The sequence below is a fragment of the Dendropsophus ebraccatus genome, chromosome 7 (assembly GCF_027789765.1).
Source record: "Dendropsophus ebraccatus isolate aDenEbr1 chromosome 7, aDenEbr1.pat, whole genome shotgun sequence".
NCBI lineage: Eukaryota > Metazoa > Chordata > Amphibia > Anura > Hylidae > Dendropsophus > Dendropsophus ebraccatus.
Window position 1 is genome coordinate 63,637,776 of NC_091460.1, and position 1,153,433 is coordinate 64,791,208.

The 1,153,433-nt window shown below is 41.0% G+C and overlaps 2 protein-coding genes across 3 annotated transcripts in view; one reads left to right on the forward strand and one right to left on the reverse strand.

Annotated features, from left to right (window-relative positions):
• Positions 1-242,454: 242,454 nt before the first annotated feature.
• Positions 242,455-898,588, reverse strand: SGCZ (sarcoglycan zeta). 2 transcript variants are annotated; one of them, XM_069976548.1, is made up of 10 exons: positions 898,465-898,588; positions 715,386-715,467; positions 609,433-609,505; positions 397,850-398,041; positions 338,795-338,896; positions 294,327-294,414; positions 278,928-279,050; positions 268,166-268,238; positions 246,944-247,067; positions 242,455-243,005 (listed from the first exon to the last, which is right to left on the reverse strand). In XM_069976548.1, exons 4-10 carry the CDS (start codon positions 398,039-398,041, stop codon positions 242,811-242,813), a joined length of 897 nt encoding a protein of 298 aa, XP_069832649.1. In that variant the 5' UTR covers positions 609,433-609,505; positions 715,386-715,467; positions 898,465-898,588; the 3' UTR covers positions 242,455-242,810. The 2 variants fall into 2 exon arrangements, with proteins under 2 accessions (XP_069832649.1, XP_069832650.1); XM_069976549.1 differs by lacking the exons at positions 609,433-609,505; positions 715,386-715,467; positions 898,465-898,588 and adding an exon at positions 451,423-451,477.
• Positions 898,589-1,076,201: 177,613 nt separating this feature from the next.
• The window catches only part of TUSC3 (tumor suppressor candidate 3), a 206,907-nt gene continuing 129,675 nt past the window's right edge, over positions 1,076,202-1,153,433 (forward strand). The window contains exon 1 of the mRNA XM_069977660.1: positions 1,076,202-1,076,307. Within this exon, the coding sequence (XP_069833761.1) occupies positions 1,076,221-1,076,307 (87 nt within the window). The 5' untranslated portion in view covers positions 1,076,202-1,076,220. The remainder of the gene's footprint in view (positions 1,076,308-1,153,433) is intronic.

Here is a 1,153,433-nt window from a genome sequence, read left to right on the forward strand (position 1 = left end):
GAAATATTCACACAAAAAAAATCAGCTCCCTTCACAGATTCTGTGGCTCCTGAGCCTATTACTATGAAAACAGTGAATCTTGACAACAGTGGCTCATGCGTCATCCCATAAGGGCAGTTGTTGCTTTCAAACAAGCAGTTATTTAAAGGGGTTTTCTCATCTGGGGATGTTATCCTCTATCCTAATTAGTGATGGGTCCGACCACCCAGATTCCACTGATCCCAAGAAGGAGTATGCAGTCACATCACAGAGAATGGAATACTCATTGCACCTGCGAGGCCTGTGATCCTTCCATTCTCTATGGGACCTTTAAACTACTTAGAACTTATTTTCTTTCAATTATTTATTTTAATGTCAGGAAGAAAATGAAAAGGGTATATGCCTCATGTTCTTTCCCACAGAAACCTGAAAGAAAATCACTGTTTGTGGAAATATATGTTAGAATAAATTTTTTTTGTATTTTGTAGTAAAACGATTACTTAATTGAATAAGCTGAATTCATATCAGTAGCAAACAAAGTTTTTAACCGAATACAAAGCACAAATATTTAGTGTACCTGTCACAAACTGGACGCAGTACCGACCTGATGTGGTTATTTCCATGAATACCCGCACTTCGGTTGTAAATGGATTGCATGCCACTCTGGGTCCATACTTCATCACAGGTACACTTTGATTAAAATACACTTGCCGGCAAAGCTGGGTAATTTTGCTGGTAAAATATATAACAAAGGGGACTGAGGGCCACTATGCAAGTATAGTATAAAGGCTCCTGGCACTCTTTTATCTCAGAAAACCTTAATATATCCCCATACATATATCTTTATAACATTTCACCTTTGTATGTGAACCATAAAATCACTCAGTTCGTTACACCCAAAAAAACAAGAGGTGCAACAGCAACTTACAAGTGCATGGGATTACCGTACATACCCCCCCTCCCCCCGTCTGTACTTTAGCCACATGTGGCGTGCAACCTACAGTGTGAACAGAGGCATAGAAGTGCTTCTAATTTTTTTTTTTTTATATTGCATGTGGGTGGTGTGACTACCTCCTCTTGGCTTGAACTCCACCTCCACCCATGTCCCAAGGGTGCTATAAAAAGAGAGTTTGGATCCTATCTGCCCAGTTTGTAGGCTTAATGTTAGCCCAGGAGAGGCCATTGCTAGTGTGGGAATGCTAGAGTAGGGACCATGTCTCTGAGGACACCTTAACATGATGACATGGTACACTCTGTTTGATCAAATGGTTTGCTAAGATGCTCATTTTCAATATCTACAGAGCAAGTTTTTATTGTGTGTATTCCGGGAGGAATATGTACTTCAGCCACATGCAGCGTGCAACCCGCAGTGTGAACAGAGGCATTGCAGTGCTGCCAATTTATGTTTTTTTTTAATGTCACTAGGACATGTCAAAATGTGTTGAAATGATAGCTACAGTTTAAAGGATGTATCCAATGTTAGCCTGTAAGAGACCTTTATATGGACGGAAATGTTCCCAAGACTAAGAGACAAACAGCCAGCTGGACACAATCTATCTAAACTACATTCTAATAAAAAAAGAGTCTATTTTAGATCAACTGCTGGCTTCCATTAGACACGTTCAGAGCCATGATATTGAGCAATACCTAGAATGAGAAAATATAACTAAAAACAGGAAAACAGAGGTTTACAGCCAATCAGAAAAAAGATAACTGACAATATATAGCTTTAAAAAAAACTTTAGAAATTGAGATCTGAAGGCATCTTATAGGAATAATACTTCATTTATTTTTTGATCACCAAAGACATACATGCAGACTTCTTTACATATGACAAGAATGATTAAAGGGGTACTCCAGCCTGGGGGCTTTTTTTTATATGGCCGGGGAGTAGGTTGCTGAGGGCAACAACATCCACTCACCTCCCCGGTTCCAGCGGCGGGTCTTGTATCGCGGCACTCAGGGCCCCGCTGCCTGGCCGCTTCCGTTTCAAGTCCGCTTAGCCAGTCATTGACAGAGGCGGTATCCTGCCTCTGTTACTGACAGGCTGAGCGGACTTGAAACGTCACGTCTCAAGCCCGCATCAGACACCAAGAAGCGGCCGGGCAGCAGGGACCGGAGCGCCGCGATACAGGACCCGTCGCTGGAACCGGGGAGGTTAGTGGACGTTGTTGCCCTCAGCCACCTCCTCCCCGGCCATATAAAAAAGCCCCCAGGCCAGAGTACCCCTTTAAGTTTAAATACTTGTTATGTATCAACTTTTTTAATTAAACATTTATTTTTTTATGGTCAAAATTTATTTTTTAACTTTTCATTTACCATCTGTAAAATAACCCAGAAATCCTGCAGTTTTCACTGTGGCCACCAAGCCTAATATTAAGCTGAATTATATATATATATATATATATATATATATATATATATATATTCACACCACTTTTCTCCTTGCACAATCACTTCTGCACAGGTCACAGAGCATGCTTAGAAATCTCAATAAAAGTGGGTGAGTCTCTCCGTCTATTGTTTCTTACATCTGTAAGAAACACTGCTGTAAAGCAGAAGAAGCTCAGTTGATATGGCTGCCCCATAATAATGAAATAGACATTTACAAGAAGGATTTAGAAAAAGATTGGAAAAAAAGTATCTGTCTCTGATCAGTAAAAAAAAAAAAAATCTAGCTGACACATTTTCTTTAATTCTATGGCTTTGTGAGGAGAAGAGCACTGCTGGAGCTATTTATGTGAAACACTTTGCTGAATCAGGATCAAACCAAGGCAGAGCAGATATAGCTGTAAATAATGGAGCCTTGACATGTTAATGCAATGATGTATAGCATTTAGGACAAAGCACGCAGACAAGGTGACATACAGACAAGACCATAAGAGACAGGATGAAAGAGGTTTATGGGATATAAGCAAGGGCTGGGCTTATTCTGGTGGGTCTGAGACTAAAAGGAACAATGTCAATATCTAAATAGCTTATCTAATATGGCTTTTTAAACATATTGATATGTATATGTCTCATGGCACATTAGGACACTTCCACAGACAAACCAGTCTTGGAAGTGTCAGACCCACAGCCAATCACACCGAAATGGGACAGTTCTGTCACTGTCCAGAAGGGTTCATCTGCAGAAGTGAGACCCATGGAGAGGTAAGTATAATGTCTTTTTTTATTTTGTATTTACAGGTGCCAGAGCACTCCTTTAGTCAGCCATGAGCCTCACACCTGCTATTACATGGAGCGATGTGCGGCAGTGACCAATAACATTTAAACATGTTGAGAGACAATGATTAGCCAACGTGCAAAAGATTCCTCGTTCCTCAGCTGTTTTTATTACACAGGGCAATATCTGCCAGATTCGGTAGATAATGACTGTAATAGGGCCTTAAACGTATGGTTCATAGCTAACTGTCATAGATGTCTATGATGTGCTCAGTTTGGGTCATTTGACCCACAATTACATATTGCTATTATATTTAAAGGGGTTATCCCACCAAAAATTAAATAAAAATTATATATATATATATATATATATATATATATATATTGTGGACATGTCACTGGTAAAGTGATCGAGGGGATGTACATCTCACCCAGGTTGATACATAGTGTGAGATGGTGAGTCCAGGAGGCATCTGTGCTCAGCAGTGTTATGCTGCTGAGCTATTATTTATTATTGCCGGGCCTGAACTTACATGGAATGGCAGGTAGGTTTTGGTAGTGGGACTTGCCATTCCCTCCCCCTCGATCCAGTGTGGGTTTTGGGATCAGGTGAGCTCTGATCCCAATCAGCCTGAGAAGGCAAAAGGTGGGCTCAGTGTACAGGTCTCTCTCTCTCAGACAGGAGTGAACAGCCTGCATGCTGTTTGGAGAGAGCTGGGAAGACAGCCGCTGCTGGGGCCTGTTCACACCCCGCAATACTGCCGACTGAAGTGTCAGAGAGGTAACCTGCTGTGTTAGTTAGCGCCCAGACGGGCAAGACCTTTTTGTTTTGTTCTTAAAGCACGGTGTTGCTATATTTCTGTTATGGACTGTTTATGCTGCAAATAAACGCCAAGCTGTTGTTTTACAAGTCCAAGTCTGCCGTGAACTGTGTCCAAACACACCATCCCCCGGGAAGATCCCTACAATTGGTGCTGCGGAGCGGGCAAAGCGGTTGCTAGGGGCAACGGTGTGCATCAACTTGGCTACAGCTGCGTATGTCCTGGGTGAAGGCTGCTGCTTCACTCCAAAAACAGTCAAGCAACATGGAGGAAATGATGAAGCAGCTAATGCAAGTGAGTTTGCAACAACAACAGGCTCAGGCAGCCGCTAAACAGGATCAGGCGGCCGCTAACCTTCGCCATGAGCAGGCTAATCAGCAGCAACAACAGGCTCTAACAGACGCTAACCTGCGCCATGAACAGGCTCTGAGAGACGCTAATCTGCGCCATGAACAGGCAATGGCTGCACATCAGCAAGCGATGGCTCAACAACAGAAACTTATTGAGCACCTGATAGCGAAGCAAGAGGCGTCTGCAGGTGCTAATCCCCAGCTGGTGGCAGCAGCCGCGCCAGAGACTTTGTCTGTGAGAAGAGCTGTGCAGCGGGCGCTGCAAAAGATGACTGCTGATGACGATGTTGAGGCCTACTTAACGGTCTTTGAGCGTGTGGCTGAGCGAGAAAAGTTACCCTCCACTGAGTGGGCGGAGGTCATTGCTCCCTATTTAACAGGCGAACCTCAAAAGGCCTACTATGACCTCAGTGAGCAAGAGGTCAAGGACTATCCTCGGCTAAGAGCAGAGATACTCGCCCGACTAGGAGTTACTGCTGCTGTCCGTGCCCGGAGGGTCCGCAACTGGAGCTACAGTCTGGACAAGTCAGCGAGGTCCCAGATGTATGACCTGATTCATCTGGCAAGAAAATGGTTGGAGCCAGACACTTCTACTCCTGCACAGATCCTAGAGAGGGTCGTGATGGATCGCTACCTCCGCGCACTTCCTGCTGATCTGCAACGCTTGGTGGGACAAGGCGACCCTAAGAGTGCTGACGAACTTGTCAACCTTGTGGAGAGGTTCCAGGCGACCGAGGACTACCTCCGTGATGTTCCTGCAGCACCGTCACCTCCCCGGAGTGCCAGATCTGTGCCATCAGCTGGTAAGAGACTTCCATCTATTGGGGGAGTGTGGAGGGGTGCTGATAGAGGGAAGAGCGCTCAGGAGGTGTCTCAGGGGCAAAAGACTGGTGATGGTCCCTGGTGGCTAAGTGGCCCTAAAAAGGACTCCCTACCAAGGAGACCAGGCCCTATCCAGTGCTGGAGATGCCATGAGACGGGTCATATGTCTGCCCATTGCCCTCTTACCACTGAGCCCATGGAGTGTGACGCTAGCCGGCGTCAGTCGCTATTTGCAGAGCCGTCTTTTGTTGCAGTCACTGGACTAGAGACTGAACCACAAGTCTGCAACATTACTGTAAATGACTTTCCTGTTAAGGCGTTGCTGGACTCAGGAAGCCTTGTCACCCTGGTGCATGCCAGCCTGGTGACTGGGGACTTTGTGCCAGCAAGACATATGAGTGTGGTGTGCATACATGGCGATACAAAGGTTTACCCTATAGTACTGGCTAATGTCGGGACTGAACTAGGCGCTGTACAATATGAAGTGGGTGTGGTTAAAAACCTTATGCATAATGTTATATTGGGGCGTGATTTTCCTTTGTTCTGGGCTCTATGGGGAAAACAACAATCCCCTGAAAGGAGTGAGGAGACCCCTAAGTCTATTGCATTACCCACGGTAAATGCTAAAAATGTACAGGATGAAAATTATGCTTTTCCTTTGCAGGTCCTGGCTGGTGAGGAAGAGGCTCCTCCCACTGCGCAGAATGTTCCAGACTTAGAGGTGTCTAGGGATAATTTTGGTACTGCACAATTACAGGACCCCACTCTCAAAAATGCGAGAGAGCAGGTCACTGTTATGAATGGGGTACCTCAGGAACCAGAAGCTGAGAGAAAATTTCCACATTTTTCTATGACTAATGATCTCTTATATAGAGTCACTAAGATTAATGATGAGGTGGTGGAACAGCTTCTGGTGCCTAAGTCGTACCGGCGTCAGGTACTCGACATGGCCCATAATCATGTTCTTGGGGGCCACTTGGGGACAGATAAAACACAGGAGAGAGTCCTCCAGAGGTTTTATTGGCCTGCGATTTATGCTGACATAAAAAAATACTGTGAGTCGTGCCCCACATGTCAGCTTAGCGCTCCAGTGTCGCATTTTCGCAGTCCTTTGGTCCCACTCCCCATCATAGAGGTACCTTTTGACCGGATCGCAATGGACTTGGTGGGTCCCATTGTAAAGTCGGCTAGGGGTCACCAGTACATTCTAGTTGTGTTAGACTACGCGACCCGCTATCCTGAGGCTGTACCCCTAAGAAACACTGCATCTAAAACAATTGCACGGGAATTGTTTTATATGTTTTCCAGGGTGGGGATCCCCAAGGAAATCTTGACCGACCAAGGTACCCCATTTGTGTCAAAGGTAATGAAAGAGCTATGCAAACTGTTTAAAATCTCACACCTACGCACCTCTGTATATCACCCACAGACAGACGGGTTAGTGGAGAGGTTTAATAAAACCCTGAAACATATGTTAAAAAAAGTGGTGGAAAAGGATGGTCGTGATTGGGATCACTTACTACCTTACCTGATGTTTTCTATTAGGGAAGTACCCCAAGCGTCCACAGGGTTCTCTCCCTTCGAATTAGTCTATGGTCGTCACCCTAGGGGTTTGTTGGATATAGCGAAAGAGACATGGGAAAGTGAGTCCACCCCATACAAGAGTGTTATAGAGCATGTAGCACAAATGCAGGACCGTATAGCCACTGTAATGCCCCTAGTAAGGGAACACCTCCAGAGGGCGCAAGAGGGCCAAAGCAGAATTTACAATCGTTCTGCAAGAATCAGGACCTTTAGCCCAGGTGACCGGGTACTCATACTTGTTCCCACGGTAGAAAGCAAATTCTTAGCCAAGTGGCAGGGTCCCTATGAAATTGTAGAGAAGATCAGTGAGGTCAACTACAAGGTACACCAACCAGGTAGAAGGAAGCCTTTCCAAGTTTATCACATAAACTTGATCAAGCCCTGGAAAGACAGGGAATCCTTGGTGGCGACAAAGCCTGTTGGTCATCTGTCACCACCAATCCCTCCGGTCAGGATTGGTGACACCCTATCAGTATCCCAGAAGCAGGAAGCTAAGGAGTTCCTGCAGAGAAATAAAGACAAGTTTTCTGACCTACCAGGGCGTACGCATCTCATTAGTCATCATATTGAAACTGAGCCTAGAAGCAGAGTAAACCTGAAGCCCTATAGGATACCAGAAGCACGGAGGGAGGCGGTATCATCCGAGGTAAAACGTATGCTTGACCTAGGAGTCATTGAGGTGTCCCAGAGCGAGTGGTCCAGCCCGATTGTGTTAATCCCAAAGCCCAATGGAACTTGGAGGTTCTGTAATGACTTTAGAAAGTTAAATGAGATCTCCAAGTTCGATGCCTACCCCATGCCCAGGGTAGATGAGTTGATAGAAAGGATGGGTAATGCCAGGTACATAACTACCCTCGATCTCACTAAGGGCTACTGGCAGATCCCACTCACTCCTGAGGCTAGAGAGAAGACTGCATTCTCCACCCCTGATGGGCTCTTCCAATACGTAGTGATGCCATTCGGGTTACATGGAGCCCCTGCCACTTTTCAGAGGTTGATGGACTTGATTCTGCGACCACATCGTGATTACTCCGCTGCCTACCTCGATGATGTGGTCATTTTTAGTCCGGATTGGGAAAGTCACCTCTGTAAGGTCCAGGCGGTGTTAGATGCCATAAGTGATGCGGGGTTAACCATCAATGCAGAGAAGTGTGCACTAGCCTTAGAGGAGGCCAAATACTTGGGCTACATTATTGGGAGGGGGTTAGTGAAACCACAACTAAATAAAATTGAGGCAATACAGAATTGGCCTCAACCCCTCACAAAGAAACAGGTCAGAGCTTTCCTGGGTATTACGGGCTATTACCGAAGGTTTGTGCCGAATTTTGCTTCAGTTGCAGCCCCACTAACTGACCTGACAAAGGGTGCAAAGTCCGCAATGGTGACATGGACTCCAGAAGCTGAGAAAGCTTTTCAAAGCCTTAAGTCTGCCCTGTGCCAACAGCCTGTGCTAGTTACCCCTGACTTTAGGCGAGAGTTTCTAGTACAGACAGATGCCTCTAACACAGGGTTAGGTGCCGTCCTCTCACAGGTCGTAAATGGCGAGGAGCACCCGGTGATGTACTTAAGCAGGAAGCTATCCCCGGCCGAGAAAAACTACGCCATAGTTGAGCGAGAGTGTCTGGCAGTGAAGTGGGCCCTAGAATCCCTGAAGTACTACTTACTAGGCAGGAGGTTTAAGTTAGTGACAGACCATGCCCCCCTAACATGGATGAAATTAAACAAGGAGAAGAATGCAAGGGTGACTAGGTGGTTTCTTTCCCTCCAAAACTTTAATTTCATGGTGGAACACCGGCCAGGGAAATTACAGGCGAATGCTGACGCCCTATCTAGGGTACACTGTCTGTGGGGACAAAATGCTCAGCCCTCCGGTCTGAAGAAGAGGGGGGGGATATGTGGACATGTCACTGGTAAAGTGATCGAGGGGATGTACATCTCACCCAGGTTGATACATAGTGTGAGATGGTGAGTCCAGGAGGCATCTGTGCTCAGCAGTGTTATGCTGCTGAGCTATTATTTATTATTGCCGGGCCTGAACTTACATGGAATGGCAGGTAGGTTTTGGTAGTGGGACTTGCCATTCCCTCCCCCTCGATCCAGTGTGGGTTTTGGGATCAGGTGAGCTCTGATCCCAATCAGCCTGAGAAGGCAAAAGGTGGGCTCAGTGTACAGGTCTCTCTCTCTCAGACAGGAGTGAACAGCCTGCATGCTGTTTGGAGAGAGCTGGGAAGACAGCCGCTGCTGGGGCCTGTTCACACCCCGCAATACTGCCGACTGAAGTGTCAGAGAGGTAACCTGCTGTGTTAGTTAGCGCCCAGACGGGCAAGACCTTTTTGTTTTGTTCTTAAAGCACGGTGTTGCTATATTTCTGTTATGGACTGTTTATGCTGCAAATAAACGCCAAGCTGTTGTTTTACAAGTCCAAGTCTGCCGTGAACTGTGTCCAAACACACCATCCCCCGGGAAGATCCCTACAATATATATATATATATATATACTGTATATCATATGGTTCCAGTGTTTGGACCCCATGATCAGCTAGCCTGTGGGATACCCATATCTGACAAATGATAACATATTGCTAATAAAAATAATAATAATAATAATAATAATAATAATAATAAGAAGAAGAAGAAGAAGAAGAAGAAGAAGAAGAAGAAGAAGAAGAAGAAATTATAAGTAAAAAAAAAAGAAGATAATACCATTTGTTTGAGAATTGTTGTGCAAAATTGAGTTTATATTTTGTTACATGGAGGTTAGAAATACTAAACCAGTGGAAAAAAGCAATTAATTAGGTGAATAGAAATAAGTAGCAAAGTTCAACCTCTTCATTCAATTAGCCGCAGACAGTCAGTATAAATGTCTCTCCGGGGAGACATAGACATCACAGCACAATGGGCTGTATTGCAGATTCAGTATGGGGAGGCTCCATATTCACCCACACAGACACCATGTGCAGAACTGCACCTGATAGAGCACCTTATCTATTTATACAGGCTAATACACAATGACTGCAGAATCAGTAATGACATAATAGAAAAGGAGAATTTCTCCTTGCAAAGAATTCTGCACATATCACAAACAGGATTCTATAAAGTTCTCATGTGGCAAATAAGAAATGTTGGCATCTGTTCCATCTAGTTGAATGAGGTTTGTAAAGAAATAAAACCTATTCTGCAGAAACAACCTCATTTACTTGTATGGAATGCATTTTCATTAGCAAAAATACACAAGTGTACACATACCTATTAGAGACATATATAAACTATAAAGATTAGCAGACAGCATCTCAGATGTATCATGGACTAGGTTTGTCATCTGGCAAATGGTGAAATTACAAGGTGTAATCTTTGGTTTTACATGCTGCAAGTAAACCCACTATATACTTATGCAGGCCCATAGACTCTAATAAAAAGCTTTTCATCCGTGGGACCATAGAAAACAAATTCACTCATATTTTATTGCAAGGGACACCCCTAATAACACTTATATATCCTAGTTGTTTGCAATAAATGAGGCAAAACTAAGTGTTTCTGACCCATTTGGGCTTCCTTTAATATTACATAGGACTGCAAATAAATGAACATACTGTATAAAATTACCATAATACAACTAAAGCAGTCATAATGAGCTGAATGTCAGTTTCCGTTCTGCTGCATGTGTCCATTTCCCCCTCATAAGTAGTATACAGCACAGCATATACTCTGACAGTCATTAGAGGTAAAGCTATAGAATGCATACTTGTCTCTGCAGCTGCTGCTTGGGAACAGCTGGGGATCCACATGTTTGCAAGCATTCTACATCCACAATGCATTGACTGTTCAGGAGTGTTCTTCTCCATACATAAGAATAATGGTAAAACCCTCAATTAGTGTAATGGAGTGACTTACTATCAGAAAGATGACTGCATGAATATGTTACACATTAAAATGCAAGCTTTTCTTACCTTGGTCAACGTAATGCATTCACACAACAGGGCAGTCTGGAGCATATTACTGCTTTTCCATTTCTCACTACTTGCTAGGAAATCATATTAAGATCCTGAGCACAGTTAGGGTGGGTCTCTGTCATGTAGTGTAGTAAAGACCGAGCATAAGGGAACATGCCTAGAGATAATGATGTCACAGACATGGGATGCACTTTAACTTTATTATCACCACTGCTTTTAACTGATTGCTTTCCTAATTGTATCATTTGCTTAACACCGGCTGGGAAAGTAGGAGGCAGTTTTTCCAATGCATGCTGGCTCCGACAGGCAACTGTGTGTAAGCCAATTACCGCATCAGCAGCACTCAAGTGGACGGATTAAATGTGCTAGTCCCATAGGTACCAAAGCTCCCTAACCTCAAGGTCCCACTCTCATAATGCCTGTGCAGTAGCTGTGGCCAAATCTATCTATCTATCTATCTATCTATCTATCTATCTATCTATCTATCTAATGTCCACAATAGAGCGCACTCCCAGTTCCAGTGCTGGAGTGCCAAGCAACGGAGATTGGATAAAAATCTCCACTAAATAAATCCAAGAATTTTGCGGCACATCCGTATAGTGAAAAAAAGTTGTGGTATTTATTGGTACATCAAAAAGCAAGTGCAACGTTTCAGTCTCATCTCGAGACCTTTCTCAAGCAAATACAAACAGTGACTCATATCCTTTTATAGTGTGTAGCAAATCATGATTAACAGGTGATTAGAAGTGATAAGGAGTGATACAAATCTGGTGCATAAAATAGTGATAAATAAGGTTCTATATACTGAACAAATTATGAGATGCGATTACATATGATACACTCAGTGTGTTATACATTCATATGTGTAAAAGTATATTTAAAATCAGACGGCGGAGTTGGCTTCCACTTGTCACTGCTCTATCAGTTAAAGCAAAAAAAACAGGCATAAATAGCATATTCACAGTAAGTGCCCAGTCTTGAATATCTGTATCATAGACTGTCTTAGAAAAATCACTGTGAAAAAATCCTCAGGGAAAGTCCGTTGTTAGAACGTCAGAATGTAAAAAAAAACGCATTGGTCCGTAGACGTCTGAATAGTGTTCAGTCAGGTCAGCGGGGTAGATCTTGGAACTCCTTCCTTTGAATAGCAGGTTATCCGGCTTGAGAGCCATGCGCCCCTGAGCTTCAAAGGCACATAGCACTCATTACAACGCGTATCTCAACTGAGACCACACTGTGGCTCAGGAGATACCCGGTGAAGTCGCCCAAACCCATATGCTAAATGTTGATCACCCCTACACCCATGTATTGTAGAACTGCAAAACGGCTGAATCCCTTGCTCAATGTGAACATGTTCCTACTGACTTCAGCAGTGATTTGCGGTAAGCCTCCTCCGCCGTGTTCCATAATTTCTGTAACAAAAGAAAAAGAGAAAGGATATAAGTAAAAAGGTATAACAGAGCTTCTAAGGCAGGTATCATGAGGTTGGTGGACACACTCCCACTATAAAGCAAGCCATCATTTGTACATTTTTGTTGTTATTTTAAATTCAACATTAAGGCCATTGGGCTGGAGTGTATTTAATTTATGAATCCAGAGTAATTCCCTTTTTTTTAGCAGTGATTCTGTCACCTCCTCTCTTAGGAGAAGGAATATGATCAATAATCATGAATTGTAAATCTTTCTCGCAGTGCCCCTTCTCAGTAAAATGTTTAGGAACAGGCAAGGGTGGATCAATTGTGGTCATGGACAGGAGTCTATATATGGACAAAGCACTCAGACAACTTACCGACACTGATGTATATGAGGTTCTCAAGAGGGATCCCCGCAAAAGGATAGAAAGTGAACTTAAAACTGTAGTGACCACAGCACATGAGGAGGGTATCATAGATGAAGCATTAGCAGAGTATCTGATTATTAAACATCCAATAACGCCAGTCATTTATTTCCTTCCCAAGATACACAAATGCTTGCAGAACCCCCCAGGGAGACCCATTGTTTCCAGCAGGGACTCTGTAGTATATCATGCCTCTATCTTTTTGGACAAGATTCTCAGACCTCTAGCCACAGACACTAGATCCTATATTAAGGATACAGGTGATTTTTTACAAAAGGTGAAAAGACTAACTATACCTGATGGTGCTATATTAGCCACATTTGACATTGTGAGCCTATATACTGCAATTCCACATAGCAGTGGCATGAAAGCCATACAGGATAACTTACACAAACTTGATATACCTGGTGATACACACAGTTTCATTTTGACGTTACTGGAGCTGGTGTTAGTGAATAACTACTTTTCTTTTGATGATGTGCTGTACATACAGAAGAGGGGCGTGGCAATGGGGGCTAATGTAGCCCCCACTTTTGCTAATGCTTTTGTAGCAATGGTGGAGGAACAACACATCTATGGATCCCACCACTTCAGCCAAGTGCTGGGGTGGTGGAGATTCATAGATGATATTTGCTTTATATGGATGGGCAATGAACAAGAATTATTTGAATTTCACAACTTTTTGAACAGCATTGAAGGCAGTATAAAATTCCCTCTCACATACTCAAGGGACATAATCCACTTTTTGGATGTCAATATCTCAGTTTCTGACCATCATATACAAACTGACATTTACAGAAAACAGACGTATGTGAATATGTGCTTACATTTCAACAGTCCAATGGTACGGAGTTTACCGTACAGCCAGATGCTGAGAGCACAGAGGATCACAGATACATCTGAGAGACTACAAAAAACAATCAAAACCATGACTAGTGAGTTTAGGAGTAGGGGTTATCCCCAACAATTACTAGAAAGACACAAAAACAAGGTACTGGGTGACACTGGTCAACATACTGCCATACACAGGGAAAACCCTAGGAGAATCTCTTTTGTGTCAACCTATAGTGATTTATCTCCTAAAATAGCTGATGTGATCAGACGACACTGGGGTGTCATTAAAAACAGTTTTCACATGATTCCTGATTTTCAGACTCCACCGTTAATGTCATATCGGAGAAACAAGAACCTCAGGGACAAACTGGTAAGGAGTGATGTTTCAAAACAGGACAGCAGAAAGGGACATTCATTCTTAATGGTTAAAAATAAAGGTTGTTTCCCATGCAGACAATGTGTGAGCTGTACATACATGCAGAAAGGCACTCAGTTCATACATCCCGGTACGGGGAGGACTTATAATATCAAATTTTACCTTACCTGCACTTCTAGCTGGGTTGTGTACGTGTTGTAGTGCCCATGTAAGCTGTTATACGTGGGTGAGACAACTTGGGACATGCGTACACGGCTAAACCAGCACAGGTACTCCATCCGAAGCCATAAAAAAGACTTGCCTGTTCCTAAACATTTTACTGAGAAAGGGCACTGCGAGAAAGATTTACAATTCATGATTATTGATCATATTCCTTCTCCTAAGAGAGGAGGTGACAGAATCACTATGCTAAAAAAAAGGGAATTACTCTGGATTCATAAATTAAATACACTCCAGCCCAATGGCCTTAATGTTGAATTTAAAATAACAACAAAAATGTACAAATGATGGCTTGCTTTATAGTGGGAGTGTGTCCAGCAACCTCATGATACCTGCCTTAGAAGCTCTGTTATACCTTTTTACTTATATCCTTTCTCTTTTTCTTTTGTTACAGAAATTATGGAACACGGCGGAGGAGGCTTACCGCAAATCACTGTTGAAGTCAGTAGGAACATGTTCACATTGAGCAAGGGATTCAGCCGTTTTGCAGTTCTACAATACATGGGTGTAGGGGTGATCAACATTTAGCATATGGGTTTGGGCGACTTCACCGGGTATCTCCTGAGCCACAGTGTGGTCTCAGTTGAGATACGCGTTGTAATGAGTGCTATGTGCCTTTGAAGCTCAGGGGCGCATGGCTCTCAAGCCGGATAACCTGCTATTCAAAGGAAGGAGTTCCAAGATCTACCCCGCTGACCTGACTGAACACTATTCAGACGTCTACGGACCAATGCGGGTTTTTTTACATTCTGACGTTCTGACAACGGACTTTCCCTGAGGATTATTTCACAGTGATTTTTCTAAGACAGTCTATGATACAGATATTCAAGACTGGGCACTTACTGTGAATATGCTATTTATGCCTGTTTTTTTTTTGCTTTAACTGATAGAGCAGCGACAAGTGGAAGCCAACTCCGCCGTCTGATTTTAAATATACTTTTACACATATGAATGTATAACACACTGAGTGTATCATATGTAATCACATCTCATAATTTGTTCAGTATATAGAACCTTATTTATCACTATTTTATGCACCAGATTTGTATCACTCCTTATCACTTCTAATCACCTGTTAATCATGATTTGCTACACACTATAAAAGGATATGAGTTACTGTTTGTATTTGCTTGAGAAAGGTCTCGAGATGAGACTGAAACGTTGCACTTGCTTTTTGATGTACCAATAAATACCACAACTTTTTTTCACTATACGGATGTGCCGCAAAATTCTTGGATTTATCTATCTATCTATCTATGTCATATTGATAGATAGTTCTATGAAATTAATTAAAATTTAATATAATCTAAATTTATGAACATTCTATGAAAATGTAGACATGCCTTATTTAAAGGCATTCGAAAAAATCTTACTTTGCTTATATACTTTATTGTATATGGTTTTGCCATATGTAATATATAGAATGAGAAGAGCTGCGAGTGTAAACTGGGTTAGGCCCACACTTGGTTAAACAGCATCCCTTGCATAGCAACGGATGCTGCTAAACTGCCAGCCGCCAGGCTGCATTCAGGACGTTCCTGCAGCCGTACCTCTGTATCGGCTGCAGAAGCTTTTTTTTTTTAACCGCGGGTGTGCCCACAAATCTATTAGCCATTCACTTCAAGGTGAAGTGCAGCCGCCTGGAAATAATAGACAGGTACATTATTTTAATGGCCGTTATAAACAACATGTGTTAACATAACAATGTGTGAACACAGTGGGTGGCATTGCATTGACTTTAATGCAATGCCACCCCTGCAGTAAAGAACGGACGCTGAATCCATTTCATCTTTACTGAAAGAAAAAACAACAACGTGTGAACATAGCCTTTTACATTTTGTACTGTACTGTTACTTTTTCAGTTGACTCCATTTTGCTTAATGCTGAAGAGGACATAGAGAACAGCAGACCCTTGAGTAAAAACAGCATAGTGAAACTCTTTTATGGCTCTCTTGTTCTGTTTCCTGCCAGTTGCAAGAATCACTTTACCTTTGCCATCTCCTTTTGGGTAGACAATGTGATGTTCAGCTACTACATGCAGATGACATACCAAATGTCTGAATAACTTGGTTTTCTATTGAACGCATGCACATGCAGTCACTGTTTCTAATTTGATATATAATATGTTTTCATGTGTTAGCTTCTGTATGTCTTATGGAAGGAGTAAAATCTATGGTCAATACCTTACATGTAAAATTAACCCGTATGGAGATCTACAGGTGAAAATACAAGAATTAGTACACTTCTTGACAATATTTAATGGTGAGCACATGATGTAATTTATTGCTCTCATGTAATATCTAAAAAAATTAAAGGGGAAAAATTCTATTAAAAGTACATTAAAAGTTATATAGAAGTGTTCTATACAATGTATTTGTCATGAATGTGCCTGTGCTGAGTTCCATGCGCCCCTCGGCTCGTGCTGTGCGACTGAGATGGCGCTGATACTCAGTGTTTTGTATTCGTTGTGCTGTAACCTGAACCCTGTCTGAACACTGGCCTGTTTCTATCAGGATGTTCAGCCCCACCCGTTTGCTGTGTGCTCTGGCCATGTAGGACTTAGGGCCCTATTCCACCGGACGATTATCGTCTGCATAATCGTTAACCAATAACGATCTCAAACGACCGCTATTGCGAAAGACCTGAAAACGTTCACTCATTTCCATGGAACGATAATCGTTACTTATGATCGTAATTGCGATTGTTTTTCTTCGCTATTTATTTGCTATTGCGTTCGTATCTATTGCAAACGACCGAACGATGTCTTATTCAATACGAACGATTTGCGAATGTTTTGCGAACGAGCAACGATAAAATAGGTCCAGGTCTTATAGAGCGATCAATGATTTCTCGTTCGGTCGTTAATCGTTAACTACATTTCAACCGAACGATTATCGTTTCGATTTGAACGATTTAACGATAATCTGAACGATAATCGTCCGGTGGAATAGGGCCCTTACACTGCTCCAGTTCTGTGCACAGGTGATTTAGTTGATACCAGGAGCCTTGTCCAATAGGGGCTGGGAGTTTCCCCTTATTCCCTATAAGTGTTTGGCTGAGGCTCATTCTGGTGCCAGTTATTGAGCTTGTCTCAGCCTGCTTCTGCCTCTGTTTAGCTCTGTGTTTATTCTGACCATTTTGCCTTTTATTCTGACTATCCCTGCTTGCTGCCTGCCCCTGACCATATTGCCTGTTTATTGACCTTGCTTTTTGGATTGTGTTTTTGTACTGCACTGCCCGATTGTTGTGACCTGGACTGTCAACCATTCTTTATTGTGTTTTGTCTGTCTGTCTTGTCTTTGTGTCCCACCTAGCCAGTGCAGGGACCGCCGCCCAGTTGCTCACCGCCATCTTAGGGAGGATTGTGGCAAGTAGGTAGAGGACAGTGGGCGGGGCTGAGCTTAGGGCTCACTGTCTCTGTGTGTCTGGTGTCACCGGTTCCTGACAGTATTACCATATCTGTACGGTTCTGCCACAGTGGTAGCTGATAGAAATCCAGGAAGTGAAGAAAAATGGCCTCTGTGCGGAACCACATTGTCTCCTGCTCCTTCTTCTATCCCCCCTTAGGAGACAAATATTCCATGCCTCTGTCTCACATTGTGTGTGTTTGCTGAGCACAGGCTGATGATGCAGACAGGGGGCAGGGAGTGATGTCACAGGATTCTTGGCTTGATCCCCAATCCCCTGAATGATTCACCATCTCCAACCGACCAGAAGCAGCTGCTGCAAGGACTGTGGACTGTGATGAACAGCTGAGGGAAAGCATTGCATTCTGGAACCAGTACTGCATTCTGGGAACTGCTCAACCAGGAAGTACAGAAACACAATACAGAACAAACCCCCCCAAAACGAATGGATTTTTGGTAGTTTCAAAACTGGGAAAGATAGGTACCGTAAGTAATGCTTTATGCTTTTGCAAAAGTTTCATTTTTTTAACCTCTACCTTGAGTTCCCCTTTGAAAGCAATGTCTCAAAACAAAATACAATAAATTGTTCTTAGTCTAGGTTCACACGTAGTATTTCTGTCAGTCTTTTTTCAAACGAAACCAGGAGTGGAACTGGCAGGGCAACATTATAATGGAAAGATTAGTACAGCTTCTGTGTTTTCCGCCCAATCCTGGTTTTGGTTGAAAAAAAGGCTAGCCAAAAGACTGACGGAAATACTATGGGGGAGATTTATCAAAGGGTATAAAATTGAGACTGGTGCAAATTGGGCCCAGCAACTAATCACAGCTCCTCTATCATGTTACCAGAGCTGGAAGCTGAGCTGTGATTGGTTGCTGTGGCCAGTTTGCACCAGTCTTAATTTTACACCCTTTGATAAATCTCCCCCTATGTGTGAGCATAGCCTTAGATTCCAATTTATACCATTGTGTAATACAATATAACGTTGATCTTACTGTACAGACTTACACATTGAAGAATGTACCTAACCTTACATACCCAATCTCCACATGGTATGATGATTTCTACAATGTTAAATTGTGTTTAGAAATTTAATGGAGTAGGTAAGCTCAACAAAAGCATAGCAATATACAGTATATTACATATTACAAGAGTAAACTCTCTATTAAAATTTTATCTCCTTCCCACAAATAGACATACTGTTATGCCCCATATGCTAAAGGGTATATGGGCAAGGCCCACTCTCTGACAGCTCCTTGCCCAAGACATCTCTATGCTGGCTTTTTAACCATTTAAATGTAGCTCTTAAAGCTTACAGTAGCATTTAAATGGTGTTGTTGTGTGTCATTGGTAGTACAGTGGTTCAGACTTGCTCCCCACAATGTGATTACTGGGAGCCAATCTATTATTATTGCAGCCTGAGGACCCTGCTAGGCCCACGTGACTAACTGGCCTATTGATACGAATAGTGTACATAGAACATACAGTATGTACTGCATTAATCTGTATGACCAAATGAGTGATTGCTCATACAAGTCCCCTAGGAGGACTGCAAAGTGTTTAAAAAATAAATGAAGAAAAGTTTTAGGAAAATATAAATACACTCATCCAATAATAGAAATTCAAATCACCCCCATTGTCCAAATAAAAAAACGTAAACAAAAATAAACATGTTGTCTGAACTATTACAGTATAATATTATTGATCCAACAATGTGAAAGTTTAAACCCCCCCCCCCCCCAAAAAAAAAGGAATAAAAAGCTGTTTTAAAAGTTCAATCTATTCATAGTAAAGATAAAAACTACAGATAAAAAATTGCCACCAAACAGCTCTCTAGACTTAAAAATAAAGAAGTTTTCAATGCTTAAATAAAGAGAAATCTATAGTTGGGGGGTATCCCTAGTCCTGGTGGGCCAGAGAGTATAGTTACAGTGGGATTTTATTGCCATGTAGACTTTCGAAGTTAGACCTGTAAGTGTGCGGCATGGGTATTAGGCCCTGTTAGTACAGACCTGTCCGTAGTTGGGACAAGGGTAAAATGGGGTCGGAGAGTGTGAAGTCCAACTGTAGCCCAACTAGTTGGTTTCAGATTAAATTTGAAGATGGGACTTAGTGAACCCATATGACACCAGTAGAGGGCATTTATTTGGTGGAAACCTACAGCTCCATTAAGGTTCTAATACAAGCAAAATTGGTATCACAGATGTGAATGGAGCCATAAGCAAATCTATGAATTGCTGTATCTGGTTTTTATTAGTTAAAAAAAATTGTTGATAAATTCCTTATAAAGGGGAAAGCATATGCATTTGGCATTCAGTGTTAGACTTGACAGCTGTAATATAATAATTACTGTGAACCTATATTAAGGGCATGTGTATGGGTAAAATTGAGTTATCCAAGCACGTCCATAGAACAATGTATAGCAAAATCTGTACCTTATTTCATTAACTTAATGTCAGATGTGCCGTGTTCTTTGTCTACTATGATCCCTGTTTCTAATTTAAACTTCATTCTCCATCATACATGCAATTATATTTCCCAGTATCTAGAAAATAATGGCATTATAAAAATAAATAGTCATACATGAAATGGAAGATGTTGGAATTAAATTTGGTAATTTTACACAACTTAAAACAACAGCCATTGTTGCAGGTTGCAGCAACGGCCAATGTTTATTGACAGTGGCCAGCTGTTTTTGTTTCTATGGAACACCAGCCGCACTGTATACACTCTGAGTACAGTGCGACCGTTGTTCTCTGCGACTGCACAAAAATTGACATGTCTACCAAATAGTCTGTGCACACAATAGATAGTACGGCCCCCGACCGTACTATCCATTGTGTGCTATGGTTAATTAGAGTGTGGGCATAGCTGAATGGGCCTGCGTTCAAATTCAAAAGAAATGAAGTGTCTCAAAACAGCCGCTGTTATAAAGCGTATGAACCTGGCCTGAATATGTATTCTACCCTCAACTGGGCCGTTGGTGCAAGAGAGGTTTGCAGGTGGAGGTATCAATGAGATCTCATATGCATGGGACCCATGCAGCTTTGTGCTCTGTTATGGTTTTCCATCCATCATTAAAGGGAAACTGACAGCTAAGATATGTGTATACAAGCATCGCATACGTTCCTTCAGATGCTGTGTGATCCTGCCTCTTCGGTAAAAAATGTTCTTTATTCCGAGCTAACAGTGTGACAGTCTGAGGCAGGTTTGTGACACTGACAGCTCCAACCCCACTCTCCAGCTGCTGCTCTGTTTTCCAGCCCCTCTGCTCTAAGGCCTCATTCACATGATCCATGCCGCGATCCACGTCACGATGACCGGAGGAGGATTGCGGCACGCTTCCCATAGAAGTGCAACCCCGCTGCCTGGTAGCATAGATGACAGAAGTGGGAGAAGAAGGCAGCATAGTCCACGCCACTTCTGGTGAACATGTAACAGCCACCACCAGGGAGTGGGTGAGTAGTCAGATGCGATGACAGGAGCGCACATTATGCACTCCTTTCATCCCTGGTGCCGGGCATTAGGGCCCCATTACATTCTATAGCTGTGTTCATGCAATGTTTTTTCCTCCCTGTTTAAAATGACGTCTGTTATTTTGAGTTCAAATGATTTCCGTCATTTTGCTGTTTGGCTGCCCGTCTGCTGTTTGCAATAGACGTCCGAAAATAGTTGACATGATCGTTATTTTGGCGTCCCCGCAGACAACGTCAGCTATTTTATACAATAGGCAATAACGGACGTCTTTTTAAATAGAAAAGACGTCCGTCTTTTATCTTTTTTTGACGTTGTGTGAACATAGCCCGTAAGTGCCACATTACAGGTCAGTACAATACAGTTGGGAGGTGGAAATGAGATCTCACACAACTATCTATCTATCTATCTATCTATCTATCGATCTATCTATCTATCTATCTATCTATCTATCTATCTATCTATCTATCTTCAGTGTCCTACTGTGACCCTGCGTGGTGCCTGTGGTTAGGTGTTGTCCATTTACCACTTATCCCTTGTGTATTTTATACATTTGTATTGCTGTACAATCTTATTTTACTCTGTTTAGCCATGTTAAGTACTGTTGCACACAAGGTGGTCTATGCAGTGGCGATGACACCCTGGCATATTTATAAAGAATAATCTGATATTATAGGTCACCTTTTATAAATAGCCGTGGAGTTTCTAACAATATGTACTGCTACACGGTTACATTGTGTGAATGTTTTTGTCTTGCTGACCCTCTAAGTATATTAGCTGGGGATTGCATTTCCAGAATTTTATATAGTAACAAATTGCTTTATCTCTCAGACATACTTGGAGGTTGCATTGAATTACCGGCTCACTGTTTTTCTCCTCTTTCCATATTATACTAATAGAAACTAGCATGACTGCCGAAGGTCATTTATTCAGGATCACATTAATTTAATTTAGCCTTTTTTCCTTTCTGGAATGGGAGAGAAACTGTATCTGCCCCTCTTTGTGTTTCTATAGAGGAGACTACTTCCATTAGTGATCAGAATTCGGCTCTCCCCTAATCACATTATATAACAGCACTTTGTATGAGGAATGTGTCGGGTGATAAAGAAAATTCAGTACTGTAAATTGTCTTTTCTGGGAAGGCATTAATCACTCCACCCTAGTATTATTTCTCAGTCCAACGGGCATATGTTCTGTGCACATCAGAAAGTTAATATTAGTTTGACAAAGAATAACAGCGGCATGTAATTTTCTGTCTGGAGAAGTGCGCTGTGGTTTGATATACGGTACCAGTGCAGCCAGCAGTACTGAGGTAGGAATCCCTGTAAGGTTGCTGCTAGGATTTAATTCCTGCCAACCCTGGAGGACTGTGGTTAAGGTTCTATATTAAGAATATTTAGTTCCAAACCTAAAATTGCATTTGAACCTGTCTGCCAATAGTTTAAAGCAGGGGTGGGGAACCTTCGACCCTCCAGCTGTTGCAAAACTACAATTTCTATCATGTATGATGGGAATTGTAGTTTGGCAACAGCTGGAGGACCGAAGGTTCCCAATCCCTGGTTAAAAGGGTAGCAAAAATGCTATATACTGGTTAAGAAGATTGAATTCTTGATACTTGAATCTGGTTTATTGATAATGGTAGAGGTCTCTGAATTTAAAGGTTATGGTAACCTTTGCAGAAAATATTCCTGATCTCATGTAGCAGAAAAGTGGGTCCTTTTCAATCCACTTCTGGCTTTGGCTCATTTTCTGCATTTTCTGTGTTCACAAAATGTTTTTTTCTGTCTGTGTTCTTTCTCTGACAGCCGTCATTTTGGGTACCAATGACGCCCATAATTTCATGGTTTTGGCACCTGTCATTACAATGACAGCTGTTGGTGCATTATTCTAGTTCAGGCCCTTTTGGGTGTAGTTCTTTTTTGAAGGTCCAATAAATTTAGTAGTAAAGACAGTGAAAGGATGGTGAAAAAAAGTGTGTGAACAACTAAAAATAACGTCTATTGTTTGCAAAATAATGTCCGTGAATGTCCGCAAATAATTGTCATGATCATTATTTTGATTTCTGCGCCAACAACTTCCTACATTTAATACACTGTGGATTGGCGTTACTAAACAGCCAATCAATCATGCATGCACTTAAGTAAGGCTATGTTCACACTGCGTAAAAGTACGGCCGTTGTTGCCATCGGCAACAACGGCCGTACCTTGTACGGTGTGGAACACTGCCTTTTCTGCTATGAGATTCCGGCCGGAGCATATACACATAGTATACGCTCCGGCCAGGATCCCATATGGCGCAGCAGAACTGACATTTCAGTTTTCCGCGGCCGCAATTCAGTGAGTTGCGGCTGCAGAAAGACCTGTCGCTCACACAATGAAGCTTCATTGTGTGCTGTGTAAAGTTCTAATGTGGCCGTGCGCTGATGCGCCCGCATCAGAACACTGCGGCCGTAAAGATCATCCGGCTGGTTCTGCAGTACCAGCCGGGATGATCTTTACAGAGACCAGCCATTCCGTGACCCAGCCGGGTCACGGAACGGCCGCTCTCTCAAGTAGTGTGAACATAATACTGGGGTTTTACATGTAAAATGGACAAAAGTGGAATGGTCAAGAAAGGTTCATTGTATGTTGAAAAATCTCTGTATACAGTATCTCCTGTAACTGCTGATTTTGCCCTTCTACCAAACTGATCAATTCAGAATAATTCAATGCTACACCATGATTAATGGGCAAGTAGGAACTCTCAATAACCTAAAAATATCACTAAAATAAATGTAAATGTATGTAAATAAAAAAAAACAACAACAAACAAACAAAAAACACAGGATCTTACCCCTTTGTTTTTTCTCCTTCCATGTTGGCTAGGTTGCCTGGGCCCCAACCTCCAATTTTGCATTTTGTAATAACTACATTATTTTCATTATATTTTGAATGTTTCTCTATACACATCTTTACAGCTATGACAGATCCTCTTTGAGATGGTATTGGGAGAGTTTCTATGCGTGTTCCTGGTAATTATGCTAATAAAATATAAAATGTCTAAATTCTTGCTATTCCGCCATGACATGTAACCTAATTTGAAATCTTATATTTGATTTTAAATTGTGGTATCACACCCATGTTACTGTGTGCATGGTGGAAAGAGAGCCCACAGAGACTCTGTCATACATACCAGAATATGACTAATACCAGTCACAAAGCCAACAAAGTCCAGCTGCATAATGGTAAATGTAATAGGGCAGGAATATATCACTTTTTCTATTTCAATGTCCTGTATGATGTGTATTTAAGGGTAATAGCTTTAAAAAGAAGACATTTTAAATTGCATTGTTGTAAATATTTAAACAAGCACTGTCAGGTCAAAACTGACAACCTTTTTGTAGCACTACTAATATTCACTAGTAATGACAGCTTTCGCATGCGACTCAATGTATTGCTTTGGACTGCAGCTGTAGCTTCATAGATACAATTAATTAGTAATTCTACGAATAGTCACAGTGTATACCATGGTAATGTCCACATCCTCTGAACCCACTATATCCCTTCTAACAGTAACAGTTACTAATGCAGTGCCCCAGTACCCATTTTCCTTAACGTTGTCATCTGGCTAAGAAATTTCTCTTATTCGCTTAAGGGTATATCCAGGTTAACATGTATACACAGTCATTCTATCTGTCACACTGCTATTGTCATACCTCCCAACCGTCCTGGATTCGGCGGGACAGTCCCGATTTGGGGGTCATGTCCCGCCATCCCAAGATGACCCCCATGTGTCCCGCTCCTCACTGCACTGCTGCCCGCCCCATAGGCGTACTGTGCAAAGATTTGATAGCACACTACGCCTGTGGGGCTGGGGGCAGTGTCGGCCTTACCCCCGGCTGATGCGCTCTCTCACCTGACACCTCGCTCCCCCACTGCAACTCCCTTCTTCTCTTCCCCTGTCTGCCTGGCCCCCGGATAATGCATGCTCTCTGTGGATGTCCAGAGCACACTGAGGTCACTGGTGCGTGCTCTGCTGGGGAATCCCCAGGACATCCACAGAGAGCATGCATTATCCGGGGGCCAGGCAGACGGAGGAAGCGAAGAAGGCAGTCGCAGCGGGAGAGCGAGGTGTCAGATGAGTTGTGGTTTTTTTTCTTTTTGTCTGGGGAACAACATAAGGGGGGCATGTATTCGGGGGAAATCTATAAGGGGGCCATGTATAAGGGAGCAATCTATAAGGGGGACATGTATTAGGAGGCAATGTATAAGGGGGACATGTACAAGGGGGCATCTATAAAGGGGATATGTATTAGGGGGCAATCTATAAGGGGACCATGTACAAGGTGGCATCTATAAGGGGGACATGTACAAGGGGGCATCTAAAAGGGGGCCACGTGTAAGGGGCAATCTATAACGGGGCCATGTATAAGGGGGACATGTATAAGGGGGGAATGTATAAGGGAGCAATCTATAAGGGGGGACATGTATAAGGAGGCCATCTATAAGGGCGATGGACAACACAGGGGGACATCTATAATTGGAATAACACAGAGGGCAGCATATACTTAATTGGGGATCACATAGCATCAAGGCTACCCACTATATGAGGGGGTAAAGGGGTCAATACAGATGTGCAGGTTGTACAGAGATGAGGTTGGTGCCTAATTGAGTGAGGAGCCTAATATGTCTGTCTAGCAGATTCTGTGGATTCGTGGCTCGGAGAAGTTCTTATAATGACCCAGGGCAGAAGAAGTAGAAAATGAAAAGGGAACAACTCTGACCAGAGAAAATGTCCTCTGTGAGTCACTGGATATAACTGCACTATAATGTATATGGTGTATAGATCCTGTGTAGGGTTGGTTCTACCTCTATATGACTGTATGAGGTCATATTGATCCTTGTACAGTGGATTTTATTCAGTAGCAGCGATGGCATAAAAAAATAATTGTTGCGCTATCCTGTGATTGTGGGAGAAGTGTTTGGCCGTGGTTAGGAGGCGTGTCTTGGGGCATGTTTTTTTGTTTGGTTGGGGCGTGTCTATGTCCCTCTTTGCACTCAGTCAAAGTTGAGAGGTATGCTATCGCTGCATATACTGAGGTATCACGAACGTGCAAAGCCTGGCACTGATCTTTACTACCACCACTGATGAGCTACAGTACATATGTGGAGGATTATAACTCACATGACCTTTTCTTCCAGGAGATTTGAAAAAGACTTAGTGGGCCCAGGGCCGTTTTAATACACTGGTGGGCCCAGTGCACAGACCTTAAGAGTGGGCCCCCTCTCCTTATAAAGCTTAACTGAATTATATTTATCAGGTATTATCACTGGTGCATTATACTCAGTGCATCAAGTTTTATGACAAGTTATAAAAAGGGAATATTGTCGGGGAGCATTCCTATGTCAGGTACAATACCCCTAAATCTTTATGAATAATGGAGAGTGAAGCTAGTGGGGGCACGTACACACCTAATATCACCACTGGAACAGTTTCTGGCTATAACAGGTTCCCACTGTAGGGAGTATGGGTATGTAAGCTCTTGTGTCCCCCCAGTCCTCCTCCTAGTCTGTAGGAGGAGGACTGGGGGCACAGGAGCTTACACACTAGGAGGAGGACTGGGGGGGGGGGGGACACAGGAGCTTACACACTAGGAGGAGGACTAGGGGGACACAGGAGCTTACACACTAGGAGGAGGACTGGGGGACACAGGATCTTACAGACTAGGATGAGGACTGGGGGGGACACAGGAGCTTACAGACTAGGAGGAGGACTGGGGGGACACAGGAGCTTACAGACTAGGAGGAGGACTGGAGGGGCACAGGAGCTTAAAGACTAGGAGGACTGGGGGGACACAGGAGCTTACACACTAGGAGGACTGGGGGGACACAGGAGCTTACAGACTAGGAGGAGGACTGGGGGGGACACAGGAGCTTACACACTAGGAGGAGGACTGGGGGGACACAGGAGTTTACACACTAGGAGGACTGGGGGGACACAGAAGCTTACAGACTAGGAGGAGGACTGGGGGGACACAGAAGCTTACAAACTAGGAGGACTGGGGGGGGGGGGGGACACCGGAGCTTAAAGACTAGGAGGACTGGGGGGACACAGGAGCTTACAGACTAGGAGGACTGGGGGGGGGGGACAGGAGCTTACAGACTAGGAGGACTGGGGGGACACAGAAGCTTACAGACTAGGAGGAGGACTGGGGGGACACAGGAGCTTACACATTAGGAGGAGGACTGGGGGGGCACAGGAGCTTACAGACTAGGAGGAGGACTGGGGGGGACACAGGAGCTTAAAGACTAGGAGGAGGACTGGGGGGACACAGGAGCTTACACACTAGGAGGAGGACTGGGGGGGCTCAGGAGCTTACAGACTAGGAGGACTGGGGGGACACAGGAGCTTACAGACTAGGAGGAGGACTGGGGGGGACACAGGAGCTTACAGACTAGGAGGAGGACTGGGGGGACACAGGAGCTTACAGACTAGGAGGACTGGGGGCACAGGAGCTTACAGACTAGGAGGACTGGGGGCACAGGAGTTTACAGACTAGGAGGACTGGGGGCACAGGAGCTTACAGACTAGGAGGACTGGGGGCATAGGAGCTTACAGACTAGGAGGACTGGGGGCACAGAAGCTTACAGACTAGGAGGAGGACTGGGGGACTTACACACTAGAAGGACTGGGGGACACAGGAGCTTACAGACTAGGAGGACTGGGGGCACAGGAGCTTACAGACTAGGAGGACTGGGGGCACAGGAGCTTACAGACTAGGAGGACTGGGGGCACAGGAGCTTACAGACAAGGAGGACTGGGGGCACAGGAGCTTAAAGACTAGGAGGACTGGGGGCACAGGAGCTTACAGACTAGGAGGAGGACTGGGGGACTTACACACTAGAAGGACTGGGGGACACAGGAGCTTACAGACTAGGAGGACTGGGGGCACAGGAGCTTACAGACTAGGAGTACTGGGGGACATAGGATCTTACAGACTAGGAGGAGGACTGGGGGGACACAGGAGCTTACAGACTAGGAGGACTGGGGGACACAGGAGCTTACAGACTAGGAGGACTGGGGGACACAGGAGCTTACAGACTAGGAGGAGGACGGGGGGGCACAGGAGCTTACACACTAGGAGGACTGGGGGGACACAGGAGTTTACAGACTAGGAGGAGGACTGGGGGGACACAGGAGTTTACAGACTAGGAGGAGGACTGGGGGGACACAGGAGATTACACACTAGGAGGACTGGGGGGACACAGGAGCTTACAGACTAGGAGGACTGGGGGACATAGGAGATTACAGACTAGGAGGAGGACTGGGGGGACACAGGAGCTTACACACTAGGAGGAGGACTGGGGGGACACAGGAGCTTACAGACTAGGAGGAGGACTGGGGGGACACAGGAGCTTACAGACTAGGAGGACTGGGGGCACAGGAGCTTACAGACTAGGAGGACTGGGGGCACAGGAGCTTACAGACTAGGAGGACTGGGGGCACAGGAGTTTACAGACTAGGAGGACTGGGGGCACAGGAGCTTACAGACTAGGAGGACTGGGGGCACAGGAGCTTACAGACTAGGAGGATGACTGGGGGACTTACATACTAGAAGGACTGGGGGACACAGGAGCTTACAGACTAGGAGGACTGGGGGCACAGGAGCTTACAGACTAGGAGGACTGGGGGCACATGAGTTTACAGACTAGGAGGACTGGGGGCACATGAGCTTACAGACTAGGAGGACTGGGGGCACAGGATCTTACAGACTAGGAGGAGGACTGGGGGACTTACACAGTAGAAGGACTGGGGGACACAGGAGCTTACAGACTAGGAGGACTGGGGACACAGGAGCTTACAGACTAGGAGGAGGACTGGGGGGACACAGGAGTTTACACACTAGGAGGACTGGTGGGGCACAGGAGTTTACAGACTAGGAGGAGGACTGGGGGGACACAGGAGTTTACAGACTAGGAGGAGGACTGGGGGACACAGGAGATTACACACTAGGAGGACTGGGGGGACACAGGAGTTTACAGACTAGGAGGACTGGGGGGACATAGGAGCTTACAGACTAGGAGGACTGGGGGACATAGGAGCTTACAGACTAGGAGGAGGACTGTGGGGACACAGGAGCTTACAGACTATGAGGAGGACTAAGGGGACACAGGAGCTTACACACTAGGAGGAGGAATGGGGGGACACAGGAGCTTACAGACTAGGATGAGGACTGGGGGGGACACAGGAGCTTACAGACTAGGAGGAGGACTGGGGGGACACAGGAGCTTACAGACTAGGATGAGGACTGGGGGGGGCACAGGAGCTTAAAGACTAGGAGGACTGGGGGGACACAGGAGCTTACACACTAGGAGGACTGGGGGGACACAGGAGCTTACAGACTAGGAGGAGGACTGGGGCGACACAGGAGCTTACACACTAGGAGGAGGACTGGGGGGACACAGGAGCTTACAGACTAGGAGGACTGGGGGACACAGGAGCTTACAGACTAGGAGGAGGACTGGGGGGACACAGAAGCTTACAGACTAGGAGGACTGGGGGGGGGGGGGGACACCGGAGCTTACAGACTAGGAGGACTGGGGGGACATAGGAGCTTACAGACTAGGAGGACTGGGGGACATAGGAGCTTACAGACTAGGAGGAGGACTGGGGGAACACAGGAGCTTACAGACTAGGAGGAGGACTGGGGGGACACAGGAGCTTAAAGACTAGGAGGACTGGGGGGACACAGGAGTTTACAGACTAGGAGGAGGACTGGGGGGACACAGGAGCTTACAGACTAGGAGGACTGGGGGACACAGGAGTTTACAGACTAGGAGGAGGACTGGGGGGACACAGGAGATTACACACTAGGAGGACTGGGGGGACACAGGAGCTTACAGACTAGGAGGACTGGGGGGACACCGGAGCTTACAGACTAGGAGGACTGGGGGGACACAGGAGCTTACAGACTAGGAGGACTGGGGGGACAGAGGAGCTTACAGACTAGGAGGACTGGTGGGACACAGAAGCTTACAGACTAGGAGGAGGACTGGGGGGACACAGGAGCTTACACATTAGGAGGAGGACTGGGGGGACACAGGAGCTTACAGACTAGGAGGAGGACTGGGGGGACACAGGAGCTTAAAGACTAGGAGGAGGACTGGGGGGACACAGAAGCTTACACACTAGGAGGAGGACTGGGGGGGCACAGGAGCTTACAGACTAGGAGGACTGGGGGAAAACAGGAGCTTACAGACTAGGAGGAGGACTGGAGGGACACAGGAGCTTACAGACTAGGAGGAGGACTGGGGGGGACACAGGAGCTTACAGACTAGGAGGACTGGGGGCACAGGAACTTACAGACTAGGAGAACTGGGGGCACAGGAGCTTACAGACTAGGAGGACTGGGGGCACAGGAGCTTACAGACTAGGAGGACTGGGGGCACAGGAGCTTACAGACTAGGAGGACTGGGGGCACAGGAGCTTACAGACTAGGAGGAGGACTGGGGGATTTACACACTAGAAGGACTGGGGGACACAGGAGCTTACAGACTAGGAGGACTGGGGGCACAGGATCTTACAGATTAGGAGGACTGGGGGACACAGGAGCTTACAGACTAGGAGGATGACTGGGGGGGCACAGGAGCTTACACACTAGGAGGACTGGGGGGACACAGGAGTTTACAGACTAGGAGGAGGACTGGGGGGACACAGGAGTTTACAGACTAGGAGGAGGACTGGGGGGACACAGGAGATTACACACTAGGAGGACTGGGGGGACACAGGATCTTACAGACTAGGAGGACTGGGGGGACATAGGAGCTTTTAGACTAGGAGGACTGGGGGACATAGGAGCTTACAGACTAGGAGGAGGACTGGGGGGACACAGGAGCTTACAGACTAGGAGGAGGACTGGGGGGGACACAGGAGCTTACAGACTAGGAGGACTGGGGGGGGGGGGCACAGGAGCTTACAGACTAGGAGGACTGGGGGGACACAGGAGCTTACAGACTAGGAGGAGGACTGGGGGACATAGGATCTTACAGACTAGGAGGACTGGGGGACACAGGAGCTTACAGACTAGGAGGAGGACTGGGGGGGACACAGGAGCTTACAGACTAGGAGGAGGACTGGGGGGGCACAGGAGCTTACAGACTAGGAGGACTGGGGACACAGGAGCTCACAGACTAGGAGGACTGGGGGGACACAGGAGCTTACAGACTAGAAGGAGGACTGGGGGACACAGGAGCTTACAGACTAGGAGGACTGGGGGGACACAGGAGCTTACAGACTAGGAGGACTGGGGGGACACAGGAGCTTACAGACTAGGAGGAGGACTGGGGGGACACAGAAGCTTACAGACTAGGAGGTTTGGGGAGGGGGGGACACCGGAGCTTACAGACTAGGAGGACTGGGGGGACATAGGAGCTTACAGACTAGGAGGACTGGGGGACATAGGAGCTTACAGACTAGGAGGAGGACTGGGGGAACACAGGAGCTTACAGACTAGGAGGAGGACTGGGGGGACACAGGAGCTTAAAGACTAGGAGGACTGGGGGGACACAGGAGTTTACAGACTAGGAGGAGGACTGGGGGGACACAGGAGTTTACAGACTAGGAGGACTGGGGGGACACAGGAGTTTACAGACTAGGAGGAGGACTGGGGGGACACAGGAGTTTACAGACTAGGAGGACTGGGGGGACACAGGAGTTTACAGACTAGGAGGACTGGGGGGACACAGGAGTTTACAGACTAGGTGGAGGACTGGGGAACACTGGAGCTTACAGACTAGGAGGAGGACTGGGGGGGGCACAGGAGCTTACACACTAGGAGGTCTGGGGGGACACAGGAGTTTACAGACTAGGAGGAGGACTGTGGGACACAGGAGCTTACAGACTAGGAGGAGGACTGGGGGGACACAGGAGCTTACAGACTAGGAGGACTGGGGGACATAGGAGCTTACAGACTAGGAGGACTGGGGGGGACACAGGAGCTTACAGACTAGGAGGAGGACTGGGGACACAGGAGCTTACAGACTAGGAGGAGGACTGGGGGGACACAGGAGTTTACAGACTAGGAGGAGGACTGGGGGGACACAGGAGTTTACAGACTAGGAGGAGGACTGGGGGGACGCAGGAGCTTACAGACTAGGAAGGCTGACTCAGTCCTTATAGTCTGTAAGATCTTGTGACCCCACATCATACTAACACTAAGATCCTGGGAAAGCTTGGTGGCCTCAGTCATACAACAATATAAGATGCAGGAAAGCTGGGTGACTTCTGAATGGCAGTGTTAAAATACCACCTGTGGTCTGTGCCAGGGGCGGGGCTTACCGGGACATACTCCGGACAGGTCCGGTGGGCAAATCCTCTGTCAGTGGGCCCCCAGCTTCAATTCCCCCCTCCACACCCCTCCCACCTCGCTACTACTTACATCCATTGTGCAGGTGCTGCTCCCCAGCCTCCACACACTCTGCCTGGGGAGAGGCTGGATGCTTGTAAAGTCGGTACTGCCTCCTGGGCTCCCCCGCAGACAGGGCCAGCAGAGCATATAGTGCAACCTGTAGCTGGAGCTGCTTCCTGTAAGATCCGGTCACTGTGCACTGTCTCACAGGTTTCACAGGAAGCAGCTACAGTCCTCCTCCTTCCCGACCACCACCAGCCCCGCACTGTCACAGGTGTCACAGAGCGCCGACACTTGTGTCTTCAGCTCCTTCCCCTTCACTGCTCTCCTCAGCCGGGGAGCCCCTGTCACGTGGTCTGAACTAGGGGGCCCGGTGCACGTGCACCATATGCACCTAGGTTAAAGCGGCCCTGAGTGGGCCATGTGATTGGTGTTGTACATTCAGTATTTCCATTTATAATATATTTAAAAATTAGACATCTCTCCAAACTATTCAAAGATATCTAACACAGAGGGGAGTGCTGTTTTGGGGTAGTAGAAGATGAGCAGATCCTCAACGGCCGAGTTTGGTTCCCCAGTGTTTGGTTTGTGATGGTTTGCAATAGGGATTCCATGACTAAAATAAAAAGGGTATAGGAGAGGTGGCAGCCCTGCATGGTGCCATTTAATCTGGAAGGAGGGCGATAGGGTTCCAGTAATGCGGGGACAAGCGTTAGGTTAGGTGTATAATATAAAAATAGCGGATATGAAAGTATCAGGTATCTAATTTAGTCAACACTGTGTGCATGCAGGACCATCTAACACGCTGACATGTCAATTTTTTGAGCGGAGAGCAGTGGAGGCTAAGGCGCGCAAGCCCTCCCATTGACACACTGAGGCAGGTGGGATTCCATAGGGAAAAGTTCCTCCGCCTATGCTCCGCCTTAGGAATGTCATGTGGGCCCCTAGCACTAGGGATTTAGTATGGATGCACCCAACAGCTCATTACATAGCGCTGAGAATTTGGGCAGATAAAATTGGGCTGTGATTTTTTGCAAATCATGGCGGAAGTTTAGCCAGGAGACAGTACACCACTGAAAGTATAAGTCTTTTTGGTTGGTCATGGGCCCCCCAGGAGCTCAGGGCCCCGGGCTGCTGCCCGAAACACCCCTATTATAATCCACTACTGCCCCTTAGGAATGGTGGACAAAACTTTGGACACCTACTGAATTGTAAAGGGGGAGATCAGTTTATCTTTCTCCTCTTGGTTTGGTATCTCATTTCTATAGTTAATATTCTTGTGTATATAAATGTATGGAGGCATTTGTTACCATTTAGTTTACAGAAAATGTCAAATGACTTTGATCTTGGAGCGTCTTTTCACACATCGCATTGGATACTGTTAAATTTAACACCAGAAATGCAATTCTCATCAACAGGAACAAAAGTCATTTACAATTTCTCAAAGATGGTTATTGGAAAAGTTAGAAATATTCTTGGCAGCTGTGTATGAATTAAGAGACAGAGGAAATTGTTTTAGAAGGCTGTGCAATAGTGACATCTAGTGGTAATAACTGATCAATGTTATTCCATGTTAATTCTGCAGGCTTACAGCAGTTTCTGCACATACACATGTATAAGGAAGACATATAAAAATGGATACAGGAGAAATATGGAGCAGTTAGTAGCACAATATAACTAACCAGATTGTAGATCGAATGTTTGCTTTATTTTTAATATAGTATGTTGTTGAGACGGCACTCTGTAAGTGATAATTCCCAGATGATTAGAGTCAGATGAAGTAATGCTCATTTATTCAGTGCATACATCACACAGGTACATGGAGACATGGAGGACGCATTTCAGCTGACGAAGACTAAGAGCTGAAACGCGCCCTCCATGTCCCCTTGTACCTGTGCACTGAACAAATAAGCATTGCTTCATTTGGTGTGTGTGTGTATGTGTGTGTGTGTGTGGGGGGGGGGGGACACGGCCCCCAAACATGCATTAGTGTACCTATCTGAGCATTACACCTCTAGCAAACTGTAGGCGTTCCCAGGTACAGATGGTATACATGACACCATGTCGTCTTTCAAAAATATGTCAGTTTTCGTGATGCCTCTAAATAATTTGTGCATGTGTTTTACAGTATATTGTTGTATATCTGTATTAACATTAATGGTGTTTTTGTATTTATAATCAACACATTATAAGCATTAAATATTCCCTTAGTAATTTTCTTTGAGTCATAAAAGTAAGTTTCATACACTGTCTTAGGGGGCTTATCTTCAAAATAGCGACAAAGTGGCGGATTTATTTGAAAAGTCTTTAGGGGACACGGCACACTTCTCAGTAATGTAGGAAACCTTGTCTTTTGTTGTTCTAATATAAAGGTAGGTAGTGATTCCTTTTTCTATTCAAACCTAAGGTCCGAATGTGGGTCCTATTAGATATGCCAATGGTGGCCCGATCAATAATGTAAACAAGCACCAATCTGCTAAATCGGCGCTCATTTACTGGGCCTATTACATGGGTCAATTATTGTTTAGCATCGTTACGTTAGCAATGTCAGTGCAGCCCTTGCCCTAAACTGTTCATACATTACCTGTCAACGCTCCCCATCTCCCCCTGCCTTCTGTTCTCTTTCCAACACTGCACACTGCAGCTTCACTGAGCTGACATGCCACTCAGCCAATTACTGGCCATGGCAGTCCCAGGCTTTCAGCTCAGAGAAGCTGCAGTGTGCAATGCCAGGCAGGAGGCAGAAGTGCAGAAGGCAGGGGGAGACGAGGAACGTGGAGAGGTGATGTTTGAATAGTTAGCCGTCGGCAGTGCATTTCACGTATTGATGTACGGTCGTCGCCGGATGATTTTAGTTCTGGACCTAAAGTAACGATAAGCTGATTATCATTTCATCGGCTGAGCACTGTCTCTATTATACGGATTCGGACGATTATCGCTCTATCTAATAGGGCCCTTACACATCAGTGTGAAGCAGTAGGGAACCTATGGTTTAGTAAATATATCTGCATGTTACCCATCAATTTGGTATTCCAGTACTATAGTTGATTGTTCTTGTACCTATATGTAGTCCTGTGTTACCATTTAATTTACAAAAAAAAATCTAATTTTCTCTGTACTGCTTCGATCTTGGAGTGTTTTCAAACAAGGAATTGCAAAGTGTTACAGTAATTAGATAACATAGGGGGATTCTTTGTGGGCTATACACCAACAGAGCCTGTTGGAAACCTTCTCCAGATATCACAACCAGCTTGGTTATGTCTAGAGGTAGGAAGCAACACCCATGACTTACTAATTTTGTTATGCCACTGCCAAATGTATCCTTGTCTATAGCCAGCACTATAAATTACGGGAGTGATTGATTGCTGGCATTTACTATCTGCATATACTGGTGAAGACACACATTTTACACTGACTGACTCTTTTCTCCCTGTATGTAAATCATCAGACCATAAGAGACACTCATTATACTGCACAAAAGCGAAAAACCTATTATTACCATCTTTGCTACATCACTTACACAGGCTCAGCAGGTGCTTGACAGCGCCACCATAGACTAACATTAATCGCCTTCCTGGAAAACTGATTTATATTTTGCTATATTAGTAATCTTCATTGACTACTTTAATTTAGAGATGCTCTCCTGTGTCCCCACACCTCTTGATGTATGCATCTTTGCAGTGTATCATCAGGACTTCACTATAAACAGTTAGATATTTGAGCCATTGCCATAATACTATACTTATAGTGACATCTTGTGGCTAAAATTGCAACTGACATATATCAACAACCTACTAGCTACTACAAGCACTTAGGTCTTATTCCCACATTCCGTGAAACACAGACAGCACAGACGGGAAAACACTGTAGTGGATTCTTTCCCCACGCAGCATGATGTATCAATATCATACAGGGGGCTGGGATAGTGCATGAATATTTAAACACTTTCCCTGCTCCCAGCATGATATTGCTACATCATATTGCTCAGGGAAAAAGTCCCCAACAGGGAGTGCTGTCTATGCTGTCCTGGACATGGAAATGCACCCTTAATCTTACTAAACTATAAGTATCTTTATTATTCTTACTTAACTATAAGTATCTTTACACTATTTACGCAGTTCTAGAGACCTTTACTTTAGGGGTGTCAACTATCACGTCATATGCTTACCGGTCTGGAGACATCAAACACTCTTTGCGCTTCTTAGCGCTTCCTATTCCAAATCAATACTCTAATTGGAGAGATCGTTCAAACGATAAAGAAACTTGAGCAGTGTCCCCCAAACCTGCTTTTTGTGCTACTTAACATGTGTATATGTGTAGTGCAGCACTGCATTTTTAAGGATAAGTATAATGTGCGTGATGAAGGATGTTTAAGGAGGTTTATAAAGGTTTAACTGATTTTCTGCACACACTTGTCTGCCACCTTGTGGTGCCTCAGGTTTCCTCCCCTCTCTAGACCTACCAAGCTGTTGCTCAGTCATCTGACATTCCCCAGCCACTGGGTGCCCTCACTACCTACCAATGGGAAAATACTCCTGGGTGTGTCTGAACGGTGTTGTATCACAGCATGGTCTAATCTTTACTTTGAGTACTGGTTTTTCTTTATGTCTGATAAGAAACTGCAACCTAGCCAAAGTTGTCAAGACCCTCTACAGTAGGGCACAATACTTCTTAAACCCTCTGAATAGTCCACTCTGTCACTACTGCCTAAAGTTAGACACTGTTTTTCCACTAAACTCAAAAGTCTCAAAAGTTCTCATTATCAATGCACAAAGCAGAAGCTTAAACTCTCTAAGGGTACAAACACACACCATATACGCAGCAGATACGCAGCAGATTTGATGGTGCAGATTTGATGCTGTGTTCAGTTATTTAGATCTAATCTGCTGCGTATCGCAGGAGAAAATACGCTGCAATACTGTGTGTGTTAAGCTACCCTAAAAGGAGAATTCCAGGCAGATTTTTAACAAAAAAGGATGATAAAAAGGGAGGATGATAAAAATAATATGCACTTACCTCCCTAGCTCCAGCACCGATGCCTCAGTCCCCAGCCGCTTAATTTATTTTTATTTTTTATGTGTTTTAGATATAAAATGGGAAATGAGGGTAATTTAAACTTTTATTGGCGGGTTCCTTGCCTGGGACAGACCAGCTGTGATAATGTGCAGACACATGTGTATGGAGAACCCAGATACTTTCTTTCTACAACCTATACCTACAGCCATTATACAGTGTTAAGTCACTAAAGGAGGACAAGTCAGAGATCACCCCAGTGAGCCTCTCAACAGTACAGAGCAGTATCCTAGGACAGAGGAACTGACCTAGAAAGATCAAAGCTAACATATTAAGGTCTACGTACTCTCACAGTGCAGGTGAAACTGGGACACACTCAGACACTTAGCTTCACCCAGTTAACATAGTCTGGGGCTTGTGTCACCCTCGTAGGATGGGTACCCCGACACTGCAGGACAGAAGGTGGTATAGCGACAGTAAGGTTAAAACACAGGCACAAGTATTCTCTTCTCAAGTCTTCTTCTCTTCAGCACTCTCCTCTCAAGTTCCGGCAGAGCACACTACTATACTGGGTTGGGGCTCTCCCGACACACTCCTCTACTCTCCTGACAAACTCCTCAAGTCTGTATCGCAGAAGTCACCTAGTGAAACGGTATTCTGTATTGCAAGAGACTTTAGTAAAACCACTTTATTTATTTTACTAGGACTCAGTGATCATTGCACCAGCACCTATACACTTAGACTACACCATCATTGGGTTATTTTCCTCTTTCTGCGGGTGGCTGTACTGACAGTCCGAGTGGGTCAACTTCCCACTCCAGATTACCGTGATAAGAACCCAAGGAACCCATCACAACCCGGCAGGTTACCGACCATTGGGGATCCGTATAGCCAGCCACTAAACAAAGCAGGTAAACCACCACACCTGTGTGCTGAGTTAGCACTGGCGTCACGACTGTACCACCACTGGCTGAGCTATACGCCAACCACCAGCATAACATCATCCTGGTGGTTGGGCACCACATTGAGGGGTTAAAGGACAAGTGCCATGAAAAACTTTTTCCCAGTAATTAAAGCACAATACAAAGTTTTATAACTCTGTAATATGCTTCAATCACCTATCTGCCTCCCTTCCCTGTCTTTTCCCCCCTCCACCCCCCACCAGGAAGTGTAAGAAACTCACACAGACCTAATTACTGTCGTCACCGTCACCAAGCTCTTCTCTCAGCTCCTTCTCCTGTTAAACCAGCCTCCCCCCTCCCCTACCTTGTCAGGTGACAGGCTTGCTCAGCACCCATTGGCTGAACAACTGAAAGCCATCACTTGGACTGGGGAGGGGGAGGCTGGTGTAACAGGACCTAGAGCAGCCCTCCTGCTGATGACTCATCCTCACAAGAAGGAGCTGCCTGGTGATGGTGACAACAGTCATTAGGTCTGCGTGAGTCAGGACACTTCCTGGTGGGGGGTGGAGGGAGGAAAAGACAGGGAAGGGAGGCAGATAGGTGATTGTAGCACATTACAGAGTTATATAACTTTGTAATGTGCTTCAATTACTGGGAAAAAGTTTTTCATGGCACTTGTCCTTTAAGAAACCTCCCCTTTACTTACATAGACTCCCTAACAGACACTTAAAGTAGATGAATTCTGTTGAAATGAGACATTACTTAAACGCTATTCATCATCTGTAACATTTATGCTCCAAATCCTAACTTCCCATCTTGGTTATCCAAGGTTGTAGCTGTTATTTAAAGGAGGAGACCTAAATGTTACAATTAACCCTTTACTTGATTCCTACACATGTCACTTTGCAGAGACCTAAACAACCTGTGTTTAACAGACTTTTGATGGCTACAGATCCTAACAGGTAAAAATAACTCTTCTTGTTAGAGCTTAAAATAGTTTTTCTTCCTTTCAAATGAAGTATTTTCTAGGGCATGCCATCATAGGTAATATTACAGTTTTTGACCATGCCCCTATTATACTTGATATCCTTACACTGACCCAAAAAAGGGATTTTCCTTTAATGCTTAGTGATACACTTATAGATTATACTGCCAGATTCCAAGCATTATCAAAGCATTATGCCTTCTCCACTGTCTGGGAAGCTAATAAATTTAAGGGTAAGTGCACACTGAGGAAAAGGTGAGGAATTAGGTGAAGAATTGAAGAGGAATCCGTTCTTATTTCAATTTAAAATTCCTCCCGTAAAATATGAACAGAGCAATGTCCCATTGTGTTCAATGGGATACCCACTCTGTTGTTCACACTGCAGAATTTCAGAGCAGAAATTTCTGCCGCAGATCTGCTTTCTGCCCAAGGGCCCCGTTCACACTGAACATGAAGCACTCCGCAGCGGAATCCCGCCGTGTTCAGTGTCTCACTGCGAGAGAATGAGAGGGCACGTGCTCCTCCGCAGCCGCTGCATTTAGTTCAAAGAAGTGACATGTCACTTCTTTTAGCCGAGAACGGCGGCTGCGGAGGAGCGCGCGCCCTCTCATTCTCTCGCAGTGAGACACTGAACACGGCGGGATTCCGCTGCGGAGTGCTTCATGTTCAGTGTGAACGGGGCCCTTGGGCAGAAAGCAGATCTGCGGCAGAAATTTCTGCTCTGAAATTCTCCAACGTTCTCGCTTAGTGTGAACGGGGCCAAAGGGTATATGCACACTAAGCAATTCTTGAGGAATTGTAGCTGAAAAACTCCTGCTTGAAATATCTTGCCTATTCTGCTGTGGCAGAATAGGAGCTGAATTTTAGCAGAATTCAGGCGGAATTCAAGCTGAATACAAGCATAATTCAAGCAGAATTCGAGCCCCCATTGACTTCTATAGGATTCCTCTAGCAGAATCTCCCCAAAGAATTGACATCCCCTCCCCTTTAAAAAAATGTGCAATAGCCCAAACTATTAAATTATCACATTTCTGATCTTGCACGGTAAACGGCGTAAGCGCAAAAACCCGCCAAAGTGCAAAATTGAGCTTTTTTTTTTACAGTAGATCAAATTCAGAAAAAATGTAATAAAAAGTGATCAAAAAGTCACATACATATGCAAACAATGTACCAAAAGAAAGATCAGATTATGGCGCAAAAAGTGAAACCCCATCCATCATAAGGATGGGAAAAGAGCGATTTTAAATACATTTTGTTTTTTTTAAAGGTATTAATTTTTTAAAAGCCATCAAATAAAAAAAAAGTCATGCAAGTTAAATATCGTTGTAATAGTACCGACAAACACAAAACCCCTAAAATAAAAGTAATTGCACTTTTTTTTCTAATTTTACTGCACATATAATTGATTTACTTTTTGCAGCATATTTTATAGAAAAATTAAGTCTGTATTTGCAAAGTATAATCAGTATTCGAAAAAATAAGCGCTTATATGGGTCTTTAGGGGAAAATATGCAAGCACAGTGGCCTTTTAAACACAAGGAGGAATAAACTGAAATGAAAACTGGCTCTGTCCTTAAAGGGTTAATATTAAATCTTAATCCTGCTTGTTTACTTCTTAAGAGCACTATCTTCAATTTTTACTTTTTGACGGTTTTATTTTTCCGAAAAATGTATTGTTCATTATAGCATAATTTGACATTTTTAAATACAAAAATTGTGACAAACTGAGAAAATCTAAGTGATTTTTTTTTTTTAAATTGGAAATCAGAAATTTAACAAAACTTAACTAAATATTTATACTGGTTTTATAATAGTAAATTGTTCACATTATTTCAACAGAGAACATCACCGTTTTGAAATCAACCACAAGAGGTCACCACAACACTTTCTTTTTAGTTTGTGAAAGAAAAGTTGCTGCCATGTATGATGCATGTATTTTACAACTAGAGTAGCTATACAATGTAATTCATGATATTGTATGTATTATACTTTCAAATCAATTGGTGCCAGAAAGTGCCAAAGATTTTTAGTTTACTTCTATTAAAAAAATTGTGTTCCAGCACTTATCATCTGCAGGAAGTGCTATTTTTTGCAGTCTGACACAGTGTTCTCTGCCAAAACCTCTGTCTGTGACAGAAACTCTCCAGAGCAGTAGCGAATCCTGCTCTCAAGGCTGGAAAGAATACCACCCTTATTGTGTAACCTGTACTAGACAGCTGTGACATTGTGGTGGGGAGCGAAGACACAGATCTTCTACTTCTAGATCTTCTAGTGCTCTCTCCTTCATTTAGTTGGATTCATAGAGGAAGTTTGGTCCAATCCAGTGAGGCGGGCACTCATCTAAAGTCTATCTTATGTTACATATTGTGCTCCTTCTCTTTATGGTTTCGGAAAAGAAGAGACTCTTGGGGAGACTCTTGTGGCCTCACTGGGCATAATAATAATCTTACTCTGACATGGTTTTCCTAAACAAAAAACACTGTCCTAATAGTGGTCTTCTCTTGGGCTCAGGATTTTTTATTATTATTATGTTATCATAATCTGTTCTTCACTAGAGATGAGCGAACTTTTCAAAAGTTTGTTCCGATCGGACTTCCAGATTTTTTCGGAAAGTTCGGTTCGACCGAATTTTGGATTTCTTTGGATTTCATAGTTTAAAGCATCTAGATGATACGGGGGTAGTGTATTTGGTTGAATTTAGGGCTCTACATGTCAGTAACATTATTATCTTTTCGATATCTCAAAGTCATTTTTTTTTTTTTTTAAACTTCAATATTCACCATTACAGGGTCTATGCAGGAAATTCACCATTACAGGGTCTATGCAGGGACAAGGTCACAAATGCAGAGAAGGAGCAACAGTAGTCATTGGAGGCCAGTGAAGGTCCAGCAATAGTCATTTGAGGCCAGTACAGGAGCAGCAGTATTCAACATGGAGGCCAGGCAGGAGCAGCAGTAGCCAACATGGAGGCCAGGCAGGATCAGCAGTAGCCAACATGGAGGCCAGGCAGGAGCAGCAGCAGCCAACATGGAGGCCAGGCAGGAGCAGCAGTAGCCAACATTGAGGACAGGCAGGAGCAACAGTAGTCAACATGGAGGGCAGGCAGGATCAGCAATAGCCAACATGGAGGCCAGGCAGGAGCAGCAGTAGCCAACATGAAGGCCAAGCAGGAGCCAACATGGAGGGCAGGCAGGATCAGCAGTAGCCAACATGGAGGCCAGGCAGGAGCAGCAGTAGCCAACATGGAGGCCAAGCAGGAGCAGCAGAAGCCAACATGGAAGCCAAGCAGGAGCAGCAGTAGCCAACATGGAGGCCAGGCAGGAGCAGCAGTAGCCAACATGGAGGCCAGGCAGGATCAGCAGTAGCCAACATGGAGGCCAGGCAGGAGCAGCAGCAGCCAACATGGAGGCCAGGCAGGAGCAGCAGTAGCCAACATTGAGGACAGGCAGGAGCAACAGTAGTCAACATGGAGGGCATGCAGGATCAGCAGTAGCCAACATGGAGGCCAGGCAGGAGCAGCAGTAGCCAACATGAAGGCCAAGCAGGAGCCAACATGGAGGGCAGGCAGGATCAGCAGTAGCCAACATGGAGGCCAGGCAGGAGCAGCAGTAGCCAACATGGAGGCCAAGCAGGAGCAGCAGAAGCCAACATGGAAGCCAAGCAGGAGCAGCAGTAGCCAACATGGAGGCCAGGCAGGAGCAGCAGTAGCCAACATGAAGGCCAAGCAGGAGGCAACATGGAGTCCAGGCAGGAGCAACAGTAGCCAACATGGCGGCCAGGCAGGAGCAGCAGTAGCCAACATTGAGGACAGGCAGGAGCAACAGTAGCCAACATGGAGGCCAAACAGGAGCAGCAGCAGCCAACATGGAGGCCAGGCAGGAGCAACAGTAGTCAACATGGAGGGCAGGCAGGATCAGCAGTAGCCAACATGGAGGCCAGGCAGGAGCAGCAGTAGCCAACATGGAGGCCAAGCAGGAGCAGCAGAAGCCAACATGGAAGCCAAGCAGGAACAGCAGTAGCCAACATGGAGGCCAGGTAGGAGCAGCAGTAGCCAACTTAGAGGCTGGGCAGGAGCAACAGTAGTCATATGGAGGGCAAGCCGGATTAGCAGTAGGGAACATGGAGGAAAGGCATTAGCAGCAGTAGCCAACATGAAGGCCAAGCAGGAGCAGCAGCAGCCAACATGGAGCGCAGGCAGGAGCAGCAGTAGTTAACATGGATGCCAGTTAAGGCCCAGCAGTAGTCAACATGGAGGCCAATTAAGGCCCAGCAGTAGCCAACATGGAGGCAAGGGCAGACACAGCAGTAGTCAACGTGGATTCCAGTTAAGGCCCAGCAGTCGTCAACATGGATGCCAGTTAAGGCACAGCAGTAGCCAACATGGAGTCAAGGGCAGGCACACCAGTAGTCAACCTGGATGCCAGTTAAGGCCCAGCAGCAGCCAACATGGAGCCAAGGGCAGGAGCAACAGTAGTCAACATGGAGGCCAGGCAGGAGCAACAGTAGCCAACATGGCGGCCAGGTAGGAGCAGTAGTAGCCAACATGGAGGCCAGTATAGGAGCAGCAGTAGTCAACATGGAGGCAAGGGCAGGCACACCAGTAGTCAACCTGGATGCCAGTTAAGGCCCAGCAGTAGCCAACATGGAGGCAAGGGCAGGCACACCAGTAGTCAACCTGGATGCTAATTAAGGCCCAGCAGTAGCCAACATGGTGGCAAGGGCAGGCACACCAGTAGTCAACCTGGATGCCAGTTAAGGCCCAGCAGTAGCCAATGTGGAGGCAAGGGCAGGCACAGCAGTAGTCAACCTGGATGCCAGTTAAGGCCCAGCAGTAGCCAACATGGAGGAAAGGGCAACTTAGCCAGTGGGGCATTCAGCTTGACTGTTGCGGGATTGCTGGGTGCATATATCTGCCTCCGGTATAAGGACTCCATGATGCCAGGCTGCCTACTGCTAGCAACACAGGGGCCACCAGCCGAAGAAGGGAGTGAAGCCACACTCCCTTCCACAGAGGAGGTCTGACTCTGTGAGAGGCCCCCTGACTACTGCTGCTTCCTGCTGCTGTTGACCACGGATGTGCCTGGGCCTGCTGTGACCCACTATCATCCCGTTTCTCCCAGGCGGAAAGGTGGTGGCGCTTCATATGGGCAGCCATGGCGCTGGTCCAGGATGGCAACTCTTGCCTCTTTTAATGCGCCTGTCGCACAGGCGACAGATGACCACATAGGTATCCTCCGGGCACTTTTTAGAAAATTTGCCACACAGACGAGGTGTAGAGTCTAGTACCGACAGGATGTGAGGATGGGCAGGCACTGCCAATACTAGGACCTGCAAGGAAGGAGGTTTTCCCAGTGGTCATCTGCTTGTCCCGGCTACGCTTCCGACTTGTTAGTTGACTTCTGCTGCCTGTCTACTTTTTAGTTGTGGCGGGCCTGCTGGCGGACGGATTCCCGGTTGTCAAATCCGTCAAATAAGCCAAATCCTGCCGTGGATCCCATGTAACATCCGATGTAGCATCATCCTGTTCCAGAATGATGCTATCATCCTCATTAGGCTGCTGCCCTGCCCTCTCTTGTCTACTGCCTACTGCTGTCCTGCCAGGCCTGACATGGTCCTGCTCTGATATCGCCTCCGACACAGCTATGCCCTGCACTTGATTGTCCCCTGTCTCTTCCCCCACTTGCTCATCATTATCAAAGAGCAGTTGGCTGCTCATAGACGCCAACAGTTCCCTTGCAGGCGGCGGGTCAAAAGTTAGCGGGATGTTGCTGACGATGTCAGATGGAGGACGTTAGGGAATAGCTTTGTGCCTGTGCCAAGTCAGGGTCGTGTCCGAGGTACCCACAGATACCTGGCTGGCTGTCTCACTACTCATCCTTGTGGATGTCGAAGTGTGAGCCAGCCACTTCAGGACTGTGGAATTAGACGTGTGGACACGACCCTGGTGTTACAAAGGAAGCTCAGGCCTGCCACTGGAACCTTTTCTTGCGCTACTTCCTCTTCTGCCCCTTGAGCCAGACAAGTATAGAAATTGTATATATATATATATCACTTTTTTAAGACTTTTATGCTATGCACCTGCACCAGGTATTTTTGCCGCTCAGGATAAGATGGATGTGATATACACACTATCAGAAGTATAGGACTTGTATATCTGTACAGCAAGTTTTTGTTCCGTGCACCCTTTCCTGTCCTATGCCTAGTCTATTTATCTTTCGCCCTCTCTATATTTTATTCCATTCGCCCGCCGTATGCCTCACCGTCACCTGCGTCCGCCGTCCAGCGATGCCTCTTACTTCCGGGTCCATGGGAGAGAAAAGGCTGCCAGTGCGCTTGCGCACCGGCAATCTTTTCATTGGCTGGAGCGCATCACATGGCTTCCAGCAAGCTCAGCCAATCAGGGCTGAGCAAGCTGGAAGCCATGTGATGCGCTCCAGCCAATGAAAAGGCTGCTGGTGCGCATGTGCACCAGCAGCCTTTTTTCTCCCATTCACTTTCAATGAAGACGCTGAGGAGGAAGAAGACCCGGACCGCCCCCCGGCTCTGACGTCGTCGTCACCAGATGCCGCCCGGGAGAAGAGGACCGTGACGATTGTAATTGGTAATGTATACATTCTTTATCTTCCGGGGGGGGGGGGGAATCGGGGGTCGGAAAGTGGGGGAAGGGGGCCAGACCGGGCATTTAACCACATTACAAAGTTATATAACTTTGTAATGTGTGTTAAATAAGCCACAAAAAAAATTTGTGGGACTTGTCCTTTTAAATAACACACATTGCAATGTTGTATAACTTTGTAATATGTGTTATTTAGTGAAATAATGCTTTACATCGCACTACCCCTTTAACCAGAATAATGTCTGTTTACCTAAGATCTTCAATGCAATACAATAGTACTTTGCCAACTGTAAGTGCAGGCAAGAGGTAGTAGTAGTAGTAGTAGTAGTAGTAAATTGTAGACAAGAGGAAAGTGGCATAGAGAAGCATCTTGAAGGCCCTGTCCAGTGTGTACTCTGCCAGGATAGCGTAATAAAAAACAGAAGAAGAAGATACTCATGCTCATCTCACCGCATTATGCCCTAGAGTATCGGGATACCCATCCTGTTAGGGTAGTAAAATGTCCCTGGTCCCTGCGGTGAGTTGAGCAGACTTACCAGGATTTTCCAGAATAGTCAAGCATTGCAGTAGGATATGTAGGCGTCATATGCAGCTTTGTCCTACTGAGGAAGTACCTAAATCATGTATGCTTCCATGTGTCCTGTAGAAAGTATCCCTGACGTGGACGAGGTGATCCTCGGAGGACTTCCTTTCACCTGAGGGTGCTAGCACTGACAAGGGTCATTGCCTGAGCCAGGCCCTGGCTTCACTGCAGCAGGAACTGTTCCTCTCTATGTGTATTGCTCTATTACTGACTCAACAAGAGAACTCCTCCCTCCAGGAACTAACCTCCCTTTATAGGGGAGAGCTAAACCTACAGGTGATTGGTAGGGCTGTGGGTGAGAGAAAGAAAGTAAGATAGTAGGAAGAAAGGAGGGTAAATACCTACGCCTATGATAGGAGGAGAACAAACATATGATAAATAACCCAATGCTTCCTTCAGCTGTGTATAACATAAGACATACAAGAAACACAATAGTTACACCTAGTGAGGAAAAACACAAAATACACTTTTACTTCATCCCACTGTGAGAACCTTAGGGAGTTACTTTGCACAAGTGCATTGGAAACTTACTGGCGCACCTGTGCTGGGACACTACACAGTTTTTGTGCGGTAAAAAATTGTCCTGAAAATAATATTTTGCTGAGTTTTCTACTTCACCATTCCTGTTGAATTGTGAATGTATTTTTTACTGCTAGGGAAATTAATTCAATCTGGTTTAGAGAAATTTACATGAATTCATTTTTTTTTTTTTTTACTTTTTGTAGAGAATAACATCTTTAAATATTTGCTCTTCTGCATTCAGGGATATGGTTGTGTTTTAACTTTTGGCTTTTGGTTCTCTTATAAATGTAAAAAGTCTGCCTTCAAGAGGAATACAAAATCAGGAAATGACCTAGTCTTTAAATCATATTTTTCATATGATTAAATAATATTTTTAAGTTAAACATTTTTTAGTTTTCCATTATAGTATCTATCTATCTAGTTAGTTATAAATCTTGAGTTTAAATTCTGGTCACTGATATACTGTAAGATGACTGTTTCTGTTCTGCAGAGAAAACTTTTCTTCCTTTTCGTCACAGGCAGGATTAAAGTAAAAGGAGGCACCAATATACAGAAAATAAAGAATCCGACAATTCAGCCTCCAGACCTATAGTTTGACCTTTACACAGGTCACTGAGCATGCCTAGAAATCTCTCTCATAGGAATCAGTGGGGTCAGCTCCAGTCTATTGTACCTATATCTATGTAGCCTATTGTAAAGCAAATCTCTAAATGCTGGTAAAACAGCGCAGGCAAAATGTTTGCTCACATAATAATGTACAAACATTAAAACTAAAAAATATATAGAAAAAATAGTCAGATTAGAGAAAATAACTTGTTTCAGTATCTGGCTCTTATTAGAAAAAAAAAATAAACCTGTTGATAAATTCCCTTTGATGTTATATATTTTGTTTAGACCTTTTATCAGCTTTGGATGATAGTAAATGCAGCCCTAAAAGAAAAATCACTACAACTTCATATATTTCATATACTGGTGAGTGGTCTTATGGTATCAGCTTACCTGACATAATTTGTATAGTTTGTCGTTTCCTACTTTGTGCTTCTATGCCACCATCCTACATCAATACTTAACAATTTACTTTAACATTGCATTGTTAACAAGTTTATAACCAATTTTATGTTGTAAAGCACGATTAACATTCATGTCTTGCCGAGGGTCAGTTCTATCAAGATCCCCTTGGACGTAATTACTTTTCGAGCAAAAAATAATCTAGCAATTTCTTGCCTAGTCTTTCCCAGCAGCACCAACAATATGATCACCTAGATATACACAATGCAGTTTAAGGTATACATGTTCTTAAAGACATACTCAGGAGAAAGACATGTTTTCAAGTCAACTGGTGCCAGAAAGTGATACAGATTTTTATATTAGTTCTGATTAAAATTCTTAAACCTTCCAGTACTTATCAGCTGCTCTATGCCCTGCAGGATGCTGCTGTATGCTTTCTAGTCTGACACACTGATCTCTGCTGCCACCTCTGTCTGTGACAGGAACTGTCTAAAGTAGTCTAAATCCCCATAGAAAACTTCTCCTGCTCTGGACAGTGGTGGCAGCAGGGGGTACTGCGTCAGATTGGAAAAGAAAACTTCATTTCTTGCAGGACATACAGCTGTGTTGCTCAAATGTGACGAGAACCGAGCATTATGTTATTAATATCCTTTTTTGCGAATCAGACAGCTCAAAATATTTTATTATACATCAGTATATTTAAATAGTCTTTTTTCAGATACATGCAAAGATACATTTTCTGTTAAGTGTTGAATTCTCAATCTGTGGTCTTGTGACAGCATTAATGTTGGGGATTGACCTGTTATCCTAGGGTTCCTTCTTAATATCGGTTCTTCTTTGATCAATTATCACAGAATATGAAGGATAGATTAAATTTGAATTTGCCAAATCCAGAGTAAAATGTAATATTTAAAGTAAAGTTGATGAAAATTAACATATATTCCATCACATAGTACAGGATAAAAAAAGCAAGTGCACATCAGTATTCATACACAATAAAATATCAGGGGAATTAATGGTTAGTGTAGTAACAGGACCAAAAGAGGATAATGGAGGAGAAGTCCAATTATGCTAATGTACATCATATTAAAATATTCAGTCAGCCTGCTCATTTGCAATCACCTTCATAATTTACAATATGCATATCCATTTACATCCGATCAGACATCCTACCCTTTAGTCTATAATTACATGTTAATTTCTAAAGTATCAGTCATATACATATAATGTACCATGGAGGCTTCTTATGATTAATGACATATTTACACATTGAGATATTTAACATTTAAATCATATATATATATATATATATATATATATATATATATATATACATACAATGTGAAATGTATGCAAATCTCATAGACCAAGATTTTATTCACAATAGAACATAGAACACAGCAGCTGTTGAAAGTGAGATATTTTACCATTTATTGAAAAACTTCAATAATTTAGAACTTGATGACAGTTACGACAGTTACACATCTCAAAAAAAAAGTTGGGATGGAGCCAAGACTACCATTTGTGATAGCCTTTCTTTTTTTTATATATATCACTTGGAAGTTAAGAAACCAATTGCTGGAGTTTGGGGAGAGGAATTTTTCCTATTTTCCCATTCCCTCTTTGTGGGATTTTTATCATTATACGAAAATGTTTTCTATTGGTAAAATGTTTTCTATTGGTAAAAGATCTGGAATGCAATTAGGAAAGTTAAAGGGGCTATCCAGAACTTCAAAAACATGGCCACTTCCTTCCAGAGACAGCACCACTCTTTTCTCCAGTTCACGTGTTGTTTGCAATTAAACACTATTCACTTCAATGGAACGAATTTACAAAACCTGCACCCAAACTGGAGACTAGAGAGGGGCTGTCTCTGGAAGAGAGTGGCCTTGTTTTTGTAGCGCTAGATAACCCCTTTAAGCACCTGGACTCTTCTCTGGTAAAGCTATGCTTTTCTGATGGGTTCAGTATGTCTTTAACCTATATACAGTAAGATGAAAGATGTGGCACTTACTCCTGGTAAAAATTAAAGACCTTTATTCCTTCATCGGGTCATGGAGTAGAGGCTTCACAAGCCGACGACAGACCGTTTCATGCACAACTGTGCGCTGTCTAAATACTTAACATGTTCATTACTTTTATGCCCATACTCATTTACAATCATTTTTATTTACTGTCTGTTCAGTGTTCAATTCATCATAGACTCCAATAGATTACATTACTACATCATTTTAATTTTCACTTAAAATTATAGCCATATCTTGTTTTTATTTTACAGTGTGTGATCATAGCCTGAAATGGCATTATTTCAAAACTCATAAGTGGCCCATATCAAGCAGATGGATAGGCTGAATTACATAAATAAGAATACTCACATAGTTAAAGTTTGGCTATATGCCATAATCCTGTCCCAAATAATTTAGAAGTCCAATGTATTTGTACCAGCTTTCTATAAGTTGAAGAGGCCTGACTTTTTCAGACTTGTACAAACGTGGATAAATGCAGATGGTACTGATTAATCAAGGATTTCCAACACTTTTCTACTTAGGAAAGGGTCTGAAAATAATGCAAGGTTGTATAATTCCCTGTGAATGATTCTAGCTAACGTAGCACTGGGGAAAAGACCTCCACACTATTTATATGGTATGGCAGTATTTATAAATCTCCATCTCACTATAATACACACAGTTTAGTAGCCTGTAATTCTTCACACATTTGCAGAAGTTGCCATTTTGTTCCCGTACGCTGTTTTTTATCCATGCCTACTAAAAATAAATAAATGTACGATTTAGGAATTATTTTTTTATTATTCAGGTTGTACTCTACTGTTTCATGAAAATCAATTCTCTTATGATTGTTGCTTTACTTCAGATATTCAACAAGTTGTTCTCACAAACGCGTATGCCAATCACTCAGATACTTATGAAGACTCAAGAGATCTTGAGGCTATTATTCAAGGAATTTACTGCCTGTAAGCTTACTAAAGGCTGTGAGCTATTCTAGGTATAGCATAGTCTAAAATAACTAACAAAAGAGAACAGTAACTTTTTGGTGATGTAGATTGAGAGTCTTAGAATATCTTAGTTGCTGACCTACATTTTTGATTTACCAGTGAGAAAATCATCATGTGATACCATTGTAGTAAACCTTAAATATAACAAAGCAAAAAACACTGTTTAAATATAACAAAGCAAAAAAGGGAAACACTGTTTCAGGCAACGGTGAATACAAAGGATCAACTGAAAATGTTAAGATTAGAAATAGAGGTATATCTGAAGAAGGATGTCCAGTCATAAGAAGATCAGGATAAGTGAAAGAATATGTATTTTTCTTTATTCATTGTTCAAACGACTCAAAATTGAAGGGGTATTTCACACGAACATAATGTTTCATATGTTGCTGCCCATGGTGAGACTAACAATTCATTCCATATTTGTTTTTATCTATTCAGTCTCCTTCCCCTAGTTCTGAGCTGCTGCTTTCTGCTGAAGATACAAAAACTGTGTATGAGCTTTTTCATTTTCACCTACTTCCCACTCTCTTCCAAGATGGGTAATGTAAACAAGTCCCTGGTAGTGATAAGCGAACATCCCAATGTTTGGTTTAGATCCCGAACCAAAAAAAAAATAAATGTTCGCTTTCGCCGAACATTTACAAACATTCAAGGAACATTACGCAAATGCATACGCATTACTAGATGCAAAGTGTAAAATACGCAATAGCGAATCAATTACATAGAATTAGCATATCTTTTATTCACCCATGCGTATATTCACAATGACATATAAAATATTGTGTATATTAATTACACTTTGCAATTACTGGCACACAGCAGAGCGAGACAGAAAGATCAATGAAATATATATATATATATATATATATATATATATATATATATATATATATCCTAAAAAGGACTGTTGAGATCTGGTCACTACAAGGTTAAGAAATGAATCCTTATGGTGCTTAAAAACTGGATTCTGTAACCTTCCCTACACTTATCTAAGCCCTACTTGGCCAGCTCTCCCTCCCTGCACTGACTAACTACCACTGTAAATATTGCTGCTTAGTTAGATTCTGATTCTGGACCTGCTCGTTTCACTCTCCCTACTGGACGGCAAAAGAATCAGGAAAGACTGTGAGAAATTTCTCCTCTGCGCCATGTTTTATTACATGTACGTAAGGTACGTAATGATGCTAGTCGTACAGCCAATCACAGTAATGCCAATACATTAACTGATGTGCATTTCCATCCCCGCATGTTCATTGGCTCTTTCAAATTGGCGAGAGGAAACTTACGCAGTTGCATATGCAATTGGTACATTCGCATGTATAATTGTTTACACCAGCTGTCTCAGAAGGAAGGGCAGAGGAGGGGGACACAAAGAGATAAGCTCTTACACATTTTTTGTGTCTTCAGTAGAAAGCAGCAGTTCAGAACTATGGGAAGGAGAGTGAATACATAATGATAAGCATGGAATGAATTGTTAGTCTCACCATGGGTAGCAACATATGAAAAGTTATGTTTGACTAGAATACCCCTTTTATTTATTTGTCATTAAAACTATGTGAACCAATATTGAGTTGTACAAAAAAGCTGTGTATCTGATAGACGGTGAAGATCAAAATGAGCCTTTTCTTACAGTGCCTAGATTTTCCACGTGGAATAGAAAGGTTTTGTTTTAGTTTTTTTATTTATTCCTTTAACACGGCCAGTAAAATAAATGTGTTACCAGTTTTTCAGTAACAGAACCGCTGACAGCTCTCGAAAGCCACCCAGAAGAGAAAAGCATATATACCTTTGTTTTTAATCATGTACTTTGCATTACAGAAAAACACTTTTTAAAGTGATATTGTCCCCCCGTTTCCATAAAAGGAGTTTTGAGCACCATTCTTAAGCTTATATTGTGGACATTTCATATCTTACTGTATAAAGAATTTCTTTGTGGTCTCTTCCCTCAAAAATACATGTTATTGTTGTTGGAAAGTGCCGTAGGGTCAGGGCTTAACAGCCGTGGAACCCCCATATCTCAGGACAAATCTGTGCTATAGGCCCCACCCTCTCTGTGACTTCATCACTGTCTTGGTCACCCCCCCAGCCATTGGAATCGTCCAACCTAGAGGCCTGGGGCCAGCCTCCTTTAATCCAGCTGTCACAGAGAGGGTGGGGCTATGCCTCTATGTTGGCTCTTTCCAATGGCTGTGGAGGCTGTGGGGCCTAGACAGCAATGTTGTCACAGAGGTGTGGGGCCTATGGTGGCAATGTGGGCATAGATATCAGGCCCACACCCTTTAATCCTAAAGCAAAACTGCTGAAGAGTCACAGAGGCTGGATCTTTCCTCAGGCTTCATGTAATAGGAACATCCCTGGTCCCGCCTCTCACTATTGATTGACAGCTATAGACTTCAGTCAGAAAACCACTTTAACTGTATCAAAACAGCTTACAGATTTCTTTTCAGCCAACGCCTTTTCCCTTTTCTGAGGTTTGGTAACACAGTTCAAGTTCTTCCTACACAAACCAGGACTGGGACCTCTTTCTCCAAGACCGTGTTAATGACTAAACAGTATTGCCTTCTTCTGTGTGTTTAATTTTTTTCTTTTAGTGACAGATTTGATCCTATTGAGTATCATTCAACCTCATTAACAAATAATTAAGAATTCTGGGAGAAAACTTCCTTCTAATAAAAGTGATTGAACAATGCCTATGTATTAAAGGGGCTGTGTCATAACGCAAAGAAGGTAAAATCGGATGTGTACCACTGGTAATTTTCTGCTGGGAACACCTTAGTTAGCTCTGGCTTGCTTCGGGGGTTCCTGGCCCCTGGATGTCCCGCTCAGCCAATCAGTGGCAGCAAAGTGATTGGCTGAGTGGGATGTCCAGACGGCAGGAACCCCTAAGCAAACCCGAGCGCGGACTGATAATGTATGTACTGGGCCATGGAGGGTTAAGGGGGCTGACTTTTACATACTCTTTTTTTACATACTTTTAAGTTTTAAAAATGGCACTAATGCAGGTTGAGAGGGGTTGGGAAGCCAAACTTGTCTGGCAGCATTATGAAAAACACAGAAAAATGCAACAGCTCACCGCAACAGACATGAAAATAGTTAAAAGCAGCCCTCTCAACTGCTAAAAAAAAATTCCCACAAAAATAATGAGGCTCTTGGTTACTGTTTGCAAACTGTGTAAACTACCCCACCACGATAAGGTGGCCTCATACCGGGGCAGTTCTACACTACTATGGCCTCTCCATGGCATGTAATACGTTTATACTCTGGGCATGCCAGATCCGTCTTATACCTGCAAAAATAAATGCACCACCTGCGTGGGAAAGGTGGACTGCGCGACCAAGTAGAGGCAGCCACTCCCCCCCTCTGGAACACAGAAAAAAACACAAATTTGGTCAGCGCTCCTAAAACACCATTCACACTAGGCAGGAGCACGTTGCTATGGCTGAAATTGCAGATACACAAAAACACAGAAAAATGCAACAGCTCACCGCAAAAGCAAGATAAAGACCCACCGCAGACATGAAAATAGTTAAAAGCAGCCCTCCCAGCTGCTGAAAAAAAAAAAATTCCCACAAAAATAATAAGGCTCTTGGTTACTATTTGCAAACAGTGTAAACTACCCCACCACGATAGGTGGCCTCATATCGGGGCAGACCCTTCATTGTACTATGGCCTCTCCATGGCGTGTAATATGCCTATGCTCTGGGCATGCAAAATCCGTCTTATGGTCCTTTTAGACGGAGCGATAATTCGCCTGATCGCACGATTAACGATTTTGAATGAACGATGTGTTTTTTATGACGATCAGCGTTTAGCCGAAACGATACATCGTACGGAAAAATCGTTTTGCGATCGCTTAAGCCTATCTCACACATAGGGTAAATCGGTGAACGACTGTTTAGACGGAACGATCTGCGAATTTTTTGCGAACGACGAACGACAATTTTAGAACATGTTGAAAGATCAAAATGAACGATTTATTGTTCGTCGCGTGATCGTTCACAGTGTTTACACGTACGATTATCGTTCAAATCCAATCATTATCGTGCAAATTCGAACGATAATTGTTCTGTCTAAAAGCACCATTATACCTGCAAAAATAATTGCACCACCTGTGTGGGATAGGTGGAGTGCACAACCAAGTAGAGGCAGCCACTCCCCCAACTGGAACACTGCGGTGAGCTGTTGCATTTTTCTGTGTTTTTGTGTGTTTGCAATTTCAGCCATAGCAACGTGCTCCTGCCTAGTGTGAATGGTGTTTTAGGAGAGCTTACCAAATTTGTCTTTTTTTCTGAGGCAGCATTATGTACCAATAAGAAAAAAAAACAGGGGTTGCGAGTTTCAGTATGGAACACTGCTTTCGACTATATTTGGCAGTTTCATAAATAAGGAATAAAGCTGCAATGCATACATGCTCTATACTAACAGGAACCCTCATAACGTACACTTATTCTGCAAGGATGCAATATTTTTCAACATATATTTTCTATGGTAAAAAACATTATTTTATATACACATGTAGCAGAGTTAACAGTCAGACTTGATGTGTGAGTGCATCTAGCTAACACTCTATGACTCTGTTACATCTGAAGAGTGTCTTGATAGCAGAAGATATAAAAGGTTTTCCTCTGAGGACAAATTGTCTCTGGCATTGGCAGCTGCACTTCTCTTTCTCCCTCTTTCTATTAATAATAAAGTATATCCCAATTCTTGACAATAAGCAAATTATTCTGATGCATTGTAATATGGAGAGTTGACTACTGGTAGAAGCAGCGTGGCAGAAGTGCAACGAGGCAAAAGTGAGTAGTTAAAAAACTGCAGTAGTTAAGGTAAGCTGTATAGGAACTGTGATTTTTTTTTTATCTTGTGAATTGAATTTTATCTTGTGATATAGACTACTAAAAAGAAAAAAAAAAATACTGTTTATTATTTTAATACTTAACTGAATATATTACTGTTTTTATTGAATTTATTACTGTTTAAATTTGAATTAATCACTGTTTATTTCTAGGTATTTGGATTTGTGTTTTGACTGAGGTTAATTTGGTCATTACTACTAGGTTTTTGTTTGTTTTTTTTTTTGGTTTTGTTGCTGCATTTTGTGAATAGGTGTTAATCTGGCAGGGTGTGGCTAGACATTCCAGACCAGGTGTGATTTAATTAGATTAGCATAAGAAAAGAGCCAGCCTCCTAAATTAACCTAATTAAGATTTACCTGTATATAAGGAGGCTACAAACTCTGTGGAGTTCACTCTGGAGAGTTGACTACTGGTAGATGCAACGAGGCAAAAGTGAGTAGTTAAAAAACTGCAGGAGTTTGAAAACAGCAGGAGTTTGGTGACTGCAGGAGATTCTTTTTTTTTTTTCAGTACTTGCTTTCACTTGTTCTTAAATGATGTCTGGTTTGGTGCAGTGTAATTCTTGTTTGGCTGTAGTTTTCCGTAGAACCCTTTGGGACTTGGGGTGCTGTCCAGTTTGCATGCAGATTTCTGGTTTACGTTGTGAAATTTCTAGGCTGCAGTCCTTAGTCTGTACACTTCAATCTGATGTGAGGAGACTATCCCAGCCAGGAGTTGCTGTGCAGCCTGGTTATCAGCCACCTCTTCCTCAAAGACCTCAGAGGAAAAGGGCGGTTTGGAAAACAGTTGGTTCAGGTAGGTTGCGAGCTGTAGAGCAGAAGCATAGCACGTTTGGCCTCTCTGTGCAGAATAGTTTTAGTGTTCTTGCTGATATTGCTAGAGATGCTGTTGCTGTTGGAGACATGGCTGCTCAGGTTATTTCCAATGGGGATGTTGTTTTGGATGGGCCACTGAGGGCAGAAGTAAAGGTTAGTAAGAAGAGAAGGCATCTTCTAGTTGGTGACTCGATTGTTAGAGGTGTTGTGGTAGAACAGGAGGAGGATGTGTTTAGAGAGGTGAGATGTCTCCCAGGTGCTACTGTCAGGAGGGATAGGAGACGGATTGTGAACATTGTGAAGGCTGCTAGTATAGATAGCAAGATTGATCTGGTGGTTCATCTTGGAACCAATGACTTGTCCCAAGGAGATGTGGATTTGGTTAAAAAGGAATTTCAAACTTTTAGTCTGGAGCTGGGCAAGATAACGGATTCTGTGACATTTTCAGAGGTTTTGCCGGTCTGTAATCAGAACAACAAGGCATGTCGTATCTCAGAGTTTAATGCATGGTTAAGGCAGTGGTGTAAGGCAGAAGGTTTTGGGTTTGTTAGTCATAGCTTTTGCAAGTGGTGCAAAAAGGACATGTTCAAGAGGGATGGTTTGCACCCATCACACATAGGTACACAGGTACTTAGTGAGGAATTCAGATTGTTTTTGGACAGACATTTAAACTAGATGAAGGGGACAGAAGTATAATAGAGGAGGAGGATTTCTGTCCCCGACCAGTAAAGACAAGTAAGTGTATCCGCATTGGTGAAAGTGCAGTGGTTGGTGCTGTAGACACAGTGGTTGGTGCTGTTGATGTAGTTGTTGGTGCTGTTGACGCAGTTGTTGGTGCGGTTATTGGTGCTGTAGATGCAATGGTTGGTGCGGTTATTGGTGATAAGGAAGGTGCTGTTGGTGCGGTAGATGAATTTGGGAATAAAGGTATTATGAAGCTTAGTAATCTTCGGGCAATGTGTACGAATGCTCGCAGCTTAGGAAACAAGATCTGTGAGCTGACGGCCATTATGTCTAGAGATGATTTGGACCTTGTTGCTGTAACAGAGACCTGGTTTAAAGAGTCTAATGATTGGGAAATAGCTATACCGGGATATATTCTGTACAGGAAAGACAGAGCAGAGAGAAGGGGAGGCGGGGTAGCCATTTATGTCAGGGATAGTCTTAAATCGACACTCATCCAAAATACATATAAAGAGCTGGAGACTCTCTGGGTTTGTATGCAGTCCAAAGAGGGATCTGTTATTAGGATAGGTGTTGTCTATAGGCCTCCGGGGCAAAGTGAGGACTATGATAATATGCTGATGGATGAAATTACTAAAATGTCATTAAAGGGGGACATTGTAGTTATGGGCGACTTTAACATGCCGGATGTGGATTGGAATATCCCTTCTGCACTTACATGTAAAAGCAAGAATGTAATGGAGGCCCTTACAGGGGCATCTCTGAAACAGCTTGTGAAGTCACCTACCAGAGGAGAGAACATTCTAGATTTAGTATTTACTAATGTGGATCGGGTGTCTGAAGTTAGAGTGGAAGAAAATCTAGGTTCCAGTGACCACCAGTGTCTATGGTTTGACGTACAAACTGACTACGTCCAATCCCATACTACAACAAGAGTATTGGATTTTAGGAAGACAGATTTTAATAAAATGGGGGAGTATTTAGATAAAGAATTAAGAGGGTGGGATAAAACATCGGGGGCGAGCACTCAGTGGGCAGAATTAAAAAATGTCATATTAAAGGCAACTAGACTATATGTACGAGAAGTTAGCAAAAGTAAAAGGAAGAAGAATCCATTATGGTTTACTAGAGAGGTTAAGGCCATTGTAAAAGGAAAAAAGGCAGCGTATAGGAAGTATAAGGAGACTGGGAATGAAGCTGACAGAGAGACGTACAAAAGTATACAGAAGGAGGCAAAGCAGATTATAAATGCTGCTAAAGCCTCAAAAGAAGAGGAAATGGCAAAATCTGTTACTGCGGGGAATAAAACCTTCTTCAGATATATAAGTGACAGGAAGAAGAAGAAGAATGGCTGCAGCATTACTAAAATAAGTAATGGGGAGAATACGTTTATTGATGGAGATAAGGCGGTCGCTGACTATTTGAATAGTTACTTCTGCTCAGTGTTTTCAGAAGGCGGCCTTCACAATCACAGGATGGTTGGACACAGCATTGCCTCCAGCTATATGGGTTCGGCTCCAGTATTTTCAGAGGCTGAAGTTGCAGAGGAACTTGCCCGTTTAAAGCTGAATAAGGCGATGGGTCCAGATGGGATCCATCCCAGGGTTCTTAAAGAACTCAGATCTGTGATTGCTGCCCCCCTGACAGATCTGTATAACCAATCCCTGCTAACAGGAGATGTCCCCGATGATTGGAGAACAGCCAATGTTATACCAATCCACAAGAAGGGGAATAGAGAAGAGCCCAGTAACTACAGGCCAGTGAGCCTGACATCTGTAGTAGTGAAAATGATGGAAACTCTTCTAAAAAAGAAGATAATGGATCACCTAAGAATCAACAATTTGATGGATCCAAACCAGCATGGCTTTACTGAGGGCCGATCATGTCAGACTAATCTCATTGATTTCTTTGATTATGAAACAAAAGTGCTGGATGAAGGTGGTGCTGTGGATATCGCCTATCTGGACTTCAGCAAAGCTTTTGATACAGTTCCCCATAAAGAGCTGATAGAGAAGTTGGAGAAAATTGGACTAAATCCCTGGATAGTTCAGTGGATTTGTGGTTGGCTGAAGGAGAGATATCAGAGGGTTGTTGTTAATGGTGTATATTCTGAGCAGAGACTGGTTACAAGTGGTGTGCCACAAGGGTCTGTTCTGGGTCCTATTCTTTTTAATATGTTTGTAAGTGACATAGGAGAAGGGTTGATAGGTAAAGTTTGTCTGTTTGCTGACGACACAAAAGTGTGCAATAGGGTGGATATTCCTGGAGGTGTCAGTAATATGGAAAATGATTTAGCTTTGCTAGATAAGTGGTCCAAACAGTGGAAATTGAAGTTCAACATTTCCAAATGTAAAATAATGCACTTGGGGAGGAGGAATCCTCTATCCGAGTATCACATCGGCAGTACTGTGTTGGAAAAGACTTCAGAAGAGAAGGATTTAGGGGTAATGATTTCTGAAAGCCTTAAAATGAGTCACCAGTGCAACCAGGCGGTGGGGAAAGCAAATCGTATGCTGGGGTGTATAGCTAGAGGTATAACCAGTAGGAAGAGGGAGATTGTGATCCCGCTGTATAGAGCTCTGGTGAGGCCACATCTGGAATACTGTGTCCAGTTCTGGAGACCTCACCTAAAAAAGGACATTGATAAAATAGAACGGGTCCAAAGACGAGCTACAAAAATGGTGGAGGGTGTGAGGCATAAACCATATCAGGAAAGACTTAAGGATTTGAATCTGTATAGTCTGGAGGAAAGACGGGAAAGGGGGGACATGATTGAAACCTTTAAGTATGTTAAGGGACTAAATAAGGTTCAAGAGGGGAGTGTTTTTAGTAAAAAACTGAGCTCAAGAACAAGAGGACACAGTGAGAGGTTAGTTGGGGGAAAGATCAGAAGCAATGTAAGAAAATATTATTTTACTGAAAGAGTGGTAGATACCTGGAACAAACTTCCAGCAGAGGTGGTTGGTAAATCTACAATAACAGAATTTAAACACGCCTGGGATAGACATATATCTATCCTAAGATAATAAGGAAGAAAATACTAAAAGGGCGGACTAGATGGACCCAGTGGTCTTTTTCTGCCGACAATCTTCTATGTTTCTATGTTTCTATATAAGTGGCTAAACATTTACCCTTTCATCTATTTCCCTTGGGGCTATAGAATTCTATGATTTGGTTCGACTCATCACACTTACTGGCCACTTAGCAGAAAATGTATTATAAGAAAAAATACTGTTATATTACTTATAGTTTTCTCAAATAGAAAAAAAAAATGTTTCCCTGCTTTATTGCTTTTAAAAAATCATTGGTGACAATGTTCATGTTTTATTAAAGTCTGCTGTTAGATTAAAGTTTTGTAGCTCAGACCTGAAACAATCTGTTCTTACTTGTCTTTAAAGTGAACCAATCAGCACAATTGTACAGATAAAGCTGCTAGCAGTGCAAAATAGACGAACTGAAATGCTTTCCTACAATATCTTAAGATTCTTGTTCTTATCTGCTGCAAATTCATCTTTTTAATCCAGAATGGGGTAGGCAGAGCACTGTGAACTAGGCATCAGGGCAGAATCTGGGCCGTAAGTAGTCCTGACCCTGTGAATGTGAGTGTGCGCTGCACACTTGATTGACAGGCAAAGAGGGCCATTAGAATACATTTTCTGAAAGGGACTCCTGGTGCAACATCTGTTCCCTAAACTATGTATATGCTGACGTACTGTATATAAGCTCATACTGGCACAGGCCACAAGTATATTGAAGGCCTAATTCATCATTTTGCATGCTATCTCTAAGACTGACTCATCTCGGGAGTGATAGCCAGCTCAGCCAATCACTGATTGAAGACAGTCACTGCCAAAATGAGTCCTTCTCAGGAAAGGAAAAGAAGAGAAAAGGAAAACGGGTACAGACCCCTCCTGTGATACTTCAATACACCAAACGTGTGGAAATGGTGAAAAGGTGCTCACCTGAAAGCCACTTGGACTTTATGCATATCACTTCTCACTGGGGTACACATCTGAGTCCGAAGTCTAATAGTGTTGGTCCCCTTGGAATGGAACTACTCCCTCCCTGGACTGCCAAGCTGACTGTACCAAAAACACGGGATACTCCCCAAAAAATTTGAGGCCCATGGAAACAAACGTATAAGTGAAAAAACAATAAAGTGGTACTCTAAGTCAGCGCTGTCCACAGAAGGAGGTGACTAGCTTAAATGATGGAATTTATTGATAAAAAAACAGCACAGATATGACGCGTTTCGAAGACACGTGTCCTCTTCATCAGATAAAATATAGTGCATAGCAAATACTGGAGCGCATAGCAAATACTTTTTTTTACTTATACGTTTACTTCTCAGACGTTGCCCGTCAAACAGCGAAAAAGAGACATTGTGTGGTCGTGACCATAGGCTGTATCCATGTTTTCAGGACTCCTTCTTCAGCCACCGGTAATTAAATGCAGAACATTCAGGTTCACATAAAACCGACCATGCTTAAGGTGTGCTCATTTCTAGTTTCCAATTTCACTATTAAAGTTTAATTCAAAAAAAAAAGTTGCAATACTGTACATGAAAGAAACATTATTTTCTAAGAGACATGCTCATATAGTGTAATGATGAAAGTCACAACAGGTGAATGTAGCTGCAGTGAGATGAGTATACTGTATGTTTAAAACACAGAATAAAATACCCTGACTAAAGGACAGGCTCTCACAGTAAAATAAACGTATTACACTTGTGCATTAACTCCTTTCGGCATTATTTTTTAAGTTTAACAATCTAACTTGTATCCTTTTGCTAAATCATTTTATCTCTATCTCCCTATGACTCGGAGGTCTTAAATGTTCCAGCAAATCTTATGTTTTGAAGCATAACCCATTGAGCTTGTTTGAAAATATATCCCTAGTTATTTTGTTTGCAAAGCTTTAAGACCGCTATAGTGGTCACTTTCTAGGGCTTTAGGGGGATCAAGTTTGAAGGACACCTGTATTTATGATTTTGTGCCTGAAAAAAAGTTTTGTTCCGTTAACCATATACAACATACAGTGTATATATATATATATATATATATATATATATATATATATATATAAATAGGGAGCATTTTCCTCTTTTGGAAATTGTGAGTAGTTCCTCCCTTTTTTTTATTATACTAAATAAACCCTTGGAATTCTGAAAGTCTTTTCTGAACGTTATTTATAATGACAGTTGTTATTAGTAGAGTTGTAGCATTAGCCACCTCTATGGGGCAAAGCAACTAAAGGATTTTCAAAGGTGTCAAGTAGAAGGAATTAAAATTCCTAGAAATGCTTAATTTCCACGTGACAGAGCAATAGACATGATAATTCTAAACTATCCTTTCTTGATCACACTCAATGTTGATGGTGGTCATTGTGGAGTAGGTTATCTAAAAAGGTTTAGCCATAGCGCTCCATGGGGGCTCCTGTGTGCTCCATTTTAGCCCTTATCTACTGTATTTGGACTAGGAATCAGAGAAAAGTAGTGCCATGGCCCGGGTTGCTGGGACTGGTAGTGAGCCTGCAGGTGAGAACCCACCCCCAGACACATGGTAACCAGGCCTTAGCTAGCACTGATGTGAAGTGCAGAATGTAGGTGCAGGTTGGAGATGAGCGAATTCGCCTAGTTATCAGCTTCTGATTCCCACTGTCTGCAGCCTCCGTAAACAGGGTGGATACAGCATAAGAACCGCCTGGAAAACTGGGATACAGCCTATGCCAATGTCTGTATCCCAGTTTTCCGGGCGGTCCATAAGGCTGTATACACCCTGTTCACGAAGCTGGCAGACAGAGGGAATCAGAAGCCGTTTATATGAACCCGAACTTTGGCAAATTTGCTCATCTCTAGTGCAGGTGTGGCGGCAGAAATGACACAGATGAGTCCTACTTTAAACAATATTAGATACAAGAGAAGAACAGTAGCAGGTGTCAGGCCCCAGATAGGAGATTCCCCTCCCCCCCCCCCCAATGGAGTGAGCACTCTGCCGGGATTTGGCGAAGTTTATATAGTGATTTGAAGACCTCCTCATACTCACGTATTGATAAGTCTTAGTTACTTTATCTGACTGCCTTCTGTCACTCAGTGTCGGGTTTCCATTTTGATTGGTAGCACGAGTTCCAGGAGTTTCCAGGCAACACATAACTGGGGTTGGTCACTATCTCTGGAGACAGGGGTTGTACACATCCTGCCTGGCCTGAAGTCAGGCACTAACTAAGTAAAGGAAATCGAGTGTATAAGAGAAGGGGTGTGTGAAGCTAAACTTTCCTGGTGAACTGCAGCTGTGCATTAGGAGAGTGGGACACCTAGTGGTTGGAGTAGGACAAAGCAGTTAATTGCACTAACTGTAACACCTGAGACAATTTTGTCGAGGTGTATGGAAAAGGAAAAAAAAACACATAGTGGGACACTACAGTAGGTTAAAGGAATTGGTAGAACCCTGTATGGCACAGCTTCAGCCACTAGCTGCAAAGTACTATATAAGAGAATCAGGTGTAGTTTTGGCAATTTCTCTTGTAACATGCGACAGTAATTGTTGTTGCATATGGTGGCATAGATCTTAGTGTACATAACCCCTTACACATTAGGGACCCGAGTGTTTATGGCTATATGATGCTAATACAGTATTTTTTTCCATTTGTTTTACTTCACATTAGAAAAAATTATCCTAAAGCTTATCTGTCATGGCATCTTGATCTTCCAGTGTCAGCTACATCTACACACTGAGGTTTTAAAATCTTGACAGTGTTTTATAATAACATTTACATTTTAAAGTCAGTCCATGTGGCAAATATGTAAGTAATATTAACAATTATTGACAATGGAGAACACCTCTTAAATTGAAAAGTCAGCCCCTTTAACATTTCACACATTTTAATCTTTTATGCGCAAGTCTATACCTCATCTGTTAAATGTAAAGAATCTAAATACATAGATGTCCTACATTCTCGCCCGCTGCTTTTCATCTATTTTATGCAAAACAAGTGAGAGTAATTATTTCTTTTAATTCTTTAAATGATGAGAAAAGCATATTTTACCAGACTAAGCCTTTAGAAATTGGCTGTGTTTGTGCATTCTGTCCACAGGCAGAATCATAACCTTGTACATTATTTCTTTCAGAACTTCAAATCAGATAATTCTGTTTGAATGATTATTATTTGAAATACTGACATTGAAAAAGGAAGGGAAATTATGGAAATGCAAAACTATTATGTGATCAGAATCATCAAAGTTATCTGTGAGAGAGAATAAGATGAGAGAATATGGCACGCAACAATTTTGACAGAACATTTATAAGGAGCTTTTTTTTTTGTTTAACATGTTGTCAAGCCACCCATCGGGGGAGGGGTGTTATTATGGAATACTGTAGCTAGTACTTTAATGGGGAAAGTGTAAATATCCCACTTTGTGAGCAAGCACGGACTGGCTGGTGCCCTGGGCATTAAACAGCATATAGCTTTTTAGGCTTGCTTAAAGGAGAACTCTGTCCAAAATCTATTTTTTTATATGTTATTTCCTAAGCAAATTTAGACAAATTCCTAATGTAAGCATAGCGGGGGCGGATAGTGTACACTGCACATAGGACGGGGCTGCTGGTGCTTGTGATGAGATCGTGCAGACCGGGGGGGGGGGGGGAAGGGGGGGGGCTGGGTGTTGGGGGGCTTTGGCGGGAATGTTTGCACTAGATGTCATGCTTTTCATAAAATTAGTTTACATTAGAAAATTGTCTAACTTTGCCCCGCCGCATCCCCGCCTCCTGCAGCTCCACCGCTGCCCCCATCAGCCCCGGCTACTGCATCCCCAATCACCGCCCGCACGCATCCTCGATCAACTCCCGCATCCCCCATTATCTCTGCAGCCCATCTGCATTCCCGATCATCCCCGCAGCCAGCACGCATCCCCGATAGCCACCCGCAGCCCCCCGCATCATCCCTGCAGCCCGCCGGCCGCCACCGAGAGCATACATTACCTGCTCCTCGGCGCAGCTGCTGGGATGATGCGGGCGGGCTGCAGGGATGATCTGGGATGCGTAATGGCTGCAGGGATGATGGGGGATGCGGGCGGCGATCGGGAATGCGTGATGGCTGCAGGGATGATGGGGGATGCGGGCGCCGGGGCTGATGGGGGCAGCGGTGGAGCTGCAGGAGGCGGGGATGCGGCAGGGCTGCGGCCATCAGGGGGTTAAAGCTCATACTCACAGCGGGATGTCAATCCCGCTGCGGGTATGTGCTATCATTAGGGTGAATGGTACCGGATCCGCAGTGGATCTCGCTCCGAATTCGCAGAAGTGAGATCCGCTGTGGATCGGTAGGTGTGAAGGCACCCTAAAAAATTGATTTTGTCCGGAGTTCTCCTTTAAGTGATTTCAGAGCACTTTTTGGCTATGTTTACACACTGTTTTCTTTTGGCCCATTTGACGTCCATCCTTTAGGACGTCCTTCATTTTGATGGACTTTATTATAAAATAAAGTCCTTTTTAGCCTCAAAATGACAGACATCCTAAAAGAAAACGCCCAATAAAAGGCCTTAAAAATGGTCAAAAAAAGACAATGCGGTAATAAGTGTAAATAGCCATTGGACGTCTCTTGTTGTTAAATGATGGCGGCCAAAAAAGACAGCCGTTATTATCCTGTTATGTGAACATCGCCCTATACAGATTTTTCTTTAAACTTTTGATATAGTTAAACATTGACGGAGTGGAACTTTTGCTAAATGAATAAGCTTTTTCATTCCAGTTAGCAGTTTTTAAGAGCAAACCAATTTGATGCTTACAATACACAATGCGCCTGCAAGTTGAATTTGGTGACTTTTCCTCTTCAGCGGCTTCTTCAGTCCCCAAGGATAATATGAAATATTGATCATAATGACTGAGAGGATCTATGCTGGAATATATAGTGATTGAACAGTCATTGGTTCATGACAGGATTATTAAATGTCAGTAAATTATGGACAGTCAGAAAAAAATTACCATAATAGAAAAAAAAAATACATGCATCTGTGATTTTCTATAGCCAGGAGATTGTGCAGGGTATTGTAACTAAAACAATATTAATTTTACAGTCCACAGAAAATGCTGTGCTGTACATGCATCTCTCAAAATGTTTTATATATATATATATATATATATATATATATACATACATACATATATATACATACAGTGGTACCTTGGTTTAAGAGCGTTTTGGTTTAAGAGCTCACACTTTTTCAAAATTGTGACTTGGTTTAAGAGCATTGCTTTGGTTTAAGAGCTCCCTGTACTGGGTGGGAGCCGGAGTGGGGGAGGGGCATGGTCTGCATAGCGGGGTCTACAGCACTGTACTCTGACCCAGGGTGTCTCCCTTACCTTCCAAATCATAGCAGATCCACTTCAGGCTGGGGCTTGCATCAGGGGACAGGACTGTGGAGGTAATCTCTGCATAGCTGTAACCCCTCTCTCCCCTGACAGAGAGTGCTGCATGTATGTGCCCACATCTGTCCTGCTCATTCCTTCATACTTCCTGCAGTCTCCGTCAGCCCTTGTGTTTCCCATCCTCTCAATTACTGTACAGTAACTTATAATATCACATATTCTGCTGTTTCTGAATGTTTGTTTCATTTGTATTACATGTTATTCAGAATAATAAATCATTATTTTTGGGGTGTGGAACCAATTGTCTGCATTTCTATGATTTGTTATGGGGAAATTTGCTTTGGTTTAAGAGTGGATTTGGATTACAAGCACAGTCCCGGAACGAATTATGCTCGTAATCCAAGGCACCACTGTGTGTATATATATATATATATATATATATATATATATATATATATATAATGAATTATTTTACTCACAAGCTGCTATGATGACTTTAATGTAGTTTCTTTGTATTGTCTGTTAATTTGTATTGATCTCTAAATATGTTAAACATTTTGATATTTGGAATAATGTATTTTTTGCACCTAAATATGACGCACCCAGGTTTCAGAGAAAGACAAAGGGGGGACATAATGGTGGGCATAATGTCAACATTATTTTGGTAAAGGTCTTTTTTACTTTTTAAGATGTTATAGGGCTTTGAAGTTAAACAGCACATTTTTGAAATTTCACGTATAGGAACGACAGCTGCAATTTGGTACACTAGCTGGATCAATGAGTAGGTATAGTAACCAGACTGCAGTTTAAGGCTAAGTTCACACAACATAAATTTTCAATAAATAACGGCCAATGCAACACTGGACACTATTTATTAAAAATTAAATAACATTGTGTCCTATGGAATCCCGGCTGGAGTGTATATACTCTGTATACACTCCGGCCGGGATTCCATGTAGTTGACAACTCAATTTTGTGCAGTCGCTATTAATTGAATAGCGGCCGCACAAGCCAGACTATGTAAAGTGCGTCATCGGCTGCAATTTACATTGTCTGCTGTGGTGATTTGCAATGCGGGCCCACCTGGATGCTCCTGCATTCCAAATCAAAAGAAGTGAAGTTTATTCGACCGCAACTGCTGTACTGGCCGGCGTGAACTTCACTGGCATCAGCCGGTCAGTGACACAGCCGTGTCACAGAATGGTCGCTGTCTTAAACTGTGGGAATACCCCTATTGGGGTATTCCACCCAAAATCTTTTTTTTTTTTTTGCAGTGTTAAATAGCCCACCCATAGCTCCATATATCGCACAAAGCAAATAATTACCTGTTCTGAGCCATTCTCCGTCTTGCTCCTTCCCTTTGGCCCCTTCAAAGACATGAATCACATGTCCTCCGTCTCTTCCTTGGTATGACAAATGACAGTACCATTCCCCTCCATGCTGCGACTGCCCTCCATCTTGCACACAAATGACCCTGCCGGCACCCATCCATGCTGCAGACGCACCCTGATCCCAACATAGATGAGAGCGTTGGCTTCCTCCTATGTTGCAGCCGCACCCCACAGACACAGATGACAGCGAAGGCTCCCTCCTGTGCTGTGGCTGAACTCTTCCACACACCCAGTACACAGATGACAGCGCCAGCTCCCTGCCATGCTGTGACTGCACCCCCCTTCCTTTTATAAACACTTGTAACTCAGAAATGGCGGCTGCTCAAAATACTAAGGCTGGGTTCACACTACGTTTTTGTAATCTGTTTTTTTTTTTCATCTGCTTTTGCAAAAAAAAAAAAATACGGATGGAAAAAACGGATGCATTTGTGTGCATCTGTTTACATCCATTTTTCCATTGACTTCCATTATATATACTGTATATAAAATTGCATCTGTTTTTTTAACATGCACAAAAGTTGACCTTACTTTTGTGTACGTATAAAAAAGGATGCATTTTGATCCGTTTTTTTTTGTTTTGTTAATATAATGGAAGTCAATGGAAAAACAAAACGGATGCACACAAATGCATCCGTTTTTTTTCCCATCCGGATTGCAAAAACATAGTGTGGACCCAGCCTAAGGGGGAACATATAGGTTTGGGAGCATTTAATTTTTAGCTCTTGGATGGAATACCCCTTTAAGTTACACTGCCCCGGCGATTTTGCATAGTGACAGTTAAACTAATTCACATACGTGTACGTAGGGTTGTGCTAAAGTGCAGCAACAAAATGTACATGTATGTGAAAATGCAGTTTTAGTTATTTATAGCTAACAAACCCATACCAAAAACACATATAATTAGTGGTGGTCAGTAAGTATCCGGCAGTTTAACCCCTCTCACCACTGTACCTTTATAAACACTTAAAATCATTGGTCATTGGTGAGTTTCTGGACACTTAACCCCCTCCTTGCCACTGTAACTTTACAGTCATCTGACAAAGGGAGGCTGGCCTAACAGGCCTTCCTCTTGATTATGTCACTGTCACAAAATTGCTTCCACAGAGCAGCCTGGGGTCAACAGTAATTAGGTAAGAATGAGTTGACTCCACTTCCTGGTGGGGGGTTGAGGGGGGAAAGATAGGGAAGGGGGGCAGATAGGTGATTGAAGCATATTACAAAGTTATATAACTTTGTAATGTGCTTCAATTACTGGGAAAAATATTTTCACCGGAGTATCCCTTTAAGAGTCTGTCCACACGTACAGACTCGCAGCATAAATTTCGCAGCGAGTCTGGAAGGTCCTGGCAGTTCCCTATCACTACATACTCGCAGCTGTCTGAAAGACCGCTGCGAGTATGTAATTCTGCTGGCCCCTTAACCCCTTCTGCTCCCACTCGGCTCCCGATCTGCTGCGTGTATACATTACCTCTCCGGGGTCCCGGCGTACTGCTCTCCCGCCCAGCCAATCAGTGCGTTGCCCAGCCACAGCCACTGGTTGGCTGGGCGGGAGAGCAGTACATCAGGACCCCGTGCAGCAAGGAGAGGTAATGTATACACGCAGCAGAGCGGGAGCTGAAGGGGTTAAGGGGGTGGCAGAAGTACAGTGAGTCCAAGAAGTATTTGATCCCTTGCTGATTTTCTTTGTTTGCCCACTAATAAAGACACTATCCTTCAGCACTTTTAATGGTAGATATATTCTAACATGGAGAGACAGAATATCAAGAAAAAAATCCAGAATATAATTTTAAAGAATATATTTTAATTAATTTGTATTTCAATGAGGAAAATAAGTATTTGATCCCTCTTGTCAAACACACTCAATACTTAGTGGCAAAGCCTTTGTTTGCAAGCACAGCGGTGAGACGTTTGTTGTAGTTAACCACAAGTTTAGCACACACACCAGGGGGAATTTTGGCCCACTCTTCTTTGCAGATTCTCTCTAAATCATGAAGGTTGGTGGGCTGTCGCTTGGCAACTCTGACCTTCAGCTCCCTCCATAGATTTTCGATCGGATTGAGGTCTGGCGACTGGCTGGGCCACTCCATGACCTTAATGTGATTTTTCTTGAGCCAATCCTTTGTTGCCTTTGCTGTAGGTTTAGGGTCGTTATCATGTTGGAAGAACCAACCACGGCCCATTTTCAGAACCCTGGCAGAGGGGAGGAGGTTGTCCCTCAGGATTGTGCGGTACATGGCTCCATCCATCTTCCCAGTGATGCAGTGAAGTAGCCCTGTACCCTTGGCAGAGAAACACCCCCAAAACATTATGCTTCCACCTTCATGCTTGACGGTGGGCACAGTGTTCTTGGGGTCATAGGCAGCATTTTTCTTCCTCCACACGTGGCGGGTGGAGTTGAGGCCAAAAAGTTCAATTTTGGTCTCATCTGACCACAAAACCTTCTCCCAATAACTTGGTTCATCTTTCAAATGATCATTGGCATACTTGAGGCGCGCCTCCACATGTGCTCTCTTCAGCAGGGGTACCATTCGGGCACTGCAGGATGTGAATCCATTGTTGCGCAAAGTGTTGCCAATTGTTTCCTTGGTCCCAGCTGCCTTCAGGTCATTTGCTAACTCCTGCCGAGTGGTTGCAGGACGATTTCTGACTGTTCTCAGCATCATTGCCACCCCACGAGGCGAAATCTTCTTTGGAGCACCGGGCCGAGGTCTGTTGATTGTCATGTTATACTCTTTAAACTTTCTGATAATTGCACCAATAGTTGTTACTTTCACATCCAACACCTTACTAATCTTTTTGTAGCCCATTCCAGCTTTGTGAAGGTCAACAATTCTGACTCTGAGGTCCTGTGACAGCTCTTTGGTTTTACCCATGTTGGAGACTTGAAATCTGTGTGATCTGTCTGATTCTGTGGACAGTTGTTTTTCACACAAGTGATTAGTGAGAACAGGTGGCTTCAGGTCAGGTAACAAGTTGATTGGGAGTGTCTAACTGGTCTGTAAAAGCCAGAACTTCTAATGAATACTAAGGGATCAAATACTTATTTCACTCCATGAAATACAAATCAATTAATATATATTCCTTAGATTTATTTTCTGGATTTTCTTTTTAATATTCTGTCTCTCCATGTAAGAATACATCTACCATTAAAAGTATAGAATGATCATGTCTTTATTAGTGGGCAAACAAAGAAAATCAGCAAGGGATCAAACACTTCTTGGACTCACTGTATTAGTATATTTTTTCTGTTGCACAGTTTTTGAACTCTGGAAATGATAATAATCATAATAGATCACCCTACAAAGTACTTTATGAGATGCTGACTAGCAGAGGCATGACTTGCCCAGGTACATTATAGCACTGACTTGACTTGTGAATTAGATTATTTCTGTCATCCTCAGGCATATTCTACCATTTACTTATAATGCATTCAAATTCAGTCACTTTCTATATATTTGGAAATCATGAATCTCCAATGAACTTTCTTACATTGCAGAGTAAAGTCTACAACTATTTTTCTAATGTAACTAAGTTTTATTGCAGCTAAAGATAAAACATGGATCACTGCAACAAATAGCACATACTTTGAGAAAACATCTTCCCCTACCATTGTGGTAATGTAGTGTCTGTTATTCAAAGATGATAAAATATCAACAGCTTTTTTCAATTCTCGTTTTCTCAATATTTATGTATACATATATTTTGACATTATAAGTACATATAGATAAATCAAAATGTGCAGAAAATAGGACAAATGCAACCTTCTCTTTCTGGTTATCCGAGCTTAAAGAAACAGCATCACTTTTGTCCCCAGTTTGGGTGTGGGTTTTAAAGATCAGCTCTAATTAAATTAATTTAGCTGACTTAATGCCACAAACAACCTGAGGACAAGGGTGGCGCTTTTTTAAAATTATTATTATTATTATTATTAATTATTATTATTTATTTATTTCCTTGGATTAGTTGTGATTTTTCTAATCCAGGATGACCCCTTTAAATAAATGCATTTCATTACAATTGGATTAGGGTGCACTCAGTTAGGCTTGAATTGCAGTAGATATATTCTGAAGCAATTCTGATGAAAATCTCGACAACAAAATATTTCACTGGGGAATAGGCTATACTCATCTTCCATGGTGTTCCCACAGCACTTCCTTTGTCTTCTGTCAGTATCTGTACATATTCAATGCAATTTACAAAGCAGAAATTGGAGAAATTTTCTGGTCTGGTCTTTAAAAAAAATGCCTAGGAACAGGGACTAAAAAAAAAAAAAACACCTCTTAGCTTCCTTATATCAATAGAACAAGTACCTCTTCCTGTTGAATGAGACATAATGTCAGCAAGTGTTCCATTCATTCTTAATGCCGTCCATGGATAGTTGAGTACTCAATTCACTATCACCATTGCCTAATAAATAATGAATAGAGCAGTTGTGTGCAGGGCCGTATTAACAGCTGCTGCTGCCCTAGGCACTAAAACTGCAGACGCCCCATCTTCACTTACCAATTAGCATCATGATTTTCTAGTTTCTGAACATCATATTGATATCTGATCAGTCTTAGGCCGTGTTCCCACATTTATTGTACATCACTACATGCAGCAGATGCCAGACCCTCATGCGGTAACCAATAGGTGTATGGCCAATAATCCTGGTAACAGCACATGACTAGTGGGAAAGAAATGGGGAACACCGTAACACCGGACCTGACCAATTACTCTATACCCCCCCCCCCCCTCCAAAAGACACCTCTTTTACTGGCAAGTCTGAACGGGAGGTGGGAGACTAAAAGAATAAAAACAAAAAAAAAGTTTCCTTCCCCCTTCCCTGGTGCTTCCCCCCTGCATGGTGCTGCCCTAGACACCAGACCATGGGTGCCTAGTGGTAAATACGGCCCTGGTTGTGTGCACATGTCAAATCACCACTTTATTCAGTGGGAGAGATAGATCCCCATACTTGCGATCATGGTGTGTCCCAGAGGTCAGCCTCTGCAATCAGACCTGTTGACAGGAGATCCTTTTTTTATTGCTCGAATATCCTAGTAAGTACCCTAGTAAAGAAGAAAATAATCATCCACAAAAAGAAAAATGCAAGGGTGCTCACCAATCCGTGCTTGTACTTTATTGTTTCATCTTGTTAAAACATGGGTTAGCAGCCAGCGAGGACGCCAAACACCTTCAGCATGACAGCTGTTTCGCGTTTACACACTTCGGGCACGGCTAATAGCCGCAGTCCCAGGCTCAGGGGCGTAGCTAGGGGTTCAGCCTAGGGGGGGCGAGTGAGTCTGAGTGGGCCCCTAACCGATTATGTTACCCATAGAGAACCTTGGCAGACGACAATGTTTTCTGAATAACAAAGGCTATATTCTACTACATTAGTGAATAAGGATTGAGAGAAGTTATAGTAGCTTCTACATTTCACATATAGAACCATCTAAAAATTAAAAGGGTTATCTAAGGTTAGAAAAACATAGCTGCTTTCTTCCAGAAATGGCACCTCTATCTATCTATCTATCTATCTATCTATCTATCTATCTATCTATCTATCTATCTATCTATCCATCCATCCATCCATCCATCTATCTATCTATCTATCTATCTATCTATCTATCTATCTATCTATCTATTTCCTATCTATCTATCCATCTATCTATCTACTTATATAAAATAGTGGGTGGTAAAATCCAGCACACCCAACCCTTATCTCTACCTACTTTATCTGTTGGACAGTTGGGAGGCTGCCATATACCCGTCTGGGACACGGAAAGACCGGCCTCTGAAAGGTTCATCCCGGATGATCTTTAGCGCCGCAGAGTTCTGATTTGGGCGCATCCGCGCGCCCGCATCAGAACTCCCCACAGCACACTATGAAGCGTACGGCCAGGGGCCACAGCCCCCCTTGCCCCCCTAATTTCGCTTCTGCCCAGGCTACACGCGGCACCCGGGACTGCTGCGCTTCAGTGGCGGCCCCCGCTCTGAACACCCGTAGACGGTCCTGGACGAACGGGTACGCCCAGGGTCGTCTAGGGGTTAAAAAAAAAAAAGGCACCTGTTTGAATGGTATGGATAGTTTGGTAGTTTATCAAGTGTTGGAGAGTTATGTAAGATATTTTTATTGTACTGAAAAAGCAGCAGGTAGTTTAGGGAAGCGGGTAGTTAGGCAAACTATACAGTAAGTATGTGGACAATTCTTTATACAGCTTGCATACCAGTGGACTATGGAGTTGTCTGGAGTTTGTCCTGATGTTAAAGTGATAGGTACCCTTAAAAAAAAACCTATAAAGAATTTGGTACTAAAATATCATTTTCTGAGAAAAAAAAAGATTTTTTCACACGGATGACTCTTCACTGCAAATGGGATAATATGTACAGATTTTGTAGGTTAAGTAGCTTGGTTGTGCACTGGGAAACATTAAACATATCAGGCTATGTTCCCACAATGTATAAACAACAGCCGTTTTGCGTCAACAGCCATTGTATAACGCTATCTGTGCCCGAAATTAATTAACATGTTCATTATTTGCAGCCATAGTAAACGTTAAGCAACGACCGCTCACAAAACGGCCATTGTTTTTACAGCGTGGAAACATAGCCTTAGAGTAGAAACACATAAAATTAGAGCACTGATGACACTGAACTGGTGAATAGAAGTTGCTTGCCATGTATGAACTGTCCTACTTGTGTCTATCAGTTGCTACCATGCTATAATCCCCTGACAGATGCATGCACTGTAATTGGCTTGGCATACTAATTCTTTCAAAGTCTGACTATAACCCAAGTTGCTTGTCTAAGAAGGTTCTTTAATTTAAAAAAAATAAAAAATGGAAAAAAAAAGATGAAGGATTAAAAGTAATAGTCACTTTTATGTTAATGGCTGCAGAAATAGATCTACTGATAAAACTGGATAGAGATGATATGACATTTTTTTTTGGGGGGGGGGGTGAAGCGACCTACTTACACATGTTATTAGCATGTTTTACTATTTATATTCTGTTACATTAGACAAGTAAAGCATTTTATTCTCAAAATTTCACTTTAGTAAAAGGTTTCCTGTGTTTGTGCACAACTTCTCTCCTCCCTTGTTATAGTGATCAGGTGACACGTCAAAAATGCAGCTATATTATGCTCATGTGACTTTTAAACTTTTTTTTTTTTTTTTTAAGTGAGCAGCAGGAACTTAGAGTTGTAAAGTAACTAACTATGCCATACTTACCTTGTCCGGTTCAGTTTCAGCACTCTGTTCATCCATGGTGCATTTATTTACTTAACTCGATAATGCTCTGTTCCACCTATCATGAAGATGGTATGATCCCTCTGCAGCCTCAGTGGTTGGCTGCAGCTGATTAATAGTGTTAAGTAAGTAACCAAAAGCACTGTGGTGGAAGGTTAAGCTGATGCTGGATGGAGAGAGGTGAGTATGGCACAGTTAATTATTTTACAACCTTAGCTGCCTGATACATTTAAAAAAATCAGACAACCCCTTTAAGCTTATCTTACACAATAGTATTAATATTGCATTTCTAAATTGTTCAATAAAAACTGTTGTTTGCCTAGAGTATAGTTTCATTAAAGTGTCACTGTTGTTATAACTTTCTAAATCTGAATCAACAGTAGATGTGATATAAAACAAGTTTGCAATCATTTTATTTTATTTTTTTAGTTATCATGGAAAACATGGCACTTCCTGTTTTATGACTCTTTTTTTTCTCAAGAAACAGGAAACTGTAAGAAAACAGGAAGTCCTGTGTATCCCAGGCCATCTGAGCGCTCACAGAGAGAAGGGAGTCATGTGATTGATGGACACATTGAGCTGTGACTCTCTGTACTGGCCAGGATTCCTGTGTTAAGTCTCTTTTTTTCAAATAGCACAAGTCAGAAAAGCTGACGTCTGGAGACTGGACCTGGATTTCTGGTAAGTTCAGCTTTGTTTTACAGCATGATAAAAGCAAAAAAAAAAAAAAAAAGAATGTATGTTACAAACTTGCTTTATATAACATCTACTGATGATTTAGATTTTGAAAGTTACAACGACAGTGACACTTTAAGTATTGGTCATAGAGATAGTAGTATTCGTAGTATGACATCAGGTACAATTGAAAGAAGGAAAATCCTATAAAGTATCATGCTATAAAAAAGCGGTGATAATTAAATTAGCGGTAATTAAAAGTATGTAAAACATCCTTGCGTGACAGTTCATTTCTACGTGTGAGAAATTATTCAGTTTCTCAAGGATAAATCTCACATGATCTCACATGCGTAACAAGATTAAGATAAATAGTCTCAGTACAATTTGCACTGGGAATGCCTTTAGTTATGCAAATGCCAGTGAATCCTGTGGCAAGGAAATGCAGAATAAAGACTTAGATCAGGTGATGATACTAAAATTTTACAGCTTGTAGCAGAAGTGTTGTGTATATAGGTGTGTATAAAGCATGGATTGTCATACTTAAAGGAAACACATTAACTTGAGCATGTGCCATGTGTGCTGCAGGGAAAACCATAAATCACCCTGTTATAGAATATTGTACTATATGTACCCAGGTGTTCAGTGCAGTACAGCATATATTTAAAACTGGTAATTGTTTAAGGATTAGTATCATTATCTGTGTAAAACACAGATGTGTCTGCCATCACCTTTAGTCTAGTTTAGTAAATGTGTACCTGCCATGACTTATAAAAAATATTAAAAAACTAAGCACATATATTGGTATTCTTGCCTTATGTATGCTGTCAGCTTTGATTTTAATATTGCAGCTCCAGCTGTTTTTTAATGCCCTATTTCGTTGCTCATGTTTTTACATGTCACTTTGGACCAGTTAGTTTACACAGCTGCAGCAGTTTAGAGGGGTGTGTATTGGGGTGTGTATTGGGGTGTGTACAAGGGTGTGTACAGGGGTGTTTCAGCTGCTGGCCAATCAGCATATATCTAGACTGAGTCAGTCTGTGCACAGCATGGGGTCAACTGACATCACTTCCTGCATTGGTCAATATTCTGTTGTTACTAAAAACCAAATAGCCATAGTGACTGAGCCTGGGCTGCAGTTTTCCAATAAGTAAGTCGCCTAGTAGCTGAACGTATAATATTGTAATAAAGTAAATGGAAAAGATGTATTATATCCCCCTGCTGATTTAACATTATATAGTGCCCATTTAAAGGGGAACTGTCAGCAGGTTATATGAATTTAACCTGCTGATATATCCCTATTGCACAGAAGATGCAGGGGAGGATTGTATGTCTCTTACCTTCCTCCTCAGCACCGTTTAGGTGCAGTTAGTTGTGTTCCCCACAGTACTGTGAGACTGTTAGGAGCACTGGGGGGAGGCGTTAGGAGCACTGACAGCCCCTATAGCACCGATCCGTCCTAGTAAGTGTTCTAAGACTCCTAGAAGTGAAACAATGACTTGAAGTTATACCATTCTGCCTAGATGGTGTGAAAGCGACTTATATATACTTTTCTCCTGGGCATGTTATAGACACTTTTGGGTTATGTTCCCACAGTATAAAAACAGGGGCAAATAGCGTCCATAAGGGCAAATAACAGTTTTGTATTTTAGATTTATTTTACTGTGTGTTAACATAGGCTTAAGATTACATTTTCTTGAGCAGCACATCAGCTCTTCCTGCAAATTTCACAACAAAATTCTATATTTGCGATGCATAGGGGGAAATCTACTCCTCTCCCTATCCACAACAAAAGCTGCAATAAAATCTGCATATAAAAGTAAGGATTTTGTAGAGTAACTACCACAGTCTCTGTGGGGAAATACGCAACAGATGTCTCAGGGACACATCAAACATTTTTACCTGTCGGATTCTCACCAATCAGGAGAACTAGAGGTAGGATATTTCACTTCCGAGCTTGCAGCGATCTCAGTAAAGGCAGCTCCATTATAAATCTATAAGGGTTCCTTCACGAAGATGATTGACAGGAGGGCGAATATTTTCAACTTTTTGTTTTGTTTGGTTCTTTTTAACTACTTTTAGAACTTTTGTAAAAAATTGTTTGTTCTAGGTTAAACTTATGCAGAAATTCTGAAGAGTAAACAAACTTTTAGGCACCACCATAGTAATGTACAAGTTACACGCAATTATATGTGTTTTAATAATCTTTTCAGGCTTTGAATTGATAAACAGATCACTTGTCTTTCCTTCTTTCCTCCTGCTTCTTCTGCTAACAACTAGCAGATGGCTGTTTTTACCAGGGGATGTAATGCTAACAAGCAATTTTTATGTTAACATAAATAATTTGCTCAATACCAAACAAAATTTCTCTGATTGTGCAATCAGTAAATGTATTTTCACTGCACAATAATGGGATCTATTGCTTGATACAAAGATTTTTTTTCAATCCTATCTTTCTTATATTGTATGCCCTTAAAGTGACACTGTCACCCCCTTTGTGCATTCTGACATCTCTACACAGGTGTAAAGGGTAAATTTAGCGTTTTTCATACCTTATTTCATATCATACGTCATGGTGTTTGTTTAAGTAAAAAGTGTCCTTTTATCAACTGTAGATTGTATTAAGTGGGCGTGGCCTCGCAACATTAGCGCCACTTAGCCCCACCCACAACGGCACCATTGGCCCCGCCCCTCGCCGGTCATTGGAACAGGCTGGCCGAAAGGTCTAGACCCCACCCCCTTTACGCCGGCCAATCAATGGGTGTCAAGGGGGCAGGGCCAACGGTGCCGCTGTGGGCGGGGCTAAGTGGCACTAATGTCGTGAGGTCACGCCCACTTAATACAATCTGCAGTTGATAAAAGGACACTTTTTTCTTGAACAAACACCATGACGTATGATATGAAATAAGGTTTGAAAAACGCTAAATTTACCCTTTACACCTGTGTAGAGAAGTAATAATGCAAAAAGGGGGTGACAGTGTCACTTTAAGGCTGTGTTCACAGTCATAACGGTCATTATTTGTTGGTGAATGCCAGCTGTCCTATAAAACGGCCATTATGTCAACAGTATGTGTACAGGAAGCCTAATTTCCAAAAACTAACAAAGGGGCCTTGGGGACATAGACTGGGATTATGCCCTTATTGCTAATATTTAAAGATTCTATAATGACAGGGATTGTTCCACATTACTGGCTCATAGCTAATGTTATACCAATATTCAAGAAGGGGTCAAAGAATGATCCTGTAAACTATAGGCCTATAAGTCTATAATCTATAGTGGGTAAACTATAAGAGATGCCATATTGGAGTATCTTAATGAAAATAATCTTATAACACAGCACCAGCATGAGTTTATGAGGTATTGTTGCTGTCAGACTAATCTGATCAGCTTCTATGAGGTGGTCAGTTATAGACTGGACCTGGGGGAGGCTGTGGACATTGTGTATCTAGACTTTTCAAAGGCTCTGATACTTAGCATGAAAGTTTTGTCTACAAAATGAGAATGCTTGGATAAGGGGAAAATACATGATGTAAATGGGTAAGGAGGATAGAAAACAGAGGGTGGTCATTGATGGAACATACTCTGGGTAACAGTTTATGGCTATGTTCACACAACATCAAAAATAGAAAAAAGGTGGCTGCTTTAGCGATTTAAAAAAACGTCGCAATTTAACTGACTGCAGTGCAATGCATTGAAGTCAATGGAAAGACAGACGTCCAATGAACACAATGAATTAAATAATGGACGTTTTTACCGCAGACGTCAAATTAATGATCATGATCATTATTTTCGGAAGTCTTTTGCAAACAGCTGACGTTTTTTATTAGTTGTTGACAGACAGTTTTTCTTTTGTCACTGTTCTTTCTCCGTTTTTACTATTAAATTCACTGGACTTTTTAATTAAGACACACCCAAAGGCCAATTAGTAACCCAAACTAGAATAATGTACCAACAGCCGTCACTGCACTAAGGGGAGGCCAGACAGCTAAATGGCGTTCGTTATTTTAGACTTAAAATGACGGACGTCATTTTAAAGTGAGCTGAAAAAAATGTTGTGAGAACATAGCCTATTAATGACCTTACATAGTTACATAGTTACATAGTTAATACGGTTGAAAAAAGACACATGTCCATCAAGTTCAACCAAGGAGGGGATGGATACAGGGAAGGGGGAGGGGTGATAGGTTCTATACATATGCATTTATATTATTTTGGTCTAAGAACTTGTCTAGGCCGGTTTTGAAGCCCTCTGCTGTTTTTGCTGTGACCAGATCCTGTGGTAGACTGTTCCACAAATTCACAGTTCTCATGGTAAAGAAGACTTGTCGCCTCCGGAGATTGAACCTTTCTTTCTCCAGGCGTAGGCAGTGCCCCCTAGTCCTTTGAGGGGGTTTTACCTGGAACATCTTTTCCCCATATTTCATGTAGGGGCCATTTATATATTTAAATAAGTTAATCATATCTCCCCTTAAATGTCTCTTCTCCAGACTAAACAAATTTAATTCTATTAATCTCTCCTCATAACTAAGATGCTCCATTCCCCTTATTAGTTTAGTTGCCCGTCTTTGTACCCTCTCCAGCTCTAGGACATCCTTTTTATGAATCTGGTTCCAAAACTGGACAGCATACTCCAGATGAGGCCGCACCAAAGCTTTATAAAGCGGTAATATTATATCCCTGTCCCGTGAGTCCATGCCTGTTTTAATGCATGACAATATCCTGCTGGCCTTAGAAGCCGCTGACTGACATTGTGTGCTGTTCTGTAGTCTATTATCTACAAGTACACCCAGATCCTTCTCCATCAGCGACTCTCCCAGTGTAACTCCCCCCAGGACATATGATGCATGCGGGTTATTAGTACCCAGGTGCATAACTTCACATTTATCCACATTGAACCTCATTTGCCAAGTGGACGCCCAAACACTCAAGGTGTCTAAGTCATCCTGTAACATCTGCACATCCTCCATAGACTGTACTGTACTACAAAGCTTGGTGTCATCTGCAAAGATAGAAACATTGCTGTTAATTCCACTCTCAATATCATTAATAAACAAGTTAAACAGAAGAGGGCCCAGTACTGACCCTTGGGGTACACCACTTTTTACCGGGGACCATTCGGAGTAGGAATCATTGACCACCACTCTCTGGGTACGATTATTAAGCCAGTTTTCAATTCAGTTACACATTAAATTTTCCAAACCAATAGACTTTAACTTACCCATCAGACGTCCATGAGGAACTGTGTCAAACGCTTTTGCAAAATCCAGGTACACGATATCCACAGCCGTGCCGCCATCCAGGCTTCTACTTACCTCTTCATAGAAACATATTAGGTTGGTTTGACAGCTTCTGTCCTTAGTTAAACCATGCTGGTTATCACATATAATACTATTAGCCACTACATATTCCTGGATGTAGTCCCTTATAAGCCCCTCAAATAGTTTCCCCACAATGGACGTTAAGCTTACAGGTCTATAGTTACCTGGGGAAGTTCGAGAGCCCTTTTTGAAGATCGGCACTACATTTGCCTTACGCCAGTCCCTCGGCACAATACCAGTAAGCAAAGAATCACGGAATATTTCATACAAGGGTAGAGAATATACAGAACTGAGTCCCTAAGAACTCTGGGGTGTAATCCATCAGGCCCTGGAGCTTTGGTTACATTGAGTTTGTTTAATTTATCTTGGACCATATCTATAGTAAACCAGTTCAGTACATTACATGTGTTAGCAGCACTGGCCCCACCCACCTCAGTACTGGCCCCACCCACAACAGCTCCATCCTCTTCTTTTGTATATACAGAGCTGAAGAACCCATTAAGTAACTCAGCTTTCTCCTGGTCCCCAGTTATTAATTCCCCGTCGCCATTATTAGGGGTCCTACATGCTCTGACCTTGTTTTTTTTTGCATTAATATATTTGAAGAATTTTTGGGGGTTTCTTTTGCTATCTATAGTTACCTGCCTTTCATTGTGAATTTTGCTGCTTTTATTACATTTTTACAGGTTTTGTTGACTTCTTTGTAATGTTTAAATGCTACAGCTGACCCCTCTGATTTGTATTTTTTGAATGTCCCTTTTTTCTCATTTATAGCCCCTCTAACCTCGGTTGTAAGCCATGTGGGATTTGATTTTAACCGTTTATATTTGTTACCCATAGGAATATATTTGTCAGTACAGTTATTTAATGTGGATTTGAAGATTTCCCATTTATTATCAGTATCAGTATGTGACAGCAGCCGCTCCCAGTCTATGCCCTGAAGTTCTGCCCTTAACCCAGGAAAATTAGCCCTTTAAAATTAAGAGTTTTTGCCCTCCCAACATGTTTTTCTTTTCTACACTTTAAGCTAAAAGTCACTATATTGTGGTCACTATTACCCAGGTGTTCATGGACAGTGACATCCCCAACCAGCTCAGCGTTGTTAGAAATAACTAGATCCAACAAGGCATCACTTCTAGTTGGCTCCTCCACAAACTGGCCCAGAAAATTATCCTGCAGGAGGTTAAGAAATTCTCTCCCCTTTGTGGTTTTAGCTGAACCGTGACCCCAATCTTTATCTGGGTAGTTGAGGTCCCCCATTACCACTACTGTTCCCTCCTGGGCAGCCCGCTCTATTTGTCTATTCAACTGACCATCTATCCCCTCAGTAATGTTGGGGGGTCTATAGATTACACCAAGAATAATTTTTTCACTCTTTACCTCCTGTAGTTCTACCCATAATGCTTCCACATCATCACAGTCATCGCCCACTATTGCATCTTTTACACTCACTTTAATATCACTTCTGACATACAGACATACTCCTCCTCCCTTTCTGCCCACCCGGTCCCTTCTGAACAATGCAAATCCCTGAATATTGACAGCCCAGTCATGTGAAGAGTCCAGCCATGTCTCAGTCACACCAACCACATCAATGGACTCCTCCAGAACCAAGGCCTCCAGCTCCCCCATCTTGCTGGCTAGACTTCTGGCATTAGTAACCATACACTTTATATTACCATCGAGTTTACCCGCTTCATTATAAGAAATAGGATTTATTACTGTGCTGTGGCTACAATCGTCCCCACTGTTCATCCGCAACATATGGATCTCCCTATCCACTGCTCTTATCCTCCCCCCACAGGACCCTTCTCCTCCCGCCTCAATGTTCTGTCCCCTCTCTAACCTATCCGCCACTATATTACACACTACATTGTCCTCCCTCCACATCCCTAGTTTAAAAACCTCTCCACCCCTTCTAGGATTCTCTCCCCCAGCACAGTGGACCCCCTTCCATTAAGGTGCAAATTATCTGCGCAAAACAGTTTGTACCCCAATGAAAATTCAGCCCAGTGCTCTAAAAACCCAAACCCTTCTCTACACCACGACTTGAGCCATGCATTTAACTCCCTAAGCTCCCGCTGTCTTTCCTGCGATGCACATGGCACAGGCAGTATTCTAGAGAATACCACCTTGGAGGTCCTTCCCTTCAACTTAGCACCTAGTTCTCTAAAATTATTTTTAATAGACCTCCACCTACCTTGTATCCTGTCATTGGTTCCCACATGGACCACGACAGCTGGGTCATCCCCAGCCCCCCCAAGTAATTTATCCACCCTTTCCACCACATGCTGAACCCTGGCACCAGGGAGACAGCAAACCATTCGGTTGAGGCGGTCTTGGCGACAAATTATTCTATCCATCTTCCTGATTATAGAATCCCCTACAACCACTAACTGTCTAGGCCTACCTACAATACCATCCCGCCCACTACTAGTTGGACTGTTCCCCCGGCTGTTAGGGAGAACAGGTTCCACTAGAGCAGCCATTTCTGACACGGATGCCCTTGCATCATCACCTAACTTGGCAATTTTGCTTGGGCATACAGTAGGAGAAGTGGCCTTCCTTTTCTTGGATCCCTTACTGGTCCCTCTAACTACATTAACCCAGCTACTTACTTGGGCCTCCTGATCTATATCACCACCCTCCATCTCTAACCCACTAACTTCCTGCTCAGTGAGCCGAAGTTCCCTCTCAAGGTGGCCAAGTTCCCTCAGTGTTGCAATATGCTTCTCCAGATCTCTAACTCGAGCTTCTAGATGGGCAACATGCTCACATCTGTCACAGCGGTACTCACCCTGGAACTCCTGCTCCAGCTGTGCGTACATGCGGCAGACTGCGCACTGAATAAAACCTTCCATCTCGCTAGCCATCATTCTCAGTGCAACAAAAACAGTGAAAAAGAAAGAGATTTATCACTTACCAGAACTTGTAACTCCTTCTAACTCCTTTTTTCAACTCCACTTATTTTCAACCACTTGTCAGCAACCACAGTGAGCAAGCACCTTGTAGAAGGGCTACAGAGTAGAATCTAATTTTTTGCAGATGATACTAAACTGGGTAAAGTATTCACCATAGAGAAGGATAATATCATATAACAGAGGGATTTGGAGAAGCTGGAGGCTTGGGCAGAGAAATGGCGAATGAAGTTTAATGTGGATAAATGTAAGGCTATGCATTTGGGCCATAGAAATAACACAGTACAGTTATGTGCTAAATAATAAAACACTGGATAAGACTGCTTCCGAAAAGGACCTGGGGGTATTGGTGGACAGTAAACTCAACTTTAGTGATCAGTGCCAGGCAGCAGCTGCCAAGGCTAATAAAACAATGGGAAGCATCAAAAGAGCCATAGACACTAAAGATGAGAACATAGTTTTGCCTCTTTATAAATCACTGGTCAGACCACACATGTTATACTGTGTACAGTTTTGGGCACCAGTATATAAGAAGGACACTGTAGCGGGTGCTGAAGAGGGCGACAAAGGTCATTAAGGGAATCGGTGGGTTACAGTACCAAGACAGTTTATCAAGCTTTAGGTTATTTCCTCTGGAAAAAAGACGTCTTAGGGGTGATGTGATCACAATGTACAATTATATAAATGGACAGTACAGAGATCTTTGTAGTGATCTTTTTACTTTTAGGTCTGTAACCATGACAAGGGGGCATCCTCTACGTCTAGGGGAAACCAGGTTTCACCATTAGCACAGATGCAACTTCTTTACTGTAAGAGCAGTGAGACTATGGAACTCTCTGCCACATGATGTTGTCACGGCTGATTCTTTAAATAAAATCAAGCGAGGTCTGGATTATTAATGAATTATTGGTAATATTTAAAGAATATCTCTCATTACAAGAAACTTCTGACATGTCAGAGAAATGTGCAAAATTTTGATTGGTGAGGTTCAGACCACAACCGATCAGGAGAACGAGCATGGAGAAAAACAATCACGTTTTCTTCTGGCTCTGTGTTATGAACTGGACATGTCTATGCAACATGGAAAAAAACACATGGCATTGCAGACTCCTCCGAGCTCATTCTCCTGAATGGCTGTGGTCTGAACACTCAGAACCCGACTAATCAAAACGTTTGACCTGTATCTTTGACACGTCAAAAGTTTTTTTTATAATGACAGTGCTCATTTAAAAATATTATACCAGTAAGAAAGACATTGCATTACACTGAAACCTTTCTGACATGACCATACAAAATTGCATTTAAAAAAAAAATGATCTTCTATTGGGGCAGTCAATTTAGTAGCTGGTCTGTATACCTAATGTATGATAGAACTAAAATCTGCAATCTTTTTTTTTTTTTTTTTAAAGAGAAGCCTAATCTTTTTCTATGGTTCTCTTGGTGCAGATATCAATTAGATGTTATAAAAATCAAACAATTGAAAATATTAGAGAATATGATAATAAAAACTTAAGATTATGATAACCTACTTCTTTACAGTACCTCTTACAGTAAACCATACTGTTAATTCCAGCGTAATTCAGAATCCTAGACAAGTGTTGAGTTACCTCTGTATTTTCACTTTGGCCTAATGACATTCTAGGTTAACAGACAGTTCTGTGTCAGAACGTTGAATGCTAGATTAAAAGAATTTTAAATAACACATGGTTTGCATGACTTCTTTAAAGCCTTCCAACAACTATAATAGTAGGGTGAAATAACATATGCCGCTCTAAGAATATTTAGTCTTTCTATACTTTTCTATAAATCCTGAAGGCTTAATGCATATGTATGTTTTATGTACCAGAGAATAAGAAAAAATATAATGATGATATATAGAAAAATATGACATTCTTTCTACAGAATGGCATCTGGAATTATTTAATCTAAAAAGACAAGTTTGGTACTGTAGCATATATACTGCTGTCACCAGTAAAATATATTGTGACTAAAAATGGGATCTGAAACTATTTCCCCCCCCAAAATCTGTTCACACAACTTCTTTTTTTAGGTGACAAAAGGGCATTTTATGATAATTGCCATTTTCACACATAGTATTTCTGTCAGTCTTTGGGTTAGTCTTTTTTCTACCAAAACCAGGAGTAGGTTGAAAACACAGAAGCTGTGCAAATCTTTCCATTATAATTTTTCCCTGTCAGTTCCACTCCTGGTTTTGGTTGGAAAAAGACTGACCAAAAGACTGATGGAAATACTATGTGTAAACATAGCCTAACATAGCAACTTTCATACCTCCATATCTAGTATATTTTTAAGGATGAACTTCGTAATCAGCAAATTTTTATCTGCAAACCGCAAAAAAGTAATCTGTAGTGCATCCGTGGTGTGCTCTGTATTTTGCAGATAAAAAAGGGGGGTAGGGCAAAAATTATGTCACTACTTGTCTCAACCCGCAAAATATCCCACGCGATCATCTGGTGGCCATCGTCTGGGGGCCATTTCTATCCTGTTTACTGAGAGGAAAGTATAATGGTTAACAACAGCTCATATAGTTGCAAATTCTATCGTCAGGTTCTCTATATTTCAATAAGTTGTCCTGTTGGCCTTGGCCGACTACCGGTTTATAAATGTAGATATAGGGGCCTTTGGGAGTTCTGCAGTTTCTGGCATCTTCAGATCTTCTCGCATGAGTGAGCTACTTTATACCGGCCAGCTCTGCTTCCAACATTCAAAGACTCTCCCAGGATCATTGAGAACTCCAGATCCATATGTTATTGTAGCGGATGAAGCCTTTGGCCTATACACCAATTTGTTGTGCCCTTGCTTAGATTGACCTCGGGAGTGTATTTAACTACCCTTCCAAGGCGGTATGTTGAGAGTTCCTTCGGCATCTTTAGTAGCAAGTGGTGTGTATTCCAGTCCTGAGAATGTGAAGAAGGTCTTTTAAGTCTGTGTGATTCTTTACAACTACCTCAGGATTCATGATACAACCTTGGAACAGGATTTGGACAGCACCATGCCTTCAGTCCCCATTCCCCAAGAATGTAACGTGCAAGGAAGACCTGGGTCATCTGAAATGGCTGTAAGAGACTTCTCTGCAGATTTTTTTTTACAACAACATTGGGAGAAGTACTATGGCAAATGGATGCCATTCCTCAAAGTTTGAATCTGGACTTATTCAGCACCTGATCTGTTTGTCTAGTTAGAAAAGTTCTGTTTTGTGCTCAGTTTATTTAGGGATTTAAAAGAGATGAGGCCCATTGATGTGGGTTGCGAGCTTAAGACATTAGTGTCCACAAAACCATTACATATTTAAATAGATTCAGAAAACAATATCAACCAAGCCTCATTACAAGAGCTGACTTTTAGCATCTAAATGCGTATGTACAGTACAGACCAAAAGTTTGGACACACCTTCTCATTTAAAGAGTTTTCTGTATTTTCATGACTATGAAAATTGTAGATTCACACTGAAGGCATCAAAACTATGAATTAACACATGTGGAATTATAAACTTAACAAAAAAGGGTAAAACAACTGAAAATATGTCTTATATTCTTGGTTCTTCAAAGTAGCCATCTTTTGCTTTGATTACTGCTTTGCACACTTTTGGCATTCTCTTGATGAGCTTTAAGCGGTAGTCACCAGAAATAGTTTCCACTTCACAGGTATGCCCTGTCAGGTTTAGTAAGTGGGATTACTTGCCCTATAAAAGGGGTTGGGACCATCAGTTGTATTGTTCAGAAGTCAGGTGGATACTCAGCTGATAGTTCTACTGAATAGACTGTTCGAATTTGAACTATGGCAAGAAAAAAACAGCTAAGTAAAGAAAAATGATAGGCCATCATTACTTTAAGAAATGAAGGTCAGTCAGTGCGAAAAATTGGGAAAACTGTGAAAGTGTCCCCAAGTGCAGTTGTAAAAACCATCAAGTGCTACAAAGAAACTGGCTCACATGAGGACTCCCCTAGGAAAGGAAGACCAAGAGTTCCCTCTGCTGCGGAGGATACATTCATCCAAGTCACCAGCCTCAGATATCGCAGGTTACCAGCAGCTCAGATTAGAGACCAGGTCAATGCCACACACAGTTCTAGCAGCAGACACATCTCTACAACGACTGGTAAGAGGAGACTTTGTGCAGCAGCCTTCATGGTAAAATAGCTGGGTGCTGGGCATGGCCTGTTAACTGTATGCGCTCCAAATCAGTGCATACAGTTTACAGTCAGGAAATACTAATGGTTTCCTGAAGCTTCAGGAAAGACTTCATGATCAGTATTTCCTGAGCCTAAACTGCAAGGGATCAAGAGGAAGGTAACATATTTATTTAATAAAAATATTCTCCAAGGCTGTTTGTTTCTAGGGTTGCAGAATATCACACATTCTGACAAATAGTACCGGCCTAGTATTCTTCTTTTTACTTTTATCACTCGGAGATTTAGTGTTCCTTTAGGTGCTTATTCAAAATATATAGGAGAGTATAAAATGAATAAAACAGTTAAATGGAAGGGCAGCCCATAACTCCTACATAAACACCTTGTGATTTACAGTATATTGAAGCTTATTGTACGCTGCAGTGCAGCGTGATGAGCTATTAAACCCCTAATCACTGTGAATTCATTCATTCAACTAAATTGTTAAAGAGCTCAATTTTGTCAACAATTATATTCATCTGTTTTCTTTTCAATCTCCTCCCTCGCAATTGTCCTTGATACGCTTCATTTTTTTTGCCACTTGACTGCATGCAAGGTCAGGGTAAATGAGAGGCAATCCTAAAAGAGATAAGAGCTGACAGAAAATGTAAGCAGTGGCAAATAATATAAATAATTTTCTGGTGGTGATAATAGAAATGTCAAGGAAACAGGAATTATCTTATGTGTGAGGAATCTTCCCTGTGCTTGCTGTCTGTAATTTCAAACCTCTAAATGGGTCAATACGACTAAAAAGAAATAGATTGAGATGACCATAGAAAAAGCAATTGTCTTAAAATACAAGCTATTAACACTCAAGACATACCGAGATTCTGCTCGATACAATGTATATCGTTCTAATTCGAGGAGACATATTACCTATTAGTGGAGCAGAATAAACTGTAAATGGTTAATAATTCAATTGCACCTGGAATATAAATCTCGATTTTAATACTGTTAACTGCATTAAATATAATCAATATGTTGATCCTCACATTCCCTACACCAGCCACTTTACAGGATTGACTTTTATAATGCCTAAAGAGTTAATCATTTTCATTTACAGTTCTGCAGTTTTTTTTTCTTTTTAAGGCTATAAACCAATAAAGATTTATATAAAAACTTCCATTTAAACTATTACATGAAAACATCAATTTTAGTAAACACTCCAGGGAAGGTTTCAAGGACAATTTTGCTATATTGGCTATTATTACAGAGAAGAAAATATAAGACTCACATCCAAAGTTTATTTGTAATCTCCTGTTTTTACTGTGTGGTAAGAGCTACTATATACAGTAAAAATCCAGATCACGTAGACATATAATGCAATACAGCCACATTTAGGACTATTACCAAAAAAAACATTTTTTCAAATGTAGTATTAAGTTCAACATTCTCAATTCAGATAATTATATATGTAAGTTAGGCTGGGTTCACATAGCATTTTTGCAATCCGTTTTTCTTTTTTCTTTTCATAAAACGAAAGAAAAATGGATGAGAAAATGGATGCAATTGTGTGCATCTGTTTTGATCTGTTTTTCCATTGACTTTTATTGTAAAAAAGTAAAAAAAAAAAAAAAGGAACAAATTACACCAGTTTTTTAACGTGAAAAAATGCAGGTCAATTGATGAAAAAATATTTGCAAGAATACAGTGTGAACCCAGCCTTATTGAAAGCTAATTATCGAATTATAAACAATTAGTTGTAATTCTTTTTAATACTATACAGACTATACTATACTACTGCTAGTAATAAAATATTCTTTCATTAAAGGGGTTGTGCGGTCAAATATTTGGGGGAATTTATCAAGACTATACCCAAAGCCTGATTTACTAGGGCTCTTAGTAAATCTGGCAAATCTGAAGCTGCCGCACGACAGGTGCAGGAATATCACCTGTTCTGTCAATAGGGCTCATCTCTGAAAATAATCACAGCATCTTGAGCAAACTAGGCTTCTTAAATCTGTGTTTTAGCCAATGTTTTGTGTCATTTATGTGATTTGTGTATTTACTATTAAGTTGAAAGCTGTGTGACCAACTAATTCTGTAATTTATGCCAGAGGTTGTCAATGAAGTAACAGAAATATCTATTAATGTATTACAGGGATAGTTTCAAAATTTCAGTAAAATATGCTCCCCAATGTCCCTTTGTTTGTTGTAGACCTCTATAAGCTACTACAATTGCTAGAATGAAATGGTAACATTAACCTTTTCACAACCATGGGTCATTGATGCATCAATTCCCAGGTTGTTTTAGGACATCAGCTTATGGGATCATAATGATCCCATAAGCTGATGTTCCTATGTCTGCCCCCTCTCCTCTGTCCCCTGCCGCTGTTACAATCTTGCCCTCCCTCCGCCAGCCTCCATAGCCAAGAAACCTGAAGCCTCAGGCTTCCATGGCTACCATCGGGGCTCTGCTATCACTTTGCTGAGCCCTGATGGACAGGGGACAGAGAATACTCCCTCTGTAGAGGTAGAATTCTCTGTCTTAAGCCCTATAGATGCTGCTGTCGTTAACTCTCAGCACCAGAGCGCAGCTCCAGTGCTGAGAGTTCCGACGGTTCTCCGGCTATCACTAATAGCCGGGACCCACTGCGCATGACACAGGCACAGCTCGTGCGCCTGTGTCATCCTGCAACGTAAATTAATGTTGCTGCAGCATCAGGCATAGGCTGCAGCGACTTTAATTTACTACTCAGCGGCAGGAGCGGGTTAACAGGAAAGAACCTTGACAGTTTTTATCCTTTCAGCTTGACTTTTTCGAAGGTCACATGGTCAGCCAAATATTGTGATAAACCAACCATGCGGCCTTTGGGAGTAAGCCTGATGAAGGTGGTAGGAGACTAAGTTGCAATGCTTTAGTGGTAAGACCTTCACCAGTTGGACATCAGTGTAAGATTCTTTCATATTAAAAGTATGTTAAGAATAGAAAATGACTTCACAGACAGAAGAAATGCTGTTCACTTACAGGAATATGTGCACAGAATGTTGCATTACTTCAAAAAGCTTTAGAACTCTTTGACAGATGCGTTATACTCTTTTCTTTTTTCCCCAGAAAACTATGGGGGAGCCAGAATACTTCTGCATGACCTTGGTTTGGGACTTACCTCCAAAGATATACTAACTTTTAATGTTTTCAAAGTACATGAGTTACTTGAAAAGTTGCTGGAAGGAATGATGACCTTAAGGGTAAGATCAGAAGCATCAGTCATCCATGTACAAACCACTATACTCTACAGACCATTCTATAGACAAAAAAAAAGTCAAAGAAGACTTGGGGTAAAACATTATTAGATAGATATTTGCCTATGGCTTTAGTTCAAAGAGAACAGTGTGCGGCTTTAAATGATTCCAGGTACCATGCAAGCTAGACAAGTGCTAAAACATTTATCATACATTGCCCAGGCTGGCACTTGGCATAGGTTCAAGTTATGAATGTTATTTCTTTCCAATAGTTTTATGCTATAAGGAATATTTTGAACTGGGGAATTCTTCATTTGAAAAAGATTCTTTGTTTTCTATCTATTTTAAGTGACAGGTATTTAACTATATCTTAAAAAGTGCCATGTTAACCACAAATTATTTGTCTTACTATATATTCTGTTATTATACAAAAATGTGGACTGCACTTTTTCCCAGAATGGCTATAACACAAAACAGGATAACATTAGTTATCCCATTAGAATGGTTCCTGTAAAGGGTTGGGATACAGCCTTGGAGTTATGTTAGACTCTGATTTTTCCTTTGTTCCTCATATTTTATTTCTTTCGCTTTCCTGTCACCTGCATCTAAAAAACATCCCCAAAATTCGTCCCCTCCTTACTGTCAATTTAGCTAAAACTCTCATTGTTCTGATTCATTCCCCTCTAGACTACTGCAATTCCTTACTAATCGGCCATCTCTTCTCTAAACTCCTCCCCTTCTGGCCTATTCCTAATGCAGTAGCTACCGATGCCTCCCCCTGTGCCAGTCACTATATTGATGCCTCCCCCCTGCACCAGTCACTATACTGATGCCTCCCCCCTGTGCCAGCCACTACACTGGCTCTCTATTAAGCATAGGATACAATACAAACTCCTCCTGCTTACCTACAAAGCTCGCCACAGTGCTGAACCTCCCTATATCTCCTCCCTCATCTCTATCCACCATCCTACAAGGGCCTTACGCTCTAATGACCTATGCCAAACATCCTCCTTAATCTGCACTTCTCACTCCTGTCTTCAGAACTTAACCCGAGCTGCACCAGTTCTATGGAATGCATTACCCAAGACTGTCACCTCCAATACCCAATACCCCAATACTCTTTCCAAGCAGGCTCATCAAGTCTCCTAATTTGATCGCTCCCCTCCTCTTTACACACACACACCAAGCATTGAGGCATTAGGGTCTATACATACAGGCTTTGGTTGGGGACTGGTTAACCCACCCATATCTGCATTGCCATTTTTATAAAGATGGCTAAACCATAGGAACAATGAAGCACTTTTGCCCCATTGCCTTTGTCTCCAACCTCCGCCACATAGTCTGTAAGCTCATGCATGTGAACAGGACCATCACTCCTCATGTATGGATAATTACATGTGCCTCTCTGTAATGTCAGATTTTTGTCTATGTACGTACCCCAAGAATTGTAAGTGCTGCGGAATATGTTGGCGCTATATAAATAAAAATTATTATTACTACTGTTATTCTTATTATTGTTATTATTATTATGTTAGGTGACGAGTAAACAGTCAAATCTTGAACTAGCAGGAAACACCTGGTGTGATTTTTCATACTTTCTTTAACCCCTTAAGGTCAATGCCAATTTTCGTTTTTGCGCTTTTGCTTTTTCCACTTTATGTTTAAAAGGCCATAGCACTTGCATTTTCTTACCTAGAGACCCACATGAGCCCCTATTGTTTGCGACACCAACTGTACTTTGCAATGACAGACTTTATATTTACCATAAAATATGCTGCAAAACCGGAAAAAAATCATTTGCGCTGTCAAATTAAAAAAAAAAAAAAAGGAATTTGTTTTCATTTCAGGGAGTTTCACCTTTACGCCGTTCACCCTGGGGTAAAAATGACTTGTTATATATGTTTCTCAAGTCGTTATGATTACAACGATATGTAACATGTATGACTTTTATTGTATCTAATGACCAGTAAAAAATTCAAACCATTGTTAACAAATATGTGTTCCTTAAAATCGCTCCATTCCCAGGCTTATAGCGCTTTTATCCTTTGGTCTATGGAGCTGTATGAGGTGTCATTTTTTGCGACATGATGTGTTCTTTCTATCAGTACCTTGATTGCGCATATACGACTTTTTGATCGTTTTTTATTACATTTTATCTGGATTTGATGCAATCAAAAATGCGCAATTTTGCATCTTGGAATTTTTTTGCGCTTGCGCCCTTTACCGTGCGACATCAGGAATGTAATAAATTAGTAGTTTGGGCGATTACGCGCGCGGCAATACCAAATATGTTTATTTATTTGTTTATTTATTTATATTTAGAAAATGGGAAAAGAGGGGTGATTTTGACTTTTATTAGGGGAGGGGATTTTTTATTAATAAAAAAAATTTTTACTTTTATTTTTACGTTAACAAGAAGTCCCCCTGTGGGACTTCTATATACACAGCACTGATCTCTCATAGTGTGCAGACCACAGCAATCTATTGACGAGCCAGGATCAGCGTCATTGCAACACTGGGGCCCAGCCCGGCCAGAAGAACGGATCTTGCATCGCGGGGGGAGATCCGTCCCAATAGACACCAGGGACATGTGGAGCAAAGCCTCTAAATGCAGTTGTCAGGATTGACAGCTGCATTTAGAGGCTTAATTAGCCGGCGCGGCAACAGGACCAGCGCCAGCTAATAGAGGCGCTCCCCTGCTATACATAACAGCCGGGAGCTCCCCCCACAGCACCATGGCGTATCAGATATGTCATGGGTCCCTAAGGGGTTAACCCCTTCCCCTGTCACACATTCTGACCTTAATGACCAAGTCTTTTTTTCTTTAAATTATTGCCTTCTAAGTGGTATAGCCTTTCTATTTTTCAATTGACACAGCCATATGAGGGCTTTTTTTTTCAGGTCAAGTTGTACTTTTTATTGATATCATTTTTGAAGATATATGTTTTTTTTTTTTTGGGTGGCAGATTAACAAAATACAGGAATACCATATTTTTTTTTTATCGTTATTTCTTATCGCGTTCATGGTTTGGGATAAATAATAAAATATTGTTATTGTTTAGGTTGTTACGGATGCAGCAATACCATCACAAGGCTTCCGATGGAGATTCCAACTGATTGGTAAGTCTCCTGCTCCAGTCTCTTTACATGTCGCAGTCACAATCTAGTTTTTTTTTTTTAAATACTTTATTCTTTATTCATTTTCTTATAAACAATACCACAATTATTATTACAAAATGCCATAGCTTACATCATATTAACCCCTTTCCCTTGGTTTGGTGACCAACTCATCCACCCACTCATCCACCTCCCCCCCCCCCCGACCCAATGGAAACCGTCCCCGATTAGGAAACGAATCCCCTCCAGGCCAACAGGCCCCTCTATACCACACATTTCGGAGACCTACTCCACATTTATCATGACGACTCGCCCCCCTTTGCTGACCACCCCTTACAGCTAATAGCCATAGTTTACCCTGGCATATCACTGTGGGATCCAGCTCCACTCACCCCTCAGGAGTGGGCAGTCTGTTGTTCTTTTATTCCCCATTATATCAACCAAGTTCTAACTGGTCCCACAACTTCTCTTAGGTCTCTTTCAACAACGATTGTTCTCACTTCCAAGCATAATTCAGATCTTACTGATTCGGTTTTCTCCCCAAGGGGCATTAGCAAGACCCCCGTCTCACTATACCCACTAGTTCTTACACAGTCCTAATCCCCAGGTGTGCAAGGATCATCCCTCCAGGTTACACAAGGTATGTCCTCATACTTCACCAACCTCACCCCCCTTACACCCCCCTTGCCCCCCTAGTCGCCAAGAAGAAGAGATGGGGAAAAACAAAGAAAAACACACACACACCACATACTCCTTTGATTTTAACCACCCCTTTTTGTTCTTATTATACCAGATTTCATATCTTAAAATTGTGTTTGTTAAATCCTTCCATTCCTTTATACTCGAAGATTGCCACCACACCCACTTTTTCACAATCAATAATAGTGCAACACTCTATCCCTCTGTATCTCTATATACCCTAACAGTGCACACGTGTACTCCTCTTCAATATTCGAATCAAAAATAATTTTAATACCACTAAATACTCCACTCCAATACCCCCTCAGTTTTCAACAAGCCCACCAATGGTGATCTAAATCGGTTCCTTCCATCTTACACCGACAACATTTGGTACCCCTTCCATACCTCCACCGACTAATATCCTTCATTGCATAATAAATTCTGTGCGTAAGTTGGTCAGTTACCTGGGATACAGATGGGACCAGGATGTACTATGGAAAGAAGGCAGGCCAAGAGAGGAAGTGGGATGCACTGGACAATGGACAATGCAGGGAAAACTTGTGTCCTGGCATTGGATGTTACGGTGTCATATACCACCCACCTAAATGTTGTTGCATTTTTTTTAAATAATAATGCACCCTTTCATGCTGCAGAAATTTTCCAGGAATAGATTGAGTAACAGAGTAAAGAGTTCAAGGCATTGCCATGCCTATGAAACCCTTCAGATGTCAATCTGACCAAAACATATGTGATAAGTATTTGAAAACAGAAGTTTCCTTTTTGGGGATCTGCAATTACAGTCAAAATTTTACGGAAGTGTGAATGAGGCCTTATAGACAGATAGTAGTACAGGACACCTTCAAAGGTCCTTTACAAATCATACCTTGACATGTCAGAGCTTTTAATATTTGGCTTATCAGAATGTATTATCATCTAGTTATCAGTACAACATAAATTTCAATTCTTTTCTTTTTTTATTTGTAATCTTGATTTTGTGTTATTAATTTTACAGTCAATATAACTTCAACCTACTTGATAATTACTTTAGAACATGATCAATACAGCAACACATCCACAGAGCTTACAGAATAAAATATTGTGTATTGGTATCTAGTATGAGCTGTAAATGCATTTGAGAGCCATATTTATGGTTTACTTATTATACTACAATGTACAATAACTTTTTTCGACTCTTGTAAGAAACCTAATAATTTGGCTCAAGCAGGATGGAAAGCGTTTTAATATTATTTGATAAATGTCATCCTTGACAGACTGTAGAATATGCAGGTAAATGACTAACAGCTAGTGTTACCTTCAAAACAAGATTTGATTCACACTAAGTGAGAATAAATTGAACTGTGGAAGTGATTAGATTCCTACTGGAACACTTTGTATTGTGTTAACTATATCTCTTTTTTATTAATACTGTTGATAGCCATAGATAATAAGTAAGTTCTACAGATTTGACATTACATCATGGAACAATTCTATTATACAGAATAAAAGGAAAACTACATACAAGTTATGTTCACACATTTTTTAATGCAAAATCACGCCGTTGTTTTTAAAATAATGGCCGTTAGTTCAATGATCATAATCATAATTATTTACGGCCATCATTATCAACATAGCTTAAAAAATAAACTTATTTATACAGCAGATATGACCTGACATGTGTCAATGCTATCATACTTTTATATAAAAGGAACTATGATTGTAGTATTAGCCTACAAAGTAAGGCCAGATCTTATGAAAATATTAAATTAAATTGACTTTATTAATTTCCCACCCTGTCTCAGGAGAAGAGGTCTCAGTTTCACAATGTTGTTGTGTTTTTCTTGTTCACATATTTAGAACCTAATGAATTTTTCAGACTAAATTGACTAATTTTGCCCAATTTGACTGCCTGGGCTTTGCCATATGATAAATCTTACAAGGCTTCATTGCAAGTGTTTTTCTTGTCTTGTTTTCTTATGTGAATTGTTTACCTGCATACAAAGCAAATAAAGCCGGGGGAGACCGTTTGAATGTAAATCCTCTATGCTGGATTGAAGTTTATGGTGCCATGAGTCATGAACAAGTATGAAAGAGAAGAGATACTTGCAGCAGGATTGTCATTCCGCTGTATGTAAATGCTGGCTTCTTTACACCACCGCCGCCCAGAGCATGCAATACCTGCTCCAAGCTCCGACTCCATCTGATGCTCCCGGCTCCCATTGGTCCCGATAGCCAATCAATGCACGGCCCCGCTGCAGTCACTCATTGGCTGAGTGGGACCGACGCGAGACGCAAGGCTCAGATGCAGCCGAAGTGCAGAGCATGTACAGTGGGCTCTGGGCAGTGGCAGGTTAAAGGGGCCAGCATTTACATAGTCGCAGCGCGATGACAATCTTGCTGCAAGTATGTCTTCTCATTGAAAATTACAGGGAATGTATCTGCGACAGGTTTCACTAAGAACTTGCAACATAAAATCCGTTGCTGATACGGTAGGTGTAAACCCTAAAGGGGTATTCTCAGCTGCCAAACTTACCCCTCTTTAAGCTCCCAGCCTGCTTTCCCTTTCTGCTTTTGGTGGTTGGCCGGGCACCACCACAGTCATTGTCTGTTCTGGCCAGTAGTGCTGTGCTGTGTAGAAAAGGACTTAAAGTGACACTGTCACCTCCTTTTTGCATTCTGACATCTCTACACAGGTGTAAAGGGTAAATTTAGTGGTTTTCATACCTTATTTTATATCATACGTCATGGTGCTTGTTCAAGTAAAAAGTCATCTTTTATCAACTTCAGATTGTGTTAAGTGGGCGTGGTCTCGTGGCATTAGCGCCACTTAGCCCCACCCACAATGCCACAGTGGGCCACGCCCCCTCACCGGCCATTGGAACAGGCTGGCCGAAAGGTATAGACCCCACCCCCTTTACGTCGGCCAACTAATGGGCGTCAAGGGGGTGGGTACAATGCTGCAATTGTGGGCGGGGCTTTGTGACACTAATACCGCGAGGCCACGCCCACTTAATACAATCTGCAGTTGATAAAAGGACACCATGGCGTATGATATGAAATAAGGTATGAAAAACGCTAAATTTACCCTTTACACCTGTGTAGAGATGTCAAAATGCACAATGGGGGTGACAGTGTCACTTTAAGTGGACTTTTAGATAATAGACAACAGAACAGCATGCAATGTCAATCAACTGCTTCTAAGGCTTGCAGGATATTGTCATGCATTAAACTTGACATGGACTCTCATGGTGCAGTCTCATTTGGGGAACGCTGTTCAGTTCAGAGCATTGGTTCATAGAAAGGGTGTCCTGGCACTGGAAGAGGTACAAAGATAAACAAAAGAGATGAGCGAGTACTGCTCGATCAAGTAGGTATTCGATTAAATAGCACACTATTTGAAATACTTGTTTTCAATTGAGTATTCAACCAAAAACGCTGAAAAAATTTGGTTCCCCTCCCACCTTCCCTGGTGCTTTTTTTCAACCAATAACTATGCAGTGGGTGGGTCAGGCAGGCACGAAGAGCACACAGGCAATTAAAGGGGTTATCCAGCGCTACAAAAACATGGCCACTTTCTTCCAGAGACAGCACCACTCTTGTCTCCAGTTTGGGAACTTTGGTAATACTGTTTTGTGTTCTGTGCGTAACATAAACAAGTTGAACGTCTGTTGCCTGTAGGCATTCAATAAACTTCATATAATGGTTATACGGCTGTATACTTGGAGCGTGCCAAAAAAATGTTTGGTACTACTGTTTTGTATTCTGTGCATAATATAAACCACATCTCACACACACACACACACACACACACGACAGTGGTGGGTGCTGTTTGATTTCCCTCTTGCCTTTGCCATCTGTGGTTGTTATAGGCAACATGAGTTAAAGGGGTGCATGAAAATGTTTCTTTTGCTTAAATTGTTCCCTTCGGTCCATATAACTGTAAAGGACAGAAGGTTTCCATGTATTTTTATTTTTTCCACTTTACATAGAGGTTATATTGTGTTTGGAGTGCATAGTTAATAGGAGTGAAGTAATACTGTGATGCTTCCCCTGCTGTCCCAGTTGGATTCCAGAGGTGTTTCCTGTGGTGTCATTGTGGACTTGGTGACCTCCAAGTGGTCGAATTTAGGTTTCCAAGAGTCAAGCATTTTTCTCCCATATACTTTAATGGTATTCAATATTTGATCGAATAGTCAAGTATCACGGTCTACTTGAATCGAATTAAAAAATTTCGAATATTTCACTACTCGCTCATCAAACAACAAAACTAATAAGGGACATGGGGGATGTAAGTTTTGAGGAAAGATTAAAATGCATTTATTTAGTTTTGAGAAGAGGTTCCTACAGACATATGGTAAAAAACAAGCCCTGTAAAGTCTGCTTTATCATAGGAGCTGTAAATCTATGTAATAGAGTACCGCAGGAGCTGGGGTAGAATCCTTGTATCTATATAAGTTTAAACAAATAATACATAATATTTTCTCCTTTGCAGGACTTTCCCTTTTCATCCCCTTAGAACTTTTATGCCAAAATTTACCCAGTATCTGTGGCCATGTGTTTACTGTGTACACCGATATGAAGCAACCACCAACAGACACACATTTTTTTTGGACAATCAAGTGGAAACAAATAAATAAATCTTGACAGTAGCTAAGCGCAGTGTCTGACTGGGGTACCTGGGGCCTACCAGAGGAAATGATCCTTGGGGCCCACCAATATAGAACCAGTGAGACACGACACACTGACCCCATACTTTCCTGGATTTATCTGTATCTGTGACAAATCCCTTGGGAATAACATTTTCAGTTGAACTAAAACTCGCAGAATCCCCTACATTTATAAAGCTCTCAGGGTATGCTGGGAGTTGTAGTTTCTGAGTGGACAACTCTTTAATAAATCACTGTGTGCTGAGGCTCCTGGTGGCTGCAATCTGGGGGTCACAACCATCAGCCCTGAAGGTCCAGCAATACATCTGTCTACAGTGGCAGTTATCAGAGGATTGTACTACTGTACTACAACAGCATATCCTGAGGGCTGCAGATTGTCAGTAAATGCTGGGAGTTGTAGTGCCTGCAGCTGTTGTAGTTGGATCCTAGGTGCTTTATACACTGAATGCTTTGTGGGAGATCAGAATACACAGATCTGTGGGGGCTCAGTGTAGGGAAGTGACCCCAGAACAGCACTAATAGGGATAGGGGTAGATGTTTTTGTTGTATCCCCTATTAGTGATGTTCTAGGGTCACTTCCCTACACTAAGCCCTCACAGAACTCTGTATTCTGATTTCCCACAAAGCATCCAGTGTATAATGCACCTAGGACCCAACTACAACAGCTGCAGGCACAACTCCCAGCATTTACTGACAATCTGCAGCCCTGGACTGGGCTAGGATGAACTTCCGGCACGGGCAGCCTGTAACACACAGGCTGGAAGCTTACGGCTTCAGTCCCGCGGTGCCCGAACTTCTCTTCTGCTCGGCGGCACCGCGATGATGTCACATGTGCACCGCTAAGAAAGAGAGAAGTTCGGGCACTGCGGGGCTGCAGCTGTGAGCTTCCGGCCTGTGTGAGCTGCCCTGGGAGAGGCCTGCCCTACCAAGCCCACCCCTGGCCGGTGGTGGCCACTAGCAGCGGCCACTGGCCTGCCACTGCGTCCAATGCTGGGGCCCATCACTGTCTGGGGGCCCGAGCTGCCAGACGGTTAGTGGGGGGAGGGGCCCACCGGAGGATCCTCCGGTCTTCCCGTGGCCCAGTTCGACGCTGGCTAAGCGCAGCTATAAGGGTACAACATGCAGCAGCAACAGTGTGAACCCCATTCCTTAGGAGGTAGAAGAAGTGTCCTGAATGGTCACCTGCTCTGTCCTCTCTCTGGCTGCTCAATATCTACCTGCTGAGAGCAAACCTGCCATGCTGCATCATCCCAGTCCCCAGATAGCTGAGGCTAAAAGAATAAGTAGGGCGCCATAGGGTTATAACGTAGGTTCAGAGGTGTTAGGACAAACAGTCGATAATAAAACTGCTCACTTGATGGTGTTGTGCTAAGAACACAACACCTTTTAGCGCTATCAGTGAAGAATGGATAATAGCTGTCGCAGCCAGGCTCTAGATCCAAATACTGAGATTCCAAGCCATGAAATCAGGGAATAGAGAGTGATCAGTGAAGTGTTGGGTCCACAGGTTTTTACCGGGAACCTTCGGAGTCAGAGTAGCGGCGCTTAACGGCCAAATTATAGCGCTAAGTTACAGGGATCTCGTCCGTCCTCTCCTTCCATTAATTCTATTGGTTCTTGGTATGAGCCTCTTCAAGAGGAGGGAGGTGGTGGCAATGAGGAGGGGGAGAGCAAATCTCTAGCTGATTTATCCTTGAATGTTGGTTCTATGTCAGCAGATATTGGCTTAATTAAAGATGAATTAAGGAAAACCAGAGAGAAGGTTGGCTTATTGGAAAAAGCAATTCCTTACTTAGAAGTGGAGGTTGGTGACCTAAGGAACAAAGTAAAGGATCATAGCTCCCAAATTAGTCTTATGAAGGACAAAATAACTGATCTGGAGGACCGGTCCCGCAGGTCCAATATAAGGATATTGGGGTTCCCTGAAGGGGTAGAATGCGGAGATGCTATAAAATTCTGCAGTGACTGGATACAGGAGATATTTGGGAGGGACTCTCTATCTCCCTTGTTCGGGTTGGAATTAGCTCATAGGGTGCCTTTCAGGTAGCCCCCCAAGAATGATGTTGGTAAAAACTGTCTGCTCCGGGGACCGTGATGCAATTTTAAAAATGGCCAGAAATAGGAACGACATTGTATATAATGGAGGGGAAATGTTTTTTTTTTTCCCTTTGGTGTTTGGTTTTTCTGTGATCTATGGCTGGTATTGAAATGCCAATATTCTTCTGGAATGTGAGGGGTCTGGGGGAGTGGCCTAAAAGATGTGCGGTGTTTGATCTGATTGGTAGACATCTCCCGACGATAATCTGCCTAGCAGAGACTCACTGTACACAAGACAACTTATGTAAGCTTAAAAAGAAATGGGCAAGTTTTAAATACCATACTGTTTATTCTAACTTCTCCTCAGGGGTGTCTATATAGATATTCATAATAAGACTCCCTTTAAGGCCATCTTGAGCTGCATAGACCCTAGAGGTAGATTCATCTTTTTGTTTTGTGAAATTCATAATATACAAGTGATCATTGCATGCATTTATGTTCCCCCCCTTTCTCCTCAGAGGTAATCTATAAGCTCTCTATGATAAATCCTCGGTACCTTTGTTTTTGTGTGGAGATTTCAATTGTGTCCCCGATAGTTTCTTAGATAGGAGAAGAGATAGGAGAGGAAGGTCAAGGAGTGCCGTCGGCCCTCCCACTCCTATCTCCAGAATAATGAATAAAACTGGGTGGTATGATGTGTAGAAAAGTCTGTGGGGAACGCTCTGCGATCTCATGTTTCAGTGCATCACACAATGCTGCTTCCCGAATTGACTTTGACTTCGAAACGACTCATCTATTGCGTGGGTTCTTTCTATGGTGTATGAGCCTAGGTCAGTTTCGGGCCACTACCCTTTGGTGTTGCGGATAAAGATCCCTGGTCGGGGCTCGGGCCCTAGGAGAGATTTCAGGTTCAATCCTCATTGGCTCTCTGTCTTAGAATGTAAGGGGAAAATCCGTGAAGCTTTTTTTAAGAGGCTGCTTGATTGGGGAGGTCAAACTGAAGAAAAAATTCTTCTCCTTGCAGGAACAGGAATTGAAACATAGGGCCAGGGAAGCAGAGTACGTGTTTGGGGAGGACGCCTCTGGAGAGAACGGAAAGAGGTTAAAAAAAGGCTCAAGGGGACTATGCAGATTTTCTGAGGACTAAGGCCCAACAATTTTTTTTTCCAGGGGCAAAGGGGTTTTGTTGAAAGGGGGGGGGGGGGGGAATCAGGGAAATTCCTGGCTAGCCTTATTAAGACTCAAGATACTAGAAGCAACATAGTGGCGTTACATGACAAAAAAGATAGGCTCACTCATGATCCAGTAAGGATTAGAAATATTGTTTTTGATTACTATAGTGACATTTATAGCTCTAGTGGGGAGGGTAAAGTGACGGAGATTTCTACACTGTTGGACAGCCTAAATATTCCAAAAATGAATCCTGATCAAAAAGACATATTAAATGGATCTCTTATGGTGGAGGTCTACAGGGAGTTCCATGATGTTCTCCTACCTAGGCTTCTGGAGACCTTTGTAGAGTCCTGTGGTGATGGCATCCTCCCTCCCTCAATGAGAGAGATGTGTATTGTATTAATAGGGAAGAAAAAAAAAGTATCTTTCTAGAATTGAGTCATTTAGGCCCATATCTTTAGTAAACACGGATGGGAAAATAACTGCCAAGGCCCTTGCTTATAGGTTGGCGGTAGTGGCCCCGAGGATTATTGGGGAGGAGCAAACGGGTTTTGTCCCGGGGAAACTGATACACAAGAACATATCTAGGGTATTTGCCAATATCCAGCTGGAAAGGGGGGGTCCCCCGCTCCATCCTGTCACTGGACACGACTAAGGCCTTTGAAAAGGAGGAGTGAGGCTTTTTGTGGAGGGTTTTGGAGAGCTTTGATCTAGGAGATAACATCATTGCTTGGATTAAAATGTTATACTCCTCTCCCATGGCCAAAGTTAGGGTCAATGAAGATTCAGAGGTACTAGTCAGGGTTGTCCCCTGTCTCCTCTTCTTTTTTCTTTTTTTTATATAGAACCGTTAGCCCTCATGATCAGATCCTCCCCGGAGGAGGTGGGGTTTGGACTTGGGGGGGGGGGGGTGAGGATAAACTGCTAATGTATGCGGACGACGTCTTGCTTTTTGTCAGGGGTAGGGAGGATGCCATCCAGAAGGTCATGGATATTGTAACTAGGTTTGGTAGAGTATCAGGACTGGAAGGTAACTGGGGGAAGTCTTCGCTTATGTCCTTGGAAGAGAGAGAGAGATGATCTCATGTTCAGGCATTACAACTATTAATGCTGACGAAGCCATGGAATACTTGGGTATTCGGATCTTCCCCAATATGAATAAATATCTAGAGCGCAATCTTCTTCCCTTTTTAAAAAGGATTAAGAATAGCATAGATTTCTGGGTCCAAACCCCAATATCTATGGCAGATAGAATGGCCATTATAAAAATGAATGTGTTGCCGCAGGTGCTATATTATCTATATGCAGCTCCTATATGGATACCAAGATATTGGTTTGAGAGACTGACTTCCCTGTTGAATTCTTTTATTTGGGGTGGGAGAAGACCACGTTTTAAATATAATAACTGGACACAGGCTGTTGGGGAGAGGGAGGGTTGCGATGCCAGACTTTTTTCTTTATTTTGTGGCTATGGGGGCACTAGATTTAAAAAAAGGGAGAGATTCTCCAATTTTGAGCTATATCTTAGATCACACAACTTGGAAATATGTGGATGTTTTGACGGGAGTGAACGCAAGTTTTGGGGGTTATAATGCTTTGTCACATGCTAATAAATATGTTAAAATATGGAAGAGTATTAGAAAAATATGCAAATGTCACAGGTGTTTTGAATTCTCTGCACTTTGGGGAACTGTTCTCTACCTGAGTTCGTTAGGATCCAGGACTGGCAATTCTGGCGTAATAAAGGTCCTAAAAGGGTTCATCAACTGGTAATAGAAGGGGAGCTTATCTCTTTTGAGGAATGTAAAGCAAGATTTGGTATCAGGGATGCTCAGCTTCTCTGGTATGTGCAAATAAAAGAGGCATTTCTTAAAACGGATAATGCAGATTTATGGCACCTAGCTTCACATTCTATGGTGGATTATCTGAGATCACTGATGGGCGGCAAGAAAGTGTTGTCTATTGTGTATAAAAGTTTTATGAGGGAGATCAAACATCCATTCCTGGACAAGATGAGGCAAAAGTGGGAACTAAGGATTGGTGATATCTCCACAACCGACTGAGAAATGATTCTCTATTATGTGAAAACAGCTTCTATTAACCCCTCTCATAGATTAATTCAGTTAAAAATTCTATATAGGGTCTATTTATCTCCGCAGAGACTGTTTCATAATGGATGGTGGGAGAGTTCAAAGTGCCCAAAATGTCAGTTGGAAAACGCAGACTTTGTTCACTTAATTTGGGAATGTCCCCACGTGCAGGCGTTCTGGAAGGAAATAAGAGATTTTACTGAGAATTCAGTATTGGTGAAGATTCAGGACTGTACCTGGATCAATTTATTGGGAGGATATCCGAATGAAGGTGAAGAGGGCTCTCTAATAAATTGAATGTGGTCTTTGGCCAAGGTTCTTATTTCTTGCTTATGACTTGGATCAAATGCACCATCTGTCCAGGAATGGATTGGTCTTACAGATCGTATATGTAAATATGAAGAAATTCTAGCAAGGAAATCATCTCCTAGGGCTCTGGAAAAAAATCAAAAGAGTATTGGGAAAATGGCTGAATAGGAAACAATAGTTTTTTTTATTTCTTTTCTTAATTTTTTTTTTATTATTATTTATTATTTTCTTCCGGCAGGGTTGGGTCTGGGGGGGTGGGAAGGGGAGGGGTTCAGCTGGGATGGGAACTAATATGGGTGTTATGAACTCTTTTGCAAGCTCATTTGTTTGTGGTATGTGTTTGCTATATAGATGTTTTGGTTGTTGTAAAAATAATACAAAATTTTAAAAGAAAAAAAAAAAAAAAGCCTTGAGAACCCCTATAAAATATTCACATTCTGGCTCCACTTTATATCGCCTACAATAATATATATACTGAGGCCAGAGGAAGCGGGCTTTGACCCCCACGAAACAGGCTGTAGCCCACCCATTCAGCCGCACGGCTGATCGTTTTACCCTGTTCCAGTTCTCCTATTTTTGCACGAAAAAAGATTCTCCGGAAAAAAAAAAAAAAATCCTCCTTTTGATACTACCACTTCAAAGTCGTGAAGCGCCGTTACTCTGACTCTGAAGGTTCCTGGTAAAAACCCAACACTTCACTGATCAGTTTCCCGCTAGCGGTACTCTTAGGGGAGCCTGAGCACAAACATATAGGAAAAATAGTATGACAGCACTCACTTTCCAGGGCCAGTCACTTAGACAGACGCCGATATCTCTTATTTCTCTGGCTGTCATGCTATTTTTGCTAGAGAACGGCCCGACAGCAGCAGTTTTGTTTAAATAACGATGCTGGGCCGGCCTCCGCCACTGAGAGCACAACAGATGCCGATTCCTGTATTTTCTCTTGCTGTCATATTATTTTTTTTATATGTTTGTGTAGCTCCCTGCTGATCTCCTGCATCAACTGCACCACCATCTCATCCAGCGACTTCCGCCTAGGCTGCAGCACAGCAGGCTTATTCTCAGCAGGTACATACCTGGCAGCGAGAGAGGGAAAGAAGCAGGCAACCAGGAGACCAGCGCGGCAGACACTGATTCCCCCACTTTTGCAGTTTAGACCAGGAGAGTCAGAAAGAAAATGTTAGCATAAATAGGAAGACAGGAACTATTTCTTTAGTCCTGGAATCCAGCGGTAGACAGCTGAGTGGGTGACGGGGCACGACATGCTGAGGTAGTGTGATTCTCAGTAAGCTCTAATCTGTGCCTTTAAAGGGAGGGGGGAGAGAAGAAGGAGAGAGAACGCTGCTTTTCAGTGTCCAGATGTAAAAGCTCAGGAACAGTGCAGAGGCTGTAATTACAACATATTGCCAAAAAGATATTAATTTTGCTGGTTATAATTGAATGCGGGGAAAATGTTTTTAAGTGAAATACCCCTTTAACTGTATCTTATTTACCTTGGAAACAAAAATGAAATGGTCCCAAGAAATTGTGACTTTTGCAAAAATATAAATAAAAAAGATGGGTCAACAGAGAAATGATACATATCTGTGCTGTGCATTATAAATAATGATAAATAACTTGTGGCAACAAAGAAAAACAATCATTGGATGTTTCCCAGTGTGTGGGAATCTTTTCCATATGCAGCACAGTATGTATTCTGACAGTAGTTGATGGATATGTCACTTAGTGTCTATCACTGTCTATAGTTTAATTTGATAAAAATGGAACAGACTTACAATAGCATCTAAAAATCTGAGTAATGTGTTCCATAGCCTTCACCTTAGAAGATAACATTTTTCATAGCCTCACACACAAACATTTGTTTATCTCTGCTCCTGTTTTCTGCTTTGTGCAATAAAAAGATACGCTAGCACTGCTCTACTGCAATGCTGTTGATTTGGTTAGACTATAGCAGGGACATTTTCTATATGGAGTTAGTAAAGTGTGTTTTTTAGCATCTGCTTGAATTTCTTTCTCATAAAGAACCATTAAGCACTGAAAGATAGAAATATATACATATAAATCAGAACAAAGCAATAATAATAGTAATGTAATTACTACAATTTGTACTGATATTGTCACAAAGAATATGAAGGTCAAAGAAATTACACAGAGTATAAAAAAAAATCAAACAGTTCATTTTAAGGTTTATAGTAATAGTATTTAACATTGTTTGCAAACTATGGTGCAATAATAATTACATATTTATCACAAGAAAATATAACTGTTTTATTTCTGCACATTTATTGCTTTCTTTATATAAGCAATTGCAGAAAGCTACAGGACCACCTAGAAGTAAAAAAAGAAGACTTATGGCTTTTACTAAATGAAAAGTGTCTGCAGGGAAGGCGCTATGGACTTACTATGATCAATTTAGTTTTTTTCTAAGGAGCAAAGAAAAGGTCAATTAGAACATGGCACAAGATATGGACAGGGTGGGGATAAGGACAAGTGGATCCATAGAGGAGTAAGAGGGAGAGAAAAGAGAAAGGAACAAGGGAAAGAATAGAGAGAAAATTAGGGAAACCAAATAGACTGGGAGATCAGAGTCAACATAGTTCTTAGAACGCTTATAGCGGCTCTTTGTCTCCCTGTGTTATCTGTCTGCCCTCCAAAAATGCAAACACAGTTAAGATGGCAGTCAAGGGCCTAGTGAAGGTCAATAGGCTTTCCATTTTAAGGCTATGTTCAAACAACATCAAAAATAAAGAAAAGGCGTCCGATTTTGAACTGACTACTATGGTAATGCATTGAAGTCAATAGAAAGACGGATGTCCAATGCAAACAATGTATTGAATAACGGACGTTTTTACCACGGACGTCAAAATAATGAACATGATTTCCGAACCTCTTTTGCAAACAGCTGACGTTTTTTAATAGTTGTTCACACACATTTTTTCTTTTTTCACAGTTCTTTCTCTCTATTAAATTCAATGGACTTTTCAATTAAGCCACACCCAAAGGCCAATTAGTAACCCCAAACTAGAATAATGTACCAACAGCCGGGAAGGCCAGACAGTTAAATGACATCTGTTATTTTAGATTCAAAATGACGGACGTAATTTTAAACAGAGCTGAAAAAACGTTGTGTGAACATAGCCTAATACTATAGGCTACAGTCCTAAAGATTACCAGAATATAGTATTGCAATGGAAAGTACATGCAATTAAATGGTTACTTGTTCAATTCCTTTTAGGGCAATAAAAAGAAAGCAAAATATGTAATTTCAAGTAATTTTTGTGTAATAATGTGTCCTACTTAACGCTGTGGGGAACAGACCATCAGTGCAAACACAGCAGAGAAAGCAGAAATAATTGAGTACAGGTGTAAAATTAATGAGCATACTGATTCACTACAACCTGTTTGTGAGGGAGGGGAAGCTTTTTTTTTCACCTGTTCATGCATTGTTTTCTTTTCACTCAAAATATTGACTTTGTTTTAACCTCATGCAAACATAGCTGGGCCCGCATTCAACATGTTCCTGCAGCCGATACCTCTCTTTCGGCTGCAGGAACATTCTCTTTTTACAATTGATTTGCGGGCTGTTCATTGAACTGTGTCCGGAAATAATAGGCAGGTATATTATTATCCATTATCAAGAGCGAGGGTTAACATAACCATGTGTTAACACAGCGGGCGGCATTGCATTGACTTCAATGCAATGCCGCCTCTGCAGTAAAGAATGGATGCTGATTCCATTGCAATCAGCGTCCATTCTTTCCACAAAAACAACATTGTGTGAACATAGCCTAAAAAATACCTGAATTGCTGTTATTTTACCCCCTTGCCTCTGTAACATGGATTAAAACGCAATCAAAAATTCAAAGGGGTATAATAAATATTACTGCTTACTGTGTAATACAATATAAATAAAGAAATAAATAAATAAAAACTTTTAAAATTGAACAATAAAAAGTAAAACTTAAAGCGTAACTGTAATATTTTTTTTTATTGCAGAAATCAGTAGTATAAGCGATTTTAAGAAACTCTCTAATAGGTTTTATCAGCCAAAAAAGCCTCCTTCTGTACTCAAGAAGCAATCTCCCAGCCTCCCCCCCTGACTTCTTATCTGTGCATTATCAGGCAAACGCGTCTTCATTACAGAGAAGCCAGTGAAGACGGGTTCTGCTCTCTCCATTCTGTGCCTATGAAGGAGGGAGGGGCGGAGGGAAATGAGTGAGCAGGAAGAGGTGACATGAAGGTCAGCTGTTTGTAGACTGTCTGGGCACCTAAACCGCAGGATTCAGGGGTCCGAAAGGTCAGTGCTTATCTATGAACTTACTGAGAGAAAATTGCAGGGTGTTGTGCTTTGCAGGACTGCTCAGTGTTCAGTCACTCCTAACAGCCCCTCCCCTCTCCATAGCCACATAATGGACACAGAAATCCTGCTTCTTCTGAAGTGAGGGGGGAGGCTGGGAGATTGCTTTTTCAGTCCAGAAGGAAACTCTTTTGGTTTATAAAACCTATTACAGAGTTTCTTAAAATCGCTTGAACTGTTGATATTTAATGTTTTTAAAAAAAATGACCCTGAAATGACAGTTACGCTTTAAGAAGCACTATAGAAATGAGGTATAACTGTATAATGTGATAGAAAAAAAGACTATTGCCAAATATGGTTGTGATGGTAAAAAAGGTTTAATCAATATAGTCTAAGAAAACTAAGGAATACTCTGGTATTAGAGAATTGTACTTAAATAAAACTGTCATCTAAGATAGCTAATTACCAATATAGTGTTATCATTAATAATACTGGCTTCATCAGCCTTTGGCTATGTTCCCACTACATTATTTTGCAGTAAAGAAATTATGTTGATTGCATTTGAATCAGCGTCCGTTCTTTACTGAAGGGGCGGCATTGCATTGAAGTAAATGTCGCCCGCTGTTTTAACACAGCATTATGTTAACACCCGTTCTTTAGAACGGTCGTTAAAATAATGTACCTGCCTATTATTTCGGGACACTGTTCATTTAACAGCATCCATAAATAATAGCTGTTCACACAATGTTATATGCAGTACTGACCACACATTGCATTGAAGTGAATGGCTAATTGACTTGTCGGCACACCCAACGGTGCCCGCAAGTCAATGTTAAAAAAATAACTACCCTGCAGCCAATACAGAGGTATTGGCTGCAGGAACGTCCTGAATGTAGCCCATGGCCAGCAGTTTAACTGCTTCTCTTGCTATGCAACAGATGCTGTTAAACATAGTGTGAACACAGCCTTTCTCTGCTTCACCACTTACAGGAAATGCAAAGTAGAAGGACTACAAAAATTTGTATTGTCCCTCCTGATGTCACAGGAAGCTTTACTGAAGCTTCTCTAGTTTAGTCTAGTTCCAGCCCCTGAGTCATTTACCATCTCTGAATAGCCCCTTCAGCCCAAGTCACCAGCAACCTGAGCCAGGGCCGTTTTAATACATTGGTGGGCCCAGTGCACAGCCCTCAAGAGTGAGCCCCCCCCTTCCCTTTCGGCACATTGTATAATGTACTGAATTTGCACTCCCCTTACCCTCGCGCCGACGCTTCAGTGACGTCGGGCGCTAGAGGGAGAGTGCGGCCTCTTGTGACCGCAGGAAGTGCGGCCACAAGAGTGACTGATGGGAGGGAGCCAATGGCTCTCTCTCTGTCAGTGTCGCTGCTGCTGCAGCGCTGACGCGCCGCAGCAGCAGCAGGCGGGGGCAGCGGCGAACGGCGGGGCCCTGCAGGGGGCGCCATGGAAGGGTAAGTAGATTACCCATCCATGGCGCTCCCCCCTGACAGGCTGGTGGCCGGAGCCCTGTGCGACCGCATTGGTCGCACATAGCAACGGCCGGCCTGCTCGGGGGGCCCCTTTAACCAGTGGGCCCGGTGCACGTGCACCATGTGCCCTCTGGTTAAAGCGGCCCTGACCTGAGCAGGCGAGGAGTGAAAGCGGCTGTAACTTCCCTCATTGTACAATAGTCTGCAGTAAAAATAGATGTTTTGCAACAGTTTTGGGCAGGAAACTGGCAGGGGTGCTGGGGGACAGGGGTGGGAGGGTAGAATGGGGAAAGCAATGCTTGCAGTATTTGAGCAACTGCTTAAAGGGGAAATCCGGATAAGAAAAATTTGTTTTCTATTAAAAGTACATTAAAAGTTAAATATATGTGTCTATATAATGTATTACAATATCTGTACGGTTCTGCCACACTGGTAGCTGACCCAGGAAGTGAAAAAAATGGCCTCTGTGCAAATCCACATTGTCTTCAGCTCCTTATTCTATCCCCCTTAGGAGACAAATCTTCCATGCCTCTGTCTCACATTGTGTGTGTTTGCTGAGATCAGCCTGATGATGCAGACAGGGGGAAGGGCGTGATGTCACAGGAGTCTTGTCTGGATCCCCCAATCCCCTGAGGGATTCACCATCTCTAACTAGCCAGAAGCAGGTGTTGCACTGATTTCTCTAATTGTGTAGAAGTGTGCAGTGAAATTAGGGCTGTGTTCACACATGTTGGAGTGTCATTGCAGTTCTGCTCCGTATTCACAAAAATAATGCAGTAACACAAGTAAATGGTGCTAAACAGCAGAGAGGATCAGAGCCTTATTGTGGGGCTCAACTTCAAAGATAACAGATGCTTGATCATAAAATAAGCTTGTAAATGAAAAGAAAAAAAAAATTCAAAAAGTTCTGTACTTTATTCCAATAGCAGCATTACAGGTAGAGATTACAGCGTGCTGTGTGGTGTTACAGGTAGAGAATAAAGCGTGCTGTGTGGTGTTACAGGTAGAGAATTCAGTGTGCTGTGTGGTGTTACAGGTAGAGAATACAGCGTGCTGTGTAGTGTTACAGGTAGACAATACAGCGTGCTGTGTGGGGTTACAGGTAGAGATTACAGCGTGCTGTGTGGTGTTACAGGTAGAGAATACAGTGTGTTGTGTGGTGTTACAGGTAGAGAATACAGTGTGCTGTGTGGTGTTACAGGTAGAGAATACAGCGTGCAGTGTGGTGTTACAGGTAGAGATTACAGCATGCTGTGTGGTGTTACAGGTAGAGAATAGAGTGTGCTGTGTGATGTTACAGGTAGAGAATACAGTGTGCTGCGTGGTGTTACAGGTAGAGAATAGAGTGTGCTGTGTGATGTTACAGGTAGAGAATACAGCGTGCTGTGTGCTGTTACAGGTAGAGAATACAGCGTGCTGTGCGGTGTTACAGGTAGAGAATATAGCGCAAATAATTCAGTAATACAATAAAACTGCAATGTGTTAACACAGCCTAGATGTTCTGCAACAGCTTTGGGTGGGGAATGGGCAGGGTGGAGGACTGTGATGAACAGCTGAGGGAAAGCATTGCATTCTGGAACCTGTAGTACTGTGTACAACTGATAAACTAGGAAGTGCAGAAACACAAAACAGAACAAAAAACCCCAAAACAAATGGATTTTTGGTAGTTTCAAAAATGGAATAGATAGGTAAGTAATGCTATATGCTTCTGCAGAAGTTTCATTTTTTTAACCTCTACCTGGAGTTCCCCTTTAACTAGGAAGTAAAACCACAAAGTACAGAGCTAAGACCCCCAAACTAATGGATTTTTGTGGGTTCAGAACTGGTGAAGACAGGTAAGCAATACTATATGCCTCTGCAACATGTCTATTTTTTTACCTGATGTCGGACTACCCTTTTAATAGCAAACACTGCACTATAACATGTAGAAATCAGTGTGGTTATATACAATATGATTTGCTTTTTACTTTCATCAAATTATATGATGTTAATTTCAATGAGATTTGGAAATTGTGCTACGGCTTTCAAAGACGCAATTGTATATTTGTGTCACAAAGTAGTTCAATTAATATAGAAAACATTTGTTCGATTGCATTTCATAATTAACTATTTAATTATTTTTAGCTTCTAATTTAAAGCCTAATTACTGTCTTTTCAGCATGCAATTAAAAGTTTAATTAAACAGTAGCATTGCCATTTAAAAGGTTCTATGTTATGAAAACAAAATGTTTACACTGGATGGGAAGAAAATTTCTAGTTATAGTACAATAATAACAATGAAAATATGACATATTATATTAAACCAAAATCTGCTTAACTAAATTGCTTATTCTATTTGTTAAAAGGAATAGAAATGCAAGATATGATATTACTAGTGTGAACTAAGCCTTAGTGCTAAAAGCTTTTTTAGACCATGTTCACACACTGTCAAAATGACATCCGTTTTTATTGGACAGACAGTAATTAACAGCAAACAATGGAAGCTTTTATAACAATGCCCTTTATTTGTTTAATAATGCCCATTGTTACAAAATTTGTCATAAAATAAAATATAATAAAAAATTGTTGTCATTTTGAAAGTGTGTTAACATAGCCTCAAACTTAATCACTATTTATTAATATAACAGATTTAATACATTTAAAAAGAAAATACAAGAATTCCTTTCTGTAATTTTGTCTACATTAAATAATAAAAAAAAAAAATCTTCAACCTAAATATCTACTATCGTTAACATATCTACACTGAACCATTGGGGCTGCCTCTTTCTGCCCTACTATAACATGTAGTCTAGAAGAGAAAGAAAGGGTTGCCTGCTAGTGCTGTAACTTCAGGTGTTCACAGTGTTGTGCACATTATATTATTTTGCATATCATTTGCCCTTTTTGGTTATGTTCACACATCGTTTATCAGCGTCCGTTGCATTGCATAGGACTGCACTCAGCCCGTAACTATTGGCTGCAGGAACATTCTTTTTTCACAATTGATTTGCGGGACAGTCGGGTGTGCCCGCAAATCAATTACCCATTCACTTCAATGCAATGTGCGGCTGCCGCTGCACATTGCGTTGTGTACAGCTGATGTTCCCAGACGCTAATCAGTGAACAGCACATATACAAAGTCTGCAGGACTCCACCATACAAGACACTACCAGGACTGCTCTAATGTATGGGGGATGAGTATTAAAGTCACAAAATTTGGGTTCTAGTAGCAAGCTAAACACCAAGAGAGAAACAACTGAACCTCTAATATATTACAATATATATAAATGTTATTGTTAAAATTGCAATACAATAACAAAATAATGAATAAATACACAATGAACCATGGCTGAAAAAATGTTAAAAACAACGAACATACAATGAGGGGACTGCTGCAGATGGACACAAGTAAATAAATAAATAAATGATAAACTGAAGTAATAAATACAACACAGAAAAGCTATGAACAAATAGTAATGTAAGTAACCAAAAAAGTAAAGTGCTATAGAAAGTTCATAGGGCTCAAATAATGTAGAGCTACTAAAGTGTCATACCAATAGTAATAGGAAATCCAAGTGTCCACCGGCGGCCCCCACCCGTTTCCAGACCCTAAGCTCTCTTCATCAGATACAGTGCATATGTATCATGCACTGTATCTGATGAAGAGCGCTTAGGCTCTGGAAACGCGTTATATTTGTGCTATCTGAAATAAACACTTCTTATTGCTTTCACCTAAAAACTTTGGTCCCATGACTTTGCGAAGACAGCGCTGGTGTTACCAAGGAGTTTGGCAATTTTTCCTTTTTCCTTCCCTCAAATTTAGGAGGAGAGTGAGGAGCTGGTGGATGAAGACGAGGTGACTGACCCGAGCTGGGTGGAAAAGCCTAGTGAAGACCGTGCTTCTGAGGGGGAGGCAAGTTTACCCTCAGGACCGGTTGGAAGAGGGAGAGGGGTGGGCAGAGGGACAGGCAGGGGTAGAGCGAGTAGATCAGCAACTGTTTCACGGAGTCAAACTCCTGTGGCCAGGGCTAGATGTTCCGAAGTCTGGAGGTTTTTTAAAGAAACTGCGGATGACCGACGGACTGTAGTGTGCAACATGTGCCACCCAGGATCAGCAGGGGAGCCACCACTACCAGCCTAACCACTACCAGCATGCGCGGGCATATGGGTGCTAAACACCCCACTCAGTGGAACTAAGGCCGTTCAGTGACTGCAAGTCGCACCCCTGCTCCTTCCCCTGTGTCACGTGCTGGCTCTGTCAGTCCCCCCGCCCAGGCCCCAGGCACGAGCGCCTACCACCCTACACACACCCCTTCATCTCCACACCCTCCAGCAAGGTGTCCAAGCACAGCGTTCAACTGTCCCTGCAGCAACTGTACCTTGCCTCCATGTTGGCTACTGCTGGGCCTTTACTGGCATCCAAGTTGACTACTGGTGTGCCTGCCCTTGCCTCGTTGTTGTTGGGCCTTAACTGGCATCCATGTTGACTACTGGTGTGCCTGCCCTTGCATCCTTGTTGCTGGGCCTTAACTGACATCCATGTTGACTACTGCTGGGCCTTAACTGGCATCCATGTTGACTACTGCTGGGCCTTAACTAGCATCCGGTTGACTTCTGCTGGGCCTTAACTGACATCCATGTTGACTACTGCTGGGCCTTAACTGGCATCCATGTTGATTACTGCTGGGCCTTAACTGGCATCCATGTTGACTACTGGTGTGCCTGCCCTTGCATCCTTGATGCTGGGCCTTAACTGGCATCCATGTTGACTACTGCTGGGCCTTAACTAACATCCATGTTGACTACTGCTGGGCCTTAACTGGCATCCATGTTGATTACTACTGGGCCTTAACTGACATCCATGTTGACTACTGCTGGGCCTTAACTGGCATCCATGTTGACTACTGGTTTTGGACAACACAGATTACTGGGTGTTCACTCTCCTGGACCCTTGGTAGAAACCGAACTTTTCCACTATCATTCCTGCCGAGGAACGCAGTATGAGAGTGAATCAATATCAACAGGCCCTGGTGCAGAAACTGAAAATGTACTTCCCATCTGACACCACTAGCACCAGAGGACGTAGTTCTGTGGGCCAAAGAGCGGGGGAGAGGAGCGGTGGAGCAGGCAGCTTGTCAAGGGGCAGGGGAACACTCTCCAAGGCCTTTGACAGTTTCATGGCACCCCAGCAAGACTATGTGAACCGTCCCCAGTCTAGACAGAGTAGGGGGGAAGCCTTCAGGAAGATGGTGAGGGAGTACCTTGCTGACCATACCACCATCCTTCCCGATCACTCTGTTACCTACAACTACTGGGTTTCAAAGCTGGATACGTGGCCCTAACTGGCGCTTTTCACCTAGCATGTTGTCAGAGCGGGTCTTCAGTGCAGCTGGTGCCATCATCACTGATAAGCGCACCCGCCTGTCCACTGACAGTGCTGACAGGCTGACGTTTATAAAAATGAACAAAGCCTGGATTTCACCTGAATTCAACTGCACACCCAGGGAAAGCAGCTGAACATGAAGATTCTTGGTATCTCCTCTCCTTCTCCTCCTCCTCCTCTTCCTATAATTCTCAGCCAACTGCCAAGTCTTCTTCCGCTTTGCAGGGTCTGGCCTAATTATTGGGAGGCTCAATTGCTTCCTCTCTCCTAATGGTTCTCACTGCCATGCTCTGACGTCACACTACGTCTGCAGAGGAGCGGGACTGGTTGCCGGGGGCCCGCCAATCGTGCCCCCGCCAATCAGCCTGCTGTTTTTTTTTTTGTGTAGCCGTGGCCGGGGCCTCACCACCCCCGGTCGAGAGGCATCAACTGTACCCTTGATGGTGAGTGCTGACTGACAACTGGCCTAGCCAGTTAGCTGTCAGCACCCGGGTTCATGTCCACTACATATCCCAGCCCCTGGACTCACTCCAATTTTTGGGAGTCTCACTTGCTTCCTCACTGACTTGTAATGGTTATCTGTGTGTTCAAGGCCCTGCTGTATCTGGCCTAATTTTTGGGTGGCTCATTTGCTGCCTCACTTACTTGTAATGGTTCTCTGGGTCCTCAATGCCATGCTGCTTCTGGCCTAATTTTTGGGAGGCTCATTTGCTTCCTCACTGACTTGTAATGGGTCTCTGGGTGCTCAATGCCATGCTGCTTCTGGCCTAATTTTTGGGAGGCTCACTTGCTGCCTCACTTACTTGTAATGGTTCTCTGGGTGCTCAATGCCATGCTGCTTCTGGCCTTATTTTTGGGAGGCTCACTTGCTTCCTCACTGACTTGTAATGGTTATCTGTGTGTTCAAAGCCCTGCGGTGTCTGACCTAATTTTTGGGAGGCTCACTTGCTTCCTCACTCACTTTTAAGGATTCTCTGTGTGCTCAATGCCATGCTAGGTCTGGTATAATTTTTAGAAGGCTAACTGGCTACCCCTTCTACCTTGTTCGCTCTGTTCTCACCGCCATGCTGTGCCAGGCTGAATTTTTGGGTGGTTCATGATATGCTACCTCTGTTTTAATGGTTCCCCGTGTTCTCAAATTCCAGGGCCTCTTAAGAAGACTGTATGTTCTATGTGTCCTCACTGCCTGAAGTCACACTACGTCTGCAGAGGAGTGGGACTGGTTGCCGGGGGCCCGCCGATCGCGCCACCACCAACCAGCCAGCTGTTTTATTTTATTTCTTTTGTCTAGCCGTGGCCGGGGCCTCACCACCCCCGGTCGAGAGGCATTAAGTGTACCCTTGATGGTGAGTGGTGAGTGAGAGCAGGCCTAGCCAGTTAGCTGTCAGCACCCCGGTTCATGTCCACTACATATCCCAGCCCCTGGACTCACTCCAATTTTTGGGTGGGCTCACTTGATTCCTCACTCACTTGTAATGGCTCTCTGTGTGTTTAAGGCCCTGCACTGTCTGACCTAGTTTTGGGGAGCCTCACTAGCTTCCTCACTCACTTGTAATGGTTCTCTGTGTGCTGAATGCCATACTGTGTCTGGCCTAATTTTGGCAAGCCTCACTAGCTTCCTCACTCACTTGTAATGGCTCTCTGTGTGTTCAAGGCCCTGCAGTGTCTGGCCTAGTTTTGGGGAGCCTCACTTGGTGTGCCTTCCCTTGCCTCCTTTTAGCTGGGCCTTAACTGGCATCCATGTTGACTACTGCTGGGCCTTAACTAACATCCATGTTGACTACTGCTGGGCCTTCCCTTGCCTCCTTTTTGCTGGGCCTTAACTGGCATCCATGTTGACTACTGCTGGGCCTTTACTGGCATCCATGTTGACTACTCCTTGGCCTTTACTGGCATCCATGTTGACTACTGCTGTGCCTGACCTTGTTTTTTTTATTTATTATTTGTATAGCGCACACAGATTCTGCAGCGCTTCACCTGTCTGTATGTTTTTGGGTGTGGGAGGAAACCGGAGTACCCGGAGGAAACCCGGAGGAAACACGGAGAGAACATACAAACTTTTTGCAGATGTTGTCCTTGGTCAAATTTGAACCCAGAACTCCAGCTCTGCAAGGCTACAGTGCTAACCACTGAGACACCATGCTGCCCTTGCCTCCATGTCGGCTACTGCTGGGCCTTTACTGGCATCCATGTTGACAATTGTTATGCCTGCCCTTGCCTCCATGTTGGCTACTGCTGGGCCTTAACTGGCATCCATGTTGACTACTGCTGACTACTGGTGTGCCTGCCCTTGCCTCCATGTTGGCTACTGCTGGGCCTTAACTGGCATCCATGTTGACTACTGATGGGCCTTAACTGGCATCCATGTTGACTACTAATGGGCCTTAACTGGCATCCATGTTGACTACTGCTGATTACTGGTGTGCCTGCCCTTGCCTCCATGTTGGCTACTGCTGGGCATTAACTGGCATCCATGTTGACTACTGATGGGCCTTAACTGGCATCCATGTTGACTACTAATGGGCCTTAACTGGCATCCATGTAGACTACTGCTGGGCCTTTACTGGCATCCATGTTGACTACTGCTGTGCCTGCCCTTGCCTCCATGTTGGCAACTGCTTGGCCTTAACTGGCATCCATGTTTACTACTGCTGGGCCTTTACTGGCATCCATGTTGACTACTGCTGACTACTGTGGTGCCTGCCCTTGCCTCCATGTTGGCTACTGCTGGGCCTTAACTGACATCCATGTTTACTACTGATGGGCCTTAACTGGCATCCATGTTGACTGCTAATGGGCCTTAACTGGCATCCATGTTGACTACTGCTGACTACTGGTGTGCCTGCCCTTGCCTCCATGTTGGCTACTGCTGGGCCTTAACTGGCATCCATGTAGACTACTGCTGGGCCTTTACTGGCATCCATGTTGACTACTGCTGTGCCTGCCCTTGCCTCCATGTTGGTAACTGCTTGGCCTTAACTGGCATCCATGTTTACTACTGCTGGGCCTTTACTGGCATCCATGTTGACTACTGCTGACTACTGTGGTTCCTGCCCTTGCCTCCATGTTGGCTACTGCTGGGCCTTAACTGACATCCATGTTGACTACTGCTGACTACTGGTGTGCCTGTCCTTGCCTCCATGTTTGCTACTGCTGATCCTGCCTGGCCTCCCTGTTAACTACTGTTGCTCCTGCCTGGCCTCCATGTTGGTTACTGTTGCTCCTGCTTGGCCTCCATGTTGGCTACTGCTGATCCCGGCAGTTCTCTGTGTGCTCAATTCCATGCAGTGTTTGGCCTAATTTTGGGGAGGCTCACTTTCTTCCTCACTCACTTTTATTGGTTCTCTGCGAGCTCACTGCCATGCTAGGTCTGGTATAATTTTTGGAAGGCTGACTGGCTACCGCTTCTACCTTGTTCACTCTGTCCTCACCGCTATGCTGTGTCAGGCTGAATTTTTGGGTGGTTCATGATAAGCTACCTCTGTTTTAATGGTTCCCCGTGTTCTCACTGCCATGCTGTGTCAGGCTGAGTTTTTGGGTGGTCCCTATGTCTACCTCTGTTTTAACCATTAACCTTTTCCTACACAGACCAAAATATGTACACCAGGCTATCTCCAATACAATAAATTCCTACAAAACTGATAGCTCACACCAAAATATAATAATGTATACTTTATTGAGAAATTCATATGACATTCATAAAAACATATATATATTTTTTTTAAATTCCAAGAAAATGGGAGACTCAAGCTCAAGCGTTAAGCTAACCCTGTGATCAAGCTAACGCGAAACGTGCGTTGGGGAGGAGGAGGACCGCGCAGTCACCGGACTTGAGGTATACCGTGCACTTTTGCATATTACCTACTTGGAAGATGGTTAGGCATTGTCGCCATTACTTTGTACGTTTACAACTACTTTAGCTGCCCATATTTCAGAGACTCTGTATATAGTATATTTATAGCACTGTGCACTTTAGTATACACCATTTCAGCTGCTAGATTTATGTTGGACACCTGGTCCTGCAGCACTGTCTGCTCTATCAAGCTTCCCCTTACTGCTCAATCATGTCCTAGTGATCTCTGTGGCCCACCTATGTCATTTGTGCAAATCTGTCAATATCAATTTCTTGGAATTTAAAAAAAATATATATATATATGTTTTTATGAATGTCATATGAATTTCTCAATAAAGTATACATTATTATATTTTGGTGTGAGCTATCAGTTTTGTAGGAATTTATTCTCTGTTTTAACCAGACTGTTGCACAGAATTAGGCATAATGGTGCCATTAAGCAGCCTCAGAGGCATGCATACATGCTGCCTCTGCTGTTTCCTGTCCATTTCCGTTGTGTTTTCATCAATTTCTGAGGTTGACAGGTTTTCACACGACCTTCCCTCTACCGAACCTGAGTCCCTTCAAAAAATGCTCGAGTCTCCCATTGACTTCAATGGAGTTCGTTACTCGAAATGAGCACTCGAGTGTCGGGAGATATTCGGTTCGAGTAACGAGCACCCGAGCATTTTAGTACTCGCTCATCACTAGTTATTACTAGTTTCTGCAAGCTCTCACAATTGTAGAAAAGGAAGAAAAAAAATAATTGTAAAAGTACAACTTAAAGTTTTAAAATAAGATCTATTCCCTGAAAATAAAAAGATTTAACTCCCTGAATAGACTGGATTAAAAGGCATTTGAGGACTTTCTAAAGTGTTGTTTGCTTATTTCAGCATTTTTATTGAATTAGGTCATTTTTTTGCTTGCTGTGTATTTATACATTATTTCATTTGTTCAGGTCTTGCTGAATCTGAAGAAGATAAGTGTCCACAGAGAACTTTTCTTGCTTGTGTTTTGCTAAACTTATTTTTGTTGTCTATTTAAAATGAGAAGCATAGCCCCTTTGGACTTCATTTAACACACACTTTTAGAAGAAATGACCTGAATATATTACATGCATCTTTCAAAGATGCCAAAAAATGCTTACAATAAATGTAATAGCAATACAAGCCTTACAAATAATGACAACCTCTAGTGTTTTTGCTAACATGAAGCATAGGTACTAAAAGGAAAATGAAGATATAAAACTGATAAAATGCAATACAATATAATGAAAACAGACAAAAACGTTCGAAAATGATCCAATAGATCATGTCAATATCATGTCTTATATGTTGATAGGTTTTCTGGGAAGACAATGCTGATAGTGTATGCTTAGCTAAGGCCATTAGCATCAGTTCTGTGGCAGTCCAACTCCTACCATGCCCTCAGATCAGCGGACTGATACTCTTTCCACTTCATTGTTTAACAGATAAAACTATATACCTTTGTAGTCTTGTACTGTGGCTCAGTATCAGTTCCATTGACTTGAATGGGACTAAGTTGCAGTTGCTGCAATATTAGGCACCAACAAAAATGACAGAGCTGATCTTGGTTAAAAAAAAAATATATATAGGACACCACTAGGGTCAACTTTTCAGCCATCTTGCTTGGAAGTAGACCCTAATGTTGTGATATTGACATTCCAAGAATTTGCTATAAATTGTGCAGTCCTGTAGTCCATGTAATAAATCATCTTCACTTGATATTAGTTAAGAAATGATAATCCATCTTAATATTGCTAGTTAGTTTTCTCCTAGAAAATACTTTCATATACTTAAAGTGACACTGTCACCCCCTTTTTGCATTATGACTTCTCTACAGTCATGGCCAAAAGATTTGAGAATGACACAAATAATATATTTTCACATGATCTGCTGCCCTCTGGTTTTTATGTGTGTTTGTCAGATGTTTTATCACATACAGAAATATAATCGCAATCATATTATGAGCAACAAAAGCTTATATTGACAGTTAGAATGAGTTAATGCAGCAAGTCAATATTTGCAGTGTTGACCCTTCTTCTTCAGGACCTCCGCAATTCTCCCTGGCATGCTCTCAATCAACTTCTGGACCAAATCCTGACTGATAACAGTTCATTCTTGCACAATCAATGCTTGCATTTTGTCAGATTTTTTTGGTTTTTGTTTGTCCACCCGTCTCTTGATGATTGACCACAAGTTCTCAACGGGATTAAAATCTAGGGAGTTTCCAGGCCATGGACCCAAAATCTCTATGTTTTGTTCCCTGACCATTTAGTTATCACCTTTGCTTTATGGCAAGGTGCTCCATCATGCTGGAAAAGGCATTGTTGATCGCCAAACTGCTCTTGGACGGTTGGGAGAAGTTGCTCTTGGAGGACATTCTGGTATTATTCTTTACTCATGGCTGTGTTTTTAGGCAAGACTGTGAGAGAGCCGATTCCCTTGGCTGAGAAGCAAATCCACACATGAATGGTTTCAGGATGCTTTACAGTTGGCATCAGACAAGACTGGTGGTAGCGCTCAACTCGTCTTCTCCAAATAAGCTGTTTTCCAGATGTCCCAAACAATCGGAAAGGGGATTCATCAGGGAAAATGACTTTACCCCAGTCCTCGGCAGTCAACTCCATGTACCTTTTGCAGAATATCAGTCTGTCCCTGATGTTTTTTTCTGGAGAGAAGTGGCTTCTTTGCTGCCCTCCTTGAGACCAGGCCTTGCTCCAAGAGTCTCATACCTGCCTGCTGCCATTCCTGAGCAAGCTCTGCACTGCTGGTAGTCCGATCCCGCAGCTTAAACACTTTTAAGAGACGGTCCTGGCGCTTGCTGGTCTTTCTTGGGTGTCCTGGAGCCTTTTTGGCAACAATGTAACCTCTCTCCTTAAAGTTCTTGATGATGTGATAGATTGTTGACTGAGGTTCAATCTTTCTAGCTGCGATACTCTTCCCTGTTAGGCCATTTTTGTGCAGTGCAATGATGACTGCACATGTTTCTTTAGAGATAACCATGGTCAACAGAAAATAAACAATAATGCCAAGCACCAGCCTCCTTTTAAAGTGTCCAGTGGTGTAATTCTTACTTAATCATGACAGATTGATCTCCAGCCCTGTCCTCATCAACAAGCACACCTGTGTTAATGGAGCAATCACTAAAACGATGTTAGCTGGTCCTTTTAAGGCAGGGCTGCAATGATGTTGAAATGTGTTTTGGGGGATAAAGTTCATTTTCTGGGCAAATATTGACTTTGCAAGTAACTGCATTTAAGCTGATCACTCTTTATAACATTCTGGAGTATATGCAAATTGCCATTTTAAAAACTGAAGCAGTAGACTTTGTAAAAATGTATATTTGTATCATTCTCAAAACTTTTGGCCATGACTGTACACAGGTGTAAAGGGTAAATTATGCAGTTTTCATACCTTATTTTATATAATCTGCGGATTATGCTACCTCGGCGGGGATTCACGGCTGCAGCATCACTTAGCTTTGCTCACATTGCCACTTTAGCCCCCCCCCCCCAGTAAAATCATTGCACATAGGCCTCGAACCCTCGGGGTGGGACCTTAGAGAGGAGGGGGTGGGGCCTAGGCAGCAATGACATCACAGAGTGGGGGGTATACTGTGCAGTTGTGGGTGGGGCTAAGTGGTGCTTGGGTTCCCTTTATTTTTTCTCAGCTCTCCTTTTACAACCAAGTCACCGATGTACGGATTTGCAGAAAGTGTCACAGACTTTCAATGAAATTGTATACTGTTATACCAACTCCCATCTACTATCCATCACAGCTACTGACATATAGAAATGATGGTAAAAGAGTTTTGTTCACATGTCAGAACTTGAAGATAAAAAATTCTGTTGCGGATTACATGAAGAGGCTATGTTCACGCATGGCTATAAATATGGCTATGTTCATGTCTTTTTTTGGCTGTCTTTGACGGCTGTCTTTTAGGATGGCTATCATTCTGAGGCCAAACAATGGCCTTTTTTTTTTTTTTAAATATTTGAAACCCTTATTACATTTTATAACAAATTATTATACAAAACACAATTAAAGAGCAGTACCCTATTAATACACACGAACTAAGAGTACAATACAGTCATCGGGTACATTAAAAAACCAGACCAGCAAAAATTACATAATCCTGATCCCAATATATCCCCACCAATCCCCCCCCCCCCCTTCAACCCTAAAAATCCCCCCCCCCCCCAAAAAAAAACAAAAACACACTCACCTATCTGGAGAGGGGAGAAAAAAATCCTATACTAAATTACCAATACAGATTATCGCCTCTCCCTGAAAATCTTTTTGTACATCACAGTTATTTTCCCTCATTTCTCCTACTGTCAGGGGTGTGTGTGTGTGTGTGGGGGGGGTGGTAGCGGCTAACCACCTTCTGGCTATCAGGAGTCTTTCATAAAAAAATAAACGAATAGCTTTACACTTCCTCTAGGGATGGTCCGAACCTGGTTTGGACGGGGTTCGTACGAACCCGAACAATGATTACCGCTGTCTGCCCGCTCCGTGCAGCGGGCGGATCCAGCGGGAGGAACGCCTGGAAAACTGGCATACAGCCATAGCCATAGGCTGTATCCCAGTTTTCCAGGCGGTCCTCCCGCTGTATCCGCCCACTGCACGGAGCGGGCAGACAGCGGTAATCCGATGCCGAGCGTTCAGGTTCAGCCGAACTCAAACCTCGGCAGGTTCGGACCATCCCTAATTTCCTCCCTTTATTAATAATGTTGAGTGGAGTATCCCCCAAGATAGCTATCTGCGAGGACCTACCTTTTCAGAAATCCAACTAAAAATTTCTGTCCAGTATGGCCCAAGTTCTCTACAATTCCACAACATGTGCAGCAAATCAGCTGCATCTTGGCCACACCTTGGGCATTGATCTGAGACCCTCCTATTAATCCTGAACAAAAATGAGGGGTATAATAAATGCGATGGATGATATTAATCTGGACCAAGCGATGAGAGTAACCTTTTGATTCCTTATTAATATTTTCATAAACCCTCTCCCAGACCTCTGAATCACTCAGACCCAAATCCCTTTCCAATACCATTCTAGTCCAGGGAACAACCTCCATCCCACCTAGTAAATTCCTATAACAGATATAACAGATGTTTACTTTTTATTAATTTTCCCCTCTAATATAGATTTTAATAAATCTGAAGGTGTTCCCAAATACATCTTATTCAACTCCTGACTCAGAGCGTGTCTCAACCTAGCATAATCCCACCATAACTTATCTAAAAGGCTAAATAGAGTACTCACCTCTACCCACTCCTTTAGGCGACCCTCACTCAACACATCTGCTACCTTGTTTATTCCTGTCTGATGAAGCCCTGGCAGAATCCCCATTTTCCCAACATCCATCAAATTAAAATTTTTCCAAATGGGGGCAATCTGCAGTTTTCCAGCTATCCCAACCCTCTTTTTTAATGCCGACCATACCTTGTATAGTTTATAAACAATCGGGTCTCTACGCTTAATATTTATCTGAGGGGAACCGGCTTCTAAGAACTGAAAAAAATCCTCCCCCCGCTCACCAAAAACTGAAAATAAACAAGTCTCTTCCAATTAACTACAAGGCTCAACTGAGTCGCCAGGAAGTACAATCTGATGTCTGGTATGCCCAAACCACCCTTATTCAGTGGCAAAGTAAGGATAGACAGTTTAATTCTAGTTCTTTTTCACCCCCCAATTGAGGGAATTAAAGATTCCGATTATTTTCTTAAAAAATTGACTCGTCAACCCACAGAGGCGAAGAACCAAATATATGCAACACTAGGGGGAGACACACTGATTTAATCAGCACAATCCTATCTGCTCTTGCAATAGGAAGCCTATTCCAAACCACTGCCCTTTTTTACAACTCCTTTAACATAGGTTTCGTGTTTGACTCATGGAAGTCGTCTATACTGCTACTGATATATATCCCAACATATTTAAAAGCCTGCCCTTCTGGAACAGTTCTTAAATTGTCCATAGGGGGGTCTTTTTATCTCCCCAGGGGGAGGAAAACAGACTTGGGCAAGCTAATCTTAAGCCCTGAGAACCTCTCAAATCCTTGAAAGATCTCAACAGTACAAGGCAAGGACTTCTCGGGGTGAGCCAGATAAAGCAGGATGTCATCTGCATACAGGGAAATGACATCCCTTGCCCCCCAGCCCCAAACCCCTCAATAAGAGGATGAGATCTAATTACATTTGCCAGTGGCTCCACCACTAAAGCAAACAGCAAGGGGGGCAAGGGACATCCCTGCCTTGTGCCTCTTTTAAGATCAAACTTCTCCGTGCTCCCCCCTCCAACTAACACTGATGCACGCGCACCACTATAAAGCAGCTTCACCATTTTAATGAACTCTGGCCCTATTCCAAATCTATCCATCACCACCCATAGATATTCCCACTCCACCCTGTGGAACGCTTAATGGCATCCAATGACAGGATGGAGTGGGAACCCTCACCCAACCAAATCTGAATAATACCAAACAAACGGTGAATATTATACCTGGACATCCTTCCCGGAATAAACCCATTCTGATCTGGGTGAATTATCTCCCCAATAGCCCTCTTCAATCTATTGGCCAAGACCTTAACAAAAAGCAGCGATATGGGCCAATTGGAGTCTACCAGAACTGGATCCTTGTCCTTTTTTGGAATTAATACAATAAGGGCGTCCTTCATGGAGTCCCGGAGCCACTCCCTCTGCTCCCCCGAAATTTTTGGAAAATCAATTTGGTCCAAAAACCCATTCAACTCTTCCTCTGAAAAGTTAGCTTCCAAATTATAAAACGAGGAATAGTACCCCATAAATTCACCCTTTATCGTCTCGGGAGAAGGGCTTAAAGCACCCCCCTGGTTCTAATTACAGTTATATTTTTCCCCTCCTTTTGACCTCTTACAACCGACATAAGGGCAGTATTTGGAGCTCCAGTTTCCCTAAACCTCTTATACCCAAAGAAGGCCAGCCTACTCCTGGCTTTGTTTAACAAATAACCTCTATATTCACCTTGTGCGGTGTCCCTTTCCCCCTTCCTAATACTATCTGGGTAAGATACATAAGCCTCTTCACACAACTGAACCTTTCCCCTTAACCCCTTCTCTTCCTTTTTAAATTTTACCCTAACCTCATTAATGTACTTAAAAAAACACCCCTCATAAATGCCTTAGCCGTGTCCCAAACTATTAAATCACTAGCCATGCCCCAATTAAACTAAAAAAACTCATCACATTCTTTTCTAATCCCATCAAAATTATCAATCAACGTGAACCAATAAGGATTTATTTTCCCTACCCTACTCCCTCTCTTCTCACCACCCTTAATACTTAAACATAACGGAGAGTGATCCGATACCCCTCGTGCTAAATATTTAATATAACTTGTCTTTTAATTCATATAATCACACCCCAGTGCCAAATCAATTCTAGATAGTGTCGTATGTGTTTTATTATAGCAGGAGTAGACTTTCCTTCCAGGGTTCCTTTCCCTCCACAAATCAAGCCACCCCACTTTCACGAGAAAACTTTGCCAGCTGGGTTGGGCCTACCTGTCTATTCCCCTCCTCTACCCGCAGTCCATCCTGACATTTGCCCATTACCATGTTGAAATCCCCTGCAACAAGTGTCGGGCAAACACCACAGGTCTTAATGTATTCGCAAAGGATCTCAAGCACAGAGGATGAGAAAGGGGGCGGATTATTAATAAAGGCAAGCAAACAGACCATTCCCTGCAGTCTCCCATGCAAAAAGACAAATCTACCATCCGGGTCAATTTTCTTATCAAATCACCTCCCAGAGGTGATCAGCACGGACACCCCCCTTAAATGGACAGAATGGCAGGAATGGTATTTGAATTTCCACCAAGGGCGGTCTAACTACTCCACCCTTTGGGACTCTAAATGAGTTTCTAGTAAGCACACCACACCCACTGAGCATTTTCTAACCAAATTAATTACTGCAATTCTTTTAACCCGATCCGCCAGTCCCCTAACGTTCCAAATCAACATTTTAGTTTCCATCACCCTGCAACACATAAAGCGTTAACCATCGCCTCCAGGAGTGACAAGCCCAAAAAAAAACAAGGAAGAAAGAGAGAAGAAAAAAAAAAGGGAAGACACCCCTCCAGACCCCCCCCAACCCCCCCCCCCCCAAAAAAAAAAAAAACATACGGTACCAACACCCACCTCCTCCCAACCCCCCCTCTAGTGACCCACTCAGGCCTAATGGGTCTCTAATAGAGATGAGCGAACCGGTTCGGGTTCAAGTCGATCCGAGCCCGAACGTTCGGTATTTGATTAGCGGGGGCTGCAGAACTTGGATAAAGCTCTAAGGTTGTCTGTAAAACATGGATACAGCCAATGACTATATCCATGTTTTCCAGACAGCCTTAGGGCTTTATCCAAGTTCAGCAGCCACCGCTAATCAAATGCCGAATGTCGGATCGACTCGAGCATGCTCAAGGTTCGCTCATCTCTAGTTTCTAACCTTGCGTAACCACCCATTACCCGCCAGCACTCCCCCCCCCCAAAAAAAAACAACAACACACAAAACAGAAACTCAACCCTCATTGGTCTCTTCAATATCTATATCTTGAAGACCTGCAAGTCCATCCAATCAGTTGCATCCTCCACATTGCCAAAGAACATTGTCTTATCCTGATGAATTATCCTCAATTTGGCAGGGAACAACAAGGAATATCTGACTCCATTGACCTGGAGCCTCTTCTTTACACCATAAAAAGAGGACCTCTTCTTCTGGGTATCTACGCATAATCAGGGTATGCTGACACCCTTGAGCCCAGGCAAGACCTGGCAGCTCTTAGAATTAGTTTCCTATCTCTTGAGGACAGAAGCTTTAGGATAACAGCTCTTGGTTTCCCTGCAGGAGGAGGGGCACGAAAGGGAATTCGATGTGCCCGCTCAACACAAAAAAACGGAGACAGTTTCTCAGTACCCATAGCCTTTTCCAACCATTCCTGAATTAACTTTACTGTATCTTTCCCCTCCACCCCATACGGAAAACCAACTAACCACAAATTTCTCCTCCTGGCCCTGTCCTCCATGTCGGTCACCTTCTCTTTTAAGTTACTGGAAGCTAACTCGTCGACCTCCTTCCTCATTTTAGCCAACTCGTCTTCTGTGGTAGAGATACATGTTTCTGCTTCTGTACATCTATCTCTAACTTTAGGTAGATCTTCCCTGATCAGAGATACCAACCCCCTCTAGCCGTGCTGATAACCCCTCTACCGAGGAAGTACATTTATAGCTTCAAAGATGACAGATAGAGAGGGGCCATCTCTAGCACTCAGCTCAACTACTACACTTTGATCGGCTTTCGCGCCACCCTTTCTGGTCCCGGCCGGTGAAGCTAAGTATTTATCCATTTTCCCTGGACCCTTGGGATTCTCCTTATTTGGGCTAAGTACCGCTTTCTTGGGTCCCATTTTCCCGACCACAAATAAGACAGACACCAAACCCACCCTTACAGCTATTTCCCAGAGTTCAGAGTTAGTTAATAAATCACAAGCATCAGCAGCCCAGCAAATTATTCAGATAATAAAGGAGCTCCAAAAAGTTAGTTTAAGAAGGGACAGTCACTCGGTCTCTGAAAATGCCTGATTAATAATGTTACACTTAACACAGTCAATCGCATGGCCCCCAATTCGCTCCAGTAGATCAGATAGGGCATTAATGAGTAGCATTTAACTATAGATAATGCTCCTTCCCAACTCAAACATATAGTTAGTTAACAGGTTAGTTCCACACAAAATCCGGGAAAGACTTGTTCATACCAGTTGTTAACACACAGTCTTGACACCATGAAAGAACTAACATAGGTCAGCAGCTTGAGTTAGTAGCGGCTATGATAGATGTTAGTCAGTTCCAGATGAGGTTAATGGCGTAATACTGTCTTTAGTAACATAAGCGCATAAAAGAACTCAGTAAGTTGTTAGTTTAGAGCAGTGATTTTCAACCTTCTTTGAGCCGCGGCACACTTTTTATACTTAAAAAATCCCGGGGCACACCACCAACCAAAATGGCACAAAATGACACTAAAACAGTACATATTATACATATAGTTAATAATATAGATTCTAAATGTATTTATACTCACTCAGTGTGAAACCTGGGCCTGTTTTCTTCTCCCCCTTGTGCTTCTCTCCACCATACTTCTCCCCCCTACTTCTCTCCTGTGCTTCCCTCCACCATACTTCTCCCCCCGCTTCTCTCCTGTGCTTCTCTTCATCATACTTTCTCCCCCCTGCTTCTCTTTTGTGCTTCTCTCCTGTGCTTCTCTCCACCATACTTCTCTGCCCCCCAACTTCTCTCCACCAAACTTCTCTTCCCCCTGCTTCTCTCCGCTGTTTCTCTCCCCCATCCCCATGTTTCTCTCCCCCCTGCTTCTCTCCCCTGTTTCTCTCCCATCCCCAGGTTTCTCTCCCCCATTGTTTTCTCCTGTTTCACAGGGGCACCATAGTTTGGGGAACTTTCCCCGCGGCACACCGAACCATGTGTCGCGGCACACTAGTGTGCCACGGCACACTGGTTGAAAATCACTGGTTTAGAGGACCATCAAGAAGCACAAAATAAACTTCTGGCCAAGTAGTCCAATGAAAAAGGCCTAGTAGAGTCACTGCTCGCTCTGCCCAGCCTCTCTGTCTTATATCTGGGAAACTTAATGGCAAACAATTCCAGCTGCAGCCTCTCAGATCTCCTCCAAGCCTCCTACACCACACTTAGCCAGAGAGTATGGCAAACTTCCGTGCCCAGACACAACAGTGGACACTACCTATACTCCTTCCAGCAGGGTGTTCAGTCCACGGCAAGGCCAAAGAACGACAAACTATCACCTCTCCCACGCAGCTTTCAGGCTCACCACTTTCACAGTGCTCTTAGCCTTCCATCGGCTCGTGCGGGGTTCAACGGGCGAAGAGCAGGAACACAGGTGTCACTCCACAGCCGACCCTCCTAGCACCCGGTCTGTACTCGTCAGGCTCGTTGTTCCCAGGAAGCCACAATGTGAAAATCCAGCCGACCCCCTCTCATGCATCCACGTCCCGAGGGTTCAGCCCGGCCTGGAGCGCAGTCGGTAAGCAAAAGCTTCTCATGCCCCGCTCCACGGAGCAAACATTCAGAGGGCAATCGTGGCGCCGCCATGCGTGGGTGGGCGGAACACGTTCACCTAGCTCCCGTCACGCATTTCAATTGAAATAAATTATGGCTGTTGACGACTATGTTCCCACAACATAAAAATAAGGGCACGTAATGGCCGTTTTTTAATCATGATAATTGATAATGGTCTTTGTTTTACATTGTGGGAACATAGCCTACTGGTGTCCCCAGGATGTAGAAAAACTGTCAAAGATAATCTTGTTATTTTTCTGGTGTTTTTGGCTTTTGGTGCAAATGTTTTTTTTTTTACTTTGGCAAATAGAAGTAATTCCGTTGATCTCTAGGGGGAGAGAAAAAAAGACAAAAGTTTATAGGAGAAAAAAGACATATCCTCACCTTACTGCATTTTAACCCTTCACATCAGTAATATGTATATATACGTTCCTATTGCACATACCCCTTGCAGTAGGAATGTATATATACGTTCCTTACTTCAGAGGGCTTTATGATGAGAGCGGGATCGCTGCAGGGATAGCGATCCCGCTCTCATCTGACTGCAGCACCGGAGATAATGAGAATCAGCTGTGATCCCGCAGCTGACCCCCATTACCCCCTTAGTGACCGCCGATATGGCGGTCACTAATGGGCCAGTGCTGCCGCTGCATTTCATCTTCCCCCACCGTGAATCCACGGTGGGGGGAGATGAAATAAGTAAAATCAGACCCCAAATCAGCCCCCTTAATGCCCCAGTAACTACCCCCCCTCCCCGCGACGGCCATCATACTTATACACACCTGATCCTGGGAGCTCCTTCCTCTTCGACGTCCAGGCTGTTTCTGAAGTGCGTATGCGCTCCAGATGCAGCCAACTCTGAAAATTTAAAGTGACATAGACCAATTTGGTCTCTGTCACTGACCTATGATTACTGTGATAGAAAATATCACAGTAATCATAGTAATACAGTGAAAATGAATGTATAAAGTACAAAAAGTGACAAACATACAAAAAAATAAAACACACACTTTTTATTATAGTCATAATTGCAGTTTACTCCCAAATTACCCCTACCCCCCCCCCCCCAGTTTACCCGTAACCACCGCAGGTTGCCCGTAACCACTGCACGTTGCGTAACCCCCGCACGTTGCCCCTAACCACCGCACGTTGCCCGTAACCACCGCACGTTGCCCGTAACCACCGCACGTTGCCCGTAATCACCGCACGTTGCCAGTGAATCCCTCCAGATTGTCCGTAATCACCCCAGATTGCCTGTAACCACCCAAAAATACATGTACCCACCCCAGATTACCAATAAGCACTTCAGTCTATCCGTAACAATTCTAGATTGTCTGTAACCCCTCCAGGTTGCCCGTAACCACCGCAGGTTGCGCATAACCACCCAAGGTTGCCCGTAATCATGCCAGATTACATGTAACCCCCCAGATTGCACGCAACCACCGCAGGTTTCCTCTGACCACTGCACGTCGCCTCTGACCACCGCACCTTGCCTCTGATCACCGCAACTTGCCTTTGACCACCGCACGTTGCCTCTGACCACTGCACCTCACCACTGACCACCGCAACTTGCCACTCACCACCGCACGTTGCCACTGACCACCGCACCTTGCCTCTAACCACCCCAAATTGCCAGTGACCCCCTCCAGATTGCCCGTAACCACGCCAGATTACAGGTACCCACCTCAGATTACCTATAAGCACTTCAGTTTATCCGTAACCAGATTGTCCATAACCACCCCAGATTGTCTGTAACCACCCCAGATTGTCCGTAACCACCCCACGTTGCCCGTAACCACCCCAGGTTGCCTCTAACCACCCTAGGTTGTCTGTAACCACCCCAGGTTGCCGTAACCACAACAGGCTGTCCGTGACCACCCCAGATTACCCGTAACCACCCCAGGTTGCACGTAACCACCTCCAGATTACCCGGAACCACCTTAGACTGCCCGAAACCACCTCCAGATTACCCGTAACCACCCCACATTACCTGTAATCTAATTTTTTTATTTTATTTTAGTAACTGCACTATTCTAATAACTTTTACTAGCTGCAGTTTTGCTCCAGCAAATTGGCACTCCTTCCCTTCTGAGCCCTGCTGTGTGCCCATACAGTGGTTTATGCCCACATATGTGGTACTGTTGTACTCAGGAGAACCTGCGTTACAGATTTTGCAGTACATTTTTTCTCCTGTTCCTTGTGAAATTTAGAAATTTCAAACTAAACCAACATATTATTGGAAAAATAATAAAAAGTTTTTCATTTTTACTGGCCAATTTTGAATACTTTAAATTGAGAAATTTCAAACTAAAGAAACATATTATTGGAAAAATTCGAGTTTTTCATTTTTACTGTCTACTTTTGAATACTTTCCTCTAATACCTGTGGGGTCAAAATGCTCACCACACCCCAAAATGAATTCTTTGAGGGGTGCACTTTTCAAAATGGGGTGACTTATGGCGAGATTTTACTCCGCTGGCACTACAGGGGCACTGCAAATGCACCTGGCGCTCAGAAACTTCTTCAGCAAAATCTGCATTGAAAAAGCTAATTGGCGCTCCTTTCCTTCTGAGCCCCGCTGTGTGCCCATGCAGTGGTTTATGCCCACATATGAGGTACCTTTTTACTCAGAAGGACCTGCTTTACAAATTTTGGGGTACGTTTTTTCTCTTATTCCTCGTGAAATTGAGAAATTTCAAACTAAATCAACATATTATTGGAAAAATTTGAGTTTTTAATTTTTACTGTCTACTTTTGAATACTTTCCTCTAATACCTGTGGGGTCAAAATGCTCACCACACCCCAAAATGAATTATTTGAGGGGTGCAATTTCCAAAATGGGGTGACTTATGGCGAGATTTTACTCCAATGGTACTACAGAGACCCTGCAAACGCACCTGGTGCTCAGAAACTTCTTTAGCAAAATCTGCATTGAAAAAGCTAATTGGCGCTCCTTTCCTTCTGAGCCCTGCTGTGAGCCCATACAGTGGTTTATGCCCACATATGAGGTACCTTTTTACTCAGGAGAACCTGGGTTACAAATTTTGGGATACTTTTTTTCTCTTGTTCCTTGTGAAATTGGGGTGACTTATGTTTTTTGGGGTGACTTATATTTTTTTTTCTCTCTGCTGACACTACAGGGGCTCTGCAAATGCACCTGGCGCTCGGAATCTTCTTCAGCAAAATCTGCAATAGAAAAGCTTATTGGTGCTCCCTTCCTTCTCAGTCCTGCTGTGTGCCCATACAGTGGTCTACGTCCACATATGGGGTACCGTAGTACTCAAGAGAACCTGTGTTACAAATTTCGGGGTGCTTTTTCTCTCATGTTCCTTTTGAAAATGAGAAACTTTAATCTAAACGTATATATTATTGGAAAATTTTCATTTTTCTTTTTTTACGGCTAATAGTGAATACTTTCTTCCAGCCCCTGTAGGGTTAAAATGCTCATTATACCCCTAGATTAATTCTTTAAGGTGTGTAGTTTCCAAAATGAGGTCACTTATGGGGGTTTCCAGTATACAAACCTCCTAAATCAACTTAAAAAAAGAACTGGTCCCTGAAAAAATCCGTTTTGGAAACTTTCACGAAAATGTGGTAATTTGCTGATAAATTTCTAAGCCCCGTAACACCCTAAAAAAGTAAAATATGTTTATGAAATGAAGCCAGAATAAAGAGGACATATCGGTAATGTGACTTAGTAACTAATTTTTAGAAGCAGAGAATTTCAAAGTTCATAAAATGCTATTATTTTTAATTTTTCATGATATTTTGATGTTTTTCACAAAAAACACACAAAGTAGTGACCAAATTTTGCCACTAATATAAAGTGCCATATGTGACGAAAAAACAATCTCAGAATCGCTAGCATACGTTAAAGCATCACTGAGCTATAAGCGCATAAAATGAGACAGGTCAGAATTTGAAAAATGAGCCTGGTCTTTTAGGTGCAAATAGCCTTGGTCTTAAAGGGGTTAAAAGGACTGCCAACTGAGAATAAAAGTGAATGCCCATTAAAGTGAATAGGCATGCCATGGTCACATTGGATATGGGTACTGTAATTTTTCATATATACTTCTTGAGTATTTAGGTTGTTATGTTTGTATTAAACGTTAACTTTGCTATAATATTAACCCTTAGGGGACACAGCCAGTTTTCATTTTTGCGTTTTCGTTTTTCCCTCCTCGTGTATATAAAGCCAAAGCGCCTGCGTTTTTCCACCTAGAGACCCAAATGAGCCCTTATTTTTTGTGCAACTAATTGTACTTTGCTATGGCAAATGTAATTTTTGCCTAAAAAAATTATATGTGTGGTGAAATTAAAAAAAAAAAATGTTTATTTTTTATTTGGGGGGGGGGGGGGGGGGGGGTTGTTTTTACTCCGTTCGCCCTAGGGTAAAACTGACTTGTTATGTATGTTCCTTAAGTTGTTACGATTACAACGATATATAACATATATAACTTTTATTTGATTTGATGGCTTGTAAAAAATTCAAACCTTTTAAAGAAAATATATGTTCCTTAAAATCGCTCCATTCCCAGGCTTATAGCGCTTTTATCCTTTGGTTTATGGGTCTGTGTGAGGTGTCATTTTTTGTGCCATGATGTAATCTTTCTATCGGTACCTTGATTGCGCATATACGACTTTTTGATCGCTTTTTATTACAATTATTCTGGATTTGATGTGACCAAAAATGCGCAATTTTGCACTTTGGGATTTTTTGGCGCTGACGCCGTTTACCGTGTGAGATCAGGAATGTGATTAATTAATAGTTCGGGCGATTACGCACGCGGCGATACCAAACATGTTTGTTTATTTATTTATTTCTTTTTATTTCTAAAATGGGGAAAGGGGGTGATTCAGACTTTTATTAGGGGAGGGGATTTTGTGTTATTAAAAATACATTTTTCTTTTACTTTACACACATACTAGAAGCCCCCCTGGGGTTAGGGTTATTCCCCCTGGGGTTAGGGTTATTCCCCCTGGGGGACTTCTAGTATATGCACTTTGATCTCTCATAGAGATCCATGCAGTATAGTTATACTGCATGAATCCATGAGATCGGTGTTCTATTGCTTTTGGATGCTGCAGCCAAAAGCAATAGAATCCCAAACCGGGATCAGCGCCATTACAGCGCAGACCCCGGCTCGGGATGGATGCGTGGATTGCCCCAACCCCCCCCCCCCCCCGGGCGATTCCCCCCACTAGACCACCAGGGATGGAGATGAGCAAGTATTTAGAAGCAGCTGTCAACTTTGACAGCTGCTTCTAAGTACTTAATTAGCGGGCACAGCGATCGGACCGTGCCCGCTAATAGCCGCGATCCCGGGCTACATGCGGCACCCGGGATCGCGGCAGTTCAGATGGGGGTCGCCGCGCGACCCCCCTCTGAACTCCCATAGCGGCACGAGGATGTTCAGTAACGTCCTGGTGCAGCTATGGGTTAAAGAATTAGGGGGTAGTTAAAGAAAGTGAATTGAAGAGAACATGCTTGGGAAAAGGGGTGGGATACTTACGTAACATCATGTGTTTGCTACTGATCTAATAGGGGTGAAGGTACTACATACCTATGTACTGGATAAATGGTAGTGCTGACATATAGCAAGATTAATTTTAGCCATATGCTCAATGGAGTCTGCCACTCACAGTGATTGATTGTTGCTTGGTGTAAAGCTGCACAACTGAAAGCAGAGGATTGCTAGCTAACAAGGATAAATAAAAATCTGCACTTAACCCCTTCCCACATGAGGACGTAACTGTACACCCTTAGGCTATGTTCACACAATGTATATTTTAGTTTTGTATAACGGCCTTGATTATAACGAAAATATAAGTTACCTTTCCGTCTATGGGATCCCGGATGGAGCGTATACACATAGTATAGGCTCTGGCGGGGTTCCCTAGCGGTGCCGCAAACAACTGACATGTCAGTTTTCTGTGGCTGTTATTCAGTGAATAGCAGCCGTAGACAACCATGTCAGCGCACACTGTGGAGCGAGCGGCTTCGGCAAGCTTGCTCCACAGCTTGCAGTGTAGAGTTCTGATGTGGGAGCGCATGGATGCACCTGCATCAGAACACTGCGGCCGCAAAGATCATCCGGCCGGTACTGCAGTACCGGCCGGGATGATCTTTTAATGGACCAGTCTCTTACTGTGTGTGCACATAGCCTTATGCGGGCGGGGGCGTTCAGAGAGGGGTTGCACGGCCACCCCGCTCTGAACCACTGTGATCACGGGTGCTATCTGCAGCCCAGGACCGCAGCAATTAGCGAGCACAGTTCGATCACCGTGCCTGCTGATTAGCCTTTTAAATGCAGCTGTCAAAGTTGACACATTCATTTAAAATGCTTCTTTTCCCCATCCCTGGTGTCTAGTGGGGGCTGGATGTAATCGTGGAGGAGCGATCCCCGCATCTTTACCCAGCCAGGGTCTGCGCTGTAATAGCGCTGATCCCGGCTTGGCATTGTATTGCTTTTTTATTAAAAAAAAAATCCCCTCCCATAAAAAAAGTTTGAATCATCCCCCTTTCCACATTTTATAAATAAAAATAAATAAATAAATGTTTGGTATCATCGAATGCATGATCACCTGAAGTAATAATTTATTTCATTTCTGATCTCTAACAATAAATGGTGTAAGCGCAAAAAACTTCCAAAGGGCAAAATTGCGCATCTTTCGCATAAAATCCTGAAAAATTTTAATAAAAAGCGATTAAAAAGTTGTATATGTGCAATCAAGGTACCAATAGAAAGTAGAGATCATGGTGCAAAAAATGACACCTCACACAGCCCCATAGACCAAAGGAAAAAAGCGCTATAAGCATGGTAATAGAGCAATATTTAAAAAAAAAAAAAAAGGTTTTATTTTTTTAAAAGCCTCAAAAAAATTTCAAGTTACACAAGTTACATATCGTAATCATAAGAACTTGAGGAACATGCATAACAAGTCAGTTTTACCCTAGCGCAAACGGCTTTTAGGCAAACATTAAGTCTGCCATTGCAAAGTACAATAAGTTTCACAAAAAATAAGGATTCATGTGGGTCTATACGTGAAAAAATGCAAGTGCTATGGCCTTTTAAACACGAAGAGGGAAAAATGAAAGCGCAAAAATGAAAATTAGTCCGGTCCTGAAGGTGTTAAAAAAAAAAAAAATATATATATATATATATATATATATAGAGATTTTTTTTTATTTTTTTTCCTGATTAATTTTAAAGCCCCAAAGCATTGTTGATGTCATAAAGGGTTTTTAAACAATAAACATAAAGTAGATAAAAGGCTGATTACTTACAACTTACATGGAAATGATTCTGCTTATTAGCAACTTTCTCCCTTTCTACTAATAAATTGAAAGTGAAGAATAATTCTAAATCTATTTTTAGCCTAAATCTTAACCCTTTCACGACCTGGGGCCATTGATGCCTCAATGCCCATGTCGTGTTTTGACATCAGCTTATGGGATCATAATGATAACATACGCTGATGTCCCCTATGTATGCCCCCTCTCTGCTGTCCTCTGCCGCTGTTACTATCTTGTAACAGTGGCAATGGAGAGAGGGCAGGGGGCAGAGCTTACGCCATGTATAGTATTCAAGGGATTATACATTTGTGATTGTAGTATAACGCAGCTGCAGTAGACTTTCTATATTCTGCGTTGTGATCCTCACTACTGATTGAACTGAAGCTATAAAATATCAATTCAATACAACAGTAGAAAATGCTTCAGCATGGAAATAGTCTTATTTCATCTATAGAAAACAGGACATGGCCTGGAGGAGCTTCAGTGTTCCTAACAGAATAAACAGGGCTAAGAAGATGTAAGCTTATTACCCAGCACATTTCTGGATTGTTGCTATGCAATAGTCCTGGCAAATCTTGATATTTTAATATTCAAAAACCTGTAAGAGTCAACATGATTATATGGGAAAATCCGCTTAACACTTGGGTTGGCCTTTAACGCGAAGTGTATGTAGATTTCCTCGCTGTGATGACAACATGTTTTCCTTAACCCCTTTGTGCTGCAGCTAGTTTGGGCCTTAATGACCAGGCTAATTTTTCAAAATCTGACCTGTCTCACTTTATGCTCTCATAGCTCAGTGATGCTTTAACGTATGCTAGCGATTCTGAGACTGTTTTTTCGTGACATATGGCACTTTATGTTAGTGGCAAAATTTGGTCACTACTTTGTGTGTTTTTTGTGAAAAACATCAAAATATCATGAAAAATTTAAAAAATTTGCATTTTATGAACTTTGAAATTCTCTGCTTCTAAAAAAAGAAAGTCGTAGCACATAAATTAGTTACTAAGTCACATTACCAATATGTCTTCTTTATTCTGGCATAATTTGGTAAACATATTTTACTTTTTTAGGGTGTTATGGGGCTTAGAAATTTATCAGCAAATTATCACATTTTCGTGAAACTGATTTTTTTAGGGACCAGTTCTTTTTTTAAATGGATTTAGAAGTCTGGTATCCTGAAAACCCCCATAAGTGACCCCATTTTGGAAACTACACACCTTAAAGAATTAATCTAGGGGTATAATGAGCATTTTAACCCTACAGGGGCTGGAGGAAAGTATTCACAATTAGGCAGTAAAAAAAATGAAAATTTAAATTTTCCAATAATATATACGTTTAGATTAAAGTTTTTCATTTTCAAAAGGAATATGAGACAAAAAGCACCCCAAAATTTGTAATGCAGGTTCTCTTGAGTACAACAGTACCCCATATGTGGGCGTAAACCACTGTATGGGCACACATCAGGGCTCAGAAGGAAGGGAGCGCCAATTAGCTTTTCCAATGCAGATTTTGCTGAAGAAGTTTCTGAGCACCAGGTGCGTTTGTAGTGCCCCTGTAGTGTCAGCAGAGAGAAAACCCCCCATAAGTCACCCCATTTTGGAAAGTACACCCCTCAAAGAATTCATCTTGGTGTGTGGTGACCATTTTGACCCCACAGGTATTACAGGAAAGTATTCAAAAGAAGACAGTAAAAATGAAAAACTTGAATTCTTCCAATAATATGTTCGTTTAGTTTGAAATTTCTCAATTTCACGAGGAACAAGAGGAAAAAAATACCCCAAAATTTGTAACGCAGGTTCTCCTGAGTACAATGGTACCCCATATGTGGGCATAAACCACTGCATGGGCACACAGGAGGGCTCAGAAGGGAAGGAGCGCCAATTAGCTTTTTCAATGCAGATTTTGCTGCAGAAGTTTCCGAGCGCCAGGTGCGTTTGCAGAGCCCCTGTAGTGTCCGTAGAAGAGAACCCCCCCAAAAGTCACTCCATTTTGGAAAGTGCACCCCTCAAAGTATTCATCTTGGTGTGTGGTGACCATTTTGACCCCACAGGTATTAGAGGAAAGTATTCAAAAGTAGACAGTAAAAATGAAAAACTCAAATTTTTCCAATATTATGTTCTTTTAGTTTGAAATTTCTCAATTTCACGAGGAACAAGAGGAAAAAAGTACCACAAAATTTGTAACGCAGGTTCTCCTGAGTACAATGGTACCCCATATGTGGGCGTAAACCACTGCATGGGCACACAGGAGGGCTCAAAAGGGAAGGAGCGCCAATTAGCTTTTTCAATGCAGATTTTGCTGAAGAAGTTTCTGAGCGCCAGGTGCGTTTGCAGCGCCCCTGTAGTGCTAGCGGAGTAAAATCTCGCCATAAGTCACTCCATTTTGGAAAGTGCACCCCTCATAGAATTTATTTTGGGGTGTGGTGAGCATTTTGACCCCACAGGTATTTGAGGAAAGTATTCAAAAGTAGACAGTAAAAATGAAAAACTCGAATTTTTCCAATAATATGTTCCTTTAGTTTGAAATTTCTCAATTTCACGAGGAACAGGAGAGAAATGTCACCCCAATATATGTAAAGCAGGTTCTCCTGAGTAGAACGGTACCCCATATGTGGGCATAAACCACTGCATGGGCACACAGCTGGGCTCAGAAGGGAAGGAGCGCCAATTAGCATTTTCAGTGCAGATTTTTCTGAAGAAGTTTCTGAGCGCCAGGTGCGTTTGCTGAGCCCCTGTAGTGTCAGCAGAATAGATTCCCCCCAAAAGTCACCCCATTTTGGAAAATGCACCCCTCAAAGAATTCATCTTGGGGTGTGGTGAGCATTTTTACCCCACAGGTATTAGAGGAAAGTATTCAAAATTGGCCAGTAAAAATGAAAAACTCGAATTTTTCCAATAATATGTTGGTTTAGTTTGAAATTTCTCAATTTGACGAGGAACAGGAGAGAAAACGTACCCCAAAATCTGTAACGCAGGTTCTCCTGAGTACAACGGTACCCCATATGTGGGCATAAACCACTGTATGGGCACACAGCAGGGCTCAGAAGGGAAGGAGCGCCGATTTACAGGAGCAAAACCGCAGCTAGTAATGGTTATTAGAATAGCGCAGTTACTAAAATAAGATAAAAAAAATTAGATTACAGGTAATGTGGGGTGGTTATGGGCAACCTGAGGTGGTTACAGGTAATCTGGGGTGGTTACGGACAACATGGGGTGGTCACGGGCAACCTGCTGTGGTTACAGGCAACGTGGGGTGGTTACAGGCAACGCGGGGTGGTTACGGGCAATGTGTGGTGGTTATGGGCAACGTGTGGTGGTCACGGGCAACCTGCTGTGGTTACGGCAACGTGGGGTGGTTACAGGCAACGTGGGGTGGTTACAGGCAACGTGGGGTGGTTACAGGCAACGTGGGCTGGTTACAGGCAACGTGGGCTGGTTACAGGCAACGTGGGCTGGTTACAGGCAACGTGGGCTGGTAACGGGCAACGTGGGCTGGTTACGGGCAACCTGCTGTGCTTACAGACAATCTGGGATGGTTACGGGAAACGTGGGGTGGTTACGGGCAACCTGCAGTGCTTACAGACAATCTGGGGTGGATACGGGCAACGTGGGGTGGTTACGGGCAACCTGCAATGCTTACAGACAATCTGGGGTGGTTACAGGCAACGTTGGCTGGTTACGGGCAACCTGCAGTGCTTACAGACAATCCGAGGTGGATACGGGCAACGTGGGGTGGTTACGCGCAACCTGCAGTGCTTACTGACAATCTGGGGTGGTTACGGGCAACGTGGGGTGGTTACGGGCAATGTGGGGTGGTTACGGATAAACTGAAGTTCTTATAGGCAATCTGGGGTGGGTACCTGTAATCTGACATGGGCACCGCAATCTGGAGGGGGTCATTGGCAATTTGGGGTGGTCAGAGGCAAGGTGCGGTGGTCAGAGGCAAGGTGCGGTGGTCAGAGGCGACGTGCGGTGGTCAGAGGCGACGTGCGGTGGTCAGAGGCGACGTGCGGTGGTCAGAGGCGACGTGCGGTGGTCAGAGGCATTGTGGCGTGGTCAGAGGCATCGTGGCGTGGTCAGAGGCATCGTGGCGTGGTCAGAGGCAACGCGCAGTGGTTACGTGCAATCTGGGGGGGTTACATGTAATCTGGCATGATTACGGGGAACCTGGGGGGGTTATGTGCAACCTGGAAGGGTTACAGACAATCTGGGATTGTTACTGATAAACTGAAGTGCTTATAGGTAATCTGGGGTGGGTACATGTAATTTGGGGTGGTTACGGGCAATCTGGAGGGGGTCACTGGCAATTTGCGGTGGTTACGGGCAACGTGCGGTGGTTACGGGCAACGTGCGGTGGTTACGGACAACGTGCGGTGGTTACGGGCAACGTGCGGTGGTTACGGACAACGTGCGGTGGTTACGGGCAACATGCGGTGGTTACGGGCAACGTGCGGTGGTTACGGGCAACGTGCGGTGGTTACGGGTAATCTGGGGAGGGGTTAGGGGTAATTTGGGAGTAAACTGCAATTATTACTATAATAAAAAGTGTGTGTTTTATTTTTTTGTATGTTTGTCACTTTTTGTACTTTACATATTCATTTTCACTGTATTACTATGATTACTGTGATATTTTCTATCTCAGTAATCATAGTTCAGTGACAGAGACCAAATTGGTCTCTGTCACTTTAAATTTTCAGAGTTGGCTGGTTGTGAAGCGCATGCGCACTTCATAACCAGCCAGGACGTCGAGGAGGAAGGAGCTCCGTCGATCCGGTGAGTATATGGGGAAGGGGGGGGTGACTGGGGGACGGGGGTGACAGGGGGGGTGGGGGGGCGACTTGGGGGGTGGGGGGACATCACTTTTTATCCCCTGTCACCAATCATTCATGGTGACAGGGGATAAAAAGTGCCGGGAGCACATGGCACAAGCGATCAGCGGTATATAGTATATACCGCTGATCGCTTGTACCGGGACCCCACAGGGGGGTCCCCGATGACTGCCCCATGCTCTCCGCTACCTCCGGTGGCGGAGAGCATGGGGCTTTCATTCATTTTAACCTTTTAATCGCTGTGAACCGACGTTAGTCGGTTCACAGCGATAGCGGCGGCCATCTTGGAAATGATGGCCGCCGGGGGAGGGGGGTTAGTTATCGGGGCACTAGGGGGGGCTGATCTGAGGTCTGGGGGATACTTATTTCATCTCCCCCCGCCGTAGATTCACGGCGGGGGGAGATGAAAGGTGGCGGCGGCACCGGTAATCTCCATTACCGACGGTCGCCGCTATAACGTTAATAGCGGCGATCGTCGGTAAGGGGGGGGGGCCGGGACGGACCTCACACACTGCCCCAACCCCTCAGCTACCTCCGGTAGCCGGGGGGATGGGGTGGGGGCCGTCCCGGCCCCGCAGCCTTATTCTCTGCCATCGCCGTAAAAAGCTGATGGCAGCAGAATAAGGCCCATTAGTGACCGCCGTAGAAAGCCGTATCGGCGGTCACTAAGGGGTTAATATACACTTCAGATTTTACTTAAACCACCAAAGCACACTTTTGTTTACCATATTTGACTATTGCCTATTTTTTTAACATGAATTTTATCCCTGATGACTGTGTGAGTCATGAATGAGGAGATTTGAAAAAAAGTTCATTTTCTGTCATCAGTTACTATCCAAATAAAAGGCTAGAATGTCTGAGTGCCTAGCATGAATTTTGAGGCTATGTCAGTAAGTTCTTTATCTTTCATCCCTTCACAGGGAACTTTCCTTTGTTATTCACATCAGGCTCTGACTAAGAAACATTTCCTGATATAGTCCTTTTTTTGTGTTTGAATGAAAAATGCCTAATATGTACATTATCACAGTGGCCCTCTGAAAATAAAACACATAAATGTTTTTTTTTTTGTTTTTTTACCAATGCTCTCTTATGCATTATCTAGTTACTAAAATCTTCTTTTAAAAGTATAAGTACGTAAGGAATCATGCAAAGGCATTAGGTTTATGGGCCCCAGTGTATAAAGATACACAGACTTATGCCCCTACAGACACATGTACCTATAATTTATATTTTATTATTGTTGGTAAAAAGCATGGGCAGATACCAAATTGAGAGGAATGGGTTAAGACACATTTAATATTTCCTCTACTCCTTTCAGTGCAGCTTCTTGTTTTATGACTTTCTCTGACCGCTAACATTTGTGATACCTCTGTTCCTGTCAATGCTTCTGCACAGACCTTCATATACTGCTGAGCATTAAAGTAAATTTTTAGCAGGTCAGGCATAAGCAGGCAATCTAAATGCGGTAAGGGAGGCCTCTGGGCCCACATGACTTTATATCTACCCCATTGGACATATGTTTTTTTGCTTCATATCAGTAAGGCATGTCCATCTGCCGGTGGGTAGTCCTCTTATAATGTGAGAAGGGTACGGAACTCCTGCAAGAATAGTTGACTGCATGGAAATACACCTATAATCCAGCCTACAGCACTTCTGGGAATTCTGTCCTTTGCCCACAACAAAGAAAGACTTAGCACCAGCAGGATTTTTTCAGCGTATCCTGACGCAGTAACAAAATAATAGGTACACAATGACAGTGTCAAAATTACAAAAGGAATAGTAACAAGTAGTTTTCTGTTAATTCATACATTTCAAGGATAAATAAAAGAGTAACATAAATACAAACAAGAATACCTCAGCAAGGTATCCATCAACAGACAGCTGTTTCAGGGTATTTGCCCCTCATCAGTACCGAGTAGGATACCCTTAAACAGCTTTCTGTGGATGGATACCTGGCTGAGGTATTTTGCAAGCCTTGTCATTTTTTAATTGTGGCTTGTTGGGAGGTGGTCTCCTTGACTGGAGATCCCCCTTGGCTTGGTTGTTCCATCCCAGAGGATGGTCTGGCTCACTTACTGATGCTGAGAAACGTCTCCCCACTCTCAACAGTATTTTTGCATGTCAGATTTTCCCTGGGGGCAATGTTTCTAGATTCACTGACATTGAGAAACATGTAATGGTGTCTATGTCGTGTTTTAGTTGATCTCCTTTAGGTCAATCATAATTCTCTTAGATTGTGATTATGTATCTAACTTTATGTTATCAGCATATTGGCATTATCTTATTAGCTGTTGACATGTAATATGGTCTTCTACAACATTTGCATTTAAGAGTTAATTCAAGAACGTGGCACAGTGGTTATGCTGTTGCCATGCATCAGCGTAAACACTTACCCACAATCCCTAATGCTTGCAGGCTAAGTGGCAACCAAATGCCATTACTTGCTGGAGATTGTAATTGAACTGAGCATGCCCAGTTGTTTTGTAAACAGGGACAGCAGATTTTCAAACTATGCAGGCACATGAGGGATACGTAAGTCCATATCTCTGAAACAGTATGGTTTCAGAAGTGCTTGTACAATTTAAATAAATTGAATTTTACATAGTGTATCAGTCTAGACTCAGTATTCTTAGTAGGACAACCCCTTTAACATTAGTAGCATATCATCTGTTTCCGCCATCAGTTTCATCCATTTATTTGAATCTTGTATCATACATCTGTGTAAAAAATTCTGCATATCTTCTGGCTGTCCTATTGGGTTTCACATTTTTAACTGGGTCTTGGCTTTGAGTTTTTGTCTATCCTATGATAGTCACTGTGCTGGTTGCCCTGTTTAAAAAAAAAAAGTTGTGGGAGTTCATTTTTCAGGCGACAAATTCACAAGTGCTAAAAATGTGCAATTGAGCACCGATCTTCCATAACCCCATATTAAGCCATGTAAAAGGACCCTAACTTTTTTTTTAACCTCTTCTAGATTATTCTTAATCCCTTCTTTAGTCAGTATCCCCTACACTCCTTGCTCACTAAGGCACTTGATATCTGTGCATACACAGCTACTGGCTGTGCGACTAGCTCTTTCACTTTATGTGTACTAACCCATATTAATAAAAGTAGTTGGACCCCTGTACGATAAAAGCATTTCTTGACTTTTTCTTAACAGATTGTAAGCTAAGCTCTTGTGAACAGCATTTTCAGTGTAATAAGTGTGTGTTCAGGGGTCCTAAAACAAAATTTCATGAACAAAATAATTATTGTGATATCTGAAGTGCACTGGACCTATAGTAATTTTATTCCACCATCTACTAGTGCCATGTGTTTCTCACAAAAAGTGTGGATTTTGTAAACTGAATACATTGTAGACATCTGGAGAAAATGGAATATTGATGTATTTTAATAAAAACAACACCTGTCTTAAATGTGAACAAGTATTTTCTGAAATGGGTGAACAGATTGGTACTCAAAAGGTTTCATGCAGTGAAAACAAGATTTATTGATTACATGTAGGATAAATATTTCAGAGTCACCAGGGTCGTTTCTCAAGACAATTGTATGTTAACATACTGAGACTACAAATTCCCGCACAGATTGTGGAAATAATGTAGGGATATATGCTAAATGTCCAATTATAAAACTTACCCATATGTGCATATAAAATGGAAACACAATATTAAATTGCATGTTGGAGAATTTTTATTTAACTGTTAAAACTAAACTATAACTTCTGCTTGTGTTCAAAAAAGGACTCAACTGGTTCTTGAAAGTAATAGACATTTCATGAGGTTTTTCATGAGGTTTTCAGGGGCCACATACAAGAGGGTGTACATGATTAAAAATAATGTTACCGGATTGGATTTATGAGACCAACTTGGATTTGTCAGTAATATCATTGTCAAACAATAACTGGGCATTTGTTTATATGAGATTAAAATTAACTGTATAGATCTTAGCAGTATAAATTTATAAACATATATAGTTGGGGGTGTGGAATGGCTGATGGAGAAAAGTCTAGACTTATTGAAGGTATACTCTGGACATTTATTTTAGCAGAAAAAATAATAAACAATCCATACTTACCTTACACGCTCTCCCAGGAGTCCTCCTGTGGCATCTTTATGTCTTATGACTTTTCCATGTAGAATATTAAAGAAGAACACAATTTCATTGATTGGATGCAGATCTGTCATTTAACATGAACAGATTTTCAACTACAGTATCCACCAATGACTAAAAAAAAGTCAAACACAAGCAGACAAACTGTTCAAGTACCTTCCATTTATTAGTACCTGTTACTACTGCTCACAAAAAGTTGCATGTTTGGTCAGTACCAACCACAAGATACTAGCAACATCACAGGAGACTTGCTTATTTGGAGATATTATTACCCAGTTGTCTACTACAATACGGCCCTTGTCAAAGTCCCTCAGATCTTTACTCCTGCCCACTTTCCCTGCTTCCAAATTTTTTTTTTTTAAGAACTGAGTGTTAAACTGCTGCTTAACATATCCCTGCCTTTAAAAGGGGCCATTGTAATAAAATTATGACTGTCATTCAATTCACCTGTCATTGGTTTTATTGTAATGATAGATTGGTGTATACATTATAGTTATTGGCTATTCTACTTAAAATATTCCTGTTCTGTGATACGGTCAATAAATATATATTTTACCTTTAACTATGTTAAATATTCAAAGTAATGAGCAGATCATAAAGAGAACTAAGTGGCTAAGAGAGAATATATCGACTGCGTAGATTTTTTTTCCACCACTAATAAAAAAAAAGATTACAAAAAGGTTCAAAAAGTGCTGACTGTATCCTGATATTAGTTTAAAAATCAAAATATGTAACTGACTTATTATACCTAGCTACAATGTTTAATGTGCCTCTATTTTTAATGGGGAAAGTTCACCCTTCTTGCCAGAGGTTACTGAGCCTGAGAAACATTACTGCTGTATATGACACAGAACAATGAGTCAGATTTAATTTTGTATGAGCTATGGCACTGCTAGGAATCGCAGTCAGTTCACTAACTTCTAAAGAAACAGTGCTCCTAGTAATTACTCAGACTACCCCAGTGATAATAGGTGTCTGCTCTAGTTTCCTTGCTGTTCAATGTCATAGAGATAATAATGAATCTTCCCGCCTACTATGACAGTTACTTATATTTAATGGAATCTGAAATGCTAATTAAATGCTGATATATGGAGGAAGAAAAATCGGAAAGCATGAGCTGCTGCACTCCATTACCTAATTTAACTAGTGAAGGCCAAGTCTTCCCAGATTTCTTTATTTAAGAAGGAATTTTGTATTCTGTAAGTAAGCAGTCGATAATGACTAATGTGCTCAAGAAAAGAGCAGTGAAAAGAAAGGACGTGATTTTCAGCATTGGATGGGAGCAAAAGAATAGCCTGGTTTAGTTAAAGCAATAAAATAAATGAATACTTAAGAACTGTGATTAATGGAACGGGAAACTTTTTTATGGGGCAATCACATAAAGGAGTCATGAAATCTGGCAGTACTTTTATTCACTCAAAGCTTTTTATTAACATAAAGTGGTCAGATCTAGACATGATTTCTTCTGGGTAATATATAAACCCAATAACACATCTGTGTTCACTTTTTTTACTGCCCCCTAACACAATTTGTTTAACTTAAAATTAATTATCTACAGCATACATCTGTGAATTAAATTAATATTATCAATTCTACAATAAACAGTAGTCGGAGCAGGGCTCACAATAGTCTCTGTGTTTAATTGTTCATGTTTCAGGTTTAATATCCGGACCCTCCGCTGAGTCAATCCTAAAGTTGGTTCTAAATGGTCTGACACCTTTTTAGCACCTTGCATGTGTGATAGTTAAACGGCTTTAACTTTTTGTGACTTTTTTAGTATTATAAAGCTTAACATTGATTTATTAAAAAAAAATGTGGTTTTATTAGGGGTACTGTGTAAAAAAAAATACCAACTGTTAAAACATATAAATCTTATTTTCTAATTGATAGCGCTTTCAATGTACAAAGTGAAACTAAAATCTACTACTACAATCTATACAAGGTAGAAAACTATTAAAATGGGTTCCATTAGTTGTTTAGGTCATTTTGATACACAGAATCTCTCAGGCCAAATATATTTAGCAATTTTCCTGTGTGACTGGGGCGTCAGTAGAAGCCCCTTTAATAGAGAAAAACATTCTCTTGTTGTGACATGAGTCAATGACAGACCTGATTGGTTACAAACCCTTCTCTTAATGGTCCATATTTGCCTTTGCCAGCTAGGTATCTGATCTGCATCTACAGTAGGTTGTAACAACAGAAGCTTTAAACCAGTGTCCTAGATTTACATTGGTGCAGGGTTAATGCCCAGGATGGTATGCCATACATGTACGGAACATGATCATAAACAGGTTAAACCAAGTTTATAGGCACTTAAGAGATCAGTGGTACTGTAAGTTGGTTTTAACAGATACATTGGGGGTCTGGGACCCCCAAATGCAGATGATAGCAAATGTAAATTTTAGAAGTTTAAGTAATTGTTAGAGTTAAAAACATAATTTAATATGTTATGGTTTATATAAAATGTGCCATCTGAATTTTTTTTAAGTCTGTCAGCCCATATTCACAATATGGGCTATAGATTTTGTAGGTAAAATTAAAGTTGTGACTCTAGAGCAGCTCAGCCCTTCCTCCTGGACACTTGAATCCACTAAATATAGTTTTGTGATGATTTTACAAATGTTTCTGGAGCAAACAGTGTGACACTGGTATGCCTGATTCACACTGTAGGTAGGTCTGTAGGTCATCTCATATGAGCTTACAGACGCTCTTTAGAAATGAGAGGGGGAAATTGTACCCTCAGTAGTTCCTATTTTTGCTTATGAATTATTTCTTCTCCTCCTGGAAGTTTTCTGTTGCAGTCTGTTCTTAGGTTTTTCTTCCATGTAGAGTCGTTTTGTCTTCTATTTTTTCCAAAATCTGAAAGGAATCCCCTGGGATGGCATACTGTCAGTAAATTGCATGGGACAGGCACTCTTTTATACATCACTGGCTTACTGTATCTTTTTTAACCCACATATAGAGTGGGGAATAGTGCTGTGATTTAGACTTTAATAATTTAACTTCAAATAAAAAAGCTGTACTAACTTTTGAAGCTTTCAACAATTGTGTTGTGGTTTATAAATAGCCCAACACAGTGCACAGATGTGCTTGGGTCTAATGTATAATGTCCATGGCACCCAAGCACATTGCTCTACCATGGAAGTTTTAGAGGACACACCTCCTTCCTCATGTGAAAAGTGTGTCTTCTGATACATCTGCAGCAGAGCAACAATCTTGGGTACCATGGATATTATCCATCAGCTTTGAATCTGTCTGTATGCTGTGTTAGGCTATTAAAAAAAACTGTGACACAATTGTTGAACACTTCAAAAGTGAGTACAGCTTCTTTATTTGGTCTAAGTGGTCTAAGTCTAAATCCTAGCACAACACTTTTCACCACTGCATATGTGTCTGAAGTGTTGAAACTGGTGGAGGTAATTTAGGAGAAGGCTGGTTAGCCATTGAAGTGAAGGATCTGTTGAACATTCTGATTACTGTATCTGCTTCTGGTAGGTTTTCCTAGGCAAAAGCATAAGGTGTGCTAGATTATGTCACGCAATTCTTATGAATGGAAATCATGCACCACTGGTGTTTTGTTCAGGAAACCCTGTTTAGTATATTTGTTTGCTTACATTTTTACAGTTTTTTGCCTTTCTTTATTTCCACAGATTCCCAGGATCCAGAGGACTATATAAACTGTTATTAAATTTAGTATTGCTGCACCTACCATAATTTGCATTATATTATTACATTCCGAATACTGATTGTGTTTTAATGTCTTATTGATGTTTGATATGTGTTAATTTAAAGACTTACAGTAAGGAATGGAAAATACTCAATGGCAGAACAGTTATCATTAAGTATTTTTCAACAGCAAATGTTTTCTTTGACATTGTGTAGCCTTGAAGCACACAAGACGGTGAAATCCTATATTGTTCATTACGCATTGTGCTATGGCAATAAGAGATAAAACAGTTTCTAGAACAACAACTATACCAATCTAATTTTGAAAAGTTAAAAAATAATGTTATATCTCTTAGGATCATGTTATTGCTTGTATTACTTGTCAAAGTCAAAGGTGATGGAAAGTCTGCCTTTGAACATTTGAAAGATAAAATCTTAGATTATTCCTGATAAGTATGTTTTTTTGTCAGTTTTTATTTATTTCATATGATTTTTAAAGTAAAATATCCAATGTCCATACTGATGTATTTTTTTAACCTTTCCCTTTAGTTTTATAAGGAATTCTAATTTATATTGACATCCAGTCAACACAGAATCACAACATGCTATCAAAAACCTACCTTTTCATGCCACTCATTGGGTGTCCACACCAATATTGATTCAGTAAGGGAATGGCTTTATGTCAAAAGTAACATTGCTCACTACACAAAGTTCTTGAACTTGGTGAATTGGAAGCATTAAAAATTAGCTAGTGAAAGGCTCTGAGTGACTCTGACATGGCACAAATTGTGATAGCTAGACACTTGACAAAGGGTTATATCAAGGTCTTGTAGGGTGTTTCTGGTATACAGTAAGTAGTACCTACCAAAACTATTCAAAGGAAAGACAACCAATTAAACAACACCAGAGTTATGGGCATCTAAGGCTCACTAGGGGCCCTATAAATGGACCGATGATGATCAATAATGTAAACTGGTGCCGATCTGCTAGAATCTATTATACAGCTTCATCATTTAGCAATTCCCTAAACTAGCATACATTACATTACCAGCCAGAACACCAGAACGGTGTTCTGGCTGGGAACGACATGGCCAGTGATTGGCTGAGCATCCTGTCAGTTCAGAGATCTGTCCTGAAGCTGCGGCGGCAACTCTAGGAAGCGAGCAGAGGGTAAAAGAACACAGGGAGTATGGAGAGAAAATGTATGCCAGTTTACTTTTTTTTTCCCCCAATCCTCCGCCGTTGACCATGCAGTGGTGTTACACATAGTGATGTGTGGTCAAAAGCTGACTTTTTAAATCAGGAACAAAAAATTAGATCAGGCTATGATTGTTGTTATTAGCTGATCATTATCTCTATTACATGGAGTGATAATCGCCAAATCAGCCTGATTTGGCCAATTATTGCTCTGTTTAATAGGGCCCTAATGTGAATGGAGAGTAAAGGCAAGTCAGATTCTCCAATCCCATTGAAGCTCTACCATAGCACAAATTACTGAAAATGTTTATGCTGGCTTTGCTACTGTATATAGGAACATAGAATTGCAGCTTGCTGCACATAAGGCTGTATAGAAGTAGACTGATCAGACCCCAGTCTGCCAAAGAAAGACCCCTCATTTAGTACATGAGCTTTAGAACCAGAAAATGGAGCAGTTAAAGGGGTTGGCCACTTTATAGTAAAATAGGTCAGTACAAAGTATTAGTAAGTGTGCTCAATATATATACTGACAGCAGCTCCCTGTGTACCTCATAGAGCTAAAATCAGACTCCCCTCATCCAGGCTGGGCTGCCCTGCTCTGTTTTGTTTCAGTCCATAAAATTGCCGACATGGAGGAGCATGTGACCATGCCCTGTCCCCTGGGTCCTCCATAGACATATACAGGCTCAGTGGTGGACACTGGGGGGCGTGGCATGGTCACATGTCAGCAATCTTATGGACCAAAACACCACAGAGCAGGACAGCACAGCCTGGAGGAGGGGAGTCTGATATTAGCTCTATGAGGTACACAGGGAGCTGCTGTCAGTATATACAGTGAGTACAGTTACTAATACTGTACACTGAACTATTTTACTATAAGGTGGCCAACCCCTTTAAAAAGGGGCCTGTTTCAATAAATGCGGATGACTTGTTTCATATGTGTCACTTACCTTGATAAATAAATTAGATTAGGTTGCACTCTGGGAAGAAAGAGAAGTAAAGCTGGGAAAGGCAATATTTTGCCATAAAACTTTGGATCTTGACGACACTTTGACATTTCCCCCCTACCAAAATACTGTTGCAGACCAAGGTAACCCCTAAGGGCAGTAGAATTCCGTTACGCTAGTAGCAGGATTTTGTGCCCTTCCAACGCTTCAAAAATCATTCAGAAATAATTTTAAAACCATAACAAAAAGTGGTTGAAGGTAATGACTTTGCCACCAAATAGTCAAGATATATGTCTTATCAAGCATGTGTACGAGGTACTGAAAAACAAGTCTGTTTCACGGAGTACTCAGCATACAGAGCACCTTTGTCAAAGGAGTTAAACACTTCATGCAATTATTTATTTTCATCATCTTTTTTTTTTTTACCAAGGGTGGTGCCAAAGAATGGCCTAGATTAGCTACACAACTGGTAATATTTAGTAAAAAGGTAGGGGAGTTATAATTTTATTATAGTGCTTGAAAAAGCACTATATTGTAATCCGTATTCTTCTTCCGTTTCCGTTTCTTCTTCTTCCAACCATTTTTCTGCGCATAATACAGCCCAAATCGCTTTGCGCACAGACTCTGTTCAAACTGAGTTTCGAAGCCCTCGGCAGTGACAGGTGTGCTTGCTATCTATTTTTCGTTTAGATTGGAATTATCATTTTTAAGAAATTTACGTTTAAAGACCCCTAATTTCCCCAAAATAATGGCCCATTGGAAATAATGGCCACACTCTAAACGCTAACAGCCAATCACAGCACATATGCAAATAGCTGAAATATAGCAGCCAATAGGAATTCTAAGGTCTTGTCAGGCAATGTATCACACCATCCATACAGTCACATGTCCACTATTGGCCAATAGAAGATGTTAAAGAAGGAAGGTCCTTAACGATTTTGTCTCACTGACATGAGTAAGATTGTCATGGTAACCGAGCAATGATCTTTACCATTTTAAGTAGCAGAGGTGCTCTTAAAGGGACCCAAGTCGCTCTTAAAGGGATGGGACCCAAGTCGCACTTAAAGGGACCCATGTCGCTCTTAAAGGGACCAAGGTTGCTCTTAAAGGTACGGGACCGAAGTCACTCTTAAAGGGACTCATTTAACTCTTAGAGGGACACAGGTCGCTCTTAAAGGGACGGGACCCAAGTCACTCTTAAAGGGACCTATGTCGCTCTTAAAGGGACGGGACCCATATCGCTCTTAAAGGGACCCAGGTCGCTCTTAAAGGCACGGGAGCCAAGTTGCTCTTAAAGAGACCCATGTCGCTCTTAAAGGGACCCAGGTCGCTCTTAAAGGGACGGGACCTAAGTCGCTCTTAAAGGGACCCATGCCACTCTTAAAGGGAGCCATGTCGCTCTTAAAGGGACGGGACCCAAGTCGCTCTTAACCCCTTAGCGACCCATGACGTATCTGATACGTCATGGCGCCGCGGGGGGTGTTCAGAGCGGGGTCCCGCCGGGACCCCGCTCTGAACGGCGCTGATCCCGGCTGACACGTGCAGCCGGGCAGTGCCTCTGTTAGCCAGCGTGGGTCCCGTTGCCGCGCCGGCTAATTAAGCACTTTAATGCAGCTGTCAAACCTGACAGCTGCATTGAAGTGCTTTATGCACAACATCCCTGGTGTCTAGTGGGTCGGATCTCCCCCCCCACGATGCGATCGCGGGGGGGGGAGATCCGTTCTTCTGGCCGTTCCGGGCCTCAGCGTCGGAATGACGCTGATCCCGGCTCGGCAGTAGATTGCTATGGCCTGCAGCAGGCCATAGCAATCTATGACCGATCTCATGGATCTTTGCTGTGTATATACACAGCATTGATCTCTATGAGAGATCAGTGCTATGTATATACAAGCCCCCCAGGGGGGCTTCTAGTTCATGTAAAAAAAAAAAAGTAAAAAAGTGTTTTTATTAATAAAAAATCCCCTCCCCTAATAAAAGTCCAAATCACCCCCCTTTTCCCATTTTATAAATATAAATTAATAAATAAATAAACATTTAGTATCGCCGCGCGCGTAATCGCCCGAACTATTAATTAATCACATTCCTGATCTCGCACGGTAAACGGCGTAAGCGCAAAAAAATCCCAAAGTGCAAAATTGCACATTTTTGGTCGCATCAAATCCCGAAAAAATGTAATAAAAAGCGATCAAAAAGTCGTATATGCGCAATCAAGGTACCGGTAGAAAGAACGCATCATGGCGCAAAAACTGACACCTCACACAGCCCCATAGACCAAAGGATAAAAGCGCTATAAGCCTGGGAATGGAGCGATTTTAAGTGACATATATTTGTTAACAATGGTTTGAATTTTTTACAGGCCAACCGATACAATATAAGTTATACATGTTATATATCATAGTAATCGTAACGACTTAAGGAACATGCATAACAAGTCAGTTTTACCATGGGACGAACGGCGTAAATGCAAAACTCCCCGAAATCAAAACAAATTCGTTTTTTTTTTTCAATTTGACAGCGCAAATGATTTTTTTCCGGTTTCACAACATATTTTATGGAAAAATTATGCCTGTAATTGCAAAGTACAATTGGTTTCGCAAAAAATAAGCACTCATATAAGTCTCTAGGTGAAAAAATGCAAGCGCTATGGACTTTTATGGACATAAAATGGAAAAAGCAAAAGCGCAAAAACGAAAATTGGCTTGGACCTTAAGGGGTTAAAGGGTCTCATTTCGCTCTTAGAGGGACCCGAGTCACTCTTAAAGGGACCCGGGTCGCTTTTAAAGGGACTCGGGTCACTCTTAAAGAGCGACCTGGATCCCTTTATTAAAGACTTGGATCCCTTTAAGAGCGACCAGGGTCCCTTTAAGAGTGACCTCTGTCCCTTTAAGAGCAACCTGGGTTCCTTTAAGAGCGACGTGGGTCCCTTTTAAGAGCAATGTGGGTCCTTTTTAAGAGCGACGTGGGTCCCTTTTAAGAGCGACCAGGGTCCCTTAAAGAGCGACCAGGGTCCCTTAAAGAGTGACCAGGGTCCCTTTAAGATCGACCTGGGTCCCTTTAAGAGTGACCTGGGTCCCTTTAAGAGCGACCTGGGTCCTTTAAGAACGACTCGGGTCCCTTTAAGAGCGACCTGGGTCCCTTTAAGAGCAACCTGGGTCCCTTTAAGAGCGACCTGGGTCCCTTTAAGAGCGACCTGGGTCCCTTTAAGAGCAACCTGAGTTTCTCTAAGAGCGACCTTGGTCCCGTTAAAAGCAACCTGGGTCCCTTTAAGAGCGACGTGGGTCCCTTTAAGAGCGACCTGGATCCCTTTAAGAGCGACCTGGGTCCCTTTAAGAGCGACGTGGGTCCCTTTAAGAGCGACGCAGGTTCCTTTAAGAGCGGTGTGGGTCCCTTTTAAGAGCAACCTGTGTCCCTTTAAGAGCAATCTGGGTCCCTTTAAGAGCAAAATGGGTCCCTTTAAGAGCGACCTCGGTCCCTTTAAGAGCGACGTGGGTCCCTTTAAGAGCGACACGGGTTCCTTTAAGTGCGACGTGGGTCCCTTTTAAGAGCAACCTGTGTCCCTTTAAGAGCAATCTGGGTCCCTTTAAGAGCAAAATGGGTCCCTTTAAGAGCCTTTAAAGGGACTCAGGTCACTCTTAACGGGACCCAAGTCGCTCTTAAAAGGACGGCACCAAGGTCGCTCTTAAAAAGACGGGACCAAGGTCGCTCTTAAAGGGATGCGACCAAAGTTGCTCTTAAAGGGACAGGACCCAAGTTGCTCTTAAAGGGACACGACCCAAGTTTCTCTTAAAGGGACACGACCCAAGTTGCTCTTAAAGTGACGGGACCCAAGTTGCTCTCAAAGGGACCTGACCCAAGTTGCTCTTAAAGGGATAAGACCCAAGTTGCTCTTAAAGGGACGGGACCCATGTCGCCCTTAAAGGGACGGAACCCATGTCGCTCTAAAAGGAATGGGACCCAAGTCATTCTTAAAGGGACGGGACCCAAGTCATTCTTAAAGGGATGGGACCCAAGTCGCTCTTAAAGGGATGGGACCCAAGTTGCTCCTAAAGGGACGGGACCCAGGGTTAAAGTTTCTCTTAAAAGGAAGCACTATGTATTTCCCTGGAAATGCAAATCTAGTTTATTAACTGTAGTCCTTAATTATGAGTTGTTATTCTCTGTAGTAGTCACTGATGCTAAACCATGTATTTGTCTGTTTAGTGCCCAAGTGTTACATGAATTAAAAAACAAACTTAGTGTTAGTTAAAGGAGAAGTCCGGCGAAAACAAAGTATTGTATTGCCCCCAAAAAAGTTATACAAATCCCCAATATACACTTATTATGGGAAGGACTTCTTTAATAAATAGGAACAATAACAAAGAAACATTAGTTATTAAAAAAGTAAGGTTCTTCTAACTGTTGTAAAACTGTATTGGAATTAAGTGAATACTTTGTATAACACTTTTTAGTCTTAACAATAGAAAAAAAAAAGGAATTTCAAAAGTTGGTACAGTTGGGTAGTACAACTGCCTGGGAAGATTCTAATGTTGTTCCATTTCAGTGCACACTAAGTTGTTCTTCAAACATATTGATTTGTGTGCTTTGTAGGACAGGAGGAAACAGATTGTTTTTAAATTATGAATGTTGTGTTGCTGCTGAAACATAAGATGTGATTTCAAAATGTTTGACCCACAGGTTTTCAAGGAAGGGCAACATCATTTGTTGACAAGACTGACATAGCTTAGCTTTCATTGTTACACTTATTTTTTTCTATAAACTTTTTCAGCAGTTTAGTTACTGATATTATCACAAAATCATCTTGAAAAGTTTAACTCCTGTTCTTTTCTGTAAAAAAAATATATATATTTGTTTGTAACAAGGTAAATTCAGTGCACTTTAGCTACAAACAGTAGATATAATAAACGTCTTCTAATGTTTTGGGTCTGATAGATTAATTTTAATGAAATTAAGTGTTGTGTCAATGTTAAATATGTCTCTCTCTAGATGGAAACTTTTGAAGTTTACTTCACTGGTGAGCAGATTTTCTATTAAGATAGGCACGCAAGGCCAGATGACCCACTTAACCCTGATTTTCACTTTATGAAAATTAAAACATAACCTTTTTAAACAAACATGATTTAAAAATAAAAACACCTATATTCCTAGGAGAATAATATGTATGTGGATTGCAAAAAAAAGATCACAATGATTAAATTGGAATTTTCAGTGACTGTAATCATCATTTGGGACACACAGTATTATATAGGTGTTGGAAACATGATTTAAAAGCCTACTCTACTACCTCTTACAGCTGCTTATGATACTACTGTATTTGTTTTGTTTACTAGCCAGTGAACCTATATATATAAGAAGTACAGTATATAACTAGAGTAGCTGCAGGCTACCTAGAACACGCTATTGCAGCTGTGGGGTGAGTGTAAAAATTACACAACTACTAGAGATGAGCGAACCGGTTCAGCCAAAAATCCGAGTCCGATCGGATTTGGATTTTTGGAAATCTGCTCCAATTTTTTTTTCTTGCTTTCTAAAATGGCAGCCGCCATTCTAGAAAGCAGGAAGTGCTCCGGGCGGGAAAAGCGATTTCCCATGATGCCCGAAACACATCCAATCAGCAGGGATCTTGCACTAGCCCACCCCCTGTGTGACATCGGTATTGCTTGAAGAGGAGCGGTCACATGACCGCACCACGCAGTCTGCACAGAGAGAGGAAGGAGGTTGTTACTGGCTGCAGTGCACACAGCTTGTGATTATCAAAACGCTGCTGGTGCTGCTGCTGCTGCTGTTGTGTACTACAGACTACTGAGAAGATATTGTAGGAAAGGAAAAATAAGGAAAGCAGAGAGGAGAAACATCTAGTGATTGAGAGAGAAATATAGAGAGGGCGAAAGATAGATAGATTAGGCATAGGACAGCAAAGGGTGCACGGAACAAAAATGTGCTCTACAGATATACAAGTCCTATACTTCTGATGTGTGTATATCACATCTGTCTTATCCTGACAGACAAAAATACCTGGTGCAGGTGTATAGCATAAAAGTCTTTAAAAAAGTGCTATATATATATAGAAAATTTCTATACTTGGACCCTTCTGATAGTGTATATATCACATCCGTCTTATCCTGACAGACAAAAATACCTGGTGCAGGTGCTACTGTTGTTCCTGCCCTTGCCTCCATGTTGACTACTGCTGCTCCTGCCTGGCCTCCATGTTGGCTACTGTTGTTCCTTCCTGGCCTCCATGTTGGCTACTGTTGCTCCTGCCTGGCCTCCATGTTGACTACTGTTGATCTTGCCCTTGGCTCCATGTTGGCTACTGCTGGGCCTTAACTGGCATCCATGTTGACTACTGCTGTGCCTGCCGTTGCCTCCTTGTTGGCTACTGCTGGGCCTTAACTGACATCCAGGTTGACTACTGGTGTGCCTGCCCTTGCCTCCATGTTGACTACTGCTGCATCTGTACTGGCCTCAGTGTTGGCTACTGCTGCTCCTGCCTGGCCTCCATGTTGACTATTGCTGCTCCTGCCTGGCCTCCATGTTGGCTACTGCTGCTCCTGCCTGGCCTCCATGTTGGCTACTGCTGCTCCTGCTTGGCCTACATGTTGACTACTGTTACTGATGCCTATCCTCTATGTTGGCTACTGCTGCTCCTGCCTGGCCTCCATGTTGACTACTGTTGCTGATGCCTGGCCTCCATGTTGACTACTGCTGCTCCGGTACTGGCCTCAAATGACTATTGCTTGACCTCCACTGGCCTCCAATGACTACTGCTGCTCCTTCACTGCATTTGTGACCTTTTTCCTGCATAGACCCTGTAATGGTGAATTTCCTGCATAGACCATGTAATAGTGAATATTGAAGTCTAAAAAAAAAAAAAAATGGACTTTGAGATATCGAAAAGATAATGATGTTACTGGCATGTAGAGCCCTAAATTCAACCAAATACACTACCCCGTATCATGTAGATGCTTTAAACTATGAAATCCAAAGAAAATCCAAAATTCGGTCAAACCGAACTTTCCAAAAAAATCCGAAAGTCCGGTCGGAACAAACTTTTGAAAAGTTCGCTCATCTCTAACAACTACGCATATAGTGGACCTAAAAAAACGCCGCATCCCCGATGTATGCGGCAACCATATGAAGGGCAGCACAAGCTGCAGACCTCCGGGCTATGTTAAAAAAGATACGGTACAGTTGTGCTGTGCCCAGAAAAACATACCAGAAATATATCACCCTTCTGGCCCGATCTTGTATGCTACCAGTATTACTGTACCTCCTTCTCTGCCTCTCAGATGTCACTGCTGTCTGATGTTTTTTATAAATTTTTATTTAGTGTGCATTGGAAGAGGGGTAGTCTTATAGGGCGAGTATATCACAAACTCAATATTTTAACTGGAAAAGTTGGTTGTCGTCTTATACGCCCAGTCGTCTCATACGCCGGAAAATACGGTATTTAAAAAACAAAAATTTGTAATCAGGTGTGTGTTTTTTTCTTTCCATTTTTCCTTTACCATTCGGGAACAATACTTCCTTTACCATTGGGGAACAATATTTTTATATTTTACTCGATCGGACAATAACAAGGGCTGTTATTGTAAGACAAGGCCCTAAAGTTTTATTGTGTCTCCTTAGAGTCCTTTAGTCTTATGGCACTAGGCGCTGAATGCATGATCAGCATGGTCTACAGAAAAAGAAGGTTTTAAAATCATCAAAGATTTTATCATTATGAAAGTAATGACTCTTTGCAACTGTCATCCACATAATATTTGGTTTGATTCACTAAATAATTTTGAGTTTGTTAAATATTTCCATAATTTCACATATTTGTCATTACTTATTTAAGAAAAGTCTTCCTTTAAAGCACTACCAGCACCAACACAATATAAAAAAGTATACTTTGCCCATTGTTTTTGTATAGATGCCCTTAATTTAGCATGCCAGTCTCCTCACAAGAGAGCATTATTAAAAACATTTTTCTTCCATCTATAATTACTACCTATTTCTATTTTGATGTGGCATGTATATTTTATTCCATGAGGGATGCACTGTGCAATGAATGAGCTGGAAAATAAATATTAATTTATTTGCATAGTGAAGAAATAATGTCATGTATTACAGAAACAATGCGCCATGTTCATGCGGTTTGCTACTTATTTCAGAATAATACATTGTATTCAACAGGAAAACATTTTAAATATCATTTGTCATTTCAAAGGCAACATTCTCAGAAAGTCCCATCATGAATGTGACAGCTTAACTACTGCATACCAAAACATAGCTGTCATTGACTAAACAAAGCAGCCCCGGCGTGTGCTCTTTTAGGAGTAATGTATTGTTAATACAGGCTTTTCAGTGCTGCGCTTTAAGCCAGTATCTGGAGATAACATTTTCAATTTTGCCACTGGCAAAAATTGGAACTCCAAGCTATTACAAATGATGTACAAAATACATAAAGTAATTTTTAAGTAAATAAGAAAATAAATAATCCCCTGGTAAAGACCCCAGACAGGCATCATAATAGGCTGTAAAATGGAGAAAATAGAAGATACCTATGTTAAAATTTAGAGGAACTAAAATAAATGTACATTTTAAATGCTTTCAGCTTCCTTACAGAGTTTTATGTTATTAAAATTGTCAAAATTAGTTTTATACTTGTAGAGTATTTTTACTAAACATTTGATAAATCTGACAGAAGGATAGATTTGATTTAATGTGATCTATGAATATTACATGATGATTTTAGTTTTGAGGAAAGCATAGTCTCATAGCAGCTCCTTTCTCTCCATGTCGTATTTTACTTTTCTCCCTTTTCTGGGCAGTTGGCACTCCTCTTTGTAAGACCCACATTACCCAAATTAGCAGGAGACACCTGTGCACACATGTCAAGTACCTCCTATCTTTCCCATTCTACCTGCAGGAGCTATGGTGAGTACAAGACCATATTCACACTTGTGCTGTTTGGCAGCAGCTTTCTCTGCCCGTGATGCCTGCTGGGTTTTGGGGGGGCCCTTTGGGTTTGGTCCTGTGATGTTGGTTTTGCAGGGCCATTCTATGGCCTCCCTTCCCTGCTTGTGTACGCTTTGCGGGGTTGGCAGTCGCTGACCGATACAGCGTGGAGACCCATGTAAACCAGGAGACCGGCACATGGTACATAGGGCAATATGGTTTGATCAAATTATATACCAACATCTTGGTGTTGGTTTTTAAATGTAGCCAAGTGGCATTAGTGTCAGCCATAGGTGTGATGTGCAGCAGCTCCTTTCTCTCCAAGTCGTATAGTCTCGTAGAATTATCTTTAGTTTCAGTAAATGTTCCCTACCTTAGTGACAGTAAAAGAACCTGGAAACCTCACTGTCAGGACAAGGATGTGAGGACAAGACGAGACAGTGGGACTTGATACTGAACCCACCCTCTGTCCCTACCTACTTGCCTCAAACGGCCCTAGGCAGCCACGGACAACCACGAACACGTTCCCTATACTAGAAACGTGCACACAGAACAAGACAGACAGAGAAACACAATAAAGGGAACTCAGGGAGCCAAGTCAGAACCGAACGGGCAACGCAGTACAAAATCAGGAAACAATCGGATAGTCAAAGGTCAGGCGGGAGGTCAGGTAACAAGTCGAGCAAGCAGAAGAATTAGGAACGGAGATCGCAGGAATAGACAGGGGTAACTGGGATCAGGGTATGACCCTTAATAGCCAGCAGAGAAGGACTGCCTCAGCTTTCTTTTATAAGGATCAAAAATGGTGGAAAAAAATAGACTTTAAGATAGATTTATTAGATCTGGCATAACAATCTTAATGAAAAGTGTAACAGTGTCATGGGTGGTTCTAAAGAGGTTTACAAATTTATTGTTAGACCAGGTGCAAACACTGTACCTGGCCACACAATAAATTTGTGGACCCTTTTTGAACCACCTATGATGCTGATGAACTTTTTCTGTGATGTAATGGTCATTTAACCTGGAATTGGTGGCCTCCTGTGTGCATTATCATCAGTGGAACACTGGGTGCTGTTGGACTGTAATTGTTAATATCTCAGTGCGTCAAAAGTTTTGATCAAAATGTTTAGACTACGACCGCCCAAGTCAGTGAGGGGTAGTTAAGCGAAATAACAATATTCTTTCAAATCAACTGGTGCCAGAACGTTCCAGAGATCTGTCAATTACTTTAATACAAAATCCCAAGTCGTCCCGTACTTATCAGTTGCTGTATGTCCAGCAGGCAGTCTAACACATCGCTCTCTGATGCCACCTCTGTCCATGTCAGGAACTTTCGAGATCAGTAGGAAATCCCCATAGAAAACCTCTCCTGCTCTCCAGACTGGAAAGAACACATCACTTCCTGCTTGACATACAGCAGCTGACAAATACTGTAAGACTTGAGCATTTTAAGTAGACGTAAATTACAAATCTCTTGCATTTTCTGGCACAAGTTAATTTGAAATAATTTTTAAATTTTTATCTTACGCCCGTAGTCTACTTACGCTTCCCGAGCGCCGTAAGTAGCGATCTGACAGCGGTCTTTTACTTGGATATCTTCGGCTAGCCCCGGACAGCCCACAAAACCTTTTAGATCGGCAAATCAAATTGCAAAAATGAAGAAATCACCACTCCATACGGGACCGCATGTTACGCTACGGGCGTAAGTTACAGCATTTCCGTCCTGAAACAATGGTCTGGTTGATTTTTTACGCCGCCGCATACGATCCGAGCGGAAGTTCTTACGTAGTGTGAACTGTGCAGCCGTACGCAAACTACGTAAATCTCCGGCCGCTTATTCACGGAACGCGCTACGGCCGGAAACTTACGTAGTGTGAACATAGCCTAACCCTGTTGGTCAGTACAATTCTCACAATACCCAAATGATATAGTTTTTTGCTTTATTTCTCTACTTAAATTTTTTTTTTTATGTTTAAAAAAAAAAAAAAAAGAAAAGAAAAGTTTTAATTGCTCTTTTTTTTTTTAACCCCAGGGCCCCATGATCTGTATTTTTTGGCTTAGATTGGAATTTTTGATCACCTATCATAATTGTTTTTCTGATAATTGATGTGGCCAAAAATAAGCAATTTTGGTATTTAATGTTTGTATTATTTGCTTTATTTACTGTGTAGGAATAATAAATAATATATTATAATATTTCAGATATGGCAGTATTTTTTAAAAAACTAATAAAATTTTTATAAGCAGTTAATAGACTGCTATGGTTTTTAATCGTAATTATTGATGCTAAAGCCAGGAGCAGATCATAAATTGAGAACAGGTCATAAAGGAAAGACTGCCATTTCTCCTCTTTTCAAATTCACCTTAGCCCCCGCTCCACCCCCATTAATTGCAATTAAAAACCTAAATGTTTGAACATACTTTTAGTATAACCTGACATAAACAGACTATATTATCAGATTTCCTATTGCAGGCACAGAGGCTGCAGAATGCTGCAAAGGCCTCCAGTTGTCATAGTAACCGATCATGACCTCCCAATAATGTTGTGGCAGTGCTGATCAGACACATAAAAACACCTGTGATTTACCCACTTAAATACCACATTTACTATTAGTTGCCTTCATTAAATGTGTTAGATTACCATCATCAGTGTTATTGCTGATGTCGGAAATGTCATTATTTGCATAGGGTTTCAGCTGCAGTTAACAGCAGTTTTCCCCTTTGTGCCTGCTTAATTTTCCCATTTGTGACCTCCTACATACTGTATATAGCAAATGCAAAAGGGTTAAGTAACTTCTAGCACATATAATACTACATACAGTATAAGGTTATGTTCACAATTGGTATGAGACCTGGCGAGTCATGAAACGGCAGTACTGGCAGTACTGGCAGGGTGATCTTTAGTGCCGCTGAGTTCTGATGCAGGCGCATCTGTGCACGCCCGAATCAGAACTCCCCACAGCACACAATGGAGCGTGTGGCCGGAGCCATTCTACTTCATTACATTTGCGTCCGGTAGAAGGAAGGCAATTGCCCAGAGATCTGGGGGACTGTGCTAAAAATCTGGTTCTAATGCCCCTACAGTGGACCAGATAATTGTAAGTATCAGACTTTGAAATAACAAAATGGCATAGCCTAAATATAGCCAGGTTGAGCACTGGATAACCCCTTTAGTCTATGTTCCCACAAATAAGTAAAAATAAGTGCTAATAACATTCAAAAAAAAAAAATCTAGGATACTGAAGCAAACTACCATATTTTCCGGCGTATAAGGCGACCCCTGACTTTTAAGCAGATTGCAGTCAGGCAGGGGTTAACTGCAGCTAAATAAAAAATTAAAAAAACACATTTAACTCACCTAGAGCCCATTCCCAGCCTCTGCGCGCCTCCGGTACCGTTCCCGGCGCAGGCAGTGTGACGTACACTACCTGTGCCGGAGATGGAGATCGACGAACCTCTCCCCAGCAGCAGAGTGTCTCATTGGAGAGGCTCGGAGACGCTCGGCTGCCAGGAGAGCTTCAGGAGAAGGAGAGAGGCTTCGGGAACTTTCGGTGCCTCTCTCATTCTCTTGAAGCTCTCCCGGCAGCCAAGCGTCTCCTATGAGATGCTCGGCTGCCAGGGAGAGGTTTGGCAATCTCCGTCTCTGGCGCAGGTAGTGTACGTCACACTGCCTGCACTGGGAACGGTACCTGAGGTGGGCGGAGGCTGGGAACCGCTCTAGGTGAGTTAAATGTTTGTTTTTTTGTAGTGGTCTACCCATACAATGGGGATGGGGCAATTTTTGAGCCCCCCTACCGTATGGGGCGACCATACCCGGCGTATAAGACGACCCCCAACTTTAACCCCAATTTTTTCTCACTAGTATTTTCTCATGACACTTATACCTGCCACTGATTGGCTGATGTAGGATACCATCTATTAATGCATCTGCCCCTATGTGTTTATCCTGAACAACACCTTTTAAAACTGTAGATGTCAGGAATGAATCTAAGTGATTGGGTATTAATACCCCCCAAAAAGTGAGAGAAAAGCCTTCTATAACATTTTAGGGTCATCTGGAAGTGTCTCTAAATACTTTGAGCTGTTTTTAAATCAAAATTACACAGCAGGAGCCAACAGTAACGAGTGAAGACGTTGGCTGAGCCCAGCAGCGCTTCCACCCTTCCAACAGAGCACAGTCTAGCATTGCATCCTTACTTAACTCCCTGGGGGCCCGACTGCGCTCCATTTGCTGTGCTGAGCGCAGTCTCAGTGATTTAGTCCCTGTGGTGGATGCCATGTGTTCGGCTTAGGAGATCAAGCACAGTCTTGACCCCAAGGGGTTTAGTGGAGATTCATAGCACTTACACTAAGATTAACATTATTACCTTAGTACTCACCACCATAGGGTTACTGGGATGAGCCAAGTACCAATAGTCCCAGAGTGTCATAAAATGGTGCTCCTGGTCTGGATCGTAGCAGGCTGGTATTATTAAGCTAAGTAGGGCCATAATAAATGCCTATTCCTACCCTGGTATTATCAGGCTGACTGTTGTTTTTTATCTGTCTGATTATGGAAATAACTAGCAAGGTAAAAAACAAACAGCAGCATTGTCTTCATTTGCTTGAGTAATGCTGCGTTTACACGTAATGATTATTGTGCGAATTTGCGCGATAACGGTTGAATTAGTTCATTTTGATCTTTCAACATGTTATCAAATCGTCGTTTGTCGGTCGCAAAAAATTTGCCGATTGTTCCGTGTAAACAGTTGTTGGCCGCAGCCCCGCCCGCCACCCTATGCCACCCCCGCCGCTGCTCCGATCGCCTTTTATTGGGGGAGGGGCTATGGGGCATTTTTAAAAAAATGTATTTTTATTTTTTTCACACTTTTTTACATACAGTACATACTTTAGATTTGGTCACACTAATCGCTGCTATGCCGTAGGAGTGATATCTTAATTGGAAACCATAAAATAAAACCTGACGTCTGATTGGTTGCTATGGGCAACAAGGAAAGTCTTATTATAAGTGCAATAAATCCCCAACAAATTGTTAACTTGTTTGGATACCTATAAGGGTATGATTATGGTTGATAGCGGCGGCGTGGGTGGCGATCGGGACCGGGCTGCGAGCGGGGGGCCGTGCTGCGAGCGGGAGGCCGGGCTGCGGGCGCGCGATCGCAAAACGATTTTTCCGTACGATATATCGTACCGTCTAAACGCTGATCATTATGAAAAAAACATCGTTACTCCGACATCGTTAATCGGACGATAGGGCCAATTATCGTTCCTTGTAAACATAGCATAAGGCTTTAATCTAGTCTAAAGGCCCTATTACACGGAATGATTATTGGCCTCACTCGGCCCATATAGGCCGCATCTGGACGATAATCGTCCTGTGTAATAGAACACAATGATCAGCTGACATAAATAAAGTTGATTGATCGTTGTAGTCATTTTTCTTTCAACATGTTAAAAGACAAACACTTCATATAGCAGTGATCTGCTGCAGTCGCTCAGTGGAATAGAAGTGGTAGCAGCAGACCGCTGTTATATGGTATAGGCTGCCCGGAAGATGAGCCATCACCCGGGCAGTACCCCCGCACCTCTCTGCAGCCCCCTCAACTCTCACCAACTCGTTGCCGCCGCTATTTCACAGCGACAGCGCTCACTCGCCCTGTGCAATAGGGGCTTTATTTTTATAGTTACAACCTATAACAAACATTTTTTTATAGTTTGCTATTGACAAAAGTTAAACGGGTTATCCAGCGCTTCAAAAACATGGCCACTTTCCCCCTACTGTTGTCTCCAGTTTGGGTGGGGTTTTGAAACCCAGTTCCATTGAAGTAAATGGAGCTTAATTGCAAACTGCACCTGAACTGGAGACAACAGTAGAGGGAAAAGTGGCCATGTTTTTGTAGCGTTGGATAACCCCTTTAACAAATAAAAAGAAGAAAGAAAAAAAAAAAAAAAAACACTCACCCATAGTTAGGCAGCAGTGAATAAATCAGTATGCACTGTGGATAACGCCTACAAATCTCTGGAGCAAAGATAGAAAATAATCAATATAATGTAATCAATGTAATGTAATTATAGTTACTAAATGGATTAAATTATCAATTCAGCATTTTATTGACTCTTTAGGCTGAATTCATTTATAAGGGTGGAGTTTATTAACTCGGGCATTTTATTCACTTAAAGCAAAGTGTTCTAGAGAAAAATGTGCTAGATTTGTTGAAAAACGTCTAATTTTAATATATTTGATGCTCCATTTGCTACGTATGAAAATCTATATCAACTGGTCTAGATTCCCTTTATATTTTACTCTAATTTCTGGTGTGCATTATAGTAAACTAAAGAAATTACCTCGTACTGCCCAAGTGTAATTTTTTTTTTTTATATTCATTGGATTTGTTCCAAGGGTGATAATCTATGTCTTTGTTGTTTGGTTTAACCCCTTAAGAACAAAGCCTAAAATAGCCTTAAGGACTGTTGTTTCTTCCTTGTCTTCTAACAGCTATTACTCTTTTATTTTTCCATATATAGGGCCATGTGAAGGCTTGTTTTTTTTTTTTTTTTTTTTTTTAAGGAACAGGTGTACTTTGTAATGGCGCCCTTCAACATGGGCTGAATTTGGGACAAAAAAATGCAATTCCGCAAATTTTTTGGGGTTTCGTGTTTACAAAATGCACTTTATGGTATAACCGACATGATATCTTTATTCTATAGGTCAGTCTGAATACAGCAATATGCATTTTATATAGCTTTTCTAATGTTTTAATATTTTTATTAACAAACAATTTTTTTTTTTTTTTTTTGCAAATAGGTACTGTATATTTAAAATGGTCCTATTGTGACTCTTATAGTGTTTTAATTTTTTTGCCTATGGGGCTACATGGAATGTAATTTTTTGCGCCACAATATCTATTTTTTATTCGTACCATATTTGTGTATTGATCACTGTTTATTTATTTTTTATATATAAAATGTAATGTAAATCAGCAATCCTGGCATTTTTTACAGCTTTTTGTTCACGCCGTTCACCGTGCGTGAATAATATTGTCTTATTTTAATAGATCGGACGATTATGCTTGCTGCTGTATATAATACGTTTCTTTATTTGATTATTTGTGTTTTACTTATAAAATTTTTTCACACTTTTTTACATACAGTACATACTTTAGATTGGTCACACTAATCGCTGCTATGCCGTAGGAGTGATATCTTAATTGGAAACCGTAAAATAAAACCTGACGTCTGATTGGTTGCTATGGGCAACAAGGAGAGTCTTATTATAAGTGCAATAAATTCCCAACAAATTGTTAACTTGTTTGGATACCTATAAGGGTATGATTATGGTTGATAGCTTCGAGTGCTGTGTACATATGGTGAGGTCAGGACTTTTACACAAAGCTTCCATGCCGAATATGAGCGTTCAGAGGCTTATAGAGGACAGACAAATAAACAAACAGTCTTTCACCTTTATAATATACAGTAGATACAGATGTGTCATTCAGTGGGATGCCATGCCCCTCCTGCTAAACCTATTACACCCTTTTTTTTTTTTTTTTTTCAAATGTGGCAAAACAAATGTATACCAAATTTTGCAAATTTTTACACCAGGAGCAAAGCCAACAATACATTCTCCATATTGATTTGTTTTAGATGTTCAGTTGTGGCATACAGTATAAGGCTTTTCAGTCTGGTTCCACAAGATGCTGTATCTTATCCTCTATGTATGATGCCTTTTAACATCTGTAAAGGGCACAGCTCAGACTACAAAGTCAGACTGCTGCACAGTAATAACCTCATTCTTTCGTTCAACTGTGACCTTGGAGATGCGGATACAAGTGACAAACAAAGCTTTAAATCTGATGAAAGTATAAAGGTCTGCATGTGGCAAAAGCAATTCTTCTACAGTAGCAAACAGCACCTCTATGTTAGGAAATGCCATAAAGCAAAATTATTTGTGTCTCTTTAGAAAACTTGAGCATTTGGGGGGTCATTAGCTGTTCATAAAAGATATTTTTAAGTAGACGCCATTCAAATTAGACTGATTTCTGTATGTATTACACTAGTATACAACTATTTTGCTGACTACAAGATAACTTGTGATCTTAATGTTTTAAGGGGTGCTGAGTCCAAAAATAACATCCGTGTTCTCCAGTCACGTCCAGTTATTCTGCACAACGCTGTTTACTACTAAACTCTTGCAGTTATAACATAACATTAAATATAATTATTTAAAAATGCTGATTGTAAAAAAAGATAATAGTGTGTAGAAAGATATGTAGTAGATATAACAAAATGGAAGAATACTGAATAAGTAGTTTAAAACTGCTGACGTCTGCATTTTGTGTCTATAAATATATTTATGTAACATAGATATCAGGGCAGATGGAACAAAAACATGATTGCAGACTACTGCTGGTGTTTACAGCGTGACAGCCCTGATCATAACTATTCCAGGGCATCCAAAAAAAGTGTTGCACTGAGTAATACAGAGTAATACACCTAATCAATCAATCAATCAATCAATCAATCAATCAGTGCTGTATTATGTATACTACACTGATCTCTATGAGAGATCAGTGCAGTTGTATTAGAAGTCTCCCCCAATTGTATTTAAATTGACCCCCTTTTCCCATTTTACAACAATAAATAAATATCTTTGGTATGATGTTGGCTGATGTTTTTAACCTGTTTGCCATTTTAAGATGCACGTTCAATAAAGTTATACACATTTTTTACGGAGCTGGGAGCCACTATTTTCTTTACCGAAGTCTATACGGGAGACGGCCCGCAATATTGCTCCACGTGCTCTTGATCTGGGGAATTACAGCGGCACACATATTCCTTCCTTCCTTTTTGCTCATTAATAAATAAATATCTTTGGTATCGCCGCATGCTCAATCGCCTGATCGATTAAATTATCACATTCCTGATCTTGCATGGTAAATGTATGGTAAAGGGTAAGCGCAAAAAAACAGCAAAGTGCAAAATTGCTGATTTTTGGTCACATCAATTGCAGAAAAAAGTGGCATATATGCAAGCAAATAACTGGTAGTAAAAACATATCAAAAATTGACACCTCACACAGCCCCATACACCAAAAATTAAAAGCATTATAAGGATGGGAATGGAACAATTTGAAGAACTTTTATTTTATTTATTTTTTAAGTTAAATTTTTTTTTAAAAAATGATAGCCTTTTAAACACAAGGACAAGGACAAAATGAAAGCACAATGAAAATTGGCTCAATAAATCCTACATTTCTCATTTGTAAAAGAAAAATAGACGTATTCCATATTTTTTGCCTTTAAGTATGGAATCAGTACCTTTTATTTGGGTAAAATCAGCAAAAATATTTAGGTCAGCAGAATTTTTTTTTTAAACGTAGACCATTGTTATCAATTACTTTTATCAGACTCCATTTATTCAAGTTAAAGGGGCACTGTCATGAAAAAATTAAAATAGAACATTGACAATTAACATCATGATTTCTCTCCGCTTTGTAACATGTGATAAGGCGGCCCTACAATGAAAGTCTATGAAACCATCTCCTCACACAGACACAGGCTATGTTCACACTATGTTTAACAACTGCCAGCCACTGGGATGCATGGCTGCATTCAGGACATTCCTGCAGCTGATACATCTGTATTGCCTGCAGAAACACACTACAAAAACATGGCCACTTTATTCCTGAGACATCCCCACTCTTGTCTCCAGCTTGGGCGGAGTTATTTTATCCAGTTCCATTGAAGTGAATGGAGCTTAATTGCAAATCGTACCTGAACTGGAGACAACAGTTGTTTTTTCTCTGAAAGAAAGTGGCCATGTTTTTGTCGCACTGGATAACCCCTTAAACCTTGACTTGCGGGCACCGTCGGGTGTGCCTGCAAATCAATTAGCCTTTCACTTCAAATGTAATGTGCGGCCGCCGCCACACTTTACCTTGTGTGAACAGCTATTATTTCTGGACGCTGTTTGGTGGAAATTATAGGCAGGTGCATTATTTTAATGCCCTTTCTAAAGAACGGGCATTAACATAACGCTGTGTGAACACAGTGGGCAGCATTGCATTGACTTCAATGTAATGCCATCCCTGCAGTAAAGCAATCAGCGTCCGTTGCTTACCAAAAAATTACATTGTGTGAACATAGCCACAGCGCGAAGGCGCGGTTGTCTCCCCTCTCATTCTCATGATCAGTCAGGGTGTGAACACTCAGGGGGAAATTTATCAAGAGCTTTGAGTCTATTTTTAGGTGAATAATTGGATATTTTGCCTAGTTTTGGTCTAAATTCTATTTATGAACCAGTATTTGACAGGCGAATATTTTTTTTAATCTGCCTGTTTTGAGTATTCACCCAAAAGGATTAGCGCCCAATTCATAATTTATGACTTTTTAAAAAGTTGCACAAACAGGTGCAGAATTACGGTCAATACCAGGTGAATATGCTTGCACAATTTTTGCGACTTTTTTGCGACTTTTTACTTAGATACATTTACTATGGCAGTGCTACATGTTAATACAACAGTCACAAGATATTGGAACAAAATACACACCAATCCCCATTAGAAGAGTCACACATGTCCCTCTAAGACTCTGACCAATAAAAACTTTTGACATGTCTCTCTTTTTTCATGACAGGTACATATGAATGATATTTAATTCTATTAATCTGTGTCCTCACTTTGCAGCTGAACAGAGTTTTTGGCTACAATATAAGAAGGCAGCAGCACTGAAGTAATTACTAGAATGGTCTGTAGAGTTCCTGATGTAATTACTTATGCTCTGTGAACAGGACTGATATATAGTTGCTTCTGAAAACATACAGAGTATTCTAATAACAAGGTACTTCAAGCCTGTTTTTATTTTAGGTAATCATAAAATGTATTAATATAAAAAACAGCACTTCAGCTATAATGTGAAAACACAGCTCTATAATATTGGACATTTTGGATTGCACAGCAGCTTGGAGCTTATACTTCCCGTCGCTCGCCTTCCTACCTGCATAAGGAACTTGTTATGATTATACAGATCCTGTTTTATCCTCCCTGAAATGTGCAATAGTGTTTACATCTGCATTTATTTATCTATTCCTTTAACTACACAAAGTTTTATGGCAAACCTAAGGGGAAAAAGTAAATTACATTTGGTAGGCGCAGCATTAGAATTCTGCTTTACATCACTCCCCAGACAGTTAGATATGATTTTAATGTATAAAGTTTATATTCAAATGTTGTTACAGACAATCTGACAGCATAATAATTTGGTGCTTTATTTGACAGTGTTCCAATCTCGACTTGAAACAATTCAAATATTAGAATTAGATTTTGTCTTCTGGGTTTATAAAGATGGGAATGGTTCATTGAAATGATTATTTTCAAAGTAACATTTAAATCATAAGCCCATTTTTCTCTAAATGCTTACAGGAAGTTGAATGCCTGGATGCTTGCAATATAATTTATTATAGGAGACTTCATGACTATTTAATTCATTGAAATATTAAAATATGATAAAAAAAACAACTTCTGGCCATTTTCATATTAAACAAAAAGTTGCCTGTTTTAGAGAAAACTTGATTTAAACTGTACGCTAAGGATTATCAGCAATTCTTTTATATACAGTTCATCAATTATCCCAAAACATATCTTTTGCAAGCAGATGTACTTGGCACAAAAGGAGAGAACATCCTAGACAAAACCAAATTGCCCAGTGCAAATCTGTTCCCACACAGTATTTGTGGTCAGTATTTTGGGCAGTATTTTTCAAACAAAACCAGGAGTGGACTAAAAACACAGAAAGGCTATGTTAATCCACTGTTGAAATTGAGTAGATGGCTGCCATTTAATGGCAAATAATTGCCGTTATTTTAAAACAACCGCCGTTGTCTTGAAATTATGGCTGCTATTTGCCTTTAATTGACTAAATTTCAACAGTGTGTGAACAAAGCCTTTCTGTGTTTTCAATCTACTCCTAGGTCAAAAATACAGGCCAAAATACTGAGCAAAAATACTGTTTCAACATAACCTTAAAGTCTCCTTCAGTAAGGAGAAAGACAGGGATACAAATGCTTACCTGAGTGTTTCTCATTGCTGGTTCTAAAAAGTGCTGGGGGTCTCAGAATCCAGACCATGACATGTCAGAAGGTTTTCTTTAAAATGACAGTGACTCTTTAAAGTGACACTGTCACCCCCTTTTGCATGCTGTCTTCTCTACACAGATGTAAAGGGTAAGTTTTGCAGTTTTTATACTTTATTTTATATCATACATCATGGTGCTTGCTCCAGTAAAAGTGATCTTTCATCATCTGCAGATTATGCTAACAGGGCGGGGCTTAATTGGCAAAGCACCTCTTAGCCCCACACCTGTGACATCATAGCCCTATAGGCCCCACCCCTCAGTGGCCATTGTTTTTTTTTTGGCAATATAAGGGTCAATGGGTGTCTGTCCGCTGGACCAGGTGCTAATTTGTGTCCCCTCCCTGGGGTGGGCGGGGGACTGGGGGAGGGTTTGTCTGATGTTGGGGTATCTGAATGTAAAAATTTTGCACTATGAAGATGTGAGATTGCCATGAATATGGGGCTTGAACCTGAAATGCGTTGGTATGCTTTTTACTGATAGCTGTTAATTTTAAATATGTTTTTGGAATAAAAGTTTTGTATTTTTATCAAGAAAAGATTTTTTGGAGCTGTGATATCTTCTATAATATTGGATCCTATATCATCTGTCTACTGTAATGTGTAAGGAGTTAGGGATATCTAATTTTTAGACCACTACTAAAGAAATTAACTAACCAAATAAATTCCTATGCCCTCCCTTATCTCCTTTAAAGGGTAAAAAAAACCTCAAAAACATCTACTTACCTCCCTGGCTCCTGCGTGTAGCCGCTTCATGGTATTGAGACAAAACAAGAGACATGGCATGGCAGCTACCCCCTTTAATGTGCAAAAAGGCCCTGCTGCAGTCCAATATAGTACCCTCACCCCTCTGCTTTTCATAGGCACAGAGCTTAAATACTAGGCATTGTTTCCTCAGGCAGAGCAGGTAAAGTGCACTCAGACTAAGCACCAGCAAAACGCAGGCCTGTTCACAGCTTTCTTGTACACTACTGAAGTATTTTTGTCAATTTAGCATCTGTTGAGAAGCAAAATATTGAATTTAATACACTTTAGCATCAAATCAATTTTGTCAATTTTGCCAAAATCCTAAATAAAGCATAAACTGTCATTCAGTGCTGTTGTCATTTATAACAAGCAGAATGACCCAAGCGTACAATGATTCTTTAATGTCTGTAATGCCAAATTAAGTGTTACATTTCTTTTAGACTGAATGTATTTTTATTTTGTCATTTTTTCCATATTCTCTCTTGTAAAGTGAAGAGTGATAATACAATAAATTAAATAAAACAAGTAAAATCAAAGTGTAACTGTCCTTTCAGGTAACTTCACAGTATAAGCTTTTGTATGTGTACATGAGGAGTAGCACTTATTTTGGCAATAACTTGCATATGACTTTTTTAACCCCTTTATAAGGTCTTTTGATTTTTTACCTGATCTCAGGAACAGAGTGGATAGAAACTGACTGGTAAGATCATCATCATAGAAAGGACACAAAAATTACTTTTCTGCCTATCTGTAGCAAACCATCAGAAGTAGCAGCAGCATGGAGAACATTATAGAGTAATACTGAGTAAGATCAAAATCCAGCACTGTGATGAGACAGTAAGCCAGCAGTATCCCCTTAACTCTCCCCTTCACTCCTTCTCTGTCTTTATCCACCACCCAAAACCTCTCTTCTCATCACAGATTTCTATAAACAGTATACTTCAGTGAAAGTCCATATGTTGTCAGCTCTATGGATTGTCCCTACTGTTATGTTATGAAGATAACCCAAAAACATGTAAATAGTACATATGTTGTGTATTTTAAATATGATTACACATAAGTTAACATATTATGACAGATTATCTATCATCTCATCTTATTGTATTATAAATATTATATGCCTCAGACATAAATAATTAAACTGACCACTAGGTGTGACCAATTCCTATACCAATCGAGCATGTACTCTTATTCAGTGTTTACAGTATCAGGCCATGTTCACACAACGTATGTTTTGTATAAATCACGCCCATTATTGCAATTTGCAACAATGGCCATGATATACACAAAACATACGTTGTATTGTTAATGAATGGAATCCCGGACGGAGCATATACACATAGTATACGCTAACTTGCTTTTGAATGCCAGTGGAGGGCTACATCCATCTTCTCCAGCTACTGGAGTTCAAACCCTGAGCATTTGGGTTTGCAGCAACTATAGATGAGCAAAGCAAATCTGACGAACACCAATTCAGTGCGAATCGGGTGCTAAATTTGCCTTCTTGCAATTTGTGAATTCGCCAGATTTGCTTCACAAATTTACTAAACCTGGCTGCCGCACATATTAGCTTACAGTACTATCTTTTGTCGGAAGAAAGGGGTTATCCATAATCGGTGTGTATTATAGGAAGTCACAGTGAACACAGTGTCAATCTTAATAACTCACTGGCTGTTCATTTACTGTACCAATGTCCACTGCTGTCCTGGGAGAAAATCTATATTGCGCCACTGATTCACTAATGTCCACTGCTGTCCATGGCGGAAATTGAATGATTGACTGGCTGATTGATTTATTTTTATTTTTTTTTTATTACATTTTCCAACTTTTAACACTGTCACAGCAACAGCTGTTGAAAAAAATGCTACTCTGTAATAGTCCTACTATTGTAGCTACTATAGTTTGCCTGTTTAAATGAGATTCGTAAATATTCGAGTGATTAGGTCATCTCCAGTGCTAACCTTATCTTACTGTCAGTTTGCTCATCTCTAATCTTGACACCAAAACGGATGAAATAATATTTTATAAAATTTAAAAATACATAGAAAAAAAAGTGCATTTTGTAAAAAATAAAAAAGAAAGAAAATACCATTAAAAATGTTATCGGCCTTTCCTGATATAATACTATGTGGACCTCTATAGCAGCAAAATAATATTAGCAAAAAATATGCACATATATAATGAAAGTGCTGCGTACTGATTTCAAATCAAAATTTAGGAGGTCTTCACATGTAGCCCTTAGCTGTTGAATCATAATGATAAAAATGAAAACTGTTATTAGAAGGAGACAGTGTTTACAGCAACAGCAATTTTTGGAAAAAGATATCATTTTGGTCATAACACTAAAAACTTATCTAGCATAGCATTACTATCATTTTTCTCTGCAGGTAAATATGAGAAAATGTTCCATAAATTTTGCAAATACTGGTTTTGTGAAGGACAGAGACTTTCTGATATCGGAACCATCTGTTAGAAAAGCAAGAAAATGTTTTTTAGGTTGGTCAAAAAAATGACTAGAATATGGGGAAAAGAACTGTTTTCTGTGTATCAATCTTCACAAATGTCAAATAGAGGTAAAAGCAAGGTAATCTTCTCAGCAGGTACAGCCATCACTGTAAGAAAATGTCTTTCTGTATTATACCTCTTACATGTAAATGTTAAAAAGGAAATTGTTTTGACGGTTCTGTTAATAAAAAAACAAATTGAGTCAGATAAATGGCCTGAAAAATACAGTATATGTCGGCTTCCACTGAAGCGTAATTTGAGCACTTAACCTTTTTTTCATTTATGTTGTCTCAGGTAGTTATTACAGTTCTTACAGTTCTTAGTACTCCCGGTCAAAGTACTGTATCCAGGACAGTCACTAAGATCTCTGTGTAAGCTTTAGTTTTAAGACTGGTAATGCCTATTGCTTGCTGTAAGTGAAATCTCCGGCATTAATTAACTTTCAAATTAAAATGCTAAAAAGTTTGTGGAAGGAAAATTCCGGGCAGGGGGCTTTTTTGCCAAAGTACCAGGGAGGGGGAGAATGAAAGAAATAACATGCACTTACCTCCCCAGCTCTAGTGCTGAAGGCCGGTTCAGGCCGCATTATGGTTAGAGAGAGGACCTGGGATATGACATTCCTGGTGTGCTCAGCCAGTGAGCAACCGTAGTGGGGCCCCGGCCTTAGCCACTCAATGGCTCTCTGACCATGGAGTGGCCAGGGTGATCGGAGCTGCTGTATACAGGCATTAGCACTGGAGCTGGGGAGGTAAGTGCACATTATTCCTTTCATCCACCCACCCCTCCCAGCACTTTGGCAAAAAAGCGCCCTGCCTAAAACTCTCCTCTTATTCAAAACATGAAATAACTAATTTAATGTCACCACTAAAGATTAACAACATTTTTTGTGGAGATATATATATGAAAGTCTGTCTGACTGTCCCGTATAGACTTCCAAACGCCTGAACCGTTTGACCCCAAATTTGGCCCACAGATACATTGGGTGCCCAGGAAGGTAAGAGCAAAGGTCCCATCCCCGCCAGATGTACAGGAGGGGAGGGGGAGGGGGAAGAGCGCCGCCCCATAGAAATGAATGGGAAAATCTCCACACTGCACACACAGGTGATATAATTAGAAATGGCAGTTGGAAGCCTTAGCAAAAAATAGGATTACTATTTTCATAGGGAGCTGGAATCTGAATGGTTGATAGGGCCAGCTGCCTCACAAAAGATCCACAGAAATAACTGGTAGACCCCCTACTCCATCTATACAGTACAGGTATACAGGGCCGTATTACCAGCTGCTGCTGCCCTAAGCACTAAACCTGGAGATGCCCCATCTTCACTCACCAATTAGCATCAGGATTGGTAGGTAATAGCTCCACATGTCACATTTAACAAGGCCACACCAGGCCTGACCAATACCGCCATACTGTGACTGGATAACACTGTCATACAAGATCTGACCAATACCATCATACTGTGACTGGATGACACTGTCATACCACACCTGACCAATACCACCATACTGTGACTGGAAAACACTGCCATACCAGACCTGGCCCATACCGCCATACTGTGAATGGATAACACCGCCTCACCAGGCCTGACCAATACCGCCTTACTGTGACTGGATAACACTGTCATACCACACCTGACCAATACCGCCATACTGTGACTGGATAACACTGCCATACCAGACCTGACCAATAGAGCCATACTGTGACTGGATAACACTGCCAGACCTGACTAATACCCCGATACTGTGACTGGATAACACTGCCATACCAGACCTGACCAATACTGCCATACTGTGACTGGATAACACCACTATACCAGACCTGACCAATACCGCCATACTGTGACTGGATAACAACGTCATACCAGACCTGACCAATACCAACACACTGTGACTGAATAACACTGCTATACCAGACCTGACCAATACCGACACACTGTGACTTAATTACACTGCCATACCAGACCTGACCAATACCGCCATACTGTGACTGGGTAACACCGCTGTACTAGACCTGATCAATACAGCCATAACCCCCTTAAGAAGACACCAGATTTTCTGGCAAGTCTGAACAGGAGGGTACTGCCCCTCTGCAAGGTGCTACCCTAGGCACCAGACCATAGGTGCCTAATGGTAAATACGACCCTGCAGGTATACAGGACACTACACGTATACAGGACCCCAAAACTATACACTACAGGTGCAAGGCCTCCACCAACTATATACTACAGGTATAAAGGACCCCAAACTTTACACTACAGGTATACAGGACCCCAAAACTATACACTACAGGTATACAGGACCTCCACCAACGATATACTACAGGTATACAGCACTTTCACCAACTCTATACTACAGGTATGCAGGAACCCAAACTTTACACTACAGGTATAGAGGACCTCTACCAACTATATACTACAGGTATACAGGACCCCAAACTATACACTACAGGTATACAGGACCTCAAAACTATACACTACACGTATACAGGACCTCCACCAACTATATACAACAAGTATATAGGACCCCAAACTATACACTACAGGTATACAGGACCCCAAATCTATACACTACAGGTATACAGGACCTCCACCAACTCTATACTACAGGTATACAGCACCTTCACCAACTCTATACTACAGGTATACAGGAACCCAAACTTTACACTACAGGTATACAGGTCCTCCACCAACTATATACTACAGGTATACAGGACCCTAAACTATACACTACAGCTTTACAGGAACCCAAAACTATAGACTACAGGAATACAGGACATCCACCAACTCTATACTACAGGTGTACAGGACCGCAAACTATACACTACAGGTATACAAGACCCCAAAACTATACACTACAGGTACACAAGAACTCCACCAACTATATACTACAGGGGTACAGGACCCCAAACTATACAATACATGTATAAAGGACCCCAAAACTATACACTAGAGGTATACAGGACACCAAAACTATACACTACAGGTATACAGGACCTCCATCAACTCTATACTACAGGTATACAGCACCTTCACCAACTCTATACTACAGGTATACAGGACCCCTAAACTTTACACTACAGGTATACAGGACCTCCACCAACTATACACTATAGGTATACAGGACCCCAAACTATACACTACAGGTTTACAGGAACCCAAAACTATACACTACAGGTATACAGCTCCCCCACCAACTCTATACTACAAGTATACAGAACCCCAAACTATACACTACATGTATACAGGACCCCAAAACTATAAACTACAGGTATACAGGAACTCCACCAACTATATACTACAGGTATATTGGACCCTAAACTATACACTACAGGTATACAGGACCCCAAAACTATACACTACAGGAATAAAGTACCTCCACCAACTCTATACTACAGGTATACAGAACCTTCACCAACTCTATACTACAGGTATAGAGGACCCCCAAACTGTACAATACAGGTATACAGGACCTTCACCAACTATATACTACAGGTATACAGGACCCTCAAACTATACACTACAGGTATACAGGACCCCCGAACTATATACTACAGGTATACAAGACCTCCACCAACTATACACTACAGGTATCCAGGACCCTCAAACTATAAACTACAGGTAGAGAAGACCTCCACCAACTATACATTACAGGTATACAGCACCAACTATATAACTATATACTACAGGTATACAAGACCCCCGAACTATACAGTACAGGTATACAGGACCTTCACCAACTATACACTGCAGGTATACAGGACTTCCCAAACTATACAGCACAGGTATACAGCCCCCCCAACTATACACTACAGGTATACAGGACCCCCCTAACTATACACTATAGGTATACAGCCCCCCCAAACTAGGCACTACAAATATGCAAGACCCCCTAAAAACTATACACTGTAGGTATACTGAACCCCTCCAACAATGCACTACAGGCATACACTAATTCCACTGATTAACTCAGATGAAACAATACCTTTAGATTAGCCTCCTGGGCCCCTTAGAATAAATCTAACTAACACACTGACACTTTATACCTGGGCAGCGCCGGATACATTTTCTAGTCTATATCATAAAAATAAAAGTCTGTCTGTCTGTCCCGTATAGACTTCCAAACGCCTGAACCGTTTGACCCCAAATTTGGCACACAGATACATTGGGTGCCCGGGGAGGTTACAGCGAAGGGGATGCGGAAGACCGCCCCATAGAAATGAATGGGAAAATCTCCACACTGCACACACAGTTAATATAATTAGCTGCAGCTCTTCAGCAGAAACGGCAGTTGGGAGCCTAAGCAAAAAATAGGATTACTACTTTCATTCTCACAGGGAGCTGTGGTTGCTAGGGAAGCTGCCTCACAACAGCCACAGAAATAACTGGTAGACCCCCTACTCCATCTATACAGTACATGTATACAGGACCCCCTACTCCATCTATACAGTACATGTATACATGACCCCCTACTCCATCTATACAGCACATGTATACAGGGCACTACAGGTATACAGGACCCCCTACTCTAACTATACAGTACAGGTATAGAGGGCCGTATTACAAGCTGCTGCTGCCCTAAGCACTAAACCTGAGGACGCCCCATCCTCACTCACCAACTAGCATCAGGATAGGTAGACCTGACCAGTACCGCCATACTGTGACTGGATAACACTGCCACACCAGACCTGACCAATACCGCCATACTGTGACTGGATGACACCGCCATGCCAGACCTGACCAATACCGACACACTGCGACTGGATAACACCGCTATACCAGACCTGACCAATACTGCCATACTGTGAGTTGATAACACCGCTATACCAGACCTGACGAATACCGCCATACCCCCCCCCCCCCCCCCTGGAAAAAACAGCAGATTTTCTGGCAAGTCTGAACGGGAGGTGGGAGACTAGAAATATAAAAAAATAAAATAAAGTTGTTTCCCTCCCCCTGCTCTCTGGTACTGCCCCTCTGCAAGGTGCTGCCCTAGGCACCAGACCATGGGTGCCTAACGGTAAATACGACCCTGCAGGTATACAGGACACTACAGGTATACAGGACCCCAAAACTATACACTACTGGTGCACAGGACCTCCACCACCTGTATACTGCAAGTATACAGGACCCTCAAACTATACACTACAGGTATGCAGGACCCCCATACTATATACTACAGGTATACAAGACCTCCACCAACTTTACATTACAGGTATACAGCACCTTCACCAACTATATACTACAGGTATTCAGGACCCCCGAACTATAAAGTACATAACCAGGCTGTAAATAACACTGAAAATGTTGCATACAACCAGGCTATGTATATAACACTGCCAACATTGTATATAACCAGGCTCTGTATATAACACTTCCAATGTTGTATATAACCAGGCTGTAAATAACACTGACAATGTTGTATATAACCAGGCTCTGTATATATCACTGCCAATGTTGTATATAACCAAGCTCTGTATACAGTCTGATCACATGGCATCTCAGTTTGGCTATTAGGTATTTAGGATGTTTAAAGTTTTTAGTTTATTTCTAATGTGCATAAGCTACAATTTACATAAACAGTGCAGAACTGTCAGGTATGAAGGGCTACTGGCGATTTCCCCTTAAACAAAAAAAAAAACATAGACATAGATTGGCCTCCTAGGCACCTTAGAACAAATCCAATTAACACACTGACACTTTAACCCGGGCAGCGCCGGGTACATTTTCTAGTTATTAAATAATTTAATTGAAGAATAATATTAGAAGCATAATATTAAAGGGAAATCTGCCTAACGGTGCGTTCACACGTACAGGATCTGCAGCAGATTTACAGCAGATTTAATGGCGCAGATTTGAAGTTGCAGATGTAAGGCAAAGTTACTCTGGACCATTAAATCTGCTGCGGATCTGCTGCAGATCCAGTAAGTGTAAACACACTCTTAAGGTACCTGTAGCTCCAGAGGTTTTGATTCCAGTACCAATCTCCTTCTTTTCCTCATCAGAGTTGTTTTTCAGTATTCTAATAAAAAGGATATATTCAAGTTAGCCCATTGGGACTCTGGGGGTGTTTCTCAGCCCCTCAGTGCTTTGCCCTACCCATCCTCCAGCCTCGATTTAAAAATAACAGATGTTATTTGGACTAAAAATGACGGCTGTCCAAAAGAACCAGAAACAAAGACAGTTTGTGAGTTTTGCCCAAGACCTTGTAAAGTCGACTAAGATTGTACTTCTCACTGAAGCGTCTAAAGGGAAACTCTGGTGCTACAAAATATTATCGTAACTTGTATATGTCTTTCTAATATTGTTTGTTTCTAGCCTGCTTCATATTGTCTACCTACCTACACACACACACACACACACACACACACACACACAAAGTAGTGCAGATCCCTACCTGCCGCTGGCCTTGTTGTCATTTTATGACATAAAGTATATTAAGGCTAGCCTAACTCACGCCCCTTGAGTGAGCTAGCCCCCAGAATTATGTTGTGGCTTACTGAGGAAGCTGTAAGTTTGGAGGGGTGGGGTTTTAAAAGGGTGACTGAGGGTTAGGGTTCAGAAAAAAAGCATGATTGGGGAATTTGAAAAAGGTACTAGAGAATAACTGAAGATGGCTGATGGCTGAAGCTGATGGCTGGTCTCTGAGGTGCAGGAATGTTGGAATTTGGATGGTATACCAATATGGGAGGGAAGGTAGGAGATGCCACCTGTGTTTTGAGTTTTTTTTTTAATAACATTGAAGTACTCCTCTAATGGATCATGGTGTTTTTCAGTTAGAAAACTTTGTCATTGTGGTCTACTGAGTACCAATGCTGTAACTTATTGTCCTTCACTGAAAAAGTAAATGGAGTAGGTGATTAGATCATCTTTATATTTTACTATGTTCATGTATTTTGTTAAACTTTATGTTACTTAATTCCAAAAGTAAATCTGATTTTCAATAAAAATTACATAGTATTTGTATGATTTACTTTACATATCGGTTAAATAGTAAACTGAATAAAAAGTTACTTTTACATAACTTTATAATAATTATTTTGTTTTGTTTTCATATCATTAACACCCATTAAAATAATGTAAAGCAGGTTCTTACAGTCTTCTTACTTTATATCATAACTCATAAAATTAATATCATAATTGCATATTTTCCAACATATAAATTTTAAATAGAGGACATAAAATTATGTTATTCCCTAATAGATTGCTATAGTTTGTTTTATGGAAATGGTAAAATTATAAAGAAATATAGCTGAAATGACTAAATAGTAGAATGATCATGGACGATAATACAGTAGCACATGCATTAATCAGGAGTGGCAGCTGTTCTGCAGTCCATTAGTCCCTATGAAAGCTTTGAAGCAAATCAACTACATATATTTAGTATTATCCAGCACCTTTAAATCTATAATTTGTTGTGTTTACTTCCCAACTTAAACAATAATTTCCAAATACAATTACAAAAAAATTGCCATTAAAGTAGGTTGTTTCTCTACAATGCTGTTATGAACTATTGGTAACATCTGTTACCCTTCTGGTAGTGATTTCTATGTAACAATTATTTTCCTGCATTTTTTTCTGAAACATTGGAGTTTTGTATTGAAGGATTTCATAAAAAAGCAGAGTACCAAAGAGGAAAATAGAAGCAATGTCAGCTGTCTAAATTTAAAGTGATACATTGAAATCAAGAGGAATAATGGCATGCAGAAAAGAATCACCTCTAGGTGTATGAAGTAAGGTTTGCCTTCATAATGGAGCCTTTTTTATTAAGTGGCCAAGAGAGTACATGAGGTTTTATTTCTATAGAGTGAGTACTGTCCGTATTGATTGATAGGAGAGTTAGGTTGTGGTTAGGCATCACCTAGAGCTCAGCAATCTTTGGGAAGAACTAAAATACTTGTTCCTAGGGATTACTCTACAGGACCATCAGTGGTGAAACAGAGAACCCTCTTCATACTGCTCTTCTGCTGTAACCTAGCTCCACTGCTCCACAATGTGTGACTTTTACACTTTATATTATTTACATCCCTTTAAAGAGAACCAATCACCTAAAATTCACTATCCCTATTATCAAAGATTCTCTCTCCCTAAGTCTATCTATGAAGATACAGACTGACTTTGCAGTCTGTATCTTATTCTTTACCTAATTCTTCCTCTTCTGTGAAGTAATGCCGGGCGCCGCCATCTTGATGACGTCACGCTGGAACGCACCACTGGAACGCAATTGACGTCATCAAGATGGCGGTGGCCAGCATTAATGCACCGGAACAAAGGAGCAGGTAAAGTATAAGATACAGACTGCAAAGGCAGTCTGTATCTTTACGAAGTCTATTTATGAAGATACAGACTGCATTTGCAGTCTGTATCTAATACTTTACCTGCTCCTTTGTTCCGGTGCAGTAATGCCGGCCGCCGCCATCTTGATGACGTCACGTGCGTTCCAGCGGTGCGTTCCAGCGTGACGTCAACAAGATGGCGGCGGCCGCCATTACTGCACCGGAACAAAGAAGCAGGTAAAGTATTAGATACAGACTGCAAAAGCAGTCTGTATCTTCATTTTGTCTTTTTATAAAGATACAGACTGCCTTTGCAGTCTGTATCTTATACTTTACCTGATCCTCTTGTTCGGTGGAGGAAGGCCGGGCGCCGCCATCTTGATTACGCTACTTGCGTTCCACCGCTGGAACGCAAGTGACGTAATCAAGATGGCGGCGCCCGGCCTTCCTCCACCGAACAAGAGGATCAGGTAAAGTATAAGATACAGACTGCAAAGGCAGTCTGTATCTTCATTTTGTCTATTTATGAAGACACAGACTGCCTTTGCAGTCTGTATCTTATACTTAACCTGATCCTCTGGTCCGCTGTAGCATGGTCGGGCGCCGCCATCTTGATTTAGTCTCTTGCGTTCCAGCGGTGGAACGCAAGTGACGTCATTAAGATGGCGGCGCCCAGCCTTGCCGCTCTGCATGACGAGAGCTTCCTGTCTCGCGCCGGCTCTTTTAAAAAGAGCCGGCGCGAGACAGGAAAGTAAAAAGTAAATATTTTAAAAACGCAACCAAAAAAATAATCAATTATATTTACAAATATTAATAAAATAATGAAATACATCTAATTAGGGGGAAAAAAAATTTGATTATCATCCATGATTGGTTCTCTTTAAGCATCTACTTTGTGATTAGGATATAGAGAAGTTAAAACACTAGTGTGTCTATAATTGCTTACAGAAGATATTATTCTTATTTACAGTACTGGCAAAGTTTCTGCCTTGATTCTGGAGCTATCTTGCCCACTTTTGTAAATTCCTTAGACACATATAATGTCTAATGTTTTCATAGCAGACAATTTAAAAGTGTTATTAATGTTATTAATCATATGTTTGTGATCAAAAGTTGAGAGAAGTATGGTTGGGCACTCCCAAGGTGGTGCGAGTTGAATGGGAAAGGTCAATAGAAAGAAATATCAACTGCACTCACATTTTAGATGCTCTTTAGGCCATAAGGCGTTATAAATATTTTGATCATAGAAAGAAATACCAACTGCATTCAGATGCTCTTTAGGCCAAAAGATTTTATACACATAAGTATTACCAAGTCCAAGTCCATATGACAAAGAATCAGCTATTTCATGACGGTTTCCAGGTAAAATATATTCATCTAGTTAGGAACTGTATCCTCATTTGGATATTTCAGTCCTTTTTGGACCTTTATCAACACGGTACAGATGCTGAGGTGCAGGGAGAAAGCAAGGAAATTGTGCGGATCAGTGTATAGGAATGAGCTTGCCTATACAATGATCAGCACCATTTCCACTATCATGAAATTGCCAATTCTTTGTATTATGGACTTGGACTTGGTAATACTTATGTGTATAAAATCTTTTGGTCTAAAGAGCATCTGAATGCAGTTGGTATTTCTTTCTATGATCAAAAGTTTTGATCCCAGTCTATTGTGTCATTGGGTGCACCACTTCCTTTTTGTGCTTAGTTTGGTATGGTTCTTCACTAAACTGGCAAACTGAAATCTAGAAAATAGTAGAATCCAAGGTTAAAAAAATAGGAGAACCCCTTTTAGCCGCTACAACAAAAAGTTTAAAAAAGGTAAAAAAAAAAGTCCAATCACTGTCCGAGAAAAAAAAGTCCCATCACTGTCAGAGAAAAAAAAAGTCCAAGAAAAAGTCCAATCACTGCCTGAGAAAAAATAATTCCCTTTAGCTGTCCCATCGGCTGTCCCTTCACTGCACAGTTGTGCAGAAAAATGTTGGCGACTCATTAGGATTTTTGGTGTCCAAGACCATGCACCCCAGTGCTGATGTCTGGTCCTTTAATTATGAGCAAGGGCAGTACATGTCTGTTACTGCCTATTGGGTCAACATTCCCCCAGAAGACCACCAGAAAGTTAGCCCATTCTTGCCACTGTCACCTCCCTGGTTCTTTAGGAGGCCAGTTCTGCAAAAGTTCTGCCTCCACCAGCTTGCAACCATCCACCACTTTGACTGCAGTCCAACCTGCCCCGGTGTCTTACCAACAATGTCAGGCCCAGCGCTCTCAGGCTGTCCTAAATTTTGTGAGCCTGGGTGAACGAAGCCACAGTGGGCAGGAGCTCCTCCGGACCATCAGGGAGGAGATATATGAATGGCTGACCCAAGGTCAACTAACGGTGGGAAGTGTTGTAGCCCACAAAGGGAGGAACCTTTTCTCTGCAGTGCAGCAGGGAGGGCTGTATCATACACCTTGTATGGCACATGTGATAAACCTCATAATGCACAGGTTTCTTCGAACATGTCGTGCCAATTGTTGATCCCTTTTGAGGAAGCGACTCTGTGAGCAGACATCAACGACATCATCCCACTTGTCCGTGTTCTTGAAAGTGCGGTGAACCACATAATCAGCGAGGATTTCCAGGCCACCACTCCAAGACTGAACATCCCCCTCGTCCTCCATGAATAGTCTGTTCTCAATCATACTGTCCTGGGTGCAATCAGGTACTGCCTCCTCCTCCTTAAATAGTCTGTTCTCAATCATACTGGGCTGGGTGCAATCAAGTGCTACTGCCTCCTCCTCCTCCGTCAATTGTCTGTTCTCCACCACACTGGGTCCAATACAGTACTATTACTGCTGCTGGCTCCACTGTCAAATGTCTGTTTTTCACCCTACTGGGTCCAAGGAACTTTGTGTCCTATGTCCCGTGTAATCACTTACACTGTGGCTAATTTTTTTTCTTTATTATTACACTTTAATTTTTCCACTTTTTTCATTGTAATAGCAACTGCAACTAAACGAAACTATACCCTATCAGACTCCAACTATTGTAGCTGCAATTATTCAGCCATTATTGCAAGGTTCTGTCAGACTCGGTAGGCAGAAACAGTACGAGACAGTGAGCCCTGAAGCTAGAGCCACCCTCTGACCCTACCTACTTGTCGCAAATGACCCTAAGCGGTCGCGGACAACCACGGTCAGCGAGCCAAGTCAGCAATACACGCAGGGCCGCCATCAGGAATTTCGGGGCCCCATACAACCAAAGTGTCTGAGCCCCCCACATTAATAAAAAAAAAAAAAAAAATTGTGTTCGACCCACGCCTTGCTGGGAGGTATAATTTGGTTCAGATCAATTCTAGAGAACTGGCTCATATACCCCATTTTCCCCAGTGGCTTAAAATGTAACCTCTGTTATACAGTTATAAAATTATAGAAATTAAATGTGAACAAGGTGCAATTCAAATAGACACTTATTTGTATAGCTGTCTCTTGTGCTCTGTATGCAGTACATTATACTCACCCTTGCAACGTACAATTTATAGCGTGTCTACAAGCCCAGCGGGGCTCATTATGATGGAGACTAAAACTTATACAAGAGTGGGGTAGGGGTTCCCCTGTATTCAGAATGCTGTTGAGTACTAGGCAATGCCCCGTTTGGGGTTATTGAATTTTGAGGGTCTGGGGGGGGCTGTTTGATTTGTATATGTTCACCAATATCCCCCCCCCTCCATCATAATGAGCCCCGCTGGGCTTGTAGACACGCTATAAATTGTACGTTGCAAGGGTGAATATAATGCACTGCATACAGAGCACAAGAGACAGCTATACAAGTAAGTGTCTATTTGAATTGCACCTTGTTCACATTTAGGTTCTACAATTCTATAACTGTATAACAGAGGTTACATTTTAAGCCACTGGGGAAAATGGGATATATGAGCCAGTTCTCTAGAATTGATCTCACACACAGACACCAGCACACATGTATACAGACACCAGCACACGTGTATACAGACATACAGACACCAGCACACCAGGGCACGATGAAGTTTGAACTTCTGCAACCTGGAGAAATCACCTGATATCACCTGCAGTCCTATGTAACAGCACAGATAACACAGTGATATCTCTGAATATAGATCATGTAGTAGATGTCACCTGCAGTCCTATGTAACAGCACAGATAACACAGTGATATCTCTGAGTATAGATCATGTAGTAGATGTCACCTGCAGTCCTATGTAACAGCACAGATAACACATTGATATCCCTCTGAGTACAGATAATGTAGATGTCACCTGCAGTCCTATGTAACACCACAGATAACACAGTGATATCTCTGAGTACAGATAATGTAGTAGTCACCTGCAGTCCTATGTAACACCACAGATAACACAGTGATATCTCTGAGTACAGATAATGTAGTAGCTGTCACCTGCAGTCCTATGTAACACCACAGATAACACAGTGATATCTCTGAGTACAGATAATGTAGTAGTCACCTGCAGTCCTATGTAACACAACAGATAACACAGTGATATCTCTGAGTACAGATAATGTAGTAGCTGTCACCTCGGGGCGCCCCTACTAAATGATGTTCTACAAAATAAGAAAAGTGTCATACAGGGACTCACAGGTGACATCTTCTTTGATCTGAGGCGTTACTTTCCCTTTTCCTCTCCATCCGTGCCTGGGGGAATTGATGAGTATAAGAGCCCCTGTTGGCCACCCTATTTTACCCAGATGTATCAGTGATTTTGTATCATTTTTGTTTATCAAGGATATATGGTTATGCCAGTATGTTGGATGGCTAGGAGTGATGTCTCCTAAGCTGTGTTATTGCATCCTGAGAGATGTGGGTATCTACCAATGAGACATAACAAATGTACCTAGTCTCAAGGGGTGACTGTGTGTGTACAGAGCCTCCGGTGTCAATCCATACCACTAACAAATTTATCGGCACCACCTATGTGTACCTGGACCTTACGACCCGGTAATGTGGCAGCTTACCATGTCGCTGTAGTCCCAGGTAGGGTGTCTGTTTGAGTAATACCTAAGTGTTTGTGTGGTGTATGGACTAAGTGTGCCCTGACTCCTGACCTATTGGAGTATATAGTTTCATCTTTTTGGGATCCATACTAGTTGTTTGTGTTGTTTGGTTCTGTATGGTTTAAACACACACACCCCTATATCTGGGAGACACGTTGATCCACATCCCTTGGGGTATACATAGTTGTATTTCTGGATGGTGACATACTACCTTAGATGTTCACATTTCATTACCTATGTGTGTATGTGTGATCCGACCTTCTTCCCTGCTCTCTACTACTCCCATTTGGTGAGATCACACCTATTCCTCCTTCTGTTTTTGAGTAGGTACTGTCTGTATCACTAGTACATATCAGCCTAGACAGCAATTATCTAGTGAGACAGCCTAGCTCATTTATCAAGATAGGGCTTTGTAGGAGTATAGGTTAGGTTCCAGAGCGGGGCCGTCCTTATCAGGGCGCATACTCCGCATAGGACAGGGCATAGAGGGAGAAAGGAGTACAGGGTGTAATAGGTCCTGCCCCTCATCTTTTGACCCGAGCCCCTTCCTGACGCCCGGATCCACATATACATGTTTTTGGGGTACACACATCAGGGATCGCCCTAGCGTACCAACCATTGCTTGGCATATATGTGTTTACTGCAACCATCGCGGAGCAGTTTTGTTGCTATTGTACTGTTAGTAGTTTATGTATGTAATTTTTAGTGGTTATTTAATAAAAGGTAAATTTTAGAATTCCCTTTCATTTTGGTAGTATATATTTAAAGGCCCAACCAGTAGAGAGAGGGAGATTGTGATCTTGCTGTATAGAGCTCTAAGGAGACCACATCTGTAATACTGTGTCCAGGTCTGTTGACTTCACCTACAAAAGTATATATTGATAAGATTGAATGGGGTAATTATGTATCCATCCTAAGATAATAAGAAAGGAAATACTTAAAGGGCAGATTAGATGGGCCAGGAGGTCTTTTTCTGCTGACAGTTCTCTGTAATATTATTACCCAAACTTAAAAAAAAAAAAACTATTTATGTTCTTATTTTACAAAAAAATTGTGATTGTTTTTCTATGATAGTATAAAATTAATATTTGTACAGCTGATAAATAAAGACATTAACCCCAAAAAGATCATACTCAAAATAAACGGTAAACAAATGCTGACAGAATTAAGCCTGAAACAAAAAACAAATGAAAAATAGTTCCACATTCATTATTCTTGGTTGCAGTTCTCCTATTCTTTCCCCAAGGTTACAAATGAGCATCCTTAATGGTTTGTGATTCTTCTTTTACTTTTCTATTATCACAGTAATTATGTTCACCTAGCAACGCTGCACAAAGCAGTCAGGAGAAAATGCACAGCAATATGTAGAAGCAAAATGGGTTTATCCTGTATTAAAACTGCAAACAACGAAGAATGTGCAATGCAAAATGTTCACTATTTCTTGTAACCTTTATAAATTACTAGTCATACATTATTTAAGTTTAGTTTTTTTCAAAAGTCAAAAGTTTTGATCAGTCAGGGGCTGGCTGCTGAAATCCTCACCATTAGCTACGATGGTGGGGAGAAGTGCTCTTCCCATTTCAATGCTTCAGGACACCATAATAAGTCTATGAAGCCTAACTCTTACCACAAGTATTGAAAGGTAAAGAGAAACGCACTCAGCACCCCCACACACTGAGGGTGGTATTACACGGGCCGATGGGGGCCGATAATACCTCTAAACGAGCACCGATCTGCTAGATCCGCACTCGTTTACTGGGGCTATTACACAGGCCGATAATTGTTTAACAAGGGCTGCAGGGAAACCTTTACCGATATCCTTGCCGCCTTTGTTTAAACTGTATACATACCTATCCAGGTTGCAAGGCTCCTCTTCCTTTGTGCTTCTCCCCGGGTCCCGCACACTCCAGCTTCACAGCAGCTTGTCTCAGCTGACAGGCCGCTCAGCCAATCACTGGCCGCGGCGGTCCCGACCTGTGATTGGCCTGTGAGTCTGTCAGCTGAGACAGGCGCTGAGAAGCCGGAGCGCGCGGGACCCTGTGAGAAGCTCAGAGGAAGAGGAGCCCTGCAACCTGGATAGGTATGCATTCCTCCTTGCATATCGTCAGCATCGGCCACGCACCGCTAATACACGTAGCGGTGCGCGGTCGGCACCCAACGATTATAGGTCAGAACCTATATCAACGATCAGCCGATGACAACGTTCATCGGCTGATCGTTGTCGTTAATACACGGAACGATAATTGGCCAGACAGGGCCGATTCGGACGATTATCGTTCTGTGTAATAGTACCCTGACTGATCAAAATTTAAGATATATCTGTTTGAAATGTTTTATATTGTTAGACCAATGAGGCTATCTACCACAGCTTTTGAAATTCTGTGAAAAAAGCGCATTAGAATTTTTGCTGGTCAGCAAATTGAGCTAGATGTTTCCTAGGGAGCAGAGGCACACTAAATTAGATATGTCTTCATAAAGGCTATGGGGAAGATTTATCAAACCGGTGTAAAGTAGAATTGGCCCAGTTGCCCCTAGCAACCAATCAGATTCCACCTTTCATTTTTCAATGAGTCTGTGAGGAATGAAAGGTGGAATCTGTTTGGTTGCTAGGGGAAACTGAGCCAGTTTCACTTTACACCAGTTTGATAAATCTCCCCCTTTGTCCACACAATATCAAAAATAGAGAAAAGGCAGCCAATTTTGATATTTAAAAAAAGTCAGTTATTGCTGTGATTTTACTGACTGCAATGGCAATGCATTAAAGTCACTGGACGTCCAATGCACACAATGTATTGAATAACAAATATTTTTACTGCGGACGTCAAAATAATCATCATTATTTTCGGACGTCTTTTGCAAACAGCGTTTTTCATACACAGTATTTCTTTTGTCACCCTTCTTTCTCCGTTCAATGCACTTTTCAATTAAGCCACACCCAAAGAGCAATTACTAAACCCATACTAGAATAATGTACAATCATTGAACTAAGGGCAGGCCAGGCTACTAAATGATGTCAGTTACTCTAGACTCAAAATGACGTATGTCATTTTAAACGGAGCTGAAGAAACGTGTGAACATAGCCAAACATAGATTTTTTTTCCTATTCGACTTTGTTGGGTAAATGTAAAGAATCAATTATGTGATGAATAAAAATCCACAGATTAATACCTTAAACACCAGTTATTGGGAGAGGCAGTGATTGATACGACAAATGGTTAAAGACTGGAGTTCTTGGTTTCTCTGTTTTGTCTGAAAAACTTTGTTCTGTTGAGATGGGTAAGAGGCTTTAGACACTGTATGTACAGTCAGCTTTTTGGTCATCATGTACCATTGATCTATGTTGTCTATTGCCATATCATATATGACATGTTGATATTAATAAGGTTGTTAAAAAAAATAAGTTGGTAGCTTGATTGAGTTGAGGTGAAATATGTGATAAAGACTGAATAATTTAGTAATGTATACTTTTCAAGGTTGGTAAATTGCAATTTTACTGTACTGTACAGTAGGGCAAAGTGAATTTGGTCTGTGATGCACATGGTAGTCCAAATGCGAACACTAACCTTGTGAATTCTGTCTGGTGGACTGAATAAACAGCTAATTATAGGTTAAAGTGTAAAGTAAGAGCATTGCTTCACTTCAACAATGTAACCTGAATAATAATTACAGTACGTAGCCCCAGATGTTTGTTTGTAATGGTAGCTGTCTCCATTTCTGCTTAAACATTTGCCAGACTTCACCTTAATACATATTATGGCTCCGATCACTCTTTTGAAGTTTCATTGATCAGTAACTCTTTTCTTGCAGTCAGAAATGCTTAAACAGAAACCAGATGGACCCCATTATAGACCCTGATTTGTCATTATTTGTTTGAAGATGAATGAAGCAGAGCTGTCATGGCTATGTTATAGAGGAAAGACATAAACAAGGCCCAAAATGTGCTTCTTCTGTCGTCTCTCTTCTCTTTAGATTTATTTAGTGCAGGTAAAAGTAATGTACAAAGGGAGTGATGTCAAGATGAAGCTCTGCTACCCTGTTTTATCTTTTTCCTCTGTGCTGTAACCCGAGATATATATCAGTTTAAATTCAAAATGAGATTAAAAATATTCTTGTAAATATTAATTTAGTTTAACTTCGCGCCAGAGGAGAGTCCTGGCCGGCAGGAGAAAGTAAACGTGAATATTGACATTGTTTTCTTTCAGGAAATGAACCTCTTTAGTTTAGCATTTCTGTTTAGCTTGAAGGCAATTCACTAATATTAACTATGTAAATGAAGTAAGAATAAAGGTACGAGTAATGATTGCCTTTAAAAAGGCCATACAATTTACTTGCTAAAACATTCTCGCTGATCCAGAGGGTGGATTTATCCGTTTTAATGTATTATTTAAAGCCAAGCTTATTCTCTAGTTAATATTTATGCACCAAACAAAGGGAAATTGAATTTATCAGTAAGATACTAAAACATCTGAGGAATAACGTATTACAGCAGGACACTTCAATATGATCATAGATGAGGGTCTTGATTCTTCTCAACTCAATGTCGACACAATCTAAAAAAGCCAATAAAAAGCCTTAATATATATGATGTCTGGCATCAGGCTCGTAGCAATGCAAATTTAAAATCTTTATAAATTCAGATTGTACAAATATTGAATAGGAAAAGAGAACACAAAGACGTACGCAAGATCTCTATGGAAATTAAAAAATGTGCTCTTAGCCTTATAACATACTAAGAATGAATCAATGAGGCCATGGAAGAGTATTTTTCTATTAATGGTAGCTCATACGTACAATATCTGCATATGTAGGACATTGTAACAAGTGAATACATGAGCTAAGGAAATCAAAATATAGGAACTTCATTCATAGGAACTTATCCAAGACCAGTGATTGTCAAAGCTTTAAAATAAATACTTTATTGTGGGGGAATATTTTTAGGCAAGAATTCATTGTAAGGGAAGCAAGGTAGAGACAAATTTAGGCAACAGCTTAAGGCTAAAATCACACACAGTTGTTTTGTGGCCATCTTTTTGGACGGCCATCATTATGAGAACAGAAGGCGTCTGTCTTTTGCTAATTAAGGCTGCAAATAATGATCATGGTCATTATTTGTGGCTGTAAGTATCAAAAGATGTCCACCTGTTGCGGTCGAAATATACAGTAGCTATCCAAAAAGATGGGAATGGTTGCCTGGGAACGGTAAACAACGCTTCATCCTGAAGGGAGCGCGTATCTCGCGCATGCGCTGTTCGTTCCTCCCCACGCCGCCTGGCACCATCATCCTCTGGCTGATCATCCTCCAGCTGATCGCTCCGAACCTCCCACATGTGCTTTCCTTGCAGTTCTCCACGATTGTGGTGAGTGGATCCCGTGACCTCTATCCTACATGCATGAACTCTGAGTGCTTTATTTTTATTGAGCATGGACACTGTACACTTACGTCACTGTAAATGGATCACAATTCAGCACCGTACTCTCCAACACATGGGGACTTTTATATGTATCATTTCTTTGTTTTTATTCATGTATTGTAGAATTATCTTTATGTTCTAATCACTTGTTTACATATTCTAATGATCTGATGATGTCATGAATTGACACTGCTGTTTAATGGAGCCACTAGCCCTTCCTCATTATGCTTGATAACGGTCTTGTGAGAAGACAGAAACGTTGCATCCTCCTTGTTATTTTTTGCCACATGCAATAAATATCACCTTTTTTCACCTGATGCTGGTGTGCTGCGGAATTTTGCTGTGTATCCAAAAAGTTGGATATCAAATGACAGTGTGGGAACATAGCCTTAACCCCTTTAGCATCTCATGACATACCTCGTACGTCATGGCAGTGCAAGGAGAGGTCAGAGAGGGGTCCCATAGAGATCAATCCAGATATCAAATCCAGAAATCAATCACAGGTGGCTGTGGTCAGCAGCCACCTCTATAAATGTGTTATTTTCAGGATGGAAGCATGGGGAATCAGTTCTGAGCCAGATAGTCTTACATCCTAATTATTTAAATAGCTGTTAGCAGGACTGATTGCTACATCAGCAGAACAATACCATTTCCATCACCATAACTTAAAAGTTGGGCTCACCACAGGAGCAAGGGTAGGTAAGTATCAAGATTATAAATTTAACACAAGGCAATCTAAAGGATGTATTGAGCTTTGTTGGAATGCCATCTTCACTAGACAGGATCAGATGAAAACTTTAAATGTATTTGTTAGGGATGAGCAAACCGAACCGTTATGAACCAGGTTCGTTACGAACTTTGCAAAAAGTTTGTTACGAAGTTCGTTAAAATCGCAACGGCGTCGCAAAACTGTAATTTAATCAGAGAATAGAACAGGATACAAGGGATTATTACTCCTATAATTCTTTGTATCTTGTTTTTATGTGAATATCAAGGTGTGTGACGTCACTCCAGGAACAGGAAGTGCTTGAGCCTGGCTGCAGTTCCTCATTGTGTTTCCAGACGGCAGAGAGAAAGGAGGTGTACGTTAGGCAGAGAGGGAAAACACATAGATTACATATCCAAACAACTGGATAAGTACAGGGAGAGATAGAGAAGGAGTATATATTGTTTGTGAGAGAAGCAGGAGAGAGGAAGATAAAAAAAAAAATTGCAAGATCCAGGGAAAGCTTGATAAGCCCATAAATAGTGAAAGAGGCTGAGAAATCAAGAGTTAGGTAGAGAGAGGGAAAGATAGGCATCTAGCTCAAAAATTGTGATATCTAGGGAGAGATAGGGAGAGAAAAAAAAAGAAATAGGGAGAGAAAAGTGAAAAGAGTCACTCAGGACACGTAGCATTGAACCAGCTACTGTTCCGTGACAGAGAGGAGACGCTAGACGTTTCTGCTCTACTGGGTGGCGCTAACCGCGTATAGCCGCAAGAAAAAAAGTTTAAAAAAACTTAAAAAAAAAAAGAAAGGTTGTTTGTTTGTGATCAGCTGTTCTAGGTGACGCTAAGTCAGCGCCCCACAAAAGCTGTCCGTTTGTGCTCTGCTGGTTGCCGTCAACCCCGTCTAGCTGCCCACAACCAAAAAAGTTTATAAAAAAACTTCAGAAAAAATAAAAGAAGTTTGTTTGTTTGTTTGTGATAAGCTGTTCTAGGTGACGATAAGTCAGCACCCCACAAAAGCTGTCCGTTTTTGCTCTGCTGGTTGCCGTCAAATCCGTTTAGCCACCCTCAACCAAAAAAGTTAAAAAAAAACACTTTTTTTAAAAAATTTCAAATAATTTTTTATTTTCCAAAATATACATTTAATAATTCATTATACATAATTAATGGGTTACAGTAAGTTATTCAAGTTCATACATAATACACATACACAGACATGAATCACAAATTTTTAGTCCATCATATCATTACGTGTTCCCCTCAGGAAATACGGACTGTTATCTGCAACCCATAAACCCATACAATCTAAATAAATCTTTATTAACCCCTATAAAACCCCAACCAATCCCACCCATCCCACCCATGCCGTGGAGGAGGAAGAGGGGAAGCGGAGGAAAAATAAATAAATAAGTAAAAAATATATATGTATGAACATATTAATCAATAATCTCTCATCTATATCATTGTACCCATGAATCCCATATATAATGGAAATTCTTTCGGCCCCTTGAGGTACGATAAGTTGTAGTTAAGTTTTCCCATTCCTTAATCGATGGGGGTTTATGGTCAATCCAAGCCCTAATAAGAATGACCCGTGCCAATTGCAATAGCTTAGTGATAAGAGCTTTTTTACCCAGAAGGTCCATAGATGAGCCCAGGACCATACACAAAAAAGTAAAGGGGACAGTAACTCTCAGTTTTAATTGAATAATCTCAGCTATAGCCCTCCAATATTCCTGTATATGAATACAACTCCAAAATAGATGTAAATGGTCTGCCTCTTCCATACCACACTTAATGCATCTTGAGTCAGGCCTCAGTCCCATCTTAGCCAATCTATCAGGGGTGTAGTGCACTTTATTCACTATTTTAAACTGCATAATCCTATAATTATAATTTAATACAGTGACCTTATTATTTATTACTATACTATCCCAATCAGTACCTGGGAGAGTCCCAATTTCTTTCTCCCACCTACCCTTCATTTTAATCTGTATTAATTTTTTTGCCATATCTCACCAATGATTTATATAACCTACCCAAGTCTCCTTTCTTATGTGTTGTCATTTTCATGACCTGCGTAGCAATCTCGTGATCCTGTATATAGCAAATAGATTTATCCTGTGTGCACTTAACCGCGTGTTCTAATTGCTTATAATATAAGTAATGTGTAGGCGAAAGCCCATATTCCTGAAGTATTGTGTCAAAAGACAAAAGTGTGCCAGAAGAAAATATTTGTGTAATATTTCTAATCCCCCTATTTATCCAAAATTTATATTCCATATTTTTATCAAATTCTACCAAGTTTTGATTTCCCCAAAGAGGGGTACATTTAAGACTGTGATTAATGCCACAGAGTTTCTTCTTCTTTGTTTGTGATAAGCTGTTCTAGGTGACGATAAGTCAGCACCCCACAAAAGCTGTCCGTTTTTGCTCTGCTGGTTGCCGTCAAACCCGTTTAGCCACCCACAACCAAAAAAGTAAAAAAAAAAACTTTAACCCTTTGAGGACCAGGCCCAAAATGACCCAGTGGACCGCGCAAATTTTGATCTTAGTGCTTTCGTTTTTCCCTCATCCCCTTCTAAGAGCTCTAGCACTCTCAGTTTTCTATCTACAACCCATGTAAATGCTTGTTTTTTACAGGAATAGTTGTACTTTGTAATGGCGTCATTCATTCTACCATAACATGTATGATGGAATTCCAAATATATTATTTATGAAGATATAAATAGGTGAAATCGTAAAAAAGAATGCAATATGGTAACGTTTGGGGGGTTTCTGTGTCTACGTAATACACTATATGGTAACAGCGACATGATACCATTACTCTATAGGTAAGCCCGAACACAACGATATGCAGGTTACACAGATTCTCTAATGTTATATATATTTTTTTTTTATGAAATCCTTTTTTTTGGCAATTGAATATTAATAAAATGGGTCTATTGTGACACTTATAACAGTTTTATTTTTTCACCTACGGGGCTGTATGGGGTGTCATTTTTTCCGTCATGATCTCTAGTTTTTATTAATACCATATTTGTGAAGATCGGATGTTTTGATCACTTTTTATTGATTTTTTAAAATATATAATGTAACATAAAATCGGTAATCCGCGCACTCTTCCCCCTCTTTTCGTCTACGCCGTTCGCCGATCACAATGACACTTGGTATATTTTAATATATCGGACAATTACGCACGCTACGGTATATTATATGTTTATCTATTTATTTATTTTTATATGTTTTATTTATATAATGGGATAGGGGGGTTATTTCAACTTTTATTGGGGGAGGGGTTTTGCGGTAGTGTAATAGTGTTTTGAACTTTTTTTTTTTTTTTACACATTTGAAGTCCCTTTGGGGGACTTTTACATACAGTACTTGGATTTTTACACTGATCATTGCTATGCCATAGGCATAGCATTGATCAGTGTTATCGGCGCTCTGCAGATCGCCGATCGGACCGCACGGAAGCCGGTGAGAGACCTCCGGCGGTCCGTTTCAACGATCGGGACCCCCGCAGTCACACTGCGGGGGTCCCGATCGGTAAGTGACAGGGGACACCCCCTGTCACTTACACTTAAACGCCGCGGTCGCCCCGTGATCGCGGTGTTTAAGGGGTTAATGACACGCAGCAGCGTGTCATTACCGGTGAGGTCCCGGCTGCTCACTGCAGCCGTGCAGCCGGCCCCCACCTCCTATGAAGCGCACTCCGCTCCGGAGCATACTTCATAGCGGGAGAAACACCCAGGACGTACAGTTACGTCCAGGGTCGTCTGGTGACAGACTTCCATGACGTAACTCTAAGTCCTGGTTCGTGGCCAATAGATTATTTCTTTTTCAAAATTTACACCAACCAAAAAGTGTCCAAGCGTCCTTCTTCCAGCACTTTCCAGGCAAGGACTGCAATGGCAGGCGGTGAGGGTAGGAGAAGTGGCAGCACCAGGCCCAGTGGCAGCCGGGGCAACAGGCGTGGCAGCAGGGTGCCGCTACCGCAGACGCCCACGGGTCATGTAAGAACCACACAGCCAGTGGGTCTAGATTGGCTTACCCAATCCTCCCGTTCCACTTCCCAAAGCTCCCAAACGAGGTCGGCTGGATCATCCGACACCACCCTTATGTTTCAATATATTTATTGAAGGGTTTTTATATTTTATCAACACAGACAAGTAACATACAACATGCCTCTTTATGGGGAAGGAAGGTATCAGTTAACCCCTTAAGGACAGAGCCAATTTCGATTTTTGTGTTTTCGTTTTTTCCTCCTTGTGCTTAAAAGGCCATAGCACTTGCATTTTTCCACCTAGAGACCCACATGAGCCCTTATTTTTTGCGTCACTAATTGTACTTTGCAATGACAGGCTGAATTTTTGCATAAAGTACACTGCGAAACCAGAAAAAAATTCAAAGTGTGGTGAAATTGAAAAAAAAAAAGCATTTTGTTTATTTGGGGGAAATGTGTTTTTATGCCATTCGCCCTGGGGTAAAACTAACTTGTTATATATGTTCCTCAAGTCGTTATGATTAAAACGATATATAACATGTATAACTTATATTGTATCTGATGGCCTGTAAAAAATTTAAACCATTGTCAACAAATATACGTCACTTAAAACCGCTCCATTCCCAGGCTTATAACGCTTTTATCCTTTGGTCTATGGGGCTGTTTGAGGTGTCATTTTTTGCGCCATGATATGTTCTTTCTATCGGTACCTTGATTGCGCATATACGACTTTCTGATCGCTTTTTATTACAATTTTTCTGCATTTGATTTAGCTTTTTTGGATTTTTTTGCGCTGACGCCGTTTACCGTGCGAGATCAGGAATGTGTTTAATTAATAGTTTGGGCGATTACGCATGCGGCGATAGCAAACATGTTTATTTATTTATTTATTAATTTATATTTATAAAATGGGAAAAGGGGGGTGATTCAGACTTTTATTAAGGGAGGGGGCTTTTTACTAATAATGACACTTTTTTTTTTACTTTTAACTTATACTAGAAGCCCCCCTGGGGACTTCTAGTATAAGTGCTTTGATCTCTCATTGAGATCTCTGCAGCATAGATATGCTGCAGAGATCCATGAGATCGGCCGGAAACAAACGAGTGCCGAGCCGGGGATGGCGCCATCTTGGAGCGGTCCCCGGCCGGCTTCAGTTACGGAGATCACTCCTCCGGGATAACATCCCGGAGGAGCGATCTCCCCACTAGACACCAGGGATGACGCTGCGTCCGGTAATCGGATGCAGCTGTAATGTTTGACATTTATTAGCGGGCACGGCGATCGGACCGTGCCCGCTAATACCAGCAGTCCCGGGCTACAAGTGGCACCCGGGACCGCCGCGGTTCAGAGCGGGGTCGCCGCGCGGCCCCGCTCTGAACTCCCTTACCGGCATCAGGGCGTAAATTTACGCCCGATGTCGTTAAGGGGTTAAGCAGATAAGGAACGCAGAACATTATCAATTGTAACATGCAGTAGTAATGCAAATAGTGATGCAAATATATGACAAACAACACACAACATAACAACAACCAACATACAATCAATACACGTGAGTGCATCAGATAAGGCCACTGGTAATGTGTAATGCTAATGAGATTGGTCCATGTATAACTAGAAATGTAGGCAGGTACGCTCAGAAGAGGGACGCTATATAAAAACCTGTGACTCTTAAATCATGTGAAAGCTTGATAGAACCTAAGTAAGTCTAAGGTTATCTGGATGTACCAGAATGTTGCAACGCTGAGGGGAGGCCCTGACGCTGAGCTATGGATACACATTGTAGAATTATAAGCATAACTATATAGTCATCAAAGACATCTAAATAACAACATAAAAGAAAGCAAGTGAGGCTGCATTAACTGTTGCACATAGAAAAATACGAAATATTTTAGATTTCACATGCAATCAACATACAGTAACCATCACTAAATAATGTGGTAGCTAAAAGGTTAAAGGAGAAAGGCGCGACAAGATGGTACAAACGCGTCTATGGGGACTAGGGGGTACATAGTCCAGCCTATGTCAAGGGCTTAAAAGGAGATCCATAAGCGTAGGGGCTCAAGCAGAAGTCCAAGACTTTATTAGATGGCGACCTTTGTCCGGGGTGGCAATAAGGTGTTTTGTGTCCTGATGAGAAATCAGCATACGTGCTGAAGACACCCACTTGTATGGGATACCTTTATCCCTAAGAAATTTGGTGATGTGTGCAAATGTCCTGCGCCATTTCAAAGTCTCTGAGGACAAATTGGCGAACACTGCGATGTTATGGTTCCCGTCAGATGTTATTCCAGACTTCCTCGTTGCCGCTAAAAATTGGGACTTCACCCGAAGAAAATGTATCCTGGCCACAACGTCTCTTGGTGCCTCTGAGTTTCTAATGGACAATATCATCTCCCTTACCAAGGCGGAGGAAAGCTGAGTAGAGTCACGTAACAGAGTATCAAGGTAAGCTTCAGAGTCTCTTTTTTAGACGTTACATTAAAGAAGGGAGTGAAGGAAGAGGAAGCTGAGAGGTATGCTTTGAAGAATGTGGATATGCTGATGGCATTGTAAACGTGGTAGAATCCTGAGAGGAAAAATCATGGTAAGAGGAGTCATTAAGCTGAGTATGAGAGTTGCTGGTGAATACTGGAGCCGTGGGTGAGTACTAAATCCTTGGGCAGCTCTGGCTGTTGACAGAGCATGTGGTTGCATATCAGAGACATCAGCTGTTTGGTCTTCAACAGTCTCCAGTGAAGCGGCAGGCAATTCGTCCGAGTATAGATCAGGGAGACACAGGCTTGAGAGTGAGCTTGAGGCTAGAGATGCTGCTATAGAGAAGGAAGGGGGAGTCAAGGAGGGAGCTGCACCAGAAGAAAGAATATTCTGCTTAGCTGTGGATTGTGCAGAACGCAGCTGATAGGAATGTGTGCCGTCTGCTCTATTCCTCCCGCTCCTCCGTTTAGAAGCCTTAGTAGGCGAGTAATTGTCTGTGGTGTCTACCTTCGGGTGAACTGCTTGTTCGGATGCTGGGGGTTCCCACCACTCTGCCCCAGCATCAGAGAAAAAGGCAGCGATGAGGCGGTCCTCAAGCGCTGCGGCACCATCTTGTGCTGCCGTGGCCTTGGGGAGAGATGATTGTATCCTTCTCTTTGCTGCCGCCGTTGCTTTTTTAGATGTAGAACGCATACCGGCAGGTGCAGGGAAGGTTCCGGTGTCCTCTGGTGCTGATTAAGTAGAGTCGAGGACCCGGTAGAAGGCTGTAAGTCGCTATATAAACGGAGCTCCTCTGCGACGCGTCTGGTCCCTTAGACTGCAGGCCACGCCCCCCCCCCCCCGACACCACCCTTACATGGGACGGTCAGCAACAGTCCTCTGCCCCGTCCCCTGTTATTAATATGCCACTCACCTTTAGGGCACCCTCTGCCAGGGAACTCTTGGCAAACCTTAACTGGAGAGAATGGAATGGCTGCACATCCCATCTATGGCTGATATTAATGCCGCTAGGCCTATATTAAAAATCAACACCAAAGTGTCTGTATATGAATTGATCAAGCCATATTGCCCCGTGTACCACCGCGCAGGTCCTCTGGTCCACACGGGTCCCTACGCACAAGGTACATGGGGCAGTGTGGCTTGATCAATTCACATACAGAATTCTGATGTTTTTTATCCAGCCGAGAGGTACTAGTATCAGCCATAGGTGTGAGGTGCAGCACTCTTTTTCTTCCCTGAACCATATTTTGTTTCTCTCTTTTCTCCGTGTTTTGCACTCCTCCTGGTGAGACCCACATGACCGCAATTAGCAGGAGACACCTGAGTGCTAATGGTTTTAATCCCTCCTGTCTGTCCCATTCTATCTTTGATAGCTATGGTGAGTCCAATACCTTATCCAGACTTGTGCTGTTTGGGGGCAGCTTCCTCCGCCGGTGGTGCTGGCTGGGTTTTGGTGTGGCATTTTTGGGTCTGGTCCTGTGGCATGGGGGTTGCAGGGCCGTTCCATGGCCTCCCTTCCCTGACTGTGCACGCCTGCGGGGGTGGTGGTCGCTGACTGGCACAGTGTGGACTTAGTGTAGGGACCCATGTGTATCAGATACCTGCACGAGGTACATGGGGCAGTGTGGCTTGATCAATTCACATACAGAATTCTGATGTTTTTATCCAGCCGAGAGGTACTAGTATCATCCATAGGTGTGAGGTGCAGCACTCTTTTTCTTCCCTGAACCATATCTTGGCAAACCATGATTTGCCCTTGGAGTCTCAACCACTTTTTAGTGATGATGATGATGAGGAGGTAGTAGTCCCCCAAAGGCAGCAGGTGGAACGTGCAGAGACTGCAGAGGAGGTGTTGGCTGTAAGCAGTCAAAATCAGGGAGGGGCATCCAGTGCCACACCTGAGATCCTGTCCCAGCCCCTGGAGGAAAGTAGCAGTGGTGGTGATGATGATGTTGCTGATCGGACGTGGCGCCCTCAAGCAGCATTATCTTCGGCGTCATCAGGGGAGGAAAGTGAGGTGCTACCGAAGCAGCAACATCCCACTGGTGCAAGGAAGCGAGGCACAAGAGGGAGGGGTAGAAGACAACCTACCAGGCAGACTTCATCAATACCTTTAAGCCTTGGTCCTGAGAGGGGACCCTCAGGCAGCGGTGGCAGTGAACAACCAGCAAGATCCCCTGTGGCTGGCAGCAAACCACGGTCCTCTGTCATCTGGCAGTTCTTTTGCCTGGGGACAGATAAGCACATTGCTCTGTGCCTGCTGTGCAATGAAAGGGTCAGTCGTGGCAGGAGTGATAATCTTGGGACAACATCCATGAGGAAGCACATGGAAAGGCAACACTAACAGGCCTGGAAAAACCATGACCCAAATACCACCTCCTGTCAGGATGCACCATACACTGCAGATGCCATCATACAGCATCCTCTCACTGGAACTCAGGGCTCGTCAGCCTCAGTTGCCAGCAGCAGCACAGTCTCACTGCCATGTACACCCCTAATGAGGCAGCAATCCCTGACCGAGTCCATGGCCAAACGTCAGGTGTACTGCAGCAGCCATCCCATGGCACAGAAACTGACCGGACACCTGGTTAAGCTGCTGGTGCTTCAGTCCCTGCCATTTAATCTTGTGGACTCCGAGCCTTTCAGAGATTTTGTGGCATGTGCGCACCCCAGATGGCAAGTCCCCAGCCGCCACTACTTCTCTAGCAAAGCTGTCCCATCACTGCACAGTTATGTGAAGAGAAAGGTTGGCGACTCATTCGGACTCGTCCAAGACAGTGCACCTGAGTGCTGATGTCTGGTCCTCTAATTATGGGCAAGGCCAGTACATGTCCTTTACTGCCCATTGGGTCAACATCCTCCCAGGAGACCATCAGGAAGTTTGCCCAATCTTGCCGCTGTCACCTCCACGGTGCTTTAGGGGTCCAGCAGCGGGTAGTACAAGCTCTGCCTCCACCACAACTGCAGTCCAACCTGACCCAGTGTCTTTTCACCGATGTCAGGCCCGCCGCTCTCAGGCTGTCCTCCATTTGGTGAGCCTGGGTCAACAAAGCCACAGTGGGCAGGAGCTCCTCCGGACCATCAGGGAGGAGATAGCTGAATGGCTGACCCCACGTCAACTAACAGTGGGAAGTGTCGTAGCGGACAACGGGAGGAACATTGTCTCTGCAGTTCAGCGGAGAGGGCTGACTCATACACCTTGTATGGCACCCTGCTCAGAATCTAGAGACAGTGCGGTATGCCCCAACATCGGCTAAACTGCAACGTGTCAACACGCTGGAATTCTGCCCTCCATATGCTCGACCGCCTGTACGAGCAAAGGTCAACCATAACAGACTACCTCATGGGGCAATCAGGCAGCTTCACGCCACACTGCGACCTCCAAGTAACACACTGGCAGTTAATGCAGGAAGTCTGTCAATTGTTGATCCCTTTTGAGGACGCGACTCTCTTTGTGAGCAGGCAGGACTATGGGATCAATGACATCATCCCACTCCTCCATGTTCTGGAAAGTGCGCTGACCAACATTATCAGCGAGGATTCCCAGGCCACAACTCCAAGGCTGAACATCGCCTTCAGCCCAGAGCTGGATGAAGTGCAGATGGAGGTTGAGGAGGAGGAAGATGTCTACGCCCAGCCATTCTGCACACCACCACCTGGCTTCTCTGCCTCTCCATCACAGGAGGAGATGGAGGATGAGGTGGTAGAGGAAGAGGAGGAAGACCCCAGCAGACCCTGGAACTATACCGAGGACCGTGGAGAGGAGAGGCGCTCATTGTCCTTGGTGCAGATGGCAAGGTGTCTGCGGGAGTGTCTGCGGAATGATAGCCGGATTGTGGACATCTGCCAGAGGGACCAATACTGGCTGGCCACCCTGTTGGACCCTCGCTTCCGCCGCAAAATGGCAGAATTCTTCCCGCAATCACAGAGGGAGGCTAAACTGTTGTACTACAGGGACATGCTCACCAGTCAGTTGGTCTCAACTTACCTGTGAGACCAGCCAGGTTCCCAGACAACATCCTCTGGGGGGGAACCAGTGTGCTCCACTCCCACCACCACTAGTGGAGGCATCAGAAGTCGCTACAGCCTGCAAGCCTTCATGAGCGATTTCATGCAGCCAGCTGGTGAAGAAAGGACACAGCACCGGACTCATGGCGTGGACCAGCATGAGCTCAGCCACCAGGTCACTGCCTACCTTGATTTCACCTTACTAGGTCCTTCTGGGTCTAAAAGAATATTACTCCTACTAATGCCCCCACCGTCAATTGTCTATTTGTAAACATACTGGGTGGAATCAAGAGCTGCGGAAGCTGCCATCTCAACTTGTCTGTTTTTAACAGTACTGGCCTGAGAGCCATCAACTGCTGCCTTCTTCTGCTCCTCAACTGGTCTGTTTTTAATAATGCTGACATTGAATGAATCAACTGCTGCTGCCTCCTCCTTCTCCTCAAGTAGCCTCTCCTCGATAATACTGGCCTGGAATTGATCAACTGCTGCCTCCTCCTCCTCAAGTAGCCCCTCCTCCATAATACTGGCCTGGAATCGATCAACTGCTACCTCCTCCTGCTCCTTAAGTAGTCTGTTTTTAATTATACTGGCCTGGAATCGATCAACTGCTGCCTCCTCCTCCTCAAGTAGCCTCTCCTCAATAATACTGGCCTGGAATCAATCAACTGCTGCCTCCTCCTGCTCTTCAAGTAGTCTGTTTTTAATTATACTGGCCTGGAATCAATCAACTGCTGCCTCATCCTCCTCAATAAGCCTCTCCTCCATAATACTGGACTGGAATCGATCAACTGCTACCTCCTCCTCCTCAAGAAGCCTCTCCTCGATAATACTGGCCTGGAATCGATCAACTGCTGCCTCCTCCTCAAGTAGCCTCTCCTCAATAATACTGGCCTGGAATCAATCAACTGCTGCCTCCTCTGGCTCCTCAAGTAGTCTGTTTTTAATAATACCAGCCTAGAATCAATCAACTGCTCTGCTGGCAGAGAAACTGGAGATTTGGCCTCAACTGGCAGAGTTTTGCTTGGCTCTGCTGTCCTGCCCAGCTAGTAGTGTGGCGTCAGAGAGGGTAATCAGTGCAGCTGGTAACATCGTAACACCGCAAAGAACGAGGCTCTCTTGCCACAGTGTTGAGATGCTGACTTTTGTGAACATGAATCGTGCCTGAATTAATAATACTGGCCTGGAATCAATCAACTGCTGCCTCCTCCTCCTCCTCCCCCTCAAGTAGCCTCTCCTCAATAATACTGGCCTGGAATCGATAAACTGCTGCCTCCTCCTCCTCCTCAAATAGCCTCTCCTCTATAATACTGGCCTGGAATCGATCAACTGCTGCCTCCTCCTCCTCAAGTAGCCTCTCCTCGATAATACTGGCCTAGAATCGATCAACTGCTGCCTCATCCTCCTCAATAAGCCTCTCCTCCATAATACTGGACTGGAATCGATCAACTGCTGCCTCCTCCTCCTCAAGAAGCCTCTCCTCGATAATACTGGCCTGGAATCGATCAACTGCTGCCTCCTCCTCAAGTAGCCTCTCCTCAATAATACTGGCCTGGAATCAATCAACTGCTGCCTCCTCCTCCTCCTCCTCCTCAAGTTGAATCTCCTCAATAATACTGGCCTGGAATCAATCAACTGCTGCCTCCTCCGGCTCCTCAAGTAGTCTGTTTTTAATAATACCAGCCTAGAATCAATCAACTGCTCTGCTGGCAGAGAAACTGGAGATTTGGCCTCAACTGGCAGAGTTTTCCTTGGCTCTGCTGTCCTGCCAAGCTAGTAGTGTGGCGTCAGAGAGGGTAATCAGTCCAGCTGGTAACATCGTAACTCCGCAAAGAACGAGGCTCTCTTGCCACAGTGTTGAGATGCTGACTTTTGTGAAGATGAATCGTGCCTGAATTAATAATACTGGCCCTGAATTAATCAACTGCTGCCTCCTCCTCCTCCTCCCCCTCAAGTAGCCTCTCCTCAATAATACTGGCCTGGAATCGATAAACTGCTGCCTCCTCCTCCTCAAATAGCCTCTCCTCTATAATACTGGCCTGGAATCGATAAACTGCTGCCTCCTCCTCCTCAAGTAGCCTCTCCTCGATAATACTGGCCTAGAATCGATCAACTGCTGCCTTTTCCTGCTCTTCAAGTAGTCTGTTTTTAATTATACTGGCCTGGAATCGATCAACTGCTGCCTTCTCCTGCTGCTGCTCAAATAGTCTGTTTTTAATTATACTGGCCTGGAATCAATCAACTGCTGCCTCCTCCTTTTCCTCAAGAAGCCTCTCCTCAATAATACTGGCCTGGAATCGATCAACTGCTGCCTCCTCCTGCTCCTCAAGTAGCCTCTCCTCAATAATACTGGCCTGGAATCGATCAACTGCTGCCTCCTCCTTCTCCTCAAGTAGCCTCTCCTCAATAATACTGGCCTCGAATCGATCAATTGCTGCCTCCTCCTCCTCAAGTAGCCTCTCCTCGATAATTCTGGCCTGGAATCGATCAACTGCTGCCTCCTCCTGCTCTTCAAGTAGTCTGTTTTTAATTATACTGGCCTGGAATCAATCAACTGCTGCCTCCTACTGCTGCTCAAGTAGTCTTTTTTGAACCTCTTAAGGACATAGGACGTACCGGTACGTCCTATGTCCTCACTTGCACTTCAAAGCGGGGCCGCGCGGCGGCCCCGCTTTGAAGTGCCGCGATCCCGGGTGCCGCGAGTAGCCCGGGACCGCTGCTATTAGCGGGCACGGTCTGATCGCCGTGCCCGCTAATTAGCTAATCGGAGGCAGCTGTCAAAGTTGACAGCTGCCTCCGATTACCGGAGGCAATGTTTCCCTGGTGTCTAGTGGGGGAGATCGCTCCTCCGGGACCTTGTCCCGGAGGAGCGATCTCCGTTACTGATGCCGGCCGGGGACGCGTCCAAGATGGCGCCGTCCTCGGCTCGGCACTCGTTCGTTTTCGGCTGCAGCAGCCAAAAGCAAACGAGTGCCGATCTCATGGATCTCTGCAGCATATCTATGCTGCAGAGATCTCAATGAGAGATCACAGTGTATATACTAGAAGTCCCCCAGGGGGGCTTCTAGTATATGTGTAAAAAAAAAAAAAAAAGTGTTGTTAATAGTAAAGAGCCCCCTCCCCTAATAAAAGTCTGAATCACCCCCCTTTTCCCAGGTTTTAAATAAAAGTAAACAAATAAATAAATAAACATGTTTGCTATCGCCGCGTGCGTAATCGCCCGAACTATTAATTAATCACATTCCTGATCTCGTACGGTAAACGGCGTCAGCGCAAAAAAAATCCCAAAGTGCAAAATTGCGCATTTTTGGTCGCATCAAATCCAGAAAAAATGTAATAAAAAGCGATCAAAAAGACGTATATGGGCAATCAAGGTACCGATAGAAAGATCACATCATGGCGCAAAAAATGACACCTCGCACAGCCCCATAGACCAAAGGATAAAAGCGCTATAAGCCTGGGAATGGAGCGATTTTAAGGAACGTATATTGGTTAACAACGGTTTGAATTTTTTACAGGCCATCAGATACAATATAAGTTATACATGTTATATATCGTTTTAATCGTAACGACTTGAGGAACATGCATAACAAGTCAGTTTTACCCCAGGGTGAATGGCGTAAAAACACATTTCCCCCAAATAAAAGAAATGCGTTTTTTTTTTCAATTTCACCACACTTTGAATTTTTTTCTGGTTTCGCAGTGTACTTTATGCAAAAATTCAGCCTGTAATTGCAAAGTACAATTAGTGACGCAAAAAATAAGGGGTCATGTGGGTTTCTAGGTGGAAAAATGCAAGTGCTATGACCTTTTAAACACAAGGAGGAAAAACCGAAAACGTAAAAACGAAAATGGGCCATGTCCTTAAAGGGTTAATTATACTGGCCTGGAATAAATCAACTTCTGCCTCCTCCTCAAGTAGCCTCTCCTCAATAATACTGGCCTGGAATTGATCAACTGCTGCCTCCTCCTTAAGTAGCCTCTCCTCAATAATACTGGACTGGAATCAATCAACTGCTGCCTCCTCCTGCTGCTCAATTTGTCTCTTCTCAATAATACTGGACTGGAATCAATCAACTGCTGCCTCCTCCTGCTGCTTAACTTGTCTCTTCTCAACAATACTGGCCTGGGTGCAATCAAGTGCTGCCGCATCCTTCTTGTAAACCTTTTTTTTTTCAATATTTTTTGTCACTATTTTGGCACTTTTATTCACTATATTTTATTAATATTATTCCTATTATTATTATTTTTTCTCATTATTTTTGCACTTTTTCCCCCACTTTTTTCATTGTAATATCAACTGCAACTAAACAAAACTATACCCTATCACACTCCCACTATTGTAGCTGCAATTATTCAGCCGTTAGAGCAAGGTTCGTTTTCGGTTCGGTTCGGACCAATCCGAACTTCACGAAAGTTCGCTGGATCAAACCGAACCGAACTTTTCAAAAGTTCGCTCATCCCTAGTATTTATTATTAAAGAAGAAGAAATACTTTCATATAGACCCAGATGAGGGAGTGTTATCTCTGAACCTTGCGCCATGTTTGGGAACCGGGGCGCAGTTCAAAAAAAGAACTGCATCACCAGCATACGCACGCCAGCACCAGTCTTTTCATGTAAAAAAAAATTATAGCAAGGTACCTGATGGTACATTCACTTTAAATGATGAAAACATTTAAATGTAAGTATCATTTACAGTTGTGCTTTGGATTACGAGTAGGGATGGTATGAACCTGCCGAGGTTCGGGTTCGTACGAACCCGGACTCTCGGCAATGATTCCCGCTGCCTGGAAAACTGGTATACAGCCTATGGCTGTGGCTGTATTTCGGGTTTGTACGAACCCAAAAGTCGGCAGGTTCGGACCATCCCTAATTACGAGCATAATTCCGGGATTGTATTTGTATCTATCCCCATAATGCAGCAGTGTAGTACAACAGGCTAGAATAGAGAACCAGAGCTGCTGTTAGAAATCTGTGTGGTCACATGACCGCAATGGGGAAGGGGTTGTGTGTTCAGCATGGACCAATCAGGAATTTAGAATAACAGAGCTGTGCAGGAGGACAGTAACAGAAACTTTTCTATATAGCAGTGTGAATGGATGAGTGTGAGTGCAGGCACATTATAGCAGCAGTGTGTATAGCTTAATGTAAGTGCAGGCACATTATAGCATTAGTGTGTATATCTGAGTGTGAGTGCAGGCACATTATAGCAGGAATGGAGAGGATCGGAAAAACAAGAATTGACAGAGACTGCAGGGAGTATGAAGGAATGAGCAGGACACATGTGGTCACATAGAGGGGTTACAGCTATGAAGAGATTACCTCCACAGTCCTGTCCCCTGATGCAAGCCCCAGCCTGAAATGGATCTGCCATGATTTGGAAGGTGAGGGAGATATCCTGGGTCAGAGTACAGTGCTGTAGACCACCCTGTGCAGACCAGGCCCTTCCCTTACTCCTGCTCCCACCCAGTACAGGGAGCTCTTAAACCAAAGCAATGCTCTTAAATCAAGTGAACATTTTGAAAACCTGTATTCTCTTTTTGTAAAATGCTCTTAATCCAAGTTACTCTTAAACCAAGTTACCACTGTATATTGATTCACATTTATTACTTCTAATGATAAATATGAGAAAATACATGCAAGTTAACATTTGAAAAAATTAAAATCCTAAGTGATCCTTGATATCATTAGATATAAAGTTAATCCCTCTACTTTAGTAATAACTGGCTATCTGTATAGAGGAGGGCAGTACCATTCTTTTTTTATATCTTTTATTTTCTCTGCATTTCTTGGTATTAGAAATGTAACGCAACTGATGTGTATTAGAGATGAGCAAATAGTATTCGATCAAATAGCTATTCGATCGAATACTGCAGTATTCAAAAGATTCGGGTTTGATCGAATATGTGATTGAATATTCGAATCTAAATTAACTTTACTAAAACAGCTAAACAATTATTTAGCTGTTTTATTAAAGCTTACTGCTCCCTGGGAAAGCAGGGAATCAGTATTACAGGGCACAGTATTACCGGGGTTAGCGATCCCCGGTAACAATGCCGATTCCTGTAATAGTTAATATTTAATTAATAAAACAAAGTTTCGTTTTAAAAAAAGTTATTTTCGTTGCCCAATAGCTTAATTAAAACAAATCCATGCTTTTGCAATTAAATATACTGTTAATTAAAAAATATATATAAATAAATGTAAATATTTATTTATTTATTTATTTACAGTATATTTCATTGCAAAAGTATGTATTTATTTTAATTAAGCTATTGAACAACAAAATAACTTTATTAGAACAAAAATGTGTTTTATTAATTAAATATTAACTACTACAGGAAGCTCTTTTGCTGGCAAAACCTATTGCCGGTAATACAGCTGAATGTAATAATTAATACTTTACTTTAATTAAAACAGCAAATGTTTCTTCTAATGATGCTATTTTTTTTTTTTAAATCACAATAGCAACATTAGAAGAAACATTTAGATTTTTGACTGGCTGACTGGCTGAGCGTACATATAAAGAGCCGGTCCCGTCACACTAAGATAAGTGTGCCGGGGACCGACGAAGAGAGAAGATAGAACACATCGGACTACGTCGATGACCAGCGGTTGTTGGGAATTTTTTTTCTTAACCCCTTCGTGCTGCAGCTAGTTTGGGCCTTAATGACCAGGCTAATTTTTCAAAATCTGACCTGTCTCACTTTATGCTCTTATAGCTCAGTGATGCTTTAACGTATGCTAGCGATTCTGAGATTGTTTTTTCGTGACATATGGCACTTTATGTTAGTGGCAAAATTTGGTCACTACTTTGTGTGTTTTTTGTGAAAAACATCAAAATATCATGAAAAATTAAAAAAATTTGCATTTTATGAACTTTTAAATTCTCTGCTTCTAAAAAAAGAAAGTCGTAGCACATAAATTAGTTACTAAGTCACATTACCAATATGTCTTCTTTATTCTGCCATAATTTGGTAAACATATTTTACTTTTTTAGGGTGTTATGGGGCTTAGAAATTTATCAGCAAATTATCACATTTTCGTGAAACTGATTTTTTTAGGGACCAGTTCTTTTTTTAAATGGATTTAGAAGTCTGGTATCCTGAAAACCCCCATAAGTGACCCCATTTTGGAAACTACACAAATTCACAATTAGGCAGTAAAAAATGGAAAATTTTAATTTTCCAATAATATATACGTTTAGATTAAAGTTTCTCATTTTCAAAAGGAATATGAGACAAAAAGCACCCCAAAATTTGTAATGCAGGTTCTCTTGAGTACAACGGTACCCCATATGTGGGCGTAAACCACTGTATGGGCACACAGCAGGGCTCAGAAGGAAGGGAGCGCCAATTAGCTTTTCCAATGCAAATTTTGCTGAAGAAGTTTCCGAGCGCCAGGTGCGTTTGCAGAGCCCCTGTAGTGTCCGCAGAGTAAAATCTCCCAATAAGTCACCCCATTTTAGAAAGTGCACCCCTCAAAGAATTTATTTTGGGGTGTGGTGAGCATTTTGACCCCACAGGTATTTGAGGAAAGTATTCAAAAGTAGACAGTAAAAATGAAAAACTCGATTTTTTTCCAATAATATGTTCCTTTAGTTTGAAATTTCTCAATTTCTCGAGGAACAGGAGAGAAATGTCACCCCAATATATGTAAAGCAGGTTCTCCTGAGTAGAACGGTACCCCATATGTGGGCATAAACCACTGCATGGGCACACAGCCGGGCTCAGAAGGGAAGGAGCGCCAATTAGCATTTTCAGTGCAGATTTTTCTGAAGAAGCTTCTGAGCGCCAGGTGCGTTTGCTGAGCCCCTGTAGCGTCAGCAGAATAGATTCCCCCCAAAAGTCACCCCATTTTGGAAAGTGCACCCCTCAAAGAATTCATCTTGGGGTGTGGTGACCATTTTTACCCCACAGGTATTAGAGGAAAGTATTCAAAATTGGCCAGTAAAAATGAAAAACTCGAATTTTTCCAATAATATGTTGGTTTAGTTTGAAATTTCTCAATTTGACGAGGAACAGGAGAGAAAATGTACCCCAAAATCTGTAACGCAGGTTCTCCTGAGTACAACGGTACCCCATATGTGGGCATAAACCACTGTATGGGCACACAGCAGGGCTCAGAAGGGAAGGAGCGCCAATTTACAGGAGCAAAACCGCAGCTAGTAATGGTTATTAGAATAGTGCCGTTACTAAAATAAAATAAAAAAAATTAGATTAAAGGTAATGTGGGGTGGTTACGGGCAACCAGGGATGGTTATGGGCAACCTGAGGTGGTTACAGGTAATCTGGGGTGGTTACGGACAACATGGGGTGGTCTCGGGCAACCTGCTGTGGTTACGGCACCCTGGGGTGGTTACAGGCAACGTGGGGTGGTTACGGGCAACGAGGGGTGGTTATGGGCAACGTGTGGTGGTCACGGGCAACCTGCTGTGGTTACGGGCAACGTGGGCTGGTTACAGGCAACGTAAGCTGGTTACAGGCAACGTGGGGTGGTTACGGGCAATCTGCTGTGCTTACAGACAATCTGGGATGGTTACGGGAAACGTGGGGTGGTTACGGGCAACCTGCAGTGCTTACAGACAATCTGGGGTGGATACGAGCAACGTGTGGTGGTTACGGGCAACCTGCAGTGCTTACAGACAATCTGGGGTGGTTACGGGCAACGTGGGGTGGTTACGGGCAACCTGCAGTCCTTACAGACAATCTGGGGTGGTTACGGGCAACGTGGGGTGGTTACGGGCAACCTGCAGTGCTTACTGACAATCTGGGGTGGTTACGGGCAACGTGGGGTGGTTACGGGCAATGTGGGGTGGTTACGGATAAACTGAAGTTCTTATAGGCAATCTGGGGTGGATACCTGTAATCTGGCATGGGTACCGCAATCTGGAGGGGGTCATTGGCAATTTGGGGTGGTCAGAGGTGCCGTGGCGTGGTCAGAGGCGACGTGTGGTGGTCAGAGGCGACGTGCGGTGGTCAGAGGCGACGTGCGGTGGTCAGAGGCGACGTGCGGTGGTCAGAGGCATCGTGGCGTGGTCAGAGGCATCGTGGCGTGGTCAGAGGCAACGCGCGGTGGTTACGTGCAATCTGGGGGGGGGGTTACATGTAATCTGGCATGATTACGGGGAACCTGGGGGGGTTATGTGCAACCTGGAAGGGTTACAGACAATCTGGGATTGTTACTGATAAACTGAAGTGCTTATAGGTAATCTGGGGTGGGTACATGTAATTTGGGGTGGTTACGGGCAACGTGCGGTGGTAACGGGCAACGTGCGGTGGTTACGGGCAACGTGCGGTGGTTACGGCCAACGTGCGGTGGTTACGGCCAACGTACGGTGGTTACGGCCAACGTGCGGTGGTTACGGGTAATCTGGGGAGGGGTTAGGGTAATTTGGGAGTAAACTGCAATTATTACTATAATAAAAAGTGTGTGTTTTATTTTTTTGTATGTTTGTCACTTTTTGTACTTTACACATTCATTTTCACTGTATTACTATGATTACTGTGATATTTTCTATCTCAGTAATCATAGTTCAGTGACAGAGACCAAATTGGTCTCTGTCACTTTAAATTTTCAGAGTTGGCTGGTTGTGAAGCGCGTGCGCACTTCATAACCAGCCAGGACGTCGAGGAGGAAGGAGCTCCAGGAGCAGGTGAGTATATGGGGAAGGGGGGGTGACTGGGGGACGGGGGTGACAGGGGGGGTGGGGGGGCGACTTGGGGGGTGGGGGGACATCATTTTTTATCCCCTGTCACCAATCATTCATGGTGACAGGGGATAAAAAGTGCCGGGAGCACATGGCACAAGCGATCAGCGGTATATAGTATATACCGCTGATCGCTCGTACCGGGACCCCACAGGGGGGTCCCCGATGACTGCCCCATGCTCTCCGCTACCTCCGGTGGCGGAGAGCATGGGGCTTTCATTCATTTTAACTTTTCATTTTAACTTATTTCATCTCCCCCCGCCGTAGATTCACGGCGGGGGGAGATGAAAGGCGGCGGCAGCACCGGTAATCCCCTTTACCGACGGCCGCCGCTATAACGTTAATAGCGGCGATCGTCGGTAAGGGGGGGGGGCCGGGACGGACCCCACACACTGCCCCAACCCCTCAGCTACCTCCGGTAGCCGGGGGGATGGGGTGGGGGCCGTCCCGGCCCCGTAGCCTTATTCTCTGCCATCGCCGTAAAAAGCTGATGTCAGCAGAATAAGGACCCTTAGTGACCGCCGTAAAAAGCCGTATCGGCGGTCACTAAGGGGTTAAAACGAATACATATTTTTGCAATTAAATATACTGTAAATCAATAAATATACATATTTATTTATATATAAATTTTTTTATTAACAGTATATTTAATTGCAAAAGCATGGATTTGTTTTAATTAAGCTATTGAACAACGAAAATAACTTTTTTAGAACAAAACTTTGTTTTATTAATAAAATATTAACTATTATAGGAATCTGCATTATTGCCGGGGATCGCTAACCCCGGTAATACTGATCCCTGTAATATTTCTTCCCTGCTTTCCCAGACGTATTCCAGAGGTGTTTGCATCACTTTCTAAAGATGTCTTGGACTTGGTGACCTCCAATTCGTCGAATCTTGATTTCCAGGTCCCAAGGAGTTTTCTCCCATAAACAATAGTGGGATTCGATATTCGATCGAATAGTCGAATATCGGGAGCTATTCGAATCAAATCCAATCAAATCAAATATTTCACTATTCGCTCATCTCTAATGTATATATGTTTGCTATGTTTCCGATTTCTTAAGCACACAGGCATTTTCTAATCTACGCTCACTAGATACACTAATGCTCGGGAAGAAAAACTCAAGGAAGTTGCCAGCAGCTTTGTTTCAGGCTGTTTTACCACTTTATATAGAATGTTTTCAATAGACCAACTAAATGGTTGTCAGTATTTTGAGGGGCTTGGAAACAACCGTGGAAATATTACAGCGAAATTCATTACATTGCTTCTCAAGTACTGATCCTAAGGGACCGCTTTTATGATAGCTCAGAGCGACATTCACAATTAGATTGGTTGTTATTAGAAACAATCAACAAGCTTGTTAACTATTGTATTGGATCTAAGCATCCCTACTTTTATTAGATGCTAGAGAGTTATTCACCATTCAGTGATTTTTCTACTACAGAACACTGTGTTTTAGTGCCTGTTGTTTGATGCAAAATAGAACACTGTAATAGAAAATATATATATTCTTGTAATAACCCCTTAAGGGTATGTACACACTAGGGAATCTTGGTGGATAACCCACAACGGATTCCGCAACTCGCCCCGGAATGCACAGGGGGGGCTATTTTATATGGCAGAATGCACAGGGGGTCTATTCTATACGGGGGATGCACAGGGGGGCTATTCTATAAGGGGAGATGCACAGGGGGGCTATTCTTTATGGGAGGATGCACAGGGGGGCTATTCTATAATGGGGGATACACAGGGGGGCTATTCTATAAGGGAGGATTCCCAGGGGGGGTATTCTATAAAGAGGGATGCACAGGGGGTATATTCTATATGGGGGATGCACAGGGGGGCTATTCTATAAGGGGGATGCACAGGGGGGCTATTTTATATGGGAGGATGCACAGGGGGGCTATTCTATACGGGGGATGCACAGGGGGGCTATTCTAGATGGGGGATGCAGGTGGGGGCTATTCTTTATAGGAGGATGCACAGGGGGGCTATTCTATAAGGGGGAGTGCACAGGGGGGTATTCTATAAGCGGAATGCACAGGGGGGCTATTTTATATGGCAGAATGCACAGGGGGTCTATTCTATACGGGGGATGCACAGGGGGGCTATTCTATAAGGGGAGATGCACAGGGGGGCTATTCTTTATGGGAGGATGCACAGGGGGGGCTATTCTATAATGGGGGATACACAGGGGGGCTATTCTATAAGGGAGGATTCCCAGGGGGGCTATTCTATAAAGAGGGAAGCACAGGGGGTATATTCTATATGGGGGATGCACAGGGGGGCTATTCTATAAGGGGGGATGCACAGGGGGGCTATTTTATAAGGGGGATGCACAGGGGGCTATTCTATATGGGAGGATGCACAGGGGGGCTATTCTATAAGGGGGGATGTACAGGGGGGATATTCTATAAGGGGGGATGCATGGGGGGGCTATTCTATATGGGGGGATGCACGGGGGGCTATTCTATATGGGGGGCACAGGGGGGCTATTCTATATGGGGGATGCACGGGGGGGCTATTCGATAAGGGCGGATGCATTGGGGCTATTCTATATGGGAGGATGCACAAGGGGCCTATTCTATATGGGGGGATGCATAAGGGCTATTTTATATGGGGGGAATGCACAGGGGGGGCTATTCTATAAGGGGGTTGCATGGGGGCTATTCTATATGGGGGGATGCACAGGGGGCTATTCTATTAGGGGGATGCACAGGGTGGGCTATTCTATAAGGAGGGATGCACAGGGGGGATATTCTATATGGTAGGATGCACAGGGGGGCGATTCTACAATGATGGGAGTTGTAGTTTTGCCACAGCTGGAAGGCCGAAGGTTACCCATCCCTGTTCTATTGTTTAGGAGCTGTGCAGGCATGATGGGAGTTGTAGTTTTGCCACAGCTGGAAGGCCGAAGGTTCCCCATCCCTGTTCTATGCAAAAAGCACAGCAGTCCACTTAGGTTTCTTGAAAGGTGAAGTCCAATGAAACTAACAGGGGGATTATATGTCATCCTAAAGCTGCTCAACAGGGATACAGACCTCCTGCTCAGGGGCCCACCAATTGGTAGGGCCCACGGGGGGATTCACATGCTCCCCTGTGGGCCAGTACGAGCCTGATTGCAGCGTAGGCCGAGTGCGTTACACACCACATGTGTTCAGAGGGCGAAGAGGAGAGCCGCCGATACGGGGGAGCATGTGGCAGGTCTTTGTTTTATTTATTTTTTTGGATAATTCACACAACACCACTGAGGACAGACCTTCCCACACCGCCACCACTGAGAAGCCCAGCCCCTCTGACCCCATTGCCAGCAAGGACACAATCTCCCCAGAGGACACCTCCAGCATCGAGCTCGTCTTCAAATGGTAGGTAAAATAACGTGTGATACAGATTGAATTTCTTTCTAGAAAACATCGGCTAATTTGCGCTTTTATTTTTTAGCTCCGACCCTCGGGGACTGTCCGGGGCGTCTTTCCCCACAGCCAATGGAAGCAAGGCCCTTACCAGCGAGCGATAAGAACCTTCCCCTAATCCTCCAAACTCCTCTAGCATATAGTAAGGGCAGAAACTTGAGAAACTACAGGATAGAAATGATCGCTTTTTATCACCTGTATAAGTTTTCTAATCATCACATAACTCTTTTCTACCTTAACAGTAATAGAGACCCTCAACCAGCTGGCGGAGGAGACAGACAACCTCTCTAGGAGGGCATATGGGGCAATGCGCACCTTAAGGGATGTGCAGCTGGGGCTGAGAAATCTGAAGAGCCTGATCAACAAGTTGCGTCAAAGGCGTTGATCACCCAATAGGTGTATGGCGCCAAGGGATAGGGGAGGACAGGGTCACGGTCTGCCATGTACTCCCTAACCATCCGCCGATACTTGTCCCTTCTGCTGGTAGGAGGAACCTCAGTGGTGGATGTTTTGCTGGAGTGCCATTAAATTGTCCCACATTTTGTCCAGTATTGGCTTATTGCCCGTGGACCTCACGGATGTTGTTCCAGTTGAACTCTCCTCTCTTCCGCTAGCAATGGTGGGCGGGGACATCTTCATCATCATCTGCAGGAGTTTGAACTTTTATTGCTGTAGCCGCCGGGTCCTCTCCTGTAGGGGAATAAGAGAGCAAACCTGCTCTTTATACCAGGGGTCCAGGAGTGCAAAGATACAGTATTGGCTACTGTCCATTATACGGACAACGCGTCGGTCCCTTTCCATGCAGTCCAACATGAACTCTGCCATGTGTGCCAGAGTCTGAACAACCAACGGGCTGTCCCCACCATACGGATGACTCTCCCATTCCTCCTCCTCCTCTCCCCATCCCCGCCTAACCGACGGTACACATCCAACGTGAGTGCTACCCTGCAAAGTATGGGTACCCTCCTCTACCACATCCTCCTCCATCTCATAGTCGTCATCGTCGTCCTCTTCTTCCTCCTGGCCTTCCTGCTGAGAAGCTGACAACAGTGTGCTCTCAGTGTCATGCTGCAAAACATCTCCTGGCATCCCGGCCTCCTCACTACACAAGTTGCTTTGCTTTGTGGAGAGCAGGGTTTCTTTGATGACGCACCGGAGAGAGATGGTTAGGCTCACTATAGTGTTTCATCGCTGCTGACCCTCTTGGTGAAGCCCTCGAATATGCGCAACATTTTGCATATGTCCGCCATCCATGCCCAGTCATGGCTGGCAAACTTAGGTAGCTGAGTGGTAGGCACGCAGGGATTTTGTTGCTCACACACCCGGGCCAACATATAATAGATGAAATTCCAGTGAGTGGTGACGTCGCAAATTAGCCGGTGTTTAGGCAAATTGAGGCGTTGCTGGATCTTTCTCAGGCTAGCAGCGGGTACGTGGGACTTACGAAAGTGGGCGCACAAGCACCGTACTTTCACCAGTAGCTCGGGGAGGTCAGGGCACGTTTTCAGGAAACGTTGAATCACCAAATTAAAAACGTGGGCCAGGCATGGTACGTGCGTGAGTTCTCCCAGCTCCAGATCCGCTACTAGATTACGGCCGTTACCATACATGACCATGCCTGGTCCCAGCTGCAGCAGCGACAGCCACCTTTTCGTCTCCTGCAATAGGCCGTTAAGTACCTCTCGTGCGCTGTGCTGTCTATTGCCAAGCTGAGGAGCTTAAGCACGGCCTGCTGCCATATTCCCACGAAAGTGCGGCAGCGCCTCCATCCAGTGGCTGAGGAAGATGGTAAGGCGGAAGACGAAGAGGAGGAGGTGGGGAGGTTGGCAGAACCTGTACTGGCAATTACCTTGGGGAGTCTGAGGTAGTGTCTCCCAGTTTGAGACCCGGTCCCAGCATCCACATTGACCCAATGTGGCATGATGGATATCTATCATCCCTGACCGCAGGCGCTCATCCATGAGTCCATGGTGAGGTGGACCTTGGCGCTCACCGAGTATCTGAGGCCCCGCTTGATGTTACCGGACACGTTGCTGGTACACGTCGGGGACGGCATGCCGGGAAAAGTAGTGGCGGCTGGGGACCGAATACCGTGGCACGGCAGCCGCCATCAGGTCGCGGAAGGACTTGGTCTCTACAAGCCTAAACGACAACATCTCAAGGGCCAGCATTTTTGAGATTCCCTGACCCAGACTGCAACCCAGACAACTCCAGCTCCTGCCCCAGTGACTGTACCTGTGCAGACTACTAGGTCCAAGATGCTTGTGCCAGACCGATTTGATGGTAATCCCGATAGATTTAGGTCTTTTAGGGAGTCTTGCCTCCTGTATTTCCTCTTTAACCCTTTCTCTGGTGATGCAGAGAGGGTAGCCATGATTATTTCCCTTCTCCAAGGGGCTCCCTAGGATTGGGCCTTGTCGTTACCAGTTGGGGCTCCAGAGTGGAGTTCGGTCCAGTCTTTCTTTTATTCTTTAGGTCAGATCTATGATGACCCAAACCACGCTGCCCTGGCAGAGTCTCACTTGTTGTCTATCCAGCAAGGTCACCATACTGCTGAAGACTACTCTGCTGAGTTTAGGCAGTGGAGTGCAGTTACTGGGTGGGCAGATGCGCCATTAAAAACCCTTTACCGCCAGGGATTATCTGATAGTATCAAGGATGCAATGGTCAGCCATCCCCCTCCTGACTCCCTAGGTGACCTTATGACATTAGCGGTCTCCATTGACAGAAGGCTTAGGGAGAGGAAACGGGAGAAGCAAGGGGTGACAACTATGGTTCCTTGTCATGGTCAGTTAGCCGGTCCTAAGGTAACTTCTCTCAGGAATGCTGCAGTCTCATCCCCTACTCCACCAAAGGAGGAACCTATGATACTGGGGTCCACCACCGCTGCCGCCCACAGGAAACATCGCCTGGACTATTACCTGTGTCTGTATTGTGGAAAACCGGGCCACTTCATCAGAGAATGTCCGTCCAGGCCTAACCAGCATCCGAGAAAACACCAGTGCCTGAGTGATGATCTGGAGGGTCACTCAGGCACACAGGTACCCCCTAAGGTTTTTGACAAATTCTTGTTACCTGTTACGTTGTCTTCTGGTGAGGTAATTTTTTCGTGTCAGGCCATGGTGGACTCGGGCGCAGCCCTGAGTTTTATCCGCACATCTGTTGCCTTGTCCTTGGGGTTAAAGTTAATTCCTCTATGTTATCCATTTTCTGTTGCAGGTGCCAACTCTGCCCCTTTAAGTGGGGGTAACATCAGGTTTCGTACCCCAGAGGTCTCCATGGGGGTTGGCTGTCTCCACCATGAACTGATATCTTTTTTTGTTATGGACAAACTAGCCGCAGATGTAATCCTTGGGTTGCCATGGTTACGACTCCACAATCCTGTGTTTAGTTGGAGAACCTCTGAACTTATCAAGTGGGGTAGCTCTTGCGATTCACATTTAACTCAAGTTTATCCGTCTTTGTGTTCTGTATCTGACATGTTGGTTCTTCCAGAATTTATTTCAGATTTTGGTGATGTATTTGATGAGGCGGTTGCTGACGCCTTGCCTCCTCACCGTCTGTATGATTGTGCCATTGACCTAGTGCCCGGGGCCAGGTTCCCCAAGGGGCGGATTTTTAACCTGTCCCCCCCGGAGCGAGAGTCAATGCGGCAATACATACAGGACAGTTTGAGAAAGGGTCACATCCGCCCATCTGTGTCTCCTATGGGTGCTGGATTCTTCTTTGTAGAAAAGAAAGATGGTGGGCTACGCCCTTGTATTGACTACAGAGAACTTAATAAAATAACTGTCAAGGACCAGCATCCACTTCCCCTTTTCCCAGATCTGTTAAATCAGGTAGTTGGGGCTCGTTGGTTCTCGAAAATCGATCTTAAGGGAGCCTATAATCTGATCCGGATCAGGGAAGGTGATGAGTGGAAAACGGCATTTAACACGCCGGAAGGTCATTTTGAGTATCTGGTGATGCCCTTTGGGCTCAGTAATGCTCCTGCTGTTTTTCAAAGATTTGTCAATGACATATTTCGCGATTTATTTGGACAATTTGTTGTTATATATCTTGATGACATTCTCATCTATTCTCCTGACTTGCACTCTCATCAGAGACATGTGCGTGAGGTGTTAACCAGACTCAGAAAAAATTCCCTATGTGCGAAATATTCTAAGTGTTTATTTGGAGTTAAAGAGGTTGGGTTCTTGGGCTATATTCTTACGCGTGATTCAGTGCAGATGGACCCTAGTAAGGTGTCAGCAGTGCTCGAGTGGGCTAGGCCCACTACCCTGAAGGAAGTCCAAAGATTTCTGGGCTTTGCAAATTTCTATAGGAAGTTCATTCGTAATTTTTCCTTGGTTGCCAAGCCACTGACTGAACTTACTAAGAAAGGAGCAGACCCAGCCTCTTGGTCACCAGAAGCCGAACAGGCTTTCACTCAGTTAAAGAAATTTTTTTCTTCTGTCCCTGTCTTGGTGCATCCTAATTTAGAGCTTCCATTCGTGGTTGAGGTTGATGCCTCAGAATCTGGTGTAGGGGCGGTACTTTCCCAAGGTCAGGAACCCTATACTAATCTGAGGCCTGTTGCATATTTCTCCAGGAGATTCTCCACTTCTGAGCCCAACTATGACGTTGGCAATCGGGAGCTGCTGGCTATTAAGTAGGCTTTTGAGGAGTGCAGACATTTCCTGGAGGGAGCTAGACACCAGATTACAGTCTTAACCGATCACAAAAATCTCCAGTATCTGGATAAGGCTAAGAGGTTAAACCCACGTCAAGCTCGTTGGGCTCTGTTTTTTACCCGTTTTAATTTCATTGTTACGTACCGTCCTGGCTCTAAGAACATAAAAGCAGATGCTTTATCCAGGAGTTTTAGTGTCTCTGAGGTAGAACCCGTTAACATTCTACCTCAAGGCATTGTGTTGGCTGGTATGTCTGTTGACCTTAAAACAGAAATTTTGAGGTCTCAAGATAACGCGCCGGCTAATGTACCTTCCGATAAGTTGTTTGTTCCTGTTAATCTGAGATTAGCAGTACTTAAAGAGATTCATGCGTCCACTCTAGCCGGTCATCCTGGCATTGCTGGGACAGGTTATTAGTTGTCCCGCTCATGCTGGTGGCCTTCCTGGCAGAGGGATGTCCGGGAATACGTTAAGTCCTGTGAGACGTGTGCCCGGGCAAAAACCCCAAGGTCTCTGCCTGAAGGTTTGCTCCAACCTCTTCCGTTGCCTGGTCGTCCATGGTCCCATCTTTCCATGGACTTTTTCACAGATCTTCCTGCATCGCAGGGCAAAACTGTGATCTGGGTAGTAGTGGACAGATTTAGTAAGATGAGTCATGTAATTGCATTAAAGAAATTGCCTAACGCAAAGACCCTTGCCAAACTATTCATACGCCATGTCCTCAGGCTACACGGTATACCCTCTAATATTGTCTCTGACCGGGGGGTGCAGTTTGTGTCTAAGTTTTGGAGGGCGTTCTGTGGGTTGTTGAAAATCTCCCTGTCATTTTCTTCTGCGTTTCACCCAGAAACAAATGGGCAAACAGAACGTACCAACCAGTCCCTCGAACAGTATTTAAGGTGCTATGTGTCTGACAACCAAAATACATGGTCGGAATACCTACCCATGGTGGAATTTGCCCTGAACAACCACGTCAATGCATCTACTTAGCAAACCCCCTTCTATTGCAATTATGGTTATCACCCCAGATTCTCAGCAGTGCCTAACCAAGAGTCACATTTCACTTCAGTCAAAGAACTCACACAAAAACTGTGCACAGTTTGGGCGGAGAGTCTTGCGACTCTAACCGTATCCCAACAAAAACATATCCAATATGCCAACCGTAGACGTCGTTCTGGTCCTCAGTATGAAGTGGGTGAGAAAGTGTGATTGTCCACTAAGAACCTCCGACTTCGTGTGCCTTCAGCTAAATTTGCTCGCAGGTACATAGGCCCGTTCCCCATTGCAGAAATTATTAACCCTGTGTCATTTAAGTTACAGTTACCCCGATCATTAAAGATTCATCCTGTATTCCACAAGAGCCTCCTTAAGAAGTACACTCCTCTAGCAGTTGCTTGTCCGGGTGAATTGGAGTACGAGATTGAAAGGATTCTCGACTCAAGAAGAATTCGTAGGACCATACAGTATCTGGTACATTGGAAGGGGTATGGCCCAGAGGAGCGTACATGGGTAACGGCACGAGATCTTCATGCCCCTGATTTAATAAAAAAATTTCATCTGTCGTACCCTTATAAGCCTGGAGGTCCTTGTAAGGGTCCGGAGGCCCCTCCTCAGGGGGGGGGGGTGTTCTGTTAGGACTCGAGCCGTGCATTCAGCTCCTGGCATAGCAGATGTGTGCAGCCAAAGCATTCATAACAACCGCTCAGGCCGGTTGCTGTGGGCACGACGACGGCGTCCATAGCAGCCGGACTGCTTCTCTTGTTTTTCACCTACTCTGCTCTGCTATTCCATGTTGTAGCAGATGCCAGGGTTTCACTCCCCTGGCTGATCAACTTAGGTGTTGTGTGTGTGCTCACTGATTGTTGACGGACAGCTGACTCACCAGTAAGCTGTCAGTATCTGTGCAGGACCTAGAGCCTCAGCCCCAATCAAGCCTAAGGCTGGGACTACAGGTTGCATAAGTACCAGCATTTGTATCATGTTCCTGCCTGTGATAGTATCTAGCTCCTAGTTTACTTGATCTAGCGCTTTCCTGCATTTATTATCTGGTTACCTGACTTCGGCTATTAACCCTTTGACTACCCCACTGGACACGATTTTGTACTTTGCTGCTCGGTTGGTTTTGACTTGGACTCCTGACTTTCCCTTTATTGTGTTGTGTATTGTCTTGTTTTGTTCTGTGTTCCACTCAGTTAGATCAGGGACTGCCGTCCAGTTGTCCGTTGCTATTAGAGCTTCTGAGGCAAGCAGGTAGGGGAAGTGGGGCGGGTGCCAGCTTCAGGGCTCACCTGTCCTTGTGTTTCCCTGTCCCTATCCTAACATCACTTGTACACACAGGGTACTTAAATGAATACAGCTGCTGCTGTTATATATTCTATGTCTTAGCACTGAGAAGTGCTTTGGATTCAAAGATGACCTTTTTCGCTGGATATTAGCCCTGAAAAGGACTTTTAGGTTCAGTAGTTAAATCCTGCCTAACCAAAACGCTACTGAAAACCTATTTCTCCCCGCTCGAAGATCTCTCCCTGGCTAGGTTGAAAGCACATCTGTGGTCGAGAGGCGGAAGTCAATTATTAAATATTCGAGGTCATGTGGTTCAGCCATCCAATGAGGGTAAACACCTTTTTGGCGCTGCGTGCGTAATCCCAGGGTCCCTTATGGCCTCCCTGCATGGTGATTGGATTAAAAAAAGCGCCAAGTGCGATGGGAGGGCCTTCGAATGTTTCCCGCATATTCGTCACACTGCTCGATTGAATTTGAATCTTTTGAATACCGCAATATTCAATCAAATACCATCTCTATTGAATCATATTCGCTCATCTCTAGTGTTTTAAAATAATATTACAAACAGGGGTACGCATTCTGCAAAAATGTTCAAAAACACAAGACCCCATTTTTGAAATTATACCAGTCAAAGAATTTAGATGATCAGTCAGCTTTTCACCCCCAAAGATGTTTTATACAATTTATTTTCACAACCAATTGCAATTGATTGCTTAATGCCCAGGTTGTTTTAGGACTTAAGCTTATATGATCATAAATAATTATCCCTATCTCTGCCCCATGTCCTCTGTCCCCTGTTGCTGTAATAAGCCTGTACAGGGCTCACAGCCACGTGCCTAATATTTCTGGTTTCCATGGCTACCATCGGGCCTCTGCGATCACAGAGCCCCGAAGGCTAGCAGACAGAGAATTCTCCCTTTGTAGAGGAAAAATTCTCTGTCTGGAGCCCTATTGATGCAGCAGTCGTGCTGACCACAGTATTTATAGAGTTAACTGTCAGCAATGGATTGCAGCTCTGGTGCTGACTGTTATCATAAATTAACATCGCTGCGGTCTCGGGCATAGGCTGAAGCAATGTTAATTTAATATAAGGCAGGGTAGAATTTATTTAGCATATTTAGCTCAAAATTTTCTGGAACTACTTTTGGGCACCATAGATATGCATCTGCTTTTGTTGCTGTAGCCTGGCTATTTGACTGCTTGATCCCACCACCAATCTATTAGACATACCAATACACCCTGAGGCATTGACTACATTACTACTAAAATGTTCTGTTACACCTTGGAATGGGAAAGGGTTAAAGTATATTAATTATTGTATAGTACTTGTCGTACTGCAAAGAATTGAGTAGTACCTAAGTTTACAAATTTAAAACAACTTTAAAGATGGGCCTCTTAGTAAATCTGTCCGGGTATATGGGGTGGGGTATTGAGAATAGCACACGAGTATTTCAGTCCAGATAAATGTCCCCTATTGTTTATATAGTAGCAATGTGTATAAACAGATCCCCACAGCCAATGCTCACTTAAAACCAGGTCCCAGAATCTCCTGAAAAGATCCCTTTAAGAAGTTATTCTTATCTTTACTTTTGTTTACACGTCTTTTTACTTTTTAATGTAGTGAAATGCTGTGTGTTTAACATGGTAAATAATAGATAGCTCGATTACATATTTCTAGTCCCAAATTTTAGCTGAACAAATTTAGCGTCAATTCTCTTTTTGATGTTGAATGGTATCATGTATTTTCTGCTTCATGACTCAAGAAAGAAGCAAATTATGATGTGTTAGATGTATTTTACATATGAATGCAGCTAGAATTTTCTGAGAAACAATATTTTTCTCAGAGCACTCAACTTTGCGTTTACATTCAAAACCTCAAATGTAAAAACTGATTTTAAATAGGTTCAGTAAAAGGAAATCTAACTATAAAATAGTAAGGTAGCTTGTATGTAAAAGATTTTTTATTGGTGGAATTATTCAAACTTAAAGGACTTGTTCTTGCAAAATAAAACATTGGAGGACAGCGAGGTTGGTGTAAACATAATAAGAACATTATACGCATGGATCCCAGTCCTGCAAAGCTGCCGTGCCTTCACACAAAAATCAGAAGAAAGAGGGGACCAGCAGGGGGCTGGGAGTGTTGGTGAAGGAGCTGTAAGGGACAAGGATGGGTTTGTATAACTTGTAATGTGTGCAGGGCTGTTTTATTGCGATCGTGTCTAGAGATGAGTACTAAAATGCTTGGGTTCTCATTATTCAAGTTGAATTTTTCGAAAAACGAACCCCTTTAAAGTCAATGGGAGACTCGAGCATTTTTGCAGGGGACCAAAGCTCTGCACAGGGAAGGTTGCCTGAAAACCTGGAATCCTCAGAAAATGATGGAAACACCACAGAAATAGAAAGAAAACAGCAGGGGCAGCATAGAAGGATGCCTCTGAGGCTGCCGAATCGCACCATTACACCAAATTCTGGGCAACAGCCTGGTGGTGACTCTCAAGAAAATTTTAGGCAACTGTGTAGTAGCAAGCCTCCAAAAAATCGTGAGTGACTCAATTGGCTTGAAAAAGCACGGTGGTGCACCCCTTAATGACAGTCTGTGACTGAGATTACAGGTGAACCTACTTAAATTGTAGTCTGGCACACCTTGGTGGTGAATCCCTAAATTACATAGTTTGACTGAGATTGCAGTTTACAGCATGGGGATGAATCCCAGGTTAACTTTCTAAGACTGAGGTTGCAGTTTACAGCATGGCGGTGAAACCCAGGGTTGTTTGGTTAGACTGAGATAGCTAAACCACCCCAAAATTTGAGGTTGCAGTTTACAGCATGGCAGTGGCAACAGAGTGACCAAGTTGGATGAGGTAGCAGGTGAACCACCCAAATATTTTTCCTAACACAGCATGGCAGCGACAACAAAGTGACCAAGTTAGACTGAGATAGCAAGTGAACCACCCAAAAATTTATCCTGACACAGCATGGCAGTGACAATAGAGTGACCAAGTTAGATGAGGTAGGGGGTAACCACCCAAAAATTCAGCCTGACACAGCATGGTGGTGACAACATATTGACCAAGTTCAACTGAGGTAGCAGGTGAACCACCCAAAAATTTAGCCAGACACAGCATGGTGGTGGCAACAGATTGACCAAGTTCAACTGAGGTAGCAGATAAATCACCCAAAAATTCAGCCTGACACAGCATGGTGGTGACAACAGATTGACCACGTTCGACTGAAGTAGCAGGTGAACCACCCAAAAATTCAGCCTGACACAGCATGGAGGTGAAAACAGAGTGACCAAGTTAGATGAGGTAGCAGATGAACCACCCAAAAATTCAGCCTGAAACAGCATGGCGGTGACAACAGATTGACCAAGTTCGACTGAAGTAGCAGGTGAACCACCCAAAAATTCAGCCTGACACAGCATGGTGGTGAAAACAGAGTGACTAAGTTAGATGAGGTAGCAGGTGAACCACCCAAAAATTCAGTCTGACACACAGCATAGCAGTGACAACAGATTGACGAAGTTCGACTGAGATAGCAGGTTAACCACCCAAAAATTTAGCCAGACACAGCGTGGCTGTGACAACAGATTGACCAAGTTCGACTGAGGTAGCAGGTGAACCACCGAAGAATTTTACCTGACACAGCATAGCCGTGACAACAGAGTCCAATGAGATTGCAGTCAAAAGGCTGTATTTGACCCTCCCAAAAAATGTTTTTTGAGTGTCTGTAGTTGACCCTCCTGAAAAATTGCTTGTGAAAAGGGCCTGTTAGTTGCCCTCCATAAACGTTGTTTGAAGAGAAGCAATTGGCCCTCTGAAAAATTTCCTGTTGGCTCAGCGTTTGTGTAAGAAGAGATGGAGGAAAGGATACATGAAGAATCTTCATTTTGAGCTGCTTTCCCCCAGTGGAGAGTTGAATTCCTTTAAAATCCAGGCTTTATTAATTTTAATAAGCGCCAGCCTGTCAGCGCTGTCAGTTGACAGGCAAGTACGCTTATCAGTGATGATGCCACCAGCTGCACTGAACACCCGCTCTGACAACACGCTAGCAGCAGGGCAGGCCTTCTTCAAGGCGTACAGGGCCAGTTAGGGCCACATGTCAAGCTTTGCAACCCAGTAGTTGTATGGAGCAGAGTGATCATGCAGGACGTTGGTTTGATCAGCTAGGTACTCCCTCGCCATCTTTCAGAACATCTACCCCTACTCTGTCTAGACTGGGGATGGGTGACATAGTCTTGCTGGGGTGCCATAAAACTGGTAAAGGTCTTGGAGAGTGTTCCCCTGCCAGTGCTTGAAAAGCTGCCGGCACCCCTCCTCTCCCCTGCTAGTTGGCCCACAGAATTACCTCCTCTGCCGCTAACGGTGTCAGATGGGTAGGATAGTTTCAGCTTGTGCACCAGGGCCTGTTTAGATTGATTCAATCTCATACTCCTTTCCTCTGCATGTATGAGAGTGAAAAAGTTCTGCTTGTACAAGGAGTCCAGGAATCGGTGTTGTCAAAAATGTTTCTAATGCGAGGGTCACGGGAAAGGCAGCCTAATATGAAGTCAGCCATGTGTGCCAGTGTCCTAACACGCAAGAATTCCCTCTCCTCAATAGGCTGTCTCTCCATTTTCTCCATCTACTCCTCTTCAGCCCATACACGCTCAACAGATAAGAAGGAATGAGCATAGGTACCCTCTTTAGTCTCGCCAAAAGTGTCCTCCTCTTCCTCCCCCCCCCTTCCTCCAATACGTGCTGAGAAACAGACCTGAGTGGCTATCAAGCAACGTATCTTCTTCCCCCATCTCCTGTGCAAAGCCTCTGACTTCATGTTGAGCAGTGAGTTTTTCAGCAGACAAAGCAGTGGCATGGTGATGCTGATAATGGCGGCATCGCCGCTGACCATCTTTGTTGACTCCTCAAAGGGGCTTAACACCTGATATAGATCAGACATCCACGTTCACTCCTCATTCTAGACTTGAGGACGCTGACTAACCTGACTACAATTTCTCATGGAGGTTGTCATCTAGAAGTCTACAATAGCTCTGCGGTGCTGGTAAACCCTGGCTAACGTGTAATGTGGAATTCCATTGGGTGGGCACGTCATACAATAGTCGGTTAATTGCACTGACCTGAGGGTGGCAGCCTCTGTAGTTTACTTGCGAAAACCGCCGTCAGGGAGATATAGTGTCCCTGCCCACCAGAACGTGTCCACGTATCCGTGGTTAGGTGGACCTTCTCATTAACCGCGTTGGTCAGGGGGTTGACTCACAGAGCCAGTCTGTGACACAGGGGAAGGAGCAGTGGTTTGACCTGCAGGAGGTGAACGGCCTTGGCTCCACTGAGTCAGTTGTTTAGCACTCATATGCCTGCGCATGCTGGTAGTGGTTAGGCTGGTAGTGGTGGCTCCCCTGATGATCCTGGTGTGGCACAGGTTGCACACCACAGTCTGTCGGTTATCCCGACTTTCTTTAAAAAAAACTCCAGACTTGAGTACATCTAGGCCTCAGCACGGGAGCTTCAATCTATGAAACAGTTGCTGATGTACTTGCTCTGGCCCTGCTTCTCCCTCTGGCCACCCCAATGCCTCTTTCAAACCTTTTCTGGTGTTGCACTTGCCTCTACCTCAGAAGCACTGTCTTGGCTAGGCTTACCAACCCAGCTTGGGTCAGTCACCTCATCATCCACCAGCTCTGCCTCCGATTCCTCACTCTGCTCCCCCCTCTGACTTAGTGCCCTGAAAAAAACATTATGTCTCATCATCATCATCCGACACCCTGGCCAGGACCACGGCCTGTGCACACTACATTGATTGGACGCCCATGCCCTCTTTCTTGACCCCCACCCCTGGGGTTTACCATTTTTTCTATTTACTAGATTATGTTTGGTGTACCGCAGAGGACCCAATTGTTCACTGGACTAGAGTAAATGTAACAGAGAGGACACACTGATTCACTAAACTAGAGTGAATGTAACTGAGAGGACATACTAATTTGCTAGACTAGAGTGAATGTAACTGCAAGGACATACTGATTGACTAGACTGGAGTGAATATAACAGAGAGGACACACTGATTGACTAGACTGGAGTGAATGTAACAGAGAGCAAAAATGTGTTCACTAGACTACATTTGATGTACCACAGAGCACACACTTGCTTCCTGGACTAGAGTGAATGTAACTTTGAGGTAGAGATGAGCAAACTGGTTCGCCCGATATGGGATCCGGTTCGGATTTTCCCAAAAATCCGGGTCCAATTGGATTTGGATTTTTGGAAATCCACTCCGATTTTTTTTTCTTGCTTTCTAAAATGGCAGCCACCATTCTAGAAAGCACAAAGTGTTCCAGGCGGGAAAAGCGCTTTCCCATGATGCCCGGAACACATCCAATCAGCAGGGATCTTGTACTAGCTCACCCCCTGTGTGACATTGGTATTTCTTTAAAAGGAGTGGTCACATGACCGCACCACGCAGTGTGTGTAGAGGGAGGGAGAGAGAGAGAGGAAGCAAGCTGCTGTTGTTGTGGTTTACTACAGACTCCTGAGAAGATATTGTGGGAAAGGAAAGGAAAGATTAGGAAAGCGGAGAAGAGAAACATCTAGCGATTGAGAGAGAAATATTTAGAGGGCAGAAGATAGATAGATTAGGCACAGGACAGAAAAGGGTGCATGGAACCAAAACGTGCAGTACAGATATACAAGTCCTATACTTCTGATAGTGTGTATATCACATCCCTCTTATCCTGAGAGACTAAAATACCTGGTTCAGGTGTATAGCATTGTATCTTTAAAAAAGTGCTATATACCCAATTTCTATACTTAGACCCTTCTGACTGAAAGTGTGTATATCACATCCGTCTTATCCTGAGAGACTAAAATACCTGGTTCAGGTGTATAGCATTGTATCTTTAAAAAAGTGCTATATACCCCATTTCTATACTTAGACCCTTCTGACTGAAAGTGTGTATATCACATCCGTCTTATCCTGAGAGACTAAAATACCTGGTTCAGGTGTATAGCATTTTATCTTTAAAAAAGTGCTATATATATATATATATATATATATATATATATATATACCCAATTTCCATACTTGGACCCTTCTGATTGAAAGTGTGTAATGGTGAGTTTCCTGCATAGACCCCGTAATGGTGAATATTGAAGTCTAAAAATAAAAAAAATTAACTTTGAGATATCGAAAAAATAAGATGTTACTGACATGTAGAGCCCTAAATTCAACCAAATACACTACCCCCGTATCATATAGATGCTTTAAACTATGAAATCCGAAGAAATCCGAAATTCGGTCAGACCCAACTTTCCAAAAAAATCTGAAAGTCCGGTCGGACCAAACTTTTGAAAAGTTCGCTCATCTCTACTTAGAGGACACACTGATTCACTAGACTGCTGTGAATGTAACTGAGAGGACACACTGATTAATTAGACTGGAGTGAATGTAACTGAGAGGACACACTGATTCACTAGACTGGAGTGAATGTAACTGAGAGGACACACTGGTTCACTAGACTGGAGTGAATGCAACAGACAGTGTCGGACTGGGCCTCCGGAGGACCGCAGGATCCTCCGGTAGGCCCCGGCCCCCCACTTAGGTGGCACACTGGCAGGGCCTCCCGACAGTGACACAGTGCTGCGCCACCGATCAATGCTGTCACCTGACTGGGCCCCCACTGGCCCAGTCAGGTAACAGCATTTGTGTTGAGGCCTTCGTGTGTCCCCCCGTAGTGTAACGGGCCCCCACTTGCCGCCGCACTGCTCCCCCTCGCATGGGCGTCCCGTCCCTCAATGCTCTCGTGACCGCAAGCAGTGTTTTGCTTGCGGTCACAAGATGTAGTCTGGCCCCCGGCTGCAGCTGCTCGGCTCTCTGTGGGTGTCCCAGCCGGAGCGCACGCATCAGTGAACTCAGCTCAGTGTGTGACGGCGGCAGAGACTTCCGGCACAGGGAGCGCAATATAGAGATGCTCTCTATTCCAGAAGTAACAGTATCAACGTACACTAAGCTGAGCTCACTGATGCGTCCAAGCCGGATACTGTGATCTCTTATTGGGACGGTACTGGCGGAAAAGACGCGTCTGGGGAGCAGCATATGCTACGCTACCCCCAGACACGTCACTCGATGATGATGAGGAGAATGAATGGAGAAAAAAAGGATCCCCTCATTCATCCTCACTGGCTGTTTCGGTGTCGGAGGCAATAATAGCGTATGCGTCCTCCAACAAAAACACCCTGGGGGCCATTTTTAAATGTTTAGTGGTGTAGTGTAAAGCTTTATTTCATGTAGCGTAGTGTTTTTTACGTTTTTTTTTTTTTACATTATGGGGAAAAAAAAACCTACACCAGGAAAGGAGTTGCTGATAAATGCTGCACTTATCAGCAGACAGTGGCAGTAGGATATAGGAAAAAAAGCCCTACACCAAAAAGGAGAAGTTGCTAATTAGCAGCGCACCTACGTGCGATGCTGATCAGCACTCAGCGGCAATAGGGTGCATTAAAAACAAAAAAGAAAAAAACTCTCTACAACCCTTTAGCTACTGATAAGTGTATTATATACACTTATCAGCCACTAGGGGGCAGTAGGGCGCAAAAGGCGGAAAAAGCCGAAGTTAAAAAACGCTGGAGCAGAAAAAAGATGAAGAAAGACGACGGGCCAACGGAAAAAGCAGAAGACAGATGATGAGAAAAAGAGGACGCCGCGGGACCCGGAAGACACCGCTCCGGATGCTGGGATCAGGTGAGTATGGGCCAATACCTGCTCTGAACACCTCAGCTACCTAGCGATCGGGACGTGGCACTGTGGCCACCATTACTTTTCACAGTAATCGGGTAAACAGCGATCGGGTAAACAGCGGGCGTAAATGTTTGCGTTAAGGCCTCTGTCTTTAAGGGGTTAAGTAAAATGTCATAATTTTAGAAGGGCTGGACTCATTGTCTTAATTGCCAATTTGTGCTCACATGACATAGGAAATTGAATAAGAACATAATGTTAAACGTTAGCAAAAACATCTTCACACATAGATAATATGTAAAGAAAAAAGAGGAATTACAACATGGCAATAGGCAATACAAAGTTGTTGTTTTTTTAAGAATAAAGACATTGGGGACATTTATTAAGTCCGGCGTTTTCTGCGCCGGGCTTAAAAATGACCCGCAGTTTCGATGGTATGGAGATTTATGTAGAGGCGGACTGCTTCTACATAAATCCCGTGCGCACCAGTACGTGCGGCAGGAAACCTATGCCAGCTCGGAGCTGGAGTAGGTTTCCTGCCTATTTTTAAAATGATGAATTTTAAAAATGATGAATTAAGCAGACCTTTATTCCGCGCTCCCCTCCCCGCCCCCTCCACACTACCTCCCCACCCCCCTGGCATACAGGGTGGAAAGTGAACCGATGCAAATATTTTATTATAAATTTATTCGCATCTGGCCACTTTCCACAGAAAAGTATGCATTTTAGGCATGATAAATGTCCCCCATTATGTCAGTTTTACCTTATAGTGAACTCAGAAAAAATGATTGCCCCAAACAAATTAAGCTATTGATTTTTATTTTTTTGCCCCTTAAATATTTTTTCTGGCTTCCTAATATATAATATGATATAATTAAGGTTGCCAGTAAAAATAAAGTTGACCTAAAAAAACAGCCCTTATATGACTTTGTGGAAAATAAAAAGATTATGGGACTTAGAATGTGAGAAGGAAGAAAACTTAAGGAATAAGAATACTTCGGGGTTTTGGAAGGGGTTAAAATTAAATCTTACTTAAAGGGGTTGTCCGGGATTTTTCAATAAAGTAGCATTGCATTGACCTCTGTGGGTGTTGCATATTCTACATACACTTCTATTTTTATTTAGAGTGCTTACTCTGTTTTAAGGCTCAGTCACATGACCACTCTGCCTGTGTTTTCTTTACTTCCTGTAATGTCCTGTTCCCTTTCTATTTCCTGTTCCTGCCAGTGAGGGAACAGTGACTCATTAGGTGGGCGGGGTTATACATCCACATTTCCTTAGCCACACCCATAACATCTAATTTACATCTGAGCCCAGAAAAAACTGCAGCAGTAAGAACAGCATGATAGACTACAATCTCTGTACAGGAATGCAGCATAAGTTGGAGCTATAAACAGTAAATAAAGGAACTATGGGGCGATTTATCAAAACTTGTGGAGAGGAAGAGGGAAGCAGTTGCCCATAGCAACCAGTCAGATTCTAGGTTTCATTTTCCAAGGCCTTTTTAAAAATGAAAGAAGCAATCTGATTGGTTGTTATAGATAACGGCTCCCTTGCCCCCTGCACAGGCTGTGATACATATCGCCCTATAGTGTTACTATTGTAGTGTAAAGATGTACAGTGTTAGGGCAAAGCTGCTGCTGCTGTGTGTAATATGGAGAGGAAAGAGGAGACTTCACGTCATGTCACTCACCATTCTATCTATCAGAATGCTGCCTCATAGAAACCTCACCCACCAGTAGGATGGCTACTGTAGTGTATATGTAATCCAGGACTACAACTCCTACACATGTACATGTGTGCTGGGTTTTGTAGTCCTACAACAGATAAAAGTGTGAAAAAACTAGTTTATTTGATAACATAAGTAATTTGCAGACACTGAGCCACCATGCACTGAGCCACCATTTCCCTGCCTATGGGTAGAGTGGATGGAGCTAGATTCAGAGAGGAGGGGGTGGAGCTACAGGTGTGCAGAGCTGTGATGTCACTGCTGACCCCTGTGACCTGGAAGTTCTTTATGTAAACAAACACAAATCCAAAAAGCAGCAACAAAGGAGGCTGACCCGTGACACAGAGGAGAAAAAAGGTTAGAGAAAACCACTAAGGGAAAGGGACAGATTACATATTATTCACATTTCCAATAAGAAAAAAAAATGTTGGACAACCTCTTTAAATACTCCATTCCCCTTTTACTTTGTTATTCTATTCCATGCTTCTCCTGTCCTATTTATCTATTTATTCTCAGTATTCACCTGGTGCTGTTGAGATCCACATGATTATAAAAAAAAGTAATTAAAATTCCCCCTTTAAATTAATTATCAATCAAATTCATTTTATTTCCATTTTGGATAGAGATAACCTTGATTTTACCAGTCAGGATCCAATGATGCAAATCGGCCTATGCTTTACCTTTTTGTATTTTACTTTTTCCACTTGTAATACTGTATCTTCCAATATTTTCCAGTGATGTAGGCAACTGGAAATTCTTGAAGTATAAATTAGAATAATTCTATAAATAAAAAAATAAAATAAAAAAAGCATTTCTCACAATATTAAGTCAATATGCTGTATATGTCTATGTTCACACATAGTATTTGGGTTAGTATTTCTGTCAGAATTGTGTTCAGTGATTGTACCAAAAATCTGGAACTGACAGGCCAAAATTAAAATGAAAAGATTTGCACATCTGTGTTTTTAACCCACTTCTGGTTTTGGTTGGGGAAAAAAAAAACTGACCAAAAGACTGACGTAAATACTATGTGGGAACATAGGGGGAGATTTATCAAACTGATGTAAAGTAGAATTGTCTTAGTTGCCCCTAGCAACCAATCAGATTCCACCTTTGGTTCCTCTCGGATTCTTTGGAAAATGAAAGGGGGAATCTGGTTGCTGGGGGAAACTTAGACAATTTTACTTTACACCAGTTTGATAAATCTTCCCCATAGTCTATTACTGTCACTTTTTATTGCATGATAAAAGTTTAATAGAAGTTGTAAAATTTGCATAACTCCCATTGACTTTAATGGGAGTTGTGTAAATGACGTACATCACAGGGCTCATGGAAGATTGGATTGAAGATAACCCTGATCACAGACATTTTTTCCTCCAGATGACCATGTCATCTGAATAGGTGGATGGAGAGGGGATTATCTGCCATTTGATTGGTCTCCTGTAACACAACTGAAGGAAACTTTTTGGTTTGCAATGGTATGCCATGATGGCTCATTTATATGATATTGTGCTGACACTGTCCAACTCAGTAATTTACCTTTACAAAAATGAAGTAAACAGTGATCAGAAAGTTGAAAGTATGTCAGAATTAGTACCTAAAAAATTCTGCTTACCCAATAAAAAGGGATCACTCACACTGTTTCAGAGAGAGAAAAATAAATGGTATGGGGTGTCTGAATACGGACACGCAAACCTTTAATTGTAGGTTTTTTTCATGCATTATCTAAATAGTGCAATTAAAAAGAATAACAAAAAAGAAAGGCTTCATACAGCTATGCCAATGGAAAAGTATAAAACATATAGCTATTAAAAAGTGAAAAAACACACAAAAACACACAAAAAATCAATCCTTGTGGGTATTAAAATTAAAAGCTTTAGTTAGTTGAAACAATTTTAATAAACTAACAATAGTCATATAAAAATAAGAAAAAAAAGACATTTTTTTTTAATAAGAAATTTGAATTTTACTATAGAGCATAGTTGCACCCAAAATTCAGACTGAAAAGAGTTCTCCTTCAATGACCTATTGGGCTATGTTCATACAACATCAAAAATTGAGAAAAGGCGAACACTTTTGCTATTTAAAAAAAAAAGTCAATTATTGACGCAATTTAAGTGACGGCTATGCAATGCATTTAAAGGGGTTATCCATCACTACAAAAACATGGCCACTTTCTTCCAGAGACAGCCCCACTCTTGTCTCCAGCTTGGGTGGGGTTTTGCTGCTCAGTTTTAGTGAATGGAGCTTAATTGCAAACCGCACCTGAACTAGAGGCAAGAGTCGTGTTGTCTCTAAAAAAAGTGGCCATGTTTTTGTAGCACTGGATAACCCCTTTAAGTCAATGGAAAGACGGACATCCAATGCACACAATGTATAGAATAACGGACTTTTTTGCTGCGGACGTCAAAATAATCATGACAATTATTTTCTGACGTCTTTTGCAAACAGCGGACAGACACAGTTTTTCTTTTGTCACCATTCTTTCTCCGGTTTTACTATTAAATTCAATGGACTTTTCAATTAAACCACACCCAAAGGTCAATTAGTAACCCCAAACTAGAATAATGTGCAAACACCAGTCATTGCACTAAGGCATGGGTCTCCAAACTGCGGCCCACCAGCTGTTGCAAAACTATATTTCCCATCATGCCTGGACAGCCAAATCCAAAGATTTAGCTGTCCAAGCATAATGGGAGTTGTGGTTTCGCAACAGCTGGAGGGCCGCAGTTTGGAGACCCATGCACTAAGGTAAGGTTAGACAGCTAAGAGACTTCTGTTGTTTTAGACTCAAAATGACTAACGTCATTTTAAACAGAGCTGAAGAATCATTGTGTGAACATAGCCTTACAGTGATGTTCTTCTTTTGAGGCCATGTTCACACACTAAAAAAGAAAGTTAAAATACGTCTATAAGGGTATAAACACACACACCGTATACGCAGCGTATTTACTGCTGTGAAACGCAGCAAATACGCAGCAGATACGCAACAAATACGCAGCAGATTAGATCTAAATAACTGAACACAGCATCAAATCTGCACCATCAAATCTGCTGCAGATCTGCTGCGTATTTGCTGCGTATCTGCAGCGTATACGGTGTGTGTGTTTGTACCCTAATTCTGAGATCAAAATATGTCCGTATTTTCAATATACTGTAAGGGTATAAACCCACACACCGTATAAGCAGCGTATTTACTGCTGCGATACGCAGCAAATACGCAGCAAACACGCAGCAAATACGCAGCAAAAACGCAGCAGATTATATCTAAATAACTGAACACAGCATCAAATCTGTACCAACAAATCTGCTGCGTATTTGCTGCGTATTTGTTGCGTATCTGCTGTGTATACGGTGTGTGGGTTTGTACCCTAAGGCTATATTCACATGATCTGTTTCTGGCTGTTTGAAGTCATTTAGACAGCCTTAATTTTGAGGCCAAATATAATGGAAAGACAGCCGTCAAATGGCCAAAAGAAGGCAATATGTGAACATGTGCTGGCAGCTGGCAGTGTACACACTGTATGGAATAATGACAGTAATTGATTGTACAAATAATGAACATACTCATACTTGATCGCCTGCTTTTCCGCTGCTTTTTTTTTCCTTTTTCTATCTGTTCACACATGTTTTATTTTCACTCAAATTTAGCTTTTACTTTACTGTGTGTGAACCTAACCTGTATTTTCATTGAGGCTCTATGTGGTTGGCCACCAAATGCCTGTGGAGACCTCATGTTCTGACAATGTCACATATACTAGTTTTCATGTGCATAGATACCTATAAAAATTGAGTCAAGACACAATGAATGTTTTTCTTTTAAAAACAATATTTTCAATTTAATTGTTTAGTAAAGGCAATATCACATAATACTTTAATACTTATTTCTTTTGTGGGATAAAAGTATACATCCAAAAATATTGAATGAAAAATTGTGCTTTAAAACGGTACAGTTTTTTTTTTTTTTTTTTAACATGGGATTGTATTGTTTTTCCAAGTAGATGTCCAGCAAATTAGCTTGCATATGAGGTGTATAGTTCCTTTTTTCTAGATTCCTGCAAGACAGAGACATGTGCTTCACTTTATTCAGCAAAGGCACCCATGTTATTCTCCATGTAGGTAACACTGGATAGTGATCACCCGGGTCCGGCTGAATTTTTCACATCGACCTTTATGCAGGATTATTTCAAATGTCACATAAGAACTTCAAGGCAGTATTGTATTCCCTCATACCCTGGAAGATGCTCTGCAGGCCATTAGATTGTTCATTATACCACAATGATATCTGGGCAGAACCGTGAAGCAAATGTGAAGTAGCAAAAGGCTATTCTGGTGTGACAAAACACATAGTTCCTTCAGCTCCACAAACAGATGTTGCTACTGGATTGACATGTGGAACTAGCTCCTGCTGGAGAAAGGTAGAGTTTGCCATTAGAACAAACACACAGCTCATAGACAGTCTGTCGAGGGCCTACTGAGCTTGAAGCAGAAGGTGTAAAAGAACCTTGCGGTAAATTTGCTAGTCTGATGCTGTCTGCATCTAAAAATATCTGTTGAAATAAAGAATAAAATAATCATTACATCCCCATAAACACAAGTATAAATAATACATACAAAAATGCAAAAACATTACAAATAACATATTGATGATATGGAAGCCTGCTCCTGATATGGAAGTCTTTCTTCCAGCAGTAAACGGGAGCAGGGCTATATTGTTAAGTAATTTAGCAAATATAAAAAACCCTGGTATCCTTTAGGCTATGCTCATACACAGTATAACAACAGCCATTGCTTAGTAGTGATGAGCGAATACTATTTGATTGAATAGCTATTTGATAGAATATTACGCTATTTGTGCTATTCGATTGCAATCGAATATTATAACGAAAACGCAGTAAAAATGTGATTTGCCCTCCCACCCCCTGGCGTTTTTTTTCAGCCAGTAAACATGCAGGGGGAAAGAACAGGCATTAGGAATAGGCAGGACGTTTAAAAAAAAAAACCTCTAACTGTGATTGGCTGGCTAAACTACGTCACCTCCTGAATATAAGAATAATGATTTCAGATTCGTTTCACTTGCTGGTTGGAGCTAGTGAGGGACAGGCTGTTCACCAGGGAGAGAAAGTTTTTAGGTGAAGTTAGGTATGGAGGGCCCCCCAAAAATCCTTGTTAGGGCTAAAAGTAGAAAAAAAAACATATATTTAGAAGCTGTTGTGAGACAGGCAGTGTGTTAAGACATATACTGATAATGTATATGGCTGTATACTGGGAGTGTGGGATAATAGCTGTTATCTTGCTACTACTGATTTGTGCAGTCTGCATCCTGTAAAGGCGTTGACCAGCCCTTTAATTTTATTGTTGTAAAAACAATTATGTATCTGTGAGTGTGGGATAGTACCCGTTATCTTGCTACTACTGATTTGTAGTTATCGTTAATTTTCATTATTACGTATTCTACACTGCACCTGACCTGATACGTACGCAAGTGCCTACTGCTAGACCGAAATGTATGCTTCTTCTTTACATACATAATTTGTTTGTGAATCTTAGGCGTACACTTGGGAAAATTGGAATGTTCACTTTTCATTAGTGTTAGATGCACCCAAGCATGCTTCCCCTGCTGTCCCATATGCATCCAGAGGTGTTGGCATCATTTCCTGAGGTTTCATTGTGCACTTGGTGACCTCCTGGTGGTCGAATATTGATTTCCAGGTCCCAAGTATTTTTCTCCCATAGACTATAATCGGATTCGATATTCGTTCTAATATACGAATATCGGGAGCTATTTGAATCGAATTTTGAATCATCAAATTTTTCACTATTCACTCATCTCTATTGCTTAGTAATGGCTGTTGTTATACTAGCCAAACACTGGCAGGCATTTGCATGTTCCTGTGGCTGAGCATGTTCCTGTGTCAGAGTTCTGCCACTCTCAGGAACATTTATTTCCATACAGCTAATTCGGGGTGTGTATGGAAATAATTTAAGCATTGATTTCCATACACACCACAAATGAACAGACTGCATTCATGTTTGCATGAAAGATTGATAACGGCCACTGTTGGTGGAACAGCGGCCATTATTAATTAATATGATAATTCTTTTGCACGGCCGTAACAAAAATAGCCATTGTCGGTGCGGCATGTGCATTGAATGGTGATAAATGCAATGCCCCTAGGGCTAAAAAGAATGGGCACTATTTTTAATTAAAACAGTGGTCATTCGTTAGTAACCAAAAAAAAGTACCGTGTGTGAACATAACCTAATGGCCCTTTTACACTGAGCCATTATCGTTAAAATCTACGCAATAGTGATCGCATTTGAGCGACTAACTGCTTGTGTAAATACAGCTAATGATCAAGCAATGAGCGAGAAATTGTTTATCGTGGTCTTTCAACATGTTCCCAAATTGTCGCTGGTCGCTTGCTGATAATTTACAGATCGCTTCGTCAAAACAGTCTTTCACAGATTCACCCTAGTGTGTGAGATGGCCTTTAGTGATCTTAAAGCGATCATAAAAATTATTTTTTCAAATGATTTATCTCTATGTCTCAATGCTGATCAGCATAAAAAACAAACCATAGCTTCAAAATCGTCACACGATTGATTGAGCGATTTATCGCTCCTTGTAAAATGACCAGTAGACTTAAAAATCTTGCGTACTGTACAAGTTTGGAAAAGGAGGACATTTTTTTTTCTATATTGATGTTAAAAGAGCACTCTAAAAAGGAGGACCTCAAACCTCAATTTTGGCTAAAATTTGTAAAAAAAAAAAAAAAAAAATTTGACACAAGGTGTGATATGTCATCCCCCCTTTTTTCAATAAATTTTACCCATTTATCACTAAGCCACATCCCTATGTTAAACAAGAGGTAAAAAAGCTTTTAAAACATAAGTTATAACAAATGAGTTTGGTACTGAATAAGGCTATGTTCACACAGAGTGTAACCCTTTGAGGACCAAGCCAAAAATGACACAGTGGACCGCGCAAATTTTGATTTTTGTGTTTTTGTTTTTTTTCTTCCTCCCCTTCTAAGAGCTCTAGCACTTTTAGTTTTCTATCTACATGGCCATGTAAGGGTTTATTTTTTAAAGGAATAGTTGTAATTTGTAATGGTGTCTTTCATTCTACCATAACATGTATGATGTAAGCCCAAAATTATTATTTATAAAGATAGTATGGTGAAATCGTAAAAAAGAATGCAATATGGTAACATTTGGGGGGTTCCTGTGTCTACGTAATGCACTATATGGTAAAAGTGACATGATAACTTTATTCTATAGGACAGTCCAAACACAACCATATGCAGGTTAACACAGATTTTCTAATATTTAATATATATTTTTTTTATGAAATCCCTTTTTTGGCAATTAATTATTAATAAATTGGGCCTATTGTGACGCTTATAACGGTTTATTTTTTCACCCCAGTTTTTATTAATACCATATTTGTGAAGATCGGACATTTTGATCACTTTTTATAATTTTTTATATATAATGTAACATAAAATCGGTAATCCTGGCACTTTTTTCCCTCTTTTCTTGTACGCCACTCGCGATGACGCTTGTTATATTTTAATAGAGCGGACAATTACACAGGCCATAGGCATAGCATTGATCAGTGTGAGCAGATCGCCGATCGGACCGCACGGAGGCAGGTGATAAACCTCCGTGCAGTTTGTTACAACTCCCCCTGTCACTTACATTTAAACGGCGCGGTCGCGGCGTGGCTTAAAAGGGGTCAATAACAAGCGCGATCGCTGCAGCCTGTCATTAACGGTGATTCGCTCTGGAGCGTGCTTCATAGCAAAGGATGTACCGGTACACCCAGGGTCGTCTGGGCACAGACTTCCAGGGTGTACCGGTACATCCTTGGTTGTCAAGGAATTAAAAGCATCCTTTGCAGAGCATAGCCGGGCTGCATTCAGGATGTTCCTGCAGCCAATACCTCTGTATCAGCTGCAGGAATGTTCTTTTTTTACAATTGACTTGCAAGCACCGTCGGGTGTGCCCGCAAATCAATTAGCCATTCACTTCAATGTAAAGTACAGCCGCCGCTGGACATTACATTGTGTGAGCAGCTTTTATTTCCTAATGCTGTTCACTGAACAGTGTCCAGAAATAATAGGCAGGTAAATTATTTTAACGCCCATTTATAACGATGTGTGACTTCAATGCAATGCCGGCCCTGCAGTAAAGAACGGACGCTGATTCCATTGCAATCAGCATCCGTTCTTTATTAAAAAAGGACAGTATGTGAACATAGCCTACTGGTGCATTTGAAAGAGTAAGGCAATGTTCTCATTATGAAAATGGACCAGAATATATTATGAAAATGATTGCGATCTTTATTTGCGGTCATCATTATCAATAGACGGCTATCTCTTGCAATAAATGTTCTTGTAGGGGAAACATAGCCTGATACTGCTGGACAGTATGTAGTATTTGCCAAGACGTGGTACAAAAAGTTGTTGTCCTATATACTGACCTCTCCATCTGTGGACTGTAAATGAAGCTCTTTTCTACAGCTGGCTCGGAATTCTCCTGCTACAGCACTTATTTGCACTCCTTTCGGTGCTTCCATTGTTAATGATCTGGTGGGAGATTCAAGTCTGGAAAATAAAACCATAAATAAATACATAAACACATACTTTTATAACAATAGGTTTACATGTATTAGTTAAATTATAGAAAGAAAATATTCTGAAATTGTAATATTGATTCTAAAACTTGTATTTTTGTATATTCTATTTATCATTATTTTAATTTCTATTATTCTTCTTCATTTACAGCTGTAGCATCCAGCAATATATTTGTGCTAGTTCAGAGCTCCAGCTTACTGTACATTTGCTGGGTTGGGTGTGAGGGGTGATGCATGCAGTATTGTATGTATTGCCACTCCATTACCCTAGTGGTGTGCAGACTCTTCAAAAACTCTGTCACATGGCACAATTAGCTTGGTGTTCTATACCAACTTTGCTGGCAGCTGTTACATCTGTTTTTCCTATTCCTTAACCCCTTCATGACCAAGGTCCTTGATGCACAAATGTCTAGGTCACAGTTAATCAGTGTCGCCTCCTTGCCTTTTAAGAGCCATAACACTTTTATTTTTCCACCTACAAGGCTGTTTGAGGGCTTATTTGTTGCATCATAATCTCTAGTTTTTTTTATTAGTATGATACTGGTTTAAAATTAGAGATGAGCAAACCTCGAGCATGCTCGAGTCCATCCGAACCCGTTCGTTCGGCATTTGATTAGCGGGGGCTGCTGAAGTTGGAAAAAGCTCTAAGGTTGTCTGGAAAACATGGATACAGCCAATGACTATATCCATGATTTCTACATAGCCTTAGGGCTTTATCCAACTTCAGCAGCCACCGCTAATCAAATGCCGAACGATCAGGTTCGAATAGACTCGAGCATGCTTGAAGTTCACTCATCTCTATTTAAAATAAAACATTTTTATCGCTTTTTATAAAAAAATTATCTGGTATATAATATAAAAAAAAAATCTGCAATTTTGGTATTTTTCCCTCTTTTACAACACAGGAAAAATATTGTGATATTTTAATATATCGGACAATTCTGTACGCTACGATAAATAACATTTATTTATTTATTTGTTTACATAATTTTCTTTTTATATTGGGCAAGGAGGTAATTTAAACTTTTATTTAGGGTTTATTTTATAAAGTTAAAATTTTTTTTTTTTTTTTTTTTTTTACACTTTGAGGCCATGTTCACACGTCGTATCAGACCGGCCGTTCCGTGACCCTGACAGTCTCTGCCCGGATCATCCCAGACGGTACTTAAGTACCGGCTGGATGATCTTTCCGGACACAGGGTTCTGATACGGGCGCATCAGCGTGTGTCCGCATCAGAACCTCCCACAGCACACAATGAAGCAAGCGGCCGGAGCCGCTCGCTTCAATGTGTGAACTGACAGGGTTGCCTACGGCCACAATCCCTTGAATTGCATCCGCAGAAAACTGACATGTCAGTAATTTGTGGCGCAGCACGGAATCCCGGTCAGAGCGTATACGATGTGTGTACACTCCGGCAGGGATCCCATAGAGGAATAGGCAATAGGAATAAGGCCAGTAGGATATTGTCATGCATTAAAACAGGCATGGACTCTCGGGACAGGGATATAATATTACCGCTTTATAAAGCTTTGGTGCGGCCTCATCTGGAGTATGCCGTCCAGTTTTGGAACCCGATTCATAAAAAGGATGTTCTAGAGCTGGAGAGGGTACAAAGATGGGCAACTAAACTAATAAGGGGAAGGAGCATCTTAGTTATGAGGAGAGATTAAAAGAATTACATTTGTTTAGTCTGGAGAAGAGACGTTTAAGGGGAGATATGATTAACTTATTTAAATATATAAATGGCCCCTACAAGAGATATGGGGAAAAGATGTTCCAGGTAAAACCCCCTCAAAGGACAAGAGGGCACTGCCTCCGCCTGGAGATAAAAAGGTTCAATCTCCGGAGGCGACAAGTCTTCTTTACCATGAGAACTGTGAATCTGTGGAACAGTCTACCACAGGATCTGGTCACAGCAAAAACAGTAGAGGGCTTCAAAACAGGGCTAGACAAGTTCTTAGACCAAAATAATATAGATGCATATGTATAGAACATATCACCCCTCCCCCTTCCCTGTATCCATCCCCTCCTTGGTTGAACTTGATGGACATGTGTCTTTTTTCAACCGTATTAACTATGTAACTATGTAACTATGTAATGTTCAACACTGCATACTTTTATGTAGTGTGAACATAGCCTTTACGTATGCAATCATTGCAATCATTAGGTTGCATATACTGATCTATGCTATGCCATAGCATAAATCAGTACTATCAGCGATCTGTACATAGAGCCTCTGCCTGAGAGCAGACTCTATGCACAGATCGCTGATTCGACAGAATAGAGGTAAGTGGCTTAACCTCACCCTTTAAGTATGCGGGGATCCCGATCAGGTGCCTATTCTGTCACTGAACTCCCTTAAATGCTGCAATTGCTATGCTTTTTTTTATACTTTAACTTTTAGTTATTATTACTGCAGTGATCTCTCACAGAGATCACTGCAGTATACTTAATAGAGCAGATCTACAGATTGCAAAGCTGGGATCAGCGTTAGTGCAACACTGAGCCTTTCCTCCCCTCTTTCTCCCCCCCCCCCAAACCTGTTTTATCTATTTGTCAGTAGATATCACAGAGGTACCCATCCATTTTCTGAAGATAACCCGCCTCACCCCCAACAGCACTCTATTCTGTAGATTACTCCTTTTCCTGACATCCATCATTTCACTTAGTATTGCCCTTTTGATAGAGAGAGATCCACTAGATTTCCCTCTACTACTTGGCATGTATACATCACATTTCCCATCAATTAATATTTTATATATTTTAGATATTGTGCCTTATCCCTTCTAAAGTGATTTAAGTTTACTGATACTATTACTCTGTGTAATCACAAATACACTTTTATCATGTGATTGGTGAAATGCGTGTTATAATTGAAGATTATTAAAGATTGCAAATATAGACCCCTATTATACCCAATAAGTTACTTATATATATCCCCCCCCCCCCCCAAATAATGGACGTCTTTAAAAAAAAAAGTCAGATGCCTTTCCTTTTATTTTTGACATTGTGTCAACATAGCCTATTGGTGATAAAATACAAAGACAAAGGGTAAGCCCCCCTCTCTGCGGTGGGCAGAATTGAGTTTACTTTATTCTAATTCTTTTCCTCCGCCAGATTAGGTATTTCAATATAGATTATATAATCTTAAACCATTTGTTACTTATCCACACTGGGAGTGCTGACAAATAGAATTTTACCTTTGGGAGGATACCCATCTTGATAAGGTCGGTTCTTGCAGGCATGTTTATAGGCAGCCTCTCCCTGATCTTAGTTTTAGACTCTAATTTCCTGACAATGGGTTTGGTATTACAGCTCATACTGTGCGGGGTCCCTAGTCACTACTACCCTCAAATATTTCAGCCCCTCCTATTTAGACAAAACTTTAAACTTGATATTAGAACAATCAAACTCATTGTCCAAAGTTAATACAGACAACTTGGTCCAATTTATCACAAGCCTCATTTGTGCTAAAAGGATTTGATCAGATAAGGATTAGAGAGGTCCGACTGCAAACAATCGGGATAACAAGACAAGTCCATGGTCTCCTCCCAGCACTGTATCACATTAGAAGACGGCCACATTATCAAATCTGTGTTGTACGCCTCTTCACACACACACCGTAGGGAGTTGACCCTGCTCATTCCTCTGATAGATCAGGGTCACACCCTGACCAATAAAAACTTGATATATCTCCCTGACATGCCATAAGTTTATTTCTATGACAGGTACACTTTATGCATTTAATGCAAATATTCTTTGTAGCCTGGGGAAGTAAACCAGAAATATCACATCCCTTTAGGGGGTTTTCTTTCAAGTTGCATAGTAACTACAGTAAATGAAGTTAAATAGATTATAAAAAGGCTTTCATTTTACTAACCATTCTTCATTCAATATGTTCCAAATTGTCATCAAAGCTCTTTCCAGTATGAGCAGCAATTTTGAGTGAGTTCAATGATTTTGCATGGCTTCAAGCCTACAATCTATCTCATTAGGTGACTTCTATCTGTAACAATGGAACGCAAAGACATGGAAGGTGCACTGTTTTTCTTCTTACATCAGTTCTAAACTTTAAAAGCTAAAGGATTTATTTTATGTAATAGAATGGTTGTATTTTTTACAGGCTGTTATTTTATGAAATGCTATGATGTTGGAGAGCGTTTTTTTATTTAATTTTTTTATTCGAATAAAGCATTTACTCTACAGATGTAAAGATATAAGGTGAATAATACGTGATTTTGAAATTTTATTCTGTGAGAAAAAAAATGTTCTTTGAACATCCTATCCTTTCGTTGCTGCATGAACAATTTCCATCTCATTATGCTTAGCATTAGCTTTTAGGATTATCTAGCAGTCATTATCTGAAAGTCACTGGCATCCGCTAACAATGTCGCTTGCGCTGACATGTAAGAAAAAAAAGCTATTAAATGTGATCTCCGTCTTCTTCCCATAGGCCTCAAGGGTGAAAAACAACAACAAAATAATTTACCTCAGTATTAAAGAGGTGATAGAGGCCACTATTTGTAACATGAATCTATTTACTTTGTCTCATGCATTAATATCCCTTATCTGTAACTAAAGCATAAAAGTAATTAAAAAGTATAATTAGGGAGCAAAGAGAATTTAACTGCAAATTAAGTTTCCCATTTCAACAAAGGTGAATTTGTACATTTTTCCAACATATAATCTGAATTTTGTAGACCTTAAAAAATGCTTATACTCCTTCTTAACATGCATTTGCACCTTACTTGGAATGAATCTGAAAGTGTTATATACTTGATATCTGCCTTCGAAATACTTTTACATGATGGACCATTTATTTAAGCATATATCAGTTGGATTGCACCATAATAAAAGACCTGCATCCCACTGTCATGTTAGGTCAGATGGGTAGATTTAAAGAGGTTTTTCTGGCAAAATTAATTGACAACCTATCCTCAGGTTAGGTTATCGATATTAGATCAGGGGAGTGCCAACACAAGTGTTGAGCCAACTTTCCAAAAGTTTGGGTTTGGCAACATTATGAACCCACATTTGACTCACGGTGTCTGGAGAAGTTAGATGCCGCCCTAAGGCTGCCAGGAATAAAAAAGAATATAGCTTATGGCTGTAAATCTGTTTTTCAGGACTCCCTAGGATTGAAGAAAAAGTCAGCTCTCCATAGCATAGATCAGATGGCCAAACTCTCACTTGAGTGTGTTGTGAAAAACAGAGGCACAACTCTAAGAAAGGTGTGTAGGTACAGGCCAGCCACTCCAATAAATCCACTAAGGAATCAAAACTCTAGACAAAGCTTGTCCATAAATTGATTGACACAACACAATTTGAAGCAGCTCCATCTTCTAATGCAAGTGTCATAATATAAGACAAGACACTACAAAAAGAAGCCAGAACATCTTTAAAATGTGTTGTGTCTGGGAATATATGTATAATTTTATCAAGCTACCTATGTCTGAATTTGCAGAGGCTACCTACAGTACGTTGGAGTTTGATTTCCTAGGAAGGCACTCCAGATCCTGGGAGTCAAATGCCGAGTGTTTGGGTACGAACAAACACTGTTGAACCTGAACTTTTGGAAAGTTAATTCAAATCTACTCTGCACCCCCTTCCCCCACTGATCATCTGTTTATAAGAGCTTTGTTATATATATACACAGTGAAACAGAGCAGGAAGTAGACAGCTCCATACACCGTGCAGTGACCAATCTAAGTTACTGCAGCTTAGCTCTCATTCACTTAAGTGGGCTGTAAACCAGCTTACAGTGTGCTTAGCCGCCTTCTTTGTGTTATGTTACACTGTGTATGGCAGTATCACAGCGCTGGAAAACAGCTCATCTGCAGGGATTTCAGGTGTTGTCATCCCACTGATTTGAAATTAATGACCTAACTTTAGGATAGGTCATCAATAATTTTTTGCCTAGTAAATTCCTTTAACATTTTAAAACATATGAAAATTGTGTAAACATTGGTTCCCCCCCCCCTCCAAAAAAAATTCTATTTTTTTTATACAGGTACAGGTGCCACAGGACCCATAAGCCTTTTTTGCTTTTCTTGTGAAACAGCAATTCTAGCATCCATGAATCCTGCTACCAGCCCTTTCGCTATATGCATGTAATAAAAGACCTTAATATATTTTGACACTTACACTCCCCATCCTTTGTATAGTGCTGTCAGCAGTTTTTAAGGCTATTTTAGGCATTCCTAATTATAAGCAGGTAAACCCTCGATCAGGACTTCCTATAATAGGCTAGAGAACAGTTGCTTCACTATACTGTATATATGCCTCCTTCTCCTTTATTCTCTTCTTCTCCTCCTTGCTCTCTCTCTTATTCCTAGCTTTTGGCTGCATTAACATAATGGTTCAATATTTTTAAAGAGCTCCGTGTAAAGCTTGAAAAAACACACTGCCAGGTTGCTTTACAGATATCTCTGGAGACCTTAAGAATGGGAATGCCTGTGATCAGCTTATTTTCAAGGGACCTTTTTAACAAAAAGGAATTGCCTAAAACAAACAAGCTCATGTGACATACGTTGAAGTTTTTCAAATCTCATTTTGACAGTTGCTTGTTTAAAAGCAATGAGAAAAAAAGATGAAAAAGAAAAAGCTTCCCCCAAAATACCAGGCCTCTGAGGACCAACTGTGGTGCATTTAAATGGTCACCGTTGTTACTAATAAATAATGTTAAATAAGCAAAAGAGATTATATACTACATCTTTTCAATTTATTTATTCATTTGCTGTTTTCCGTATGAAATAAAGTTCTATAAAATCCTCCACTAGGTGCATCACTTACTGGAAGATTGCAGTTGAGGCTCCATCACTAAGGCCATTTGGTCTTAAAAGACCAAATGCAGGAAGTGATGTCAGTTGGCCGAGTGAAGATGAATGCTGATTGGCCATGTACTGCTGCAAACTAACTAATAAAAAGGCTCACCCACCAGCTCAGAGTGAAATACAGAAGAATGAGCAGCACAATGAGGAACTAAATGGGCCACTGAAATTTCAACAAAAATGGATAGCATACATGCTGCAAGCATTAACTATATATCTTATGGTTTTCTATTTTTTTAATGTCATGACAGGTACACTTTAAGTCAAGTGTTTTTAAATAGTAGTTTTTAGAATAGTGTTTGGACATACAGTATTTCTCATTTTCTCCAAATCATTTTTCAGTTCATCTTAAAACAAAAGTCTGTTACACTGGGCACCAAACCAGCATTGTGTAACATCCACCATACTAAACTTTCAATGCCCTATGTTTGGAATTCTGCATTCTACCAGAGCTTCTGTTTTCTATCCTAGCCAAGAATTTTGGAATATTATTTCATCCCTGATATCATGTCATTGGATTGCCATTTTATTTAAATATTAGCTTTATATTATATAGTAAATACTTTACAATATAAGGTAGTTAAAATTTGTAAAAGAACTGCAAAATGTACAATCAACAATCACTTTTAGGAATATATAAGTTAAGGAGTTAAGTTAAGATTTTTTTTTTTCTATTCGTTTTAGTGTCTAGTATTCATTGCAAGCAGTGACTGGTAGCAGCTGTGAACTTGGCATTTAGATGTTTCCAGCAAAGCATCCTATTTGCTGAATGGACACCTAGACGAGATTTTGACATTTTATGATTTCAGTTCTATCTACTGAATCTCAGTTGTTAATATATGTTATACAATTTGGTGTGTTTTTTCTAAATTCAGAATGTGTATTTGATTTGCATATTAGGCAGCAAAACTGGCTAAGCCTATCTAGATATATATGTATAGCAATAGAATGGCATGGAGCATAAGGAGCACAATGGCACTCTTCAGAATTCCAGGTTTTTTCAAGGAAAAAAAAAAAGGTTAGAGCTTATTCACATTATAGGCATCACAAATTGGTCAGAGACAATCAGCTACAGTATTTGGCACCCACACTATAATGAGAATAATGCTGGTAATAATTGCCTCTCTAGTCTGTATAGAGAAAGTGATGGAGTGCTGCAGTCTCATCTTCTATTGGATTCAATAGGAGCCAAGGCTGCAGTACCCCGGTGTCAATGCCACATAGCGTATGGAGCAACTACTTCCTGCTCCCATAGGGCCATTTTCCCACTGAGCAAGATCTTCGGAATTCCGCGGCGGAATCCTGCCATGCTCAGTGTCTGCTCCCTCTTCTCTCCGCTCAAAGAAGTAACATGTTAGTTCTTTGAGCCGAGATCGGCGGCAGTGGACGAACGCACGCCCCCTCCATTAACTTACAGAAGCACACTGAGCACGGCGGGATTCTGACGCGAAAATCTCCGCCGCGGAATTCCGACGATCTTGCTCAGTGTGAACTGGCCCTTAGTGTAGTTCAGGTGTTGAACAGCTAATCAGCAGGGGTGCCATCAGCCTGTTGCACAATGCATTTTGTGTTTGTTTAGTGCTGGCCCTAAACACAAGGTGTGCTGTGCAAATTGACAGACTTCAGAAAAGGTGAGTATATATATATATATCTTTGGAAACTTCTGCTGGGAATACCCCTTTAGGGTTCCTTAATGTATCACACCGGATTTCATGCTGCAAGTTTTGCACTGAAATACTCTGTGATACTGATTACAATCATTTTCATTCCACTTTGAGAATGGAGTCCATAACCTTGTAAAACCTAAGATGTAGTGTTGCTGGTTTAGTAAAAAACAATATGTTTACCTGTCTGTGCTCCCATGATGCCCTCTGGCGCCAGCTCTCTGTCCCTCACTTAGTGATGACACTACCAGCTAGTCAGTGCTGGAGTTGGGACAGCACAGTGATTGGCTGAATGGGCTGTCACTGAGCAACAGACTGGAAACACTGCAGGAGTACACCAGGGGAGTGGAGACAGGTAAGTATGGCTGCTTTATTGTTTTTTACTATACCAGCAGCACTATATGTTAAAATCTAAAAGGCTATGGATTCGATTCTTGCAGGGGAATTAAAATCTGCTGCAAGAATCGAGTGCCATAGACTTTAATGGTAATCAGTATTGCAGCAAATTTCAGTATGAAAGTGTGATACAGTATGTGTAAAAGTAATCTTAATAAAATAAACCATTAGGGTTCGTTCACACGTACAGGATCTGCAGCAGATTGATGGCGCAGATTTGAAGTTGCGGATTCAAGGCAAATCTAATCTGGACCATGAAATCTTCTGCTGATCTGCTGCAGAACTGCTTTTCCAGGGTTCCAGGGTGCTGGAAAAGTGTGGAGCCTAAAATGTTTGTCCAATAGATGCTGCAGACATGTTCCCGCTGGGTACATGGGGAATGGCCATTGTTTATACAGCATTGGAACATAGCCTAAAAATGCAACGTTGAATAAAGCAAGTTGTTTGAGTATAAGTGCCACATGCAGAAATACACACAATTATTGGTTGTCTATGGCTGTTTTTTACTGGAGCCTCACCCAACAGACCAAAGTAATGCCTGGGTCTCACCAGACTGACCAAGGGGAGGCCCAGACCACATCATTTGTGGTAGAAGTAAAAGCTAAAAGCAATTCTACCTTTCACCTGTCTCCTAGGTTTTATATACCAATTAAGTACAAAATATATTAATAATGTTGCTAAATTGGATTGTTGGAAACAGCAACCCCCCCAGCTGTGCCGCACCATCAACTAGCAGACACCTTACAGTTTGAGAAGCACTGGTCTATGGTTTATTTTATCTCACTGAATACACTTGGTCACAAAAAGCATCAAGATCCATTGCAGACAGCTCCCTTTGCAATTGCAGACCAATAATTTTCCAAATGTGCTACATACCAGAAAAGTCCAAATGTATTGCAAGCCATTGTAGCATGTTTAGGCCACACAGGTTGCTTATAGTAGCAGAATTAACATTAGGCCTGGTGCTGTCATGTTGAAAAACAGCTGCCGGGACACTTCAAATATCTGTACCACTGTTTTCATGACCAAATCAAAGTAATGGGCCACATCATAACTATGTGATTATGACTGCTTTAGTGTTCCCTAATCTTATATTAAAATTGCAACACCAAAAAGGACAAGCCAAAATTTATGGTGCAGAAGAGGTCTGTCATCATCAGCGATAAATCCTGTCTTTGTTTTGGATGCAATAAAAGCCAGAGATTGGTCTGGAGTAGGTAACCGCATGAAGAAGCTTTCATAAGGGCAACAATTTACCAGTCCTACTCCTATGATTATATTGTGGAGTGGCATAATGTGTGTTAGCCATACCCCTATAATCTTTATTCCAGGTACACTAACAGCTTGGCGTTACATTATTTGGCCAGAGAACCAGTGGTATGGCCATTTTTGAACATGTCAACACTAGGACGTATTTTCCTCGTACTATTGTAAGCAGCCTGATGGCCTAAATTTGCTACCATCACCTGCAATGTCTTTAGACATGTCTCCTATTAAGAACATGTGGGACACCATTGGTCAGCATTTGTAAAGGGAGCTGCCAATAGTGGATCTTAATAATTTTCGAGCCCAAGTACATTCAGCCTTAGTAATAACAACCCATGTAAGTGCATTTATTTTTGCGTAATGCATTCATACTTGATACTAAATAAATCAAAATATTTTGAATGTGTTTTAAATATTTTGCATGTCATTAACATTTCTATTAATCCCGTGAAAGCAATGATTGCAAAACTTTTCTTGGTGTTGCAATATTACTAAGGCTGCGTTCACACTACGTATATTTCAGTCAGTATATGTTTATTTCAGTCAGTATATTTCAGTCAGTATTGCAACCAAAACCAGGAGTGGATTAAAAACACAGAAAGGATCTGTTCACACAATGTTGAAATTGAGTGGATGGCTGCCATTTAATGGCAAATATTTGCTGTTTTTTTAGAACAACGGCCTAAGGCTGCGCTCACACTACGTATATTTCAGTCAGTATATTTCAGTCAGTATTGCAACCAAAACCAGGAGTGGATTAAAAACACAGAAAGGATCTTTTCATACACTGATGAAATTGAGTGGATGGCCGCCATATAACAGTAAATAACGGCCAGTATTTCAATATAACAGCTGTTGTTTTAAAATAACAGCAAATATTTGCCATTATATGGCGGCCATCCACTCAATTTCAACATTGTGTGAACAGATCCTTTCTGTGTTATTAATCCACACCTGGTTTTGGTTGCAATACTGACTGAAATATACATATACTGACTGAAATATACGTAGTGTGAACGCAGCAGGTGCTTTATAAATATATATATATATATATTTTTTTATTTAACATTCATTTTTTTAAAACCCAAAGTGCTACTTCTGCATTACTTGGAAATGTCTACAAGCAATTTGATTCATATTCACTGGTGAATACACTATGCATAATTAAACAAAATATAGGAAGCAATGCTTATTAAGCAAGGATGAAAAAAAACAAAAAACGCCTTGTTGAATTTAGCATTTTGGCTGCAGTAAAAGTAAATGTGTAAAGTAAAATAAATATCACCTATAGTTAGGGCACCCACCGTATTTATAATAATGACGCAAGGCATATTTCTTATGTTTCATATAAAAAATAAATAAAAAAAAAATATACACAAAGATTTTATTATAATGTGAAAAGAGTTACAGAGCGGTTCATCTCTCTCTGACATGATACTATAACTAAAATAATGATGCAAGGAAGCAACAACATCCCTCAGGAGCGTACAGAACCAAAATGTAGGGCAATGCTATTATCATGTTCCCTGATGACTAAAACAAAACCATAGGAAAAAAAATAAAATTCACTGGTTCTGTCATTTATTAAGAACATCGTTGTTACTGGAAAAAAATTATGATTTTTATTTAGAGATTGCTTTAAATAAATACTTAGATTATCAAGTTAATGTTCATATGAACCAGAAGGAGGATTTGTCAAGACTGACATATCTGTATGCCAGTCTTACCTAAATCTCCACCCCCATGCCCCAAACCAGGCATATTGAGAGGCACTCGTCTCTCAACAATCTGGCAAATCTGAGACTGTCATGTGTCAGTCTCAGAAATCTACACAAGCTCTTAACTAGTGCAGATTTTCACCATGATTTACGCCTGCTTGCAGAAGTATATCATGGCAAATTGGACGCATAAAGCGGCCGTGCCCCCTTTGCACCTTGCTACAGGAGTTCAGAGGTATGATTTACATCAGTAATGTAAACATAAGGAAAAAAGGAAATCTGGTATGAGAGGATGTTCCAGACATGATCTGTTATCTGAGAAGATATTATTTTGCACAGGGAGATGAACTGTGACCATCCCTTATTGTCAAAGAAGAATCATGTGGTAAGTGCCACTAGCTTTATAATATTACCTTAAATTATTATCTAGCTCATTATTATTATTATTATTATTATTAATAATAATTTATTTTTAAATTGCCCTTGATGCCAGAGCATTGTAGAAGTAATAAGGGTTAATATGCAGAACATTACAAAATCAATAAAACAAATTACATGATTAAAGTAAATGTCAAACTGGTGCATAAAGATAGAGAGCCAAGCTTGTTAGGGCTTACAATCTACAAGGTGAAGAACAGTGATGGGGGGGGGGGGGGTGTCAGCTAGTCAAAGTGGTATGCATAGAAACATAAAATATTGTTGGCAGAAGAAGACCACTTGGTCCATTTAGTCTGCCCTTTTAGTATTTCTCCTATCTTAGCATAAATATATGTTTATCCCAGGCAGGTTTACATTCTGTTTTTGAAGATTTACCTACCACATCTGCTGGAAGTTTCTTTCAAGCATCTACTACTCTCTCAGTAAGGTAATATTTTCTCATGTTGCTTCTGATCTTTCCCCAACTAAACTTTCTCTGTATGCTCTTGTTCTTGAGTTCATTTTTTTCTAAAAACATTTCCCTCCCTCCTAACATTTCCCTAAGTCCTTTACAGGTCTTATACAGCTCACCTTACTACTTCAGTTTTTTAACTATTCACTTTGCCCTGTTGCACTAATGCCGCGATGCTTCCACCAGCAGTAAACTCTGCAGAGTACATGTAGGTTGCAGCCTAGTCTAATAATAACAATAATAATAACAACAGCCTGTTATGGTTAACCCCTTAACGACCGTGGGCGTAAATGTACGCCCCCAAAGCCCGTGCCTTAACGCAAACGGGCATACATTTACGCCCGCCGTTTCCCCGATCGCTGCGTGTACACATTCCGTAAGGAATCTAACAAGGGGGGCAGCCGGGATATGGGCCCCTGTGACGGACACATTTGTGCCGTGAAAATGAAAAAAATGGGATATTTTATTTTCACAACACATGTTCTACATATGTACCAGTCACCAGTGGGGTCCATATGCTGACTGCACCTCTTGTTAGATTCCTTGTGGGGTGTAGTTTCCAGAATGGGGTCACTTGTGGGGGGTTAATACTGTCCTGGCAGCACAGGAGCTTTGTAATTGCGACATGGCCTCCATCCTCCATTTCAGCCTCTAAATGGCGCTCTGTCCCTTTGGTGGCTTGCCCTGTGCCCATATGGCATATTATGTCCACATGTATGGTATTTTCATACTCAGGGGAAATTACCCTACACATTTTGCATTCAATTCCTTTTTTAACTCCTTGTGGAAATGGAAAAAAGGCTAGACCAACATTTAGAGTAAAAAAAAATTAATTTTTATACTAAATCATTGATCTTGTCTCTTCTTTCATTTTAACAAAATGTGTAGAGCAATTTCCCCTGGACTTAAGGCGACATGCGGGTGCAGGGTAAGCCTCCAAAGGGAAGGAGCGCCATTTGGCTTTTGGAGGCTGGAGTTGGTTGGAATGGATTTCGAGGGCCATGTTGCAATTAAAAGGCCCCTGTGTTGCCAAGACAGTTGAAACCCCCCACAAGTGACCCCATTATGGAAACAACACCCGTCAAGGAATGTAACAAGGGGTGGAGTGAGCATATGGACCCCACTGGTGACGGGCACAAATGTGGAACAATGTGGCGTGAAAATGAAATATTACATTTTTTACACTATAATGTTAGTCTAGCCTTGATTTTTTTCATTTTCACAAGGGGTTAAAAGAGAAAAAATACACAAAATGTGTAGAGCAATTTCCCCCGAGTCCACAAATACCCTACATGTGGACATAAAGCGCCATGTGGGCGCAGGGAAAGCCTCCGAAGGGAAGGAGTGCCATTTGGATTTTGGAGGCTGGATTTGGCTAGAATGGATGATGAACGCCATGTCGCATTTACAGAGCTGTCGTGCTGCCAAAACACTGGAAACAATGAGGATATAGACCCGTTGATGACAGGCACATTTGTGCCGTGAAAGTGAAAAAATGAAAATTTTCGCTTTCATGTCACCTTGTTCCACATTTGTGCCCGTCAACAGTGGGTCCATTTGCTCACTCCACCACTTGTTAGATTCCTTGAGGGGTGTAGTTTCCAGAATGGGGTCACTTGTGGGGGGTTTCCAGTGTTTTAGCAGCACAATCGCTTTGTAAATGCGACATGACCCTTGAAATCCATTCCAGTAAAATCCAGCTTGCAAAAACCAATTGGAGCTCCTTCCCTTTGGAGGCTCGTCTTGCGCCCACTTGGCACTTTATGTTCACATGTGGGGTATTTCCGTACTCGGGAGAAACTGCGCTATACGGTTTTGGGGTTTTTATTCCTTTTATCCCCTTTGTGAAAATGAAAAATTGAAGGCTAGAACAATGTTTTAGTGTAAAAAATAAATTTTTATTTTTTCACGCCACATTGTTCTGAAAATCTGTGAAGGACCTGTGGGGTCCAAATGCTCACCGCACCCCTTGTTACATTCCTCGAGGGGTGTAGTTTTCTAAATGGTGTCCCTTTAGGGGCATTTTTTATGTTTTGGCACCCCAGAGCCTCTGCCAACCTGAAGTGGTATAGTAAAAAATCTACAAATATAACGGATGCGTTGAAATTCACTAGGCGCTCCTTTGTATCTGAGGCTTGTGGTTGCATCAAATACCGCAATAGGGCCACATATGGGGTATTTATATAAACTGCAGAAATGGTGCAATCAATATTGGGGTGCATTTCTCTGGTAATAGGTTTATCATTATGAAAGATATTGGATTACATTAAAATCTCTGTACAGAAAATTTAAATTTTGGATGTGCTTTTGCAGAGTTTGGGGGGTTCAGTTTCTGAAATGGGGTGCTTTGTGGGGCTTTCTAACATACAGTCCCCTCAAATACACTTCAAGGCTGGGTTCACACTATGTATATTTGAAGCTGTATTTGGTCCTCATAGCAACCAAAACCAGGAGTGGATTGAAAACACAGAAAGGCTCTGTTGAAATTGAGTGGATGGCCACCATATAACGGTAAATAACTTCCATTATTTCAATATAACAGCCGTTGTTTTAAAATAACAGCAAATATTTGCCATTAAATGACGGCCATCCACTCAATTACAAAATTATGTGAACAGAGCCTTTCTGTGTTTTCAATCCACTCCTTGTTTTGGTTGCTATACAGCCTCAAACATACCGCCTCAAATACACGTAGTGTGAACATAGCCTAAACCTGAACAGGTCCCTAAAAATATCTGATTTTGAAATTTTACTGAAAATTTGGAAATTTGCTGCTAATCTTTTAAGCTTTCTATTGTCTAAAAAAAAAGTGAAAGATAGCTTAATAAATGCCACCATCATAAAGTAGACATGTTGCTAATGCTAGTTAATATATAATTTATGTGGCATAACCATTTTCTGTATAAGCAGAAAAGTTTCAAAGTTGGAAAAATGCCATTTTTCACAATTTTTCATGTTATTTTGTTTTTTTTTCATAAAGATTTGTTATCGACTCCAATTTACCAGAAATGTAATGTAAAATATGTTACGAGAAAACAATCTCAGAATCAGCCGGATAGGTAAAAGCATTCCCAAGTTATTAATGAATAAAGTGACACAGGTCATTTTCATAAAATATGCCTCGGTCCTTAAGGGATTAAAGGGGTACTCTGAGAGGGGGGGCTATTTTGGCATCTGGCCAGGGAGGAGGTGGCTGAAGGAAACAACGTCCACTCACCTCCCTGGTTCTAGCGGCAGGCCCCAGTTCCAGCGGCGGCCGCTTCCTGGTGTCTGACGCAGGCTCGAGACGTGACGTCTCAAGTCCACTCAGCCAGTCAGGGATAGAGACGGGATCCGTTTCAAGTCCGCTCAGATCCCACCTCTGTCACTGACTTGCTAAGTGACAGAGGTGGCTGTTGTTGCAAATTCCAACAAGGGCCGTGATTTATACAAAACATACATTGTGTGAATATGGCCTAATAATGCATCTTATTTTGTTAAGTGATAAATTACAGAGAACAGGCGTAACTCCTTGCATCTTCTTTTTTTTTTTAAAATGACTTCAGTTCCTTCATGGACAGTGTACTGCGGGCAAGACCACAGGACTTCCAGCATCATCATTCATTATTCAGGAGCTCCAAAACTGTTTAAATATTAACTGTACTTTACTGAGTTAAACCGTTGTTAGAGAAATGGTTCACAGTATTTAGTCTGTGCATGAACTGTATAGTTCACTAATTTAATATGGACAATGAATTGGGGTGGTAAATGGACTAAAGAATGGAAACAAAAATGAATTTTCAGGTTCGTAAATCATTAATTGCCAAATACTCATCATTAGCTTTAAAATTCTCTAAATGTGTCAAGATGATGCTTTACCTCTCATAAGCTCAAAAATGGTTGATCCAACAAACTGATCAACTTCTGAAATCTAGTGCACTCTTAGGCTCTGTTTATACACAGTTTTAGAACCCTCATTTGAGCCATAAACAACTGAAAACACAACCAAAATAAAAATGGTTGGGGGCCAGAAAGATCTGTTTTTGATTATCTTCTTTTTATATATATATGGTTGACATAGCAGAACGTTTGATAGGCATGACATTATTTTTGTTTATCTGCTCACAATATTGAGCTATAGGGTTCATATTCCTGGTTGTATCTGTCTGACGCAGGCTCGAGACGTGACGTCTCCAGTCCACTCAGCCAGTCACTGACAGAGATGGGATCCGTTTCAAGTCCGCTCAGATCCCACCTCTGTCACTGACTTGCTAAGTGGACTTGAGACGTCACATCTCGAGCCCGCGTCAGACACCAGGAAGCGGATATGGACGCGTTTCGGCGTAGAGCCTTTCTCAAGATGCCGAAACGCGTCCATATCCGCCTGTCTGTATATGCACTGGTAAATAAATCACTTTGCAGAATTTTGGCGAGTGCCGGGATTTTCCTTTTGATGCTCTATATTTTGCCCAGGCACCGCCTGAGATCGGAGTGCCGACCTTTTCCAGTCTACACGAGACACCAGGAAGCGGCCGGGAATCGTCACCTAATCCCTGGCCAGATCCCAAAATAGCCCCCCCGCCGGAGTACCCCTTTAAGAGATGGCTGCTTAGAATTAATCTCGGTTAAAAAAAAAAAAAGTAGGAAAATGATTTCTGGATACAGAAAAAAAAAAGTGTTTAAGATAAAGATTTGGATTAGTAAAATAATGGTAATAATAAAAAGGTCAATTTTTGATTTAAAAAAAAAAAAAACATTACTGAGGTACAGCAGGGGGAAATGTGCAGTAGTACTTTCCACTCCCTTACTGGCCTACATCTGACTCTTTTGCTTTATAGACTGTAAGGAAAACAGGCAGAAATTCTGAGTTTATTACCTGCCACGGATTACGCCTACCTCAGTGTTAAGTATAGGTCGCCTCTGCTCTTCGTGGCTCTCCGCTGAAAGAATTGACATGTCCTAAGAAAGCCAGAGTGAGATTCCATTGTTTGGTTGTATCTTTCTTGCAAAAAATAAAAAATTAAAGCTCTTTGCTGATCAACACCCTGCTCCCCTGATGGGTGAGGCCGGGGAGTGCAGAAGGCTTGGAGGGGGCATGGCCTCCCCCTGCACCCAAATTACTTTTATTTCCACTTGAAAACAAACTGTAACTTATGGTGTAAAACTATGCCAGCTGATACAGATCTCTAAGGCTGAAGGCTGTTGTACGGCAGCCTCAGATGCGCTGGATTAATTTAGAGATGTGCAGCTCTCAATAAATCCCAGACAGAACATAGGAGTAGGGATTTTTTTTAGATCGGCGCACAGATATGCCAATCTTGATAGCTCTCTCCAATATTCGTTTTTATGGTGTAATATAACATATTTTACAAAACTTCCAGATGAGCAGTTTTCAAACTTCCACCATGAGCTGCATTTGTACAGGGAAGTTTCATCCTTACACTTATATACTAGTATTATTAAAAAAATAATAATTAAAGGAAGAGAATAAGGGCTACTTCAGGATATTAAGTCATTTGGTCGTTAGTAACAGAAAAAATACACTAAATGCAGGAAGTGATGTCAGTGATGTCAAAAGAATAAACTAACTGATAAAAATGTCCGACCACTGACCCAGAGTAAAATGAAGAAGCAGAAAAATGGCCCACTAAATGGACTGCTGGAACAGCTGAATTAAAATAAAAATAAACAGCATACATAAGGCAGGCATTAACTATAAATACATTCTTAAAGTACACTTTAAGAATTTATTGAAGTTCTCCTAGCACAGATCAATCTGGGTTTATCTCTATGTAACAATATTAGCATTACTGTTTAGTGATAGATTTATTTTAACATATAAAGACCTCAAAGTGACATTAAGCATATTTTATGCCATGTTATTGCCCTTATACTCTAAACTGAGGAAAACACTGAATTCTTTCAAGATGTTAATCCACTATTTGCAGTAGATTGGCATTTCTGTTTAGAATTTTATGAATAATTCATGAACAAACATTTTGTCCTTCGCATTTCTATTGTGCTATTTTTTTCAGCAAGATGAAGACAAAATGTTAAGCAATTACAAAGTCATGAGTTAAGCTTATATTTGTAAACTTTGAATATCACCAACATGCATACAACCTCTTGGGTAGTGTTCTATTCTAAGGCCATGTTCACCCATGGTATGAGACAGGCCGTTCTGTGACCTGGCCGGGTCACAGAAAGGCCGGTGTCAGAGAAGATCATCCTGGCCAGTACTGCAGTACCGGCCGGATATTCTGCATCCATGTGCGCCCTCATCCCAATGCACCGCGGCACACAATGGAGCATGCAGCCTGAGCCGCACGCTCCACTGTGTGAACTAAAATGTTCTCTGCGGCCACAATTCAATGAATAGCGGCCGCATAAAACTGACATGTCAATTTTTTGTGCAGCTGGATGGAATCTCGGCCGGAGCTTATACCATGTGTATATGCTCCGGCCGGGATTCCATTCACATACAATATATGTTTTGCATAAATCATGGCTGTTGTTGCAAATTACATTGTGCGAATATGGCCTTATAATGCATCTTATTTTGTTAAGGGATAAATTACAGAGAACAGGCGTAACTCCTTGCATCTTCATTTCTAAAAAATGACTTCAGTCCCTTCATGGACAGTGTACTGCGGGCAAGACCGCAGGACTTCCAGCATCATCATTCATTATAATGCCAGGAGCTCCAAAACTGTTTAAATATTAACTGTACTTTACTGAGTTAAACCTTTGTTAGAGAAATGGTTCACAGTATTTAGTCTGTGTATGAACTGTATAGTTCACTAATTTAATATGGACAATGAATTGGGGTGGTAAATGGACTAAAGAATGGAAGCAAAAATTAATTTTCAGGTTCGTAAATCATTAATTGCCAAATACTCATTAGCTTTAAAATTCTCTAAATGTGTCAAGATGATGCTTTACCTCTCATAAGCTCAAAAATGGTGTGGAAAAATAATCTTAAATTCCATCATCCAACAAACTGATCAACTTCTGAAATCTAGTGCACTCTTAGGCTCTGTTTATACACAGTTTTAGAACCCTCATTTGAGCCATAAACAACTGAAAACACAACCAAAATAAAAATGGTTGGGGGCCAGAAAGATCTGATCTGATTATCTTCTTTTTATATGTATATGGTTGACATAGCAGAACGTTTGATAGGCATGACATTTGTTTTGTTTATCTGCTCACAATATTGAGCTATAGGGTTCATATTCCTGGTTGTATCTGTAATATGGAAAATTTAGTGTATGGGTCTCCAAACTGTGGCCCTCCAGCTGTTGCAAAACCACAACTCCCATCATGCCTGGACAGCTAAAGCTTTGGAGAGCTGCAGTTTGGAGATCCATGATTTAATTGCACGAACAATGCAAACTCCTGTTCAATGTTTTCAAAGGTAAATTATGCACTTAGGAAGAATGAATCCTCTATAAATTTCTTATTGGCAGTTCTGTGTTAGTGAAGACTTTGGAAGAGAAGTAGTTGGGGGTAGTGATTTTTACAGTCTCAAAAAGGAGTAACCAGAGCAGCCAGGCAGTGAGGAAGGCTAATCATATGCTGGGATATATAACTAGAGATTTAACAGGGAGATTCTGATTAGAGCGCTAATGAGATCACATCTGAAATGCTGCATCCAGTTCTAGAGACCCAATATATATGGAAAAAAAGAAAATACAAACATGGTTGCATAGTAGGGTAAACTGGTATAATCGAACAGGTAAAATGATGTTAGGCTGTGTTTCTATGGAAGTTGTTACCTTTCATAGAATTATCTATCTAAGAAAAACTATATATATATATATATATATATATATATATATATATATATATATATATATAGTGTAAAACTAAAAATAAATGTGTAAAGTCTTTAAGCTATGACAGTATGAGATGTGGTCGCCCAGACCATTAGTGTAAGTTTTGAAATAGATAAATATATGTATAAAAAAATCCATCATCTCCAAAGTAATATTACTATATAATCACCAGGGATGTGGGTTGTTATTAAACCATCAGAAATCCCATTTACTTAACCTGTGATTTACAATGTTTGCTTGTGTAGAATAGATAGCCCAGAGGTTAAACCGAACATAACTCAAATGAATAGTATGACAGCAAGCACAGTCACCTTTACAGTCCTTTTTTCAACATCTGTTTATTATCCCCAAAGCTTATAGTCAATAATGTAGTGTTTTTAGATATACAGAAGAAAGAAAATTCATATTGAATAAAACTTATGGAAAATATAATCAATGTTTTACGTAAAATATTTATATTGTATGAAGAAATAATAAAATATTCCTACCTGAGGTCCTGAGAGGGTCCTGCTCGTATATGTGGTGTTTCCACTGAATGGCCAAATACAGCTCCCTCTGTTCCTGCAATAAAAACAGCTCATGTCAGCGATCATTTCAGTAGTTTCTTAAAGTAATAGTTTTCTTTCATTTTGAAATATGCCCACAAAGCTGTAATTGTTTACTCCTAGTCTTCAGGGATGCAGAAGTTGTTTTGCAGTGAAAATTTAGCACATTTCTCCTATAGCAAAGGTAAAGATAAAGCTTAAACTAACAAATGTAATCCATCATTTCTATATTATTATTATTATTATAATATAAAAAAATAAAAAGGCAATATATGAGAAAAAGATACTTTAGGTCACAATATGCAATAATATTTGTAAGAATATTTTATGCAAACAGCTTCTTATTTAACCCCTTAAGGTCTGAGCCAATTTTTATTTTTGCACTTTAGTTTTTTCTTCCTTGTGTTTAAATGACCATAGCAATTGTATTTTTTTCACCTACAGACCCACATGGGCCCTTATTTTTTTGCATCACTAATTGTACTTTTCAATGACAGACTTAATCGTTGCATAAAATATGCTGAGGCCCTGTGCACACAGAGCAAGAGCAGCGAAATTGTCCTCCGTGGAATGCCACCAGCCTCTGTGTTATAATGACACTCTATGGGAGGCTCGCACAGCCCCTCTCTCCGCGCTGAAGAATGAACAATGTCATTTTTCAGCGCCGAGAGATGCAGTGCGCGAGACTCCCATAGAGTGTCATTATGACACGGAGGCTAGCGGCATTCTGCGGGGAACATTTCACCGCTCTTGCTCTGTGTGCACAGGGCCATAGTTTATATGTGTGGGGAAAATGAAAATAAAACACAATTTTATTTTATTGGGGGGGAGGGGGGGTTGTGTTTACGCCATTTGCCCTTGGATGAAACCAACATGTTATATGTGTTCCTCATATCAGTACGATTACAACGATATTTAACTTGCATAACTTTTATTTTATTTTTTGGCTTTTAAAATTTTTTAATCTTTAAAAAAAAAAAAAACTAAATGCTCCTTAAAATTGCTCTATTACCTTCCTTATAACAGTGTTAGAACTACCACACTCTCTGGAGCAACCCACAGCATTACACACTTGGAGAAAATGTGTAATGTTTTTACAGCCAGGTCCTGGCATTGGTTTGATGGTGGGTGATATTTTTTATCTAAAATCTGGGAAAGACTCACTCATAAGGTAAAACATTGCCTTTTGCACAGTTTAAGACAGTGTTTGTGCTTACCCAAAACCTGTATGGGATTCTTAAATTTGTTTTGCAAATTTTGGTAGTCAGTGCTGTTCACACCAAAGGGACGGGAAGTAGAAGCACCATACAGAAGCATATAGAAGCAACATACATCACATTTATTACAATTTACTTCTTTAGTGAGGGGAACATGGGTAGCCGCAGGTACACCTAAACGTACTGCATGTAGAGGAGAGTACTGGTGGGAGATTATGGCTGGTGTGTGGGATTTTTCCCCATAATGCATAAAATTTTGCATTGGATTTTCTAAATCCAAACTCAAGGCTAAAAAAAAATATTCCAAATGCTAATTCACCCTTAGGCTATGTTCACACAACGTCAAAAATAGAGAAAAAATGTCCGATTTCGCTTTTTTAAAAAACGTCCATTTTTGCAGCAATTTAACTGACTTCAATGCAATTGCATTGAAGTCAATGGGAAGACGGACGTCCTATGCACACAATGCATTGAAAAATGGAAGTTTTTGCCTCAGACGTCAAAATAATGAACATGAACATTATTTTCGGACTTTTTTTGCAAATAGCGGACATTTTTTACTAGTTGTTCACACACAGTTCTTCTTTTGTCACCGTTCTTTCTCCGTTTTTACTATTAAATTCAATGGATTTTTCAATTAAGCCACAACCAAAGGGGGCCCAAGCTTGATCAACAGCCCGGGGCCAATGGTAAAGTTAATCCGCCCCTGTCCCCGCCCCCTTCATCATTAGGTATGCCCCAGGCAGATTGTCTCCTTTTCATCAGCTGTGTGCGAACACAGTACATGGGCTGGATCGTTAAGGCACCTGTGCAGTGTTCATTGCAGAGGAATAGGAAAAAGCCTGCCAGTGGCATTCCTAATGATGAAGAGGGTGGGGAGGAGGAGCAGAGGGGTGCTGCAAGGTTAGGGCACAAATACTCTAGGCCACGGCCATTTGACAAAGGGCTGCAAGTGTAGAAGTTTGTGGGTACAGATTGTGGATACAGAGTTGCTTTAAAACTAGAAAAAAACATACTGCAACAATTCTTGATAATAATAACATAGCCTGATGATTTTCAGCACTAACCTAAAGACACAATTCTAAAACCAAGATTAACTGATTCGCTTCATAAAAATGCTAACTAAGGCTATGTTCCCACACATTAATTTTGCTCAGTATTTTGGTAAGTATTTTGCAAACAAAAGCAAGAGTGGGTTGAAAACACAGAAAAGCTATGTTCACATACTGTTGAAATTGAGTGGATGGCCATCATGTAATCGCAAATAATGGCCAATAATCCAAAACAACGAAAATTATTAGCCTTTAAATTGTGGCTATCCACTAAGTTTTAATAGTGTACGAACGTAGTCTTTTTGTGTTTTCAATCCACTCCTGGTTTTGGTTGCAAAATACTGACCAAAATACTAAGCAAAAATACTGTGTGGGAACATAGCCTAATTGTAATTTGTTCAGTCACATTCGCCTGATCTCCCTGAAAATATATCAGGCAATAACAAAAATTGTGTTTTAGGTAATAGTTTATGACATAAAAGCAGAGTAAATTTACATTGTAAAATGTTGTTAGAGCTGCCGAGGCCTTGGACCTTTGGTGGATGTACTTGTTAAACAATTAGCTTTTTTAAAGTGGGAATCTCTGTTCTTTTTTTTTGTTGTTGTTCTTTGTTATTCTTTCCCTTAGAGAACTGCTTGTAGGATGTTGACAAAAATCTTGTAGAACATAGGGTGTTTTATTGTTTCACAGACAGAAGCAAACTTTATGTCCTTTTACTTTATTTAGTGTAAGTGAACCTAGGAAAAAAATGCACTTGAAAGCAAAGGCAGTATCTGTACTGCTTGGACTGCCTGGAACTTGTTAAGTGCATAAATGTGCAGCAATAAGTCACTTGACAGAGTTGAGTTGTGTGCAGTAGAGCAGAAGATTAGAATACAACAGTGCTCCTGTAGAAAATATTAACAGAGATTAGTCTCTCATTCTGTAGTTGAGACCCATTAAACGTGTCCCTTTATTCCCCATAACAATATAAAACCAATGCTCCAATAACAAGTTTATATATTCCAAATCAATTACAGTAATTTAAGTCTAACTGTCTTTAAAATGTCCTGCCTCACCAGTTTTATCAGTTTTACATTTCATTTTACTATTCTGAATTTCTTTGACTCAAAAGAAGTTCCATATCAATTGTTTTCAAATCTTTTGTTTAGTAAATAATTATTTGCATATGACTATGTTCACAAAAATTGAGAAAAGGCGCTCGATTTTGCTACTTAAAAAGACATCCGTTTTTGCAGCGATTTAACTGATTGCAATGGCAATGCATTGAAGTTAATGGGAAGACGGACGTCCAAAGAACACAATGTATTGAATAACGGACGTTTTTATTATAGACGTCAAAATAATGAACATGATCTTTATTTTCGGACGTCTTTTGCAAACAGCGGACATTTTTTATTAGTTGTTCACACACAGTTTTTCTTTTGTCATTGTTTTTTCTCTGTTTTTACTATTACATTCAATGGACTTTTCAATAAAGCCACAGCCAAAGGCCAATTAGTAATCCCAAACTAGTATAATGTGCAAACAGCTGTCATTGCACTAAGGGGGGGCCAGGCTGCTAAATGATGCCTGTTATTTTAGACTCAAAATAACGGAAGTCATTTTAAATGGAGCTAAAAAAAAGTGTGGCAACATCGCCTAAGGATACTTTTCTAAAAACCAAAACAAAATGTCTAAAGAATTCACATTATTTACTCCGCAATTATATTTTTTTCCTGGTTTCCCAATACAATATATGCTAAAACTAAGGGTGGCAATAAAAATATAGCTTTCTTTCTGCAAAAAAAAAAAAAAAACGTTGTTGATGGTAAACGGTACATGCTAGTCTTAAATGCGAGTCTTAAACAGTGAGGAGGAGAAAACATGAAGAAAAAGTTTGAATTAGCCACGTTAGGAAGAGGTTATTATTATTTTCCACAGGGAATGCACTTTTTTTTTAATGATTAAAGTCAGATAGTGAAACATTTTTCTAATTGATTACTATTTTCTGATCATTGTAATTTTTTATTTCCTTTTTTGGGGGGGATATTATTGTGATGCAGTCAGTTGTTTTTAACATCATTTAGAAATTTCCTTACCACAAACTCCTTTTACTTAAACAAGAGACAAGAGCTGTCTCTGACATGAATTGTAAAGGTGTTTGGGCTTGCTCTGTTACCTTCACAGAAGTCATGTTTTCTCTATTTACCGGTGTCTCTTTTCACTGCAGGGCAGGGGAAGGGGGCCGCCTGGTAATATAGATGTCTATATTAAGAGATGGCTGCCTTTCCCAGCTATGATCCAAAGTGGGAACAAAGCCTTATGCTGTACAGATCACTTTTCAACAGCCTGTCCCTTATTATCACAAAACAGACAGTGTCATCTCAGTTTCAGGCTTAGTCGTGAGAATTAAAACTACAAGATTAGTTTAAAATATACAGTAGATAGTAAATGGAAAATTAGATAATAGATTACCAAAAATTCTTAAAAATATGTTTAACATCCCCCCTGATGTTCCTGATGATTAGAGAATGGCCAATGCTGTACCCATCCACAAGAAGGGTAGTTGAGAAGAGGACAGAAACTACAGGCCAGTTAGCTTAACATCTGTAGATGGACATAATTGTCTGAATTTGAACACTCTGCATTTAATTACCGGTGACTGAAGAAGTTGGATGCAGCTCTACGGAGTCCTGGAAAACATGAATACAGCCTATGGCCATGTTTACACATTGTATGAACATCGGCCGTTGTTTGACCCGGCCGAGTCAAAAAAACATCTGATGTCTGAGATGTTGACTCGGCTGATATTGTAGTGTCGGCCAGATAAACATTGCTTTATTTGAATTGTAATGGGAGCACATTCGGGTGTGCCTGCACTCCAATTAGCCATAGACTTCAAAGTAATCTATATCCGGTAGCCGTACTTTACACTGTAAGCACAGGCTATCATGTATGGCCGCTGTTCACTGAATGTTTTTTCTTCTCCGTAAAAAAATTTAAAATGTCGTCCGTCATTTTGAGTCCATAATGACCTTCGTTATTTTAAAGGATTGGCCGCCTGTCAGTGCAATAACAGCTGCTGGTACATTGTTCTACTTTAGGTGGACTAATTGGCCTTTTTTGTGAGTCTTCAATTGAAAAGTCCATAGAACTTTAAAAGTAAAACAGAGAAAGGCTTTGTTCACACAACATTTTTTTTCAGTCAAAAAGGGACGCTGATTGCAATAGAATCAGCATCCATTCTTTACTGCAGGGGCGGCATTACATTGAAGTCAATGCAACATGTTCACACCCTTTTTTAGAACAAGCATTAAAATAATTGACATGCCTATTATTCAATAAACAGCGTCTGGAAATATTAGCTGTTCACACAAAGTAAAGTACAGCGGTGGCCGCACTTTGCATTGAAGTGAATGGTTAATTGATTTGCGGGCACACCCGATGGTGCCCGCAAGTCAATTGTAAAATAAGAATGTTCCGGCAGCCGATACCGAATGCAGCCCGTTCAGCCAAAGGATGGTTAAAAAAATAAAAACTGTGTGTTAATAACTGAAAAATAACGTTCGCTGTTTGCAAAAGACAATTGACATGATCATTATTTTGAGGTACGCACAGATAATGTCAGTCATTTTATACACTGTGTGCATTGAACATCCGTCATTCCATTGACTTCAATGCATTGCATTGCATTGCTGTTAAATCTCGGCCCTTTTAACTAGAAAAAACGGACGCCAATAGCGGCCGCACAAAATAGACCTGTCAATTATTTTGTGCAGCAGCAGAGAACATCAGCTGTAGTGTATATAGCGTGTATACACTACGGCCAGTGTTCAATGCATGCTAATGTAATTGCACACTGTCAATAAACAGTGGCCGCTGTTGCAATCTACAATAGCCGTTGTTTATTGTAAAAATACAGTGTGCACAATGGCCTGTGGCTGTATGCATGTTTTCCAGGCAGCTTTAGAGCTGCATCCAACTTTTTCAGCTAATAATAATAATAATTATAACTATCTTACCATAGCTGGTTGCTTTGAAAGTTGTGGCTCAGCTGTGCCACAATAGCCAAACTAGGGGTTACATTTGTGTGCTAAATTATCAACATAAAATTAAACAAAGACTATACACAGCAAGTGAAACCAGAAAATCCTTACAATTTTAGTCAGACTGTAAATAAATAAAAACATGAAGAATTTCCAGCAAAGGCCATTGATTTCAATAAGCTGTCAGCCATTCATTTGTATAGTGCTTCACAATGTTTGTGCCTGAACTGGTCTGAACATAATGATATTCAATAAATCAAGAACCATGCACATAATTCACTCATGCACACTGAAGCACTTAGTGTAGAAGTACGAAACCTCCAACACATGAAAAATAAATGTGCTCAGTCTGTTCTACCTGCACTCATATGTGATAAACCCCCCCTAGCTCAACATAACCATCAGGGTGCGTAAGCAATGTCAAAGCCTCTTATTTTGTCATTGCTTGTCAAGCTATTGCTCCAACATTCACATTAAGTTCACTATTTTGCAACTGCCTGACGAATCTAGCCTCTGCAGAAATGCAACAATGTCATAGAAAGTTGGGGTATATAGAGATGGCACTGTAGTGGTTTAAAAACACAAATTATGTACCAAAAGCTTTAAAGGGGTTATCCAGCTCTACAAAAACATGGCTGTTTATCCCCCTCTCTTGTCTCCAGTTCAGGTGTGGTTTGCAATTAGTTCCAAACCCCACCCAATCTGGAGACAACATAGGGGAAAAAGTGGGCATGTTTTTGTAGTGCTGGATAACCCCTTTAATATTTCGTACGGCCAATAAGTCTGGGTTCTAATTTAAGTTGATGTTTTAAGACCAATAAACTTGTCCTAGAGCAATACCTTATGTTCTTTGATAAAGTAATGCAAAAATTGTGTTTTCTTTCTTAGGCTGGGTTCACACTATGTATATTTCAGGCTGTATTTGGTCCTCATGTCAGGTCCTCATAGCAACCAAAACCAGGACTGTTCACACAATGTTGAAATTGAGTGGATGGCCGCTATATAACAGTAAATAAAGGCCATTATTTCAATATAACAGCCGTTGTTTTAAAATAACAGAAAATATTTGCCATTAAATGGCGGCCATCCACTCAATTACAACATTATGTTAACATAGCCTTTCTGTGTTTTCAATCCACTCCTGGTTTTGGTTGCTATACAGCCTCAAATATACGTAGTGTGAACCCAGCCTCAAAGTGTAACTGTCATGTTTTTGTTTTTTTTCAGAAATCAATAGTACAAGCAATTGTAAGAAACTTTTTAATAGGTTTTATTAGGCAAAAACGCCTCAAAAGGCTTCCACCCCCCAACGCGCGCACACACACACACACACACACACACACATACACTTCTTATCTGTACATTATCAGGCAAATCCGACTTCAGAGTGAAGACGGGTTCTGCTGAGTCTAGGGGTCGAGGTAGAGGAGTGAGCAGGAAGAACAGACATACATATTAGCTGTTTACTCACTGTCTTGGCACATGAAATGCTGGATTCACAGGTCAGAGAGGTCAGTGCTTATCTAGCAGCTTGGGGAGGAAAGATTGCATGATGGAAACTGTGCTTTTAGTCCTCCGTGAAACCCCTCCATGAAAGCTCTGCTCTACATGTTCCTGTCATCTCAGATAAAGACATCTGGTACACTATTAGAACCATCGCCTCCCCAGATGTGCAAGGCACAGGTACCCACTGTTCATAGTGAGTTAAGTAGAACCATTTGCTAAAAATATTTGTCTCTCCTCGATTGTCAATGAATAAATTTTTTCTAATTCTGCCTCTCGCCCCCCTCCCCTGAATCTTTCTTATATCATACCACAAATCATCTAGGCATGGCCTGATTAGCAACTACATGGTTAAGGCATCTTAATCTTTAATGGGGAACTCCTGATAAGAAAAACTTGTTTTCTATTAAAAGTACATTAAAAGTTATATAGATGTGTCTATAAAATGTATTATCGTGTCTGTGCGGTTCTGCCACACTGGTAGAAATCCAGGAAGTGAAGAAAAATGGCCTCTGTGCCAAATCACACTGCTCTCCCACCTTAGGAGACAAATCTTCCATGCCCCTGTCTCACATTGTGTATGTTTGCTGAGCACAGGCTGATGATGCAGACAGGGGGCAGGGCGCAATGTCACAGGAGGCTTGGCTGAATCCCCCAATCCCCTGAGTGATCCACCATCCCTGAATGGCCAGAATCAGGTGCAGCACTAATTTTACTGATTGTGATGGGTGTGGTACTGTGATGATCAGCTGAGGAAAAGCATTTCATTCTGGGAACTGCTCAACCAGGAACGACAGAAACAAAATACAGTACAACCCCCCCCCCCCCCCCCCCCAAACAAATGGATTTTTGGTAGTTTCAAAACTGGGATAGACAGATGAGTAATGCTATATGTTTCTGCAGAAATTTCATTTTTTTAAGCTCTACCTGGAGTTCCCCTTTAATGTTAAAAATTGGTATTCCATATAGAGTCCAGTTTTAAATCGGCACTATCGGCAGGTTCTGCCCAATGAACCTGCTGACATGCCCCAGAAGCTCTTTACCTTCCAAGTGCAGGGCTGTTAATGATTCTTCTCTTCAGCATTTCTTCTATCTTCCCTAATTACCCCTATGCTAATCCTGGGCTTAGGAGCATTTGGGGCATTACCCATCAGCTCTGACCAACCTCCTCGACTATGTTCACACAACATTTTTCTTTTCCATTTAAAATTATGTCCGCCATTTTGAGGTTAAAAAGGCGTTGTTCATTTCACTGTTTGGCCACCGTTTGTGCAATAACAGCTGTCAATACATTATTCGAGTTCAGGTGGACTAATTGACATTTGGGTGTGTCTTAAAAATTTAAAAGTCCATTAAATTTAATAGTAAAAATGGTAAAAGGACAGTGAAAAAAGAATTGTGTGAACAACTAAAAAAATAACATCTGCTGTTTGCAATCATTTTGAAATCGGCACAGACAATGTCCATCATTTTATACACTATGGGGAAGATTTATCAAAGGGTATAAAATTTAGACTGGTGCAAACTGCCCACTGCAACCAATCACAGCTCAGCTTCCAGCTCTGGTGAAAGAAAAGAGGAGCTGTGATTGGTTGCTGTGGCAAGTTTGCACCAGTCTAAATTTTACACCCTTTGATAAATCTCCCCCTATGTGCAATGAATGTCCAGTAGATGGCCAATCACTGATCTGTACTACCCACCGGGCCCCTGATCATGAAAGAGTCGCATTTTCCATCAATAATTTGATCAATGAGTTATATTAATTATTTTCTATCAAGACTTTGTAAGGAGACAGTTTCCCATAAAGTAACTGACTTCTTTACTATGGTTCTTACATATCTTTTCATATTTTAAACATACTATACCTTTAATAGAGGCAATTTGCAATATCTTTAGACATGGAGACTAATGCATCCCCAACCCTCTATAGTTTATACAACATATACATTTCAGACTCCCAAAGGAGGGGGGGGGGCATAATAGGCCATATTTGCACTACATCTTTTTTTCTTTTCTTTACACCTAGGCAAAAGAGTCTCTATCAGGTGTCACAGTAGGTGCTGTTAACTGCTGTGCCCTACACCCACCACTAGGTGTCACATTCCCCCAGAGCACAGCTGCAGATAAGGAGCCGGAGATAAGGGAGCAAACCCCCCTTCCTTATGCCATGGATCTTAACTTCAGGTCAGTCATGCCCCTTAAAAAAGGTGACATAAAAGGGACTGTAATACTGTAGCGTACATTGCTAGCTAGCAACTTTCTACTGAACCTCAGCTGAGTAGGAAGGAAACTACTAACTAGCTTCACCCAGAGAAAAAGGCCTTGGACTCGTACTACCAATCAGGACAGAAACCTGACACTGAGTGGAAGAAGGAGGTAAGATAAGGTAACTAGGACTTATCTATACATGAGTATGAGGATTTCTTCGAATCACTATATACACACCACATCCTGGCAGAGTACTCAATACATTAGACAAGGGGTCCTCCTATCCAGTCCCTGACACCCGCTACTACTCTATTCTTCTTATATCTCTTTGATACTATTGTTTTTGCCAAGTTTTGCTCTAAGTGTTTAAGCACTTATCCGGGACATCATTGGGAATACCAGTGGTCCGACCCCCATGATCTGACACTGTGGTTAGGGATGTTATTGTAATATAATAATAATAATAATAATAATAATAATAATAATAATAATAAATTAGTTATTTATTCTTTTATTCTTGTCAATTCCTCCAGTGTCACATTTTGGATTTTTGTCTCAGTCCCCCCCCCTCCACCAATCTGAGTTTTACTGTGTGTGCTTCTAATACGCCTTCTCTGTTGACACAGAAGCTGTGCCTAAATGCCAGCTGACTTTAAAAATCTTCTCTTAATATAATGTGTGTTTGCAAAGCTTTACCTGTGACTCTGAGTCTATCAGCACCAATAGTGATTTCCTCCTCATCAGCTGAGAACAGCATCTTCCCGTCCTCATTTGACTTTACTTCAAATCTTTTACACTGTGCTTCCACAGAATCTGCACCTGCATTGCAAAAAGAGGATAAATTCATTTAAAGAAAAAAATGTATCAGAGTGGATTTACTAAAGGACCAGCAAAGTGCTGATTTGATAGATGGTGTGCACTTAGCATTACTTAGCAAGGCATGACTTTGGCTGAGCATAACTGATGGGTAAACTGTCAAGATACCAGTAAAAAAAAATTGCTATAGCTGTTTACAAACCATAGACTTTCTAAGAGAACATTTCGTAAGATCTCCTTTATATTTTAAGTGTATGTAGGTTTTGATTTTTTTTTTTTAATTCAAATAAATCTTTCTAAGCAGAATTTTTCACTAGGTTCATGCTTTTTCAAATGAGGGCAGCATAAACTAATGACAGAAATGCTAAACACAGCAGTGTAATATTTACATTTTTCTGTTCAGCCATTCTTCTGATATGCAGGAAAATGGGCTTCAGCCATACCCCTCCCTTCATCATCCAGCTGCTGATTGGCAGCTGTCTGCCTATACACAGTATACATAAAAAACCTCCAACACCACGAATCACGGATCAAGGGGCGCAGGTCCAGAAGGAAAAGATAAAGATGACGTGTAAAATAAATTAAATTTAATGAGACTCAACGCGTTTCGGAACCGCACCGGTTCCTTTCTCAAGAGTCATGACTCATGAGAAAGGAACCGGAGCGGTTTCGAAACGCGTTGAGCCTCATTAAATTTAATTTATTTTACACGTCATCTTTATCTTTTCCTTCTGGAACTGCGCCCCTTGATCCGTGATTCGTGGTGTTGGAGGTTTTTTATGTATATCATTCCCTTGGGATAGCGGGAGTGGCTGCGGTCTTTTATACATGCTTTGATGAGTGTTGTGCCTCTATCTATAGCACAACCCCACCAGGTGAGGGTCTCCGTACACGCTGTTTCCTCCCTGTCTTTATACCTTTGATCTGCTGTCCCCTTGTATTTTATTTATACACAGTATAGACAGACAACTGCCAATCAGCGACTGGTGGGCAGAGGAAGCTAGTGCTCATAAATATCCAGGACTACTGGGAACAAGCATATAATGGGAGGGAGTAGTGTGTGGTGTTTAGAGTTCTCATAATTCAGTAGTATATCTCTGAATCAGCAGCACAGAACAATGTGGGTGATATATCATTCTGTTCAGCTTTGCCTACTGGCAGAGTCTCTTAACCGCTATATCACATTATTAAACCATGCAAATTTGTAAACAAAAGAAACTAAAACAAAAAATGAAACTTTCTAGTGTTTGTTCTGCCTATAAAGTTTACTGTAACCTCCTGTACCTGACATGACATCTAAATTAAAAAAATTTTTTTAATGTGCTTATATACATTAAAGGAAAGTAAGCAAGCTATTTCATGTATATGGGGTTGTTCTAGTTCCCTTCCAATGACAGATGTCGGGGGAAATAATGTCCCAAGCCAGATTTACCCATGCTTCTCAATCTGTGACAGTCTCAGACTCTGAGCTGGTATCAATTTACATCTGCTAACATAATCATAATAAGTCCTTGTCCTGACCTGCACCCTGCCCGCCCACCCAGTAAGCAGGCGTTATTGAGTAGACCATATTGTTTGCACGAAAATATGTACCTTTTGTCAGGTACATGTAAGGTGCAATATAAATTCCCCCCAAGTGTGTCAAGAGCCTCTGTGCATGTACTGCTGACACACATTGGTGCTACTAGCCTCTGCTTTGTAAATGTTTCTGGGAGAAGTCTGCCCAGACTACACCATTGGCCAGGAGGCTTGGCATTTGTGCGTAAAGCAAGAAGACATTCCCCAGTTTCTCTGCAGAAACTACATTGTAAGGACCTTCCTATTTTGAGCACCAACCTAATCTAAAGACTGTTAAAGGAGGAGCATCAATGCAAGTTGAATTGTCTGCTGCAACCGAAAAAAGCAAATGCACATCATAAAGTATGAAAATTCTTTTTTTAGTACCTTATCGGTGCCGGCACTGGGCACTTTTTTCAAGATGCTGCTTAGTTCTTGTACTCTGCACCGTTTTCCTGTTGTGCTCCGGCCTGGCTCTATGCACTAGAGGTGGGCCCTGGGACACCAGTGTGACATTATCCCCTCCACTCTGTGATGTGACCATGCTTGGTTCTAATTGGGGGAAAGTCATCGAGGGGATGTTGTCACACTGGGGGCTATGGGGCCGCCTCCAGTCCATAGAGCCGGTCCGATGCACAACAACAGAATGGCATTGAATGCGGGAACTGGCCAGTGCTAAAAAACTGGACAGTACTAAAAAAAAGATTCCGTACATTTACTTAAAGGGAACCTTCCTCCTGGAATTAGAGCCATGTTTATTATCTTCAGTTATAAAGTAATATAGTGTTTATTTGGCTATGTTTATAGGAGTCGCTCAAAGCCACACTTGGAACCACTAGGTTAAGACCACTTTTAGGCCATTTAAAGAATCTTCAGTCCTGCCAACCCACTATTCCTATATCCTGTTCTATGAATATGTTGTAAACATGTATTCTGGTAAGTAAAAAGTGAAATACATAAAGATAACCAAACTAGGCTTTCAATTACTATATCTTAGTTTATTAGCACTTATATACACAGCTCATATGTCTGTTTATTTTTTAAACAGTAGATGCATATTCTGCCTTTTGTAAATGAATGGAGCACTTCCCATAGTGAGTCTATACCATTTAATTCCAGAGGTGTAACAGAGGTCAATATGGTATTGATCTACACATAACATATATACAAGTGTGTTGGCCACTCATCTCAATGACTGTAGTAAATGTAATGCAGCTAATAATTGATGCTTTGTACAGCAGATGCTTGGAAAGAAGATAAAAAGGCACATTGTACACAGGATAACACTCAAGAGCCAAGTCAAATTAATGAGGCGATTTTATGAGTGTGTTAACAAAGCAATATTCTTTAATTTTAACCTCAAATGGAAAGGATTTGTGAATAGATACATCCACTTTAAATCTCCATAAAAGGTCTAGAAGTAATGGACAGTGAACATGTTTCAAGCATTGGTTTATTGAAATTATCTATCACTAGACACTAATGAAGTCATAATCTGTTAAGTCCTTTCATTCAGATGAAACAAACATCATCTGGATGGACAGCAGTGAACAAAAGGCAGAAATTCTGTGTATTAGAACAGTATCAAAAGCGAACAATGTAATATTCTAATCTTTATATCTGGCCCCAAATTACAAGGTGACCTTAAATGGAAACATGTGCAAAGCTGATTACTGTTATTTATTATGCTATGAATGAAATATGTCTTGTACTTACTAACGTTATAAAGACCTCTTTATTTATTTACAGTGGTCCTCTATAGAGATGAGCGAACCTCGAGCATGCTAGCGGTGGCTGCTGAAGTTGGATGAAGCCCTATGGCTATGTGGAAAACATTGATATAGTCATTGGCTGTATCCATGTTTTCCAGACAACCTTAGAGCTTTATCCAAGTTCAGCAGCCCCTGCTAATCAAATTCCGAAAGTTCGGGTTCAGATGGACTCGAACCCGAACCCGGTTTGCTCATCTCTAGTCCTCTACCTTTTTCTCCAGAATGCCCTCAATTTATGAGACGCCTTCTCCTTGGAGGATCATATAACAATATAGGCGAATAACACTCAAAAGTTATAGAAACAGCATTTAAATGTTTCAGTATAAATATGGCTTAGTCAATTAGCAAGTGATATATTGAGGTTGGGGGGCAATACCCCCAAATCCATTGGATTCTAATAGCTATGTGCCTTCACCATTCATCTCTCTCTAATCCTTCCCATATCTACCCAAAAGCAAGACATGGAAGTTGATGAGATTAAAAGCATCAATTGTATATCTGAGAATATAATTGCACAGCTTTTACTAATGTTCAAGCGGTCAAAATTCCATGTAAGCATAGCTATCTAGAGGTAATGTTATAGTTGAATGTAGATGCTTCATAACAGTAAAGGAGTTGGATGAGCATCTATCTATCTATCTATCTATCTATCTATCTATCTATCTATCTATCACCATGTAAAGTCTGCAGCACGCCAGCTCAAGTGAAAAAAGAGTTTATAAAAAAAAAATGTGCAAAACAAACAGGATGCAACGTTTTGATTCTCTCACAGAACCAAAACGTTGCATCCTGTTTGTTTTGCACATTTTTTTTAACCCTTTGAGGACCAGGCCCAAAATGACCCAGTGGACCGCGCAAATTTTGATATTAGTGTTTTCGTTTTTCCCTCCTCCCCTTCTAAGAGCTTTAGCACTTTCAGTTTTCTATCTACAGGCCATGTAAGTGCTGTTTTTTTACAGGAATAGTTGTACTTTGTAATGGCGTCTTTCATTGTACCATAACATGTATGACGGAATCCCAAATATATTATTTATGAAGATATAAATAGGTAAAATCGTAAAAAAGAATGCAATATGGTAACGTTTGGGGGGGTTCCTGTGTCTACGTAATGCACTATACGGTAAAAGCGACATGATACCATTATTCTATAGGTGAGTCCGAACACAACCATATGCAGGTTACACAGATTCTCTAATGTTATATATATTTTTATTTATGAAATCCTTTTTTTTGGCAATTAATTATTAATAAAATGGGCCTATTGTGACACTTATAACAGTTTTATTTTTTCACCTATGGGGCTGTATGGGATGTCATTTTTTCCGCCATGATCTCTAGTTTTTATTAATACCATATTTGTGAAGATCGGACGTTTTGATCACTTTTTATAGATTTTTTTAAATATATAATGTAACATAAAATCAGTAATCCGCGCACTTTTTTCCCTCTTTTCGTGTACGCCATTCACCGATCACAATGACGCTTGTTATATTTTAATAGATCGGACAATTATGCACGCTACAGTATATTATATGTTTTATTTATATAATGGGATAGGGGGGGTTATTTCAACTTTTATTGGGGGAGGGGTTTTGGGGTAGTGTAATAGTGTTTTGAAATTTTTTTTTTACACATTTAAAGTCCCTTTGGGGGACTTTTACATACAATAGTGTGATTGTACACACTGATCACTGCTATGCCATAGGCATAGCATTGATCAGTGTTATCGGCGATCTGCTCATTGAGCCTGCCTGTGCAGGCTCAGTGTAGCAGATCGCCGATCGGACCGCACGGAGGCGGCGTTTAAGGAGTTAATGACACGCGGCAGCATGATCGCTGCAGCGTGTCATTACCGGTGAGGTCCCGGCTGCTCACTGCAGCCGGCCCCCACCTCCTATGAAGCGCTCTCCGGAGCGGAGCTTCATAGCGGGAGAACCACCCAGGACCTAGTTACGTCCAGGGTCTTCTGGTGACAGACTTCCATGACGTAACCCTATGTCCTGGGTCGTCTAGGGGTTAATAAAACAACTCTTTTTTCACCACTTTTCGTGGTTATATACTGGGTTAGGGATGCACAATGCACCGAAATATCGATACTACAATCGATATTTCGGGCAAAAATACAATTTGATACCAGGATTTCCTGGCATGGATACTTTATGTGAATAAGCTGCATATTAACGCAGCTTATCATAAAGTATAGCGCAGAGAACATGGCCGGCGGCTAGTTGAGCGCCGGCCATGTTCTCTGAGTGCTGCCCTCTGCCCCCTGATGTCACCTCCTTGACCCATCCCTCCCTCCGCTCACTGCAGTGATAAGTTATAGCCGGCACACAGCCATCGCATGTTCCGGCTATATAACTGTCCAGATGCCGCTGTCACACTGACAGCGGCATTGCCCCCCTCCTGAGCTGTCCCAGAAACAGTGGGGGTCAACTACTAAGTGCAGCAGACCCCCGATGCTAAGTCACACCTCAGCCTCTTTTCCATGCTGGAATGCAGCCGGCATCTAGAGGAACTGACCTGCCCAGCACATTAACCCTTTCCTGTAGGTCCAGATGTGGCAGCCTTCATCAGCTCCCTGCAGTGTGGGAGTTGTAGTCTGTACCCCATAGTCCATACTGATGCCATGTGACTGTGGCAGAACACTATGTCGTTTATATAATGATGATCAATCCCTGTACAGCACTGTAGAATATGCTGATATCCCATATGTACAGAATATACTGATATTCTATAGTGCTGTACAGGGATTGATCATCACTCAGCGATCCCCCTGGAGTTCACATGTTTGTGACCATAGCCTAAGGGCCAGTTCACAGCGTAATTCCGTGGCAGAATCCCGCGACGTCCAGTGTGCTGCTTTGTGTGAATGGGAGTGCGTGCGCTTGTCTGCTGCCGCCGCTCTCCGCTCAATGATCTAAAATGTTAGTTCTTTGAGTGGAGAGGAGAGGAAGCGGACGAGTGTGCTCTCTCCCATTCACTCAAAGCAGCACACTGAGCTTGGCGGGATTCCGCAGCAGAGATCCGCCGTGGAATTACGCCGTGTTTACTCAGTGTGAACTGGCCCTTAGGCTGTATTCACACGTTCCATGTTCCGCACGGAGCACGGACGTGGAATGCCTGTAACAGACTCTCCCCCGCCCGGGCAGCATCTGTGATAAGATGCTGAGAGCGGGGGAACTGTACGGATATGCACCGCGTTGTAATGAATCAGCGGCGCATATCTGTACAGTTCTTCCGCTACCAGCATCTAATTACAGATGCTGCCCGGGCGGGGGAGAGTCTGTTACAGGCATTCCACGCATTCTGCTCCGTGCAGAATGCGTGAATGCAGCCTAAATATGCGCACACATCCTTGCTGTGAATCTGTCAGATGCAATTCAGGTGCATAGAAAGATGCTTCAATGGGCCAAACGTGGTCAGCTAAGGTTTGGCTCATTTCCCATATGTACACTTTTGAGCCCAAGTCAAAGTGTATATGTGTGGAAAACCACCTGAATATAGTCACTACCCCCAGCATAGCCTCATAGCTGAAATTAGACAACTACAACCCCCAGTATACCGTGATAGCTGAAATAATACAAGACAGCAACCCTAGCATAGCCTGATAGCTGAAAGATTACACAACTATAACTCTCAGCATACCCTGATAGTTGAAATATTACACAACTATAATCCTCAGCATACCCTGATAGCTGAAATATTATAGAATTATAACCCCCAGCATACCCTGATAGCTGAAATATTACACGACTACAACCCCCAGGATACCCTGATAGCTGAAATACTACAAGACTACAACCCTCAGCATAGCCTGATAGCTGAAATATTACAAGACTACAACCCCCAGAATACCCTGATAGCTGAAATATTACACAACTACAACCCTCAGCATACCCTGATAGCTGAAATACTACAAGACTACAACCCTCAGCATAGCCTGATATCTGAAATAATACAAGATTACAACCCCCAGTATACGTTGATAGCTGAAATATTACACAACTACAACCCCCAGCATTGTCTGACAGCTGAAATATTACAAGACAGCAACTCCCAGCATAGCCTGATAGCTGAAATGTTATTCCCCAAACTATAAAATGATCACAGTAAACAATGTAAGCGCTAAAAAAGCCAAGTACAGACTTGATACCAAATAAAACTGCAGATCGCAGTGCAAAAATAATCCCGCTCACCACAGCCATACAGGGCAAAACATGAAAGGTTACAGTAGTTAGAGGTTACAGCAGTCAGAGTAGTCAGAGGTTACAGCAGTCAGAGTAGGACAACTTTATTCACTTTTATTTTAAAAATGTTAAACTATCTTTAAAGTAGTAAAATAAAATAAAAAGCCCATAACCTGCTATCACCGTAATAGTGCAGACCTGAAAACCTTAACAGCGTAAAAACACTTTGGGGGGGAGGGAGGTTGTAGCTTTTTCTCATATTTAGGTATCGAATTGGTATTGGGTATCCAAACAAAAAAAAACGAGTATTGGTATCGAACTCAAAATTTTGGTATAGTGACATCACTATACTGGGGATCTCCTGCCAAGGAACTTTCTACCTCCGGTACGCGCATCATTAAATTAGAAAGTGCGGCTTTCTCTACTATCTTTCTATCTATCTATCTATCTATCTAAGTGCAGTGTATTCCACTTATACATTTAGCCTTTATGTTTGGTGCATACTCCTTGAGATTTACCTGACATTCAGTATATAGTACTCTTACCATGCCGGAGGAAAAATACAAAATAAAAGAGAACCTTAGCTTTACAGTGTTCATTTTTGCCAGATAAGCCCAATTGTCTATAGGTTATCCTGATACCATCTTTTGCCTAGGTAAGCAATGCACATGGGCCAATCCATGTAAAATAAAATGTGATTTTTCAGACCAAGTCACCTTCTTCCATTCCATATGGTCCACTTCCATGCCAACATTTTCAGTGTAGATATTTTTCATGATGGATAGGCGTCGGCATAGGCACTCTTTATGTCTCAGCATGTACTTAGCCACATGCACACCAATTTATGTGTTTTGACACTTTTCTATCATAGCCAGCAGTAAAAAAAAACCAACAATTTATCCTACACTAAAGGGCTTTTAACACTGGCCAATTATTGCTTACTTGCGACCACCGACAAATCGATTAGTGTAAGAGGACACAAAGTGCTGTATCCTACAAAGTGTTTCCATTAGCCACTGTTTATTTAGGGTATATTAGGGCTTGGAAGAGGGACAGAATGGCAGAATTGCCCTTATTAGGGCTGGATCTCTGTTTGGAGGGTGAGAACTATTGAGGTTGTGGTAGGGAACAATAGGGACCGGCTACCATAACCCCTCTGCTACATACTTTTTATCCTCCCCTTAGTTTAGATTGGAGCTGATATCCAAACTCCTATGGAATCTGATTCAGATTGAAAAAGAGAAATGTCTGCAGCTGATTCTAAGACTACAGCACTGTGGGGGTGGCAAGACTTGTATTTATGATATTTTGAGCCTTATTTATGGGGTTTATGGGGTTATGATTTTTTTTTTTTAATTAGGCTGTTCTAGGACCCTTTTTACATTTACTTAATTAAAAGTTGTGTTTTATCTAATATACTTTCTCAGCAAATCAGCCTTTATATTTTGAAGTATTAGTTGGTCATTTTTAGTGACCAATACACAGTAGCAATGCTGCTGAAAACTGCAGAGACATGCTGTTTATTGCAAATTGATGGCCACGTGGTAATTAACAATGAATATACATATAATATTAAAGAGTAATATTAACAACATTATTTTAATAGCTATATTATAACAGGGCAAAGTTAAAGACTAGTCTCCACGGTATGCCATCAAAGATCTGCTGCGGTCTAGGTCTTTGCAGCCCAAAATGTACAGGCGGTATAATCTACAAAAGTGAACATTCATCTAAACAACTGAAACACAGCACACAGAATTTGTCATAGTAAACCTGCTGACATCTGTATTTTAGGTTTGCAGGTCCCTTAATCACAAACATTCACTGTAAGGAAAGAAATAAATGCTGCATTTGTCAGATTGTGGCTGAAGCTTTCCTCTAAAAGGGAAATAACAGAAATGATATTTACACATATAAATACCAAGCTGACAGGCAATGTAATTATTTCTGAAACACTCGCCATGCCATAATAACAGAAAAAATCCTAAGAAACTTTAGCCGATTAATCAATGTGCATTTTAAATTATATGGATTGCAGTTATTACATTAAACCTACACAATTCTATTAAAATCCCTCTTGACTTTTATGTCTTTCAACCATTCACTTGCAAGATGGCATAGGCTATTTAAAATTAATGATGTGTCTAAATGTCAGATGGAAAAATGCAAGAAAACTCAAATCTTAATACCCTTTCATGGTCTCAGAAGTCTGTATATCATCTGTCTACAATAATTGTTGGAAGACAGATTGAAATAATAATCTGACAAATACTGTAGCATAGTTTTCATGGTTCACCAGTCCATTTATTATTTTGTTTCAAATATAGGATTGATGCTCAGTAAAATTATTTTTTGGAATTAAATGTTGTACGGATATAACAGGCATCCGCAATGGGGATTTCAGTCTCAGTGGCTTCAGATTTGCAATAGTCTTTCCTGGGCCATCACAAATTAATGCTGGACTCCATTTACTATGACACCGGAAATGATGATCTGTCAAGGCTGCAGCCACCTGGAAAGTCTAGTCAACCAGTGTGGGCACTAGATTAGTAAAATGCCGAAATCAGGACATGGGGCAAATTTAGGCTTTGCGCTGGTATTGTATAGCTGAAGAGAATGGACTGACTTAAAGTCCTTTTACACAGGCTGCAGCAAGCGAGCACCGAACTTTGTTATCGGCGGTCACTTGCTTAATCCTTCATGCGATCTATTAAATGTAGCATTGTTGGTTGCACATCACCTGTTTACAAAGGGTCAGCTTACACAGAGTAAAACAAGCGGAATTCGACGGCGGAATTCTTCACTGCGGAATCCCACCAGCCTCCATGTCATACTGGCAGTCTATGGGAGGGCTTGCGTGCCTCCTCTCTCCAAGCCTCTCCCCAGGGAAGATTGACATGTCAATTCTTCCACACAGAGAGAGGAGGCACGAGCCCTCCCAAAGACTGTCCGCCGCAGAATTTTGCCAGTTTTACTCCGTGTGAACTGGCCCTAAGAGCAATGCGTGACCAACAATAGTGCATTTAATGGGCTGCACAAAAAAGCCATTTAGCCAAATAAGAATCATTTGCTTGCCCATCAGCTGTTATCTATTCTCTATCTATTAGCTGATATTTATTCTCTATCAGCTGATATCTATTTTAGGAATGCTGATGATAGGCCCATTTAAAAGAGACCTTACTCTTTAGTGATGAATCTCTATTATCCTATTATTTTCTTTTACTAAATTTACTGTTCTCTGTTTTCTACTTGAGCTATATGTACTATACTGCTTTAAAACTGTACTACATGTACTGTACTGTTATCTACCCGTACTAAATGTAAAGTATTGTTCAGTACCAGTGCTACATTTACTTTACTGTTTTCTATCTGAACTACATGAACTGTACTGCTCTATACCTTTTCCACATATACTGAACAGTTATAACCCAATGCCAATATATTGATGTCTTATATTGCAGTAAAATGTTTCACAATGCACTTCCAGTACTTAAGAGGTTTTATGAAGTTTATGCTTTGATGCTTTCATGAATCAAACTAATTTTGGCTGATCAAGATAGACCTAAAAAGTGATTTTATTATTATGATTGAACATTCTAGATAGTGTAGTGCTTTCTAACTGTAATATACCAATACAGGGGGGGGGCATATAAGACATGGGGGGCATTCATGACTCCGTCCCCTTTTTCTCTGCCGGATTTTACTAAGCAAGCTTAAATCACGATAAAGCAGGTGCAGGAGAAGGCCACGCAAATCTGTGCTTTCTCCCTGGGGTACACCCTGGCCACAGCCTTAATAAATTTCCCCCTTGGTGCCCAGGCTACTCCACTACCTAGGGTTCTTAGTGGACGTCTGCCAATTTTTAATTTAAATTTACAGTACACTAGCATTAACTTGCTTACAAGAAACATTCACACAAACACACACACACACACACACACACACACACACACTCATTTATTATACATTTTTGGTGCACTTTCTTCATAGTTTGTAGATTCGATCTTACAGAGAATACCCTGCTATATTTTAATATAGTATCGTGATAATAATTTAGAATAAACCACTGTAGTGCATAGTAATCACTAGATTACATGTACAGTATTCTCTTATCACATTGAGGCTATGTTCACACTACATATATTTCAGTCAGTATTGTGGTCCTCATATTGCAACCAAAACCAGGAGTGGATTAAAAACACAGAAAGGATCTGTTCACACAATGTTGAAATTGAGTGGATGGCCGCCATTTAATGGCAAATATTTGCTGTTATTTTAAAACAACGGCTGTTATATTGAAATAATGGCAGTTATTTACTGTTATATGGCGGCCATCCACTCAATTTCAACATTGTGTGAACAGAGCCTTTCTGTGTTTTTAATCCACTCCTGGTTTTGGTTGCAATACTGACTGAAATATACTGACTGAAATATACGTAGTGTGAACGCAGCCTAAATATGATAACATATAAATATAGCAGCAATAGTTTATATTGTATATACTTCTAGCATTATCTCTGCAAATCCCTATATGCATAACTGATTTTTATTCCACATTCTTGCACTTAGCTCATCACCAAGACATCAGCAGGAAATGAGCGCTTTTGATTTTGTGTGAAGCAGTAAGATTGTTAGAGTATGATTATGAGGGTTGGACTGGCGGTCAAAGGGACAGGGTAATTATAATGTGAGAAATGGAATGAAAGGAAATAGAAAGGCATAGCTGGGCATATTTATTCTTCATTTATATGTTCCATATTTATTACTGACATATGCTTTTTTATATACATACATATTTTATTATCACATTTATTCATCTATGCATTTATCTTTTTATTATTCATAAGTTTTTACACATATTTTCCATTTGTTCCACAAAAGTACAAGATGTTTCTCATATATACTTCATGTTTTAATCAGTTTAGCACATTTGTATTACTTTTACTTCTTGATTCTAATACTTACCATCAGTAGCGGATTACAACAGATCTGTTTTGGGCGGTAGCCAGGGACCATGAGCTCCTGGGGCACCAATGGCCGCCCAAACAGACTTATACTTTCAGTGATATATTGGCTCCTGGCTACAATTCTGCCATGATTTGCACACAAAAAAATAAAAATAAAAATGTGCTGTTTCTTTTACCACAATTTGCACAAATCAGGGCAAAACTGCCACCAGGAGATAATTAAGTAGCATTAGAGAACATACTCAAGGACCTTAACATGTGACTATGATGTGACCCAAGGTCCTATATAGTCTGCACTTTGGAGGAGAAAGAGTAAAGCTACAGGTATGTGGAGAAGGGACAGGGAGTACAATCAGTAGAGAGAGGGGTACAGGATGACCTGTCTGGGGTGGGGGCAGGAGAGTTCAGGGTGACCAGTCTAAGGTGGGGGCAGGGAGATACAGGTTGATAAGTCTAGGGTGAGGGTAGGGTCACAAGAGCAGTATCATAGGAGCAGTGTGTGTGTGTGTGTGTGTGTGTGAAGAAAGGGGAAATTGAGCCCCAAAATTAATTCAGAACCCAAATTACATCAGAGTTTGTATTTAGGGGCCTGTTTGAGATCTGGAATAATGTAAATTGAATAATGAGGGAGGGGGTAGTACATTGCTTTCCTTGACTTAGTCTTATGTTTCATCTTTTGCTACTAAATATGCACTTAAATGAGTCTGCATTGTTAGGCTTTTATCTATTATTATGCAGGGAACTTGCTGTACCAGCAAAATGACAATCCGCCTGTCAATCATTCAATTTCCATTATGGACAGCAGTGGACTTCGGTAGATCAGGGGCGTAATATTAATTTTCTCCCAGGACAGCAGTGGACATTGATAAATGAGCACTGAGTGAGTTATTAAGATGGACACTGTGTTCACTGTGACTGCCTATAATGCACACCCAGCACCCAGTGACTTGATATAATGAGTCAGATCGCTGTTAATGTACTATATACAAATGAATTGAAGCTATGTATGTTTTGGAAATCGAAGGACAAAGACTTGCTAGCACCTAGCCATGGTGTGAAGACCATCTTGCGTCTGTCCGATACACTGTTGTGACGTTTTTTCTTTCTTGTTTATTTGTATGTTGAAGATTTTTGTTGCCTTTATGGTGGAAATTGCAGAAATTATATATAAAGAGAAACAAGTTTTTGGCAAACGTGAAGTTGTAGTGTCCCATTACTTATTGCATTGGACTTAATACCAAGTTAGCAGCTTGGTTTGGGACTTGGTCACACAGTGTACATAGCACCAGCGGTATTTTTCTATATGCATGTTTTGGAAATACTATTTAGCAGTTTGTGGTTGGAGAAACACATTATATTATATTCTATACAGAGTGATGAATTAGATAAGAGTAGAGTAGCCTAAAAAATGAAAATACATTAAATAAAAGGTCTTGGAAAAGTTAAAGGCCCAGATTCAGCAAGGTTTTTTTAAAGTTTTTATTTGCACCAACTTTAAGTTGTTGTAAAATTAGCCACTCTATAATTTAATACACTCAGTGTAAAGCTTTTTTGAATCTAGGCTTTTTTTTCTATGTTATTCTCCATCACATGGTACATAAAAGCTTACGTGACATTTAAAAAAAATAAATAAATAAATTGGGTTCTGTGTGGGTCTAATCAGTGTTGGCTTTCTTTCTTGCATGTTTTAAAGAAGCAAAGAAAGTACTGGTACAGTTACCACTGTCAATTGTCTGTGCTAGGCCTCTCAGGGTTTTGAAGGGAGTCTAAGTGCTGCTGTTGCCCCTCCAGCTGGGGGTCGAAGAGTGTCCGAGTGCTGCTGCTGCTATGTCCTCCAGGTGTCTGCTTCAGGCTCCTATGGGTCGAGGAGAGCCCGAGTGCTGAAAATGCCCCCTCAATGTCTATGTTTAGGCATTTTTGGGTTTTGTAGTTCTTAGACATTGACCCTGATGGTGCTGTTACTTTAGAATGTCTACTGCTGTCCTGAGAGAAAGCATAGTTTTACGCCACTGATCGACCATCCTCCAATGATGTCCATAAAGAAAAGGTAAGTATATGCCACTGAGCCATGGCACATTTTTTTGGGATTTAGACACTTAAAGTGACACTGTCACCCCCTTTGTGCATTCTGACATCTCTACACAGGTGTAAAGGGTAAATTTAGTATTTTTCATACCTTATTTCATATCATACATCATGGTGCTTGTTGCAAGTAAAAAGTGTCCTTTTATCAACTGCAGATTGTATTAAGTGGGAATGGTCTCGTGGGATTAGCGCCACTTATCCCCGCCCACAACAGCACGGTTGGCCCTAGACCTCTCGGCCAGCCTGTTCCAATGGCCGGCGAGGGGGGGGGGGCAACTGTGGCGATGGGCGGGGCTAAGTGACGCTACTGCCGCGAGGCCCCGCCCACTTAACACAACCTGCAGTTGATAAAAGATGACTTTTTACTTGAACAAGCACCATGGCGTATGATATAAAATAAGGTATGAAAACCGCTAAATTTACCCTTTACACCTGTGTAGAGATGTCAGAATGCAAAAAGGAGGTGACAGTGTTACTTTAAATAGCCTGCATTCATACATTTTATATAAAAAATATATATATTGTTCAGCAGACTTCTTATCATCTACTGCAAGATAATATCATCTGCTGCTAGGTGCCCCTTGCTTCCTGGAGTTCCACCATCTGGTCAGTTTAACTCGCTTAAAATTGAACATATGTTTTAAATACTTTTTAACCCATACTTTATTAGAATAATTAAATTTTTAAGGAGATTTAGAGAAGACTCACCCACTACCATTTGACCTGTTAAATGACCGTTCTGGTTTCTTGCATTCACTGTTACATTCCTGTCTGACTGTAACACCAGTGGGCTGTCCTGCAACATAGAAGAATAATTTTCTAAGAATGTGCACCTTTTTTTCACATATGATTTTTTAAACAACAATAGCATTACAATAGTAAAGAGATAGGGAAAATTTACTTATCCTATTCAGACATTACAAAATACAAACCTAGACTAGACAGTCAAAAATATGTTAGATTTATCACTATTTGGCTTACTTTATCCCAAATTGTTATACATCAATTTTAACACAATTAGTGGAACACAAAGTCCGTAAGCAAATGTAAAGAAATAATGTGCATTATTGTACCAATCATGTGTCAATAATAGCCTTAGTTTATACATCGTTTTTTTTTTTCTTCAGTAAAGAACGGACGCTGATTGCAATAGCACCAGCGACTGTTCTTTACTGCAGGGGCGGCATTGCGTTGAAGTCAATGCAATACTGCCCACTGTGTTCACATATTTTTTTAACGCCCGTTCTTTAGAAAGGGCGTTAGAATAATATGCCTGTCAATTATTTCCGAATGCTGTTCACTGAACAGCAGCAGTTCCCACAATGCAATGTGCAGCTGTGGCCGTACATTACATTAAATTGAAGTGAATGGCTAATTGATTTGTGGGCGCACTCAACGGTGCCCACAAATCAATTGTGAAAAAAAAAAGTTCCTGCAGCGGATACAGAAATATCGGATACACGAACGGGCTGAGTGCAGCCCGGCAGCCGGCTATTAAACGATGTGTGAACAAAGCCTAAGGCTATGTTCACACAAAGTCAAAAATATTGGAAAGGAGGTTGATTTTCATATTTAAGATAACGGCCTTTCTTGCAGCGATTTAACTGACTGTAATGGCAATGCATTGAAGTCAATGGGAAGACGGACGTCCAATGCACACAGTGTATTGAATAACGGACGTTTTTGCCGCGGACATCAAAATTATGAACATGATCATTATTTTCAGACGTTTTTTGCAAAAGCGGACATTTTTTTAAATTAGTAGTTCACACAGTCTTCCTTTAATCACTGTTTTTTCTCCGCCTTTACTATTAAATTCAATGGACTTTTCAATTAAGACAAACCCAAACAAAGGCTCATAGTATCTGTATGATATTGTAAACATACAATCCTTTGTTGCCTGTGAGCGACTTTCTTTTTGAATATGTAATGAATTTTCAATATGTATGTTCAAATATTACATAAGCCACTAATAAAATATCGTTTAAAAAAAAAAAAAAGACAAACCCAAAGTTCAATTAGTAACCCCAAACTAAAATAATGTACAAACACCTGTCATTGCAAGGGGAGGCCAGGCTGCTAAATAACGTCCGTTATTTTAGACTCAAAATAACGGACGTCATTTTAAACTGGGCTGAAAAAACAATGTGTGAACATAGCCTAAGGCTATGTTCACACTGCGTATATGTCCGGCCGCATATTTTCGCGACCGGACATATACGCGGTAAACTCCGGCCAGAGATTTACGCTACTTGCGGCCGGCTACGTACGGACGAAGGAAAAATATTTGTGAACGCTTTACGAACATTTATGGCAATGTTCACACATTTCGGTCGTATTTCTTGCGCAGTGCTACATACATGATTTTAATGTGCATCCACAGGGCGTCATGTTATTCACGCGTATCACGCGTAATGCTGTACGAACGTTACTTGAACAGTATGTATGATGTGCCTTTTTCTGGGCTACTGGAACAATATGTATCATGTGCCTTTTACTGGGCTACTGAAACAGTATATATCAAGTGCCCTTAGTGGGCTACTGGAACAATATGTAGAACGTGCCCTTAGTGGTGTTAAACAGGGACACTATAAGTCACTTGTACACACAGGGTACTGGAATGAATACACCTGCTGATGCTGATGCAGTTATCATCTATGTCTTAGCACTGAGAAGTGCTTTTGGGTTCTGTAGTAATCCTGCCTAGCCAAAACACTACTCAAACCTATCTCTCCCTGCTGCAAGATCTTTCCCTGGCTAGGTTGAAAGCTCATCTGTGGTTGAGAGGCGGGAGCCAAGTATTTAAGATTCAAGGTCATGTGGTTCAGCTATCCAATGAGGGTATACGCCGTTTTTGCGTTGCGTGCATACTCCCAGGGTCCCTCCCGGCCTCCCTGCATGGTCATTGGATTAAAAAAAGGGCCAACTGCAATGGGAGGGCTTTTGAATGTTTCCCGTGTATTCGCCTCACTACTCAATTGAATCTTTCGAATACCGCAATATTTGATCAAATACCTGCAGCACAGAGCTCCACATGTATATTACTATCTATCATCTATATGTTATTTTATCTTTATCATTTATGTAATAGTTCATATGCTAACTACATTTGATGCATTGATTGTTATATATGAAAACTTAATTGTACCAGTTCAATGCTACTTTTTTTAAAAATTGACTAATGACTATGGCAAAAAACATAATTATCAGTCCAGAGCCTAGTACAGAATAAAGACTGCGCAGACTGTAATGGGGGCCCATTAGTATTAATGATGTTCGCACACATTGAAATTAATGTTGTATGCTGCCTATTTTTCACCGCCTCCTCGAAATACATATAAATATTGATTCATTGGATCCTTGACACCATTAATCTTCTGCTGCGTGACATTGATTACCAATAATCTTTATTTTCAACTTCATTATGTCCATTTAGGATGACTACAAATTGACTATAATAAAGTGGCAGCTCTAGAGGCAATAATAATAATTACGATAATTTAGTGACCTGTTTGCATGCTGTTCCTCTACCTCTGCCAATTACTGTAGATACAGAAATCCTTGGAGCTATTTTTACCCTATGAGACACTGTATGTTTTCTAGTTAATTTGGTGAATGTAATCACTTAAATACAATAGTTAATGTCACTGTGGATTTATGTTAGATATAATGAATGCCTAAAAATGATAATGAATTGCCAAGTATAATAAATTATTAAATCAAGCAGGTGAACTATTTTATTTTTCCTTTTTAATGTTTAGGTAACATAATAAAAATATACATTATTATAATTGCATTCTTGATTTTATTCGTGTTATTATGACTTCTAGCTTTTCATTATGGTTCCTTGGGGGGGGGGGGGGGGGAAGACAAAGTTAGATCCTCATGGGCTTTCTTTCAGTGCTACTTGCTGCAAGCGAATCCTTTTTTCTACTGTATTATAATTCCTTATAGTCAGAAAGCCAGTGTTTACCACATCTCCTACACTAATGTGTTACCATGCTGATACTGTGCAAAATGTCTGCAATTATTGGATGAAACAGCCTACAGCATGTGCTGAGGGCCGATGGTTGGATTCCACCGATTCTGACTACAAAATAGACCGCTTGTAGTCAGGAGCCACTAGGCATGAAACAGGACTAAGGTGACAAAATAAATATTTGATATTATAAGATATATAGCAAAATATGTTGTTTCATACCTCAGAACTATTTTACCAAATTGTCAAAAAGTTACCCCGAACTTAAATGTTTTATTGTGATTCTGGGGGCCCAGAGACACAGGACAAGAGACGCCCTAACCCTGGCACCCGCCCTGCTGTCCCTTCCTTTTGGAGTTGTTGGCTCCTTAGCAGGCCAGCCTCAACCTGAAGACTGACCAGTATGCTGATATAAGTGAAACACAAGACGAAGACAAGACAATACGCACACAATAATAGAATAATCCACTAGCCAAGTCAAAACTAAACAGTAGTTGCGGTACCAAGTCAGGAGTCTAAAGTGGTAGTCAGAAATCCAAACCAAAAGATCAGGAAACCAGGAATAACACAATCAGGATATAAGTTCTAGCTTAGTTACATTGAAAGAAATTCTTTCGCAGGTAAGGAAACATGATAAGGGTGATAGTTTTATGGAGACTGGAGTCCCAGCCCCAGGCTTGATTTGGGGCAGAAACTCCAGCCCCCAACAGACACAGACCTGACTGGCAGTGCCGGAGGCCAGTAAGCATAACATTACACTGGACACCTGAGCTGATCGTCCGGAAGCGGTGAAGCCTCGGCAAGAACAAAGGATGACATTGCCAGCATGCATCTAGCAACCAGCCAGTCCAGACGTATGACACGCTGTCAGCGTGTTGCAAGCATCAGGGACCCCATCAGCACCTGCGGGAGCCTCACGTTATCCGCTGCTGTGACTCTTCGGTCTCCTGTGATTGAATGCCAGAAGTAATGCACTCCCCTAGAGAATGCATTGTAAAGCGTGACTTCTAGTGTTCAATCACAGTAAACAGAAGAGGAGTCACAGCAGTGGATGGCGTGAGCGTGCATGGGGTTTGAACGGTGCCGCGGGATCGGAACAAAGCCGCGCCGCAGGATATGATGACCTGTGGTGAGTATACGCACCAGCGCCTAGTGGGGGGGATTAAAATGTTTGTGAACTGCTTCTTTAAACACAGGAACAAGGGGACATGATCTGAATGAACAATCTGACCTCATAGATTGTAAGCTCTTATGAACAGGGTCCTCACTCATTTGATTTAATGGTTACATGTGTTTCTCTATAATGTCTAATTTTGTCAATGTATGTACCCCCAGATCTGTGAAATATATTGTCGCTATATAAATAAAACATTAATATTATTATGATTATTAACATAGATTAGAAGATCAGAAACAACATCAGAAACTTTATTTGCATAATATCAGGAAACTCCTATAATATCTCCTGTAATGTAAACAGATTAGCCAAGGTCCAAGTAAATTCTATCTAATAGATTTTCATAATCTTTTTATTTAACTTCCTACAATGAGCAACAATCATCTCAAGTCCTGGTGCCTTATTGTGAGGTTTTAATATAACAACATAGCACAATATACCCTCTCCAACGTTAGGACAAGACTATGAGGTATCTACATACCTACAGTTCAACAGAATAATTACGCACTTTAAAATGCTTATGTGCACCCTCCATACCTCCGGACACCACCAGTCCGGCAAACTCAGTAATATATACAAAAAATGTGACGGAAAAGGGCTCTCTCACCAGGTCACTGTAATCTTCGGGTATTTCAACCCACTGCACTCCAGAGTCCACTTGACTGCAAAATTCTTTTTTATTTTTCATTGAATACAGCAAACATTCAGTAGTACGCTCACAGCTGATGTGTCTCACATTCGGACGCCCACATACGTCCTCCTCGCGAGGACGTATGTGGGCGAGGAGGACGTATGTGGGCGTCCGAATGTGAGACACATCAGCTGTGAGCGTACTACTGAATGTTTGCTGTATTCAATGAAAAATAAAAAAGAATTTTGCAGTCAAGTGGACTCTGTGAGTATATTGTACTCCATACTGCTGGAGTGCAGTGGGCTGAAATACCCGAAGATTACAGTGACCTGGTGAGAGAGCCCTTTTCCTTCACATTTTTTGTATATAGTATCTACATACCTAAACATGTTATATAGTGCCAAGAGTGGTATCAAATACAGTAATGTCTCGTCTGGAATGCTTTTCCCTGAAGAAGCTCTGAGAAACGATTTCTCTATTACATATGCTTGGCTCCTATCTTGTCCTTGGCACATGATATTGCATGTGGGCCTGCATTTTTTTTTTTTTTTTTAGCTCTACTCCTCACGCTTTCTTTTGTTCTTAAGGGGAATAATTTTCTAAGAGAATAATGGTTGTTTTTGTTCTGATGTGAATAAATAAGTTTGTGACATTATTACATCTAGATTATATACAGTACCTGACTGATATGCACACATTTTTTCTTGAAGTTTTTCTCAAAGGATTAAAAAAAAAAAAACTATTTAGCTTAAAGGGGTAGTCCACCCAAATTTTTTTTCTTTCAAATCAAATGCTGCCATGAAGTGACAGAGATTTGTAATTTACTTCTATTAAAAAATCTCAAGCCTTCCAGTACTTATTAGCTGCTGTATGCCCAACAGGAAGTTGTATTATTTCCAGTCTGGAGAGCAGGAGGGGTTTTCTATGGGGATTTGCTCCTGCTTTGGACAGTTCCTGACATGGACAGAGGAGGCAACAGAGAGCACTGGGTCAGACAGGAAAGAAAACACCACTTCCTGCTGGACATACAGCAGCTAATAAGTACTGGAAGACTTAAGATTTTTTAATAGAAGTGAATTACAAATATCTGGCACTTTATGGCACCAGTTGATTTGAAAGAAATTTTTTTTGGGTGGACTACCCCTTTAACATCCTTTTTTTCATACTCTGTGAAGACCATATTATTCCCATATTTTGTACACAAAAGTGATTTACATTTATATCATGTTCATATTTATATCTGCAGTATAGGGATGGTCCGAACCTGCCGAGATTCGGGTTCGTATGAACCGTGGAGCGGGCGGATACAGCGGGAGTAACGCCTGGAAAACTGGGATACAGCCTATGGCTATGGCTGTATCCCAGTTTTCCAGGCGGTCCTCCCGCTTGATCCGCCCACTCCACGGAGCGAGCAGACAGCGGGAATCATTGCAGAGGGTTCGGGTTTATACGAACCCGAACCTCGGCAGGTTCGGACCATCCCTATACTGCAGATATAAATGAACATGATATAAATGAATACGAACCCGAACTGAACTCTGTTCAGACCATCCCTACTGCAGTACATTTGAAATACAGAGAGCAATACATACATAACTAAAACATCACAGTGCGCGCGCGCACACACACACACATACTGAATCAAATATAAAACTAAGCATATCTATCTATCTATCTATCTATCTATCTTTCTCAAAGCCACACTTTGTGCAAAATGTTAGACTTTTGCCCTTTTTACTTTTATCTCTCTACTTTGATAAGAAAAATGGTAAGAGGTTAGCCTATGTCTTTTCAATAAATTTGATAGTGTTGATATGTATTAATTATACTTACTTTTTGACTTTAACTTTTAATGTCAATTGGCTGGTACATGCAAACACCTCCTAAGGGTGGGTTCATACTACGGAATTCTCGCAGACAATGTCCGCGGAATTCCATCGTGTGTCCGCGGGCTCGGGCACGCGCCTTTCCGCCGGCTCCATAGGCATCACTCTATGGGCCGGCGTATTCCGCTATCCGCCGAAAGAAGTGACTTGTCTTGGGATTTTGAGACAGAATCCGTCCGTATTCAATGGCAGACTCCAAGTGAATTTCACTTCTCAAATTACATTGAATAACTCAGAAACAGTTAAAGCTCTCCGCTACTGTAATGACAAAGCCATGTCAGTCCAATAGCGTAGTGCTTCAGCTTGTTTGGAGCCCACTGTATCATAATGAATTACGATGCAGGGAGTTCCTTAGGAGGTGAAAACTTCAGTTTGTTTAGTGCTACAGTATATACCGTCAGCCTACAGACGGTACTGTATATCAAGGAAGTGTGAATGAGGCCTTAATGGTTGCATAATTTGTAACATGATTTCACCACCTTGAAGAGATATTTGAACTATGTGCCATTACTGCAGAGATCAGTGGGGGACCACAAAAACTCTGCTGTTCAAAATGATTGAAGGTTGAGTAAATAATTTTCTTAAAATGTACCCATCATGTAAAAATTAAACAAAAAACAACTTTTGGCATCCTAGAGACACATCAAATGTTTTGATAAGTGAAGGTCTGGGTGATCAGACCTTTAGTGATCATTTGAACCAGCAGGGAAAAGCCTGTGGCTAAGTGTTTCTCCCCATCTATCTTATTACAGGAGATGATCCCAAAGGCTGGTTCCAATTATCACTCTGGGTATGAACACTCAGACCCCCACTCAGCAAAACATTTGACATGTCTCTAGGGTGCCAGAAGTAGAGATGAGCAAACTGAACTTCACAAACCGGTCCAAGTTGGTGGACGTTCAATTTAATACACATAGAAAACAAAATTAAGGGTGTGCCCACCTGTTCGGGATGGGGCAGCACTGTGGCTAGTGATTGTCTTCGCGGGCTGTCACTCCCAAGACGAGAGTGACAGCCACAATATATAGGAATAAGCGCTGTTGGTATTCACACAGTGTTTGCTTTGTAAAGAGCTTTCTTCCGATCCTCCCGTTCAAAAGAGCTAATTCTTTGTGCAAATAAGAATAGTTCGAGCCTCGCGTAAGTGGAGTAATTGTACGCTTTTAGCATAGAGTGACAGATAGGAGGCTTTAGGGCAATGTGGTTACATTTGGTTACAGTGGTCTGCCTATAGGGGTCTGTTCAGACAACCAGGGGGAGCCAATAAATAGAGGTGCACAACACTTATGAGGTACAGATCTTTTAATAAGATATTTGGGAATATAATTTACACTACAATTTATGATCTGTGTAGTGAGCCTCTTTTTATCTCACAATCTATTTTCCTGGCAGTAGGATCACACACTGTATATCTTATGGTTAACTGTGGCATATCCCTAACCTTGTTTGCTGTGATCTACGTGAATGTAGATCACAACAGCTGAAGCTTTTCTGCTCATAGCAGAAGGCTGTTGCAATGTGCATTCATGTGCTGTAATCTATGGCAAACACTTATGCAATGTTTTTTATCCTACGCTGTGTATTAGGCACTTCACAAACACACGTGGTGTTTGGGAAAGATGAGGTTTCTCATAATAGGTAGGCCCATCTTTTGGTTGAATGTTCTTTTCCTCTCCTTATCCAAGTTGATGAGGTCTGCAATATAGACATTTTCAATAATAATTGTGCTTTTTAAAAATTTTATATATTTTTTTTTACTAATATATCAAGTATTCAGTTAAGTTTGTATGTTTGTTTCAGAGAACATGTTTTTGTACTGAATTTGGCTCATTGAGCAAGCCTACTGTACAAATATGTAACCACATCCAAAAATAGGTGTGGTTTTCTTGGTTGTATATAAGGGTCCTTTTACACAGAAAGATTTATCTGACAGATTTTTAAAGCCAAAGGAATGGATTTTCTTTTATTATAATAAATCTGCTGTATTTGATATACCAATTATCTACTTCGCGATGCTGCTGAGCTGGTCTTATATGTCCACCTGCGTTCAACCTAAGGAGGAATCCATTCTGCACTTTTTAACATGGTCCGGGTTAGCTCTGGCTCTCTGCCTCTACGCCTTGGAAGTCTGCAGTGGTGATCCTCCAAGGGCTTCAGTGCCTTTTCTATAAAGTGGGTGATAGTGTTGAGTCTATCTCGTAGTAGGTGAGCGTTTCGCTTTCTCATCTGGAAGACACTTATAGAACTTTCGATATACTAAACTAGGAAGCGCCCCCTCTTTCTTTTAAACAAAAAGATAAAGGAGACAGCACATTAGTGAAAGACCAGCAGTGCCTTTGACTCACAACCTTTTGTGCAACGTTTAGTCTAAAATTCAGCCTTTTTTCAAGCAGGTCTACAATGCACTTTTTGGCCAGGTTCAGACTATGTAACTGTGCGGTTGTATTTGCGGCTGTAATTGTGCGTCGTTTGGTTTTTAACCCGGCTGGTTATAAAAATAGGGGGGACCCTATGCGTTTTTTTTTTAAATAAATAAATAATTAAAAAAAACGCATAGGGTCCCCCCTATTTTTATAACCAGCCGGGTTAAAAACCAAACGACAGCAGCCTGGTAACACCAGGGTGGGAAGAGCCATTGGTTTAGGCCCTCCCCAGCCTAAATCTTACCAGCCTGCTGCCGCCCGGTCCAGGAGCGCCAATTTTGACGCTCCGGGACCACTGGCACCCGGCTCTTCCCAGTACCCCTGGTGGCATTGGGTACTGGGGTAATAATAGAGGGTTAGTGTTAGCCATTTTAGACCGGCTAACACTAGGCCCCAACTTAGTAATGGATTCCGTCTATTAGACGGCTTCCACTACTAAGTCTATAAAGTAAAGAAATAAAGACAAGACACAAGTTAAAAAAAATTTTTATTCAAATAAAAACACCCCCACACCCCTCATTGACCATTTTATAAAAAAAAAAACATTAAAAAAACGCTGGTCATCGACGTAGTCCACCTTACAGTGTGCAGCATCTTTACAGATCGCTGCTTACAGTCTGGCCCCCAAGGGGTTAAGGGAGGATGTATTGCATCCCCCTTAACCCCTTGGGGGCCAGACTGATGTCAGACTGCACCCATCCCAGCAAGGAAGGGGTTAACTGACCCCCCCCTTCCTTGCTGGGAGGGGTGCAGTGCTGGGGAGGGGGTGGGGAGAGCTCTATACTCACCCCGATGTGTCCTCTTCGCTGGTCCGCAGCACAATGAAGTCACTGTACTGCGGACCGACTCTTTATATGTGCGCTCAGCCGATCAGCCAATCAGCTGAGCGCACATATAATTCTAAATGTTTCTTCTAATAATGCTATTGTGATAACATAATTAGAAGAAACATTTGATGTTTTCATTAAAGAAAAGTGATGATTAGTACAGAATGCTCTTTTGCCGGCAATATGAATTAACGGCTTATGGAGCTTCCTGTACTAATTAATATTTAATTAATAAAACACATTTTCGATTAAATAAATTCAGTTTCGTTGTTCAATAATTTAATTCTAACGAATCCATCATTGTGCAATTAAATATACTGTCAAAAAATAAATATATATATAAATATACATTTATTTATATATATATTTATTTTAACAGTATATTTAATTGCAAAATGATGGATTAGTTTAAATTTAATTATTGAACAACGAAAGGCACTTTATTACAACGAAAATGTGTTTTATTATTTTAATAGATTAACCATGAGAGACATCGGCATTAGTGCAGAGGATCGCAAACCCCTGTAATAGCAATTCATGTAAACTGTTTTCCTGCTTTCCCAGATGCATCCAGAGGTGTTTGCATCACTTTCTTAAGATTTTATTTGTTATTTTAGTTGAACCAGATTTTAAAGTAAATGACCGTATGTTTTGAGCCGCATGTCTATTTTTTCCCACGGCCGTAGTTTCATCCGCACATTTACAGCCACATAAAAAATACAGCCGCACAGTTACATAGTGTGAACCTAGCCTTTAAATACAATTCCAAGTGTATCACAGCAATTTATTGTCTTAATTACATTACTGTATGTGCAATCATGATGTCTTCAAAGTTTGGCAAATCCTGTTGAAGAAAACTTTTAAAAAAGTTTGCTTATCTCTAGTCAGAAGTCCTTTTTAAGTGACAGTGCCCATTTAAACCCATATTCAGCTTGAAAAAAAAAATGATGATTTATAAGAAGCAAGCTACACTATAGTCCAATAAAAATGTTATCTTAGGGAGTAGTCACTTAAGCAATTTCCTGATTTCAAGATCTCCTGAGTTTAAAGTTTCATTCTACTATTAGGAAATGACTGTAAAAATACAGCTGTCATTTTAAGTTGCTTTTTCTATGTATGCGCAAAACCCTCTTTATATGTAGTTTAGACATCAATGAAAAAGATGGAACGGTGCATTTTATTTTGCCAAATAAGCAAAGCAGTATTCTGAATCAAAGACCTATTTTCTTGGAATGCAAGCTGCATGAATTATGCAAGAGCACTACATTTTGCCTCAGAAACAAAAGAGCTCTTGGTTGTGGCAATCCAATGCAAATATAACATGAAATAGAATTCTGAATTGGTGTGCAAATGATAACGTCTGGCTCAAAATCAATGCACAGTGCTGTATTTACTCATTTATAAAGCTCCATTTGAGGAATAAATCTGTGGCACAGTATGCCATTTTTGATCATGAACAGCTAGAATGATGCCTCACCAGCCTAAGCAAGACTTTTGATCTGTTGAACTTTCTTTTTCATTTCTTTTATACTCAAGTTTTCATTATAAAATCCATCTTTTCTGTTGGGAAAGAAGACAGATTGGACATGGGATGTTAAGGTCATTGTTCTGGTTTAATAATAGAGTATAGAACTTTTCTAACTTTGACTAAACAAAGCACAACCCGATGATCTGACAAATGTGATCTATCTATCTATCTATCTATCTATCTATCATCTTCCAGATTCCAAATGGTCTACACAGCCATGCTACATCACAGGTTTTTTTTATTTTTTATATTTTGGAATGCTAAAACTACTTTATATTGTATAAACTGAGACAGTCATCAAGGGCAAGTGGCTAGCACCTAATCTATCTGCAATGAGCTTCTATTCTCCAACACCATGATGTCTATGATTGCACCAAGTCCTGAAGGAAGAAGCAAACAGTGAAGAGCTGCTGTCCTGCTACTGATACTATTGCTTGGTGTCATGCCTAATTTACAACCTGTCTAGGTGAATGTGCATTCTCTTATGATTCAGGTTAAATCCACCCACCTGGTTGGCACATGCAGCGTCTGTTCTTTTTTCTTCTTTGCATATTTCTCCACATTACACAATATTGACTGCTGCTAATAATTATCATTACTAGTGTCCGTCTATATTACAAGGTGGTTGCCTTTCCCCTTAAATATACAATTTTTTGGCATTTTTTATATTATGGTCTGGGTTTACAATGTGTGAACATAGCGTAAAATGACATATTGGATATCTGAACCACATGACCTCGAATTTTAAATACTTGGCTCCTGCCTCTCGACCGCAGATGAGCTTTCAACCTAGTCAGGGAGAGATCTTGGAGCAGGGAGAGATAGGTTTTAGTAGCGTTTTGGTTAGGCAGGCTTACTACTGAACCCAAAAGTCCTTTTCAGGGCTAAGATCAAGCGAAAAAGTCATCTTTGAATCAAAAGCTCTTCTCAGTGCTAAGAAATAGATGATATAACAGCAGCATCAGCAGGTGTGTTCATTCCAGTACCCTGTGTGTACAAGTGACTTAAAGTGTCCCTGTTTAACACCACTAAGGGTACATTATACATATTGTTCCAGTAGCCCACTAAGGGCAATTGATATATACTGTTTCAGTAGCCCAGTAAAAGGCACGTGATACATATTGTTCCAGTAGCCCAGACAAAGGCACGTCATACATACTGTTCCAGTAACGTTCGTAGACCTCTGGGAACCTAAGTATTGCGATGAATACAGTTTTGGTGTAGCTCTGTGCCTCTGTTCATTGTGTTCCCCCTGCACAGCAGTGTTTCCAGCCACTCAGCTGTACCAGAGTATCATAAAAGTTGCTGTCTGATGTAGACAGTGAATTCCACACTGTGGGTGAAATTTCAGGTCTCTTCTGCTGCAAACATGCAGGAGACCATAATGTGCATGATTCCCATTGGATCATAAGGAGAGTTGCACACATTATGGTACCATGCATGTTTGTAGCCATGAAGGCTTAAACTTTCACCTGCAACATGGAATTCAACATTGATCTTGCAGAGGACCTCATGACAAGTACACTTTAAATGCCAAATAGCCAGGGGCAGTTTTACAGGGTTAAAACAGAGAAGGCAATAAAGCACTACAGCAGATCAGCACAATCAATGTACTCCTTACCAATCAAAAAGTAATATTCAAGCAATATACAGTGATCCCTCAACTTACAATGGCCTCAGGATACAATATTTTCAAAATACAATGGTCCTTTCTGGACCATGGTAACTTGAGACTAGACTCAACATACAATGCTACAGGCAGTCAGGATCTGCAAGACTTTTTACTGGTAAAACTTGCTGAAATGCATGCACTGTATGTGATAATATGTGTCCTGTGCTGCTCTTTACTTGGGCCAGCTTGAGCTGCTCCCTTGTGCACCAGGTGAGGGTGGCTTCATTTTATTTATTTTTATTTTTCTGGGACCATGTGTGATCTGTACAGGATTACCATTTTCTACTTAGAAAGTAATTTACAGTCTCCAGTAGATGTTTCTGACGGTTGTATGTAAGGAATTGCTTTATCCACATTAGTTATCTACTTATTTTCCTTTAAATCCAATTTTTTTTCTCATATTGGAGGATTCAGAATTAATTACCAGCTTTTCATAGAGTTTTGGTCTCAGCATACAATGGTTTCAGCATACAATGGTCGTCCTGGAACCAATTAATATCATATGTTGGGGGACCACTGTAATACTATGAGATATAAATACCTCTTTACCTTTTGATGTTCTATTTTGATATATTAATTTAAGTAAATTCCTTATTTGAAGGACAACTAAATAGAGAACTCTCTATCTGAATCCACTCAGAAAAATAAGTATGGTTTTACAATGTGAATATATTTCTATACATCCACGTCGTCTACAGAAAGGGTTAACAGTAGTGAAAATTATCAGCTGTTGATCCTGATATTTCGATAATCTGTCATGATGATCCTGTTTCTATAGATCAGCCATGCATAAAGTTAATATTACGGGAAATTTGCTTATCAAAATTGCAATGTGCAATTGAGATTCCACAAAACCAATGACATTTTGAAAATGCAATACTAAATTACATACAGAGAAGTGTAACAGAAAGTGTAATTTACTTAAATAGTTTTAAGCTGTCAGATACCCAAGGTTACAAGGTAAGAAAGCAGGAAAACATTTTGCTTACTCTTTGAAAACCAACAAAGGAGATGCCTTGCATTTTTCCTAGGTGGTATTTATGAAGATTTAAGCTGGAAAAGATCTTTACTAAATTACATGTCTTTTTATTTTCAAGGGGTTTTGAGTTTTGACTATGTTATCATTTACATTTTTTCCGCCTGACATAACTGAAACCTTTAATATCTGAAAACTCATTTTCTCTTGAACTTATTGAAATATAAATGACGGTAATGGTTTCTAAATTCAAGCTGTGGAGCGAACATTTAATTATTTAAGTCAGGGCGTGTTGGAGGTATGCATTATGTCAGGAGGATTTTGTGATGTATAGGCATATGATGGCATTCTTTCCTACATTAAAAAAAAAATAAAAAAAAATATTCCACATCATTTAGTTTTGTAGTTTTTATTTTTGAATGCCTCTGATAGGACAATTGAGTTATGTACGCACATTTTTTAGATAAGTTTACTTTCAAGGACGAACATGCCAGAGAATGTAAATGCAGTGCGAATGCTCCCATTATGGGAGTCTATCGGGATAAGGCAGCCATCTATTCACCCCTAAACAGCCCTGAGGGTAGCGGTATGCCAGGGCCGCCTGTCACTAGACGACCTTGGGCGTACTGGTATGTCCAGATTGCTTTAACCTCTATGAAGTGAGCTCAGGAGCTTTGCTCGCTTCATAGTGAATGAGGGCCTGCCGGCTGATAGTAGCGGGGCCCTCACTGATAATGACAGGCTTCAGGCTGCTATTAACCCCTTAAATGCAGCAATTACACCCCATCACTTTCCTGGACCACCACAGAAGCTCTACTTAATTCCATGTGGTCCAGATGGCCACAGGCAGGCTCTATGTGCAGAATGCTGATAACACTGATAAATGCTTTGCTATGGCATATCAATGATCAGGGTATAAAATCTATTTATTGCATGTAAAAGTCCTGCAGGGAAACTTACAAAATGTCAAAAATTAAAAAGTAAAATTGTTTTTAAAAATATCCCAAAGCCCCTCGGCCAATAAAAATTAAAATCATGGCCTATCCCATTATACAAATAAAATATGTACAAACAATTAAATAAATAAATAAATAAACATGTTACCGTAGCGTGTGTTAACGTCTGATCTAATAAAATATAGCAATAGTGTTCCCATATGGCAAACGTCATAAACGAAAGGGGAGGGGTATCAAAAAGTCCAATCTACACAAGTACAATACTAATAAAAACTAGAGATTATGTTGCAAAAAAATTACACCCCATACAGCCCTATAGGTGAAAAAAGAAAATCATTATAAGGCTATGTTCACACTATGTAAAAGTGGAACACATTATAAGGCTATGTTCACACTTGTACGGAGTGGAACACTGCCTATTCTTCTATGGCATCCCAGCCGGAGCGTATATACTTAGTATACGCTCCGGCCGGGATCCCAAAGAACTGACATGTCAGTTTTCTGCGGCCGCAGAAACACCTGTCAGTTCACACAATGAAGCGAGCGGCCCTGGCCGCACCAGAACACTGAGGCCGGAAATATCATCAGGGAGGATCTTTGCAGAGACCGGCCGTTCCGTGACCCGGCTGGGTCACGGAACGGTCAGTCTCTTACGCCATGTGAACATTGCCTAAGTGTCACAATAGGGCCATTTAATAATTGTTCCCCCCCCCCCCCAAAGAAAAAAAAAATCGAAAATTTATGTAAGCTTGCATATACTGTAGTTGTGTTTGGACAGAGCTCTAAAATATTGGTATTATGTCAAAATAATTATGACGCAAAAGAAACTCAGTTGCCATAACCAAAAATTCCACTTCAGCATTTAAGTAGGTGCCAATTTTATTTTTAGGAAATACTCCAAACGCATAATAGCCACTTCTTGCGGTATGGAAGGATACAAGGCCACTACATCTAACATGGCTAGGTTCCAATATATTCAGTTGTTACAACCAATTTCCCTCCCCGTAAGAGAAAAACACACTCGATCACAACTGGAGACCATTCTGTCTAAAGTCATTAAAGTTTTCCGTGACGACATATGGATGCTTAAAAAGTGAAGCATATTTCATTTGCACATGCAGAGAATGAGAATTCTTCGGTAGCTAGAGCATGAAGACATGGAGACTTGGGGATGATTTCAAGCTGAGAACTGCAAAACCAAATAAATAAAAAAGCAGCAGCAAATGATTTAACCTAAATCTTAAGCAAAGCACATACGTTGCTTATCACAGCAGGGCGATACCTTACATAATAACATTATGTACCCTCTTAAACCTTCAGAACGCTAATGTTTGCTATTTGCTCTACATGCTATTTTGCTTTTTTTGCCTTAAAAATGTATACTTCATTACCCAATTAGGTCACTCCTATAGAGATTTATATTGATGTACATTAGTTTGTAAAATACAAAGCAAATATATACAAGAAGTAGACTGTTCTATTAACATTAAATAGGCCAATTATTGCATTTCTGTACTATTGTAAATTAACTGATTCTTACATTTCATAACTTTTTTTTACAAAAAGTAGGAATCATGCAAACATTTAGAAATATTAAACAATATTGGGCGGGTACTTAGACATGCAATGAAAATGAAAAAGTTATAATTATTTAGTAGCGAGTCTTTCAGTCTTTCTAGTGAATATCAGTTAGCTTGGCAATAACCTTAATGTGTTCCAGCATTCAAAAGGAATCTGTTGGTTGTAATCCACGCTCCAAACGACTGACTGCTATATAGCTGTTAGATCAAGGAGACACATGTTATTTTTCATATATGCAGCTGGGCTTCCAGGATGAGAAAAAATGCGTTCATTCTCTTGTATCAAAGAGGCTTTCCTGAGCTCCTGATCTGCTGTAAGCGTTAATGCCCTCTTCTTTTCCCCACTCTGCTTGAGTGAAACTTGGAAGTTGAGTTCCAAGCAGGGTCAGGTATAGAAGGGTGGGTTAAAGAGGTGTTACAACTTGCAGAAGAACTGAGTCTCAGAAATGCCTCTTTGACTCTTTCTAGCAAGTTCTCTTGAAACACATTTCATTTCAGGGCTGATATGGCCTTTCCAGACAAATCTTACCTACCAAACCTTCTCATATGTCACTTACAAATATATTAAAAAGAATAGGACCCAGAAGAGAACCTAGGGGACACCACTTATAACCAGTCCCTACTCGGACTACTCTCTATTAACAACAAACAATCTGATATATAATCTATTCTTCAGCCAACTACAAATTCACTGAACTCTCTAGGGATTAAGCACAATTTTCACTAACTTCCTTCTCTATTAGCTCTTTATGAGAAACTGTATCAAAGACTTTGCTGAAGTCCAGATAGGCAATATCCATGGCACCACCTTCATCCAGCACTTTTATGACATAGTTAAAGAAATTGATGAGATTAGTCAGACATGATCAGCCCTCAGTAAGGCCATGCTGATTTTGATCCATTAAGTTTTTTATTCTTAGGTAATCAATTATCTTTTTTTCTTTTTCTTTAAGTGTTTTTATAAATGTTCAAAACTACAGAAGTCAAGCTAACTGGCCTGTAGTTACTGGGCTCTTCTCTACTCCCACTTTTGTCTCTAAAACTCCTTGATTTTTAAAAATTTCCAATAATTCTAATGCTGTACAAATGACAACCAATAGAATACAGTAAATTATCTCTTTAAAACGTAATATATAGCAAAAACATTGGTTTTAGGTAAAATGAAAGCCAGCCACGTAAAGAATGTATTATTATCAAATAAATTGTTTTAAATAGAATTTTAGATTAAGCATCTCTAAGCAAAAGTATGGTAATGCAATTAAAGCCCAAACCAATCAGAATAAGTATTCTTGATAATCGATCTATGGGCTTTTCAAGATAAAGGTCATGCTGGTATTAATTTTGATAATAGACTGTGGGCTACTGAAAAAATGAATTTCCCAAATTTATAGTGTTTTCTTATTATACTTTGAATAAGTAAATGAATTATCCTTCTAAGCTTGTAGCTGTTTCATTGAATGCTAAATCCCTTTTTACCTCAGTTGTCATTTTATTCACTACTAGAAAAGACCTTGTTCAGTTTAATGTCACCGAGCTTTGGTATTTGACTGTCTGTTTGTTTCATTTTCAGATACTATGATACAGAATCTCCTTCAAAAATGTATAAATGCATTTACAATGAGTCTCATCACAGAAAGGTTGACCTTGTCCTAGTTTCATGCTTTTTTCTATTTATGTATCCGCTTTAATGTTTAAAGAACCAACAAATGATGAAATGTGTAATCTTAGAAGCAGGGAATTTGTTCAGAAAACAATACACTTGTGAAATGATCTTTCTGCTTTTGTAGCGAGTGCATTAAATAAACAAAGACCGGTTTTATCTTCAAATATCCAGCCCACAAAAGAAGCTCTGATCTTTCGACAAACTAATATTACAAAAATGTAAAGGCTTTGTCCTGCCATCTTTCAATCATATGGAGACCTGAGATATCACTGGTAGAAATTAAAACCAGACAAATCCACAGCATGAGAAGGAAAATCAGGAAATGTGAGGTGAGAAATCCTTAAAGTGTAGAAATGTTAGAGAATAAAATTACTATTAATTCCAAAAAAGCAAGTGTCTTAGTAAACTGTTTAACCATGTGAATAAATTACTAACAAAAATAGAATAAGTAGGTAATTGGGAAGTCAAGTAATTTCTATAATGTTGTTTTTGATACAAGTCGTCAAAAAAAACAAACTGATCATAAAGACTTCCCATGGAAAAAAATGGCATGCTAATTATTCTAACAATATAATTCTAATTACTTTAATACTGTCTTATCACTCTCCTATGAAATATGAATGTTGATGTCAAGCTTCTTCACTAGATACTTCTTATGGGTATCCAGTCCGAGTATAGCTATGTTCACACAACATCAAAAATATTGAAAAAGCGGACGATTTTCATATTTAATAAAACATCCGTTTTTGCTGAGATTTAACTGACTGCAATAACAATGCATTGAAGTCAATGGGAAGACAGACATCCAATGCACACAGTGTATTGAATAACGGACGTTTTTGGTTGGTTATTGGTTGGTTATTGGTTTTATTGGAGTTTTCAATTGAGCCACACCCAAAGTCCAATTAGTAACCCCAAAAAAAGAATAATGTACAAACACCAGTCATTACACTAAGGAAAGGCTAGACAGCTATATGACGTCTGTTATTTTAGACTCAAAATAATGGACATCATTTTTAAATGGAGCTGAAAAAACGTGTGAACATAGCCTAAGAGTGGAAACTAAAATAATAATAATAATAATAATAATAATAATAATAATAATAATAATAATTATAATAATAATAATAATGATAATAATACCCAAATCCTGCATTGCCTAGCAGCTTCAAATTTGGTTCTGGATGGAGCTGGGGTCAAACATTAGTAGGCTACATCTCCAGCTGTGCACACCTGCCTCATATACATAGAATATACCAATAGATATGTCTCAGATCACATTTCCCTCCCCAATACGGTGTGCTGCTGCCCACAGTGCCCTCATAACTATAAATAGCCCCCCCACAAACTGATCCAAACTGATTTCTATCCTAGATAGCAATAGTGATTTACACAATAAAACTGCCCTCATTTTGTGACCCATTCATTAATGAGCCCCTATGTGTACCACACGGTACTAGTACTTCCTTGAAATTAACCTAGTAATACTGCACCTACACAGTAACAATATCCCCAAAGTGCCTCCCTACAGTTACAGTAATCACTTTGTGTCCACACTAATAGTGTTCCTATTAAAGTAATGGTGTCCCTTTAGTGCTGAAACACACTAATATTGCCCCTTTAGGGCCCTACTTGTGCTTGCTTACTATTTATACACAGTAAAAGTGGTTCGTAAGTGGAACAGTTTGATTGCCGGGGGGTTCAGGGTTTGTACCCCATGCAATTTTCTACTTTTCCCTATCCTGTGCATAGGGGAAAAGTCATTTTTTCCTGGAATACCTCTTTAAACGTTTGAGGACCCAGCCCAAAATGACCAAGTGGACCACGCCAATTCTCATTTTTGCGCTTTTGTTTTTTCCTCCTCCCCTTCTAAGAGCTCTAGCCGTTTCATTTTTCTATCTACAGGGCCATGTAAGTGCTTGTTTTTTTCAGGAATAGGTGTACTTTGGAATGGTTTCTTTCATTGTACCATAACATGTATAACCGAACGCCAAAATATTATTTATGAAAATGTAAATTGGTGAAATTGGTAAAAAGAAGGCAATATGGTAACCTTTAGGATTATGGTGTCTACGTAATGCTTTATACGGTAAAAGTTGCATAATACCATCATTCTATAGGTCAGTCTGAACACAATATTAAGCAGGTTTACACAGATTTTCAATTTTTTTTAAAAAATAAAATACTTTATTTTTTGCAATTAATTATTATTAAAATGGCTATATTGTGACTCTTATAACGGTTTTAGTGTTTCACCTACGGGGCTGTATGGGGTGTAATTTTTTGTGTATTTGTGTATCTTGGATGTTTTGATCAGTCTTTTTTTTTTTTCATATAATGTAACAAAAAATCAGTAATCCTGGCATTTTTTCCCTTCTTTTCGTTAACACCGTAAGGGATAACAATTATATTTTAATCGATCGGACAATTATGCATCCTACGGTATAAAATATGTTCATATATATATTTTTTTAGATGTTTTATTTATATTATGGGATGGGGGTGATTTTAATCTTTATTGGGGCTTTGGGGTATTTTTAAAAACATTTTTACTTTTTTTCACACATTGCAGTTGCGGCATTTAAGGGGTTAATGACCGCGCTGCAGCCTGTCATTAACAGTGAGGGCCCGGCTGCTGATTCCAGCTGCCATCGCCCCCCCCCCCCCCCCCCGCTATGAAGTGCGCTAATAGTATTTCATAGAGGGATATACACCCAGGACGTACTTGTATGCCCTTGTCTTCTGGTGACAGGCGGCCAGGGTGTACAGGTACGTCCAGTGTCATCTAGGGGTAAACCGATCACCCCAATGCATAACACAATAATAACACAAACACAGTTAATGAATAGTGATGAGCAAATAGTGAATTATTCGAATATTCGATATTCGTACGAATATCTCCCGAATATTCAAATATTTGATCAAATATTCGATCCCATTAAAGTCTATGGGAACAAGTATTATTGAAAAAACATCTATTCGACCACTTGGAGGTAAAAACTGGAAGCTGGGTGATTTGAGCGCTTATTGAATATTTTTCGAATATTCGGCGAACTATTTGATAATATGCGAAAGATCGAATACCTAACTATTCAATCGAATATCTATTCGATCGAATAGTATTCGCTCATCACTAATAGGCTGCGTTCACACTACGTATATTTCAGTCAGTATATGTATATTTCAGTCAGTATATTTCAGTCACTATTGCAACCAAAACCAGGAGTGGATTAAAAACACAGAAAGAATCTGTTCACACAATGTTGAAATTGAGTGGATGGCTGCCATTTAATGGCAAATATTTGCTGTTATTTTAGAACAACGCCTGTCGTATTGAAATAATGGCCGTTATTTACTGTTATATGGCGGCCATCCACTCAATTTCAACATTGTGTGAACAGAGCCTTTCTGTGTTTTTAATCCACTCCTGGTTTTGGTTGCAATACTGACTGAAATATACGTAGTGTGAACGCAGCCTTAATAAACAAAGCAAAATGTAATCTCATAAAATAGTAATCTATCCAGGTAATACATTGTCAGGAAATTTAGCTGTTTAGTTATGGGGAATTAAACCCCATAAAGAATAAAAAGCTGTTCATGCTGACTGTAATACATTCATTCATGGAACAAGTTTCCTCCTTTCTTGGGATCTTTGGGTGTTTCAGACAATAACCCCCCCCCCCCCAGTGCTAGTTACTCCCTATCCTGTGGCTAGGGGATAATGCTGATCTTGTAATTTTACAGATATTGCTATTCTCAGATTCACCTTCAAAAATAGCTAACAAATAGTAGCCTAAGAAATATAACAAATTTAAGGGGATATTTACACAGAGTTGGTGTTTCTGGTTTTGCATAAGCAAGACGAAACTATGAGTATGCAAAACATTATCAACAACAGACACTCTTGTGAAAAGCAACGTCCTTTCCCCCCATAAAGCCTTAAAGCGACTCTGTACCCACTTTCCCCCCTCCCCAACTACTTATACCTACTTGTAGCTCATGTGAAGTTTATTCTTCTAGTATGTTTGTGGACGCTGGTAGAGTTTTCGTTCGGGTGAAAAAAGAAGTTTACTTGTGGAGATGTTGTGTATAAGAGGCAGGGCCAAGAGCCTTCGTGCCCAGCGCACGTATCCAGTCGCGTCACTGCACCTGCGCGGGATACGTGTGCTACGGCGCTCTACTGCGCATGCGCTGCGATGCTGAAGATAGAAGGGACGTAAACAGCATAAGCGGGGGGCGTGGTGGGTGACGACTGACATGGGAGGCGGGACAGAAACATGGGGAGGCGGATTATATACACATTGGAGGCAGGCCACGCAGAAGCGCGTCGCCAACACTGGGCGTGGACGACGCGCAACGTGACCCGCAACGAGGGGGCACTGACCTCTCACGTCACGGAAACGGCGCCAGGGGTTTCGTAGCACGGCGCAGGCGCAAGAAAAGGCTCTCAGCCCCGCCTCTTAGACACAACATCTCCACAAGTAAACTTCTTTTTTCATCCGAACGAAAACTCTACCAGCGTCCACAAACATACTAGAAGAATGGACTTCATATGAGCTACAAGTAGGTATAAGTAGTTGGGGAGGGGGGAAAGTGGGTACAGAGTCGCTTTAAGCATACAATGAAGATGGATACACCATAACGTATGCTTCAGCTGGTGATATATAGTAACAGACCTGATGGCAACAATTTACCACACTGCACTAGCTATAACAGCTTGTATCCTTATATACCAGAGTATTTTATGTTGTTTCTTACTGAAAATGTAAACCATAAACTTAAATAAATAGACTCAAATGAATTATGTTAAACAGATGGTAATGTAGATATTAACTTCAAACAATTCATTTTTGTTCACTTCTGTTTTATGTTTTTTGCTTCTGTCCTCCTGGGGCAAGATCAAGAATTTGGTTGTCAAAATATCAAATTGGTAATGAAGAAGATTATTTGTATTTGATGCAGGAACAGCTTTGATGCTACTTTTGCAGTAAACAAAGCTTATGTTTCTTCCATGAATACTATAAACCTCTTTTCTATTTCAATATTCAGTTTGAGTAGAGACAAATAAAGGAAACATTGCATGCTAAGCTGTGTTTGTTCTTTGACATGTTGATAAAAAAGATCAGACTCCTAATTGACCCAATATATGCAGTTATCTATTTTGGTGTCTAGTTATGTCAAAATACCTGTACAGATTAAAAAAAAAAAAAAACATTAAAAGATAGAGAAAGAGAATAATATGTGTACACTATATACTATGTTTATAAATGATGACTGCATTAAACCCAGTAATCTGAGATGTAAAGCCTGTTTTATCTGGTTTGTAGATGTATAGAAAAAAGTAAAAAAAAAGTCTATATAAGGTATTTAAAGGGGTACGCTGGACAAATTAAAAAAAAACAAGGGAGGACAGGGGGTGATGGAAACATAATTTTCAAGCCCGCCCCCCCCCCCTTGTAGTTCATGTAGTTCATGATCACCTGCTGTTCTCCTATATCTCCCAGTTCCTGTGTCACTGCTTCCCCACAAGTGCTAGCTGCTCAGCTAATCAGTGACTGCAGTGGCATCCCATCTCATTCACTTATTGGCTGGAAAGGCATCTCTGAGCAGGACTGTGACATCACAGGACCAGGAGATACAGGAGACCAGTGGGTGGCAGTAAGCAGGGGCTCAGGACTGGGACGGTTAAATTTGACTTTAATATTATGCTCTTGCCACCCCCTGCCCTCCCTTGTTTTTCAGTTTGCCCAGAGTACCCCTTTAAACAGTACAGCTGTTTTTTTTATTATTATTTTAATTATTTCTATATACAGTATTATTATTATTATTATTATTATTATTATTATTATTATTATTATTAGCAAATATAAATATATATCCCTACTGGGTGGTAACTTTCAATAAAAAGGGGTTTAATATTTAAAAAATACGGATAAAAGAGAAAGCAAGTGAATCTGATATCTGCATTGATTACTAATAATATTTCTGAGATGATTTCAGGCACAATCCTTGCCTGGTCTGCCACCCCATTTCAACAGGATAAAGTTCAGCACACGGGCTCCCCCATTCCAATAAACAGATTTACTTTTTCAGCCTTTAGTTGATTTACTTGTGTGCTTTGTGTCATTATCCTTCTGCATTACATAACATCTGTTCAGCTTAAGGTCGTGAACTGCTGAGCTAAATGTAATAAGTAGCAAGAAAATCAGTGATGTTTTTAACCAAGTGGCCTTAGGGTAACTTCACAAAGACAGTCTTGGCATGTTTAAAAAATGTATGCAGATGTGGATTTTGTAAAGCACATGCATCATTCTTGGTGCATTTTTGCTGCTTTTTTAATTAATTGATGCTGCTTTTTAATTAATTGGATTTTTATAATGTTATTAAGAGAGCAAGATGATACCAAGTTACAAAGTAGTCTCCAGAGTGATTAACTTGGGAGGCTATGGTCACACGCTGTAATAACAACGGCCATTCGGCTTTAACAGACATTGTTTAAGGTTACCTACGGCTGGAATTAATGAACATGATCATTAATTCCGGCCGTAGGTAGTGTTAAACAACGGCTGTTCAAGCAAACGGCCGTTGTTTGTACAGCATGTGAGCATAGCCTAACTCTGAAAAACTGGCTGGATTAGGCAGGGAAAAAACAACAATGACTCCTTCCACAAAAAGAAAGTACCTGGTTTACATGTTGTAAATTCAGGGTACTTTTCAACAGCTCTCCAGAAAGCTCAGATGATTTTTTTATTTATCATCCCTCAGTCCTCCAGTGAAGCATCCTTAAGCTTAGTAGGTTACAATAGGATATAAGGATATACTTTTTTTTCTTTTTAATAAAAATCAATGTACAATATCACAGGGTCAAAAAAGAAATTTAGCTTTGGAACTGCAATAATGCATTACAAAGCACTAGAGAGGTTTTCTTTGGGGATTTGCTACTGCTCTGGACAGTTCCTGACATGGACAGAGGTGGCAGCAAAGAGCACTGTGTCTGACTGGAAAGAATACACCACCTCCTGCAGTACATACAGCAGCTGATGGAAGTACTGGAAGACTTGAGATTTTTTTAATTGAAGTAAATTACAAATCTCTGGCACCAGTTGATTTGAAAGTTTTTTTTCTTTCTGTGAACTACACCTTTAGGCTATGTTCACACTACATAACTACCAAAGTAGTCACGGCCATTGTTTCCCATTTGCTACAATGGCCGTGATTACTACAGTACTTATGTAGTGCTTCATCTAAGAGAATCCGGAGTGTATACAAAGTATACACTCCGGTCGGGATCCCTAGCGCCCACATCAGAATTCAGCGGCAGTGAAGTACCAGTACCAGCCGGGATGATCTTCTCTGACACCAGCCGTTCCATGACCCGGCCGGATCACGGGACAGCCGGTGTCTTACTACGTGTGAACATAGCCTTAATCAGTCTGCTAATAAAAATTTAAATACACAAAGTGGGCAGAGGTTGAGGCACCTTATATAGTGTCTATTAAAGTGTCCTCCCATTCTATAAACTAACAGGGTGAGGTCTTTCTTATGTGTTGCGTTACTAATGCAACTAAGGGAAAACAGAGCGAGAAAAAACGCTGAAATTAGGTTTTAAAAAAAACCTGTCAAACATTAAATAAAAAAGAAGCATTGTCAATTCCTCACACTGCCGCCTGATCTTGTGATAATTTTTTTTATATATGCAAGTTTGGGGTTGAGCGCTCATAGTGCACCTATATCTCCTCCCCTCTGTGACATTCTGCCTTTAGAATCAAGTGTGTCCCTCCGCTCTGACAATGAAGCTAATGCAGTTGCATTAGATTGTGCAGAGCAAGGCCTGCGACAGACTTAATTGTGATTGTGGTGTGTGAGATATCAGTGCACTGGGAGTGCTTATCTGCATATACTGTATACAAAATGAAGGAGAGCTCGGTAACTGGGGAATGATTTAAGGAATACACGTCACTGTCAGAATCTTTGCGGCATGGATGATCAGCTTGTACGAAAAATGGCGACCAATGGTATTTTTCTGACACTTTCTCGAAAACACGCCGAGTTTGAAAACAGCCAAAAGATGACTAATCTCAATTTTAAACTATACTGAATTTAATTTTTTCAAAATTATTTGAGAACATTTTTTCAGTCTTCATATCTGTCTTTTGTTGTAGGATTTAGGTAATGGAAATAATGTTCTTTCATTAGTAGAAATTTCCTTTTTTCTAAGTAAACATTTCTTTTTCTATTAGATACTGCTTGGCTTTTCAATGATCCCAACCTTAGCCTTGATAATTAAAATAGATTCCTGTGTAGGCTTGGGTGTTATCATTGCAGCTGTTGTTCAATATTTCCTAAAACATTTAATTAATTCTAATATATTTGCCTTGAGAATTTGAAGATTAGTATTCAAAGTAACATGAAACAAGACAATCGAAAGCTGAAAAGTAAAAAATAACAATTACTTCCATTCACTAAATAATACAAAATTCAATTTCTGGAGGGAGATCAAACATTTATTAAACAGCCTTTGTAAGCTGAGCTCTTAGATTTCATTTGTGCCGTCTACTTTAGATGAATCGTATACAGTTGTTTTATCAAATCAATAAATTCAATACATGGTTCCCAGCTTTCCGTCATGTAAAAAGTTTCTCTATTATGTGTTTTACTTGTTGGAACCAGACAAAATTAGGTAAGACACAAAACTCTTTCTTGTTCTTATAATAAAGAAGCTATACAATAAAACTTCTATTAAGAAATCTTGTATTAGAACTTCTCATATAAATCGCAGTAATACAACCTTCCATGATATGCAAAATGTGTACAGTGTACAAAATTACATTCAAAATACTGATTTATAAATCTGAATGTTATAGCTAAATAAATATGTAATAGCACTTGTGGATTTTCAGGGCCTTTTTCACATTGGTGCCAAAATATAAAAACCTTTGTAAAGATACAGAAGTATACAGGGAATGTTGACAATCTACAAAGCCTATTTTATGTACCAGTGGCTCAGTATGTCTTTAACACTAGATCGGCTAGCTTAACCCCACATGTGCTTATTGTACCTCTGGATATATACTAGCTCCAAAGTTACACTTTTACTTTACTTTTTGCATGTTTTCATTGTCTGACAGCAGTAAGGTGTAACACGGCCACTCTGTTGCCACCAGTGGCTGTGTTGGGAACTGAAGAGCCCCGATTCTGACACTACTGATATTGCTGCATATATGCATGTCTATTCATTATTGCATATAACATATACTGTATAACTATGACAGGAAAAGAGCTTTTAAAGCCATGCAGTTTCTAACACAGCCACTGGTGACAGCAGAGGGTCTGTGTTGCCCTTTACTACTGCAATACAATGGAAATATAATTTTTTTTAAATAAATAATAATAATAAATACATTTTCACAACAATACATAAAAAAACTTTGTTTCTCCAGAATATCACTTTAAGAAAGGATACATCTCTATATTCTGCATGTAACAGGTTTGGTATGATGTACAGAATAAACTGTAGAATATTATACAGTATAATTACAACTGTTGCATTACATTAACTACTGATCCTTTCCTACTTATTAGTTCCAGGATATAGCCATGCACTCATCATTACACAAATTTTATAATTTTGTCATTTTACACCATTCTGTGTTTTCCAAGCATTCAGAGATTAGAACGCACAGGGCTTGAGCATAATATACCTAGTTACACACGGTTCACTGGTAAATTTTACATGATGTTTCTCTGGGGATTTTCAAGCTGTGCTCTCCAGAAAAGCTGGAATTATAAAAAAAAAAAATTAAATCATGAATACTTGATAGAACTGCACTCAGGGAGGTTATTTCTAAGTATGAATAACTTCTGAGTTTGTTACCCTTGGGGTAAGGTGAGATTAAATTTCCCAACGATTATGCCATGCTTTTATAGGAAATTATCCATGACGTGTGTTTGCAAGTTAAAATTATGATCTTGGTCAGGTCTGGTTTTAGGAAAATGCAAGTCATTTATTGAACTCTTTTTACTACTGTATTTTTATATACATGCAAATGCCTGTACTAAATTGATGCAATATAAAAATCTTGGTTTTCAGTAATGTGCCATTACTTTTTTACTTACACTTTAATTTTCATATACAGGACCTATGCATAAAATATTTCAGAAGGATTGCCATCATCATTACCATCAACTGTATTGGCTGAGTATGGAAACTTGGAATCAATGAGCTGCTATATTTAAAGAGAATCTGTCAGCCCATGTGTATGCTATGAGCTGCAGGGATGGACAGCTAATGAGGCACTAAAATAGGCATACCTATTCTGAAAATTAAATTTATGTGAGCTATAAAATCAGAATCTTGGGCACAAGTGTCATAGAGGTGGGGTCAAAGTGTTGAGGTGCCACACCATCACCAGTTTCCTGGCTACCCTTTCTCCCTCTGCCCTGCATTATTTAGTGCCCCATTAGCTGTGAGCCAATGTCTGCAACTCCAAGCAAAATCTGCAAATCTGCATGTAAATAGGCTTGCAGATTTTTCCAGTATCAGAAAATTGTATTTAAATAAAACCCCAAGATATATAACTTTCTAATATAGTGTTATTACTAAAGATATTAGCTTCTGCATTTTTCATTTTTTTTTTCCCGCAAGAATTACTCTTGACTAGGGATAAGCGAACCGAACCATAACGAACCAGATTCGTTACGAACTTTGCAAAAAGTTCGGTTCATCACCGAACTGAACTTTGAGAAAGTTTGTAACGAATCTGGTTAAAATAACAATAACTAAAAAAATCAAAGACATCTTTAAAAAATGATGCAAACACCTCTGGAATACATCTGGGAAAGCAGGGAAACAGTATTAGCGGAATCGGCATTAAGGGGTTAGCGATCCTCTGCAATAATGCCGACTCCTCTAATGGTTAATATATTTAACTAATAGAACATATTTTCGTTGTAATAAAGTTACTTTCGTTGTTCAATAATTTAATTAAAACGATTCCATCATTGTGCAATTAAATATACTGTTAAAATAAATATATATATATATATATATATATATATATATATATATATATAAATAAATGTATATTTATATATATATATATATATATATATATATATATATATATAAATTTACAGTATACTTAATTGCACAAGTATGGATTCGTTTAAATTAAATTATTGAACAACGAAATTAATTTTATTACAACGAAGATGTGTTTTATTAATTAATTATCACAGGAAGCTCTATTAAGCCGTTAATTCATATACCCGGTAATAGAGCAAACTGTAATAATCAATACTTTCCTTTAATTAAAACATCAAATGTTTCTTCTAATTATGCTATCACAATAGCATTATTAGAAGAAACATTTTGAATCATATGTGCGCTCAGCTGATCAGCTGATTGGCTCAGCGTACATATAATAAGCGGGTCCAGACTGATGTCAGACTGCACCCATCCCAGCAAGGAAGGGGTTAAGTGACCCCCCCCTTCCTTGCTGGGATGGGTGCAGTGCAGGGGAGGGGGTGGGGAGAGCTTTATACTCACCCCCATGTGTCCTCTTCGCTGGTCCGCAGCACAATGAAGTCACTGTGCTGCGGACCCGCTAACTATATATGCGCTGATCCGATCAGCTGATCAGCTGAGCGCACATATGATTCAAAATGTTTCTTCTAATAATGCTATTGTGATAGCATAATTAGAAGAAACATTTGATGTTTTAATTAAAGGAAAGTATTGATTATTATGTGGCTCAGGGAAGAAACAGAGTGCTGCACATCACACCTATGGCTGATACTAGTGCCGCTTGGCTAAATATAAAACACATCAGAATTTTGTGTATGAATTGATCAAGCCATACTGCCCCATGTACCTCGTGCCGGTATCTGATACACATGGGTCCCTACACTAAGTCCACACCGTGCCAGTCAGTGGCCACCAACCCCGCAGGCGTGCACAGCCAGGGAACGGGGGCCATGGGACGGCCCTGCGACCCCCATGCCACAGGACCAGACCCAAATTGATTATTATAGTTTGCTCTATAACCGGGTATTTGAATTAACGGCTTAATAGAGCTTCCTGTAATAATTAATATTTAATTAATAAAACACATTTTCGTTGTAATAAAATTAATTTCGTTGCTCAATAATTTAATTTAAACGAATCCATACTTGTGCAATTAAATATACTGTAAAAAAATAAATTAATATATATAAATATACATTTATTTATATATATATTTATTTTAACAGTATATTTAATTGCACAATGATGGAATCGTTTTAATTAAATTATTGAACAACGAAAGTAACTTTATTACAATGAAAATATGTTCTATTAATTAAATATATTAACCATTAACGGGGTTTTTTTTTGGGAGGGGGGGGTTCACTATTTTTGCACTTTGATTTTTTTTCCACTTTTTTCATTGTAATAGCAACTGCAACTACACGAAACTATACCCTATCACACTCCCACTATTGTAGCTGCAATTATTCAGCCGTTATTGCAAGGTTCGTTTTCGGAACCCGAACTTCAGGAAAGTTCGGGGGATCAAACCGAACCGAACTTTTCAAAAGTTTGCTCATCCCTACTCTTGACAGGTAGTGGGGAAAAAAAGTACAAAATGCATATCGCCTACAGCTCGTTGCATTCACTGATTTTATATACAGTATATTTAACATAGTTTATTATTATTTAACAGAGAATGTAATGTATAAAAAAATTATATCTATGCCACAGATGCATTATTTTGGTCACTGTGCAATTACAGAAACAAAAAGAACAAAAAAACTATTTAAAAAAAAATCCCATCTTTCCAAAATGCTTCCAATAAAAACTACAGCTATACGGTTAGTGTCACACAGGAACAAAGCCAGAAATGTAGAAATGTATTAAAAAGAATGAGCAATTTAAAGGAAGGACTAATACTTCTCCTTCTGCCAGATCAACTTCTGGAGATGTCAGCCTCAGGTTCAGAATATGGTGATGCACGCCATATTTTCTAACTTTTAAATTTTAAGGATATTGGCACATATTGCAGTTTTTTTTTTTATTATTATTTTTTTATTTACCACTGCAGTTTTTATGTGAAGAAGAAAGAAACAGCTTGTACCATAATCAAGTAGTTAAATTCAGTGTGAACCTGCTCCTATATAGATATTTGGTTATGGGAGGTGCCATCAACACTCATAAACTAACTGGGTATAGTAGAGCGGACCACCTGTATGATATCTTTGGAAGGAGTTTTAACATGTCAGGTGCATCACAACGTTTCACCTAAATGCATAATGGAAAAATTGAACATTTTGTGGTATTGAAAAGGTACATAAAATCTTAGAGGTGGGGATTGGGAGCATAAATTTCTAAATAGAGAGGCATATTGGATATTGAATTTGTGCTCCGGATCTCAGTAAGGCTTCAATTACAAAAAATATCTTATGTATATTTATTGAGTCTTTCAGTGGTAATATTATCACATGTCCTTCTTACCACCAGGTGGCGCTGCCTGTAGATGCTATTGCAAATTAGGCTGGGTTTACCATAGAGCTTAGTGTGTGTGATTCCATTATGTCCACCCGATGTAGATTCAGGAAAGCATGTTTTCCTTGTTTCCCTTACAATCATATATAAAGGTTATAAGGTTATAACACGTCTAAACGTGTTTCAGCTTTTTATGCCTGTGTATGGATGTTGTTTTACCTGTGGGTCAATAAAAGACGATTTTTAATGTAATTACTATGCTACTTCTACGCTTAGAACTGTACTGTGTTTTTTAAGTCAAAGCAAGAAGTGGATCCAGAAGGAAGAAGTAATTCTTTCTTTCTTTTTTCCTTTTCTAAAAATGTGATTTATAAAAGTCTATGCTAAAGAATCTGTTCCATATTTATTTTATTTAAAATGTGTGCACGTTATTTATTGCATTTTATGGCATGTTACGGCTTTCAGAAGCTTAGGAGAATAAAATGATGAAAACTGACCTGATCCTTAAAGGGGACCTACAGGTTTTACTGACTGTAGTAAAAGTAGTGTACAATAGGGCCTCTTATCCTAAATCAGACTCTTATTTAAATTTGTTACTCCAGTGCTCACGGGGAAAATTCTCAGAGCTGCAAACACTCAGCAATGTTCTGACTGTCAATCTATACAGTAATAGGATAGAAGGGTCTGAATATTGCTGGGCTTTTGTACTCCTAGGAAATGTCCTGTGAGCTTTAGCTTGTCTATTGGTGCTGGAGTGATGGATTAAAATAAGAGTCTCCTGATTTACATTAACATTTTTATACAATAATGTCATTTACACACCATGTTTTCCTATAGGGAAATTGCTTTAATAATTGTAATTTCTTTAGTAGGATGAGGGATATTTCTGGGCTACTGATTGTCAAATGACTGTTGGATGCTCAATAGAGCTATAGTAAGTAACAAGAGCTGAAGGTTATTGACAGAGAGGTCAGCTAACAGGAGAGACAAGATCAATTCAGTGATCCCCCCCATATCTTATTCAACTAGATATAAAAATACTTGTGACATATTCAATAACATATACTAATCTTATATAGAGAACACCTTTATCCAAGAGTCCTTGAGAAATGTGCCCCTGAAAAATCACCATTACTTGAATAGGTTTTTAACATGGTATGGTAGGAGCTTGGATAAACACTTTCCCCTAGACCAGGAATGGCAAAACTTTGGCTGTCCAGGCATAGTGTGAATTGTAGTTTTGCAACAGCTGGGGGGTCACAGTTTGTTACCCCTGTGCAAGACTTTAAAGGGGTTGCCAAGGACAAAGGATAAATTAGGCTGCTGATGGGGCTGTGGGAAACATAACAGTGCCGCATACTTACCTGTTCCACTTCACAGCAGTTGCTGGTTCCTGGGCTGTCTGCTCTTCACCACTGTCAGCATGGCCGTTCAGCATAGCCTTTACACTGACTACGCTGAGTGACCAATTCAAATAGGAATGGCACATCAGTGGATAAGAAAATGCTAATAGCTGCAAATAGTGGCAGCCCAGGAACTGTCAACTAGGGTGGAATGGGGCAAGTATGCGGCACTGTTAAGTCCTCCGCAGCCCGAGCAGCAGACTAGATTCATAGTTTATCTCAGACGACCCCTTTAAATAGATAAGACATCAGAAAAAGTGATGTGGCTTCAGAAAAGTGGAGAGTAGAGTAATGTGAGAGCTATTTTGCATATGGGTTCCACATATGCAGATATGGGTGCAATATTTTATGCACTTTAATTACAACTAGAGATTAGCTGGCCGAACTTGTTATTTTATAGTGCTGTTACTGTGCGGGAGCAAGGGATTATCCAAAATCCCTTGCACCTTTCCAATCAGCTGCAAGCCCTTGGTGATGTCAGCACCTCCTTTTCATTCTCTATATAGGGTGACCCACTTTCTGGAGGTAGGCATATGTGTAGTGGAGAGTATGTTGCAGCAGGGTGCAGGTTGTGCATTATAGCAAGTTGCTGAAGGTAAATAATAACAAGTCTTTGGGTGTGCATAACAAGTCACTGGGTGGTATTAAGACATTTTGCATTAAAATAAAAAAAAGACTGTTTAGTTCTATTTTAAAATAAAAGATATCAAAGCACGCCAAGTACGTCAGGGTACGGCAGTTATCAGTGGCCAAGATGGCACAGAAGGTGGTCCCAGTCAAACACAGACTCGAGAGTGATGATTGGGTGTCTAACACCCAATTCCAATTGCAAGTACCGTCAGCAAGAAAGCTCCTGATTTGCCTTGCAGATTGGCTAGACCCTGAGACACTGGATTTGGCGGATCTATTGGAGAAATCTCCTGAGAGGTAGGAATATGGAAGAAGCATTGAGACTCCAGGAGTTGATATGCCACAGAGCAGTGAGGAGAGCCAGTCAGGGGCAGCTCCTGGATGTAGTATGGGATTGTACTGCATGGCTTTGGAGGAAGAAAGCTTGGGAAAGGACAAGTTTGTCCCAGATTACGATGATGATCACGTCGCAGAACATACTTGAAAGCCACGTCCACAAATGACATCATCAGCATCATCATAAGAGCATAAAGCTGTGTGTTACACTGACGCAGCATCAGGTTCCATCCAGAGATTGTAGGTCAGAAGGGAAAAGAGGTTCGTGTACAGCATCAGCCAAAAGACGTCAGAAAGGCTCTGGTACTCAATGAGTACCAGAAGGCGGCAGCATCGGTAGTCCAGAAGAGGGAAGGATGACCTGGCCACTGACATCAGCAATGTGGCAGTTCTTCCATATTGGTGGCAGAAAAGACCATTCTGCCATGTTACTACTGTGACCATAAAGTGGGTTGGAATTTGTGTCCAAACCCAGGCATCACTTCATATGGAGCCGCACCACCCCAGTAACTGGAAGAACTGGGAACCTGAGGGCACAGGACTGTCTCCATCATAGTCTCCATCATCTGGCTAGTCCTGTGCTTTGAGACTCTTCAATGAGGCTCCACGGACTCCTCTTTTGCATCCATCATAGTAAAGTCCCCAATAAAATAAAGTACTTTTACCTCTTAGGCTGGGTTCACACTGCGTTTTTGCAATCCGTTTAAAAAAAAAAAGGATGAAAAACTGATGAAAAAAACGGATGCATTTGTGTGCATCCGTTTTGATCCGTTTTTTCATTGACTTCCATTGTAAAAAAAAAATGGATCAAAACGGATCCGTTTATTTAACGGATACAAAAATAGTGTCAGCTACGTTTTTGTGTCTGTCAAAAAAAGGATCCGTTTTGATCCTTTTTTTTTTTTACAATGGAAGTCAATGGAAAAACGGATCAAAACGGATGCACACAAATGCATCAGTTTTTTTCATCGTTTTTTTTGCAAAAACGAATGAAAAAAAACGGATTGGAAAAACGCAGTGTGAACCCAGCCTTACACCAAAAATTTATAGGATAATCCTGTAGCAAATACTCATATTCAATTGGGATATATTTAAAAAACCCTGGAAGAGATTTATCAAACTGCTATAAAGTAGAATTGGCCCAGTTGCCCCTTGCAACCAATCAGATTTCACCTTTCATTTTCCAAGGAATCTGTGAAGAATAAAAAAATGGAATCTGATTGGTTGTTAGGGGCAAATAAGCCAGTTCTACTGTACACCTCTTTAATAAATCTCCCCCCATCTTTGAATTTAGTGCCAAAACATGTCCAACATAGCATATATTATTCACACCACCTGTTGCTGAAAGGCAGGTTACCTAGCATTGTTTATAGTGCATTCATCCATAAATGGTTGTTCTTTGGTTTCTGCTGCCTATAACCCGCAGAGGATGCGCAGCTGTATATTAGCCACCTTTCAGTACAATGGGGCGGGCAGATAATGCAAAGTTCAGTGCGGAACTACCTAGTTCAACATTGAAACTGCATATTTCCCAAAGTCTACATAGTACAAACCGACATAAAGATTAAAGAAAACATTCAAACAAAAACATAAAAAAAATGTTTGAATGTTTTTAAATATTTTTAATTATTTGTTGGCAGTATATGTAATAAAGATTTTTTGTATATATTTTCTCATTTTCTTGTGGTTTAGTGTGCATAATCTTTTATGTTATGTTTGCTTTGTTTGTGTCTATATCAGTAATTGAACATATTGATTTTTGCACCTACCCTTTATTTTAATTTGTGGAGCTGTGCACACTTATTTTTCTTTTTTGATGATTTTTTTTCATAGACATTTTAATAAAGCTTGAGTTTTATCCTAATAGATGCTGGAATTTTCTTTAGTTCAACATCACATCAATTTTGATGTTGTGATAAAATGCTGCTATAACACCTTCACAAGCTGCAATACCCACCACAATGCCTAGGTCCCCACACAAAGACATATATAGCAGTATACACATCAGTTTGTACTTTTCATGCAGATTTTTTCTTTCTTTTTTTTTATAATTTTTTTGTTTATCAGTATCTGTTTTTACACTAACAATATTGTTATGGATTGGTAATCCTATAGTTTATACTCACTATTTATTCCTTTCAGAACTGATTATAAGCTGTAATGTTAGTAAATTGTTACTGCTGTTACTTAAAAGACATGGTTCACACAAACTATAATCATTTTGAAATTATGTTTAGTTTTTCCCTTTTTAGAAGCTCTCATTGTTTACCATGTATTTTATCAATCATACAGGATAAAGAGCTTGGTTTGTGCACTAAACCCTTAGCCTTTCAGGATATTACATGAAGACATACTTTTAGTTTTAAGAGATTGTTCAGTCCAAAACTTTAGAGCAACACCAGCAAAAGGATCCATTCTTCATGATAGCAGCATTAATTCTATCTCTATTCTTTTCTCCGTGTTTTGCACTCCTCCTGTAAGACCCACATGACCGCAATTAGCAGGAGACACCTGAGTGCTCATGGTTTCAATCCCTCCTGTCTGTCCCATTCTATCTGTGATAGCTATGGTAAGTGCAATACCTTATCCAGACTTGTGCTGTTTGGGGGCAGCTTCCTCCGCCGGTGGTGCTGGCTGGGTTCTGGTGTGGCATTTTTGGGTCTGGTCCTGTGGCATGGGGGTTGCAGGGCCGTTCCATGGCCTCCCTTCCCTCACTGTGCACGCCTGCGGGGGTGGTGGTCACTGACCTGCACAGTGTGGACTTAGTGTAGGGACCCATGTGTATTAGATACCTGCACGAGGTACATGGGGCAGTGTGGCTTGATCAATTCACATACAGAATTCTGATGTTTTTTATGCAGCCAAGAGGTACTAGTATCAGCCATAGGTGTGAGGTGCAGCACTCTTTTTCTTCCCTGAACCGTATTTTGTTTCTCTCTTTTCTCCGTGTTTTGCACTCCTCCTGTAAGACCCACATGACTGCAATTAGCAGGAGACACCTGATTGCTCATGGTTTCAATCCCTCCTGTCTGTCCCATTCTATCTGTGATAGCTATGGTGAGTGCAATACCTTATCCAGACTTGTGCTGTTTGGGGGCAGCTTCCTCCGCCGGTGGTGCTGGCTGGGTTCTGGTGTGGCATTTTTGGGTCTGGTCCTGTGGCATGGGGGTTGCAGGGCCGTTACATGGCCTCCCTTCCCTCACTGTGCACGCCTGCGGGGGTGGTGGTCACTGACCGGCACAGTGTGGACTTAGTGTAGGGACCCATGTGTATTAGATACCTGCACGAGGTACATGGGGCAGTGTGGCTTGATCAATTCACATACAGAATTCTGATGTTTTTTATGCAGCCAAGAGGTACTAGTATCAGCCATAGGTGTGAGGTGCAGCACTCTTTTTCTTCCCTGAACCGTATTAATTCTATCTTGCTTCACTGCTAGATGGACAATAGATGACAAGGAGGACCTATGGCTGTAGCTCCTGCTGATTCATTAATATAGGTCTTTGTGTTATACCTGATGTACAGTAGAACTGTAACAGGTAAGTGCAATAGCCCTATAACTTAGAAATCCTTCTTTACAAATGTTTCTGTAGAGCCTTTTCCTCTTTTTTTTTTTCCAATTCCTGTATAAGTAAAAGAATGTGTTGGAGGCCCAAATCTTCAGAGAAGCAGTGCCAATCTTAACCATACATTTCATAGACACTTGGCCCAGGAAAAGCTTTTAATGTTTATCAGTTTCTCCCTCTGTACATGCTACAACTATAATCATATTTCCCTGCTGCTCAAGCACAGTAATGCAATTACTAGTGTTCCATACCAGTGCTATAAAAACAGCCCTACTTGTCTCCCATCAGCATGTACAGATGTTTGGTGTATGGCTATCCCCTTATTAAGTTCATGATATATGGAACTTAGCCCCAGCATATGCAGGGTGCCAGCTGTATGTTATAGCTAATACCTGTCTTCAACTACATGGAGTGGACTTCAGTCGGTTTCTGACAGTTTAACCCACTACATGTTCCAATCAATAGAAATTCCAGCATGCAGAGAGGGAAATAACAGGGGGCATATCTCTCAGGGGTCCAACTGGCACTCCCACAACACAATATAGGGGTGCTGATTGGGTATTATTGCAGCTAGAGGCCTTTACTAGCTCTCTGCACTAGTTATAGTGCCACTGCTGATTAAAGGGGTTCTCCAGCGGGGGGGGGGGGGGGTATTTTGGGATCTGGCCAGGGAGAGGTGGCTGAGAGAAAAGACTTCCACTCACCTCTCCGGATCAAGCGGTGGGTCCCGTTCCAGGCCGCTTCCTGGTGTCTGATGCAGGCTCGAAACGTGAAGTCTCAAGTCCGCTCAGAAAGTCAGTGACAGAGGCGGGATCCATTTCAAGTCCGCTCAGATCCCGCCTCTGTTACTGACTGGCTTGAGACGTCATGTCTCGAGCCCGCGTCAGACACCAGGAAGCGGATGGGAACCGGGGACCGGAGCGCCGCGATACGGGACTTGCCGCTGGATCCGGGGAGGTGAGTGGACGTCTTTTCTCTCAGCCACCTCCTCCATGGCCAGATCCCAAAATAGCCCCCCTCACTGGAGAACCCCTATAAGTATGCCTTAGGAAGACTTTAGCAGCAGAGGACCAATGTTACTGATCAGTTCTATGCATTACCATAGCTTTGATGAGTATGAGCAAACTAATAGCTGCTTATCATAGTCCCATAGTCCCATATTATACCTCTCTATTGTATTAAAAAAAAAAAAAGTGCTGCGGAATCTGTTGGTGCTATACTACTTCTACTACTACTACTACTACCACCACTACTTATAATAATAATAATAATAATTTATTATTATTATTATTGTATTGTAAAAAAAAAGGATAAACTTGCCTTAAAGTTTAAATCTACTCTCCACGCTTTTCCCATTTTTCTAATAAAAAAGCAAAACATAATAATAATGTTAATTACATTAAAAATAAATTTCTTTTTGCCACATACAGATTTGTCTAACCCCTCACCTACGATCTGTGTCAATAAAAAATAATACCAATCCCTTGAAAGTGCAGGTTTCTTTCCCATTTCAGCCCACAAATATTTTTTCTGCTTTTCAATACATTTTATTATGAAATAAAGAGTTTCTTTAATTCTTTGAGGACCAGGCCCAAAATGACCCAGTGGACCGCCCAAATTTTGATCTTTGCACTTCAGTTTTTTCCTCCTCCCCTTCTAAGATCTCTAGCACTTTCAGTTTTCTATCTACAGGGCCATGTAATGGCTTGTTTTTTACAGGAATAGTTGTACTTTGTAATGGCGTCTTTCATTTTACCATAACATGTATCATGGAATCCCAAAGTTATTATTTATAAATATAATATATATATATATATATATAATATAAAGATATAAATTGGTGAAATCGTAAAAAAGAATGCAACATGGTAACATTTGGGGGGGTTCCTGTGTCTATGTAATGCACTATATGGTAAAAGTGACATGATACCATTATTCTATAGGTCAACCCAAACACAACCATATGCAGGTTTACACAGATTCTCTAATGTTATATATATTTTTTTAATGAAAGACTTTTTTTGGCAATTAATTATTGTGACGCTTATAACGGTTTTATTTTTTCACCTACAGGGCTGTATGAGATGTCATTTTTTCTGCCATGATCTCTTGTTTTTAGTAATACCATATTTATTTTTTTTTTTTATATATGATGTAACAAAAAAATTGGTAATCCACGCACTTTTATCCCTCTTTTCGCCTACACTATTCACCGTTCGCAATGACGCTTGTTATATTTTAATAGATCAGACAATTACGCACTCTACGGTATATTATATGTTTATTTATTTATATATGTTTTATTTATATAATAGGAAAGGGGAGTGATTTCAACTTTTATTGAGGGAGGGGCTTTGGGGTAGTGTATTAGTGATTTTAACCCTGTTTTTTACACATTTTAGGTCCCTTTGGGGGACTTGTACATACATTACTTTCATTTACTACACTGATCATTGCTATGCTATTGGCATAGCATTTATTCAGTGAGATAGGCGATCTGCTCATTGAGCCTGCCTGTGCAGGCTCAGTGAGCAGATCAACAAACGGATCACACTGAGGCCCGATCAGTAAGTTACAGGGAACTCCCCCTGTCACTTACACTTAAACGCCGCAGCTGTTTAAGGAGTTAATGACATGCTGCAGCGCGATCACTGCAGACTGTCATTAACGGTGAGGTCCCCACCTCCTATGAAGCGCGCTCATCTCTAGTTTCTAATCTTCACTAGCAGCAAATACAGATGGCTGATGATGATTGATTATATAGTTGATAGGCCCTCATTAAAGGCCTTTTTACACCACCTAATTATTGTGCAGTTAGGGATATAAAAAATAGACATAATTGGCTGCACATCTTCATTTTATAGAAGGAGATGTTTGGGTCGAGTAACCCAGGACGGTACAATTCTAACCATCAGCCAATAAACTTGTGTTTTCTTATTTATCTGAATGCCAGGGCTTTTACATATGACAATAAATAGCCATATGGCCAATAGTTGCCCCAAGCTAAAGGCCCTATAGACTACCAGGTGAATTGAAGAAGTTAGTCAACAGTGGTACCAAGTTCAGGTGTACATATGTTTACATGTTGAAAATTTGATATTTTGTACAGCTATTGCATACAAGCTACAAACAAACCCTTATTTGTGAGATAATAAAAATTTCAGCAAATAAAACTTCCATGTGAAGGTATGGTAAAGGCTGGCCATATCCTTTCAATGACGGTCATCTGAGAGAGTTATCTCTTCCATTCCCCCCCCCCCCCCCCCCCCCCGTCCTCCCCCTCACAGCTAAGTGTTACTGTGTTTTCTATTGGAATAACTTCTCTCTCCTAGAACAAAGGGTCGGCAGTGATTTCCCATCACGCTCGCCCATGTCAGGAGAGTGTCGGGAGAAAGCCATGCACCTTATGTTGACAAAAATCAGGCTATTTTTTCCCTTGTTATACCAGAGTAAAAAAAAAAGAGAAAGAGTAGCTAGAATGAGAATGTATTGTTGATGTATTACTAATGGAAGAAAGGCTCAAGTCCCTTGAAAATGTAACATTTTCATTTTCCAAAACATAAAGGAAATAAAAAAGTCAACTGATACCTCAGAGATTCATTTGGAACTATTCATCTCCTATGGGACAATACTCCTACTTTTTATTTTTCTAAATATAATCTATCAAATCCACAGAAGTGCTAATGTTTTGCCTGTCTATGTTACACAGTATTACGCTGCATACAAATGCAGTCTCTCTTTTTGATTGATATAAATGTCTTTTTTATTGTTCCAGAAATGCCTGTTGAAGCTGTAGAAATGCATTTTCCCAGTATTTCATACTAGCTTTAGGAAACTGGATTGTAAAGGATCCAACTTTTATCGATACACAACATGTGGAATTAGAGTATTCTAAAAGTTATCACTAGTATGCTGGTAAACATTATTTTGCTATATTTTATAATAATAAAAAAAAAACATTTAGCATTTTATGGCTTCAAATATGTCATCTGAAATTTCACAAATATTATTGTATTTTGAAGTGTGTCTGCCTATTACCTTTATCATTGAAAGCTTTTATAAACTTCTGTTTAGGCGTGCGTTACAATAAAATTATAAGGAACTATAATGAGCTTGGAAAGACAAAACCTCATAATATCAAATGGCTGAAAGATACATTTTGAATTGCCCACAATGTGACCTGTACATATTTTGAAAATTTACAATACACTTTAACAAAAAGCTCTTTAGATAAAAAAATAAATTATTTTTCGTAAAAAGAGTTTGACAAAAACATCTGGAATTCTAGGTTTACAGTCATGTTAATTGGTGTGTAGCAGAGTCTGGAACAGCACCGGGAGAGGTCACTCATCATTTGGTACATCTATCCATATTACCTGATGGGAGCCAAAAGTGGGTCATTTTGACCTCTGTATAGGTGGTATCAATGCTGAATACATACAGTATTCCAATGAGCGGAATTCAGTAAAAAAATGCAGGTTACTCGGTAAACAGTTTTCAAAGGGTTTTTCAGAGAGAAGAAACAGTCCTAAATCTTCAGCTTTTCAGCGCTCCACTTTGTCCCTCTGACCATCTTTGTTGAGATTAGTTACCCTTTCTTCTTGTAATGTATAACCTTACATTATTATATATTTTTATTATCATATCTGAGGCTATGTTCACAAAACGTAAATTTTTGTAAAATAATTTATAAAAAATTATTACGAAAAGATACGTTACCTCTCAGTCTATGGGATCCCGGACGGAGGGTATACACATAGTATACACTCTGCCCGGGATCCCTAGTGGCGCCGCAAACAACTGACATATCAGTGCACACTGTCAGTGCACACTATGGAGCAAGTGGCTCCGGCCGCTCGATCCAGAGTGTGCTGTGGGGAGTTTTGATGCGAGCGCGTACTGATGCGCCCCCATCAGAACCCTGCGGCCGAAAAGATCATCCTGATTATCTTTTCAGAGACGGCTGGTCTAATACTGCGTCTGAACATACCCTGATAATGTACGAAAATAAAGTATTTGGAAAAGCTAAAAAGACATTGTGGGTACATAGCCTAGAAAATGATTAAGGGTACATTCACACTTACTGTATCCACAGCTTATTTTCTGCTGCGGATCCGCAGCAGATTTCATTTAAATAACACAGCATCAAATCTGCACCATCAAATCTGCTGCGGATCTGCTGCAGATCTGCTGCGGATCCTGTAGGTGTGAACGCACCCTAAGGCTATGCTCACACTTCGTATAAGTCCGGCCGCACTTCATAAGCCGCCGTACATTTGCGGCTGAAACTACGGGCGTGGGAAAAGTAGACATGCGGCCGGATGCGTACGAACCGCGAACATACGCCCGTAGTACAGTTATGCTTCCCTAGCTTGTTTCGAAGCAATCTGAGGCAGGTCATTTACTTGGAAATCTTCACCCAGCCCCGTAAACCACACAGAACCTTTTGGATCAAAAAATCTAGTTCAATTTGGCTGAAATAAGTACTTCGTAAGGGACTGCATGGAAATCCACGGCCGTGAGTTGGAACATTTCCGTCCTCAAAGAATGGTCTTGTTCATTTTTCACGGCGCCGTATACGATCCGGCCATAAGCTCATACGTAGTGTGCATTGTGCGGGCGTATATCGTATACTTTCAAGTGAACGCATCAACCTCAAAACTACGTGCGTATATTCGCGGTTCGCACTACGGCAGGAAACATACACAGTGTGAACATAGCCTAAATGAGAAAACTTTCTGTGTTACAGCCATGTTTTGCTTTTATTTTACAGTGTGTCAACCTAGACTTATACTATAGCATTTATAATGACTGAACAGTTCATGCCATGAATCAATTTTATTTCATACAAAACCATAAGTTCCAAATTTATATTATTCTTATATTATACAGATTAACCTCTGCACAACTGTACACATTCACCACTTTTTTTCTTTTTGGAAATACATGTTATAGATCTTCCTCTCTGACATAGTTCGATTTTAAAAAATACACAGTTCATTCTTCTATGACAGTGCTACTTTAACTTAAAAGAAAAAAAAAAGACCCTAATTTTATGGCTATGTTCCCAATACAGGATTTTCTTTTAGGAAGATGATCATGATGGTTATTTACGGCCGTCATTATCAATAGACAGCCTACTTTTCCTGCTAAATGGCAGCCCATTCCCATAATGGAAACAAAGCCTCATAGTGTTTTTAAAAAAGAGAATAAAGGGATTGAAATAGTTTCTTGGATCTTGTCAACATTTCTGTCATACCTAATAATTTCATACATTAAATATGATTAAATCAAGCATAATCTCTCTGTTAAATAGTAACAATAATAAAAATACCACAGAAACAAACTAAAAAATTACTAAAATATCTTTACTGTCTGTTTTTACCATATTTAAATTTTTTATATTTAATAATCCTTCATAACGTTATATATATACCTAAGATACTAGAATGGCACTTACCTTTCTAGATTGTATTTCTTTCACATATAATGGAAGAAGAAATTCAGATACACCTTCCAATCTTATTCCTTTCTTGGTTATTCTTAAATTCCCCATGCCATCCTGTAGAGGTAAATGTATATTTTATTGTTTTAGACTAACACACTTAACCATTGTCTGCGTAGTAACAAATAAAAACATTAAGCTATTTGCTCCAGAAACATGCAGGAAATTCAATGTTTTATTGATTTTTTTTTCTCTCTCCTTTCCATTGAAGTCAATTAAATTGTGATAACAGACGTCTCTTTAAATAGAAAAAGCGGACGCCTTTTCTCTTTTTTTGATGTGTGAACATGGCCTCAGTTACACATATAAAGATGCAAAAGTTGCAGCAGGGTATGCAAAAAAAGTTGATTATTTAAATAAAACGTAAGATTAGGTGTTAAGTATGGCATAGCAAAGGCAGTCTGACAAGTCACAGACAGTGATCCCTAGCTGACCCCACCCACTGTCCCTGCCTACTTGCCACAAGACAGTCCTAGGCGACTGTGGACAACCACAAAGGCGCAGAAGGTCAGGAACACAGAGAACAAAGTAAATGAACAGGGAGCTCAGCAGGTGAGTAAACTCTAATAGTCAGCAGGAAAATAAGCAGTCAGCTGCTATTTACCTAGGATCAGAGACTGGGTTTAACATCTGGTCGGACCAGCCCTGATCCCAGCACTAAGCTCAGCTGAGGAGATCTAGCAGTGCAGTAACCCCTACACTGCCAGAAGTCTGACAGGAGAAGCGGGTGTGGCAAAAAACACAGATAGAAACTCAGCGCTTCCTTAGCCGCTCGGCACGGACCAATGAGCGCAAAGTCATATTCCTAACATTAGGGTTAGCATCAAATGCTACTGTCTATGTTTTTCTACTTTCTACTTGCATAAATAAAACACAAATATTTTTACTATGGTTATGTTCACACATTGTCAAAAAAAGAGAAAAGGCGTCCTCTTTTTTTTATTTAAAAAGACGTCTGTTATTGCCGCGACTCAACTGACAGCAATGCAATGCATTGAAGTCAATGGGATCACAGATATCCAATGCACACAGTGTATAAAATTACGGACGTTATCTGCGCAGACTTCTTTTGCAAACAGCGGATGTTATTTTTTAGTTTTTCACACTCAGTTTTTCTTTTTTCACTGTCTTTTCTCCATTTATTTTATTAAATTCAATGGATTTTTTAATTAAAAGACACACCAAAAGGCCAATAAGTAAACCCAAACAAAATAATGTACCAGCAGCTATAATAGCAATGACAGACGGCCAATCCTCAAAATAACGGAAGTCATTTTGGACTTAAAATGACGGACCTCATTTTAAAAATGATAAACGGACAAGAAAAAACTTTGTGTAAACATAACCTATGACACCTGGTGACTGTATTATAAAGTGTAGCTAGGAGAAGAAAACACACCGATAGTTTGAGCTTTCTTATTGAACTTTATTGGAAATTATACAGCATGAAAAACAATGTACAGATTTAAAAATCAATCTATTATACTGACCCTCATGCTATTATCCCCTCTATTCTATTAACATGCTTTTCATTCATTGCTTATACATCATCCATTTTATTATTTCCGGTTCCATTTAAATAGAAATTCCATAAAAGCACACTGATTTTACATTGTGTTAGTCAGCTTTGAATATAATATACTAGATTATGTACAGATCTATAACACACTTGCATATCTTTAATTTATCATTCAAACAAATAAGGAAGATGAAGGTTGTTTACTGATGACTATGCCTATTAGTTAGATGCTACATTGATTTAAATGATCCTATCATAGAGCTTCACCAGAGGGGCTAATTTAATGTTCCGTATGCGAATGAAGAATTTTAGTTGAGCTCATGACATATTTTTGTTATCCTCCCTGAAAGTAGATAAATATATAATTCATGCCAAGTAAATTATACCCAAGATTCTAAAGTCATTATATTTTTACTGAGACAAACCAATTAATCTAGTTTCACAATGACCTGTTTATTTTCTTATGAAACATATTGCTAGGGAAAACCTAAATGTGTATTCTTCATATTAATTCCCTGGTGCACTATGACAAACATGTGCATCATAGAAAGCCATGTGTTAAGTCACAGTGCAATACTTTTCCTTATCATTCCTAAAGGGTCAACATATCCCAAAATATCCCCTTTTTTTAAGAATATTATGAAAGGAGTATTCCCATCTATTAATCAAGGCTTCCAGACCCCCTCCAGCTTGTTTTAGCAGCAATTTGTGTACTTTCCATTGATATTAATGGGAGTTTTGTAAACATTACAGCCATATAAACATTGTTAATGTAAACATAGAAATTGTAAATAAATAAATAAAGCGTCAGGAATGTATCTTTGTGGAGCTTGACGCGTCCCTCGGCTCGTGCTGCACAACCGAGAAGGTGCTGATTTTCTTGTATTTGTTCTGTTTCTGTGTTTTGTTTTGCATTAGTCTTAACACTGGTTTATTTTGTCTGCTTATTTGATTTCATGGACACACCTTACTTCACCTGCTGAGTTCTGTCTGGCCACTTCATGGTTAATCTTGTTTTGGTTCTTTTTGTGACTGACAGGTCTTCCTGCCAGTGGATGTGCTTTGTGGTCAGGTGTCTGTGGTTGGAGATCAGGGGGAAGGTCCAATTGTATTCTGGACCAGAACCCTGACCTCCTATATAACTACCCCAGTCTGTATACTCTTGGCTGTCTACTGAGTTTGTCTCTGTCTCTGTCTGCTTCTGACTCTGCTATTCTGTGTTTGTTCTGACCCTTCTGCTTTGTATTTCTGACCTCCCTTCCTTTCTGCCTGCCCCTGACAATTTTGCCTATGTTTTGACTACGCCTATTGGATCCTGATTTTGTACTTTCGCTGCCCGACCGTTGTGACCTGAATTGCTGACTATTCATATTGTGTTTGTCTTGTCTTTTTGTTTCACGTGTACAGGCCAGGGACCACTGCCCAGTTGCCTGCTGCCATTTTAGGGCAGAAAGCAGCAAGTAGGCAGGGACAGTGGGCAGGGCTGAGCTTAGGGTACAGTGTCCGTGTCTCTCCTGCAACTCTCTGTGACCTGAGTCCTAACATAAAGAGAGTGTATTGCTAACTTGCTTGTGATGACAATCCCTGTTAATTTCTTTGCAACAGTGCCTCTTTAAGGTCCCATTTCACCTTAAGTAACTGACAGTCTAACAGTTATCTATCCCGACTGACCCCCTCCTACCAATACACAGGAATTTTCCAGTATTTCAGTGTTTTCCATGGGAAGGAGTAGACCACAGCTAGATCGCTTTGACTGCGGTTTACCTCTCCCAGAGAAAAGGGGTCAAGCAGTGATTTTCCATAATACTCGACCTCTATCAGTGTGTTGGTGGCCATTCGGAAGAGCCCCTTATGCATTATGTCAATGTCCGAACCCACCACTAGCAGTGGTTATGGCTGACAAAAGTAGATGTATGGGACCTTTACATAAGGGACAGGTAGTCAATTAACTAGATGCATTAACCCACCAAGTCTGTTAACTTAGCTACATCTGTACATAGTAGCATAGTTTATAAGGTTGAAAGAAGACAAGAGTCCATCAGATTAAACCTAGAGAAACCCTACTGTGTTGACCCACAGAAAGGCAAAAACTCTTATGAGGCAGATGACAATTGACCCATCACAGGGAGAAATTTCCTTCCCGACTCCAATGGCAATCAGAATAACTCCCTGATTTAACATATCACTGGAAATCTAATGCCCATACCTTGTAATATTATATTTTTCAAGAAAAGCATCCAGGCCTCCCTTGAACTTATTTAATGATTTAGCCATGACAACATCATGTGGCAGAGAGTTCCACAGTCTCACTGCTCTTACAGGAAATAATCCCCAGCTGTGCTGATGGGGAAACCTTCTTTTCTCTAGATGTAGAGGATGCCCCCTTGTCATGGTCAAAGGCCTAGAAATAAAAAAAGACTACTAGAAAGATCTCTGTACTGTCCATTCATATATTTGTACATTGTAATCAGATCGCCCCCTAAGACGTCTTTTTTCTAGACTTAATAACCCCAAGCCTGATAACCTGTCTAGGTACTGTAACCCACCCATTCCCTTAATGTCACCCTCCTCTGCACCCGCTCCAGTTCAGCTGTGTCCTTCTTATATACCGGTGCCCAAAACTGTACACAGTATTCCATATGTGGTCTGACCAGTGATTTATAAAGAGGCAAAACTATGGGGGAGATTTATCAAACATGGTGTAAAGTGAAACAACTGGCTAAGTTGCCCCTAGCAACCAATCAGATTCCACCTTTCATTCCTCACAGACTCTTTGGAAAATGAAAGGTGGGATCTGATTGGTTGCTAGGGGCAACTGAGCCGGTTTCGCTTTACACCATGTTTGATAAATCTCCCCTTATGTTCTCATCTTTAGCATGTATGCCTCTTTTAATGCAGCAAAAAGTATAGTAAAACTTTAAACTCAAGGAAGTTTAACCCTTAGACGACCAAGGACGTACCGGTACGCCCTGGAAGTCTGTGCCCAGACAACCCTGGGCGTACCGGTACGTCCTGAGCTATGAAGCGCGCTCCGGAGCGGAGCGCGCTTCATAGGAGGTGGGGGCCGGCTGCAGCGACACGCTGCAGCATGTCATTAACTCCTTAAATGTCGCCCGGCCGCGGCGTTTAAGTGTGAATGATAGGGGGAGTCCCCTGTCACTTACCGATCGGGACCCCCGCAGTGTGACTGCGGGGGTCCCGATCGTTAAAACAGACCGCCGGAGGTCTCTCACCTGCCTCCGTGCGGTGAGCGGGAGCAGAACGCCTATTACACTGGTCAATGCTATGCCTATGGCATAGCACTGATCAGTGTGAATAATCACACAAGTGTATGTAAAAGTCCCCCAAAGGGACTTAAAATGTGTAAAAAAAAAGTAAAAAACATTATTACACTACCCCAAAGCCCCTCCCCCAATAAAAGTTTAAATCACCCCCCTTTCCAACTATATATATAAATAAAGCATATAACAATAAATAAATATATAATATACCGTAGCGTGCGTAATTGTCCGATCTATTAAAATATAATCCGCGCCATTGCGAACGTTGAATGGCGTTTGCCGATTTTATGTTTTACATTATGTATTAAAAAAAAAAAAGTGATCAAAACGTCCGATCTCTTTACAAATATGGTAATTAATGAAAACCAGAGATCATGGCGGAAAAAATGACGCCCCATACAGCCCCGTAGGTGAAAAAATAAAACTGTTATAAGCGTCACAATACTCCCATTTTATTAATAATTGCCAAAAAAAAGAATTTCATTAAAAAAATATGTATAACATTAGAGAATCTGTGTAAATTTGCATATGGTTGTGTTCGGGTTGACCTATAGAGTAATAGTATCATGTCGCTTTTACCATATAGTGCATTACGTAGACACAGGAACCCCCCAAACGTTACCACATTGCATTCTTTTTTATGATTTCACCTATTTATATCTTCATAAATAATAACTTTGGGATTCTGTCATACATGTTATGGTAAAATGAAAGACACCATTACAAAGTACAACTATATCTCTAAAAAACAAGCCCTTACATGGCCCTGTAGATAGAAAACTGAAAGTGGTAGAGATCTTAGAAGGGGAGGAGGGAAAAACAAAAGCGCAAAGATTAAAATTTGCGCGGTCCACTGGGTCATTTTGGGCCTGGTCCTTAAAGGGTTAAAGGAGCTGTGTCAGGGACTGAAGGAAACACAGATACATAAAGACAACATATATTAAGAGAGAATCCCTGCAAATGTATCCTATTGAAATCCAGCAACAGTGCCAACCACTTAGTCATCAAGTTACTCTAAAACCTTGGCCAGCTCATATAATAGATGACAAGTCTATTACTTTTAACGCTCAATGCCTTCATAGACACACACATAAGGGGTGTGCATAGCAGTTTCTTTTGAGTTAGTTTTTTTTTTTTACAATTATAGATCACAGTAAAATCTACAGTATGCACTTAGAGGTATTCAGGGATCCAACATCTACTGAATACAGATGTGTAAGTTTGTATCTGTGATTATTCCTTAATATAACATTATAGCTTGTCTTCATCCTGCTGAGAACTAGTATTTTAACCTGCCCTGATATTCACAAGTACAGCCTCCTACTTGAATTATTAAAATAACTTAACTTCTCTACATTTATTTCATATGGAGAGGTGAAATTATGGTTTTAAATTAAAATGAACACTAACACTATTATAATGAATTCTCGCAGCAAAATTAGAGCTGTAATTTAGGTTGACACCTTTTTAATTTCCATGAACTAATTATTTTTATTCCTCATTTTTGGGTCTACAGTCACTCACATTTGCATGTAAAACATGAGATGAAGGTTATAATAGATTTTTTAAACAATAGATTTTAATTAAAGTTTAAGAAAAATACTATTTAGGAAACATTATCAAGAAATGTTTTCCATATAAAAGGCTGACCGATTCAGTAAGAGAAAAAGGTATAATTGAATTATCCAAAATTGTACCTCTAGTAAAACTCACTTTGTAAAAAAAGACAAATTTCACCTTTGGCATATCCTTAAATAGTGGGCAAAATAAAAGCCGAAAGATTTTATTATTATCCTACAATACAGATAGTAAAAAAAAAAAAAAAAAAAAAAACAACCATCCTTAAAAAGTGTGCTTAACATATGTGTGATTTAAACAATATGCCATTTTCTAATGACACATTCCCTTTAACCTCTTAATCCAAAATCAAGTACCTTTACATAAGGGGGTATGCAGCTGGCTTGAGACTTAAAGGAGAACTCCAGGTTGAAATAAAAAAGAAAAATGAAACTTCTGCAGAAGCAAATAGCGTTACTTACCTATCTATCCCATTTTTTACAACTACTAAAAATCCATTTGTTTTGGGGGTCTTTGTTCTGTATTGTGTGGCTGTACTTCCTGGTTGAGCAGTTGTACACAGTACTACGTTTCAGAGTGCATTGCTTTCCCTAAGCTGTTCATCACAGTCCTCCACCCTGCCCATTCCCCGCCCAGATCTGTCGCAGAACATCTAGGTTGTTTACACATTGCAGTTTCTTTGTGTTACTGAATTGCAGTACTTTATCATTTTATTGTGCTCCCCCCTCACAGAACGCTGTATTCTCTACCTGTAACACTGATATTGGAATAAAGTAAAGAACTTTGTTAATTTAATTAATTTTTTTTTCTTTTAATCTCTCAAATATTAGGATCAAGCATCTTTTATCTTTGAAGTTGAGCCCCACAATAAGGGCTTTATCCGATATTATCTTACATGGGATATACTGTGTATGCCTCATTTTTTTTCTCCAGGTGCGGTAAGCAGTGCGGGCTCTGATCCTCTCTGTCGTTTAGCATCATTTAATTGTGTTACTGCCTCATTTTTGTGAGGATGCTGCAGTGCTGCAATGAAACTCCAACATGTACGAACATAGGCCTAACTTCACTGCAGAGTTTTGCAAAAACAGTCAAGTTGCAGCACCTACTTCTGGCTAGTAAGAGATGGTAAATCATTCAGGGGATTGGGGAATCCATCCAAGCCTCCTGTGCCCCCTCTCAGAATCATCAGCCTGTGCTTAGCAAACACACACAATGTGAGACAGAGGAATGGAATATTTGTCTCCTAAAGGGGGGATAGCAGTGGGATCAGGAGACAATATGGATTGGCCCAGAGGCCATTTTTCTTTACTTCCTGGATTTCTATCAGTTACCAGTGTGGCAGAGCCACACAGATATGGTAATACATTGTATAGACACATCTATATAACTTTTAATGTACTTTAAATAAAAAGCAACTTTTCCTTATGTGGAGTTCCCCTTTAAGTCCTCACTTTAAACGATTCCCAGCTGCATTTAAAATGCATTTTACCCCTGCCTGTCAGTGTAAGTGATCGGGACCCACAGCAGCCTAGCACCTTTTTTTTTGCTTCCACTATGGATACTTTTAAATGATAACTTTATCTTTTTGGAACATCATTTTAATAAGGTTATAAAAGGACAAGCAGCCATCAAGTCAAACCTTTAACCCTACTATGATGATCCAAGCCTATTTTAGAATTGGTTAAATAAGTTTCAATGTTATAAAAGTATATTCAGAAACATAACATCTTTGGCTGTGTTGACAGCTCTAGCAGTCATACTGGTAACATTTTTTCAGGCTATCAGGAAAAAAAAAAAGCCACTGGCCATTCTACAAGCCCATTAAATTTTTATACTGGATTTAAAAGCAATCAGGGTTAAATCCAATAGAGACATATTAGCGTGAACCCAGTTCAGTTCAGAACGACAGCTGGTTGGAAAAAGTATAAACAAGTATAGACCTCCAAGCAAGTGCAAAAGGTATTGGGTCTTAATGTTATGCATCCATTTTATAACACATTTAGATTTGGATGAAGAGAAAATCTATTGAAATTAATGACATTTTAAAAGTTATTAAGCATTGGTTGGATGCAAATGGATATATTCAAATCTGAAAAAATATGGCAAAGGTGTAAAGGTAAAAACTGTTTTTAAACAATCAAAGTCTAGTTAAAAGCTTAGAAGTCCCCAGCCTCTTCTAGTTTATTTCCAACTTTTAAATATGGCAGATGGTGTTGAGTCACTGAGACTACTAAAAAGGAAAAATGAGTAGCTCACAGTTTTTACATCCATGGACAGCTTGTAGTAAACACTAACCGAGCTCTCTGATCTAGTCTGACTATCAAATTATGGCGTATGGCAATTTTTCCTGCTATTAACACATCACTTTAACTGGTCACTTTCTGCCTCATATACATCACCAATTAAAAGGTGTCACTGTCACAAGATAATCAATGTAATTTACTTAAGTGGTTTTCAAGTGAATGTTTCACCCACATTTTTCTACTGATTACAGCCGGATACTTGAACATGGTATTGTTTCTAACCACCTTTTCTAATCTTGTTTTTCTAATTCTTGTTTGTTATACATATTTTTATTTTTTGTATACTTTTATGGAGCAGACTCTACTCATTTATATGGGGGAGTTTTCTAGGCATGCTCAGTGACATTTGCATAGGTGTAAGGCGAAAGGAGGGATCTTTGCTCTGATCAGCTATTGTGAATTCTAGTATCTATATACTGGTGTCGCCTTTCACTTAATTCTGTTATTACATTGTTAAAAATAATAATATTAATAAATGTAAAACTGACACCTGACACCAAATATAAAAATCTAAAAGCAAAAACACTTTAGAGTACATTAATACTTGAATGTTTAACCAAAGTGAACTGCTTCTACACAGCTCTGAAGCAACAGAGTGATATACACGGGGAAAGATAATTTTTAGGACCTTCATTAATATAATACAGTCACATCTTTCATGACTTTTTCTGTTTCTAATATTATTAACAGATTCTAATTTAAACCTCCAGTACAAAAGGTTAATTTGTAATTTAAAAGAAACCATTAATTCATTTCTCGAAGATAAAAGTACATAATTAGAAAAAATATTATAATATGATATTAGCAAGTAAATAAATGCTAGAGGCTTAGCGGGCTTCTTCACTGTATGTTTTTCTTTATAATCATCATTACTGAAAGAAATATTCATTGTTGCCAACTGTTAGACCAGGTATTTGATAGACTTTGGGGGTATTTATTACACCTGATTAAAGCAATTGCATCATAGAAAAAAAGTCCTTAGTAGTAAGGCTATGTTCACAAGCCGTCAAACTGATGTCTGTTTATCTTGGACCATTTAACAGCAACTAAGGACAGCTATTTTTTAACAGCCTTTATCATACGAATAACGGCCATTATCTGCTGTTAAAGCAAATGTGCCATCAGAACTATGAATTTCTTCAGTACCTTACCAGCATCGTTGTGGAAATTCCAGTGGCACCATTCTTTCTTCAAAATGCTGCCCCATTTCTGCACTTGGAACCATTTTCTTCTTATGCACCGCCTCAGCTCTATGCACTGGAGGCTGGCCCAGCGCCCCCAATGGGACCATATGCCCTTTCCCTCTGTGACACTCCTCAGAGAGGAGGGGATATCATCACACTGGGAGTGCTGAGCCCGCCTCCAGTGCATAGAGTAGGGCCAGTGCACAGGAAGACACCAGCACTGATTGCAGGATCTGGGCAGCATTTTGAAAAAAGGACTGAATAAGGTACTGAAAAATAAAGATTTTCATAGTCATAATGGTACATTTGCTTTAAATAACATCAGACAGTATGAGAATAAAACCAAATCAAAATATCAGTTTTTCTTTGATGTGTGTGTGTCTACCATAACATGTATGACAAAACCCCAAAAATATCATTTATGAAAATAAAAATTGGTAAAATTGGAAAAAAAGAATGCAGTATGGTAACTTTTGGGGGGTTCCTGTGTCTATGTAACGCAATAAAAGGTAAAAGCGACATGATACCATTATTCTATAGGTCAGTCCGAACACAACTATATGCAGGTTTACACACATTCATACACATTACATACACATTTACATACACATTATAACGGTTTTAGTTTTTCACCTACGGGACTGTATGGGGTGTCATTTTTTGCATTATGATCTCTAGTTTTTATTACTATCATATTTGTGTAGATCCGACATTTTTATAACTTTTTATTAATTCCTTTATATGTATAATGTAACATAAAATTGGCAATTCTGGTGCTTTTCCTCACTTTTCATTTACACTGTTCGCCGTGCATAATGTTAAATATTATATTTTAATAGATCGGACAATTATGCACGCTATGGTACAGTATATAATATGTTTATTTATTTCTTTATTTTTATATGTTTTATTTATATAATGGGATGGGGGGTGATTACAACTTTTATTGGGGAGGGAATTTGGGGTAATTTTAAAAACATTTTTACTTATTATTATTATTTTTTTTACACATTTTGAGTTCCCCTGGTGGACTTTTACATGCAATTATTAGATTGCAAACACTGATAATTACTATGCCATAAGCATAGCATTGATCAGTGTTATCTGTAGGGATGAGCGAACTGAACCATAACAAACCAGATTCGTTACGAACTTTGCAAAAAGTTCGGTTCGGCACCGAACCAAACTCTGAAAAAGTTCGTAACGAATCTGGTTAAAGTACCTATAACAAATAAAATCACAGAATAGACCAGAATACAAGGGATCATTACTCCTATAATCCCTTGTATCCTGGTTTTCTGTGAATATCAAGATGTGTAACGTCACTCCTGTTAGTGTGAGACCTTAAGTTAGTCTCCTCAGATATACCTGGGTGCTGCCTAATCAAAAATGTAATGTGACAGCTTTCTGTAAGTATCAACCAAGACACATGCAAGCAACTTCAGTGTTCAAGCTGATCTACTTTATTAAGTGAAATCTCTCAGTTAATATCTTTACAAGAAAGCTTCAAAAAATAAAATAGGAGAACTCTGTTTAGCCGCAACAAAAAAAGTAAAAAAAAAAAAGTCCCATCACTGTTCCAGGACACACACACACAAAAGTCCCAGCAGCTGTCCCATCACTGCACAGTTGTGTAGAAAAATGTTGGTGACTCATTGGCATTCTTGGTGTCCAAGACCATGCGCCCGAGTGCTGATGTCTGGTCCTTTAATTATGGGCAAGGGCAGTACATGTCTGTTACTGCCCATTGGGTCAACATCCTCCCAGAAGACCATCAGGAAGTTGGCCCATTCTTGCCACTGTTACCTACCTGGTGCTTTAAGAGTCCAGTTCTGCACAAGTTCTGCCTCCACCACCTTGCAACTATCCGCCACTTTGACTGCAGTCCAACCTGCCCCGATGTCTTACCAACGATGTCAGGCCCGGTGCTCTCAGGCTGTCCTCCTTTTTGTGAGTCTGGGAGAACGGAGCCACAGTGGGCAGGAGCTCCTCCGGACCATCAGGGAGGAGATATATGAATGGCTGACCCCATGTCAACTAACAGTGAGAAATGTTGTAGCCAACAATGGGAGAAGATTGCAGTGCAGCAGAAAGTCATACACCTTGTATGGCACATGTGATAAACCTCATAGTGCACAGGTTTCTTTGAACATGTCGTGCCAATTGTTGATCCCTTTTGAGGACGCGACTCTGTTTCTGAGCAGGCATGACTATGGGATCAACAACATCATCCCACTCGTCCGTGTTCTGGAAAGTGCGCTGAACAACATCATCAGTGAGGATTCCCAGGCCACCACTCCAAGGCTGAACATCCTCCTCTTCCGTCAATTGTCTGTTCTCAACCATACTGGCCTGGGTGCAATCAAGTGCTGTTGCCTCCTCCTCCTCCGTCAATTGTCTGTTCTCAACCATACTGGGTCCAATACAGCACTATTACTGTTGCTGGTTCCACTGTCAAATGTCTATTTTCCATTCTACTGGGTCCAAGGAACTTTGTGTCCTATGTCCTGTGTAATCACTTACACCTTGGCTAATTTTTATTTCACTATTCTTGCATTTTGTTTTTTTTCAATTTTTTTCATTGGTAATAGCAACTGCAACTAAACGAAACTATACCATATCAGACTCCCACTAGTGTAGCTGCAATTATTCAGCTGTTATAGCAAGGTTCATTTTAGGTTCGGTTCGTACGAATCCGAACTTCACGAAAGTTCCCCGGATCGAACCGAACTTCCCTCACCCCTAGTTTTCGGCGCTCTGCTGATTGAGCCTGCCTGTGGCAGACTCAATTAGCAGAAAGCCGATTGGACCGCACGGAGGAAGGTAAGAGACCTCTGGTGGTCCGTGAAAGCAATTGGTAAGTGACAGGAACGGTAAGTGACAGGAGCTGCTTCTGTCACCTACACTTAAACGCTGTGATTACAGAGTTTAAGGGGTTAATGATCACTGCAGCCTGTCATTAAGGGTGAGGGGCTGGCTACTGACTGTAGTCAATCCCCACCTGCTGTGAAGTGTGCTCCGCTCTGGAGCGTGCTTCATAGCACATCAACAACTCAGAAGGTACGGGTACACCCAGGGTCATCTGGTGACAGGTGGCCAGGGCGTACTCATACGTCCTAGGTCGTCTAGGGGTTGAATTTATTTTACTGTAAACATGAATGTAAATGTAAACTAGAAGTTATTTTTATGAAATATCTAAATGATAAAGAAAGGGTATGTTCTATAGGTGGCATTGCTGTATACCAACACAATGGACAATAGATGCATAATGCAACAGTGCAATAGTATTACTGGTCAAATCTTTCACCTTATTGTCTGCTGCATGTGGGCATGGCATTGTTTCCATGTGACAACACAAAGTTTACTTAAAGAGGAACTCCAGCAACATTTTTTTAACTAACTGGTGTCAGAAAGTTATATGGATTGGTAATGTACTTCTATTTAAAAATCTCAAGTTTTCCAGTATTTATCAGCTGATGTATGTCCTGCAGGAAGTGGTGTATTCTTTCCAGTCTGGCACAGTGATCTCCTGCCAACTCTGTCCATGACAGGAAGTGTCCAAAGTGAAAAAGACAGTTCCTAACATTAACAGATGTGGTAGCAGAGAGTGTCAGATTGGAGAGAATTCACCACTTCCTACATGGCATACAGCAGCAGATAAGTACTGGAAGACTTGAGATTTTTTAAAAGAAGTAAATTACACATATATTGCTTTTTGAAACTAAATTCTTACAAAAAAATAATTTTTTTCAGGAGTTCCCCTTTAACCCCTCCACGACCAAGGACGTAATTGTACGTCTTCGGTCGGGTAGGGGAGTTCAGAGCGGGGCTGCACGGTAACCTCACTCTTAACAGCTGCAATCCCGGGTGTTATTAATAGCCCACTAATTACTGTGTAAAAAAAAAAAAAAAAAAAAAAACTAATAAAAGTTTGAATCACTCCCTTTTCTCCATGTTATAAATAAAAATAAATAAACAAACATATTTGATATCGCCGTGTGTGTAATCACACAAACTATTAAAGTATCACATTCCTGATCTCGCACGGTAAATGGCATAAGCATATCTGGCAAAGTGCAAAATTGTGTATTTTTGATCGCATCACATCCAGAATAATTGTAAAAAAAGCAATCAAAAAGTCGCATATACGCAATCAAGGTACCGATAGAAAGTACAGATCATGGCGCAAGAAATTACACCTCAACCAGCCCCATAGACCAAAGGATAAAAGTGTTTTAAGCATGGTCATAGAGTAATTTTAAGCATTTAGATTTTAAAAAAGGTTTAAATTTTTTAAAAGCCATTAAAAAAAATAAAAGTCACACAAGTTACATATTGTTGTAATATTACAGACTTGAGAAACATAGATACCATGTCAATTTTACCTTAGGACAAATGGTGTAAACACAAAACCTCCCCCAAATAAAAAAAAAAAAACTTTTATTTTTAATTTCACTGCACAAATGTTTTTTTTCCTGTTTCGCAGCATTTTTTATGGAAAAATTAAGTCTATCATTGCAAAGTACAATTAGTGGCGCAAAAAATAAGGGTTCATGTGGTCCTGTATGTAAAAAAAAGGAAGTTCTACGGTCTTATAAACGCAAGGAGGAAAAAACGAAAGCACAAAAATGAAAATTTGCACGGTCTTAAAGGGGTTAAGGTTCCCATACACCTTAGATATTTGTGGCGTGTTTAGGATTTTGTATAGGGTGCATTGGGCTTTCCTGACTGACCACCAATAGATAATGTTGGGGGGATAAGTGTTAGGGGTGATGGAAAATCACAGAAAAACCCCTTTGTTCTAGGAGAGATAAATTGCAGATAAATTCAAAGCACACTAGTTGTGGTTTAATCCTCCCTTCCATATAGAAAAAACGTGATTGGGGAGGATGAGCGTCGTTTGTGGGAGACAACTGATGGCTGAACAATTACTCGGCCGCCAGTTGTTGAAGGTACAAATTTAGAAACTTTTACTTCAATGAAACAGAAATTCCTGACTAATGAGAACTAATACCTAAAGAAAATTATATAACGGCACAGAAAATTGGAGTGGATAGGCCACTACTAAACATTTTGTTCATGATTTTTTTTCATGGTTATCAAATTTCAGGTTTTCACTACCTGAAATGACAGTTTCCATGGCAATGTTTAAGATAGTAGCAGTTGTAAGACTTTATTTTAAATGAGGGATGCCGAAAATAGCTACAAAGTACAAGAAATAGTTCACATCAAAGATACTAAAATAATCCAAGGACCTAATTACATTTTTTGGAGGAGAGAAGTCTTTTAAGCAATCCAGGTATAGATTATTGGATAAATACCTACAGATTCGTAGGATTAAATATTAATAGCTCATCATTACCACAACTTGATATTTCTTCTGCATGTTTAATAAACCATAAGCAATGTTTTTAAACTACAGGTTTTCTTTTTATCTTATGTGTGTGTGATTGCACATTTCTTTCTTACGGGTGTGTGTGATTGCACCTGTGTTCTACCTTAACTGTTAACTCCTTTAACACAAGACAAAGTTAGTAATTCGTCCTATAGGATATCAGACTGAGATGCCATGAAGGGGTCAAGAAAGTTTTTGTCTTTTTCTAGATTTGAGGTACTTAAGTATGAAGGCTTGAATAAAAAAAAAAAAAAAAAAAAAGGGAGCAGGGGGCATAGCATTTACTATGTGAAAATTTTAAATCTACAAAATTTTAACAGATTTTTTACACCATTATTTATGTTCCTTAACATGCACCATTATTCTGGTGCAGTTATTGTCAATACCATTCTGGCATAGATTCTAAGCATTCAACTTAGGAGTTTGTGCATCATGAATTTAATGCATAAATTAGATGACATGTTTGTTATATGATAATGCGTGCTAGGATTTAACATTTGTAATTCATACACAGCAATTTGATATAAATAAATTAATAATTCATATATTATGCATACAATATGTTAAGTGTTGCTCTCTCAGCAAGTACTTGACAAAAATTAAAATATCTGTTGATGTGGAAAATGTTTTCAGATGGTGGACACATACTGAGATGCTAAAAGTATATTAAGATCATGTCACAGCGAGACACAATGCAGCTGTCAGTTAAAAGCAAGCATCTGAATGAAAGAGTAGGACAATATTCTAATCAGATAAATAATTAAAAAACACTCTAATTATTAGAATGAATGCATTTGTCATATAAGCCAGACGATAAAAAATTCAGAATCTATTACCGGGTTTTACATAGCAAAAAGACTGTCAGAGGATATGAAATCGAGATGTTGCTTATTACAGCAAATAATAAAACAAGCAATCTATGAAATTTCAATTATGTCTTTTTTAATTACAAGTGTTATTCATAATATAAAACTGATTGTAAGATTATTTGCTATTTATTCTCAATCACTGAGTTTCTTTTAGTGAAAATAAAAGCAAATCCTCATGTTGTTTTAGCTCTCATATGGGCACAACCTCAAATAAAGCTATACTGTATACAGCTAGAAAATACCTGAACAACCTGTAATTCAAGGATGTGTACCTCTTCTCACCTACAATTACTACAGTGAAAGAAATAACATCTGTTATAACAACAGAAGCCTAGCTGAAAAATAGATATTTAGGGATTACATTTAAAGGGAATTTGTCAGGTCTTTGGGAGCTGAAAAAACAGTCTGGGCACCTGACTTGTTAGCAGAGCAATGTTCCGATTACTGGAGTTATTTTCTCTGCTCCAGAACAGCATTGAAATTGTTTGTGAAGCCCCAATTACCTAACAGTTTTACTTTAAGGAGTATTTGGAACAGTGTCAGACTAGAGCGCAGAGGGCCTACCAGTGGAATTGATTCTGGTGACCCACCTTACAGTTACTGTACGCTGATCACTTTAAGGGCTCATGAACATAAATGCTTACACTTACTATCATTGAAATAATGGGCACAGTGGCAATGAACACATGATCACTATGATGTAATAGTAAGTCTTAATATGCTTATTATCTAGGGTCCTTGTGGTACTGTTATGCCAATGTGTGGGAAGGGAGTAACCCCTTAATGTTGCAGCCTACATTAGATTTCTCCCGTCTCTTCGAAGAACCATTAACCTTTTATTTTTCAGAGTACAGAGCAGTTGGGGGGGGGCTTGTTTTTTCTGTGGGACCAGTTTTACTTTTGATTGGCATCTGTCTTTGTACCTTATATTGCATTGTGGATCCAATGTACGGTAATACACTTAGGTGCATAAGCTGGAGGATGATATGCTAAAGAAAGCACCCTTGGCTTTACTGTTGGTTACGAGGAGAGTATACAACCAGATTGGTACCCATTATCAGGGCCCCCTTAGCCTGTTTAAACGTGCCTTTACTTAATGTGACAATTCATTTGTTTTTACATAGTATGCGAGGATCACTTGTTTAAGAACTCAACCTAAAAGTTTTCGATACACCTTACGTGCTGTGTTCTGTAGAGAATATTTGCATTCTCATTGGGGAGAAGGGAATAAGCCCTTTAAACAGGTATTCCTACAGTAGTGGGGCTGTCTTGGAGTTCCCTGCATAACATTGTTGAAATGCATTGTTGCAGGATAAAATAATAAAAGTGCCATAACAGTGAATCTGCACCTTGGTGTTGCTTTCTCAGGCTCAGTGGAGATCCCAGTCAGTTCCCAAAGGTCATAAAGTGATGGCGTGTCTTAGCAATATTTCATCATTTTATGGCATGGGAATATCTATTTCATAAACAATCTAACTTATTATATTTCAAAACTGCTTGATACTATTAATTTTATTTCAAAATGTTGACAAGCAATGGGAATCCAACTCCAAGCACAATATGTAACATTTGCAACTATGCAGATGATGGCAATTTTGCCTGTATGTAGGTCAAAAGACTTATAAATTCACTGTATGAAGTACAAGAATGACATTATTTTAATTAAAAATGATTGTAGGTTGTAAACTATTTGACATTCTATACTGTGATAGATATGGAATCTGAATAATGAAAAATGTGCTTTTCTTGAAACAGCAGGCCAAATGTCAAGCTAAAGTTTGAGTAACTTTGGGAGAACTCATTTATAATTATATATTACGACTACTTTATTCATTTTTTATTAATTAAACATAATGACAAGTTTTGGCTATGTTCATACTGTGTAAAAAAAAAAGAGAGAAAAGAAGTATGCTTTTTTTAAAAATTGCATCCAATAAAAGAGTCAGCAACCGACACTACTATATCTGAATCAAAAGTCCCATGAAATTTTTTCCGGAATAGGATTTTACAAAAATATACATGGTGGTGCTCACTATAGTTACTGTTAGTCCAATAATGCAATATAGAAGAGAAGGAAAAACTTTTTGAGGGCATTCCCCGTTAAAAAACAAAAAAAACAAAAACGTTTTCTTGATTTCACCTTCTTAAAAGCTTTACACAATACAAGTGCAGGGCGAGCATGATGTGGACGCCAGGGCTTCCCAATCAGCGTGGCAGCGTGACAGCTGTTTCGTGTACCGGAACTACTCTTCTACAGAAACTTGGCTGGAAAACTTCCACAAAAAAAAAAAAAAAAAGACATAGTGGGCACATAGCCTTAGTCTGTTTTTTCTGCAGTATTTCACTCATTACAGCATTGCCTTATCAATAAGATGAGGGGAATAAAACTGCATCCTATGCAGCCACCTTTCTAAAGGCTTAGTCACCAAGCAAATAACTGAAGGTGTTCCTAATATGAATGTCATTGGTGTCACTTTTCATAGTAATTACAATTCAAAATCCTTGTGCAACATTACAGGTTCCACATCCTTAAAGCCAAGTCTCATGGTACATTTTTTAGTGCATGTAAATATCAAGAACCATCCTGTCCAGCTATAACTATGGCTATGTTTACACAACGTCAAAAATATTAAAAAGGCGGCCGATTTTCATGTTTAAAATAACGTCTGTTTTTGCCGAGATTTAACTGACTGCAATGCAATGCATTGAAGTCAATGGGAAGACAGACGTCCAATGCACACAGCATATTGAATAACGGCCGTTTTTGCTGTGGGCATCAAAATAATGAACATTATCATTATTTTCGGACGTCTTTTGCAAACAGCAGACGTTTTTTATTTGTAGTTCATACACAGTTTTCCTTTTGTCACCGTTCTGTCTCCGTTTTTACTATTAAATTCATTGGACTTTTCAATTAAGCCGCACCCAAAGTCCAATTAGTAACTAAAACTAGAATAATGTGCCAACAGCACCAAGGGGAGGTCAGGCTGCTAAATAAAGTCCGTTATTTTAGACTCAAAATGACGGACGTCATTTTAAACGGAGATGAAAAGACGTTGTGTAAACATAGCCTATAGCTGTAAAATATGTAATAATTTTTTCTATTTTTTATTTTATTTTTTAATTCCCTTCAAGTATAACAGAAAGGAGCGAACGTAAAGCAGAGATTACACAAGATTACACAATATTTGTGTTTGCCATGCCCATGGAGGACATAACGTAAAATGACTATTTTTTAACCTTAAGGAAAGGTGAAGTGAAGGTCACAGATGAATCTATCCAGACTTCTTGTATCCATTTCTTTGACTTTATGACTTTATCCCTTTGTACTAAAGAAGTACTTAAGAACAAAGAACGGTGAATATAATGAGATGTTTCCTGCTTTTTGCTCCATTTTAACTTTGTTGAGTTAAGGACACATTTCCAGTATATAAATAAGTCACTATGGTTTGAGATGTGCAAAGATTACCTAATAATATATGACATTCTAGCTTTTGCTGGGATAAGCTTGGAGAGACATTGAAAGTAGCCTTATTTGTTCTGTCAAATCCCTGCAAAGAGACTGACAATAAAATGTAATCTAATGTCAGAGATTCGGGTATCAAATTTTAAATTTGAAAGATTAGAAAAAATAGCTTTGGTTTCAGAATAAGTGCACGCATTGCCTTGTTTGTGATTGTGCCGTATGACAGAATAAATGTATCTTGCTATTTTTAAGATTATCAAGGGATATAACTATAGTGATAAGGATCTATTGCCAGAAACTCTAGCTCACAGATGTCATAAGCAATTTAAGAATCAAACCTTTTTTTTTGTTTTAGTGGAATAAAGTCTGTAATAAACTATATGACTAGAAGCTCTCCAGGCTTTAGTAAGAGGACAATGCGACTCATCAGTAAATTAGGTGTTGAGATGATTTTCTACACTTTTGATATTTGGAAAATAGTTGTAGAAGAAGGGAAAATATTACAGTCATATACCGCATGTATAATATACATCAAAGTCTTTGCACAAAAGGATAAGATGAAGTGCGGCAGCTCACCAAAATCGGTTAAAAGATGCTTTATTTGGACATACTGTAGAATGCATCAATAGCAGGTACTATCCACAAATAAACAGAGCGACGGCTGTTTCATGTATAGAACGCTTCTTCTCGGCTCACGGCCGTCGCTCTGTTTATTTGTGGATAGTACCTGCTATTGATGCCTTCTATGTCCAAATAAAGCATCTTTTAACCGATTTTGGTGAGCTGCCGCACTTCATCTTATCCTTTTGTGCAAAGACTTTACTGGACTGTTTTCTCAAGCTGAGCACCACCTACGGTAGAGTTACACAAACCAAGGGAGAGTCACGGTGAGGTCCAAGCTTGGTTTCCTAAAACTGGGGAAAGTGCCAGCATACACATCTTGTGTGAATCTATAATATACATCAGGTTGGCATAGTATCTTAATCAAATGGTGAGGATATGAACAACTTAAGCCCAATTCACATTATATTTAATGGTTCTGTTCATACACCTCTTAGTAAAGCCAGACATCCTTGCCTCTAGCACAGGCAATACGGCAAGACTTAGGCGTAAATACGGCAAGATTTAGGAGTAAATCATGATAAATCTGGTATGGGAGCGCACCCCCCCATGTGCCCATTAGGGGAGCGGGGGCTACAGCTGGCGTACTTCACAGGAAAGGAGCAAATCTGCCTGGGGTGCATCTTGATAAATCTCCCCTCAAATATAGCCACTAGTAGACTATAGTCTATTAAAGTGCATAAGCCCATTGGAGATATGCCAAGTTATGCATTAGAAAAAAAAACTGTTTTTTAGGCGGCACATTTGTGTCAAGGGTGGTGCTCGTAGTAAGAAAAAAAGTTGAAGGCTTGATGTCGAAACATCCCGTCATATGTATTCTGATAATTCTTCTACAATAAAACTTTTTTGAAGCATGATATGGTGAGTGCCAAGAACGGACTTTTGAAAATTTATGCATTAGAACACATTTTTGACTGTCGTAAACCCTGTCATAGGTTCATTGGTGGGGAAAAGGGAGCAGGAAATTAAGGGAAATGAGATTTCATAGCTCTCTGTATATGTGAGATCTATGCAGCTGTGTGGTAGACACAAAGGTCAAACTCAGGACCCTCCAGCTGTGGCAAAACTACAATTCCCATCATGCTTTGATAGCCAAAGCTTTATCTGCCCAGCCATGATGGGAATCGTAATTTTGCAACAGCTGGAGGGCCGCAAGTTTGACGCCTCTGGTCTAAGCAATAAACTGTATATGTTGCCCACTGAATCCAATCAGAGCATTCTTTTAAACAGTCATTCATCTACCTTGATGATAGTCTTGTAAAATGTATACACTGCAGTATGTTTTATATAAATTAGAATTAATGTGATCTTAATGGTTTGACTGGCAGAATATCTTTTTTCTTAAGAAGCAAAAAAAAGTCCCCATTGATCTTGGATTGCTGTTCCTGTCTTAACACACAGAAGATGGCTAGGAATGATTGATCGCCAAATCACTAGCTGAGGTTGGTCACCACGGCGCCCAGTGAGTGGGTATGTGTTTATGTGTTGAGATGGGACCAGTAAGTGGAGATTAATGGGGACCAATGATGGAATGGCAGCAAAGGAATAGTAAAAATAAATTATGCTTATTTAACCCAATTTCATTAAATACAGGTATCAAAAACAATATAATGTTTCCTAAAGCAAAAAAAAATAAAAAAAATCGTGACATTCTCCATCAGACCCCATACTGCTCTGTACAGGCTCAGTGCCAATGAGCATGAATCCTAACAGTGAAAATGCATTCTGCTGAAAAGCATTTCTAAAGCATAAAATTGATCCCTTGAAAATATATAATGTCTTTTGAAAACAAACAATAATATGATTTATTTAACAGTTTTGCATTTTCTCTTCCCAGACTGACAAAACACTAAGGGAGACAAAACATCACATTAGAGTCTTTCTCCATTTTCCTTCTGTATAAGTAGTGTGAATGTAAAAGAAATGTAAAGAAACACGATTACAGACAGCATCTACTGATGATTCATTGGATTTTTGGCATTTCATTTTTCATGGAATTAGGGCTGCGTACTGTCTAGTAAATTTGGTGATGAAACTGACACTTTCAATTTCTTTTTGTTTCTGTAAATATGCTGATAAAATTGGACTCGAATATCAAACTGTAACTATGTATTAGACTATTTAGGTAGAGGGACTTGAACGGATTTCGCAATGGATTTCATACAGTGGATAAATTACACTGTTTAGAACTGGAAAATGCTGTTTATAACAGTTCAGAAATCATCAGAGTTTGCGGCTTTCTTTAAAAATGACTATAGATATTTGTTATCTATTCCTTCTAGTCTAACATTCATTGTGTTTCATGTAGAAACGAGTTGTTTATTGTAATGGAATAGTCAAACCTTGACAACAGTGGATTGAGTAAAATTTTGCTATTTTTTCTCTATAATATATCTTTCAAACTGTGCAATCATTTGAATCTCATTTGCTTTGAAGTTTTTAAGTTACCTACTATTAAAATTACTATATTTCCTTTCTGACATCTATCAACATTGTAACTGAGATAACTGTCAGTAAACAGCTGGGTTCACAATAAGTGCATGGCCTCTGTTTAATCTACAGTATATGTCGGCAACTGCTCCCAACATACATATGTTAAACAGGCCAGGAGGGTTGGCATCTGTCACCCATAACATAATGTGAGATGCATTTAATGGATACAATGTGAGCTTTTCCATGTTATATAAATTAAACTGAGCAGTAATAGCCAAAGGGTGATGATTGCCTCTATGCGTTTAACACAGATATCTGTATTATACATCCATAGGCTATAATGGCATTCACTTAATGAATATGTCATGAAATGTTGTTGCAGATGTTATTATGTATGTTGTTAAATGGATGTCTGCAATTTATCCCACACAGTGACATTCATCATTTACATGTTGAGCTGGGTTCACACTATGTATATTTGAGGCTGTATTTGGTCCTTATGTCAGGTCCTCATAGCAACCAAAACCAGGAGTGGATTGAAAACACAGAAAGGATCTGTTCACATAATGTTGTAATTGAGTGGATGGCCGCCATATAACAGTAAATAACGGCCATTATTTCAATATAACAGCCGTTGTTTTAAAATAACAGCACATATTTGCCATTAAATGACAGCCATCCACTCAATTACAATATTATGTGAACATAGCCTTTCTGTGTTTTCAATCCACTCCTTGTTTTGGTTGCTATACAGCCTCAAACATACAGCCTTAAATATACGTAGTGTGAACCCAGCCTTATAATATGGTATTGGTGTAATGGGTGTTTTTTTTCCTAAGATCCCATCTATAAAAATAGTATAGTCTACTGCTCTATTACATACCTCCTTTTTTGTTGTATACTAATGTATAATGGTCATACAGGGGTTGAAAGGACACTCTTTTGCCCTTTTCTCATGAATAGACCCCAGTGGAGTTTTTTTTAATGTATACACTAGGAGTTTTTTTGACATGTATAAGCTCATTATACAATAAAGAATAAAGGCCTAAGGCTTTACTGACATCGGTGGCATGATTTCCATTTTTTTTTTTTTAGATTTTCTATTTCTTGGAATCTATTATTTTGATGGCATGAATCAAATGTGTATAAAGATCATTATAGATAGCCATCAATGGCACATATCACATGTCTTTTTAAAGGCTGTCAGCAATGATGGCCAAAAAATGTGGTACATTGAAGTTAAAGGGAGATTGTAATGCACACCCTATATAGAATAACAAGCTTAATTGATTACCAAAGTGAAAAATTAAACATGCTCCTTATTTATCACCGTATTTAGCAAAATACCGAAATTGTTATGTTTGTTTTTTTCATCTCTTCTTTACACATTGTTTTATTTTCACTCACAATAAGGGTTGTATTAAGCTTTCATTTTATTGTGTGTGAACATAGCCTGAAGGGTTATCCTGGAATTAGGTAAACATTATATAAGCATACTGGTTTAGATAAGGTTCATGTAGTCAATAAATGCTAAAACAAGAAGAGAAGTGGAGGCAACATTACTAAATATTATATCTGTAAAGTATCACTGAGGTTCACAACTTGATAAATGCGTTATATTTATAGTATGAGAATTGTAATACATAATCTTATGATTTAAAGCAGGGTTGGGGAACCTTTGGTCCTCCAGTTGTTGCAAAACTACAAATCCCATAATGGCTGGACAGCAGAAGCTTTAAGTTCCCCAAATCTGGTCTAAAGCATCAATAATGAGATATATCCAATGTCACTTATCCTTATCTGTGTCCTGTTTATCAAAAGCTCTGTCTTATGTGTTATCTGATATGCCTACATGTTATTCTGTAGACCAGATAAAACCTATTCTGTATAGAGCTAGTAATCAGGGAAATTCTGCTAAATGTACATACAGTACATTTACTTTAGTTTGAATTGTAGATTTAATTAGAACCTAATGTGTTTTAACTTCTCTTGTACCAACTAAATAGGTTTTAGGTCCTTGGAGTTTCTATGGCCTTTAGGCTTTCCTGCAATAGTTTGACAAAAAAAAATAAAAAATGAGATGACTGCATATTGCCCCTGGCTTAGTTGACTTTATCTATAGTAACAACCCATACCATCAACTTTAATAATGAAGTGTGTTGAAGATAATAAAATATGACTTTTGCATAATTTATTCTATAACATTTTATATATGACTTGCCATTTTGTCTTCCACTCTGTGGAAAAGGTGACAGTGATCAAATAGGTGTACAAATTACATCCCAAGTTCATTGGAGATGGTAACATACCAGCCTGTCAGTTTAAAAAAAAAAGCTACCTAAGCAGGGATGGCTACTCCCAGAAGTGCTTCGCAGACCTCACTAATTAAGTAACAGATTTCTAGAAGTATTACTGTAAAAAGCTAACTGGCAACCAGAGCGGTACATAAAATAATTTTTATAAGAGAGTATGCTATTATTATTACTACCGTATTTTCTGGCATAAAAGACGACTGGGCGTATAAGATGACCCCCAACTTTTCGAGTAAAAATCTAAAGTTTGGGATATTGTCGCCATATAAGGCTCCCCCTCTTCTAACACATCTATCTATGTCTCTATCTATCTACCTATGAATATGTTACTGGAAAAAAACAAATTTATCACGAAAACACACAGAACTGTTGAATAATTATTTTTTTTAAATATATATTTGGGAATGTGAAAACTATACATGTTTAATAAGTTAAGTCTTCTGCATCACACAGTGAGTGTATTTCATGTTTACAACAACAAAGAAAGGTAATATCAGGTATTACTGGATTACATTTCTTGATTATCCATTGTTGTTTTTGAACCTGAAAGATAATGGATTAAGATAATGTTGCATATTTTGGATGGGAACTGACAATGCTTACTAGAAAAACATGGATAACAAAAAGTTCTGCTTACAAATTTAGGGTCTGTATCCAACTATCCATTCTATTCATTCCTCCACAACCCCCATTCTCCAAGTCAACCGTTACACATTTCCTCACTGGCTGCCCTTTTCTAACAACCGTAGCTCCTGTCAGTCTCCTGTCTCCTCCCCATCTCAAGTCACCTTCTACTCTGCACTTTACCAAGCTATCTCTTAATTTTGATAGCCCTACTTGGCCCAAGACTACGTATGTGTGAGCTCTGTTTCGGTGGTACACTACACTATAGGCATAGTGTGCCACTGAAAGTACGTACAAAACTTGGAACTCCTGTCTAAACTTCTGTGCTATGCTATACAGTCTTAGGGTACAAACCCACACACCGTATACACAGCAGATACTCAACAAATACGTAGCAAATACGCAGCAGATTTGTTGGTACAGATTTGATGCTGTGTTCAGTTATTTAGATATAATCTGCTGCGTTTTTGCTGCGTATTTGCTGCGTATTTGCTGCGTGTTTGCTGCGTATTTGCTGTGTATTGCAGCAGTAAATACGCTGCTTATACGGTGTGTGGGTTTATACCCTCAAAGGGGTTATCCCATGCTACAAAAACATGGCCACTTTCTTTCAAAGACAACACAACTCTTGTCTCCAGTTCATGTACTGTTTGCAATTAAGCTCCATTCACTTCACTGGAACTGAGCAGCAAAACCCTGCCCAAGCTGGAGACAAGAGTGGGGCTGTCTCTGCAAGAAAGTGGCCATGTTTTTGTAGTGCTGGATAACCCCTTTAAGCTCCTGAGCAAGATGGAGGCGTTTAGGTAATAGTGTGGCTCACCCTTCTAGATGAGAGGCATACAAGATACAGTAGTAATATACATTATAGATTATGTATTATTAAATTACATACTGTACAAAGTTCCTTTAATTGAAAACTTATTCATTATTAACCCTTTGGACGTCTAGATAGGGTATCGTACAAATAAAGCAGAGTTACCTTCCACACATCAAGAATGTTAACATCTTTAGCATATGCCATTAGGATGACAAAGAAAGAAGCGGCACAATTAAATAAGAGGAGAGAGAGTATAAAAATAACTTTTGATTCACCCAGAACCCGCTATTACCAATATTGTGGTCCAAGGCGGAACAAGAAGGCAGTTTACATCTGGGTCATAAAGGCACTCGTAAATTAACAACACAACCTTGTACACAGTAGATTTGGCAAATAGACCAAAGAATTACATTTTTGCTGGGTACAGTAAATACTGTATATTAATGGCAATGAAATACTGTATGAACGTTACAGTAACTATTACTAGTTAATAAAGTGTAGTGTTTTGTTATTGTAACAACTTTTTATTGTGCAAATATATCTCATGTTATACAGTTATGATACATGATATTGCAATCATTTTAAGATGGGTTAAACTGTCCATTTGTAGCAGTAATCCCAGAGCTGGTCCATATGGTCTGTTCCCAGCCACCGCTGTATGAATTTATAAAATCTAGGACATAAGAGAGACCAATAAGCAAGGCAACTGGAAGCCCAGATGCTGCTGCTGTTTACATACAGTACATGTATTCCAATGTACCATCTGCTGTCTGCAGCAGCCAAGTAAACCTTATGAGTGGTCAGTGACATTCGCTTTACTATCCAAGCACCTTTAGCAGTACTCTTAGAAATTTATAGAGATGAGCCCAGTGCCAAGATTAAATAACATGAATTGAAGTTGCCAGCTTTCTTATATTTTAAATGACTTTTTTCAAAGAAAGAGAAGGAAAAAATAATGGTATAATGGAAAACAGTAAAACTCTGTATTGATTTAAATAGTTTTTCTACACATAGCCCTTACTGACAGTGGCACCTGGGAAGCATTCATCACCTTCTGACAACTTCTGCCCATGCTTCTCTGTGCGTTGCTATATTTGTCTTTCTTGATCTTTTTTAACTTTTACAGTTGGGTTTCCCATTAATTTTACTAGCATCTTAAAGACAGAGTTTTTTCTGAGTCAATAAATACACTGCAAGGTAAATGTGAAGAACACACACGCAAGCACACACGCACAGACCAATCAGAGTTGCTGCTAATAGGCTAAGGAGGAGAACTTCATTTATTGGTGCTTCTCACTACTGCACTTGGAAAAAACTTTTTTTAAAGGTGTTTTTCTAATAAGATAAATAGGTCTAAACTGATGCAATATGTGAAATTAAACATATTTCAAATATACTATTTCTGAAAGTGTCTGTTTATATATTTATGAATCTCCCAGGTGCTCAGGTTTTGTCCCATTGTTACTGTTACTCCTTCTTACATTTCCTCTCATATAGCTCTAGTTAATAGTCTTGAAATTAATTGCCTTCTTAGACAATTTAACTTTTTGATACTACTTGACATCTCCCTGGTCTCCCTGTGCCTGCAAGCCTCCGATCGGGAAACCGTGATACCAGGATCCTCTCTGCACCTTCTTCCATTGAACTGTCCAGAGACATGGGTGGCTCTGCATCCATGGTTTAAAGGAATGGCTACATCGAGGGCCATTTATCATTGTCAGGAACTCACCTGACCTGGCTCCTGCAGCGTCTTCTTCGGGCTCGTCTCCGGCGGCCGGCTTGAGAGCGCGCTGGCGCTCCGCCCGCCGAAGCCAAGTGATGTCACGGAGACCCGATGGCGTCCCTAGTATATGTATTTCATAATATTGTAACAGATTCCCATGAGGCATGTCTTGTCTCTTATATAGCCCTCTTTTTCTCCTATAGCTCTCACCATTTGACTATTACATACAGCCACTTTCACCAGGTAGAAGGAACCCTCACCTAAAAATTTGAGTGCCTACCCTGAGTACATAATAAGTAGTGAGTGATTGCAAAACTGCAAAGTCTTTTTAAGCCAAACTTTGGGGTTTATGTCCTTAGTTGAACTTGTTACTAACTTCTAAGTTCTAACTTTTAGTATGAAATTCAATAATTAAAGAATACCTGTCCGGGGACAGGCCGCGAGAAGTCTGCCTACATCATGTTCTCTCTGTTTCTGTGTTATGTGACCTTAACGGCAGCATAATATATATCTATAGGGCTGTCACGAAATCACAGACTTCTGGCTTATAGTTCTGATTGATTGTGGACAGAACACTCAGACCCCAACCAATCAAAACTTTTGACATATCTCTGAGACATAACAAAAGTAACTGGGTCCAACACCATCGTGGAGCAAATTTCAAATTGGCAGGTTGTTGTGAGGTTGATACATGCTGGAGAGTCAGCTATACCAAAAGTCAGCCAGTAGTACACAAAATGGAGTCCAACAGCATCCATTTGTTTTTGTACTTATATATGCAGTAAACTTTGAAAATACTGATTGATTTTTGTGTACTACTGGTTGGCTTTTGGGATAGATGATGTGCATCCACCTCTCTACCACCTGCCAGCTTGGACTTTACTCCACAGTGGTGTTGGACCCAGTTACTATTTCATTTTATGTCTCATGTGACATGTCAAAAGTTTTTTTTCATGACAGATACTCTTTCATTTTTTTATTTCATACAAAAAATCTTAGGCTGCAAGTGAATAAAAATCTTCACTTGGAACTTATAGCAACAATTACGAACATACAGTAGAACCCCAGAGTCTATCTGACTGTTTCACGTAACCCTTTGAGGACCAGGCCCTAAATGACCCAGTGGACCGCACAAATTTTGATCTTTGCGCTTTCGTTTTTTCCTCCTCCCCTTTTGAGAGCTCTAGCACTTTCAGTTTTCTATCTACAATGCCATGTAAGGGCTTGTTTTTTACAGATATAGTTGTACTTTGTAATGGGGTCTTTCATTTTACCATAACATGTATAACGGAATCCCAAAATTATTATTTATGAAGATATAAATTGGTGAAATCGTAAAAAAGAATGCAATATGGTAACTTTTGGGGGTTCCTGTGTCTACATAATGCACTATATGGTAAAAGCTACATGATACCATTATTCTATAGGTCAGCCTGAACACAACCATATGCAGGTTTACACAGATTTTCTAATGTTATACTTTTTTTTTTATGTAATCCTTTTTTTGGGGCAATTAATTATTAATAAAATGGGCCTATTGTGACGCTTATAGAGCTTTTATTTTTACACCTATGGGGCTGATTGGGGTGTCATGTTTTCTGCCATGATCTCTAATTTTTATTTATACCACATTTGTGAAGATCAGACGTTTTGATCACTTTTTATAGATTTTTTTGTATATATAATGTAACAAAATCGGTAATCCGCGCACATTTTTCCCTCTTTTCGTGTATGCCGTTCTCCGTTCGCAATGACCTTGTTATATTTTAATAGATCGGACATTTACACATGCTACGGTAAATTATATGTTTATTTTCATATGTTTTATTTATATAATGGGAAAGGGGGGTGATTTCAACTTTTAATTGGGGGCTTTGGGGTAGTGTATAAGTGATTTTAACTTTTTTTTTTTACACATTTTAAGTTCATTTTTTATACATTTTACACATTTTTTACACATTTTAAGTTAATGTACATACATTACTTTGATTTTTACACTGATCGCTGCTATGCCATAGTGACCAGAGCGCCGATCGAACCGCACGGAGGCAGGTGAGAGACCTCCGGCAGTTCGTTTTCACAATCGGGGCCCCCCCAGTCACACTGCGGGGGTCACGATCGGTAAGTGACAGGGAACTCCCCCTGTCACTTACACTTAAACGCTGCGACGTTTAAGGATTTAAAGGGGTAGTGCGGCGGTAAACAATTATTCACAGAATAACACACATTACAAAGTTATACAACTATGTAGTGTATGTTATGTCTGTGAATGGCCCCCTTCCCCGTGTCCCACCACCCCCACCCGTGTACCCGGAAGTGTGGTGCGCTATACATACCTGTCACATGCCGACTCGTCTCCGATCTTCAGTCTGCGATGTCGTCTTCGGACGGCCTGGCCGAGTCCCTCTGAGCATCCTGAGTGCCGGCCGCCCTCTTCAGCATCATCGGCTGCTCAGCCGCGATTGGCTGAGCACAGTTTGGCTCAGCTATTCGCGGCTGAGCAGCTGATGACGCGGCCTGAGCAGCTGATGACGCTCGGAGGGATTCGGCCGGGCCGTCCGAAGACGACATCGCAGACTGAAGATCGGAGACGAGTCGGCACGTGACAGGTATGTATAGCGCACCACACTTCCGGGTACACGGGTGGGGGTGGTGGGACACGGGGAAGGGGGCCATTCACAGACATAACATACATTACAAAGTTGTGTAAGTTGTATTGCCTCCTGGCTCCCTCCGTCTGACATGTTATATAAAACTGAAAAATTCCAAGACTTATATACGCACTAGACAGAGAGGATTTTAGGAACTTTAAAAATTAAAAAAAATGCAAGAGACGGGTCTGCAATTTACAACAGGTCAATAAACTAAAGTTTGTGAGGTGTGACAAGAGAATGCTAAAAGTTTGCTGCTGTTTGTTATCAAATTGTATTTAATGCCCTTCATAGCCTAAACAGGTCATACATAAGCCGACATTCAGCTGGCATGAATATTTAGACCATGTTGCAAAGTTTGAAATTTTTGCATTCATTTATATTCCTGAAGCTTACAATCATAACACCTTTGTGTCTTGAAATGTCCCATTAAGATCATAACCCGCAGGTCTTCAACTGTATGGTCCTCAATGGAGAAATGTGCAGCCACTGAGAGATTTGTCCTGAGGTTATTAATATTAAATTGATGCAAGTTCCTTTGTTGCCGCCCTGTTTTCCCCACATAGAGGCCTGTAGTGGGACATTGCAAACACATAATCAGATACACTACATTAGAAGATCTGCAGTAAAATGTTCCCTTGTGTTATGATTATGCCTCATAAGGCATCAGTGCCACCCTCTACGGCAGTGCTTCTCAAACTGTGAGGCGCGCCTCACTGGTGAGGCGCAGCTCACAGTCTGGTGAGGCTCCTCTGGCCCTCCCGTGCACAAGGAGCAGCCTGTACACACATTCCAGGCTCCTGGCTCGGCACAGCCTCCTCTCTGCTATAGTGAAAGTTCAGAGCACCCTGGGGAGGAGCAGGACGGGTCGCTGGAGGTTGGGGGATGGGAGGAGCTCATCATCCAGATCAGTGGCCAGGGCTGTTTCTAGCACCAGGGGTGCTGACAGCTAGGGGGCGCCCTCCCACATCTCACTCAGTAGCAGTGGCAGACATATTGTCTGTGCAACAGCAGTGGGCATAAACTCCAGTGCGCCCCCACATGCAGCACTCGGCTCCTGGGAGGGTCCTTCTGTGTCCTAGGAGCTGGCTGCATTATCCTGTGTCCTGTGGCTGCTTTGAAGAGGAGAGTGGAGGCAGCAGGGACGTCTGTGGTGGCTCTGCTAATAACTGCACACAGCCAGCAGCCCGGCAGTGAGAGCGTCTCCTCCCCCAACTACAGCTTGACAGCCTGATGTGTAAGACCTACTCTTATCTTACTACAGCTCATCTGGGCGGGGGGGGGGGGGGGGTCACTAGAAAGACAGCGGTGTCAGGGTCCGATGAGAGTGGGAGGGGGGAAGGGCAGCTTCTCTAGTTTCTCCGCATCATCAGTCACTTGTATTTATTGCTGAAAGTGTAACCCTTACAATGCCTTCCCATGAATTAGTTACCTGGGTAGGCAATGTAAGGGTTCCACCTGTCTCTTTGCTGCAATAAGTAAGTGTCTGATAAGGAGAAACTGAGGGAGCCAAAGAAGTGAAAAATATTCAGGGTACAGGGCTCATATTAGTATAGTAAGAGAAGATATTCCCAATACAGGACCTATATTAATATAGTAAGAGAAGATATTCCCAGTACAGGACCTATATTAGTATAGTAAGAGAAGATATTCCCAGTACAGGACCTATATTAGTATAGTAAGAGAAGATATTCCCAGTACAGGATCTATATTAGTATAGTAAGAGAAGATATTCCCAGTACAGGACCTATATTAGTATAGTAAGAGAAGATATTCCCAGTACAGGATCTATATTAGTATAGTAAGAGAAGATATTCCCAGTACAGGACCTATATTAGTATAGTAAGAGAAGATATTCCCAGTACAGGACCTATATTAGTATATTGCCCCTTCTACATGGCCCATTATGCAGTCATATGCAGCCGGGCTGCTGTATTAGTGGTGCAGCCATTTACATACATTATTATCGGCCACACATCCCCTGTATATACAGGGTGATGTGCAACCAATAATAATTTTATATGACTGTCGAAAAGGTCCAGTCAGCAAACAAGTGAGCATTTGCTCACCTGACAGCTGATATTGCCATAGGGGAATGAGCATTCTAAGGGCTTATTCCCACATCCTGTGAATTACGGGTCCTTATAATGATAATAGACCAAATGGCAAAGTGTTGGGTTGCTGCTCAGTGGGGCTATATGGAGGACACAGCAGGAGACATTATTACTATATGGGAGCACAGCAGGAGGCATTTTATTGTATAAAGAGCACAGCAGCGGGCATTATTATTGTATGAGGGTCACAGTCGGGGCATTATTACTATATGGGGAAAAGCAGGGGATCTTACGCACAGGGGGCAACCCACATACCTAATCTGGGGGATCTTACTGTTTGCAGGGCACTAGTGGGTTTATTAACTGTTTGCAGGGCACTAGTGGGTTTATTAACTGTTTGCAGGGCACTAGTGGGGGAATTTACTATTTGTAAGGCACTATTGAAGGTATTAACTACTATATGGGAGCTATTATGGGAATACCTACTACTTTGACAGTGCCAGGAACACTGCACATCACTCTGACAGTGACAGGAATGGCAAATGTACAGAAAAGGGGTAAGGAGACAGAGCTACCACAAGAAGAGGAGGTTAAGAGTAGAATCATGCTGCCAGGTGGGTTATGGAGAAAGAAATGCTGCACTGTGGGGCTGGTATACAGGTGGAGCAGTATGTATTTTCTGCACTGTGCTTGTGGTTTACTAAAGGTGAAGCAACATTTATTTATGCACTTTGATGCTGCTCTGGTATATTATGTGCATTACCAGTGGCGGTCTTTGGCACCAAGCACCCCAAGCGATCGCTTGGGGCCCCCAACATCCAGGGGGGCCCCCACGCCCCGCTCTTGTGCTCAAGACCGCTTCACAGGGCCGCTCTCGCCCCGCTCGCTGCTGCCATCTGAACTGTAACTATGAGCACTCGTAATGAGCGCTCATAGTTACATGCAGCAGCACTGACAGGGCGGGAGACATTGGTTCCCTTTCTGTCAGTCACTCTTGTGGCCGCAGGAAGTGTTTTTCCTGCGGTCACAAGTGGCAGCTTTGTCCTTGTGGTGCCGGCGCTCCAGTGACATCACTGGAGCATCGGCGCCAGGACAAGGGGAGTGCGGCCTCTTGTGATCGCAGGGAAAACCCTTCCTGCGACCACAAGAGTGAAGAGAAGAGGAGACGCCCGGACCCAGGTGAGTATAAGTGTTTGTTTTATTGTGTTATATACTATATGGGAGAGGGAGCACACAGGGGTCTGTTTAACAGGGGGAGCGCACGTCGGGGGTCTATATAAATGGGGGGAGCACACAGGGGGGCTATAGACTACTGGGGCTTCACAGAGGGGTCTATATACTACTTGGGGCAGCAGAATGGGGTCTATATACAACTTTGAGAGCACACAGGAAGTCTATATCCAAGTGGGGGAGCACACAGGGGGGCTATATACTACTGGGGGAGCACACAGGGGGTCTATATACTACTTGTGAGGCACACAGGTGGTCTATATATAACTGGGGTAGCACACGGGTCTGTATACTACTGGGGCAGCACACAAGGGGTCTATATAAGACTGGTGGGGCACACAGGGGGTCTATATACTACTGGGGGAACCACACAGGGGGTTTATATACTACTGGAGGAGCACACAGGGGTCAATATCCAAGTGGGGGAGCACACAGGAGATCTATATCCAAGTGGGGAAGCACACAGAGGGGTTAAATATCCCTGAGGGAGCACACAGGGGGCCTATATACTAGTGGGGGATCACACAGGGGGTATATACAACTGGGGGCAGCACACAGGGGGTCTATATACAACTGGCGCAGCGCACAGAAGGTCTATATACTTCTGGGGAGCACACGGGGGGGCTATATATAACTGGGGGAACACACAGGGGTCTATATACTACTGGGGGAAGCAAACAAGGGGTATATACTACTGGGGGCAGGACACAAAGGGTATATACTATTGGGGGCAGCACACAAGGAGTATACATTACTGGCGGTAGCGCACAAGGGGTATATACTACTGGGGGCAACACACAGCGGTCTATTGTTTTGGAAAACGTGTCGAGTGGGGGGCCCCAGACATAACTTTGCTTGGGGCCCCAGAAATGCCAAGACCGCCCCTGTGCATTACATGGCGGTATCTGGTGCTTCATAGTAGTATGTGTTTGTTGGTAAGGCCCGAGCATCAACATGGATCACCGGGTGAGGCCCGAGACCAAAAAGTTTGAGAAGCATTGCTCTACGGTGAAGGTTCGACCTCTGCGCCAAAGATTACGCTTTTGGCCTTAAATTCCTTTCCTGGTTTTTCTATGTTTTTTGCTCTTGTCTTGCTACTGTGGCGTGTTCTATGTTTTCTGTTCTCCCTGCACTTACCATTGATTTGTTGCTAATTGTGTCTACTGTATTTTGATAGACAGGTCTCTTCACCTCTGGCTTTCTGTGTTTTTCTACTTAAACCTTGGTCTGAAACTTGGTTTCCCTTACAGGTAGCTCTCTCCCTTCAGTCTGTGGTCTTGATAGCTTGTCTGTTCAGCTTGATCCAGCATTTTAGCTTGCATTCTGTGTTTCTGGTTTACTTACCCCTATTGGCTGTTTTGTTACCATTCTTTGTCTTTTTGAGTCTGCACCTTGCTTTGTCTTCAGTTTATCTTGTTACTGTCTTTGGCTTTCAGCCTCAGTATACCTTGTTACCATCTCTGGCTTTGGTCCTCTGTTTGTTTTGTCCACTGTTCATCTCTCTGCTCTCTCTGGCCTTCATTCTCCGTTTACCTTGTTGTGATCTCTGGGTTTTGTATGTTGCTTGTCCACAGTTTTTCGTGCTACTCTCTTTGGCCTATGTTCTCTGTTTATCTTATCGCTATCTCTGGCTTTCGTACATTGCTCTTCTGGTATTTACCTCGGCCCGTTTGACCTATCTATTCTGTGTCTTGTCTTCCATTTTTTGTCTGTTTGTCTGTCGCCCAATTGTGGACGGTCATTTAGGACCTACTCTGCAAGTAGGTAGGGACAGTGTGGGGGGTACCAGCCATAGGGCCCACTTGTCTTGTGTCTTTCTGTCCACCGGGGCCCTGACACCTTGATTTTGTGTATCTCTTTTGACTGTGGAACTGGTAGACTGTTAGTAGTATGGATGTGTATGCAGGTCTTGCACCGGTTTTGTAGGCAGAATGAGGTGCTATTTTCTGTTGGGGCTTCAGAGCACTGCAGATAATGATTTGTCACAGATTTGGTGGTTGATGAAAAGAAAGAAGAGGGGGGGATTGGGAATATTTCTACCCCTGTTTTCCTTGTGTGGCACAGGTTGGAGTTCCCTAGCAATCTTTCATAGGATCTTTAGCTGTGGATTGAAGGTGACAACTAGGGGCCCTCAGGTTTCATCATGGGCCTCCTTGTACTGTATGTAAGTAGAGTGTCCCTATTGATGGCTGCTGCCATGCTCATTTGTTTGTCATGTTTGGTTTTAGCCCAATTGAAGCAATTCAGTCCTAAGGTTCAGGAGGTGCCGGGTCCCGGTTTGCTTATTCTGCGCAGATAGAATTGTACCGTATAGCCTGGCTGATTCCCAAAATAGTTTGCAATAAGTGACAAAAATTACCTGGTTCAATATTTGTTTTTGAGAAATTAAAGACAAAATTATTCATTTTTCCCCACTTTGACTGTTGTTACCGTCTCCTGTTATGGCCAGATATCATGTGAAAATAAAAGAACCACTTTGCATGTGTATATGATTTTTCTTTGGTTTCTTTGTATAATAAATATGATTATTGTATATCCTTTACCCAAAATCATTCCAACATATTTCTTTCTATAAATTCTTAATTTCTTTTCAATGTACGTCATGACAGAAGCATGCCTGGAATACCCAGGTAAAACATTGTAACTGAAGAAATATAACATCTGCCAAACTCAGGTGGCTGCTGTCCCATTTGCTTATTTTCTAGCCACTACACGTACTGTAGTTTGGATCTGACATTAGAGGCCTGGAAAGATGACAATTCTCATATTGAAACTTAATGGATTTCAATATTTCTTTTCTGTCACTTTATATTATTACATGCTTTGTTTAAATCAGATTGTAAACTGGTATGACATGCTACAGGATTCTATTGCCAAAAAGCTCAATGATCCATGAACCATATCCCCTAAACAGACTGTAATTCTGAACATGTATATCTCATACATTTAGTCACCTTGACAAATAACTTGGTAATAAAACTGCACAGTTAGCTGCATGAATGTGCATAAAACTAGCAAGATCAGTTTCAATTTTATAGTAGCTTAATTTTTTTTACATACATTTACCAGTAATTCCTGAAATAAAGGATGCAGGACCGTGAAACAGTATTAGCGAGGAGAAAAAAAAAGGTATAAAAGTACTATTAGTAACCACTAAAATACAAATTATATATTACAGTTATTAATAGCTGTATAAAGGGGTACTCAGTAGAAATGGGTGCAACTCGAACATGCTCAAATCCATCTTAACCTGGAAGTATCAGTATTTGATAACCGGTTGGATGCAGCCTTAGGGCTGTCTGGAAAGCATGGATACAGCCTAAAGCTGATGAAACTTGCTCATCTTTAGTCAAGACAAATTCAACAATACCAAACAATTTTTTCTATGAAAGAAATATAAACCTTCTTTCCTTTAAAAAAAAAAAAAAAAACCTCCATAACTTTATTTTTATGGACCTACAGTATAAGGATAGAATTATTGTGCCACAATCTATAGTTTTTGACAGCACCACAATCTGAAGATGTAACTTTTTGATAACTTTTATTCCATTTTGTCAGCAATTCTGGACAAGGGTATGTCTTTGTGTTTATACCATTGACTTTTTGGATCAGGAAAATTATATTTAATAGTTTGGACAAGAGGAGTGAGTTGAAACTTTACTAGGGAAATATTTCTAAAAAACAAACAAAAACCTTTTTTTTTTTTAAACCCTTAGTGCAGTGGTTCTCAAACTGTGAGGCGCCCCCTAGTTGTTGGTGAGGCCCAACTGAGGAGCTAGCTTTCACAAAAGTAACTATGATCTGCACAGTCCTTTAGCGGTTTGCAAAAATCTCAATTTTAGCTACATTATTAATATATTTCATATTGCTTTATTATCTAGAGCTTGGGACATGGGTAAAAGGTAGCCCTAGCAATATTTGAAGCTTTTAAATGGACTTTCACCACAGATAGTGAGATCTAGGCAACCTCTTGGTAAGTCTGGTGAGGCCCAGGCATTGCTTTGGTCTGTTGGGTGAGGCTCCAGTAGAAAAAGTTTGAGAAGCACTGCCTTAGAGGATCGGGCCAATTTCAATTTTTGCATTTTCGTTTTTCCCTCCTTGTGCTTAAAAGGCCATAGCACTTGCATTTTTTCACCTAGAAACCCACACGAGCCCTTATTTTTTGCAACACTAATTGTACTTTGCAATGACAGGCTGAATTTTTTCATAAAGTACACTGCAAAACCAGAAAAAAATTCAATGTGTGGTAAAATTGAAAAAAAAAAAACAGCATTTTGTTTATTTATTTTATTTGTTGTTTTTACGCCGTTCACCCAGGGGTAAAATTTACTTGTTATATATGTTCCTCAAGTCGTTATGATTACAACGATATGTAACATGTATAACTTTCATTGTATCTGATGGTTTGTAAAAAATTCAAATCATTGTTAACAAATATATGTTCCTTAAAATTGCTCCATTCCCAGGCTTATAGCGCTTTTATCTATGTCTATGTGTTCTTTTATTTGTTTATTTATTTTTTTTATTTATACCATGGTAAAAAGGGGGGGGGGGGTGATTTTAACTTTTATTAGGGGAGGGGGCTTTTTTATTAATAACAACACTTTTTTTTTCTTTTACACTTATACTAGAAGCCCCCCTGGGGGACTTCTAGTATAAGCACTCTGATCTCTCATACAGATCTATGCTGCATAGATATGCAACATAGATCGATGAGATAGGCACATTGATTGCTTCCGCGTGGCTCCGCTCTGAACACATGGAGGCGGCCCTGGACGTATGGGTACGTCCAGGGTCGCCTAAGGGTTAAAAAAAGAAACTTTTTGGTTCAGTTTGTAAGTATCCTTAGGGAAATATTATATGCAATGATTTGATTTGTTTCTCAATCATGTGATTTGTTTGTCAATGTGCTACAAAGTCAAAGGATGTCATTAAAAAGTAAAACTTATCTTATAAAAAACAAACCTAGAAATGGTTATGTTGACAGAAAAATCTAAAACATATGGTTGTTGAAAGGCAGGGTTGAATGAAAGGATGAATTAATGAAAATTATCTCTCCTTAAAAGGTTGGTAGACTGATAAGTGGCAAATTCTCTTCCCCAGTAACTTGGAATAACTAGAAAAGCACAAGCTATTACCCAGAGTTTCAAGTGTACAGTTTCTTTATAAATGATCCCTCCCACCCCTTTTAATTTGTCAAATGCTGAGGTTATATCAACTGTGGCTATAATGAAGCAAGATAATACATTTCAAGGTAAATTGATGTTGCTATTCATTGTTGAATGTTAATCAAGATGAATAGCAGATAAGAAAAGTTCATTTTTTCATTACCATAATTACCATATGTCTTAGAAAAGCTTGTTCATACACTCTCTTTCAGCTGCAAAGTACTTTGTTCCTTCTCAGACCTTTCATGTGTCAGCTTGAAAAGTGTTTGAAAGTGTTAAAAAGAGTTAAGGGAAAGTCTCCTGGAGGAGCAATTATAATGAGATGACTCTTACGTCTGCTTGTCATTTATCTTTCACATTTTTGTATGTCAAGGTCTGATGTGCCTGAAATGTATCTGACATGCTGATGATCTGTGAATTATCCATGAAATTTAATTATGAAATTTCACTCATATAATTAAAATGTAATTATTAATTGAAAATATTGTGCTGCAGTTCTAATTTAAAACCAATTTATCTATCCATCTATCCATCCATCTATCTATCTATTTATCTATCTACACATACACATACTGAAGTATAATAAATATAAGCTAATGATAGGGGTCTCTAGAAAAAATAATGGACAAGCAAGTCAAAACAGTGCTCCTCCTACTTAGAGGCACTACCAGGGCCGGACTGGCCATAGGGCATCTCTGGCAAATGCCAGAGGGGCCGCCCCCTCAGTGGGCTAGTCCCGACCCCCTGCATACCCAGCTACTTCCTCCCCCAACTCCTGTAAACTCCTGATGCTGCACAGCCAATCACGCGACCGTGCAGCATCAGGAGTTTACAGGGTGTCGGTCTCACTCACAGTGCAGTTTGGCCTCCTCTTCTTTCTGTCCCGGGAAGCCCCACCCCCTGCTGGCCCTGTACTGCTGCACAACTTTCATTGGTATGTAGGATCAGCAGGCATCAGCTGGGCCTGCTCACTTACATGTAATTTCTGGGTCCTGCAGAGATCACATGACCTCCCGTGCAGAGATCACATGACCTCCCTCACTGAATGCCTGGAGCCAGCTACCTGAGTGTAACTCACCTCCTCCCTTCCAGCAGCTGCAGCAGTCGGGACAGAGGAGGAATCGGCAGCAGAGTGTGTGAGTAATGGAGGAGACTGGGGGAGGTGTTATGTATAGTTGTCAGGTTGGAGCAGACACACACACAGGGAGCAGGAGGTGACACACACACAGGGAGCAGGAGGTGACACACACACACAGGGAGCAGGAGGTGACACACACACACACACACAGGGAGCAGGAGGTGACACACACACATATACACACAGGGAGCAGGAGGTGACACACACACACACACACACACACGGTGCAGGAGGTGACACACACATACACAGGGAGCACGAGGTGACACACACACAGGGAGGTGACACACACACACACACATACATACACAGGAGGTGAGAGCGAGCTCTTCAGAAGTATAATATAAATGAAAGTCTGTCTGTCCCGTATAGACTTCCAAACGCCAGAACCATTTGACCTCAAATTTGGCACACAGATACATTGGGTGCCCAGAAAGGTTAGAGCGAAGGTCCCGTCCCCACCAGATGTACAGGAAGGAGGAAGATTGGGAAGAGCGCCCCATAAAAATGAATGGGAAAATCTCCACACTGCATACACAGGTGACATAATTAGCTGCAGCTGCCCAGGAGAAACGGCAGTTTGAAGCCTAAGCAACCAATAGGATTACTACTTTCATTTTCACAGGGAGCTGTGGTTGCTAGGGAAGCTGCTTCACAACAGATCCTCAGAAATAACTGGTAGACCCCCCCCTACTCCATCTATACAGTACATATATACAGGGCCTCTATTACCAGCTGCTGCTGCCCTAAGCACTAAACCTGAGGACGCCCAATCATCACTCACCAATTAGCATCAGGATAGATAGATTGGTAGGTAATAGCTCCAGAGGTCACAATTAACACTGCCACACCAGACCTGACCAATGCTGTCACACTGTGACTGGATAACACCGCCACATCAGACCTGACCAATGTCGCCACACTGTGACTGGATAACACCGCCACACCAAACCTGACCAATGCCGCCACACTGTGACTGGATAACACCGCCATACTGTGACTGGATAACCGCCACACCAGACTTGACCAATACCGCCATGCTGTGACTGGATAACACCCCCATAACAGACCTGAACAACAAGGCCACACTGTGACTGGATAACACCGCCATACCAGACCTGACCAGAACCGCCATACTGTGACTAGATAACACCACCACACCAGACCTGACCAATACCGCCATGCTGTGACTGGATAACACCGCTACACCAGACCTAACCAATACCGCGATAAAGTGACTGGATAACACCGCCACACCAGACCTGACCACTACCGCCATACGGTGACTGGATAACACCACCATAGCAGACCTTACCAATACTGCCATACTATGACTGGATAATACCACCATACCAGACCTGACCAATACCGCCATACTGTGACTGGATAACACCCCTATACCAGGCCTGACCAATACCGTTATACACCCCCCTTGAAAAGACACCAGATTTTCTGCCAACTCTGAACGGGAGGTGGGAGACTAGAAATAAATAAATAAATAAATATAGTTGTTTCCTTCCCCCTGCAAGGTGCTGCCCTAGGCACCAGACCATGGGTGCCTAATGGTAAATACAACCCTGCAGGTATACAGGATACTACAGGTATACAGGACCCCAAAACTATACACTACAGGGGCAAAGGACCTCCACCACCTATATACTACAGGTATACAGGACCCTCAAACTATACACTACAGGTATACAGGACCCCCAAACTATTTACTACAGGTATCCAAGACCTTCACCAACTATACATTACAGGTATACAGCACCTTCGCCAACTATATACTACAGGTATACATGACCCCCAAACTATACAGTACAGGTATACAGGACCTTGACCAACTATACACTGCAGGTATACAGGACTTCCCAAACCATACTGTACAGGTATACAGCCCCCCCCCCAACTACACACTACAGGTATACAGGACCTCCCCCCAACTGTACACTATAGGTATACAGCCCCCATCCCCCAACTTTACACTACAGATATACGGGACCCCTAGAAACTATACACTTTAGGTATACAGAACCCTTCCAACTATGCACTACAGGTATACACTAATTCCACTGATTAACTCAAATGAAACAATACCTTTTAGAAGACTGCAGTTTCCTGTTAAGCACCATTTTGAATGACAATAAACAAGGCCCAAGGCCGATCACTGCAGGTGGTGCATAAATCTAGGTTCTGCATGTTTTCTGCATAGACAATTGTATGTTGCTGCTCCAGAGTTGTATCAGGTAAAAATCTTTATGTCTATGCACCTGGCAATAGCACTGCCAATATTGTATATAACCAAGCTCTGTATAACACTGCCATTGTGGTATATACCCAGGCTATGTATAACACTGCCAATGTTGCATATAACGAGGCTGTATATAACACTGCCAATGTTGTACATAACCAGGCTCTGTATATAACACTGCCAATGTTGTATATAACCAGGCTCTCTATATAACACTGACAATGTTGTATATAACCTGGCTCTCTATATAACACTGCCAATGTTGTATATAACCAAGCTCTGTATGCAGTCTGATCACATGACATCTCAGTTTGGCTATTAGGTATTTAGGATGTTTAAAGTTTTTAGTTTATTTTCTAATGTGCATAAGCTACAAATTTACATAAACAGAGCAGAACTGTCGGGTATGAAGGGCTACTGGCGATTTCCCCTTAACCCTTTCCCGCACGAGGACGTAACTGTACATCCTCGCGCGGGTGCGGGTGTTCAGAGCGGGTCCGCGTGGCGACCCCGCTCTGAACCGCGGTGGTCCCGGGTGCCGCTTGTAGCCCGGGATCGCCGGTATTCGCAGGCACGGTCCGATCACCGTGCCCGCTAATACAGTAATCAGAAGCAGCTGTCAAACATGACAGCTGCATCCGATTACCGGATACAGCATTTCCCTGGTGTCTAGTGGCGGAGATTGCTCCTCCGGGATGTTGTCCCAGAGGAGCGATCTCCCTGTCTGATGCCGGCCGGGGAATCGTCCAAGATGGCGCCGTCCCCGGCTTGGCACTCGTTTGTATTCGGCTGCAGCAGCCAAAAGCAAACGAGTGCCGATCTCATTGATCTTTGCTGTATATCTATACAGCAAAGATCTCAATGAGAGATCAAAGTGTATATACTAGAAGTCCCCGAGGGGGGCTTCTAGTATATGTGTAAAAAAAAAAAAAAAAAAAAGTGTTGTCATTAGTAAAAAGCCCCCTCCCCCAATAAAAGTCTGAATCACCCCCCTTTTCCCAGGTTATAAATAAAAGTAAACAAATAAATAAATAAACATCGCGTTCGCCGTGTGCGTAATCGCCCGAACTATCAATTAATCACATTCCTGATCTCGCACGGTAAACGGCGTCAGCGCAAAAAAATCCCAAAGTGCAAAATTGCGCATTTTTGGTCACATCCAATCCAGAAAATTTTTTATAAAAAGCGATCAAAAAGTCGTATATGCGCAATCAAGGTATCGATAGAAAGTAAACATCATGGCGCAAAAAATGACACCTCATACAGCCCCATAGACCAAAGAATAAAAGCGCTATAAGCCTGGGAATAGAGCGATTTTAAGGAACATATAGTTGTTAACAATGGTTTGAATTTTTTACAGGCCATCAGATACAATATAAGTTATACATGTTACATATCGTTTTAATCGTAACGACTTGAGGAACATGCATAACAAGTCAGTTTTACCCCAGGCCGAATGGCGTAAAAACACATTCCCCCCAAATAAAAGAAATGCGTTGTTTTTTTTTTCAATTTCACCACACTTTGAATTTTTTTCTGGTTTCATAGTATACTTTATGCAAAAATTCAGCCTGTCATTGCAAAATACAATTAGTGACGCAAAAAATAAGGGCTCATGTGGGTCTGTAGGTGTAAAAATGCAAGTGCTATGGCCTTTTAAGCACAAGGAGGAAAAAACGAAATCGCAAAAACGAAAATTAGCCTGGTCCTGAAGGGGTTAAACAAACAAAAAACAAAGACATAGATTTGCCTCCTGGGCACCTTAGAACAAATCTAATTAACACACTGACACTTTATACCCGGGCAGCGCTGGGTACATTTTCTAGTTAGTAATATTTGCTGATATAGTGGATGTTATTTAGTGACCATATACTGCACAGGTGTCACACTGCAGCCCTCCAGCTGTTACCATCATGATGGGAGTTGTAGTTGTGCAACAGCTGGAGGGCAGTGAGTTTGATTCCTTTGGTATATTGGTATTATTCGTTATGTTGTGATGATGGTAGAGGTCATGTTTAGAGATGGAAAAAGGAGGATACCACCAGAAAATGCCTGGAAAACTTGAATACAGCCATAGCTGTATTGATCTTTTCTAGGCAGTATCCTCCCTCTGCACGAAGCCGGCAGCCTGATTGAGATGAGCACAGATCAATTTTCTTTGTACGCAGCAAAACGAATCTGCTTCACTCATCTCTTGTCATGGTGTTGAAGAGTTATCTGTTACTTGTATACTGCTATTATTGGTAGTATCAGTCTCTATATCTGACACTGGGGTGTATAATATGCTGTGTATTACATGAATAGAAAAAGTAACACCCAAACCCATAGATTTTAAAATACAACTACCAGCATGCCCTGACAACTATAGACCTTCAGGAACTGCTGAAAGTTGTAGCTTTCGACCCAACAAGATTACATGGTATATGGGGACCTTTAGTAGTATCTGTGCTGCAGTGACATTTTATCATAAAATTTCCCCCGTATGGTAAAAAGGCCTGTGTGGTTTGAAATGCCAGGGCCGATTTTCAGTCCCAGTCCGGCCCTGGGCACTACCTAAGTGTTCACCAGAGCATGCTGCAAATCAACCATTTTATTAACCTTAAAATGGCCTCAAAGCAAATCTGTGCAACTATCTTCTTTATTGAAGAATGGGTTGTTGTTTTTATGTCATAAGGACATCTAAGAAATGTTGGTAAGTGAGGTGAGGATGCCAAGTCCCCTGTTAAATGCTGAGAGGTCCCGAGTTGAGTGCTATGCTCTTTGTCTCCAGAATGAGTGATATTTGGACTCTACAGACGTTATATGCATATGTACACTGCTTGCCCCACTCTCTCAAACAGAGCTGACGAATTAAGAAGACCTCTAACCCTTTTGTCTTAGTGATATGTGGGGGGCTCAGCTCTCAGAATTCCACCAATCAAAACTTCTGAAATTGCTATGACATTTGAAAAGATATAAATTTTTATTCAAAGGGGTATTCAACCCTAAATCTTTTTAACACTATTTAATGGCCCATGATAGCTTAACATATTCGTCAAAGCAAGTTATTATGTGTTCTGAGTAGTTTTGGTGCTTTTTTTTAAAGACTCCCCCCTCCCTCTACATGCGAAAAATAAGCTCTTTCTTCCTGGCCCCCTTTATCCATGACGGGATCAACAGTCCTCCCGCTCTTTAGTGGGCCAAATGAAGGATTATAACCCTAACCTCTGAAGAGAGGGAGGACACCTGACCCACTGACATCACCTTCAGTGCAATCCAGTGTGAGGCATCTTCTTCTCCCTCATGTGGCTCCTTCCCCTGTGTCTTTTTCCCCCTGCAGCTCCTTCCCCTGTGCAACTCCCTCCCCATGTCTTCTTTCCCCATTTGGTTTTTCCCCCTGCATCCATTTCCCCCTGCCCATAAGCACTCTGTGTGGCCTTTCAGCACAGCAGAGATGCTCCTGTTAGTTATGTAATAACCATTGGTAGTGCTTCAGTGCATGCAAAGCACCAATCTCTACCAATGTTTATTATGGTGGACCTGGTCAATTACAAGCTCACTATGTGTAGACTGTAAAAAAATAAATAAAAATAATAATAATAATAATAATAATAATAATATAATAATAATAATAATAAAGTCATTCATTGTCTACAAGTTGTTTGGGTATTGCATGAGTATTGCCAGAAGGTGTTGCATAAGTAATGCCAGGAGGTGTTGCAAGGGTAATTCCAGGAGGTGTTGCAGGAGTATTGCCAGGAGGTGTTTAAAGGCTTATAATACAAAATTTTATAATGGTTTCACAACTTACTATTGTCAGGGATTGGTCATCTCTGTCAGGGTTGCTCTCTTTCTGTTGCAGCTTCAGTTGCACAGTAAAAAAAATCCTGTGTTTACTGTGCAAGGTAGTAATGACTAGCAGTGGGCAGGAAAGAAAGCTAAGGGGGTGGATAGGCAAATGGACCAGTCAGGGAGAATCACAGCATGATAGGACATGTAATTTCTTGGCCGAAGCCATCTTGGATATAGACCCGCTTTTAAAAAATGTTGTAACTCGGGAACAATGTCAGCTAGAAATACGGTAGATGGATCAAAATACTCAAGGTGACTTGGTGAGACCAGCTAGGAGTTTTGAGAGTATAACAATTTTAACTATTGGGCAGAATACCCCTTTAAAGGGAACTCCAGGTAGAGGTTTAAAAAAATTTAACTTCTGCAGAAGCATAAAGCATCGCTGTTGTTCTGTTTTGTGTTTCTGCACTTCCTGATTTATCAGTTGTACACAGTACTACAGGTTTCAGAATGCAATTTTTTTCCTCAGCTGTTCATCACAGTCCTCCACCCTGCCTATTCCCCGCCCAAAGCTGCTGCAGAACATCTAGGCTGTGTTCACACATTGCAGTTTCATTGTGTTATTGAATTATTTGCAGTAATTTATGATTTAATTGTGGTCCCACCCAAACAGCGCGCTGTATTCTCTACCTGTAACACCACACAGCGCACTGTATTCTCTACCTGTAACACCACACAGCACGCTGTATTCTCTACCTGTAACACCACACAGCACGCTGTATTCTCTTCCTGTAACACCACACAGCACACAGTTACTACCTGTAACACCACACAGCACACTGTATTCTCTACCTGTAACACCACACAGCACGCTGTATTCTCTACCTGTAACACCACACAGCACACTGTATTCTCTACCTGTAACACCACACAGCACGCTGTATTCTCTACCTGTAACACCACACAGCACTGTATTCTCTACCTGTAACACCACACAGCACGCTGTATTCTCTACCTGTAACACCACACAGCACGCTGTATTCTCTACCTGTAACACCACACAGCATGCTGTATTCTCTACCTGTAACACCACACAGCACGCTGTATTCTCTACCTGTAACACCACACAGCACACTGTATTCTCTACCTGTAACACCACACAGCACGCTGTATTCTCTTCCTGTAACACCACACAGCACACAGTTACTACCTGTAACACCACACAGCACACTGTATTCTCTACCTGTAACACCACACAGCACGCTGTATTCTCTACCTGTAACACCACACAGCACGCTGTATTCTCTACCTGTAACGCTGATATTGGAATAAAGTAAAGAACTTTTAGATTTTTTTTTCTTTTCATTTTCACGCACATATTATGATCAAGCAACTGTTATCTTTGAAGTTGAGCCCCACAATAAGGCTCTGATCCTCTCTGCCGTTTAGCATCATTTACTTGTGTTACTACATCATTTTTGTGGATACACTGCAGTACTGCAATGACATTCCAACATGTGTGAACACAGCCCTAATTTCCCTGCACACTTCTGCACAATTAGAGAAATCAGTGCAACACCTGCTTTTGGCCATTCAGAGATGGTGAATCACTCAGGGGATTGGTGGATCCAGCCAAACCTCCTGGGACATCACGCCCTTCCCCCTGTCTGCATCATCAGCCTGATCTCAGCAAATACACACAATGTGAGACAGAGGCATGGAAGATTTGTCTCCTAAGGGGGATAGCAGAAGGAGCAGGAGACTATGTGGATTTGCACAGGGGCCATTTTTTTTTCACTTCCTGGATTTCTATCAGCTACCAGTGTGGCAGAACCGTACAGATACGGTAATACATTGTATAGACACATATATTTAACTTTTAATGTACTTATAGAAAATAATTTTTTCTTATCCGGAGTTCCCTTTTAATAATTGCCACCAATTGCAATACAAACAGTGGTTACATTTACAAAACTAGCTTTGTTTTCCAAATCTTATACATCAGTATGTATTGGAAAGGCTAATTTAAAACTACACCTAGCATTTAGTACATAAGATTGTTCAGTAATCTGCAATCTCCACACACTGTGGTTTAACAGCCATGAATCCTCTTAATATTATTATAAGTATTATAAGTATTCCTGTAATCATTTAACTTGGGCATGCTGCAAGTCATAATTCTCTAATGTGAATAATTACGGAATTATATGTTTTACTTCTAAAACATTTCAACTGGTTCTTATTTTAGGAGATGAAAATACCAGACACTTACAGAAAGCTCATTATCATAAAGAGAGTAATTGAGAACCATTTATGTTTCCATTTTGGTTTGTGTTTTAAAAAAGTAGTTTTAAGAACCATTAAATAAATATTTTATTTTATTCTCCAAATTGATGCAAAACACAAACCACAAGAATAGCTGTTTACAAGACTATTTTCAGGCAAAATCAACACTACTCAAACAACTACTCACAGCATCCTTCAAAATGTTCTTTTTGAGCTTGTTTTTTTTTTTATTTTTTTTTTTTTATTAATATATCTTTAAGCACCTACAGGGTTAATTGATAAAGATTGGAAAGTGAAGTGAACAATGCTGATGATGATGTCTGAAGATGACCAAAAAGGTTTGCGAAGCTTTAAATAACAAAGAAAGACAAGGAGACATAAGGTGGTGTTAGAATGATGGGGTATAAGGTTATTATAAATAATTAGGCTATAGATATATCCAAATAATCAGTGCAAAAGACAAAGCAGTTGAGGTGGGACTTGGCCATGAACTACTATGGTTGTGCGTTATAAAGAAACCTTATCTGTTCTAGGTGAGGAACAGAGGACTTTTGCTGTAAAAGCTTGATATAATTAGGCTGTCAATTCAGGTCATTGGACCCATGTTGGGTTGGGATATACTGCTGTAATATGTATGCATAAACATCTTAAGCTTGTGTTCAGTTCTTGACTAAAGGCCCTATTTCACAAAACGATTATCGGCCGTTTTCCGTTACCCCCTGTACTCACCCACTCGCTGCTGAGGCGTGCAATAGCGCCAGCAGCGAGTGGGGAGCAAGTGAGTGCTTACAATGCTCCTCTGATCCTCTCCGTTGCCCCGTGTAACAGGGGCTTTAGTATCTTAAATTACACTTCAACTGTTACATTTAATGGCTATATTCACATTACGTTCACATTACTTTAGTACCGTCCGGGTGATCTTTCCGGACGCGGAGCTTTCCAAGCCGCTCGCTTCACTGTGTGAACTGACAGGTCTTTCTGCGGCCGGAATTCAGTGAATTCCGGCCGCAGAAAACTGACATGTCAGTTTTTCCCGGCGCCGCATGGGATCCCGGCCGGAGCGCATACGATGTGTGTACGCTCCGGCCGAGATCCCATTGCAAATAAGGCTATGTTCCACCCTCAAAACTACCGCCGTAGTTCTGCGGCGAAAACATAGCCAAATACTGTACATAGTTGATAAGGATGAAAAACTTAAAAGCCCCATTTTAACCTATAACCCCACAGTGTGGACCAGAGAAGGGCAGATACCCCTCGCCACATACAGGATGGGGGGGGGGGGAGGGGAATCTTTCCAGACCCCATATGTAGCAATCAGACAAAACAATAATTGAAATAGTGTCTTTCTCTCCATACATTCAGAAACTTGTAGTATAATATTTTTTTTTTCACGAAAAGCCTCCTTGCTTCCATTGAATTTGCTCAATTAATCAACCATCACAAAATCATGTGGCAGAGAATTCATTATTCTAAATGCTATTTATAGCAGATACTTTTATTGTGCAAGGAAATATATATTTTTTTCTTTCAAAAATATACTAGGTAACACTTGGTATGTATTTATTATAAAGAAAATACACTAAATTGTTTTTGCTATAAACTTACTTTTTATTCGAGCCAGACAAAATTAAACATAAAGTCATGTGCTACTGAGCTAAGAATTTAATGTAGCATTGAATTAGGCTTCTGATTTATGAAATGAGAAATTATACATGGCCAATGTACTTATTGACTAATTTTCTAGTAATCTTTTGACCCAATAAAACTTGCCAGAGGCATTCACACAATAAACAGCATGAAATCAAATATGCCATATTGTCTGGCATCTGGTTTGTAACTCTTTTTGAAGTCTTCCTAGAAATTACAAAGAAATGTCAGCTTTGAAAGTGCCTGCATAGATAAACCTCAGAGATGATCACCTTTTGTTTGATTAAATTTGCATTTAGAATTTTCAATTATAAAATAAATATCTGTTCTGGTTCCTCCAGTTTAATATCTTTGAATACCAATCTACATTGATATGTTTCTTCTCTTTAGGTCACATAAAAAACAACCCTTCAGAGTCATTTTGATGATTTTATATCATAATTGCAATAAAGCATGAACCAGTATTTGACAGGCAAATATTTTTTAAATGCTACTTTTTTAATCTGCCTGTTTAGAGTATTTACCCAAAAATTCACACAATCCTGGATTTGCACCCACTTTGTCATTTGAGACTTTTTAAAAAGTTGCACAAACTTGTGCAGGCTTACGTCTGTTCCAGGTTAATTTGTTTGCTACTTTTTTTTTGCAACTTTTTACTTAGATGCATTTACTATGAGGCTACGTTCACACAACGTAAGAGACCAGCCGTTCCGTGACCCGGCCGGGTCAAGGAATGGCTGGTCTCTGAAAAGATCATCCCAGCCGGTACTGCAGTATCGTCCGGATGATCTTTAGGGCCGCAGAGTTTTGATGCGGGTGCATCAATGCGCGTCCGCATCAGAACTCTCCACTTCACACTATGAAGTGAGCGTCCGGAGCCGAGCGCTGACAGGGTTTTCTGCGGCCACTATTCACTGAATAGTAGCCGCAGAAAACTGACATGTCAGTTTTCTGCTGCGCTGCTAGGGATCCCGACAGGAGTGTATACTAGGTGTATACACTCCAGCCGGGATTCCCTCAGAAGGCAGCACAAAGTGAGTTCCGGGGGAATCACGGCTGCTGTAACAATGGCCGTGATTTCCATGGAAATTACGTTGTGTGAACATAGCGACTTTTCCATAAATCACACACAATATATTGCAACAAAATAAACACCAACCCACATTAGAAAAGTCTTGTGCATCAGACTTAATGTCCACCAAAAAGTCTTTCAGTCCTGACCAACATTCCATTTTTGTCAATGTACTGTACAGGTTTCATGGTTATACAGTATCTATAAAGACTGGTAAATAGTGTGTTAACCATAACAGCTCTCACTGTGGTTGTAACTCAGATTTTTTGGTTTCTACTAAAACATCAGCATCCATGAAATGGTAACACCAAATAATGTATTTAAATATATATGTCACTTAATAGTAATGGAAATCAGGTGACAAAACAGATGAAAACTTTAAAAGTAATTTTGGTCAAATCATTTCTAAAAAACAGACAGGAAAGTAGATTAATGGTCAATAAGTTTCTATTTTTATTGTGGTGATAAATTTAAAATATCTGTCAACAACATCTGTAACAAAATTTTTAACATGGATGTGTGACATATCAAAAATTGTGATTGGTCAGGGTCTAATTGTTCTTAAATGAGCCAAAAGGTGCAAGAGGTTAAGCACTCACCAAATTGCTCCCTTTAATATCTTATTCCATAAGACAAACTCCATAGACTTACAAAACTTCTCATGCATGTGAGGTGATCTAGAATATCTATCAAATGTGGAGGGGTGGGTTAGTTGGTTCAGCTGCCAGATTCCTAGAATAATTTAAAAAGGAATAATGTCCCTTATTGCCTTAAGACAAATCAAGGGTTGGATAACTGTGGCAATTTGCAGGACTAATATGCAGGACATAAAACTGATTTTTATGCAGCTGTCCTCTTCTAAAGCGAGTAGTTGACGGAACTGCTGGAAGTGCTGTACACTGCATAGCAAGAGCATTATAATGCAGCCTATGGCGCTTCAGGCAGTTATGTAGACTGCTTGTTTCAGAAAAGGACAGTGTACCTGCCAGTGTGATACTGTAGGTAAAATTTAAGGCTGGGTTCACACTACGTATATTTTAGTTAGTATTGTGGTCCTCATATTGCAACCAAAACCAGGAGTGGGTTAAAAACACAGGAAGGATCTGTTCACACAATGTTGAAATTGAGTGGATGGCCGCCATTTAATGGCAAATATTTGCTGTTATTTTAAAACAACGGCTGTTGTATTGAAATAATGGCAGTTATTTACTGTTATATGGCGGCCATCGACTCAATTTCAACATTGTGTGAACAGATCCTTTCTGTGTTTTTAATCCACTACTGGTTTTGGTTGCAATATGAGGACGACAATACTGACTGAAATATATGTAGTGTGAACCCAGTCTTAAGGAGAAGTCCGGGCAGGGACATTTTTTTTTCAAAACTGCTGGAGAGGGATTGGATGAAATAAAATAACATGCACTTACCTCTCTGGCTCCAGCGCTGGTGCCCACAGTCCGCCACCCCTGTCCCTGGTTCCTGGATGCTTTCTGGTCTGAGTGGGGAGCTGGCAGATGATGAGTCAGGCCTGCTCAACCAGTCAGCGGCAGGCAGGATATCGCAATAGCTGCTGACTGGAACGTAATATCACAAGCCCCATCTCTACACCAGGAAGCGGCTAGGGACCAGGGGACTGCTGGCACTAGTGATGGAGCTGAGGAGGTAAGTGCAGGTTATTTTTCACCCACCCCCTCCCCAGCAGTTTTGAAAAAAATTTCCCTATCCGAACTTCTCTTTAAGGGTTTTGTTGGCATGCTGTAATATTGTATTGCATTTGTATCATGATAAATAAAAATACATAAATAAGGTCAAGAAAATATTGACACATCTATTTATTACTCTATTTATTTAGATGCATATACTGTAACCTGCTATTTATTAGACTTTTAAATAGATAAAGAGAGTAATGGAGAAATTATAGAAAAAAATTATTTATGTTTACAAATATCTAACTATATTTTGTTTATTTCCCTTCATCTTTTTATGTGTTATTTAAAAATCAATAAACAATTTCACTAAAAGCTTGCTGTGTGCCCTGATCATATCCACCGGCATGTTTGAGTAATTAATAATTGATTTATCTTTGTAATTTCTACCCACAAACACGTCATTCTGCAATTATAACATGTAGCAAAATGTAGGAAGATGGCAAATAAAATGTGTCAAATGCAACAAAAGTTAACTCATTCTCAACCTTAACAATAGTAAGGAATATCTGGGACTAAAAGGGTATATTTGTATTGAATCAGTAGTGGCCTAATTATCAATATTAGTCTTACTGGCAAAACCAGAATAATGGACATAAGATCTTGCAAGAGGCAAGAGCATGGTGCAGATTCAGTAGATTGAGCACAGTCTTACATGCTAGCACTCAAAAGTTTATTCTGCATTTACAAAACCCAATGGAGTATTCTGCATGCCAGTCAATTGTACAAGAGCATACTGTATCTAAGTGACTGCCTTCTATAATGATAGTGTTGGAATTGGGAATAGGTCATACCAAGCAGGAGGCAGCTGAGAGGCCTGAATTGGAAGTGGTATACTGTAACTGAATATAATAGGCACTTAAACTTTTATGAAGAGGAAAAGCAGGCTGCTACTGACATCCTAACCACTAAGTGTCACACATCTGATATTACACCTTGTGGGATGGATTGAGCCATAAGAAGAATAACAGCCACATGAAATGTGTATAGTGGTATGCATGGTTCATTCTGAGTGTGTGTGTGTGTGTGTGTGTGTGTGTGTGGGGGGGGGGGGGGGGGGGGGATTTGGTTGCAATTTCCACATTGTTAGGATTTGTAGGGGTTCCAGAGGCTGGACTCTTACAATATGGTGGTATGTCCAAGCAGGTTTCCATGATTTTTATGAGTTGCAGTCTCAAGAGCTTTGGATGTTTCCTTTACAGTATATACGGAGCATTTTAAAGTATAAATCTTTGAAAAATGCAAGTCAAGGGCAATAGTAACTTGTCACATTAAAATTTACATACAGGTTACAAGTTCACGATGGTTGCTTTAATGCATAAACTGTAGCTTATTATAGCTGACAAAAAATTCAGATGTATCACCTGAAATATTGTTTTACTGTTGGGAATATATGAACATTTTCAACTATATATCTACTTTTTTTTTTCAAATCAATAAAACAATGTTGAAGGCAGGTATTTGCCAAAGATGGATTATATACGCTCACACAAGTCAAATCCTTCATTACATTTTTATTCAATCAATGGAACCGTTTAAAAAAAAGATAACAAGTAATGGAATATTTTTCATGTGTATCACAAATACAAATGTTTTGGGTACTTTTGAGAGATATTGGATATAATACAATACAGTAGATTCTGTAGGTTTACAGAACAAAATACACTTGATCATTTATCACATTAAGCGTAGCATATTCTAGAGACCATGCTGTTGAATGGTTCCCTGATTAGCCAAGTGATCAAAGTGACCTGGTATTAACTTCATGCTGCTTAAAGATGGTAGGATAAAGAGCAGCAACAGTGACCGCCCTGATGACTCGTGCTTCAAGGTGCTTTACAGTGTATGAACCTAGCCCTAGGGGGCATTTACACGTTATTTGATTACAGTCCATGCACAGATGAAATGCTACGTCCCGAAATGCGGAACTCCAGGCATTATGATTCATTATGATTCTGGGAGCTCCAAAACTAATATTACTGTACTGACTGGCAACAAAATGAATCATGGAGCCCGGAGTTCCTCATTCGGGTCCGTAGCATATTTTCTGGGCACGGATCATAACCATGGAACGCATGAATGCCCCCTAAGGATGAAATGTGTAGAAGCTAGATTTTGAGCAAAAGCACGCAGTTTAGGGCACCCTTTTTAGGACTGTAATCATAAACTACTGAATATCTCCTTTAACAAAAACATACCAAATATCTTACATTACCAAAACACTACAAAGTTATAATAGGAAAATCTTGATCATGATCCTTCATAATCAGGAACAACATGCATATACTGTAAAGTACTGCCTTATTTTGTTATTGGTGCCCCATGAATTCTAGCTATGCTCTTGGCTGTACATACCTTAAATATTATTTATTGAGATTAAAATACACTGCTTACAACACAAAGTGTCAACTGGTTGGCTCTTATTGCATCAATGTAAACTAAGCTATTATTTATTAATCATTTATACTATACCTGTACTTGTGAGTAGAGATGAGAGAATTTACAGTAATAACAAAGCGAATTCCTTTGTTATCCCAGAAATCTGCTACTCTGTGCTGCTCCGTGCCGCTCCTCGATGGGTGCCTGGAAAAGCTGGATCCAGTCCTAGTAAACTTCTCCCAGTTTTCCAGGACTGGATCCAACTTTTCCTAGCACCAGGAGTGGAGCGGCATGGAGCGGAATTGAGTTAAAAGGCAGCAAGCAGATTTCTTAGATAACAAAGCAATTGGCTTTGTTATTACTGTAAATTCACTCATCTCTACTTGTGAAGATTGACACACACATACACTAACAATTTTAAGGTATAAAATGCCTTCAAAATAAACTTTTTAAAGTAACAATAATAATATTGCACTAATTCCATTCTTAGAAATTGCAATTTGACTTATATTGCCAGCGGTATAACACAATTCCAATCATTACTGAATTCTAATTGTAATAAAGCATGCAGACACAAGTCAGTGCATTTTAATATTTCTTTTAGAACACTCGAAATGTTATTTTGCTAAAGTCATTATGCTTGAAGTGGTGTAATTACTTGAGCCACATAACTTCACAGGTTACTGAACCAACACCTCACATTTTCTACAAGGTGCCAGGTAATGGCTCAGTGGACAGAGATGTTTTAGTCTCCAACTTTAACATTTCATTGCATACACAGTTCTTGATTGGAAAGAATTTGTTCTGCACAAATACATGCATTTACAATACCCTTCACTTCTAAAATATGGAATTGTTGTTCAATGGGCCTTAAAATCTGACTTTAATAGATGTATCATAGGGATAAATGTATTTTAGACATTTCTTAAGGTATAAAAAACATTTTTTCATTGGTGCATTAAAACCTGAAACATAAGATATTACATGCTACATGATGGCAGATTTCAACGTATGCTTTTGTAGTTCATTTATATGTAGCTTTCGGGAATAAATAACTTGTGTCTGAAAGATAGAAGCATACCATATATTGCCAAAAATTATATTCTATGTTATAAAATGTTAGTGGTCCTTACATGACTGTTCATTTAATTTCCCCAAATCCTAAGAAAATATGCTGGGTCTTTATTTTCATTCTTTAACCTATTGTTCTGGCAGAATGCCATTATAAACTATGTCTATTATAGCCTATGTTCACACAACTTAAAAAAAAAAAAAGAGAAAAGGCGTCCGCAATTTTTACTTAAAAAGACATCCTTTATTGCCACAATGTACTTGAGTTCAATAAAATGCATTAAATTCAATGGAATCATGGACTGCGCAGAAAATGTAGCAGATGTCAAAATGATGATCATGTCAATTATTTTCAGGCATCTTTTGCAAACAGTGGACGTTTTTTTTTTTAGTTGTTCACACACAGTTTTCCTTTTTGTTCCTATGTTCACACGTCAAAAATGGAGAAAAAACATCCCATTTCGCTATTTAAAAAACGTCAGTTTTTGCAGCTATTTAACTGACTTCAATGCAATTGCATTGAAGTCAATGGGAAGACGGATGTCCTATGCACACAATGCATTGAAAAACGGACGTTTTTACCGCAGACGTCAAAGTAAGTTTTTTGCTAATAGCGGACACACACAGTTCTTCTATTGTCCAGGTTCTTTCTCCGTTTTTACTATTAAATTCAATAGATTTTTCAATTAAGCCACAACCAAAGGGCAATTAGTAACCCCAAACTAAAATAATGTGTAAACACCCGTCATTACACTAAGGGGATGCCAGGCTTCGAAAAACGTCCGTTATTTTAGACTCACAATAACGGACGTCATTTTAAACGGAGCTGAAAAAAACGTTGTGTGAACATAGCCTTTCACTGTTCTTTCACCGTTTTTAATATTAAATTCAACAGGCTTTTTAATTAATGGCTATGTTCACACTTGGTTTTATCCAAGACACTTATTTCAATGGAATCAGTGTCCGTTCTTTCTTGCAGGGGAGGCATTGCATTGAAATCAATGCAATGGCGCCTGCTGTGTTCACATATAGTTCTTTAGAATGGGCGTTAAAATAATGTACATGCCTATTTTTTCCGGATGCTTTCCACCGAACAGCGCCCGGAAATAACAACTGCTCACACAATGTAATGTGCGGCAGCAGCAACTTATTACATTAAAGTGAATGGCTAATTGATTTGCAGGCTCACCCAATGGTGCCCGCAAATGAATAGTAAAAGAGAACATTCCTGCAGCCGGTATGGAGGTAGCAGCTGCTGAAATGGCCTGAATACAGCCCGGCAGCCGGCAATTTAATGCAACGAACGCTGTCAAACCAAGTCTGAACATAGCCAAAGACACACACAAAGGCCAATTAGTCCATCTAAACTAGAATAATGTACTAACAGATGTTATTGCACCTAAACAGGCACCTAAATAGCTAAATGATGGGCGTAATTTTAAGGGTAGAGGGAAAAAAAAACATTGTGTGAACATAGCCTTAAATAAACATAATTACTGTACAAGTATATATGCAGTAAGTAAAGGATTCACATAGTTTCTTATCCAAACCAGTGCTCCATGTAAGTTATGACAACTTAAAGGGGTTATCCAGGCATTAAAAAAAAACATAGTTAGGCTATGTTCAATGAAAAATAGAGAAAAAGCGGCCATTTTTCATATTTAAAATAACGGCCATTTTTGCTGTGATTTAACTGACTGCAATGGCAATGTATTGAAGTCAATGGGAAGACGGACGTCCAATGCACACAGTGTATTGAATAACTGACGTTTTTACAGTGGACGTCAAAATAATGATCATGATCATTATTTTCAGACACCAACTGTATAAGGAAGACGATGGCACTCACCAGCTACGTTAATAAATCTGGCTTTATTTGGCAAACATGGTGCAGGGGAGTAAGAAGTCAGGCGACCGATTTCCTGGCAGAGCGCCGCTTTGTCAAGCCCCAAGGACTTGACAAAACGGCGTTCTGCCGTGAAACCGGTTGCCTTACTTCTTACTCCCCTGCACCATGTTTGCCAAATAAAGCCGGATTTATTCACGTAGCTGGTGAGTGCCATCGTCTTCCTTATACAGTTGGAGTTTGACATTTCTATTTTCTGATTGAGCATCACATGGACTCAGTTTTGTTGGTGGTCCACCAGGATTTGCTACCATTGTGGAATCACAGCGGTGCCGTTTATCTGTTTTCTTGCATCACATCAATCACATCAATGATTAAAATGACGTCTGTCTTTAAGGACAGCTACCATTTTAACATTTAAAGCAGTCCATCTATTAGTAATGACAGCTGCAAATAATGTTAATGATCATAAAGTTAAATAAGAATATCCATAATCACATTGTTAATAAACTATTCTATGAAATGTGATCTGAGCTCAAACCACAGTAGTGGTGTTTTTATAACTAAATCAAGCAATCAAGCAATATTTTACCTAATGGGAATAAAATTACTTACCACTGTAAAATTCATAACCTTCAAAATCCATATTGTCATTGCTAAGTTAACAATCATGGTAACCAACAGTAGCAACACAAAGAAGTACAAGCACCTCTTCCTCCATCCATAAATTCCAACTGGGTAAAACTGTGTGTTTTCTGTCCGTAGATTATTTTGTTGTGTGGCCAAAATGTACTGTTCTCGTGTCATCTAAAAAAAGAGAATAAACAGTAACTATAGGATGAACCATAGCATACCATAAATAAACAGAAATGTTAAGATACAGAGAACATAATATGTTAGGCTCATACACTATAAAAATAACTGCTACTTATCCTTAAAAGGCAGCCGACCAATAGGAACTGCAATCATTTCAACAGTGTGTAAACATAGCGAACTGTATTTCGATAACTATTATATTCTTCACTAATAAGTCAAAATTGTCCATTTATTTTTTATTTAATATACAATATATTCAGAAGAATGTTGACACCTCATCATCATACCTATAGGAGTTATTAGCCAATTAATTCTATAACTATTGGAATTAATGTAGGGTTGGACTCCCTTTTACAGCAGAAAAAGCCTTAAAGGAGAAGTCCGGCAAATTTTTTTATTAAATATTGTATTCTCCCCCAAAAGTAATACAATTCACCAATATACACTTATTACAGGAAATGCACATAGTTTGTTTTCTCCTGCACTTACTGCTGCATCAAGGCTTCATTTCCTGGATAAAATGGTGATGTCACGACCCGGCTCCCAGAGCTGTGCGGGCTTTGGCTGCTGGAGAGGATGATGGCATGGGGATGCTCAGTGTCCCTCCAGTGCCCTGTGTCCCTCAGTGTCCCCCTGGCATCATCCTCTCCAGCAGCCACAGCCCGCACAGCTCTGGGAGTCGGGTCGTGACATCATCATTTTATCCAGGAAGTGAAGTCTTGATGCAGTAGTAAGTGCAGGGAAAAAAACACTTTATAAGCATTTCCTGTAGTAAGTGTTTATTGGTGATTTGTATAACTTTTGTGGTGCAATACAATACTTTAATAAAATCTTTTGCCAGACTTCTCCTTTAACCTTTCCATACTCTTCCACGTAGGTTTAGGCTTTGTTTCCACTATTTAAAAATATATACAAATAACTTTCTTTGTTGCAAAACAATGGCTGTTATTAATGATTACATTGTGGAAATATAACCTTAGGCTATTTGTAATCTCACGGTTGTTATTATAAGGCTTTGTTCATATATAGTATTTTGGTCAGCTATTTTGTCAGCATTTTGATCAGTATTTGTAGCCGAAATCAGCAGTGAAAGGAAAACTGACAACTAAAAACAATAATGAAAAGATTTGCACAGTTTTGAACTCACTCCTGGTTTTGGTTGAAAAAAATACTTACCAAAATACTACCAAAACACAGCCTTGCATAGTGGCCATTTCCCCACCCCCATAAAGATGGCCGACAAACGGGCAAAAAAAGGTGGTGTGAATTTACCTTAGGCTATGTTTACACAACTTCTTGTTAGTTAAAATTATGGCTGTTGTTTTTAAAATAAAGGATAAAAAGACATTGTGTTAACATAGCCTTAGGCCATGTTCACATGGCGTAAGAGACCGGCTGTTCCGTGACCCGGTCGGGTCACAGAGCAGCCAGTCTCTGAAAAGATCATCCCGACCGGTACTGCAGTACCATCCGGATGATCTTTCGGCCCGCAGAGTTCTGATGCAGGCGCATCCGTGTGCACCCGCATCAGAACTCCCCACAGCACACAATGAAGCAAGCGGCCGGAGCAACTCACTTCATGGTGTGAACTGACGGAGCTTTCTTCGGCCGCTATTCAGTGAATAGCGGTCGCAAAAAACTGACATGTATATTATGTGTATACGCTCTGGCCGGTATCCCATGGAAGGCTAAGCAGCGTAGGTTTTCGTAAAAGTACGGCCGTTGTTGCCGATTGCAACAACGACCGTACTTTTACGAAAACTTACGATGTGTGAACATAGGCCCCCAGCTGCATTTTAATCAGTCTCTTGGTCAGTAAGTTAGCCAAAATCAAAAGTGAAACTGCTACATAGAGAAACTATATTGCAAAGATGGGCAGATTCCTGGTTTTGCCTTTATTGACCAAAGTGCTATAAGTGAACCCAGCCTAAGGACACCAGTACTGGTTTAAGGCTATGTTCCTACCTCAGGAACATAGGAGGAGAAAGATGACCATCTCGTAATATACTGTAGAGGGCCGCTAATAATGATCATGATATTAGCAACCGTATATATAACAACATGGGAACATTACCAAATGGGGATTATGAAATACATTTATTATAACAGAATTCCCTCATGTGATTGTGTCTATTGACCATGTGCTAGTACAAGGAAATCTGATGCAAAAAGACATATTGCATGGCCTACTGGTAACATATTTCATGTTCTACTTCTCTCTCTGTACAGTTTTTGATCAAGTTACTGATTATATGACCCATTTCAGTTTGTAAGATCCAATTGCCCTAAGCCTAAACAGATCAAATTTAAAAAACACACACAATGTTGCTTTAAAACTAAAAAACAAAAAAACAAACAATGTGATTGCTAAGCATGTGATTCTGCTATGAATATATTACCATGTTTTTACTGGTATATGCTTTATTCATCTCATTCATCCCTGACCCATGTTCATTTATAGTCATTATTATTGACCTCCTTGCCACTTTTCAAGCAGATTACAATATATGACATGCTGTGAACATAATGAATTCCTTTAGTACGTATTTTAGTGCAAGCTACATCATGACATCTTCTATAAATATATTAAATGTAACAAAATGGGTTAAGCCATCAGATAGCTGATAAAAAGGAAACAAGCATGGCTTATGAAGTATGCGAAAAATAGCATATATATATATATATATATATATATATATATATTACACTGAAACTTAGCACTTAGCACTCCTCTAATTTCCCCTCAATTGGAACCACAGTGGCCTCTGCTAACGACAATCAAGCAGTGTTGTCCTGATCGTGGATTGGTTAAAGAAAATGTACTCCAACAGTATTACATAATGTTACAATGATAACTGCTAGAGATGAGCGAATCACTCGAAAATTAGTTTTGCGAAGTTCACAAATATTTGCGAATCAAAGGCAAACAAATCTTATTAAAATATGCAAACTATAGTATCTACAATAATGGGATTATTACAGACTAGCAATTTTTTCAACAGCTGTCGCTGTGACTGTGGTAAAATTGAAAAATATAAATTTTTAAAAAATGTCAATTAGTCTGTCAATTGTACAATTCCCGCCATGGACAGTAGTGGATGTTGGTGGATCAGTGGTGTAATATCAGTTTTCTCCCAGGACAGCAGTGGGCATTGGTAAATGAGCACCCAGTGAGTTATTAACCCCTTAGGGACCAAGCTTATTTGAGCCTTAATGACCAGGCTCATTTTTCAAAATCTGACCTGTCTCACTTTATGCGCTTATAGCTCAGTAATGCTTTAACATATGCTAGCGATTCTGAGATTGTTTTTTTGTAACATATGGTACTTTATATTAGTGGCAAAATTTGGTCACTATCTTTTGTGTTTTTTTGTGAAAAACATAAAAATATTATGAAAAATTTGAAAAATTTGCACTTTACAAACTTTGAAATTCTCTGCTTCTAAAAAAAGAAAGTCATATCACATAAATTAGTTACTAGGTCACATTACCAATATGTCCTCTTTATTCTGGCATAATTTCTTAAACATATTTTACTTTTCTTGGGTGTTACAGGGCTTAGAAATGTATCAGCAAATTATCAATTTTTCATGAAATTTCAAAAACTAATTTTTTTAGGGACCAGTTCTTTTTTTAAGTGTGTTTAGGAGGCTTGTATACTTGAAACCACCATAAATTACCCCATTTTGGAAACTACACACCCAAAGGAATTAATCTAGGGGTATAATGAGCATTTTAACCCTACAGGGGCTGGAGGAAAGTATTCATAATTAGGCCGTAAAAAAATGGAAAATAGAAATTTTCAAATAATATGTTCGTTCAGATTAAAGTATCTCATTTTCACAAGCAACAGGAGAGAAAAAGCACCACAACATTTGTAAAGCAGGTCTTCCTGAGTATAATGGTACCCCATATGGGGGCGTAAACCACTGTATGGGCACACAGTGGGGCTCAGAAGGGAATTAGCATTTTCAGTGCAGATTTTGCTGTACAAATTTTCAGGCGCGAGGTGCGTTTGCAGTGCCCCTGTAGTGCCAGCAGAGTGAAACCCCCCATAAGTCACCCCATTTTGGAAAGCGCACCCCTCAAAGAATACGTCTTGGGGTGCAGTGAGCATTTTACCCTATAGGTATTAGAGGAAAGTATTCAAAATTAGACAGTAAAAATGAAAAACTAGAATTTTTCCAATAATATGTTTGTTTAGTTTGAAATTTCTCAACTTCACAAGGAAAGGGAGAGAAAGTGCGCCCATAATCTGTAACGCAGGTCATCTTGGGGTGCAGTGAGCATTTTGACCCCACAGGTATTAGAGGAAAGGATTCAAAAATAGAAAGTAAAAATAAAAAAAAGTTTGTTTAGTTTGAAATTTCTCATTTTCATGAGAGACAAGAGAGAAAATGCACCCAAAAATTTGTAAAGCAGGTTCTCCTGAGTACAATGGTACCTCATATGTGGGCATAAACCACTGTATGGGCACGCAGCAGGGCTCAGAAGGGAAGGAGCGTCATTTTGCTGGTGCAAAACCGCAGCTAGTATCGGTTATTAGAATAGCGCAGTTGCTAAAGAAAATATTTTTAAAAAATGAGATTACAGGTAATCTGGGGTGGTGATGGGCAACCTGGGAGTGTTTACTTGCTATCTGGGGTGGTGACGGGCAATTTGGGGTGGTACGAGCAGTCTGTGGCAATCTGGGGTGTTTTTGGGCAATCTGGGGGTGTTTACTGGCTATCTGGGGTGGTTACGGGCAATCTGGAGGTGTTTACGGGCTATCTAGTGGTGTTTACTGGCTATCTGGGGGTGTTTACTGGCTATCTGGGGTGGTAACGGACAATCTGGGGGTGTTTACCGACTATCTAGGGGTGTTTACTGGCTATATGGGGTGGTAACGGACAATCTGGGGGTGTTTACTGCCTATATGGTGTCGTAACAAACAATCTGGGTGGCTATCTGGTTACAGGTAATGCGGGGTGGTTACAGGTAATCTGGGGTGGTTACAGGTAATGCGAGGTGGTTACAGGTAATCCGGGGCACTTGACTTTTTATCCTGTTACCAATAATTTTAGGGGACAGGGGACAAAAAGTTCCGGCAGCATTTGGAACAAGTGATCAGTGGTATATAGTATATACCGCTGATCACTTGTACCAGGACCACATCGGCTAGTCCCTGATCATTGCCCCATGCTCTCCGCCACCTCTGGTAGTGGAGAGAATGAGAGTTTGATCTTTTTTTTTTAAGGGTACAAACACACTTGCTGTATCCGCAGCGAGTTTCTGGCTGCATATTCGCAGCGAGACTCGCTGAGGATCCCGGCCATGTGTACTGAATGGCAGACAAACTCGCAGTAGGGATGTACATCCCTGCTCCGAGTTTGTCCGCAGCTTGCCCCGTTAACTCCCCGGCCGCCGGAGACTATACACCAGCTAATCCCGGCTACGGGGCTCCCAACGTCTTCACGGCCCATTCACCCAATCAGTGCTGCGGTGAGGCAGCGCAATGATTTGCTGAGCGGGACGTGGCTGGAATTAGCGAAGGACCAGATGATGTATAGTCGGGACCAGGTGATGTATAGTCTCCGGCGGGGGGTTAACGGGTCGGCCTTTGGACAAACTCGCAGCAGGGATGTACATCCCTTCTGCGAGTTTGTCTGCCATTGAGTACACAGGGCCGGGATCCACAGCGAGTCTCGCTGCGAATACGCAGCGAGAAACTAGCTGCCGATGCGGCAAGTGTGTTTGTACCCTAAGGAATTAATCACTGTGAACACTAAGGTTATTCTGGGGGGGACAGGGGGGGGACATGTATTCATCTCCTCTCACTGTGGATTAACGGTGAGAGGACATAAAAGCATGCAATGCCCATTACCGGTGGCCGCCGTTATACTGGTAATAACGGCGATCTTCGGTGCGGGGACTGGCCGGGACTGAGCCCACACTCTGCCCCAACTTCTCAGCGACCTCCGGTAGCTGAGAGGAGGGGGCTGCGGGCATTACCGGTGCTGCTGCACTATTCTGCGCCATCGCCATAAAGAGCTGATGGCAGCAGAATAGAGCCCATTAGTGATCTCCGTAAAAATTCATATCGGCGGTCACTAATAACATAATACATGTATTCTCTGAGTCACTACGGTTACGGCGATACCACATTTGTATAGGTTTTTTTTAACTATTACCACTTTGGCGCAATAGAAACTATCTTCCTAGCCAAAACCCATAAAAACTGTCGCCACATTGCAAGATCCATAGCGTTCTTATCTTTTGCGCGACAGAGCTGGTTTTGGGCTTATATTATGTGGGAAGATCTGTAGTTTCTATTGATACCAAGTTTTATATGTATATGACTTTTTAATCTCTTTTATGACGTATTTTCTAAAGCAGATTAATAAAATACAGCTATTCTGGTACTGTTTTTTTATTTATTTTTTTGCAGCGTGTGTCATGTGATATAATTATTGATATCGTTTTATAGATTGGGTCGTTCCGGATGTAGCAATACTACTTTTCAAGCAGATTACAATATATGACATGCTGTGAACATAATGAATTCCTTTAGTACGTATTTTAGTGCAAGCTACATCATGACATCTTCTATAAATATATTAAATGTAACAAAATGGGTTAAGCCATCAGATAGCTGATAAAAAGGAAACAAGCATGGCTTATGAAGTATGCGAAAAAAAGCATATATTACACTGAAACTTAGCACTTAGCACTCCTCTAATTTCCCTCAATTGGAACCATAGTGGCCTCTGCTAACAACAATCAAACAGTGTTGTCCTCAATGATCGTGGATTGGTTAAAGGGACAGTGTCACTTTTTTTTTTATTTATTAACAAAATGTAATTATAAAAGTTAAGTGGTTTAGTTATTTTAGTTTTTTTATTTACATCTGTCATCAGTGTTTTAAAACACTGTGATGCTTGCACAGGGGGCTGCCATATTGAACAGCATCTGTGTATGACGTCATTTCACGACACTTACACAGATGCTGTACGGCACACACATAACATTGAAGTGAACGGACGGAGTCCGTCCCGTTCACTTACATTGTGTTTCAGAAGCTGTGTACTGACATGCGCAGTACACAGTTGTGGGAGGGAGGGGGCGCCATGTTACAGAAGTCCACTACTTACAGAAAGTCCTGTGTGTGCGGCCGGCCGGCCTGAAGTGCAGGGGAGGGGGACATCAGTGCCGGTGATCGTTATGTGCAGCCAGACAGCGGGAGCAGGCAGAAGGGGAGAGTGATGGACGGGCTCCCCCTCACAGTGTAAGGAGTGCTGGAGCCTCTTATCATAGGTGCCCCCTGCCCCGGGTCCCTGCTGCTGCTCTGCCTAACCTAACCTGTGTGTCAGTAGCCGGGCAGAGAGTCTCCTTCCTCTCTGGAGCCGGCCTCCTCTTCTCACATGGATCAGCTTGGGGGATGGGAGAGACCGGCAGGGACGGGAGTGTTGCTACGGAGCTCTGTGCAGCCTGGTAAGCAAAAGCTCCTGCCTGAGATCTGTGACCAGAGCTGCAGTGTTGTCTGTCAGGTCAGAAGGTGAAATAAACACACACACACAGGTCCTGGTTGTATATAACCCCCTGTCCTGGCTGTATATACCCCTCCCTGTCCTGGCTGTATATACCCCCCCCCCCCCTGTCCTGGCTGTATATACCCCTGTCCTGTCCTGGCTGTATATACCCCCCCCCCCTATCCTGGCTGTATATACCCCTGTCCTGTCCTGGCTGTATATACCCCCCCCCCTGTCCTGGCTGTATATACCCCTGTCCTGTCCTGGCTGTATATACCCCCCCCCCCCTGTCCTGGCTGTATATACCCCCCCCCCCTGTCCTGGCTGTATATACCCCTGTCCTGTCCTGGCTGTATATACCCCCCCCCCTGTCCTGGCTGTATATACCCCTGTCCTGTCCTGGCTGTATATACCCCCCCCCCTGTCCTGGCTGTATATACCCCTGTCCTGTCCTGGCTGTATATACCCCCCCCCCCTGTCCTGGCTGTATATACCCCTGTCCTGTCCTGGCTGTATATACCCCCCCCCCTGTCCTGGCTGTATATACCCCTGTCCTGTCCTGGCTGTATATACCCCCCCCCCCCTGTCCTGGCTGTATATACCCCTGTCCTGTCCTGGCTGTATATACCCCCCCCCCCCTGTCCTGGCTGTATATACCCCTGTCCTGTCCTGGCTGTATATACCCCCCCCCCTTTCCTGGCTGTATATACCCCCCCCCCCTGTCCTGGCTGTATATACCCCCCCCCCTGTCCTGGCTGTATATACCCCTGTCCTGTCCTGGCTGTATATACCCCCCCCCCCCCCCTGTCCTGGCTGTATATACCCCCCCCCCTGTCCTGGCTGTATATACCCCCCCCTGTCCTGGCCGTATATACCCCCCCCCCCCTGTCCTGGCCGTATATACCCCCCCCCCCCTGTCCTGGCCGTATATACCCCCCCCCTGTCCTGGCTGTATATACCCCCCCCTGTCCTGGCTGTATATACCCCCCCCCCCCCGTCCTGGCTGTATATACCACCACCCCCTGTCCTGGCTGTATATACCCCCCCCCCTGTCCTGGCTGTATATACCCCTCCCCCTGTCCTGGCTGTATATACCCCTCCCCCTGTCCTGGCTGTATATAACCCCCCTGTCCTGGCTGTATATACTACCCCCCCCCCTGTCCTGGCTGTATATACTACCCCCCCCCCCCCTGTCCTGGTTGTATATAACACCCCCTGTCCTGGCTGTATATAACCCCCCCTGTCCTGGCTGTATATAATAGCCTGTACATATATATATACACACAAACACACACACAGTATTTTCCGGCGTATGGTCGCCCCATACGGTGTGGGGCTCAAAAATTGCCCCATCCCCACTGTATGGGGCGACCACTATAAAAAAAAAAATAAAAAAAAATAAATTGACTCTCCTAGGGCCCGTTCTTTGCCTCCGGTACTGTTCCCGGCGCAGGCAGTGTGACGTACACTAGAGGCTCGGAGACGCTCAGCTGCCGGAAGAGCTTCGGGAGAATTAGAGAGGCATCGGAAGTTCCCGAAGCCTCTCTCATTCTTCCAAAGCTCTCCCGGCGGCTGAGCGTCTCGATGACGCTCGGCTGCCGGGGAGAGGTTCGACTATCTCAGTCTCCGGTGCAGGTAGTGTACGTCACACTGCCTGTGCCGGGAACGGGCCCTAGGTGAGTTAAATGTTTTGTTTTTCAATTTAGCTGCAGTTAACCCCTGCAGGGCTGCGGTCAGGCAGGGGTTAACATTTTCCGTCATATAAGGCGAACCCCTGACAATCTGCTTAAAAGTCAGGGGTCGTTTTATATGCCCAATCGCCTTAACGCCGGAAAATAGGGTATACCGCTCCGACCTGTGTAATGTGTGACACGGCTGACACCAGAGAGCAATAGCCTGTACTCTCCTGTATGTATGTATGTGTGTGTGTGTGTGTGTGTGTGTGTGTATATTATATATATATATATATATATATATATATCTATATCCTACCTGTGTAATGTGTGACACTGCTGACACCAGAGAGCAATAGCCTATACTCTTGTGTGTATGTATGTGTATATATATATATATATATATATATATATATATATATATATATATATATATATATATATAGTGATACTTTGGTATAAGAGTAACTTGGATTAAGAGTAGATTAATTAGTAGTAGATTAGTTAGTAGTGGACTAATAGTGACTTGGTGTAAGAGCATTGCTTTGGTGTAAGAGCTCCCTGTATTGGGTGGGAGGGCGGGTGGAGGAGGGACATGGTCTGCATAGCGGGGTCTACAGCCCTGTACTCTGACTCAGGAAGTCTCCATCACCTTCCAAATCATGGCAGATCCACTTCAGGCTGGGGCTTACATCAGGGGACAGGACTGTGGAGGTAATCTCTCCATAGCTGTAACCCCTCTCTCCCCGGACAGAGAGCGCTGCATGTATGTGCCCACATCTGTCCTGCTCATTCCTTCATGCTCCCTGCAGTCTCTGTCAGCCATTGTGTTTCCCATCCTCTCCATTACTGTACAGTAACTTATAATATCACATATCCAGCTGCTGTTTCTGAATGTTTGTTTCATCTGTTTTACATGTTATTCAGAATAATAAATCACTATTTTTGGGGTGTCTGAATTGTCTGAATTTCTATGATTTCTTATGGGAAAATTTGCTTTGGTTTAATAGTGGATTTGGATTACAAGCGCCGTCCCGGAACGAATTATACTCGTAATCCAAGGCACCACTGTGTATATATACATATATATCTTCCCTACCTGTGTAATGTGTGACACTGCTGACACCAGAGAGCAATACCCTGTACTCTCCTGTATTATGAGCAGTGAGGAAGGTGAGTGTGGGCAGGCGAACTGTATTTGGTTCTGCAGCAGGTTGAGCAGAGGTGTATTATGAGGTTCTGCAGCAGCTGAGGTGTATTATGAAAAGCTAGGGACACACTTGTACTTCTGTGCAGACAACAACAAAATGGTGCTGCCCAGCAGTACACATATCACCTTCCCCCTCTTTGTTCTCCTGTGAAAAGAGGAGGGAGGTGATGATGTCAGAGCAAATGAGCAGAGACAGCCTCTTTTTTCAGCACAGCCGTATATCAGGTTACTTTTACCAGCAGTTTTCCTCCTGGAGCTCCCCCTGGTGGCCATCACTGGGAAATATGGAAAATTAGATAGTTAATTTTTCATATTTCCTTACATGTAAAAAATAAAAAAATGCACATATAAATTAGCAAAAAAATAACACATTCAATTTTAAGACTTTCATGTTTTTTTTTAACTTTGTGACACATTCCCTTTAAAGGAAATGTACTCCAACAGTATTACATAATGTTACAATGATAACTGCTAGAGATGAGCGAATCACTCGAAAATTAGTTTTGCGAAGTTCACAAATATTTGCGAATCAAAGGCAAACAAATCTTATTAAAATATGCAAACTATAGTATCTACAGTAATGGGATTATTACAGACTAGCAATTTTTTCAACAGCTGTCGCTGTGACTGTGGTAAAATTGGAAAATATAAATTTTTAAAAAATGACAATTAGTCTGTCAATTGTACAATTCCCGCCATGGACAGTAGTGGATGTTGGTGGATCAGTGGTGTAATATCAGTTTTCTCCCAGGACAGCAGTGGGCATTGGTAAATGAGCACCCAGTGAGTTATTAACCCCTTAGGGACCAAGCTTATTTGAGCCTTAATGACCAGGCTCATTTTTCAAAATCTGACCTGTCTCACTTTATGCGCTTATAGCTCAGTGATGCTTTAACATATGCTAGCGATTCTAAAGCAGATTAATAAAATACAGCTATTCTGGTACTGTTTTTTTATTTATTTTTTTGCAGCGTGTGTCATGTGATATAATTATTGATATCGTTTTATAGATTGTGTCTTTCCGGATGTAGCAATACCAAATATGTATAGGATTTGTGTTTTTGATCACTTTTATGTAATGTTTTATAGTGTATGGGGAATGTAATCCATTATTATTATGGGGGGCTGGGGGGATTGTGTTTGGTGCACTTTTTTTTTACTTTTTTACAATAGTGTACATTACTGTACACTAGTGTAAGACTTTCATCACTTATATAATACACTGCACTGCTTCTGTAGTACAGTGTATTGTATCATGTGACCATCCTGCTGACAGGCAGTAGCACAGCCACCCCTGTCAGCAGGATGGCTTATCCATGGTAAGCCCGGGGGCCTTCATTAGGCCCCTGTAGTTACCATGGAGACGTCTGGGGGACCGGACAGCGCCGCGGGACCTCCAATCACATAAGTGGACCTGCGGCGCCGTCCGGTACACACCTGAACCCGTTAGATGCCGCTGTCATGCTTTGACAACGGCATTTAACGGGTAAAACTGTCCGGAGCGGAGAATTGTCTGCTCCGGGCAGCTACAGGAGGGGGTCAGCGGTCACACTGACTGCTGATCCCCCGCACTGCTGCCGCCGCCGGGCGTCAGTTCGTTCCGTTCCGTTAAAAGGCGGAACTAAAGCCCATTAGTGGCCGCCGTGAAAAGGCAGCACGGCGGTCACTAAGGGGTTAAGATGGACACTGTGTTCACTGTAACTTCCTATAATGCACACCCAGCACCCAGTGACTTGGTATAATGAGCAACAGTCACCCAGTTACTTGGTACACTGGACAGCGGCTTCACTGCTCCCACAGAAAGCCACCCACAATCCACCCTCCTTTCCTCTCTGTCCCTATCTCTCTGTATTTCTCTCCCTGCTCTAACTACCTGCTGCAACAAAGGGTCCATTTACACAGAAAGATTATCTGACAGATTATCTGCCAAAGATTTGAAACCAAAGCCAGAAACAGACTATAAACAGGGAACAGGTCATAAAGGAAAGCCTGAGATTTTTCCTCTTTTCAAATCCACTCCTGACTTTGCCTTCAAATCTTTGGCAGATAATATGTCAGATAATCTTTCTGGGTAAATGAACCCTTACTCTCCACTATACACAGCCGGCTGGTCGCCTCCAGGAAACAAATCACCTTACATAGAGGGTGAGGTGCTAACATCACAGAGGGGCTTTCAGGTGATTGGATGGGTGCAAGGAATTATGGATAATCCTTTGCTCCTGCCAAAAGACAGTTCTGTAAGATAACATGTGCGGCCGCCATGTTTAAGTGCCTTGCAGGATATTAATAATGCAAAAGTATGATAGGGCTTGAAAGTTTTTAAGTTCTATAAGTACATACATTTGGGGTTATGCATTATGTAGTGTGATGTTATTTATATACAGCTAAGAGCTAAGTCAACAGCCTGAAAAAAGTAAATGATGGAGATAGCAGTCACTTAATTCTACAATAAAAGAAAATATTTTAGTAGCTGCAAATACCTGGAGTATAAAGACTTTACAATGAATAAAGGCCTTACAATAAAGGGCTAGGTTCACACTATGTAACTGTGCGGCTGTATTTTTTATGCGGCTGTAAATGTGCGGATAAAACTACGGCCGTGGGAAAAAATAGACATGCGGCTGAAAACATACGGTCATTTACTTGGAAATCTGGTTCAACTAAAAATAACAAATAAAATCTTAAGAAAGTCATGCAAACACCTCTGGATGAATCTGGGAAAGCAGGGAAACAGTTTACAAGAATCGCTATTACCGGGGTTTGCGATCCTCTGCAGTATGCCGATGCCTCTCATGGTTAATATATTGAATTAATAAAACACATTTTCGTTGTAATAAAGTCCCTTTCATTGTTCAATAATTAAATTTAAATGATTCCATCATTTTGCATTTAAATATACTGTTAAAATAAAAATATATATAAATAAATGTATATTTATATATATATTTATTTTTTGACAGTATATTTAATTGCACAATGATGGATTCGTTAGAAATAAATTATTGAACAACGAAACTGATTTTATTTCAACGAAAATGTGTTTTATTAATTAAATATTAATTAGTACAGGAAGCTCCAGTAAGCCGTTAATTCATATTGCCGGCAAAAGAGCATTCTGTACTAATCATCACTTTACTTTAATTAAAACATCAAATGTTTCTTCTAATTATGTTATGACAATAGCATTATTAGAAGAAACATTTAGAATTATATGTGCGCTCAGCTGATTGGCTGATTGGCTGAGCGCACGTATAATTAGCAGGTCCGCAGCACAGTGACTTCATTGTGCTGCGGACCAGCGAAGAGGACACATTGGGGTGAGTATAGAGCTCTCCCCACCCCCTCCCCAGCACTGCACCCCTCCCAGCAAGGAAGGGGGGTCACTTAACCGCTTCCTTGCTGGGATGGGTGCAGTCTGACATCAGTCTGGCCCCCAAGGGGTTAAGGGAGGATGCATTGCATCCCCCTTAACCCCTTGGGGGCCAGACTGTAAGCAGCGATCTGTAAAGATGCTGCATACTGTAAGGAGCACTACACCGCTCACAATGATGGGTGTTGTGCTCCTGTTTGTGTGTTTTTTGTGTGTTTCTCCCTTTTTGTTTTTCAGATATCGGTATCCTGGGGATTACGTCGGATTCCGTGGACTACGTCGATTACCAGCGGTTGTTTGTTGTTTTTTTTTAAATAAAATGGTCAATGAGGGGTGTGGGGGTGTTTTTATTTGAATAAAAAATTTTTTTAACTTGTGTCTTGTCTTTATTTCTTTACTTTATAGACTTAGTAGTGGAAGACGTCTAATAGACGGAATCCATTACTAAGTTGGGGCCTAGTGTTAGCCGGTATAAAATGGCTAACACTAACCCCCTATTATTACCCCAGTACCCAATGCCACCAGGGGTACTGGGAAGAGCCGGGTTCCAGTGGTCCCGGAGCGTCGAAATTGGCGCTCCTGGACCGGGCGGCAGCAGGCTGGTAAGATTTAGGCTGGGGAGGGCCTAAACCAATGGCTCTTCCCACCCTGGTGTTACCAGGCTGCTGTCGTTTGGTTTTTAACCCGGCTGGTTATAAAAATAGGGGGGACCCTATGCGGTTTTTTTAAATAAATAAATAATTTAAAAAAAAACGCATAGGGTCCCCCCTATTTTTATAACCAGCCGGGTTAAATATCAAACGACAGCAGCCTGGTACAACCAGGGTGGGAAGAGCCATTGTTTTAGGCCCTCCCCAGCCTAAATCTTACCATCCTGCTGCCGCCCGTTCCAGGAGCGCCAATTTTGACACTCCGGGACCACTGGCACCCGGCTCTTCCCAGTACCCCTGGTGGCATTGGGTACTGGGGTAATAATAGGGGGTTAGTGTTAGCCATTTTATACCGGCTAACACTAGGCCCCAACTTAGTAATGGATTCCGTCTATTAGACGGCTTCCACTACTAAGTCTATAAAGTAAAGAAATAAAGACAAGACACAAGTTAAAACATTTTTTTATTCAAATAAAAACACCCCACACCCCTCATTGACCATTTTATAAAAAAAAAAAAAAAAAAAAACAACCGCTGGTCACATCGACGTAGTCCACGGAATCCGACGTAATCCCCAGGATACCGATATCTGAAAAACAAAAAGGGAGAAACACACAAAAAACACACAAACAGGAGCACAACACCCATCATTGTGAGCGGTGTTGTGCTCCTTACAGTATGCAGCATCTTTACAGATCGCTGCTTACAGTCTGGCCCCCAAGGGTTAAGGGAGGATGTATTGCATCCCCCTTAACCCCTTGGGGGGCCAGACTGATGTCAGACTGCACCCATCCCAGCAAGGAAGGGATTAAGTGACCCCCCTTCCTTGCTGGGAGGGGTGCAGTGCTGGGGAGGGGGTGGGGAGAGCTCTATACTCACCCTGATGTGTCCTCTTCGCTGGTCCGCAGCACAATGAAGTCACTGTGCTGCGGACCCACTAATTATACGTGTGCTCAGCCGATCAGCCAATCAGCTGAGCGCACATATAATTCTAAATGTTTCTTCTAATAATGCTATTGTGATAACATAATTAAAAGAAACATTTGATGTTTTTATTAAAGTAAAGTGATGATTAGTACAGAAAGCTCTTTTGCCGGCAATATGAATTAACGGCTTATGGAGCTTCCTGTACTAATTAATATTTAATTAATAAAACACATTTTCGTTGAAATAAAATCAGTTTCGTTGTTCAATAATTTATTTCTAACGAATCCATCATTGTGCAATTAAATATACTGTCAAAAAATATATATATATATATATATATATAAATATACATTTATTTATATATATATTTATTTTAACAGTATATTTAATTGCAAAATGATGGATTCGTTAGAATTAAATTATTGAACAACAAAAGGGACTTTATTACAAAGAAAATGTGTTTTATTAATTTAATATATTAACTATTAGAGGCATCGGCATTCGGCATCATTGCCGGCTATTTTTGAAGTACTCCGTACGGACCGCCTGTCAATCCACAGCCGCATTTCCAGCCGCAAACAATGGTCTTGTTCATTTTTTACGGGTCTGTTTACAATAGGGCCGTAGATTCATACATAGTGTGCACTGTGCAGCCGTATATCGTATACTTTCCAGCGTACGCATGAACCACCAAAAATACCGCCGCACAATTACAGACGCAAATACAGCCGCACAGTTACATAGTGTGAACCTAGCCAAGGGATGTAACTGTATCATGCTGAGGAATTTTTGCCTGATTCTTAAACTTCCATTATGCAGTGGATCACATAGACTGCACTAAACTTACTGACTTATCTGGGTTCTGTCTGACAGTCAGGCTATGTTTCCACACTGTGTTCACACAACGTCAAAAATATTGAAAAGGCGTCCGATTTTCATATTTAAAAACGTCCGTTTTGCCGTGATTTAACTGACTGCAATGGCAATGCATTGAAGTCAATCAGAAGACGGACGTCCAATTCTCAAAGTGTATTGAATAACAGACGTTTTTGCCGTGGGCGTCAAAATAATGAACATGATCATCATTTTTGGATGTCTTTTGCAAACAGCGGACATTTTTTATTAGTTGTTCACACAGTTTTTCTTTTGTCTTCTTTCTTTCTCTGTTTTTACTATTAAATTCAATGAACTTTTCAATTAAGCCGCATCCAAAGGGCAATTAGTAATCCCAAACTAGAATAATGTACAAACACCAGTCATTGTACTAAGGAAAGGCCAGACAGCTAAATAACGTCCGTTATTTTAGCCTCAAAATAACGGACATAATTTTAAACGAAGCTCAAAAGACGTTGTGTGAACATAGCCATTGGCAGCATTATATAACCGTAAAAAAACACACAAAAATCTTTAAATTTTTAATAGTAAAGAAGTGCTGTGTAAAACTATTTTTATGGCCAGTTTTATATTAAGGTTATATTTCTGCCTTGTTTTTCAGTTTGATAGTTTTTATCCAGTCATTTGAATAATACGCTCCTAAGCTTGGTGACAAAATGATAGCTGTCCAAAAGGGCGGTCGTGTAACAGCAAAAAAAAAAAAAAGATGTGGGAACATGATGAACAACTAATGTTATTTGCCTTTACAATGTGTGAATAGGTTATAAAAAGTACCTTTTTAATATTATTATTATTATTATTATTATTATTATTATTCTACACTATGTATGCACTGCCATCCTATGTCCCTATGTCTTCAATAGAATGCATTATTTTATTGAAAATATTGCCGTATTTTGCTTTTTTGTTGTGTAAACAAGCCTCAAAATAAGGAACAGATAATTCTATAAGAACACCTAGTATATTATATTCTAGCAGGCCTAAACATACCTTTTCATACACGTTAGGTTCTGGAACACTCCTATAAATCAGATACCACATAAGGTAATCATATTACCTTCTCGAATTTCACAAGATTGATCCCTTTTTTTTATTTTTTATTTTTTTTATTAAGAACATAAACCTACACATATGTATTCAGAACTTTCATAAACCACAATTGTCTTATATAAGCTTCTTATAGTTATTACAATTTTTAGTAACAGGGATGAATAAACTTTCAGTTGAGCAGAATGAAATCCAGTCTCCAAAATGTTTCTCTATGACTTCAAGAATAAAGGATGAACTTAAATTTCCTATATATTTGTGGAATTCTGGCAACCCTTAGAGGAACAACTGACTTAAACGGGTAGTACGGCGCTAAAAAATTATTCACAGAATAACACACATTACAAAGTTATACAACTTTGTAATGTATGTTATGTCTGTAAATCGCCCCCTTCCCCGTGTCCCACCACCCCCACCCGTGTACCCGGAAGTGTGTGGTGCATTATACATTACCTGATCCATGTCTATTCACAGACATAACATACATTACAAAGTTGTACAACTTTGTAATATGTGTTATTCTGTGAATAATTTTTTAGCGCCACACTACCCCTTTAATATACAGAAGAGAATTGCTGTTTATGAAATTATTGGCATACCATACAGTATGTACGTAGGGCAATTCAATCTAACAATACTTCTTTCTAGGGAAAGAATATGGAATCCTCTGGTAAAAGCCGACATTTGTAGAGATTTTCCAGACAGCAGATATGAGGTGACTGTCATCAGACACCAACAATTGGACTAATGAGTGTCTCATATTGCCTGAAATAATAAGTTAACACTTCTTACTTGTATGTAACATTTATATATTTATACACACATACATGTTCATGGATATATTTGCCATTAATAGATATAATTATCTCAGATCTGATGTTCAAGCTTTACATATTCAGAGCTGCAGTGATGACCTGCCCATCTAACTAGGTGACCAATGGTAATAGGGAAATAAAGGCTGATAACTGGCTATGGTCTTGAATTAACAGAGTAATTTTGAGTTTTTCATAGAGAGTTGAAAATAACAAAGCAACAAGAACTAGAAACACGAGCCTTGTTATGAAGGCTTTTTCTTATACAAATTTTTAATTATTTATTTGAAAAATAATATAAAGTGTTTAGGGTTTTAAAGAAATATACTTTAGCATGCTCTTAAAGGATTTTATACTTTCCGTGAAGAAAACTGTATAACGCTCTTCCAAGGCCACAGTAATGCATGCTGATTGACATGTTAATTATTTAGTGATGATTTTGCAAGTATTATGCTGCGAATGAAAATGTCCAAGTCAACTAAATCTGAAGGATTTACTTTGATCCTTTAGTAACTAGAGGGGGGCAGAAAACAATTTGAAGAAAATGGTGTTTCAGCAACAAATCCTATATGTAACCACATACTATGTGCAAAGTGGGTATATCACTGGGGACAGAACAACAATGAGTAAAGTTCTAATATATTGGGATTGTTTCTTTACTGCAGTGTTAATAAAAGAAATTAAAAAGCAGAAAACAAATAAATGGGGGAGGAGGGCTGATAAAGTCAAAAGGAAGACAAAGGTTTCCTAATACTAGGAATTATTGGCAGTTTGTTCTACACTGAGCAGTGCTCATGTAAATTTGCTCAAGTTTTGTTATTTTGTATATTGCTTTTAGCCTTATTTAATCTTTTTGTAGAGATGGCTGTGTGGATATTTTTTTATTACCATCATAAGTAGATAAGAAATTGGAGGAAAATGTGTGGAAGTCTTGTTAATGATAGATATATTATCAACATAGCAGTAGTCACATTTTATCTGGATATTTGACTTTGTAAAGATTTCACATTTTAAACATTATTATGTTACTTTTGAAATGTTTTATAAACTAATGTCATATATTAATACAACTATTATTTATTACTATTATAAATATATTCCATGAAAGGTATGAGAACATTATAGATGTACATGTACATATTTTCTGTACAAGTATGGTGAATTACAGTGTAAATCATGTACACTGTATATTAATGTTTACGTTTTACATTTTAGTGTTTACAGTATTAGGCTATGTTCACACAACGTTTAACAGCATCCGTTGCATAGCATCTGCTGTTGGCCGGGCTGCATTCAGGATGTTCCTGCAGCCGATACTTCTGTCGGGTCGGGTGTGCCCGCAAATCAATTAACCATTCACTTCAATGTAAAGTATGGCCACGGACAACTTTACATTGTGTGAACAGCCATTATCTCTGGATGCTGTTTGGTGGACAGCGTCCGGAAATAATAAGCATGTACATTATTTTAAAATAACAATGTGTGCATACAGAGGACGGCATTGCATTGACTTCAAAGCAATGCCGTATATGCAGTAAAGAACAGACAATGATTCTATTGCAAAGAATGCAGTATGAACATAGCCTTAGGCTATGTTCACACAACAGGTTTTTAAAACAGTCATTGCCAACAGCCGTCAAAAAGACATCTGTTATTTGTCTTAGGCCACATTCATAAACCCCTAATCCTGTCTATAGCTGCACACAAGACTACAGAAGTGCACCTGCAGCTGCCATGGATCCCTGCCATAACACATATCTGTAACATGTATGGATCTGTGTATGGGAAAATACGGACAGAAATGTGGACTCAAATGCAGACAGAACTAATGGATGTGTGAAAGAGGCCTTAAAGTTTCTGTCTGCAAAATCTACAGTATTAAAGTATGTCATTGATTTTACACAGTAAAATACCTACTCATGATAAACTTTTTTGAATTTTAATAGAGAATACAGATTTTTTTTTTTTAGTTTTTGCTTGTTGTAGTCAATTTCCGTCTTCTTCCCTCTACAGTGTGGGATTCAATTTTTAATTGGTGCTTTACTTTGTGTGCCATATACTTACAATTAAGTAGTCTGTAAAAATAATTTTGGCCTACTAATCAAATAAACTGAATGTACTTTTCTATTAAAGTCTTACAATACTATTTCACAAGATGATATCAGAGCATGGAAAGTCTTCATTTGCATAACAATAAATGGATTTCTAATCATAAAGAAACAATGGGAGAGATTTATCAAACATGGTGTAAAGTAGAATTGTCTTAGTTGCCCTTAGCAACCAATCACATTCCACCTTTAATTTTTTTAAAGAATCTGTGAGGAACGAAGAGTGGAATCTGATTGGTTGCTAGGGGCAACTAAGACAATTCTACTTTACACCATGTTTGATAAATCCCCCCCATGTATACAATTTGAGCCTTTTATACAGATTAGTTGCTGCACAGTGTCTGAGATCAGCACTTGATTAAAAAACTTTTACTCTCCTCAGTTTTCAACCAGACAAGACTGACAGAATATCATATCATCTCATCCATCAAATGATAACACAAGGCAATATCGGTCTATTTAGCCAATAGTTGTTCTGTGTAATAGAGACCTAAGTGAGAAGGACAGCTAGGGTTAACTGCATCAAGTTCAGTTTCCCATAGTGTACATAAGTCATATAAAGTTGCAAACGACATGATATATTTGTACATATCCACACAAAGTGGCACTAAAAACAAATAAATAAAACTAACAACTTGTGTAAATTTGTGTATTTGCACGAAAATTAAAAATATAAAAAATTAAACTTGCCCATGAGATTAGCCATTAAAATAAGCTGCCACACACATTTTTCACTTGAGAAAACCAGGAACAAAAAGTTGCAAATTTTTGAGCAAATAATCAATTGTGCAGAAATTTGTGACTTTATCACTCAAAATCCCAGGACTACACCATTGAAAAACTCCCCCCCCCATTGTAACTAAGCATGATTCTCCTTATAAGGATATGTTCACAATACATTTAAAATACAAAAAAGGCATTTGCTTTTTCTATTTAAAAAGACGTCCATTATTGCCACAATTTAATTGATGTCAATGCAGTACATTGAAGTCAATGGAATGACGGACATCAAAAGCTCGCAGTGTATACAATAACAGACGTTCTTTGCGCAGACGTCAAAATAATGACCATTTTAGTTGTTTACACACAGTTTTTCTTTTTTCAACATCCTTTCACCATTTTACTATTAAATTTAATGGACTTTTCAATTAAAGACACACCCAAAGGCCAATTAGTCCACCTGAACTAGAATAATGAACTGATAGGCGGGCAAAGTGTGAAACGACAGACGTAATTATGAACTGGAAATGACGGATGTCTTTATTTTCTTTAAAAAACGGAGAGGAAAAAATGTTGTGTGAACATAACTTAATTTTAAAAGTAATGCACCAAAAGAGCCATTGTGGTGCACACTGAGCTGTGGCAAGATTTTGATATTAAGTTTATGATGATTTCTATTGTGAACTGCTAATCCCCTATGACTGGGAAAGTGTTAAAAGTAGCAAATTAGTGTACAATTTTAGCATATATTATAGGACACTGGGACACACAAGCACACACACACACACTATCTTGGGACACTGAGAAGCACAATGCCATGCTATGATGATGTAAAAGGGAAAGGACTAGAAACATAAGCCTATAAGTATCAGTTGCATTCACAGATTTTCAAGGCCACTTTTTCAGTTCAGAAGTACAAAAGACAGGTCTGTAGGGACTCTGTGATATACACTTTTTAAAATGCTTTTATCAATCACGTAAAGCTTGTTTATAAAGTTACCTACATTGAAATAGCAGATGATTGAAAATATGTTGACTCAGCTACAACTGTGTTTAGCACATAGAAAAATAATATTGACCAAATCTTTTTGTCCAAAGCAAAAGCCAATAATTGTTACATTTATACTATTCATGGTACCAAAGATTATTCCGACAGAATCATAGAATTTACTTCTATAAAACCTTTACAAGAAGAGACATGTTTGTGAAATCATTATCCGGTTTCACCAGCTGATTGTGTTTCCTCTTTGATAGCATATTGTAGTGATAATGGCGGATGTTCTAATAGCTGTTTAGCTGTGTTGGCATCACAGGGAGAAAATTGTACACACCTCAGCTGCGGTCCTGCTTGTGGCTGTAATGAAGTCTCTGTAGTAATCTAATTGTATTGACTTAGCAGGAATGTGGAATTCTAATTGACAACATAAAGCCAAGTAAATTGCCATATCAAAAAAGACATGCTGACTTAAGCCTAGTTGACATTGATGTCAAAACTATTACCTTTGGTTTAACAGAAAATCTGTCTTTCCTTAAGTTACACTTGGTAAGTTTGACACTAAAAAATATTCTTAAACTATATGTAATATCCTATATATGGAAAGCATATATTATGCAATATAATTAACAATATATAAAATGTCATAAGAAATACATGAGAAAAGTCAACTTGGTAGTGTTTTAGTAAATTCATTAATGTTCAGATAATATCCCTATGTTTGTTAATATGAATGACTACACTAGCTATGATTTTTTTTATGATCAAAAACTTTCAAATCTTATTTAATGCCACACTGAACAATTTTCTAAAAAGTCTTTATTAAAAAAAGCTCTACCATTTTGTAGTCATTGGTTGCTTTAACTACTCTTAGCTCCAATTTACATAGTATGGTGGAAAAAAAGACATATGTCCATCAAGTTCAACCAAGGGGGGGATGGATGAAGGGGAAGGAGGATGGATTGCTGTGTTCACACTTGGTTTAACAGCAAGCACCGCTATGCCGCCACCAGGCTGCATTTAGGGCGTTCCTATAGCCGATACCTCCGTCATTTTTTTAACATTGACTTGCGGGCATCGTCGGGTGTGTCAACAAATCAATTAGCCATTCATACCAACTGAGATGCTCTATTCCCCTTATTAGTTTAGTTGGCCGTCTTTGTACCCTCTCCAGCTTTAGGACATCCTTTCTATGAATCAGGTTCTAAAACTGAACAGCATACTGCAGATGAGGCCGCACCAAAGCTTATACAGCAGTAATATTACATCCCTGTCCCAAGAATCCATGCCTGAAAGTATCAGTTTACTTTCTCTGCCCTTGCCACCTTCCTCTCAAGGCAGTAGTGTGAGCCAGTGAGGAATACTATCAGGGAGAATGAGAACACCGTAGAAAGGGAGGTGTAGGATTGGACACTACATTGTTTTAAAGTGGTACTTCAGTGTTTAAATAACTTTTATATACAGTGCTGGATTCCTGCCTGGGTATTCAGTGTTTTGTCTGTTAGTCTGACATTGTAGTGGCATGCTTGTTCCTGCATTACCATTTGTAATTTGTTTCTGAGGTCACAGTGGCCAAAATTTATTATTTCTTTCACAAACTATTTTTATGGGATGATAGGGGCAACAAATTAAATTCACCATAAGAAGAGTTGAGCTGCCATAACCAGGTGCCACTATTGTGCGATAAATACAGCACAGCTTCTGCCCCTGTTCATTGTGGATGCGGCAGGGCTGTGTCTTGCATGAGCAGCTGATTGACTCACCCGAGACACCAATGGCCCAACCTGAGGAAATCAATGTATAATGCCCTGAAAACCTGTGTTCACCTTTTTGCAGTGCCTCCACAAGAGAAATGATTGTTTTCATTGAAATCAGTGGACTGACTACGCAATGCACTCACTTGCTGGGTCATCTGAAGAGATACTAAAAAAACATCAAATGCAGTGGCGTAGCTACCATACAGGCAGGGTAGGCAGTTGCTATAGGGCTCCTGTGCAGGAGGGGGCCTGGGGGACAAGGTAAGAGTGTGTGTCCTTCTGCTTAACCCCTTATGTACTGCAGTGTGTAAGTGTTCCAATGTTTATTTACATGCTGACACACACAAAAAGGGTTAATAAGCAGATAAAAAGGGTTAACAAGCAGATAAAAAGGGTTAACAAGCAAATAAAAATGGTTCACTGTACTAATAACCTCTGACCTCTGTTCTCCAGCTGCGCAATCAAGTTGGAAAGGAAAATATGCAGAGCTCCGTGCAGAGGTCAGGGGTTAACAGTGCACCAACAGTAAAGAATACATACATATATATATATATATATAAATATATATATATATATATATATATATATGCGCAGTTTTAACCCTTTGAGGACCAGGCCCAAAATGACCCAGTGGACCAAGCAAATTTTGATCTTAGTGTTTTCGTTTTTCCCTCCTCCCCTTCTAAGAGCTCTAGCACTTTCAGTTTTCTATCTACAAGCCATGTAAGTGCTTGTTTTTTACAGGAATAGTTGTACTTTGTAATGGCGTCATTCATTTTAACATAACATGTATGATGGAATTCCAAATATATTATTTATGAAGATATAAATTGGTGAAATCGTAAAAAAGAATGCAATATGGTAACGTTTGGGGGGTTCCTGTGTCTATGTAATGCACTATATGGTAAAAGCGACATGATATTATTACTCTATAGGTCAGTCCGAACACAACCATATGCAGGTTACACAGATTCTCTAATGTTATATATTTTTTTTATGAAATCCTTTTTTTTGGCAATTAAATATTAATAAAATGGGCCTATTGTGACACTTATAACAGTTTTATTTTTTCCGCCATGATCTCTAGTTTTTATTAATACCATATTTGTGAAGATCAGACGTTTTGATCACTTTTTATTGATTTTTTAAATATATAATGTAACATAAAATCGGTAATCCGTGCACTTTTTTCCCTCTTTTCGTGTACGCCGTTCACCGATCACAATGACGCTTATTATATTTTAATAGATCGGACAATTACGCACGCTACGGTATATTATATGTTTATCTATTTATTTATTTTTATATGTTTTATTTATATAATGGGATAGGGGGGGTTATTTCAACTTTTATTGGGGGAGGGGTTTTGGGGTAGTGTAATAGTGTTTTGAACTTTTTTTTTTTTTTTTACACATTTGAAGTCCCTTTGGGGGACTTTTACATTCACTAGTTTGATTTCTACACTGATGATTGCTATGCCATAGGCATAGCATTGATCAGTGTTATCGGCGCTCGGTAAGTGACAGGGGACTCCCCCTGTCACTTACACTTAAACGCCGCGGTCACGGCGTTTAAGGGGTTAATGGCACGTGGCAGCGCGATCGCTGCAGTATGTAATTACCGGTGAGGTCCGGTGAGGTGCAGCCGGCCCCCACCTCCTATGAAGCGCGTTCCGTTCCGGAGCGCGCTTCATAGCGGGAGAACCGACCAGGACGTACAGTTACATCCAGGGTCGTCTGGTGACAGACTTCCATGACGTAACCCTACGTCCTGGGTCGTCTAGGGGTTAAGGGGGGGCCCTTAAAAATTTTTTGCTATGGGGCCCCGTGAATCTTAGCTACACCCCTAATCAAATGGCATTGAAAATATTTTCTAAACTACATGAACCCTGGGTTATTATCACAAACAAACCACATTGACCTCTGCTACATCACTGTTGACTTCTTTTTCTCCTTTATTTTCTATGAGGCACTCTACACTGAAATACTTTTATAAGATGAATATAAGTCCTAATTTTCTTTGTCATTCTCTGCTCTAGAGTTAAAGTCCTTTCATGAAGATGAAAGTTCCGTAAGCAAAGAATATTGACCTAGCTGTTCCCATCTCTTGACACTTAGTCGTATTTGATGTTAAACTTAATGTAGAAATACAGCTGACTTTTTCATCTCTTTTTGTAACTATCACTGAAGTTGGGATGTACTAGGGCAGTGATGGCAAACATTTTAGAGACTAAGGGGAGATTTATCAAACTGGTAGAAATAATAAGTATAGTTATGTGCTAAATAATAAAACACTGGGTAAAACTACTTCTGAAAAGGACCTGGGGGTATTGGTGGACAGTAAACTCAACTTTAGTGATCAGTGCCAGGCAGCAGCTGCCAAGGCTAATAAAATAATGGGGTGCATCAATAGAGGTATAGATGCTAAAGATGAGAACATAGTTTTGCCTCTTTATAAATCACTAGTCAGACCACACATGGAATACTGTGTACAGTTTTGGGCACCAGTATATAAGAAGGACACAGCTGAACTGGAGCGGGTGCAGAGGAGGGAAACAAAGGTCATTAAGAGAATGGGTGGGTTACAGTACCAGGACAGGTTATCAAGCTTGGGGTTATTTTCACTAGAAAAAAGACGTCTTAGGGGCGATCTGATCACAATGTACAAATATATGAATGGACAGTACAGAGATCTTTGTAGTGATCTTTTTACTCCTAGGTCTGTAACCATGACAAGGGGGCATCCTCTACGTCTAGAGGAAAGAAGATTTCATCATCAGCATCGACGCGGGTTCTTTACTGTACGAGCGGTAAGACTGTGGAACTCTCTGCCACATGATGTTGTCATGGCCGATTCATTAAATAAGTTCAAGGGAGGCCTTGATGCTTTTCTTGAACAATATAATATTACAAGTTATGGGCATTAGATTTCCGGTGATACGTTGATCCAGGGATTGTTCTGGTTGCCATTGGAGTCAGGAAGGAGTTTTCTCCCTGTGATGGGGCAATTGTCGTCTGCCTCATAGGGGTTTTTGCCTTTCCTGGATCAACACAGTAGGATTTCCCTAGGTTGAACCTGATGGACTCTTGTCTTCTTTCAATCTTATTTACTATGTTACTATGTTACTATGGTGTAAAGTAGAATTGTCTTAGTTGCCCCTAGAATCAATTAGATTCCACCTTTCATTTTTTAAAGAATCTGTGTGGAATGAAAGGTGAAATCTGATTGGTTGCTAGGGGCAACTAAGACAATTCTACTTTACACCAGTTTGACAAATGTAACCATAAGTAACAAAATGCGGACCAAAACCCACTAATTTATTGCAGAGTGCTGACATGGAATTTGGTTTAAGAGTGGTTATCAGATACCCAAAAGTTGACATTTACTGTATTTGCCATCTAAACAGATAGGTCGACCAGTTTATTTGGCTTTTTTGATGTTTTCCATTAGCCTATGTTCACACTACATGAGAGACCGGCCGTTCCGTGACACGGCCGGCCACAGGACGGGCGGTCTCTGTAAAAATCATTCCAAAGAACATAGTACCGGCTGGATGATCTTTCTGGCCGCAGTGTTCTGATGCGGGTTCATCAGCACGCGCCCACATCAGAACTTCTGATAGCACACAATAAGGCAAGGGGCCAGAGCCGCTCGCTTCATTGTGTGAACTGACAGGTCTTTCTGCAGCGGCAAATCACTGAATTACGGCCGCAGAAAACTGACATGTCAGTTCTTTGCTGCGCCGTATGGGATCCTGGCCGGAGCATATACCATGTGTATACGCTCCGGCCGGGATCCCATAGCAGTAAAGGCAGTGTTCCACACCGTACAAAGCCGATGGCAACAACAACCGTACTTTTAAGTAGTGTGAACATAGCCTTAAAGTGTAACTATAATTTAAGTAGGTAAAAAATGAAATTAGTCAAATAAAAGCCCACGTGTTACCCTTCAAAAAGAGCCCTAAATTGTGTTTATACTTTATGTTCATACTGAGATATCCCTAGTTGAAAATTACTCTTAAGGTGCAGGTCTAAGTTATTGAGTTTATACAGGCTACAATGTCGTTCATCACATGATTTCACAGTCTTAGCTATATCGCTAAAAAAGCCTTTTAATCTGATCCGCCAAAAAAAGGCGTTCATATCTATCTCCAGTCCAAACCATTCTATTTCCATCGTTGGGCTAAATGAAAGTTTTTTTAATCCTTTGTATATTTTGATTATTTTAGATACATCCAGATATACCCGGATTGTCCCCTGGTCCTTTACCGACTTGGAGATGTGTCTTGGATGGACAAGCATGTTGGGCCAGTTGGCTTGTTGATTTGTAACAGTCACAAGGTTGCTGAAGATTTTACAACAGTGGATGAAAAATTGAGACTAGAAACTAAATGGTGATTGTATATACTCGGGATGGGATGCAGTTCCTGATTGCCTAATAATGTCTGTATACTGACAAGACTTGTGCCCCGTGAGGATATTTTGTATGGTGATTTATCTACATCCCGAGAAGTGACTACAGGGAGGTGTAAAATTGTGATATGAGAGGACTGTGGGTCACTCTGCCACAAGGTAACGTGATGCACAAAGGACTTGTAGTGTTTGGAGCTTCTGTGGAGACGGACATGATATTATTGCTTTAGGTTGTAGAGCATCTTGGTTTCCGTGGAGATGGAGACAGCACGTGACCAGCAGCGTCCTTGGTTTCTATGGAGATGGAGACAGCCCGTGACCAGGAAGTAAGTCCTTGATATCTACATCAGCAAGACCAAGTCTGTATGGCTTGATAATGTAGGATAAAATTGCATATAATAGAAATGAGATATACTGATGTATACAATGGTATTGTGAATAATTGAATTGTACCACCCACCCCTGTTTTTTGATTGGATGTTTTTAATTGTTGATGATATGTGATTGGTTTTTTGATATATAAAAGGGTGCTTAGTACAACCCATTTTTATGCTTGAGAAAGGCTCGAGTTTACGAGCTCAAACGTTGAACTGTTATGCAGACTGGCACAATAAAGTCTTTTTGAATTGGAAGAAGATGCTGTCCTCCACTTGCTTTAACTATATATATATATATATATATATATATATATATATATATATGGAATTGTTTTTACAACAATAGAAATAAAGGGCTGGTCAATGCCTTCTCAGGATGCAGACTGTGCAAATCAGTGGTAGCAAGATAAAAGGTATTATCCCACACTTACAGTATACAACCGTATACCGGATATAGAATAGTTTTTACAACAATAGAAATAAAGGGCTGGTCAAAGCCTTCACAGGACGTAGACTGCGCAAATCAGTAGTAGCAAGATAAGAGGTATCATCGCAAACTTACAGTATACAACCTTAAACCGGATATAGAAATGTTTTCACAATAGAAATAAAGGGCTGGTCAACGCCTTCACAGGACGCAGACTGCGCAAATCAGTAGTAACAAGATAAGAGGTATTATCCCACACACAGAGTATACAGCCGTATACTGGATATAGTATTGATTTTTTTAAATAATAGAATGAAATTGCTGGTCAAGTCCTTCACAGGACGCAGTCTGCGCAAACCAGTAGTAGCAAGATAACAGCTATTATCCCACACAAAGAATATACAGCCATATGCTGGATATAGTATTGATTTTTAAAATAATAAAATGAAATAACTGGTCAAGCCTTTCACAGGAAGCAGTCTGCGCAAACCAGTAGTAGAAAGATAACAGCTATTATCCCACACACAGAGTATACAGTTGTATACACTATCAGTCAGTGTCTGAACACACTACCTGTCTAACAACAGCTTCTAAATTTCAGGTTTTTATAGTTTTAGCCCTAACAAGGGCTTTTGGGGGTCCCTTTCTACCTAACTCCACCTAAAAGCTTTCTCTCCCTGGTATACAGGCTGTCCCTCTCTAGCTCCAACCAGCAAGTGACACGAATCTCAAATGACTATTCCAAGATTCAGGAAGTCACATGGTTTAGCCAGCCAATCACAGAGAGTTTTTTTTTAAAGTCCTTCCTATTCCTCATGGCTTATCCTCCCTCCTGCATGTTTATGGGCTGGAAAAAAGTGCCAGGGGATGTGCGATTGCGAATCGAATTTTTACTGCGTTTTTACTCGAATATTCGTCTACAATCGAATAGCTCGAATAGCGTACTATTGGATCGAATAGCTATTCAATCGTATACTATTCGCTCATCTCTACTTTGTACCCATTGAAGTCAATTGGTAGCAATATCCATTGTGAATTTTCCGAAGCTTAAAATCTGCTACGGATTACAAATAAATGAACACACCCTATAGTTCAATTCTCTTTGTTGGCTGTCACAACCAATAAGAGCTAGGCTTTCAGCTCTCCAATTTGGCAGGTATGTGGGAACCCTGAGCAGAAGACCTGATATAGAACATCCACTATACTACTATGCACTGTATTCTACAGGTTGCCATGTGGATATGATTTTTCACACACACACATATCTAACTGTAAGGCATGCCAGTGGGTATGAGTTTTTATTCAATTCAGTGTATGTTTTGAAGGGAAGAAGAAAAATCATATACCTCATAAGTGCGAAACAAACATGATGTGAATGACCTGACCTACAGGACAGAAAGAGAATTTAGATTTCTTGCACTTCTTGCACTGGAAATAAGCAAAGTTGATGCATTATTTATTACCATATGTGCATTAGATATAGAAATAACACAGTACTTGAAAATATTGAATGAGTTGAATAAATATTCAATTGACTCAACTGTGGATTTTCCCTTTGACTAGTCATCTATATGCTACTTTAAAATTTTGAGACAAGTTTTATTACAAAGCTAAAAATGTATTCTACTTATTGGTATCTCTAGAACACAGGTGTAAAACTTGCTAATTAGGACAGTTAGATGCAGCTGTCAAACATGACAGCTGCCTCTAACTGTCTTGCATGCCTCGGAATGACGCTGATCCCTGCTCGGAAATCCATTTAGATGGTCTGCAGCAGACCATTAAAAAGAGCACCGATCTGATAGATCGATGCTCTATTATATACAAAGCATTGAACTCAATGGGAGATCAGTGCTGTGTATATAGAAGTCCCCTAGGGGGCTTCTAATTACTGTTAGTGGGGGAAAAGAGTGTTTTTAATAGTAAAAAATCCCCTCCCCTAATAAAAGTTTAAATCACCCCCTTTTCCCATTTTATAAATAACAATAAATAAATAAATACACAAACATATTTGACATTGCCGCATGCATAATCGCCCGAAATATTAATTTATCACATTCCTGATCTCGCACGGTAAATGGCATAAGCGCAAAAAAATCCCAAAGTGCAAAAGTGCGCATTTTTGGTCGCAGAAAATTCAGAAAAATTGTGATAAAAAGTTATCAAAAAGTCGCATATGCGCAAGTAAGGTACCGATAGAAAGTACACATCACGTTCCCATCAGTTCCTGCCGATATGTGTATATGCTAATTGCCCACTCTGAAGCACAGGAGGCCGGCCTGGCGCCTGAAATTCCACCTCCTCTCTGCCCCCCTCAGTGACGTGCCTTCCTCAGGTTGCACTGGCACGCTTCTGATGACGGCGCTCGGGGTCCGGCGTGAGGAGGCTGCTGCAGAAGACAGGAGGCGGGCCACAATTAGAATAGGAGGCGTGCCAGTGCAACCTGAGGATGGCGCATCATTGATGGGGGCGGAGAGAAGGTGGAATTTCAGGCGCCGGGGCGGCCTCCTGTGCTTCAGGGTGGCTAATTAGCATATACACATATTCGGCAGAAATAACGGCGGCGGAATGAAAAAAGCTCCACATGGCCAGACAGTACACTGCAGCGCCGACAGGGCAGAATGTATTGCTCATTTTTGCTAGTCTAATGGTACATTCTCTTTAAATTCAGTAATTGTACATTTACCTACAACATTTGCTAGTTTCTTCCAATCATCTACTATTTCAGTAAGATTAGCTTCACATATACTGTATCACGGCTGATTTTCTGCTGCGGATCTGCAGCAGATTTGACTAAGTGAATGAACACAGCATTAAATCCACACTGTCAAATCTGCTCGGATCTGCAGCAGATTTGATGCTGTTTTCAATCATCTAGTCAAATCTGCTACGGATCTGCTGCGGATCCGCAGCAGAAAATCCGCTGTGATACGGTACGTGTAAAGCTACCCTAAAGTAATATTTTCTTATGTTGCTTCCAATCTTTCCCAGAATTAACATCTGACTGTGTCCCCTTGTTTTTGAGTTAAGTCTTTTTCTAAAAACACTTTCTCTGAAAGCTTATTTAGTCCTTTACATCCCTGGGGGACTTCTAGTATAAGTACACTGATATCTTATTGAGATCTATGCATCTGCATGCATTGAGATCTATGCAGTATAGTTATACTACTGCTGCAGCCGAAAGCAATCGAGTGCCGAGCCGTGATCAGCGCCATTACAGAGCAGACCCCGGCTGGTGCTGGATGTAAGGATCACCCCTCCGTGACTATGTCCACTTTGACAGCTGCATCTGAATACTTAATTAGCAGGTACGGCGATCGGACTGCGCCTGCTAATTGCCGCGGTCCCGGGCTACATGGAGCCGGGACCGCGGCGGTTCACCACTCTGAACATCCCTAGGCGTTGTTTGTTTTTTGTAGAATGTTTTTTTTTTTAAATATATAAATACATTCCATAATAAAAGTTAATATCACCCCCCTTTTCCTATTTTCAAATAAAAACATATAGACAAAAAATAAACATATTTGATATTTTTATATAAGGAGGGATGAGTGAATCACCTGCCTACACAAAGCAAATCAGCTCATTTGATTGGCAAGCAGCTTATCAGATGGGATCCAGAATTTCCCGACAGCCGGGGTGGAGCGTCAGGGAGTGAAAAGAGTTGAAAAGCAGTTTGCTTATATGCCACATGCTGATTAAACAAAGCAAATCTGCTCAGGAGCTTAGCTAGGATTTATGGGGCCCCATAGCAAAAAACTGTACGGGGCCCATGAATCCTGTACGTCCCTACCCCCCATAGATAGCCTGCTCTCAAACACACACAATGACGCACATATACTGTATACACACACACAGAGGCACCATTTATATATATACAAATACACCACTGACATGTACACATTTACACTGGAATGTGATTACACTAGTGATAACATATCCACCATGAATACACCATATACAGGGAAATAATCCCCCAAGTGTAATAAGAACCAGAAATAATATCTGCTGCACTTTTTCAGTGGTGGGTTCTTTTATTAGAGCCCAGCATTAATAGAAACTGCTGCAGAACATCTTTGGGAGCAAAACTGTCAATCACTTGAGACACTGCTGACACACACACACACACCAGTGTTACAGACACTACAGTATATATATATATATATATCCACAGATACATGCACACACTGACATAAACATATATACCCACTGATAGATAGATACATACATACACTCTCTGACATATACATATATGCAAAGATACATATGTACACACACACTGACACACATACACAGCACTTAAAGCTCCCAGGCTTCCCCCTCCTCCTCCTGTAGTCGGGCTGATCCTTACACAGAGGTATTGAGGACCTTTGGGTCATGTGATCATAAGGTCCTTCATTCCTCTCCTTCGGTGTGTGCAGGACCTGGCAGGTCCTGCTCCTCTGTCCACCCCCTTTGATGTGCAGCCCGCTCACCCTGCACTACAGTGAGCGGGCTGAAGAGTACAGTGGCGGGTCCCTCTTCCTTTGCGGGAGGGGGGATGCGGTGGTCGGCTGTCAGTGGCATAGCTAACATGAAGGCAGAGCAGGGCTTTCTGGGGCCCCCTTCTTGCAAGGGCCCCATAGCAGTCGCCTTCCCTGCCTTCATGGTAGCTACGCCACTGGATCTGCTTAGTTTAGACGGGCAATTCGCTCTTCTCTAGTTATTGTATTATTGAGCAGACTCTGCAAACTGTTCAGGTTCGGCAACGTTCTCCGAACCAGAATGCTCAGCATTTGAATCCCGGCATCTGAAGAAGTTTGGTGCCGCCCTAGGAAGTCCTGGAAAACATGGATATTAGCTGTATCTATGTTTTTTTTTTGTTTGTTTTTTTACTAAAAACAGGGTTCAGGCAACATTCTTCAATGCTCAGCGTTTGACTCTTGGGGGGAGATTTATCAAACAAGGTGTAAAGTGAAACTGGCTCAGTTGCTCCTAGCAACCAATCAGATTCCACTATTCATTCCTCACAGACTCTTTGGAAAATGAAAGGTGGAATCCGATTGGTTGCTAGGGGCAACTGAGCCAGTTTCACTTTACACCATGTTTGATAAATCTCCCCCCAAGAGTCAAAAGCTGAGCATTGAAGAATGTTGCCTGAACCCTGTTTTTAGTAAAAAAAAAAAATACAAAAACCCCCCCAAAAATATAAAATTATGACTCTTAGAATGTGATAAGTTAAAAATGAAAAACTTTAAGGGCAACGGTGTTGTATGTATGAAACACTACGATTGTATTTTGTAATAATGTAATTTCAAAATGATAATAACCAAAGGATTTTCAAAAGGACTGAAAACTGTATCATTACACTCTCAGATTTTTCTAAAAACTTTTCTTGTTAGAAAGACTAAAGCCTGTCATTAGTATAACCCCTAAGGTATACGCACATTGGTTACATTTGTTTTGCAGATAAACTCTTTTCACTCTTGATGATGAATTTTAAATAGCATGTAATTGATGTCTGGTTTCTCATTTTATACTGTATCTTCTCTTGAGAAGACAGCAGAACATTTACCATGGCATTCTACTTTCCTTGAATTAACTTTGTTTCCACAAACCAATTGAATTTTCTGCTAAATCAGGAACACATCACCGTCTGAAATGTTATTCTGGTTGCAAAGAAGAAGCATTCATGCACTGACGTCTATAAAATCTAGTAATGGATGCAGTAAGATTTGATTTCCAAGCTACTTTACTCTGTCTCTCATAAGAAAGTTAGTCAGAAACTCACATAATATATCAATTGCTCAACAGAAATGGTAGCGGATCAAGGATAAAAGAGCCCCAATAGGCACTTCACATTGTACACAACATATAGTAGGTCTGTCTCCTCCACATTTTTGGCTGTAAATGCAATATAGTCATTACAAATTAACAAAGCTTATACAGGTGGGAGATTGATCAGTGCAATGTTTTCCCTCTAGCCATAATAGAGTACGACAGTAATCTGCCATTACTGCTCTATATGTTCTTTATCACATTACTATATGCATAGAAATAGATAGGCTGAAGAGAAGCTTACTGAAGCTGGTTATACAATACCAATTTTGAAAGTCAGAAAAGACAATGACAATTTTCAGTTGACCTTTGTCACCGTTTCAAAACATTACATGATGATCTGTCAAAAGGTTGATCTGTCATGTTTCAGTGGTTCTCAAGTGCTGATGTTCAAGGCATTATTTACAGCTTGTGCTGTCCTAGGTGCTCGAACTACATACTCCCCATTTAGGTGATTCCACCTGCTGTAAAAGGTCACTCATAAACAAAGATAAATATACATCCCATCAATGGAATGAAAGACTAGACCATAGATGTAGAAATGTAATTACAACTAAAAATTCCTGTACTCATTTTCTATGTTAATTTCCTTCCAGTTTAAAGAAAAATAAGATTGAACCCAATAAAGATAACAGTCTTCAAATGACCATCTCTGTTTCCATGAAATGGTGATTACACTATATGTAATCTGTGAGGGTTAATCACATGGTTACTCCCCCAGTGTGCAGAATTTGAGTTTTGCTGGGTTTTTAGTGCCAAACGCATGTATATATATATATATATATATATATATATATATATATATATATATATATATATACGGTATATATATATATACGGTATATATATGTGGTGGATAAACATTAAAGGACAACTCCGGCGGGATGGGAAAAAAAAAACACAGACACACACAGATCATACTCACCATCCCTCCGGTGACGATCGGCACTTGAATCCCCCGCCGCCCGCGACTCCGTCACCTTCGGCTCCGGTCTTCAGAACTCCCTCATTTCCAGGTCTGTGTGAAGTGAATGGGGGAGAAAAGGCTGCCAGTGCGCATGCCCACCGCCAGCTTTTTTTATTGGCTGGAGCGCATCACATGGCTTCCAGCAAGCTCAGCCAATCAGGACTGAGCAAGCTGGGAGCCATGTAATGCGTGTAATGTGTGTTAAATAAGCTAATAAAAAAAAAATAAAAAAAACGCCGAAGTTGCCCTTTAAAGGGGCTGCTACCTTCACTGGAGCAATGAGGGCAATTTTTTCCTTAGCAGTTGGACCCCCACCAACTGCTTATCCTTATCCTGAGGGTAGGTCACCAATGCCTTGTCCTAGAAAGCAAGTAAAAACTACAGTATATCTACTAATACAGAAGAACATGTCACTATTCAACAGAAACTGTTCTTACATAATACACGAACGTACATACTTGGTAGATAGTACATGATTAGTATGGACGCTTGAAAAAAAAATTAGATAAATGATATGTGTTCAGCAGATTTCAATGGTGGATGCGATAATTATGTAACCATCATATCTTCATAAAAAACAAATACTATGTAACATTAAGGGGAAGAATTGGATATTTGCTCACAAACTATAAGAAATGAGATTGAAGCAATATGTGTCTGCATGCAGCTGACAGTGTTCCTTATAATGTGTTTCCTTAATTTGCATCTATGTAAACTTCAATTTTGTTGGTTCCCATTGTTATATATGGTTGTAAACAGCGACTTTACAATGTTAGAGTTTCTGTTTTCACATCTGTCTGATAACTTAATTGTCTGCAGTTCTACTTGTCAACTTGTCTGCTTGTCTGCTTAATAAGCCTGAAAGATTCCTCCATTTGCATCAACAGTCGCTCTCAAATGTAACATTCACAATTTTTCTGCTCAAGTCAAATACTTTGAACAGAACAACATATATCAAGTTCGCAATGATATAGTATAGTAATATCCTGTAATACAATGTACAACACATTCTAAATGTGTCATGTTTATTACAAAATTAGTGCATTGCGTTACTACGAACACAATATTGTCATTGAATTTTATGGACTATAATCATTTACCACATGTTACTAGCCTCTTATCTATTTTTTTTTTAATTTGTATATTAGGTATTATAGTAAATGGAATTTGTTTCTTTTATAACATACTTTTAACCCTTTCAGGACTGGGCTTCTTTTGACCTTAAAGACCAGGGTCCATTTTCAAATTTCTGCTGTCTCAATTGCTACTTATCTTAGCAATTCTAAGATTATTTTTTCAGGACATATTGTACTTTAGGTTAGTGATTAGTGATGAGCGAGCATGCTCGTCCGAACTTGGTACTCGTTCGAGTATTAAGGTACTAGAAGGTGCTCGTTGCTCAGACGAGCATCTCGAGCATCTCGCAATACGAAAATGGCATCATTCTTTTCCTGCAAGTTTGGGGGCAATTTCTCAGCTACTAAACATGTAGGAGACTCTTTGGTACATTGTGCTATGACATGGGAAGCATACATGTCGATAGCAGCGATTGGTTGGCCAGATCAGATGACCCAGGCATATTAGAATCTGGGCCGGCGGTGCCTCACATGCATGCTGGAAGAGATTAGGGACAGAGCTGCTGTCTGTCAGGGAGAGCGTTAGGGAGGGAATTAGCGTTCTAGTAGGCAGGAATACTAGGCAAAGAACCCAACAGCCCTTGTAGGGGCTTAAATTTTTTTGGGGAGTACTCCAGACTGCTGGCTGGGACTTGCAGTGCAGCTACCACGATCTTAGCTGCACACTGTGGTGATCGACTGCTGCCAGAAAGGGGACAGCAGGTGATGCATACAGACCCCAAAGAAGTCCTCAGTACTATTTTTTTTGTGTGTGTGTGTGTGTGTGTGACTTGTGCTGCTGCTGTTGTACAGTGTATTGCTGTGATTTGTAGTACAGCTGCATAGAACCTTACTGCTCGTTGTCCTGTTTAAGAGGTGGCATACACCATAAAGCACAACTTAGACACAGACTATACAACAACCTACAAAAACTAGTCTGACCATTATCTGTTGTTATCTGCAGCCAGTCTACAGGGTTGCTTTCTTAGTGCAGCCATATCCAACCTCACTGCTCATTGTCCTGTGTAACAGGTGGCCATGTTATTGCTGGATAAAAACTTGAATAGATAAAAAAAAAAAAATCAAACTTCAAAAATTTTTACTAATTTGAATTAAAATCAAATTTCAATTCAAACTCAAAATTAAATTATAATTCAAATTTCAAAAATAAGTTATTTTTTTTTTTTTTTATTCGGTCGCCAGAACAGAAGCGGTGGGGAGAAGTGGTGCGTGACATGATACTGGGAAAATTACCCCAACTGCTAAAGTAGTCAGGGGGTGTCATGTTCCAGCCCGGGTCAGTCTATTAACTTAAAAAGACAAGTCAGTTATTAAAGGGGGAGGAGGGGAGCAGTCAGCTTGTCAGGCACTGGCAGGGGAACACTCTCCAAGGCCTTTGACCTTCAAAGTGACCTTCAGGCCTTTGACCTTGGTTGCATGTGCCTTGCCCATCTTGGTCTCGGTCAGCACTATTGTCTTGAGGTTAAACACCAGGCTGTTGCCCAGAATTTGGCATAATGTTGCGATTAGGCAGCCTCAGAGGCATCCATACATGCTGCCACTGCTGTTTTCAGCCCATTTCCGTGGTGGTTCATCATTTTCTGAGGTTGACAGGTTTTCACACAACCTTCCCTGGGCCGAGCTTGGGTCCCCTGCAAAAATGCTCGAGTTTTCCATTGACTTCAATGGGGTTCGTTACTCGAAACGAGCACCAGAGCAACAGGAAATATTTGTCTCGAGTACCGAGCACCCGAGCCTTTTTAGTACTCACTTACTACTATAAGTGATACATTCTGGCCAATATCTTTACAATTTTCTTTTGAAAATTTTCCCCATTTCCTGAAAAAATTACCAAAATTAGGGTTTCTGTAACTTCGAATGTTCAAAGGTCATTGTGTGGGTTTAGTCATGTAATAATTTTTAATTGCCAGTCTTATTACACATGCAGCGATACCAAATATGTATACTATTTTTTTCCTTTCATATTTTTTGATAGGTGTAGCTGATCAGACTCTGCCTTAGGGCACAGCCTGATCAGCTTTTATAGCTCCAGTTGTCATAGCTACCATTGTGACTCTCCCTATGTTTTTCGCTATAGATACTGCAATCACAAAGACTGCAGCATCTATAGGGTTAACTGCCAGGATCTGATCGGGGCCTGAGTCCTGGCAGTTGCAGAGGAAGTCTGGCTATCCCTGAGAGCGGTGACCTGCTGTTGTTAGCATGGGTGTACAAGCTGTTTCATCCAAAGATGTCACTAAACATCCACGAGTGGGATGGAATAACAAAAATGGACATAAGTCATGTCTACGGTCCTGAAGGGATTAATTTGGTATCAAGGACATATTACAATAGCAATTACATTTCCCGTAAGTTTTTTTTCTTTAAAAAGAAATAGCAAGTCATAGAAGTCTAACCAGCTTATATGTCAATATAACGCACAAGGTACTGATGACAAAGGTAAGTTCTTTACCTCTATCCTTGGTGCTGTTTTTATTATATTGCCATTTTATTCCCCATTATAATGAGGTGTTTTGGTGCACTGGAGGGGCTTGATCTGCCACAACCATAGTGTGACAATTCTACCTTTAAACGGGTATGATCATTGCACACACACATCAACAATCTCAAATGTTGTCTCATAACAAATCAGCAATACATACAAAACAACAGAACTCTTATCAGTAAGTCAAAGTAAATATACAAGGAAGCAAAATAATATGCCTTCTCTGCCTGTAGACATAAATTATGCTTTGCATTGAAAAACAAATAAGATTGTAATATGAAGCACGTCTAATAACATGTACCGTCTTCTTTAGGTAAAGTTAACAAGTATAGTGCTGTTGAGGAGTGGAAAGCTTAGGAGCGAGTTGGTTCAGGATATATGGCTATCTCACAATTCACATTGGCATCATATACAATCATTATGGTGCCTAGTGTAGGCTGGTATTTGTAGTCCCAACAAATAGTAGAACTAGTTATTGTTGTGAATAGAGATTGTAATAGTGGAGGATTCTGAGGCACAGCTGTGCATGCTGAATTCTGTAGTCCTACGTGGCGAATAGACTGCGTGTGGGCAGCGCGGCTGGAAGTATTATTAACTAAAGTTAGCAAGTAGAAATATGTTATGTTTACTTAACAATTTTTTATTTACATACTTAGATCCCCTCACTAATACTCAGTCAGTCATTCAAACTTACTTTTTCCTTTTTAGATAAATCCTGCTGTATTTGAGTCTGGAACACTGGAGGGTGAGTTGTAAAAGATCAAAGAAACTAATTTAATAACAGAGTTCCTGTAAAGGGACACTGCAATACATAATATATATGGGCCATGCCCCCAGACTGAATAGGTAAATACGGCGTGGCTTATCCTAAGTTGATATTGTTCCCATATGTGGGTGTGCATCCCATAGGAGGACGCTTTTGGATCGTTGTTTGGAGTATATGCTACCGGATTCTTTATCTCTTAAAATAAAAGAAAAGTTGCTGATAGAATGGAATGGAATCTGCCCATGTCATTGAATAAGAATTTATGGGTATTTAGTAGTAATTGCACATAAGTTATAGAGATCTGTTGCTACTTTGACCAGTCGAATGGTGTAGAAAATGGCGTTAGCACCTGTAGTTTATGGCTCGCCGCAGTAGGATGACATCAGAGAGGTTTCTTTATAAAATGGAGATTTATTGCTTCTTCTTTAAAAGTAGTGAAAGTTACAGAATTGTATAGAAATGAATATTAGAAAAACGTCTTACAGCCCTTATTGTCTAGTGTCCTTAGTTCATATGAGAGTCCTTTGAAGTGAAGGGTTTGTCTTACAAATCGTCACGAGCTTCAGGCAGCTGTTGCTTCACTCAAGCATCCTGGATGACACTCCTTCCTTCATGCTTCCATCATGGATTCCATCATACGACACAACCTTCTCCTTGAAGGCCCTGGATCCTACTTGTGACATAGGGCTCACAGCCCTGATCCAACCCAACCTCCATCTTGGTGACTACCATAGTTAATACGGTTGAAAAAAGACACATGTCCATCAAGTTCAACCAAGGAGGGGATGGATACAGGGAAGGGGGAGGGGTGATATGTTCTATACATATGCATCTATATTATTTTGGTCTAAGAACTTGTCTAGCCCTGTTTTGAAGCCCTCTACTGTTTTTGCTGTGACCAGATCCTGTGGTAGACTGTTCCACAGATTCACAGTTCTCATGGTAAAGAAGGCTTGTCGCCTCCGGAGATTGAACCTTTTTTTCTCCAGGCGGAGGCAGTGCCCTCTTGTCCTTTGAGGGGGTTTTACCTGGAACATCTTTTCCCCATATCTCTTGTAGGGGCCATTTATATATTTAAATAAGTTAATCATATCTCCCCTTAAACGTCTCTTCTCCAGACTAAACAAATGTAATTCTTTTAATCTCTCCTCAAAACTAAGATGCTCCATTCCCCTTATTAGTTTAGTTGCCCGTCTTTGTACCCTCTCCAGCTCTAGAACATCCTTTTTATGAATCGGGTTCCAAAACTGGACGGCATACTCCAGATGGGGCCGCACCAAAGCTTTATAAACCATCTTATATAGGGTTCATGACTCACTGTCAATGTCATGTGTGGGTGTGTTTATTATAATTGAGTGTTTGTGTCTGCACATATATGACCATAACAAATATAGAACTCTTTCTCTGTGCATCAGCATAACCTGTTCCCAGTTATGGATGTATAGTTATCGTGCTGTGTACTGGCATCACCACCCTACATACGTCATGGAATAGTGAATAGTGCTTATGTATCTATTTCCAACTTATACACGTCCCCTTAGTATAGAATATGATATTATGTCAGTATTACAATTACTTTATACAGTGAATAGTGTTGTGCTATTATGGTGAGGTCAGTAGTATATATGACTTACATTATATTACACCAAGATATTGTTCATTGTAAAACACATCGTATTTAACAAATGGGCCTTGGGGCCTTATCAAGTTATCCTAGACATAAATATATTAAATAGGATGTAAAGAAGGGAAGTAAGAGAAAGGATGACAATTAATAGTAGAACTGATTTGGGATGCTCCGGGGGTGAATAAATGAAATATGAGATTCAGTTTCTTGTAAAACCTGTGTAAAGGCAAGCTAAGCACTAAGGTTTAGTTTTACTTTTGTTGATAATGTATCACTTTAAGAGGTTCACACGCTGTATGACACCGGCCGTTCTGTGACCTGGCCGTGTCAAAGAGCAGCCGGTGTCAGTGAAGATCATCATTGCAGTACCGGCTGGATGAACGTCATTTGTGCTGAATTGGGATGCAGGCGCATTCGTGTGTGCCCGCATCCCAATTCACCATAGCCGCACTTTCCATTGTGTGAGCTGTCAGTGCTGTGCAGCCACTATTTAATGAATAGCAGATGCCAAAAAACTGACATGTCCGGGATTCCATTGACTGCAGTGCAACATAAGTTTTCTAATAATCATGGCCGTTGTTGCAAAACAAAAAAAAAAAGTTATTTCCCCCATTACACTTGAATTTTTCTCCAATTACACTTGAACTTATAATTAACCGTACTTTCTCTCATGCTGACCCATGATTGTTTGCTTATTTACACTCACCCTACTGTGGTTACTCACTCTCACCCTTCAGTTATGCACACTAACATTTACCGTTATGCTTACTACTCATATGCTTACTGAATTTTAGTTTCTGGGAGTACCTGTATAAAGTGATGCAGGCACCCCATGAATGAAAATGTTAAAGCACTTACTGCTTAACAACTTTTAAGATGTTAAAGGGTACTCTGAAGGCCAGTGGATGGTGGCAACATAATAAAATGATACCTACCTGTCCTGGTGAACCTGCAGCTTTAGCGCCTCTGGTCTCCTAAATTTTCTGGCTTATTGTGTCATAACGACCTGCCAGGAACTACTCCCTCAGCCAGTAAGTGACTGCAGAGGTGTCCTGTCTCAGTCACTGATTCCCTAAGTGGGTATTTCTCAGGTGGGTTGTAATATCACAGGACCTAGAAATCCAGGAAACCTTGGGGTGACCAAGAGTGGTAGCGCTGCACTGCAGGGGCAGCAGAATGGGTAAGTATCACGTTGTTATTATTATGCTTCTACCACCCTCTGCCATCCCTGGATTTTTACATTTACCCAGAGTTCTCCTTTCAGGTGTTAATGAGTTAAACCTTTTAATAAGTGTGCCACACTGTCTCTTTTCAAACTACTCTCTAATCTATTCATTTATTGAAATATATAAAGCCTTCCGCAGCACAGATATCTCCACTTTGTATCTTGCAGAATACACTTCAGAAAACCAAATATGACTATCTTTCAACATGGGAATCATCTTCTCAATGGAGTTAAACTGATATGCACTTGTAATTTAATGGGGCACATTATCTGTATATCTTAACACAGCATTATCCATTCGGAACAGATAGGTAGTAAAGATAATTCAGAGTGAAATAAAACTGCAGATTGAAACAAAATAAGTCTGTAAGAAAGACTTTATGAAGATTAATTGTATTTTAGCAACTGATCACTGATAGGAAACAGCTGAATTTAAAACAACTAAAAAGCATGAAAATTGATAAACCATCACATAATATGGCATAATACTGCATTGTAAGAAATCACTGTAAGGCTATGTTCACACAACGTCAAAAATAAAGAAAAGGCGGACGATTTTGCTATTTAAAATAACGTCCGTTTTTCCGTGATTTAACTGACTGCAACCGCAATGCATTGAAGTCAATGGAAAGACAGGTGTCCAATACACACAATGTATTGAATAACAGACGCTTTTACAGCGGATGTCAAAATAATAAACATGATAATTATTTTCGTATGTCTTTTGCAAACAGTGGACATTTTTTATTAGTTATTCACACAGTTTATCTTTTGTAACTCTTCTCTCCGTTTTTACCATTAAATTCAATGGAATTTTAAATTAAGACACACCCAATTAGTAATCCAAACTAGAATAATGTACCAACAGCCATCATTGCACTAAGGGGAGGCCCGAGTGCTAAATAACGTCTGTTTAGACGGACGTCATTTTAAACGAAGGTGAAAAAAATGTTGTGTGAACATAGCCTAAAGAAGAAAATGAATTGTTACCTATACAAATACATAAAATAAAATGTATTGTAAAAAGAATAGCTCTATCAATTAACAATCGACAATTTTATTGTATTTCACATTACTCTTGAGTTTTTAATCTCTCTCTTTTTTTTTTTTTTTATAAAGTACTACTAAACAAGAGAGCATCTCTTTTCAACGAAGCTAAAGTATATCTGGTAGCAATCACTGCATATTCTGTGACAACAGCATTAAATTGTAGCAAATTGGCGCTAAGGATGGCTACTTCCCTTTCTTTAGAATCCATGTCTGCTACCCCTCCCCACAGCTGCAAGCATACCTTATTGTGTGATAAATTCATGATATATGCCAGATTGAGACATTTATACATTCCCCCATATGACTACTTTTTGATGCGCACAACTGTGCATACAAATAAAGACCTGTTTACTGCACAGGAACCAACAGAGGATGGATGTAACTGAAAAGTTTAAATGGAACCAGCAAACTTAGTGTGATGCTTGCCTAATAAAGACTTTGTGTCCTAAACTCTTTAACTGGACAAACCCCATTTGGCATTAGACCTAGCATTGTAATAATATTATTATTATTATTATTATTATTATTATTATTATTAATCATCATCATCTATAATTAAAGCATTTGGCAACTTTATAGTTAAATTGTTCAGTGTACAGTATTAGTAGGTGTATGCACAACATTTACTGATGGGTCACAACATTTACTCATTGTGACCCATAGAGCTAAATTCAGCCACCACCCATCCTCCAGGCTGTGTTGCCATGCGGTGGTGAGTCTGTCCATAAGATGGCTGGCATAAAGGAGCATGTGACTATGCCCCGCCCCCAGTATTCACCACGGAGCCAGTATATGCCTATGGAGAACACTAGGGGCACGGCATAGTCACATCCTCCCCCATGACGGACATCTTATGGACAGACTCACCACAGAGCAGGCCAGCACAGCCTGGAGGGGGGGGTCTGATTTTAGCTCTATGGAGTACACAAGGAGCTCCTGACCATAAGTGCTGTGTGTAAACCTACTAATACACTGAATTATTTGATAACATCCACGATAACTAAGTTGATAACATCTACAAGAAATCAGGAGAAAAAGAGTATGATATGCAAAGAAAGTACACACACACACTAGGAATATCAAACATATACCAATGTGTATATACACAAAAAGACCAAAAGTCAATAAAAGAAAACCTATAGGAGAGAACTTATTAAAGTTGCATCTGGCGTTTCCACAAACATCTGTAATTATTTTCATATATACGCCCTATCTACCTTCTGGGTGGGCAGGGGGGTGCAGCAAGGTGGGGTGGAGGTGTGGCCTCCTCCTTCATCTGATTTATCATGATTTACCCCCAGTGGCTCCACTGATGTGTAGTCTATAAAAGGATGTTCACCCCAATACAATCACTGCATCAACAAAGTTAAATAAATGCAAAATATAAAGAGTCACAATAAGTCAGTAATATGAGCTATATGATTTAAAAAAAAAAAAAAATTAAAGATATTTATTTCTTACAGTTTGGGCTTTCACCCAGATTTGCTTTGGAATATATGACTTGACAAGTCAGCAAAATATATATTTTAATGTCATAGATTAATATTGATTTAATAATTATGTCTTCTATGTCCTTCTGTGTGCTTAATCTTTTTTTTTTTTAGAAACTACAGTGGTTTGCAATAAATTAGAATATCAGCAAAAAGTTTTCAATTCAAAAAGTGACCTCATATATTCTATAAAGTCTTACTTACAGAGTGAACTTTTTCAAACATTTATTTCTGTTAAAGTTAAGGATTATGGATTACAGCCAAGAAAAACCCAAAAGTCAGTATTTCAGAAAATTTTAATATTATATAAAACCAACTGAAAAAAAAAAGTTTTTAACACAAAAATGTGGACCAAATGGAAACTCTGTACAGTAAATACCCTCAATACTTGTTCAGGGCACCTTTTGCATGAATGACAGCATCAATGCATGGAGGAGATTTGCTGATGGCACTGCAGAGATGCTTTGATAGCGGCCTTTAGCTCGTCTGCATTGTTGGGTCTGGTGTCTTTCATCTTCCTCTTAACAATATCCCATAAATTCTCTAAGGGGTTAAGGTCTGGCGAGTTTGCTGGCCAATCAAGCACAGTGATGCTGTGGTTAGTAAACCAGGTATTGGTACTTTTGGCAGTGTGGACAAGTGCCAAATTCTGCTGGAAGCTGAAAATTCTTTCTCCTAAAATCTTTTCAGCACAGGAAGGCATGAAGTGCTCTAAAGTTTCCAGGTAGACGGCAGCGTTGACTTTGGTGTTGATGAAACCCAGTGAAACCACACCAGCAGATGACACGGCTCCCTGAACCATCACTGATTGTGGAAATTCACACTAGACCTCAAGCAGCTTGGATTGTGTGCCTCTCGACTCTTCCTCCAGACTCTGGGACCTTGATTTGAAAATGAAATGCAAAATGTACTTTAATCTGAAACAGCACCTTGGACCACTGATCAACAGTTAAGTTCTTCTTTTCCTTTGCCCAGATAAGACGCTTCTGGCGTTGTTTATTGGTCAGGAGTGGCTTGACACATGAAATGCAACACTTGTAGCCCATGTCCTGCAGACGTCTGGATGTGGTGGCTTTTGAAGCACTGACTCAACCAGCAGTCCACTCTTTGTGAATGTCTCCTAAATTTTTTTAATGGCATTTTCTTTACAATCATGTTAAGACTGGGGTTCTCCCAGTTGCTTGTGCACTAAGGGACCTTTTGTAACACTTAGGAAGCCACTGCAGGTGTTTTGGGTTAATTATTCTAATTTTCTAAAATACAGACTTTTGGGTTTTTCTTGGCTATAATCCATAATCATCAACTTTAACAGAAATAAACGCTTGAAAAAGTTTACTCTGAATGTAATGACTCTATAGAATATATGAGGTCACTTTTTGAATTGAATTACTCAAAAAAAAAAAAAAAAACTTTTTGTTCATATTCTAATTTATTGCAAACCACTGTAAATCCTTATTTCTATATAAGGTATGATGTAGGGAGGGTTTTCCAAGGCATATGGTCCTGGTCCTTACAAATAAACATGCTAATTTGTGTGCCACTGCCCAGCAGTGGGAAGTCGGGTCTCCAAGGTTTTAGAAGTTTCCCCAAAGTCCTGTAGCAACATTTCCTAAACACTGGGGTATCAGTGTATACACCAAACCAGAGAAGTGACAACTAGTGGGGAAACACATATGGTTCAGGATGGTCCGTGGTGCACTTTACTTTACTAACTTCACTTCGTTTATTAACTTTACTAACTTTACTACAGTGACTTTACAAACATGGGCTATGACTATAGACCTTGTTGGTCTAAAACATGCCAGGTGGGTGTGGTTTCTCAGCTGCTAATCTCATTTATGGTTTCATAACTCTTGTTGCTGTTTTACTTAAAGGATTTTAATGAATGTTGGAAAAAAAGAATTATAACCCCCCCCCACAACATGGACATGGGTTTTAATTTGAGGGTATGTTCACATAACCTTTTTTTAGGCAAAAAAAAAAACAAAACACAGCCATATTCATTATTTATGGCCATAATTATAATAATATGACCATATTTTCAACACAAAAAAGGTAAGTGAACATACCCTAAAACACAAAAGCTTAACAAATCTTTTTTCTTTCTTTTTTTTTCACAAAGGAACTATTTTAATTATGTTTATTTATTTTTATTTTTGCATCCATATAGCTATTATAGCCTTTTCTTTGATTTTCTTCAAGTATTTGTACTCAAGAGAATAAATGTGTAACTATGCTAAAAAGTGGTCCCCAGCAGTATGGAAATTAAATTCCTTTGGCAGGAAAATGACAGCGAGCTCATCTGGGTAAGTTTTATTTTTGTTTTATCAAGAATTAACTCCAAGTATTGTAACATTCAGTCTAAAAAGGAAACATTTGTTCCAGCACTTACATAATTATTCATTAAGCTGTGCCATCACAGTAGTGTTGTGGGGGAATTTAAATAAGCTATTTCCATCAATATTACTGCATCTGTAATTCCAAAATGTATACAGTAAAAATCTAATTATTTTCAGAAAATTATATCATCTTTGTTATTGTATCAGCTAAGAAAACTGGAAAGATTTCTTTACTTACTATTTAATTGCAAGAAAAAATAGAAAATTCTTTTTGCAGCTGAATATTATGCTAATTACAGGCATTTAATTACAGATTTTAATTATTAGGTTATATTGACCAAGACAGAGAGATAGAGAAAGTAATATCTATAAAGTAAACACTAAGGTTTTTAAACTGTATAGAGGAACACAGAGTATCACAGAGTTTCGTAGTTACAAAGTAAATCAGGTTGAAAAAAAGACAAGAGTCCATAAAGTTCAACATATAACTGGAGATGACTAGAGTTCGAGTCGATCCGAACCCGAACGTTCAGTATTTGATTAGCGGGGGCTGCTGAACTTGGATAAAGCTCTAAGGTTGTCTGGAAAACATGGATACAGCCAATGACTATATCCATGTTTTCCACATAGCCTTAGGGCTTTATCCAAGTTCAGCAGCCACCGCTAATCAAATGCTGAAAGTTCGGGTTTGGATCAACTCGAGCATGCTCGAGGTTCGCTCATCTCTACATATTACCATACTGCGTTGATCCAGAGAAAGGTGAAAACCTTTATAAGGCAGATGCCAATTGCCCGATCACAGGGAGAAAAATTCCTTCCAGACTCCAATATGGAAATCAGAATAAACGTACTGCTTTAACATTAAAGAATATACGTCTGTGCTTTCTTTCCTCTAGATGTAGAGGATACCCCTTGTTATAGTTACAGGCCTATGTATAAAAAGAGTGCTAGAAAGATCTCTATAGTGTCCATTCATTTGGATATTGCAATCAGATCGGCTCTTTTTCTTAATTAAATAGTCCAAAGCTCGATAATATGTCTTTGTTCTGTAACCCAGTGTCGGACTGGGGCACCTTGGGCCCACCAGGAAATTTAATTCTAGGGGCTCACCCTACATATACCAGATATAACCAGAACCAAACCTATCACATTACTATAGCGACTTTGCACAGCACTGTGTATGTGACCAGCGATGACTAGCTCACTGCTAGTAACTTGTCAGTCACTCTATGCAAACAGCATAATGTGCCACTTAAGATTCTTGAGAGAGGTTGTGCTCCAACCACTAGCTCAGGAAAAACTGAAACAGCAATGTGGTCTGAGCAATTTCTAAATCCCTGTTTGAATGAATTTCTAAAATGGCACCCATAGAAGTCATGGGGGTCCTACTGTATCATTCTTTTTAACCCCTTAAAGAACGTAACGGTACGCCATGAGCGCCTGTCACTTAAGGACCAATGACATACTGGTATGCCAGTAGCTCCAGAGGCTCTATGAAGGGAGCTCAGGTCCTCACGCTGAGGACAGGCTCCTGCAATCGTGCAGACACTCAATATTAACTAGGGATGAGTGAACCAGCCGAGATTCGGGTTCGTATGAACCTGAACTATCGGCTTCTGATTCCCGCTGTCTGCCCACTCCATAGAGAGGGTGGATACAGCCTGAGGACCGCCTGGAAAACTGGGATACAGCCTATGGCTATGGCTGTATCCCAGTTTTCCAGGAGGTCCTCAAGGTTGTAACCACCCTCTCCACGGGGCGGGCAGACAGCGGGAATCAGAAGCAGATAGTTCAGGTTCATACGAACCTGAACCTCGGCCGGTTCGCTCATCCCTAATATTAAAGGACAAGTGCCATGAAAAACTTTTTCCCAGTAATTGAAGCACATTACAAAGTTATATAACTGTGTAATGTGCTTTAATCACCTGTCTCCCTTCTCTGTCTTTTCCCCTCTCCATCCCCCACCAGGAAGTGTCCTGACTCACACAGACCTGATTACTGTCATCACCATTACCAGGCAGCTCCTTCTTGTGAGGATGAGTCATCAGCAGGAGGGCTGCTCTAGGTCCTGTTACACCAGCCTCCCCCTCCCCCTCCTTGTCAGGTGACTCTCCTTGCTCAGCTTATCTTCTCTAGTGACATGACTCCTTCACTGAGTCCACAGCAGCAGGAGAGAGGGTATGAGGGGAGGGGGGAGCTGCCTAAGTGCCGGAGTCAGTCTGAGGGAAGATAAGCAAGTGAGATGTGACAAGTGATGGCTTGCAGTTGTTCAGCCAATGGGAGGTGAGCAAGCCTGTCACCTGACAAGGCAGGGGAGGGGGGAGGCTAGTGTAACAGGAGAAGGAGCTGAGAGAAGAGCTTGGTGACGGTGACGACAGTAATCAGGTCTGTGTGAGTCAGGACACTTCCTGGTGGGGGGTGGAGGGGGGAAAAGACAGGGAAGGGAGGCAGATAGGTGATTGAAGCATATTACACAGTTATATAACTTTGTAATGTGCTTCAATTACTGGGAAAAAGTTTTTCATGGCACTTGTCCTTTAACCTCTTAAAGTGTCACTGTAGTTATAATTTTTTTTAAGCTATTAGATTAACTAATTCTAAGACTTTTTCTAATATATTTCCTTTTTTTATATTCATGTTATCACCCTGTAATTCATAGCTATACATTTATCCACCAGGGGCGCTGTTTCCTATTTTTAGCCTCCACTGGTCGAAAACTAAAACTCTCGACTGATTCATTTAGAAAAAATAGTCGAGATTCCTGACAGTCCGTCCCCCCTGCGCGTTCTCGTGTGAGCCTGTAATTTGATTGATAGCAGACTGGATGGGGGCTGTGAGAAACATGCAGAACCGCCCTGTCTGCTTAGAAACAGCATGGGCAGAGAGGGGATGGCTGAACATCAGGCTAATAGACTAGATGGAGATGGAGAGGGATATGGGAACTGTCAGCAATGCTGTACAGCCGTGCTCATTGCTCACATACAGCATCTGATGAAAGAGCAGGCTGACATGACACACTGGATGGAGAGGGATATGGGAACTGTCAGCAATGCTTTATATACGTGCTGTCTGCTTAGAGACGGCATGGGCAGGTAGGGGGGATGTGTATAGCTTTATTCAGGGAAGACTGGGGGAGGAAGGATTCAGGGACCTTGGTTTCAGTTTTCAGAAGAGCTGTAGAGCCGTTCTCTTCTATGTAAAATCACTTACACACAGGGAGGATGGCTTTACAGCTTTGCTGAAAGCTGATTGGCTGAGGAGCTGTATAGGGGTGTGGACTGGAGGCTGGCTGTTTGTTCGCGCTCCCGAGAAGCAGAGTCTCCTGCTCAGCATCAGCTGACAGGTGATGTCATCAGAGGACTGGCACGCCCCCTCCAGAAAGACAAACTGCAGATAGGTGAGCAGCACAAACAGGGCTATATCTCCACTTAGAACCATCGGAATGGCGCCAAATTTGAGGTGTACACTCTACAGGAGACACACTGTTAGGTGAGAGAGTTTGAATTTTTTATGTTGAAATGACAGTGACACTTTAAGTTCTGCGAGTGATGCAGCATTTAACTGTCAGTGTCCCAATCTGATTCCCTGACTGCCGTAGGTCTCTGACTTACCTCTGTGTAGTCAGCTCGGAAATCTTCACAGAATCTGCTACAGGCATAGCATTAATCAGTGTTAGCAATCTAATAATTGCAAGTAATAATTCCCTAGAGGGACATATGTGGGACATATGGACCTAGGGGGAAATGTGGCATAGCCCCTCCCCAATAAAAGTTAAAATTACCCACCTTTTCCATTTTATAAATAAAAATAAATAAATATTTTATATATTGTAGCATGTGTTATTTCCGATTTAATAAAATATACCAATATTGTTCCCATTTGGTGAATAGCGTAAGAAAAAAAAAAAAGAAAATAAGCACCAGAATTGCAGATTTTTTTGTTATGTTATATATAAAACAAAAATTAATAACTAGATTTGTATTTCCAGGGAAATACATAGTGCTGGAAAAGAGCTGCCTTTTAACAGTGACTTCCCTTTAAGAGAAACTTTAACCCTTGATACCCTCCCTTTAAAAGCGACTTTGGTACAATCCCTTTAAGAGCAACTTTGGTACATTACCTTTAAGAGCAACTTTGCTACAGTCTCTATAAGAGCAACTTTGGTATGGTCCCTTAAGGAGCGACTTTGGTTCCAACGCTTTGAGTGACCTATATACTGTCCTTTTCAGAGCAGTTTAAGTACCTTAAAAAGAGACTTAGGTACCATCCTTTGAAGACCAGCTTAAGAACTGACCCTTTAAGAGCGACTTGGGTACCGTCCCTTTAAGAGCGACTTGGGTAAGGTCCCTTTAAGAGTGATTTTACCAAAGTCGCTCTTAAAGGGAGGGTATCAAGGATTAAAGTTTCTCTTAAAGGGAAGTCACTGTTAAAAGGCAGCTCTTTTCAAGCACTTCCCTGGAAATGCAAATCTAGTTATTATTTTTTGTTTGATGTATACCCTTAGAAACAGCTACAGCATAGAGGGCATTATAGAGCAGTTATGAGCAGCCAAAGCTGTGAATCAAGCACTGGAGTGATGTTTAATACATACAGAAACCTTGCAATGCCTTTTTGTAATATCTTTTTACTTCTGGTTCCCTCTCGTTTTCTTTTCGTTCTATCTCTTTCTTTACCTCACCCCTCTCCCTGGACAGTATGTAGACTGGTCTATACTAGTCTATATTGTAAAATAAAGGTGGAATAGAACTGTTTTAAGAGTATTTGGGACAAGAAAGGTGACTGGAACAGCAATTTTTTACCATCTATGCAAATTCCAACATCACTGAAAGGCTATGTTCACACAAAATGAGGGCCATTTTTATTTGACATCATTGGTCATTCAACAACAAAAGACAACCGTTATTTTATAACAATGACTGCCAAGATACAAATAATGGCATTGTTATAAAATAACGGCCATTATTAATCATCAAATAGCGTCCGTTCAATAAAAATAGCCATCACTTTAAAGGTGTGTGAACAAAGCCTTTTACTGTTGCACACTATGCATTTATCCTGTTGTGCTCAAGCAGATGGACAGATATGATGACATTTTTACATTGGTCTTGTTATACATATATGGTGCAAAATGTCAATGTTCAAAGCTCAAGGCATTGTCTTCTTTTGGCAGTGTCCACTAAAACTCCTAAGCCATAAAGGTGCAAGCGGCATGGGTATTGCAGTATGTTATCTCTGTTAATTTCTTTCAAATGCAGTAAAACATTACAGCTGATAGCCAAAGAAAACTGAATACACTTTAAAAATAGTATGAAGCACATAACTAAGGTCTTTTTAGATAAGGTTTATTCTCTAGTTAAGTATTTGATGATTCTGTAAAGTTTTGCACTGCATGTTTTTGGCAGTTTAGGACGTGCTTATGATCCTTTAACCATACAAAACTAGAATATTATGGGTGAAATGGAAGTGAAATTCTTCAGTCACAAAGGGTTTGCTACATTCATACACATTTATCATAATTTTCCTGTACACATTCTTTTTTGTAACTTTGGCACACAATGTAAAGTAATTTAGAAAGTTTTCTTACATCTTGAATTAAAATCACAGCTTTCTTTTTCACAGGTGCTTTGGCAGATTCGGGATATGAGGCTTGTTCTAAAACAAAATACATTGGAAAGAAAGCTACTGATTGCTCAAGAAAGAAACATTTTCAAACTTATAAACAGAACATTAAAGTTGATGAAATATATTTACATATACTTATCTAATGAGATTGGTAGGCAAGGAAATATTTTAACATTCCCAATTTTCATCTTTACTGGTTCCTTGACATGAAGCGCAGATGGTTCTTTGCAGTGTCCTGGAAAAAGAAAATATATTATTATTTAAAGAAGAAGAAAAGAAACCAAGTTGTGGAAGAATAGCAGAGAAATAGAATAAATGAGACAGAACAAGGCTTTAAAAGATGCAGAATTAACTGAGACACACCGAGGATAATATCCAGCACATTTAGGAGTCCATTACATCTCCAGCTGGTAAAATTACTTGTTCCAAATGTAATTCTCCATATTGTTAATAAATAATGCAGATTTTGTCTGCTCCTTTGCTATTGATATTCAAGGCACCTGACTGGTTAGATGTTAAAATTTGACTTTTCTTAATATCATATAATAAAGCTATGTGTGGTCATAAAAATACATCCACAGTGCATACTACAGTTTTATCAGTCTAGTCACATAGACATATGCACTTTTTTCTACTTATTACTTTTTATCACAATATAATCAATACTGAAATATGCCACAAAAAAGGGTTCAATATGAGTTACAGCTAATAAAAAAAAAGATTAAAGAAAAACCTAAATCAATTCAGCTAATAACAAAAAATTTAAAAGTTTTTAACCAGCCTTTTGGAATTTCATCTCTCCTTTTTATCTGTACATTGCTGTTTGTCTCATTTAATTCTGCTTAGGATTTTCCAAGGTAAGCCTGTTATCTCATTGTTCCAAGTTCTCTTTTATTTATCTCCCTTTTTGTTCTTTCCTCTTTAAATAGTAAGTTATTTTCTTTTTCAAGCCTAACTGGAACACGATTCTTTACAACATAAAACAAAGAAGTCAAATGCCATTTTATAATTAGTTACAAAGTTTAACAAAGTATTGAATTGTTTGTTTTTAAAAGTGAAAAAAAAGGAAAAATTAAGTTAAAGCCGTAGCTAGTATTGAAATTCACAGAAATGTAAATGTTAGAAAGAGCCAGAAAAAGGTGAAGTCCTTAAACATGTAAATGTGCATAATTATACAACAATTGCAGTATATTTCAATGCAGTTAAAGAATTTGAGAATATTGCTAAAAAAATCCTGTTCTGTATTCTTTATAAAATTTATACAAATATATTATTTTAGTTCAAAATAGGTGAAGGTTGTCTGAACAAACTGTCATTGGCAGATTCGGCCAGCAGCAGAAGGTATATGGTGGTGGAGAAAAGAGCAGCTATGACGGATATGTTGGCACCAGAGCTGTTTGGTTGTGTCCTACATTTCCCCTACCCATGGCAGAACATTCATGTGTATGGGAAAGCCGGGAGAGGCAACTGATGGCTGATTAATTGTTTGTCCGACAGTAATTGAAAGCTCATACAGTGGTTCACTGCCAATAGATAGCTGTTGTTCTCCCACGAATAAAGTGTCACTACCATCATGGCTGTGTTCTTTTCATTACTTGTCCGGTGTGTGCTTATTTTTTTTTAAATAGTTATTCAAAAGGTTAGGCCCAGAATGACGCCTTAATTTTTGCTTACCAGGAACATAGCCTAATAGTCTTCTTACAAAGTGCATTTTGTTGCAGTTCTGCTGCAGCTTTGCATCTAAATGCAGGTGTGGATTTTAATAAATCCTGATACAATATCTATTTTATTTCCTCCCTAAGGCTCCGTCCACACGGAGCAAAAATGGTGTAATTAAACGGGGGAGTTCATGATCATTGTTCAACGCGGGGAGAGGAGGCACGTGAGCCTCCCATATACTTTCATTATGACAGGAAGGCTGGCGGCATTCCACCACTTTTGCTCTGTGTGCATGGAGCTTAATAGGTGATTGCTGTTGGTAAGTGAGGAAGTGAAATTTCCCTCTATAAAGAGCTGTGTCCTCTAGCTGGGCAGCAACATAAACAAGGAAAGCTTATCATATGGATGATAAAATAATATTTTGTATAAATGTAAATTTAAGCTCCTGGCTTGATGCCAGGAATTATTTTGCCTGATTTGCATTTTATTGACTTCTTACATATAAAATGTACTGTTGCAAGCAGGTTTTGGTTTGCTTTTGGTAAATTTATTTGAAGTCATACCTTTTTGGAGAAACCTTTTTGGTTATTTTGGGAAAATCTACAACAAATCTGCAGTGCAACAACCACATGTGAACATGTCTTGAGTTTTTAGAACTCAAAAGTATTAACTAGATTTATACAATAGATACATGTTCTGAACTGTTTGAAGGTGCCATTGCACCTTTGTAGCCTCTTCACTATTTATTAGTAGTGGCAGTGCATAGCACTCTATTCTATTCAGGTAAATAGTGCAATGCTATATTATCTTGTTCTGCTGTCTGTATGGCAATTGCGCTTGGAGTTCATGTAAACATTAAAAAGACTACAATGCTCATACATGTCCGGAAACCCTTTTAAATAATTCTTCGGTGAGGGGTGCCAGGAGATGGATTCTCACTGACAATTTAAAAAAGAAACTGGATAACCCCATTAACCATTGCAACTTTCTTTAATGTCACTGTTAATTCACTAATTCTACTCACAGTGTTGGCTTTATAAAGCTCCTATATGCATTTCACAAATAACTTAATTTATCAGCTTTACAGTATAACGTACAATACATACAGTGGGGAAAATAAGTAATTGCTGCACTGCTGATTTTGCAAGTTTTCCCACCTACAAAGAATATAGTGGGCTAATTTTTTTTTTTTGTTGTTTTTTATCGCAAGTACTCAACTGTGAGGGACAGAAACTGTGAAAACATTTCAGAATATCACATTATGTGATTTGTAAATAATTAATTTGCATATTATAGCATTAAATATTTATTTAATCACCTGCCAACCAGCAAGTATACTGGCTCTCACAGGCCTGTTAGTTTTTCTTTAAGTAGCCCTCCTACTCTGGACTTATTACCTGTATTAATTTCACATGTTTGAACTTATTACCTGTATAAAAAAAACACCTGTCCACACACTAAATCACAATCCAACCTCTCCAATATGTCCAAGACTAAAGAGCTAAGGACACAAGGGACAAATTTGTAGACCTGCACAAGGCTGGGATGAGTTATAGGACAATAGGAAAGAAGCTTAGTGAGAAGACAACAACTGTTGATGCAATTATTAAAAAATGCAAGAAACACAAGCTGAATGTCAATCTTCCTCAGTCTGTTGCTGTATGCAAGATTGTGGGGTAAGGATGATTCTGAAAAAGTTCAGGAATCAGCCCACAACTACACAGGAGGACCTGTTTTGTGACCTGAAGAGAGCTGGGACCACAGTCTCAAAGATTACTATTAGTAACACTATGCCATAATGGATTAAAATCCTACAGGGCACCCAACGTCCCCCTACTCACACAAGCACATGTCTAGGCCTGTTTCAATGATCTGGATGATTCAGAGGAAGCATGGGAGAAAATAATGTGGTCATATGAGACCAAAATAGAATAGAGTACTACCCCAAAAACATAGTCCCAACCATTAACCACTGGAGTTAAAACATGATACTTTGGGGGTGCCTTTTTGAAAAGGGGACATGACAACTGCACTATATTAAAAGTAGGATGGATGGATCCTGACACAAATTTGTCTCGGAAGTGGAGGATTTGCAGTTGGCGGTGGACACTGCCAACGCCAGAGGAGGACACAGAGGGAGTGTGGACCGGTAAGGATATTAAAGCGACTCTGTACCCACAATCTGACGCCCCAAACTGCTTGTACCTTCGGAAAGCTGCTTTTAATCCAAGATCTGTACTGCGGTCCGTTTGGCAGGTGATGCAGTTATTGTCATAAAAATTAACAGCAGCTTCGTGCCCTACGGGCGTATCTGTGCCCTAACTTTGCATCACCCCATCCGTCCCTCCTCATCATTAGGAATGCTTCAGGCAGATTGCCTCCTATTCACCACCTGTGTTACCACAACACATGGACTGGATCATTAAGACACCTGTGCAATGTTCAAACAGAAGTAAATGTTCCAGTGGCATTGCTAATGATGGAGAGGGTGGTGATAAGGGACGGATGGGGTGGTGCAAAGTTGGGGCACGGAGCTGCAATTTTAAAAGTAAATTTTTATGACAATAACTGCATCACCTGCCGAACAGACCGCAGGACAGATCTTGGATTAAAAGCAGCTATCTGAAGGTACAAGTGGTTTTGGGGGGGTCAGATTGTGGGTACAGAGTCGCTTTAAGTTCATTGTTTTATATGAACCAGCGACAATATACTAACCAGCGACTACTAATCATAATGTCTATTGTCCAGAAATATACTTTCTCTGTCTCTGCTGTCTACATTTAATTCACTTGTCCCAAACAAAAGATCCCTTCTCTATTAAGTTGAAATGTTTTGTATGATGAATGGGGATTATTTCCATAAGATTGCCGAGCATGGAGAGCATGGAGAGTCCCTTCTTCTGAGTCCTACATAGGCATATACATTGCCATTCAGTATACAAAGCAGGATGGCACATTCTGGAGTAGAAATTCCAGGTTGGTACGAACCAGAACCATCGGCATTAGACTCCCGCTGCCTTCCCGTTCTGTGGGGATGGTGGAGACAGCCCGAGTACCGCCTGGAAAGCAGGGATACAGCCTATTAAATAGGCTGTATCCCTGTTTTCCAGGCGGTACTCGGGCCTTCCCGTTGTCCAGGCAGTACAACGGGAAGGCAGAGGGAGTCAAATGCCGATGGTTCTGGTTCGTACCAACTTAAACTTCTGCGCTGTTCAATCATTTCTATTCTGGGGAAGGGGTACCTTATATCAGCACTATGGGGTACACAGGGAGCTACTGTCAGTAAGTTATGTGTGTACATATATATATTGTTGCAATAAATTTTGACTCTCACATTCTTGAACTAGCACCCCCGTTGTTGCTGAAACTCCATATTTTTCATGTTTTTGCTGGGACCAGTAGTGCCACCATGAGTTCTTTTTTCATAGACTGATATTGACTTATGCTTTTTTGGTTGAGCACACATAGGATACCACGTATACAAAAGAGTTGGATTATTTATCTATAACATGGACGTACAAGTAACTTCGATGGAGGAACTAGCAGCTGATACTAATTTGGACATAGTATTGGGTGCAGGGCGAGCAGACACCAGTGAATTTTTTAAAACATGTGACCTTAGTGATCTACTGCAACTAATGAGCACAAAACAATTGGAATATAAGATACAGATTTTGGCGGAGAAGGAGACACGTCTGTTTTACACCTGGAACACTCTATGAATATTATGAAACTGGTTAAAACAAGGAATGAGAAGGAATATACCATGACAACCAATGAACTGAATCGAGCAAAAATGGTATTAAAAACACGGATGACAGAGGAACAACACAAAATCTTTTTTACAAAATTAGAGAAAAGATTAATGACCCTACAAGCGAGTATAAAGGAACAAAAAAGAGATAAATATCTAAGAGACAAAACAGATTATGACATTGACAGAGTCTTTGAAAAGAAAAAATCAAATAAAAAACAACGGAAAAATAAATTCTACAGACCACGTAGTGAATTTTGGACAACCGACTCGGACTCAAGTATCTCGGATCCAGGAACAGCACAACGGAACCAACCCTCGGGAGGAACCCAACAGATCCCCCCTTTAGGCGCAAGATTTGAAGGGGAGGAAGAATGAAGAAAAAGACAATATGGGGGCCAAAGAGGGAAGAGGAAAAATGTATCTTGGAGAAATTAACTAATGAACAAAACTCTATTAACATTGTTAATTTAACTAATGTTCCCCTTGATAATGCTATGACTGCTGTCCTATCAAAAGGCTTGAACTTTTGTGTGCCTTTTGATCTTACAGCATTTGAAAAATATCTTTTTCAATCCATGCGTAAACTAATCTTAAAAAAAAAAATTTCTTCCAAAATAAGTACCCCTAATGAGAAATGTAAAGGTGAGGTGCAGTCAAACATCGGCCCCTTTGGGTTCATTGCACCAGAACTAGATAGTGAAGAAGAGAGAGATTGTATTATTTTGCTGTCTGAATTAGCAGGTGAAACTACATCTGAAGCACCTAACGCAATAGATACTAATGAAGTGTTCACACGAGGAGTTAAGTCTACTTTCTCGTCCCCCTTGTTGTCGGGGAGCACCCTAGATGTTTTTCATAAGAGAGTGATAGCTGATATAAAAGCACTAATATATCCTGAAGTTCCACATAACCTGAGTAAGGAGGAGTGGAAAGCTTTAAAATCACTAACAAAATGAGATGACATTATAATTAAGGGTGCCGATAAGAGGGGCGGGATCGTATTGATGACAACAGAATATTACACAAGTGAAGCATTGCGTCAATTATATAATACTACAAACTACCAGCGTTTATCCTCAGACCCCACTAGTAAGGTTACTATGAAGCTGCAAACATTTTTAAGGATACAAGTTGAGAGAAAAATAATTTCTGAAAGTACGGCACGTAAGCTATTACCACTGACTCCGAAACCCCCTTGTTGGTATTTCTTGCCTAAGATCCATAAGAGCATGCACAGTCCCCCAGGTCGTCCTATAGTGTCTGGAGTGGGCTCCATATTAGAGCCACTGTCTCGCTATATTGATTGGCTACTCAGCCCCTTGTTAGAAGGTGTTCCTTCCTTGGTTAAAGACACTAACCAATTTTTGGATATACTGGGGGACTGTGCATGCGGAGAGGATTCCCTTCTCGCTTCTATTGACGTCGAGTCGTTATATACTCGTATTCCCCAGGATCTTTCAATAAAAAACATATGGTTGCTATTGGAAAAAACAGACAAGAGTAGAGAGTACATACAATTTGTCTATGAAGCATTGGACTTGATTTTGTCAAATAATGCCTTCCAATTTGATGGAGTGTGGTACCTGCAGGTCCCCGGAGTTGCCATGGGCACTCCGGTGGCCTGCAGTGAAGCTAACTTATTTGAAATATGAAATATGAAAAATGAAATATGTTTTCTCCACTACTAATAATTTTTGCAAATTCATATATAAATACGTGCGTTTTGTGGACGACGTATTTATAATCTGGTTAGGGTCTGCGAGTGAATTTGATCAATTTGTAGAAATGCTTAACACCACAAACACCATGAATATGTTGTTCACCTCCAAGACAGACACAGATCAACTAGAATTCCTAGATGTACTGGTTCGTAAAAATAAGGATGTTTTGGAAACAGAGGGATATAGAAAACCTACCTCTTCGAATACATTACTTCACTATAGCAGTTATCATACTGAATCCACAAAGAGAGCAGTCCCATATGGCCAATATTTGAGATTGCGCCGCATCAACAGCAGTATGGATTCCTTTCTGCGGCAGGCGGACGACCTTACCCTACGCCTGCTTTAGAGAGGGTATCCTAAGTCATTGCTAGATGAAGCCTGCAACAAGGCTAAAATGAAGGATAGACATTCGCTACTTAAAGGAATCTCTAATTGTAGAAAGAAAAGGAAGAATAACAGATTTGCCTTCTCTTTCAAGCTATCACCTATGGCCCCTTAAATTCGCAGCATAATAAATAAATACTGGAGTATATTGGAGGGGGATTCTACACTGGGAGAATGGGTAGAGAATAAACCGTATATCACCTTCAGAAGAAGTACTAATTTAAGAGATAACTTGGTTCACAGCAAATTTGTGTCCAGAAGTGATAAGTGGCTTAAGAATGAATTGACGGGAAACTACAAATGTGGGTCCTGTAAATAGTGTCCAGCGTTGATAAAAGGTACACACATCAGCTTAATTGGTGTAAATATAACCGTTAAGGATATTATTTGTTGCAAAACGAACTTTGTGGTATATTGTATCTGCTGTCCGTGTGGCCGATTTTATATCGGCCAAACCAAAAGAGCTATGTGCACTCGTTTTAGGGAACACATTTATTCCCTAAAGACTGGTGTAGGAGCTACAAGACTGATCAGTCATATGAGGGAGAGCCATGACAATGATTTCTCTGTCTTAAAGTTTGCCAGCATAGAAAGAGTGCTTAGTAAAGCAGGGCAAGATAGACAACGTACGCTATTGAAGACAGAACTATTGTGGATTATCCGTACGGAGGCAGAGGGCCCTGGAGGCCTGAATGAGAGAGTAGATCGCAGCCTTTTATGTTAGAAGTGTGTAATAATTGCAGTGGATCATTGTTTTTATATTTATATGTAAATATGTATATCTGTTTGTGTTATACTAATCACTTTCACATGATTTTGACGTCACTGTAAGCTAAGCTAGTTAAGCAGCGTGATGACGTCTAAAGGAGGGTGGTCCATAGAAGCGTCGGAAAGAGACGTGAAACAGCCTGTCACCTTACCTCCGTGGCGTCTGCTGCCGCACTATCTGCACCTTGTCCAGCGTTACTTGATTTTATGATGAATCACAAATAAAGATGAAGTAGTTTTAACGGTAAGTGCAGTTTCATTTCCTTCTTTTTGTTGCATTATGTGTGTACATCTAATAATACAGTACACTGAACTATTTTACAGTAAAGTGGCCAACCCCTTTAAATCTGTTAATAGGTCCAGTACATTAAAATAAATTATTTGGTACATATATTGTACAGAATACTAACTTTTATTATCCTAATAAACTATTTTCGTACACCTTACAATGCATATATTGCATTAAGGTATAATTCACTTTTTACCTACTACTGGATTATCACTTTGCATCACTCTTGTACAGCTTGAGGCTATGTTCACACTGCGTATGAATCCGTCCGTAGTGCGAACCGCGAATATACGCACGTAGTTTTGAGGTTATTGCTTTCGCTTGAAAGTATACGATATACGCCCGCACAGTGCACACTACGTATGAGCTTACGGTCGGATCGTATACGGCGCCGTGAAAAATGAACAAGACCATTGTTTCAGGACGGAAATGTTGAAACTCACGGCCGTGGATTTCCATGCGGTCCCGTACGAAGTACTTATTTCAGCCAAATTGAACTAGATTTTTCGATCCAAAAGGTTCTGTGTGGTGTACAGGGCTGGGCGAAGATTTCCAAGTAAATGACCTGCCTCAGATCGCTTCGAAACAAGCTAGGGAAGCACAACTGTACTGCGGGCGTATGTTCGCGGTTCTTACGCATCCGGCTGCATGTCTATTTTTCCCACGCCCGTAGTTTCAGCCACACATGTACGGCGGTGTACGATCTACGGACAGATTCATACGCAGTGTGAACATAGCCCTACATTGTCAGTGTATAGTAGATTCTTAGCATTTTGCTCTAATTTTACAGACATGCTAAACATAATTTTCTATTACCTGGTAAGCTGATGTGTTTTGTGGAATTAAAATAAACTTTATTACATAGGTTATTTATAGCATAATAATGATGGTATAATGAAAGCTAAGTTTGGCCATGGGCCAAAGCCAACTCTTCTTGCAGTGTTTAGAGCGTGGATAACTCATCATCTCTCACCAGTTCATTTTCTCCTACAGGTAAAATTAATGATCATTTTTTTGGGATTTATGAACATATGAAAATAAGATGAGATTCTCCTCTCTATTAAATCTGGCAAACAAGCCTTGAACATGAAAAAAGTCATGCTGTGTATATCATAGGTGTTAGCACTTTTTTACAGACACCCAAAGAACTGCAGGTTTTTCCATTTAGGAGTGAAGAACAATTCTGCTGACAAGCATCCCCTTCTGTTGTTATGACCCTAGGTAAATAATTTATACTACTTAAACCTGCAGGACTTTCCTATAGATTGTGCATTCTATTACTAATTCATTTAAAGCAACATTTGCAGCTACAGTATATGTTCTTTTGCCCTTTCTGTGATTTTTGTGATCAGAAAAAAAATTAACACTGTATTTATTATAGACTATAGTTCTTTAATAAAAAGAATTAGAAATGATCATTCAGATCATACATTTTACTCATCACATTTTCTTTAAATGCACTTATCATCATTGTTAAGAATATAGCAATGTTAAAATCTCCGTGACTAAAGTCATTTTTGTATACACGTAAATTAACCACAGCATATTAAAGACAAAGGAAGTGCTGTTCATCACAAAAATGTTTTCTTTTATATCAGGTTAAGTATACATTACATCAGGGATGGGGAGCCTTTCGCCCTCCAGCTGTTGCAAAACTACAACTCCCAAGCCGAAGGCTTTGACTGTCCAGGCATGATGGGAATTGTAGTTTTGCAACACCTGAAGGGCCAAAGGTTCCCCATCCCTGCATTACATAATGTGCAATTCACACCTTGTGCATTTTTGTGTAACACTCACGAGTGTCGCTATTCACCCCATCTTCCCATCCAGCATGGATGCTCTAAAGTCCATCTATAAGCAGAGATCTCCGTCCTGTTCATAGGAGATCGGTTGGAGTGTGTGTCCCCCCCCCCCATTGTCAAGCTTTTCATTTGAAAAAGGGGGACATGCACCCATAATGTAGGGTGGTAACCTATATAAAAGAAGAAAACTAGTTTCCTGGGGGATATTTATCAAGACTGGCGCACTTGTACTCCTTTCTTAGATAAAGCCCTGCCCCTTGATTTACTGAGAGGCACATGCCCAATGCAGGCCTTGTACTAACACCTACACCTGGTCTCGTTTTGCCTGGTTTACCTTAATAAAGAAAATGTGGGAGAAAACCATGCCTGCTCCCCACCTTGGCGCGCACCTCTGCTGAGCCATCAGGTTTGTGTGGAATACAGCTGGCTCATCTTGATAAAATGTATTTGTCTAGGCAATGCCTTATTCTGTGAGTCATTAATATTACAGCTACACAAAATTCATAAAATGATGATGCTGCCACCAGCTTCATCAGCAGTGTGCTACATTTTGTAGGAGAACAGTATCATTTTCGGCTTACTCTGCAGTACAGAAGCAGGGGCTCTTTTCATTTTACAGGAGTCCCAGCTTCTGTGAGAACTTTTAGTAGCACTCAATGCTGATTGTATAGGGCACCAAAGAACAGTGTACAGGAAGGTCAAAGTTTATGCATCACTTCTTAAGTACACATCACTATGTAAGTTGCCAGATCACACCAATATGAGGCTGTGCTGGAGCCTGAAAAAGTCAGGCTTGGTGGTTACCAAATAGGAGTAAAACGGAGTTGGCACTACAGCTTCAAGCATTGCTATTGCAAACATATTGCATCAAACATGAACACACAGAGCAAAATAAAAATGAGTGTATGGTGGTGCCTTTCACTGTATCCATGTTTTCCAGGAAGCCCTAGGGCTCCATCCATGTTTTCTAGCCACCGGGATTCAAATACTGACTATTCTGGTTCACACAAAGCCAAACTGTAGGTTCCCAAACTTACCTTAGTCACTATACAAATATAATATATATGAATTATGGTCAAAATATGACATTTACCAACTTAACTTTTTATTATTTTTATTTTTATTATTACAAATTGTAATCAACAATATAATTTTATTGTGTGTCTTAAAAGTTTATTTTATTGCCATTTTACCGAGATACATACATTGTAGATTGAATACAATATACCTACAGATGAATGTTAAAACATTTCAAAGAAATTGTTAATCACAGATTATATACAGCTGCACCTGTTCCTAGATTTTCCATTAAATTCTGGAGACATTGACACATCTTGAACACCTAGTAATATAACCAAAGAATGATAAAAGACAACCTGACTTTTACAGCCTATTCTGCTTTAGAAATGTTGTCCGAAAACTCTTTAATCATCTAGATAGACAATAGATGTATAAACATGCATGTATAAGATGTAAGAGAACACATTAAAAACCTTGCACATTATATCCAGGAGATGTTCCTGTACATCTTTATCAAAATAGGAATCAGAAGACACAAGAGAAAGGGAAAACATTCCCTAAGGATATGTTAGACATTGTTTTCATTTGTCCTTGTGCCATGATCAAAATGCTTATGTTGACCTCAAAGATATGATGTGCAAAGGCCATAACCTGTTGCTTTTTGTAGTAACATGCTTAAAAAGAAAGAAAGCTTTTGGTAGCAAAACACAGAGAAGCTGTGAATCATATAGAGAGGATTCTGCCCATACCAATCCATTGGAAATGCCTATATTCAATTTCATCATTACTTTAATCTAAAGAACATTATTCCACTGATGTTTCCACTAATTCTCATATATGTACCTCAAATTCTTTTATCTTTAGACATCTGGCACTTTCCATTATCTTCTTCTATTTCTCCATCTGGACATGTAATGTGCTACTCCTATACAATCCTGTTTGTAAGAACATCAAGGATGTAGAGTACAAACTTCTCTAATTTGCACTAATAAAAGACATCATAATGAACACTTCTCTGGTGAAGCTTTGAAGTTTTAAAGTGGTATCATCTGCTGAAGGATGAGATTATTACTTGGAAATGTTTATTAGGGTACGTTCACACGTATCGGATCTGCAGCGGATTTTCTGCTGCGGATCCACAGCAGATTTCATTTAAATAACTGAACACAGCATCAAATCTGCACCATAAAATCTGCTGCGGATCTGCTGCAAATCTGCTGCGGATCCTGTATGTGTGAACGCACCCTTACTTGGAAACATCTATAGATCTTTAGCAGCACTAATCGGAGCAGTTTGTTCCCTACATCTCTACTTTCCTCAAGAGTCCAAGAAGATATTTCAGTAAAAGCTCCTTGGCCAAACAGCCAAATTTCCTATTTCTGCCCCATTACATCTGTGAAAGGCTCATATTACATTGATGAGAGGATGAGAAACCAATCTCTGTTGGAAAAACAGACCCTGGGGAACAAAGCAACACACTAATCTAGTGTAACACAAAACACTGCTCTCCTCCCTTTCTTCTTTTTTCCATACATCTGTCAGCATACATCTGTCTTCTTTCCTTGGTCCTCTATATATCCTTTTTGGCTATCAGTTTATTTCTATTTTCCATTTTTCCCAAGCCACTTCTTTTTTTTAATGCGGGAGAACGGATACTGTAGTTAGGTTCTTGACAGTCATTTAACTTATCTACTGGGCAATTCTGTACATAAAAAGTATGCTTTTGAGTCAGTCAGTGTATCTACTGACAGTTACATAGAGAATATAATACAAAGCAAAGCTACAAATGACTCCTACTGTACATTCATAAATGCATAATCACCTTTAACTATTATATCCAGGACTTTTCCAGCATCTATCCCCTGCTCTGAAATTTCTTCCCTCAAGACATCCTCTCAAACCCCCCATATTAAACACAACCTGAAAATACATCCTTATGAGACATTGGTACTAAAGTATACACACAAGCATCTTACATTTTTCAGACAGAGAACGCTTTATGACTTCCCAAACCAGACTATCCGACCTCTCTTCTTTAAGTGCTACTTGCAACTCCTTTCTCTCTGTGACTGCTATCCTAATAACTCTCCTATTGGCACCTGTATTCTTGACAGTGGCACTTTTACTGCTTTTCCAATACTGCCTCAGCCTGACTAGGCTAGAACTGCTTACGCAAACCTTCACCTTTGTTTCTATCACTTATTCCCTAGATCTATACAGGACTCTGAGAATGGAGTGTAACATTTACATTGTGTCCTACAAATATATTACAGAACGTACACATTTTATTCACTGTATAATGTCACAGACAATATTTCTTCATGACTATATATATATATATATATATATATATATATATATATATATATATATGGTTATTATATATTAACAGTACTATATGTACAGAACATATAAACTGTAATGATTGCCTATATTTTCAATACACTTACATTTGGCAGTAGTTCATTGAAAAAGTCCCATCTGAAACTAGCTCAGTCTCTTGCCACTTTACAACAAACATGGGATGATTAATTTTTGGAATCAGTGAACAACATTTTTATGTTCCATTGGCAATTGTTTGATGTTTTGGAGCCAGATCTATTATTGTTTGGATCTTCCAGTGTGAAGTAAATATAGCAGTTGTCATTTTACTTTAATTAACCTTATGAAAGCTGTTTTCAAGGTATTATGGGCTACCCTGAGAACATGTGATTTTTACTCCTTTCTACGGTTGGTGCTATTTTATTTATTTCACATTTCTTTTTATTTATTGTACAATTTTTTCCTTATAAAAAGAAGAGTTTACAGAATTGTATCCAGTGAACAAGAAAGGGCAATGGCTGACAGTGTATTTAAAACCGCACGCAGGCTTTAATAGTGTTGTAGTTATTACAAATATGGTACACGAAAGTAGGTTTCAAAATTAGGGTACAATTCGCAAGAGCATGTCTGGAAAAGCCTAGTAAAATTAACAAAAAATTACTAAAGTAAAAACTATGTACATTCCAGGATAGCAATATGTGGTACATCAATACATTTTGTAAGAGTAGGGAAGGGAAAGGAAAGAGAAGAGGGGGAGGCTATGTAGGGGGGGGGGTGGGAAAGAAAAATAAGAGATTATGCAGTAGGAAGAGGCATTCCGGGTGAGGACTGATTGGGAGTGTAGGGCAGTGACGCTCTAAATTTTTTTCTATTTTAACACATTCACCCAAAAGTGTCTAAAGTGTAAGTTTGCACCAAACCAAATTTTACTCAGTTATAGTAGTAACCTTCTCTGTTTACTTGCAGTGGATGTAACTCACTGTGTATCATATGATGGACATATAGGTGCGTGGCTTACATGACCAGAAAAGTTTTATCCAGTGCAAGAAAACAATAAATATTGTAACTGGTTAATAACAAGCAAAGACCTTGAGCTGTGGATATGTCCCTGTTATTTCTACACCGGATAAGTGATTGCCATCATCTAACTGTTTCTGGTGTGGAGCCCTGCGTGCTGACTTCTTACAGCTACTGTGGAACTGTCCTTCAATATGTGCTTTCTAGGGAGAGGTTGTATCATTCATATACAATCTAACTGGCCTCCCTATCCCACTGAGCTTGGAGATTTGTTTCTTTGGCTTTCAGAATAAAGAACACTGGCAACATTATATCCACTTCTTCCTCCAGTAAACAGAATGGATTGCATATAAAACAATGCAATGCATTTTTTTCAATAAATAGTGACCAGTGTTGCAATCTGCACACTGTATCATAATTACAAAATATAAACCATGTTCCGTACTAACAACCTCCCAAACCATATTCTATATTCTACCATCTTTCCCTTTCAATAGCCAGTGTTTTCTTAACCCCCTATTACCTTTTGCTATATACTGTTCATTGAATAGGTCTACTATAGCTGCCACTAGTATACTATAAAGCTTTAACAGCTCACCTACTACCCTAATTGTTTATTTTCATGCAAAGGCACAGAGGTATGCAAGTCAGATCCTATATTAGCATAAAGAAATAATTATTTTGGCATGCTCCATAAGATGCCATATCCAAAAGAGACTTTCCAATAAACATTACTTCTACGGGAGAATATCTTCATAATATGCTTGTGTACCAAGGCACTATATGAACGCACACACATTACTTAGGGCTCCATGAAATAGAGCTGCAGGGTGTGTGTGTGTAGGTTGTATGTCCAAAGCGTTTTAATGGGAATAAGGCCTGAAAAAAAACAATAAATAATATTCAGTACTTTACCATCCTACCATCAGATTGATAGGAATCTCAGATGTGGACTAGAATAATACATACACACCTCTGTGATACAGCCCTCCTAACATCAGTTTACTAGCTTTAGAAAATGATGGACTATTGGACTTGTTTTGTGTACTACACAATTACAGGTATAATTAGTCAAGAAAAAGCCTAAAAGCCAACAAATTATAATTTGACATTCTGTCATCAGATTGATAGGAATCTCAGATGCGGGCTAGAATCTATTAAGTCAATGCTTTTGTGAAGCAGCCTTACTAGCTTCAGTTTACTGGCTTCAGAAAATGATAGATCTTTTCATCTATATCATAAAAATCAATGTCTGTCTGTCTGTCCTTCTGTCTGTCTGTCCTCTATAGACTTCCAAACGCCTGAACCGTTTGACCCCAAATTTGGCACAAAGATACATTGGGTGCCCGGGAAGGTTATTGCGAAGGTCCCGTCCCCGCCAGATGTACAGGAGGGGAGGGGGAGGGGAAAGAGAGGCGCCCCATAGAGATGAATGGGAAAATCTCCTCACTGCAAACACAGGTGATATAATTAGCTGCAGCAGACACGGCAGTTGGAGCCTTAGCAACCAATAGGATTACTGCTTTCATTTTCACAGGGAGTTGTGGTTGCTAGGGAAGCTGCCTCACAACATCCACAGTAATAATTGGTAGACCCCCTACTCCATCTATACAGTACATGTATATACAGGACCCCCTACTCCATCTATACAGTACATGTATATACAGGACCCCCTACTCCATCTATACAGTACATGTATATACAGGACCCCCTACTCCATCTATACAGTATATATATATATATATATACAGGACCCCCTACTCCATCTATACAGTACATGTATATACAGGGCCCCCTACTCCATCTATACAGTACATGTATATACAGGACCCCCTACTCCATCTATACAGTACATGTATATACAGGACCCCCTACTCCATCTATACAGTACATGTATATACAGGACCCCCTACTCCATCTATACAGTACATGTATATACAGGACCTCCTACTCCATCTATACAGTACATGTATATACAGGACCCCCTACTCCATCTATACAGTACATGTATATACAGGACCCCCTACTCCATCCATACAGTACATGTATATACAGGGCACAACAGGTATACCAAACTGTGGCTGGGTAACACTGCTACACCAGACCTGACCAATACCGCCATACTGTGACTGGTAACACCTCCACACCAGACCTGACCAATACCGCCATACTGTGACTGGATAACACTGTCATACCAGACCTGACCAATACCGCCATACTGTGACTGGATAACACTGTCATATAAGACCTGACCAATACCGCCATACTGTGAATGGATAACACCGCCACAACAGACCTGACCAATACCGCTATACGGTGCTGGATAACACTGTCATACCAGACCTGACCAATACTGCCATACTGTGACTGGATAACACTGCCATACCAGACCTGACCAATACCGCCATACTGTGCTGGATAACACTGTCATACCAGACCTGACCAATACCGCCATACTGTGACTGGATAACACTGCCATACCAGACCTGACCAATACCGGCAAACTGTGACTGGGTAACACCGCCACACCAGTCCTGACCAATACCACCATACTGTGACTGGATAACACCATCATATCAGACCTGACTAATACTGCCATACTGTGACTGGATAACACCGCTATACCAGACCTGACCAATACCACCATACCGTGACTGGATAACACCGCCACACCAGACCTGACCAATACCGCCATACTGTGACTGGATAACACCCCCATACCAGACATGACCAATACCAACACACTGTGACTGAATAACACTGCCATACGGGTAAATACAACCCTGCAGGTATACAGGACACTACAGGTATACAGGACCCCAAAACTATACACTACAAGTGCACGGGACCTCCACAAAACTATATACTACAAGTATACAGGACCCCAAACTTTACACTGCAGGTATACAGGACCCCAAAACTATATACTACAGGTATACAGGACCTCCACAAACTATATACTTCAGGTATACAGGACCTCCACCAACTATATACTACAGGTATACAGGACCCCAAACTATATACTACAGGTATACAGGACCCCAAAACTATACACTACAGGTATACAGGAACTCCACCAACTATATACTACAGGTAAATAGGACCCCAAACTATACACTACAGGTATACAGGAACTCAAAACCATACACTACAGGTATACAGGACCTACACCAACTCTATAATACAGGTGTACAGCACCTTCACCAACTCTATACTACAAGTATACAGGACCCCAAATATACTACAGGTATACAGGAACTCCACCAGCTATATACTACAGGTATATAGGACCCCAAACTATACACTACAGGTATACAGGACCTCCACCAACTCTATACTATAGTTATACAGGACCCTCAAACTATTTACTACAGGTATACAGGACCCCCGAACTATATACTACAGGTATACAAGACCTCCACCAATTATACACTACAGGTATCCAGGACCCTCAAACTATAAACTACAGGTATACAAGACCTCCACCAACTATACATTATAGGTATACAGCACCAACTATATACTACAGGTATACAGGACCCCCGAACTGTACAGTACAGGTATACAGGACCTTCACCAACTGTACACTGCAGGTATACAGGACCTCCCTCAACTATACACTTTAGGTATACAGCCCCCCCCAACTATGCACTACAGATATGCGAGACCCCTAAAAACTATACATTGTGGGTATAAAGAACCCCTCCAACTATGCACTACAGGTATACACTAATTCCACTGATTAACTCAGATAAAACAATACCTTTAGCTAGGCCTCCTGGGCACCTTAGAACAAATCTAATTAACACACTGACACTTTATACCCGGGCAGCGCCGGGTACATTTTCTAGTGTAGTATAAAATTACATATAAATATGAGTCAAGCAAATTAACTGACATAAACAAAAACTGGGCCATGTTTTTTCTTTCTGTGCAGAGAGTTGAAAACTTTAGAACATACTCATGGCAATGTACTAAACTTCAGCTGTTTATATACTTCAGTATGTTTAATATTTTGGAGATGGCGATTGGTTGACTTTTTAAATTACCTGGGAATCAGTCTGGTCTTTCGCAATGCTTCAAGAGTACCACCCATTGCTCTGCGTGTATTGGTGTTGAATTAAACCGTTTTTTGTTGTTTATTTCAGTTAAAGAGGGTTATCCAGTGATAGAAAAACCTGACTGCTTTCTTCCAGAGACAGCACGACTCTTGTCTCCAGTTCAGGTGTGGTTTGCAATTAGGCTCCATTCACTTAAATGGAACTAATTTGCAAAACCCCACCCACACTGATGTTGAGCTGTCTCTGGAAGAAAGTGGCTGTGTTTTTTAAATGCTCGATAACCCTCATATATGTCATAGCTGCAACGGCAATCAGTGCTCCAGGCCACCACCGCACCTCCTCCTGTTTCCCCGCGCTATGTGAACGCATCTTCTTTGGCCTCTCTGATCATCTTTTTTGTCTGTTCTTTTGCTTCTTCCTCCTCTGCAGCACGTGTCCCTGTCTTCTAGGTCACTCATGCTGGTACAGTGAGATTTAAAGCATGCTCTTAACTGGTTATTGCACACAAACCCTTTCCAGCTCTCCTGCCTGTGATTCCTGCCTGTGATTTTTGCCGGAGATTCCTGCCCATGATTCCTGCCCGTCATTCCTGCCCTTGACTCCTGTCCATGACTTCTGGTTCCTGTCTGTGAGTCCTGCCTGAGATTCCTGCTTTTTTCCTGTTCCGGACCTGTCTAAGTGTCTCCAGTAGCACCAAGCTTAGCCAGGGACTGTAACCTGGAGGTCGCCTGCCGCAGCAAATTCAGCCCACCTTGTGGCGGGCTATAGTCTACTTTTTATTGTTCCCGTTAGCCAGAATCCTGCTTCCCACTGACAAGAGGAAATGCCCAGAAACAGCTGTCTGTGGATGGATGTCTGGTTTTGGTAAACTCTTGTTTACAGAGTTAGACTTTGACGCAAAAGGGGCCACCGTGGTATTTTCTTATTTATGTTCCAATACTCGCAACTGAGTGGGACTTAAGGGGCTACGTATCAGGGTGGTTTGGGAATCTCCCCACTGGGAGGCACCCCTTGGCAACAGGTTTTCCTTCCCTGGAGGGATATCTGGCTATTTCCGTGTTTTGAGACTTGCAATTGAGGCTCCACAGACCTATTTTTTTGCATCTGGTGAAGACCAGCAGCCCCTTAGACTGTGCTCCCTGGTGCAGCTTATGCCATTACTGGCAGCAGTTCAGTGGATTAATGGTCTGTACAAGGAATCGGAATTTAAGGATGACAACGGAAAGACATGAATATCCACTGCAACAGATATAGGTGTTTGCGGGTTAAGTGGTGCTTGTCTTTTTGTTTGTATTTACCTTTAGGGAAAACATTGTACTAACTACACTTGAATAAGCATTAACGTAGTTATCCGGCACATATAAACTTTTTATATGTTACTGTCTATTATATAAAACATGCTAAACTTCATGGGGGTGCTATATCAAAAGGTGTAAAATATACACTGCTGCAAACTGCCCACAGCAACCAATCACAGCTCCTCTTTCATTTTACCAGAGCTAAAAGCTGAGCTGTGATTGGTTGCTGTGGGCAGTTTGCACCAGTGTATATTTTATACCCTTTGATATATGTGGGCCCTTATGTTTAACTCTCTGTGCTCCCCCACTGTCCTCCTGTGGTACCACATGGTCCCTAACTGACCGCAGCCACCACCGCTTCCGCAGACAAACTCATCTTGCCATTGATAGCCCGCTAAACCAGTCAGTAACTGAGATGGGACAATGCCAGGTTATCCATTTAACATCTAAAAATGGCATTATCAAGATAGATATGATTACCACTTTAGGGCTATGTCCCACATTGTAAAACAAAAGGCAAAATACAGAAGTAATTTTGGGTTAAAAATTATGGCATATTTTTAATTTACTAATAAATTATAGAATAGGCAATAATTGATCATGACCATCCAAATAATGAACATTGTCTTTATTTACAATCCAGTTCTGCGGTTAGGTATACCACAATTATACCAAGGAAATCTCTGCCCTTTAAGTAATTAGGGCATTACTATCTGCACCCCACACACACACACACACACACACACACACACAGACCCCTCCCTCCCCCTTAGTTGCTGATTGGCACAGCTGCAATAGTAAAAACAGCAGGAAGACCAAGGATACCCCCCCCCCCCCATGTGGTTTAAAGTGTACTTGTCACAATTGGACCTTCCTGATCATTGAAAAGATATAGAGACCCAGCCAGATGGATTGTGTATTTGTATCCATGGACACCCGACCTTCGGGAGTAGCAAGGAATCACTTTACTGATGCCAAAGGAATAATTGTGACAGGTGCACTCTTTTAAGGCTGTGGCAATGCATTATGCATTTTCAACAGCCTTAAAGGTTGCTCCGCCTTTCAACAGTATCTCTAGTTTTAACTATTAGAGGACTGTGATTGATCTATTGGTCTATTGTTACACAAATATGGTGGATTGTACTTTTAGGGGTTGTATGTTTTAGGGGACTACCTTGTCACATGGATGGTCCTACTCAATTATATATGCAAGGTGGAACAGCAGCGGCTGATATGAAAAAGTATAATAAGGAATAGTCCACGTCTTACCAAACGGGACCCGTCCGTTAAGACCCAATCCGGAAATCCTGACTCTTTATTCACATCTTACTCCAGCAAAGTTTCGCCGTGAAAGGCTGAGAACCAGCTGAAACGTTGCGGGAGTAAGATGTGAATAAAGAGTCACGGTTTTTCATTTTGAAGTGCATTTTTTCTGGTCCTACTCAGTTGTCTGTGTATCAATGTGCAAATAGAGAGCTGTCAATCATTAAGTACTATTAGCCTTTTGGCTAGTCATGCCAGAATGAGCAGAGACTTACAAGAACAAATTACAAGTTATCCTGGATCTTTTCCACAAAATTTTCTTTTAATTTGCTCAGCTCAGCTCAGTCCAGTTCTCTCTAAGATGATGCCTGCAGGTAAGACTGCATTTCCAACATGATGGGTTTACATTAGGGATGAGCAAACCGAACTGTAACTAACCAGATTCCTTACGAACTTTGCAAAAAGTTTGGGTCGGCACAGAACTTTGAGAAAGTTCCTTACAAATCTGGTAAAAAAAACAACGGCAACGCAAAATAGTACTTTTTTCACAGAATAGACCAGGATACTCCTATAATCCCTTGTATCCTGGTTTTCTGTCAATATCAAGATGTGTGACATCACCCCTGTTAGGGTGAAACCTTAAATTAGTCTCCTCAGATATACCTGGGTGATGCCTAATCAAAAATGTAATGTGACAGCTGTCTGTGAGTATTTACCAAGACACATGAAAGCAACTTCAGTATTCAAGCTTATCGAATTTATTAAGGGAAAATCAGTTCATATCTGTACAATAAGGTTAAAAAAAATAGGAGAACCCTATTTAGCCCCAACAACAAAAAGTTAAAAAAAAAGTCCAAAAAAGTGCCATCACTGAGAAAAAAAAAAATCCAAAAAAATAGTCCCATCACTGTCCGAGAAAAAAAATTCCCATGAGCTGTCCCATCAGCTGTCCCATCACTGCACAGTTGTGTAGAAAAATGTTGGTGACTCATTGGGATTCTTGGTGTCCAAGACCGTGCACCCCAGTGCTGATGTCTGATCCTTTAATTATTGGCAAGGGCAGTACATGTCTGTTAGTGCCCATTGGGTCAACATTCCCCCAAAAGACCACCAGAAAGTTAGCCCATTCTTGCCATTGTCATTCCCCCCCCCCCCCCCGGTGCTTTAGGGGGCCAGTTCTGCAAAAGTTCTGCCTCCACAAGCTTGCAACCATCCACCTCTTTGACTGCAGTCCAACCTGCCCCGGTGTCTTACCAACAATGTTAGGCCCGGCACTCTCAGGCTGTCCTCCATTTTGTGAGCCTGGGTGAACGGAGCCACAGTGTGGGCAGGAGCTCCTCTGGACCATCAGGGAGGAGATATATGAATGGCTGACCCCAGGTCAACTAACGGTGGGAAGTGTTCCAGGCCAACTTTCCAGGCTGCAGCGCAGCAGGGAGGGTTGCATCATACACCTTGTATGGCACATGTGATAAACCTCATAATGCACAGGTTTCTTCGAACATGTCCTGCTAATTGTTGATCCTTTTGAGGACGCAACTCTGTGAGCAGGCATCAACGACATCATCCCACTCGTCCGTGTTCTGGAAAGTGCACTGAACAACATCATCAGCGAGGATTCCCAGGCCACCACTCCAAGGCTAAACATCCTCCTCCATGAATAGTCTGTTCTCAATCATTGTGGCCTGGGTGCAATCAAGTGCTACTGCCTCCTCCTCCTCCTTCAATTGTCTGTTCTCCACCACACTGGGTCTTATACAGTGCTGTTACTGCTGCTGGTTCCACTGTCGAATGTCTGTTTTCCACCCTACTGGGTCCAAGGAACTTTGTTTCCTATGTCCCGTGTAATCACTTACACCTTGGCTAATTTTTTTCCCCAGTTTTTGCACTTTGATTTTTTTTTCCACTTTTTTCATTGTAATAGCAACTGCAACTAAACAAAACTATACCCTATCAGACTCCCATTATTGTAGCTGCAATTATTCAGCCGTTATTGCAAGGTTCGTTTTAGGTTCGGTTCATACGAATCCGAACTTAACAAAGGTTGGCCGGATCGAACTGAACCGAACTTTTCAAAAGTTTGCTCATCCCTAGTTTACATGTTATGGCTGGGTTCACACTACGTAAGTTTCCGGCCGTAGTGCGTTCCGTGAATAAGCGGCCGGAAACTTACGTAGTTTGCGTACAATATAAGTATACGATCTACGGCCGCACAGTTCACACTACGTACGAACTTACGCCCGGATCGTATGCAGCGCCGTAAAAAATGAACCAGACCATTATTTCTGGACGGAAATGCCGTAACTTACGCCCGTAGCGTTACATGCGGTCCCGTACGTAGTGGTGATTTCTTCATTTTGAAAGCTTTTTGTGCCGGTCCAAAAGGTTCTGTGGGGTGTCCGGGGCTAGGCGAAGATTTCCAAGTAAATGACCACTGACAGATCGCTACAAAGAGCGCTCAGGAAGCGTAAGTACACTACGGGCGTAAGTTTGCGTTCCGTGCGTATCCGGCCGCAACTTGCGTAAAGTCCCGGCCGGAGTTTCATACGTATATGTACGGCCGCGGAAAATATGCGGCCGGACATATACGTAGTGTGAACATAGCCTATAGATGAATACAGAAGAATAAATATAATCACAGAAATTAGGAACAAAATAAATATATTGCAGACACTAACAGAAAAAATGGAAAAATAAGTAGAACAAAGTTATTCTTTCATTTACATAATTCAAAATTATGGAGTTCAGGCCAAATACCCTATTTATGAAGTTCTCAAAAAGTGAAATAAGCTTAAGCGATAGAGAAGTCTACCATGGTCAACCTGGTAATGTAAAAATTGAGCATACTAGAAGTTGGAAAGTTACTGCCATGTGGTGCAGCAGTATAAATAAACTTACCCATGATAATAGTAATAGTAATGGTAATACATCTAATAACAGTTGTGAAATGTCACCTTCCTTGCCTTTGTAGTCTTTGGCAACCTATCAGCTCATTTTCACCAAACCTTAAGCATTGTTCGAAAGAGGCTTGCAAATGTGTTTTCACACATAGCCCTGTTATAGTAGATGTAATCAGACGTCTTATAAAATCTTTTATTACAGTCCCAAGTGACTGTAGGTCACAAGGGAAGCATGCTAAACGCTGCAGTTCTCACTTCTTCACGTCACTGACACCCTTGTAAGTACTCACCTGGAGTATCTGCCTTAGGTAGTGGCCCCCAACTGGGCAACAGTTCCTTTCTAAGTGCATAGGGAACCTAACCTAACAGTAGGGAAGATTTGTATAGCTAGCTGGGTCAACAACAGATGGGCATGTCACTGTCAAAATTAGAACCAGTTCAGTGGTTAATGTCTTTAAAAAAAAAAAAAAAAGTTCAAATACCATTGGGTAGCATCAGGAACAAATCGATCCCAACAGAAGGTCAGAACTTAGAAGAGGAGACAGAAACAACAGTAAGGAGTCTAGGAAGGCCTGTACATAGATGTTTCACAGATATGGATGTGTGTGAAGCATGAGAAGAAACTTTCACAGACTGCCAACAACCACCTGTTTAGTCTGGCACTGTCAGGTATCAATGGACCCCAGTGGTGAGCCTTATTAGCCTGGCATCTACATTTCTAACCAACTCCCCTGGTGGCCATCAATGCATTAAGATCAGGACCATTGTTGGACTATGGCCAGGTAAGTACATTACATCTCCCCTCCCTCTCCATCAATACTGACATTTTAGGCCAAGATTTCAGCACTAAACCTTGTTTCTAAATCCCCCTGAAGTCTTTCCTACAGGTGGTTCAATTGGTAAAGATTACAGCTTCCAACATTACAACCAACTAATCATCTTTATTGCGGCATCGTGAAGTACAGTGAATAGCAATGTTTTGAACTTTGGAATGTTAAAAGACTTATTAATTTAGTTTATAAATCTAAAATTATAAATCTACTATGCATCAAAGGGGATTCATGAATGGATACATTTTCTATGGATTATTTGCATATCTATTGTCTAATATGTGGGAAATACTCCTCAAATATGGTTTCAAAGAATATTAACTTAAAAAGACCACAAACATTTTTAAAAGTTGTTCTCAATAGTAGTAGCTAATATTTCAAATTGTACACAAATTGTTTCATATAAGACCATGTTAGTAAGGAGAGAACATTTATCCTCTAGTCTGTTTCATTTTACTACAAATAACTGCAACAAACTGAAAAAAATGAACAAATGATAACATTTAAACAGAGGGTGTGATATCATTTATGTGATTTAATTTGTTTTATTTGGTATACAATATCATTGAGCACTGTCATAGTAGTAAACATAAAGCAGTGAAATTGTTTTAGAAGCACAATATGCCAGTCTATAGTTTAGTTTGTGTCATTATTCCTTACATTTTTGGTACATCACTGTAATCCATACTGACATAAAGCACATAGCGCATATACAAAACAGATGCACAATTCAGCTCCCTCTGCCCTTTTACATTTCCATGTAAAATTAGACATCTGGTAAATATGACAACGTTTGGAAACGAGATCTGAATATTATTTTGTGAAGATAACATTTAGGAGAAGCATTTATGTTAACTTGAACATCTGATACACTTTATTGTGGAAAGTTAATTTAACATTTTAGTGCAATGCAGTAACGCTTCAAAAACAATAACAATTAATGGGAAAATATACATTAAAAAAAGTGAATATAATACACACAGTAAATAAAAGATAAAATAACCATTGTCCTGCATTAACATCTGATTTAACTGTATACATTTTCATTGCATATTATATAGATTAAAAAAAAAAAAACGCTCATTAAAACAAAAGAAAGTCCTCTATCACTTTATATAGATATGTGTGTAATTGTGGGGTCCAACTGCTGGGACCTTGAACAATGACAAGGGTTGGGGGTACCATATTACATAGTTACATAGTTAACACGGTTGAAAAAAGACACATGTCCATCAAGTTCAACCAAGGAGGGGATGGTACAGGGAAGGGGGAGAAGTGATAGGTTCTATACATATGCATTTATATTATTTTGGTCTAAGAACTTGTCTAGCCCTGTTTTGAAGCCCTCTACTGTTTTTGCTGTGACCAGATCCTGTGGTAGACTGTTCCACAGATTCACAGTTCTCATGGTAAAGAAGACTTGTCGCCTCCGGAGATTGAACCTTTTTTCTCCAGGCGGAGGCAGTGCCCTCTTGTCCTTTGAGGGGGTTTTACCTGGAACATCTTTTCCCCATATCTCTTGTAGGGGCCATTTATATATTTAAATAAGTTAATCATATCTCCCCTTAAACGTCTCTTCTCCAGACTAAACAAATTTAATTCTTTTAATCTCTCCTCATAACTAAGATGCTCCATTCCCCTTATTAGTTTAGTTGCCCGTCTTTGTACCCTCTCCAGCTCTAGAACATCCTTTTTATGAATCAGGTTCCAAAACTGGACGGCATACTCCAGATGAGGCCGCACCAAAGCTTTATAAAGCGGTAATATTATATCCCTGTCCCGTGAGTCCATGCCTGTTTTAATGCATGACAATATCCTGCTGGCCTTAGAAGCCACTGACTGACATTGTGTACTGTTCTGCAGTCTATTATCTACAAGTACAACCAGATCCTTCTCTATCAGTGACTCTCCCAGAGTAACTCCCCCCAGGACTATGCTACATAAAGAGCCATGAAGCTGATTTGTGCACATGCATTGCTGTTCCATTAACACTATGAGACGGGACATGGGACAAAGACACCTGTTATGGCTATGTTCACACTTAGTATTTTTACAAATTATTTGGTCAGTATTTTTTAAACAAAACCAGGAATGGGTTGAAAACACAGTATCATCCAGGAACAAATTCCCATGACTATGTTTCTCAAAGAGTACATTTCCATTCTTGTTATCATACCAGTGGGGTTTTTATCCACTGGCACTTGTCACAAGGAATAGTAACACTCATGTCCCAATTTTACAAACACACATGGTGACTGGATGATCAATGTTCTTGAGGTTTTTACAATATCACCATCTTAGATGTCGCACAATGGTTAACCAAAAAGTATCTATTGTGGGAGTTTTTAACGGCTCTTGGGGTTTCTTAAGTGGTAAAAGGCTATAGGAAGGATATGTAATAGAGTATATATTATGGAGGATGATGTCCTCTTATTGTAAAATAACAACTTTCTAAAGCTTCTGCCAGCAGCTATCTTTTGCTGAAAGGCAGCTTACCTTGCCTCATTTAGTGTGCATTCACATGTAAATGGTTGAAATTGTAGCAGAAAAAAACACAATAGTGTTCTAGAGGTGTGGATATAGACTGAAAACTGATAGACTTACAACTAGTGAGTGGTGACCCCTTGCCACTCACTGAATCTTAGAGCTTGAAATCAATCAAAGGTTCGCTTCAACCTCCGGTCAGACTAGGCGTCACCGGTCTCAGAGTACAATTCATAGAAAAAAAGAAAAAATTAGGGAGCGATCCTGTTCTTATCAAACTTTAACACAATTAAGAATGAGTTGCCTGTACTCACAACTCGGAGGGAAGAACAGAATCACATGTAACAGATGTTCCTTTATTTAACCTGCACCATTTTGATCCGACACCCATTTCTTATATCCACGTCGGGTAAGTGAGCATGAGCAATATATAGATACAATATCTTTATATTCTTGTAGTCTTAATTGTGTTAAAATTTTATAAGAACAGGATCCCTCCCTTTTTTTCCCCTATGAATTGTTCATGTAAATGGTTGAGGAAGCCAAATATATTAAGAAGGATGGGATAGTGCCACTACTGGTACCTCAGTAGATGACACAGGCCACGGATGTAACCTAATTGGGCGGTGGGGGGGGGCAACTGGGAATGGAAGGGTTTCAAATACTTTACTGTACAGGGGTTAGAAGGGGTTTGATGGGGATTTAAATGTGTTTTATAATATTTTTGACAGATTTACATGAACCAACTGTCCAGTAACTGAGGAAGAACTTCACTGAGCAGGAACACTAGGTTAACTTCAATCACAGCACGCACAGTTTTTGAATAGTCTCGGGCTTCACAGCATCTCCAGACTACTTTTGAATGGACACTGGCTTCACAAACACCTACAGACAGGTTTTGAATAAACACTGGCTACACAGCACTCACAGACTGTTTTTTTTACGCACACTGGCTTCATAGCACCCACATACTTGCTTTGAATAAACCCTGGCTTAAGAGCATCCAAAGACCTATTTTGAATGTACACAGGCTTTACAACACCCACAGACTGGGTTTGAATGCACACTGACTTTAAAGCATCCACAGACTGGTTTGTATGCACATTGGCTTCACAGCACCCACAGACTGGATTGAATGCACACTGGCTAAACAGCGCCAAAAGCCTAGGTTTGAATAGACATTGGCTTCAAAGCACCAAAAGACTTGTTTTGAATGGACACTGGCTTAACAGAACCCACAGACTTATTTTAAATGTACACAGGCTTCAAAACACCCACAGACTGGGCTTGAATGCACACTGGCTTCACAGCACCCACAGACTTGTTTTGAATGACTTTACAGCACACATAGACTGGTTGGAATGCACACTAGCTTCACAGTACCCACAGACTTATTTTCAATGGACACTTACTTAACAGCACCCACAGACTTGTTTTGAATTTACACTGGCTTTATAGCACATACAGACTTGTTTTGAATGGACACTTGTTTCACAGCACCCACAGACTTGTTTTGAACGAACACTGGCTTAATAGCACCCACAGACTGGTATGCATGCACATTGGCTTCACAGCACCCTCAGACTGGTTTGAATGCACACTGACCACCTCTTCTACCCAGAGACAACCACCCACAATGGACTCTCCTACTCTCTCCCATCCTCTTCTCTCCATATCTCCCTTAATTTTTCTCCCTGCCTTGTGTTAAATGCCTGCTGCAATCCTCTCCTCTGCCCACACAGCCAACTACATTGGGAAGGGGAGGTGCTGACATCACAGTGGGGCTTAAAGGTGATTGGACAACCACAAGGGATTATGGATAATCTATAATCCCTGGCTCCCGCCAAGTGACAGTACTATATCTAAACATGCCTACACCTTTGCAGCCCCCATGTTTAGCGAACTTTTTAAATAATCTCACTGAATTCGCTTCACTCATCTCTACTCAGGACTCTGATTGCAGTTCTATATTCAAAGGGGTATTCCAAGAAAAACATATTGCACTTAAATCTGCTCAAGCTAAAATAAAAAGAAAACAATTCATTCCATCAAAAATATTACTGCAAATTTCAGGTGCTATCGGTAAGGAAATGCATGTAACATTCAAAGGTGTTTTTTTTTTTTATCCACAAAAAATAAATAAACCTGGTTATGTGGCGTTATGGGAAAAATATGATTGCAAAACTATACAAAAAATAATAAATAAATACAATAAAACTAAAATTTAAAAGAAATCTAAATTAAAGGGGTTGTCAAGGGAAGAGAAAAGGTCTTAATTGTTCTGCACCCCAGTGTTCATGTCTCAGCCACTCGTTGGCTAAGCGGGCCTTTGATGTTGTGTCTCTGAAGCTGAAAGCAATGGGCAACAGGGACCGAAGATTCATGATACCAGAGTGGCGGGAGGGTGCATAAGGTAAGTGTATATATTTATTTTGTTTATTATTATTTTTTTTTTTATTACCACCTCTTTGAACATAGTTATAAACACAATTGCTTCCCTGATGACCCCTTTAATCATAGGTGTATACAGTAACTAACTACTATATTATAAGACTATCACTAATTAACAAAGACATAGCGGCATCCAGCATTGTCCAAAACAATAACTCTGTGAACCAAGGGAGAATATATCAGTTGTAAAGGTGTAGGTTATTTAAGGTATACAGAGTTGCTTTGACAAACCATTATGAGATTCTAAACACTCAGAGAAAACTGAATAAATCACTAAAAAGAGAAAGAAGCTATCAGTTACTGAAAAACAATTATAAGTTAAGGAATCCCATGGTGCATAAAGAAAGATTGCATGTACAATACAATTCTCGAGCAAATAAATTATGATATGAGTATATCTCACTGTGGTCTTGGAAATAGCTAAAGAAAAAGATGAAGATTACACTGGCTGAATTCAGTTCATAGCATTGAGTTAACCAGTTTTCTGAGTGGAATATACGGAAAACCAATGGGGGGACAGAAATTGATTTTATTAAACATTATGTCACGCAGTGAACTACATTTTTTCTTGATAAATAGGACCCATAGTGCTTGTAAGATGGATTTTGCAATGTTGAGGCTATGTAAAATGAGAAAGCAATGGCTCTTTCATTGCTTTTATCAAGGTCTCAGTGAAATACAACAAGACTATGTTTTAAGACTGATGATAAGGGTACAGAATGGTACATATAACTGTACTAAAGAACCATAAGCAATTCATATGTTACCCTATGGGGCTCCATTTGGCCCTGCAGGGTAATTCTCTCTCATAAGCAATGCTTCCTGCAAAGAACAGCTATATATAATGGCCACTTTTTTCATGGAATTAGATGCATATATACATGGAGTAGAATGTAAACCAGTTTTGTGTGTTTAGTTCATGTGACCCAGTAAGCAGCATGCACATCAGAAGCAGATGACATATGTCATATCCCCATTGCTGGGTAAAATAGAAAAAAAAGTATTCCCATTACAGATATGAATACATATGAAAATATTGAAAATTGAGAAAAACAAAAATAACACAAAGGCCCAGATTTATAAATTTGTCTATGGACAAAAGTGTTTTATTTAGAAAAATTTTATGCTGGAATGATACTGACAAAAACAGAAACTGACTGATAGAATGCAATTATGTCCCACCTTCACCTTTGTAATTTAAATGTTATTATACTTTATGATTATAAATGTGTCATAAATAATATGTGTTTTATATATGACATACAATGTACTCCATACAATGTTTGCTTTTAATTCTGCAAAGCAATAGGAAATACGGAAACCTATATGACTGCAGCTCTAACTAGCATTTATACTCAATTCATGGAGTATTGCTGGTACAATTTCCCAGTATGACTACTATGTACAGATTGAAAATACAGTGGAAAAATGTTCTCCAATTTTATATAATGAATATAAAGCCTTCTTGAATATGGACTTTTCTTTATTCTATTCTCCATTACATAGTACTGTACATGCTTTTGTTGGTGGCTTTTTCCGGTCTATTTAAATGTATACCAATTGACTACGTGTTCATTTCCATTTTTTACTAGTTTAATGGCCCAGTCAGCTCAGCTGTCGTTGAATTACAATACTCGACAAGTTAAAAAAAAAGGTTCTGTGAAGGGAGTCAGAGTGCTGCCCCTGACACCTTCCGTTGCTTTTTCTAGAAAGTCAGAGTGCTGCAGCTGCTACCTCCGAGTGTCTGTTCTAGGTCCCTTAGGGTCGAAGAGAGTCATAGTACTGCCACTGCCACCTCCCAGTGTGTGTTCTGGAGCCATCTGGGACTATTCCCCGGGCTTTTGCTTTAGAATGTCTACTGCTGTCCTGTAAGAAAGTGCCATTTAAAGGAGAAGTCCCACCAATGGTAAAAATGGCAGGCAGGCGCAGGTCCCCGTGCCTTTGTAGCTCTACTCCCAAGTTCCGTTTATTGCCCCCCAGCCAATCAGTAATTGGGGCAGGGCAATTGCTCAGCCAGGCAGCGACGTTGCTACTTTAGGAGCCTGGTACGTGGCGTACCCAGTTTCCTGCAGAAGGTGACAGACATCTGCGATGAACGGAAGCTCACAGAGTGGCACAACAGAAGCACTCAGTTTTTTTCTCACTCACCCTGCCTACCTTTTTTCCTATTGGTGGTACTTCCTCTTAAACACAGTTGATCCACCAGTGTCCAACGCTGTCCTATGAGAAAAGCTGATTTGATGCAGCTTGTCCACCAATGTCCTCTGCTGTCCTGGGAGAAAGTGTTATTTTACCCAACTCATTTTCCAATGTCCACTCTTGTCCTGGGAGAAAATTGATATGGTGCCGCTGATCCACCAGGGTCCACTACTGTCGGGGGCAGAAATGTAATACATGACTGGCTGATTGACTTTTTTTAATTGTCATTTTCAAATTTTTGTAACAACAATATCTGTTGAAAAAAAATTGCTACTCTGTAATGTATTGCATCAATGTTGCATAAATACTCTCATACTATGTCTGCCTCCTGCTCAGTTTGCCAGCCAGACAGTTCTTAAATGTGAATGTTGTGCCTGGCTGAGTCCAGCATGCAGTACACTCAGCTAAGCAAGGAAGAGCCTAAGTAGGAGAGCATCCCACTTAAGCCCCTAATAGGAGCAGAACACCTGTCAAAAAGATAGGCGTTCTGCTACTCATTGGGAATATGTTACATATTAATCCACTTCCTGGCCGTGTCTTAATTTCTCCTGGACACCTAGTGGGTTAGATATTAGGGCACTTTTCTGGGGTAAGGAGTCTTTTTAGTAAATAAAAGGATTTATTGTTATTAACCATTTAAGGACAAATGCCTTTCTTGATGTAAATTTCATATGTTGCATTGATGAGAGCCAATAAGTCCGAGCAAGCCATACAAAACAAACACTGAATGTTTCTTAACTTATTGTCCATATTAGTTAAAGGAAATTTCTGTATTCATAGTAGGCAACAGGATCATAAAGAAACAACTCTCAAGTCTCATAAATAAGGATTACTATCTAGGGTTCTTAAAAGAATGATTGATTGCTTGATTTTATATTGTTGAGTAATTTTAGCCCTCTGTTTCTAGAACTGATTAAACTGAGGTAAGCCGGTAGGATTTTGTTTATTGACTGACTAGTGCAAGTTTCACTGCAACATTTCTACTGCGTTCAACTAAGGAGTCAATAGTTTATCCGTGGTTATTTAGATATATTCTTGCTTTTTTTGTTTGTGATAACTGTGTTAAATTTTAGATCATGATCAGATTTTTTTTTACACTTGAAGCAGCACCTGGCAGCAGGCAGTGCACCAGAGTTTGTACTTTAGTGCATCCTGTAGGCACAAAAATATTCTCTTTAGAAGCAATGCTTCTGGAAGGGAAAGGTTTATACATAAAGCACCAAATGGAACATTCTGTTTTTTTTTTTTTTTTTAATATATATCTCTGTATGAAATTAGAAGTACAACGAGGTAGACACTCATACAGTCAGTATTGTAGCTTTGTTGCACAAAGTTGTGTGCATGAGGTCGAGTATTGCTTTGGTACAATAAATATATCCTGCTTTTTCTAGTCATCTTTTTGGTTGGTATTTTTTGTTGGTATTGTTCTGTCCCAATATAGAATAGTGTATTAGTGTAGTGATGCCTGAATTACATTAACAGAGTTCAAATTTTGATTCATTCCTTCACAGAAAACAAAATGGTATTCATTCTTTTGGATAGTCTCCAAGGATGTTTTCTGTTTTGCTGAATGAGTTGTACTGTAACTAGAACCACTGAAAGAATTCTGGCAAGCTGGCTGTGCTTAGAGGATTCACCACAGACTTTTCTAAGTCTTCTGCAACTGAAGATAGTGGCTCTCAATATCTTTTAATGTTTTTTTTTTATGTTTCTCAATATATTTCCACAATGACCATGACATGAAAAGCAAATTCCACCTAAAATGCTCAGTTTGTATTTCATAAATGCCATACTTTTCTGATTTGCTATTGTCTTGAAATATTTGAACACATGGTTATTGGAACACTTCCATGCAATACATTGAAGAAAATATCTATTCAGATGTATGTCTTTGAGCCCTCTGGTATTCTTCTGGCAGCTGCCTGGGACGCCACATGTTATGCTATTTTAATTTACTTATATTCATGAGCAGTGTGTAATTGTTCCTTGAATTTAGTAAAACTGCATTTAACTGCAAAAGCAACTGGCATGGGTAACTGGTAAGTATTAAAATACAATATGTCTCATATCTACCCCCCTGTAACCCTTTAGCAACTGCCCATACATTGCAGCATGACAGCAGGTCTCTGGAAGTAACTGCCAGGACTGGAGAAACCAGGTAGTTTAACCCCTTACATGCCACTGTAAAATCTTGACCACGCATGTAAGAGATTTGAGGGCTCTCATACCTTATCAACAGCCTTGCGGCATGATCACTGAGTGTTAATCAGTTTCTATGGCACCCAGACTTCTTCTAAAGGCCTTCAGGCCTGCAATGTATGTGCCTGTATACAGCCATGTGGGAGGAATAGTGCTGATGGGCATAATACACTGTACTACAATAGTAGTGCAGTGAAGTACATAAATGATCAGAACTCCACTTATGGGACCAATTGAAAAGTTAAACAAAATGTAACAACTGCAATAATGGCAGTATTTTGTTAATCATTAACTTTTTTTTATTTACTTGATGGAGCTGGGTGGGACTTGGTTTTGCAGAAAATGTATTCATTGTTATCCTTTACCATTACATATGACTTTTGATGGTTGCTTTTTTCATTGACACCTGATATGGGATAAGTTAGGGGGAGATCCAGGGGACTTTTTATGTCAGTCCAATCCCTTCTTATTGTCTCAAACTAATCACATACCAGATCCGCCAGTTTATCTGTCAGTCCTAACACATGCCACATATTGTCTTCATATAACACCAAGTGGAACCAGAAGTGGTGTTGGAGTGTGATCATGCTATCTGCCAAGGCCACCTCCATGTGTCACCAATGTCAGCTACGCATGTGTAACAGACTGTACATGAATTGGTGGCCATTTTGGTGAAGTGCAAAAAAAGTGGGCACACAGACCAATATCAACACAGTAAACACATGCATGATTATTGTTAAATAAGAATATAACACATAATTGTGACAAATACATTGCTTCCCTGGTAACATAGTAATCACCGCAGTAACTAGATGTGGCAGTGAGCGGGACCAGAAGCACCGTTCAGCCAAGTCCACCCTCACATGTCACTGCATACCAATTAAGCCAAACTGGGCATTACTGCCTCACAGTTTTCTTCACTTTTGCATTCGGCATTGCATTTAAAGAACTGTAACACTTTAATTTATTTGTTTAGCCACACAAGGGCTAAACAAGGGTTTTGGCTAAGCAAGTTGTGCTATATATAAAAAAAAAAAGTACACAAAAGTATTTTGCACAAAACCTAACAAATGAGTAATATCATTTCTGTTTTGGATTTAAGAGTGAAATGTTCTTTTCTAGAAGTAAAGATGTGATAAATGATGCACTGTACAATATGAACTGATTCCTCTTATGCAGCATTTATTTCTGCACTTGGGCTGGCTGAGAAAGATCAATTACTCTGCTGCACAGACAACCATCTCTTACGACACCAGAGATTCCAGTGATTCTAGACATATTTCTGGCAGTAAACTAAGGTATGAAAGTGGGAGTTTAGACACTGTACCTGTTCCTAAAAACATATTTTTACATGGGATATGAAAAGAAGAGAATGAATCAAACTGAATCTGCAGAGCATTTTGAAAGCTTTATTGGCATAATCCGGTACATGAGAATCAATTTTCAACCCTATGTGGGTCTTTGTCAAGCCTTGTAAAACCTTGAAACCACTCTATAGATGCTGTTGGATCCTCTTTATTCCATGTACTGACACTTGCATCTTGGATTTTGGGCTATACCAGCATACATCCACTATCTACAACTTGGCTGCTACTGAATTTGCATCCCTTGGTGCTGTTGAACTTTCTTTCTTGGAAGTGATGTCCTAGGGATAGTCAAAAGTTTGTATAGGTTATGATCTGAATGTTCCGACCCTGACCGACCAGTAGAACAAGTGGGGATAGATAAGCGCTTCCACATGCTTCTCTCTCCACTGTCTACAATATATATATGGCTCACTGGGAGTCTGTCTAGGTCACATTAAACAGAGCATACTTCTCCCAGCTCGAGGTCTGAACACTTACACCCTGAAACACCCTGACCGATAAAAAATTGCAGACTGTACATCCCTGCACCTCCCTCATTGCCTTAACGGACTGGATATTTTTACCGTATATCTCCCTTTTCCCTTTCTTTGAGGATGCCATTTTTAAAATTAATTAAAGCTGTAAATAATGATCACATTGTGTAAACATACCCTATAAATAAATGTATTTGCCTTCAAGCAAGCCCTACATCTTAGGGCCATGTTCCCACTGATCTTTACTGCCGCTAAATTCGGATGCGTGCCCGTCCGGAGCCGCACGCTCCATTGTGTGAATTGACAGGTTTTTCTGCGGCAGGGTTTTCTGTTGCAGAAAACTGACATGTCAGTTTCTTGCGGCACCACTAGGGATCCTGGCCAGTGTGTATACTATGTGTTAAACTCCGGCCGGTATTCCTTAGAAGGCAGCACTACATAAGTTCCATGGTCATCACGGCTGTTGTTACAACAGCCGTGATTATTACGAAACTTACGTAGTGTGAACATAGCCTGTATGTCTTTATTTCCCTGGGGGGGGGGGAAAGAGATAACAGGCAGAATGGCTCCAGGCTAAGGGGGAAAAATCTAAATGCTGGAGTTGTCCTTTAGGCTTTATGCATATGTCTTTTTATAAGCATATCTACACTATAATCAAAGCTATACTGATTACAAAGTGTTAAAAACACTTTGATACAATATAAGTACACATCCACATTGAGATCAAACTTCAAAAAACACACAGCTTCATTGCTTGTATAGTGCTTATTATAGTTTGGCAGAATTTCAAAGCAAACAGGTGGTATTGAAGTAACAATGATATTTCCAAAGCCCAGAAGTTATGTACATATTATATTCAAAGTACTTAGAGAACATAGAGAAATGATTATAGAGTGTGTACAATTAATATTTTTTTTTAAAATAACCCTTTATATTTATGAACTGTGAGAAATTTGAAAGGCTTCCGTATTTTTTAGGGTAGCAAATAATTTTGGAAAAAATATATTATTTTGACATCTTCTGCGTGATAAACATTTCTGTATATTGTTGATGGTGACCTTTAAATGAATACTAAAACAATCCTCAAGATGTGTTTACTTAACCCCAAATCTATTAAGTGTCACGTCTTTACTCAGATGCCGAAGATGTGACAAAGCAAAGGGCTCGTACTTGCGGTACTTATGGTGGCTCTGTCCTTTGCCCAAAAAAATGCAGAAAAGCAATAAACAAAAAGTTGTATTGAGCTCCCTTTCAAAAAGGAGGTGTTTATCTTTCACACACTCTCCAGATTGCTATACATAGCTTTATTGTCAGATGGGATTGATAAGTCAATGTCAGCTGGATCATATAATATAAGCGTTATTTGATAAGGTGGCTTTACACTATTCTTTTTTATGTGGATTTTATCAAACATAATTTTATTTAATTTTGAGCAACTGTTTGCTATCCAAATGTTTTTTCGTAACTATCAAAGATTCGATCATCACTTTCTTGGGTCCAGGCCACAAGAATAGTGATTAGTAGTGATTGAAATCTGTAAAATACCATATGCTGCCATCTTCATATTGTGATGATAAAAAAGCTTTAAGTGCTTTTATGCTCCCACTATTCATGTTGTATGTTTCAAAGATGCCAACCGGCTGTGGATACAGATAGTCTCCAAAAAAGTCAAATAACAGAACTACAAAAGTAGTTTTATGAAAATATAGTATTTGCATTCAATACCCAATAGATAAAATAAATTGGCAAATTTACCCTCATGAAGAGGGTGGAGATTGGAAATGGCATGGCTACAAGGCTTTGTGAGAACATGGATATCAAGAAAAAAAGTATGGATCAATCATATTATGCAGTATTATTTTGTGATATTTAACACTAAATAATTTAAAAAATCTCCATTCATGTACTTTGTATAAAAAGCAGTTGTTATAGATAATAAGCACAGTCTAATTACTCTATCATGATTTCTGAAGACATTGTGTATTCATTCTGATGTCAGATTGTTCTATATTGATTTTTAATTTTTCTTAGCTAAATGCAAATGTTCAGTGACTTGGTATACTTTTTCCAGTATTACATACAGTAGTTACTGTGTAGCGTAGCATGAGGGAGTGAATTTTCTAACAACTAAGATTAACACCTGCAGAACTGGATGTTTTGGCAGCAAATGTGGTTTTTATGGTACAGACCATTCTATAAATAAGGACCATGGGGCTAATCTGAAACAAGTTAGCGTCTTTTTCCTGCCCTGGATTACTTTCTTTCAATATGATGGAATATGGGTTGTTGTTTTTCTCTCTTTGAAGATATGTGCTGGGTTCCCCATTGCTTCGTATGACTACTCATAGCTGATGTAGAGTGTTTCTCTTGCACTGTGCTGTCTGAATGAAAGATTGTGCTGAGATAAAAAGGCAGTGAGCTGGCAAATGTTTTCATTTTTCTTGTTTGACATAGATGCCATGTGCCCAAACAAAGAAATAAGTAGCTATGTCAGTAAATAAAACCAATGTAAATTAAATCACAGCTTGAAGCTGCACTCTGAATAACCTGTAAGCAATCAGCTGCATGCAAAGTGTTGTGTCCCTATATACAGTATCTCTAGCTATAATCAGTTTCCTTTACCTGCCCAAAATACTACACAAGCTTGAGAAATTACAAACATTTTCATGTAGGAACAAAAGTGGCGTGATATTGTTTGAAACTTCTATTTAAGTTTTTTTCAGCGCTTAAGTTTGCAAAAATAGAGAAGACAAGAATAAAGACATAAAGTAATCCAAAGGTAGCACATTCGGGTGTGCCTGCACTTCAATTTACCATTGACCACAGTGGAAAGTACGTCAGGGAGCTGTGAGCACAGCCTATTTTCTACCACCGCTGTGCACTGAACTACGGCCTTAGAAAATAGACCTTTCAATTATTTTCTGCTGCCGCAGAGAACAACTGGGTGTGTATATAGGGTGTACAGAGTGTGTACACTACAGCCGTTGTTCCATACACTGTTGTGCAATTAAGCAGTGCTCATCAACAACAGCCATTGTTATAAACTGCAACAATCAGTTGTTTAACAATCAAACAGTGTGTGTGAACTTGGCCTTAAGCATAATGTGGCCACAACCAGCATATTATGAGCAACAGTGATTCTGTATTTAATGCATCTTCATGTAAGATTATCTTCCTTTGCATGCAGGTTGTTAATAAAATGTTACTAGAGCATATTCTTTATTTGAATCCTGTAAAACCCATCAAACCATTACTATACCATAATTATTTAGAATTTACTGTAACAATTCATGGTAATTCGCCTGTTTATGTATAAAAACACTGCATTTACAGTAAAGAATCATAAAGTGGTGAAAGGTTGCGGCTAAATGTAAAATTAAACAGCTTTATTGCAGAGCCGTGGTTTCTTAGTAATTAGAGATATACTGTATATACATAGTCTGAGAGTTCAAAGATAAAACAAGGCATATATCTTATCCAGCTGTCAACCAAACACAGATACTTCTGACCTCCCTATACACACTCCGAGCTATGTGCTTTAAAGGGGTTATCCAGCACTACAAAAACATGGCTACTTTCCCCTCTCTCTTGTCTCCAGTTCAGGTGTGGTTTGCAATTAAGCTCCATTTACTTCAATGCAACTGAGATTTCAACCACACCCAATCTGCAGACAAGAAAGGGAGAAAAGTGGCCATGTTTTTGTAGCGCTGGACAACCCCTTTAAGTTTAATGAGGAGCATAAGCAACTTCCAGATACCTCTGGTCGCTTATTTCTCCTCAGAACAAAACAATTAGATTAGATTCTGTTTAGTTTCGATCCAACTGGTCAACCCTTTTGTCCCTAACTTTATCTGTCAGGGGAGAGTCAGGAGGCCCCCATACACATTAGATGGTTGGTCAGTAGCACCAAAATTGGTAGGTTCAGCCAACAATAATCTAATGCATATGGTCAGCTTTACCAAAATAAGCTGGTTTCAAATGAAGATTTGGGTTAATTACTGTTTATGGCTATGTCCACACAGCGTTTAGCAGCGTCCGTTGCATAGTAACAGACGCTGTTAAACTGTTATCCGCCAGGCTGCATTCCGCATGTTCCTACAGCCAATACCTCTATATCAGCTTCAGGAACATTCTTTTTTTACAGTTGACTTGCGGGCACTGTGGGGTGTGCCTGCAAATCAACCATTCAATGCAATGCAATGCCGCCCCTGCAGTAAAGAATGGACGCTGATTCCATTCCAAAGCTTATTACTAAACTTTCTGACAACACCTTTGGTCTCACATCTTAAGGGGCACAGGATATATATATATATATATATATATATATATATATATATCTATATCCTGTATATACACAATGGGGGAGATTTATCAAAGGGTGTAAAATTTAGACTGGTGCAAACTGGCCACAGCAACCAATCACAGCTCAGCTTTTTAGCTCTGGTGAAAGGAAAGGGGAGTTGTAATTGGTTGCTGTGTGCAGTTTGCACCAGTCTATATTTTACACCCTTTGATAAATCTCCCTCAATGTATATATACACCATGTATTGAGCATCGGTCGTTGTTTACCAGATCATGGCAATTATCTTTAGACCTTGTCCATAGATTTTAAAGGACAACTCCGGCGGGACCCCCCAAAAAAAAAAACCACAGACACACACAGACACCATACTCACCATCCCTCCGGTGACGATCGCCACTCCATTCGGCCGCCGTCCGCCTCACCGTCACCTGCGTCCGCCGTCCAGCGATGTCTCCTTCTTCCGGGTCCATGAGAGAGAAAAGGCTGCCAGCGCGCTTGCGCACCGGCAGCCTTTTCATTGGCTGGAGCGCATCACATGGCTTCCAGCAAGCTCAGCCAATCAGGGCTGAGCAAGCTGGAAGCCATGTGATGCGCTCCAGCCAATGAAAAGGCTGCTGGTGCGCATGTGCACCAGCAGCCTTTTCTCTCCCATTCACTCTCAATGAAGACGCCGAGGAGGAAGAAGACCCGGACCGCCCCCAGCTCTGACATCACCCGACACCAGAGAAGAGGACCGTGACGACCGTAATAGGTAATGTATATATTCTTTAACTTCCGGGGTGGGGGGTCGGGGGTTGGAAAGTGGGGGAAGGGGGCCAGACCGGGTATTTAACCACATTACAAAGTTATATAACTTTGTAATGTGTGTTAAATAAGCCAAAAAAAATTTTCGCCGGAGTTGTCCTTTATTGCCATTTTCATATAAACATCGGCAGTTGTTTGATCCTCAAAACAACAGCTGTTGTTTTAAGTGCCAAAGTTGTTTTTACATTGTGTTAACATAGCCTTAGTGTTTCAATAAAATACATATGCTTTTTGAGTTTTGTTCTATTATAAATGACTGAAAATAATAACAAATTATAAAGGGTCAAAATGTATTTGTCAAAAGTCATAAAACCTATTATTATTATTATCATCATCATCATCATCATCATCATCATCATCCAGTTTTTATATGCTGCAGATTGGTAACTCGCAGGTCACTTTCCATGACATTTTTTTATTTTTTATTTTTATTTAAATTGTGGAAAAGATTTGGGCAAATCCCTTCCGGTTTACTGCTACTTTAATATACAGCAAATTTTTCACACATGACTCAAATTATCCACATGTGGATTTGGAAAATGTTCAGCATATCCACCTAATGTGAACATACCCTTATTAACCCTTAGGGGACACAGCCAGTTTTCATTTTTGCGTTTTCGTTTTTCCCTCCTCGTGTATATAAGGCCATAGCGCCTGCATTTTTCCACCTAGAGACCCAAGTGAGCCCTTATTTTTTGCGCAACTAATTGTACTTTGCTATGGCAGATGTAATTTTTGCCTAAAATGTGCCGGGAAACAAGAAAAAAATTCAAAGTGTGGTGAAATTGAAAAAAAAAACGCATTTCTTTTATTTGGGGGAAATGTGTTTTTACGCCATTCACCCTGGGGTAAAACTGACTTGTTATGCATGTTCCTCAAGTTGTTACGATTAAAACGATATGTAATATAACGTACAAATATACGTCACTTAAAATGGCTCCATTCCCAGGCTTATAGCGCTTTTATCCTTTGGTCTATGGGTCTGTGTGAGGTGTCATTTTTTGCGCCATGATGTGATCTTTCTATCGGTACCTTGATTGCGCATATATGACTTTTTGATCGCTTTTTATTACAATTATTCTGGATTTGATGCGACAGAAATTGCGCAATTTTGCACTTTGGGATTTTTTTGCGCTGACGCCGTTTACCGTGTGAGATCAGGAATGTGATTAATTAATAGTTTGGGCGATTACGTACGCGGCGATAGCAAACATGTTTGTTTATTAATTAATTAATTTATTTTTATTTATAAAATGGGGAAAGGGGGGTGATTCAGACTTTTATTAGGGGAGGGGGTTTTGTGTTATTAAAAATACATTTTTCTTTTACTTTACACATATACTAGAAGCCCCCCTGGGGGACTTCTAGTATATGTACTCTGATCTCTCATAGAGATCCATGCAGTATAGTTATACTGCATGAATCCATGAGATCGGTGTTCTATTACTTTTGGCTGCTGCAGCCAAAAGCAATAGAATGCCGAGCCGGGATCAGCGCCATTACGGAGCAGACCCCGGCCCGGTATGGATGCAGGGATCGCCCCCCCGCAATCGCGCCGCAGGGGGGCGATCCCCCCACTAGACCACCAGGGATGTATAACAGCAAGTATTTAGAAGCAGCTGTCAACTTTGACAGCTGCTTCTAAGTACTTAATTAGCGGGCACGGCGATCGGACCGTGCCCGCTAATAGCCGCGAGCCCGGGCTACACGCGGCACCCGGGATCGCGGCAGTTCAGAGGGTGGTCGCCGCGCGACCCCCCTCTGAACTCCCATAGCGGCACGAGGACGTTCAATAACGTCCTGGTGCAGCTATGGGTTAAAATTTATATTTGACTGCAGCTTAAGATTTATCTATTTGTTATTAGGGGAAAAAACTTATTTTTTTTTTTTAGTAGAGATTAGTGAAGCGAATCATGTGAAAAATTCTCTGCGACTTGTTGGGTGTCTGTAAGTGCTGTGGTTGAAGTTATCCCACGATGTGTATGAGAAGTGGTCAGTGTCCAGCAAATCCATGCTGTGGGTCCTATAGTACATAGTACTGACTGGTATAATTATGTGTTAATGGTTTTTATGCAGCCCTGGAGCAATATGTGAATGCACCATTAGGGTGAGGTTTTCTGGAAGTGACCACAGTGAGGGTGGGAAGGTCACTCCCATACCCCATCAGGGGTTTCTTCCTTCCCTGTTCATTTAAGCTGGAGAAATCTTAAATTCCCTTAAGAAAAGCATGTAGGGATTGCATCTTGCACTTGTGTTGAGATGCATGCATGGCTTAGAAGATTCAGCAAGATTTTTAAACTCATTATTTGCACCTTAACCTTAAGTTATAAAATGTGCCACTCTTTTATTTAAAGTGACTCACAATCTGACTCCCCCAAACCACTTGTACCTTTGGATAGCTGCTTTTAATCCAAGATCTGTCCTGGGGTCCATTCAGCAGGTGATGCAGTTATTGTTCTAAAAAACAACTTTTAACCTGGCAGCCTCGTGCCCAACGTGTATGCATTAGGCCCGCATAGGCCGGTCCCTCCTCATTAGGAATGCTCCAGGAAGATTGTCTCCTATGCATCAGCTGTGTGAATACTGAACATGGGCTGGATCGTTAAGGCACCTGTGCAATGTTCAGACATAAGAAAATGTTCCAGTGGCATTCCTAATGATGAAGAGGGTGGGGAGGAGAGACGGAGGGGTGGTGCTAAGTTAGGGCACAGATACTCTCAGCCCTGGCCATTGGGCACAGGGCTGCAAGTTTAAAAGTTGTTTTTTAGGACAACAACCTGCTGAATGGACCCCAGGACAGATCTTGTATTAAACGCAGCTATCAAAAGGTACAAGGTACAAGCGCTTTAAAATAATTAGTGTAAAGCCTTCTTGAATTTGGCCTTTTGTCTATTACATTCTCCATGACATGGTATGTGCTTTTATGGGTCAGGTTTTCTGTTCTATTTAGGTGTACCCTAATTGAAAAAGTGTTTATTTCCATTTTTTGGCAGTTGGATGGCCCATTCAGTTCAACTGTTGGATTATTCTGTGTGTGTCTATTCAGTGGGGGCTTTCTTTCTTTCTTAAAAGAAAAAAGAAGGTCCTGCTTCAGTTACCACCTCTTGGTCCATGATTTAGGCCGCTCAGGGTTGAGGAGAGTCTGAGTGTTGCTGCTGCCACCTCTAGGTTTCTTTTTTAGGCCTCTCAGGGTCTAAGAGAGTCATGCCGCCTCCTGGTGTCTACTTTAGGCCTCTAAGATTCAAAGAGAGTCCTATTGCTGCTGCCGCCTCCTGGTGTCTGTTCTAGGCCCCTTAGGGTTGAAGTGTCTTTTCCAGGGCTCTCTGTACCTATAAAAGGGCCACTGCTGGCGCTACCACTTGCAGGTGCCTGTTCTAGGGCCTTCTAGGGGTAAGACATTGCTCCTGATGGTGCTGCTACTTTAGAATGTCTACTGTTGTCCTAGGAGAAAGCGCCATTTTACACCGCTGATCCACCTGTGTCCACTGCTGACCTGGTGTAAAATTGATTTTAAGCCGCTAATACAGCAACGTGGACAAATTTGATAATTGACTGGCTGATTGACATTTTTTTAAATTTGACATTTTCAATCCTTTGGACACTGTCAAAACATTACTCTGTTATGGTCCAACTATTGTAGTTACTATAGTTTGGCTGTTTTATTGAGATTAATTTGCATGAGATTTGCGAATATACGTAAATATGACTGAATATTTGCAAATCTTGCAAAACAAATTTTGACTGATTCATTCATCTCTACATGTCAGTACTTTAGCATTAAAAATACTTTCAGGCTGGGTTCAAACTTAGGGGGAAATTTATCAAGGGCTTTGCGCCTATTTTTAGGTGAATAGTTGGATTTTTCACTTATTTTTGGTCTGTCTTATTTTTGAACCAGAATTTGACAGGTGAATATTTTTTAGATGAGACTTTTTTAATCTGCCTGTTGTGATTATTCACCCAAAAGTTCGGATAACCTGGGATTAGCGCCCAATTTATCATTTGCTACTTTTTAAAAAGTCACACAAACAGGTGCAGTCCTACGTCTGGTCAGTACCAGGTGAATATGCTTGCACAACTTTTGCATTTTTGCACTTTTGTGCGCCTTTTTACTTAGATACATTCATTAAGACAGTGCTACATTTTAAGAAATCAGTCACAAAGTATTGGACCAAAAGGTACATAAATCCTCATTAGAAGAGCCCCACAAATTAGACTCCTTAGTAAATGTCCCCCTATGTCTTTCACAACAACAGCCATCATTGCGCAAATAGTGGGGGTTGTTTTTTAACCCCTTCATGATCGAGCCCATTGATGCCCTAGTGTCCAGGTTAAATCAGTGCAATGTTCTGTCTTCTAAGAGCCATAGCGCTTTTATTTTTCCACCTACAGGGCTGGTTTTTGCGCCATGATTTCTAGTTTTTATCGGTATCATATTGGTGTAAGAGAAAAATTTTTATCGCTTTTTATTATGTTTTTTCTAATATATAATTTTAAAAAAAAATCAGCAATTATGTTTTTTTTTCGGTTTATACCTTTCACCGTGCGGGAACAATAGTGTCAGATTTTAATTTATCGGACAATTCCGCATGCTACAATATATATGTTTATTTATTTATTATACATATTTTGATTTTTATAATGGGCAAGGGGGTGTTTTAAACATTTATTGGGGGGTTATATAAGGGTTTTTAACACTTTTTTATTACACTTAAAAAAAAAAAAAAAAACACTTATTAAAACATGCAATCATTAGATTGCATATAATGATCTATGCTATGCCTGAGAGCAGACTCAGGCGACATGGTACACTCTGTTTGATCAAATAGTTTGCTAAGATTATTATATTGTAATTTTTAATATCTACAGAGCGGGTGTTTACTGTGTGTACGCTGGGAGGAGTATCTACGGTAGGCCCTTACACCTGTGGGTTGCTGTTGCACCTTTTGTTTTGCATAGAGCAGACTCTATGCACAGCTGGACGATCCGACAGGACGGAGGTAAGTGGCTTACCCCACCCGACAGTAGAAATGATCAGCCATGCTGCGGGGCCCCGATCAGTCAGTGAAAGGTGCTTGTCCTGTCACTGACTACCTTAAACGCCACGATCACTGTGCATGGCAGTGTTTAAGGGGTTAATGAGAGGCAGCTGCACACACATCAAAACCCTCTGACAGTCAGGAACGTATATATACGCTCCTGCTGCACGGGGTAGGTGCAGCAAGAGCGTATATACATATGGCTGACGTGAAGGGGTTAAATAACAGACGTTATTTGGGTAATGAGGGCTGTTGTTACAAAGCATGGCTATCGTTTTTACATAGTCTGAACCTAGCCTAATAGAGGAACAGGAACAAACTTTTATTTCAGCAAATTTCAAGATCCCCATTTGCTTTAGATTCTTGAAAAAAAAAGAAAGAATAGAAAACATAAAAGAAAAGATCCAAGCATTCCCCCCCCTTGACTTTCTAACATGTTCATTCCTCTTTATTAATACTATATGACCCCTTTAAAGCGTAACTATAATTTCAGTAGCCAAAAAATGAAATTTCTCAAATAAAAAGCCCACGTTTTACCCTTTAAAAAGAGCCCTAAACTGCTTGTGCGGTTGCTGAGATATTCCCAGTTGTTTGGCTCAGAATAATAAATGAATTTTTCTCCTGGCTGAGAGATAGTGGGTGTGGTCTCCTCCTGTCTGAAAGTGGGCGTGGCCTCCCTATCTCTCTCATCTTGCTGGGTACCTCCATCCACTGGCTGCTGACCAGCACCATAGCAGTTGGTATCGCACACACTGGACGGTGGGATTAGATACAGCATCATAGCAGATGGTATCGCACACTGGACGGTGGGATTAGATACAGCATCATAGCAGATAGTATCGCACACTGGACAGTGGGATTAGATACAGCATCATAGCAGATGGTATCGCACACTGGACGGTGGGATTAGATACAGCATCATAGCAGATGGTATCGCACACTGGATGGTGGGATTAGATACAGCATCATAGCAGTTGGTATCACACACACTGGACGGTGGGATTAGATACACTATCATAGCAGATGGTATCGCACACACTGGACGGTAGGATTAGATACAGCATGCGAGCAAATGGTATCACACACACTGGACGGTGGGATTAGATACACTATCATAGCAGATGGTATCACACACACTGGACGGTGGGATTAGATACACTATCATAGCAGATGGTATCGCACACACTGGACGGTAGGATTAGATACAGCATCATAGCAGATGGTATCGCACACACTGGACGGTGGGATTAGATACAGCATCATAGCAAATGGTATCACACAAACTGGATGGTGGGATTAGATACAGCATCATAGCAGATGGTATCACACACACTGGACGGTGGGATTAGATACAGCACCCCTGTAGGTGGTATCCCACACAGTGGGATTAGATACAGGGCTGCATTACAGTAAGGTGTGGGACACTATGCAGAGGAGTGGGGGCTGGGGGAGCACAGCACTCTTCCCTCTGTGCTCTGATACCCAACAGGAGCACATAGTAGGACAGTGTTGCTCTCCTGCTTACTACAGGAGAGCACCAGCACTGAAAGGGTGTCAGGCTGACCAGAGGAGGAGGGAGGGGGACCGGAGCACTCCTCTGTCTGTGTGCTCAGGTGTACAGATAGCAGAGCACATGGAAGCAAAGTGCAGGAGTCGGGGGAGGGGGCCATAACACTCATAGATACCAGAGAGGAGCCTGAGCTGCGGAGGAGTGGGCTGCTGTCCAGTGCAGGGTAAGAGGAAGCAGGGGAGGGGACTGGAGCTCTCCTACTTCTGTGTGCTTCGGTGTTTGACCTGTCACCAGACACCGGAGCACATGTCAGGAAGGAGAGCTGGGGTCTGCTGCTTACCACACAGCCTGGTAACAATCACCCAGCTCTAGCACAGACAGCAGCATGATCAGGAGACACCTCCTCACTGCCTGTCATGTGACTTTCTGACAGCCCATACCTAACTGCTCCTCAGGCAATGTACGGATTTTCAGCAGGACTGGACAGTTTTGCACAAGTAGCAGAGAGGCAAACACACAGATGAGGGGACATTCTGCTTCATATATTTAAAAAACGGTTCAATTTACGTAATTAATCTAAATTGCAAAAATTCTTATAATGGCCTAAACTAACTAAAACTAAATTGTAAAAATATTTTATTGTTGCGCTTTAAGTCAAAGAAATCTTAGATTTTGAAGCATATCCCAATTCCATCATTTCACAGTTTCTACTACTTATCTTCTTATCAGCTGGCATTTCATCAGACACAAAAATAAAAACACAAAGAAAAGTGTGCAAGTCAGTATACAAATACAAAAATAAAAAGCCATTTAAATGGAATAATTATGTGGGTATTCTTATCTCCCTGAAAAGATGTTGTCTAAAAAACAAGTAAAGATATGAAAAGTTATCTTGTGAAGTGTGACATAAAAATGAAAACAATGCATGAGTATGGTAAAAGGATGAGTTACACTTTTAAAAAAAGACAGCTAAGCAGCATGGGACATTACCAGGATGTTCATTGAGATTGAAACAAGAAGCTGGGAACAAACTAAAGGGGAATGCATAAAACATCAACTGATGATGACATAAAATAAAAAAGTTAAAACGCAAAGGTGTCGGGAGCTTAGAAAATTCTCAATTTAGGAGAGAGCAATATGTTGTAAAAATAATTTTTAAGATTTGACAAGAGTATTTATTGTCCATTTTCCTTTTTTAAAAAACATTTCCGTTTCCATTTAGCATTGGTCTAATACAAGTTTTTATATATTAAGGTTATCCGAAAATCTATATTGTTCCTGATATTCTGCCAATTTTTTCAAGTACTAGAAGGTGCTTTATGTAGTAGTTACGAGATCTAGCATGTGTTTCATACTCTACCTCTCATTTCAGTTATTGATTTTATTGTTTCATATTGAAATACAATTACCTCCTAATGAAAATTACAAATTCAAATTCTTCATTTCTTCTACAAATTTCATTTAACCTATTTAGGACCAAAGGTCAATGATGCACATATGCCCAGGTAACACTGAAGCAGTGTTCTACATTTTTATCTCTTCACCTTCTAAGAGCCATGACTCTCTTGTTTGTCCACCTGCAGTACACATAAAATGCGTAAAAAATCATGGAGTTTTCTGTTATTCTCAAGTCAGTCAGTGAGAGATGAGAGTTACAGCTTGCTCAGCCATTCAGTAACTGACTGAGATGGGACAGCACCATGGCCAATGATTGGCTTAGCAGGCTGCCACTTTCCAGACAAGAGTGACAGCTCCCTCAGCCAATCACTGGCCGCGGCTCTGTCCTGTCTCAGTCAGTAATTGGCTGTGGGGGCTAGAGGCAGCTGGATACACCAAAGACACAGAGGAGGACACTGGGGGGAGGGGGGGGGGGGGGAGTGCAGACAGGTGAGCATACCATAAGCATAGATGTGTAACAAATTCTAATATGAAGATTGCATACAAAGCAGTTATGAAAGCTGTCTCCCAGTAATTTCTCTGGAGGTGAGGGATGTTGAGACAATGCATATAATAAGAAAATATGATAGTAACATAAATATAGCTAAAAATGTAATGCAATAAAACTTACATTGTAAGGCTATGTTCACACTCTGTATATATCCGGCCGTAGTGCGAACAGCAAATATACGCCAGTAGTTTTGAGGTTGATACATACGCTTGGAAGTATACGATTTCCGGCCGCACAATGCACACTACGAATGAGCCTACAGCCGGATCGTATACAGCGCCGTGAAAAATTAACAAGGCCATTGTTTGCGGACGGAACTGTTCCAACTCAAGGCCGTGGATTTCCATGCAGTCCCGTACAGAGTACTTATTTCAGCCAAATTGAACTTGATTTTTAGATCCAAAAGGTTCTGTGTGTTTTATTGGGCTGGGCAAAGATTTTCAAGTAAATGACCTGTTTCAGGTCGCTTCGAAACAAGCTAGGGAAGCATAACTGTACTACAGGCATATGTTCGCGGTTCGCCCGCATGTTCGCAATCCGGCCACATGTCTATTTTTCCCACGGCCGTAGTTTCAGCCGCGTACGAACGCGTAGTTTCAGCCGCGTATGTCAGGCCGGACATATACGTAGTGTGAACATAGCCTAAAGGAAGCTTAAGCATTCGATTGTAAAGGATTTAGGCATAGGTTTAGGCTGGCTGACATTTTATTTGTCAGCTGCTTTTACTCTCTGCATTCACTATCAGCAAGTAGCATATTGGATCACAAATATGACATTTGGTTTGCACACTATATTATGGCACATATTTATGGCAGAAAATACTTCTTTTTTACAGAAATTTTTTTATTAAGCTATTGTATTGCCTTCCAAAAGTTATACAAATCACCAGCATACTTTTTAAAGGAAATGCACATAAAGTGCTTTTTCCCTGCACTTACTACTGCATCAAGGCTTCACTTCCTGGATAAAATGGTGATGTCACGACCCGACTCCCAGAGCTGTGCGGTCTGTGGCTCCTGGAGAGGATGATGGCAGAGGGATGATCAGTGTCCCTGCAGTGCCCTGTGTCCCTCACTGTCCCCTTGCCATCATCCTCTCCAGCAGCCACAGCCCGCACAGCTCTGGGAGTCGGTTCGTGACATAACTATTTTATCCAGGAAGTGAAGCCTTGATGCAGGGAAAAGGCATTTTATAAGCATTTCCCGTAATAAGTCTATATTGGTGATTTGTACAACTGGGGGGGGGGATACAATACTTTAATAAAGGTATTTTCAACTGACTTCTTCTTTAATGTAAAGTAACTTTATTGTGACAAAAAAGGCAAAATAATGTCAAACACTGATGTTATTCACTGACCAGACTGATGAAGGGCTTCTTCATAATATATCCCAATACATTACCACGTCAATTTATTTTATTGCACAGATGGCTGAAATAAAGTGCACAAGTAATAACAACATACTGCTTGGAGTGCTGTCATCTTCCCTGAATGGATAATAATGACATTAAAATTACAAACAGATCAGTCCCTAATTGATAAAAGTATATATAAGACATTATAATAAATTATACTAATTCAACCTGTCTGATAAAGGTAAAATGCGATAAGTTAGACTGAAGGTAAATAATGGAGAATTGAATATCAATAAAAGAAACATCAACAACTTCTCAATTGCTGATGACACTTTACTCATTAGAAGGAAACTCCTAAACACTTTCAAACAAAAGAGTGAAACTGCAGATCTCCAGTTATATATTAAGAAAATAAAGGATCTCTGTGTTGGTAAAAAAAAAAAAAAAAAAAAAAAAAAAAAAAGAAATTATATATATATATATATATATATATATATATATATATATATATATCATGAGTTTAGACTCCCGGCAACATCTCCACCAGAATGCATTATATGGTGTCCATTTAAATCAGCCTAATATAGAGATGTGGCATTTTTTAATCAAATGCTTAACTTTTTCTTTTGACAGTTTTGTAAATCTCACCCATTGTGTTTCTCTATGTTCCTCACCCAGTAATTGTTATGTAAATAAAACATGTTAAGTGTTCTGATAGCATATCCTGATACTTTGTTGTTAGGTTTCATGAGCAATTGGAATGCTTAACCAAAAAATGGTAAGGATGGACGTACCTGTATATCTGTATGTTTGAGTCTATGTATGTAAAATTGAAGTCTTTCTTTGGTCATATATGCTTTGCGTTAAAGGGGTAGTGCGGCGTTTAACTTTTTTTCACTAAATAACACACATTACAAAGTTATACAACTTTGTAATGTGTGTTATTTAAGTTAATGGCCCCCTTCCCCATGTTACCCCCAACCCGGAAGTGTGGTGCATTATACTTCTGTATTCGCTTCCATCCCTCATGTCGGCTCCCTTCTGCTGCGTCATCAGCTGCTCAGCTGCGATTGGCTGAGCATAACTGTGGAGTGGTCGAAAGCGAATACATAAGTATAATGCACCACACTTTCAGGGTGAGGGGAACACAGGGTGGGGGGCCATTCACTTAAATAACACACATTACAAAGTTGTATAACTTTGTAATGTGTGTTATTCAGTGAATAAAATTTAAACGCCGCACTACCCCTTTAAGCCACTCACTATTTTTTTTTATGACATAGGAACATATCTTTGGTTTACGAAACACATTTTTCATTTTTCTCATGCTTTCATTATGAGGAAGGGTTTACAGCCCCCCTGCCCCCACTACCACCATAATTACTTTTACAAGAACAGTGAGTGGCTGCATCATCTGTCCTTTCTCAAATTTATGCTACTGAATAAAAGTAGGTTGTTTATAACATTATTAACAGGAATATACAGTAGACTTATCCACTATAGGTATAAACTTTCTGGCATTCAGCAGTTGACAAGGTGCAATATATTCTTTTGATACAGTGTTTAATTTAGCAACAGGTTGGAAAAGTGAACTTTCTCTTACAGTTGCTTTCTGTCACTGATTCAGTAATGATACATTGGGTCACATATGAAAGGATATATATTTTTAACAATGGGCCACCTGACAGCTTGGGATTTATTCTTTTATTTTCAGCATCACCAAGGGCATCTCTAACTTATCTGTATGACTTTTTTTTTTTTTTCGATTTTACTTTTTGAGAGTGAACAGAACTCTTCAAAAAGCTGTAGTCTACTGACCTAGTGGAAAAAACATAACTGTATATTTCTGAGTGAGAAGAACTATCAGGTATTTTTAAGATTTAGTTAACAGCGATGTTTTATATTTTATGACTATTTGTCACTTTTTTCAATGACAAAGAAGTTATTTCACTATAAAATCAATGTTATTTTATTAGACAACGATGTCATATTCTTTCTATATGCAAAAATATACCTTTAAAATAGGTTACCGTAATAAGGTGCTTTAATGTAAAATATATACTTTAGCCTTAAAAACAAACAGTTTCAGTGTATTTACTGTAGGAATACTGTAGATGTACTGGCAAAATATAACTCTTGTTCTTCTAGCTAGGCCAATGTTTAACCCCTTGCCTCCGCAGCCTGTTATGGCCTTAATGCCCTTATTTTTTAAATCTGACCTGTCTCTATGTAGTTAATGATAACTTTGCAATGCTTTTAGCGATTGTGGTTATTCTGAGATTGTTTTTTCGTGTGACGTTTTGCTAGATTTTTTCAATTTTTTTTCATGGGGCGGGATTAACCAAAAATTGTCATTTTGCTTAGTTTTTTATTTATTTTTTTAATAGCGTTAATTGGCGGTATAATTAATGTAAAAGGTTAATAGACGGGGTAATTACGGATGCGGTGATACCAAATATGTGTATCTTATTTAAAGGGGATCATTTATAAAGGGGAATGGGGAATATGTATATTTAAATTATTTCATTAATTAATTATTAATTTAGTTATTTAATTTAATTGATTTGTTTTAATTAATTAATTATTTATTTATTTATGTATTTCTGTGTGTGTGTTTTTTTACTTTTGTTGGTGTAAATGTAATGCATTACAGGCAGCACATAATCCGCGCAGTAATGCATTATATAGTGAATAAGTGTCAGTGTTACAGGATCGGGACAGGCACAGGATCAGAGGACGGGGGGGGGGTCACAGAGGTGAGCACGGGGGGGAGCAAAGAGGTGAGCAAGGGGGGAGCACGGAGGTGAGCACGGGTGGGAGCACGGAGGTGAGCACGGGGGAAGCACAGATGTGAGCACGGGGGAACCACGGAGGTGGGAGATGGTTCAGAGGGGGGGAATGGATCAGAGGGGAAGAAGATGGATAGGAGTGGGGGGGACTGAATCAGGGCGGGGGGAGCAGGAGAGGACAGGGAGAAGGAAGGGGGGCCTGGAGGGAGAACTACCATGGTGGCAACGGGAGGAGGCAAAGTGCTGCAGCCTCTTCCGCCGCCCAATAAACGTGCGCAGATAATCTTCCCATAGACGCTGCGGTTGAAACGACAGCGGCGTCTATGGGGTTGGAGGGAGAACTACCATGGTGGCAACTACCTGGAGGGAGAACTACCATGGTGGCAACAGGAGGAGGCAAAGTGCTGCAGCCTCTTCCGCCGCCCAATAAACGTGCTGCAGATAATCTTCCCATAGACGCTGCGGTTGAAACGACAGCGGCGTCTATGGGGTTTACTGTCCAGGGGGGAGCATGGCTCCCCTCCGGACAGTGGCAGCGGGAGGAGGCTGTGTGACACAGATAGGGACAGTGGGGGGAGGCAGGGAAACCATGACGTTCAGGGACGTCATGATGCGTTCTGGCACTGCTTTTCATTGCGTCCCTGGACGTCATATTGGGGGAAGGGGATAAATGGGTTATTTAGGCCAGAAACATCACCACTCTTGTCTCCGGTTTAGAGACATTTGAGTAAGCTTAATTGCAAAACCCCACCCAAACTAGAGACAAGATTGGTACTTCTGGAAGAAAGTGGCCATGTTTTCTTATCCTGTATAAGCACTTTAGCTTTTCAGATGAGAATATAAATCAGACACTTCTGGTCCATAGTTTAGTATAAAATTTGTGGGATTTCCCTTTCCATTAGCTAAGATCTGTGGCACGTATGTAACTCTCCAGCTTTTAACCCCTAGATGACCCTCGACGTACAGTTACGCCATGGAAGTCTGTCACCAGACGACCCTGGACCTAACTGTACGTCCTGGGTGTTTCTCCTGCTATGAGCGGAACGCGCTTCATAGGAGGTGGGGGCCGGCTGCAGTGATCAGCCGGCACCTGAACGTTAATGACAGGCTGCAGCGATCGCGCTGCAGCCTATCATTAACTCTGATCGCTGTATCGGACCGCTGAAGGTCTCTTACCTGTCTCCGTGCGGTCCGATCAGCAATCTGCTGACTGAGCCTGCACAGGCAGGCTCAATAAGCAGATCGCCTATCACACTGATCAATGCTATGCCTATGGCATAGCAATGATCAGTGTCTGTAATCAAAGTGCTGTATGTAAAAGTCCCCCAAAGGGACTTCAAATGTGTAAAAAAAAAGTTAAAAACACCAATACACTCCCCCAAAGCCCCTCCCCCAATAAAAGTTTAAATCATCCCCCTTTCCCTTTATATAAATAAAACATATAAAAATAAACATATAAAATACCGTAGCATGCATAATTGTCCGATCTATTAAAATATAACAAGCGTAATTGCGAACGGCGAATGTCGTACACGAAAAGAGGGAAAAAATTGCGTGGATTACCGATTTGATGTTACATTATATGTTAAAAAAAAGTGATCAAAACGTCCAATCTTCACAAATATGGTATTAATAAAAAATAGAGATCGTGGCGGAAAAAATGACACCCCATACAGCCCCGTAGGTGAAAAAATAAAACCATTATAAGCGTCACAATAGGCCCATTTTATTAATAACTTATTGCCAAAAAAAAAAAATTTCATAAAAAAAAATATATATATAACATTAGAGAATCTGTGTAAACCTGCATATGGTTGTGTTCGGACTGATCTATAGAATAATGGTATCATGTCATTTTACCATATAGTGCATTACGTAGACACAGGAACCCCCCAAACGTTACCATATTGCATTTTTTTTTTACGATTTTATCTATTTATATCTTCATAAATAATAATTTTGGAATTCTGTCATACATGTTATGGTAAAATGAAAGACGCCATTACAAAGTACAACTATTCCTGTAACAAACAAGCCCTTACATGGCCCTGTAGATAGAAAACTGAAAGTGCTAGAGCTCTTAGAAGGGGAGGAGGAAAAAATGAGAACATGAAGATCAAAATTTGCGTGGTCCACTGGGTCATTTTGGGCCTGGTCCTCAAAGGGTTAAAAAGCCATGACTCTTTAATTTTTCATAAAAAGAGCCACATGATGGCTTTTTTTTTCATGAATAATAATACTTTTAAGAACATTTTGCAAGAGCTGAGCAGGGAGCCAGATGTCATTGGATGTCACACAGCTGAGACAGGAAGATGGCACAGCAGGAGCAGCAGGGGAAGTAGTGGGAGCTGTAAGTATGGCGTGTCAGTTGGCAGTATGGAGCGGTAAATGTGTACCTATAATGAGGGCCACTGTCAGATCAGTGGTGAATTCCACACTGTGGGTTAAAGTTCGGGTCACAATGGCTACAAACATGCATGAGACCAAAATGCATGTCCCCCATTGTATCAGAACTGGACACGGGGCAGGACACGGGGTCCCGGGGTCCTGCTCTGCTGCAAGACACCGGGACCCCGTGCAGCCAGAGCCAGGTAATGTATGGAGACAGCGGTGCGGGAGCCGAAGCGGTTAAGGGGGCGGCTGCATTACATACACGCAGCGGTCTTTCAGACCACTGCTTGTATGTAGTGATAGGGGCCTTCTAGGACCTCGGCTCATAGCAGAAACTCGCAGCGAGTTTTCTACTGCGAGTCGGTATGTGTGAAGGTACCCTTAAGGTTTTCCCGGACAACCTCTTTAGGCTTTGTTCCCACTATGGGAACAGGCCATCATTTAACAGCAAAAAGCTGCTGTCTATTGATAACGATGGCCACAAACAATGTTCATGATCATTATTTGCAGCTGTCATTTTTAAAAGACGGCTGTCATTTCATGCTAAGATCCTGTAGTGGGAACGTAGCCTTAAAGTGCTACTTAAGAAAATCCAACCACTATTACCTGAGGTTGGTAAGCTGCATGATCTGCCATTGATTATATTAGAAGGACCATCTGATCTTCAAACAAAAAGCTCAGGTAATATCACTAAGTGAAAAAAGTCTAACTGAATTTGAAACATGTTAGTGATTTTCATTACGCAACGATCCTGTCATGTAAATATTTTTAATGTAAACCAATAAAATGTTTTTGAACTGGAGATCTTTGCAATCTATGACTTGAGAATGAAATCTATTTCAATACTTAGGTTTGTACAAGTATATTCATAATCAATCAATAATCAAATTAATTGGAAATGGCATCTGCCTACCTCATTTATGCAATTTGGTATAATATTCAGCTTAAGGCCATGTTCATACATTGTAAGAGACCGGCCAGTCAGTCTCAGAAAAGATCATCCCGGACGGTACTTACCAGTACCTGCCAGTTTATCTTTGCTGCCGCTAAATTCAGATGCGGGTGCATCCATGCACGCCGCATCCAATATTCCCCGCTGCTCACAAGGGAGCATGTGGCCGGAGCCGCACACTCCATTGTGTGCACTGACAGGGTTTTCTGCGGCCGCTATTCAATGTATAGCATCCGCAGAAAACTGACATGTCAGTTTCTTGCGGCGCTGCTAAGGATCCTGGCCAGAGTGTATATCTTGTGTGTACACTCCGACTGAGATTTCATAGGGGGCAGCAAAGTGTAAGTTCAGTATTAATCAAACAGCCGTGATTAATACTGAACTTAAATTGTGTGAACATAGCCTTATTCTGTAATTACAAAATAACTGCAAAATGTTTAAATCCACAAAAAGAATACAGTTGTACCTTAGTTCTCAAACTTAATTGGTTCCGGAAGGCAGTTTGAGAACCAAGCAGTTTGAGAACCAAGCAGTGTCTTCCCATAGAAAATAATGTAAATGTGATTAATTGGTTCCCGCACCAACCAATAATTACCTACAGCACCCATTTATTACATTGATAAGCACCCAGTATAATCCCTACAGTACAGAACAGCACTATACTGTACAGTACATTATACACAAGAAACATTCAACAAAACCAGCAATTATACTACAGTAGTTACCATCTCTTCACTCCTTTATTGTATACAGTCCCCTCCATCCCAGCACTGTAAGGGATGGGAGATGGTGGTGCACCGACTTTACTACTACTGTACATGCACTGCAGCAGTCTTATACTGTACTGTATGTGAAGCCTCACCAGTGCTAAACTCACCAGGTACAACCCACCATCCACACTCACAAAAACATTCAGATACCGAGTACTTCAAGACTGGGGGCCCGAAAAGTGTTTGAGAACTGAGCAAGAGTTTAAGAACCAAAGCAAACTTTCCTTGAAAATACAGTTTGAGTTACAAGCAGTTTCAGAACCAAGGTACCACTGTATTTTAAATTCTTATAGATTTTATTTCTCAGTGAAGTAATTGTAAACTGTTTATCTAACAGTTTTTGTCATTTTTAGTATTTTTTTATTTTCTCTTTCAGATGAATGAATATGTTTTAGCTTTTGTCTACTGGGAGCCATGACATGCTACGCACTCTGTACAATTAAATATTTTGCTAAGAACGATCAGTCACAGTTATTGCTTTCATATAGATTTTTTAAAAGGTGAGTAGTTGTCAGATGCGATGACAGGAGCGCACATTATGTGTTCCTGTGATCTCTGCGGTTCATGTGAATGAGGCCTAAGTTTGGATAACCCATTTAAAGGGGTTCTGCCAAAAAGTGATAAAAAAAATAATGCTTGGAGTAATACATAACACGATTTTAACACCATCCATGTAAAAACAGCTACTCCTAGTTCTTAATTTTGTCCTTTTTAGCCTATTGCTTGTCTCTGTGCTGCCTTGGCTCCTCACTGTATGTGGGAGGAGCCCAGTGTGAAGCATGTGACCAGGAGGCTACTGTATTTCCCAGTAGTGCCTTGCAGCTTGGGCCTTGTTACCATAGATACCAGATAACAGTTGTTTGGTTTCCTTCCACTGACCTAATCTGCATAAAAACTAGTCCCTTACACACAGCTGCAGTGATCTCACTACTAGTGCAATGGTTTATAATCTCCCTTGGGTACATTTTATAGACAGATAGATAAATAGATCCTGTCTATCGATCTCTCTCTCTCTCTTGTATGTATCTATGTCACATGTATCTTCTCTCCGCCCAGGGCGGATTAACTTTACGATAGGCCACGGGTAATCTGTGCGCCTGCCATGTTCTCTGTGTACCCCCTGTCCCCTGGTGTCACCTCCTCCCCCCTAGCACGCTCTGCTCCCAAGTCGGCAGGTCGGCATTTTTTGATCTGGAGAATGGGATCCTGAGGAGCTGAGCGCGCACACACACAAACACACACACTGGAGAACATGAGGAGCAGGAGGAGTGGTGAGTGGGGGAGCAGTGCGGGCCCTGGTATCAGCGGCAGCAGGAGAGAGACTGAGTGCACACACAGGTGGCATAGATGACCCAAGAGGAAACCAGGAGGGACACTGCCTGAACTGCTAGTGAGGAGCTATGCACACTGCCCCCGAACCGGTCAGCAACGGATTAACCACTGTGGTGCCGGATGACATTGCGGGTGCAGGGAGCTGTCAGTGTGCTGGGTGCTGTAGACATTGTGCAGGGTGTGCAGCCACTCTGGGAGGAGGAAAAAAGGAGAGCCGTTGAAAGTTACTAAACTTTACACAGTGGCTGCATGGCCTGCAGGAGAGTGCTGTCACTGCGTGTGGCTGCAGCCAAGGCAACATGCACAGTGTGGGGCTGTCAGGACTACAAGTCTCAAGAGCCCTCCTGCTGAGAGTTGTTGTTATATTGGAAGGCTGCTGCTGCACCCATGCAACTCCAAGCATACCTCGTTGTCCACTACAACTTCCAGCATACCTTCTTGTGCACAAGGGGTATGCTGGGAGTTGTAGTGCACAAGAAGGTATGCTGGGAGTTGTAGTGCACAAGGTGGTGTGATGGGAGTTGCAATTCTACAGCAGTAGCCTCCCAACACAACTCCCAACATACTTCCTTGTGCACTACAACTCCTAACATACCTTCTTTTGCACTACAACTCCCAGCATGCCTCCTTGTGCACAACAACTATCATAGCCACAGTCTGGGGGGGGGGCATTATATTTGTAATTTTTTTCGAGGTATCGAACTGGTATCAAGTATCGAAATAAAAAAGCTGGTATCAGTATCGAACTCAAAATTCTGGTATTGTGTCATCACTACCTTACACAAGATAAATTGTGCTTGCAAGCACAAACAGCCTAAGGGTCCTATTGCACAGGCCGATGGGGGCCCGATCAATAATGTAAACGAGCGCCGATCTGCTAGATTGGCGCTCGTTTACTGGACCTATTACATGGCCCGATAATCATTAAGGGAGGGCTGCAGGGACATTGTTACCGATGTCCTTGCAACTCTTGTTTAAACACCATACTTTACCTAAACATGTTGCAGGGCTTCTCCTGCGCTCCTTTTCCAGGTCCCGCGCACAGCAGCAGCTTCGGTGCAGCCTGTCTGAGCTGAGAGACTGCTCAGCCAATCACTGGCCGTGGCGGTCCTGGCCAGTGATTGGCTGAGCGGTCTGTCAGACAGGCCACACTGAAGCTACTGCTGCGCGTAGGACCGGGAGGAAGAAGGAGCGCAGGAGAAGACCTGCAACATGTTTAGGTAAAGCATGGTGCTTGTGAAATCGTCCGTCGCCCGCCAGGCATCAATATTCCACGCAGCGATGCACGGTCGCTGCCCGATAGTTTTAGGTTTGAACCTAAACAAATGATCAGCCGATGACACGATCATCGGCTGATTGTTGTCTCTATTCTACAGAGCGATAATCGGCTGATTCAGCCGATTATCACTCCGTGGAATAGGGCCCTAAGATTATTACATGTAAAAGGACCCTAATTGGGCACAGCGGATTTGCTAAGGCCCCATTTACATGTCTGTGTCAGTTTTTACTGTCAGGAAATCCTGATCAGGAGACCTCAAATGGCATCAGGAAAGTATCAGGATTTCCTGACAGTAATTAGAGATGAGCATGCTTCAGTCGATCCAAACCCAAACTTTCGGCATTTGATTAGCGGTGGCTGCTGAACTTGGATAAAGCCCTAAGGCTATGTGGAAATCATGGATATAGTCATTGGCTGTATCCATGTTTTCCAGGCAACCTTAGAGCTTTATCCAAGTTCAGCAGCCCCAGCTAATTAATTGTCAAAGTTCAGGTTCGGATCGACTCGAACCCGGTTCGCTCATCTCTAAAAGTAATCCGTTTTTACCTTCAGGAAACCATCAGGAAAAGCCTTCAGGATTTCCTGATGAGAAAAAAAAAAAGTGATTTTAATATGGTCTAGTATGCCATCACACATCACAAGTACCCACATCGCCCCTATTGCACCGTGCCCCTCTGTCCCCTATGTGTACCGTGTCTCCTTCCCCCCTTATGTAGTGTGTCACCATCTTTCCCTCATACCATGTGTCATCCTCTTATCTGTTGCAGAACTACAACTCCCATTATGCGACGTCCTGCATATTATTACACACCATGCTGGAAGATGTAGTTCTACAACCTACCCTTTATACTATGCTGGGGGATGTAGTCCTGCATATTACCACACACACCATGATGGGAGATGTAGTTCTACTGTGCCACTGCCTCCCCATTCCTATACCGTGTCAACCTTTAATTTGTTGCAGAACTACAACTCCCATTTGAAAGGCCAATAGCACATGATAGGAGTTGTAATTCTGCAACCTGGATGATCGCAGTTTGCAAAACTACAGCTCCCATCATGCCCTGATGGCAAATAATGATGGGAGCTGTAGTTTTGCAACCTACGGTCATCCAAGTTCCAGAACAATAACTCCCATCATAGATTGCCATCAGGGCATGATGGGAGTAGTAGTTCTAGGGTAGTCTCACCTGGCGCTGCAAGAGACAGGGGGCAGCAGTGAAGTCCAGAAGCTGGGCAGAAGAGTGGAGCGGTGAGTTCCAGGGGGGGGGGGGGGGAGATTCTCAACTTATCCAGAATCCCGGGCTCTTTTCTGATGTACATCAGAAAAGTGCCTGTGATTGCGGCGCTCCCATAGAGTTCTATGGGGGTGTCCGGGCCGGAATTCCGGACGAAAAAAGGACTGGTTCTAAAAAAATTTGGCTCTATTTTCTGGAACGGACACCCTGATAGGAAATCCGGTAGGTTTTTTCGGACGTGTGAAGGGGGCCTAAGAAACTTGCAGTGTGAAATCCATTGCAGACTCTCTACATGTGAATGCACCCAAAAGCAGATTCGTTCTACTTCGTACGAAGAAAATCTAATCTGCTTGATCATTTCTAGTACCTGCATTAGATGGTTTGCTTGGCAGCTGTGCCACATGGGGTGCAGCAGTTTCTCTACATACCCAATGTCAAATTGGGCAGAAAAGAGCTGCGCTGCACAGTGATATTGTCACTTATCTAAACCTCTGACATGTCACTGAGAGACCTGTTGAAATTGTCAGTTACAGTATAAGTGGGTGAAGCACACAGTAGTGCACTTCACTCCCAGGCTAATTCATTCACTCCTCAGGCTAGAAATCAGACCTTGCAGCACACTACTGCGCACATCACCCGCTTATAACTGGTGATCGCCATAGGTCTCTGAATGATATGTCACAAGATAAGACAAGCACCTAATTAATAATGTGGCTCAGGGAAGAAACAGAGTGCTGCACATCACACCTATGGCTGATACTAGTGCCGCTTGGCTAAATATAAAACACATCAGAATTTTGTGTATGAATTGATCAAGCCATACTGCCCCATGTACCTCGTGCCGGTATCTGATACACATGGGTCCCTACACTAAGTCCACACCGTGCCAGTCAGTGGCCACCAACCCCGCAGGCGTGCACAGCCAGGGAACGGGGGCCATGGGACGGCCCTGCGACCCCCATGCCACAGGACCAGACCCAAAAACACCACACCAGAACCCGGCCAGCACCGCCGGCGGAGAAGGTCGCCCCCAAGCAGCACAAGTCTGGATAAGGTATTGCGCTCACCATAGCTGCAGCAAACAGAATGGGAAAAAAACAGGAGGGATTAAAACCATGTGCACTCAGGTGTCTCCTGCTAATTGCGGTCATGTGGGTCTCACCAGGAGGAGTGCAAAACACGGAGAAAAGAGAGAAACAAAATGTGGCTCAGGGAAGAAACAGAGTGCTGCACATCACACCTATGGCTGATACTAGTGCCGCTTGGCTAAATATAAAACACATCAGAATTTTGTGTATGAATTGATCAAGCCATACTGCCCCATGTACCTCGTGCCGGTATCTGATACACATGGGTCCCTACACTAAGTCCACACCGTGCCAGTCAGTGGCCACCAACCCCGCAGGCGTGCACAGCCAGGGAACGGGGGCCATGGGACGGCCCTGCGACCCCCATGCCACAGGACCAGACCCAAAAACACCACACCAGAACCCGGCCAGCACCGCCGGCGGAGAAGGTCGCCCCCAAGCAGCACAAGTCTGGATAAGGTATTGCGCTCACCATAGCTGCAGCAAACAGAATGGGAAAAAAACAGGAGGGATTAAAACCATGTGCACTCAGGTGTCTCCTGCTAATTGCGGTCATGTGGGTCTCACCAGGAGGAGTGCAAAACACGGAGAAAAGAGAGAAACAAAATGTGGCTCAGGGAAGAAACAGAGTGCTGCACATCACACCTATGGCTGATACTAGTGCCGCTTGGCTAAATATAAAACACATCAGAATTTTGTGTATGAATTGATCAAGCCATACTGCCCCATGTACCTCGTGCCGGTATCTGATACACATGGGTCCCTACACTAAGTCCACACCGTGCCAGTCAGTGGCCACCAACCCCGCAGGCGTGCACAGCCAGGGAACGGGGGCCATGGGACGGCCCTGCGACCCCCATGCCACAGGACCAGACCCAAAAACACCACACCAGAACCCGGCCAGCACCGCCGGCGGAGAAGGTCGCCCCCAAGCAGCACAAGTCTGGATAAGGTATTGCGCTCACCATAGCTGCAGCAAACAGAATGGGAAAAAAACAGGAGGGATTAAAACCATGTGCACTCAGGTGTCTCCTGCTAATTGCGGTCATGTGGGTCTCACCAGGAGGAGTGCAAAACACGGAGAAAAGAGAGAAACAAAATGTGGCTCAGGGAAGAAACCTAATTAATAATACCTCAATATATTATAAATATAATACAATATACCCTATACAGCATATATATATATATATATATATATATATATATATATATATATAGAGAGACACACACACACACATACTGAGGTATTACTAGCAAGGTGCACTCTACATTGTATTATATTCACTACACATTGTGATGTTTACTTGTACATTAGAACACAGACATATACAGTCTCAGGCTATGTTCACACAACGTATGTTTTGTATAAATCACGGCCGTTGTTGCAATTTACAATAGTCATGATTTATACAAAATACACGTACTATTCATTGAATAGTGGCCGCAGAGAACCTGTCAGTTCACACAATGGAGTGTCTGGCCACACGCTCCATTGTGTGCAGCGGTGAATTTGAATGCAGGCGCACACAGGTGTGCCCGCATCCGAATTAAGCAGAAGTGAAAATCATCCGGCCTGTACTGCAGTACCATCCAGGATGATCTTCAGTAATGGTGCGTTTACTCAGAGATATCTGACAGATTTTTGAAGCCAAAGCCAGGAACAGACTATAAACAGGGTACAGGTCATAAAGGAAAGACTGAGATTTCCTGTCTTTTTAAATCCATTCCTGACTTTGGCTTCCAAAATTGGTCAGATAAATCTGCCTGTGTAAACGCACCATTAGACCGTCCGCTCTGTGATCCGACAGGGTTACAGAACGGCTGGTTTTATACGTAGTGTAAACCCGGCCTCACACATACAATCTCACACATATTGAAACACACATTATTATGCATAAATATCCAGTACACGTACACATTGAATATACTTTATATAACAGTACACCCCCCAAACATGATATAACCATACACACACCCCATACACATTATATGGTACCCAAATATACAACCTCACACATATCTAAACACACATTATGTATACAGTATGTAAAACTTCAGTACACACACATGCACACCTACACATTAACTATACAACATGTAAAAATACACACACACCCCACACACATTATAGAACAGTACACCCGCCCATATACATTATAACAGTACACCCCCAATACACATTATAGAACAGTACACCCCCCAATACACGTTATAGAACAGTACACACACCCATATACATTATATAACAGTACAACCCCAATACCCGTTATATAACAGTACACCCCCCAATACATGTTATAGAACAGTACCCCCCAATACACGTTATAGAACAGTACTCCCTCCATACACGTTATAGAACAGTACACCCCCCCATACACATTATAGAGCAGTACACCCCCCCAAATACACGTTATAGAACAGTACACCCCCCCATACACGTTATAGAACAGTACACCCCCCCAAATACACATTATAGAACAGTACACCCCCCATACACATTATAGAACAGTACACCCCCCATACACATTATAGAACAGTACACCCCCCATACACATTATAGAACAGTACACCCCCCCATACACATTATAGAACAGTACACCCCCCACACATATTATAGAACAGTACACCCCCCATACACATTATAGAACAGTACACCCCCCCATACACATTATAGAACAGTACCCCCCCATACACATTATAGAGCAGTACACCCCCCCAAATACACGTTATAGAACAGTACACCCCCCCAAATACACGTTATAGAACAGTACAGCCCCCCATACACATTATAGAACAGTACACCCGCCCAAATACACGTTATAGAACAGTACACCCCCCCAAATACACATTATAGAGCAGTACACCCCCCCCAAATACATGTTATAGAACAGTACACCCCCCATACACATTATAGAACAGTACACACACACCCCCATACACATTATAGAACAGTACACACACACCCCCCAGCTTACACAGGGCAGGGCTGGGATCCTCATGCTGCTGCTGCCTGGTTTCTTCCTCCTCTTTAGGCCCCGTTCCCACTGAGCAAAGGTAGCGGAATTCCGCGACGGAATTGTCTGCCGCGGAATGCCGTTAGCCTCCCGCTCATAGTGGGAGTCTATGGGAGGCGAGCGCTCCTGCTCTGTACGCGCTGATGAATGAACATGTTCATTCTTCAGCGCGTACAGAGCAGCAGCGTGCGCCTCCCATAGACTCCCATTATGAGCGGGAGGCCAACGGCATTCCGCAGCGGACAATTCCGTCGCGGAATTCCGCTACCTTTGCTCAGTGGGAACGGGGCCTTACTTTTGTCCCGACTGCCGAGCAGTGTAACATTACACCAGCAGCAGGACAGGACGAGGGGGTGTTGGCTCCAGCAGCCGCTCTGTCAGCTGCCCTGTTCCTGCATCTGACACACAGGAACCAGGGCAGCTGCAGGGGGATGGGGGCCAAGTGCAATTGCCCAGGATCATCTTTATATTATACTGTGTGGGAGCAGAGAAAGGCACAAACTGTAGCTCTATGAGGGCTCACAGCAACAAGTACTTATTGTAGTTCCGGCAGGTGGAGGGATTTTAGCCAGGCACAAGCAGAGAGGGGAGGCAGATATACGCATGCTCGACCAGAAAAACTGTTACATGGACGGACAGAGGAGCCAGCAGGGGGCGCCATTCATGTTATAGAAGGTAATTATCTTTATAGGGGGTGATTATTTTAATGAAATGCATATTGCAAATATGTTTAGATTCCTGTTCTCCTGTTAAGCATAATAAAGTCTATTGGAGGCAGAACCCCTTTAATCCAAGATGCCACTAAGACAATAAAATAAAATGCCATTATTCCTTAATGGGATATTGTCAACTCAAAAAGTTTGTCCTTATAGACAGGATAGAGGATAACAAGCTCATATATGAGGGTCTGACCTCTGAGGCTTCCACTACAAATAGAGAAAAAATAGTCCCCCAAGTGAATAGGGTGCACGGTGTGTGTGCAGTCAGCTCTCTATTCATACTCTATTTAACTATATAGATAAGGGATATCTTTTCAAGTTGAGATATGTGAGTTTCACATTTGTGTGAGTGATGGAAATATACAGCAGATCAAGGCATTAGCTGCTTTGGTTTGTAATAATAATGCTTTTTTTATTTTTTTATTTTGTATAGCACCAACTGATTCCATAGCACTTTACATAGTTTTGCTAAATTTGGTCCCTGTACCATTAGGGCTCACAATCTAAATTAACCTATATGCATGTTTTGGGTTTTGGGGGAAACCGGAGTACCTGGAGGAAACCCACGCAAACACAATACATATAGGGATACAAAAAACTGTTGTGAAATATTTGCCATTACAAACCTCCTTTTAGGGTAAAAGTCATATCACTTAATCCTGCCTGAAATATGCTTCCCCTAATATCTGAGGAGGTTCAACCTCATATGATACATATGAAAGTGGACAGCAAGTTCCAAAATGTTCAAACTATGAAAATGTTACCACTATAAATGGTATTAATATTACTGCAAATATAAATGAGAAAACCCCTACCAGTAAAATAAGTACATGGTAAAATATATTGGTCTTATTAAAGTGCACCCACAGTGTTAGTTATGGGAACCCACACCACTATTAAAATAAATAAATAATAAAGAAAACATTTTAAATAGAGCATACGTTGTTTTTAGCAAGTAAATAATGATAAACCATTATTATATAATGTCTGACAGACTAATAAAACATTACTGACGACTAGAGATGAGCAAACATGTTCGTCTGAGCTTGGTACTCGTTCGAGTATTAGGGTACTCGAAGGTGATCGGTACTCAGGCGAGCATCTCGCGATACTCAAGACAATAGCATCTTTCTCTTCCTGCATGTTTGGTGGCTTTTTCTCAGCCAATCAACATGAAGTGAGGCTTTGGGACCTCCTAGCATCCCGTGGGAACCCCTGCACGTTGATAGCAGTGATTGGCTGGCCAGATCAGATGACCTGGGCATATAAGAATCAGGTCCTGCGATGCTCGCTTCAGTTGCAGGCTGGATGAGTTTAGGGAGAGGGCTGCTGTCTGTTAGGGAGAGTGTTAGAGTGAGGAAAATAGAGTCTGTTAGGCAGGAATCATCCACAAAGAGCCCAACAGTCCTTCTAATGGCTACAACTACATTTTTTTTTGCCTCCTCTTGGCTGCTGGCTGGGACTTGTAGTGCAGCTACCACCATCTTAGCTGCACACTGTGCAGAGCAACTGGTGCCAGAAAGGGCATAGCAGATGGTCCACATAGACCCCAAATAAATTGCCCAAAGTCCTCTCAGTACTCATTTCTGCTGCTGTTGTACCTTGGCTCGCTGGGATCTGTAGTGCAGCTACACCTATCCTGGCTGTGCAGTGTCCATTTCAATGGGTGCCCTAAAACATACAGCAAATGGTACCTGGTACACACAGACTCTATAGACTACACCAAAAGTCCTCCCAGTACTCATTTTTGCTGCAGCATCTTGGCTTGCTAGGACCTGTTGTGCAGCTACACCTATCTTGGCTGTGCAGTGTCTACTGTAACAGCTGCTCTAAAACAAACAGCACCTGTACACACAGACTCCATAGACTACACCAAAAGTCCTCCCAGAACTCATTTTCGCTGCAGCATCTTGGTTTGCTGGGATCTGTAGTGCAGCTACATCTATCCTGGTTGTGCAGTGTAACGGGTGCTCTAAAAGCATACAGCACCTGGTACACACAGACTCCATTGACTACACCAAAAGTCCTGCCAGTACTCATTTTTGCTGCAGCATCTTGGCTTGCTGGGACCTGTAGTGCACCTACACCTATCCTGGCTGTGCATTGTCCGATGTAACCGGTGCTCTAAAACATACAGCACCTGGTACACACAGACTCCATAGACTACATTAAAAGTCCTCCCAGTACTCATTTTTGCTGCAGCATCTTGGCTTGCTGGGACCCGCATACTGCAACTTACGCTATTAAAAAAGAAAAAAAAACATAGGGGTATATTCTTGGCTTGCCTAATACTGATGAGTGCTGTTAGTTATCAAAGCATTTTAGCGGTACATTTTAGGCTCACCAAATACTGGTCTGTACTATTCACAACTGTCTAGTGAATACGTTTTTGCCCTCAGTTATATTTACTACAGTCTAGTGAACAAGTGTGGGCTCTGCGGTACACCAACCACAGTCTAGTGAATATGGTTTTGCGATCTGTTTGATTCACTGCACTGGAGTGAATGTGAGTGTCTTCTCAGTAAAGTTCACTCCAGTCCAGTGAATCAGTGTGTTCTCTGCAGCACACAAACCGCAGTCTAGTGAATACGTTTTTGCTATCTGTTTGATTTACTGCACTGGTGTGAATGTGTGTGTGCTCTCAGTTACATTCACTCCAGTCTAGTGAATCAGTGTGTCCTCTCAGTTACATTCACTCCCGTCTTCCACACAATTCACCAACGCTAGCCAAGGGAGTGGAACTGTGGCTCCTCCAGTTCACCCTTCTTCCCCCCAGCCTGGCCCCTCCATGGAAATTAGGGATTAAGATCCGGTATACTCCCAGGAACTCTTTTCAGGACCCTTCCCCAGAGTCACATACCACTGCTCAGCAGCAACCTGAGCGGTTGCTCTGTCCCGATGCCAAAATATCAAACTTTCGCAGTCTGTCAGTAATGAGAGTGGGGACTTGCAAGTAGTGTGTGAAGAGGTGTTGGATGATGAAGATGAGGCATGGTTGTCAGACAGTGACATTGTTGTCAGGGCAGTAAGTCCGAGGGGACAGCAGAGTGAGGAATTGGAGGAAGAGCTTGTGGAAGATGAGGTGACTTATCTGGGTTGGGTTGGTAAGCCTAGTCAAGAGGCTTCTCAGGGGGAGGCAAGTGCAGCACCAGAAGAGGTTGGAAGAGGCAATGGGGTGGCCAGAGAAAGTAGATCAGCAACTGTTTCACGGAGTGAAGCTCCCATGTCGAGGCCTAGATGTTTACAACTCTGGAGGTTCTTTAAAGAGTATGAGGATGACCTACGGACTGTGGTGTGCAACCTGTGCCACACCAGGAGGTGGCAACAGAGTGACCAAGTTAGATGAGGTAGCAGCTGAGCCACCCAAAAATGTAGCCTGACACAGCATGGGGTTGACAACAGAGTGACCAAGTTAGATAAGGTAGCAGCTGAACCACCCAAAAATGTAGCCTGACACACCTGACAGAGTGACCAAGTTAGTTGGGGTAGGAGTCTGACCTTGGGTCCCCTCATGTGCTACCCACACCGAGGATTGAGGGGCCTATATCAGTCACGGTTTCCCAGGCTTATTATGTCTCTTCCTTCAACTCCTCCTTCTCTCAATTACCAGGCTCTAGGCGCAGCAGCACTGCCACGGGTAAGTGGCACAGGCGGTGCTGAAACTGATGAGCTTAGGTGATGGCCAACGCGATGGAATTCCAAGTTACACAGGTTTTACCAGCACCGCAGAACAATTGTAGACTACCAGCTGACAACGTCCATGAGAAATGGTAGTCAGGTTAGTCCGCTTCCTCAAGTCTACAATGAGGAGTGGACATGGATGTCTGATATATGTTAGGTGTTAAGCCCCTTTGAGGAGTCAATACACATGGTCAGCGGTGATGCCGCCATTATCAGCGTCACCATCCCGCTGCTTTGTCTGCTAGAAAACTCACTGTTCAGCATGATGTCAGAGGCTTTGCGCTTGTCACAGGCAATGGGGGAAGAAGATACTTTGCTTGATAGCCAGACCACCCTCGGGTCTGTTTATCAGCGTGTATTGGAGGAGGGGGAGGATGAGGAGGAAGAGGAGGAGACTGTTTGGGAGACTGATGAGAGTACCCATGCTCATTCCTTCTTATCTGTTGAGGGTGTATGGGCTGAAGAGGAGGAGTTGGAGGAGGAGGAAATGGAGAGTCAGCCTATTGAAGAGAGGGAATTCTTGTGTGTTGGGACTCTGGCACACATGGCTGACTTTATGTTAGGCTGCCTTTTTCCGTGACCCTCGCATTAGAAATTATTTTGGCAACAACGATTACTGGATGAACCCCTGGTACAAGTAGAACTTTTCCACTCCTATTCCTGTAGAGGAAAGTGTTATGAGAGTTAATCAATATCAACAGGCCCTGGTGCACAAGCTGAAATATTCTACCCATCTAACACCGCTAGCGGCAGAGGACTTTTTTCTGTGGGCCAACTAGGGTGGGAGAGGAGGTTTAGCAGGCAGCTTGTCAAGCACTGGCAGGGGAACATGCTCCAAGGTCTTTACCAGTTTTATGGTACCCCAGCACAACTATGTTACCCATCACCAGTCTAGACAGAATAGGGGGTAGCTGTTCAGAAAGATGGTGAGGGAGTACCTAGCTGACCATACCAACATCCTGCCTGATCACTCTGCTCCATACAACTACTGGGTTGCAAAGCTGGACACGTGGTCCGAACTGGCGCTGTACGCCTTGGAAGTGCTGCCCTTCCTGTAGCGTGTTGTCAGAGCTGGTCTACAGTGCAGTTGGTGGCATCATCATTTATAAGCACACCCGCCTGTCAACTGACATTGCTGACAGGTTGACGCTTCTTAAAATGAACAAAGCCTGTATTTCACCGAAATTCTACTCTTCACCGAGGGAAAGCAGCTTAACAAAAAGATTCTTTATGTTTTCTCTCCTCCTCCTCCATCTCTTCGTACACAAATGCTGAGACAACAGGCAATTTTTCAGAGGGCCAACTGGCTCTCTTCAAAGAATAACGGCACTGTAAAAATGAAAGTAGTGCGGCACTCGTATGCGATCCAAAGTATGATTTATTTAGCCATACAGGACAGAGATGTTGCACAGAAAGGCGACGATCGTTTCACACACAGACGCGCTTTGACAAAGCGCGTCTGTGCGTGAAACGATCGTCGCCTTTCTGTGCAACATCTCTGTCCTGTATGGCTAAATAAATCATACTTTGGATCGCATACGAGTGCCGCACTACTTTCATTTTTACAGTGCCGTTATTCAAGGACTACACTTTGTTGGTTGCAGAGCACCGTAGATCTCAGAACTGTGTCCAGGTGAGCCTGATTGGTCATTACTACCTCTTTGGTGGTGGGGGGGTAGTGCCGTGTCTCCTAGTATATACCTCTTGCTGTATACATCTCTTCAAAGAATGTCTCCGCCATGCTGTGTCTGGCAAAATTCTTGGGTTGTTCACCTGCTACACCTCAGTCAAACCTGGTCACTCTTGTCACCGCCATGCTGTGTCAGGTAAAATTTTTAGGTTCTTCACCTGCTACCTCAGTCAAACTTGGTCAATCTGTTGTCACTGCTATGTTGTAGTGATCTGCCAGTGAACTTGCTTAAAGTGTCAAATGATCAACAGAATTAAGATAATAATGCCACAGACCATGGCTAAAAAAAAAAACATGGCGGATCAAATTTTCTGCAGACATTATTTTGCTGTCAGCCCTCGAGAACGGTTGTTTGCATATAGTTCAGAGACAATAGCCGAATGAAATGTATGTCTGTAACTGTATACTAAATTATTCTCTGAAGAGTCGATTAAATCAACCTGTTAAACTACTAACCCGCAAGAAAAAAAAGCTGACAGGAAGACCTTTCAAATTAATCAAAGTAGAAAGCAGCACTAAAGTACCGACAGCTTAAATATAGATGAGTGTCTGCCCCACCAGACTGGACCCAGGTCCAATTTAGCCTAATTTAGTAATGCGTCTTTCAATCCTTGAATTACATCTGAATATTATTTTATCCAATCATATTCAACCTGTTTGCTTAACTATGATTCAATTATGACAAATTTAACTCAATAATGTTTTCAAGTATCAGAAGACTGAATGTACATGTATGACCAAGTGCTGCCATTCTGCACTTCATGTCAATAATTAATAATAATTTGTGTCGACAATTAAAGGGGTACACCAGAAAAGGGGGGGGGTAAATCAATTGGTGTTCAAAACTTATTCAGATTTCTAAATGACTTCTATATGAAAATTTCAGGCCTTTCAGTGCTTTCTGCTGCCACCTCTGTCAATGACAGGAACTGAGCAGAGCAGTTACAAATCCCCATAGAAAACCTCCCCTACTTTTGACAGAGAGACTATATCAGACTGGAAAAAATACTGTACACCACTTCCTGCGGGACCTACAGCATCTGATAAGTACTGTAAGTTTTACCAGTTGATTTGAAAAACAAAACAAGCATTCTCTGGAGTACTCTTTTAACCCCTTAATGACATCGGGCGTAAGTATACGCCCCCGCAGGGTGGGCTTTAACGCAAAGGGCGTATACTTACGCACAATGTTTCCCTGATCGCTGTGTGTTCACACACAGCGGTCGGGAAAGATGGCCTGCTATAATGTATAGCAGGCCATCTCTGCTCGTCGGCACAGGGGGTGATTAACCCCTCCCGTGCCGACGATCGCTGCTATATGCTGATCAATACAGATCAGCATATAGCAGCTGAAAACAGCTTTCCGGGTCATCGGTGACCCGGAAAGCAATGGCGATTGGTACTGTCCGAGACAGCACCAATCGCCATTAGTGTCCCCACCAAAGATGGCGCCGATGCCACCCCCACGATCGCCTTGATAGGCCGGCCAGTACCGGCCGGCCCATCACGGCGATCATACTGTAAAAAAACTGTGTCGCCGGGTTCTGCACCCCTCAGCTAGGTAGCTGAGGGGTGCAGAACAGGTGTGTGTGGTGCAGGTGTACCATACTCACCTGATCTGGGCGTCCGGAGCGACGATCTGCGGTCCGCGCCGTCCTCGTGTCTTCTTCGGGTCACTTCCAGGTTCGGTCGTCCAGCGTCGGAAATCTTTGTAAACACTCGGGTCCTCGGGTTCGGCGGGCCTCGGCAATCTCCGGCAGCATCGCTCTACTGCCCCCTAGCAGCTGATCAGTGAATATCTTTTTTTTTCTTTCTTTTTTTCTTTCCCTAACGCTGCACATAAGTGCGCCGCTGATCAGCAACTCCTCCTTTTTGCCGTAGGGGCGTGTTTTCCCCCTATATCCTACCGCCAATGTCTGCTGATAAGTGCCGCACAAAAGTGCGGCATTTATCAGCAGATCCTTTCTTGGCGTAGGGATATTTTTTTCTTACTATCAAAAAAACACGTTAAAAACACTACACTACACCACACTACATGAAATAAAGTTTTACACTACACCACTACACATTTACATACCCCATATACCAATCACCGTATAAAGATGGCCCCCAGGGTGTTTTCGGGGTCAGACGCATACGTTGTTATTATTGCTTCCGACACCGAAACAACCAGTGAGGATGAATGGGGGGATCCTTCTTTCCTCCATTCATCCTCATCATCCAGTGACGTTTCTGGGGATAGCGTAGCGTACGCTGCCCCCCAGACACGTCTTTTCCGCCAGTACTGTCCCAATAAGAGATCACGGTATGGCGTGAAATTCTACAAACTCTGTGAGAGTACCTCAGGGTACACTTACAGATTTAGGGTACGTGCACACTGCGGAATGGCGAAGGATAACCCTTTGTGCATTCCACAGCTGGCACCCGCCGGCGGACTGATGAAGCGTGCGTCTACACCCGTGTCATAGACTCCATTCTATGCACGGGCGGCTTCCGTTGTCCGTCCAAAGAATGAACACATTCATTCTTTGGACAGAGGGCAAAATCTGCCCGTGCATAGAATGGAGTGTGACACGAGCGGAGACGCGCACCTCCATCAGTCGGCCAGCGGGTGCCAGCTGCGGAATGCACAAAGGGTTATCCTTCGCCATTTCGCAGTGTGCACGTACCCTTAGAGTGTATGAAGGAAGGGACACCCGAATCCAGCCCCCAGATGCCCCCCCCATCCTCGGAGTTAGTGGGAAGATCGTTCGGGAACTGATCTTCCCACTGCTGGATAAAGGTTACCACCTATACGGGGATAACTTTTATACCAGCACCCCCTCTTCTGGTCCCTCGCTGCCCGAGCTACTGTAGCTTGCAGCACGATCCAAAAATATCAGAAACAGTAATAAAGCCCTAATATTTAGCAGCCATGGAGCGGACCCAGCTCTTCTGGATATGAAGGACCCGTATCGCACCATTGCAACATTTTCCAGGTGACGTCCCGCACACTGGAAAACGGGAGACCCCAGAAGAAGTGCAGGGTGTGGCGTAACAGGGGGATCAGGAAGGACACCATTTTCCAGTGTGACACCTGTCCTGATCCCCCCGGCCTCTGCATACTTGATCGCTTCAAGGCGTACCACACGTCATTGGAGTTCTACATTATGTAAATTCTGCCCCTTATTCCTATTTCAGGGGTCACGTTGATCCGGGGATTATTCTTATTGCCATTATGGAGTCGGGAAGGAATTTTTCCCCTGTGATGAGGCTACTGTCGTCTGCCTTACGAGGGTTTTTTGCCTTCCTCTGGATCAACACAGGTTGAATTTGATGGACTTCTGCCATTTTCAACCTTATAAACTAATAATTGGCCTAATACCCCCAAATAAATTAGAATTGTCCCTTTTCCCCAGCTAAATAGGTATGGCTGCCATTCCCATTAGAGGATGCCATGATACAATTACAAAGCCTCTGTGCGGCCAGAACAGTAGAAATCCCCCACAAGTGATCCCATTCTGGAAACTACAACCCACAAGGAATCTAACAAGGGGGGCAGCGGGGATATGGCCCCCTGGTGACGGCCACATTTGTGCCGTGAAAATGAAAAAATTGTATTTTTTATTTTCACAGCACATGTTCCACATATGTGCCCGTCACCAGTGGGGTCCATATGCTCACTGTACCCCTTGTTGGATTCCTTATGGGGTGTAGTTTCCAGAATAGGGTCAGTTTTGGGGGGTTTCTACTGTCCTGGCAGCACAGGAGCTTTTTAATTGCGACATGGCCTCTATCCTCCATTCCAGCCTCTAAATGGCACTCTGTCCCTTTGGTGGCTTGCTCTGTGCCCATATGGCACATTATGTCCACATGTAAGGGATTTTAGTACTCAGGGGAAATTACCCTACACGTTTTGTGTTCACTTTTTTTTAACCCCTTGTGGAAAAGGAAAAAATCAAGGCTAGACCAACATTTAGTGTAAAAAATGTTTAATTTTTACACTTAATCATTGATCTTGTCTTGATTTTTTCATTTTCACAAGGGGTTAAAAGATAAAAAAAACCACTAAATGTGTGGAGCTATTTCACCTGAGTACGGAAATACCCCACATGTGGACATAAAGCGCCATGCGGGTGCAGGGTAAGCCTCCAAAGGGAAGGAGCGCCATTTGGTTTTTGGAGGCTGGATTTGGCGGGAATGGATTTAGAGGGGCCATGTTGCATTTAAAAGACCCCTGTGTTGCCAAGACAGTTTAAACCCCCCACAGGTGACTCCATTATGGAAACTACACCCCTCAGGGAATGTAACAAGGGGTGTAGTGAGCATATGGACCCCACTGGTGACGGGCACAAATGTGGAACAATATGGCGTGAAAATGAAATATTAAATTTATTACACTATAATGTTGGTTTAGCCTTAAATTTTTCATTTTCACAAGAGGTTAAAAAAGAATAAAACACACAAAATGTGTAGAGCAATTCCCCCTGAGTCCTTAAATACCCCACATGTGGACATAAAGCACCATGTGGGCGCAGAGCCAGCCTTCAAAGGGAAGGAGCACCATTTGGATTTTGAAGGCTGGATGTGGCCAGAATGGATGATGAATGCCATGTCGCATTTACAGAGTCCTTGTGCTGCCAAAACACTGTAAACCCCCCACAAGTGACCCCCTTCTGGAAACTACACCCCTCAAGAAATCTAACAAGGGGTGCAGTGATGATATGGACCCCTTGATGACGGACACATTTGTGCCGTGAAAGTGAAAAAAATTAAAATTTTCCCTTTCACGTCACATTGTTCCACATTTGTGCCCGTCACCAGTGGAGTCCATATGCTTACTGCACCCCTTGTTAGATTCCTTGAGGGGTGTAGTTTCCAGAATGGGGTCACTTGTGGGGGGTTTCCAGTGTTTTGGCAGCACGAGGGCTCTGTAAATGCGACATGACCCTTGAAATCCATTCAAGTAAAATCCAGCTTGCAAAGGCCAATCGGCGCTCCTTCCCTTTGGACGCTCGTCCTGCGCCCGCTTGGCACTTTATGTCCACATGTGGGATGTTTCCGTACTCGGGACAAACTGCGCTACACGTTTGGTGTTTTTTTTTCTTTTATCCCCTTGTAAAAATGAAAAATGAAGGCTAGAACAACATTTTAGTGTAAAAAATAGAATTTTTCCTTTTTTACACCACATTGTTCTGAAAATCTGTGAAGCACCTGTGGGGTCCAAATGCTCACCGCACCCCTTGTTACATTCCTTGAGGGGTGCAGTTTTCTAAATGTTGTCCCTTTAGGGGTGTTTTTTAGGTTTTGGCACCCCAGAGCCTCTGCCAACCTGAAGTGGTACGGTCAAAAATGACCAAATACTGTATAACGGAGGCATTGAAATTCACTAGGCGCTCCCTTATATCTGAGGCTTGTGGTTGCGTCAAATAGCGCAATAGGGCCACATATGGGTTATTTCTATAAACTGCAGAAACGGAGTGCATTTCTCTGCTAATAGGTTTATCATTATGAAAGATATTGGATTACATTAAAATCTCTGCACAGAAAATAAAAATTTTCAAATTTCTTACACACTTAGCTTTTATTTCTGTGACTCCCCTAAAGGGTTAAACTTTCTGGATGTGCTTTTGCAGAGTTTGGGGGGTGCAGTTTCTGAAATGTGGTGCTTTGTGGGGCTTTCTAACATATAGTCCCCTGAAATACACTTGGACTAACCTGAACAGGTCCCTAAAAATATCTGATTTTGAAATTTTACTGAAAATTTGGAAAATTGCTGCTAATGTTTTAAGCTTTCTATTTTCTAAAAAAAGGAAATATAGTTTAATAAATGCCGCCAACATAAAGTAGACATGTTGCTAATGCTATTTAATATATAATTTATGTGGCATAACCATATTCTGTATAAGCAGAAAGGTTTCAAAGTTGGAAAAATGCATTTTTTTTACAATTTTTCACGTTATTTTGGTGTTTTTCATAAAGATTCGTTATGAGTATCGACTCCATTTTACCAGAAGTGTAAAGTACCATATGTCACGAGAAAACAATCTCAGAATCGGCCGGATAGGTAAAAGCATCCCGAAGTTATTAATGAATAAAGTCATCCTCAAAAGAAAAAAAGCATATGCACAAAAATTGTAGTGGGCAGGAGCTCCTCCGGACCATCAGGTAGGAGATATATGAATGGCTGAGCCAAGGTCAACTAACTGTGGAAAGTGTTGTAGTCCACAAAGGGAGTAGGGAGTCATACACTTTTATGGCACATGTGATAAACCTCACAGTGCACAGGTTTCTTCGAACATGTCGTGCCAATTGTTGATCCCTTTTGATGCATCAAGGACATCATCCCACTCGTCCGTATTCTGGAAAGTGCGGTGACCAGCATCATCAGCAAGGAATCCCAGGCCACCACTCCAAGGCTGACCATCCTCCTCCATGAATAGTCTGTTCGCAATCATACTGGCACTTATTCAGCCATTATTGCAAGGTTCATTTTAGTTTTGGTGCGTACGAATCCGAACTTCACGAAAGTTCACTGGATCGAACCGAACCGAACTTTTAAAAAGTTCGCTCATCCCTAATCCACACCTATCGATGTTGTCGGCTGGGACCCAGGGACACAGGACAAGTGAAGCCCTAACGTTGTCCCTTACTTTTGAAGTGATTGACTCCTTAGCAACCTGAAGACTAATCACTGTGCTTCTATAAGTCAAACACTAGACAAAGATGAGTCTAAAAAAACCCCCAAAACAATAATCAATAACTATTGGTCATTGCGGTACAAAATCTTCCGATCGGGGGAAATAGTTAGAAAGTCAAGCTAAAATCAGGAAACCAGGGAATATATGACACAATCAGGATACAACGCTAGCTTAGTCACATTCTAAAGAGGCTCTATCACATGCAACCAGGGATAGGCAGAACTTTAACCCTTTGAGGACCAGGCCCAAAATGACCCAGTGGACCGCGCAAATTTTGATCTTAGTGTTTCCGTTTTTCCCTCCTCCCCTTCTAAGAGCTCTAGCACTTTCAGTTTTTTATCTACAAGCCATGTAAGGGCTTATTTGTTACAGGAATAGTTGTGCTGTGTAATAGCGTCTTTCATTTTACCATAACATGTATGATGGAATTCCAAATATATTATTTATGAAGATATAAATAGGTGAAATCGCAAAAAAGAATGCAATATGGTAACGTTTGGGGGGTTCCTGTGTCTACGTAATGCACTATATGGTAACAGCGACATGATACTATTATTCTATAGGTCAGCCCGAACACAACCATATGCAGGTTTACGCAGATTCTCTAATGTTATATATTTTTTTTAAATGAAATCCTTTTTTTTGGCAATTAATTATAAATAAAATGGGACTATTGTGACGCTTCTAACGGTTTTATTTTTTCACCTATGTATGGGGTGTCATTTTTTCCGCCATGATCTCTAGTTTTTATTAATACCATATTTGTGAAGATCGGACGTTTTGATCACTTTTTATTAATTTTTTTTTATATATAATGTAACATAAAATCGGTAATCCGCGCACTTTTTTCCCTCTTTTCGTGTACGCCGTTTACCGTTCGCAATGACGCTTGTTATATTTTAATAGATCGGACAATTACGCATGCTACGGTATATTATATGTTTATTTGTTTATTTATTTTTATATGTTTTATTTATATAATGGGAAAGGGGGGTGATTTCAACTTTTATTGGGGGAGGGGTTTTGGGGTTGTGTGTTAGTGTTTTTAACTTTTTTTTTTTTACACATTTGAAGTCCCTTTGGGGGACTTGTACATACATTAGTTTGATTTCTACACTGATGAATGCTATGCCATAGGCATAGCATTGATCAGTGTTATCGGCGATCTGCTCATTGAGCCTGCCTGTGCAGGCTTAGTGTAGCAGATCGCCGATCGGACCGCACGGAGGCAGGTGAGAGACCTCCAGCAGTCCGTTTCAACGATCGAGACCCCCGCAGTCACACTGCGGGGGTCCCGATCGGTAAGTGACAGGGGACTCCCCCTGTCACTTACACTTAAACGCCGTGGTCGCGCCGCGATCGCGGCGTTTAAGGAGTTAATGACACGCGGCAGCGCGATCGCTGCAGCGTGTCATTACCGGTAAGGTCCTGGCTGCTGATTGCAGCCAGCCCCCACCTGCTATGAAGCGCGCTCCGCTCCGGAGCACGCTTCATAGCGGGAGAAACACCCAGGGCGTACAGTTACGCCCTAGGTCGTCTGGGGACAGACTTCCATGGCGTAACTATATGCCCTGGGTCGTCTAAGGGTTAAGGGAGGTGAAGTCACAGCCCCGATCTTAGGGCTGAAACCCAGTGCGATCAAAATATTTTGACATATCTATGTGAAATATTAAACGTTTATTGAAATGACAGTAATGCTTCAAATTATCCACAAATATCTTATTTTTGTTAAAAAAAAAAAAATCACAACACAATTTTATTTAATTCCATACACAAATTGGGAGACATTTCATGTCCAGTATGAATGGATTTATGTATGTATGCTTTTATTTATTGCCATCATTAACTGAACTAAACTAACTCACAGAGATTCTTTTATTTGACATGTCTCTGACAATTGAGCAAAATAATTTAAGTATCTGCAACAGCACAATGGAATTTTCCCTGCAGATTGTAGTTATGTATTACACTGAGGAATATGGCAACTGCATTCTCAAGAACATTCAGTGTAACATACTGAGATAAGGGGTTCTTTTGTGTTCCTTGGTAATGATGTGTTGGCATATCAGATTGTTCTAAAGTATTTATTTTTTAATAAAAATTGGAAACCAAGTAATAATCTTTGATAGTAATATATTATTTTGCATAGAAGGATTATTGAAGGCAGTATTTAAAAATAGAACATTGTTTTATACATTAAATGTAAAAGTTTCATTTTGTTGTAGACTGTTCAACATTTTTTTTTTGTACAAAAAATAGGCATTCTACAAACAGTTTAAAGGAATATTTTAGTCCTCAAGGCCCAGACAACCCTCTTCCTAAAAATGGTAACAATTTGTTGAGTTAAAAATGTATTCACATAATGGTCCGCACATCTGACACTGTATGAGAACAAATCGACAGATAAAATAAATATATGAATAAATCGATAAGTAAAATGAATTAATAGATCATTAGGTTAAAACAATGAACAACGGTGCCGCTGGGTGCTGGCCGTATGCAAGATCCTACTGCCTTTAACCTTAAGTGCTAGTTGCATATAGGATTATATCACTTGTTCCCCGGCGTTTAATTAAAAAGTCACTATTTATGGATATAAAAGTGAATAAGATTGTAAAGTAAAAGCTTATTACGCTTCTTAGGTGTAATTAGTGATTCAAGGTTAGTCTTAGACTTGTAGTCCTTCTGGTTCAACAGTTCATCTTTGGACTCGTGGTCCTATTGGATCCGTAGCACGTCTTAGACTTGTAGTCCTTCTAGAGTTCGGACTTATGGTCCTTCTGAATCCTCAACATGTAATTCACAACTTTGTATATATTGTAGCAAATGTACACTCAAACCGAGAGCTAGTTTGTGTTCCAAATGTTGATAATTTGAGATATGTAAACAGTCTTAATTCAATTGTAGCGTTTACAACGCCACTCACCCGTCCCGAGATGGCTGGTAGTAGTATCGCTCTTTCTACGGCTGATCGGTAGTAACAGCTCTGGGAAGGAGAGGTCTTTCAGCGCGTCCTCGTGGTTCTGAGGATGCCTTCGTGCGCGGTGAATCACAGCCTCGATCCTATCCTGAACGGTCTCATCCGGGGCAGGGTGGCAGATGATGATAATGGTATTTGCAGACAAAAGGTCACGGGCACAAGATATGTCGCACACGGGGGGCCCTCAGGTGAGCGGTACATACAGCAAAATGCTCCGGGGAAAACAAAATATAGGTAGGCAAGATAAAAAATGTTTAAATAAAGAATGAAAAAATACAAAAAATAAAATAAAAGAAAAATAAAAAGAAAAAATGAAAAATAAAATAAAAAAATTAAAAAATTATGATATAAGAAGAAGTCTTAATAACGGTAACTAATCCTGTATGGGATAGTCTGTGAAATATTAACTGCCAATTCTACAACTGTAATTCTACAAATAGTGTCCGCTATTTTTTTGCTTTTTACTTCATTGACTTAAAAGGGTGGCTTATAATACTACATATTCTTTGCAGTGATCATACAGGTGAACTGAGTGGTCACCAGGATCTGATTACTTTATTCAAAAATAGTCTGCAAAGAAGAGATTATTTATATATTTTTTTACTCTCTATATATTACTTATAAACATGTACAGTATAAGCAGGGATTAGTGCATCGATCTGCCTTTGCTCATATTTACTTAATAGATATCCACAGAATCATAATAACTTGAAGAATTATTTTAGCAGGTTATTCAGAATAAAAAGTAAAGTTTAAATACTAATAATAACAACAACAACTTCCTGTTCAATATTTTTTATGACACAAAATGTGTTGAGATGGAGTTTTAAAACAAAGTTAGGCAGAAAAATTGTACCCTACTCAACAAGGGTGAAATGCTCAGTAAAGAGTGAAGGTGTGTATGTTAGGAAAGGCAAGTGGTTTACGCTGGTCAAAAAATACCCCACTTTTTTGTACACATAGAAGGAAAAATTTAGCACAATTTTCAAATTTCGAGCAACAATAAATTAGTCTAATACAATTGAACAGTCTTAAAAAAACTGCTGCAGTCAATTATGTGAAATAAACAATTTTAAAAAATTGCAGACAAAACATAGAGACCAATAACATTTTTTTTTCTTGGTCAGGAGGTCAGGAGGCAGCAGGGATTATTTATGAGGAAGAGGAAGAATAAAGCAGGGATGAGGGATGCCAGAGTATGGCAAAAACGGTGATCTACAACCTCTCTTTGACTATTCATTACAAAAGTACCCCCCAGACAAATTACTAAAAGGTAACAGGCCTATAAGGTTGACTGCCAACTACAGCCCAGTGTCAGAATCTGGGGTAGGGCTTGGGTGTTGACAGATTCCCTTTAACACCCACATGCCGCACATATAGGCAATGGGGATGTTAACAAAAAAAAAAAAGTTGATACAGTCACCATAAAGGTAACCAATCAGCACAGTTGTGCTGATATGATTCCCAGCCAAACAGTATAGATCTACTGTTCAGCTCATGGAGTATATCAACCGCAGCCGAGTAGTAACTTTACAAAGGGAAAAAAAGATGTTTTAATACACCGCATGAGGTTGGGAGAGGGGCGGCAACTAGTCATCTGGGCATGGAGCCGCCCGGGACTAGTTTCTGGTCTCTGCCTGTCAGCCCGAGTGCAAGGATGAATGACAGGCTGAGAGACCCGTTAGTGGCCTCTCTGCCTGTCAATCATCCTCTCACTGAGCGCTGACAGACAGACAGCCGTGACTAGTTCCGGACGGCTACCTGCCAAGATGACTAATTGCAGCCCCTCTTCTGACTTTACGCAGCATAGTTAAACATCTGCGGTGGGGCTGGTATGCTCCGCGAGCTTCACAGTAGATCTATACTATGCTGCTGGGAACCATATCAGCACAATCGTGCCGATAGGTTACCTTTAATAAGGTATTTGACAGAATAATAGCAATAATGGATAACCTCATGATATTTTCCTGCAATAAAAAAGCTTATTTTTATAAAATATCTTCTATTTCCTTAGCATTGCATACATAACTCAATAACAAAGGCAGCTATAGTTCAAAAATCAAATAGGTTTCAAAAGAAGAAAGGTTCAAGAGAGAGATCCATAATTCAATCATGTTTTCACTCTTTTACTATTTATTCTTAGTTTGTACATTTATCATCAGTAGGAGGCTATGAACAGCAAATCATAAAGTGTTTACTTCAAGCACATTTTCTGTATGTGAAGTCTAGCAATCATGTATTTCAAAGTCAATCATTTTGTCTATTATTGTGCATGGCAAGAAATGACTGGCAATTAGCTGTAGAATTTGCAAGTTAGGATCAAATATTCAAAGAATAGAAATAAAATACTTCTTTCAAATTAATTCCTTTGTGTATGAATAATAGTTGTTCTTGTACCACATTAAAAAAAGGTAATCTTAATGTAATAAATATTCAGCAGTAAGACCTGTACTATTTAAAATGTTGATAATGTTAAAAGTAATTTTTTAAAATACTTTAAAATTATTTGAGGAAAGTGTTTAAAGAAATAATATGAAATAAACATGGTTCTGTATAAAGTGAAGACAATCCTAAATATGTTTACTCGGACAAATTAAAATTAATTTCTTAAAATCACGAAAAACACATTGATACATTGGTACATTCTACATTAATACTTCTGTTACCATCCCTTCCTCCAACCACTTGAATGGTTCTGTTGCCTTCCCCAGACTGGTCCCAGAGTTTTTTTGTCCCCTGGTGAGAGGGTTCAAGAAAAAACATTTATTCCGGTGTAAGCAAGATCTTTGGACAGGCTTTGATGCTGTAAACCCTGCCTATTTGACAAATCTCCACCGGGATAAAATATGTATATATACAGTACAGACCAAAAGTTTGGACAAACCTTCGCATTCAAAGAGTTTTCTGTATTTTCATGACTTGAAAATTGTAGATTCACACTGAAGGCATCAAAACTATGAATTAACACATGTGGAATTATATACTTAACAAAAAAGTGTGAAACAACTGAAAATATGTCTTATATTCTAGGTTTTTCAAAATAGCCACCTTTTGCTTTGATTCCAGCTTTGCACACTCTTGGCATTCTCTTGATGAGCTTTAAGAGGTAGTCACCGGAAATGTTTTTCACTTCACAGGTATGCCCTGTCAGGTTTAATAAGTGGGATTTCTTGCCTTATAAATGGGGTTGGGACCATCAGTTGTGTTGTGCAGAAGTCATGTGGATACGCTGGCAGGAAAAAAGCAGCTAAGTAAAGAAAAACGAGTGGCCATCTGTCAGGATCCGAGCCGCGCGCCCGGCTCCTGACTCTGCCAGAGCGCGCGGCCGGACTCAGGACAAAGCCGCCGGCGATGCGCAGGGCCGGTTGCTGGGGGTGCGCCGACGGCGTCCCTAGCAGCCGGCCTGCTGTGATGACGCTGCGGCCGGGCGGCGCTCCTGACTGTGTCATCAGGAGCGCGTGGCCATGCTGGAAGAGACGCCTGCGGCGTCCCTGGTGCAGGACTCGTTGCTAGGGGAGCGCCGACGGCGTCCCTATCGACCGGCCTGCGGTTAGTGCGCCAAGGCGCTTTGAGAGCCGCAGCTGGGCTCATCCTGCCCCAGCTGAGCGGCATGATCATCAAGTGACTGATGGCTGTCTGCTCCAGTCTAAACACTTTCCTGCACTGAGCATGGAGTTTCAGCTCCAATCAGGGGGGGGGGATGGAACTCCAGGCTGTATAAGTATTGTTCCCTGTCCTCATTTGAGCGCCTGCGATAGAGCCTAGTATTCCTAGTTTCCTCTTGACCTCGCTTTTCTGCTGACTCTGTTATTCTCGTTTTCCCGACCATTTTGGCTTGTACCTTGACTTTCCCTCGGATCTCGATTTTGTACCTTGTTGACCGGCTGTTACTGACGCGGACCTCTGACCTCCCCTTTTTTGTCTGTACGTCTTGTCTTCGTTTTTGTGTTCTCACTTACATCAGGCTAGGGCACGGCTCCAAGTTGTCCTCAGTCGTTTAGGGCTGTAGAGGCAAGCAGGTAGGGCCAGTTGGGACGGGTGTCAGTGTCAGGGCTGCACTCATCTGTTGTCGTTCCAGAGCCCCTTCCTGACACCATCATTACTTTAAGAAATGAAGGTCAGTCAGTCCGAAAAATTTGGGAAAACTTTGAAAGTGTCCCCAAGTGCAGTTGCAAAAACCATCAAGCACTACAAAGAAACTGGCTCACATGAGGACCAAGAGTCACCTCTGCTGCGGAGGAGAAGTTTTTCCAAGTCACCAGCCTCAGAAATCGCAGGTTACCAGCAGCTCAAATTAGAGACCAGGCCAATGCCTCACAGAGTTCTAGCAGCAGACACAACGACTGGTAAGAGGAGACTGTGTGCAGCAGGCCTTTATGGTAAAATAGCTGCTAGAAAACCACTGCTAAGCACAGGCAACAGGCAGAAGAGACTTGTTTGGGATAAAGAACACAAGGAATGGACATTAGACCAGTGGAAATCTGTGCTTTGGTCTGATGAGTCCAAAATTGAGATCTTTGGCTCCAACCACTGTGTCTTTGTGCGATGGGAAAAGGTGAACGGATGGACTCTACATGCCTGGTTGCCACCGTGAAGCAAGGAGGAGGAGGTGTGATGGTGTGGGGGTGCTTTGATTGTGACATTGTTGCGGATTTATTTAAAATTGGCATACTGATCCAGCATGGCATACCACATACTGAAGGCATACTGATCCAGCATGGCTACCACAGCATCTTGCAGCGGCATGCTATTCCATCCGGTTTGCGTTTAGTTGGACCATCATTTATTTTTCAACAGGACACACGTCCAGGCTGTGTCAGGACTATTTGAGCAAGAAGGAGAGTGATGGGGTGCTACGAGAAGATTTAGGGTGATCTGGACCACAGAGTTAAGGCAAAAGGGCCAACAAGTGCTAAGCATCTCTGGGAACTCCATCAAGATGTTGGAAGACCATTTCCAGTGACTACCTCTTAAGGCTCATCAAAAGAATGCAAAGCAGTAATAAAAGCAAAAGGTGGCTACTTTGAAGAACCTAGAATATAAGACATATTTTCAGTTGTTTCCCACTTTTTTGTTAAGTATATAATTCCACATGTTTTAATTCATAGTTTTGATGCCTTCAGTGGGAATCTACAATTTTCATAGCCATGAAAATACAGAAAACTCTTTAAATGAGGAGGTGTGTCCAAACTTTTGGTCTGTACTGTGTGTGTATATATATATATATATATATATATATATATATTTTTTTTTTTTTTTTCCCCTTTCTTTTTCCTGTAGCAGTTACCCAACCCTAAATTTCTATGGTATGTGCATTTGCAGTGTGCAGTTGATCTTTTCTGTATTTTTAGCCCAAGTACTGGCACAGGAGATGAACAGACCACAGTACTGGCATGCATTGAGAAGGGCAACAGAACAAAAAGCATGCCAGAGCTATAACTATACATATACCTAGACATAAAGTAAGAAAGGTTGTATTTGAAAAATACGGGAAACAGATCACTGGGAGACCAGCCAAAGATAACACTTTCGGCTGCCGACTAAAGCGCTCAATACAGCGCTCCCTGGGAGATATGAATATGTAAAAAAGAGCCCATGGAGCCTCATTTTACAATCTCAAAACACAGGACTAGCCAGATTTCCCTCCAGGAACGACCCAGCGAAGGGGTGGCTCCTGTACAGAATCCACCAAAACCGCCATATTAAGTGGCCTTATAAGTCAATGTTATGAGAAGGGGAAAACCAAGGCCAGGTATCCATCCGCAGACAGCTGTTTTAGGCTGTTGCCCCTCATCAGTGTGGAGCAGGATTCTGGATACGTGGGAGCAATGCCTAGTAGAGCCATTGGGAAAACAGATCACTGATGGCTGGGAGACCAGCCAAAGAAAACACTGTCAGTTGCCGGCTAAAGCGCTAAATACAGTGAAATCCTAGGTGCAACACTCCCTTGGATATATGAATAAGCAAAATAAAAGGCTAATGGAATCTCATTTAAAAAGTTCAAAACACAGGAGCTCTGGTCCTTAAAGGGAATCTGTCAGTTGTAATACATGTTCCAAACTGCTGACACTGTCAGGTAGCTCTTAGGGCAAGGAGACACCTGGTACCTTTCATGTATCCAGCTGTGTTTTAAGGATCTAGAGAAATACTTGTAAATCTTGTTCTAAACATGTCCCTGTTTAAATAAATTATTTTGACATGAAGGATTAAAAGGAGTTTTTTAAGAGTCATTTCGGTGGTGCTGGTGTGGTAAGGGCGGCGTGGTTAAGGTATCCTGGATGTTAGCACACCAAATTCTACTTTGATTGACAACCTGCTGCAAGCTAGAGATTGTGGCTGTATGTGGCTGCGGCCTAGAAAAGTCCAGGATGTGAGTAATAGGTCTCCAATGGCTTTATCCAAGTTGCCCTTACAGGCCTAAGTATGTATTCATCTTTTCCAGGCAATGGTATTCAATGGCAGGGTGATCAGATTTGCGTTTGGCCAAACTTACTGTAAGTTTGCTCATCTCTTCTTGATGTAATCACTACTGTAGTCTGACTAAATAGGACAACAGGAAAAAATGGGCATTCTAACAGTCAGGTCACCATGACTTTTTGAACTTTTTAGCCTAACCCAAATACCTTTAAATGATCTGTTTACATGTATTAGACACTGATTTTTAACTTTCTTAGTCATCATAATAAAACGTGATTGAAACTTGTTTATGTTAAGAACTGTGTATATAAGTACTTCCTTATTAAGGAATTGGTTAAATTAACAAATTGCTACCGAGGAAACAATGTACAATTTATAGTTGGATTTTTCACTGCATAATTAAAAACTAAACCATCAGCTCTGTTTAATGCTGCATTTTTCCTTCCAACAAATATCCAGCTAAGATACTAGTTAAAATGAGCTGGCTTGTGATACTTCAGTAAGCATTCTCTGTAAAATAACCACAAGGGATGTGACGGGATTCAAAGGGTACTACCAGAAAATTGTTTGGCAAATTGTTTATCAGTTGCAGCAGAAGGTATATAGGACAAAAGTTTGAGCAAGAAATTTTAATTAAAAAAAATGCCATTATATTAAAACATTGTTTTTCTCTAAAAAAAATAATAAAAAAAAATTAGAATTTCTTTTTTCACATCTACTATATGATATTTTATAATTTAGCACTAAACAGTCTTTTTGCAATACCTATAAAATAATTTTCTAGCCACTTAAAGCAACATATGATTAAAATTTCAAGCTGCATTAGCAGTAAAAACTGAAAGACTTCAAAGCCTTGCACAAAAATAAAATATACATAATCTATTCACACAATAAATCCCTGCCCGACCGAAGGTTTTTTTTAAAAGATATTTCTATATATTGTGCTTTTTCTTTTCTTATACTCTCCCATACGCAGTTATAATTATGGCTGGTTTATGTTACCCGTGACAATACATGAAATTAAATTAGGCATATTGTTTTGCTTGTGGTGCCTTTAGTTTCCAATTTCTCTCAGAATGATAGTAAAAATGAAAATGATAAAGGTGGTGTGTTAGCATAATAGATCCATCTTACATTTTTTTTTAATTTGATGTTAATTCAAAGGTTTAGAAATCCTAGTTTATATACCACATTTGAGCATCCCAAGTTAACAGAGGAATTAACCAGATCTGAGACAGCAACACCTCGCTTCCTCTGGAGGACCCATCATGTCCACACACTACACGGATGAGTCACTGATTTTAACAGGCACTATGGAAGGTTTTATGTCCCCTATGGAATCACTGCAGAACGGAATGCTTGTTGCCAGGTTCACAGATTAAAGCTGATCGCTGGGACTCCTAGCAGTAAGACAACTAATTTGTAGTCAAAAATTTATTGTGACTTCTTTAATATTTCAGTAATTCTGATTTGAGCAATGTTTTTAAGTTTAGATTTATCTCCTTGCACTAATATTTTCAAAGGCCACATACATAGGGATATAATATATAAACACGTACATGTATGTGCCCATGATTTCACAAACACTGCAAGATTGCAATAAGATTAGTTTAGCGAATAAGGTACCTACAGAGAGCAAAGTAAAGCAAAAATAATTAGTGTATCAATACTAAAAATGCAAGAACAGCGTGTTAAGTTTAGGATGCTTGCCACACTAAGAGCCAAGCTCAAAATAAATGTCTTCTGCATTTACAACTGAAGACCATGTTCAAATGACGTTTTTTACTGTCCATTTTCATTTTCTCAAAATGGCATTCGTCATTTTAAGTACCAAATGATGTCCTTCATTTTGCTTTTTTTGGCGACCATCATTACAATTATGGTTATTGGTACATCATTCTAGTTCAGGCCCTTTTGGATGTTTTTTTTATTTTTTTTTAATGTCCATTGAATTTAGTAGTAAAGACGGAGAAAGTACAGTGGGAAAAAAAAGGTTAATAGTGAAGCAAATATCTTAGCAAGAGATATGAGTAAACCTAAAGAAAAAACACACTGAGTGCCTTAAACACAATTTACTGTATTTTTAGCAGTCCGAATGACAATTTACCATCTTTTATTACTAAACTATTCAGTCAGTGACAGGTACCACTCTTGTCACTGACACCTTTAAATGCTGCAATGGCTATAGATCTCAGCATTTAAGGCGTCAGTGACTGTCATTATGCCATGCTCTGCTCACACTAAAGCAGCCTGCACACATTAAAACATCTCCACCCCAGGAAAGTATATGTACAGTACATTTCTACTGCATCGTCAGTATTAATGTATATAGCCGTATGGCTAATGTGAAAGGGTTAAGTACTAGAGATTCTTTAAAAATGCTACATGAATCAAATATCACAGTGCCAATATATGAAAAAAAAATAAAAAAAACAACAATGTTTTACTTAGACCTAAAACAAGTACAATTAATCTTTATTCAATAAGCAAAATCAAATAATGAAATACTTAACAAGGGGGAATTCATACAGAAAATGTGTATGCGTATATAGTCACAAAAGGATAGAATGTGCCCTTCATGAAACCTGTAACTTCAGTGAGCTGTTCTGGTGAAGAGGACTATGGGGGCTCCATTTAGCTTTTTCACTACAGAATCGAAAATTAAGATGACCTAAATGCACAGTGCTGCGTTATAGTCATTTCTCATAAAACTTTACAGGTACTCTTAACATAAAATGTGGTCTAATAGAAACTTTTTTCAGTTTAAGATATTTTTTTCCCAGTGCCAATATAGTCAATTTGCTTCTACAAGTTGGAGTTCATAACGAAGCATACTTGTTGACAGCTCCCAGACAGCTATATTTTATTACAGAGACATGTGTGCTTACAGTATGTAGAGCCAGATAAGTCTAAGGCTGCATTCACACGTTCCGGGAAGTTGTCCGTGCTCACGGATCCGTGCACACGGACAATTTTACAGCCCATTGCTTTCTATGGGGCTATTCAGATGTTCCGTGATTTCACGGATCCGTGATGCGTTCCGTTGAAAAATAGGACATGTCATTACTCGGAACGGATGTATGGAAAGGATTCCCCATAGAAATCAATGAGATCCGTGTTTTTCACGGATGTGACATCTGTGTTCATCCGTGAAAAACACGGATGTGATGTAATCAATGTCATTTAAAATGCTGTAAGACAGATCCGTGAAAAAAACGGACACGGATACAAAACGGATGCAAAACGGACTGTTTTGCACGGACCACGGAGGTAGCTGCCGGATCACAATCATGGACCGGGAAAAACACTGAACGTGTGAATGCAGCCTAAGAGCCTTTTATCAGTGAGGAAATGTGGCCTCCAGAAGAAAGACAATTATTGACATAAGGAAATGGAGGGCAGGAAGTCACATATGACAGACAGGGGTGAATCTAATGTCCTAGGATTTCACAAGGACTTTGATTAGGCCTTATTCTTTTTTTTAATAAGCTAGTGGATTTTTTTATTTATTTATTTTTTACATTTTTTTTCTGTAATTCCAAATTTTGGAATCCTCAAGACAACAAATGAATACATAAATAATGAAAGTTATGCTCTACTGTTCAAGGATGAAACATATGCAAGTCAAGTGAAATCCTAATTATAAAAATACTTTGCTTTGATGTTTAAAGCAATCCAATCCATAAGAATACATAGAACGAATAGGTAATTAATACCTGAGGCTAACTATTAGACTATGAAAAAAACTCCTTGAAAAAGTCTCAGAACATATCAGGTTATTTCAAGCTTAATGTTTATATGAACATTATTACTGTACTTACATGGTCAATTAAACTGACTCTCCTGGCTAATTTGTAAAAGGCCTAGTGCACACCTTTTAAAGCATACTTATGAAACTGTAATTTGAGCAGTGTAATAACTTTTATTAACTTTCCTATATTTCAAATGTATACAGTTGAAGACCTTTGATTTAGAATTTTTTTTCAGACATCAAGGCCAAAAATTACAAGCTGTTTACTTTTCAGTGTTAGAAAAAAACAGAGAAAGAAATACTTTTAACAGAATGCTAGCATTTGTTAAAGATGTTGTCCGACCAATTTTTTTTATTGGAATAGAGAATTATTTGTAATTTGTCCCTTTCCTTTAGTTTTGCCTCTGTGCCCCTTTGCATCCTCTGTTGCTGGTTTATGGATTTCTGTTGGCCTATTTACAAAAAAGACTTTCAGTGATATCACAGCTTTTCAAGCCTTTTGCTCCACACCCTCATTTCTGAATCTAGCTCTACCTACTCTACCCATAGGCAGGGAAATGTCTGTCTGTGCGGTTCCCTTGCAATACTGGGATCTTGGGTTCAAATATAGCTATATATGTTTCTTTTTCTATATATATAATAGTTAACTAGTACACTCTGTGATGGTGGGGAAGCATCTCAGCTGAAAGGTGGCTTAGTGGTTTGCAGCATTGCCTTGCTGCACTGAGGCTCTGGGTTATAAAAAATCACCAAAATGGGGGTGCGTTTTGCATTTTTGTCTCTTGAAAATACTGTGTAAAGTATAGAAACCATATTTATGTAGAAAGAGCGGAATTATGGTTGGTAGAGACCCCACCATTCTATATCTGGTGGTATCTGTAACCAATGCAGTGTTTATCAATTTCTTATATTATCAAATAAACTATTTTTCTGGAGTTCTAACATAGAAACATAGAAGATTGTAGACAGAAAAAGACCACTAGGTCCATTTAGCCTTTTAGTATTTCCCTTCTTATTTTAGGATAGATATAAGTTTATCCCAGGCATGTTTATATTCTGTTATTGTAGATTTACCAACCACATCTGCTGCAAGTTTGTTCCAAGCAATTACCACTCTTTCAGCAAAGCAATATTTTCTCAAGTTGCTTCTGATCTTTCCCTCAACTAAACTTTGACTGTGTCCTCTTGTTCTTGAGTTCAGTCTTTTTCCAAAAACACTTCCCTCCTGAATCTTATTTAGTCCTTCAACATACTTAAAGGTTTTACCCCCCACCCCCACCCTTTTCTTCTTTTCTCCAGACTATACAGTTTCAAATCCTTACAGATTACAGTCTTTCCTGGTATGTTTTATGCCTGACACCCTCCATCATTTTTGTTACCTGTTTTTCGGCCCGTTCTATTTTATCAATATCCTTTTGTAGGTGAGGTCTCCAGAACTAGACACAATATTCCAGATGTGGTCTCACTAGGGCTCTATACAGCGCGATCACAATCTCCCTCTTCCTATTGGTTATACCTCTAGCTATACACCCCAGCATACGATTTGCTTTTCCTACCACCTGGTTACACTGGTGACTCATTTTTAGGCTGTCAGAAATCACTACCCCTAAATCCTTCTCTTCTGAAGTCAATACAGAACTGCTGATATGACACTTGGATAGAGGATTCCTCCTCCCCAAGTGCATTAATTTAACATTTGGAAACATTGAACTGCAGTTTCCATTGTTTGGACCACTTTTCTAGCAAAGCTTAATCATTTTCCATATTACTGACACCACCAGGAATATCAACCTTATTGCACACTTTTATGTCATCAGCAATCAGAGAAACCTTACCTACCAAACCTTCTCCTATGTCACTTACAAACATATTAAAAAGAATAGGACCCAGAACAGAATAGGACCCTCGTGGCACACCAATTGTAATCAGCCCCTGCTCAGAAGATACACCATTAACAACAACCCTCAGATATCTATCCTTCAGCTTACAACAAATCCACTGAACTATCCAGGGATTTAGTCTAACCTCTCTATCATCTCTTTATGGGAAACCGTATCAAAGGCTTTGCTGAAGTGCGGATAGGGAATATCCATGGCACCACCCGTGATCTATGGAACCATAACAGCAGATTTGTGTCTTCTAACATGTAATTAGTTTCTCTTTAATAACAAACAACATTATTTTCAAAAGCAGGATAGAGAAACAATGTGCCATTGCTCTTTTGGATTTAAGTCTTACCAAGTTCTCACCCTGAGTTATGAATGACATCTTCAGTACAATTACAGCAAAATATTACCATATTCTGACACCCATACCATTTTTTCTGTTGATGGACCTATAGGCTTATTTTTGCAGTAATCTTTTATTGGTGTTATTTTGGAGTACAGTGGTCCCTCAACATACGATAAAAATTGGTTCAAGGATGACCATTGTATGTTGAAACCATTGTATGCTAAGCCAAAATTCTATAGAAAACTGGCCCAAGTACAAAGTAGCACAGAACATGTAGTATCATACTATACTCAGAGAATCACTACCAGACAGCCAACCAGTGCACGAACTTCACTAATACTGGGGTTTTACCAGTAAAATCGCCAGTTTCATTGGTTGATCATCTAGTTATTTACATGTGTTGCAGATTCTGTCTGTAGTATTGTATGTAGGGATGAGCGAACCGAACCGTTACGAACCAGATTCGTTACAAACTTTGCAAAAAGTTTGGTTCGGTACTGAACAGAACTTTCAAAAAGTTTGTAACGAAGTTCGTTAAAATCTCAACGGCGTCACAAAACTGTACTTTAATCAGAGAATAGAACAGGCTACAAAGGATTATTACTCCTATAATCCTTTGTATCCTGATATTATGTGAATATCAAGGTGTGTGACGTCACTCCAGGAACAGGAAGTGCCTGAGCGTCCATGCTCTTTCTCATTGTGTGTCTAGACTGCAGAGAGCGAGGAGGTGTACGTTAGGCAGAGAGGGAAAACACATAGATTACATATCAAAACAACTGGATAAGTACAGGGAGAGATAGAGAAGGAGTATATATTGTTTGTGAGAGAAGCCGGAGAGAGGAAGATAAAAAAAAAAATCACAAGATACAGGGAAAGCTTGATAAGCTCAAACATAGTGAAAGAGGCTGAGAAATCAAGAGTTAGGTAGAGAGAGGGAGAGATAGCCATCTAACTCAAAAATCGTGATATCTAGGGAGAGATAGGGAGATAAAAAAAAAAGAAATAGGGAGAGAAAATAAGAAGAGTCACTCAGGAGTCAGGACACGTAGCATTGAACCAGCTAGAGGAGATGCTAGACGTTTGTTTGTTTGTGATCAGCTGTTGTAGGTGACGCTAAGTCAGTGCCTCACAAAAGCTGTCCGTTTGTGCTCTGCTGGTTGCTGTTAACCCCGGCTAGCTGCCCGCAACTAAAAAAGTTTAAAAAAATACCTTAAAAAAAAAAATAATAATTGGTTTGTTTGTTATCAGCTGTTCTAGGTGACGTTAAGTCTGCGCCTCACAAAAGCTGTCCGTTTGTGCTCTGCTGGTTGCCGTCAAACCCCTCTAGACACCCGCAACCAAAAAAGTAAAAAGAAAAAAACCTTCAAAATTTTTTTTAAAAAGTTGGTTTGTTTGTGATCAGCTGTTCTATTTGAGGCGAAGTGAGCACCCCACAAAAGCTGTCCGTTTGTGCTCTGCTGGTTGCCGTCAAACCCCTCTAGCCACCCGTAACCACAAAAGTTAAAAAAAATTGTTTTTTGGGGATAACCTGTAAATTTCTGCTTTGCTGGGTGCCTCCAACCCACAAAGCAATAGTCACTAAAAATTTGTGCCTTCTGCCCAATAGATTATTTCTTTTTAAAAATTTACACCAACCAAAGAACTATGTCCAAGCTTCCTACTTTCAGCACTTCCCAGGCAAGGACTGCAACGGCAGGCGGTGAGGGTAGGAGAAGTGGCAGCACCAGGCCCGACGGCAGCCGGGGCAACAGGTGTGGCAGCAGGGTGCAGCTACCCCAGACACCCAGTGGTTCTGTAAGAACCACACAGCCAGCGGTTCTAGATTGGCTTACCCAATCCTCCACTTCCTCCGCCCAAAGCTCCCAAACGAGGTCGGCTGGATCATCCGACACCACCCTTACATGGGAGGGTCAGTGACAGTCCTCTGCCCCGTCCCCTGTTATTACTATGCCACCCAACTCTGGGGCACCTTCTGCCAGGGAACTGTTGGCAAATCTTGATCTGCCTTTGGATTCTCTACCACTCTTTAGTGATGATGAGGAGTGGCAGCAGGTGGAACGTGCAAAGACTGCAGAGGAGGTGGTGGCTGTAAGCCAGGGAGGGGCATCCAGTGCCACACCTGAGATCCTGTCCCAGCCACTGGAGGACAGTAGCAGTGGTGGTGATGATGATGTCGCCGATCGGACGTGGCGCCCCCAAGCACCATTATCCTCAGTGTCATCAGGGGAGGAAAGTGAGGTGCTACCGAAGCAGCAACATCCCACTGCTGCAAGGAAGCGAGGCACAAGAGGGAGGGGTAGAAGACAACCTACCAGGCAGAGTCACTTACCTCCAAGCCTTGGTCCTGAGAGGGGAATTGATCAACTGCTGCCTCCTCCAGCTGCTCAAGTAGTCTTTTTTAATTATGGAAAGGGTAGAACAATAGAGGCGGTCACTCACCACAGAAGATGCCGAAAAATCCTTTATTCATCGAGCTGTGAACGTAGCAGGGAAGGGGGAAGGTGGAGGAGCGGATGCAATCAGACAAACGTTTTGACGCGCTTCACCACCAACAGGGTGAGAGGTGGATACTCCACCACTATTTATTTGACTTTCATTTTACTTGAATAGCTACCGGTTATGAACCATACATGATTACAAGGTCTGCTGTTTACATTACAACTACCCTCTATAACACGTGAACAACTACCCTTTATGACACGTGACCAACAAGAGTTATATACCTCTAATGTGTAAAACCTGAAAGGAGAGACTATCTTATCAAGGCATAACCACTACAACGGCTTAACAGCGTTACGAGCTCTTGCCAGACATCGGGATTCGGGAATACTGCTAAATCCATTCAAGTGAGGTATCTGCGCTGGGCCCGGCGCGGGTAACATCACCAGGCTCTTTTCACACATATACTCTTTTATATATATATTTTTCATTTTTTCATTTTTTATTTTTATTTTTATTCTTTTACTGGATATGAATTTTATGAATCTTCTATGTATCTAGATTGTTATTTGTCATAAGCTTTACTTATGTATGGGTTTTTTACAGCTATGATCGGCTGATGAGATTCGGACCAAACACTCTATATGAATTTTAGTAATAAATGTTGATGTATAATCTACACAGGTGCATAAGTATTATGTCTTTATGATTTTTGCAACTTATCACCCGCTTCTAGGGAGCCTACTATATTGGTATATATTCATTCATTTATTTATATCCCGTTAGCGCTGGGACAGTGGTGCACTCGAAGAGGGTGGATTCCATTCGTACTGGTTAGGTGCAGCAGACCTCCACTAAGTTTATTTAAATCTGTTTTTAATTATACTGGCCTGTAATCGATCAACTGCTGCCTCATCCTCCTCAAGTAGCCTCTCCTCGATTATACTGGCCTGTAATCAATCAACTGCTGCCTCATCCTCCTCTTGTAGCCTCTCCTCAATAATACTGGCCTGTAATCGATAAACTGCTGCCTCATCCTCCTCAAGTAGCCTCTCCTCAATAATACTGGCCTGTAATCGATCAACTGCTGCCTCATCCTCCTCAAGTAGCCTCTCCTCGATCATACTGGCCTGGAATCAATCAACTGCTACCTCCTCCTGCTCTTCTAGTAGTCTCTTTTTAATTATACTGGCCTGTAATCGATCAACTGCTGCCTAATCCTCCTCAAGTAGCCTCTCCTCGATTATACTGGCCTGGAATCAATCAACTGCTACCTCCTCCTGCTCTTCTAGTAGTCTCTTTTTAATTATACTGGCCTGTAATCAATCAACTGCTGCCTCCTCCTCCGTAATTAGCCTCTCCTCTATAATACTGGCCTGGAATCAATCAACTGCCGCCTCATCTTCCTCAAGTAGCCTCTCCTCCATAATACTGACCTGGAATCAATCAACTGCTGCCTCCTCCTGCTGCTCAACTTGTCTCTTCTCAACAATACTGGACTGAGAGGCAAGCAATCTACTGCTGCCTCCTCCTGGTTCTCGACTTGTCTCTTCTCAACAATACTGGCCTGGGTGCAATCAAGTGCTGCCGCATCCTCCTTGTAAAAAAAATTTTCCAATATTTTTTTTCACTATTTTGGCACTTTGATTCACTATATTTTATTAATTTTATTCCTATTATTATTATTATTATTATTATTATTATTATTATTATTATTATTTTTTCTCATTATTTTTGGAAATCCCCCCCCCCCACTTTTTTCATTGTAATATCAACTGCAACTAAACGAAACTATACCCTATCACACTCCCACTATTGTAGCTGCAATTATTTAGCCATTAGAACAAGGTTCGTTTTCCGTTCGGTTCGGACCGTTCCGAAATTCACGAAGGTTCGCCGGATCGAACCGAACCGAACTTTTCAAAAGTTCGCTCATCCCTAATTGTATGTTGAGTCTGGTCTCAAGTTGCGATGGTCCAGAAAGGAACATTGTATGTTGAAAATATTGTATCTTGAGGCCATTGTAAGTTGAGGGATCATTGTAAATACATCTAGTTAATCAGTTTATTGCTTTGTGTAGATCAGGTGACCAAAAATTTCACTGTGTGGGAAGGGCAATATATATATTTTTTTAACCATTTACATTTTTTTAAACTTTATTTTTCTGGTATTTACTATTACTTTTGGTCCCCCTTTTGAATAAGTCAACCATCTTAACTGCTTAGAAGCCCCCCAAAAATGCTTAAGAGAATGTTATCTTATTTCAGATAATTTCTACATTTGGAATTGTTCAAAAATAAAAATTGGGTATATTTTAATAGCTTTGTGTGTGGGGAACAAACTTAAAGATGGTAGCGTACTTTAGGCCATATAGCCTTTCAAAACAAAATTTCAGGTTTTGCAGTGATTGACAACAATGTTATGAAAAATCATAACTTAATCATAACTTGCAACCTAAGCGAATTTTACCTCAGGTAAGATACCAATAATTGTTTTGTAAACATATACGCTTGCAGTACAGATATGATTTGTAAGCTGCTTTCTGAAATGCCTTCTCTACTATTGCATAGCAAAACAACATAATAAACAACATAGCAAACAAATAGCCCAGCCACCCTAGCAAGAACAGTAACCAAATGTCAAGAAGGTAAAGGGTTAAATATCTTGCCTAAAGCATAACTGATAATGTTTCTGCTCTTAATTTAAATCTTTTTAGACCTCTAAGTCATGAAGAAACCTCTGTGAAGTAATGTAACTAGCAATTACATTAGGCTGGATGTTTTAGCTTTGTAAAGTGCAGCCAACTACTTACTATAAGTGTTTAAAGCAAGTAGAGATAGAATTTAATTGCAGCTTCAAGTAGGTATGATAATGGGAGATGCTTCAATCCACTCATTTGAGATTCACAGATTGTAAATGACCGTTTGAGATACATGTCTGTGTTGTGTGGGATGTTTTCCTGGAAAATTTAATGGAAATTAAAATGCTCCTACATGAATCTAAATGATACTTACTAGTGATGAGCGAGTACTAAAATGCTCGGCTGCTCGTTACTCGAGATGAATATTTCCCGATACTCGGGTGCTCGTTTCGAGTAACAAACCCCATTGAAGTCAATGGGAAACTCGAGCATTTTTGCAGGGGACCTAAGTTCGGTAGAGGGAAGGTCGTGTGAAAACCTGTCAACCTCAGAAAATGATGGAAACACCACGGAAAGTAAGTATATACAAAAGTAAAAACAAAATACAGAAACAAAAGTATTAGTATAAAGAACTTTCTAGCAGCATTGTACAAATCCTATCATGGTAATTATCCAAAAGTAGTCCAAGTTTTACTTTTAAACAACTTGGTGGTTGCTGCCGATAAATAATGAAAATGATCTTGATTAGCACTTATAGGACACTTTGGATTACAACCACTATCTTGGTAGTTGTTGTAGCTGAATGATGGGAAAGTAGTCTCTAATCAGCTAGTCCCGATAGCTGTTAAGTGAAAATGTATAGCGCACACAATTTTGGCTGTCAATTGTAGTAGCTGTATATTACTGAACCTTTGCCAATATAGAAGAAAATGTATTGTTGAAAGAAGGTTCAATTAAACTTGTTACAACTGCTCAGTGCGGTCCGGCTGCAGCACTCGTTGGCACTTATGACTGCAGTACTGGATAATGGCAAATGCTGATAATGATCGTACAATGTATTCAGAATGTTAGCTAGGTGCATACCGCACTGCTCACTCGTCCGGGGAACTCTGAGTAGGTCTTTGAAGTCCCGGAATGCCGCCCACCCATTCGGGGAACTCGGAGTAGGTCTTTGAAGTCCTGGAATGCCGCTCACCCGTTCGGGGAACTCGTCCCCGGATGGGTGAGCAGTGCGGTATGCACCTAGCTAACATTCTGAATACATTGTACGATCATTATCGGCATTTGCCATTATCCAGTGCTGCAGTCATAAGTGCCAACGAGCGATGCAGCCGGACCGCACTGAGCAGTTGTAACAAGTTTAATTGAACCTTCTTTCAACAATACATTTTCTTCTATATTGGCAAAGGTTCAGTAATATACAGCTACTACATTTGACTGCCAAAGTTGTGTGCGCTATACATTTTCACTTAGCAGCTATCGGGACTAACCGATTAGAGACTACTTTCCCATCATTCAGCTACAACAACTACCAAGATAGTGGTTATAATCCAAAGTGGCCTATAAGTGCTAATTGAGTGCTAATTTTCATTATATATCGGCAGCAACCACCAACAAGTTGTTTAAAAGTAAGGGCCCTTTTACACGGAAAGATTATCTGACAGATTATCTGCCAAAGATTTGAAGCCAAAGCCAGGAATGGACTATAAACAGAGATCAGGTAATAAAGGAAAGCCTGAGATTTCTCCTCTTTTCAAATCCACTCCTGGTTTTGGCTTCAAATCTTTGGCAGATAATCTGTCAGATAATCTTTCCGTGTAAAAGGGCCCTAAAACTCGAACTCGATTCTTTGCAGTATTCTCATCCGAGTAACGATTACCATCGAGTACCCTAATACTCGAATGAGTAAGAAGCTCTGACGAGCATGCTCGCTAATCACTTATACTTACCAAAGATTTTGACAAACAGGAATTTGTGCACTTATGGTTCAATTCACTAAAACATAATGGTAAAATTATATAGTTAAAAGGTTGCATGAGAAAAAGTGGTCTACTTCCCAGTAACAGCACCATGGTACTCGTAAGTCTGGTACTCTAGCTCAGTCCTGTTTTAGTGAATTTATTAGAAATTCAGAACAAATCTTCCATGTAATATGTTGTGCTCTGTTTTGTTTGTGAAAAACACAGCAGGTTGAAAAGATTTTATAAACTAATCAATATACTGCCTTATAAGCCACTGTACACTTTACCTACACAAATCCATAAATACAACCTGTAAGAAAGCCTCAACATGTAATTGAGTCTTAGATTCTGACAGCTGTCTGGAATGTTGACATTCTCCATAAAATGATCTTGGTTATACATTTTTCTCAGCTTTGCCGTGTTTTGGCTCCAATATTTCTCTGTATTGACCCTGTCTAATTTAAAACAATATTTTTTCTGTCTCCTGTGGTGCTACCAGAATTATTAATCCTGACTTGGCTAGACAAAGAAACTGCCATTGCTGCTGTGCATGGAAGTTACATTTTTTATTTTGCTTTTCGTTTTCAATCCTCACTATGCCTTATTTATGTAGTATCTACTACCCTGGCCTTGTCGTTTTTTTAAGTCCTCTTTATTCTCTTCTTATCCAGTGTATGTGGTCCAGAGGGGCACTATACCACATTCGATGCTGTTTACCAAGTTTTCCCTGTTCAAGCTGAATATGTGCCTCCTCATATCTAAGGGGGTGGGGGTCTTACTGCGTGTGATGAAGAGTTGGAACTCTCATAGTGCCCTGATGAAGGCAGATGTATTCTCTAAAAATACGTAACATTTTTGTCCCACATGAGCAGCCTTACCTTGAGCATCCGAGTGAGGTTACCCTGCAAAATATTTCTTCAAGTCACTTCGGAATGTCAAGACTAGTGCAGGGTTCTGCCGGCTGGGGCATTGCCCTAGTTGATTTTTGTGCCATAAGCAAACAGAGATTGAGCTTCAAGTACAGTGAAGAATATATGCAAAAACTTTCACCACTGGAACGGAGGATCCCAATTACGGCTGAAAGGCAGGTAATGACACTTACCCTTTCTACCCAGGAGTATCCATGGGGATATTGTTATTGTTTGATTGTCTAATAGGGTGCACGGGCCCTGCGTAGTTGCATTGACCCACACAAGTGAGAGACTGTCTGGCGATTATTAATATTGTGTTGTGGCGATCTGCTTACCTCTTGATTATTTATACAGTGTTGGTTCTACTTGATAAATTGTAGTGCTGAGTGCATTATTTATTTCTTATATCTATTTTATACTAGAATACAGGGTCCCTGATTAACAGACCTAGCAGCATGCAATTGCTAGAACTAAGTGACTAATCTAATTTGCCTCCTTGTAATGGGGGAGCACTAGATTACTGTTGTTTGTTTTCTATATAGTAATAACTAATAAAGTGGGTTTGGTAAAATCCAACAACCCCTTCTATAAATTATTTTGACCATGTTCTGTTTCACTCCATAAATCCAGTCGCATACCACACAAATATTGTTCCTACAAATTATTTCTGAGAAATTTACTATATTGGAATATATTCACTCTTAAGTAGCCATTCTAGAACCTACTGAAGAAGATATGAATAAAAACTAGGGATGGTCCGAACCTTCGTATGAACCCGAACGCTCGGCATCAGATTCCCGCTGTCTGGAGCGGGCGGATACAGCGGGAGGAACGCCTGGAAAACTGGGATACAGCCTATGGCTATGGCTGTATCCCAGTTTTCCAGACGGTTCTCCCGCTGGATCCGCCCGCTGCACGGAGCGGGCAGACAGCGGGAATCATTACCGAGGGTTCGGGTTCGTACAAACCCGAACAGAACTCTGTTCGGACCATTCCTAATAAAAAAAACTAAAAAGCCTAATTTACATGAAAAAGCAAATAAGAATGTCATAGTATAGCTCTTTATCCAAAGTCAACTGCGTGAACTTTAGCATAGAAAAAATAACAAACAAAATCTAAACACATGAACACACATGAACACATGTCATACAAGTTTTTGTTCAGTGCCAGGCAGAATGTAATGGGAAGACTCAGTGAAAACTTTTGGAGTAAAATTAAGGTGTTATTTTGTGAAAACATGTACCCATATTCAGGTGATCATTGCAATTTACAACCACTGAAATGATCCCCTAAATATGGGTACATCTGTTCACAAAAAAACGTCCCGAGCCTTGAGGAGAGAGCAGCAGCAGAGCAGAGGGGAGCCTGCATGATCGGTCTGTGCAGGAGGATAGGTGCATCAGTACGCTCCGGCTGCTGTCAATGTTACGCTCCAGCCGTCGGGGGGTTAATTTACATACTCGCAGCGGGTTTTTTATCCTGCTGCGAGTATGTATTGTCAATAGGGTTAAATGACACTGAATCCGCAGCGGATTTCGCTGTGAATTTGCACCGTGAAATCAGCTGCAGATCTTTTAGAAACAAAGGAATAAGATGTTTAGCCTCCCAGGGAGTTGAACACACTCTCCATGGCTGTGTTTCAAGATTGCAGGAGACATGGCGGCCTGACACTGGCAGACTGCCCTGACTGCTCTCCCAATGGTTAGGCAATGCACTGATTCAGTGTTGTGCCCCACTGCTGAGTTATCTGTGCAGCTACTGTTAGCTGCACTGTTCTCTTCCTTCTCCTACAGAATACTGATCAGTGAGATCAGTGCTGGGCAGAAGAGGAATCTGTAGGTGACTTGTATAACCTCCAGATTCCTGCATGAAAGCCCCTGGGAACTTACACAGAGCGGAGCTGAAGGCTCTGCAGGAACTTTGGTAATATTACATTCATGTGAGTAATTATATGGCTCCAACATCACTAAAGGTCCTGCAGTCAAGGTAAGTGTACTGTAGGTAGAGGCAATCTGTATTAACATTTTTTTGTGTATTTGTCTGTATGAATGTAGCAGAGCTGTTCTGTATATTGTACTACTGTATGTGCCTACATGTAGCAGAGCTGGGTGTGTATGAGTCAGCAGAGCAGGGTGTGTATGATGCAGAAAAGCTGAATGTGCATGATGCAGTCAAGCTGGGTGTGGATGATGCAGTAGAGCTGGGTGTGTATTGTGCATCCTGCAGAGCTATGTATGTGTGGGTAAAATGCACGTCATGTCATGGAGAGTGTTAAAATGGTTCTGTCACTACAATAAACCTTAACCCCTTCACTGCCCTACACCACCATAGATATTTAATTAGCATGAAATATTTTTTCTTGTTTTTAGTGAGTCTTATAGGCAGATGCATCTTATAAAGCTAAAATGTGGAATATACTTGTGCTATATATGTAACAAATAATAATAATAATATTATTACAAAATAGTACATTTTATTATTGTTTTTTAAGCAACAGCCATTACTTATTAATTGATCTATAGCCTTTTATTTAGAGCTATACCATGTAGAACCAGATATATAAAATACTTTATTGTATTATTCTTTATTTTATTGTTCGCCCTTGTTTTCACTTTGCTCTGGTAATAGAAATTCAAAGGTTCATGCTGTATCAATCAATACGAAAGTAGGTGGCAAAGCCAAGAGAAGGTAAGCACTACATTATCTCCTTAAATTATCACAGTACATTCCATTACCTTGATTGTATAGTAACATGTGTAAAATAAAAATGTGTTAGCTAGAGTTTATACCATACTTCTGTACAAAATAATGAAAATAATAGGTTGACCATCCATTATGGTCTGTAAAGGATAACTACTATAAATTTCACTTTTTGTGATATATGGATTTTGCAGGAATTATTACTTTTACTTGTCATATTATTTTTGCTACTGCCTGTACACAATTGGGGCCTATTATCAAAGGATTGCACTTAGCACAGACTGGTGAAAAGCGGCAAACTATTCTGCGAAGCTACACATTGTGCAAAAGCTTTACACGTTTCACCAGTCTGCATCTCACTTACAAATTAAAGGGAAATGGGGCATACCACCACACAAAAGGAGACATGGCCTGCCGTTGAGCTCAATTTTTTACTTCATGTGAATTTATTAATTGCCATCTGCACACATGTGTAAATTGTAGCTAAAATATACACAATCCCGATCTAGTTCTGATGCATGGCAGCCTCAGATGTGCTAGATTTATTTGGAGGTGAGTGTCTTTAATCCCTTAGCAACCCATGACGTATCTGATGCGTCATGGTGCCGCGGGGGGAGTTCAAAGAGGGGTCCCGCTGGGACCCTGCTCTGAACGGCGCTGCTCCCGGCTGTTATGTACAGCCGGGCAGCTCCTCTATTTGCCAGCATGGTTCCCGTTGCCCCGCCGGCTAATTAAGCATCTAAATGTAGCTGTCAAACCTGACAGCTGCATTTAGATGCTGTGCTCCTGGTGTCCCTGGTGTCTAGTGGGACAGATCTCCCCCCCCCCCCGCAATGCGATCACAGGGGGGAGATCGGTCTTCTGGCCGGGACTCAGCGTTGCAATGCACCAATCTAATAGATCTTTGCTGTGTATATACACAGCATTGATCTCTATGAGAGATCATTGCCGTGTATATTCAAGTCCCCCAGGGGGACTTCTAGTTACAGTAAAAAAAAAGTAAAAATGTTTTTTTATTAATAAAAAATCCCCTCCCATATTAAAAGTTCAAATCACCCCCCTTTTCCCATTTTATAAATATAAATAAATAAACAAATAAATGAACATATTTTGTATCACCCCGCGTGTAATCGCCCGAACTATTAATTTATCACATTCCTGATCTCGCACAGTAAACGGCATCAGCGCAAAAAAATTCCAAAGTACAAAATTGCACATTTGTGGTCGCATCAAATCCAGAAAAAATTTAATTAAAAATCGATTAAAAAGTCGTATATGCGCAATCAAGGTACCGATAGAAAGAACACATCAGGGTGCAAATGTTACCTCACACAGCCCCATAGAACTAAAGATAAAAGCGCTATAAGCCTGGGAATAGAGCGTTTTTAAGGAACACATATTTGTTAACAATGGTTTGAATTTTTTAAAAGCCATCAAATAAAAGTTATACATGTTACATATCGTTGTAATTGTAATGACTTGAGGAACATGCATAACAAGTCAGATTTACCCCAGGGTGAACGGAGTAGACACGAAACTCCCTGAAATGAAAACAAATTCCTTTTTTTTTTTTTTCTTCAATTTGACAGCACAAATGATTTTTTTCTCGTTTCGCAGCATATTTTATGGGAAAATAAAGTCTAGAATAACAAAGTACAATTGGTGTCGCAAAAAATAAGGGCCCATGTGGGTCTCTAGGTGAAAAAATGCAAGTGCTATGGCCTTTTAAACATAAAGTGGAAAAAGCAAAAACGCAAAAACGAAACTTGGCTTTAACCTTAAGGGGTTAAATATATCCTGAAAAGCAGCTGCAGGTGGAATTTTAGATAATATTGGTGCCTAATATGCTGACTGATGTTATTGAGCCTTTTAGAATTCCTCCATGGTGCACTGCTAGATCGTATTTTCTCCTTTAAAAGGGTGGAACTAGAGCTGAAGTGTTTGCCAGTAGAACACATAGTACTTCTTATCCCGTACTTTTCTGACCAATTACAACAGAGCACATATTCTTCCTGCTATGCCACGACATAGTGATAGTAAAATACTACACTATTATAGATGGAACATTAGGAGGGAATGGGGTTACTGATTCTCTGGCTTTACTGTGTGCTATATAAGAATTAGCAGGTTAGGAAAAAAACAGCAGCATCACAGCAAGGAAGAATCAACACCAAATATTGAAATTCTGCTGGGAAGCTAAATGGTGGGAAAAGGGGGGATTATACTGAAGAACTGTAGAATAAAGCAAAAGGTAAAAGATTATTTACACAAAGGATAGCTGCTCTAAGTTTTCTGAATGGTAAAAGATAAGGGGGAAGCCTTTATTTGCCTTTCCGAAACAGTGTGGATCATCTTTAGCGAGTAGACTGCCTCAGCTTAAAGAAAGATGAGGTCCAGCATCACTCACCATAAAACTTGATCTTTATTAAATATCCAAAAGACATACAAAACAGGAACATGGAGACACCTGTCCTCAAAGTCTCAGCCAATGGCCGTTTCCCAGCACTTCAAAGAACCTGGTAAGCACTGGGAAGCATGAAACAGCCTTTGACTGAGGCTGTGAGGAGAGGTGTCTCCATGTTTCTGTTTTGTATGTCTTTTGGATGTTGAATAAAGATCAAGTTTTATGGTGAGTGCCGCTGGACATATCTTTCGTTATCCCTCTTTATTTATTCACACGTGGAATGTCCTATAACCAAGATGAGCACTACTGAATTGATTATACAGTATGTGGATTTAGGACCTGATATTTATATATGTTGGGAGTTGTAGTTCCGGTGAAATCTCTTACTGGTAGACTGCCTCAGCTTGCAGGTAAACAATGCAGGCTTTCTCAGAATTTCTCTCCATTGACTTGTACAACGATTAAGCCACATTTTATTGAAAGAAATTATACTGTCTGTACTGATATTAAGTGCATTACATTAAAAAGAATGTAAAAAAAAATATTGTTAAATAAAGAGATTAAGTTCTGAGGAATAATGTAAAGGATCCAATGATGTAATGTGATATGCCCATCTAAAAATATATGTTTATGAGGCACGCTTAAAAGTGTGGATGATAGGAATTATTTTGATTGTCAGGATAAGGCTATGATCACACTTTGTTTAACAGCGTCCGTTGCATAGCATACTGGCCTTCGGGCTGCATTCAGGACATTCCTGCAGCCGATACCTCTGTATTCTTTTTTTACAACTGACTTGCGGGCACCTTTGGATGTGCTTACAAATCAATTAACCATTCACTTCAATGCAAAGTACACACATTGTGTGAATAGCTATTATTCCCGAACGCTGTTCGGTTGACAGCGTCTGGAAATATTACGCATGTACATTACTTTAATGCCCGTTCTAAAGAATGGTGTTAAAATAACGATGTGTGAACACAGAGAATGACATTGCACTGACTTCAATGCCATAGCGTCCCAATGCAATCGGCATCCATTCTTTTCTGAAATCTAACGTCGTGTGAATATAGCCTAAGGGTGCGTTCACACCTACAGGATCTGCAGCAGATCTGCAGCAGATTTGATGCTGTGTTCAGTTATTTAAATGAAATTTGCTGCAGAAAATCAGCTGCAGATCCTGTAGGTGTGAACGCACCATAAAGGAGAGTTCAAGAGAATTAGTGAAGGATGAGGAACAGTATGGTTGTATACAGAGAGGGGAAGAGATAAAGCAAGGTGCTTCTAGTTGATGAGAGTGACATGTTTAAATTGTATTTTTGATTGAACAGGTAGCCAGTGCAATGGCTGACGCAGGATGAATGCATCAAGTAATGAGCTACAGTAATTATGGAAAAAAGGATTAAAGCAACAATAAGAGTATTAACTTAGGTGTCAAAAGGAAAAGGAAAAATCTGCAGATGTTTTTGAAGTGCATGACACGAACATGCAGAAAACAGAATGAAGGAAGACAAACAAACCCCCAAGGCAATGGATTTGCTGCCTAGGAATTACAGTAGAAAGATTTACTTTGAGTCAGAGGGAAGATATCATGTGAGAGACAGCAGTCAATGGAGTTTTATAGTAGTGCAGGGGTCACAAGAAGAGTGTATAATCAGGTGTCACCATCATAGTGATGGTGCTGAAATCCAAGCCTGCTGTTTACGCAGTAGGGGTAGAGAGAAAAAGAGAGCACAGCAAAGGAAAGAAGAAAAGAGGAGATGCAGAACAAGCAAAAGTTACACTGGATAACTGTAGATATTAATTAAGCATTCTTACACATAAATGTATTGTTTTTATGCATTATAGTAGATAAACTAATCATTTGATGATCCCTTTGGAAAGTTGGAGGATATAAACTTCTTTGACTTATTAAGAAATATATAAGGATTAATCATGAAGTTAAAAAACAAACACAATAGTCACAGTAGGCAGTGCCCTTTGTCTATACATCCCAGAGAATTCAGAGATAATAAGGCTATTTCTGTACTGTTCTCCCTGCATGCAGCTTCACATAATAGGAAAAAGAATGCTAATGTATTCATAACATATTCTACACCACTCATCCATTTCACTGTTTTGATATTTGTCATTAAAAAGTGAAAGCATGTTTGACTGCCAAGTCAGCATTTACCATATCCCAATTACTCAGATTTAATGCATTCCATCTTTATGTAAATGTTGTTGAATATAAAAGACATTAGTGATTCCACACATTAAGAATGATTCTGGTAGGGGAGTCATGACTTTTCTCTGAAGCATACATTCACATTCTATCTCCCCCCCACCTGTGTATTTACTGCGCTAACAAATAGATCATTCTAAGTAGGACATAAAATGGATACAAAAGCAACTTAGAACTGAATATATTCTACATTCAAAATAGCTGAAACTAATATGTAATGTCTAATATACAGTACACTAGACAGGAGCAATTATTGGAGAGCGACATGTGCTCTATTACATGGTATTTCCACTGACAAAAAAACATTTAGTAAATAGGTGATGCATATTAGATTGTGGAGTCCAACCATTGTGAGTGATACCAGTACTTAGAACAGCTTGGATATTTCTTTGTCTTGTAGCACCACAGATAAATTTGAAGTAGCAATTTACATATTGTACTTTGCTCCTCATATCCACAACACAGACGTGCTAGAGATGAGAGACGGAGGACCTGCAGCCATTATTAGTGATAACAGAAGTTCCCTCAATAGGACACTAAGATCTATTGATAACCTATTGATGGTCAGATCTACTACTGCTCAAAGCAGAAACATGCACACAATGCTTAGGTAGCACAGAAAATATTTATTTTGCACTAAAAAAAATAATATGGAATTTATCAAGACCTGCGTACATTGGTCTTTAACAAAGCCCTGTCCCCATAAAACATCTACTCCTGCTCAGAAGTGTCATTTTCTGCCATGATTTATGCCTGCAAACAAACATAAATCATGATAAATCAGGCACAAGAGGAGGTCATGCCTCATCCCCACCTTGCCACCCCCCCCCTCCCCCCGCCCACCCATCAGATAAGCAAGGAGTTAGTCAGGGAAACTGCACCTTTTCCCTGGCATATGCCAGGGCGCACAATTATAAATTTCCACCAATATGTTAAATAAATACCAAGTGACTGTCCATTATGCCATTTCGCATAAAGTATTGTCTTACGTGCTTGTCACATGCAGTACCCTTATATGAAACCCAGATGGGTTTCTAGGCATATCTTCAATTACATACGGTTATACAACATCCTTTGTATACAAAATCATGTACTTATGCTCACCTAGAAGCATTGTTTCTTACACCGTATCTTACATTTAGGCTATGTTCACACTACGTATGAGACCGGCCATTCCGTGACTCCGGTCACGGAACGGCCGGTCTCAGCCCTGATCATCACGGCCGGTACTTAAGTACCGGCCAGATGATCTTTCCTCCGTGGAGCTCTGATGCGGGCGCACCAGCGCGTGCCCGCATCAGAGCTTCCCATAGCACAGAGTGAAGCAAGCGGCCAGAGCCGCTCCCTTCACTGTGTGAACTGACAGGTCCTTCTGCGGCCGGAATTCATTGAATTCTGTCCGCAAATAATGGACCTGTCAGTTGTTTGCGGCGCTGTATGGGAACCGGCCGGAGCGTATACAATGTGCGTACGCTCCGGCCGGGATCCCATAGCAAATAATGCTATGTTCCACCCCGAAAATCTACGGCTGTAGTTCTGAGGCGAGAACTACGGCCGTAGATTTACGTAGTGTGAACATAGCCTAAAAGTGTACCGGTCATTATAAAAAAAAACAAAAAAAAAAACAGACATAACAATAATAAGTTTTGATCGGTCCGGCTCTGCATGTTCAGACCCTGACTAATCATAAGAATGAGCCAGGAGAAGACCCTGTAGCACTGTCCTCTCCTGGTTTTGTGTTTTGTGGGGGGCAGCCTCTCCCCCCCCAGCCTCTCCCCCACCCCCCAGCCTCTCCCTCTAACCTCAGCCTCTCCCCTGCCCCCCCCAGCCTCTCCCCCTAATCTCAGCCTCACCCCTGCCCCCCAGCCTCTCCCCCTAACCCCCAGCCTCTCCCCCTACCCCCAGCCTCTCACCTGCCCCCAGCCTCTCCCCCTAACCTCAGCCTCTCCCCCTAACCTCAGCCTCTCCCCTGCCCCCAGCCTCTCCCCCTACCCCCAGCCTCTCCCCTGCCCCCCAGCCTCTCCCCGCCCCCCAGCCTCTCCCCCTAACCTCAGCCTCTCCCCTGCCCCCCCAGCCTCTCCCCCTAACCTCAGCCTCTCCCCCTGCCCCCCAGCCTCTCCCCCTAACCTCAGCCTCTCCCCTGCCCCCCCAGCCTCTCCCCCTAACCTCAGCCTCTCCCCTGCCCCCTAGCCTCTCCTCCTGCCCCTAGCCTCTCCCCCTGCCCCCCCCAGCATCTTCCCCTAACCCTCAGCCTCTCCCCTGCCCCCCAGCCTCTCCCCCTGCCCCCCCAGCATCTCCCCCTTACCCTCAGCCTCTCCCCTGCCCCCCAGCCTCTCCCCTGACCCTCAGCCTCTCCCCCTAACCCTTAGCCTCTCCTCTGCCCCCCCAGCCTCTCTCCTGCCCCCCAGCCTCTCCCCTGCCCCCAGCCTCTCACCTACCCCCTCAGACTCTCCCCCTAACCCGCCAGCCTCTCCCCATAACCCCCAGCCTCTCCCCTGCCCCCCAGCCTCTCCCCCTAACCCCCAGCCTCTCCCCTGCCCCCCAGCCTCTCCCCTGCCCCCAGCCTCTCCCCCTAACCCTCAGCCTCTCCCCTGACCCCCAGCGTCTCCCCTGACCCCAGCGTCTCCCCTGACCCCCAGCCTCTCCCCCTGCCCCCAGTTTTTCCCCCTCTCATTCTCAGCTGCTCCCCTGCCTCCCAGCCCCTCCCCCTGACCCCCAGCTTCTCCCCCTGACCCCCAGCCTCTCCCCCTGAGCCCCAGCTCCCCCTGAACCCCAGCTTCTCCCCTGCCACCCTAGCTGCACCTCCCTGCTGCTCCCCTGCCCCCCAGCTGCTCCCCCAGTCACCCCCAGCTGCCTCCCTTCCCCAGTCGCCCCCAGCTTCCTCTCTTCCCCAGTCACCCCCAGCTGCCCACACTGCAGACGAGTTGTGGTCGGAGAAGTCTTCATGATGCTGCGCCAGATGGAGAAGAAAGCAAAAAGTTAGCGACGGCAATTCGAGAAGACGTCACCTGTGAGTTATTAGTAACTGGACTGTAATCACTTCTATAGTGTGCAGAGACTGTGTACCATTGGGGTCTCAATGGGTCAGTGTATTGTTTGCGGTAGTTTACTGACACAGCCCTGCGGTCACTACAGTACACTGGCGCAAACTTTTAATAAACTAGGACCCAACTAGAAGAGCTGCAGGCACTACAACTCCCAGCATATCCTGAGGGCTGTAGACTGTCAGTAAATGTTGAGAGTTGTAGTGCCTGCAGCTGTTGTAGTTGGGTCCTAGGTGCATCATACACTGGATGCTTTGTGGCATATAAGTATACATAGATCTGTGGGGGCTCAGTGCAGGGAAGTGACCCCAGAACATCACTAATAGGGGATAGGGGGAGATGTTTTGTTCTATCCCCTATTAGTGCGGTTCTGGGGTCACTTCCCTGCACTGAGCCCCCACAGATCTATGTATACTTATATGCCACAAAGCATCCAGTGTATAGGACCAAACTATAACTGCTGCAGGCACTACAACTCCCAGCATGTACTGACAGTCTGCAGCCCTCAGGATATGCTGGGAGTTGTAGTACAGTAGTACAATCCTCTGATAGCTGCCGCTGTAGACAGATGTATTGCTGGACCTTCAGGGCTGATGGTTGTCACCCACAGACTGCAGCCACCAGGAGACTCTGCACACAGTGATTTATTACAGGGTTGTCCTCTCAGAGACTACAACTCCCAGCATACCCTGAGAGCTATATAAATGGAGGGTGTTCTGAGATTTGTCACAGATACAGATGAATCCAGGAAAGGAGCGGGTCAGCATGTCGTGTCTCACTGGTTCTATATTGGTGGGCCCCAGGTGCCCCAGTCCAACACTGGACAGAACCAGTCCCAAACTAAGACGTCCCCGGCCTCCTCCCTTCCTCCATCACGTCTGTTTGATGAGAACAGCGGGCATCAAGCAGAGCGGCACCCAAGTGCCAGGGTATATACCATGCATGTACAGTAACGGCGGGGGGGGTGGTGGGGGAGCGCCTCTGCGTGCAAAGTGCCTAGGGCAGCATGAACTCTAAATACAGGCCTGGTGATGACTCATAATTAAAATCTACGAACCGAACTCTTTTTACCGACACAGGGTGGGGAGCAGTCTGCCCCACAGTGTGGTCCTCTCCCCCCTCATTCTCACAATCGGTCAAAGTCTAAACACTTAGACCTGGATTGACCAAAACTTGACATGTCTCTCTAACATTATTTTAGTTGTAAAAACTTAAAGTATATACAAAGCCCTGTTAGCTGATTTCAGTTCTAACTTACAATTTTAAAAAATGCAAACTTACAGGACTTACAGTTATGTTGAGGGGATTTATCCAGATCAGTAAATCCAGTGTCTGCTTTAAAAAGTCCTCGGCCAGTGCACAAGCACACAAGATTTATTAAGAGGTGGACATCTCTATATGAATCTACATGCACTGCAGCTCCCTGTGGGCATCAGTAAAATTTATGGCAGTTTGGAGTTGGCACTGATTTCAATAACAATTTTCCTATATGAGCTGGTGTAAGTTGTTATAAATGCAGCGTACGCAGAGGCCAGGGCAAAATGTGCATAGAAAATGAGTGATCTGCAAAAACTGTGCAGATATTTGCTGTCTGCACCGCCCCTGGCAGCATGATGGCCCTTCTATATCTGTTTTCCATACATAAAGCCAGTATTTTCAACCCCTGTTTTGCAGAACTATTGAGACCCTAACATAGATAATCTGTGTACAAACATTTTATATGAACGTTATTGCCTATTGTAAATTATAGAAATATTCACTAAGTCACTAAGCAGGTACATAACCATAAAAAGTAGAGATGAGCGAACCGGCCGAGGTTCGGGTTTGTATGAACCTGAACTCTTGGCTTCTAATGCCCGCTGTCTGTCCGCCTCCGTGGAGAGGGTGGATACAGCCTGAGGACCGCCTGGAAAACTGGGATACAGCCATAGCCATAGGCTGTATCCCAGTTTTCCAGGCGGTCCTCCGGCTGTATCCACCCTCTCCACGGAGGCGGCAGACAGCAGGAATCAGAAACCAAGAGTTCAGGTTCATACAAACCCGAACCTCGGCCGGTTCGCTCATCTCTAATAAAAAGGCACAATGAGGAATACTTTTATGCATGTCATGCCATTTTTACTTGCTTTTACTATTACAAGTCAAGTTACACCATCTCAACGTAGCAACAATAATTTCTTGGTGAATCTTAAAATCTATTTTCATATGTTTTCTTTTAAGCCGATTAATCACATACCCAAGAATTCACATTGCCAACTACAATTACTTAAACACTGTTATGTTTATAACTTTAATAATTTACACATATTTACACTGCTGCTAAACTAATACATGCAAAGCATTTCTGCTGTACATCAATAGTGCACTTAGTGGTAATATCTAATGGAAAATGAAACGTAAATCAGATGGTCAGAGCTTTGGGCAGGAACATGAGTAAACTCATCACAGTCATTTACAGACAGTTGAAGTACATCCTGTAATGTGCATCAAAGTATGTCACATTTTAGATGGTTCAATTTCACAGTTACACAACAAAGATTATTTTGTCAATTTTATTTTTCTGAAAGGTGTAAGCTTGTCTTCTGCCTAGAAAGTGGAATAGGCCTTTGTGGGTTTATGTTTCTTATGAGCAATTGGGAAAGACTAGTTGTTAGGCCCCCCAGGAACACAGAGACACAGGACAAGTGGGCCCTATAGCAAAGACCCCCCACACTCTCCCTACCTACTTGCAGTGCAGGTCCTAAACAACCAGTCCGCAACTGGGCGACGATTCCTTGCACTCAAAAAAGTGTGAACACAGACAAGACACAGTACAGACGAACAAGGTACAATGACAGCAGACAAGGCAAAGTCACAAAGACACACAGAAGAACAGGACCAAGAAAGCAGCAAGGAACAGAGGACCAAACGAACGGAGGACAAAAGCCATAGATGCAACCAGGTAACAGTAAAGCCAAAGCCAGAGATGAAGCAAGAAGAACTGAGCACAAGGTAAACTGAGGACTAAGAAGAACACTGAACCAAAAGACAAAAAGCTAAGGGATCAGGAAAAGCAAGGGATCAGGAAACCAGGAATACAGACAATATCACAAAGGCAGGATCTAGCAGACAGACAAGCTGCAAAACTTTCAAGAGCCCTGAGTTAAGGGAGGGAGAAACTTATAAGGGAACAGAAGTCCCGGACTCCAAGCGGATAGGTGGAGCAGGAGAAACACACAAAAAATCCAGAGGTGAAGAGACCTGTCAATCACACCACAGCAGACACAATTAGTGAACAGACCACAACAAGGAAAGTGCATGGAAAACTGAGAAAACATGGACTGGGTAACAAAAGACATAGGCAAAGAACATAAGAAAACCAGGCACGGACTTAATGCCAAAAGTGCAATCTTTGGCGCAGCGGTCGGATCTTCACCGCAGAGGGTGGCACTGATGCCTTTTCAGGCACGATCATGACACTAGTTCCTCATGCCTCCAATGTAGTTACAAGGGCACATTCAGTGCCAGTTACAGCTCTCCCCATTTCATGCTCAGCCCAAAGCGATCTAGTTCTATGTGAACTTTGTCATTGCCAAACTAGTATAGAAAGAGCAGCTTAAATATCAGTTCCCTTATATAGAGTTATAACATGAATTATTTATTTATAAATTGCAATGGCAGCTTTTCCAGTTACTCCACATCAAAAGATCCCAAAGATATAACTAAAAGCTCATTATGTCCCAATGCTAAGGTTATGTTCACACAGTGTTATCTTTGGCTGGTCTCCCTGAGATCAATGATGTGTTTCCCGTATGGCTCTACTTGGCATTGCTCCTACTTAGCCAAAATCTTGCTCCGCACTGATGAGGTGCAGAACCCCGAAACAGCCATCTGTGAATGGAAACCTGTTTTTTTTACTTGTCATTACATTAATTTATAGTGCTACTTAATATGGTGGTTTTGGTGGTTTCCCTACAGGAGCCATCCCTTGGCTGGGCCCTTTCCAGAGGGATATCTGGCTTGTCCTGTGTTTTGAGACTCCTAAATGAGGATCCATAGGCTTTTCTTTTGCATATTTGTGTTTCCCAGGGGGAAATGCTTCTAGGATTTTACAGTATTGAGGGCTTTAACGAGCAGTCAACAGTGTTCTCTTTGGCTTGTCTCCCTGAGATCAGTGATCTGTTTCCTGTACATACTATGTCTGTCAGTCTTTTGGTCAGTATTTTTTTCAGCCAAAACTAGGAGTCGGATGAAAACAAATTTTGCTAAATTTTCTACTATAATTTTGCCCTGTCAGTTCCACTCCTGTTTTTGGTGGGGAACAAAACTAACCAAAATGCTGAGTAAATACCATGTGTGAATATAACCTATATCTTTTACAGGGTATCCTCCCTCCATGTAACATATGTATTAATATTAGTAATGCTCAACACAATGTAGGAGCAAATGTATAAAATTCAAATGTAGCAGTCATCGTGTTCTATGCTATATGGGTTATAGTATTTAAAGACCTTTAAAGGCTATAAAAGGAAAACCATCATCAGGTTAAAAGAATAACCTGCTGTAGCACACGGAAGATCAAGGTAAGTTTCTTAACTTGGTCGTGAGTGCCATTTCTTACTTTCCCCAGGGCACCAATGTGCCCCGGCCAGGCTGCCTGTTCTAATGAATATCCTCAGCCAGGGTGGGTCACCTGGGGTGAATCAGTGCACTGGGGGCGGTACTTCTGCCCCCAATGCATTAAAACACATAATTAGCATAGGAAGTAAACAACTTATATTACAGAAATGGAGCTGAGGATCAAGGTAATAAACTTATCTGCATCCTCCGCACCCCGTGTGCTATAGGGACATATCAGCAGTAAAAAAAAACAGCAAATATATAGTTAATAGCAAATATATATTCTGCCTTATGTATGTTGTCAGTTTTCATTTTAATATTGCAGCACCAGTGGTACATCTTGTGAACCTTTGTGCTGCTCATGCTTTGCATTTTACGTTGAGTTGGTGTACTCTGGCCAATTAGCCTTTATTTTCCCTGGACCAACTTGTGCAAAGCAGTGGGGGAAATGACATCACTGTCTGTATTTGGTCTCTTTTTTTTTTTCTTTTAATAAAGACCAAATGGCCTTAGTGATGGAGCCTTGACTGCAGTTTATCAGTGAGACGCTAGTGGCTCCAATTAATAGCTTTGTATATCATATAGACAACAAGCAAAAAATAAATGAATTCAATTGCAAAGATGTAGTATATGACCTCCCATGCCGATTTAACACTATTTATTGGTAATGACAATGCCCATTTAATATTAGGAAAATATATTGCTATCAATGAACATTGCTTTTTGGTGCTTTGTGCTTGAAACTGCGCTGCTTACATATTGTAATGTACACTGCACTATAGTTGATTTTTAACAAGCTGTAGGGAACATAGAATACAGCAAAACACAACAGCAACTCAATAAAGGTTTGGCGTCTATAAAAATGATGATTAATTATATATGCCAATAGATCCTGTAGGTGGCAGACAACGGGCATCAGAGGGAAAATGTAGGATTATATGCCACTCGTTCTAACAGACAATTATGTAATCATAAATGCATCAAGGCCACCAGAGGGAAAGTTTCACTTTGTAGTAGATATTCGCTCTGACTTGTAGATCAGGTGAGTTTTGTAAACCATTACATATAAATAATACATTTTTAATGTTTTCTTTTTTTTTTTTCTTATTTACAAGATTAATAAATATTTAAAAAGAAGGAGGTTGTACTGTACAGTGATTGTTTATTTTAAAATGTGTAATTTTACAGTAAATCAGGTTCTAGATACTTATAGCAATAGTTAGTTACCATTAGACATTACAGAGCAGCAAGTGCTTGAACTCTACAAAAAGAAAACTTTATGCTGAATGAATTTGATCAGATTCCAATTAATATTAGATGTCATGCATTCTTGGCAAGTCAAGTCAACCAGGGCTGCTTTTCAATACATTTCAAGTAGACAGTTATGAAGTCTTGAAAGCTTTTCATACCAACTTATCTAATGAAGTGCATGATGGTCTGCTAAAATATTATTTTAGTTTATTTATAAGTTACAGTACAGTTTATTAAGTAGCTGGAGTTGAGGAGTTACAATAATTAAAATATTTAATTGCAACTATCTACATGTGTAGTATAGTAACAGCTAAAGGTCTGGTAGGAAGTACTGTATGCCTCCTGCAATGAATAAGAGCACAACCAACACTCAAAACATGTTGATGAGTCTCCCATTTGATGAATCGTTGGTCTTTTTAATGATGCCTACCATAAATGTGAAATTTTAATTACAATACAGAGCTTGACTTTGGAGTACTCCTTTGGATAAGGTATAAGAAGTGCAGCGGTTGCTTCCATGCTGCTGGAGGAAGATCATTTAACACATGTGACCTGGCATGTTTTTCTTTAATTACTTCTAAGGGCTGGAAATGTTTTCGTCAATTGTTATGTCTTAAACTAAGCCAATCATTATATCACCCATTTTGTTCCGAAAGTGTAAATATTAGGAATGCTAATGTTTTCGACGGTTAACACATTACAAAATGAGAATTGTGATTTCTTATTTCAATACTAACAGTATTATTTCAAACTAACATAGGTAAAGTCATTGAGGCATGTGAAAAGTTTAGATTGGACTGAACACCCAGACCTTGACTTTCATACATCCAGCTGAGCTTCAAGAATGTAGAAAAATAGCTTTATTCTATTGTTGAAGTCAAAGAGGCGTTCCCGAGCTTCTGAAGTACAGCAAGCTGTAACACCTTCATAATGGTAGAAATATGAAGGTACCATGTGTCTCCTTCACCTACCAGCTACCTAAGGGTGTCAACAGTTTGGAGCTTGAATTAAAGCTGACAGATTTCCTTTAAAAAAATACCTGGCAGCATACAGCAGATTCATGTAAATCTTGGTATGAGAAGCTTTGAATGGGATAGATATCCTGATATTAATGTGGTGATATAACAACATTATAGAAATGTAGGGTCAGATCAATAAAGGTATGTTAACCAGGCTTTGATATAGCACCCAAGTGCTTAGTACACAATTGGTACATGATTTATTATCCCATGAAACAAGAGTTGTAAAGGAAAAATCTACTGCTAGATTCAAGGGTTCTAAGATATGTCAGGAACAGGCCAAAATCAGGAACAAAATATGGGAGCTGGAAATGAGATTTGACATGAGAGGCTATAAAGTGAACCTGTCAGCGACCTTTTCCTTACCTATGTAAATGCAGTTTACAATGAAGCCTCTTACCCTGAATCAAGAAATACACCTCATATTGCAATTCCTCTCTCCAGCACTGAGATATAAGTTTTAGAAGTACCATGCAAAATAAGATTTGGATTAAGCCTATGGGGTCCCTACACCCCCTAACACCCCCCCCCCCATGCCCAATAGTAAACACTCACTATGTTTAGACTAAGGGCCCTATTCCACTGGACGATTATCGTTCAGATTATCGTTAAATCGTTCGAATCTAAACGATAATCGTTCGGTTGAAATGCAGTTAACGATTAACGACCGAACGAGAAATCGTTGATCGCTTTATAAGACCTGGACCTATTTTTATCGTTGCTCGTTCGCAAATCGTTCGCGTTGAATAAGACATCGTTCGGTCGTTCGCAATAGATACGAATGCAATAGCGAATAAATAGCGAAGAAAAAACGATCGCAATTACGATCATAAGTAACGATTATCGTTCAATGGAAATGAGTGAACGTTTTCAGGTCTTTCGCAATAGTGGTCGTTTGCGATCGTTAATCGTTAATGATATGCAAACGATAATCGTCCAGTGGAATAGGGCCCTAAGAGACCAAGCATTGCAGGGCTTTTGCTGCTCAGGAGAATTTCTCCTTAAGGGTTGTCTCCTAAATTGGTACTTCTAAAGCTTATATCTCAGTGCTGGAGCAAATGTTTGAGATAAGAGTTATATCTCCTGATTTGTGGTAAGAAGCCCTATTATATACTGTTATGTATTGAGAAAAAAGCTGCTGAAAGGTCCACTTTATGCCATAGATTTACATTGTCAAGACACTATTGATTCAAATGTGCAAATGCATGGCTGCTAAATGAGTGCACACAGACACAAAGAAGAAACACAAAGATTGCAAGGAGTGCTTAGTTTAATCCATTTAAAAGCACTGTTAAATATTAACAAAACAAATACAATGGCAAGGGCCAAGGAATCTGTAGGTGTCCCTGTCTTACTGGATGTACTTAATGCATTTATAAATGGTTACAATGTTATTTTACTTAGTTGATACTGCCGTGCCACAGACTTTATCTACCGGCAAAGAATCCTGCTGCCTGTAGGTTATTAGCAACTTTGGCCAGTCTGGGTATTCAGTCCTATTTTCATGCCTTCCTTTGACAACATATATTATATACGTATTGTCTTTACTGCAATTATCTTAACTTTCATGTTTTTGACATAATTATCATTGCTAGGAGCAAGGTATTATTGTAGAACAAGTTATTATATTTACATAGTAACATAGTTCTTTGATTTACATGGAATAATAAAGACGTAGTTCTACAAAGTTTAAACAAGGAATGGGATAAAAAAAGGTAAATAAGTGTAAATAATTCTAGATATTCCTGGTGGATTACCAGAAAGACAATAAACCTTGGAAACATTCATAAGAGTTAGTTTTTCTGTTCTATTGTCATTGAGTTGTCAAATTCACATAAAAACATGATGCAACTAGCTTATAAAACTGGTGAGTTTGCCCTAGAAGTGGCAATTGCTTTTTGACACCTAGTGGTCATAGGTCAATTGTTTTATAAATTTAATGTGTCCTTTAAAAATTGCATCCAGGTTAGGGTTATGTCATAAGTGCTGTTTTCATGTGTCGCTGCCTACTGTGCTCAGGGAATTGCTTCACAATGACTTCATCATGTTTTCAGCACTTGTATTGTTTCGGACAATTTCAGACAACCAGTATCTAAGAATGACATTCTACTTGATCACAGTATAAGGATCACTGATACAATAATTGGTGCAAAGGAGAGAAAATCTAAATAAAAATCTATAGAACACCATGAACTGGTAACATAGTTATTGCTGGTAGACTGGTGAGGCATTTGCCCCAGATGCTGGATGGCAGGAGGGGGTGGATACAAGTCATTGTGACATAGACATGGTATTAAGAGAAAGAACAATCAACTAAATCTTAAAAAGGCACTGTTACAAATAAATAATTTAAAATCAGCAGGGAAGGTGATATAGTACATATTTAAAACTTTATTCTTGCCTGTTCTATATAGATACAATGCTATACATTTGGTCACTATGTGTCTCACTTACAGGACAACTGCAGTTAAGGCTCTTCCATTTAGTCTTTGGTAAAAGCACAAAAAGAAAGCAAATGCAGGAAGTGATTTCAGTTGACACAGTGAAGATGAATGCTGATTGGTCAGTAACCTCGAACCGCTGCATATAAGTAAACTGAAAGAAAAATGGTCCGCCTGCCAGGCTGGGCTGGGCCTCATTGCTGCATTGATGCTAATCCCAGCATTTGGTTACTATGGGCTTCAGCAGCCCACTGTAACTAAATATGGATCTCAAAGATCCAATAGAGTACATATGTACTTCATTGATCTTTATGACAGACCAGTGCAGTTATAATAGAAGTCACCCAGGGGAACTTATAGTTGCTGTAGAAAAAAAGTTTTAATAAATAAAAAATCCCATCACATAATAAAAGTTTCAATCACCCCCCTTTTCCCATTTTATAAATAAAAATAAATAAATAAACATATTTTCTACCACTGCGTGTAGAATTGCCCAAACTATTAAAAAACAATCCCCGATCTCGCAAAGTAAAAAGCTTAAATACTTGGTATAGAGAAAAGAGTCCAAGTGCACTCACCATTGCGGTTAAAAGGACTTCATTTATTCGGTTCCTGTATTCATCATTACATGGTGCAGGTAGTGGGGGAGAGGGACGCCAACACCTTCCACTGGGGATTACAGCTGTTTCACGCCTCCTAATCGGCGCTTCCGCATTTAGCACGGCTATTAGCAGGCGCGGTCCGTTCGCCGTGCCCGCTAATTAAGTCTTCAGATGAAGCTTTTCCCTAGTTTTCACGGAGGACCGATCTCCGTGTCTGGTGCCGGCCGGGGTCTGCGCCGTAATGGCGCTGATCCCGGCTCAGCATTCTATTGAGTTTGGCTGCAGCAGCCAAATGCAATAGAACACTGATCTCATTGATCTATGCTGTATATCTATACAGCATAGATGTTAATGAGAGATCAGAGTGCTTATACTAAAAGTCCCCCAGGGAGGCTTCTAGTATAAGTGTAAAAGAAAAAAAAAGTGTTGCTATTAATAAAAAGCCCCCTCACCTAATAAAGTTTGAATCACCCCCCTTTTCCCATGTTAGGGTGGGTCCACACTACGGAATTGACATGTCACTTCTTTTGGCGGATAGCGGAATATGCAGGCCCGAGAATTCCGTAGTATGAACCCACCCTTATAAATAAAAATAAATAAACATGTTTGGTATCACCACGTGCATAATCGCCCAAAATATTAATTGATCACATTCCAGATCTTGTTCGGTAAAGGGCGTAAGCGCAAAAAATCCTAAAGTGCAAAATTGCGCATTTTTGGTTGCATCAAATTTAGAAAAAATTGTAATAAAAAGCGATAAAAAGTCGCATATGCGCAAGCAAGGTAGAAAGAACACATCATGGTGCAAAAAATGACACCTCACACAGCCCCATAGACCAAAGGATAAAAGCGTTATAAGCGTGGGAATAGAGCAATTTTAAGGAACATATATTTGTTAACAGTGTTACATATCGACTTGGGGAATATATATAACAAGTCAGTTTTTCCATAGGACACAGGGCGTAAAAATGAAGCCCCCCCAAGAAAAAGAATTGTGTTTTTTTTTTTTCAATTTCACCACGCATATAATTCTTTCTGGTTTCGCAGCATATTTTATGCAAAAATTCAGCATGTCATTGCAACATAATCATGGAGGGGTGATCCTTGCTTCCTTACAAGGCCGGGGTCTGCGCCATAATGGCGCTGATCCCAGCTTGACGCTCGATTGCTTTTGGCTGCAGCAGCCGAAAGCAATCGAGTGCCGATCTCATTGATCTATGCAGTATGACTATACTCACTATACTGCATAGACTATACTGCATAGATCTCAATGAGAGTTCAGTGTACTTATACTAGAATTCCCCCAGGGGGCCTTTTAGTAAAAGTCTAAAAAAAAAAAAAAAAAAAAAAAAAAAGTGTTATTATTCATAAAAAAAACTCTCCCCTAATAAAAGTTTGAATCACCCCCCCCCCTTTTCCCATGTTATAAATAAAAATAAATAACTAAATAAACATGTTTGGTATTCCCACCTGCGTAATCACCCAAAATATTTATTTATCATATTCCTGATCTTGCACTGTAAACGGCATAAGCGCAAAAAAATCCTAAAGTGCACAATTACACATTTTTGGTCGCATCAAATCCAGAAGAATTGTAATAAAAAGTGATCAAAAAGTTGCATATCAGCAATCAAGGCACCAATGGAAAGATCGTATCATGGCGCAAAAAATTACATCTCACACAACCTCATAGACCAAAGGATAAAAGCGCTATAAGCATTGTAATAGAGCGATTTTAAGAAACATATATTTGCTAACAATGGTTTGAATTTTTTACAAGCCATCACATAAAATAAAAGTTTTGTGTGTTACATATCGTTGTAATCATAACGACTTTAGGAACATATATAACAAGTCAGTTTTTCCATAGGACACAGGGCGTAAAAATGAAGCTCCCCCCAAAGAAAAAGAATTGTGAGGTTTTTTTTCAATTTCACCACGCATATAATTCTTTCTGGTTTCGCAGCATATTTTATGCAAAAATTCAGCATGTCATTGCAATATAGTGATGGAGGGGTGATCCTTGCTTCCTTACCAGGCCGGGGTCTACGCCATAATGGCACTGATCCCAGCTCGACTCAGCTTTATACCAGAGAAAATTAAGTTTACAGGGAGAGAGCGGTGACTAGACACGGGCTGGAAGCTACCCAAATGACTACCTGCCGTGCCGGGGGATTAAACTTAATTTTTTATATATATAAAGCTGCTGCTGCTGCTGCAGCCGCAACCGATACGTGTCAGGAGCAGCACAGGAGCTTTATACAGTGCTCCAGAGAACCAAATCAGCCCAACTTGGCTGATTGGTTCCCTTTAAAGGGAGAGTAACAGCAGGTTAGAAGACTATACCCATCTTTTATGTTACCATAGTACTGGAATGCTAAGAATAAAGATAATTTTCTTAACTTCTTAAAGTGTCACTGTCGTTAAAATTTTTATTGCAGAAATCAATAGTCCAGGTAATTTTAAGAAACTTTGTAGGTGATTTTATTAGCCGAAAAATGAATTTTTATCATGAAAAAGCAGTTTGAAGCTCTCCCCCTGTCTTTATAGTTTTCCTATGGAGAGAGAAAGTAAAGGCAGCAAAACAGGACAACAAAGGGTTAATTCACATTCACATCACAGGCTTTCTCCTCTGCAGTCACCACTGACCTCTCTGACCTCTGAATAGCACTGTGAATAGCTCCCCACTGAGCAATCCTTTGTTCTCGGCTCTCAGCTGCCCACTAATCTTGCTCCTTCCCCCTCCCCCCTCCCCCCTCCCCTCTTCATAGAATAGACAGATCCGACTGATGAAAAAACAGTTGAGATTTCATGATTCTGAACAGTGGATGACAGAAAGGAGAGGAGGGGGGGACATGGGAAAATGCTTTTTACATACAGATAATTGCATATTTGTCTAATAAACCCAATTACAAAGTTTGTTAAAATCGCCTGGACTATTGATTTCTGCAAAACGAATTTTAACGACAGTGGCTCTTTAGCTTATCTTCAGCATTGTTTTATTTTTTAGTTTAATTATAATGTAACTTAGGCTCCTTAGTGCCCTGGAGGCAGGTTTACAACCTGACTTTGCAACGATATGGTACTACAGCGTGAGGATGAAGGTAAGAAATTTACCTTTTTGCTCAGTGTCACCAGCGCTATAGAAATATAACATTATAATAGATTACATTGGTGAAGGCTATGTTAAACACCTTTATATCTCAATGTATTCTTCAATGGAGCTAATTCTCACATTGGCATTTAAAAAATGTCAAAACAATTATTTAATGAGCCAATAAAAACATCTTTTTAGTTTCTAAATGTCTGTAGCTATTTAATATGCATTATATACTATATGGTATATCAGTTTAGCACTATATACAATACATTTGAGCATTAAAGATCCTTCACAACAATTAATTTTTTTAGCTGTTTACTGTACATTTATCACATATTCTATGCAGTTATAAATCAGACCTTATGTTCACAGATAGTTACATTACATGAACCTTACCTGCAACGTGAACGCTCATGATATCATTTGTTCAAACAACTCATTGTCTGGGAAATTGGAAATGTAATTCTGGATGAGGCAAAGGCAAGTACACTTGCTCTTTCCGACCAGGCAGTGCTGTGGCTGCTTGATATCTACTCAAAGCCACAATCACCTTCTGATCTGAGGAGCAGGTGACTGAGAGAGATCCTGTAATATGGCAACATTACATCTTAATCATAAAGATAGTGATGTGTAACATTTCAACTCATGACATTTCATTCACTTAAACAATCTACTTGACCTTTCCCTAAATGCGACATGTACCATCATCAATTTCATTCTTCTCCGAAATGGCAATATTCAAGCATGTAGGAAATTCTGGTCAGAAAGTAGCATTGTGAAAATATTTTAGTTTTATTGTAGTTTTAGGTGCTGGTACAGATCTAGCATTGTTGTTAAAGGTAATTACAAACTTTATGGAAACATATATTGAAGGCCTGGATTTATTATTCGTGTTGACTTTTTTTTTTTTTTATCCCAGTAGGACCTTTTCAGATTTACCAGATTTACTTATTTGGTGCATGTATTGGAAGAAAGTACGTATATACAAATAGCTCTCACACCTCTTGAGCAAAGTCAAGACAAGTCTCGCTCAATCTAGGAGTCTTAAAACATTGACTGGGGATTTCATGCCAAGCCAAGCAATTTCTCCAAAAGAAAAGATTTCTGGAAACTTGGAGCACACCAATTACAAGTGGGGCATTGCCATGAATCAGTAACAAAACAAGAAAATAACATAGAAAAGCCCAACATACAGTACTTTCCCTAACTATAATACAGTGTGCAGTGTTTCTGACCACGTTAAGATTTGTGTATCAGCATTTTTTAAAGTGATAAAGTGGAAGCACCTAACTTATCATCTATAATAATAATAATATATATATATATATATATATATATATATATATATATATATATATATAGCAAAATTGAACACGAGGATGGCACTCCAGTAGTGTATAGTGAAGATTTATTCACCCAATCACAAACAGCTGTTTGTGATTGGGTGAATAAATCTTCACTATACACTACTGGAGTGCCGTCCTCATGTTCAATTTTGCTATCCAGAGGAGTCGGGGGTCGACTTTTATGGGACGTGCACCCACCAGCTTTAAGCTATTTTTTGACTTCAAGCCAGCACAGTGCCGTCCATCTACTACATATATATATATATATATATATATATATATATATATATATATATATATAATTTATATATAATTTTGTAGTTTCTTCTTGTAAAGTGTAGCACTGAGCTGTTAGGATGGAAATAGTAAACCAGGACCAATATATAATTCATTTTTGCCTGTTTTGACAGCAGGGTAGTACGCCAGCTGTGGCAATTTATATAACACCTGAACCATTTCATGCACAACTCATGTTACCCATAATAAGACCCATGCATAAAACCCTTTGAGCTTCAGATGCTTGCCTCAGCAATTGTACAGCTTGTCATGCTCCTTGCCTTTCTCTATGCTGATGATACAGTAGATTGGATGAGAGAAGAAAATATAATGACCCTTTTTGAAAACACATTCTGTACAGTACCATTATATTATTTTCATGGAAATACTAAGTTGATGATAAAGTGATAACAATTGTGTCTATATACAGAACATATATCCACTTATTCCTTTCCTTGTATTTAGATAAGGATTGAAATTTCTCATGATACAACACAAGATTATTATTTTTTTCTAAGTGTTATTGTGATATCTTGGCATATGTTAAACCTTGAAAACAAGGGAAGCATACACATGTATGTACTGAATCCACATGTGTATACTTGGTAATACAGCATTGTCCATAAATTGTCAGTATAAAAACAATAAGAAATTATTGAGGTAAGTAACGCATTCTCTTTTTGAACGGTTGATCTGCCCCTTTTAAAATTTGTCCAAAAACTAACTTTTACATTTCAGATGTGGACTTGAGCAACTGTTCATTATTATCAGTGTTGAATGAGCATGCCTGGTCAACCATGGTGTCAGATCAAGCACTGGGGTGTTCAGTCAAGCTCGCTCCTCCACCGAGCACCCGAGCAGCATGCGGCACTCAGCATTAAGCTTGATCAAGCATCCCAATGCTCAGTCAAGCACCATGCCTGACAAAGCATGCGTGCTCAACACTAACAATAATGAAGAATGGCCAAAGAAAAAGCTTGTTGAAAGGCTCAGCAGCACATCAACAGGTTTTATGTGTTGCTATTTCTACAGCCTTAAACCAGTGGGGTTTTGTCCTGCATCATCCGATGATTGGCTAAGTGGAGTCTCTGCTCAGCCAATCAGCCAGCAATAGTGAATATAGAAGACTGAAGCAGTACGTATAACCTCCTCCAAACAGAGCACCATCTGGCCCCAGTGGGTTAACATAACCACATGGGGCCACACTGTCACTTTGTATAATTTCAGGTTAACCAGATACCTTCCGTTCTACTGAGGAGGGAGCCCCTTTTTAAATGCTTGAGTCTCTCATTGTTTTTACAGTTTTTTTTTTTCTAAAGTGGAGTAATGAGCACTCAAGCCTTTTAATGCTCACGCAAAGCTAACTATAGTACGGGACAATAAACCTTAAAAAGCTGCCTTAAAGACTTTTCAGCGGGATTTGTTTTTATGGCATCCATAGACCATGCTTTTTATTCTCAAACACTCCACAGCCTACTTAATAGGCACAGCCTCAAAAAAACACTATGATCATAGGTGAAATATTGCCCACAGTCACTGTAAGCTTCATAGGCACAGTCAAGCCTGTGCTGCATTAAATAATAGCAGTACCTAAAATGAGGAGTTTAAGCTTAAATTTGGGGGTGCTTAGGCCTCTAGATTTCGGATAGAGCAGTAGTGTACATACGTAAAGTGTACTTGTCACTATAGCTGTCAAAATCAAAATCAAGTCAAATCAACAGTAGATGTGATATAAAGCAAATTTTCAATATACATTTATTATTGTTCACACAAAAGAGAGATAGGCGGCACTACTAGTGGATATTCCTATATATGCAATTGCTGGCGGGCGGCTACCGGGTTCAGCCTCACTGGGGGTGCTAACTGATACAGTCCATCATAAAATCAATAACATAGAGTAAAGAGGTTGCACTCACCCACGAAGTCTTCTACAACTTTAATTTATTCTTCACAAAAAGCGGACATAGTGTGGACATTGATGTGAGCAGACGCTACGTGAACGGAGTGGTGACAGACTGTTTCAAACAGTCTGTCACTATGTCCACTTTTTGAGAAGAATATATTAAAGTTTTAGAAGACTTTGTGGGTGAGTGCAACTTCTTTTCTCTGTTATTACATTCATTATTTTTGTTGTTATCATGCTGTAAAACAAAGCTCAACTTACCAGAAATCCAGGTTCAGTCTCCTGAAGGCAGATTTTTAGACTTGTGCTAGTTGAAAAGAACAGACTAAACATAGGAATTCCGGCCAGAACAGAGTGTCAGGGCTCAATACATCCATTACTCACATGACTGCCTTCTCTCTGTGCGTGTTTAAATGGCCTGGAAAACACTTTACTTCCTGTTTTTGACTCTTTGACGAAAAAAATTGTTAGAAAACAGGAAGTGCCATGTTTTTTATGATAACTAAAAAAAAAATGAATGTAAATTGCAAACTTGCTTATAATTACATCTACTGTTTATTTAAATTTTGAGCGTTATAACGACAGTGACACTTTAACTAAGGCTGCAAGCTGTTTTACCATGGGGAGGAACAGGAGACTTGGGACCCTTGTAATAGTGGGAGACCCAGTTCTGAGTTCCTATGGATAGGTGATAAATGTCATTTGTTAGAAAAACCCTTTGTTCCAAGTCATCTTTTACATTGAAAGCTCCCTTAAAAGAAATTGAAATGTTACCTTGGTAGCCTGACATAAAAAGAACAAAAGTTCATTTTACCATGTTATTGTTTTGTACTATATAATAGCAGATTAAAAGCCTAAATAGTAGATGGAAAATAACATTAATTTCATTCTGCCTAGGAGATAAATTACTTTGGTAACCTTCTAACAATGTTCTTATTTTCCATTTGTTGAAACAATTTTAAATTCTAATTGGAAAGAAAACTCAGAGGTTCCTGCGGAGGCAGATCAAAGTCCCTAATATTTAACCCATGTAGATTTATTAGTGCAGAAAATCATTATAATTATAATCTGGTCTTTTTCTTTTGCGTTTAGATTAAAAAAAATACAGGAAGGTAAGTTAAATTAAAACTAAAGGAAAGACTTGACTTCAAAAATTAAGCCTACTGTATTAAGCAATATATTTTCTGCTCACCATCATTATGTTCTTTACATGCTTTATTATTAACCTTGTACATTCCATCAAATAAAATCCAACTTTTGCTTTAGTTAGGATACACAAAAAATCTGACTGAAAACAATTTTTCCAAAAACATTCTTATTACCAAAACTGCTCCTTTGCTCCAAGCAGAAGTGTTCTGATACTGTAAAGGAGCAAACAATAACCTTATCAAGCAAACACAATTTTTTGCAGAGGATGCCACATCCTACAATGAATCTAAACTGATTAAAAAATAATGACAGAACTTATGAAGACTGAGGCAAATTCTATAGAACGGACGTTTATGTTTAATGTAATGGTTTGTTTTAGCACATTACAAGCTTATGTGTCTTGTCTTCTTAGATCAGTTCTCCTATATCCTGAGCAATCATGGAAAATAAATTTGGCTGACACATATAATTGAGGGCACTTTTGAGGGCACTATTCTGCTCCAAAGAAGATAAAAATCAGACAACTAGCACTTCACATGACGTTTCTTAGAGAAAAAAAAATATTGTTGAAAAAGTCACCAATAGGTGGTGCTGTAGCAATAATGATCAGGGCCGGCCCTAGGGTAAGTGGCGCCTTGTGCGAAAGCTTTTTCCGGTGCCCCTCCCCCTTAAGGTAACATAAGCTCCTTCAGCCTCCCACCCCTACAGATGAAATCCAACACCCATCACCCGACCCCCTGCCATACAAACAACTACCCGCCCCCCCCAGCCTTACAAACAAATACCTCCCACACATCTCAAGCCCCAAGCCCCCCCCCACAACTCCAGCCCCAAGCCCACTATCTATCTATCTATCTATCTATCTATCTACTATTTATCTCCTATCTAGCTATAAATGACAGTTTACCTATCTAAGTAAAGCCTCCCCCTGTGTAGCAGAAAGATAGTGGAAATAGTAGTGATTATTTCCACAGCAGCCAGCCACACACAGCTCAACTCTCTGCCCCGAAGCTCCTATTTCCAGCCCGCCACCCTGCATTTTCTTCTCTCCTGCCTGTCCCTGACATGTAACGTCAGCAGTAGCGTGGAGAAGATAAGCAGGAGAGAAAAGAGTGCAGGCCCTGTAGGACTGGAGATAGGAGCTTGAGGGGAAGGTAGCTGAGCTGTGTGTGTGAGGCTGGCCTTGAAAAGGACAGAGCATCCCTGAAGTCAACTGCCACTGTCAGCGACCCCTGACAGATCTGCTGACAGTATCAGATGGACCTGTGCACATCTAACTTAGAAGTACTGGAGCGCCCCGAACGGGAGGAGGCCAGGCCTCCGCCAGACAAAAAGCACATCTAGCTTCTATTTCAAAGTTAGATCTGCAGCTGTCTGCTGAAGTGCCCCCCCCCCCCAGCTTGCAAGGGCACAGGTCGCACACCCCAAAGACTGGCACTGATGATAATAATATTTTATTTGTCTACATTGAGAATTTCATAGATGCATGGGTGATTTTTTTCCCCAACAGCATGGCTTCTTTACTTACTCAAAAAACTATGGGGGGGATTTATCAAACATGGTGTAAAGTAGAATTGGCTTAGTTGCCCCTAGCAACCAATCAGATTTCACCTTTCATTCCTCACAGACTCTTTGGAAAATGAAAGGTGGAATCTGATTGGTTGCTAGGGGCAACTGAGCCAATTCTACTTTACACCATGTTTGATAAATCTCCACCTATGTCTACTGTGACAGACCTGCATCTAATTTTGGATGTCTTACTTTTAGAACTGTTGGATTGGGTTAAATTTGAAATATATGTCTGCCTGTTGTATTGATCAAAGAGGAAACATGTCTTTGAGAATGCAGAGGGACATATTGATCATTTTGCTTAACTTTTTTGCTTTTTTTTCCATTAACAAATAGCAAGCATATAAACTGAAGTGCCTCTGGTCCAATTTTCTTCTAATTTGGAGCCCCAGAAACCCATCTAGAGGCCTCTGACTTAGTTTAATTTTTCTAACCCTGTATGTACATAATGCTCATATGATCATGATATGTATGATGATGATATATTTCTTTCTCCTTAGGCTATGTGCTCATTTTATAAAATAAAAAGTACATCTGTAATATTGAGGGTAAAATACGACTATTTTTAATGTTATAATGTGCTGCTTTGAAGACAATGTAAATTGTCCAGCAGTGCATACAATGTATATTATAACAGCCGTAATTGATTATTGCCGTGCAAATAATAAAAATGCCCATATTCATGCCATGCCATTAAAAAATATGGCTGTTTATTTCACATTGTTTTCTGTTTTCACACATTGTTTTATTTTCATTCAAAATTACGATATGTTGATTTATTTTTTTACGGTGAGTGAACCAAGCCCTGGTTTAAGATGTTACCTTTGCCTCCCAAATTATTATTATTTTTTTAAATATATAAAGATAATCTCCTGTCAAATACAGAAGTTTATAAAACAAATTCCTAAGGGACGCACTGCTGAAGGCTTTTATATGCTTAATGGCAAAACTAATGGTGCGTTTACAAAGACAGATTTATCTGACAGATCTTTGAAGCCAAAACCAGGAACAGACTATAAACAGGGATCAGGTCATAAAGGAAAGACTGGGATCTATCCTCTTTTCAAATCTATTCCTGGCTTTGGCTTCCAAAATCTGTCAGATAAATCTTTCTGTGTAAACGCACCATAAGGCTATGTTCACACAACGTCAAAAATGGAGAAAAAACGTCCGATTTCGCTATTTAAAAAAATGTCAGTTTTTGCCGCAATTTAACTCACTGCAATGGCAATGCATTGGAGTCAATGGGAAGACAGACGTCCAATGCACACAATGCATTGAAAATCGGACGTTTTTGCCGCAGACGTCAAATAATGAACATGAACATTATTTTCGGACGTCTTTTGCAAACAGCGGACGTTTTATATTAGTTGTTCACACACAGTTCATCTTTTGTCACCATTCTTTCTCCGTTTTTACTATTAAATTCAATGGACTTTTAAATTAAGACACACCCAAAGTCCAATTAGTAATCCCAAACTAAAATAATGTGCAAACATCAGTCATTGCACTAATGGGAAGCCAGACTGCTAAAAAACGTCTGTTATTTTAGCCTCAAAATAACGGACGTCATTTTAAACGGAGCTGAAAAAACGTTGTGTGAACATAGCCTAAGGCTGTGAAATATTGGAAAAAAGAAACAAATTGCATCCAAGTAAAAAAGAGAATTGCAATGAATATCTTTTGATCTGTTGGTCTGTCTGTCTATCTATCTAATTTATTGAAAGTTTAAAGTGGGCTTGGATGGTTTTCTTGAGTGTAATATAATTACAAGTTATGATTAATAGTTACTGGAAATAGGTTGTTGTTCTATTATCTTTTGTCTGATTGCCATATTGGAAAGGGTTTTTTCTGAAGATAAGGAAAATTGGCTTGTGCCTCATGGGGTTTGACATCCTTTGTATCAACACTGTAGGATAATAGATTGAACTACATGGAGTGATGTCTTTTTCATCCTTGCAGTGTACATGAACACCATTAATCCCTATGAGACATCAAATACACTTTGGTTGATAAACTTGTCATACGACCTTACATTCACTGCTGAACTCTAGTGAATGTAGCAGCTTTATCTATAGGATCATTAAGACGTAGATAATCCCCATGCAGTACATTCACATGTGACGTTACTGTGGCCAATTAGAATTCTCTATAGGAAGTTCTTTACTCACTGATAAAATACTAAACAGAAAAAAGCTAACGTTAAATCTGAAACTAAACTGAAATAATGTTGACAGATGTTTCATTTTGATTATGCTTAGAATCAGCTATCAAATTTAATTTTATAATACACATTGGTAAGCTACAGGTAGAATAAGGTAATTGTATATCTGTGTGATAAATTGTTTTATTCATAACTTGTGTGTGCACCTGGGATTGGTGAGACCACATCACTTATATTGTAAAATAATGTTATCATGCATGTTCATGGTTAGGAATGATCATGGTGATCTCCAATGTTGGAATCTAAATTGTAAAAAATTAGAATAACAACAATGCCGCCACAATGAAAACTTTTGAAGATGTAAGCACTCTAACTTTTTTTGTTAAGTTTTATCCTTTAACCTTCTAATGACTGACAATAAACCTTTTTGGGCATAGAATAAGGTGCCTTGGTTCTCCTGTGTGGGACCATGGGAGCTCAGCTGTCAATATGATATCTGGGCACCCACTTTATCTACCAGGAGTGAAGAAACTTCCCCATAAATTGAGCCTTTATATACTAGGGTCAAATCGTGGTTTTCCAGTGTACTTACCTGTCGGCATCTGGATGACAGTCCAGTGCCTATGGGTCTCATGGCAGCCGGGGGCCTTGTGTCCCCCCATAAAATAAACAATAAATTTTCCCCTTCTGTTCTTCTATATAAAACAATAAAAATTACACTTAGTAGGTATAGACATGTCTGTTATGACTGAAACAATAAAATTATTTTATTATTTATTCTGCACAGTGAGCTTGGTGAAAAAAAGATAACTTATTAAAAAATGCTAGAATTGCTGTATTATTTTAATCTGCCTCTAAGATAAAAAAAAAATCAAAATGTTACCAATAAAAAATGCCACTTGTCCTACAAAAGCCTCATATGGCTATGTCAATAAAAAAAAATAAAAAAAAGTTATACCACTTGAGAGAGACCAAGGAAAAGGGAAAAAAAACTATTTGGGCATTAAGGCCCAGAATTTATGCCAGAGGGAAGGGGTTAATAGCAAGCATTTACAAATTAACAAAGTCAGAATAAATTTATAGCTATTATCTCTATTAGCACTAGTTAAAGCATATGATTGAAAACTAAAGAATTTGAAGAAGAACAATCCTCTACAAATGAACATAAAGAATTATGGTTCGAACCATAATTGAGAGAGCACTTACTTTGCACATATGTGTCCATCCTTACCTTTTCCTTAGATTAGTTAGAGAATATAATGATCAAAAGCTTTGCTTTACATAACAACAAGGCTAGGTTAACACTATGTAAAAATGATGTCCATCTTTAGGCTATGTTCACACTACGTATATGTTCGGCCGAATATTTTACGTGGCCGGACATATACGTGTAAAACTCCGGCCGGGATTTACACAAGTTGCAGCAGGCTACGTACGGTCTGCGAACTTACGCCCGTAGGCTACGTACGCTTCCCGAGCGGCGTACGTAGCGATCTGACAGCGGTATTTTACTTTGATATCTTCAGCTAGCCCTGGACACCCCACAGAACCTTTTAGATCGGCAAATCAAAGTGTAAAAAAGAAGAAATCACCACTCCGTAGAGGACCGCATGTTACGCCACGGGCGTAAGTTACAGCATTTCCGTCCCGAAACAATGGTCTGGTTCATTTTTTACCGCGCCACATACGATCCGGGCGTAAGTTCTTACGTAGTGTGAACTGTGCAGCCGTAGATCATATACTTTCCATTGTACGCAAACTACGTAAAACTCCGGCCGCTTATTCACGGAGCGTGCTACACCCGGAAACTTACGTAGTGTGAACCTAGCCTTAGACAGCAAATAACACACTTTATTAAAAAAAAATAACAGATGTTATTTGCATAATGACAGTTGTTGAATGACAGCTGTCATTTTTACATAGTATGAACCTAGCCTTACTGTGTCTCCTCATATAGAAATATATACAAATATAGAAAAATACAGTGTTTACACTTATTGACAAAAGGTCATGAATCCATGTTGCTATGAAAAGATTGTAATATTATACTATACATCTCTGATTACACAGAGTCTAGAAATAAGTTAAGAAGGGGCATCTATGTATGTGCATTTAATCAACTGTCTCTGAATGGACAAGCCAGTTCCAACTAGTGCTATGCCGAAAATAGTGCTAATTTTTACTAGAAATGTACAACACCTAGGACATATTGTAGATATATATTATTAGGCTATGTTCACACTACATATATTTGAGGCTGTATGTTTGAGGCTGTATAGCAACCAAAACAAGGAGTGGATTGAAAACACAGAAAGGATCTGTTCACATAATGTTGTAATTGAGTGGATCATTTAATGGCAAATATTTGCTGTTATTTTAAAACAACGGCTGTTGTATTGAAATAATGGAAGTTATTTACCGTTATATGGCGGCCATCCACTCAATTACAACATTATGTGAACAGAGCCTTTCTGTGTTTTCAATCCACTCCTGGTTTTGGTTGCTATGAGGACCTGACATGAGGACCAAATACAGCCTCAAATATACATAGTGTGAACTCAGCCTCAATGTGACTTAAAAAAAATATTTATTGCATTGTATTTTTTGCGGACTTTAAGTGTAGAATCTATCAATTTAATATTGAATGCTAAGACTTTTCAATCTATTGTAAAAGAGTGATAATCTTGAATGCTTTATTTTAAGTTTGTCATGTAACATTTGTCTCTTGTTTTAATAAGCGTCTAACAGATGTTTCACTTATAAAAAGGCATTAATTTAAACCTTACATAGAAGCAAACAGTAATTGGATTTCATCTTAAATCCAGATAATTAATGTGTGACTGCAATTAAATTTATCTTCAACCTCTTCACCCCCAAAAAAGCAATTATTATTTTAATTCTGAAATCGCAAAAGGCAGATCTGTTCCAGAAGTTACATATCAGCTACACTGAGCCAGCCCTAGCTGAATGAGGCACTTCCCCAAAAAAATCAAAGAGATTATATCACCTTATTTATTGTGTGATATGTAGAATTGTGAGTAAAAACTACTACTACTACTTGTTGTTATTTTAATTCTTTCCACAGCGTACACTCAAGGCCTTAATGCTCAAATAATTTCCTTTCACTTCTACATGTTTGCCTCCCAAGCGATATATAAATATATTGTTTATTTTTTGGGTTAAAATTATATTATTATGTTAAATTGTGCAGATTTTCTTCTTTCTTTTTTTAAACTTTTTTTAATGTCTCAAAAGGGAACTTTAACAATGATCATTAGATCACTACTAGATTCCACTACACCTGTGGAATTCCACCTGCCTCAGTCTCCCACTGTGTGTCAATACAAGGGCTTGCGCACCTTTACTTTGGCGACTCTCCCCTCAAAGAATTGACATGCTCCATGTGAACTGGCCCTAACCTGTTCGAGAAATTGTAAAGACATTTAGTTGCTTATCAGAGTGGTTCCTTCACTTAAATGAGGTGGTACCAATCAGAACATTTTTAGCATTTTATAAAGGAAAAAGAGTACTTCATTGATTGTTTCGTGCATATTTTGGACAACAGACAAAAAAGGACATTTGTGGCTATTGTAATAGTTTAGGTTCTTAAAGAAATTAAAATAAAATAAAAAATAATTAAAAAAACTTGTGAATTATCTAAGGACCTTTTTAGACTTTTATTTGTTAGCACTAGGATGCTGCCTCTCATCCCAAGAAAACCAAGGGCCCAGTCAAAAATAATTATTTGCAGCCTTCCCTGAAAGTCCGAACGGCCTTTCTGTGTCCTTTTAACCCCTAGACGACCCTGGACGTAGGGTTACGTCATGGAAGTCTGTCCCCAGACGACCCATGACGTAACCTTACGTCCTGGGTGTTTCTCCCGCTATGAAGCGTGCTCCGGAGCGGAGCGCGCTTCATAGCAGGTGGGGGCCGGCTGCAAACAGCAGCCGGGACCTCACCGGTAATGACACACTGCAGCGATCGCGCCACCGCGTGTCATTAACCCCTTAAAGTGTAAGTAAAGGGAATCCCCTGTCACTTATCGATCGGGACCCCCGCAGTGTGACTGCGGGGGTCCCGATCGTTGAAACGGACTGCCGGAGGTCTCTTACCTGCCTCCGTGCGGTCCGATCGGCGATCTGCTACACTGAGCCTGCACAGGCAGGCTCAATGAGCAGATCGCCGATAACACTGATCAATGCTATGCCTATGGCATAGCAATCATCAGTGTATAAATCAAAGTAGTGAATGTAAAAGTCCCCCAAAGGGACTTCAAAAGTGTAAAAAAAAAAAAGTTCAAAACACTATTACACTACCCCAAAGCCCCTCCCCCATTAAAAGTCTAAATCACCCCCCTTTCCCATTATATAAATAAAACATATAAAAATAAATAAATAGATAAACATATAATATACCGTAGCGTGCGTAATTGTCCGATCTATTAAAATATAACAAGCGTCATTGTGATCGGTGAACGGCGTACACGAAAAGAGGGGAAAAAGTGCGCGGATTACCGATTTTATGTTACATTATATATTAAAAAAAATCAAAAAAAGTGATCAAAACGTCCGATCTTCACAAATATGGTATTAATAAAAACTAGAGATCATGGCGGAAAAAATGACACCCCATACAGCCCCGTAGGTGAAAAAATAAAACCGTTATAAGCGTCACAATAGGCCCATTTTATTAATATTTAATTGCCAAAAAAAAGGATTTCATAAAAAAAATATATATAACATTAGAGAATCTGTGTAACCTGCATATGGTTGTGTTCGGACTGACCTATAGAATAATAGTGTCATGTCGCTGTTACCATATAGTGCATTACGTAGACACAGGAACCCCCCAAACGTTACCATATTGCATTCTTATTTACGATTTCACCTATTTATATCTTCATAAATAATATATTTGGAATTCCATCATACATGTTATGGTAAAATGAATGACGCCATTACACAGTACAACTATTTCTGTAAAAAACAAGCACTTACATGGCTTGTAGATAGAAAACTGAGAGTGCTGGAGCTCTTAGAAGGGGAGGAGGGAAAAACGAAAACACTAAGATCAAAATTTGCGCGGTCCACTGGGTCATTTTGGGCCTGGTCCTTAAAGGGTTAATTTTTCAGGGAGCTGAACTGCAGCAGTCACCATAACATTTTGCCTAGGGGAAAACTCCTGTTGCTGCACAGGTGGTTCAAGGTCAAAGACACACTGTTTTAGACCTTGCATTTGTTCCACTATGGCCTTCATAGGCTCCATTGTCAGGTCAAAGGGACAAAAAAAATGGTCAACATACGGGCACGATGTTCAGGGCAGGTAGCAAGCAAGGATAGTAAAAAAAAGGATACAGCCAAGGCTCAAAACACAGAAAAAGAATCAATACAAAGCTGAGCAAGAGTTAAGAATGCTGAAGCTGAATACTATTTGTGGAGGATCAGGGACTCAGTCCAGCAGCTGATTGGACTGGCCCCTGATACTCAGATCACCTGAACAGCAGCAGGGCTCACCCTGAAGTTGCCAAAGCACAGCAAGCAAGACGAGTGAGGCTGAACAAACGTAAAATACACCTTTGTTCAGACAGGGTCCAGGACACTGCACCGAAATATTAAATTCAGCACCGTTTTTGCCGCACAGCCCGAACTTGGGCTAATGCCTGTTCTTGTCAGATTTCTACTTCTACAAAGAACTATGATGCTGGTGAATGTGCTGTACATCCTTTAGCTTTTCTTTAGTGATCATAAAAATCTGAAATTCATCCATGCAACAAATGATTATAGTAAAGACTTGAACTGTGTTGAATTAAGTTTATTCTGTTTTTCATGTAATACTGTTATCACTTATTGACCTGAGTTGAAGAATGAAAATATTAATACTTTTTCTCAGAACCCAAATGTGGAGATGAATCTGAAAATCTAATTTACTTGTAAAGGAGGTTATTTATTCAAGAATTTCCAAACATTCCTCAGAACGTCTACACAAATATCCTATTACTCAATCAATATTCAAAACATGTCACTCTTGTCTTTACAAAATGGTCTGTGAACATTCATTTGGTCTTTGCACCAGAGGGAGCTTGACTTGATATTCTAAAGTTGGTCAGTATGTCAAAGCTTGCTGGACAATTTGCAACAAAAACACTAAAGAACTCGAATCTGTGCCTGTAGGCAAGCTTTAAAAAGGGTATTCCAGTCAGGTAAAATACATGTTAAATCACCCCCCCCCCTTTTCGGAGACTCAACAATTTATTCCACACTTGTTATATTTTCAGTCTCCTCCCCCAGCTCTGAGTTGCCGCTTTCTACTAAAGACACAGGAAACTGTTTGTGAGCTATTCACCTGCTGTCTCTGAACTCTGTATTGCCGGGAGGATTAATAACAGTGAAGTCACCAGTAACTTGAGCTCAGAGTAACCCTCCCGGCATTACAGAGTGCAGAGACAGCCAATTACAGACACTGTTTACATGAGCTATCTCGTAAGGGGGGGATTTTAGAGCGGAGATGGAGTGAACCTCTCACATACCGTTTTCAGAGTCTTTAGCAGAAAGCAGCAGGCTCAGATCTGAGGGAAGGAGACTGAAAAGATAATAACAAGTATGGACTAATTGTTAATCTCTAGGAAAGGAATGTTTCAACATGTATTTTACCTGACCAGAACACACCTTTAAGCAAAGAATCCAAACATACCATATATGTTCTCTTGCCTTATCTGCTTTCTTAAACAAATCCCATTTAAGAAGAGACCAGTAGTATAAATGGCATTTGTTTGAGGTGCACTAGGGTGCTCATTGGATGGTCACATGCTTCTCCATGCTCAGCAATCTTATAGACAGAATCACCATTCAGCAATCACACTGGTACAGCACAGCCTGGAGGAGGGATGACTAAGCACCATGAGACACACAGAGAACTATTGTAAGTGCAGTAAGAATACTACTAAGGCTATGTTCACACAGCGTACAGTTTTGTAAAATGGCCGTGAATCTTATGAGAATATACGTTGTATTGCTGTTTATGGTATCCCGGACGGAGCGTATACTCATAGTATACGCTCCAGCAGGGAACCCTAAGCGGCGCTGCAAACAACATGTCAGTTTTTTGCAGCCCTTATTCATTGAATAGCGACCGTAGAAAACCATGTCAGTGCACACTGTGGCACCATAGTGTGCAGTGGAGTGTTCTGATGTGCCCACATCATAACTCTGTGACCCCAAAGATCATCCGGATGGTACTGCAGTACTGGCCGGAATGATCTTTTCAGAGACCATCCGGGTCACGGAACAGCCGGTCTCTTACGCAGTATGTACATGGTCTAATACTGTACACTAAACAATTTTACCATGAAGTGGTCAACTCCTTTAACCAATAAAAATAAGAATATGACTAAGTAACCACCACAGCTATAACGAGCTTCAAGCTAAGAAGCCTAGAAATCTGCTAACTAAAAATATGAAAAGCTGCATTATACTTAGTGCAGAACTTGGCTCACAACACTAAAAATAGACATTTCTGACTCCTTGCAACCTCACTGCAAGCTGGTGAGTGCTGTCTTCTGAGATCTATGCTTGATACAGATGATGTGTGTTTATGAACTGTGCAACACAATAATTAGACTTTCCCTGAGCATCAACTCTTCTGGTTTGTATCCATACTAGGCAGTTGCAGCACGTGCTATGTGTTTTGTACTAAAAATAGAATGTATGCACTGCCCTCATCAGGCCCTAAACTCATCAGGCAAGGCACAGTGTAGCCAATTTTTACAAAAGTTTTTTTTTTTTAAATTTAGAATCACCAAAAACAAATAAAACAACATACTATTAAATGTAAACTAAAACTTTGCTTTAGGCTGCAAACATACAACAGCCCTAAATGTTCAATTCTTTTACGTTTTACAAATCTCTTTAATGAGTAGGATCAAAACTAAGTATTATAAAGAAAGGGCATCATATGCGTACGGGAATTCGGGAAAGATCTATCAGGACTACACATGGTGCGGAGTGTAATTCTGAATAAATGACCGTATGTGTTTAAATGTATATCCAAAGATAATATTTGAGTTGTGTTGTAGTTTTGTTCTTTTCAAAGCAGTTCTCTTTTAATGAATTTAATTTAATCTTCCCTTTAAAGATCTTTGAAGTACATGGTTATTGAGCGATTCATCTTTGGAAATGTAATTTCTATTTTGAACAGATAATTGACTGTCAATGATGTAGCCTCAAAGGAAATGCAAGACTTTCATATTTGTTAGAATAAAATGGTTTTGTCCTTTTGGTCACAGTTTCACACTAACATTAACTCTAAAGCTTAAACTTTGGTGACTATTAGAATTTTGAAGAAGATCGATTATGGAACAATGTAGCTTGGCTAAATATTTAAAGCATTCCTGTCATTTGGAATAAAAATACTGATCCCTACAGATGAGTGAAGTCAATCTGTCGAAGCCTGCTATCCTGCATAGCAAATTCACAGTGATTGTTCCAAACTTACTAAACATGGTGGCCACAATGGCGGCCACACATGTTAGTTTACAGTATTGTTACTTGCTGGGAGCAAGGGCTTATCCATAATTCCTTTGCTGCCGTCCAATCACCTGCAAGACCCACTGTAATGTCAGCAATCCCCCCCCCCTCACCCTCTATATAGGGTGATCCATTTTGTGAAGGTAGCCAGTTATCTTTGTGTGTAGTGCAGCAGGCATTAAGAGCAGAGCAGGGAGAGCAATAGTGAGGACAGGGAGGAGAGTATAGGATGGGTGAATTTGTTTTTTTTCTGTGGGTAGATTTAGAGTGGTTTGCTGTTGGAGCTATAAAACCAGTGTTCAGATTACAAAGAAACTGTGTGACTGTTGTGCATTACGCTCACTCACTGGATGTTGGGAGCAGTGAACCCAGCGTTCGTAATAATAACTCACTGGGTGCTGTGAAAACAGTTCCTTTTGTAAGTGGGTGCTCTGAAATCAGTGGCACTATCCACCATAAAAAAATAAAATAAAATTAGGCCCTTCTCAGGGTATATGCAGTGTTAGTGGCTAAGGTGACACACAAGATGGTCCCAGTGGAAGACAGAATCGTTGAAGTTGTGATCCTAATCAAATTGGAGGAAGGTTTCATCTACCAATTACACTTAGTGGGCAGGTGAACACCGGCCAGGCTGGGGTTGATGACTGGATCCTTCAAAGTTCAAGCTCCACGACAGGCAATAGCTAATCCCAAACACAGCAGTCAACTAAAGGGTTGTCCTGGAGAATTGCCACCATTCCATGGCAAAGTCAGAATGTTTCCTCTGTCTGTCTCTTGTGGTGTCTCTGACCCAATTCTGGATGCTGCAGCAAAAGAGTTCCTGGTGAGTCTAGCACTGCTCCTAGAGTCTCTGATTTGATGCCACTGGTCCACCAAGGTCCACTGCCGTCCTGGCTGAAATTGTAATTTTACACCACTCATTTAACAATATTCACTGCTGTCTTGGGAGAAAATCAATTTTACACTGCTGATCCACCAAGGTCCACTGCTGTCCATGGCAGAAATTGAATGAATGATTGACTGGCTGATTGACACTTTTTAAAATTGTCTTTTTCCATTTTTTTTTAACTTTTACAAGAACATCTGTTAACCCCTTAGGGACCAAGCCTATTTGGGCCTTAATGATCGGGCTCATTTTTCAAAATCTGACCTGTCTCATTTTATGCGCTTATAGCTCAGTGATGCTTTAACGTATGCTAGCGATTCTGAGATGGTTTTTTCATAACATATGGTACTTTATGTTAGTGGCAAAATTTGGTCACTGTCTTGTGTGTTTTTTGTGAAAAACATCAAAATATCATGAAAAATGACAAAAATTAGTCAGTAAGTCATATTATCAATATGTCCTCTTTATTCTGATTTCATTTCGTAAACATATTTCACTTTTTTAGGGTTCTACGGGGCTTAGAAATGTATCAGCAAATTATCAAATTTTCATGAAATTTCCAAAACAGATTTTTTTTTTAGGGACTAGTTCTTTTTTTAAGTTGAATTAGGAGGCTTGTATACTGGAAACCCCCATATGTGACCCCATTTTGGGAACTACACCCTAAGGAATTAATCTAGGGGTATAATGAGCATTTTGACCTTACAGGGGCTTGAGGAAAGTATTCACAATTAGTCCGTAAAAAGAGAGAAAATGTACCCCAAATTTTGTAACGCAGGTTCTCCTGAGTACAATAGTACCCCATGCACTGGGCACACAGCGGGGCTAAGAAGGGAAGGAGCACTTATTAGTATTTACAGTTCAGATTTTGCTGAAAAAGTTTCTGAGCACCAGATGCATTTACAATACCCTTGTAGTGTCAGCAGAATAAACCCCCCTCCAAAAGTCACCCCATTTTGGAAAGTACACCCATAAAAGAATTCATCTTGGGATGTGGTGACCATTTCGAACCCACAGGTATTAGAGGAAAGTATTCAAAAGAAGACAGTAAAAATGAAAAAATAGAATTTTTCCAATAATATATGTTTGTTTACTTTGAAATGTCTCAATTTCACGAGGAACAAGGGAGAAAACTCACACGAATATATGTAACGCAGGTTCTCGTGAGTAGAACGGTATCCTATATGTGGGCATAAACCACTGTATGGGCACACAGCAGGCCTCAGAAGGAAGGGAGTGCCAATTAGCATTTTCAGTGCATGGTTTTTCTTAAGAAGTTTCTGAGCACCAGGTGTGTTTGCAGTGCTCCTGTAATGTCTACAGAATAGAAACCTTCCCCCCAAAAGTCACCACATTTTGGAAAGAACACCCCTCAAAGAATTCATCTTGGGGTGTGGTGACCATTTTGACCCCACAGGTATTAGAGGAAAGTATTCAAAGGAGACAGTAAAAATGAAAAAATAGAATTTTTCCAATAATATATGTTTGTTTAGTTTGAAATTTCTCAATTTCACGAGGAACAGGGGAGAAAACTCACCCGAATATATGTAACGCAGGTTCTCGTGAGTAGAACGGTATCCTATATGTGGGCATAAACCACTGTATGGGCACACAGCAGGCCTCAGAAGGAAGGGAGTGCCAATTAGCATTTTCAGTGCATGATTTTTCTGAAGAAGTTTCTGAGCACCAGGTGCGTTTGCAGTGCCCCTGTAATGTCTACAGAATAGACCCCCCCCCCCCAAAAAAAGTCACCCCATTTTGGAAAGTACACCCCTCATAGAATTCATCTTGGGGTGTGGTGACCATTTTGACCCCACAGGTATTAGAGGAAAGTATTAAAAAAAAGACAGTAAAAATGAAAAAAAAAAAAATTCCAATAATATGTTTGTTTAGTTTGAAATTTCTCAATTTCACGAGGAACAGGGGAGAAAACTCACCCAAATATATAAAAACGCAGGTTCTCGTGAGTAGAATGGTACCCCATATGTGGGCATAAACCACTGTATGGGCACATAGCAGGCAAGGAAGGGAGTGCCAATTAGCATTTTCAGTGCATGCTTTTTCTGAGCGTCAGGTGCGTTTTCAGTGCCCCTGTAATGTCTGCAGAATAGAATCCCCCCAAAAGTCACACCATTTAGGAAAGTAAACCCCTCAAAGAATTCATCTTTGGGTGTGGTGAGCATTTTGACCTCACAGGTATTGGAGGACAGTATTCAAAACTAGACCGTAAAAAATGGAAAAAAAAAAAAAATCCCAATAACATGTTTGTTTAGTTTGAAATTTCTCAATTACACTAGAAACAGGGGAGAAAAAGCACCCTAACATTTATAAAGGACATTCTCCTGAGTACAATGGTACCCCAAATGTGGGCATAAACCACTGTATGGGCACACAGCAGGCCTCAGAAGATGGAGTGTCATTTTAGTTACAGGCAATATGTGGGTGTTTACTAGCTATCTGGGGTGGTAATGGACAATCTTGGGGTGTTTACTGGCTATCTGAGGTGGCGACAGGCAATCTGGTTTGGGTATGGGCAATCTGGGGTGGTTACTAGCAGTCTGTGCCAATCTGGGGTGGTTACTTTCTATCTGGGGTGGTAACTTTCAATCTGGGGTGGTTACGGTCAATCTGGGGTGGTTACGGGCAATCTGGGGGTGTTTACTAGCTATATGGCATGGTTAGGGGCTATCTGGGGGCGTTTACTGGCTATATGGGGTGGTGATGGGCAATCTAGGGGTATTCACTGGCTATCTGGGGTTTCAGGGGGAAATTTGGGGTGGTGACAGGCAATCTGGGGTGGTGACAGCAATCTGGGGTGGTTGCAAGCAATCTGGGGTGGTTACAAGCAATTTGGTGTAGTTACAGGCAGTCTGTGGCAATCTGTAGTGGTTATGGTGCAATCTGTGGTGGTTACAGGCTGTCTGGGATGGTTACGGCTATCTGGGGTGGTTACGGGCTATCTGGGGGTTACAGGCAATCTGAGGTGGTTACAGGCAATCTGAGGTGGTTACAGGCAATCTGGGGTGGTTACAGGCAATCTGGGAAGATTACGACCAATTTGGGGTAGTGACAGGCAATCTGGGGTGGTGACGGGCAATCTGGGGTGCCGATGGGTAAACTGGGGTGATTACAGGTAATCTGGGGTGGTTACAGGCAATCTGGGATAGTGAGAGGCAATCTGGGGTGGTGTCGGGCAATCTGGGGTGCTGATTGGTAAACTGGGGTGGTTACAGGTAATCTGGGGAGGTTACAGGTAATTCGGGTGGTTACCGGTAATCCGGGGCACTTGACTTTGGTGACAGGGGTAAAAAAGTGCTGGCACCATTTGGAACAAGCGAAAAGCGGTATATAGTATATACCACTGATTGCTTGTACTGGGGCCACACCGGGTGGTCCCCGATCATTGCCCCATGCTCTCCGCCACCTCTGGTGGTGGAGAGAATGAAGCTTTGATCATTTTTAGGAATCCATCACTGTGAACAGAGTTTGTTCACAGTGATGGCGGCGGCCATCTTGGATCAGATGGCCGCCCAGGGAGGGGAGGGTCAGTGACCAGGTCACTAGAGTTAATTCTGGGTACGGGGGGGGGGACGACATGTTTTCATCTCCTCTCTCTGGATTCACGGTGAGAAGAGATGAAAGCGTTCAGCTGCGCTGGCAATGCCTGTTACCGGTGGCTGCCGTTATACTGTTAATAACGGCAATGAGGGGACCGGCTGGGACTGACCCCAAATTCTTCCCCAACCCTTCAGCTACCTCCGATACTGGAGAGGAGGGGGCTGCGGGCCTTACCAGCGCCACTGCACTATTCTGCGCCATTGCCATAAATAGCTGATGGCAGCAGAATAGAGCCCATTAGTGATCGCCGTAAAAATCCGTATCGGCGGTCACTAATAACAAAATACATGTATTCTCTGGGTCACTACGGTTATGGCGATACCACATTTGTATAGTTTTTTTTTTACTTTTACCACTTTGGCGCAATAGAAACTATCTTCCTAGCAAAAACCCACAAAACTGTTGCCACATTCCAAGATCCATAGCGTTCTTATCTTTTGTGCGACAGAGCTTGTTTTGGGCTTATTTTTTGTGGGAAGATCAGTAGTTTCTAATAATACCAAGTTTTATATGTATATGACGTATTTTCTAAAGTGGATTGATAAAATACAGCTATACTGGTACTGTTTTTTTAAATTTTTTTTATAGCGTGTGCCGTGCGGTATAATTATTGATATAGTTTTATAGATTGGGTCATTACGGACGTGGTGATTTCAAATATGTATAGGATTTGTGTTTTTGATCACTTTTATGTAACGTTTTATAGTGTATGGGGAATGTAATGCATTTTTATTATTGGGGGGGGGGGGCTGGGGGGGTGTTTTGTGTGTTTGGTGCACTTTTTTTTACTTTTACACTAGTGTACATTACTGTACACTAGTGTAATACTAATCAGTGATCATTGATCACTGATACAATACACTGCATTACCGATGTAATGCAGTGTATTGTGTTAGTATGGCCGAGCAGAGGCCTCTTCATGGTGTGCCCGGGGTCCTTCATTAGGACCCCGGGATCACCATGGAGACCATCGGAGGAGCGGACGGTGCAGCGGGACATCACGATCACGTGAGTATGCCCCGCAGCCACCGGAACCCGTTAGATGCCGCTGTCATGCTTTGTCATCCTCCGCTCCGGGCAGTTTCAGGGGGGGTCAGCTTTCACACTGACCGCTGATCCCCCACTCTGCTGCCGCCGCCGGGCGGTGATTTATTCTGGTGCGGCCGCCTTTAAAGGCATACGCATCGGAATAAAGCCAATTAGAGGCCGCCGTTAAAATACGTGCGGCGGTCACTAAGGGGTTACAAAATTAAGCATACAATGAAACCTTTGGACTTTTGCTATTAATTGAATGCTGTTAGACTTCCTTGTTCCTATTTATTTATATGTCGGCAATCAGAATTGTTGGATTCATAGCTTGCATAAAGTTATGTATACTTTTAACAGAACAGTTCAAACACCACAGATACAAGATAAATGTCTACTGCTGACCAAAAATAGGGTAACCCTATAGTCAAAAATAATTTAAATTATACACGGAGTAGTAATGACTATATAAGGCTTAAAATATAACTTTTAATAACTCATTAAAAATGTAGCACTGACAATAATCAATATAACTAATGTGACAAAAACTGTGACAACTACATCCCGTAACAGATAGGTGGGTGATGGATATTGGGACCTATAGAAGTTGTAAATTAGGGGAGGGAAAGGTGCACACTGCACTAGATGTTAATAAATTATCCCTGCCTTTTGGGGTGATCACCTCCTTAATAGGGTGGCCCCAACCACGATGACAGTCCCTACCCTCAAATAAGTGCACGGGAAAAAAACAACAAAAACCTAGTGTCACTCCACAAATCCCAATCCAAACAAAACAAACTAAACCGTGTACACACTGTGAACTATATACATTACAGATCAAACAATGAATTAAAAAATATACACGTTCCTACGCGTTTCCCCCCTCTATTTTTTACGGGTTCATCAGGGAACCAACGGACATTGATCATTTAGATATGGAATGTAAACAATTATTTATATTGCACCATATATGGACAAAAGAGATATAAATAAAGCTACTACGATGTGGTATTGCTGTGTGGACACTCACAACTTATGGAGACAAGATAAGGGCGATAATAAATAAAGCACATTCAGTGTGCATACAGAATAATATATGGCAATGTTACACTTAAACATGGAGAGTTCTTAGCAGCATGGCGTTTTTTACAAAAATCAAATAGACTCTATGGAGTCCATAGAGTCTAGTGCGGTCATGGGATCATGTGATATCAGTGGGATGAGCCCTGTGAGACGCAAAGTGCGCTCCAATGGGCGGAAATGTGATACTATTGAGCATTTGAACTTTCGGGAGGAGTGGTACGGTGAAACGCACGCATGCGTTCCACCTAGCGGAAGCGGAGTTACACGCCTTGCTAGTGGCACATGTGGAGGAGCGACACCTGTGGAATAAACTACTTAAGGTAGGATTTACAGTGAGCCGCAGTAGCCATACCGGGCACCCGACCTATCAGTACACCAGTCTGGGTGCTCATCTGGAACGTACCGTTGAGACCTACCCCCACATGTATATCGGACATGTTGTCTCTCTATGATGGGACGGTGGAACAGCATCATCTAGATGAGTATATCTATTTCTCGTACTAGTTACATATATATGCTGTACACCCAGGATGTATCTCAAATCTTAAATTTTCTGTACCACTATCCAGGATACTGTCGATTGTGAGAGGACTAGGGGGTTTCGGTTTCCCTATTTGATTTTTGTAAAAAACGCCATGCTGCTGAGAACTCTCCATGTTTACGTGTAACATTGCTATAGATTATTCTGTATGCACACTAAATGTGCTTTATTTATTATCGCCCTTATCTTGTCTCCATAAGTTGTGAGTGTCCACACAGCAATACCACATCGTAGTAGCTTATATTTATATCTCTTTTGTCCATATATGGTGCAATATAAATAATTGTTTACATTCCATATCTAAATGATCAATGTCCGTTGGTTCCCTGATGAACCCGTAAAAAATAGACGGGGGAAACGCGTAGGAACGTGTATATTTTTTAATTTATTGTTTCATCTGTAATGTATATAGTTCACAGTGTGTACACGGTTTAGTTTGTTTTGTTTGGATTGGGATTTGTGGAGTGACACTAGGTTTTTGTTGTTTTTTCCCGTGCACTTATTTGAGGGTAGGGACCGTCATCGTGGTTGGGGCTACCCTATTAAGGAGGTGATCACCCCAAAAGGCAGAGATAATTTATTAACATCTAGTGCAGTGTGCACCTTTCCCTCCCCTTATTTACAACTTCTATAGGTCCCAATATCCATCACTCACCTATTTGTTACGGGATGTAGTTGTCACAGTTTTTGTCACATTAGTTATATTGATTATTGTCAGTGCTACATTTTTAATGAGTTATTAAAAGTTTTTAACAGAACAGCAACAAAAATTATTCCTCTTTCCAATTTTTGTTTGACCAACTCCTCTAAAGAGGTTTTATATGCAAAAACGGCTGACAAGCTATCCATAGTCATTGATCAGTGTATTGATTCATTGATTCTCTGTATTGTAGCGACACTTGGTTACTACAGCTCAGTTGCTGTTTACTTGAACGTGGGTTGAGCTGCAGATACACATCAACAATCACCAATACTAAGTTGTGAACAGAGACAACTACTTCTAGCTCAATTCACTGTGTGGTGCAGGCACTGAAAAGCTGTTGAGCAGGGTTGCCTGGCATTGGCACACCACCGATCAGTGATTGATGACGTATCCTGTGGATAGCTCATCAGTTTATTTCGCCCTTTAAGCAGAGGAATATTTTTCCGTACAGTCTGTAATGTCAACATATTGAAATGTGTGTCATGTTATGGATAACTTTGGGGAAAAAAACATAGCGTTTTTTTTTTAATTGTATTTTATTGTTTTTAATTAAATGTAAGCAAGTGAATACGCCGATCTAATATTTTATACATCCTCTCGCTGAGAGAGTGATTCTTTCAAAATATTTATAAAAATACTAATAATTGATTATTTGTCCCCTCAGTGGGCAAAAGTTTTAGGCTGCAGTCACATGACATTTTTTTTGACCATCAATCAGTACAATAAGACTTCATTAGTTGGTAAAAACACAGCAATCAGAATCAGTTTTGTCCAGTCTCTTTTTAAATCACAACCAAAGTAGAAGAAAGTATCTACGGTTAAGATATAAAATCTGTCAGCTTGATCAGCCTTTTCCAAGTAACTTTAGTCATCACATCAAACTGTCAACAAGGACTGAGGAAACTAGTGGCTTGGGAGTCAAAGCATTTTTGCATTTTAGTAGAGGGAATGTATTAACACTGTTCACCACCTACTAAAATATTAGAATAAAAATCTAGGAGGCTTATTTTTTTTCTAGATGGTACAAACAATACCAATACATTGTTGGTAAACAAAGGGCAAGATTGTTCAACCAATAATAAGAATACACATAGTAAACTCGATAGCCATAGTAAATTATGGTACATGCTGTTAGAAAAGTAACAAAAATAACTGTCTAAGCTGCTAATGGGACAAATCCCCCCAAAAAACCTTTCCAGCTGAAAACCTGAAGAGCTCTTATGTTCCTTAGCGTGTATTTAGACCAAGACAAAGAAGTCCTAGCTGTCAGAAAAATAGTTCTGCCAATTTCACAGAACATTTCACACTCTATGACATGCATTTTATTTATAAACCATTTCATAAAAGTTTCATTATTGCTTTGGTGAATCATAATAAGCTGTCACTAACACACTGACCACTTTCATAACAGAATATTTTACTCTTGAGATAGAAATGACTTATTGAGTAGAATGTATAAACTGAAGTCAACATCTTAGTGACCAGTCTCTTTTGACCACATAAGAGTATCATTAATGTCATCATTATATGAACACAGATTCAGTTCCTTTAAAGTCTTTCCTTGCACAGGGGCACCAGACCCCTAGCTGTGTTGAGGAACTGCAGTACAGCTTTATTCAGTGCACAGGAGTCTAACTGTGCATGAAAAAAATAATAAGGGTGTTGTAGCACTAAATAAGAGCTGCATCTCCTTTTTCAGAGATTTAAAGGGGTTATCCACACAAAAAAATGCTGTTTTGAGCCATCTCCTGTCTTCCTAGCTGCTGCCATTCCTGAGTTACATGTTTTTCTAAAAGCCATTTCCCATCAGGCATTTCCCTGATTGGTCCATTTGAGTACTCGCCTTCTTAGCTTTCTTTCCTGCCCACTGCATCACATAACCCCAAAATGTATTCCATACTAGCTGGTGCTGCATAACTGGCATTTTTCTAATGGGGGGGGAGTAGGCTTAGATCTCTGCTTGCTGACTGTGAATGAAAACATTCTACTTCCATCAAGGCTCTAAGAACATAAGATAATATACAGAGCTGTGACACAAAGAAAGGTACATATGGCTGCATTCACTGACAGCAATCAAAGATAAAACTTTAACTTTACACATTACAGAAACCTAGGATCAGGGACAATGGTAAGTTTTTGGAAGCAGCACATTCTCTAGCAGTGATCAGGTGAAGATGATGTCTCCTGGGGGCCGGATTACCAGGTCAAAAGACAACTAATCCAACCCCCAGAGAGGAGATCACATGTCCTGTGACTACAAAGGGAGGGGGGAAGAGAGAGCTGAGCGTTGTCAGAGTGGATCCAGTGTAGAGGATTGTAGACTTACAGAGTGGATAGGAATGAGAAAACCAGGATAACCCTTTAATGCTGATTTTTATTTATCCCTACACTCTCTGAATTAAAAAGCACCAATGTAAGGTGTTAGGTGGTGTTAGGTGGTCAACACTTTCCTTCTTATAAGAACGGCAAACAGTGGAAAAGACTAGATTACCCCAACCCATAGTACAAAAAAGGATTTTAAATTTTTGTGTAAAATTTTGAATGAATCGTAAAGTTATGAAAACTATTTGCAACAATATTATATATTTATCGTGACGATCGCTACTCTCAGGTCACATCACTGGGGTGATTAACAATATTGAGCTTGCCAATCTACCACATAAATTCATATACAATCCCCTCTAGATGATAAAGCTATGCTAGATTACTCACATAGGTCTCCCACACCCCAATATCTCTTACAACTATTCGCTGCCACCACCTATACTTATCAGGCAATGGGGGACTATTATGGATATCTCGCTGTATCCCAACACTCAAACTAATCCCAATACAACACAATGGTACAACTAGTCTCAATATAATACTCTTTTTGTGAATGTACTCTGGGGTGTATCAATCCCACACCAAGCACTAGTTTAGAAGATAGGGACCTCCTATAAATATGACATAATCATCAATCATCCGGACATATCCAAAGCAACCATTTGATACGAAACATAAATGCATATGGTCCATGTTATCAGACAATATTTAATATCACCTGGTTGCTCTGGGCATATCGCCATGATTTTGACATATGTATGGAGGTGCCTTTCCCCAACCATAAATACTAAATTTGGTAGCTCCAACTATGAATTATGATGAGGATTCCTTTGTTGTAGTGGGCTCAGGAATGTGGGTGAGGGTCAGAGGTGTGAATCATTGTCCCTAGTTTAGTTGCGAATATTATCTCTGTGTCACAGTGTTTACAGGAGAGCATCTGTATCCAAAGATTTGAGAGTTAAGTCTTAAAACCTTGGAAGAGGCCAAATGTTTTCCCTGCAAGGGTAAGAAACAGGTCAATTAATAACTCCATTTGCCACTAGGCTGCCTGTAATATCACATTTATTATGGATGTTTAGGCCAACACTAGACTGTTGTAAATGTGTGCGACAGGCAAGTAATCAGAACAGAGGATTGCAGTAATTAGTAATATGTATATTCTTTATTTAATTATATTCAAATGGTAATACAGTGGTACCTTGGTTTAAGAGCAACTTGGATTAACAGCGTTTTGCAAGAGGAGCTCAAAGTTTTTCAAAATGTTAACTTGGTTTAAGAGCATTGCTTTGGTTTAAGAGCTTCTTGTACCTGGGTGGGAGGGGGGAGGGGCATGTTCTGCATAACAAAGTCTACAGCACAGCACTCTGACCCAGGAAGTTTCTCTCTCCTTCCAAATCATAGTAGATACACTTCGGGCTGGGGCTTGCATCAGGGGACATTAAAAATAAATTAAAAATAAATTTGGGGGTGTGGAACCAATTTTCTGTATTTCAATGATTTCTTTTGGATTTTGTTTTGGATTAAGAATGATTTGAATTACAAGCATGGTCCCGGAGCAAATTATGCTCGTAATCTAAGGCACCACTTTGGTGTACTTTACAACACTATTTTTATATTTATATTATGTCATATATCATATCACACATAGTTTAATTATACATGAATCTTAAAAGCTGATATACATGTATAGTAATTATTGTTTCAGTTCTAGCAAATATTAGAAATCTCTTAACAAACAACTATGGTGACTTTTATCTCACAAAACAGATTGTGGGAATAATTTCATTTTAACTTGTGGAACAAGTACAGAAGACGACTGATCTTGAATTATCCTCAGAAAACACTGAAAAGCTCTGACTAATGAATGCTAATTTAATGTTGACTTTGTCATTTGCTCAGTTTCATGTGTTGGAATCATTCATTAGAATCGTTTGGTGATATTTTTGTTCAAATATCATAACAAGAGGCATAATTGTTAATCATTTCATAAAAAATCACAATGAACGTATCTTCTCTCTACAAAGGATTGCCTGAACTGTCATTTAGGATATCAGCAGTGTTATTCCTAAGGCTTTATAAAGTGTTACTTACCTGTATATATACATCTATATGTATATTATGCATAGTGTTGTATGAATAGAGAATGTACATCTTTAACTTAACCAAGTTCTAACTCCTCTTTTAATGGTTTATCCCATGAAAATATTACAATTTGAAAATTAATTAAAGGTTACATTTTTGGGAAGATAGGTGCAAGTTAATATAAGAAAAAAAAAATAGGAAACTCAAGCACCTAATATCATTTAATGCTCCAATAAACCTGTCAGTCAAAGAAGTAAGGGAAGTCCAATAATGTGGCTATAATACCTAATAAAAATACATCAAGATTATGCAGGTCATGTAAAAGAACAGTAATATAGTGCCCTATCATCTTCTTTATTCTGAACTGAAATACAGGGCAATACACACGATGCATGGCTTAATACCTGGCTGAAATGTGATTGGCGTATGGTTTAGCTCTCTATTCTGTTTTATAGAAGGGGATTAAAATAAGTGCATGTGCCCTAATAGAGCAAAGGGTAACCTCTTTAAAATAAGTAGTTCCTTCAAACATTTCAGGGCTCTCTTTCAGGGAACAGTGTGAGAGATGTCATTCTTTTCAGACTTTTTCAGTTGATTATACTGTATGTATATATATATATATATATATATATATATATATCAATTAGAAGCTCAAACAAAAGAGCAAATTGACATAATCTTACATTGTTGGCATACACATTATATGGCTGAAAGCTTGACATCAATTTACATTTGCAAAATATTTTTAGTAGGGAGTTAAATAGAATCTGTGACATTGTTTCGCAGTGCCAGCTAGGGCTTACCTTTACATATGGAAATGTCAACTTGTGAATAAAGTAATTTATGTTTGTCGTATATGCAGAAGGTGCCCAAAAAGTGAGTTCTAACACTTTAAGTGCCCATCATTTTCATCTCCTATGACTGTTTGTCAGTCCTCCTGTGTTTAATTGATAGCCTTTGTGCTTTGTACTTTAGAAGATGAAAATTCTGGCACATTACACGATAGGCCCTATCTTTTGGGCACTTCATGCACATTTGCATATATGAAAAAATATGGCTCACAAGCAGAATTTCACAGATCTAAATGTACGCCCATAAAGGAGCTGTTAACCCCTACTTAGTTGTGAGAAGACACCATGCTGCTCACCTCCGTCATCCATAGTGTGAACATGGTGGATTCTGTCTTGGCCTAATTAACATATTCTGGCTAACCCCTGTGCATTTTCTGAAGTGAATTCTACCAGCACCTTAACAGTTAACTCCTTGCCTTACTGATGATTGACAGCTTCTGTTTTAGTTCTTGTCTGTCTGTCCCAATTACCTCTGTGACCAGGACCTGGCTTCTTTAAAGACTCAGTCATTCACTATGCCTACTATTGCGCATACCTTGTGCACCTATACTCGCTTCCTTCTCTGTGCTAGCTATCCTAACTTGGTTTCCTGACTTTGGCTTGTGTCTCTGACTTCCGACTTCATCTGCATTTTAGTCCTGTGGTTTTTTTACTCTGGTTTGCCTCATTGACTCTTTTTTTTTGTCCAACAAGTTTGTACTAGTATATGCCTCTCCTGGTTTGACCCTAACTTGCTTACTACCTGCCATTGTGTATTTTTTGTCCTTGTCGCGTAATTGTCTTGTGTCCTGTTTCACCTATATTAGCATAGGGAATGTTTCCAAGCAATCCCGTGTCACTTTGGTCACGTTGAGGCAAGTAGGCAGGGAAAGTGGTCGCGGGGCAGTGTCAGGGCTGCACTTGTCTCTGAATCACCTGTGTGCACTCTGACCTGTTCTGACACTGGTCATGTGACAATTACAGTATGTGATGCCATCTGCAAGATTACCTTTAACTAGAAATAGCTATCCCTTAGCGGAACATCATTTTTTTAAATAATGAATTCTCAAAATTTCCATAGTGTTCCATTTTTTTTTTTAATACACTGAATATATTAACATTAGTTTAGGATTTCCCACTTATAGAGTGAGTGACTGTAATGTTAATTCTAACGTTTTAATATGCAAAGGAATGCAGCATTTTCCCTGTAATTGATTTTTTATGCATTCTCCCATAATTCTTTGCTACTACAAAATAAATGCGATCAAACACAATATTTAGCAAGTTTGAGAGTAAAGTTTCTTGTAAAGGACATCAATTAAAAATAAACCGAGAACATGAAGTCAAAAATATTCTGATAGCATAACTTCAGCTCTCACCTTTTCCTTCACCTTCTGTATATCAAGTATGATAGAAAGTGGATCAAATGCTAGAATCCTCAGAGACATCAAGGTAAATTTAAGATGCAGTAAGTATACAGTATAACCACACAGACAAGGTAAACAGAGATAAGATGATGGCAGTAAGACAACACAGGCATTACTTAGGGATGGCGTTTCTATACATATATCATTATCTGTAAATGACAGGGGTACTTTAGACTTTGCTAAAGAGATAAAAGGGATAGCAATTCTAAAACAAGCAGAAAAATATCAGTTATAAATCTTTTTTTTCCCCCGCACAGGTTCAAAATGGGGAAGATAATTACATGGTTGCTGAGATTACGGTACTTACTCTAGAGGTAGCCATATAAAGTTGCTTTTTGACAATAGTTTTATTCCACAAGGTTATTCTGCTCTCAGCAGTCAAGCCGTGTATAACAATGCAAATGATTAAGCATTTGTATAAATTCTCTAATGCCTATTCCGCTCTGTGACACACATACTAAAAAGACCTTTATAAAAGACGGGAAAGTACAGTAAGAGCAGCAAATAAATAAATAATATAAAGAAATGGCTGTTTAAGATCTGTTACTTCATGATAATATTCCCATCAGATTCATTTACGCCAAAACCTGCATTTACCTTTGTTTGTTTTGTACTTCAGAAAATACATGAAACCTTGACTTCAATGGTGTGTTTCAATACATACAATACAAGTAGATGCAAATTATGCATACAGCCATACTGTCTGCATGAATAATTCACATAAAATGTATTCTTAAAATAATCTACATGGGAAAACAATAACAATGTGCACTGGTATCTCCCAGTGTGATCAAAGGCTTGTAGTGTTAACTAGCGATAAGGCTGATCAGCAGAACATAGTGTGATAATCTTTTAGAAATGCAACATTGCCCAGGTTTCATTGTATAGCCACAGTTCTAACACTCCTTTCAGTTTGTAAGGAAAAATGTGATATCTGTTATTAAACAGATATGCTCCTACCTCAGTACATTGGTAATGGCTCAGATATCCCCCCCAATGTACTTTGTCTTCAAGTTATGCTTCAGCCACCACCCTACAAAATATAAGGAGACAAAATGTTAGATGATGGACAAGGATCAAAATAGCATTGAATATTCCAGGGGGAAAAAACATATTGTAATGCATTAGTGTTTGCAAATGTAAAAACTATTGTTATAAAAAAAAAAAAACTCCAAAAATAAGTCCTAGTTACTGTCAGTGCCACATCAATGTCACATTTTGTCACTGACAGAGATGGAGAATAGGTATGCCGCAGTTCCCAACTATCCTGGACAAGTGCCCCACTACCTCACGCCATGACAGGGCAAAATCCACTTACCCGCTTTCAAATCCCTCTTCAGAGTCCCACCTCATGCCTCCTAAGTCCACAGATTCAGGCTGAATCTATGAATCTGTGACTAAATTTTCTTACCTCCTGACACTTACAGATCAGGACCCCTGTAAGAGGATTGCGGGGTCCCTCTGTCAGGATCTATGAGAAGATCACAAATTACACTGGTCAATGCTATGCTAAGGCCAAGGGGACTTAAAAAGTGAAGAAGAAAAAAATCTTTTACAAAATGAAAAGTGAAAAAAGTTTTTAAAAACATTACAATAAATGTTCAAATTGCCCTCCCTTTCCCATTATATGCATAAAACATGAAAAAATAAATAAGCATGTTATATACCGTAGAGTGTGTAATTTTCCAACATATTAAAATATAACAATAGTGTTCTCAGTGTATAATAAACAGCGTAAATGAAAAGAGGAAAAAAACTCCAGGATTGCAGATTTTTATGAACATTATAATGCGAAATAAAAAGTGATAAAACTGTCCATACTACACAGAAATGATGCTAAAAAAAATAGAGGTCATGGTGCAAAAAATGACACCCCATACTGTCCTGTAGGTGAAAAAATATTTCTATTTCACTTTAGTTATATTTATTTGCCCCAAAAAAGTTTTACTGAAAAAAATTAATATTGCTGTGTTCATAGTGACCTATAAAATAAAGATATAAATGTGCCATTACAAAATACACATGTTCCTGAAAACCCTGTACATAAAATAACAGTGCTATAGCTCTTAGAAGGTGAAGAGGAAAATATGAAAATGCAAAAATGGAAATTGGCCTGGCCATTTATGCCGGGTCATGAAAGGGTTAATGATGACACTATTTTATTATGTTATACATCTTGGGGTGATATTTTATTTAGATACAATTTTCTGAAACTGCAATAAATAGGTAAAGACTGTTTAGCAGATTTTGCCTTGACTTTTTTCTTTTTTAAGTTAATAACCTTAATACAATAAAACAGGTTGTAATTTAATCATGTTATTTAGATGCTTTTTATTGGGTTTAGAGGAATCAGTAAGGGTGACAATAATGATTAGCATCACTCCTATGTGCTACTTCTATATGGGCATATGCATTTACTTTACAGACTTGAAGCTGCACACAGTAAATTAGAAAAAATGTATTAAAAGTATTTTATATTATGTCTCATTGATTGATATCTAGACTAAAAAAAGCTTATTAATAAAGCCTAACAAAATCTAGTTTCCTTCACCATTTCCTTTTGTAATAAAGAAAATGTATGCAGGAGGAAATTGCATATAGAATGTAAACAGACTGGACCATAAAATGGCAATACAGAAACCCAATACATGGTTGACCTGTAATTCTGTTTGACTATTTAGTTCTTTTGTAGTAATCAGTAAACCTTGAAACTAAGCAGCTGTTTATGTCAGCACAATTCTGAGGAATATGAAAAGCAAGGTTGCAGAATTACATATTAATTGTTTATACCATCTATTAACCCCTTAGCGACCCATGACGTATCTGATACGTCATGGTGCCGCTCGGGGTGTTCAGAGTGGGGTCCCGCCGCGCTGATCCCGGCTGACACGTGCAGCCGGGCAGTGCCTCTATTAGCCGGCGCGGGTCCCGTTGCCGCGCCGGCTAATTAAGCCTCTAAGTGCAGCTGTCAAACCTGACAGCTGCACTTAGAGGCTTAGGTAAACACATCCCTGGTGTCTAGTGGGACGGATCTCCCCCCCGCGATGCGATCGCGGGGGGGAGATCCGTTCTTCTGCCCGTGCCGGGCCTCAGCATCGGAATGACGCTGATCCCAGCTCGGCAATAGATTGCTATGGCCTGCAGCAGGCCATAGTAATCTATGACCGATCTAATCGATCTTTGCTGTGTATATACACAGCATTGATCTCTATGAGAGATCAGTGCTGTCTATATACAAGTCCCCCAGGGGGGCTTCTAGTTACAGTAAAAAAAAAAGTTAAAAAGTGTTTTTATTAATAAAAAATCCCCTCCCCTAACAAAAGTCCAAATCACCCCCCTTTTCCCATTTTATAAATATAAATTAATAAATAAAAAATAAACATATTTAGTATCGCCGCGCGCGTAATCGCCCGAACTATTAATTAATCACATTCCTGATCTCGCACGGTAAACGGCGTCAGCGCAAAAAAATTCCAAAGTGCAAAATTGCGCACTTTTGGTCGCATCAAATCCAGAAAAAATGTAATAAAAAACGATCAAAAAGTCGTATATGCACAATCAAGGTACCGATAGAAAGAACACATCATGGCGCAAAAACTGACACCTCAAACAGCCCCATAGACCAAAGGATAAAAGCGCTATAAGCCTGGGAATGGAGGGATTTTAAGGAACGTATATTTGTTAACAATGGTTTGAATTTTTTACAGGCCATCCGATACAATATAAGTTATACATGTTATATATCATAGTAATCGTAACGACTTGAGGAACATGCATAACAAGTCAGTTTTACCATAGGACGGACGGCGTAAATGCAAAACTCCCCGAAATCAAAACAAATTCGTTTTTTTTTTCAATTTGACAGCGCAAATGATTTTTTTCCGGTTTCTCAGCATATGTTATGGAAAAATAATGCCTGTCATTGCAAAGTACAATTGGTTTAGCAAAATATAAGCGCTCATATACGTCTCTAGGTGAAAAAATGCAAGCGCTATGGACTTTTAAACTTAAAATGGAATAAGCAAAAGCGCAAAAACGAAAATAGGCTTTGACCTTAAGGGGTTAAACTTGATGCATTAACACATTATTTTGTCAGTTCCAAGGATATCATGCATAATACAGTAAGTATGTTTCAAATAGTTCTACTTAAAAAGTGAATGCACTGATTATGTAACTGGCTGTATATGCAATAGTGTGTCTTCTTTTTAGATGTAATCTGTGCAATCTTTAGTTATCATATATAATTAAAACGTATAGGGGAAACATGAAGATAGCGCCATTTGTTTGATTTGTCTTCTTGACACCTAACTCTCTATAAACATACCTATAAACATTTCATGTAGGACTGTGAGGGGCAAAGACAGAAGAGTCCCCCATCCATTTGTGACTAAAATGAAATGTTCCCTTTAACCCTTAGAGGACCAGGCCAATTTCAATCTTTGCATTTTCGTTTGCATTTCTTTTATTTTATTTTATTTATTTTTTTTGTTTTTACACCATTCGCCATGGGGTAAAACTGACTTGTTATATATGTCCTCAAGTATTTACGATTACAACGATATGTAACATGTATAACTTTTATTGTATCTGATGGCCTGTAAAAAATTCAAACCATTGTTAACAAATATATGTTCCTTAAAATCTCTCCATTCCCAGGCTTATAGCGCTTTTATCCTTTGGTCTATGGAGCTGTGTGATGTGTCATTTTTTGCGCCATGATGTGCTCTTTCTATCGGTATCTTGATTGCGCATATGCGACTTTTTGATTGCTTTTTATTACAGTTTTTCTGGACGATCGGACCATGCCCGCTAATAGCCGCTGTCCTGGGCTACGAGCAGCACCCGCGTCCCCGCTCTGAACACATGGAGGCGGTCTTGGACGTATGGGTACGTCCAGGGTCGCCTAAGGGTTAAATGTAGTCAAAATCACAAATTCTATGAAAAACTAAAAACTTATGGACTCATTCTTCAAACAGAAAGACTGACCTCATTAGACCTCACATAGTTCTGTAGGTGAAAAAAAATATATATATCAAAGTACAGTATGGTCTTTTAAACACAAGGAAGAAAAAGTTAAATTGAAAAAATTTAAATGTGGTCCTTAAAGGGTTGAAGGACATAAATATTGCCTTAAAGGAAAAGTTACCTTCAAAAAATGGCATCAATATGGCTTTGCATATTCTCCTCCTTTGCTCAATTCTCAGTGGAGCATGAACATAAATCTGCATACCCCTTTTACAGTGTTATCATTAGGGGAAAGATTACCTCTTTAGTCCGAGGACATAGGCCTCCCAGGAGCCACCAAGGACCATGCGCTATACTGATCAGGGGCCGGAACCCTAAAACATCTGTCTACAAATCGATCTCTTCTTTATCTGGGGAATTTTGCTATGGCTTTTTACTGGTCATGTACAGTACTGATACTTCTAAAGGTGCATAAACATTGACCCCTAGATGAATCATGACGTACAGTACCAGCACAGCATGGCAGCCCTTTTCCAAACAACCTATGACATACTGGTACGTTATAGCAGGGCCGGGACAAGGAGTTTTGGTGCCCCAGGCAAAGAAAGCAAATAGCCTCCTGGCTGCCCCCACATAGTGTATAGCAGGGGTCCCCAAACGTTGTACACACAGGGACAGTTCACTATGCCTTAGAGTGGTGGAGGGCAGATATATGCTGCTATATCTGGTCCACAGGGAGCCATTGCCACTGGAGAATGACACTGTCTCTGCCCATGAGGAGGAGGTGAAATGGAGGCTCATACTGCTCATCTGTCTCTGGTCCAGGGGAGGAGCATTGAGGGAGGCTTAGGATGGTGGAGTTGTAGTTCTATCACAGCCAAACAGGAGCATGCTGGGAATTGTAGTTCTTCCTCAGCCACACAGGAACATGCTGGAAGCTGTAGTTCTACATCAGCCACACATGTGCATGCTGGGAGCTGTAGTTCTACCTCAACCACACATGAGCATGCTGGGAGCTGTAGTTCTACCTCAACCACACAGGTCATTATGGGAGTACTTTAGCCACACATGAGCATGCTGGGAACAGTTGTTTTACCTCAACAAAACAGGTCATGCTGGGAGCTATAGTTCTACCTCTGCCACACAAGTCATGCTGAGAGCTGTAGTTCTACCTCTGCCACACAAGTCATGCTGGGAGCTGTAGTTCTATCTCTGCCACACAAGTCATGCTGGGAGCTGTAGTTCTACCTCTGCCACACAGGTCCTGTTGGTAGTACTTTAGCCACGCACAAGCATGCTGGGGGCTGTAGTTCTACCTCTGACACACAAGTCATGCTGGGAGTACCTCAGCCACACACACACACACACACACACACTCCATCAGCAAGCACAAACACACACACACACACACACACACACACACACACACACATACACACATACATATACTCACCCACAAAGCAGTAGCTGTGGAAGAGGACACTGTCTGGGAGCGGAGGATACTCCTCATCTGTCTCTATCGGAAGGGGGCAGGGGTTGGGGTATCTGCCACTACAGTTGCACTTCTCCCCTCTCCTGATTGGCTCCGGAGGTCATGTGACATTGGTCAGAGGATCTTCTTCAGCTTCGGAGCCAAAGAGAAGAGAGGAGGAGAAGCAGATGCCTGCCACCGCTGGGCTAGAGTCTTCAGCAGCTGTGGGGCAGAGCGGAGAAGGGATGCTGCCATGGATGAGGTAGGTTGGGGGAATTTTTACTTGAGCATACATTGCGCCCCCTGTATATCACCAGGAGATGGCGCCCAAGGCCATTGCTTACCCTGACCTACCCTTTGTACCCTTTGCCCTGCGCTATAGGGTCCAGGAGACTCTATAAAGCGAGCTCAGGAACAAAGAAAAAAAAAACAAGCCCAGGATTGATGATTTTTAATATATCTATATCTATCTATCTATCTATCTATATATATTTATATTATAAAATATGTAGGTGGTGCAGTGGTGCTTGGATTACGAGCATAATTCATTCTGGGACCGTGCTTGTAATCCAAATCCACTCTTAAACCAAAGCAAATTTTCCCATAATAAATCATAGAAATGCAGACAATTGGTTCCTTACCCCAAAAATAATCATTTATTATTCTGAATAACATGTAAAACAGATGAAACAAACATTCGGAAACAGCAGAATATGTGATATTATAAGTTACTGTACAGTAATGGAGAGGATGGGAAACACAAGGGCTGACAGAGACTGCAGGGTGCATGAAGGAATGAGCAGGGCAGATGTGGGCACATACATGCAGCACTCTCCGTCCAGGAAGAGAGGGGTTACAGCTATGGAGAGATTACCTCCACAGTCCTGTCCCCTGATGTAAGCCCCAGCATGAAGTGGATCTGCTATGATTTGGAAGGTGAGGGAGACTTCCTGGGTCAGAATACAGTACTGTAGACCCTGCTATGCAGACCATGCTGCTCCTCCCCCCCCCCTTCCATCCAGTACAGGGAGCTCTTAAACCAAAGCAATGCTCTTAAACCAAGTCACAATTTTGAAAAACTGTGAGCTCTTAAACCAAAACGCTCTTAAACCAAGGTACTCTTAAACCAAGGTACCACTGTACATATATATTATATATATAAACATCTGAACTACACAAACTACAGATCTAGTACAAAAAATTAAGAGTCACAATAGGACAATTTTAATTATAATTGTAAAAAGTACTGTTAAAAAAAAAAAGAGTAAAACATTGGAAAAGCTATGTAAACATGACTATCATTGTATAAAGACTAAAGGATAGAATAAAGGTAACATGTCAGTTTTACCGTAGATGGCAGAATCCCCTAGAAATTACAAAATTGCATTCAAATTTCACCCTAACAATATTTGGGGATTCCGTCACACATTTAATACTAGATTCAAAAGAGCTATAGCAAATGACACAAGTTCCTGAAAAAAACAAGCCCTTCCTGTAGATGGAAAAATAAAAGAGTTATAGCTCTTAGAAGGGGGAGGAGAAAAAAAATTAAAAAAGCAAACATTAATATCCTTCTTTATTGACCCCATACTTTCTAATATGAAAGGACCAGGATTTTTTCTTAAAAAGGAAATCTCTCAACTTTTTTTCTCAGCACTTTTTTTTTGTTCATGCATGTTTACCAACATAGGGGGACATTTATTAAGTCCGACGTTTTTTACGCCGGACTTAAAAATGTCCCCGCATCTCCGGCGCTACGGAGATTTATGTAGAGGCGGACTGCCTCTACATAAATCCCGTGCGCTCTGTTGCGCACAGCCGAAAACCTACGCCAGCTGAGGGCTGGAGTAGGTTTTCAGCGTATCTTTAAGTGAAAAAAATGCTGAATCGCGCCCCTGTTCCGCCCCCTCCACACCCCCTCCCCACCCCCCTGGCGTACCCGCCGGAAAGAGACGATTTGCAAATATTTTATTCGCAAAACGGCCGATTTGCGGATACAATATTCGCAAATCGGCTCTTTCCACCGAACAAAAAAGATACGCCACATGATACATGTCCCCCCATACACTTTTTTTGGTGCAATGTGTGACCACATTATATTGTTTACAGACACTTTCATATGGAATAAGCATTTTTACGCACTATTTTATTTTGTTTATCCTTGGATTCAAATAAATCTTCTGAAATATGAATTTATTTATTCATCTTTTAAGAAAAGAGCAAATGTATTAGAACCCGACTGTAGCCACACATGTGGTCCTTGTAAATAAAAATAAGCTTTATCTAGCTTCAGTGCAAAGAAATATATTACTGCAGCTTACCCCAGAACACTGACCAAGTTTAACAGGAATCTCTGATAGCACAATGTCAAGCAACCTAGAATGCTAATTATCTGTTGCTATGGATACTCCCTTACTTTAACAAGACAGTAAAATCTAGATGTAGGCCTTCAGCTATTGTACAGTTTAGAATGTATTTCATGGATTTTCTCAAAGACTAATTTTGGCAAGTTTGCTAAAAATATAAATTTGCCTTTCGGGCAAAAGTGAGATAATCAAAAGTTCTCTCCATCAAATTTATGCAATGAGAATAGTTTAATATAAAATTATTTAGTGACACATATGTTAATGTTAGCCAATTTAAACTTTTTTTTTGTGGTGAAATTTAAACTGTACTTAATTGTAGTGTTTTAGGAAGTAATGTTTTTCTGTGTAACATACAAATTGAATATATATGCAATATAGATGCAAAATGAATGCTATTTCTTAATGTTATTGAAAAGTTATTGAAGATTATCAGACAATGTTGCTTAACCCTTTAAAGGGGTATTCCACCAAAAATCATTTTTGCATTAATTAATAGCCCACCCATAGCTTTCCATCTTCCTAAAATCAATTTATTATGGCTTCTACACCATTTTGCTGCTTTTTATTTGTACACATCCCCTCTAGATGCATATGATCATTGAATGTCCTCTTCGACTCCTTCCTTTCTCCTGGCCCCCACCTTCCGTATTGGGGATCACATGTCTGTCCTCCGTTAAATGGGCAAAGTAAGCACTTCTAGCCCTGCCTACTGAAGAGATGGAGGACACGTGGCCAACTGACAGAACCTTCCTTTTTCATTGTACATGAAGCACTGTGTTGTGCCCCTAAGCACTCCCCTTCCACCCCTCATCTCCTAGCCCCCCTGCATGACCACTTTCACCTAGTGGCAGTTGTGTGTGAGGGCAGCAGCAGGGGCAATGGTGTGTGCCCATTGTACTGTCTCCACTGTGTGACAATGTCTGCAGCTTCTACCAGGAAGACCTTAGAAAAAGGAGCTCTTCTGTTGCAGCTCCAGCCATGGAGAAAGTTGCTTCTAAAGTTCATATTTATTCTGCAGCAGGCCCCAAAGTAGTGAGCGATGGCAACGGCACCCACTACTGCAGCCCGGGGAGAAAAATGCCCCTAAAGTTCTTAACTGCTCAGGCTGAGGAGGCGGTGAGTGGCAGCAATGGCACCAACTGCTCCAGCCCAGGGCTGAAGTAGTGGGTGCACTCACTTCCTCCGTGGCCTGCTGCAAGATAAATAGGAACTTTAGGAGCATCTTTCCCCTGGGCTAGAGTAGCTGTTGCTGTCACTCACCGGCACCACAGCCTAGTGTCTCACTCCTTCTCCTTCCCCCGTCCCCAATCCCCAACACTCCCTCAGCCCTGTGTCTATTCCCCAAACACCCCCACTTCTACTCTATAGCACTTTTTGTGTGTGTAGTGTAATAGACATTGGTAGTGGTTGAAAGCATATAAAGCACTAATCACTACCAATGTTAATTATAGTGGGCTTGTTCAATAGTAATTACAAACCTTGTGTAAACTGTAAAAAAAAAAAAAAGTAATTGCAATGAGTATTGCCAAGTGGTGTTGCAGGAGTAATGCCAGGAGGTATTACAGATACCCCTTTAGGGGCTAAACCAACTTTGGCCTTAAAGGTAGATTCACACGTAACAAGTTTGCAGCAGATTTCACGCTGCACATATTGCAGCAAACCTGCTGCAATACTCATTACAATAAAGGTCTATAGCCCTGCATTCTCAGTGCATTTTAACTCTGCTGCGAGAATGTAGTGGCAGCTTTCTTTTACTACTTCTTTGCCGTAAAAATAATAAATACACTATGCCTTTTTAACCAATTACTGCTCTGTCCTGCCACAGTTAGTGATTGGCTGAGTGGACTTTGAGTGAGCTGGGACCCAAAGAAGCATGTGGGTAATCATGGTTTCTATTTTTTTACCCATTACTGACCCGGCATAGTAGTAGTTAAAGAAAGCTGTCGCTACAATTCAGGGCTATAGACTCTGATGGTATTGTAGTGGATTTTCTGCAATATGTACAGCATGAAATCCACTGAGAACTTGTTATGTGTGAATCTATCCTAAAGGAGTTATCCTTGAAAAATGGATGACCCTCTGCATGCAGGGACATCTCTAAGCATCTTCATCCTCCTTTCCCCAGTGTCTCTATCACCAACAGTCCTGCCCCCCACATGCCCTCCGGTCACCACAGGGCCCCCCCTTTCTTTAGAGGCAGCATGCAGAACTCCCTCCACCGCTCCTCTCTCTGTTAAGAGTCAGCAGCCCCCCCACCACCACCACTGCTCCCCCTGTAGTAGCCATAATACGGTCCCTGTATTATTTGTTATACAGCATTCAGGGAAAGAACATGGCTCAAATATAATAGGGTCCCTGTATACTGTATTATACAATTGACAGGGATACAACATGGCTCATAAATACAGAGGGGCAACAACATGGTTCATATATTACATATAAGCCATGTTGTGTTGCCCCTTTGTATATATGATATTTACAGAGAGGGACAACACAACATGGCTCATATATATACAGAGAGGGACAACACAACATGGCTCATATATATAGAGAGGGGCAACTCAACATGGCTCGTACATACATACAATCAGAGGGGCAACAACATAGCTCACATATAAAGTTTGTATGTTGTATATATGTATGAGCCATGTTTTTCAAGGTACAGTGGGGTTTTGTCAGCAGTAGGCTTGATCGAACAGCGGAGAAAGCTAGAATTGATCAAACTCGAACCTAGCCAGACCTTCTGCTTTTGATTCCTGATGCCTTCCCGGTCCATGCAGAAGAAGAGACATCCCGGGGACTGCCTGGAATTCCGGGATTCAGCCTAGGTAATAGGCTGTATCTCGGAATTCCAGGCGGTCCCCGGGCTGTCTCCTCCTTCACACGGACCAGGAAGGCATGAGCAGTTAAGTGCGGAAGGTCTGGCTAGGTTTGAGTTCGATTGAACCTAGCTTTTTCCGCTTGATCAAGCCTAGTAAGCGGGTGAGGGGCCGTTCACAGCTTTGCCCGGGGGTTAATAATGTTTGTTAACACGGCCCTGACACCACTCTGTCTCTGTCTGGCCACAAGATTTGACTCATTATGCAGTGTCCCAGAGCGGGTGTGGTATTTGATGTTTTCTGCCCACCTGTAATTCTCTACACTCTAAAACATATTCCCTATAAGTAACTGTATTTTTATACTTGTGCCTGCACTATTTATTTATTTCCACTAGATGTCACTGTGTCAGGTAAATTGCATGCACAGCTGTGAGGAAGGCGTTAACTCAGGGGCATAGCTAGGGCTTCAGCCTAGGGGGGGCGAGTGAGTCTCAGTGGGCCCCCAACCGATTGTTACCCATAGGGAACCTCAGTAGGTGACAATGCTTTCCGAATAATAAAGGGTATTTTCTACTACATTATTCATAGTGAACAGGGACTGAGAACAGTGGAAAAGACTTTCTACATTTCACATATATAACCATGTAAAAATTAAAGGGGCTATCCAGCTTTGCAAAAACATAGCTGCCTTTTTCCAGAAACAGCGCCACTCTCCTCCAAAGCTTTAATGTGGTAGTGGTAATACCAGAAACAACATAGAGGAAGCTATGGCGCTGATTCTGTTTTCTAATTAGCCATCCATCCATCCATTCTTCTATCTCTTTATCTCATATCTATCTGTCTAATATCTATTGGGCACCATGAGGATTACACCATAGCTGATGGTCAGTGACCAAATTAGCAACACCCGAAGAGGATACCCACAGTACCAAAGCAGTAAATATATAGTACAAATCTTGGGTAATAACAATAAATTGTCCCATGCAGTTCCAGTTCAAGATGATTTCCCCTAGTTCCTCCCTGTGCACCCCCATATAGTAGTCACGCCCCTCTGTACCTTCATGTTGAAATTCAGCTTCTCCGTGCCCTAATATAGTTATTATTTCTCTCTGTTTCCATGTAGTAGTAGTTAGGGCCCTCTGTGCCTTTATACAGAAGTTTGACTCCCCTCTATGCTTTTATCTAGTATTTAAACCTCTCTGTGAAGGCAATCCCCCCCCCCCCCCGGTATGTATTCCCCATGCAGTTACCCCCTTCCTCAGCAGTAATCTCCCTGGTGGTTAGACCCACCACCACCACCACTGTGAGTAGACTGTACCTCTAAACTAGGTACCCCCTTTTCAGTTATCCAGTAAATACCATACCCCAACCCCCATAGATAACCTCCTACCCAGGAGTTAGCCCCACCCACATAGCTCTCCTCCTCTTTTACTAAGGGAAAATATCCATACTTACCTGCAGTGTGGTTGCAGTACTGTAGTTAAACTTTTAAACATGTTAAACTTTTAGACAAATGACAGTGCCACGTTCAGAACAGGCATACTCATGCTGTTAGTTATGATAATAGTGATCAGCTATGTTGTATATAGACATAATGGTTTTGTCAATGTTTTTTTTTTAAGTTTTTTTTATTATTATTATTTAAAAGTAACTGGAATAACTTCACAACTACATTCTGAAACTTTGTAAAAAGTTTTGATTAAATTTTGCTATTATACTATATCTACAACCCCTATGCAGATCTACATGTTTCCATGCTAACAGAATGCATACAAACCCTGATTGGTCCAATACTTCAGTCACCTGTTAATTAAGTGATATAGTTATGTTGGCAGGATGTACAGTAGGTGACATATTACAGGGGACGTAACCAAACTGTATTACACAGAGGTTGCTTGAATTCTTTTAACATCAGATGCATCCAGATGTAGTCAGTGCTTCATAAGTGGTACAATACACAAAGCAATGCACAAAAGTACAAAGCACACTGCTGCAAGGGGCACCATATATTTCTAAGGTATCCTACACTTTACCATGGGTACCATGGAAAGGTTAGTAGGAACAGTGAGCAAAGGATATTTTTTGCTTAGTGTCACCGAGTTTTCTGAAAAGATGTAGCTAGTTTTTCTGTACCAGTACTCAGTAGCACCAAACACAAACCAGAAGTGATTTCTTTTTTGTGTGTCTTTATGCCTTATTAACAACAACATGTCATAGTGATATTTTCTCTCTAGTGACATGATGTCTCCAGCTGTTATTGGAAGTAGTGGCCACCAGACATGGCAGCAGATGGGATTTTTATTACAAATATTGATACTAATGTTTGCCTCTCTATAGTGTCATGAAAATCAGTCATTAAAATAAATATGATACTAAATGTGTCTGAAGGACAAACAGGAAAGACGTTTGGGAAATGCAAGGAGGCTACTCCAACACCAATTAATTAGAAGGCATTAGCACAGACCAATGACAGCAGATGGGACAGCAGAATCTAGTATAAAATGCTGTTTGGATTTTAATACACACCAGGTTAAACCCAATGATTTGAATAAACAGATCTCATTGATGTATGTATCTGAATGGTTGAGATACCTATTTATGTTGGGTTCACACTTACCGAATCGCAGTGGAAATCTCGCTGAGAGTTTTGCAGCGAGATTCGCTACGAGTCAAGGTCCAGGCAGGCCCCTGTCAATTCATTCTCGCAGCGATCTGAAAGACTGCTGCGAGTATGTATTGCAGCCACCCCCTTAGCTCCTTTGGCTGCCGCTCGGCTCCCCGCTGTCTGTATATACATTACCTGTCTCCTTGCTGCACAGGGTCCCGGCATCCTGCTCTCCCGCCCAGCCAATCAGTGTGTCGCCTAGCCGCCGGGACCCCGTGCGGCAAGGTTACAGGTAATGTATATACAGACAGCGGGGGAGCCGCTGCAAGTATGTATTGACAGAGACCTGCCAGGACTTTGACTTGTAGCTGATCCCACTGCAAAACTCGCAGCGGAAATCTCGTGTGAACGTACCCTTAAATGGATAATTTATTTTCTCTTTTACAATATTTTGCACCTAAGGCAGGCATGTGAAAACCTGTGGCCCCCAGCCCCCAGGTTACAATTAACATCATGCTTGGACTACCAAATCCAAAGTTTTGACTTTCCAGGCATGATACTGCAGGTTCCCCATCCCTGCCTTACGTCCACAAAATCAAGAAAAAAGTTAACCATTTAAAGAGCACCACTCAGCAAGTGATGCTGATCGGAACCCAGGAAGGACTAAAATGTACATCTGACCTGATGCATCAGCCATCAAAATAGCCATTGACCGTTAAATTTATGGGGTTATATGACTGGTGTCAATGCTGAAGATAGCAGCTGCAGAGTATGGAGGAGGTTCAGCTCACCCAACATTTATTTTAACAAGTACAAAAAAAAAAAAGCATCACTAGTTATAAAATTCTTTTCATTCAAATCTAGTATGTCAGAAACTGATACTCCATGTAGACTTATATTCCTGTACAGATGGTTGCTAAAATAAGTTAAGAGCTATACTTAAACTGAAAAAAATATACAATATAGTTTATTATATTTTGTATAAAATATAATCTGAATATTAATTTTACGTCTTTTACATGCACAGTGGACATGGGACTGAATGTAAACCAGAAAAATACATTTACATGAGCTATTAATTTAAACATAACCACGTTCTAGCAAAAGATTTATTATAAGTATAACTTAACTCTGCCGTGCAATGATGAACATGTAGTAACAGAAACTACTATATGCAATTTTAAAACCTGCCATCTTCTTAATAGATAATATCCATTCTAGTATATTATTAACATTAATATTAAACATCTAGAACATTTATCTTTCTCAGCTTTCATCACTGGCTCTGTTTGTTAATGTTTTATAGCTCTTGGGCATCAATAACTACTCATATGAGACAGACAACATGATGGCTAGTTATTCTGTACAAGAGCACATTTATGTAAATATGTGAAATGTGACTATATGATTTACTGATACTATAAAGCCCTGTCATAGTGATACATGCGAATGGAGAAGAGAATTTCCTAGTGCTATCCTCATTTACTAAACAGTGTCTTCCTCTGCTTGTATTATATATTAGCGTCTCAGATCAATGAACTGATGTCACATTCTCTTGTAGCTGTTGTTAAGCTTTGAAAAATAATTAAGTGAAATAAATATCAATATGTAGAATTATTAATCCAAATAACAACAATAAAAAGCTTTAAAAATGAGACAAACTCCACAGACTAACTGATTGTATAATCCTGCCAATCAATAGGTAGCTTTTTGTTGGATTTCTGAGTTACTGAAACATCCCAGAAGCAGTGAAGGAAATCTGAAACAGAAAATAATGAGAGCGACTAGTAATAAAACTAGACTTTTGGGATGTAATTTTTTTTTAACATATTGCAATAGACAATGTGATAAACAGGTTATTTATTCACAAGTATCTATTGCCTCCACTATACTAATCTAGGTCCAAATTTTGATTTGTTTACGCATTTTCTCAGACTCTTTTGCAATACTAGGTTATGTTCACACTACGTATATGTCCGGCCGCATATTTTCGCGGCCGGACACATACGTGTTAAACTCCGGCCGGGGATTTACGCAAGTTGCGGCCGGCGACGTACGGACCGCGAACTTACGCCCGTAGTCTACTTACGCTTCCCGAGCGCCCTATGTAGCGATCTGAAATCGGTCTTTTACTTGGAAATCTTCGCCTAGCCCCAGACACCCCACAGAACCTTTTGGATCGGCAAAGAAAAGTGGAAAAATGAAGAAATCGCCACTACGTACGGGACCGCATGTTACGCTATGGGCGTAAGTTACGACATTTTCGTCCTCAAACAATGGTCTGGTTCATTTTTTACGGCGCCGCGTACAATCCAGGCGTAAGTTCGTACGTAGTGTGAACTGTGCAGCCGTACATCGTATTCTTTCCATTGTACACAAACTACGTAAATCTCCGGCTGCTTATTCATGGAACGCGCTACGTCCGGAGACTTACGTAGTGTGAATATAGCCCAAATAACATTAAATGTTATTTGGGCTATGTTCACACTGCGTAGGAATCCGTACACAGGCCTTACGCTGCCGTACATGTGCGGCTGAAACTACGGGCGTGCAAAAAATCGACATGTGGCCGGATGCGTACGCACCGCGAACATACACCCGCAGTACAGTTATGCTTCCCTAGCTTGTTTCGAAGCGATCTGAGGCAGGTCATTTACTTGAAAATCTTCGCCCCGCCCCGTAAACCACACAGAACCTTTTGGATCGAAAAATCAAGTTCAATTTGGCTGAAATAAGTACTTTCTATGGGACGGAAATCCACGGCATGGAAATCCAGGCCGTGAGTTTCAACATTTCCGTCCTCAAACAATGGTCTTGTTCATTTTTCACGGCGCCGTATACGATCCGGCCGTAAGCTGATACGTAGTGTGCACTGTGCGGGCGTATATCGTATACTTTCAAGAGAACGCATCAACCTCAAAACTACGTGCGTATATTCGCGGTTCGCACTACGGACAGATTCATACGCAGTGTGAACATACAGGATCTGCAGCAGATTTGTTGGCGCAGATTTGAAGTTGCAGATTCAATGCAAAGTAACTCTGGGCGATTAAATCTGCTGCGGATCTGCAGCGGATCTGCTGCAGATTCAAATCTGCGCCATGAAATCTGCTGCAGATCTGCTTCAGATCCTGTATGTGTGAAAGCACCCTCAAAGGCTAACTATGAGCAGATTAGACAAATCTAACTTGCTCATAGCTCCCTATTGCAAACCGGCGCTGAGGATGAAGGTATGGCTCTTACCTTTATCCTCAGTTCTATTCCCGTGCTGTTTTAACTTATTTCTGTGAATGATAATGGTGTTTGGAGCACTTTCCCGCCTGCAGAGTGATGGTCTGCCCTCGGTCAGCCCACATATTCTAATAATCATCAATAAAGCTGGCCAGCCGGGGATGGGCTGGATTGGCGGTCTGGGGGTGGAGCAGTACTCCAACCAGCCTTACCATACAGAGCACTACATTAAAAACTGCATGGGAACAGTGCAGAAGATAAAGGTTAGAAACATACTTTTTTAAGTTGATGTATTGTTTATTTACATTCAAATGCTTTATCATATAATATTCAGCAGCCTTGTACATAACCTGTGAGAGACAAAAGTAAATATTACCAACAGACATAAAGCTAGTTAAATACATAAATAAATATTTAATACCTCATAAAATTTATTTATTAGAAATGCACCCCTTTTTCCACTTTTTATAATATCAACTGTAATTCTAAAAATTGGATAATGAAGCTTCATAAATTTTACTCTGTCTATCTATCTATCTATCTATCTATCTATCTATCTATCTATCTACAATAAAGTATACGGAAAGTAGCACTACCGCCAGGTAGTAAGGGGTGCCAGCAGATCCAAGTCTGATTCTAGGACCGTATTCACATATGCAAAAGGAAAATCCACAGCACTCCTGGATTTGTGAAAAAACTTCAAACTGGTGTTTATTTCATGTGTTTCATCATATACAGCAATCGTGAGACGCGAAAAATTGTGGCAGACAGCTTCATACCTGCACACCTGCACACCTTTGTCATTCTAGCTATTAATCTGTTGAGGTAAGCTGGAGAAATTGCACCCCACGCTTCTAGAAGCAGCTCCCACAAGTTGGATTGGTTGGATGGGCACTTCTGGCGTACCATACGGTCAAGCTGCTCCCACAACAGCTCAATGGGGTTCAGATCTGGTGACTGCGCTGGCCACTCCATTACCCATAGAATACCAGCTGCCTGCTTCTGCTGTAAATAGTTCTTGCACAATTTGGAGGTGTGTTTAGGGTCAATGTCCTGTTGTAGCATGAAATTGGCTCCAATCAAGTGCTGTCCACTGGGTATGGCATGGCGTTGCAAAATTGAGTGATAACCTTCCTTATTCAGAATCCCTTTTACCCTGTACAAATCTTCCACCTTACCAGCACCAAAGCAACCCCAGACCATCACATTACCTCCACCATGCTTAATAGATGGTGTCAGGCATTCTTCCAGCATCTTTTCATTTGTTCTGCATCTCACAAACGTTCTTCTTTGTGATCCAAACCTCAAACTTGGACTCATCCGTCCACAACACTTTTTTCCAGTCTTCCTCTGTCCAATGTCTGTGTTCTTTTGCCCATCTTAATCTTTTTCTTTTATTGGCCAGTCTCAGATATGGCTTTTTCTTTGCCACTCTGCCCTGAAGGGCAAAATCCTGCAGCCGCCTCTTCACTGTAGATGTTGACACTGGTGTTTTGCGGCTACTATTTAATGAAGATGCCAGTTGGGGACTTGTGAGGCGTCTGTTTCTTAAACTAGAGACTCTAATGTGCTTATTTTCTTGCTTAGTTGTGCAACGCGGCCTCCCACTTCTTTTTTTTACTCTGGTTAGAGCCTGTTTGTGCTGTCCTCTGAAGGGAGTAGTACACACGGTTGTAGGAAATCTTCAATTTCTTAGCAATTTCTCGCATGGAATAGCCTTCATTTCTAAGAACAAGAATAGACTGTCGAGTTTCGGATGAAAGTTCTCTTTTTCTGGCCATTTTGAGCGTTTAATTGACCCCACAAATGTGATGCTCCAGAAATATAATCTGCTCAAAGGAAGGTCAGATTTGTAGCTTCTGTAATGAGCTAGATGGTTTCCAGATGTGTGAACATGATTGCACAAGGGTTTTCTAATCATCAATTAGCCTTCTGAGCCAATGAGCAAACACATTGTACCATTAGAACACTAGAGTGATAGTTGCTGGAAAAAGGGCCTCTATACACCTATGTAGATATTGCACCAAAAAACAGACATTTGCAGCTAGAATAGTCATCTACTACATTAGCAATGTATAGAGTGTATTTGTTTAAATTTAGGACTAGTTTAAAGTTATCTTCATTAAAAGTACAGTGCTTTTCCTTCAAAAATAAGGACATTTCAATGTGACCCCAAACTTTTGAATGGTAGTGTATTTTAAGTTACTGTACAGTATAGCAATCAGCATGTAGAGTATAATGTATAGTAAGTGCATAAACCTAAAAAGCAGCAGCAGTTTGTAGATACAGAATGGAACTGAAGATCCCCATAATGCAGTAGCATAGTACAACAGGCTAGAATAGAGAAGAAGGGCTGTTGTCAGAGGTCTCTGTGGTCACATGACAGCACTGGGGAAGGGGTGTGTGTTCAGCATGGAACATTCAGGAAGTGAGAATCACAGAGCTGTGCAGGAGGACAGTGACAGAAACTTTATATACAGCAGTGTGAATGCCTCAGTGTAAGTGCAGGCACACTATAGCAGCAGTGTGTATAGCCGAGTATAAGTAAAGGCACATTATACCAGCAGTGTGTATAGCTGAGTATAAGTGAAGGCACATTACAGCAGCAGTGTGTTTAGCTGAGTGCAGGCACAGTATAGCAGGAATGAAGAGGACGGGAAACACAAGGGCTGACAAAGATTGCAGAGAGCATGAACGAATGAGCAGGGCATATGTGAGCACAGTATAGGAACAGGGAGAGAGGGTTAAAGCTATGGAGAGATTGCCCCCACAGTCCTGTCCCCTGATGCAACCCCAGCCTGAAGTGGATTTGCTATTATTTAGACCCTGCCCCTCCCTTTCTACCCCTCCGATCCAGTAGAGGGAGCTCTTAAACCAAAACAATTATCTTAAACCTTGTTACAATTATGTAAAACTGTGAGCTCTTCTTGCAAAACACTTTCAATCCAACTTACTGTTAAACCGAGGTACCATTGTATTTTTCATGGGGAATAAAATGTAATTTTATTATTTGGGGCTACGATCAGCGATTGTTTATTATACTTTTTTCATACTATTTCTTTACTTTAACACTAGTTTTACTAGTGTACATTAACCTGCGATCTGTTGATAACTGTTAACCCCTTAAGGTAAAAGGCAATTTTTGTTTTTGCGCTTTTGCGTTTTCCACTTTATGTTTAAAAGTCCATAGCGCTTGCATTTTTTCACCTAGAGACTTATATGAGCACTTATTTTTTGCAAAACCAATTGTACTTTGCAATGACAGGCATTATTTTTCCATAACATATGGTGCGAAACCAGGAAAAAATTATTTGCGCTGTGAAATAAAAAAAAAAAAAAAAGGAATTTGTTTTGATTTCGGGGGTTTGCATTTACGCTGTTCATCCTATGGTAAAACTGACTTGTTATGCATGTTCCTCAATTCGTTAGGATTACAACGATATGTTACATGTATAACTTTTATATTATGTGATGGCTTTTAAAAAATTCAAACCATTGTTCACAAATATATGTTCCTTAAAATCGCTCTATTCCCAGGATTATAGCGCTGTTATCCTTTATAGCTGCCGAGGATTATACCATCTGGTTGTTCCATTCGTATGGACTAGGCTCTTGAACTATAGCTGCTTATCCGGCCGGATAGCGTGAGTAAAATTGGCTTTTGCAAACATCAGCTCGCAATCACAGTTATCCATCTTGGGACATTTTATGCTGCTGTTTTTGTATTTTTGTATTTTTGTATGCTTTGAAAAACCTTTTGATGTTTTTACCCTATGTTTTAATTGTGTATAAATTGTCGACATAGTATCTACAACCATTGTAGTCTTCTCCACGTTTTTTCTTTTTTCCTTATTATGGTTGTTGAAGTGCATTTGGTATACACTTTGGAGTGTGGACTCTGGTTGTAGGCGGTTTTAAGTGAGTGGGACGCTGTTTTTTCTTTTTTCTTTTTTCTTTTTTCTTTTATTTTTTTTCTTTTTCCTTTTTTTTTTCTTTTTTCTTTTTTCTTTGCTGTTATCCTTTAGTCTATGGGGCTGTGTGAGGGGTCATTTCTTGCGCCATGATGTGTTCTTTCTATCAGTACCTTGATTGCGCATATACGACTTTTTGATCACTTTTTTTTTACATTTTTTCTGGATTTGATGCTACAAAAAATGCGCAATTTAGCACTTTGGAATTTTTGGGCGCTGACGCCTTTTACCGTGCGAGATCAGGAATGTGATAATTTAATATTTCGGACAACTACGCACGCGGCGATACCAAACATGTTTATTTATTTGTTTATTTATTCATTTATATTTATAAAATGGGAAAAGGGCGGTGATTTGGACTTTTATTAGGGGAGGGGATTTTTTATTAATAAAAAACATTTTTTACTTTTTTTTTTACATGAACTAGAAGTCCCCCTGGGGGACTTGTATATACACAGCACTGATGACTCATCTCTCTATAACAATAGAGACCAATTAGAAAGCCCGACCTTGTCGCTGGACTTCCAATGGGCATCCGAGCCTGTTACATAAATGTATTGAGTTAAATTGCCTGCAGAAGATAGTACTACATATCCCTTTTTATGTTCCTCTTTTTGTTCATGGTAAATTTTTGTTAATAAATTTTGTTCATGGTATGTTCATGGCAAACTTTGTTTTTTATTTGGGACCAGTTCAGTTCTGAAGTGGATTTACCAGCTTCTTGGTTTTCATGGCTACATTGGAAGCCCGCGCTGCACTGAGCAGTGTTGCAGGGAGCCGATCTCAGTAATGGAGGGAGCCGATCTCAGTGACAGAGGAAGGCAGCAGTTGCGCCAACTGTGGCATGCAGGATGTTATCTGGCAGCTCCTCTTTGAGAAGTGGCACGGGGGGGGGAAAAGCAAAGTGCGGCAGTTGCCTCCTACTGCCCGATCGCTGGCAGCTACAGTGAGGGAAGACAGCAAATGACATGCTAGTATGTTATTTTGCACCAAGGGGTTAAAGAAAAAAAATAAAACACTTGTGCTAGCTTTACTGAGTAAATTTTGAATTCTCTCATCTAGATATACAGTGCAGTACTACCTAATATGTGTTATTTTGTTACTGGCGAGACACCATGATATATTGACTTTGACATGTAGTAAACGGGAAGTCTGTTGACAAGACAACTTATAATAGACAACCTGTCACTTAGCAACACATTGCGATTGAACAGAATATAGAGTAAGATGTCGAGTCAAAAGACTTTATATGAAATATAAATTTCTATATGTTGAAGATGAAGAACTTAACCTTGAGCACTGACAAATACTAAAACACAAAGCTGAATAATGAAAATCATCTTTATCCTCATCATCTTCCTCTTCATCACCACCATTATCATCATCACCGTCATCTTCATCATGTGTTCTTGTTTCTTACAAACCACATGAAATATTGGTAATTGCAGATTATTATTCAGATTTATTTCTAACTTAGAACCATCGGAGTTCGTTACATGCCATTGTCATAATTTGACCGTGGCATATGATGGGTTAAGATACCTCTTACTGTGTTATGTTTAAGATAACACAGAGTAATTTTTTTCCACATTCCCTTGTAGCATACTTTCCAATTTTGGAAAAGACACAGTTATGGGATTTTTTTTTTCTTCTAATTTTGTTTTTATTGATTTATTTTTGATTTTTTTTTATCATTTGTGCCCTTTTTTATTGCACTTAACTTAAATTTTCTTCAGATTTCTTCAGAAATTCAGTGAATGCTGTGGATTTTTGTACATCTTATGTGGAAGTTACCATCATTAAGTAATGCTGGGTTATATTTTATAAACTTTAGTATAGGGTTCTTCTTGGGGATTTATGACAATCATAAAGGTTTCATCATCTCCTCCCCACATAGAAGCAGCAATGAATTCAAAGACACATCCACTGATACTATGCATTTTTATCTATATTTTTGAAATTCAAAAGGAAAAAATCTGGAAACCCGTCTACAAAACATGTATTCTCCCCAGGGCATTATGTGATCATTGCTTTCCTGGCAAGTAACAATCTGTATTCAAGTAACTCATGTGGCCACTTAGCTATTTATACCACCCACATATCTCATATAAAAATGCATATATTTATTCAATACAGGAGCTAAAACTATATTACAATTGAAAATTGATGACTTTTCCTGTAAGCGATGAAAGAAAAGGATTTCTCAAAGGAAGCGTTGCTGTACTGTCTTGGCAGGAGACTGGTTTTGAGATAAAAAAGCACTGTCACTCTATCAAGTGGGTTGTCAAATATTATAAGATATTATCCTTTTCAAGAGGGGATATTACCAGGAGAATGGATCACAACCCTACTAAATAATTCAAGAGCATAAAATGAAATAAAGGAGTTTGAAAAATAATGGCATATTTTATTGCAAGCTTAGCAATTTAACCACCGAAACGGCTTCATAAAATTTCAAGAGAAATTTGGGCAGATTGCCAATGGCCTTTTGAGTGACATATACGGGAAAGTAGATGTCCTTTCAAAACCTTTCAGCAATAAGAAAAATATATAGGCCAACAAAGTCCAAGGTTTACCACTGTAAAAGTCACAACCTGTACTTAAATATTTAATGCTGTTTATTTTAGCATCAGTATGTCAGTTCAGTATAATACATGTTGTCCTTGACTATAATCACCACATTTAACTCGAACACGCATTATATGGGCACACATGTGCGGATAACTAAGTACATCTTGATATTATGTGCATAGAGTCATCAAAGCTGCTAGCAGCCCTGACGAAGTGAGTGTGACTTGCATGTTTAATACGCTCTAGCCACCACCATGGTCCAAGTGTATGGAGTACCCTATAATGAGGTTGCTCAGCCACCGCCTTCCACCATGAATGACAGGGTGTATATGGAAAAAAAGTATTGTTGTAGATAATAATAATAATAATAATAATAATAATAACAACAATACAAAGTATAAAGCACCAACATATTCTACAGTACTTTACAATTCTGAGGGTACGTAAACAGACAATCAGATATTACACATTACACACTAGCTATTTGTTCAAAGGGCACAAGAGCCCTGCTCACAAGAGCTTACAATCTATGTAAGATCAAAGTTATGCTAAATTATGCTAAAACAGAACTCCTCACTGTTTTTACTTTTGCATTTAGATTTTTGTAGGTAAGACAATCCAATCATTTATGGCATTTCCTGCATTCATCACATACTATGACAAACATATTGAGCACAAACCAAATACATGAACGTGTCCAGAGAGATTGCAATAATCAATGAGTTTACATAGTTGTCTATGTAAATAGTGATACAAATAGCCTACAGGGCTGTAAACAAAATAATGGAAGCCTGTCTTAAGGATTCAATACCTGAATGAACGTGCGGGGACTAGTTATAGATGAGTGAAAATAATCAATGATTACCATTGTTTAAATCAATTGGTACCAGAAAGCCATACAAGTTTGTAAATTACTCCTATTAAAAAAAAAAAAATCAGTTATCCAGTAGTTATTGGGTTCTGTATGCCCTGCAGGAAGTGGTGTATTCTTTCCATTCTGACACGGTACTTAGGGACGTATTTACCACTAGGCACCCGTGGTCCGGTGCCTAGGGCAGAACCTTGCAGGGGGGCAGCACCAGGGAGCAGGGAGAAGAAAACAACTTTTTTTTTTTTTAGTCTTCCACCTCCCACTTGTTAGTCAATCTGGTGTCTTTTCAAGGAAAGGGGTGAGAATTCTTTCACACAATGTGTATACGGCTCTAATCATTGATTCAATTCGTGGCCGAAACCACTGTCCACAACGCTCCCCAAGATGGGGTGTCTTCAGGCTTAGTGCCTAGGGCGGCAGCAGCAGCTGTTAATACGGCCCTGACAGTAGTCGGTGTTAGGCACTGTCCAGAACAGGAAAGGTTTTCTATGGGCATTACCTATTTTTCTGGACAGGTTTTGACATGGACAGAAGTGGCAGCAGCAATACCCTGACAGACTGGAAAGGATACACCACTTCATGTGGAACATACAGCAGCTTATAATTCCCTGTCCACTTGAGAGACGATAAGTGTCCGAACTTAGAGTGGTCCGACTGCATGGACCCTTTACTATTTTGCATACTGATGGTTTCCTACTATGTATCAGGCCTTTAGTGTGTTGTAATAAAATATTTGTACAGTTACAGTACACCTTTCTACATATAGTTATTTACATGAAATTCAAGCAATATTAATGTTTAAGACTACTTGTAGAACCGATATAATAATGTTCAATTTGATTGAAATTGGCAGTTACAGAATTCTTGGTCTCTTGCATTACAAACTGTTATATTACAACACAGGCTATGATAGTACTTGCATCTATAGCAATCTAAGGCAACATGAAGAAAAAAATATTCTAAATCATTATACAACCTGACCCAATGATATTATATACATTGAAATGTGCATTACCTGCCCTTATACACTATAAGGCCATGTTCACACGTTGTATGAGACCTGCTGTTCCGTGACCCGGCCGTGTCACGGAGCGGCCAGTCTCCGAAAAGATCATTCCAGCTGGTACTGCAGTACCAGCTGGATTATCTTTAGCGCCGATGAGTTATGATGCACACAATGGAGTGTGCGGCCGTAGTGTGAACTGACAGTTTTTTTCTGTGGCCACTATTCATTGAATAGCAGCCGCAGAAAACTGACATGTCAGTTTCTCGCGGCGCCGCTAGGGATCCCGGACGAAGTGTATACTATGTGTATACACTCCGGTCAGGATTCCCTCAGCCTTCAGCACAACATAAGCTCTGCACTAATCACGGCCGTTGCAACAATGGCTGTGATTACTGCTGAACTTACGTTGTGTGAACATAGCCTAAAGAATTACATATTTGATGCAGGATAGGAAAAATTAAAAGAACTTTGGTTCAATGTTCAATTTTTTCAACTTTACAGTTCATCAAGACACAAGGGGACATTTGTAAATCTTGGGCCCCTGGTGCACACAGCTGTAACCCCAGCTCACCTCGTGCCAGATTTACTGCCTGCTAGAAAGTGTACATCATAGCAGAAATCTACACCAGCTAAAGTGCAGATGTCAATTTCTCCACCTGCTGCACGGCCCCGCTGGATTCAGTAAGTGGCGAAAGTGGGGAAAGGGCCTAATTCAACCCCTTAATGACCCATGACGTACCTTATACCACATGGAGCCATTAGGGGAGCCATTGGAGGGGCCACGCCACAATTCCCCTCTGAACCAAAATCCCGACTGCTTTTTGCAGCCCGGCACTGTGGCTATTAGTGATCGTCCAGGGGCGGACACAGACTGCAAAGGGCCCCTGTGCAAAAAAATGTGTTTGGGCCCCCATAACCTTCTTGGGAGGGCCCTACAGCACAGATGCCAGGGCCCACTAAAGGACTGTACTGTAGACTGTGCAGGGCCCAGTGTGAGACTGGGGTACCTGTGGCCCACCAATGGAATGCATCATGGGGGCCCCCAAATAAAGAACCTGTGAGACGCGACATGGAGACCTTGTCCCATCCTACACTGATGTATCTGTGACCAGAACTCCCGGAATAACAATAACTACAACTCTCAGAATGCCTTACACTTATGAAGCTCTGAGAGAATTCTGGGAGTTGAAGTTTCCAAGAGGACAACCCCTTGAGTTCTCTACTATTTGTACTTAAAATCCCAGCACATCTGTCATGGCCGCGGCGGCGTCCCGTGCTTCGGGCCGCCGCCGCGACCGCCCTCTATCCCACGCAGCTGCCGGGGTCCCTGTGCAGGGACCCGGCGCTGCGGTCTGTTCGGCCCCGGGGGGCGCCTCACCTCGTCCCGCTCCGGTCTCCGTCTGTGCCGGCCGGCGCACTCGTCCCCGCCTCCTAGGGCGCGCGCGCGCCGGCTGTCTCAGATTTAAAGGGCCAGTCCGTCCCTAATTGGTAGTTGCACCCAATCACTCCCTATAAATCCCAGCATGCCCTGTCCCTCGTGTTGGAGCCTCTACATGCTTCCCATAGCGTTTGGCCCAGCTCCCTGTTGTTCCTGATTCCTATCCGCTACCTGGTCCCTAGTCCCTGTTCCTGATTCCTATCCGCTACCTGGTCCCTAGTCCTTGTTCCTGGTTCCTGTTCCCCTGTTTCACCATTGCTCCTGTGTTCAGCCTGTCACCTGCGGTTACGCCTACAGACCTCTGCCAGCACCATCTCCTGCCTACTGCTCCTGCCACGCCTCGCCTGCCGTCACTAGCAACCAAGCCAGGGGTAGCGACCTGGGGGTCGCCTGCCGCAGCAAGTCCATCCCTCCTTGCGGCGGGCTCTGGTAAAAACCAGCGGCCCCTTAGACTCCGCTCCCTGGTGAGGTTGGTGCCATCGCTGGTGACGGTCCAGTGGATCCACTACTCCAGGCGTTACAGTAGGCTCCAACCATGGATCCCGGCGAGGTGCCTGATATCCGCGAAGTAGCCCGAGTGGTCGCCCTACAGGCTCAACAGATCCAGCAACAGTCACAGCTTATTCAACAACTGACTGCAGCCGTACAGCAGCATACCACAGCTCAGCAGTCATCACCTCCTGCAGCCTCTTCAAAACTATGACTGGCTCTACCAAGTAAATATGGAGGTGACCCCAAGTTGTGCAGAGGATTCCTGACCCAATGCACTATGTATATCGAACTTCTAAGCAGTCAGTTTGCCACCGAGCGCTCTAAAGTGGCTTTCATTATCAGCCTATTGGAAGGTAGAGCTCTGGCCTGGGCCACGCCACTATGGGACCGTAATGATCCGGTTGCTGCCAATCTCCGAATCTTCCTGGACGAGTTCCGCTCTGTCTTTGAGGAACCTGCCCGTGCGTCTTCGGCTGAGACTGCTCTCCTCAATTTATCCCAAGGGACTTCCTCCGTTGGTGATTACGCCATCCAGTTCCGCACCCTGGCTGCGGAACTAGACTGAAATGAGGCCGCTCTGATTGCCACCTTTAAAAAGGGCCTGTCCAGTCAAGTGAAGGATGTGCTCGCTGCCCGAGACCTGCCTACCTCTTTGAACGAACTCATCCTACTGGCTACCAGAGTCTACACCAGGTTTTCCAAGAGAGAGGAGGAGGTCTGGCAAGAACGGCGTCTGAGTCTGCCCCGTCGCCATCCTCGGCTGGCACCGGTGTTCCAGAATCCCGTTGCTCCCATGTCCCAGTCGTCTCCAGAGGTTCCTATGCAGGTGGAACGTGCTCGCCTGACAACTGATGAGAGGACTCGTCGACTGAACCTGAATCTCTGCCTCTATTGCGGTGGCGCTGATCACTATCGGCAGAGATGTCCCCAACGTCCTCAGCGTCCGGGAAACGCTCGCACCTAGGTCCGGTGGGAGAGGCCTCCCTAGGTGTGAATGCCACCTCTCCAAGGTTGACTATGCCAGTCTCCATCCAGACACCCTCTGGGCAAGTTCGTCAGACCACTGCCCTCATCGACTCTGGCGCTTCTGGCAGTTTCATTTCTGCTTCCTTGGTCCAAAGATGGCGGCTACCCGTGATCCAGCTAGCCCAATCCCGGTCTATCTCTTCGGTCACGGGCGAGATTCTTAACGAAGCGGTACACTGCCAGACTGTACCCCTAATCCTCCAGGTGGGCGCTTTACATCAGGAGAGGATCTCCTTCTACGTCTTGCGCCATTCCTCTTCTAACATCCTGCTGGGTCTTCCTTGGCTGCAATTACATACCCCTAAGCTTGACTGGAGAACTGGGGAGGTTCTCAGTTGGGGCCAGGACTGTCCTAATAGGTGCCTGAGGTCTCCTTAACCCAAATGTTCTACGAGGTCACCTGCTTACGCCAAGCCTCTGTCTGGACTACCGGAGGATTACCAAGACTTTGTTGATGTCTTCTCGGCTAAGGAGGCGGACTCCCTACCACCTCATCGGCCCTATGATTGCCCTATAGACCTTCTTCCAGGAACTTCTCCTCCACGGGGTCGAGTATATACCCTCTCTGTGCCCGAGACTGAAGCCATGTCTTCCTACATCCGGGAGAACTTACAGAAGGGCTTCATTCGTAAATCCATGTCTCCCGCTGGCGCTGGATTTTTCTTCGTGCAGAAGAAGGACGGTTCCCTCCGCCCATGCATTGACTACCGGGGCTTAAATAAGGTGACTGTCAAGAACCGTTATCCTCTTCCGCTAATCCCCGAACTATTCGATCGCCTTCGTGGAGCTAGGATCTTCTCCAAGCTGGATCTCAGGGGAGCGTATAACTTGATCCGTATTCGTGAAGGAGACGAATGGAAGACCGCTTTCAACACCAGGGATGGGCACTACGAATATCTGGTCATGCCATTCGGCCTATGCAATGCCCCAGCGGTCTTCCAGGAATTTGTGAACGATATCTTCCGGAACCTCCTCTACCTCCAATCGGCTCAACGCCTCAATCCCCGGCAGGCCAGGTGGTCTCTCTTCTTCTCTCGGTTCAACTATACCATTCATTTCCGTCCAACCGAGAAGAATATTAAGGCCGATGCATTATCCCGAGCATCCGATGTCATGGGGCAAGAGGAATCTCCTCGTCATATAATACCTCCCGATCGCCTAGTACCAGTTGCCACTTCTGGCGCTGCGGTCTGTTCGGCCCCGGGGGGGCGCCTCACCTCGTCCCGCTCCGGTCTCCGTCTGTGCCGGCCGGCGCGCTCGTCCCCGCCCCCTAGCGCGCGCCAGCTGTCTCAGATTTAAAGGGCCAGTCCGTCCCTAATTGGTAGTTGCACCCAATCACTCCCTATAAATCCCAGCATGCCCTGTCCCTCGTGTTGGAGCCTCTACATGCTTCCCATAGCGTTTGGCCCAGCTCCCTGTTGTTCCTGATTCCTATCCGCTACCTGGTCCCTAGTCCCTGTTCCTGATTCCTATCCGCTACCTGGTCCCTAGTCCTTGTTCCTGGTTCCTGTTCCCCTGTTTCACCATTGCTCCTGTGTTCAGCCTGTCACCTGCGGTTACGCCTACAGACCTCTGCCAGCACCATCTCCTGCCTACTGCTCCTGCCACGCCTCGCCTGCCGTCACTAGCAACCAAGCCAGGGGTAGCGACCTGGGGGTCGCCTGCCGCAGCAAGTCCATCCCGCCTTGTGGCGGGCTCTGGTGAAAACCAGCGGCCCCTTAGACTCCGCTCCCTGGTGAGGTTGGTGCCATCGCTGGTGACGGTCCAGTGGATCCACTATTCCAGGCGTTACAACATCCTGAGGGCTGCAGACTGCAGTAAATGCTGGGAGTTGTAGTGTTTGCAGCTGTTGTACTTGGAGGGTGCTGGGTGCATTATACACTGGATGCTTTGTGGGGGATGAGAGTATATAGCTCAGAGTGTGGATGTGACCCCAGAATAGCACTAATAGAGGATAGAACAAATGGGCCCTTAATCACTGCTGGGGCACAGGTGGGAGATATTTAGTGTATGTGGCTGCACAGGTGGGATACATGTACTCTCTGAGGCTGCACAGGTGGGATACATGTACTGTATGTGGCTACACAAGTGGGAGACAGGGACTGTATGTGGCTGCACAGGTGGGATACATATACTGTATATGGCTGCACACGTGCGAGACATGTACTGTATGTGGCTGCTTAGGGGGAAGATGAAAGAGAAAAACAACCATGCTGCAGGAGGGAGGGGGGCACAGTTATTGGCAAAAAAAGGTATAAACTTACAATCAAACATCAGCATCAGAGGGAGGGGGGGCTCTGTGCTTTCTCTTCCACAGTCCTCCCTTTGTCTTGAAACTTCAGCTGAACAGGCTGCACAAGTGACATGTCCGCCTCTTCGATCGTCCGTGCCTGCTAATAAGTAAATTTAAATGCAGCAGCCAAACATGACAGCTGCATTTAAATGCCCTGCACCGCACCATCCCTGGTGTCTATTGGCGGGATCTCCCCTGTGTGATCACATCCCTTCTGCTGAGCCGGTTGGGGCTCAGCGTCAGACTGACGCTGATCCCGCCTTGGCAATCCATGCATAGGGTCTGTTGCAGACAGGAGCAATACAGTACCGATCTAATGGATTGGTGTTCTATTAAGTATGCTACACTGATTTTTGAGAGATCAGTGTAGTTGTATTAGATTAAATAATGTGTATGTTTAAAAAAAAGGTTTTTTCATTAACAAAAAATCCCCTCACCTAATAAAAGTTTGAATCACCCACTTTTTCCCATTCAATTAAAAAAAAAAAAAAATGAAAAAAATTAACATATTTTGTATCGCCGCATGCGTTATTGCCCGAACTATTAAATGATCCTATTCCTGATCATGTATGGTAAACACGCCAAAAAATTCCAAAGTGCAAAATTGGGCATTTTTGGTCACATCAAATTCAGTGAAATTGTAATAAAAAGTAATAAAACGTTACATATATGCAAGTAAGGTACCAATAGAAACTACACATCATGATACAAAAAAATTAGACCTCACACAGCCCCATACACTAAAGGATAAAAGTGTTATAAGGATATATTTTTCAAAGATTTAAATTTTTTAAAAGCTATCAGATAAAATAAAACTGATGCAAGTTGCATATCATTGTAATTGCAACAACTTTAGGAACATATATAACATGTCATTTTTACCATAGGGTGAACGGCGTAATACCGTTTTCCGTTTTTTTTTTTTTCATTCACAGCATATTTTATGCAAAAATTAAGTCTGTCATTGCAATATACAATTAGTGATGCAAAAATATTGGCCCATGTGGGTCTCTAGGTAAAAAAATACACGCAATATGGCCTTTTTAAACACAAGAAGGAAAAAAACAAAAGGCAAAACTGAAAATTGAGACCTTAAGGGGTTAAGTCCAGCATATAATGGTCTTAATAAATGTCCCCCATATAATGCACAAAATATTAACAGATGGACACTTTTTTTCCTTATTATCCTGTAGTAGGAACATAGACTAAAGTTGAAGTGGGCCTCAGACAATAAAACCTAATGAAACTACAGTGGTACCTTGGTTTAACAGTAACTTGGATGAGAGCGTTTTACAAGAAGAGCTCACAGTTTTTCAAAACTGTTATTTTATGAATGCATGTGATGGAACTTTTGCTCAGTCCTCGGTAAGTAAGGTGCGACCGAGACTGCGCTTTTGGCTATAACTTTTAACCTATTCTGTGTTCTGTTTGCTTTTGTTTGTGCCCAGTCTGAACTTTGTCTTATGCCTTCTGTTCTGCTTATTGTTGTCCCTGCTCCATCGGTATCTGTTCTGCCAGTTTCCTCTAGTCAAGCTATGGTTAACCTGATTTTGCCTCAGTGATTGACAGCTGGTCCTTCCAATCACCTTCTGGACTGGGTTCCTGGTCTTCTATTTAACCCCTTCCCGCACGAGGACGTAACTGTACGTCCTCGCGCGGATGGGGGAGTTCAGAGCGGGGCCGTATGGCTATCAGTGGCAACGGTCCGATCGCCGTGCCTGCTAATTAAGCCTTCAGATGCAGCTGTAAAAGTTGACAGCTGCATCTGAAGACTTGCTGCAGCGGTTCCCTGGTCGTCTAGTGGGGAGATGGCCCCACCGCATCTGGTGCCGGCCTGGGTCTGCGCCGTAATGGTGCTTATCCCGACTCGGCATTCTATTGCTTTTGGCTGCAGCAGCCAAAAGCAATAGAACACTGATCTCATCGATCTATGCTGTATATCCTATACAGCATAGATCTCTATGAGAAATCAGTGTTCATATACTAGAAGTCCCCCAGGGGGGATTCTAGTGTATGTATTAAAAAAAAAAAAAAAAGAAGTGTTATTATTAAGAAAAAGCCCCCTCCCGTAATAAAAGTTTGAATCACCCCCCTTTTCCCATGTTATAAATAAAAATAAAGAAAGAACCAAACATGTTTGGTATCGCCGCGTGCGTAATCGCCCGAACTATCAATCTATCACATTCCTGATCTCACACGGTAAATGGCGTAAGCGCAAAAAAATCCCAAAGTGCAAAATTGCGCATTTTTGGTTGCATCAAATCCAGAAAATTTGTAATAAAAAGCGATCAAAAAGTCGCATATGCGCAATCAATACTGATAGAAAGAACACATCATGGCGCAAAAAATGACACATCAAACATCCCCATAGACCAAAGGATAAAAACTATATAAGCATGGGAATAGAGCAATTTTAAGGAACATGTATTTGTTAACAATGGTTTGAATTTTTTACAAGCCATCAAATAAAATAAAAGTTATACATGTTACATATCATTTTAATTGTACCGACTTGAGGAACATATATAACATGTCAGTTTTTCTATAGGACACACATCGTTAAAACGAATCCCCCCCCCAAAAGAAAAATAACTGCTTTTTTTTTTCCATTTTCACTGTGCATATAATTTTTCTCTGCTTTTGCAGTATATTTTATGCAAAAATTCAGCCTGTCATTGCAAAGTACAATTAGTGGTGCAAAAAATAAGGGCTTATGTGGTTCTGTAGGTGTAAAAATGCAACTGCTATGGCCTTTTAAGCACAAGGAGGAAAAAACAAAAACGCGAAAACGAAAATTAGCCCGATCCAGAAGGGGTTAAGGTCTCTGTTTCTGCCTGTGCCTTGCCGGTTATTGAGTTAATCTCTGCCTGCTTGTGAGTTCTGTTTCTCTGTATCTCCTGATTTCTGCTTTGTTTTTTTTTATTTCCCTTGCTTGCTTCCTGCCCCTGACCTTATTGCCTTCTATTTGACTACGCTTTTGGATCTGATTTTGTACTTTTGCTGCCCGACTGTTGTGACCCGGATTGCTGACAATTCTTATTGTGTTTGTTTGTCTTGTCTTGTCTTTTGTTTCACGTATCCAGGCAAGGGACCGCCGCCCAGTTGCCTGCTGCTATTTAAGACCAGATAGCGGCAAATAGGCCGGGACAGTGGGCGGGGCTAAGCTTAGAGTACACTGTCCGTGTCTCTACTGCATATCTCTGTGACCTAAGTGGTGGCATGTGTCTTGGTTTAAGAACATTGGGTGAGAGGGCGAGTGAGGGAAGGAACATGGTCTGCATAGCGTGGTCTACAGCCCTGTACTCTGACCCAGAAAGTCTCCCTCACCCTTCAAATCATGGCAGATCCACTTCAGGCTGGGGCTTGCATCAGGGGGGACAGGACTGTGGAGGTAATCTCTCCATAGCTGTAACCCCTTTCTCCCCAGAGTACTGGAGTTTTGTGCCCACATATACTCTATTCCATGGGTCTCCAAACTGTGGCCCTCCAGCTGTTGCGAAACTACAACTCCCATCATGCCTGGACCGCTAAAGCTTTGGATTTGGCTTTCCAGGCATGATGAGAAATGTAGTTTAGCAACAGCTGGAGGGCCACAGTTGTGAGACCCATGCTCTATTCATGCTCCCTGCAGTCTCTGTCAGGCCCTTGGTTTCCCATCCTCTCCAATACTGCTATACTGTGCCTGCACTTAAACTCAGTTATAAAAACTACTATTATAATGTGCCTGTACTTACACTCAACTATACACACTACTGCTATAATGTGCCTGCACTTACACACAACTATTCACACTGCAGAGAAGTTTCTGTCACTGGCCTCCTACACACCTCTGTGATTCTTACTTCTTTTCTGAACACACACCCCTTTGCTGTCGTGTGACCACACAGACCTCTGACAACAGCCCTTCTTCTCTATTCTAGCTTGTTGTACTACGCTACTGCATTATGGATGGGGATCTGCAGTTCCATCCTGTATCTAGAAACAGCTGATGTATTTTCAGGTTTATGCACTTACTATACATTATACTCCACATACTGATTGCTATACTGTACAATAACTTATAATATGACATATTTAGCTGTTTCTTAACCCCTTAGCGACCCATGACGTATCGGATACGTCATGGTGCCGCGGGGGTGTTCAGAGCGGGGTCCCGCCGGGACCCCGCTCTGAACGGCGCTGATCCCGGCTGACACGTGCAGCCGGGCAGTGCCTCTGTTAGTCCCGTTGCCGCGCCGGCTAATTAAGCACTTCAATGCAGCTGTCAAACCTGACAGCTGCATTGAAGTGCTTTATGCACACTATCCCTGGTGTCTAGTGGGTCGGATCTCCCCCCCGCGATGCGATCGCGGGGGGGAGATCCGCTCTTCTGCCCGTGCTGGGCCTCAGCGTCGGAATGACGCTGATCCCGGCTTGGCAATAGATTGCTATGGCCTGCAGCAGGCCATAGCAATCTATGACCAATCTAATCGATCTTTGCTGTGTATATACACAGCATTGATCTCTATGAGAGATCAGTGCTATGTATATACAAGCCCCCCAGGGGGGCTTCTAGTCCATGTAAAAAAAAAAGTAAAAAAGTGTTTTTATTAATAAAAAATCCCCTCCCCTAATAAAAGTCCAAATCACCCCCCTTTTCCCATTTTATAAATATAAATTAATAAATAAACAAATAAATAAACATATTTAGTATCGCCGCACACGTAATCGCCCGAACTATTAATTAATCACATTCCTGATCTCGCACGGTAAACGGCGTCAGCGCAAAAAAATTCCAAAGTGCAAAATTGCGCATTTTTGGTCGCATCAAATCCAGAAAAAATTTAATAAAAAGTGATCAAAAAGTCGTATATGCGCAATCAAGGTACCGATAGAAAGAACACATCCTGGCGCAAAAAATAACACCTGACACAGCCCCATAGACCAAAGGATAAAAGCGCTATAAGCCTGGGAATGGAGCGGTTTTAAGGAATGTGTATTTGTTAACAATGTTTTGATTTTTTTAAAAGCCATCAGATACAATAAAAGTTATACATGTTATATATCATAGTAATCGTAACGACTTGAGGAACATGCATAACAAGTCAGTTTTACCATCGGACGAACGGCGTAAATGCAAAACTCCCCGAAATCAAAACAAATTCGTTTTTGTTTTCAATTTGACAGCGCAAATGATTTTTTTCCGGTTTCGCAGCATATTTTATGGAAAAATAATGCCGGTCATTGCAAAGTACAATTGGTTTCGCAAAAAATAAGTGCTCATATAAGTCTCTCGGTGAAAAAATGCAAGCGCTATGGACTTTTAAACATAAAATGGAAAAAGCAAAAGCGCAAAAACGAAAATTGGCTTTGACCTTAAGGGGTTAATGTCTGTTTCATTAGTTTTACATGTTGTTTAGAATTTAAAAAATATATTTTTTTGGGGGTGTTGAACCAACTGTCTACATTTCAATTATTATTATTGGAAAATTTGCTTTGGTTTTAGAATGGATTTGGATTACAAGCACAGTCCCAGAAAGAATTATGCTCATAATTCAACGCACTACTGTATTAAAAATCCAGAATTATACAGTTGTATAAAATAAAGGTTATGGATAAAAACTCATATCCGTAATGTGGAGGCAATGGTAGATGAGAATAGAATAGAAGATAAATGAAAAACACTAAAAATATAAGATATGAAAAAGGTATTGACATAATATTGACATAAACAATATGCTACATATCAAACCCTCACTGGTTAAAAAAAAAAAGCCCTGTGTAGTGCCATAGTTTTATCTTAATAAGTTTTATGACGATTACACTTTTTTCTAAATTTACCTAAATATTGCCTATCTATCATCTTAGCACTTCCAGTAGGGGACACGACACAGAAGCTGCAAAGGCACTGGAGTGTTAGCAGACTGTGTTATTTTTAAAAAACAATTTAAAAAATAATAAATAAATAAATAAATAAATTAGTGTGATTCAAAGGCATTTCTTAGAGGCTTTCAAGAAATGTACAAACTGATCATTGCATTTGTAGCTAGAGGTTTTGTTCCTACTTTGGGAAAATATTGGGGAAGGTGCCTTGTACCATAGACGGCTACAAATATTTATCATGATCATTATTAGCAGACGCCTTCATTTAACAAGACTGCTGTCTTCCCCCGTTATTAATTGGTGGGGACATAGCCATAGGCTATCAATTCTGAACAATTATTCATTCACGGATGCCGGAGCCTATGTGCAGGGGCCCGGCGCTGCCATCTATTCAGCCCTTTTGGGCCCTTCACTAGTCCTGGTTCCCATCTCCCCCTGCTCTCGACTCCATGTCTTGGCCCCCACACACCGTGGCCCACACACAGTGCGTCCCTATTTGGTTTATGCACCTAACACCTTCCTATAAATTTCACCCCTGCCCTGACCCCTCTGTTGGAGCCTCTGCATTCTTCCATAGTGTGTGGTCCCAGCTCGCCGTGATTCCTTCTATTCCTGGTTCCTGCTACCCGTGGTTCCTGCCTATGACTACTATCCCTGTTCCAGCCTTAAGTCCTGCTGTGTTTCTGTCTGCCTACCAGTCTCCAGCTGCACCTCGCCCACCGCCACTAGCAAGCCAAACCAGGGGTCGTGACATTGGGGTCGCCTGCCACAGCAAGTCCATCCCACCTTGTGGTGGGCACTGGTGAAGACCAGTGTCCCTTTAAACTCCGCCCCCTGGTGTCCCTCTTACAGCAGTACAGCGGATCCACCACTGTAGTAACATTTATTATGTTAAAAAAGAAGAAAATACAGTTTTTCCATTATACTCCCAAATCAAATTAAAGGAGAAGTTCGGCCAAAAGTATTTTTTAATATGTTATTACTTATGGAAAGTTAGACAAATTCCTAATGTACATTAATTATGGGAAATGCACATATTGGGCTATTATCCTTAATTTAATGTTCAAATTCTCTCAAAAACCGTGACGTCACGAATCAGGTGTAATTCCTACGGAGTGTCCAGCAGGGGGCACAGTATATGTAGAAGTCTGGGAGCAAGGTCACATTCTCCCCAAATGGAATGCACCGAGAAGGGAGGAAGAGAGGTGCCGGTGCATCTAACAACCTCCTTCTTTCCTGCTTGGTGCAGTGGGACAGATAGACATAGTATGAGCAGATGATGGGAGGAGTAGTACCAGGAAGATCCCCATCACCAAGCCCCCCCTCAGCCGACATATCCCCCACCCCACACCCGCCGCACAGCCGCCGCTGGTAACCTCCCAGATCTGGTCCCCATCACCAACCCCCCAGCCTTCTCCACCGTCGTACGTCCAACTTACTTCCCTGCCGTCTCAGACTGCCAGCTCACTGCAGCCCTCGCGTCCTGCCGACTCAGTCCGATGTCACCCCCAGAACCTCTCATCATCCGGGGACCGAGTCAGCAGGACACAGGGGCGGCAGTGAGGTAGCAGTCCGGGACAGCAGGGAAGTGAGTTGGACATGCGGTGGTGGGGGAGGCTGGGGGGTTGGTGATGGGGACCAGATCTGGGTGGTTACCGGCAGCGGCTGTGCAGCGGGTGTGGGGTGGGTCGGGGGTTATGTTGGCTGAGGGGGGGGGCTATGAGCAGATCATGGGAAGAGTAGTAGTGTTTATCTGTCCCACTGCACCAAGCAGGGAGGGAGGGAGGAGGTAGTTAGATGCACTGGCAACTCTATCCCTACCTGCTCGGTGCCCTTCATTTGGGGAGCAAGTATCCTTGCTCCCCAACTTATTCCATAAACATATTGCATCAATAAAGCATTTCACCCCATTACATTACATAGAGTTTAATACAGTCCATAGATTTCTACGTAAACTGCGCCCCCTGCTGGACACTCCATAGGAATTACACCTGATTTGTGATGTCATGGTTTTTGAGAGAATTTGAACACTCCATGATCTACTATATTAAGGGAAATAATAACCCTATATGTGCATTTCCCATAATTAATGTACATTAGGAATTTTTCTAACTTTCCATAAGTAATAACATATTAAAAAATACTTTTGGCTGGAGTTGTCCTTTAATAAAAGTTAATCAATAAGTTGCATAATTCCAAAAAATCTTGATAGCAGTGTAGATAAGATCTTGCATTTACTATGTTGTACAGCACAGTTCAGGCTACTGGTCCTTCTTCCAAAAGGTATTAGAACTTGGTGGTAAGATATTGAATGTTTTAGACACAGTAAATTAACAGTAAATAACTTGTCAAATTGTCAATTTTCATATTAATAAATTTCTTATTAACGTGTAACTGCTATCAGAATACATTAAAATTCAATGTCAGTTCTGAGATTGTCACATTATGTGAAACTGACTGCAATTATACGGAAATGACTGATTCATGCAGCTTTATAATAAAGTTGCTTTAAAAAGAAAGATGAAAATGTGTTTACTAATGCTTAGAACCAGCATAATATCTGAATTCTGCAGACATGGTTTATTTTTGGAATATGTCATTTTGAAGAGTAAAAGAAAGGATTTAAAAAGGTTATGCCACAAAAAAATATTATTATCCAAAGTTAGGTACCTTGGTAATATGTTGGTGCCTAACCACTGTGACCTCTACTGATTAGTAGAATAGGATCTGTAGACTTTTAAATGAAGTGGTCACTTGGTGCCCTGCCCTTTAAAGGGGCGTTCTCATCTCCTAAAGATGATTTTCAAGCCCTGCTGGCCAGTTTTCAGTTTTCAGAGGTGGTACAAACACTAAAAATAGCTGAACTGTTGGAGTTACAGATTTTTTTTCTGCAAATTTCACGGCTCAATGTGTTCATTAGTCACATGACTGTCTTCTCTGTGAGTGCTCGGATGGCCTGGAATACACAGGACTTCCTGTTTTCTGACTGTTTCCTGTTTTGTGAGGATAAAAACAGCCAGAAAACAGGAAGTTCTGTGTTTTCCATGATAATTTTAAAAAAGATCGTGAATTCCAAACTTGCTTTATATCACATCTACTGTTCATTTAGATTTTAAAAGTTATAACGACAGTTATACTTTAAGGGCTGCCCACTTGACACTGCTCCTCAAGGCACAGGCCCTTGGCTGCCTAGAGGCAAATATAGCCCAGGCCTGGAAGCCTTTACTAGGTTTCCAGTTGCCATGGCACACCGACACCACCTCAAGAATTAATCTTGTAGTGGCCAATTAGGTGGCAGAATTCCAGAGGTTATTATGAGCTTGCTTTTGCTATTGCCTTTCTATATATCTGAGTAGATTTTTAGAGTGAAGATTTCAAGACAACTCTGCAGACTCTTATTACAAAGCTGATAAACCTCAAGCTTTTCTTGTGCACTTTGCGAACAACAACAATAATTAAGCTATACACTAAATAGATAAAAAGAATTAATAAGTGGAACAGCTTTTCAAATTACACTTCATCCTACAATGGGAAATCTAAAAAGATAAAAAAAAAAGCTTTCATGTAAGTAGTCAGCTGCAATCCATATATTAACACAGTAAAAGTGTCAAGATGAAACGGAACCAATGATCAAGGACTTTTACTTAGGTATTGTCCTCCCTTGGTAGGAGCATCTATTCTCCCATACAAGTGACATAATGACATCTGCAGAGCCATAATATGGTGTGAATAGGCACATAATCTTTTTAATAATTACCAGCATTAACGATAAAGTTTCTTAAACACTGCTTTATCTACACTAAAGTATTGGATAGTTCTGTAACACTAAAGGGTTAAACCATGGATCTCCAAAATGCTGCCCTCCAGCTGTTGCAAAACCACAGTTCCCATCATGCCCGGACAGCTAAAGCTTTGGATTTGGCTGTCCAGACATGATAGGAAATGTAGTATTACAACAGCTATAGGGCCTGAAAATGTTTGAATACATTTTTTTTATTCAAATGTATTAACCCTTACCTTTCTTTTAATTTAGTTTAATTAAAGATTGCAAATTCTTTAAGATAACATCACAATACTCAAAGGGCTTCATTTACATAACAATCACTGTATAATTTTTAGGCTGTTCACACTATGTATAGAGTCCGGCCGTTCCGTGACCCGGTCGGGTCACGGAACGGACGGTCTCTGCCCGGATCATCCCAGCCAGCACTTAGGTACGGGCAGGGTGATCTTTCCGGCCGTAGAGCTCTGATGCGGGTGCATCAGCGCGCGGGCGCATCAGAGCTTCCCATAGCGCACATAGCCGGAGCCGCTCGCTTCACTGTGTGAACTGACAGGGTTTCCTACGGCCGCAATTCATTGTCAGTTATTTGCGGCCCCGCATGGATTCCGGCCGGAGCGTATATGATGTGTATACGCTCCGGCCGGGATCCCATAAAGAAACAGGTAATGTTTACAAGCGCATAAAGTACAGCAGTTGTTGCCGATGGCAACAATGGTCGTACTTTTACGTAGCGTGAAAATAGCCTTAGGCTGTAAGGGCCCTGTTACACATACAGATATTTGACAGATTTTTGAAGCCAAAGCCAGAAACAGTCTATGAATAGAGAGAGCAGATCATGAAGAAAAGACTGAGATTTCTCCTTTTTTCTAATCCTTTCCTTGCTTTGGCTTCAAAAATCTGTCAAACATCTGTTTGAGTAATAGGGCCCTTAGTTACTATTGGGCATCATCTAATCACATGTAGCCATACATGTTGCTGTAATTTAACCATAACTTAAAACCTAACAGTGTAAAAAGGGGGATGTTAGACAGACTTTTTGTGCTATTGTTGAAGTAGGGTTCAGACCAAACTAGTTGGTCTGAATTAGAGATGAGGCCGTAGGGCTGTATACAACTTCTTCATCCAACAGTATCCCAATGCTCGAGTTCTACTCATCTCTAGTCTTTATTAATTTTTTGGCTGAAATTGAGTAAACTGGCTGAACCAAATTTTTGAAAAGTTCACTTATCTCTAGAGAAGGGAGGAAAAAAAAGGAGAGAAATGGGGACTTGCTGGAGAGAGAGAGAGACAGACAGAGAGACTACAGGCATTTGTAGTCAGTATTAGCTCTCGCTACAATGCTTGATTTTACAGCTTGGACTGCTCAGCACAGCTCTAAACTGTCCTTGATGAGGCTTCTGCTGCTGCCTCTAGGGGTGTGCTTTACAGATATGCCAAAGGCTTAGTGCCTACAAAGTTAAAGATAAATGGCAAACAGGTTGAAAAACCTATACAGTACATATCTACAGTATCTATGTTTAATAACAAGTTACCAGGCTTGGTACTAAGGCTTGCCTACTAACTATAGAACAGGGTTAATGTTTGGGTCAAATAATGGCATTTGTATCTGGCTGTCAAAAAGCAGGTTTACTTAGCTAAAACAAAAATCTCCATTTTCCCATCTGTGACATGTTTTACTACACAGAGAATCAGAACCTATTGTATTTGTTTTTTTGTGTTTTTGTGTGTTTGCAACTTCAGCCATAGCAACGTGCTCCTGCCTTGTGTGAATGGTGTTCTAGGAGAGCTGACCAAATTTGTCTTTTTTTTATTGTATTTATTGCCTTGTAAAAACATTAGCCAAGAGACTGTGTTTCAGCCTTTGATGTTTCAGTTGCTTTTAAAAAATAAACCTCGTACATAAAAAGATTTTCAACGTAAAGTGGCCTTGCAACCTATGCTAACCATTTACATTTAAGCCATGCTTTCATTCTGTTGCATTGAAGCTTCTCATAAAAATTAAAATGTAAAGTCTGACTGCTTTCTATAGGTGAACAATGCCATTCTCAAGGATAGTTTCCATATATGAGGCACATTATTGCTATTCAACATAATATTGCCATAAATAAGTAACTACAGCGTAAATATTGAAGAACTTTATTTCAAGTTTGTGTTTATATATTGTATACAATGGATGTCTTTGGCATGGAATTATAGAAAAACATGACATTCAGGGAAGTAGATATATGGAAAATACGTCATTATTGACCTTGAGTCCAGTGATACCTGAACTGGTGTGGACGTTAACCTGTAGAAGTCACCCACAGCCCAGCCTTTATTCATCAGAGTCTTTTGTTAAAATGAAAACTAGACTGTAATTGGTTTCTAGGGAAATCAGAACCTTTTTTTTTCTCTCGGTTTTTATTAACCTGGGCCTATAACTGATGACAACTGATTATAAACTTTGCACTTTATTAACATTGTTTCTTCAATTGAAATTAAATGGGGATGCCAGAGATTATTTTTTTTTTAAGTAACCCATGGCAGAACGTTATAAAGATTTGTAAATTACCTCTATTGAAAACAAAAAAACTTATCACTGCAGGAAGGGGTAGTCTGACACAGTGCTCCCTACAGCCACCTCTGTGTGTGTCAGGAACTGTCCAGAGCAGGAGAGGATGGTGGGCTTATTAATTATGTAACTATGTAAAAAGAGGTTTTCTATGGTGATTTGCAACTGCTCTGGACAGTTTCTGACAGGGAGAGAGATGGCGGCAGAGAGTACAGTGTTAGGCTGGGTTTACACACAGCTTATTTCAGTCAGTATTTGGTCAGTATTTTGCAACCTCAACCAGGAGTGGATTGAAAACACAGAAAGTCTCTGTTCACCCAATGGTGAAATTGGATAGCTGCCACATAACGGTAAATAACTGCCATTATTTCAATACAACAGCCGTTATTTTAAAATAACAGCAAATAGTTTCCATTAAATTCCCTAAATTTTTAACATTGTGTGAACAAAGCTTTTCTGTGTTTTCAATCCACTCCTGGTTTTGGTTGCAATATGAGGACCACAATACTGACTGAAATATACTGTGTGTGAACCCAGCTAGGCTATGAGACCGGCCGTTCCTTGACCCAGTCAGGTCACGGAATGGACGGTCTCTGAAAAGATCATCTTTAGCCCCACAGAGTTCTGAAGCGGATGCATGTGTGCGTGGTCGCATCAGAACTCCCCACTGCACGCTACGGAGCGAGCGGCCGGAGCAACTCACTCCACAGTGTGCACTGACATGGTTTTCTATGGCTATTCACTGAAAAGTGGCCGTAGAAAACTGACATATCAGTTGTTTGCGGCGCCACTAGGGATCCGGATCCATGTGCATATGCTCCGGCCGGGATCCCTTAGAAACAGAGGTAACTTATATTTTCGTAATAATCACAGCCGTTTAACAACGGCCGTGATTTTACGAAATTATATGTTTTGTGAACATAGCCTGTAGAGAATACACCACTTCCCACAGGACATACAGCAGCTGATGAGTACTGGAAGACTTGAAGTTTTTCTTTTTTTTTAAAGGAAAGTCATATACAAATCTGTATACGTTTCTGACACCAGTTGACTAAATAAATAAATAAAAATGTATCCAGGCTTTTCCTTTTTGACCATAAAAAGTACACAGCAAGATAGCAAAAAAAGTCGTGCATATAGACGTCTTAGCTGCTCTGTCCCATATCACATGCCAGAGTGACTGAGGTAATTGCCTCCCGAAGAGTGCCTACCAACGTGCCATATAGGGATATCTAATATATTCGTCGGGAGGAGGGCTCTTCAGGATGCAATAGATATCCGATATGAGCCCTCTGGTAGAGACCCCCGCTTTACACAGCCTTTCAAAGGCAGTGGGAAGAGAAACCGTGATAGTAGAAAAAAGCATAAGCATGAAGTGTTTGATCTGGAGATATTGATACTGTGCTGCCGGGGGTAGGTCGTATTTAGCGGCCAAGGTAGCAAACGGAAGAAGCGTCCTATCCCTATTATCTACAATGTCAGCAAATCTAAAAAGTCTATTAGCGTGCCACGCTTTGGTCATATTACTGGTTAGACTATCTAGAAATCCCGGATGAAAGAAAAAGGAGGTCATAGGGGAGCTCTTAGAGACCAAGGGAAATCTTTTTATGCAACTACGCCATATCTGTCTTGTGTGGAGTATGGGACCTAACAGTGGTCCCTGTAAGGGTGAATTTGAGGTGGCCCAGAGAAGGGAGTTAGGGTGAACGGGAGCTATCCACAATTTCTCCAGCATCATCCATTTTGTATAGGCTGAAGGCGCAGTCAAAATGTTTTCTTAACGTATAGCATATGTCATAGGGAACATTTAATTTTCCAAATTCTGGCTTATAGATCAAAACATTATTGATCTCTTCTAAACTTTGAGGAAGTTAAGTGAAGAGTTATAAAACAACATCCCTATTCAGCTAAATGATGCTCTCATTTTCCTTTGTTTCCTACCTTTACTTGACATTGCTTCAGGTTATGAAGAAAACTTCAGAGATTTTCCCATTTTATATGCAGCACTCATTTTAACATACAGTATAACAGTTTAAACTAAAAAATAAAAAAAATAAATACATTGTTCTCATAGTTTGTCTCTCTATTTCCAAGGGTTTTCATTAAGTATTAAAGGGGTACTCCAGGCCAGGGTTATTTTTCTTGTATGGCCGGGGAGGGGGGAGATATCCACCCCCAGCCCGGAGTACCCCTTTAAGTAAAGCACTTTAGCAATTAAGCACATATATTGTACCCAGAAAGGAAAATATTCTGAAAACATTTCTGTTATGAAAAAAAAAGATTTTTTTTTTTTTTTCTAAAGCAAATACTGAAATTTTTAGACTCTAAAGTCTAAAAATATAAAGGAGTCTGCCCAACAAGGGAGTTGTAAATTTAAAAAGCAGAAAGCATTATAAAACTCCTTCAAGAGTATGGCAAAATATGTTGGTTGTTCCCATTCCCATTGGTTGGATGACAGTCATTACCTTAAAAGTCAATTCATAAGTGTAAGAAAAAATTATTTACTCGTTGGTTTGGTGATTAAGTAATTTTTTAAGATTTTTTGTAATACATCTTGCTACACAAGGGGCATTAAAGCTTTTTTTTCTGACTTTAATCTGACTTAAATGTATGGTGGAATTAAAGATTCTTTTTGTAATTATATAAAGCAACAAGTTTGAAGAGGTAAAAAAAAGGAGAGAAGGGGAAGAACTAAGATACAGGCACAGTGAAAAACATGGTGATCTGTGGCACTTACAATTGGCTAAAAGATAACAATGAACACTTACCATTGGGAACCCCTTATTGACCTGAATTGTTGCTTACTACCACATTGTAGTAAAACAGCATTTCTGTACAAATGATTAAGTTTAAAATAATGACTTTCCCTTCCTTTAAGGGGTGTCCCATCTAAACTTTATACTGGGTGTCCCATCTAAACTTTATCGCTGTTACTCTTTTCTCTACTACTCAACTTCCATTTGGTGGCAACATGAGCCCCTCTTCTGCCACCAACATTTGTGTCTGCAAATACAAGGCTGTCTGAACCCTGCAGTTCCAAGACTCTACTCTGATCAGTGCTATACAGGTCAGAGTCCCGTCACAGCCCTATCCATACCCCGCCCCCACGAGTACTGTATATTCTTACATTATCTGGGTAGCAGCTGCCCCATACTGCAGCAAAGCACAGCAGCCTTTTCACAGCAAGTAGTTATAACTATCACTCCTCACTCTGTTGGGGGGGGGGATTTGATAGAATGGAAGAATAGGGTAATCAACAGCAAAATTATATAATATTCTCTCCTTATTCTCTGTTCTTGTATCTGTAACTCAGTAATATATCTATTATAAAACTTTTTTTTCTGTAGTTATGTATGCTCATGAGCACTAAGCAGGGTATAAATTATTCTACCTTATTGCTAATTTGTAGAGTTGGGGCTTGGCTCAAATGTCTTTATTTTACCCTTTTCTCTGTTTTTTTATCAGAATTTTCTTTTGAATTGAGTAGTTTTTAACGATCATTTTACTCCCTGATGAATTCTTTGCATTATTTTTTAATGACTTCAAATTAGCGATTTTCCAATTCATGATATGAAGTAACACAACGGTCTGAATACTCAATTGACAGCAATGTTGTTTTTTTTAATCCCTCGTACATCTTTAGTGCTAGTTTGTTTTTTACCTGACAAACCATGGAACGACACTTTGGTATTAAGAATTAGGCTGATTTATTAGCAAAACAAGTTGTCTACCTTTGAAAGCCACCTGACCTTACTGATCACTATTATTTTGCCAACTGTTAGCTGTTAGTGTCATAGGAATCCCAAAGCTTAGATGCTAGCTATAGGAAAATGTAACTAATAAAAAATACATGGCTATTTAAAAATGAGTCAATGCTAGATATGAACGAGTACTAAAATGCTCGGGTACTTGTTATTCGATTCAGATTTTTCCCTATGCTCGGATGCTTGTTTCGACGTCCACTGAAGTCAATGGGAGACTCGAGCATTTTTGCAGGGGGCCAAAGTTCTGCACAGGGAAGTTTGCCTAAAAACCTGGAAACCTCAGAAAATGATGGAAACACCATGGAAATAGACAGGTAACAGCAGGAAAAGCATGCATGGATGCCTCTGAGGCTGCGTAATCGCACCATTACGCCAAATTCTGGGCAACAGCCTGGTGGTGACCCTCAAAACAATTTTGGAGGACAGTGTAGTGGCAAGCCTCCAAAAAATCATGTGCGAGAGCCTGGAGGTGACTCTCAGAAACAATTGGTTTGAAAAGGCATGGTGGTGCACCCCTGAATAAAAGTCTGTGACTGAGATTGCAGGTGAATCTCCTAGAATTGTAGTCTGGCACACATTGGTAGTAAACCCCTAAATTACATAGTTTGACTGAGATTGCAGTTTACAGCATGGAGGTGAACCCCAGAGTGACTTGGCTAGAATAAGATAGCAGCTAAACCCCCCAAAAATTTATGCAAAAGAACACTCCAAAAACACAATCAGAGTCTCAACGTAGTGAGCTAGCCAGAACTTCCACCGGAAAAGAACAAGCAAGCCAAGCTATGTCTCCAGTCAAGGAAACCACCCAAGCAAGGTATCCATTCACAGACAGCTGTTTCGGGGTATTTGCCCCTCATCAGTGTGGAGTAGGATTCTGGCTAGTGGGAGCAATGACAGTAAGTGCATGCAAAAGGACACTGGTTGATCTCAGGGTGATCAACCAAAACACCACAGAGACACTATCACGTGTTTCGGTGTCAGTGTATTCTAGAACATTGTCCCCTGGGAAATAAAATATGCAAAAGAACACTTCAAAGACACCATCAGAGTCTCAAAATAGCGAGCTAGCCAGACCTTCCTCCAGGAAGAAACAACCAAGCCAAGGAATCTCTCCAGTTAAGGAAACAACCCAAGCAAGGTATCCATCCACAGACAGCTGATTTGGGGTATTTGCCCCTCATCAGTGTGGAGTAGGATTCTGGCTAGTTGGAGCAATGCTAGTAAGTGCATGCAAAAGGATGCTGGTTGACCTCAGGGAGATCAATCAAAAACACCACAGAGACACCATCACATATCTTGACTAGAGATGAGCGAACCGGGTTCAGGTTCGAGTCGATCCGAACCCGAACATTCGATATTTGATGAGCGGGGGCTGCAGAACTTGGATAAAGCTCTAAGGTTGTCTGGAAAACATGGATACAGCCAATGCCTATATCCATGATTTCCACATAGCCTTAGGGCTTTATCCAAGTTCAGCAGCCACCGCTAATCAAATGCCCAAAGTTCGGGTTCGGATCGATTTGAGCATGCTCGAGATTCGCTCATCTCTAGTCTTGACGTCTGTGTATTGTAGGACATTGCCCCCTGGGAAATAAAAAATGCAAAAGAACACTCCATATTTGATTACCCATGGGGCAATGTTCTAGAATACACTGACATCGAGACACGTGATGGTGTCTCTGTGGTGTTTTTGGTTGATCTCCCTGAGGTCAACCAGCATCCTTTTTCACCAAAACATTTAGCCTGACACAGCATGGCGTTGACAACAGAGTGACCTCGTTATATGAGGTAGCAGCTGAACCACCCAAAAATGTTGCCTTACACAGCATGGCGGTGACAACAGAGTGACATCCTGGCATTGGTTTTTAAATGTAGCTGAGAGGCATTAGTGTCAGCCACAGGTGTGAGGTGCAGCAGCTTGGGGGGGCCCTTGGGGCTTAGTCCTGTGACAGTGGGGTTGCAGGGCCATTCCGTGGCCTCCCTTCCCTGCTTGCGCTCGCTTTGTGGTGACGACGTTTGCTGACTGAGACAGTGTTGATTTAGTGTAGAAACTCATGTGGGCCAGGGGACTTGCACGTGGTACATGAGGCAATATGGTTTCATCATATTATATACCAACATCCTGGCATTGGTTTTTAAATGTAGTTGAGAGGCATTAGTGTCAGCCATAGGTGTGAGGTGCAGTAACTTCTTTTTCTTTATGTTCGTATTTTACTTTTTGCCCCTTTCTGAGTGGCTAACACTCCTCCTGGTAAGACCCATGTGACCCCAATTAGCAGGATGCACCTGTGCACACATGTTAAGTACCGCCTAGTTCTCCCATTCTACCTCCAGTGCAGTAGTGAGTGGTAAGACATTGTTCACACTTGTGTTACTTGGTGGCTGTTTTCTCCGACTGCGGTGCCTGCTGGGTTTGGGGGGCCCTTGGGGTTTGGTCCTGTAACAGTGTGGTTGCAGGGCCATTCTGTGGCCTCCAATCCCTGCTTGCGCTTGCTTTCAGGGTTGGTGGTCGCTGACTGACAGAGTGTTGATTTAGTGTAGGGACACATGTGGGCCAGGAAACCTGCACGTGGTACAAATTATATACCAACATCCTAGCATTGGTTTTTAAATGTAGCTGAGAGGCATTAGCCAGAGGTGTGAGGTGCAGCAGCTTCTTTCTCTTCATGTCCGCAGAGTGACCAAGTTGGACTGAGGTAGCAGCTGAACCACCCAAAAATTTAGCCTGACACAGCATGGCGATGACAACAGACTGACCAAGTTAGATGAGGTAGCAGCTAAACCACCCAAATTTTCAGCGTGACAGAGCATGGCGGTGAAACCAGAGGGACCAATTTAGATGAGGTAGCAGGTGAAACACCCAAACAATCACCCTAACACAGCATCGCAGTGAAAACATAGTGACCAAGTTAGATGAGGTAGCAGCTAAACCAACCAAAATTTAAGCCTGACAGAGCATGGCGGTGAAACCAGAGGGACCAAGTTAGATGAGGTAGCAGGTGAACCACCCAAAAATTCAGCCTAACACAGCATGGAGGTGACAACAGATTGACCATGTTCGACTGAGGTAGCAGGTAAATCACCCAAAAATATAGCTAGACACAGCATGGCAATGTCAACAGATTAACCAAGTTCGACTGAGCTGGCAGGTAAAACAACCAAAAAGTTAGCCTGGCACAGCATGGCGGTGACAACTGATTGACCAAGTTCAACTGAGGTAGCAGGTGAACCACCCCAAAATTTAACCATACACAGCATGGCGGTGATAACAGAGTCACCAATGAGATTGCAGTCAAAAGGCTTTAGTTGACCTTTCTCAAAAATAGTTTTTGATTGGAGAGAGGGCCTGTTGGTGTCCCTCCATAAACATTGTTTGAAGAGAGTCAGTTGGCCCTATGAAAAATTGCCGGTTGGCTTAGCGTTTGTGTAAGAAGAGAGGAGGAGAGGATACATGAAGCATCTTCATTTTGAGCTGCTTTCCCCCGGAGGAGAGTTGAATTCTGGTGAAAATAGGCTTTATTCAATATTTAATAAGCATGAGCCTGTCAGTGCTGTCAGTTGACAGACGGGACACGCTTATCAGTGATTATGCCACCAGCTGCACTGAACATCCGCTCTGAAAACATGCTAGCAGCAGAGCAGGCTAGCACCTCCAAGGAGTACAGCACCAGTTCGAGTCATGTGTCCAACTTTGCAACCCGGTAGTTGTATGGAGCAGAGTGATCATGAAAAACATTGGTATGGTCAGCTAGGTACTCCCTCACCATCTTTCTGAACAGCTTCCCCCTACTCTGTCTAGACTGGGGACGAGTGACATAGTCTTGCTGGGGTGCCATAAAACTGGCAAAGGCCTTGGACAGTGTTCCCCTGCCAGTGCTTGACAAGCTGCCGGCACCCCTCCTCTCCCCTGCTAGTTGGCCCACAGAATTATGTCCTCGGATGCTAATGGTGTCAGATGGGTAGGATAGTTTCAGCTTATGCACCAAGGCCTGTTAATATTGATTCACTCTCATACCCCTTTCCTCTGCAGGAATGAGAGTGGAAAGTTCAGCTTGTACCCGGGGTCCAGGAGGGTAAACACCCAGTGATTGGTTTTGTCAAAAATGTTTTTAATGCAAGGGTCACGGGAAAGGCAGCCTAACATGAAGTTAGCCATGTGCACCAGAGTCCCAACACGCAAGAATTCTCTCTCCTCAATAAGCTGACTCTCCATTTCCTCTTCCTCCACCTCCTCCTCTTAACACCATACATATATCAGACATCCACGTCCACTCCTCATTGTAGACTTGAGGAAGCTGAATAACCTGACTACCAGTTTGCGCGGAAGTTGTCACCTGGCAGTCTACAATCACTCTGTGGTGCTGGTAAACCCTGGCTAACATGTGTAACGTCGAATTCCATTGCGTGGGCATGTTGCACTACAGTCGGTGAGCTGGCAGTTGTAAGCACGGTTGCACTGCTCTGAGGGTGGCAGCATCTGTGGTTGACTTGTGGAAATGCGCACAGATGTGTTGTACCTTGGTGAGCAGATCAGACAAGTTGGGGAAGGTCTTGAAGAATCGCTAAACCACAAGATTGAACACGTCAGCCAGGTATGGAACATGTGTGAGGCTGCCAAGTTGCAGAGCCGCCACCAGGTTATGCCTGTTGTCACACACAACCATGCCTGGTTTAAGGTTCAGCGGCATGAGCCAAACATCGGTCTGCACCGTAATGCCCTGTAACAGCTCTTTGGTGGTGTGCCTCTTGTCACCTAAGCTCGGCAGTCTTAGCACCCACGGTAGTGCTGGTGCACCTAGAACTACTGACTGAAGGCGCCATGCTCACGGATGGTAATTGAGAGGAAGAGGAGGGGTTGGAGGAAGAGGCATAAAAAAGCCTGAGAAACCATGACCGAGGTAGACCCCTCAATCCACGGTGTGGGCAGCACATGAGCAGACCCAGGGTCAGACTCGGTCACAGCCTCCACCAGGTTAACTCAATGTGCTGTCAGGGAGGATAGTGTCCCTGCCTGCCAGCAATTGTCCACGTGTCCGTGGTTAGGTGGACCTTCTCACTAACCGCGTTGGTCAGGGGCCGGATGATGTTATCTGACACGTGCCAGTGTAGCGTTGGGACGGCACATCTGGAAAAATAGTGGCAGCTGGGGACCAAGTACTGAGGGACAGCCATCGTCATAAGGTTGCGGAAAGCCTCAGTCTCTACCAGCCTATAGGGCAGCATTTCCAGGCGCAGCAGTTTTAAGATGTGGACGTTTAGGGTTGTGCATGGGGGTGCTTGCGCTCAAAGGTCTCATGTAAAGACAGCAAAACGCTGCGCTGGGACGGATTGGTGAAGGGTGTGGAGGATTATGGAGGTGAAGGGGTGGTTGTAGGGTGATAGGCACTAGTGCCTGGGTCCTGGATGGGGGGGTTGACTCGCAGAGCTAGCATGTGAGACAGGGGAAGGGGCAGTGGTGTGAGTCGCAGGAAGTAAACGGTCTTGGTTTCATTGGGTCAGGTGTTTAGCACTCATATGCCAGCACATGCTGGTAGTGGTTAGGTTGGTAGTGGTGGCTCCCCTGCTGATCCTGGTGTGGCACAGGTTGCACACCACAGTCCGTCGGTCATATCTACTTTCTTTAAAGAACCTCCAGACTTAAGAACATCTAGGCCTCGGCATGGGAGCTTCACTCCATGAGTCTACAGGTCCCAGCAAGCCAAGATGCTGCAGCAAAAATAAGTACTGGGTGGTATTTTGGTGTAGTCTATGGAGTCTATGTGTACCAGGTGCTGTTTGTTTTAGAGCTGCCGTTACACTGCACACTGCACAGCAAGGATAGGTGTAGCTGCACTACAGGTCCCAGCAAGCCAATATGCTGCTGCAAAAATTATGTGTAGTCTATGGAGTCTTTGTGTACCAGATACCAAGTGCTGTATGCTTTAGGGAACCCGTTGAAATGGACACTGCACAGCCAGGATAGGTGTAACTGCACTACAGATCCCAGCAAGCCAAGGTACAGCAGCAGCAAAAATGAGTACTGAGAGGACTTTGGGCAATTTCTTTGGGGTCCAAGTAGACAAATTGCTGTCCCCTTTCTGGCACTGTGTGCAGCCAAGATGGCGGTAGCTGCACTACAAGTCCCAGCTAGCAGCCATGAGGAGGCCAAAAAAAATGTAGTTGTAGCCCTTAGAAGGACTGTTGGGTTCTTTATGGATGATTCCTGCCTAACAAACACTATTTTCCCCACCCTAACACTCTCCCGGACAGACAGCAGCCCTCTCCCTAAGCTCATCCAGTCTGCGTCTGAAGAGAGCATCGCGGGACCTGATTCTTATATGCCCAGGTCATCTGATCTGGCCAGCCAATCACTGCTATCGACGTGCAGAGGTTCCCACATGATGCTAGGAGGTCCCAAAGCCTCCCCTGCACGTCGATTGGCTGAAAAAAAGCCGCCAAACCTGCAGGAAGGGCCATTTCCTTATCGCAAGATGCTCGCCTGAGTACCGAGCACCTTTGAGTACCCTAATACTTGAACGAGTACAAAGCTCAGACGAGCATGTTCGCTCATCTCTAGTGCATGCAGCCACATGTTTATGAAAGTAAAACCTTTGGCTGCACTCTGATTATAGCTTCTATTACTAGAAGAGGGTACCTCTATTATTATCCTCATTTAGTAATTAATATGTAATAATGCCTTGCAAGGAAAAGGCAATCATGTGTCCAAAGCCTGTCGGACTTAGATCGCTAAGAAAGCTATAAGACTATTTTATTTAAATTGCTGGATATTTTTACTAATAAAGGACAACTCCAGTGAAAAACTTTTTTCCAAGTTGTATAACTTTGTAATGTGCTTAATCACCTATCTGCCCCCCTTCCCTATCTCCCCCCCCCCCTTTACCCCCCCCTTTCCGGAAGTGTAGGAAACTCATACATACCTAATTACTGTCGACCCCAGGTTGCTCTCTCAGCTCCATCTTGTGACTATGCGTCAGCAGGAGGGCTGGTCTAGGTCCTGTTACACCAGCCTCCCCCTCCTCTGCCTTGTCAGGTGACTCGACTTGCTCAGCTCCGATTGGCTGAGCAACTGCAATTCATCTGACCTTGTGCAGCAACAGAGAAGGCTGCTTGCTGTAACTGAATGATTTCTTTTGCTTCTCTTCACTTCTTCCAGCACCTAAGCTACACAGACCCCCCTCCCCTCTCCTCTCTCTCTCAGCCATAAGGAAAGTCAGTGAGTCGCTTTGTTTGTTTATCTTTGTCCTCTGTGACTGTCCCCTAGCAAGCTACATGAAACCCAGCGACGGATTTAAGCCCCTATTCCACGGGCCGTCTAGAGGAGCAAACGAGTGCTCTCAGCGCTCGTTTGCTCCTCGTTCCCCGCTCGCAGCCGCCGATGTTCAATGTCTCTGCAGCGAGCAGGTGAGTGCGGGAGGGGCGGGGTGGAAGGCTGCCCAGGTGATCGCTGATCGTCCGGGCAGCCCATAGGATACAGCAGCATCTGCTGCCGTTGCTCCTATTTAACAGAGCGACGGCAGCAGATCGCTGCTATATCAGTCGCTTGTTTTTCAACATGTTGAAAAACAAGCAACTGCAACGATCAGCCGACATGAACAATGTTGGCTGATCGTTGCACTCTATTCCACAGGATGATTATCATTCGTAGCAGCCGATATTGGCTGAATATGGCTGAGTGAGTGAAGGAGTCTTATCTGCTTCTCTTTCGTCCTCTCCCTGCAACTTATCAGCTGCAGGGACAACCATCCTGCAGCTTTCACATTGTAATGTACTGTACAATACTTACATTGCAGAGATAGGCTGGGTTCACACTACGTATATTTCAGTCAGTATTGTGGTCCTCATATTGCAACCAAAACCAGGAGTGGATTAAACACACAGAAAGGATCTGTTCACACAATGGTGAAATTGAGTGGATGGCCGCCATATAACAGTAAATAACGGCCATTATTTTAATATAACAGCCATTGTTTTAAAATGACAGCAAATATTTGCCATTATATGGCGGCCATCCACTCAATTTCAACATTGTGTGAACAGATGATTGAATAGAGAGAGAGAGAGAGGGCAGTGTTTAGTGCACCAGGGGAAATAAATGGAGGGATAGGTACTTGCAAGAGGGGTGGGACTTAGATGTCACAAGAGCCAAAGTGCATCATGGGAAACTTAAACCAGGAAGTAAAGGTAAATGAAGATGCAGACCTGAACTCATTGAGGCTATGAACGGCGGGAAATCCAAACAGAGACAGACTTAGGAGGAAAGGTAACTATGAAAACTGTGTTTGTAACAGTCCTTTTTTTTTTTTTTTTTACTAAGCGCCGGAGTTGTTCTTTAACATAGTCATCTCATAATATATTTGGTCAATTCAGTATTACCAAAGGCAGTTAGTGGCTGAGAATTTTTTTGGCCAAATACTTATGACCAGCCATCACGTTATGATTGACCAGAGAACCAGTCATCACCATTTAGTGTTGCGAGGCAAAATGAAGTTGTCATAAGGCATGCTGAAGTAGTTCCTACCACATAAAGGTGATTATTTGCCACTGCCTCCGTATCCCTGAAAATGTAGTTATATTCTGTAGCGCACTGTGTGCAAATCAGCGGTAACTAGGCATGTGGGCAGCATCTATTCCCTAACTAGTCATGACTTCCAAGCTTTAATTACTCCCCTCTGCACTGTAATCACTCCCCTCTACACTGTAATCACTACATCCTTCAAGAGATACAGCAGTCTCCTGGGCTGGAAGTCCGTACAGCCTGGAAGCCATGACTATAGTCCAGGAGCCATAACTAGCTAGGGGATAGAGGTCGTCCACATGCCTAGTTAGCGCAGCGTTGCAAGAACTATAACTGTGTTTTGTGGCAGACAGAGACAATGGCCAAAGATCAGCTTATATGGAAGGAAACACTAAATGGTGATGATTGGTTCCCTTTGAAATAAATACATGGTGGAAGATAAAAAAACAAAACCTTTTCATTAACCCTTAGAGGACCGGGCCAATTTAAACAATTGTTAACAAATATACGGTCCTTAAAATCACTCTATTCCCATTCTTATAGTGCTTTTATCCTTTGGTCTATGGGGCTGTGCGAGGTGTCATTTTTTGCGCCATGATGTCAAGAGAGTCGCTACATCTTGTGTGTTGATTTATGTTATTCTAACTAGAAATGTATGACTGATTAGCCATCAGGGTGGTGTTAATTGAGGAGATGCCCCTATACTGTCTGACACTATCCACTCCAGGCCGTGTAGGGAAATGCTCACAACTGGGCACACCCAGTTGGTTATTTACTTTTTGATTTCTAGTAAATATAACGAGGGGGGGGGGTTGTAACACAGAGCTATAATAAAATATGTTCCTCAATTGTTATTTCATGGACATTGTATGTATTTGCTAAAATAGGCCGACCAGGAGTGATGACAGGTCCTCTTTAATTCTCAAACTATTACTAAATAGTTAATAAATAGCTAAATAGTATAACCTGTACATACAAACACATGTTGATATATGAATAAGATAATTGTGCTCCTATGTAAAGCCACCAAAATATTATATTCAAATTATTGAAATTCTTTGCAAAGTGAAAAATGTCTACATTTAAGCCACAGTATGAATAATGCAAATTATTTTATAATCAACCTAATAAATTGTGACAATGGATTCACTTAGTCTTAATAAACTTGGATTTTTCCAAAAATAATATTCAACCTCCCATTGTTCCGGAAATGAATAATTCACATCTTTTTGAGGAGTAATAATACACGAAGACCTATTGTAAATTCTGAGGAGTGAAGTCAGGACAAAAGACTTCCTTCAAATTAGTTTAATTGAATGTTAGTGCATCGGAGAGTAAATTATAGTAACCAGTGTCAATAAAAGTTTGAAAAAATGACAGATTAGGTTGAAGGAGGAAAAAGGGAGATGACAAAGTCAAGAGACTTATTAATAGTGTACAACTTTAAATCAGCATTTTACATGACTTTTAACTATCCTTTCCCTTCACTGTCACTACTTATTTTAGACTCACAGGAGCGAATGGAACATTCACTAATACAGATAGAGCTGTCAACCTGAATGAGTCATTGGTTGAACAAGCTCTGAAGCTTCTTTTGCTTGTATGCTAGCATTTGCATTTTGACTAGTTGTGGTGCAATTTCCATACTATCACATAGGGAAATATTTCACCTTAAAACAATATATATATATATATATATATATATATATATATATATATATATATATATATATATATATATATGTTTTATTTATTTATTTATGTTTTTTGTTTGTTTTTTACCTTTACCTCTCTTTTACCTTTTAAGTATTTAGTGGTTGCATTTAGTGCAACTGGTGTATAAAAACAAGCACCTACCAATGAAGTCTGCCTGAAATGGACAGTCCAAGCATGAGAAGGTAGATCCCCTCGATCACCATGGAGTGCTGGTGTTCCTTTCCCGAGGAGCGGAGTCTAAGGAGCTCCCAGTACTCACCAGCACCCACTGACTGAAGAGCTGAAGGAGTGCTGGACTCTGGGACTAAGTGCTTTTCCTTTGTGGTAGAAGTGCAGGATGCAGTGTTAGGACATAGTTCAGAATGAAGCTGAGCTGGAACTGGGAACGGTTGGAGTGCCAAATATCAAGATCGCTAGGAAGTGGTAGAAAACCAGGGAGCACAGACGTGGCTGATAAATGACAAATAACAACTACTGAGCAAGTCCGTGAGGAAGTGGAGACTATATAAACCCTCAGGAGAACATGCCAGAAGTCTACAGAGCCTCTGGGCTGAGCTTGTAAATTCTAATTTTCAGGCACATCCCTGCCACTCGAGGGAGGCAAATCCTCCAGGAGGTCAGTTTAGAGCAAATAAAACTGCCAGAGAAAAAGCAGACTGAGAGAAAGAGGGATTATTACAGTGCAGTGCAATGCAGAGCAGTAGGGAGTAACGTTACACTGCCTTTACAAACATTTGCGAAAGAATAGGTTGATCTTCTATTAAATTTGAGTTGTATAACTAAAAAAATAATAAGTAAAGCATAATTTAGGAACCATGAAAATGGAGAAGTGCTGGGGAACACAGTGCATAAAAGTCTTTAATGCTCTAAAGACTCAATAACTGCAAAGTTCTGAACCTCAGCTGACATTAAAACGAACACAAGAACTATGTGCCAGAAGTCATATGGCATAGGTTTTAATGGCAGAGCAGCTGCATGCAAGTCTTGCCTCATAAAGCACAATGTAAAACATCAGTTGTTGGGGTATAGCGCACACCACTGGACTTGTTAGTTGCATAACTACATTTTGTCAACTATTCTAAAACTAGAATAGCTATTGAGTTGCTGTGTTTTATAAGTAGATTTTCTTGGTTTCAGTTAAGGGAATTTCTAATGTTTCAGCATAGCATGTTTTGGTCAATTGTATGCATCTACCATTTGGGTGAGAGCCCTGGTCTCAATCTTATTGACTGCTTTTGAGATAAACAATAACTGGAAATTGCAAGCCAGGCCCTCTCATTCAACATTTATGTCTGACCTCACAAATGCAATTCTCAATAAATGAGCAAATATTTCCACAACCACACTCCAGAATCATCTAAAAAAATCTTCTCGTAAGAGTAAAAGCTGTTATAAATACAGAGGAAATGGTGGTTGGGGACACCAGTGAGATCATTACACAGAAAATGAGCCCTCACATAGACTCCTAAGTTTTAGGGGTCAGAACATGATGATGCACATGTGTGTGCGCGTGTGTGTATATTGTAAACAAATGATTGTTTTTGTGTGTTTTTTTATTAAAACCAAACAAAAAATATAAGTTTAGTATAGTTGGAATCATACTTACCTATAAAATAAATTTAGTATGTCACTTATAGGCTATGTTCACACAACGTCAAAAATAGAGAAAAGGCATCCGATTTTGATATTTAAAAAATGTTAGTTATTGCCGCGATTTAACTGACTACAATGGCATTGCACTGAAGTCAATGGAAAGACAGACGTCCAATGCACCCAATTTACTGAATAATGGATGTTTTTACCGCAGATGTCAAAATAATGAACATGATCATTATTTTCTAATGTCTTTTGCAAACAGCTGACGTTTTTTATTAGTTGTACACACGCAATTTTTCTCTTGTCACCGTTCTTTCTCCGTTTTTACTATTAACTTTAATGGACTTTTCAATTAACCCATAGCTGACGTTACTGAACGTCCTGGTGCTGCTATGGGAGTTCAGAGGGGAGTTCAGGGAGACTTCTAGTATTTGTGTAAAAAAAAAAATATTAATACAAAATACCCTCCCCTAATAAAAGTCAGAGTCACCCCCTTTCTCCATTTTATAAATAAAAATAAATAAATCAGTAAACATATTTAGTATTGCCGCATGCGTAATTGCCTGAACTATTAACCCCTTCATGTCAGCAATCTGTATATATACGTTCCTATTACACATGCCCCGTGCAGTAGGAATGTATATATACGTTCCTGCTTTGACAGGGCTTTATGATGAGAGCGGGATTGCTGCAGAGATAGCGATCCCGCTCTCATCTGAGTACAGCACCGGATATAATGAGAATCAGCTGCGATCCCGCAGCTGACCCCCATTAACCCCTTAGTGACCGCCGAAACGGCGGTCACTAATGGGCCGGTGCCGCCGCTGTATTTCATCTCCCCCCACCGTGAATCCATGGTGGGGGGAAATGAAATAAGTAAAATCAGACCCCAGATCAGCCCCCCTAGTGCCCCGATCACTAACCCCCCTCCCCGCGGCGGCCATCAGATCCAAGATGGCCGCCGCCATCACTGTGAACAAACTAATGTCTGTTCACAGTGATCCAAAGTAAAAATTAATGAAAGCCCCATGCTCTCCACCACCGGAGGTAGCGGAGAGCATGGGGCAGTGATCAGGGACCCCCCTGTGGGGTCCCGGTACAAGCGATCAGCGGTATATACTATATACCACTGATCGCTTGTACCATGTGCTCCAGGCACTTTTTATCCCCTGTCACCATAAATGATTGGTGACAGGGGATAAAAAGTGATGTGCCATCACCCCCCAAGTCGCCCCCCACCCCCCCTGTCACCATCGTCCCCCAGTCACCTTCCCCTACCCCATATACTCACCTGATCCCGGAGCTCCTTCCTCCTCGACGTCCTGGCTGGTTATGAAGTGTGCATGTGCTCCACAACCAGCCAGCTCTGAAAATTTAAAGTGACAGAGACCAATTTGGTCTCTTTCACTAAACTATGATTACTGTGATAGAAAATATCACAGTAATCATAGTAATATAGTGAAAATGAATGTATAAAGTACAAAAAGTGACAAACATACAAAAAAATAAAACACACACTTTATTATAGTAATAATTGCAGTTTACTCCCAAATTACGCCTAACCCCCCCAGATTACCCGTAACCACCGCACGTTGCCCGTAACCACCCCAGGTTGTCCGTAATCATGTCAGATTGCAAGTAACCCCCCAGATTACCCGTAACCACTGCATGTTGCCCGTAACCACCGCACGTTGCCAGTGACCCCCTCCAGATTGTCCGTAATCACCCCAGATTGCTTGTAACCACCCCAAATTACATGTACCCACCCCAGATTACAAATAAGCACTTCAGTCTATCCTTAACAATTCTAGATTGTCTGTAACACCTCCAGGTTGCCCGTAACCACCGCAGGTTACGCATAACCACCCCAGGTTGTCCGTAATCATGCCAGATTACATGTAACCCCCCAGATTGCACGCAACCACCGCAGATTGCGTCTGACCACCGCACGTCGCCTTGACCACCGCACGTCGCCTCTGACCACCGCACCTTGCCTCTGACCACCGCACCTTGCCTCTGACCACCGCACCTTCCCTCTGACCACCGCACGTTGCCTCTGACCACTGCACCTTGCCTCTGACCACCACACGTCGCCTTTGACCACCGCATATTGCCTCTGACCACCGCACGTCGCCTTTGACCACCGCGCATCGCCTCTGACCACCGCGCGTCGCCTCTGACCACCGCACGTCGCCTCTGACCACCACATGTCGCCACTGACCACGGCACGTTGCCACTGACCACCACACGTTGCCACTGACCACCGCCTTTGAACACAGCAGGTTGCCTGTAACCACCCCAGATTGCCTGTAACCACCCCAGATTGTCTGTAATCACCCCAGATTGTCTGTAACCACCCCAGATTGTCCGTAACCACCCCAGATTGTCCGTAACCACCCCACGTTGCCTCTAACCACAGCAGGTTGCCTGTAACCACCCCAGATTGTCTGTAACTAGAGCAGGTTGTCCGTATCCACCCCAGGTTGCCTCTAACCACCCCAGGTTGCCTCTAACCACCCCAGGTTGCCGTAACCAAAGCAGGTTGCCCGTGACCACCCCATGTTGACTGTATCCACCCCAGATTACCCGTAACCACCCCAGAATATCTGTAACCACCCCAGATTACCCGCAACCACCCCAGATTACCCGTAACCACCTCAGACTGCCCGTAACCACCTCAGACTGCCCGGAACCACCTCCAGATTACCCGGAACCACCCCAGACTGTCTGTAACAACCCCACATTACCTGTAATCTAATTTTTTTATTTTATTTTAGTATCTGCGCTATTCTAATAACTCCTTCCCTTCTGAGCCCTGCTGTGTGCCCATACAGTGGTTTATGCCCACATATGGGTACCGTTGTACTCAGATTTTGGGGTGCGTTTTTTTCTTCTGTACCTTGTAAAATTTAGAAATTTGTAACTAAACCAACATAATTTTGGAAAAATTCAAGTTTTTCATTTTTACTTGCCAATTTTGAATACTTTCCTCTAATACCTGTGGGGCCAAAATGCTCATACTACCCCAAGATGAATTCTTTAAGGGGTGTACTTTCCGAAATGGGGTGACTTTTGAGGGGGTTCTTTTCTGTAGACATTACAGGGGCTCTGCAAACGCACCTGTTGCTCAGAAACTTCTTCAGAAAAATCTGCACGGAAAATGCTAATTGGCGCTCCTTCCCTTCTGAGCCCGGCTGTGTGCCCATACAGTGGTTTATACCCATATATGTGGTACCGTTCTACTCAGGAGAACCTGTTTTACAAATTTTGCGGGCCTTTTTTTCTCTTGTTCCTCGTGAAATTGAGAAATTTAAAACTAAAGGAACATATTATTGGAAAAATTCGAGTTTTTCATTTTTACTGTCTACTTTTGAATACTTTCCTCTAATACCTGTGGGGTCAAAATGCTCACCACACACCAAGATGAATTCTTTGAGGGGTGCACTTTCCAAAATGGGGTGACTTATGGCGAGATTTTACTCTGCTGGCACTACAGGGGCACTGCAAACACACCTGGCGCTCAGAAACTTCTTCAGCAAAATCTGCATTGAAAAAGCTAATTGGCGCTCCTTTCCTTCTGAGCCCTGCTGTGTGCCCATGCAGTGGTTTATGCCCACATATGAGGTACCTTTTTACTCAGGAGAACCTGCGTTACAAATTTTGTGGTCCTTTTTTTCTCTTGTTCCTCGTGAAATTGAGAAATTTAAAACTAAACGAACATATTATTGGATAAATTTGAGTTTTTCATTTTTACTGTCTAATTTTGAATACTTTCCTCTAACACCTGTGGGGTCAAAATGCTCATCCTACCCCAAGATGAATTCTTTGAGGGGTGTACTTTCCAAAATGGGGTGAATTATGTTTTTTTTTCTCTCTGCTGACACTACAGGGGCTCTGCAAATGCACCTGGCACTCAGAAACTTCTTCAGCAAAATCTGCAATGGAAAAGCTAATTGGCGCTCCCTTCCTACTGAGCCCTGCTGTGTGCCCATACAGTGGTTTACACCCACATATAGGGTACCGTAGTACTCAAGAGAACCTGCGTTACAAATTTTGGGGTGCTTTTTCTCTCATGTTCCTTTTGAAAATGAGAAACTTTAATCTAAACGTATATATTATTGGAAAATTTTATTTTTTTTTTTTTTTTACGGCCTGGGGCTACGTTCACACTACCTAAGTTTCCGGCTGTAGCGCGTTCCGTGAATAAGCGGCCGGAAACTTACGTAGTTTGCGTACAATGGAAAGTATATGATCTACGGGCGCACAGTTCACACTACGTACGAACTTACGCCCAGATCGTATGCGGCGCCGTAAAAAATGAACCAGACCATTATTTTGGGACGGAAATGCCGTAACTTACGCCCGTAGCGTAACATGCGGTCCCGTACGTAGTGGTGATTTCTTCATTTTGCCAGCTTTTTGTTCCGATCCAAAAGGTTCTGTGGGGGGTCCGGGGCTAGGCGAAGATTTCCAAGTAAAAGACCGCTGTTAGATCGCTACGAAGAGCGGTCGGGAAGCCTAAGTACGCTACGGGTGTAATTTCGCAGTCCGTACGTATCCGGCCGCAACTTGCGTAAAGTCCCGGCCGGAGTTTCATACGTATATGTCCGGCCGCGAAAAATATGCGGCCGGACATATGCGTAGTGTGAACCTAGCCTAATGGTGAATACTTTCCTCCAGCCCTTGTAGGGTTAAAATGCTCATTATACCCCTAGATTAATTCTTTAAGGTATGTAGTTTCCAAAATGGGGTCACTTATGGGGGTTTCCAGTATACAAACCTCCTAAATCAACTTAAAAAAAGAACTGGTCCCTAAAAAAATCAGTTTTGGAAACTTTCACGAAAATGTGGTAATTTGCTGATAAATTTCTAAGCCCCGTAACACTTTAAAAAAGTAAAATATGTTTATGAAATGAAGCCAGAATAAGGAGGACATATCGGTAATGTGACTTAGTAACTAATTTTTGTGATACGACTTTCTTTTTTTAGAAGCAGAGAATTTCAAAGTTCATAAAATGCTAATTTTTAACATTTTTCATGATATTTTGATGTTTTTCACAAAAAACACACAAAGTAGTGACCAAATTTTGCCACTAATATAAAGTGCCATATGTGACGAAAAAACACTGTCAGAATCGCTAGCATACGTTAAAGCATCACTGAGCTATAAGAGCATAAAGTGAGACAGGTAAGATTTTGAAAAATTTGCCTGGTCTTTTAGGTGCAAATAGGCTTGGTCTTGAAGGGGTTAAATTATCACATTCCCGATCTCGCATTGTAAAGGGTGTAAATGTAAAAAATTCTAAAGTGCAAAATTGCGCATTTTTAGTCGTATCAAATCTCGAAAAATTTCAATAAAAAGCGATCAAAAAGTTGCATATGCGCAATCAAGGTACCAATAGAAAGAACACAACATGGCGCAATAAAATGAAAACCTCACATAGCCCCATAGACCAAAGGATAACATACATTTTTTAAAAAAGGTTTGAATTTTTTAAAAGCCATTAAATAAAAGTTATACAAGTTACATATTGTTGTAATCATAACAACTTTAGGAACTGTGGGAGATTAGCTCTGTAGAGCCGGGCAGACAGCAGGATTGGCAGTCAGAGACAGGGACACAAACTTGTATAAAACAGAGATTCTCCTGTTTGTTTATTGAAACCAAAAGAAATCCAGCCCTTACATACAGGCAAAAAGTAAAATAAATCCTGCTCGTCTGAGCTCTAACTAACACAGCAAATCCTAGCTATACAGGTGACTTGCTACCAGTCACCCAACATAAAACAACAACAGTTGGTACAATACCAGTGTGGCTCAAAGTCCCAGCAGAAGCTTTAGCAGTCCTGACCCTCTCCACAGCCAGGAGAGACCTCCATGCACAGCCACAGCTCTATACACTCTGTGCATCCTCTTATGAGACCTGTGATCAGTGGCCTCCAGCACCTGGGCTGACTTGGCCAGATAGAAAAACCTGGACTGGCCAGAAAGGGAATGACAGGCCCTTTTTCAGCAACTAAAAACAGTCCCATAGCAAGTAGTTTGCTATGGGTTTTAACTTTCCTGGATTCCTCCATATCTCACCCAGCTTTCCCTGGATGAGGTATGGACTTTCTAGAACCTAGTGTTCACATATGACAGGTACCTCGGGGAGATATAGCGATTCCCAACCACAATCCCTGTCACTGTCTCACATACCCTCCCCCTCTGTTCGAACCTGTGGGGGCGAACACTTTTGGCCATCAAACAGTGTGTTCGGGACAGCGCATCTGCGTTACCTTGAAGTTTACCTGACCTGTGCTCTACTGAGAACTTAAAATTCTGTAACGTGAGGAACCACCTTGTAACTCGTGCATTTTGTTCCTTGGCCTGACTCATCCAGGTAAGAGGGGCGTGATCAGTAACTAACTTAAAATATCGGCCTAACAAAAAAATACCTGAGCGATTCTAAGGCCCATTTTATTGCCAAGCATTCACGTTCCACAATGCTATAATTTTTCTCAGGTGGCGTAAGTTTCCTGCTCAGGTACGTTACAGGGTGTTCTTCACCTCCCACCTCCTGTGAAAGAACAGCACCTAAACCCACATCAGACGCATCTGTCTGAAGTACAAAGGTCTTTGCAAAATCTGGGGTGATCAGCACTGGTTCACTACACAGAACGAACTTTAACCTTTGAAATGCCCCCTCGGCTTCTGCACTCCACTTGACCATAACAGACTTGTTGCCCTTAGTAAGATCGGTCAGGGGAGCTGCTATGGTAGCAAAGTTCGGTATGAACCTGCGATAATACCCCACTATACCCAAAAAGGCTCTCACTTGTTTCTTGGTTAAGGGTTTGGGCCAATTTTGGATAGCTTCCACCTTGTTTACTTGGGGTTTAATCACACCTCTTCCTATTACATACCCCAGTTAACGGCCTACTTCCAGACCTATAGCACACTTTTTAGGGTTGGCCGTTAACCCTGCCGCCCTGAGGGAATCTACTACTGCTTGCACTTTTGCCAAATGACTTTCCCAGTCATTACTGAAAACAATGATATCATCCAGATATGCGGAGGCATACCTGCGATGGGGTTTGAGGATTATGTCCATTAACCTTTGGAATGTGGCGGGGGCTCCATGTAACCCAAAGGGTAAACAGACATACTGAAAGAGACCATCTGGGGTGACAAATGCGGTTTTCTCTTTAGCAGTGTCAGTGAGGGGTACCTGCCAATATCCTTAAGTAAGGTCCAGGGTAGAGAAAAACCTAGCATGGCCAAGCCGCTCAATTAATTCATCAACCCTTGGCATTGGGTATGCGTCAAATTTTGACACCTCATTCAGTTTTCGGAAGTCATTACAAAACCGAAGTGTCCCATCTGGCTTTGGAATGAGGACTATGAGACTTGACCACTCACTTTTTGACTCCTCAATAACCCCGAGGTCCAACATGTTTTTGACCTCTTCCGATATGGCCTGCCTACGAGCTTCTGGTACCCTGTATGGCTTCACCTGAACCCGTACCTGTGGTTCGGTGACAATGTCATGTTTTATCACAGAGGTGCGCCCAGGCAAATCTGAGAACACATCTGTGTTTCTAAGGACAAACTCCTCTGTCTCCTGTTTTTGGGCTCTGGATAATGTATCTGATATCCGCACCTCTGGGACCTTTTTACAAGGGGGGCTTACAACTGATACAGGCTCTACTGAAACATCCTTACTAGTGGGGGCTCCTGCCGACAAAGACTCTGTCCTTCCATGGTTTGAGTAAATTTACATGGTACAGCTGTTCTGGCTTCCGTCTACCTGGCTGGTGCACCTTATAATTTACAGCTCCCACTCTCTCGATCACCTCATACGGCCCTTGCCACTTAGCTAGAAACTTACTCTCCACAGTTGGTACTAGCACCAACACTCGATCACCTGGGCTAAAGGTTCTAATTTTAGCAGACCTATTGTAGACACGGCTTTGTGCCTCTTGCGATTGCTGTAAGTGGTCCTTGACTATGGGCATGACAGCAGCAATCCTATCTTGCATAAGGGAAATATGCTCTATTACACTTCTATAAGGAGTGCGCTCCTGTTCCCAGGTTTCCTTTGCAATGTCAAGGAGTCCACGTGGGTGTCTGCCATACACCAACTCGAATGGGGAAAAACCTGTGGAGGATTGGGGAACCTCACGGATGGAAAACATTAAATAAGGCAAAAGACAATCCCAATCCTTCCCATCCTTACTAACCACCCTTTTCAGCATGCTTTTTAATGTCTTATTGAACCTTTCAACCAAACCGTCCGTTTGTGGGTGATACACAGATGTACGCAGGTGTTTAATTTTCAATAGCTTACACATTTCTTTTGTCACCTTTGACATGAAGGGTGTCCCCTGATCGGTAAGGATCTCTTTGGGAATACCTGTGCGAGAGAACATGTGGAAAAGCTCTTTAGCAATTAATTTAGCGGAGGTGTTTCTCAGAGGCACAGCCTCTGGATAGCGTGTAGCATAGTCCAACACCACTAAGATATATTGATGTCCTCTTGCGGACTTAACTACTGGGCCGACCAAATCCATGGCTATCCTTTCAAAAGGCACCTCTATAATGGGCAGTGGTACTAAAGGACTCCTAAAATGTGACACCGGAGCAGTGAGCTGACATTCTGGGCATGACTCACAGTACCTCTGTACTTCCTTATGGACCCCTGGCCAATAAAAGCGCTGCAGAATACGCTCTTTGGTCTTTTCGCATCCCAGGTGACCACCAAGTACATGTTTGTGTGCAAGATCTAAGACCATTCTGCGATATGGCTGAGGTACCACTAATTGCTCCACAACTTCCCCACGTATGTTATCTACCCTGTACAGTAGATCCTGGGTGACTGCCATGTGTGGGTACATCTTGTTGGCCCCTGGAAGTTGTGACACCCCATTTATCACGGTAACATTCTCTCTGGCCTTTATCAAGGTGGGATCCCTGAGCTGAGCAGTGCCAAAGTTATCACGTGACACTTCCAAGTCAGGCATATCAGGAACTTCCTCCTGGACTTCACCCTCACCAGCCAGTACAGCTAAGGGAACATTGTCACTTTCTGTGGTCACCCCTACGGCTGGTACCTCAGCATCTGGGTCAAATGGAACCGGGGTTATCTCATGACATACATTATCAATAGTAACATTCTCAGTGTAAGTTACCTGTTTTCCCCGCCACAAGTCCCAAAATAGGGGAAAGTCTCTTCCCAGTATCACCTTATACATTAGAGACTTAACCACACCCACTTCATGAGACGCTATCCCACAAGTAGTCGTTATTGGGACCACAGCGGTAGGATACTCTCTGGTTTCACCATGTATGCACAAGACCCCGACAGTATGTCCACTGTGTGTTCCAGGGTCTATTAGAGAGCCATGCACTAAAGTCACCAAGCTCCCAGAGTCCAGCAGAGCTAGTACTGCATAACCTCCAATTGACACAGTACACATTTGAGGTTCAGTCTCTGACATAGTCTCTGCAGCAAGAACAGGTCGTGCAAATAAGGAGATACGTCTGGAGGTGTTGCATTCCATGGGCTCAGTCGTCAGGGGACAATTAACAGCTATATGCCCCAGTTCATGGCACCGCCAACACTGTATATGGCCCTGGTCTCGACCTTGAGACCATGGTCGTTGACCAAATGTCCCACTGTTCCTGGGCCCAACCGCTAGGTCCCCCTCTGAGCCACCTCCCCTTGAGACCTTTTGCACCCCTTTAGTAACTGGAACAGTCTTACCAGTTGGCTTCAATGGCTTGTTTTCCCTGGAGCTGGCACGTCTTGGTGACACCTGTAGTAGCTCCTCGGTGGCGCTATACCTCTCCACAAGATTCACAAGCTGGTCAGCATCTGTAGGCCCAGCTTGTCCAACCCAGCGCTAGATCCTTGGAGGAAGGGAACGGATGAACTTGTCCAGGACCACTCTCTCCACAATTTGACCAGGGGTAGTTTCCTCAGGCTGTAGCCACTTCTTAACAAGATGGATCAGGTCATGCATCTGTGACCGTGGTGGTGAGCTTTCAGAAAAAGTCCAGTTGTGCACCCGGCCTGCTCGCACATGCATATTGACCCCAAGTCTGGCAAGGATCTCACCTTTGAGCTTCTGATAGTCTCTGGAGTCTTGCTCACTCAAGTCATAGTACGCCTTCTGGGATTCTCCAGTCAGAAATGGCGCCACAACATCTGCCCACTGGTCAGGCGGTAACTTCTCACGCTCTGCAACTCTTTCAAAGGCCATGAGATAGGCTTCCACATCATCTGTGGGTGTCATCTTTTGGAGTGATGCCTGTACAGTGGCCCTTGCAGATGGCTGTGGACCCTGAGTCCCTTGCAGTACAGAGCTGTTTCCTGCAGTTTGCTGAGCTGAGATTGCCTCGGCCATTTTCTCCACCACTAGCCTGTGTGCCTCATTTTGCTGCTGAAGCATGGCCCGGGTTTCTTGCTGTTGCTTCAGCATGGCCTGGGTAAAAGCTTGCTGCTGCTTCTCAGCTTGCATCATGACTTGTTTCATAAAGTCCTCCATTGCAGCAGCCTCCTTTTTCAGCTCTCCTGCAGCTTTTATCCAAGACATAAACAGGTATCTCTGTACAAAGTCCTTTCAGTGTGTATGTCTCTTTAAGACTGCATTTTTATGCCCGCACCGAGCACCATATGTGGGAGATTAGCTCTGTAGAGCCGGGCAGACAGCAGGATTGGCAGTCAGAGACAGGGACACAAACTTGTATAAAACAGAGATTCTCCTGTTTGTTTATTGAAACCAAAAGAAATTCAGCCTTACATACAGGCACAAAGTAAAATAAATCCTGCTCGTCTGAGCTCTAACTAACACAGCAAATCCTAGCTATACAGCTGACTTGCTACCAGTCACCCAACATAAAACAACAACAGTTGGTACAATACCAGTGTGGCTCAAAGTCCCAGCAGAAGCTTTAGCAGTCCTGACCCTCTCCACAGCCAGGAGAGACCTCCATGCACAGCCACAGCTCTATACACTCTGTGCATCCTCTTATGAGACCTGTGATCAGTGGCCTCCAGCACCTGGGCTGACTTGGCCAGATAGAAAAACCTGGACTGGTCAGAAAGGGAATGACAGGCCCTTTTTCAGCAACTAAAAACAGTCCCATAGCAAGTAGTTTGCTATGGGTTTTAACTTTCCTGGATTCCTCCATATCTCACCCAGCTTTCCCTGGATGAGGTATGGACTTTCTGGAACCTAGTGTTCACATATGACAGGTACCTCGGGGAGATATAGCGATTCCCAACCACAATCCCTGTCACTGTCTCACAGAACATTTATAACAAGTCAGTTTTACCCTAGGGCAAATGGCGCAAAAACATTTTTTTTTTTTTTTCAATTTTACCACACATAATTTTTTTTCTGGTTTCACAGCATATTGTAGGCAAAAATTACATCTGCCATTGCAAAGTAGAATTAGTAGCACAAAAAATAAGGGCTCATCTGGGTCTCTAGGTGAAAAAATGCATGCGCTCTAGCCTTTTATACACAAGAAAAAACGAGATCGCAAAAACGAAAACTGGCTGGGTCCCCTGAGGGGTTAAGACACATCCAAAGGGCAATTTGTAAATCCAGACAGCTTAATGATGTCCGTTATTTTAGTCTCAAAATGACGGACGCAATTTTAAACGGAGCTAAAAAAAAAATGTTGTGTGAACATAGCGTTACTGTACAAAACCCTTTTATTTCAATTTAGCCCTACAAATCATTTTTGTTTTCTGGCTTCATAGTATATTATGGTAAAATGACAAATAAAAACACTATGGGTCTTTTAAGGTGAGGAGTAGGAAGACACAAGCCAAAAGTCTAAATTTGGTGGGAGTCAGGGAGGGGTTAAACAAACCCCCTTTTATGTCACATCTGTCATTTGTTTACTTGCTTCAAATTAGAAAAAAAATGGGGGTATATACAAGAACCTAGTAATTATCATAGTTACAGATCCTCTCCTAAGTGTCTGCTATATGAACTTTTCCCTAAGGGCATCTGAAGTAACCATTTCAAATTTACCAAGTTCATATCAAATACATGCAAAATGATCAAATTCAACAATTCACAGATGTATTCTGGCTGCTAAGCCTATTAATACATTAGCACAACAAAATCTTCTACTTACCATAAACACTGACAATTCGTCTCTATGAATAATAATTACGAAATATGTTGTTTTCTGTTTATTGTGTATTTTCCGATGTGCTTGAATACATTTTGCACAGGAATGTGTCTTTCACTGTGGCATGGAATATTAATCAAGGAAATGTTCCACAGTGAGCTGGTCTTGGCTTAAAGATTCATGAAAATCAGAACAGTGGATGTGCTCAAGCATCAAATGCCAGCTGTATATTCACAGTGTCTTTTTTTTTTAAAGTTCTTCCTGCTCTGAGGCTAAGATAATGTCACTTAAAGTGTTTGGAAATCACTGTGCATTCATTGCAGAAATGCTTTTCTAAATAGTAAATGAATCCTTAAATACAAGTGAAGCCAGGTGAAAGAGGAAGCAATCCTGTAAATATAAAACCAGCATTTTTATTTTTCTATAAAATGTCCATTGAACATAGTTTATTGGTCCATGAAAAAGCACAAATTTTATTGCACAGAAAATTATTTTCTAAATTAGCATATGCTCTAACAGCATAAAATAGATTACCAGAGCCACAAACGCCCTCAAGCATCTCATGTGAATGATAATCTTTTCAACAAATAAAACACAAATGGCTCTGCATAATCTTTGCACAATGCTATACTCTGTGGAGGGATGACTTAAAGTTGTAATCGCAGTTCAGCTTCTCCAGCAAGTTATACTTCTCAGTAAAAGTTTATTATAATTAGCATTATAGTATAATTGCCGGGTATAGATCAGATATGGACAATAAAGCATATATGATAATTTCCAGAATAATTACCTTGTATACAGTATCTATGAAGAAGAGAAAACAAAACTTTTTTTCCCTGCAGATTCTTTATCTTTTTTTTCTTTTTTCACAAAAAGATACAACCAATTTGTTAAAGACAATTAAACAGAATGCAAAGGGTTATATGAATATTCCTCATGACATGGAGAACAGTAACATAAACCGAGAATAGAAAGGATGTGTTCTGTATAATAAATCAGAAATGCCCACTCTGAGAACCAGGATAAAGTACTACCTGTTTTGCAAAAAGTAAGCCCACATTTTAACAATTAAAACATTAGAGGGGGGGGCTAGGAAGGGGCTAAACAAACACTGTTTTTGTAATATCTGTCAATTATTTACTTGCTACAAATAAAAATAAAAAGCTGGGTTATTATCTTCTAAGTGTATTATTTATATAATTAATGCCAAGTGGTTTTGTATTTACCGCTATGTTTAGGTTGCTGCTCAGATGCCAAATGGAAATGATTGTGGTAGATCAATCTGCAGCACCCGCTTGTATGTACACATGCGGCAGCTACTCTGAGCTTTATGGGTAATCAGAGATAATATAGAATGCTTGATTTACCTTTCAGGTACCATATGAATCACCATTGGGCAGACTGGCTTTGCATGTAGGTATACAGCCCAGACTGTCCCAAACTCTCACTCTCTTTTCTGTTTATTTTCAGAATATGATGGATTTCACATTAACCTTTTGACACACAGGACTTCCCGGAAATTAGGTTTTTAAGCCCACTGATCGCACTAGTCCTCACACAGTGTTTGATACGCCACAGCACAGCGCCAGGTGCGCACCTCATCACACAATACCTCCGGTTAGTTACCTCCATCCAACCTGACTACAGCATTCTATGTTTTCTCCTTGTTCTTTGCCTGCTTCTCTGACTTCCTGCTTCTTTCCCCCAGCGCTCTACCCTATCACTCCCTTCTCCTCCAGCCTCCCCATTGTGTCTCAAATATGCTATAGCATGCTACTGTCCACTAACCTACAGCATAACATATGCTTTGCATTATATAACCAATGCATGCAGCTTTTGTTTGATGATATGTGATTTTATGTGATTATATATCCCCTAGGGCCGGACTGGGGCTCAAAAGCAGCCCTGGCACATAAACCCCACCAGATATATGTTCCCGTCCCCCTTCCCCCCCACACACACCCATTCCGCCAGCTATGTCAAGAAGAAGAATTTTTATCTCCACTTTGTCACATAATTTTCTTACATACATAAAACCCAGAAATATCAGAGAGAAAACTAAGTGTACCCTACCAATATAACCACTAATACCGCCATACACTGACCATATAGCCACCAGATACCAGGTCTACACAGATGCTGCAGAATATTACACCCTGCAGACTAGATAATAGAATACAGCAGTGATATCACATACCAGGTGTACACAGATGCTGCAGAGTATTACACCCTGCAGACTATAGAAGAGAATACAGCAGTGATATCAGATATCAGGTGTACACAGATGCTGCAGAGTATTACACCCCGCAGACTATATAAGAGAATACAGCAGTGATATCAGATACCAGGTGTACACAGATGCTGCAGAGTATTACACCCCGCAGACTATAGAAGAGTATACAGCAGTAATCAGCCGTAGTCACAGGCAGAATACAAAACAATTACAGAGGATCTGTCCACTCTCCTGTCATTGTGCTGTTCCCCTTTCAGACTCCTTAATACATTCTCCCAGACTCCTGACTAAATGGAATTCACAGAGACACTGAAATAAATTCATAACCTCGACCCCCCAAATAAATTTATGCCGTAGACCCGTGGGTCAATTTCAACATTGTGTGAACAGATCCTTTCTGTGTTTTTAATCCACTCCTGGTTTTGGTTGCAATATGAGGACCACAATACTGACTGAAATATACGTAGTGTGAACCCAGCCAAAATATATATATATATATATATATATATATATATATATATATATATATATATATATGCATTTTGGGGAATCTTTGCAAATCCCTTTTTACTTAAGCCAACGAGGAGTAAGCTACAAACCGGGATGTTCCTAAAGGAACTGTGTAATTTTTTTTATATTATTATTATAAATAATCTTTATAAATTTTTTATCAACATGCAAACCAAAAAGGAAAATAAAGAGAACCTAGAGATTTCTACTGACTCCAACAGAAAAACTTGCCACGCATTAAATAGAAGGCATGTGGAGGAACATTAGTGCTCCCCCATCTATGGATAAGGTATTAAGATTAAAAGGTGTCAGTTGGCAAGAAGAGAAGATGTTAGCATCAGCATAGTCTAGGGGAGAAGCAATGGTGAACTACAAATAAATATGTGCTAGTTCACAGATAGAGTGTACTAAAGTGAGAATAGAACAGACAAATTATCGAGATCCCCTTTGAATAAAGTTAATCTCAAGATCCACTTTGACCATTAGTGTGTCAGTGTGATTCTTCCATGCACAAGATAAAACTTGTAATTTAAAACAGACAGACAGCATTCTTGGGGTGCATCCATTTCACCTGGAAGTACAGAGTGTGTGACTAGTACTATGCAGAACGCAGGACAGTGGTCTATCTTTAAAAAAAAAGAAAAAAAAACTTGATAAGAGTTGTCATTTTAATGTTGACAAGCAAGGCCAAGCCATGAGTAGTCAGGAAACCACTCAAAAACACTGTTTGCCCATTACCCCTTTAAACTTTCTAGACATCTAGACGTCTATGCCAGCAATATAAGTCTCGCTGTAAAATAGCGAATTGCAGTAGTTTAAAGGTATGCAAATTAACAGACACCACAATGCAATGCTCTCTGTTATAGAAACATCAAGCGAACAAACGGGCAAACCTGCTAGTAATCATATAAAAGACATTCAAACAAATGGAAAATTTTTGATACAAAATGCTTTGTGTAAAAAGATAAAAGTTGAGAGACCGGGAAAGTCTAAATCACAAATACATTTCGCTGTTATATTCATATTCAGCAGACAACTAATGAATAACTGCCAAGCAAATGTTCACAGCTGCTTGTTCTGCACAATAGACTTTCAATTATTGCTCAGCAGTGCCACCCTATACACACTTTACACATTATGTAAATCAATGAGCTTCTAATGGAAACATCTAGTTTTGAGTTTCATGTTAATTTACATAAATCAGCTATCTGGCCTCCTTCCTGATACCCCTATACCAACATTTTATCTAACAGGCCGCATAAAGGATAATTTTATAGTACAGGAGTTCCTGCTCTTCATTTATCATCTAATTGGTATTTCATCCGGTCATGAGTTTCTTTTATAAAGATTTATATTTCCCTATGCCAACTTGCAGCTGAGCCATGACTTCACTAGGCTGCACCTTTTTTACAGCAGACTTTTTTAATCTCACATGGTCCTGCTATTATTCAGATTGCTGGAGAGAATTTCATTCTCTGAAAAAGATGGCAGGAGTCTCTCTGTCGAGTCGACATAAGATGAATGTTTTAAATGAGAAAAAGATTGATAGGGTCCAAAAATCCAATGCATCTCTGTTTGTTATTATACTAATTGAGTACATTTCAGAAGAAGAAAATGTGAAGCTGCTAAAATTGAAAATGTATTCCGGTGCAGAGATTGCTGGGCGCCAAAAGTGGAGCAACTGGCGAATATAGGGTCTGTGTCTTTAGGCTGTGTTCACATATTGCCGTTTCTGTTGCTGTACTGTCAGTTAACCCTCTTAAGGATACAGCTATTTATGGCAATTTTTTGTTAATACAAAGGTGGCACTATTTATGAGGGTGTAATGACTGGAGTCGTGAATCCACTGGACCGTCACCAGCGATGGCGTAAACCGCACCAGGGAGTGGAGTCTAAGGGGCCGCTGGTCTTCACCAGAGCCCACCGCAAGGCGGGATGGACTTGCTGCAGCAGGAGACCCCCAGGTCCCTACCCCTGGATTGGCTTGCCAGTGACGGGGGACGAGGTGTAGCAGGAACAGTGGGGCAACAGGCAGGCAGCGGCACACACGGGCACAGTCACGAGCAGGGATCGCAAGTGGCAGGAACAATGGCCAGGAACAACGGACAGGAACAACAGGCAGGAGCACCAGACGGCTAGGACAAAACACACTAGGAAGCATGCAGAGGCTCCAACACCTGTGGTGGGGCAGGGCTGCAATTTATAGGAGAGTCTCAGAACAGAGCAGCAGTCAATTAAAGGCACAGTGACCCTTTAAGTTATAGCAGAGCTGGCGCGCACGCTCCCTAGGACACAGGGACGCGCCCATCGGGCTGACAGGGAACTGGAGGAGGAGGAGCCCCGGCACAGAGCAGAAGATAGGGCAGCAGCGGCGCGGCGAGAGGTATGTGCCGCGGCCGCGGATGTGACAGAGGGAAACTCATGGGAAACTACTCTGTGGGGTTACAATGGGGAGCATAAGAAGAGGCCATTTTACTATGGGTCACAAATTGAGGCCATATTTCTGAGTGAGGACACAAAGGGGACATTATTAATCAGGGCAAAGGAAGAGCACATGGAACCACTATGTTTCAGGGGGCATAATTACGAAAGGTCAGAAGAAGTCATCATGGCAATGTGTTGTTGATTGGATTGAAATGTCAGGAAAAAGAGAAATTACTTAAAGAAGATAAAAATACTTCTTACTTTGGGACCCATGGGACTCTACAAAGCACAATGGGACTCTTCAAAGCAAAATGGACCAAATTTATAAAAAAAAATTCTATGTGTAGTTTAACCTGCCCATAGCAACCAGTCAATTGAGCTTTCGTTTATACATTGTAATATACATTACTTATACATTGTAATAAATCTGGGCCAATATGTTTAACAAGGCACAGTGCCAACTATATATAACTATAAATTTTTACCATGATTAACGCCTGCTAGTACGCCATGGGCAGACAAGGGATGTGGAAAGGCGCAGAAAGCATGGCAAGGCACAGTGGATATGGCCTCCCCAGCGCCTTGTCACGCTCCCCCTTGTCCACTTATCAGGCCAGCAAGGTGTATGTCTGCAAAAAAGTCACAGATTCTGCGAATGGATGTACGCTGGCCACACAAACGATTATTTCCCCCATGTTATGATTATTTCCCCTGAATTGTCTTAGTTCCCCCTAGACACCAATCAGATTCCACCTTTTATTTTCCAAGGAATCGGTGAAGAATGAAAAGTGGAATCTAATTTGTTGCTAGGGGCCAATTCTACTTTACACTCCTTTGATAAATCTCCCCCATTGTGTCTATTAGAGATGAGCGAATACTAAAATGCTCTGGTGCTCGTTATTCAAGTCGAATTTTTCGCAATGCTCAGGTGCTTGTTTTGAATAACAAACCCAATTTAAGTCAATGGGAGACTCAAGCATTTTTGCAGGGAACCAAAGCTCTGCACAGGGAAGGTTGCCGGAAACCTGGAAACCTCAGAAAATGATGGAAACACAATGGAAATAGACAGGAAACAACATGGTCAGCATGCATGAATACCTCTGAGGATGCCTAATCGCTCAATTACGCCAAATTATGGGCAATAGCCTGGTTGTGACCTTTAAGATAATTTAGGTGTCAATGTATGGCAAGCCTCCAAAAAATTGTGTGCAAGAGCCTAGAGGTAACCCTCAGAAAAAATTGGTTTCAAAAAGCATGGTGGTGTACACCTGAATGAAAGTCTGTGACTGAGTTTGCATTTGAACCCCCTATAATTGTAGCCTGGCACACCTTGGTGGTGAACCCCTAAATTACATAGTTTGAGATTGCAGTTTACAGCATGGGGTTGAATCCCAGGATGACTTTCTAAGACTGATATTGCAGTTAACAACTGTAGCGCCTGGAGTAGTGGATCCACTGGACCGTCACCAGCGATGGCACTAACCTCACCAGGGAGCGGAGTCTAAGGGGCCGCTGGTTTTCACCAGAGCCCGCCACAAGGTGGGATGGACTTGCTGCGGCAGGCGACCCCCAGGTCGCTACCCCTGGCTTGGTTGCTAGTGACGGCAGGCGAGGCGTGGCAGGAGCAGTAAGCAGGAGATGGTGATAGCAGAGGTCTGTATGCGTAACCGCAGGTGACAGGCTGAACACAGGAGCAATAGAGTAACAGAGGAGCAGGAACCAGGAACAAGGACTAGGGACCAGGTAGTGGACAGGAATCAGGAACAACAGGGAGCTGGGCCAAACGCTATGGTAAGCATTGTATACAAATAGAAAAACACAATGGGCTTAATTCATAAAAAATATATAAAGAATTTTTATTGTATATAATAGGTACCAATACATAAACAATTTTTACCAATATAAAATGAAGTTTTTTAAAAGAATATGACCCCAGTAAAAATACATATAAGATAGGTGTCAGCAATGCAGTATTATACCCACAACAATTTTCTAATATGGGAATATAGCTATAAGGTGCATAAAGTCATATACTGTTCTAGTATTGCCTCAATATCATTCCGCATGTAAACAAAGAAAGCCAAGTGGCCACTATAGCATTTAGAGCATATTGCACATACCCATATTGTCTGACACCGCACAAGCCGTTCCTACGTACGTTTCGCTATTTCACCCTTCCTCGGGGAACTGCCCACTTCTGATCTTACCCCCCTTAAATATGCTTCAGTGCTAATTGATAGCCCTGCTCCTTCCGGGACTGCGGCGCGCTGGACCGGAAGCGGAGGCCGCGTCACATCCGGTCCGGCAGCTCACCCCGAGTGCGCATGTCCGCAACGAAAAACGTCACGGACATGCGCACATTAGGTACTGAGGCCGACAGGATGCGACGACGGCGTCAGCAACCGCTCCAGTGCGCACGCCCGGGAATGTTAGATCACATGGCTCTATTTAACCAATCATGGATTCGCTTTTTATGATGCTGAGGAGCATTATCAAAGGACACTCTCTACATACGCGAGCCCATCTCCTCGCTCTCACAATAACATCCTGTATACATGATTATAACAATTACCAAGATAGTCATTGCCTTTAGAAAAAATATAATATATATATAAATATACAAAAACGTGAAAATCGTGAGACATAATTATGTATACATATAATAATAAAAAAATATTTTTTATAATAAAATAATATAAAAAATGTGAGTATAGATCATATATAGTGATATAATAGACAATAGTGAAACATGATTATATCAAAAAATCATGATTAGGAGTGATTAATTACATTCAAGTGCAACACAAAAAAGCAAAAGACACTAAATACAAAAAATACCTAATGTGAATAGTGGTAAGGGGTTATATCCCAAAAATTGTAAGAACAAACACGAATTGTGTAATAACTATATTATATATATATATATATAAATATGAAATAAAGTACACATATATATACACCCATAAATCAAAAAATAAGGCAATAAATTATTCATTATATACAAAAGAGAGAAAAGTAGCATTTCCCATGTAGAGAGGTATCTCTCAAAGCATCATAAGCCTCATTCCCCCAACACGAAGGAGGTTCCAAAGATGTCCACCAGATGAAATTTTCTCCAAAGTCTCAGTAATATACAAAAAATAAAAAAACCTAAAATAGTAGGAAAACCTGCAAGAGTAAAATTCTGCAGAAAAAGAAGCACAAAAAGAAAAAGAAGACAGAAGAAAGGATAAAAAACAGGATATTAATACATGGATTTACAAAAATGAAACAAAACTACAATTCTCATTCATGCCCATAGGGGCCAGGGTACCTAAAATAGTGATCCAACGACATTCCTTTTGAGCTAGAATCTTCCGCACATTGCCCCCTCTGATTCCAACCTTGACTTTCTCGATCCCTCTCACCAGAAAACTTTTTGGGTCTATGGGAAGCATGTAGAGGCTCCAACACCTGGAAGGGGGCAGAGCTGGAACTTATAGGGGAGTGATTGATATGTGGACCAATTAGGAGCGCACTGCCCCTTTAAATCTGAGACAGCCGGCGCGCGCGCGCCCTAGGAGGCGGGGATGTGCGCGCCGGCCGGCACAGTGAGAGACAGGAGCAGAGGAAGGTGAGGCGCCCACAGGGGCCGAACTAGCAGCAGCGCCGGGTCCCTGCACAAGGACCCCGGCGGCTGCATGGGGCAGGAGGAGATTGCGGCGGCGGCCTGGAACACGGGACGCCCCGTGGCCGTGACAACAGCATGACGGTGAACCGTAGAGTGACTTAGTTAGACTGAGATAGCAGCTAAACCATCCAAAAAATTCAGTCTGACACAGCATGGCAGTGAAAACAGAGTGACCAAGTTAGATGAGGTAGCAGGTGAACCACCCAAAAATTTAGCCTGACACAGCATGGCGGTGACCGCAGAGTGACCAAGTTAGATGAGTTAGCAGGTGAACCACCCAAACATTCAGCCTGACACAGCATTGCAGTGAAAAAAGAGTGACCAAGTTAGATGAGGTAGCAGGTGAACCACCCAAAAATTCAGCCTGACAGAGCATGGCAGATTAAACAGAGTTACCAAGTTAGATAAGGTAGCATGTGAACCACCCAAAAATTCAGCCTGAGACTGCATGGCGGTGACAACAGATTGAACAAGTTCGTCTGAGGTAGCAGGTGAGCCACCCAAAAATTTAGCCAGACACAGCATGGCGGTGACAACAGAGTGACTAAGTTTGACTGAGGTAGCAGGTGAACCACCCAAGAATTTTGCCTGACAAAACATGGTGGTAACAACAGAGTCACCACTGAGATTGCAGTCAAAAGGCTGTAGTTGACCCTCCTAAAAAATTGTTTTTGAGTGTCTGTAGTTGACCCTCCTAAAAAATTGATTGGAGAGAGGGCCTGTAGGTGTCCTTCCGTAAACATTGTTTGAAGAGAGCCAGTTGGCCAGAGGAGGAGGAGGAGGAGGGGAGGATACATGAAGACTCTTAATGTTGAGCTACTTTCCTTCGGTGAAGTGTAGAATTATGGTGAAATTCAGGCTTAATTCATTTTAATAAGTGTCAGCCTCTCAGCGCTGTCAGTTGACAGGCGGGTACGCTTATCAGTGATGATGTCACCAGCTGCACTGATGATGTCAGACCCGCTCTGACAACACACTGAAGGCAGGGCAGGCCAGCACCTCCAAGGCTTACAGCGCCAGTTTGGGCCACGTGTCCAGCTTTGCAACCCAGTTTTATGGAGCAGAGTGATCACGCAGGACGTTGGTATAGTCATCTAGGTACTTCCTCACCATCTTTCTAAACAGATCGCCCCTACTCTGTCTAGACTGGTGATGGGGTGCCATAAAACTGGCAAAGGCTTTGGAGAGTGTTCCCCTGCCAGTGCTTAAAAAGCTGCCAGCTCCCCTCCTCTCCCACACTAGTTTGCCCACAGAACAAAGTCCTCTGCCGCTAGCAGTGTCAGATGGGTAGGATAATTTCAGCTTGTGCACCAGGGCCTGTTGATATTGATTCACTCTCTGATTCACTCTCTGCAGGAATGAGAGTGGAAAAGTTCCGCTTGTACCGGGGGTCCAGGAGGGTGGACACCCAGTAATCATTGTTGGCAAAATAGTTTCTAATGTGTGGGTCATGGGAAAGGCAGCCACACATAAAGTCAGCCATGTGTGCCAGAGTCCCACCACGCAAGAATTCCCTCTCCTCAATAGGCTGACTCTTCATTTCTTCCTCCTCCAACTCCTCCTCTTCAGCCCATACACGCTCAACAGATAAAAAGGATTGAGCATAGGTACTCTCTTCAATCTCGCAAACAGTCTCCTCCTCTTTCTCCTCTTCCTCCTCATCCTTCCTCTCCTCCAATATGCACTGAGAAACAGACCTGAGGGTGGTCTGGCTATCAAGCAACGTATCTTCTTCCCCCATCTCCTGTGACAGGCGCAAAGCCTCTGACTTCATGCTGAGCAGTGAGTTTTCCAGCAGACAAAGCAGCGGGATGGTGACGCTGATAATGGCGGCATCGCCGCTAACCATTTGTGTTGACTCCTCAAAGGGTCTTAACACCTTATATATATCAGACATCCTCGTCTTCTCCTCATTGTAGATTGAGTAGCTGACTAACCTGACTACCAGACTAATAAGCCTCAGAAACCATGACTGAGATAGGTCCCTCAATCATCGGTGTGGGCAGCACATGAGTGGACACCAGTGGACCATGAGTCAGACTCGGTGACAGATGCTACTCCATCTAACTTGGTCACTCTGTTGTTAACCCCATGCTGTGTCAAGCTACATTTTTGGGTAGTTCAGCTGCTACCTCATCTAACTTGGTCACTCTGTTGTCACTGCCTGGTGTGGCACAGGTTGCACACCACAGTCTGTAGGTCATCCTCACTTTCTTTAAAGAACCTTCCAACTTGTGAACATCTAAGCCTCAACACGGGAGCTTCACTCAATTAAACAGTTGCTGATCTACTTGCTCTCATCCTGCTTCTCACTATGGCCCCCCGTTGCCTCTTCCAACCTGTTCTGGTGCTGCACTTGCCTCCCCCTCAGAAGCACTGTCTTGACTAGGCTTACCAACCCAGCTCGAGTCAGTCACCTCATCATCCACCAGCTCTTCCTCCAATCCCTTACACTTCTGACCCCTCGGACTTACTGCCCTGACAGCAAGGTCACTGTCTAACAACCGTGTATCATCATCATCATCCGACAACTCTTCACATACTACTTGCAAGTCCCCACTCTCATCCCTCACAGACTGCGAAAGTTTGATATTTTAGGCATCGGGACAGAGCAACTGCAGTGGTTGAGCAGGGGTTTGTGACTCTGGGAAGTCTCTTAAAAAGAGTTCCTGGGAGTATGCCGCATCTGAATCCCTAATTTTTGTTGAGGGGCCAGGCTGGGGGGAGGAAGGTTGAACTGGAGGAGCCACAGTTCTACTCCCTTGGCTAGCATTGGTCGACTGCATGGAAGACTGGAGTGAATGTAACTGAGAAGACACTTTCATTCAATCGACTGGAGTGAATGTAACTGAGAGGACACACACATTCACTTCAGTGCAGTGAATCAAACAGATAGCAAAAACATATTCACTAGACTGCGGTTAGTGTGCCACAGAGTATACACTTGTTCACTGGACTGGAGTGAATGTAACTGAGAGGACACACTGATTCACTAGACTGGAGTGAATGTAACTGAGAGGACACACACACATTCATCCCAATGCAGTAAAGATAGCAAACAGATAGCAAAAACATATTCACTAGACTGTAGTATGAAGCCAGGATAGGTGTAGCTGCACTACAGGTCTCAGCAAGCCAAGATGCTGAAGCAAAAATGAGTACTGGAAGGTCTTTTGGTGTAGTCTATGGAGTCTGTGTGTACCAGGTGCTGTATTTTTAGAGCAGTGCTTCTCAATTCCAGTCCTCAGGCCTAACCAACAGGTCATGTTTTGAGGATTCCCTTAGTATTGCACAGGTGACATAATTATACTCACTGCATCAAATATTATCACAGGTGTCCTTTGTATGGGATATCCTCAAAACATGACCTGTTGGTGAGGCCTTAGGACTGGAATTGAGAAGCACTGTTTTAGAGCATCCTTTACACTGAACACTGCACAGCCAGGATAAGCTGCACTAGAGGTCCCAGAAGGCCAAGATGCTGCAGCAAAAATGAGTTTAGGAAGAACTTTTGTTATAGTCTATGGAGTCTGTTTGTACCAAGTGCTGTATGTTTTAGAGCACCCATTACACTGTACACAGCCAGGATAGGTGTAGCTGCACTACAGGTCCCTGCAAGCCAAGATGCTACAGCAAAAATGAGTACTGGGAGGACTTTTGGTGTAGTCTATGAAGTTTGTGTGTATTAGGTGCCAGGTGCTGTTTGTTTTAGAGCACCCGTTGAAATGGACACTGCACAGCCAGGAGAGATGTAGCTGCAAAAATGGGTACTGAGAGGACTTTGGGAAAATTCTTTGAGGTCTATGTGGACCATCTGCTATGCCCTTTCTGGCACCAGTTGCTCTGCACAGTGTGCAGCCAAGATGGTGTTAGCTACACTAAAAGTCCCAGTTAGCAGCCAAAAGAAGGCCAAAGAAAATGTAGTTGTAGCCCTTAGAAAGACTGTTGGGTTCTTTGTGGATGATTTCTGCCTAACAGACACTACTTTCCCCACCCTAACACTCTCCCTGACAGACAGCAGCTCTCTCCCTAAGCTCACCCAGCCTGCAACTGAAGCGAGCATTGCAGGACCTGATTCTTATATGCCCAGGTCATCTGATCTGGCCAGCCAATCACTGCTATCAACGTGCAGGGGTTTCCACTGGATGCTAGGAGGTCCCAAAGCCTCCCCTGCATGTTGATTGGCTGAGAAAAAGCCGCCAAACATGCAGAAAGAGTAAGATGCCATTTCCTCGAGTATCGTGAGATGCTTGCCCGAGTACCGAGCACCTTTGAGTACCTTAATACCCAAACGAATACCAAGCTCGAAGGAGAATGTTTGCTCATCTCTAGTGTCTATTTAAATTTGAGACTTTACCATCTATCAGAGGATCAAATAAATACTGTAACTGAACATAGAGTCCTGGAACTGGTTGAAATGCATTTGTAGTTTGTTGGAGTGTTGGTGGTATAATCACTCAAGAATCAATGTTGTGTAATTTCTTTTTTTACTGTTTATATAAATTACACATTCACTATATGTAAAAAGCAACACCAATGTAAAGCCTGAAATAATTGTCATGATTCCTTAGCAAAGAATGTTTAAACCCTTTGCATATAATTACCCTGTTATAATTCTAAATATATGTCATCATACCATTAAACCAGATAATCCTTGTGCCTACAATTAGCCGTCCTTGCTGCATAGCCTGATTACTTTGATGATCAATTATGTCTATACATTATAGTTTTGGCAAAGACTTTGAATTCCGTTAATGGGTACTTTGTGTAATATACTGTAGTATATGTACAGTGTTTTATACACTGAATATGGAAATATATAATCAAAACATTAGCAGCTCCATTGAAATTTCCAACTATGAAGATAATGTGTGACAAAATTAGGGGAAAATTGTACTTGCAAGTAAAAACTTCAATGCACATTTCCACTTTAGCTTTGGTAATTTAACTACTTATAGACTAGGACAGTTTCCCCCTTTTTTCTTAATAGCACAAAGTGTCATAAAAATACATTTTTAAATTTGGTCTGGTAAAGTTGTTTTTATATATGAGAAAATTTGACTCTTGGTATTGCATTATGTACAGCGGTGCCTTGAATTACAAGCATAATTCGTTCCGGGACTGTACTTGTAATCCAAAACCACTCTTAAACCAAAGCAAATTTTCCCGTTAGAAATCACTGATATGCAGACAATTGGTTTCACACCCCAACAAATTATTTATTTTCAATTCTGAATAACGTGTAGAACAGATTAAACAAACATTTAGAAACAGTTGAATATGATAATCCCAAATTTAGACTTAAAAGATTGGATTGATCAGAGTATACTAACGGTGGGACAAATATATACCAAAGGGCAGCTGGATACCTTGACTAAAATCTCCCAGCAATTCCACATCTCACCCAGAGACTTCTACAAATACTTACAAATAAGGCATTTCACTAGTGGGTTGCCATTGGGGGACCTCAGGCCTCACTCACTATATGAGAGATTTTTCTTTGATCTGAAAAAAACATCCAAAGGAATATCTATGGCATATAAAGAGTTGGTAGGCCTTACTAATCCATCTTTATCATTTACTTCCAAGTGGGAAAAGGAACTAGGCCAGGGCTTCACTAAGGAGCAATGGCTACAGTCTTATACAGTTGAATATGTGTTTATATAAGTTACTATACAGTATAGCAATGAGCATGTGGTGTATAATGTATAGTAAGTGCATAAACCTGAAAAAATGTTTTGCTTAGTGTGAACTGGGCCCTACGACTAGGGCTGGTAATAATGAACATGGCAGCTGATCCTTTTGGACAAGAATTAAAGGAGTACTCCAGAGGAAGAAAGGTTTCAAATAAACTGGTGTCAGAAAGTTACACAGATTTCTAATTGACTTCTATTTAAAAATCTCCTGCAGGGAGTGGTGTATTCTTTCCAAGATGGACCAGGCATGCTTAATTTAACAGAAATCTCTAGGATGCACTGACGGTTGATCTCCACGGAGTCTGTGTGTTCACTGTATCTTGGCCACAGTGGAGTCACAGTTCAAAGGAAACCAGGATGAGATTAGATCAATGAGAGAGAAAAACAATACAGTGATGTAAGTTACTGTACATATATGTATGTTGTTCACAACTGATTCAAGCTGTAGATGTTATAGAGGAGCTGTAAATGTAGATGTTGAGGAGGAGCTGTAGATGTTATGGAGGAGCTGTTGTTGCACCAGACCTATTGCACATAAATTGATTCAGCACGACCACCCTTGATGGTGCGTATGCCACACTGACAGTCATAAACCTGGCCTTATAATATATAATGTAACAATTACATACTGAAATAATAACAGATTGACATAAATAAGTCATAATGTTGAACAAGAGGGAGGGGGAAAAAAACTTGTAATGTAGCTGGAAATCATATTCACTTGCATAGCTACATACTTAACCCCTTAGTGACAGTTGTGTCAGGTTTTTACGGAGGTCACTACTGGGCTTTATTCTGTCCCTGTCGGCTATTTACAGCAGGGACAGAATAATTGGTACCTGCGCAGGAGCGCCGATACAGCAGGAGATCAGCTGTCATGCTGACAGCTGATCTCCTGCTGCAACTACCGCTCTGGGTAGCTTGAACCCGTTATACTGTATGTCGCTGTCTAGTCATAACAGCTGCATGTAACGGGTTCCGGTCAGGTGCAGTACTTTACTCACCTGATCGGAAGTCCCGCGGCGAGGTCAAGGCCTCTAATCGTCGTGATTGCCCCCGGGATTGCCAGGGTAAAGCCTCTACACAGCCTTGCGAGAGGCATGGCTGTGTAGATTTCCTGTCAGCTCATTGAAAAGTGTATGTTTGATATTTAAAAAACATTTTTCCAATTTTTCATGATATTTTGATGTTTTTAACAAAAAAAGATAGTGACCAAATTTCCCCCCCAATATAAAGTGCAATATGTCACAAAAACTATCTTACAATCGCTAGCATACATTAATGCATTACGGCACTATAACCGCATAAAGGGAGAAAGGTCAGATTTAGAAAATATAGCTTGGTCATTAAAGCCGAAACTAGCTGCAGCTCTAAGGGGTTAAGTTGATACAAATCCATAAAGAACCACCTATAACCATACGGCATTAATGCAAAGGAAGGCAAAAAAAAAAAAATACTGGTATCCCCAAATATGGCAAATAGAATGAATCCTTGGGCTAACATCCCATCTCCAGAATTCTAGGGATCTGGGATAAGGTACAATACCAGATAAAGCCAACAAAAAACAACGACGCTGTTTCTAAGTAACCACAAAACATTTTCTAATCCTGGACAATTGCTTTAAGAATTATAAGATAACGTATTCTAACAAGAAAAAAATGGTAATAGATGCTTTTTAAAGGTTTTAAGTGATTAAAAGGGAAAATGAATTTCAGGTGGGTCAGCAAAGCATTTGAAGTAAAGGCTGTTGAATTATTATTATAGATAGAATCTCATGAAATGGTGATGCTTTTTATCAAAGTGCTTCTACATACTATATATTTAATGATCTAGACAACACTAGACATAGTTAGACTGTAAAGCTAAGGTCACTGACTAAAACCATATACAGTAATTTCCCATTTCAGAAACAAATGGACATTTCCTAGCAACTGATGTAATGTTTTCCTTTTAGCGATAATGGCAGAAGTTATCCTTGAACATCAATGTCTAATGAAAAAAGAACACGGTTACATGGCGAAATGACTGTATCTAATTCTTTTCCAATTTTAATTTCAACCTTTTGTGGATTTCATCCATTATAATTTCCTAGATATGAGTCATAGATGAGGACAGCTCGGACCTTTACAGCGAGGTAATTTCATCATGGTAAATGCTACTGTACATATTAAATACTGTACTTTCTATAGCTGCTATTAATCACCATGTAAATTCAAAAAGCCCCTTACTATTTCCCCTTATTTTTTGTCTGAAAATTTTCTGTTATTTTCTGTGCTCTTTTCTCTTAGGATTCTTACTAAAAATAGGATGAGATATCCATTGAAAGGCTACTATATTAGAGAAACCCAACCTATAATGCATTGGCCCTACTTTAACCTTCAGAGCTGCAGAAATTACTTGCTGGATGGATTCTATTAGGTTTTAAAATAGGATTATTGGCCAATGTAGATATAATGGGAAAGTGATTCCCCAAGTGGGCAATATTACACCCTAGAGCGAGGTTCACATGATGTTTTTTTTTTTTTTTTTTTCCCCTGGCCCTTGTCTGATACTTAAAATGTTTTATTAAATAATAATATATTAATAATTTTTTATTTATATAGCGCCAACAGATTCCGCAGCACTTTACAATTCTGGGGGTACATACATAGACAGAAATCAGACATTACAGAGATATACATATAGTTATCCATACATGCACCAAATCTGTGGTTTACCATGTGGTTTACCATGTTTCAGCGACTGCCAGTGCAATAACGGCTGTTGGTGCATTTTTCTAGTTTAGGTGGACTAATTGGCCTTTAGGTGTTTCTCTAATTGAAGTCCATTGAATTTATTAGTAAAGACGTGTAAGGGCAGTGAAGAGGAACTACGCGAGCAACCGAAAAATAACATCCGTTGTTTACAAAAGATGTCTGCTAATAATTTTCATGATCATTATTTTGACATTAGCACAAATACTATCTGTTATTTAATTTATTGTGTGCATTGGACGTCCATCATTCCCTTGGCTTCAATGAATTCAACTGACATCAATAAAAATGCGTCATTAATAATAACAACAAAATAAATATATATGCCGTTTCTCTTTTTTTTTTATTTTACTTTGTGTGAACATAGCCTAGGGGGCATTGGAACTAGCTAGGCGTGTGGAGGCGCATTGGGGAGCATTGGACACAAATAAGAGGGCAGTGAGGTTGTAGAGAAAGCCTTATGTCACATCATGTGACAGCCCTATTTCACATCCCTATGTGACAGCCCTATGCACATCATCGAGAGCTTCAGACTAAAAGAAAAGTTCCCCAAAACATAGTTTATTAGCATGGGAGGTGAAGGTCCTAGGGTAATGTCAGGAACTTACCTTGTCCGGATCCAGCGGCGTCTTCCTCTAGCTCGGCTCCGGCTGACGGCTCAGGAGCGCGCCGCTGCTCCGCCCGCCGGAGCCGAGTGACGTCACGGAGACCCGACGGCGTCCCTAGCAACCGGGGACGCCGTGGTGTCACGTGATCGTCAGCCGGCCGGCTCGCAGCTGAAGTGTCTTGCACTCAGGCTGAGTGACAGGTCGCCCGGCCGCTCAGCCTGCAGTGCACCAGCTGCAGTGAGACTGGACTCAGGAGGCCGGACCAATCAGCCTTTGGTTCGGGCTCCTGGTCCAGTATAAAATGTTTGTATTGCCAGCAGGGTATCGCTGGCTATTAGTTCGTCTAGTCCCAGCTCCCCTGCTCCGTCCCAGCGTTCCCTTTCCTATATCCCTTTCTGCTTGTCTTCTCGTGTTCTTGACCCTCCGCCTGACCTGTGACTATTCTTTGCCTGCCGATTCTGTACTGCGTTGCCCGTGTGGTTTGATCTGGCTGTGTTGACTACTCTCTATTGTGTTTTGTCCGTCTGTCGTGTTTTGTGTTCCACGTATTCAGTACAGGGAACGTCTTCGTGGTTGTCCGCGACCGCCTAGGGTCGACTGAGGCAATTAGGCAGGGACAGTGGGTGGGATTAGATCAGGGCCCACTGTCTGGTTGTGTTTGCCGTTGCTGACAGAATAGCCAGCCCTATACTGCCCATTGCCCCATGGACGACAGGACCGCCATGTCTAATATCGTGGATCAGATGCAGCAACTTAATACCATGGTCCAAGAACTTGCTATGAGAGTCCAGGATCAGGAGACGACATCACGACAGCTCACTGTAACCTCCCCATTACCTCCCGAACCACCCGTCCAGCTCCCTGATAAGTTTTCGGGGGACCGTACTAAATTCCGTACTTTTCGGGAGGGGTGCAAATTGTTTTTTAGGTTACGGCCACGCTCCTCAGGAGATGAGACCCAGAGAGTGGGTATCATCATGTCCCTCCTCCAAGGACCCCCGCAGGAATGGGCTTTTTCTCTACCCCCTGACTCCCCTAACCTAAGGACCACCGACCAGTTCTTTGGTTCACTAGGGTTGCTGTATGATGACCCAGACTGTGCAGCCAATGCCGAACGTCAGTTAACAGGGTTAAGACAGGGTCGCCGTCCAGTGGAAGAGTACTGCTCTGAGTTCAGGCAGTGGAGCTGTCTCTCCACGTGGAACGACCCAGCCCTCCGGTTTCAGTTTCGGGAGGGTCTTAGTGACCGATTGAAGGACATGCTAGTAGCATACCCCACTCCCGACTCGCTCGAAGAGAGCATGACACTAGCGATCAGAGTGGACCGTAGACTAAGGGATCGACAAAGGGAGAAGGGTACTCCTGACCATCACAAAACCCCTATCTCTCCTGTTCCGTTCCCCAAACTTCCCCTTTCTGTCTCACCCCCTTTCGAGGAGCCGATGCAGGTAGACTCCGCCGACGCCAAGGCCCGAAGAGCCCATCGTCTGCAGAATAAGCTATGCTTCTACTGTGGAAAGACAGGACACCAGGTTCGGCAGTGTCCCAACAAGCCAAGATCTTCGTCGGAAAACTTCAACGCCTGAGAGATTATCGAGGGGGTCTCTCAGGCGCTCAGGTATCCTTCAAAAATAAACTGTTGTTGCCCATTTCCTTGGTGTTGGGAGGTAAATGTATTAGTGGGTATGCCCAGATCGATTCTGGATCCTCAGCCAATTTCATTAACCCCATGTTTTTTTCAGGCTTAGAGGTATGTCCCTTGCTGCTCCAGCGTCCAGTTGGTGTCACTGGAGCAGACTCTGCTCCCTTTTCACAGGGGGATGTACGGTATAGGACCCCTTCCATGGAAGTTAAAGTAGGGTCTGTCCATGTGGAAAATCTAGATTTTCTTGTTATGCATAATCTGTCGTCTGATGTTATCCTGGGGTTACCCTGGCTGGAGGCCCATAACCCGGTTTTTGATTGGTCCAAAAGGGAACTTGTGCGGTGGGGGCCTGGGTGTGCATCACATTGTATCACAGTTTCCCTTGCTGGGTGTTCCCCGGCGGAGGGAGAGATTCCCGAATTTTTGTTAGATTATTCCGATGTTTTTGATGAACAAGCAGTGGATGGGTTGCCACCTCATAGACGGTATGATTGCACCATTGATTTAGTTCCCGGTTCCAGATACCCCCGAGGTCGAATATTCAATTTGTCCTGCCCCGAAAGAGAAGCCATGCGAGAATACATAAAGGACAGTTTACGCAAAGGCCACATACGTCCTTCTTCTTCTCCCATGGGTGCTGGCTTCTTTTTTGTAGGCAAAAAGGATGGGGGTCTCCGGCCTTGTATCGACTACCGGGAACTGAACAAAATCACTGTGAAAAACCAACACCCCCTACCATTGATTCCAGACTTGTTTAATCAAATTGTGGGCGCTAAATGGTTTTCCAAGGTTGATTTACGGGGGGCTTATAATTTAATCAGAATCAGGGAAGGTGACGAGTGGAAGACCGCATTCAATACCCCAGAGGGCCACTTCGAATATCTTGTTATGCCCTTTGGGTTATGCAATGCCCCGGCGGTCTTCCAACACTTTGTTAATGATATCTTCCGTGAGCACCTTGGACGTTTTCTAGTTGTCTATCTCGATGACATTTTGATTTTCTCCTCAGATTGGTCTTCCCACGTAAAACAAGTCCGCACGGTAATGGAGCTTCTGAGACAAAATAATCTTTACGCCAAGGTGTCAAAGTGCCAATTCGGTATCCAGGAGGTCTCGTTTTTGGGTTATAGAATCACCCCCAATTCTTTTGGTATGGACCCCCTTAAAGTAGCGGCCATCATAAAATGGGAACGTCCTAATAACCTAAAGGCCTTACAAAGGTTTTTAGGTTTCTCTAATTATTACCGGAAATTTATTAAGGGGTTCTCAGTTATAGCTAAACCCCTCACAGATCTTACTAAGAAAGGGGCGGATCTGGTACACTGGTCCACAGAGGCAATACAGGCGTTTGACACCCTTCGGCAATGTTTTTCAGAAGCTCCAGTACTAGCCCAACCCGACTTCGAGCGCCCTTTTATTGTTGAGGTGGACGCATCCGAGGTGGGGGTGGGAGCAGTTCTATCTCAGGGAACTGACACTCTTACTCAACTTCGGCCAGTTGCGTACTTCTCGAGGAAGTTCTCCCAAGCGGAACGCAACTACGATATTGGGAATAGAGAATTATTGGCCATTAAAATGGCATTTGATGAGTGGAGGCATTTCTTGGAAGGGGCCAAACATAGAGTCACAGTGTTAACAGATCATAAGAATCTCATTTATCTGGATACTGCTAAAAGACTCTCTCCACGTCAGGCCCGATGGGCCCTGTTCTTTACGAGGTTTGACTTTGAGATCACATATCGACCTGGCTCTCGTAATATTAGGGCTGATGCCCTCTCTCGCAGTTTTAATTCAGGGAACATTCCTGAGAAACAGGTCGATACGATCTTGAAACCAGGGATTGTGGTGTCTGTCTTACAACCTGACTTGGTTACTCTCGTGGCTGAATCTCAGGAGTTGGCCCCCCATAACACTCCTGACTCCCTCCTATTTGTGCCACCGAACCTTCGCCTCCGGGTCCTGGAAGAGATCCATAGTTCCGTGTTGGCAGGTCATCCAGGGATAGCAGGTACTAAATACTTGCTCTCGCGCCATTTCTGGTGGCCAACTTGGGCCCGAGATGTCAAATCGTTTGTGGAAGCATGTGAGGTCTGTGCTAGGTCCAAGGTTCCCCGTAGGCCACCGGAGGGATTGTTGCATCCCTTGCCGGTCCCTACGAGACCTTGGACACATATATCTATGGACTTTATTACCGACTTACCAGTATCTAGGGGTAAAACTGTCATTTGGGTAGTGGTGGACCGATTTTCCAAAATGTGTCACCTTGTTCCCCTGCGTAAACTCCCTAGTGCTCGTTTGTTGGCCACGTTGTTTATCGGTCATATTCTACGGTTACATGGTGTCCCAGAGAATATTGTTTCCGACAGAGGTGTCCAGTTTGTGGCCAAATTCTGGAGGGAGTTCTGTGGGAAGCTGGGAATCTCTTTGTCCTTCTCGTCGGCTTTCCATCCCCAGACGAATGGACAAACTGAGAGAACCAACCAGTCTTTGGAACAATTCCTGAGATGTTTCATAGCTGATACGCAGGATAAATGGCGAGATTTCATTCCTCTAGCCGAATTTGCTATCAACAATCATGAACAACGTTCTACTAATATGTCACCGTTTTTTTGTAATTATGGTTTCAATCCCAGGTATTCGTCCGTTCACTCTGCAGAGTCTGTCAATCCCTCAGCTGAGACAATCTTTTCTAAACTGTGCACAGTTTGGGCCCAAGCTCATCAGAGCTTGGTTAAAGCCCAAGAGTCCTACCAAAAATTCGCTAACAAAAGACGCATATCTGGCCACCTATATGCAGTAGGTGATAAGGTCTGGCTTTCTACTCGGAATCTTAGATTAAGGGTACAATCGGGAAAACTGGCGCCCAAATACATTGGGCCGTATACTATAGTGGAAATCATTAACCCAGTTACTTTCAGACTTAAATTACCTGCATCTCTTAGAATTCATTCTGTATTTCACAAAGCTCTGTTAAAAAAATATGTACCGCCGGTGTTTCCATCACCTCCTCCTGCCCCCGTGGTCGTTCAGGGTGAATTGGAGTATGAGGTGGAGAAAATTCTAGATTCACGTTGGGTACAGGGATCATTACAGTATTTGGTCCACTGGAGGGGTTATGGACCAGAGGAGCGTACTTGGGTGGCACTTAGGAACGTGCACGCTCCTCGACTGATCCGACTATACCATACGCAAAATCCGTCTAAGCCCGGGCCAATGGATAAGGGTCCTGAGGCCCCTCATAAGAAGGGGGGTAGTGTCAGGAACTTACCTTGTCCGGATCCAGCGGCGTCTTCCTCTAGCTCGGCTCCGGCTGACGGCTCAGGAGCGCGCCGCTGCTCCGCCCGCCGGAGCCGAGTGACGTCACGGAGACCCGACGGCGTCCCTAGCAACCGGGGACGCCGTGGTGTCACGTGATCGTCAGCCGGCCGGCTCGCAGCTGAAGTGTCTTGCACTCAGGCTGAGTGACAGGTCGCCCGGCCGCTCAGCCTGCAGTGCACCAGCTGCAGTGAGACTGGACTCAGGAGGCCGGACCAATCAGCCTTTGGTCCGGGCTCCTGGTCCAGTATAAAATGTTTGTATTGCCAGCAGGGTATCGCTGGCTATTAGTTCGTCTAGTCCCAGCTCCCCTGCTCCGTCCCAGCGTTCCCTTTCCTATATCCCTTTCTGCTTGTCTTCTCGTGTTCTTGACCCTCCGCCTGACCTGTGACTATTCTTTGCCTGCCGATTCTGTACTGCGTTGCCCGTGTGGTTTGATCTGGCTGTGTTGACTACTCTCTATTGTGTTTTGTCCGTCTGTCGTGTTTTGTGTTCCACGTATTCAGTACAGGGAACGTCTTCGTGGTTGTCCGCGACCACCTAGGGTCGACTGAGGCAATTAGGCAGGGACAGTGGGTGGGATTAGATCAGGGCCCACTGTCTGGTTGTGTTTGCCGTTGCTGACAGGTAACTTGTCTTTCCATACAGGAAGGCTTCAGCCATGATAGGGTGACTACTCAGTGGTATGTTGCTTTGCAACAGCTTTAATATAATACTATGTAATACTGTTGATTCAATACTAAAAATAACTCAGCTGCTGAAGAACCACTTTTTCAGGAAAGGGAGTAATACATGTCAGATAATCAGCGGACAAAGAGAGAATAAACTCTGTGTAAAAATAATCTATGACACTGTTTCTGCTAGAAGAGATAACTATTGTCTGTGTACACTATAATTATATGCATATGACGTTGTTGTCATATCCGCTTATACAAATGTATAGAACTTTGGCTTATAATGCCAAAGACTACCAAGTGCATGAATAAAAGCAGCAAATACTGTACACTGTCTTCTTCCCTTGATTCCCATTTCTTGCACAACTACACAGTGTGTGAATACTCAGCTGCAAGTCCTAGCATGGCTTTCACAGTAGTATAATTAAATGGTTACATTAAGTGATCACATTCCTATAATAAAAAAAAAAAATACAGTATTTTAACGGATGTCTGCTTTCTGATAACCAATTGTGCAAAGGATTAACAATTTCACCAAAGTGGTTTGTTATATCCTCTAATCACCTTATCTTCTCTGCACAATTTGATTTTTGTAAATAATAATACTTAGTTAGCAAGATCCTCTATTGTGCTGTATTAGTTACACAGTCTTTGAGCTCATCTTTCTTGTACTTGTTTTTGTCGTACTTAAACCCCTTAAAGTGCAAATCCGGCATCTGAAAAATAGGTCTTAAAAACTTCCCAACGTAGTCAGGGCCATATTTGCCATTAGGTACCGGTGGTCCGCAGCACAAGTGTTACAGCAGTGTCGCTGAGGAGAGGCAGAATGCTGTGTGCATGCGTTTAATAACTCTGCCTTCTCCTCATGAGGGAATGTGGGAACTCTCCCATGCAATAAATCACTTTCCCAGGAGCAAAGAGGGTGATGGGTCAAACATCTTTCATACCACTGCGAGTATGTAAATAACCTGCCCCATTAACCCACATGCTGCCAGCACTTACTGTACATTACCAGTCCTTGCTCTTGCTTGCTGCACAGGCTCCCAGCTTCCTGCTCTCCCATTCAGCCAATCAGTGCGTTGTCCAGCTACAGCTACTGATTGGCCGAGCTAGAGAGCAGGAAGCTAGGACCCCGTGCAGCAAATAAGAGCAATGATGAGTAGTGTATGTGCTGGCAGCATGTGGGTTAAGGGGGTGGGTGATTTACATACTCGCAGCGTTCTGAAAGATCCGCTGCAAGTATGTATTGACATAGGAAATGACAGGACCTTGGATCATAATGAATATTGCTGCAACATTTTCAGCAAGATTTCGCTGTGATCCACTGGGTGTGAGGCTGCCCTTAAGCAAACTCAACCTAAAACTTTCAAGGACTTAATCGTCATTGCGGTCTTGACAACATTATGTCTATAACTTGACTTTGCTCAACTAAAAAATAGGAAGTGTGAGCTCTAAAAGTGCCCAGCATGACATCTTAATACAGCATTGACCATAGTGTTTGCACTATGTTAGGAGTCTATATCCCAAATTCTGTTGCATTTGATGGATCAGCACTATTCCTTGCATCAAAACAATAGACATTACAAAAGAACCTTAGGGATTTAATTAAAGATTAAAATAACTGATAGTAGTAGTACATTATAAACAGAGGCTACAATGCAGATGTGAATAGAGCCTATATAGGAAATATCCTTTTTTATTAAAGGAGTTGGCTGGTTTAAATCTTTTTCTCTCCATTCTCTCCCTTTCCCCAAGTTATACATTACCCACATGTGCTTCTAGTACCAGTCCTGGCGTTTTCTTGCACTTTTCATCCCTCTCCTGCAGCCCAAGAAGTCATGTAGTTCTAAAATTTTCAATTACTGTTGTCACCACGAACTTACAGGGCGCCATTTTGTGCCAATATGTCTCAGCCAATAGAATCCCCCCCCCCCATAGCTGCTGAATGACACCCCAGATATAGCAGAGCTGAATGTGTCACTAGCCCCCAGATATAGCAGAGCTGAATGTGTCATCACCTTCCACATGTAGCTGAGCTGAATGTATTACCCTGTATTTCTAGCAGGGCTGAAAGTGTCACACAGATGTAGAGGAGGATGGGGCAGAAAGCATACCCACTTGTAACTTGTGCCTGGCCCTCCTCCTCTCTGGGCTCAGAAGACAAGGGGCAGGGCAGTCAGATGCTGATGGAGCAGAGAGGGAGAGCATTGCTTACTGCCACAATGCCAGCCTGTTTATTTTTTTTCCATTAGTGTTGAACATTCTCTTTAAAAGAGTTTCAGGGATTGAAGTACACTGCCATGTGCTTCACCCAATTATATCTAGCAGCAGTCAGCATTGAGCCCAAACTCATCAGCACTTATTATGGAACCTCTAAACAAAGTTCTTTTTTAGAGCAGACGATGCAGCTGCATATTCCTCTCCATTTCACTGTCTACCTGTATAAACAGTGGGTAAGCATGGCATTCAACTTGGCATTGTAATGGTTGGTGCACAGTGGACCTGGTGAACCTCCACATGGTGGTAAGCCACACTAGGGACTAAGGAGCCGCTTGTCTTTTTCAGAGCCCACTGCAAGGTGGGAGGGACTTTCTGCGACAAGCCACCCCCTGGTGTGGACCAGAGTGCGTCGTGGACCAGGCACCTGAACCAGTAAAAGGGACAGGGGCAGGAGCACAAGCAATGACTGAAGGAGCGCCATGCCCAGGGAGCGAGGTAAGTGAGAGGGCAGGAGCACAGATTGCATACGTGGATGTGACAGGCATATTTCAAGCACATCACTACAATAACATCAAAAGAGGACTATGGTTATGAATGCAAATAGCAGATTTCTTTTCAGTCTAACACAGTGCTCTCTGCTGACACCTCTGACCAAGACAGAAACTTTACAGAGCAGGAGAGGTTTTCTATGGGGATTCTCCTTTTCTAGAGCAGTGCTTCTCAATTCCAGTCCTCAGTCCTCACCAACAGGTCATGTTTTGAGGATTTCCCATACAAAGAGCAGCTATGATCATACCTGATGCACTGAGTATAATTATGTCACCTGTGAAATACTAAGGAAATCCTCAAAACATGACCTGTTGGTGAGGCCTGAGGACTGGAATTGAGAATCTAGAGAATTCCTGTCTCAGCCAGAGATGTCAGCAGAGAGCACTGTGTCAGACTGAAAATAAAACAACACTTCCTGCAGGACATACAGCAGCTGATAAGTATGAGAAGACTTGAGATTTTTTAATAGAAGTAAAATACAAATCTATATAACTTTCTGACACCAGTTGATTTGAAAGAAAAACATTTTCGCTGGACAACCCCTTTAAGATTGTTATGTTAAAATATATAGCCAAATATTTGCCATGCTGCATGCAATTATTATGATAAGAGAAAGCTGAGTGACCTGCACCTATGTTTACCTGGCAAATGCTGGAAGCCATTCAATATATTTGTAAGTTAATCACGGACAAAATTTAGCAATGTTAGAATAGTCTTGGCAGGTTTCAGGTTAGCATAGAATCAGAATGATTTGTGTTTAGAAGGATCAATGGAGGAGAAAATTTTTCAAGATTTGCTCAGTGGGCAGCAAAGGTTTGGCACAGGCTGCAGCACTTAGGTTTCTGGGCTTGAATTCGACTAAAAGAAACAACTGCACAGAGTTTGTGGGTTTCCCCAGGTACTCTGGTTTTCTCCCACACGCCAATAATATTCCTTCCTTTCTATAAAACTGGTCCTAGCCTGTGTCTCTAAGATAAGAAATAAGATTGTGAGCCCCTTTGGGACATGGATTGAAGCGAGTGGTGATAATCTCTGTGAAGGACTGTGGAATATGTTGGCTCCATACAAATAATAAAAGAGTCTAAAAAAATAAATAAATCAGCAAACACTTGTAATCTCTTTGAAAATAAACCATAAATGTACTTCCTTTATTAGCACATTTGTAGACATATAACCAGTCACAAAACACAGTATACTCATGTGAAACCATGAATCTTGCAAGCAAAAAATAAAGTATGTGCAATTTAATGATTTCACAATCCTAATGACCAGGGGCAAATTAAGGCTACCATGGGCCCTGGAATGTTCAGAAAGTTTGGGCCCCCTGCTAACCATACCCCATTTAGCCCTACCCCCATGCAAACATGGAAGGAATGCACAAACTCTGTGCAGATGTTGTCCTTGGTAATGTTTGAACCCAGGACTGCGCCGCTATTATCCAGTGGGACAGGCAGGGCTATTATGCAGACAAACTCCCTGGGCCTTCCTGCAGCTAAGGGCCTCAGGTGGTAGCCCAGATTGCCTTCATTATAAACTGCCTATGCCAATGACATATTGCCATGGGGGAATATGGGGAAATTTGTTATCACCTTTTTAAAAATTGCCCATCGGGTGCATCTTACTGGACATGTTAGACACTTTACTCTTTGATATGCCACTACTTTTTTGTCTCACCTTTAATCTTTATAAGACTCTTCTTGGCCAAGCTGCTATTCTAGACTTTTTTTTAAGATTGGTTAGTGTGTAAAGTGTATAAAAGACATAATAAACCTTGCACAAGGTATGTATACCAGCATGTACAGCACTTGGTGTAGGCTGAGAATTATGATACATTGACATAGTAAATCCTCTTATTATTCTGCCAACACTTTTGAAAAAAAAAAAAAAAAGTACTCATGACTATATCTGTTTAGAGGGAAATAAAAAAAACCTTAGAAATAAGATTAGAAAAGCTAAATGACTTCCACTAGCATATAGCAGAAACACACACTAGTATAAATGTCAAATATCACGTTTTAATTAGTACTTATCAAAATACTTTGATAATTCAGATACTCCAGAGACCTCCTAGGACTACAGTCAGACACACTGTAGAGTATGAGGGCAGAAATTCCCTCAAGATAAAGTATCAACCTGAAAAGAGCTACATGGTTAAGACTGGTGAATTCTGCTGTAGCTGACAATAAACATTCATCTGGAACTGCAAGTTCACTCAACCAGCACCATCATTTAAAGGATGAGGCTGCCAGAGCCAGGAAGAATAAATAAAACCAATGTTTAAAGAAAATCAAGTGGAGAATTTACCGCTTCTCATATTTTTTATTCTTTCTTTGTCCTTTGCTGCCTCTTATGTCATTACTCACATGTTTCCTCTAGTTACCTTTTCCAAATGTATGTCCTGTTTATCTACTTACCAGCACTCCTTACTTTTCTCTTTTCTTCCTTCCGTTCTCTGATCTTTCCCATACTTTTATAGCTCAGGCCAGGGTTATATTGTGACTTTTTGTAACTCTAGAAGATTGATTTGAATTACTGAGTGACAGCTGCAGTCCATGGGGTTGCATAGAGCTCAGTGGGATATTTGGCTTGCAGCTGTGGCTCAATAGTTAAAATCAATAATGTAGCATTACAATGTAATATGTCAAACATATACATACACAATTAGCCCTGTGCGGATGTCAGCCTAGATCCAACACCCTGTGACATTAGTGATCCTGGTGTACTTTATAAGAGTTTGTGGGAGCCACGATTCCTGGGGGGAATAACAGAAGTGTAGCCACTCATTCATTGGAATATCGAATAAAGATTCAAATGTGCCAGCTCCTAAATACGTTTCATACAACACTGTTAGCTTGCTTTCCTAAGCAGACGACCCATCCAGGTTAGAACCTGTATCATGTTTATAGGAAGTTTGTACAAAACCAAACTGGGTCCAATCCAACCATGGATTTTTACAACAAGCATGTTAACCCCTTAAGGTCAAAGCCTATTTTCGTTTTTGCGCTTTTGCTTATTCCATTTTAAGTTTAAAAGTCCATAGCGCTTGCATTTTTTCACCTAGAGACGTATATGAGCGCTTATTTTTTGCGAAACCAATTGTACTTTGCAATGACAGGCATTATTTTTCCATAACATATGCTGCGAAACCGGAAAAAAATCATTTGCGCTGTCAAATTGAAAAAAAAAACGAATTTGTTTTGATTTGGGGGAGTTTTGCATTTACGTCCTATGGTAAAACTGACTTGTTATGCATGTTCCTCAAGTCGTTACGATTACTATGATATATAACATGTATAACTTATATTGTATCTGATGGCCTGTAAAAAATTCAAACCATTGTTAACAAATATACGTTCCTTAAAATCGCTCCATTCCCAGGCTTATAGCGCTTTTATTCTTTGGTCTATGAGGCTGTGTGAGGTGTCAGTTTTTGCGCCATGATGCGTGCTTTCTATTGGTACCTTGATTGCGCATATACGACTTTTTGATCGTTTTTTATTACATTTTTTCTGGATTTGATGCGACCAAAAATGCGCAATTTTGCACTTTGGAATTTTTTTGCGCTGACGCCGTTTACCGTGCGAGATCAGGAATGTGATTAATTAATAGTTCGGGCGATTACGCGCGCGACTATACTAAATATGTTTATTTATTTATTTATTTATTAATTTATATTTATAAAATGGGAAAAGGGGGGTGATTTGGACTTTTATTAGGGGAGGGGATTTTTTATTAATAAAAACACTTTTTTACTTTTTTTTTTACTGTAACTAGAAGCCCCCCTGGGGGACTTGTATATAGACAACAATGATCTCTCATAGAGATCAATGCTGTGTATATACACAGCAAAGATCGATTAGATCGGTCATAGATTACTATGGCCTGCTGCAGGCCATAGCAATCTATTGCCGAGCCGGGATCAGCGTCATTCCGATGCTGAGGCCCGGCACGGGCAGAAGAACGGATCTCCCCCCCACGATGCGATCGCGGGGGGGAGATCCGTCCCACTAGACACCAGGGACGTGAGGTCTGAAGCCTCTAAGTGCAGCTGTCAGGTTTGACAGCTGCACTTAGAGGCTTAATTAGCCGGCGCAGCAACGGGACCCGCGCCGGCTAATAGAGGCACTGCCCAGCTGCACGTGTCAGCCGGGATCAGCGCCGTTCAGAGCGGGGTCCCGGCGGGACCCCGCTCTGAACACCCGGAGCGGCACCATGACGTATCAGATACGTCATGGGTCGCTAAGGGGTTAATGTCATCTGTGTGTTTGTGTTTTTAAATATCAGCTATATAACTAAAACATAAGAATATTGTGCCCTATTTATAAATATGGGTTAAAAAAAACCCCAATGGATTCTTATGGGGGATGAACTCAGCTAAAAGAAATTAGTTCAACTCTTCAAAGCTGGATTTTAAATAAGATCTGTCAAGTTGACTTCAATATTAAATCCATACCATTCTACTTGCTTTAGTTTTCTGCAGATTCAAAAGTTTCCTAGTAACTACAAATAGCATAAAGACTTTGAGCTATCCCCAATGGTTTTAGATTTCTTAGAGCCGTATTAATCAAATTACCAATCAAAATAGCATTTATCAGAGAGATAAGAAATCAGGATTAGATATTAAATATTCTGCCTTATAAATATTTTGTTGCTTGTTAAAGAATAATCTTTAACACAATTTGGTATTTTAGGGTATGTTATTATCTCCATATGAAAAGAAGAAACACTGATGAAACAAAAGGACAAATCCACTCCAATATATTCTGATAAGTCAGAGTAATTCACACATCCGTTGTTCTGTCCGCAATTGCGGACAGAACATGAACCCAATGTTATCCTATGGCCCCATTCACATGTCCGTACGTGTAAACGGGGCCGTGATCCGTACCACAAAATACGGACATGTTGTAATGCGGACCGTTTTTTTTGCGGCATGGATCGCTGGGGTAATGATGTGTGAATGTTGTGCTCTGTGAAGCACGGAGCACTAAGGATGCACATACGGTAGTGCGGTCCGCGGCCACGGACTGCACTATGGGTGTGTAAATGTGGCCTTTGTATACACGTTTTTTCCTTTCCGTTTTTTAAAAGAAAAAAATTACGTCTTTCATTTCTATCTTTGGCAGCTCCTCAATGTCGGCTGTTGGTACATCATTCTAGTGTAGGTGGACTAATTGGCCTTTGGGTGTGTCTATAATTAAAAAATCATTGAATTTAATAGTAAAAATGGACACCCTGATGACATTTCATAAGCACTGGGCGCCGTGGGAGCTGAGTAGATTTCATGTATCTGGAACTCGCACATCACATCGACATCACATCGACCTGACTCATTCCCATTTTGTGATAGGGAATCCATAAGTCCCCCTTCCAACCTAGACCACTTTGCTACCAATTTCTTTATCCTGGATACTGTACCATACCATACCATTATTCTCTCGAGTTGTTTGTTGTCTTGTATTCACATACATTTCCATGCCTGCAACTGTTCTGTTCTGTTTTTGTTTTGTTTGACGTTTCTCCCAACACTGTAGTGTAACTGACCATACCATCTCATTGTCGTGCATGTACCATGGACTTTGGACTTTCGTATGCGCATTCTACATGATGACCAACGACATATGGTCCCTGCACCCTCATTTATAACAAGTTATGGTCAATCTTCCCTTCTTGTTTTGCCTTCATTGGCTATTGTTATTGTTTTGCCTTTACTGGCTACTGTTGTTGTTTTCTGACTTTGTCTTATTGTTAAAAATAGTTAAAAATCTTTCAGTAAAAAACTATTGAACCGTAATAGTAAAAATGGTGAAAGGACGGTGAGAAAAGAAAGCTGTGTGCGAACAACTAAAAAGTAACATCCACTGTTTGCAAAAGACATTTGAAAATAATGATCATGATAATTATTTTAACATTCGCGCAGAAAACATCTGTCACTTATACACTGTGTGTATTGGACGTCTGTCATCCCATTGATTTCAATGCTGCAATAACAGACATCTCTTTAAATAGAAAAGGCGGCCGCCTTTTTTCTTTTTTTACATTGTGTAGACATAGCCTAAGAGTAGTGATACCAAACTGGCAGTCCTCATGCAGTGATATGTGACCCTTTCCCTAGGCAAATTTATATTGGGCAGCTGTATTGCTCAGGGGGATGTTAAGTCATTCAAAAGAATCTGTCAGCTGCAGTTGATGTTCATGGTACCTTTTATAGATCTGTTTGTGCTTCTAAAGTGTAGAAAAATTATTTTTGTTCTACAGTACAAAGAGTCAAAGAGCAAAAACACCACCAAACTCCAACAACAGAGATCCAGGCGCAGGTCCGACTAATGGTGACCAGATGAATAATGTAAAACTATAATAGTTTATTAAAAATACTAATGCATTTCGGAACTCTTGAAAAAGGAACCGGTACGGTTCCGAAAGTGTTGAGTCTTTTTAATAAACTTTTATAGTTTTACATTATTCATCTGGTCACCATTAGTTGGACCTGCGCTTGAATCACCATTGTTGGAGTTTGGTGGAGTTTTTCATCATTATTCCCTTAGTGGAATTCGGGAGTGGCTGCGGTTCACAGCTTTATACTTTTCATACTATTCCAAGATCAGGTGAGGGTTACCATATTCTATCCCTTCACCCCTTTTAGTCCAGCTGATCTGCACCATGGAGCGCTGTCCCTTGTTTTTCTTTTAAAGAGTCAAAGAGGCTTTCTCAAGCTCCTGAAAGCTGTTACACCTCCTTACTTCCCCTCCCATACCTGACCTTGCTTGGGACTCAGAGAGGAGGCATTCCCGCTTTCAGGTATCCAGGAGCTTGGAAAATTCTCTTTGACTCTTTGTACAAGAGAACAGAAAAATCTCATAAGCAAAGCTGGAAAAATGAAAAATCTTATAGGCATTGTTGTAAAGATGAAGATAACGTGTCACCTTGACCTAATAGCTATCTAAAAGTGTCAGCAGTTCGGGACATGAATTTCAGCTGACAGATTCCCTTTTGAAGGGAAACTAATAGGAAGTAATACGACTTTAACCTGTTATGTTCCCATAGGGCACAGTATGCTGAGAATAAAGGTAATTATCTAACCTTCATCCATCATTTTCAGTAAATCTTGACTTTAACCAAAATACTGATTTGGTGCCCTGAGTGGCTACCATTATCAGTGCACCAATATGCCCTGTGCCTTACCGTCAATCATAGGGAGGTTCTCTGCTGTTCTGCATTGACATCAATCCAGCACTCAACACTTCAGAGCACTGGATGAATATTCTAGAGTAGAAGTGGGCTTGGGGAGGGGGGGTTAGAGGGGGGACTGGTGCACCAAGCAGCTTGATAAAGACCCTCACAGCATCAAAATGTTGCACTGTACTTGGATATGAAATAAAGGTTTAAAGTGATTTTTACCTACTCGATGCTTGTACATTGCTTAATGTAAACAAGCCACCATTCGGATTGTTGTCAGCATTGTATTTATCCACATCTCAAATAAGCTTATTGAACATTATACTTTGGTGCTTTTGGAAACAATGTATAGTTTGGTATTTCTGAACAACATGTCAAAATTTCTTTAACCCCTTAAGGTCAAAGCCAATTTGCGTTTTTGCACTTTTGCTTTTTCCACTTTATGTTTAAAAGGCCATAGCGCTTGCATTTTTTAACCTAGAGACTTATATGAGCGCTTATTTTTTGCGAAACCAATTGTTCTTTGCAATGACAGGCATTATTTTCCCATAAAATATGCTGTGAAACTGGAACAAAATCATTTGGTGGGACCCCTCTCTAAACACCCCTCGCAGCACCATGACGTATCAGATATGTCATGGGTCGCTAAGGGGTTAAATGACAATACTGCTTTAGGCTAAGTTCATAGAACATATTTACATAAATACACTGCAATGATTGTAATGGAATCCCGGCAAGAGTGTGTACACTGCGTCCAGGATTCCAATCGGCTGCGCAAAAAACTGACATGTCAGTTTTGTGTGGCCGCTATTCATTAAATAGTGGCAGCACAAGACTGACAGAGCAGACAAGGGAAAGTACTGCTCCGGCCACACTTAACATTGCCAGCTATGAGTAATTTAAATGCAGGCACATCGGAATCCGCATCCAAATTCTAAAGAAATGAAATTCATCCGGCTGTGCTGCAGTACTGGCCGGGATGAACTTTACTAATACCCCCATTTTGTGACACTGCCGTCTATTACAATGGCCAGTATCTTACTGTGTGTGAACCCGGCCTTAAAGTGTAACTGTCATTTAAATTTGCAGAAATCAATAGTGCAAGCAATTTTCAGAAACTCTTTATTAGTTTTATTAGACAAACCTTTGAAGGAGGGGGGGGGGGGTCAAAGGAAATAATTAAGCAGGGAGAGCAGAGAAGCAGCCTTACAGTTTGTAAACTGGACACATAAAACACTGGATTCAGAGATCAGAAAGGCCAGAGCTTATGTGTGAGCTTGGTGAGAGAAAATTGCAGGATGTAGTGTCTTGCAGGGCTTTCTTTCCTCCTCTCCTCTAGAGCATAATGGACATAGAAATCCTATTTCTTCTGAAGTGAGGGTAAAACAGCTTATTGAGTACAGAAGAAACTCTTTTGCTTAATAAGAACTGTTACAGAGTTTCTTAAAATCATATGTACTTTTAATATTTATTGATATCTAAAAATGAAATTTTAATGACAGCTACGCTTTAATGTGTGAATGTGTGACATCAATGCTTGTACCCAGAAGTGCAATGGAAAAATATGAATGAGTGTATTAAGTGGAGTTTGGTCTCCTGTATGATAACAATAGACATCACAGCTTGGCATTTACCCTGCCCTTTATGTACTTGATCTAGTTTTTCTAACATATTCTTCTGTAGTTTTAGTGGAATCATAAGGAGAACGAATATTTAATCCTCGTACAGCTGCACTTTTGCTGAACATCTATTTTGAGGTTTAAAAATATAACACATGTTGTTTTACATAATCTGAAAATGTGTGAAGAGTAAGGACAAAATATGTCTTACTCACCAAAAAAAGACTTAGATTAGGCTCTTCCTTCTGCGGTATTACTGTGAATACAATCTAAATGTCACAGATGCACACACCTGCCGCATTTCAAGGCTAGCAGAGGGGGAAAAGGTGTTAAAGAAATGTCGGAAGCCAGCCAATATACTGTATATACAAAAGGAACAGAATACACTAATGACATTACTGAACTCTGTAGAAAAAGTGACAATACTTTATTCTACTGCACTCACCCAGCCTTCACATTCAGGATGAGTACAATGTTTACTTCTCTACAGGAATCATTGTAAATTCATGTTGCATAATATTACACAAGAACATAAAAGCATCCTGGGCACACAGGAATCCATTGTTAAAGGTTCAGAGTTTCAGGTACATTGGTGGATGTCTGTGTATTTGCTTAGTCATACAAATCCGGAGATTTAGATCACCATATGGATTTGTTTATGTAACAATATACAGTGTCTGTTATGCAGTAGCTTGGGGGCAAGTAGAGAATGTCACTGCATTTCAATTTAACTTCATACAAAAAAAACCATTTTAAATCATTCATATAATACATACCACCATTGATGTGAAGTTTCATCCCCAGGATCACCAGTCCAAAGGTTCCGAGTCACTGAGTCACTGAATGCATGGTAACAGCCTGAAACATATAACATGTATATGTATTATTTTTCAGAACATGCTGTATCGTTTTTATTTTACTTTACACATATGCAGTTACTGTGTTAAAAGACGCAAAATGAAATGGTCTCTATTTAAAAAGAAGTGACATAAATCATAGATTAATAATGTTCATGTTCGGGCGAAGGGTAAGGAGATGATGCTGGTGATAAACCGTAGGCCTATATCTGGGTCGACGGAAGGGTCAGTCCACGAGAGTGGGGGGAGGGATGGGAGGGTATTTGTTGGGTAAGTGTGTCCTTTGTTATGTATCTGGTAGTTTGGGCGATACTGGCCTCTCAGATGCCAAATTAAAGCCAAGTTGGGGGGGAAGATGTGATGTAACATCTTATTTAGGTACTGTATACTCCCTAGAACTGGTGAACTCTGATCGCTTTTTCAGAGGCTCTTTATCTCTATCTTCAAGTATATGTTGTTTTGTTTTGAATATAATAAATATGTAAAATCTAATAAAAATATGATATATATATATATATATATATATATATATATATATATATATATAACAGGAGGACTAAATTAGTAGTGGGTTGGGTAGGGGTGTAGTTTTTTTTAACCTGCCAGTCATTATTTATTTAACTCAGCTGTGCCTGAGCAATATTGTAATTTTGCCATAGCAAAGGTGTGTTGTCTCCTGACCCTTGTGTTCTGTACTGACCTTCCACTGTATGAGCTGGACTGCCAACAATGAATTTGTCACTTTCTCACACTGGGCTGTGCGGGGTCACCTACTTTAACTGCAAATCTGCTAACCCGTGGCATCAACCTCACCTCTGTCTGTCCAGTAGTGGGGCTTTCTAGCCTTCTTTGCCAGCCATTTCCTATATTTGGACTACTCTTGGGGTAGCACTCTGGTATCCTCTAGCAGCAGAAGTCCAGCTTCTGCATCCTAGAGAGTAGAAAAAAATATTTCATCTGAGGCCCACAGGGCTTTGGACCTCCTAAATCTTTTCCGGTTGCTGATGCAGTAAAGTATAATGGTGGTATGAAAACTGTCGGTTCCCTGCTTCACCATTTACTCATAGGCTGTAGGTACCCCAGGCATATTATTAGAGGGAACATTGCTCAAAGAAAAATAAAGGTAAGTCTGAATTCATAGGCTTGGAACTTAGTCATAATATCCTCTAGTCTGGGAGGGTCTCTGCTAAAACCTTGGGTGTTGTATAAGAAAACCAGGTTTTGAATAAAATATAAATAGTTTTTCAACATGAGATATTTATGCTATACAGATGTGCTGACTATCTCTAAAGTAAAATAAATGTAGTGCTTATTGTCATGAGATTACTGGCTTTTCACAGCATAATAAATCCCCCCCATTCTAATTTTGAAAAAAGGTGCCCATATTTTTCTAATTGGGGATAACTCATTTAATGAAATTTGTACAAAAGTGGATTCTGAAATCTAAAGGATAAAGAGAAGAAAATCCTAGCAAATCTTTGAGTTTTTGATACTTGTTTACTTGTAGACTATATCAAACAACTGTCAAAACATTTCATGTGTAATAATTTTAAGGAGCGTGAATTATGAGTGCTTCCTATAAATATGGTAAGTATTAACCAACCTATTTCTTTAATCATTTCAGTTTAAAGAAACAGCATAAAATATCATTAGCTAGTCAAAAGAAAAAACTTCTGTGTAAGTTGTGATCTTGAATGTCTCATTGTTTCTTTTTAAATGGTAGACCAATAAATAATTTAGTACATCAATAGAACAAATGCACCCAGGGAAGTCTTCACTAAGACTTTTATTCACTGTAAAATTCAATAATACTTTAAGGATCAACAAGTTACTTTCATATATCTACAGGGGAAACAAGCACCTTGCAGCTCAATGTCCAGCCAGCACCAAATGCATCCATATTTTGGGTCCTTTTTATGTTCACAGTAAACAATTAAAGATGGTGGGCTTCATGTTCTTGATATGAAGCTCGCTGGCCATGGATAAAGGCAAATTTGTATTGTGACAATGCCTTCCACAGGTGATAAGGTATGAGAGCAGTACAATAACTGTAGGTGTCACATTGGCCAAATTGCAACCAAGCTCTGGGATACCTAACTTTTCTTGTGCTAGACCTGGATGCTATTTAACACTCTTTGCCTAAATATTACGTAGCCCTGTATAGGAGGCTTTTATAACCTAACTGCCCCCCCCCACACACACACACACACACTATCCCCAATGGCTTGAAGGCAACATTGCCAGCAAGGACACATTCATTGGAATAAAAAAAGAAATCCTGGTAGAAAAAGGGGGCCCAAACTTTAAGGTACAACCCTGTATAAGTGATCATGAATACTTAATTTGCTGCCCAACCATAAATAGAGTTAATCAAGCACTAAAATGGTCGAGTGCTCGTAATTCAAGTCAAGCATTTTTCAATGCTCGAGTGCTCGACTCGAATAATAAGTCCTATTGATAACAATGGGAGACTAAAGCATTTAACCAGGTGCCCATCGGCAGAGGGTAACTGGTTAACCTGAAAATTTACAAAATAACATTCAACATACAAAGGGATACTGCTGAAGTCATCGATGTCCTAAACAATGATAGTGAAGAGAGAAGCTAGAAGACTGGAGTGATAAGTTTAATTTTAACACACACACACCCCTTCCCCAATGGGTTTAAAGGGGTATTCCCCCCAAAATTATTTTTACATTAATACGCTGCCCACCCGTAGCTTTTCATCTTTCCAATATACAGTTATTATGGATTTTGCACAGTTTTGCTGTTATCCAGCTGAATTCACCCCCACGGATTGCAGAGAATCATCAGACCTCAGTCCAACCCGACACGCTCCCTGCTCCTGGCCCCACCCTCCGTGTCGGCACCACGTGTCCTCAGTCCCAGCACAGTGAAGTGACTGAGAACACTGATGGGGTGGCTGCTGTTAGAGAGGGAGACAGTGATCAGCGCAGCTAACTAACAGCAGCCACCAGGTCACCCCCAGCCCAGAGCTCACCCCCTGTGTCCAGAGCCTCCAAGCGCACCGTCCAGCACTCACCCGCAGAACACGCCCCTCCGCCCCACAACCAACCGCCCCCCCATCGCCTGTGGCATCCCGCAGTCACCCCCGGCAAGCTCCACCCCCCGCAATCGCCCGCAGCAAGCTCCGCCCCCCACAATCGCCCATGGCAAGCTCCGCCCCCCGCAATCGCCTGCGACAAGCTCCGCCCCTCGCAATCGCCGTGTCACTGCCAACTCAGCTCTGGTACGCCGTCACCGCCAACTCAGCTCTGGTACGCCGTCACCGCCAACTCAGCTCTGCTACGCCGTCACCGCCAACTCAGCTCTGCTACGCCGTCACCGCCAACTCAGCTCTGCTACGCCGTCACCGCCAACTCAGCTCTGCTACGCCGTCACCGCCAACTCAGCTCTGCTACGCCGTCACCGCCAACTCAGCTCTGCTACGCCGTCACCGCCAACTCAGCTCTGCTACGCCGTCACCGCAAACTCAGCTCTGCTACGCCGTCACTTCCAACTCAGCTTTGCTACGCCGTCACCGCCAACGCAGCTCTGCTACACCATCACCGCCAACGCAGCTCTGCTACACCGTCATCCCCAACTCAGCTCTCCTACAACGTCACTTCCAGCTCAGCTCTCCTACAACGTCACTTTCAACTCAGCTTTGCTACACCGACACCGCCATCTCAGCTCTGCTACACTGTCATTATCTCCTTCATTGTCTCAGCTCTGCTACTTTACCATCATCAGGCAGAAGCATTGCATGATGGGAAATGTAGTTTCCTATCTTGGATATAGATCAGCTTTTAGAAAAACTTGTAACTCAGGAACGGCAGCAGCTAGAAAGATGGGAGTTGGCTCAAAATACTCAAGGGGACTTGGTGAGTAAGACCAGCTAGGTTTGGGAGCATTTCATTTTTTTAGCTCTTGGGGGGAATACCCCTTTAAGGCTGTGGAAATGCTTTATGCATTTCAACAACCTTAAAGTTTGTTGAAAGGCTGCTCAGAAGCCTTTCAACAAGCTCTTTGTAACCCGAGCACCGAAGCCGCTTGAGGTACTCAGTTAAGCATCAAGCTTGATGGAGCACCCCAATGCTTGATTGAGGACCATACTTGACTTAACATGCTCACAAAAGAACTGCTCTTACCTTACTCTTATTTAAAAAAAAAAAGAAAAGTAAAACCAGCATTACCTTCCTTGCTTCAGCCACCACTGACATTCCTCAGAACTAGCTACCTTGCACTGGGGTTGGTGTGTGCATTGCCTTATAAGCAAAGCAGAGGCTGAGGCAGGACACTGCTGTCGCCACTGATGTCGCACGCTGATCTTAAACACAGAAAGGGCTGTGCAAAGGTCTGGCTCAGTGAGACGGCGGAGGTAGCAAATATATGTTTTTGTTGTTTCCAGTACAAGCAAATTTTTTACAACTTTAAGGCTCTGTTCACACTACGTAAAAGTACGGACATAGCCTTATCTTCTGTGGGATCCCGGCCGGAGTGTATACACATCGTATACGCTCCGGACGGGATCCCATACGGGGCCGCAAATAACTGACATGTCAGCTTTCGTAGGAAACCCTGTCAGTTTACACAATGAAGCGAGCGGCTCTGGCCGCTTGCTTCATTGTGTGCTGTGGGAGGCTCTGATGCGGGCACGCGCTGATGCTCCTGCATCAGAACCCTGCGGCCAAAAGATCATCCGGCCGGTACTACAGTACCAGCCGGAATGATCCGTGCAGAGACCAGCCTTTCTGTGACCCGGCCGGGGTCACGGTATGGCCGGTCTCTCACGTTGTGTGAACATAGCCTAAATGTTCCTTTAGGGTTACAGGTATAATTTTTATTCAAATCTCTACCCTTTTATAACTTTGTAGTATGTGTTAATTATCAATAGAATTTTTTTTTACCGGAGTTGTCCTTTAATGAAATAAAACATAACATGAATATATAATTTATCCTTTTTGACGCTTTGCAGTGATTTATTGTTTCTCATTTGAAATGCAGCTGTCAGTTTACATCACCAGGGTTTGTATAAGTTTGTATGTTAATGTGTAGCGTTGTAACAATTATAAAAAGTAGAATGATATTGCTTACAAAGAAGCACTGTCTCACACCTGTGAGCAGAACAATGAGAGTTATTTTGAAAGTATGAATTAAGGCAATTTGTTCATTTACTCAATTTGTCCTAACAAATACATACAAGCTTATTTCTTGTATAAAGATACACTACAATTTTACTCCAGCCCAACTTTGCTGTCAACTATTGAGCTGCATTAAAGAAGTACTGAGCAAAATGGATAAAAACATATTCACTATAATTGAGCAGACTTTTTCTCTTTGTGTATAATAGTTACTGGATGGCAACTGCTTCCACTGCCAGGGCTTTTGGTTCCCATATAAAATATATGAATTTGAATCTATAGCTCTATACAGCTTTCTTTCTTACTTGTTTTGTATATGGCTGCCTCAATATTTCATCTATTAATAATCACCTTTGCTTTCAAGTCATGAAGCCTATCTTGACCAGAGCAGAAATATCTCATGTATATTCATTAAATCAAGATACCCATCCTAAATAATCTTGTACAAATATTTTATTGTTTTTTAAGGATTAACAAAACAATTACCATACAGTAGTAAATATAAAATCCATTAAAACTGTGCTCCAAACAGAGCATAACTTACACAGAACAGCATGTCTTTCACATCCATCAAAATAAAATATCAGTCACAAAATAGTAACAATGACAACAATAGGCGTAGTAATAATATTAGCAATAGTTGTGCTCTTGAGGTGGGAAATGATTCCTTTAATTGATTATGAACTCACATGGTACTATATCTTTCTTTATGGTACTATGGTCTTGAAGACATACCTTATATTATCAAGGTATAGTTAGATTTTGGGACTCTAACCACCTACTCCATTTAGTCTTGAATAGTTAATTATCAGAGCCACCTGTCACACTCACCATACTGTATGTTCCATTGTGCAGTTATATTTGATTAACTGTCTAATTTCAGCTAAACTAGGCAGTTCGACTGATTTCCATTTCTGAGCAAATTTCATCCTAGATGATGTTAATATATGAAACATTATGGTTCTGTTTTCTACTGGCATATCCTCCAGTCTCAGTGACAATAAAACTAGGCCTGGTGGCCACGGCGGGTGATATCCTATCACCTGTTTAATCAGTAGTTTAACAGATTGACAGAATTTTATGACCTTGTCACAAGTCCACCGAATATGCAGTAGAGTTCTACCACACATTTGGCATCTCCAGCACATTGGACGTGCCTGGAAAGATTTTAGAGAGTCTATATGGAATAAAACACGACCTGTAAGTCAATTTTCTGGAGGCCTCTAGGTGACCCACACATTTTGATGTGCATTAGGAAGTTCAAATGAATTAACCCATTCTTCAGGTGTATAATGTTGACTGAGATCATTTTCCCATTTCTGCACAAATGGCAATGGTGTGTGTGGGGAAGTCTAATAGAGCTTTATATGAAAGTGATATACCCTTAGTTGTTTTCTTCAAATCAAAGAAGTATTTTTTAAACAGTGAAGACCTTGACCTTGCGTTAAATTGCATATACTGATCTATGCTATGCCACAGCATAGCATAGATCAGTGTTATCGGCGATCTATGTAGAGAGCCTGCCTTAGAGCAGACTCTATACATGGATCGCCCATCCGACAGGACGGAGGTAAGGAGCTTACCCCCGCCTGTCGGCACATGCAATTGGGACCCCCGCAGTCGTCCCGATCACTCAGTGGCAGATGCTTGATCTGTCACTGAGCACCTTAAACACCATGATCGCTGTAGATCACAGCATTTAAGTAGGAACATATATATACAGATTGCTGACGTGAAGGGGTTAAAAGTGATGTGTTGTTTGAAAGTGAGTGTTGTTTGAAAGCTATGCCTATTTGTTCTTGGTGTACTATGGGTATAATAAACAGATATATCTGCAGTGGCCTTGTACATTGTTCCTATTCCACTCTTTATGAGCAAGCTGTATTCTTGCAGTAGAACACTGTGAACTGAACAGTCCCTTGCAGCCTTTATATAATGAAGCAAAAAATTATGCTAAAGAAAATGAATGAAAGACAATATACGCTTTTTGGATATGCAGCATTTCCTTGTAGGATTATTGGCATTAACTTGCAGAAATACTGACACAAGCAGGTAATCTCAATGTAGCTATTTTAAATTAGGAAAAAATTAGAAGCTCATTAAAATAGATCATGCCTAGTATAACTGTAATTGAAATCTATATTAGTGACCAATTTATTGCTATACTGCCATTTTATTATGCCTCAGGGCTCATACAATCGAGTCGCCAGTCCAGAATAGCTTGATGTTCACTAATCATACATAGACGACATAGGGAAATGAGGCCAGAGAACTGCAACATTAATCCATTTAAATGCAGCCTAACCTGTAATTAATGGACTACATAGACAATGAGACTAATAGAATTATAATATGCAAGAAGAAAGATCACTTGCATTCAGTTCTAATAAAAAAACGTTACCTAATGGAGAACATAATGGTCTATCGTGCTTAATGTGCATGTTACTCAATGGGTATTTTGCCTCAGGGAATTGTTAAACATGTGCTAACCCATCAAGAATTAAAGACATCAGAATAAAACACAGAGAGGTTAGTTACATAGTTGTATAATGTGAAAGTATCAAATATTCAGAGCAGGCTTGCATTTTATTTTGGATTCAAAGGGATATTATCAGTTTTGGCCACCTGAAACTGCTGGCAGCATTAGACAGATTAGGGACCATAAAAAAGGTTTAGAAGAACTACTGTGTCCATCTTTCCTTTCCTTTAGTTTGGTAATGTATTTCAATTTCTCATAAAAAACTATTCAATTGAAAAGGGGGGGGGGGGGCACAAGCCTAATCTGGGTGCTTCCGATAACAGACCAATAACCAATTGTAGCTCAACAGAAAAGAACAGAGGTATGTTATAAAAAGGAGCACTCCAACAAAAAATGCAAAACTATGAAAATATTTATTACAAGTTCCAAAAAACAAAAAAAATATACAATGGCATAGAAACAAAACAGAATCCCTATACACTATTTAAAAACACTTAAAATATCCACAACCATGAGGGACCCATACAATAAAAGGATCCCCTGGGCCTGCAACACAGTAAACAGTACAACCCACAAATCCTCCTCCTATAGCATATAAAGTGCTAAGTGCTGAATAGGAAGGTGTGACCACTATATCAATGACCCACAGCATGTATCATATTATACCACACAACATATGAGAAAATATAATATATGAATAAATAAGCAAAAAAAGCTAGTGCAAAAAATAAAAAAAAATATTCCAACACACATAAGTACAGAAAAAAAAGCAGTTATATCACCATTTCAAGAAGGAGAGGAGCATACACGTGGTAACCCATGATACCCTACGCGTTACATCCCAACAGGAACTTTGTCAGTTTTATTTTGCTTCAGCTTATTTTGCTTATTTATTCATATATTATATTTTCTCATATGTTATGTGGTATAATATGGTACACACTGTGGGTCATTGATATAGAGGTCACACCTTCTTATTCAGCACATAGCACTTTATATGCTATAGGAGGAGGGTTTGTGGGTTGTACTGTTTACCGTGTTGCAGGCCCGGGGAATCCTTTTATTGTAAGGGTCCCTCATGGTTGTGGCTATTTGAAGTGTTTTTAAATAGTGTATAGGGATTCTGTTTTGTTTCTATACCATTGTATATGTTTTGCTTTTTGGAACTTGTAATAAATATTTTCATAGTTTTGCATTTTTGCTCCTTTTTATAACATACCTCTGTTCTTTTCTGTTGAGACATAAAAACTATTTGACACAACATTATATTCTTGTTGTGGAAACAGCTAATCTCATTCCATACATCTCAGAATATATTGTGTTTACAGAGAATTTAGAAAGAGCATACCACTACCTTTGTGGATGGTAATGATAAGCATATGGCCAAGGACAGCAGTGTTCCAGTCTTTTTGCTATGAATACTCCCCAACTCCTCTTCTTGGCTGTAAGAGCTGTAGCATCCATAGCATCCATCCAGGAGACCCCTATAGGCTTCTAAGTAGTATGTTCATCCACCAAGGTATGTTTAACTCTTTAATGCCAAATTACCTACAGTACATGTATGTTATGTCAGCATTAAGAATGGAGTGGCCTCTGAGTCCGATTAGCCCCGCCAAAATGCAATTATTGGGGGGATCTGTTGTCATGTCATCTGTTGTCTTGAGGAATTCCTAAGGCCTCAATAGTTGCCATAAAAGATTTACTATTAAAGCCTGTTAGGCTTTGCTGGTAGGTTAGCAGTTTAACAGTTCAATGCACTACAGTAGTACTGCATTGAACTGTATAATCATTAAAAAATGTACTAAAACAAGGCTACTGAAATGACAGCTACACTTTAAGAGAAAATTAGGTCATTTAGGGATTAAATATGACTTCTAAAGGGTTAAAATAATTAAATCTGCATTGACTTCAAAGTATCGCCTATTATCCTATTTTTGTTACTGTTTCTTTATATTCATGGTAATATTTTAGAATTACAGTAATCAAAATAGTAAACATTTTAACTCATAGTCTCTGCTGTTTGTACTCTAAGTGTCAATGACTTACAGGAAGTTTTCTCTTTTCACTGAAATTCTAAGTAAGCGAAGTCTCTATACAATGTACAGGCGTCATCCCATCCAAACACTGCAGGCTTCATAAAACAGAAGAAATTCAATCAGTGACAATACTGAGCTCCTGGGTATGGACACTTAACTAAGAGGGGTTTCCTGTAAAATGAGATTGGTCCCTTCTTATGTTGTGCACAATCATTAGTCTCCAAGCGTAGTACTGCAGAGAGTGTATAGTACTTTACATAATGCCTGCAGTTCTGTTGCAGATTTTGGCACAGAGACTGGACAGGAGCCTGGTGCCAAAAGGTTTACTCTCAAGTTTAATAAATTTGTACATTTAGTCATTAGCATTTTCAGTGATATAATTGTTCTGAAAACATGAAATAATAATGCAATAATGTAAGCCACTAAATGAATAGGACAGTCTCTGTAACCATTGTTGTAAGAAAGGTTTTCCCAGTTTAAGTGTCATGTTGCTCAGTATTGCAAAAGAACACTTTCATTACAGAGACTGAAGTGTCACTGTCGTTCTAACTTTTAAAATTGAAATCAACAGTGGATGTGAATTAAAGCAAGTTCCAGTTTTACATTTATTATTATTATTATTATTATTATTATTATTATTATTATTATTATTATTATTACTATCATTATGCTTTAAAACAAAACTAGATCAAGATCCAGTCTCCTGAAGGCAGCTTTTTAGTCTTGCGCTGGCTAAAAAAAAAGAGACTAAACATGTGAAGTCACAGCCAGTACAAAGTGTCAGGGCTCAATGTGTCCATCAATCACATGACTGTCTTCTCTGAGAGCATGCAGATGACCTGGGAACTCTGGATTTCCTGTAAAAAACACAGAAAGTGCATTGTTTTCCCTGATAAAAAAAAATAAAAAAGAAAGGTAAATTATAAAACTTGCTTTATATCACATCTACCGTTGATTTAGATTTTGAAAGTTATGACATTGACACTTTAATTCCTTTGCCCTTGTAGACAGATGAATAAGGCATACAACTAAATGTTTGAGACGTAGTAGTAGTCACTGAATGGAAAAAGTACATGTTATATAGTCTAAAGGTGGTCATATGCCTTCAATAACTGATGACTAAATGATCTTATAGTCATGAGTTATCTCTCCCATTCTCTCTTTGTCCTCCCCATCCACAGGAACTTTCAGTGTGTTATCTATAGGGAGAGAAGGGGTAAGTCAAAGCTACAGAGCTCTGACTGTGGCTTATCTCTCTGAAAACAAACGGGCTCAGTCATTTTCCATCACACAGTCGTCAGTAGGAAGAGCCCTATACACCAACGGCTGTCAAGGGGTAGATTTGGCCAACAAAAGTATGCGGTGGACCTTAAGGGTCAATAAACCAGCTGTCTATTTGTCTTTCTGACCATCTCACAATAGAAATATAATCACATCCTACTCATCATCTGCTGGGCCTTTGAGCAACATTGCCTGCCAACGCTCCCATCTGCTTATCCGGCTCCGACTATACTTCCATGGTGCAGAAGAGAGAAGGTGAGAAGAGATGTATATAATTCAGCTAAGATGGTGGCAGGAGTAGGTAAGAGATACCTGCGAATTCTAAATTCACAGATATATGAAAGTACATTAGAAAAATAAAGTTAAGTTTAAGGCAAAAAATGGCTTGGTCAATAAAGAGTTAAGAGAATTTTGCAAACTTTTGATTCAAAGCCTTGTGTTCTTCAATAGCCAGAGAGGATTGTGAAGGGCTATCATTGTTTGGCAATGGAATATAAATATTTTAAATACATAATTTATTTTAAAAAAAAAACCTGTGACAACCAAGGAATGCCCATTTGCATGCAGAAAAGTCTTGTGTAATATTGATTTACATGCAAATAATTATGTTGCTCCACCAAGTGAAGCAAACAACTATTGTTTCATACAATATGCATACAGAAGGTTGATAAATAGCATAGATAAGTTTGAAGAACTCCAAAATTGAGCAGCTATTCAAAGCAAATATTAACTCAATAAATTGAGGGAAACGCTGCATAGTAATCAAGGGTATAACAGTTGGGAAAATGCAAATAGTTTTATCTAAAAACAAACATGCAACAACTGATTTCTATGAAGTTATTTAGCAAGTCAGATGAATTGTTCATGAAATGCTAGCTTATTTAGAATTGCATTAGCCAATTTTCTTGAAAGTCAAAATGTATTGTGGTATATAATACACCATCACTTTCATTATGTTTCTTTGTCAGTGTGATTTATCTGTAGCTTTTAGTCGAGAAAAAAAATCACAAATTACAAACTTAAATTGTATTGAATAAGAAATGTTAGTGCTTATTGCCTACATTGACAATTCTTTGCTCATAATTCATACAGATGCATCCGACCTTCCATTCCCTTGAATTTAGTTAAAGGGTTTTTTCAGCAAAAACAAAAAAATCAACTGGTGTCAAAAAGTTATACTGATTTGTAAATGACTTCAAGGTAAAGAACTCTAGTTTTCCAATACTTTTAAGCTTCTAAATGTCCTGCAAAGAGTGGTGTATTTTTTCAGTCTGACATAGTGCTCTCTGCTGCCACCTCTGTCCAGGGCAGTAGATGTTTTCTATAAGGATTTGCTACAGCTCTGTACAGTTCCTTTCAGGGACAGAGGTGGCAGCAAAGATCACTGTGTCAGACTGGAAAGAACAGACAGCAGCTGATAAGTAACTTTCTGATACCAGTTGATTTAAAAATATATTTTTCTCTGCAGTACACCTTCATTTTTCATGACACAAATCCAATCAAATATCCTGACATGCTAGCAAAACCCTACACTGGCTGCGTTTCATTTCACAAACTTTGGCTGGCAGACAAAGACACATATTGCATGTATATTTTTCTAAGATGATATATGCTGAGCCATAAGTGAAGGTAAATAAAATGGTCTTTGGGGCTGACCATTTGTCACTGGTCAAAGCCACCAAGAGCAATTGATCAGTTCTTCGCTGTTCGCTGTATGATCTAACGTATAGCACCCCCCAACATTCTTTAAGTCTAGTTTATAGTACCAATTAGGGATGGTCCAAACCGAGTTTGGTTCGGGTTCGTACGAACCCGAACCTTCGGTAATGATTCCCGCTGTCTGCCCGCTCCGTGGAGCAGGCGGATCCAGCTGGAGGACCGCCTGGAAAACTGGGATACAGCCATAGCCATAGGCGGGCAGACAGCAGGAATCTGCTGCCGAGAATTCAGGTTCATACGAACCCGAACCTCGGCAGGTTCGGACTATCCCTAGTACCAATGGGACCAGTAGCCATAGTTGAAACAGACCTAAAAAGCCTAAGTCTAGAACTACTTCACAAAACTTCACAAAAAGACAAGTAGTAGGGGAGTTAATGCTAAAAATTAAATGTTTTTGGTTGGTAGCAACAGACGAAGATGAGTTTTATCTAGAGGCAACAAAATTGAAGAGGGGGAGACAGAGAGTAAGGTTCACACACAGATTTTTGTGTTTTCACAACTGAGAACTGAGAGAAGGGGACTAAATAGATAATAAGTATGGAATGAATTGTTAGTTTCACAATGGGCAGCAACATATCAAAATTGATGTTTCAATGGAATATCCCTTTAATATAACATCTATGCAGTTATTATAAGAATTGCTATTATTGTAGTTTATGTACTTTAACTTCTGCAAGCCAGATATAATAGTAGTATTATTTTCTAAATCCATTCAATATTACATTGCAATTAATTTCAGATTCAGACTTTTTGTGACTATACTATAGATTATACTAGTATAATATGACTAGGGATGAGTAAATATATAGTATAAGAGAAGCAAAGCACTTCACTAGGCTTCACCTTACCAGTCAGCTGCCCTTGAACTCTGTGTCGCTTCATGCCGCTCCCCTCCTGGTGTCTGGAAAAGCTGGATCCAGTCCTGAAAAACTTCTCCCAGTTTCTCAGGACTGGAGGCAGTTTTTCAAGACAAGCCGACCATAGTTGAGCCTAGTTAAGCGATTCCCTTTGTTAGTACTGTTAATTTGCTTATCCCTAAATATGACTATTCCCTTAACACTGCAGCTATTTGGGGTCTTGAGGACACCTAAATTTGTTTCATATTTGTAACCCTGTCTTCCAAAAGCGCATATTTTTTTTGCAAAAAAAAAGAAATCACACATGATAAATCAACCAAACACGTTAATACTAAAAATGGATGAGTAGTGAAATATTTGAAAGCTCGAAATCGGATTTGAACAGACTGCAATGTTCGACTATTCGATATAATATTGAACCCCAATTAAAGTGTATGGGAGAAAAATGTCTATGCAAGTTAATCATAAGCTGTGTGACTGCCTGTCTGATACGCTGCTAGACAGTCTTTTTTGCTAGACATGCACTTTTAATGGAGGAAGCAGTCATATGCTGTCTCCTGCCTACAATCTTCTAAAATCCTCACTGTCCCTACTCCAAAATCACTCAACAACCTGCAACACATACACTGAAGGGGGAAGTAGATACACTGCAGCCTATTCTTCACAGTGAGTAACAGCTGCTTGCCTGTGTGTAAGAATAAGCTGATGTATTGTAAGCCAGCGGATTTGCTGATTATCCGCAGATATATGCTGTGTTGACTATAGTTGTAGCCATAAAAAGGGCTTTTGGGGTCTTTCCTGCCTAGAATAAGCTAAATCCTCACTGACCCTGCTCCAGCCTCTCTCCCTAACTACCTTCAATATGGCATCTGATGACAAGCAGGAAAAGCCAAGTTTTTATACTTTGTAGGTCACATGAGTAAGCCAGCCTATGAATGTACATGCTGTTCAGCGTGCTCCTAGGGCCTGCCCCCCCCCCGCATATTTATGGGCTAGAAAAAGGCGACAGTTAATAGGCGCTAGTTAATATATGTGTCCCTTGATGTTTTGATCATTTATATATTACTGTACTTCAGTTTCACTGTATATTATGCCTGTGATGATAATACTGACAGATAAATAACTGCATATGTAATGACCCAAACTAAAATAGATCATATTGTGTTTTGTATTTTTGTTGATTCCACCTCCAAAATAGTTCCAGAAAATAAAAAAAAGCCCTCACACAGCTCCCTCACGGACAAATAAAAAGTCATGGTTTGCAGAATATAGTGACATAAAGTTTTTTTGTTTTGTTTTCTGTTGTTTTTGTGTTTTGTGATTTGTGATGTTTTTGTGATAACATTGGCACAACAGTAACCTTGCTTAATACAGTTAACATGCCAGCTAATAATGCAAGGTAAATGCTGTTAAAATTGAACAAATAAATAAATAAATAAAAATTTATGGCAGTTTTAGAACATTACATGTACTGAAAAGTGATATTAAAAAGCAAGTCACAACCCCACATATGGCTTTATGGGATGAAAAAAAGACAATAAGACATTGCCTGTGCCATGTACTGTAAGGTTCATATACAAAAAGCTGTTTGTATCATCTCATATACATATTTCTCTAATAATATAAATGAGGCAGAGTTTTGTTACATAGATAATAAATTTTTACTTAATCAGATTCCTCAGATACTTTAATTAGCAATCTACATTTTACCATATCTAAATCAAATCTTACAATTTAAAATGAATTTATAACGGTATTTATTTACATGTATAATTAAAAGATGAAACCCAACCTGACTTATATCAAGGGAATATCATCTTGTATATTTTTTTTTCTTTCTTTTTTATTGTTGCCTTTAAGAAAGTAAAACAGACATGAAACAGCAAATAATGTAAGTAGATATAAGGAACCACATTTTAACATATACGTGAATAGGACTATATTAACATCACATACAGTAGATGTGTTACGGTTTTCATGATAGATAGATAGATAGATAGATAGATAGATAGATAGATAGATAGATAGATAGATGTGTTTTCTGAGAAACTTAGCGATGTTTGACTATTCAATATAATATTGAACCACAATTAAAGTCTTTCGGAGAACAATGCTTGTTTCTTGGTGACCTCTATTAGGCCGAATTTAGGTTTCCAAGTCCACAATGACATCTCAGAAGTTGATGCAAACACCTCTGAAATGCAACTGGGACAGCTGGGGAAGCATGCCTGGGTGGATCTAACATGCCCAAGTCATAGTATTACGCCACTGTCACAGCCTCTCAACAATACACTCCAAACACAATATATTGCGACAGGTGGCAGGTGTTTTACTGCTTTCAATGAGGTGCAAAGCGCAAAAAGAGAGCTGCAATACATTTTTTTTTTTTAGTTCAACTATGCCTACACAGGAGTTTATACTATATCTCAACATTAACATGTACCAACAGGTGACAGGTGTTTTACTGCTTTCAATGAGAGATAGAAAGAGAGTATTCTTCTGATTCATATAACCTATACCGGGTGGTCGCTGGTATATACCGCCTGGCACCACATCTATCGTTACACGAGTGCTGCATTCATTCTGAATTTTTTAGATAGATAGATAGATAGATATCCAAGGAATCGCCCACAGCACTCCAGTTAGTGAAAAAGCAAAAGTGATATTTATTTCATGGTGTAACAGCACAGCAAAGTCAGAATTGCGACGTTTCAACGACCTCCGTCGTCTTTTTCAAGCGTGACTACTATCAAAACAACAGATCTTCTTATACAGGTGCATAGTGAGTGCATAATTAGTGCTTAACAGTGATTGGTTGTAGATCGTGCATACAATTATGGTTTGACTAGCAAACATATTGTGTTAGGTAGATATAAGTATATATCTCAAAGTGTATACAAAGTGCAGTGTATAATACAGAGAAATCGGCTTGAGCCGGTGTAACGCCCGGAGTAGTGGATCCACTGGACCGGCACCAGCGATGGCACAAACCTCACCAGGGAGCGGAGTCAAAGGGGCCGCTGGTTTTCACCAGAGCCCGCCGCAAGGCGGGATGGACTTGCTGCGGCAGGCGACCCCCCAGGTCGCTACCCCTGGCTTGGTTGCTGGTGACGGCAGGCGAGGCGTGACAGGAGCAGGTACTGACAGTGGCGTGTAAGCGTACCGCAGGTGACAGGCTGAACACAGGAACAGCAGAGAGACGGGAAGCAGGAACCAGGGACTAGGAGTAGGGACTGGGTAGCGGACAGGAATCAGGAACAAGGACTAGGGACCAGGTAGCGGACAGGTATCAGGAACAACAGGGAGCTGGGCCAAACGCTATGGGAAGCATGTAGAGGCTCCAACATAGGGGACAGGGCATGCTGGGATTTATAGGGAGTGATTGGGTGCAACTACCAATTAGGGGCGGACTGGCCCTTTAAATCTGAGACAGCCGGCGCGCGCGCCCTAGGAGGCGGGGACGCGCGCGCCGGCCGGCACAGACGGAAGGAGGAGCGGGACGAGGTGAGGCGCCCCCCGGGGCCGAACAGACAGCAGCGCCGGGTCCCTGCACCAGGACCCCGGCGGCTGCCTGAGCTGGATGGCGGTTGCGGCGGCGTCCCGGAGCACGGGACGCCGCCGCGGCCATGACAGTACCCCCCCCCCTTTGGCCTCCCCCTCTTTCTTGCCTGCAGGAACCCCTTGATGAGATCTTTATCCAGGATGTTAGCCTCGGGTTCCCAGGACCTCTCCTCCGGACCAAATCCTCTCCAGTCCACCAGGAAGAAACGTCTCCCTCTGACAGTTTTCATGGCCAGAATATCTTTAACAACGTAGACGTCGTCTGAGACGGCTTGTGGAACAGAGAACGGAGACTGATCGGAGAACCGGTTGAGGACCACAGGCTTCAAGAGGGAGACATGGAAGGCGTTCGGAATCCGCATAGTAGGGGGCAGGCGGAGTTTGTAGGTGACAGGGTTTATGCGTTTCAGCACCGAAAAAGGACCAAGGAATCGGGGACCCAACTTGTAGCTGGGAATCTTGAGTCGAACATATTTGGCCGAGAGCCAGACTTTGTCACCTGGATGAAAATTTGTGGCAGGTTTCCTCTTCTTATCAGCCTGGTCCTTCATGCGTTCTGAGGCTTTGAGTAAGGACTGTCGAGTTTGTTCCCAGATCGACTGCAGGTCAGATAACAGCTCCTCCACGGCTGGGACCCCAGAGGATGGAGAGAGAGGCAGAGGAGGACGAGGATGATGCCCGTAGACCACATAGAAAGGAGACTTGCCTGTGGAACTCGAGTCCAGATGGTTATAGGAGAATTCCGCCCATGGAAGGAGGTCGGACCAGTTGTCTTGGCGGCTGGACACAAAATGCCGTAGGTAGTTACCCAGGATCTGATTGACTCTCTCCACTTGCCCGTTAGACTGGGGATGGTAGGCTGATGAGAAGTCCAGCTTTACTTGGAGCTGCGAGCAGAGGGCACGCCAAAACTTAGAGACAAATTGAGAGCCTCGGTCGGACACAATGTGAAGAGGAAGTCCATGCAGGCGGAAGATGTGTCGGAAGAACAACTGAGCCAGACGAGGAGCAGAGGGTAGGCCAGGAAGAGCCACGAAGTGAGCCATTTTAGAGAAGCGGTCCGTCACCACCCAAATAACAGTATTGCCCGCAGATGGTGGTAGGTCGGTGATGAAATCCATCCCAATGTGGTGCCAGGGATGGTCCGGGACTGGCAAGGGCAAAAGTAGGCCGGCAGGTCTTTGACGGGGAGACTTATTCCTGGCACAGACTGCACAGGAAGCCACAAAATCCTTGACATCCTGGAGGAGATTGGGCCACCAGTAGTGACGGGAGATCAATTGCCCAGTCTTTTGAGTTCCTGGATGCCCGGCCACCAAAGAGGAATGCCCCCACTTCAAGATGCGTCTACGGAGCGCGGGGCGCACATAAGTCTTCCCGGGGGGCAGTCTCTGCAGAGCAGAAGTAGCAACTGGTACTAGGCGGTCGGGAGGTATTATGTGACGAGGAGATTCCTCTTGCCCCATGACATCGGATGCTCGGGATAATGCATCGGCCTTTAGGTTCCTCTCGGCTGGACGAAAATGGATGGTAAAGTTGAACCGAGAGAAGAAGAGAGACCACCTGGCCTGCCGGGGATTGAGGCGTTGAGCCGACTGGAGGTAGAGGAGGTTCTTGTGGTCCGTGTAGATGTTAACGGGGTGTTTAGCCCCCTCTAGTAGATGACGCCACTCCTCCAGTGCCAACTTAATGGCCAGGAGTTCACGGTCCCCAATAGTATAGTTCCTCTCGGCAGGGGAGAAAGTCCTAGAAAAGAACCCGCAGGTTCTGGTCTTGCCTGCTGTGTCCCTTTGCGAGAGAACGGCTCCTGCGCCCACAGAAGAAGCATCGACCTCGAGAGAAAACTGCCTGGAGACATCCGGGCGGACTAGGGCAGGAGCAGAGGCAAAGGCAGACTTGAGGCTATTGAAGGCTTGTTCGGCCTCTGGAGGCCAACGTCTGGGGTCCGCCTTCTTTTTAGTGAGAGCCACGATGGGTGCGACCAGGGTAGAAAAGTGAGGGATGAATTGCCGATAATAATTGGCGAATCCAAGGAAACGCTGGATTGCTCTAAGTCCCACAGGGCGTGGCCATTGGAGGACAGCTGAGAGCTTGGCCGGGTCCATTTGTAGACCCTGGTCGGAGACGATATAGCCAAGAAATGGAAGACTGCGCTGATGGAAAACACACTTTTCAAGCTTGGCATATAAATGGTTGGCCCGTAGTCTTCGGAGGACCTGACGCACTTGTGCCACATGAGTCTGCTGATCCGGGGAGAAGACCAAAATGTCGTCCAAATAGACAATGACGCAGACATAGAGGAGGTCTCGGAAGATGTCGTTCACGAATTCCTGGAAGACCGCTGGAGCATTACATAGGCCGAATGGCATGACTAGGTATTCGTAGTGCCCATCTCTGGTGTTGAAAGCGGTCTTCCATTCGTCTCCTTTACGAATACGGATCAAGTTATACGCTCCCTTGAGATCCAGCTTGGAGAAGATCTTAGCTCCACGAAGACGGTCGAATAGTTCAGGAATAAGTGGAAGAGGATAGCGGTTCTTAACAGTCACCTTATTCAAGCCCCGGTAATCTATGCATGGGCGAAGGGAACCGTCCTTCTTCTGGACAAAGAAGAATCCTGCGCCAGCGGGAGACGTGGATTTACGAATAAAGCCCTTTTGTAAGTGCTCCCGGATGTAGGAGGACATGGCTTCAGTCTCGGGCACAGAGAGAGGGTATACCCGACCACGTGGAGGAGATGCCCCAGGAAGAAGGTCTATAGGGCAATCATAGACCCGATGGGGTGGTAGAGAGTCCGCCTCCTTGGCCGAGAAAACATCACCGAAATCTTGGTAGTCCTCTGGTAGACCGGCTAGAGGCTTGTCATTAGCAGGAGGCCTCGTAGAGCACTTGGGTTGAGGAGATCTCAGACACCGGTTATGACAGTCCTGGCCCCAGCTGAGAACCTCCCCAGTTCTCCAGTCCAGCTTAGGGGCATGAAATTGCAGCCAAGGAAGGCCCAGCAGGATGTTAGAGGAGGAATGGCTCAACACATAGAAGGAGATCCTCTCCTGATGTAAGGCGCCCACCCGGAGGGCTAGGGGTGCCGTCTGGCAGTGCACAGTTTCGGTAAGAATCTCCCCCGTAACCGAAGAGATAGACCGGGGTTGGGCTAGCTGGATCACGGGTAGCCGCCATCTTTGGACCAAAGAAGCAGAGATGAAACTGCCAGCAGAGCCAGAGTCGATGAGGGCAGAAGTCTGGAAAACTTGCCCAGTAGGTGTCTGGATGGAGACGGGTATAGTCAACCTTGGAGAGGTGGCATTCACACCTAGGGAGGCCTCTCCCACCGGACCTAGGTGCGAGCGTTTCCCGGACGCTGAGGACGTTGGGGACATCTCTGCCGGTAGTGATCTGCACCACCGCAATAGAGACAGAGATTCAGCTCCATGCGGCGGGCTCTCTCATCAGTCGTCAGGCGAGCTCGTTCCACCTGCATAGGGACTTCTGGAGGCGACTGGAGTATGGGAGCAACGGGACTCTGGAACACCGGTGCCAGCCGAGGAAGGCGACGGGGTAGGCTCAGTCGTCGTTCCTGCCGGACCTCCTCCTCTCTCTCGGAAAACCGGTTGTCGACTCTGGTAGCCAGTAGGATAAGATCATTTAGAGAAGGAGGAAGATCGCGGGCGGAGAGTACGTCTTTCACTCGGCTGGATAGACCCTTCTTGAAGGTGGCTATTAGGGCGGCCTCATTCCAGTCCAATTCAGCTGCCAGGGTGCGGAACTGGATGGCGTAGTCACCGACAGAGGAGCTCCCTTGTGAGAGGTTGAGAAGAGCAGTCTCGGCTGAGGTGGCACGGGCAGGTTCCTCAAAGACGGAGCAAAACTCGGCCAGGAAGGCCAGGAGATTGGCAGCAACAGGATCATCACGGTCCCACAGTGGCGTGGCCCAGGCCAGAGCTCTACCCTCCAATAGGCTGATGATAAAGGCCACTTTAGAGCGCTCGGTGGGAAACTGACTACTTAACAGTTCAATATGCATTGTGCATTGAGTCAGGAATCCCCTGCACAACTTGGGATCACCTCCATATTTATTCGGGAGGGCCAATCGGAGTCCCGAAGTGGTTGCAGGTGGTGGTGGGCGCTGGCCTGTAGTATGCTGCTGTAGGGCGGCAGTCAATTGCTGGATTTGCTGCGACTGCTGCTGGATCTGTTGAGCCTGTTGAGCGACCACTCTGGCGACGTCACGGAGATCAGGCACCTCGCCGGGATCCATGGTTGGAGCCTACTGTAACGCCCGGAGTAGTGGATCCACTGGACCGGCACCAGCGATGGCACAAACCTCACCAGGGAGCGGAGTCTAAGGGGCCGCTGGTTTTCACCAGAGCCCGCCGCAAGGCGGGATGGACTTGCTGCGGCAGGCGACCCCCAGGTCGCTACCCCTGGCTTGGTTGCTGGTGACGGCAGGCGAGGCGTGACAGGAGCAGGTACTGACAGTGGCGTGTAAGCGTACCGCAGGTGACAGGCTGAACACAGGAACAGCAGAGAGACGGGAAGCAGGAACCAGGGACTAGGAGTAGGGACTGGGTAGCGGACAGGAATCAGGAACAAGGACTAGGGACCAGGTAGCGGACAGGTATCAGGAACAACAGGGAGCTGGGCCAAACGCTATGGGAAGCATGTAGAGGCTCCAACACAGGGGACAGGGCATGCTGGGATTTATAGGGAGTGATTGGGTGCAACTACCAATTAGGGGCGGACTGGCCCTTTAAATCTGAGACAGCCGGCGCGCGCGCACCCTAGGAGGCGGGGACGCGCGCGCCGGCCGGCACAGACGGAAGGAGGAGCGGGACGAGGTGAGGCGCCCCCCGGGGCCGAACAGACAGCAGCGCCGGGTCCCTGCACCAGGACCCCGGCGGCTGCCTGAGCTGGATGGCGGTTGCGGCGGCGTCCCGGAGCACGGGACGCCGCCGCGGCCATGACAGCCGGACGGCAGAATACAAATCAAGTCCATAATAACATCTTAAAGTTCAGTCGGCAGTCCCGGCTCACCACCATAGTATAGGATCCAGACCTTAGCAGCATTGTGCATGCGCGCTTCAACTCAATTCGTCAGTGGAAGACGTGTCTCTACTCCCCGCATCCGCAGATGGATTCCTGCCATGATAGGAGTGATAGTCCGGTACTTGGGACAAGCATTGGGAAGTTGCATCACCCCAGGTGTTCCTGTGTAACCCAGTACCGCATCAACCCGTTGTCCTGTAGCCCCTCCAGGCCCTTTCCCGGACTCTAACTCCACAGTAGACACAGCAGACATCGCAGGGGTGAATGTAACGCAGGCGAATCGCCACATGAGAACTATGACATATAAATGCCAATTGTCATACTGGATGGTAAGTATATGCTGCTTCGGTTCACCTTTACTTTGTAGGTGGTGAGTCTTTCTGCCGGAATCATCATTCCATTTATGATCTACATAAAAGGAGAAGAAAATATAATTAGTAACATGAAGATCTAATCTAAACAATAATCACCATCACAAGAATGGAGCGAATACACTGCGAGGACATAGGGTAATCTACACCATTCACCTTGATAAATGTTTTGTTGTCTTATATTCTATATTGAGCCCACCCGGGCCCAATGCATGAGTTTTGAAAATCCATTAGAGTTCCCTCCTACGTAGGGAAAGCTCTCTGTCACCCCCTCTAGGAGGCATGTATACCTTGTCTACAACCATACATCTCAAGTCACCCTCTTTGTGTCCGGCCTCCACGAAATGTTTGGACACAGGTAGATCCAGTTTTTGTTTCCTTATACTGTAACGATGTTGTGTGAGTCTAGTCTTGAAGTCCCATGTCGTTTCGCCTACATATATCTTGTTACATGGGCACCACAAAATATATACTACATGGTTAGATTTACAAGTCAGATAATGTTTAATTTTGAACTCCTCTTTTGTTCCAGGGTTAATAAAACTAGATCCTTTTACCATGTATCTACAATTTACACATCCTAGACATAGGAAGGAACCTGTTTTTTTGTGGCTTAAGGTAAGTTTGTGTATTACTTCTCTTTCTGGAGATATCAGTTCTGATATCTCCAGAAAGAGAAGTAATACCTGTGTCCGAACATTTCGTGGAGGCCGGACACAAAGAGGGTAACTTGAGATGTATGGTTGTAGACAAGGTATACATGCCTCCTAGAGGGGGTGACAGAGAGCTTGCCCTACGTAGGAGGGAACTCCAATGGATTTTCAAAACTCATGCATTGGGCCCGGGTGGGCTCAATATAGAATATAAGACAACAAAACATTTATCAAGGTGAATGGTGTAGATTACCCTTTGTCCTCGCAGTGTATTCGCTCCATCCTTGTGATGGTGATTATTGTTTACATTAGATCTTCATGTTACTAATTATATTTTCTTCTCCTTTTATGTAGATCATAAATGGAATGATTATTCCGGCAGAAAGACTCACCACCTACAAAGTAAAGGTGACCTGAAGCAGCATATACTTACCATCCAGTATGACAATTGGCATTTATATGTCATAGTTCTCATGTGGCGATTCTCCTGCGTTACATTTACCCCCGCGATGTCTGCTGTGCCTACTGTGGAGATAGAGGCCGGGAAAGGGCCTGGAGGGGCTACAGGACAATGGGTTGATGCGGTACCGGGTTACACAGGAACACCTGGGGTGATGCAACTTCCCAATGCTTGTCCCAAGTACCGGACTATCACTCCTATCATGGCAGGAATCCATCTGCGGATGCGGGGAGTAGAGACACGTCTTCCACTGACGAATTGAGATGAAGCGCGCATGCGCAATGCTGCTAAGGTCTGGATCCTATACTATGGTAGTGAGCCGGGACTGCCGATTGAACTTTAAGATGTTATTATGGACTTGATTTGTATTCTGCCGTCCGGCTCAAGCCGATTTCTCTGTATTATACACTGCACTTTGTATACACTTTGAGATATATACTTATATCTACCTAACACAATATGTTTGCTAGTCAAACCATAATTGTATGCACGATCTACAAACAATCACTGTTTAGCACTAATTATGCACTCACTATGCACCTGTATAAGAAGATCTGTTGTTTTGATAGTAGTCACGCTTGATAAAGACGACGGAGGTCGTTGAAACGTCGTGATTCTGACTTTGCTGTGCTGTTACACCATGAAATAAATATCACTTTTGCTTTTTCACTAACTGGAGTGCTGTGGGCGATTCCTTGGATATTTAACTTTAAGTCTTGGTCGAGTCCGAACCTGATAGCACCCTATGCAATCAACTACTGTGTAGTGCTGCTCAAAGATTGAAGAGTATAGATAGATAGATAGATAGATAGATAGATAGATAGATAGATAGATAGATAGATAGCTGCCAGATGGAATTCTGTGAACAGATACTGTACTGTATATGCCCAGGTATAACAGCACACTAGGTCCTAGATGATGTTAACCGCAAATTATAAAATACAGAAAAGAACATAATAAATAATTAAATAAGAAATTAGTATCCAATACATGGGTTACTTCTGGGAACATGAAGATAATTATACATTATACAGCTCATTTATCAACAATGCTGGGAAATATTCCAGGTTTCACCATCCTCCACAGGGAAACTGAACAGACTGTATTACAGGTTATCTAAGACTTATATTCTTGGCACTTTACTAACAGTTCAGGTATCAATTGCTACTTTAGGACACATTATCAAACTCTTTGGGAATGCAGTGGACCTCTGATTATACCTAATATGTGTTTTTCCATTAGACTGTAAGGAACCACTCGTAATACATGACCTATGGTGCCATTATTAATGACAACTCTTCATAGACATCAAATATTATAACCGATGTATAATCTAATATTAACATAGTAAAGATTTTTAGACTTCATCACAACCTTTCAGCTAAGTTGCTAAAATTATTTATTGAATTCCGCATCATGCTGCCTAGGGTATTTGCAAAGCTTTAAAAAGACACATAAACATCTTAGTGTGATTTGTGCAGACTTTATTAAATGACATACACTTGCTAATAAAGTTGACAAATTGTAAACTGTGTCAGATTGTAAATAAATTTATTTGAGCAGGTGTAGATTTGGATTAAACAGAGTAGCAGAAGCATTTACTTGCAAGCTTTCTAAAGGTCCCAATACACTTCATATTTTTGTGGGCTGTACTGGCCGTTTACAGTGTGTTTGGCCATTGGTATAAGGTTTATGGGGCTCCCCCAAACAACCATCGACAGATAATGTTGGTGGAGATAGGAGTTTGTCGTGATGGAAAACCCTATAGGTTGGAAAAAGGGAAGGAAATTGAAGGAATAGTGCAGAGCCTAAGATATTTGTGTGACAAGTTCTGAGAAGATAAATCCATAGCTGGAAGAAATCATCATGCATGCCTGGGCCAGTTGGAGAGAAAAAAGGGAAAGTGATGCCTCACATCACCTGTGAGTCTCCTCTACACACCCGCGGATTCATCCCCAAGTGCTAGGGGGGTATTCATCTGCATACATTCACTTTTCTCTTTATAGGACATCAAAGGCTTATAGTAAGGAATACATATGGCAAATACTTTTGACATACCTAAAATCTCTGATTTGCCAATCCTCCTTTATCTGCACGAATTAGTGAAAACACATAGAGGAATAATACTAATAATAATAATAATAATAATAATAATAATAATAATAAATGAAAACATTAAATATGTTGAGGTATTCCAGGTAACACTATGGACGATGTGGAAGTAGCAGCTTCAACTGTGAATTGTAAAATGCTATGCTATGCTATGCATTCAATGGTTAGGTTGACTCTTTTCCTCTTTTTTCTAATTTTAGGAATCAAGAGGGAGATTCATTAAAGGGTGTAAGATATACCCATAGTAACAATAACAGCTTAGCTTTCACTTTGCACAAGTGTATATTTTACACCCTTTGATAAATCTGAGCCAAATGTTAATAATTAAGTCATTTCTAGCATTGCGACTGAATAGCCCCTTGCAATAAGTTAACCAATTCCCAAATGTATCATTAAATTTATCTTAACAGATTTAGATATTGTGTCAAGAACTGCATTTAACTTAACACAATATGCCACAGTAAGATACAGACTCAATTTCCTTTCAACTTAATTCATTTGTCATACATGTAACAGCTAAAATACACTGTTTGATATCTATCCCTGATCCAACACTTACATCTGTCAGATAAAGTGTTATCTGATGATAACATCTTTATTAAATTGTAAATGCTTAGTCAATCAAACTGATTCCTACCAGGCAAATATACAGAAGTCACACAATGCGGAGGAAAATGGAAAACATTGGACTAATTCTTTTTACAGAAAATCCAAAGTATATTTATTGCTTCCCATTAACAATTGGGGTAATGGTAATTTTACTCCTCTTAACTGTTTAAAGGTTTGCCATTTGGTATAGTTCACTGTAGTATCTGAAGTCTTAAACAGAACTATAAGGACATGATCACGCATGGCAAACACGTTGTGGATATTTCTCATGGAATTTCCATAAGCAAAATCTGAAAAGTACTGTAGCAGCAAGGTAGATAAGAATCTTATCTATGTTTGTAGAAAAAAATCCTTACAAAACCCAGTTACCTCTCCCATCCAGCCTCCATCCTTCCCATACACAGCACAGCCAAGTGTTCTCCTATGTCCACAAACATAATCTGTCAGGGGTCACTCAGGAGAGCCATATACACCTTACACCAACAGCTAAACCAGCTGCAAGTGACAAAAGTATAAGGTGTATAGATGTATAATATAAATAATATAAACATAAATATTACTATTATTATTTATTTTGAAATAACTTGATCTTAGAGTGCTGTACAAATGGTAAGGGGCAGTAGTGTAATTTGGTGGGGGCAGAGGGGGCGGACGCTCTCAGGCTCACACAGGCAGAGGGCCATCTGAAGATTTACCCGTTAATGCTGTCCGCAAAAGCTATTGCTTTTGCAGACAGAGTTAACAAATGTCTATTGGCTGTAGGTAGCCGTGGCCAGCAACCAGTGCTCCTGGGGGGCCGACACGGCTACCGAATGTTGTGTCTGAACATTTATCTGCATGCGCTTGTATGCGAGGAGAACATAGAGTTGAATGCAGCATTGGCTATCCACCCTGCCAATCACTGTTGAGGCCGTTCCCTCTCTTAGAGCGTTGGGACATGAGTGATGTTACTCGTGCACTCACAGAGCAGGGAGAGAGTTGAGATGAGAAGACTACAGTACTGCAACTGCACAGCAGGTAAGTATGGTATTTTCCCCCTTAGTTATAGAGGAGGAGATCTATGTGGGTGGGGCTAACTCCTGGAAAGGATATAATCTATAGGGGTTGGGGTATGGGATGTGCTGGCTAACTGAAAGGGGGGTAATACCAGGGAGATTACTACTGGGGAAGGGGGTGGTTGCATGAGGAATACATACCAGGGGACTACCTACATGAGATAGTGCTTGAGGGGGTGCCTACATGGAGGATACTACCTTTTTTTTGGGGGGGGGGGGATTGGTCTAAATGCTAGATAGATGTACAGAGGGGAGTCTAACTTCTATATGAGGGCATAGAGGGCCCTAACTACTATATGGATGCACAGAGAAGATGAATTTCAATATGAAGGTACAGAGGGGCCTAACTACTATATGGGGATGCATAGGCAGGGTCTATCTTCTATATGGAGGAACAAGGGGGGATAATCTACTATGTAAGGGTATAGATGGTGGCTTTTTTTTTTACTATGTAAGAACTTAGAAGGACCCTGCAAACTATATGAGGGCTAAAATTGGGTCTAAATACTACATGGAGGCATAAATTGGCTGCTCACCATGATTATCAGGGCTGATTTCTCCTACATTTTTAATGTAATGTCATGTATTGTTTCTATGAATTATTAACATAATTTTTCCATTTAGTAATGTTGCAGTAGTCTGGCTTTTTGCAAATGGAATATTTAGTATAGTTACCTTGAACTGCATGGGACTATTTAGTGTTATTACACAGCATTTGTACAATACATTTACTCTATCGGTACTGCGGGAAAACCCTTCGGATGTTGATAACTTGGTCATTGACCATCAGCTATGGTGTTGTCCTCTTACTGCCCAAAAGATATTAGACAGATAGATATGAGATAAAGAGATAGGAGAATGGATGGATGGCTAATTAGAAATCAAAAACAGCGCCATAGCTTCCTCTATGTTGTTTGTGGTATTACAACTTGGTTCCATTTTCTTTTAGTGGAACTGGGCTGGAACACATCTGAGCTTTGCAGGAGAGTGACGCTGTTTCTGGAAAAAGGTCGCTATAATTTTGCAATGCTGGATAACCCCTTTAATTTTTACATGGTTATTTATGTGAAATTTACAAAGTCTTTTCCACTGTTCTCAGTCCCTGTTCACTATGAATAATGTAGTAGAAAATACCCTTTATTACTCGGAAAGAATTGTCATCTACTGAGGTTCCCTATGGGTAACATAATCGTTTGGGGGCCCACTGAGACTCCCTCGCCCCCCCCCCTAGACTGGACCCCTAGCTACGCCCTTGGTAAGGGGTCATAAAGATCATAAAATCAAGACAAACTACATGAATTATGAATAATAAATGACCCTGTTCACAAGGGCTTACAATCTACAGATGTAGACATCGTCACCATGATCGGGTTGACGCGTCAGCCCGTCACAGTTATCCTGACGCGTGAAAAGAAATTCAAGGCTTTAACATGTAGTTTCTACACTTCACCACCAGGTGGAGCATGGATCAATGGTACACTACACTACACTCATATACGGGGTCGCCCACTGAAAGTAAGAAAGCAGTTTCACCACCGCCTGATTTTTAATGTGTTTTACAGAAATATATCACATTTTTTCGTTCAAATTTTTGCATATTTCGTTCAAACATAACTAATGGAACACAATATACAAAAATTGAAAAAAACAAAAAAATAAATATAAAAAGCATTATGGGGCTCCTCGGCTGTATGCTGTCTCCTGACCGATATTCCCATCACCTATTGTGGATACAGAATCTGTTGTTCCTGGTGCCTTGAGCAGCACCATTCTTCCCACAGATTAAGCTGTCAGGATCGCTAGGAAGGAGCCTCCTGTATGAGACAAGCAATTTGCCGGAACTAGATTTCTTTGATGCAGATTGGGAATGTCTAAGGAGGAGGTCACTTTCTTAGGGTGTTTTATTTAGATCTCTATGTCCTGATGCCCTCTGAAGCAAAATGCCCATAAAGGTATCACAGAAGAAAGCACCACAACTCATATGAAGCATTGCTGGCTAGCATAGCTTGCTATAATACTGACTGCCAAACTAATTGTCGGCTTTTGAGTGTTGCTGTGGTGTCAGACACCTCAGAGTGGGCAGTAACAAGTTTTGTAACAGCAAAGAAATAATTATTATTGTAAATAATAGTAATTTATCACCTTGTTACTGTCCCCTCACAAGCCTCTGACAGGGATAGGAGCAGCAGTGAAAAGCCGGCAATAAGAATGTCAGCATTATACTGTGACCTGTTCCCTAACCCCCTCCCCATGTAACACCTTCCCTAGCACTTTAGAAGCCCCCTCCCCATGTGCAGACCTCCCCTCCCCCCAGTACAGTATAAAGTCACTGACCAGAATTCCCTGACTGACTGACAACCTTATTGTCGGCATTTGGATGCTGCTGTGGTGTCAGAGGCTTCTAAGTGGGCAGTAACACGTTGATACATTCCTATCATCTGCAATAGTATCTATGCTTCTGTTGTAATAAGTTTTCCATAAACAAATAGTTATTATTGTAGTTAAAAGTAATGTCTCATTTTGTCCCCTCAGAAGCCTCTGACAGGGATAGGAGCAGCATTCAAATGTCGGCAATATGGATGTAAATTAGCATTATGCTGTGACCTGTTCCCTATCCCCCTCCCCATGTAACACCTTCCCTAGCACTTTAGAAGCCCCCTCCCCATGTACAGACCTCCCCTCCCTCCAGTACAGTATAAAGTCACTGCCCAGAATTCCCTAAGGAGAAGGCAGTGACATCTACACACATGAACATAGGAATACACGTCATACAAGTTTGTTCAGTGCCAGGCAGAATGTAATGGAAAGGCTCAGGGAATATTTTTGGCTAAAAAATTAAGGTGTTTTTTTTGTAAAAAAAAATGTACTCATACTCAGGGGATAATTGCAATTTGCAACCACTGAAATGCTCCCCTGAATATGGGTACATCTATTTACCAAAAAAAAAAAACACCTCAATTTTTTAGCCTAAAGTATTCCCTGAGCCCTTCCATTACATTCTGTCTGGCACTGAACAAAAAAAAAACTCTGCAAACATTTCCTACTCACTGCTCTCCCCTCCTATGCGATCCTACTGCCGTGCTGCTCCCTCCTCTGCTGTTCTCTGTGCGATCCATTCAGTTCAGTAAGGCCCCCTTCACACGTCCGGAAAAACCATCCGGACGGATTTCCGGACCCATAGACTATAATTGGTCACGGACACCCTTCCGGATTTTTCCGGAAGGGTGTCTGTTCCGGAAAATAGGTCCGGAAAAAATAGGACATGTCCTATTTTTGTCCGGAATTCCGGCCCGGACGCCCCCATAGAAGTCTATGGGAGCGCTGGAATCACGGGCACTTACCTGATGTACCCGATTCCGGACTACCTGCGGCCCCCAACACCCGCATAACTCACCGGCCTCCCTCCTTGTGTTCACCTGCTGCTGCCGTCCAGGTCTGCTCGCCCGACCTCCTGCTTCCTGGTGCCGCGCGGCCGGACCCCTCACCCAGCGCCTGATCCCCCCCCCCCCCCGGAGCTCAGATTATCACCCCCCCCGGACCCCTCGGGCAGCGGCAACCCGACCTCCCCCCCCGGACCTCAGATTACCGGTACCCGCCGGGACCCCTCGCTCAGCACCCCCCCCGGACCTCAGATTACCAGCACCCGCCGGGACCCCTCGCTCAGCGGCACACCCCCGCCCCCCCCCCCAGACCTCAGATTACCGGCACCCGGCGGGACCCCTCGCTCAGCGGCACATCCCCCCGGACCTCAGATTACCAGCACCCACCGGGACCCCTCGCTCAGCGGCACCCCCCCGGACCTCGGATCAGCGGACCCCTCGCGGCACCAATCTCCCTCTTCCCCCCGCCGTGGCGCCGCTGTATCCTCTCCCCTGGTTCGAGATCAGAAGACCAGGAACCAGGACAGGTGAGATCACCCCTCCCCCCAGAAGTAAAGCTCCCACCATGTCCTGCTGAGAGGTCATGATGGGAGTAGTACTTCTGCAACCTGGATGGCCACAGGCTGCAGAAGTACAACTCCCATCATGACCTGTCAGCCGGGCATTATGGGAGTTGTAGTTCTGCAACCTGGATGGCCACAGGCTGCAGAAGTACAACTCCCATCATGACCTGTCAGCCGGACATTATGGGAGTTGTAGTTCTGCAACCTGGATGGCCACAGGCTGCAGAAGTACAACTCCCATCATGACCTGTCAGCCGGGCATTATGGGAGTTGTAGTTCTGCAAACTGTGACCATCCAGTTTGCAGAACTACATCTCCCTTTTTTTCTTCTAATCAGGAAATCCTGAAGGTTTTTCCTGATGGTTTCCTGATGGTAAAAACGGATTACTGTCAGGAAATCCTGATACTTTCCTGATGACATTTGAGGCCTCCTGATCAGGATTTCCTGACAGTAAAAACTGACACGGACGTGTGAAGGGGGCCTTACTCTTAATTGCTTCATTCATATATTTACAAACAACATATTACACATCAATTTACTGTGTTGTTATTGATCATTAATTATGTTAATTGTTAATGATGATTGACAGTCAGGCTACAAACACAGTAATAAAGAAGTTGTCTTTGCAGGGAATTGAACTCATGACCCTCAGTATGGGAGGCAGCAGAGTTACCTCTACTCCATCTGCCCCACTCTGATACATTGGGCTTCTTTCTGTAATAGTAAAGCTTCTCTGCCATAGATGTCTATGCAAACCACACACTCAATGCTTCTGATAGTGATGGCAAGGACTACTACTCTGACTGGATAGGCAACACAAAGAGGACAGGATAGGAGTCTGGGGACTAGGAAATTATGGGAGAAGGAGTTGATTTGAAAGAAACCCCACAGCAGAAATATCACAACCACTCCTAAATACAGAGCACTACTATGGAATCTGCCACTAAGGAAAAGAGGACTCCAATTGCATTGGCTAAACAGCTTTGAAACAGCAATTGGTGTCTGATCACTAAGAGAAGCTGTTAGATCCTGATGCTGCCATCAACCTGACTCATCCTGATGGTGCACTGGCAAAGCGTTTACTAGCCCAGCTGGGTGCTGCTAACATCAGGAGGCGTCCAGAGGGGAAAGCCCAGCAAAAGGTTTAGCCCAAGATGCTGACAGCTTAGTGACCTATGAATTACACTGCCCTCCTGCACAGAAAAAGTTCTCCCAGGCTGCAAAGATAGCTGGAGTGGAGAAGAGACTGGGGGAGCTAGAAGTTGCTCTGGGCTTTGATCGGGATACACGGAACCCACTAGCTGTTGCATTACAAGGATCAGATCTGATGGACACTGTGAAATCCTGCAGGCTTAGGGTCCATTTACACAGAAAGAATATCTGCCAAAGATTTGAAGCCAAAGCCAGGAATGGATTTGAAAAGAAGATAAATCTCAAAAAAAGTTAACGCGTTAGGGATCATGTTGAAAGTGGCTACATCTGTACAAGGTGAGGGGAGGGAGAACGTAGGTAAATAAAAAACTGTCTAGAAATGGTTAACCAATAAATAACTGTCAACATATTTCTTTTAGTATCTTCATGGCACATTAAAGTGTAGCTGTCGCCTTACTTCATTTTAAAAAAGCAGTAGTTAGGTTTATTAGGCAGCTGTTATGTATCTGTTATTAAAATTCGACTTGCCTAATAGCAATACTGAAGCCACAATATTGCTAAGTGGATGATTCAATTAAACAAGCTCATGCAATGTTACGGTACTTGGTGGATGCTAATTAAACACACTTAATTTTTGGCATTATCAGTACTTTTCATGTTCGCAGGGTTGTTACGCGCAGAGTTATGAAGATATTGCAAGAAATTATTACAGACATAAAGAATTGCACCCTGTCATTCAAAGAAGGTAAAGTACAAAGCGGCAATCACCCTTATCTGATGAATTTGATAAAACTGCATTAATGAGACCTCTACTATACTTTGTAAGGCATCTCACTCTTCCTATGAATGATATTTATGAGTTAGGTTGCCGCTGTTTAAATAGATGCAAATTACAGGACAGATGAAAAATGGAGATTTTGCCAAAATATCAGGCAGTTATTGAAGAATTATTACTGCGGACATAACAAAAACGATGCAATTTGTTGCCGTTCTACTTCAATGGCTTGCTGTGATTAAAATCTATGATTTTTATTGCACTTTAGATAGACATGAAACTTTCTTATATACTTATTGTTAAAATGCTCAAACTAAGTTATCCTATCCGAGAACATTGTTCAGGCCTCAGTAATGTTGTAATCATAATGACAGTTGTAACTAAACTAAGTTTGTCAGTCAGATGTAAGAAGAAAAGTGCAGAAAATAGTGCACTGCAAGATAGTCTTCTCGGACACAGGGTAAGGTCGGTATCACTCTGCAGGAGAATTCTCCTCAGCTCACAACAAAAGTATTCACTAACACTTTGTAGGTGCCAAACCAAAAGATCTGTACCATACACTTCTCATCAACAGTTCTCGGCAATTTTACCCAAAGAAGGCACAAAATGGAATTTAGTTCCAACATTTCACACTAGTCTATTACTGTGAATAGACACCGTGCTTTATGTCCCTGTCTTACTTCTCACGCCATAATGCCTCTAGCAAGTTCTATTGTACAGGGCTATTGATGAAGTTCGGATTCAGAACCAAACTTTTCCCAAAGTTCAGCAAACTGTAAAAATAGTTAGCTCTGAACATGATTTGCTATCTTTCCCAAGGGGCTCATGGGAAGTAGATGACCTTACTACAGTATATTCCACCACTAAGCAGGAACCAAGGTTTCAAAAAAATAAAAAGAAAAATTAAGCAGGCTTTAACACGCTTAGTAAAGCACAGATTCTATGGAGCATAAAGCTGTGGGCCAGCATTTGGAACTCCAGGCGTCATGTTTCATTATTATACCAGTAGCTCTGAATCTGTTCATATCCGCGATTTACAGAGCATGTAAGCACCCCCTTAGAATGTCTTCACATTGAGGGCAAACTTACTAGTTGAACCAACAAAGGGAGACAAACAGAAACAACAAAGGGACAAGTGAACAACCATAACTAAGCCAAAAGACAGAAAAAAATAAAACAGCAATCCAGGTTTAAATAAAGGTCCTGGTGACCCCATCAACATGAGATGCAGGGGGTGAAATTGGTTGGAGAGAGGGGAAATCACAAAAGTAGTAATTTTGTGTATTGAGACAATCCTGAGCAAAAAATCCTTCTGAGTACAGTAATTATAGCACAGCAGATGGAATGTAGGAGCCATATAGTGGTAAATAACACCAAACTATGTGGCCATGTAGCATAACTTTTTCTTGCGTAATGTTAAATATAACCTTCAGGGTGCATTGATAATATGCATAAAATATCATGGGCTCTGTAGAGGATAGTCAGATTGACCCTTCCCTAAATTAGTCAGCCAGAACATTGTGATCCAGGTCAATTTTGTACATCCTGTTTTTTCCCTCCTGGCTGGAAACAACATTAGAAAAAGTCTAAGAGAATAAAGAAATAAGCTTACTTCCATATATATTGACCATTTCTCTACAAAGCGTAAAATAGCCCTAGGCGTTTTATCACAGGAATTCATCAGGGGTTTCACAATAAAAAGTAAGATGTGGTGGCTATGTGTGCTATTTTTTTTTTTTTTTTTTTTAAGGGAAGATCCATCCACTTGTTCCAACACCAGCCTCTCTCCAAGCCAATTACAGGTCAGGACTGGAGGTAGCTCATCTTTGGTGCCTCTCAACTGTAGTCCCACCACCAAACAAGGGCTAGGCCAAAGTCTATATGGACTAAAGAAAAAAAAAAAAGATTACACCAGAAAGAGAAATATTTATAACACTGTGGGTTTGGCAGGTTTACTGAAATTAATGTAATGTTTTGGTTCGTCTTGAACTGAACTTTAACAAACCCCACTAAAATAGGTAAATGATTGCAGGAGTTTTGCTGTTTTTGATGAGGTCGCTCATCATACTTAAATGTCCTCGTTCCCTCTGTGTCCTTTTTCTCTGGTCCCGTCCCGTCTTCTCCGGTGACAGCCCATAGACAGTGATTTGCTGAGCGGGCTGTCACTCTTGTCTCTAGAGTGACAGCCCACTCAGCCAATCACTGGCAACAGTGCTGTCCTGCCCTGGCCATCCAGTGATTGGCTGAGCGGGCCATCACTCTACAGCCACAAGAGTACACCAGAGAAGTACGGATAGATGAGAATGTTTTTTTTTTTTTTAAGAACTTGTTCTGAATGTTGCAAAAAAGTTCGGTTTGGTAGCGAATCAAACTTTTTGTTAAGTTTGGAATGCATCTGGGTTCTGTAGGCTCAGCTCATCTCTACTTGTGTTGCTGAAAAGTCACAGATATTCAATAGAATGAAATCTGCAGCAAATCCAAAAAACAATCTATGACAAGTGCAATGAGAGGCATGGGGTTTGTGTGAATATATGAGTATAAATGTTTCAATGAGTTTCAAGTTAGCTTGTTACTCTCTAAAGTATCAGGAGAAATCTAGCATGTAGCTGGCCAAACACATGGGGACTATAGTCAGGACACATGGGAACTATAGTTAGTTACAATCTCTTTTTAGTCTGTAATGGTGATCATCCTTCTTTTGTATTTATACATGCTAGACTTATAGGGGGAACTGACTTCTGAATATTTATCGTGGGTACTGCGGACATGGCTGTATTGTATCACTTTCTCTTTGTTCTGTATATAGTATTTTAACCTTGCATGTGTGATGTTCTTTGATAATGGAATACCATTTGCACATATTGTGGAGGGTCAGTGGTACTATAATTCTCCACCTTGTATTTCTCTGCCCACTGCAAATATTACTACATCATTATAGATTAGAGTGTTTCCAGCCCTGCAAACTTATTCCTTTGCCAGTGTGTGGAAAAAAAGGTCTTGCTGTACCAGATCTGTATAGTTTGTAACTGTACTAGCCACATGAGTCTTACAGCTATGTACGGCATCATGCCATCCATTGTGGAGCACACCACCATAATAAATAATAGAGGCTATGGAGAGTTAAAGCAAGTGGTAATGCCTGGAATGGGAATGGGCTATGAACAATGTTAGTGTGCAGCTGAGAATTTGTGGCTTTGTTTGAATAATAATATTCAGTCATAGTAGCTATGGAAATGTACTTTGTATATTTGCATTTCCATTACTATATTGAAAATTACAACTTGTTGAATTCTAGAAACTATCTCAGTGCAATATAGTAAACATACAAACTATACAAAGATAACATTTTCATGAAATAGTATCAAGGTTTCATTTAGACTAGAACCCTAATAGATCACTTAAAGTAATACATAGGGGGAGATTTATCAAAGGCTGAAAAATTTTGACTGGTGCAAACTGCCCAAAGCAACCAATCACATATCCTATAGGGTTGTGTATAGGTTTGTTCTGAATCAGCCTGGTGGCATTCTCCCTCGATTGGTTTATCTTGGAGCTATTCTTCTCAAGAAACATTGCCTGTAGAGTTGTGTTGTGTACACACAATGCCTGATAGAACATGGCAAAACACAATGGGGGAGATTTATCAAACATGGTGTAAAGTAAAACTAGCTCAGTTGCCCCTAGCAACCAATCAGATTTCACTTTTCATTCCTCACAGACTCTTTGGAAAATGAAAGGTGGAATCTGATTGGTTGCTAGGGGCAACTGAGCCAGTTTAACTTTACACCATGTTTAATAAATCTCCCCCAATGTTTCTGTGGTTAAGGTTCTTTTTTAGGAGTGTAAAAATTCCCTGGGTTAAAAAAAAAAAAAAAAAAAAGGAAAAGACTAATAACCCAGCATCACTTTTTGAAATGACTCATGGATTGTTCACATGAGGCTGCAGCCAATAACTGGCCTCATTGATCACGTGCCAAATGTGTAAGACAAGACCATTGAAGTCAATGAAAACTCATTAACATAGTATAGAACCATAGATACTGCTATACAACCTCCTGCACACCACTGTGCTATGGATATAAGGCTTAGCAGCAGTTGCATACATATATATATATATATATATATATATATATATATATATATATATATTATCTGTAATAATTCTATTGGTACAGTAAATATAAGCGTTAAGCTCTGTACTCACATTATTAACTGCTTCAATAAATGTAATCTTTTAAAGTCTTGTGATGCAATGGTTTTTGTTCCTAATTCACTATCTGGATTTTTCCCATGTTGGTCACAGCTCCGATTGAGATATCTATGACTAATGAGGGGGAAAACATCTAAAATGGTTTGGATCTTGTATAAATGAGAAATAAATGAAGTTTAAACAAACATGACAACTAACCTTAAACGACTTTGCTATTAAATATTTTAAAATACATTACAAATTGTGCTTCATAGGTATGAGTCAGAACATTACATTTTCAATACTTGTCAACTTAGCAATGTTTATTCAGATAAAAAATGCTTACCAAATTGTAGAGATAATAAACATAACAAGGGAGGGAAATTACCAGATCCATAATTGACAGCTTGCTGCCTTTGTGAGGCGCTGTATTCTACCAATGTTTTTTTAGCTGAAAATACAATGATAATTAGGCTATGTTCACACAACGTTTTTCAGCTCTGTTTAAAATGGCGCCCATCATTTTGAGTCTAAAATAGCGGAAGTTATTTAGCAGCCTGGCCTCCCCTTGCAATGACGGCTGCTGGTACATTATTCTATTTTGGGGTTACTAATTGGTCTTTGGGTGTGGCTTAACTGAAAAGTCCATTGAATTTAAAAGTAAAATATTTATAGTCTGTTTCTGGCTTTGGCTTCAAATCTTTGGCAGATAATCTGTCAGATAATCGTTCTGTGTAAATAGACCCTTACAAATTAATGACTTACAGAAACAGCACATCATTTTAGGTATGTTACAAGTAAGAAAAGAGAGATGTCTGTAAATGGGGGGAGGGGTGTCAGGGGGGTGAGGATAGATACATCACATAGATAAGCCAGTGCAATAAAAAGGACTCTCTTTTCTTGCTTGTAAAATGTTGTGCTATTTCTGTAACTCATTCATTCATTAAACTTGTCTGATGAAGGGATTTTTTGAATTATAACAATTTTTTGTTGACCAATATTTGCAGGAATGCTAATATAGCAAAAGCTATTATGTATAGCGTAGGGAACCTATGCGGTACGTTGTATAGTCAAGTTATGTATAGATGCTGTACTACTGGTATGTTAGATGATGAATGATTGTGTTTAAGTTAATTAAAATACATATATATATATATATATATATATATATATATATATATATATATATATATATAAATAAAGATAAGAAAAGAAATACTGAAAGGGCAGCCTAGATGTCTTCTATGTTTCTTAATTAAGGTTAACATATGTCTCATTAACACTGACAAAATATTTACTTTTACAATTAACATGGAATTTACCTTTAAGTATTTTGGCAAATACTGTAATTAGGATCAACTGCAAAATTAGTTATATTAATTGTAGAAGTGAATTTTGCCTGTAACTTTTCAATTAAAGTTCAATCCGAACTGAAATAAGTTTACTTTTCAAAATTAATAGGATCTTATCTGTTCGCTTCTTGCTTAGATTGCTTAGGCAAATGATAAAATTAAAGTCAGTGGCATTGGAGAGAATTAGGTTTATTGCTTGTACTATCAAAATGATTAGATTTCCTTTCAACTAGACACTTTCATAGATTTTACAATAAATTAGAGTGACCTGCTACAGTTTGCATATTCTGCAATATAAAGTGCATTTGATTGAAAATTAATTGAATTTGAATGTTTGGATTCATGATCACTTTTGAATTCACTCTACAGCCGACTATTAAAATTCATTGACACCATATGGTGAAGCAATCAGAACATTAACCATTATCATAATATATATAGAGATATGCTGGTCGTAGCAAGTACAGACTGGTCTTTTCTTAATCTTATGCTGATTTTATATTTAAACAAAAATGCCAATATGGCTGTAAAATAACAAACTACACTATACTTACCTTGCCTTTTCCAACATCATGGTCCATCTATTTACTAAACCAATGATTAGCAGCAGTGGCTTTTGAATGTCACTAGGAAAGCTAATAAATAGAGGCTGGGCAGACCAGAATCCTAGTGGAGCGGGCAGGTCTTATTATAATACAGTCCTAGCAGGTGGCAGTTAGTTCTTTTTATGAAACTAGAATACTTCTTTAACGTAAGACACTTTTACACTGGTCAGTTATCAGCACTCATTCGGCCAATAATTGGCCTGTGTAAAAGTACCAATGTTTAGCCAACAAGTGGGAAAAAACACCCGTTCATTGGTTGATCACATTTTTTGTGTAGCAGTAAAATTTATTGTTATCAGCACATCTCTCAATGTATCTTATTGGCCACACAAAGACTACAGCAATCATTCTTGCAGCCTGGCCTTATGGATGGATGAAGATTTTCAACTGTAAAAACACCCTTACCGCCAAACTCAACCCATCCCAAGATGTATAAAGTGAGATCACTAGCTTATCACATCAGCATGATATTCTCTCACTGCATATGCTGTATTCATTTATATGTGGACACACTGTGATTATTATGTAAATGAAGTGTTTGGCTATGTTCACACAACGTCAAAAATGGAGAAAAAACGTCAGATTTCACTATTTTAAAAAACGTCTGTTTTTGCAGCAGTTTAACTGACTTCAATGCAATTGCATTAAAGTCAATGGGAAGACGGAAGTCCTATGCACACAATGCATTGAAAAACTGACGTTTTTGCTGTGGACGTCAAAATAATGAACATGAACATTATTTTCGGACATTTTTGGCAAATAGCGGACGTTTTTTATTAGTTGTTCACACACAGTTCTTCTTTTGTCACTGTTCTTTCTACGTTTTTAGTATTAAATTCAATGAATTTTTCAATTAAGCCGCACCCAAAGGGCAATTAGTAAGTGGATGCCAGACTTCGAAAAACGTCTGTTATTTTAGACTCAAAATAACGGATGTCATTTTAAATGGAGCTTAAAAAAACGTTGTGTGAACATAGTCTCTCTCCGTTTTTACTATTAAATTCAATGGATTTTTCAATTAAGCCACAACCAAAGGGCAATTAGTAACTCCAAACTAGAATAGAGTGCAAACACCCGTCATTGCACTAAGGGGATGCCAGGCTTCGAAAAACGTCCGTTATTTTAGACTCAAAATAACGGACGTCATTTTAAACAGAGCTGAAAAAAGCGTTGTGTGAACATAGCCTTTTTGGTATTCTGATAGCAAGTCCTAATATTGTCTTGGATTGGATATATGAGACATTTCGAGTCCATGAACAAATTAGAAATAAAGTGAGTGTGGAAATATCTGCATCCCCTGATTTAACCAGTTAGCCCTAGGTCTCTTTCTCTTATATACTTTTGGAGAATATTTTATGCTCAAACTAGGGTTATTATTTAAAAATAAAATATTTATATATTTATTGCCACTTATTGCATTTATTTACTGTAATAGTATACATAAAAGTTACATTTTAGAGTTGAGGTTGACGACAAACAAAATGGGTCTTTGTACTCCAGGCTTTTCAGCCTGAAGGTTCTTTTTGTATAATTACTTAAGCCCCTATTCCACGGGCCGACAGTGAGGAGCAAACGAGCGCTGTCAGCGCTCGTTTGCTCCTCGTTCCCTGCTCGCTGCCACCGCTATTACACATGGCCGCAGCAAGCGGGTGAGTGTGGGAGGGGCCGCGGGGATTTGCAGGGGGGGGGATCCCTCGCTAGATCTTCCGGGCAGCCCATAGAGGATAGTGGTGGTCTGCTGCCGCCACTCCTAATCCTCGGAGTGACGGCAGCAGATTGCTACTATTACAGTTGTTTGTTTTTTAACATGTTTGAAAGACAAACGACTGCAACGATCTGCCGACATGAACAATGTTGGCTGCTTGTTGCCTTCTATTCCACGGGACGATTATTGGCCGTAATGGCCGATAATTGTTCCGTGGAATAGGGCCCTTAGTGTGTTCCCCTGGCCCACCCATAAGAGCTTTGGTTGTAACACTAAACCCTGGGCACAGAAAGGGGGGGAGCAGGAGGTGGGTAATTCTATAGCAGCTTGGTTCCTCCTTTTTGACACTTAAGCTTTTATGACACTTTAATGACTTCTGAAAGATCCATTAGCTTTAAAAAAGATATGCTTCATTTTGTTGCCACATTACCTCTAAATCCATGTCTGCAGCTTATAGCATACAGATGGGCTGACAGACTCTCTTTAGGCTGGATGGGTGAATAGTAAATGTAGTATTATTTTGATAAGATGCATGAAGTTCCATCATGTTGTATTCTTCTGTTGCATTACATTACAAGGCTCTTTATTTTTTTCAATAGTCACCTGTTTCTTTAAATTTTGTAATGTTTGCAACCTGTATTGTAGACGCATGGCAGTCAATAGCTATCTGGCTAAAGACCTGTGGAGAGCAAGATGGGGCATTTCATTCATGCTCATAACTGCAGACTCATAAATACAGGCTAATATGAGTAAATTTTTAAAAATATAAATCCCGAACATAAAAGTTAGTATTTTCATATATTTATTTCATATTTAGAGTTGGATGAAGTCCTTATGACTTTATCTATCTTCATTCAGTGGCCGTTTGACACTGAAAACAACCACCCCTGTTTTTCAGCATTTGAACATAGCCTAAATGTGTTTTGTCTGGTATCACAACTAAATGGAGTGGACTTAAAGGGGTAGTGCGGCGCTAAGAAATCGTGGCTGAGCACAGTTATGACGCGGCGAAGATGGCGTCTTTGACAAGATTACAGACGTGGTCGGTTGACACGGATCAGGTATGTATACTGCACTACACTTCTGGGTACATGAGCGGGGGTCGGGGAACACGGGAAGGGGGCCATTCACATACATAACATACATTGCAAAGTTGTATAACTTTGTAATGTGTGTTATTTTGTGAATAATTTCTTAGCGCCGCACTACCCCTTTAAATAAATAAATAAAAAGATGACAAATAAGTATATAAAAACATTTTAAAAATAGCTGATTTTTAATTACCACTTGAAGACGTGTTGCAGGAACTTTATTTAAAGCTGGCTGTTTGGGTGTGTCTGAAAGTCAATTAACCATTGACTTTCATGCACACTATGGCCAGCATGACAGCCACACAGTGTGGGAACTGTCAATTATTTGCGTCCTTTGTTTCCAAACAGTGGCGGCAAATAATTGACATGTCATTTATTTGTATGGTGCCAAAGAACAATGGCGGTTGAGTGCTACATAGTGTGCACAACAACGGCCATTGTTTTATTGAAACCAATGTAAATGAATACATGCTGAAAACTACGGCCGTAGTTTTAAATGACTACGACCAAAGTTTTCTATTCATTTACATTGTGTTAATATAGCCTTATAGTTATTACAGTATGCACTATAATTTTAAATATATATGGTAAAATACTATAACAGCAAAAAGACAATATGAGCCATTCCTCTAGAAGAAAAAAAGTCTTGCCTTGTGCAAATACACTTTTTACTAAACGGTGCTTAGTATGAAACAGGATTTTATCCTGCAAGCTCCAATTCCTGTGAATATGAAAATATATTACAGAACTTGATACCTTCTTGATTTTGCTGCAGACTTCATTTTATTAACCCAGCCTTGTAAAGTAAGCAGTTTTACTTCTAAACTATCCTTTTAAGTTATTTCATGTCTTAGAAACCTTGACTCTATAAATCTATGGCAACAAACCTGACATCTATGAAAGATTCACTTCCCGTATCTCATATTTTTAATAAACAGATGGATGAATACTGTAAATACTTTACTAGGGAGGATATTGATGCCTGAATATTAAAATGATAGGTTTAACAATTTCCACATAAATATGTCGGTATAAAGAGATGATGTGAACGGTTAACATTTCTGAAGTACAAATAAAATATAAATTAGACAAGCAATCAGGCTAGTAGAAAGGCTCCCAAATAGAGATGGAACATAAAACTACAGAATCAATACTGACAGTTGACCTTTGACCTTTAGCTTCTTGATGGCATAATTGAATATCTGCAGACAGATACTGACAAGGATGACTCTGTATGTGTGCTATAAAAGGCAGCATTCTCCACTTGTGTAAATCACACAGCAAACATATTGAATAATGTCATTATTCTTCCCATCTAATCACTTTTTTAAGTAAAGTTAGCAAAGATATAGCAAAGAAAAATTATTTAAAATGTATAGGATTCAGTAAATCCACCGTCAATGCTTGCAACCATTTATTGTTTCATGACTTGTGTGATTATAAGGCTATGTTCACATTACGTGAATGACCGGCCGTTCCGTGACCGGCCGGATGATCTTTCCAGCCCACAGCACACAATGAAGCAAACGCCCAGAGCCGCTCGCTTCATTGTGTGAACTGACAGGGTTTCCTATGGCCGCAATTCATTGAATTGCAGCCGCAGAAAACTGACATGTCAGTTATTTGCGGCTCTGCACGGGATCCCAGCCTGAGCGTATACGATGTGTATACGCTCTGACCGGGATCCCATAGATCAATAGGCAGTGTTTACAGGCACATAAAGTACGGCCGTTGTTGCCGATGGAAACAATGGCCGTACTAATGTTTAGTGTGAACATATACGTCTGTATCGTTTTTATAGATAGGTATAGTGATCATTTTAGTTATAAACACTGTCACATAGAACGTTTAGCCCTTTTTTTCTAAATCAAAATAATTATTGGTAAGAGTGGACAAGATGTTTTTCTAGGGGGGTAAAAAAAAACACTAAATTTGCCACATAGCTTGGCAAAATTCTGCAGCCAGATTTTAACCCCTTTGCATCCCATGACGTACCTGATACATCCAGTAAATAATAATACCACCAGTTTAAAAAAAAAAAAAATCATGTCTATACTTGCCCATTTCTTAAAAAAAAAAAAAAAACCTGGAATCACATGAAAAAGAATAAAAAGGATTGCATATTTTTGGCACAGTATCTATGAGAAAAAAAGTGAGAAGGAAAGAATAAAAATGAAAAATGGTCTAGTCATTAAGGCCAAAATAGGTTGCAAAGGCAAGGCGTTAAGAAACTGCGTAACTAATAGCTTATAAATGTACATAACTCTATGGTCATGTATCCATTCCATTTTTATGCATGCAAGCACTGTCTGAGTGACACAAGAGCTATTGATTGCTGCTACTCAGCTTCTAGAATTGTGCTTTCTGATGCGTAGTCAATAAGAAAAGTACAATGCGCATTTTGCTTGTCAATTTAAGAGGAGTTTTGGAGGAGTTCCATCAGTAAATCTGAAAAAAATATTTGACTGTTGCCTACTCTTCAATAAATTTGGATTGTACATAAAAAAAAATCATACAATTTAGGCACAAAGTTTGACATTTGCTTGGCTTACAAGCCACTGCCAAATGTTCCGGTCATAAATTACTAACTAATAACACCCTTTTACTTTTTTGACAAATAAAGTTCACCGTGAAAAATCAGCAGTGTGTATGATGTCCAGTGTTCTTTTTTACTTTACTTTTACACAGTATCATGTTCATGTTTATGAATTTGATGTAACAGTTGCTTTAACTCCAATTTCATAGTAAGACCTATCTAAGACCAAAATAGACCTCTCATTATGGTCAGTTCCCTATTTCTTTCTTTGCTTCCAATGCAGTTCCTGTAAAAATGTTTGTCCTCCACAGGTTCTCTTCAAAGTAGAGAAGTGGATAAAACTATCCAGGGCTTGGCCACATTACTCCAAGGACCACATGGGCTTCGGCTATGTTCACACAACCTCCAAAATGAAGAAAAGGCGGCCACTTTTGCTATTTTAAAAAATTTCTGTTATTCCCGCGATTTAACTGACTGCAATGGCAATGCATTGAAGTCAATGGAAAGAGGGACGTCCAATGCACACAGTGTATTGAATAATAGATGTTTTTACTGCAGATGTCAAAATAATGAACATGATCATTATTTTCAGACGTCTTTTGCAAGCAGCGGACTTTTTTTATTAGTTGTTTTTCTTTTCCCACCTTTCTTTCTCCATTATTACTATTATATTCAATGGAATTTTCAATTAAGCCACACCCAAAGGGCAGTTAGTAACCCAAACTAGAATAATGTACAAACAGCTGTCATTGTACTAAGGGGAGGCCAGGCTCCTAAATGAGGTCTGTTATTTTAGACTCAAAATGACGGACATTATTTAAAAAAAACACTGTGTGAACATAGCCTTCTTATGATAATCTTTAAAAAGATTAATAACTATGGCTAACCTCATGCAGACTTATTTCCGCAATGCATATGAACACATATATTATTAAAGGAATTTGTGCTCAATATTAAATATAATATCTGATAGGTAAAATTCCTGTTGTAGTGGAATATATATGCAGACTAACAGTAAAAAAAATAAAAAAAATAAAAGTCCATATATTATAGCTCTTGGAATGTGGTGCTATAAATCTGCTTTTATTGTACAAAATTCTATGATTTTGCATGTAAAGATCTAGGCTTTATAAATAATTAAAATAAGGTAAACCTCAGATGAACCTCAGACCTCAGACGAACAATACCATATGACAAATTACACCATGTCATTGTTTTACAAAAATGAAGCTAAAATAAAAAAAAATCATGTGTGAAAAGGGGGAAAAAGAACTATATAGTTTGGAAACTTGTTGTTACAGGGATTACTGAGTCTGCTTTAGGGTACAAACCCACACACCGTATACGCAGCAAATACGCAACAAATACGCAACAAATACGCAGCAAATACGCAGCAGTTTGATGGTGAAGATTTAATGCTGAGTTCAGTTATTTAGATCTAATCTGCTGCGTTTTTGTTGCGTATTTGTTGCGTTTTTGCTGCGTATTCGCTGCGTATCGCAGCAGTAAATACGCTGTGTATACGGTGTGTGGGTTTATACCCTTAAAGTGCATTAGTCATTAGAGAAAAAAACTTTTGACACGTCACAGGGACATACAAAAACAGGAAAGTGGAACAGCCACCTGCAAGTGTCAGGACTTACTGCATATACTCCCTTGTTGTACTAATGATAAAAGCTGTTCTAATTTAAAAAAAAAAAAAACATTCTTAGAAAACTATTTGATCAGAGTGTACAAGCTCACCACATTAAGGTGACCACAGAGAGAAGGTTCCTACAATAACAATGGCCTCTTTTGCAGTGGCGTAGCTACCATAGAGGCAGGGAAGGTGGTTGCTATGGGGCCCGTGGAGGCAGGGAGCCCAGGGAAGATAAGAGCCTCCTGTGTCCTTTTGCTTAACCCCTTACTTACTGCAGTGTATAAGTGACCCAGTGTTCTCTAACATGCTGCAAAACAAAAAAAGGGTTAATACAGAAGACAATTAGCTCTCTGCCTGACTACCCTAATAACCTCTGACCTCTGTTCTCTGAGCTCCTGCAGAGGTCAGGGGTTATCAGTGCAGGAGTAGCAGAGCTAATTGTCTTCTGTGTTAACCATTTTTTGTGTTGCAGCATGTAAGAGAACACTGGGTCACTTACACGCTGCAGTAAATAAAGGGTTAAGCAAAAGGTAGTCTGCTCCTGCACCTATGTAAATAACCATAGGATTCTGCTTCTGGCCACAAGAGAATTATTTTTTTTGCCACATCAATATATAAATATATATATATATATATATATATATATATATATATATATTTGTGTGTGTGTAGGGGAGGGGGGGGCCCACACAGTTTTTTGCTATGGGGCCCCATGAATCCTAGCTACGTCCCTGCTCTCTTGGATTCACATTAAGCATACAAACTGTGCATGAAGGATCCAACTAATCTCTGGCCAACTTGAGTTGGCTAAACCCCCTACATATCACACAAAAAGCAAAAAAACGATCAGCACTCCAACACCTCTGTTGGGGTGTTTTATTTGGTTTAGTGGTTATATCTCTGTGACAAAAGTGTCAAAAGTTGTTTTGTTTTTTTTTTATCTCATAAAAGGTACTCTTTAATAATTTTGGACAGCTTTTGAGACTTCAGTTTTACAATAATCATCTACTCTTCCCATAAAAAATAAGGCCTTAGATAACATATTATCCAAAGTAATAAAAGATATGGTTGTGCAGATATGTCCACCCTGAACTTTTCTTGAATTTAATTAATTCCAATTTCCCATGATAAAAATTCAATACAGTATTGCAGCAGGGAGAATTGATATCACAACCACTGGGAGGCAACTCATAGACACATCATATACCTCCCGACACAGTAGAGCAAGATAATGTTTTGGTTCTAAACTATCTTGTGACACTCATTTTGAAGCATTAAATCACAGAATATTGTAGGCAGCAAAGGAACCACCCGGTCAATCTATTCTGCCCTTATATTATTTCCTTACATATATATATATTTTCTTCCATAAACATATCATATAGATATGTTTATTCCATTGTTTAATTTATTTACTGTAGATTTACATGTTACATCTAACCCCCACTAACATCAGATTGTGTCCTCTTGTTCTTGAGTTTGTTTTTTTTAATTAAATCACTCCTGACCCTTATTTAGTCCTTTAACATATTTAAAAGGTTTTAACAATTCCCCCCCCCCTCTTTCCTCTCGACTATAAAGTAGACTATCCAACTTACAATTAACTTGTCCACAGGGTAAGGGACAAATAAAAGATGCGGGAGGGTGGGAGTCTGACCTCCATACACCCCGGCAATCTCTAAATTGGCCCCTGGCTCCTTTGTTATTAATACAGCTGCAAGTATGGTACGTGACGGCGGCTCTATTAATTTTTTAATCTCTCATTTGTCCCCTATTATGTGGTTACGAGACAAGTTAGTTTCAAGTTGGACAACCTCTTTAAGTCTTTTATTATATGTTTTATGCTTCAGACCGTCCACCATTTTTGTAGCCCGTCTTTCGACCCACTGTATTCTATCAAAATCTTTTTGTAGGTGAAGTCTCCAGAACTGAACACAGTATTCCAGATGAGGTCTCACTAGAGCTCTATAAAGCGGGATCACAATCTCCCTCTTCCTACTGGTTATACCTCTAGCTATACAGATTAGCATACTATTAGCTTTCCCTATCGCCTGGTTGCATTGGCGATTTTAAAGTTGTTAGAAATTACTACTCCTTAATCCTTTAGAATGTGTTAAAAGGTATAGAAAAGGTATGGAAGGACAAATATGCAGAAATTAAGGATATAATTGTTTGTGCCCCTAAGACGGTAATAGGGATAATGCCTTGATTTGGAGAATTGTACTTTATCTCATCTTTAAAACATAAAGCTTCTAATACTTGCTATTTAATCCAGAGCGGTTCCAAACCCTTTGGTCTACAGCAGAGTTAAATTTAAATAAAATCCCAGAATGACAGTTCATTAACATTGCCGCTGTTTAGTTCTATATCAAAATATATCAGAGGTGTACAACATATTTCAGTGTAAGCCTCACAATCTCTCCTGAATATAAAACGCTTTGTACCTGTTGGACGGAATGATCAGATGTGTATTACTGAGCCTTTTTTTTTCCAAATCTTTGTCTGGGTCAAGCCTTATACAGCAGAATATGGCTTTAATCTTTACATGACATATTGATCCCGCTCGGCTTGTCAGCATGCTGCGCCCATACTTGCCCTTGGAGAGCAAATGTACAGTCTAGTGAGTGGGAAGAAAAGCATAAGTCATTGTCACTGCTTCCTTTTATGTTTTATTACAATCAGTCGCTGACTAAGTACAAGCCGTATTAGATTCTCAGAGTACAGTACAGAAGTTCAACTTTTCCCTTGCATCTAGTAGATAAAAGAATGAAAACAATTGCTAACTACTGGAAGGTTTCTTATAACTCTTGTAATTTTAAAGCAATTTAAACTCATTTAAATGCAAATGATAAAAACCTTGCAAGATATGTACCTGGATGTAACAAAGGATTATGTCTTGAAGCAAAACCAAAGCCTGATTAATCAAACTGAATTTAGGCATAAATATCGCTGCTTAACAGTTTTGCTGTTGAAAGTAACAAATTGGGCACATTAGTACAGCAATGTGACATTACAAAGCACAGCATGGAGGATAACCTGCTTATTATAGTACACTACAAGAATCAGCTGCCTCTAAATTCCAGCAACAGGAAAAAACACACTGGTAATGGCTCAAGGAAAGCAGAGAAATAGCAGCAAGACTTGGTAATAATGGAATATTATTGAACATTCAGCCCATATTTCAATGCTTAGTCAAAAGTCTATAATTGTCTTTTATGATAAAACGTGCATGCTAACACGCCACTCACTAGACTAGGTAGTGGAATTGTTCTGAACACACTGACATCATGGCTTCCTTTTCTTGGCATCCATGATGGATAGAATAGATCTTTTATGTTCAATTTGATAGATCTGAAGAAAGTAGAAGTCCAACAGCACTCTTATATAAGAATGCCCAATATGGCTCAATAGTAGTAGGTGGGTACAAGCTGGATTGTCTGCAATCCCAGATGCAGTCTAATGTAATTCAAACTGAAGAAATTCAATAGTATCCAATGTAATAAAGCAAACTTTTGTTTATTGCCTAACCAGGAGTGCAATGTCTCAATTCATGGGTCAAAATTAAGGATGGTCCGAACCCTCATCGGATTACCGCTGTCTGCCCGCTGTATCCCAGTTTTCCAGGCGTTCCTCCCGCTGGATCCGCCCGCTGCACGGAGCGGGCAGACAGCGGTAATCATTGCGGATGGTTCGGGTTCGTACAAAATGTTGCACTCCTGGTTTTGCAATCAACAAAGATTTCTTCATTACATTGGATACTGTTGGATTTTTTCTGTAACAATTTGATAGACCTGTCATGACCTGTTAGGGAATCAGTCACTAGACTTATGCTGCCTTAAATGAGGGCAGCATAAAGTAGTGACAGAAATGCTGAATAGATCGCTTTGTTACTTACGTCATTCTGTTCAGCCGTTCTCCTAATATGCAGGAGAATACAATTCCTTCATTTGCCGATTGGCAGTTGACTTCCTATACACGGCAGAGGACTACTTATTGTCCATGTTCTACAGAAGGATATCTATGAATCAGTTGCACAGAACAATGCAAGTGCAACATTACTCTGTTCATCTTCTCTGTCACTGTTTTATGCTACCCAGAGATAGGACACCATAAGCCTTCTGACAGTCTCTTTAATTCCCAATAACTTCCCCATTAAACAGATACATTTTTTAATGGACAGAATATCATAGACTGCTATGCTATTTTAACTGCCAACAGAAATGTTATTTACTGTGAAGAGGTTCCTCATTAGAGTAATGTTCATATGGTATATATCATTATATTTATTCTGCCGCATCTGCTTTATAGAAAATATAGCAATATAGCGTAAGTTAGAGGCTGGAAAACCTAAACATGCTATTTTTTTCTACCAGTTTCTTCTACTGCCAAAAATCAGAGATGACTGTCCTCCATTTTAGCTCCCCTACCATTTCCCTTAATTTCCTCATTCATCTTTGTCATGTCGAAATCTGTCCTTTCTTTGCAAATATTTTCTTTTTACAATTATTATTTTATATTACTTATTGTAACTTTTAGGGAAATTAGAGGAAATAAGCTGTCTAAAACCTGATTTTTAACCTGTTGACAATACCAGATGAGCATGCTCGTCCTGATGTCGTCAACAATGCATAGAGCAAGCTCAGGACTAGAGATAAAGGAATCTTGAGCATATTCGGGTTCATCCAAACCTAAGCATGTGGTATTTGATTACTGTTGGCTGAAGAAGTTGGATGCCCTAAAGCTGCCTTACAAACATAGATACAGCCATAGGCTATGTTCCTAGACAGTATTTTGGTCAGTATTTTTTCAACCAAAACCAGGAGTGGGATGAAAACACAGAAACTGAGCACATCTTTCAATTATAGTTTTTCTCTGCTGGTTCCACTTCTGTTTTTTCAGGACTCTCTAAGGCTGAATCCAACTTCTTCAGCCACCAATGGGTCTGTAGGAGGAAAGATTAAAACAGTGTGGCATTTGAACACAAGGAGGAAAAAAACTAAAGTGCAAAAATGAAAATTTACTCGGCCTTTAAGGGCTTTACAGTGGCTCAGGCTACTAGACACAACTTTAGACTGCCCAGTCTTTGTTTAGACCATTGTTAAGAACGCTCAATATTAGGTTGTACATGTACACAAAAATTTAGTGTATTGTAAGGCACATAACAAACAAACCATCTAGTAACGTATGCTTAATTTTTTGGTGTAATTGTGCCACACACTTTTGTTTTCCCGATCTGTTAGCTGGCGGTCCTGTTTTTTCTGTTAAATAAAATTTGTATGATTCTTTATGAAACTGGATATATACGTTAAAAATTGGAAATCTACCTTTCTTTAGAACAAGATGATTAATGAAATCCAAGTGCTTGATCCCTCTCTTCTTTGACAGCAAATGTTGGAGGACAACCGTGATGGCTCCACACATGTTAGATGGTAGATGACCAGCAGGTGCAGACAAAATTGGTAAATTTCGCTGAAATTATTATTAATGGCCATATTTTTAATATATTATTAATAAAACTAGGGGAAATATGTATTTTACTGTGAAAACATTGCGTAAATGTGTATTTGACTGGAAACATTTTGTGACTACATTTAGAATATGCTTTGAAGAAGAAACATAAAGTAACTAAGCTAAACTAACTACTAACATAACTAAAGAAGTTGTGTATTGCAATTCATCTTTAAACATTTTTTTCTTCACCCTTCTTCTTGATGGGCTTTCATGTATGCTACATTAAAATGTCTGCTTTTCACTTTCAGTTTCCAAGCTGAAAGTAAAATATTGGTTTTTTTTTATTTATTTATTTTTCTATTTTGTGCTTGCTTGAACAGAAGAGATATAGAAAACCCATTGCATATTCATGAGTCATATACTTGACTGGAAAAACTGATGCAATAAAATAGTTTAATGTGTTTTTATTAAAAACCTATGTAAAAGCAATCTTGTGTGTCTAGTAAAAATGCAAGTACAAGGGAAAAATAAGCAGGAACGATTATCAAAGATTGTTCTTTCATTTTGATTCAGCTGAAAGGCATATTTCTCCGCGTATTAGCAGCAGAGAAATAATATATGTGGATGCAACATAAGTCTATTTACCAAGCATGTCACACAATTTGTGCTGGTCACAGAAATAGCTTGCACGGTTTGAAATATTCTCCACATGGTATACACTCAGAGGATGTAAAAATTACATTCACACAAGAGCAAACCATGATCATGGGGAAATATATTTTTCAGGGGCTCTGTGTAGCACGTTGAAACAAGTAACCCTAAATAATCAGACCAAGTTTCATAGGCTTTATTTTATGGTTTGAAAGATTCCGCCGTCTGCCTGAAAAATGCCTATAGGACCAGCAGAGATATGTGCGGCTGCCAGCGGGGGCGAGCTGCGGAATCCTGGACGGGTGATCCACCGGGATTCCATAGTGTGCACATACTCTTATAGTCTCACTATTGTAGCTACTGCCAGTGGATTCTGCAGCCACTTGAATCTCCGCTGGTCCCATAGGCTTCATTCTATGAGCGGGTTCATTCTTCGGGCGGAAGGTGGAACTTGGCAAACCATAGAATGAAGGCTATGGGACCAGCGGAGATGAGGGCGGCCGCAAGTGGGGCCAGCTGTGGAATCCGCAATGAGTGATACTCCAGGATTACTTAGTGTGCACATACCCTTATGGAGTAGGGATTTTTTCAACAAATGTTGTTATAGTGTCAGGAATTGGAAAATGGCAATTAAAAAAAATGTCAATCAGCCTTTCAATCATTCAAGTACCCTTTCACCTAATGTTATTTATTTCAATTCGAATTCAGTTTGAAGTTTAATTTTTTTTATTTAACTTCAAATTAATTAGTTTAACTTTAATTTTTAAATTTAACTTATATCAAATTTGATTTTCATTTAATTTTTTTTTATTTCTATTTTGATTCGATTTAAAGTTTATTTTTTAGTAAGTTAGATTTCAATTTATTTCAAAGTTTTTTTTTAATTTATTGTCTATTCAATTTTATGTTTAAATATGTTTTTGTTTAAATACACAGAACAAGCTCCCAGTGACTTGCTATGCTAAGTCAGCACCCAGTGACTTGCTATAATGCACATCCAGAGAGTTGGTAAAATGCCCAGCCATCACCTAGTCACATGGTATAATGCCCAGCCAGCACCCGGTGACTTTCTATAATGCACAGAACCCAGTGCTTTGTTTTGCCCATCCAGCACCCAGTAACTTGGTATAAGGCCCAGCCAGCACCCAGTGACTTGGTATAATGTACACACAGTAATGTGGTATAATGCCCAGCCAGCACCTAGTGACTTGGTGTAATGCCCAGCCAGCACCTAGTGACTTGGTAAAATTCCCAGCCAGTACTCAATGACGTGGTATAATGCACACCCAGAAAATTGGCATAATGTCACACCAGCACCTAGTGACTTAGTATAATGCCCAGCCAGCACCCAGTGACTTGGTATAATGCCAAGCCAGCACCTCCTAGTGGCTGGGTATAATGCCCAGCCAACACCCAGTGACTTGCTAAAAGGCACATAACCAGCAACCAGTTACTTGTTATGCCCAGCCAGCACTTAGTGACTTGTTATGCCCAGTCAGCACCCATTGACTTAGTATAATGCCCAGCCAGCACCCATTGACTTGGTATAATGCCAAGCCAGCAGCCAGTGACTTGGTATAATGCCCAGACAGCACCCAGTGACTTGGTATAATGCCAAGCCAGCACCCATTGACTTGGTATAATGCCCAGCCAGCACCCAGTGACTTGGTATAATGCCCAGCCAGCACCCAGTGACTTGGTGTAATGCACACATAGTGACTTGGTATAATGCCCAGCCAGTCTGGCCTCCCAGCTTCCACAGAAAACCACCCACAATTTACTCACAATCCACCCTCCTCTCCTCTCTGTCCCTATCTCTCTGTATTTCTCTCCCTGCTCTGCTCTAACTGCCTGCTTTAACCTACTGTCCACTACACACAGCTGACTACCCACCTCCAGGAAGCAAACCACCTTATATAGGGGGAGATGGAGGGGCTAATATCACAGAAAGGCTTGCAGGTGATTGGACTGGGTGCAATGAATTATTGATAAGCCCTTTCTCCCGCTAAGTGATAGTACTGTAAATTAACATATGTATCCACCATCTTTGCAAATGCGCTTTGCAGAACAAAGTGAAATGACCTCACGAATCGCAGCAAATGTGGCTTCGCCAGATTTACTTCCCTCATCTCTAATTCCAGTTATTTATTACTGATGTACTAATATAGAGGATTATAGCTTTGAGATGCATGTAAAATTGTACTGTTTTCGGCTGGAGTCAGCATAGAGCAGGTACTGTTATTTGTATTGTGGGACATGTACTCTTTAAACCATTTAACATTAAAATGTTTAAACATTTAAACATTTTTAAACATTAAATAAAGAATATGCACATTTTCCCTATAAATACTCTCTTTTTGTTTGTGAATGTTGAATTGTGCGTTGGGATTCTTTATCGCATTGGGGATTTTTCTTTTTTGCTATTAAATTCTTAGCAAACATGACTAGTATGATTGTTAAAAGTCAGACATTGATTTATTGGACCACAATTAGGGCTTATTCACACATTTCTTTGAAACATGGAAGCAAGGACAGATCATATGGATTGACTCACCACCCGGCGGCTGTGTCATTACAGTCTCACAAAGATTCAAACATCTTCCTCGTTCCCAGAATTATATTGATACATGATGCCAGACATTGAGTCATTCCATATCATCACTTACCCATCTGTGGTTCCCAGAAACATGTGAATAAGCCCTAACATGACTTTGTTGATGGTTTGCATGCATTTGGTTTTGTTCCCCCCCCCCACACACACACACACACCATAAAATTGATACGTTAAACAGACAGCAAAATTATAGTGTGGCCCTAACCTAACATCAAACTAATGCAGCACACACAGGTAACAAGCACTGTACACACATCATACAAGCACAGCATGCACAACACATATCAAACTAGCTCTGCACAAACACCAACACGAGCAGCACTGCAGCACACACATCAGATAGATGACACTCACATAGTACATTGATATATCCCAGAAAAATACCTCAGTCACACACCTATTAATATTCTAGTGCTGATCTCCAACTGTTGGTTCCATCCACATTGAATAGCAGCACTATTCCATGCCTGATCAAGATGGATCCTTTAAACTAGTACACTCCTCAGGGCATTTCTGCAAATTATTACTTCTAACAATTATGTGTTTTAAAGACCCCCCTCTGAGCTCTTCTGAACCTTGACAGACTATGGCCTTATGCACACGTTCAGTATTTCTTTCAAGTCCGTAGATTCCTCCCACGATCCACCTGTACAATCCCCTAAAATATACGGATTAGGCATATGTAGTGCATCTCTAGTGCATCCGTATTTCTGTAAATCCTTTTTTTTTAACTTATCAATTATAACTCTTCCATATATTTTATGGACATACAGATGCTAAACGGATTACAATCCTTACAAAATAGCAGATCCCATAGATTTTTATGAGAGAGTTCGTAAAAAAAAAAAAAAATAGGTCCACACTAGGGATGGTCCGAACCGAGGTTCGGTTCGGGTTCGTACGAAACCGAACTCTCGGTAATGATTCCCGCTGTCTGCCCGCTCCGTGCAGCGGGCGGATCCAGTGGGAGGACCGCCTGGAAAACTGAGATACAGCCATAGCCATAGGCTAAGCGTTCGGGTTCATCCTTAGAGGGTTCAACCTTAGAGGGTTCGGACTATGTCCTTTTTTTTTTTTTTTTCAGCATTGGTTTAAGTCCTTGTAATCTTTTTATCGTGTGAATAGCCCAATGGACAACAATGTGCACTAACTCGAATATGGAAACACAGATCCGTAGATCACGGGACGTGTGACCAAGGCCTATATGTGTGCCTCCTGGTAATAAATATGTAATTTTATACAGGGCTTCATGTAAGCTTCCTGCATTATCTCTACTAGTCATGTTATAGTGCCATTAGAGATTAGCAAACCGGGTTCGGCTTCGAGTCCATCCAAACCCGATCGTTCGGCATTTGATAAGCAGTGGCTGCCGAACTTGGATAAAGCTCTAAGGTTGTCTGGAAAACATGGATACAGCCAATGACTATATCCATGTTTTCCACATAGCCTTAGGGCTTTATCCAACTTCAGCAGCCACCGCTAATCAAATGCTGAAAGTTCGGGTTTGGATGGACTCGAACCCGAACCCGGTTTGCTCATCTCTAAATGCCATATCCACAATGCAGCTTATAGTGCCTTAATTAGAAACAAACTAAAGAAAAATACAAAAAAATTACATCTCAGGCATCCAAATATCCCTAATCTTTTTATCAGTAACATTCTAAAAAATGAAAGTCTTGCCGCTGGAACACTAAATATGCCTATACAATGCTGCGTTCAGTTAAATCTCTTCTAATCTGCTGCACACACTCCTAACAAAGCATCATCACTTTCTTATAAAATGTATCCTTTCTTTCTGTAATTAATGTACTCCTGTAGTCAACACAGCTGTGGAACACGAAGATTAGAGCTGTCAAGTGGCAGGAATCCTGGCACATTTCCAGCCCATGTAATAAAAATGACTTTTCTCCTGAGTCTATATGAAATAGAAATGATTTGTGCTGGATCTATACATCTAGGCTTGGATCAGGTCTGCTCAAAATAATTCAGACACTTTTTTGACAGTGACTGGTGCCTCAGGTAGTGGCATTAACATACTGCACAATATCACAGATCACATTGAGCAATGATCCAGATATCAATTTCGCAAATGGGTGCACAATGACCTCCTAAAGGGTTTGTATTGTTAACAAAACTGGGTGTAAACTAATGCATTACGCGAAATGACATATTTCGAATGTACAAGCATTTCTGCTAATGTACTGTTCGAGAGGTACAGACTTACTGATGCCCCATGTTTCTGCCTTGCTTTGATAACCTGTTGCCCATACTTGTGACCCACTAGTGTGGGCCAGGAATGCTCAGTTCAATGGGGTAGAGCCAGCCGCCGGGCTGCAATCAGCCCGTTCCTGCAGCCGATACCTCTGTATCGTAGAAATATGTAGAAGACGGCACTTCCGTGGCGGTGGTGCTCGAGGTGAGAAAAATGTTCAGATATTAGGAAGAGCCCGGCACTCACCAAGTAGATTATGCTTCTTTATTGTAGTGTAGCAAACATATGGTACAGGGACGCGTTTCGGCCAAGCATGGCCTTCATCAGCTTAGGGGTGTCACCCCTAAGCTGATGAAGGCCATGCTTGGCCGAAACGCGTCCCTGTACCATATGTTTGCTACACTACAATAAAGAAGCATAATCTACTTGGTGAGTGCCGGGCTCTTCCTAATATCTGATACCTCTGTATCGGCTGCAGGAACGTCCTCTTTTCACAATTGATTTGCGGGCACCGTTGGGTGTGCCCGCAAATCAATTAGCCATTTACCTCAATGCAATGTACGGCCGCGGCTGCACATTGCATTGTGTGAACAGCTGATGTTTCCGGACGCTGTTCAGTAAACAGCGTCCAGAAATTATTGTCAAGCACATTATTCTAACGGCCGTTCTAAAGAGCGGGCGTTAAAATAACAATATGTGAACACAGCGGGCGGCATTGCAATGACTTCAATGCAATGCCGCCCCTCTAGTAAAGAACGGATGTTGAGGCCATTGCAATCAGCGTCTGTTCTTTACTAATAAAAGACGATGTGTGAACCTAGCATAACTAAGCTGTTTTTTTAAAAACAAATATCTATTATTACCATAAACATCTTCTAATTAGGAGCAATTAATGTTGCCAGAATCCGAGCTCAGTGGAAGTTATTTTTAATTTGATTTTTGCAAACACATTTTTAAAACAAATGTGAGGCGTAGACAGTTTTTACTACGTGTTAATTGTATTGTTATGTTTTTTTGGCATATTACAAATAAATGATTTAACTAGTTAATGTAAAGTATATATTTTTTATTAACATTTAGATGCATTTTCACAATACTAAAGACTACAGATATTATAGATCATCAATGAGCTATACTTAATCAATCGACCAATCAAACCATTACACTGTAAGTATGAAAATGGCCTGTACAAAAATGGTTAAGCTGTTTCATGTAAAACCCACCAAATGACAAGAGGTCAAACTAAGAAAAAAAAAATTCAAATACATGTTTTTCACAATTCAAATAATGTTTTTTCTTTCCTTTTTTTCTTTTTTAAAATGATGTACATCAGTTATTTTGTGTTTTGGATGCCCGTCATTACAATGGCGACTGTTGGTACATTATTCTGGTTCGGGTGAACTGATTGCCCTTGGTTGTGTCTTTAATTGAAAAGTTCATTGATCTTTGAAAATTTCATTTAAAGATGGTGAAATGACAGTGAAAAAAAAAACTGTGTGAACAAAAAAAAAATAATGTCCGTTGTTTGCGAAAGACGTCCAAAAATAATTGTCATGATCATTATTTTAATGTCTGCGCAAACAGGGTCTATTAGTTAATACACTGGGTACATTAAATGGCTGTCATTCCACTGATTTCTATGCATTTCATGGAGGCCAATTAAAGTGCAGTAATAAAATGTATTTTTAAAATGTAAAATTAAAAAAAAAAAAACAGACAACTTTTCTCCTTTTTCTTCTTTTTTTTTTACTTAGTGTGAATCTGTGAAATATTAACTTTTGAAACTCGTCCCTGGTAACAGGTGATAGCTTCAAGAAGGTATAGATAATATTACATACATACTGTATATAAAAATCTGTTTTGAATGTTGATAGATTGTAGTACTGAGCAAATGCTCAACCAGGAGGCACAATTCCCAAATAAAGAACTATGGCTATGTTCGCACAATGTAAAAAAAAAAAAAAAGAAGACATCCGTTATTCTGCAATGTACATGATTTCAATGCAATATATTTAGTCCACCTAGACTAGAATAATGTACCAACAGCAGACATTGACAGGTGGCCAAAGCTATGTTCACAAACGTTTTTCCAGCTCCGTTTAAAATAAAGTCCGTCATTTTGAGTCTAAAATAACGGACGTAATTTAGGAGCCTAAAGGATTAGTCATTAAGTCTTCTTTGTATTATATGGGTCATATACAGTTTTAAAACTCTTATCAGCAAATCCACAAACCGACTTTTTACAGAATTTGCTTCAAGCACCATGAATGTAATGAATGGGCAGATCAGGACTGCAGTTGAGTTGCAGAAGGTTTTATTTAAAGCGTTGTTATATCATGGAGTTAAATATAGTGTGGCATACTGTATGACAGTAATAAACTATTTGACTCTTGTGGTTTGTGTAACATAACTGTAAGAGATCAAGTAATTACTGTAACTAATTATAAATATGAATCCAAGCCGTTAGACTTTATGAAGTAGGTAAAACACACTTCAGTCTTCTCACTACATTAATAGCTTTCATCAGAATTACTTTTTGAAATTCAGCTAGTTACACTTAGAAACTCAGACTCCTTGAGTGCCCCATAAATCTTTCATAAACTTAATTTATACACAATGTATAGTGAAATAAAATAGTAACAGAACAAATTCAATCAACATTTAAGCTATATAAAAATATATATTTTTAACACCTTATTAAATGTTTATGACCTTTGCATTGGACCATTAATTTCAAAATATTTGTATTGCTCATTGTCTTCATGTGCAGAACAATGGAATGTCTGACTTTTTTTTCAAGGTCATTGAGCCAAAGACTTCACAATCTGTGCTCAGTATGTTTAACCCCTTAACGACAAAGGGCGTATAGGTACGCCCTATTGCCGGTAAGGGCGTTCAGAGCAGGGCCGCACGGCGACCCCGCTCCGATTTGCGGCGGTCCCGGGTGCCGCTTGTAGCCCGGGACCGTAGGTATTAGTGGGCATGGTCCGATCGCCGTGCCCGCTAATACAGTAATCAGATGCAGCTGTCAAACATGACAGCTGCATCCGATTACCGGATCCAGCGTCTCCCTGGTGTCTAGTGGCGGAGATCGCTGATGTTATCCCGGAGGAGCGATCTCCGTTTCTGAAGCCAGCCCGGGGACCGCTCCAAGATGGCGCCGTCCCCGGCTCGGCACTCATTTACTTTCGGCTGCAGCAGCCGAAAGCAAACGAGTGCTGATCTCATGGATCTCTGCAGCATATCTATGCTGCAGAGATCTCAATGAGAGATCAAAGTGTATATACTAGAAGTCCCCTAGGGTGGCTTATAGTATATGTGTAAAAAAAAAATATATATAGTGTTGTTGTCAATAAAAAGCCCCCTCCCCTAATAAAAGTCTGAATCACCCCCCTTTTCCCAGGTTATAAATAAAAGTAAACAAATAAATAAATAAACAAACATGTTTGCTATCGCCGAGTGCGTAATCGCTCGAAATATTAATTAATCACATTCCTGATCTCGAACGGTGAACGGCGTAAGCGCAAAAAAATCCCAAAGTGCAAAATTGCGCATTTTTGGTCGCATCAAATCCAGAAAAATTGTAATAAAAAGCGATCAAAAAGTCATATATGCGCAATCAAGGTACCGATAGAAAGAACATATTATGGCGCAAAGAATGACACCTGAGACAGCCCCATAGACCAAAGAATAAAAACGCTATAAGCCTGGGAATGGAGCGGTTTTAAGTGACGTATATTTGTTGACAATGGTTTGAATTTTTTACAGGCCATCCGATACAATATAAGTTATACATGTTATATATCGTTTTAATTGTAACGACTTGAGGAACGTGCATAACAAGTCAATTTTACCCCAGGGCGAATGGCGTAAAAACACATTATCCCCAAATAAACAAAATGCGTTTTTTTTTTTTTTTTTCAATTTCACCACACTTTGAATTTTTTTCTGGTTTCGCAGTGTACTTTATGCAAAAATTCAGCCTGTCATTGCAAAGTACAATTAGTGACGCAAAAAATAAGGGCTCATGTGGGTTTCTAGGTGGAAAAATGCAAGTGCTATGGCCTTTGATGCACAAGGAGGAAAAAACCAAAACTCAAAAATCTAAATTGGCTCTGTCCTTAAGGGGTTAATATACTACTTACTCCTCTGCAATAATGAATTTCTTATTACCTTAATAAGTATATGGGAGACTTGATCAGCAACCTGCAGCCACCATTCACATATTGCAATAATTCAATATGAACAGTTTAAATAAATATACTGTATATTGCGCTCCACCCAGAAGGGACTTAATGACTGAGCCAATTTAAATTTTTGCACTTTTTTTCCTTCTCATTTTTATAAATCCATAGCATCTTCATTTTTTTTCATCCACTAAAACATATGAGGTCTTATTTTTTGCGACACCAATTGTACTTTTGGTTGTGATAATTGTACTTTGTAATCTTTGTTTTTTTCATAAAATATACATCGGAACCGGAAAAAATCAGACAATAATGCATTATCATCTTACTTCATCTCCGTATCCATGGAGACCCAACCTTCCGGATTAGCAGAGGATCTCACTGTTGATCTGGAGAGGGAAATATACTCACTGGAGCGGTATTCCTGTTGTCTACACTATCGCAGCTCAGTCAATCAGTGTTTGAAGCAGGACTGCAGCTACTAATTGGCTGAGCTGATTCCTCTCAGCCAATCAGTGGCTGCGGCAGTGTCCTTTCTCATCGGTTTGTCTGAGCGGCATGTAGCGGTAAGTATAATTTCCCCTGCTCCTCTCTCCACCAACAGAGCACAGTCTGGACCCCAGGGTGCCAATCTAACACCCTAGGGGCCATACTGTCAGTTTCAGATTAACCAGGTATCCCCCGCTCTGCTGATTTCAATGGTGCTCATTACTCAAATAAAGCACTTTAGTATTGAAAAATATTTGACTTGAGTAACGAGTATTTTGGTGCTCATGCTATGGGGTTTTATTTCTGCATATGTCTCTGTATATGTAAATGTAAATCAAGTTTTAATAATGAAAATAATATTTTGCTTAATTTTATTTAACCAGGGAAGACAAGAAAAAGCAATCAATAAACCCCTTCAAGACCGAGCCAATTGATGCACAGATGTCCTGGCCAAATTAATGCAATGTTCCTCCCCACCTTCTAAGAGCCATAGCTCTTTTATTTTTCCACCTACAGGGCTGGTTGGGGTGTCATTTTTTGCGCCATGATCTCTCATTTTTATTTAATTTTGTATAATTTTTATAATTTTTTTATTATTTTTATTTTTGCTTTTTATTAATTTTTTTTTTTCATTTACAGCCTTTACAGTGGGAACAATAATGTTTGTATTAATAGATCGGACAATTTCATACACTATGATATATAATATGTTTATTTTTTTATATTTTTATTTATATAATGGGCAAGGAGGTATAATAAACTTTTATTGGGTAGGTTTATAAGGTTTTTTTAAATACTTTTAAAAGCTTTTTTTATTACACTATTTTTAAACACTTATATGTCACAGTAAAACATGCAATCATTAGAATGCATGTACTGATTTATGCTATGTAGGGATGGTCCGAACCGAGTTTGGTTCAGGTTTGTACGAACCTGAACCCTCAGTAATGATTCCCACTGTCTGCCCGCTCCGTGGAGCGGGCAGATCCAGCGAGAGGACCGCCTGGAAAACTGGGATACAGCCATAGCCATAGGCTGTATACCAGTTTTCCAGGCGGTCCTCCCGCTGTATCCGCCCGCTCCACAGAGCGGGGCAGACAGCGGCAATCTCGGCAGGTTCGGACCATCCCTAATGCTATGCCATTGCATACCATAGATCAGTGTTATCAGCGATCTATGCATAGAGTCTGCCTGAGAGTAGACTCTATCCATAGATGGCTGATACGTCAGGACAGAGGTAAGTGGATTACCCCCGCCCATCGGTACAAGCGATCGCCATGCTTCAGGTGGCCCAATCACTTAGTGACAGGAGCTTGTCCTGTCACTGAGTACCTTAAACCCCACCATCGCTACAGATCGCAGCATTTAGGGGGTTAATGGCAGGCAGCTGCAGGATTGCAGCTTCTTGTCATTACCCTCGGCTCCCAGGACACTGATGTATGCGGGGCTGCTCTTACTGCAGCGGTCCCGCACACATCAAACCCCTTCAGTGTCAAGAATGTATATGTACATTCCAACTGCACAGGGTATGTGCAGTAGGAACATATACACTCACCGGCCACTTTATTAGGTACACCATGCTAGTAACGGGTTGGACCCCCTTTTGCCTTCAGAACTGCCTCAATTCTCCGTGGCATAGATTCAACAAGGTGCTGGAAGCATTCCTCAGAGATTTTGGTCCATATTGACATGATGGCATCACACAGTTGCCGCAGATTTGTTGGCTGCACATCCATGATGCGAATCTCCCGTTCCACCACATCCCAAAGATGCTCTATTGGATTGAGATCTGGTGACTGTGGAGGCCATTTGAGTACAGTGAACTCATTGTCATGTTCAAGAAACCAGTCTGAGATGATTCTAGCTTTATGACATGGCACATTATCCTGCTGAAAGTAGCCATCAGATGTTGGGTACATTGTGGTCATAAAGGGATGGACATGGTCAGCAACAATACTCAAAGAGTGCCAAGAAAATATTCCCCACACCATGACACCACCACCAGCCTGAACCGTTGATACAAGGCAGGATGGATCCATGCTTTCATGTTGTTGACACCAAATTCTGACCCTACCATCCGAATGTCGCAGCAGAAATCGAGACTCATCAGAACAGGCAATGTTTTTCCAATCTTCTACTGTTCAATTTCGATGAGCTTGTGCAAATTGTAGCCTCAGTTTCCTGTTCTTAGCTGAAAGGAGTGGCACCCGGTGTGGTCTTCTGCTGCTGTAGCCCATCTGCCTCAAAGTTCGACGTACTGTGCGTTTAGAGATGCTCTTCTGCCTACCTTAGTTGTAACGGTTGGCTATTTGAGTCACTGTTGCCTTTCTATCAGCTCGAACCAGTCTGCCCATTCTCCTCTGACCTCTGTCATCAACAAGGCATTTCCGCCCACAGAACTGCCGCTCACTGGATGTTTTTTCTTTTTCGGACCATTCTCTGTAAACCCTAGAGATGGTTGTGCGTGAAAATCCCAGTAGATCAGCAGTTTCTAAAATACTCAGAGCAGCCCTTCTGGCACCAACCATGCCACGTTCAAAGGCACTCAAATCACCTTTCTTCCCCATACTGATGCTAGGTTTGAACTGCAGGAGATTGTCTTGACCATGTCTACATGCCTAAATGCATTGAGTTACCGCCATGTGATTGGCTGATTAGAAATTAAGTGGTAACGTGCAGTTGGACAGGTGTACCTAATAAAGTGGCCAGTGAGTGTATGTACGTATTACTGACGTGAAGGAGTTAATCACTTTTCACGTATTAGAGCAATAAAGGCAATTTTTAGTAAATCTTTAGCTAGTGGGTAAAGGCTAGCTACTGTGATGTCACATTAGACACATTAGGAACATACAGAAGAGGGGATACCTTTTCCCATATTTTTATAGCACACTATCAAAAATAAAAGGCATGTAGGGGTTCACAAACAGTCTTTTTTGGCCACTTTATGGACGTTTTTATGGATGTCCATCATTTTTAGATCAAACTAGAAAATGTACCCGGAGCTGCCCGTGTGTCAGTGTGTTAATTAGATTTGTTCTAAGGTGCCCAGGAGGCCAAGCTAAAGGTATTGTTAATCAGTGAAATTAGTGTATACCTGTAGTGCATAGTTGGAGGGGTTCTGTATACCCACAATGTATAGTTTTTAGGGGTCTCGCATATCTGTAGTGCATAGTTGGGGGGGCTGTATACCTATAGTGTATAGTTGGGGGGTCCTGTATACATGTAATGTGTAGTTGGGGGGGCTGTATACCTGTAGTGTGTATTTGAGGGAGGTCCTGTATACCTGCAGTGTACAGTTGGTGAAGGTCCTGTATACCTGTACTGTATAGTTCGGGGGTCCTGTATACCTGTAGTATATAGTTGGTGCTCTATACCTGTAATGTATAGTTGGTGGAGGTCTTGTATACCTGTAGTTTATAGTTTGAGGGTCCTGGATACCTGTAGTGTATAATGTATAATTGGTGGAGGTCTTGTATACCTGTAGTATATAGTTCGGGGGTCCTGTATACCTGTAGTGCATAGTTTGAAGGTCCTGTATAACTGTAGTATAGAGTTGGTGGAGGTCCTGTATACCTGTAGTATATAGCTTTGGGGTCCTGTATACCTGTAGTATAGAGTTGGTGAAGGTGCTGTATACCTGTAGTATATAGTTGGTGGAGTTCCTGTATACCTGTAGGGTATAGTTTGGGGGTCCTATATACCTGTAGTGTATAGTTTGGGGTCCTGTATACCTGTAGTATATAGTTGGTGGAGGTCCTGTATATCTGAAGTATATAGTTGGTGGAGGTCCTGTATACCTGTAGTGTATAGTTTTGGGGTCCTGTATACCTGTAGTGTCCTGTATACCTGCAGGGTCGTATTTACCATTAGGCACCCATGGTTTGGTGCGTAGGGTAGCATCTTGCAGAGGGGCAGGACCCTCCCGTTCAGACTTGCCAGAAAATCTGGTGTCTTTTCGAGGGGGGTATGGCGGTATTGGTCAGGTCTGGTATAGCGGTGTTATCCAGTCACAGTATTGCGGTATTGGTCAGGTCTGGTATGGCAGTGTTATTTAGTCACAGTGTGTCAGTATTGGTCATGTCTGGTATGGCGGTGTTATCCAGTCACAGTATGGCGGTATTGGTCAGGTCTGGTGTGGCGGTGTTCTCCAGTCACAATGTGACGGTATTGGTCAGGTCTGGTATTGTGGTGTTATCCAGTCACAGTATGGTGGTATTGGTTAGGTGTGGTATGGCAGTGTTATCCAGTCACAGTATGGCAGTATTGGTCAGGTCTGGTATGGCAGTGTTATCCAGTCATAGTATGGCGGTATTGTTCAGGTCTAGCAGTGTTATCCAGTCACAGTATGGTGGTATTGGTCAGGTGTGGTATTACAGTGTTATCCAGTTACATTATGGCGGTATTGGTCAGGTCTGGTATAGCAGTTTTTTCCAGTCATAGTATGGTGGTATTGGTCAGGTGTGTTATGACAGTGTTACCCAGTCATAGTATGGTAGTATTGGTCAGGTCTGGTGTGGCGGTGTTATCCAGTCATGGTATGGTGGTATTGGTCATGTCTGGTATAGCGGTGTTATCCAGTCACAGTATGGTGGTATTGGTAAGGTCTGGTGTGGCGGTGTTACCCAGTCACGGTATGGTGGTATTGGTCAGGTCTGGTATGGTGGTGTTATCCAGACACAGTGTGGCGGTATTGGTCAGGTCTGGTATGGCAGTGTTATCCAGTCACAGTATGGCGGTATTGGTCAGGTCTGGTATGGCAGTGTTATCCAGTCACAGTATGGCGGTATTGGTCAGGTCTGGTGTGGCAGTGTTATCCAGCACAGTATAGCGGTATTGGTCAGGTCTGGTGTGGCAGTGTTACCCAGTCACAGTTTGGTATACCTGTAGTGCCCTGTATATACATGTACAGTATAGATGGAGTAGGGGGTCCTGTATATACATGTACTGTATAGATGGAGTAGGGGGTCCTGTATATACATGTACAGTATAGATGGAGTAGGGGGTCCTGTATATACATGTACTGTATAGATGGAGTAGGGGGTCCTGTATACATGTACTGTATAGATGGCGTAGGGGGCCCTGTATATATATGTACTGTATAGATGGAGTAGGGGGCCCTGTATATACATGTACTGTATAGATGGAGTAGGGGGTCCTGTATATACATGTACTGTATAGATGGAGTAGGGGGTCCTGTATATACATGTACAGTATAGATGGAGTAGGGGGGCCTGTATATACATGTACTGTATAGTTGGAGTAGGGGGGCCTGTATATACATGTACTGTATAGTTGGAGTAGGGGGCCCTGTATACATGTACTGTGTAGATGGAGTAGGGGGTCCTGTATACATGTACTGTATAGATGGAGTAGGGGGTCTACCAGTTATTACTGTGGATGTTGTGAGGCAGCTTCCCTAGCAACCACAACTCCCTGTGAAAATGAAAGCAGTAATCCTATCGGTTGCTAAGGCTCTCAACTGCCATTTTCTCTAGGCAAAGCTGCAGCTAATTATATCACCTGTGTGTGCAGTGAGGAGATTTTCCCATTCATCTCTATGGGGCGCTCTTTCCCCTCCCCCTCCCCTCCTGTACATCTGGTGGGGACGGGACCTTCGCTAAAACCTTCCCGGGCACCCAATGTATCTGTGTGCCAAATTTGGGGTCAAACGGTTCAGGCATTTGGAAGTCTATTTGGGACAGACAGACAGACAGACTTTCATTTTTATTATATAGATAATGTCTGTTATTTTGCAATGATGTCCATGAATTCAAAATAACGGAAGTCAATTGACCTCAAAGTGATGGTATATAGTATGTAGTAACTGTGCATTCATAAATTGTAACATTTGTGTAAAATGTTAAATAAAGGGTTGAAAAAATTAGAGTCAAGTAAGTAGCTTGTTAAAGAAGAGACATTTTCTCTGATAAGATATATTACAAAATCTTCTACATTTGTATTTTTTTATTACTGATTTATGCAAAGTTTGTAATAAATGAAGTGCCTATTTAAGATGAAGATTTACCTTTCCCTATAAATTGTGGATATGTAGTAATAACAATTGCCTGATTTACCATTTAGCTAAATCATTGCGTTTACTAGCAGCAGGTGCAAAAGTAAATCATACGAACTTTTCATCACTAGTGTAATGAATAGATACATTTTATTCCTGGAGAAAACCAGATGGCAGACTTTTTTTTATTCTACACATCCCTATTAAAATGTTTTTTGTCATGTAGAATATTATACTAATGTCTATATGTCACCTTTAATCTATACAATTAAATAAAAATAAAGAAAAAACTAACTGAAATGTTTTAGAGTGGAAAAATAAAGAACTAAAATACTCCTGTTGCACGAATATGCACACCTTGAGGCTATTTGTTCCCACTACAGGATTTTAGTGGGAACAGGCGGCTGCCTATTGTTCATAATCATTATTTGTGTCTGACATTATCAATTGATGGATGACTTTTGCGGTTAAATGATGACCCATTCCCATAGTGGGAAGATGGCTTAAAAATAATACATTGTTAATTTATCCTTTGAATATATAACAAAATTAAATCTTTTGGGTAAGAATCTTTCAACATGGCACATCTAGACTTGGCAATCTTTGCCCACTCTTCCATGCAAACCACTTCATATCTTTCAGATTAGGAAGGCGCTTCCTTTGTATAGCATTCTAGGTAATATCACAGTTGTACCAAATATCATAGTTTGTAACTTTTTCCTGACAGAAACATTTCAACTATGATATCCCTTTGATGTGTTTGGAACAAAACCACATCCTCAACTATAAGGGGTTATTTTTATTTCCCCCTGTTAAATAATTTCATTTACAGAAACTGGGAGTTATATTTCGTTATATTTATTTATAATTAGTTATATTTCTTTCTACCAATTTTATACAGTAGTGTGAACGAACAAAAATAGAGGTCAACCTCTATTCAAATCTTTTCAAAATTGTTCTCACCTTATAGCTTACTCGGAAAATAGAGTGTTGCATTAATGGGAACAATATGACATTTACAAAGAACAATACAATCAGGCAGAAATGTATTAAAGCTCATTCTGACACACTATACTGCAATTAAATAAATGGGGAAAAATCTCATTCAGGATGTGTGGCCACAATGTAAAAATAAGTTCAAATAATATTCATTAACACCTTAAGGCCCCATGACATACCAGTACGCCAGTATAGAAAATTTGTAATTTACTTCTATTAAAAAATCTCAAGTCTTCCCATATTTATAAGCTGTTGTAGGTCCTGCAGGAAATGTTTTATTTTCAGTCTGACACAGTGCTCTCTGCTGACATCTCTGGCCAAGACATGAAGTCGGTCTTGGTTTTCTATAAATCCCCATAGAAACCTCCCTGGCTCTGGATAGTTCCTGTCTCGGCCATAGATGTCAGCAGAAAGCCCTCTAGTGTAATATCCTGGGGCTAAAAATAAGACCCCCAAACAAGCCTCTAGGTTGAAAAATAAAAATGGTATGGCTCTTAGAAGGCGAGGAGGAAAACATGAAAAATCAAAAATGAAAATTGGCCTGGTCCTTAAAGCCACAATGCTCTAAGTGACATTGTCAACCCCTTTTTGCTTTATGACTTCTCTACACAGATGTAAAGGGTAAACTTTGCAGTTTTCATACCTTATTTTATATCATATATAATGGTGCTTGTTCCAGTTAAAAGTGATCTTTTATCATCTGTGGATTGTGCTACGTGGGTAGGGCTTCACAGCCGCAGCGCAACGTAGCCCCATCCACATAGTCACTTTAGGCCCATTAATGTAATCTGCGCATAGGCCCCCCCCTTGACGGCCATTGGAACAAGCCAGCCTAAAGGCTGCCTAAAGGCCCAGTACTCTCTAGGTTGGCCAATGGCAACTGAGGGGTGGGGCCTATTTACCCTAATTAACCTATTTGCTAAATTTACCCTTAACACCTGTGTAGAGAAGTCATAATGCAAAAAGTTGGTGACAGTGTCACTTTAAAGAGTTAAAGGAGATTCTGCCATATATTCACTTATCCTCTATACAACGCTGGGCTCCCCTGCTTTCTCCAGTATGGCAACCCAACTCCCATTTAGAAAAGAGTTGCTGTGGCCATTGTCTGATATAGAACAAAATGATCATTGACAGGTGAGAAGATTAGAGGGCAGTAGTAGACAATTGCTGAGTATATCAGAGGACAGTAGAGTAATATAATGTAGGACTGGATAGGTTAAGGGTAACCAAGTAGAAATGAACTAAAAATCAGGAAATAGAATATATGTTTTAGTGAAGCAGAAAAAGAAATGAAAATACATGTTATCACACATACAAGAGGTGATTACGGAACTGTTACTTTTAGATAAAGTGACAACATGCTTCATTATCATGATAGCTACCATATTGACTTCTCTTTTATAAATAGATGGTATTTGTGACTACATAAAACTTAACTTATTAAGTATCATTTTAAAAGAAGGTGGCATCTCCCTTACTTCAACCTCCCTGAAAAGCTTTTTCCCCATTTCCCTTATTGAAGGCCCTCTAGGTGACCAAGCCCCAATCTAGTATAAAATAAAGCAAGAAGCCAGAAAAAAATGGACATTTAGCTATAGTATCTTCAGGGGTATAAGAGAGGGAAGCTAAAGGGAAGGGATATGACTTGCTTACAGGATTAAGTCGCTGGTTCTCTGTAAACCCCCACCAGTACCTTGTAGCTTCTGAGCACAACTCTCTGATAGTCTTTGGCAGGAATCACAGAACCCAGTAAGAAGTCATCGGGGAGAAGCTGCAGTGGCATGTAGTCATGCTGCCTCCGCCCTTCTCCCAGCCACTTACACTTGATTGGCATTCTGAGCGTTGGGCTTTGTATTAAGTTCTCAGTGGTTAGGATGCCAGTCAAGCCTTAGTGGCTGTAAGGAGGGCAGTCTGACTAAATACCTTGTAGTGTAGTGTAGTGAGAATTAAAGACATACATTCTGTAATTAATGCTCCGCTGCAGACAACCAGCCACAGTGCTGGAGAACTTTGCCCAGCTGCTACACAGTCCTGATTTTTTTTTTATACAACACTAGTAATAGGACCAATTACCTTTAACATTAATAAAAGACCACAAGCATTGAGAGTGATACAGTAAAAGCAGTCAAAAGAGAGAGAAAAAAAAATCAGGTTATAATGTATTTCTTTTTGCATTTTTAACTGGTAAACATAGGAGACTTGATTTTGTTCTATAATGATAAGTAGGCTTTAAAGCTATTTAATATTAACATAGATGTTATGGACGGTTAGATCAGCGCAATTACAGTAATTAAGCAAATGACAGATGACATCATCACTTCCCTTCACTGCACACATGAGTAAGTTGTAGTCTGAAATTATATGTATAGATGCTAGGACACTTAATATTGGATGTCTGCCTAGTCTATTCCTGGGATGCGATGGAATGAGCAAACAGAGTCATCTATCATATGAGTCTGTCCGTCAAATCCCCCCGCTCGTCACTGCAAGAAGAAGAGAAGTACCCAATTATGAAAACAGTGGATTTAGCACGTTCCGTTAAATAATGCCCCTATGTTTCCAATTTCTTAAATCACTTTCAGAATGATTGGGGATAACCAGTGAAGAGAAATGGACATAGGCTTTGTATTTAACTTTTAAAGGATCAAGCCAATTTTAAACTTAAGGACCACAACTTTTTATTAAAATGTTTTGCTTCCCTCATTTCTTCCAGGCATAGCTTAAATGGGCACTGTCACTTATGACAATCACAGATTACTAGATATAGTGGCGAGAAGTGTATGTTTATCCTGTTCTCTCCAAGTTTTCTGTGGGATCGAGGCAGACCTCTATAGAATCAGCACATGGCTGTCTGTGGTTGGTCTGTGCTTGGACTATTGAAAACTCAGACAAACTCTAAAAGCAGCTGTAAGAAGCCCAGAGAACAATGCATACACTGAGTATGGCTCGTAGAGCACTCAGGATTTTTCTCAGGAAGCATAGTTGAAAGAAAAGCCTTGTAGATGTCAATAACACAGCTGTAGGCTGATAGAAGCAAGTGCAGGGTTGTTGCAGGATAATGTTAGATATTTCATATCTGGGCTTTTGTATCCAGGAAGAACACTCCCTTGGATTTTGGAGCGCATTTCCATAATATTAAAAAGAATGCTATGTCAGTAGTGGAGAGACCAAACTGTAAAGGCATACAATTAGATAGAGAAGCCCTGTAGTTTGACCACCTAAAACAATGTAACAGGTCCACTTCAAATGCTTTTGTTCTGCTTCAGGTTGTCAATTATAACATCAATGTTAGGGATAGCAGGAAAGTTAAAATAGGAACCCCCTCTATTTTCCAGCACGGCAATCAGTATTGAATGAGTTATTTATGGCGAAAACAGGATAAGCAAAATAGCTTTCTTTCACAACCTTGAGAAGATGGTATTCCCTTCAAGTCAATGTTTTACTCCAACTTGGAATCTTAGAACATTGACTGGGAATAAGTGCCAAGCCAATAATCCATCCAAAAGGAAAGAATACCATTTACAAAGTTATGGTGGAAACAGAGAGGTAAGTCTGCTCTTTGTTATACAACACTTTTATATGAAATATTTTATTGTTATCTACATGAGTTGAACAGTGTGAGCTGAATAAAGACATTAGTATAATAGGGAATACTTTGGGCATGTCAAAGTGCTAAGTCTTAATGGTTTATTACCTAAAGGAAAGTAATAAATGTCAATAGGCCATTTTGATTCATAGATCTTTTGTCTGGAATCTGACAATCAAATTTGTCTGACAATTTGTCTTTTCATATAAAATGCTGAGTCAGATGTCAGTAGCTTTCAATAAAATTATAGTGCCCACAATAACAAAGAAACTTCAGCTGACTGGACCAAAGAACAAGAAATAAAAGGAAATTGCTGTTTTACCATTTCTAGCAGTGAAAAGTTACTATAGGTGACTTTACTATTGAGAATTTGACAAGCCATAAAGCCCAAACAAGCATAAAAGGCCACATTTTATAATAGACTTAATAGAGAGGAGATATTTTCTTTTCTCTTTATTGAAGTATGTAACGCAAAGGAACGCGAAACACTGAAAACTAGCCTTGTAGACAATACACTATCCAGAGTTCTATAAGTTGTTCCCTGCTGCCTCGTGGCATGAAATGTGCCTAGTATAATTTACAGTCATTTCACTAGAGAATTTTACTAAGCATTTTACCACTGCCTTTCATGATGTCTACAAAAAGATTCCAGAATCTCAAGGTTAGAATTCACAAAGCAGAACACATTGATTTCCAAAATGATTGACTTTTACGGATGATATCAAATGTTGCACTATAACAGCAAGCACTATATATTTTTATGATACTAGCTTTAATTGCCCTGCATGGACATACCGTAGATTTAAAGTGAAGCTGCCATTTCAAAATCTGCATGGTATGGTTACCGTAACACTTAAGAGAGGTGACAAAGTGAATTTAGTGCTCTTGCGGCTTCCACTGCTACTTCTCATTCTCCCCATTTTAGAAGTAGGGACCAGAACTTGCCTTATAGCTAGTAGTATACATACAGACACTTCCCCATTAGTTGCCTGTCTGATCACACCACAGGACCTACTCCTCTTTTTTGTGCCATGACATACTGCTATGAAGATGCACAAAACAGATTTGCACTGAACTGGACTGATGATTTACACATTACACTACTAAAGATTGCACTTGGAGGTAAAGGGCTAACTGATGCACTGCTTTGGCATGATATGTCAGCAGGAACAAAAGAAACAGTAAGCACGTGGCAGACTAAAGATACAATGTGTGTGTGTGTGTGTGTGTGTGTGTGTGTGTAGGGTAGATACAGAAGACAGCACTGTGTACATAAAGTAGTATGTAAGACAGAATGGCTCGATCCAGACCTATCGAGCCACTTGATCCTCTATGAAATCCCAAGCGCAGGTGAGCGGTTGCCACAGTCTGTGGTAGATGCAGTAGAGATGGACCATCAATTGATGAGCATAAATACTTAATAAGTGCATTAATAAATTATTTGTTCTCACCAATCAATGGTCCATCTCTACTGCATCTACCACAGACTGTGGCAACCGCTCACCTGCGCTTGGGATTTCATAGAGGATCAAGTGGCACGATAGGTCCAGATCGAGCCATTTTGTTTTACATATTCCTGAGACCAGTGGACACGGGTGGGGATCCCTCTTCCTTTGAGCTGTGGTGACTTATGTATACCACTACACGCTTCTACAGAGTTGCACAACTCGACTAGGTGAGTTTATATTTCAATATAAGTTTGTGTGTGCTCACTTTTACTGATTTTATTGCACTAGAAAGCACCCTCTTGTTTGTTTCTATACATATAGTAGTGGCACAAAAGGAAGGGATTGCACCAAGAACTGGAACTGATGTGGTTTAGATGAGAGGGAAGCCTTGATGTTCATTTCTTCGAAAGTGCCCAATTCTGGAAGGCAGGGAAAGTCTCCATCTTTCTCTGTTCTCTTCCTTTTCATACAGCACTTCTTGTGTTTCACCCTGCTGCCTTTGTTACTATTGACACATTTCCCTTAACAAAAGGCAGTGGACAGCAGATTGTGAAGAAGTGGCTAGTGGGGCAAATTTTACAGCTGATTTTCCGGGGTTAACAAATTGTAAAAAATTAATACAAAAATCCAGATGTAGCCAACATATAGTTGACATTATCTCATATTGATGATGGCTAGCAGATGCCGTCAGACCCTTGTCTACTCTTGCTGGATTGGGCAGGCTGTAGCAGACATCCCAAAACAGCAGGGCAAATGAAAATGACTCCCCATTCTCAAATTTCTATGTCAGGCTTTAAACTGAGCCAAGGTCAGGGCAAGGTAAAATGTAACTCAGTTGCTACATCCAGCATATCCATGCATAATTCCACTATATTATTATTGTTATTATTATTATTATTATTTTGAAAAGTTACTGCCAAGAATGTCTACAGCAAATCCATCTTATTTTACTCTAACAGGTTAGCAGAATAAAATCTGCAGGTAGTGACCAGGGAGTTCACTTCTGACAGGATGCGTGGAGTTCAGGATGAAGGGATGTCATCAATGATCAAATTCTACCTGTGGTCATGTGGGTATACTGGTATGAAACAGATACAGAAACAGATGCTGGCTACAGATAATAATAGTAAGGGACATGGGAGTCAGTGTGCCAGTGGGGTACATGGAGGTCAGTGTGTGTTAGTGGAGCACATGGGGGTCACTTTGTGGCAGTGGAGCACATGGAGGTCAGTGTGTGTCAGTGGAGCACATCGGGGTCACTTTGTGGCAGTGGAGCACATGGAGGTCAGTGTGTGTCAGTGGAGCACATGGGGGTCACTTTGTGTCAGTGGAGCACATGGGGGTCAGTGTGTGGCAGTGGAGCACATGGGGGTCAGTGTGTGGCAGTGGAGCACATGGGGGTCACTTTGTGGCAGTGGAGCACATGGGGGTCAGTGTGTGGCAGTGGAGCACATGGGGGTCAGTGTGTGGCAGTGGAGCACATGGGGGTCAGTGTGTGGCAGTATTTGGAGAAAGTATGAAGCAGAGATTGAAACCGCTTCAACGGTATAAGAAGTTGCCCTTTACCTTGAAGCAGACTAAACAAAGGGGTTTTCCCTCTTAAGGGTAAACAAATTGCTCACCTGTTGTTTCACTTATTTACAAGTACTTCTGTCAGTGGTGGAGAAGCATAATGGAAAAAAATCAGGCTTATGAGCAAAGTGTTCATTGGCTAGTGTGCTCCAGATGAAGCCTAGTGTCATGTGGCCAGCACCCATACAGGAGAAGTAGGGGAAGAAGCGCTGTTAGCTGCAGTTAAGCCCTTGATCCCTGCACTGCCAGACATTGCCTGCTAATTGTTGTAGTGCTGACAGCAGCAAGATCTTTTCTCATCTTAGTTTATGATAAATACATAAGTCTGGAATTTGAGGGTAGAGATCCAGAACTGTTGGTCAAACCAAACGGGTATGTCATACTTTTTCTACCCTGGGTTAAAGACAAATCACAATGGTGTTTGTTATCAAAAAGGTAAATGCATGGCATTGTCCTAAAATATAAATATAATATAAATCTACTGGGCTGTTGGGATTTTTTTTTAGATGAATAGTGCATGATCAGAAAGCTAGTGAGCTTTTAGAAAGATACAGGGATGTTCTTTTTAAGTTGACTGACCTTACTAATGCAGCAAGATCATTTGTATCTATCCGTGCTTTGTCTGTCACTTAGGCTTTAGGGAGATTGTTGAGCTTTTAGATGTGTTGTTTATAAGGAGTTTTAGAAACAAAAGTTTTGTTTTGAAGGAAAGTTTAATGTGGAAGAAAATGCAGGTTTAAAAGTTCTAAATTCACCTAATGAAAAATAAGGTAGAGGTTTGGCCAGAAGAGTTCAGAAAGAAATATAATAAAAAGGTGGGGTCTCCCACAAAGGAAAAAAAAAATCCTCTGCAGTCACATTTGGGGTGAAAGTATCTGAATGATCTCTCAATCAGTGACTGCAGTGATGTCCCACCCCACTGACTGGCTGAGCGAGCAATCCATCAGCCAGGTCGTGATGTTGCAGCTGCAGGGGCTGCAGGAGACTGGTGGCGGGTGAAAGCAGTGATGCAGGGGCATGGGAACAGATAAGTATATATTCTTTATTATGTTCCCCAACCCCCTGCCTGCATGGTATTTTTTACTTTTGCTAAACTTCTCCTTAAGGCTATGTTGCCACGCTGTGTAAACAATGGTCGTTGTTTAACCCCTTAAGGACAGAGCCAATTTTGATTTTTGCGTTTTAGTTTTTTCCTCCTTGTGCTTAAAAGGCCATAGCACTTGCATTTTTCCACCTAGAAACCCACATGAGCCCTTATTTTTTGCGTCACTAATTGTACTTTGCAATGACAGGCTGAATTTTTGCATAAAGTACACTGCGAAACCAGAAAAAAATTCAAAGTGTGGTGAAATTGAAAAAAAAAAAAGCATTTTGTTTATTTGGGGGAAATGTGTTTTTACGCCATTCGCCCTGGGGTAAAACTGACTTGTTATATATTGTTCCTCAAGTCATTATGATTAAAACGATATGTAACATGTATAACTTATATTGTATCTGACGGCTTGTAAAAAATTTAAACCATTGTCAACAAATATACGTCACTTAAAATCACTCCATTCCCAGGCTTATAGCGCTTTTATCCTTTGGTCTATGGGACTGTGTGAGGTGTCATTTTTTGCGCCATGATGTGTTCTTTCTATCGGTACCTTGATTGCGCATATATGACACTTACATATATGACATTTATTACAATTTTTCTGGATTTGATGCGACCAAAAATGCGCAATTTTGCACTTTGGGATTTTTTTGCGCTGACGCCGTTTACTTTGCGAGATCAGGAATGTGATTAATTAATAGTTTGGGCGATTACGCACGCGGCGATAGCAAACATGTTTGTTTATTTATTTATTTATTTACTTTTATTTATAACCTGGGAAAAGGGGGGTGATTCAGACTTTTATTAGGGGAGGGGGATTTTTACTATTAACAACAGTTTTTTTTTTACTTTAACACTTATACTAGAAGCCCCCCTGGGGGACTTCTAGTATAAGTGCTTTGATCTCTCATAGAGATCTCTGCAGCATAGATATGAGATAGGCACTCGTTTACTTCCGGCTACTGCAGCCGGAAGTAAACGAGTGCCGAGCCGGGGACGGCGCCATCTTGGAGCGGTCCCCGGCCGGCTTCAGAAACGGAGATCGCTCCTCCGGGATAACATCCCGGAGGAGCGATCTCCGCCACTAGACACCAGGGAACAGCTGAATCCGGTAATCGGATGCAGCTGTCATGTTTGACAGCTGCATCTGATTAGTGTATTAGCGGGCACGGCGATCAGACCGTGCCCGCTAATACCTGCGGTCCCGGGCTACATGCGGCACCCGGAACCGCCGCGGTTCAGAGCGGGGTCGCCGCGCGGCCCCGCTCTGAACGTCCTTACCGGCATCAGGGCGTAAATATACGCCCGATGTCGTTAAGGGGTTAACGCTACCTACGGACTGAATTAATGAACATGATCCTTAATTCTGGCGGTAGGTAGTGTTAAACAACAGTCATTCCTGAGGAAAGGCTGCCTTAGGCTATGTTAAAACAATATATAATCAATGGCTGTTATTTGGTACTCAAAACTCAGCCGTTGTTTTGGGTATCAAACAATTTTTACATTTAAATAAAAATTGCATTGGTCTATGGACATGATCATTATTTTGACGGCCGTAGAAAACAACAACCATTGTTCAATACACTGTGTGAAAGAACGGCCATTGTTTACATTGACTTCAATGCAAATCATTGCATTATGAAAAGAATGACCATTGTGTAAATTAAAAAGGACTGTCTTTTCACAAAAAGTATGTTGTGTGAATATAGCTATAATGTGAAAACATATGAATGTACTCTAGAGGGCATGCTTTACTTATCACACACTATTGATTATACCACAGAAAAATAAAGGCTCATACCTTATAACAAACATAATGAATAATATTTTTTTTTTCTACAAAATACATTACTTCACAATATATTCTCAAGCAATCCTATATACAATTCATGAGTACAGAACATACATTTCAATATACAGTACCGTGAGATGTGAGACATCTAGTAAGAAGCATAAACCTTTATCTTCTTGAGTAAAATTGATATTCACCAGAATGAACATCTAACCGTAGGTTAGCTTATTTTTAGAAGAAGATGGTTCTTCAGTATCACTGTCTACTATAATATACTTCTTTTTGTAGTGCTGTCAAACTCTCTCCATTTAAGGCTTATCAGGAAACCATTACTCTTTCTATTCTCTCTTTTAATGACTTCTGTCTCCTTTTCATTGCCTTTCATCTGATTCCATTGCTTGAGAACATAATATATGTACTACAGACTCATTGGTTCTATAGGGGAAAGGCGCTGAACAAATGATACAGTGCTCAAATGGAAACACTGTAATAACAAAGCTGAAATTACAATAATGCTTCTTATAGCTAATAGAACTTTCATACATGTATACATTTGGAATAGATGATATAATTTATTTGCAGCTCCTTCTTTTTCACTGAGAAATCAGTAAAAAAAAATGTTTACAGAATGACACAACCAACATTAACCAGTTCAGATCCAGGGCAAGGGCAGTTTAAGCTATTTTCTTAGTATATTGTTTTTATTTGTTGGACGGTCAATGCAAAATTTGAGCCATTTTGTGATCAAAATGCCATTATACCTAAACAGAATAGCATCATGTATCAAAGCCACCAAAAATGGTTCAGAAAAAAAAGGTCAACCTTAAATGAGAAAGAAAAAGAGAAGATAGAGCCCAAGAAAATAGACACGATCAGGTGGGAATGGGAAAGTGGTCCACTAAGGCTTCAGGTTGCCGCACTTTGGGGGGCTCAGGAAAGCCTCTTTGTCACTTTGTATTATACAATAAAAGCATTTTTCTACATTCTGGAGGCACAGCTGGTTATATGAAAGATATCATATTTCTCCTTGCCCTAACAGCTATCTAACAGTGTCAGCAGTTTGGAATGTGAAGTGCATCTGACAAAGTCCCTTTAACAACATATGACATTAATGTACGCCAATATACCATTTGATAAAGCCTTGACAGCATTCCAAACAGCCGACACTGTTAGATAGCTGTTAGTTGAAGGAGACACATGAAATCTTTCAAGGAGACACATGGTATCCAGCTGTACCTCCAGAATGTAAAACAAGTCTTTAATTCTATAAAACAAAGAGTCGAAGAGGCTTTCCTGAGCCCCTTAAGTTCAGCAAGCTGTAAAATCTGCTTACTACCCCTCCCGTAACTAAGTATGCTTAGAACTAGCTTTCATGTGTCAATCAAGCAGGGAGAAGGGAGAGAAAGCATTCCAGCTCGTTAAGGAGCATCTTTGTCTCTTGATCACAGATAATAAAAGCATTTTTTTTACATTTGGAAGCACAGTCGGATATATGGAAGGTACCAGGTGTCTCCTTGACCTAACACCTATTTAACAGTGTCAGCAGTTTGGAACGTGAATTGCAGCTGACAGATTCCCTTTAATAAATGAAGTCTATTAGATCCAATTAGTCAACTGCAAGAAGGAGAGCAAAGCCGTGGTACTTAAGGAGGAGTTTCATCTAGTGTCACAGGAGTTTTAGGAATCTAGGATGGTAAGCCTAAAAGCTGTTTTTTTTATTTATTGCGGAAAAGAATATGTACAAATTATTATTTCTATTGTACACTAAAGGAAATCAACAACAACATTCATCAAACATTTACTTAACAAAATGTTTAAAAAAAAAAGCAAGAAAGAAAAATTACCCATAGAAATATCCTCAATCCCTGTCAAGCTGACTTAAGGCCATGTATTTACTAGTCATTATTTTAAATTTCAGTAAAAACCTAGTAAATCTCACTTATGTTTTACATTACATAAATATAAAAAGTAATTATTACATTTGTCACCGCTTAACTCATTTAGCCCCGTGGCTTATACACAAAAAGTGCCAATTTATTTCAAGCACTCATACTGAGTTGTATTGATCTTCTATATCTATATTTACTATAGTCTTCTTTGTTTTTTTCTAGCTATTTAACATTTCAAGTCAAAGTCAAAATCATCTATAAATATTACTGTAGTTCTATAATGTACAATCCAACCGCACACAGTTTATTCCTGTAAATGTTGGGTTTAATCAATAATTTAAACTGAATGCTCGCAAATCTGAAGTTGTAGTTTCAACCTATATTTATGTGCTCTAAACATTGAGTAAGAGAATTGTAGCTGTTCACTTTGTGTGTATTTCACAATAGGCCATATAAATAGAATTGCTATGTTTATGTTACTGTTATATAATGCAGCAAAAGGCGCTGTCACCTTCTAGTGACCTACCATCTTCAGACCTTTCCTACCAAGTTAATAAACACAACAAAGGAACCTTGAATAATCACATTATACTTTAATCAAGAAAATGTTATTGGCTGAATATTAAATTTAACTTACAAAGTTGCCAACCTCAGCTACCTACTGCTCTTTATGTTATTATATACTCTCTTGCTATCAAGGGCAAAGGCTAATTAAGAGAAGGTAACATATGATGCATACTGCTGTAGATGGGACAGTACTGGGGAAACAATGACAAAGGGGGAGATTTATCAAAGGGTGTAAAATTTAGACTGGTGCAAACTACCCACAGCAACCAATCACAGCTCAGCTTTCCTTTCAGCACTGCCTAAAGCTGAGCTGTGATTGGTTGCTGTGGGCAGTTTGCACCAGTCTAAATTTTACACCCTTTGATAAATCTCCCCCAAAGTGCTGAGCTGCCAGTCAGTCAAGTCTGAGGTGAGCTTAATAAAAGTAGTGGCAGTGAAAGACATATAATAGTAGGTTGTGATTTGGAAAACATCGTCCTATAAGCTTTATCCAGGCTTTATAAACAAGGATCTTTTTTTGTTATTTCTTGCCTATTTCCTCTAGCCTAAGCAAAATAGTCATATCGAAGGAAAATGAGTGGCACTCACGTAAAACATCCGATCCAGATTTAATCATCAAACAAGAACACATACTGCAGTTGATCAATGGCAGACACAAGTAAAGGTTAAAAACTAGAGCTTCAGTAGTTTTGTGCTCCCCAAACAACTCTTTAATAAACAAATACAGTACAGTTTATTTCATTCTATCTACAAAAGAGGTTTAAAGTATTAAGAGGACTGATCTGAAGGCAAAGAAAGTATAAAATGGAAATACACCAAATTTGTTTTTATTGACCCTTTCTCCCTGTGATCATCAATAATTCAACTTTTGACTAGCGGACATCTATTTGTTATCCTGAGAGGGGGGTACACTTGTCTCTAAACTGAATAGCAGAGAAGACTCACGCAGAAGTTATATCATCGTAATAGCTTGTAGCACTTTTGAAAAAGGAACACATACATTTTTAATGTACATAGTTGCGACTAGATAAAAATCTGCACTGGTCTGTGTTACAGATTATGAAGAATACCGTAATTCTATGTAGGCTTTCGGATGAAATGTAAGGTTTGAAAAAATATCCTGCTATTTTGGAAAGAACAATTTTTACAAAGTCTGTAAAACAACATTCTTAAATATTTGGCTATGTTCACATACAGTAAAACAAAGGTAAAATATGGCCATATTTTCAGCCAAAACGAGGTATGGGTTTAAAAACTCATAAAGGCTATATTATAACTAGGGATGAGTGAACCAAACCGTAACGAACCAGATTAGTTACGAACTTTGCAAAAAGTTTGTTATGAATCTGGTAAAAGTAACAACAGCGGTGCAAAATTGTACTTTTTTCACAGAATAGACCAGGATACAAGGAATTATTACTACTATAATCCCTTGTATCCTGGTTTTCTGTTAATATTATGATGTGTAACGTCACCCCTGTTAGGGTGAGACCTTAAATTAGCCTCCGCAGATATGGCAGCTGTCTGAGTATTGACCAAGACACATGAAAGCAACTTCAGTATTTAAGCTTATCGAATTTATTAAGGGAAAATCCGTTCATATCTTTACAATAAGTTTCAAAAATAGGAGAACCCCGTTTAGCCGCAACAACAAAAAGTTTTAAAAAAAGTCCCATCACTGTCCGAGAAAAAAAAAAGTCCAAAAAAAGTCCCATCACTGTCTAAGAAAAAAGAAAAAAGTAAAAAAAAAGTCCCATCAATGTCCGATGAAAAAAAAAATTCCCATCAGCTGTCCCATCGGCTGTCCCATTGCTGCACAGTTGTGTAGAAAAATATTGCCGAATCATTGGGATTTTTGGTGTCCAAGACCGTGCACCCCAGTGCTAATGTCTGGTCCTTTAATTATGGGCAAGGGCAGTATATGTCTGTTAGTGCCCATTGGGTCAACATTCCCCCAGAAGACCACCAGAAAGTTAGCCCATTCTTGCCACTGTCACCTCCTCAGTGCTTTAGGGGGCCAGTTCGTCAAAAGTTCTGCCTCCACCAGCTTGCAACCATCCATCACTTTGACTGCAGTCCAACCTGCCCCGGTGTCTTACCAACAATGTCAGGCCCGGCGCTCTCAGGCTGTCCTCCATTTTTTATGCCTGGGTGAACAAAGCCACAGTGGGCAGGAGCTCCTCCGGACCATCAGGGAGGAGATATATGAATGGCTAACCCAAGGTAAACTAACGGTTTGAAGTGTTGTAGCCCACAAAGCGAGGAACCTTTTCTCTGCAGTGCAGCAGGGAGCGCTGCTTCATACACCTTGTATGGCACATGTGATAAACCTCATAATGCACAGGTTTCTTCGAACAAGTCCTGCCCATTGTTGATCCCTTTTGAGGACGTGACTCTGTGAGCAGGCGACATCATCCCACTGTTCTGATTTCTAGAAAGTACCCTGAACAACATAATTAGCGAGGATTCCCAGGACACAACTCCATTCCTAATAGAGATGAGTGAACTTTTTAAAGTTCTGTTCGGCAGGTCCACTGAACTTTAAAGCAAAATTCAGGTTTGTCCGAACCGAACCTTAAACAAACCACTTTAAAACAGCTAAACAATTGCAGGCATTTAGCTGTTTTAAAGTGGTTCAGCAAGTTTTTTCATCAATATTTACCTGTCCGTGCTTGTACAGTGTCCCCTGCTTATCACAGCCACCTCCACTTCCTGAGATTGTCTGAGAGTGACAGCCTGTTCACTGCCAGTGGCGCTGTCCCGTCTTAGTCAGTCAGTGATTGGTTGAGCATGCTGTCACTCTTGTTTTTGGAATGACAGCCTCCTCTGCCAATCACTGACTGAGACAGGACAGCACCACTCTCAGTGATAGGCTGAGCGGGCTGTCACTCCTGAGACAAGAATGACAACCCACTCAGACACTATGGCACTTATAGACAAAAGTACCAAAAAATCTTTACATCATGATTCCCAAATCACCCATAAAAAACATATACAAAAATGTCAGGCACTGTTGCCTAAGGAGTGTCAGCAGCTTAGCCAATTACTAACTAAGATAGTGAGACAGTGATTGGCTGTGCAGGCTGTAACTCTTAGCCAACCACTGATGATCGTGCTGTTCCGTCTCAGTCCGTGATTGGATGAATGCACTAGAGGCAGCTAGGACCAGCAGGGGACACCGGAGACCCACAGAAGGACAAAAGGGAAGCGTGGCCAGGCAAGCATAGGCTATTTTTTTGTTTTCTATTTGTAATAAAATTTGTGGCTGTAATCTTTAAGAAGTCATTATGAACTTTGCAAAAAGTTTCTTTGTAACTAATCTCTTTGTTTGTAATGTTCAGTTCACTCATTCCTGCTTTTGGCTGCAAAACTAACCAAAGAACTGATAGAAATACTGACAAAAATACTGTGTGATAAACTAGCCCTGTGATAACCTGTGTGTGAACCTAGTTCACACTACGTAAGTACCGTAGTGATCGCGGTCATTGTTGATCACGGCCGTGATTACTACGGTACTTAATTAGTGCTGCCACTGAGGGAATCCCGGCCGCAGAAAACCTTGTCAGTTCATACAATGCCTTGGCCGCGCGCTCCATTCTGAGCAGCAGGGAATTCAGATGCGGGCGTGCAAGCAACAGGTAAGATCATCCGCCCGGTACTGCAGTACTGGCTGGGATGATATTTTCTGACATCGGCCATTCCGTGACCTGGCCGGGTCACGGAACAACCTGTCTCTTACACCATGTGAACATGGCCTTAAAGCAGGGGTGGGGAATCTTTTCCCTGTCGAGGGTCATTCGGGCATTAATACAATCATTCGAGGGCCGCTGCACTCAATGCTATACTGTGCGCGGCAGTGAAGTAGCGTAGGTTGGCAGCACCTGAAGCAAGGCAAAGTGTTGGTCCCCTAATACCCAGTCTTCTCCTGCAGGCGGCGAGCAATGAAATGACATCATCGCGCATGACCCACAGGGGAAACAAGACGTGTGCCGCTCTGGTAAGGAAGGAGACGGCACACACGGCATACTCCTGTGTCTGGCGACCGTTGCATTCACAGACACAGGAGTATGCTCAGTGGGCTGGCTCCTGCCCCACCAGAGTGGGGCACGTCACAGGAGGACCTCTGGTTGCATCAGGAGGTCTCAGGGGCCTGATGTGGCCCACAGCCCGGAGGTTCCCCACCCCTGCCTTTAAGTATATTTTACAACAATGTAGTTTTAACACAAAACCAAAGTCTAAATCTTGCATTTTCTTTCAAAATTATTTTTAGTATTTAAATTTACATTCAGATTTGTATGTATTAGTAGCTTCTTATAAATATAGACCTCAATCTCTTTGGCTATGACTCAATTACAATTTTCAGCCAAGTTGGAATTAGTAGAACATCTGCCAATCGGCAATAATTTTTTTGTACTGTAGAAAGGAGTTTGCACACAATCAAATCAAATATGTATATAACATTACTATCAGTGTGGTCGTGTCCACTGTATAGCAGTAAGTACTGGGCAATTGATACCTACAATGTCAAATAAATTAGACTTTTATACCTTCTCCACCATTTTTTTTTTCATAAAATACCAATAAAACAGCAAAGGTTTCACATTGTGCCAAATAATTCCCACTTTCGCCACTAAATCCCTATGTGAAAGATGATGATGTTGCTGCTGATGATTTATACCACTAATACAATTTTCTAATTGTTTTTATAAAAGTTTGATTAGTCACAGTGGTAGGGAAAGGCTCAGGGTTGTTTTCTTGCAGAACTTGCAGCTCTGTTTTGAGACATTGAATTGTAATTCTTGTTAGAAACATGTGACCATTTAGCACCTTAATAACCATTAATAACCATTGGTACCATTTGGAGTGCTTCTACACAGTATGTCACTGTCAGCTTTGATTAGATAGATAAATGGCACAACAGAGGTCTACAAGAAAAAAATGTTCTAGCATTGTTATTTAATGGGAAATACATGGATTTAATAAACCAGGCAAGGACAGGTCAAAGGTCCTCTTTAAAAATTAACAGGAATTAGTTTAACATACTTAAATAAGAAGAGTATAAGTATAATGTACCACAAATTTAGAAAACAAGACATGGCCACACATCAATATATTGTACATTGAGCCAAAAGTCTCAAGTCACCAATTCCAGAAATAACAAAGACATATCTTAATATCCCAGTGAGTAATGGGTGAGGGAGCCTATCTCTTAGGCTATGTCTGGTACATGGCTGCCATCTTGAAAGTAACTATATTGGATCCTAGGCTAGTTTTTCCTACTGGAAGTTGGTCATGTAGCTTATGAAAGAAGACCAGAATTGTTTTAGAAATTAATTAACACAATCAAATTTGCAATATCTATTGTAGTTTAAAAGCTAATAGAAGTCCTAATGATTGGATCCAGTGCCTTCAGTTCTGTGATTAGCAGAGCTGTCCATGGTGCAGAACACAGAGCTGAAGGTGCAGGCTCAAATCATTATCAACTTTTGAATTTACAATAACCACAAGAAAAATTTCAAATCTGATTGTGGCAATTAATCCCTGAGGCAATTTTGGTATTCTTTCATGTGATACATGACAACCTTCCCCAGTGGAAAAACGTGCCCTTGATCCAATGGAGGCTTGTAAGATGGTACACATGTTCTGGACATAGCCTAAAAGATAGGCAGCCTCACCTATTACTTGCTGGGGTATTAAGATATGTTATTTTGCCTTTTGTTTCTAAAATAAAAGGGTGTCCTGAGACTTTTTCCCCTATAGATTGATCTACTGCTTCTCAAGAACTAGATGGTGACAGCATGCATTTCTTTTAAAATTGAAGTCCATTTGTAGCTTAAAGGTCACCTCAAGTGGGTCCCTAACCTAAAAAAAAAAGTGCCACAATATCAGAAGCCACAGTAAGAATGAGCCCAGCAACCCCACTTCTTTTAGGCTAAGCCCTCCTGGCTTATAATGAGAGGAGTTTCAAATTTAAGTCAAAATTGACATATTTTACTGCTATCATTGGAAGGAACAAGAGGATAATAAGGAGGAGGTAGAAGAGTATAATCAAGGAGAAGAATATTACTAATAACAACAATTCAAATGACAATATAAATTAAAAAAAAAATCTGAATTTCTAAATATATGAATTCTGAACATATGTCAGAGATGATTTTTTTTATGCTTTATATTCAAGCTTTCTTTTAGTTTTACCTATTATAAATAACATATATAGCTCCTTATCACTGACAGTCCAATTAGTTGCCTTGCTAGAGGGTTTTTTAAGACTATAACACATGCATAACTGGTAGTAATCGCCATTTATTGCTCCACTAGAGCTAAACCTCATAGCTTTGAAACGTACATGGTGTATTCATTCTCTTAATCATATTATGAGTCCTGTGTTGATACTAGAAGATTTTAATTTAAACATTGGTCTTCCCCAAAGGCAATTATTAATATTGTCCCTGTCCTTTCATTTTTTACACAGTACAACACACTAAAATATTTTAACATTTCATTATTTTATTGCTTTTGGCTCAGTTTTCTAATTAAAACAGCTGTCCAACATATTACATAATACTAAGTCAGCTTCCATAGTAATGTAGCTGAGCGCAGAGCGGCTGTAGCAGACTTTAATATGTTTTCAGCTGCTTTATTTTACATTCTGATTCTTTGAGCAAAAAAGAGACAAATCGAGAAAAAAGTGAACCATGTTTTTATTTTCTTTAAACTTCTTAAACATTATATGCAGCTGTTTTTTTTTATTTTAGCTGCTTCACGCACAAATTTTATTAAGATAGACTTAAAGAACTCAATTTGTATTGTCTTAAGGAAAAATTATAAAGTATGTGTGTATGTGGGGAGGGGGGGGGTCATGAATGAACCATGTAAATTATATAGATGTATGCATAAAATGCATATTTTATTATTTCACTTTACCTATTTAGGTGTAAAACATTTTCTCATTGGGGGAGATTTATCAAACATGGTGTAAAGTAGAGTTGTCTTAGTTGCCCTTAGCAATCAATCAGATTCCACCTTTTATTCCTCACAGATTCTTTGAAAAATTAAAGGTGGAATCTGATTAGTTGCTAGGGGCAACAGAGCCAATTCTACTTTACACCAGTTTGATAAATATCCCCCTTTTTTTGCCCAATTTCTTCTCTGCAGCTGGTTAGCTGAATAGCTGCCTGATAGCTTGTTCTCCAGTTTCTTCCTGAAAATCAGTATGGTTGAGAGAACTTACAATAAGATCGGGTTTGTGATTGGATGTCCTCTCATGTGATTCACGCTGCCTGGAGAAAATGTATGCAACCCTAGGGCTGCCTGGAAAACATGGAGGCTGACTAGAGTATAGATCTAGTCATTGCTTTTTATTTAAGAATTCATTGATTAACCCCTTCAAGATGCGGCCAATTTTTAAAATGTGAATTGTCCTACTTTATGTTGTAGTAACCTTGTGATGCTTTAACATATCTCAATGATCTTGTCCTTTTACCGTTTTCACTATTAAATGGAATGAACTTTAAATGAAAGACACCCCTAAGGGCCAATTAGTCCACCCAAGCTGTCATTGCACTAACGGGCAACAAAACAGCAAGACAACGGACATCCTTTTTTCTTTTCTTTTAAAAAACAAAGAGGAAAAAACATAGTGGGAACATAACCATGTGCCTAAAATGTGTGAGCAGACTTTTGCACTGTTTTGTTATCCTGTTATCCTGTTTGGATTGTAATCTAGTGTTATTAAAAAAAAAGATTTTGTTGATGACCAATTCAGAGTGGCTATAAAGTGGTGCTAAATTCTGTATTTTCATTGTATGGCCTGCATTTTTCACAATTTACTTTTACCTCTTTCCATCAGCTTTCCTAGTTCTTCATTATCTTCAAACAATAGCTCCCTCTCTTAGAAAACGATACACATGTAAATGTAATTTCTCCCAGAAAGACAGGCCAGGAGTGCTCATCTTAATTGTTTCCTGCCATAACAGTATTTCTCTATTGTCTGAGGAAGACACAATATATTTTTGGCAGCAATAACTGATGTATTTAAACTTTATTTTGTAACAGGAAATTGAGTCACAATAATAACTTACCACAAACTATACAGAAAATCATAAACTGGGTGATTGATGAATGTTCTGTATGTTACATAGAGTAGGCAAAGAACTTTATTTTTTCCTCTCAGTCAGGGGTAGATCATCAAATGTTAGGAAATATTTCTAGTTTCATTGCAAAAAATGCTACAATGCATTTATTTCGTGTTAAAACTGCATTCTATGATAAACAGCTGCATATAATTTCACGAGGGAAATGAAAACAGACACTCAAACATATTTAAAGGATTACTCTGGCTAGTTAAAATTTCTGATATATAGCTCCTATAAAGATCCTATTCTAACCTTACCACACTCCAATGGGTTTCTCCTGTGGCATCTTCTAGTCTACTTATAAAACATTGATATGCTGAGTGCACCTGGGGTCTGATTGAAACCCTTTGGCTATGTTCAAACTACATTTTCACAGCTCTAATTAAAATTATGCCGGTCATAAGTAGTCTGGCCTCCCCTGACGGTTGTTGGTACATTATTTTAGTTTGGGTTACTTATTGCACTTGTGGTTTAATTCAAAAGTACATTGAATTTAATAGTAAAAACGGTGGAAGGACGGTGACAAAAGAAAAACTGTGTATGAACAACTTCAAAATAATGTCCGCTGTTGGCAAAAGATGTCCGAAAATAATTCATAATAATAATCCTGATCATTATTTTGACGTCTGTGCAGACAGCACCCGTTATTTAATACATTGTGTGCATTGGACGTCCGTCATCCCATCAACTTCAATGCATTAATTGAAGTTAATTAAATTGTGACAAAAACTGACATCTTTTTAAATAGCAAAAGCTTCTGCCTTTCCTCTATTTTTGACATTGTGTGAACATAGGCTTTTAACAGGTGTGAATCAGAGGCTCTTGTCCCCAGCAACACAGTCTAAGCAATAAACCACCACGCTTAACAACACTTAACTTTCCAATTCACTTTTTACTTAGTAGATTCTCAGCAGTAGAGCAAATCCAAAAAAAAATGTATATTTACAATAATTATAATCACCCAGAGTGCTCAGTAGGTGGACTGGATCCAATCATTAGGACTTCTATTAGCTTTTAAACTACAATAGATATTGCACCCATCACCACTCCTGAGACGGACTTGGCTTGCTCAACCAATCACTGACAGAAGCAGGACAATGCTATGGCCAATATTATACTTGTGAACTGTTCCAGATTTGTCTGGACCAAGACAAGAAGCTATTAGCTACAGCCAGATATCTAACTATTGAAATACTGCAGGAACCATATGATTGCTGGGTTCCCACAGCATTGGAGTGTTTGGGTTTGGATTAAACTAACATCCTCTGGTCTAGCTGCCATCACTGGAACCTAAAAGAATCAGGGGTTTATTTACGCTGTCAAATTTGGAAAACATGTTTTCAAACACAGATATCACACGGATTCAGCAGCCTAGGCATGAGCAGTTTAGTTAGTTCCGTACATTATCTGGTCTCAACAAATCAAGACCTTGTTGACAACACCAAAAAAGTAGATTGCAAATGGCCTAAAGCACTTACAATTCACTGATAATTGTGGGCCATACCTAGAGTACCCACTGTTGAAAGCAAAAAGTACCGCTTACAATGATGGATCACACTAAGCTGATACCTCTATATATTAGTGACCTTAACCCCTTAAGGACAGAGCCTGAAATGGCCTTAATGACAGAGACAAATTTTATGAATATGACCAGTGTCACTTTAGTCATTAATAACTTCGGGATGCTTTTACCTATCCGGCTGATTCTGAGATTGTTTTCTCGTGACATATTGTACTTTACATTTCTGGTAAATTGGAGTCGATACTCATAACAAATCTTTATGAAAAAAACCCAAATAATGTGAAAAAATGTGAAAAATGCATTTTTCCAACTTTGAAACTTCTTTGCGTATACAGAAAGTGGTTATACCACATAAATTATATATTAAATAGCATTAGCAACATGTCTACTTTATGTTGGCGGCATTTATTAAACTATCTTTCATTTTTTTTAGACGATAGGAAGCTTAAAACATTAGCAGCAAATTTCCAAATTTTCAGTAAAATTTCAAAATCAGATATTTTTAGGGACCTGTTCAGGTTTAAAGTGTATTTGAGGGGCCTGTATGTTAGAAAGCCCCACAAAGCACCCAATTTCAGAAACTGCACCCCCCAAACTCTGCAAAAGCACATCCAGAAAGTGTTTTAACCCTTTAGGGGAGTCACAGAAATAAAAGCTAAGTGTGTAAGGAATTTGAAAATTTTAATTTTCTGTGCAGAGATTTTATTGTAATCCAATATTTTTCATAATTATAAACCTATTACCAGAGAAATGCACCCCAATAATTATTGCCCCGTTTCTGCAGTTTATAGAAATACCCCATATGTGGCCCTATTGCGCTTTTTGACGCAACCACAAGCCTCAGATATAAGGGAGCGCCTAGTGAATTTCAATGGCTCTGTTATATTTGGTCATTTCTGACTGTACCACTTCAGGTTGGCAGAGGCTCTGGGGTGTCAAAACCTAAAAAACACCCCTAAAGGGACACCATTAAGAAAACGACACCCCTCAAGGAATGTAACAAGGGGTGCGGTGAGCATCTGGACCCCACAGGTGCTTCACAGATTTTCCGAACAATATGGCGTGAAAAAAGAAAAATTTATTTTTTACACTAAAACGTTGTTCTAGCCTTCAATTTTTCATTTTCTTAAAGGGATAAGAGGCAAAAAAAGACAAAAAATGTGTAGCGCAGTTTCTCCCGAGTACAGAAATACCCCACATGTGGCGATAGAGTGCCAAGGGGGCGCAGGACGAGCCTCCAAAGGGAAGGAGCGCCAATTGGCTTTTGGAAGCTGAATTTCACTGAAAAGGATTTCAAGGGCCATGTCGCATTTACAGAGCCCTCGTGCTGCCAAGACACTGGAAACCCCCCACAAGTGATTCCATTCTGGAAACTACACCCCTCAAGGAATCTAATAAGGGGTGCAGTGAGCATATGGACCCCACTGGTGACGGGCACAAATGTGGAACAATGTGACGTGAAAGGGAAAAATTTAATTTTTTCACTTTCATGGCACAAATGTGCCTGTCATCAAGGGGTCCATATCCTCACTGCACCCCTTTTTAGATTCCTTGAGGGGTGCAGTTTCCAGAATGGGGTCACTTGTGGGGGGTTTCCAGTGTTTTGGCAGCACAAGGGCTCTGTAAATGCGACATGGCGTTCATCATCCATTCTAGCCAAATCCAACCTCCAAAATCCAAATGGCGCTCCTTCCCTTCGGAGGCTTGCCCTGCGCCCACATGGCGCTTTATGTTCACATGTGGGGTATTTACGGACTCGGGGGAAATTGCTCTACACACATTGTGTGTTTTTTCTCTTTTAACCCCTTGTGAAAATGATAAATTCAAGGCTAAACCAACATTATAGTGTAAAAAATGTAATATTTCATTTTCACGCCACATTGTTCCACATTTGTGCGCGTCACCAGTGGGGTCCATATGCTCACTACACCCCTTGTTACATTCCCTGAGGGGTGTAGTTTCCATAATGGGGTCACTTGTGGGGGGTTTCAACTGTCTTGGCAACACAGAGGCCTTTTGAATGTAACATGGCCCCTCAAAATCCATTCCATCCAAATCCAGCCTTCAAAAACGAAATGGTGCTCCTTCCCTTCGGAGGCTTACCCTGCACCCGCATGGTGCTTTATGTCCACATGTGGGGTATTTACGGACTCGGGGGAAATTGCGCTACACATTTTGTTTTTTTTCTTCTCTTTTAACCCCTTGTGAAAATGATATATTCAAGGCTAAACCAACATTATAGTGTAAAAAATGTAATATTTCATTTTCACGCCACATTGTTCCACATTTGTGTCCGTCACCAGTGGGTTTCATATGCTCACTACACCCCTTGTTACATTCCTTGAGGGGTGCAGTTTCCATAATGGGGTCACTTGTGGGGGGTTTCAACTGTCTTGGCAACACAGGGGCCTTTTGAATGCAACATGGCCCCTCGAAATCCATTCCATCCAAATCCAGCCTTCAAAAACCAAATGGCGCTTCTTCCCTTCGGAGGCTTACCCTGCACCCGCATGGCGCTTTATGTCCACATGTGGGGTATTTCCGTACTCAGGGGAAATTGCTCTACACATTAAATGTTTTTTTTATCTTTTAACCCCTTGTGAAAATGAAAAAACATGACAAGATTAATGATTTAGAGTAAAAATTTTACAAAAATTACACTAAATGTTGGTCTAGCCTTGATTTTTTTCCATTTCCACAAGGGGTTAAAAAAGAAAATGAACACAAAACGTGTAGGGTAGTGTCCCCTGAGTACGAAAATACCCCACATGTGGACATAATGTGCCATATGGGCACAGGGCAAGCCACCAAAGGGACAGAGCGCCATTTAGAGGCTGGAATGGAGGATGGAGGCCATGTCGCAATTACAAAGCTCCTGTGCTGCCAGGACAGTAGAAACCCCCGACAAGTGACCCCATTCTGGAAACTACACCCCATAAGGAATCTAACAAGGGGTGCAGTGAGCATATGGACCCCACTGGTGACGGGCACTTACGTAGAACATGTGTCGAGAAAATAAAAAATACAATTTTTTTCATTTTCACGTCCCAAATGTGGCCGTCACCAGGGGGCCATATCCCCGCTGCCCCCCTTCTTAGATTCCTTATGGGGTGTAGTTTCCAGAATGGGGTCACTTGTGGGGGGTTTCTACTGTCCTGGCCGCACAGAGGCTTTGTAATTGCATCATGGCATCCTCTAATGGGAATGGCGGCCATACCTACTTAGCTGGGGAAAAGGGACAATTCTAATTTATTTGGGGGTATTAGGCCAATTATTAGTTTATAAGGTTGGAAATGACAGGTGTCCATCAAACTCAACCTGTGTTGATCCAGAGGAAGGCAAAAAAAAACCCTTGTGAGGCAGACGACAGTAGCTTCATCACAGGGGAAAAATTCCTTTCTGACTCCATAATGGCGATCAGAATAATCCCTGGATCAACGTGACCCCTGAAATAGGAATAAGGGACAGAATTTAGATAATGTAGAACCCCAGTGACGTGTGGTGCGCCTTGGAGCGATCCAGTATGCAGAGCCGGGGTGATCAGGACAGGTGTCACACTGGTAAATGGCGTCCTTCCTGATCCCCCTGTTACGCCACACTCTGCACTTCTTTTGGGGTCTCCTGTTCTCCAGTGTGGGGGACGTCACCTGGAAAATGTTGTCCTGGTGCGATACGGGGTCCTTCATATCCAGAAGCGCTGGGTCCGCTCCATGGCTGCTAAATATTAGGGCTCTATTACTGCTTCTGATATGTTCGGATCGTGCCGCAAGCTACAGGGCAGCGAGGGACCGGAAGAGGGGGCGCTGCTATAAAAGTTATCCCCGTACGGGTGGTGACCTTTATCCAGCAGTGGGAAGATCAGTTCCCGGACGATCTTCCCACTTGTTCTGAGGATGGGGGGGGGGGAGGGGGCATCTGGGGGCTGCATTCGGGTGTCCCTTCCTACATACACTCTAAGGGTACGTGCACACTGCGGAATCGCGACAGATAACCCTTTGTGCATTCCACAGTTGGCACCCGCCGGTGGACTGATGCAGGCGTGCGTCTCCACACGTGTCATAGACTCCATTCTATCCGCACGGGCGGATTCCGCTCTCCGTCCAACGTGTTCATTCTTTGGATGGACGATGGAATCCGCCCGTGCATAGAATGGAGTCTATGACACGGGTGGAGACACATGCCCGCATCAGTCCGCCGGCGGGTGCCAGCTGCGGAATGCACAAAGGGTTATCCTTCGCCATTCCGCAGTGTGCACGTACCCGAAATCTGTAAGTGTACCCTGAGGTACGCTCACACAGTTTGTAGAATTTCACACCATACCGTCATCTCTTATTGGGACGGTACTGGCGGAAAAGACGTGTCTGGGGGGCAGCGTACGCTACGCTACCCCCAGATACGTCATTGGAGGATGAGGATGATGAGGATGAATGGAGGAAAGAAGGATCCCCCCATTCATCCTCACTGGCTGTTTCGGTGTCGGAGGTAATAATAACGAATCACTCTGACGCCGAAAACACCCTGGGGGCCATCTTTATACGGGGAATGGTATATGGGGTATATAGTGGTGTAGTGTCAAACTTTATTCAATGTAATGTGGTGTAATGTAGTGTTTTTTACGTGTTTTTTTACAGTAAGTATAAAAAAAAAATCTACGCCAACAAAGGAGTTGCTGATAAATGCCGCACTTATGTGCGGCACTTATTAGCAGACTGTGGCAGTAGAATATAGAAAAAAAACACCCTACGCCAAAAAGGAGGAGTTGCTGATTAGCAGCGCACGTTCGTGCGATGCTGATCAACACTCAGCGGCGATAGGGTGCGGAAAATAGAAAAAAAAAAATTTTGAAAAAAAAAAAATAAATAAATTTCTACATTCTGAACATCCCTGTAGCTGCTGATAAGTGTATTACACATATCAGCCGCTAGAGGGCAGCAGAGCGCAAAATACGGAAAGAGCCGACGCTGGAGCCGAAAATAGCCGAGAGAAGCCGAACGTGATGTCACGGAAGAAGCCGAAGACCCGAACGAAGACGAGGATGCCCCGAACCCGGAAGACGCCGATCAGGAGCCCGGGACAGGTGAGTAATGTACAAATACCTGCTCTGGACCCCTCGGCTGCCTAGCTGAGGGGTCCAGGGCAGGTATTTATTATTTTGCTGGACTCTGATCGCCGTGCCACCGGCCCGATCGCTGTGAACGGCCGGCCGGCCGTTCACGGCGATCGGGCCGGTGGCACGGCGATCACCATTACTTTTTACAGTAATGGCGGTCGGTGCCGTCCTCAGACAGCACCGACCGCCATTTTTTTCCGGGTCATCGGGTCGCCGATGACCCGGAAAGGTTCCGATCGCCGCTATTGGCTGATCTGAATTGATCAGCCTATAGCGGCGATCGTAAGCACGAGGGGTGTTAACCACCCCCCCCCCGTGCCGTGAAGCTATGATGGCCTGCTATGATTTATAGCAGGCCATCTTCCCCGACCGCTGTGTGTGAACACGCAGCGATCGGGGAAACATCGGGCGTAAATTTACGCCCTGATGCGCCAAGTACCAGGGCGCGAGGGCGTAAGTTTACGCCTGATGTCGTTAAGGGGTTAAGAATGCCACATGTAAGATTGCCATTTTTAACAATAAAATGCTTGTGAAATACCGTTGTCATGGTTGAAAACTCAGTTTTTATGGCTGTAAAATTAATTGAAATGTCATTTGTTCAGAGGATTTTGGTAATAATTTGGCTTCTTGTGTTCAATACTTCCACTCATTCAAAAAATAAAAATGGCCAATTGGTTAGGAATCAGTGACAGAATGACACAAGGACAGGTGAGCCCTGAAGCTGCCACCCGCCCCACTGTCCCTCCCTACTTTGCTCTGAAGCCCTAAATGGCAATTGCCAACTGGACAGCCAACCCTGTTCTCAACTAAAGTGTAACAAAGAATGAAACAAGATAAACACATACAATAAGGCAAGGTCAGTGGTCCGGGTCAAAAACACATGAGCAGCGCAGCACAATACAGAATACAAGAGGGTATTCAAATAGTCAAAAGTCAGATAACCAGAAAAAGCAATGCAGGAATAATTGCTAGGTCAAGATGCACTAGTAAACTAGGCACTATTGCAGGCAAGGCATAACAGGTATGGGAGGATACTTATGGGGCTTGGAGTCCCAGCCCCTGGCGTGATTGGGGCTGAGACTCCGGCCCCAGGTAAAATAAAATAGAATAACTGGCACGCCTGCTGCCAATTAGTAAAACTAAATCCAAGGCAGCTGTGCTACTCAGCCAGTGGCAGGCAACCTTGGCCGCGGCATACTCAATTAGCACTGCCGCACCCCTAGCAACCCTGCTGGTTGCAAGGGACGCCGTATAATCGGGGGGGGGGGGGGGCGGCTGCATGCTTCAGAGGTGCGAGGATCAGGCCGGCTCCTAACACAATTGCTGTTTTTGCAGTGAAATTGGACTTTTTGTAGCTAAAGGCTATGTTCACACTACGTATATTTGAGGCTGTATGTTTGAGGCTGTATAGCAACCAAAACCAGGAGTGAAAAACACAGAAAGGCTCTGTTCACATAATGTTGTAATTGAGTGGATGGCCGTCATTTAATGGCAAATATGTGCTGTTATTTTAAAACAACGGCTGTTGTATTGAAATAATGGAAGTTATTTACCGTTATATGGCGGCCATCCACTCAATTTCAACATTGTGTGGACAGATCCTTTCTGTGTTTTCAATCCACTCCTGGTTTTGGTTGCTATGAGGACCTGACATGAGGACCAAATACAGCCTCAAATATACATAGTGTATATATAAATCTGATGGTTACAATATCAGATTTACAACATGGTGTTGCCCTAGCTAATTGAAACATGGGGCTGGGGCTGCTGCAACTTAAGTAAAGAGGAGAGATTTAATCAGGTGGTTGTACTGATGGAACTATAGATTGATGGAACAATCCAGGAGTCCTCTTGTTTCAAATTAAAGTCTTGCAAGGAGATGCAATTTTCATAATAGATAAGTCATGTCAGAAGCTCAGAAAGAAAACTGAACTGAAAAAGAAGATTGTTTTCTTGCACAGCAATCCATCTATATGGTTTATGAAGAGAAGTTGCTTCTCTGAGATTAACTACAATACCTAGGCTTCTGTTTCTGTTCTGTTCTATATAATCTTAATATAAAATAGCAAAGTAGTCAACAAAAGTTTCTAGTTACCAGGTATACAGCGTTTTTAAAAGTTCTCTGCAGCTGTCTTTTCTCTTGGGTTCTGTTGCATGATATAATAATTTAGCCAACACATTCACTAATACAGTGGTACCTTGGTTTAAGAGTAACTTGGACTGAGAGCGTTTTGGTTCAAGAGCTCACAGTTTTTCAAAATTGTGACTTGTTTTAAGAGCATTGCTTTGGTTTAAGAGCTCCCTGTACTGGTTGGGAGCGTGAGTGGGGGAGGGGCATGGTCTGCATAGCAGGGTCTACAGCACTGTACTCTGACCCAGGAAGTCTCCTTCACCTTCCAAATCATAGCTCATTCCTTCATGCTCCTTACAGTCTCTGTCCACCCTTGTGTTTCCCATCCTCTCCATTACTGTACAGTAACTTATAATATCACATATTCTGCTGTTTCTGACTGTTTGTTTCATTTGTTTTACATGTTATTCAGAATAATAAATCATTATTTTGGGGTGTGGAACCAATTGTCTGCAGATCAGTGATTTTTTTATGGAAAAATTTGCTTTGGTTTAAGAGGCTTGGCTTTGGATTACAAGCGCAGTGCTGGAACGAATTATGCTCATAATCCAAGGCACCACTGTATTCAAAGATATCACACTGATGCAGAATACTTAAAGAGGATCTGTCAGCAGCTTAATGCTGACTTAAGTAGAGGTAAGCTTTAGATGTAAGTTTTAGACAATGATGAAAGCTTTAGACCATGTTCACACAGAAAATAAAATAAAAATACAGCTATAATTTTAAGTGAAAAAATATGACTAATGTAATATTGTGCTTTATTGAGGTCTATGGGGAATTGACCCTCGGTGCACACACAGTGGGGAAAAAAATGTTATAGCGTAAGTACAAACATAAAAATAATGAGCATATTAATTATTTATGACCTGGCTACGAAGGCTGTCTCCCCACATGCATAACCATGCCCCCTTTTGATTTCCAGTGGGTGCATGATTGCAGGGACTTTTGCATTGTCAGGACTTTTGCCATTGGAGAACACAAGGCACTCTAGTTATCAGACACAGATTTACCTGTCATCACCTTAAACAATGCACATTTTGGTGGTATTAATACCGACATCTTACACAATGGTCTTGCCCAAATCCCTGCCATGTAGAGGTGCACACCTCTATGTAAATCAAGGTTCATTGGAGCTGCCCATACACCATCAATGAAATCTCAGCTAACGTTTACATCTGCATGCATGCATAAATTGTGATAAATAAAGCAAATGTAGAAGCTGTGCCTCCTTCGCACACAGCCTCTTTGACAAACCATCTTGGTGAGCATGGCACAGACCCAGTAAAAAGTCACAAAACATACTATTGGGATGCAGTTGTGTTTTTACTTCAGTTATGAAAAATGGCAAAATTTACAGCAGTTATGCACATCACTGGAGAATTGCACCATTTTTTTTTTTACCACAGTTGGGATAAAAATGTGACGCTACCATGACATACCAAAAAAGTACCACAACAGAATGGTCTGTTATGCAGAGGGCTGTGGGCAGTGTGGCGCAACTTGAACTCAGGCAGCCGCATCACTGTCTGTAAAAAAAAGTAGTACTAGAGTAAGACGGCACTCTGAAGTAGGGTGGTGCTCGTGGTTGGAACTGGTCCCAGCAAATAGTAAAGGATGATCCCAGCAATTCTAAGTGTTCTTTTTATTGAAGTGTCACATAGTACAGGTACAAATGGGACCTGTTTGTACCTGTACTATGTGACACTTCAATAAAAAGAACACTTAGAATTGGTGAGTGCTGGGATCATCCTTTACTGTCAGTAAAAAAAGGCCCGACGGCAAAGAGACATGAAGGGTGATGCTGTAAACTATGGCAAGGCTGTGGGTGGGCTTAAAAGAGCTGTGGGTGGGCTATATGGGAAGAAGAGAGTGACATCATATCACATACACTGATGCCAGCAGTGCAGGTCATATGATTATTTTTACCAAGATGATGGATCAGAAAATAAATATAAAGGCAATAACAGACTTCTTGGTTACCCCTAGACGACCCAGGATGTAGAGTTACGTCATGGAAGTCTGTCATCAGACGACCCTGGACGTAACTGTACATCCTGGGTGGTTCTCCCGCTATGAAGCGCGCTCCGGAGCGGAGCGCGCTTCATAGGAGGTGGGGGCCGGCTGCAATGAGCAGCCGGGACCTCACCGGTAATAACACGCTGCAGCAATCGCGCTGCCGCATGTCATTAACCCCTTAAACGCCGCGACCGCGGTCCGGATCGGTAAAACGGACTGCCGGAGGTCTCTCACCTGCCTCCGTGCGGTCCAATCGGCGATCTGCTACACTGAGCCTGCACAGGCAGGCTCAATGAGCAGAGCGCCGATAACACTGATCAATGCTATGCCTATGGCATAGCAATGATCAGTGTAAAAATCCAAGTACTGTATGTAAAGGTCCCACAAAGGGACTTCAAATGTGTAAAAAAAAAAAGTTCAAAACACTATTACACTACCCCAAAGCCCCTCCCCCAATAAAAGTTGAAATACCCCTCCCTATCCCATTATATAAATAAAACATAAAAATAAATAAATAGATAAACATATAATATACCGTAGCGTGCGTAATTGTCCGATCTATTAAAATATAACAAGCGTCATTGTGATCGGTGAACGGCGTACACGAAAAGAGGGGAAAAAGTGCGTGGATTACCGATTTTATGTTACATTATATATTAAAAAAAAATCAATAAAAAGTGATCAAAACGTCCAATCGTCACAAATATGGTATTAATAAAAACTAGAGATCATGGCGGAAAAAATGACACCCCATACAGCCCCGTAGGTGAAAAAATAAAACTGTTATAAGTGTCACAGTAGACCCATTTTATTAATATTTAATTGCCAAAAAAAGGATTTCATAAAAAAATATATATATATATATATATATATAACATTAGAGAATCTGTGTAACCTGCATATGGTTGTGTTCGGGCTGACCTATAGAATAGTGGTATCACGTCGCTGTTACCATAAAGTGTATTACGTAGACACAGGAACCCCCCAAACGTTACCATATTGCATTCTTTTTTACGATTTCACCTATTTATATCTTCATAAATAATATATTTGGAATTCCATTGTACATGTTATGGTAGAATGAAATACACCATTACAAAGAACAACTATTCCTGTAAAAAACAAGCACTTACATGGCTTGTAGATAGAAAACTGAGAGTGCTAGAGCTCTTAGAAGGGGAGGAGGGAAAAACGAAAACACTAAGATCAATTTGCGCGGTCCACTGCGTCATTTTGGGCCTGGTCCTCAAAGGGTTAATACATAACTCATATCTGTTTGCACTTTTATAGGCAAATCTATGCTGTCACTTTCCCTTTAACCAAAGGCCCCATTATACCAAGTGATTCAACATGTTCAAAAAAGTATAATAAACAGTGATCTGCCGGCCGTCGTTCTGTGTAACAGTGGCAGCAGTAGACCGCCTCTATCTTCTATGGGCCACCCAGATGATATACAGATAATTCTGGCAGCCCCTTCCTGCTGCTCTCTCCAGCTCCCCTGCTCCTACCTGCTCACTGTCTGTGCATGGAATAGTGCCAGCAGCAAGCGGGAACAAGGAGCAAGCAAGCGCTAATCTGACAGGTCGACGCTCGCTTGCTGCAAAACACGGGCCCATGTAACAGAGCCTCAAGTTTAATATATAGCCATCTAAATCAGCTGTTTTTATAAGTACCAAACATGTTTCAGCGTTATAAGAGAACAAATTACCCACCAGTTCAAGCTTGATAAGAAATGCCATTGTAAAGCCACATGCACACCCATAGTCCCGCCCATAGCCACAGACCCCTAGCTATGGACAAGACTACAGACACGCCTGCACAATTGTTTGCAACCAGTCTCCGGTTACACAGACACTTTCTTTTTTTGAAGCACGGATCCCTGTCCAGTAACATGTACAGATGTGTGTATGGGGCCATAGAAATGAATGGGTCTGCATCCCAATGGAGCCATTAACAAATGTGTAAAAGGATGTGTAAACAGGATTAAGAAGAAAAAATATACACTGTGCCTAATGTGACCTGGTTGGAACACTTTACCTTTAATAGTAGTAGATGTGATCTGCTTAACTAAAAAGCGCACAAACTAAATCTGCTCACTACTTTACATTATTATTAAAAAAAAACACACACAGACCTGTAGAAATAAGAAAATAAGAAAACATATATAAAATGAGGAGAACAATAAACTTTCTCATGAAAGGAGATGGGAGGGGGAAGATTCAGCTATGAGGCACTTCAAATAAATCTATAATTTAGATGTTGTCTCTGGTATGAGTGGAGAAAGCAGTGGGGAAGTTAAACTACAATAGACTGAAAGATCTTTTATTTTATTATTACTGAGATCTTTTTATCCCATACAAAAGAATATATTTATTTTATTGAACACAGAGGGAGCTATATCTTACTGAAATACAATACTCAGCTGAGGGATGCATGATTCTATTAGATGACTGCAGTAATCCAACAGTGATTGTGAACATTTAGAAAAATCATGAATATGGACTCTTTAACCCCTTAAAGTGAATGTATAATCAGAAAATGACCTATTGTTTAAATTAGGACACAGCTATGTTATGTTGAACATATTTTAAAATAATTTTGGTGATTTTTTTTTTTTACTTTTCAGTATATTCTTTCTTACCACTAAGCCTAAAACTAATTTGAGACCTTCCTGTTCTGTCTTTGAGGAGACAAGCGAGGCTGCCAAAAAAGTGGTATGTACAGATCTACAATAAAAGTTAGAAGCACTAAAACAAATGCCTTTTCATTATAATAAAGCAATAACTAGATCAGTGTTCTACAATGTTTTACAATACAAATGTGCAATGTACACAAACTGTGCAAACACAACGGCAACACACTGGTTAATGTAATACTTAGGCTTGAACCTCCCACTAAACCTCCTGCTTACATTAACCACTATTTTCAATATAAATCTGGAATTTAGTTATTTTGAATAAATGGTTTTCTCTCCATTATGGATTAAAATGGCTGAATCTATACATAGGACTGCTTGGCAGCTGCAATAACTCATTTGTGGTTATAAACTTATCACATATGATGCATATGCTTTACGGAATACACATAAAGCATTTTTAATTTTATTTTTCCTCTCATATTGCTATATTAAGGCAGTGCTATCTTATCCTGTTTCTGCATTTAACTCATGTATAAAAAGCAACACAAAAACATCATATGCTTCTAAATGTATTTGTGACCTCACAATAAAGTTTTCATCTTTAATTCCTGAATGGTTTGTTCAGCATTTGTTATAGCAGAATTTCTGCAAGCTAGAGTCTTGTAAGCCTGTGTGTATAGAGAAAAACAATATACAGTATACTGTCACAGTGTTTATTTGGAAAATTCTATGGACTAAAAATACTAAATATCTGCCAAGAAAGTTAAGAATTCATAGGAATTATGCATAACTTTAAACAAAAAGGCGTTAACCTTTGGACTCTCTAACATCACACAATAGACATATTGCAGATGGTGTAACCATGTGAGTTCTCCTTTCTATGTAATAATACATGTCCTAGCAACATGAAGGCCATATCATTGTGGTTAACAAAGAGCACAGGAGTGTTCTATCAAGCAAATCTGAGCCTTGTTTTACAGTTGCAACTATTTAACAGTTGTAACTTTTTACAATGTACATAGGTATATGAAAGGTGCTTTCTAAAAAGTTCAACACACATACACTTATTGGGCACTCTTTTGTCATGATTCAGAGCCACTTTTGGTCCCAATAGGTAAAACCATACAATTGAAAGAGTATGCACTTACTATTTGCTTTGACAGTGTTTATATCTGCCTTTATATTGTCATGTATGCTATGCTTTTTGTATATATTTTACTGAAAATAACATTTAGGCTATTTTTACATGTTTTGGAGGGCAAAAATATGGTCATATTTTCATGATTATGGCCATAAATAATGATTGTGACCAAAATATGATCGTATTTTTAGGCCTAAAAAACACTGTGTGAAGCCTCAATATGTAAAGCTAAACTTCAAAACTTAGAATTTTGTTCTTTGTAAACATTTGGACCTAAGCTTCTTCTTTCCTTCCATTTCAACACAGAAATATAAATTAGAAATTGATGGTTGCTGGTGCAGAACTAGAAACTGCTATGAGAAAACTAAGATAAATTAGCAGTATGTTTGATTGACATTAGCTTCTAATAGTCGATGATAAATTGCAATGATGAAGGCAAAATAATGTGAGAAATTTCTACATTATTTACTGGATCATGACAATGTACTCATTTTAGTAAAAAATGTTTCCGACACCTCAGATTCAAATATTCAGGAACCTTGTATAAATTGTAATAAATTGTATTCCCATAATTTAGAAAACTGAACTGTGCAACAATAATGATCAGGTATCTCCAATCTGAATAAAATAAAGCTATAATACCAATCCTACAAGCCTGCAGTCCTTTTCTGCACTGCATTTGGTGGCACCTTGTTTCCCTAAGGAACAATGGAAAGGTTAATCTGTGCCACATCAGACATATGTTTTTATTTATTTTACTTGTAATATTAGGCTTTTTTTTATTTGCAAAGAATATAATGTGAAAATAATGTGGAATCAGATTAATGTCCCCGCAGCTCTGGAACTCAGAGGATCCATGTAGAGGCGCACTGCCTCTACATAAATCCCAAGCGCATGGAGCCCGTCCTTGCAAATAAAATTAAAACCTACACCAGCTCAGAGTTAGCATAGGTTTCACTATCATTTTTCCCCCGGAAAAATGATAAATGCGGCGCAGGCAGAGGCCGCACCCCCTCAGCATACTGCTGCACACCCCCCCCCCCCCCCTCTCCTCCCCACTGGCGCAGGAGGTGCAGATCGGCCTGATGCAAATAAAATATTCGCAAATAGACAATTTGCGAAAATTTTTACGCTAATCGGGCCCATCTGCGCCTAAAAAAGGCATTTTAATCTTTTATTATGCATTTGTCCCCATTCACTCCTTAGCGATGGGGAGCGGTAGCAGCTCAACTCCCATTCAAGTGAACAGGCGCATTGGTCTCAACCAGCTTTACTTGTTTCTATCATAAGAAAATCCCATACAAAACACCACAGGAAATCTCACTCTGTCCTGTCACTATACACTTTACCTCTTTGCCTATGTTAGCACTCTGGCTATCCAAGACCTCAGGCTATATCTAGACTTGTCTGACTGACTTCTTGGTGCACCAACAGAAAGTGTCTTCCAGCTCCAAAGTAATAAATACAACTTCTAGTTTATTAGATTATGTTTAAAAGTACATGAACATTTATATCCAGCTGTTGGCATTACTTGTTAGATACTGATGTCCATGTTTAACATGGCTTAATAAACTGGTAGTTTTATTCATTCACTGGAAGACACTTTCTGTTGCTGCAGTATATCTATGGAAGTCTGCCTGCTTTTGCTTTCTTTGCTTCAGTTTGGAAAGTACCTCTACTGCTAAGTAGTTATAGTGCGCTTACACACTGCTGTTACAATGCTATTCTGACTACTTGGTGCATCACAATGATGGATCTTGATCTGTTGGGTATACCTCCACAGGGGCCACTTTTAGAAGTAGCCCCTTGCAGCAATGACCAGATCCTCATTGGAGAGTTACAGAATGAAAACCAAGAGATTATATAGACAATTTCCTTAGGAGTAGCCTAATAACAAACTGGTTGGGTGACACACCAGGTCCACATCTGATGCCTGTTACAATAGCATGGTGAAAGCATTCTGTCTAGAACCTTAAAACAATACACAAGTCCTTTAACAATCATTTATATTTGCCTTTTTCAGCCTTTTTTTCCCTGTATGTTAATAATCATATAGTAAACATTTCAGAAGCAAATAAAAACATTTTACCAATGTTAATGAGCAATTTCAATTATGTTACATGTTAATAGCTCAACAGAACATAGGCAAATGAATCTGAAAATGAAAAATAATTAGTAACTGATTTATTAACTAGCACATTTCAAGTTGCTTGTTTATGCCTATTTGCATACAGGAAATTATATTATTTGTGTGCTTCACTAAACAAATGTTGATAGTCTAAGGATAAAACAAGGGAAATACCAAAGCCACATATTAATTTGTCTTTATGCTAGGAAAATATATAAGCCACAATCTGTCATAGACATCAATGCAGTCCATATTTATTGCATTGATCTCTGAGATCATTGTTCAATTACTATGATTATTATGATCAGTACCATTGCGACACTGACCCCCTGGTCTTACAGCAAGCAGGGATCGCTCCTCCACAATCATATTGGGGGAAGGAATGGGAGCAATCAATCCACAGACCACCAGGTGAGGGGTTCCTTCAGCATTTAAATGAAGCTGTCAGTTTTGACATTTAAATGGTTAATTAGCAGGGCACAGTTATCGGCCCGCTCCCACTAATAGCCGCAGTCCCCGGCAGCTAAAAACAGGTGAGGGCCACCTGGCATAGAGCATGGTCACAAAGTAACCCCTCTTTATACCTGGCACTACAATGTAACTGTATGTCCTGGTGCCGAAAGGGGTTAAAAAAAAGAGTCCTGAAACATTGCCACTAAGCTTAAATAGATACAAACCAAACATTAATTTGCTTGAACTGGGCTAAAATTCTGGTGCAATTTTGGAGGCATGGTGTTAGATCCTAAACCACACTTCTTTTTAATGAAGCCAAACCTCTTTGTCAGGTTTCTTTTCAACGGTAAATCTGGGACAATCAACTCCAGACTATTGTTTCCTATATTCCATGGAACTGCATTAAAGTCTATCTCTAAATGCTGTTACCTACGCTCAGGCAAAATGGCTCAAGCACAGAAAAAAATAAGTATTTTGTATTTCAAAAAATGCACTTGTAACAGGATCTGGTTTTCATTGGTAAAAAAAAAAAAAGTATTATCATAAAAAATGGTTATACTATAGTAAATCTCATAGTGGATCAAAAATTGCTGTCAGTTTTCTGGTTTACTTTCATGAATATTAAATTCAAAGAATCACAGTTTCTATTGATTTCTGCACCATTTCCATGAATTGGGTGCACTCACATACACACAGCTACAGTATCTTAATTTGAGCAAACTGTTATGGACATACATAGTCACTGTGTTAAATAGTTAAGCTCAGATACAGATGCCTTTCATGTTTGCTTACAATTTGCCCCCTCTGTTGTTTGGTTAATTCATTTCTTCAGAAGTCTTAACAAATGTAAATGTAAAATAATATTTGACTCGGCATGATGTTTCATGTTCACCACTGCTCATTTCTCCATTTGTATAAATAACAAAGAAGTCTTTTTACCCTAGAAAATGAATGCAGTTCTCTACAAATAGCATAAATTGCATTTCATGAAGCAGCCCAAGCCTCATAGAAACTATATTAACATTTTCATTTAACAGGCAGAAGTAGATGAAATGGTAACTTTGCTTAAAGCACTAAAAAAAAAAAAAAAATGGATTAATCCTAGCGATCTTGTTCACATTCCAAAGAACAGGCAAACAGCGGCTCCAAATAGTGTCCATATAATAAATAAATAAATGGTGAAGTTTTTTTTACTGCTCCAATCAACCTAGGGGAATATTTACTTCTTTGTGGATATTTGGTTCAGAAAGTGCACAGATTATTATTGCAGGCCATTGTATTGATTTCAGTCTAAAATGTGTTTGTTAATGTAAGGGAGCAGAATAAGACTACTCAGCTAGCTGAAGACATATGTTTGCTGAGGTGTGAAATTACATTTAACTCAGTAGCTATGAAAACATGTTTATGAAAAACTGTCCAACTTTTAAACGTGTCTTAAGCAAACTGTGCAATACAGTCTCCGGAAAACCTAGTTCTCTCTATGGTATTCTGATCCTCTGCGTTATGAGCATCCGGGACACCTGGAGATGACATTGATATACATGCTCTACAGATACAGGTATTGCAATAAGCAATCAATGTAGTCCATTAGGAATAAGGGAAATACTCCAGTGATGTGAGACGACTTATCATACAGACAATAACTACAGATCATTTTTGTAAATGTTTGAATGTTTTTGGAAGCTACACTGGCATTTCCATTCAAGTGGTAAAAAGAATAGGTACTGTACTAGAATAAAGTTATGAAAATGCTGTGAACCATATATTTTATCACATTCGCTACTACAGATATAAATGGAAGAAGGAGCAGCCGCTAGTTAGACGATATAGAAAAATACACAATCTTTTATATAGATGTGCCACAGTTCACTTTGACATTTACTGTAGAATCCATTCCATTAACTTTCCATTGCCCAACAGGTAAAATAAGGTAGTCTGCTGTGCTATTTTAACCGTTATTTAGAGGAGGGGAGGTAATGTCCTAGGCATACATATTCAATGTGTAGTTTTCAATGCCCTCCACTAAGTTGAGGACGGTTGTGATGACACAGTTCTATGGATACAGAGCACCCCCTTCATGTTTTGTATTTTGCTAGTGCTCATAGTAATTACTGCTCTATGTGCATAGGCTTCTGCGCACAGAGGGTTACTGACAGGCAGCTCCCCCCAGTGTATTGTATATTCTAATAGAAATATACAATACAGCGGGGGGAGGGGGGGCTGCACTGTATTCATAGCACTGGTAGTGCTGGATCAAAGCAGGGGAGCAGGCCCTGCAGTTTCCAACACTAAGGTTGGTGGCAGCAGAGAGGCCTGTGTTGTCGCTTACTTGTACCACTCAACACAAAATAAAGTGTAAATAAAAAACGGTCCACTCATTTTAATGAAGTGTGTATATTATAAAGTAATAAAGTATTGTATATTACAATGTAATATAGCAGCGTAGCATACCAGCTCAAGATACAAAAGATAGGCAGTCAAGATATAGTAATAATTGATCAGCCTATTCATGACACTGTATGTTATAAGAGAAGAGCATCAGGGGAGTAACATCTCCTTGACTGGAATACAAAGCACATCTCTAAGATCACATAAGAAAGCTCCATTCCACTCAGTACAGTTAGAGAATGCAGCAAAAGGATGTTCTGTTTTGTCTAGGTCTCCTTCATGCAGGTATGTTTACAGCTTAATGTAGCTCAATATTATCTTTAATTTAGCAAATTTCATATTATCTGTAAGCACAGCATTTAGAACTATTAAAAGTAACAGGGATCAGGCACTTACTCTGTGAAGCCTTTGCCAGGGCTCAGTGCCTAGAATATACACAAAACAGACTCAAAAAATAAGAACAGCTTACTCTGGAGTCATAGAATTAAATATGTTTTCGCTAAATGGATACAAAATTATATGTTCATTTGGCTATTTTAAATATATATATATATTTTTTTTAAAGGAGTCCTGAATGCTGCTGGTCTAGCTCACCACACCCCTGTAAAATAGCTCATTCAGCTGGGAAGACTTCCATCCACTTGGTCATTGTAGTATTACATTTTGGCAATTCAGATCAATGTCTATCACTGTAATAAATGTTTCGCGTCTAGCAGAAGGAGGGGTTAACTTTCAGAATGACCACCATGTGCCGTTTATAAGACCAGTGTTTTCTTATGAGGTGGAGGAGCCTTAAAGGGGAAATCCAGACAATTCAGATTTGACAGAGGATGGGGGGTTGATAAGATGGTGGGGGCATGGGGTGGGAGAAACAAGACGTCCTAAGCATGTACAGCAAAGAATACTGGGAAATGAAGTCTGAAAGCAGTGCACAGAAATAGGAATAGCAAGAGATACAGAGCAGGCAAAGAACAGCATCATAGATGTGGGGCTACTGTAAAACCACATGAAGAGTGCCAGTAGGAACATAGGTTAGAACCTTGCATTGTTTGGAAGGGTTTTTTTGTTTTGTTTTTAAACAAGGTTACCCAGAGTTCCCCTTTACATCACCTCAGAAATTAGGACCTAGGTGGGGCTTCCAACTCTACCTCCTTTTCACCACACTTATGATGTATTTCCATTCAGTTTATATTCTATTAGAATGTTTCAGTAACCTACATTATATTACAAAAAGTGCTATATGCCAACTCTAGTGGCTCTATGGTGTAGCTTTACTTTTAGAAAGCTAAGTGGCAGAGAAACAAGATTTCTGTGTAGTCCCCTATATATTTTATTATTAGGCTATGTTCACACAACGAAGGGAAAAGTCCAGCACCAGTGCAGCGGGTAAAAAACGTCCTTCTTTATTTATGCAAACTTCACATACAGGAAATAGACATGCGGTAGGTTGACGCGTTTCGGCGTATCTCACGCCTTGTTCACAACACAATATACCATATACTGTTTTCCCACAAGCTTATATGGGCGGTATCAGACATCACATGACACATAATTAAAAATCACAAACACATGAATTTAAAAACAAGCACAAAAAGTTGTACAAAAAATAAACCAAAACGATTGGGAAACCTAAAGCAAATCCGTTCTTAAACATATCTCAATGGCATAAACAGAAATGATACATAAACAATTTTAAGTTTTAGTATGTCATAATAAGATCGTGTCTAGCGTTTAGACCACCAGGAGATCTACTCCCCAACCTAAAAATCCAAAAAGATTCCCTGTTAAATAATTTTCTTTTAAGAGAGCCCCCTCTTTTAGATGGGTGAATTTTTTCTATGCCCATAACTCTAAGATATTGTACATTGCCTCCGTGTGCCTCTCTAAAGTGTTTAGTTAGGGATGACACATTTACCACCTCATTCCTACAATCCGAAATATGTTTACGTATTCTAGCCTTGAGGCTGGTAGATGTGCATCCTACGTACTGCAGGTTGCATTGTGTGCACATAGCCACATATACCACATATGCAGTGTTACAATTAATGTAGCTGTGGATTTTAAAAACCTTTCCATTAGTACAGGACTTAATCTCCTTAGAAACCGCAACATGTGAACATGTCACACATCTTTGGTGTCCACATTTGTAGGATCCTTTAATGTCTAACCATGTTTTTTCCTGGTCTTTGCCTCCTGTGTACAAAGATGGAGATAGTATCGATCCCAGAGTCGGAGCTCTTCTGGATACGACCCTAACTCCATTTTTGGTCATGCTGTGTAATACCTCATCTTGCCACAAAAGTGGCAGATGTTTGTTAATGATGTTTCTAATCTGTGAAAACTGTTTACTGTATGATGTTACAAATACTATGTCATTAGTGCCCTGTTTATTACGTTTATATTGTCCCCTGTTGCGTGTTTGTTCGGTTAATAATTCTGCTCTATTAACCCTAGAAATCTTGCATGCTGCCTGATCCAGAAGCTCCTGTCTAAATCCTCTTTCTCTAAATCTTAGTTGTAATTTCTCCATTTCTAAAGTGTAGACATCCTCTCTGCTGCAATTACGTTTTAATCTAAGACATTCACCATAGGGTATATTGTTAACCACATGTGGTGGATGACAAGATGTGGCCATGAGAATGCTATTTCCTGCACACTCCTTCCTATATGGTAGTGCCTCTATACATCCTTGGTTAGCATTGGCCACTAATCTGACATCCAGAAAGGTAATTTCATTGTTGCCAAAATGTGCAGTAAACTTGAGCCCAAATTCATTGCCATTAAGGTAGTCCACAAAGTTATGGAAGCAATTCTCACCATCTCTCCATATGACAACCAAATCGTCTATATACCTTCCTATCCATTGTATAGATCCAAAGAAAGGATTGTCCTCAGAAAATATATAATTGAGCTCCAGAACCGACATTACGATATTGGCGAGAGATGGTGAGAATTTAGCTCCCATACTTACTCCCTGTATTTGTAGGAAAAATTCATCATCAAAAACAAAATAATTGTGGTTAAGCAAAAAATCCGTGGCCATAATAAGAAACTCAATTTCTACAGCTGAGTATGAGCTGAATTTAGTCAAATAAAATTCTAATGAAGACATGGCAACTTGTTTGGGGATTGACGGATACAATGCCACAACGTCTAGTGTTCCTAATTTCCATTCTTTATTCCATCCCATATTATTAACGATGTTGAGAACATGTTTAGTGTCCCTAATGTGGGAGGGAGTTATGCCCACTAGTGGTTGGAGGAAATGGTCCACCCAAGCCCCCAATCTTTCCCCCATAGAGCCTATCCCGGCCACTATAGGTCTTAAAGGGGGAGGAAAGATACCTTTATGAACCTTTGGTAGAGAATGGTATACAGGTATAAAATTGTTTATGTATCATTTCTGTTTATGCCATTGAGATATGTTTAAGAACGGATTTGCTTTAGGTTTCCCAATCGTTTTGGTTTATTTTTTGTACAACTTTTTGTGCTTGTTTTTAAATTCATGTGTTTGTGATTTTTAATTATGTGTCATGTGATGTCTGATACCGCCCATATAAGCTTGTGGGAAAACAGTATATGGTATATTGTGTTGTGAACAAGGCGTGAGATACGCCGAAACGCGTCAACCTACCGCATGTCTATTTCCTGTATGTGAAGTTTGCATAAATAAAGAAGGACGTTTTTTACCCGCTGCACTGGTGCTGGACTTTTCCCTTCGCATGTGTTGCCCTGGCTCCGGGCTTTGCCGTGCACCGTGAGTGGAAGTAGCAGGTGAGCTGACCCCAAATCAGCATTTGTCTATCCACTGTGGAACCAGAGGTCGTGCACGCCTGCACTAAAGCTACTATTTGGACAATTATGTCTCAGCAAACTTCACCGATGGAAAATGAAGGAGATCATTCACCGGACATAGAAGGTACTCACCAGATATTACTGGGGGATAATGCTAGTCGCAAAGCCAAAGCTGCAAATGTATTTAAGACTAACCTTAGTCCAATTGGTGAAAATGCTCCTTCAGATTTACACATACTCATGCGCAAGTTGGAACAACTAACAACCAAAGAACTTAAAGTATGGTGGGATAAAGAGACTCTATCACAGTATGTGGAACAGGAGATGATTCCAAGAGGTCTCCGTTTGAAAAAACTTCCCACTAGAATCTATGACTCTGAGTTCAAACATGATTGGGAAACCGCATTATCAGAATGCTCCACTAAAATCATGAATCTAATCATAGACAGAGAGAAGAAATATCTTGTATCCCTGGCAAATGAAATAGAAGAGACTCGGACTTTGGTTGCCAAATTCAAGGACGTAACGGGCTACAATGACCTAAATAAGTCTCTTAAAGATAATGTGGAGAAACTGGAAACAGAAATTATTACATATAAACGGAATAAATTCCAACGTGATGTCAGCGATTATGAGAGAAAAGAAGTATATGATTGGAGAGGCTTCCAGGAAAATGGCGACCAAGAATTTGGTGCAAATACACCCCGATCTATCTTGAAAAAACGTGTGTACAAAAAACGTCGCCATAACAAAAACACGGGCGACAAGCCACATGTGAGTTTTTCGGACTCTGAGGACCAGCGTGGTCATTCCTCAGAGTCGGATTCATCTGTTGCGGGACCATCTATAGCAAATAAAAACAAGAAGACACCTGCGAAAAAAACCAAGGCGTCAAAAAACGAAGGAGACGAGCCGGCCGCAAACATGGCGGCAAGAAGGTACCCAAAACGCAACTAACACATGAACTTTCTGTTATTAACATGTCCAGCTTTATTATTTCTGATAGTCAACTATCTGTACTGCAAAAAGGACTTAATTTTTCTCCCACTTGTGACTTTGATCTATATAAAACCATTCTTGATGTTAATAAATTTTCACGTAACCTAACAGTTAAAAAACATTTTTTTAATTTACAGAAATCAGAAGGTGATATGGTTGATAGTCATGTTAAATCTGTACATATGTGCACTAGTTTTTCTGAACAAATGTCGGCACTTTATTTGCAAGATCTTGCCTCTGAATCGGCTGTAGGGGATAGTTCCCATGGGGCGTCTTTCAGGACCAGCAATCCTGGTTTCTATCCATTATCCTCCAGGTGCGAGGCCCTCGATAGATTCCAGGAGCTGGTGGAAAGAGACCTCACTGCTCTTGAACTAAGAGAACCCCGGCGCCATGACTCTGATAATGTAACCGTTCAGGAAAAAACCGCCTTGCGGGAATTACAAAACAATAAAAATCTGGTTATCCGCAATGCGGACAAAGGAGGCGCAGTGGTTCTGTTAGATACAGGTCTTTATGAAAAAATGAATCATGAAATGTTATCAGATACTAATATATACCGCAAGCTGCCGTGTGACCCCAAGAAAGTGTTTCTCTCCAAATTAAAACGTTTGTTGGAGGATGGTGTTGCTTTGGGAGCTTTGGATCAAAAAATAGCTGACTATCTTTATGTTGAGGATCCAGTTACTCCTGTATACCATTCTCTACCAAAGGTTCATAAAGGTATCTTTCCTCCCCCTTTAAGACCTATAGTGGCCGGGATAGGCTCTATGGGGGAAAGATTGGGGGCTTGGGTGGACCATTTCCTCCAACCACTAGTGGGCATAACTCCCTCCCACATTAGGGACACTAAACATGTTCTCAACATCGTTAATAATATGGGATGGAATAAAGAATGGAAATTAGGAACACTAGACGTTGTGGCATTGTATCCGTCAATCCCCAAACAAGTTGCCATGTCTTCATTAGAATTTTATTTGACTAAATTCAGCTCATACTCAGCTGTAGAAATTGAGTTTCTTATTATGGCCACGGATTTTTTGCTTAACCACAATTATTTTGTTTTTGATGATGAATTTTTCCTACAAATACAGGGAGTAAGTATGGGAGCTAAATTCTCACCATCTCTCGCCAATATCGTAATGTCGGTTCTGGAGCTCAATTATATATTTTCTGAGGACAATCCTTTCTTTGGATCTATACAATGGATAGGAAGGTATATAGACGATTTGGTTGTCATATGGAGAGATGGTGAGAATTGCTTCCATAACTTTGTGGACTACCTTAATGGCAATGAATTTGGGCTCAAGTTTACTGCACATTTTGGCAACAATGAAATTACCTTTCTGGATGTCAGATTAGTGGCCAATGCTAACCAAGGATGTATAGAGGCACTACCATATAGGAAGGAGTGTGCAGGAAATAGCATTCTCATGGCCACATCTTGTCATCCACCACATGTGGTTAACAATATACCCTATGGTGAATGTCTTAGATTAAAACGTAATTGCAGCAGAGAGGATGTCTACACTTTAGAAATGGAGAAATTACAACTAAGATTTAGAGAAAGAGGATTTAGACAGGAGCTTCTGGATCAGGCAGCATGCAAGATTTCTAGGGTTAATAGAGCAGAATTATTAACCGAACAAACACGCAACAGGGGACAATATAAACGTAATAAACAGGGCACTAATGACATAGTATTTGTAACATCATACAGTAAACAGTTTTCACAGATTAGAAACATCATTAACAAACATCTGCCACTTTTGTGGCAAGATGAGGTATTACACAGCATGACCAAAAATGGAGTTAGGGTCGTATCCAGAAGAGCTCCGACTCTGGGATCGATACTATCTCCATCTTTGTACACAGGAGGCAAAGACCAGGAAAAAACATGGTTAGACATTAAAGGATCCTACAAATGTGGACACCAAAGATGTGTGACATGTTCACATGTTGCGGTTTCTAAGGAGATTAAGTCCTGTACTAATGGAAAGGTTTTTAAAATCCACAGCTACATTAATTGTAACACTGCATATGTGGTATATGTGGCTATGTGCACACAATGCAACCTGCAGTACGTAGGATGCACATCTACCAGCCTCAAGGCTAGAATACGTAAACATATTTCGGATTGTAGGAATGAGGTGGTAAATGTGTCATCCCTAACTAAACACTTTAGAGAGGCACACGGAGGCAATGTACAATATCTTAGAGTTATGGGCATAGAAAAAATTCACCCATCTAAAAGAGGGGGCTCTCTTAAAAGAAAATTATTTAACAGGGAATCTTTTTGGATTTTTAGGTTGGGGAGTAGATCTCCTGGTGGTCTAAACGCTAGACACGATCTTATTATGACATACTAAAACTTAAAATTGTTTATGTATCATTTCTGTTTATGCCATTGAGATATGTTTAAGAACGGATTTGCTTTAGGTTTCCCAATCGTTTTGGTTTATTTTTTGTACAACTTTTTGTGCTTGTTTTTAAATTCATGTGTTTGTGATTTTTAATTATGTGTCATGTGATGTCTGATACCGCCCATATAAGCTTGTGGGAAAACAGTATATGGTATATTGTGTTGTGAACAAGGCGTGAGATACGCCGAAACGCGTCAACCTACCGCATGTCTATTTCCTGTATGTGAAGTTTGCATAAATAAAGAAGGACGTTTTTTACCCGCTGCACTGGTGCTGGACTTTTCCCTTCGCATGTGTTGCCCTGGCTCCGGGCTTTGCCGTGCACCGTGAGTGGAAGTAGCAGGTGAGCTGACCCCAAATCAGCATTTGTCTATGTTCACACAACGTCAAAGATAGAGGCGTCCGATTTAGAAATTTAAAATAACGTCAGTTATTGTCGCAATTTAACTTCTATGGGAATGCATTGAAGTCAATGGAAAGACGGACGTCCAATGCGCACAATGTATTTAATAACGGACGTTTTTACTTTGGGTGTCAAAATAATGAACATGATCATTATTTTCGGATGTCTTTTGCAAACGGCGGATGTTTTTTATTAGTTGTTCACACACAGTTTTTCTTTTGTCACCATTCTTTCTTAGTTTATACTATTAAATTCAATGGACTTTACAATTAAATCGCACCCAAAGGCCAATTAGTAATCCAAACTAGAATAATGTACCAGCAGTAGTCATTGCACTAGGGGAAGGCCAGGCTGCTAAATGACGTCCGTTAATTTAGACTCAAAATGACGGATATAATTTTAAAAGGAGCTGAAAAAAACGTGTGAACATAGCCTTAGAGTGCATCAGTAAAAAATATTTTAGAGACATTGCTATTATGCAATCCTTGCACATCCATGGTGGAATCTCAGTGTAAGAAAAAAAATGCCATGTTTAATTTATATGCTTTAAAGTGTACCTGAGATTTAAAAAAATATATATTTTAACCCCTTAAGGTCAAAGCCAATTTTCGTTTTTGCACTTTTGCTTTTTCCACTTTATGTTTAAAAGGCCATAGCACTTGCACTTTTTCACCTAGAGACCCATATGAGCCCCTATTTTTTGCGAAACCAATTGTACTTTGCAACGACAGGCATTATTTTTCCATAACACATGCTGCGAAACCGTAAAAAAAATCATTTGTTCTGTCAAATTGAAAAAAAAAAGAAATTTGTTTTGATTTCGGGGAGTTTTGCATTTACGCCTTTCGCCCTATGGTAAAACTGACTTGTTATGCATGTTCCTAAAGACGATTACAACGATATGTAACATGTATAACTTTTATATTATCTGATGGCTTGTAAAAAATTCAAACCATTGTTAACAAATATATGTTCCTTAACCCCTTCGGGACCAGGCTAATTTTAGTTTTTTCCTCCTTGTGCTTAAAAGGCCATAGCACTTGCATTTTTACACCTACAGACCCACATGAGCCCTTATTTTTTGCGTCACTAATTGTACTTTGCAATGACAGGCTGAATTTTTGCACATACTGCGAAACCAGAAAAAAATTCAAAGTGTGGTGAAATTGAAAAAAAACCCGCATTTCTTTTATTTGAGGGGACTGTGTTTTTACGCCATTCGCCCTGGGGTAAAACTGACTTGTTATGCATGTTCCTCAAGTCGTTACGATTAAAACGATATGTAACATGTATAACTTTTCTTGTATCTAATGGCCTGTAAAAAATTCAAACCATTGTTAACAAATATACGTTCCTTAAAATCGCTCTATTCCCATACTTATAACGCTTTTATTCTTGAGTCTATGGGGCTGTGTCAGGTGTCATTTTTTGCGCCATGATGTTTACTTTCTATCGGTACCTTGATTGCACATATACGACTTTTTGATCGCTTTTTATTAAATTTTTTCTGGATTTGATGCGACCAAAAATGCACAATTTTGCACTTTGGGATTTTTTTGCACTGATGCCGTTTACCGTGCGAGATCAGGAATGTGATAAATTAATAGTTTGGGCAATTACGCACACGGCGATACCAAACATGTTTATTTATTTATTTATTTATTTACTTTTATTTAAAACCTGGAAAAAGGGGGGTCATTCAAACTTTTATTAGGGGAGGGGGCTTTTTACTAATAACAATACTTTTTTTTTTTTTTTTTACACATATACTAGAAGCCCCCCTGGGGGACTTCTAGTATATACACTTTGATCTTTTATTGAGATCTTTGCTGTATACTTATACAGCAAAGATCAATGAGATCGGCACTCGTCAGCCGAAAACAAACGAGTCGGGACGGCACCATCTTGGAGCGGTCCCCAGCCAGCTTCAGTAACTAGACACCAGGGAAGTGCTGCATCCGGTAATCGGATGCAGCTGTCATGTTTGACAGCTGCATCTGATTACTGTATTAGCGGGCACGGCGATCGGACCGTGCCCGCTATTACTCGTGGTCCCAGGCTACAAGCAGCACCCAGGACCACGGCGGTTCAGAGCGGGGTCGCCGCGCGGCCCCGCTCTGAATGCCCGCGCTCGCGCGAGGATGTACAGTTACGTCCTTGTGCGGGAAAGGGTTAAAATCGCTCTATTCCCAGGCTTATAACGCTTTTATCCTTCTGTCTATAGGGCTGTGTGAGGTGTCATTTTTTGCGCCATGACATGTACTTTCTATCGGTACCTTGATTGCGCATATGCGACTTTTTGATCACTTTTTATTACATTTTTTCTGGATTTGATGCGACTAAAAATGCACAATTTTGCACTTTGGAATTTTTTTACGCTTACGCCGTTTACCGTGCAAGATCAGGAATGTGATTAATTAATATTGCCAGTAGCATAGCTACCATATAGGCAGGGTAGGCAGCTGCAATGGGGCCCGAAGATAAGAGCCATCCTGTGTCCTTCTGCTTTACCCCTTATGTAATGCGGTTTGTAAGTGACCCAAAGTTCATTTACATGCTGCAACACAACAAAAAAAAGGGTTAAAAGCAAAAGAGAAGGAGATCTCTGCTTCACTGCTCTGATAACCCCTGACCTCTGTTCTCCAAGCTCCTGCAGAGGTCAGGGGTTATCACTGCACTAGCTATCTCCTTCTCTTCTGCTTTTAACCATTTTTTGTGCTGCAGCATGTAAGTGGGGTTTGTGTCACTTACACATGTCAGTACATAAGGGGTTAAGAAGAAGCTGGTCTGCTCCTGCACCTATGTATTTAACCATAACTGCTCCTAATGGGCCCTAATAGTTTAAGCGGGTGTCTAGCAAAAATCTTTTTCTTTCAAATCAACTATTGTCAGAAAGTTATATAGATTTGTAATTTACTTCTAATCTCAAGTCTTCCCATACTTATCAGCTGCTGTACGTCCTGCAAGAAATGTTTTCTTTTCATCCGGACACATTGCTCTCTGCTGCCGACTCTGGCCGAGACAGGAACTGTCCAGAGCAGCAGAAAATCCTCATAGAAAACCTCTCCTGCTCTGGGCAGTTCTTGTCTCGGTCACCAATGTCAGCAGAGAGCACCGTGTCAGACTGAAAATAAAACAACATTTCCTGCAGGACATACAGCAGTTGATAAGCATGGGAAGACCTGAGATTTTTTAAAAGAAGTAAAGTACAAATCTATATCTTTCTGACATCAGTTGATTTGAAAGAAAAAGATTTTCGCTGGACAACACCTTTAAATACAGTGGACTGACAGGGCAGGCAGCAATTGGTTCTCTGCTCTGCCAGTCACTCTTGTGACTGTCTTTGGCCACAGGAGATTTTATTTCTTTGGCCACATAACCATATATATACAATGTTTTTTGCGATGGGGCCCCATGAATTCTAGCTGCACCCCTGGTCATTGCGATCTCTTCTGTATCTCTATTTGATATATCCCTGAAAGTAAAAACATCAAACTGCAAACATTTTGAATTTCCCTTCAGTTTTGGACTCAGTAACATTATATTAGGGAAATTGCTATTTATACCAGTGCATTTATGGAGCAGCTTCAGCATAAAGAGCCAATAATAAAAGTAAAAAAAAAAAAACAGGTTAATAATAAAAAAAAAAAAAAAAAAGCAATCTTATAGTAAGATATGTTCATGTGTAAGAGAAAGTGATATAATTGCAGCATTTTAGTATGTAGTCACATCTCAGGTTGAGAGTTTCTTTGAAAATGTTGGTCAGAATATGAATCCTATCAGTGTTCTACATGCAGATTCAACAGAGGTCATTGAAAGCTGTTAAATCCTTTACAAATGCGGGTGTTACTGTGACCCACTGAAATATGAATGTGTGTGAGAGACTGGAGGTAAAATATGAAAATCGATAGATGAACAATGCATTGCTTTTAGGTGACTCATTTACATGACAGAAGTGTCTTGGCAAGAAGAATCTCATCAATACTGATTATCTCATTGTCTCAGATGGATTTTCAGATCTCGTGGTGACTTGTTCCTTCTATAATCTATCCCCATGCACTCTCATCAGCTTTGAAGGAACACCTTAAGGATGTTTGCATGAATATCCTATATTAATTAGTGCACAACGAATCTCTAAAATGCAGACGTTTTCTAATCACATTTAAACCGTTTTGATAATCAGCGCAGATCATTTATCAAATTACAGCTCAGTGTAAAGTTTGCTTAAGGATTCATCTCTGTCGGCTTATTTTTTTCCCCTCATCTCCACTCTCTTCTTATATTATAGTTCCATACTTGCAATACAGCTTTAACCTTCACCAATGTCCCCTTTAAACATACCTTGAGCAGTAAGATCTTCTGTAGCTAAACAATTTAAGTTTAATCCAATCTCCTATTGTTTCCAGTGGGCAAAGATGAATGCAAAATGAAAGATTTTAATACACCAATTTTTTCTTGCAAATATTCATATAGGAGACTGTGTGATATAAATTATTGTACAAAAGTATTGTTAGGGGTCAGGTAATAAAAAATGGTTTAAAAGTGCAGAGGTTTGCTAAAAAAAAAAGTAGAATGGATACTCCTATACCCAATCCCCTCACTTCTGTATTGACATTGTCCAGGTTCTCCTTAAAGTATCACTGTTGTTAAAACTTTCAAAATCTAAATAAAAAACATGACTTCCTGTTTTCTGACAGTTTTTTACTCAGAAAACAGGAAGTCCTGTGTATCCCAGGCCATCTAAGCGCTTACAGAGAGAAGTCAGTCATGTGACTGATGAACACATTAAGTTGTGACTCTCTGTACTGGCCAGAATCCATGTGTTTAGTCTCTTTTTTCAACCAGCACAAGTCAGAAAATCTGCCTTCAGGAGACTGGACCTGGATTTCTGGTAAGTTTGGCTTTGTTTTACAGCATGATAACAACAACAAAAATAATCAATGTATATTGCAAACTTGCTTTATATCACATATACTACTACTAGCTAGTGTAGATTTAGATTTTTAAAGTTACAGACAGTGACATTTTAATGATCCCCATCTCCACATGCAGGGAATGCTCACTCAGTGAATGGCTTATCAGGCATTTCCTGGTGTAGAAATGGGACGACAAAGTAATGATCAGTCTGAACAGGGGCAGATGAGTGTTCTTTTATTTTTAAGTCAACCGCAAACAACCGTATAAATATATAAAACTAGGGTAGACCAATTTTGATCAGACTGTCTGCAAGATTCTTAACAAAGGCTACTAAAACACTTTTTGCATCACCATATTCTGATCCATACTGTATAACTTTTTGATTATTCTTTCACAGAGCTTCATGCCACTTGAGTCGAAGATAGGGAAAGATAGGGAAATGTGCAGACCATAAAATTAAAATCCCTACTAATCTCTTATAATCGAGGTGGGGGATATACAAATAAAATAAAAACACTGTGTGTTGCATACAGAGGACCAGAATTTCATACACATAACTGGACACATGCCCTCCTTAAATGGCATATACTCTAAAGGAGGTCTGAAGAATAAACTAGAGTTGCTTATGTTTCCCTACGCAATGTACAGCAATTCTCATTAACAGGGACTTTTTAGAGTGTGTTTAGAAAAAATGTTTCAAAATTAGAATGCTTTCAAAAGTAGTGTATACAGTTTATTTTTTATGAAATAATTAATTCAAAGTTAATGAATGGCAGAGAAGTCTAAATCAAACCAATGGAAATCTACATTGCCTTCAAAATATTAATTATTTTAGGCACACTTGCATTCTGGGTCTGTCAGGTGTCTCATCTCAGTTGCTGATTGGCTATGGTGGTTTGCAACACCATGGACAGTACAGTACATTAAAACACAGGCAGTAGTGCAGGATCCAGGGAGTGTGTACTTTATTATTTTTAAGCACCCCCATCCCAGGCATATCTCAAAAAAGACCCCTGCCCAGACAACCCTTTTAAAGCTGATTAGAAACAGCCAAACTCTGAGGTTGATTGTGCCTGTGGAGGACATTTTAATGACACAGGCCACACCATGGCAAGACAGTACATAATAAGTGCCCTATAGTATTATAACTAAACAACAGTACTATAAATTGGTCAATTGGACACCTACATTAGCTTGAAGTAATCTTTTAACAGTACTAAGGGGAAGATTTATCAAACTGGTGTAAAGTAGAATTGGCTTAGTTGCCCCTAGCAAACAATCAGATTCCACCTTTCATTTTTCAAAAAAAATCTGTGAGGAATGAAAAGTGGAATCTGATTGGTTGCTAGGGGCAACTAAGACAATTCTACTTTACACCAGTTTGATAAATCTCCCCCTAAATGTATATTGAAAATTAACATACATAAGATTTTGGAAGCACTTTTATGATTTTTTTTTGGCTAAAAGTACACATTTTATCAGTCTTATAGCTGTAAGATAATTGGGTGTTACAGCAAAACAATGACCCACGAAACACCCACATAAAACTCACTAAGGCGAGCCATAAGCAAGTAAACTTCACAACTGACCACAGTCTTGTCTTCAAACCAAGGGAGATATTTTTGCAAAACAGAAATTAACAATGAAATGTGAACCAGAATGGGTTAACATTTATTATTATTATTATTATTATTATTATTATTAAAACTACTAATAATAATTTTAAATAATAGTTAACAGAATGTTCTTAAATACATTCAGTAATACAGAGTCCAAAGCTGTTACTTGCTCTCCTGTTTCTGTTTTTCTAATACTACATCAGGCTATGTTCACACATTTTTTTCCTCTCCGTTTAAAATGACGTCGGTCATTTTGAGTTTAAAATTACTTCCGTCATTTCGCTGTTTGGCTGCTCATCAGTGCAGTTGGTACATTATTCTAGTTTGGGTTACTAATTGGCCTTTGGATGTGTCTTTGAATTGCAAGGTCCATTTAATTTAATTTTAAAAACGGTAAAAGGACAGTGAAAAAAGAAAAACTGAGTGAACAACTAAAAAATAACGTCCGCTGTTTACAATAGACGGCCGGAAATAATTGACATGATCATTATTTTGACATCTGTGCCAACAATGTCCGTCATTTTATACACTGTGGGCATTGGACATCCATCATTCGATTGACTTCAATGTATTGCATTGAAGTCAATTGAATCGTGGCGATAATGGACATCTTTTTAAGTAGAAAAAGCGGACATCTTTTTCTTTTCTTCTCTTCTCTTTTTTTGATGTTTTGTGAACATAGCCTCAAAGTCAAAGCCTCATAATCAAAACCAATTCAATATGACAGACTGATAAGAACACATCTGCAAGGGGCAAATTAGCCCCCCTGCAGGATTTATTTTTATTGGTTTATATGTCCTTTTGCTCAGATTCAGGGTAATCCTCTGAATTGGACAAAAAACATTGAGCGCCACTTTGATATGATTTCTTCACAAGTAATGTGACAAGTAATTTTATGGCTATATCTTTTCCATCTTAAAACCCTACACCAGAACGTCAAAGTGTAGATCAGGAAGCAGCATGATATATAATTATTTTGCAGCCAAAATAAGTTTCACAAGGAGATAAATCATCGAAAAAGTCAAGAAAATCTATATATTTTGTAGAAGGAACTAAGGTTAAGATACTGATTGAAATCTTGCAAGAGTTTTACCAAATACTAATGCCAGAAAGAAAAAAAAAACTAAAAAGCAAGTATTGGTTTCTTTTATCAAAAAGACATGTTGTACTCCTGTGTATACACATAAAATATAAAATGAATGCAGAAGACATCAGAAAAAGATACAGTACTTCGAAATTTTTCTGACTAGTACACAGCAAGATGAAAAAGAATACACAATTTTCCCAGGGTTCTTTGCATAGGTCGAATAGGGAAAAATGGAACCAAAGATAACATAAGATATGTTTTTACCAACATAGATAACACATTAAGCCTTCCATATCTGAAAACCCTGAACTGCAATTTTGAGCTAGCAATTTTAGCCACTTGTTTAAATGGTTTTGTTATAATCTGTTCAGTAGCATAGGTGTTCTTGTTCTCTGAGGGTGAAGTAACTTTCTCACAGACGTTAATTCACATTGGTTTTCTCAAGCTTTCTATTAAAGAAACAAAATTACTTCTAACAGTTTACAGAGTTGAAACAAAAATATTAACCGAGACATTACATTTGCTCCATACTATGAAAAAAGATGAAATATTTGTTCTTTAATACACTGCAAATAACTACTATATATAGTTGGATATTGCAGTCATGACTGCGGCATAAAATAAAGCATACGTTTATCCCCCTGCACAGTAAATTAATGTTCCTGAAGCCTATGCCTGATGCTGTAGCGATGTTAATTTACGATGCAGAAGCTGTGCCTGTGTCATCCGCAGTGGTCCCCGATGGTAGCCATGGACACCGGAAGCCTCAGGCTACAGAGGTTGGCGGGGAAGGGAGGGAAGGCCGGTGCCCGACCACTGTTGGCCTGCGGCTGCTAGTTCTGCCCCCTTCTCTCTTTTTCCTGCCATTGTTACAAGCTTCTAACAGCGACAGGGGACAGAGGAGAAGGGGCAGACCTAGGGACTTCAGCTTATGGGATCATTATGATCCCATAAGTCGAAGTCCAAAAACGATAAGGTATTAATGGCCTACTTGTCATTCTAAAAAAAAAAAATTATATCTGGTATACGGCTGTATACTGTGAATGTGCCATTAAAACTATTATCTGGGTACTGCTGATTTGCGCACTGTGCATCCTATTAAGAATTTGAAGTAATTTGTGGAGGGCTCACTACATCACACACACATACATACACAATGACAGTTAGCGGTGGGTGCTGTTTGCTTTCCCCCTTGTCTATGCCATCTGTAGTTGTCATATGCAACGTGATTTAAAGGGGTGCATGATAAAGTTTCATTTGCTTAATATTTGGCTTTCTGTCCACGCTAATGTAGAGGAAGTTTTCCAACATTTTTTTACATTATACATAGCAGTTTTATTGTGTTTGGAGTGTATTGTAGACAGGCTGTGTTAGTTGCGTACTACTGTAACTTGAGCGTGGTAGATTTACCCAGACATGTTTCCCCTGCTGTTCCAGATGTATTCCAGAGTTTTTGACATAATTTCCTGAGGTGTCATTGGACTTGGTGACTTCCAAGTGGTCAAATATTGATTTCCAAGTGCCGAGTATTTTTCTCCCATAGACTATAATGGGATTTGATATTCAAATAAAATTTTCCAATATTTCACTATTTGCTCATCTCTAGTGCCCAGCTCCCTTTGTTATCTCTTGTTTAGAGAAGCCAGATACTTCTGAATTCTGCATTGAAAGTTCTGCATTGCGAGTACCTCTTGTAAATCCAATGGGGGGAATGGGGGAGGGGCTTTATTTAAGACCGGCACACGTTTTAATAAATGTCCCCCTTTGTAATTGTTTTACGTGTAAAGCTAGCTATACTAGCTATACACATGGGGCAATCAAATTTTCAGCAGACAAAGTCTGCCTCTGGCCATCATGAACAATCAATTGTGTAAGACAGAATGAACGGCATCGAAAAGACTAGTCAGCTAGATTGGCTGAATAAGAAGAGGTTAATCAGTCATATTGGTTAGCAAACATAGGGTTAATCAGCCATATTGGATGTACCAAAAAAGGGTTAATCAGCCATCTTGGATACCAGGTGATATAAGGAGGATCACACACCGATGGAGTCCCTCCCTGACAAAGGAAAAAGAACCATTTTCTGAAACGTGTCGGAGGTTCTATGTAAGTGACGTCACTAGATTTTTGGGCGGAAGTGCTTTACGGTGCACGCTGCCGGCTGGAGCATGCCCCATCACCTACTAGCACACCGCCCACCCTGGGACTTGAGTTCTGAATGGATACATCTCCACTGGCTATTGTTTCCAGCACCCAACCTACCAACTACGATTACCCCCTACTCACGACTGCTGCGGACCGTCTCTGAATGAACTCTCCTGATCGGTGCTTGCTCCACTAACCAGGTACGAACACTGAAGTGTATTGTTATGCTGGAGAGGGCAAGATGATTTTCTGAGACTCTACAGGCTGACGGAGTAGCGTGGATGTAGTGGAGGGAGCGTTACTCTGGGCTCTTTACAGTTCATTGTTGCATGATACATCCCATATACCTACATCTACATTGGTGGTGAGGGAATTTCATGTGCCATAAATTACAGTGAGTAGCGCCGTTGGTTGCATCTAGATCATCACTCTTGTGAACTAGGAGCATTATCCCTTGGTTTTTTATTGTGGATGACAGGTCCAGTCCCACCACCATGCAGCACCACTGTTCAGATTGTGGAGCAATCAGGTCAACTGTCTGTCCATGTTGACAGTGCAACTACTAATTTTAATGTACAATGGACTAACATGGTTCATGGGTGTAATGGGGAACACAGGAAGATGGCAGCTTCAATGTTAACTAAAAGTGTGTGGTTTCTAACCTTTTTGCTGCTATTGACACATTTGGGAAGAGTAGGCAGGACTTAGAAGGCTATGTTCACACAACGTCCAAAAAAGGAAAAAGATCAGAGCGGCACTCCGTGTCAGCTGGTGGTGCACGAGGAAAGGAGCACAGTCCCAAATACAATGTACTATATGGAAATCCCGGCACTCACCATTTTCATCATCATAAACTTTTATTTGGTTCCATAACCATTACAGTGTGAACAGCAGAACGCATTTCGGCCATATGCCTTTGTCAACTGCCTGCAGACGGACGTCTTTTGAGGCGGACACACTCAATGCATACCAATACGTGAAACGGCCTGCAATACAGGTCTTTCATGCTTCTACTGTATATCGGAGAGCCATGAAAAAAACACTATGGGGTATGGTGAGCTGATATAACTGCTGTTTTTCCTGATGGACACACTCAATACAATGTGTGAAAAAGACGTCCATTATTCCATAGACTTCAAGGCATTTTAGTCAACACACCTTAAATAATATAATAATGGACATCTTTTTAAACACAACAATGGACATTTTTTTTTTTTTCTTTTTTGGGTCGTTGCGTGAACCTAGCCAAAAAGTGGGACAAATTTTTCATTGACTGCCTGACTGAATATATGCTTAAAATAGACAAATGTCTGAAATGTAACCCAGCTTATATTGTAGGAGCTCAGATACAAGGTAGCCTTACCTCTACTTATAGTCATGTAAAAGAAAAAAACTAAATAAAAACTATAATCAAAAACAGAAAAAAGATATAAAACAGAAAATAATTAAATAGTCTTTTCCATCTGTTTCAATGTTGTTTATTCACTAAACAAATATGGTGATATAACTCTTTATGACTTCTTCGGATAGGCTATTTGTTATTCATGTCCCTGAACAATGCTATTTTCCATTATTCACATATTAATAATTTCCTGTAAGCACAAAACCTTTTCATTTCTAGCAATACTTAATTAAGATGATTGACTAAATGACTCTATATTTATGAATGAAGTACATTATTTTTCTGTATACAAACACAAAGGTGAAATTCTCTATAGGGCTGTCTTATTCTGTACACAGATCATTAACTGCCTGAGACTTCCATTTGTCCTGTGACATTGAGGAAGGAAATTGTACTTCTTTCTCTTGGATTTGCTCCAGTACTCAAATTGCTGCTACATTGCTTTAGGATTTGTCACCATTGATGACTTATTGTAGCTGATAAATGTGTCAGGTTTGTTAAGTTATGATACATTATGTTGCTTAAATAGAATATTAACTCCAAATACCTGTTCAATGGAAACTTCTTACCAAATTATGGGATGTGCAAGAATAGATGAGGATTTAAAATTAGAAGGAAGAACTTTTTCTAATAAGATCTTTTCAATTAAGGTTTAAGCAACGTAATATCAATCTTAATTTATCACTTAAGTTCCCTAATGCACCAACTTAGCCACATAGTCTATTCTACCAGAACTAATGCCCAGTTTCTATCATCTCCGTTTGTATCATATCTTTCTTTCAATTAAACTTCACTGGTCACTCTTTTAAAACCTTATTTTACTCACTTATTCAATGTTCAGTAATATTGAAAGTATGACAGCCCTATTCTATACCAGCACCCATTATAAAGAGAAGCTATCAATATCATTGGAAGAGTGCAATAACCTATCTTCTTCCCACAAACAAGGAGGTTGTCTCCACACTCCCTGTCTGGCAGCAAACGTCAGCCTTTTAATAATCCCCAAGATTCCCCTACCCTGTAATGGTGCAATGCATCAGCATTACAATGTGCATGCTTGAAAATACTAGCCTCCTATAGTACCTGTATCTATACCTGCACCTGCACCAACCAGAAGACTCCCAACCTTGTATACATTGAGTATACATTGCAAAATAGATGGATAGATAGATAGATAAATAGATAGATAGATAAGAGTTTTAAAGGGGTACTACAGTGAAAAATGCTTTTCTTCAAATTAACTGGTGTCAGAAAGTACAAGGAATTTGTAATTTACTTGTATTGAAAAATCTTCAGTCTTCCAGTACTTATTAGATGTTGTATGTCTTGCAAGAAGTGGTGTACTTTTTTCAGTCTGACACAATGCACCTCTGTCCAGGTCAGGAACTGAATGAATGAATAGATCCCGGCACTCGCTCTTATAAATTGCTTCTTCAAAGTTTTATTTTAACATAAATGCAGATGCTTAACGCGTTGCGACCCTCCGGTCTTTCTCTACAGCATAAAGTAAATGGTCATGGTTACAAACTTATAACAAAGAAAAGCATGTGATCTACAATTAGGTGACGTCATTACAAAACACATGTTATGTTAACTCATTCGTTGCTGAAAAAATCCGATTGTATGAAATAAAATGAAATAGAAGATAGGCTATGAAAAGAAAGGTAATTTATAACAGAGCACTTAACCCCTTAGCGACCCATAACGTATCTGATACGTCATGGCGCCGCGGGGGGTGTTCAGAGCGGGGTCCCGCCGGGACTCCGCTCTGAACGGCGCTGATCCCGGCTGACACGTGCAGCCGGGCAGTGCCTCTGTTAGCCGGCTCGGGTCCCGTTGCCGCGCCGGCTAATTAAGCACTTCAATGCAGCTGTCAAACCTGACAGCTGCATTAAAGTGCTTTATGCACACTATCCCTGGTGTCTAGTGGGTCGGATCTCCCCCCCGCGATGCGATCGCGGGGGGGAGATCCGTTCTTCTGCCCGTGCCGGGCCTCAGCGTCGGAATGACGCTGATCCCGGCTCGGCAATAGATTGCTATGGCCTGCAGCAGGCCATAGTAATCTATGACCGATCTAATCGATCTTTGCTGTGTATATACACAGCATTGATCTCTATGAGAGATCAGTGCTGTCTATATACAAGTCCCCCAGGGGGGCTTCTAGTTACAGTAAAAAAAAAAGTAAAAAAGTGTTTTTATTAATAAAAAATCCCCTCCCCTAATAAAAGTCCAAATCACCCCCCTTTTCCCATTTTATAAATATAAATTAATAAATAAATAAATAAACATATTTAGTATCGCCGCACGCGTAATCGCCCGAACGATTAATTAATCACATTCCTGATCTCGCACGGTAAACGACGTCAGCGCAAAAAAATTCCAAAGTGCAAAATTGCGCATTTTTGGTCGCATCAAATCCAGAAAAAATGTAATAAAAAACGATCAAAAAGTCGTATATGCGCAATCAAGGTACCGATAGAAAGAACACATCATGGCGCAAAAACTGACACCTCACACAGCCCCATAGACCAAAGGATAAAAGCGCGATAAGCCTGGGAATGGAGCGATTTTAAGGAACGTATATTTGTTAACAATGGTTTGAATTTTTTACAGGCCATCAGATACAATATAAGTTATACATGTTATATATCATAGTAATCGTAACAACTTGAGGAACATGCATAACAAGTCAGTTTTACCATAGGACGGACGGCGTAAATGCAAAACTCCCCGAAATCAAAACAAATTCGTTTTTTTTTTTTCAATTTGACAGCGCAAATGATTTTTTTCCGGTTTCGCAGCATATGTTATGGAAAAATAATGCCAGTCATTGCAAAGTACAATTGGTTTCGCAAAAAATAAGCACTCATATACGTCTCTAGGTGAAAAAATGCAAGCGCTATGGACTTTTAAACTTAAAATGGAATATGCAAAAGCGCAAAAACGAAAATAGGCTTTGACCTTAAGGGGTTAAAGTCCTCCTCAATGAGAGTAGTAATTATCCTGTTTCGATCTGTTCTTGTGCCTAAAAGAGAAATGTAAATAAACAAGGTATAAATGAGGCTGAATTGTGGTAAACAACTGTTAGTTTAACTATTAAATGTGTGTTATCTCATATTCCCTATTCAGACCGAGCGGTTCCAGGGTACGTAGGGAGTGAATCCAGTAAGCTTCCCTCCACCTTAGGAGTTGTTTGATATCACCTCCCCTCCGTGGTACCTTGACCTGCTCTAATATTTGAAATCGTAACTGAGAAATCTGGTGGTTGAACTTATGGAAGTGATGAGGAAGCGGTAACAATAAATTTCCTCGATGAATAGTAGATTTGTGTTGAACTATTCGATCCCTTATCTTTTGTGTGGTCTCTCTGATGTACATGAGACCACACGGACATTTCAAAGCATAGACTACATCTTTGCTATCACATGTATGATACCCTCTAATTTTATATGTCCTACCGGAATGAGGGTGAGAGAAAGTGTCGCCTTTAATGACATTCGAACATTGTTGGCATCGGAGGCAAGGAAGGGTGCCATTCCTACTTGCACTAAATGCTTGCTGTCTACTAGTTTTCTTCCTCCCTCCAACATCAGCTTTTACCAACTTGTCACGTAAGTTTGGAGCACGTTTATTGCACATTAAGAGCAAGGATTTAAATTCAGTCACATCGGGGTGGGCTTCATTCAATATATGAATAGGAAGGAAGAAAACTAGTAGACAGCAAACATTTAGTGCAAGTAGGAATGGCACCTTTCCTTGCCTCCGATGCCAACATACATGTGATAGCAAAGATGAGTCTATGCTTTGAAATGTCCGTGTGGTCTCATGTACATCGGAGAGACCACACAAAAGATAAGGGATCGAATAGTTCAACACAAATCTACTATTCGTCGAGGAAATTTATTGTTACCGATTCCTCATTACTTCCATAAGTTCAACCACCAGATTTCTCAGTTACGATTTCAAATATTAGAGCAGATCAGGGTACCACGGAGGGGAGGTGATATCAAACAACTCCTAAGGCGGAGGGAAGCTTACTGGATTTACTCCCTATGTACCCTGGAACCGCTCGTTCCAGGGTACCAACGGTTGTTTACCGCTTTTACAATCATTGAGCCTCATTTATACCTTGTTTATTTACATTTCTCTTTTAGGCACAAGAACAGATCGAAAAAGGATAATTACTACTCTCATTGAGGAGGACTGCTCTGTTACAAATTACCTTTCTTTTCATAGCCTATCTTCTTTTCATTTAATTTCATCCAATCGGATTTTTTCAGCAATGAATGAGTTAACATAACATGTGTTTTGTAATGATGTCACCTAATTGTAAATCACATGCTTTTCTTTGTTATAAGTTTGTAACCATGACCATTTACTTTATGCTGTAGAGAAAGACCGGAGGGTAGCAACGTGTGCATCGTCTGCATTTATGTTAAAATAAAACTTTGAAGAAGCAATTTATAAGAGCGAGTGCCAGGATCTATTCATTCATTTGCTCCATTGTTTGCCACGAGCACAGTGTTATCACAGTGCTGGAGTGCCGGTTAATATACTCAGTGACCAGGTCAGGAACTGTCCAGAGCAGTAGCGAATCACCATAGAAAACTTATTCTGCTCTCCAGACTGAAAAGAATAAACCATTTCCTGCAGAACATACAGCAGCTGACAAGTATCGGAAGGCTTGAGCTTTTTTTTTTTGTTACAAAAGTAAATTACAAATCTCGTTCTGGCACTTTCTGGCAACAGTTTAACCCCTTGCCTCCGCAGCCTGTTTTGGCCTTAATGACCAGGCTCATTTTTCAAAATCTGACCTGTCTCACTTTATGCGCTTATAGCTCAGTGATGCTTTAACGTATGCTAGCGATTCTGAGATTGTTTTTTTGTCACATATGGCACTTTATATTAGTGGCAAAATTTGGTCACTACTTTGTGTGTTTTTTGTGAAAAACATCAAAATATCATGAAAAATTTTAAAATTTTGCATTTTATGAACTTCTGAAATTCTCTGCTTCTAAAAAAGGAAGTCATAGCACATAAATTAGTTACTAAATCACATTACCAATATGTCCTCTTTATTCTGGCATAATTTGGGAAACATATTTTACTTTTTTAGGCTGTTATGGGGCTTAGAAATTTATTAGCAAATTATCACATTTCGTGAAAGTTTCCAAAACTGATTTTTTTTAGGGACCAGTTCTTTTTTTAAGTTGATTTAGGAGGCTTGTATGCTGTAAAACCCCATAAGTGACCCCATTTTGGAAACTAGACACCTTAAAGAATTAATCTAGGGGTATAATGAGCATTTTAACCCTACAGGGGCTGGAGGAAAGTATTCACAATTAGGCCTTAAAGAAATCGAAAATTTTAATTTTCCAATAATATATATGTTTAGATTAAAGTTTCTCCTTTCCAAAAGGAACAAGAGAGAATCTGCACCCCACAATTTGTAACACAGGTTCTCTTGAGTACAACGGTACCCCATATGTGGGCGTAAACCACTGTATGGGCACACAGCGGGGCTCAGAAGGGAAGGAGCGCCAATTAGCATTTTCAGTGCAGATTTTGCTGAAGAAGTTTCTGAGCGCCAGGTGCGTTTGCAGCGCCCCTGTAGTGCCCGTAGAAGAGAACCCCCCCAAAAGTCACCCCATTTTGGAAAGTACACCCCTCAAAGAATTCATCTTGGGGTGTGGTGACCATTTTGACCCCACAGGTATTAGAGGAAAGTATTTAAAATTAGACAGTAAAAATGAAAAACTCGAATTTTTCCAATAATATGTTCGTTTAGTTTAAAATTTCTCAATTTCACAAGGAACATGAGAGAATCCGCACCCCAAAATTTGTAACGCAGGTTCTCCTGAGTACAACGGTACCCCATATGGGGGCATAAACCACTGTATGGGCACACAGGAGGGCTCAGAAGGAAGGGAGCGCCAATTAGCATTTTCAGTTCAGATTTTGCTGAAGAAGTTTCTGAGCCCCAGGTGCGTTTGCAGAGCCCCTGTAGTGTCCGCAGAAGAGAACCCCCCCATAAGTCACCCCATTTTGGAAAGTGCACCCCTCAAAGAATTCATCTTGGGGTGTGGTGACCATTTGGACCCCACAGGTATTAGAGGAAAGTATTCAAAATAAGACAGTAAAATTGAAAAACTTGAATTTTTCCAATAATATGTTTGTTTAGTTTGAAATTTCTCAATTTCACGAGGAACAGGAGAGAAGCTGCATGCCCAAATCTGTAACGCAGGTTCCCCTGAGTAGAACGTTACCCCATATGTGGGCATAAACCACTGTATGGGCACCCAGCCGGGCTCAGAAGGGAAGGAGCGCCAATTAGCATTTTCAGTGCAGATTTTTCCGAAGAAGTTTCTGAGCGCCAGGTGCGTTTGCAGTGCCCCTGTAGTGTCAGCAGAAGAGAACTTCCCCAAAAGTCACCCCATTTAGGAAAGTACACCGTTCAAAGAATTCATCTTGGGGTGCAGTGAGCGGTTTGACCCCACAGGTATTAGAGGAAAGTATTCAAAATAAGACAGTAAAAATGAAAAACTCGAATTTTTCCAATATATGTTCGTTTAGTTTAAAATTTCTCAATTTCACGAGGAATGGGAGAAAAAATGTACCCCAAAATCTGTAACGCAGGTTCTCCTGAGTACAACGGTACCCCATATGTGGGCATAAACCACTGTATGGGCACACAGCAGGGCTCAGAAGGAAGGGAGCGCCAATTTGCTGGAGCAAAACCGCAGCTAGTAATGGTTATTAGAATAGCGCAGTTACTAAAATACAAAAAAAAAATGAGATTACAGGTAATGTGGGGTGGTTACGGATAATCTGTGGTGGTTACGGGCAACCTGCGGTGGTTACGGGCAACGAGGGGTGGTAACGGGCAACGTGGGGTGGTAACGGGCAACGTGGGGTGGTTACGGATAAACTGAAGTGCTTATAGGTAATCTGGGATGGGAACCTGTAACGTGCGGTGGTCGGGGGCAACGTGCGGTGGTCGGGGGCAACGTGCGGTGGTCGGGGGCAACGTGCGGTGGTCGGGGGCAACGTGCGGTGGTCGGGGGCAACGTGCGGTGGTCGGGGGCAACGTGCGGTGGTCGGGGGCAACGTGCGGTGGTCGGGGGCAACGTGCGGTGGTCGGGGGCAACGTGCGGTGGTCAGAGGCAACGTGCGGTGGTCGGGGGCAACGTGCGGTGGTCGGGGGCAACGTGCGGTGGTCGGGGGCAACGTGCGGTGGTCGGGGGCAACGTGCGGTGGTCGGGGGCAACGTGCGGTGGTCGGAGGCAACGTGTGGTCGGGGGCAACGTGCGGTGGTCAGAGGCAACGTGCGGTGGTCAGAGGCAACGTGCGGTGGTCAGAGGCAACGTGTGGTGGTCAGAGGCAATCTGGGGGGAATTACATGTGATTAGGGGCAACCTGGGGGGGTTACAGACAATCTGCGGTGGTTACGGGCAACATGGGGTGGTTACAGACAATCTGGGGTGGTTACGGATAAACGGAAGTGCTTATAGGTAATCAGGGGTGGGTACATGTAATTTTGGGTGGTTACGGCAATCTGGAGGGGGTCACTGGCAACGTGTGTGAGTTAGAGGCAACGTGCAGTGGTTAGAGGCAACGTGCGGTGGTTACGTGCAATATGCGGGGTTACGGGCAATCGGGGCTGATTACGGACCATCTGGAGGGGCTCACTGGCAATTTGGGGTGGTTACAGGCAACGTGCGGTGGTTATGGGCAACGTGCGGTGGTTATGGGCAACATGCGGTGGTTATAGGCAACATGCGGTGGTTATAGGCAACATGCGGTGGTTATAGGCAATGTCCGGTGGTTATAGGCAACGTGCAGTGGTTAGTGGCAACGTGCGGTGGTTAGTGGCAACGTGCAGTGGTTATGGGCAACGTGCGGTGGTTAGTGGCAACGTGCGGTGGTTATGGGCAGCGTGCGGTGGTTATGGGCAACGTGCGGTGGTTAGTGGCAACGTGCGGTGGTTAGTGGCAACAAGCGGTGGTTATGGGCAACATGCGGTGGTTATAGGCAACATGCGGGGGTTATAGGCAATGTCCGGTGGTTATAGGCAACGTGCGGTGGTTAGTGGCAACGTGCGGTGGTTAGTGGCAACGTGCGGTGGTTAGTGGCAACGTGCGGTGGTTATGGGCAGCGTGCGGTGGTTATGGGCAACGTGCGGTGGTTATGGGCAACTTGCGGTGGTTAGTGGCAACGTGCGGTGGTTAGTGGCAACGTGCGGTGGTTATGGGCAGCGTGCGGTGGTTATGGGCAACGTGCGGTGGTTATAGGCAACGTGCGGTGATTACGGGCAATCTGGGGTGGATACGGGCAATCTGGGGCGGATATGGGCAACCTGCGGTGGTTACGGGTAATTTGGGGGGGCTAGGGGTAATCTGGGAGTAAACTGCAATTATTACTATAATAAAAAGTGTGTGTTTTATTTTTTTGTATGTTTTTCACTTTTTGTACTTTATACATTAATTTTCACTGTATTACTATGATTACTGTGATATTTTCTATCACAGTAATCATAGTTCAGTGACAGAGACCAAATTGGTCTCTGTCACTTTAAATTTTCAGAGCTAACTGCTTCTGGAGCGCATGCGCACTTCAGAATCAGCCTGGACGTCGAGGAGGACGGAGCTCCGTGGATCAGGTAACGTATGTGGGGAAGGGGGGGTGACTGGGGGACGGGGGTGACTGGGGGGGTGGGGGGCGACTTGGGGGGGGGGCACGGTGACACTTTTTATCCCCTGTCACCAATGATTTATGGTGACAGGGGATAAAAAGTGCTGATCAGCACTGGGAACAGGCGATCGGCGGTATATAGTATATACCGCCGATCGCCTGCTCCGGGACCACACGGGGGGGTCCCCGATCACTGCCCCATGCTCTCCGCTACCTCCGGTGGCGGAGAGCATGGGGCTTTGATCACTTATTCATTTCCATCCCTGCGAACAAACATCGTTTGTTAGCAGGGATGGGGGCGGCCATCTTGGATCTGATGGCCGCCCGGGGAGGGTGATCGGGGGGCTGATCTGGGGTCTGAGGGGACATTTTTCATCTGAATCCACGGTGTGGGGAGATGAAATCTATCGGCGGCGCCGGTAATGCCCGGTACCGGCGAATCGCCGCTAAAGAGGTAGTAGCGGCGATCCGCCGGTATCGGAGGACGAGGGGAGGGGGCCGGGGGACACACTGTTAGTGGCGGTGGGGGGAGGCAGCGTTCTGCAGCCTCCCCCCGCCGCCTGGTCGGCGGGGGACACTGAATCTCCCCATAGACGCTGCGGTCGCATTGACCGCGGCGTTTATGGGGTTAACTGCCCGGGGGGGAGCGCGGCTCCCCTCCGGGCAGTGGCAGCAGGAGGATGCTGTGTGACACAGCCTTCTACTGCTGCCTGATCTCACCCAGGGACAGAGGGGGGAGGCAGGGAAAGCATGACGTCCAGGGACGTCATGATGCATTCTGCCACTGCTTTTCATGACGTCCCTGGACGTCATATTGGGGGAAGGGGTTAAGTGAATCGATTTGGGAAAAAAAATGTTATAAAATAGAATATAAGAATATACAGCGAATACAAAACTGCTCAATGTGAATATGATAAACAACGACTAGGGTATGTATTTACAACAAAAAAGAGTATCTTATGAATATTATATATTCCTTAACAATTGCATATGACCATTCAAATGTTGTTAAACAGATATATGATCGGCACAGTGGAACCTATGCACCTTGCATCCATGCCTGTTATTGCAATAAAATGTAGATCCAAAGTTCAAACAATGTCGGATTTATTCCTTTGCGATGAGACAGTTGTCACTTACCAGACAAAGAGATTGTGAATGGCGTCCTCTCTGTATCGACTTACAGTTACTGATAACTATCTCATTGCACAGGAATGACCGGGCTATTGACCACTTAGGGCCCTATTCCACCGGACGATTATCGTTAGCATAATCGTTAACGATTAACAATCTCAAACGACCGCTATTGCGAAAGACCTGAAAACGTTCACTCATTTCCATGGAACGATAATCGTTACTTATGATCGTAATTGCGATCGTTTCTTCTTCCGTATTTCTTTGCTATTGCGTTCGTATCTATTGCGAACGACCGAACGATGTCTTATTCAATGCGAACGATTTGCGAACGTTTTGCGAACGAGCAACGATAAAAATAGGTCCAGGTCTTATAAAGCGATCAACGATTTCTCGTTCGGTCGTTAATCGTTACTGCATTTCAACCGAACGATTATCGTTTAGATTCGAATGATTTAACGATAATCTGAACGATAATCGTCCGGTGGAATAGGGCCCTTACTTGGGACCCTGTTGTTGCTGCTTCCTGGGTTAAAAACATCATATGTAGGGACATAGGTGTGGGGCGGTAATTTAGGGCTGCATTTCCCTGTTATATATCATTACACTAATCACAAAAAAAGTTTGGAAAGTAAGAATAATTGTAAATGCTCTAAAAGGGCAAGTGCCAAAGTAAATATAATTTTAGACAAAAAAAAAAAAAAGAAAAGAAATAAGCACACTGTTGTTCAGTACAAACATTTGTGCGAACTACTGAACACACATTGACTTTCCAGTATGTAATTAAACTAAGTAATGGTACTGTTACTCTTTTCCTATAAAGAATAATAGTAGCTTCAAACACTTCACTGTCAAATCACATGCTAAGTAACCTGTCACATGTCACCCATAATGATGTTTTAGCTGAGACGTTTATATACTATAAGCAATCAATCACATACTGAACTGGAAAATATTAACATTAATGTTATATACCTCTTCAATACTGCCATATTGTTGTCAAGGAAACCGCAAAAAAGAAAAATGTCTTTATTATCCGGAATATACTGCTTATTGAATATAACTATTATGTAGATAAATACTATTTCCATGTCCTAGCATTCACAATTTCTACTATGTAAAGAAAAAAAGGAAAAACAGATTCTTACCTTCCTAGCATCCAACTCTTGTTCACCTCTGAAAGATGTTGCACTATTCTTATAGTGATCTGAATATATTTGTGGGGTCTCTTGTGAGCTTTAATACAAATAAAGACTTTCGGCTTTAAATAATAATATATGTGTTCTGAATATGCAGTTTTGTTAGGGGATATGATCTTTAACTATTTATGATGTCTGGGTGAGAGTTTTTTAGGGGGGTGGTCTTAGATCAAAACTTAAAGTGTCACTGTCGTTACAACTTTCAAAATCTAAATCAACTGTAGATGTGAAAAAAGGCAAGTTTGCAATATACATTTTTTTTGTTGTTGTTGTTATCATGCTGTAAAACAAAGCCGAACTTACCAGAAATCCCGGTCTAGTCTCCTGAAGGCAGCTTTACTTAACAGAAATCCAGGTCCAGTCTCCAGAAGGCAAATGACTTGGTTGAAAAAAAAGAGACTAAACACAGGAATTCCAGCCAGTACAGAGTCACGGCTTAATGTGTTCATCAATCACATGACTGCCTCCTCTCTGTGAGTGCTCAGATGGCCTGGGATACACAAGATTCCTGTTTCCTGTTTTTTGCATTGTTTTGTGCATTGGGGCACCGTCATGCTGGGAAGAGAAGGCTGGCCACAAATTGTTCTCACACAGTTGGAAGCCATTGGCTGAACTCCAACCTTATCACAAAAAATACCAAATAGAACTAGAAAAAATTACAGCAGGAAAACCCCATTAGGACACATATTATTATTTTGCTGATAAACAAACTATAGCAAAAAGTTTCTTCATTCTATGCCAATCCTTAATGTAGCTGAAAGTGTCCCACAGGGCATAAATCACATCAGTCTATTTCAGAGGAGAAAGATTAATTTTTATCTACTGTAGGAGTTCTAAAGCCTATGAAAGAAAGATCAACCGCAAAGCCAGCAAATGTTTTATTCCTAAGCTTCCCATACACAAGAGTTTGCATTTTTGTTTATATCATGTGTACGGTCTAATAGATATTTTACCTTGCTGTGGGATTTGTCATAGCTGGATTGGGCAGGTAGACCGCTGCAAGCTAGAACTGATCTACTGCTTGTGCTTTTTTATAAACCTGATAGAGGCTTTAGCAGTCTCCAAAGCAGTAAACAACACATTTATAACTATTCAAGGCAAATACTGCTGACCTTAATGGAGCTCAACAGGTTCAAAAATATTTGTTAATTATTGAAGATGCGGAATGATGTAAATGTACAGTATTTTCTGCCATGGGAATGTTCTCCAATTAAACTGGACTGCAGTGAGCTGAGATTTGGGGAATGGCGCAGCATGCATATAAGATGACTGGTGCATATAATGAGGTGTCAGCAATATTTTTCATTACTGCTGCACCTGAAATACTCTTAGGGATAGAGTAGGGTTACTATAAAATAGATGAGAACATTAAACATTTACAGTTACATCTACATTTTTTCTCTAATATATAATGTAAGACAAAGTGTTATGTAATCTCAACAAAAACAACAACAACAATAATAAAAATAACAATAATAATACTAATAATAATACTACTACTAATAATAGAGAAATACAACTACCTTATGAAATATATGCATTCCAAACCTTATCTTAAAGTTCTAATTACTACAGTGGCCACACTTGCTGTCAGTTCATTGCCACTTCAAGACCAACTTTAGGTCTATGCAGACACACATGGCACATATTATCTATAACAGACGTGTCAAACTCAGGCCCTCCAGCTGTTGTAAAACTACAATTCCCATCATGCCTGGACAGCCAAAGCTAAAGCTTTGGCTGTCCAGGCATGATGGGACTTGTAGTTTTGCAACAGTTGGAGTGCCTGAGTTTGACATCCCTGATCTATAAGGTCTAATAGGTTATCTGTGAATCAAGTGGTTCACAGGATACTTGTCAGAGCATAGTAGGGGGTGTCTTCAGGATCCTAACTTTTAGGCCAGTGTGGATGGAGGTTATTAATCTATTCTTGGTGGCCTTGTCCTGTATTACATAGTTAATCAATTCATATGAATGACCCAGGGAAAACAGTTCACTTTCCCTTTGGCGTCCAAAAAGTTCCAGGCTGATGTGTCATTTTTACATATAAAACTGCCTATTCTGGGCTAAGTAGTCAAGTGGGCAGTGAAAATAATAATAATAATAATAATAATAATAATAATAATAATAATAATAATAATATTTACCCCTTCATGATCCAGCCCAAAATGACCCAAATTATTCCACCAATTTTCAATTTTGCGTTGTCATTTTCTCCTCTTCCCCTTCTAAGAGCTCTAGTACTTTCATTTTTCTATCTTCAGGGCTATGTAAGGGCTTGTTTTTTTCAGGAACAAGTGTACTTTGTAATGGCGTCTTTCATTCTACATAACATGCATGACGGAACCGCCAAAATATTATTTATCAAAATATAAATTGGTGAAAATAGAAAAAATGCAATATTGTAAACTTTTGGTGGTTCCCGTGTCTACATAATGCACTGTAGGATAAAAGCAACATGATACCTATATTCTATAGGTCAGTCTGAACACAACCACATGCAGGTGTACACAGATTCTTATAACACTTTTATTTTTTCACCTATTTTTTGTGCCATGATCTCTAGGTTTTTTTTATACCATATTTGTGTAGATCAGACATTTTTATCACATCTTTTATATATAATGTAACAAAAAATCTGCAATTCTGGTGCTTTTCCCCCTTATTTTGTTAACGCAGTTCGCCACGCAGAATCATTGTTTTTATATTTTAACAGATCAGATAGGTATGCATGCCATGGTATATAATATGTTTATTTTTATATGTTTTATTTGTATAATGGGATGGGGGATTTGAATTTTATTTGGGGAGGGGCTTTGGAGTATTTTTAAAAACATTTTTACATTTTTATATATATATATATATATATATATATATATATATATACTGTATATTTAATGTTTGTTTTTGGATGTGGGAGGAAACCGGAGTACCCTGAGGAAATCCACGCAAACACGGAGAGAACATACAAACTCATTGCAGATGTTGCCCTTAAACATTTTTAGATTTAAACACTTTTTAAGTCCACTGGGGGGACTTTTACATGCAATCTTTAGATAGCATGATCAGTGTTATCTGCACTCTGCACATAGAGTCTGCCTGTGTTTGGTTGGTTATCTAAAAGGGTCATTTGGGTGGAGGGAACACAGAAATTCTACTGTATGTTTAACAATGTTCACTTAGTAGAAAGATTAAGGAACTGAATTTTTGGCAGAACCATGAGTGAATTGCATACACTAAAACAATTAAGGGAGATTAATGACTAAAATAGGTTGTTTCAACACCTAGTAGAAGGGAAAAGTGCATGGAAAATTGTTTTCAAATTATCTAGGTACCTTAGGGATTGTAAAGATAATGGGGAGGTACACAAGGGTACTAAAGACTAATGGGCTAAGGATATTGTTTTAATAAATCAGGAAGAATAGGTATGAATATGGAATTGATGGAATCAGGTATCACAAAATCAATATCACAAGGTAACAGAGTGGTTTATCAGTTACAGGTTATACTATACTCCTAGGCTATGTTCATACACTGTAAGAGACCAGCCATTCCGTGACCCGGCTGGGTCATGGAAAGGCCGGTCTCAGAAAAGATCATCTGGACCGGTAATGCAGTTCTGATGCGCGCCCGCATTAGAACTTTCCACAGCACACAATGGAGCGAGCGGTCAGAGCAGCATGCTCCATAGTGTTGTTCAGGGAAGAAACAGAGTGCTGCACCTCACACCTATGGCTGATACTAGTGCCGCTAGGCTAAATAAAAAACACATCAGAATTTTGTGTATGAATTGATCAAGCCATACTGCCCCATGTACCTCGTGCCGGTATCTGATACACATGGGTCCCTACACTAAGTCCACACTGTGCCAGTCAGTGGCCACCAACCCCGCAGGCGTGCACAGCCAGGGAACGGGGGCCATGGGACGGCCCTGCGACCCCCATGCCACAGGACCAGACCCAAAAACACCACACCAGAACCCGGCCAGCACCGCCGGCGGAGAAGGTCGCCCCCAAGCAGCACAAGTCTGGATAAGGTATTACACTCACCATAGCTGCAGCAAACAGAATGGGAAAAAACAGGAGGGATTAAAACCATGTGCACTCAGGTGTCTCCTGCTAATTGCGGTCATGTGGGTCTCACCAGGAGGTGCTCCATAGTGTGCACTGATAGGATTTTCTGTGTCCGCTATTCACTGAATAGCGGCCGCAGAAAACTTACATGTCAGTTTTCTACAGTGCCGGGATTCTCTCAGCCTGCAGCACTACGTAAGTACCACAGGAATCACAGCCATTGTAACAACTTACGTAGTGTGAACATAGCCCTAGAATGTTGGGAAAGTTTAAGGGGCGGGGGAAAGATAAGTGTCCTAAATGTGGCTGGGTTGGCCTAGAGGCTGGGTTTTTTCATGTTTATTTCAAATATGTATTAATGCATAAGGTATTGTATAAAATACTTGAAATCATGAAGGATAGGTTACAGAGTACAAAATTGGGGAATCCTACAGAATGGCTTCCAGGAAAGTTGGATGATTTTTCTGATTTAAGAAAGAAGTTATGTAATAAGCTATTCTTTGTGATTAGATTAATGGTTACTAAGAAGTGGATGGCAAAAGAATGTCCCTCTACAAAATAATATCTTAGAAATTTGATTAAGATCATTAATTATGAGTATGGGGTGGGTAATACACTCATTCCAGAGATGGTGATGGACAGGCTCGGGAGTGTGTGGTGGTTTATAGTGGCGACACAATTTCTGGTCAAATTGGGAAAAGTTAAAATAAACCATTCACCCTGCAGATTGGACTGCATTTTCAACATGACAGGTTCCCGTTAGTGCCAGGTTTATCCACAATATATATAAGATTGCTTGTCATCCGTGAGGGGGGCACTGTGTGATCAGCTCCATATCATTGTACCCTTATAAAAAGCTGGAATTGTTCAAATGTAGTGGACATCTCTTATGGACAAAATAGTATAGACTTTAAATTACTCCTGAGGCTAGTCTGGCTTTTTTTTTTATTACCAACAAAGTAATACGTATCAACTTTATTATCAGCAGAAGACAACTCAAGCACTTCAACACTTTGTCGATATGCAAGAATTTCATGATATTCTTCCAATTTACCTCCTAATGGTCCTCAAATCCCTTTCCCTTTTACATATACCCCTATAGGCTAGGTTCACACTACGTATATGTCCGGCCGCATATTTTTCGCGGCCGGACATATACGTATGAAACTCCGGCCGGGACTTTACGCAAGTTGCGGCCGGATACGTACGGACTGCAAACTTACGCCCATAGCGTACTTACGCTTCCCGAGCGCTCTTCGTAGCGATCTAACAGCGGTCTTTTACTTGGAAATCTTCGCCTAGCCCCGGACACCCCACAGAACCTTTTGGATTGGAACAAAAAGCTGGCAAAATGAAGAAATCACCACTACGTACGGGACCGCATGTTACCCTACAGGCGTAAGTTACGGCATTTCCGTCCGGAAATAATGGTTTGGTTCATTTTTTACGGCGCCGCATACGATCCGGGTGAAAGTTCGTACGTAGTGTGAACTGTGCGCCCGTAGATTGTATACTTTCCATTGTACGCAAACTACGTAACTTTCCGGCCGCTTATTCACGGAACGCGCTACGGCCGGAAACTTACGTAGTGTGAACGTAGCCATATACTGTAAATGTGATTTATAAAGACAATTTAGGAAATGATCCATCATAAATAATCTTAAAAATAATCTGTTTATGCAGCATCTTTCCCGTAATTGAAAAGTTCACGATGGATTGGGGGGGGCTATTTTGGCCTATTTTAAAGATTGTACTGGACAGCATGGAACAATAATGAAGTGTAACTGTCATAAAGTACACTGACCTGATCAGAGTTAAATCCATTTTTCTGACGGAAGTTTAGGGGCCACATGTATCATCCGGCGGACGGATGATTTTTGGCGGAAAGTGCCGATTTGCGTATTATTTTATACGCAAATGGCCGATTTGCGAATAAAATAATCGCAAATCGGCACTTTCCGCCGAGTACGCCAGGGGGCGGAAAGGGGGCGGAAAGTAGGCGGGAAGTGGGCGGAACGGAGGGCGCGGACTCAGAGTCCGCGCGATTTATCATCCGTTCCGCCCAATTCTACGCCGAAAACCTACTCCAGTCCTCAGCTGGCGTAGGTTTTCGGCGGTGCGCACCGGCGCGCACAGGATTTATGTACAGGCAGTCCGCCTCTACATAAATCCCCGTACCGCCGGAGCTGCGGGGGCATTTTTAAGTCCGGCGTAAAAAACGCCGGACTTAATAAATGCCTCCCTAGGTGTCTATAAATACAACCATACCTGTTAAGTTCTCTGCACGAGCCCTACTGAAACAGAATGAGGCTCTTGCACAGAACCAATCTGGCGAGGTCATATTCATGAATACCTTAACTTAATGAATACCTGAATGGTTCCATGCTGATCAGGTCCACTTTAAAAAGAATTTTCAGCTCTATATTCTATGCTCAGAGTTTAGGCAAAATACAGCATACAACAAACACCTGCCTTCTCCACTCCCAGCTTTCTACACCTTGACTGATTGAAGTAGAGGGCTCAGCTTCTGGCACTGAGCTCTGTACATCAATCAGTCAAAGTCGGGAGAGATGGGATATGGGGGATGGTGTATGCTCGGGCACGGCACCTTCTCCTGGAAACTTGACCTTTTGAGCATAATATAAAGCTGACAGATTTCCTTTAAACATAAATCAAACCCAATTATCAGCATAATTCTTTAGATGAAATTAGTATCTATTTTTAGTCTTGATAAAAGAATTTTACAATGTAACAAAAATAAAAAAAAATCTGGAATAGTGTGAACCAGTTCCACAGCAGCCAGTAGCCAAATTTATCAAAACCTTGTTCCTTTCCTGCCACAAGAGGGGTACCCAGAACACTTACTGGTCATAGTGACCACCAAAGTAACAGTCTCAGTCACATCCACTTTTCACAAACATGTAGGGTGAAGCCTCCAGTTTGGTAGTGCATGAAGAGACCAGAGTTGCACTGATTTGTTGAGCACTATGCTTAGCATTAGAGGCTTCAAAGACTGATTCATCAAAGTCAAAGGCCAGAGAACAGCACTGTGGCTCTGACCATAAACTGGCTATTAGCGGACAACAGCACAAGGGAAATCAACTAACATGCACATTCCTAATTGTATCAACATTTAATACATATTTTTATTTGTTACATTTACTTTTGCTACAGTAAATCACAAAACGAGTTACCCTACTACTACAATAAACATAAGGGAGCGTTTGCAAATTTTTTATTTTTCCTCATTCATTAACCAGAGGTTTTTAATGACTGATTACCAAGTTACTGGTGAGGTGGAGCTGCAACTATTTTTACAAGCTACATGCATTAATTTTGCCATTCTTCTTTTCTTCCTTTACAACTTTCAGTATAATGTGGTTATACCATTCGGACAAAGAAGAGACTACCTGCTTTAATCAGTGACAATTCTGCTGTAATCACAGGTCTGTATTAGCTGGAAAGTTCTCTATACAAATTCTCCATCTCTGTAATTTTCAGTTTAGATAAGATATTGAATTTATTCTATCTAATATTCCCACAGGAAAGCAGCACATCAAACTTAGATTAGGTGCTAGACAAAATTAGGTTGGGTTCTAGAGAAAAAAGACCTTGATACATTAGTCCAACAGATAATATCCAGAGAGAATGGCAGCACACCTCACAATTCTTTCAAAAGTGGTTTAATTCACAGTTGTAGTGAAGTGCAACGTGGAGCTACATTTCAGTTTCCTCCTGAGCTTGAAAGTAGGAGGAGATTTAAACATAGTTTTATGTTCGATACACTACAATTGTGTAATAAACCACTTTTGAAGGTCTTTTGAGGTGTGCAGTGACTTGCTCTGGATATCTATCTATCTACCTATCTGTCTAATTCTTAAAGTTAAAGTGATTCAAGTCTCCCCTTTCTCTGACCTTATTTTGAAACAAAGGGTGTAGCCATCAAGTGAAAAAGGATACCAAGCAGCATAAAGCATCAAATGGTGTAATATTATCACAACTTCTAAATGCAACTGTCTTTCTCTACCATGCTTGAGAAAGGCAGTTTCACCTGCTAAAACATTGCTAATGTATGGTCATAGATTTACCATAAAGCCCTTTGTTGGAAGCAGATCCTTTTGACCCACTGAATCTGCTGTGACCTGTCGTCCCTATTATATTGTATTGTGGGTTGGCACATGCCCGCTTGAAGTCACGGGTGGAACAAGAAGCTCCTATGCTGGCTTTTTCTTTTATTTAGAGATGATGAGGATGATGGTGGTGGTAGAGGTCATGATGTCTCGGCATTGCTCTCCTGGTCTATACCTCTCAGCTCAGGAATGAGGGGATTTTTTTTGAACTGCAGGGAGAGATGATGGTAACATTGTTACCTGTCAAAGCCTTTTCTCACACCGATGGTCCTGAGGTCTTCTGAAGGGGACAGACTGCTCTATGTTGCTTCCCTGTAATCTCTCTCTTTTGGGATTCCCCTGTAGGGTGGTAGGGGCTGCAGCTGTGTCTTGGTGGTAATGGTGGTCGGTGGAACCAACCTTTAGTTCTTCCGGGGGCCAATCCCTGATACTGTTGTCTGGTAGGATGATAAGATGACTTGGATTCCCTTGATGTTTGTGAGGTGCAGATTAAACCAGACAACATGGAGACAAGGAGGGAAGTGGTGCAACAATAACTTTTATTGACAGCCTTCTTGACATGGGAACTTGTACAAACCTTTCCCAACCCCTAACAAGGAAGCCTTATAAACAGGAATCTAGGTCTGTCTGGAAGCCAACTAAAATGGTTGCTAGAAATTTCCAAGGAAGCTATCTGAAGAAGTATCTAGGCCAAGCTAGAAGCCAACTAAAATGGTTGCTAGACATGTCCAAGGAAGCTACCTGAACAAGTAGAAATGGAAAGGTGGAGCAGCACTGGATTTGTAGTTTGTCGGTGCCTGTACAGGGCCATAGCTTATTTCACATGGGTCCTGGTTCAAGAGGTAAACGTGGCCCCCCCACGCAGTGCCACACGACTGCAAAACCCAACACACACCCCTGTGCCCCCTGCTGTAGTAATGCCCCCTTCTGTGCCCCCATATAGTAATAATGCCCCCAGCTGTGCCACTTCCCCTCAATACAGCAATAATGCCCACTGCTTCTGGCTGATATACACTAATTTGACAGGACACAATAGCACGGTATACCACACTACTGAATTCAGATAAATTAGTATATATCAATGGAGAGTGAGCCAAACAATCTCTAGCTCACTACATTATGCCAAGTGAAGTGAATGGGGATGGACTCGAACCCGAACCCGGTTTGCTCATCTCTAATAGCTATGATATGCTGCTCTCACATGTGTATAGTGTATTAGGGAAGGGTTAAACCTTACCTGCTGTAATAAATAAAGTTACAGAAAAGGAGACAGAAACAGTCTGCCGGGGGCTCCCCTGGCTGGCAAGCCAGGTCGCAGGTGCGATCTCTGCGACCTCTGCGACATGTCACTTGTTTGAGCGGACAACCGCGGCATCGGAGGAACGCGTGGTCTCCCATAGACGGGCAATGACACACTAAGCACGGCACGGAATTCTGCCTGATTTACTCAGTGTGAACATACCCTAATGGTTTCCTGCCACAAGTCAGTTTTATCTGGAGCACATTAGCATAGCTCTGGCCACCTGCTGTAGCAGTTCTCTCAAGAAACTGCAAGTGGCATTGTTGTCTACAAGCTAGATGAAGGTGTATGTAACCTACCCTCTGCCTGCCAGAAACTCTGGTATTAGAGAATAAATAACATACAATCAGTGGACAGGTGCGAGGCCTAGGCACAGCCACAGAGACTGCACTCTGGGACACTGCATAAGAGTAAGGCTACCAGGCATCATACACTACTCATATTCTTATTTCTAAACTACAAACTCTTAACTACGATATATAAATATAACTATTCTGATTAACCCTTTGAGGACCAGGCCCAAAATGACCCAGTGGACCGTGCAAATTTTGATCTTAGCGTTTTTGTTTTTCCCTCCCCCCTTTCTAAGAGCTCTAGCACTCTCAGTTTTCTATCTACAAGCCATGTAAGTGCATGTTTTTTACAGGAATAGTTGTACTTTGTAATGGCGTCATTCATTTTACCATTACATGTATGATGGAATTCCAAATATATTATTTACGAAGATATAAATAGGTGAAATCGTAAAAAAAGAATGCAATATGGTAACGTTTGGGGGGTTCCTGTGTCTACGTAATGCACTATATGGTAACAGTGACATGTTATTACTACTCTATAGGTCAGTCCGAACACAACCATATGCAGGTTACACAGATTCTCTAATGTTATATATTTTTTTTATGAAATCCTTTTTTTGGCAATTAAATATTAATAAAATGGGCCTATTGTGACGCTTATAACGGTTTTATTTTTTCACCTACGGGGCTGTATGGGGTGTCATTTTTTCCGCCATGATCTCTAGTTTTTATTAATACCATATTTGTAAAGATCGGACTTTTTGATCACTTTTTATTGATTTTTTTAAATATATAATGTAACATAAAATCGGTAATCCGCGCACTTTTTTCCCTCTTTTCGTGTATGCCGTTCACCGATCACAATGACGCTTGTTATATTTTAATAGATCGGACAATTACGCACGCTACGGTATATTATATGTTTATCTATTTATTTATTTTTATATGTTTTATTTATATAATAGGATGGGGGGGGTTATTTCAACTTTTATTGGGGGAGGGGTTTGGGGGTAGTGTAATAGTGTTTTGAACTTTTTTTTTTTTTACACATTTGAAGTCCCTTTGGGACTTTGATTTTTACACTGACCATTGCTATGCCATAGGCACAGCATTGATCAGTGTTATCGGCGATCTGCTCATTGAGCCTGCCTGTACAGGCTTAGTGCAGCAGATCGCCGATTGGACCGCACGGAGGCAGGTGAGAGACCTCCGGCGGTCCGTTTCAACGATCGGGACCCCCGCAGTCACACTGCGGGGGTCCCGATCGGTAAGTGACAGGGGACTCCCCCTGTCACTTACACTTAAACGCTGAGGTCGCGGCGTTTAAGGGGTTAATGACACGCGGCAGCGCGATCGCTGCAGTGTGTCATTACCAGTTAGGTCCCGGCTGCTCACTGCAGCTGGCCCCCACCTCCTATGAAGCGCGCTCCGCTCCGGAGCGCGCTTCATAGCGGGAGAAACACCCAGGACGTAGAGTTACGTCATGGGTAGTCTGGGGACAGACTACCATGACTTATCCCTACGTCCAGGGTTTCTAGGGGTTAACAGCCAGATATTATTCATATCTAGCTAACAGTAAGTAATATTGTTGTCTAATATTTTAATCAATAGCCTTATAATAGGTTTCAATGTATAATCGGTGAGGGTCAAATGACCATAAGGATAGGCTATCAATTGAAAATACAATACTAGAAAACCATTTAAATACTGTTGAGAGTTAGTAACTCAGTAGAATAGCTACCGGTCCCTGGTGTCACATTTTGTTCACTACTGACCCTGTATACATTGTTGTATATAAGTATTTATTATCCAGCTTAAATCTATTTCAAGTACAATACAGTTAATTTAATGGTGAGGTTTTTGTCTCATTAGTTATCCCTGGGGATCTGATCACTTTGTAATCACTCTTGGAGATACAGTAGACACTATAGGCGATCCAGTAATTGTTCATTAAAGAATACAGGTGTTACTAATGTCTCCTCTCTATCTCCTTATGTATATTGCCATAACCTATGAATGTAAATGTAGGAGGTGGTAGAAAGATTCTGAAGCAGATCATATCTGAGTGCTTTGGTACATTCTTTATTAGGTCTATAGTATGGATACAATACCAACAGGGATGAGCAAATGAATTAACTTTCTTTATACTGGGCAAATTAATTTCATGTTTGCATTTTGCTTATGGAGAATGTAAATCAAACAATCCCAAATTGTTTTCAATTAGTTGGCAAATCTTGAAAACGTGGAAATCAAATATTAAAGAAACCTCTACTTACTAAGCCATGCTTCAAAGTTAGGGGATTCTCATACACATGACAAATCTCTATTTTTAGTTTCAGTTTTTCATAGATATTTTCCAATTCTCTTGTTTAAACATTGCAGCCAGTTGTTATACTTTTTATGTATTGCTGACTTTATACAAAACATAATAAGTTACTTTGTCTTACTCTTCACACTCCCCAGTGTCCTCCTGTGAAGCCCCTACGTCAGGTCAGCACTCGCTTGATCCTTGTTCCACGCTCAATGCTGGCGCTATTACTTGCACTGATAGCAAGTGGGTAAGAGCCGAGGGAGCCGCTGGGAGCAGCAGGGGGGCTGTTCGGGGCTGCCTGGGTGATCGCTGAATCATTCAGGCAGCCCATTGAAGATAGAAGTGGTCTGTTGCCAACACACCTATTACACAGATTGGTGGCAGCAGATTGCTGCTATCTAGATCATTGATTTTTCAACATGTTGAAATACAAAGATCAGTCAACATCGTTCATGTCGTTCAATTATCGACTGTAACGGCCGATATCGGTCAGATACTGCCTGATAAGCACTTTGTGTAATAGGGCCTTAGGGTCCACTAAATGCTGCCAACACAGACTTGTTTTGACCATGACAATCACTAAGTGAGACAGAACAGAACCACGGTCAGTGATTGGCTGAGCAGCTGTCACTGCTGAGATGAGTTTGCCTTGGAACTGGCTGTGGCGGCGTTCAGCAGGGGACCCGGAGACACTGCAGAAGAAAACTGGTGGTAAGAATAAAATTATTATATAAGATAATTTATTACGCTGTAAATAAGGTCCGTATTATATAAAATGTTTTAAAGTGCCAGAGTACCCCTTTTAAAACCTTCTAAAATCTATACCTCTTTATTTTTTCATCTATAGAGCCATATAGGTCTTGTGTAATGTGGGACCAATGTGTGCACAGATTGAAATAGAATTTCTAAAAATAAAAAAAACACCTGTGCAGGTACAAAATATTACAATGTAAAAAAAAAACATATTAAAAAAAGTCATGATAATGTTTGAAGTTCATAGAATATTCTACATACTCTTAAGCATTTTTATGCAACATATCGCATATACAGTATATATGCAGTTTCCAGCAGTTTTATGATATGGGGGACATTTATTAAGTTTTTGCACTTGGCTTAAAAATGTCTCCACAATGCTGATGCTCCCAGATCTATGTAGAGGCGCACTGCATTCTGCCCTCTCTCCATCCCTGCTCCTTTGGCACAACAGGCTTAGAGGGGCCAGATGTAAAAACTTATTCGAAAAGCAGTTGTGTGCCAAAAAAAAATGGCCGCTACAAACCTTAATAAATGTCCACCTATGACTTTATTTAGCTATTGAGACATAATATTAGTATTTTAGGCACTAGTTTAAGTGATGGAAGAAGTAAGCACACTAATATTAATTCTGAAACCACTGCTGTTAAATGTAACATGAATAACATCATTATTATTCATAGGAAATAATAGACCAGAAAGTGAGAAAAAATAATGACAGTATCAGCATAAAATAATATAGAAACATTAGAAGTATTGTCTAGAGAAATAATTAGAATTATCTAGTATATGAAAAAATAGTTCTAGCCCTATATTCAGCAATCACTGCGTTAACATTATTCTATACCATGCGCATAATATTTAAAGATGCCTATTAAAAAAAGGGAGGACTCAAAAGGTGCTTCTAACATTTAAATTAATAGACTGGTCATGACATTTTAAATGCAAGGGTTAAAACTGAGAACACATGTGTCAGTGATAACACAGGCTCACATAAATTAACTTGGAAATATATTCACTAATCATTCCAAATCGAAATTTAGCTAAATTAGCTTAAATAAACAAGCTTAAAGTAATAATAAGAAATAAAATGTGGCCACTTTACGAATATTGTTAATGTGTAATTGCACAATGACAGTCGTTGTTACGTAAGAGGGCCACCAGGGAATAATACAGGAACAGGTGCAAGCAATCACACCATCTAGTAGGTGTCCACAATGGTACAAAAATTATTGCAGCACTCCAAAATAGGTGAAGGAACATGAATGTATTGACCCATGAAATCACAATGTTTCACCTCACTCTGTGGCAATATTTCTATAGATCTTATACATAGGCCTGTAACCATGACAAAGGGGCGTCTTCTATATGTAGAGGTAGGAATATTTCACCATCATCACAGACAGGGATTCTTTACAGTAAGGGTAGTGAGACTATAGAACCCTCAAGATGCTTTGATGGTCGACTTACATAACAAGTTTAAGGGGGTGGGGGCTGCATGCTTTTCTTGAAAAAATAATAACACAAATTATGGTTGCTAGATCTCTACACATGGGATGTTGCTTCGGGGACCTATTCTAGTTCCAACAAGAAGTCAGGGAGGAATTGGCAATTGGCATCTGCCTCATAAGAGTTTTTGTCTTCCTTTGGATAAACACAGTAGGATTATAGGTTGAACTTTTCCACTTTATAAACTATAAAACTATGTAACATAAGCAACTTAGTCTAGCCCATTGGAAGACTTTCCATCTTAGTTTACACTAGACAGTTTTAGTACATTCCCACAATTACTTTTTTTAGGGTAATGTAAAGATAATTTTAAAACTATTAATAATGATACAACAAAGTTATAGTTTATGAAAAATAAAACATGAGGTTGACAATCAGAACAATAAATTTGTTTTGTGAAGTGAGAATAAAATTCACTTTTTCCCCCCTACCCAAGCTTAACTGTGAAAATGACAATGGGTTTGTGCTCTTTGCTTAAATTAATCATATATTGTTTTGGTGACTATAATTTACATGTATAATTTCCTCATAGAGTATACATTTCAAATATCAAAGTAAACAAAATCACAACTGTACGCTCACATTATAAATATGACAATTTTAATTTCAGCAAAGCAAAGTCAACCAATTGTGCACATAAACTGACCTTTCTTGCTTTCTAAGTATGAAGTCTGTTTAATTTCATGTTTGATTGGCTGCCTGGCATTGGGGAAATAAAAGGCTTACTTTACTTAAAGTGACTTGGTAAAGGTCAATTTCAGTGCTCAGCCAGATTTTGCTTTGCCCATAGTAAAAGTGGGAAACACTCCCAAACATTCCATGTGCTTACCCAATAGACTGAAGCATAGTGAACCTAATAAAAATTGTATTTCATGGTACTATAGAATAGTTCTCATAAATAACTCTTGTCTATAGAGCATTTCTAATAAGAATAAATATAAATGCAAAAACCTGAAAAGAAAATCACTGTAAAATGCATAAGTAAATTAATGGTACCATTCTACAAATGTGATCAAAGAGAGAATTTGCCAATTGTTTCCAGTCAGCGTTTACCACTCTAGTACTTAATGTACAATATATAACCCATCTGAGGAAATGTGAAAAATGAGCCAGAACCACAGCTCTACAGTTCTGAATTATGTTGTAGCTTTAGTAGCAAAATACAAGCTTTGTGCATTCATCAAAACATGTAAGGATGCCAAGTAAGAATTATGTTGAATTAATATCAAGTTGCTGACATATAAAAAAAAGCATAATATGACAAGCGAGAGAAGTAGGTTATAACACTTGACTTTATTTTAAAATTGTAACAACCGGCTTGTGGTATTCGCAATAGTAGGACATAGCCTAAAGTATTCTACACTCATTTAAAATGCACAGGAGAAAAAAAAAAGATAAGAAAAAAAAAATGTAAAAAAACTTCAAAATCAAAGGCAGAGCAAGGGTTTCCTTGTCCTGGGGCATTGGTTCAGTTCACTGTCACATATATATATATATATATATATATATATATATATATATATATATATATATCATAACCGAGGCGATTTACTTGCTGACATCCTCCATATAGAACTGGCCCTGGTAATATTGCCTACCTAAAGTTCTGCCAACAGGTAGACGTGTGTGTGGTGCTGGACAATCCCAGTATAGTACCAAAGTTCCAGGCACTCACCAAAATTGCAAATACAAGGAAGTTTTATTCATTATGGCATGTTCTGAGCTTGCTATATGTGCGACAGGGCACGTAATACATTATTTTTCCTAAACTGCCAAGACTAAGGTCACACAGGCACCTAACTTCTTTGTAAATTAAGCGGACATTTTGTTAAAATAAAGTCAATGGTTGAAAACACTCTATAACAGAACTTACCTACAGCATGATACAAAATAATGAAAATGCCACAATAATAGACTGTCAGCGGGGTACACCGCATTAGGACAGCCGGGGGAGCAGGATAACCCATTGCATCCCAATAGTTTAATATTATTGCATAGAATAAATTTATAAAATGAACCATATAATAACGCTTAAATACACCGAGTTTATATGAAACCTGGTCGCTTGGCTGTCAGAATAGAACTGATATTCACTTAGAAAATTATTGACATTCTAGAGGCTGCGTCCTTGAAAATTCAGAGTTAGCAGAGTTTGCTTTCTATAATACCTTACTATACATTGCAAATAGGGACAAAGAAAAGAAATAACATTTCAAGTATTCAGATGAATGTGAACTCAGATACTTTACTATGGCCTTCAACAAATATTTTAAGCTATCAATAATCTGCTTCTGATAGAATGGATACAGCACTGCAGCTAAATTGTACCTGTCCAAACTACTCTAAAAGATTTATCTTTCATTAAATTTTTTCCTGTTAAAGTCAGCCTGCTACCAGATAGGTGTCTTTAAAATGCAGAGATCCATAACATACAGTACCATCAAAGCATGCGGTAATGAGAAAGTTCTGGATTACATCACTCATACTAAATGTTGCATCTACACTTATTGAGTATGCTTAGTGCTTACTACCCCTACCAGTAAGGGCTTCTAAAAGATTATTTTAATATATATATTTTTTAACAGCTATGCTAGGTAAAGCAAATAAAGTATACTGACTATGGTTACATGTGGACAAATACCAGAACTTTACATTTTAGTTTCCATTTTCGTATCTTTATGCCTGCATAAACAATTACTACACAAACCATTAAAAACTTTATAGTATTGTTTACCATTATGGACCGTTTTAAAATAGTAATAATAATAATAATAATAATAATAATAATAAAAAATTGGATTCTTCCAAAACTGTTTTCTTTGTTCAATTGAGAACCAGTACAGATGTATAAACTGTGAAATAAAGGAGTCCCTGATCCTCTACTTACAGAGATGTATGCATCACTGCTTACATTCTACACTTTTGGGGCCGTTTTGTGCCAACCCAGCAAATATCAACTGAGTAATAAGGCATAAAGGCATAGGCTATGTTCATACAACGTATATTTTCGTAAAACCACGACCATTGTACAATGGCCGGGATTATTACGAAAATATATACGCTGACTTGCTGTCTATGGGATCACATAGTATATGCTATGGCCGGCATCCCTAGCGGCACCGCAAACAACTGTCATGTCAGTGCTCGCTCAATAGTGTGGTGTAGGGAGTTCTGATGCAGGTACACACGGATGTGAACGCATCAGAACTCTGCGACTGCAAAGATAATCTGGCCGGCACTGCATCCGGCCGGGTCGCGTAACGGCCAGTCTCTTACGTAGTCTGCACATAGCCATAAGGTGTATGGTTCGCTCAGGGCTGATTCTAGCTTTTCTGCTTCCCATACCCGTACCTCCAAATTGGATATATTAACCCCCCCCTGCCGCTGCACAGCTAATTAAGATTACTTCAAACTAAGCCTGATGCTGCAGTAATTTTAATTAATAGTTTTGAGCAATCACTAATAACGCTCACTACTCGAGTTGAGCATTTTTCAAAGCTCGAATGCTCGACTTGGGTAATGGAACTCATTGAAATCAAAGGAAGACTCGAGCATTTAACCAGGTGACCCATGCTTGCCACAGTGCAGAGTGCCTGGTTTAGCTCCAAGGGATGTTTAAACGAAGAATACCGAAAAATTAAAACAAAAAAGCAATATGTTACTGCAAGACACGTTAGAACTCCTGCTGTATGTCATCCACCTTTAGGCATAGATAGGGTCTTTTCCCAAGTGTAGCTGGCCACCAGGTAGAATGTTGTCTTCCTGTAGATATGTTAACAGAGCAAATGTTAACAGAGCATCAAGATATACAGTATATGCCTTAAAGGTTTAAATGGTGAATATAATCTTTAGCGTCCTGCATGATACACTGTCATTAAACCTGTCGCTGTACTCCTGATGCAGGCATGCTCTGTATACGGATCTCTTTCAGCAGCACAGTTAATTGCATGCAGTGCAATTGCATTCACTGCGCTGCTGGAAGAAATCAGTATCCAGAGCATGTCTGCATCAGGAGCACGATACCATACTGACGGCAGGCTTTTTGACAACATATTCTGCCGCCCGCTAAAGATTATATTTACCCTTTAAGGGGTATTGTGGAAAATAGTTTTATAAATTTAGAAGACAACAAGGTGACACGAAAAAAATATCTGTAACTCATCTAAAACTGATCCTCTACCAGTCCAGTACTTTTTTAGTGGTGCCTGCCCCCCCCCCCCCCTTTCCTAAAGTGCATCAGGCATTTATCTCTCATCGCCATGTCATTTTTACCCCTTTGTATTTAATACTGCATACTTAACCGTAGTGTAACCAGTGCTGTACACAGGGTTAGCCCCTCTTATAGCAGCTGCAGACAGACATAATTCATTATTACCTGTATCACTAGATGAAGCAAAGCAGGGGATCTACAGATCTACATATAGAAATGTGGCTAAAAGTCTAAATATATCAACTAAATCATTAAAAAATGTAATAAGTGACAATATCTTATTATTTCTTATATCTTTCATTGGGATAGGCTAAATTTAGAACTGGGTAGTGAGGTTTTCCAAATTCTATGTACATGCTTGTTCAAGCTGAGAACACCTAGGTAATTCCAAAGTTTTATCAGCAAAGAATTTTTTGTGGTTAGTGGTTAGCTATCCCATAACTATGAGAGCTGAAGATTTCCAAATACCCTTAATTTAAATTTATTTAAGCACTTTTACTTCTTGCCAACATTTCCTATTTAGATGGTTGATGATACTTGGAATATAACTGTCATATAAAGTGTACTTAGGAAATATTTATATATAACACTGGCAATATATTGCTCATACAAAGCATAATTGTGAAGCACTGCACTAACATGTATTATAGAGTAAAATGTGCATCCATGATATGTTTACTTTCCTATCTGTTTTCTGCCTAATTGATCCTACATGACAACACAAGTACAGCTCAGTACAGACAGCTTCCAAAACAAGGAGAAAATGCTCCAGATATGCAGTTTACCCCTTAAAGGGGTACTCCGGGGGGGGCACTTTATTGCTGGGACCGGGGAGGAGGTGGCCGAGGGAAAAGATGTCCACTCACCTCCCCGGTTCCAGTGGCAGGTCCCGCATCGCGGCGCTCTGGTCCCAGGATGATTCCGGGTGTCTGACGCGGGCCCGAGACGTGACGTCTCAGGTCCGCTCAGCCACTCAGTGAAGGAGGCGGGATCTGAGACGTATCATCTCGGGCCCGCGTCAGACACCCCGAAGCGGCTGGGAACCGGCCACCGAAGGGCTGCCATGCAGGACCCGCCGCTGCAACCAGGGAGGTGAGTGGACGTCTTTTCCCTCGGCCACCTCCTCCCCGGTCCCAGCAAAAAAGTGCCCCCCCCCGCTGGAGTACCCCTTTAAGGCTATGTGTTCCCACATCATCATTTTATATAAAATTTTTAAAATACGTCTATTATTTTATAATGGCGGCAGTAAATATTGATCATGACTGACGTCATTATAAAAACAACTGCAGTTTTTTGCCTAAAAAAAACATTGTAGGATCATAGCTATGGTCTGGGCATATGGGGCAGATTTATCAAGGTTGGGCATCAAAAAGGAGAAGGCTTGGTCAGTGCTTATTTTATCAAGGTTTATGTCTGGAAATGGGTGTAAACCACACAAAAATCTACATCTACTATGAAACAGTTCAGATTTTTGAGCATTTTTTGAGATTTTTGAATTGACAGGTCTGCTGCTAATGTCTTTGTGTCAGATAATGTAGTACACTTTCAGAGGTCTTGTTCAAGTCCAGGCCTTGATGAAACTGTGTTTGTTTGTGTCTTTAGGGGAACTTACACAATATTAGGTAGTTTTAATGTTATGTCTGGTAAGTGTACAGTAGATATGACAATATTATTTTCAGAAGACTTAAGAGGTGAGATGATAGAAACTAAAATATTAATTCATTATCTTTATGAATAGAAAAGTAAAAAGAAAAATAAACATATTTTTATTTGCACAAAAATATCACTAATGCTGAAAAACAAAACACACGTCTTATGAACTATTCGTTGAAAATAGGATTTCAAATAGCTATTAATATTTTATATGAACACCTTTCAAATGTAGTGCAAAACTGAATAAGGGAACTATGGGAAACAGCACTATAATACATCAGCTCTAGACTGCTCAAATGTCACATATATAGCTGGTACTTGAAAACTGAAGGAGGTCATAATTCTACTGTAAGACATCTACAATAATAAGTTGCAGCCTAAGTTTAATGTGCTTTAGAAAATGTGTGTGTCACTAGGACAAGCAGAGTTACTGAGCTGTAACTATAGGCTACTACGTGCCTATGTGATCTTCACATGACTAGCACAGTCTTTAATCCTCTAGATAGAAACAATAAAGCTTCCCATTCAATAAGGACAAGCAGAGTTAATGAAAACCTTGTGAAATGACAAAATATTAAAAATGTTTATACCCCTTTTAAAGTATTTCTTTAATAGACATACTACAGAAGATGCAATTATTCAAGTTTTTTTTGCATTTTACAAAAAAAAATTATAATAATGTTTTTAGACATTGACATGGTGAATGAAAAATGGACTGACTTGCTCCCCAATGCATCATAGATTAATACTTTGGTTTTACTGCTATTATTGCTTCTGTACACAACTAAGAAAATACAGCTCAGATTTCTTCAGATTATTCTTGATGTCAAAATATGACATCTAGCAAAAAGTGGGTTATTTGCTTTACTTCATTCCTTAACTTATTTTTAGCACAACCAATGCTTACTATGAGAACATTGGAGGATTTATCAAACTGGTGTAAAGTAGAATTGTCTTAGTTGCCCCTAGCAACCAATCAGATTCCACCTTTAATTTTCAAAGAATCTGTGAGGAGTGATAAGTGGAATCTGATTGGTTGATAGGGACAACTAAGACAATTCTACTTTACGCCAGTTTGATAAATCTCCCCCATTGTGCCTCTCTGCAGTGACTTTTAAACTGTATTAAAATAATACCAAAATACAGCTGTATTTTTGTATTATTTTACTGTTAGAGCATAGCCTTATACTCCCCAACTCAATACCATTCCCTTCTTTTCTTTGTTACCTCTTTCTTTAACCAATTCAAGTGACTAACACTGATTACACTCGCATCTTATCTCTAAACTGATTATTAGTAATACATCTTATGAGATTACTAGCTTTTCGTGATCTTCTTTTACTTAGTGTATTTATTGTGTCAGACTATGAGAGAAGAGGAGATTGTTATCTAAATTAGTCCTTTTGACTGTTTTGATAACATCCCGACATACTGTGGTGAAAGGCTGTCATGAAAATTTTCTTTCCCAAACTTATCTAAGAAAAAAGTAAGGCTGGACACATGTGTATATCATGACAATGGCTCTTGTCTAAGGGTGGGACAGATAAAATAGCAAGTAAACATTCAATTCTTGACATTGATGTATTGTAAGCGATAAAAAGAGGAAAGTGTAAGGATCTCAGTGACTGATAAAAGTTGAATTTTGATACTTAGATGACTGGGAGTGCATTTACAAAGTAGCTGGTCATGTGCTATTCCTGGAATAGGTTATGTTCACACAACGTCAAAAAAAGAGAAAAGGTGTCCGCTTTTTCTACTCAAAAAGACATCCATTATTGCTGCAATTTAACTGACTGCAATGCATTGAAGTCAATGGAATGGTGCACGTCCAATGTACCGTATACAGTGTATACAAAGACGGGCATTATCTGCGCGGACGTCAAAATAATGATCATGTCAATTATTTTCGGACGTCTTTTGCAAACAGTGGACCCAAAGGCTAATTAGTCCACCTAGAATAATGTACCAGCAGCTGTTATTGCACTAACGGTCGGCCTATCCTCAAAATAACAGACTCAATTGTCAATAAAAAACGTTGTGTGAACATAGCGATAAAGAGTGAGACTTGCACTGGCCCATGGGAAAGGCAGGAAATTCTCTAGTGCACAAAAGCTACACTGCGCCCCTCCAGCCGACATCAGCACCTGGCAGCCAAGTGCCACTTGACATCACTATGCCTGTGTTCACAATAGGTTGCTCTATTCCCCAAGGCTCTGATGCTTGAGTAACATTGCTTGTGCACCAAGAGAGCTTGCAGGAAGAAGTGGGCTAACTACTGGAGGATTACTTGCAGGGGGATGCCTACATGGGGGATACTACATTCTAGGGTCTGTAACACTTTGGGGGGGGGGGGTACCTACAGGGCAATAGCACCTACTAGAGAGGCAAAAAACCAGGGGTAATTACCCACAAGTCTATGAAGTAGTGAAATGTTCTTGGCAGCGTTGTGTTGAGAAACACTGGGTCCTAACATTTATGAGGATGTTACATAAAAACACTGTTGCAGACAAATACCCCACTTCAGAATGTGAAAGGTGTCTGATCAATGGGGTTTTAACTGTTTAGACCCAATAAGATCAGAAAGACTGGTGTCCTGCAGTCAGACATGTGTACTGTTCAGCCATTCAGCTCTCTTTCCCTCTTGGGAAAACCCCTTCAAAGAACCTGCCACTATTGTCTAAGCAGCAAATACCAAAGGACACCTTCAGAGATCTTGTAAAGTCGATGTCTCAAAGGGTCAGGGTTGGTTTGTTAAAAAAAAAATGCATGACTGCACATTCTGTGAGTGTCACATACATATATTTTTCATGCAGTGTTATTATTTCAGGCTCCAGGTTATTTCAGGTGACAGCTTCCTTTTAACAAAATGTATTTTAATCTATTAAAGCATAAGGCTTTGATTGCTGAGATGGTTGGTTAACCATGCTGTCCGAACTGTGACTTACAGATCAGTTTTGAAAACTGCACCAAGTAATTAATGCTGACTTTCATCAGCTCAGTGTTTTAAATGTTCAAGAGTATTGATGTTGTGAAGATAGTATACAGGTGGTATTACACACCAACTAGCTTGCACACAATATCGGCACACAATTCAGACCGATGCTGGAGAGAGCGCGGACATGAGGGAAACTTGATAAACCTATTTTGGAGCTATCCTTGTATAAGAGAATATTGGAAAGAGGTATGGGCCCTTATTAATAAACTTATGCCAGGGGTGAATATAAATAAATCCCCTAAACTGGGATTACTATTTATTGGGATTAGCGATATACCCCTAGAATATCGGCAATTTACAGTGTTAATATTGTTGGTGGCCAAAAATCTCTTGGCCAAAAAGTGGAGAAGTACCGGGATACCCAGGGTGAAAGCAGTACAGATGGCGGTACAACATGCACATAACTGTGAGAAAATCATAGCAATAGAGAGGGACCAGATAAATAAATTTAATAAAAAATGGCAGAAATGGAAAAATGATTAGTATAGATTATCCTTTAAGGGAATAAGAAGGAAAGAAGGGATGAGAGGAATAATACCAACAACTAAATGAATATCTGATTAGGAGGAAGAAGACAAATAGCTTTTTTTTTTTCTGAGTGGCGGTTTGAACCACCTATCTTAGGCCTAGAATAGGGTTAATTGTATGAGTTGGTAGCAGTGGGAAAATAAATTGGAGGAAGATTGGAAGTAATCTGCAATTTGAATCTATGATATTTATCTATGTGCTTGTTTAACATATTTAATATCCTGTGTTACTTACAGTTGTATGTGTTGAAAATTAAATTAAAAAAAAAAAAAAAGAATATTGATGTTGGTTAAAAGTTATCAAAACTTGCATACTAAAGGTAAAATCAAACCAATAAAGCAATGTGCAGTAAAGGTCAGGGACCAAATCAATATCATTCTTTGATATTGTTTTATCAGCTTCAAGCAGGTGTGATACAGAAAATTATATGTAAGTACAGTATGGAATTTATGTAGCACCCTATCCCCAGTAGTACAGGGCGCCACAGAAAGCCTGCACAGGAGCATTGTTCTGTCTAAGGCAGGAGTCCTAGTTCTGGTACACTAAGGCTGTATGCACACGTTCAGTAATTTTTTCTGGTCCTGAAACAACCCGTGAGAAATTGCAGATTGCTTCAGTGTTTGTGTATGTACAGTGCTCCTATTAAAATAGGTGTACCTTCAGAACTATTTGTTTTACCAGCGTTTTTACTGGTCTGTAGTACAGTATGTACTGAGTGTAGCAATATGAATGATCATAAGTAGCAACGTGAACTGTTTGTTGGGGGTGAGGTCCCTCAGCAATCTTATGTTCACTGGTATTGTGACCGAGATAATATTATACATACACTAGGGTGTTGGGAGAGACCGCTGCACCGCAGCGATATGAAGGATTTATTGCTATCGGTACGCGATAGTGTGTGTATATAGAAAAGCTGTCATACAACTGATGCTTATACTCGAACGCAACGTTGCTGGTGGCTCTCGGGCTGTCCCGCGTCCGGGACCTGGATTGCGATATCGCCGTTCCAGCAGTTGCAATGATTATTGTGGCGTACTCAAGGTCTGCCGCCCGTATCTCTTGACACAATCAGGTTAGTCTGTTGGTATTGCGGAGTGAGCGGTATCTGTAAGTTGTGCTGACTATATCGTCAGCTGGGCCTGTGGCCTCTCGCTGACGGCGGTCGCTGAGATTTCCGAGTATCATTGCAACAGCTGGAACGGCGATATCACAATCCAGGTCCCGGACGCGGGACAGCCCGAGAGCCACCAGCAACGTTGCGTTCGAGTATAAGCATCATTTGTATGACAGCTTTTCTATATACACACACTATCGCGTACCGACAGCAATAAATCCTTCATATCGCTGCGGTGCAGCGCTCTCTCCCAACACCCTAGTGTATGTATAATATTATCTCGGACACAATACCAGTGATCATAAGATTACTGAGGGACCTCACCCCCAACAAACAGTTCACGTTGCTACTTATGATCATTCATATTGCTACACTCAGTAAATACTGTACTACATACCAGTAAAAACGCTGGTAAAACAAATAGTTCTGAAGGTACACCTATTTTATTAGGAGCACTGTACATATACAAACACTGAAGCACATTGAATCGTATCTTAATCAATTATACTAATAAAAGTTAAGTTTTAAACTTTTGAGGAAATAAAGGTATTATTGCCTATGGCAAATCAACTAAGCAATTAACCAATTACCTCCCAAAAGGTTGGGATCACGATCCCTGAGAAATTGCAGATTGGACATCCGTATTCCATCCGTATTTCTGTAATTCCATTTTTTTACTTCTTATTGCTTTTCAATGCACTATATCCGTTTTTATTTTGCGGAAATACGGATGCCAACATGTTACAATCCGTAAACAATCCGTAACCAATTGATTTCAATGAGAGGATCCGCAAAAAAAATGGGTCCGCACCGGGTCCGCACTAGGACATGTCCTTTTTTTTCAGGATAGATTTTTATCCATTTCTGATAGTGTGAATAGCCCAATAGACATCAATGTGCAATAACTTGGATCCATAAATACGGATCCGTAAATTACGGGCCGTGTGCATAAGGCCTATACATTGATGTATATGCACCTGGTCCAGTAAAAGTGTATGACTGCTCAGTATACAGGAGCAGAGATTCCTGACATTGAGAGGAGTCTTTGCTCTTGTACAGTATACACCCTCTCTGGTGCCTACCTCAATAGAATATCACACCACAGAAAGTACCTGATGCAATGGCCCCATAGCAGCAATGGCTGCTACAGTGGTAGTTACAGTAGGTGCTTTCCATGTCACACACTATGTAAAATGAGTAAAAGGCCACCATTTAAATTGTCAATAGCTTTATCTGTACATTTCTATTCAGATTTGTTGGTTCATTGATCTGAATAGGGCCTTCAGAAATCCACCTGTTCCCTGCCAAAACAATCCCATTCGGATCAATAGAACTCCTGTAATAATTCTGCCATATGTGGATACGTAAAACAACAAAAATGGAATAAAAGAAAAAAAAAATTCATAATGATTGGCAAAAGTTTCAGCTAACTAAAATAAGGCCAGAAGACTAGGGTCACTAAATCCACTGCATGTCACGACTACTACATTTACATTAAAAGTTTTTAAACACACCTAGCTAAATATCATTTTATGTATACAGCTTCTATGCAGACCTGTAGGATTACGGGTTTGCATACTAAGAATATCTGTGCATCTGTAGTCACACTCTCAACCATCTATCTCATCCTTCTTCTAGCATACATTCAATATGGTAGCAAAAACTCCAGGGTTTGTGTCCAGACAGCTTTTTTATAACTTGCTAAATGTATTTCATGAATACGACTAAACAATATATTATTTTCTATTGGCTTGGTTGTTTATAGCCATCTTTCATACCACGTTTGGGTGCTGTTTTTGTTTATTGTATGCTTACATTGGAAATTTGTTTCTCATGTGTCCTGAATGATTGCTCAAGAAAGAAAGCCAATTGTACTATAATATATAGACCAGCCTAGCATTGCTTAACTTGCATTTCTGCCAAACATTTCAAAGCAGACCTATTATTATAAGTCTTCCTAGGTGGCAAAAAATGTAGCTTAAACTGTGAGGGTTTATTTAAAAGAACTGTAAGAGAACTGTAAGTAGTGCAATTGTATCCATTGAAATGGCGTTATCAGAAATCATTTTCTTTCATGGGGAGGACAGAAGCAGCACATTTCTTTGTTGCAATGAAGCCTTATAATACAAAGCAGTACTATCCCATATATGAAATATGCACATCATTTAAAGAACTGACAGCTTGCCTACAGTACATATTTGATTCATAAGTATGTGTATTATACATAAAATAAGAGCATCTTTCCTTAAAGGGAACCTGTCACCAAGACAATGCTATCTAATTTATCACCATCAGAAATCCCTGCTCATTCTGTGTTAAGGAGTCCAGTGGGCGGTGTCACTCAATGGACTGGACTCCTTAGCATTGAAACATCAGATATTTTAATCATAAAATTACAATGTATACTGAAAATTTTCCTATATATATATATATATATATATATATATACCAGAGAAAAAAGTCCAGCACCAGGTCAGCATATACCATTAAAATTCCATACTTTATTAGAAAATCTTCACATAGGACAGTAATAAAAGTTTACGCGTTTCAGCGCTTCTCGCGCCTTGTTCACAACTGAAGCATGATACATACAAGCTCATATTGCTATATAAAGGGTAGTGCTGTACATCACATGACTAACCCCCAATTAAGAACCATATAACACATGTTAAAAACTTCACAGGCTTGGAAAGCAAGTTAACCCTTAAGGAGTAAGTTCAAAGTAGAAAGTGAATATAACCAATTTTTCTCATACATCATATAGGTTATTGAAAGCATGGCTAGAAAGTTGCTTACATTAAATGTAGTATATAAAGCACCAGACAATATATTTATAGACCTTAATATGTCAGGATCAAATCATGTCTTGAATTCAGACCTTCTGGGACTCTCGTTCCTAGTCTAAATATCCAGAAGGATTCTCTATTTAATAGTTTACGTCTCAGAGAACCTCCTCTTTTTGGTGGACAGATTTTCTCAATGCCCATAACTTTTAGGGACTGTACCTTTCCAGCATGGGTTTCCCTGAAATGTCTGGTTAGGGATGACACATTCACCACCTCATTGCGCACATCTGATATGTGTTTCCTAATTCTCATTTTGAGGCTGGTGGATGTACACCCCACATACTGTACATTGCAGAGTGTACAGGTAGCAACATAAACTACATGGGTTGTATTGCAGTTTATGTAACTTTGGATTTTATATGTATTATTATTAGAACATGATGTTACTTCTTTGGAAATCGCAACATGTGAACACGTTATACATCGCTGATGTCCGCACTTATATGACCCCTTCACATCTAGCCAGGTTTGTTCCCTGGGTTTCTCTCTAACATAAAGTGAGGGGGATAGAGTCATTCCTATGGTGGGGGCTCTGCGAGACACTACTTTGACTCCTCCTTTCGTCATCACCTGCAGTTTGTCATCTTGCCACAACAGTGGTAAATATTTTTTTATTATTTTGCTTATTTTAGAAAATTGTTTACTGTAGGTGGTGACGAAAACTACCTGTTTATTGTCCGATCTGTCCTTAGATTTCTTTTTCCTATTAAACAATTCCTCACTCAGCAGATCTTCTCTACTCACTAATGCTGCCCTCTCTATTGCTGAATCCAAAATTTCTTGCGGAAATTTCCTTTCCTTAAATCTGTCTTTTAGTTTTTCCAACTCCAATTCATATGTATCTTGCTTGCTACAGTTTCTTTTGAGCCTTAGACACTCCCCATAGGGCATATTCTGGATGACGTGTGGTGGGTGACACGATGTAGCCATTAATATAGAGTTACCTGCACAATCCTTTCTGTATGGCATAATCTGTACACAATTATTGTTCGTGTCAGCCACCAAACGCACATCCAGGAAGGATACTTCATTACCTCCAAAACATGTTGTAAATTTCAGACCATATTCATTGTTATTTATATACTCAGCAAATAGCTTGAAGGAATCCTCCGAATCCTTCCACACCAGGACCAAGTCATCTATATAACGACCGATCCACTGAATATGCTTCAGAAATTTGTTGTTTGCTGAGAATATGTATTTTTCCTCTAAGCATGACATCACAATATTTGCTAGGGGTGGTGAGAATTTGGCTCCCATACTCACTCCTTGGATCTGTAAATAATATTCTTCATTGAACACAAAATAATTGTGGCTTAAAAGAAAATCTGTAGCCATAATGATAAATTCAATTTCTGGATCTGAGTATGAGCCAAATTTTTTTAAATAGTATTCTAGTGATGTAATAGCTATCTCTCTCGGAATGGAAGGATATAACGCTACCACATCCATTGTAGCTAATTTCCACCCCTCACACCAACCAAAATTCCTCATGATATTCAGTACATGTTTCGTATCTCTCACATGAGAGGGGGTTACTGTAACCAAAGGTTGCAAGTAATGATCTACCCATGAGCCTAGTCGTTCTCCCATAGAGCCGATCCCGGCTACTATGGGTCTCATGGGGGGGGGGAAGATCCCCTTGTGTACTTTTGGCAGAGAGTGGTATGTCGGGGTAATAGGATCTTCTACCAGCAGAAAATCTGCCATTTTTTGAGTAATAGCCCCCATAACTACACCATCCTCTACCAATCGTTGGAGTTTGGTCTGAAACAACTTTGTAGGATCTGATGAAAGCCTACGATACGTATTGGTATCCGCAAGCATTTCATAATTAAGTTTTTCATATAAACCCGAGTCAAGCAGTACTACCGCTCCACCTTTATCTGCACTACGGATCGTAAGATTTTTATTATTTTTTAATTCCATGAGAGCAAGCCGCTCTTCTTTAGTTAAATTATCCTGTGCGTGGTTCAGTATTACTGCCGACTCAAGGTTCGTTAGATCCCTCTCTACTAGCTCCTGGAATCTATCCAGTGCCTCACAGCGTGAAGCCACTGGGTAAAACCCAGGATTGCTAGTCACAAAAGATGCAGCATGTGAATTGTCCTCTATCATAGATTCTGCAGCTAGACAATGTAGATTTAAAGTGGACAGCTGTTCAGTTAAATTAGTACACATGTTAACAGAATACATATTTTCCATACTAGATGTTACCTTATCCTCCTTCTGGCTGTCAAAAAAGTGTCTTTTGACTGTTAAATTGCGAGAAAATTTATTAACATCTAGTATAGTTTTAAATAAATTAAAATTACAGGTAGGTGAAAAGTTCAATCCCTTTTGTAAGACAGACAACTGTATATCAGAGATAATTTGGCCAGACAGATTTATAACTGACAGTTCAGGTATTATTGTCTCTTTGGGTACCTTCTTATTCCCGTGTTTCCGGCCGCCTCTTCTCCTCCGTTTTTTGGAGTTTTCGTCTTTTTTGTAGTGCTTTTTTTCGTTGCTGCGGTCGATGGTCCTGCCACCGATGTGTCTGATTCGGAAGAAAGTCCTCGTTGGTCCTCAGAATCTGAAAAGCTCACATGCGGTTTATCCGCAGGACTTTTATTCGACTTGCGTTTTTTGGAGAAGCGTTTTTTTAGGATAGACCGTGGGGTAGAGGCACCATTTTCCAAATCATTTTGTTCTTGGAAATTTTTCCAGGCGTATACCTCTTTTCTTTCATAGTCCAATACATCTCTTTGGAATTTGGTGCGCTTGAAGGTCATGATTTCGCTTTCTAGTTTTTCCACATTAGTTTTAATGGCAACATTTAATTCATCAAAGCCGGTTACTTGTTGAAACTGGTTTATCTGGGTTCTGGCTTCTTTAATTTCATCCGCCAATGCAGCCAGATATTTTTGCTCTCTGTTGATAATAAGTTTCATAATTTTTTGTGAGCACTCGGATAAAGCTGCCTCCCATTCTTCTTTAAACTCAGGGTCATATACACGTGTGGGCAATTTTTTCAACCTCAGTCCTCGTGGTATCATCTCTTTTTCCACGTATTTCATTAAGGTTTCTTTATCCCACCACACTTTTAACTCCTTAATTGTCAACTGTTCAAGCTTTCGCATAAGTATAAGTAGGTCAGAAGAGGCATTCTCACCCGTTGAACTGAGGTTCATCTCAAACACGCCTGCGGCTTTAGCCTTCCTGCTAGCGTTGTCTCCCAGTGGTATCTGGTCGATGCCTGCTTGTACGGGTGTTGATGCCTCTCCATTATCCGTTTGTGAAGATTGCTGAGACATGCTGTATCTTTCAGTCTTAGTGTGCTCAGCTCAGCTAGGTGTGCACGACCTGTTGGTTCCAGGATAATTGCAAAAGTCTGTTTGTTGGTCAGCTCACCTGCTGTGGTATAGCCGTCGGTGCACGGTAAGACCCGGAGCCAGGGTCACAGCATACCAGAGAAAAAAGTCCAGCACCAGGTCAGCATATACCATTAAAATTCCATACTTTATTAGAAAATCTTCACATAGGACAGTAATAAAAGTGCCTCTACCCCACGGTCTATCCTAAAAAAACGCTTCTCCAAAAAACGCAAGTCGAATAAAAGTCCTGCGGATAAACCGCATGTGAGCTTTTCAGATTCTGAGGACCAACGAGGACTTTCTTCCGAATCAGACACATCGGTGGCAGGACCATCGACCGCAGCAACGAAAAAAAGCACTACAAAAAAGACGAAAACTCCAAAAAACGGAGGAGAAGAGGCGGCCGGAAACACGGGAATAAGAAGGTACCCAAAGAGACAATAATACCTGAACTGTCAGTTATAAATCTGTCTGGCCAAATTATCTCTGATATACAGTTGTCTGTCTTACAAAAGGGATTGAACTTTTCACCTACCTGTAATTTTGATTTATTTAAAACTATACTAGATGTTAATAAATTTTCTCGCAATTTAACAGTCAAAAGACACTTTTTTGACAGCCAGAAGGAGGATAAGGTAACATCTAGTATGGAAAATATGTATTCTGTTAACATGTGTACTAATTTAACTGAACAGCTGTCCACTTTAAATCTACATTGTCTAGCTGCAGAATCTATGATAGAGGACAATTCACATGCTGCATCTTTTGTGACTAGCAATCCTGGGTTTTACCCAGTGGCTTCACGCTGTGAGGCACTGGATAGATTCCAGGAGCTAGTAGAGAGGGATCTAACGAACCTTGAGTCGGCAGTAATACTGAACCACGCACAGGATAATTTAACTAAAGAAGAGCGGCTTGCTCTCATGGAATTAAAAAATAATAAAAATCTTACGATCCGTAGTGCAGATAAAGGTGGAGCGGTAGTACTGCTTGACTCGGGTTTATATGAAAAACTTAATTATGAAATGCTTGCGGATACCAATACGTATCGTAGGCTTTCATCAGATCCTACAAAGTTGTTTCAGACCAAACTCCAACGATTGGTAGAGGATGGTGTAGTTATGGGGGCTATTACTCAAAAAATGGCAGATTTTCTGCTGGTAGAAGATCCTATTACCCCGACATACCACTCTCTGCCAAAAGTACACAAGGGGATCTTCCCCCCCCCCATGAGACCCATAGTAGCCGGGATCGGCTCTATGGGAGAACGACTAGGCTCATGGGTAGATCATTACTTGCAACCTTTGGTTACAGTAACCCCCTCTCATGTGAGAGATACGAAACATGTACTGAATATCATGAGGAATTTTGGTTGGTGTGAGGGGTGGAAATTAGCTACAATGGATGTGGTAGCGTTATATCCTTCCATTCCGAGAGAGATAGCTATTACATCACTAGAATACTATTTAAAAAAAAAAAAAAAATTTGGCTCATACTCAGATCCAGAAATTGAATTTATCATTATGGCTACAGATTTTCTTTTAAGCCACAATTATTTTGTGTTCAATGAAGAATATTATTTACAGATCCAAGGAGTGAGTATGGGAGCCAAATTCTCACCACCCCTAGCAAATATTGTGATGTCATGCTTAGAGGAAAAATACATATTCTCAGCAAACAACAAATTTCTGAAGCATATTCAGTGGATCGGTCGTTATATAGATGACTTGGTCCTGGTGTGGAAGGATTCGGAGGATTCCTTCAAGCTATTTGCTGAGTATATAAATAACAATGAATATGGTCTGAAATTTACAACATGTTTTGGAGGTAATGAAGTATCCTTCCTGGATGTGCGTTTGGTGGCTGACACGAACAATAATTGTGTACAGATTATGCCATACAGAAAGGATTGTGCAGGTAACTCTATATTAATGGCTACATCGTGTCACCCACCACACGTCATCCAGAATATGCCCTATGGGGAGTGTCTAAGGCTCAAAAGAAACTGTAGCAAGCAAGATACATATGAATTGGAGTTGGAAAAACTAAAAGACAGATTTAAGGAAAGGAAATTTCCGCAAGAAATTTTGGATTCAGCAATAGAGAGGGCAGCATTAGTGAGTAGAGAAGATCTGCTGAGTGAGGAATTGTTTAATAGGAAAAAGAAATCTAAGGACAGATCGGACAATAAACAGGTAGTTTTCGTCACCACCTACAGTAAACAATTTTCTAAAATAAGCAAAATAATAAAAAAATATTTACCACTGTTGTGGCAAGATGACAAACTGCAGGTGATGACGAAAGGAGGAGTCAAAGTAGTGTCTCGCAGAGCCCCCACCATAGGAATGACTCTATCCCCCTCACTTTATGTTAGAGAGAAACCCAGGGAACAAACCTGGCTAGATGTGAAGGGGTCATATAAGTGCGGACATCAGCGATGTATAACGTGTTCACATGTTGCGATTTCCAAAGAAGTAACATCATGTTCTAATAATAATACATATAAAATCCAAAGTTACATAAACTGCAATACAACCCATGTAGTTTATGTTGCTACCTGTACACTCTGCAATGTACAGTATGTGGGGTGTACATCCACCAGCCTCAAAATGAGAATTAGGAAACACATATCAGATGTGCGCAATGAGGTGGTGAATGTGTCATCCCTAACCAGACATTTCAGGGAAACCCATGCTGGAAAGGTACAGTCCCTAAAAGTTATGGGCATTGAGAAAATCTGTCCACCAAAAAGAGGAGGTTCTCTGAGACGTAAACTATTAAATAGAGAATCCTTCTGGATATTTAGACTAGGAACGAGAGTCCCAGAAGGTCTGAATTCAAGACATGATTTGATCCTGACATATTAAGGTCTATAAATATATTGTCTGGTGCTTTATATACTACATTTAATGTAAGCAACTTTCTAGCCATGCTTTCAATAACCTATATGATGTATGAGAAAAATTGGTTATATTCACTTTCTACTTTGAACTTACTCCTTAAGGGTTAACTTGCTTTCCAAGCCTGTGAAGTTTTTAACATGTGTTATATGGTTCTTAATTGGGGGTTAGTCATGTGATGTACAGCACTACCCTTTATATAGCAATATGAGCTTGTATGTATCATGCTTCAGTTGTGAACAAGGCGCGAGAAGCGCTGAAACGCGTAAACTTTTATTACTGTCCTATGTGAAGATTTTCTAATAAAGTATGGAATTTTAATGGTATATGCTGACCTGGTGCTGGACTTTTTTCTCTGGTATGCTGTGACCCTGGCTCCGGGTCTTACCGTGCACCGACGGCTATACCACAGCAGGTGAGCTGACCAACAAACAGACTTTTGCATATATATATATATATATATATATATATATATATCCACTCAGCTCCTTCAAAAATTATATCCTCCATCCCATTGATATATTATTAGTCCTTGTTGGCCATATATATATACTCTATTAATCCAGACCAACCATTAATATATATGATAGGTGAAGTACTTCAGTGTATAATTCAAGTTCCATTCTCAATAACAAATTCTTCACTGATGGGAATTGATGGGACTTGGATTATACGCTGAGGATCTGAATACGTGGTTTAAAAGAAAGTGTAAGATCAAAGGTGAATCCGAGGCAGCAGACTTAGGGGGATGGAGGACAATGTTCAGCTGTTGACTGTGATTGACAGATTAGATGGAAGGTTTGGGATGAGTTGGGGAAAGATAATAAGTATAAGTTCTGTTTTGTCCATGTTGAGTTTCAGGGGTCAATGTGCAGATGTGCAAAGGATTGTGCAGCTATCAGCCACTACATAGTTCACCTAGTAGACAGGCACAGTGCTGAAACAGCACTTTGCCTGAACATTAGGGAAGCAATCAGGTCTTACACTGTGGGGCAACCCTGTCTGTGAACTATAGGGGCTTATTCTGATGGTGAATTCCATAGGCAGTCCCTTAATTCTAGGGATCGACAGGGTTCTCAGCAGCCGGACCCTGACCGAACACACCAGCACCCTGACTGATCCGAAGTTTTTTAAAAATTATAGACTTTAATAAAAATCAATAGTGTAGTAATAATGTTATTTGCTCTGAATGCTCGGTGGTTACTTTACATTCATGGGCAGATTGAAAGTAAACCATCTGCTATGTACTTAGGATGGAATTCTAGAATTAAATTATTAGGGTTTTTTTTTAGATCTGTACATTTTTGTGCCAAAACCAGAAGTGAATCCAACAGGAAAGAGAAGTACAAGTCCTCCCTTTATATTTTACATCACATTTCAATCCGCTTCTAGCTTTGACACAAAAAATGCAGTGGCAGTTTTCCAGCCTAAGCCCTGCAGTTCTAAATCAAGCCCTGTGGCACAGCACTATTGATACAGAGCAGTGTCCCGTCTAGCACCCTCTTATTAGGATATATAGCAGAGAGCCTCTGCACATCCTTACTGATGCCACTCAACAAAAGTTGAAAAATAAAAGAAAAAGTATACATTTATTTTAATGAAGTTATTGTGAGACGAAACCATGCTGCTCACATTCGCCATCCCTAGTGTGAACATAGATGGATTCGGTCTGGCTCATTTCATACATTCTGGTTAATGCTTGTACGTTTTCTGGAGTGAATTCTACCAGCACCTTAACAGTTAACTCCTTGCCTTGCCAGTGATTGATAGCCCTACTTCCCAATCTTAGTTCATATCTGTCTGTCCCAATCATCTCTGAAACTGGGATCTGGCTTCCTTTAAGACTCAGTCATTTACTGTGCTTGTTGCCTGCTATAGTGTTCACCTAGTGTATCTATCCTCACTTCTTCTTCTTAGCAATCTATCTTGACTTTTGGTCTTACGGACTTTGGTTTGTGTCCCTGACTTCGTGTCTGTCTCTTGATTTGGTCTGTATTTTAGTTCTCAGGGTTTTTGACTCTAGTTTGCCTCATTGACTCTGTTTATCTCCCAATTTGTACTTGTATCTGACACTCCTGGTTTGACCCTACTGTAGCTTGCTGACCACCTGCCATTGTGTATTTTTGTCCCTGTCTTGTAATTGTCACTTGTCCTGTTCCACCCATTTTACAGTGGGGAACATCTCCGAATTGCCCGTGTTGCTTAGGATACATTGAGGTAAGTAGGCAGGGACAGTGGGCATCGGACAGCGTCAGGATTGCACTTGTCTCTGTGCCTTCTGAGTGTACCCTGACCTGTCGTGACAGTTATATTACACAGTAATATAACTTTATTAAAGCACTGTAGCAACAACCACACCAACAACAAAATATTGCATCTCCAGAGTACCCCTTTAAACAGTTTAACCCCTTCTGGAGCTGGCTAATTTTCGTTTTTGCTTTTGTTTTTTCCTCCACGTGTTTAAAAAGCCATAGCGTTTGCATTTTTTCACCGACAGACCCACATAAGCCCTTATTTTTTGTGTCACTAATTGTACTTTGCAATGGCAATCTTAATTTTTGCATAAAGTACACTGCAAAACCAGAAAAAAATTAAATGTGTGATAAATTTGAAGAAAAAAAAAATAATAATTTGGAGAAGTTTTGTGTTTATGCCAATTGCCATCAAAATGACGGATGTCCAAAAGGACTGCCACAAAATGAAAGTTGTGTGAACATAGTCTAAATCTGTCCACAAGATCCTAATGTACCCATGTCATTGCATTGAACTGTATTTATTCTGTGCACAACATTCACAAACTGTTCTATTGCATGTGCTGTTTTCTTTCCAGAAAGTAATTGCTTCTATTAGTCAACCCTTCCATGATTGACTATTCTATTTCATTGCTATATATTGACCTTGCTTTACATTTGACCCTGCTCTAAGCCTTCTGATCCATGCATCTTCACTATGTTTTGTACCTGTAATATTTCCTTAGACATTTGAGTAGGTACATATCTAGCTTACCAAAGTAAATTGTTTCTTCTGGTTATTCCATTCCAACCTTTCAGTAAAATGACACTATGTTGCTGTGCTGTAACCTCCATGCAGCGTCCAAGATTGGAGAGACTAAAAGACTGTTTACCTCAAACAAGCTACGACTGATCCTCTTTTAACATCACGTCAGGCCTTTCAACAATATAAATGAATCTCTAGAATTTCATATGAAAACAATGAAAGCAAGGATATGCTACTATATAAATCATAACACTATTATTGCTGTTTACATTGGGAGACAGGTAGCTTCATTATAACCTAAGAAACACTTTTCCAATAAATCATGTTACGCTACGCTGCAGCTCTCCTGGCCTGTATAAATATGGCAGACACTGTTTCTGGATTAAAAAAACATAGAAAAACAATAAAAGTAAGCCTTAATAATAATGGATTGTTCCACTCAGGTTTGGCAGGCCATCTGTTTTATAGAAAGGCTAGCATTTCCTATGCAAACATTTGCTGGAGATCCATTAGATTTCCCTTTGCAAGTCTAATATTATTTCTTCTGTGAGATACAGCCCTCTCCATCCATTTTAAAGATAAATGCAATGAAAAACTAATTATAAGTCGATCTCCATTTTTCATATTTTTTCATAAATATTTTAGACTGGTTATTAGTCTCATAAACCATACCAGATTCCTGATTACACATTCCATAGGAAGACCGAGAAGACGGATGTGGTTTATTTCACTTCGGTTTATACATCCTATGAATATGGCTTTATGAAAAAAATTTACATTTTTTGACAATTATTAATTTCAGAAATCCTCCTCTAGTGGGTAATGCATCTGTAAGTGAAATTTTAAACACTGAATGTAGACAAGCAGGTTTTTAATATTTTAAACTAGGGAATGCGTTGTCGGTATATACAATCAGTTTGGTACAATGCTTCATATTACTGTAACTCAACTACCAGACAGAAATAAATGCCTCCAAATCTTATAGATAATATTCTCAATTCACAAAAACAAAAACTTCTTTAAAACTGTAAATATATGAGACTTGCTGATAGCTTACACCACTCAGTATTCCTCAGAAAGGACACATCCATATGTGCTGTTAAAAAAAAGGTCTAGTAAAATTGAGCCTTGACTGTACTTACATTGCACCACCTGACATTTTGGCTATGTTAATACAATGTATTAATTCCGTTAACAAAGGCCGTTTTCCCTGAGAACGGCCATTGGTAATTAAATCAACACATTTGCATTGCTTTCAATGCAACAATGGCTTTAGTGCATACACACAGTATACACTATGGTCGTTGTTGAACTGCGACCGCAGAAAATAATGAACATGTCTTTTTTCTACGGCCACAGTTCGGCGAACAGCAGCCTTAAAAAATAGCTGTACACACAATGTAAAGGTCGGCTGCCAGCCATACATTACATTAATTGCAATGTTTAATTGCAATTGTTGCTTCCTTGCTTGGTTTTAAGGGGAGTTCATTCTTTACAATATTCAAATATAGTGATATAGATAGATAGATAGATAGATAGATAGATAGATAGATAGATAGATAGATATGCTTTAAATAACCCACGGAGTTTCATAACCCACAACCCACAATACATAAAATCGAGTCATTTATATAATCTTATAGCCCTTGCTTCATGATTTCTATTGTTTTTTTATGAACTCTGGTTCATAAAATATATAAGAGGAGATTTATTAAAGGGAGTAAAATAGACTGGTGTAAACTGCCTACAGCAACCAATCACAGCTCAGCTTTCATTTTATCAGAGGTGAAAGCTGACCTGTGATTGGCTGCTATGGGCAGTTTTCACCAGTCTGTATTTTACACCCGTTGATAAATCTGGGCCATAGATTTTATAATTTTGTTAGCTATCTGCATTTATCACTTATATCAAAAAGAGCATGTACATCAGGTAAACAACAGGCAGTCAACCAAATAGTGAATTTCATGTATTTTGGGAATGTAGGAGCATGGTAACTACACAAAAACAGTGTTAAAAATAGGGTACCCGAGTTTACTAAATTGTATAAAAACACCATGCATGTGGAGCATTTGAAGGGGGACACGAGATGGGTGGGGGCACTGTGAACAGCCTGGAGGGACTAGGGGGTTTAGGAGTGCAATTTTAGTTATCTGCAACCTGTCACTGGGGGAAGCTGGTGTAGTAGTGAAAATCTTCTTCCTCCTGAATTCTCTTCATACCTGGCCCTGGCTGATTTACATGACTGTGACCCTGATGATGCTGGCTCTATGTCACCAGTAACACAGTAATCAGACTATATAAATATGAATAAATCCAAGCTGCAAGCAACATCCCTTGAGTGCCTTGTCTGCACTATGGATGCCAAAAATGCCAAGACATTGCCCTCGAGCACCCTGGCAACATGACACACCTGATAGTATTACTCTAACTTTATATAGGGCAAGTCCATATCTTTCTGGATGCATTCTATGATGCTACAGGTGTAGCGCTTATAATGAACAGCTATCGGCTTCTCTAGACAGTGTCTGTAATGAAGATCACTGACTTTCACAGTAGAGGAGGCTATGAGGGATATGTAAAGTGCTTCCTACTTGCACATTGCATTGAGAATATTTTAAACTTTCCTTACATTTTATATGATATGATAATATGAAATCCTGTACCGTTAAATACAACAGCTGCTGTTTATTGTAGGACTATTTCTTTCTATGTAAAAATGTTGAGGCAACCTGAGCCATCCTATGGCTATATCTGGTACTGCACATTAGTAGAGACTTCATACTGAACTTCAGTTACAGCAATGCTGTGCCAGGAAGTGTAGCCAACTGTACGTGTAAACACGTGTGTATAAGCCTGTGTTATTTTCTTAATAGTTGTGCTATTTTAAACTTCATTTGCAAAAAATAAAAAATACAGCTGCTTAATGGCTTGAATTACTAGTTACACAATAAATTGTCTATGTGAACATATTCATTGGAAAAATGTCAAGTCAATGGCTGTTCCCATTCTATAGTTCCATTTTATGGCTGACCCTACTATTAATTGTAAGAATACTGGAAGTCATCAAGAAATTCCAGCACTATAATTAAGCATGAGGCTACAAGCTTAGTACAATAACACTGATCTTACAATTGGAAGTGCAGATTGTATTGTAGGAGTATGGTATTTCTCATAATACAAACCTCAGCTGCTGCAGAACCCCACCTTCAAGATTATTGCTCACATTGATATCTTATTTGTAAAAATGGAAAGTAGCAATAGTGTTTATTCAATTAGTGGCTGACACAAAGACAGGAACCTTTTGAAAAAGTGATGTGAGGCAGACTATGTCCTTGTTCACACCACCATCATTGTTTCAATTGTTCTGCGTCATCATAGAAGGACAATAAAAAATAACAGTGCCATAAAACTAACATGATAGATACCATGGAGAGAGAGACCTGGAATCCAGTTTTTAATGCTGCATGTTTGCAAATTTTTATGGTATTTGCAAGGGAGACTTTAACCAAACTTCCAACTCAGTTGTGATTAACTGCAAGAGGAGATAAGTAGACTCCATTTAACCATGCACATCTCTATTACTGTCAGGTTCTGACATCAGAATTAGAGATAAGCGAACTTGCCGGATTTCTGGTTTGTATGAATCAGAAATCTCGGCATCTGATTTCCGCTGCCTGCTCCCTCCGTGCAGCGGGTGGATACAGTGTAAGGAACGCCTGGAAAACTAGGATACAGCCATTGGCATTGGCTGTATCCCAGTTTTCTAGGCGTTCCTTACGCTGTATCCACCCACTGCACGGAGCAAGCAGTTAGCGGGAATCAGACGCCGAGATTTCTGGTTCATACAAACCAGAAATCCAGCAAGTTCGCTCATCTCTAATCAGAATGTGCTGTTCATAGAATGCCAATTTTACACAATCCATATCCTTATCCATATCATTACAGATCAGCAACAAAATGGGGAAAATTTATTAAAAGGCTAAAATGCCTTTTTTAAGAGCAGATGGGCCCGATCGGCGTAAACATATTCACAAACGGTCTATTTGCTAATATTTCTTTCGCATCTGGCCCATCTGCGCCTCCTGCCCCAGTGTGGCGGAGAGAGGGCGTTATGGGGGGTGCGGCAGCACGCAAAGGGGGTGCGGCCTCTGCGTGCGCCACATTTATCCTTTTTCTCTGGGAAAAATGATAGTGAGACCCACGCCAGGTCAGAGCTGGTGTAGGTTTCAATTTATTCGCACAAAAGGGCTCAGTGCGCACAGGATTTATGTAGAGGCAGGGTGCCTCTACATAAACCCTCTGAGATCTAGAGCTGCGGGGACATTTATAAACCCGGTTGAAAAAAACGCCGGACTTAATAAATGTCCCCCAATATTCAGTACTTTTGATATCAGGAATTAGAATGGTATGCACAAATGGTGCAATAAATAGTTTACATGCTAATAACATTTTTTTTAGTTACTTAGCATGGCAACCCAGGCTTGTCCATGCTACTGAATAGTTGTTTTAGTTTCACCCCTGCTATTGGCAGTTCATTGCAGCACCCATACTAAAGGGTATTTACCCAGGCAATATCTATTATCTACATTATAATTACATAAGATTGTGTTAGAGAAAAGATTATGTATAAACAATATAATGACAAACTATATTATGCTCAAAAGTGACATAACATGGCAGATACATTGTTGTAATAATTGTTTCCTTTCGGATGTAATGTCATCCAATTCAGGGAGTACAGCCATTGTATGCATGTATAATAACTACTCAGTATGATGGTTGTCTTGTAACAGCCAGAACCTTTCATTTTTAATGTCTATGCTATGGCACATTTATATATGCACAATTGATATGTATTTTAATTGGGACTCAGTCATTCAAAGTCATGTTTCTGGTTTCCTCAATTGTCCTATTCATACTCTATTGACCTGAATGAGATGAGCAAAAATAATATTTTTTCTCCAAAAACACATACTCTGTGGAGGTCTTAGGTAAACTTTACAAGAAAAATTTAAAAAGAAACACAATGTTGCTTTAAGTTAAAAAGAGGGGGTTGAAGTCTGATTATATGGAAATCTAATAATTTATGGTGATATGATAATTTACGGTGATATGATAATTTAAGGTTGTGATGTTAGATACTTTGTATGGTCTGGGTGTTCCTACATTCAGGGGTCTGGGTTGCGGTCTTAATGCCCTTTTTTATGGCCCAATAGGAGGCAGGAAGTAAGTCCTGACCAGCAAGATTGGTGCTCATTTATATAGCCTTTATAAGGCTCAATTAATGGTGTTGGATCATTTCTGCAGCCTTTTAAATGCAATGTCATTGGCAACACAGGCCCTGTTTAGAAAGGAAGATGTGCCGCTGATAATAACTTATATGACACATAAAAGTTCATCAGCTGATCACTGGTCCTTTTACAGAAGTCAGTTATTGGGTAATTGAGTCGAATAAAAAGGGGCCTAAATGATTCATGTGTGATGAGAAGATGGTAACATATCACTGCTTTAGTGGCTTTACGCTGAAACCTGTAAATGTTGGCCCACTGCTCCTTTCTCTAAATATGGGGGGGGGGGGAATCGGGGAAGCAGGGGGTGCCATGTTTTGAAAAACCTACACTACACAAAGGGTTTGTTACTATTACATAACCCTTCCCACATATGCGTCTGCAGAGGAGCTGATGACTTCCAAAAGCATAACAAATTAAATCTAGACCATCTGCATTTATTTTATTTGGGATACAATGGATCAACTAAAATTGTGCCAATACACCAGTACTCATACTGTACCAATCTCAAAAATAAGCTTGCATTGGTTTCAATGTTATAAGATTTATAAATGTACTGTAGCTCGGTTTGAACTCTTACCAATCTGATGATCCTACTAATTTAACAAATGTTGGGGTTCTAATAATCAGAAGATGTGTTTGCCAACTTCTTGTAGGTGCATCAATTATTTTTTTTTTAAAGAAATACCATCCATGTTCATCCAAGTTCACACATGCTGAAGGTGTTTATGTACCACTACTTTGAAACAGTGAAAGTGCTAGTAAAAGATATTACAATTTAGCATAATCATATAGTACCCAAGTACAAGTAAACTAAAGGCACCATACGCATTCATTTCCCAAATACAGGTAAACTGAAGGCAGCATACATGTTCATGTCACACACCTTTTACCTAGAAGGAGACAGAGAATACAGGAGAAAAGCGCATCCGGATAATTTGATTGACCTAGTTCACCAAGAGGATGACTCCTGACACGACTCCTGACAAGTTCATATACTCATATACAGCATACAGTGATTTGCTATAATGGCTAGCCTACAAAATACACCAGGTAGCCTATAGAGCCATAAGCAATTCCCTGTAATGTTACAGAGAAATATACATTTAGCTCGGAATAGCTACAATAGATGTGTAGAGTATTTATTCACCAGCAACATACTTGCTTAGCAACATTCATGTATTTTCGGACATTGCACAAGAAACCATGTGGATGCTTCCTTTATTGCAATCTCACACTACAATATATCACCCAAATCATTTCATTACCAAGTCAAGAGCATGTGGTCATTGATGATGGATGGAATGCAAATAAATAGCAGGATAAAGAGTGGTAACTGGATGATACTTAGTAACAGATAAGGCAATGGGAAGTTCACAAGCATCTGTCTATACCAGATCAGTACTTTGTTGTGCACCATAAATCACTGATAATGGTAGATCATGTATGCAGTGCAGCACCTACAGTAACTAGAACATCATATGCAAGTCTACATTACGGTTGCTTATTTCCTACCTCTGTAATATAACGTACAATAATTACACAGAGTATAAAGTACACTTAGGAGAATGTGCACAGTAATGGGAATAAGCAGACACTAATGCATAGCTATAAAAGGTATCCCAGTCCCTGGACTCATTGTATGCAAATGATCCTACCCACACAGCAATTATTGTATGTATACACATGTGGTAGTCTCCATATCATGCAATATGTGTTCATGGTCTAATAATCTAGAGCAGCATATAGTGGGCTCAGTAAATGCACTCATCTTCAGAGCCTTCACATAAACACTAGCAGCTGTCACATGTGACATGAGTGATTGAACAGACAACCATAACTAGCACTTCACTAAAGCAACTCTATGTGAGAGCATCCACAATATGATAAAGAACTGATTCACCCCCACCCCTATTATTTCTCTTACTCCCCTATGAATAGAAGTGTTTATTCAACATTACATCTGTACAAAATCCTGGCTAGGAGAAGGAGTTAAAATTCCATTAAAATGATACTTCTACTATTTGGGATTCAGTGTAGGAGAAGGTAAGAGTTTCTGTGCATGGATCCATTACTGTTCTACTTAATATGTTCCAAGTGCAATGCAATGTGAGCTAGACAGTGAGGCATGCCTGCTAATATAATCTGCACTGCTGCCAGGGCTAGGACTCATTTTAAATATTGAATGAATCAATATTATATCTACAGTTTTCAAGTTCATCCCTAATGTGTATGTGCAAAACAAGGCAATCCAGATTCCATGAGGATGTGGCAGAAAGTTGTGCTCCCATCCCTTCTATACACTGCAGTTCTCAGAGATAGCTCCTACCTGCTTTGCCAGGGGACTTTATCCGTGCATCAGGAAAGTTGGACTCCTCAGAAAGTCATGGTGGTCCTCCAGCCCCTGGCTGTCATCTCTCTCATTGGGGACCAGGAGGATTGATGATCTCCTATCCAATATAACCAATGCTTCTCTATGGCAAGGATTGTTAAGCGACAGGTGATCGTGCACAAGCAGAGACCCCCTGCGATGGAGAGAAATAGCGATGCTCTCTGCTCGATCTCTATCTATCCTTTCTGCCACAAAGCAGAGAACTGCTGCATCCTAAGAAGCTGCTTCCTTGGACATCATGCGGCAGAAGGCAAAGAAATGTCTTCAAACTAGAAAGCAGGAGATGTCATGAAACCATTCCTTGTCCATGCAATCCGAATGATGAGCAATTGCAGAGGAGCTCAGCTTTCTCCTAACACTTGGCTGGAATGATCCCACTTTCAGGTGTCCCCCTCCAGAATAGGATGTAGCCTCCAAAATAAGGGGGGTTCCCCTGTGGAAAAGGGTTGATGCCAAGACAGAGCAGAGGAGAGAAGGTAGCTCTTCCCAAGATGAGAGAGAGGGACAGAGGTTTTCCTTCCTTGCTTGTGCTGTGTTACTGTCCTTCACCAGCAGGTGACTGACTTCACTACTCTCTTCTCTGGGCCAGCACTGAAGGGATTTCTCTTCTCTCTTAAAAGCAATGCTGCTTCCTTTCCCATGCCTGCTGGGTCTTAGTGCTGCCTTGTTGTTTTTTCACATCCACATAAGCTGGCAGCGACAGGGTTTAGGCAATTCTGCAAGTTGGCAGCTGTTCTGGTGCTGTGTGCTCTCCCTGCTTTCTTGCATTTAGATGGAAGCTGTTTCCTGGGTTTTATAGAGCATCCTCACTGTGCCTCCATTGCTGCATTAGCTGTATAGAGGAGAAGCATATTCCTTCCTCCAGCCTGCATAGAAAGAGTTGATGTATACTGACTCTGCTGTCTCCTACTTCCTCCACTGCAATACAGCACAGTCCTCCAATGATAGACACTGAGAATTGTTCAATGCTTTCCAAGTGAGAGAAACATAACAGAGTTATCAAAGTTCTCTCCCTTCCTCCTTCCCTGTGTTGTCTCTGGTCCTGGAGTCTGTGTGCTGGATCAGAGGAGGACCTTTACTTGCTGATGGGGAGGGTAGAATCTCAGCATGTGGCAGCCACTTTAACTACTTCACATCACAGCTAACTGCACAAGAAAAGGTATTTGCAGCAATATTGCTGGGATGATTTATGCAGCACTTTTTCTTTTTTTTTTTGCAAGGTTATTTTTAGCTTATTCTGTACAGTCCTTTATTCTTGGAGGGGAGAAGGGACTTCATGCCAACCCTTAAATAACACTAATAGTCTTAACCCCTTCCTGACCCCCACATTAAAATGTTTAGCTTATGTTTCCTTCCTTCTCACATAACATTTCAACTGAGAAGAGTTGTATGAGTGGTTTTATGTGGGACAAGTAGTTCTTTTTACTGATGTTATATTTAACAATATAATCTACTGTATTACAAAGCCAAATAAAATTGTTTGTAGGGCACGTTTAAAAAAAAATGCAATTGTGGGGCAATCAAGTTTAACCTAGAGTAAAAGTAACAAGATAACAAGCTGATCAGTGTGGGTCTGACCACTGGGACCCTCACCAATCATAAAATTGGGGGAAAACCGTTTACCTGAATGGATGGAAAGCTCCCTGTGTGTATGACCAGATCTCCATTTGTTTTTTTATGGGGTATCAGAACATTATTAAGCTAAGTTCAGGTACTTTTCAGAAGCTCCATAAAAAATTCACTGTTCATTACCTGGTAGGGGTTCCATCAGTCATACCCTCACCAATCAGCTTGTTTTGTGTAACTTTGAATGAAGGATAAGGAAAAATGTGTGCTATTGTGGTAAAGTAGTGCTATTTTGCTAGAATTTTAGGAAAATCACAGTTAGTGATGAGCGAATAGTGAAATATTCGAATATTCAATATTCGTACGAATATCTCCCGAAGATTCGATCGAATATTCGATCCCATTAAAGTCAATGGGAACAAGTATTCGATTATTGGATAACATCTATTCGACCACTTGGAGGTAAAAACTGGAAGCTGGGGGATTTGAGCGCTTATCGAATATTTATCGAATATTTGGCGAACTATTTGATAATATTCGATAGATCGAATACCTTACTATTTGATCGAATATCTATTCGATCGAACAGTATTTGCTCATCACTAATCACAGTACAAACGTTAAAAAAAGGCTCAGGAGAAGATGTGGAAGATGTGGAACTACAGTGGGTCTTGATCCCATAGAGACAGCAGCAGCAGCAGCTTTATGGGGAGGGGTCTGTGAGCCGCCACAAGGGGTCCTGTAGATTAGCTGACATCCACTGACTCACTGTTTTACTGTGCAATTGCTGCAAGAATGACAGCATCAAGTTCCTTTCATTCTGCTGGCGCAGTAAGTGAAATAACTTTGGCTGTGGCTTTAGAAGCTGTACCTGCACCTCTACTGTATATCACGGCACATGCTCAAGGTTTTGAAAGGGCTCCATGATTTCAGTCGAATACTGGGACATGGTTATTCAGAACTATTAATACTGCCGTGGTGATGAGTTTGCTTTAAAGGGAAACAATCAGCATGACTGTGCTGATATAGAGTTGTTTTCACCAGTATGTGCATATGCAGGAAAAATGTGTTTTATTCCGACGCAGGAGGCCGTGAGAGGAGGAACTAGTCATCTCAGCAGAGAGACTCTTGCCTTATACACATTAACTTTCTGCTTTCTGACTAATAATCCAACTGGGAAAGATCAAAATAAAAAAATAAAAAAAGAACTGACTGGGTTAATTCATCTGAATAGGATAGTGCAATGCATGTGCCTCTTCAATTGGGGTGGTGGATCACAGGATAGGCCGGATGGCGGGATGTAGCTTGCAGTGTTCTGCCATTCAGTCTTGATGATTAATAGAAAAAAACTTAGGTTGCCTGGTGACAACTGTTACATTTTTGCCATCAGTTGTGGCATCAGTTGTCATCAAAAGAAGCATGTCAGACTGTCGGATATATGTAAACTCAGCCTTATACTTACCTGGCCCAGGCCTTTGCTACAAGCTGAATGGTCACTGCTGCTAGCGCTTTCTGTTTTCCTCTTTGACACATAGGAAAGCGGGAAGCTCAGTCAAAGGCAGGTGGATTAAATTTTCCACTTTCAGTAGAAAATGGAACAATGGCTAGTGGTCTAGAGTGTTTTCAGGGCTAACAAACACCTAATAACTTCCACTGTCTGATATGAGGAGTTATATCTGTGATGATTTCAGGAAGATATAGGTTAAGACTTAAGGTTACTTGGTTGTTAGGATAGTGAATGCAAAGGCCGGAATCCAATCCAATATGTATATGATTTCCAATCACTTAAATTACAGAGCCAAGCTCAGCTCAAACTATAGAAAACATTCCTATGATATTCTTTGCGCTTTGCAAAACTTTTACAGCTGGCGCTACACATTCAGAAACAAAGCATTCTCCTGACATTATCCAAAACCAGATGCATCTATCAACCTGCCAGGTGTTAAAGCATGATTCATCACTAGAGAGGAAAGTGGTAGTGCACCTTACCTTATTCTAAACAACTCTTGGCATTGCAAATAGAGCAGTCAAGCTTGTATAAGTGTACAGCTGAGAAAGTCTGATCGTTGAAGCTACAATATGCTGGCTGTTGTTGCTTCCAGAGGCAGTGTGTAACTTTGTACTGAGTGTTGCCCCTTAGGACAAGTCCTGTGTACTTCAATATGTTCCCATTCTGGCATACTGCTTTACAGGCCATCTATCTCAGATTATATTTCCACTTTACAATTACAGAAGTCTGGCACGGCAGAAAATTGATATACTGATGTGTTTTAATGGTGGCATCAGCACAACATATTCAATGGGGCTAATCTGCATCCTGAATCTCTGGCATTTTTTCCGCATGGCTATGATATCTCGCTTAGTCCAGCATATTTGAAATAGGAGATGGGAAAATATGCATAGCAGTTTTGTAATGTGAACGATAAGACATATTGCTGCTAAAACAATGGGACATACTGTACAACAATGTTGCTTGCTTTATTGGTGCTGACTTTGGCCTGTAATAAATAGATACAGTAGATAGATAGATAGATAGATAGATAGATAGATAGATAGATAGAACAAGGATGACCCAGCAACACTTCTTCAGTGAAAAAATAACAGTGGTGTTTATTTTATTCCAAGCATGTGCAACATTTCAACCGCATCACACGGCCATTTTCAAGCATGCTGTTGAAACATTGCACATGCTTGGAATGAAGTAAACACCACCGTTATTTTTTAACTGAAGAAGTGCTGCTGGGTCATCCTTGTTTATTTAGTGGATCTATCATCTATGGTCCTCACCAGCTGGCACCACCTCTACGCTTATGTTGTACTGCTGTCTTCCTTACACTAGATAGATAGATTAGATTTACTATTTGTGTGTACAGGTCTGTGATGTACAGTATGATTCCTATTGAAGTTATCAACAGGAAGAGACAAATGACATATATACATGGCAGACTTGTTCAAGGAAGTTATGCAAATATATAGAGGGAGATTTATTAAACATGGTGTAAAGTGAAATTGACTCAGTTTTACCTAGCTACCTAGATTCCACCTTGCATTTTCCAAAGTGTCTTTGAGGAATGAAAAGTGGAATCTGATTGGTTGCTAGGGGCAACTGAGCCAGTTTCACTTTACACCATGTTTGATAAATCTCCTGTATAGACTTTATTTTAGATTGGGTTCAGCTTTAGGTGTGCATTCATCTTTTACTGTGTGGCTAAAAAAAAAAATCTAAAAAAAAAATTTGCTGTTTGCCCTCAAAATATGTAACTTCAGTGGACTCTAATCTTCCCATGGTGACTCATTACCAAGGGCAACACCAGTTTGCACCTTAAGGGTACGTTCACACTTAACGGATCCGCAGCTGATTTTATCAACTGCTGTATGTCCTGTAGGAAGTTGAGTTAGTTTTTTTTTTGTCTACTGCCACCTATCTCTGCAATAGAAACTGTTCAAAGCAGGAAAGGTTTCTAGTATTTGTTACTGTTCTGGACTGTTCCTGTGAGAATCATGTGTGCTCTTGATTTCAGCACCATGGACAGAAACATAATTGCAATCCTGACTCAGCTGTAGAACAATAGAAAGCTGATTTCAATCTATTGACTGTTGCCATGTAAATTGGGCAAGGTAATGTCATTGTTTTCACCAGCCAGACACTGCAACAAATTGTTAGCTTCAGAACTGGTTTTTCTGTCACTTGTCATGTTTGGACCATATATATATTATTATTCCCCCCCCCCCTTTTCAAATTCTTTTTTAGAATGATACTTTATTTTTATTTTTTTATGGTTCTCTGTACAGCTATTTTTGTACTTAGCCTAAAAACCTGTTGTTACATAATTCACCTTTACTACTGAATTAAAAGTGTTTGCTATGTTTTTCTAATGTTTTTATGAGTGATTGGTCATAAAGAAAGCTTTTACCATGAAGCTATTTTTCAAGGTTTTTCACTCCATCAAAGTTTAAAGGAATTCTACAATTGATAAGTAAAATTTTATGTCAAGTTTGAGAGGAAAGAAAAACAGAAATATTATATGAATATCTAAATAAATAACTACATAAATAAATCTATATAATAAAAATCAAAGTCTGTCTGGCTGTCTGTCTGTCCCATATAGACTTCCAAATGCCTGAACCGTTTGACCCCAAATTTGGCACACAGATACATAGGGTGCCCGGGAAGGTTATTGCGAAGGTCCCGTCCCCGCCAGATGTACAGGAGGGGAGGGGGAGGGGAAAGAGAGGCGCCCCATAGAGATGAATGGGAAAATCTCCTCACTGCACACACAGGTGATATAATTAGCTGCAGCAGACACGGCAGTTGGAGCCTTAGCAACCAATAGGATTACTGCTTTCATTTTTACAGGGAGCAATGGTTGCTAGGGAAGCTGCCTCACAACATCCACAGTAATAACTGGTAGACCCCCTACTCCATCTATACAGTACATGTATATACAGGACCCCCTACTCCATCTATACAGTACATGTATATACAGGGCCCCCTACTCCATCCATACAGGACATGTATATACAGGACCCCCTACTCCAACTATACAGTACAGGTATATACAGGACCCCCTACTCCATCTATACAGTACATGTATATACAGGACCCCCTACTCCATCTATACTGTACATGTTTATACAGGGCACTACAGGTATACAAAACTGTGACTGGGTAACACTGCCACACCAGACCTGACCAATAACGCCATACTGTGACTGGATAACACCTCCATACCAGACCTGACCAATACCACCATACTGTGACTGGATAACACCTCCATACTAGACCTGACCAATACCGCCATACTGTGACTGGATAACACCTCCACACCAGACCTGACCAATACCGCCATACTGTTACTGGATAACACCGCCACATCAGACCTGACCAATACCGACATACTGTGACTGGATAACACTGTCATACCAGACCTGACCAATACCGCCATACTGTGACTGGATAACACTGCCATACCAGACCTGACCAATACCGCCATACTGTGCTGGATAACACTGTCATACCAGACCTGACCAATACCACCATACTGTGACAGGATAACACTGCCATACCAGACCTGACCAATACCGGCAAACTGTGACTGGGTAACACTGCCACACCAGACCTGACCAATACCGCCATACTTTGACTGGATAACACCATCATATCAGACCTGACCAATACCGCCATACTGTGACTGGATAACACCGCCATACTAGACATGACCAATACCAACACACTGTGACTAAATAACACTGCCATACGGGTAAATACAACCCTTCAGGTATACAGGACACTACAGGTATACAGGACCCCAAAACTATACATTACAGGTGCACGGGACCTCCACAAAACTATATACTACAGGTATACAGGACTCCAAACTTTACACTACAGGTATACAGGACCCCAAAACTATACACTACAGGTATACAGGACCTCCACCAACTATATACTACAGGTATACAGGACCCCAAACTATACACTACAGGTATACAGGACCCCAAAACTATACACTACAGGTATACAGGAACTCCACCAACTATATACTACAGGTATATAGGACCCCAAACTATACACTACAGGTATACAGGACCTCAAAACTATACACTACAGGTATACAGGACCTACACCAACTCTATAATACAGGTATACAGCACCTTCACCAACTCTATACTACAAGTATACAGGACCCCAAATATACTACAGGTATAAAGGAACTCCACCAACTCTATACTATAGTTATACAGAACCTTCAAACTATTTACTACAGGTATACAGGACCCCCGAACTATATACTACAGGTATACAAGACCTCCACCAATAATACACTACAGGTATCCAGGACCCTCAAACTATAAACTACAGGTATACAAGACCTCCACCAAGTATACTTTACAGGTATAGAGCACCAACTATATACTACAGGTATACAGGACCCCCGAACTATACAGTACAGGTATACAGGACCTTCACCAACTGTACACTGCAGGTATACAGGACCTCTCTCAACTATACACTACAGGTATACAGCCCCCCCAACTACACACTACAGGTATACAGGACCCCCCCCCAACTATGCACTATAGGTATACAGCCCCCCAACTATGCACTACAGATATGCGAGACCCCTAAAAACTATACATTGTAGGTATACAGAACCCCTCCAACTATGCACTACAGGTATACACTAATTCCACTAATTAACTCAGATGAAACAATACCTTTAGCTTGGCCTCCTGGGCACCTTAGAACAAATCTAATTAACACACTGACACTTTATACCCGGGCAGCGCCAGGTACATTTTCTAGTCTATATAATAAAAATCAAAGTCTGTCTGTCTGTCTGTCCCATATAGACTTCCAAACGCCTGAACTGTTTGACCCCAAATTTGGCACCCAGATACATTGGGTACCCGGGAAGGTTTTAGTGAAGGTCCCGTCCCCGCCAGATGTACAGGACGGGAGGGGGAAGGGAAAGAGCGCCCCATAGAGATGAATGGGAAAATCTCCTCGCTGCAAACACAGGTGATATAATTAGCTGCAGTAGACACGGCAGTTGGAGCCTTAGCAACCAATAGCATTACTGCTTTCATTTTCACAGGGAGCAATGGTTGCTAGGGAAGCTGCCTCACAACATCCACAGTAATAACTGGTAGACCCCCTACTCCATCTATACTGTACATGTATACAGGACCCCCTACTCCATCTATACAGTACATGTATATACAGGACCCCCTACGCCATCTATACAATACATGTATACAGGACCCCCTACTCCATCTATACAGTACATGTATATACAAGGCACTACAGGTATACCAAACAGTGACTGGGTAACACTGCCACACCAGACCTGACCAATACCGCCATACTGTGACTGGATAACACTGCCATACCAGACCTGACCAATACCGCCATACTGTGACTGGATAACACCGCCACACCAGACCTGACCAATACCACCACACTGTGACTGGATAACACTGTCATACCAGACCTGACCAATACCGCCATACTGTGACTGGATAACACCGCCACACCAGACCTGACCAATACCGCCATACTGTGACTGGATAACACTGTCATACCAGACCTGACCAATACCGCCATACTGTGACTGGATAACACTGCCACACCAGACCTGACCAATACCACCATACTGTGACTTGATAACACTGCCACACCAGACCTGACCAATACCGCCATACTGTGACTGGATAATACTGCCACACCAGACCTAACCAATACCGACACACTGTGACTGGATAACACTGCCACACCAGACCTGACCAATACCGCCATACTGTGACTGGATAACACTGCCATACCAGACCTGACCAATACCGCCATACTATGAATGGATAACACTGCCATACCAGACCTGACCAATACCGCCATACTGTGACTGGATAACACTGCCACACCAGACCTGACCAATACCGCCATACTGTGACTGGGTAACACTGCCACACCAGACCTGACCAATACCGCCATACTGTGCTGGATAACACTGTCATACCAGACCTGACCAATACCGCCATACTGTGACTGGGTAACACTGCCACACCAGACCTGACCAATACCGCCATACTGTGCTGGATAACACTGTCATACCAGACCTAACCAATACCGCCATACTGTGACTGGATAACACTGCCAGACCTGACCAATACCGCCATACTGTGACTGGATAACACCACTATACCAGACCTGACCAATACCACCATACCGTGACTGGATAACATTGCCACACCAGACCTTACCAATACTACCATACTTTGATTGGGTAACACTGCCACACCAGACCTGGCCAATACCGCCATCCTGTGATTGGGTAACACTGTCATTACACACCTGACCAATACCACCATACTATGACTGGAAAAAACTGCTATACCAGACCTGACCAATACCGCCATACTGTAACTGGATAACACTATCATACCACACCTGACCAATACCGCCATACTGTGACTGGATAACACTGCCATACCAGACCTGACCAATACCGCCATACTGTGACTGGATAACACTGCCATACCAGACCTGACCAATACCACCATACTGTGACTGGATAACACCGCCATACCAGTCCTTACCAATACCGCCATACTGTGACTGGATAACACTGCCATACCAGACCTGACCAATACCGCCATACTGTGACTGGATAACACCGCCACACCAGACCTGACCAATACCGCCATACTGTGACTGGATAACACTGTCATACCAGACCTGACCAATACCGCCATACTGTGACTGGATAACACTGCCACACCAGACCTGACCAATACCGCCATACTGTGACTTGATAACACTGCCACACCAGACCTGACCAATACCTCCATACTGTGACTGGATAATACTGCCACACCAAACCTAACCAATACCGACACACTGTGACTGGATAACACTGCCACACCAGACCTGACCAATACCGCCATACTGTGACTGGATAACACTGCCATACCAGACCTGACCAATACCGCCATACTATGAATGGATAACACTGCCATACCAGACCTGACCAATACCGCCATACTGTGACTGGATAACACTGCCACACCAGACCTGACCAATACCGCCATACTGTGACTGGGTAACACTGCCACACCAGACCTTACCAATACCGCCATACTGTGCTGGATAACACTGTCATACCAGACCTGACCAATACCGCCATACTGTGACTGGGTAACACTGCCATACCAGACCTTACCAATACCGCCATACTGTGCTGGATAACACTGTCATACCAGACCTAACCAATACCGCCATACTGTGACTGGATAACACTGCCAGACCTGACCAATACCGCCATACTGTGACTGGATAACACCGCTATACCAGACCTGACCAATACCACCATACCGTGACTGGATAACATTGCCACACCAGACCTTACCAATACTACCATACTTTGATTGGGTAACACTGCCACACCAGACCTGACCAATACCGCCATCCTGTGATTGGGTAACACTGTCATTACACACCTGACCAATACCACCATACTATGACTGGAAAAAACTGCTATACCAGACCTGACCAATACCGCCATACTGTAACTGGATAACACTATCATACCACACCTGACCAATACCGCCATACTGTGACTGGATAACACTGCCATACCAGACCTGACCAATACCGCCATACTGTGACTGGATAACACTGCCATACCAGACCTGACCAATACCACCATACTGTGACTGGATAACACCGCCATACCAGTCCTTACCAATACCGCCATACTGTGACTGGATAACACTGCCATACCAGACCTGACCAATACTGCCATACTGTGACTGGATAACACTGCCATACCAGACCTGACCAATACCGCCATACTGTAACTGGATAACACTGTCATACCACACCTGACCAATACTGCCATACTGTAACTGAATATCACTGCCATACCAGACCTGACCAATACCGCCATACTGTGACTGGATAACACCGCTATACCAGACCAATACCGCCATACCCCCCTCGAAAAGACACCAGATTTTCTGGCAAGTCTGAACGGCAGGGTACTGCCCCTCTGCAAGGTGCTACCCTACGCTCCAGACCATGGGTGCCTAATAGTAAATACGACCCTGCAGGTATACAGGACACTGACACTTTATACCCGGGCAGCGCCGGGTACATTTTCTAGTATAATATAATATACAACATAACAACCCAACAATACAAATTATTACCGACTTACGATCAGCCTCTGTAATAACCAGCTATCAAGCATCTAATATAATGGTCTTATAAGGCCACACATATAGAAGATACTTTATTAGGACTAGTTTAAATATAAAAACTGTACATGTTACTATTTTTATCTGCTACCAGCAGGGGAAACAGGGCAATAATCATTGGCATTAATACCACTGTAGCAGATAGTCTTAATGTTAAAAGAGGGGGAAGTAAGTGATCATTTTGGATGAAGAAGCAGAAATTGAGTGTAAAGACATTGTGTATGCATGATGGAGAAAAGAGACAGTGGATAATGAAGCACAGAGAACAAATAGGACAAAAATAGAGGGAAAGACTCAAAATGCTAAATTTAAAGTATAATGACCACTTCTTAGACATAGTGCTGATATTGTTGGTGGTAGAATCAGGGCCGTATTTGACACTTGGCACCCATGGGCCGGTGCCTAGTGTGGCACCTGGCGGGGAGCGGCACCCACAGGAAACAAATGGTTATTTTTTTAACCCCCTCCGCTGCCCTGCCGGGGGGGGAGGGTCGATAGGTCGGCCAGGGTGCAGCTTCGGGGCTGAGGTGAGCTTCCGGCGAAGACAGCCTGTATTACACAGGCCGGAAGCTCACAGCTGCAGCCCTGCGGCGCCCGAACTCTCCTGCTCGGCAGCGCCACGATGATGTCACATGTACGCCGCCAAGCAGGAGAGAAGTTTGGGCACCGCGGGGCTGCAGCTGTGAGCTTCTGGCCTGTCTGTGCCGGAAGCTTACTCAGGCTCCGTAACTGAATTGGGGGGACCTTCCCAGCCCCTGCCCCCCTGACTGCTCCCCCTGCCCCCACGACTGCTCCCCCTGCCCCCGGACTACTCCCTCTGCCCTCTGGCTTCTCCCTCTGTCCTCCACCTGCTGTCCCTGCCCCCTAACTATTCCCTATTATGATATATGCGGGTGAAGAATCTTTATAAAAAATTCATAAGTGGTAGACTTGACACTCGATAATGCAGTGCAATACAAAATTTATTGGATAAACAAAAGTGCTCCATATATACAGTGGAAAGATTTTAGAAAATGGAACATAGCATCCATATAGATGAGCTGATACACAAATTAGTAGGTAGGTGTATGTCCACAGTATAGGTGGCTAGTACACCCTGCCTCACACTAGGGGGGGGGGGGCGCTGGGATTAGAGCAATCTCAGTCCCCAGCGGAAATTGTCCCTAGATCTGGATAGATGAGATGGTCTGTTTGGAAGTGATAGTGTCGTCACTTCTAGTCGTTCAGTAATAGTCTTGCGTCTGTGTAATACATAACAATACAGGGCTGTGCAGTAGATATTCAGACAAACATAGGTTATGGTAGAGACTGAGATCTATAACAGCAGTTTAATTAATCCACAGGTCATCCGACGCGTTTCCCCCTCTATGCTGGTAAAGATAATAGGGTTCATCAGGGATGTATACTGTGTGAATTGTCAGCCATGTAGCAGATCTCTCAGGCCTGTCAGCGTAATGTGATACGTTACACAATGAGCCGTTGGTATTGATGTTGCTGATGCATTTGTCAGCCACTGGTAATAGATGCCGATATAGAGTGGTAGGATGTTACCCGGACCTGAACAGGTAAAAATGCCTGTGATAAGGATCTGTCACAATCCCTCTAAGATAAGAAGGGGATATGAGGCCCGGGTCCAGAACATGCCCCCGTTTGGTAGCAAGAGGGCGGGAGTCCTGATGTGGTCGTCCTGACAGCTGATGTGTGTATATGCGGGTGAAGACTGCAACAGTAAAAGTACTGCCATAGATTGTTATTAAGAAAAGAAGTGCAATGGATCATCCGGACAGGAGCCTAAGGAGCAATTGGACTAAATGACAAGACTGACATGACATTTTTTGTCATTTCTTCTGTGATTTTATATTTCTGTTGATATTACTTAGTGTATTGTATTTTGTATACAGTGTTTTAACACTTTGGGATTTTGTAACATGTTTTCATATGTATAATCATGTGAACAGATGCTGTTAAGGTTTCCATGCAGTGCCTGGCACATAATGCATGTTTGTCTGCTCTGCACCTAAAATAAAGCAGGGTGAGTACCTTGGGAACGTCAGTTGAGCAGCTACCAGATTAGATCCTGTGCATATAGGAAATAGTACAAACTACAATGCATATACAAATATTAAAAGGGCTTTCCAACCTACAAAATTGATAGCATATCCCTATAACATACCACATGACTGATGGAAATATGGTCAATGGGACCTCTTTTTCATGTTGAGCCAAATAGATCAACACTTTCAGCAGAACACTGTGTCTGGTTTTGCAGTTTGGTTATAATAAGGTGAAAGGGATAAGCTGCAATACCTGATAAAGTAGCTGCATAAGACTGGTGCTGGGTCAGGATAAAGTCAAAGAGGCTATACCAATCCACAAGGTATTGCTGCCCTTTTTCTTGGGATAGTTAAAGGCCTCAGAAGTTACCATCAATCATCTCTAGATGTTGTATCCTATGGATATGTCTTCAACATGTGTGGATGGCAGAGATTCTGCAGCTGAAGGGGATTGTTGAACAGTGTTATGAAGGAAAACATTATAAAGGCTTCCGGTCACAGTAGGAGATTGTGGAGATCTGCATGATAATTACAGTTCCTGCACTTCATGCTGTTCTGCTCAAGACCAGTTTCAATCCCCGTCCCCCCTGTCCCCCGACCCTTAAATTAGTCCTTTTTTGTTTTTGCTGGTGGTAGCTATATATATGAAATATAACCTTATGCTTAAAGTATTGTTTTGATGCAATAAAGGTAATGTCATCATTTTCTTAAAGTGTGAAAAAATCTAGCCAAAAATCATATAACAAGATTCACAGAAGTGCAACATTAAAAGTGTTTTGAAGGCAAAAAGGATTGATAGCCTATCCTCAGCTTAGCTTGCGTCCACTTGAGCCAGTGGGCACCCCATTGATAAGCAATTTTTGGCCTATCTTGAGGACATTAATCATATTTACCTGTTATTGCAGCAGATGGAGAAAGAAGACACCAGAAGAGCAGCCCCAGGATCATGGCCGGTTCCAGGTTTTTGTGGACCCTTGGTCGATAGAGTCTCAGCGGGCCCCTTTGTATAGCAAATTATATGGCATCATTGTTAAAGGGTCTCTAGCTCTCGATTCTGTGTAGGGGATCAGCAGTGTATATACTTATTATCCCCCCTCCTGTATGAGTGTGTATATATCTCTCCATTCTGTGTAGGTATACAGCAGTGTATTATACATTTATTATCCCCCCTCCTGTATGAGTGTGTATATATCTCTCCATTCTGTGCAGGTATAGAGCAGTGTATTATATACTTATTATCCTCCTGTATGAGTGTATATATCTCCATTCTGTGTAGGTATACAGCAGTGTATATACTTATTATCCCCCTGTATGAGTGTGTATATATCTCTCCATTCTGTGTAGGTATACAGCAGTGTATTATATACTTATTATTCTCCTGCATGAGTGTGTATATATCTCTCCATTCTGTGTAGGTATACAGCAGTGTATTATATACTTATTACCCCCCCCTCCTGTATGAGTGTGTATATATCTCCATTCTGTGTAGGTATACAGCAGTGTATTATATACTTATTATCCCCCCTCCTGTATGAGTGTGTATATATCTATCTCTCGGGCGCATATATAAACACACTCATACAGGAGGAGGATAATAAATATTTAATACACTGCTGATCACCTAGACAGAATGGATATAAATATATATATATATATATATATATATATATATATATATATATATATATATATATATATTCATACAGGAGGAGGATAAGTATATAATACACTGCTGATCACCTAGACCTGGACAGCCACCTGCTGTGCCCCCATAGTATATGCCCCCTGCTCTGCCCCCATAGTAATGCCACCTGCTCTGCCCCCATAGTATATGCCCCCCTGCTCTGCCTCCATAGTATATGCCCCCCTGGTCTGCCTCAACAACAAAAACAACAAAATCATACTCACCTAATCCGGCCAGGTGACGGGTCCTCTTCTCCCTCCTGTCCTCTCCCTTGTGTGCGCCGCGGGGATGGATCCTCCAGCAGGGGCGATGACATCATCGCTCTGTGCCTGCTGGGAGATCACAGCCACGCACTGCTGTACGCAGCGGAGGGAGGACCAGCTTAGGACGCCGTAGATGTGGTGAGCGACATCCCGGGGGGGCAGATGCGGCGGCGGGCAGGCCGGTGCTGCGTGTGTCCAGTCGCTCACTGCTCGGGCAAGTGCCGGGGGGCTGAGCTGCTGTGGGCCCCGGCACTTGCCCGAGTTAGCCGCGTGCTGACGCCGACCCTGCCCAGGATAAGCATGGAGTACAACAGAGGAGTTAATAGGATAGCACCATTACCGGTGAGTCTCGTCTGGCAACATTACAAACTTGTACAGGTGCTATTAAACCACGTGTGTCATATTTCACTGTAATTGATAGGGCTGCGGCGGCATCCCATGCTTCAGGCCACCGCCGCACCCACTCTCTCCCCTGGTTGTCTAAAACAGGGGCATGGCGATGCTGCTTTGGCCCCTTAAGACGCCTTACTGCTCCAAGTTCCATATCCCCACTGTCCTATCCGACATGTGTCCCTGCCTCCTAGGGCGTGCCTATATTTAAGGGGACAGTGCATCCTTAATTGGTTAAGTGCACCAATCACCTGCCCTATAAATAAAGCACCTGTCCTGACATTGCTTGTTGGAGCCTTTGCATGCTTCCCATAGCATGTGGTCCCAGCTCTACGCTATTCCTGCCCATGATTCCTACCCGTGACTCCTGCTCATGACTCCTGCTGCCTGTGGTTCCAGTCGTCGGTCCTGCTGTGTTCCTGCTGCCTGTGGTTCCAGCCGTCAGTCCTGCTGTGTTCCTGATGCCTGTGCTTCCAGCCGTCAGTCCTGTTGTGTTCCTGCCTTCCTACCTGTCTCCAGTTGTACCTCATCCGCAGCTGCTAGCAAGCTAAGCCAGGGATAGTGACCTGGGGGTCGCTTGCCACAGCAAGTCCATCCTGCCTTGCAGTAAGCACTGATGAAGACCAGCGGCTTCTTAGACCCTGCTTCCTGGTGTGGCTCACGCCATCGCTAGCAGTGGTACAGCGTCTTCACTGCTCCAGCCATTACAGTAATGCTGTACAGATCAATTTACTGCAACCTCCTTATCACCACAGACAGAACAGGAAATTTCAGCTTAGTTTTAGATCTAGTGGACCTACAGAATTAAAACCGCAAAAAAATGTAAAATGGAAGTCACTACAAAATTCTTAAAAACCATGTTTAACATAAAAACATTTAAACAATCAGTAATTTTCTGATGACACATTCCCATTAAGAATGACACATGTATTGATCAAGTGTAATCAATCATTACTGGTACAAGAAAATTAAAATACAAAAAAAATCTCAAATAAGTTGTGTTATCTTATTTTATTTTTCATTGTATGTTTCATTTTATAAAACAGTAATGCACAATGACAGGTGTTCACAGGTAGGTGTGTGGCATATTAAACTGGTAAAACAGTTGTGTGTTTCATGTTAACGTAATTTTATTTGTTCTCATGTGAATGCTAGCATTATCCCAAACAGAACTTGTTGAGATCATCCTCATTTCTAGGGAATAAAGCACATGTTTAATCACACAAGATTCCCATCAATGCCACTCAAGCAGGTTTCCTACAGTGCAGCTGCCAAACTGCTTGCCAAATTCTAAGAAACAGGTTGTCTTGTCAAATATTCAAAAGCTGGACAACCAATATTTTTGATTTCTTGACTTTCACATCTGGAATGATAAGGTAGCTGTTCCTCAGTTCAGTGAATTTGGTTGACCCTCATATAATGTATATGCTGCTACACCTGACCATTGATGACCCAGACTTAGAGTTTATAGAATAGGTGATACAGTGACCATAGAGAATTCCTAGTTTGGCCATGTTCACACAACATCAAAAATCGAGAAAAAGCGGCCGATTTTGCGATTTAAAAAAACTTCTGTTATTGCCGCAATTGAAGTCAACGAAAAGACGGATGTCCAATGCACACAATGTATTGAATAACGGACGTTTTTACCACAGATGTCAAAATAATGAACATGATCATTATTTTCGGACGTCTTTTGCAAACAGCTGACATTTTTTACTAGTTGTTCATTTTTTGTCACTGTTCTTTCTCCGTTTTTTACTATTAAATTCAATTGAATTTTCAATTAAGCCACACCCAAAGGCCAATTAGTAACCTAAACTAGTATAATGTGCAAACAGCCGTCATTGCACTAAGTTAGACCAGGCTGCTAAATTACTTCCGTTATTTTAGACTCAAAATAACGGCTATCATCTTAAACGGAGCAGAAAAACTGTTGTGTGAACATAGCCTTTCTGTGGTTGTTCTCAGTGATGAGTCAAATTTGAACATAAATAGTGAGGTCAATAAATAGTTTGGACATAAATCTGCACTGAACTGATCCATCTAATATAGTTCAGTTTTAATCATGGTATTCAGTGGTGTATGGGACACACAAACTGAGAAACTGTTTTTTATTGATGGGACATTAAAAGAAGACTGATGCTCAAGATTCTTAGATGAGGATGTGTTTTCTTAATTGTTTTCAGAGGTTTTCATATTTTGTGATCTCTTGCAACAATGTGGTGCCTCATCTCATTTCCTAAATGTGCAGTTTCTTTAGCAGTCGATTGATCTTAAAGCGACTTTGTACCCACAACCTGACCCCCCCAAACCATTTGTACCTTCGGATAGCTGCTTTTAATCCAAGCTCTGTCCTGGGGTCAGTTCAGCAGGTGATGCAGTTATTGTCCTAAAAAACAACTTTTAAACTTGCAACCCTGTGCCAAAATGGCGTGGCCTAGAGTGTCTGTACATTAGGCTGGCACAACCTCTCTGTCCCTCCTTCCCGCCCTCCTCATCATTAGGAATGCCCCAGGCAGGTATTCTCCTGTTTATCAGCTGTGTGAGGACGGCACATGGGCTGGATTGTTAAGGCATCTGTGCAGTGTTCACTGCAGAGGAATAGGAAAAATACTGCCAGTGTCATTCCTAATGATGAGGAGGGTGGGGAGGAGGAACAGAGGGGTGGTGCAAGTTTAGGGCAAGGATACTCTAGGCCACGGTCGTTTGGCACAGGGCTGCAAGTTTAAAAGTTGTTTTTTAGGACAATACCTGGATCACCTGCCGAACAGACCCCAGGACAGATCTTGCATTATAAGCACATGCTCCTGGTTAAACCCCATTGGGTTATTATCTATAGTGATGTTTATGCTAGCATTTTTGAAGGTTTCTCCCTTCACTTTAGATAAACCTTAATATTGCCCCCACACAGTAGTTATGTCCCCAACAGTACCTCACATAATAGTTGTCTCCCTCTTAAATTGCATCTTAACAGGAGTTTGTCCCTGCAGAGTAGGTAGCCTCCATAAAGTACTTAACTTCCAAATAGTTCCCCCACACAGTAGTTAGCTCCTAACGGCAGATATACACCTAATTGTGCCCCACACTGCATTCTTACCCTTCCCTACACCAAATTACAAAGAAATCTTTGCACCTTTTGGAGGCAGTGGGCTTGATGCTGTTACAAGGCTGACTGCACAAAGATGTGAGGTGCTTGGCTACTTATGTTCCCTTTTATGCCCCTGGGTTCTAAAAGGTAAAATGAGGAGAAGAAGTGGTGCTCACCTCTATCACTTGAAAGTGACATTTATCAGAGTGAGTAGCCCATGATTCCTAGAGTGGGTACAACAGGGAACAGGAGTATTTTAAAGGAAGCACAAAATATGCCCCCCCCCAACTGCACACTATTCTGTTTTTGTTTTGTTTTTTTGTTTTGTTTTTTAATCTCTACCAGTTTGACATGTCAAACATCTACCTTCCCATAAAAAATAAAAAAAATGGAAGTTAAATCAACCATGGCAGCATTTACGATTGCCATGTTGATGACACGGCCTAACAGGTTCCCCATGCCCCACAGCTTGCATCTTAAACTGGATGACCCTTTTCTTGGATACCCTGTACAACTTCATAAACATGTTACATTTTCTTAATAGCATATTGAAAAAATGTTAAAAAAAATGTAAATAGAGGTAAATAACAAAAAATACATTTACATGTAATGCAACATTTACTGTTTATCAATAATGGATATACTGTATTTCTCTACTGTAAACTGTAGTATTACCTGAGACTCTTTGTGGAGATTGTCGGGAATTGACTAAAACAATGATTTTCCTTATTTGATCTTACTAATGACCTACACAACTGAGATATCACCTTCTCTCTGCTGCCGACACCTTTTTACAATACAACTGCTACCATGCTGGTTTTTCAATGTTCTTTCTGTTTTCCAGCTTCCGGATAAAATACACAATATGAGTGCTGTAGCAACAAAGCTATTTCTTATATGTATTATTACTAATACAATATAAACTGGACCAGGTTCTCATGACCACCCACACACCAGGAAAAGTTTTACAAACAATTGAAAAGCCTTCATTTCTATATTATAAATCAGGTGAAACAGTGCGTTATGTTTATATAATAGAAATAGATTTATTTCTTTTTCATCAGAAGAACATTCTTACTTTCACCCAATTAGCATGTCTTGGGTTTCTAGTCTACCCAGTATATCTTTAATACGTTTCACCTCTTAGCATTTATTTCTTACACCATCTTCATCTCTCCTGACCATGCTATTGACAGTACTGCATTTAAAGGAAACTAAGAAGCTCTTTCCAGCGATGTTTCCTGATGGCTGAATACTAAACAAAGAAATATGTCAGCCAGCATTGAATTCTCTAGAGTAATTTCTGTAACAAAATACCTGTAAACCGCAGAGAGTGCATACCAATGTACTGAACCACTCCACTATTGTGCAGGCATTGACAATATGGCCATTCTGATTCTAATTTCTTGTTGTAAATATTTTCTGATTTTCTTCACTCATTGAAAATCATTTTTGGAAATGATGTGCATCATTGAAGAGTTCAATTAATGCTAGTTCATTTAGTTCATCGAGATAACCAATAAAAACTAATTCAGACAATGCAAACAGATCAGGATGATCTCCATACCTTTTTTTTTTCATACTTGCAACTGATGAAACCAGAATAAAACTATTTAATGTATAGAGATACAGAAATTGTGTGATAATTTTGCCAGCATTAATTGTTTGGCTTTATTAGTAACCAGATATGTAGTATATGTAAGGTGAGCGAATTAGGAAAAAACCTGAATGGCTTTCTGGAAACCCATCAGCAGGCTATAGCTACTTTAAAAGCCTGTAATCTGTGTCCCATTTGCAGTCCATTAACTGCTTTGGTTGATCATCTAACTGGAGCTCTCTTAAGAAAAATGGACATGAAATAGGAATTTATAATTAGTCTGCTTGTGCGTTGCTTTACGATCACTATAACTGTTAAAAGCAACACCTATGATAGCGTGGTATTTTAGCAAATTGTTCCTGCAATTTGTCACATTTTAAATTATTGTTATGGCATTTTTGATTGCCGGAGACCAACATCTGTAACCTCCAGGGAGTATTTGTAATTGATGGATGAAGTGGCATCTAATCATATATTCCCTGTGCAGCAACCATGTATTTCATGGTTGCATGGAGATCCACCCTTATATTTTTACGTCCATATGCCCTAATATGGTATATTCAAAGCTAAGTTCTGACATTGTCTCTCTTTAAGGCTGTGTTCACACATGTCATTTTTGTTGCGTTTCTGCAGCGATTTTCCCACTATTTTACTTCAAGTATAGTATTTACTGTAAAATAGCACCATTTAGGTAGTAAGGTGTGATTACAGCATGCTGCTTTGTTGGGCTGATTGAAGCAGCAGCTGCTGTAACCTCACTGATGTAATAGTCTGCAGTGAAATTAGATTTTCTGGGGGAAGGGGTTAGCAGAGTGAGAGGACAGTGATGAACAGCTGAGGGATAGCAATGCATCCTGGGACATTAGAGGATGATGCATTGTCTACAAATAGATGGAGGAGCAGGGGAGCTGTGATAATACTCATTTTGTAGTTCTGCTATCTTTCATTTCCTTCCAGTTGTGAATAAAAGCTGATGAAGCCAGTACTATTAGTGATGACACTATATAATAAGTAAGTTAGGTATATTGGGGTGACAAATTTATTCAAATCTAATTCTTACCGTTGCTGGATATCCCCTTTAAGCAGCAGCATTGAACCAAAAATTGTTTACGTATGTTTCCAAGTTCAAGTACTCTCATATTGTAGTGCCCTGCAATATGAATCTGACCACAGACTGCAGTAAAGTAAGGGTGTAGCAGGGGCATCTCATTTAAGGGTCAACTTACACAGAAAGATTATCTGACAGATTATCTGCCAAAGATTTGAAGCCAAAGCAAGGAACAGACTATAAACAGAGATCAGGTCATAAAGGAAAGCCTGAGATTTTTCCTCTTTTCAAATTCATTCCTGGCTTTGGCTTCAAATCTTTGGCAGATAATCTATCAGATAATCTTTCTGTGTAAATGGACCCGAATGCTGGGTTTACACGGAACGATTATCGTTCGAATTTTCGCTATAACGATCGCATTTGAGCGATAATGGTTCCGTGTAAACTTTGATCTTTCAACATGTTCTCAAATCGCCGTCCGTCGTTCGCCAAAAATTCGCAGATCGCTTCGTGTAAACAGTCTTTCAAAGATTTACCCTATGTAAAAGATGGGCTTAAACGATCTTAAAAACGATCGCAATAACGATTTTCTTACGAATCTTCTAACAATTTTTCTCCATCTAAATGCTGATCGTTATTAAAACCAAATCGTTGCTTTCAAATCGTTAATCGTTCGATTGGGCGAATTATCGTTCTGTGTAAACCAAGCATTAGGCTGTTCTCCAGGATTAGAAAATTACAGCTGTTTTCTTGCACAGACAGCCCCACCCCTGTCCTCAGGCTGTGTGGTAAACATTTCAGCTCAATTCACTTCAATGGTACTAAACTGTAATGTCACACCCAAACTGAGGACAAAAATAGCACTGTATCTGGAAGAAAGCAGTTATGTTTTTTAAAGGGAACTAATCAGCATGATTGTGCTGATATGGTTCCCTCAAGCATCGTATAGAGCTACTGGGCAGTCCGCTGAGCATAACAGCTGCTTCTGCAGCAATGGCTTTAGTAGGCGAAAAAACAAGTTTTACTCTGCCGTGCAAGACAGGGAGAGATTGTAACTAGTCATCTGGGCAGGGAGCCACCCAGGACTAGTCATGGCTTCCTCCCGGGTATAATTGACAGGTAGACAGGCCCGTTATTCATCTAGTCATATCAATCAAAACAGTTCAGTGACTCTGTGTATGTGTGTGTATTAAAAATCCCATGTTTCCCTCGCAATCATGTTCCAGGCTGCAAGCAATATATATTTTTCTAAAATAACAGGGTAGGATAGTTACAAATGTTTTCACGCTTAGCTTTCTGTGAATTCTAAGGACTCATTTTTTCCATTATGCTAATTTAGTATATTATCAAAACAGTGAAGTGACCTCCTTGCTCCCCTTTTCCTTTCATTCCTCAGTGTTAGATTCACAGAAGAGACTACCTTTGACAGTAACTTTTGAGCCCTGTGCAAGAGGACCCTGCCTAAGGCATTCTATTAGCTACATCCCCTTATGTTAGGCTGCTGTAAGGTTTAGTTCCAAGTATGTTTCCTTTAGTCCCATCAGCAGCTTTCTTATACTATTCTTAGCTGATAAACATTTCAATTACTCAAATAGGGCAGAGTTTGAGGCACCTTATTTAGTATTCAGCTGTCAATTAAAATTTCCATCTGTCCTATTAGCCAGCAGGGCAGAGAATTCTTATATGATGACATGTGATTTATAATCTAAATTCACCTAACCACTCAAAGAAACAAAAGTCACATCTACATCAAAATTTTACTGATAAAATCTACAAATTACCTCAGAAAAAACAAGCCCCAAAGATGCCCATCAATAGAAAAATGAAAAAAGTTACTGTATGAGAATATGGAAATGCAAATCGATTTTTTAAAAAAGTTTTATTTTATTTGTAACTAAAGGGTTTTTCTAGCACTTATAAATGTTTTACAGTGGTGCCTTGGATTACGAGCATAATTCGTTCCGGGACCGTGCTTGTAATCCAAACCCACTCTTAAACCAAAGCAAAACTTTTCATATAAAAATCACTGAAATGCAGACAATTGATTCCACACCCCAAAAATAATGATTTTTTTTCTGAATAACATGTCAAACAAACGAAACAAAGATTTAGAAAACACTGGATATGTTATATTATAAGTTACTGTATAGTATAGCAATCAGTATGTGGAGTATAATGTATAGTGAGTGCAGAAACCTGAAAAAACATCAGCTATTTGTAGATACACAGGATGGAGATGCAGATCCCCATAATGGCTGAGTTTAAGTGCAGGCGCAGTATAGCAGCAATGTATATAGCTGAGTGTAAGTGCAGGCACATTATAGCAGGATTGGAGAGAATGGGAAACACAAGGGCTGACAGAGACTGCAGGGAGCATGAAGGAATGAGAAGGGCAGATGTGGGCACAGTATAGCAGCACTCTCTGTCCGGGGAGAGAGGGGTTACAGCTTTAGAGAGATTACATCCACAGTCCTGTCCCCTGATGCAAGCCCCAGCCTAAAGTGGATCTGCTATGATTTGAATGGTGAGGGAGACATCCTTAGTCATAGGACAGTGATGTAGACCATGCTATGCAGACCATGCCCCACTCCCCACTCCGCCTCCCACCCAGTACAGGGAGCTCTTAAACCAAAGCAATGCTCTTAAACCACAATTTTGAAAAACTGAGATATTAAACCAAAACACTCTTAATCCAAGTTACTCTTAAACCAAGGTACCACTGTATATGTTGCTGCCCATAAATAAAACATAACAAGCACCTTACCTTTACCTGTTCTCCCCCAGTGTCCTCCTGTGGTGTCTCCAGGTCCCCTGCTGACCGCAGCCAATGCCAATTCCAGATGAACTTGTATTGGCAGTTACAGCCGTGAAGCTGTCCCTTCTTAGTCAGTGATTGGCTGAGTGAGCTTTCACTGTCAAGACTGTCAAGTTTAACTATGGAAGTGGTGGCGCTTGCAGGAGACCAAAAGACACCACATGAGATCACCAGGGGAGTGAGGAGAGGTAAGCATGAGATGTTTGTTATGTTTTAAGTACGGGCAGCATTAAAAAAAAAAAAAAAAAAAAACTTGTGTGGCCATGGTGACAATTTTTTTTTTTAAAAGGTTTAAATGAAATCGACATTGCCAGTAACTGCTGCGTTTTAGTCAATATATTTGAACACCATTTACATTAGTCTCTAAATGTTTTAATCAGATCAAGTTCAATTGTTTAACAATTATGTCCTGTGTTCTGGTTTTTACTTACAAAAGTTTATTGTCACTCTCTATAATCAATGACAAAACACCACTACTGTCTATCCCAGTAATAGTTTATTGATCATATTGATGATCAGAATATTTGTCAATTACAAATCAACTTGAATGATAAATGACTACATTTTTCTTTCTGTCAATATCACATTTACATAGAAGTCGTGCTTAGTTTGGAACTTCTGTTGTCTAAAATGTGAAACCTTGGGACAACCTTTAGCATAGCTTTGTATTCTGCATGAGGAGATTACACTGTCACAGCAGGTTATATGTCTCTTATTTCCAAACACTATAAACCAATGAAAAATTGATCCATTATGGTTATTAATCAGGTGAGTGCTTATGGATTCAGATCAGTCATTGGCAAAAAAACAAGAAAAGTACAGTGCATAGAAATTATTTAAACATGATAGTAAACATTTGGCAAGAAAATTGTCAAGAAACTACAAAAGTTGAAGTCCCAGTTTAGAGGTTTTGACCAATTTCTCTTTCCACCACAGGTATCTGTCGAAATCCTAATGTAACAGTGATGCCTCAGTAGCCCAACAAAATGGAACCCCTGTAGTAGCATATACCAGCAGAAAACAGTAAAAACAGCATCACTAATTGACTCTGTTCAGGTCAGTAAAATGAATGGAGGCCACTGCTGTCTGCCACAGTATACGACAGTATCCCATTCTAGACAGGAAGAGAAACTGTGAACAGTAGTTCGAAAGAAGAAAGCACAAAAGAATAGTGACACTCACCAAGTACAAAGTGTTCTCTGTATTATTCCTTCCGATTAAACAGATACAGTGGGGGACACATGGAGAGAGTGCGTTCCAGTAGTCTAGACCAGTGATTTTCAACCAGCGTGCCGTGGCACACTAGTGTGCCGCGACACATGGTCGGGTGTGCCGCGGGGAAAGTTCCCCAAACTATGGTGCCCCTGTGAAACAGGAGAAAACAATGGGAGAGAGAAACCTGGGGATGGGGGAGAAACAGGGGAGAGAAGCAGGAGGGAGAGAAGTTTGGTGGAGAGAAGCAGGGGGGAGAGAAGTATGGTGGAGAGAAGCATGGGGGAGAGAAGTATGGTGGAGAGAAGCATGGGGGAGAGAAGCACAGGAAAGAAGCACGGGGGAGAGAAGTATGGTGGAGAGAAACATGGGGGAGAGAAGTATGGTGGAGAGAAGCACGGGGAAGAGAAGCACAGGAGAAGCAGGGGGGAGAAGTATGGTGGAGAGAAGCACAGGAGAGAAGCACAGGAGAGAAGCACAGTGGGGAGAAGAAAACAGGCCCAGGTTTCACACTGAGTGAGTATAAATACATTTAGAATCTATATTATTAACTATATGTATAATATGTACTGTTTTAGTGCCATTTTGGTTGGTGGTGTGCCCTGGGATTTTTTAAGTATAAAAAGTGTGCCGCGGCTCAAAAAAGGTTGAAAATCACTGGTCTAGACTATATGAGAAGTAATGAGAAGTGCCGGGTAATTTTTTTTTTTTCTCTTTAGTGATAGTAGAATATCTTAGTAGAAGACTCTAGTTACATTTTATAATGAAACTATATTATATAGTTATATTATAAGGAAACTAAAAAAAAGTGTGCTAGTAGAGCTAGAACAAATCAGAAAACAAAAAGAAAATCAATTACGAACCTGCCTTGTGTTTTGTTTTTTTAACCAGGAGAAGCCAAGGCCAGGCTTTTCCCCCTGCAATGGTCATCAATTGTCATTTCAATTCCACCATACTGTAAATCTGGCACAGTATCATGTTATAAATGAAAGCCATGGCATGAGTGTAAACTGTTGACAATCTCTAGATGATAATCTGACAAGTTAAAAAGTTTAACATACTGATCACATCTCATTATGTACATTCATTAACAAAGGGGTAATTATGTGTCAAATATTATAGGTAGCTGGCAAGATAAATGACTGTACATTGTAAGGTTTCATCCAGTCTACAACTGTTCTTTTTTTCTGTCTCCTTTTGTATTGTACAGTAACACTTCTTTATAGCAAATGACTTTTGTGACCTTCAGTGTCTGGTATGCAAAGTAATACACCTTGTCAGAGCCATTCTGCTTGGTAAACTTATAATAAAAGCATGTTTAATCATAATTTAAAAACATTTCACTTCAGAAATATGTCCTCTAGCATACTGACCCAAGGATGCCCTCAAATACTTAACTACAAAGAATTGTGTAAACCTTTATGTTAAACATTCTTTAATATGTAACACATGATTCTTTTCTATTTTATTCATTTTTTTGTTTTCCATTTGTTCTCTCAATTTGTGTCAAATAATAGTTCTGGATTTTGATTTGCTGGTTTCATTTTACAATAATACAAATTTTAGTAAGTAATACTTAATATTAGAGATCAAGTACTAAATTGCTCAGATGCTCACTACTTGAGTATTTTGTAATGCCCAAGTGTTCAACTTGAGTAAGACTCCCTTCACATGGAGTAAAAATCCTGCCGCAAAATCCCGCCAGCCTCCGTGTCATACTGGCAGTCTAAGGGAGGCTCGTGCCTCTTATCTCCGCGCTGAAGAATGGACATATCAATTCTTCAATGCGGAGAGGCGAAGCGTGCAAGCCCTGCGCTATGTTTCATTGTATGCAATTATATTTCAGTTCTATCTGGCGATTTGAACCAAAGGATGGACTGCTGGCAGGTCTGTAGACAGGTGAATTACCCCCAGACCACAGCTCCTACACACTTGAAGTCAGAGATTCAACTGTTTTTAAGTGTTTCTTTCAGAAATAAACTGCCTACAGAGGACTGATCCGCAATCAGGGGCGCTGGCTGACAGCTGAGCATCATACAGATGAGCTCATGCTCACTAGGGGATTGCCCGCTACAGCACACTGTCAGCACCTTAGGTAGGGCCCGGGAGCTAAAAGATTCCCTTTAAGTACTGTACAGGGGGCTCCTATAAGCAATACACTGATTGCTTATAGGGAGGGATCAATGCAGTAGACATATACTATATTAATCTATTCTATCCGCCATTAATTATTAAGGGTTAATGAAGGCAACCTATAGTGAACATCACTGAGGCCCAGCCCAGTAAGTAGGAAGTATCTGCTTTTTTTTTATTGCATCATGAGAAGCTGACACCCCCACTAGACCACCAGGGATCCCCTTTTAACTGCATTTAAACGGCATTGGCATTTAAATGGATAATTATGTGAGGTGGCTAATCAAGCTACGCTGGCTAATAGCTCATGGAGTACTAGGTATGTGACAAACCATTCTTATGTTCTGTAACAAAGCTACATTTTATTTGTGCCATTATTAGATTTTTGCACAGAAGCTTTTTAGTAGTGTTAAAGTTTTTTCACAAAATCCTAGTCTCAGAACTTATTTTTCTGCATTTTCTATAATTAAAACAGTACATTGGCAAAGATTGTGAGATTGCGCAGTTGTTGAACTGAAAATTGTGTATGTAAGGGGACCTGGGTATGGGTGTTACAGCTTCAGTTCAGAATGTATGAAGAGAGCATTTGGTGCTACTTGCCACTAAGAACAATTGATAAAGCATTTATGTTGCTGCATTCTATACGTGCTAGCTTTGAGCACCAAAATATCAATTGAGCAATTTTAAATTAGGAGGATTAAATGAAGGTGTCTATGGGGCAATAAAGATGAGAAAGAACAACATATTATTAATTATAAAATTAATTATATACATAATATTTTCTTTGTGATTATGTGCTCAAACTGTCTCATGTTACACATGAAGAATAAATGCAGTACTACTACATGTTCTCTGCAAAACTGCACTCTCCATCTTCCATCTTCCTCCTTGCTAGATAAGCGTAATTCAGGTAGAAGCTGAACATTTATCAAGCGTTAGTAGCCTAAGGCAAGTACTACGCTTCCTAGGTAGGAGCAACTGTACTCTGTGACGTATCTTTAGCCCTATGGCCATATCAGGTTAATGGACTGTATGCAGCACCTGCAATACTTTGGTCTTTCATTAATCAATAAATCATTTGTTGTACATTAAGACTGCCCAGATAAATCCTCCTAGTCGTGGATTGCACTTCTATAATTAACAGGCAATCCATCAATTAACTTTCCTTCGTGTGTCACTAAAACAAAAACTATTACTTTGAATATCTTAACAGTCAAGTGACCTGGAGTGGCAGAGCTGCTACTCTTTTACTCTATTATTAACATACGAAGATACCTTGTCTAGGAATATAAATATATATATATATATATATATATATATATATATATATATATATATATATTCCTAAACCAGATGTCTTCTGGTTGGGCGTTGTGATGCATTCTGTACAATTTTGTTTACATAGTTTGAAAAATTTGCCACGGCCCTGCCATTTCAATGGTAATATAATACACGAAGAAGAGAGATAGTTGTGATTAAGACAGTATCTGCACACTCTTTCCAACCTATACAAGACAAGTGTATCAGTTAAGACATGTATAATATCAGATGACAATAGTAGCTACACTTGGCTGCTTTCTTAAAGGTGTTCTCTAACAATAGATTTATAATTTGGGGCTTTTGACTCTTTTTGTATAAGATACTCTGATGTAACAATATTAAACATGAACATTTTTTTGGGTGTTCTTTAGAGATGAGCGAACCGGGTTCTGGTTCGAGTCGATCCGAACCCGAACGTTCGGTATTTGATTAGCTGGGGCTGCTGAACTTGGATAAAACTCTAAGGTTGTCTGGAAAACATGGATACAGCCAATGACTAGATCCATCATTTCCACATAGCCTTAGGGCTTTATCCAACTTCAGCAGCCACCGCTAATCAAATGCCGAAAGTTCGGGTTCAGATCGACAGCATGCTCAAGGTTCGCTCATTCGCTAGTGTAAACAAACATGGAAAAGTTCATCTAAAATTATTCAAATATTAGTACATTAACTATTAAGATAACAGTACGACAATTCAGTCTATACTAGTTTCCATATTCTTCTCTTTTTTTTATTTTGGAATAGTTACCCTGTGCTATGTTCCTTGCATGCAGTGATTGTACTGTACAAAGAAAAATATATTGTATAATTACTGATACCATCAGGACAGCAAAGGTCTGTATAGGCATTTATATAAATATAGACATTAACACATCAAGGGTGTTTATATAAAAAGTGTCACTCACATCACAAAGAGGTAAAGTTGACCTCCTGCTTCCATGCTGCGTTATTCACCTGAAATAACTGTGTTCTAGAGGCCTTTGATCACTTGTCTATAATACCATGAGAGGTGACTGAAGAACTTCCAGCTGAGTAGGAAACGGTGATTATATTAAAAACACCAAAATATACCTCTAGCAAACAATGTGGGTAAAGTTGAATAAAAGAGAAGTTACATCAAAGGGCTAAAGATCTAAAATCTGTGTGTTACACTGTTCAGATAAGTTGGTAGAAGTTCATTTCTGACACTTGCTTTCTTACTGACTTCTTTTTAGATACTATTGTGCCAAATATAAATTCATGCAGTGTAGTATGAATCAACATTACATACTGTAAGAGAAGGAACATTAGTATCCTGTAAGAGAAGGATTAAAGGGGTTGTCTTATTTATTTTTATTTACTAATTATTTCTTTATTGCCCACTCAAATTAGTAATTAACTTCCCGCCCTCCAAAAAAGGCAGGGAGGATCTCATTTATCAAGGTCTATGGCTGGAAACAGGCGTAAACCTTCAGAAATCTACACAAGCCCTGAAGCAGGTGAAGATTTTTGTACGAGTACAAGACCTGCAACAGGTGCAAGGCTGGACAGCTTTACTATGAGATGTGCACCTCTTAGTGAATGTGGCTGGGTAAATGGGTTTTATCTAAGGCTGGCGTACCAGGCTTGATAAATGTCTCCCCTACAGTAAAAGAAGAAAAAATTGTTGAACCTCTGTGTTAATGATTTCCTGAAAAGCTAAGTGAGAAAAAGGTGTTTTCAGTTAAGATGAGATTGAGGGAGTGGGTTTTACAGGTGGTTTCTTCCATTTAACCCCTTAGTGACAGCCGCCTGCATGTTCACGGCGGCCACTAATGGGCTTTATTCCGATGCGTACACCTTTTAATGGCGGGCGCATCGGAATAAATTACCACTCGGCGGCGGCAGCAGAGCGGGTGATCAGCAGTCAGTGTGTCCGCTGACACCCTCCTGTAACTGCCCGGAGCGGAGGATTCTCCGCTCCGGGCAGTTTAACCCGTTACATGCCGCTGTCAAACCATGACAGCGGCATCTAACGGGTGTCGGTGTGTCCCGGTCGGCGCGATCGCCATGTCCCGCAGCGCCGTCCGGTGTCCTGGTGGTCACCATGGTGATCCGGGGTCCTAATGAAGGTCCCCGGGGTCACCATGGAGATGCCTCATGCTGACAGGGGTGTCCGTGGCTATTGCCTGTCAGCATGAGGCATGATACAATACATTGCAGTACATCAGGTACTGCAGTGTATTGTATCAGTGATCTAAGTATTTTAGACTAGTGTACAGTATTGTACACTAGTGTAAAAGTTTAAAAAAAAGTGAAAAAAGTGTGCACCAAACACAACACAACCCCCCCAATAATAAAAATGCATTACATTCCCCATACACAATAAAAGTTGACATAAAAGTGATCAAAAACACAAATCATATACATATTTGGTATTATTACGTCCATAACGACCCAATCTATAAAACTATATCAATAATTACACCGCACGACACACGCTGTAAAAATTAAAAAAAAAATGTACCAGAATAGCTGTATTTTATCAATCTGCTTTAGAAAATACGTTATAAAAGAGATCAAAAAGTCTTATACATATAAAACTTGGTATCAGTAGAAACTACAGATCTTCCCGCAAAAAATAAGCCCAAAACCAGCTCTGTTGCGCAAAAGATAAGAACGCTATGTGGCGACATTTTTTGTGGCTTTTTGCTAGGAAGATAGTTTCTATTGCGCCAAAGCGGTAATAGTTTAAAAAAAACTACACAAATGTGGTATCGCCGTAACCGTAGCGACCCAGAGAATACATGTATTATGTTATTAGTGACCGCCGATACGGATTTTTACGGCGATCACTAATGGGCTCTATTCTGCTGCCATCAGCTCTTTATGGCGATGGCGCAGAATAGTGCAGCGGCGCCGGTAATGCCCGCAGCCCTCTCCTCTCAGCTGTAGGAGGTAGCTGAGGGGTTGGGGTAGAATGTGGGGTCAGTCCCGGCCAGTTCCCTCACCGGCGATCGCCGTTATTACCAGTATAACGGCGGCCACCGGTAACGGGCATTGCCAGCGCAGCTGAACGCTTTCATCTCTTCTCACAGTGAATCTACAGTGAGAGGAGATGAGAACATGTCCCTCCCCTGTCCCCAGAATTAACCCTAGTGACCTGGTCACTGACCCTCCCCTCCCTGGACGGCCATCTGATCCTAGATGGCCGCCGCCATCACTGTGAACAGACCCTGTTCACAGTGATGGATTCCTAAAAATGATCAAAGCTCCATTCTCTCCACCACCGGAGGTGGCAGAGAGCATGGGGCAATGATCGGGGGCCACCCGGTGTGGTCCCAGTACAAGCGATCAGCGATATATACTATATACCGCTGATCACTCGTTCCAAATGGTGCCGGCACTTTTTTACCCCTGTCACCAAAGTCAAAAGCCGCCCCGGATTAGCTGTAACCACTCCAGATTACCTGTAACCACCCCAGATTACCTGTAACCACCCCAGATTACTTGTAACCACCCCAGATTGCCCGTCACCTCCCCAGATTGCCTGTAACCACCCAGATTGCCCGTAATCCCCCCCCGATTGCCCGTAATCCCCCCCCAGATTGCCCGTAACCCCCCCAGACAGCCCGTAACCATCGCAGACAGCCCGTAACCATCACAGATTGCCCGTAACCTTCGCAGACAGCCCGTCGCCACCCCAGATTGCCCTTCGCCACCCCAGATTGCCCGTCGCCACCCCAGATCACCAGTGAACACCACCAGATTGCCCGTCACCACCCCAGATAGCCAGTGAACACCACCAGATTGCTCGTCACCACCCCAGATAGCCAGTGAACACTCCCAGATAGCCAGTAAACACCCCAGATAGCCAGTAAACACCCCCAGATTGCCCGTAACCACTCCAGATAGCCATTAAACACCCCCAGATTGCCCGTACCCCCTATATAGCCAGTAAACACCCCCAGATTGCCCGTAACCACCCCAGATTGCCCGTAACCACCCCAGATTGCCCATAACCTACCCAGATTGGCACAGACTGCTCGTAACCACCCCAGATTGCCCATAACCACACCAGATTCCCTTTCGCAACCTCAGATAGCCAGTAAACACCCCGAGATTGTCCATTACCACCCCAGATAACCAGTAAACACCCACATATTGCCTGTAACTAATATTACACTCCTTCCCTTCTGAGCCCTGCTGTGTGCCCATACAGTGGTTTATGCCCATGTATGGGGTACCGTTCTACTCAGGAGAACCTGCGTTACATATATTGGGGTGAGTTTTCTCCCCTGTTCCTAGTGAAATTGAGAAACTAAACAAACATGTTATTGGAAAAATTCAATTTTTTTCATTTTTACGGTTTAGTTTTGAATACTTTCCTCCAATACCTGTGGGGTCAAAATGGTAACCACAGCCCAAGATGAATTCTTTGAGGGGTGTACTTTCCTAAATGAGGTGACTTTTAGGGGGGGTGTATTTTGCTGACACTACAGTGGCTCTGCAAACGCACCTGGCGCTCAGAAACTTCTTCAGAAAAATCATGCACTGAAAATGCTACTTGGCACTCCCTTCTTTCTGAGACCTGCTGTGTGCCCATACAGTGGTTTATGCCCACGTATGGGGTACCGTTCTACTCAGGAGAACCTGTGTTACATATATTGTGGTGAGTTTTCTCCCCTGTTCCTCGTGAAATTGAGAAACTAAACAAACATGTTATTGGAAAAATTTAATTTTTTCATTTTTACCGTCTTCTTTTGAATACTTTCCTGTAATACCTATGGGTTCAAAATGGTCACCACACCCCAAGATGTATTCTTTGAGGGGTGTACTTTCCAAAATGGGGTGAATTTTGGGGTTCTATTCTGCTGACACTACAGGGGAGCTGCAAACGCACCTGGCGCTCAGAAAATTCTTCAGCAAAATCTGAACTGGAAATGCTAATTGTCGCTCCTTCCCTTCTGAGCCCCACTGTGTGCCCATACAGTGGTTTACACCCACATATGGGGTACCATTGTACTCAGGAGAAGCTACGTTACAAAATTTGGGGTGCATTTTCTCCCATGTTGCTTAAGAAAATGAGATACTTTAATCTTAACAAATATATTATTGAAAAATTTCTATTTTCCACTTTTTTTCCGGCCGGGTATTGTGAATACTTTCCTCCAGCCCCTGTAGGGTTAAAATGCTCATTATAAACATAGATTAATTCTTTAAGGTGTCTCGTTTCCAAAATGGGGTCACTTATGGGGAATTACAATATACAAGCCTCCTAAATCAACTTAAAAAAGAACTGGTGCCTAAAAAAAAAAAATCAGTTTTGGAAATTTCATAATTTGCTGATACATTTCTAAGCCCCGTAACACCCTAAAAAAGTGAAATATGTTTACGAAATGAAGCCAAAATAAAGAGGACATATTGATAATGTAACTTAATAACTAAATTTTGTCATGTGACTTTCTTTTTTTAGAAGCAAAGAATTTCAGAGTTCGTAAAGTGCAAATTTTTCAAATTTTTCATGATATTTTGATGTTTTTCACAAAAAACACAAGACAGTGACCATATTTTACCACTATCATAAAGTACCATATGTTACGAAAAAACAGTCTCAGAATCGTTAGCATACGTTAAAGCATCACTGAGCTATAAGCGCATAAAGTGAGACAGGTCAGATTTTGAAAAATGAGCCTGGTCATTAAGGCCCAAATAGGCTTGGTCCCTAAGGGGTTAATAAAAACACTGACATTGTGTGTTTTTACCCCGACTGCACAATTCACTGCAAAATAGTGTGAATACAAACTCAAAATTTGTGTAAATCATGTTTTGATGCAAACAACTTTAAGGCCAGTTTCACACGTAATGAATCCGCAGCAGATCTCACAGCTGCCCCGACACAGTGCACTGATTGACTAAGCAGGATGTCTAAACGCCAGGAGCGCCTGATGCAAGCTGGAGCATGGAGCAGGTAATGTATGCTCCAGCTGGTGGGGGGGTTAATGGGGCTGTCTCTTACATACTAGCAGCGGTATGTCAGTCCCGCAGCGAGTATGTCTTCTCATTGAAAATGACAGACAAGGGATCTGCAGCAGATTTTGCTGCAAATTCGCAGCATAAAATCTGCTGTAGATCCATTACTATAAAGATGGCTTAAAGGTTTTTTTTTCTAGGCTAGGGGTCATCTAAATATGTGACCTGGACTGCATTAAAAACAACAAAAAGAAATACTTATGACGCTGCCCCACCACAACTAGGTTCTATTGTTTTGCTGATGTTCCATGCGAACAGGAAATTCTCAGCATGCAGTTTAAAGTGTTTTCTTATCAAACCTGCATTTTTTAGAGAAATAATGTAAAAGTGAATTAATCTATAATCACAACTGAGATGTTTATGTTTGAAGATTTGAACTCTTAAGGCTTTGTTAGCATGTTGAGTTTTTAACTGGACTTTCACACATTTTGGCTAGGTTCCCGCGGAACATGCCATCATTTAGCGGGGAAGGGTGGCTCTCCATTGATAACTGCCGCAAATAGTGACCATGGTTATTCCTGTAGTGGGAACATAACATTTTACTGTTTGGCTGTGTTTTTGCTTCAAATTTACAACATTGTGGTAAAAAATGTTTTAACCATGGCTTGCACTATTGTGGTGGAATAGTACAATTTTTGCCCCAATTTTGGGGAAATTATGGAAATAACAGAATTTAAGAAAATGCACCAAAAAGGCAGGTGTATAATTACTATATATCCTGATCCCATAGAAATGGTAGCGGCACCTGGATGGGGAGGGGTCTGAGGGCAGCCAGATGATTGTACAGATTGCAATGATTATACTGATTGTAAAAGGGAAGTCACAACTACTGACAACATTTTGGCTTAGAACCTTGGATGATAAACCAAGATAAATATGTTCATTTTATAAGAAATAAATGACAACAGAATACACATTATACAGAAAAATATGAATATGAAAAAGGATTTTAACAGGAGATATAAAGCAGAGTGATGCTGAAACATAAGAGAAAAATAAAGGGCATTTCTGATGTCATCTTATTAAGGCAAAGTCCAGACAATCTGAGAAGGGTCTGCGAAGGGTTCAGACTACATACAGCTTTTTTTTTTCTTCAGTTCACTAGTCAAAAATTGAAACGTAAATTGCTATGTTACAGTCCTAAGATATATATTTCATGCTTCAAAACAGTTTCTTAATGTTTTTTGTGCCATTCTGCAACATATTCAAAGGACACACAGCACAGTATACTGTCGGGATTATATTAAAAGTTCAGCCAGAGGGGAACACAGACTTCTATGGAAATGCTTATTCAACATTTATCTCCTGTGTTTCTGTCCAGTCAGGAAACAGGATCTGCAGCGGTAGACTCTGCCTGTAGTAGTTCCTACGTACATCAGATTTCTTCCCAGAAAACAAACCAAGAGGGCAAGGACACATTGAGTCAGTAAGGAATGCTGGTAGAATGCAAACCTTACGCTTAAAGTGTCACTGTTTGTTGTTATTTTTCAAAGAGTCTAAACAGTTATGTGATTGATAGACACATTAAGCCATGACATTCTGTACAGGCCGGACTTCATGTGTTTAGTCTCTTTTTTTCCAACCAGCACAAGTCTAAAAAGCTGCCTTCAGGAGACTGGACCTGGATTTCTGGTAAGTATACTGTAGTTTTGTTTTACAGCAAGATGACATAAAAATGAATGTGTATTGCTAACTTGCTTTATTTCACATATACTGTTGATTTACATTTTGAAAGTTATAACAACAGGTACACTTTAAAGAGACTTTCAGGTTTATGCTGCCCTATAAGTGCAGAACAGAAGGATGTATCCCTCTCATTGTTCTGTACAGCTGATTAAAAAAAATCCTCCTGAATATTTAACTGTATTCATTAAATGCGTGTGCTCAGTGATCCTGGATATTCATGAGCACTAACATACTCTGGCATTTAGTTGTGTATGTACTGTGTATAGATAGATAACTGTCAATTAGCAGTCATGGAGGCAGATTTAGCAAAGTGGTCTAAAGTCCATTTGTCTGCATATCAGGAGAATGGCTAAAGAGAATGATATAAGTAATACACTGTTCAGTTAAATATTTCAGGTTTTTTTTTTGTTGTTGTTGTTTTTTGCGTTGTCCCTCCCCTCTCTCTCTCGTCCTCCATGGCTGGGGTGGGTTAGGGTGGGATGGATGGTTGGGGCTCAGGTTGCAATTAGGGAGAAGGGTAGTTAAGGTACATGATCTTCCGTATATATCATGCGTATTGTATGTAATTGATCTTAATTCTGATGTGAGTCTTGCATATTATGTTTCTGCTATCACCTCCTTTTTAAAATAGTTTTTCTTTTTGGTGAAAATAGTTACAATGTAAAAGAAATAAAAAAAATATATATATATATATATATATATTTCTGTCACTAGTTTATACTGCCTTTATTTAAGGCTGCATAAACATAGTGACAGATTCCCTTCAAGAAATGGTAAATGCAATGCTTTTCTTTTAAAACAGTTATCTCTCTTTCTTTAGAGCAGAAAGAAGTCACAAGTTTTATGCAGATATATATCGAATGTGCAACTTCAAACTTGTGAATGGAGTGGTGAACCACACACAGAGTAAGGAAGATGACCATATTTGTAACAGATCTGAATGGTTCACATGGTCTGCTCTATGATGAACTAATGGTGCGTTTACACAGACAGATTTATCTGACAGATCTTTGAAGCCAAAACCAGGAACAGACTATAAACAGGGATCAGTTCATAAAGGAAAGACTGGGATCTATCCTCTTTTCAAATCCATTCCTGGCTTTGGCTTCCAAAATCTGTCAGATAAATCTTTCTGTGTAAACGCACCCTAAGTTTATTTGAGGAGAACCATGGGGGGCCAAGGTGTAGCCAATGTAGTACAGACCATAAAATGCATCAGTGTTACAGCCACCTGAATAATTTAACCAGTTAGGTCATTGTCGGTTTCCTTTTTTCATCTACATTAAATGGGTTATCCAGTGCTACAAAAACATAGCACTTTCCCCCCTCTCTTGTCTCCAGTTTGGGTGGGGTTTCAAACGCAGTTCCATTGAAGTAAATGGAGCTTAATTGCAAACCACACCTGAACTGGAGACAAGAAAGGGTGAAAAGTGGCCATGTTTTTGTAGCACTGGATAACCCATTTAAAGGGTCACTAATTGGTCATTGAGGTGTATGACTGAGAAGAACCCCACTGATCCAGAGAATGGAGACACGATCTCCCCTGCAGTGAATTAATTTCTCTAAATTTCATCAAAACCCTGACCCGTTTCAGGGAAATGATGAAATTATCAAGTTGCCAGAGCATTGCTTACCCTATTGGGCCTCCTTCTCCCCGCCTGCCCACCACTCCACCGTCCGACCACCGTGAGTGCCGGGAGGCCGGTGCCATCTTGGGCCTCCTGCTCCCCATCCCCATGCTACAATGGACTTAATAGAAGACCCAGTATTTTAGTTTCTGTTATAAGGTCCACGCTTTACCTGCAATGGATAAAATTTGTGAACGGCACGTAACCCTAGGACTAGGTTGCGCCGGATGACTGAACGTGCTACAATGCATATAATAAACTGAGTATTTTATTTTTTTTAACCTACATATGATCCTTAAATGCTGTGGATAGTTATCACCAAAGGGAGGCTCTAACTACATCATAAGTCCTTGTGAATTGATTTTGAAGTTTTTTTTTCTTTTCTTCTACTCTTCTGACATCTGAGTAGTCAGCATTGTAGTCTATTTGCTATGTTATCTCAACGCACAGTAATGCCTTAATTTTGCAAATGTTAGCATATTGATTGCCAAAGAGACAAGCACTTTAAGCGCTCTAACACTTCAATTCAATAGTGCTGTTTGCAAAGGAAAGACTTGCAGTGTAAGAGACTTTTGTTACCATTCAAGCTAAATTGCTATGCATTATCCCCAAATCTTGCTTAATATCTATTTTTATGGCATTTTGTGCATTTATTAAATCCCATAAGAATAATGTTACTTGTTGCTATTGTTTTTACATTCGTGTAAGCATCATTAAACACTACAGGGAACACGTTTACAGTATTACCGGGATCTTCTCCTTTTCATATTCCTACTGAAGTAGTTTTGATTATTATAATTACTTTTCATTATACTTCTAGGTAATGAGTTCATTCGTCGTGGAAAGCAATGGTTTGACTGAACTAGGCCATCTACACATAACGGCAACATTTCCATGGGTAATATCACTAAAAATTGAAACTGATGAAAGCTGGATGGAGATTAAAATTGTAACAGGATATTTCTACTAATATTAATATAATGTAATGTGATACAGTAATGAAGATTTATCCCAGGAAATGGAAAAAAGCTAAGAAAAACGTTTGTACATCTATAATAAAGGTATTCCAAATTAGGCAAATTGCAAAAAACATTACAGACACAAATGCTGATTATGCTAAACAAATATAGCAAAGCATAATGGGGGACATTTATGAAGACTGGCATATGAGTACCCTGGTTTTATATTAGGCCCCACCCCCTTGTCCCTGATGAGATTCACTAAGAGGGGCATTTCCTGATAATGTCTGTGTAACCCCTGCTGTAGAGAAAGCTGGTACTGTTAGCTACAGACATATATTTACAATTGCAGACACTGAAACTGAATAAAGGTGGATTACATACCCCAAGAACACTGTCTCCTTTCCGTTCTATCAGCCTCAGCCTATAGGAGATAAAGCAGGGGAGGAGGGGCTGGGCTAAGCAGGTAATTGGGGGAGAGACCGCACCCATCTTGGAGAGATCGGCATGACAGCATAGCACAACCTGAGGCAACCCCTCTCGTAAAAGGCAAATACTACTTCCAGACAGACATCAGAGAAGGGGTTCCTGCAGCCAAGAGACCACATCCTGCAGTGAAAAGAGAGAGAGAAAGCCCAGCAGCTGTATCATCTGTACAAAGCAGCTGGGTCCTGTGCTGTGCGTCTGGCGGATTCTGCCTGTAACCCAACAGTCAAGACAGAGTATAAGGGGGTCTCCCTTATGTTAAGTTGTAATCCGTTTATTACCTGTATAGTGAGTGTGTACTTGAGCTGGACAAGGATTTTCCAAATCGATCCCTGGCAGAATGAAGAGAATCAAAGAGATGCAATTAAGATTTGGGTGGAGGCACTTTGCTATAATGAGTGAAAACTACAGTACATTACCACACACCCTGCCCACAGAGGACGGCCCAAAGGGGTATTACATCTGAATAACACAAGTGTTTGACTAGACTAGACAAAAACTCTCACCTGTCAGGGCTAGTGCTGAGTAGATCTATGATTATTAGCAACAAACAGAGAGCATCACTGATTATGGTCTATCCTGATTTGTAAATACAAAAATCCCTGTTCCTGTATCAATTTATCCAAAGTGAGTCACAGAAAACTGCATTCAGGTGATTCCTACTTTTTAGGTAAAATTTTAAATTTGACTGTCTCCTATTGCTGTATCGATGTTTTCCAGGTTGCCCTGCATTAATCTTGTACTGGCGGCGGGATTCAAATGCCAAGCATTCAGGTTTGTGTGAGCCCGAACTTACTGTAAGGTTGCTCTTTTCTAATAGTAACCTCTCATTTCCCAAAATGAGCTGTAATTGGTTGCATTTTTGTCTGAGACAAAAATCAGACAGACATAGTCTCAAATTGCTTAATGTAGGCTTGGTTTGATTTTTTACATTCAGTTTTAATTTCTGAGCTATTAAATATTTAACTAATTTCAGAAAATATCATCTTCACAGACCTTTATGACTCTGGTTATAGCTAGTACTAATGAATTAGGTTTACAGATGAAAATGAAAGGAAAATGGCAAAAATGCTATTACCTTGTCTCCTAAATATTAGTCACCAAGTTTTCTAATTCTGAAGAAGCTTGTTACACCGACTACCTGTTCAAGACTAAGGACGTAACTGTACCTCCCTTTTTGCTGTGCATTGGCGCTCAAGGGCTTCACCTGTGCCACACACAGCCGGTCCCGGCTGTCAATGATAGCCAGGCACCCACAGCATCTGCTGCTGAGCTGGGATCGCAGCAGTTAACACTATAGGTGCTGTGATCAGTGCGATCGCAGCGCCTATATTGCTGAAATAAGGGAGAATTCTCCCTTCCTTCCTCATTGGGGCTGTGTGGAGTGATCGCACAGCCCATATGGTTGCGGTGACAACAGGAGGCTTCCCTGAGGCCTCTTGTGTCATAGCTGCGGAAGCTGATCAGGCTCAGTCAAAGTCAATAACGCAGTGAAGTTCCCATGGTTGGACAATAAAATAAAGTAAGAAAAAACAAACAAAAAAAATATATAAATAAAGTAAAAAAACATACAATCCCCATAGCCTCCAATATAATGATAAATGTAGAGAAAAATACACATATTTAGTATTGCCATGTGTGTTACAATGCTGGCAACGAAATTGCCACATGATTAAACCCGGACTGTGACCACAGAACATTTTAAATGAGAAAAATTCTAATTTTGTACCTTGTCATATTCATATTTTTATTCAGAACCCAAAGGCTTTAAGAGCAGTTATTGAAACACAATTATTTGGTAAGAGTGTAGCCCCATAGATTGATCTTAAAGTTAAAGCAACAAAGTGGTTGGACATATCTGTATTTTTATTTTACTTTATGGAAGTCATCAATAAAGAGGTATTTTTTTTATTGTTGATACTGCTGAGACCACAATCAACAATCACTGTATCAAAGTAACAGAATTCCTTTGTGTGTGATGAGATTTCTGAGGCTGGTCAACTGGCCCCAAAGGGACAAGGTATGTTATTGACAGTCGTTTTGCCCTTTTGTTACAGGGGTTGTTGTTGGATCTCAACAATGTATTCCCACCAAACTAAAACTTATGACATTATGACATGTGAAAAGTGGGGATGAGTAGACCCACTGAAGTTCACAAACTGGGAGTTACAATCTGGCTCCCAGGGGTTAAATGGAGATGCATATCCCCACTGAACTGCCTGAGGGCCATACTGTTCTTTTTGGATTGGGGGGGGAGGGTTATAATTTACTCTCCTGGGCTCTTCTCAAGTATCCCTTTTTCATCAAACAACATCAAGCTCAGTGTGCTGGGCCGGATTCTATAGTGTATGGGATACCGCTGAAGCTGTTGATTGGCTCAGTAGACACTGCAGGAGCCAACCTGGCACACAGCAAGCTCAGTTTGCTGGGTATGGTGAAGAAAGAAGACATAAGCAGGGCCTAGGATGATGTATTATTATTACGCCCTTCTAATAGAAAGTGCCAGTCCCTGTAAGGAAGGGGGTCACCTATCCCCCTTCCTTGCGGGTGCAGTTTAAGGTTAGGCTGGCACCCAGTGAGTTAAGCAGGGATGGTAAGCATCCCCGCTTAATCCCCTGGGAGCCAAACTGTAACGTCAGCAAGTTCGGGGCCAAACACTGGACCCGAACATGGACTTCTGCAATGGCGCAACCCAAAGTCTGGGTTCGCATATCCTCAGTATCCTTAAGCTCTTAAAGGCCATAGGCGTACATTTACACCCCCACTGCCTGTGCCTTAACTCAGGAGGGCATAAATGTACGCCCTGGCGCAAACCCGTGCTATGGAGTGGGCTCACCAGCTGAGCTATCTGCAGCCAGGCCCTTACCCACAATGGCAGGGCGCCGCGATCACATGGAAGCCCGCCAATAACCCCTTAAACATTGCGACTGGCGTCTAAGTAAAAGTGACCTGAGCATCTCCTGTCACTTAGCGATCGGGACACCTGCAGCGTGTCTGCGGGGGTCCCGATCACATTTCCTGACTGCAGGAGGTATACAGCTTACCTCGGTGCAGTCTTCTATTTAGTCTTCTGATAGAGTCTGCCACAGGCAGGCTCTATAAGGAGATAGCAGATAATGTAGATAATGCAGATAATGCAGATAATGTCTGCAATGTAATGTATGTATGTGATAGTTCCCTAAGGGAACTATAAAAGTGAAGAAGTGAAGAAAATAACCCCTCCCCTAATAAAAGTAAAAATCACCCCCTCTCCCGTTTTATTCATAAAACATATAAAAATAATAAAGTTAATTAACATATAATATACCATAGCGCGTGTAATTGTCCGATCTAATAAAATAAAATAAAACAATACTATTTCCGCATGGTGAATGGCGGGAACAAAAATCGGTCAATACGTTTGATCTACAAAAATTTTTACTAATAACAACTAGAGATCATGATGCAAAAAATGACACCCCATACAAACCCTTAGGTGAAAGAATAAATGCGCTATAGGAGTTATAATGGAGCCAGTTTAAATATACCTATATTTGCAAAATTAGCTACTAATACTGCTAATAAATAGTAAAACGTTAGAAAACCTAATAAACATGCATATTGCTGTGTTCAGACTGAACTATAGAATAAAGAAAAAATGGCAGTTTTAGCGCAAAGTGCATTACGTAAACATGGAACCCCCCAATATTTGCGAAATCACATTTTTTGACCCAAGTTCACCCTAAAAATGATATTTTGGGGGTTCCGTCATTCATTTAATGGCAGATTAAAAGATGCCAGTACACCTGTTCCTGAAAAAAACAAGCCCTCACATCTCCCTGTAGGTGGAAAAAAGAAAGTTATGCACCTTAAAAGGCGAAGAGGAAAAAACTAAAATGCAAAAGTAACAATTGGCCTGGTCCAAAAGGCCATTTCAGGCCCGGTCCTTAAGGGGTTAAGGGTCTGTGCATTGTTTTTCTAAATTTACTTCTATTGTCTTTTCTCCTGATATGATGTTCAAAGCAGACATCACAGTGAGTTGCATTGATACGAATGGAATTCAATGCTTTCAAAAGCATCTCCTGCTCTATTTGTTTATATATATTAAAAATTACATTTTAATTAAAGTTTTTACATTAAAGTCAATGGATCAAGTGACATGTCAAAAAATAGACCTCATGAGTGACATTAAAGGGAACCTAGTTCTATGCTATTCAAACTATGGGCAGCATAAAACATTACCAGACTCCCTTATCACAGCGATCTATGACTTATCCTAAATGGCTGTGCTGTGTTTAGAAAAACTACAGTAAAAAAAAAAAAGCTCATCTGCTGGCTCTGATTGATCCTTTCCTATCCACAAACAGAAAATAAAAAGACTGAGCAGTTGAAATTCAGGACCCTATACTGTACATGTTAGATGGTGCCATATATCATATATATCTAATGTATATGATCAGCTAGATACAGGAAAGAGTTGTCTGTGAGACCAGGTCCACTGGGAAATTAAATGTTCAGTAACTCTGCAGGCGGACATTTGTGAAATTAAACCACATAGATGAATGCATATTGAGGCTATATTCCCACACACATTTTTGTTGTTTTGCGGACGTCTTTTGGCATGACCGTCAATTTTACATAAAAAAAAATGCACATACATGCACAGTCTGTAATTATGGACGATGTTTTATGGAATGGAATCATTGCATTAGCATTCATTATAATGTCCGGAGCTCCGAAACTGTTAACGTCTTTGTACTACTCTCTTGTAACAGCCTGGTAGTACAGTAGCGCTAAGATTTAAACATCTTCAGAGCTCCCAGTATGATAATGAATTATAATACTGGGAAGTCTGTTCTGTAGCATATCGTTCATAAATACGCACCATGCATGGAACTTGTGCATGCCTCCTTAGGGTAGCTTCACACGTACCGACTCGCTAGGTCCTGGCAGATCACTTTCACTACATACACACAGCGGTCAGAACGACCGCTGCGCATATGTAATTCTGCCGGACGCTTAACCCTTTCAGCTGCCGCCCGGCTCCTGCTCCCGCTCTGTATACATTACCTGTCCTTGCTGCTCGGGGTCCCGGCGTACTGCTCTCCCGTCCGGCCAATCAGTGTGTTGCCCTGCCGCAGCCACTGATTGGCCGGGCGGGAGAACAGTACGCCGGGACCCCGTGCAGCGAGGACAGGTAATGTATACAGAGCGGGAGCGGAGCAGGAGCCGGGCGGTAGCTGAAGGGGTTAAGCAGAATTACATACACGCAGCGATTGTTCAGACCGCTGTGTGTATATAGTGAAAGTCATCTGCCAGGACCTAGCCGACTCGCAGCGTTATTAACGCTGCGAGTCGGTATGTGTGAAGCAACCCTTAGTCTACAATTTCATTTTATGCTTGTATACCTCCAAAGGACAACCTCTATGAGACTACCTCCCCTTTATCTAGATCAGATTTCCTATAACAACTTTCATTATGTATTACTATACTTTACAATACTACAGTTTATTGGCCATCTCCCTAGAAGACAATTTTCTAACACAAATTTGGGAGATCATTTGAAACAGCTTGTACTGTCTATCATTATGTTTGCACATTTGTTATGCAGTCTTCCCTATAAGCAGCTATGAATCACATATTGAAAACATACTGGTGGAAACGGCAAAGTATTCAAGCAGCTTATAATTCACCACTAGGAATGAAATATTCATAAATGTAAGATTTAAAAAGAAGAAAACGATACTAGAAAGCTTGGAAAATGCATGTAGTGTACATTGTATATCTCAGCTTCTTTCCATGTCATCTGATATCTCCCAGTAACACTTGTCTCTGGATACATAAAGGCGAAAAGCTCCACATTCTTAAAAAGCATTTGACTACTACAGCTGCAGTGGAATACATTAGCTATGCTCCTATGGATGCTGTCAGCCGGCCTACACTGCAAGCTGCACTCAATGCCAAATTATTCTCTACATGGATTTAGAAATGCATCATGCCCTTAAATGACTTGGCTGAATTAAATATCAGGCAATCAATGGGACAGACCAGCTACCAAGGAAACACAAGATCTATTTTAACTATTAACCCAGGATAATTTGAGGTTGTGTACTAGCTGGTGAGGATGAACTTTTCACATCCTCATGTTTGTTTAACCATTGTAGCCATTATGTATTATTGCTATTAGTTAATGTACAATAACAGATATTCTTTTGACAGGTATGTAAACATTTATTAAGTAATGCATTCTGACAATAGGACTTGCTGATGATAAAAGAGTGTGATTGATTCCCGGAGAAGTAGACTCTCCTGATGTTAGAGGTCAGCCAACCATTCAGAGAGAACACCGGGCTGCAGTCTGCACGGACGATGAAGCTGATTAGTCTCTGCTCCACTAGCAGCTTGTGCTGTGCCTGGGGTTTCTCCTCGGTTTCTCCTACACCTCCTCATCTCTCATTCTTCTCTTCAGTATCACCTGCCCCTCCTCTTACAGTAAGCATTAAGTAAATAAGTACAGTGTTTGTCACGAACCTTCCCCTTCCTCTTAGTTAAGCAATACCTAATAAAGTGACAGATCCAGCATTAAGGGTGCCCTCACAACTACCGGATCCGCAGCGGATCTCACTTCTGCAGATTCGCAGCGAGATCAGCTGCGGATCCAGTATCATTCACCCCATGATAGCACATACTCGCAGCGGGATTGACATCCCGCTGTGAGTATGTGCTTTAACTCCCTGGTGCCTGCAGCCCCCCCGCCCGCATCCCCGTCCCATCATCCCCTGCATCCTCCATCCTAGTCCCTGGTATTCTCCATCCCCATCCCATCATCCCCGCCACCGGCATCCTCCATCCCCGCGCCCGCATCCCGCCGCTCGCCGCCGAGAGCATACATTACCTGCTCGGCGGCGCAGCTACAGTGAAGCTCCCAGTTCCGGTGCCGCTGCGGGGCACTGATTGGCTGAGCGGGACCGGAGCCGGGAGCCTCACTGTAGCTGCGCCACCGCCGAGCAGGTAATGTATGCTCTCGGCGGCGGGCGGCGGGATGCAGGTGCGGGGATGGAGGATGCCGGCGCCGGGGATGATGGGATGGGGATGGAAGATACCAGGGACGGGGATGGAGAATGCCGGGGACGGGGATAGAGGATGCCGGAGGTGGGGCTGATGGGACGGGGATGCGGGTGGGGGGCTGCGGGCACCAGGGAGTTAATGCACATACAACAGGATGTCAATCCTGCTGCGAGTATGTGCTATCATAGGGGTGAATGATACTGGATCTGCAGCTGATCTCGCTGCAAATTAGCAGAAGTGAGATCCGCTGCGGATCCGGTAGGTGTAAAGGCACCCTAAAGGTGAGTGTTGACATGTTTTTTTAATGGTATTTATAGTAAACGTTGGAATTAATTTTAACTGATCTGAACCCTGGCATCTTCATATATAATAAGCAAAGTAAGACTAACTGAGCTGCAAGTGTAAGCCGTGTACCGGGGTGGGCTTCCCAGGATACAGCAAAGTTATGAACGAAAACATCGACTCCAACACCAGGTTAAACAAAACTGTACTTTACTGAAACATTCAAAGGTACTAAAGGTAATAACTCAAATATCCCAAAATTATATACAATAAAGCCAAGACCCCTGTGCTACACAACATGCCCCGAAAATACGTTGAATAAATACAAACATACTAAATTTACCTACTAGCGGGTTCGGATAGGCCGGCCGCTGTATACCTATTAATCCGCTAAATACTCAGGAGCTATTATGTATGGGTGCATCTCATTGACATTTGCGGTGTAGCACAGCAGCTTACAATCTTATAAACTATTTACACTGTTATCAAACCACAAATAACAATATAAAAATACAAATGGCCGAGTATGCTGTGTCGTCTCTAACACAGTATAATGTGGCCTGACACAGACAATATCCCTGACTAAACTATCTACAGGACAAGTATCTGTCCTGGAAAGTTTAACGTGCAGGTTACTGACCCGGGTCTCTTTTGCCAAAGTCTTGTAACCAAGATGGCGTCTGTTTCTCTCCACAACTGGATTTTACACAGCTCCTATGCTGTCTCAGCAAATCTCCCGATGGGCCCCAGTCACAGACCAGTATAGCTGCTCTTCACAGCAGTTATGGAGTCCTGGAAGAAGAATGCTTCATGTGGATGGCATCAGGTCTCTCAGTCTGATATAGCCAGCTGTCTCATCAAAATGGCTGCTCAGACTTCCCTCATCTGCTGCTCAGACTTCCCTCAAGTCACATCTTCCAACTGCCAGGTTCGTCTCCCTTGGCAACAGCACAGCCGTAACAACACAGGCTGTGTGCTGCAAAACAGCGACATCTTGTGGCCAAATACAGAATGTCAGATAAACCATATGTCATACATATTATTATATACAGTTAAATCTCTGGTTGTTTCACCATCTCACAAAAGCACACCCATACTGAGAACAAGAGCTTCTATTAATGAATGAAAGCAGCCATGTTTTGACACTCTAACATTTTACACGACCTCTGCTCAGAATGATGGCCAAGCCCAATACAGTTTTGCCTAAGCAGAGCTTGGGCTGATAATGGGGGGTATTCTGCTGCACCTCCATGACCCTTCTGCAACAGCTGGGAGTGCAGTTGAACAATTTCATGGTCAATACAAATTGTACCATGTAAATTGAATGACAGAGGGAGAGAACTCCCTGTGTCTCTCTCTGCATCACTCCATATTTGACTGAGTGCAACCACTCTTCATTGTTTACCAGATACTGTGCTATACTTTTGGTAGTGGCTGGTCCTAATTATGCAGTTTTATTCTATTCACATGAATGCAATCAGGAGTATTGTCACAGCCACACCTCAATACCAGCAGCATTGTAGAGCATTATAATAGTGCTGAATGCTCTCTGTTTATATTATGTATACTTAACACCAACTGATGAGTCTAATGTCTAAGGACATCTTTAGAAATCCTTAGAAATAAATGGCATATTAGACATTGCAAATACCCTTTGCTTAACCCTTAGAGGACCCGGCCAATTTCAATTTTTGCATTTTCGTTTTTTCCTCCTTGTGCTTAAAAGGCCATAGCACTTGCATTTTTCCACCTAGAGACCCACATTAGCCCTTATTTTTTGTGCCACTAATTGTACTTTGCAATGACAGGCTGAATTTTCACAAACAGTACACTGCGAAACCAGAAAAAAATTCAAAGTGTGGTGAAATTGAAAAAAACAAAAACAACGCAATGCTTTTATTTGGGGGGTTTCCGTTTTTCTGCCGTTTGCCCTGGGGTAAAACTTGTTATATATGTTCCTCAAGTTGTTTCGATTACAACGATATGTAACATGTATAACTTTCATTATATCTGATGACCTGTAAAAAATTTAAACCGTTGTTAACATAAATATGTTAAAATCGCTCCATTCCCAGGCTTATAACGCTTTTATCCTTTGGTCTATGGGGCTGTGTGAGGTGTCATTTTTTGCGCCATGATGTTTACTTTCTATTGGTACCTTGATTTTGCATATGCAACTTTTTGATTGCTTTTTATTACAATTTTTCTGGATTTGATGCAATCAAAAATGCGCAATTTTGCACTTTGGGATTTTTTTGCGCTTACACCATTTACCGTGCGAGATCAGAAATGGGATTAATTTATAGTTTGGGCGATTACGCACACGGCGATACCAAACATGTATTTATTTATTTGTTTATTTTTATTTATAACATGGGAAAAGAGGGGTGATTCTAACTTTTATTAGGGGAGGGGGCTTTTTACTAATAACAACACTTTTTTTTTTACTTTTACACTTATACTAGAAGTTTCCCTGGGGGACTTCTAGTATAAGTGCACTGATCTCTCATTGAGATCTCTGCTGCATAGATATGCAGCACAGATTCACGAGATAGGAACATCGATTGTTCCGGCTGCTGCAGCCGGAAGCAATTGAGTGCCGAGTCGGGATCAGCGCCATTACAGCGCTGAACCCAAAAGGGTTAAGATGTGTGAATCGCTCCTCTGGGACAACGTCCCGGAGGAGCGATCCTCCCCACTAGACACCAGGGAATGGCGGCATTTGGTAATTGGATGCAGCTGTCAACTTTGACAGCTGCATCCGATTACTGTATTAGCGGGCACGGTGATCGGACCGTGCCCGCTAATACCCGCAGTCCCGGGCTACGAGCGGCACCCGGGACCGTGGCGGTTCAGAGCGCGGCAGTCGCGTGGCCCCGCTCTGAACACGGGGAGGCGGCCCTGGACGTGCGGGTACGTCCAGGGCCGCCTAAGGGTTAATAATATAATCAGCTATATCTTTGTATTATATTCTTAAGCATCAGATTTAAAAAATGTAGACTATATTCATGCAAAAATGTCTAATATAATAAACTTTATGTAGCCTAAAAACATATAAAACCTACTTTTTCTTCAAGAAGGAATTTCCAAAACTTTTAAGAGGCCCAAAGTAAATGACCTGTTTCAGACTATTTTGTACATTTTATACAATTTGGCTCTTTATTCCTGCTTGGCTCCTAACTAGATTACTTAAATTGATTGTATTTTCCCACTGTCTTCATGATGTAATACTGGAAAATACCATGCTTATTTCCGCTAAGCTGAGAAAAGCCATTATCAATTTAGTAATTTTTAGACCTAGTTTCTTGTTGAAAAGTAGTTTATGGATTTTTTTTTTAAGTTCGCTATCACTCCTGAGTGGCAAATGAGATTTCTGTGATGTTGTATATGTTAAATATTTTTATTTGGTCTATTTGAATTTAAAAAATTCTGTAGATTATAGCAAGAATTATTTCATACAATATAGAGCATGCATCACATAGAAACAAAAAGAAAATAAAAATATGTCAAAAGTTATTTCTCTTGACAGTGGCTCTTTTAACCCTTAGAGGACCCGGCCAATTTCAATTTTTGCATTTTTGTTTTTTTCTCCTTGTGTTTAAAAGGCCATAGCACTTGCATTTTTTTACCTAGAAACCCACATGAGCCCTTATTGTTTGCACCACAAATTGTACTTTGCAATGACAGGCTGAATTTTTGCATAAAGTACACTGCGAAACCAGAAAAAAAACCAAAGTGTGGTGACATTGGAAAAAAAAACACATTTCTTTTATTTGGGGGGTTTGTGTTTTTACGCCGTTCGCCCTGGGGTAAAACTGACTTGTTTTATATGTTTCTCAAGTCGTTACTATTAAAACGATATATAACATGTATAACTTTTATTGTATCTGATGGCCTGTAATAAATTCAAACCATTGTTAACAAATATATGTCACATAAAATCGCTCCATTCCCACACTTATAACGCTTTTTTCCTTTGGTCTATGGGGCTGTGTGAGGTGTCATTTTTTGCACCATGATGTTTAATTTCTATCGGTACCTTGATTGCGCATATACGACTTTTTAATCGCTTTTTATTAGATCAGGAATGTGATTAATTAATAGTTTGGGCGATTACGGACGCGGCGATAGCAAACATGTTTATTTATTTATTTGTTTATTTTTATTTATACCATGGGAAAAGGGGGGGTGATTCTGACTTTTATTAGGGGAGGGGGCTTTTTACTTATAACATCACTTTTATTTTTACTTTTACACATATACTAGAAGCCTCCCTGAGGGACTTCTAGTATATGCACTCAGATCTCTCATTAAGATCTTTGCTGTATAGTTATACAGCAAAGATCAATGAGATCGGCACTCGTTTGCTTTCGGCTGCCGCAGCCGAAAACAGACGAGTGCCGAGTCGGGGACGGCGCCATTTTGGAGCGGTCCCAGGCCGGCAGCAGGTACAGGAGGAGCGATCTCCCCACTATACCACCACCGATCATCTGCAGCCAATAATCGGAGGCAGCTGTCATCTTTGACAGCTGCCTCCGATTACCTGATTAGCGGGCACGGCGATCACACCGTGCCAGCTAATAGCTGCGATCCTGGGCTAAACGCGGGGAGGCGGCCCTGGACATACGGGTAGCTCCAGGGTCACCTAAGGTTTATATTCTACATGTTACAAAAAGAATGGTTATCTGGGGTAAAATGTTGAATGTGAATTTAAAATCTTATCACAAATAGTGAATTTTAGCCTTGATTTTTTATGAATTATAGATTTTTTTTTTATTTGCAAGGGATTGCAGCTTTATGGTATCAATAATAAAATCTAATCCAGACAATAAGACGTTTTAAGTTGTTATTTACACTTGTGATGATAACCATTCATACGAATCAGCAAATTTAATTTATTTGAAAGTTATTTTGGTCTTGTTGTAAGTAGTCACATAATGTCCCTACTATGGTCAATAAAGAGGTTGAAGTAGCATAATAAGCATAAGGTACATTGGAAGATTGGTCCTAGATGGAGGGAATTACCATTAACAGGAACTATTCTAGCTTATGAAGTATTAAATAGACACTGTCAATGCCAATAATGTTAAATCAGCAGGGGAGATGACATACTACATCTTTGCAATTTATGTCATTTTTATTTTATTTTATTTTTGCCTATTTTTATATGAAATACAATGCTATAAAATCGGCCACTAGGTGTCTCACTTACTAAAAACTGCAGTCAAGACTTTAACTCTAAGTCCATTTTGTCTTTTATAACAGCAAAACAAGAGACCAAACTCAGGAAGTAATGTCAGTTGTCCCTCCTGGCCCAGTGAAGATACAGTAAATGCTGATTGGCCAGCAGCCGTTCAAGTCCCTGTACATGCCCCTGTGTAAGTAAACTGATCTTCTGGAAAATGTCATTAATAAACAAGACCTTTCCAGGGGCGATCTATAACAATGTTTCCACCACAAAACTAGCACTGAAAAAGATATATAGTTATTATTACTGTTTTCAGGTGATAACACATGGTGTTAGATGAGATGACACATCCAGCTGCAAGCTAGAATACCTCTCTGCCCTCCCTGCTTGATGGAAGCTCAATCTCAAACAGGTTTACGTATAGAAGAGGGGAGTAAGGAGGTGTAACAGCTTGCTGCACTTTAGGAGCTCGGGAATGCCTCTTTGACTCTTTTTACTATATAAGAAAATAGTTTTTCTATGTTCTGGAATCAAAGACAGACATATGAAAGGTACCATGTGTTTCTCTAATCTATGTTTTTTCAAAAGTTCTAAGGTTCTAAAGTTCCCTACATCCACATCCTCTCTCATCCCCTATACTTCATGGACATATGTCAACCTTTGAACTATTTAAACAATATGTTTTGGAAACTAATAGGAAGAGAGAAATAAATGGAAGCTACAGTATATATTATACAAGAAAAGCAAAAACAAGGCTTTCAGCTGAAATTCATAGTTTAATTTTCACATAAAAGTTAAAAACCACATGTATCACATAAAAACAAGTTTACAAAAGGTTATGAAAAAATGGCGTCCTACAAACACACTGCTTTTGATCATGGAATATAAAAATATAAAATCCTCTATTATCTGGAGTCAATATGTGTGTTACTGTCTCTAATACATCGTAGCAGGCCTCCCAAAATTGGACTAAAAATTAATTAATTCTGGCCGCTATCTATAGACACATCTAAAAACACAATCTTAGCCGATCATATTGACTCACCCATGGCAGTGTGGTAGTGCTTGACCCCTACGCACGTTTCGCGTGGCTACGCTTCCTCAGGGGGCGTTTCTCTAATCTATGTTTTTTCAAAAGTTCTAAGGTTCTAAAGTTCCCTACATCCACATCCTCTCTCATCCCCTATACTTCATGGACATATGTCAACCTTTGAACTATTTAGCCAATATGTTTTGGAAACTAATAGGAAGAGAGAAATAAATGGAAGCTACAGTATATGTATCATGTGATCTGAAGAATAACTTTTGTCAAATATTCCTAAATGTAGGGGCCCGATGATTGATGGAATAGGATTTTGGAGATTTATGTAGCTTTGTCTACAAATTACTTTGTGTGTTTTTCTCCCATTTGGGGATTATTTATCAATAGGTTGTATTTCTCTTAAGTCTTTTAGAATTTGAGTGGGGGAATGACTTCTATATTGAACTGATAAACAACTAAACAGAATATTTTAGTTCCACCAAAAATAAAATCCTTTTCTTTTTTGTGCTCCCTTCACATGAGCATATCCTTTGTTTCTGTTATTCTTTTCCTGATGAAACTTTTTTGATAAAGCCCAAGACTTAAAATCTGAAATTCAATTACTTTTGACAGAATGCAGCAGCGCTATCTTTATTCTCTTCTCTGTTTTTATGCCATCAAGCTGCATTTTCACACTTTTGATGTCTACGGTGGCATTGAAAACTTATTAACCTGACTGGTAAAGCTGAAACAACCTTGCAACCCTTTTTTATAAGGAATATTGGCCTGCTACAGCTGTCTCTTGTTGTGCAGCTAAGCCAATGCTGCGGTAAGTGCTACTTATATATTACTTGGAATACTTCTTCAAACCGAATTTCCTCTATACTTTAAGACTTTTTTTTCCTGTTTTGAAAAGAAAGAAAAATGATTTATATTTTTAGGTATAGGGACATGTAAGACATAGAACACTTAGTAACTTACACATTACAAGCAACTAAGCTTTATCCTGCCCCCAAACCACAAACCACTTGTAATAAGTCCCAAAGAATTATCTTTTAACTGGGTGGTATGAAAACTTCATTGGTAAATTGTGGTATGAAAACTTCATTGGTAAATTGTGGTCTGTGGTTTAAAGGGCTCATTCACAGATATCAAAATGCTGAATGTAAACAAAAGCTCTCTATGTGTTGCCTGTTATCGACCTGTTAGACCACTAGAGAGGAAACTAGAACGCAGCCTGGTGGAAAGTTTAAAAAGGCTCCAATGCTAATCATGGAAACTTTTTTGGTTTTGTATAACAGGTTTATCACATACAGCATAAGTGTCACTTTGCAAAGCTTAGTACATATCTCCTATACTTTTCACTTTGACATAAGAGATGGGTATTTGCACAACATTCTGTCACGTTTCAATGAAGATATTTATTTTTTTAGAGAAAACTTCCTAGTAACCACTGTATTTTGAAAAATGAGCTTGTAAATTAGGAAGCAAGTTGGTTTCATGAGAATAAAAGGTCCCTAAAAATGTAGATCTTAGGGCCCTTTTAGATAGGTCGATGCATTGTCTAAATGAGAACATGCTTAACACGCCTATAACATGATGGAGTTATTGTACGTTTAGAGCCACACAAACACCTTTTGCTGCCATTATATGTTGGTTACATACGACAATGTGTAGCCCAGGAACAAGGATTTTTTGACATGTCCAAATGATGAGCCATTATGCAAGCATTTGCTAATTTGTTGGCTGATAATTGCCATGAGTAATGCTCCGTTTACACGGAACAATAATTCGCCCGATCGTACGATTAATGATGTCGGAGTAACGTTTTTTTTTTTCATAATGATCAGCATTTAGACGGTACGATATATCGTACAGAAATTCGTTTTGCGATCGTTTTGCGATCGCTTAAAGCCTATTTCACCCATTGGTTAAATCGGCGAACGACTGTTCACACGGAACGATCTGTAATTTTTTTGCGAAGGATCAACGACGATTTGAGAAGTTGTTGAAAGATCAAAATGAACGATTTCTCGCTCGTTGTTTGATCATTCGCTGCGTTTACATGTACGATAATCGTTCGAATTTGATCGTTATCGTGCGAATTCGCACGATAATCGTTCCGTGTAAACGCAGCATAATTGAGATCATGGATGTGGCAATACTTTAAAGGGAACCAATCAGCCCAATTGGGCTGATTTGGTTCCCTGCAGCATAGTATAAAGCTCCTGAGCAGCCCACGGAACAGACTGGCTGCGGCAGCTTTATATCCTAAAAAATGAAGCTAAATGCGGTGGCAGAAAATAAAGTTAAATGAGGTGCGGCAGGTGGTCATCTGGACGGCTCCTGGTCCGTGACTAGTCACCACACTCTGCCTGTCAGCGCACTTGGTGGGGATGATTGACACCTACACAGGATCTTTATATAGTGCTGCAGGGGACCAAGTCAGCCCAATTGGGCTGATTGGTTCCCTTCAATGATATTACTATAATACACTTTGATACCAGCAATGAACACCATTGAGACCTTATATTTGTTCATTTTTGTCTATCATGTGTCAGTTCTATTTCCTTCTGTGTGGCTCTACATATATTTAATCATTATAATTCTTTGTAACATTGTACTGCAGCTGTAATTATAATAAGGTAATGTAGAAACCAAAATTTAAAGTGGTTATTCGTCAAAAATCTTTTTCTTACAAATCAACTGGTTTCAGAAAGTTACCCAGATTTGTAAATTACTACTATTTAAAAATCTCAAGTCTTCCCAAACTTATCAACTGCTGTAAGTCCAACAGGAAATGTTTTCTTTTCAGTCTGACACAATGATCTCTGCTGCCACCTATGTTCGAGACAGGAACTGTCCAGAGCAGCAGCTACAGTAATTACCACAGAAAACCTTTCCTGCTCTGGACAGTTCCTGTCTTGGACAGAGATGTCAGTAGAGAGCACTGTGTCAGACTGAAAAGAAAACAACATTTCCTGCAGGATATACAGCAGCTGATAAGTATGGAGAGACTTGGAATTTTCAAATAGAAGTAAATTACAAATCTATATAACTTTCTGAAACCAATTGATTGAAAAAAAAAAAAAAAAAAAAAGATTTTCGCTTGAGTACCCCTTAATGAAACTTTCAAATGAAGGTCCATTCTTAAGGTTCCTATACACCTTAGGGTCCTTTTACACACACAGATAAATTGTTTAATTTCTCAAGAGACAAGAGATAATATTTGCTTTTAAATAATAAGCATTTAGACAAGAAGAAAAACGCTAGAAAAAGTCATTAATGCAATCGTAAATATGCTTGTAATTGCATTAGTATATATTTTGTGAATAATTGTAATTAGTATACATACTGTGTCAGTATAGACTATGAACGATGAGTGTTTACACTGAAAGACTTGAGAATGATTAACAATGATTTTGAAGTCACCTCAGAAGATGCGATCAATGACTTATCAATTTTTGTTTAAAGTTTGATCATTGCTGTATTTACACAAGAAGATTTATCACTTAAATTCTAACAATTGAATGATTTTTTGCACAATAATCAGCCTGTGTAAAAGGCCCTTTAGACTTTATTTTGCAAGCGGCGGGGTCGGCCGTCTATCTAAGATGTATAGGGCTCTCCCCATTCACCACTGAAAAATGTTCAGAGAGAGATAGGCCACACACACCCCTTAGAGAATACAGTAACACTCGACCGTGCCGAATGTTCCTGTGTGTGGAGAGGACCGGCATCAGGTGAGAGAGATAACTGATGATTGTTCAGCCGTAAGTTATTGAGGGTGTATGGGGGTCTTTAGAATGGGAAATTAGTATAAGTGTGAGCGTTAGCAAGGTGACAGTGCTCAGACAATGATCATCAGGGATGTCTGCTTTGGGACCCTCACCAATCTAAAATTGATTATCTATTTTACAGATTAGCCGTCAAAGTTCTTAAAAATTAAACTGTCCCAATTTTCTGCATGGTTAAATACAATCTATAGTTCCCTAAGAGTAACCATTCCTGGCTAGTAAGAGGCTGACTGCAGTTTTCTGCAATGCGACTTCTGACAGGAAGTAAAATGAGAAAAAAGGAGAGAGGTCCCTGCCCGTCACTGCTTATTCCTTAAAATGTTCAGAGCCACTGGAAAAGTAATTTTGTCAAAATGTTGGCAGCTTTCCTCGGCTGGTGTAGGAAAGATTTATTTAAAAGAAATTAAAATATTATTACATTCCATTTTTCTTTGCAAGAAATAAGTTTAAAGTCTTCTCTGCAAATATCAGTTATTTGTAGTCTTAGGGTTCATTAAACATACATGCTGCATGTCGCTATTGTTTGCACTATGTATTTTTCAAGATCATCCATATAAAATATGTATGTGCAAAAATCAGCCTTTCATAATTCCCTGTTATTATTTAAAATAAACAGTGGGAGCCGTTCTGAGCAACATGTAGTTCTTGACTCTGCTTCTTGACTCACAAGTACAGTTGTAAATTTAGATCAGCATGAGGTTTATCACATGCTGAGAGCTAACTTTGACTTTTTCCTACTTTTAATTATTTCTGCTATGCATTTCCAAAGGTCCTTAAGCTAATGTTATATATAAAATATTTGTGCTAAAAACTCTTCACATAGAATATCTAATTTGTGTGTTACATATCTATACATATCGTATATGGACAAGGCCGTATTAACCGCTGCTACTGCTGCTCTAGGCACTATACCTGCAGACGCCCCATCTTCTCTCACCAATTAGCATCACGATTTTCTAGTTTCTGAACATCATATTGATATCTGATCAGCCTTAGGCTATCAGTTACCACATGCAGCAGATGTCAGACCCTCATGCGGTAACCAATAGGTGTATGGCCAATAATCCTGGCCAACAGCACATGACTACTGACGAAGAAATGGGAGAGTGGTTTCGGCCACATGGATTTCTCTATATGTAGAAACATTATCTGAATGAAATTTTCATGGTTTTTAACTGCTTAAAACATGAACAATATGAACAGCATATTATTCTTAACACAGGATTGGTAGGTTGGTAGGTAATAGCTCCAAGCGTCAAATTATGCACCTCCACACCAGACCTGACCAATACCGCCATACTGTGACTGGATAACCCTGCCATACCAGACCTGACCAATACCGCCATACTGTGACTGGATAACACTCCATACCAGACCTGACCAATACCACCACACTGTGACTGGATAACACTGCCATACCAGACCTGACCAATACCGCCATACTGTGACTGCATAACACTGCCATACCAGACCTGACCAATACTGCCACACTGTGACTGGATAACACCCCTATACCAGACCTGACCAATACCACCACACTGTGACTGGATAACACTGCCATACCAGACCTGACCAATACCGTCACACTGTGACTGGATAACACTGCCATACCAGACCTGACCAATACCGCCACACTGTGACTGGATAACACTGCCATACCAGACCTGACCAATACCGCCACACTGTGACTGGATAACACCGCCATACAAGACCTGACCAATACCGCCACACTGTGACTGGATAACACCGCCATACAAGACCTGACCAATACCGTCATACTGTGACTGGATAACCCTGCCATACCAGACCTGACCAATACCGCCATACTGTGACTGGATAACACAGCCACACCAGACCTGAACAATACCGCCATACGGTGACTGGATAACACTGCCATACCAGACCTGACCAATACCGCTATACTGTGACTGGATAACACCGCCACACCAGACCTGACCAATACCGCCATACTGTGACTGCATAACACTGTCATACCAGACCTGACCAATACCGCCATACTGTGACTGGATAACACAGCCACACCAGACCTGCTCAATACCACCATACTGTGACTGGATAACACCACCATACCAGACGTGACCAATACCACCACACTGTGACTGGATAACATCGCCACTCCAGACCTGACCAATACCACCATACTGTGACTGGATAACCCTGCCATACCAGACCTGAACAATACTGCCATACTGTGACTGGATAACACCGCCATACCAGACCTGACCAATACCACCATACCCCCCGAAAAGACACCAGATTTACTGGCAAGTCTGATTGGTAAATACAGCCCTGTGTGTGGGAAATAAAATTATTGGGTCACCGACACATTATACCTAGAAAAGCTTTTATTTTATCCAGTTTTATTCCCTAGATATTAATAAGAAGTTGGTCTGATCTCATGTTTCTGAGACTTTCTATAATATTTTTGAGTGTGTCTCTGGGACTTTCTTCCAGAACAGCATGCGTGAGGTCCCACACTGATGTTGGATAAAGGGGCCTGGTTAGCTATCTCCATTCTAGTTCATTCCAAGGGTGTTCAGTGATGTTGAGGTTCATGCTATTCAAGTTCCACCACACCAAACTCACACAGCCATCTGCACTAGGCTCAGTCATGCTGAAACAAACCAAGACCTGTCCCAATCTGTGCCCACAAAGTTTAAAGCATGCAATTGTCCAAAATATCTTGTTAGGCTAAAGCAGGGGTCTCAAACTCACGGCCCTCCAGCTGTTGCCAAACTACAATTCCCATCATGCCTGGACAGCCAAAGCTAAAGCTTTGGCTGTCCAGGCATGATGGGAATTGTAGTTTGGCAACAGCTGGAGGGCCGCGAGTTTGAGACCCCTGGGCTAAAGCATTAAGAGCTCTTATCTGCCAAGGCCACACCTCTTTGGCACTTTACTGCAGCATAAAACAGCATTCTTTTTTAACACATTGCAATCTTAGGCTATGTTCCCACAATGTAAAAACAAGGGCAAAAAGTAGCCGTTGTTGCAAAAAAATGGTATTTATTAATGATCATGACCATTAATAACGACCATTATTTTTCAACAATGGCTACTATTTGCCCTTATTTTTACATTGTTGAAACATAGATTTAGACAGAAAAAAATTAATGATAATATGTGTATTCTTTTCCCACGAACTTGGTTTGCATTTCCAGGTGACAGGTGTAAGGGGTTTCATATGGCTTTTAAATAAATAAGATCTCATTCCCATCAAGTATCTGTGAAGTGTGCTGTAAAAACATTCTGATCTACTGCATGTACAACCTTGTAACTTACAAGACTTTAAGGATCTGTTGTTAATATTTAGGGGCTAGATACCACATGACACCTTTATGAGTCCTGTTATTTCCATGCTTTGATACGTCAGACCTGATTTGGTAGCATAAGGGGAATCTACACAATATATACAAAAAAGTTTTGATAAGTGCAGGTCTGATTGTGGGAACAAGCTGGAAGAAGCCATGTTCAGCATATACCGCTACTGGTTCTGTGTCACGTGACAAGACAGCCTCATAATGTAAGTCTAGGGGCATATCTTCTCACTGACATAGAGTGGGGAGCGGTCCTCTCCTTGCTCCTTCTATTCATTGGTCAGGCTCTGAACACTCAGACCCTGGCTGATAAAACTTTTGACATGTCTCTGAAATGTAAAAAGTTTTTATGATGACAGTTACCTTTTAATATTATTAATATCCAATATATGTAATCAGAAAAGAAGTTTTAATTTGTCTCTCCCATAATAATAATAATTTAGCATGCCATACCATTTACAAGAACAGAGGTTTGAGTGGTGCTCTACTGATCCATTCAAACTCTATAGGACCATGTCTACAATAGCTGATAGTAATGCTTGGCTATCTTTGGTAGCCTCATAGAGTTTGAATTGGACACCCACCAATAAGACACTTAACACCCAAATAACAGGTTGTCATTACTGAAGAAGTTCTTTAAAGGGGTAGTGCGGCGCTAAACATCTATTCACTAAATAACACATATTACAAAGTTATACAACTTTGTAATGTATGTTATGTTAGTGAATCGCCCCCTTCCCCATGTTTCCCCCCACACCAGACACGGAAGTGTAGTGCTCTATACATACCTGCCTCTTGACGACCTCTGTCCGCCATCTTGTGCCAATGATGTCATCTTTGAACGGCCGAACCGCTCCGACCGTCCCTAGTGCCGGCCGCCCTCTGTCGCGTCATCAGCTGCTCAGCCGCGATTGGCTGAGCACAGTTATGCTCAGCCAATTGCAGCTGAGTAGCTGATGAGGCAGCAGAGGGCGGCCGGCACCAGGGACGGTCGGAGCGGTCCAAAGATGACATCATTGACACAAGATGGCGGACGGGGGTCGGCAAGAGGCAGGTATGTATAGAGCACTACACTTCCGGGTCTGGTGTGGGTGGGGGGAAACACTGGGAAGGGGGGCGATTCACTAACATAACATACATTACAAAGTTGTATAACTTTGTAATGTGTGTTGTTTTGTGAATAATTGTTTAGCGCCACACTACCCCTTTAACTTTAAGGGCCTGAATGCTGTATGTATGATTCTTCAGTTAGGATAGGCCTTTGCACAGTGCATGTTAATATCCTCTCAGATCTCTAACTTTATATTTTATTCTAATACAAAGTTTGCGTAGACTTCATATTGATTTTTTTTTTCAGTGGCCTTTTGTATTGGCCTTTTATAATGCGCTTTGTAAAGAAAGAAAATTCAAGAAACCAAAGAAAAAAAGGTTGTGCATGTTCTTCATTTGTCATCCACCTGCACTGCCTTGTTATATGTTGTTATCACAGTCTGATGTAGTTTGAAAATCCGGACACATTTCTAATGGGGTTTAACTAGACATAATCCTATTTATAGTTTCAGTCACTGCATATGTCACTGCTTCAGGAAAATTTGGCACTTTTTGCAGGAGTAAAAACTTCTGGATTAAAGTATTCAAAATCAAGATTGAGTTAAAGGAAAATGTCAGACATTTGTTTTAGTTAATTTATGATAGATGTAAAGCTTATTGCATTGTCGTTCTGGTCACAATTCTGCTACTGATACAGAACCCATTTTAATCTTTTATAAGGGCAAGAAGTTAAAAAGATGAATATATGTATTATGATTCTCTAAAGGTTGGATGATGGTTTCATTGTGTACTGATGCAACCATATACTTGTAATGGAAATTCAATAGTTGTGTCATATGCATCAGTTATTACAGTTATTACAAAGATGAAAATGGAAAATTATGAAATTAATGCCTGATAGGGAGACACAGACCAGGCAATTACTTTGGGATCTTACATTGTAAACTCGCTAACATTGAGAAGAGATATACAAATACTGCTCTATGCCATCACCAGGGATAAAAATTGGACATGTTCCAGTTGCTTAATATTTTCTCTGATCAAAATGTATTGGGGAAAGAAATACACATATACTACCGCTAGGAGAAAAAAAAAAAGTATAATGCTGCCACCATTAGAAGTCCCCCCAGCTTTTGTACTTCATCGCAAATACACCACATTTAACAGCAAAAAATAAGGTTTTCGGAAACTTTATTCGAAAATTTAAGAAAACCATTTGACTTGAAAGAGGTTTTCTGGCACAGTGGAGAGAAATAATATAGTGCTGGAGCCCTGGTAAAAACAACAACAACAACAACAACAAAAATATACGTATACGCTTGTTCTGCTGCAGTTCATGTTCTTCTTTTTCAGGTCCCCTGCCTCTTGAATTTTGAACTTGTTTTTGAGATGAACACTTGGAGCAGGACCTTTCTGTTCAGCTCATCAATGGTTGCGGTGGTATCTCGCGTTGGATAATGATTAGCTGAGCGGTCCTGCTCTGTGTATTTGTCTCAGAAGTAGGTTTAAGAGATGAGCCGCATGGGCCAGAAGAAGAATAACTGGAGCTGTGGTGGCATAAGAGGGGAATCAGGTGTAGGTAAATATATATTTTTCTCTATTTTATCAGCCTGGGCACTACACTATTTTTTTCAGCAACTCCAGAATACTTCCTTAATGGTATATGTTTTTTCCACATCAAATATAGGAAAATGTTATGGGATAACTTTATGTTAAGGAAAGAATTATCCAAAAGAAATTCTTTTTAGGACCTTGTTGCTGCTCTTTAGCTTTTGTAATTGGCTCCAACTTTTTTAAAGAGCCGCCTTTTTCGTGGTTTTCAGCCACTCTTGGTTTTGTCTTACAAATGATTGCAAAATACTGAAAAAAAATGCAAGACTGTAAATGAGACCTAAGGGCATGCAAGGCATGTTCACATGGTTTTTAAAGTGGTAATTTTTTTTTAGCTTTTTCTGAGGCAGAAATAAGGCATACTTACTTACCTGGGTTCCCATCCACATCATCTTGTCCCCTGTTCATTATTATACTTCTTACTTTAGAGACAGATGAATTTCTACTGCCATCCACTTCAGACTAAGTTGTATGGGTACCTATACAGACATGCAACCACTTAATGGATACCTATACAGACATGCACAATCTGCAGAAGTAATCAATTGGCACCCGTAATGCCTTTATAAGGAAACCTCTGGTGCGGCACCTCTCATTTGGACATTTAAATACTACAATTGCTATTGGTCTTGGAATTTAAGTGGTTAAATGACTGACATCAGCAGGAACAAGGGTGTCAGTTATTAGTAATGTGTGTCTGTTGCACACAGCAGAAAATACCTGCAGTGTATGGAGCAGGCTTAGCTCGGTACAACCTTTCCCTAGCTTGTTAGTTAATGCGGAGCAGTCAGGAAGGGGTTAAGAAGTGTGTTAAAACATTTTTTTTTTCTTTGCTTAGTTTGCTTGATGTTTTTACTTTTAGAGAATTTTCATCAACCAATGGGTATCTGGTAAAGGAGATATACTTTAACTAGGGATATTGAAAGATAAGACAATTTAAAATAAATAAGAATAACTTAAGTAGTGCAAATGAACAAAATACTCCAGACATTCCCTAAGCCCTTTGGTTGTAGCTAATCACTGACCTGCTTTTCTCTTTATGTTGGCCTTGTATCTTTCAAAGTATGTCGGTATTCCCTTACTGCATTAACCTCTAGCATTAGTTTTAGGAAATGTTGCCTGGCTTCACAACCCGTGAAGAAGTGTTTCTTCATATTTCCCATGTGAGCATCGTCCTCCAGTTACTGAACTTGACCTACGACTATTCCATTTCTCCTCACTTCATGCTCTTTATATTTTCTTTTTGAATATCTGAAATATATACAAGAAATATAACATGTATTTCTCAGTGTAAAAAATAAATAAATAAAACAGGCTTTATAATGCACTGTGATTTACTATAGTTTAATAATACTGATACATGCACCATGCAATCTCGTGCAATTCTTTCTGGCATCTTAACAAAAACATCTCTTGAAATGTGAATTATATAGCTGAAACAAGTCAGCGGCTTGAAGTCTGAATTTTTAGTAGTGTGAATAAAAGGGAGCAACATTGATAGACTAGAAAGGAAAATCATCAAAAACAAAGATAAAGGAGCCAAAATGATGGGTAACAGCATTTCAAAAGGTTATGTGCAGATTAGAGATTCACGTTCAATCAAGGTATTGTATGACCTTTTTTTAGTTTCCATAAATTTAATTGAAAAGAATTGGAAAAAGAGAACATAAAGAACGAGACAGCAAGGCATAAAAGAACAGAAGTTGTGCAGATACTTAGGTATCTGTGCTACCCTAAATGTATATAGGACAAGACCACAAGGTGAGTCCAGATACACTTGGATAAAGACAGGCAATTTTTTTTTGGGGGGGGGATTTAGGAAGAAATATCAAATTAAAAAATAATATAATATTTCTACAAATACCAGAAAACCACTAAATGACTATCTTTACCAAATATATATATATATATATATATATATATATATACTAAACAAAAATGGTCAGCTCTCAGAAAATGTATACCACATTTATTATGAAACATAAAGCAAAAAACTTTAAAAATAATGAAATAATAAAAAAATTACGTTGCACAGATTTGCACAGATGTCATAGATAGACCTCAAATGCCACCAGTGCTGCGGAATCTGTTAGCGCTATACAAATATTATTGATATTATTATTATTATTATTATTATTATTATGACCAGTACCAAAGAAATAATATAAAGTCAGAAGAAGTGTTGCCAAAAGTAATAGAAATCAAGTAATACGCCATAACAGCTACTCAGAGTGCTGTGTGTCAGTCACCAGGGAGGCCTTCTCCTGAATGTCCACAATATTAAATTAATATTTCTTGGCTTGTATTAAATTCTTTTTGTTACAAATCATCACCATTTACAGTACTTCCAACTTTATAACGTCCAATTGATCAACACCTGTGAGCAAGGACACTTTTAACGGGGCTCCGTCTTCACACCCAGCATTGACGCTGCTAAAGTCCAAGTATCCCTTAAGCGGCAGAGACCTCCATCACAGCTGGAAGGCCAGATTGTAGCGTCATTACGCAACGTTTCGGAGTCCACTCCTTTGTCAAGCGTACATTCCACTATGGCTTTGGCTGTTTTGTGGGCCAACTGACCTAGTAATAAGGGCCTAGTAATAGTATTACTAGGCCCGTTGATGGGCAGGCATGTGAAACTGCCGTGGCCATAGTGGAATACACCTGCTGATACTCTATAAGGGTACGTTCACCCGTATCGGATCCACAGCGGGTTTCTTGCTGGGAATTGGCAGCAAGACCCGCTGCGGATCCCTGCCCAGTAAGCTCTATAGGCAGACAAACTCGCAGCAGGATGCACATTCAACTGCGAGTTTGTCCGCAGCCCGCCCCATTAAACCCCCACACACACACACACACTGCTTGAGCCTATACTACACCTGGTCCGAGCTCCAGCTTGCTTCGGAGCTCCCGGTGTCTTCACGTCCCACGCAGCCAATCAGTGCGCTGTGGCGGGCAGCTCACTGATTGGCCGAGCGGGAAGTGCCGAGAACCCCCGAAGCAACCCGGATCAGGGACGGCAGCAGGGGGTTAATGGGGCGGGCTGTGGACAAACTCGTTAGTCTGCTCATAGAGTTTACTGCGCAGGGATCCGCAGTGGGTCTCGCTGCCAATTCGCAGCGAAAAACCTGCTGCAGATCCGGTACGTGTGAACGTACCCTAAACCTGCTGAGCTTCAGTGTTTGTGTTACACAATGAAGGTCCTGAAAGAGATTTGGTGAGTGCCGCTTGCCTTATCTTTCTTTGCCAACTTGTATTCCTGATGTTAAACTTCCTGACTAAATATAAACATGCGTGCATAAAGTGCATAAATATAAATGATAAGCAATAGAGTCCTGTGCCATAGAATACATTCTGTGAATGCAGTCCTATTCTGAGTCGCTAGTCCCAGTAATGCAATCTTCAAACACCATACAAAGCAGGACGAATACGAATTTTAGCAGAAAATGCTACTTTGTTTACTTAACTTTGCACAATACAATGAATAAATTCAGCATACAAAGTAACATCACCACAGTGCTGTAGACAAGAGGTCCGGTCTTCACGCTGCAACCACAGCGCTCTTCGAGTCTTCTAGTCCATAAAGACTCTCACCCTCCAGGTGAAAAAGTATGTGACGAAAAACGCATGCTACTTTTCGAGGAATCCCCGTTGTCAAGCGCTTCACAGCGTGAAGACCAGGCCTCTTGTCTACAGCACTGTGGTGATGTTACTTTGTATGCTGAATATTTTCATTGTATTGTGCAAAGTTAAATATAAATGATACCTGGTGGTAATGTGGAGAAGAATAGACATCAACTTTAAAGTGTCACTGTCCTTTTATTTTTATTTTTTTGCAGAAATCAACAGTCTAGGTGATTTTAAGAAACTTTGTAATTGGGTTTATTGGCCGAAAAATGCATTTTGTTTGAAGCTCTCTCCCCTGTCCTCATCATTGAGTATGGAGAGGGGAGGGGTGGCGGGAGATGAGGCTCTAAAACAGGACAACAAAGAGTTAATTTACAGCTACATCACCGGCTATCTCCTCTGACAGTCAGCACTGACCTCTCTGACCTCTGAATACAGCTTTAATGGAGCTCCCGGCTGTGTAATCCTTTGTTCTCTTCTCTCTGCTGCCGACTTATCTCCCTCCTCCCCCCTCCCCTCTCTATAGAACAGGAAGGGTTGTGGCTGATTTCTGGACACTTGCCTCAGATACAATGTAAGTTATACAATATTAGAATCAGAGACGCAGATAAATAGAACAATATAAACCTAATGACAGATTCACTTTATTCTTATTTTTTCAACTGGGCTTTATAATTTCTGTATATAACTTCTACATAATCTATGTAGAAGTAATGTTGATAAGATGATAGTTGTTCAATTGAGTGACATCCCAATAAGTTCTTACTGACCTTCCCCTTACACTGTATAGGAATACATGAGTTCAGGACAATAAACCACTCACCTATATGAGGAAATATATTACTTCTTGGACAATGGTAAAACAATGGCAAAACAAATAAAAACATTAGATGACATGGAGCCCAGAAAAAATATATAGTAAATAAAACTGGAAATGTCCCTAAATTTCCAGTTTACAGAGGAACTTTCCAGTAGAGGGTTTTTCCTTTTTTATGGGTTTAATATGGGATAATATAGGTTTACTTATTTTGAGATCTTTCAAGTTGCCTTTCCAGTCTCTTGCATAAATGCACATTTCCACCTAGCGGGAGGAGAGGCAGGCAAGTAATATATCACACTCAAGTACAGTAGCTCTCAATTAGAGGTGCAAATAACTAAACACATCTCCCACTCAAGGACTTGTCATTTGCAGTAGGTCAGTTCACCAATTGTCTCTCTGTAAGTGCTTTGTTTTTCAGTCTTACTTGGTGAAAGTAAATTGACAAGCGATGTGATTTAAATCAGGTCTGTGCACAGTGTTTATGGCTGACCAGATCGGCATGCTTTATAACTATTACAATCTCCCTGACGGAATTAAAAAGCTACTTCTTCTCTGAGACACAGTGGATTTGTTTACAGCAGAATTCTAGTGCAGAAAAGACCTTGACGTCTTTGCCTCAGACACTTACTGTTTCTGTCAGCTTTGAGTTTTCCATTTCACAATGGATTTGGCACCTGTTTACCATGTAGGGTGTTACTTCATTGTATTTTCTCCTGCCCATGACTGCTTACCATCTCCTCACTGGGAATATTCACATTCTGTAATTACTGTACAGATTGCTTTGACTTATTTCTCAGCAGATGTGATGATACTGTAGTGGCTGAACTACACAAACAAATAAAAAAAATCACATACTTAGGCCGAAGTTTGTCTGCCTCCCCAAACCGCTTGTACTGTACCTTCTTAAAGCTGCTTTTAATCCAACATCTGTCCTGGAATCCATTTGGCAGGTGATGCAGTTATTGTCCTAAAAAACAGCTTTTAAACTTGCAGCCGTGTGTCAAATTGGCATGGCCTAGAGTGTGTATGCCCCAGGCTTGCAACGCCCCTCCCTCACCCCCCCCCCCCCCCCTCATCACTAGGAACGCCCCTAGGCAGGATTATTTCAATTATTTCAGTGTTTAAACACTGCACAGGTGCCTTAACAATCCAGCTCATGCGCAGTGGTCACACAGGTGATGAATAGGAGAAATTGTTCTAGGGGCATTCCTAATGATGAGGAGGGCATGGAGGAGGGACGTAGGAGTGCCACAATCCTAGGGCATGGGTACTCTAGGCCATGCCAATTTGACACAGGCAGACCTTGGATTAAAAGCAGCTATCCAAAGGTACTAGTGTAGGGGGGGGGCAGATTGTGGGTACAGAGTCGCTTTAATTTAACCCTGCAAACCCCCCCCACACACACACACACACACTTCACCTCCACCATCACCACGTCCACCAAATAGGATGTTATTATCATTAAATAGCACAGGCTGTCCTGATTACTCACTTTCTTACAGTTTCTTGATACACCCCTTCATTTCCGAGATATGTAGGTTTATATTTTCTCTGAAAATTCACTTAATAGTCAGATAGGCGTGAATTTTAAAAATCAGGTGATGGGTGTGATTATACAGTCGGGGGTATATATCAGGTACACATGCCCCTCAATTTAAAACATTTACACCACCTGACTGTATAATCACTCCCATCACCTCATAATCACTTTCATTATTAAAATTAAGTTTACTCCCATCTGACTGGTAGCTAAATGGTGAGACAAATTATAGACCCACATATCTTGGGAATGGAAGGGTGTATTTCATGAAAGTAACATCTAATTTTGGGGAGTTGGCTACTGGTCCTCTTTAACCCCTTAAAGAAGCAGTTCACTTTTTTTTTTTCCGCCCCCCCCCGGGTAGCCACTGTCATGTATACTTACAGAAGATGATCGGTGTCCCGTTCCCGTCGGTCAGGTCCCGTCCCGCGGTGCCGTTCAAATAGGGCGCGCTCACGTCCGCCGGCTGCTGCGAGTCCTCTTCTCTCACCAGTGAATATACGCCGGAAGTCACTCGCTTCCATGCATTCGCTATGGAAGCGCTTGACTTCCGGCGTTCAAACTACAAGGGAAAGAAGAGGAGTCACAGCGCCGGCGGACGTGAGCGCCCCCGATTTGAACGGCACCGCGGGACGGGAACTGACCGACGGGAACGGGACACCGATCATCTTCTGTAAGTATACATGACAGCGGCTACCCGGGGGGGGCCAAAAAAAAATTTAACTGCTTCTTTAAGGACAGAGCCTGAAATGGCCTTAAGGACAGAGACAAATTTTATGAATATAACCTGTGTCACTTTATTCATTAATAACTTCGGGATGCTTTTATCTATCCAGCTGATTCTGAGATTGTTTTCTCATGACATATTGTACTTTACATTTCTGGTAAATTGGAGTCGATACTTATAACGAATCTTTATGAAAAAAAAACAAAATAACGTGAAAAATTGTGAAAAAATGCATTTTTCCAACTTTGAAACTTTTCTGCTTATACAGAAAATGGTTATGCCACATAAATTATATATTAAATAGCATTAGCAACATGTCTACTTTATGGTGGCTGCATTTATTAAACTATTTTTCATTTTTGTAGACAATAGAAAGCTTAAAACATTAGCAGCAATTTTCCAAATTTTCCGTAAAATTTAAAAATCAGATATTTTTAGGGACCTGTTCAGGTTTAGGCTATGTTCACACTATGTATCTGTGCGGCTGTATTTTTTATGCGGCTGGATATGTGCGGCTGAAACTACGGCCGTGGGAAAAAATAGACATGCGGCTGAAAACATACGGTCATTTACTTGGAAATCTGGTTCAACTAAAAATAACAAATAAAATCTTTAGAAAGTGATGCAAACACCTCTGGATGCATCTGGGAAAGCAGGGAAACCGTTTACATGAATCGCTATTACGGCGTTTGCGATCCTCTGCAGTAATGCCTCTCATGGTTAATATATTTAAATAATAAAACACATTTTCGTTGTAATAAAGTCCCTTTCGTTGTTCAATAATTAAATTTAAACAAATCCATCATTTTGCAATTAAATATACTGTTAAAATAAATACATATATAAATAAATGTATATTTATATATATATATATATATATATTTATTTTTTGACAGTATATTTAATTGCACAATGATGGATTCGTTTAAATTAAATAATTTGTGTCTGGCTTGGGAGGACTCTGTGAGCGGGCGAGTACATATGTTGATTTCTTTTTACAGCCACTCGTTACAAGATTGCCATCGTATATTAGAGATTCGATGCATCTCATAGAATGTTTGGAAGACCTGGAAATTCCCTCGAATACCTGGCTTGTAACGTTCGACGTGGAATCGTTATACACCATTATTGATCACCAGCAAGGGGTGAGTGCTGTGGCTTCTTTTCTGAATGCTAAAAATTTACAGGAGGAACAACATAATACCTTCATTCTGGAGTTGCTTAATTTCGTCTTGAAACAAAACTACTTCATCTTTGACCACACCTACTATAGACAGGTGTCTGGTACGGCCATGGGGGCACGTTGTGCGCCTTCCTACGCCAACCTATTTTTAGGTTGGTGGGAGAGGACACACGTGTACCCCATGAGCGACTATCAGGACCAGGCACTTAGGTGGTTTCGGTTTATAGATGACATACTCCTTCTTTGGACTGGTACCAGAGAGGAGTGTGAAGCATTTCTAACTAGATTGAATTCCAACTCATGTAATGTATTCCTGACTTCTACTTTTTCACAGAAGAGTGTGTTTTTTCTGGACCTGGAACTGAGAATCAACAACAATAGGATTGTGACCTCCCTCTACCGGAAGGAAACGGCAACTAACAGCCTATTACAGTATCAAAGCTTTCATCCTTGCCATTTACGTGATGGAATCCCGGTGGGACAGTTCCTGCGGATCAAAAGAAACTGCTCTCTGGACATTGACTTTCGGAAAAATGCCAAAGACCTTACAACTCGATTTGAGACCAGAGGTTACCCACATAGAGTGATCTCACGGGCCTTTTGTAGGGCAAGGGACACTGAACGGGAACGCCATTTACTCCGAAGATACGCCCTACAGAGAACAAGGTGAGACTAATTACACCTTACAACAACCAGTGGCAGGACATATACGGACTTTTACAAAAGAACTGGAACATACTGTCCACGGATTCCAGATTGACACCTCACATCACGTCTAAACCCACACTTACAGCTAAACGGGCTAGAAACCTTAAAGATATTTTGACAAATAGTCATTTTGTGAGACCAAACATATCTGTGGAGAGGGGGACTCCGATTGTGGGTAGTTACCCCTGTGGCAAATGTAACATTTGCCCATATATGATCGCATCAGGACAGCTTACCAATCCGGGCAATGGACAAAATGTGGTCCTGAAGGACTATATTAATTGTCGCACACCAAATGTGGTTTATGCTCTTCTCTGTTCCTGTCCTATGATTTATGTTGGACAGACCTCCCAGGAACTGAGAAAAAGAATACAACATCATACGTCAACCATCCGAAAAGCTGCCAGATCGTCGGTCGTTCTACCTGATATGACATCCGTAGCTGAACACTTCTGGAGACATCATAATGGTGAGTACTCGGACATGAAAATTGTGGGCTTGGAAAGAGTTAAATTGGGGATTAGGGGAGGTAACATCACACAGAAACTACTGCAGAGCGAGTCCAGATGGATCTATAAATTGCAGAGTCTAAAACCAGGGGGTATGAATGATGAATTGCTGTATACAGGTTTCTACAAATAATTCTCATATTACTCTATTTTCTTACAATATCACATTTTTTCACAAAATATAAAAAAAGTGTTTAATATAAAATAAAAATAATGAAAAATACTTTTTTATTTTATTATTTATATATTTTTTTATATTTTTTTTTTTTTTTTTTTTGTTTCACCTCTGCATGCCTTCCTTTTCTTTTCACTTTCTTTTTTCACTTTTCCCCATATCTTTTTACATTTTTCACTGATAGGGTACAGCTTCATTTTACACTCACACACCTACATGAGTCTTCATATTTTCTAGTTCTTTCACATCTGACACTAATTGTGCTTCCTTTTGCTCACTCATCCTGTTTGTTTTTCTTTTCTGTTCTCTTTCTGTCTTTTGTATGTCTTTGTCTTGTAGCTTTTCATACTTTTTTCCGGGGTTGTCCCGTATATCATGACATTTCTCACTTATACACATATACATGTATTTTACACATTTCTTATTCCCTTTGTCACTTTTTTGCAGTATACACGTGTGGTTTTCTTGGCATCCATTGGTTAAACTGAAAATAGAAAGATTACAGCTTTGGTTCTCCACAAACTCACCATATGACTCTGGACCACTCTTTGATGCTTTGATTGGATCCGTCAGAATCTACCTCTCTCCTGTATATAAACTCTTAAAGCATGTGAACTACGGGACTTGGATAGTCATTATTTCTATTTCCAAGTTTGCACGCTGCCCTTGTGTACACAAGGGCTGCGTCTTTGATGCATTTATTGGAATCGTCAGAATTTACCTTTCTCCTGTATATGAATCCTTAAAACGTGTGAACTACGGGGCTTGGATAGTCATTATTCCTACTTCCAAGCTTGTACGCTTATGAAATCTATCTGCTCCAGATTTCAAACCTGGTGTCCATATACGAATAATTTTCATATATTTTGTAAATAATGATTATCTTTTCCTTGTTTTCTTCTGTTCTCTCATGTGTGTTTTATGTAATTTTTTAGTGGTTTCCAAAAATATAGTAGTGATAGAAACGTACCGCTCTGGGTTCCGGTCTGCACCTCTGGAATAATATCATTTATTATCATCTCTTAGTGTGACAGAGCACCATGAGGATATAGTGGGCACCATTTTAGTACAGCCGCCTTGTCACATGATTGTCCATTGTGTGGTTAGTCCATACTGACAACATCAGATTTGCGCCGAGGTTCATATAGATATATTTTATATGTTATATATTTATTATTATAAATTTCTTTATATTTTTTTTGTTCTTGTAGGTATATAGTTGCATGGACTGTAACTCTGTATTATATGGGCTAGCTTTGTGCACCTTAGATCGTGATTCAGAATATAGTAGCACTATAGCAAGAGTATTTTAATAATAGACTATTCAGATGTGACATGGTTTCACGTTAGGTGGTTTTTAGTCGTGGCTACTTGTGTAGTCCTTTGCAATTTACTTTAGTTTATGCATATATATAATAAGAATTTTTGTATGGGGGTTGTATTCACTGGCTTGATGCTTGATGGGTTTATTTAAATGGTAATCATTTTGGACTTTTTTATGAAAGCCACTTTATGTATATGTTTTATAATAAATGTTAAGTGGCCATGGACCTTCCTTGGTGGATGTAGACACATTTTTAAAATGTTTAAACACTCTTAATACACATTAAAAATTAAAAATTAAAAATTAGAAATAAATAAAATAAATATAAAAAATATATAAAAAATAATAATAAATAATAAAAAATAAAAAATAAATAATAAAAAATAATATAAAAAATAATAAAAAATAATAAATTAAAATGATAAATATAAATTAGAGTTATATTCAAATAATCAATTAACAATTAAAATAAATAATTAACGAGAACAAAAGTGTATAAATATTCTAAAAGAACACTCTGGCTCGTCAGTACCCGTACGACTATGGGATAATATGTAAGAATTTATGTGTATTGTGTGGGTAATACACAAAGAATTGTGTGTACTGTGTAAGAGATGTGCGAAACCTATGGAGTGTGTATATTTATACGGCCATGGCTTTTTGGTCTGTGCATGTTAGAACTTATGTAATCGCACTTTATCTGGAAGCACTGACGGGTTTAAATCTAACTGACTGGAGTTAGAGACATCATATGTCATGCGCAATCTGGGCAATGATAACATCGCGGCCATATTTGAATGGGGCCGCATCACATGATTTGGTATGTCATGTTAGAGGCGGAGTTTACATGGTGCACATGCGCAGTTGCTGATTTGGGACGCCGATGCCGGGGGTGCAGACCGGGATCCATGTGGGGAGGAATATTGACAGTTTGATTTAGGTATGGAAACCAATCTGTGTTAATTGCAAGTGCTATTTATACTTCACATTATCATGTAACAGTACCCTTGAGAAAGTCTCGGTACGGAGACGGAACGCGTGGGATTGTCAGTTCCCGACTTGGTCTCCCTCCTATGGTGATATCTGCTCTCATGCTCTACTATATATATTTTATTTCTATTTCCTTGAGTTATTTTGGTCTTTTTGTCCATCTCAGACATAGGTTGAGTCACAGTTATAGCCATATTTTATATACATTTGGTCTTATTGGTTATTGTTTTGTCTCTATATAATATCTGTCTTTTCATGGGAGGGGGTTTACACTTGTACCAGTCGGGATATTGTGGCACTGTGGCTACCTTGCCCAGTCCAATAGAATCTTTTTCTGTTTTTAATGTTTTTAGATGTTTGTCTTGCACTTGTAGTTTTTTGATACATCAATAAAGAAGTATTCTATTTAATTGTGAGAGATACAGTCATTTATTATTTGGGATGTGCCACCCATATTCATATGACATACTTTTTTCTTCTTTTTTGGATACAGTTGCTTTTGTTATGTCCTTTTGGGTTGAGCACCCTGAAGATTATATCATAACTTTTGACTTGATTTGAGTAGTAGTGCCCTGTTGTCTTTCTTGTACAAAATTAAATAATTGAACAACAAAACTGATTTTATTACAACGAAAATGTGTTTTATTAATTAAATATTAATTAGTACAGGAAGCTCCATTAAGCCGTTAATTCATATTGCCAGCAATAGAGCATTCTGTACTAATCAACACTTTACTTTAATGAAAACATCAATTGTTTCTTCTAATTATGTTATCACAATAACATTATTAGAAGAAACATTTAGAATTATATGTGCGCTCAGCTGATTGGCTGATCGGCTAAGCGCACATATAATTAGCAGGTCCGCAGCACAGTGACTTCATTGTGCTGCGGACCAGCAAAGAGGACACATCGGGGTGAGTATAAAGCTCTCCCCACCCCCTCCCCAGCACTGCACCCCTCCCAGCAAGGAAGGGGGGTCACTTAACCCCTTCCTTGCTGTGATGGGTGCAGTCTGACATCAGTCTGGCCCCCAAGGGGTTAAGGGGAATGCAATACATCCTCCCTTAACCCCTTGGGGGCCAGACTGTAAGCAGCGATCAGTAAAGATGCTGCATACTGTAAGGTGCACAACACCGCTCACAATGATGGGTGTTGTGCTCCTCTTTGTGTGTTTTTTGTGTGTTTCTCCCTTTTTATTTTTCAGATATCGGTATCCCGTGGATTACTTCGGATTCGGTGGACTACGTCGATGACCAGCGTTTGTTTGCGTTTTTTTTTTTTTAATAAAATGGTCAATGAGGGGTGTGGGGGTGTTTTTATTTGAATAAAAAAAAATTTTCACTTGTGTGTTGTCTTTATTTCTTTACTTTATAGACTTAGTAGTGGAAGCCGTCTAATAGACGGAATCCATTACTAAGTCGGGGCCTAGTGTTAGCCAGTATAAAATGGCTAACACTAACCCCCCATTATTACCCCAGTACCCAGTACTGGGGTACTGGGACTCAGTACTGGGAAGAGTCGGGTGCCAGTGGTCCCGGAGCGTCAAAATTGGCGCTCCTGGACTGGGCGGCAGCAGGCTGGTAAGATTTAGGCTGGGGAGGGCCTAAACCAATGGCTCTTCCCACCCTGTTGTTACCAGGCTGCTGTCGTTTGGTTTTTAACCCGGCTGGTTATAAAAATAGGGGGGACCCTATGCATTTTTTTTTTATTATTTATTTATTTAAAAAAAACACGCATAGGGTCCCCCCTAATTTTTTAACCAGCCGAGTTAAAAAACCAAGCGACAGCAGCCTGGTAACACCAGGGTGGGAAGAGCCATTGTTTTAGGCCCTCCCCAGCCTAAATCTTACCAGCCTGCTGCCGCCCAGTCCAGGAGCGCCAATTTTGACGCTCCGGGACCACTGGCATCCGACTCTTCCCAGTACCCCTGGTGGCATTGGGTACAGGGGTAATAATGGGGGGTTAGTGTTAGCCATTTTATACCGGCTAACACTAGGCCCCGACTTAGTAATGGATTCCGTCTATTAGACGGCTTTGTCTACTAAGTCTATAAAGTAAAGAAATAAAGACAACACACAAGTGAAAACAATTTTTTATTCAAATAAAAACACCCCCACACCCCTCATTGACAATTTTATTTAAAAAAAAAACACCAAACAAACGCTGGTCATCGACGTAGTCCACCGAATCCGACGTAATCCACAGGATACCGATATCTGAAAAACAAAAAGGGAGAAACACACATAAAACACACAAACAGGAGCACAACACCCATCATTGTGAGCGGTGTTGTGCACCTTACAGTATGCAGCATCTTTACTGATCGCTGCTTACAGTCTGGCCCCCAAGGGTTTAAGGGAGGATGTATTGCATCCCCCTTAACCCCTTGGGGGCCAGACTGATGTCAGACTGCACCCATCCCAGCAAGGAAGGGGTTAAGTGACCCCCCCTTCCTTGCTGGGAGGGGTGCAGTGCTGGGGAGGGGGTGGGGAGAGCTTTATACTCACCCCGATGTGTCCTCTTCGCTGGTCCGCAGCACAATGAAGTCACTGTGCTGCGGACCCGCTAATTATATGTGCGCTCAACCAATCAGCCAATCAGCTCAGCGCAAATATTATTCAAAATGTTTCTTCTAATAATGCTATTGTGATAACATAATTAGAAGAAACATTTGATGTTTTCATTAAAGTAAAGTGATGATTAGTACAGAATGCTCTATTGCCGGCAATATGAATTAACGGCTTAATGGAGCTTCCTGTACTAATTAATATTTAATTAATAAAACACATTTTCGTTGTAATAAAATCAGTTTCATTGTTCAATAATTTAATTTAAACGAATCCATCATTGTGCAATTGAATATACTGTCAAAAAATAAATATATATATAAATATACATTTATTTATATATATATATATTTTAACAGTATATTTAATTGCACAATGATGGATTCGTTAGAATTAAATTATTGAACAACGAAATGGACTTTATTACAAAGAAAGTGTGTTTTATTAATTTAATATATTAACTATTAGAGGCATCGGCATTCGGCATTATTGCCGGCTATTTTTGAAGTACTCCACGGCCGTGAATTTGCACAGTTCCAGCCGCAAACAATGGTCTTGTTAATTTTTTCCGGGTCCGTTTACGATAGGGCCGTAGGTTCATACATAGTGTGCACTGTGCAGCCGTATATCGTATACTTTCCAGCGTACGCATTAACCGGAAAAATCCGGCCGATGATTTACCGCCCGCAATACAGCCGCACAGATACATAGTGTGAACCTAGCCTTAAAGTGTATTTGAGGGGACTGCATGTTAGAAAGCCCCACAAAGCACCCCATTTCAGAAACTGCACCCCCCAAACTCTGCAAAAGCATATCCAAAAAGTTTTTTAACCCTTTAGGAGAGTCACAGAAATAAAAGTTAAGTGTGCAATAAATTAGAAAATTTTAATTTTCTGTGCAGAGATTTTATTGTAATCCAATATTTTTCATAATTATAAACCTACTACCAGAGAAATGCACCCCAATATTGATTGCACCGTTTGTGAAGTTTATAGAAATACCCCATATGTGGCCCCATTGCATTGTTTGACGCAACCACAAGCCTCAGATATAAAGGAGCACCTAGTGAATTTCAACGCCTCCGTTATATTTGATCATTTTTTACTGTACCACTTCAGGTTTGCAGAGGCTCTGGGGTGCCAAAACCTAAAAAACACCCCTAAAGGGATACCATTTAGAAAACTACACCCCTCAAGGAATGTAACAAGGGGTGCAGTGAGCATTTGGACCCCACAGGTGCTTCACAAATTTTCAGAACAATGTGGCGTGAAAAAAGAAAAATTTATTTTTTACACTATAACGTTGTTCTAGCCTTCAATTTTTCATTTTCACAATGGGATAAAAGGAAAAAATTCCCGAGTACGGAAATACCCCACATGTTGAGATAAAGTGCCAAGCGGGCGCAGGACGAGCCTCCAAAAGGGAAGGAGCGCCAATTGGCTTTTGGAAGCTGAATTTCACTGGAATGGATTTCAAGGGCCATGTCGCATTTACAGAGCCCTTGTGCTGCCAAGACACTTGAAACCCCCCACAAGTGACCCCATTCTGGAAACTACACCCTTTAAGGAATCTAACAAGGGGTGCAGTGAGCATATGGACCCCACTAGTGACGGGCACAAATGGGGAACAATGTTACGTGAAAGGGAAATTTTTCCTTTTTTCACTTTCACGGCACAAATGTGCCCTTCATCAAGGGGTCCATATCCTTACTGCACCCCTTGTAAGATTCCTTGAGGGGTGTAGTTTCCAGAATGGGGTCACTTGTGGGGGGTTTCCAGTGTTTTGGCAGCACGAGGGCTCTGTAAATGCGACATGGCGTTCATCATCCTTTGTGGCCGAATCCAGCCTCCAAAATCCAAATGGCGCTCCTTCCCTTCGGAGGCTTGCCCTGCACCCACATGGCGCTTTATGTCCACATGTGGGGTATTTACAGACTCTACAAATTGCTCTACACATTTTGGGTGGTTTTTTCTCTTTTAACCCCTTGTGAAAATGAAAAATTTAAGGCTAAACCAACATTATAGTGTAAAAAATGTAATATTTCATTTTCACGCCACATTGTTCCACATTTGTGCCCGTCACCAGTGGGGTCCATATGCTGACTACACATGTGGGGTATTTTCGTACTCAGGGGGAATTGCTCTACACATTTTGTGTTTTTTTAAAATCTTTTAACCCATTGTGAAAATGAAAAAATCAAGACAAGATCAATGATTTAGTGTAAAAATTAAGCATTTTTTACTCTAAATGTTGGTCTAGCCTTGATTTTTCCCATTTCCACAAGAGGTTAAAAAAGAAAATGAACACAAATTGTGTAGAGTAATTTCCCCTGAGTACGAAAATACCCCACATGTGGACATTATGTGCCATATGGGCACAGAGCAAGCGACCAAAGGGACAGAGCGCCATTTAGAGGCTGGAATGGAGGATGGAGGCCATGTCGCAATTACAAAGCTCCTGTGCTGTCAGAACAGTAGAAACCCCCCACAAGTGACCCCTGTCTGGAAACTACACCCCATAAGGAATCTAACAAGGGGAGAAGTGAGCATATGGACCCCACTAGTGATGGGCAAATTTGTCGAACATGTGCCAGGAAAATAAAAAATACCATTATTTTTCATTTTCACGTCCCAAATGTGGCCGTCACCAGGGGGACATATCCCCGCTGCCCCCCTTATTAGATTCCTTATGGGCTGTAGTTTCCAGAATGGGGTCACTTGTGGGGGGTTTCTACTGTCCTGGCTGCACAGACGCTTTGTAATTGCATCATGGCAAGTCTCTAATGGGAATGGGGGCCATACCTATTTAGCTGGGTTAAAGGGACCATTCTAATTTATTTGGAGGTATTAGGCCAATTATTAGTTTATAAGGTTGAAAATGACAGGTGTCCATCAAATTCAACCTGTGTTGATCCAGAGGAAGGCAAAAAACCCTCGTAAGGCAGACAACAGTAGCCTCATCACAGGGAAAAAATTCGTTCCTGACTCCATAATGGTGATCCGAATAATCCCTGGATCAACGTGACCTCTGAAATAGGAATGAGGGACAGAATTTAGATAATGTAGAACTCCAATGATGTGTGATACGCCTTGAAGCGATCCAGTATGCAGTGGCCGGGGTGATCAGGACAGGTGTCACACTGGAAAATGGCGTCCTTCCTGATCCCCCTGTTATGCCACACTCTGCACTTCTTCTGGGGTCTACTGTTTTTCAGTGTGGGGGACGTCACCTGGAAAATGTTGCCCTGGTGCGATACGGGGTCCTTCATATCCAGAAGCGCTGGGTCCGCTCCATGGCTGCTAAATATTAGGGCTCTATTACTGGTTCTGATATTTTCGGATCGTGCCACAAGCTACAGTAGCTCGGGCAGTGAGGGACCGGAAGAGGGGGTGCTGGTATAAAAGTTATCCCTGTATAGGTGGTAACCTTTATCCAGCAGTGGGAAAATCAGTTCCCGAAAGATCTTCCCACTAATTCCGAGGATGGGGGGGGGGGGCATATGGGGGCTGGATTCGGGTGTCCCTTCCTTCATACACTGTAAGGGTATGTGCACACTGCAGAATGGCGAAGGATAACCCTTTGTGCATTCCGCAGCTGGCACCCACCGGCGGACTGATCCGGGCACGCATCTCCGTCCGTGTCATAGACTCCATTCTATGCACGGGCGGATTCTGCTCTCCGTCCAATGTGTTCATTCTTTGGAAGGACGATGGAATCCGCCCATGCATAGGGTGGAGTCTATGACACGGGTGGAGACGCGCGCCCATATCAGTCCGCCGGCGGGTGCCAGCTGCGGAATGCACAAAGGGTTATCCTTCACCATTCCGCAGTGTGCACGTACCCTAAATCTGTAAATGTACCCTGAGGTACTCTCACAGAGTTTGTAGAATTTCACGCCATACTGTCATCTCTTATTGGGACGGTACTGGCGTAAAAGACGTGTCTGGGGGGCAGCGTACGCTACGCTACCCCCAGACACATCACTGGATGATGAGGATGATGAGGATGAATGGAGGAAAGAAGGATCTCCCCATTCATCCTCACTGGCTGTTTCGGTGTCGGAGGCAATAATAACGTATGCGTCCGACGCCGAAAACACCCTTGGGGCCATCTTTATATCGGGACTAGTATATGGGGTATGTAAATGTGTTCTGGTGTAGTGTAAAACTTTATTTTGTGTAGTGCGGTGTAATGTAGTGTTTTTTTTAGGTTTTTTTTTAACAGTAAGGAAAAAAAAACCTACGCCAAAAAAGAAGCTGCTGATAAATGCCACACTTATGTGCGGCACTTATCAGCAGACAGTGGCGGTAGGATATAGGGGGGAAAAACGCCCCTATGCCAAAAAGGAGGAGTTGCTGATCAGTGGCGCACTTATGTGCGATGCTGATCAGCACTCAGCGGCGTTAGGGCGAATAAAAAGAAAAAAAATTGGGAAAAATAAATAAATCTTTTTACCCTAAAGCAAATGATCAGTGTATAATATACACTGATCAGCCACTAGGGGGCAGTAGAATGGAGCTGGCGGAGATGGACGAAGATGGGGGGCAACGGAAAAGCCCGAAGATCCGAAGATTCACGACGAAGACCGAACAAATACCGAACGAACCCGGAAGTGGTGGCAACGAGGAGAAGAGGACGCGCGGGACCGCGAATCTTCGTTCCGGATGCCAGGATCAGGTGAGTATAGTGCACTACACTATACTATACACACACCTGTTCTGCACCCCTCAGCTACCTAGCTGAGAAGTGCAGAACCCGGCCGGACACTTTTTAACTGTTAGATCGCCGTGATGGTCCCGGAAAGCTGTATTTAGCTGCTATCGGCTGATCTGTATTGATCAGCCGATAGCAGCGATCGTCGGCACGGGGGGGGGGGGGTTAACCACCCCCCATGCCGACGAGCAGAGATGGCCTTCCCCGAGCGATCTTCCCCGAGCGATCTTCCCCGATCGCTGTGTGTGAACACACAGCGATCGGGGAAACATTGGGCGTAAATTTCCATTTGCGCTAAGTACTAGGGCACGGCGGCGTAAATTTACGCCCGATGTCGTTAAGGGGTTAAGTATTTTAATAACATCCACTTTTAAAAGCAGCTGTCATTAACTGAAAGGTTTCTGATGCTCAGTCTTTAATATACTATGTTCACATGACATTTTTTCCTCTCCGTTTTTAAAAAGGAAAATGATGTCCGTCATTTTGATTAAAATGACTACCATCATTTCACAGTTTGGTTGCAATGACGGCTGCTGGTATATTATTCTAGTCTAGGTGGACTAATTGGATTTGGGTGTGTCTTTAATTGAAAAGTCCATAGAATTTAACAGTAAAAACTGTGAAAGGCTGGTTAATTGCATTGCATTGCATTAAAGTCAATTAAATCGCAGCAATAATGGACTTCTTTTTAAATAGACGTTGTATGAACATAGCCATACGTTGGCCCATATTTACTCACTTCTGAATTTCCCTGTCAGATTTATCAGATGTTTATATAAGGTTTATGCACCATCAAGACCACCAAAGCAGATATCACTAAGAGATGTTCCTGCAGATTTTCATGCATCTACCTTGCACTAGCCTGGTCAACTTTAAAGTGGTCTGTGTTCACATTAATGATGTAATTGGTGCAGTTTGGTGTAAAAAAAAAAAAAAAAAAAGTACAAAATGCCTACAACTACAACTTCAAAATGTAGGCACACAGACTCACACATGCAAAACCAACTAAATACAATTAGGCACATAATAAATCTATCAGGATTAGATATTAAAACCATGAAGTGTAGAGATTTAACAATAAATAAATAAATCATAGTAAGGCTATGTTCACAGAACATTTTTCAGCTCCGTTTAAAATTACGTCCTTCATTTTGAGTTTAAAATAACGGACGTCATTTAGCAGCCTGGCCTCCCCTTAGTGCAATGACTGGTGTTGGTAAATTATTCTAGTTTGAGTTACTAATTGGACTTTGGGTGTATCTTAATTGAAAAGTCCATTGAATTTAAAACTGAGAAAGAACGGTGATAAATAAAAAAAAAACTGTGTGTGAACAACTAATAAAAAACATCCACTTTTTGCAAAATACGTCCGAAAATAATTGTCATGATCATTATTTTGACGTCCGCGGCAATAACGTCCATTATTCAATGCATTGTGTGTATTGGATGTCCGTCTTCCCATTGACTGCAATGCATTGCAGTCAGTTAAATTGCTGCAATAACGGACGTTTTTTAAAATTGGAGAAGTGAACGCCTTTTCTCTATTTTTGACGTGTGAACATAGCCTAAATCTGGGCCATTGTATTCAATAAGTTATAAATATGTTTCCCTTGTAGCCTTGTTTGGGCTAAAATCTATCTATCAAGCTAATAGTGACTTATTTCATAACAGTAACAGACTATATTTTTACACTTATATATGATAATATGTACATTGCAGTTGGATATTCTGTCATATGGGGAACATGCAAAGAATGATTTATTGGTTGATGTAAATGTTCATTGTTTAAAATAAATTATAACCAAATAAGGGGATGTATCAAAGCTTTAGACCTGTTTTTTGACAAAGAAAAGTCACAACCTTTTGCGCAACTACATAGCTGCGCAAAATTTAGTGACTTTTTCCTGACATATGCCAATCATGCCTATTTCAGCTTAGGCTGAACGTAGGCATGATTTAATATGTCTCACTGTCTAAAAAAGTCGCAGATCGACTCCACACGAGAGTTGGTGTATTTCACCAATTAATATGGAACTGGGTTCATGGAGTGTAAAAGGTTATGCAGTGATGCAGTAGCATTACTACTTTGCTCTTAAGCTATACAGTAAGGAGCAGTACATAGTGCACTGCTCCTTAATACACAGGAGCAGGGAATCCCCTCATAAAGCTGGAATTTCCTTCTCTACGGGGTGCTCCTGCACAATGACATCCTCACTCTCCAGGTGGCCACTGTGTCTCCTATACAGCATAGCACGTCACCTGGAGAGGGAGGACATCACTATACAAGAGCGATGGGGCTGCTCTACTCCTCCTCCTGGTAATATACAGTGTATCGGGGGGGGTGCACTTGGGGAATGCTGTGGGGGATGTCAGTGTCTTAGGGGTGACCCGAGTTCCTGCACAGTGACATTCTCCCTCCCCAGGCAGCCGGAGTGTATACAATGCAGCTGAGTGAGCTGGCCACCTGTAGAGGAAGGACATAAATGTGCAGGAGCTCTGGCCGCCACCCACCGGGTGCACAATGCACCACTATTTACTTCTAGACTTTGTGGATGCAGGGGGGCTGGGATTAGGTGATTGTGGCTGGGAGGGGGTAGGCAATATTGGCTGCAGAAGGGAAGGGGGGCTGAGGTACTTCAACATCACTTATTCTTGGTTATTAATTTTTCTCTTATAAACTGTGCAAAGATGCTGGAAACAGCCTCTTTATGATGTTGTGTTTCCATATTTGTCTGTTGGTACAGTTGTTACAAGTGTGTCCTTTTTTTTACTTTGCCAAAAATCAGTCTAGAGTAGCCTGAAACTCAGATTATGAGGTCCTTCATACAGCAACCAATCACAGCTCAGGCTTCATTTCACCACAGCTTATTAAGATATTAAACCTGAGCTGTGATCGGTTGCTGTGGGAAAAAAAAACAGAGAGTGTGTGCTTTACTCAGCCTGAAACATGGGCCAATGAGACAATTCTGAGACAATTTTGAGACAATTCTTAGACAAACAAACTACACCACAGAAAATAGACTTGGCTTATCCCTGAAAGTAAATAGCACTTTCAATAGAGCAGTCTATTACCATCATAGCAGAAATAGACCACAAACAGAAAAATCCCCTGTTGATATATCTCCCCGATTACCTTAAAAAAAAGAAGTGACTATTTAAGTAGGACACGGTATCTAGGGGGTTAACATACAACCAATCCACTTTACATTCTTTACTGCTCTTTATGTAAAAATGTGTGCAACCACTAACCTTGCCCACCAAAATTCCACCAAAACCTACAGTACAATTCCTCCTACAAGCTATTGTTGCACTTTTTTCTGCTGTTTGCCATAGAAGATGAGGCACATTTAATTTTACCATGTCCAGTCCATTATTCTGTTGGAATATAAGCTGCAATTACATGTGCACACAAGCAGCTTTTCCCCCTCTCTATTGAATAAACACATTCACATTCACCCAAGCTAAGCATGTATATTTATAGGGTTTGGGAAAAACTGTTTTCTTTTGTATATGGCTAGCATAACTGCAGGACATTCATAAGTATTCATGTAAATATGGCTGGCTCTGCAAATAGTTAAAACTAAAAAAAAGAATGTGTCTGCTGAGGTATCGTGTACAAATTCAGTATTCAACAATGAGTTTCTCAATGTAATTATTCAGGTTCCCTAATGAATAGTTTTCCAACTGTGTTGTTTGCTAGTAGCAATGCAAATATGTTTGGGCCATCGCTAAGTAACAATAGACAAAGCCCAAGAGTGTCGTCTAGCTATCTACATGCTCTTTTACTAACATTGCAGTGACAGAGTCTTTTCTGAATTTTTCACCATTAATATCTATAGAAACAGTTGAGTATGCAATTTTTTCCCCCTGTACTGATTGTGAGCTAAGCATCAACCATCCATATCATTAAAAATCCTTGCATGCTCCTGCCTCCGCCAGCTCCATAGGCTCCATTATATGCTCGGGTGGATTCCGTCGTCCACCCAAAGAAATTACATGTCAATTCTTTGGGCAGACAGGGGAATCTGCCCGACCATAGAATAGAGTCTATGGAGCCGACGGAGAGGGAAGAGGGAGCACGCTGGGACGAGTGGGGGTTTCCCCACAGAGTTTCCGCAAGAATTACTCTGTGAGCATATACCCATGGGGAAATATATAAGCAAAAAAAGAGAACAGTCAGTTAGAACAGGCAACGACGGACAAGCACAGGGATATGAGTGACTTCACACCCAAAAGGTGATGGCTGGATGACTGGATGACTGATTTTCTTGGGTGTTTCTGAGATGCTTTTTTGTTTGTTTGTTTGTTTGTTTGTTTTTACATTATGTGGCCATTACTAAGCAGGAGAGGATAGGGAACCAGGATGCACTATGAGAAGAAGGCAAGCTAGAGAAGGCAGTGTGTATGAAGTGGACGGTATTCTCCTTGGAAAGCTTGGGTCCTGTGGATGCATGACCAGCTATGTAGACATATCTGATTAAATGTTAGCTAAGCTGCACACAGCAAAAATAATAGATTCTGACAGGAATTTAAGGTGAATTCCACATTACATGTGGGCCCTGCAGCATATTGATCATGAGATTCACTCTTTGGATCATCTCTGCTCCCACAAGATATTTTAATCTGAAAAACAATAACATGTCATATAAATAAACATTAGTTCATGTCAAAGCCAAGACATGGCAGAGATCCTTCTTATTTTATGTGCCCTCAAGATCTGTAATATGAATACAGTAAGCTGTGTGACAGTGGGCTTTCCTTTAAGAAATTTGTTATATCTATAGCTCCTTTTATGTGATATATGGGTCGTGTTCTGCTCTCCTCTGGTAAGTTGAAAGGTTGTTGGTCTAAAACACACTCTATAATAGGAAAATGTTTGAGGACATTTGTTTTGTTCACAAAAAGTGGCCACCTGCTGATCTCTTTTTGGTAGCAGCTTCTGCTTCGAATAATCATTTCTCCAAACAGCAGATGTCAAACGTCTTTCCTTGTGACAAGCATATTTTGTAACATCAAAATGTGACAAAAAAACGGTACAGCACATGACATGTACAATATTGTTGCCTTGCCATTCATTCAGGGCACTTACAGAACACATGCAGGGTCACTAGTGACCTTCTGGGCACATCAAACAAGAGCATAACAAACATGAGTGTAAAGAATAGTCATGCTTTATAAGTAATACTAGGAAACCCTTTAGAATCTAGATCAACAATGTTATATCTGAAAATAAAAAATTGTTTTTGTTTGTGTTTTCTTCTGACCATCCTGCTTATATACTTAATGCTTTTATTTGCCTTTGACATTTAGGTAAACAACCAGTGAATAATTGGTAGGTTGTGAGGTCAGCTTAGTATGCATAAGATAGTGTCAATGTATATTAGAGATGAGTGAATCAGATTAGTTTTGCTTTGTACAAAGCAAAACTGATCTTTGCAAATCTCCCTCAGACTGCTGGCTCCAAGCAGAGGATACCAGGGACCACCTGGAAAACATAGATACAGCCATAGCTGTGCTCATGTTTTCCAGGCATTTTCTGGGCAGTACCCTAGCGGTATCTTCCCTCTGCACGGAGCCGGCAGCCTGAGGTAGATGAGCGCAGTTCAGTTTTGCTTTGTACAAAGCAAAAATAATCTGATTCACTCATCTCTAGTGGACATTGTCCAAGTGGTGTATGTAAATAGTAATAGGTTGGTAAAAACAGCTAAATTTTGGGGGCTCCTGGTTGGCACTGTATGAGGGTCATATGTGGTTGATTATTGGCTTATATGCACTGTTTAGGGGTATAGACTGACACTGTTGCTAACATCAAGTGTGGACAATGGAGGCTGACAATCTGCTCTGATTAGAATCTGCTAATCGCTGACGATAAGATATTAGTTTCAGCAACTCAGGCAGCGAATTAAAGATTCCTAATATGTCCACAGGGTGATATTTATTTTAGCCTTATTTTCTAAAATTAAAAAAAAAATCATTTTGGGGCCTATTCTAATCATATTATACAAAATAAAGGATACTTTTAACTGTCAATTAAGTACAGAATAAGGGAGAAAGGGTTTAAGGGTTAAAATGTCACTGTCATTTGAAATACCTTTTGCCTTGTTTTCAGACACGTCAAAATATATTGATCGCAGAGGGTCTCACTGGTCTTACTGCCGATCCAGGGCTACAGCTGGATAGAGAGAACAGCAGTGTGCTCCACTCCCCAGCCAGCCAAAGATCCAGCCATTTCACAGACTATAATAAAGCAAAAGAGTTAGAGAAGACATTTATTATTTATGTAGAGGCGCAATGCCTACGTAGACCTACGTGCACACAAAGTGAAGCCTACGCCAACTCAGCGCTGGTGCAGGTTTCAATGACAAGCAGCCACACCCTTCTTTCTGCCCCCTCCTCGTCCCAATGTGAATAAAATATTCACTAAACAATACCTAAATGAGGCGACACAGTGTAGGGCTATGTCTGTATAACAGGAGACAGTGGGGAGGCCATAGCTAATCAGGGAGCAAAGTGTGTAGGTCTTATTTCTAAAGAAAAACAATTGTCCAAAGCAGACAGTCTTTTAAAGGGGTACTCCACGAGGTAAGTAAAATAAGAAGAAGCATATAGCATTGCCTACCTGTACTGTTGTTCTGAGACCACAAAAAAAAAAATGTTTTTGCTTGGGGTTCTTAGTTCTGTAATTCCTGGTTGTACTTCCTTTTTGAGCAGTCGTGTAATGCTACAATTCACAGAATACATTGCTTTTCCTAAGCTCTCCATCACAATCCTTCCACACTGCCTACTCCCCTACCACAGCACTCCTATGAGTTCCTTGCACAAAGCTGTTGCAGAACATCTAATTTCACTGCAGACTATTGCATCAGTTGTTGCTGCTGTTTTTACTCTATGTCTGCTCTTTCTGAAGCATCAGTCATGGCAAGGCAACATTCTGTTAAAGGAGACCTGTCACCCCCCGTGCCGGGGTGACAGGCTCCCGAACCCCCGTTACAGCCCCCTATACTCACCTGATCACGCCGGGTCCCGCTTCCTGATCTGGTCGGGTCACGGTGGTATGACCGCCCGAAGCCCGATGCGCGCGCTCACAGGAGAGTCTGACGCTAATAGAGAATGAATGGGGAGTCCGATGCTCCGTCATTCTCTATGGGCATCGGACTCTCTTGTGAGCGCGCGCGCCAGGCTTCGGGCGCTCATATCCCCATGACCAACCAGATCAGCAAGCAGGACCCGGCGGGATCAGGTGAGTATAGGGGGCTGTAACAGGGGGTCGGGAGCCTGTCACCCCAGAACGGGGGGTGACAGGTCCTCTTTAACACACTTCACTCTCCCTTAAAGTTCCAATAAAATACATATGTATCTGTGTATACATATGTATCACAGCGAGATAGTGTTGTATACTGAAGGGGGACAGGGGTAGAGTTCAGAGACAAGATACAGCCAAGTTTCCTGTGGTATCAGTATTATCTATAGCAAGGGGGAGGAGCTGGGGACAATTTTCTAGTTCTGTCACGCGTGAATCACAATTAATTTAACCCCTTAGTGACCGCCGTGCTGCCTTTTAACGGTGGCCACTAATGGGCTTTATTCCGATGCATACGCCTTTTAACGGCGGACGCATCGGAATAAATTACCGCCCAGCGGTGGCAGCAGTGCGGGTGGATCAGCGGTCAGTGTGACAGCTGACACTACCCCCCCCCCCGAAACTGCTGCTCCGAGCAGTTTAACCCGTTAAATGTCGCTGTCAAACCATGTCAGCGGCATCTAACGGGTTCCGGTCGACGCCTTGGGTCACTTACGCGATCGCGATATCCCGCGGTGCCGTCCGTTGTCCTGGTGGTCTCCATGGTGATCTGGGTTCCTAATGAAGGCCCCCGGGGTCACCATGGAGATGCCTCATGCTGACAGGGGTGGCCGTGGCTATTGCCTGTCAGCATGATGCATGATACAATACACTGCAGTACATTAGTTACTGCAGTGTATTGTATCAGTGATCAAAGTATTTTACACTAGTGTACAGTAATGTACACTAGTGTAAAAGTTAAAAAAAAAGTTAAAAAAGTGTGCACCAAACACAACACAGCCCCCCAATAATAAAAATGCATTACATTCCCCATCCACTATAAAACATTACATAAAACTGATCAAAAACACAAATCATATACATATTTGGTATCGTTACGTCCGTAATGACCCAATCTATAAAACTATATCAATAATTATACTGCACGACACATGCTGTAAAAAAAAGAACCTGTACAAGAATAGCTGTATTTTATCAATTCACTTTAGAAAATACATCATAAAAGAGATCAAAAAGTCATATACATATAAAACTTGGTATCAGTAGAAACTACAGATCTTCCTGCAAAAAATAAGCCCAAAACCAGCTCTGTCCCGCAAAAGATAAGAATGCTATGGATCTTGCAATGTGGCGACCGTTTTTGTGGGTTTTTGCTAGGAAGATAGTTTCTATTGCGCCAAAGCGGTAATAGTTAAAAAAAACTACACAAATGCGGTATCGCCATAACCGTAGTGACCCAGAGAATGCATGTATTATGTTATTAGTGACCGCTGTTACGGATTTTTATGGCGATCACTAATGGGCTCTGTACTGCTGCCATCAGCTCTTTATGGCGATGGTGCAGAATAGTGCAGCAGTGCCGGTAATGCCCGCAGCCCCCTCCTCTCAGCTACCGGTGGTAGCTGAGGGGTTGGGGCAGAGTGTGGGCTCAGTCCCGGCCAGTCCCCTTACCGGCGATCGCCGTTATTACCAGTATAACGGCGGCCACCAGTAACAGACATTGCCAGCGCAGCTGAACGCTTTCATCTCTTCTCACCGTGAATCCACGGTGAGAGGAGATGAAAACATGTCCCCCCCTGTCCCCAGAATTAACCCTAGTGACCTGGTCACTGACCCTCCCCTCCCTGGGCAGCCATCTGATCCAAGATGGCTGCCGCCATCACTGTGAACAGACTCTGTTCACAGTGATGGATTCCTAAAAATGATCAAAGCTCCATTCTCTCCACCACCGGAGGTGGCGGAGAGCATGGGGCAATGATCGGGGACCACCCAGTGTGGTCCCAGTTCAAGCAATTAGCGGTATATACTATATACCACTGATCACTTGTTCCAAATGGTGCCGGCACTTTTTTACCCCTGTCACCAAAGTCAAGTGCCCCGGATTACCTGTAACCACCCCAGATTACCTGTAACCACCCCAGATTACCTGTAACCACCCCAGATTGCCTATCACCTCCCCAGATTGCCTGTAACCACCCCAGATTGCCCATCACCACCCCAGATTGCTTGTCACCTCCCCAGATTGCCTGTAACCTCCCAGATAGCCTGTAACCATCCCAAAAAGCCGTAGCCATCCCAGACAGCATGTAACCACCACAGATTGCCCGTTTCCACCCCAGATTGCCACAGACTGCCCGTAGCTACCCCAAATTGCCTGTAACCCTCCCAGATTGCTAGCAACCACCCCAGATTGCTCGCAACCTCCCCAGATTGCCCGTCACCTCCCCAGATTGCCTGTCCCCTCCCCAGATTGCCTGTTCGTTACCAACCCAGATTGGCACAGACTGCTCGTAACCACCCCAGATTGCCCATAACCACACCAGATTGCCTGTCGTAACCTCAGATAGCCAGTAAACACCCCAAGATTGTCCATCACCACCACAGATAACTAGTAAACACCCACATATTGCCTGTAACTAAAATGACACTCCTTCTCTTTTGATCTCTGCTGTGTGCCTATACAGTGGTTTATGCCCACATATGGGATACCATTGTACTCAGGAGAAGCTCCGTTACAAATGTTGGGTGCTTTTTCTCCCCTGTTCCTAGTGAAATTGAAAAATTTCAAACTAAACAAAGATGTTATTGAAAAAATTCAAATTTTTTCTTTTTTACTGTCTAGTTTTGAATACTTTCCTCCAATACCTGTGGGGTCAAAATGCTCACCCCACCCCAAGATGAATTCTTTGTGGGGTGCACTTTGCTAAACGGGGTGACTTTTGGGGGGTTCTATTTTGCAGACATTACACGGGCACTGCAAATGCACCTGGCGCTCAGAAACTTCTTCAGAAAAATCATGCACTGAAAATGCAAATTGGCACTCCCTTCCTTCTGAGGCCAGCTGTGTGCCCATACAGTGGTTTATGCCCACATATCGGGTACCGTTCTACTCAGGAGAACCTGCGTTACATATATTGGGAGGAGTTTTCTCCCCCTTTCCTCGTAAAATTGATAAATTTCAAACTAAATAAACATATTATTGGAAAAATTCTATTTTTTCATTTTTACTGTCTTCTTTTGAATACTTTCCTCTAATACCTGTAGACTAAAGATGTTCACCACACCCCAAGATGTATTCTTTGAGGGGTGTACTTTCCAAAATGTGGTGACTTTTGGGGGGGTTCTATTCTGCTGACACTACAGGGGCACTACAAAAGCACCTGGCGCTCTGAAATTTCTTCAGAAAAATCTAAACTGGAAATGCTAATTGGTGCTCCTTCCCTTCTGAGCCCCGCTGTGTGCCCATACAGTTGCTTACGCCCACATTTGGGGTACCGTTGTACTCAGGAGAACCTGCGTTACAAAATTTGGGGTGCATTTTCTCTCAAGCTTATTATGAAAATGAGATACTTTAATCTTAACAAATATATTATTGGAAAATTTCTATTTTCCATTTTTTTTCGGCCTAATTGTGAATACTTTCCTCCAGCCCCTGTAGGGTTAAAATGCTCATTATACCCCTAGATTAATTCTTTAAGGTGTCTAGTTTCCAAAATGGGGTCACATATGGGGGTGTCCAGTATACAAGCCTCCTAAATCAACTTAAAAAAAGAACTGGTCCATAAAAAAAATCAGTTTTGGAAATTTCATGAAAATTTTATAATTTGCTGATACATTTCTAAGCCCCGTAACACCCTAAAAAAGTGAAATATGTTTACGAAATGAAGCCAGAATAAAGAGGACATATTGATAATGTTACTTACCAACTAATTTTTGTCATGTGACTTTCCTTTTTTAGAAGCAAAGAATTTCAAAGTTCATAAAATGAAATTTTTTAAAATTTTTCATATTTAGATTTTTCACAAAAAACACACAAGACAGTGACCAAATTTTGACACTAATATAAAGTACCATATGTTACAAAAAAACAATCTCAGAATCGCTAGCATACGTTAAAGCATCACTGAGCTATAAGCGCATAAAGTGAGACAGGTCAGATTTTGATAAATGAGCCTGTTCATTAAGGTCCAAATAGGCTTGGTCCCTAAGGGGTTAAATATAATTTTTTTCTACTGAAATACCCATTTAAAATATGTTGCTGTATCAATCACATATGTTGCTGTATCAATCACATATAGTTGTATTCTTTTAACCCTTTGAGGACCAGGCCCAAAATGACCCAGTGGGCCGCGCAAATTTTAACCTTAGTGTTTCCGTTTTTCCCTCCTCCCCTTCTAAGAGCTCTAGCACTTTCAGTTTTTTATCTACAGGGCCATGTAAGGGCTTATTTGTTACAGGAGTAGTTGTACTGTGTAATGGCGTCATTCATTTTACCATTACATGTATGATGGAATTCCAAATATATTATTTATGAAGATATAAATTGGTGAAATCGCAAAAAAGAATGCAATATGGTAACGTTTGGGGGGTTCCTGTGTCTACGTAATGCACTATATGGTAACAGCGACATGATACTATTATTCTATAGGTCAGCCCGAACACAACCATATGCAGGTTTACACAGATTCTCTAATGTTATATATTTTTTTTAAATGAAATCCTTTTTTTTGGCAATTAATTATAAATAAAATGGGACTATTGTGACGCTTATAACGGTTTTATTTTTTCACCTATGAGGCTGTTTGTGGTGTCATTTTTTCCGCCATGATCTCTAGTTTTTAATAATACCATATTTGTGAAGATCGGACGTTTTGATCACTTTTTATAAAAAAAATTTCTATATAATGTAACATAAAATCGGTAATCCGCGCACTTTTTTCCCTCTCTCCGTGTACGCCATTTACCGTTCGCAATGACGCTTGTTATATTTTAATAGATCGGACAATTACGCACGCTACGGTATATTATATGTTTATTTGTTTATTTATTTTTATATGTTTTATTTATATAATGGGAAAGGGGGGTGATTTCAACTTTTATTGGGGGAGGGGTTTTGGGGTAGTGTAATAGTGTTTTTAACTTTTTTTTTTTTTACACATTTGAAGTCCCTTTGGGGGACTTGTACATACATTAGTTTGATTTTTACACTGACCATTGCTATGCCATAGGCATAGCATTGATCAGTGTTATCGGCGATCTGCTCATTGAGCCTGCCTGTGCAGGCTTAGTGTAGCAGATCACCGATCGGACTGCACGGAGGCAGGTGAGAGACCTCCGGCGGTCCGTTTTACCGATCGGGACCCCCGCAGTCACACTGCGGGGGTCCCGATCGGTAAGTGACAGGGGACTCCCCCTGTCACTTACACTTAAACGCCGCGGTCGCGCCGCGGCGTTTAAGGAGTTAATGACACGCGGCAGCACGATCGCTGCAGCGTGTCATTACCGTGAGGTCCCGGCTGCTCACTGCAACCGGCCCCCACCTCCTATGAAGTGCGCTCCGCTCTGGAGCACGCTTCATAGCGGGAGAAACACCCAGGGCGTACAGTTACACCCTAGGTCGTCTGGGGACAGACTTCCATGGCGTAACTATACGCCCTGGGTCGTCTAGGGGTTAATTGTATAAGAATTTATCATATTTTTCTTTTTAGTGCTTTGTTTCTTTAGTTTAATTTTTTTTTTTTTTATTTAACACCTACATATCAATCAGGAGTTGGCATTTTTTCAATTTTCACATTAACAGAATATTGCAAAAGTGTCATAACCGAGAACCTCTTGTGCTGTCGAGCGAAGGAATAAAATCTGAATCTAAAATCTTATTCTAAAATGTAAAGTAGGTTGTGTTATTCCCAATGTATTTGAATAGTTGTTAACATGTTCACAGGATCAACAGACCTTTCATTGCAATTAGGCACTGTTCATGCTTTCTCCAATTTTTTTCCCCCTTCAGTATTCCCAGGTGTTTGTACTGACTAGCGCTTACAGACTTTTTTCCATTTTCCCACATAAAGGACCTTGAGTGAATCGTTTATACCACTTACTAGTAATTGGTATTTCAACCCTATAAGGACACAAATGGTATTGACCTGAAGAACATGTGTTGTTTTTGTCTTTTTACACTCCTGCATTTGACAGTCAGAACTTTATTTTGTAGACGTAGCTGCATGAGCACCATTGGGTATGTATAGGTATAATAGTTTTCCAGGCAAAACAGACTGAGTAGCTATTCAAATCGGAGCCTGGTAGTATGAGGGAGCTGCCCTGTGGGCAGGGAATAGTAATTGCTATGCTTGGGACAAGAAGCAGAGGAGGGAGCTCTTGTGTAGCAGACCAAATTAAACCCTTTCCAGATTAAACCTGAGTATAGTTTGGCTTAGGCCAGAGTATATCTTGGGGAACTAACTGTCCTATGCCAAACTGTACCCCAGGGTGTAGAATAGCCTTGGCCAAACTGTACCCAAGGGAGTAAAATAGCCTAGGCCAAACTGTACCCAGGGAGTAAAATAGCCTAGGCCAAACTGTACCCTAGGGTGTAAAATAGCCTTGGCCAAACTGTACCCCAGGGAGTAAAATAGCCTAGGCCAAACTGTACCCCAGGGAGTAAAATAGCCTAGGCCAAACTGTACCCCAGGGAGTAAAATAGCCTAGGCTATACTATACCTCTCTAGGCCAGAATATACTCATGTAACATGAAACCTAGTTAGAGTGTGGCCCAGGCCACAGTATATCTCGGGGGATAAACTCTGTACCAGGGGTGTAACCTAGACTATATCCTTCCAGGCCATAAGGTTATCACTTCACTGGTTTCCTCTGTCCCTGTTTCTAATTTGTTAAAAAGTGTGCTGTCTCCAGGGTCGGACTGGGACTTAAAATCAGCCCTGGCACTCAAACCTAAGCAGCCCACACACAATATCATCCCCGATATATTATAGATAGCACTACTATAATATACATGTACTATACATGATGTAGAGAATTCTGCTTTAATTCACCATGTTCCTAACAACCTACTTAAGCATGTGAACCCCGTCATCAAAGCATAAAAATAAAGATAAAACATAATCTACTGTGGATTTGATGTTTCATATTTATTTCAGCAGCATCAAATCTGCAATGCACATGCCCTTAAAGGGAATCTGTGAGGTCCATACCTAGTACAGAGCTGTAGAAAGTTGCGGGGGAGACACACTATAAGTGACAGGACTTTTAGTCAAGTGTAAACTTTTATAATTCTCTATTTCATTACCAGCAAAAGTGTCACAGAGGCGGAGCCGAGCCACAGCTGCACCTCTGACTGACATACATGGCCAGGCTGCGGCTGTCACTGTGACACTTCAGCTGGTAACGAAAAGAAGAATTATAAATGGAATAATTATAATGCAATTACATCCACCTACTCACAGGAGGCGTCTTCTCTGCATGAATTGCAAGTGTTGTTTTTGCTGAAGTTGGTTGCTTTTTCTTGCTTGGCCATCATAAAGACTTCTCTGGCCGTGACTCCTCTCAGCAGGATCTACCGGACAAACATTTTAGGTTCCTTGCACCAGCATCAGCCCCATCTATATACAAACTCCTCAAGAGTATTGCTTTACACAGTAACCTTGCTCCCTCTGTGCCCCCATATAAGCAGTTAGGCCCAGTTTGTGGCTCTAAATAGTAGTCCCCACTTTGTAACATCCCCATATAAAATCCCACACACACACTTTTGTAACATGCCTGTATTAAGGCCCCCTGTAACATCCCCATATAAAATACCCCCTCCTTGTAACATCCACATAAAGAATAGGCCCCTCTTTTGTAATATTCCCACATAGAATAGCCCCCCCGCCCTTGTAACATCACCATATAGAATAGTTCCCTCTTTTATAATAGCACATATAAAATAGCTCCCCCCACCTTGTAACATTGCCATATAAAAAAGCCCCCCCCCCCCCCACTTTGAAATATGTCCATACAGAATAGCCTGCCCCTATAGAGAATAGCCTGCCCCCCATAGAATAGCCTGCCCCCCTATAGAATAGCCGGCCCCACCATATAGAATAGTCTGACCCCCCATAAAGAATAACCTGCCCCACCATAGAATAGTCTGCCCCCATATAAAATACTCTGCCCCCCCATATAGAATAGCGTGCCCCACAATATAGAATCACCGGCACCCCTTTGTAATATCCGCAAGTAGAATAGGCAGCCCCTGCTATGCAGCCCCCATGTGGAGAAAAAATATATATATATATATATATTTACCTGCCACATCACTCCCCAGCCGCAGTGTCTTCTTGCTTCCTTCTTTCCGGGCTCCCGGCGGTGTCTTCTGCTCAGCCCTCTAGGATCCTCTGCAGCGCATCCAGGAAGTGACGTGAGCCGTCAGGGATGGGCTGCAGCAGACGTGCCTGCACGCGGCACGTCTGCTACTCAGAGATGAATTTTAAAGGGGCAGTGCTGCCCCTAAGTGTGTGCTGGGGGTGGGAAGGGGGCCCTTCCCAAACCTGGCAGAGCTAGTCAGTGAACAGCGCAGCCAGCGGCCGCGCTTTTCGCGGCCACTGCAGAGGGCCGCCGGTCTAAGTATGCCCCGGAATAGTGGCAGCCCAGCGGGCATTTGCTTGGTCTGCCAGATTACCAATCCGGGCATGGCTGTCTCCACCAGAGTTAGAGTGGTTGACCCTGATCAGGTCACCCATAAACATTTGGCTGATAATCGCTATGCTATACTATGCATAGCAGTGATCAGTATATTGAATCTAATGTGTTAATGCAAAAGTCCCCTAAAAGGACTTAAAAAGTGTAAAAAGAAACAATAAAAGTTTTAAAAAATGTCCCAAAGCCCCTCCCTAATAAAAGTGAAAATCACCCCCTTCCCATTTTATACATAAAACACATATAAATAATAAAGTTAATTAACATATAATATACCAAAGCGTGCATAATCGTCCGGTCTATTAAAATAAAAAAATATTTTTCCTGCACGGTGAACGGGGTAAACAAAAAGCAGTAAAAAACGTAGGGACTGCTTTTTTTATTATTACATTTTATGTATAAAAAAAAATAATAAAAAGTGATCAATACGTCTGATCTAGAAAAAAAATGTTACTTTTAAAAACCAGAGATCATGGCGCAAAAAATGATATCCCATACGGCTCCATAGGTGGAAAAACCAAAAGGGCTATAAGTCACAATAGGGCTATTTTAAATACAGTATACTTATTTGCAAAAAAAAAAAATTACTGCTAATAAAAATAGTAAAACATTAGAAAACCTAGTAAACCTGCATATCGCTGTGTTCAGACTGACCTATAAAATAAAGGACAAATGTCAGTTTTTCGGTAAAGTGCATTATGTAAAATGGAAGCCCCCCAAAATTTTGACCCAAATTCACCCCATAAATGATATTTTGGGGGTTCCCGTAATTTTTTTTATGGCAGATTGAAACATGCCTTTACAAAGTACACCTGTTCCTGAAAAAAACAAGCCCTCACATGGCCCTTTAGGTGGAAAAATAAAAGAGTTATGGGTGTTAAAGTGCGAGGAGGAAAACACGAAAACGCTAAAGTTACAATTGGCCCGGTCCTTAAGGCCATTTCAGGCCGGATCCTTAAGGGGTTAAATAGGCACTGTCATGAAAAAAAAACATATGAGTTTTTTTATCGGTTGTTGTCAGTAATCTCACGCATATGATCAGGATTAGGGATGGTCCGAACCCTCCGAGGTTCGGGTTCGTATAAACCCGAACGCTCGGCATCAGATTCCCGCTGTCTGCCCACTCCGTGGAGCTGGTGAATACAGCGGGAGGACCACCTGGAAAACTGGGATACAGCCTATGGCTATGGCTGTATCCCAGTTTTCCAGGCGGTCCTCCCGCTGGATCCGCCCGCTGCACGGAGCGGGTAGACAGCGGGAATCATTACCGAGAGTTCAGGTTCATACGAACCCGAACCGAACTTGGTTCGGACCATCCCTAATCAGGATAATGACCCCGGAAAAGTCCATGCGCCATATGCCCAATGCTGGCTCTGTGTCATTTTCTGACTGCATACACTTGGTTAGCCAAGTGGCACGCTGACTTCTCCCCATTTGTTCTCCTGATTGGCCATGGTCTGATCACACATTTAAGTTCAAAACATTTTTGTCATGGCAGGTACTCTTTATTTACCATATAAAGCTAAATCCCTGAAAAAAAGTAAAAAATTAAGTAGCTTGTGTGTATATCACTTAATGCTACTGAGTTCATGGGGGTATAATATGGTCTAAGGGGTATGAATTGGCCTAGGCCAAAATATACCGGGGGTATAATCTAGCTTGGGACACTTCAAGCCCAGGTATAGTCTGGACTGTGGGTATACTCTGACTTCTTACACCGGCACTACAACAGGTCTGCATGTCTGCCACCTACCACACATGATAGATGAAGTGTCGGATCCTCGGGGTAGGCGGGGACCACAGGAGCCAGAATGACGGCGCTTCACGGCTTCAGGTTTAATGACGTAAAACAATGAATTTTAATGGTCTCATAAACAACGCGTTTCGAGGCATAAATTGCCCCTTTGTCAAGTAGGAGAGACATGAGATGTCTCTCCTACTTGACATTCCTACTTGACATTCTCCATTCCCTGATCTCCTGGCTTGGGATCTCGGCATCTACCCTTGGAACCTGGCTGCTACGGCTACTACCTCTCTCCTTACCTCTCTCCTTTCTTAGCACAACACCATCAGGTGAGCAGTTTCATTATCAGCTTGTTCGACCTACAATCTGTTGTTTACGTTATCACTCTATGGCGCCCTTTAAACTTTTTTTATGCCTACCACACATGAAGCATGGTAAGTATGTGAAGACAGAGAAGGGGATACTGCTAAGCGCTGTCTGTTCCTCTGTTTATGTGCTTTAGCCAGCTTTACAAAATGAATAGCCTATACTCAGGATAGACCACCAATATCAGATTGGTGAGCGCCAATCTAAGCAGCCCCCTGATTAGCGGTTCCACTAAGCTGTTGCAGCCTCTTCATTGCTTCCATCAGCTCAGTGCCTGTAATCCCCATACTATTGGTAACATTCAGCTGAACAGGACAAGGCTGTGGTATCTGCCACTGCTGTTATTAATAGTGAGACCTCTGTCAATCTGATATTGATTTCCTATCCTGAGGATAAGCCATACATTTTTAAAACCTACATAGGGGCTGGAATGACTGTATAACCTGGATTAGTTACTTCTGTATCGGATAGGAAGACAATAACAATGGTATCCATACTAGAGATTGTACAGATACACATTGGCACTATTATTGTAAGAAGGCATAGTGTGTAATATTGTGTGGTAATATTCAGGGGTAAATATTCAGAGGTCAACTAAATACTGCAAAAACAAAGCATCAACGCTTTTTAGTCCCAGTCCAGCTCTGCACAAGGAGCTGAGGTAAAAATAGTAAAAAAAAAAGTCAATGTACAGTATTAGTAACTGTACTCACTGTATATACTGACAGCAGCTCCCCGTGTACCTCAAAGAGCTAATATCAGACTCCCCTCCTCCAGGCTGGGCTGCCCTGCTCTGTTTTGTTTTTGTACATAAAATGGCCGACATGGAGAAGCATGTGACCATGCCCCCCCTCCCCGTGTCCTCCATAGACATATACAGGCTCAGTGGGGGACACTGGGAGGTGGGGCACAGTCACATGCTCCTCCATGTCAGCCATTTTATGGACCAAAACACCACAGAGCAGGGCAGCCTGGAGGAGGGGAGTCTGATATTAGCTCTGTGAGGTACACAGAGAGCTGCTGTCAGTATATACAGTGAGTACAGTTACTAATACTGTACACTGAACTATTTTACTATAAAGGTGCCAGCCTCTTTAAGCGTCTGCCCCCATGTTCAGCCCTCAGGTCACCTCAGCTGGTCCCTGGGGCAATGGAGGCCTCTGCTTTGAAAACAAAGAAAGGTTGCTCCATTATTATCATTTATAAAATGATTATACAATATTTAACCTTTTTGTTGTTTAAGACAGCACAAATGGTATATAAAAAATGTCCACCACAGTGTTCCTTTTTTATCATTTTTAAGGCAATGTATGAGCTAGAATTTCTTTTACTAATATTGAAACATGTTCTTTGAGTGTTCTGTTGAATTTTTTTTTACATTGTTATGGGATCTGCCATCTTACCTGAGCTGTTTTTAACTGCATTTAGCTTTACAGCAATCCTCCCGTACATAGACAACCATAGACAGGACCTGTCCCCTTGGGATAAGGGTGAAATATACTCTGTGATCTTTGAAGAAGCCATTCCAAAGGGAGCTGCTATTGTCTTATACTGATGCTCTCTATCTACTGGGGTCACTTATCACTGTAATGCTGTATACTGTCGATCTTTTTACAGCATTACCACCACAGGCAGAGCAGAAAGTCTCAGCTTAGTTTTATAATTATATTATTTTATAATATAGAAGGTAAAATAGAAAATTTAAAAAAAAAATCACTAAAAAAAATGTTTCAAAAATGTTTCAAAAACACTTAATTAAGGCTGTGTTCACATATATCAAGTTAGCAGCGGATTTCACACTGCAAGTCTAGCAGTAAATTTGCTGCAATACGCATTACCATAGACTGTAACCTTACAGTCTATGGCCCTGTAGTGGCAGCCATATTTAACTAATTAGCTGCCAGTTAAAATAATAAGTAGCAAATGCTTACCTGCACTCCCCTGGTGCACTCCTGCTTTAGTCTCCGGGTCCTTGCTCAATAAAGGCCTGATCAGCCAATCACTTGCTGCAACGGGACAGCTCAGTGATTGACTGAGCAGGACATCAGTAAGCAAGGACCTGGAGACTGAGGCAGGAGCGCACAGGGGAGCACGAACAGGTAAGCATTTGCTGTTCATTTTTTTGGCAGCTAACTGTTTAAATTTGGCTTTTACTAAATTCTGGGAGAATGCTGGGCCATAGTCTGTAATGCCAAGTATCACAGCAGATTTGCTGCAAAATTTAGGGTTTGAAATCAGCTGCAAACTCGCTATGTGTGAACGCACCCTGAAACAATAGGTGACTTTCTAATTATATGTTCCCTTAACTTACTCACAAACAGAAGTTAATCATTTCACACTCTGCAATATAACATCTGCATTGTGGCACAAATCATGCCTTTTCAGTGTAAATAAAAGTCAAACTCTGCATGACACTATATATTATTAAGCTTCCAGGGAGAAATATTTGCATTATACTGAATCTGATGGAGCATGTCACAATTTTTCTTTCTGTCAAATTCTGTATAAATTCAACAAAAGAAATCCTCCATATGAAGTTGAAGGCCTATGGAGGAAGTGCACTAGTGGTCATGGTCTCCTAAGGGAGGTTTTAGAGAGACATGTAAATAGGCCCTTAACCCCTTCACATTAGCAATACGTAGATATACGTTCCTGCTGCACATACCAAGTGCAGCAGGAATGTATATGCATGTTCCTGACACTGAAGGGGTTTGATGTGTGCAGGACCGCTGCAGTGAGAGCGCCACCACACACATCAGTGTCCAGGGAGCTGAGGATAATGAGAGACAGCTGCGATCCAGCAGCTGCATCTCATTGACCCCTTAAACACTGCAATCGATAGCTATCGCAGCGTTTAAGGTACTCAGTGACAGAACAATCACCAGTCACTGAGTGATGGCTGCAGGCGTCCCGATCACATGTACCGATGGGCGGAGGTAAGCCTCTTACCTTCTTCCTGACGGTTTGGCGTTCTATGCATAGAGTCTGCTCTCATGCAGGCTCTATGCATAGATCACCGATTACACTGATCTATTCTATGCTATGGCATAGCATAAATGAGTACATACAATCTAATGATTGCATGATTTACTGTGAAAATAAGTGTAGTAAAAAAAGGTTTTCAAAGTATTAAAAAAAACGTATACTCCCCCAATAAAAGTTTAATATACCCCCTTGCCCATTATAAAAATAAAAATATTTTAACAAAAACATATTACATATCGTAGCGTGCGGAATTGTCCAATCTATTGAGCTATAACATTATTGTTTCCGCACGGTGAACAGCGTATACTAAAAAAAAAAAAAACACTAGGATTGCAAAATTTTTTTATTATATATCAGGAAAAAAAATTATAAAAAGCAATCAAAATTGTTCTGTTACACCAATATGATATTAATAAAAACTAGAGATCATGGCACAAAAAATGACACCCCAACCAGCCCTGTAGGTAGAAAAATAAAAGCGCTATGGCTCTTATAAGGCGGGGAGGAACATTGCATTAATTTGACCCGGACTTTTGTGAGTTAAAGGGCTCTGTCTTGAAGGGGTTAATATATAATAGCTACAATAATGTAGCATATTAAGGATAAAAGGGTTAAATGAAAAGTATACTTATACGGTAACATTTTGCTATCTTATCTACCATGCTCTCTTCATTATATATAAACATGTTTTTCAAGGCTGGATTGTTTTTTTGGCCAGTTTAATTTAGTTTTATATGTGTATATTGCAATTAATCATCTCTTACAGCACAATACTTTTTATCTTATCATAGCAATACTGAAGCTACCTATCATTGCAAGTACAATGTGTCCTTGTGTTGTATTTTAGCATGCCAAAAACTCTAATGTAACCCTTGATTAAGTGGTGTGTCCCCATATGACATGCACAACGTCCAGGTGCTGAGCTGCACAAAACATTTTGCAGAGCTATTCTTAGCAGCAGCATCCACAACTGCCTAATGTCTTCCTAGCAGCCAATGCTACTGCACTTCTATATGAAGGAAGATTCTGTCTCATAATAGATTTAAGTTAAAGCAGATTATACATTTATTTTAAATCTCTTCCATTTTTATCATTTGTAACTACTTTTAATCAAAGATGTAAAAAGTAAATGTCAAGGGGCCACAATTCAATTACCAGTGTAATCTGTATGCGAGTGTGCATTTATTTGTATTTCTTGCACATATAAACCATAAACCTGGCCCTAGAGTATGCTGTCAGGTAGAATTTTGATAAGGCTGACATTGTATCTCTGTTTCATAGTGCCACCTGGGGTAATGTAAATGAACACGATAGGTTTGCAGGAGATGGATGCTCTGCAACATAACATATAAAATGCTTGACTATGAAATCATAAACCAGAAAAAAAAATTAAATAGAGTTCAGCAGAAAACATCATTTATATTCACAGAAGGTATTAATTATTATAGCATAATATGTTTAATATCCTGTTAATATGCACAGATTCAAATATACCCAATACGCCAATAATCTGGGATTTTTCAATGAACCTGTTATACTGTGTGATGCACCACTGTGGGTGGCTGGCTACTATATGGATACTACTGTGGGAGGCTAGCTACTGTATGGGACACTAATATGTGGGGCTGGCTACTATATGGGACACTACTGTGGGTGACTATATGGGACACTACTGTGGGTGGCTGGCTACTATATGGACACTACTGTGGGGGGGGCTGGCTACTGTATAAACACTGTTGTGAGGCCTGGCTACTGTATGGGACACTGCTGTGGGTGGCTGGCTACTATATGGACACTACTGTGGGGGGCTGGCTACTGTATGGGACACTACTATGTGGGTCTGGCTACTATATGGGACACTACTGTGGGTGGCTGGCTACTATATGGACACTACTTTGGGGGGCTGGCTACTGTATGGGACACTACTATGTGGGGCTGGCTACTATATGGGGCACTACTGTGGGTGGCTGGCTACTATATGGACACTACTGTGGGGGGGCTGGCTACTGTATGAACACTATTGTGAGGCCTGGCTACTGTATGGGATACTGCTGTGGGTGAATGGCTACTATATGGCACTACTGTGGGGGGCCTGGCTACTGTATGAGACACTGTTGTGGGGGGCTGGCTACTGTATGGACACTACTGTTGGAGGGTGGCTACTGTATGAAACACTATTGTGGGACCTGGCTACTGTATGGGACGCTGCTGTGGAGAGGCTGGCTACTGTATGGGGTACTACTGCTGAGAGGCTGGCTACTGTATGGACAATGCTGAGGGAGGGCTTGCTACTGTATGGGACACTATGGTGGGGGGGCTGGCTAATGTATGGGACACTACTGTGGGGGGGGCTGTCTACTGTACAGAACACTACTGTGGCTGGCTATTGTATGGGGCGCTATTACCATTTGAGGCACTATTGTGGAAATTTACCATATATTTTTTGTAGTGCAAAGTGCTGGGTGATGCACACCACTCTGACAGTGTCAGAAACACAGCTATGAAAGGGCCAAAAATGCTGCTTGCATGCTTAAATAGATATCAAGTTTGGCCCGCGACTTTTTCCAAATTTTTTATTTTGGCCCACTGTGCATTTGAGTTTGACACCCCTGATTTAAATGAACACAATAGTTTTTTTAGGAGATTGAGATTAAGTTATAGGGTTCTTTTTTATATAAATTTGAAATAATATCACTTTTTGAATACATTAAATCCAATTCAACAGATGAGGACATTAATTTGGAGTAATGTGTGCACTACTGTAACTGAAATGACTCCTGTTGCTGATTATCGCTATACTGTACTTTCTATTCTTTTTTCAAAGAAATGGCCATTGTTCAGTCAAGAATATAGATAATTCTGCAACCCACTTGTACTTATTTTTAAGGGAAGGAAGTTCTTTGAACATCTAAAATGTTTTCAAACATATCAGATGTCATGAAGTGGTACTGTAGTGGTGGTCTTTTAGACTTCTCATTGGTATACCATATAAGCCAACAAAAAGTTTGATAAACTGTTAATCTTGTTTCCACTTCCTAAAATTAAATTTTCACAAATGATTTGATCTGCAAGATCAAGTGTTCATCAGAGAAGGCCTTATGAAAGAGAAAGGGACCATTGTGATCTCTTAAGTCAAGTATAACTATTATGTACTGTAAATCGTGTTCAAATGCTATTGTTCTCGGCATATTAGGAGACGTCTTCTCATAATATTTGTGCTTGGGTGGAAAGTGTGCTGTGGAGCCAGGCTTGTTTTTAGAAAACATAGGTTGCTTGTAGAATTTTTCTATGGGGCTTTACAGCCCTCATCGACCATGCTAGATGGTTGACAAAGAATCCCTGCAGTCACAAAAGGTGGGAGACACTATGGAGAAATTATCATTTTATGTACAGTATACAGTATCTTTGGATGAAAAAAAAAGCCTGTTTTCAGTGCCAAAGCTAATTTAACAAATGCAACTTTTTCTAAAAATGGTGCAAAAAAAAACACAAAAATGACCCAAAGCCACTCCAGTCTAGACATCACTTAAAAATGGCGCAAATTATGCCTTAAGATGTCGCAAATGCGAAGATGCCCGGCTCCAAATTTATGATGGTGCCTGTGCCATTTTTACAAATTTGGTGCAGGAGAAAAGTGCTTTAAAGGCAAAGGGTATAATATAGACCACTTTCCATTTAGAACAATTCTGATAAATTCCCCCTATATTTTTCCAGCTACCAGGTGAGAGGGGGGGAAACTGTAGCTAATGAAAACAGGTGGGTTGCCTTCTTATGGTTGTTGACACATTAACCAAGAAACAATAATAGGAAAAATAGTACTTATATATTTATGGGGCTACTGATGTAACCCAAGGGACCAGGGAGATATTATGACCCAAGTGCCGCAGACAAGCTGTGAGGGATAAGTGGTTGTCCAGAGTGTGTAGGAGAGCCTCCCTGCAGAGACTGTAAGGGCCCTATTCCATAGGTACCGATTCAGCCAATTATCGCTCGGTGGAATAGAGAGAACGATCAGCCGGTGATTGTGTCATCGGCTGATCGTTCATTTAGGGCCAGACCTAAAATCATCGTTCCCCCACCGTGCATCGCTACGGTGGAATAGCGGTGCGCGGTGATCGACGATTTGAGAAGCAGCATACATTACCTGCAGGGCTTCTCCTCCGCTCTGTCTTCCTCCCCGGGTCCCGCACGCTCTAGCTTTAGAATGGCCCGTCAGCTGACGGAGCGCTCAGCCAATCACAGGCCGGGACAGCCGCGGCTGACAGGCCATTCTGAAGCTAAAGGGCGCGGGACCCGGGGAGGAAGACAGAGCGGAGGAGAAGACCTGACAGGTAATGTATGCTGCAAGGGCTGCAAGGACATCAGTAACAATGTCCCTGCAGCCCTCACTCAACGATCATCGGGCCGTGGAATAGGCCCAGTAAACGAGCGACGATCTAGCAGATCGGCGCTCGTTTACATTGCTGATCGGGCCCTGCTCGGCCCGTGGAAAAGGGCCCTAAGTCATCCAGATTGTCAGCAGAGCAGTAACTAGAGTGAGTGGGTTGGGAGTTTCCCTGTGTGTAAAAGCTACGGAGACCAAGAGTGATTGATGTAGATAGCTTGTACAAAGCTTGTGTCATAGCGACAACCACTTATCTTGTTATTGCTGAAATATGGACCAACATCGGTAGATACTAAGGGTCCTATTGGACAGAGTGATTTTTTGTTTCCACCGATTAACGATAAATTATTGCAAACAAGCGCTTTTGGGAGCGGCCTGAAAAATGATTCACCATAATACATGGAACAATAGTCATTAGTTACCATCTTAATCACGATTGTGCATGTACTCTACTATACAAATGATCACAATTACGAACGAACAATGTGTACATACTCCCGAAAGATTTGCGAATGATTAATAATGATTTTATGGTCAGCTCAAAAGATGCCATCAACGAAATACATACACTCAGAAATTGCTTAAATTTGAACGATATAACAATTTTTCTCACGATTTCTATGTAATAGGGCCCTAACTCTTCACACAGCTTGTGCTCATCTAATAACGGGAATTGTCACAAAAAAATCAAATGTATTGTGTTGTTTTAGAAAATTTAGTTAAGCTTTTGAATCAGAATACCTCGAGTCAGTTGCCTAGGAGACATGAATACAGGTTAGTATATAGGCCCCTATATAATTGAGACCCTCAGCTGCTGGGGAGTTAATCAAATACACACAGGCTGCTTACAGTATATAGAGCCACTTAGATTGGTCTAATAAATCCAAGTTTATTTATAGAAAAAATCTCCTGCTATTTGCCATACAAACTATAAGGACCAATCCAAAAAATGTTAGTTCAAAATTATCCAATTAAATCCAGACATTAGTTCATTGTAAACATAGAAATTATTATATAGATCAGGGGTGTCAAACTCAAATACACAGTGGGCCAAAATTAAAAATTGGACAAAGTCGCGGGCCAACCTTCATAATTATTGAATGCAGCGGTCCTGGCACTGTCAGAGCAGCGTGTGTTGTTCCTGTCACTGTCAGTGGTGTGCGTCTCACAGCGATGTGCACTATGATAAATGACATGATAAATTGCTATGATATGAATAAACTCCAACCCATGTAATAGCCTACCCCCCCAATATTTCCCCATATAGTAGCCAACCCAACAAAAATTGCCCCACATATTAGCCAGCCCTCCCAATAGTGCTTAAATAGTAGCCAGTCCCCCCCAAGTGTTGCATATAGTAGCAAGTCCTCCCCAATAGTCTCTTTTATAGTACCCAGCGCCTCCCCTGTAGTCTCATATAGTAGCCAGCCCTCCCCCATAGTCTCTTATATATTAGCCAGACCTCCCCATAGTCTCATATAGTAACCAGCCTTCCCCCATAGTCTCTTATATAGTATCCAGCCCTCCCCCATAGTCTCTTATATAGTATGCAGCCCTCCCCCATAAACTCTTATATAGTAGCCAGCCGTCCCCTATAGTCTTTTATATAGTAGCCATGGAGGGCCAGATGTAATCCAAATTCTGGATTGCTTGGCAGGCTAAAAATAATGGCACCACAGGTCAGATTTGGCCCGTGGCCCAGAGTTTGACATGACTGATATAGATCATAGAATTGGAAAAATAAGATATGGAAATAAAGCTTGAAAGACAAGAGAGAGAGAGAGAGAGAGAGAGAGAGAGAGAGAGAGAGAGAGAGAAAGGGAGGCAGGGCAATTTAGAAATGGTTGCAGTGAGGTAAGACTGTTTTAGAGAAGAAGTGTGTCAGTTGAACCACTGAGGCACTTGCAGGTTACATCAGTTTTCTGTGTTTGGTGTGTGGCACAGTGATAAATGTGTTACTTTTCCCAACAACATTTTTGCTGGCTATCTTGGGTTAATTTAACCCACACAGGTGGCATATTACGTCCATTCCCTGTTAGGATGTATTTTGGGACTAACATAAAGTGTCTTATTAACAAATAATGTCCTTTCTGGCCATGTTGGGTTAAGGTAATCCACAGAGGCGTGTGGCATATTACGTCCACTCCCTTTTTGAATATATTTTGGCACTGACATAAATGTCTTATTAACAAATAATGTACTTTCCGGCCATCTTGGGTGAAGGTAACCCACAGAAGCAGAAGGCATATTATGTCCATTCCCTGTTTGAATAAATTTTGACACCACTGTTACATGGCAAGGACATTTTTTGTCCTCTGCCCCTTTTCCTGTCTTGACGATGCTAAACACCTTTGGAGCACCATTTGCCTGTCAACTTCTGTCAAGCCTAGTGCTACTTTTGGAGTCTTAACCACTGTTTTCAGTACAGGAAGAGGAATGTCTAGATAGTCAGTGTTTGTAAGTCAGTGTTGAGATTCCAGCCTTTGAAAGCCCTCAAGGTAGTAAGGAGAGCCTGGGAGAGGCACTTTTTGGATCATACTGCAAGACACCAGAGGATGACAGCATTGGTGAGGAAACATTCATCCCCAATTACAAAGAGGATAGTGTTGCAGACCCTGATTGGCATCCAGGTCCACAGGCAGAATCAGAGAATGAAGGTGTGGTTGTGCCAGAAAGCCAGCGTCGAAGAATCAGTGGATCACTACAAAGCAAAAGAGGTAGATGTGCACCCTCAGCTAGTCAGCCAACTAGCAGTCAGGAATACCCAGCCTGGCAAAAGGTACCCGCAGGCAGCGTCAGCAGTCAACAGCCAGTATGCACTCCACTAATAAGAGCTGCCAATACTGTTCTGAAGTAAACATAAAGTGAGCTGTGGAACAAGTGGAAATTTTGCTACCATTTTGATGAGAAGGCACATGGAATGCCCAGGGGCGGTCTTGGCATTTCTGGGGCCCCAAGCGAAGTCATGCCTGGGGCCCCCCCATGCCCCCCCCCCTCGACAGGCGCTGCCCCCCCCAGTAGTCCTCTTATAACCCTCCTACCACCATACAGAGATTACATATCACCTCAAAACTGCTTTGAACAAAACAGGAAGATATTACCAATGATGCCATAACATAATACTGCCACACCATGACCCCTATCACTACAGACCCTATAACAGAGTGCAGTTACATCCAGTGACTTACAGGAGGCGTCTTCTCTGATCAGCGTCGTTTACTTCTTTTTCTTTCTCTCTCCATCCAGCGTGGGCCACCTTGAAGTCTTCTCCCGGCTGGTAATCTTCCTTCCAGAATCTGTCAGAGAAATATTTTAGGCTCCAACACATACAATAGTTTGGTCCCCTCTACGTCTATATAGTTGTTACGCCCCTCTGTGCCCCCACAGATTAAAGGTGTCCCTGTGCTCCCACTTAATAATTAGGTATGTTCTGTGCCCCAGTATAGTAGTAAGGCATATAGGCACTTCTGTGCAGTCCCAATGTAATAAAGACCGCTGTGTGCTGCCCCCAGTTATATAGACCCCTTGTGCGCTGCCGACAGTAGTAAATACCACTTGTGTGCTGCCCCAGTAGTATATACCTCTTGTGTGCTGTCCCCAGTGGTATATAGACCCCCCTGTGTGCTCCCCCAGTTATATATAGACCTGTGTGATCCCCCAGTTATACATAGCCCCCCTGTGTGCTCCCCCAGTATACTATATAGACCCCCTGTGTGCTCCCCCAGTATACTATATAGACCCCCTGTGTGCTGCTCTCAGTCGTATATACCCTGTGTGCTCCCCCCAGTTGTATATACTTCCTGTGTGCTCCCCCCAGTTGTTTATACCCCCTGTGTGCTCCCCCACTAGTATATAGCCCCCCATGTGCTGCCCCCAGTTGTATATACCCCCTGTTTGCTGCCCCCAGTTGTATATACCCCCTGTGGGCTCCCCCACTTGTATATAGCCTCCCTGTGAGCTCCCCCACTTGTATATAGCCCCCCTGTGTGCTCCCCCCTTATATAGCCCCCCTGTGAGCTCCCCCACTTGTATATAGCCCCCTGTGAGCTCCCCCACTTGTATATAGCCCCCTGTGAGCTCCCCCACTTGTATATACCCCCCTGTGTGCTCCCGTTTATATAGCTCCCTTGTGCGCTCCCCAAGTTTATATAGCCCCCGTGCCCTCCCCCACTTGTATAGAGCCCCCATGTGTGCTCCCCTGTTTATATAGCCCCCCTGTGCGCTCCCCCATTTATATAGACCCCCACTGTGCGCTCCCCCCGTTTATATAGCCCCCCGTGCGCTCCCCCACTTGTATAGAGCCCCCATGTGTGTTCCCCTGTTTATATAGCCCCCCTGTGCGCTCCCCTGTTTATATAGACCCCCACTGTGTGCTCACCCCATTTATTTAACCCCCCTGTGCGCGCCCCCTGTTTATATAGCCCCCTGTGCGCTCCCCCATTTATATAGCCCCCTGTGCGCTCCCCCCATTTATATAGCCCCCCTGTGCGCTCCCCCTGTTTATATAGCCCCCTGTGTGCTCCCCCCGTTTATATAGCCCCCTGTGCGCTCCCCCCGTTTATATAGCCCCCCTGTGCGCTCCTCCCCTTTTATATAGGCCCCCACTGTGTGCTATACCTCCTATATATTATATAACACAAAAAAAAAAAAAAAACATTTTTACTCACCTGGGTCCGGCGTCTCCTCTTCTCTTCCCTCTTGTGGCCGCGGGAAGTGTTTTCCCTGCGGTCACAAGAGGCCGCTCTCCCGTTGTCATGGCACCGGCGCTCCAGTGACGCCTCGAGCGCCGGCACCAGAGACACAGAGCGGCCTCTTGTGACCACAGGGAAAACACTTCCTGCGGCCACAAAAATGACTGACAGGGAGGGAGCCAATGGCTCCTGCCCTGTCAGTGCCGCTGCTGCCTGTAACTATGTGCGCTCGTTAAGAGCGCACATAGTTAGCCGCAGCGGTCTTGGGCACCAGAGCGCGGCCCCCCCTGGATGTCGGGGGCCCCACGCAATTGCGTGGGATGCTTGGTGCCCAAGACCGCTACTGGGAATGCCACCACCTCACTGCCTGGCAGAATTGGGACCCCAATGCCACTGCTTGTCAGCAACTACAAACGGCAGCATCTACCGCCGTGCAACACATTTATCAGTGCAAGCCAGGGTTCCTCTACTTCTTTTGTAGGCAGCAGCTCTTACTCTGCACCATCCACCTCTGTCTCCTCCATTGGGCCATGAGGTCAAACACCACCACTGCTTAGACAGCATGAGTCCATAGGCCAAAGACAGCAGTATACCAGCACCCAACCTACTGCACTGAAGCTGAATGCTCACTTGGCTAAACTGCTTGCCTTGCAGTCATTCCCATTCCAGTTGGATTTTAAACCATTCAGGGAGCTCATGGCTTTTGCCTAACTGAAGTGGAAAGTACCGAGTAGAAAGTTACCAATTCCTTAGGATTTTCTGTCTCCAACTGCACCTTAGCGCTGACTTGTGGAGGGCAATATATTTCCATCACTGCCCACTGGATCAACATCCTTCTGGGTGAGGTACAACAACAGCAGTAACAACTGGTCCAGGTCACACCACTCTTGCCTCCGCTGTGGCTTAAGTGGCTATCACCAGGATTCGCAGCCTCCTCCTCCATTACTTTGGCCTCAGCTTCTCAGCAGTCAGGAGTACATCTTGTCCCTGTGTCTTACCAACATTGCCAAGCCTTTTGCTGTCAGGATGTCCTGCATTTGTGCAGCATGGGTGAAAGCAGCCACACAGGGCAGGAACTGCTTGGCTTCATTCAAGAGGAAATCGCTAACTGGCTGACCCCTCACTGTAACAACAGGCAAAACATTGCACCGGCACTGCAGTGCGGAGGGCTGACTCCTGCTGCATGCATGGCTTACGTCATTAAACTGATAGTCCGAAGGTTCCTATTTTCCTTCACTGGACTAAGGAGTTGATGAAGATGTTACGCAAGCTGGGCACACATTTTAGCCACTCATACTCTGCATGAAACGCCCTCCTCCAGATTCAACTACAGTGTGCTTTACCAGAACGTGGAATGATCTGTGAAGTGCCAACATGATGGAACTCAGCTTTTCACATATTAGTACAGCTGTATGAGCAGGGAACAGCGATGTCATACTTCCTCCTGAGGTATTCAAGCAGCTTCATGCAAAGCTGAAATTTAAACATTGGCAGATGATGTGTGATGCCTGTCAATTGCTTTACTTTTTGAGGAAGCCATTCTTTTTGTCACCCAGAATGACTACTTTATCTTTTTTTAAAATGTAGTAATGTTTCCCCCTTAGACGCCAAATTATCAGATAATCATGTAAAAAATAGCCAAAAGTCCATTTGAATACATGTAAATACCAACATCAAATAACCAACATCAAATAACATCAAGTAACCCCAAGTAAATTACCCATGGTTTTGCCCAATCAAACTATTTACAACACAGGCATATCTAGCCACACCAGCTTTATGCCTCTGCAAAGTGCACTGTGCAACCCACGTCCCAAGAACAGTAATATGCAGATTCAAATCCCCATGACTATGGTTCACAAAGCGAACATTTCCCTTCTTGGTAACCATAGCTGTGGGGTTCCATCCCTGGTGCTTGTTACAAGGAATATTACCATTCACATCTCATTTTTCCAGACACACATGGTGAGTGGCTTATTACTGTTCTTAGGGTTTTAAGATATCACAAGGGTAGTTAGAGGTCACACAGTGGTTGCTGATAGGGTAATTGTCTGCGCGGTTTTAACTGCTTTCACTGTTTCTTGAGTGGTATCAGAGTGTAGGAAGGGTTCTTGATGGGGTAAATATCACTGAGAATGCTGTCCTCTAACTGTGATTCAAGAAACTCCTAAAGCTACTGCCAGCAGCAATCTGTTGCTGAAATGTAGATTACTTTGCATTCATTCGTGAGTGGTTGCTTTTTGGTTGCTACTGCCTAAAACCCACAGCAGATGTGCAGCTGTTCACTGCAGAACTACCTAGTTCAAAACTGAAACTACATATTTCTGAACTGACCGGCATATAGATCTGCTGTAAGTTTTACGCAACACATGAGCAACACATGAATGCACTATTAGGGTAAAGTTTTTTGGGGTATGACCAGAGCTAGGGTCAGAAGGTCATTTCTCTATGCCATTAGGGGTTTCCGCCTTACCAATTTAGTTAAGCTGGAGACAGTTAAACAACCAAAGAGATTCATGCATGAGATCTAACGTGCACATTGTAAGGACATTAAACTACTTCCACCTCCAAGCATCTGTCCTTGACCCCTTTGGGTCAAAGAAAGTGCTCCTGCTGACGCTGCCACCTCCAACCTTGGAGAAAATGTAAGTATACACTGCTGATTCACTTACATCCACTAATGTCCAGGGAGAAAATTTTAACACTACTGATCCACCAACATCAACTTCTGTCCTGAAAGAAAATTTCATTTTGCAACATTTAAACATGTGTCAGATATAGTGAAAGTGATATACCGTGCCTGAGGATTGACATTTGTTGCACAATGACATTTTCCCTTTTTTTTCACTGTAATAGCTAGCACTACGTTTAAGTTCGATGAGCGGTTTGAACCAAAATTTTCAAAAGTTTTCCCATCTCTACTCTGGACTGTTTTTTATTACTGCACCTTATGCTGGGTGGTTTGCTATAACCCTGTTGCATTGCCTATAAATTGAACTAATACCCTGGTTCAGCCATGTGACCATAACTAGAAGTTAAAACACTCAAAGTCCCTTCAAAACTATATGCAAATATTTTGTATAATTTTAATTTTTTGCAAGTTTATTCTTCAATACATTTTTAGTTTATTAAAGAAGAACTCCGGCTGATACTAGGGAGGGAGGGGGTAAGAAAAATAACATCCACTTACATCCCTCTCTCGAGCTGCCACATGCATTCCGCCTTTCCAGTCCCTGGTGTCTAGCCACTACCTAGTCTTGAGACGGGACTTAGGACGTAATGTGACAGGCCTCCTCAGCCATTCCAGGTGCCGCTGAATGGGTGAGCGGGCCTGCCACGTCATGTCCCAGGGCCCATCTTACAACCAGGAAGCAGTCAGACACCAGGGGTCAGAGAGGCAAAATGTGGGAGGCAGTGCAGGTGGAGAGGTAATTGGGTGTAATTTTTTCCACCCACCCCTTCTCCAGCCATTCTTAAGGAATGGGTCTCGGCCATAACTTTCCTTTAATCTTAAAACATACCTTTCAAAATGTAGAACTACCCAACATATAATTAGGCTACTGAAAGATAATAAATTGAGCAAGGTAATACAAAAAACACACACAAAAAAACAGTCATTTGCATTTTTAGTTTTAGGTTGTAACTGTCAAGTATTTGGGACTGCACATTCAGAAACAATGTTTTTATACTACCTATGGAGCATCCAGTGATATTTACCTTATCATCAATATAAGAGATTAATATTTCATTCCCTGTGACCAGAATTTAATATTTAACATTCTAGCAAAAAGGCTGAACCAGTTATGTATATTACAAGTCTACAGATAGTAAATCCACAGACAAAAAAAAAGGAAAACGTCACAATTTTCTAGTCTAGTCTATCATTCTACAAAGGGATACATAATATTCCAACTTTTGTAAGAATGCAACTCCAGCTTCATCATTTCTAGCCTGTAGATAAAAGTGCATATTCAATATTGGCACTGTACTGGTGTTGCCATGGAAATAGACTACACTGACATATTTGGATGGTTTAGAAAAGTACTAAGAACTGAAGAGCATTTTAAAGTTCAATAAAATAATAGTACAGTAATGCATTTAATATATGTGCATAAAAAAAAAAAAAAAAAATATATATATATATATATATATATATATATATATATATATAATTACATTACTGATCTATCTATCTATACTGTATATGTATCCCCATCCCTGGTGGCTGGAATTCACCAAAATTAAATCTCTGACCGCCTATACAATTTTAATGTCAGTAGGATGCTTTCAATTCCGTATCATTTTGCAAAACTGCATCCACATGTATTGTAAAAGAATTTATTGGTCAGGGTTTGAGTGTTCAGATCCTGACTGATGAATAGAGTGAGCGGAGAGACAACCACGTTATTGTCAGTGATTAAGATGTGTCCATAGACTTACATTATAAGGCTGTCTTGTCATGTAACACAAAGCCGGGAGGGGAATCTGCTGAGAACGGCCTCTCCCGGCTCATTCTCAATACCGGTCCAGATCTAAATACTAAATACTTTTTTTGGTGACAGTTAAAGAATTTCTTTTAATGGATTACTTTTTTACAAAAAGTACTTTTTTTATTGTTTGGCTTTGTAAGTAACTTGCACTTATATCCATTAAAGATTTAAGTTTGTGTTTTAAAATAAATTTTTCTTCCAGTGTAATTCATGCTCCTATAAAATGTTGTTACAACAATAATTTTTTGCATACTCATATAGCTGCTAGTCTTCCCTTAAGTGTAATAGTTTAAGGCATTAGTCTAATGAGGATAATTCCAGCTGCTATATTTGTAAAATGACTAAAATATACTGTTGTAATTTTCATTTAGTCTGGAGGTTTTTCTGCAGTTTTGCAGATTTTCTTTTTTTTTTTTTTTTCTTTTTTTACTTTTAATGCGTGCTTGGTGACTTTGCCAGGACATAGATTTTGTGGTTCCCATGTAGCGTATAATTATGCCCATGACATAAGTGCTTATTTTTTATTGCCCATAATTTTAATCACAGCCATTTGATTCAGTTTACTTGAGTAGAGGGCACATGTGGGGGCCATGCTGTGTGTAATTATACTTATACCATGACATTCATTGGACTACTACCTGATTAAACCCATTAAGTTATTTAATAACCTTTTATTGTTTCCTATGTTTTTAATGTTTATATGATGGTCTTACATTTTGAAACCTGCATTGCTGCATTCCAGAGCAGTACATGCCCAGAAACATAAGGTCATGAATTAAGAGTTTGACATTTTTGATAATTAAACTTATTGAGATAGTAATTTTAGGTTAATGGCAATCAGAGCTGACTTTACCCTATGGAACATTAATTGTGTAAGGGATTTATGACCTATTCCTTATGGGTGATAAACTGTTAGAGCGCTGTGTTTCATAATGTTAAAGAACAGACTGATATCTTACTGCATTAAGAAAATAATTACACCTGCTACATGGTTACTTTTTTCTGTAAGTTAAGTTTCATATAAGATGCATTTGAGGCATTATATGGTTTATATTATTTTATTTTATTTTTTTTATATATAAAGCTAGTAATAGACTTTTAGGGGAGGAAAATAAAATCTCTTTTGTATCCTCTTAGTATGGCAGTACAAAGTGTCTACAAAGCTAAGGCAGACAATATATACTGTTGTATGTACATCTTATATACAAGGTTCATACAAGTATTTTGGTACAGCTTTGAATTGCACCTTTTAATTCTATGCTAGGAGTAGATTGTAAGAATGGGAAGGAGTACAGTATTTTTTAAACACGTTTCCTTATCGCCTCTTTCTAGCTCTAGTCCATATAGCTACTAAGAAGTCATAATCACTATAAAAATATGATTTATTCTATCAGGAGGCTGTTATAGAGCAGAAAGAGCTGAGTAGATATATGTGGGAATAGTAGAACCTGTCACTTATTGATTGTATTGTATTATCTTATCTTTCCACACTTAGGAGCCCAGTGAACAGTGCCACTCAATGATAGACTCACCCACCAGACAAGTATGAAACTATTTCAATTAATAAATGATAAGTTGAACTTAATAAGGGTCCATTTACACAGAATGATTATCTGACTGATTATCAGCCAAAGATTTGAAGCCAAAGCCAGGAATGGATTTGAAAAGAGGAGAAATCTCAGGCTTTCCTTTATGACCTGATCTCTGTTTATTGTCTGTTTCTGGCTTTGGCTTCAAATCTTTGGCAGATAATCTTTCTGTGTAAATGGACCCTAACTTCCCACTAAGATATGTATTAATTATGTTCATGGTAACAGGTTCCTTTTAAATAAGACAGGTGACATCTAATGCTGGGTTTACACGGAACGATAATTGGCCCGATCGTACGATTAACGATGTCAGAGTAAAGTTTTTATTTCATAACGATCAGCGTTTAGATGGTACGATGTATCGTACGAAAAAATCGTTTTGCGATTGTTTTGCGATCCCGCGCCCGCAGCCCGGCCCCCCGCTCATCACCAGCCTAGCACCACGGTCAACCGCAGCCCCCTGCGCTGCCCCGATCGCCACCCCCGCCGCTCCGATCGCCACCCCCGCCGCTGCTCCAATCGCCCCGTCGCCACTGCTCTGATTGCCCCCGCCACGAGCATATGTTACCTGCTCCGCGTAGCAGGTCTTCGAAATCCCCGGCTCCCCTCTTCAGTGCATTGATTGGTTGAAAAGGTGAGCCAGGAATTTCAAACAGCTCCTCTTCAGCCAATCAGTGCTCCTCTTCAGCACTGATTGGCTGAAGAGGAGCTGTTTGAAATTCCCGACTCCCCTCTTCAGCCAATGAGTGCTGCCGTGCATTGATTGGCTGAAGAGGGGAGTTGGGAATTTCAAACGGCTCCTCTTCAGCCAATCAGTGCTGCCGTGCATTGATTGGCTGAAGAGGGGAGCCGGGAATTTCAAACGGCTCCTCTTCAGCCAATCAGTGCTGAAGAGGAGAAATTCCCGACTCACGTCTTCAGCCAATCAATGCACTGAAGAGGGGAGCCGGGGATTTCGGAGACCTGCTATGCGGAGCAGGTAACGTATGCTCGTGGCCGGGGCGGCGGGGGCAATCGGAGCGACGGCGGGGGGTGGCGATCGGGGCGGCGGGGGTGGCGATCGAGCCGGCGCAGGGGCTGCGAAAGAGCGGGGGGCTGGGCTGCGGATGAGCGGGGGGCCCGGCTGCGAGCGGGGGGGCCGGGCAGCAGGCGGCCGGCGGCCGGACTTTCGCGCGACGACTGTTTACACGGAACGATCGGCGAATTTTTTGCGAACGACGATTTAAGAACAAGATAAAAGATCAAAATGAATGATTTCTCGCTCGTAGGTCGATCGTTCACTGCGTTTACACGTACGATTATCGTTCAAATTCGATCGTTATCGTGCAAATTTGAACGATAATCGTTCCGTGTAAACCTAGAATAAGGGTGCAATGCAGCCCTAAGATGAATCCATCCTGATGTTCCTAGCTACTTGGACAATGCATCTTAAAGGGGTTGTCCAGCACAAATCTTTTTCTTTCAAATCAACAGATGTCAGAAAGTTATATAGATTATTATTTACTTTTATTAAAAAATCTCAAGTCTTCCCATACTTATTAGCTTCTATATGTCATACAGGAAAAGTTTTATTTTCAGTCTGACACAGCGCTCTCTGCTGACATCTCTGTCACAGACAGGAACTCTGTCTCCGTTTTCTATAATGCCCATAAAAAACTTCTCCGCTGTGGAGAGTTCCTGTCTCGGCCAGAGGTGTCAGCAGAGAGCGCTGTGTCAGGCTGAAAATAAAACAATATGCATTACATATAGTAGCTAATAAGTATGGGAAGACTTCAGATTTTTTAATATAAGTAAATTACAAATCTATATAACTTTCTGACACCAGTTGATTTGAAAGAAAAAGATTTGCGCTGGACAACCCCTTTAACTGACAACTGGACGATGGTCCCTACAGAGTCCCTAACTAAGTTCACAAGCAAAGGTATAGGCAGGGGAAAGGTAAAGAAATAGTCAGGCAGGCCAAGCCGGAACAAACAAGGAAGTCAATGTCCAAAACAGAAAAAAGCGAAAAACCAGTGGCCTAAACCCAAGGGCAGCGCAAGAACCAAGTCAGAATCCAAGTCAGTGCTACAAAGCAAGGTCGATAAGCATAAGAGTCCTTGTCTACTTAAAAATCAGAATCCAAAGGTAGTCCAAGGTAAGCACACATTACAATCAAGGCTGGCTGTGGGCAGCAGCTACCTGTTAAAATATACTGTAGGTGGTAGTGAGAGTAATGAAAGTTGATGCCAAGCCTGATTGGCATGGAGTCTGATGGGCCAACCAGACCTGATATCATCAGTATTGGTCACCAGTAGAGATGAGCGAACCTCGAGCATGCTTGAGTCCATCCGAACCCAATCGTTCGGCATTTGATTAGTGACGGCTGCTGAAGTTGGATAAAGCTCTAAGGTTGTCTGGAAAACATAGATACAGCCAATTACTATATCCATGTTTTCTACATAGCCTTAGGGCTTTATCCAACTTCAGCAGCCACCGCTAATCAAATGCTGAATGATCGTTCGGATCGGTTCGGATGGACTCGAGCATGCTCGAGGTTCGCTCATCTCTAGTCACCAGGGAGATAAGAGAATGTGTGCCGCATGGAGGACAGAGCAAAAAAATTTAAAATACCACAGCACTCCAATCGGTTCAAAACAGATAGATAGTGATAGACTATTTTGCATGGAGGACAGAGCCACTGCAGGAATGGAGAGAGGTACATTAAGGACACGGATCAGCCAGTCTCAGAAACGATCATTCTGGATTATCTTTGCAGCTGCAGAGTTCAGATGCACTGTTCGGATGATGTGTGCGCGCCCGAATCAAAACTCCCCACTGCATACTATGGAGCATGCAGCTGGAGCCGATCGCTCCATAGTGTGCACCAACAGGATTTTTTGTGCCCGCTACTCATTGAATAGCGGCCGCAGAAAACTGACATGTCAGTTGTCAGGTACTTGTTTCTTATCATGTGGTATGTACTTAAACCCCTTTTCATATTTGCAGCCGCCGACCCCACCCCCCCCCCCCCCCCCCCCCCCCCCGGACTGAATAGTGCTTTTTAAACATAATACTGTAAAAAAAATAATAATAATAATCTGAAGCCACTATTACTTCACTGCCTGTATTCTGTGAGCTAGTTATTTCAGGAAATACAATTGCATGTTGGTAGGATTTCCTTAGAGCAGAAAGTGCCTGAGATTGGATATAATTCTATACAAATTAATAATGTATATATCCTGTAACATAAAAAAGTGTGACTGTTCCCGTAACACTTCATGAACAGAGACCTTTAAGGGTAAAATTAGGCAACCCAGCCTATATCCTGTTCTATATAGCATATTTGTCAGGCTGTGAGATGGGGAAGACTGCAGTATTTACTTGTTATAATGTTTTATTATATTAAAGGACAAGTGCCATGAGAAACTTTTTCCCAGTAATTGAAGCACATTTCAAAGTTATATAACTCTGTAATGTGCTTCAATCACCTATCTGCCTTCCTTCCCTGTCTTTTCCCCCCTCCACCCCCACCAGGAAGTGTCCTAACTCACACAGACCTGATTACTGTCGTCACCGTCACCAAGCTCTTCTCTCAGCTCCTTCTCCTGTTGCAGCAGCCCCCCCCTCCCCTGCCTTGTCAGATGACTCAGCTTGCTCAGCTCCCATTGGCTGAACAATTGCAAGCCATCACTTGGACTGGGGAGGGGGGCTGCTGTAACAGGACCTAGACCAGCCCTCCTGCTGATGACTCATCCTCACAAGAAGGAGCTGCCTGTTGACAGCAGTAATTAGGTCTGTGTGAGTTAGGACACTTCCTGGTGGGGGGTGAAGGGGGAAAAGACAGGGAAGGGAGGCAGATAAGTGATTGAATCATATTACAGAGTTATATAACTTTGTAATGTGCTTCAATTACTGGGAAAAAGTTTTTCATGGCACTTGTCCTTTAATACTTTGTGGTTAAGTAACACATTGCACATTCTTTGAGATTCCTTTTAAGAGCAGTTTACCCATGTGAAAGGCAAAGCTACAGGATCAGTGAAGACAACTTGCTTTTTATTCTATTCCTATAGTCCTCTTTATACCAACACTCAGACCCCAACACTCGCTTGGGTTTCTCAGCTTCTGGCATTGCCTTGATTATACCATTCATAATAATGGTAACGGTCAAATATCCTCTCCTCCCTTTCCTGCACAATGACATCTTCATAGGTCACAGGGAATGTTGAGAGAGTTAAAGCATAACTATGAAATATTTTGACCATTTAGTTTTAGTTAGTTAAGGCCATGTCAAAAATTTTTGCAATATACAATAAAAAGCTAAAATGGACCGTTTTTCTAATACATGTGGCTGAATGTGCTCTCAGGCCTCTGTCTGCCTCTGCATTATCTATTCCTGCTGGCCACGCCCCCCTGGAGATCCGTACTCTGGCTGAGCTATGTACGGATTCTCAGACAGCAAGCACATGTCAGGCAGCTCTCACACTGTAATTCATTCCCCCAAACCCACTGTTATATGTAGTGTAGGGCAGGGCTGTTTTGGTTAGGGGGCAGTGATAGCAGCAACAGTGTACACATTGATTATACATGTTATTCCCATAAGGCTCTGGTGGGCTCTGCTATGTTAGCGAGGCAGCAGGTGTCAGGTGCACTGTCCCCACAGATCCCCAGCTTCCCGCTGGTAACTTCAGTGTGGAGCCGACAACACTGCATCACCACTGAGCAGGAAGTAGTGGAGGCTGAGGTGTTTGCTGTCAGTGCAGGACAGGCTGAGGCTGGGGGGCAGGCTTTTAGCAGAGGTGGGTGATGGCCCCAATATTATTAATTTACAGCCCCCCTGCACTCTGCCAGAGTACCCCACCCGCGGCGAAACCAAGGAGCGGGGCTTGTCGTCCGGGGGCGGGGCTTGTTGGGACATTAATTTGCCCCACACAAACAAATGAATATCCTGATAGATAATTAATTGACAGATAGATAATTAATAGATAGATAGTCACCTGCTGAGGTTCTCGCTCAGACTCACTCGCTCCCCCCTAGTATATGTAACCATTGATTGATTTGCAAATGTCTTTACTACTCTTAATGCACAGACATAGTTATTTGGTTTTTCAAGCCTCTATACATGTATACTGATACCATACTGCACTTTAGAATGCATTATCTTGCTTGTAGATGTAAATGCTAAGTGATAGACTATTTTAGACTATAAATGCATACGGATCAGATAGACACAGAATATCTGATTGATGTGCTCATGTTTTTTTTCTTCTGCTACTTTATCGCCATCTCAAGTGTTTGTTACCAATATATGTCCATTAAAAAATCAATAAAGTTCTGTAAGAATGCTCATTTCCCTCTTGCTAAGCTTTTGCTGGATAAAACTTGACCTGTATTTGACCACAATAGTTAGTGTTGGAAGTAACAGTTCTGACTTTGATCATGGTGGTGTTCTATTGCATTATAGGGCTGAATACATTTACCTATAAAATGCCACATGTACTTTATAAGAAAAGAATACTTTATTGGTATTTTGGAGTAAAATGTACATTTCTTTATTGCTACACAAGATGAATTCCTAGTATTATCCATAGTATCACTATAGGCAAAAAGTAACTGTCAAATTGGCTTCTTTATAATAATAGAATCCTACTCTTTTCTGGGTGGGGCTAATGAAGGCTGGTGTTATCTTATATGCACTTTATCGGCTAATCCACCTATAAGGTTTGACATGTGAAAGGGGTAAGGCACTAAGGCCGTTTGATAGCAAGAAACACCTTGCAACATTTAATAAAACATATCTAATCATTGTGATGTGTGATTTACATGTTTATCAAGAGGGTAAAAATTAGGGTGCAACATTTGAAGTGGGGGTGTCCTTATACGGACGGGTTCTATGCTGATAGGCAGGATAAGCATAGTCCAAAAATGAGTAGAGATTGAAATATACATCCCCCTATACCTGCCCAGCGGTGGAATGAGATGGGGGGGCAGCCAATGTGATTTATGAATATTTGTGATTATTATTTATTGGGTTTGCTGCTTTTATTTGATGGATTTCTGATTGTGGTTGTGACCATTTTAGGGAGTTGTGGAGCTTATCTGATATCTTGCTAGCCCCTACCAACCCTGTTGACATCATACCCTTTTGTGACATACCTAAGACTTTTTTTTATTTTAAAGAGCCCATCAATTATATGTTTTTAAGGTATATCTAATAAATTATGTTTTTAAGAGAGTTTATTGCAATTTGGTAAGCACTTTAATCTATACCCTAAATAGTATGTTTTTGTGTAGTGAAATTCTTTTGCCTTTTACTTTTAATAGAGTTGAGCTGAAGTAACTAAGCACCTCCATTACACAATGTATGAAGCTGTCTACCTCCGTCTCTTTTTACTGTAAATGTGGGCACTATGATACTGGAAAGCAACTTATTAACAGAGGACTTCAACTTATTGGATGTTGATTGCTCATTTTAAGAATAAGCTATTCAATTTTAAAAAATGCCCCAGAAAACTTTCAGCTTTGTTTTACTGTAGCTCATCTGTGGGATCTGAAACAGACAGGATAGCTTTCATTCCTTATATTTACCAATAAAACTTCAGCACCAGTATCTGTGACATAGATCACCATTCATTGGACCATTATTAAGCTCTAAGTAGAGATGAACACAACTCGAGCATTCAGCATTTATGCAGCCTAAGTCCATGCATAGTATTGCATTCAGTCTTCTGGTCAGTCTTTTATTTCCATCAAAACTAGAAGTGGGTCGAAAACATTGAAAACACAGAAACTGTGCCTCTTTCCATTATAATTTTGTCCTGTCAGTTCCACTCCTGGTTTTGGTTAAAAAAAGACTGACAGAAATACTATGTGTGAACAAAACCTATGGCTGTATCTATGCATCTAACTTCTTTAGCCACTGGTATTGAAATGCCGAATGATCGGACTTGAGTATGCTTGGGTTGTGCTCATCTCTAGTACTAACCAATGCATTCTCACACCTCCCTCTTTTGTTATATTCTGTTTAGACATCACAATTTGGCCCTTGTCAAAGATCGCTCAGATCCTAACATTTGCCCATAATTCCTGCTTCCAACAATTACCATCACTGTTTTCTTGCTGTCCAGTACATCCCATCCCTGGACAGGCGCCATTGTCATGAGATAATCAATGCCATTCACTTCCCCTGTCAGTGGCTTTACTATTATACCTGATCAGTGTATGCAGCAAAGTAAAATACAGTAATGATGCATGAGTCAGGATCTTTGTCAAAAATAGAAACACTTCTGCTCACATTTATAACCCATAAACATTTCAGCTAATACATATGAAGCCATTATCATTAATGATTGTGCATTGCAGTACTAAGAAAATTGCAGAATGGACAATAAATAATGTGGCTTGAATTACAAGGAATGTCATGATGGCTATTCCCCCGTGGACCATGATTATGGTAATATTATGCATCTGATTCAAGAACCCTCTTCAGATAATGCTTTTATGTCTTGTACAGGCATTGCTTTCTACAAGTCATCATTTTTTATTTTTGGGTTGAAACCAGACTTCTACTTCTGTATGAGTGTATTTATTTCTCTGATCTTATTTGATGCTATAATAGCTATTTTGGATAATCACATTTTATGTATACATCATCTACATTAAACAATCTATAGCATTATATTTATTACTAGTCTAAGGTCATTTTATAGATGTATAGAGGATTGAGTAGTATACAGCTTTTCCGCTTAATTTTACCCAATCTCCTTATAAAGTGTAGAAAGGGAGCACTAAACTCTGCTACTAAATAAAATAATACTGTAGTTTTTTGGCATCTATTTCAGCATTGGTTTGCCATGATGTTTTATCACTGTGATATTTGTTAAAGAGTATCTGTCACGAAAATGTGCACAAATGTTAATAAAATAATACATTTATTTTGCTGAAAAAATATGTCTTTCATCTGCGTATGTCAATCAAATTGGTTGCTCATTATTACCATTTGTTTAGGATTCCACATTTTTAGAGTACATAATTCTTGTCTTGTTCTATGATAGCACATGGCCCAGATCTACTAGAACTGTCTAATTCTTAGCAATAGGAAATGTCCCCAATTAGCAATAGTAAAGGGCCCCAATTACCTCTGTAAACAGTCAATGATATTGGTCAGAGATATTACAAGCTTTAGTTTTTACACCGATAGATATACACCATACCGTTACTGGATTCTAAGTAATATTTCCTCATATCAGTTCAACAGACTCTAAAAAGTTAAACACCTAATTCAATGGATAACTCCTATCTCAATATCATAATATAAAACACTGATTATTTCTTATAAGATGATAACAGAAAATATTTCATTACTTATAATGTCTTACATTGGTTTCAAAATCACAAATGTAGCACAAACTAACTTGACTGGTGTGTTACATCTTGCACAAAGTGGGACACTGTTAAAGCAATGCACGTTCAAGCAAGTGGGGACAAATGTCTTTGACAGATATGTATACTCCATTGCACGGCGTCCAATGTAGGGCAATGGGAAAATTACAACAAGGACAGTAAACTAGAAAATATTCTTTTCTGTGTATCTTGCCCTCAGGGTCTTTCCTCAGGAACTTGCTGGACAGAACCAAGTTTTTGACACACGGCCCCCTCCACAGAGAGCTGCATCTAATTTACAAATTTGGCACACTTTCTGCTTCTGTCTAGTGAACCATGTGGCAGTGCAGATAGCAGAGGAAAATATTTGAGAGGAGGGAAAAGCACGGTCCCTTTTTTTCTTTTCTAGGAGAAGACCAGGTTTATTTTATTATTTCACTTTATCAGGTGCCTCCGCAGTTTTTTCATTTCAATTAAAGGGGTTGTCTGGCCTTAACTACAAAACTCTGCTTTTGCCGGGGCTGCAGAGGACGGAGCAGTACGGTATACTTACTGGGCTGAACGCTGTCCTCTGCTCTCATCTCTCTGACAACTTCCGGTGACATGCTGTTTCCACAAGAAAGGATAGCTCAGCCTAGACAGTACAGTGCGGTCCAACTGCTGATCTGACCGCTGGTGACACACAAGCTCAGTCTCTATCTCACAGCCAGGTCTGCATAGCGATCCTCTGTACATTGCAGTGATCCTCTGCACACTGTCCTGTTGTCTTTAGGAAAGGTATAATGCCTTTGCAACGTCAATGCAGTATAGCAGAGAAAACTTGTAAAAAGTTCTATACCCTTAGACTCTGTATTAACCCTGCACATGCCTATTAAATTTGTATTGGTTATTATTAGTTTCTAAGAAAGTGAAAAATGTGGATGTCACACACAGAAAAAAAACAAAGAAACAAACAAAAAATAAATATATATATATACATATATATATATATATATATATATATATATATATATATATATATATATATATATATATATATATATTACCGTTCAAAAGTTTGGGGTCACATTGAAATGTCCTTATTTTTGAAGGAAAATCACTGTACTTTTCAATGAAGATAACTTTAAACTAGTCCTAACTTTAAACAAATACACTCTATACATTGCTAATGTGGTAAATGACTATTCAAGCTGCAAATGTCTGGTTTTTGGTGCAATATCTACATAGGTGTATAGAGACCCATTTCCAGCAACTATCACTGCAGTGTTCTAATGGTACAATGTGTTTGCTCAATGGCTCAGAAGGCTAATTGATGATTAGAAAACCCTTGTGCAATCATGTTCACACATCTGGAAACAATCTAGCTCGTTACAGAAGCTACAAAACTGACCTTCCTTTGAGCAGATTGTGTTTCTGGAGCATCACATTTGTTGGGTCAATTAAACGCTCAAAATGGACAGAAAAAGAGAACTTTCATCTGAAACGCAACAGTCTATTCTTGTTCTTAGAAATGAAGGCTATTCCATGCGAGAAATTGCTAAGAAATTGAAGATTTCCTACAACGGTGTGTACTACTCCCTTCAGAGGACAGCACAAACAGGCTCTAACCAGAGTAGAAAAAGAAGTGGGAGGCTGCGTTGCACAACTAAGCAAGAAGATAAGCACATTAGGGTCTCTAGTTTGAGAAACAGACGCCTCACAGGTCCCAAACTGGCATCTTCATTAAATAGTACCCGCAAAACACCAGTGTCAACATCTACAGTGAAGGGGCGGCTGCGGGATTTTGGGCTTCAGGGCAGAGTGGCAAAGAAAAAGCCATATCTGAGACTGGCCAATAAAAGAAAAAGATTAAGATGGGCAAAAGAACACAGACATTGGACGGAGGGCGACTGGAAAAAATTGTTGTGGACGGATGAATCCAAGTTTGAGGTGTTTGGATCAAAAAGAAGAACGTTTGTGAGACGCAGAACAAATGAAAAGATGCTGGAAGAATGCCTGACGCCATCTGTTAAGCAAGGTGGAGGTAATGTGATTGTCTGGGGTTGCTTTGGTGCTGGTAAGGTGGGAGATTTGTACAGGGTAAAAGGGATTCTGAATAAGGAAGGCTATCACTCAATTTTGCAATGCCATACCCAGTGGACAGCGCTTGATTGGAGCCAATTTCATCCTACAACAGGACAATGACCCTAAACACACCTCCAAATTGTGTAAGAACTATTTACAGCAGAATCAGGCAGCTGGTATCCTATCGGTAATGAAGTGGCCAGCGCAGTCACCAGATCTGAACCCCAATGAGCTGTTGTGGGAGCAGCTTGACCGTATGGTTCGCCAGAAGTGCCCATCCAACCAATCCAAGTTGTGGGAGCTGCTTCTAGAAGCGTGGGGTGCAATTTCTCCAGCTTACCTCAACAGATTACCAGCTAGAATGCCAAAGGTGTGCAATGCTGTAATTGCTGCAAAAGGAGGATTCTTTGACGAAAGCAAAGTTTGATGTAAAAACAATGTTATTTCAAATACAAATCATTATTTCTAACCTTGTCAATGTCTTGACTCTATTTTCTATTCATTTCACAACGTATGGTGGTGAAGAAGTGGGACTTTTCATGGAAAACAAAATTGTTTGGGTGACCCCAAACTTTTGAACGGTAGTGTATATATATATATATATATATATATATATATATATATATATCTTCATTGCTTCTCTGGATCCCACATTGTTGTGTTGCAGGTTCAGTGAGAAGAGACTATTTTGGTGAAATTAATGAAAAGGGGGCAGGTACACTTTAATACAGTTGTTAACAGTTCTTCATGTGATAACCTTTAAAGATTATACAGATATTAAAATATGGTTGACACATTAAATTTACTATGGTGTCATCAAAACTTTTGGCTCCAAATGCACTAGCAATTAAAATATTTATTATGCATAAAGGGCAAGTTAAAGGGTTAGTTCATCCCCCTAAAAAAATTCTTTCACTGGTGCCAGAAGAGCCAGAGATTTGTCTTTTACTTCTAATATAAAAATCTCAAGTATTCCAGTACTTATGAGCTGCTGTATGTCCTGCAGGAAGTGATGTATTCTCTCCAGTCTGACACAGTGTTCTCTGCTGCCACCTCTGTCCGTGTCAGGAACTGCCCAGAGCAGTAACAAATTACAATAGAAAACCTCTCATGCTTTCATGACTGTGTGTGTGTATATATACTGTATATTTCATATATTTTATATATAGTATCAACTTTTTTGTTTTCAAAATGCAATTCAGTCTCCATTTATCCTTCTAATTTTTTCCTCCACTACAGCTCCATCCAATCATGTAAATTATTGATGTTAGATACCATCTGTTCTACTTTGTTGTCCAAATTATTTGCAACAAATTCTACAGTGCAATACTTACAGTGTTGTTCTTGCCAAGACGTAAATATTATAATTTTGGTCTCAAGATGGAGTTTTGTCTCCAAACCACAAGAACTGTGAATGCATTCTCATTTATTCTTATGTTAGAAACCTATTTGTATTTGCTCTAGTATGCCCTTTACAAATTTTGTATTCTGGTTTAACTAATGAGTTTTGGATTGCAAATTAAAATTAAAAAAAAAAATACTATTATTATCCCTAATAAACTTCTTTATTCAATATTTAGTACAAAAGGACCAAACCAATGTTTTAGTGAAGTAAGAGATAGATCATTGAATAAATTGAACCTCAGCTTTCAAAGGTATCTTAAAGCGACTCTGTACCCACAATCTGTCCCCCCCAAATCACTTTGGATAGCTGCTTTTAATCCAAGATCTGCCCTGGGGTCCGTTCGGCAGGGGATGCAGTTATTGTCATAAAAACAACTTTTAATCCAGCAGCGCTGTGTCTAATGGCCGGGGCTTACATTTGTATATGCATTAGGCTAGCACCACCTCTCTGTCCTTCCTCCCCGCCCTCCTCAACATTTACTGCTGTTTGAGCTTTGCACAGGTGTATTAACGGTCCAGCCCATGTTCATTATACAAACAGGTGGGGAATAGGGAGCAATCTGCCTGAAGTATTCCTAATGCTGAGGAGGGTGGGGAGGAGGGACATAGAGGTGGTGTCAGCCTAATGCATATACAAATGTAAGCTCCGGCCGTTAGACACAGCGCTGCTGGATTAAAAGTTATTTTTATGACAATAACTGCATCCCCTGCTGAACGGAGCCCAGGACAGATCTTGGATTAAAAGCAGCTATCCGAAGGTACAAGTGGTTTGGGGGGGGTCAGATTGTGGGTACAGAGTCGCTTTAAAGAAAAGCTGTCTATTGCCTATTGCAACCACTCACAGCTCAGCTTTGTTCTGGTAAAATGACCAAAATATTCAAAGGTCTTTATTAAGTAAGTTTTTTTTTATCATTTTATCTTCTGCATTCTGGTAAAGAAACAACAGTCTATATAACACCTTTTATATCCTAAATAATTAAACTGATTTATGACCAGATCAAAATCAGCCGCTGCTCCTCTGCCTGGACTTCTATGCGAATGAGACAGCAGGCAGCACCTAACTGTATATAAAGCACCATTTCCAATGTAACAGTATGGGGTAAATGCTTTTTGTCTCCAATATAAGTACAAAGCAAAGCATCCACAGCTTTTATCTCTGAGACAGAATTTCACTTACAGTGGGCTGTAGTCAATCTAATACACAGACCTCCCAACCATCTTGTATCCAATGGGACAGTCCCAGACTGTTCCAGGCTTAGCTGTATGGTTCAACAGTGATGCAGCATGCAAGAGGTTATCTAGCATTCTAAAATTTTACACTTCTTTCTACCATGTTAGTAAATAGTGCCTTGTGCTCTACCAGTGTCCTGATGCTGTTGTGCTGTCCCCAGCTGTCGATATGCTGCTGTTACTTCCTAGACAAGCTTCTCTCAGGAATGACAGCCCACTCAGTGAATAGCCACAACACTGTACTGTCGCAGTCAGTAAATGGCTGAGTGAGCTGTCACTCCCAAGACAAGCTTGTTTAGGAAGTAACAGCAGCATATCAACAGCGGGGGACAGTGCAACAGCATCAGGACACTGTTAAAGCACGCAGAGGTAACATGGCAGCAACATGTTAAAAATGTTGGAGTGTTGGATAACCCCTTTAATGAAGCTTTATTACTTTATAATATAACCCCATTAAAATGTACACTTTTTCGCTGTCACTCAACTTTCATGGAGTGGCAGCAGTAATGGGTAACAGGCCCCTCTTCTGCCAACAACTTTTGTGTCGAAAACTGCAGGGCTGTCAAATCCCTGCAGTTCCAGGACAGCTCTCTAATTAAGCTCTGTACAGCATAGCTTGACCCTCCAAAAAGTATATGAAAGTTATTAAATACATCAGTCCAGTATGCAGCCTTGAAATGGGCCAGGTTCATCAATGGGGCACCAGCTGTTTGGTAAATCTATAGCAGATAAAGATTGTCTACTCAAAGTTTAGACCAACCATTAGTTTGCTTACTGAGCAAACACGATTTTGAATAACAGTGTCACACCTTAGTTTACACCCCTGTTTAATGAGGTCACGCCCCCCTAAAGTGTCTAAAAAACATAATAAATATGGAGAAAAGTCCTGTGTGCCACTTTTTGGACATAATTCTGGTGCAGTTTCATATGGGCCATTATATGAACTCTAAAAATATACAATAAAAAACATTTACAATATGCTTTAATATTGAACTTGCATAAATCCCACGTTTGGCTACTAAAAGTTGTAACTTTTAAAACAAGAAGAAAAAAAGGAATAAAAAATTAAAGTGTCCTTAAGACCTTAAACGGTCCACGTCCTTAAAAGTTTAGTAATATTTAGCATGTGAACTGCACTATAAGAGGTTACTGCCTTTGTTTCTGGATCACCATCTCATGAGCAATTTGGTCAAAGATAACGTGCAATTAATATGAATTGGTCTCACTTCATACAAAGATGGATTATTATTTTCTTTTATAATCAGTGCAGCTTTTTCTATCATAAATGCAAATCTTTATTTAATCCACTCAAATAATCAAGTTCATCCAGTTCGGATGCAAATGATATGTTAAATCATTGCTTTGTTGAGATAAATAGGTACATGAAAAGTATGATTTTCGGCTTAATGGTGATCTTATATTATGCAGTTTCCACTTGTGGTAACTCCTCGTGACAGCCTTAGACTTTATCTGTAATTTTTATGTACTTTCGTTAAAGCAAATTTTTGGTTAGGGTTTACTTTGACAAAATGGATTTGAGATTGAGATTAGAGATTATCAGCTCATTGGTTGATCTCCGTCTTGCAACATATCAAAAAATAATCTTTCCTTTAGCTGCACTTGTCTCCATGTAATAAGAAGCAAAGTTCTGCACAAACATTGTTAGTAATGTTCATGTAGGCCTGTAAGTACGATTCTCAAGCTGTCTAAAAGGCCCAGTAAGCGAGCACTGATCTAGACGATTGGTGCTTCCTGACAGTGAGGGTCTGGCCATGTTAATTCCTTTATTCTAACATGTCTTTGGTTTGGATAGATTTCCTTGAAATTCCTAATCAAAACTTTTTGTAATCTTTGATGTCAAATATCTTATAAAAACTGTACAAATGTAAAGCTAGGTGTAAATACCAATATTTTGCCTTGTTCTGACGGGATATTTATTCTACTTTCTGTAGCTGGAACACAGATTTGGGTCATTCCACCAATCACCTATCCTAGGACCTAGGAACCTTGTCTCCTACAGATAAACAGGCAAGGATTGCAGCAAGTTGCTGAAATTTTGCAGATGAAGACGTAACCCTTTACTTGATCATCAGCATGACATCAGGTTCTGCAAAGGGGCATGGCTCAATCATCATCATCTATGATGGAGGTTTTTTTAGCTTTTCAATGGTGGAGGACCTGCAGAAATAAAGCAAGGTAGTTATGGTGGGTGGGGAAACTGTATCCTTGTTCCTTTTTATCAAACTTTGATGCTTTAACCCAGGGGTGGGGAACCTCCGGCCCGCGGGCCGCATCCGGCCCCTGAGACCTCCCGATGCGGCCCGCGGCCCGCGGCTCCCCTGTGACACGCGCTGCTTTGGTGGAGGAAGGAGCCGGCGCACACAGCATCCTCTGTGACAGCTGCCGTGCTGTCTGTGTCGGCTCCTTCCTCCTCCAAAGCGGCGCGTATCTTCAGTCTCCTGCGGGCCGCGCGCGATGACGTCATTTCATCGCGCGCCGCCTGCAGGAGAAGACCGGCACAGAGGACCTGGGAGAGAAGAGGACCTGGACAGCGTGGGAGCGGAGGAAAGGTGAGAGGGATGTTTATTTTTTTTTATTTGGGGGTTAAATAGGCTACCAGGGACATGACTGATGGGGGGGGATAACTAGGCCACCAGGGACATGACTGATGGGGGGGGGATAACTAGGCTACCAGGGACATGACTGATGGGGGGGGGGATAACTAGGCTACCTGGGACAAGACTGTTGGGGGTTAACTGGTCCACCAGGGACATGACTGTTGGGGGTTAACTGGTCCACCAGGCATATGACTGTTGGGGGTTAACTGGTCCACTAGGGACATGACTAATGGGGGTTAATTAGGCTACCAGGGACATGCCTGAAGGGGGTTAACTAGGCCACCAGGGACATGCCTGATGGGGTTTAACTAGGCTACCAGGGACATGCCTGATGGGGGGTAACTAGGCTACCAGGGACAAGACTGATGGGGGTTAACTAGGCTACCAGGGACATGCCTGATGGGGGTTAACTAGTCCACCAGGGACAAGACTGATGCGGGTTAACTAGGCTACCAGGGACATGACTGATGGGGGTTAACTAGTCCACCAGGGACATAACTGATGGGGGTTAACTAGGCTACCAGGGACATGCCTGATGGGGGTTAACTAGGCTACCAGGGACATGGCTGGGGGGATTAACTAGGCTACCAGGGACATGGCTGGGGGTTAACTACAATAGCAGGGGCACTAGGCGAACAATACTTTGCCTTGCCCTGGGTGCTGCAAACCCCCGCTACTAACTGCCGCGCACGGTATGCGGCCCTCGAATGATTTTATAAATGCCCGACCGGCCCTCGACATGGAAAAGGTTCCCCACCCCTGCTTTAACCCCTTAAGGTCAAAGCCAATTTTTGTTTTTGCACTTTTGCTTTTTCCACTTTATGTTTAAAAGGCCATAGCACTTGCTTTTATTCACCTAGAGACCCACATGAGCCCTTATTTTATGCTGGGAAACCGGAATAAAATCATTTGCGCTGTCAAATTGAAAAAAAAAGGAATTTGTTTTAATTTCAGGGAGTTTCGCGTTAACGCCGCTCGCCCTGGGGTAAAACTGAATTGTTATATATGTTCCTCAAGTCGTTATGATTACAACGATATGTAACATGTATAACATTTCTTTTATGTGATGGCCTGTAAAAAATTCAAACCCTTGGTAACAAATATATGTTCCTTAAAATCGCTCTATTCCCAGGCTTATAGCGCTTTTATCCTTTGGTCTATGGGGCTGATTGAGGTGTCATTTTTTGAACCATGATGTGTTCTTTCTATCGGTACCTTGATTGTGCACATGCGACTTTTTGATCGTTTTTTATTAAATTTTTTCTGGATTTGATGCAACCAAACATTTTGGAATTTTTTTGCGCTTACGCCGTTTACCGAATGTGATAATTTAATAGTTCGGGCGATTATGCACACACGATTACGGCGATACCAAACATGTTTATTTATTTGTTTTTTTATATTTATAAAATGGAAAAAGGGGGGTTGATTTGGACTTTTATTAGGGGAGGGGATTTTTTATTAATAAAAAAAATTGTTTACTTTTTTTTTAAACTTTAACTAGAAGTCCCCCTTGGGGACTTGTATATACACAGCACTGATCTCTCATAGAGATCAATGCTGTGTATATACACAGCAAAGATCCATTAGATCGGTGATAAATTGCTTTGGCCTGCTGCAGGCCATAGCAATCTATTGCTGAGACGGGATCAGCGTCAGTGCGACGCTGAGGCCCGGCACTGGCAGAAGGATGGATCTTCCCCCCGTGATCGCATCGCAGGTGGGAGATCCGACCCACTAGACATCAGGGATGCACGGAGCTAAGCAGCTAAATGCAGCTGTCAGGTTTGACAGCTGCATTTAGAGGCTTAATTAGCCGGCGTGGCAACGAGACCCAAGCCGTCTAATAGAGGTGCTGCCCGGCTGTACAAAACAGCCGGGAACGGCGTCATTCAGAGCGGAGTCCCGGCGGGACCCCTCTCTGAACTCCCCCCGCGGCACCATGACATATCAGATACGTCACGGGTCGCTAAGGGCTTAAAGGGCTTATCCAGAACCCATTAACAACCAGCTACTTCCTAACAAAAACAGCACCATCCCTTCCCCTAGGTTGTGTATGGTGTTACAATTCAGCTCTATTCAATTCAATAGAACTGAGCTGCAAAACCACACCCAAACTATAGTGGCTCTGTTACTTAAAGAAAGTGGCCATGGAGTTAGCTTCCACAAGCTTTATACCCTTGGTTTCATTCAACCTGGACATTGCATTTTAATTTTAATCATCTGTGTACTTTAGTCTACCAATTTTACTTATTATTTTGGTTGCCTGCCTCTGACCCTGCTCAAGCTTCCTATGTCTCTCTTGGGCCATGGTACACAATACTCCATGTTGCAGTCTGACTAGCGATTTGCATTCGCTTCTATGCCCCATTGATGCACCCCAAGTATATTCTTATTATTTGGATGTGATTTTAAAAGTGTGATCTATTAATTTTACTAAGCACATTTTACTACTTATGCATAACACAGTATATTTGGAAAAAGTATGTTCTCCTTCAATATGCCTTTGTCAGCTCTTGCTGTATCATTAGAAGAATATGTTGACAGCAAATGTATTGTGCATTGGTGACATAAACCTTTTCAAGATTCCATTTTCTATCAAAGCAGTTTTTTGCCAACTTAATGGATGAAATGAATAATATTATGAGATCAAATTGAATGTCATATTTGATATCACTGTTCCATTTCTTATTTAGAAACAAAATTCAAAATCATGTTTATTAAATTCTTAGAGTTTGAATTAATCTGTAGTTTGCATCACAATGCTGGCTGGTGTCTCATGTCTTTTCTATTAAATTGCTTTTCTGGATTGTGTTCTACTGTAGTTATAATTGTGTTATCAATCATCTTAGTGCTGGAAAATGTGAATTAATTATTCTGGAAATTCATTGTTCTTTTTAAAGGATGTTATTAAAAGGGCAGTAAAGGGTATTGCACAATGCACAGCAGAAAAAAAGTAGTTGAAATACAAAAAGCAAAAGCTCACATGCCTTAAAGTGCAAGTTCAATTTTAGACAAGTAGGGATCAATATGAAATAGTAATATGTGCCACATTGTAATGTACTTTGTACTTAAAGAGGTTGGCATGCTATATAAAATTGATGACCTAGCCTTAGTCTGCAATATCAGATGTATCGTGGTGCGTTGCATTCTATTGTATACTGTGTCTACTTTAGTGTTTATCAGACGCAGTTTTGTACCCTTAGGGTATGTTCACACAACCTTTTTTGAGGCGAAAATACAGCTATTTTTATAATTATATATAAAGTAAATGATCATTATTTACAGCCATAATTATGAAATATGAGTGTATTGTCGCCTAAAAAAAAATTGAGGGAGATTTATCAAACATGGTGTAAAGTGAAATTGGCTCAGTTGCCCCTAGCAACCAATCAGATTCCACCTTTCATTTTCCAAAGAGTCTGTGAGGAATGAAAGGTGGAATCTGGTTGCTAGGGGCAACTGAGCCAGTTTCACTTCACACCTGTGTCGGATAAACAATAAAGACAAAATGTAAAATTATATTTCCATGCACCACTAGACATCTGATATTGCATAGAATATCTGATATTCTAAGGATAGGTCATCAATTTTGCAAACTATGACAATCTCTTTAAGTTACATTACAGTGTGAAACATTTTAATCTTTAATATCTTTAATATAGTAGGACCAAATCAATCTGACATTTATTCACAAAAACAGGGTCTGAAATAAGAGAGATGAATTAAGTGTATAAAATGAAAGAACTATATACATTAGGCATCTGTTCTTAAAGTGTCTGAAAGAAAGACTGTCTATTGTCTGTTGCAACCAATCACAGCTCAGTTTTAGTTTTTCTTAATTGGTCTGCTCTGGTCAAAATATTCAAAGGTTTTTATTAAAAGATCTGTTTAGTTTATCTTCTATTGTCAGATCAAAGGCTTTACCTTTAACATAGGCCATAAATTAGTATAGAAGTTTATTGAGAAGAGGTGAGATAAGGGCTAAAAACATCCCTGTCTGGTTCACCCTCTGCCAGAACCTCACTCAATGAGACAGCCGGCAGCATTATATTTGAAAACAAGAAAGTAGTAGTAAAAGAGAAATTTTTCCTATGTAACTGTATAGGGTAAATATGAGAATATAGCCTAAGTGGCTGCTCCTGGTAGCATAGTCCCATGGGACTGAGCTACTCTGAGCTCTAATCAGATCTTGAAGTCCATCCTAAAGATAGGCCATCAGTATTGTAGAGCTAGAGAACTAGTTTTTTGGTTCACTTTTGTGTGTCCAAAAGGTGCACAGCTTTCCATTATACTTTTTCTCTGTACCAGTTTTACTCCTGGTTTTGGCTAAAACTACTGTCCAAATACTGACAAATACACTGCATGTGTCTAAAGTTCCCTTCACACATCAGTAAAATCTGTCTGGATTTTCTGACCTATAGGGTTGCATTGGGCATGGACACCCTTAAGAATTTTTCCTGAAGGGTGTCAGTTCAGGAAATTAAGTCAGGAAATTATAGAACCTGTCGTATTTTCATCCGAATTTGTTAAATGGATGCCCTGATACAATTCTGTGGGAGCATCCGGAATTACTGATGCTTTCCTGATCAATAAAGTGTCCAGAATTACAGACAGTACAATTTTCCACTGGATTTAATCCAGCTTTTTTCGGGCACCCAAAGTTAAGAGGCATGGAGTTTAAAGGCAGCCGTCTTATAAGCCAACTGTTGAGCTCACAAAGCACTTCTTCACTTTATAATTTTAATTTGCTCATCTCTAATTCAGGATATTTTCCATTGCAATTTTTATACATGTTCTTGCATAAGCAGACATAATATTAAGGACCTGTAGATGTTTTATGTGCCCCCATGGAAAAAAAATATTTAAATAGATAGATAGATAGATAGATAGATAGATAGATAGATAGATAGATAGATAGCACAGAGAAAAGCCGCACATCCGGGGGCAAAGGCGTGGGTGCCAGCGAAGAAAGACCCTTGGCCAGGGATCCCAAACACAGTCCACAGAAATCCGCAGCACTCCAACATGTGATAAGAAATTTTATTCCATCAACACAGGTACAAAAATGGCGACGTTTCGACCCTCTCACAGAGTCATTTTCAGGCATTGTGGGAACATCCGTTGTGCATATTTATAAGGCTAACTCATTAGCATATATAATAACCCATTAGTGTTATAAAAGGTGAAATAGCATTTAAAATTGTATAATAACAATATAGTAAAGTGCATTTATCTAAATCGTCATGTTAAAAGTGTAAAACACCCAAGTGCTGTGTAATACGTGACTATAAATACTTATAATTCTAAACAGGCAACATGAATATTCATCGGGAGGGAGGAGCCACTCACCACTGTTGTAAATCAAAAAGATAAAATCCAGAGTGTGCAATGGCGACCGTGTACTGGCTTGGCGTGGTGCAAGTCCTCGGGCGCATGCGTGGAATAATGCCGCCCCATAGCAACCACTAGCCAACCGGAATAGAGAAGTTAGTATACATAACAACCAAAATGGAGATAATATGAAATCGAGTATGAAATCAAACAAACAGTGTGCCAAAACTCTAAATATAAATAAGGAGCATCTCGCCTCTGACAGCGAATCCCCTGAGGTCCCGTCGGGAGGTTAGTGGAATCAAAGCGGCGTTCGGCACCCGGAACCGGGCAATTCGCGCTGCAAAGGCCAAATGGATGCTCCAGATCGCCTGCGGTGGTTGCGGCTGCACCAAGCGTAAGGTGTTTATGGAGGAGCAGCGCGAATCGCCCGGTTCCGGGTGCCGAACGCCGCTTTGATTCCACTAACCTCCCGACGGGACCTCAGGGGATTCGCTGTCAGAGGCGAGATGCTCCTTATTTATATTTAGAGTTTTGGCACACTGTTTGTTTGATTTCATACTCGATTTCATATTATCTCCATTTTGGTTGTTATGTATACTAACTTCTCTATTCTGGTTGGCTAGCGGTTGCTATGGGGCGGCATTATTCCACGCATGCGCCCGAGGACTTGCACCACACCAAGCCAGTACACCGGTCGCCATTGCACACTCTGGATTTTATCTTTTTGATTTACAACAGTGGTGAGTGGCTCCTCCCTCCCGATGAATATTCATGTTGCCTGTTTAGAATTATAAGTATTTATAGTCACGTATTACACAGCACTTGGGTGTTTTACACTTTTAACATGACGATTTAGATAAATGCACTTTACTATATTGTTATTATACAATTTTAAATGCTATTTCACCTTTTATAACACTAATGGGTTATTATATATGCTAATGAGTTAGCCTTATAAATATGCACAACGGATGTTCCCACAATGCCTGAGAATGACTCTGTGAGAGGGTCGAAACGTCGCCATTTTTGTACCTGTGTTGATGGAATAAAATTTCTTATCACATGTTGGAGTGCTGCGGATTTCTGTGGCCTAGATAGATAGATCGATAGATCGATAGATAGATAAAACAATTTATGACTATGTTACCACTTCAGAACATATCGGGGAAAGGAGGCCACTAATAAAGATCATGATCATTATTAGCGTCTGTCTCGTAGCCTATGTATTTCTGATTCCCATGACATAAAACTAGGCTATAGGGACTAGTTTAGGAATTCATACAGCATAGATCTATAAAAGATTTCCTGAGGTTCCCGAGCAATGTCCTTTCATCAGGAATATAGCCACAGGCTATGTTCACACACTGCTGAAATTACACAGTTCTTATTGGATGGTGTTATTTTAACGACAAATAATGTAGCCCGGGACCGCAGCTATTAGCGGGTACGGTCCGATCGCCGTGCCCGCTAATTAAGTCTTCAGATGCAGCTGTCAAAGTTGACAGCTGCATCTGAAGACTTTCTGCAGCCTCATCCCTGGTGTCTAGTGGGGAGATCTCCCCCCCCCCCCCCGTGACGTTGTCACGGAGGGGTGATCCCTGCTTCTGGTGCCGGGCGGGATCTGCTCCGTAATGGCTTGGCATTCTATTGCTCTTGGCAATAGAACACTGATCTCATCGATCTCACCTTTACAGCATAGATCTTATGTTTGTTATCACTGCGTGCGTAATCGCCCCAAAATATTAATTTATCACATTCCTGATCCCGCATAGTAAAAGGCATAAGCGCAAAAAAAGTGCAAAATTGCGCATTTTTGGTCGCATCAAATCCAGAAAAATTGTAATAAAAAGCGATCAAAAAGTTGCATATGCGCATTCAAGGTACCAATAGAAATTACACATCATGGCCGGAAAAATGACACCTAACACAGCCCCATAGACCCAAGGATAAAAGCACTATAAGTATGGGAATAGAGCGATTTTAAGGAACATATATTTGTTAACAATGGTTTAAATTTTTTACAGGCCATCAAATAAAATAAAAGTTATGCATGTTACATATCGTTTTAATCGTACCGACCGATGAGGAACATATATAACAAGACAGTTTTTCCATAGGACACATGGCGTAAAAATGAAGCCTCCTCAAAGAAAAAGAATTGTGTGGGTTTTTTTTTTATTTCACCGCGCATATAATTTTTTTTTCTGGTTTTGTAGCATATTTTATGCAAAAAATCAGCCTGTCATTGCAAAGTACAATTAGTGAAGCAAAAAATAAGAGCTCAAGTGGGTCTGTAGGTGTAAAAATTGCAACTGCTATGGCCTTTTAAGCACAAGGAGGAAAAAACAAAAACGCAAAAATGAAAATTATCAAGGTCCAGAAGGGGTTAAGCTTTACTAATATAACACAAAAGGACCATGTATACAAGATAAACAATACATAATCATAAAAAGATGGCCCTTTCTATTTCCAGCAATAACTTAGCATAATAAATAAGCGTATAAATTAAGCCAAAAGGTAAAGACGCAATTCCGAAACCATATCATATCTTGTGATAGGAGAATATGAAGTAGCTCCGTCTGGAGAATTTCTGCATTAGTTTGACCCATGGCCCTCAATAAATGACTCCTTATGTACGGTCATTTGTGGATCATCATTTATGTTAATCACAATGAAAAGAACATTAACAACAAAATATTTGATGAGTTCACTTTCTTTGCCCCAGGAATGCTAGGTGTCCTGCCAACTCATTAATTAGTGGCAAAGTAACAGCTGACTTCTCAGGGACAATCTCTTAATTAAAAGTCTAGCCCTGCCAGCTTGCTGTATGAGGAGCAGAGTACTATTGTGAATTGGCACATCAACTCAAACACCTGCATTAAAGCATGTTAAAGTTTGGGTAGTCAGATTAAAGTAAGTAGTGTGGGAGATGAAGCAGCAACATCAGATAGAAATGTTCACCTTTACTAGTATATAGATGGTTTAACACATTTCTGTTTGAACCTTTTATTTTAAAAAATGGTAATAAATTATACATTGTCGCTTCTGGTGGTTTTAATAATATTTACAAAATCAGATTTTTTTTAATGATCTCATACAACTGGTAAAAAGTAACACAAACAATATAAATACTGGTTAAGAAACCATACATAAATCTATGATTTTTCATTAAGTCAATATAATTGTTGTATAATTTTATTCCAGTCACAAAATAAATTAGTATTGCATTGTAATTTACAAATAACTGAGTAACCAACAAGTCAAGTCCCTAAGGAGGGTTGGAAAAATAAATAAATATATATATATATATATATATATATATATATATATATATATATATATGAAAATTGATGTTTCAAAATAGTAAATAATAAAAATAATCTGGATGCCAAAAAATAGAAAACAACCGAGAGTTATTCATCCCACATGATAAACATTTTAAATGAAAAAAGTACCCAATAGAAAGATTGTAATTTTTGTGGTGACCTCACATCACAAAATACAAACATGGAGTAAAAAGTTAAAAAAAAAAAAAAAGTTGACACATAGCTCTGTAGATGATGTATAGGGGTCAAATTATGGGGAGGGATTATTATTTGTATAGGGGCCAAATTATTGGTGAGGGCTTACTATTTGTATAGGGGCCAAAATATTTGGGGGTTTATTTTTTTGCGATGATCTTTAGGCTTCATAGTTACCATTTTGCTATAAATTGGATATTGGAATCACTTTTTATACATGAGATGACCAAAAAAATGCAATTCCTGTGTTGAGGGTTTTTTTTTTGGTTACGATATTTACCATGCAGGATCAATAACATTATATTGTAATAGTTCAGACAATTCCACACATGTGGATACCAAATATAATTTTTAAATTTTTTCCCTTTTTTCCATTTTTTATGTAAATACTTATAAACTATGTTATTTACTAGTATGAATAAACAAGTATCAATAGAGTTTGATGAGTGCTGGGATTCTCAACTACATTTGCTTGGATTTTCCTACCAAGAGCATCACCCACCCGCAAAGTGCCGTCTTTCTACTCATTTACAACTTTAAAAAAAATTCAGCTAAGGGTCACATAAAAATAAAAATTAGAAGTTAAACTAATTAATCACAATCCCTGGTCGCTGTAATGGCCACATTTCTGGTGTAAAGTCATTATTCAATGTTTACTTCAAGGTGTACACTCATGATAGAAATAACTGTAGTTTTTGTAGCAGCAGTGCAAGAAACTGAAGCATTGTCCAAGTCACTTGAATGGACTTTGACTGCTTAGACAAATGCAAGTAGACAATCAATAGATTATGTTCACACAACGTTTTTTCAGCTCTGTTTAAAACGACGTCTATCATTTTGAGCCTAAGATGACAGTCATTTAGCTGTCTGGCCACCCGTCAGTACAATGACGGCTGTTAGTACATTAGTTTAGTTGGACTTATTGCCCCTTGAGTGTGTCTTTAATTAATAAGTCCATTAAACTTAATAGTAAAAACGGTGAAAGGACGGTGAAAAAAGAAAAACTGTGTGTGACCAACTTAAAAATAACGTCCACTGTTTGCAACAGATGTCCTAAAATAATTGACACAATCATTATTTTGACATCTGTGTAGACACTGGTAAATGAGGTGCCAGAGTATTTTCTCTAGTATTGTATAAAATGTAAAATGTATCCATCCATCCCATCCTTGGTTGAGCTTGCTGGACATTTTTTCAACTGTGTTTTTTTAACTGTACTATGTAACTATATAAAAAAATGAAAGAAATCTTTAAAAACCTAATTCACTAATGCCTCTGCAATCTAAGAATTTCTGTAAATCCCAGCCCTGTTTATTAACTAAAAGGGTAAACTGGGCTTCAATAATTCTATTCTGCATTGAATTTTCATGAATGTTAAGCTTCTCTACTTAGAATAAACAGAGTTTTAAAGTAGCGACCTTTTAACATCCTTCTGTTTAATTTAAATTACATAATCACTGTGGTATAAATGTGTAGAAACATTGTGCAAACTTTATTTCATTTTGTACAATAGGCTCTTACCAGTTCACAATGCTTAATTCTCTGTAAACGTTAAAAGGATTGTCTGGGAATTGTAGAAAACATTAGAATATGGATTAGTTTCTTGCTCATTTTGTCTAAGGTGTGATGCATAGTTTAGTTAAAATGTCTGCTGTCAGTTTAGCCCAGACTAAAGATGAGCGAACCTCAAGCATTAGTTTGAACTCCAATGCTCTGCATTGAATTACCGGTGGCTGAGGAAGTTTGATGCAGCTCTAAGGCTGCCTGGAAAACATGAATACAGCCATAGGTGGTATCCATGTTTTCCAGGACTCCCTAGGGCTGCATCCAGCTTCTTCAGTCACCAGTAAACAAATGCCAGACGAACCCGAGTGTGCTCAAGGTTTTCTCGTCTCTACCACAGACACAACCTGTGCTAACACACAACAGGGAGGGTTGTATCACGAAAGAGCTTGGGGCAGATGACGGCCTTCTCTCCCTGTTCTGTTACTGCTTCAATATATTAAGATAAATGTGCAAAAGTTGATGCTTCTCACCTTCATCACAACATTGAATAATACACTATAGTAAATGTCCCACTTATGCCCATACTGTGCTGCGTCTGTGTGTCTCCTCATGGTATGTAGCAGTAGGGCGCTCATAGAAACATCTGAGTAGTTGGGGAGCTGTAAAAGAAGTGCAGGTTAACGATAATGTAGTTTCCTGACTGCCTGCATCTTGACCTACATTACTTTATCTGTTTCTCCACTGTGCTTGATGAAGGTACAGACACAGCTGTTAGTATAGGCTGGCAGCAGATACTATATACCAGGGGTGTCAGGCCCTCCAGCTCTTGCAAAACTACAATTACCATTATGCCTGCTTTAGCTTTGGCTGTCCAGGCATAATGGTAATTGTAGGTTTGTAACAGCTGGAGGGCCTGAGTTTGACCCCCCTGCTATATACTATGAGCAGTCCCACAGACACAACCCAGAAGGGGCATATATGGAGCATATCATGTAATGTATAATTTAATATCGGGATAACTATGGGAAGCTTCCAACTGTCCATACCTATCCAAATATAATATATTTTTACAAGTTAATTGATAACAGGAAAATGAGGACATCTTTCATCTATCCCATGCCCTGTAATGATGCAATGTGTTGGACAGGTTGTGTCTATGGTACACTGATAGAAGTCATTTTTAGTTTTTAAATGAACAATAATAATAATAATAATTAATACAATATACAGTGCTACCTTGGTTTAAGAGTAACTTGGATTGAGAGCGTTTTGCAAGAAGAGCTCACAGGTTTTCAAAATTGTAAATTGGTTTAAGAGCAAGTGGGGGAGGGGAGAGGGGCAAGGTATGCATAGCGGCGTATACAGCACTGTACTCTGAAACAGGAAGTCTCCCTCACCTTAGGAGATCCACTTCAGGATAATCTCTTCATAGCTGTAAGCCCTCTCTCCCTGGACGGAGAGTGCTGCTATATTGTGCCCACATATGCCCTGCCTATTCCATCTTGGGCCCTGCAGTTTGTCATCCCTTGTGTTTTTCACCCACTCCATTCCTGCTATAATGTGCCTGCGCTTACACTCAGCTATACACAATGCTGCTAAAATAAGCCTGTACTCACACTCAGCTATACACACTGCTGCTATAATGTGCCTGCACTTACATTCAGCTATACACACTGCAGCTATAATGTGCCTGCACTCACACTCAGCCATTAACACTGCTATATAGAAAAGTTTATGTTACTGTCCTCCTGCACATCTCTGTGATTCTCATTTCCTAATTGGTTCGTGCTGAACAAACACCCTTCCTCATTGTTGTCATGTGACCACAAAGACCTGACAGCAGCCCTGCTTCTCTATTCTAGCCTGGTGTACTACGCTACTGCATTATGGGGAACTGCAGTTCCAATCTGAATCTACAAACTGCTGCTGTGTTTTCAGGTTTATGCACTTACTGTCAGGAACCGGACAGCAGGACAAGACAACAGAGTGAGCCCTAAGCTCAGCCCCGCCCACTGTCCTCTACCTATTTGCCACAATCCGCCCTAAGATGGCGGCGAGCAACTGGGCGTCAGTCCCTGCACTGGCTAGGTGGGACACAAGGACAAGACAGACAGACAAAACACAATAAAGAATGGTCGACAGTCCGGGTCACAACAATCGGGCAGCAAAAGTACAAAATCACAATCCAAAGGCAAGGTCAAAAAACAGGCAGTATGGTCAGGGGCAGGCAGCAAGCAGGAAAGGTCAGAAATACAAAGCAGAGTCAGAATAAACAGAGCAAGAATAGCAAACACAGAACCAGGCAGAGACAAGCTCAATATCCGGCCAAGATATCCCAGACTGAGGTAGTTATATAGGAGGCCAGGGTTCTGATCCAGAACACAATTGGACCATCCCCCTGAACCCCAAGCACAGACAGCTGAGAACAAAACAGATCCACTGGCAGGAAGACCTGTCAGTCACAGCAGAACCAAAACACAGATTAACCCTGACATGGCCAGACAGAACTTAGCAGGTAAAGTCGGGTGTGTCTCTCAAGGTGAGCAAATAACCAGTGTTCACACACTACAAAACAAAACACAGAAACAGAATGCAAGAAAATCAGCACCTTCTCGGCCGCACAGCATGAGCAGAGGGACGCATGACGCTCCGCAAAGATACCATCCTGACAGTACCCCCCCTTTTATGAGGGGCCTCAGGACCCTCACCAGACGAACCAGACCTGGGAGGAAACGGACCTCTTACAATACATGTCTCAACATCGCTAGAGATCTCATCGTCCGTCTCCCATTCATCAGAATCAGACTCCAAGTGATGGACAACTGGTCTCCTGACAGATCTCCCATAACCGCTCAAATCGGTACCAGACACAGAGCCAATTTCAGCATTACATGAAGACACAGATATGGCACAATCACCAGGATATACAGAGCCAATTTCCACCTTACACAAATCAGCAGACTTGGTATCCTCGGCGGGACACACACTAACTACACCCACCTGGGCGCCCAAATGACCCTCCTGGTAGTCACCTGGACGCTGATGATCTGGCCTCGAGGGACGCTTGGCACAAAAGCTGATGTAGTGTCCACTTTCGCCACAATAAAAACAGAGTCCATTCCTTCTTCTGTGTTCTTTGCGGGCCAGGGATCTATTAATTTTGCCCAGTTCCGGAGGTTCCTCCAGGGTGACGAGAGGACAAGTTATAGAAGGCAAAGGTTTAGAGGGGACAGAGGAAGGAACATCAATGACACAGGGGTGGTCATGGCATGGTCTATTTTCATTATGATCCCTTAGCGTGCGATTGATAAAAATCGCCAGGGAAATGGCCTCTTCAAAGGAGCTAGGGGTGGGGTGACTAACCCAAGCTTCTTTAAATGTCAGATATGTGTTCAGGTCCCCTGCACACTTGTCAGGCTCCTTGAGCGTGACCACTGGGGTGGCAGGAGTGGTAGCTGGTAGCTGCTGGGCTAATAACTGAACTTGCTTGGCCAGCTCAGAAACGAGGGCCGCAAGACCCTCAAAGTGGGCAAACAACTCCTGTGCTGAGTCCATACTAGCCTCAGGTAAGGAGTAAAAAAATTTTAGGCCGGATATTCTGTCAGGAACCGGACAGCAGGACAAGACAACACAGTGAGCCCTAAGCTCAGCCCCGCCCACTGTCCTCTACCTATTTGCCACAATCCGCCCTAAGATGGCGGCGAGCAACTGGGCGTCAGTCCCTGCACTGGCTAGGTGGGACACAAGGACAAGACAGACAGACAAAACACAATAAAGAATGGTCGACAGTCCGGGTCACAACACTTACTATATATTATACTCGACATTCTGATTGCTATACTGTACAGTAACTTATAATATAGTCATGTTAAACTCTGGCCCGCGGGCCAAATCTGGCCCGTGGTGCCATTATTTTTGGCCGGCCAGGCAATCCCGAATTTGGATTACATCTGGCCCACCATGGCTACTATATTAGAGACTATGTGGGAGGTCTGGCTACTATATAGGAGACTATGGGGGAGGGCTGGCTACTATATAAGAGACTATAGGGGAGGGCTGGCTACCATATATGAGACTATGGGGGAGGGATGGCTACTATATAAGACACTATTTGGGAGGGCTGGCTACTATATAAGAGACTATGGGGTGGGCTGGCTACTATATAAGAGACTATGGGGTGGGCTGGCTACTATATAAGAGACTATGGGGTGGGCTGGTTACTATATGAGACTACAGGGGAGGGCTGGGTACTATAAAAGAGACTACTGGGAAGGGCTAGCTACTATATGGGACACTCGGGGAGCTGGCTACTATATAGGGCTTTTGGGGGAGCTGGCTACTATTGGGGCACTATTGGGTGGGCTGGCTTATATGTGGGGCAATTTTGGTTGGGTTGGCTACTACATGGGGTAATATTCGGGGGTTGACTATTACATGGGTTAGGGTTTATTCATATCATAGCAATTTATCCTGTCATTTATCATAGTGCAAAGTGCTGGGAGACGCAGACCACTGACAGTGACAGGAACACTGCATGCAGCTCTGACAGTGCCAGGGCTGCCGCATTCTCACTTCAATAATTATCAGGGTTGGCCCGTGATTTTGTCCAATTTTTTAATTTTGGCCCACTGTGTATTTGAGTTAGACGCCCCTGTTATAATATAACATTTAGTTGTTTCTAAATCTTTGTTTCATTTGTTTTACATTACTCAGAATAAAATAAAAAAAAAAACATAAATTTTGGGGTGTGGAACCAATTGTCTGCATTTCAATTATTTCTTATGGGAAAATCTGCTTTGGTTTAAGAGTAAATTTGGAATACAAGCATAGTCCCGGAATGATTTATGCTCGTAATTAGGGATGGTCCGAACCTGCCGAGGTTCGGGTTCGTACGAACCCGAACGCTCGGCAGCAGATTCCCGCTGTCTGCCCGCTCCATGGAGAGGGTGGATACAGCGGGAGTAATGCCTGGAAAACTGGGATACAGCCTATGGCTATGGCTGTATCCCAGTTTTCCAGGCGGTCCTCCCGCTGGATCCGCCCACAGACAGCGGGAATCATTACCGAGGGTTCGGACCATCCCTACTCGTACTCCAAGGCACCACTGTATTTAGAACTTTTTTTTTACACATAGTAATGTTTTTTTTTATACTGTTTTTTACAATCCCCTGAGAACATATTTAAAGGACAAGTGCCATGAAAAACTTTTTCCCAGTAATTGAAGCACATTACAAAGTTATATAACTGGGTAATATGCTTCAATCACCTATCTGCCTCCCTTCCCTGTCTTTTCCCCCCTCCACTCCCCACCAGGAAGTGTCCTGACTCACACAGACCTGATTACTGTCCTCACCATCACCAAGCTCTTCTCTCAGCTCCTTCTCCTGTTACACTAGCCTCCCCCCTCCCCTGCCTTGTCAGGTGACAGGCTTGCTCAGCTCCCATTGGCTGAACAACTGCAAGCCATCACTTGGACTGGGGAGGGGGGGGGGGCTGCTGTAACAGCCCTCCTGCTGATGACTCATCCTCAGAAGAAGGAGCTGCCTGGTGACGGTGATGACAGTCATTAGGTCTGTGTGAGTTAAGACACTTCCTGGTGGGGGGTGGAGGGGGAAAAGACAGGGAAGGGAGGCAGATAGGTGATTGAAGCATATTACAGAGTTATATAACTTTGTAATGTGCTTCAATTACTGGGAAAAAGTTTTTCATGGCACTTGTCCTTTAAGGTCAGTAACCTGCTGTAAGGTACATAATTGGAAAATATTGCAGAAAATTGAAAAACGCTGTATTACACCATTAATTATGCACATACATCTTTCTTCTCACTGCTGGTTATTGTTTCTGTTATTTTGGCTGTGATCAATCTCTAGTGAATCCAGTAAATAATTTTGTTGTCTCAGGCAAGTTTGCCGAGATAGTTCAAAGATCAAGCCAAAAATCCACACGGCTGTGACTTTTTCTGGTATTCAGTGCCAATTTTCTTGTGAATGAAATAAATGCTTGTTTTTTAATGGAAAGTTGCCATGTGGTCGGTATCCAATGTTATAATAATATAGAAATACAATCGTACTATACCGTTATACATAGATAGAAAAACATTATTAACTAGTTATTTGTATGTCCATTTTCCTTCCTTTGGAAAGTGATAAAAGTTCATGTTCAATACTCACACCTCTGCCCTTCACCAACAAATCACCTGTACTTTTGAGTCCCACAAAAAATCATATACTTATATAATATTAAAAATGGACTTAATGTAGTTACTAGTGGACTACATTTGGTCCATTGAACACAGGGGACCTAGCATTGGTATGCCATGATCAGTGCAATGAGGATTCCACCTCAGGCAACAGATTCTTGGGTCCTTGAAGCGGCAGCAACTTCTACCCTATCAATTTAGGAAGTCAGTCTGACTTCACAGGGCATGGCTGACTTCCTGTGAAATGTGCAACACCACCATAACACCAAGGGTGCATAGCAGAATATGACAGGAGTGCCCTGGCTGTCATTCCCTCCCTGTAGCGATGTGGAGAGGACGTCAATTCCATAGGTGATGGTGCTCAAGGTTGTAGGTATCCAGAAAATTAGTAGAGAAGACCCAGCACTCACCAAGTAGTTCTGTTCATTTATTGTAATGATATTGGCATGAGGTACAGTAACAACGTGTTTCGAGCTTCAAGCATGGCCTTCATCAGCTAAATGAGGTATTCCTCTCAAAATCTTTTTTACAGTTTTTAATAGCCCACCCATACCTCCATATATCACAAGTAATTAGCTGTTCTGAGCCGTTTTGGAGCTATTACTGCCGACTTACCCCCTCTCAATGGACAGAATGAGGTAAATGCCGTCCACTCCGACACGCTCTCTTCTCCTGGCCCCCACCTTCGGAGTCGGGATCACCTGTCCTTTTCTTCACCGATAGATGACAGGCCAGTTTCCTCCCTGCTGCAGTAGCACCCTCCCCCCTGCACAACATCAGGTCAGCTCCATTCTGTGCTGATGCCCTTGCTAACCTCATCCCTGGACCCCCACCCCCCTGCACACACTGTAAGCTGCTCCCCCCCCCTGATCTGACCCCAACCTCCACTTCTCCCTTCCACACTGATACCCCCCCACACACACACACACACTTATCAACCCAGGTCCGTTCCTGCTGCTTCTGCCTTTAGAATGAATGGCTTGTCGGCTCTGCTTCATCATGTGTAGTAGAGCCAAACGCAGCAGGGACAGAGCCAGGCTGTTATCTTTGAGTAATACACGCTCAAAGATAACAACACGGCTCCATCCCTGCTGTGTTTGGCTCTACTACACATGATGAAGCAGAGCCGACAAGCCATTCATTCTAAAGGCAGAAGCAGCAGGAACGGACCTGGGTTGATAAGTGTGTGTGTGTGGGGGGGGGGGGGGTGTATCAGTGTGGAAGGGAGGCAGAAGCAGGTGGGTCGGACCTGGGTTCACACTATTATGGTTTATGGAACCGAATAAAATTATAAGATGAAGAAAGTGGTGAGTGCCCGGATTTTCATCTGATCCCTTTGTGCAGGCCTGCTGAAAGCTCTCCCGTCCACCACACATATGGTATCCCACCACGGGTGTTACTAGTTTGAACACCCTTCGCAAAAGCCTTGTACTATAGGGAACAATGTGGTAATAAAGGTGTATTTTTTAGTTTTACCACAAGAGGTCACTGTCTATATATTTGTAATTGTTGCACAGCTGTAGTGAACTAAGAGTTGTTGTTTTTTTTTTGTGATCTGCACAACAATGAGAGCTACTCTTCTCCCCTACCTATCTTTATCCTCCTTTCTTCCTGCACTCTCTTCTCCACCACTCACAGGAGCTGTTACGTACACCCTGTAGGAAGTTGTCACATTGGGAGCGGAAGTGTAGACCCACTCTTCAGTTATTTTATGATTATTAGAGGAGCAAGACACACAGATCAGGCATCCCTGCTCAGTTTAGCCAGGAGCCTGACTCTGCCAGGTTCCCTGTCCGGGACAGACCAGCTGTAGTGTATCCTTACGGAAGACACAGAGACTTTTTCTTAAAGCAACACTTCTATCTATAATGCAGTGCTAAACAACTAAAGAGAGGACAAGTCAGAGATCACCCCAACCCATGCCATGAACATCTTAAATACAGTGCAGAACAGTATCCTAACAGTAGAGGAACAAAGCAGCTAAGAGCCTACGTACTCCATCTTGCAATGCAGGTGATACCCGAACACGCTCGAACACTTAGCTCAACTCAGGTAACTTAGACTGGGGCTTTTGTCACCCTGATAGGATGGCTAACAGGACACTGCAGGGCAAAAGGTGGTATAGCGACAAAGGTTGAAACATGGGCGCAGGTATTCTACTTCTTTCAAATATTCTCTTCTTCTAAAGAACTACATTGGGTTGGGACTCTCACGATGTACTCCTCTCCACTACTCTGAGCTCTCTTTACTCTTCTCAGCACGTAACCAAGCCAGCACTGCTATTCTACTTTCTAACTCAACAGTTCTCGGTACAGATCTAGTAAAGTCATGATTGTACTATTCACTTGTATCACAGAAGATCTACCAAAGAAAGAGTTTATTTATTTTACCGGGACTCAGTGGCTATTGCACCAGCACCTTAACAAAGGCTACACCATCCTTGGGTCATCTTCCCTTTCTCCACTCCTGACACCGTGATATGCACCCAAGGGACCCATCACAACCTGGCAGGTTCACCAACCATTGGGGAAGGGTATAGTCAGACACAAAAAACTAAAAGTGTGCCTCCATATCTTTGTGCTGAGTTAGCACTTACAACATACCACCTGGCTGGGCAATACTCCACCGACCAGCTGCCAAAGTAGTCGAGTCCCATAGTACCATCTAGCAAGTGACCAGTCGCAGCTGCTGCAGAGCAGCACACACCACACACACAAGCTGGTGTGAGTTATTGTAACTGTTAGAGATCCCTGAGGTGGGCACTGTCAGGGATGGCATGAGGAGGGGGTGACAATTGTCCTGGACCCCCAAACCCCAAGGGGGGGGGCAGTACATCTCTGGCATATTACACATATTATTGCATTCTGCAGCTATATGTACAAAATTGTGGTAAAAGTGGCAAACTCAGCAGATTGCAATAATGTGAGATGTGCCAGAGCTGATGCGGCTGCTCAGGGCTCATAGGTGTCCCACAAACACGCTTTATCACCCTGCAAGGACCTGACATTATCTTTCTCATTATGTCATCAGGTCCTTGCAAGCAGCATGCAGTGTAGAAAAGGAGTACAGGAGGAAAAGAAGGTAATAGGGCAAGCATAGGGGCAGGAAAACAAGTGTATGAGATAAGGGGAGTTAGAAATAGATCATTAGATGTTAGATAGGGGGCCTTAGGGACATTTATATTAAAGAGTAAAGAATGGGAACAATAAGGGACCATTGGGAGCAGTGTATGGGGGTGCCATAGGAATAAGTACATGGGGGAGGAGATCTCTGAGGCTGCAGTTTTATTGGGTCTATGATCCTGAAAATATTAGGAATTCTGAAGCTGGAACTAATTTGTGTTTAGTTTTTGGTATATACAGTAGTTCTGTATGCGGTATATTCACTGCTGATTTATAGTTCTGTATGCAATATGTTCACTGCTGAATTATAGTTCCGTATGCAATATGTTCACTGCTGGTGTATATAGTTATTTTTGCAGGGGTGCCGTTTCAATTTTCACGGTAGGTAGCATAAAACCTAAAACATTTTCCTGGCCTTGATTTACGTCAGCTTATTGTTCTGCCAGCACACCAATTTATATTGACTATGTAGGCATCCTTTCAGATGTGAGTGTAGCCTTACTGTCTGCCCTACACCAAATAAAGTGTAAAATAGTTCTAAACAGCCCACAATTCAAATAAAAGGGAATGTCTGTCCCTCCGTTCGTCCGGAAAGGTTAGAGCAAAAGTCCCGTCCTTGGCAGATGTACAGAAGAGGAGGGGGATGGGGAAAACTGCCCCATAGAAATGAATGGGAGAATCTCCACACTGCACACACAGGTAATAGACATAGTAGTTGGGGATAGGGTTGAGAGGGTTGGTGAGAAATACAACCATAGAAATAAATGGTAGAGTGTTTTAGAAATCATATTTTACCTCAAAACTATGATGTCGGTGTCTGACGACACACACACACTAATGGTAGTTGGGAAGGTATAACTAACACTAACACTTCATACCCGGGCAGTGCCAGGTACATTTTCTAGTGTTGTATATTTAGTGTCCAATGTAGATTGGTAAAGTAGAACACAGGATAAGCAGCTCAATTCTGTCACAAACTATTCATAATGTTTCTGATCTATCATTTCTATTTTCACTCACAAACAATACATGCATCAATAAAACAGGACAATCTCTTCTGATTTATGCATTTAGCAAAAGATTTCTTTAAATTCACATTGTAATTTTTTATCCATCAACCTTAAAGCTAATAATTGTGCAATGTTTAACTGTAATGCACTTTAATGTTTTGTATCTATGACTAGATTTAAAATTATAGAAAGGGAAATTGTTTTGTGAAGGATACTTTATTTGTAAATCCCAGGGATCATAAAGTTTTATTTAAGCAGAATGCAATCTTTCCTGCAAATCTTCCAGCCTCGTTTATATTGGATTTCCTTACATGATTAGGTAGATGGCACCTTGAAAAAGTACAGTAGTTCTTGGACAAAATAACTGTCCATATAACCCTGAATTGTCTTTATAGAAGTTCAGTATGCACTCTATTAATATATACACTAACAAAGTATATAAATTTTGTCTGCATAACTGCATTTAATGGAATCTGTCATGACTTTAATGTTACCTAAATCATGAGTCATCAAGCCTGTACCCTATGACATCTGCCTGTCCTGCTGGCCTTGTTTGATAGATATCTCCCTATACAGTACCTAAACAAGATAAGATCTATCATTCAAGGCGGGTCAGATAGGAGACGCTGCCAAAGGGCCCTATTCCACAGGCCGAGCAGGGCCAGATCAACGATGTAAACGAGCGCCAATCTGCTAGATCGCCGCTCGTTTACTGGGCCTATTCCACGGCCCGAAGATCGTTGAGCGAGGGCTGCAGGGACATAGTTACCGATGTGCTTGCAGCCCTTGTAGCATACATTACCTGTCAGGTCTTCTCCTCTGCTCTGTCTTCCTCCCCGGGTCCCGCACGCTCTAGCATGGCCTGTCAGTTGACAGGCCACTCAGCCAATCACAGGCCCAGCCTGTGATTGGCTGAGCGCTCCTTCAGCTGACAGGCCATTCTGAAGCTCGCGGGATGTGTAGATGTGCATATTGTGCGTATGTGTGTGCGTACTATGCATGCACATAGGTAATTTCTTTATATATATATATTTCTGTGTATGGTGTGTGTATTGTGCATGTGTGTGTGTATTACATATGCATATAGGTGATGTGCATTTCTTTGTATCTGCATGTATTGTGCATATTTGTATATAATATGTATGTGCACTCACTTGTATCTCCCCCTCCCATACCTAATACTGCTGGGGACTCAGCTTCTAGGTACCATATTTAGGTCCTGTTCACACCAAGCTTTTATTCTTTTCGCTCCCTGACAGACACCTCTCCATATAGTTACCATGGACGGCACTTTATACCATTTGTCCTACATAAACTCCCAAAATTCATACTGCAATACCTCCCGTTCTTGCTTTTCATTCTGAATCATAATGTTATGATTCATAAATTATCATGATTTGTCTAGAATGTGGAACACATCAAGATTTTCTGTTTCTCTAAAGAAACCCTATCAGGACATATTGCATATTCTGTAAAAACATAAGAGTAAGAAAACAATAGATGAATATTACTACACATTGATATAAATACATGAATAAATAAAATAAATAATATTAGCAGTAAATTAACATAGCACCATAGAGTAGGGGAGCAGCAAGGAAATTTATTGCACAATGGCCCAACTATCACAAGATGAAATATTGTAATAAAGAGTGATCTGTATGCTAGTCACTCATATTGCACAATGCCCATGTCAGCACATAATCCGTGTGCAAAACAATTTAGTCAATGTTAGTCACATCCCAGAGTGTTTGTATGTACAACACCCAGACTACCTTGCTATATTGCACCTAGCCCCCAAATGAGTGCCCAAACTGCTATAGTACATATGGATACAGGTGTAACCATCAAACCTGAATCATCCCCACCAAGTCCAAACTCACCCCTCTCATCACCCTATACTGACCCAGTGGCCATGCGTCCTGCCTCCACACCTCCACATTCCAACGCGTTTCGCTGCCGCTTTGTCCATGTTCACACAATGCATATACCTGTTTCATTCTTAACATGCATTTTGATTGGTGAACTTATTCTATGGGCCGGCGTATTCCGCTATCCGCCGAAAGAAGTGGCCCGTTGCGCCAGAGGGTGGGGAGTGGGTGGAGAGGGGACGAAATGGTGGACGCGGACTCATTCTCACTGAAAAATTATTAGAAAACCTAAGACAGCCCTGAGCTGGCGTAGGTTTCCCTCTGAGCACACACTGGTGCGCCTCTACATAAATCAGCAAAGCGTTGGCGCTGCAGGGACATTTTTAAGCCTGGCACAGAAAAAGACGGACTTAGTAAATGTCCTCCATTTGTAATTCCCCCTCCCATACTTAAACCTGCTGGGGACTTAGCTTCCAAGTGTCAATTAAACCATTTTAAACCTCCTTAGGAATAAAAACATTTTCTATGCTATGGAAGCACAGACAAATATATTTAAGGGACCATGTGTTATCTTGACCTAACAGCATCTAACAGTGTCATCAGTCACTAAGTTGGTGATCCATCGGCCGAGTATGTGTTGTTTTAGCTGGAGGAGCTGAAGGAGGCCGACGTCTGTCGGATATCGTTAAGGAAGCCATTATATACCATCGGATATACTGTTACTTTCTTTATATGTTTCCACACATCCCTATGCTTTTCGAATACAGTAACTGACAAGTTACTAGCAGTGAGCTAGCATTGCTGGTCACATACACAGCGCTGAGTCGCTATAGTAATGTGAAAGGTTTGGTGCTGGTTATATTTGGTATATGTAGGGTGGGCCTCTAGAATTAAATTCCCTGGTGGACCCAAGGAACCCCAGTCCAACACTGCTAAAACCCTGTCTGGCAGCAGAATAAATTTTATGTATAATCAGTAGGCTCTCTAGCAATACCCCTAAAATATTATTTTTGAGACAAATGTAAATCTCGAAGTATAATTAAATCACAAGTAAATATGTATATATAACACTTTATCTAAATCAAAATTAAAATTAATAAAAACATATAAACAAATGAACATGTAACTACACGCCTACAAAAAATTCTCTGTATATAAATCTCATGCGGTTGCAAATGGTATAATACAGGATAAAGACTTGATTATTTGTAGGTTAAAATACATATAATGCGGTTAAAATTAATATAGTATGGTTAAGTCCGCATGTAGTTGTTGCATACGGTGCGGTTAAAACCGCATGCGACTAGTGCAGGGCCCTTGCAAGTCGCCGTGGTTTATTACTACTATATTTCATCAAGTCAGTTATCAGTGTTCTGTTTATCAGTTCAATATAAATTGCAACAGTTAGTGGCGCTTATTAGCGTTTTCACAGAAATATGTTAAAATAGATTCGGTGGGAATCCACCTCTCACTGGTCTGAAGACTCTGATTCTATGAGGTCTGCGGCCGCAGATTGGTGGGAGCAGACAGAGGGTTATTTACTTGAAGATGTCGTCAGGAGCTCTCCTCATGTTCAGTGTTCCTCGTGTCGTGTGCACGGGGTCTGGTTTAGAGTACTGTCCGGTTTGGAGCTGAATGCTCAGTGCTCGGTTGTCTCTCCTGACATCAGATGGGTGTTTACCCTTAAGAGCTGCTCCCGTGTTCTCTGTCAGCATAGGAATATTTGTATGCATTCACTATGCTGTGAGCTAATAAATGGTGAGACCGGTGGTAAGTGGTTATGGCAGTATATTTCTGCAGTATATTCAATAGTAGTAGCAACATGTTCATTTGTTTATATGTTTTTATGAATTTTAATTTTGATTTAGATAAAGTGTTATATATACATATTTACTTGTGATTTAATTATACTTCGAGATTTACATTTGTCTCAAAAAAATATTTTAGGGGTATTGCTAGAGATCCTACTAATTATACATACTAATTAGGTCATTTGGTGCCAGCCAAGTAGTGCACTCGCTATACACCCATTCCATAACTGCACTAGAGGTAGAGTTCTTACACCAGAATAAATTTTATGCCAGTGATTTACCAACATCCACAGCTCTCTTGGGTAAGGTTAACCCTTTGAAGCACCTGTCAGGTAAAGTTTCTTATTTAAAAATTAAAGGGGAACTCTGAATAAGAAAAACTTGTTTTCTATTAAAAGTTCATTAAAAGTTATATAGATGTGTCTATACAATGTATTACCTTATCTGTACGGTTCTGCCACAGTAGCTGGTAGTTGATAGAAATTCAGGAAGTAAAAAAAAATGGCCCCTGTGCCAATCCTCCTGCTCCTTCTGCTCTCCCCCCTTAGGAGACAAATCTTCCATGCCTCTGTCTCACATTGTGTGTGTTTCCTGGGCACAGAATGATGATGCAGACAGGGGGCAGGGTGTGATGTCACAGGAGGCTTGGCTGGATCCCCCAATCCCTGAGTGATCAACCATCTCTGAATGGCCAGAAGCAGGTGCAGCACTAATTTTACTGATTGTGATAGGTGGGGACTGTGATGATCAGCTGAGGGAAAGCATTGCATTCTGGGAACTGCTAAACCAGGAAGAACAGAAACGCAATACAGAACGACCCCCCCCCCCCCCCACACACACACACACACACACACACACAACAGATGGATTTTTGGTAGTTTCAAAAATGGGATAGACAGGTAAGTAATGCTAAATGCTTCTGCAGAAGTTTCATTTTTTTAACCTCTACCTGGAGTTCCCCTTTAAATATGTGAAAATGTCAAATGTCTTTCAGGGTATGATCAGTGGCTGCTGTAGAACTAGCAGTGAAGGCGGGAGAAGCAGTGGCACAAGGGATTGTGGTGGTGGTAGTAACAGATATGGCAACAGGTTGCAGCTATGTGTAAGATCCGGTGGTCATGTTTGATCAGCCACCCTGCAGTCCTGGATTGGTTAAAACCGAGTTCAAGCACCACACTAGCTAGTAGCCATCAATTAATTGGATGGTAGCTTATGCTACTGCTTCCACCATAAACCGGCTGTTCTAGGCCAGTTCTGGCTGTTCTGGCTGTTCTAGGCCCTGCTTGGTCCAAGTGAGTGAGGTTACTGTCACTTCCACTGTCAACTGGCTGTTCTAGGTTCTACAGGGTGGAAGAGAGTGCTGCTACTGCTTCCACCGTCAACGATCTGTTTTAGGCCCTACTGGGTCAAATAGAGTTCTTCTATTACTACTGCTTCACCATCAACTGGCTCTTAAAGGCCCCACTGAGTCTAAGTGAGTGCTGCTGGCGCTAAAGCTTCTTCTTTCAACTGGCTGTTCTAGACCCCACTGGATCAGAGTGCTGCTACTGCTTCCACCATCAACTGACTGTTCTAGACCCTATTGGGTGAAGGAGAGTGCTCCTACTCCTACTGCGTCTACCATCAACTAGCAGTCTAGTGCCCACACCTGGAACATTGGGCCCTGCAGTATGCATCCTACCTCTACGTCGACCATTTTGGACTTTGTTTCCTGGTGTTGTTGGACTTTTTTCTGATCTGTGAAACCATGTTGTCGAAGTTGATGCCCTGGCTGAGGATTCACACTTTTCACACTCTTTTTGTGATTTTACACTTTTTTCACTGTAAAAGCCACTGGTGCTTCCCACAGCTCTGTAAGGGTATGTTCACACAATTATTAAAACCCATACTGCAATAACACTTTTTAAAGCCTGGAACAAGCAGAAATGCTTTAAAGAAGTGACATGTCACTTCTTTTTAGCGCACCTTTAAACCTTGCATTTTTGTTGCTTCTCCCATTGAAATCTATAGGACATTAAAAAGATTTTTAAGATTTTTGACGCATTTTTATATGGTTTTGTGGCAAAAAAGACCATATAGTTCCACTAATGTAGCTGCAATTAGTTAGCTGTTTTATTGTGGTATGTTTAAGATTTGTTTCATACAAACCGAAACTTTGCGGCAAATTTTGGCGAACCTGCCAAACTCTGTTCAGTTCTACCAAAGTTCTACCAAAGTTCAGCCATCTCTAATTACAAGCTTTTTTTATACTCAGTTGGATGGAATTTTACACAGTTTGTTGAAACTGCAGATTAATAAGCAAAAATAGTTAATATTAGATCAGGCAGTGGCGTAGCTACCATAGAGGCAGGGAAGGTGGTTGCTATGGGGCCCATGGAGGGAGGGGGCCCAGGGAAGATAAGAGCCTTCTGTGTTCTTTTGCTTAACCCCTTATTTACTGCAGTGTGTAAGTGACCCAGTGCTCTCTTACATGCTGCAAAACAAAAAAAGGGTTAATACAGAAGACAATAAGCTCTCTGCCTGACTACTCTGATAACCTCTGACCTCTTTTCTGAGCTCCTGCAGAGGTCAGGGGTTATCAGTGCAGGAGTAGTGAAGGAGAGAGCTAATTGTCTTCTGTAATAACCCTTTTTTGTGTTGCAGCATGTAACAGAACATTGGGTTACTTACACACTGCAGTAAATAAAGGGTTAAGCAAAAGGTAGTCTGCTCCTGCACCTATGTATATAACCATAGGATTCTGCCTCTGGCCACAAGAGAATTTTTTTGGGCCACATCACTGAGTATATATATATATATATATATATATATGTGTATATATATATATATATATATATATATATATATATATATATATAGCTACGCCCCTGAGATCAGGGGCTTTTTTAAAGCACTATAATTATAAAATAAAAAAAAAACAACTCTAATGCAAAGTGTCTTCTAAGGAGTCATTTACAGGATCAACCACTTATTATGAAGCGCCTGTATTTTGTGGGTCAGGCTTACTGTCTCTGGATATTATTCTATTCTGAGGATATGACATAAGGGCCATTTCTAACTAACTCCTTGAGTATTTCCATACATATTAGTATTCACATCAAGACAACCAATGTCAATAAAGTGAAGTAAAATGTGTGAATAATTTAATAATAAAACCAAACAAATAAAAAAAGAAATATAAAAGAGCAGTCTATTGTATCACATCATGTTGTAAAGATTCACTTTAATAGGTCATTAAGTAATTGCATTGAGCAGGTTGTTGCATTGATGTATTGATGAACTGAAATTAATTCTGAACAATTTAAAGATATAGTAAACAATTTATATCTGTGTAAAATAGAACAGCTGTTTGAGATGTCACATAAAGACTTTTATCATATGTTCTTTTATCTTCACATAAAAAGTTAAAAGGCAGATGAGAATGAAAAGACAATCTATTATGCATTTGAAATTTTAAGACGACAACTTGCTATCCCAGTTATACTAACATGGTCAAATTATTTGCTTAATATTATTATTATAATTAGTTTTGTGCATTCTTCCTTTCACACAAATTATTTTAGCAGGCGAGGTAAAACCATTTGGCGTATATGACAACTTAATGCATTTACTTTAGAATTCAAATATTCATAGTGCCAAGCTTTGTTTTGTTTTTTTACTGAAAATTGAAAGGCAGCAAATTCATCATGATTATGCAGTTATTTAAAAATGCAATATTCTATTAATCTACATTTAACATTAGAGATGAGCGAGCCTGAAAGTTGGGGTTTGCACCAACTGAAATGATCGTCATTCGAATCCTGTTGCCTAGAGAAGGTGAATGCAGTCTCAGTCTGATTCAAACCTTCTCAGTCTGATTCAAACGCTGATCGTTTTTGTTTGTACAAATCCCAACTTACAGCAGGTTCGCTCATCTCTAATGAACATCCATTTTACTTAAAGAGGAAGTCCCATGAAAATAAAAAAGGCAGACAGGAGCACTGCTTCTGGGTCCCAATGACAGCCATCGGCTGTCATCTCATGCTGTTATCAGGGTACGTCACGTACCCAGCTCTTCCAGCTGCAATGTCACTGCCTGGCTGACCTATTGCACACTCATCCTGCCAGCGATTGGGGCAGTGTCCCATCCCAGTCACTGATTGGCTGAGCAGAAGTTAGGATCGTAAGTTAGGGGGAGGGGCAAATAGCTGAGCGTCCTACATCCTGACGCTCCCGGCCCTGACCTAGTTACAGTATGTTTAGTTATCTACCTTAATGTATGCACTTAATGTATGCCCTTTGCTTATCGCTGTGGAAAGATGATTTAAAAATAAACTGCAGTGTTATCCCTATTTTTGTATTCTGGATATTTTGTAGCCTATGCCACTTCATCAATAATAATATAAGTATTTTGAAAGTTTACAGATTTGTGGTGGGACATTTTGTGAGAGCTAAGGTTGCGACAAGCTTCCCCGCGCCTGTCCTCTTCATAGTTTTATATGCTACTCAGATTACCAATAGTGTTAACCCCTTAACGACATCGGGCGTAAACTTACGCCCTCGCGCCCTGGTACTTGGCGCATCAGGGCGTAAATTTACGCCCGATGTTTCCCCGATCGCTGCGTGTTCACACACAGCGGTCGGGGAAGATGGCCTGCTATAAATCATAGCAGGCCATCTTAGCTTCACGGCACGGGGGGTGGTTAACACCCCCCGTGCTTACGATCGCCGCTATAGGCTGATCAATTCAGATCAGCCAATAGCGGCGATCGGAACCTTTCCGGGTCATCGGCGACCCGATGACCCGGAAAAAAATGGCGGTCGGTGCTGTCCGAGGACGGCACCGACCGCCATTACTGTAAAAAGTAATGGTGATCGCCGTGCCACCGGCCCGATCGCCGTGAACGGCCGGCCGGTACCGGCCGGCCATTCACGGCGATCGGGCCGGTGGCACGGCGATCAGAGTCCCACAATATAGTAAATACCTGCCCTGGACCCCTCAGCTAGGCAGCCGAGGGGTCCAGAGCAGGTATTTGTACATTACTCACCTGTCCCGGGCTCCTGATCGGCGTCTTCCGGGTTCGCGGCATCCTCGTCTTCGTTCGGGTCTTCGGCTTCTTCCGTGACGTCACGTTCGGCTTCTCTCGGCTATTTTCGGCTCCAGCGTCGGCTCTTTCTGTATTTTGCGCTCTGCTGCCCTCTAGCGGCTGATATGTGTAATACACTTATCAGCAGCTACAGGGATGTTCAGAATTTTTTTTTTTTTTTTTTCAAATTTTTTTTTTTTCTATTTTCCGCACCCTATCGCCGCTGAGTGTTGATCAGCATCGCACGAAAGTGCGCTGCTAATCAGCAACTCCTCCTTTTTGGCGTAGGGTGTTTTTTTTCTATATTCTACTGCCACGGTCTGCTTATAAGTGCCGCACATAAGTGCGGCATTTATCAGCAACTCCTTTGTTGGCGTAGGTTTTTTTTTTATACTTACTGTAAAAAAACACGTAAAAAACACTACATTACACCACACTACATTGAATAAAGTTTGACACTACACCACTACATACCCCATATACTAATCCCCGTATAAAGATGGCCCCCTGGGTGTTTTCGGCGTCAGAGGGATACGTTATTATTACCTCCGACACCGAAACAGCCAGTGAGGATGAATGGGGGGTCCTTCGTTCCTCCATTCATCCTCATCATCCTCATCCTCCAGTGACGTGTCTGGGGGTAGTGTAGCGTACGCTGCCCCCCAGACACATCTTTTCCGCCAGTACCGTCCCAATAAGAGATGACGGTATGGAGTGAAATTCTACAAACTCTGTGAGCGTACCTTAGGGTACACTTACAGATTTCGGGTACGTGCACACTGCGGAATGGCGAAGGATAACCCTTCGTGCATTCCACAGCTGGCACCCGCCGGCGGACTGATGCAGGCATGTGTCTCCACCCGTGTCATAGAATCCATTCTATGCACGGGCGGATTCCATCGTCCATCCAAAGAATGAACACGTTGGACGGAGAGCGGAATCCGCCCGTGCATAGAATGGAGTCTATGACACGTGTGGAGACGCGCGCCTGCATCAGTCCGCCGGTGGGTGCCAGCTGTGGAATGCACGAAGGGTTATCTGTCGCGATTCCGCAGTGTGCACGTACCCTTAGAGTGTATGTAGGAAGGGACACCCGAATGCAGCCCCCAGATGCCCCCTCCCCATCCTCGGAGTTAGTGGGAAGATCGTCCGGGAACTGATCTTCCCACTGCTGGATAAAGGTCACCATCTGTACGGGGATAACTTTTATACCAGCACCCCCTCTTCCGGTCCCTCGCTGCCCGAGCTACTGTAGCTTGCGGCACGATCCGAACATATCAGAAGTAGTAATAGCGCCCTAATATTTAGCAGCCATGGAGCGGACCCAGCGCTTCTGGATATGAAGGACCCCGTATCGCACCAGGACAACATTTTCCAGGTGACGTCCCCCACACTGGAGAAAGGGAGACCCCAGAAGAAGTGCAGAGTGTGGTGTAACAGGGGGATCAGGAAGGACAACATTTTCCAGTGTGACACCTGTCCTGATCACCCCGGCCTCTGCATACTGGATCGCTCCAAGGCGCACCACACGTCACTGGGGTTCTACATTATCTAAATTCTGTCCCTTATTCCTATTTCAGGGGTCACGTTGATCCAGGGATTATTCTGATCGCCATTATGGAGTCGGGAAGGAATTTTTCCCCTGTGATGAGGCTACTGTCGTCTGCCTTACGAGGGTTTTTTTTTGCCTTCCTCTGGATCAACACAGGTTGAATTTGATGAACACCTGTCATTTTCAACCTTATAAACTAATAATTGGCCTAATACCCCCAAAATAAATTAGAATTGTCCCTTTTCCCCAGCTAAATAGGTATGGCCGCCATTCCCATTAGAGGATGCCATGATGCAATTACAAAGCCTCTGTGCGGCCAGGACAGTAGAAACCCCCCACAAGTGACCCCATTCTGGAAACTACACCCCATAAGGAATCTAAGAAGGGGGGCAGCGGGGATATGGCCCCCTGGTGACGGCCACATTTGGGACGTGAAAATGAAAAAAATTGTATTTTTTATTTTCTCGGCACATGTTCTACGTAAGTGCCCATCACCAGTGGGGTCCATATGCTCACTGCACCCCTTGTTGGATTCCTTATGGGGTGTAGTTTCCAGAATGGGGTCACTTGTCGGGGGTTTCTACTGTCCTGGCAGCACAGGAGCTTTGTAATTGCGACATGGCCTCCATCCTCCATTCCAGCCTCTAAATGGCGCTCTGTCCCTTTGGTGACTTGCCCTGTGCCCATATGGCACATTATGTCCACATGTGGGGTATTTTCGTACTCAGGGGAAATTACCCTACACGTTTTGTGTTCATTTTCTTTTTTAACCCCTTGTGGAAATGGAAAAAAATCAAGGCTAGACCAACATTTAGTGTAATTTTTGTAAAATTTTTACTCTAAATCATTAATCTTGTCATGTTTTTTCATTTTCACAAGGGGTTAAAAGATAAAAAAAACATTTAATGTGTAGAGCAATTTCCCCTGAGTTTGGAAATACCCCACATGTGGACATAAAGCGCCATGCGGGTGCAGGGTAAGCCTCCGAAGGGAAGAAGCGCCATTTGGTTTTTGAAGGCTGGATTTGGATGGAATGGATTTCGAGGGGCCATGTTGCATTCAAAAGGCCCCTGTGTTGCCAAGACAGTTGAAACCCCCCACAAGTGACCCCATTATGGAAACTGCACCCCTCAAGGAATGTAACAAGGGGTGTAGTAAGCATATGGACCCCACGGGTGACGGACACAAATGTGGAACAATGTGGCGTGAAAATGAAGTATTACATTTTTTACACTATAATGTTGGTTTAGCCTTGAATATATCATTTTCACAAGGGGTTAAAAGAGGAGAAAAAAAACTAAATGTGTAGCGCAATTTCCCCCGAGTCCGTAAATACCCCACATGTGGACATAAAGCGCCATGCGGGTGCAGGGCAAGCCTCCGAAGGGAACGAGCACCATTTCGTTTTTGAAGGCTGGATTTGGATGGAATGGATTTTGAGGGGCCATGTTGCATTCAAAAGGCCTCTGTGTTGCCAAGACAGTTGAAACCCCCCACAAGTGACCCCATTATGGAAACTACACCCCTCAGGGAATGTAACAAGGGGTGTAGTGAGCATATTGACCCCACTGGTGACGGGCACAAATGTGGAACAATGTGGCGTGAAAATGAAATATTACATTTTTTACACTATAATGTTGGTTTAGCCTTGAATTTATCATTTTCACAAGGGGTTAAAAGAGAAAAAAACACACAATATGTGTAGAGCAATTTCCCCCGAGTCCGTAAATACCCCACATGTGGACATAAAGCGCCGTGTGGGTGCAGGGCAAGCCTCCGAAGGGAAGGAGCGCCATTTGGATTTTGGAGGTTGGATTTGGCTAGAATGGATGATGAACGCCATGTCACATTTACAGAGCCCTCCTGCTGCCAAAACACTGGAAACCCCCCACAAGTGACCCCATTCTGGAAACTGCACCCCTCAAGGAATCTAACAAGGGGTGCAGAGAGGATATGGACCCCTTGATGACGGGCACATTTGTGCCATGAAAGTGAAAAAATGAAATTTTTCCCTTTCACGTCACATTGTTCCACATTTGTGCCCGTCACCAGTGGGGTCCATATGCTCACTGCACCCCTTGTTAGATTCCTTGAGGGGTGTAGTTTCCAGAATGGAATCACTTGTGGGGGGTTTCCAGTGTTTTGGCAGCACGAGGGCTCTGTAAATGCGACATGGCCCTTGAAATCCTTTTCAGTGAAATTCAGCTTCCAAAAGCCAATTGGCGCTCCTTCCCTTTGGAGGCTCGTCCTGCGCCCCCTTGGCACTCTATCGCCACATGTGGGGTATTTCTGTACTCGGGAGAAACTGCGCTACACATTTTTTGTCTTTTTTTGCCTCTTATCCCTTTAAGAAAATGAAAAATTGAAGGCTAGAACAACGTTTTAGTGTAAAAAATAAATTTTTCTTTTTTCACGCCATATTGTTCGGAAAATCTGTGAAGCACCTGTGGGGTCCAGATGCTCACCGCACCCCTTGTTACATTCCTTGAGGGGTGTAGTTTTCTAAATGGTGTCCCTTTAGGGGTGTTTTTTAGGTTTTGACACCCCAGAGCCTCAGCCAACCTGAAGTGGTACAGTCAGAAATGACCAAATATAACGGAGGCGTTGAAATTCACTAGGCGCTCCCTTATATCTGAGGCTTGTGGTTGCGTCAAATAGCGCAATAGGGCCACATATGGGGTATTTCTATAAACTGCAGAAACGGGGCAATAATTATTGGGGTGCATTTCTCTGGTAATAGGTTTATAATTATGAAAAATATTGGATTACAATAAAATCTCTGCACAGAAAATTAAAATTTTCAAATTCCTTACACACTTGGCTTTTATTTCTGTGACTCCCCTAAAGGGTTTAAACACTTTCTGGATATGCTTTTGCAGAGTTTGGGGGGTGCAGTTTCTGAAATGGGGTGCTTTGTGGGGCTTTCTAACATACAGGCCCCTCAAATACACTTTAAACCTGAACAGGTCCCTAAAAATATCTGATTTTGAAATTTTACTGAAAATTTGGAAATTTGCTGCTAATGTTTTAAGCTTCCTATCGTCTAAAAAAAATGAAAGATAGTTTAATAAATGCCGCCAACATAAAGTAGACATGTTGCTAATGCTATTTAATATATAATTTATGTGGTATAACCACTTTCTGTATACGCAAAGAAGTTTCAAAGTTGGAAAAATGCATTTTTTCACATTTTTTCACCTTATTTGGGTTTTTTTCATAAAGATTTGTTATGAGTATCGACTCCAATTTACCAGAAATGTAAAGTACAATATGTCACGAGAAAACAATCTCAGAATCAGCCGGATAGGTAAAAGCATCCCGAAGTTATTAATGACTAAAGTGACACTGGTCATATTCATAAAATTTGTCTCTGTCATTAAGGCCATTTCAGGCTCTGTCCTTAAGGGGTTAAAGAGTAACTGTCATGTTTTTTTTTATTGCAGAAATCAGTAGTATAAGCGATTTTAAGAAACTCTGTAATAGGTTTCATCAGCCAAAAAAGCCTCCTTCTGTACTCAAGAAGCAATCTTCCAGCCTCCCCCCCTGACTTCTTATCTGTGCATTATCAGGCAAACACGTCTTCATTACAGAGAAGCCAGTGAAGACGGGTTCTGCTCTCTCCATTGTAAGCCTATGAAGGGGGGAGGGGCTGAGGGAGATGAGGGAGCAGGAAGAGGTGACATGAAGGTCAGCTGTTTGTAGACTCTCTGGGCACCTAAAACGCTAAATTTAGCTGTCAGAAAGGTCAGTGCTAATCTATGAACTTACTGAGAGAAGATTGCAGGGTGTTGTGCTGTGCAGAAATCCTCTGTGCTCAGTCACTCCTAACAGCACCTCCCCTCTCCATAGCCACATAATGGAGACAGAAATCCTGCTTCTTCTGATGTGAGGGGGGAGGCTGGGAGATTGCTTTTTCAGTACATAAAACCTATTACAGAGTTTCTTAAAATCGCTTGTACTATTGATATTTAATGTTTTCAGAAAAATGACCCTGAAATGACAGTTACGCTTTAAGGGGGCCTTTACACAGACAGATTTATCTGACAGATTTTTTAAACCAAAGCCAGGAGCAGACTATAAACAGAGAACAGGTCATAAAGGAAAGACTGAGTTTTCCTCTCCTCTCCTCAAATCCATTCCTGGCTTCAAAAATCTGTCAGATCTGTCTGTGTAAAGGCCCCCTTAAAGCGTAACTGTCATTTCAGGGTCATTTTTCTGAAAACATTAAATATCAATAGTACAAGCGATTTTAAGAAACTCTGTAATAGGTTTTATGTACTAAAAGAGTTTCCTTCTGGACTGAAAAAGCAATCTCCCAGCCTCCCCCCTCACATCAGAAGAAGCAGGATTTCTGTCTCCATTATGTGGCTATGGAGAGGGGAGGGGCTGTTAGGAGTGACTGAGCACAGAGTGAGTGAGAGTGAGTGAGTTCACGCATCTAGTAGCAAAGGAGACAAAATGAGGGCATAGGAGCTGACACATGGTGTGTAGGTCACAAGTTTAACCTGAAACATTGTTTTCTTCAATAAGTGCAGCAAAGAGACATTGACAACATACTTATGAGCTGTAGTCACTGTAGTTTTGTTAGGTTTGTTTGTTTATTTGTTTGTTTTCAGTTTTTCTTTTTACATCTGTCATTATATGCAAAGTATAGTTGAAAACTGCAAAACACAGCAATCGCTAAGCTCAGGGAGACCAGTAACAAAAAATCAAATGGAGTACTCACTGAAGAGTCTCCATTGATATATTACCCCCTGTATATTTAAATATGCAAAAGAGGGGTCTGTGGAGCCTCAGCTACGAGTCTCAAAACACAGGAATAGCCAGATATCCCTCCAGGAGAGGAAAGCCTATTGCCAAGGGGGTACCTCCCAGTGGGGAGATCACCAAACTACCCTGACATGTAGCCCCTTAAGTCCCACTCAGTTGCGAGTATTGGAACATAAATAGGGAAATACCAGGGTGGCCGCTTTTGCGTCAAAGTCAAACTATGTGGCGAGTGTTACGACATGACAAGGGTTTACCAAGGCAGGCATCCATCCACAGACAGCTGTTTCGGGGTAGTTACCCCTCGTCAGTGTGAAATAGGATTCTGGCTAACAGGGGCAATAAAAAATAGACCAACAAAACACAGCAATCACTAAGCTCAGGGAGACCAGTGACAAAAAAATCAAATGGAGTACTCACTGAAGAGTCTCCATTGATACATTGCCCCCTATAAACTTAAATATGCAAAAGAGGGGTCTGTGGAGCCTCAGTTACGAGTTTTAAAACACAGGAATAGACAGATATTCCTCCAGGGCAGGAAAGCCTATTGCCAAGGGGGTGACTCCCAGTGGTTGCGAGTATTGGAACATAAATAGGGAAATACCAGGGTGGCCACTTTTGCGTCCAAGTCTAACTCTGTGGCCAGTATTATGATATGACAAGGGTTTACCAAGGCAGGCATCCACAGACAGCCGTTTCGGGATAGTTGCCCCTCGTCAGTGTAGAGTAGGATTCTGGCTAACTGGGGCAATGAAAAATATTTAAAAGAACATTCACCCAATGACGTCACCATAAAGAAGACATGTTGTAGATGTTGCAGCAGTAGCGAAAATAGGTGGGGGCAAAGGGGGCGGTCGCTCCCGGGCCCACTCAGGCAGGGGCCCACTGAGGTCTCAGACTGTTAATGCAATAGCTTTTGCAGACAGCCTTAACACATATCTGTAGTGGCTAGGGCCCCCAAGAAGGCAACAGCACCTGGCAATAGCGGGCCCCCTGCTCCTGAGGGGCCCGCTCAGCTGTCAGATGCAGAGCCCGGCCAGGGCTGGATCTTCTCCCTGCTTATCCTTCTTCTTCCTCAGATGCTGCTGCTGGCCCCTCCCCCTCACTGTCCTACAGGGCTGGTATGAGGGGGAGGGGGGGGGACCAGCAGCTGGAGGTCACCCAGCTTTCCCAGTATCCTGTTGTCAGTGTCATGGAGGTCACCCAGCTTTCCCAGTATCCTGTAGTCAGCATAATGGAGGTCACCCAGCTTTCCCAGTATCCTGTTGTCAGTGTCATGGAGGTCATCCAGCTTTCCCAGTATCTTGTATAGTAGTCAGCATAATGGAGGTCACCCAGCTTTCCCAGTATCCTGTCATCAGTGTTATGGAGGTCACCCAGCTTTCCCAGCATCCTGTATGTCAGTGTAATGGAGGTCACACAGCTTTCCAACATCTTGTACTCAGTATGATGGAGGTCACACAGCTTTCCTGAATCTTGTATTCAGTATAATGGAGGTCACCCAGCTTTCCCATCATCTTGAATTCTGTACAATGGAGGTCACCCAGCTTTCCCAGTATCCTGTAGTCAGTATGATGGAAGTCACCCAGCTTTCCCAGTATCCTGTAGTCAGTATGATGGAGGTCACCCAGCTTTTCCAGCAATAGTACTCCGTATGATGGAGAGTGCACATGGGTCTGTACTAAACAGAGGAGGGAGGATTGTATTACACACAGGGGGCAATACAATAGAGAAGCCTGCACTCCAGAGAGGGGGGGGCAATACAACAGAGAGGCCTATACTACACAGAGGCTGCATAGAGGAGGCTACACTACAGAGAGGCCTATACTACACAGAGGCTGCATAGAGGAGGCTACACTACAGAGAGGCCTATACTACACAGAGGCTGCATAGAGGGGGCTACACTACAGAGAGGCCTATACTACACAGAGGCTGCATAGAGGAGGCTACACTACAGAGAGCCCTATACTACACAGAGGCTGCATAGAGGGGGCTACACTACAGAGAGGCCTATACTACACAGAGGCTGCATAGAGGAGGCTACACTACAGAGAGGCCTATACTACACAGAGGCTGCATAGAGGGGGCTACACTAGGAGAGTTTGTATAGAGATGAGGATAATGCTGGAGCGAGGAGCCTAAAATGTCTCTCTAACAGATCCTGTGGAGACGAGTCATTGTTCGGAGAAGTCTTCATGATGGCCGGAGCCAGGTGGAGACCAAAGGAAAAGTGAACAACCTTGAATATCAAAAACATCACAATTCATGCAGAGAAGCCGCCTTCTGTGAGTGACTGAATTATGTTTTTGTATTTGGTAGAACACTGCTTTATGCCGTAATACACACACTGCTTCTTCCTAGTAACCCCAATCTTGATGAAAGACCCCCTTCCTTCCCCAGTGCTGAACTGAGTTAGGGCCGGGGGGAGGCGCTTTTATCAAGATGTGCCTTGTTGCCAAATTGACCTAGAAACTGCCCTGCACCTGTGCCCCAATAGTGCCACTTCCAATGAGTTTAGTTCCCTTTCCCTGTCAGAGCGCTTGGAGTCTTTTCCCTCCCTTTCACCATTGCTGCTAGGGCCACACAACAATTGTGGCCGCGATAGGAGACACACGGCCACTAATCATTGCAGGTCTGCATGGATCATGCTGTAGCGGGAGTAAGGTGGGTCACTCTTGTGGGTCATAAACACCACATCCACTGATCCCTAACCTCATGTAGCAGCCACGCTCTCTCAGAGGCCATGCTAACTTGTGTCCCTTTATAGAGCTCCTACCATGTTGAATGCTCTCCTTCCCTCTACTGCTTAGCCCTTGCACATTTTTACAAGCGCCCCCAACACATTTGACCCACTTGCTGTACCTGCACCATCATGTAGTTGCAAATTCAGGTATCTATACACCTTATGCTAAAGTAAGTTAAAGGGGTACTCCAGCAATTTTTATTTTTTAAATTAACTGGTTTCAAAAACTTATATAGATTTGTAAATTACCTCTGTTTAAATATCTCTAAATATATGAGATGATAGTAGATAGATAGATAGATAGATAGATAGGAGATAGATAGATAGATAGATATCTAGCAGCTCATCACATATCTTGGATTGTACATACATGAATGATCACAACCAACTCACCCCTTTTAATGTCTACAAGCGTATAACCTATATCACTATTATTTTTAGGCAAAGATAATCTGGTTAAAAGGGTTCACCAGAATAAAAAAAAACACAGCATAATTGTTATCTTACAAAAACAGCGCAACTTGGCTCCATAAACTTTAGTCGAATACCACACACAAACTGAGGACAAGAGTGGTGCTGTCTGTGGAAGAAGGCAGCTATATTTTTCTAATGTTAAGCCCTTTTACTTTTTTTTGTGGTTCTATATTTCAGATGTAGAAGCCTCTTACACTGCTCTTTATCCTTATTCACTATAAGAAATGTAGAAGAATATTCCCTTTATTATTCAGAAATCCTTGTTACCTGCTGAGGTTTCCTATGGTAACAATGGTTGGGGGCCCACTCAGACTCACTCGCCCCCCCCTAGGCTGAACCCCTAGCTACGCCCCTGTGTTGCAGTAATAATTAGTTCATTGGGCATGACTATCTTTCTTAGGAAAAGGAAATTTTGAATATAAAGAAATGTAAATTTATCAAATTTTTGTGCAAATGTTGTGGTGTTTACAAAAAACCACGGAATGTATTAACCAAATTATACCACAAACATAAACAGGAATTTGTCATGAAAAAAAATCTCAGAATAACCGCGATGGTTAAATGCATTACAGAGTTATAACTACACAGGTTATAGAGAGACAGGTCAGATTTGAAAAATAGGCCCTGGGCATTAAGGCCAAAACAGGCTACAGAGGCCAGGGGTTAAGCTATAACAATAATATTCCTATATAAAGAGGCACAGAAAAAAAATAATAAAAAGAAAAATATTTTAAAAGTGTAAAAAAAAAATGACGCCCCAACCAGCCCTATAGGAAATAAAATCAAAGTGCTATGGGTCTTAGAAGGTGGGCAGGAAAAAGCAAAAACTGAGAGGAAACCAGTGATAAAAATCCATGGGGGGGGGGGGCAGTGATGTAAGTTACTTTATAAAAACAGCACATTTACACCTTTTTAATTTACTTTATGTATGCTACCAATGTCTAGGTGTAAGATACCACAAGACAAGAGTTTGTGGAGTCCATGCCTTGATAGGTCACAACTGTACTGGTGGTTAGATGGTGACTTATGCATCATTAGGCAGATGGTTTCTTTATTATACCTTATTGATGTACAGTATATATTATCTTACATAGATATGATCTTCAAAGGGGTTGTCCAGCGGGGGCGGGGGGGGGGGGGGGGGGGGGGGGGGCTGGGCGGGGGGGGGGGGAACCTTTCAAATCAACTGGTGTTAGAAAGTTATATAGATTTATAATTTACTTCTATTTAGAAACCTCAAGTCTTCCCAGTTATCTGCTTAATTATCAGCTGCTGTATGTCTGACACATAGTGATGTATTCTTTCCAGTCTGACACAGTGCTCTCTGCTGACACCTCTGTCCATGTCAGGAACTGTCCTGAGCAGTAGCACATCCCCATAGAAAACCTTTCCTGCTGAGGACAGTTCCTGACTTGGCCAGAGATGTCAGCAGAGAGCACTGTGCCTGAATACAAATAAAACAACATTTCCTGCATGACGTATAGGAGCCAATAAGTATGGGAAGACTTGAGATTATTAAATAGAAGTAAATTACAAATCTATATAACTTTCTGACACCAGTTGATTTGAAAGAAATTTTTTTTTCTCTGGACAACCCCTTTAAGGGTCTAAAGCAGACATGGGGAACCTTTGACCTTTATATCCTTTGCAAAACTACAATATTCACCATACCTGGCTAGCTAAAGTCTGCATGAGTCCTAGACTATAATCGTTCCTGTAGCTGAAGATTGATCTAATAATACCTCAAGTCATACCAAATTAAAATGTCCATAAAACATTTCAGATTTTATAGCCAGGAATAGATTTGCTAATAGATATTTGAGGTCCGATTCCTTGGATGGTAATGTTCAGCTGACAGAAACTAATATCCCACTTTTTCTTAACACCCCTCTGCTGAGTGAATTGCTTCTTACATTGGCATCTTTTTCAGATAAAAGGAGGCCTCACCATTCAGAGCCATTACATACATCCACAGCTGGAGATGTACAGCCTTACTCCCAGCCTCTACCTTCCCTCTCTCCATATCTCTCCCTAGTATCATAGAGGCAGAGGCATCCACAAGCTGTCACCTTTCCCATGTATGCTTGGAAGGAAACCTGAACTGTGCAGTGAAAGGTGAGGAGGTTACTTTCACTGTTAACCTGCGGCCTCAAAGCTGTCCAGAAAAATACTTCTCTCAGCAGTAAGCTTTGACATGGTGGCTTTTAATTGATTTCTCTTTCTGCAGTCTACAACCTCACTGAACACATTCATGCAAAGGAGGATCTAAAAACTATTATATTGCTTAATTATCTTGTGTACCTGCATATATGCAATGGCTCCCATAAGGCTGCCACCAAGCTTTAAAAGTGACAAATAAAAATCAAAAAACAATTACAGTGGTACCTTGGTTTAAGAGTAACTTGGTATAAGAGCGTTTTGCAAGAAGAGCTCACAGTTTTTCAAAATTGTAACTTGGTTTAAGAGCATTGTTTTGGTGTAAGAGCTCCCTGTGCTGGGTGGGAGAGAGAGTGGGGGAGGGGCATGGTCTGCATAGCGGGGTCTACAGCACTGTACTCTGACCCAAGAAGTCTCCCTCACCTTCCAAATCATAGCAGATCCACTTCAGGCTGGGGCTTGCATCAGGGGACAGGACTGTGGGGATAATCTCTCCATAGCTGTAACCCCTCTCCCCCCAAACAGAGAGTGCTGCTATACTACACTGGGTTCCAAATTATTATGCAAATAATATTTTCTCATATTTTCCAAAATTACCTATATGAATTACAGTCATTGTAATTTTCCAGTCATCAACTATGTGAGTATAATTGAAGGGTTTTTGAACAAATTGCCTAAGATAAAAGTATGTTTAAAAAAACAAAACAAAAAACAACTCAAAATGCATGTTCTATATTATTATGCACAGGAGAGTTTTCAACCTTTTTTTTTTTATTAAGAACAAAAAATGGTCATTTGTGACATTATAAGCATTAGCAGATTATTACATCATAATAATGAAATCAAACAGTTTTCAAGTAAAAAATATATTCTAGGTGATGTTACATTTGCACATAGGATCCCTTCTTGGAAAGGAGCTTCTGAACTCTCTCGTCCATTGAATTTGTCAGTTTTTTTTATTGTTTCTGCTTCAATTGTTTTGCATGAGGACAGAATCCCCTCCCAGAGCTATTGCTTAGATGTGAACTGCTTCCCTCTATCATAGACACTCCTTTTGATGATGCTCCAGAGGTTCTCAATGGGGTTGAGGTCAGGGGAGCATGGGGGCCACACCATAACATTGTGCAGTTGGCCGTTGTTACAGAGGCTTGACCTTTCAAGGCAATGGAGTCCACAACATTTGTCAAGGTGTCGTCATACTTTATCAATGTTAGAACTGATCTTTTAAGTTCTGTATGTCGTGAGTCTTCCATTTATATCCTATAGATGGGATTTTATCAAGATCTGTACCGAGCGCAGACTGTTGTAAAGTAACATTTTTGTGCAAAGTCCTGACTTGCCAGACTTATCTATGGTCTGTGCACTACACACCATTGTCATTATGGAATACCATTGTCATTATGGAATACCACTGCCATGCAGGGGATACTTGGGCTGCAACAATGTTTAGGTCGCTGATATACAGTATATCAAAGTAAGATCAATATGATTGCCAGAACCAAAGTTTTCCTAGCGGAATATAGCAGAGCATCACACTGCCTCCACCAGCTTGCTTTTTTTTTCTTTTTTTTTTTTTTATCTTGGTGCCATCACTTCACCAGGTAAGTGCCACACACTGTGCCAAACTGGATCAGGCTAGCTTCTTCCATTGTTTCATAGTACAGTTTAGATGCCCACACACCTGTTAGTTTCAGCTGTAGAGAGAGGTCAGCACTATGGCTAGTGCACAACCACATATGCAAAATGCTGCAATGCACTGTGTCCTCTGACACCTTACTAGTCTAGCCAGCATTATCTTTTCTTGTAATTCTAAGACTGGACCAGAGATGCCTTTGTTCCCAGCTTTCTGGTCATGAGAATTTACCTCTTGTCAGAGTCCCTCAGGTCCTTAAATTTGCTAATTTTTCTGCTTCCAACACATTCATTTTAACTATTTGTTTGCTGCCTTAGGCCAGGTTCACACTTAGTATGACACCAGGCGTTCTGTGACACGGCCATGTCACAAAACAATTAGCGTCTGTAAAGTTCATCCCAGCTGGTACAGCAGTACTGGCCGGATGAACTTAATTTCCGTTGAATTGGGATGCGGGTGCATTCGGGTGTGCACTCTCCATTGCATGAACTGACAGGGTTCAGTGTCACGGCCGATGTGGCAATTTGCAACAATGGCCATGATTAATAGAAAATATACGTTGTGTGAACATAGCTTTCTACTGTATGTATTGAGATTGTCATGAAATAATCAGATTACTGATCTCAAGAAGACCAGCCAAAGAAAACCCTGTCGGCTGACGGTTAAAATGCTTATTAAAGTGAAATCCTAGGTGCATTGCTCCCTCCGCATGTCTGCAGAGCCACAGTGACCAGTCTCAAGACAAGGGACTATCCATATAAGCCTCCAGGGAAGGACTGGAGCCATCCAGCCAGCTAGGTCCTTCCCTGGAGGCATATCTGGCTGATGGTTACTGTGACTCTGTGGACTCCTGCATAATGAAATAATCAATGTTATACATTATACCTGTCAGTGGTTTTAATGTTATGGATGATCAGTGGAAATAAATACATTGCTTTTATTATCATCCAACAAGACAAAATTCTTATATGGCTATGATATATGTGTGTGTGTGTGTGTATATATATATATATATAGATAGATAGATAGATAGATAGATAGATGGATAGATGCATGTATTATTTATTACATTGCACTGGACATCAGAACTGTCAGGATGACAGGACAGTAACCAGCTCTGCGGAGGAACCATTGGGGACTAATCCTATTATACTGCAGAAGAAGCCAGCACAAAAGCCTCCTGCTGCTGTAGTCCAGGGCGAGCTGAGGAGACTACATTTCCCGTGATGCTCTGCGTGCTCCCTGGGCGCTGATTGGCTGACAGTGCAGCCAGTGAGAGCGGAGAGGAGCAGAGCAGGTGCTGATGGGGAAGCTGAGCTCCACAGTCATGGCTGGCAGCATGAGAGCAGCTCTCCAGCATCTGCTCATCCTCATCCTGTGTCTGCAGATCGGGGGAGGACAAAAGAAGAAGGAGGTAGTGTGTTTACTATGTGTGACTATATATTCATGCTATGTGCTGGGTATGCAGGAGCTGCTGAGACAGAGAGGACAGGTGATTGTAATGCTGCATGGATTACTGACTCTCTGTGGATGAGGCCCTGTTCAGACCTCACACTCTGGACCTCTGATAAATGGAGCTGGCATATGCCACTGCATTGGTATAAAGGGGCTTGTGTCATCCCTATGCCTCCATATAAATAGGAAATATATGCTGTATTATAGGTGTCATGTACTGTAGTCATACTGTGTATATATATATATATATATATATATATATATATATATATATATATATACATGTCTTGTGAATAGGAGCCTTTGGCTATGTTCAGTGTATGTGCTAGGGACTCTCCCAGCACATACTGTATAAGGAACATGTTTACAAAGTTTAGTGTGAGCAGAGCTACAGTACTATCTACAGTATATATAACTACCCAATACATATCCTTCTCAAAAAAGAGGCAAAAAGTTGTATCATTCTGCTGTATTAGTAACCATAGCTAAACCTTTCACAGTATTTTAATGGGAGTCTGCATCCAGAATAAATAGTAGCCCATTCTCAGGGATGTAATAAAGCAGATGAACAGTATACTGTATACCAGGGGTGTCACACTCACATACACAGTTGGGCAACACTGAAAAATGGGACAAAGTTGCCAGCCAACCATGATATTTATTGAAGTGTTCAAAGTGGTGTGTGGCCCTTCCAGTAGTGTCGCAAATAGTAGCCATCCCTTCCATTAGTGCCCCATATAGTAGTCAGCAGTCTCAGTAGTGTCCCATATAGTAGTAAACCCTCCAATAATTCCCCATATAATAGTCAGCAGTCCCAATAGTGCCCCATATAGTAGTCAGCAGTCCCAATAGTGCCCCATATAGTAGTCAGCTTCCAGTAGTGCCCCATATAATAGTCAGCAGTCCCAATAGTGCCCCATATAGTAGTCAGCAGTACCAGTAGTTCCCCATATAGTAGTAAACCCTCCAATAGTGCCCCGATATAGTAGTCAGCAGTCCTAATAGTGCCCCATATAGTAGTAAACACTCCAATAGTGCCCCATATTGTAGTCAGCAGTCCCAATAGTGCCCCATATAGTAGTCAGCAGTCCCAATAGTGCCCCATATAGTAGTCAGCTTCCAGTAGTGCCCCATATAATAGTCAGCAGTCCCAATAGTGCCCCATATAGTAGTCAGCAATACCAGTAGTTCCCCATATAGTAGTAAACCCTCCAATAGTGCCCCGATATAGTAGTCAGCAGTCCTAATAGTGCCCCATATAGTAGTAAACACTCCAATAGTGCCCCATATTGTAGTCAGCAGTCCCAATAGTGCCCCATATAGTAGCAGTCTCAATAGTGTCCCATATAATAGTCAGCAGTCCCAATAGTGCCCCATATAATAGTCAGCAGTCCCAATAGTGCCCCATATAGTAGTCAGCAGTCTCAATAGTGTCCCATATAGTAGTAAACCCTCCATTAGTGCCCCATATAGTAATCAACACTCCCATTAGTGCTCCATATAATAGTAAGCCCTCACAATAGTGTCAGAATAGCATCAGAAGCCTCATCTGTAGGTTCTCATTGTCGCTGCTATGACCCAAAATCATCTTTTCATTCCATATTCTATCTTATCGTATCTTATGTTTTAAAAGGGTTTTCCGGACAGGTATGGGCTGTGGTATTAAAAATAAAGAGATACCGTTGGGGAATGTGCGCACTACGGCATCCTGGGGGATCACCCGCTGTGGATTCTGCAGGTCGCCCCCGCTCGCAGCCGCATGCATATCCGCTTGTGCCATAAACTCCATTCTATGTTCAGGCATATTCTGCCGCCCGCCCCAACAATGACCCTGTTCATTATTGGGGCGGACAGCTTGTTTTCCTCAGTGTGCACATACCCTTACCTGGCCTGATTACGCCTGCGATTTGTGGTCCTTGCAGCAGTCCTTCTCACTGTTTCTGGAGACATGACATGTGGGCAATTACTGTGCTGAGTAGTTCCTGTCTGCACATCACATCATCAGAACCAGTAAGAACAGGGCTGCAGCTGGGGAAATTTGGGGAATGGCAGCAGTGGAGGAGTGAGCCAGGTAAGTATATGTCTTTTTTATTTTTACTGCAGCCCAAGCCACATACTAAAACAACTTTCTCTACCTGGCCAAGACAACTGCTGAGAGCACGGAAAGTCGTTTGTCTCTGTCTCTGTCTCTCTCTCTCTCTCTCTCTCTCTCTCTCTCTCTCTCTCTCTCTATATATATATATATATATATATATATATATATATGCACCCTTGATTCCAAAGCGCTAAACATATGATCAGAGACTGCATGAGGGGCAAAATCAGGAGATCGAGTCAGAGATGTATGGAGGGGATAGGTTGTGGATGGCCTTGTATGTCATAGTTAACAATTTAAACAGATTTTTTGGGGCAATATGTAACCAATGAAGGGATTGGCAGAGAGGGGGGGGGGGGGCAGAAGAGTAGCAAGGAAGAAGTGGGTTTGTCTGGTAGCAGAGGTAAAAATGGATTGGAGGATAGCAAGGGTTATAGATGGAAGGAGAGGAGGAGGTTGCAGTAGTCCACGTAAGAGATGGTGAGGGTATGTACAGTACCAGCAGTTTTGTAGAGTCTGATACGCACTCCATGAGAATTTATGATCTCCTTCAGGCCTAACGTATACTGTATGAGGAGAAGAATGGAAGTCCTCCTATGGAGCTTTCAGGGATGCCAACAATGAGGGGGTGAGGTAAAGAGATGGTGTGTGAGTGGGAGACAATGAATGTGTGATTAGAAAAGTATGATGAGATCCAGGGGAGGGTCAAGCCTGTGGCACTAAGGGATAAAAGAGTTTGTAGGAGGAGTGAATGGGAGACTGAGTCAAAGACAGAGGATAGGGAAAGGAGACCACTTTGGTGAAGGCAGTTTCATTGGAATGGTGGGGATGCAGGCCAGAAGTACATAGGTCAAAGAGTGAGCAAAAACATGTCAAAAAGTGAATTAAATGAAAAGTGTTCAAGGTAGACATGTTGTTTGGGTGGATAAGTGTATTGGTTTGTGTTTATATAAAGAAGGAAAGATGCCAGTGGTTAGTGATAGCATGAAGAGATGAGCCAGTGCAGGGACCTATGCTGAGTAATGGCCCTTTTACACGGAACGATTATTGTTCGAATTTTCACGATAACTATCGCATTTTAGCGATAATCATTCCGTGTAAACATAGCGAACAATCAAACGACGAGCGAGAAATCGTTCATTTTTATCTTTCAACATGTTCTCAAATCGTCGTTGATCGTTCGCAAAAAGTTCGCTGATCGTTTTGTGTGAACATTCTTTCAGCGGTTTCACCAATGTGTGAGACGCAAAATGATTGCATAACGATTTTTCCGTACGATGTATCGTTCCATCTAAACGCTGATTGTTATAAAAAAACATTGTTCATCGTAAATCGTGTGATCGGGCGAATTATCGCTCCGTGTAAAAGTACCATTAGGTTGGGGATAAGGTGGGAGGAAATTAGTGCACAGGTGGTGAGATGCAATGTGAAAAGTAGAGCTCTTCTTTGGTCATGGTGTAGAGATAAATTATTGGGGAATAACACTGAATAGGCATGAAAACCTGTTAAGGAGACTGTATGATTAAACTTTCCCTGAAGTAGTAATTTATGTATGTACTGTAACTGGAAAATGAGAAATAATCTTTTTTCGATTTAAATATCTTATTTATCTTTACTAGAGATGAGCAAATTCACAGCACAAATGAAGTGAATGGTTTAGCTCAGCAATCTGCTTATCAGCCGTCTGCCTTTAAAGTCTATGCCGCTCTGTCTCGTCTCCACCGCAGGTGCCTGGAAAAGCTGTATCCCAGCTACTCCCAGGACTGGATCCAGCTTTTCCAGGTACCCGAGGCAGAGCGGCACAGACTTCAAAAGCTGTCGGCTAAGAAGCAGATTGCCAAGCTAAGCGTTTTGCTTTATTTTTATTGTGAATTCGCCCATCTCTAATCTTTACCTTTGTGCACATATAAACCATTAGTCAGTGAAAGGTAATATTTACTACAGTACATTTACTTTGTATTTATTTACTCATTGTCTTATTGTTTGTATCTAGCTGGCCTCATATTTAACTGTCTGTATCTAATCAGAATGCATGCAGAGTCAACGTATCTATTTGATGTAACATCTCATCCATTTAATTGCACACACCTGGCTCCGTCCTATGTGGTATTGAGAAAATAGGCGCCCATGCCGTCCTGCACTTTATCTCAGCAAGTGGAGACACAGAATCCTATTCTTACAATGTAATTTAAAGCCTCTGCAGTGCTTGTTGAGCACATATTGTATCAGTGTAACAACAATGAATGGTAAGCAATCTCCTGCTTTTTATTAAGAGAGGAAACTTTTTTTAGCCGCAAAATTTATAACAAGCTTACACTTTGTCCACAAAGGCAAATAAAATCATGTGGAAACCAAGACAATTTTTGGTGTTATTTTAAAAAGCCCCACCTCCATCTGGTGTCATTTTAAAAAGGCCCACCTCCATTTATTCAGTGGGAAAAGGGGAACCGTGTAAAAAAGAAGTGATGTCACTTATTTCCACGTGGATAAGATCTGAAGCTCCATGGCACAGACCACGGCTCGGAGAAAGCAGGGAATGTATGCTTCGGCCAGCAGGGGTTAAGGGGGCTGTCACTTACATACTCACAGCAGATCTACAGCAGATTTCCCTGAGAATTTGCAGCATAAAATCTGCTGCGCATCCCTTTTGTGTGAATCTAGCCTTAGGGTGCCTTCACACCTACCGGATCCACAGCGGATCTCACTTCTATAGATTCGAAGCGAGAACCGCTGTGGATCCGGTAGTGAATATGTGCTTTAACTCCCTGCTGTGAATATGTGCTTTAACTCCCTGGTGCCCGTAGCCCCACCGCCGCATCCCCCATCCTCGACGGCGGCACATCCCCCATCCCCGGCCACATCCCCCCCATCAGCCCATCTCCGGCCCGCCGCCGAGAGCATACATTACCTGCTCGACGGTGCGGCTGCAGTGAGGCTCCTGGCTCCGGTCCCGCTCAGCTGATCTGAGCGGGACCGGAGCCGGCAGCCTCACTGCAGCCGCGCCGCCGAGCAGGTACTATATGCTCTTGGCGGCGGGATGCGGGCGGCGGTGGGCTGGGGGTGGGCTGATGGGGGGATGTGGCCGGGATGGGGGGCTGCGACGGCGGGTCTGCGGGCACCAGGGAGTTAAAGCAAATATTCACAGCGGGATGTCAATCCCGCTGCGAATATGTGCTATCATAGGGGTGAATTGATACCGGATCCGCAGCGGTTCTCGGTAGGTGTGAAGGCACCCTTAGGGTACAAACCCACACACCATATACGCAGCAGATACGCAACAAATACGCAGCAGATTTGATGGTTTAGATTTGATGCTGTGTTCAGTTATTTAGATCTAATCTGCTGCGTATTTGTTGCGTATTTGTTGCGTATTTGCTGCGTATCGCAGCAGTAAATACGCTGCTTATACGGTGTGTGGGTTTATACCCTTAGAGAAGATTTGCTTCGTCATCTGTCAGTAATTGCTTACAGGCCACACTGGGCAATAATGCAAAGCTGCAACACTTGGCACTGTATGTAACTGTTGTGTTAAGTCTCTTTTAATTTTTAACGAGTCCCTGGCCGTGATGTATAGAGCTGTAGAACAGCTTTGCATCCAGGCTAGTCAGCTATACATTTTGATCACACTGTGTTCTGCATAATTTTATAAAAATGGTGATCTGCCTCAATGGGGACTAGCTGAGTGGGAAGGGCAATGCATCACAGGAACTAGGAAGCTCTGTTGATTTTTGTGTGTGTGTGTGTGTGTGTGGAGGGGGGGTAATTGAAACACTGGCTGCAGGGCATTATGCAGGTAAGTATAGTTTGATTTTCATTTTTATATCCGCTCACTGTCACTGTGACTATATGTCACTCACTGTAACATTTTTTCCTTAAAGTAGATGATACATTTTCCAAAGACACCTTTTGGCCATTACTAATCCAGTTGTCTATGTATTTCACGTCTGTCATCAGAAACCAAAAGAGCTAATTTACAACATAATGTTAGTTTTCTTTTAAGTTGTCTTATTCATGCTTTGAAGCCAAGTGTAAATATAGTAAAAGGAGAGGAAACAAGTAATGGCATCACTTGCTTCTTCTCTGGACATCGGCTGGCTATCGATATGGTCCATGCACCGTTCTGGAAATAGTCTCTGCTGCTGGAAACATAGAGAGGAGCTGACTTACCTTCTTCTTTAATAGTAAAAGGAGGGGAACTAAATAGGAATTTTTTAATCCACTTATAGTTTTGGCTTCAAATGCTGCATCAAAGTGTTACGTGTAAAAATACTCTTAATAGACTGAACGATGTGAAAGCTCCCATTTAGTTCCTGACTGTTTAGGGTTCCTTGTGCATGTGCAGGTTTTTTGTGCAGTCTTTGAAGCTAAATTAAGGTGTAGATCACGAAGAGAAGAAAAAGTAGAAAGGATGGATATTACTTCTATTTATGAATCCACTTTTGCTTTTAACTTTAGAAGCTGTAAGAAGAAACCTGAACAAAATGTGCATGTGTAGAGGTGGCCTAAAATCTGGGCTGTCTAGCCAGGCTGTTATAGCAATGTTGAAAGATAGCAGAGAAGTAAATGGCAGGCAACACTGTTGCTGAACTCTGCCGCCTACAATTGTTACTGAATTCTGCCACCTACAATTGTTACTGAACTCTGCCACCTACAATTGTTACTGAACTCTGCCACCTACAATTGTTACTGAACTCTGCCACCTACAATTGTTACTGAACTCTGCCACCTACAATTGTTACTGAACTCTGCCACCTACAATTGTTACTGAACTCTGCCACCTACAATTGTTACTGAACTCTGCCACCTACAATTGTTACTGAACTCTGCCACCTACAATTGTTACTCTGACTGTCTATTTCTAAATTATAGCATTCTTCTTTATCAACAACCATAGCTAAACCATTGCTGTTCTGTACTGCTAATTGTGTCCGTTAACCTGTACTTTTTAAATTCTTCCCTGTTTTAGTCATTTAGCAATCAGTGCATAAGTGCTAAAGCTGTGTTCACACATATTTCAGATTCATTGCAGTACTGTTGTGGAACTGCAGTGTTTTCGCTTAAATGAGTCTACCACATTGCTGCTTTGTACCGGCGGTGACGCGGGGATGCTGGTGCCACGGTCCTTTTTTTGAACTGCCTCCTGGTACCGACCACCGGCCGGGATTAAAGCACTGGAGGCGGTCCCACCGCTCCCCAGTGTGATGATCTCCCTTCTGTGACGCGGTTCAATTGATTCTAATGGAGCCGCGTCACATTGGGGAGGGGGTGTCTTTACACTGGGGGCCAGGGGGCCCACCTCCAGTGCTTCATGCCTAGCCAGTGCTTGGTAATGGAACGGGGGGCTTCTAGTATATGTGTAAAGTAAAAGAAAAATGTATTTTTAATAACACAAAATCCCCTCCGCTAATAAAAGTCTGAATCACCCCCCTTTCCCCATTTTATAAATAAAAATAAATAAATAAATAAACAAACATGTTTGCTATCGCCGCGTGCGTAATCGCCCGAACTATTAATTAATCACGTTCCTGATCTCACACGGTAAACGGCGTCAGCGCAAAAAAATCCCAAAGTGCAAAATTGCGCATTTTTGGTCGCATCAAATCCAGAATAATTGTAATAAAAAGCGATCAAAAAGTCGTATATGCGCAATCAAGGTACCGATAGAAAGATCACATCATGGCGCAAAAAATGACACCTCACACAGACCCATAGACCAAAGGATAAAAGCGCTATAAGCCTGGGAATGGAGCGATTTTAAGGAACATATATTTTCTATAAAAGGTTTTAATTTTTTACAAGCCACCAAATCAAATAAAAGTTATACATGTTACATATCGTTGTAATTGTAACAACTTAAGGAACATATATAACAAGTCAGTTTTACCCTAGGGCGAACGGAGTAAAAACAAACCCCCTCAAATAAAAAAAAAAAACATTTTTTTTTTCAATTTCACCACACATATAATTTTTTTCTGGTTTCCCGGCACATTTTGGGCAAAAATTACGTCTGCCATAGCAAAGTACAATTAGTTGCGCAAAAAATAAGGGCTCATTTGGGTCTCTAGGTGGAAAAATGCAGGTGCTATGGCCTTATAGACACGAGGAGGGAAAAACGAAAACGCAAAAATGAAAACTGGCTGTGTCCCCTAAGGGTTAAATTAGCAATAACTTTTTCAAAAGTACTTACTGCATATGGCCAACTTTGTGTTTTTACCCTAAGGCTGTGCTCATATAGGGATGATATACGTTCTGTATGCTCGCTGTATATCACAGACTGAACTCTTTACCTCTTATGGGACATCATAATTTATTAAGATGCAGTGTGCTTCAGAACAGTTAGGGGTCATTTACACATTCCATGCATAGTCAGTATATACGGACGATGTGCTACAGAGTGGAATTTAGAGTTCCCAGTATCATCATTCATTATGATGCCAGGAGTTCCGATATTGTTTAAATCTTTGTGCTACTGTACTAACAATCTTTTTGTGTGTTTTCACCCTTCCATGTATCCTCTTTTACAATTTTCTCCTCTATTCAATAATTATAATTATCAAAACCTAAAAAAGGTTGACACACCCTAAATATATTTTTCCTATGTACATTTGCAGCAAAAATGCAGGGATATTTGATGTCTATTTCCATTCTCTCTTAGCTTCTTCCAGAAGGCCCATATAATGTAATGAAGGATAACCTAATGTAATAGATGAAACTCAAAGAGGAGCTCTTTCATTTTATAGACAAGTGAGGGTCCTTGGGAGCAGACCCTATTACCTTGCACATGGCTCTCTTCATTGTTGTTATAAAAAGAGATGCTGCTCATGTGGATCTCCCATGAATGCTCTTCATGGAAATACCAGTATAAAATAAATACTTTTTTACAATGTTCTTGCTATTTCAAGTTTCATCCTAGATTACTGAGCATCTATGACCTGAGTGAGCTGCAGAGGTCAGGCCCCTGTGGTGTATTTATGTAGCAGCAGCCATGATTGCCTACCCTGACAGCATCATAATGTGGCCTATATGTCTACTATCCGACTAGATGTCTATTAAATAGAAGACAACCTGTCACCTCTGAGTTCAAGAAGTGATAGGGCATTAAAATAGAAGAATATTCCCAATGTCCTTTATTTACCTCTGTCTAATCTGGACATCATTTTACTTATTTTAACAGTGGGCTTTCTAAATGTCTTAAGATTTTAAGTTTGCAGAGGAGATCCATAAAACTTTATTCTGTGTAAGCAATATAAATATCTCTGTACACACTGTGCTTGCATATATGAGGGATAGACCCCCATGTGAGGGGTTAATAAGCGAGTCTCTCATCAGTAAACACACAGAGTAAGCACTAGGCCCTATTACACCAAAAGATGTCTGATAGATTATCTGACGGATTTTTCAGCCAAAGTCAGGAACGGACTATAAACAGAGAACGGGTCGTAAAGATAAGACTGAGATTTCTCCTCTTTTCAAATCCATTCCTGGCTTTGGCTAAAAAAATCTGTAAGATAATCTGTCAGACATCTATTGGTGTAATAGGCCCCTAAGCAGGATATCATGTATTGTTGAATGTGAGCAGCAGCTTGCTCCGCCCCTCATACAGTTGCCGTATACAGAGGGTATGCTGGCGCAGACGCTTTTGAGCTCCCTTGTATCCTATTACCTTACCTCCTTCTCTCCCTTTCAGATCTCGCTGCTATCTGATGTTTTTTTATTAATTTTAATTTTGTGTTTGTTGGAACAGGAGTAGTCTTATACAGCGAGTATATCCCAAACTCTATACTTGAACTGAAAAATGTGGGGGTTGTCTTATACGCCCAGTCGTCTTACACTGGAAAATATAGTATATATGCTACGTATAGGCAGATGTCAGTCAACAGCTGAAGGGCAGAGGGAGTGGTGTGGCATGAAGCCCATTCTCCTGCATATTAGGAGAATGGCTGAACATCATTCTGTTCAGCATTTCTGTCACTAGTTTATGCTTCCCTCATGTAAGGCAGGATAAACGTAGTCACAGATTCCCTCTGCTCAATTCTAAGGCTGGGTTCACACTATGTATATTTCAGTCAGTATTGTGGTCCTCATATTGCAACCAAAACCAGGAGTGGATTAAAAACACAGAAAGGATCTGTTCACACAATGATGAAATTGAGTGGATGGCCGCCATATAACGGTAAATAACTGCTATTATTTCAATATAACAGCCGTTGTTTTAAAATAACAGCAAATATTTACCATTAAATGGCGGCCATCCACTCAATTTCAACATTGTCTGAACAGAGCCTTACTTTACCTGCTCCACGCTGCGGCTGCATCTGAGGATCTTGGTCCCCGTAAGTCCCACTCAGCCAATCAGTGCACGGCCCCACCGTAGTCGCTGATTGGCTGGGCGGGACCTCCAAAAGCCTCAGATCCAGCTGAAGCATGGAGCAGGTAAAGTATGCTCCGGGCAGTGACGGGTTAATGGGTACGGCATTTACATACTCGTAGCGGGAAGACAATCCTGCTGTATGTACTCTCATTGAAAATGACAGGGATCGTATCTGCAGCGGATTTCGCTGTGAACTCGCAAAGTGAAATCTGCTGCGGATACAGTATGTGTGAACCCACCCTTAAAATGTTTTCTTTCAAATCATCTGATGCCAGATTTGTAATTTACTTCTATTAAAAAATCTCAAGTCTTTCTGTACTTATCAGCTGCTGTATGTCATAGACATAGTGATGTAGGACTTATAGCAGCTGATAAGTACTAGAAGACTTCAGATTTTTTTCATAGAGGTAAATTACAAATCTGGCACTTTCTGACTAGTTGATTTGAAAAAAATAAAATTTAAATAGCTGGAGTTGCCCTTTAATAAAACTCAGAAGTGACAGATTCTATTAAAATGCAGTCATGGTGCTTGTACAAACAGTTCTTACATTTTTGCTCAACTAGAGCCATTAATATGGAATAATTGATGGGATTCTTAGTATGAGTCAGGGAATTAATATTTATGTTTAATTAAATGTATTGCTCATCTGCTTAAGTATGCATCATCTATAATATAAGTACATTGCTACCGTGTTAATGGATGGATTTAAATAAATGGATGAATAGATAAATAGGTGGTAAAGATGATAATAATAATAATGATGATTCCTTTATTTTACAAACCGTTGACTGCACTACAACCATTTTACACGTCTTTATTCAAAATGTCCTGTAGATATGAGACCATATGATGAAAATGCTGAATTTGGTCATTCGCATTTTGCATACATTCGCGTCTTTTACCATACATCTTCTCTGAAGTTTTCCGAACAGGGAAAGCTCTCAGACGTCCTTTGTAATACCTTGGTCCAAATCAACTAACACTGTTGCCTGGGGAAATCTCTTCTGTGTGAGAATAGTCAAAGTTATTTACTGTCTTTTAATAGGGTTAGTTGAGATTTCTGTATTTTCTTTCCTGGTGCATGTCACTTCTCTAGTGGAGTAGTACAGATCAAGAAAAAAGCTAACCACTGTTCTGTTGGTCCTGTACCGGCACTTTTTTTTTGTTTTAATTAGGAAAGAGTGAATTTTCAGCACTGGCAAAGTAAAGTGCTTCACTAGGCTCAGCTGGCGGCTTGTCAGGCGGTTGCTTTTGAACACTGCCACTCTGCTCCCGGTGCCTGGAAAAGCTGGATCCAGTCCTGGGAAACTGGGAGAGGTTTCTCTAGGACTGGATCCAGCTTTTCCAGGGACCGGAGCGGCACACAGTTCAAAGGTGGCCGGCTGACAAGCCAACAGCCGAGCCTAGCAAAGTGCTTTGCTTCCTGCCCCTCTATGAGAGCTCCAAAGTATGGGTATAGGCATAGGGGAACTGTGTTGTCTTGAGGGGGGGGGGGGTTAATGTTGTTATGGTTACTTGCTACTTGTCACAGAAAAAAGTTGGAGGAAAACAGTCTTTAGCTCCTTCAAGAGGGTTTACGTTCACTAAAAGTAATAACACTTCTATTTTTTCATATACAAAGTCATTAGTATGAGAAGGTATAGTCTCATAACACCTATCATGTTACCATTTTAATGATGGTATTGCATGGATCAGTTAAAGGACAAGTGCCATGAAAAACTTTTTCCCAGTAATTGAAGCACATTACAAAGTTATATAACTGTGTAATATGCTTCAATCACCTATCTGCCTCCCTTCCCTGTCTTTTCCCCCCTCCACCCCCCACCAGGAAGTGTCCTGACTCACACAGACCTGATTACTGTCGTCACCGTCACCGGGCAGCTCCTTCTTGTGAGGATGAGTCATCAGCAGGAGGGCTGCTCTAGGTCCTGGTACAGCCTGGTACAGCCTCCCCCTCCCCAGTCCAAGTGATGGCTTGCAGTTGTTCAGCCAATGGGAGCTGAGCAAGATAAGTCACCTGACAAGGCAGGGGAGGGGGGAGGGGAGGCTAGTGTAACAGGAGAAGGAGCTGAGAGAAGAGCTTGGTGATGGTGACGACAGTAATTAGGTCTGTGTGAGTTAGGACACTTCCTGGTGCTTGTTGGAGGGAAGGAAAAGACAGGGAAGGGAGGCAGATAGGTGATTGAAGCATATTACACAGTTATATAACTTTGTAATGTGCTTCAATTACTGGGAAAAAGTTTTTCATGGCACTTGTCCTTTAAATCTGTACTCTTCTAGCAGAGTCAGACTCTGTTAGCAAAGTCAGCAAAGCAGACATGGAGCATAAGTAAAGCCCTTTGGCTGCATAAGTAACTTCATAATTACATTACAGGGGTGCCTATGGGACACATGAGAGATGTGGCACCTGCATTTGGACATGTAAATACTGCAATCACTATTAATCGTGGCATTTAACCCAGATGCACATAAGAAAGATGCTGGGCATACCTTCATTTTTTAAATGTTTTGTGTATACAGTATATATAGCTAACTACATAAAGGTTGTATGTAATGTTGCATATAATGCACACTAGTTAGGGGAAAAAGATCAATGCTGTAGCAATATTAGTAGTTGTATTGTTATCCCTATAGCATGCTTCTGTCATTTCTTATAACTGCTTGAATTCCTTGTATACAGTCCACTTGAAACAAGATCCCACATCTTCATATAACATTGTTAGAACCAAGCTATGTGGAAGCACTTTATTCTTCAGCACAGAGCTTATACAGCATACAAAGTGAGAACTTAAATTCCTGATATGTTTAAATGAACCGTCTTATAAATAGACACGCTCTTAAGTGGAAAATACATATTTTGTAATGGATATAATAGAAGTACGCAGTACCATCGGAATTACTGTAGCAAGTAGTGGAACAGCGTACAATGGACCATGGCTCAGGAGGCAATTTGCTCTTTTCCTAAGCAAACCATGTTTCATGGGTGCATTGTTCTTTTGTTTTCTATAAAATGCACTGTGCAATTGATAATAAAGTACAAAAGGCGTTACTGAGCCATATAAATGGTCTACATTAAAGAGGAATGTCATTTAATTATTCAGGTCAGACAACCTTACAGATTTGAAACGGAGGCTTCTTATAGGAACATTTTGTGGAGATACTGTAGGTGTCCAGTTATGAGCTCAAAAAGGAATCAATACCTATAGTTGATGCTTACCTGCTATCTATTTTTCTCAAGACTTCCTGCCTGGCTTTTGTTTATCTGACAATAAGGGCAGAGCAATGATCTGTGACCACAATTCAGCTACAGTGCTTACAGGAAGTCTAAGGGTACTATTACACCAGCTGACTACGGCCCCATCATTTTAGTGGACCTATTAGACGGCCTGATAATCGGGCAGTAAGGGCTGCATGGACATTGTTAGGGTCAGCTGACGGGCCGTACAGACTCAGCAGCTGCCGGGACCGGGAAACTGTGGAGCACAGGAGAAAAGGGCGGGAGCGGAGAGAGATAAGGCGTCAGGTGTTTGGGCAATCGTCAGCCATTAGAGGCACATAACTAATACATGTAGCGATGCGTGGTCGGCGCCCAGCGATTTTGGGTCTAAACCTAAACCAACAATCGGCCGATGATCGTTGTCATCGTCTGATCGCTGTCTCTATTACACGGAGCGATATTCGGCTGAAACGGCCTTATTTGGCTGATTATCACTCCGTGTAATAGAGCCCTAATGTAGTCTGAGACACACCCACCGTCTTATCATTGGTTCAGATGTCTGCTCTCAAATATCTCCTGGAAGCCTTCTCAGATTCGCTGCAGAGTATAAACACACAGGGATGCATATACATGCAGAGCTGATCTGATTTTATATCAGAAAAGGATTAAAAGGCATGGATGTCTTATAAACTTTAGGTAACTGACACAGGTCAGGAGAGTCACTGCAAAGGGTTATTCAGTAGGGTCTGAAATTTTACTAGGATTTTGGGGTTATGGCTCTCCTAACAATCAGTTGTAATCGGTGCTTTAATGAAGCCAGAAGCAGCTGGCTCTATTCCCTGTTTAGCGGTGGCGTTGGTGTACTGCAGTATGAGCATCCAGCAGATCAACTATTGATAGCCGTTTCTTTTGAAAGTATTTTCAGGGCTCCAGACTAAAAAATTTACCTAGGAGCCATTGGCTCCTAACCTGAAAAATTTAGGCGCCAAATAGAATATTTGGTCGCCAACATTTTAAACCATGTAAAATTAATGTTATGTTAAATGGGACTTACTGTGTGCAGAGGCCGCGGCAGCCTCCTCCTCCTTTAGATTCTCTCTTTTCTTAGTTTGAAAATGTTCAACATGGAAACTTGCAACCTGACAACCATATACAGTCTGACAACCATATACAGTCTGACAACCACATACAGTCTGACAACCATATCCAGTCTGACTCAGTACTTCAGCTTCACTTGGCTAGCCTTTTAATGAGGCTTACTCTTCTGAACTTGAACTTAAAGGGAACCTGTTGACCCCCGTGCCAGGGTGACAGGCTCCCAACCCCCCGTTAGAGCCCCCTATACTCACCTCATCGCGCCGGATCCCGCTTCTGAAGATGGTCGGGTCACGGAGATCTCAGCCGCTGCAGCCCGGCGCGCGCTGAGAGATGAGTCCAACGCTCAGAGAATGACAGGAGAGTCCAGCGCTCCGTCATTCTCTATGAGTGTTGGACTCATCTCTCAGTGTGCGCGCCGGGCTGCAGCGGCTGAGATCTCCGTGACCCGACCATCTTCAGAAGCGGGATCCGGCGCGATGAGGTGAGTATAGGGGGTTCTAACGGGGGGTTGGGAGCCTGTCACCCCGTCACCGGGGGTGACAGGTTCCCTTTAAAAGCTTGCAACAGTCTATACATACTGAGCTAGACTTATGACTGCAGCCATAGTGACCCCCCACAAGATGTGTATATAGATAGATATATCTCTCACCTAGTGACTAATGCAAGTGACCCCCTACAATACAGACACCTGAGGGGCCCTGATAATAAGAATTGTGCATATATCTATCTCCCAGTGTCTGCAGCCAGTTTGCCCTACACTTATAGATGGCCCCCTCCCCTTATAGATGACCCCCTCCTCCCCCCCATTATAGATGCCCCCTTCTCCCCCCCATTATAGATGCCCCCTCTCCCCCCCATTATAGATGCCCCCTCTCCCCCCCATTATAGATGCCCCCTCTCCCCCCCCATTATAGATGCCCCCTCTCCCCCCCCATTATAGATGCCCCCTCTTCTCCCCCCCTTATAGATGCCCCCTCTTCTCCCCCCCTTATAGATACCCCCTCCCCTTATAGATAGCCCCCTCTCCCCCCCTTGAACATGGCCCCTCTTCTCCCCCCATTATAGATGCCCCCCCTTCTCTTCCCCCCATTTTAGATGCCCCCCCCTTCTCTTCCCCCATTATAGATGCCCCCCCCCCCTTCCTCCTCTATGCTAAGCAGTATTTAAAAAAAACAAACACACAAACTCACCTGACAACCCGCTCCCCCGGCTGATGCGCGGCTGCCGGCGGTGTCCCGTCCTATCCCCGGCAGCGCGGCGCATCAGTGAGCTCTCTGTACGCCGGGGCTGTGACTTCTGACACAGGAAGCGTCTCTGACGCGCGCTTCCTGTGCCGGAAGTCAGGGCCCCAGGCAGCTCACTGATGCGCCGCGCTGCCGGGGATAGGACGGGACACCCCCGGCAGCTGCGCATCAGCCGGGGACCGGACTTAAAGAGACAGCGCGCCGCCGCCGGGGCCAGTCGCAAATGGCGCCCAGATTAATAAATCTGGGCGCCATTTGCAAAATATTAGTCGCATTGGCGACCATTTTGGTCGCCATCTGGAGCCCTGATTTTCTTTTTCTGGAAAACCTCTTTAAGGCCATGTTCACACGTAAGTTGTGTATTGATCACGGCCGTTGTTGCGATGTGCAACAAAAGCCGTGATTAATACACAAACTATGTGCAGTGCAGTTTGAGGAAATTCCGTCCGGAGTGTATACACATAGCGGCTAGTGATGTCACGATACCAGAATTTTGAGTTCGATACCAATACCAACATTTTGTTTTCAATGCTCAATACCAATTCGATACTTAATAAATTATATTAAAAAAAAAACACAAAAAAACCCTCAATATTAGAAATGCTCTCCTGTCATCTCATCTACTACTCACCTATTCCCTGTGCTGACCAGCTTCATCTTCACCAGAAGTGGTCTGGACTATGATACCTTCTCCTGGCAGTGTAGTCCCGGCCACTTCCAGGGAGCGCGTGTAGCCGGTCATTGCGGGGAGTAGGTGAGTAGTAGATGAGATGACAGGAGAGCACATCATGCTCTCCTGTCATCTCTGCGGCTGGGTGGCAGGGGGGGAATCCGTGCCGGGTCGCGGCACGGATAGTGTGAAAGAGGCCTAACACTTCATCTATCAGGGAGATGATAGGGGCTGTAGTCATGTAACACACACACCAGCTGTCAGGGTGATGATGGGAGCTGTAGTCATGTAACACACCAGTTATCAGGGGGATGATGGGAGCTGTAGTCATGTAACACATACCAGCTATCAGGGGGATGATGGGAGCTGTAGTCATGTAACACACCAGTTATCAGGGGGATGATGGGAGCTGTAGTCATGTAACACATACCAGCTATCAGGGGGGTGATGAGAGCTGTAGTCATGTAACACACCAGTTATCAGGGGGATGATGGGAGCTGTAGTCATGTAACAAACCAGTTATCAGGGGGATGATGGGAGCTGTAGTCATGTTCCACATACCAGCTATCAGGGGGATGATGGGAGCTGTAGTCATGTAACACACCAGTTATCAGGGGGATGATGGGAGCTGTAGCCATTTAAAACACACACACAAGCTATCAGGGGGATGATGGGAGCTGTAGCCATGTAACACACCAGTTATCAGGGGGATGATGGGAGCTGTAGTCATGTAACACACCAGTTATCAGGGGGATGATGGGAGCTGTAGTCATGTAACACCAGTTATCAGGGGGATGATGGGAGCTGTAGTCATGTAAAACACACACACACACACACACCAGCTATCAGGGGGGGTGATGGGAGCTGTAGTCATGTAACACACACACACACACCAGCTATTAGGGGGGTGATGGGAGCTGTAGTCATGTAACACCCACACCAGCTATCAGGGGGGATGATGGGAGCTGTAGTCATGTAACACACACACACCAGCTATCAGGGGGGATGATGGGAGCTGTAGGCATGTAACACACACAGACACACACCAGCTATCGGGGATGATGGGAGCTATAGTCATGTAACACACACAGACACACACACACCAGCTATCGGGGATGATGGGAGCTGTATTCCTGCTGTCAGGGCATGGTGACCACTGACCCAGCAGGGTGACCTGGATTTGGGCAGCAAGGTAAACTGCAGGCTGCAGACCCCCCTCCCCCCATCCCAGTGAGAGCCAGGCCGACCCCCTCTTCACCTCTCTCACATAGCTGATGTCCGCCCCGGGAGTGTCTTGCCGGCCCCGGCCTGCCGCTCCCTCATAGTCCTGTGGCCCCCACCTTACAGTGTAGTGATGTAGTGGCCGCATCTCTTCCCCGCCCTCAGCCTTCTCTTCATGAAGCGCCGGCCGCTCTCCCTCTGCAGCCTCCGACCCTGCTCTGACCCTTTCACTAAAGGGTAAATGACTGCCGGCCGCAGTCATTAGTAGCGGGGGTCTGCTACACACAGTAGCCGACCCCTGTTACATAGGGAGCAGGTTAGGAGAGGGGGATAATGCCGCTGTCAGTGTGACAGCGGCATCTATACAGTTAAATAGCCGGCACATACGATTGCTGTGTGCCGGCTATTGGAAGTTAGCGCCGCCGGGAGCAAAGAGAGTGAGGGCGGGTGGACAGAGGAGGTGACACCAGGGGGGCCACGCAGAGCACATGGCAGGCACTCAGCTCACTGCCTGCCATGTCTTCTGCTGTGTACTTTATGATAAGCTGCACTGCTGCGCGGCTTATCATAAAGTATCGAATACCAGGAAATCCTGGTATCGAACCGAAAATCGATAGTAGAATCGATTTTTCGGTGCATCGTGCATCCCTAATAGCGGCGCTGCAAAAAAATGGGCATGTCAGTTTTCTGCAGTTGCTATTCATTGTGTCAGTTTTCTGCGGCCCGCACGCTCCATTGTGTGCAGCAGTGAATTGGGATGTGGGCGCACATGGATGTACCCGCATCCTAATTCATCAGAAATGAAGATCATCCCGGCCAGTACTGCAGTACAGGCCGGGATGATCTTCTCTGACACGTGACACGGCCTGGTCACAGAATGACCGGTCTCTCACGCCATGTGATCATGGCCTAAGTCTGCTTAAATTTACACACACACACCTGTCCACTAAGCAAACCTTGCAAAAAATTGCTAAATATTGTGCAAACAATTTGATTGCTCAAAGGATTGCACCATTTTGCTGGGCCCATGCTAGATGTACCTTTCATGTATTCCCTATATAATATTTTGGATGCAAAATATATAAAGTTATGGAGCTTGGGTCCTAAATTATCATATTCTACCTGAATCCTTACAGAAAGTGAATTTTGTGTGATGGGAGAGCTACTTTACCTTGAGCCAGAGCAATGCAGTTGTGTGATGTTACTGGGTAAGATGCCAGCAATCTGCTTCTGGCTATGCAGAGAACTGCCAAAGCACGACTTCTTCTGTCACATGGATTAGCTTCAATGGGCACAAATGTAGTTAATTTAAATACTCACTGTGTCATCTTAATTATGTCTAATAATTATACTAACACACAGCTCAGCATTACTTGAAGGACCCATTTATTATAGGTGATTTGGTCGATATGTAGTGAAGACATTAGGGTAGATTAACGTGCCTGTAAAGTTTGGTGCCATGTAAAAACTATCATCAGTTTAAACAATGTCTGGCTCTTTAAGACTATATTTCCACAGCCAAAGGAGCTCCACAAGAAGTAGCAAAAAAAAGAACCAGCAAAAGAAGCTTAAAAAAAGCTGTGATGAAAGAAGCCATGAAAAAAGATGCTTTCAAGGAAGTGTGGTTTTCAGCTTCTTTTTTTTTACTTTCAAAGTAACGTTTAACAAACAGCGCTGAAAAGAGTAGTGTCATGTCACTCCTTTTTTCAGCACTATTTTTTGAACATTCCTATTGAAGTCAATGGGAGCCGAAAAGCACACTTCTTGTGAAGCTTCCTTTAGAGCCTTTTTGATCCTTCTTTTACAGCTTGTTTTGAAACTTCTTTTGCTGCTTCTTTTGGAGCTTCATTTGACGTGTGAACATGCCCTAATAGTTTACAAAAGTTTCGAAGCATTCATCATGCCAGCTATAAGCTCAGGTACATTTACTCTATTATATATCACTATGTCCAATCATTCTTTAACCCAATGTCTTTTACCATGAACATGTTAGGAGGCCTTTGTATACATTAGTTTTATTCAGCTAAATTCATGTTCAACTGTCATATTATCTATTGTATATGGACAACTATAGTCCTTGTTAGTTCTGGTTATAGCACCTACAAAGTCACACCCTTCCCATTCCAAACACCTTTAACCCCTTAAGGACGGGGCCCATTTTCGTTTTTGCGTTTTCGGTTTTTCCTCCTTGTGTTTAAAAGGTCATAGCACTTGCATTTTTCCACCTAAAAACCCATATGAGCCCTTATTTCTGTGTCACTAATTGTACTTTGGAATGACAGACTGAATTTTTGCATTTGGTACACAACGAAACCAGAAAAAAATTCAAAGTGTGGTGAAATTGAAAAAAAAAAAACGCATTTCTTTTACTTGGGGGAACTGTATTTTTACACCATTCGCCCTGGGGTAAAACTGACTTGTTATGCATGTTCCACAAGTCGTTACGATTAAAACGATATATAACATGTATAACTTATATTGTATCTGATGGCCTATAAAAAATTCAAACCATTGTTAACAAATATACGTTCCTTAAAATCGCTCCATTCCCAGGCTTATAACGCTTTTATTCTTGGGTCTATGGGGCTGTGTCAGGTCTCATTTTTTGCGCCATGATGTGTTCTTTCTATCGGTACCTTGACTGCGCATATACGACTTTTTGATCGCTTTTTATTACATTTTTTCTGGATTTGATGCGACCAAAAATGCACAATTTTGCACTTTGGGATTTTTTTGCGCTGACGCCGTTTACCGTGCGAGATCAGGAATGTGATTAATTAATAGTTCGGGCGATTACGCACGCGGCGATACCAAACATGTTTGTTTATTTATTTATTTATTTGTTTAATTTTATTTAAAACCTGGGAAAAGGGGGGTGATTCAGACTTTTATTAGGGGAGGGGGCTTTTTACTATAAACAACACTTTTTTTTCTTTTTTACACATATACTAGAAGCCCCCCTGGGGGACTTCTAGTATATACACTTGGATCTCTCATTGAGATCTCTGCAGCATAGATATGCTGCAGAGATCAATGAGATAGGCACTCGTTTACTTCCGGCTGCTGCAGCCGGAAGTAAACGAGTGCCGGGTCGGGGACTGCGCCATCTTGGACGAGTCCCCGGCCGGCATCAGTAACGGAGATCAACGGAGATCCAGGGAGACAACGTCCCGGAGGAGCGATCACCCCCACTAGACACCAGGGAACGGTTGCCTCCGGTAATCGGAGGCAGCTGTCAACTTTGACAGCTGCCTCCGATTAGCTAATTAGCTGGCACGGCGATCAGACCGTGCCCGCTAATAGCGGCGGTCCCGGGCTACATGCGGCACCCGGGATCGCGGCGCTTCAAAGCGGGGTCGCCGTGCGGCCCCGCTTTGAAGTGCTAATGAGGACATATGACGTACCGGTACGTCATATGTCCTTAAGAGGTTAAAGGACAACTCCGGCCAAAAGTATTTTTTAATATGTTATTACTTATGGAAAGTTATACAAATTCCGAATGTACATTATTTAAGAGAAATGCACATATAGGGCTATTTCGCTTGATTTAGTAGATCATGGAGTGTTGAAATTCTCTCAAAATCTACTAAATCAAGGGAAATATCCCTATATGTGCATTTCCCATAATTAATTTGTGTAACATAATTTGTATTCCATAAGTAATAACGTATTAAAAAATACTTTTGGCCGGACTTCTCCTTTCACAGCCATTTCAAGAGGTAATACTATAGTTTAATATATACAAGAAAATGGCATATTTTAAATATGCATAAAAAGGCACAATGGTTTGGGCTCTTGAATAGAAACCAGACGTCACCCTAGTACAGAGCCTTGGACAACCTTGTGTGATGCCATAGAGACTCCGATAATATTTGTATGGAGAAACCCTTCCCTTAGAAACAATGCTTCTAAGCAAAAGTATCTGCCTGAGTATGGAATCTGTTGGGACATGCCACTTTTCTTTTTGTTTGTTCTATACAGAATCTGAAGAACAATCTGTATCCGAGGCATGCAGTAAAGTAAAAGCCTATGTTCCTTCATAGGAGCCCTATTACTGCTTCATATATACCATGGAGTAATATTAAGGGCATGCCTTTAGACAAGTACTGTATGGCGCAACCTGTATGTGAAAAAGTTTCTGGCAGTTCTTCATTCATGGCTATTTGATAAATTAGCCTTTTTCATTAGTTACATATTATAAATGCTTTACAACTACTGCAAGTACAGATGCTTTACAACTACTAAAACACAAATTTGCCTGTATACATAACGATAGATCTATTGTTCCTGGTTTTCTACATATCTACCTAGGCTAAGTCTAGGAAACGAGCCTGAGCGGTATAACAGAATTCTTAATTGTTGTCACTCAGGTTTCTCTTAAATATTTATTAGGAATAATGGGTCACACTGCATAACAGTTGCCATTTGGCGCTGGCAAGTTGAGCCATATATGTATGTTTGTCTTTTAGAAACTTTTCATAAATGAGGCTGAAAGTTCATGTTTTCTAAAGGATAAGATGCAAAATGATATTGTAGAAAATATCATAATAATTGCATTGTGGCTCCTTCAGTTCTTTCATGCACAGCTGTGCTCCGGGCCATCCACTGTGCAGAACAAAGACGAGGTCCCAGAGGTTAAATCCCTGCTGATCCTGTTGATATTTGATTATAGTATATATTTTTCTTTTCTTTATTTATTATTTTGTTGAATTGCATTCTGGGAGCTATAACCTCTGTATGCTTTTTTTTTTTTTTTTTAGCTCTTGTCTTTAAGGGTTAAATCACTGTGATATAAAATTGTGGCACACAGTTTTTTAAGAAAAGGAAGAAAAACCTTCTACAACTATTAAAAGGATATATAATAATGTAAATTTTGTATGACTATACAGTAACTTCATAAAACCTGCTTTTTGGGAAAAAAATCATATTTTTTTACATGCACACAGTTTTTAAAATATATTTTATTGAAATATGATTTTCATTCATTACTCTCTCAAGGGGAGTTTTTCTAGTTTTACTTTTTTATTATATTTCATTGGAATACTGATGTTTTCCAATACAGCTAGCTCATGTAAAATGTAGTGGCAGCTGTTAGGGGAGCACAGAACTGATCTAAGAATCTTTGTTAGACCAAGGGTTGTAAATAAAACCATACCCTTGTGATTCTTTAAAGGTTAACGTGTAATTGTCGTTAGGAAAAAAAAAATTGACATGTCATAGAGACATGTTAAAAGTTTTGATAAGTCCGGATCTATGGGTTCAGACTGCAACCGATCAGGAGAAGCTCACCTACAGCGCATTCTCTCTTAACTCTGTGTCATGTTACAAAATGTAAGTCTATGGAGCCATCCTGCTCCCAAAGACAAAGAGAGATGAGTGCATAGTAGCACGATCATCTCCCCACTGGTTCTCCTGATTGGGCACGGTCTGAACATTCATACCTTTACTGATCAAAACTTTTGACATGTCTCATGACATGTAACATAACAAATGATTTGAGATCCAACAGCATCATAGACCCAGGTCAAGGAATTGGCAAGTAGTAGTAAGCATGCACGCTGGAGTGGCAGCTATCCAAGTACTGCTGTTGGGCTCCTCTACTTTATATGTCTTTGTAACATGTCAAAAGTTTTTCTAATCACAGTTACTCTTTAATTGTTCAGGATTAGAATTTTCTCTGTTCCCAACTTTTGCCACCACTGACACCAATAAATAGTTTAGTGAAAGAAGTAACTAACTGCATATGGTTCAGTCACCACAAGCATCTGTATTGGACTCTCTTTATTTTAGATTGCTTCTTGAATTCAATCGCTAAAAGAGTAATTTGTAAATTGATACCTTTAAGCAACCTGTGAGTTCCAATGTAGACATTTCTATCATATTGTTAGAGTGCTGTCAGGAGCCGGTGGCAGCTGCAGCGCTCGTCCTGAGCCATTAGTCTCCTTTCACCTTGCAGGTTCTATCCTGGTTCTGGAGGAGGGGCTGGAGTCCCTGCTCCAATCTCGTTCTGGGGATGGGACATCAGCCCCTATGTAACTACCACCCCTTCCATGTTCCAGTTGCCTGCTATAGCCTTCATTTGCAGTTACTAACCTAGCTATCTCTAGCTATTTTCTTTGCCTGATACCTTGTTACTTGACCTTGGCTCTCGTTCTCTTAACTATACCTCTGACCACTGACTTTGTATTTCATTTCCCGATAGTTATTGACCTGGCTTGCTGACCTCTCTATTATTGTGTATTTCATGTGTCTTGTCTGTGTCTTGTCTTTGCACTGATTCCAGAGCAGTTGCAGTCTTCAGATTGGGGCCAGCCTGTTAAGGACTCGGGTTCCTCAAAAGTCAGGGACAGTTGGTGTCAGGGCTTCACCTATTCTTTGTATTCCATGTGTCCCTAACCTGTTCCTCACAAGTGCTTTGCATTGTTTAGTAACGTTTATTTATACCTGACATCAAGACTTAGGGCCCTATTCCACGGGCCGAGCAACGATGTAAACGAGCGCCGATCTGCTAGAAAGGCGCTCGTTTACTGGGCCTTTTCCACGGCCTCGATAATCGTTTAGCGAGGGCTGCAAGGATCACCGTTACCGATGTCCTTGTAGCCCTTGCAGCATACCTTACCTAGCAGGGCTTCTCCTCCACTCTGTCTTCCTCTCCGGGTCCCGCGGCGCAGCATCAGCTTCGGTGCGGCCTGACTGAGCTGTCAGACCGCTCAGCCAATCACAGGTCGGGACCGCCGCGGCCATTGATTGGCTGAGCGGTCTGATAGCTCAGTCAGGTCGCTCCGGAGTTGATGCTGCACGCTGGACACGGGGAGGAAGACTGAGCGGAGGAGAAGCCCTGCTAGGTAATGTATGCTGCTTGGATTGTCGGTCACCGCCACGCACCGCTATTCCACCGTAGCGATGTGTGGGTGGCGAACGACGATTTTAGGTTTGAACCTGAATAAACGATCAGCTGATGACACGATCATCGGCTGATCGTTCTCTCTATTTCACTTAGCGATAATCAGCCGAATCGGGCTGATTCGAATGATTATCGCTCCCGTGGAATAGGCCCCTTAGGCTAAACAACAGCCAGGAACATAATTGGGCCTCATTTACCAAGATGGTCTGGTTTTCAACAATCCTCTATATCAACGTTTTAGTTTTCCAAACTGGCAGATGTGTTTCATGCCCTTAGTAAATCTGGCAGGTTTTTCACAAAACTAAAATCTGAATTTCCTGCCACTCTAGAGATGGCTGATTTTTAGAATGCAAAACCCATTAAAAACATGGTGGTTTGAAAAATATGTCGGCTATGGCGGGTAAACAGATGAAAAAAGTTACGCCCATATTACAATATGCAAACTAGACTCAAGAAGTCATCAGGGGTGAGAGTTTGGCATAACCACTCATACCTATAATCATATCTGCTAAGACATGATTGATAGGCAGAGACTTTGATATCAGATGATCCTGTGCTAAAATCTTGCATGTGTACATTGCCTCAAAAAAGCAAGTGAACAGTGGCAGTGGCCAATCTATACTGTGTATAGGCAGACAGCTTTCAATCAACATCTCATTTAAGGCAGCTTTACCTCGTGACCTTTAAGGATCCTGTTACATGGCCACATAAGAAATTGCTGAATCATTTGTGTGGCTCTTTACCTTTCTCATTCATTGGGCATACACCCCTTTTTACATAGAGAGATGTGCAGCCGGCAAACAAGAAATCTTCAATGATGCAATCAGCCAATACTAAAATGTTTGCTTTTTCGTCCGCTGATTCCTAGCACTGTTATACAGGATAACAACAGCCTGTTTGACCAATAATTGCCCCAGGTAAATGGGTCCTGAGAGTTAGCATGATTTATTTATTTTTTTGGTCACAGAACAAATCATCTGCCTTTCAGTTATTTCTTATGGTAAAATTTGCTTTGATATACGAGTGATTTGGATTACAAGTATGTTTCCAGAACGAATCATGCTCGTAATTAAGGGTTTAACTGTAATGTGAATTGCAAGTTTTCTTTTTCCTTTCAAAGTCTTGTGTCTGCTCTGCTTTAAAATATAAAATTATACAGTCTGCGGCAATGCAGAAAATTTATAACCTTAAGATGTATAAGGTAGTTACCCTTTCTATGTTTCACGAGGCACAGAAGTGATTTCTTTAAAAGAGGAGTCCACTTAAACCTTGTGTAGTGCCCCCTTGATTGTGAGGTCAAATGCAATAAAAAGAAATAGTCTTTCACCAGCTTTCTGAAGCCGTTCAGGCTTAATCATCAACAACAACCTTTAATATTGCAGTATTTTATAGTCATACTTCCTGGAAGCCAAGAAAAATAGGATTTCTCTGTGTTTGGGCTGAATTTAATGTGTGTTTTCGTAGCTTGTATACTGTTGGATAACCTTTAATGAGTTTGCAGTTTTTAGATGTATTGGTGATTTGTATAACTTTTGGGGGGCAATACTACTACTACTAATAATAATAATAATAATTATAATTTTTTTTGCCAGACTTCTCCTAATAAGTATATGTGTCTGAACATACTTTTATATGCAGTCTCCACATGCATTTCCCACTGTAGAACACTTACTGTAGCCCTATTCAAGTACACCTAATTTGTGATCCTTGGCACGAACCCGAGCGCGCCTGAGGTTTGCTCATCTCCAACAACAGGAGTCATGGATCCGGTGAACCACCGCTAGCGATGGTGGAAGCTACACCAGGGAGAGGAGTCTAAGGGACAGCTGGTCTTCATCAGTGCCCACCACAAGGTGGGTCGGGCTTGCTGCGGTAGGCGCCCCCCAGGTGGCTACCCCTGTCTTGGCTTGCTAGCAGAGAAAACATGGAGAGACTATACACACTCTTTGAAGATGTTGCCCTTGATGTGCCCTTTGAACCCCAGCGCTGCAAGGCTATAGTGCTAGCCACTGAACCACCGTGCTGCCCAGTGCACCATTTTTTAATATTAGTAATTCTATTTATTTTTGCAAAGATCACTGTATGTTTTGTAAAGAATGGGGCTTATTGGTACAATGGATTGACAATTGCTCGCTATGATAGTATGCAGTACTACTTCAGTCATGTACACAGACACAATGTATTGATCTCATATATGATTATCTATTATTATTGCTGAACTGACTTCTTGTACTTTTGCTGCAGTTCGATTCTCATTGTGTTGGTGTCTTTAACTTGTATTATATCACGGGTCAATGATGGCTGTTCAGTAAAATGGTGATAATGAGAATAATGAAATTCTGTCAACGTTTTAAACTGTGTCTGAATGTCTGAAAGAAGACCCTTGATCTCTCTGTGACAGGAATAAGGATGAATACCTTTAGGTTATACATTAAGAGCTACGCTTCAAGAGGAGACTTTTGTCACAAAAGAAAAGGACATAGCACATTGCTAAGAGTATATAATGTTCTTTACTACTGCTATGTACTAATAACAATAAGAAGAAGTTATGGTTTGGTCAGGAGCTTCTGTATATACTGTATATATCATACATCAAGTAGTTTCTTTTTTTTTTTTTTTTATTGACAGTATTTTTGCTTTTATAATGTTAGCCCATACCTAACCTCAGTAAGTTAACAAATGGACTAATATCTGTAATCTGTCTAAGGGTACAAACACACACACCGTATATGCAGCAGATATGCAGCAAATACGCAGCAGATCTGCAGCAGATTTGATGGTGAAGACTTGATGCTGTGTTCAGTTATTTAGATCTAATCTGCTGCGTATCTGCTGCGTATTTGCTGCGTATTGCAGCAGTAAATACGCTGCGTATACGGTGTGTGTGTGTTTATACCCTAATACGTATTTGATAGCCACCACTGTTACTTTTCTTTCTTTACTGTCACTTTAAAGGGGAACTCCAGGTAGAGGTTAAAAAAATGAAACTTCTGCAGAAGCATAACGCATTACTTACCTATATATCCCGGTTTTGAAACTACCAAAAATCCATTTTTTTTTAGGGATTTTCTTCTGTATTGTGTGTGTGTTCCTGGTTGAGCAGTTCCCAGAATGCAGTTCTGGTTCCAGAATGCAATGCTTTCCCTCAGCTGTTCATCTCAGTCCACAGTCCTTGCTGCACCTGCTTCTGGCCGATCAAAGATGGTGAATCACTCGGGATTGGGGGATCCAGCCAAGCCTCCTGTGACATCACGCCCTGCCCCCTCTCTGCATCATCAGCCTGTGCTCAGCAAATACACACAATGTGAGACAGAGGCATGGAAGATTTGTCTCCTAAGATGGGATAGCAGAAGGAGCAGGAGACAATGTGAATTGGCACAGAGGCCATTTTTTTCACTTCCTGGATTTCTATCAGCTACCAGTGTGGCAGAACCGTACAGATATAGTAATACATTGTATAGACACATCTATATAACTTTTTAATGTAGTTTTAACCCTTAGAGGACACAGCTAGTTTTGGTGTTTATGACACGGCCAAATTTTTCAAATATGACATGTGTCACTTTATATATTAATAACTCTGGAATGCTTTTACCGATCCTTGTGGTTCCAAGATTGTTTTTTCGTGACATGTTCTACTTTATGTTAGTGGTACATTTGGGCCGATACCTTTAACTTTTTTTGTGAAAAACTCCAAAATGTTGTGAAAAATTTTAAAAAATTGCATTTCTCTAAATTTGAAAGTCTCTGCCAATAAGGAAGATAGCTATGCCACAAAGGTTATTGATTAATTCACATCTATAACATGTCTACTTTATGTTGGCAGCATTTGGTGAACATGCTTTAACTTTTTTAGGATTTTAGAGGCCATAATAGTTTATTAGCAATTTTCTAAATTTTTGTGAAAATTTAAACTCAGATTTTTTTAGGGACCAGTTCAGTTTTGAAGCATATTCCAGAGGCCTGTATACTAGAAACCCCCATAATCCCCCCCATTTTGAACTCTTCACCCTTTGAAGTATTCAAATTGAAATTTAAAACAGTTTTTAACCCTTTAGGCATTTCACAGGAATAACTGCAAAGTAGGTGTGAAAAGTTAAAATTTCCACTTTCTTTGCAGACATTGCAATTCAATCCTATTTTTTTCATACCAAACCAGCTATAAAAAGTAAAATGCAATAAAACATTTATTCCTCTGAATCTGCAGTTTTTATAAATACCCCATTTGTGGACATAAAGTGTTGCACAAGCACACAACATGGCTCAGAAGAGAGGGAGCACCCTTTACATTTTGGAGTGTGGATTTGGCTGGAATAAATGTAGGAGACCATGTTACAGTTACAGAGCCCCCCTAGTGCCGAGACAGTGGGAACCCCCCACAAGTGACCCCATTTTGAAAACTATACCCCCTAAGGAATGTAACAAGGGGGGCAGCAGGCATTTGGACCCTACAGGTTTTTCACAGTTTTTTGCAAAAGTGGACCGTGAAAATGAAAAATCACATTTTTCACACTTATGCATTGGTGAAACCCCAAATTTTTCAAATTTCCAAAAGCTTGGAGGAGAAAAAGCCCCCCAATATTTGTAAAGCAATTTTTCCTGAGTACGGAAATACCCCATTTGTGAACGTAAATTATTGTACGGGTGCACAACAGGGTTCAGAAGAGAAGGAGCACCTATGTCTGTGTGCACTACTGCTGTAGCAGTAAATGCACGGACATTTACTGACACTTACTAACGGACGTGGACTGACGATTACTCACACTTACTAACGGACACTGACTGACACTTACACTTACTAATGGATGCTGACTGACGATAACTAACTGACACTGACTGATGCTCAGTAACGGACACTGACAGACTCTTACTAATGGACGCTGGCTGACACTTACAGAAGGTGACTGACGCTTGCTGACACCTGCTAATGGACGCTGACTGACTCTTACTAACGGACATTGACTGATACTGACGCTTACTAACGGACACTTACTGACACCGACACTTACTAACGGACGTTGACTGATACTGACAGACGCTTACTGACGCTTACGCTTACTAAAGGACGCTGACTGATGGTTACTAACGGACGCTGCCTGGCGCTTACTAACGGACGCTGCCTGTCGCTTACTAACGGACGCTGACTGACGCTTACTAACGGACGCTGACTGACGGACACTAACTAACTGATCTCCCTTATTACTGGGAGATCACTGGGGAGGGGGTACTTTTTATTAAATGTGTGTGTGTGTGTGTTTTTTACAATATATGGATGCAGGCTCTGATTTCCTCACAAAGTCAGGGATCAGAGCCTGCATCCATGATCAGATACTGTGATTGGCAGCTCTGATCACAGAGCTGCCAATCACAGTATATAGCAGCATGTACCAGCGTCATTACACAGACGCTGGTACATGCTGCTGCAGCAGGAGGGGGTCACAGCAGAGATCACTCCTTCCCCCTCCTTGCAGCACTGGCTCCCCGGTCCCGGAACCCACTCTGAGCTCCGGGATTCGGCGAGCTAGTGATGCTGCAAGGAGGAGGGGGATGGAGTGACCACGGCTGTGAACCTCCGGTGAGCAGCAGCGGCGGCGGTGGTGGGTGGGTGGTATGGATAGGGGGCAGGATGTCACAGCAGCAGGGGGAGGATCGGGGGAGGATACATCAAGGGAGGGGGAGGAACGGAGGACACGGATCAGGGGAGGACGGAGGACACAACATCACGGGAGGTGGTGGGGTACGGAGGACACAGGACACGGGAGGGGGGGTACCGAGGACACAGGACACGGGAGGGGGGGTACGGAGGACACAGGACACGGCACCGGGGGGGGGGATCAGAAACACACGGCAGCGGGGGGCGGGGACGGCGCGGCAGCAGCTTCCCCCGGATCCCGGAACTCGGCAGAGACCGGGACCGTGGGTTTACTGCTTATTTCACCGTCATCCGTGGATCGTTACCGATCCTCTGATGCCGGTGATTGGTTGTACTGGAGCCCTTCAGGGGCTCCAGCAGCAGCTACACTAAACTGTCAGCTATCAGCTGACAGTTTAGTTTCGGCTCCCGGTCACTGTTTACGTAAACAGTGAGCACCGGGAGTCGGGAAGTTATAGTACGTCCTGGTGCGGATAGTAACCTCCTGCCAGGACGTACTATAACATCCTAGTGCGTCTATGGGTAAATAGAAAACACATTTTTCTTATGTGGAATTCCCCTTTAACTTAAAGCACTACACTGTATGCTTTCAACACCAGACACTTTGCTGAAAATATTGTTTGGAAATGTTTGGAAAACATAAAAGGTTTTAAGGGTTAATTGGTCACAGATTTTTTTTAACACTTACCCTTTCCTTAATAATTTTTAACAGATATGCAACTAACCTTATTTACCAAAAAATATTTTCTGCCCCAAGAAAACAGATCTGAAGGCTTAACTGCAATGTGCCTCTGCAATAAGCTGTTTAAAGCCTGTTATTAGGCTCAAATATGCAAAAATACGAAGACACCATCACATGTTTCTCAGCTTCAGTGAGCTAGCCAGACCTTCCTCTGGGAAGGAACAACCAAGCCTAGGGGGATCTCCAGTCAAGGAGACCACCTTCCATCAAGCCAAAATAAAAATACTTAGCAAGTCCTGTCACTATTTGATTGTGGCTTGTTGGAACGTGGTCTCCCTAACTGGAGATCCCCCTTGGCTTGGTTGTTCTTTGCCGGAGGAAGATCTAGCTAGCTCACTGACGTTGAAGAACACGTGATGGTGTCCCTGCGGTGTTTTGGTTAATCTCCCTAAGGTGAACAACCATTCTCTTGTTGTTGTTCTCAGCCGATCTATAGCAGTAAAGAGATCTGGGCGGGCAGAATGTAGGAAATGGGGAAAGTTATTAGCTTGGTTAAAAGAAAGAGAGAAATTTTGGGCTATGCAACTACAATCTGTGAGGCTGTATGGTTTCCCTAGAGGATCCAAATGTGTCTGAAAGGTAACTCAAGGGTTCCCTCTCATCTCTGATGACCAATAAAGTTCTGGACAGCTGTCCCTATTTTACTACTATATTTTTACTACTATATTTACTATACTATAATATAATACAATATTTACACTTTATTGCCTCCTGAATGTAATCCCCTTGTTCAGCTTGTCCTCATTATCATTATTATTATCACTGTTAGCAACAGCAGAAGTTTAGTGCACAGTGTTATCCCAACCTTGCTGTACTACTGTTTTTTCGTTTTAGATAGCACCTTGCAAACCCAGTGCATCAGTAACCCTCTCTACCTCAACCTACCAGGTTGCAGGTTTTTTGACACCTTAGAAATAACAAGTATGCCTTCAAACCTTCCAAACTGCATTGAGATGCATTCTTTGCATCTTTTTTTTTTTGTTACACCCGTTTGTGTTAAAGTGGTCGTTAAGGGGTTAATTTATACTTTATTTTTTGTTTACCTTCATTTGTTTACCTGCATTTAATAACATGGAAATGATTTTATACCTTTAGGGGAGGCACAAAAGGTTTGAGTCACCAATTATCTTTCCAGAAGTGATAGAAATATTCTTGTCTATCCATAAATATATTGAATTAATGATGCATACCTAACCCATAAGGCCTTTGTTTTTCTTCTGAGCAGGCCTCATACAGAGCATCACATTTATTAACATGATTATTTTGCATTGTACACCAGCCTTGTATTTTGTTAAGTGTGTTTTATCACAGATTGCAGGTTCTCTCCTGTCAGAGGTGTCAGGATTACTTTACCATGCCCTTCGCTAGAACATTAGCTGCCTACAGTTACAACTCAGATTTTTTTAAGCAATGAATGCTCTGTGCTCTCATGCAGAACTCATGCTTATTTGGCTGTGAGGGGATAAATTATAAGTTCATTAGCTGATGTAGCAGCTTTGTTTTTCAAAGTAATTAGGGTTTTCAAGTTTTTTTCTCTCTTGCAGATGAGTTAAAATTAACCTTTATTCTTTGAAATTAAATTCACTATTTTGGGATTGCATCCGTGTCATTTGCAGGGTAGCTGTATAAACATAAACAAATTAATTTAAGTAGAAAAGTAAAATTGGGAACTTCCAGCATCCATTCTCTTCATTTCTAATCCTCTAGCGTATATGGTTTGAACAAATTGTAAAATAGTTTTTAGACAGCTTATTTAGGGGTTCATATTTTATTTTTATTGATGCGTGCATATATATTTACATAAAATACATTTAGAATATTTATATTCAATATCACATAGTTTTTAGTGGTTAACATTAGAGATGAGCGAATCCCTCGGTAATTCGTTTTGCAAAGTTCGCTAATTTTTGCACCAATCTAAACAAATTTAATTAAAAATAGTGCCGATCGAGCATGTTTGTAAATGTTCATACAGAAATGCCGCTAATTGTTTGTGTATATGTGCCTATACGAACAATTTGTTCGGTGATCAGAACGGTTCTAACAATCATTTTCGAATTTGCAAACGTTTATCTTGTGATGTTATCAAGTGCGTAATGTTAGCAACTGCATAGGTAACTGCATAGGTAAGCTAACATGTGTGGTCGCTATTGTGGCCATGTTTAGCACATTTGCGAGGCGAATCTGGCAAATGCGCGAATCGCAATGAGGCGAATAAAACGCCCTATTTGCTGCGAAGCGCAATGAGGCAAATTAAACGCCCAATTCGTTGCAAATCGGAATTCATCAGATTCGCTTCGCTCATCTCTATTTAACATCACTGGGATACCTACTCCCGCCAACCATGATCAACCACTCTGCAGCGTGTCACAGCTCTTGCTACAGAGGCTTGCATAGACCAAAAAGCTTCTTAGCATTTCACAAAGATCTTTTTCTTTCCTCAGGGATGACCATTCCTCTGTGTTGTCTGGTGTTTGTGCAGTTTTGCAGATAGTCTCATTTCCTGTAGCCTTTAACTCTGTCAGTCCTTCTTTGGATTTCCACCACCCTTTAAATATTCAAGGTGTCTTTCAGGCAAAAAAGATGGCCATCCCTGAGCAGAGCTTCTTTCCTATTAGGCAGGGTAGGGGCCCATGATTCATAGGGGGACCGGTGGTAGCCACTTACCCTGCTTAATGGTAGGGTAGATCGAACAGCGGAAAAAGCTAGGTTTGATCGAACTCTAACCTAGCCAGATCTTCCGCATTTAATTGCTGATGTCTTGACGGTCCGTGCGGAAAAAGGAGACATCCCAGGAACCGCCTGGAATTCCGGGATTTAGCCTAGGTAATAGGCTGTATCCCGGAATTCCAGATAGTCACTGAGATGTCTCCTCCTTCCGCACGGACCGTCAAAGATTCAGCAATTAAATGCGGAAGGTCCGGCTAGGTTCGAGTTTGATCAAACCTAGCTTTTTCCGCTGTTCAATCAAGCCTACTTAATGGGAAAGACTAAAAAAATAAGAATTTGTTTCTGTGTGTTGGATTAGTACTGTGTGCAGAAGAGATAGATATAAACTTCTGAATTTGTGCAGCAGGTATATGCACCCCATTGAATAGGAGCACCAAAGGGTTTTCTCATTTTTGCTTTTTTTGGGGGGATTAAATCTTATTGTTTACCAATCTTACTATGACTTCACACCTAAGTATCTCCTCCCAGTGAATATGGTCCTTGTGGTCTCCATGACTTCTCTTCTAGCTTTTCAGTTTTCCTAACAAGAACATTTTAGAGATTACTGTTTAAAATGATCTGCTAGCGATGTATGACACATTTATTCATTCCTCTACATCTTTCTTTATAAGCTGCTTTATTTTTCTGTTCCATTCTTCAATAACTGGAAAGGGAAGCAGAAGTTTATCAGTCAGAAGTTTAGCTGCAGAGGCTCTTCTGGAACCAGTGCTTTTCAGTACCGACAATGCCGGTTTTCAAAGGTCTGAAGTGCTTGTTCATAAAAGGCAGCTTTCTGTATAGTTCTTGACTTAGTATATGAATATTCTTTACTTCACCCTTGGCACTTCCCATTTTGCACATACTTTTAGAGATTTAAGGGGGCTTTGAGATGAAACTGTGTCTTATAGATAGTATCCATAACAGAAAATTTATAGCTAATTCGAGGGGCAGGCTATGTCTCCTTGTTAGGAACCTGACCCAAGCTCAGCGGGAAATATAAGTTGAACTCTTTTCTGCTTCCTGGGTTTTTTTTTTTTTTTACCCTCACAGATCTTAAATCCATGGCACCAGTGTAAGAAGAGCTTTTATACTGTGATACATGAACCTCCAATGGACCCCTTCATGTAGCAGAAATATAAAAGAACTACTATATATGTTTTGAGAAGAAGTCTACAGTAAAAGTGTACTACAGTTGTCTAGTACAAGTACTAATATTTCTTTAAACTACCACTAAACTACTAGAAATAAATTTATTGCCCCTTTATCTGCAGTTTTTTCCATATTCACTTCTTACTATATACTGACATTAGAAGGAAGTGGGGAAGTGACATTCATGGTGAAATCCATCATGACTACCCCTGATATACCACCAGCTAATAACTGCTTGTGTGATGCTAGAGGGGAAAAAAAGATTATGTCCTTACATCACATCTTATTTGACTGCCCAATTGTGTATTTCCACACAATGTTGAAGTCTACAGAGTTTTGGATAATATCCGGAGAGATGAGATGCAGTCAGAGCTCTCTGTGGCTTAAATCTCCCCTCCTTATAGAGAACACAATCGAGCTGTGCCAAACATCCTGTGTATGCGGAGGACAGGAGTTGGACTGACAGCTGAATAATCATTTGGCCTTAAAGAGGATGTACCATCAGGTACATGCTCTTTAATCTGCCCCAGAGATAGAACGGCGCCATCAAGGGGAGGCGCTGCCACGGTCCGTCTTTTGAACCACGGCCCAGTTCCTGTGTACGGCGCCATTCTATGCATGGGTCCTGGGCCGGAGCTGAAGCACAGGAGGCGGGCCAGCCCGCCCCCAGTGGGAGTAATCCCCCGCCCCTGTATGACGCGGCTCCATTGATTCTAATAAAGCCGCGTCATAAAGGGGAGGGAATTCCCTCCCACTGGGGATGGGTCGGCCAGCCTCCTGTGCTTCAGCTCTGACCCGGGACCCGTAGATAGAACGGCACCGTACGCGGGAACCGGGCCACGGTTCAAAAAACGGACCGTGGCACTGGCTTCCCCGTGACAGCGCCGTTCTATCCCTGGGTCAGATTAATGAGTATGTACCTGATGGTACATCCTCTTTAAGGCTCTTTAAGTTATTGAATGTGTATACCTTATTAGATATTATTACCTTATTAGGTATGCTTCATTTTTTTCTCGGCTATTTACAGTACCTGCTTCCCTCTAATCCTCTAAATTAAAAGAAAAAGCTCAATTTCATTTTGTATTTACAATGTCGACTAGCAGCTAGCTGAGGGGTCAGGTTGCATTCCATGGAGAGAGGAGGAAAATAATTTTTAGAGAATTTGAAGCAGAGGATGCAAAAAGTTTACACAATGTACTATATTAGATTACACCCTAGCGCTTCATTCACAATTCAGAACTCAGTAGTGCTCTATAATATCCCTCATGCTGCTGCTTATAAGGGTGTATATAGAAACATTGAATAGCAGGATCTCTTCTTTTGTGTATGTGCAGTAAATAGGAGCCATCATAGAGGCTAGTCTAGAAAATTACTGACATATACAAGTTATAAAATAGTAAGAAATAGTGCTACAACATATAAGAAAAGGCTATAGATATGCTTTAAATGTTTTAAAGTCTTTAGTAGGAATTTGTTGCATTGATTAATGTAGAATGGTTGGTATTGGTGTTTGCATTAGCATCAGGAGCACTCTCCTCTGAGATCAAAGCATTATATGCTTTGGAGATGTTTTGTAGACTTTTGATTATTTATATTATTCACAATTAATGATTTTATGGGAATTATTTATTGTTTTAAGTGAAATTCACCGATATAGCCAGGTAACAGATCCTCTTAAGTTAGAACTGAATTTATAATTTTAGCTTTTGGATATGTGTTATTATATATGTTTAATTTGGGAGTTCTAGTGGGGTCTGCAAGTGATTGCAGTAAAACCTGAATTTTCGGTTTTGACTCGTGCTTTGCTTTAAGATCTATACCCCGTTCCTTTTAATTGTAATTGATGTGCTCACTTTTATGTTCTGTAGTTACTTTTATGTCTCACATCTTCATATTTTGATTTGTTTTATGGTGTAACAGCTCAACAACCTATAAATAAACAGTATTTGAAGACGTTTATCTTACTAGGTATTTCCACTTTAAATAACGTAACTTTAAAAAATAAGAACATAAGCGGAAAGTGGAAAGCAGCTTCTAAAGGCCTCCCTTGTTAAATAAATCTGTTTTCTCCGTATAAGCTCGAGTACTGACAAGAGAACTCTGAGGATTAAATGCTTTTGCAAATTACTTCTGTATCTTTTTCCAATTATTTTTTCATTGCAGCCGGATTATAGAATGCATTGCATGTCACTTTGTATTTGCTTAGCACTTACATAACAAAACTATGTTCTAGCCAGCTATTGTAATACAGTAATTGAGAATTTACAGTATGATGGTATCACTGATATTAGTGTTCAGATCTAATCACTGTGTTATTAGTATTCCTATCAGTAATGTTTTTAGACTTGCTGCTTATGACAGCTGTGTCTGATTAGGTTTAATGGTCGTAGATGCTGGTAATTTTCAATGCGTGGATTGTTTATCCCTTTTTTTGTCCGTAGTTATTTTGCCCATTTACACGTTTAAAATTAAAGCTGACACATTTCTGTGGTGCCATAGATTTTGTGCTGAAACTGAGATCTATAATGCTTTGAAGTTGAATAAATTGGCACAAATACACATATTGCTGACTTTGACAATGCAGCCAGAAAGTGTATTATTGTCATTAGGCTTGAAATACAAATATCCTGTTAAACTTACACACAGTTATATAACTTAAAAAGTCAAGTTCCATAATTTTTAGATGAACTTACTGTATATATACTGCAGGAAGACAGCACAAAATATTTCAGGCAGTTTTTCACATAAGTAGAAAAAAAATGTATGCTGTGGCCTTACACATTGGATAGATTGGCAACCCAAATGATTTCAATGGGACTAGCCATTCATCTAATGTTGGCAGAACCCAGTACGCATGTGTATGAGGGCTTTGGGAAAGATAGCCGTAAGCCAAAGAAGTTTGGCTGACCGCCAAAACATATAAACATAACCAAAAACAAGTTAAAAAAAGTGCATGATGGATTTATTAACCCTTTGAGGACCAGGCCCAAAATGACCCAGTGGACCGGGCAAATTTTGATCTTTGCGCTTTCGTTTTTCCCTCCTCCCTTTCTAAGAGCTCTAGCACTATCAGTTTTCTATCTACAAGGCCATGTAATGGCTTGTTTGTTACAGGAATAGTTGTACTTTGTAATGGCATCTTTCATTTTACCATAACATGTATGACGGAATTCCAAAGTTATTATTCATGAAGATACAAATAAGTGAAATTGTAAAAAAGAATGCAATATGGTAACTTTTGGGGGGGGGGGGGTTCCTGTGTCTACGTAATGCACTATATGGTAAAAGTGACATGATACCATTATCCTATAGGTGAGTCTGAACACAACCATATGCAGGTTTACACAGATTCTTTAATGTTATATATATTTTTTTTAATGAAATCCTTTTTTTGGCAATTAATTATTAATAAAATGGGCCTATTGTGACTCTTATAACGGTTTTATTTTTTCACCTACGGGGCTGTATGGGGTGTCATTTTTTCCGCTATGATCTCTAGTTTTTATTAATAACATATTTGTGAAGATCGGACAAATTGATCACTTTTTATATATTTTTTTAAAAATATATAATGTAACATAAAATCGGTAATCTGCGCACTTTTTTCCCTCTTTTCGTGTACGCCATTCGCCGTTCGCAATGACGCTTGTAATATTTTAATAGATCGGACAATTATGCATGCTACGGTATATTATATGTTTATTTATTTGTTTTTATGTTTTATTTATATAGTGGGAAAGGGGGGTGAATTGAACTTTTATTTGGGGGACTTGTACATACACTATGATTTTATACATTGATCATTGCTATGCCATAGGCCTATGGCATAGCATTGATCAGTGTTGTCGGCGCTCTGCTCATTGAGCCTGTCTGTGCATCTTGTGGGTGCGCGTGGGAAACAATGTAGCAAATTGAATAAATCTTAATCCCGTCACTCCACCCTTAATCCTTGTACCGTGGTGCACGAAGATAAAACAATGTCCAGTATAAACATATTCTTGCTGCAGTTATGTATTTATTAGATGCATATAAACAAAATGCGCTGGACATCTGTATCTTGTGGGTGCGCCACGGTACAAGGATAAAGGTTGGAGTGCCGGGATTAAGATTTATTCAATTTTCTACATTGTTTTCCACGCGCACCCACAAGATACAGATGTCCAGCGCATTTTGTTTATATGCATCTAATAAATACATAACTGCAGCAAGATGTGAGTGCCGAGATCTTCTATACTGGACATTGTTTTATCTTCGTGCACCACGGTACAAGGATTAAGGGTGGAGTGCCGGGATTAAGATTTATTCAATTTACAGCCATTAGTGTCAGCAGAGGGGCTATGTTGCCCCTTCTTACTTTAACTCATTGTAAAAATGCCGAAATACTTTTTGCATAATCCTTAATAAAGTTATATTACATAGTTTTTTTAACTCAGAAATGTAAAAAATATATTTTTTTTATTTGGCAGAATATCCCTATAAATAAGGGCATGTAAGAATATAACTAAATTGCACAACATTCAATCAGCAGTTTATTCAGTCCATGCCGGCCTTTTGTGATCTCTGGAACTTGTAGATCTCAAGAAGAAAACATGGAAGAGAAAGAAATCTGATTGTCTGACTCATAGTATTCAAAGCACATAGTTTATGCTCTGTTTTGCTTAAGCAATAATAATTTTTCGGTACTGGATAAGATGAGCCACAAGGATTAATCCTGCTTTCCTTATAACATAACATATACATTTTAAGAGTCCCTGTACTTCTAATGTTGATCCTTGTACTGAGAAAGTTGATAGGCTGAGATACATAATCTTTCTTTTTAATGTGAGTATACAGAAGCTTACCATGGTGATGGTGGCTGTAGTATTACCAATGCAAAACTCTCTTCTTGTTGTGTTGAATATTATTTAAAACATTTCTAATGTATTATTCTTTCATTTAAAACATATATACTGTATTTTTCTGCGTATAAGACTATATTTTAACCCAGTAAAATCCTCTCAAAAGTCAGGGGTCATCTTATATGCCAGGTGTCGCCTTATAGGGGGGAAAACTTCGGAACCAGACTGGAGAATCTGTGGATGCTGCATTTGGCGGGGGAGCTCAAAAACTGCCACATCCCTGCTGTATGTGGGGACCGTATGATGGGCAGAGCAAGCTGCAGACGCCAGGGTGTGGAAAAAAGAGATACGGTAGAGTGGCGATGTGCCCAGAAAAACACACTTCTCCCATCTGGCCGCTCTTGTATCCTACCAGTATTACTTTACCTACTTCTCTGCCTCTCATATCTCGCTGCTGTCTGATGTTTTTTTTTACTAATTTTTATTTATTTTTATATCCCAAACTGTATATTTTAACTGGAAAAGTTGGGGGTTGTCTTATACGCCCAGTTGTCTTATACACCAGAAAATACAGTAGTAATAATAATAACTATAATAAATATAAAATCCATAACTGATCACAGCTGTCTCTTTATCAGATCTTATGCCTGTGAATATCCCTTTAGTGGGGGCATATTTCTGTACGCTGACTTTAAAGTGAAACTAACAGCAGGTGAGAAGTCTCTAAAGGTAATTTTCTGACCTTAATCCTCAGTGCAGCTTTTGGTCACTTCGTAGTTTATTAGATATGTAATTAAGGCAGTTTGGTTTATTGGGGGTAGGACTACCACCCAGGCCAGCCCTTTCTAATGAATATTCATCCGGCCATATGCAGTGATGAGCGCCAGGGTAAAATCACTTCAAAGCACCGGCCCTATAATCATTAGAAGGGATCGGTGAGGGTGGCAGTCCTGCCCCAAGCGCACCAAACCACGTCAATTACATATCTAGCTAACTACAATGTTGCCAAAAACTGCACTGAGGATCAAGGTAAGAAAAGTACCTTCATCCTCCATGCCCTTTGACTGCAGGTCACATGCTGCTAACCTACTGATAGTTTCCCTTTTACAATATAATACAGTCGGCTGCTTCCTTCCAAAGATTAAATCTTTTTAGAGAGTCAGTCAGATAGTGCACACAGGAGTATACTGAAGCAGATGTTCTTACAGTACTATAATAAAAAAAAATTAAAATGAAACAAATGGAAGACAAATTTTGTCTGTGTTAATGTGATTTATCCTCTTTTTGTGATTTAATGTGATTTTTCTCTTTTTCACTCTTTACTTTTTATTAGAAAAGAAAAAGTGAAGCACCAAGAAAAGCCTTATGGGCTATTTCAAAGCGATGAGCTATTAAAGTTACTGCGTCTACTTGTTTAATAGCATAGTGCAGCAAAAAAAAAGCCATCTTTACCTAGGGAGGCAGATTTACTGTTTGAGTAGTGCCAGATTTTTACCATAAAAAGCATCCACACATGGCTAACAATTACATTATGTAATTTAGACCCTTTGCAGCTTGCATTGGCAAGAGGTGGAAAAATGCAAAAAGTTGGCAGCACCCCTATGTCTCGGTGCATGTGGCTAAAGTACAAACAATAAGCAAAAAGTGCAACAGCAACCTACAGATGCAAGTGCTTACCGTGCATACTCCCCCTGGCATACATACAATAAAAACTGCTCTACAGATATTAAAAAATGAGGATCTTACCAAACCATTTGATTAAACAGAGTGTACCATGTCACCACGTTAAGGTGTCCTCAGAGTCATGGTCTCTCCTGGGCTAACAATAAGCCTACAACTGGGCAGATAGGAGCCAAATCTTTTTTTAAAGCACCCACAAGACATGGGGTGGAAAAATGTCATGGCATGATATGAAAGGGAGTGTAGTCTTGGTTCAGTGTTGTCTGTCGAAGTTGTGCCAGATTTGTGGTGCAAACTAAGCCAACTATTTAATTATACAGTAAAGTTATCAATCAGCGTGTGCCACTGTGATCAATCTGGTGGGTTTTAGACATTATTAGTAAATCCATAAGGGAGAATGTATCATCTGTGTCAGTTATTACACAATGTAAATATTCTTGCTTTACTTGCACAAAAGTTACTTCTTGTGCCATTTTTTTTTTCGACTAAAAAAGTTTGACAAAAAAAAATTGGGTAGCAGTGGAGTACTGCTATGCAATATTTTCTGTAAAAAAAAAAAAAAAAAAGCATGTGATAAATCATGATAAAGGTAGCTCATCTAAATTCTCGCCCCCTTCCTGGCACTTAAATTGAGAAATGGCGACTGGAGACATCTATCTAATTTGCTTTGATAAATGTTACATAGAAAAATACCTTCAGTGTTAGCGAGAAGAAGAGCACAAACACATTGACACATATGCCCAATAGTTTCTGTTTGGAAGTTAGGACCCCATTCCTGCGTGAATTGAGTATATTTTATACAGCTCATATATAAGCTAATTTTAATTGCTTGTATTTACATAGGTTGATGTGCAACTGCCATCAGACTTTCACAAACTTATCAATGAGTAGCAGCTAAATGGTAGGAAATATTTTAGCAAGACTTCATTTGCATTCAAGAAATTAAACAAATTATTTCCTCATAGAAAAAATGTTAATGAAAAAGGCCCTAACAAAAGCTGATAAAATGTCAAAACACCATCTTCAATTAACATTTTTGGGCCTGTTGTTACAGGAAAAACTTTCTTATAGTCCCAATCACATTTTTATCAAACAGAATGCTAATAATTTATGGTTGTGTTTACCATAATACATTAGTGAGAACATTTGCTATAAATGGAACCATATGAAGTTAGTAAGAAAGGTGAGCTCGTTCATGCCCTAGAGAGCCTCCAGTCAAATATCAGATGGCAGAGACATACGGCATGATCTTAAATCAATTTTGAAGTCAATTTGTATTCCCCATTTTATAATTTGCAAGGGATTTTAATGAATAAAGCAATGTAATTAACCTAATTAACCCTAATATAATTATAATTTGCAGCTTACTAAGTCTATCAATCTAGCCATCATTCTTCAAGTATAAGTAAGCCTGCATCACTTATCACCTCTGGGCTCTTTATGTAATACACAAATTTCAGCTATAACATTTAGATGTGTTGCATAAAAATACATTTTAACCAGTGTTATAAAGTTCTCCTACTTTGACTTAGTAAAATGTTGCTAGTTATATTCTAATAATTTTTCGTGCTTGTGTAGTTACATTTTTCATTAAAAAACACCAGTAGTTGTGAATTAAAGGGGCCATCTCATGAAGAATACACCCTTAAAAAAAAAAAGTAATAAAAAGCCGGAGCAGAAATTAGTTGCTCTCTAGAATTCTCTAAACCTTGTTTTGCCCCAGGGTGGATTTGTTTTAAATCAAACTGATTTAAATCACGATTTAAATCACGATTTAAATCACTAGTCCGGAAGGCTTGATTTAAATCAGTGATTTAAATCAAAGTTTCTACCTAAACTAGTTCTTGCTACTTTAACATGCAAGTAGATGAAGATTTTTAGAATCACTTTTTATATTACTTTTTTCTCCCCAGTTTAATGGGTTAATCATTCATATTTGGACACCACTGTTCTGTTGTACTTAGGAAGGAGAAAAATAATCCTGAACTTAATAACAATTTAAATGGATTTATTCAACTGAAACAATAACAACATTACAGCATACGTTATTTGCTTAAACAAACATCCATGTTAACTAATTTGGCTAAACAAAAAAAAAAAAAAAAATAGTCCAAACAATCAGAAACATATTGTCTAACTTCTTGGACTTGGTACTGAAGGGGATGATTCTGTATTCATAGGTTTGTAGAACAATAGGATTAAGGTCTTTTTCTCAACTCTGTGTTGTAACATTTGAGAACATATACAGCCTTTATTCTACTGAGTTAAACAACTCAGCTTTATCTCATGATGGAAGAACCTTTGGATGGTAAAATATTTTCCTCAAAAAGCAGTTTATTGAAAAAAATCCGATTTAAATCAAAAAAATCCGATTTAAATCAAAAAAATCCGATTTTTTTGATTTTTTTAAAAAAATCATTGATTTTTATCCACCCTGTTTTGCCCATACATTTTACTGTAGCAGAAACGTTGGATTACATTACGGCCTCTTAAATATTTATCCATGTAAGAGTGTGTGTGGATTCCGCCGCTTGCCCCAGCACACTCCTGCTTACATCTCCGTCCGTCCCATAGACTCCATTTTATGGTCAGGTGGATTCCGCCGACCACCCAAAGAATGTAAATTCCTTACGGGGAAGGCAGAATCTGCTGGAGCCTGGATAGGAGTCTATGGGACGGGTGGAGAGTCATGTGGGGGCCAACGGTGGAATCCGCTGGAAATTCCGTAGTCTAATGCTTTAATGAACAGATTAACTTTTGTTCAAAGATGACCCCCAATTCTAAATAGATCATATGAATATAGATTGTCTTCAAGAAATAACCCCTATAAAATAGTCATACAGGTGCTATATTTAGACTTTTTTCACATATAACATTAGTAACCATTAATTTCTGAGTGATAATTATGATTATTGGAAATGGTGACGGGTACAACAACGCTGCTGTTCACTATTCCAACTCCCAAGCAATTTAACTTTACATCTTTTTTTTTTATAGTTGAGGATGTTGTTTTCAGTGCATTTGGAAACATATATTTCTGTGTTAAAACCCAAGGCCCAGATTTATCAATGTGTGCAATTGGCGTAAACTGCCCGTGGCATCCAATCACAGCTCAGCTTTCATTTTAGAACCAAAGAAAAGGTTAACCCTGCAATGACCCAAAACATTATGCAAATTTAGTTTATTTGATTTATATGGCATACATTTATTAGAAAGGGCTTTGTGGACCTTGCAACTTGTTTTTCTTGTTTTTTTCCCAGCTTTTATATTTCCAGCACTGAAAATTGAGCAGTGATTGGTTGCTTTCGGCTGTTGACACTAATTCTATTTTAAACCCTTTGATAAAACTTGGCAAGTGTTCTTATTTTCCTATAGATAATTCTTTTCTTCAAGAACTGAAATAATGAGAAACATTGCCTTTAATTAAAATGCATAAAATCTGCAATATGTTTTTAACCCCTTCAACATTGATGCAATGTTCCTCCCCGCCTTCTAAGAGCCATAGCGCTTTTATTTTTCCACCTACAGGGCTGGTTGGGGTGTCATTTTTTTGCGACATGATCTCTTGTTCTTATTAATCTCATTGGTGTAACAGAAAAATTTTGATGACTTTTTATAAAAAAATTTCTGATATAGGATATAAAAAAATCAGCAATCCTGGTGTTTTTTTTTCCCGTTTACCCTTTCACCGTGCGGGAACAATAATGTAATATCTTAATAGATCAGACAATTCCGCACGCTACGATATGTAATATGTTTATTTTTAATTATTTTTTTTTTATATTTTTATTTTTAAAATAGGCAAGGGGGTATATTAAACTTTTATTGGGAGGGGGTTTATAAGGTTTTTTTTAATTACTTTTAAAAACTTTTTTACTAAACTTTTTTTTTCCACTTTTTTTCACTGTAAATTATGCAATCATTAGATTGCATATACTGATCTATGCTATGCCATAGCATAGCATAGATCAGTGTTATCGGCGATGTATGCATAAAGCCTGCCTGAGAGCAGACTCTATACACAGATCACCGAACCGACAGGACAGAGGTAAAAAGCTTACCCCCGCCCATCGGCACATGCGATTGGGACCCCCACAGCATGGCTGGGGGGGGTCCCTATCACTCAGTGACAGATGCTTGATCTGTCACTGAGTACCTTAAACGCCGCAATCGCTATAGATCGCAGCGTTTAAGGGGTTAATGAGACACAGCTGCGGGATCGCAGTTGCCTCTTATTAACTCCGGCCCTGGACACTGACGTGTGTGGGACCACTTTCTCTGCAGCGGTCCGGCACTTATCCGTAAGTCCCGTCAGTGCAGGAACGTATATATACATTCCTTCTGCACAGGGTTTGTGCTGTAGGAACGTATACAGTATATACAGATTGCTGACGGGAATGGGTTAAACAGACTGTTGGTTACCATCCATTTACATGTTGCCATAACATTGACATTAACTTTAAAAAAAAAAGAGCTAAAAAATACACTGCTGGGTGAGAAAGCATCATATAGATTTTCTTTTACTGATTAGAGACAAAAAATGAAACTTTTTTTTTCTAATCTGTTGTTATTTTCAGTTTATTTAATTTTTTATATTAAGGGGGCCACCATCTTACCGGAGCTGTTTTTAACAATGTATAGCAAACCCCATGAGCATAGACAACAGTAGATAGCACCTGTCCCCTTGAGATGAATGTGAAACATTATTAACCCCTTCACGTCAGCCATCTGTATATATACGTTCCTATTGCACATGCCCCGTGCAGTAGGAATGTACATATACGTTCCTGACTTGAGGGGGCTTTGTGATGAGAACGGGATCGCTGCAGGGACAGCGATCCTGCTCTCATCTGTGTACAGCACCGGAGATAATGAGGATCAGCTTCGATTCCGCAGCTGACCCCCATTAACCCCTTAGTGACCGCCGAAACGGCGGTCACTAACGGGCCGGTGCCGCCGCTGTATTTCATCTCCCCCCACCGTGAATCCACGGTGGGGGGAGATGAAATAAGTAAAAATCAGACCCCAGATCAGCCCCCTAGTGCCCCAGTCACTAACCCCCCCTCCCGCGGCGGCCATCGGATCCAAGATGGCCGCCGCGATCACTGTGAACAGACTAATGTCTGTTCACAGTGATCAAAAAAGAAAAATGAATGAAAGCCCCATGCTCTCCGCCACCGGAGGTAGCGGAGAGCATGGGGCAGTCATCGGGACCCCCCCTGTGGGGTCCCGGTACAAGCGATCAGCGGTATATACTATATACCGCTGATCGCTTGTGCCATGTGCCGCCGGCACTTTTTATCCCCTGTCACCGTGAATGATTGGTGACAGGGGATAAAAAGTGATGTCCCCCCCACCCCCCAAGTCGCCCCCCAGTCACCCCCGTCCCCGAGTCACCCTCCCCTAGCCCATATACTCACCTGCTCCTGGAGCTCCTTCCTCTTCCGTGTCCTGGCTGGTTATGAAGTGCGCATGCGCTCCACAACCAGCCAAGCTCTGAAAATTTAAAGTGACAGAGACCAATTTGGTCTCTGTCACTGAACTATGATTACTGTGATAGAAAATATCACAGTAATCATAGTAATACAGTGAACATGAATGTATAAAGTACAAAAAGTGACAAACATACAAAAAAATAAAACACACACTTTTTATTATAGTAATAATTGCAGTTTACTCCCAAATTACCCCTAACCCCCCCCAGATTACCCGTAACCACCGCAGGTTGCCCGTAACCACCGCACGTTGCCCATAACCACCCCAGGTTGTCCGTAATCACGTCAGATTGCACGTAACCCCCCAGATTACCCGTAACCACCGCACGTTGCCCATAACCACCGCACGTTGCCCGTAACCACCGCACGTTGCCCGTAACCACCACACGTTGCCCGTAACCACCGCACGTTGCCAGTGACCCCCTCCAGATTGTCCGTAATCACCCCAGATTGCCTGTAACCACCCCAAATTACATGTAACCACCCCAGATTAGCTCTAAGCACTTCACTCTATCCGTAACAATTCTAGATTGTCTGTAACCCCCCCAGGTTGCCCGTAACCACCCCAGGTTGCCCGTAATCATGCCAGATTACATGTAACCCCCCCAGATTGCACGCAACCACCGCAGGTTGCCTCTGACCACCGCACCTTGCCTCTGACCACCGCACGTCGCCTCTGACCACCGCACGTCGCCTCTGACCACCGCACGTCGCCTCTGACCACCGCACGTCGCCTATGACCACCGCACATCGCCTATGACCACCGCACCTTGCATCTGACCACCGCACTTTTCCTCTGACCACCACACCTTGCCTCTGAACACTGCACCTTGCCTGTAACCACCCCAAATTGCCAGTGACCCCCTCCAGATTGCCCGTAACCACGCCAGATTACAGGTACCCACCTCAGATTACCTATTAGCACTTCAGTTTATCCGTAACCACAGCAGGTTGCCTGTAACCACCCCAGATTGTCTGTAACCACCCCAGATTGTCCATAACCACTCCAGATTGTCCGTAACCACCCCAGATTGTCCGTAACCACCCCACGTTGCCCGTAACCACAGCAGGTTGCCTGTAACCACCCTAGATTGTCTGTAACCACAGCAGGTTGCCCGTAACCACCCCAGGTTGCCCGTAACCACCCCAGATTGTCCGTAACCACCCCAGATTGTCCGTAACCACCCCAGATTGTCCGCAACCACCCCAGATTGTCCGCAACCACCCCAGATTGTCCGCAACCTCCCCAGATTGTCCGTAACCACAGCAGGTTGCCTGTAACCATACCAGATTGTCTGTAACCACAGCAGGTTGTCCGTATTCACCCCACGTTGCCCGTAACCACCCCAGGTTGCCTCTAACCACCCCAGGTTGCCTCTAACCACACCAGGTTGCCTGTAACCACCCCAGGTTGTCGTAACCACAGCAGGTTGCCTGTGACCACCCCATGTTGACCGTATCCACCCCAGATTATCCGTAACCACCCCAGATTACCCGTAACCACCTCAGACTGCCCGTAACCACCCCAGATTACCCGTAACCACCTCAGACTGCCCGTAACCACCTCAGACTGCCCTAACCTCCTCTGGATTACCCGGAACCACCCCACATTACCTGTAATCTAATTTTTTTTATTGTATTTTAGTAACTGCGCTATTCTAATAACTGTTACTAGCTGCGGTTTTGCTCCAGCAAATTGGCGCTCCTTCCCTTCTGAGCCCTGCTGTGTGCCCATACAGTGGTTTATGCCCACATATGGGGTACCGTTGTACTCAGGAGTACTTGGGGTACATTTTTTCTCCTGTTCCTTGTGAAATTTAGAAATTTCAAACTAAACCAACATATTTTTGGAAAAATTCAAGTTTTTCATTTTTACTGGCCAATTTTGAATACTTTCCTCTAATACCTGTGGGGCCAAAATGCTCATCCTACCCCAAGATGAATTCTTTGAGGGGTGTACTTTTCGAAATGGGGTGACTTTTGGGGGGATTCTATTCTGTAGACATTACAGGGGCGCTGCAAACGCACCTGGTGCTCAGAAACTTCTTCAGAAAAATCTGCAGAGAAAATGCTAATTGGCGCTCCTTCCCTTCTGAGCCCGGCTGTGTGCCCATACAGTGGTTTATGCCCACATATGGGGTACCGTTCTACTCAGGAGAACCTGCGTTACAGATTTTGGGGTGAATTTTCTCTCCTGTTCCTCGTGAAATTGAGAAATTTCAAACTAAAGGAACATATTATTGGAAAAATTCGAGTTTTTCATTTTTACTGTAAATTTTTGAATACTTTCCTCTAATACCTATGGGGTCAAAATGCTCACCACACACCAAGATGAATTCTTTGAGGGGTGCACTTTCCAAAATGGGGTGACTTATGGCGAGATTTTACTCCGCTGGCACTACAGGGGCACTGCAAACCCACCTGGCGCTCAGAAACTTCTTCAGCAAAATCTGCATTGAAAAAGCTAATTGGCGCTCCTTCCCTTCTGAGCCCTGATGTGTGCCCATACAGTGGTTTATACCGACATATGAGGTACCTTTTTACTCAGGAGAACCTGCGTTACAAATTTTGGGGTACTTTTTTTCTCTTGTTCCTCGTGAAATTGAGAAATTTCAAACTAAAGGAACATATTATTGGAAAAATTCAAGTTTTTCATTTTTACTGTCTACTTTTGAATACTTTCCTCTAATACCTGAGGGGTCAAAATGCTCACCACACCCCAAAATGAATTCTTTGAGGGGTGCACTTTCCAAAATGGGGTGACTTATGGCGAGATTTTACTCCGCTGGCACTACAGGGGCTCTGCAAACACACCTGGCGCTCAGAAACTTCTTCAGCAAAATCTGCATTGAAAAAGCTAATTGGCGCTCCTTTCCTTTTGAGCCCTGCTGTGTGCCCATGCAGTGATTTATGCTCACATATGAGGTACCTTTTTACTCAGGAGAACCTGCGTTACAAATTTTGGGGTACTTTTTTTCTCTTTTTCCTCGTGAAATTGAAAAATTATAAACTAAACGAACATATTATTGGAAAAAATTAGAGTTTTTCATTTTTACTGTCTAATTTTGAATACTTTCCTTTAACACCTGTGGGGTCAAATTGCTCATCCTACCCGAAGATGAATTCTTTGAGGGGTGTACTTTCCAAAATGGGGTGACTTATGGGTTTTTTTCTCTCTGCTGACACTACAGGGGCTCTGCAAACGCACCTGGCGCTCGGAAACTTCTTCAGCAAAATCTGCAATGGAAAAGCTAATTGGCGCTCCTTCCCTTCTGAGCCCCGCTGTGTGCCCATGCAGTGGTTTACGCCCACATATGGGGTACCGTAGTACTCAAGAGAACCCGTGTTACAAATTTTGGGGTGCTTTTTCTCTCATGTTCCTTTTGAAAATGAGAAACTTTAATCTAAATGTATATATTATTGGAAAATTTTTATTTTTTATTTTTTTACGGCCTAATGGTGAATACTTTCCTCCAGCCCCTGTAGGGTTAAAATGCTCATTATACCCCTAGATTAATTCTTTAAGGTGTCTAGTTTCCAAAATGGGGTCACTTATGGGGGTTTCCAGTATACAAACCTCCTAAATCAACTTAAAATAAGAACTGGTCCCTAAAAAAATCAGTTTTGGAAACTTTCACGATAATGTGGTAATTTGCTGATAAATTTCTAAGCCCCGTAACACCCTAAAAAAGTAAAATATGTTTATGAAATGAAGCCAGAATAAAGAGGACATATTGGTAATGTGACTTAGTAACTAATTTATGTAATACAACTTTCTTTTTTTAGAAGCAGAGAATTTCAAAGTTCATAAAATGCTAATTTTTTAAATTTTTCATGATATTTTGATGTTTTTCACAAAAAACACACAAAGTAGTGACCAAATTTTGCCACTAATATAAAGTGCCATATGTGACGAAAAAACAATCTCAGAATCGCTAGCATACGTTAAAGCATCACTGAGCTATAAGCGCATGGTGAGACAGGTCAGATTTTGAAAAATGAGCCTGGTCTTTTAGGTGCAAATAGGCTTGGTCTTGAAGGGGTTAAGTTCTACGAAGTACTAGGCTATGTTAACACACAGTATTTTGGTCTGTATTTTGCAATCAAAACCAGGAGTGGATTGAAAACACAGAAAGACTATGTTCACACACTGTTGAAATTAAGTGGATGTCTGTCATTTAATGGCCGTTATTTCAAAACAACGAACATTGTTCTATTCACTAAATTTCAACAGTGTGTGACATAGCCTTTCTGTGTTTTTAATCTCCTCCTGGTTTTGTTTGCAAAATACGGACCAAAATACTCTGTGGGAACATAGCCCCACTGTGTGACCTTTTAAGATGTCGTTCCACATGGAGCGCTTTTGTCCTATACTGATGCTATCTATCTACTGGTGTCACTTGTCACTGTACGGCTATGTTCCCACATTGTAAAAATAAGGGCGTGATTCTTAATAACGGCCATTATTTTGCAACAATGGCTGCTTTTTGTTCATATTTTTAAATTGTGAGAACATAGCCTACCGTATTTTCTGGCCTATTAGGCGACTGGGCGTATAAAACGACCCCTGACTTTTAATCAGATTGTCAGGGACTCGCCTTATACGCCGGAAAATGTTAATCCCTGCCTGACCGCAGCCCTGCTGCGGTCAGGCAGGTGTTAACTGCAGCTAAACTAATGAAAAAAATAAACAGTTAACTCACCCGGGCCCATTCCCGGCCTCCGCGCTTCTTCTCCTCCGCTCCCGTTGCTGGCGCAGCCAGTGTGACGTGCACTGACTGCACTGGGGATGCTTGAAACTCTCCTCAGCAGCCAAGCGTCTAATCGGAGACGCTCGGCTGCTCGGGAGAGCTTCAGAAGAATGACAAAGGCTTTGGGTACTTCCGGAGCCTCCCGAAGCCTCTGTCATTTTTCCGAAGCTCTCCCGAGCAGCCGAGCATCTCCGATTAGACACTCGGCTACTCGGGAGAGCTTTGGTCATCCCCGGCGCAGTCAGTGAACATCACACTGGCTGCGCCGGCAACGGGAGGCCGGGAACGGCCCAGGTGAGCTAACAGGTTTTTTTTTTTTTTTTAAATGGTCGTCCCATACTATGGGGATGCGGGCCATTTGTGAGCCCCCACCACCATATGGGGCGACCATACCCGGCGAATAAGACAACCCCCGACTTCTGACAAGATTTTTCGGGGTTAAAAAGTCATCTTATACTCTGGAAAATGCGGTAATTCTCATATTAGTTTTAGACCTAGTGGTAAGGATAAAAACTGAAAGATTTCAGGATTTTTTTATATTAAAATAAGTTGTGAAATTAGAAAATTAAATCACCAACATTCTTAAAATATATGTTTAACATAAAAACTTGATTTAAACAATAGGTCAGTTCCTGATACATTTCATACATTCTCTTTAACAGTCCTGGCGTCTTACCCGCAGCTCATACAAAGAATAAGTGATGTAAGCAAGGTCCAAAATACATAAAAGAGTAATATAAATAAAAAATGTTTTCAGAATCTTTATAGTTTATAGCATGTTTTATGGATCCAAAAATAATACTCAAAAGATACACACATTTCTCCTAACACACTGCCATTATACTGCTATGTATACTTTACAGGAAGAAAAGAAAGAAAGTTACACGTTCTGGATTGACTTACAAAGATGAAAACTTTTCTTCCTTAAGCCCAAACTAGCTATTTTCTTAAGAGGGTTAAAAAAAGTCTTTGCCTAAATCCAAGGATAAACCAGCAAATAATGTGGCATTTACCGTCTAAAAGCCTTATAAATATTTCTTTTTCTTCCCTTAGCAGAGTAAGAACACTTTTTTTCCCCTTTTGCAATGAAGGATAAGAATAGATCTTAAGGACTTTAAAAAGTGATAGTTAACCCCTAGGCAAGTGGTGAATAGTATTATCCTGCTTTAAAAGGCTTTTAATTCATTAGCCCAAAAAAAAAAAAAAAAAAAAAAAGTTGACACAAATTACATCTTTTAAATGCGGATACTCCGGAAAATAATTAGTTTCTTTTCTTTTTTTTTCATTTCCTCAATAATCTAGTTTATACAAGAAACCCCAAAGTAATCTGGAGCCAGTAATGGAAATGCTTCTAGCATTGGAAATGTGTCAATATTAAAAAGAATGTTAGCTTTCTATATTGCGGTATTATCTGTGTCATTTTAATTTTTATTTCTTTTGCTTTTATAATTGCTAAACTGAATTGCTAAAGGGTAGCTATTTTTTCTTTGGGAAAACATTAAACATTATAATTCATTGGGTAAGTAATATGATCATGTAGTTAGAGACAGCTAACACTATTGCAGTTGCACCTCGGCCCCTATGCTCAGTATAATATTATTATGTTTGTAATTTTAAGCCCCTTTACTTATAGGGGTATTCCTTGATGAACAAGTTATGCCCTATCTACAGTGTGAAAGGACAGGGCATAACAAAGCAAACTGACCATAAGGCCCCCCTGCTATGTTGACAATGGTAACCCTAAAAATTTATATAATACACAGCTGCCCCACAGCATTGCCACAGCTGCTACTGCCAGGGATAGTGATGAGTCTGTTTCTGTCAGTTAAGGCTAGGTTCACACAGCGTTTTTGCAATCCGTTTTTTTCCCCATCTGTTTTTTTATCCATTTTTCCATTGACTTCATTATAAAAAAACGGATCAAAATGGATCAGTTTTTTTTTGATGGACACAAAAGTAGTGTCAACATTACTTTTGTGTCCGTCAAATAAAAGAAATCCGTTCTGATCTGTTTATTTTTATAATGGAAGTCAATGGAAGAACAGATCCAAACGGATGCAAACAAATGCATCCGTTTTTTTGCAAAAAACAGATGAAAAAAATGGATGGCAAAAACGCAGTGTGAACCTAGCCTAACTCTTCACTTGCCATACAGTCAAGACTATAGACATACATTTAAAATTACAATTTAAATTGATATTTTGGAAGGGTTTTTCCATTTGTATTGCGAATGACACTGTTGGGTCAAGGAGACACATGGTACATTTCATATATCCATTTGTTCTATAACTAAATGCCTTGATTCTCCAGTGTAAAGAGAGGCTTTCCCATGCTTATGAATTCCTCAGGGTTTGGTTCCTTCCCCGCTCCCTTCCAATTCCTGTCCCTGCTTAATTGATAGTCAGGATTAGGGATGCTCCGAACCTGCCGAGGTTCGGGTTCGTACGAACCCGGACTCTCTACAATGATTCCCGCTGTCTTCCACCTCCGTGGAGAGGGTGGATAAAGAGGGAGAACTGCCTGGAAAACTGGGATACAGCCTATAGCTGTGGCTGTATCCCGGTTTTCCAGGCAGTCCTCCCGCTGTATCCACCCTCTCCACAGGGGTTTAAGACAGCGGGAATCATTGGCGAGAGTCAGGATTCAACCTCACCAAATTTTAGCATAAAAACTGCCATGCAAAAAATTGATTTGACGAAATGCACCTTACATCATACGTGATCGTACATTGTGTAACTATACTATTACTTTTTTTGACTGATTCAATTTAGCAGTATTAGATGTCTTTTATTGAGACAGAGAATGATAGGAAAAGCCGTCATTTTGAAGTTTCCTGTTACATATTGTGTGAAGGGATTTATGCTGTAATTGTGCGTTATTCTAAATTGTTCTGACATAACATCCCGGCTTTTCTGTATTACATCCTTCTGTGCAGAACGCACCAATTTCATGTCTGACTTTCCAGCCTGAAGCGCACTGACTGCCTGGATTTCCTGCCTATATACAGCAGCTTTGTGTTTACACTTTTACTTGAAGTTCTTTTAAATACTGTAACAAATTGAGAAAATCTGGTTGGCCCAATCGCTGTAGTACAGAATACACAGAGGTGCTGGCCTGTACTGGATTTAATATATATGCAAACAGGTTCCAGCATCTACTTAATGAGAAACAATATCACTTCAGTTATAAAGAATATTAAAATTCATAGTAAAGTACAGTAATAAAGTACACCACTCATCAGCATTACATAGTCCTTAGTCATAGTACAAGTGCTGTATTAGTCCTGAAACAGTAAGTGCTGTACTCCATTCCTGTACTTGATAACTCCATTCCTGATACTTGATAACTGATACTTGATAACTCCATTCCTGTACTTGATAATGGGTTTTAAAGAAATGAAAGAAATGATTGTATTTCTCAGTAAGTTGATATTGAGACCTCTTTGCATAGTCTTTTGTTTTATACAGTTTTTCCCAACATAATTCACCAACATAATGACTTATTATACAAATGCTGCTGAACTAGGTAGATGGTGAATGTTTATTGAAGTTATATATAGACATATCCATATTGGTGGGTGGGCTTCATAGCCAAAATTAATATGGAATTCCCTTTTAGCTCTGGTATATTACTACTTGGGTATACTTACTATTAATAAGAATAGAGCTCTTTGGGGCATTGCAGCTGGACATCCCAGAGTGCACTGGCTTTTTTTCCATGCCGAATATTAGGTCAGACAGGAAATGATAAATGCAGGTACAGTTATACAGTAAATCATCTCCCCTGTTTCCCTGAAACGGGGTCTGGTTATTCTGGTTTGGGATGACAACTACTGTACAATATATAATAAATGTTTATTTTTTTATTTGTTTAGCAAGAAGTGTGAACTTCTTGGAAAAATAAAACGTCCCCTGAAAGTAAGACATAACGCATATTTGGGAGCAAAAATTTATATAAGACACTGTCTTATTTTCGGGGAAACACTGTAGTATCTATGATTTCCTGAAGTATTTATGATTTCCTGAAACACACTAAGGCTATGTTCACACAAAGTATATGTTCATAAAACCACGGCCGATATACAACGGCCGTGATTTGTATGAAAATATATGTGCCATTAATGCCTATGGGATCCCGGCCGGAGCGTATACATATAGTATATGCTTCGGCCGGGATCCCTAGCGGCTCCGTAAACAACTGACATGTCAGTTTTCTGCAGCTGCTATGCATTGAAATTCGCCCGTAGAAAACCGTGTCAGTGCACACTATGAAGTGAGCAGCTCTGGCCGCTCGCTCCACAGTGTGCTGTGGGGACTTCTGATACGGGTGCCTCCGTGCGGCCATAAAGATCATCCGGGATAATCTTTTCAGAGAGCGGCTGTTCTGTGACCCGGCCGGGTCATGGAATGGCCGGTCTCTTACTTTGTGTGAACATGGCCTAAATGTGCAACAGACTCTACTTACTACCAGATGATTACAACACAGCGTGAAATAAGTCTTAAAGGGGTTTTCTGGGTAAACAGAAAACATTTCTTTACTGCCTCCCTATGTGAATAAAGAATTAACGGTGACCTCCCCCCACCCTCGACATCACGCAGCTCTGTGGTTGGCTGAACAGGGATTGGGATGTCATCAGAAGCAGGTAAAACAGGTGTGCAGCCTGGATTAGAAGCACTTCATTGTCTCTGCAATCCGCTCATCAGCTGGCTGCCTTTTAACTGACTGCTGCTCCTCCCTGAGTGCTAGGGTAAGCAGGATCCAGTCTTTGAAAACTTCTCCCAGTTTCCCAAGACTGGATCCTGCTTTTCCCAGCACTTAAGGAGGAGCAGCACAGAGTGGCAGTCTGTTAAAAGGCAGCAGGGTGATGAGCAGATTGCAGAGATAGCAAAGTCCTTTGCCTCGTTATTACTGTACATTCGCTCATCTCTAGTGGTATCCATGTTCTAGGCAGTGCTTCTCTGCCTTTAAGGAAAATTATCTATCTATCTATCTATCTATCTATCTATCTATCTATCTATCTATCTTTTAAGTATAGTCAAGTCCAGCATACATGGTAACATACACACTGCTAATATGGGAACATGAAATAAAAATCTGCAGACATAGAATCAAAAAAATAGAAATATTTCATGTACGTGTTTCATATGATTTAAATATTAAAGCAGGGGATTACAGTACAATATCTTGGTCATATTCCTGTAGGAGTTACAGCAGAGCAAAATATTTTATAAGACAATGAATGCTGGACTTTTCCTTGTTTAGACAGGGTTCACATTACGATTGTGCCTTCCCAGCCATGGATGCATCGGCACCCTGACGTATCTGTGAAAGTATTGACATTTCTTCCAGAAACAGCACCTCTTCTGTCCTTAGTGTGGGTGTGGGTTTTGCAGTGAAGTGAATGGAACTGAATTGTAATACCACATACAACCTGAGAACAGGGGTGGTGCAAGAAAGTAGCTGTGCTTTCTCTAATCCTGGATAATCCCTTTAATGAAAACTAGAAAGTTGCTTTCTTTTTTGCATCCAGGAAACAAATGAACAATGAAAAAAGTGTGAAGATATCCATTAACTTTAAGCTTACACACCACTCTTTTATAAGCTCACGCTGCTAAGAGATGTTCTTTCGGTCTGTAATATCACATTCAGTTCAGTTCCATTATTAAAGAGGATTGTCACTTAAGAATGGATATAAATGAAAATGAGTAAGTTGGAAATTAGAGATAAAGCAAAGAAGTTTGAGCTGAAGTATAGTTATTGTCTTAATTTGTAATCCATTAATATACAGTATGACCTTCTTTGAAATGTACCTGAGTTTCCAACAAAAATGAAAAAAAAAAAAAAAAAAAATACTGGTGAATTTACTTTGTTTGAGATAGGATCAGTGATTGGCTGAGCGGGCTGTCACTCCAGAGTCCATTTCGGAAATGGTTGTACCGTGGGAGATTAAAGACATGACAGGAGGACACTGGGGGAGCGTAGTGAGGTAAAAATAGACTCTTTATTATTTTTAATGTAATGGCAGCCGTATATAAAAATTTTCCCAACACCAGTAGTCCTTTAACTTTATTGAGCTGAATACGGCTAAGCTACATTATAATACCACACAAGCTGTATCTATGGGTGTGGTACTCTTTTGTAAATGAGACAGCCTTGTTTTTCTAATATAAGACAGACCCTTTAGATGACATTTGATCACCCTGAGTTCTACATTTTGTACAGAAGTATTTCAGGATACCTGGGTGTTGCTGCTAAAATGGCTGCATTTGGGCCTAGTAGTTTATTGTATGTTGGTTCGTTACAGAACCCTTTATGTTATCAGGCTTTAAAGAGGATGTACCACCAGTTACATCCTCTTTAATCTGACACAGGGATAGAACGGCGCTCTCACGGGCAAGCCGGAGCCGCGGTTCGTTTTTCGATCTGCGGGCCGGTTCCCGTGTATGGCGCCGTTCTATCCACGGGTCCCGGGCCGATGCTCAAGCACTGGAGGCGGTCGGGCCCGCCCCCAGTGGGAGGGAATTCCCTCCCCTGTATGACACGGCTCCATTGATTCTAACTGAGCCGCTTCATACAGGGAAGGGAATTCCCTTCCACTGGGGGCGGGCCGGCATGCCTCCAGTACTTGAGCACCGGCCCGGGACCCGTGGATAGAATGGCGCCGTACACGGGAACCTGGCCGTGGATCGAAAAAACGAATCGCGGCACTGGCTTGTCCGTGACGGCGCCGTTTTATTCCTGTGTCAGATTAAAGAGGATGTACCTGGTGGTACATCCCCTTTAAGTTTAGAGTATTTATGGTTATCCTTCCACCATGTTCTCCAATACTTCTTCTGTTTTTCCTCAGTTTTTTTTTGGACAGTAAAAATGTGACAACTTAATTCTTGTGTTTGACAGTATATTGTTAAAATGGCTAGCGGATTAATCTAAAATGAATGGTGGCGCTTTGCTCATTAATTTTATAGGGTCTCTTTACAGATTTCTTACTCTATTGGAAGTGCAGGTGACCGGCCTTGTGTAACTTAATTGCTTTATGCAGAGAACAGATGCGACCTTGTCAAAGATCTGTACATATTTTCCTTCCAGAAAACTAATTTATCATTGTTCTGTCATGTCACAAGTGTCAGGAATTGTAGGGAACTTCTGTTTCCCTCTTCATCTCTGAACTTCTGTTTTCTCTAAGCGCTTTTTTTTTTCCTGTTGTGTAAATAGGACACATTTTTTACTCGGAAACAAGAAGCTGTGATGACTAGAAGACAAATTGGGAAAGTAGAGAATACCTGAGGCCCCAACATTTATAGTTGTTACTTTTCTACATTCTGTATATTTATTTATTTGTAAAGCTTTAATGTATAGGACCTACCTCCTAACTATAACATTTAAAAGAAGTAATACTTACCTGTTTCATTGCGGCACAGCACACCACCATTGCTCACAGTTTCCCCGCCGGTCTCCTGCAGATCCTGGCCCTGTGATGTCACGAACCAAAGCTGAAATGTAAGTTCAACCATTCGGTGACTGAGGTGTGGCACCTCTGCAGTCACTGACAGGCTGTGCGGGAGGTTTCTGCTTATTTGGGATGACACAGGAACCCGGGACCTCTCAGGAGACCAGAGGCTGACAGTGAGAATTGACAGTGTACCAGCACAATGTCATGGAATAGCAAAGAGGAATATGTGATGTGTTTCAATGTGCTGGGATTTGCTTGAAAAGTCAGAGAAAGGAAAAATGTGCATGAGCACTAGTGGCAAACAGCTCAGCCCTGGCCCAGCCTCCTAAAATAAAGTAAATGAGAAAAAGCTTTGCACTATAAAAGGGGCTCAAAATGGAGCACTAAAATCACCTAGTCGCCACCCTGAAGGGTTATTCTGGTAGGTATGCAGGTTTTTTTTTTTTTTACAGGTACCTTGCCTTGAAAAATACTGACGGCAGGTATTTGATGGTATTTCAGAAAGTGTGCAATATAAAACAACCCCATCCCCCCATATTTTCTAGGGAACGAGACACTAAGTGAGTTCAGTGCTAAGAATAAGAGGATTCTTGTCCGACACTCCTTCCACGCAAGACTATTAATAGCCAGGAAATGTCTCTCCCCAGCTCCTTCATCTATCTGTGAATGGAAATATGTAATAAAATTAAATAAGAAACATTATCAGGGATGGCAGGAAGATGGTTAGTGTATTACTTAGAAGAATATTCCTTTTTTTTCCTTTTTCTTGGTTTTTGGATTTTAGAAAGGGATGAGAGGGTATAAGGGGAAAAAATGACAGGTACGCTTTAGGCCCCATTCACACGTCCGTGTCAGTTTTTACTGTCAGGAAATCCTGATCAGGAGACCTCAAATGTCATCAGGATAGTATCAGGATTTCCTGACAGTAATCCGTTTTTACCATCAGGAAACCATCAGGAAAAACCTTCAGGATTTCCTGATGAGTAAAAAAAAAGTGTTTCCAACAGGGGCATGATGAGAGTTGTACTTCTGCAACCTAGATGGCCACAGGCTGCAGAAGTACAACTCCCATCATGACCTGTCAACAGGGACATGATGAGAGTTGTACTCCTGCAACCTGGATGGCCACAGGCTGCAGAAGTACAACTCCCATCATGGCCTGTTAGCAGGACATGTTGGGAGTTTTAGTATTGGGGGGGAGAGGGCTGTGTATCTCACCTGTCGGCGGCGGAAGAACAGCGGCGGCAGCTGGTGGGAGTCCCGGGCGGGCGGGTGCAAGCTGCTGCGGACTCGGAGAGGGAGGGGAACAGAGGTCGGGGTGGCGGCGGGGTGATGCGATGCGGCGCGGTCATCGGGCGGCGGCGGCGGTGATGATGCGATGCGGCGGGGTCATCGGCGGGGTGATGTCATGCGGCGGCGGGGTCATCGGGCGGCAGCGGCGGGGTGATGCGATACGGCGGCGGGGCGATGCGGCGCGGAGGGGTAATGCGATGCGGGGGTCAGCGGGCGGCGGGGCGATGCGGCGCGGCGGGGTAATGCGATGCGGGGTCAGAGGGCGGCGGGGTGATGCGATGCGGGGTCAGCGGGCGGCGGCGTGATGCGATACGGCGCTGGGTCATCGGGCGGCGGCGGCGGCGGGGTGATGCGATGCGGCGCTGCGGGGTCACCAGGCGGCGGCAGCTGATGTCCGGGTGCAGGGATCCCTTGGGTGGTGGCGGCGCGGCGTTCGGGCAGCGGGGGTGCCGGCAGGCTGTCAACCATCCGGAATCACGGGCACTTTCCTGATGTACATCAGGAAAGTGCCCGTGATTCCGGCGCCCCCATAGCCTTCTATGGGGGCGTCCGGAACGGAATTCCGGACAAAAATAGGACATGTCCTATTTTTTCCGGATATATTTTCCGGAACGGACACCCTTCCGGAAAAATCCGGAAGGGTGTCCGTGACCAATTAAAGTCTATGGGTCCGGAAATCCGTCCGGATTTCCTGATAGGAAATCCGGATGGTTTTTCCGGACGTGTGAAGGGGGCCTTAAACCTAGTTATTCTGTGCAGTACAACAAGATAGAAAAGAAAGTTTAGAACAAAAAAGAAATTTCTTTGATCTTAAAGTCACTATGTTCTTCAAAATGTGTCAACATTAATAACACTTAATTGACAAACACTTTTTCAATAGCTCTGTCTAAATTATAATTATTACTTTTGACAAAGAGGCTCTCGGGCTGCATCATGTCATGTGAATAAAACTAAACACAGCCATTACAAGAAAACCAGGCCTCAATATCCAGCTGTCACATTACGCTTTAAGACACTAAGTGAACTTGTTTTTCCTTTATCCCGTCAAAGCCACCAGCATGGACATCAAAAGCAAAGCCATAATTTGCGGTTTCAGATGGATAATATTCAATAGCTCCATGTCCTAATCATAGCAGTGTTTGACATTCTGCCATGCATTCTTTTTTCGACTTGATATAAATAAGTGGATTGCTGACATCCTAGTTGCGGTGTTGTATTTTCTTCTATTCATGCCTTGTGATTGTGATCATTGTGGTGGAATGTTGTATGGAGGCATGAGTCTACTGATACCATGGTGCACGGGCCCCCGGCATTGTTAACTTAATTGGTAAAATTAGACTTCTCGGCTCCTGTGACACGAATAACTCTCTGGTTGTTCTAATTTTGCAATGTTTTTCAGATGCTGCCAGATAACGCTGTAATCAATACTTCTTCTTTTCATTCGTATGATCTTTGCAGACACGGTTATAGCTTCAGTGCATAGAGTATTATTAGTGTCTTAGTCACAAGGGAAGTGATACAGCAAAGTATTGGCAGGGAACACAATAGATTCTGAATAGGTTTTCAGTCAGAGAACATATGTTTCTACTGGAGTATAAGAGTGAAGATGAACTGTGTACAATGGAGGATGTGTAATTGATTGCTCCACATTCTATATGTATAAGTTCTGGCTGTAATATGTCTATGTCATAAACTTATTAAAAGAAATTCCACTTTTTCTACATATGGAGTGTATAGGTCTATGACTGAATTTATTTACTGCTTTATTGTTTGCAAATGACACAGTTGATACATTATTTAATACAGATTGGGTCCATAAATAATGTTTTTATTACTTTTACTATTGGATGGAAACGGGGGAATATTTAAAGGTATTATTCAGGCTTAGAAAAAAACATGGCCACTTACTATCAGAAACAGCACAACTCTTGTCTGCAGTTTGGGTGTGGTTTTGCAACACACTTCCATTGAAGTGAATAGAGCTTATTTGCAAATACCCACCAAAACTGGAGACAAAAGGGGTCCTGTTACTGATACAAACTGGCCTTGTTTTTTTTCTAATCCTGGATAACCACCTTAAGATGTTTCACTCATGAAAACGAATTGAAGAAAAAAAAAATCATTTCCATATAAATGAAAAGTTTTCACTCATAATCTATCATAAACCCAACTTGTACAAAAATAATTGTACCATGTGATCCTAGGAGGATACGTAAATGATATAAGGTGTCCCTTCTTATAATGCAAACAAACAAAAGTATCCAGGTATAGAATAAGTGGTATACCAAACACTGAAATACAGTGTAGATTAGATATTTATTAGATGCAAACGTGTTCTAAAAATACAGTGAGAAAATTAACAAATAGCATACGTACATTTTGCATAAAGCAGTAGGTGAGTAAGGTGTGGGTGTTCGCCAAGAATTAGACCAGCTGTTACTCCCTGCCTTACTCTAAGGAACCGCTTCGGTAGAGGGTCCCCCGTCCCCAGCGGATCACTTTCCGAATTGCTAAATAGGAGGGACCGTCTGGTTCATCAGGTGATGGAGTCGCTCCTGATGGTAGGGAAATGTCAAGTGTTCGCTGTTTGGGGACCGTCTTATGATTGGTTGTGACCATGTATAGTATGAACTTAAAGGTTGACTAATATGCAGGCTAATATTCAGAATAGAGATTAGGTTTCTCCACAATTCATCCGTAAAAATCCATATAAACCCAACTTGTACACAAAAAGGGAGTGGCTTCTTACATGAAAACTTCATCCGTGGCACAAACACAGTTCACAGTTTTTCCCAGTTGGTGAGAAATAGCTAGGAAGTAGAAATGAGCATAACTCAAGCATGCTTGAGTCCAGGCATGTGGTATTTGATTACTGGTGGCTATAGAAGTGAGATACACTAAGAAGTGAGATGCCCGCAAAACATGGATACTGCCTATGGATTTGTAATCCTTTTTTGTATTATTTTAAATGTTCTAATTAGAAATTAAATTTAAAAATGTTGGTGATTTCAAAGAAAATTGGCCTAGCGTGTCCAATGATTAGTCCCAAGTATCACCATGCTCTGATTGGTAAAGCTTCAGTCAAAAAGAATAAAAGGTCTGCTAAATGTGTGGTCAATGTAGCTCTGAGTGGTGAGACATTTTTATCTATCCAAACCAGTAATATCCCCTTCTTAATTCTCAGGTCTTTTGCTTTCACGTTTTTTACCCTCCTTTACTAGAGTTTGGCACAAAGAGGAAGGATGAAGATTCATCATTTGATGACCTCCACGTCAGCCTCTCAAATCTGATGATACCTTAAAGTGGCAGTTCAGATTTTTTTTTTATTGACCCCCCCCCCCCCCCCCCCCCGCTAGGCGCAGGTGGATATACTCACCACAGGTGATTGGTGTCCCGCTGCACGCTTTTTTTGCGGTCCCACAGCGCTGTTGAAATCCGAAACGTGTTCACGTCATCCGCTGCTTTGACCCCTCTTCTGTCTTCTGTGATTGAACGCTGGAAGTCACACTTTACAATGCATTTTCTATAGCAGTGCGTGACTTCCGGCGTTCAATCACAGGAGACAGAAGAGGGGTCACAGCAGCAGATGACGTGATCACGCACAGGATTTCAACAGTGCTGCGGGACCAGAACAAAGCTGTGCTGTGGGACACGATCATCTGTGGTGAGTATATATGCCAGCGACTAGGGGAGGGAGGGCAATAAAAAAAATTATGTCAACTGCTTCTTTAAGTAACAATTACATGACTAAAGTTGCTGTGCGGGCCAGACCTTAAGTGATGGACTTGATACACATTATTGTGTGGGAGTGCACACCAATGGGAGGATACTTTGGTACTCTGGTGGGCCAGGTAGACTTTGTTGGTCTTGTATAATACTTCCTCCTGCACCAAATTACCTCATTGTATGGCATTAGTGATGTACAGTATACACATGTTGGTGACATTAGTTTAATAACTACAAGCATTGTACCTTTCAACTAATCATCTAGATTTACGGCATAACGCATATGCGCTAGAAAATATTAAGGTTGCAGAATATGGAAATGTCATCTAGATTTTCTGCTGCACAGAGTTCATTGTTATTACACTGCACATTAGTTTGTCAAGGAAACAAGAGAATGTTAGAGATTAATTAAGGTTTACGTTAATTCATGCTAAATATATTTTCAAGGTCTGTCTCTAAATGAGTGTCTCACCGCAATAACTTCAGCATGTCTGGGTGAATGCAAGATAAACGGAAAATTAATTATGTTGTAATGAGCTTATCTTTCTGTCATTTGTAGTAGCAGATATTAGGAATAAGGTCATGCTTTGTGCCGGAGTAAATCCTCTTTAATGTTGTTTTATTTGCTTCCTGCCTTTTGATTAATGTTTGTGTAAATAGAATGACGCTGCTTAGAGACTTCCTCATAAAAGGACCTCTACAACAATGAGACCTTAGTCTTCAGCATATGGTAGAGTTGTGTTATGTACTCAGCAAACGATGGACTTGCATATAGTAATAAGCTTATTCTGAATGTTAGGATGAGGCATAGCTGTGCTCATTGATTCATCCTCTTTTATCAGGCCATAAGATTTTTTCATATCTGTGAAATAATTGTTTGGGGTTGTTACTTTCCTTTGCACATTGAGAATAATCACATTATACCATACTATTAGAAAGATATTGAACAGAACTATTAAAAAAAAAGTTTAAAAAATCTGCGACACTAACTCAAAGGTGACAACAAATATGGCTGCAATTTAACAAAAATTGCTACAAAAAGTAAATAATTAGAAAACAACTATTCCAAAGTTTTGCCACTGTTCTAACTTATGATTTACTATGGTGTGATTCAAAACTATGGTTTCAAGAGAATCATTTTTAAATTGGGAATATCATTACAAAAAAACTTTTAATGTGTCATAGACTAAAATGAGACTAGAAATCCGAGACAAGCATCATTGTTACAGACACACAGGAATAAGAAAAAAGGAATATAAGAAAATCTTATAATTCACAGTACTGATAGAAACACATTAGCAGCATTTACTTTGATTGATAATGACCTGTACAAGTTCCTTTACCTTAATAATAAACCATCATTTTTTTTTTGAGAGAGACTAGATGATTGGCCACCCTAGCCAGGGATGCTCAACTACTTAGTTAAAGCGATTCCGTACCCACAATCTGTCCTCCCCAAACCACTTGTACCTTCGGATAGCTGCTTTTAATCCAAGATCTGTCCTGGGGTCCGTTCGGCAGGGGATGCAGTTATTGTCATAAAAATAACTTTTAATCCGGCAGCGCTGTGTCTAACGGCCGGGGCTTACATTTGTATATGCATTAGACTGGCACCACCTCTCTGTCCCTCCTTCCCACCCTCCTCATCATTAGGAATGATCCAGGAACATTTACTGCTGTTTGAGCTTTGCACAGGTGTATTAACGATCCAGCCCATGTTCATTATACACACAGGTGGGGAATAGGAAGCAATCTGCCTGGAGCATTCCTAATGATGAGGAGGGTGGGGAGGAAGGACAGAGTGGGTGTGCCAGCCTAATGCATATACAAATGTAAGCCCCGGCCGTTAGACACAGCGCTGCAAGCTTAAAAGTTGTTTTTATGACAATAACTGCATCACCTGCCGAACGGACCCCAGGACAGATCTTGGATTAAAAGCAGCTATCTGAAGGTACAAGTGGTTTGGGGGGGGGGGGGTCAGATTGTGGGTACAGAGTCACTTTAAGTTCCACGTATTCAGTTCTGAGTTGAATTCTAAGGCAAGGTTCATATGTTATGGTTGCAACATGAATAAGGTACTGTGCAGAAATAGCAGATTATAATAGGTCTGTTTTGAACAGTAACCCGGGGCCCTGAGTTCCTGGGGCCCAAGGCCACCCAAACAGACTTATACTTTAAGTGCTGTATTGTCTCCTACAGTTTGACGTGATTTGCAAAAAAACTTTTTTTTTTTTTTTAACCAAAAAAAATACAGCCAGGAGACAATTCAGAGAACATACTGAAGGACCTTAACATGTAACTATGATGTCACCACAGGTCCTGTACAGTCTGCACTATGGAGGAGCAATACTAAAGCTACAGGTGTGTAGAAAAGGGACAGGGAGGGCAATCAGTGAGGAGAGGGGTACTGGGTGACCAGTCTGGGGTGAGGGCACGGGGATACAAAGTGACCAGTATAGGGTGCAGGCAGGGGAATACATGGTGACCAGTCTGGGGTGAGGTAAGGTTACAATAAAGCAGTGTGTGTGTGTGTGTGTTTGTGTGCGAGGAAGGGAGGTATTTTAGTGTAATTTTGGATCTGAATTAATTTTGGAGTCCAGTGTCTTTATTTAGGGGTCTGGTTGAGGTCTGGAATAATGTCAATTAAATTGAGAGAGAGAGGGGTAGTATATTATTTTATACTTTAAACCCCTTGATGACACCCATCTCCAGCCATGCGCCATACAATAAGATTAGGCTAGAGATGGGTCAGGAAGCTCCTCCTCCTAATTCATAGGTACAGACAGATGGGAGCGGAGACAATGGTGCCTCTGTTAAGGTATTTAAGCACCAAATACAAAATGGAAATAATTAAGAATATGAAATGTGAGCACAGTGCTGCCTGATAATCATTTTTTTAAAAAAGCTTTACAGGTAAATTTGACATTATCTATCCTGTACTATGAACACCATGCTAGTGAATCCATAGTTACAATGGGGTGGCCCAAGCTTGGTGACAAAGCTTGATAAAGTTAATTCACCCCTGATGCAGCTACTAACAAAAAAAAAAAAAAAAAACTGCTTGCCTCACAAGGTAACATTAAATGACACTGATTTGCATAGTAGTGTGGTCGCAGCCTCGTCTGCAATACAACTGCCATGTGTGAACCAAACCTAACAAGGGTAAAAACAAGGGGTGTGAGGTTAAAACATGCTCCTTGTGGTTACTAACTACCAATGCAGCACATTGTATCCTGTGACCTTAGCACTGCTACATACACTGTACCTTTTGAATATAATACTGCCACACATGGTGCCCCCTAAATACAGTGCTGCCATAAACAGGGTTCCCTGAATATAACACTGCCGCAGACTGTTCCCTCTGAAAATAATACTGTCGCTCACTGGGCCTCGTGAATATAAAACTGTCACACAGTGTACCCTTTAAATATAATACTGTTCCATCTATTACTGTGCATCTATTAATTTTAATGCACTGTGCCCTCTTCTGTTTATTATAATGTACAGTTTATTATAATGCACAGTACCTTTCTCATTTTATTATAATGAACTAAAAAATGTACCCAGCGGTACCTGGGTAGAGCATGTCAGTGTGTTAGGGTAGCTTCACACATACTGATTGGCTGATGGGTAGTAAGGGGAGCCTCACATGCAGCGAGCAGGTAATGTATGCTGCAGGCCAGGGGCTGCGGCAGCAGGGGGTTAAAGGGGCCGGGTTACATTTCCGCAGCAAAATGAAAATTCTGCTGAGCATATGTAAACCCATAGACCTTTACAGTACATGGATCCGCAGTGGATTTCGCTGCAATCCAGTACGTTCGAAGGTCCCCCTAATTAGATTTGTTCCGAGGGGGCCAATTTATGCCCTTGTTTTGTTTTTTTTTTACAGGGAAATCAACATTACACTTTACAAATGTAAAATCAAAATCTCACAAACATCTCACAAACATAGTGTAAGTCAGTAGTGATCTTGGTTTAACTTAGTGGGCCCAAAAGAAGTCAGTAAGATCAGCTGCAGGTTGTCATCCCTCTCTGTTATTCATGACATATTTAGGACATAGACTGGGAGATGTCTTTACTGGACTATTGTAAAAAAAAAATATATATATATATAGCAACCAATCAGATTCCAGCTCTCTTTGAAAATCAAAGTAGTAATCAAATTGGTTGTTAAGGCTTCAGTATACATTCCATTAGTGTGTGTGTGTGTGTGTGTGTGTGTGTGTGGACACTGACATAATCTTTGTGAGGTCAAATCTGATTTCTAGAAGATTCTATGGGTGTTTTCCCCATCCCTCTCCTTATGAGATCCCACCAGGCCTGGCTGTCATATTTGTGATTCTTTGGATCTGCACATTCATGTCTCTATAGCTCTGGCTGAGGCTAATTCCCCCACCTGTACATTGCTGGGGTGACACACAGCTCTAATATTGTCACATATGTGTGCAGTGTGGAGGTTCTCCCATAAATTTCTATGGGACCTTCTCTCTAACCTTCCTGGGCACCCAATCTATCTGCCTGCCAAACTTGGGGTAAAATGGTTCAGGCGTTCGGAAGACTTTAGAGGACAAACAGACATTTTAATTATATATAGATTGGGTCCTGCTCTATTAGTTATAATGCACTGTAATCTGCTATATTAATTATAATGTACTGTACCCTGATCCTTTAATTATAATGTACTGTGCCCTGATCCTTTAATTATAATGTACTGTGTATTCTTTTATTAATTATAATATACAGTTTGCTGCTCTATTAATTATAATGGACTATCTCTGTTAATTATGATTTACTGTACCCTTCTCTATTAATTTAAATGAATTGTCCTGCTCTATTAGTTATAATTTACTGTGCTCTGCTCTATGAAGTATAATATCCCACCACACACTGATTACCTTGTCGCTCCCCCTCCCCAAATACATAGCGCCCCCACATATACACTGTTCACTTTGCCCCTTCTCACATAGATTGCACCCCCCCCCCCCAAGACAAACACATACACTCTGCTCCCCAATACATAAATAGCGCCCCCCACAGACACAAACACACTGGTGTACCTTCCCCTTCTAATATATCTTTACAGCTTTCTACCTCCTCCCCTAAAATGCACCATAGTCACATGTCACGGGTGCTGAACAGTCTACTTATAAAATGCAAAATAGCTGCTCTGATGCAGTTCTGCCATGATTTGTACAAAATGTGGTAAAATATCAAAATGTCAAAACCAAGGCCCTGGTGGCTCTTCTAAACAAACATATTAGGATCCACCACTACTCCTTAGGAGAGTAGTAATAGCCCTGATTTTTTTCCCCCATTTGTACATAAACCATGGATTAAACTTCCCCAATTTTCATTTTTGCATTTTCATTTTTTTCCTCCGCTCTAGCGCTTTCATTTTCTATCTACAGGGCTTTTCAGGAATAAATATAATTTGTAATAGCATCTTTCAAACTACCATAGCGTGTATGATGGAACCTCCAAAAATATTATTTATGAAAATAAAATTGGTGAAATTGGAAAAAAATGCAATTTTTTAAACTTTTAGGGGGTTCCCATAACTAAGTAATGTACTTTACAGTAAAAGTGACATGATAATGTTATTCTATAGGTCAGTCTGAACACAACAATATGCAAGTTTACACAGATTTTTTTAATGCTTTATTTTTTTATACTTTATACTTTATTTTTTTTAATGAAGGCTTTTTTTTTTTGCAAATAATTATTATTATAATGGCTCTATTGTGACTCTTATTAGTTTTTAGTTTTTCATTTATGAGGCTGTATGGGGTGTCGTTTTTTGTGCCATGATCGCCATGAAGTTTTTAGTGCCATAGAGATGAGCGAACCTCCATCCGAACCCAAACTTTCGGCATTTGATTAGCGGTGGCTGCTGAACTTGGATAAAGCCCTAAGGCTATATGAAAAACATGGATATAGTCATTGGCTGTATCCATGTTTTCCAGACAACCATAGAGCTTTATCCAACTTCAGCAGCCCCAGCTAATCAAATACCGAACGTACCCGAACCCGGTTCACTCATCTCTATAGTGCCATATTTGTGTAGCTTGGACGTTTTAATTACTTTTTATAAAAAATTTTATATATAATGTAACAAAAAATAAGAAATCCTGGCATTTTTTCCTTCTTTTCGTTTACGCCGTTTGCCTTACAGGGACACTATTGTTATAATTTAATTGAGGTTGAGGTTGTGGAGCAGGAGCCCTTCGGAGGGCTAGGAGGAGGTGTTATATACCTTTTTTCCCCTCCATCATTATGGGCAATGCAGGATGGACGATCTGTTGGCATTGACCACGCATCAATCGGGAGTTTCAGGAGTGTAGCTTGATGCTGTTTACAAAGACCTGGCTTACCGCCGTCACTCCGGACACTCTTGTCTCCTTGGATGGCTTCAAACTCCTTCGGGCGCACGGGTCAAGGGAGAATGGTAAGAAAAGGAGGGCTGGCGATATTTGCCAAATGATGGATGGTGTAACCCTAGGCACATTGGATTAAGGAGCTAACTTGCTGTAAGGACATTGAACTATTAGTTGTAATCTTGAGACCGATCTTTTTACCGTGGGAATAATAGCATTATCATTGTAATAGCTGCATATGTTCCCCCCCCCCCCCAGCTCCTCTGCAAAGTCTGAGACAGTTGCAAAAATTGCATCCCTAACACCCCCCCCCCCCCCCCTCTGTCCTGGGAACCCTCTGGACCCATTTCAGGTGGTGGGGGACAGAAGAAGATCGTCCATGGTGAGCTCCATGCTGGAGAACAATTCCCGTCCCATGCACTTGACTGTGACCGACTGCTTTATCCAAAGTGCAAGAAGGAGTGCTATCGGAACTCTTTCCTCTCCACTGCGGTTAGGCTTTACAGTCGACACTGACCTGAGCGGTCATTATTTTTTTAAGCTTGTGATATCATTTTTACCTTTTTTTTTCTAACTTTTTGTTTTTGTAATATCGATGCTGCTGTAACACATTGAATTTTCCCATGGTGGGACTATTAAATGATTATCTTATCTTAAATATAATCATAGACTCTTTTGATTGTAAAAATGTTTATTGTCAATGCTTAAAGATGCTGACTGTGCTTAGTGTTCTTCAGCATCTGTCTGCAGTTTGCTCGCGAAATGTACACACACTAGTAATACATTTGTAACACTAACTATCCAGCATTTAACATAGTCAAGTGCTAAGCTATTCCTCAATATGTTGCCTAATCGATGTTGACTGCTTTTGCCAGCATCAGCAAATGACAGCATAGCAGTGACTAATCTAAAGTGACATTTGCCTTCCAGAGATTTACAGTAAATTGAGAATTGTTTTTATTACTGAACTTAAAATTAACAATTGTAGAATTTCCCTTGAGTGTGTTTTCTGTATGGAAGAATATATTTTGAATATTTGGAATACACAGTTCCTCCACACAACCTGCTCTGGCTCAGTCATGTAGAAATTTTTCAAAGATATTAAAATTCAGCAGTTTAGACACGGATTCAGTGGAACTCAAGACATGGAGTTTAGTGTAATTGTGTTATCTGACTGAATAAAGAAATATGTCTGTAAAAGTGAATCAGAATCACAACCAGCTCTCTGTTTGCATCACTAGTCAAGTTATGGGACTTAGTTTCAAAAATCAAAAATGAACCGCAGAAAGTCTCAACAACTACTTAATGGTTATTTTTGGAGCACATGATAAAAAGTAGTGTGTAGCGGTAATATACATGAATAAGATATTGCATACTGTAATCTATGGTTTTTAAGTTGATAGATGTCTATGTATAGTAGCATTAGAAAAGTGATAAACCAACCAGCATATATGGGTTTACATATCTGACCTAGTGAAGAAGCCTTAAACCTGAAACAAAGTAGTCTTTCATCAGTTTAACCCCTTAGCGTCCCATGATGTACCTGGTACTTCATGGTGGCGCAGGGGGAGTTCAAAGAGGGGTCCCTCCGGGACCCCGCTCTAAACGGCGCCGCTCCCGGCTGTGATCTGTAGCCGGGGAGCGCCTCTATTAGGACCCGCGCCGGCTAATTAAGCACTTCAATGCAGCTGTCAAACCTGACAGCTGCATTGAAGTGCTTTATACTTCATATCCCTGGTGTCTCGCGGGGAGATCTGTTCTTCTGCCCGTGCCGGGCCTCATCGTCGCAATGACGCTGATCCCAGCTCGGTAATACATTGCACTGGCCTGCAGCAGGCCAGTGCTATGTATCACCGATCTAAGGGATCTTTGCTGTGTATATACACAGCATTGATCTCTATGAGAGATCTCTATGAGAGATCAGTGCTGTGTATATACAAGTCCCCCAGGGGGACTTCTAGTTAATGTAAAAAAAAAGGGAAAAAAAGTGTTCTTATTAATAAAAAATCCCCTCCCCTAATAAAAGTCCAAATCACCCCCCTTTTCCCATTTTATAAATATAAATAAATAAACAAATAAATAAACATGTTTGGTTTCGCCACGCGCGTAATCGCCCAAAGTATTAATTAATCAAATTCCTGATCTCGCACGGTAAACAGCATTAGCGCATTTTTTGTCGCATCAAATCCAGAAAAAAATTTATAAAATGTGATAAAAAAGTCGCATATGTGCAAACAAGGTATCGATTGAAAGTAAAGATCATGGCGCAAAAAAAGACACCTCACATGGCCCCATAGACCAAAGGATAAAAGTGCTATTGGCATGGGAATAAGGCGATTTTAAAGGAACATATATCTGTTAACAATGGTTTGAATTTTTTTAAAAGCCATCAGATAAAATAAAAGTTATACATGTTACATATTGTAATGACTTGAGGAACATGCATAACAAGTCAGTTTTAACATAGGGCGAACGGCGTAAATGCAAAACTCCCAGAAATCCAAACAAATTCTATGGTGACTCCATAGATAATGAATAGAGTTGCGGGTCATGTGCCATACCTGCAGCTCTACTCAACACAAAGAAGCCAAGGGCCGATATGTAGATTGCTGAGGGTTATGACCCCCTATGATCTTTTATTTGTCCCCTATTCTGTAGATAGGGAACAAGTTATTTTTAAGTTTTTATACCATTTTTACTTTTATTATGTTGCTGCCCAGGTGCAGAACATAAGAAACAGCCTATTCTTACCTCTCCTTGCTCCCCCCCTCCCCCTGTTGTCCTCCTACTTTATCTTTGGTCTTCGGCTAAATGTTCCCACCTTAACTTCCGAGACAGACTCACCTGGCAGTGAGAACCCACTCAGTCAATCACAAGGCGCGGTGCTGTCCTGTCTCCGTCACTGGTTGGCTGAGTGGGCTGTCACTGCTAAACGAGTCTGTCTCAGAAGTGGAAGCGGGATCGTTCAGCGGGGGACTGAAGATGACATAGGAGGACATGGAAGGGGGTAGCGGAGAATTAAGAATTGCTCTGCGCCTGGGCAGCAATGTTAACATTTTATTCTAAGCAAAATACCCCTTTAATTTTTAAATGCACATTTTACCATTACTCTGGAAGACTCTAACCTGCCGTTATTTTCCCATAGGATCAGGAATACTGAAAATAAAGGTAATTTTTAAAATAGGTAGTTAGGTGCATGGGGGTAGGGTTAGTGCCCTCAGTGCACCAACCCACCCTGCCAGCTCATTGCTCCTCATAAATATTGGGGTGTCTGCAGTGACGTCATTCCAGTGCTTGTCACTGCATCATGGCAGGGTGGATCATTGCACTGAGGATTATAGTTCCACCTCCAATGCACCAAACTGCCTAATCTACATATTGATTAACCCCTTCAGGACCATAGTACTTTAGTAATTTTTTTGCGCAACAATCTCTACTTTTTATTGTTATCATATTGGTGTAAGAGAAAAATCTTTATTTTTTTTATAATTGTTTTTTTTTTTTTTTTGTTTATTGGGGAATTTTTATTAGTTTTTTTTTTATGTTTTAAAACTTTTTTTTTTATATATGCAATGCTTTGATTGCATATACTGATGAATATTTTGTTATAGAGAAGACTCTATGCTGAGATCGAAGATCTGACAGGTTGGGGGTAAGTGACTTACCCCTGCCTGTCAGTAGAAATGATTGAGACCCGGTCCCGATCAGTCAGTGACAGGTTCTTGTCCTTTCATGGACTACCTTAAATGCCACGATTGCTATGCATCATGGCGTTTAAGAGGGTCAATGACCGCTGCTTGTCATTAGCTCTGGCCACACTGATGTGTGTGGAATCGCTCACATTGGAGCGGTCCCACGCACATTTAAAGCCCCTTCAGTCCAGGAATGTGTGTGTACATATATATATATATATATATATATATATATATATATATATATATATATATGTAGATTGTGGACGTGAAGGAGTTAGTGAAGATGTACCAAAAATCCTGTTAAGGATAAAGGTAAGAAAATGACCTTCATTCTCAGCATCTCTGCCCCTATGGAAGCATATCAGTAGGTTAGAGTCCTCTAACCTGCTGTTAGTACCCCTTTAAGCAGTCCTTTATACTAATGCTTTACAACTAAATTAAATATATTAGAAAACATAGACCAGACACATTCAGAGAAATACTTTTGTAATGTACCAAACAATCTTAATCTTTAAATACCCATCCTAAGTGACATGGCCTTGCTACGACTACCAGCAGGTCTTTGATTGGCTTCAAAGAGCAGTTTTCACTCTAGAGGACCTAACATGCCCATGCAGGACACAGAAGGAATATTTATTTCGAGTAACATTGTTTAATGCATCATAATTCCAGCTATGGTGCTACAAGGAAATTAATCTCTGCATGTAACTGATTCCATCTGACAAGACAACCATTTTATTATTGGATGACCCTTGAATTAAAGGGAATCTATCATCATATGCATACATACTAATTAAAGATTTCCTTTTTGCAAGTCCGTGTGACTGGTCAGGAACTCATGTAAGGGCACAGTGGTAGCTCAGGCTGCAATGGCATTAGGGAGGTTTTTATTTTTTTTAAAGAACACAATTCTGTGACACCTAATGTTAAAAGAACCTTTTACAGGCCATACTCAACAAGCATCCTTGAAAGTAATGTTATTTTTCTCCTGTTTTGAAAAGGCTTAATTTTTCATTAAAAGAGTAGTGGCAAAATCACTTCAGATTGTTAAAAATGCCCTTAAAATCGTGAAGAAATTGAAATTTAAAACAAGTGCGTAGCCTAAGCCCAAGTGATTACAGAATGACCAGCTAGTGGAGAGGAATACAAACTTTCTATTATCCTGCAAGGCTGCAAAACATAATTAACAGGTTAGCTGTTCAGCTCCCAGAGAGATGAGGGCCTCATTTCATTCAAAGACAATATATTTCCTGCTTCTTTTATTTTTCTCCGGAGCCATATTACACAGCTCAGCAGTGACCTTCCGTCTGTCATATGGGCTTTTTTTAAGATTTTCCTGCTACCATATTATGGCATAAATCAAGCAAAATCTCCTCAAAGGGTCTAAAGATCACAATGATGACTTATTAATCAGGGCATTTTCTCTATTATAGCTGCCATATTTTAGGGTACTGTATATGTTTTAATATTGAAGGAACTAATCCTATTTCAAAGCTTTTCAATATGATTTATCTTATTCTGTTAATACAGAAAAAAAATCTAATCATGTTCATAGATTGCCTACAGATTCATCATGTGCCAAGCTGCCACCTGGCACCAGCTGTCATTTCTATCCCAAAACGCCAATGTGTAACCAATGGAAAGAAAAATTTGAAGGTGTTGCCCAGATTTCAATTGACAATTTTCTGGACCAGGTTTCAAACCAGAATTTCATGAATCCTTATAGAGTGAAATAGACCAGGTGGAAGAAATTCAAAACTGTTAAAATTTAGAAATCTGAATGTGTACCCCATATTGTAAAACAACAAAATCCCTTGGAAATATGCCAGTTTATGAACAGAACAACTGTAAAAAATTAAATAAAAATAAAGAAAACAAAGCTCCACCAAAACATTGTCATAGGGCCTGAACATACTGGGACCTAGGCTTAATAAATCCATAAATATAAAAAATACATACAAAAAGTAATATAAGCAGAAGAAAATTAGTCATAAGGGAACTTAATAATACAAATAGGACATTGAAATAAATATGCTCAATATTAATATTGAATAAAATGAGCAAAATGCTCCTCTACACCAGGATAAAGTAATTACAATTTATTATCGTAAAAACTTTGATTTCTGCTTATTAAAGCTCTAATCAAGAGTTGTCTTCCTTCCTTCCTGAAGAGCAGCTGTCATAATCTGCCCCATACACTGTCATGTTTCTGAATGACCAAAATCAGCTCATTAGACAATTGTTGTGATGTATTTTTAGAAAAAAAAAAACTTTTTTTTTTTAGGAGTGACTGGCACTTAGATAGTAACACATTGGAAAATCTAAGACTCCACCTCTGAAAAAATGAATACACATCACATTCTTCTGATTTCTGTCACATTTCATGGAATGATTTGTAGAATTCCAATAATTACATACATTGCTTCAATTTACCTTTCAATAAACCAGAACAAAGATGAGAGTTGTCTATGTCTGTTCACATGTTTAGGTTTTTAATTGCAATTATCGAATACGAATCCAGGGACAGATCATAAATGGTGGACATGTAAGACTCACACACAAAAGAGAAAAGTCCCGCACTTAACGAGCGCTAGTAGCAGCCTCCACACAACCGGACTCCACAGGTCCCGTATATTCCAATATGTAAAACACAACAGGTATGGAGGAAATAAGTGATTATCTCACCAATCCGTAGATTCCCTTGGTCCG

Bases quoted from the DNA above. Each gene is read 5' to 3' on its own strand.
- SGCZ (XM_069976548.1), bottom strand. From the start codon at position 398,041: ATGACACGAGAACAGTACATTTTGGCCACACAACAAAATAATCTACGG. The intron at 294,415-338,794 runs GTAAGTGCCATT...TCTATGTTGCAG, and splicing joins AAGAAATACAATCTAGAAAG to GACAGCCCACTGGTGTTACA. The intron at 268,239-278,927 runs GTAAAGCTTTGC...TTTTTATTGCAG, and splicing joins TGATAGACTCAGAGTCACAG to GAACAGAGGGAGCTGTATTT.